Source organism: Periplaneta americana, chromosome 8 (genome assembly GCF_040183065.1).
Source record: "Periplaneta americana isolate PAMFEO1 chromosome 8, P.americana_PAMFEO1_priV1, whole genome shotgun sequence".
NCBI lineage: Eukaryota > Metazoa > Arthropoda > Insecta > Blattodea > Blattidae > Periplaneta > Periplaneta americana.
In genome coordinates this window covers 119,070,419-119,982,863 of record NC_091124.1, presented here as the reverse complement: position 1 = coordinate 119,982,863, position 912,445 = coordinate 119,070,419, and the positions used below count along the sequence as shown (strand labels likewise).

At 35.9% G+C, this 912,445-nt stretch overlaps 3 protein-coding genes, 5 long non-coding RNA genes and 1 pseudogene across 25 annotated transcripts; 3 read left to right on the top strand and 6 right to left on the bottom strand.

The window, feature by feature from the left end:
* Nucleotides 1-2,364: 2,364 nt before the first annotated feature.
* On the bottom strand, nt 2,365-667,769 carry Ac78C (adenylyl cyclase 78C). 5 transcript variants are annotated; one of them, XM_069833503.1, is made up of 24 exons: nt 665,277-667,769; nt 159,077-159,348; nt 143,789-144,042; nt 140,058-140,232; nt 133,288-133,481; nt 130,095-130,305; nt 96,910-97,059; nt 93,847-93,926; nt 83,943-84,092; nt 82,226-82,362; nt 77,449-77,542; nt 63,942-64,214; nt 57,312-57,620; nt 42,691-42,788; nt 38,754-38,955; nt 34,848-35,686; nt 33,408-33,651; nt 32,381-32,507; nt 29,598-29,704; nt 20,211-20,325; nt 19,952-20,097; nt 11,260-11,470; nt 11,024-11,089; nt 2,830-2,953 (listed from the first exon to the last, which is right to left on the bottom strand). In XM_069833503.1, the coding sequence occupies exons 3-23, from the start codon at nt 143,960-143,962 to the stop codon at nt 11,025-11,027; spliced, it is 4,101 nt and encodes a 1,366-aa protein (XP_069689604.1). In that variant the 5' UTR covers nt 143,963-144,042; nt 159,077-159,348; nt 665,277-667,769; the 3' UTR covers nt 2,830-2,953; nt 11,024. The 5 variants fall into 5 exon arrangements, with proteins under 5 accessions (XP_069689601.1, XP_069689602.1, XP_069689603.1 ...); XM_069833500.1 differs by lacking the exon at nt 11,024-11,089 and having other exon boundaries at nt 2,365-2,953; XM_069833501.1 differs by lacking the exon at nt 11,024-11,089 and having other exon boundaries at nt 2,365-2,926.
* LOC138704987 (uncharacterized) lies at nt 105,868-109,624 on the top strand. Of its 4 annotated transcripts, XR_011333525.1 has the most exons (7): nt 105,876-106,238; nt 107,093-107,283; nt 107,487-107,545; nt 107,692-107,761; nt 108,497-108,558; nt 108,661-108,787; nt 109,199-109,620. It is a non-coding gene; the product is annotated as an uncharacterized lncRNA (long non-coding RNA). The 4 variants fall into 4 exon arrangements; XR_011333526.1 differs by having other exon boundaries at nt 105,868-106,238; nt 108,497-108,787; nt 109,129-109,624; XR_011333524.1 differs by having other exon boundaries at nt 105,871-106,238; nt 108,497-108,787; nt 109,199-109,622.
* Nucleotides 110,523-112,058, bottom strand: LOC138704988 (uncharacterized). Its single transcript, XR_011333528.1, has 2 exons — nt 111,627-112,058; nt 110,523-110,873 (listed from the first exon to the last, which is right to left on the bottom strand). It is a non-coding gene; the product is annotated as an uncharacterized lncRNA (long non-coding RNA).
* Nucleotides 185,167-187,331, bottom strand: LOC138704241 (golgin subfamily A member 6-like protein 25; annotated as a pseudogene).
* Nucleotides 297,399-312,555, bottom strand: LOC138704983 (E3 ubiquitin-protein ligase sina-like). Of its 3 annotated transcripts, none has more exons than XM_069833491.1 (2): nt 312,401-312,555; nt 297,399-300,074 (listed from the first exon to the last, which is right to left on the bottom strand). In XM_069833491.1, exon 2 carries the CDS (start codon nt 300,058-300,060, stop codon nt 299,197-299,199), a length of 864 nt encoding a protein of 287 aa, XP_069689592.1. In that variant the 5' UTR covers nt 300,061-300,074; nt 312,401-312,555; the 3' UTR covers nt 297,399-299,196. The 3 variants fall into 3 exon arrangements, with proteins under 3 accessions (XP_069689592.1, XP_069689593.1, XP_069689591.1); XM_069833492.1 differs by lacking the exon at nt 312,401-312,555 and adding an exon at nt 305,276-305,422; XM_069833490.1 differs by lacking the exon at nt 312,401-312,555 and adding an exon at nt 304,823-305,262.
* On the top strand, nt 305,851-372,664 carry LOC138704985 (E3 ubiquitin-protein ligase sina-like). Of its 7 annotated transcripts, none has more exons than XM_069833493.1 (4): nt 350,424-350,526; nt 355,512-355,686; nt 370,157-370,561; nt 372,074-372,664. In XM_069833493.1, the coding sequence occupies exons 2-4, from the start codon at nt 355,640-355,642 to the stop codon at nt 372,498-372,500; spliced, it is 879 nt and encodes a 292-aa protein (XP_069689594.1). In that variant the 5' UTR covers nt 350,424-350,526; nt 355,512-355,639; the 3' UTR covers nt 372,501-372,664. The 7 variants fall into 7 exon arrangements, with proteins under 7 accessions (XP_069689600.1, XP_069689596.1, XP_069689594.1 ...); XM_069833496.1 differs by having other exon boundaries at nt 370,109-370,561; XM_069833494.1 differs by having other exon boundaries at nt 370,097-370,561.
* LOC138704981 (uncharacterized) lies at nt 565,677-569,105 on the top strand. Of its 3 annotated transcripts, none has more exons than XR_011333519.1 (7): nt 565,677-566,055; nt 566,894-567,084; nt 567,288-567,346; nt 567,494-567,563; nt 568,279-568,340; nt 568,443-568,563; nt 568,975-569,105. It is a non-coding gene; the product is annotated as an uncharacterized lncRNA (long non-coding RNA). The 3 variants fall into 3 exon arrangements; XR_011333520.1 differs by having other exon boundaries at nt 568,905-569,073; XR_011333521.1 differs by lacking the exon at nt 565,677-566,055 and adding an exon at nt 566,219-566,460.
* LOC138704982 (uncharacterized) lies at nt 570,167-571,653 on the bottom strand. Its single transcript, XR_011333522.1, has 2 exons — nt 571,296-571,653; nt 570,167-570,519 (listed from the first exon to the last, which is right to left on the bottom strand). It is a non-coding gene; the product is annotated as an uncharacterized lncRNA (long non-coding RNA).
* A 97,180-nt stretch (nt 667,770-764,949) lies between the features above and the next one.
* LOC138704333 (uncharacterized) lies at nt 764,950-906,243 on the bottom strand. The gene is made up of 3 exons (XR_011333321.1): nt 906,122-906,243; nt 773,549-773,776; nt 764,950-765,171 (listed from the first exon to the last, which is right to left on the bottom strand). It is a non-coding gene; the product is annotated as an uncharacterized lncRNA (long non-coding RNA).
* Nucleotides 906,244-912,445: the final 6,202 nt, after the last annotated feature.

Below are 912,445 nucleotides of genomic sequence, written 5' to 3'. Positions count from 1 at the left end.
TATTCCATTATTTAGAGAAAATCTTAACTACAGCAGCAGTGCAGCATGTCTTGAGTGATGGACGGAAGCTGGTGCTGCTGTTCATAATAAAAAGGCCAATAAACTTATCCTCTTTGTTCCCACTCTGACATAACTTGTCATAATGTTGGATACATTTCTTTCACTATGGTGATTACAGTAATAGTGGTAATGGTGTTGGTGTGTTATGTCGTATAAATACCTTTTTTTTTCCTCTCAGAAGTTCTAATATTGTGGGACCTATGGAGAAGAGAAGAACAGGAATCCATAAAGGGTAATAATGAACGAATTTTAAATTTATTTCGAGTACTATAATTTACAAATTTTAGTGTACTTCATTTATGTCAGATATTAACAAGCAGCTATTAGCCTATTAAGACTTTTATCAAATTAATCATTAATAATTTAAATTCAGATTCACAGGTAATATATTTAAGAAATAGAATTTGACATCCACAGTTAAACTGCAATCTCAAGATGCAATGAATATTGACCTTTTACGGAAAACTTGCTACAAACACAAACATACATTTCTGAATATTTGTGATTAAGAACAAATACTGATACTTTTTTTTAAAGTTTATTTAATTTTTTTAAATTTCAATTGAATTTTTTGAGCAAGAATGAAAGGTTTGAGATTTTATTGTAGCATCTGGAGGTTACATGTGCAATTAAGTGCGAGATTAGCAGCATTATCTGTACTAGAAAATAAAATCGGTTAAGCTGCACTAGCTCACAACTTTTATAAATAATTTATCAATTTAGTTGCTGTTGAATTGGCTGTATTTAAATGAATTGACAAATTCTTCACAGTTTTCTTCAGGATCTTTGTTTGCAGATAAAAGTATTAGACATATTTACATTTCATTACATAGCTCCAAAAACTTACAGGAATAAATTAAAAAACACAGGTTATGTATAAGATTGAATGATGATTAGCATATCAGAAGCGGGAAGAAAGATGCATTAGTTAACAGTTCTAACTTCTTACCAAATGAGTGACACTATACACCAAAATAATTATGTCTTACTGATATTTCCATCATGTCGTGAAAAAGAAGGAGTATGGTGATTTTCAGCTATTTATCATCTTTATCAGGGAACTGAAGAACTGGACTTTCTTGCACTGTGAAACAATGCTTGCATTTTAAGAGATAGGCAATGTAGTAACTTGAATTCTTAAGTCTGTGGCATATCTGGAATGAATACATCCTGTATGAAGAATGCACAAATGACTAGTCACGATGTGTAATATTTCTTCTTGCATTAAATTTTTATGACTACTATTTTATATCTCACTACCCTTATAATTAATTCTATTAGTCTGCAGAATTTTTTTTACACTTGACTAGTAAATCAATAATTTCACAACATACATGAATTTGAAATTCTGTATAGTTAAGCAATGTTCAAATCTGATTTATTATATGGATATCAAAATATACACCAGTACATATTTAATTGGCTGTACTAGGTAAGTGAAATCATTTCTCCTACCTCCTCCAAACAAATTAAATTCGTGCTCATGTGATTTTGAGCAATGAATAACATAAACTGTGTGCTCTGCTGACTTTACATAAGTTTCTGTGATTTATTATAAAAAATAAAGAACTTCTTGAAGTTTCACTGATGAAAGTGTGGCTTGGTTCCAGACATCACGGTTTCTAGTTTCATGAAAGCTCAAGAGACATTACATCTGAATACCTCATCTTCATTATTATTGATTTAATAGTGATATATCTTATAAAAATAATAACGATTTTGTGGAAGATTCACTGATGCAAATATGGCTTTGTGAGCCTTATAAAGGCTCACAGATATTATATCTCATAACCACACTTTCATTTCTGTTGATTGAATGGTGATATATCTTATATAAAAAGACCTTGTGGACGTATCACTGACGCAAATATAACTTGTTGTGAGACCACTGTTCCTAACGTTTTATACTGGCTCAGAAACATATCTGATGACCTTATTTTTATTCCTATTGTCACACCTGGATGTGGTTATTACTGACTTCGATTTCAAAGTTTTGGTTATTATTTACAGTTAAGCCGTGAGACAATCAGTTTCTGGCACTACAGTGTAGATTACGATCAAATAACTTGACTTTACTGCAGTTCTTTTATGACATCTTATTTGTGTTCATTCTCAAGACAGCAGAATACGAAAGCAGAAAAACTGAGTGTTTCAAAAATAGAATACAGACTGGATTTCCTATAATTGGCATCATAGTTTTTCAACTTATAATCTGTAGACAAAAACCAGCCCTTACCTTGTCTCTGGAGTGATAAAAAAACAGCTGCTGTCCATGGCAGTTGATGTTAAATTAATACTGAAACTTGCAACTACACGTCAAACCAATGTCTAAACTTGCACATTGCTTCTAAGCACAGAAGCTGGGGAACAAATGCTGTAGATACGTCATCACAGAATACTAGGAGAGAGAATCTCCTATTCTAGGAAAATTTGGTCTCTACAGGTTAGATCACTTGTGGGTCACTGCCAGTGTTGGGTGTACCATTGTTGACAAGTGACTTTTGTCGAGTAAGGGTTATGTGTCGCTCGTTTTCACCTGCCAGTGGCGTCTGCGGTGCAGATGAGTGCTGTTGTTGCTGCTGGATAGTGTTGGCCACATTGGCATTGTTGCGTTGTATGACACTCGGGTCCACCGAGAGCTGCCGCATGTTGGGCTGTGAACGTGCACTGTGTGGTCCTTGGTTCTGTTGGTTATGGCTTGCTCGAGTTGTGTTCCGCCGCATGGGGTTTGGTGTGGACCGCCCTGACAGGCGCATGCTGCTGAAATTAGACAGGCGGTTACCACCGCTGCTGCTTGTGCCAGGTGCGCTTTCACTGGGTTTCTTCTGTTGCTGAGACTTCGCTCTCCCCATAGCGCTGCTTCCAGCTGTAGCAAAACCAAATTTGGACACACCTTCAAAGGGAGGAAGAAGTAGTGGCTCCTATGTGGAAGGGGTTTTCTTTGAACTACTTCCATGCTTGCAAATACGTTTGGAAAACAATATTTTGAAGTTGCTGTTGTAATTTTGTAATAGTAGTATTTGATTTGCATCATATGTTTCCCGACTTCATAATATAATAAGAAATTTATTTATTTTCTTTTTATTGCTATCGAAAATTCTGCAGAACAGAAAATGACTGTGATTTAATATGGTGTCTTCTATGCCGTGGATTTCATATTGTTTTATGGCCAATAAATTGAATTTATGTAAATATTGAAGAATGCTTCGAAGGTTGCATCTACCATTGTTATCTGATGAGAAAGAAAGTATTTATTCATTGGAGTGGTTATAACTAGTTATTGATATAGTAAATTGTTTGAATAGCCAGTTATGAAGATCTTAAATGAGTAGGCATCTTTTTCCTCACCAACTGACGGAATTAGATCCAACCTTCAAAAGTGGTGATTTTTTTTAAATACCGGTATGTAACAATAATGGGAGTAGTTCAAAAGCAAACCCTTTTTAAACCTAACATACACACAAAATTGTGACAGACAGATAACACTCATTTTAGTGCGTAAGTCAACAAAGTAAGTATTCTGTATGCATATATAAAGTAAATAGTTCTATCACTAGTGCCAAAATTCAAACTAATTTCTAAAATATATTTATAATAATTTTTGTAGAATCTTATAGACCAAATATCTATAGTTTAATGGTGTGCAAAAATTCGAGTCTAAATGGGTAAATAAAGTTAGCGTATATAGTTTCATATATTTTATACAGTATGGTCCATTTGTCACATAACCTAAGATCTCTTTTAAAATTACCAGAGCGATAAGATGACAACGTGACAATAATGGAGAAACGATGGTATCATAATGGCAGAAGGAACCTGTCCTCTCCAGACCATAAATCCCGCAGTTACTTTCATTTTATGAGTTGTGTAGCAAGTAGATCACTCTGTATAATATAATATTTTGGATGTAACGTTGCAATGCACAGAGAATACCATTTGCAGCAGGAAACATGAATATTTATTTCTTGTTGTATAATCATGCTTATTCAAGTGTACATCATTGAAATAACAATATTTATTATCTCCGAATTTATAATCACAAATACCAAACAGATACAGATACTAAAATATATTTATACACCTCTACACTACGTACTATACTCAGATTTGTACCAAATTTATATAAGTCGAAAGATTCTTCACAATTAAAATAGGCTTAAAGATGATATTAATGCAGAACATAGGTACAAGATAAATATCACTATTTATGTTAGGAATAGGCCTACTGCAATTCTTAGATAGATGAGATAAGCTGAAATTAAAATAAGGTAAAAGACCAATTTCAAATATAAATCAGCTTGTAGGATTTTCCCAGTCTTGGAAATGTTACATTGTTGTACTGTCATGCATTTGCTTTTCTAAGTATGTTTATTCGATCATCAGAGATCTTTGCAACGTCACAGGCTTGCAAACACATTTGTTAGTAAAGCACAAAAGCCTGAGTACTGTAGTCAATGTTGTCGATAATTTTTTATTAAGAGACAGAATTCTTGCAAGCACTGTACAGTATATCTATGACACGGGATTTCCGGTCTTATTCCTGTTCCAAAAGAAGCCATGCTAAGGGCTTCTGTTTCTTTGATTTAAATACCTAAATGTGACGAATATGAATTTATAGCAATGCCAAATATGTCAAAGATATATTTTATGATAAATATAAATGTAACTGTTAAATTACAACTTTATCAAATTCCTCATAATGCTAGTTTATGTTACAGTATAATTGCAGACATTTGTAACAATAACTATTTTAAATTACTGTTAATTGTAGTGTATAAAGGCTTATTTAAATACTAAATGCTCATTACTTGGTATTTAATATTTATTGCTATGTAAACAATACTGATGACCAGATGGTACGTTTATTTTCCTTTCAACAATATAGAGTTCCAATAAAATAAATAACAATTAAATGTCATCATTTCCTCATGTCTTCGAATTCTTATGTACGTAATAAATCAAACTTTTCATATTTTACTTGCAATTTGGAACAAAAATTGTGCACTATAAACTCTCCACATAGTAATCGAACTAAAATAAGAAATCTTAATTTAATATATGCATAGGTCATTCGAAAATTAGTGGCAATACTGGTAGTATCCAGCTCTCCTAATAGTATGAGATAGAGTGTTACATGTAAGTTATAAGGTAATAATCTCATTTACACTCTATGTGTAGTGGTTGTAATAATAAGACTTATCTGCAATGCTCTGAAGCAAACAAAAAAAAAAAAATTGACAAGATCAGAATGCTCTCTCAGAGTTGTTATTGTTGTTTGGGGAGGCTGCAGTGGTGGTGCGCAGTGCATTCAATGGTTCAGAGAACCCTCAGGAAAAACAATTTAATTGTTTAAATAAATTTATTTATAATTTACACTACCGTAAAGTGGGGTGACTTTGAACAGTAATTTAGCTCCTTTCTAAATTAAATGCTGTACCCAATTGCGAAAAAACTATTTAAGTTCTCAATAAATTAGTTCAGTTTTTTCGAAATAGGGTACAGCATTTAATTTAGAAGGGCGCTAAATTACTGTTCAAAGTCACCTCGGCATTCAAAGTCACCCCACTTTACGGTATCATTCTTTCTTTCTTGCTCATCTTTAATAAGTTTACTTGCGGTTCTGATCTATTTTTGTCATATGGAAACCTTTGAACCACAGAGATTGAATACCTACATGCTTGTGAGCTTTCAAGGGTCGATTTCTCCTCTGAACCTCGCCAAGCCAGCTTCTGGACTTGCGTGCGGCGCAAGAGGAAATGCTGCATGGCAAACATGTAATTGTGCTGGTGTTTGGACCAATCTGTAGCTGAGATCACACTTTTAGCACGTGTACATGTGTGTTATTGATTGTTGTATTTATTAATGGTTCTTACAATCCTTTAAATGTCCATTTAGTCTTTCTTGGTGTTTTAGTCTTAATATATTCAACTGTGAGAGTGACCAGTATTGGTTCCCAAAGAAAATAAATATTGTTCAATATCTTTTACAAACAAAGTTTTCAGTTTTAATCTTGGAAGCTAAGGGTAAAATAATGAAGCTTGGAAGGCCGTTACCTCAACTTGATTTAAAGCAAGCACAAACCAGCGTATGGATAACTAAGTATGGACACTTCGCCTTGGTACCTTTGATGTAGCCGGACTGATTTCAATGACCTTCAAGCCAGCTACAGCGTGAGATTCTGCTTTCTCCCTAGAGTTGGCACTGATATCACACCAGCTAGCAATCGACACAGCGGAAATATAACACATAATTAATACATCTAGGTGCATTATGTACTCAAATAAAATAAATTGGATCCATAAAATAATAAATCCGTCATTAACTGTAATGTCTAGACTCTAGAGTTCCTTTATAATGAGAGTTGAGACGTTGACCCCAACAACAATTAAAATGTGTAATGATCTGATAGCACTGAAAATGGAAAAACAAAACTCCTATGAGAAGTAAAACCATGTACCTATATTATATTACATACAAATATTAAACGAATTTGATACATAATTTTATAATCTATTATATTATTTTATAATATAATTTATTATATCTGAAATATAAAAAATTATTATTACTACTAGTTCGTCACTGAGAAATAAGAAAAAGCTGTTAACTTGAATTTATTTGAAGCAAAGCATTACTGGATTATGCAATAAGGTAGGCGATGTTTGGATCCTGTGTCTCAACTCTATACTCAATTATTATCTTAGCGTATGCTCGATTACACTAACCTCTAGCGCTTGAAAGTGGAACTAAACGCTGGCGCACAGAGAAACAAAACACAGGAAAATTCGCTCAGTGTCCATTCTTTATAATCCCTATTCGCTGCACAAACAAGCCGAGGTGAGGCATTTTGCAGGGCTTTCAATGTGAAAGAATATGAAAGAAACAGCTGGATTTCCAGTTGTGAATATACAAATAAATTATTTTGTTTCCCGTGCCTGATATTTGCTAAGGGTGAAGATATGAGCTGGACATGCACTGGTGTGTCACATTTAAGCCATTTAACACAGAAAATTACGAAACATGAGGAATTTATTGCTCATAAGAATGCTTGCCTAGATTTATCAGTTCTTGGAAGAACAGAAATTAGGCAACAGCTTAGCTCAGCTTTCAGGCAGAATATTGAAAGACAGAATGATAACGTAAGGAATCATCATCATCATCAGGCTCATTTTAAGGCAATTATTTACTTTAAAGAACTGTAGTATTTTTTATATTTTTTTAGAAATGAGATATTGTTTAAATTGTTGGAAAGCTATGTAATATCATAAAAGTAGTGAACCCCTTGTCATTTTAGGCACGAACCGCCACTGGGTTGCCGAGACGTAGATGGGAAGATAATATAAAAATGTATTTGAGGGAGATGGGATAAGATGGTAGAGACTGGATTAATCTTGCTCAGGATAGGGACTGATGGCGGGCTTATGTGAGGGTGGCAATGAACCTCCGGGTTCCTTAAAAGACAAAGTAAGTATGATTAAGAAGGTGTATTAATCACTCATTCTGTTCCAATTGCTATGCATAGATGCTGCATATTACTGTCCCTTTTTGGAACAACATTTATGATCCGCAATGTATCGAAAGCTCCAAAATCTCTTGAATACCTATTCCATTGTGCTTCACAATGGTGTTCGTTGTCATGTGGCTGTGCAAATGGTTACTTAAAAGGTGGAACTGGGAAATTCTGGCGCATCCTTCTTTGTTCTCTGTTAATCCCTGCGACTACAACCTTTTCCTTAAGATAAAAGAACCACAGATAGAGACAGACAGGCCATTACAGCAACTGTAGAGCAACCAATTAGAAGCTTAGAGCAATGTGACACTGTGTATGGCATCCACCACCTTCCAGAGGTGTGATGAGGGTACATGATGCTGGAGCAGAATTGCAAGTATGCCAATTATGAATAAGTAAGTATTTGTTCTTAATTAAAGTGTTGCCACTAATTTTCACATGACCAATGTACTCTGTATATTTCAAATAACAAGTTCATTGTCAGCTGAATGATTAGAGCATAAGCCTTCTATGCTGGAGTCCCACATTTAAAATCTGGCAAGTCCAAGTAAAATTCTTGCTTAACAAAGTCAATGTTGAAACAGGTTTTTCCTGCTATCAATTTTAATTTCTGCTTACTTCATGCCTACCAGAGCATTGTACCATCTTTCCTGAGGAACTGCATGGTACCCATAGAGTAAACATTGAATGGAATAGTAACCACTACATCCCCTGGAGTTGTTGTCGACACTCCAGTATTCGCACATGGCACCATATCAGCAAGCAAAGAAATAAGTAGCAATAAATTAGGTAATTTTACATCATTGGAAGAGTTACATGAACACCACTCTAAAGCTTTTATTAGAATCTCTTAAAGAGAACATTAAAATTTAACGTGCTGCAACATGTTAGAAATAAAATATTTCATATTTCCAGCTGCATTATAAAACCAAGAAGTTCTGTATGATTTAATAATTCTAATTCACACATATTGTCACATAAAAGTTACACGATTTACAAATATTTCAGGATCATTACTGAGTATCTCATTTAAACTTTACATTTACATCTTTCAAGGAATGGTTCTGTAACAAAGGTTATATATGACAGTATCCACACCCATGGCATGATTTTTCCAATATGTTTTGTCAATAAATTGTACAAAAGTTGAGGGATACACACATACAAAAACAGACAGACAGACACATACAAAGCATGCATCATATCAGGCTGTTTTCATTTTGGAAACAGAGACCACAGTAAAAGTTACAAATAAACATTTCGAAGGTAAATAACAAATTGGTTTTGGGGTAGGTTACATAAAGTAAGGTAACCCCGTCTTCTTTCAAAAGAGGTCTCGTAAAATTTTGTCTGACTGGGTAGGTCTTCAAGTATAGAGACAAAAATATTGTGCAAGTACCGGTATAAAAAGTTTGTTTGTCTGGACCATTGTAAAAGCATAGTCCATCCTTGGCCAGGAAGTTAACCATACTTTGTGGTGTCGTTCTGATAATTCCATAAGTCTGATCTGATGGGTATCCCTTATTATGTAATTTAGTCACTTTCTTTTTGTTTCCTGTTCATATATAACCCAAGAGAATGATATTAATGCAGTGAAAAATTCTTGTCCAGATTAATTTATAATCTTAAAAAAAGGACAATAAAAACATTTCTGCTGGACAAGTCTTTCAGAACAATTTTTTTTTTTTTAAATTTTGCCCCCAGAACAGGAATGACTAGAATGACTACTTCGTGAATGCATATAAGGTTAGAAAATTAGTTAATATTAAATTCTAAACCTAAAAATTTATCAACAGAAGAAAAAAGTGAAAATTTTTAAATTCCTTACACTATTTAGAAACGATAATATTATGATTTGGTAATTTTAAGAAATTCTGCATTACAATCTAGAAACTTGTTTCTTTTTTCTTAGTTTCTCGCAATGGAAGATGATGATGGTAGTGGTGGTGGTGGGTTGTGGTGGTGGTGGTGGCAGCAGTGGTGGTGATGGTGGTGGTGGTAGCGGCAGCAGTGATGGTGGTAGCAGCGGTGGTGGTGGTGATGGTGATTGTGGTGGTGGTGGTGATGGTTGTTGTGTTGGTGATGGTGGTGGTGGTGGTTGTGGTGGTGGTGGTGGTGGTGGTGGCGGCAGTGGTGGTGGTGGTGGTGGTGGTGATGGTGATGGTTGTTGTGGTGGTGGTGGTGGCGGCAGTGGTGGTGGTGGTGGTGGTGGTGATGGTGGCGGTGGTGATGGTGGTTGTGGTGGTGGTGGTGGCGGCAGTGGTGGTGGTGGTGGTAGTGGTGGTGGTGGTGGTGGTGGCGGCAGTGGTGGTGATGGTGGCGGTGGTGGTGGTGATGGTGATGGTTGTTGTGGTGGTGGTGATTGTGGTGGCGGCAGTGGTGGTGGTGGTGGTGGTGATGGTTGTTGTGGTGGTGATGGTGGTGGCGGTGGTGGTGGTGGCGGCGGTGGTGGTGGTGGTGATGGTGATTGTTGTGGTGGTGATGGTGATGGTGGCGGTGGTGATGGTGGTGGTGGTGATGGTGGTGGTGGTGGTGGCAGCAGCGGTGGCAGTGGTGGTGGTGGTGATGGTGATGGTTGTTGTGGTGGTGATGGCAGTGGTGATGGTGATGGTTGTTGTGGTGGTGGTGGTAGTGGTGATGGTGATGGTTGTTGTGGTGGTGGTGGTGGTGGCGGCAGTGGTGGTGATGGTGGTGGTGATGGTTGTTGTTGTGGTGATGGTGGTGGTGGTGGTGGTGATGGTGGTGGTGGTGGTGGCGGCAGCGGTGGCAGTGGTGATGGTGATGGTTGTTGTGGTGGTGGTGGTGGTGGTGGTGGTGATGGTTGTTGTGGTGGTGGTGGTGGTGGTGGCGGCGGCAGTGGTGGTGGTGGTGGCAGCAGAAGTGGCGGCGGTGGTGGTGGTGATGGCGGCGGTGGTGGTGTTGGTGGTGGTGGTGGCGGCAGCAGTGGCGTTGGTGGTGATGGTGATGGTTGTTGTGGTGGTGGTGGTTGTTGTTGTGGTGGTGGTGGTGGTGGTGGCGGCGGCGATGGTGGTGGTGGTGGTGGTGGTGATAATGATGTGTACAATTTGTGAAATAATGACAGGGGAAATAGTACTGCAAGCAAGTCTGTCCACCACAAATTCCACTTGAACTCGCCTGGATTTGAACCCGGGTCTGGATGTGATATGAAGCACTAATGGGATGAGAAGAGCTGAAAAAACTCACGTATTCAAAGAAAATTTCATACAGTATTAATTTGGCATGGAATTGCAAGTTTTTTTGGTTGCCAAGGAATAGTGCATTGACCTCCCACGCTATGACTGGTCAGATCCAGAGTAGACTGTTCTGCACACCTTCCTCATCCCTCACTTGTGTTACTGTGGGGACCGGAGGAGTCTCGCATTGGTCATAACTTGGAAATCTTCCATCCTATCATTGGGATTAAACAGAATTGAGCCCTATGGGTGCTCTCACCTCAGAAGTGGAGTCCTTCACCCATTGCCATGGGGGCAGAGGCCAGAAAGGTCGAAAAGACCATATCTGGAGGCATTAAAACAAAAAAAATTTTTCACTGTGTTAGTATCATTATAATGATGTGATTATATAGATACCAAGACACGAAAATTTAATTATACTCTTCATTTTATCCTGAAAGTGGTGAGTTAGAAAGAGGTCCCCTTCTAGTGGAGTCTTATTAGCCTACTACTCACGTGTTGTGGACTTTCTCACAGTCAACTTGCGACGTGCTTGCACCATGCCATATACCACAGCTGCCAAACTATTGTACTGGCTGGGCTGACGTACGAAGCCAGGGATGCCACTGGCTCTGCGTCCCATCACAAAATACGTCTCCATGTCGCCCTTCCCTTTCACTGCAACTATACCACGCAGCTGCACTTGGTATCCTCTTTTCTCCAGAATCTATGACACATCAACGAAGTATGTATAGTTTGGTGACCATCCATCCCTGTTTTTCTGAGACAGTCCCGAATTTAGACCCCCTGTCCTAGATTATTTTTAAGACATTTCGAGATGCCAGTTTGCCCCGGATTTTGCCAAGATGTCATGCTATAACCCTATTTAAAATTTTTACATTCATAGTTATGATTTTAAGGCAAGGGCAGCCAAAACTGCCTTCAGCCCTGAGTCCTACTGCAAAGCAGCCACAACGGCTGACTGTTCGCTTGTGACACAGACAGCAAGAGGTGTACTACAAGTTCAGAGTGAACGCATATGACTGTTCAAAACGAATTTACTCATTCACGAAACTGCATTATTATTTTTTAGAATTATAGTAGTGTTTAATTACAGAGAAACACTTGCAAGTAATACATACAACGTTACATTTCACAAATACAGTACTATGCACTTAGAAATATTTAGCACAGAAGTTCCTCGGGAAATGCAACTAGCTTTTTGACTCACCATTGTACAGTTTCCCTGGAAAAGAATGAGACGATTGAATATTCCTAAGTCTCAGATGTAAGACACTGCGCATGATCAGAGACAAGAGCACTGATACACAAGATAACGAATATGGAGTTACTTAAATGCAGGCTATTTGGTTTGTTACTAGCATCATTCCGAAATTCACTTAAAAAACTGCAAAAAATATGATAATATTACGTAAATAAAAGATAAATATATACAGTACATAAATCGTGTAGTTAAATCGACAATGGGCCTTCATGACTAGATCGACACTCAGCACAGAAAGGAAAGCTTTCGTGTCGTTTCAATAGCTCAGATGCTAAGACTTCTGCCTGTTGTATAGAAGAGAGCGAGTTCGATTCTTAGTCTACATCAACGATTTTGTTTTGTCTACATAACGTTGAAATAGCTAAGTAACGTTGAAATAGAGTTTTACAAAGTCCTGAAATTAAGTGTTAATGATCACAGACAATACAAAATTACAAGTTATAATAATATAAACGTTAATCTAATGAATGCATTTATACACATACAGACACACACATATACAATGTAAATGCATATAATATATTAAAAACTAACAATTAAAATGAAATTAAAAAATATTCCTAAGCCACACAGACAAACTTTTACAAAGGTTTAGAGTCCTTAGGCTATGTAATTTGCTGAGTAATTATTACAATATTTTATTAGTAGCTTTCCCATATGTGTTAGAAATGCACTCGCACAAAACACTTTTTGTTAAAAGTGTGGCTTTGGATTATTTCATTCTCACCCCTTCAGTAGATTTTAACTATTTTATCTACGTGTTTGCAATAGTGTTTAATTTAATGTGCATTCAATTTTATTCATGTTATGATTGAATGGAAAAGCACTGTTGCAGTTATTGACTAATTACATATATTAATACTAATTATTAAATGCATCTGTCAAGTAATCAATTGCAGTATCTTTTGCAAAATCTTGAATGTTTAAGTTGTCAATACTTCTGTACTATATACTATAAGAGTTAAAAGAATTTGCAATAGATTTGGGATCCTCTACTTTATAATCACTGGTTTTAATGAAAGATATTTTCTTTCTTAGGATATCTGTAAGTTTAACTTTAATAATATTCCGAATAGCTTTAATTGCATTATCTGAATTTTGTACTTTACTATTCAAATGTATTCTATTTCCCTCCTTCATGATTTTTGATAAATTACACTGTACTGTAGTATTTAAGAACATGAGGATCATTACATTGCAACTCATTACATATAGATTCTTCTTTTTAATACATGAGATTTTTAAGTCCCTGTGTTATCTACATTTTTTTAATTTTAAATTTTTTCACAACATTGAGTGGAGAACATCCACTGAAGTGATTCTGAAATTAAGTGAAAGATACAATACATTTACTCTTAATATCAGTAGTACCAGTATCATATACGTTTTTCCAAGATTCATTTTGTAGACATAAATGTAAATAATCATTAGATACAGCATTTACGATCCTTTTTTAGTTTTTAAATTAATATTTTGAAATCGTTCAGTGACATTGGAAACACTTAGGATTTGTTTATCATGTTCAGACAAGCCATTGATTATAGATTCTGTCGAATAGAAATTCAGTCTAATTCTGTGTACAAAACTTTTATCAATGGCTGTGCTACTTCAGCTTGTATTCTGGTGGGAAAATTACGCTACGACTAAGGTTGTCAGTTTCAAGGAGTGAATTTAATTTACTTTTACGGAAAAGTTCAGAGAGATAATCTATGCTTATGTCACTACAAAATAGCCACCTATGCCCACCGATGCCCTCGAAATCGAAATGAATTGTGGAATCAAGTTGTTGACATCTGGGAAGATCTCGCTGGGGATCAGAACTTATTCCACATTCTCGTGACATCCATGACGGATTGACTTAGAGCTGTAATAGAAGCTGATGGCATGGACAAGATTTTAAGTTAACAGGTCTCTTTTTGTTTCTTATGATTTTTATTTGAGGAAGAATACTTTTAACTTCCAACTTTTGAAGAGGTTCAGCCCACTTGTAAGATCCAGAAATTGGGCATAAATTATTCCATATATTTCAACAAATTAGACAGTCGAGGAACTCTGAAGAAATTAATTACACCTCAATTAAAAAAAAGTTTTACCTGGGATCGAACACGAGACGTTTCGGTTATACGGTGGAACCGACACACTACTATATGAGGTACCGAGGCAAGACAGTGACAGCAGCAATCCAGAATGTACATCCCATAACAGGCGTTTGCCATTCGGTACAGAGAAGCAATGATATTTTGTGACTTGAGCTATGTTGTGAAATCGTGGCCTTAAATGGCTATCTTCTTCGTGATCCTTATTCTGGTCCTTGTCCTTGTTGTGGTCCTTGTAACAATTCTTGTTGCATTTGTCATGGTACTTATTGTTACGTCGATATCAAATGAACCGCGCTGTAGAACTTTAACTTCCGACGACCAAGAGTCCTCTCATTCCTTTCAAGGGTAACTGTACATGTTTTAAGGTTCCTTCTCCTCATGTATCGTTTGCATTATTATGGAATTGAAGTCAGGGATTACGGTATATCACATGCATCACATACAGCCAATCGCAGCTGGTCACACAATTGTCTGTCTGACAGACGGCTTCTACATTTAGTTTTTACAATTTTCATTTGTGATAACAATTGCTCACATACATAGGTTGTTCCAAAAATAGCTTCCATGAAGCAGACAAAATTTCTAACTTTTCCGTATTTTTCACCGCATGTTACTTTGTATAGTTCAGAGAGGTTACAGTTTTTATACCATTGTTTCATTGATATATCTTCTTGTAATTCAATGAGTTCCTCCTGATGACGTCTACGGAGAATGGATCAGTGTACACAGAGATATGGTTTTCTAAAAGTCTCAAGTCTGCAAATCGATTCTCTGTAAATTCGACTTTCAGATTTTTCAAAATGTTACTGTACCTATTGAGTTTGTGTGGAGGAATACATGAGATAGAGTTCAAACAGGGAAAGTAGTGAAATTGGGATTCCTGTACATGTTCAGTCCAAATTCCAAGTTTCTTAACAAATCCATTAATTGAGCAGTACATATTGACAACATTTTGTTTTCGACCTTGCAAAGAAATACTGACTGTGTTCAAGAGTTCACAGATGTCACACAAAAATGCTAAATCATATATCCACTCGTCATTACTCAACTCTGCTATTGCTCTTCCTTGTTGCTTCTTATATATTCATGAATAACGTTTCGAAGATAAAAAAAATACCAAGCATCTGATCTCTACTCAGTCACCTTATGTCACAAAAGTATTGTAGATCTTCAAATTTCTGTTCAGAAGATTTGATTGACGGTGCTTCAATGCACTGTTCTTTATTACATTTACATTTTGAGTCACAACTTTCATAACAGTTGGCATGTCCACAGATTTTGCAGAAAGGGATTCTTGGTGTAGAATGCCATGCAAAGTACAATATTTTATACACCCTTTTCCTTAAGAAAGGCTTTGACCCTGCCAATTAACCCTTTTTATCTCCAATCATCGAGTGAGCTCCATCCCTTGCAATGGACGCTATCTTGGACCAATCTGAATTGTGTTTATTTACACACATACAAACAGCATTAAACATATCTTCTCCTCTAGTAATGTCTTCCAAAGAAATCAATTCTAGCACATACTCTCCGACATTTAATTCGTCATCAACTCCTCTTACAAATATTTCAACTGAGTTGTGTCAATAAAATCAAGAGCTAGAGAAAAATACACAAATTTACGAATTTTCGCATCCTACCCACTTGTATCAGTGGACAACAACTCAATTCTTCAGGAGATACTTTGTCGTGAAAGATGCAAATTTTTTAAATTAGCCAGTTCCTGGGGGCACAACATTTTTACCACGTCCACCATACATGGTTTAACAAACTCCCCCTCTTGCCACCGGCAATATACACAAAATATAAATTAAGTATATTCCTTATTATACAATTTCTTAATTTGTATTTTCTATCAACAATTTAACAGTTTCCTGTAACATAATACATGTCAGAAAAGATATGGTTGCCATCTAGCGCCAAAGAATTGAACTGATACATACACAACACTTCAGTGTTTCCGATTTACGTCACATGTTGCCTACAGCACTTCAACGGCAAACTCGCCAAGTCTGGGAGTCAGTGACTTTCAGTGCCATGGTGTGACTGTAACGCAATTATTTGCCAGTTAGACATAAAGGCAAACGTGTGTTATTCTTCCTTCCGCTTCACCCCCAAGTATGGCTTCTAAATTTACTGGTGAAGTATACTCCTATGATTGTGACTGTGATATAGAGAGCTTTTTAAAGCGTTCTTTAGGATCACATACATTTAGTGAGAAAAAAAGATTGTTTTGAAGTTCTTTAGGATCACATACATTTAGTGAGAAAAAAAGATTGTTTTGAATGGCAGACCAACTCCTGAATTAAAAGACTTGAAGACTAAATCACATGGAGGTTTTTTTTTTACTTGTCAGCAAAATTACAATCTGTTCAACAATGTGAACAATGTAACAAAACATGGAGGTTTCGAAAGACATTTTAATGTATCATAGTATACAGAATCACTGTAGCTGTGTGGTAGTGCAAAATTGTCACGACTCTTATGCTGGCCGTGTTTACTTTTTTCAAGTGAAAAAAACGCCTGGACCAAAGATGATATCAAGAATATAGATAGTTTCCATATGCTATGTGCGTGTCATTAAAAATTCTAAAAATCACGTTGCATCTGTTGTTCTTCTAGCACGTTTTGGCAAAACGAGAATAGACTTGTCATTAAGTGAGGCATTTAAAAATCAACAGAAAAATACAACGAAGTTGTGAAAAGAAACAGATATTTAATAAGTGTAGTATGTTACTTGGCCCAGCAAGAACTTCCATTTAGGGCTAGGGATGAGTCCGATAGCTCTATCAACAGGGTCAATTATGTGGAACTTTTACACCTCCTTGCTCAAACTGATGACAATAATTTAGACCACCACCTTCAGACTGTTACTGTGTTTTCTGGGACATCAAATGACATTCAGAATGACCTTAATTGAATGTTTTTCGCGTTTTGATTAATAAAATTTAAAAGCAAATTAGTGAAACAAGTTCTATTGCTGTAATCCTGGATGAATCGACAGACATGTCCAATAAGTTACCGATGAATTGAATTGAAGTACAAGTAGGCGCAACACAACTTCTGCTGGATCTTCAAATACAGTACTTTCAAGAAATTTTTTTCCAAATGTATTATTACTATGCCTATAATTCTATTATTCTTCGTATAATTCCTCTATACATTGCATGTTGTTTTTGGAAGAAAGATATATACAGTATATATATTTTTTTTCGTAAAATGTTAGTAGAACGGTCAAAAGAAATTCATCCTCTCCTCAACTGTGGTATCATTTTCGAACAGGCAACACCCACGAAATTCCTACGCCACGCCACTGCATATTGTGTGTTTTAAAGTCCTCGTACAGGGAAGCGTAAAACAAAGGAGCATGATGCTCTCATGGACTTGCAAACTCTTCCTCCAATCCAAAAGCTAAAGAAAGTAAGCAGTGTAAAGTGGCAGAGTTAACCTTTGATGTCATTAGTGCATTTCACAATAAATTTAAGATTTTATGCACAATAAATCAGGACAAATTACTTATTAAGTTCATGACCATTACATCACCGAAGCATAGGGTGGTGAATACCGAGTATTCGAAAAGAAAACAAAGTGTGTCAATTAAATACAGTATCAGGAAAACAGATGGACAGATAATCCCTGTTTGTGTGTTAAGTTTCAAAGTCATAACTAGTTTCTCAAAGGACTGATTGTCTCTTCTGGCAAAATAGATTCTACTCTACAGGACAGTCATCAAGGGAAAATAGAGGAGGAAATACTGCAGGTAAGAAGCATGAGAATCTTACAATAACAATTAAAATGACATGAAGATGTATAAATGCAGAGAGAGCCACTATACGGGGAGAAAATATAGTAGGAGATAACTGCCTCCAGATTTCTCTATTAAAAAATATGGGCAAATTTCTGTGAAAAAAGAAAAAAACTTGGAACTACTTGAGACTTACTCACTCTCGAAGTATAAACATATATTTTTACAGTTGAAGAGTTCGCGGGAAAAACGATGAATGTCACAGTTTTGTTAAGGTTGATGTCATTATCTAATTCAATGGATCACTACGAAATTTAATGTTGTTCTTATGAAAAATGGTAAAAAGGAGAATTATCATCACGAATACAGTAGGCCTAATCTTTTCCTTTATTTTCTATAGAAACAGCACTACATCTTGCAGTTATAGACTCAATTAGATCATTACCAAATCCTTAACAGAAATGTGACATTCATCGTTTTTCCCGCGAACTCTTCAGTTATTTCAACGTGTCATTTAAAACTCCCCGTACTGATTCCTGCTCAACCTGCAAGATAGGCCTATTCCAAATAAAGGCAGAGACAGACTTGGTAAAAAAAATGGACTCAGGGCCCAATATAGACTACGTAAACTCCGTGCAGACAAGTTTTACAAAATTATGAAAGATGATAATCCAGAAGTAATAAAGATATATTTCGACTTGCAACAAAATCAACCTCTTCCGAAATTATCGGTGGGCGAAGTGTTCTATGCAAGACAAGTATGGCTCTACAACCTCTGTGTTGTGATACATTCAAAGACACAAGAAATTAAGGATATTTCATTCTATATTTGGTTGATACCCAGTCATCAAGGGGATCTAACTAAGTCGCATCTGCATTGCTAGATGTTTCATTTAATCTAGAAAAAAAATCCGCAACTAATGCCCTTTCCACCATTCATCTGTTTTCTTATTCTTGTGCCAGTCAGAACAAGAATAGCATTGTGATGTCAACTCTCATGGCTTTTTTTGGAGTAAAGCAATATTTTTACTCGCATGCTTCTTTCTTTCCGATACGCCATGATAGCTATATGGCTCCAGATAGTGTTTTCGGAAGAACAGAAAAAGACTATAGGAAAATGGAAGACATATTGACCTCAATGACTACCACAAGATGCTAGAAAATCATGGCACAGCCAAGAATCTGAACAAGGACTGGAAAAGTCATGGACTTAAAATTGAGTGCTCAAAAGGTGTTAAGATCGACACTGCCATTTAAGAAGACTCCGCAGCGAGTGATCACTTACAGTAAAACTTTGAGAAAACATCGTAATGTTTCTGTTACTGTGCAAAACACATATACAGCGTGTCCAGTAGCAGTGTGTGTGTGTGCTAAAACCAAGAATTAAAACGTGCGGTAGTGTGTTAAACTCCTATGTTCTTCCAGAAGTCAGCATGGTGTCAAAAGTAAAAAAAAAAAAAAAAGAATGACGTTAAGAAACTCATGCAGTATTTCGAAGTAACAGGCGAGGCAAAGAACTTGTACACAACAGTTCTAGCAGATGTGTCCTATTAGACTTTTGTGATCAAATTGTAATTATGTGTTGACACTAATAATTTTCTTCAATTTTATTGTGTTGTAATGAGATTCATTTGAAGACAGACTACATCTATCGACTTTTGAAAAAATTCTTATATTTTTGCGCCTAAAACTGGCAAGTGATAAAAAAAGTGCTTATATTTTTCAAACCTATATTCATTGTCTCAGAAAAAAGAATGCTTCCTCTCAAAATTGTTGTTATAAAATAAATATTTGTATGTTTAAATTAAAAAATGTGATTTCTGTAAAATCTTGATTTCTGCATCTATCGACTTTTGCAAAAACGCTCCTCAATTGTTGCAACCTATCCCATTCGAGCCTAAATATCCGAGGTCTAAACATGAGCATGCCCCAAGAATTTCAAAAGTCGGCGCCTATGGTCTTTGCCTGTTTCTACTAGCATGTCTATTAGAACGTTTTCAAGTTTGAGAAGAGTAAAGTCTTACGTCTTGAGAAACACAATAGTAGAAACTAGGTTGAAATCTAAGGACAAATTCTTACCACAGATGTTTCTTTTGGGACTTGTATTTGACCCATTGTCCCAGTCGAGTCCATTCGAGATGCTTCATTCACAGTGTTGCCCCAAATGTCATAGACTGGCTTGCGAGCTCCTATCACACCACCTACCAATGGGCCACAGCTGATTCCTACAAAAGAAAAAGTCAGCTGAAAGGCGGTAATAATGTAATCTAACAAAAAAATGCAGTTCGTAGAGTTATTTACAGTGCTATCTCACTTCTGTTAGATTGAAAGGACTTACCGACTCTGAGGTAAAAGTTGTTGAAGGAATGTTTATTGACGTCTTCTAGGCGATTCTTCATAGCAATGGAGAAGTCCACCAGAGCACACACATGTTCATATTCATCTTCTTCCACCTGCGTCAGAAACAACATGGCAGCATTTACAACAAATCCTAGATAGCACTGGACCATTTCATCTTAAAAAATCAATTGTTGTTTAGTCAACTGTCTGAAGACTGGTTGTACCCTCATAAGTGACACCAATATGGCATCATTCAAGAGGCAACTAGTCCAGGAGATAATGGGATAGGGTGGCCAGTGTCTTTCCACCTACATTGCATACATCACCGACTAGCTACACATTACGTACATTAATCAGACTTCAGATGTATACAAGCAATTGTTCTTCCTCCGACACATATCGTCAAGTGAGATGTACTGCCTGATAATAGATGTAGGCCTACATACCATCCAGAACCTCAAATCACTTAGATAGTAATAATTTTTGGCGAAGTTTTTTGTGAAAGATAATAAAGACCTTATTGCATCAACATTCTCCAAAAATCTCTCCAAAGCTGGAAACAATGATATCTATCGCAACAGTTAAGAATATTCAGTCTTAAGCCACTCAAAAAATTCTTTCAAATACTAAACATTATCCTTAGTTGAGTGACGAAATACATTAGGCTCTATGACAATACGTCCTAGGTTATATTTGAAGAAATTATGACCATATTTAGTTGTATTATTACTGTAATTAAATGGCATTGGCAACCTATAGCTACCAAGTAAATTTTTCTGGTGTTCTTTCAAAGCAATCCAGGCTACACATTTTCTTTCCGAAATTTACTGCAGCATTATCGAACAAAAAGATATACCGTAGACCTCATGTTGTTTACAGACATGGCATAGGCTTTCTGTTTATCAATAATGAAATATGCTGTAGAATCTTCCCCATCTAAACTGTAGAAACATGATAATTTATTTCGTCTGCACTCCTTGTATAATAATTGTAAAACAAATCTTAACAACAATAGAAATATTTTGATATAACCTTTGTTTGATACTTCTATTTGAACACGAAAAGCATTATTTTTTAGGTCATCAGCTGTAATTTCTACTGAAAAAAAAACCGAAATATTCTTTACAGGCTTTATCATTTTTGTTCTCCCACATCTGTATTTGTTAACTATTTTAGAATCTGGAAATTAACTTAAATATGGCAACGAAGATCTGAACAATCTCCTAGGTACGGTATATGATTCACAAAACGGTACACAAAACTTACTTCAGTCTTTATAAAGTCTTGTGAGTCTGTACTTTCTCTTTTAACAATGCAATCACTTATAATATCATTCTTCTAATGTGCTATATGTTATTGTTGAATGCATCTTTGATGGATGTCAGTTTTAGCATGTTTACTAATCTCATATTCACGATCATGACTAATATTGAATTCACTATTGTAGGCCTGCACTTAAAAATTTGAAAAATAAACATTCTTTTCCTTTTCAATCCAATGATAATTTAGAATCCAAGAATCTCGAAATGCACACAATCTTTTTTTTTTTGTGGATTTGTTTTGCAGCAGTAAGCTTACCTTCACTCTTACTAGTATCACTAGTCTACTGTCACTAGACATCTTAACAGAGAACAGATCCAAATCTTTGAAGAATAATCTTTATTACCCACTTTACTAATAAGAGACAGTCAACATACAATGCATGGTATGGTACGTGGTTTCTGTTCATTGTTCTGTTTCTGTTCTGTTCTACCACTTCTACCGATTGTTTTTAATAGTCTCTTTTTAGAAAAGGAATTATATCAATTATCAAAGAACAATAACTTTCATGCTGCATTCAGCATGACAACCTCGCTAAATACTTATGCACGCAAAAACGATCTATCTAAAACAAAGCTAGTCACCTGAACATGCTGTTTGAAGTTCCTTACACTGCACATAGAGAATCATAAATGCTAAATCGTGGATATTCGCGGTTGTGTAGTTATTAAATGGTCTACTTTTTCTCATATATTCGGTACTTTTTAAGCAATTGGCATTAAAATAAAACTGAGAAGTGAAAAAACCTGAAAATGGAGTACAATATACATCTCATCCTATTGCAAAGCAGGATGCAAAACTTTGATAACAAAACTAGGACATGTCCCACCAAATCAGGATCGATTGGAGGGGATCTACATAGTGTCAGATAATGATGATGATGATGATGATAATGATGATGATTAATGGAGCAATAGTGGAATTCCAGGAGTGGAAACGGGAGTGTCCTGAGAGAATGTACGTACCACCATCACAAGTTCCACTTGGGCTCACTGGGATTCGAATCTGGTGTACCAGCACTTTAGCCGACACTAGTCACTCGATTAAAAGTGTGCATAATAATAATAATAATTTTTATTTTTATTTTATTTATTTATTTAATGTGCTGTACAACACCCAGTAGCCAATTACAGTTCAGCACAAATATAACAAAAACATAAAACAAAAATAATTAATTACACATAAATATAATTACAATTACAATAATGACGATGAATGGATAACTAAGAATACTATGAGACAATGTTAATTGAGTATAATGCCTAAAAGAATACATCAATGATAAATCTTTGCCAAGAGCAAACTAAGTCTATACATTGAAGGGATCGAATTCGCAGCCATGCATGTAGGCATTTTTAATGCATCTGGAGACTGGTGAAAGAAATTTCGAATTTCTAATATAGAAAAGTTTGTGGGCTCTCATATCTTTTGTTGGAATACGTAAGGTAATATTGTTTAAGAAAGAGTCACAGGATATATCACCTTAGAGGACTTTACAAAAGAACAGATAATCTAGCTCATGGCGTCTAGCATATAGATTTTGACAATTAAAATATTCACATTTTCTCTCATAACTATACCCGGAATTAATGGGCAGAAATCTGAATGAACATAAGGATATAAATTTTCTTTCTATATTTTCTAATTTAGCCGAGTCCGTAGTTGTAATCGAGTCCCAAACTACAGATCCATATTCGAGTTTCGATCGCACCAATGTATAGTATAGCATTAAAAGAGAATCGGGCGTGGAAAAAGAATAAGTTAGCATTTAGATTGCGTGATTGTAAATGTAATCAACGTGACTATGAAAATACAATTTACTGTCAAAGAATATTCCCAAATCTTTTACGCAATCCGTTCTGTTAATTAGTACATTATTTAGATAATAATTAAATTTCAGTGAAGAAGTTTTTCTAGAAAAGGTTATTACCAGGGAAAGGATTTATATGTAAATACATATTTACTTATAAAGCTAATATAATTTATATTTTGCATTATCTTTATGTTTCACAATGTGTAGGGTTGAAAAATCCTACTTTTATTTTCCATATTTTTCCATATTTTAGAGTTTAGTACATATTTTCGTTAATTTCCATATATTTTCCATATTTCATATAAAACAGTCCATATTATATTAGGTTTAACAATAAAACAAAACAAAATTCCATTAACTTTTAAAAATACATTTCAACAATAGAGATTTAAACACATGTTCAGTAATCCCTTTAACATCAGAGTTATTTGAAAATTAGCAGTCCTATCAACAATGGGAAAGTAAGTTACAAAACTGTATTAATTTAATTTAAAATTTTTAACAGACTTCAGTTGTGCAGCTCAACAGTTAAATGCCAGTCAGAGTACACATAGGTTCAGTTTTGTAAATCATACTATAAAGACGGTAAATATGCCAAAAGTACGTCATTCAGTCAATTTAAAATCAAAACTAACAAGTTACATTTCAGAATTTAAAGAAGATGGTTTATCAACTGACAATAAAATATTATTTTGTAATTTGTGTCAGTGTGCAGTATCATCTACACAAAAGTTCCTGGTGCAACAACACATTACAACTAGTAAACATCAGGCCAACAAACAACTAAATTCCAAGCAGAGACAATTGTTTTTAACACAACCAACAACATCGAATGTAAGATCTGAGTTTAACATCGACCTGTGCCGTTCTCTCATCTCTGCTGATATTCCTCTCTACAAACTAAAGAATAAGGTCTTCAGGGAATTCCTTGAAAAATATACTCAACATACAATCCCGGATGAGTCAACACTTAGGAAGACGTATGCTCCATCCATCTACGATGAGACAATACAGAAGATAAGAGATGAAATTAAAGATAGTTCAATTTGGGTTTCCATTGATGAGACTCCCGACAAAGAAGGTAGACTTGTTGGTAATGTAGTTATCGGTTTGTTAAGTGAACAATATTCTGAACGAATTCTTTTACATTGTGATGTTCTAGAAAAGTGCAATAACAAAACTATAGTTAAACTGTTCAACGAAGCTATGGGTATCCTGTGGCCAAAGGGTATTATGTACGATAATGTGTTATTCTTTATTAGCGATGCTGCCCCTTATATGGTCAAAGCTGGACAAGCATTATCTGTTGTATATCCTAAATTGACTCATTTTACTTGTGTGGCGCATGCATTTCATCGTGTGGCAGAAGTGGTCAGAGACAATTTCCCTAAAGTAGATTTGTTGATTTCATCAGTGAAAAAAGTATTTCTCAAAGCTCCCAGTAGAGTTAACGTGTTGAAAGAAATGTACCCTGAAATTCCATTGCCACCAAAGCCAATTTTAACTAGATGGGGTACATGGCTAGAAGCAGTTGAATATTATGCCGAACATATAGACTCTATTAACAATGTTCTCCTTGCATTGGACTCTGAAGATGCAGTCTCAATTGATACTGCGAAAACAGTTACCTGTGACATAAGTGTGAAGAATGACTTAGCTCACATTCAGCATACATTTTCATGCATCATAAAAACGCTCAAAAGTCTCCAAAATAGGCACCTTTCACTATCTGAAAGTTTTGAAATTATAAATAGTACTGTGGAACAACTGAATCGTGGTAGAGGTAAAGTTGCAGATGCAGTAAGAGCTAAGGTGGACACTGTACTTTCAAAAAACCCTGGATATGAAGAACTACAAAAGGTTGTTGCTGTGATGAGTGGTGAATCAACAGTGAAGATTAACTTGGACTTATCCCCAGCAGACATTGTGAAATTGAATTATGTACCAGTTACTTCTTGTGACGTCGAACGCTCTTTTAGTCAGTATAAATCTATCCTCAGAGACAATAGAAGAAGATTCACTTTTCAGCACTTGAAAGAAATGTTTGTAACCTATTGTTATGGTAACAGACAATAAAAATTGTGTTTTGTTGAAACTACATTGGAAGATAAGGTACGTCCATTATATTTTTTGTTTAGTTTGATTAAAATGTACCAATATTTAACGTACATAGTCATTTTTTTATAATTTTAAGTCCATATTTAATTCCATATTTTGGTAAAAATCCATATTTAATTCCATATTTTGGTAAAAATAACTACATATATATTTACATATTTCATATATTTTTAGTCCATATAAATCCGTTCCCTGGTTATTACATTAGTTTTGGATACGTTAATTTTCATACCATTGTCATCCGACCATTTAGCGACTGAATTAATGTCACATTGAAGTGACTGACAGTCAGTACTACTTTTGATTGTACGAAAAATTTTTAAATCGTCTGCAAATAATAAACAGTCAGAACTTATTCTTTTACATATATCATCTATGAATATAATAAATAGGAGAGGTCCTAAAGTAGATCCCTGCGGGACTCCGCAATTTATATTATAAGAATAAGAGTGTATATTAAACAGTCTTACACATGAAACTCTATTACTTAAATAATTTTCGAACCACTTTACGTAGCTTACAGAAAGGCCAATATTTCCTAACTTATGAAGAAGGATATAGTGCGGAACTACATCAAAAGCTTTGCTGAAATCAAAATATATTGAATCAGTTTGTCCCTGCATTTCAATTACTGGTACAATTTGATTTAGATATGTGACCAGGTTAGTGATAGTGGATTTAGTTTTAGTAAATCCGTGTTGTGAAGAATTGAGCTTGTTTTTCACATAAAACGATATATGTCTGTGAATAATGGTTTCAAAAATTTTTGAAAAGTTATTTAGGATCGAGATAGGTCTGTAGTTTCTGACATCATTTCTTTTTCCGTTTTTAAATATAGGAATAATTGCAGCTTGTTTCCATAGTGAGGGAAATTCACCATTTTTCAAACTAATATTAAATATGTGGGCTAAAAGAGGAATAAATATATTAGAGGATCCTTTAATTATAAAATTTGGAATACCGTCAGTGCCAGTTGTTTTTGTTGGTTTCAGTTTTTTAATTGCTTTACGAATGTCATCGTGTGTTACTTTAGGTATAGGTAATGAGTCTGTTATATTCGTAATAATGTTTTCATATTTATGGCTGTGTTTAGTCTGAACAGATTTGAAGCGATCAGCAAAAGCATTGACAATGTCTAATTGATCTGTGATGTGTTTATCGTTAAGAATTAATTCAGAGGGATAATTATATGTCTTCCGAAATGATTCAACTTATTTCCAAAACTTTTTTGGTTCCGTTTTAAGATTTTCATTAATATTTTGAAGCCATGATAATTTATCCGATTTAATTTTAGATTTCACAAGTTTTCTATAGTAGGAAAATGCTTGATAATAAAATTCAGTTTTGAATTTTTTATATTTTTTATGTGCATGGTCTTTCTTTCTAATAAGTTTACGTAAGGTGTTAGAAAACCATTGTGGATAATTAGACCTTTTGACTCGAGTGACAGGAACTGCCTGGGATATGACACTATTAACTACTGAACATAGTGAGCTAGCTGCATCGTTAACATCAACAGCTTGGTAAACACAGGACCAATCATAATTATATAGACTCCAATATAAATTCAAGTAATCACCTTGAAAATAATTTGGGGAAGAATTTTGTTGATTCTGGGGAGAAAAATTTAGTGTGACTTCAAGAGTTATTGTTAAGGGAGGATGATAGTCATCCTGCAAGACTAGCGAGTGAGTGGTCAGATTGACCTCAGTCTTGGTTGAATTTGTAAATACAAGATCAAGTAAGTTTTTGTTATTAATGGTTGAATTTACTTGTTTCAATCCAAGAAAGCAAGAAGATGAAAATAACTCTTGAGCCTTAATTTTGGAGTAGTAATGGATGTTATTAGCACAACAACCAGATGACCAATTCATACCAGGAGTATTAAAATCGCCGAGAAAAACTACTCTATTATTGTGTGTATCGAGATGATTTTCAAGAAAATTTAGATAAGATTTAGATAAGATTTTAGATAATAATAATAATAATAATAATAATAATAATAATAATAATAATAATAATAATAATAATAATAATAATAATAATATATAAACCATACTAAACTCACTTAAAATAGACACAATAATCGACTATACTAACCACATTAATACGGGGAATTCAGTCAGGCACACTACAGGTCAAAAGTTTTCGATCAGCTATAAAAACAACTAGGTACAGTATATACTTTATTTCAATGTACAAACACATCGGAAAAACTAAATAGATCAACAAATAAATATTTTCTCTCTCTAGCATTATGATATGATAGAATACTCAAAACGAAATCCCTGTTTTAACCACAAATTCATAGTTGTGATAGGTGATCGAAAACTTTTGACTGGTAGTGTATCTGCCAAGCCAATGTATGCAAGCAGCAACAGCTTCCAACCGACCAATTACAGGCGTTTTCGGTCTTTTATCTCCCAACTCGAGACCATGTTTTGATAATAAATTACTAAAGAATAGGAAACCGAACCTAAACTATCCCAACCTAGTACAACTTGATTAATAAAAGCTTGCACATAATTTTATTTAATTTTATTTCTGTGTTCTAATAAGTACTAACTTGTGCTATAGAAGTTGTTCAAAGTGATTTCTGCCTGTATTCAGGCATTCCTGACATCTGATAAAATTAGCATTCACATGCAAAAGTTCTGCTTCTAAAATTCTTCGAATTTATGTCGTTGTATTATCTTTCAGTTCATCTATAGTGCAAAGGCTATTTCTATAGACTATTTCTTTTGGCGTTTCCCACAAATAAAAGTCGCACATGATAAGATCAGATGTATGTGCAAGCCATAACCCTCTAGAAAGTACTATCATCAATACACTCATTCTATTGGTCAAAGACTCATCAGCAGTGTGGGGTGTGGCAGAATCTTATTGAAAATACCTATATTGTCTCTTGTAATCTGTCAACATCTGTAAAAATGGTGGGAGTATTTCTGGACGTTCTATCTGTCTCCTTATTGCATTTTCGTAAAATATGAGCCCTATTTTTCGTGTTGCAATTATAGCACACCATACACCAATTCTTTCATCATGAAGGGGAACTTCATGAATTAATTGGGGATTTTCTATATTCTGGTGCCTACAGTTTTATGACCAAACAAACCATTAAAATTAAACCAAGTCTCATCTGAGAAAATGATGAAATTCAGATTAATAAGACGATCCGCAGTATTCTGCAAAACTCAATTACAGAAATTAATATAGCTTATGTTAGCATGCAGTTGTAGTTCGTGGACTACAGCCACTCTGTAAAGTTTCAATTTTAGCAATATAGTAGCTCTATGGGCTGAGCTCTTTGAAACTCCTTCCTGTGAAACAAGGTGTAGAGTTTTCTTTGGAGAACACTATAATGATTGTCCAATTTCATTAAGTTTTTCTTCTGTTAGAACATGACGTTTTTGCCTAGGAATTCTATCGTTTATTGATGCTGTTTCCCCAAATCCAACAACAAATTTTCTTGCAGTATCTGTATGTGGAACCGAAATGGCAGGTACCAGTACCAGTAATTTCTCTACAAATTGCCTGCACACTTCTCTACAAGACTATGTTTTTACTGAAGTGTCATTGTGGTTAACTTGTGGGGTAGCATTTCAATTAACTAAATTTAATTCACACACAATTATATTGAAGACACTTACATGTGAAGAGCTGTAACACACAGTGACTGATGTCACAAACACTATGGTTTGAGGGGGGAGATAATAGACTGAGAATGCTCAGGAGTTAGTTGATCAGCTGCTGTTGCTATCTGCTTGGGCTCGGCCGATACCTAACTAGGTTCCCTGTAGTATGTTATCAATATAACTTCTCTGCAAAATATTACAAGAAAGAATTTGGGACATTGAAGAAAAAAGTGGTAAAATAAGTCAGAAATAGATCATTTGACCTAAATTTTTGAGGAGTAAACAGTGCATATAGATTTCTCTATTAATTAATTAAATGAATTCGTTCATTATTTACTATCTCATTAATTTTATTAATTCATCTACTCTCACATTAATATTATATGGTTATTTAAAAATGAAAGCTATTAATTTGATATTAACTTGTGGCTGATATTTTTCTCTCATGCCTCCAAACTTAAAACCCAAAAACTGTACAGCATAGGATAGCAATAGTTACCTTCTGGCTGGGATTGAGCCCTGACGCAGCCATGTAAGTAGCTCCTACAGTCTTCACCTTCTCAATACACTTGAAGCGTGGTTCATCCAGGAGCTCGTCGAAATCAGCTGTGAAAAGTAAGAGCATACTGTACTATGAACTCTCCGATATTTCGAACAATAATTGAAAAAATTCTTATTTCTAGGGCAGTTGACATTTTGAACAAGAGTGTTGTTTTATATAAAATTACTTTCCCCCCACCTTTTTTTTAAGCAAGCTAACGACTAAATTCTATCATACAATTAATATACAAATTGATTTTGAAAACTGTCACGAGTACCTAACTTTCCCAGTAATTGTTTACTGTACTCAATTTAACAATAAAGAGAAAAATATATAAAAAATATGTTGCAAAATAAATGATATCATTTTTAAGGACTTTCAGCAGCATCAGAATTTGTAGGCGATATCATTCCTTCAATTTGGAGTTGAAAACTCATGTATTAAAGTGATGCATTGGTAGAAACGTCACCATGGACTGGAGCAGACTGTTGCCAGATGACACATCTGGATAAAGTAGCACTTCAATCCAGTTTAATTTGTCCCACCCGGCATGCAGGAGAACTGTCTCGAGCTTTCTGTAAACCAAAGTTGGGTAGCAACACCTCTGAACTTCGTGTATTCATTCAAATCTTTAGAGTCTAGCTTACGACCATGTGGAAAGTTAGAAGTGCATAATACCTTCTTAAATTTCACCAACACACAAATTTAACTATTGGTTGAGACTGTTCCGTGCAGAGTATCCACTACCATCCAGAACCAGTAGTCAATGGGATTGGGATTTTCGGTTTGTTTCAGGTTCGACAAAGTGCTTCACTCTCTATAATAGGTGGTCTATCTGTCTTGAATGAGGTGCTCAACTCGTACTCATGTCATTTTTAAAAAAGAAACGCAGAAGCACTCGCTTGTTAACCCACATGACAAGACAAATTCATGCTACAGGAAAGCTACCATTTTCTGTGTCAAAGGATGTACAAAAGATTTTTTTTATGATTTCCAAAAGTAAGTAATTTACCGGTACTTCATTCATAAATTGAATGGTTTAAAGTAAATGTACTAAGAAGTACTGATAAATAGTTAGCCTTGGACCTACACTGTAAACAAAAGCGAAAACGATTACCATTCATAAATAGTTGCTTCATGTTTGATGATGGAAGGTTTTGTCGATTCTATATTGTGAATTTTTAAAGAAATTACGGCATGTTAAATAAAAAATTAAATATTGATATAACTGAGTATGAAGTACCTATTTTTGAAAGGATTGTCTGGCAAGGAAATTTTTCATATGAGGGAACATTGTCCTTATCTATCATAAGTAATGAGTTGCAGAATTCAAGACAGAAGAACAGTGATCAAAGATGAACACAGTATTAGTAGATGTTTCTGTGACTACTCCAGAAAATATCGATGATATGATTTTGAATGACAGACTAATTGGCTTGAAATGTATTTCAGTGATTGAAAATGTTCTATGGACGTGTATTTCACATTGTAGACCTATATCACAATTATGTGTACGAAAGTACCGGTACTAGTAGATTGAAGAAAACTGTATTCACAGAAATATTGTAACCAGTGGCGAAGTTAAGGCATAAATACTGGGTAGACTGAAAAGAGCTGCTTACCTTATTATCTTTTTATGTAGCAGATGTTTCCCGGCTTTTCTATCGAAATTTTTTGTGACACAGACCCCACAAGAAGATGATGACTACTCATTTTCACTCCCAAACAGAATACAGGTAAAACAATATAACTTATTTATCTCAGAGTACTCTGTTAGCAAAGGATATTTGTTATTTTTTTAGTAGGTTATTTTATGACGCTTTATCAACAGCTGAGGTTATTTAGCGTCTGAATGAGATGAAGATGAAATGAGTCCGGGGTCCAGCACCGAAAGTTACCCAGCATTTGCTCATATTGGGTTGAGGGAAAACCCTGGAAAAAACCTCAACCAGGTAACTTGCCCCGACTGGGAATCGAACCTGGGCCACCTGGTTTCGCGGCCAGACGCTAGCCGTTACTCCACAAGTGTGGACTATTTGTTATATTGTTTTTGTTCAATCAGTTATCTGAAGACAGGTCTGAACCTCACAAGTGATACCAATAAGACATCAGTTATGAGGCAACTAGGTCAGGAGATGGAGTAGGGTGGCCATTTTATACTGTGAAAATTGAAAATTTCTATTTTGTCTTCTTTCATCCCCTATCTTAATATGTAAATGTGGTGTCGATCTCCTATCTTTGTAAGCACATTTTGTTTCATACGTCCAACTTGAAAAAGGTTCCTCCTTTAATTATATGAATAATAACCTCAATGTTCTCTCAGTATGAACCATTTTGTACAAAATTAATATGTAACACATACGCATGCACTTTTGATTAAACTAAAATTCAACACCACAGCTCATTTATAGAGCACCAATATAGTGTAACATATTAATATGATGGAAGGCTAGCCTTATCCTTGTTTCATACGGAGATGTGACCCACTCTCCGGTTCCTCCTCATGCCTGTGAGTCAAGGTCGTAGCTGTCGTAGCAGAGGCTTTTGCCACAAGCCTCGCACTGAAATCACGATACTGAAATGACTGCCAACAGTGAACTTAATATATGGAAGGATCGGAGTGAAACCAAGTATAATAACTCACATTTTTTGGGTAGGCTAAGCCTCAAACCCTCTTAAGAGCTTCGCCACTGATTGTAACTATGCCTAAGTACTGGTAATTAACAAAAGTAAACACATACCGATTATCTCATTGAGAAGTCTGATGCATTCCATTCCTTTGTTGATATCTTCTGAATAAAATTCTGTGAAGTTTGGTATACTAGCGAACATGACTCCTACTTTATCACGAGACTGGGAGTAGAGCTCCTGCGAAACATACAAAAACTTAACATTTAGAAAGCTAAACATCAGGCTATAAAATGAAATTATGTTTCGTTTTGGTTTAAACATTAATATAAGACAATAAATACAGTGAAATATAAACATACAGATATGTAGGCCTACTCTAGTAATACAGGACATGACTGCGCTGCAGTATACACTTCTGTAGAATAGGAATCTACAACACAGAAGAATGCACTTTGTGCAATTCACCAGGAACATCTGTGGGGAAAGAACAGCTTCCCCAAAGTACCAAACTCAACAAAGAGATGCAACAAACGAAAAATCTGAGTGCTCTCTACTAGGAAGCAAGGAAAAATTGGGTTTAAATAATTATCCCAAATTGGGCCGTTGGAAATTAACCAACCAACCAACAAACAATTAACTAATTCGTTCACTGAAAAATAACTAATATGCACATTTCTTTTATGTCTCCTCAAATAATTCTTTTGGCACACCTCACCACTGTAGGAAACAAACAAGGCGATGCCATAGACCTACATGTCAACAAGGCCCAGTTGTAGTTCAGTTAGTAATTAGCTGTTTGTTATCGAAATAAACCTGGGCCCGACTGTTGCAGATGCTGTTATGTTTTAGTATAAAGTCACTATTGAACAGGATTTCCCAGAGTACCAGGTACCTCTGTTTCTTCTATCATTTTTACATCGCTAGTGCTTCATTTCACTGCAAGTTTGAAAGGAATGTCAAATAAACAATTAAAATTACATCTATTTTCTAGTCCTCTGGAGTTGAGGGATGTAGTTAAATAAAGAAATACCAATACTATTTCAGGATAAATGACATTCCAATTTTAGTATATGTTTAGAATGCACAAATCTTGTTTCCATAACAGAGCACATTACCCCCTAATGATCTGCAAGATACCTCAGTTGGTCTGTCCTCCCCCAGAAAATGTTGTGCCACATGGTCTGGCAATATGTTTTTCAGCAGTTGTGTGTTGTTGGCCCGAGTCTCCATCATGTCTGCCAATTCGCGCTCGGCTTGCTGCTTCCACAGGAAATCCAAGCGTGATGTGACTTCAACCAGTCGGGCGTGATAGGTGACCATGGTCAAGAAAACTACTAGCAGCATCACCATGATAGCCGACTTCTTTGGAATCACATCACCTCTGCAAAGCAATTGAAAAATAAGTTCTAGTAACTTCTTTATTTTCTTGTGTTGTTATTTCTTATATTTATATATATTTTTAGTAGGTTATTTTACGACGCTGTATCAATATCTCAGGTTATTTAGCGTCTGAATGAAATGACAATGACAGTGCTGGTGAAATGAGTCTGTGGTCCAGCACCGATAGTTACCCAGCATTTGCTCATATTTGGTTGAGGGAAAACCCCGGAAAAAACCTCAACCACATAACTTGCCCCGACCGGAATTCGAACCTGGACCACCTGGTTTCGAGGCCAGACGCGCTAACCGTGGTGTGGACACAGTACTGCCACCGCCACCGCCACCGCCACTGCCACAGCCACAGCCACCGCCACCGCCACTGCCACCGCCACCACCACCTCCACCTCCACTGTCATCATCGTCGTCATGTCTTTGTAACTTCCATAGTGAATAAATTTGCAAAATGTATTTCATTTAGGAAGGAGTGGCCCGAAGGAGAGCATCACGGCCTTGAATGAACTTATTGTGCTTAGCACTCCTTTATATAGAAATGGTTGAGCCCGAATGGTCACTTTCGTATAATTCTTATAAATATCGTGACTCAGCCATGTACTGCCATCTACTGATTGAGCCGAGGTGGCTCAAGGAGCTAGAGTACCACAGAGCACCATTTCACTCCCCAAGAGCATGCTGCGCCTTCTCCAATTGATGCCTTCCGTACATCAGTCACAATACCAGTATATCCAGTTGCACCATTTAGGGTAGATATCGGTACTATTGGAATGACTATGAATATTGAAATGAAGAGTGACAGTGAAATATGAGGGAAACGAAACAATCACAAGAAAAATCCTCAGGAACCTAGGCTTTATCCACCACAAATACGACTCTGCCATCGGGATTTGAACCCGGGTTCTCTGTCATCGTAAGTCAGTGTTTCAACAACTGAGTTAGAGCCTGATCGCGAACTCGTGGCACCAACATGCACGAGCTTCTTTCTGAGGCTTTGGAGTGGGAAGGTTCAGTGTGTGCGGACGATTGCTTACCGTCCTCATAGAGCGTACTGGAGGGGAGCAAGACTCTTGAGCAAGTCCATGTAAGTGGATGCAATTCGTCTTTTGTGCAGGTGCCACGAGTTTGGGATCGGGCTCTACCAACATAACATTCACAGTGAATAACTTGAAAATATGTACTTACTCTTTATCAAACACTTCCTGGTAGGCCACGAGGATGAGGGTTGTAAAGACGGAGACCATGACCGTGGCCAGGGTGGTCTTTACCAAATAGTACAGCTTGAGAGCTGTTGCTAACGCTACCAGGCATAAGACCCATGTGTACACGATGTACTCCGGTGCATGGCAGATTTCGGAATCAACATTTTCTTTTGTATCTGATGAGATGGCTTCAGGTCTTGTTGTTATTGAAATTTCATTCTCCATAGTACTTGTATCATCGGCATTCTTTGTCCTGGTCTCTCTTTTTAATCTGTTGGACACGTTGGCCATATTGACTTCCTCGGCATCATCGTCACCGGTACTATTATACACACTATTCCATAAATATTGAGAATAATTTGAGTCTTTATTCGGTAGCAGAGATGAAGATGAAGATGAAGAAAAATGCGACACACTATTAGCACTACTTGTCTTCACAGTGTTTTGTAGTGTATGGCGACTCCACGCGGTTCTATTTAAGCGACCGTAATGCCCAAGGCTATTTTTTGTAGTCCTACTGTCAGACATCGAAGTCGCACTGTTCTCACTAGTAACACTTCTTTTCCGAGTCCTGACGGCACCACAAACAGACGCGTTGGAGCAGTCAGGCAGCGCCACTTGTTTTGCAGATGTGGGCTCACTGTCTGAGGGGATGGAGCGATACCCACGTGCTGTGACCGTCAGCAGAAGGGACCAGAACACTTCGCCCACTGATGAATGCACGAGTGCCTGTGGGGATGGACTTGCCAACAGTGACAGCGCAGCTGTTGTATTGTTGTACTCCGAGCCAATACGTGGAGTTGCAGGTTTGGGACAAAACACCTGATGACAGAAACATCGTGTTTAATATTGGCAGATATTAGTTCAGTGAAACATCTCCTTTGGGCATCGGTGTTTTTTTTATTTTAGTTGGTTATTTAACGAAGCTGTATTAATTACTAGGTAATTTAGCGTCGATGAGATTGGTGATAGCGAGATGATATTTGGCGAGATGAGGCCGAGGATTTGCCATAGATTACCTTGCATTCACATTACGGATGGGGAAAACCTTGGAAGAAACCCAACCAGGTAATCAGCCCAAGCGGGGATCGAACCCGCGCCCAAACGCAACTTCAGACCGGCAGGCAAGTGCCTTAACCAACTGAGCCACGTCGGTGACTGCATCAGTGATGGACACATTAAAATGAAACTGGTAGTAAGTTAAAAACTTCTGTTGGTAATTTCTACACAGTGAATTAATTTGGCTAAGCTCTTACCAGTCAAAGTAACTTTGTACCTAGGTCTACCACTCCCTTGTTTTTAAGTTTCAAGTGAAATTTAAATTAAATTATGGATTATTTAACGACACTCACAACTGCAGAGGTTATATCAGCATCGCCGGTGTGGCGGAATTTTGTCCCGCAGGAGTTCTTTTACATGCCAGTAAATCTACTGACATGAGCCTGTCGCATTTAAACACACTTAAATGCCATCGACCTCGGTCGGGATCGAACCCGCAACCTCAAGCATAGAAGGCCAGCACTAAACCAACTATGCTACCGAGGGTGACAAGTTTCAAGTGAATGTTGTTCTGTCCGCTCACAACATTTTCGAACAAGATATAGGAAGTTACAGTTACAATATTTACAGCATTTGTTAAAAAATGGACTGCTAATCATTTGAAAAGAAATTAGTACCTGTATGAGGTACAAAGTAACACTGGCTAGAATAAAGTTGCTCTAATTTACTATAATACTGGTACTGTCCAAATAACCTTGCATGCCAGTACAACACTTAAAACCAGCTAAAGTTCTCCTGTTCGATACTCTTACATTTTTTCTTTGTGAAATCATGTTGGAGAAATTAGTTAAAACGATTAAAATCCAGTTTCTTGGACATTCTTACAATCTAGCTTGAACACGTCTTGGCTAAGACATCCTCTTTGATGATGGGCACATTTGTTTGAAATTAAGACTTTAGATGACTATAACCTCCATTTTGTACATCACTTTTTTTTCCAACTTTGAATATTATCTAACATAAGTTGGACTGCTTTCCTTTGTTAGTTATATTCTATCTATTATGATTGAATTTTTAAACAGAACCATGTGAAATAAAAGTATAACGAGATAGAAACTCTCACCCACGTTCTTGGATCTTGCCCGCATGGTGAGACATTACGCAATGCCAGGCATTACAAAATCAGGTCCTCAATTGCTCAAGCTCTTCGCGACAAGGGATATACACCTATGAAGAAATCCATGGTCTATCGGAAACAGGAAGCTTTCTGCGGGTTGATATATTAGCCTTTAACAACACAACGGAAGATGTCAACAATGAGAAGAATCAAATTATGGTCCAACTGTTCCTTATTATTTACATATGTATAAATTACAAAGTATTAAAGTTATTGGGTTATTAGTGGGTGCTAGGGGCATGATTACAAAAAAATTTATTAATTTCTTTAAAGAGTTCAATCTTGAATCCTCTTTGGCCAAGACTGTTCCTTTGATAGCTCTAAAATATTCAATCTATCTTCTGAGAAATCACATTTATAAAGTAAATTAATAACACAATAATAATTATTATTATATTTCTCACGAAAACATTTTCATAAAATTGTACGTATTTACTAATACTTGTATGTTTGGTATACTTTGTCCTTCAGGGCAACCCCTATTTTAGGGGAAGTTTGTTTACTATTATAATTAATAGTACAATACAGCATTAAAAATAAAAAAATCCAAATTATTATGTATTCGAGTACAAAGTAAATAGTATACTGACATTACTACGCCATAAACCTTCAAGTCTAATATTGAGAAACTTTCCCATTAAGTGGACATTTTCTGAGAATTACACAATGTTCGTGAATGAAAAGTGTCGGGGAAAAACAATAGAATCAACATATTTTGAGATGCTGTACATAATAGGAACCACGTGGGATACAAGATGATTAATGTTAATATAAAATATGGCGACAATATTAATTATTTTTTAAATTTCTCTTTCCAAATTATGCTGTTTAGCATAACATTTCCTTAAGAGCTATGATTGTACTTTATCTTGCTAAAATGTGAACTTTGATTTGTATTGTTTGTAGTATGAGCACGTAATACAGGCGCTTTGACATCCCTGGCTCAGTACCTCATCCACTGTTGATACGTACTGTAACTGAATAGCATTGCTTGCCCTTTGTCTTTGCTGCTGATCTGCAGTTGCACTAGGACTTGGGTTAGATCTCCCCTTAGGCTGATTATCTGGTTGGTTTTTATCCGAGTTTTCCCCAATTATAAGGCAAATGTCAGGTAATCTATGGGGAATCCCAGCCTCACCTCACCTCACCTCATCTCGCCAAAAAAAAATTGTGCAACTCTTGACTTGTTCCACATCTTAAAGTTTTCATGCTAATGTAAGATAATTATGTGAAATACAATAAAAAAACTCTACGTGTTGTTAGTTATCTTACTGATATTATCATGTTATACTCCGTATTTTGTTGAAATTAGGCAGAATTCGTGAAGTGACATCTCCTGTTTGTGCACGATTAATTTACGAACTATTATTTTTCATCCTAAGTCTTTACATTTCAACTGATCAATTTAATTATTATGGAATACCAGTACATCAGGAATAATTATTACATTTCTTGTGTAGGCCTACGATCGGCCATATTTTTACCTTTGTTTTACTACTTCACTGACAGAAACATTATGCTGCAGACACATTATTTTATGGTATCAACTAAACTATGGGAAACTTCATGAGAGAGAACCGAATGATGCTCCAAGTTCAGGGGTCTCTTTTATTTTGAAGGAAGCCAAGTGAATGCATTTTATTGCCCTTGCCTACGTTTGAACTTCGAACCCGGAATCTAACAGTACATCAGTTTGTGAAGTTGGAATGTTACCAGGCTGACAGACGACGCCACGGACATGAGCACCAACACGCAGCAGATGAACACTGTGCGGCGATTGCGATGGTGAACCAGCACGCTGGACATGGTCTGCAGCTTGTCAGGCAGCTTGTGGAACTCCTCCGCCATCACCAGCACCAACGCCAGGGCCAGCAGAATGGTTGTGATGGCCATTGTCACCACCAAGATCAGTCCCCTACAAAATGCTCATGGTTAGTGCAACAGTGATAATCCTGATTGCCTGACTAATTTATTGATTGATACAAATGAATGGTCTAGTGGTGAGAGGTTGAGCTAATCTCAACCAACATCATACATAATTCCTTTCTTTTTCTGGCAGCTGATAGAGGGGATTCTGTGACGCTACTCTCCCTGAGAAAATACTTCAAAACGTTTCTATTGTTTTGACTTATACAACAAGTTGACTTTTTATACACACTCAAAACATTTTCACGTGTCTCATATCAATGTCCGCTTACGTGCATGATGTAACATGCAGCACTGGATTTTTCTTTAACTATTCATGTGTTATTAAACATGAGTATCCTATCCGACATTACTAAACACGTATATTAACATAATATTTTCATATTATTTTCATACTACTAAGCAAATAAAATTATAGTATTTTTGCGTACCATAATAGAAGTATCGTATTATGGTACATGCTACAATCAGCTAAATTGTGTTATGCGTACCATAATTATGATATGGTTGGTATCACTGCTAAGAAGGAGTAATTTTATTATATACTGACTTTTTTATTACAATATTTTATGTAGAGTTAAGATTTAGTTAGCGGCTTTGGCAGTAAATAACAATGATTTTTCGTTTCCTTTTTTTTATAAAAGTTGAACACCTCTACAATACGAGTCTGCCAACAACGCTAATCATTATTAACTTTCTTTTTATCGACAATGAAGTGGCAAACTTTTTTTTTTTAGTTTATTTATACAAGCTTCAACATTTGTGCGCGCATCGCGTGTTTAGGATCTGTGGGTATACCAGAAGGCCGTGTTTATTATTGTTGGGTTCTTGTTTCTATTCTGTGTTGTAGATGGCTTGTGTTCATGTGATATTAGATTTTTGATTAATGTTTACGATATTGGTGACTGAGGCGGTGACGAATCATGACAAGTAAATGTCCAATCCGGCATTTGCCTTTCTCAAACTCTACCGTCTGAGCCAACTCGCTTGGTGACAAACTTTTTATTTTAGCAGTTGTAATTATTGAAATAGTATCCATTTTAAAGGCGGTCACAGACCTCGTTCTTTTTAAATAGTCAGGCCTATATCTGGCGGGGAAAATTACGTGGTTGAAGACAAAGGACGAATGACGGAAAATTTATAACTTTTTTTTTTTATTTTAATGTCCCTCCTCCCTGGAGTAAACATTCAATTCGCATGTAAACTTCATCTTACGATGTTGGATGACGTTTTCATACCATGGCATGATTGTGACTATACAAGTATTTAAATATTCATTAATAATTCAATTCGCACCCTGATGAAAAGTCCGACACGCAGTTTTAAGCGTCAAAGTAGCTAACACATGCTAACTCCCACATTGGAAGTTATTGCCAGGACTAGGATTTTTAAGCAGTGAAAGGTAAAAGTTAGAGATTTGCTTTACTTACCAAACTGTAGCATTAGTATTGAAATCAGTTCAATTTTCGTATTCAATCTGAGCTTCGGTAATGCGCCGAAAGAGTGAGCTGCATTTGTTTATATACGTAGGCATTAGATAGTGCTATAATATGTGAAATTCTCTCAAAAATATAAGCTTACCGGTACCATACGTCCCGTAAAAACGAGATAATCGCCCTTTTTGGTCAAAGTGTCCGGCGTCCCCGTAATTTTTCTCGGACGCGCAGAAGTCCCGTATTTAATGAAACTATTTCATAATGTAAAAATCGATACATTCTCTAACTGATGTTTGTTTCATAAATTAATATTGAAAGTACCGGTATTGTTTTGTATAAATTTAATGTTTGCAAATGTTTTATTTTCAAATCGGCATAAATGAATGAACTATGTATGAAGGGTACTGTCAGACAATAAGATGAGTGCGAAGCCCTGTCAAGTGACGTAGGCTACATAGGAATTGGACATAAGGCAGTGATTGGCAGTTTTATACCTTTCGCCATTCTACAGTGACCGCTCATTCATCTCATACCAGTACGCTAGCTTGTCTCAAACCCTCCTTGCTAATGCTCAGCGGTGGGTCGTATAAATGCAACAGTAGAAATTCATTGCTATCCTTAATAAAAACAGAACTAGTATATTTATTATAGACAGTGAGGGAAGTGGAAAAAAACCAGAGGCGGTATTCTACCCCAAGATTTTCCTCTGGCATACCTCGATTTAAAAGAAGGCATCATACCCCCTCCCTTACAACATACATAGACATAAAATATGATGTACTGTATATAATAAATTGTTTCGTGCAGTCAGTAACGCGAATCTTTGAAGCTTATGCAACACATTACATTTCTTAATGAAATAATTTCAAGTTACTTCAGCTATTTACTAGATCATTTTACAGTGTTCTTTGAGACTTATCATTTAAAATAATGTTAAATCTTCAAAGTGCCTTTCTTAATTATTAATAAAAAGTGCAACAAAAATAACAGAGTCACTAAACTGGCAACAATTGCCACCACAAGCTACAGACCACAGCCTTCTATACTTGAAATACTACTGCTGTAAGCATTCCAGGGGTTGAGCTTGTCAAATAATCGTGTCTAACTAAATACACGTTGAATACAGTTCCAGAAGGCTTTGGTTTAGATTTTCGAAGCAAAAAGATAGGCCTAGTACTTTTTGCTGTGAAGAAATTATAAACAAATTTTTACGATCACATTTTTTTAGTTTTTAGTTTTTTTCTGGCCATACAAACCAGTGGTGGTATTTCATACGGTCACACACCGTCCCACTTCCCTCACTGATTATAGGTAGGAGGAATTAAAAACTATTTTTTTTAAGACTGATGTCACCATAAACTTTAAATTAACATTTATCATCATGATGATTATTTTCAAAATTCTTTTCTTGAGAACATACACGTTATGCTAAATTAACGGGGTACTTTTTAATAGATTCTCCTTCCCTATACAGTTTCTTGCTTTAGCAATTTCCCACGCAACGTCATAGCAAGTCTAGAGACCGTTTTCTTTATCAATTCCGGCCCCGTTGTTATATTTGGTTTATTCTTGGTTGTATTTGATTTATTTCTACCATAAAACTTGCTTTTTAGTTCAAAAAGTTGTTTAAAACGATCAGCACTCGTCAAGGGATAACGTTTGCAAATAAACTAATATCATGATGATAAATTGTATGCCGAAATTAATATGGATAGAAGCTTACCGCTTAGCTTCCTTGGTACAGGCGCTCCGCAAACAAGTTAACAATGGAGTAGGGAAAATAATTCAACTAAGAAATCCACCACCCATAATAACCATAGGCCTAGTACGAAAAAGAGAACACCTTTCCAAGAACTCGTCAAGAATGGTAACACATTTTGGCACAGAAAACCTCTAATATTCCGCCCTTTCTCACAAAATAATATTGTTCTTCCCATTCTTTAACTGAATACTATTTCTTTACCTTCTTCGATTCACGTACTTCCATTGATAAAGATATTTTTCTTGTTAAGACACCTCTGTGCTGGTAACTGCGCCAGTGAGTACATTGAAGCATGTCAACAAACCCTCCAGGTACAGGTGAACTAGAGGTTGAGGGTTCAGAAGTCGCGTTCTACAAGTTCTAAATGTACATTAATTGTCGTTCACTTACACTAAGTCTAGTGGGACAATGTGTAATAGGTAAACTAAAGCAATACATGGTGAAGGATGATGTTTTAAGGCCGGGAATGTGCAGGAAAATTTGACTAAACTTTCTGGATATAAATTATATTAAATTGAACCCATACTGTGGCAAGATGATGAGTTGACAGGTGACGACGAACAGCCAGATGATGAAGCAGCACAGCATATTGGATTTGAACATGTCTTCACGCAGTTGGCAGAACTGTGGAAACGAAACACACAGCATTAAAGTTGAAATCATTGAACATGTTGCAAGCATAGGCTAGGCTTACAATACACGGTGTTCACTAAAGAATAGTGGGGTTTCAAGCCAATATATTTTCTGTATTTTATAATTTATGAATTAAAGACAAGCTTCAATCGGAAGAGTAATTGGCAAAAGTTTGAGGTACGTCACTCGAAGTCCTTCAATGTGCGCATCTCCGGTCACTTGGCACATATCTAAGTGGTCGTAAAATTCCCGCCATACCCGATCGAGCATGTCTAGTGTAATGGTCTCCGCAATACGAGTGATCTGTCCCTGGAGATCCCGGGTGGAATGAAGTATTTAGGGTATGTAAACTCTGTCTTTCACATAATCCCATAAGAAGAAATCATCACCTACCAGAATATGTTACAATAATGGTTATTTCCACAATTGAATAGTGATTATAGCGATTACATTTTCCAAAAAAAAAAAAAAAAAAAAATGCAGCTCCCACTCATTTCCATCATGATGTGAGACTCCACTTCAGTCTTGTTCCTCCACAGCGCTGGATTGGAGGTGATACTGATGCGGACAACTATCTTCTATGGTGGGCGTCACGGTCTCCGGATTTAATACCACGTGATTTCTTCTTGTGGGGGTATGTGAAAGACAGAGTTTCGTATCCCAACTGCCTCATTCTCTACGGAATCTCCAGGGACAGATCACTCTTACTGGGGAGACCATTATTACCAGACATGCTCGATAGAGTGTGACAGAAATTTGACTACTGCTTAGATGTGTGTCGGATGGCCAGAAGTGCGCACATAGAGGGACTTTGAGCGATGTACATTAAACTAGGACAGTTAACACTACACTTGAACAGTTATTATTCCGATTGAAGCTTGTCATTAATTTATAAATTATAAAACAAGAAAATACAAAGATTTGGAACCCCACAATTCTTTTGTAAACAAGTTGTAAGTTAGGCCTATATAATTTAACTTGAGGGTCAAACTGCAAAAAAATCTACGTGGTTGTAATATTTGTGATGCAAAAATACGCTATTGACGTAATGCGTGACAAATAAAGGAAATGTACTTATTTAGGTTATTATAAAATATTTTTTACATCACATACAAACATAAACACACACAACACATACACACAGAGGTTCAAGAGTAATATTTAGAGGAATTGAACTAAATAAATGTAAGAAAATTAAATTTCATTGACTATTTCGCTGATGTTACCAATGCACCAATGTAGCGTAAGAGTCTATTAAGTTTTAGCCAATCAAAGCCTACTTTGCTATCAACCTCAATCTTGACGTACCTGATGCGCATTTGTTTTATCCTGTCGCGCATGATTTTCAGATGTTAAATATGTTATTGTTTCCTTAATTATTTATTTAGCCAGGAAAGGAACTGGCTACCCTACCCCAATATCTTCTGACTTAATTGGCTTATATATGATGTTTTTTCGCTGTCACTTCTGAGGTTCCAACCAGTCTTTAAACTGTTGAGTAAACATATATATTATTTTGCCTTCTACATTTACAGACCGAAATATGAGAGAGCGATATCACGATATCATGGCAATTATTAGTAAATATGTGAAACCAGATATTATGCAATTCAAATTGACCAGAAATAAGAGAGAATTTATATGGGGGACAAGAACCACATGAATTTGTTGGTTTCTTTATAGTCAATTATAATTATGTATAGATTTATATCAGAGATTCCTTTGATAATGGTCTTTACTAGTATCGCAACAGTCTTCATCTTGTCGATAATATTCACTAAATAAAAGTAGTACCTATTTAAAATAAAATATTTTACCTCTAATATTTGTTTAATTTTGGTATTTCACTAATCATAATTGAATGCCTCTGTAGTTTAGGTCCCAAGTTCGATTCCCGGACTGCGCTCTCAGGATATTTTCCTTGAAGAAGAAAAGTTCCCTGGGTGTCTATAGTCTGGAAATTTGTATGAATGCGAGTGTGTCGGGTTATTAGTTAAACATCTTCAAATAAGTTACAATATCATCAGGGCTTGCGCTGGGCAGAAACCTGAACACATATTTTCACTGTCACATTGTTTACAGTAACTGTAACATTGTTAACAAAGCAATCCCATCCTATGACTCCAACCAGAAAGCACTAAGGATGCTAAGGAATTAACAATACAATTTGATAAAAAAAATTAATCTTAATTTATTGCTACAGCTACTGTCAAATGTTTAGCCATACCCATGAATTTCACATTCCAGAAGGCCAAGATCATGCCGGCCAATGAAATAATAAAATTATTAAGTTAACTATTTAAATATTATGCTATTTAATAGTAATGATCATCATCGTCCTTGCAGGTATTAGGCCTAGTGGCCTATTACGGTCTCCGTCCATCTTTTCAGGGGGCGTCCCAAAAATCGTCTTCTAGTAATAATATAATTAGATTATCTCTTTCATTATTATTATTATTATTATTATTATTATTATTATCTGTTCAAATCTGTTCAGACTAAACACAGCCATACATATGAAAACATTATTACGAATATAACAGACTCATTACCTATACCTAAAACAACACATGATGACGTGCGTAAAGCAATTAAAAAACTGAAACCAACAAAAATAACTGGCACTGACGGTATTCCAAATTTTATAATTAAAGGATCCTCTAATATTTTTATTCCTCTTTTAGCCCACATATTTAATATTAGTTTGAAAAATGGTGAATTTCCCTCACTATGGAAACAAGCTGCAATTATTCCTATATTTAAAAACGGAAAAAGAAATGATGTCAAAAACTACAGACCTATCTCGATCCTAAATAACTTTTCAAAAATTTTTGAAACCATTATTCACAGACATATATCGTTTTATGTGAAAAACAAGCTCAATTCTTCACAACATGGATTTACTAAAACTAAATCCACTGTCACTAACCTGGTCACATATCTAAATCAAATTGTACCAATAATTGAAACGCAGGGACAAACTGATTCAATATATTTTGATTTCAGCAAAGCTTTTGATGTAGTTCCGCACTATATCCTTCTTCATAAGTTAGGAAATATTGGCCTTTCTGTAAGCTACGTAAAGTGGTTCGAAAATTATTTAAGTAATAGAGTTTCATGTGTAAGACTGTTTAATATACACTCTTATTCTTATAATATAAATTGCGGAGTCCCGCAGGGATCTACTTTAGGACCTCTCCTATTTATTATATTCATAGATGATATATGTAAAAGAATAAGTTCTGACTGTTTATTATTTGCAGACGATTCAAAAATTTTTCGTACAATCAAAAGTAGTACTGACTGTCAGTCACTTCAATGTGACATTAATTCAGTCACTAAATGGTCGGATGAAAATGGTATGAAAATTAACGTATCAAAAACTAATGTAATAACCTTTTCTAGAAAAACTTCTTCACTGAAATTTAATTATTATCTAAATAATGTACTAATTAACAGAACGGATTGCGTAAAAGATTTGGGAATATTCTTTGACAGTAAATTGTATTTTCATAGTCACGTTGATTACATTTACAATCACGCAATCAGAATGCTAGGAATAATACGGTCAATAACATTCTTTTTCCACGCCCGATTCTCTTTTAATGCTATACTATACATTGGTGCGATCGAAACTCGAATATGCATCTGTAGTTTGGAACTCGATTACAACTACGGACTCGGCTAAATTAGAAAATATACAAAGAAAATTTATATCCTTATGTTCATTCAGATTTCTGCCCATTAATTCCGGGTATAGTTATGAGAGAAAATGTGAACATTTTAATTGTCAAAATCTATATGCTAGACGCCATGAGCTAGATTATCTGTTCTTTTGTAAAGTCCTCTAAGGTGATATATCCTGTGACTCTTTCTTAAACAATATTACCTTACGTATTCCAACAAGAGATATGAGAGCCCACAAACTTTTCTATATTAGAAATTCGAAATTCCTTTCATCAGTCTCCAGATGCATTAAAAATGCCAACATGCATAGCTGCGAATTCGATCCCTTCAATGTATAGACTTAGTTTGCTCTTGGCAACGATTTATCATTTATGTATTCTTTTAGGCATTATACTCAATTATCATTGTCTCATAGTATTCTTAGTTATCCATTCATCTTCATTATTGTAATTAATTGTAATTATATTTATGTGTAATAATTATTTTTGTTTTATGTTTTTGTTATATTTGTGCTGAATTGTAATTGGCTACTGGGTGTTGTACAGCACATTAAATAAATATAAATATAAATATAATATATAAATAAATATAAATATAATTATTATTACTCTCGAAATAGTCTTATTCAGATATCACGCGAGTTCTTAAGTATGGATAATATTCACTCTCGCTAAAAGCTCGCGAATTATCGACAAGATGAGAAATCTTGTAATATTTCCTCTGACAATAAATTGTTAAACTTTATTTTATTTTACAGTTGTTATATTCAAAGAAATATCAATGTGTTAACTGGCAGATGGTTACTGCTTCATTTTTTTGTTTTTTGTTTTTGTTTTTTTTTTTTGTTTTTTGTTTTTTGCTCCGTAGTTTTTAATGTTTATTTTATTCCTAGATTTCCAAAAGCTTCCTTTTTACCTCTTTCATGGCAAATAATATGTGAAATTATTCCGAACCCTGGTAGAACCAAATATATACGTGGCATCTGGAGGAACGTTGTAGCACAACCACAAACCTAATTTTAAAGTAATCCCAATAGAATGAAATCCAAAAGAAGGCCAGTTTTTTCTCGCTTATACCTTAGAAATCTTAATCTCAATATTTTGTACATAGTTGCCTGCAGTATGAAATATGAATTACTACATTTTCACATGCCAATTATACAGAGTGGTCAGAATTGACGGAGAAAAATGGAGACTATGAAAGGGAATGTCATAGGAAGTGAATTGAAGGTAGGAATCAGATAGGTGCGACTAACACACATTCAGATATTGTAAAATGTTGTGTAGGCTTTATAACGGGTATTCGAAAGCGTTTCTCTCCAACTGGATGCAGACTGCTGCACGGCGGGCGATATCTTCCTGGACATGACGTAGCTCCTTCTCGCTCACCATCGCTACGGACCAAGGAAGTCTTGCGATGATTGTCTCAGAACTATCAACAGATTCTCGGTACACAAGTTCTTTCAGGTATCCTCACAGGAAGAAATACAAAGAATTTAAATCCGGAGATCTTGCAGGCCAGTGTATTGGTTCGCATCTCCCGATCCGTCTGTGACGAAACATTCTATCCAGTTGTCTCGTAGCTGCCGGATTGTAGTGGGTAGGTGTTCCGCCATGCTGATACATCAGGTTTCTCCGAGTAACGAGAGGAACATCTAAGAACTCGAAGACTGAGTCCCGAAGGAACGCTGAGTACAGAGCACCAGTAACGGTCTTTGGAAACATATACGGTCCCACTATTTTCATATCGATAATACCAGTCCATAAACTATCGCACCTGATGGCTGCTCTCACGCGTGGCATGTGATGGCTTCACATGTGACTGTTATGGGAGTTGAAAAACCCGTCACGAGTGAAGAGATCTTCGTCGATACACATAACACGATCTATGAATTGCGGTTCTCTCTGCAGTGTCGTTAACTACCGACAGAAATCCAAGCGTATAGGGCGATCTGCTGGATAGATGTAGTCTACGGAACTGTACCGAAAAGGATACAGAAGAATGTTTAATACCAAGCTATGATGCACTCCGAAACGTTGCGCAATAGCACACGAACTTAGAATTGGATTCTCTTCATTGACTTGTAGGACTCTCTCCTCGAGTTGCGGTGTGAGTCGAAAGTGCACTTGACCAGCATCGGCAGAATGAACTGGGATCACGTGGCCTGTTGTTCTCATCCGGTCATCCAAGCTTCTGGACACCTCCCGGGTAAGGTGCGGCGGGTAAGGTGCTGGATATTGCTCTGCATAGTCTCGAGTAAGATGAGGTGCTGTCGCAATATTCTCCTAAAGTAAACTGTATACATCCATGCTTACTGTATGTAGGCATACGTAGTCTTGAAATGAGAGAACATATCGATAATCCGTTGATTTTGTCTTTTAGCCTACATCTGTTGTGTTTCATTCAATATCGTAGGCTAAGCGACATCGCACCTTGCGCAGATTTGAGCAGCAGTACCTGCACTCAAGCAAAACAAATTCCCTCACTTCCATTCCTATCCCAGCTAATGTACACGTACAATGTAAGGATTTCCCAAATCTTTAAACCTGTAGGTATTCATTGGTTTTATCATCAGTCACGGGAAAAAATGATACATAGGCCTACTGTAACTTTCATTCTTTTAATTTAATATCCCATATAAATGAAGTCCATCATATATATTAGGCCCATTGCTGGACATTAAATACAGGGACATCATTTTTTTTTATTTCAATTTTCATTGTACCTGAGTTTTTGAATGTAAGCTTACTTCACTCCCACTCCTTCTACTAGATAGCATGTCTGAGTAATTTCATCTTTTCGGATGGGGCAGAAGTGAAGATTGAATTTACAGTACGCAAGGTACTCTTTTATAGAGTAGGTACAGAATTACTTCAACATGAGTTACTAGTACTAAGGACGAAACTGCTAGTTGGAATTAGGTACAAAAGTGTATAGTGCGATAATATGCACAAAAGAACTGAAGCCTGTACCGAAATGAACGGCCACCATTTTCAAAAATGTGTTTAAATATCCATGTCATGATTATTTTTTAATTTAACTACATTCTCTAAAGTATATGCTAATGTGCTCTAGACAGTATAATGTACACTGCATAATGAATACGTCTGAATGGACAGCTCAGTTCGTGAGTAAAAATACTTATTGTTAATATTGCACTGTATTCTGATTAAACAAAAACCTAATAAAATTATCAGACTCAAAATCGCGATATTTCCTAGTTTACGTAAATGGATGAACTACTTTTCTTCCCTCCTATAGCTAGTAAAGTGATTTTTTTGTATTTTACGCCAGTATCATCGAACTCCAGTCGTGGAAGGGGGGTAGCAAACGGCGTTTCCGGTTCTCAACCGTTAATCCAAAGGTATAGCCACGTTAATATTAGAAATGTTAGTAAAAATAAAATCATGTCCCTCTATATGCGAATTCTTCGCTCGATGAATTTAATAACAAGACTCACGAACATTTAATTGATATGTATTGTGTTCATGTAAACACAATTACTCTGTGACAATATTAAACATAATAATAACGGAAAACATAAATATAAAAATATGTCTCTCCTTTTTGGCACTTGTAAAATTTGTTATGTGTAACATTCAAACAGCTGTATCTGCACACCCATTGAAAATTGGACACATGTTTATATGAACATTCTTACTCAAAATATTCCATACTACCACTCCCTAAAAATTACTGCGTGGAAATCCTAGAGATCCTGTGAGGAGACTATAAAGTATAGTTCTTCCATATGGAAAATAATATATAATCGTCTTCATTAACTACGTATTCCACTTTTTATCCATCCACTGTAGGACAGATAACGCGATGGAATTCCTTGTACACAACACGTTGGACGATGTATTTCGAAAGTTGATCAACTTCCATAAATATTTTTTTATTGTTTACGTCAGGCATGCAAAAACCCTGCACACTGTGCAGTCGGCCACATCGTGCATCTGTCTCTGTGCGATGTGCACTTTCTATTATTCCCCTACCTGGAGGGAGTGAATCGCCTTGGAGGGAGCGCGATGCAGACCTGCATATCACCTTTTGTTTCAGTAACAGTTTCAGTACGGGTGCTGATATGGCTGTGTCTGTGAATGGGTTATGATCAGGGAACGGATTTATATGGACTAAAAATATATGAAATATGTAAATATATATGTAGTTATTTTTACCAAAATATGGAATTAAATATGGATTTTTACCAAAATATGGAATTAAATATGGACTTAAAATTATAAAAAAATGACTATGTACGTTAAATATTGGTACATTTTAATCAAACTAAACAAAAAATATAATGGACGTACCTTATCTTCCAATGTAGTTTCAACAAAACACAATTTTTATTGTCTGTTACCATAACAATAGGTTACAAACATTTCTTTCAAGTGCTGAAAAGTGAATCTTCTTCTATTGTCTCTGAGGATAGATTTATACTGACTAAAAGAGCGTTCGACGTCACAAGAAGTAACTGGTACATAATTCAATTTCACAATGTCTGCTGGGGATAAGTCCAAGTTAATCTTCACTGTTGATTCACCACTCATCACAGCAACAACCTTTTGTAGTTCTTCATATCCAGGGTTTTTTGAAAGTACAGTGTCCACCTTAGCTCTTACTGCATCTGCAACTTTACCTCTACCACGATTCAGTTGTTCCACAGTACTATTTATAATTTCAAAACTTTCAGATAGTGAAAGGTGCCTATTTTGGAGACTTTTGAGCGTTTTTATGATGCATGAAAATGTATGCTGAATGTGAGCTAAGTCATTCTTCACACTTATGTCACAGGTAACTGTTTTCGCAGTATCAATTGAGACTGCATCTTCAGAGTCCAATGCAAGGAGAACATTGTTAATAGAGTCTATATGTTCGGCATAATATTCAACTGCTTCTAGCCATGTACCCCATCTAGTTAAATTGGCTTTGGTGGCAATGGAATTTCAGGGTACATTTCTTTCAACACGTTAACTCTACTGGGAGCTTTGAGAAATACTTTTTTCACTGATGAAATCAACAAATCTACTTTAGGGAAATTGTCTCTGACCACTTCTGCCACACGATGAAATGCATGCGCCACACAAGTAAAATGAGTCAATTTAGGATATACAACAGATAATGCTTGTCCAGCTTTGACCATATAAGGGGCAGCATCGCTAATAAAGAATAACACATTATCGTACATAATACCCTTTGGCCACAGGATACCCATAGCTTCGTTGAACAGTTTAACTATAGTTTTGTTATTGCACTTTTCTAGAACATCACAATGTAAAAGAATTCGTTCAGAATATTGTTCACTTAACAAACCGATAACTACATTACCAACAAGTCTACCTTCTTTGTCGGGAGTCTCATCAATGGAAACCCAAATTGAACTATCTTTAATTTCATCTCTTATCTTCTGTATTGTCTCATCGTAGATGGATGGAGCATACGTCTTCCTAAGTGTTGACTCATCCGGGATTGTATGTTGAGTATATTTTTCAAGGAATTCCCTGAAGACCTTATTCTTTAGTTTGTAGAGAGGAATATCAGCAGAGATGAGAGAACGGCACAGGTCGATGTTAAACTCAGATCTTACATTCGATGTTGTTGGTTGTGTTAAAAACAATTGTCTCTGCTTGGAATTTAGTTGTTTGTTGGCCTGATGTTTACTAGTTGTAATGTGTTGTTGCACCAGGAACTTTTGTGTAGATGATACTGCACACTGACACAAATTACAAAATAATATTTTATTGTCAGTTGATAAACCATCTTCTTTAAATTCTGAAATGTAACTTGTTAGTTTTGATTTTAAATTGACTGAATGACGTACTTTTGGCATATTTACCGTCTTTATAGTATGATTTACAAAACTGAACCTATGTGTACTCTGACTGGCATTTAACTGTTGAGCTGCACAACTGAAGTCTGTTAAAAATTTTAAATTAAATTAATACAGTTTTGTAACTTACTTTCCCATTGTTGATAGGACTGCTAATTTTCAAATAACTCTGATGTTAAAGGGATTACTGAACATGTGTTTAAATCTCTATTGTTGAAATGTATTTTTAAAAGTTAATGGAATTTTGTTTTGTTTTATTGTTAAACCTAATATAATATGGACTGTTTTATATGAAATATGGAAAATATATGGAAATTAACGAAAATATGTACTAAACTCTAAAATATGGAAAAATATGGAAAATAAAAGTAGGATTTTTCAACCCTACACATTGTGAAACATAAAGATAATGCAAAATATAAATTATATTAGCTTTATAAGTAAATATGTATTTACATATAAATCCTTTCCCTGGTTATGATAAATAAAGTGAGTTCACAGATAACGAAGAAGAGAAATTACGAATCATATAACATAATTGTTATAATGTTTTCCTCAGCCAAAATAATTATTTTAAAATGAAAGGCTTTCATCAGCCCATGTCGAGGTAATAGTGTTGTGACAGTTTAGATCAGATTAGTAAAGTTCTCAAAATATGATATTGCCAGCTCTTATTTCTTAATCAGTACTCTCACGGCAAAACGAACTTGACAATGGCGTTGTTTTGGAGTCTGTATTAACACAGCCATCAAAGATTTAGACGACTTACAACTTTCATTTCATAAGCTGGTAAGTGATGAGAATATAGTGAGGAATACATGTGACGCTCTTGAGGTTGTAAGGAGCGAAAACTATTCGCAATTTCTGGAAAAATATATAATGGCAAATTTTTCATCTCACGTCACTATATTAATTTAATATACATACATTAATAATCTTTAAGCCTGACATAAAGAGAATATCGTCGCTTCTCAGCTTGTGAACTACACTTTTAATTTCTTTCAGTAACGCTCCCAATTTGTCGATACTTGCTCTCGACGTTTTCCAAATAAATTATTTGTGAATTTAAATTCTAAGCTTAATCTATATTATTTATTAATATTAATGTTAATTTATATTGACATACAGCAAGGAAGTGATTTCAGTGTAAAAACTTCACAATGTCCTCCTACTGCATGTAATTAATTGGGAGTATAATATTTTCTTCAACATTTCTGTACCAATGGTCCCAATAAATAATAATGCTTGACGAACAATGAAGTAGTACGGTCTTTTACTTTCAAATAATTAGTACCTACTACGTAAAATGAAATAGGCTACTTGTTCGTTTTCCGTTGTTTCGAAATTATTGCAATATTTTTTTCTTCAAATACTATATAAAAATCATATTAATAAATTATGCTTTACAAACCACTACTTTTTGAAGTATAACTGAGTAAGCCTAAAGTTTCTTGTATTACAATTGTCAAATATAGACACTGATAATAACCGTGTTTTTTTCCTTCTGTTAAGTGTGTTTATAATGTCCAAATGCCTATTTAAACCAACCCTAGAAGCGCAGAATAGATATTGTACACCCCTCCAGCTAAGAACTGGTAAGAGCAACGCTTGAATTATGCAGTCCGCACAGACTGGCGATCCTCGCACATAACTGCACATTTAGAGTCTGATTTCTGGCTATTCGAGCAACTGTTCTGTGGAGCCCGAGCGTCCTAAACACTGACATTACCGGTTCTTCACTGCTGGGTTCGAACGTCTTTCATGCAACAATGATATAATAAAATAATATTCGTCCGTCTCTTGAAATAGGACAAAACCGACGAACATGGACATGACGACTCCCAAAGCCTCCAAATTATCACTCGAATAGTGTTTTACGTTCTACAGTTTTGGTGGGCACTCCTGATGTTTGTAAACTCAAGCTCGCAGTTCGCACTCTAACATACACAGACTAGAGCAGCAGTATGACGAGTTGCTGTTGAGTCTTAACGCCAACTGCAATGTCGCTTAAGATACAAGTTATCTACAGAGTAAGAGATGTAAACAGTTCAGATTCGGAAAGTGTGGTTATTTTACGACGCTTTATCAACTGTTATGGTTATCTAGCGTCTGAATGAGATAAAGGTAATAATGACGGGTCCAGCTCCGAAAGCTATCCAGCATTTGCTAAAAACCTTAACTAAGTAACTTCTCCCAATCAGGATCTGAACCCAGGCCCGCTCGTTTCACGGCCAGACATGCTAACCGCTACTCCACAGCGGTGAACCATTTTTTGTTTCAGGGATTTAAACTGATATGATGCCAAATGAAAACGGCATTGTGTGTAGAAAGGAGAGCAATGAACAGTAAATTGAGTTAGCATACGGTATTTATGTTTCATATGAATTAAACACTAAAACTTTAAAGTGTCCAATTTAACTGAGGTGACAAATGTAGAGATAGAGTATTGATTTCTATCTTAATTATGCTTATTTTGTGACTTATCTTAATTATGCTTGTTTTGATTCAATCTTTCACAACTGGTGAGTTTGCTCAGTTAATTCCGACCACCCTATACTTATATTCTCGTACATGTTCTATGCAACAAAAATTACAAAATTGTCATGTTTAAAATTTTATGTTCGATGGAAAAATGCACCAATTTCTATGTGTTTAAATAGACTTTGCGGCCATTAGATAGTGGTAAAATGTACGTAATTCTACAGGGTGAATCAAAAGTCTGGAACCATATAAATATCTTTCATATGCTTGATTTTCGATTACTATAGGTATTACTACTATTATTACTATTTATAAGACCAAATTCTCTAACAGTAACACATTCGATTCTAGCTCTAAGCTATCAAAAGCCGCCATTTTAGATGCAACTTTGAAATTTTAAATGGAATCTATTTTGAGATATCTCTGATCGTTTTCAAGTTATTTAAAGATAACTGTCATAATGACACAAACATTAGTTGCTGCATCTACAGATATTTTGTAACATGGTACAGTACTGAGGAGGCTTTGGAAACGATATTTTTATGCAATTCTGGTAATTAACTTTTCTTACTCCATTGTTTGAATAACCTGCGATAGTTTCAATGCATTGTTGTGATTATTTGAAGCTTTCCTACAACAAATTTCTGATTTTCGTAATGGCATTATCGAAAGAGGAAAGAATTGAAATCATTTTTTATTCTGGTGGGTTAAGTCACAGAAATGTTGCAACAGACTGGAAGAACAGTTTCCTGGACGTTGAATTGGTAGGCATGGACAAGTAGAATGGCCGGTCAGGTCTCCAGTTTTAACACCCTTTGATTTTTATTTTGGGGTTACATAAAGAGCTTTCTATATGAAGGGAAAATTGAGAATATGGAATATTTTAAAAACCGTATCATTGAAGCCTGTGCTAAAGTCGCCCAGGAAATGCTACAAAATGTTCTCTCTGAGTGGAAAATCTGTCTACAAATGTGCATCGTCGAAAATGGACAACAGATTGAGCACATTTTGTAAAATTTTCTTTTTGTGTCATTGTGACAGTTATCATTTAATGAATGAAAACTATTAGAGATATCTCAAAACAGATTGCACCATTGTTAATGCATTGAAACTGTCATAGGTTAAGCAAACAGTAAAGCAGGAAAAGTTAATTACCAGAATTGCATAAAAATACCTTTTCAAAAGTCTCCTTTGTACTGTACCATGTTGCAAAATATCTGTAGATGCAGTAACTAATGTTTGTGTCATTATGAAAGTTATCTTTAAATAACTTGACAACGATTAGATATATCTCAAAACAAATTGCACCATTGTTTTTTTTTTTCAGAAAATTTCACATGATTTTGAGTACCTACATGACCTATTTTCCATTTAAAATTTCAAAGTTGCATCCAAAATGGCGGTTTTTGAGATAGTTGAGGGCTAGAATCGAATGTGTTACTGGTACAGCATTTGGTCTTACAAATACTGGTAACACCTACAGTAATAAAAAATCAAGCATATGAAACTTATTTATATGGTTCCAAACTTTTGATTCACCCTGTATATTGAAATAATAATAATAGTAATAATAATAATAATAATAATAATAATAATAATAATAATAATAAATATTATTAGACTACTATTATTAGTATAGTAAGAGAAAAATGTAGATGTGTTTTGTTTCATGTAATTCTAAGAGTTAAACAATCATACCAGCAATACTTAACTTAATCTTGTAGTCTCCTCGGACAAAGTACGATCCCCAATTATCAGTATCATTATCGCAACTATATTACTACTACAGTTTTACTACTATTAATAGTGATAATGTGTCTGTAAATTATTTATTATTATTATACCCATCATTATTATTAGGCCTATTATTATTATTATTATTATTATTATTATTATTATTATTATTATTATTATTGTCAACATCATCATTATTCTCATTGTTACTATTACATACTACAGTTACAGCAAAGAGAAGCTCCAAGACCTTCGGGTAAGGGAGCACATCCCTACAGAAAAGCCGGCATGTTCAGAGGCTGTAAAGTGGCTCATTCACCATTGAACTCACTACTTCTCGACTAGCAACCGGTTTGTAGGACATTAATTTTACTATGCTTCCAAGTATCCTCAAAGAAACGACTGGCTTGACCTAAATAATGATCCTCCATTATACGCCTCGAGGAAAACGATTCATAGGTTGACCGTTGTAAAGATGGAAAGAGACCTTAGGAAGCCAATAAAGGCCTATTACTTGAATGACTGATAATAATAATAATAATAATAATAATAATAATAATAATAATAATAATAATAAATAATAAAACAGTAATAACAATGTAGTAGTAATAATAATGTAATTATTTATTATTATTATTATTATTATTATTATTATTATTATTATTATTATTATTATTATATTTCTTCACTTAGTATTTTTTACATTTCAGTTTGATTTCACTAAATGAAAATTTGATAAGTATGAAATGTGTGTCAACATTTTATTATCGCCTTACCTTACTTTCTGTGGCGACATCGTGAAAACGCAAGGTCCATGCATTGAGATTAGCATTGCGCATTCTTTTGTTACTCTCGATCTCGATACTGTGATCGATTATCTCATCGACCTGTTCCGCCATGGACAGACCAGTGGGCACCACTTTCTCTGTTTTATCGCCAGCGGTATTAGCTGCTTCGCCGTCCTCTTCTTGGAATGGATCATCATCGAAATCATCCAAATCGTCCAAATCAACAGCGCCGCCCGTGTTCAACTGAACAAACAGACAGTATGTGGTCAGCTGTCGTTTGTCATCTGGAAAGCGTTGCTATAGACACACGAAATCAACAAACACGTACAGGTATTAAAAGAAGGGAAACAAAATATAATAAAGTTAAAATAAATAACTTAACTGAAATGATTGTATTTTCTGTTTGGAAAGCAACTGAAAGCAAATTAAGCATCAACCAAGGAATATTTTAAGCAAAAATAAAGTAAATATACATACAAAAAGCGAAACAAATTATACACTCGAAATATACTTGATGAAACAAAACTCGTATGACAGTCAAAACAAGATTAAAATAACATGTATTTGAAATAGAAGAAGGAAAAACAAAAAGTGAGAAAACAGGAGACGAAAAAATAGTAGGCTATAAAAATAAGAAATAGCTACACCTGTGGCAATATGATATATTGTGCACGATTTTGTATAACTACCAATATCCAATATATATATATATATATATATATATATATATATATATATATATGTATATATATATAGGCCTACTGTATATGTACATAACTTTATGAGACAAGTACAGGTTTTTTCATTTGCACTCGTTCCGTTCCGTCCTGCAAAAAGTTCTATTTTATACACAAGTTGCATAAGTAACTATTTCCTTATCCAAATGACAGGAAAAGAAAAATGCAGTATGTAGAGTAATTTAGAAAGTAAAATATGCTAAATCAACACTAAATTAATTTTATGTGATAAAAACATAATAGAAACAAACTTAATATTTAAAACAGTACTGTTGTGAGCATAATCACTTTTGGTGAAAATTTTGACTCTTAAAACGGACCAAATTAATAATTTTTTTGTAACTGAAATTGGCTTTTGACGTCGAGAAGTCTGAGTTTCTAGAAAAATAGAATTAGATAATACAATTTAGAAAAATGATGGGAGTAAAATCTACAACACTGGTTAATGTAACAGTGAAATAGTTAGATGATACGGTAATGTAAAGAGGATGAAAGAAGACAAGATATGAAGAAGTGTGCTGCAATGGATGGCACAAAGGAAGAGTGAGAGAGGGCAGTCCACAACAACTTGGGAGAATAATGTACCGGCATCGTTGATGAAATTAAATTTGTTTTCAGCATATTAACCAGCATTCCTTTACAGCAGTCATTTCGAACTGGCCGAATTGTGACGTCGGAGCACGCTTTCGCTCTCGGAGAAGAGGTCAAGAGAAATAGAACATTGCTCAGAGCTGTGACGGATTAGTGCATTGCCAGAGCTGTACTAGCTGTGGTTGAATCTAGGGCAGTGTGTGCAGGGTAGATTCATAGCTTCAACGAGTACTACACCACAAAGATCACCTACTCCAAAAAAATTTCCGTTTGTGAAGACTTGTTCCTGTTTATGGATTGTGGAACAGTAGCAAAATGTTCAGTGTGAGCCAAGAAAATGCAATATGTGAAAAAATTCGATCTACAGAGATATTATTGCTCCTATCCAACTGAATAGGTATGATAAATATCAAACAGAAACAGAGCCATCTTCAGTTACAAGCCGGAGCATGGGTAGGTTTGGCAACGCTGAGTAGAGGCGGGTGGAGGCAAAATAAAGCATGACGTTTTAGTGCTTTGATTTCGTTGTCACATGTACATTTTCGACATTAATTGATACAAAACTAAGTGCATATGATCAAGATTCAGTATATTGATGTACGTAATTTATTATGGAATCCGAAATGGTATTTTATTTGAGTTTCAGAATACCGCGTAAGTACTTGTATACAGCTACTTATAACTTAAAAAAATTAAAAGCACACGTGTTTTTTATTGATGTTACAAGGCAAAATAAATAAATAAATACTTAAAGAAATGTTATTTGTACCAAAAATAAATAAAATAACGACGTACTTTCGCAGTACCGTATTCCAATCAATTAACCATTATGTGGGTAGTAAATTGATAATGTTTTGCCGCTTTATGTTGTTTCACCTCTGACATGAAAGGTCTAGGGTATCATATACATTTTAATTTCATGTGATTATCTGTCGTGCTTTTCTATAAATATTTCAGATGCCCAGGAAGCCAGTTTTAGTTTGAACCTCGCCAGTCACCATAACAATACTGTTATCCTAAATTATTTGTTACAAATTTTCTAAAATATAATTTTAAATAGGCCAAGGCCAAATATAAAGATCTAATTATGAAAAAATGAAGAAACATACCTTCAAAATAATACGTAACAAAACACATCATTATCTATTAAGTATGCGCCAATTAGCGTAAAATCGGTGAACTTTATATCCTGTAAATACGAAGTGAAAAGAAACATGTTTATAACTAATTTCTTACAAAAGAAATAATGTTAATAAACAAATCTTGAAAACCAACAAAGTGAGTATATGCATCTACAAATATAGACAGTTCTGACGTATCTTCAACAAAACTGCAACATTTATGGGATCACAAAATAGCTGTTTACAATGAACTTGAAAATCAACGGCGTAACTTTATTGATATAGCAGGCGAGACCCAACAATTTGGCTAGAATTCTGATACACCACAAACCACAAGTAAAACTATAAAAATGTAGTTTGTGCAATATTTAATATTTAGAAGAATTGTTCAATCATTTTATCATTAATAATAACCGTAAAAATTGCCAAAGACTGCAGCCATATTTTCATTTATTGTCTTGTTTTTATCACCAACACGCACTTAGTTTATAATACATTAACAATTGACGTTTGGTACGACAGCGAACATAATTCCATCGACAGGCACTTATATTGTAACATTAATTTACACTGAAAATATTGGCATTAGCACAAACACGTGTTCTGGATATTAGGCCTCCGTTTGACAGTTAATTACAGTGTTGCCGACGTATGGCTCCGGCTTGTAACTGAAGAAGGCTCTGGCTGAAATCACCATGAAACTTAAAGACAAATTGCTAAAAGACGCAGCGCCAGCAGGAGGAGGAGGAGGAGGAGGAGGAGGAGGAGGAGGAGGAGAAGAAGAAGAAGAAGAAGAAGAAGAAGAAGAAGGAAAAAAAAGAATCTGTCGTTCTTTTAAGCCGAAAAATCAGTTTACAGATCGCAAGGAAATTTCATCCCTTTAGTAATGACTCATTTGTGAAAGACTGTTTAATATTAGCAAAAGATTTTTTAATATTTGCAGCAAAAGATTTTTTAATATTTGCAGCAGAAGAATTGTGTACAGAAAAGTTAAAGGAGTTTGAATCAATTAGGCTACCCAACCAGATTGTGGCCCGAAGAATTCAAGAAATGGCTGACGACGTAAATAGGCAGTCAGCATGAAATAAATTATATGTTATTCATTGGTTATATACGAAAGCACTGACGTCACAGAAATCAAATGTCAGATCAAAGTTTATATCTATATTTAGGTTTTCTGTGACTCGATCTTTTTGCCCAAATATTGAGACACTAATAAGGTCGAAAAGAATTCAGAAATCCAGAAAAACAGGTGGAAATACAACTCATACAATACAAGTATAAAGTAGGCATAAATAGTAAGTTGTTTTTCATATTTTCCACTTACTTCTGTTTGTTATTTGCAAGAAAGTTGTAATGTGTAAATTTTAATTGTTATACAAGAAGTTAATTGATACAATGTTTTAAATTATTGTTTCCCGTATTTTCAAGTTATATTTGTTCGTTATTACGTTATTAGCATGGAAGTTGTAATTTGTCCATCTTCATTTCTATATAAGTAGTTTACTGATTATTTATCGCTTTAACACTGTTTGTAAGTCCCACATGAATTCATTGTGCAATAAGTGTGGCAGAAAGATACCAGAATTATTTACCTATAACGGTATGTATCTACTACGATATTATTACTGTAAACACTATATTGTACTGGTTTGCCATACCCCACTGCTTCTCGTTGTGATCTGCTCCGTAGTATCAACCTGGATTGCTACGGAGAACGACAGAAGCCCGCTATGACGTCAAAAAGCATTGAGTTGGAAATGACTGCTTTATAGGATGTCATACGAGTAAGACAGCTATTTCAACGGGTTTTTTCCTTGTTAGGAGGGAGGGAGGGAGGGAGGGAGGGAGGGAACATCCCACGCACTACGACCTGAGGTCTATTGTACACCCCCTTATATGGGATGATTTGCTTGCCACCGATCCTCTACGCGCACCGACCTAACCACTTGGCCCCCTTAACGACCGGTCCATACAGGCAACAGAGTTCATGTACCACTCCTGTTTCGGCAACCCCCCAAGGCTCCCTTAACGGTCCGAGGCGGAAGTCCTCCCACGAGAAGGTCTGCCCCGGGTTCCGTTGCAGAAGATATCCATCATCACATGAATACAATCCACGGAGGCCGGTCGAGAGAGCCAGCAGCTTCGGAGGGCCGCCTATAGAGTGATCTGAAAAGCAGAACAGTAACGGGATGATGAATGAAAGGATGATAGGAGAGGAAAGGAAGTGGCCAAGATGAGTGGGGTTCCAATCGCCTGATAAAGGTATTCATCCATAGGAGTGAGGGAAAACCCCGAAAAACCTCAATCAGGCAATTCGTCCCGACCGGGAATCGAACCCGGGCCTGCTGGGTTCGGAGTTAGACTCGCTAATCCCTCAGCCACAACGGTGGACTTCAAACTGGGTTAACCCAATGAGTTTTTTTATGAGAACAGTATTGCTGAATCAAACGAACTACTTTAAAATCTTTGACTTGTGAATCAAACTCTGAATTGAATGAGCTTCAGGCTACAAGAATGTACTCAGTCATTTACTTTCTCATTTTACGAAGTGTAAGGTGCAAGTATTGTGATGCTGCAAAAAATCTTAAATCGATCTTCCACAGTAATCGAGAATGAAGCGAGATTTAAAATGGATCATTGTTTCTGCCGCACCTTGTGCTACCTGTAACTACTGTATAAAGTTTCGTAAAAATATGTTAGATAGGAGAAAGTTATTACTTTTGTCTAAATAAGGGGTAGTTCCCCTTATACAAACGTAATCAGAGTTTGTATACAAGACAAATGCAATATATTACCTGTAAGTACTATATGAAATTTCATGAAAATTGTTTAGATAGGAGGAAAGGGGAAAAGCTATTAATTTTGTGTATATGCATCCCCATAAACATACAAAACAAATACGCTACCTGTATCTACTGTGTATAGTTTCATGAAAATCTGTTACGAGAAAAGTTAATCATTTTGTATAAATGCATCCCCAGTAAGAGGCAGTTTCCCTTATATAAATGCAATTAGAGTTTGTATAGAAAACAAAATATACTACCTGTTATTACTGTACAAAGTTTCATAAAAATCTGTTAGATAGGAGAAAAGTTATCAATTTTGTTCAGCTAAATTCCCGAAATCGATACTGTGGGCCGGAGGGATAGCGAGAGAAGAGTAAAATACTAACTAGTATAGTTCAAGGGAGAAAAGTAAGGTATAGGGCACATGGTTAAGAAAAAAATTACCATGACAATACTGAGTACGTTCAAGTAAAATTATGAGTATAAAATATAATGATTTTAAGTTAAAATAAAAATGTTTTTCTTAAAAAGAACAAGATTGCGATTTATGATTTTTGCATTAATAGAAGTGGCGAACAAAACATTTTGAACGTATGTTCTCAGAGTCAATAGAACTCGATGATGTTTAAACGAATTACTTTGCAAAATTAACATACCATGTCCTTTATAGTAAAACAGAGAAACGACATTATTTTTTGCAAAACATATTAGCTACAGAATTATATCTCCAATTGCAAATGTCTTAAAACAACAGATCTAAGAATATGTGCAAGACGTAACTCTAATCGATTCGGAAATGGAGAAAAATTAAGACTATTTTTCTGTCAGGCTTTACTTCCCTAAACTCGCAAATACATTCCCAGAATTGGTATTTACTTTTCACAAGGTAGGTTAATTGCCATTGAAAAGAAACTAGACACTTTTTTTATTACTCCATGATTAATAAATTTCTTAATCAGTTAATTTTATTAATAAGCATATTATAAACTTTCTGCAATGTTTTTATTTCTTTAGTTTTTCTAGTCAATTTTTTTCTTTGCGTTTTTAATTACATCCTAATTCGTAATGTTAAGTATGTTTTTATGATTTATTTGTTTATTTGTTTACTTGTTTAGCTCCCGCTTCCACTCAATCGTGTAGTAATTTTATTTAATTACTGCCGGCCTATATTATTCCCGTTATATTTTTGTTTGGTATTTAATTACAAATTTAGTATTTTCGTCCAATTGGCTTCGTGGAAAGATGGAGCGACGCAATAATTTTCCTAGGCATCAAATATGAAATAATGATAAACGTGAGAGTTCCATCACCTCACCGGGATTTGAACCCGTGTTTCTCGCCTCATTCGACGTATTTTATTAGTATCTTGTTGCAACATACGTTCTCGAAGGGAATCTCTGGCTGCCAGTCCGTTGTGGTCTCCTCTTCTATGAACCCAAGAGAGTTGGAGCCTGCCCCCGATCCTTGGTGTTGTGCAGTTGTGACCACAGTAGACACAGAGGAATTGTTGTTATTTGCAGATGACAGTGTAACCAACGTGCCAGCCTTTTCGTCCTCTGACCATAACCGAGGTCTCGAGAATCTGTGATACACGCGTCGACGGGGGCGCATGGGCTCCACTTGTTTGATTAGGTAAGTCTCCACTCCATGCTCCTGGAAGTATAATCAATTATATTATTATAATAAATTGATAACAGTCTATGTCAACATTAAATTTGTAAGAAACATCTGGTCGGCCTGGTTGGCTCAGTTTGTATAGCGCTGGCCTATGTCCGAGGTTGCGGGTTCGATCCTGGGCCAGGTCGATGACATTTAAGTGTGAGACAGGCTCATGTCAGTAGATTTACTGGCATGTAAAAGAACTCCTGCGGGACAAAAATTCCGGGACACCGGCGACGCTAATCCTCGGCAGTTGCGAGCGTCAATAAATAAAATATAACTTTTTTTTTTTCTTGTAATTGCAAATCCAGCTTTCAGATATAGCTTCCTGTGAAGCTAATTTGAATAATTATTCATTCTTCTAATTGTTTTTTTAATGTGATGAGTGAGCGAGTCTTTATATTTTTCGCGTGTATCACAAGATAGTCACCTCATCTCAGCCAACTGTATTTTCCGAGTTACTAGGAGAAATTCCCTTCGATCTATTCAGCTGCAAGGAGTGCTGAACATACTGCTAATTGGTTACAGATACGATATTGATCAGTCGTGCTACAGGTCTACATACACAGAGTTTGCTAAGCTGTTGTGTTTGCATTTAATTAATTAATATACACACAATAATAATTGTGTCAATTCAAAAGCTACTACGACAAGTGGGAGTAGCACAAACTTCCACAAAAGAAAACTTATTTCGTCTTGTTCAAGATCATGAGCACAAAATTAAGTGCATACTTATTGTTTAGTGTGAAAATTTGGCTTTGTTCTTCGAATTCACGTCGCGCTCGAAGTACAATTCGACAATTAATTAATTAAACAACTTTAATGGAAACACAACAGCCTAGCACGCCTGGAGCATGAATGTATTTGTAACTGATTAGCTATACGGCTAGCATTCGATGTAGCTGTAGCTGAAAAGGCCAAAGAGGATTTCCCATGGTAACCAGGAAAATACAATCTGGGAGAAGACATGGACCATGTGTGGTGCAAGTGAAAAGTATGAAGGTTCTCTCAATCAAGTTTAGTAAAATAGATACCAACTAATTGTACACAATCGAATGACTAAAAGAACAGGAAACAAAATGTTTCAAACTGAATAATTCAATTTAATACATTGTTCCGACTAGTAAAGTGCTTTGTGTGGAGTGTGATATTGTACGGGGCAGAAACATGGACATTAAGAAGAGAAACAAATAGACGCACCTGAAATGTGGATATGGAGAAGAATGGAGCGTGTGAAGTGGACAGACAGAATAAGAAATGAAGTTGTGTTGGAAAAAGTGGGTGAAGAAAGAATTATGCTGAAACTGATCAGAAAGAGTAAAAGGAATCGGTTGGGTCACTGGCTGAGAAGAAACTGCCTACTGAAGGATGCACTGGAAGGAATGGTGAACGGGAAAACAGTTCGGGGCAGAAGAAGATATCAGATGATAGACGACATTAAGATATGTGGAACATATGAGGAGACAAAGAGGAAGCCAGAAAATAGGAAAGACTGGAGAATGCTGGGTTTGCAATGAAAGACCTGCCCTTGGGCAGAACACTATGAATGAATGAATGAATGAATGAATGTTCCCATAGTTGCCTATTCTGTTTAGGAACTAGTACTAGAAAATAACTCAGAAGAACGATTTCACCGTATTTTTGGCCACTATCGTACATATCTTAATATATAAAATTGAATGTGGGTATGTGTGTATGTTCTCTATACAAATCTACACGCTTTGACCGATATGTGCCAAAGTTTGCACATTTAACCTTCATAACCAGGAGAAGAACATAGGCTACATTAAAATTGTGCAAATGGAAGTTAAACTAATTAAAAATATAAAAAATAAAAATAAATACGGTCAAACATTCATGTGTAATACTAAAATGCAATCTTCTATAGTCAATTGTTTTTTTATTATTGCAGTTGTATTCAACATCGACTTTCACGAGGCCATGGAAATTTTAACACGAAATTAAATTACATTGTTGTTACACATCATGAAGGCTAAAACTAGATAATTTATGCAATAAGTATCTTTACGCAGTCCAGGACCGTATTATGAATTCCTCGATGCAGTTTTGTAGATAGTGAGCAAACTGTTTTATACAACTGAATTCTAGAATTCTTTGAAACTACAACAATTGCACATAATTTACTTAATATTGAATAACCAATAGTACTATTGCAAAATATTGACCCACCAAAATTATGCACGAATAAGAATTGGTGTGAAAAACTCATACGAAACGTAATAGAATTGGCAATATTAACTGCAAAAATAAAAGGAGATGTTTTTATTCCACGTATTGCTAGGATACTCATTCAATTTTAAGCAATGCAATTTCAATGCCACTAGCATTTGTAATTGCCATATTAAAATGAAGCTCAAGGACAGTCGCTCAAAGTTGCAGACATTAACTTAAAAACTGCGTGTTTTTCACATCCTCAACTATATTTTATACAAAGAAGTGGAAAAAAAAATTTTACACATATCAATAAGCAATTCAATGATACTTTTGTCATGTTGCTAATGTAGTATGTGAATGTACATAAGCCCACTGAAAATAACATTGTATTAATTCTCAAAATATTGTTATTCACGTTGCAAATTTAGTAGCTATGTTAAGGGTTGTGTAAATAAAAATCTCTTAATTTCTAAAATACCGGTAGGCCTATACGTTTCTCAGAATATTAGTCTTTATGTTAAAAAATGACTTATTGCGAGTTTATATTGTATCTGTATTTTGTGTGTAAAAATTAGAATTAATATAATATGTTCTGAATTTATGAGATATAGTTTCAAGTTATATTAAAAAAAACTGGATATGATATAAGTGGGTGTACAGCGGTCAAGAGGTAAAACAATCTTCCAATATAAATTAAATTATATATGTATATATTGATTCGATGCTGAAACTGATCAGAAAGAGGAGAAGGAATTATATTTTCGTTGGGTTTTACTTTGTTTATAGTTTGACTTTTCTATTACTTTATTTGTATTTCTGGCGGTGTGGAAGAGAAGGCCTAATGGCCTTAACTACACCAGAATAAATAAATAACACAAATAAGTAAGTAAATAAATAAATAAAAACAAATAAATAAATAATAAATAAATAAATAAACAAATTTAAAATAACAGTTTAACGTCAGGCACATGATGAAATGTTTTCTTTTCGGTGCCTGATTTACAACTGTTTTAAATTGAGTTAACCCTGGCAGGCATTTGGCTAAGGAGTTCATTAATTCATGTAAGTGACGTTAAGTAAAGATTCATCCTTATGGGCGAGGAAAGCTTAGTAAAGACAATTCGTTTTGGTTGTATATAGTTAGGTTTCCGAGATTTCCAAAAATTTAATAACCAGTTTAATTAAAAATAGAAGCAGGAAGGAAAACCCGGGCAACGCCGGGTGCTTTCAGCTAGTCTTAATATATAAAATTGAATGTGGGTATGTATGTATTTATGTATGTGTGTATGTTCTCTATACAAATCTACACGCTTTGACCGATATGTGCCAAAGTTTGCACATTTAACCTTTATAACCAGGAGAAGAACAAATTGTGCAAATGGAAGTTAAATAAATTAAAAATATAAAAAATAAAAATAAAGAGATCAAATATTCATGTATTATATTAAAATGCAAAATCTTCTACAGTCAATTGTTCTTTATCATTGTCTGTTGTATTCAACATCGACTTTCACGAGGCCTTGGAAATTTTAACACGAAATTAAATTACATTGTTGTTACACATCATGAAGGCTAAAACTAGATAATTCAGGCAATAAGTATCTTTACGGAGTCCAGGACCGTATTATGAATTCCTCGATGCAGTTTTGTAGATAGTGAGCAGGCTGTTTTATACAACTGAATTCTAGAATTCTTTGAAACTACAAGGATAGCTAAGACATAATTTACTTAATATTGAATAACCAATAGTAGTATTGCGAAATATTAAGCCACCAAAATTACACATGAATAAGAATTGGTGTGAAAAACTCATACGAAACGTGAAAGAATTGGCAATATGAACTGCAAAAATAAAATATGTTTTTATTCCACGTATTGCTAGGATACTCATTCAATTTTAAGCAACTGCAGTTTCAATGCCACTAGCATTTGTAATGGCCATATTAAAATGAACCTCAAGGGCAGTCGCTCAAAGTTCCAGACATTAACTTAAAAACTGCGTGTTTTTCACATCTTCAACTATATTTTATACAAAGAAGTGAAAAAAAAAAGATTTTACATATAACAATAAGCAATTCAATTATACTTTTGTCATGTTGTTAATGTAGTATGTGAATGTACATAAGCCCACTGAAAATAACACTGTATTAATTCTCAAAATATTGTTGTTCACGTCCGAAAATGTGTTGCTGCGAAATTAGATCTGTATAATCACGTTGCAGATTTAGTATGTTAAGCGTTGTGGAAATAAAAATCTCTTAATTTCTAAAATACCGGTAGGCCTTATACGTTTCTCAGAATATTAGTCTTTATGTTAAAAATGATTTATTGCGAGTTTATATTGCATCTGTATTCTGTGTATAAAGTTAGAATTAATATAATATGTTCTGAATTTATGAGATATAGTTTCAAGTTATATTAAAAAAACTGGGTATGATATAAGTGGGTGTACAGCGGTCCAGAGGTAAAAAATCTTCCAATATAAATTAAATTATATATGTATATATTGATTCGATGCTGAAACTGATCAGAAAGAGGAGAAGGAATTATATTTTCGTTGGGTTTTACTTTGTTTATAGTTTGATTTTTCTATTACTTTATTTGTATTTCTGGCGGTGTGAAAGAGAAGGCCCAATGACCTTAACTACACCAGAATAAATAAATAAATAAATAAATAAATAAATAAAAATATAAATAAATAAATAAATAAGTAAATGAGTAAATGAGTAAATGAGTAAATGAGTAAATGAGTAAATGAGTAAATAAGTAAATAAGTAAATAAATAAATAAATAAATAAATAAATAAATAAATAAATAAATAAATAAATAAATAAATAAATAAATAAATAAATAAATAAATAAATCAGTAAATCAATAAATAAATAAATAAATAAATATATAAATAAATAAATAAATGAAAATAAATAAATAAATAAAAACAAATAAATATATAAATTTAAAACAACAATTTAACTTCAGCGACAAGTTGAAATGTTTTCTTTTCGGTGCCTGATTTATAACTGTTTTAAATTGAGTTAACCCTGGTAGGCATTTGGCTAAGGACTTCATTAATGCATGTAAGTGACGTTAAGTAAAGATTCATCTTTATGGGCGAGGAAAGCTTAGTAAAGACAATTCGCTTTGGTTGTGTATAGTTAGGTTTCCGAGATTTCCGAAAATTTAATAACCAGTTTAATTAAAAATAGGAGCAGAAAGGAAAACCCGGGCAACGCCGAGTGCTTTCAGCTAGTAAACCTATAAAAAAGCCTATTACTGTTAATTGTTGAGAGTATATACCAGTCATGTCACGCTCGGTCACTGGTGGCAGCTGCCACAGGTTTGTCACGATCTCGGGCCCAGGGCCTCTCGTGGTCCGAGCTGCTAGCACAGTGCTTTGGCAGGCGGATACGTAAGAACTTGAAGTCCAAGAAAAGACTGCGTATAAATCCATAGACATGATCCGCGCTGAATCCCCTACTTCTTTATAAGAAAATATAGGGACATCATTTTATTTTTACTAACATTTCTAGTATTAACCTGGCTATACCTTTGGATTAACGGTCGAGAACCGGAAACACCGTTTGCTACCCCTTTCCATAACAGGAGTTCGATGATACTGGCGTAAAATACAAACAAATCACTTTACTAGGTATAAGAGGGAAGAAAAGTAGTTCGTCCATTTACGTAAACTAGGAAATATCGCGATTTTGAGTTTGATCATTTTCATTGGGTTTTTGTTTAATCAAAATACAGTACTATATTAACAATAATTCTTTTTACTCAAGAATTCAGATATCCATTCGGACGTATTCACTATGCAATGTATATTGTACTGTCTACAGCACATTAGCGTACAGTATAGAGAATGAAGTTACATTGAAAAATAATCATAATATGTATATTTAAACATTTTTTATTTTATTTTAGTTGGTTATTTAACGACGCTGTATCAACTACTAGGTTATTTAGCGTCGATGAGATTGATGATAGCGAAATGATATTTGGCGAGATGAGGCCGAGGATTCGCCATAGATTACCTTGCATTCACATTACGGTTGGGAAAAACCTCGGAAAAAACCCAACCAGGTAATCAGCCCAAGCGGGAATCGAACCCGCGCCCGAACGCAACTTCAGACTGGCAGGCAAGCGCCTTAACCGACTGAGCCACGCCGGTGGCTATATATATTTAAACATATTTTTGAAAACGGTGGCCGTTCATTTCGATACAGGCTTCAGTTCCTTTTTTGCATTTTATCGCACTATAGACTATTGTATCTAATTCCAAGTAGCAGTTTCGTCCTTCGTACTAGTAACTCATGTTGAAATAATTCTGTACCTACTCTATAAGAGAGTATCTTACCTACTGTAAATTCAATCTTCACTTCTGCCCGATCAGAAAAGATAAAATTACTCAGACATGCTATCTACTGTCCGTCCAATTGGTTTTGTCGCAGGGTCGTAGAAAGGAGGGAAATCACGTGACCGTTAATTACTTCACGAGGCCCTTTTATTTAAGTTATTTTAAACAGTTTTATAATATTACCTAGACGTCCAATTTCTAACAGAAATTAATGTTTTCAGAAAAGAGGTAAGACAGCCCAACTACTAGACTTTACAGAGGGACGAGTAGAAGCGGGTGGGAGAAACCGAGATGCGACATAGGCAAACGGACGACAGTGCCTGTGCGAAAATATGATTCAATATTGAAAGCTCTTTCATCACTAGAAAACGCGAACATATTTCTGGAACGTACTATACTCACTAACTCAGTACTGCTTGACTGCATGTACGCGGCCTTGGTTCTGTGTGGAGAACGGTTGGAAGTTTACTAGTAGAGGGGATGGGAGTGAAGTACATTAAAAAAAAACTCAGGTACAATAAAAATTGAAGTAAAAATAAAACGATGTCCCTGTACAATACAAAACAATATTACGAGGTGAAGCACTAGGCGGACTTCGGAGGATTTGATGGAGAAGAACGAGTTGCTCTGTAAAATGCCTAACAGTGGATAAATGTGCTGTGACATGCTGCAATTATTTGTCTAACAAGTTAAATGCTATTTACTGTAGTTGCACAGTTTTAAAGAACATGGAATTTGCTGACAGTACATGCAAGCCTATTTACTGTTGTACAATCCTAAAGGAAACTAAAAATATTTTTCGTAGAATCATAGTTAATAGGCTATATTAAAAAGTAGAATAGGTAATATTAATGACCAAGACCTGCATTTCGATGACCAAAGGAAATATAGAATTTATAATTAAATTGATACTAAAATTTGAAGGAAATGACCAACAATTCAAGAAAGTGATATAAATAAACTCTAATTATTCCGTAAGGTACACATTTTTTATTATAATTACTTATTATATATTCTATTAATGTTTATTATGGATTCCCCGCTATGTGTCGTATTTTCCGGGGTATAATTCTCACTTTTCTTTTAAAATAGGTCTGAAAAGCATGGTGCATCTTATGTGTGGATACTAACTTTGTGAATGGGTGTAAGCTTCTAAGAAAACTAAGATAATAACCTGTCGGTTAGCGCTCTGTTCTTAAAGTGTTTTTTCTTAATGTTTACGTAGAACATGGAGGTGTGTAGAGTTGATGCTGTAAGAGCAAGTTATGAACTAGCGCGCATGGTTGTCGCAAGACACGGAACGTATTCAGACTGTCAATTTATTAAGCACTGCATTTTAATAGCAGTAAGGCATGTATTTCCCAGTGAACCTTCGAAGTTCGAGACCATAAGCTTATCGCTAAATAAGGTAGCTAATCGTGCACAAGAAATTTCCCTGGTCTTACATTCGCACACGGCAATGTGATCGGCCACAGAACACTGAACGCAGGTAAGATTGAACTGTCCGCTTTACGTCATCTGCCTCGAGTCTGGTGCCGTGCTCTGTGTATGTTTATAGTCGCATTGAGTTTGACATGACTGGTATAGACGACAGATTGCATCAGATTAATTATCTCACCGAGGGAATTAGGCTATTCATATGCTGTTGTACTGTTTATTTTATACAAGGATTCCAATCTCCAGCGCCACAACACTACCGGCCTGCTGCTAGTCCTTCCGTAACCAGACCTCCTTTATCCGTGAAGTAGCCTACGCTTATACAGACTGTTCTTTTATTTTATTATTAAACTACAGGATTAAGAGTGTAATTAAATGCTACAAAGTTTATTCTTTAAAGTACAACAAATGTTGAACATGTCCATCCGCTCGTCAATAAGCTTCAATGAACTGTCAAAGATTACTCTCAGTTCTTATGAAATGCTATGAAGAATAATGTTATATGGGCGCTCATGCAACTGGTGAGGTGTTTCCGAACTCAAATTACGATTATTTTGGAATTTACATGTCTCGATAAATGCAAGCACTCTTTGTCGGTAAAAAATTTCAGTTACGGATTCACAAACCCATCGTGTGCTGTACAGTCTGCAGAAACCAATAACAAAACTAAATTTGAGCATTACTATAAGGATTATTCAGTCTTTGATGCACTACAATCTTTGTTTTAGTTGGTTATTTAACGACGCCGTATCAACTACTAGGTTATTTAGCGTCGATGAGATTGGTGATAGCGAGATGATATTTGGCGAGATGAGGCCGAGGATTCGCCATACATTACCTTGCATTCACATTACGGTTGGGGAAAACCTCGGAAAAAATCCAACCAGGTAATCAGCCCAAGCGGGGATCGAACCCGCGCTCGAACGCAACTTCAGACCGGCAGGCAAGCGCCTTAACCGACTGAGCCACGCCGGTGGCTACTGCAATCTTACACGGTAACATTTTCAGTAATTTTGTTGCTGTATGTGCGGATTCATGTGAAGTTGCACACAATGCTACTATGTGAGAGATTTTCTATAACTTCTTTTTGATGTTTCAATTTCATCCAATTTCTCTTCTTTTAAAACAGCCCTCTTATATGATTTCTAGTAGCTCAACACCGAACTGGCAACAAAATCTCTATAAAATTAATTTGCTTCAAAATTTTACGCCAATACATTTTATTACAAATTTAAATCGACACTGTGAATTCCAGCTACACTTAGGCTAGAAAAGTTATTAACTAATAATGGAATAACATGGGCTTTTCCACACTGTGCTTCTCGTTTTTAAGCCTATCTCGACTGTGGTAATATGTGTACCCATACAGCTGACCCGGGTTTAACAAACTTTGCCCCCAAATATCCTTTCACACAAAAATAATTAGTCCCCAACAAGAACATAAATTAAGTCCCAACTATTCAGCTAGAAACTTTTCATTTACCATTTTAAACATAAATTCTTCAACAAGAACAAAAATTAAGACCCAGCCGTCCAGGTAGAAATACTTTTCTTCCCATTTTAAATAGATTTATTATAGTCGACATTGTTGTTGCCGATATGGTTAAATTGTTAAAATAATAGGAAGTCATTATCACTTAGAGAGCTGTTTAAAAGCTACAACTCTAATAAAATCATATTTTCTTATGACATTAAATTGTTTTATACATCATAATTTCGTGTAAAATAAATGCTTATTTATCATGTGTTTTCTTTCTGTCTCTGCTAAGTTTAGTTCTCATTGAAATGTGTCACACTGAACCTACTTTAAAACTCCAATTATCTCAATGGTGATCACTGATTTAGCTGAAATGTGGATGTGGGGAGCAAAACAAACCGCTAAGATTAGAAGAAAAACTTTTGTAATTATTTGTAGTTTGGGCGGATTTTTCTCAGAATTCGACCTACATAACCGGAGAAAAAGAGCTGTTTTTATCAATGTAATTTTCTAGCACGTAGTGCCAAAGATTTTCAAACTTGTATATCATTTGGCATCTTTCAAATAAAGCAGTCTGCAAAAGTGTTACCCATTTCTTCTGCATTTAACAGTGGTAATCCAAAAAAGCTTTTCAGGAAGTTTCTAATTTTAGAATAATTTTCTTGGTAGGGCTTATTTAAATACAGCTCTTGAATTTACTTCCACCAGTTCTGAGTTAGATGTAAACGACATACTTTAGTTACAGCTTTGGACCAAGCGCATGACACGACGACATGGTTACCGTAACATATCTTGGAGTGCACAGAGCAATAAAAACTCGTACCCTTCTTCTTGTATCGTGATTTAACACTTCTGGTTAACTACGTCTGATTTGGGTACGTGAACAACTTCTGGTTGGGGCCGAATTCATTTCATCTTTCTTCCTAACCACCTCTGAAATGAAGTAACTTAAATACGTAAACAACTGCCGGTTGGGATCGAATTCATTTATTCCTTCATCCTAACCACCTCTGAAATGAATTAACTTAAATACGTAAACAACTGCCGGTTGAGATCGAATTCATTTATTCTTTCTTCCTAACCACCTCTGAAATGAAGCAATTTAAATACGTAAACAACTGCCGGTTGAGATCGAATTCACTTATTATTTCCTCCTAACCATATCTGAAATGGAGTAACTTAAATACGCAAACAACTGCCGGTTGAGAATGCATTCATTTTTCCTTTCTTCCTAACCACCTCCGAAATGGAGTAACTTAAATACGCAAACAGCTGTCGGTTGGGATCGAATTCATTTATTCTTTCTTCCTAACCGTATATGAAATGGAGTAACTTAAATACGTAAACAACTGCCGGTTGAGATCGAATTCATTTATCCTTTCTTCCTAACCACCTCTGAAATGAAGTAACTTAAATAAGTAAACAACTGCCGGTTGGAATCGAATTCATTTATACTTTCTTCCTAACCACCTCTGAAATGAAGTAACTTAAATACGTAAACAACTGCCGGTTTGAATCGAATTCATTTATCCTTTCTCCCTAACCTCCTCTGAAATGAAGTAACTTAAACACGCAAACAACTGCCGGTTGAGATCGAATTCATTTATTCTTTCTTCCTAACCATGTCTGAAATCGAGTAACTTAAATACGCAAACAACTGCCGGTTGGGATCGAATTCATTTATTCTTTCATCCTAACCACATCTGAAATGAAGTAACTTAAATACGTATACAACTGCCGGTTAGGAACGAATTCATTTAACCTAACTTCTTTACCACCTCTGAAATGAAGTAACTTAAATACGTAAACAACTGCCGGTTGGAATCGAATTCATTTATCCTTTCTTCCTAATCACCTCTGAAATGAAGTAACTTAAATACGTAAACAACTGCCGGTTGGGATCGAATTCATTTATCCTTTCTCCCTAACCTCCTCCGAAATGAAGTAACTTAAATACGTAAACAACTGCCGGTTGGAATCGAATTCATTTATCCTTTCTTCCTAACCACCTCTGAAATGAAGTAACTTAAATACGTAAACAACTGCCGGTTGGAATCGAATTCATTTATCCTTTCTTCCTAACCACCTCTGAAATGAAGTAACTTAAATACGTAAACAACTGCCGGTTGGAATCGAATTCATTTATCCTTTCTCTCTAACCTCCTCTGAAATGAAGTAACTTAAATACGTAAACAACTGCCGGTTGGAATCGAATTCATTTATCCTTTCTTCCTAACCACCTCTGAAATGAAGTAACTTAAATACGTAAACAACTGCCGGTTGGAATCGAATTCATTTATCCTTGCTTCCTAACCACATCTGAAATGAAGTAATTTAAATACGTAAACAACTGCTGGTTGGGAACGAATTCATTTATCCTTTCTTCCTAACCATCTCTAAAAAGAAAGTAACTTAAATACGTAAACAACTGCCGGTTGGGATCGAATTCATTTATCCTTTCTTCCTGATCACCTCTGATGGGGCCAAATTCGTTATAGTCAGCTGATCGCGTCCTGAGACTCTTGCGATAGTACAGCATCAATTCGATCGCTCCAGTAACGGGAATAATGCGTGGACTTCGGCTACAGAGTTTCGAGGATAGTGGGGGCACTCGAAATTAGAAATCTTGTACATTTGTGTATTGTTCCGAATATTCGCATAGGTATTGCAAGGTGGAAATGATTGTCAGATGGCAAGATAGTGAATAGTGACTCTCAACACACGTGCAGTTTGACAGTTGTTGTGGTTGTCTTTCATAAATACATGCAGAACATGTAAACTTAATCTTTTCTAATATTTCTAAAAATCGTATTTTTATATCTGTTTTGTGATTCCCAGCAGAATGTGCAAATGTCGACGATAAATATACATACGATTGCAGTCGATATGAGAAATACATAGTAGTATACATTTTATTTATTCTCTAATTTGTTTCGCATGCATATGAGAATGTTATACACAGCCAATCAATCATTTCATAGCAAAACCGTATGAGGAATAGGTTAGAAGCTCAATTTAGTGAGTGTAATATCTTTCCACACATTCTTTGATAGGATATTTCGAAAACAGTGCTGTTTAAATGGGTGTATACAATTTATAAGCGATTTCGTGAAGACACTCCTGACTTTAAGCATCTTTCATAATGTAAATATGATTATTATTAACTTTAGATTTAGTTTTTTTTTTGTATTTCTTATTTTTTCTTATTTGTAACAATAGCACTAGTGGAAATAGGGCTAAATTATTTTGAAATTGCATTAATAATAATAATAATAATAATAATAATAATAATAATAATAACAATAATACTAATAATAACAATAACAATACTACTACTACTACTACTACTACTACTACTACTAATAATAATAATAATAATAATAATAATAATAATAATGTATTTCACAAATAATTTAAACTAATAGACTAACCTTTTCTACAAATATATTTTGCGAATTTTAATGTTAATGCAGAGAATTTTTAATATAGTGAGCTCTAAAGAAAGAAACGTTAAAATTGTTAATTTGTAGTTTATTAATTTGACACAACTTACTATAATAAGGTAGGTAGGCTTATGTACAATTTCGAATTACCTATTTATGTAATTTTAGAAATGTCAATAAATATTAGGATATTCAAAAGAACAAAATGTTTGTTACTTTCATGGAGAAGAGAGGTGAAGGGCCTCATTAATATGATTCTTATAGTACGTCTCTGAAATTTGAAAAGGGAGAGGACAAACATGTTTTTATTTTTTTTTTTCTGTTGTGTGTGTTTACCTTGAGATAGTTGTCCCTCGTGTCGCCATAGCCTGGCTCAACTTCATACACGTCATTAAGGCAGTCCAGTGTGGCTCTCGAGATGTGGACTCGACTGAAACAATATTCGTTTATTGCTTATTGTTGTCAAGTGCCTTCAGAAATACAAAGCTGTGCCAGTCGAGTGCCTCATCGCACACCTCTGCTTCTGAGGATTTTCTAAACACGAAATTTATTGACATAACGATATGGTAATTACAAAGCTGCCCTCACGTCGCTTTCTGGGGCAGATTTGTTATTTAGTTAGAACGATTTTAAACATGTAAATGTACGTAATGGATTTTTGTTCAAAGCATGTTCATATACTGCATTTGATTTCTATTGGATCAAAATCCAATATCTTTATTTTAAAAAGTTTGTTAGAGATTTAATTATTATATTTACACTTTGAATTTGTCCAAAACATTTATAAAATATATTTCGATAAAATGTTTGCTCACTTCACAAGTATTCATTACATCTTTCTTTGAAATTGTATTAACCCATTAATGCCAATGGCAGGTTTTCCTACCAATCAAGTTTTAAATTTTTACAATGTATAAATAAATTATTTTGTTATGAATACTGCAACAATGGATTCTAAGATATATTCCGCATGGTATTTTCGAATTTTAATAACATTAGTTAATTGAGTGCATCGGTACATTGGTTCGAAGTCACGGTTCAACTTCTCTTCAAAAGATGGCTTGCAACGCGGGAGAAAGTGTGCAAGTAGTACACATTTTTAAAGTAACAAATGATACCTGATTATGAAAATACATAGTCAATAAACCATGCTACCTGAATAATTTGTGACTGACATCATTTCATAATTTATAACATAACTTACTTTATTGTAGCCTAAACTTTGATGGCAGGTTTTCCTACCACTGGGATATAACGTAGTCATTTATATTACACCTATACTGATTTGAATATTTTTGCAGTTCACGGTTGTACACTGTCAATGAAATATGTGATATGTTGCAAATACGGCGTAATAAGAATCGCAGACGACTGAATGTAGCAATTCTTCCTCCACGGGAGCAACCTGAGTCCGAAACAAATGAGGACTCTCTCATTTACCTTGGCGTATGCTGCAGAGTGACGCCCAATTTGACTCTGATTCTGATAACGAAAGTAATGCACCACCACTACCACTACCGCCGCCGCCGCCACCACCACCACCACCACCACCACCACCACCACCACCACCACCACCACCACCACCACCACGCTCATAGACTTGATCTTGGACCAAAATAGGATCTACTGTATCCAGAAAAATCTATCTACTCATTCTACTGACTCTACAACAAAAGATAATATTTTAGTTTTTCTCGGCATTCTTTTGATTTCTGGTTATAATAAACTTCCACACTGGCGACTTTATTGGAGTAGGCTGCATTATCATTTTTACATAGTATTTTGATTCCTGATTCAATGAGGTGGAATACGTTTGTCGATATGAGACGACTGCATTTTGCTGATAATATGGCAATTTCAAATGATCGCTAAGTTAGACTAATTTTCGATACACTAAATAAGTCATTCAAAGTCTGTGACATTCCAGAACACCTGAATATTGATGAAACAATTGTCCCATATTGTAGCAGACATGGAACCAAACAGTTCATTTGAGCGAAACCAATAAGGTTTGGTTTCAAACTCTGGTCCCTTTGTACTGCATGCGGAGCATGTGACAATAGTACGAACCTACGAACTTCAGGGAAAGGACAGGTGTTGTTTTTGGACTTCTAAAGAAGACTGATATCCAAAAGGGCAGTCATGTATTTTTTGATAACTATTTCACGTCCATTGATCTTATGCATGACCTAGGTGCTGAGGACATTGGAGCAACAGGAACAATCCGCAACAGGGTGCATAAGGCTCCTCCTACAAATAAACTTAAAATTCCAAAGAAAGAGAGAGGAGCTATGGAGACTGTTGTTGCAGATGATGTAATTTTAGTGAAATGGAATGACAATAGTGTAGTTACAGTCGCCAGAAATGTTGGTAAAACGACTTGGATTTGAAAAGCTAAACATTGGATTTCCAAGACAAAGAGGACGATTCAAATAAGCCAATAACATTCAGTTCCACTGCATAATAGATATATGGGTAATGTGCATTCCAATGATCAATATGTAGCAACTTACAGAAATGGTGGTGGACCCTGTTTGCATGGAGTCTAAATGCGTGGAGGCTTTATCGCACCCCGGGATATCACTACTAACTGTCTAACAGCAATGCAATCCGCAACTCCTAGTCCAGTACGGGAAACCTAGAAATTCTCCTCGCTCAGCACTTCAAATTCGAGAAATTCCTTATGATAATGTTCGTTTCGACAGGATTGATCACTGGATCATCCGTAGTGAACATTCTAATGCACGATGCAAGCAGTGTGGACATCGTACAACATTCGTACGTGAAAAATGTAATGTACCACTGCATCCAGAATGCCAGAAAATCTATCACACTGAAAAATGAGCAGCACATTGTAAAATGTATTGTTTTTTAAATATATTTTTTCCTATGTAAACAATTATTTCAACACCTGTAGCCTTTGTGCGATGTATAAATTATGTGAAAGAAGTGAAAAGTACATAACATGTATGATTTGCAAACATATTTCGAGGTTTTGAATATGATAACTTAATAAGTATATTTTTTATGTCTTTATTTCCCAGTGGCAGGATTTCCTACCACTTCAATAATAGACCTATAAAAGCCTAATAATGTCCGGATTTTTTGGAAAAATATTCAGATGTTCATTTCGTATCATTGCGATGGTAGAATATGAATATAAGTTCTAAAATCTACAAAAAAACGTTCTGGGCATTAATGGGTTAATTTTATCGCACTTCCCTGAACTATTTCATTACACAAAAATAAATACAGAGTTGTTATGGCTTGGTTTACCGACCTACGGCATGTGGATCGGCCAGTGTTCTGCTCCCAGATTCCCCTTGACGTTAAAGTGCCCATCATGCGTGTTGTGCAATTGTGCGGTTGTTATGAGTGTAGTTTAGTTTTAGAAACCGCATAGAATGACAACTATTTGACTCTTAAAAGAAAGAGCGTTTGTGTGCAAGACATGTTGTAAATATTCGCTCGCCAGGTCTCTACGGACAAAAATAAATATGATTTTTTTTTAATCTGCCAATGCGTTACTTTAATTTTAAAACGTTTACCGGTATTAGATAATACATATTTATACGATATATTCCACTTGTGTAGGAGAAGTGGATCTACATTTTCATATTCTATTACAAGGAAATTATCGTCTATCTCTATTATAAGGTAAGTGTGTTGCAGTTTAATTGCGTTGTTACAGTACTAAATCTGGCGCCCGCAACCGCAATCCTCGCCGAGGACCCCGAGCGCCGGTACATCGGTAAACCAAACCGATATCAACTCTATAGATATTGCTCACCAAAAGTGCAAATACCAAGTAATATAGTAATTAATTAATCATACTATAAACATAACTATGACCGGAAAAAAATCAAAGTTGGTTGCAACTGGTGAAACTTTGTGCACACATCAACACTGTTTATTTTGTATTCGGCTTTGGATAGCCTGTTTTCTGTTCTGAACATGTTGAAGGCATATTATAACGGTACGTAAAAATACTCGCAATTTTTCCAATAGCCATTTCGCACGAGCTTTTGTTAAAAAAATCCAAAGTAATGTAAATTCACTTTCAATGTACAAAATTAAATTATCTTGAATAATTAAATATATATATTTACACAATCTTAAGATATTTGAATAAAATTTGTATTTTGTCTTCAATCAATTATTATTAGCCGTAACAGTAACTAGAATACAAATGATATGTAGACCATCTCCTTTCTGTCTCTGTCTTCCTTTAGAATTATCTGCTGTCGGTAGGACTGGTGGAAGCGAGATGATATTTTGATGAGTCCGAGGATTCGCCATGGGATTATCTGACATTCGCCTCGCAGTTGGGACAATCTCGGAAAACCAACTCAGGCAATGAGCCCAAACGAGATTCGAATGGAAGCCCGAGTGCAGTCTCGGAGTATAAGTCTCGCTCGCTAAGCCGGTAGCTTGTCGCTTGTTAAAGAAGTTTATTATGGCATCTATTCTTGTTGAAAGTTACACATGAAGAAATTTTATATATGATGTTCTGTGTCAATATATAAAATACATCGCTCTCGTCATTTGAGTATTTCATATAGCACTTGTTTATTTTTGCTATTGACTTGGATATATCCAAAAGCTTTGTATAATTTTCTCTACCAGCACTGCTTACTACGTATTACAGAAACATTCAATTATTGTCATAGTATACACAGGATGTATCGTAACAAGTGAGACCCACGTCATCACCGGGTGGGAGACAAAGAGAAAACTCTGAGTTATCGTTCAGGTTGTTTACCCTTACAGGAAATGCTCAAATGACCACCCGCGGCTTCAATGCAAGCATGCAGTCATCGTCATGTAGGATTATGCATTCTTCCAAACGTAAACACTATTACACCATCATTAAAATAAGCAGAGAAAGGTTATTTTAATTGACAGACATTCGATAATTAATAATGAGATATAGAAATAAGGAGAAGACTAGCAGATTACTAAGCTAGTGATGGATGTACATTACTGAAGTGAGCAACCATTTCGCAAGTCTTCTGCTAGTTTTTCAAGTGTCAAAATTTATATATTCGTAATTCAATTGTGAGAGTTATAATTATGAATAGGAAAAGAACAATAGATATGTTTCAGTTCTTACCCTGGAATGCCACCCGACTCCATGTGGTTGGCCAATGTGACATCATAGGACCAAACATCGAACTGCCACTTGCGGAGACCAAGAACACCGCACAGAACAGAGCCCGAATGAATCCCTATACGCATATCAAGGTCAACCTGTAACACACACACAAACCCACAAAATAATAATAATGCATAAAAAAACAACAATAAAATTTCATTAGCAAATAATGAACACTACTATGTTAATTCTCTGTTAAGAACACAAAATAAAGCAAAGCTGACGCAGGGAGGAGAGATGGAAAGAGCAATGAGATGGTTGGAATATCAGGAAAAAAAGAGAGAATCAAGCGCTTAAATAATAGCGTGAAAGAAGATGAGGGAAAAGGATGAAGAAGAAATTAAGAGCGGATCAACGCGAAAGAAGGAAGTGAAGTGAGAAAGAAACAAAGGAAACGAAGAAAGAGCACAACGAAAAGAAAGCACTGATTTCATAGTTCTAAATCGCCATAAGATTATAATAGCAAATCCAAGAAATTACCATCCAATATACACAGTGGGTAAAAAAAAGTACACAATTTAAACGTTTCTTATTTCAGTTACTAAAAATTGCATTTCAATGCTTCTTTCAATAGAAATGTTCCCCGTCCTTGTAGATTTGAAAAGTACCGTAATATTTAGTTATTCAAAATTTATTACGCATGATTTTTTATTTTTCTGAGGCAGTGCAAAATCACAGGCAGGCCTTGAGGCTAATGCGTAAGTCGTAAGTTCACATGTACACTAGAAATCCAAAAACATATGGTTCACAGATAAAAAATACTATCGAGCTTCATAAAACACTAAAGTTTCAAGAAACACTAAGAATGACAGAGTTTCTTTCTACTATACCTAAAAAAAAATATTATACATGTGAGTTTATTCTGCGAAAGATTACATTTCTCAAATTCTGCAATGGTTTTAGCGGTAGTTCCAATGTAGGAACAACTAAATTAGCCTACTTTTCACTGAAAAGGGAATAAAGTTCAATGCATAATCATACTGTGAAGATGTTCTATTTCAGATGTATCCAGAAACAGAAGACGCCATGACAAATTATTGCTTTATGTAAGATGGGGCGCCAGCTCATTGGGCAAATTGCACAGTGGAATATCTGCAGATGAACTGTGCTGATTTCCTAGCACCATGTTAAATAGCCACTTTCTAATCCAAATCTTAATTCTATGGTCTATTTTGTGTGTAGTCAACTGCAAAAGGCAGTTCACTATGAGGCAAGAATTTTCATGAACATTTCAAACGAAGTCTTATTGAATGTAGGAACCAGATTCATCAAAGACAAATACCTGCTGTTAATGAACAATGAGAAAGATGCCTGCAAATATTGTTCAGACAAATTGTGATCACATAGAACGTAATTTTAAATTTTGTTCATTTCAAAGTTAATTACTTTTAAATTAACCAATTCTTGTATTCTGAAGCAGTAAATTGTCTCTAAAATTGATTTTGTTTGCATCACGTTATATTAAGCTCTCTGAGATTATATGAGTGTCAAATCAATGTATATGTCCTACTAATCTAGGAAGTCTGCTCTTTTCAACAGTACATTATCAAGAAATGTTGTTTTTGACCCACTGTGTACTCGTATATATTAATACAAAATGTACGAATATGCACAATACCCCTACCAATACAAATGCCGACATTTTTACATTTTCTACTTCATTATAGGTAGGTACCTGTGTTTTGTGTCGTACGTATTGTATAGCCTTGATCATGTGGAGTCCCATTTCAACGCAACAATGAGCGTGGTCTCCACGGGCTCTAGGCAAGCCGGACACACAATAGTAACAGTCGCCCAGCAACTTGATACGAAGGCAATGGTTCTCCTGCAGGCACAGAATATTTAATCAAATTTCACAATTTACATGTCAATTTGTGCAAGAAATTATTTCATATCCTGCTGTATGTCGAAACACTGAATAGAGGGAATTAAATAATTCATGCTGGATTTCAATTTTGAAAGTGAGCTTCTATAATAATAATAATAATAATAATAATAATAATAATAATAATAATAATAATAATAATAATAATAATAATAATAATAATAATAATTTATTTGTTTACTAACATTTAATGTGCTGTACATCAGCCAGGGGCCAATAACAGTTCAGCACATGACAATATAGTTACAAGAACATTAACAATGATAGAAATTATAGAAAAGTACATAGGAATAATTATAAAAAAATGACAATTTGAATTATAATAAATGAAAATGAAAGATGGAATCTTATAGATAAATATAATAAAAATGATAAAAGAGATAACAAGAATAGTCTAATAATGCAATACATATCTAAACGAAAGACATAAATTAATAACAACTGACATAAAGCTCAAAAAAGTATGTGCTACGCCTTAAATGGATTCAAGTTGAATCCATGCAAATTGGGTTATTTTATACATCTGGAGACAAGAGAGAGAGATTTAGAATTTCTATTGTAAAAAATTTTATGAAATCTTAAACCCTTAGCAGGAATACAAAGACTGATATTGCTTAGGAAGGATTCACAATCAATATCACCCTTAATGACTTTACAAAAAAATTAATAATCAAGATCTTGACGTCTGGCAAATAAACTACAGCAATTAAAATATTTGCAGTTAATCTCATATTTATAATCAACGGAATTAGGTAAAAATCTATAAGAATACAAGGAAATAAATGAATAAATAAATAAATAAATAAATAAATAGAATATAAAAAAATGTAGTGATACGTGGAAGCATGCAATACAACACTTGTCATAACAGTAAGTTAGTTTGACAACTCGTCATAAGATAATTTTCTAACTTGGATTTGAAAGATTTCAAGGTTCGGCAGCCCTTGACTTCAGGCGGCAGAGAGTTCCAGTGACGAGAGATAGCAAGAGTGAAAGAGAGGAATGCAGGAGTGATGTGTGGAATGGGATTCTAGCTTGTTATCGCGTTGTGATCGAGTATTAATATTATGATAGCGAGAGAGAGTATGGAAAGGGCGAATAATTAAGAGGAGGATGAAGTGTGCATAATTAGATATAAGAGATAAAGCGAGTGCTGATTTCTCCTCTCATGTAACCTAAGCCATGATACTTCTCGAAAGATGGTGAGATATGATTATAGTGTCGAACATTTCAAATGAAGCGAACGCACGCGTTATCAACACGCTGTAGTTTCTGGGAGGAATCAATCCTGAGAACACTGAACAAAAAGTGTGAATAATCGAAATGAGGTAGAATGAATGTCTGTTCCAGCGTCTCTTTTAATTAAGAGGGATAATGATACAATATTTTTAGTGAATGGAGAATAGAGAATGCCTTCTTACATGTTTTAATAATTATGTATATCCCAATTGAGATTAGATTCGAAATGAACTCCGAGGTCTTTTTTACTGTCGAGCTAAACGGGATATTTGTTTTTTATTGATGGAATATTCAGGTCGTTGACATCAGGAATTAATCTACGGTTCGCCAACAGAATAGCCTGTGATTTACATGCGTTAGATTAAGTCCAAATTGTTGAGACCAGGAAGAGATAGAGTCTAGATCTTCATTAAGACTATTAATGCTGACACACAGTGCATCAAGACGGATGAAATATATAATTGAACGTCGTCTGCATATATTTGATATCTACAGTGCTTCAATGGTTTAGAAATTCCGTTTATATAAATAAAGGATAGCAAGGAGCCTAATACTGAACCCTGAGGAACTCCTGTGTTTACAGTCCACCCGGATGAGAAACGATTATTAGATATGACATGCTGCTGGCGTCCAGTAATGTAGGAGTGCATCCAGGTGGTAACACTAGCGTTTGTAGTTTAGTCAATAGTAGCTCGAATCCATAGAATTTGGCAAAATGTAACAGAATTGAAATTAGAAATAATATTAACAATGATGGTAACCTAAAATATAAGAAGTACAATTAGGCAACACTTGTATCTATAAGAATTTCAACATCGCAATCAAAATTGTAAATATCTTGTTCTCATAAATTATGTAACTAATTATTGTAATATTTTATGTAAAGCATGTAGTATTACTCCAATGTAATGGAGCATGCTGATATACAAAAAAAAAAAAAAAAAAAATAGTAGATCGAAGTGAGTTCACTAAGAGACACGGTGAGTGAAGGTTGTGTGCGTAGCAGACAAGCATCTGACCAGTGTTATAGTGAAACTTTCATTTACTTTTGTTTACATCACTACGTGATACTAACTTTGTTTTTTTTTGTCTACTTAAGTCTATTATTTAAAATTATTAACATTAATAATATAACCAACGGGAACAGTTTTATAGTGTTATACTGTAAACATGTCAACATATAAACGTGTCAACACAATGAAAATCAACTTCGACCCTGCAGCAACAAGACCCGCAGCATTAGAAATTCACCACTGGCTTGTAAACTATATTGGTTTGAACATCGATCAAGTGGACACGGTACAACTTAATAGCAGAGAACGAGCAATTTATGTCAAGGTAATGTCTCCTGTTATATATGAAAATTTGTTACATAAATATCAACAACCCCAAGACTTTAGATATGAATCGGGCGAAATAACCAAAGTTACAATATCGGCGGCAGACACATATGCGATAACAGTACGATGTTTTAATCTCCCACCAGAAGTACCTAACTCTATACTTACAGGAGTTCTTAGTAAATATGGAAAAGTGCTTGACATCAAAAATGAAAAATGGAGTACACAATATCTATTACCAGTTAATAACGGAATCAAAGCAGTTAGAATGGAAATTAAAGATAATATTCCTGCCACTCTGAACATTGCCATTATCAGGTATCCCTCTCATACCCAGGACAAGTTCAGACATGCTTCATTTGTCATGAATCAACCCATTTAAAAGAGCAATGTCCGAAACAACGCACTAGACTCCCCATACAACCCCGACATACTAAACTACTCATGAGTGACATCCTTCAATCACACTTAACTTCCCAGAGTAAAGAAGACACAGATAATATAAACATCTCACAAGAGACACACGCAATGGAAGCTGAAAACAGTACGACTAAGAGAAAACACACCGCGGAACTGGACTTATAAGAAGAGACGGAATCAGGCTCGGAAGGAGAGAGAGAATCTGACGTATCACCAGTTAAAGACAAGATTAAACGTAAACAACATGACAACAAAGAAATTGTTTTGTTGACGATCGACCCACCAACGGGAAGATCAGCATACAAGTCGAACATCAATGGCAATAATCATCCTGTAACGTCGAATGACAAGTCAATGGAAAAAATGGACACACTTTCATCATCAGGAATGATTCAAGAATCTACTCAGAATGACTTACAGCTAGAAACACATGAAGGAAAAGAACGTGCAAAGCAACAAGAACAATTGATTCCGGAATATAAGGTACTGTCTAAAGACGAAAAAGATAAAACAAAATGTCGACCACATCCTTATCAAGGGTCGAGTAAAAACTACAAAGCTGAAAAAAAGGATATTTTGACGCATGGTTCAACCAGTCTTATACCATAAACAACAAGCAGGCTCATGTCACATGATTGTAATGTTCTTTAAGTTCAGTCTCGTATATATTCCATTAATGGCGATATTATTAAGAACTATCGCCACCATCAATGTCAATTGTATCAGAGAAAAACACAAACAGATTATGTTACGAGACTTTTTAGTACACAGTGATATCGATATTTTACTATTACAGGAGGTAAATACTGATAACCTTAGCTCCCCAATTTTAATTATGTTGTAAACATTGGCGAACACCAACGAGGAACCGCAATAGTTCATAGGAACGGAATCCATATTTCTACACAAGAATTGCATCCCAGTGGTAGAATAACATCAATCACAGCTGACGATACATTGATAATAAATACATACTTACCATCTGGAACAAATAAAAGGCAAGAAAGAGAGAATTTCATTAGAACCGAACTACCGTATTTTTTCCGTCATAGGTACCATAAGTTAATTTTCGGCGGAGACTTTAATTGTGTACTCAGTGCAAAAGATCAATCCGGAAATTATAATTTTTCGCCAGCGTTAGATTCTATATTCACAAGACTTCATTTAAAAGATGCTTGGGAGCAGAAACATCCTTCTCAAACCAATTACACATTTCATCGTCAAAATATGGCTTCTAGAATTGACCGTTTTTACCTCACACAAGGAATGATACAATCCGTACGTCATATTTCTGTCCTTCCAATCCCGTTCTCTGATCACGATAGTGTTATCATGAAATTAACCACTGACAGAGCGTTACCGTTATATGGTAAAGGATATTGGAAATTAAATTCTGCGCTCTTGAATGATGAAAATACAAGACGACAATTTCAGGAAGAACTGTATCAATTAAAACGTCGACAAGAAGTTAACAAAATTAAATTAACAAAAGGTGATATGTGGCAACAACTTATAAAACCCAAGATACAATCCTTTTTTAAATCTGTAGGATATATGAACGCAAAAAACAGAAAAAATTCTCTTAACTTTTATTATAGTGTACTACAGGATTTGCATGCAAAACAATCTCAGGGAGAATGTGTCTACGCAGAAATGCAAGAAATTAAACACAAACTCTGTGCAATTCAAAAGAACGTGATGGAAGGTACGGCAATCCGAGCAAGACAATTATCAATGGCTGCAGAAGAAAGAAGTGCCCTATATCATATAGTAAAAGAAAAGCAACGAGGACAAATGCATTACATCACTAATTTAAAGAACAGCAATGGAGACGACTTAAAAACAACAAAACAGTGTTTGAATGAAGCCAGGAACTATTACACACATCTGTACCAGAGGACTCCAACATCTGAAGAAGCTAGTAATTTTCTACTTCAGGGTGTAAAACATCACATCAATTTAGATCAACACGATGCCATGGCACGACGAATAACTCTGCAAGAAATTGAGAGCGCATTAAAGCAAACAACAAGTAACACTGCTCCAGGTCCAGATGGGTTAACGTATAATTTTTATAAATCCTATTGGCAGTATGTTAAAGATTCATTGTTAGAAGCATTCAATGAAATTTACATTGAACATAAGATTCCCTTAGGTTTCACCGATGGTATCATAGTCCTAATTCCCAAACGATCTCCCAAGACCATTACAGATTTTCGTCCCATCTCTTTACTAAATACAGACTATAAACTTTTAATGAAAGTCATGGCCAATCGCTTAAAAGAAGTTTTACCCGACATCATTAAAATTGGGCAGACGTGTGGCATTCCTGGACGAAATATTTTCGAAAATTTGGCAACAGTACGTAAGGCTATTATGCACTACCATATTCATCCTAACGAACAAGCAGCTCTGATTTCTTTGGATCTCGAAAAATCCTTTGACAACATCGACCATCAGTATATGTATCGAGTCCTGGAACATTTCAATATTCCCGTAGTAATGCTAGACACAATTCGGGCTTTGTATGAAACAGCGCACTCAAAGATATCTGTTAATGGATATCTTACGACCCCAGTGAAAATAGAGAAAGGTATTCGACAAGGCTGCCCCTTATCAACTATACTTTTCGCTATTATTATAGAACCTTGTATTAGATCAATATATGATTATGTTTCAAGCATTAGTACCAACAAGAATCTACACACCGTACGAGCTTATGCTGATGACATCTCTTTTCTCATTCAAGATCCGAACCATATACATCCAATTAAAAAAATTTTGTCTTACCACATGGAAGCTTCAGGAGCAAAAATAAATTATTTAAAATCTTCCTTACTCCCTCTTGGTAAATGGCCCGTGGAAGCATCACTTATAAATATACCTACCCAAGAACAAATTAAAATTTTAGGCATTGTTTTCACACGCAGTCTTGAAGAAACACTAGAAATAAACTGGTCTAAGATTGTGGGTAAAGTAAAGGGCATTATGTTGCAACAATTAAGTAGAAATTTAAATATCATACAAAGAATTTGGCATATAAATGCCATAGCCCTTGCAAAAATTTGGTACACAGCTAGAATTTTACCATTACCTGAAAAATCTGCCCAACAGATTGAACGAGCGGTAGGAGTTGAGACGGTTCCTCGTATAGGATAAGGAGATTTTCATTAGATTAGTATTTCGTGTTAATATTCTCATATGGATAGTAAGAAGCATGGACGTGTAAGTTAGTTTCAAAATCTGAGACGGAAGTAACAGGTGGACAGGAAGACCGAAAGGGAAGCCAGGCTGACAGGAAACATGTGTCCAGGCGTGGAGTTGACTGATGAGGGAATGTATGGACTTTGCCTGCGGGTGGTCAGTAAGATGACGCCAAGCCAGGTTCCAAAAGAGATGATCTGGTATATGTCAGAGAATAGGACGCCGGAAGTAGGGGGATGTTCTAGTTAACGAACAATTTTTGAAGAACGCGTCTTAAGTGACGTAAGTGTAATCATGGCCAATCAGGATTCTTAATAGAGACACGTGATATATAGATAGGAGGGTGAAATTCTATGTTTGGTGGTTGAAAGTAGGGGATAGATTTGGCAGATAGAGAGAAGGCAGATACACAGTGTTCGGAGAGGTCACACTCCACATATTCTCGGCAAACCTAACTCGGAAGTATAACAATTTACGGACTTAGAATTTTTTAGTGGGTGTAATAAGAAGTCGTGTGTTGCATTATTATTATAAGTCTGAATTCTTTCCTCTCATCACGTTATCAACTGTCCGTTATATTACTGGTGTTTTATAGTACAAAAGATATAATTACGTGAACTCAGAAATTAGTATACCAACTTGCGGGAAGTGAGAGCGAGATATTATACACTTGGACGCGCATTTCTGCTAATCTGAAACGAACACTTAATAATAATAATAAACGTTTTCATTGTTCTTACCAACAACTTCTGGTGTGCGCCTACATCATTTCAACCTACGAGCACGTCTCCCAAACCCCATGTCCCGACCGTTTTGCAGCTGACCTGGGAACCTCATCCTCTACCGAAGTAATCTCGAGGAGGCTGGCGCCCAAATTAATCAGTGTACGTAATTAATTATTAACATCGACGTGCATCCTCGAGATACTTTCCATATTTCGGAGCTGGCAGCCGAGGGCGACGACGACCAACAACAACGACGGCGACCCGCAACAGAGTCTACTTATGGAAAGGCCATCTCTATAAGGTTAACAGATTGCAGATCAGGAACGACTACAAGCAAGGAGGTCTTCGCCTCACTGCGGTCAGTAATAAAGCACAAGCGATAATGATGCGACACTTCATAACAACACTGCAATGGCACAAGGTGATCCAGAGGATGTAGCTTTCTGGAGCCATTACAACAACAATAATCACATTACCATAACCAAAGTTCCACATAGTTTCGCCAGAATATTCACACGTATGACAAATCTAGGTTTGACACATCCAAATAATATTAACATCACAACTAAGGATATATATACATATCTACAAAGACCTCAATACAAACTTCCATATATAATGGAAAAATTTCCCAATTTACATTGGTCCAATATATGGAGAAATGTCAATACCCCACACATACCACTTGACTGGAAAGAAAATGCATATTGTGTAGTGAATAACATGATCCCCACTGAAGAAAAAAAGTATAGTCACAACTTAACAGAATCACCGGCCTGTAAGAAGTGTGGTCACATTGGAACACTACAACATCTCCTTACAAACTGTACGAACACAGCACCCATATGGAGGTGGACTAAACAGCAACTCAATAAAATAGATCCTCGCACGAACCCAAACGATCATCTAAAATTAATAAGATTTTTTGACATCGAAAATAAATCTACTCGATTTGTTCAACTTTGGCTAGCAATGGGTGTAAACTACTATATACTCAAAAACGAACACCACAGCCTGGCAGAATTGAAGACCTCTCTTAGTCAGAGTAGAAGAGATTATGTTAACACATTCGACAAGGAAAGTACAAGACAAAAACAGTTAATGGTGTTAGACCTGTGAACACGTTAAGTAGCCTACTCAAATGTGTCCTGCATCATCTTCCTTTGTGTTTTCAGTGGACAAGTGAAATATCTTTTAATGGTGCAAGGATTCAAATTTATGACATTACGGAATGTCACCACCACTGTGAAAAACTCAAAACAAGTTAATATGAAACTATAATTTGCTTCCAGATAAAAATCAATTCAGGGTATCTTGTGTGAACTCCTTTTGAACATTTTCTCGATTTTTCCTCTATATACCGCATTTAATAGTAATGTGATAAAAAAAAAAGTTAACAGAAAAAAGGCTTTGCTATAATCCAATAAAACTAGTACAGTAACATGTCGTTTATCCATGGCTGCGCGTATGTCCTCAGCAACATTCAATAAAGCAGTAGAAGTGTTATGGCCATTTCTGAATCCTGATTGTTAAGGGTCTAAAAGATTAAATTCGATTATATATTCTGACAACTGCTTATGAATAATGCTTTCCAGGGCTTTACATAATACAGGAAGAATGGAGACTGGCCTATAGTCTTTGGCAGAAGTAGGTGAATTTGCTTTAGGAAGTGGGCGTACCAAAGCTGTTTTCCAGAGTTGCGGAAAACAGACGTGATAATCGAAGAATTGAAAATATGGATTATTACGGGAAGCACTACATCAATCAACTTATTGATAAAGACTGTGCTTATGTTATCAGCGGCCTGTGCTTTAGATTTAATGCTTTTAAGGGGTTAGGTACAGCTTACAGCAGTAAAATGTTTGGAAATATTCAACATTTTTTCCCTCCATTACTGTATCTTGTACAATAATGAAAATTGGTATGTGTAAAACACTCTCCTTCTGCTATATGAAAAAATATATATATATTTTTTACGATTAAAAAAACTATTTAAATAGTCTTTTTTCAAAATTCAAAAAGGTGGCAGTTCATTGTGCAATGATGAAGCATTTCCCTCATAACTCATGCACTTGTTAACTTTTTCACGTTCTCTCTCTTTTATTTTATTGCTGAAAGTCATGTTTACAATATAGTGCTCTTTAAACTACATTCTTTAATACATATTTTTTTTATTTTGTGCTAGAAGAAAATACTGATATTTGATAATTTTTTAAAACGAATTTAGTTTTTATCAGACAATCTATCAAAGGCAGATAAGTCATTTTGCACCATATTGTAGATATGACATGCATAAATACACATAAAAAATTTCATCACAGAATGTTGGATAGTTTTTTAGTTATGAGGAAAACGCTTCATCACTGCACAGTGAACTGCCACTTTGGATTTTTAATTTTGAAAAAAAAAAAAAATATATATATATTTTTTTTTATCGTAAAAATATTTTTATCATATAGCAGAAGGACAGTATTTTGCATAAGTTACTAATTTTCATTATTGTACAACATACAGTAATGGAGGAAAAAATGTTGAATATTTCCAAAATTTTACTGCTGTAAGCTGTACCTAACCCCTTAAGAGCCCTCCTTAGTACAGAACCAGTAATGTGCGAGAAGAATTTTTTTTCGCGAGAAGGAGGAGGATTAACTGTATGATACGTTTGAAAAATAATCTACTGTAAATATAGCCAGATTTCCACTTTGTGTTACCACATTAAGGAGAAAGGAATAAAAGTATTATCTAAAAAGAGTAAATTGTACTTACAGCTGCGAGTTTGTCAAATCTTGCAAACAAATCATTGAGAACACGGACCAATTCCTGGGCACTGCACTGACTTGCCAATGCTGTCAACAAAACATATTAATTTAGTTGTGCAGTTTTTGTATAAAATTATACAAAACAAATACTATCAACTACTTTTCAAAGTCTTGTTACGTCTTACATGAAATATGAGAAATACATTTATACAAATGATGAATTATTATTTTTAAAAACAAAATTATAACAAGTGCACAGAGACAAAATATTACTGCTGCGAAGAAGCAAGAAATTTAGAAAGCTGAGATAAAATATTAGTGCATCATTAGAGTTGAAAGTTATAAAGAAGAAATGGTTTATTCTAAACGAGAGAAAAAACTGTGATTGAATATTGAGAAAAGGTATAACTCGGATTTCTCCATTGATATGTATATATATATATATATATATATATATATATATATATATATATATATATATATATATATATATATATTATAAAAAGGGGTGAGAGTTTATACTGTTCTTTGTGGCTAATCCACGTGGCTTCCCGACTACTCAGAATAAGACGCGATATTTAAGTGAAGTATCAAAGCGTTACTCGGTTTCAATAACATGATATGTAAAAGAAACCAAACATTAAAATAGAAGAGAAAAATGCTTTATTCTTATATCTTAATTCATAAATCTGTTATGTTTTATTTTGCATTTTCGTTTCTTCTTTCATATAATTTCCTTGGAATGTTCTCACATTTTGTATTCTTCTGCTTGTAATACCTCAGTCGTGTGTCAGTGATGTGGATTTAACTATTTGCAACGATCCCAACGAGTACGAGACCTTTCTCATCATTATGTTCATCTGAAGACGAAGACTGGCCCAATTTTCGAATCTTTGAGAGTTTTTAATATGCATTATTTGCAATAAAAACAAATCCTCGTAAATAAATGGCTTAGCTTTCATGGCAGATCCAAAACATTCCGTTTTAACGACTATCAATGCACTTCATCTAATAGGAGAGAAATGATCAAGTATGCAAATATTAATTTGTTAGTCATTTATTTCTCCACGATTCTTTCTGTAAGAATTAACATATCAATTTTCTTAGGTTACGTTGGATAAGCACTGGCTTGTAATACATTTCGACTGTATTATTTCCTTGTCACTTACCGGCATTTTCGCAGTCCTCAGCTGCGCTACCGACTTCTTCCTTCATGCAATCCGCAAGGTAGTTTCAAAACAATTTTTTGGACAGTCATTCATATTTACTACTAATATTTTAAACTAAAAATAAAAACAAAAGAAATAGCTATATTTCAAAACGTTCCATAGGGGCTTTATTCGTATGAATTGAAACAAGACACGTCATCCTATGCTTTTTGTCGTGTAAACTTTTGTTCTCAGTTTTCTAAGAAAATATGCCCTATAGGACATCTATGAACTTTGACATCTTGAAAATTTTCTGAAAACCTTCTTTGCACTTATTGGGCGGAGTTAGTACACTCCTTGTTGTACAGTAAACCGAGGCACTTTTATTCCAATCACGTCGTCATCATCATCATCATCATCATCATCATCATCATCATCATCATCATCATCATCATCACAAATGAAATTCTCGCTCGCGTTGACTGCTAGACCCGAGAGAAAACGACTCCTTTCCACAGGGATTGGATGAATAATGACTTGTGTTGTCGTGTGTTTATCTGATATCTTGAACACAGATGTTGATTTTACCAATAAACACTGAGAGACCCGCATAAGGAAATCTCATAATTCTGCTGCAGGAAACTAGAGCTGTTTAGTGACAAGGAAATAAAAAAAGACGTTCTGTCGTTTAATTAGTGCTTAGCCACCTCCGAATATATGACTTTTCTACAGTGTTAAATTTAATGTTTACATTGTATTCATCTGAAGTCTGATTAGTGTAATATGTTATTAGTCAGCGATGTATGCAAAGGAGGGGGAAAGGAAATAACATCCTACCCCATTATCTCCTGGCTTGGTTGCCTCATGATGGTACTGGTACACTTATGAGGTTCAAATCTGTATTTGGACAGTTGACTAAATAACACTGGTTTCAGGAAAGATTGAGACCGACATGAGAAACTGTCTAAACATTTTTTCATCGGCTTAATGAACGAACACTTGCAATGTACGTAAAAATGTTTCGTTGTACCAATATCACAATATTAAAGGATATATTTGCAATAATATCGATAGAAGTGTTATTAGTTAAAGGTCGAGAGTATGACTCTTAAAAATATATATTGTTAGGAGTTGAAATAACAAAAATAATGTATTACATATAACCAGTCCTTTTTTTGTGGAAAAAAGTTTACCGGAACTCTATCACTCGATCACATTATACAAAAAAAAGTAGATTTAAAAATATTAGGCCTATATACAGTACCTTATATTGCAATAAGTTCCAAACGGACCTCATCGATTTTAAGCATAATGAAAATTTTGCGATTTCGAGCTATAGTTTCAGGATCAATAACAGAAGATGGCAGCACTAGATTGCATGAGTTACTTTTGCACCAACGATAATAATGAGAAAATGTAAACTTTTGGACTCGGCAGTGGCGGCAATTTTAATTTTCAAGTTCGCTTATAAAATAATATAACGCGTTCCGGACCGTTCCGGCTGAAAAAAGCGCTGCATATAACTATAGTTGACGCTAAAACTCCAGAATGAAGACAGTTCGGGCATTTATGTAAAAAAAGAGGATTCCGGAAAATATTTTGAAACATGATGGTTGAAGGAAAAGGTAAAATCCAGTTGGAACAGGTTACGGAAAGACAAACGATTTGTATATCGGAAATCATAAGAGATTTTACACACTGACGTATCAAATATTTTAATGAAATTGAAGCGATTGAAATTATGTAATTTGTCTTTAGATATAAAAAAGAGTTAAATTATGTGTAATATGAAATTAAAAATCTTTTAGTTTTTCAGTATCTCTGTAAACATCTTTTCAGGGCGCGACCAAAAAACTCTTAGATTCTGAATGACCAAAATTTCAATTGTGATTAACTAATTATGTTCAAGTAATTCCACAAACCTGTGAATCCTTTTATGTCTGCAAACAGTATGCTAACATCCTCATAACGATGAATGTAGATCTTGTGAAACTGGTTTGGAACAAATGCACCTTTTTCCTCCTCTCTGGCAATATCTCTGATCATTTCTTTGGCAACAAAATCTGGCAAAACTGGAAAGAGAAAATTCTGTTAGAAAATCACATTGAATAAATTACTTGAAACATGTTTATTCATAGTACCTAAATAATTCAGAATGTTACATTTTTCTGTAAATGTGATTACTGGATAAGTTGTATATAAAAGGACATATGTATCTCGGCAGACATACTTGTGTTTTTCTTTTAAAGGAGATTTCACTCTGGTTTCTCCATTATTTGGCTAGCTTGACTATCAATCTTCGTAACAAAACGATTTGAATATGCAGCTGATGATAATAGATGAAAAAGATGGTAACACTCAAGATTTTATTCAAGTGCGTATTTTAAATGCAATCATGTAGCCTACAAGATAAAGTCTTCCAGCGATATGCTACAGAACCTTTTAATATACGTTCATCAGTGAATGTGCAGACGCTGGAAGCTCGCAGAGTCGGATATTCATAGCCTCTTAAGTCAAGCGCAGAGATTTCTCATGCAAATTACAGTAACCAACTAGATACCTTTGTCGTATAAGATATTGGAAACGATGTCCTTGTGCCACTACACATCTCTTACATCTTTTAAGAAAATTTGCTTTAACACACATTAGATCTTCTTCTGAAATTGCTGCAATTGTCCTACTTACAATTGAAGACCTCGCTCGAAAAAGGGTGTAGCATTAAATTAATGAAATTCGTGACTTCGATGGAAAAAGTAATTTTGAAACATTCATTTACAACAATAAATGGATGCATCCAGTAGCTGAATAAACTTGTATCCTTGATTAATCAAATGGTTCTGCTGGTAAGTATACTCCTAAGGAAATATGCCCCTGAAATTATTTTCTTTCCTCCTGAAACGTGTATTATAGATTTGTTAGTTACACCCTTATTCGAAGCAGGTGTTCAATTCCTTTCAGTTCTTCCGACGTATGCGGTTTATTCCGATACAGTTTATTTTATTACTTTTTTAAGTTTCCCAAAAATAGAAATCGCAGGCTGTATATTAAGTATAATTTTATTATGCACTGTAAGATCTAGACATTAATGTATAATAAAAAATAACCTTGTGCCACTGTATTTATTCAGAAGTTGCAGCCACGTGATAATGAGAGTAGAGTAAATTTCTGCAATTGGGTGTTGGATAATGTTAATAATGACTCTATTGATCCTCATTTCTTTATTTCTTTCGAGGATGAAGCATGGTTTTATTTACGTGCTTCTGTAGCGACACAGAACAACAGGCATTGAAGTGCAGAAAAACTCGATCTCGTAGAAATGTAGACGATATGCCAATGCATGACTAAAAAATTGGTGTACAGTGCGCTGTGAATCCTTACAAAATTATAGAATTTATATATTTTTTAAATATCGTGAATCTGCAGATGTACAGGGATAACATGATCACATAATTCCTAGAAGAATTTATCTAACATTGAATGTACACAGGCATTTTTCAACAAAACGCTGCTGTAACGCACACAGTTAGTTGGTCTCTCGTCAGCATTAACTGCCGAAATTTTTGGAGATACAGTCATCAATAAGTGTATGAGGCCAGCGCGATCCCTATTGAATTGAATTTACAGGAGGGGGCACTATGGTCCAGCACTGCGACCTGTTCGGTCTATTGCGCATTCCCAAACCCACACCGGCTGACTACACTAAGGTTCGCTGCGTACTCAAGCGTCGAGCAGGCAACCCCCATCGTCCTTAGGACAGCCCCTCCGTGCGTCGCTAGCCGGCGGTGATCGGGGAATGCTATAGAATAATGACGAACTGGAGAAATTGCGACGGAATGATGTAAATGCCTAATATGGGGAAAAACGGGAGAACCCTGAGAAAAACTCCAACTGCGCCACAAGTGTCACTATGGATTTTTCAATGAAAAATTCTAGACCTAACCGGGACTCGAACCCGGGCCGCCTGCGTGACAGGTCAGAGGTCTGACCACTCAACCACTGCAGGGACAGCGCGATTCCTATATATTACCATATTCGATTTCTATATATGGATAACAGAAAATAAAATGTATCGGAATAACCCGCATACGTTGGAAGAACTAAAAGACAATATAAAAAGGAAATTGCAGCAATTTCAAAAGAACTAATGTGTGTTAATAAAAATTTTCTTAAAAGCGTGAGAGATGTGTGGCGGCACAAAGACATAATTTCCAATGACAGAGGTAGGTGGTTACTGTAGTTGTAATTTGCATGAGCAATCTATGAGCTTGACTTAAGGAGATATGAATATCCGACTCTGCCTCAAACAACGGGCTTCCAGCCGCCACGTGAGGCCGCACACTCACGGATGAACGTCTATTTGAAGGCTCTATATTTCGTAGCAACCACCTACACTACAGTATAATATTCTAGCTCTTCACATTCTTAAAAAAAATATGCACCGGAAAAGACTTAACATAAACAAATGCCTGTGTCAGGTGAAGGCAAGGTCAAACCTTATAATAAGTTTATTTAGATGTACAAAAGTAGAAGCTCTTGATCGGTACGAGAAAATACTTCTAACTTCTCATGAGAGTCTGAAGGAATATAGAAGAAAAGGACATCATCCTGGATATGTACGGTGTTTTGATCTTGATGGTATATCAATTGAAACGTTGAGATCAATAACTATTCAAGTCTATTTACACAAGTTTCAAGAAAAATGCAAAAACTGTTTTTTTTATTTCTTACCTAATTATAATTTTTTGCACGTAATATTCCTAGTTGTTTTAGAGATCAAGAAAAAGTAGTATACCAACTTTTAAAGTCGTAACACTTGTGGAAATATCCAAAATTTAATTTAAAATTTACAAAAAATGAATGGCCAGAAGTGGACTTGAATGGTTATTGATCTCACCGCTTCAATTATATAATCACCTCTTATATTTCTTGTGACCCTCTACCAATTGGGCACGTATCACGTTGGTTTACCTACGTATGGCACACATTCAGTATTACCGTATATTAGTAGGCTATGCTATGTAATATTCATGTTGTTTGGACATATTAATAAATATTTTACCTATATTATTTAGTTGTATTTATCTTACTATAAATTGTAACTTTTGTGCTGATTTGACATATACTATAACACTTTCTGTGATCTGTATGTGTGTGCGTGCGTGTGTGTATCAATAATTAAAGAATGGTTATTGTTAAAAAAATACAATGAAAATAACAAGTCAGTACTCACACACTGTAATCAATTTTAAATGTACAGTATTTACCACAATCCAGATATTTTACAGTATAGAGTGAGTTTAAAACACCTGTAGGCGACTACAGTATATGCTGTAAGGGGGACATTAACACACGTTTAAATATTGCAAGTATTAAAAAATTAGTGAAATTCAATATTATTTTCAGCAATGAATAAATCTGTGACCTTGAAATTTCATATGCACAATATACGCCATTTCGGTAATTTTATTGTATACTTCACTCGTTCGATATTCTGCACGTGATTTGCAGTACTTTCCCCTATGTTTTTCTCATGTTTTTACATTGCTTTCTTTACTACATTTCTCATTTTGATAACTCTTCAATATAAATCACCGGGAGGTGTAGCAAAAGGTCGCCATTGACGGTACTGTAGGCGTTAAAAAAAAGCGCAACAGTCTCGGAGGGCCAAGCCTACCACCCCACTGCTCGCCTTACGTCCACATGAATCAGCAAAGATGAACGATTACTCAATCTGTATGGGGATAATGTGTGGTTAGGACGATGGTCCCACCCAATCATTGTAGCTCGTTAGATCTCTTAATAATTGCATCACCAAATTCTTTATTGTCAACATTCGTATTAAATGTTCGGAAATCTTGTCTTCACTTTAAATGAAACAGCATTTGATGGATTTTTTATCAATATAAATTATTTCGAGATAACTGCACTTTAATTATTATACAGTTACTAGTTTCAAATTTAAATTCGTAAAATTCAGTGAAATGTTTTTAATTGATTATTTTACGACATTTTATCAACTGCTATGGGTTATCTAGGATCTAAGTTTATTTTATTTATTTATTTATTTAATACTTTACACTTGAGCTACATTAGGCATTGCAGCCCGAAAGAGCAGAAGCTCGTGCTCGGGCGCAGTTCAGATCAGTTATACAAAATATATCACAAAATGAATAGAGTTCATTGAGCACAATAACATTAATAAATGGTAAAATACATACAGCATGTAATAATAGGATCTATATACAAATAGAAAAAAACAAAAGTACATGAATATTAGAGTATCAATTTTTAACTCAATTAGCTTAAACAATTAAATAATTAATCTGATTTATTTCTTAAATCTATGTGTGTTAAGTGTACTTAGCTCAGGGTAAGCTCTAATTATGTATTATATACTGTATTTTGGGTCCAAAATTTCTGCTGTGTTTTAATCCAGCAGTTGTGTGGCATTTGGGAGTATTTAGAAACAAACTGTAGTTTTGTCTCGTATGGTATTCATGAGGATCAAATTTAAATTTATTGCGATTTTTATGGAAGTAAATCAGCAATATTTGTTTATAAATTTGTTCTAGATTTGATACACCAAATTCCTCAAAACATTAATTTTGTTGGGAATCAAAAAGTTTATATAGACAACTTTTCACAATTCTTTTTTGGAGCAAATTTAAAGGATGGAGAGTCGATTTTGCCATTTCTCCCCAACCTAAAATACCATACTGAATTATTGATTGAAACAGAGCTAAGTACACAATACGCAGAACATAAACAGGTAAATAAGAGCGTAGAATGGAAAATTTGTGGATTGTTTTACGCAATCTATTACACAGGAAGGAGATATGCTTGTCCCATTTTAAATGTTGGCCAATAATAATGCCTAAATATTTAACTTGTAAGGATATACTCAAAGCGTTACATGAGCAAGTAGGTAGGTTACAATCGTGTATTGTTATACTTCTATTATTATTTATTTTTAGTTGTTCAAGGCCATGTGATGTTAATGAAAATGGTATTAATTTTGTTTTAGAAAGTTCAAAGAAAGTAAGCATGAGATGGAGGTAATAATACCAGCAAAATGAACCCAGGATCCAGCGCCAAAACTTACCCACCATTTGGTCTTAATGGTTTAAGGGAAAACCCGGAAAACCCACAACCAGGTAACTTGTCTCAATCAGAATTTGAACCCAAGCCCTCTCGTTTCACAGTCAGGAATGCTAACCGTTACTCCACAGCAGTGGACTAGGAAAATGTTAGCACATTGGAATTCTTTTACGTATTGGAAAACAAACAAATATCGAATTATCTATTTGAGCAAGCCTTTCAAGCAGAGATTATTACGCACTGCATACGACGCTCGTTTGTTTTTGTTTGAGGTGAAGCGCGTGAAGCGTTCATAAAGACGATGACGACCGCATGACTGCCTGCAAGTCCTGTGAGGGTGGCTGTGATACAGGAAAAACTGCTGGACTGGATAACTAGCAGAACGTGATGGATAGCCAACTGACCATACGAGCGGACTCCGAACACACATTGATCAAGGTCCACTGTAATAAAAACGACTCGAGCACACCGGCCAGGTTAAAACTGTCACATAAATCATAGCAGCACTGTTCTTGGGAAGAAATGGATTTCTCAGACCTCAGTTTTTGTGGCTAGATTGATGACGAGTCTTGCAGAGAATTTCATATATCTCGCGCCAGTGGTTAATCGAAAGTAAAATAAGTGTTATAATGGTGATTGGTTACAGCAAAGCGCGTGTCTGCTGTTTATAAATGGTGTTAAATAATAAAAAAAAAGTCATTACAATATATTATTCTCCCTGAACAACCTCTTACGTTTAAATGGGACGTTAAATAAATAATGTCAACTACTTTCTGTGTTTCTGTATGAAGTAGAAAAGTTAAAGTTTTAGCTATATCTTATTTATATTGTGAATTTTTTTAGACTTCGTTTGTCATTTTAGCGCAACATGTGTTTTCTGTTTAAAAAGAGAGGCAACAAAGTCCTCTTTAAAGTAATGTTTAAACAGGAGACTCTAGAACAGAGGTCTCCAAAAAGCCTATCGTCATTCGTGCTCTCGATGCTGCCCGCCGAACACAGTGTGCTGTAAGGCTAGAGAAGGGGAAGAGACTCGTACCTCAACAGATGGGAGCGATCAGTGGGGGCTCGCGGCAACGGTCTGCTTATGTTTACAAATAACAACATCAAAAGAATAAGAAATATCATACGTTTGTATATTATTTTGACATATATAAAGCTGGAGCCCCGTCTTTTGCTATTGACACAAGCCATTGCAAATTCAGCCTCTTCTGTTCTATGGTGCTTTTGGTGTCTGGAAAAGATCTTCTCCAGTCGTATTTTGTAATTACATCTAGAAGACATTCAGACACAGTAAAATGTTCATTAACTCCTCGGATGAAAATGGCTAGGTGAGCTTTGTCATTTCTATCTGTGCTTTCGTCCAATGCAAGTGAATAGGCTACAAACTGGTTAATTGTGGTTTCGATTTCAGATTCAATTACACTTACAATCTTGAAATTCCTTCTCTGAACTGTAATGGGAAACAATTTCATTTTCTTAAACTTTGACTTTGTTCTGGACACAGTATTTTAGTAACGTCCTGTATGCACGATTTTACAAATGATGCTACTGTAAAGGGCTTAACTGATTTTCCAATATTCCAAGCTAGAACATAGCTAGCAAGAAGCTTTTTTGTTTAAGACTGAGGACACGTGTGTGATTTGTGTTTGTATTTTCTTGTTTTATATCTATCAAAATATTTGTAGACCTACGCATTTCACCTAAAATTAAACGAAAAACTATATGTTTGTCATGCGGAACTGAGTGTAAACGTATTGTAATATACTGATTATTATGTATAACCAACAATTATACAGATAGCACCAAAATAAATTATTTTCACATGTTCAACATGCCTATAATTGTACGATATTCTTTGTGAAGAGTCGAGTATTGTCGTCTCATGTTGCATTTAACATATCCTTAATAATTTTCGAACAAATTAAGCATTTCACATTCTCCCCACTAACACAAAAAAAAATGTCTCTTCCTATTCATCCTTGAATGTACTACGTCCATGATTAGAAGACATTGTGAAACGGTGGAACACTCCGACCAACACAATGATAATGGCAGTCCGCCACTGCTCTTCGTTTGCGCATAAACATTGAGTACAGTACAGGTGGAGATGGGTGAGGCGCTCATTACGTACTGGCTTCGGTTCCGTTCAGGGGCTTACTCGCGAGTAGGCTTTTGGAGACGTCTGCTCTAGAATAATAAGTAGTGGCTGGAGGATAAGGTGAACTTTGTAAGTCGTAAGTTTTTTTTTTTCCATTCTATCATAACTGTGTACTACTGGCATTTATTCAGGCATTTTTTCAATTATTTATTAATTACACCTAATTATACTCTTGGTGAGACGGTTTTAATCGTCTGTTGTATGCTGCTAATAATACAGGGCTATTCAAAAAGAAGGAGCAGATTTAAAATATTTATTTCTTCCGAACTACAAAAGATAGAAACACAATTCCAAGGTTCCTGGACAGACGAAAGTTTAAATTTTGAACAGTCCGGGTAGAAGTTCCAATCATGGCCGCATTGGCGCTGTTGCTTGTCATGCGCGGCCGCATTAGCGCTGTTGATCGTCTGTAGTAAAATGGCGACACAACAGGAAAAAGCATTTTAGGTGCTGCAATTAGCAAAACTAGAGTCCATTATTGAAGTTCAACGTGCTTTTCGCCGTCAGTTTAATGTAAACAACCTCCTAGTCATAAGCAGATTTACCAGTGGCATCGAAAATTCTTAGAAGATGGTTGCATCTGCAAACAGAAAAGCACGGGACGTCCACGCACATCGAATGAAAATGTCGAGCGTATTCGTACAGTTTACGAAAGTAGTAAAAAAAATCGACAATACGAGCAAGCAGAGAACTGAACATTCCTCAACCAATGGTATGACGAGTTCTGAAACACCGATATGAGGTGGAGATCAACTTCATCGTCAGTGGCCTCCCAGGTCTCCAGACCTCACTCCTTATGATTTTTATCTGTGAGGTTACTTAAATGACCGTGTTTTTATCCCCCCTCATGCCTGACATTGGCCTTAACACTGCGAAAGAAAGAATGTGAGGGAAGTTGTGGCTCCTGTTATGAGTTTCGGATACAATCTCAATTTAAGCGCTTTGCCCTTTAAATAAATGTAGTAAGCTAGGCCATTAATAATTTTGCAAGCTAAGAGGTTATTTGCGTGGTGGGAATATAATATATTCCCACCACGGTTATTTGTAGTTTTTATAATATTGAAGTTGTTAAATAAGTAGGTCCTAAGTTATATCTTATTTAATTTTGAAATTAAACTGCTTAAATAATTATTTAATCTCTTGAAATTATCGTCACCAACCGTCCTGTATTTACTCATTGCCTTCACTTTCTGTAAAGCCACTTTAAGTACTGGAAAGGAGTATGATTACATTGAATAACAAGAATTTTGCTCCGACTTTAAACAATGTGTCCCTTACGGTTTGGTGTGCGCTGAATTCGAAAATGCATCTTTTTTTCTTTCGTATCACGTAAGGTTTTTAAGAATACTATGATTACACTTTTCGGTAAGCACTCCCTCAGGAAATATCTGGCGCGGATTGAGGGTTGTAAACCAATACAAGTGCTATTGCATATTATGAGTTTATGATTTATTTCCGGTTTCTTATGGTTGTTGGCACGTTCTTTTGTACTTCTAATAAATAAACAGATATTGGTCTCTTCTATTTAGTAAATTTCATAACAATTCAAAGAGAGGTCTACGCAATGAACAAAGAAGTGTGTGGTTTTCAGTATTTAAAAGAAAAGTTTATCATTTTTAGGGCCTGTACTACGATCGCCTGTTAAAGCTCCAGATTCGTAAACTCCAGTTTAGCAATCTGGAAGTTAAATATTTTGTTCTGTACTACCAGCGGATTTTAACTGCAGGATTGTTATCCGGAAGATATAGTAACATTTTTATTACGTTGGCAATGAAGTTACTGAAAATGTAGTGAAATTTATTGCGTTGGTATACCTTTCCCCGCGTATTTCATGTTTATGTTCCGTGTTTATATGGTACTATTTATTTTGAGGTTTTATTGTAAGCATTATTGTTATTATTTATTATAATGCTGAAACTCCAGCCAAGAAAATAACAGAGTGAAGAACAGAAAATTACACATACTATATGAAGAAACTTTACATGGAAGCAAAAGGTAAGATTTTAAAGGTTATGTTTCTTTTCGAATAGTAATAATTCCTTCAATATGATAGTATTTTGGTTTTAATTAGTAGGCCTAAAGAGGACGGGTGCGGGTTCCAGCAAAAGTGCGTTTTTCTCCATAATCATTGTTTTATTCATGTGTAACTGCACAAGAAGTGTAGGTGGCAATTATTTTTGTATTGTAATTAATATTAAGTGTGCTTTCAGTTTGTTGTATAGCCTACATTATTAGTGAATAGGGCCTATTTCGGTAATTTTTTTAGAAATAGTGTACTCACGGCTTCAAATCATGGGTCGAAGGCATAGTAACTCGTTTAAAAAGAAAAGTTCACTGATACTGATAATAATGAATGATGTTTTTGGCCTGGGATTTCTAACCAACATTAGTACAGCAAGGTACACTGTTCCTAGCAAATTACCAATATTTCAGCATGTTAGGCCTACGTATTTTACTGTTAGTAAATGGGCGGATATTTTGTATTAGGCCTATAATACCATTCGATCATAAATAGGGCCTAACATTATTTTTTAAAAGAACAGCATGAGGTGGAGAGACGTTTCCACTAAAATGCAATATCTGTTGCTGCTACCAGTTCGACTATAATCACTCACTGTAATGCACATTCAACACCTCGTAAAATAACACAGAAACAGAAGATATTAAGTTTTTTCCAAAGTTTCTATGTACAGTATAGTCATATGTTTGATATTGTACTGACAATCGTCCAGTAAAAGCTCTTGCTTATTTAGGTATAGAAACTTAGATAAGGGAAAAAGAGAAATACAGTATATTTTCTAATGTTGTAGGTTGCATATGGAATTAACCTAGTTTTATTTCCTTTTTAGTAATATAGAATGAAGCATGGGAAGAATATAGTAACATCAGCACAAATACAAGGACCTGAAAACAGCTGAGAAGCAAATTTGAATTCTTGGAAAAGAACACAAAGAAAATTGCTGCTGCAGAGAGACAATGCAGGCTACAAACAATTGGAGCCCCTCCAACTGAAGCAAAACCAAATCCAAACTTAGCCAAGGTAAGTGATTTAATTCTCCTATCAATTGAGTGATTTCTCAGTGATTTTCATTCATATTCAATGCATAAGTTCACTTATATGTTAATTTATACAATTATTACATAATAAGCAGAGGAAATTGTATAACACAAGTTTGAATTCTTTTTATTTATTTGTTTATTTATTCATTCACTCATTTATTTATTTACTTACTTTTGTTACAGCCGAAGTAGTAACTAAACCAAGTTCCACTGATACCAGTGCAGCTAATAACACGAATGAGGTTAGTGTGTAAGGAATTAAGAGTCAGAAGAAGAGATGATGAGCTTTAGAGATAAAAAATGATATTAGATTCTTGAAAATTGTTATACAAATTTAATTTAATGTCGGTATTACATTATAATACTATTATTTCTTTTTTATTTACAGTACCATTCAGGTTCACAGTGCAATTCTTTAGTTTTTGAAGTGAAACTGGACATCCCAACAATATCTCCAGGTAATTTGATTTATACTACAAAACGTTCTTTCACATTCTACGTACGATGCTTACTTTTCCAATCCGAAATAGCTGTAACATGTAAACACATTTTCAGCCAACATGTTGAAAATAAAACTAACACACATACTATATGAAATCTGCAGCAAGCTGTAGATAAATTAGATGCAAAAGTTAAAAAAAAAATGTTAAAATATAAATTGTACATAATGATGAAATGGTCACAAGAAATGGATGTCATAAAAACTAAACATCATTGTATTATAATATTATGTGGGATTTGAGTAGGAATTTGAAATTTATAAATGTAGGCCTAAAAATAGAAAGCACACTAAACTGAAGAATTTATTTTGAGATTTCTCTGTAATGGGTTTGTAATTAGATTAGGCCACATTATGTTAAGTTGTATTTCAATTTTACCGTAAGGATTCTCACTTTGAAACTTGTGAATGATTTCTTGTGTACAGAAAAACGGAAAAATATTTTTTCATAAGGTAAAACAGAAACTGACTACACTCTATTTACAATAGAACTATTTGCTTGGTTTTCTCTCTCTCTTTTTTATTGCAGCTTCACTTTCTTATTGTTAAAAATGAGTTTGGATTAATAGCACGTTAGAAAATACAATACTGTTACAGCTGCTGACTTTGAAGTGTCCACACATTTATGATAAAACATCATCTTTCTCCAGAATTAAATATCTTAAGAATTAATTCCACTCTTAAAATATTACAGAGTCAGCTGGTGCAGCAGATGAAGGTCTTCCACTGTACGGGTATTTACACAGTGTAATGAAAGTAAGTTTTAAGTGAAATTACTGGTTTATTCAGTGTAGGTAGTGTAGGCTAAACTCAGAAAGATCTGAATATAAGCATATATCCCTCTCTTAAATATTTCAGCTGATAATGGGATAATAGATGATCGAGTTACACCCCAAGGATGCTTTAAGAAAAAAGAAAGAAAGAAAAAGCAAGCCTCTGAGGAATGCATTAGCCACATTGAAAAATCTTTCTCCATCTGTGAACTGTAAGTTTAATGTTGACTTAATTTTACTTGAGATGTTAGAAATTCATGAACTTCAGTACTATTACAGTGATTTCTTTAAAAAATACATTAGTTGAAAGTTGGATGCTAACATTATAACATAGAATGATTTGAAATAAAAGTAAGTCATATCCTCATGTTTGCAAGGAGATGGGGTTTGGAATATCAAAAGTAAGATTTGGAGTTTTTACATTACTTTTTCCTCCTCTTTAATGGGTGGTCTATCTACAAAGACATCTTCAATTAGTGGCAGAAAGTAAATGCTACAATAATCACCCATTCTTTATGTTTTAACAAAAAATATGTTTAATTTTGTTGACCAGATTTGTTTGACCTGGATGACTGGGAGATTACTTCTTCTCATCCTTCTAATGGAGTGATAATGTCTTGCAGCTGTTCTTGATCCCTGTGGTCTCTGGCCTCTGCTTTATCTGCTAGTCTTCAGGATTAGGTTCGAGTCAGGTGATAATTATTAGCTAATCTAAGGTTTCTGGTTGGGTTCGGGTCTGGTTCAGATCAGGCCGAGATGGGCCGGGCCTAAGAATTATGGCCCGTGCAGATCTCTAACAAATGGGGCTTATAGCTGAAGTTGGCTCTGCCACAGTTTTCCAAGTTTTGTGTATTTGCATATGTATTTGTGTTGTGTTTAATTACAGTTACTATGTACTCTTATGTATTAGCCTGTATATTATTAATTTGTAAATATGACATGTACCATAGCATATATAATGAGACAGTGGATGTAATAAATGATTATGCTTATTGTGTCTTCTGAAAAATGTCGTGTTTTGTTCACACAAAATAAATAAATAAATTTTAAATTTAATTGCAGCTATAGTGCATCTCTCTTGTTTTAAGTACACATTCACAGAGTACCTGAATACAATTGAAGCGTCAGCTGGAACAAAGTTGTAAGTTACAAAATTTTCATTCGGTGTGTTTCCGTGTAATAATGTTCTATGTCATGTTACCTTGCTATACTCCTTGGCTTGCAACTGTCCATCAATGCAGTACGTGAAATTTGTCCACTCAAAAGTTTGCTACCCTCATAAGAACAAAGTTGTACGCATATACACATTTTTGCAGCTCCTGTAAATTTTACCAAATATAACTTATAACGTTGTTCCAGCCGACGCTTCAATTAATGTGCCTCTTGAAAAATGTTGTTTTACCATATTTTGCTTATGTAAAATAAATTTGAATTACAGATACAGTGCATTTTTATTGTTTTAAATAGCCTACAATGTACCTGGTCATAATTTTTAAAATGTATTTATCAAACCTTTGTGTTTGAATCATCTTAGCCTGTTAAGACATCACTGTGAGGGATCCAAGCAATAAAATATATATAAAAAGTAACGATATGAATATGTTTGCATACATGAATCACTAGGCCTAGCGTGAATGAAACAGCTCCCTTGCAAAACATAAATGCCAATTCCAAAACTTTCAGGAAATGAAGAAAAACTTTCACGTCTAAAATTCAATAAATTGTTACAGTTTGTTAAATAATAATACTGTATATAGCAAGCATATCTTAAGTCTGATTAGTGAAATATGCTAGGCCTACTCCTACTGGTGAGCTATATATGCAAGGAAGGAGAAGGGAACTTGCCACCCTACCACATTATCTCCTGATAGTTGTCTCATGAGTGATGCCTTATTGGTATTCCAATCTATCTTCGGAGAGTTGACTAAACAACTAACAGACACAAAATGAAACAGTTCTAGGAAAACTTTAATCAAGACCTATAATATATACATAAAACCTGTATTAAAATACTATTCAGAAGTATTCGTAACAGCATCAAAAAGAGACAGAATCCCTTGGGGGGGGAATAAGCCTTGCACTTAATTACTGGAGCAAATAAAACTACTCCCAATGAAGCATTAAAAGTCATAACTTCAATTAAACCAAGCAGCAAGTGCAGCACTAGCTCGATTGACAACAGTTCCTGCTGTAACTTCGTGGACCCCACAAAAATCTCCTACTGTTGTCAATGTTCTCCCAGTGGCATAGAATCTCAATACCAGTAGTAGTTGGTCCATTGGAGGTAAGGCATTATTTCTGTAAAAATATATAAACAATGAGATTTGGTTACAACTTTACCGGTAAATCTTTACAATAGCGTTACCAAAAGAAGGCAAGGACTCCCTACAGGATAGCCTGTAAGAGAGAGGTTTGGATGTAGTTTTGACATTTTTTTTTAGACAATTGTAAATATATGCAAATCATACTAACCTGTCACTAACTCGATCTTACGAAAACTTGTCTTTTCCCTTTAATTAGTAAGGAAACACAGTAATGAAATGAATGTGTTGCCCTTCCCTGCCGCCTACCCTTCTATCTCGATAGAGCGATCCCGCCTACCCGTACCTCTCCACCGCACTCCACTTTCACAGCAACTTTCCACCTTTATTTGGGAAATTGGTGTCGGCACTCAATTTTTCTTTCGTTTATGGTACATATGACTTGACTAAAAGCCAAATATGTGAATACATTTGTATCTTGAAGTGGTAACGCAATTGTGAAGAAATAGTAATTTACCATATAAAGGATTTTGATATATTATATACTGTTATTATTTTTTATATAGTATTTTGAAACTGTTATTATTGTAGGTTGCCCTATATTATTATATCAATCACCTTCATATCTTGTAAGGGCAACAGAACACCTGCATGAAGCAACATTCTAACCTCATTTCTACTGTATTACAGGTTACTGTACTTCAAAGTAATTATTATAGTGCTATTATATATAAAATATTGATGTAATACCTACAGAAATAGTGTAGCTTATTATTAACTGTGTACTTACGAGCTGTGTCTTGTTTCAGTTGATAATTGATTTCATGTAGTAGGTTTCGTTATTCGAAACTGTCTAAAAAATTTCTCGTCATCCCATTCTTCAAAATTATTTGGACGCAGCCTAATTCGTTTTGCTGTTCTGATATAACGAAGTATCTGCTCCAGAACTTATCATTAGAATCAGTATCAAAATTAAATTGATCCTTCAAATCACCAGCTGTACGACGTGCAGCCATCTTGATTTCAACACCGAGTTCCAACCTCCGGATAACGCCAATCTGCTACTCTGCCTCTCGGATTGCTAATCTGGAAGTTTAGCCTCCAGATTGCACATAACCAAAAGTCGTAGTACGCAATTACAACCCAACTTCCGGATAAATATGCCATCTGCCGGATAAGTTTAAACTAGAACTTTATCCGAGAGTCGTAGTACAGGCCCTTAGTGAAGGAAAATTAAAAGAGGGCATTTTCATCGGTTCACAAATTCACAAAGTTATGGTTGACTCTTTGTTTGAGGAAAAACTTTCCGTTACGGAAAAAATAGCATAGCGCGCTTTCAAAAATATTTGCTCAAATTTCTTTTGAAATTCCAGGGCAGACAACTACATAGAACTTGTTGTGGAAACCTTGTCACGTGCATATGAGAAAATGAGATATAATGTGTCTCTCAAAATACACTTTTACATTCTCATTTGGATTTCTCTCCTCCTAATCATAGAGCGGTAAACGACGAACAAGGGTAAAGATTTCATCAAGAAATATCTGAAATGGAAAGGCGATATAAAGGGAGATCATCATCCAACATGCTTGCAGACTATTGTTGGTTCCTTGTAAAAGACAGTTCCGGGTCTAGTTATAAATAGAAGTCATCCAGAAAATTCTTTTAAATCTAAGTTCAAATTCCGAGGTTTTTCTCATTATACGCATGAAATATTTTTTGTGTTTTAAACTATGTAACATCATTTTTGTATCCAGTACACATTTTTCAAGTATTATGAGGCATTTTGAATCCCTAGTGTACTGTAATTTTACCAGTAGCAGTGGAAAATTAAAAACAAATAAGTTTTGTCATAAAAAATTCAATTCATTTTCCCCGGAAAATGGTACGTAATGGGGAAATTTGGATTTTAAATTAAGATTTAGGGCACACATATTAGTAATATTCACCAATTTTTATTTCGGAACAAGACGGAAAGTAAACATTTGTTGTTCAGTGTTATTTAAGGAATTTTGTCCTGCAAAATAAATGGATGAGAAATCATAATGAGCTGACATGTGGTGAATGAAAAGAAGCTATCAAATTGACGTTAATGTAGCAGCAATATGAGTTGTACCGGTCAGGAGCCAAGACAACCAACAACTGCAGAAGATGAGGTAAGATAGAAGCCCTAGCACATGTTTTAGGCTCTTGTGCTTTTGGTGCAGGTCATGTCTACGCAAGTACAGACATCATCAAGTACGGTTGCCAATGCTCTGAGAATAGACATTTCCAAGGCAACGAAGAAGTTCATGGGACATCAGTCGACGGAAGTAACAGAAGAATAGATATCTCAGTCATAAAACCAGGTAAAAAGATGTGATCCTTCCTAGATGTAGACTTAACTGTTCGCTTTCAAAGTCACCTGTATAACCTTCTGATATCGACAATGAGAAAAGGCTATATAGGCTATGAACCGACTATGCTCGCATCACTTTGAAAGAATTGAGGTGATAGGTTTAATGATAGGCTTAAACGGCATCATACCAAAACTATTGTTAACACATTCAAGCATTTGCATTTGGAAAATAAGTTATTGACAGAAATTGGGCTTAAAGCCTTGAAGGGGTCATTATTCTTACTCCGAAACTACGAGTACCTATATGCACAGCAATGACTACAGTCTCCAGAATTGACCAGATTCTACTGATGCATTTTATTATAGGTGTATAACTTACTATTTGGTAACTACAAATTTCATTCCTTTTTATTTTTAATGAGTGGTTTTTTATTATTTGTCTCTGATAATCTCTAGGAAAATATTGCAAAGTAAAATAATATAGGAAACTGTAATTTCTTACACCATGTGTAAATATAAATATGTAACAGAAAGTGATTTCGAATACGAGTATTTTGGATTATAATTTCAATCACAGATAGAATGGGAACGTTTGCGGCATATAAGCCTATTGTTCATTATTTCTGTGGTCAACACGAAAGATCCAATTCCACCAGACCGACAATTCCATAATATACAACGTGGTATTGCCGCAGAGCTGAAAAACAGTTATTCTATTGCGACACTCATTTTGCTGTCCCATATCTCCGCTATATAATTTCACATCTGGAATTTAAATCCATTTTTTCTTTATTTTCAAAGTCTGCACTACTTTAAAATTTTACAGCGACCATTGTTTAAAAAATTAGGCTTATACAGGAACATAATTTTATTTTTACTAACATTTCTAATACTAACCTGGCTATACCTTAGGATTAACAGCTGAGAACCGGAAACACCGTTTGCTACCTCCTTCTACGATTGTAGTTCGATGATACTGGCGTAAAATACAAACAAATCACTTTACTAGGTACAGAAGGGAAGAAAACTATTTTATCCATTTATGTAAACTGGGAAATATCGCGATTTTGAGTTTGATAATTTTCATTAGTTTTTTAAATGAAAATACAGTACTGTATTAACAATAAGTGTTTTACTCACAAACTGAGCTATCCATTCGGAAGTATTCATTATGCAGTGTATATTATACTGATTACAGCACATTAGCGTACAATATAGAGAATGAAGTTAAATTGAAAATTAATCATAATATGGATATTTAAACATATTTTTGAAAATGGTGGCTCTTCATGTCGATACAGGCTTCAGTTCTTTTGTGTATATTATCGCATTATAAACTATTGTACCTAATTCCAATTACCAGTTTCGTCCTTCGTACTAGTAACTCATGTTGAAATAATTCTATACCTACTCTATAAGAGAGTACCTTACCTCTATAAATTCAATCTTCACTTCTGCCCGATCCGAAAAGATAAAATTACTCAGACATGCTATCTACTGTCCGTCCAAGTGGTTTTGTCGCAGAGTCGTAGAAAGGGTGAAATCACATGACAGTTAATTACTTAACGTGGCCCTTTTATTTAAGTTATTTTAAACAGTTTTATAATATTACCTAGACGTCCAATTTCTAACAGGAATAAATGTTTTCAGAAAAGAGCTAAGACAGCCAAGCCACTAGCCTTCACAGAGGGGCGAGTAGAAGTGGGTGGGGGAAACTGGGATCCGACGTAGGCAAACGGACGACAGTACCTGTGCGAAAATATGATTCAATATTGAAAGCTCTTTCGGCACTGGAAAACGCGAACATATTTCTGGAACGTACTATACTCACTAAATCAGTACTGTTTACTATGACCTTAAGGTGAATTTGACTGCATACTCGGCCTTCGTTCTGTGTGGAGGGCGGTTGGAAGTTTACTAGTAGAGGGCATGGGAGTGAAATACATTAAAAAAACTCAGGTACAATAAAAATTGAAGTAAAAATAAAATGATATCCCCGTTTATCTTATCAAGGTTATATTATAATGCAGAATATATTTTATACTTCATTTACGGTAATTTATTGTCTAAAGTTTTGCTGTCGCCATTCATTTATTCATTCACAGTTTCTGCCCAAGGGCAGTCTTTCACTGCAAACCCAGCATTCTCCAGTCTTTCCTATTTTCTGCCCTCCTCTTTGTCTCTTCATAGGATCCATATATCTTAATGTCGTCTATCACCTGATATCTTCTTCTGCCACGAACTTTTCTTCCGTTCACTATTCCTTTCAGTGCATCCTTCAGAAGACAGTTTCTTCTCAACCAGTGACCAGCCAATTCCTTTTGCTCTTTCTGATCAGTTTCAGCATCATTTTTTCTTCATCTACTCTTTCCAACATAGCTATCCACTTCACACGCTTCATCCTTCTTCATATCCACATTTCAAATGCTTCAAGTCTCTTCTCTTCATTTCGTCGTAATGTCCATGTTTCTCCCCCATACAATACTACACTCCACACAAAGTACTTCACTAGTCTCTTCCTTAGTTATTTCTCCACAGGTCCGCAGAAAATGTTCCTTTTTCTGTTAAAAGCTTTCTTTGCCATTGCTATTCTTATTTTGACTTCTTGTCAGCAGCTCATGTTACTGCTTATAGTACACCCCAGTATTTGAAGCTGTCCACTTGCTCTATTGCCTGACTTACAATTCATAAGTTTACCTTCTTTATTTTTCTTCCTGTGACCATGGTCTTCGTCTTGTTGGCATTTATCTTCATTCTATACTGCTCACAGCTGTCATTTAGTTCCAGTAGCATACCCCTTAGTATCATCTCCTCTTCTGCTATTAACGCCATATCATCAGCAAATCTTATACACTTTATTCTTCTTCCTCCTACTACAACCCCTTTCGTGTTTTGGAAACAGTTCTAAATCCTCCAAATAGATGTTGAACAGGGTAGGTGATAAAGGGCATCTTTGTAGTACTCCTCTTCCTATTTCAATTCTTTCTAACATTCTTTTTCCTATCCTAACTTTGACTCGTTTCATATAAAGGTTACTGAAGAGCCTCCTCTCTTTCTAATCCACCCAATTTTCTTTAGAATCCCCATCAGTTTATTCCAATCCACTCTGTCAAAAGCTTTTTCAAGGTCCACAAATTCTATATACACTTCTTTATTCTTCTGTAGGTATCTTTCGCCGATTGTTCATAGCAGTCCAATTATAAAACAAATTTAAACTGGCTCTGAAATTAGATTATTTTGAAAAACAAATCAAATTTTATGGGACAATATTTGTTGAATGATATAGATTTTTATATTTGCTATTTAAATTTGAAGATATTTTTAATTTAGTTGCTGTAGTTTTTACTGATTGACAATTATTTCAGGAACAGTATTAACAATAATTGTTGTGTTTAGTAAACAGTTAAATTAAAACAAATATTTAAATAATTCAATTGTATACTTTATTAGATTTAAATTCAAAATAATTAGTATTGTTGTTGGAGAAAACTTGACATTGGACTTACAGCAATAGGCTATATTATATGCAGCGGTCAGATTATCTTTCGGCCGGTAGAGCGCGGGAGCTGAGCAGCGACTTCAAGGTCACGTTATTGGATACACGTGGCTGCTTTGTGCGATCAGTTAAATCCAAGTGGTGCTTTCGCGTGGTTTGTTTCAGAAAGAGTAGACATCACTTTCAGTGTTTTTTTTTTTTCAGTGTAATTTCAGTGTGTAGAAATTATGTAAGTGTTTTTTATATTCCTGTATGGTTTCCGTAGGGGTTTTCAATGTAATTGCGGTGTGTGTGTCTGTGTGTGTTTGTTTGTTTGTTACTATTCCGTTGAAATGGCAGCCGAAACGTTCACATTAGAACAAAGAATTTTCATGTATGACACATATGTGAAAACCGAATCATGTCGAAAGGTTTGTAGGTAATTTCCACAGAAATTCCTTAGCGTTCAAGTTCCAAATAAAGATACAGTTGTCAACTGGTTTTTAGATTAAGAGAGTGGTTCGCTAAACGCTAGAATTCGTAGGCGAGAAAGAACGACTTTAACGGAAGAAAAACTGGATGAAATTGGAGCATCTTTAGAACACTCTCCAACAGTGGCGGCTCGTGGGTGTTGAATTAAGGGGGGCTGCATACAGAAATAAACCAAGCAACTTGCTTTATTTAAAGATTAGTTCCATGCGCCTTGTCTTGTAGGTTGCAAACTTTTGAATCATCTTCTTATTAAAATCCGATATGTCGTTTAACATAATCTTTACAATGGAAAACATAGCTAATGTGGTCAGTCTCTCTTCTCTCATGGTATTTCTAAGATAGGACTTTACTCTCTTCAAACACGAAAAGCAACGTTCTAGTTCGGAAGTTGTCATTGGTATAGTGATAGCTATGCGTAGTAGTTTCACAACTTCTGAAAATAAAATCTGCAAGTTCTCAGATAGAAGAAACTGCAAGAGCTTGATTGCGTTACTGGTATTTCTGAATTCTTGTATCTGATACAGCACAGTGAGTTCCGTTTTTAGTTTGTCTTTATCGAACATTGGAAAAAGCTTCACACATACATTTAGGTCATTTTCAGGAAATGAGCTTTTGTAACATTCAAATTTTTCTTGACACAGAAGAGAAGATAATATCAGATGATCTATGAACTGGAATCGGGTGTTAGCTTGTGTGATAATGAGGTCACACACTTCCTTGGCTGCCGTAACCCTTGTCTGAATCCCTTCGACCTTACGACGCTTTTTAGGGTTTTCATTTTCACAGATCTCGCTGCTCAACTGTGCACTGTTCCGTATTGTCTGTATGGCATTAACAAAGCTTGATATGCAGAGTCGGCCTCGGTAGCATAGTCGGTTGCAGGTTCGATTCCGACCCAGGTCGATGGGATTTAAGTGTGTTTAAATGAGATAGGCTTATGTCAGTAGATTTACTGGCATTTAAAAGAATCCTGCGGGACAAAATTCCGCCACACCGGCGACGCTGATATAACCTCTGCAGTTGCGAGTGTTGTTAAATAAACCATAATTTAATTTTTATATGCAAATTTGAACCTTAGAAATATCTAACTGGCGATGTTGTAGTTGGTTGTATACTATATCTACATGATACAGCAATACATGGAAAAAAAAAAAAAAAAAAAAAAAAAACTGAGCCAGAAATTGAATTCAGGATCTTCAAGAGTACGCACCAGGGTGCTTGCCTGATTTATTGTGATGTTATTAGATGTTTCAGATTCCATTATGGTTTGAAAACATTCTAGCAATGGCTCCTTCTTCTCATGAACATTTATTGTTCTTATTTTAAAACTCCATCTTGTTGCCCCAGCTGATGGAATTGCCTTTGAAACACATTAATCTAATACAGACTGTGTGGAGATCGAGAGAAGAAAGTAGAGATACTGAATAAATTAGCAAAAAATGTGCGAGCTTTGTAAGCTATTTTGTTTAGCAGCTCTTTCCATTATGAGATTCAACTGATGGCCACTTAATTTCACATTTCTCCTGAATTGTTAAGGTACTGAACTGAATAGACTGTAAATATTGTACAGAATTAATCATTGCTGCACTTGTTATACTCACAACATTAAAGAAAATGTATTTTAAACTGCGTGCTACTGACAAACTGCTGCAAATTTTGCAGCGCCTGGAAACTGTGGATTCATGGCAAGAGACTAGCAGGGGGAGGGGTAAAACTTACGCGCAAAGCATCCGAGACGAGACTGGCAGCTCCAGGGGAGGAAGTGGCTTCACCCTATAGTTCTTATCTCTGGTTTCACTCTGGCAGCACCAGGGGAGAAAGTGACTTCACTAACGATTGCGTGCATGTCAATGAGAGCGAAATTTTTAAAAAATTCGAGCCGCTAAATGTATTTCACAACATAAAACGAGACAAGAGCCACGAATGTCTGGGGGTGCTGCAGCTCCGCAGCCCCCCTTCGAAAGCCGCCCCTGCTCTCCAACGAAATCCCTATGTTGTCTGTCTCAAGAACCAGACGTTTCAAAAGTATCAGCCCACGCGACAACTAAATTGTTAAAACTGAATCTGTACAGGGTCAGTGTAGTACAGGAATTGGAGCCACGTTGACAACATAAGTCGAGTAGACTTCTGTATTTGGATTTTACAGAATATTGGTGACGGTACGGTTGATCCAGAGTTAGGCCTAATCATTTTCTCTTTCGATTCGTAGTTTTATTTACACGATTATGTCCACAAAACAAACTGGAGCGCGGAAGATCCTCACAGAATTCACAAAGTTCCCTTACACGATGCAAAAATTGGTGTATGGTGTGCTGCCACTTCCAGGAGAATAATAAGGCCCATATTTTTTTATGATAACAATAAATGCAGAAAGGTACCGCAGAAATAACGGGAGAGAAAAACGGTATCTTCAACAAGATCCTGCCACAGCCCGCACTGCTGACGATTCTTTGAAGGATATAAGGAAGGTTTTTAATGACTATTTCGTTTATATGACGTCATTCCATTTTCGACCAATGAAGTGCAATGAAATTCCAACCAATCACAGTCAAACATCGGGATAATTTCTGCAGCTAGACTTATCGCTATCAATTTATCGCATTGTCGTTCTTTTGTTTAGTCGGTGTCGCCAACTGCTTGCCCGTAAATTGATGAGCATGAATCCATTAAGATGCATATACATTATACACGGTTAAACTGTTTTTTTTTCAACTTTACGCATTCAAGCAATGAATGCAAGACTGATTACTAATATTAATTAATATATTTATGCAGTGAAGACGATGTTCAAAACGGCGCACCATGTAGACACAAAATCTTCATGCATCGTAATTGAACCTATGTTTTAAACTTGATCATTTCAATATTCTTCCCAGACTGCATGCATACCCGCATGGAAAATTGAACTGTGTAGATGCAGCTTTAGTCCCGTTACACACTACAGCGAGAATGCTTTTGTCGATCTATGGAAAATGCTTTCCTGTAGCACAGAGTAACGGTCGAAATAAGACACAGCTGACACATGGTCCCGCGCCCATAGATAACTAACCTAATTGTAGCCTATAAAATTTGTATTACGTCAATGAAATTAAACAATTAATAGAAAGTCAGACGTTCAAATTTATGTAACATCATCGCATATCAAACCCAAAGACCTTGTATATTATATGCAAGAACTTTGATCAAACTGCCTTACGTGTGGCGTAATAAAATACGTGTTTTAATTATCTATACAGAGACAGCTTCATTGTGTAGCAACATTTGTCTCGCTGTAGTGTGAATATATAAGCATTGCTATATAGCTGTTTCCACACAATATTACATAGTTCTTAGTTCTCGGTGTAGTGTGTAATGTAACGACGAACTACTAAATAAAGTGTGAAATTCTACTTCCACATCTTCATATTCTAATTCCATGTCCATTGTAGGCTATCTGAAAAAAAATTACACTCCTTCATTCAGATTTGATAACTGTGTTTTCAACAATTCTTCATTTAATTAATCTATTAAACAGGTTATTTGTAATTATATTATAAAATGTATAAATTAAATTATAATTTCAGCGGATAATGAAAACGTATTTCTGTTATAATAATAAGAGAAAAGTGCAGTAGATGTAATTAACATTGTTAAACCTGTATTTCGCTTTTCGCAACTGGCATTACTGAATAATAATATCGAATTTCTTTATTGAATTATTGATATTCTTCTATTTCATCTTCACAATGTCTGAATAGGTTAAGTATTCGTAAATATACAATTATTAACATTTTGTTATCTAATATTAGGGATATATTATTTACAGTTTTATTTTATTCACAAAATAGTCCTAATAAATGCCACTCGAGGTCTGAGATTTCCCAGATAAATCTCAGACCTCTCGTGACATTACTACAGACAATTATTTACAAAAGTTTATGGCCCTCAAATCGCCAGACCTTATTCGTATGCGACATTATTTGTGAGGATCCATGAAAAGCAGTCTATAGAAGTAACCCACACACCATCGATGAACTGAAAGACAATATAAGAACAGAAAATAGCAGAATTCCTGAACAGGAACTTTTGCGTGTTAATGCAAATTTCATCACAAAATGCCCGGCATATGCACATCAAGATGGCCATCACACAGGTTGGTTCTCATTACACAGTAAATTATGCCATAATTATTTGTATGTTTTACAACGATAATATACGTAAAAATGAGCGGAACGTTCTCTCACAAGTTACATCTCATTACACAATAAATAATTATAATAATTGTTTGCAGGCTTTATGTAATATACGTAAAAATGAGCGGAAAGTTATGGAGCAAAAATCCCGAGAGCCAGGTGCAATCACGCTGCGTCAGCTCTCGCGCTTCACCGGCGAAAAATAATTTGACCGCTCTGTATAAATATAGTCTACTTAATTCTATACATTGAGGAAAACATTGACTAAAATGATAGTTACTAATGCACATAGTAGTTGAGTATATTTGAGAGAAAGATTGTTAGGACGATATACGAACCAGTAAATGATGAGGGCAGTTGGAGGAAAAGGTATAACTATGAATTATATCAACTTAAAAAAAAAAACAGATGTTTGCAGAGAAATGAAAACTAGGAGAGTGAGGCGGCGGGGCATATTTGTAGGAAGGATGAAAATTATCCTTGCAGAAACTGACTCTCACTATACCTTTTGGCACCAGAAAAGTAGGGAGACCTGAGCTAAGATGGCTGGATGAAATGGAGAAGAATGTAATAGCATCAGGTGTTAGAGGATGGTAAACAAATGTCTTAGATCGAAAGATATGGAGAAGCATCGTTGGGGCGGTCAAGGCTGGACCCTGGCTGTAGAACCAAAGAAGAAGAAGAAGCAGACTAATGCATATAGGTGTATTTCGCTGTTAAAACTTGAATTCGTATTTCTCGTTTACACGAGCAGCACTAAGAAGTTAACACATTTCGTATAAAGTTTGAGAGATCATTGTCCTTCGCACGCCACCATAACAAATTGGGTCCATCGACCAACTGAGCTCAAATATACAGTATATCAGAGATCTTGAATATTTCTTATGAACGTATGTGTCATGCACATTGTATGCTACGGATTATAAAATGGACGGCCGCATTTTTTAACTGAACGCAAAACGGTACAGTTGCCGGCATAAATTCAACATATCCTACAAACTGCTGATTGCTAATAACAACAAATGCACCATAAAAGAAAGCAGGTAGCTCAGAAGAACACTGATACAGTGTAATCCAAATGAGAGGTTGTTTATAATACATCACGGTGTTTTGTTTGTAAATATCATACTAATAACTAGGCTTATTATTCCAGCTACCTAAAGACTGAAGTTAAAGACGCATTGGATATATTATAGTGCGCCGAACACAGGCAATGCAACGGATAAGGCTATAAACAAACAGGTCGTCGCTGCGTGTTCGTGGAATACAGTCAACTCCCGACATTCTGAAGCTATACTAGTAACACATGCTTCAGCCGTGATATTCATTTTCGGCGTGATCTTTGCAGTGAATACAATAGTAACGTGCATTCGTAAGTTACGGAACTTGAACATATGCGAATGTCATTAGAAATGATTTTATACTGCAAAAAATTCTTTCAATAGCACATGACGTTATTGGTGCATGATGTAGACAAGATATTCCTATTATCTGATATTTTTTTCATGTTTTATTAGGATATTACATATTGTTCATCACTGAAAACCCACTAATTTTATATGTACTTTCTAGAAATTTCCTAAAATGTAGATTATTTAGTTAATTAATTGGAATGTTGGCACTGAACAACATGGTAGGCTACACAAATCCATGTTAAACGTCGAGTTAATATCTTCATAATTTTCAGATTTTGATGGTACTGGTTCTTTTTGATTACGTTCAACACACTTTCTGTGCCTTTTGGTATTGCAGTGTCTTTCAGTGCACTGTTTTGTCACTTTCACGTTTATTTCACACAATTTGTATGTAATGTTGCATATATTGATAGTGAAAATATTAGTTCAAATATCCTCAACTATGCCCTGCAATATTACACGCTTGAGCGTCTTGCCTAAGGCATTACTCTGCAGTGAACCTTCAATCAGCCACAAAGATGTAGTTATTTAAATAATACGACTAGTAAGAGCAGTGATCGATAAGACCATTCACTATGACTGCGTTCCGATTTTTACTTTCTAGAGGAAGAGAGCAGAGGATGCGTAACTATTTTGTATAGGAACGTACTTATATCTGCGGTGTGACGTCACATATACTTCGAATGCGGCAACTTCATTCCAATTTATAGGTAGCTGGAATACGAAGCAAGGAGATGCACTATCACCTTTAATTTTTAACTTTGCTCTAGAATATGCCATTAGGAAAGTCAAGGATAACAGAGAGGGTTTGGAAATGAACGGGTTACATTAGCTGCTTGTCTATGCGGATGACGTGAATATGTTAGAAGAAAATCCACAAAGTATTAGGGAAAACAAGGGAATTTTACTTGTAGCAAGCAAAGGGATAGGTTTGGAAGTAAATCCCGAAAAGACAAAGTATATGATTATGTCTCGTGGCCAAAACATAGTACGAAATTGAAACATAAAAATTGAAAATTTATTCTTTGAAAAGTTGTAAAAATTCAAATATGTTAAAGCAACAGTAACAAATATAAATGACACTCTGGAGAAAATCAAACGCAGAATAAATATGGGAAATGCCTGTTATTATTTGGTTAAAAAGCTTTTGTCAACCAATCTGCTCTAGAAGGTTAGAATTTATAAAACAGTTATATTACCGGTTGTTCTTTATGGTTGTGAAACTTGGGCTCTCACTTTGAGAGAGGAACAGAGGCTAAGGGTATTTGAGAATAAGGTCCTTAGAAAAATATTTGGGGCTAAGAGGGATGACGTTACAGGCGAATGGAGAAAGTTACACAACGCAGAACTGCACGCATTGAATTCTTCACCTAACATCATTAGGAACATTAAATGCAGATGTTTGAGATGGACAAGGCATATAGCACGTACGTGCGAATCCAGAAATGCATATAGAGTGTTAGTTGGGAAGCTGGAGGGAAAGAGACTTTTGGAGAGGCCGAGACGTAGATGGGAGGATAATATTAAAATGGATTTGAGGGAGGTGGGATATGATTATAGAGACTGGATTAATCTTGCTCAGGATAAGGACCGATGGCGGGCTTACATGAGGGCAGCAATGAACCTCCGGGTTCCGTAAAAGCCGTAAGTAAGAAAAGGAAAACTACAGTGCTAGCTACCAAGAATGTAAAAATGACTAACATTTCCGCTGAAATAAACCTGTAGTCGAAAGTTGATCACACTATCGAACGTCTTTTGGCTACGCAAGGAGATGCACTTAGACATGTTGTTAGTGGTGATGGAACTATAAAAGCAGCAATTGAGGTTGTGATAGCAGTAACAGTCACAATGTTTAGGTGTACACAAACATACATTTTAAACTGACAATGCCAAATACAGCGATTGCGATATGCTTGTAATCTGTTTTGTTCCTTTACAAGTATACAGCATCATAGACAGTGATACAATCAGGACAATTTTGTAGAAAAACCCTTGACCCTCCTCGCCAAGATTTTTCCGATCAATCAAACTATTGTACGAGAAGGAAACTGCTGCAGTGACTACAAAGTTGTAGTTGTGTTTTTTTCGGTAGTAGTATTAAAATTGGTTGACGTTAAAATGTGCAATTGTGTGACAGAAACTTCAGCGCAAAAGTGGCACTACCTCCAAAACAATGAACATTCACTGTGGGAGAGAAACAGAGAATTGCAGCCGGTATGGATTTGGACTTTCTCTCTTTTGCCTTTTATACATCGGTTATCGACTTGATATACAAAGGGATAGGTGAGGAAACGAGAAGAAAAAGAAAAAGTCTGTTTAAGAAGGCAGGAGATAATACAACGCTTTCGTACTGAAATGGGACTCATTGTTGGTCAGCCAAAGCCTGGAGGTGTTGGAAACTCTAGACGGCAATACTGCTCGAATTCTTCAGTTATGCTTAATTTGAGGAGAGATGATTATATAAATTCTTGTAGCAAAGATAGTTGAGTGGGTTTGGCATGGTTAAGGTTGGGTGCATGGAAGGGTCATAAATTGTCAACAATGAAGGAGAACGCATCTGTCCATTATGTGCCGAATAGGAGTCATGGGAGCACATTCTAGAGCAACGTAAGGGAACAGAGCATGTTAGAAGAAAATATCTACTACTCTCGATGATAGGTCGGAATAGCGGTTTGACTGTATATCTGGACCTCAAGAGGAAGGTATTATACGGATAATGCTAACTAATGAGTTATACACCTTTATGTCTGTTAATAAGTTAGGTTATGGTATATGATATAATGTGTTTTGCATGTACCACTTGCTTATTAATCTGTGTGTTTTATGGAGAGTGGATGGATTTTAATCGTACGTGATGGGGGCGCACCTGCAAAGTAGGATCTGTTTTGCAAAGGACGTACGGTCAAAAGTCCCGTGCACTGGATTTAAGGGAAAATTCTGTTAGTGTAATACATTAATTATATCTATAATTGTTGAATAAATCCATATCTATCTAAATCTGCACCATTTACAGGAATCGATGAAGAGTTAATGAGGCAATTGACTGTTATTCTGCGCAATACATCGAGTGTTTTCGAGTTGATGTAGAGAAATTCGATGCATTTGCTTTGAAAACAATGGATTTATATCTCAAACTTTACTCATGGTATTTCATGTCGTTCATTATGCACAAAGTGCGTATACAGAGGGACAGAATAATTATAACTGCAATATTGCCAATTGGAAGCTATCCGAAGAATATTCAAGGGAAGGCATGCACGATAAACATCGCGACAAGACAATATTAGAGACATGTTGAACTTTCCTTTATTATCTCAAATCCTTCTACTTCCCCACAGAAAAGACAAGAATCTTTGCCCTTAGCAGTTCGACAGTTATTAAACGAACGAAAAATTATGGAAAGGTCACGGCCATGACAAAGTATAGAATGACAGCAACACAGACAGCAGCGACGACGGCGACGAAGAAAATGATGGAGGTGATGGTGGTGGTTGTGGTGGTGGTGGTGATGTTGATTATGATTATACTGTTAGAAATGTTTAACACAAACTTTGGACATTTCAATTCTATTTTTACGACATTGTGGTAAACAAAGTCCATTTTCATACTCTTTAAGAAATCATAATTAAAGAAAACACAACTTACATGTTATATTTACTTTTATCTAGCCATATATTATATAATATACTAATGTGTAACAACATGTTTGTTAATAAAATGCCTAACGGCTGAATTTTTGACTTCAATACAATTCTTTCCCGTCAGATTTAACATCTGGCCCACAATGCATCATTTTCTTAGGCGTTCTATAACTCTCCTGCCAATTGGTAGCCTAGTCGGTTGCATTCTTTATACCCAAGATAAATTATTTCTTTATTCTATCGTTTATCTAAAGTATTTCTAATTCTTCTCGAATATCTGATTCCTTTTTCGATATGTTCTTTTGTATCCTGCAATATTTCGTAGAAATCTAATTTCACTTGAATGAAGTCTATTTTTCCTTTCCATTTAAAATCCAAATTCCTTCCCATATAATGCCTTTGAATCAGACATCACTTTGTAAAACTTCAGGATAGTATCCTAGGAAATAGAAATAAATAATTAAATAAGTTATACTATCAGGTATGCAATAGAGTTTAAGAATATTTAGTACTGCCCCATGAAACTCGAATATTTTTATTACGAAATACCGAAGTACATATGATATTTCCGTGCAGAAATTCTGCGTCATCATTTAATGGAAAATGAGTAGAACGGAGAAAAATTCTCTCTGGCACCGCGATTTGAATCCGGGTTTTCAGCTCTACACGCTGACGCTCTATCTACTAAGCCACACCGGATTCCCATCTCGGTGTCGGATTGAATCCTCTCAGTTTAAGTTCCACCTCTTGGGTTCCCTCTAGTGGCCTACCCTCATGCACTGCGTCATAGATGTATGACAGCGGCACAATGTCCACACATTGCAGAGGTGCACTCGTTATGAGTGACTAAGTGGCCGGGATCCGACAAAATAAGCGCCGTCTTAAATCACTAAGTGATTATTTTTCGCATATCATATATTATTACGAAGTACCGAAGTACATATGATATTTCCGTGCAAAAATTCTGCGTCATCATATGACGAAAGATGAGTGGAACGAAGAAAAATTATCTCCGGCACCGGGATTTGAACTCGGGTTTTCAGCTCTACGTAGTGACACTCCATCAACTAAGCCACACCGGATTTCCATCACGGTGTCGGATTGAATCCTCTCAGTTTAAGTTCCACCTCTTGGGTTCCCTCTAGTGTGGACATTGTGCCACTGTCATGACGCAGTGCATGAGTGTAGGCCACTAGAGGGAACCCAAGAGGTAGAACTTAAGCTGAGAGGATTAAATCCGACATCGGGATGAGAATCCGGTGTGGCTTAGTGCATAGAGCGTCAGCTGAAAACCCGGGTTCAAATCCCGGTGCCGGAGAATTTTTCTCTGTTCCACTCATCTTTCATCGAATATTTTTGTTCTCTTCTGAAGTTTATTTCGCTTTTATTGGAATTAGGAAATCCTAATGCTGCCCAAGTTCAGAGGAATAACAATCTCCTCTAGCGTGTAAACAGGTATGGTACCCTATGTGGCATTTTGGTGTAATCTTATTCAGCTATGGCTTGAATCGTACACTATGTTCATTAAAGTAATAAATAACCAAGTAATGTAAACATACTGTAATTGCCAAACATATAGGCCTAGATGATACAGCACAATATACTGAACACCTAATTGTAAAAAAATTCATTCTGATTGTAATGGCTTGTCCGGATTATTTTTTGTTCTACGTTCTGTAAAAGTATATGGTAATACCCTAGGTAGTGCAGGCCTGTAACTCACCTCATATGGCAAGAGCCGAAAGCCAGCAGTACCATCGGCAATGAGCAGCCTGATGTCAATGAGTTAGGGTAAGCTACTTGCAATTACATGACAGATATGGACGTAGTTGTTAGTTTTCTGTTATTGAGTTTTTTGGTATCCACTTTACTGAAGGGCGAGACGTGTTAAGTGCTTCAACTTCTGCTTTCTACATAAGTGGCTTCCTGTACTTGAACATTTTTGTTCTCCATACACAGAGTGGAAATGATATAACTGTGCAGATTGAAGGGGTCAATAGAAAATGATGTAAAAATCCTGTTATGCGTTTTGTAATTAAGTGCATGATTAATTAGACAATTAGGCTAGAAGTCTGTATAATCTGGGAACAGCGCGTTGCCGACTCCCCTACGAAAACACACACGCACTCGGTCTGAATAGCAGCGTTCCGTCCTTTGGTCACCGCAGAATGTTGCCAGGCTTCCTAATGGCAGGAAATAACGAGATGCGTTAATATTTTTATTTAATTTTCAAGAAAACCGTCCATTTTATTTAAAAACTGCAAAGGGGTAAATCAGTCTTAATCAGTTTCTCTAATAATAAGAGTAAAAATTAGAATCATATGGAAAGTACTTATCGAGTAACACAGTGTTAACATTTAAGGAAAAATTGGCTCAATTCTATGAATATAAAATTACAGAAGAACAAAATGGCTTTCGACGAGGTCGCTCTTGTTGCGATAGTTACTTCACTATGAAAATTTTAATAAAAGGAAACAGAGAATTCAATATTGAAACACACTTAGCATTCATCGATTTCGTTAAAGCATTTTACAAAGTAAACAGAGACATTATTATCGAAATTCTATGCCACGATAATGTACCAAATCAAATTATCTCCAGTATCTACAACTTACATAACCAGAATGAAATTACCATTCAAACTGAACATGAAACATCTAACTGGGTTCCAATAAATCAAGGTGTTAGACAAGGATGTGGACTCTCACCACTTTTGTTCATCATATATGAACCACATCCTCAAAATTTGGAGGCAAGGCCATTATGCCGGAATACAAATCAACCGGAACACTTGTCTCGAGACTCTGCTGTTTGCTGACGATCAAGTTATCATTGCAACATGAGAAGATGAACTGCAACGAGCCGTCCACAACTAACAAATAACTGCTTCAAAATTTAATATGGAAATATCAACCAAAAAAACCAAAAACATGGCCTTTTTAGGAAAAAATCCAGTTCCATCCAAAATCATTATGAATGGCACATTAATAGAACGTGTGAATTCATTCAACTATTTAGGTTATAATTTATCATACATCACCGATGATGATATAGGCAAAAAAATCTCAAAATTTCTAAAAATTGCTGGAACCATCAACAGTGTATTCAAATCTTCCCAAGTACAAAGACATACAAGGCTGAGAATCTACAAAACTCTCGCACGACCAGCTTTGGGTTATGGCAGTGAAGAATGGACACTAAGAAAATGCGACGAAAGACGGCTAACAACTGCCGAAATGAGATTCATATGAAAAACTGCTGGATACTCTCTTCTCGACTATCACCGGAACGTAGATATTCTGAAGGAATTAAAAATTGACTCTGTTGTCCATTATCTGCAGTAATACAGGTTTTAATAGCAGACACATGCGAGGATGGATCGCCCTAGATGGCCCAGGCAGATTTTATCGTATGTCCCAAGAGGTCGAAGAAATTTAGGAAGACCTAGGAAACGCTGGAAAGACACCGTAACAGATCCACTGGGGGTCTAATACTTGAAGGCTAGTGGTGATGATGATTATGTTTTTCTGAAGAAAAGAAGACTAATATGGTGTTATAATTTTCTGTTCTACTCTATCCAAGGAATAAGTTGTTAAATTCTGCACAATTATGTTACTTCCGCCCTGCATTGAAGGCAATGTGGTTATGTGATCAGTAGCTACTATATGTTCTACGAACATTGGATTTCATTACATTATAAGAAGAAAAATTTACACAACATGGTCACCTGAAAGCAGGAGTTTCTCCTGCCGGTCATTTTCTTTCTGAGTGCGGCATCTGGTCTCCATGGACCGGTGAGTTTCCAGAAACGCTTTCCTCTGTCCACGGTCCGTCAGGTACTTGGTGTACATTCCAGCGAAATTAACAGCAATGTAAAGCATCGTGTTACCCGCCAAACGCTCCACGGCACACACACCCAGCGATGAAGGGTCATCAATCTGAGGGAAGAACCAAAGATATGTGATTACCAGGGGGCGGATGTTGATGAAAAGTCATCTTCTTATTTTTCACATTATGACGATGCCTATTAATATAGAAATCCTTTCTATGTTAATATCAAAGTAAAAAATTAATTTCTTATAGGGTAAACATTGGTAATTTCGTGATAATTTCATGAAAATTAATTTAAAATGCAAATGTGTAAATATATCCTTATTCCGATTTTTTCATCTAAAAGACAATAATTTGCTGTACAAATCTGGACACATAAAAGATTGGACACGTTCTTGAACAAGTGCCAAAAACCACTTTTACAACTTAAGCTAAAAGGTTGGTTATTTCGTGATAACCTTGGTAATTTCGTGATATTACATTGATAATTTCGTGACAGGTAGAAGAATTGTGGAAAAATTCATTAAAGTCAAATGAAATTCTCATTTATTGTTATAAGACTTCAAACATAGTAATTCAGTCTAATATTCAAAGCAAGAAAACATAGAAATACATATCAACACATTATAAGAATGAAATCAAAGTAAAAATTGTAATTGAAAAGGGATCTTCTTTGCCCTGAAAGGGTGAACACTTTTATTACGGACTTTACTATAGCCTATATTACTAGGGTAACTCCAAAAGTAATGCATAACATTTATTTAAAAATTATATTTTTATCCTACTGCTTTGCTATTTTCACAGAATGTAGATACATCCTTTAGGAACAAAATGTCACTTTTCCACATAATCCCCGTCTCTTTCAACTGCCTTACGTAACCTAGGAACGAGGGTCTGTAGACCAGCACGGTAAAAGTCTGGACCAACACGTCTGAGCCACTCTTTAGCAGCGTGCACAAGGGAGTTATCTTCTAACCTCGTTCCGCGAAGGGATCCTTCAGTTTATCAAAGAGATGGTAATCGCACGGTGCCAGTTCAGGACTGTAAGGCGGGTGTTTCAGTGTTGTCTATCCGAATTTTCTGATCTGGTCTGTGGTCTTGTGACTGACATATTATGACTGTGCGTTGTCGTGCAATAGCAGAGCATCCTGCTTCTCCCTATGTCGTCGAACACGACTCAGTCGAGCTTGAAGTTTCTTGAGAGTTGCAACATACGCGTCAGGATTAATGGTGGTTCCGTGTGGCATGATGTCCACAAGCAAGAGTCTTTCTGAATCGAAAAACACAGTAGCCATAACTTTTCCTGCCGAAGGTGCACTTTTGAATTTCTATTTCTTTGGTGAATTTGCATGTTGCCACTCCATTGTCTGCTTCTGTCTCCGGTCCAAAATGGTGGAGCCATGTTTCATCTTCTGTCACAATTCTTGCAAGTAAGTCATCTAGTACTTATCATTGACACTTAGCATGATAACAAATCAAACAGAAGCTACACTGAACCCATTGCGTCCCACGTTTCTTTTTTGTTATCACATCTTATCTTCAGATTTCTAAAATTCGTATTGTAATACAATTTTTAAAATAGTATAAAATGTAACACTTAATACTCAACAAAATTTCGCCTCAAACACCTAAGATTTCTATCAGTGAAGCTAAGCCTATATGGCGACTAAAAAACTGTATCTAAAATTCCAAAAACATTTCCTAAAATTTCATTAAGATATAATAAATCTTTGTACCAAATATCATATACTTACCTTTAGTAATAAGCCTGTAATGTAATTACAAACATCCACAAAATTTGTACGCCTGAGAATTCGACGCAAACTTTCTCTCTCCAAATATAAAAGCTCACTAAAGCAGCTACAATAGTCACACAAAGCGTAGTTGTATATTTCTGGAAACTGGACAACATATGCAATCCTTGGCGGAAATTTGAATCTTGTAACGCCATTGGTTAGTTCACGAAAGAGCAAAGAAAAAGTATCACGAAATAACCACTGCCACGAAATTACCAATGTTTACCCTATATTGCATTTCTTGCATTTTTTTTTTTACGTTTTTGAACTAATGGATCGTTTTTATATTTTTTTCGGCAATTTTTGGTCATTTTTAATACTTTGAAGAACTTTTAGGTCATTTGCTGTTAAATCTTTTTCTAAGCAAATAGATCAGTAGTAGATCCCTACTGAATAAGTAAATAACAGTGACGTTTGAGTTTCATAGTTTTGAACAAGCTCTAAAGTCCATCCCTCATTTCACTCAAAGCTTCACTTCACACAACGGAAATAATATAAAATGCTTGACAACAGCTTAGTTTAAGTGAGAGATTTGACCGCTACTATTCTTTTGTCGGTACGAGGATGTCTTCAGTATTTATGTTTGTAAGGAGGGAAACTTTCACTGTTTCCTAGACAACAGGACGTTGTGTCCCCAATTTTATTCGGAAGGGATGTACTGTAGTAGACAATAGACAATATTTTTAACACCAAGATTGCAAGAATGCACACTGGACCCACAATTTGTTTTGTCATTCAGTGTCCCTCATCTGAAAGGTCTGATAACAAAAGTGAAGAGCGGAAGGAGGAGATGGAGAATAAAGGCACTGACATGGACCACCTCTAATTGAAACACATTGTAAACCCTCATTAAAATCTATAGTTTTTCCTTGAAACCTCCATTTTTTGCATGCCCTTTTCCTTTATCTTAGTCAAATTCCAGAAAGTTGCCTCCTTTCTCCGAGATTTGCAGGGTAGTCACTGAAACAAGGTGATTGACTAATTTTGAAGAAGTTGTGGTGCGAGTACGGAGAATAATACTTAAATGTCATTTTCTTTTAATATTACGTCATTTTTTCATTATTTTAGGGGCATTTTAAATAGATTCTTAGGTCATCAACATCCGCCCCCTAGTGATTACGAAGAGCGTTTAATAAAAAGAAATCGTTTAACAGACTGCGCACCACCATCTTGTCCACGAATAGTTTCTCTAAATTAAAAATGAAGCGTTCAGTAAAAAATGACAAGTGCACTTATTGTGTGTTGGTCGCAGCAATTTAAATGAGTTCAACTATAGCTAACATATCACTGTACCTTGGAAGTGGCAATGTGTTTGAGGCAGCTGAAGAGCACGTGGAAGAGAGCCGTAGTGCAGCCCAGGATCATGCAGGTCCTCAAAGGCAGCGGAAGCATTGCATACGTCACGAAGATGATGAACAGGAAGTACCACACCAGACGCACCTCGTCTTCGTTCTGAGATCCGAACCCGATACCGGACCCGAAGATGCCTATACGTAGTAACAATCAAATTATACATAGTAATATTAATAGTAGTTGGCCTAGTAGTAGTAGTAGTAGTAGTAGTAGTAGTAGTAGTAGTAGTAGTAGTAGTAGTAGTAGTAGTAGTAGTAAGCAATACATTTTTCAAAATGGTCTTTAATAATAACATTTATTAGGTCTAATAATAATAATAATAATAATAATAATAATAATAATAATAATAATAATAATAGTAAATAATAATATATTATTAATTTCATCATCATCATCCACAGGGATTAGGCCTTTCGACCTGTTCCGTCCTCTCAAAGAAATTGATCTCTCCATATCTTTGTAGGTCTTCCTCTGTGTCTCTTGCCTTTAGGTTTGCACTCTAGTATCTTTTTAGGGATACGGTATTCTGGCATTCTTTGTACGTGTTCATAGTATTTTTCTTGGTATTTTTTATTTTATTGTTTAAGTTGAATATGTTCAGTTCGTCTCTTATCGTTTCATTATATTGTCTGTCTGTTCTTCTGTATCCAGCTACCTATCTCAAAAATCTCATTTCTGATACTTCTATTTTGTGTTTTTGGTTTTCTGTTAGGGTCCTGCATTCTGAGCCATATAAGAGAGATGGGACTGCCAAGACTTTATAAAACTTCAAAATGGTTTCTTTCCTTGTTTTGTTTAATAGGGTTCTTTTAATCGTTCCACATATTTGATTAAAATTTTTTAATTTTGTTTGTTGATCTAATTCTCTTGTGTTTCCAATTTCACAGCCCAGGTATTTAAAATCTCTTACTTGCTCTACTATATTGTCGTTAATTAAAATTTTACATCGTACCTGTGTTTTCCCTTCGAAAGCTATTGTTAAATTATAGTTTGAGGCTGTGATTTGTAATTCATATATTAATTTCTGAAGACCATGCTCTGAAGTAGCAATTACTAATTGATCATCTGCAAATAAAAGAGTTGTTAGATCTGTTTCGTACAATTTCTTTGTAGATTCTATCCAGTCTTGTGTGACTTGGTCAATGTATAAATTAAACAATGCGGGCGACAGCGGACACCCTTGTCTTACTCCTAGGTTTGTTAAAATGTTTTCTTTACTTCTTCTTGTACCACTTGTTATTTGTATTTTTGTTTCTGCGTAAAGGCTCTGAATAGGTCTTATGAGATGTAGTGAAAAACCTCTGCCCTTTAATATATCCCACAATAGATTCCTTTGTGCATTATCAAAGGCTTTTACGTAATCTATAAAGCCAATATACATTGGAAGATTATATTCTCTTCTCTTTTCTACCAGCTGGGAAATTGTAAATACACAATCTATACACGAACGGCCTTTCCTGAATCCATAATGTTGTTCTAGTAATATATTTTCTGATATTGTGCTTAACCTTTTCGTTAAAATCTTTGCATATACTTTGTACGAGGTATTCAGGAGGATTATTCCTCTATAGTTCGAGCAGTTATTCCTATCTCCTTTTCTGTGTAGTGGTATTATTAGGGCTTCTTTCCATGTATCCGGCATAAATCCATTTTCCAACACTTATTATTATTAATTTAAATATTAAATTGATTCATAAGTTCGCAGAGTTTTTTTTACTAAATTCAAAACTGTTTATTTTACATGAACAAAATAATTACATAAGTTACGATAATATAATCAATATATTCTCCTGGATTATTTGTGTATGGCTTTCAACGTTCTGGCAGTTTTTAGATTCCACGCCTGAAGAAATCCGGTTGTTTTGAGTTGAAAAAATCGTCAACCTTATTTTGAATATCAGTTTCGTTAATAAAGCAGATTTCCGTGAGATTGTTGAATGGAAAGCGAAAAATATGAAAATATGGTGGAACAAGATCAGGGGAATAGGGTGAATGTAAAAATATCTCCCAACCGAGCCCTTGGATAACCACTTTCCTAATGTTAAAACAGCATGCGGGCGCGCATTATCATGTTTCAAAATCACTTGCTGTAGTCTCTCCGGTCGTTTCTCTTCAGGCGTCTAGGCGATTAAGTTGTTGACAATAAATCTCAGCAAGAACATTTTAATTCACAAGCTCCCACGCTCTCATCATTGTAATGTTTCCATATCTTCAAGTTCAGTTCTGCTGGAGAGTAGAAACGATAGATATCTCGCCAGGTGTAATGTGCTTCTCGTTTATAAAAATATACATTTTAACTTGCTTTGTCTGCTTTCCGTCTCTTCTGTTCAACCGCAGGCCACCACAATTTTCTTTTGGATTATCTCTTGTGATCAGATTTTTTTTGGCAAGTCGTTAAAACGCTCAGTATATCGGCGAAAGTAGAGCAAATGGATCTAAATCTTTCCCTCCTTCATCTTCCACATTGTAAGAAATTGATACATATCTGTCTCTGCTTTCCCTCCTGACATCAGTTTTTTCTTAGCAGAGTTTGTGGCTGTCACGTATTTGAAAAGAAACTTTTAAGATGCTTCAACTCCTATTATAAGACTGTTGTCTGTATGTATCAGTCGTTCAAAGACGAGTTAAATGACGAACAATTACTGCGCTTGTATTTACTTTCTCCCTCTGTCTCAAGACCATGGGTACAACTAATGCTAGGTCAGACCTGCAGAACTGTAGCTCCTTAGAGCGACTGCCTTCGTACCCCTCCTACCCCACCCACCTTTTCTACCAGTGTGGTCATAGCGTTCTAGTTGCGCTCGGCTATATCAACATTTATTCTCGCGGCAGCAGATACACAATACGCTATCAAGAATTACAAATGAACAGATAATAACATTTTTAGGAACATGCCTTTAAACAATAAGAGAAAAAATGAATGCGGGAAATAAATAAGTTAAAAGACATGTAACATAAATTTTAAAATGTTTGCGTTGATATAATGTAAGAAGGTCTACCTATGTATGTATATACCGTGGAGTAACGGTCAGCGCGTCTGGCCGCGAAACCAGGTGGCCCGGGTTCGAAACCCGGTCGGGGCAAGTTACCTGGTTGAGGTTTTTTCCGGGGTTTTCCCTCAACCCAATACGAGCAAGTGCTGGACCCCGGACTCATTTCACCGGCATTATCACCTTCATTTCATTCAGACACTGATAGCCTAGATGTTAATGCAGCGTCGTAAAATAACCCAATAAAATTATATATATATATATATATATATATATATATATATATATATAAATTGTATATTGATAAATGAGTGATAGCTATATGACCGGAGATCAATGCTGTCATTCAACATTGTAACGCACTGCAGCCGAATGAATGAATGAATGAATGAATGAATGAATACACGTAGAGACTGCAGTTTGAAGAGAACTGAAACATGAAAAATATAAACCCCTGAAGAAACACTATTTCCAAAAGAAATGACAATATGATTATTTTGTTGTTGAAGAAGTCGAAAGAATTGTTTGTTTACTGTATCCCATCCAATTTATTTCTACTCGTCATTTCAATACTAAACCACATTTCAACAAAGCCTATATTAAGAATTATGGAATAGACAAACTTTCGGGTAAGTTCATTATTACGAACTGTATACAGATTATTTATTTATATATTGTTAAATTAAGGACATCACTCGTTGTGTTAATTTTGTATTAAAATAAATAATGACATTTATATTAATTTCAAGGTTCATTACTTAAACGTTACAAATTTATGTTTCCATAGGTGATGATAGGAAGAAAGTTTTGGAAAATCTAAAGCAGGTTAGGCGCAAAGAAATCACAAAGAAACTACTGACAGAAGATCTATCATAAATACAATGACTTTATTACAATCCTTTTTGAAAATTACAGTGCCGCCACTGATGGACCTTCCACACGTAAAAAATGTCAACAAGTTTATGCAGAAGTCGATCATCCCCAATAGAAGTGGAATGAGCTGACGTCATATTTCCCCTACTTACGGGTCCTGCAGGCCTATGCTGGGTAAATCACGAGAATCAGCATGTCGGAGTTTGTTGGTAGAACACGTGCCTCACCTCTATGCCTCTTACGTTCTGTTGCACTGATATTATATAATCACTCATACTTTGGCAGCAAATTACTTAATACCGTATTAATGAACAGCATTCTACAGACTAATGAAATAAAAATTTCCTCAAAAAAAAAAAAAACTAAAGATGTGCCAGGAATGAAAGAAAACGAAAATTCGCCAATAATCATTTTAATCAGTGTGGCCAATAGCTAAAAATGTAATATTTATCCAATACCTATTATTTTTCTTACTTACTTTTGTAGATAAGTTATGCTGAAACGCGCCATCTATAGAAATGTAGATACCTAATTTTGAAAAAAAAAAACTACTCCCTCTCTTTCAAAATATGGTATAGAAAGATATCATTTACCTATTCCGTTCCAAAATATGGTACAAATTTGTTAAAATTCTCAGTAATATAACGTAACCTTAATACATATTCTAGATACTTATTTCTTTAATAAATTAACATACGAAAAACTAATAAAGTACATTTCATTCCGTGTGATGTCAAATTAATAAAAGAGAAAACAAACTTTGTTTTGAGAGAGGCAAATTAACATAAAAACCGCAGTAAATTACAACCCGTTTTTATACGACTGTTGTGCATTAGATGTTCTATTCAAAATTTTCTGGGTTGGTGCTACGTTTTCTGCAACAGGAACACCACAGCAGATGTCCATTTGATTTCTGTTCAGAATGACTTGTTCAAATATTATAGATTGTTGCACTACAGAAAACTAGAAACATCCACAACTGCATTGTCTGATAGTCCCTTCACTACTGAACAGAATGCCAGACAGCGAAACATTTCGTGTGCGCATGCGCAAAAATCACACTTGTTTTGTTTGTTACTATACCATATTTTGGAACGGAGGGAGCATAATATTTCGCTTTCAATGTACTGCTGTTGTTAATAAGTTTAGCTCATTCCCAGTTGTTCTGTTAGCGCCATTCAATTTTAATAACCGGACACATAAGAGTAAGTTACATAAAAATCCCAAAGTTAAAGAAAATGTAGTTTACGAATTTTGTGAAAAATATACTCAAAATTCTTATCCACTGTAGTAATGAATGGAGCAGAAAGATAAAAAAAGTTCATTGTTTCTTATTCACGTTAACACTTGTTTAAAACTTAAAACTTTCTCGGTTGAAACGAGACCCATGTGTCATAAGGTAGGCCTACATAACCTCTTTAAAATTATAAGACTTTTATCGTTTCAACTAAGAAAGTTTCAAGTAAAAAAGTTGTCTTCACGGCTTCATCAATTGTATTATACTTGTGGAAATTAATAAGAACAGACATTCTACATGTTATTCTAAGAATTAAGGAGCGTTTACATTTCGACATTGTTTAATCATGACAACATTACTTAACCCTTAAATTCACAATGTATCCTATAGGATATAGGCCTAACAGGTTAATAGGCTATATGCTATAATTTTAATACAACAATAGAAAAAAAAAATTGGTAGAGAAATTAAATTTAACCAAAATTTTCACAATACTATAATATTGTACAACATATAAAATATGGACATGGCGATAGTTGTTTTCTTTACAGTCCGGCAAGGAGAGACAAAATGTTATATTCTGGATCCGACCATCAGATTCGAGACGCATCAGAATCAATTTGAGGAGATTAATCTAGAGAAAAGGAGAATAAAATTTATGAACCCACTATCCCTTATTACAAAACATCATATAAACTCAGGGATATAGAAGTCATCGGATTAATGGTGGGCGCTAGAGGGACCATAACAAACCAATTTGTGTCATTCTGTCATAAACTTGGAGTCCCAACAACAACAATTAAGAAAATTTCTATTATAGCTTTGAAGGTTCTCTGCAGATTTTACGGTGACATTTATATCTCAATTCAAATTACAGTTGAATTTTCTCAGTCATTTTTTATTTGTATTTTTATAAATTTTCATTAGGGCTATGTGAAATATTATCTACTGCAAATTTTAGTTCCTTGTAAACAAATTTCTTGTAAGACATTTTTAATGTCATTTTAAATGTTACTGTTTAACATTCTTTGTCTTTGGCAACCTCACCAAGTTGAGGAAGATTGAATTATTATTATTAAACTAGTGTGAGAAATGAAGTTTTGCCAATTTAAGGGTTAACAATTAACAAGCCAACGCGTTTCGATATTCCTTTATTTTCCCATACCATTTAGCTAATAACAGAAAGAGATTGGCGTAATATTAATATAGCGAATGGAAATAAAAAGTATGATTGCTTAACAAGTCAACTATTTTCCTGTTCCTTAATATTGAGCAGCGATAGAAGTGGAAATATTTAGCGTTTCGCTCTTAAAAATGCCAGTTTTACCGAAAATGGTCAAAATAAAAGCATGACACATAAATATAATTTTTCTTCTGTGTGTTATTAGGAATTTTGTAACACGGTAGTCGGAAAAGGAGTGGAAAATATTTTAAGAATCAATCGTTTTGTGTACAGTTGTGGTGGTGAGGATGAATATAAAGATGAGGAAGGTATGCGAGTGTAATATACTGTATGGTGATAATTCTTATGATTGTGAAGAAAATGAAGATGAAAGAGATTATGAAGGTGATGAAGACAATAACAAAGATGAAGAAGGAGACATGCGTACCTTGTGCTATGAGAAGGAGCCAGGTAGTGCCCGCTGCCCAGTGCAGATAGTTATTGGCGAAACACCGCCACCACCCCAAGAAACAGATGGCGAAATTGGCGGTCATGGTACATACTGTCCACGTGACCTCTTCGGGGTACGATAGCAAATCTTCTTTAGTGTTGATAAGCCAAACCTGTAGGAAAAGAGAAAACACTGCCAAGTACTAGTGAAAGTTACAACAAGTAAAATGCTTGATTAAAGTGCCAATTTACCTACCGAGAATATTCAGACATGATAAGACGGTGTTTGTAATTACAATTATTTATTTAATATGCCTTTTAAATTCAGAAACAAGATGATAATTATGTTTAAGTTCACGGTTTAGTAATTTCACTTATAATTTTATTCATTGTGTTTATTGGACTAATTGTTGTAGTCATGTTTACTTTGTTATTTGCACTGGTTTATATTTCAATTAATTGCACACATTATGTTACATTTTCTAAGTTCAGTGTGTAATATTTTGTCACTGAAAACAAGAAACGTTTTGCTCTTGATAAGCTAATACAGTGTGTCCGCAGAAACATTCCGGGGTTATAAACTGCTATAGCGTCGCTGTCAGTTGTCGGATTTATACGAAACTGTTATAATTAGAAAGAGAAAATCAAAAATTTTTGTATCTATCTCAAAGACACTCGATGTGTGCATCACTGTCACGCTGCAGGCATCAAGGCGATATTTCCACTCATGCCACACACGTTCCAACATATCTATAGGGATGGACTCGATGGCGGCAGTGACACGAAGTTGGAGCTCTTGCTGATTTTGAGGTAGTTGTGGTATATAGACAAGATGCTTTATGTGATCCCATAAAAAGAAGTCACAGACGGTCAAGTCAGGGGACCTCGGAAGCTAGCTGCAGAAGACATTATCTTGGTTCCCAGCGCGCCCAACCCATATTCCTGCAAGTTGTTGATTTAGAACATTCCGTACATCAAATGCCAGTGAGGAGGTGCTCCATCTTGTTGGAAAAGAAATTTATTGCCTTCTTCTTCCAATTGTGGAAACAGCCACTCAGTAAGCATATCAAGATGACTCATACCGGTGATAGTGTTCTCTTGAAAGAAAAATGAGCCATACACTTTCCGTTTCCCTGAATGACCTTTCCTTTCATCACATACGCATCCATGATCTACAAAATCTCTGTACTACTTCAGAATAGTTTTGTAGGTAGGTGCCTCATGATGAAAATTCCGTCTGAAAGCACGCTGTACTCTTACTACACTCCGAGTACTATGATATTCCAATACACACCAACTACATTCCAGTGGATTCGCTATAACTTAAATAAACCTCTAAATGCTGCAGAATTCACACAAACTTGAAAATTTAACATTCAGATCATTTATCACAATTTGCTTATATCCAACAATGCCTTAATGACAAGAGAAATAGCGGAAACGGCGGTTTTTTATTTCTTCTTGTGCTGCCATCTGTTGTTTCGGTCAACAATTATTTATCAATTACGCATTTCCTGAAATTCTTTGAGCTGTTCTTTCTAATGACACCGGTATGAAGTTCGTAAAACACATAGTGACAGAATTATAGCAGTTTATAACCCCAGTATGTTTCTGCGGACACACTGTATATTTCTAGTCGTTTGTTCCTTACGGAATACCATGTCGGATCGTACCCCGATGTGGTTATATGCAGACATGACTCTCTCACTCGCTCTCAATTCCCTTATCGTGTTTCGAATATTATTACCTCTTTGGCGCATGTATGTGTATTATTGTTCGAATCAGTGTTTCCCAATCTTTTTATGATGAGGCCCCTATTTTCTTCATACAGTGCATACATTTTATCTTTCTCCGCTCGCATATATACAGCTGTTCTATGTATTCCACCGTCTGTTCTACATCTGCGAGCGAGGAAAGATAAAATGAATGTAAAGCATTGGTTTTTCTGAACCGACGCATGCGAGTTGCGAGGCCCGCCTCGGACTAATACGGACTACACAGAAGATAGTGAATGGTTTCTAAAACTGCGAGGTGCCAGGTCTGAGTACCTCGTAGTTATAGAAACCACCCACTATCTCTCGTCCGCCTCGCACCTCGCAACTCGCATGTGTCGATTCAGAAAAACCATGGTTTTACTATATTATATCAGTGCGGCCTCCTGGCCTATGGTGGAGAGTTGAACGTAGAACACAGTAATGTGAAAGTTGGTAACAATTTAAAAAGAAAATAACTTAATTAAGGCTTTTTTAATACAAAATAGTCTGAACTTTCCATTTTCATAAACTTATAGCATTACTTGACAGTTACTTCCCCTTTCGTTTGTCAGTTTATTCCGCGTAATGTAAAAGTTGCTGACATTTTGGATCTGTTTCGGGGAGCATAATCATTGTGTGTTATTAGTCAAACATAACTCTTTAATTTTTTTTTAACTAGAAATTGCTATATTTCATGTGCTCGTTTTCGAATACATTGACTCGTACATACTAATCATTAGGGGGAAGATGTTGATGAAAAGTCATCATCTTATTTTTCACATTGGGACGATGCCTATTAATACAGAAATCCTTTCTATGTTAATACTACGTAAAAAAATAATTTCTTATATTGTATTTTTTTATTTTTTGACATTTTTGAACTAATAGGTCATTTTTATTTTTTCGGCATTTTTTGGTCATTTTTAATACTTTGTAGAAATTTTAGATCATTTGGAATGCATTTTACTTTCTTCTTTACCGATAGTCTGTTAAATCATTTTCTAACCAAATAGGTCAGTAGTATTATCTACTGAATAAGTGAATAACATTGAAGTTTGAGTTTTATAGTTTGGAACAGACTCTGAATAAAATTCCATCCCTCATTCCTCTGAAGACTTCATTTCACACAAAGGAAGTAATATAAAATGCTTGACAGCAGCTTGGTTGAACCAGGACGTTGGGTCCTCAACATGGTTCGGAAGGGATGTCTACTGTGGTAGACAGTACTTTTAACACAATGATTGCAAAAATGCACGCTGCGCCCACAATTTGTTTTGTCATTCACACTCCATCATCTGCAAAATCTGGTAACAAAAGTGAAGCGGGGAAGGAGAAGGAGACGGAGAATGAAGGCACTGACATGGACCACCCCGGATTGAAACACATTGTAAACCCTCATTAAAATCTATAGTTTTTCCTTAAAACCTTCATTTTGTTGCATGTTCTTTCTCTTTATCTTAGCCAAATTCCAGGAAGTTGCCTCAGCTCTCCGAGATTTGCAGGGCAGTCATTGAAACAAGGTGACTAATTTTAAGAAGTTGTAGTGTGAGTACGGTGAATAATATTTAAATGTCATTTTATTTTAATTTTATATCATTTTTCCATTAGTTTAAGGGCATTTTAATGATTATTTTAAGTATATATTTAGGTCATCAACATTCGCCCCCTACTAATCATAAATAAAGATCCAATTATTAGTTAGGAGAAATTTGTTCTATACAGACAGACAGCATGCCCAAAATAATTTTTAGGTATCAGGAATATGAAATATGTATTTACATAAAAACATCACGTCATACCATCACAAACTTCCTATTACATAAAGCTATACCTTATGAGAAAGTAAAGTAAATCAAATTAATTCTGCCGACAAGATCGTAAGTGTCAACTGGCCAGTAAATAGGTAGCTACAGTTTCGAGAAGTATACAGAATCAAGCTTTTCGAAGAAAATCACCTTCTATTTCCTGTACTTACCGCAGCCAGAACGATCTTAAGAAGCGAGTCCACCAGGTTGACGATGATGAGTGACTTCTGACGCTGTCGGTGGGAATAGCGCTGATAGGCCAGTTCCAGATGGTCCTCCCTGAAGCTATTGGACAGTGACGGGCAATACACCCCGCGGTACACTATCCCACGCTTGAACACCATTCCCGCGTCTATTTCATCCGAAGGGACCGCCGCCGCCTCGCCACCCCCACCGCCATCAGCAGTCTGCTCATCCTTCTGATCTGTAGGCAGCAAGAATGCACGCCATCTTGTTCAACTGAGGGTGTACAGAATATCCTAACATTACATAAAATAATATTTTAATACAAGGACGAGAGCTCAAAACAAATGAAAATCACATGTGCAAATAAAATTGACGGAAATAAGTAAGAAGTAGAATAAATGAGAAGATGGTGTATCCCCTTGCACTGCGGAAGGACGAAGTATCTTTCAATGTGCACACTTACCCTCCCGTCATTTGTTTCTCCATGCTGCAGTGAGCTTCTCGAACACATCTCCCTTCCCTCCGTATGTGATAATTAGAGGAGAAGATGGTACAGTAGAGCATCTCGTTTAGGCACAGTGAAAACGTAAATAAAGTGCAGGTAACGTGTGGGGAGAGGACGAGCCGTACGATAAACACGAGGGATGCACAAGGTTTTAGTTACAACATTTATGGGGTAGCATTAATTGAAATTATATTTTCCAAAAATACACAAAACAAAAGAACACAAATTGCATAACTTTTAACAAACAAGCAATTGTAACGTTGAAATAATTCAATATGACAAATCAAATTTTGCTACTAATATGGTATTGCTTTCAAGCAGCATTTTTTACGATAATGAATTTCATTTTCTGTATGACTTACATAATATCACCGTTTTCTGTGGCCGAATTAACAAAACTACAGTATATTGATCTGAAGTGACAACACTATTTCCTAAACATAGTAATTATCCCTTCTTAAAGTTCAATTTATTCAGGTACAATACAGAAGACGGTGAAATTATGTTAGTCGTACAGAAAATGAAATTCATGACCGTAAAAAATGCTGCTTGAAAGCAGCATCATGTAAGCAAAATTTGATTTGTCATATTGAATTATTTCAACGCTACAATTTGCTTGTTTGTTAAAATGTGTATATGATAACGTTATGCAATTTGTGTTCTTTTGTTTTGTGTGTGTTTTTTTTTTCTTTTTTTTTTTTTTGGAAAATATTATTTCAATTAATGCTCCGCCATAAATGTTGTAACTAAAACCTTGTGCATCCCTCGTCTTTATCGTACGGTTCTTCCTCCTCCCACACGTTACCTGCACATTGTTTACATTTTCACTGTGCCTAAACGAGACGCTCTTCTGTAATATGGGACAGTCTTTTTCCACAGTCTCTAATTTGAAAACAACGAAGTTAAAAATGGGATTTGAGGTGATCCCTTATAGGAATATCATTTTTCCTTATGTGTGCAATGTCATAACATGATTATGTCAAGGAATCAGGTGTTATGTTTTAGAAAGTGCTATGTCGTTTAATTGCACTTCCAGAAAATAAGACTGCAATATGGGACAGACAACTGCCTGCGTAAATTCTAAAAATTAAGCCTAGAATCACATACAATGCTTAAGACACGAACACTGGTAACACATTAGACACCGAATTCATATGGAAGTCAATGTCTTGATAGTTATAAAAAACAATAAGAAATTCGCACGTTTATCAGTACCTTAAACACATATTAAAAGGTTCTAAGACTAATTTTGTCCTGAACATCTATTTTTCTCACAGGAATAGTAATGTTGTAATATTGGACAACCCTGCCCCATAATATCATCACTCGTACCATAACATAAATACTTGAATAAATTTAATTTACAATTGCATTTAATTTCCATGATGCTGGGTAACTCAAATCTATACCTCCTATTTTTTACGCATAAAGATAATACCTGTAGCTTAATTTGTTACTGCGTAACAGCCGAGAAAAGCACCCTCTGCAGAAACTTTTACCATGACCCCCTCTCATGCACAACTCTCACGCGATGGACTTACTGCATCCCATTGGAGACAAAGACTACCCGAGGAGGAAAATATGCCGCTGTACGTAAGAGATAGCGCCACTAATTTAAGAAAAACAACCATGTTCCATTTTACAATCCCGTCCCATATTACCGTCTTCTCCTTAACTGGTTACGTCCATTTTTTTCTTTTTACTTTCAAAAATTTCTAGACCTCCTTCAGTGGAGCAGCGAAACCCGAAGTGAGACAAATGGCTAACAGGTTTGGAGCTCACATATTCAGTTTCTTTCAGCTCCTAACTCTTTGCAAAGATGCGTTTTGCGAACCTTTTAAATTTCTCCTCCCATTTCCCTTCTCTTTCAGTTCAATTCGGCCGGCCAGACCATTTCTTCTTATTATATCACTGTGAAATGAATGTCATACAGGTCCATCTTAAAACTGTTTCGCTATTTAAAAAGTAGCAGAACCGTATGCATTATGCTTAGCTAAATGTGTAGTGAAAATTTAAGATAAAATAATTTTTTTCGAGTCTGTCAGCAGACAGAACTAAGACTGGTAGGATTAACACATCCCCTGTTCTTCAATTACAATTATTTGGCAACTTAACAGGACTGAAACATACTATTTCTTTATTTCTGCTGCTGAAGGGGAATGAGTAAAGTCCGAGTCAGCTTACTTCATACCCTAAGGGTGAAAACTAACCATTTTTCCCCCATTACTACATATGCTAGTGGATTTTGTTGATTTTCTAGTTTGCAGGTTGAATTTTCTTTTGCCACTTCGTTTCGAATTTCGATCCTGACAAATACTACAAATGGTAGTGATTTTGTAACTGGTATGTTGGCAGCTGAGACACTGGAGTTCCATGAATTAAAATTATACTAGATTTCTGAGCCGATTACTGGAAGCTAATGAAATTTGAACATACTAATAATTAATTTTATCAGTATTAATATATAATAGTTATTTTGTGTTGCATTGTGGTTATAATTCAAAATTATAGTCAGGTAAGTTTTCGGAGTTAGTACTAATCATTTCATGTGGCCAAACAAAATACATTTTTAGGTTAGATCTCGTGAGTCAATTGTTTAATCAAACCAATGAATTTCGTATTGCCAGACATAGTGCTTGACATGTTGATCCCTTTGTCGTATAGTTTGCCTACGAAAATATGTTACACATTCTTGAATTATTTAGAATAACCTTCCAACATAAAGTAGGTAAGTAAATAAGTCATTTAGTACGTAGGATCGTGTGATATCTGGTAACAGTTGACATCACTGACAAGACGGCAATATTTGCTGTTTAGGAACTGTTCTTACGTGACCCTCACTGTAGTCTGATGGCCGTGTGCACCATTCTCGATCATCTAGCCCGTTTATCAGCAATCACGGAAACATGGTTAATTCTTGACAATGATCAAGTTAGGTGCGGTGCACAGACATTTTCCCTCGATCAACTCAGTACCGTCAGCTGACGGTACGCTCGCTTGAGAAGAATCATCTGAGCGCTAGGTTACTGCGTATAAAACAGCGAACGAACGCACTCCGTCAATTATCGCTTCGTTTTTGTTTGTCGGACTGTTTCAAACATCCTCGCAGTTTTCAAATAACAAGTTTCAATAATCACGGAAGAAAAATAGAAAAGAGCACCGAACTTCTCACAGTTCGAAGTGGGAATTCTTTTAGAACTCGTCAGCAATTCTGCATCCATATTAGAGAAGTTCTCTAAGAGAAAAGCAGGCTACCTGGTTGGATTTAACCTCACAATTCAACATGAGTTATACGTGTTTACATAATTCCACATAATTTGTAACGTAATTTATACAGTGGTTATTTCATATTATTGATAATAGGCCTAATTGGGAAAATTTCAGTATACGGATACTTCACTGACAATTATCTTGAAATAGGCTACTAAAAAAAGCAGATTTGTATGTGTTTGTCGAATGCTCATCATCTTGCTTACGAAAAGACACATTTCAGTGCCAATAATTTATTTGGAAAAATTTCAGTATACGGATACCTCGCTAACAATTATTTTAAAATAAAAAAAAAACAATTCGTCTGTCGTATGTCGAATACGCATCGTCATGCATACGAAAAGGAAGTTTTTAGTGCCAATTTATTTTGTGTGCACAAGGTTGGAATTTTGGAGTAAGAGGGAAAGGAAAGTATCCTTGTTCTGAATATTATCCATTTATTTTGTGTTCACAAGGTTGGAATTTTGGAGTAATAGGGAAAGGAAGGTATCCGTGTAATTTCTCTTAATTCAAGCGTAAATAGCCTAAATGTCCAAAACGTCATGTAGGTCCTAATAGTTTCAAACGGCAAATCTATAGCTAATAAGTGATAATCTCGCATTCTACAAAATGGTCATTTAGTTTTACTATATTATTACCGGCATAGAATAACTACTTTTATTAGTATGTTAACAATATTGGACAGTTTGGTCTAAATAATATTTTGTCCTCAAGTAAAGTCCCGATCTTCCAAAGCAGAAACATATATAAAACATTAGTCTATTTTGAGAAAATAAAAAGCATTTTTATTATTCATCTACAAACTTACTCTTCCTACAATAACACCAATTCTGTTATTTTCGCAGTGATTTGCGTGTTCAAGATATATCATTTCATCTTCTATTCCATCAAGTACGTCAAATCGTGCCGCCATTTTGGTTTTCTCGACTTGACCATGTTCAATTCAAGATAATCGGTCCCACACCCGTGATCAAATTTGATCAACTCGCTTGTTTAACTTTGATCGAGATTGATACTCCGCAAATTGGCGTTGAAGATGGTCAAGTGCTGACTTAACCATCGACAAATTTTAATCGAGAATGGTGCACACGGACGTGAGTTTGTGACTGTTGTGTATAAAATAAGGGAACAAATTTTGCTATTACTCTTCAACTTTTGAATCTATAAATTTACACTTTTTACAGCATACGCACAATATTTGCAGATATATTTTGGTTTCAGATTATTTTTCTACCTCATATAGTTGATTTTATAAAAAAAATGTAAACATAAAAAACATTTATTTAATTTAAGTTAAAAACAAGGGTATAGGACCATTTTACTCAGAAATCACTGAGGTTAGGAGGATGTAATTTTGCATTCTGCTATTTCATGTGGCAGTAAAGAGGCACGGTCACCTTCACATAGTTATCAAAATGATGATGGATTTTACATCCAGAAAGAAATGAAAAAATATTACATTTTTAAATAATGTTTTACAGGATGGAAAATAATTTTTTCTACTGAACGAATATTCACAAGATGATGTAAATGGCGGTAAATATAGTCAGCTGCATTGGAAATATGCTTGAATTTTTAAGAACCTGTAGTACAAAAGGTTTCTAAGGAAAATGTTTGTAACTTAAAGCAAATATATGATGTAGAAAGGTAATCTAAAACCAAAATATACCTGCAAATAATAGTGTATGCTGTAAAAATTGTAAAGTGATAAATTCAAAAGTTGAAGAGCAATAGCAACAGCTATAAGTTCGGACTACCCAGTCCCCTTGAACTGAACTACAACATAACGTTTCTTTTCCCGTATTTTAAAACGATTATTTCCAGGAACACGTAATAACCCAAAATTAAATAGCTTTGTTGTTATGGCTCAATTTTGAAGGAAGGTTAAGTACCCATCGTCATAGATTTACAATGTGTATGTCCAGGACTGCAGGCAGTATGTACTGGCCGTTCCTATCACACGTCAATAAGAACTTCTGAGTAGGGTCTGAAACGGTTCTACCGAGCTTCGTGATCTGAAAAATTGGAAAGCCATGATAGCTGGCGAACTCCGAATGTACAGTTTCCCTGAAAAAGGATGAGACGATTGAATATTCCTAAGTCTCAGATGTGAGACACTGCGCATGATCGGAGACCAGAGCACTGATACACAAGATAACGAATATTGAGTTACTTAAATGCAGGCTATTTGGTTTGTTACTAGCATCGTTCCGAAATTCACTTCAAAAACTGCAAAAAAATATGATAATATTACGTAAATAAAATATAAATATATACGTAAATCGTGTAGTTAAATCGACAATGGACCTTCATGACTAGATCGACACTCCGCACAGAACGGAAAGCTTTCGTGTCGTTTCAATAGCTCAGACGCTAAGATTTCTGCGTGTTGTGTAGAAGAGTGCGAGTTCGATTCTTAGTCTATACAACGATTTTTTTTTGTCTAAATAACGTTGAAATAGCTAAGTAACGTTGAAATAGAGTTTTACAAAGTCCTGAGATTAAGTGTTAATGATCGCAAACAATACAAAATTACAAGTTATAATATTATAAACGTTAATCTAATGAATGCATTTATACACACATATACAATGTAAATGCATATATATTAAAAACTATGAATTAAAATGAAATTATAAAAATATATATATAATAATAGACAAACTTTTACAAAGGTTTAGAGTCCTTAGGCTATGTAATTTGTTGAGTAATTATTACAATATTTTATTAATAGCTTTCCCATATCTGTAAGAAATGCACTCGCACAAAACAATTTTTGTTAAAAGTATGGCTTTAGATTATTTCATTCTCACACCATCAGTTAATTTTAACTATTTTATCTACGTGTTTGCAATAGTGTTTAATTTAGTATGCATTCAATTTTATTCATGTTATGATTGAATGGAAAAGCACTGTTGCAGTTATTGACTAATTACATATATTAATACTAATTATTAAATGCATCTGTTAAGTAACCAATTGCAGTATCTTTTGCAAAATCTTGAATGTTTAAGTTGTCAATAATATTTTTGTATTATATACTATAATACGTTAAAAGAATTTGCAATAGATTTGGGATCCTCTACTTTATAATCATTGGTTTTAGTGAAAAAATATTTTCTTTCTTAGGATATCTATAAGTTTAAATTTAATAATATTCCGAATAGATTTAATTGCATTATCTGAATTTTGTACTTTTCTATTCAAATATATTCTATTTCCCTCTTTCATAATTTTTGATAAATTACACTGTACTCCTTGCAGTATTTAAGAACATGAGGATCATTACATTGCAACTCATTACATATAGATTCTTCTTTTTAATACATGAGATTTTGAAGTCCCTGCGTTATCTATATGTTTTTACTTTTGAAATTTTTCACAACATTGAGTGGAGAAAATCCACTGAAGTGATTATGAAATTAAGTGAAAAATGCAATACATTAACTCTTAATATCAGTAGTACCAGTATCATATACGTTTTTCCAAGATTCATTTTGTAGACATAAATGTAAATAATCATTAGATACAACATTTACGATCCTTTCTTAGTTTTTAAATTAATATTTTGAAATTGTTCAGTGACATTGGAAACACTTAGGATTTGTTTATCATGTTCAGACATGCCATTGATTATAGGTTCTGTCGAATAGGAATTCAGTCTAATTCTGTGTACAAAACATTTATCAATGGCTGTGCTACTTCAGCTTAGATTTAATTTGATTAGTTTCGCAACAGTTGGACTTCCTGTTATATCCTGTTATTTAGATATTTAATTTAGGGTTGATTTATTAACTCTTACTATGCAAGATGCCTCTTATTTCAATAATTCTATATCACGTTAAATAGTCATTGTCTACACTAAAGTATTATCGTCATCCCTCATTTCTCATCGTAATGGCGAACCGACGTGACATGAGACAGCGAGTTATAGCTCTAGTTGAGGCTGGATATGGGGCTAGATCTGCTGGCCGTTTGGTCGGTGTTCCTGGAAGTACAGCCGCGAGGTGGGTTCATCGTTACCAAAATTTAGGGGAGGTCGAAAATCGCCCTATTCCTGGGCGTCCGCGGATTTCTTCATTGGAAGAGGATGCTCTCTTATTCGAGACAGTTCTACAGGACCCCTTTCTGATTGCTAACGAAATAAGAGCAGTATCTAACTTTCCCGGCTCTTCATAGACTGTGATCAGCAGGTTGAGGAACCGCGGTATTAGGAGCCGGAGGGCTGCGCAAATGGAAATATTGGGGGAAGCACAAGCTGTCGACCGTCTTGCCTTCGCTACCAATCGAGTGGATTTCGATTGGAGAAATGTAATTTTCTCCGACGAAACAACCATCTCGAGTGATTACGAAGGTCCTGTCCGTGTCAATCGTGAGGATGGTCTCCGACATGACCAGCGCTATGTGCACCGACGTGAAAGATCGGGGCGCTTTAGCATATCGTGTTGGGGGTGGATGTCTTACGATGGACCTGGCCTTATAGAAGCATCTATGGCCGGTTTAATGCGGGAACTTACGAGCACATTCTGGAAAATATATTCCTTCCCTCCGCCCGAGAACGTTTTCCCGAAAGAACATTGCTGTTCCAGCAGGATAACCATCCCGTGCACTATGCTGCAAGCATTCAAAGATGGTTTCAAAGGAGACCCGAGATCGAAATCATTAATTGGCCTCCGAAGTCACCTGATTTGAATGTCATCGAAAATTTATGGGTGGAATTGAAAAAGAGAAGGATAGTCCCTATGCCCACCGACGCCCTCGAAATCGAGACGAATTGTGGGATCAAGTTGTTGACACCTGGGAAGATCTCACCGGGGATAAGAACTTATTTCACAATCTCGTGACATCCATGCCGGATCGACTTAGATCTGTAATAGAAGGTGATGGCATGTGGACAAGATTTTAAGTTAACAGGTCTCTTTTTGTTTCTTATGATTTTTGTTTGAGGAAGAATACTTTTAACTTCCAAGTAAGTTTTTTTTTTTTGACGAGGTTCAGCCAACTTGTAAAACCCAGAAATTGGGCATAAATTATTCCATATTTTTCGACAAATTAGACAGTCGAGGAACTCTGAACAAATTAAGTACACCTCAATAAAAAAAAGTTTTACCCGGGATCGAACACGAGACGTTTCGGTTATACAACGGAACCAACACGCTACTATATGAGCTACCGAGACAAGACAGTGACAGCAGCAGTCCAGAATGTAGATCCCTTAGCAGGCATTTGCCATTCGGTACAGTGAAGTAATGATATTTTGTGACTCGAGCTATGTTGTGAAATCCTGGCCTTAAATGGCAGTCTTCTTCGTGATCCTTATTCTGGTCCTTGTCCTTGTTGTGGTCCTTGTAACAATTCTTGTACTATTTCTCATGTTATGTATCGTTACGTCGATATCGAGTGAACCGCGCTGTAGAACTTTAACTTCCGACGACCAAGAATCGTCTCATTCTTTTTAAGGGTAACTGTACGTAAACAACCCGATTCAAATAAACTCGATTCACATTATACGTAACGTCAACGTCACGTCACGGACCAGCAGCGTTACATCAAAACATTGTACAACGCATTTTATATGGCAGCGTTCACATATATAGGCAACGTCACGGATCATCAGCGGCACAGACCTTGTGGGATTGTCGAGGAGAATGTTTTGACGTGACGGAACCTGTACGTGGACGGTTTGTTGTATTAGATTCCAGCAGCACCGTTAAACATTAACATGTCGTAGCTCCTATGAGAAACAATTAATTGCACTGCAATTTTTAGGATTCATATATAAATGCCTGAGGAAAGCATAGACAAAAATTTGTAATCAAAATCTTTTTTGGATAGTGAGAAAGAAAATTACTAACTTCGAAATCACCCGTCCAAAATAGACACTGACACTCTCAAAATTGATAAGCGACAAACTTTTTTCTTTCTCGCGTTACATGGAGGGTCCAAGCGAGAGAAATATTTAGAAAGAATGAAAATTACTTTTAAATGTGGCTGATATTCAAAAACTGTACCGGTTTGCGAGTTACGGCGAGTTTAATGCAGGGGTTTTCGTGACGGACTTTCTTATGTAGAGTGACAACTTTTATCTGTTAGAACTGCGGATTCTCATAGAAATCATCGCTTTGATTCCAAATTTGTGTTCAACATATTTCCATTGCCTAAGGTTTTCGAGTTAATTGTGAGTTTTGAAACATAATTAAAATATTCCTAGTACAGTATATAAATAACATCTATATTGATTAAACACTAGTATGGTATAATTTGAAATTGACAAAAAAGAAGAATTTATTATTCTATTACTGTCATTATTGTTATTATTACTATTATTACTATTATTATTATTATTATTATTATTTTGAAAACAAATCTGAAATTAGAGCGATGATTTCTATGAGAATCCGCAGTTCTAACAGACAAACCTTGTCACTATGCATAAGAAATTCCGCCACGCAAACCTCCGCATTAAACTCGTCGTAACTCACAAACCGGTACAAGTTCTGAATATAAGCCACTTTTAAAAGTAATTTCCATTCTTTCTAAACATTTCTCTCTCTTTGACTCCCATCTAACGTGAAAAATAAAAAAGATGGCCGCTTATCAAATTCTGATATGTCTAATGTCTATTTTGAACGGGTGACTTCGAAGTTTGTAATTCTTTTTCTCGCTGTCCAAAAAAGATTTTGATTCCAATTATTATTTCTATGCTTTCCTTAGACATTTATACAGGGTGTTTCAAAAATACGGGGCATAATTTCAGGTATGTATTTCCCACATGTAGACAATCAAAATAGTTCATTACAACATGTGTCCGGAAATGCTTTATTTCCGAGTTATGGCCTCCACTACATTGAAATTCACCGGAAAGTTGTTCTTTCCGCAGGTCGTTGCCGTCAAAGGAGACATTAAGAGGGCACTCTGACAGTTCATTCCGAGGCGAAGGTTACATTCAGTGTTGTGTAGGCGTTAGACTGTGCGACATGTATTCAAATCAAGAGCTGGCAGAGATACACTTCATGTACGGTAAGGCGGACGGCAATGCTGCGCTGGCTCGTCGTTTGTACCAGGAGAGAGAGGTACCCACAGCGACAATGTCAAGATCGGAAGACATTTGTATGTCTCCATTACCGTCTGTGCGAGTATGGAAAATTTAACTCTCCTGGTTTGGGAAGGGGACGACCAAGATCTACAACTCCAGAAGTAGGCCTACAGGAGGAGATTCTGGAGGCTGTGAACATGACTCCTTCTATCAGCACACGAAGGGTAGCGTTGCAAGACAATGTTCCTCATACGACTGTCTGGAGACTGTTGAAAGAGTATCAATTGTATCCTTATCATTTGCAACGTGTACAGGCCCTGTCACCAGCAGATTACCCTGCACGAGTTAGGTTCTGTCAGCGGTTCTTGCAGCAGTGTGGTGTAAATCTGAACTTTCCTGCCTTAGTATTATTTACAGATGAAGCACAGTTCACACGAGATGGCATAACAAATTTCCACAATCAGCATGTATGGGCGTATGAAAACCCACGTGCAACTGTTCCATCTCATAACCAGGTGCGGTTCTCCCGCAACATGTGGGCCGGTATCATTGGTGATCGATTAGTTGGACCCCATGTACTTGTAAACAGACTTACGGGGCAGGCGTACACAAACTTCCTGGAAAACACCATACCTCATGTTTTAGAAGACACTCCACTGATCAATCGTCAACACATTCACTTCTTGCATGATGGCGCTCCTGCACACTTCAGTCGTACGGCTCGCCGGTACTTGGATCGAATGTTTCCTGATCGATGGATAGGTAGAGGTTGCCCAATTACTTGGCCTCCACGCTCACCTGATCTGAACCCTCTCGATTTCTACTTGTGGGGCCATTTAAAATCATTGATTTATTCGTCTCCGGTGCCTGATTTGATTTCCCTTCGAAATCGAATTGTGGCACGTTCTGAGGACATACGCAATACTCCTGGAGTTTGGGCTCGTGTTCGCAGGTCAATGAGACATCGATGTGAGGTCTGTATTCAAGCAGGCGGGCATTTAGAACATCTTCTGTAATGACAACGACCAGCGGAAAGAAAAACGTTCCGGTGAATTTCAATGTTGTGAAGGCCATAACTCGGAAATAAAGCATTTCCGGACACATGTTGAAATGAACTATTTTGATTGCCTACATGTGGGAAATACATACCTGAAATTATGCCTCGTATTTTTTAAACACCCTGTATAATGAATCCTAAAAATTACAGTGCAATTGATTGTCTCAAATAGGAGCTACGACTTTTTTTGAGAGCATAGACTACTTATCTATGACGCCGGCAAACTGACGGTCTCTTGCCGTTAAATGTGAAAGAGTTTGCATTGGACGTGACGGTGACGGAGACGGTCCGTGACGTTGATGTTCCGTATAATGTGAATCTACCTTTATACGGAACGTCGTCACATTACGGACCGGAAACGTTACATCAAAATATTGCAACACGCATTTTGTATGGCAGCGTTCACGTAAGTATACAGACAACATCATGGACACTCAACGTCACGGACCGTCTGGGATTCTCGAAGAGAATGTTTTGACGTGACGGAACCTACACGTGGACGGTTTGTTATACTAGAGATAACAGCGAAGCTGCACTTTCCAGCGAGTCAACAACTTACTTATGTGTCATGAGTCGTGGATGGCACGTATTATTTTGACGGAAAAGGTTGCCATTTGATATTCTCTATTTGGTTATTTAACGACGCTACATCAACTACGAGGCTATTTAGCGTCGATGGGATTGGTGATAGCGAGATGAGACCGAGAATTCGCCATAGATTACCTGACATTTGCCTTACGGTTGGGGAAAACCTCGGAAGGGTATTGAAACCGCACCCGAGCGCAACTCCGGATCGGCAGGCAAGCGCTCTTGCGGACTGAGCTACGCCGGTGGCTTAAAATTTGATATTAATTTACAAATTACAGAATCTCAGTAACCTTCAAAGAAAATTAAATTTTTTTTTTCGATTATATATTTCATTATTTTCTAGGTCCTGAATGCAAAAGGACCCAGATTTCATTAAGGGATCAGCTTAGAAAGGCATTAGAAAATAGGAAGACTGTAAGAGTGGAGAGGCAGCCAACACGGAGGAAAAATACAAGTATAGATTGTATCCAGTAGTGGCGTTCTAATTTTTTAACGACCAGTTCTCTTCGCTCATATCGCAAATTTCATAATTTTAATATCAAATATTGTATATTAAATGAGTTAATAATAAGCGGCTAATTACAATGCTCCATGCTATTGCATAATTACTTGTAGTCGGCCTGGGTATCGCATTCGGTATAGCACTGGCATTCTGTGCTCGAGGTTGCGAGTTCGATCCCGGCCCAGGTCGATGGCATTTAAATGTGCTTAAATATGACAGGCTCTTGTCTGTAGATTTACTGGCATATAAAAGAACTCCTCCTGGACAAAACTTCGGCACAGCTGCGACGCTGATATAACCTCGGCAGTTGCGAGCGTCGTTAAATAAACCATAATTTTAATTTTAATTATTTTTACATTAATTTAAACACTGACATAGTTGCCACAGTGCAGTGGAACAGTTTACACCCATTAAGTAAAAATCTGACATCATTCTCATCTATGTTTTCTTTCGTTCTTTTTTTCGGCCTTTTCTTCATCCAGGCAAATACCAATCATCGCAATTTTTTGTCTGATAAATACGGTATTGTTTCAGAGCGCACTTCTCTACCCTTGATAGCGTCGGAAAACTGACGGTCCTTTGCTGTTAAATGTGAATGTATTGCCATTGGACGTGATGAAGACGGGCCGGTCCGTGGCGTTGACGCTCCGTATAATGTGAATCGTGGGGACTAGCAGCACTGACGATGCTGTCATCTCGTCGTCTGGTAGTTACGCAATTAACTACAAGATGGCAGGTGCCCTGGCTGTTGCGTCATGCAGTTCAGTTCAATGCAACAATCATCCTCACCTCTCATTCTACGCTGGACTGTTTAATTCTGTCTCACAGTAATTCCCACCTCAAAAATGAAATTCCACAATACCAGACAAGAAAGAAGTCACCCTTTAACAATACGGTACACATCCTCTTTACTACGTCCTTCAAATAGATCATATTCTTGTACCTTCATGAAGAAAGTCTCTGAGAAAGGAGTTATCATAGAACGAATGACGTAAGGAGTTTATAGATTTATTTTTAATCTGTTTTCAGCCAAATGGCTAGTTAGACATGAAGCTCCTATTGTGTATCAGAGTGGTATGTGTTAGCAAGGTGAATCAGTTACATTTTTAACAGTTCAGCTTTGTCTCAATTTCACGTCGTAATTTTATTTTTTAGTATATCTTATATCTTTGCTAAATGTGCAATGGGCGTTTAAAATGAGACACATTATGTTTATTATCATTAGTAGTACAGGGTACTAGTGCCAAGAGTTACAACTAGATGCATATACACTATACTGGGTGTTCATTTCAAAGTGTGTCATGACGTCACTGTTGTGAGTCAGCGATTTGAAGCGAGTTTCAGCTTTCATGTCAGAGAAGTTGCCTATTATTCAAGGCGTTCAATCTGACCTTGAGAACGTGTACGGTATAACTTGAACGTCGTAGCAACAGATGGCGGTCTGTACGGTCTATGTGCTACCATAATCTATTTCGAACTGTGCTTTGAGCGGGAAAGTTGTACGCACGGTATTTGTAATCATCGGTTGCGTACGGCAACATTCCTCAACAGAAATCAAATGCTCCGTGTCCATGTTGACCATCCAAGTTAATGTCAACAAATACGTAAGTAATCGTCTTAACCCTCTCGCCATATCCCGAGAGTAAGAAAAAAACTCACCTCAGTACGTGTTTTCAAATAATTCACATTCCTGCCACTACTACTGGCGTTACCGTATGTATCGGTACGTACTCTTCAGAATGAACGCCGTACTTGCTAGGCAACTTCTCTGGCACATACGTTAATACGCCTCTGCGGAAGTGTAGTAAGATTGAATTCTCTAGGCTCATCGGCTAGCCACATGACGGCATACAGCGAGCCATGACACACTTTGAACTGAACACGCAGTAGTCTTGCACGTGGAGAAGTATAAAAACATTTACTTTCCTCACAATAATATGGATTTTCTCAGAAGGTCTGCTCGATGTTCAAAATTGGATAAATTGCGAAATGAAGAAGTAAGGAGAAAAATGAAATATAAAAATTATATAGTTCATCAGCAGCAAACAGTCAATCTGGTACGGCCATGTTCGGAGGATGGAGGAGAAAAGATTGCCAAGACAAATGTCGGAATGGAATCTCTAAAACCAGGGGGAAGAGGGGAAGGCCACGGACTACATGGAAGGAGATTGACAAAACTATCCAACGTAAAGGATTGGCAGGAGACTGGAAAGATGAACATAATGGAGAAGAAGAATTAGCCGTTCTAATAATAATTGTTTTGTATGTATTTTAGGAACACTCTGTTAGTTTGACTGACACAACACATTCATACCTTTCTGGGCCGCGGTAGCCTCTTCGTCAGGCTTGCCGGAAGCTGCGGTGGCGACCGCCACAGGCTCCCCACTGACATCCGCAGACTGACCCTTGGTGACGTCATCTTTCTCTCCAGGTGAAGGAGGTGCCGAGTCAGTGGCGCCGGATTGCTTGGCGTCGGCTGCGGCGGCGGCGGTCAGGGTCTCCAGCAGAGTGGTATTGCGCTGGTTCGTGATCTTCCTGACGGCGCGCACCCACAGGTGTTTGCGTCGCGCCGACCCGTTGAGAGCCCTGCAATCACATCACGAGAAACTGTTACGATGCGCTCCTTTATCTTACTTTAGTTTGTACCTCAAGGGTGAAACTGACCATTTCCCGCCTGTTAATACATATACTAGTGCTAGTGGGTTATAGTGATTTTATAGTTGTCAGGTTCAATTTTCTTTTCTCAACTTAGTTTCGAATTTCAGTACTGACAAATACTATATCTGGCAGTAATTGGAGGTATTGGGAGTGTTAGTTAATAGGAATTGGTAGTGAAATGTTACTAATATTGGGAGTGTTGACTAAGTTAGCGTACAATCAGAGAAATTGAAATGATAGGAAGAGAGGAAGTATTTCAATGTAAGTTTACAAATGAAGGTTGGGTTGACTTACAAAAAATAGTGCCTAACGGAAAATTTATCGGGTGAAAATGAACAAATAAACATGTGATTCAGTGACTAATGAAGAAATAAGGGATAAGAGTGATGACAGAATTGAGGAGAGGTAGAAGTGATTGTAAATTAGAGATGAAAATGAATGATTATGATTAAGTAGTGTTAGTAAAAGTTAGTTTAAATTAGGGAAATTTTAGACGATAGGAAATACTTCAATATAATAAACAATAAAAGTGGTGAGGTATTCATTAGATAGAAGGGGGAATTTTAAGCTGAGATGTTAGAGAGCAAATTGGGTAGGTATTATAGTAATAGGGGTAGCAAAGGAAAATAAGATGTCTGCATATATCGATGAAAGTTTGTATGTGTTACTGTAATTAGAAGGTGATAGGGAGCACTAATACAGAGATGTGGTGGCGACCCATTACTAAATAAGAGCTGTAGAAATAAATATATCATTATCATCATTAAAAATATATCATTATCATATCTGACAGTAACAATTTGACAGCATCGTTGGCGTTTGAAGAAGGTGCCAACGTTCATGAAACAAAAGTTATTAGCGAGTGTTACTAGAAATATGAAAGCTAATAATAATAATAATAATAATAATAATAATAATAATAATAATAATAATAATAATAATAATAATAATAATAAATAATACTGCAATAACTAATAAATAAACAGTATACACTTTAAAGTGTTATTCGGTTTTCAGCGTACTAATCATTTCATGTAGTCGAGCAAACTACAGTTTTACTTCAGATCTAAAAAATCATAAAATTTTTAGTGAAACCAGTGGATGTTGGCAGGCAGACAAAATACATTTTAATATTAGCTCAACCAATCACAAATAAAAAACAATAATTAATATTATCTGCGGTCGACCTGGTTGGCGAGTTGGTATAGCGCTGGCCTTCTATGCCCAAGGTTGCGGGTTCGATCCCGGGCCAGGTCGATGGCATTTAAATGTGCTTAAATGCGACAGGCTCATGTCATTAGATTTACTGGCATGTAAAAGAACTCCTGCGGGACAAAATTCCGGCACATCCGGCGACGCTGATATAACCTCTGCAGTTGCGAGCGTCGTTAAATAAAACATAACTTTTTTTTATTATTATTTGCGTTTTTAGGTTTTCAAGGCGAATGTGATCAAAAATAAACCATTGGATATTCCACCACATATAGCATTGTCGGTTTACGTGCTTTGGCGATATCTGGTAACAATTTTCAACACTGAAAAGATTACCGTATTAGAGTCTTACGTGAATTCCACTATAGTACTGTCATGTACTGATAATTCAGTTGCAGCACATCAGATTACCCAAGTTAACACAAAACTACAAATCCATGAGAAAAAATTATTGAAACAGATTTCATGAGCCTGGATGTTAAAGCTCAAGGAGAAGAAGAAAGATGAAAATAGGATACGAAGGAAGAGAAGTAAGGTACTTATAAGAATAGAGAAAGGAGATGAAAAATAAGAGGAAGAAAAGGAAGAACAAGGCATGGGAAAAGTTGAAAACAATAAAACGACAATAAGAGTATTTTAAAAGTCAAAAGGAAGAAGACGACAAGAGAAATGAGAGAGAGAAACGGAAAGGAAGGATAGATAACAAGAAGAGAAAGGAAACAAGAGAAAAGTAGAAGAAGGAGGATGAAACGAAAGGAAAATGAGTAAAAATGAAAAAAGAGGCACGAGAAAGAGAAAAACGTGGAGAAGGAAAATATTAAAAAGAATGTTAAATTGAAGAAAATATGAAATGAGGAGGAGAGAAATACGAACAAAGAAAAAAGAAAACGTGCAAGCAGATCATAAAAGAAAATGAAATAATATTTATGTTCTAGTCGGTATCGATCCCAAGACCGTGACAAATACGAGTATCTTACATGTACAAGGAAAACACGAGAAGTAGGCCTAGTTGTTTTGAAATTGCTGGCCTCTGTCACGTCGCGTCGCTTCCATTTTCGGAACATCAAGATGGGTTATCGAACAGGCTGCTTCCCGTCCTCGGGGGCAATTCACAGCAAATTACTAACGACAGAGTACTACCAAGTTAACAGTGTCACCGTAGTAGCTTAATGGAGGTTGGTGGCTTCCATTTATTTCATAATTTGCAAACAGTAAAAACCTAACACGATTACTTACTTCAAGCACTCTCGTCTTGTGGTCAGTACAAAGCAGAAGAGCTCTTTATAGTCTGGCGCAAGCTCACCGCACAAATAATAATAATAATAATAATAATAATAATAATAATAATAATAATAATAATAATAGTAAGTTCACACATACTTTCTCATTATATGTATGTATTACACCTTTCAACAAAGCACTTCCTTCATCACTTTGTCGAAGATAGTAATGTCTACGGTTATTTTTTGTAACCGCAGACATTGTCATTCGAAGAAAATACATGAATGAAATAATTATGCCCCGAATATGAATGTGGATTCATTTCGTTTTATGGATTTCAAATGGAAGATATTCTTTATAATTCCAAAAGTCGTCTTCGTAAGTCGAAAAACATAATATAGGCTATTGCACACGAATCTTAGTACTCATGGTGCTATCATTAATGTAACCAAAATTATTATTACTAATTTGGACTGTAAAAATAAATATTTTGGTGTTATATTGACATTAGAAAACCCTTTGATACTGTGAATTACCTTCTTTATTATTAGAGGAATTAAATAAGATAGGAATTAATGGAATTGTTTTGGAATTGTTTGCTTCTTACCTTAGTAACAGAACACACATAATAAAATTGATAATGGCTTTAGTAGCACTCGAAATGTTAATATTGGTGTCCCACAGTACACTGTTCTCGGCCCTACTTTGTTTTTAATATATATCAATAATTAATTTAGAAAAAAAAATTCATTTGCGGACGAACACTGTTGTTCTTTTTGCAGGTAAAACTTGGGACGATATGTACCTTAGTGAAAACAATGACATCAAATTGATTAAAAAACGGTTTGAATCCAACCTACATGTCTTAAATCGTACTAAAACTACGGTTGTACCATTTTTGTTAACATCTGTTGGTACGAAATGTCTTGATTCGCGCTTGTATTTAAAAATTCATACATTCAATTGCCCTCTTAATAAGTGTAATTGTCCTATTCTATATTAATCTCCTCAAGTTAACCTATCTCGGAATAATAATCAACCAACAGTTACGTAGGGATAAACATGTTCTATTTCTTTGTATCAGATTAACAAAAATTATTCACTATTTTGTTATCCTACTAAATTACTCGACTATCCATATTTTAACTATCCGCTTTAGTGCAAGCTACATTACAGTACGGTATTATAGGATGGGGTAGTGCTTTTAGTACCTCCCTCATGCCAATAACACTGCTACAGAAAATAATAATAAAAATATGTCTTAATAAGCGTCTTGATTATCCATCAGAACTGTTGTATTTTCAATTTAAAGTATTTGATATCCATCAAATTTATAACAATATATTTTTTATTTTCGTACAAAAAAACCGAAATATATTTAATTTGTATTCACATAAATATAAAACTAAAAGATCAGACAGCATATGCTTGACAGAACCTGAATGTACCACAGCTGCAGCTTATAATAAAAGTAGCAACTCCGGTCCAAGGCACTGCAGCAAGATAACAGTTAAATTACCAAACATTCAATTTGTTAATGTTCATTATTTAAAAAAAATCAATTAAAAGTTATTGTTTAGGAAGACAAGATAACGTTTCAGTTATTGTAATATATGTGCTCTTCTTTCTCTTTTTACTTTTTAATCCGCTGATTAATACTTAAAATCCTGTGGAATGCCCTCTGAGCACGAGTATGTACTCTTTCTGGAGGTGCTAATGAGTGAAAAAAAACAATATGCATCTTTGTTCTAGCAATAAATTTATTATTATTATTATTATTATTATTATTATTATTATTATTATTATTATTATTATTATTAATCATGCTTCAACTTTTCCTAATGTCTCTGAAGGTTTTCAATTAGTATCTCGAAAAAATATAAAAAAGAGAACCCAAAGTTGAAACATTGGCTACGCGTAACATTGAAATGGACCCTGAGGGAATAAAAACTGAATCTCTATTTCTTTCGAGATTTAGTTCAAAAGTAAACACAAACAATACAGATGATTCTCTCAAGAATCAACTTGAGCTAAGGTCTCTCGCTGTAATTAAACTCAAAACTAAATTTCAATCATATTCTTCCTTCCACATCGCTGTTGATGAGACGAATTTTGATTCCATTAACAATCCTGAAGTTTGGCCTGCAGGTTGCCTTTTTGCACCTTTTTTTTTTTGGTAAACTAAAATCTGGGCAGCATTTTACGCATTCTGCCAATTCGAAGTCCGTTGATTCTCAGGGAAATGTCTCTAAGCCTTGCTCGCTTTCACTTTCAATGTCCAGTTCTATTAATCATCTTGAGATTTTCTACCAAAATATTCGTGGACTCAATACTGAAGTTGATGAAATTTTTCAAAATATAGTGAGTAATAATGATCTCATTTTCTGTCTCACTGAATCATGGTTATCTGAATCAGTTTTAAATTCAAATTTGTTCCCTAATAATTATACTGCGTAGGCTATTTGAAGATACCAACAAAATTAAAGTTGGGTGTATCTTAACAGCGATTAGCAACCAGATTCCTTTTACACGTCGGAGATATAACTTATAAATCATTAATGAATGTGTTTGGATTGAAATTAAAATGGCTGATGGCTGTAATTTATTAATTGGAAACCATTATTTTCCATCTGACACCGATCATAAACAATTAAAATCTTATTTAAATTTTATTGAAAAAAATCTTGATACTCATAATTTTCTAATATTAATTCTTGGTGATTGCAATGCATATGGTATGGATTGGTCATCTGGTTGTAATCTCAATTATGTTGATTATTACTCTAAAATTAAGTTCCAGGATTTATATTCCCCTTCTTGCCTTCTGGGACTTAACCAAATTAATTTTACGAAAAATAGTAAAAATCTTCCTGATCTTATTTTCACTAATGTATTTAATAGTTTAGTTAATCTAGCCAATCATTCACTAGTTTTGGAAGATACGTATCACCGATCAATCTGTATTGATCTGGAAGTCAATTTATCATTACCTGTCCCTCGACAAAATCATTCCTATCTAAATTATTCTCAAGGTGATTATCACACACTCTATTCTATCCTCTACAATTATTATTGGAATTGTATATATTTGACTGCTGATGCCAATGCTGCCACTAATTCTCTGTCTGAAATTATAAATATCTATATCTAAAGCTGTCCCTGTCGCCTTTGTGAAAAAGTCTCACTTTCCTAAATGGTTTTCAAACAGCCTAAGTCAACTTATTTTAAGAAAAAGAGCAGAGCACATAGAAATTTAAAAAAATACAAAACTGATCACCACTATCAAATTTGTTCTAATTATCAAGTCAAGGCTATGATTAAATCTGATAAATTTAAATGGCTACAATTCATTTATGATAATTTAAAAATGAGCCTAAACATTTTTGGAAAACATGTAGAATCGTTTCGCAAATCCAAAAACTTTCCTACTGAATTAATTATTAATGGGGTTCACATCACAGATCAATTTGAGATCGCAAATGCAGTTGCTAGTCAATTTAATTCAATTTAGAAAAAAACATAATTCTAAATTCTTTATTGATTATTCTAACATTAATGACTTCTTACCTTTACCTGTAATCTCATGTGAGGATGTTATGAAGGCCATTAAAAAGGTGAAGCCGAGCAAATCCATGGATTCTAACGGCATTCCTAATTTTATAATTAAGGGATGCTCTGAAATTCTTACACTTATTTCAACCTTTATATTCAATTTGAGCTTGAAATCAGGGATTTATACTACTCTTTGGAAAGACACATCCATTATTCCGTCTTTAAGAGTGGTAACAAAAAACATTGTAAGTAATTATAGACCTATTTCCATATTAAATAATTTCTCCAACATTTTTGAAAAAATTATTCATAAACACATTTCTTTTTATGTTAAAAACAAAATTAATTCTCCCCAACATGGTTTCACAAAAGGGAAATCTACTACTACAAATTTAGTATCACGTCTTAATCTTGCTAATAGTTTAAACTCAGGGTCAAATTGATTTAATTTATTTTGACTTTAGCAAAGCGTTTGATGTTGTTCCTTATAATATATTATTGAATAAATTAAATTATTTTGGTCTTTCTGCTAACTACCTGAGCTGGTTTGGAAAATATGTAACGGATAGACAATCCTGTGTTCGACTAGGAAATTCTTTCTCCGATCCATATACAGGGTGTTTAAAAAATACGGGGCATAATTTCAGCTATGTATTTCTCACATGTAGACAATCAAAATAGTTCGTTGCAACATGTGTCCGAAAATGCTTTATTTCCGAGTTATGGCCTTCACAACATTGAAATTCACCGGAACGTTTTTCTTTCCGCAGGTCGTTGCCGTCAAAGGAGACATTAAGAGGGCATTCTGACAGTTCATTCCGAGGCGAAGGTTACATTCAGTGTTATGTAGGCGTTAGACTGTGCGACATGTATTCAAATCAAGAGCTGGAAGAGATACTCTTCATGTACGGCAAGGCGGACGGCAATGCTGCGCTGGCTCGTCGTTTGTACCAGGAGAGAGAGGTACCCACAGCGACAATGTCCAGATCGGAAGACATTTGTACGTCTCCATTACCGTCTGTGCGAGTATGGAAAATTTAACTCTCCTGCACACTTCAGTCGTACGGCTCGCCGGTACTTGGATCGAAGGTTTCCTGATCAATGGATAGGTAGAGGTGGCCCAATTGCTTGGTCTCCACGCTCACCTGATCTGAACCCTCTCGATTTCTACTTGTGGGGTCATTTAAAATCATTGGTTTATTCGTCTCTGGTGCCTGATTTGGAATCCCTTTGGAATCGAATTGTGGCATGTTCTGAGGACATACGCAATACTCCTGGAGTTTGGGATCGTGTTCGCAGGTCAATGAGACATCGATGTGAGGTCTGTATTCAAGCAGGAGGTGGACATTTTGAACTACTTCTGTAATGACAACGACCTGCGGAAAGAAAAACGTTCCGGTGAATTTCAATGTTGTGAAGGCCATAACTCGGAAATGAAGCATTTCCGGACACATGTTGTAATGAACTATATTGATTGTCTACATGTGGGAAATATATACCTGAAATTATGCCCCGTATTTTTGAAACACTTTGTATTAGTATATGTGGAGTTCCCCAAGTTTCTACATTGGGGCCTCTACTATTTCTATTATTTATAGAGACAGTTGCAAAAGAATAAGTTCAAATTTCCTATTAATTGCGGAGACCTTAAAATCTTTCGCAAAATCAATAGTCTGGATGATTGTTAAATTTTGCAAAATGATATAAACGCTATTGCACTTTGGTCAGCTGATAATGTAATGAAAATTAATGAATCTAAAACTTTTCGTCGTTAAGATAGCAAAACCTCGTATCTCAAAAATTGACGATTTCGAGCTCTGAGTTTCATGATGTTACACAACACGTGCCGCACAAGATGCAAGAACCCGCATCTCAATATGTTGAATAATAGCAGCACAATGTAGATGTATCAAAACCTTGTATCTCGCGATGTTTATACTTTAAGGTGTTAAAACTCGTATCTCAACATACATGTTTATCGCACAACAATTGGCCATTCTATGCTCCAGTTTTAAGATTCCATAACTCGTATCTCATCATTCCAATTTACCGCGTTATGATTTGCCGCGCTTTTCTGTTATTACGTTATTGAATTTATTCATGGAAGTTGATAGAACTGTTTAGTAATCGAAAATCTATTAAAACTTTTAATTTTGTGTCCATCATATATATTATGCGAAAGCGAATTAATCTGAAGTGAACAACAGCAGCTGGTTACACATTAGAGATGGTAAGTAAATAAATCACTTGAAATACTAATTCAGAATCTGTTAGCAAAGTAAGGTTAGTTATCCTACGAAACACTATCCACATTATTATTTACACTCATTAATTATATAATCAGCACATTACAGTTTGTAGATAAATTATTTCTAAAGTAAGACTAAAGTGTCTGAATTACAAATAAAACCCAAAGTATTGTACTTTCAAAATGGAAAGTTGTATATCTGGATATCAAGGATTCTACTTATTTTAGGATAAGGAATTACAACCAAACACACGTTATGAGCCAAGAGGGAGAAAGATTCTTGAAATGACACTGCAATTAACTGAAGAATTATCCACATCAGTGAAATTTCCAGTATTGCCGCCTCTGTTGCCAATGCTGCCGATACTACCACCAGGACCACCTCCATCATTATCACCACCACCAGAACCAGCAGCAGCAGCACCACCAACAGCAGCAGCACCACCACCACCACCACCACCACCACCACCACAACCTTCACCACCACCACCGACAACAAAAACAGGTACAAAGGATTATAATACTTCAGTTATGAGCCAGATAGAAGGTAGCGATTTTGAAGACTCGAGCTCAAGTTTTGAGCCTAGCAGTGACACTATGTCTGAAGAATCAGATGTTGATGATCCAGCGCCCAGAAGAAAAAGGAGGAAGAAAATTAGTTATACAAGATCGAAGAACACCACAACTAAGGAAACTGATCACAAAAGAGACCATAATCTAGGAGAAAATGAAAATGAGGGTATAACAGATAAATTTATTCTGTTAGAAAACGAGAGCTTTGATGTAGGCATAAGAGATCACTCACCAATGCATATTGACAGTCATAAAGAACAGGAACTTGTAAATGTTACAGAAGGAGTTGTGAAAATTAAAAAACGTGCTCAAAAAGGAAAAGCAGACCCCACACTGTGGAAAAGAAATAAAACAAAACATTTTAGAATGAAAGGTGAAGAATATAAGAGCCTTAGTAAAAAAACGGAAGGAAAAATAGAAATAACAAGAGAGCCTCGTCAAATTGGACCGCGGTGCTCATCACAATTGTGTTTAAGATCAAAAAACAAAAGAAAGTGCTCTTCCATAACTGAAGAGAACCGAACTGAAATATTTAAATTTTTCTGGTCACACATGAATTGGGATCAAAGAAAAATTTATGTTGCTACTCTGGTAAACAGGAAAGATGTTAAACAAAAAACATCAATAGGAGAATCAAGAAGAAAATGCAGTTTCCAGTACAATTTAAAAATAAAGGATAATGTAATACCTGTGTGCAAGGAAATGTTCCTTTCAACGTTAGGGATTGGTGAATGGTCGGTCAGCAGTTGGGTCAAAGACACAGCAGAGGGAGATTCAAAATCAAAGGAAGTTCGTAAAGATGGAAATAGCTTAATGAAAAATGTTTCTAAATTTCTTGATAAAATTCCGAAATTACCATCCCATTATTGCAGATCATCTACTTCCAAGCTTTATTTGGAGCCACATTTCTCATCATTCAGTGAACTTTATAGAGTATTTAAAGAAGAGTGCAACAGCTGCAATAATGTTCAACCTGTGGCTGGTAGAGACTTATTTGTGAAACTCATTAAGGAACACAACATTGCCCTTTTCAAACCAAAGAAAGATGAGTGTGATCTGTGCCTTTCTTATAAACTACACAGTGTTTCAGATGATGATTATAATGCACATCAGTTGAAGAAAGAGAGAGCAAGACAGGAAAAATCTGTAGACAAAAAGGAAGCAGAAGAAGGTAAATGCAGTGTGTTTACCATGGATGTTCAAGCGGTTCAGCTAGTTCCTGCTACTCAAGCCAGTTCTACAGTCGGACACTAAAGTCTACATACACCCCCATTTTTAGCATATTTTGTACAACCCTGAATGCACAGATGTTAACGTGAAACTCTATGTCTGCGTCCACTTCCATAACAACAAAAACCAAGGTATTCAGACCAGTATCTTGCACTACAAGCTTGTTAGATGCAACTGTTTGTGTTTACTGAAGTACAGAAGTGAACATACACTGCGATTCTTTCGTCAGTTGTAGGAGAGACGTTGCAGTGAACACAGTGAAATTGGTGCAGTTTGTTAAAACAGTAGATGTGTATTACAATACATAATTTGATCGCGTATCATGGATCCAAAAAGAACTGAAATATCAGTGGAGGTAAGAAAAAATATAATTGAGCTCAATAAAAAGGGCTTTTCAATGCGTAAAATTGGGGAAATTATTAGAAGGAGACATGCAAGTGTCCAAACCGTAATAAGGAACTACAATGATCGAGGAAGTGTAGAAAACAAAGCCAGATGTGGAAGACCAACAAAATTATCTAACAGGGAGCAACGACACATCATTAGAAAAGTGAATTCAGATCCCAAAATTACAGCTACGGAGTTGGCAGTAGATGTCGCAAATACTAGAGGAAATATTGTTCATCCCATCACAGTACGAAGACTTTTGAAAAAGCATGAGTTTCAAAGTAGAATAGCAAGGAAAAAACCGTTCATAATCATGGTAAATGAACAGAAGCGCCTAGAATTTGCAACTCTGCATCGAAATAAAGATTCCACATACTGGAATACAGTGTTTTTCACGGATGGGAGTAAATTCAACATATTTCAATGTGATGGAAAGCAAAAGGTGTGGCGAAAAAGGAATGAAAGTTTGAAAAAAAAATCTTGTTCCATCAGTGAAGCATGGTGATGGAAATATTCTTGTATGGGGTTGCATGTCTGGAGCTGGGGTTGGGAATTTAGTATTTATTGAGGACATTATGGATAAATGGAAATATCTCACCATATTAAAGGAGAATTTGAAACAACCTGTTGAGAAACTTGGACTAGGAACAGACTGGTTGTTTCAGCAAGACAATGACCCCAAGCATACGGCCATTGTCGTAAAAGAATGGCTACTTTACAATGTACCAAAACAGTTGCATTCGCCTCTCCAGTCACCAGACATCAACCCAATTGAACATCTTTGGGAAGAACTAAAGCAGAGGATAACAAAATAAAAAATCAAAAGCAAGAAGGATTTAAAAGCTGCCTTAGTGAAAGACTGGAATAAATTTACATCAGCAGACACAAAAAAAAAAAAAAAAAAATTGGTGGAATCTATGCCTCGACGTTTGGAAGCTGTGATAGAAGCGAAAGGTGGAAATACAAAATATTAAATGGTGCCTGAAAGTGAAAATAATCAAAATGTATGTTGACTTTTGTACCTGAACGGTTTTTCTTTTGTGTGCTTAAGATGTTATTATATGGAACTGTTATTAATAATGCAGTATATATGTTGTTTTTCATTTCCTAAAATGTCTGTTTATGTCACAGAAAGTGAATACATAATATTTTCTTTATAGATTTTGAATTTAAGTGTTATTTTTAGGGTGTATGTAGACTTTTGTGTCCGACTGTATGTATTTTAAACAGAAATTAGCATGTCATAATTTCACAATTTACAATTTAGGAGACGGATCTGTAGTATGTTATGTTTGGCATTAAGGTGAAGGGGGACTGGACGCCAACGTGTTTGCAACATGCATTGCAAATTTCTTGGACACAGAAATAAAAGACTGCGATAAAAATAAAAACAAAATATTTTACAGTGATGGCTGCTGTGCCCAAAATAGAAATGCAGTCGTCTCTAATGTATTGCAACATTATAGCGTTGCCAGTGGAACAACGATTATGCAGAAATATTTGGTGAGAGGGCATACCCAAATGGAATGCGACAGCGTCCATTCTACAATTGAGAGAAGAAAGAAAAACAGGGATCTGTACTTCCCAGCCAGTTATGTTCAAATGATAAAAGAAGCACGATGTGGTAAACAAGGGCAGTACAAAGTGAAATATTTGTGTCATGAGTTTTTCAAGGATTACTCTGAAATTCAGTATTACAAGTCAGTACGTCCAGGAAATAAAGTTGGTGAGCCGTGTGTTACTGACATTTCTGCACTGAAGTATACTCCAAATGTTGGTATTTTATACAAGTCGAATTTTGACAACGATTGGAAATTAATTCCTAGACGCCCAAATACAATCATCGGAAGTGAGAAACAACTTTATGCTGGACCTATTCCTATTTCTACACAAAAATACGTCGACCTGATGTCTTTAAAGCCGGTTATTCCAAGAAACTATCATCCATTTTACGAGGGTCTTCTTCATAAATAATTCAGTAGATAAAGGACATAAAATGTGTAATACTTACTATTGTGTTCTTGTAGGCATACTGCATTACTGTATTTGAATTATATTAAGTTCCTCCAATTAAACTTGGGTTAAATTAATAATTGTTAAATTGTTTATTTCCTTCCTTTCCCTATGAGATCGATTTTTAGTAAAATGCAAAAACTCGTAACTTTATCTTTTTTCAAAGTTGTTTGTGTTAAAACCTCGTATCTCACAAAAAGGCCCCATAATTTATTTATAATGCGTAGTTAATATGAATTATACACATTCAACATTTGGTTTAATAGTAGATATTAAACATTATTGGTGTCACACAGATTGAATCAAAATTGTGGATATGAGACAGTTTTTTCAGTTTCCTGAAAATTGTGGGTTTTTGAGATACGAGGTTTTGCTATCTTAACGACGTTTTGTCATTTCCTTCTCAAGAAAAACTACTTCAATATTTAATTACGCTCTTAATAATGTTAACATAATTAGGAGACCTTGGAGTTCTACTTGATTCCAAATTACATTTTCATAATCATGTTCAACATATATATATACTGTATATATAATCAATCCATAAGAATGCTTGGCCTTATAAGGTCTATAACTTATTCTTTTTCTACTCCTGCTACTCTACTAGTTTTATACAATACATTAGTCAGATTCAAACTTGAATATACATCTGTTGTTTGGAATGCTATTACTACTATTGATTCGGTTAAATTGGAAAATATTCAAAGAAAATTTATTTCCTTATGTTCTTTTAGATTTATACCAACTTTCTCTGTTTTCAATTATGACTTAACTTGTAATTATTTTAACTATTCTAGTCTTTATGTCAGACGTCTTGATCTTGATTACTTATTCTTTTCTAACGCTATAAAGAGTGACATTCTTTGTGAGTCCACCATAAGCAATATCTACCTTTGGATTCCTTCTAAAGGACTAAGATTTAAAATATATATATATACCAATAAGTCTAAACCTCTTTCACCGGTTGCCAGATGCATAAAACTTGCCAATTTGTACGGTATGAAATTGGATCTTTTTAATGTATAGTTTGAATATTTATATTGTTTTTGTTTTAGTATTGGATTCTAATTCAACTCTAACACATGTTTTGTTATTATTGTTTCAATTGAGTTGTTCATTTTCACATCTATCCATGAACATCTAATCATATACATTTCTTGCAGTTATTGTGATTATTTCTAATTTTTGCCATTATTATTTTTATTATTTGTAATTTTTGTCATTTGTGCAGAACTATTATTGGTTTCTGTATGTTGTACAGCACAGTAAAATATCAGTAAATAAATATCTGCCGAGTTAGCTCTGTGGTAGCGAGCCTGCCTCCAGACTAGCCGGTTCGGTTTCGATCGCCGGTGGGGGTCAGAAATTTTCATGTGAAATGTGTACCTTGGGTCTAGGAGAGATGGCGGTGCACAACTTCTAATCACTAGATTGGGCAGCACTATATCTGATTACACCCATATCTCTCCGCAGTGTATATGAAGAGATGATTCGTCCGTCGGACGGGAACGTTAAGCCTGGCGGCCCCCTTGGTGCTATTCGACAGGAGTAGGCTACGTGCTGGCACGGGTTTGTCCTTCTCCTTTCCTCGTCATCATCATCATCACTCGTGCCACACAGTACACTTACACGAACAATTACACTCAACCTAGTACACGACAAAACTCTCTACAGAACCACACACACACACGCACGCACGCACGCACGCACGCACGCACGCACGCACGCACGCACGCACGCACGCACACACATATATGAAAACATCCAATATGTTTCTACTTACGAAATTTGGCATTTAAAAGTGACTCATTGATTCATAGTGTTCTGCCCAAGGACAGATATTTCACTGCAAACTCAGCATTCCTTAATCTTTCCTATTTTCTGTCTTCCTCTTAGACAATATTAAGATACATGGATCATATGCGGAGACTATCATCTGATATCTTCTTCTGCCCCGAACTTTGCTTCTGTTCACCATTCGTTCCATAAGTTTTTTCTCAGCCACTGACGCAACCAATTTTTTTCTTCTTCGTAATCAGTTTCTGCATTATTCTTTCTTTATCCACTTTTTCCAGCAGAGCTTCGTTTCTAATTCTGTCTGTCCATTTCACGCGCTCCATCCTTTTCCATATCCTCATTTCAAAATAATGCTTCTAGTCGTTTCTCTTCACTTCGTCGTAATGTGCATATTTCTCCCCATACATGCCACACTCCACACAAAGCACTTCATTAGTCTCTTTCTTAATTTTTCTTCCAGAGATTCGAAGAAAATGTTCTTTTTCTATTAAAAACTTCCTTTGCCATTGCTAGTCTCTTAAATGTGAATAATTGTGATTTTTTTTAATCTCTTTTGCACAAATGATGCCTTTAAATAAGTACAAAAGAATCCCTGTCACACACAAGTTCCGAACAATTTTATCTATTACAATAATGAAGACACATTTTCTATAACAAAAAATTATTCCGATAAGATAATAAAACATATCCGACAATGTACATAGAGAACGGAATCTGTGATAGATTACAGCAAGTCATGAATCGTTTTTTTTTACATCATCCTGTTCAATGTTCTTATGGTGACAAGTGAATCACTATGATTACTTGTAAAATTAAGTGAAATGTACCCTAAGAATAAGTTCGAGAAGCAGCTGAAACTGCAGCATTCATCTTGTGTATAATACTGTTCAATTCCTTCAATAACGTTGTAATAATATTATTGTATTCGTAAACATCTGTATTTACGTGATAATAAGGTTAAGTACGAGTAATATAGAATGTAGTAGAATTGTTGAAATTTCTTCAGTAGGCTTATGTATTACATAGGTCTAAAAATAAATTGTAAAAAGTGTGTTATGTTGCAATGTGTTGTCACTTCTTTGCACTTGGACTTGGTGTAATCACTGTCTTCGCGAAGGCAGTGACACAATGTAGCTAGCAGTAAAGAGGATAGCAATGGAAAAGGAAGTTTTCAATAGGAAAAGGAGCATTTTCCAATGGAAAAGGAAATTTTCAATAGGAAAAGGAGCATTTTCCGTGGACCTTTGGAAAAATAACTAAGTAAGGAACTAGTGAAGTATTTTGTGTGGCGTGTGAAATTGTATAAAGCAGAAATATAAACATTACGACAAAGTGAAGAGAAACAATTGGAAGCATTTGAAATGTGGATGTGGAGAAAAATGAAGCGTGTGAAATAGACAGACAGAATAAGTGAAGCTGTGTTGGAAAGAGTGGGTGAAGTAAGAATGATGCTGAAACTGATCAGGAAGTGAAGAAGGAAGTTATTGGGTAGAGAAAGATGCACTGGGAGGAATGGTGAACAAAAAAAGTTCGGGGCAGAAGAAGATATCAGATGATAGACAGGGTTAAGATATATGAATCGTATGGAGAGACGAAAAGGAAGGCGGAGAATGCTATAGTCCCGTCGCTCTAATTTCCGGCAGCCAATCGCGTTGCAGGTCGGCTACATTTAAACGTGTGCGTCTTGTGATTCGCTGAGGATGACGTTATTAATTTCTTAAGGCTCGATAAATACTTAATATAATCGCCCCCCATTTTGGCTCTTTAGTTCGCGTTCGCAGAATGCACACGAAGACGTTATTTGCCGCTCAATTATTTGCTGAATTACAGTGCGTTATATTTATTATCATAGGAGCTACGACATGATAATGTTTAACGGTGTGGCAAATAGATTCCTCGTATGGTAGTTCGGCAACGAAAGAACAAAAATGGCGAATGATACTACCTGCCTAGACTTTATAGAGCCTTCACTTCCTAAGACGTAAGCAAAGAGGAGGGGTCACGCCGGGAATAACAGCGTCGCGACTATAGTTTCTACTTGCGTGTAATTTTCCATGCCTGACTGTACTTCTGTTTGATCAATGCAGTAGCTTGGGTCCAATTCACTAAACCATGGGCTGCTATACTATGTTTTACCATTACCTTACAGTGCCCAAATCCCTTGCCCTGATTATGACGAAGCATAAATCTGCATAACACACATCGAGACATCTACCAGGAGAGGCATGATATACGAATCTGAAGGATGAAGAGTGTAGTTGGCGGACTGAAGACCAGTCTAGCCGTACAGCACAATCGGCACGCGGGTCATCCCATTATGGATACACAACAAATTTATCTGGGCTGAAGTGCTTAAGAATTCCCGCGCCATGAGTACCTCTACAACTTAGGCACTCTGCAGTACAGTACTCTGAATAATACCGTAATAACTAATAAGCATAACAAAAACGTTTTACCAATAGATTCCTCGTTATTTGTTGGCATTGTATAAAAAAGGTAGACTACTTTTTTTTTAAAAACATCACTAAAATAACATTTGAGGATCTAATTAAAACAAGGCACGTATGAAATACAAAAAGAGATAATTGCGTTAGCCGTGTGATGCAGCATAAATTAAATCATATAGGCATCACAATGGCTTTTCACACCATGTATGTTGTCAATAAATGTAATTCATTTACAATATTCACAAAGGATTTCTTCGAATCCTCTTGATGCGTATGAAGCACAAATCAAAATTAGTATGACAGTTTTGTGAGTACAAAATATACAGTAGGTATAGCGAGTGTATCAAAGACCATGTGGCAGAAGGACTTTGATGGGCGAAAGAGAAAGACGATATAAACCAATTCATGGGCTGAAAGGACAGAGTTCATTATTTTTCACAGTTCAGTAATATTTTTGAACTACTGCGCTCTCATCAATTCGTGACCAAGTGCGACGTACGAGTATTTTCATCTCTTGAGTAATAACATTTATAGGACGCAGAGGACTTTGGAAACTACTCTTAATTTGTCATGAATAACTAATTTTCAGAGCGCTGGTGAGCTAGTAGTGAGTCCTTTTCTATGCCTGAGACCTTGGTTTGATTGCCGACGAGATTATTGTTGTTGCTGTTAGGAAATAAGTACGATTTGATGCAATTTTATTTACAAACCATTTTGTCCACCCCTATCAGCCTTGTAGCATATGCAGTTTTAATGTGTCATGTTATGTAAATGTACCCTACATATTTTATGTGTAAAATTAATACAAAAACTTCGGTAAAACTACGCTAGAAAAGTATATCAGCAATATACAATTTTTCAAATACTAAATAACTTAGACCTATCTGAATTTTTAGGTTTTCACAGTGACTGTAGTCAGAATTAGGCTCAGTTGTTCGGGGACCCTTCTGGTTTTACCTATCTGACCTGATAATGTAACCTCTATGTAGTTCCAAAACGTTGGAAATGTCAAGTTCCAGGACACGATGAAATACCCAAAAGCCTAATTCTGACCAAATAACTTATCATATCGTTTGTAACATACTTGTGTAACATAGGTACTGCTACAAATGTCATACCTAACAACAGAAAATTTCGCTTACTATTAAAATATAACAATTCGATGGTGTTAGGGTAAATGAGTTTTGAGGTAAATTAAAATTAAACTTAGGACCCTTATTGCAAATAATTTTCTACACAAATAAAACACATCTAATGCTAGTATTCTTTTATTTTTGGCACACTCACTTGTAGAATTTAACTTGTGTAATTACCTGAGGAACAAAACTCCGTTTGCACAAAAAATATGACTTAACCCCCTTTACTCGAACACATCGAATTCAATAAGGCTTGAAAGTATCTCTGCTCACTCCAGCTAACAAGACAGCTTCCGGTAACAAATACAACGGACCCGAGTTCCATTTGCGGACGCAAAGTGCAGATTCATCCCCCGGCATGAAGGTCCTCCTTGTGTTTTTCTTCTTCGCATAGTGTTATGTTGAGTGGTAACCGTGTCACATCATCAGAGCCCCTCCCTCTGCTTGCAGTGGCCAAGTGGGCGGGTCTTCAGCCTGTGACACAGGCGGTCCCGGGTTCGAATCCCAGTCAAGCCTGAGATTTTTCATTGTAAAATCCATAGTGACACTTATGGCGGACAGTGTCGCAGCTGGGACTCTTCTCGGGGCTCTCCCGTTTCCCCATATTGGCATCTACGTCATTCCGTCAACGTTTATCCATTTCGTCATCATTAGATAGCATTTCCCTAACGCCGATTGGCGACGCACGGAGGGGGCTGCCCTAGGGACGAATGGGATTGTCTGCTCAAAACCTGGGTGCGCAGCGAACCTGTAGTCAACCGGTGTGGGTTTGAGAATGCACCTAGCTTAAGGGTTAGCGAAATAGACCGTAAAAGGTCGTAATGATGGGTCATAGTGCCGCCCTTCCGAAAATTCCATTCCCTTCCCTCTGTGAATATTCACTCCGCATAATAGTGAGTGCGGTATTATCACGATAACGAGATGATTATTGTTACTGTTATTATTAGGGCTAGGATTTTGATGACCTATAAATCATGAAATAATGTCCTAAAACAATGCATTTATGACCTAAAAAAAAAAAATGCCCCTAAAATTCCCTAAAATTCTTCTTACATAATTGGCTTAGTAGGAAAAGAGGTTTTATACTTCTTAATATTTAGACCACTAATTAAATTAAATTCTAGTACCAACATTTAAGTTTATTTAATTTTGCATAATTTTTTAAGTAGTACACTTTAATTAATTATTTTACCTGATGTAGTTCCATGTAGTCCACCACAAGGCCACTCTTATCCGGAACTAGCAGGTATAGAGGAGTCTATATTGAAGGGGTGGTTGGAGTGTACTACGTTAAAATGGCAATATTTGTGTAGAAAAACGATTAAAATATTATACAAAATAATGGGTATTAGCTACCAGCTACAGCTTATCTCTGAGCGCTATTGCGCGTTTAACCTTCAATGGGAGGGGCAATATTTTCTATGATGCACGAAATTGCGGAAGTAGGAGGAGACAGGTACCTGTAGATCGCTCAAGCCCTGCACTAACTCATTAATATTAAATATTACAATTATTGGTATAGATTGGAAAGACAGGAGGCCGTTCTGTAACCTTCACATGAAACAACGAGTCAAAGTCAGGATAGGAGGAGAAATGTCAGAAGGAAGTGAAATAGGGAGAGGAGTACGACAAGGATGCCCTTTATCACCTACCCTGTTCAACATCTACTTGGATAATTTGGTGAAGAACTGTTTTCAGAACATAGGAGAGATGAAATTGATGTGATGTGATGTGATGTGATGTGATGTGATGTGATGTGATGTGATATATATTTGTCGTTAAGCACTTACTTCCGGTGAGATGGCACTTCACATATTTTACATAGGAGGGATGAAATTAGGAGGAAGCAGAATAAAATGCATAAGATTTGGTGTTGTTAGTAGAAGAGGAAACGTTACTAAGGGATATGCTACTGAAGCCAAATGACAGCTGTGACCAGTATGGGATGAAGATAAATGCAAATAAGACAAGACCATGATTGTCGGAAGAAAAATAAAGAAGGTAAACTCGCCAATATTAAATGAGGCAGTAGAGAAAGTGAACAGCTTCAAATACTTGGGATGTACTATAAACAGTATCATGAGCCAAGAAGTCAAAAAGAGGATAGCAATGGCCAAAAAGTTTTTAATAGAAAAAAGAGCATTTTCTGCGGACCTCTGGAAAAAGAACTACGGAAGTGCTTTGTGTGGAATATGGCATTGCATGGGGCAGAGACATGGACATTACGACGAAGTGAAGAGAAACGACTAGAAGCATTTGAAATGTGGATATGGAGAAGAATGGAGCGTGTGAAATGGACAGACAGAATAAGAAATGAAGCTGTGTTGGAGAGAATGGGTGAAAAAAGAATGATGCTGCAACTGATCTGGAAGAGGAAAAGTAATTGGTTGGGTCACTGGCTGAAAAGAAACTGTCTACTGAAGGATGCACTGGAAGAAATGGTGAACGGGAGAAGAGTTCGGGGCAGATGATAGACGACGTTAGGATACATGGATCATATGCGGTGACTAAGAGGAAGGCAGAAAATAAGAAAGATTAGAGAAAGCTTGGTTTGCGGCGAAAGACCTGCCCTTGAGCAGAACACTTATGTATATATGTATGTATGTATGTATGTATGTATGTATGTATGTATGTATGTATGTATGTATGTATGTATGTATGTATGTATGTATGTATGGGCTATTCCATATGAAATCGATCAGTAAAAAATCTCGCATTTTTTTAATACTCTAATTTTTTCCATATTTATACAAGGTGCTGAGGACAGTGCATTTTCAAAAATATACTATCGAAAGTCAAACGGTTTTCGTACTATTGAGCGACAAATTTAGCGTATTTTATAAAAATAAGCCTCTTTCAGCGCTCAGAACTATGGAACCATTTATTACAGAACATTGAACGGGAGCTCATTTTGAAGCTGACATTTGGTGGATTATGTTAAGAAGTAAGTCTCATTTTTATTGTATACAGAGAGACAGATAATCAGATTTTACTTACTTTTAGGCTTTTTGCCCATTTGTAAAAATGTAAAAAAAAAATACTGAGAAAAAACCTTGCATTATTAAGAGGGACTCGGCATTGTTTGCTTAGTGGCTCGGAAATAAGTTTCGAGGGTATAAAATAAATTATTTTCACACGCCTAGACTTGAACGGCGCAGTACCGCACGCACTGGCCGAGAGCTGATGATAAGCGAGCGTTGGGCGTCATTTTACTCCTGTGTTTTTGAAAACTTGTGATAAAGCTAGCCCAGCTATGCGCTATAGACGAAACATCACGTGTTTATGTCTCCTGACCTTGCTTGCCTCGGCTAGCTCCCGCCTCACAGTTAGCAGGTTAGTTCACGCGCGTATTATTTATTTTCTTTATTTTTAATACTTTCTTATCAATGGTGCATCAGTAAAAAATATGTGTTTATTTGTACTTTCAATGCGGAATCTAACCATATATTTTAAAAATATTATTTCGTGGGCAAAGGCGTCTTAATGAAGAAAAATCTAAATTTCTCTATTTCCATAAAACGTAAGAAAAACTGTTTACATGTCAATGTAAACTTTAATTTCTCAGCATCAAAATAAACCATGATTTTGATCATTGGGTGAAAGGGTTTCGGAGCCACAACAGTTTAAAGTTGCTAATTTTATGAAAATACGATAAATTTAAATATTTTTAATTTAAACACTATGAAGTTCTAATGCCTCAAACGTTGCACAAAGCATTGTATCACAGTTGTCAACGGACAGAAAAAGTTTCATTGTATTTAAAAATTGCAAGGTCAATTTTCTCTATATTTCGGTCGATTTGAGATGGAATAGTCCATGTATGTATGAGGTTGATATATAATGCGTAGGAATGGTTCTGTTATTGCGAATTGACATACAGCATAATCAAGGATATTTATAATTGTATTTAACATTTTGTCTTACATTAAATTTTAAGGTCAAAATGGAAAAATAATTACAATGGACACGTGGACGAGTAAGGCTACACTGTGACTGTCAGTGCTACAAGGTCAAGTAGAAGCCCTTGCGCCAGAGAATCCAGCGCGAATTTCATAACGACATGTAAACATGTGCTGCAAGATCCTGACAGCTTCTAGTGCTATACAAAAAATTGCAAATAGCGCGCTATTCTGGCCATGTGTGTAAACGTGATGTGATATTTCTGTTGCGCTATTAAAAATAGCGCGTTATAGTATAACTATCATCGTGGACGAGTACCTTAATAGCATCTGAAGGCCGCCGTAACAGACTAGATATTGAGTTGCGATAATCAATCTTCTACAGCTATCGATATAAATTTCGACTATTCCGGCGAAAATACTGCCTGTTCAAAGATATTATGAGAATTTCAGTGTACTGAGTTAATTTACGTACGTTTTAAGCCACTCATCATCCATAAGGAGACTAATAATATAGGTTTCATTAATAATTTAATAATTTTATTGTAAAAATATACAATATAGTCTACGTCTCCTAATCAATTCCGGTAACAACAATGTCAACGATCTGAAAAAAAAGTATGTCATTAACAGAAATAAATGAAATGAATTACGAGGAATATAAATGATGACTTGGCATACGACTCTGTTAAGAGAAGTTTTGTATAATAGGCCTATTCTTATTGAATTTGGTATTCCCAAGAAGCTAGTTGTATTAATTAAAATGTATCTCAGTGAAACAGACAGCAGAGTCCGTAGAGGCCAGTTTCTGTCTGATGCTTTTCCAATTCACTGCGGACAAAAGCAAGGAGCTGCACACTATCACTTTTACTTTGTAACTCTACTGTAGAATATGCCAATAGGAAAGACCAGGAAGAGAGAGAGAGAGTTTGATATTGTTTTAATTACATCAGCTGATTGTTTATGTCGACAACGTGAATATGTTAGGAGAAAATCCACAAACTATTAGGGAAAACATGGGAATTTTAATTTGAAGTAAGTAAAGAGATAGGTTTGGAACTAAATCCCGAAAAGAACAGACCAGAACATAGTATGAAATGGAAATATAAAAACTGGAAATTTGTCCTTTGAAAAGGCGAAAAAATTCAAATATCTTGGAGAAACAGTAACAAATATATATGACACTCGAGAGAGAATTAAACGCAGAATAAATATGGGAAGTGCCTGCTATTATTCGGTTGAGAAGCTTTTGCCATCTAGTGTGCTTTCAAAAGACTGAAAGTGAGTGTCTAATGCCTACCCAGTTCACTTGCATATTGCGAATAGATGGCAGGACTGTGGCCCATTTTCAAGTTGCACACCACTTCGGCGGGTCATACTATGCATGATGTGTATCTGTGGATAGTTATGTCATGTGCTAGGGGAGTGTATGTGTAGACCTAAATGTTCGTGTAAGTGTAGTGTAGGGAATGGATGAGGATGATGAAGATGAGGAAGGGAGAAGGGAAAACCCCGTGCCGGCACGTAGCCTACTCCTGTGGAATAGCACCAAGGGGTTCGCCAGGCTCAACATCCCCATTCGACGGACAAATCACTATCAACAGTGACAAATGTCTTCTCTTTATATGTAGTGCGGAGAGATTTGGGAGTTAAAATTTATAAAACAGTTATATTACCGGTTGTTCTGTATGGTTGTGAAATTTGGATTCTGACTTTGAGAGAGGGACAGAGGTTAAGGGTGTTCAAGAATACGGTGCTTAGGAAAACATTTGGGGTTAAGAGAGATGAAGTTACAGGAGAATGGAGAAAATTATACAATACAGAACTGCACGCATTGTATTCTTCACCTGACATAATTAGGAACATTAAATCCAGACGTTTGAGATGGGCAGAGCATGTAGCACGTATGGGGGAATCCAGAAATGCATATAGGGTGTTTGGAAGACTTGAGAGAGAAAGACCTTTCGGGAGGCTGAGACGTAGTTAGGAGGATAATAGTAAAAAGAATTTGAGGGAGGTAGGATATGATGCTAAGAACTGGAATAATCTTGCTCAGGATAGGGACAAATGGGCTTATGTGAGGGCGGAAATGAACCTTCGGATTCTGTAATAGTCATTTGAAAGTAAGTAATAAATGATGACTTATTACAGCCAGTGAGGATTTCAAGAGAGTTAATGCAATTGTATCAATAGTCGTATCAAAGACCTCAAGGGCTACACTAGGAACACATTCTGGTGCTCCAAACATAAGACAACAACGAAGCATTTAAAGAAAAAATGATATTTCGGAACGATAAAATGGGAATAAATCGATAATGATGAATTCATGAGATGCTAATACGAGAGGAAACTAAGTACTCAGGAAAACTCCGCCCACTACTTTTTCTTAGGCACAACTATCAAAGGGCACATACAGTACACTGAAAATACCGGGACATCATTTTGTTTTTACTAACATTTCTAATATTAACCTGGCTATACCTTTGGATTAACGGTTGAGAACCAGAAAGACTGTTTGTTACCCCCTTCCAAGACCGGAGTTTGATGATAGTAGCATAAAATCAAACAAATCACTTTAATAGGTATAGGAGAGGAGAAAAGAAGTACATCCGTTTGTGTAAACTAGGAACTATTACGATTTTAAGTTAGGATTTTATTTAATCAAAATACAGTACAGTATTAACAATAAGTGTTTTTACTCACTAACTGAACTATCCAGGAGGACGTATTCATTATGCAATTTGTAGTACACTGTCTTCAGCAGATTAGTATGCAATATGGAGAATGCATTTAAATTGAAAAATAATCAAAATCTGGATATTTTAAACAAATTGTTAAGAATGGTGGACGTTCATTTCGATACAGGCTTCAGTTGTTTTGTGAATATCATCGAAAACGTTTTTAAGCATATCTTGTGAAATTTAATGCATTTTTTCCTTGAATGTAATTCTTTAATTCTTCTATTTTTTGTAGGATGTTTAGCAAACACAACTGTTTTACAGTAACCCCAAAAGAAATAATGCAAAGCACTCAAATCAGTCGACATGGTGGGCCATAATCCTGCGCCTGCTGAAGTAATTCTATACCTACACTATAACAGAGTACCTTACGTACTGTAAATTCAATCTTCACTTCTACCCGATCCGCACAGTTAAATTTACCAAGATATGCTATCTACTGTCCAATTGGTAATGTCGCAGGGTCGTAGAAAGGGGGGAAATCAAGTTAAAGATACTTAATTAACGAGGACATTTTATTTAAATTATTTTAAACAGTTGTGTAATATTACGTAGACGTCCAATTCTTAAAAGAAAATTGTTTTCAGAAAAGAGCTAAGGCAGCCCAGCCACTAGCCTTTATAGAGGGGCCATCAGAAACGAGTGGGGGAAACCGGGAAGCGACGTAACCAAACGGACACAGTACCTGTGTGATCATATTTCTGGAACGTACTGCACTCACTCAGTACTGTATACTGTGACCGTAAGACGACTTTGACTGCTTATGCGGCCTTGGCTCTCTGTGGAGGACGTGTGGAAGTTTACTTGTAGAGGGAAGTACATTCAAAAACTCAGGTACAGTAGAAATTGAAACAAAAATAAAATGATGTCCCTGAACATCTCAACTCAATTGTTATCTCATATTTCCAGCGATCATTTGTTTAAACTGCAGCACATAATATAATGTATATTCAAGAATTTGATTAGGTCCGCCGAATGGCTCTGTGGGTATCACGTGCACTTCACAGCAAAGGGGTCCGTCGTTAGATATCTCTGGACTGGATGTTAGCACAATATACCGTACTGTGGTGTTAGTCCCTTGCTTGTACTTGCTCATGACAACTCCGCAGTGGCCCTGTATCGTGCTAACCATACGGTTAGGAAGTCCACCATATGAGAGAGTCTAGTGTTGGTCCAGAGTCTGTATATCTTCCGCTATATGCACTGGCGTGTAAGTCGGTTCAAAAGGAGGAGATAGAGCAAGACACAAAAATTAACCATTCTCCATTTGGTATGCGAATGACGAAGTGAGGTCTACACTCATGGTGACACGTTGTTTGACAACCTGTCCTTGACGTTGAAATGCATCTCAAATCATAGTTATGAATAATAGTCACTTGCGTGTAATAACACCTGTACTAGACAGATCAAGGAATACGCGTAAGAAATGGATTCATGGCCGAGTACTATTCATGTTATTTCGCACCTGTACGCAAATTTTGGCAGTGACGAGGGTCCGAAGGTATTTTGACACTGGAGTGGGAGAACATGGCAAGAGACTTGGAAGACGCGCATCAAGGGGAGACTCAAAATAGCACCACATCCGTCCGTGAAAAATGCAGAATGTCGCCACCACCCCCACAGAAATTTCCACATCGCCAGCTGAGCACTCCTACTATATCTCACCATTAACACTTCATCTTCATCTACCCATTCTTTTATATTTGCTTTTTATCTCTTCCACTGCTCGTTTTTAGCTCCCTTTCTTCCCTACTCGATTATATCCATTTCTTTCCCTCTTCCTTTCCCATCTCATCATTCTCCTCATCCTTTGCCATCTCATCATACTTCTACTCCTTTGCCATCTCCTTATTCTCCTTCTCCTTTGTCATCTCATCATTCTCCTCCTCCTTTGCCATCTCCTCATTCTCCTCCTCCTTTGTCATCTCCTCATTCTCCTCCTTTGTCATCTCATCATTCTCCTCCTCCTTTGCCATCTCCTCATTCTCCTCCTCCTTTATCATCTCATTCTCCTTCTCCTTTGTCATCTCATCATTCTCCTCCTCCTTTGCCATCTCCTCATTCTCCCCCTCCTTTGTCATCTCCTCATTTTCCTCCTCCGTTGTCATCTCCTCATTCTTCTCCTCCGTTGTCATCTCCTCATTCTTCTCCTCATTTGCTATTTCCTCATTCTTCTCTTCCTATACCATCTCCTGATTCTTCTCTTCCTATATCATCTCCTCATTCTTCTCCTCCTTTTCCATCTTCTCATTCTTCTCCTCCTTTGTCATCTCCTCATTCTTCTCCTCATTTGCTATTTCCTCATTCTTCTCTTCCTATACCATCTCCTGATTCTTCTCTTCCTATACCACCTCCTCATTCTTCTCCTCCTTTTCCATCTCCTCATTCATCTCCTCATTTGCCATCTATTCCTCCTCCTCCTTTGCTACCTCATTCTTTTCTTCCTTTGCCATCTCCTCATTCTCCTACTCCTTTGCCATCTTCTAATTCTTCTCCTCCTTTGCCATCTCCTCATTCTCCTCCTCCTTTGCCATCTCATTCTTCTCCTCCTTTGTCATCTCCTCATTCTTCTCCTCCTTTGCCATCCAATTCTTCTCCTCCTTTGCCATCTCATTCTTCTCCTCCTTTGCCATCTCCTCATTCTCCTCCTCCTTTGTCATCTCATTCTCCTCCTCCTTTGCCATCTTCTCAGTCTTCTCCTCCTTTGTCATCTCATTCTCCTCCTCCTATGCCATCTCAGTCTTCTCCTCCATTGCTACCTCCTCATTCTCCTTCTCCTTTTCCATCTCATTCTTCTCCTCCTTTGTCATCTCCTCATTCTCCTCCTCCTTCGCCATCTAATTCTTATCCCCATTTGCCATCTCGTTCTTCTCCTCCTTTGCCATCTTCTTATTCTTCTCCTCCTTTGCCATCTCATCATCCTCCTCTTTTGCCATCTCATTCTCCCCCTCCTTTGCCATCTCGTTCTTCTCCTCCTTTACCATTTTCTTATTCTTCTCCTCCTTTGCCATCTCATCATCCTCCTCTTTTGCCATCTCATTCTCCTCCTCCTTTGCCATCTCCTCATTCTCCTCCTTCTTTGCCATCTCATTCTTCTCCTCCTTTGCCATCTCCTCATTCTCCTCCTCCTTTGCCATCTCTTCATTCTTCTCCCCCATTGCCATCTCCTCATTCTTCTCCTTCTTTGCCATCTCCTCATTCTCCTCCTCCTTTGTCATCTCCTCATTCTCATCCTCCCTTGACATCTCCTCATTCTCCTCCTCCTTTGCCATTTCCTCATTCTCCTCCTCCTTTGCCATCTCATTCTTCTCCTCCTTTGCCATCTCTTCATTCTTCTCCCACATTGCCATCTCCTCATTCTTCTCCTTCTTTGCCATCTCCCCATTCTCCTCCTCCTTTGTCATCTCCTCATTCTCCTCCTCCCTTAACATCTCCTCATTCTCCTCCTCCTTTGCCATTTCCTCATTCTTCTCCTCCTGCCATCCCCTCATTCTTCTTCTCCTTTATCATCTCCTCATTCTTCTCATCCTTTGTCATCTCCTCCTTTGCCATCTCCTCATTCTTCTCCTCCTTTGCCGTCTCCTCATTCTTCTCCTCCTCTGCCATCTTCTCATTGTTCTCCTTCTTTGCCATCTAATTCTCTTCCTTTGTCACCTAATTCTTGTCCTCCTCCTCCTTTCCCATCTCCTCATTCTCCTCATATATTACCATCTCCTCATTCTCCTCTTCCTCTCCCATCTCCTCATTCTTCTCCACCTTTCTGATGTCATTCTTCTCTTCCTTTCCCATCTCAGTTTTCTCCTCCTTTCCTATCTCCTCATTCTTTCCTTCGCCATCTTCTCATTCTTCTCCTCCTTCGACATCTCATTCTTCTTCTCCTTCGCCATCTCCTCATTCTTCTCCTCTTTTCCCATATTCTCATTCTTCTCCTCCTTTCTCATCTCATTCTTTTCTTCCTTTCCCATCTCCTCATTATATTATTCCATCCCACCTCCTCATTCTCCTCTTCTTTTTAAACTGCTCATTATTCTCCTCCTTGCCCATCTCCTCATTCTTCTCTTTCTTTCCCATTTATTCAGTCTCCTTTTCTGTTCCAAACTCCTCATTCTTCTCATTTCCCTACTCATCTCTCCCTTTCCAACCTCATTCTAAGTTTCGTGTTGGATTAGTTAAGTGTAAATCAGTTGTCTTATGTGGCGTCCTTCTGAGAGTCTCTGTCTCGAAATATTGATGGTGGTGAAAATGAATATGGTGTGTTTCCAATTGGATGTCGTACCTGTACATACACAGTCAGATAAAATCATTCAAAATGTATAGGCCTATAAATATTTTAAGGAGAGAGAAGGACACTGCCATGCGTGACCCACTTCTAACATCCATAGATGGGACAGGAGTAATTTTTTCATACATACTACAGGTTGTGTGCACTTGGAATATTTGCAACGAATAGTAGAAATAATTCCACATGTAATAATTAATCTCTGTGGAACACAGGAGTCTAGGCACATGCTAAGTTGCTTATTTAATTTATTTCTTCGTTTTGTACAAGAAACACAATTGGAAAATCGCCAGAATATATTTCAAGTTCATCATTTTGTGGTTTTGATATCGAATAAAGACATTAATTTATTATTGAAAGTTACTGCATGTGCATCAGTCCAGGATTAATTGACTCGTGGGTTCTAAATAAGAACAATATCCGTACAATGGTTTAGGCTTAGGAGAAATCGCATGCAATCAAACAACGCACTGTATAGGCTGAAAACGTGCATCTCTGAGAAAATGTCGAAACCGACTCGTCTTTCTTCGGCATTATCCGCCACGGTGGTCTAGTAGCTAGAATGCTGGACTTAAAATCCCGTGGAACCGAGTTCGATCACCAGCATACTTCCAATTTATAACTTGTGTTCGGAAAGCCATGGTCCAGGTAACATAGGGGTTTTCTCCTGTTCCTTTTAGCATCGCAATAAATCTCCATCGTCATCTCATCTCATCGCGGGTGTAACAGACGCTTATATGGAGCACCCTGCACAACGACTGTCAGTAAATTGGTCTACACAACTGGCTTCATATGGTGAATGACGAAAATCAAATACCCGCCATTAGCAAAAAGAAATAAATAGATAAATAAATAAATAAATAAATAAATAAATAAATAAACATTATTACAGTACCTTCTCTCATACTCGTACTTCATATAATGATAACATGATATGTTTGACCCATGTTTATTTTCAAACAAATCCATTTTGGACACATTGCATTTATTGACATTATCCGAAAGCTTTCTTTATTCTATCTGAAGCAAAATTCTGAAGTTTGACTGAAACATCATTCACTGCTTCCATCAAATCATTATCGCTTTGGAATACCATTATTTTTAAGTCCTGTTGAAAATAGTCTGGTGGAATCAAATCTGGGGAATGTGTTCTATGACAGAACAGTTTAAATCCACGGTCTTGAGATTTCTTCATTCCCGCTAGAGATCAGCATTCAATGGATTAAGGACACACTGGCATAGAGTAATATCTCTGTAGACTTGAAAATTTCTGACAAAAAAAAGGACAAGATAAAAAAGAACTGAAGAAACTGTTGATCATGAAATCCATTGCCATCTGTGGAGGATTGAAAACTTACCAACACATCCTGTCCGCTAGAGGTTTACTTGGAAAACAAAATGTTCCAAATAGGATCGTAGAGTTGGTTGGTTGAGATCTTCTGCTGATTGTCTAGCAAAGCACAACCAGGATTTCACGTACCAGTATGGAAGTCAATAAAAATGACATAGCGGAGGATTCAGATAAGTGAATAAACATTATGTCCATAATATGTAACGTATAAGCAAAACGCCACTTGTAATTGGAGTTACAATATCATTTATTGAGCTGAAGTTTATTTTACACTCCGTTGTGGATATACTATATTGCTAACAAAAGAAAGGGAAGGAAGATATTCATTTTATTTATAAAATTTCTAGCTCAGGAAGCAGACAATCCAGTTTATTTTCAACATTTCTAGCCCATAATTATAGTTATAAAGTTTCAAGGGAACTACTGGATTTTCGAATCCAACGCAAATGAAAATGTGTTCCTTATACATACTGTACCTATGTATCTAATGAAAATATGTTTTATATATATATATATATATATATATATATATATATATATATATACACATATACACAGAGTGTTAGGGTTTTGAGTGCACAAATTTTAACGGGAACTTCTATTGAATTATTTTTCTGCAACGCATAGTTCAACTAATGAGTGATTTTTTAACAAAAAAAAAAAAAGCCGCCCTAAATAAGGCTTCGAATAGAGCGGCCTACTAATCAATTCATAAAGAATAACCATTAAAACCAATTGTGTGACAATTTGAAAGGAAAAATAAAACATTAAGATAAATGATACGAAAACATAGGAAATCATTTACAATAAAAGTTTGTTGGGTACAAATGATTACTAATTATAGCTAAGGATGATTTTAACACACGAGATCCTATGAGATCAATCGTTGCATAAGAAATTTTAAATTGTTTATGATGATTTAAAGTTTCACGTGTGATCGTGCCACGGGCACCGAACATGAGTCCAAAAACTGTCCAATGTGTGATGTGTTATTGTCTCCGAGATGCTGACAACAAGGCTCATAGATGACTTGCTTTTCACGACACATCTCTTGTGGCTATTGCTCATGCATCTCGAAACGGACTGTGGGATCAAGAATGACACCCTTATCCCTTCTGCCGATCAATTATGATGATATCAGCACGTCTAGTAGAGCCATCAGAAGAAATGCAACCAAGCTCCTCATAAACTTCATAGAAAGCATTCTGACTGATTGAAGATGCGAAGAGAGAACGAACCGTATTATGTCTGTTGATTCGGAGCTATTCTCCATGATGGCAGAAACCCAAGACGTGAGAAAGCGTTTCTTGTTTGTCGCATATTCTGCAACGGGTTGAGTCAAGAGTTCTACCAGGGAGAGTATGTACAGGTATTGTATTACAGTTCATCTTAATGGCTTGCTTAATTAAATTGTGTGGAAAGTATTGTTGCCGATGTTTTCATATCTCCTTAAAATTTTAAGGTTTACTATGAATGTCGCGATAGATATTAAAAGATGAACAATTTATGACTCTGTCTTTTTTTTTTTTTTGCATAAAGTGAACCGTTTTTTCACAACTGAATGCTCATATTTTATTATCTGCACTTTCCGTGTAACTAAACCATTAGTATTGTACGTGGCATTAATTTGTGAATAAACGGTTCACTTTATGCAAAAAAAAAAAAAAAACAAACAAACAAAGACAAACTTTGTTCATCTTTTTAATATCTATCACGACCTTCATAGTAAACTTTGAAATTCTGAAGAGATATGAAAACATCAGCAACGAAACTTTCCACACAATTTAGTTTTTATTACATGAACTATGCGTTGCAGAAAAATATTTCATTAGAAGTATTGATTGTATTTCGTACAAAAAACCTCCTATTAAAATTTGTGCACTCAAACCCCTAACACTCTGTATATACTTAATATAAATGAATATTAAATCCTCTACAATTTGGAATTTTTCGTTAGAGATTTTTCCTTCTCCACTCTGTCCTAGAGTAATGATCGACAGAATTTTTGTCATCACACTTCTCTAGCTGAAGAGGCGAACTGAAGCCGAAACAAAGAAAACGCCAAACAACAAATAGAGTTTACACTCTTAAAATACAAGTTTGTGTCTTCACAAATCTTTGCCAAAGGTTTAATCCTTTGATTGCATTTGGTATTATCCTTTGCAATACCTCCACAAAGCTATTGCTTTGTCTTTTGACTTACGTCTTTTGACTTTGCTTTGCGAATATTAAATTTAGAAATTTATTTATACCATAGAAAATGAGTAAAAGTGCGAACCCAGCATTTCAGAAAATGCTGAAAATTTACGGCACTCAACAAATTTTACAAAATATCGGCACTGGGTACCGGCGGGTACCCGCCCAACTATAGCATTACTCCCTCGCTTCTCGTAGTTAGGAAAAGTTCGGAGACACCAAAGGTTAAGAGATTGTTGATATTCTAGTTATTATTATTTTTTACACCGAATAACGCTTATTTAATTGTTCTCTCCGTAATTCAGACTGTGACGCACAGTAGTTCCAAAACTCTAAATTAAATTACTAATGTATTTCACAACGTGCAACAATCAGTTTTATTCTAGATATGAGAATGGTAGTAAATTCCTGTCAACACAATTCCCTTTGAACTCATTGCAATTATTGATACAACGCAGATGCTTTCTTATCCTCCTCATACAAAAGTGAATATCGATAATAAATTATATATCGCATATCAGTGAATCTGAGCGTGATAGATAACAGCAGACTAGCACACAACGCTGGAGTTCTAATAATAATTGCCACTAGTAGTCTATATAAATAACTGTCGCGTCTGTAGCTCAAGCGCTGGTTTTCCATCCAGGCAGCCCGGGTTCCATCCTCGGCCAGGTCGTAGTGAAATTTGTCATGGACATTGCTGCAGACTATTTTTTTTGTAATGCTCCCGTTACCTGTCTATAATTCCACCTCTCCACCTCCCACTTATTCCATCTGATCACCTGCAATTGTTAAAAAGTAGGCTGTGGTGAAATGTTGAAGGCAATACCGGTTACCGATGAATATATACAAAGGGCTTAGCGCTCCGGGTCCCGGGGCTTATCAGGCAACTCGTCTGAGGAAGAGACCTGGCTTTATCGGGGCTGACATAATGGTTCACTTGTCAGCATCGGATTCACGAATGTCTCCCCGTCCAAATGTCGGACTTGGACAATTTTGCCATATGGAGCTTGATTACTAGACATCGGATTTTAGGCACTAAAAATTGCAGTTTTAGGCGCCTAAAATAAGCTCAAAATTTGTAAAATTAGGCTCTATTTTAATGAAAATAGGCATTTTAGGCACATCAAGGTATCATACTTATTTCTTTCACTGAAATTTTTAGTTATACACTAAAATACGCACAAAAAGTATGTTTAAACATTAAAAAAGAATACTATATTATATTTATAAACAGAGCTGCACAAATTTAATATATTGAAACTAATGAAATAATGATTATTGATATCAAGATTACTCATTTTAAGTTATTGAAATTCAGTTTCATGCTCAGACGTTATTATAATTATCTGCACAGTACACCACCAGAATTTTTTCTAAATTCTCCACAGTTAACCTTTGCCTTTTGTCACTGAGAATCATTTTGAAAGCAGAAAAACTTCTTTCAACCGAAACTGATGTGAGAGGCGCAAATTTTAAATTAGGTACAATAGAAACATCAATACTTACTGGAACATTTACACTTTCCCCCGATATCACTCTTGATACTTTTTCCAACAATGAAAATCCTACATTCTTATTTAATACGTTGTCCCACTTATTTTTAACTTTTTTCCCAGTTTCACCCAAAGCAGAATGTATGTTCACTTGAGCTTCCTTTACTATTGCTATTTGGCTACAAAGAGATTGTTTTTCACGTTCTAATTGTTCAATGCTTGCAGGTATGAAAGAAAAGTTTGATGTTATGTAGGCAATATCGTTTTTCACTAGTGAATCATTCATACAATCTTTCACTGCTTTCACACACGCTGCACTATCAGTTTCAGGTAATTTATCAATAACTGTGACCACTTCTTTAAAATACTTAGAATAATACACCACTGACTGAATCCAGGTTCCCCATCGTGTAACAACCGGCTGAGGTGGGAGTGGGATATTTGGAAAGTTCTCTCTGAATATTGAAATCCTGGATGGGGCTTTACAAAAACATTTTTTTGTGTTAGAAATAAACGAATTGACAAGAGGAAATTCATTCCGGATTGTTTCAGAAACCCTGTGAAGGCCATGTGCTAGACAGGTTACATGCGTGAGGTTAGGATAAAATGTTTTAAGAAGTGGAGCTGCAGCAACCATGTATGAGGCAGCATCAGTACAAAACAACAGAACTTTAGAATCGTCTATATTACCTGAGTATAAAGACTGTAGGCCTTTATTTACAAAATAAGCAATGGCTTGGTTATTCACTTTCGAAAGTTCCTTAACACATACGAGGTGTGGAATCGAAGGTCCATCAGGACTAAGTTTTCCTACTACCATATTTGCTATATACCTATTCATAGGATCTGAGGTTTCATCCACAGAGACCCATATGTAAGAATCACCTATATCCTCCCGAATGGAAGCTAAAGTTTCATTGTATATTCTGTCTAAGTAATTTTTTTCTTAGGGTCGACTCAGATGGGATATTTTTTTTGCAGTATTTTTGTAAAAACTGTCTTAAAACCGGATTTTCAATTGCATTCCAGGGAATGTTAGCAGCAACAAACGCTCTGGTTAAATCAGCATAGAAATTGCTGCTGAGATTGGATGAAGTAGGCTGTGTTAGTAAAGTTTGTTGCAGTTGATTTTTCTGCTGAGCTTTAGCCTTATGAGCCGCTCCTTGCACATGCTGCTTTAGGTGGCACTTCTTTTCTTGCGAAACCTAAAAATGTAAAGTAAACTGAATTAAAATAAAATCCTAATTGTTGTATTGCCGTATTTCTATCACAAAGTTAGTGGGTTCGAACAATCAAAATTTTAATGACCTGCAAATACTTTAACTATCGGAATTTAAAAGGTTAAAGTGTAGTGGTCTTAAAAAGAATTATACCTCAGGATAGCTCAGTCAATGTATAAATATTATAGGCCTACTCATTAAAATTAATAGAATTTATATATTTCAACTATTGTTACATACCTGTTTGCTACAAATCTTGCAGAATATTATTTTTCCATCATAAGTGAATTCTGAATATTCTGTTAGCCATTGCCGGATCAATGTAGATTTTGCACTTATATTTTTCGGCATTATCGCGTTAAACTTCACAGGAAAACGTCCTATCGCTCAAAACTTCTCAACACAAATAAGGTGAGGGAAAGAGCAACTGTTAACGAGCATTCAAATGAACCGTTGTTATTGAGATTCAATTGGACAAAAATACAAAGTTCCACTTATTGTTGCATTTCCTGGTAGTGTTAACACTAGGAGGGCCATTCTTTTAAATATTTTGTAACGGTTTACCCTACTAATTCGCAGTTTTACGACTTTTCATAAATATTTCAAAAACACTCTTTCTCCAAAAATTGTGATTTTATGACACTCTGAAGGGCAGTACAGCTAATCGGTTTCAGACCGAAAACAGTCATTTTTATAGTATAGTATATCTCTGAATCGGTAGCAGCACATGTGATTGTTGCCTGCTTCAAAACTAAGGTTGGTTCTTTGTCGGCATTTATGCCTCCAAACGTTAAATTCGGTGAAATCTATTGCGAGTGTCGTGAGATTCAAAACATTTTGTTTCCTTTATCAATGGTTTCATGGCCGGTGTGAAGCAAACTTTCCACTTTTTAAATGCCTTAAATTTCGCAGTGAATGCATGTATAAATTATAAAAAATAAGAGTAAAATGCGAAACTTTACAGTGAGTTAGGCATTTTTAGGCGAATATTAACAAATTAGGCTCTAATAACCGTTTTAGGGCATTTTAGGGCACTATAAAACTCTTTGAATACCTTTCAATTTCCATGAAACACAAATATTAATAATTATTTTTACTTTTCTCCTAAAGAAACAAAATAGGCATTTGCCCTAGAATCCGATGTCTGTTGATTACACAACTTTTAAAACTGTATCCCTTACTTATTGACTTTTTATAAGGAACCGGAGGTTCATTGCCGACCTCACATAAGCCCGCCATTGGTCCCTATCCTGATCAAGATTAATCCAGTCTCTATCATCATATCCCACCTCCCTCAAATCCATTTTAATATTATTTTCCCATCTACGTTTCGGCCTCCCCAAAGGTCTTTTTCCCTCTGGCCTCGCAACTAACACTCTGTAGCTATGCATTTCTGGATTCGCCCATACGTGCTACATGTCCTGTCCATCTCAAACGTCTGAATTTAATGTTCCTAATTATGTCAGGTGAAGAACACAATGCGTGCAGTTCTGTGTTGTATAACTTTCTCCATTCTCCTGTAACTTCATCCCTCTTAGCTCCAAATATTTTTCTAAGCACCTTATTCTCAAACACCCTTAACCTATGTTCCTCTCTCAAAATGAGAGTCCAAGTTTCACAACCATAAAGAACAATCGGTAATATAACTCTTTTATAAATTATAACTTTCAGGTTTTTTGACAACAGACTGGATTATTATTATTATTATTATTATTATTATTATTATCATTATCATTATCATTATCATTATCATTATTATTATTAATGTTTGAAATTAATCTTTCCCAATCCATTATACGCGTCGAAATGACGAGCAGTAGGCGTTTAGCACGTGGGAAAGTTCTACGAACGCGTGCGCAATAAAGACATTTAGGTGGTTGGTAGCTGGAAAAATGAGGTGATTCATTCTACGAGCTACCAACGAGCTAACAGGCTACGTATCAGTCTACCGACCAGGCCTCGTCTTGCACGTCTCCATTGCTTAACGTTCGGGCATTCCTTCCGACTAGGTAACCGGTCAGGCTACCAACTACCAACCAGGCTCCGTCTTGCACATAGGCCTACCTTACGTTCCCTGTCCTGGAATACTGAAATTGAACCGTGCGTCGTTGGGAAATCAAAACGCCACGCGGATGACAGTTTGTGTCTTGTCATAATAGGCTAACAGCTCAGTCGTTCGCTGAACCCTTTTTAAAATCCATCGTTTTTGCCCGAGTATGAACCTGCGAACTTCGGATTGAATGGCTAGCTTGGAAACCTTTATATCTGTAGGACTGAATAAAAATGCGTACGTAGATGTACGCAAGTAGCTACTGTTCTTTGATATACTTAAGAGAACCACAAGAATACAGTATGCTGTAGATGTGGTCCCTACATTTGAATAAGATGTATGTAATGTAATGTGATGTGATGTAGGCCTAATATAAGTAATTCTCCGGAAAAGCTACACCAAAGAAGGCATAATTTTCTTTTTTTCACTGGCTTCTGTGATATAAATAAGTGGTTTTAGTTTCCAACCACAAATACTTTGAGCATAACAACCATTGATACTTTACCTGTCTACTCTAATGCATTGTTGTAGCCTCTCCACCCACTACTCCACTACTCGTTACAGGTATAGGCCTAAATATGGTTACCACAAAAATAATAATTTTTTACCAAGACTAATACCAGTAATTGGTTGTTCATTTTGCTGTTGGGTTCTCTGCACATGTTACATACATCAGATAATTATGCAAACTTTGTAGAGATGAACAACTATGCAGATATTATATTTCATGTCTAATCTGAAGACCTCAATAGTTTCTTTCCTTGATAAATTTTTGTATTTTTACCAAATCTGAGCGACGTGCTGCAGATCATGGGTTTGGTCTGACTGGACGGTGAATTGTTTTGTCTTAACATAAAATTGCTTCGGACAACTGCGACGGATGTTTCAGTTAGTCTCTTTGTTTCTTTATGAGGAATAAATTATTTCCCACGTCCCGTGGGGTTGTATTTGGCTTCACCCCGCAAAAAGAACAGTATAAAAATATATATCGGAAGATCCATTTTGATGATGCAATATTTATAGTTAAGCAGGCAATGGAAACAAAAATTGGAAAGGAAACACGTAATTGATACAGATATTCGTGGACTTTCAACAGGCATGTGACTCTATTAGACGGACGTTTATTCGAAAAATACTACAGGAATTTGAAATACCTAGTAAATTCATCAGATTTGTGGAGATGATTATGAAGAGGACTATGCTATATATTTCTTTTTCCTTCCTTTGTTCTCTTTATCAGCCGATGAATTTATTATGATAGCCTTTTTATCGTAAATTTTATTTAATTTTCGTATTTCTTTTCTTTTTTATTATCATTTTATTACATTCCATTTTGATATATTCTTCCTTAAGTTTTTTTCATATTAACCATTTGTACTAAATGAGTTGCTTTCACTATATTCCAATGTATTTTACTTTCTTTTTTTTTTCTATTTATGGTATTATTTTCATGTTGTTTAGTGTCGATATTATTATGCTATTATTATTCTTATTATTATTAATATTATTATTATTTTTTTGTAATATGTTAGTATTCTGTTCTTTAACTTTTTGTTAAATTTTAACTGCTTGTATACTTTGTGACCTGGTAGAGTGTAAGAGAAGGCCCCATGGCCTTAACTCTGCCAGTATAAATAAAGAATTATTATTATTACTATTATTATTATTATTATTATTATTATTATTATTATTATTATTATTATTATTATTATTATTATTATAAGGGGACAGTATCCTGCATCCAGGCAAAATGAGAACTAGGGCATTTCTTCAATGTGAACCAGGGTTTGAAACCGGCTGGCCCCATTACTATTTAATTTAGTGTTAGAGCATGCTATAAGGAAAGCACAAATAGATGCATACAAGTCTACACAACCAGTCGGATAAACAGATGACATAAATATAATGGGAAGAGCACAAAGACCAGTGATAAAAATATTAGAAAAATTGGAAAGGACTAGAGCTGATATCGGTTTGAAAATAAATGTGGCAAAAACAAAGGTCATGATTAGACTTCGTGGAATTGCCACGAGAATCATAAGGTTTACTACGCACGCGATATAGACTGTATGAGAAGGATGGAGTATGCCGCTGATGTAAACACTGAGCAGTATACTGCGGTTACACAAAAATCTGTATCCTGCATTCAAGAACTATAAAGAATGATCATTGAAGTAGGAAATGTCTAAACATGTAAATACACAATTATTTTGTAGTGATATATATTAACTCCTAAAATTTAATGTAATATGCTCACATCATCCTTGAATATGTGCATTGCAGTGAAGAGTTACGTACATTTTGAGCGACTGCAAAGTAACCTCCTCCGATGGTCACTTAAACAGTTTTTATATTGAGAAAATGTACGTTCAACAACACACGATGAAATACGTGCATATTTGAAGAACGGAAAGTCACTACTTTTTAGTACACCAACTTCACATGTCTTGTCGTGACCTGATAGTACATAATTTATAATACTAAATTTGTGAATAGGCAGAATTTTTAGCAATAATGTTTTTCAACTTACATTTCACTTTTTCTGAAATTAGTGAATTGTTATTTTGGATAACGGTTTGTGATACTTTATACACTATATTAACGACTTCTGAGAGTTGTAGATTAGACGATTATAACAGGGTGATGCTTTTGGACACGATTTTAAAATTAGAATCAATGAACAGAATATCTTCCAATAGCTGTTCAGAAAGCAATGATTATACAGCTGCAACAAGAGGAACTGTCTGTGCTATCCAATGCATCAATTACCTCCATTGTTTTGCCGTAATATTTTGCATAATAATTAACAGCATTCAACCACGTTTTCCAACGGGTCAAGACTGGCTGCGGGGGTAAGAGAAGCCTATTCCAGGGGAAATTGTTTGGAACAGCAACACTCTCATTATAGTATGTTTGGTTGAATTCTTGTCTGCACTGAAGAAATGTTAAGCTTTGACTATTCCAACCACAGTAATGCAAAAACAAGTGCTTACATAGGTATACATTAGCTGTAGCTGCTCTATCTATTTGGACCGGTCACAACTCTTAACACGAACTGCTTGTACTACGAGACCGGGCGGTCGCTCACCTCCTCTATACTACCGTACTTCGGCAACCTGATTGCATGCTGCGTGTGGCAATTCAACGAAGTCTATTATAGTCATGATACTAAATAGAAAAAGAAGGAATCTGGATGTAGAGTAGAGATTTCCAACAAAAAATAGACCTAGTACATGAATTTAAATATTTAGGTGTAACTATCACGCATGACAATGAAGAGAACAGAGAAATCCAGAATCGAATTAAAGTCGCTACTAAAGCATATTATCCCTCTATTAGGCATCGTGGAGCCAATTGGAGAATTCGAACTGAATTATATAAAACAATGATCCGTAGTGTAATTATAAGGTCCCTGAGCCAAATAACGCCATGTATACCTTTAACGCCACTCTATTAAAATTTGGTAACGACACAAGTTTTCGGTAGTGCACTATTGTAGCCTGCATTCGCTTGCAATCTAGTGATGAAATGAGTTACTAGCTGTCCGCTGACATTTACGAGTGGCATTATATTCCATCATTTTCCTGTTGTGTGTTGATAGTGAATGGCTGTTCTTATTTCAAAGTAAGAGGCAATATTTTATTTTGTGTGTTGAGCAAATAATAACTATATTAAACTATATATTTTCGTGATCCTTAAACATTATTCTATGTATAGAAAGTATTTGCTATCTATAAAATTTGAAAATGTTAGAGAAATAGGCATGTCATGTTATCAAGTACTCAGTAGCCCTTTAACGCCATGTGGCGTTAAAGGTCTACAGACAAAATTTTAGGTTATGTTAGTACTAAGGCTGACAGTACAGCATCAGTATGAAACCATCAGGGAAATCACTAAGCTTTCAACTTACAAATGTTCAGAATGTGCAGGGATGATATTGGTTCAATTGCTTATCGAACTCTTAATTTTTTTTTTATTTTACATAACTTAATTTTTTTTTGTTTCACTTATTGGAAAATATTCATATTAAACTAAGGTAAATGCTTTTGTGTTTAATAACGTTCTACTGTGTCACATTGTCTCTTTTTTTTTTTAAAGTAACGAGTCACTGGAAAACATATTTTCCTAATCCATCTGGTGTTTCAGTTTCAGATCAAGAATCTTTCATTAGTATGGAGTGATTTTGTGTCTTTTTTAACAGAAACTGAAATTTAGTCGCTTAGTTCAATTTGTGTTGCTTAGGACAAATAATTGATTAACAATTATAAGTGTATAGGTTACTAGAAAATAGGTGGCGTTAATTGGACAACCTGTTCCTAATAACGCCAGTTTACAAAGTTTTCCTATTTGAATTCTAATTCTTGTTCGGTATATAATATATCCATTTTCATTGTGCTATTTTGTAAAGATAAGATTACGGTTTCTATTTCATAATTTTCGTGTTTGTACATAACTTATTTCCAGAGCAAAAGTGGCTGAAGTGTTAAGGTGGCGTTATTTGGTACATGTACCTTATATGGAAGTGAAAATTGGACTTTCACAAAAAAATCACAGGATGCAGTTGACAACTTCGAAAGAAAAGTGTTAAGGAGGATATTTTGACCAGTGGTAAGGGAAGCAAAATGGACAATCCGATATAATCATGAATTATACACCTTATAAAGTGATATATCTTAATCAACTTCCATAGTATCAGGAGACATTGCGGAACTGGAAGGTGGCAGCAAGGGATACAGAAGAATGGAGAGGAAGAATTGGGGAGGCCATGGCCCGAAAACGGGCCGAAGAGCCATAGATAAATAGATCCATTTCGCCTTTCTAATACAAAAAATATAAAAAGTTAATCATAATAAATAAAGAGTCCACATCTGTGGAGTAACGATCAGTTCGTCTGGCCGCGAAACCAGGTGGCCCGGGTTCGAATCCCGGTCGGGGCAAGTTACCTGATTGAGGTTTTTTCCGGGGTATTCCCTCAACCCAATACGAGCAAATGCTGGGTAACTTTCGGTGTTGGACCCCGGACTCATTTCACCAGCATTATCACCTTCATCTCATTCAGACGCTAAATAACCTCAGATGTCGATACAGCGTCGTAAAATAACCCAATAAAATAAATATATATATATATATATATATATATATTATAAAACACACTGGAGGACCTAATACTTCGTCCACCAGCCATGTGCTCCACCACTGCTCTGATCCGGCGAATCATGGAATCGACGAGACTGCGGAACAAATGTTCTCGATCCGTGGCGATGACGTGTGGACTATCGCTTTGAGAACTGGGCGTGCTCATTGTGTTGTAAGCGAAACTTAGTCAATAAGGGAGCTAATTTTATTTCTGTATTTGTACAGACTCAGAAATAAAATTTGGGCCACCTGAATTTTCGCAGTTCCAGTTCCGCACGCTCAGTTTGAATTTTCTAAGTTTCAATTATAAGCACTGAGCGTGCGCAGTATGTTATAACTAGTACTTGTTTCTGGGTCTGTACATCTATTATCAGGCAATACATCTCACGTGACGATATGAATGTATCTGAATTAGTGTACTTTATGTAGTTTAGTCAGCAATGTATAGAATGGAGGGGGAAAAGAACTAGACACCCTACCCATTATGTCCTGGCTTAGTTGTCTCATACGTAAATGGTGTCTTGATGGTATCACTTGTGAGGTTCAGACCGTCTTCGGACTGTTGACTAAACAACTCACTTATTGACAGGTCACTGTGTAGTAGCGATTCCTGCTGGTCGGCTGACAAGCAAACTGACTCTATTCAAAGAAACGGTTGTTGACAGGAAATTTAATATCCAAGGGTGAAATCTGTAGCTCTGGAAATATTTATACTTAGTAGAATTTAATTTAGAATGCCGATTATATTTCATGAGAAATATTTTCTTGCGATACTGACCCTAGAAAGTTAATAATAATAATAATAATAATAATAATAATAATAATAATAATAATAATAATAACAATAATAATAACAATAATAATAATAATAATAACAATAATAATAATTTTATTTATTTACTATTATTTACTGTCCTCTACAACAGCCAGAGGCCAATAACAGTTCAGCACAAAGCATAATTACAATATGACAAAATTGATGACAAAATAATAAAAAAGTGTACAAAAATAATTATTAGATATAAATACAATTACAATTAATGATAATAACAACGAATGGACCAGTAAGGGATGACTTTAAAATACATAACTAAGAATACTATGAGAATAATAGTGATGATACAATGATAATTAAGTATAATGCCTAAAAGAATACATAAATGATAAATCGTTGCCAAGAGCAAACTAAGTCTATACATTGAAGGGATCGAATTCGCAGCCATGCATGTTGGTATTTTTAATGCATCTGGAGACTGGTGAAAGAAATTTTGAATTTCTAATATAGAAAAGTTTGTGGGCTCTCATATCTTTTGTTGGAATACGTAAGGTAATATTGTTTAAGAAGGAGTCACAGGATATATCACCTTTGAGGACCTTACAAAAGAACAGATAATCTAGCTCACGGCGTCTAGCATATAGGTTTTGACAATTAAAATATTCACATTTTCTCTCATAACTATACCCGGAATTAATGGGCAGAAATCTGAATGAACATAAGGATATAAATGTTCTTTGTATATTTTCTAATTTAGCCGAATCTGTAGTTGTAATCGAGTTCCAAGCTACAGATGCATATTCGATTTTCGATCGTACCAATGTATAGTAAAGCATTAAAAGAGAATCGGGCGTGGAAAAAGAATAAGTTATTGACCGTATTATTCCTAACATTCTGATTGAATGATTGTAAATGTAATTAACGTGACTATGAAATTACAATTTACTGTCAATGTATATTCCCAAATCTTTTACGCAATCCGTTCTGTTAATTAGAACATTATTTAGATAATACTTAAATTTCAGTAAATAAAATAATAATAATAATAATAATAATAATAATAATAATAATAATAATAATACTGTAATGATAATAAATTGCAATGTTTAAATAACGTTAAAATCCAGGATAGTTCAATATATTGGATTTTTTTATCACAAAGTCCTTGTAGGCCTACTGTATAGGTCCCCACCAGAATATGAGAAGTATTTCTGTGTTATCATATCGCACATGAAGTCACTGTGCGATCTACATGAATGAAACACTAATTGCATTTTTTAAGTTAGAGAAGAAAAGAAATTAACTGTAAAACTGCTGTTACAACAGAGGGCTAATTAGATTATGTTCAACATTGACTCTAATTAAAGTAGTTAGATGCTCGTAATTGCCGGTATCAGAAGACTAGCACAACGTCACGTTCATTATCTTGCAAGGCCTAATGTGTAGGCTGAGTTATCTGAATAAACAGACCGGTATCACAGTCACTCTATCAGCACATCGCGGTGTTGCCACGATAAAGGTACAGTCATTACAAACTGTAACGAAGCACGACTAAAGAGCTGCAGTAATATTCTAGAGGCCATTCAGATTACGATTATGTGCTAATAAAATTGTAGTTAATGTCCTTTTCAACTACAGAGACAACAAATAACAAGCGTCACTATTTTGTCCGTCGTTTAACGCTGCATTATTAACTACGCGCTTACATAGCGCAGCTGGAATTCGTAAAAAGCAAGACGGTATTTGGTTAAGACTAATCCGAGGATTCGCCATAGGGTTACCTGATATTCGCTTTACAGTTGGAAAACAATTCGGAAAAATCTGAAGTACATAATCATCTCAAGCGGGGTTAGAACCCACATCCAAACACAGCCTTTGAGCACGAGTGGAACTCACCAACTCCCGTCATCTGACGATGTTACCAGTACTATAATCCATTGTTTAACGTCGGTTTTTAATCGCAGATGCTATTCATAAAAGGATACATAGTAATCAGAGACAGGAAGTTTAGGCATTATGAATCAGTAAAATAGGCAAGCAAAAAGGCATCATAAATAGCTAAAACAGGCAGGCAAAAGGCATTATAAATAGCTAAAATACGCAATAAAAGGCAATTACAAAAACCTTGCACTAGACCCACAACATCGAACTTTTCACAAAGGGATTTCGGCAGCAAGAAAAGATTGAAATTAGTGGAATGCAAATTGAGATTTTCGACTCGATGTTGCAATTACTGTTGGAAGCAAAGAAATCTTCTCCCCAGTAGTCTTGGAAAGTGCATTTTTGTGTTCGGTTGTAAAGTAGCCACGTTCAATTAGTAGGCTAGCGGTGTCAAAGAGGACGGAAGCTTTGTAGTTTCAATAATTTTAATTATGTCGCGCTGTCCATTGTCGTCAAGTCTTTTGAAGGCCGCTCTAATACTCCACGCGGAGTGTATGGACGGAAGCTTTGTAGTTTCAATAATTTTAATTATGTCGCGCTGACCATTGTCGTCAAGTCTTTTGAAGGCCGCTCTAATACTCCACGCGGAGTGTATATAAACCAGAGTTGCAAATTTTAGCAGTGTGTCTTGTTCCATGTTATATTAATATATAGCAGCAACAAAGAAGACGTGACAACGTCGCATTTTCATTTTATTATCGGTGCATGCAATAAATACCTACAAATCTTAAAAGGAATGCCGCTGCCTAATAATTAAACGAGGCTACTATACTGATATGTTGCGATATGAAATATTTAGCTAGCTACAACAACGTCGCAATGAAAACTAAAAGACAACCGTTAAAAATAACGTTAGACCCGCACTCATTGTTGCGTTGTCAAATAAACACAAGCGATAATTAAAACGCTTACTGTTATACATTTTTGCACGGCAGTACTGATTGTTGCAAAGAGAATATGAATTGACTGAAAGACAATAATATACATTTGGTGAAGTTACTTTCATTGTAGCGGTTATAGAAATAAATTAAAATATACCTCTAGGCAATTTTTAATAATAAATCAATAATCAAATAAAGGCAAAAAAAGCATTTATTTTGTAAATTAGGCATTTGTATTAAAAAAGGCAGAAAAGAGCAACATAAAACTGTGACGTTTCAATCACAAAGGTATAATTCGTACAGATTTACTTTCAAAATGAAGATAGATTTGACACATATAAGAAGGCATTCTGCCAAAGTTCCGGTCTGTGATAATAATAATTGTAATTCTTAATTTAACGTCCCTTTCAAAGTACAGTTGCTGTAAGAAAGATACCGGTATTGATGGCGGTTGTGAATGAGTCATGTCGGCATGGATTCAGTTCTTACACAAGAAAATAATGTACATAAATGACGAATTACTACTGTTTGAATAATTGAGAAATAAGAAAAATAGTTCGTGCCTAAATTGGCATGACTGTAAAAGCAAAGATCATGAAGACATCCTGCTTGATGGGCTATTGACTAGAACAGGTTATTAGGATGCCGGAACCACAATAATGATGACAACGAAACGTGTAGCATGAAAATATTGAGTGCAGATCAGTAATGAATTAGTGTTGCCATATTTAGCGATAAGTCGCTAAATCTAGGGAATTTTGAATCAGTCTCGGCGACAAATTTTGTAAAATACGATTAGCGACTTTTCTGCTGATTTTTATATTCTTCTATTTTTTCCTTTCTTTTATGTTAAAATATTCAACTGAAGTCATGCACTTTGTTTTAGAAGAGGCATGGGTGCATGACTGAGTCGTCTAATGATTCATACGTGAAAGCCCTGATCTCATATATTTGGAATCAGGGTGAAAGATGCTGATTCAATGATTCTCACGGGTTAGATCTCTCTCTCTCAATACTACTGCTCCAACACCCATAAACAGTGGCAACTTTGATTGTCACGTGACGAGTTGTGAGCTCCAATTAATTGTTGGTTCTTCCTCGCAACGCGGAGATTTTCCACTCCGAACCGACCTGCGGCAATTGAGTTTTGGAATTTTGTGCCGACAGTTCGTGTGAAGCAAATGAGACTGTAGTTTTTGCTGGTTTTAATATATTTTAATATATAAGATTTAAAAAATATTAGATTTCACAAAAAAAAAATTGTGGTCAAACGCTTGGGTGAAAATTTCCACACTTACAATTTGCGAGAAAGTGTAGTGTCAATGATTGGATCAAGTGCAGTGTATTCACAATCAGCTGTTCCCACATCTTCCACCTCAGCATCACAGCCGTCAACAATACAACCAGACTCCGCAGAAGAGGGTGACGACAAGGAAATTATATTTTTCTCCGCATATGTATCTTTTTCTTATTTTTATTTAGTGATATTTATTAATTTTTGGCGATATTTCTGGGGATTTTTTAACAAACTTTGGAGAGATTTAGCTACTTTTTGTTGAAAAGTTAGCGAGATTGTAGGGTGATATGTTGGCAAATGTAATGAATCTTCAATCGACCTGAATGGAAATTAAATAACTTATCGAAAAATCTTATAACTTATGGATTCAGGCTCGGTTAAAAGTTCTTGAGAGCTAAGGAATATTACCTTAAAAATCTGCAATATTCCTAACAGAAGTTTCAGAAACCACCCTTAATTTTATGGAAACAGATTCTTCAGCGTAAAATTAAGCACAGTGCAGAGGCATACAACAGTTTGCCATGATAGTTCCAGCCAAAGCTTCATAAATAAAAATGGTGTTAAGAACAAAATAACTCTGCAGCCATTTCGGTTTGAACCACGTCACTTCCTTCAACATTATTCTCAGTGTTACTGAACTCACATTTCATCATGACGCATAGGTAGAAAATTAATATTTGTTGTTCTTCTAAACCAATGGTCCCCAACTCAGAGCACTGTGTCGTCATCAAGCCTTGCCCGCTCGCCCTCTCCGCAAGGGAAAGTCGTAAAAGAGCAGGTAAGACGTTCAGCGGCGGGACCACAATATGAATTTACTGCATACGTTTATGATTGTTTTCTGATGTAAAAAGATACGGGCTAAATAGAAATAACTAAATAAACCATGTAGAGCAATTTTAAAAACATTGTAGTCTATTTTCAACAAAGTTAGAAGCTAATAAGTTTATATTTACTTTCAGAAATGTAATACACATTTTGTGTTAATTATTCGGGCAATGCATGACAAGTCCAAATTACAGATAGTAATCGAAAATCAAATTGAAAATTTTCCAGGTTTTTAAATCTCAAATCAAATTTCTGGCGCAGATCGCATGATGTGTGAATATATTCTTCGAAATCCAAACTCGTAAGAAATTAGGCCTATGTGTTTATTCATTTTGAAAAATGTGCTATAACTTATCATTTTAGTTAAGCTAATTAAAGGTGGTTTCATATTAAACGCCTTCACTCTGTCTATAACTGTGTAATAATCTTGTTCTTACCATGCAGAAAACAATTTAAAGCATTCAGATAATTCCATTAAGAAAGCAAATTCACAAATCCATTTTTTAAAGTTTTCACTTATGATACAGGCTTTTTTTTTCTCCGTGAACGATGTTTCTCCCCGCAGTTCAAAGAACCTAGCCAATAATTTGCCATAACATAGTCACCGCACTTACTATAATATCACAGATCGCCATATTCACTATTGCATTCGTGAAGAAAGACAAATTGACGATGAGTGAGGACTTTCGATCTAATTGTGTTGGTGGTTTTTCCAACTAGGCTACTTCCATAACACCAACCCTGGAAGGAGTACCATTGGTTCCCAAGGATACAAGTTTATTCCAAGGAAGTCCAAAATAATTTCTACAGCCTCTAGATGAAAATATCTGAACCAGTAGTAGTAATATACTTTATGAGAATAATATACAACAACTCTCCTTAATCTGAAGGTTTTCAATATCTGTATCAATAAATCTTTTAATGCAAGTGTGCTTTGTTTCTGTAAACGGCCCCAGGGAATATCACTTTTTGGATAACCTCGTAATTGCTGCCGAGTGGCCAAAATTTGTATAAGCACTTGTTTTGACATTATTAACATGGTGGAAGAAAAAAAAGAGTTAACTTTTTTATCTGCCCCCATCAGAATGTTTGCTTGTTAGCCATTTATAGTGATCCAACAATCTCAGCCTGATTTTTTTACATAGAGGCAAGGGTAAATGCAATCTTATTTTACATTTTTTTCATTGTAGGTCTATAATAGTAGAGATGAGCCGTCCTTCGGCCCGAATACCTCTTGGTCTTGCGTTACAATAAGTTGCGTCATCATATGCAGACTTGCACCGTTCGTTACTCTTGCTTCGCACACTGCATATATAAAAGGGGCAGCTTATCGATATAAAGCTGTAAATTCAATAGTACGGACAGTAACATGTAAACAATTTCCTTTACTGTAACTTAAAGTGAACGAAAGGTATTTACATTAAATATGTTAAATTATTATTAGAATAAAATACTGTATTAACAAATAAGAAAGTGTCTACATAAAAATTCAGTTTCAAGTTATGTTAATTATAATTAATGTTGTTAAAGTTCTGTATTTCCTTTTCAAGCAATGTAAAATATCCAACATTACTGCATATAAAATATGTCTTTACTGAGCATTGTAAGGGAATAGAAGATAGAGCTGGAGTGATACCGATGTGGAGGACAATAAGAATAAAAGATGACTGTAACGATAAGGAGAAATATTCACTACCGCGAGTAACAACTTACTTAACCACAATTTTTCCTTCATAGATACAACGTCCACTCCACATTAGGACCTACATCCATTTTATTAGCCGTTTAATGGCTTTAATAATAAAATATCTCCTCAATTTTCACAGCTAAATAAACATATTCAATGGAATTGTGCTTGAGATTGTGCTAGGGATGTAACTGTTATTTGTTTAGTTTGTGCAGTTTAATGTCAGGAAATGTAAATTAATAACCCGAATGAACAAAATAGCTCGTTTCCAGGAGCAGTTCAACAATGAATGCAGAATTACCAACTTACAATGCAATACAATAACAATTCAAGGTAGTAGGTATGTCGTAATAATTTTAATGAGAACAAGAAATACGTACACAGCAATAACAAGAAATAACGTTAAAATCAGAAAATTCTGTCCAAATTAGTGAAAATACTTAGGATTGAAGTTTCAGTTACAATTAATGAAAAAATAAAACTGATGTAACTTTGTGAAGAAGATGTAATTAACATTACAGTTTGTTGTTTTACGAATCACTAATTCTGGGCGTTAATAATGAAATAAAGAGTAATAATCTCTGTAAACCACATTCCACTCACATCTTGCAGGTACTGTTCAAAATGTCCACCATCAGCGTGCGTGCAGCTTTCACATCTTCTAGTCCACTTATGACGAACTCTGGCCAGTAGTTCTTCACTGCTCCGAATTTCTTCTGCGGCCTGGATCATGTCTAAGTATTCACGATTTGTGAACTCTGGCATCTCGTAGTTTTGAAATAAACTAAACTGTATCGCTGTACGTCCAACTACACACTAATGCAATGTAAGCATCACAACAGCTGATCAGTTGCGAGTACTAGGCCAACTGTTTGCCGTCCGGACAGCGATGCAGATTTGTAGACTTCTGTAGGTAACCCGACAATCAATGTTTCCAATGTTTCTTCAATCGATTAATTCGAAATCTGTGAATTTTCTAATTAAACTACTGCTGCAACGTGAACATAATACACATTCTCTTCGTTGTTATACAAGAAATGAAACCGTATTTTAAACAGTATTCGTAAAATTCGCGATCGAAATGTCGGCATAAAAGTATTATTTCTTCAAAAACCTCGCAAAAACGAGCAAAATGTTATTATATTTTTTTGTTCGTTATATTTCAAGGAATGACACCCTACAATTAATGTACTACCTTACCTTCCACTCTGTATAATAGTCGATAGTCAATAAAACAGTCTCACACAAATAATAGGATATGTTTCCCCTCTCACCCATATTTTTCAAATGAAGATAAAGATAAATCCAAAGTTAGAAACATCGTAACCTTATTTTCATATTTTTTATTAGCAACAGAAGAAAATTCAAATCAAATTCTTTCCGAATCTTTGAGGAATTGCAAACCTATTAAAGAATAACTGTTAGTAACAGATCAAGCAGATATGTTCCTTCTTCCTTGCTATCGCCGATAGAAACAGTCTGTAGCTTTGAAAGGAGGTCATTACTACCCCTACGCCACGATGAGATAACTAAAAAAGAAACTTATCAAACAGCTCTATAGATAAAAACAGAACCATGGTCAATCAAATGCTGGGACAGACACTTGCTGTAGGTAATTTTGTGCCAAAATGCTGTTATTAGTTCGAAGCGCTCACAGACTTCGTTTACACAGTTACTTGATACGTCTGACCCGGTCGGCACGGCCTCATGATTATCCCTCGCTTGTTCCTAATAATTAGCAACGAACGAGTAGACAAACTTCAGCAATAGCAGCAGCAGCACTCAAAATTGATTAGAAAGTGCTGCTATAACGCGGCGCTAAATATGATAAACATGCGCTGCAGAATTACGTATATTGTTGAGATGACAATTTGATTTTCTAATAACAGAGCTCTGAAATGAAGCACACTTATTATTATGAAAGTTGTATTTTGCTTGTGTTTTCTTGGTAATTAAAATGAAACCAATTACTGTATATCCAGAGTCAGCGTATTATACATGGTGTCTGACTCAAGCCTCTCATAAATTGTTTTAGGCATCATGCACAACACGACTGGGAGTGGACACAATACCTTTCGTTGTTGAAATTCTCTAACTTGCAGCGCTTGTATTTTAGTGTAGGTATCGATTGAGAACAGCTAAAATAATGAATAGACAGGTTCGGTGGACTGATTGATACATTAATTCATACGATGCGTCTGAGTAAAAAACAGACATTTATATACGCGGATCTCTCGAGGTTAATTTATGACTCTTAGCTAGTGGTTCTAGTGATGTGTTCTTATGAATGTTTCAACTGCCTTAGAATGTTCGATATTCATTCACTTCTTTCAATTTCGAATTTCGATTACAGGCTACTCTAGAATATTCTAATTAATACTATTTTGAAATGGAAATACGCAATCCATCGCAACGTCATATGAACCGGAAGGTTCCACTGCAAAGCTCGAATTCTACCGTCGGTAACCATTCACGGTTTGAATATCTGAAGCTCGTAACAGGAAAAGTGAAAGATGGCGAGAGAAGAATTAAATGTAAGATGTTCCAGCAAGCAAACTACGTCAACATCGTCCAACTCCATACGGGTTGTTATCGATCTCGTATGTCTTAAACCATTTGGTCTGTCAGAGTCTGAATCAAACTTTTTTTCTTGGTCTACACAGGTTCTAGGCCTACGTTTTCATAGCAGTGTCCTGTGTCACTAGGCGTGATATATTCGAAATAAATTAATACATTGTGTTAAAATTCTGCGCTGACTTTTTTAAAATGTAAATTGCTTATTCCGCATGAAACAAAACAAATTAATTTGAAGAATTGGATATAACTTGCGAATTAAGAAAGCGGTGTTATAGAAACTATAAGAGGAATAAGTGACTCGATAAAACATTATCGAAAACTGGAATAAAGGTTAGAAAGAAGAAAGAAAATTAATGATTAACATAACCGAGTGATAGCACGCGTTTAACACAAAATTATAATAAAAATACTAAAATTCTTGGAATTCATGTGATATGTCAATGAATATTATACAAAAAATATTATACAGTCCGCACTTCAGGAGAAGATCCGAACAAGGAATGTGAGTTTTTTCCCTACTCTTACAACCAATCCCCAACACAGAACCGACCGGCCAATGATTAAGCCTTGTTTGTCCCAGCTGGCCAATGGCACCATCCCCATCCACCTGCTCCTTCAGAAGAGCTGAGTTACTAGTTGACACACTTCTTTCACCCCGCAAGAACCACACCCCCCTCGCAGGTATCGTCTTGTAAAATTTGGATCCATGATTCCGCCCACGAAACCATTAAATTCCTTCCACATGCCTTGACTGTTATTTGGGCTGCCTTAGCAAAAATTAACGTCTTAATTCAGACACCCTGTACAAGTTATGTTTCACTGTCTCTAAGTGTCGGAAAGTGGAATGAAGTGGTCGTGCAGTTTAAAGTTAAAAAATCTCATCATCTTCTCCTCGGAGCTCAGAGGGCATCGTTGATAACTGCAAGTTTACACGGATTCGATTTCCAGCATACAAGTAGACTTTCATAGTAGCTACCTGATGAGTGTTTCTAGACATTTATTATAAGAGTTCCACTTGGTGACCACACGACCAGGGAGTCCCGCAACTCTTGATTTTTGAATGCCTATTTCATGTTTACAATAATTTTTTACGAGATAGGCCTACACAACGGGACAGAGTAAATGCAGCAACCTATTATTAGTTATCTTTATACCATTATTATCATCATTATTATTATTGCGTATTCTGTATGAAAGTTATGAAAATACGCTTTCAGACAGCTGTTTCTAAAAACACATCTTTTAACTCCAGGCAAGCGTAGACAGATTGTATATGGTTACATACCTAGGAAGACTGAGGGCGTCATCTTGACCCCTTGTTTTATATTGCCTTAATATGCAAGAAAAATGATTTCGTTATGTAATATGTAATGTAATGCGTTAGAAATATAGTTTTAAGCGTCTTCACAACATAAATACAGTCAGTATAAAGATGCAATAGGTAGCACAGAACAGTAAGAATCTAAATATTATAATGTTATGGATTAAAGTTATTGTCTTTTTAGTAAGTAATATTTTCGTTTTTTTTTAATTATTTTTTTAGGAGGGAGGGAACATCCCACACACTACAACCTGAGGTCTACTGTACACCCCCCGATATGGGATGAGTTGCGTGGTCATCGATCCTCTACGCGCACCGACTTAACCACTTGATCCTCTTAACGAACGGTCCCTACAGCCAACAAAGTCCATGTACCACTCCTGCTTCGAAAACTCCCCCAAGGTTCCCTTAACGGAAGTCCTCCCCCGAGAAGGTGTGCCCTGGGTTCCGTTCCAGAAGCTATCCATCATCACTTGAATACAATCCATGGAGGCCGGTCGAGAAAGCCAGCAGCTTCGGAGGGCCGCCTGTAGAGCGAACTGAAAACCAGAAGAAGTAACAGGATGATGAATGAAAGGATGATAGGGGAGGAAGGGAAGTGGCGAAGATGAGTGGGGTTCCAATCGTCTGATAAAGTTATCTGATATTCATCCATAGGAGTGAGGGAAAAACCCCGAAAAAACCTCACCCAGGCAACTCGTCCCGACCGGGAATCGAACCCGGGCCAGCTGGGTTCGAAGTTAGACTCGCTAACCCCTCACACAACCGTGGACAATTTCATTTTACTTTGGAACATTATCAGAGCCTCAAAGCGGCTACTTTTAGATAGTATCGGCTGCGTGTTTACGAGTGTGCCGCTACTCCATGATTCTGAAGCACAGCAATTTTCTTATTTTATGTATTTTACGTATGAAAACATAGGATTGAGTCCAAAACTGGTCACTAATTGAATAATATTACACTTCATTACGGATAATTACATCTTAAGTCTGATTAGTGTACTATATATCTAGTCAGCGATGTGTGCAATGGAGTGAGAAAGGAACTGGCCACCCTACCCCATTATCTCCTGGCTTAGTTGCTTCATGAATTATGCTTTATTGGTGTCACGTGTGAGGTTCAGACCAGTTTTCGGGCTGTTGACTTTACATATATACTGATAATATCGACGGGTATTAATTTGACCCCTCGGTCTTTCTAGGTATTCCTTTTAATATCTCAACTTCTATAAAAGTTTCAACGTCCAGATTTCAGGTGAAAAATATGTTAGTAAAATTAAGAATGTCATAGAGCGCCAATTGCATATGACATGTAGCATAGCAGTAACGTGCTCATAAATATGGAAAAGAGGTCAAAATGACCCCTTCATCTTCTACCGTTAAGTTGCGTACTAACTGAAAAAAAGAATGGATAACGTAGACTACAGGCTACAACAGTCTGTAACGAAATCGTTAAAAACGTTAGCTCAACAGTGAGGTGTACCCAAGGCATCATCTTGGAAAGCGACGGAATTGTTAAAATAAAAGTCTTACGAAATAACAGCAGTCAATGAATTGAATGATACGGATCACGCACTTATGGTTCAATTCCATTGACGCAGACGAAGTCCAACGTGAGTGTAAAAATCTTTTCAAAATGTTATGTTAAATGTGCGTTGGAGAGGATGATCTACATTTCCAGCATATACTGTAAGATAAGCCAATAAATTAGCCTACATTTCCCTACCGTGTGACACAGAATTCAGTTGACAAATGGGAAATATTACTCTAATTGGAAATACAATTGAATATATGTTCACTACCGCAAATGTTCAAAATGTGCTCCATTTACTTGAAGACAGTGCCTCACTCGATCTTGGACATTCTTCTGTCACACTTAAAAGTGTTGCAGGTGGTATGTGCTGGATAACTTGGGTGATTCTTTGTTTCAAGTCATCTATAGATGTAGGTTCTGTCTGAAAAACGCGCTGTTTCACAAATCCCCATAGGAAGAAATCAATGGGTGTGATGTCTGGTGACCGTGGAGGTCATGACTGAGGTCCACCTCGTCCAATCCGGTGCACACCGAACATCTAATTTAGTTTCTGACTAACTGTTAGAGCATAATGTGCCGTTGTCCCATCTTGTTGAAACCATAATCTTATCCGTTTTTCAGTGACAAATCATACAGAAACTCAATTACAGTGTTTTCCAGGAATTCTCCATATTTATGTGTGTTGGTTTACATTTTCATCAAAGAAATATGGTCCCACAACCATATTATCTAATATTCCACAACACACCATAACTTTTGGAGCACCAGGGTTGTTAGCTTCACGCACCTATCTCGGGTTTTCTTTGGACCAGTATCGTGCATTTTGTGTATGAGCGTGCCCATCCAGAAAGAATGCGCATTCGTCACTGAACAGAACATGCTGAAGAAAGGATCGATCAGTACTGTGTGATCCAGTTGCAATATATTCGCTTCTTTAGTGGATCATCTTCTTGCATTGTGTGTAAATGGTGTAAAATGTAGGGGTTTAAACGAGCAGATTTCAATATTCTGCGAACAGATTCTCTACTGATAAGTTACCACTTTCTAGAGCCACATAGCTCATTGACCTTTTAAGACTGCTCGTCATCTTTACAATCATGTCTATTGAATGCTATCCGTCAGTAGCAGATTTGGCACAATCAATTCGTTTCTTGTCGAGTACACTGAAAGTTGTTTCAAATTTATGCAATAATTTCGCTACATTTTGGTATAATGGTTTTAGAAAGTCAAGATGACGATGAAACTAGTCTCCAGCTTCTCCTGTTGTCCTGTGATTGTCCCCAAGAGCAGTACTAGCTCCAATCGTTGTTCAGGAGTCAACAAGATCTCTTCACCTTTCAATGAATACGATATGAATATGACAACTGAAAACAATAAACAATAATGTTATCACATCTTCATCTCTACTCAACTCAAAATAATAACTGAATAGCTTCAAACGATAGACGAAACAAAACACAAACTAACTGGAACTTTGTTGTTTATCGTACCATGGCCTACTTCAATTATTTGTGTACTGTATTCATTTTACTTATTCCACAGAAACTAACGCAGGAGAATTCTAGCGGTACAAATGGGAATATGTACTGCCAACCTAACAGTACAAATAAAAAAAAAGGTCACTCATATTACGGATATCTTGAAGGAAACACGTGATTATGTTACTTTGTACAATAATTATTATTTCAGTTTTACAATTAGTAATATTTTCCATTTGTCAACTGACTTGTGTGTCATACGGTATATGTCAGGAGATTTTATTGTCGAAAGCTAGCGCGTTGAATTACCACTAAGCGGGCTATTACATAGGCTATGTCAATTTCTGAATGCCGCCGCACTAAGCGAAACCTGTTTTCAGGCATACATTCGTTAGTTTCACCCGTGGTTCTGTATAAATCTCTTTCTGTAGCTGACACGAAGTGTACCGGTACTATTGATCATAAAACATCAGTGTTTAGAAGCACGCCTCTACGTAGCTTCGTACTCTGTCCGAAGAAAGAATAAAGTGACACAGACCTAAAGCATGGAACAAGAGATCCGTTCACATGGCAACAAACAAAAGAGTTAGTGCCGATTCAGAGATCTCAAGACCGCTTGCATGTCTTTAAGTCACTTTATTCTTTCATTGGTCATACTACGTATAAGCAAACTAAAATGTGAAGTTTCACACAGTCAGTCTCGAGAAGTAGGCCTAATGAACGATGTGTAGCAGTCTGTGAAGACAGAGATGCAATTATTGAAGCCTCTATTCAGTTGAAATCTATTCAATAGCAAGAAACAACTATGGTCGTAGCAGTGAGGACCTGTGCTGGATTATACCTCTGAATTACATGAATTTCGATCCGATATCTCTGCATTCTTTTTTTTCCAAGATCTAGAAGAACAGGGACAGGAAATCACTTAAATGTCTTATTAGCCTGTCTGTAAATTACAGAGTGATATTGAAAAACATTTATAGAATAAGAGGACATTCGAAAAGTAACGGCAACAAGGTTACTGTTTCACACTAAGTTTATTTAGGTTACTTTTGGTATTACATACTTCAAATGTCAACAATATGTTGTCAAATCTTTAGGAGGTGGCGAACTCCTCCTACAGCATCATTTCTGGATCTCTCTCTCACTGATTGATCTAAAGCTCTTTGGTTAACAGATCTTGATTGAAAGTGAATGCCTCTCTTCCACCCATCTTGTAATAGTTCATTGTGGTAGAATTTCTCTCCCAAAAGCTTCTCTTAATACCTTAAAGCACTAAGTTGCATGTTTTCTCTTGCAATTTGGATTTTTATCAAGCACTTTTGTTCGTAGCTTTAGAGCTGTACTGTTTATTACAAATCAAAAACAGCCGCTGTATTTACAAAATATAGCTACTTGGAGACTTTCAATATTGCATATTTATTAAGCAATTGTTGCTCTATTACGTAGTACAAGATTTCAATGGTCATCGCTAGGAGCACTGATGTATAGCATTGTCGCCGTTATTTTATCGAATGCCCTAGTAACTCAAATTTTAACAGAATTATGTTTTGGGAAGAATGATCCATTATTCAGAATTTAAATATAACTACGAAATAGCAGCGGTATTTCAATGCAGCAAAATGATATCAGGACATAGAGAATGTATTATAGCAGTGATGTCAAAGCAAGCGCATTTTCCTAATCTTGACGTCGTTCGCGGGCATCAAGCGCTAGGTATGCAAGGAGAAAGAATTATGTATGTGAATAAGCAGCCTGTTGGACTAAAAAATAATGGTGTACAAACTTCAAACGGAACGTGAAATTTTATGTCGTTATTTTTATATGGCTTCTTTCTGTCTGATATGATCTATATTGTCTGTAAAACAAAAGTACTAACACCAATTTATTAATATTTCAGTTATGTTTTAAACGTTAATAACATAATAAAGAGTTAAGAAGGAATATTAGTAGTACAACTATACTGTATTAAGCGAATGAAACACATCATTCATACAGAAATTGATATCCGAAAGAAAGAGATTGAGTATTGCATAATAAATTGGAATTGATATTGACGGTATCTTTAGCCTTATTAAAGTAATCAATAAATTAATTAAAGCAATATTATAATACAAAGCAAAGTTATCAAAGTACTGTAAATGTTTTAAGTATAACTAATATTACATAACAAAACTTTTATCACATTATGCTTTGAAGTTGATTCTGGAGCGCAACTTCCTATCATCGGAATATTAAATTCTCGAAATCTGCTGAAGCTATAGAGCTGTCGTTTTTACAACATATGGGCACATACAGTATCTTTTGTTTATGATGTAACAGTAGTTGATTTGTTAATTCATTTCCTTACAAACATTTTCCATGCGAATATTTTCAAAATTTTCAACACTCTATCTTCAGTAATACGTATTTACGATATATTAGATTTACGAAAACATTGTTTCAGTACCTTTAAGGTTACTAAATAAACATATCTTAAAATTTCACTTTTCTATAAAAAGAAGTTAAGAAATTATTGCTTTTGAGTAAAAAAGCAAACTTATGAAAAGTGAGCATTAAAATTAAAACTTATATTCTTATAATGAACTTATAATTCTCAGACAAATTAAAAATTAACATGGATACAGTTTTAATAAGTGCTCTTCTCTTTATCCATTGAATCAGTGCTGGCCATCCCTGTATATAGCTCGACCAAGTGGCATATATACTACCTCTTCCGTCTGTCTCTTTCCTTTCCTCTGTAAAACGCTCAGGCTCTCCTGAGCTCTAAAGCGCGCGCTTGCATCTATGGGCATCAGTTGGCATGACTGTATTATAGCATACAGGAAGCTTTAGAAGATATAGATTTCAGTATTTCCCCTAAATACACAAGGATGAAATTTACATCCCTGGCTGTCACACAATACCACCTGATTGGAATGATGATTCGCTTCGTGGTTTCTTGATCCTAATTTCAAAGAGAACTTCGTCGAATTGAAGAAGGAATAAATTATTAATCGTTCATTCTGCTAATTTTGCCGCGTGTGATGCAAATTTGAACAGAAATCAAAAGAAGTTTGAGGTGTGGCTGAAGTAACTAATTCCTAAGCTTCCAGCTAAAATTATGTCAGTGATGGGTAACGCTGCACATCAAAACGCCCAAATAATATAGAGAGATTCATTTCATGGTACAGTAGACATCTAAAAAAATTCGGACTCCCTGGCCATGGGATCACATCAAAATCACAGGGCAATTGACAAATCCAGTCCAGTGGACGAGGATAAATTTGTTCCATTGCCCACGTCGGGAGTTCAACCTCCGACCACTTGGTTGGAAAGCGCAGACGCTGTCTACATAACCGCAGCGGCGAATTAAATTAAACTTACGAACTTAAATAAAATGAAATCAAATCCATGGCGCGAAAGCGCTTGAAGTCCCAAAGCCTACTAGCCGATAACTGGCCTCACGTCCACGTGCCTCAGCAGAGGTGACGACCAGTCCGTCAGTGCGGAATTCGGTCTTCACGATGATGCCCCCACCAACCGTTACAGCTAGGTGGCTTACGAAGTCGGATTTCGCTTAGGGTTACCAGATTATTTTAATGAAATATAAGACACAACGGTTCAAAATGTAGGGCATTTAGGGTTGCCAATTAGCCGATATTTCACCGGCACGGCCGGAAATTTTGGCGGATCTCAACATAAGACCGATGGCCGTTATCAACCCCTCACCGGACCTACTTGTGCCCGGTAATTTTACGTATTTGAATTTCAGAACTTGTGATAACAGCTTTTATCATATATGCTAAAAGGGATTTAGCTCTATTTCGTGAAACATTTTAGCCTTTAATTCAGAGCAGCTGAAGATAATATGGAAATTTTCAAGTATTCATCAATGATTATTAAAATAATCCGTGGCGCTACAGCCCACGAAGGGCCAAGACCGACCAGCCGGCTGCTGGCCTCAAGGACCACATGCCGAAGCAGAGGTAAACGATCATTCAACCAGAATGGAGGTATCGTGTGGTTAGCACGATTAGCCCCCCAGCCGTTATAGCTGGTTTGCGTAACCGGATTTCGCTACCTTTCGTAGATCCCCAAGTGCATCACGATGCTGAGTGGGCACCGGTACCATACACTGGCCGAAATTTCATGAGAAAATTTCTTCCCCCATGAGGACTCGAACCAGCGCGCATTCCGTAACGCGAGTTCGGGGCACGATGCCTTAGACCACGACGCTACGGCGCGGGACCATCAATGATTATTAGAGGAAAAAATTCGCTCCGGCGCCGGGGATCGAACCTGGGTCCTTGGTTCTACGTACCAAGTGCTCTAACCACTGAGCTACTCCGAAGTTCAATCCACAACACCGGGTCGAATCCCTCTCCCCTAGGGTTTTTCCCGGTGCTGTGGATTCGATCCGGTGCTGTGGATTGAACTTCGGCGTAGCTCAATGGTTTGAGTACTTGGTACGTAAGTATTCATCAGCTTAAATACTTGATGGTTGTACGCCAAAAGTGGAAGAAATTTGAACTGATCTGTCAGACAAAAACTAAGGCTGAAAATAGATGAAGATATAATCTATGAAGAACTGTACTTGTTAGGTGACGTGGATCAAAGCACATACAGAAAAATACATTCCGGTATACGAAGCTTATTCCTGAATATATTTTGAGCAGAAAATGATATATAAACACGAGTTCTATTCTCAATATTTTCACAGTTACACTAATTGAAATTCTTACACTAATTTGAAGTTATTAAAAATACCTTTTTTTGTTTAGTTTTGAGGTAAAAGAATATCACAATTAGAGAATGAACTATTCCGAAATATAATTTCTTTAACTGGTTAGTATTCAGAAGCTAAAAGTGTGTTGCATCGGTTCAGAAAAACCAAGGCTTAACAGGGCACAGATTTGGCACAGATGATGAAATAAATGCCGCACTCCTGAAATGGTTCAAGGAGCAGCCGAGGTCTTTTTTCGCTAACACTATCCGACGCCTCCACACAAAATGAATGTCTATGGAGACTTCTTGTAGAAATTTAATACATTAATGTATTTTTATTATTGATCTTTATACAGGGTGTTAAAAATAACGTTTACAACGTTTCAGGGATGATAGAGGCGGTAAAAACAAACATCTGTTTTAAGTCACAACACTTTAGCAGATGCGCCGTTTTGCCGCTACATGGACTGAAGGAATAGATGACTTGACTTCCGTCACAACACACACTGGTTAGTTCTGTTTGTGCACGACCACTTTGTAGGGCCTTGTCTGTTGCTTAACAGTCTCCATGGTGATAATTATTTTTTTTTTCTACGCGACGTCCTACGAAAACTTTTAGAAAATATCCCATTGAACATCAGAGAACGAACCTAAATTCTACATTCCCCGATCGCTGGATTGGCAGGAGTGGGCCATTACCGTGGCCACCTCGATCACCGGACCTAACCCCGCTATTTTTCTTTTTGTGGGGAAGACGTGAAATGTTTTGTGTATGAAACACCGATCGATACGGGAGAAGACTTAGTTGCTCGCATTGTTGAAGCTGCACATGTTATTAGAGAAAATGTTGGCCTTTTTGAGCGTTGCAGACACTCCATAGTACGAAGGTACCAGTTGTGCAATGCCTTCAATGGACGACAGTTTGAACACTACCTCTAAAACGACAATTGGTCTTGTTCTTTGTGGATTATACTAACACTTACGTACACAATAAACGGCGCATCTGCCAAAGTTTTGTCACTTACAAAAGGTATTTCTTTTTACCTCCTCTATTACCCCTGAAACGTTGTAAACGTTATTTTTAACACCCTGTATATCATACTTTTTTATATATCACTATTATATACACTTATAGATATGATCGAGCGGGTTTCATTTGATCAGGTCTAGTAACAACGAAACACCAATATTAGAGGTTAGTAATATAAGAAACTGTCTGGCAATATTCTGATATGCTCCATGAAATTCATCTTCCTCTAAGCCACACAATTATGTTCTCCTGCAAAATATGGCAGTGTGCACAGAGTGAAGTTTCATTTCATTGGTGTTCTTTCACATTAATATGACCATCATTATCTTCATTTCAGTCATCATTATCTTAATGCATTAGTTAGTGTTCTTGTTGACAGCCTTCATTAAGCCCTGAGCGCTCTGCTGCAGCGCGGGTGTTCCTCTCAGATAGTGTTATTAACGGTCTGGGTGACTTTTCGTTGGACACGTGTAACAGGGAGTTTTACGAGCGAGGTCGGCTGCCTTATCGAATTCAGCGGCTGCGGCGGGCGCCATTTAGACGACGACGTCGAAACCATCTCTTATGGATCAACTTTTAGTGTCGCTCTCACAAGAAAGTGGCCAACCGTTTACGTGTGAGAATTTCAGCTAATAACGTCCATAGGCGTCAATCAATTTGAGTATATGAATTATACTACCCTAATAAACTTCAACGCGGTCAAATTTTCTAGATTTATAAACTGGGATTAGGAGATGATATACAATATGGTTTTGTGTTTTAAACGGGTTTTGCTTTGAAGTTATTCAATAGATGTATAAAAAAACCAAAAGATTCCAGAAGAGTGGAAAATTAGTCACATTATATCAATTTTTGAGAAGAGGGATAGAAAAGAACCAAACAATTATAGAGGATTAAGTATGAATAGTACCATTTGCAGGTTATTTTCAAAAATAATTAAAACCAAATTCGAAGATGAATTTAAAGATAAAATTGGAGAAGATCAAAGTGGCTTTAGAGCTGGAAGATCCTGCATAGATAACCTTTTCGTTTTGAAACAGGTAATTGCGAAACGCATTGCATTTGGAGAAGAAACACATTTGTCATCAATAGATCTTGAAAAAGCCTACGATACAGTACCAAGAAATAAACTTTGGGAAGTTTTGAAGAAGAACAATATAAATAAAAAAATAATTGCCGTCATAAGAGAAATGTATAACGATAATAGATCATATATTACTCGTAAAATTGGAAAAACCTTTTCACAACAAATACAGGGACATCATTTTATTTTTACTTCAATTTTTATTGTACCTGAGTTTTTTAATGTACTTCACTCTCACCCCTTCTACTAATGAAGTTCAACCGTCCGTCACACAGAACCAAGGCTGCATATACAGTCATAGTAGCCTTACGGTCACAGTAACAGTACGTTCGAAAAATATGTTCGCGTTTTCCAGTAACGAAAGAGCATTCAATATTGAATCATTTTCGCACAGGTACTGTCGTCCATTTGCCTACGTCGCATCCCGGTTTCCCCCACCAGCATTTATTCGCCAGCTAGTGGCTGGGCTGTCGTCTTAGCTCTTTTGTGAGAACATTAATTTCTGTTAGGAATTGGACGTCTACGTAATATTATACAACTGTTTAAAATAACTTAAATAAAAGGGTTTATTACATACCTGAAAGAGGAATTTCTAATTAGTTGCAATGAAATCTCCATCTTTGATTCTGTTCAATGACGGCAACTTTTAAAAACTAAAATATCTATCTTCAACATTGTTGCTATAAAATGTTTTCTGTGTTTACTATATTCCAGCAGGCCGTGATATACGTCTGTCTTTTTTTCCCCCCAGTCTATAAATGCGAACTTAAAACAAACGGTAAGGTTATGTAATGATTTATTTTTCATTTTAATATTTTAACAATATTATTTATATAACATATTGCAGTAATAACCTCGGCATCTGGAATCTTGTTGATTTTTTCACGGCTTCCTTAATGTTACTTCCATTACAAATGCAGTAACTTTTGTGGTGTTGTAGAGTTTACTTAATTTTTTCAAATATTTAAAAACAATAATAACAGTGCAATTTAGGTGAATTTGCAGTGGTAAGTTTCCAATTTATAATTATTACTATGTTAAACGTCTCTAAAAATAATATGTTAAAAGCCTAAAGCAGTAAAATGAATATGGCGCTTAAGCGGTAAGAAGAGGGAAATTGTTATGTGTGTTACGTTGGGAATACTGAATGTGGTATTTCACACTTACCGCGTATTGGTTTTGTGCGGAAAGCAAGCAAATACGCACGATCTCGCACAAAATAATAATAATAATAATAATAATAATAATAATAATAGTAGTAATAATAATAATAATAATAATAATAATAATAATAATAATAAATGAAAATTATACCTAAAAAAACTAATTCTGTGCATTTAAAATATTTCTAAACAACCTAATTTTAAACAACTGAGGACTAAGACTATCCCTGATTTCCAGCGATAGCGAATTCCATGAGCGGGTCATGGCTATTGTGAAAGAACTTGAGTACAGAGATGTCTGATGACGTGGTATTGATAGCAACAGATTGTACTGTGAACGTGTATTACGATTATGATGTGAAGCTAGGAGAGTAAACCGAGAGGCAAGGTATTTGGGTGTGGAATCATGTATAATTCGATATAGCAGGCAAAGAAAATGTACTAAACGTCGATCTTTCAAGCGGAGCCAGGAGAGTCGTAGAAAATATTCCGATATATGATCATGTTGGCTGATATTGAAAATAAATCGGACGCAGACATTATGTACACGTTGAAGTTTTTGAGAATGTTCAGCATAAGTAAGAATATTTTCATTCATTTAGGTGAAAACTGCATTCGCATGGAGCATTTTGAACATCTAAAAAAGTAAATTAAAAAAAGAGGAAATTTTGTGAAAGGGGATGTAATACTGATGAATGTCGCACACTTATTTAAAAATCGCGCCTGAACCTCAAAGAAGACGTACATTTAAAAAGACCTCTGACTATCAACTTTCTAAATGTCCAAGCAACATTTCCGTTAAAAAAAAACACACACACACGCACACGCACACGCACACGCACGCACGCACGCACACACACACACAAAAACTCACACACACACACAAACACGCACAGTATGATTGTAACAATGGTGATTGCGACGATGACTGACAGTAACAACACGCATATCACACTACTCAGTTCGCGTTTCCCACATCCCCATTTTCCTCTCCAAATGCGTCTTTCTGATGAGTTCAACGTCAAGATGATGAATCGTGGGGAAGACATCCCCTCACTGGTGGCTGTATATATGAGAGGGACTGATTGACGTCACGGCCCCAATCGCGTCCAGGCTGATCCACTTGGCAATTTCCTCCACATTTCCGCCCCAAGTCCCATCAATGTGGTCGTGGATTAAGGGTTCATTGCTTGTTGATGAAGTCGTCTATCACACACAACGAAACAATAGAATCAAGGATTACGTAGCTTCAGATTCGTTCCCCTCTGAGCTGCAATGCCGGCTTAGCAGATTCCGGACCGTGCTTTAGGCAAGATTTCTAGTAACTTACAAGTTTCACTTCCTTCTCTTCTCTTCTACGAGTGTAGTTCTCTTTCCTCTATTTCCTTAACTTTTTCTGTATTTTTCTTTACCCTCACTTATGCCTTCCTGTATCATCGATCACCTCATTTTCCCTTCTTTTCTTTCTCTCCTTTTTCCCCTTATTTTATTTTCTTGTACTTCTCCTTTTTCCCTTCTTTTATTCTCTTGTACTCCTCCTTTTGCCCTTCTTTTCTTCCCTTGTTCTCTTCTTTTCCCCTTCTTTGACTTTTTTGTTTCCCCCTTTTCTCACTTCTTTTCTTTCTTTGTTCTCCTCTTCTGTCACTTGTTTTCTTCTTGTTTCCTCCTCGTTTTCTTTCTTTATTTTTCCCTTTCTTTCCTTCTTTCCTTCTATCTTTATTTCAATTTTTCCTTTCTTTTCATTCCTTCTTTTCTTTTTACCTGTCTTTCTTTATGTTTTGTTTGAATTGTAAGTTCTTCTTTCTGTTATTTCTTTCTATTAACGAAAAACTTTTATCTAGCTAGAAATATGGATATTTCCTGCAGCTTACATTGTTGAAAATAAGGTATGTCCTATGAAGTGAGGTAAGCCAAGACGTCTGATCTACATCTAACTCAGACAGGCCATCAACTTGACAGCGGACAAACATAATGCTAGATTATGACGGTGGTGGTAACATACTGTATGTGTTTTTAGTAGAAGGAATAAAATATCAATAACGTATAGCTTACATCTCGGCATATCTTGTGATGTTGCTACGGACTGCAAAAATCCAAATTTTTTACCTTAAGGAATATTATATTTATTTTGGGAATAAAAGCCTCGATGTTTATTGAGCTCTTATTGAGATGCGATAGTAACCAAGCAGCTACAAAAACTGCTATGTTTGCATGAGCACCTGATCCCACGAGAGTAGTAATGGAGGGACGAGTCCTTAAACATCTCTTCGTGCTCCGAGTTAGATATTTATGTAGATAATTACGTACCATATTTGATACTTATTATTCAACCAACATTAATAGTGTACAACTTTTTCGCATTAAATAGATAACATTCAGAGATAAAAACAACATATGGTATATTGACAGGCACAATATTTCGTACCGGAAATAATAATTCAAAATAAATCATAATACTTTTCACTCAGAATTAAATAAATATTTTCCATTAAAAATAACGGATACAATGAAACAAAATCAATTTGCAACATAATAGAAGAGGACTTCGAAGTAAACAAACTGAAATTACTGATTCAGTGAATGTCTTCTGAAGGGCAAAGTCACTAACACTTGTGCTCAGTATTACCACTCAACAGAACATAGAACGAGAAAAAAATATCCTCTTTCTTGCTGGAATCGAAACTGACTCATTCGATTTGCAACTAATAATACGATCGCTTGATACTGTACATAGCAGACAACAGAAATTTGCATTGTTATAAAGAAATAGGTCTCACTACGTTTATATCTTTTTTATTATATCCCTCTTTGTATCGCAGCAGTTCAGTCCCTTTATTACGTGAATGTTTACAGTTCATGGTTTCTTTAAAACGCACTACTCCTCCTTCTGCTCCTACTCGTAATAATAATAATAATAATAATAATAATAATAATAATAATAATAATAATAATGACTTCACCTCTAAATTTCAGGTTTCATTAGACACAGGCGTATGTAAAGAATTTTGCACAATTCACACAAAAAAAGACAATCGTATATTGAAATAGTTTCCAATACTATTTCTGTATTCAGAAAACTGTCTTTCAAAAGTTGCGTATGAATGTTAATGTAATTCTAAATACTATATAAGTACTTCTTGCATGTTAAACAACCTACAGCAGCCATGGCGAAAATGTAATCGTGCGCCGAGCCACTGTGTAACTTGCAACATGCATAGCACCTATGGAGGGAGGCGGACACCCGAAGGGGAAGTGAAGCAACTGTCTGACATTAACGGTTTTCATTTTCCTTGCGTCAAGCACTTTAATATAATTTTATGGAGTATAAGGTTACAAACTAATGTTTAGTACGTGTAATGAAAAAAAGAAATGAACAAGAAAACATAGGACACATTATCACAACCTAAAATTAAATGTCTTCAGAATGTCTCTGCGACAGAGTTTCAAAATCAGGAATTATGTCACTTACTGCCAGTCGTAGTTGATCACGAAGGTATTTGTCTGTTAGTCGTGATCTAAATTTGCTTTTTACTATTTTCATTGTTGAAAATAATTTTTCACAAACGTAAGTTGTAGCAAACATGGCTTCAACAGAGCAAGCGAAAGAACGAAGCTTCAAATATTTATTTGTTGGCAAAGATTTGAAAAGTTCAACATTTGTCAAGTCCTTACATCTAGCTTTCATTTAACATCACATTGTAGGAGTAAATCTTGAGTTAAATTGAAGATCTAACAGCGTTAATCGTACATCTGCTGTAAAAGGATAGATGTATAGAGATAATAATAATAATAATAATAATAATAATAATAATAATAATAATAATAATAACAACAATAATAATAATACTTAACCTTTTAATGTGTCATGAGTAACACGTAGTATAATGCCGTTTTATGTTATACAACCGCTTCCCTCGTAATACTTGCGAACAAATCATACATTTAATATTCTCATCATATTGGCAGCAAAAAAATGCGTCCTCCCATCCTATTTGAAACTTCAATTTTTGTAGATATACATAGTTTCGATAGAGACATTGAGACGATTCGCCACTCGTAGGTCAGAGACAAATACAAATGGAACGGAGTTTGACTCCACTCAGTGAGAGGGTGAGGGTTGGGGGAGGTAGGAAGCCAGAGGAATGCATAGCTATCATTGTGAGCCACAATGTGCTCGTAAATCACATTTTCGCCACGGCTGACCTATAGTATTCTACTGTGCAATCATACCATAGAAAAGAAATTGGAAAGGAATTGCTTCTGCGAATATTAAGCTCACGTATAACAAGAGAGCAGAAAGCTAGTCACTGCTAATCCTTGAAAAGAGCAACCCTTTTGTATATTATGAGTTTTTCGGAGGATATGTAACTCAGAGGAATTCACGAACAACAGTGAAAGTAATTATACAGGATGTTCCAAAAATACGGGGCATAATTTCAGGTATGTATTTCCCACATGTAGACAATCAAAATAGTTCATTACAACATGTGTCCGGAAATGCTTCATTTCCGAGTTATGGCCTTCACAACATTGAAATTTACCGGAACGTTTTTCTTTCCGCAGATCGTTGTCATTACAGAAGATGTTCAAAATGTCCACCTCCTGCTTGAATACAGACCTCACATCGATGTGTCATTGACCAGCGAACACGATCCCAAACTCCAGGAGTATTGCGTATGTCTTCAGAACATGCCACAATTCGATTCCGAAGGGATTCCAAATCAAGCACCGGAGACGAATAAACCAATGATTTTAAATGGCCCCACAAGTAGAAATCGAGAGGGTTCAGATCAGGTGAGCGTGGAGGCCAAGCAATTGGGCCACCTCTACCTATCCATCGATCAGGAAGCCTTCGATCCAAGTACCGGCGAGGCGTACGACTGAAGTGTGCAGGAGCGCCATCATGCAAGAAGTGAATGTTTTGACGATTGATCAGTGGAGTGTCTTCTAAAACATGAGGTATGGTGTTTTCCAGGAAGTTTGTGTACGCCTGCCCCGTAAGTCTGTTTACAAGTACATGGGGTCCAACTAATCGATCACCAATGATACCGGCCCACATGTTGAGGGAGAACCGCACCTGGTGATGAGATGGAACAGTTGCACGTGGGTTTTCATACGCCCATACATGCTGATTGTGGAAATTTGTTATGCCATCTCGTGTGAACTGTGCTTCATCTGTAAATAATACCAAGGCAGGAAAGTTCGGATTTACACCACACTGCTGCAAGAACCACTGAGAGAACCTAACTCGTGCAGGGTAATCTGCTGGTGACAGGGCCTGTACACGTTGCAAATGATAAGGATAAAATTGATACTCTTTCAACAGTCTCCAGACAGTCGTATGAGGAACATTGACTTTTAACGCTACCCTTCGTGTGCTGATAGAAGGAGTCATGTTCACAGCCTCCAGAATCTCCTCCTGTAGGCCTACTTCTGGAGTTGTAGATCTTGGTCGTCCCCTTCCCAAACCAGGAGAGTTAAATTTTCCATACTCGCACAGACGGTAATGGAGACGTACAAATGTCTTCCGATCTTAACATTGTCGCTGTGGGTACCTCTCTCTCCTGGTACAAACGACGAGCCAGCGCAGCATTGCCGTCCGCCTTATCGTACATGAAGTGTATCTCTGCTAGCTCTTGATTTGAATACATGTCGCACAGTCTAACGCCTACACAACACTGAATGTAACCTTCGCCTCGGAATGAACTGTCAGAGTGCCCTCTTAATGTCTCCTTTGACGGCAACGACCTGCGGAAAGAAAAACGTTCCGGTGAATTTCAATGTAGTGAAGGCCATAACTCGGAAATAAAGCATTTCCGGACACATGTTGTAATGAACTATTTTGATTGTCTACATGTGGGAAATACATAGCTGAAATTATGCCCCGTATTTTTGAAACACTCTGTATAAGCTTATAGACTATTTCATTCATAGTCATTCACAAATGGTATGCGAGTTTCAACCAATCAATCAGAGCCGTAAAAAATAATGCAAAATTATTGTAGGTAAATCATCATACCTAACCAGCGGTTGTTCAACCCTATCCCCTAGCACGCAAATGCACTACGTTACACAATTAGCGGATAGTAATATTTTTTTCTTAGCTCTGGTTATTATACCTTTCAGAGTGAACCGTAAGAATTGTAACTAGTTTGAAAGGGTTATTCTTTGAGATATTTGAAACAAAAAGTTTTATACAATTTCGCTCATTTTTGCTTCCTTTTCTAGAAGAAATAGATTGTTTTATATGAAACATTTCATAGTGTGTTTTGGGACAGCATTTTATTTAATTCCAATATGCTCAGTCAATTTAAGAGAGCAGTGCATTACGGTAATAAATGATTGAAAGAATTTTAGTTTTGTTCTTTAATTGTGCAGGAATTTGATCCATAACAAGTGTAACATTTTAAAATTATTTTTAAAAGCGAAAAGTTATATTTGTTCGGATCAAATTTCTGCACATTTAAGGGACAAAATTAAATTTCTCTCAGTTATTTATTACCATAATAAAAGTCTCCTCAATACACAAATAAACCTACAAGGATCAATAACCTTTTAGATGTCTTCTTGATACAACCCTGGGATAGTTTTCATTCTTTACAAGTATCACCTGGAATCAGTGATCATAACAGTGTTCAACTCGAGCTAAACTGACTTCAGACAAATGTCCGAATGGATATCACTAGACAAATATGGCAGTATAACAAAGCAGACATAAACGGTTTGCAAGGTTACCTTACAGATCAATATAGGCTAACAAATTCTTAGACGAGGGCAAAAACATGGATCAAGTATGGGAAAGTTTTAAACGAATATTAACCGAGGCCACCTTCAAATACGTCCCATATAAAATAGTAAAAAGTAATTCAGACCCGGAATATTATAAAAGATATGTCAGACAGCTTAAGAAAAAGGCTAGGCGAGCGTACAACAAAAGAAATGTGAGTTCCGAAAATTATCAGCAGGGAAAGGATTTATATGTAAATACATATTTACTTATAAAGCTAATATAATTTATATTTTGCATTATCTTTATGTTTCACAATGTGTAGGGTTGAAAAATCCTACTTTTATTTTCCATATTTTTCCATATTTTAGAGTTTAGTACATATTTTCGTTAATTTCCATATATTTTCCATATTTCATATAAAACAGTCCATATTATATTAGGTTTAACAATAAAACAAAACAAAATTCCATTAACTTTTAAAAATACATTTCAACAATAGAGATTTAAACACATGTTCAGTAATCCCTTTAACATCAGAGTTATTTGAAAATTAGCAGTCCTATCAACAATGGGAAAGTAAGTTACAAAACTGTATTAATTTAATTTAAAATTTTTAACAGACTTCAGTTGTGCAGCTCAACAGTTAAATGCCAGTCAGAGTACACATAGGTTCAGTTTTGTAAATCATACTATAAAGACGGTAAATATGCCAAAAGTACGTCATTCAGTCAATTTAAAATCAAAACTAACAAGTTACATTTCAGAATTTAAAGAAGATGGTTTATCAACTGACAATAAAATATTATTTTGTAATTTGTGTCAGTGTGCAGTATCATCTACACAAAAGTTCCTGGTGCAACAACACATTACAACTAGTAAACATCAGGCCAACAAACAACTAAATTCCAAGCAGAGACAATTGTTTTTAACACAACCAACAACATCGAATGTAAGATCTGAGTTTAACATCGACCTGTGCCGTTCTCTCATCTCTGCTGATATTCCTCTCTACAAACTAAAGAATAAGGTCTTCAGGGAATTCCTTGAAAAATATACTCAACATATAATCCCGGATGAGTCAACACTTAGGAAGACGTATGCTCCATCCATCTACGATGAGACAATACAGAAGATAAGAGATGAAATTAAAGATAGTTCAATTTGGGTTTCCATTGATGAGACTCCCGACAAAGAAGGTAGACTTGTTGGTAATGTAGTTATCGGTTTGTTAAGTGAACAATATTCTGAACGAATTCTTTTACATTGTGATGTTCTAGAAAAGTGCAATAACAAAACTATAGTTAAACTGTTCAACGAAGCTATGGGTATCCTGTGGCCAAAGGGTATTATGTACGATAATGTGTTATTCTTTATTAGCGATGCTGCCCCTTATATGGTCAAAGCTGGACAAGCATTATCTGTTGTATATCCTAAATTGACTCATTTTACTTGTGTGGCGCATGCATTTCATCGTGTGGCAGAAGTGGTCAGAGACAATTTCCCTAAAGTAGATTTGTTGATTTCATCAGTGAAAAAAGTATTTCTCAAAGCTCCCAGTAGAGTTAACGTGTTGAAAGAAATGTACCCTGAAATTCCATTGCCACCAAAGCCAATTTTAACTAGATGGGGTACATGGCTAGAAGCAGTTGAATATTATGCCGAACATATAGACTCTATTAACAATGTTCTCCTTGCATTGGACTCTGAAGATGCAGTCTCAATTGATACTGCGAAAACAGTTACCTGTGACATAAGTGTGAAGAATGACTTAGCTCACATTCAGCATACATTTTCATGCATCATAAAAACGCTCAAAAGTCTCCAAAATAGGCACCTTTCACTATCTGAAAGTTTTGAAATTATAAATAGTACTGTGGAACAACTGAATCGTGGTAGAGGTAAAGTTGCAGATGCAGTAAGAGCTAAGGTGGACACTGTACTTTCAAAAAACCCTGGATATGAAGAACTACAAAAGGTTGTTGCTGTGATGAGTGGTGAATCAACAGTGAAGATTAACTTGGACTTATCCCCAGCAGACATTGTGAAATTGAATTATGTACCAGTTACTTCTTGTGACGTCGAACGCTCTTTTAGTCAGTATAAATCTATCCTCAGAGACAATAGAAGAAGATTCACTTTTCAGCACTTGAAAGAAATGTTTGTAACCTATTGTTATGGTAACAGACAATAAAAATTGTGTTTTGTTGAAACTACATTGGAAGATAAGGTACGTCCATTATATTTTTTGTTTAGTTTGATTAAAATGTACCAATATTTAACGTACATAGTCATTTTTTTATAATTTTAAGTCCATATTTAATTCCATATTTTGGTAAAAATCCATATTTAATTCCATATTTTGGTAAAAATAACTACATATATATTTACATATTTCATATATTTTTAGTCCATATAAATCCGTTCCCTGATTATCAGAAATTCAAGGAACTTACCAAACAATTAGAAAGGGAAAAGAAAAAGGCAGAAGAGAACTACTTGCAAAATTTATTGAAAGAAGACGAAGGTTTTATAATTACATGTGCAAAAGAAGGGGAAACTACAAATCAATAGGCGTACCAGTTTTGAGAGACTCTAATGACCAAATAATTATAGGGAACAAACAAAAAGTAGATTTATTGAACTCAAAATTTATTTATATTTTCAATAAAAAAAGATAGAGAGATTATAATCGAAGGTGAATGAACAGAAATGTTCGAAATAACGGCTAAAAGTGTTCGGAAGAGAATGAAAAGACTACAAAACCGAAAATCGCGCGGTCCAGACGATACTCCCACAGAAGTTATAAAGTTAGGAGGTGAAGCCATGATACCGTACTGAATGCGAATTTTTAATGTATCAATAAATAATTGTAGTATCCGAGACGACTGCAAATCAGCTATCATAATCCCCATGTATAAAGCAGGAGACAAATGCGATGCGAACAATTACAGACCTGTCAGTCTCACATCAGTTACGTGCATAATAATGGAACATCTAATAACACAATATATTCCCAAGATTTTAGAAAATAACGAATGGCTGAACAAAAATCAACATGGCTTCAGACCAGGATAGTCTTGCAAAAGTCAAATCATATCCTTAATACAAGATTTATTCGATGAAGTTGATGGGGGGGGGGGGAAGAATAGATGGAGTTGTGATCGATTTTGCTAAAGCTTTCGAAATAGTGCCTCACGAAAAACTTTTAGAGAAACTAAGCAGGCTTCCAATAGATAATCGAGTAGTAAGATGGATATATAAATTCTTAGAAAACAGGATCTAAAATGTCAGACTAGGAAAAGACATATCGGAACTAGGACATGTAACATCAGGCGTTCCTCAAGGGGCGGTCCTTGCACCTCTATTGTTTCTTATATATGAACGATATAAATAGAAATACTACTTCTCAAGTTAGGTTATTTGCGGACGACTGTATAATATATCGACAAATTAGTGTTGAATCCGATATCGCCGCCCTACAAAACGAACTTAACGTTATTGAAATCTGGGCGACAGAAAATAAAATGAAAATCAATGTCAGTAAAAGTAAGTCAATATCCTTCTGTAGAACGCATAAAGAAATTTGTCTCATATCAGCTGAATGGTACATCGGTGCCACAAGTGAACACTTGTAAATACCTAGGTATATAGGCCTATTTAAGTAACAAACTGGGTTGGGAGGAACAAGTCACTAATTCCACAAGGAAAGCCTGGAAAGCACTACATTTCTCTATGCGTATTCTTAAGAAATCTAACCGAAGGTCAAAAGAATTAGCGTACAACACTCTTGTTCGCCCAAGTATGGAATATGGAGCAGTAGTCTGGGATCCGTACAGACAAAACCAAATCGATTCAATAGAAAAGGTCCAACGCAGGGCAGCAAAATATGTCAAAATGGGAAAGGGACATGGTGAAGAGATAGTAAATGACTTAGGAAGTTCCCAAATCAAGGCGACGAAAAACCAGACTCACACAAATGGGACAAAAAGCATGGACCGACATCAATGCTAGATTAGTGACACCATCATACTTAGGCAGGGCTGATCATATTCGGAAGTTTAAATGCAGAAATACCAAAGACCGGACGTGGCAAAATTTTCCTTTGTTAACCGCACAATAGTAGACTGGAACAGCTTACCTGCGGCAATCTTTCAGGGTGGTCCCTCAAAATCAATACTTTTAAGGAAAGGTTGAGAAGATTAGACTGAAAATTTAATTTTAGGTGCAGTGTAAATATCTAAGTTGTGTCACAAAATTAATTGATATGTAATTAATTAAGGTGATATGTAATGAAGTTGATATGTAATTACTTAAGTTGATAATAGTTAAAAGTACTTATAAGTTAGGTTTACTTTTTCTTATAGTAGGCATTATTATAGCATAGTTTTTATTTATAGTTAGAATTGAACTTACGTTTATTTTACTTTATATTGCTGTAATTATTGTAAATTTTATTAACATTGTATATTATATATTACTGCCGGGTGAATACCCAATTGTAGTGTCAATAAATACATACATACATTACATACATATATTACATTACATACATATATTACATTACATGCATACAGTACATACATACATACATATATACATTACATACTATACAATACATACATACTGTACATACATACTATACATACTATGCATACATACATACTATACATACTATGCATACATACAATACAATACAATACAATACAATACAATACAATACAATACAATACAATACCATACATACATACATACATACATACATACATACATACATACATACATGTTCCAGCGGGAAATGTTAAGGAAAACTGGCAAGTGGACTTTCACAAAGCTTAAAATAATGCAAGAACATGCGCATACATTCATAAACTATGTCAATGTTATAACTTTAGACGAGTAAACGAAGGATAATTTAATCTAGAATAGATAAGCGTAGGCAATAGATATAATGAAAGACCCAAATTTTCACAACAGAATAACAGACCTACATACGCCTAGAGAGTGACAGAAACGAGACATAATGTGTTATATTGTAAACATACAGGTAGCAAGGCATGTAATGGGACATGCCGTTCAACTAATAGGCCCTATTAAAAATAAATACATACATACATACATACATACATACATACATACATACATACATACATACATACATACATACACAGGGGAGAGTCGGGTAGTATCGGACAGTGCGTTTCTTTCATCTACCACCATATGGTAGTACCTGAATGACATGGTTACGTTTCTCTAAGCGACATCACAGAAACGTAACCATGTCAATCAGGTACTATCATCGTGTGGTAGATGAAAGAAACTCACTGTCCGATATTACCCGATGTCCGATACTACCCGACTCTCCCCTACATACATACATACATACATACATACATACATACATACATACATACATACATACAATACATTAGTCTCTTAAATTGACTGAGCATATTGGGAGTTAAATCAATGACTTTCCCAAAATATGCAATGTAATGCTTTGTATAAAACAATTTTTATCTCGAAAAGGAAGCACAAACGAGCAAAACACTATAAACATAAAACATACCAATTAATAAAGAAGAGATGCTAATAAAGTAGGTTCTTAAACTATTTGTTGAAAATATCTCAAAGAATAACGGCTTGAAATTAATGACATTACTTACAGCTCACTCCGTATATTATTATATTCGTGAAATATTCTGAACTAATATCACTCGTCAGCCTGGTTGGCGCAGTCGTTAAATAAAACATAACATTTTTTGAACAATATCAGTCGTATTCTTCTTTCACTTTGAATAAACTCGTTCGCAGCTGTGCTGCTGGTGAATTCATGGCGGAATGAACAGCGCGAGTGATAATTACTCTAGGAAAATACAGTTTACCTTTAACGCGGATTATATATTTCGATTTGTTCGCTTATTCTACGTAATATAAATATTTATAAGGAAAAGTGACTTAGAGTAAATCGTCATGTGTGTTCTTTATTTCAAAGAGACGCCCACACTTGTTGATCCTGAATATTAAGAATATATATAAACAATTGATCAATTACTGTGGATGATTAATGGAATAATGGCAGGGGAAGAAAGAGTATCCCGAGAAAACCTGCCTCAACACAAAATTTTTATTGGCCACAAATCTCATGTGAACCAGCCTGGTTTTGAACCTGAGTGTCCGACGTAGAAAGCAGACAGTACTGTAGATGTTCGGCTAACGCCGCTGTTCAGATTTGCTGTTTTTTATAACATTGATCCAAGCGCGCTTGTGTGAAGTGAACAGAGCCAACTGAACGAAGTTACTCTATGCAACAGTGATCAAATGCTGCCAACCTTTTATTTGTCTTTTTATCGTGGGTAATACAGTGCAAACACCCACTGCTACGTAACATATCGAGCGAGAACTAGGTCATCACAAGAAGTGATATTCTCACCCAATACGCCCATAATGAATTGTGAATAAATAAAACCTGAGAACGAACTACACTCTCATCAGTTAAGTAATAAAGTTGGAATTAAAAACAATAATATCGTGGTTTTCTTCTTCATTTTCTTCTCCTCTTACTATTTTATTACAAAGAAATCGTGATGTTGTATAAAGATATATATTGTCATGAAAATCCCGAAATAAACTATGAAGTTTTCTGCATTTCTAATACCGAAAATGTCGTTTTGGAAATGCCGTCTCTCTGTCTACAGTAATTTCTCCTAAATATTGGCTAAATTTTATTCATATTCACTATATATGAATTAATGATTATGAGTATATGACTCGGTTAAGAGAGACGTTTTATACTGTATAATATTCTTATTGAATTTGGTATTCCCAAGAAACTAGTTCGATTAATTAAAATGTGTCTCAGTGAAACGTACAGCAAAGACCGTATAGGTCAGTTTCTGTCAGATGCGTTTCCAACTCACTGTGGGCTAAAGCAAGGAGATGCACCATCACCTTTACTTTTTAACTTTACTCTAGAGTATGCCATTAGGAAAGTCCAGGATAACAGAGATGGTTTGGAATTGAACGGGTTACATCAGCTTCTTGTCTATGCGGATGACGTGAATATGTTAGGAGAAAATCCACAAACGATTAGGGAAAATACGAGAATTTTACTGGAAGCAAGTAAAGAGATGGTTTGGAAGTAAATCCCGAAAAGACAAAGTATATGATTATGTCTCGTGACCAGAATATTGTACGAAATGGAAATATAAAAATTGGAGATTTATTCTTCGAAGAGGTGGAAAAATTCAAATACCTGGGAGCAACAGTAACAAATATAAATGATACTCGGGAGGAAATTAAACACAGAATAAATATGGGAAATACCTGTTATTATTCGGTTGAGAAGCTTTTATCATCCAGTCTGCTGTCAAAAGATCTGAAAGTTAGAATTTATAAAACAGTTATATTACAGGTTGTTCTTTATGGTGGTGAAACTTGGACTCTCACTTTGAGAGAGGAACATAGGTTAAGGGTGTTTGAGAATAAGGTGCTTAGGAAAATATTTGGGACTAAGCGGGATGAAGTTACAGGAGAATGGAGAAAGTTACACAACACAGAACTGCACGCATTGTATTTTTCAACTGACATTATTAGGAACATTAAATCTAGACATTTGAGATGGGCAGAGCATGTAGCACGTAGGGCGAATCCAGAAATGCATATAGTGTGTTAGTTAGGAGGCCGGAGGGAAAAAGACCTTTAGGGAGGCCGAGACGTAGATGGGAAGATAATATTAAAATTGATTTGAGGGAGGTGGAATATGATGATAGAGAATGGATTAATCTTGCTGAGGATAGGGACCAATGGCGGGCTTATGTGAGGGCGGCAATGAACCTCCGGGTTCCTTAAAAGCCAGTAAGTAAGTAAGTAAGTAAGTAAGTAAGTAAGTAAGTAAGTAAGTAAGTAAGTAAGTAAATAAGTAAGTAAGTAAGTATAACATTTTTATTAGAAAAATTAGTGGATCTTTATTTAAGTTAAAGTCATGCAGTGGCAATTTACTACAAATAATATCTGACAATATCCTCACCATTTCTTGCATTACGTAGATTAGCTGCAATGTTTATAGTTCGTATCGACGGAAACATTTCTTTCGTCAGAAAAAAAATGTTATCCACATAATTATTTCTAATTTGTTTATGGTTTCCCGAGGAATCATTAAAACCAGCCAATGTGCATCGTGAACAGTCTTTTACCAAAACATTTGGGACTGCACTAGTATACAGAGAAAGGTTACATTTACAGTTTTCTGCCCAAGGGCAGGTCTTCTCACTGCAAATCCAGCATTCTCCAATCTTTCCTATTTTCCGCCTTCCTCTTGGTCTCCGCATATGATCCATTCATCTTAATGTCGTCTATCATCTGATATCTTCTCCTTCCCTAAGTCTTCTCCCGTTCACCATTCCTTTTAGTGCAATCATCAGTAGGCAGTTTCTTTTCAGGAAGTGACCCAACCAAATTCCTTTTTCTCTTCCTAATCAGTTTCAGCATCATTTTTTCTTCACTCACTCTTTCCAACACAGTTTCATTTCTGACTCTATCTGTCCATTTCACACGCTCCATTATTCTCCATATCCACATTTGAAATGATTCTAATTATTTCTCTTCACTTCGTCGTAATGTCCATGTTTCTTCCCCAATGCACACTCTATTAGTCTCTGCCTTAGTTCTTTCTCCAGAGGTCCGTAGGAAAAGCTTCCTTTGTCATTGTTATCCTCCTTTCGACTTCCTGGCAGCAGCTCATGTTACTGCTTATAGTACACCTCAAGTATTTGAAGCTGTCCACTTGCTCTACTGCCTGATTTAGAATTCGCAAGTTTATCTTCTTTATTTCTCTTCCTATGATCATGGTCTTCGTCTTGTTTGCATTTATCTTCATCCCATACTGCTGACAGTTGTCATTTAGCTCCAATAGCATATCTCTTAGTAACATATCCTCTTCTGCTAACAATGCCATATCATCAGCAAATCTTATGCACTTTATTCATCTTTCTCCTACTATCACTCCTCCCATGTTCTGAAAACAGTTCTCGCTAAATTTATTGAACAGGGTGTCGACCTGGTTGGCGAGTTGGTATAGCGCTGGCCTTCTATGCCCAAGGTTGCGGGTTCGATCCTGGACCAGGTCGATGGCATTTAAGTGTGCTTAAATGGGACAGGCTCATGTCAGTAGATTTACTGCCATGTAAAAGAACTCCTGCGGGATAAAATTCCCGCACATCCGGCGACGCTGATATAACCTCTGCAGTTGCGAGCGTCGTTAAATAAAACATAACATTTAACATTTAACATTTGAACAGGGTAGGTGATAAAGGGCATTTTTGACGTACTCCTATCCCTAACTCACTTACTTCTGATATTTCTTCTCCTATCCTGGCTTTTACTCGTTTCACATAAAGATTACTGAACAGCCTCCTCTCTTTCCATTCCACACCAATTTTCTTTCGAATCCCCGTCAGCGTATTCCAATCTAATCTGTCAAACGCCTTTTCTAAATCCACAAATACTGCATACACTTTTTTATTCTTCTCTAGGTATCTTTCGTCAATTGTTCATAGCAGTTCATGATAATAAATATTAAATATACAGGGTGTAACAGGATCTTACCGAAAAATTTTGACTAACGATAGGTCATACATAGAGGATTATTTTTTGTTAAAGAATATATGTTCTATGACAAGTCCTTCATAAGTTATGCGTCCTTGTTAGAAGCGCTAGTTGCATAAATGTTTGCCTTAAGTCCTTATCACCTGAGTCATACTTATGTATTGCCAACCCGTCTTAACATACTGTCTTCAGTGTAGTGCGTCTTATCATCCAGCAAATCCAATACAACTCTGCCATGCTTGAGAGAGTTTGGACAATAAATGCTGTGAAGTTGTCAAAAATTTTAATGAAGTATAGGGCAAGAAATTTGAACAGATAATTGTAAATTATTCAAACCTGTATGGAAAATTTGTAAAAAAAAAAATATATACCGTAAGCTCTGACTTTTCAAGTGCATAACTCCTTAAGACTGTGTCATCGAGCATGTATTCCTGAACAGAAAATTACCCTCTTTTTGTGATCTATCATTCCTCAAAGTTTGTCGGTGAGATCCTGTTACACGCTATATATGATTTTTTTTTCATCGAGAATTAAATAACGAATAAAATAAGTATTTCTGTCTTACTAAAATTATCTATCATTTTATTTCTGTGTCAACCTTTGAGTAGAAGCACACAATTAAGAGACCAATGTATGTTTTATTTCAATCTTTTTATAATAAATCGATAGGAATTGTCAACATTTTATGTAAGTGTCATACCAATAGTATTAAGTTCTTATTCAATAAGATTTTTAGTTTACACGTTATGAACAATCACAGACAACATTAACATTTTATATTCCATTTACTTGAATTAAGTAGAAGCTCAGAAACGCTTGAAACGTCGAAATAGCGTAGGTCTATGGTAATGATTTATAATACACCGGACTTGCACTTCCCCAATGCACACTCCACTAGTTTATTCCTTACTTCTTTCTCCAGAGGTCCGCAGGAGATGCTTTTTCTATTGAATACCTCCTTTGTCATTGTTATCCTCCTTTTGACTTCCTAAGTACTAAGTCCAATCTGTCTCAGATTTGGACTATTGCTTCTTGTTAAGTTTACTCATTTTAACTGTAATTGATATTCTGGCGTAACTGTGTTATAATGATGAGAAGTCAGTGGAGTTGTGAAGAGAAGGATTACGTCAGACAGTGGTTTTGCGCAGTTTTCTGACATATAATTACTACACAAACAGCAGTTTTGTTAATTACTTGGAAAGATGTATGAAGAACATCTTATTTAGAAAAACTTATTTTTTTTCTAGTTTTCTCTGTCTAAGGTGGCGGCATAAAATCTACTAAAGCAGGATATTGTACCCTCACACACAATAATTTAATAGGCCTGCACAATCTAAGGCATATTATTATTGCAGAATTAATTTACTTAAAATTTTCTAGAACGAAATAGCAGTTTAAAAGATATTTATATCTGAATCTAATTCAGAAAATTGAAACAGAATGTGCGAGGAGTTTCCGATACCGGTAGATATGACGATAGTTCGATAGTCAGTGATACCTATAACCTGCAAGCGTATCTTCAGGAACAGTGAGCTCTCAATATCCCTGCCGCCATAATTACACAGGGATATCATTTTATTTTTAGTAACATTTCTAATATTAACCTTTGAATTAACGGTTGAGAACCGGAAACACAGTTTGTTACCCCTTTCCACGACTGGAGTTCGATTATACTGGCGTAAAATACAAACAAATTACTTTACTAGGTATAGGAGGGAAGAAAAATAGTTCATCCATTTACTTAAAGTAGGAAATACCGCGATTTTGAGTTTGATAATTTTCATTAGGTTTTTGCTTAACCGAAATACAGTACTGTATTAAGAATAAGTGTTTTTACTCACGAACTGAGCTATCCATTCAGACGTATTCATTATGGAGTGTACATTATACTGTCTACAGCACATTAGCGTACAATGCAGAGAATGCAGTTAAATTGAAAAATAATCATAATATGGATATTTAGACACAAATTTGAAAATGGTGGCCGTTCATTTCGACACAGGCATATTTGCATATTATCGCACTATAGACTATTGTACGTAATTCCAATTACCAGTTTCGTCCTTCGTACTAGTAACTCATGTTGAAATAATTCTGTACCTACTCTATAAAAGAGTAGGGTAAACATTGGTAATTTCGTGGCAGTGGTTAATTCGTGATACTTTTTCTTTGCTCTTTTGTCAACTAACCAATGGTGTTACGAGATCCAAATTTCCGCCAAGGGATTGCATATGTTATCCAGTTTCCAGAAACATACAGCTAAGCTTTGTGTGACTATTGTAGTTGCTTCAGTGAGCTTTTATGTTTGGAGAGAGCAAGTTTGCGTCGACTTCTCGGGCGTACAAATTTTGTGGATGTTTGTAATTACATTACAGGCTTATTACTAAAGGTAAGCATATTATATTTGGTACAAAGATTTATTGTATCTTCATGAAATTTTAGGAAATGTTTTTGGAATTTTAGATACAGCTGTAGTCGCCATATAGGCTTAGCTTTACTGATAGAAATCTTAGCTGTTTGAGGCGAAATTTTGTTGAGCATTAAGTGTTACATTTTATGCTATTTTAAAAATTGTATTACAATAGGAATTTTAGAAATATGAAGATAAGATGTGATAACAAAAAAGAAATCGGAGACGCAATGGGTTCAGTGTAGCTTCTGTTTAAATTGTCATCATGCTAAATGTCAATGATAAGTGCTAGATGACTTACTTGCAAGAATTGTGACAGAAGATGGAACATGGCTCCACAATTTTGGACCGGAGACAGAAGCTGACAATGGCGTGGCATCATGTAAATTCACCAAAGAAATAGAAATTCAAAAGTACACCTTCGGCAGGAAACGTTATGGCTACTGTGTTTTTCGATTCAGAAGGACTCTTGCTTGTGGACATCATGCCACACAGAACCACCATTAATTCTGACGGGTATGTTGAAAATCTCAAGAAACTTCTAGTTCGACTGAGTCGTGTTCGACGAGATCGGGAGAAGCAGGATGTTCTGCTATTGCACGACAACGCACAGCCATATGTCAGTCACAAGACCACAGACCAGATCAGAAAATTCGGATAGACAACACTGAAACACCCGCCTTACAGTCCTGAACTGGCACAATGCGATTACCATCTTTTTGGTAAACTGAAGGATCCCTTCGCGGAACGAGGTTAGAAGGTGACTCCCTTGTGCACGCTGCTAAAGAGTGGCTCAGACGTGTTGGTCCAGACTTTTACCGTGGTGGTCTACAGGCCCTCGTTCCTAGGTTTCGTAAGGCAGTTGGAAGAGACGGGGATTATGTGGAAAAGTGACATTTTGTTCCTAAAGAATGCATGTGCATTCTGTGAAAATAGCAAAGCTGTCTAGGATAAAAATATAATTATTAAACAAACGTTATGCATTACTTTTGGAGTTACCCTAGTAATATAGGCTATAGTAAAGTCCGTAATAAAAGTGTTCACCCTTTCAGGGCAAAGAAGATCCCTTTTCAATTTCAATTTTTACTTTGATTTCATTCTTATTATGTGTTGATATGTATTTCTATGTTTCCTTGCTATGAATATTAGACGGAATTACTATGTTTGAAGTCTTGTAACAATAAATGAGAATTTCATTTGACTTTAATGAATTTTTCCACAATTCTTCTACCTATCACGAAATTATCAATGTAACATCACGAAATTACCAAGGTTATCACGAAATAACCAACCTTTCAGCTTAAGTTGTAAAAGTGGTTTTTGGCACGTTTTCAAGAACGTATCCAATCTTTTATGTCTCCAGATTTGTACAGCAAGTTATCGTCTTTTAGATGAAAAAATCTGAATAAGGATGTAGTTACACATTTGCATTTTAAATTAGTTTTAATGAAATTATCACGAAATTACCAATGTTTACCCTACCTTACGTACTGTAAATTGAATCTTCACTTCTGCCCGATCCGAAAAGATAAAATTACTCAGATATGCTATCTACTGTCCGTCCAAGTGGTTTTATCGCAGGGTTGTAGAAAGGGGAGAAATCACGTGACAGTTAATTACTTAATGAGGCCCTTTTATTTAAGTTATTTTAAACAGTTTTATAATAATTCGAATTCCTAACAGAAATTAACGTTTTTCAGAAAAGAACTAAGTCTGCCTAGCCACTAGCCTTTGCAGAGGGGCGAGCAGAAGCGGATGGGGGAAAGTGGGATGGGACGTAGGCAAATGTGCGAAAATATGATTCAATATAGAAAGCTCTTTCGTCACTGAGAGACGCGAACATATTTCTGGAACGTACTATACTCACTAACTCAGTACTGTTTACTGACTTTGACTGCATACGCGGCCATGGTTCTGTGTGGAGGACGGTTGGGAGTTTACAATAGAGGGAGTGGGAGTGAAGTACGGTACATTAAAAAACTCAGGTACAATAAAAATTGAAGTAAAAATAAAATGATGTCCCTGTATTTTTATTACATATGACTATCTCAATAGGGATATTGCTTCTCTCTAAAGTCTTGGTTTTTCTGAGTGCGAGACGGGTCACACAAATCCAGACTACACGAGCAATAGTGAGCGGTTTTAAAGTTGCCAGCTGCGTAGACGTCGCACCTAGCAGCTTTAAGCCTTGGTTTTTCTGAACCGATGCATGCAAGGCTTAAGCGTTTCGGAAATTATTAACAAGACCGTCTTACAAAAGTCGGAGTCAAGCAGTTACGCCATGTGAAGAACAATCATTTGGTTCTGGTTTTAAGGAAAGTGCCGAAAATATTTTCGCCAGATGGATTAATGTAATCAGAAACTAAAAAAAGATGGATTTAATTCCTCTTGCAATGGGTCTCACATCCACGAGGAATGTCTGAAGAGAAAGTTCCGAAGGGATCCTGTTAATACAGAGAGGCTGGAATGTATGTTAAACGAAGAGTGACAAAGGAAAATACAAAATGACATCTGCAGCTAATGTCACTGCTTTAATGGAATGCCAGTGCAATTCTCTCAGGTTGTAAACTTTCTGCCTTACGTATTCTGCTTTACCTCCTTTGCACATTACTGCGGGTAGGGGAGCCCAATTCATTGAATCACACACTAAATATCTCACAAATGCGGGCCTCCCTAGTGAAGAGATCGGCATGACGCAGGCCCACCGCTGTGACATCACAGGACAATCCCAAGACAACGTAGAAACATCTATTTCCGTGGATGGAAAATAAATTTCTTCCCTTGTCTACACCGAAAATCGAACCTCGGAGCGTTTGTTTGGAAGCACACTCGCTATCCACATAGCCACAAATCAGCGGACTCTGCATACAATCTTTATATAACTTTTATTATTATTATTATTATTATTATTATTATTATTATTATTATTATTATTAAGTCGAGGAAAGCATACCTCATAAATAGAGTCTGGATTATACATAATATGAAAATGAGAAATATGTAGACAGGCTAAATGTATACTAATAATAATATATCTGTAGCCGAAATTTTTCTGGTAATTTTCGATTTTCCAAAAATAATTGGTCCTAACATATATAATTAACCACCCTGAAACCGAAAATCGCATTTTTGAAATTTTTGTTTGTATGTCTGTCTGTATGTTTGTTACCTTTTCACGCGATAATGGCTGAACCGATTTATATGAAAATTGGAATATAAATTAAGTTCGTTGTAACTTAGATTTTAGGCTATATGGCATTCAAAATACTTTATTTAAAAGGGGAGTTATAAGGGGGCCTGAATTAAATAAATCGAAATATCTCGCTTATTATTGATTTTTGTGAAAAATGTTACATAACAAAAGTTTCTTTAAAATGATTTCTGATAAGTTTCATTCTTTACAAAATTTTGATAGGACTGATATTTAATGAGATAAATGAGTTTTAAAATTAAAATAACACCATCTAAGACGGTGCAATGAAATAACAAATGACTTCGTCTATAAGGGGCCTTGGGCAACAACAATCGAAAAAGGGGCCTTGGACAGCAAAAATCGAAAGCTATTAAACTATTTCTATGCACAGAAAATTTGATAGGATTTTTTGTACATTCGTTTTCTGTATTTCTTAAAATAATATTTATTTACACACTCATTTTAATCTCAGAGAATTAATGAACAACGAGAGTGTATTGATTTAGTATGCAGTAATAGTACGTTAGCTTAGCAATCCATTATTTTATAATTCAAATTTTAACTATGCTCAATCGAATCGTGATAAAATACATAAAATAGACTATATATGCAATAAATGCAATGCAAAAAAAATTGGATAATGAGCCAAGCAGATTATGTTGCGCTGTTGTAAAGGTTGTTGCTTCCGAGATTCAAGAGCCCCCACAACAAATTAAAAACTTTCTAATCGGAGTACATCCGTTAACAACGCACTTTTTATATAATATAATATAATATAATATAATATAATATAATATAATATAATATAATATAATATAATATAATAATAAATATGTAGCCGAAAATTTTCTGGTAATTTTCCCTTTTCCAAAAATAATTGGTGTTAACATGTATAATTATTCATCCTGAGACCGAAAATTGCTTTTTTGACATTTTTGTTTGTATGTCTGTCTGTCTGGATGTTTGTTACCTTTTCACGCGATAATGGTTGAATGGATTTCGATGAAAATTGAAATATAAGTTAAGTTCGTTGTAATTTAGATTTTAGGCTATATGGCATTCAAAATACTTCATTTAACGGGGCCTGAATTAAATCGAAATATCTCGCTTATTATTGTTTTTTTTTTTGTGAAAAATGTTACATAACAAAAGTTTCTTTAAAAATGATTTCCGATAAGTTTTATTCTATGCAAAATTTGGTAGGTCTGATAGACTTTTAAAATAATAATACAATACGTTTTCACCGCCGCCTCAGATTGTAGCGTTGTTGTTCCTGCAGTAATTCCCATGTGCAAAATATAAAATTTTTGAGTAGGAAGAAAAAACACATTTATTCATTCCATGGCAATGGTACATAGGAGATCGTGAATTCTTACATTTTCGAAAGAAAGAAATATAATTACAGATCACTGTTTATGCTGTATCACTATTTAAGTTATTTGAAGGTTTCAGAACCATAGTGGGCCAAGCGCCATTTACTGAAGACGTAGAAAACAAGGGTTAAAATTAAGTTATTACCATAATTCAATGGAACCATATAGCAAGTAATATAAAGTTTACACATTAAAACTAAATGATATGTCAATCTTCATTAAACTATAGTTGCGTGTAATAACAAATAAGAAACATGTTAAAGAGAATTGTCATTGCACCAAATGAGTGCTCTCTGGACCAAAATGATCGCAATTTAATTATTTAAATACAATTTCAATTAAGTAACATATTAAACGATTTATCCTTCTAACAAACACGAATGTCCCCTGGATCAAACGTCCTATTTTAATTACGTAATTACTTTATAGTTATTTCTAACAGGTGCAGCGGAGCGCATGGGTACGGCTAGTATGTAATAAAAAAAAAATATGTAACTTAAAATCTCAGCTTTATTAGATGCATCTTCGCACACTGATAAAAAATTACAGGTGCACATGCGATTCAGCCTCACTTAATTATTGTTTGGAGGCGCAATTAATAATTAAATATTTTTCTATATTTTCTGCGGTCATCGATTGTCTCGGCAACGGTAAACCATACGTAGAAATCACCAAGTTAATCTGTAATCTTTTCCATTGTGTCAGTGTAGCATGAGTTCAAATAATTTTTCCGGACTGTTGATTCATCCAGAATATCGAAGTTGCAGAATGTGCGTAGAAATGTTTTAAAGTTTGCCACTTACAAGTTTAGACCATGGTATGTTTTCAGTAACCACTGCCATGCACAAATCTTCATTGAATTCACTGGTATAAGACGAAGAGGGTTGCGGCACCACTTGTGTAAGGAGAACTTGTTTTTCGGACGGAGCACGTTTTTTTATTTTTCACATGAAGTTCAGTTTTTAAATGCTGTTCTAATTGTGGCTTCATGGAGCACTCAGCGCGTTTGTCACACGCTTTAAACAGCATGATTTTACCATCACTAGTAAAAGCATCGTCAATTGAAATTCAATCTTTTAACTTGGATATTAACTTTGATGCGACTGGCGCTATAACAGTAGACTATAGAAATATCACTTTGTAAATGCAGTTGTAATGCGCATGCTCTAAACACCCTTCCCACAGTTCTTGTTCATGGCTAAGCTTAGTATTCCTGCTACCAAAAGACTCAAGTTTCGGGTAAATAGTGTAGGCCTATACAGTAGGTGGAACCCAGGTGAAGCAGCAGAGAAAGAGACAGACAAACATGGTCTTACTGCATGTTCGTAGAGTACGTAGCTATTCATATACAGGGTAGAAGTGAAATAACCCTGTAGATTGTACAGGGCAATAAGGTTCACTTAAATCAACGGAAAACCTATATTACGTTTAATTCTCTAGTCATAGTAAACATACTAAAAGCATTGGTTGTAGTAGGTTTCAGAATATATAAACTTATTTTTGTTTTAGTTTTACTATTGAACGAGTTTACTGTTTTTTAAGTGTGTCATTATTGTAATATTATAATTCAGTTTTCTAGTGTAAGCAAAAATTACAACCTTGGTAATTTGTGGATACCGAAAGTTTTTTTCTGCAATTTACGCTTTACAACGTCTGTAGTTTCACGCTGCATGCTGTTTGTTCCTCTTGATGATCCGCAGCTATAATATCTGGATGGTTCACTGTGATCTTCATTTTATACGCCAGAGCCGTCCACCCACAGAGAGATCGAATCAACTCGAATACACGTTAAACCGAATACTGAGGCAGTACGCAAGCAGATGTACTTCGCATACTGCCTATAAAGCCAGGCGTTCAGTAGTGCTATGCAAGTTTGTTCGGCTTTCAACCGGTTTTGCAGGACTCTAATTTCATCATACAGGAACTCTGATGACATTCTGTAACTACACAAATGGAGTAACAATTGAAGAAAATTTAATTTTCCTAATTAAAAAAAAAGTGTTAGGTTGAAATTCTTAGGAAAATATTTGGGGCTAAGAGGGAAGAAGTTACAGGAGAATGGAGAAAGTTACACAACGCAGAACTGCACGCATTCTATTCTTCACCTGACATAATTAGGAATATTAAATCCAGACGTTTGAGATGGGCAGGGCATGTAGCACGTTTGGGCGAATCCAGAAATGCATATAGAGTGTTAGTTGGGAGACCGGAGGGAAAAAGACTTTTGGGGAGACCAAGAAGTAGATGGGAGGATAATATTAAAATGGATTTGAGGGAGGTGGGATATGATTGTAGAGACTGGATTAGTTTTGCACAGGATAGGGACCGATGGCAGGCTTATGTGAGGGCGGCAATGAACATCCGGGTTCCTTAAAAGCCATAAGTAAGTAACTAAGTAAGTTAGCTTGAAATAGGATTATATTTGATTGGACACTTTGGTACATTTATCTTCATAACTAATATATAAATCAACTAATGGACACCGGTAACAAAGAAAATAATGCATAGATGAACTCTGACATGTAAACTAATACAAGAATAAAATAAATTACAGTTACTTACAAAATAGAAGAGCAAATATGTACACACTTACTATTGTAATATTTATACTTTAAACTTATAATACATAGGCTACCTCTGAAAGAGTAGTTGTTAATATAGCCTATGTATTTTAATTATTGTTTATTAATTATTAATTCAAATTGTACTTTATTTTTAAATTTATCATTGTTCCTATTCTCTCCGTAATCATATTGTATTTATAATTTAACCTCTGCTTTGTATTCTCGATCCTAGTGGTCAGCCGTAGATTTCGGCCAGATGTCCCAAATTGTGAAATTTATTGTAAGTGGATGTATTATTATTTCACTAATAAATCATTTTTAAGGAGATAAAAAGTTATTAATAAAAATAAAAGTATTCTTAAGTCTAAATATTGTAGCTTCATGATGCATGTTGTTGCATTACCTGGATCAATCAATCAATCAATCAATCAATCAATCAATCAATCAATCAATGGGAAGAGAGAAGAAAATATCAATCCAAAGTACACGATGATAATCGCGTCCTTGCAACGATTCTTGGAACTCCTGGATGGCTCAATATTATCTGTCGTTCATAATCCAGAGCCGTCCAACCGAGTGAGACTCGGACATTCGTCAAACCGAATATTGGACTACTCCGCGAGACAGAAGAGCTTCGCATACTGTCTATAGCGCCAGGCGTTCAGTAGCAATATGTCTCTTCCTATCTCTTGTAACCGGTTTTGCACGACTCTATCGTAGAGTACATCCAACCTGAAATAAGAGTAGAGTAACTACCGACTTTATAATCTAACGTCGCAATAGCCCGAAGTTGACCAGGGCCTACCTGCGTGACAAACATTTGTTCTTCATAAAGTATGGGTACAAAGTGCTGACGGAGTTGGAGCTCACTTGGAATATGTTCCTTCGTGTACTTTTCTAGAAATTCTCTAAAGTGTTTATTGTTCAATTTATTAAGCGGTATATTGGCATTGGCCATCATGGCACATAGATCCCTGCAAAACATGGATTTCTTATCATACTCTCTCTGAGTTTGATGGTACTGCTTGTTTTGAGTTACGTTCAAACATACTTCTATGCCTTTTTGTATTGCAGTGTCTTTCATTGCACTGTTTTCTTTAACTTTTATATCTACTTTGCACAACTTAAATGTAATGTAAATTATTACTGGCTCCGAACTCTTGAATTAAGTCCTTCAGCTTTCGTACTTCGAACTTTTTGTCTTCGGCATTTTATCTCGTCCCAAATACAAATGTTACGTTAAGAAATAATACGTCTTTTACATTTCACTGGTTTAAAGCACTCACTATGACCGTGTTCCGGCTTCAACACAAACTAGAGTGAGCGTCAGTAAGATGCCGTTCTATGTTGTATCAGACGTGACGTATCCCTGGGCTGTGACGTCAGGTACAGTATGAGAGTAGGCAACTGTATTCCAGCTTAGACGTAGCTGAAATACTAAGCTTACTCATGGCGAACGCTGAGTTCGTAGGGAGTACAGGTCGGCCAAAGTGATGTGAAGTGTAGTATAACATAAATAAATGAATACTAGTAATAGTGCTGTGTGTTTAAGTTGTAACCAGAGAATACTGTATTGGCATGTCTTTACGTGAGAAATATTGTATGATCACAAACCCATGGATGAATTTCCCCCGAAATATGGAGAAAATTATGTGAGCATGTGTGTAAAATAGAGGACAAATATTTTTTCAGAAGTGTGCGATTGAAGCGGAAGTAAACAACGTAATCCAATGAAAGTCACGATAATAGCGGCCTAGTACCGCCGACTTGGGTTGAGACACAGATTCTGATTGGTGATCGACGTCGGGGAATGCACAGAGGGGAACACGCAGCAAGGGAGAAGGAAATGATTTAGGTTTCTGCCATAGCTGCATTTTCTAAGTGGTCTAGCTATAGCTAGCTGTATCACCTGATGTCAGAATAAGCTTCTCAAGAAAACTGAAAGGACTACTGCTTTCCTTCAGAGCTACTGATTGAGGGTGTTTGTGCCAAACGGTCATTCCCACATGGTAATTTTCAGTCTGACCTTCACCGCGGAAGCAGTACAACGACTCACTCTTTGCATTGGTATTTGTTCCTTCTTTACTGTTACTTCTTAAGGGCTACTCAAACTGTTAGCATGGCAAAGTAGTTTTTTTTTTTTCACATATTACGTTATTATTCTCAATTATTAAATTATTTTTATGCATTAGAGACGAAGGACAAGATTTATAAATAATTTTCAAACGTATATAACTTATGAATTAAGTCGAGAGAAAATTGGTGAAAAAAGTATTCTTTCAAAATATGTAATATCCTTCAAAATATGTAAAATAAGTAATATGTGCCAAAATATTTATTATGCACTAAAATATGTAAAAATACAGAGTGATTCACGAGGATTTACCGTTCTTTACGGAGCTTATTTCTGAAGACATTTTGAGCAAAAAATGTCATATAAACATAGGCCTAGTTCCTATTCTCAATATTTTCAGAGTTACACTAATTTAAAGTTGTTTGTAAAATACGTTTTTTCTTTAGTTTGAAGATAAAAGAATAATACAAATAGAGAATGAACCATTCAGAAGTATCATTTCTTTAATTGGCAAGTTTTATGAAGCTAAAAATGTGCGTGAACTCCTTAGTTACTTCGTACAGACATCTTTTTCTATTTTAACTAGAAAATTACATTATTCTTACGCACTTATCACAATAATTATTACAAATCACACCGCTTCCACCGACTTAATTATTTGCAGTTCAATTTTGCATCTTAATTTACAATCTTGGAGAGTTTACAACACATTTTAAAAAATGTTGCCGTCCGCTTGAGTACACTTGGCGGCACGCTTGTGAACGGCACTCGTCGCTCTACGTAACTGCATACGGCTATCTTTGATTTCCGTAGCGCTCGCGCTGGCTGCTGACTGCACGCTGACCAAGATCACGCGTTCACAGCAATGCGTTCCAATAACGAAACGTAACTCTGTAAATATTGAGAATAGGACTCATGTTTATATGACATTCTTTGCTCAGAATGTCTTCGGAAATAAGCTCCGTAAAGGACGGTAAATCCTCGTGAATCACTCTGTATATAACAGGGAACTTCGGAATAATGCTCCCTTTGGTGTGATTCGCCGACATTTTAGCTTTTCTTATAGCTACGTCTACATACAATACAGGAATAGAACATGTAATTATATACAATCCGAGCTCTAATCAAGGAGAAAAAGAAGAGCAAATATTTATGTCTCGATTACTGCACTCAAATTTCATTCACAAATCATATCACGTTACACCACAATAGAAATCAAAGCAAATTTAAACCCGAAAATAATCGAAGCAAATGAGATAAATGAGTTATTGCGTTATGCTTTATCTGAATTTCTAATAGTTGGACTGCTTAGGCCAGTCATGTCAACTGATGCCCACATGGGCAAGCGCAAACTTTAGAGCTCAGGACAGCCTGAGCGCTTTACAGCAAAGGAAAGAGACAGACGAGAGAGGTAGTATAATACCACTTGGTCGAGCTATATACAGGGATGGCCAGCACTGATTCAATGGATAAAAGGAAGAGAACTTATTAAAAGTATATCAATGTTACTTTTTAAATTTGTCTGAGAAGTGTAAGTGCATTATAAGTATTTAAGTTTCAATTTTCACGAGTTTCCTTTTTATTCAAAAGCAGTATTTTCTCAATTTTTTTACAGAAAGGTGAAATTTTCAGATAATTATGTTTATTTAGTAGCGTTACAGGTGCTGAAACAATGTTTTCGTAAATATAATATATCGTAAATATGTACGAGGCGCATCCAGAAAGTAAGTTTCCCGATTTTTCCCCTTGAAAGTAAACGTAATTAGCCGTGTCAATTGCGCATGCCTAACAGATCTATGACGTATCAATCATATCCCAGCCGGACAGGTCCCGCCTGGTGCCAGCAGCGTGGCAGCAGTGGTCCGAAATGGAAGCTCTTATTCAGTCTCCCGCCGCCTGCGAGGTTCGGTCGGTGATAAAGTTCTTTAATGCACAAAGCATTGCGCCAATTGAAATTCATCGGCAGCTCTGTCAGGTCTATGGGCCGAACATCATGAGTAAGCAGATGGTGCGTCGCTGGTGTAGGCAGTTTTCCGAAGGTCATCAAAGTGTCCATTATGAAGAGCGCAGTGGGCGACCGTCCCTCATCAATGATGATCGTGTTGAGCTGGTGCGGCAGTGCATCATGGAGAACCGTCGCTTCACGATTACGGAGCTGAGCAGCCATTTTCAGCTGATATCGCGATCCTTGTTGCATGAGATTGTCACTAAGCACCTGCTGTTCAAAAAAGTGTGTGCCAGGTGGGTGCCGAAAAACATGGCACCCGAACACAAAATGCAACGTTTAGGAGCAGCACTGACATTTCTGCAACGGTATCACGATGACGGTGACAAGTTCCTCGACAGGATCGTCACGGGCGATGAGACTTGGATTTCGCACTTCACCCCGGAAACCAAGCAGCAGTCAATGCATTGGCGGCATAGTGGATCTCCGGTCAGGAGACGAAATTCAAACAGATGCTGCCGGTACGGAAAGTGATGTGCACGGTGTTCTGGGACAGGAAGGGCATTCTGCTCATTGACTTCCTTCCAAGAGGTGAAGCAGTGAACGCTGACCTTTATTGTGAAACACTGCGAAAATTGCGACGTGCCATTCAAAACAAGAGGCGTGGAATGCCTACTGCAGGTGTTGTGTTTCTCCATGACAATACTTGTCCACATACGGCTTGGCGCACAGCAGCTGTTATGATGGAATTTGGCTGGGAGTTGTTTGATCACCCACCCTACAGTTCTGATCTTGCTCCCAGCGATTTTCACGTTTTCTTGCACCTCAAGAAGTTCCTGTCCTCCGGTGAGCGTTTTGGCAACGACGAAGAGCTGAAGACGTCTGTCACACGCTGGTTCCATTCACAGGCGGCAGAGTTCTACGACAGAGGGATACAAAAGTTGATCCCACGATACGACAAGTGTCTCAATTCTGATGGTGGCTATGTTGAAAAATAGCTGAAACATTGCTGTACCTGTTGCCAATAAATGTTTTCCTGAAAGCGTGTGTTCTTCTTTTTTTTTAATAGGGAAACTTACTTTCTGAATGCGCCTCGTATTACTGAAGATACGTATTAAACATTTTGAAAATATTCGCATGGAAAATGTTTGTAAGAAAATGAATTAACAAAGGAACTACTGTTACATCATAAACAGAGATATGTGCCCATGTGTTGTACAAACGTCACCTCTGTAGCTTCAGCAGATTTCGAGAAAATAATTTAATATTCTGATGATAGGAAGTTGCGCATCAATATCAACTTAAAAGCATAATGCGATAAGGGTTTTGCTATGTAATATTAGTTACAGTTGAAACATATACCTAGGTAACTTTGCTTTGTGCTGTAATATTGTTTTGATTAGTTTCTTGATGTCTTAATCTCTTTCTTTGGGATATCACTTTCTTTATGAATGATGTTTCATTCATTTAATACAGTATAGTTTTACTACTATGAAATTTATGTGAATATTCCTTCTTAACTTTATTATGTTATTAACTGCAATATTAAGAAACTGGTGTTAGTACTTTGTTTTACAGACAATATAGATAATATCAAACAGCAAATAGCCATATAAAATAACGACATAAAATTTCACGTTCTGTTTTAAGTTTGTACACCATTGTTTTCTTAAGCCAACAGGCTCCTCATTCATATATACATAATACTTGCTCCTTCCATACGTAGCGCTTGATGCCCGCGCACGACGTCAAGGTCAGAAAAATGCTTTTGCTTTGATATCACTGGCTTAGGCCATCATTTTATTCTTACACGCAACATTTAAAAGCATTCCTATATTGATTCATTTCATATTACTTGGTATACCTCTATTTCCTTACTTCACGCTACAATCGAATTGAATTTGAATTTCTATATTGGTGTAATGATTTAGGATCTTCCACTTAACATTATTTCTCATGGTTGATTTAGGTACGCCATTATTTAAAACACGCAAAATGGTAGTAAGTTAGGTTCAACAACCGTTTAACTAATAACACGCTAACGCGCGAGGTCGTACCAGGTCGGATGAGTTTTCTTGTGCACGCTAACTATGGAAAATGTTCGCCAATTACTCGGAAGAGCGCGAGGCACACGTGGCAAATTTAGAAGCCACGCGATCACTACACGAAAGTCGTTTTCAAGTTGTGGCACATACAGACGAGATGTGGACACAGGGAATAATACAATCGGATACCGTAGTCAACCCACTTCATTATGAAGAAAGAAAAAAATCGGAGGAAGCTGTACAGGACAGACACCCGCACGTTTTATGCGTGAATACTTCGCTGACAGAATAATTGCTGTTAAGGTCAGTATTTACAGTCAAAATCTATTCTTTTCAAATGCCCTGAAAACCAGGTAGGCCTGTATCTTCGCTGTGCTGGGACTCCTGGGAGTACCAATCCTGTAGGTCTTGAGAGTAAACATGTCGGTTGCTATAATAACCATCCTTTGCTACCCGTTGCTTATACGGCCGCTCCCATTTGCGCTACATATGCCTCGACATTGTGAATTTTCTCGCTTCCGCAAATTCTTTCCAATTTAACTTGTCGACTGCCGACTGTTGCTCAATTGAAATTGTAACCTGGTTCGTTACGAATCGTTTGATACCACTATCAACGTTCTATCGCTTCGCATTCTCGAGTTACACTGTCTCCACTGCCGCGTGACCCGCCAACTCGCGCTTCAATTTCTCCTCTCTTGAGGGTATATGTACGTGAACGACCACAAATATTATCAGAAAATGCAGGCTCTAAATTTCTAAAATTTTAAAAGGAAATGAACTCACAATTGGACAAAAATAATTACAAGGTACCACAACAAGACTTATTAGAACTTAAATATCTGATAAAAGTATAAAAAAGGTTATTAATAATATTTTTTTAGAATTCACTTTTTACTTTACATTAAATTTTCCAAAATTTGAAAATTTTCACACAATTAGAGATAGAATTTTGAAATTTTGTACACTGATTTAACATGAATTTATACGAAAGGTAGACTACAATAATGCCTATCTCTTTGAAAATAGAAACATTAGGTCACAAAACATTATGTAAATTTTAATATATTTTATATAGGACAAGTAAAAAAATTAATTGTATTAAAATAAACAACTCTACGTGTCTGTGAGTAGTTTACTTTCCAGAAATAAGTATTTAATACATGCAGGATAAATATTAAATATGTCAGAGAGACCATAACAATATTATGGTTACCAGATGACGTAACTGCCGAATTCTTTTTTTTTTTTTCATACTCTGATAAAACTGGTTTGAAAAATATTATTAGTAATGTTTTTATATTTTTATCAGATATTTAAGTTCTGATAGGCTAAGTTTTGTTGTGGTACCTTGTAATTTTTGTCCAATTGTGAGTTCATTTTCTTATAAAATTTTAGAAATTTAGAGCCTGCATTTTCTGATAATATTTGTGGTCGTTCACGTACATATACCCTTGTGTATCGCTAGATGACGTAAACCGCTGCAACTCAAGGTTGCGTTGGATACATTGATTCTTCGTCTGTCAAATTGCCGTGTATTTCATTCGAATATGTCGTGTAGTTTAGAAATTTATTAGCGCGACAAAACTGTCCCAAAAATGTTTCGGTCGACTTTCTAGAATGGCATCGTAGTACTGAACCAAACTTATACTGGATGTAACTGGGTTCTGGTAGACCCCAAATATATTCTATAGTTATGCTACCATTTACGTGACACTTGGGGAAATGTTTAAGTGATGTAAAACACACAAACATTTGCAAGTGTTATTTAAATATCATTTCCGGTTTAAACGGAAATTACTCTTTCTTATTTCAAATGGAACACTCTGTATATTAATGTATATTTTTGCTCCTCTCTAAATTCTGAATCTAAAGATGTATAACATATTCAGATTTGAAGTGATAGTCTTTTGTTTAATTTAACAAACTGCAATGAGGAATCACAAGGAAATAATTTTAAATAAGTGTGATAATCCATTTAACAGTGAAGAAAAGGGATTATAGTACTATCCGAGTCTTCTTCACAGACATACCACATAGCAACAATCAGTGTTGAACAGTAACTTATCTGATGATGGTGATGATGATGATAATGATAATGATAATAATAATAATAATAATAATAATAATAATAATAATAATAATAATAATAATAATGCAATTCTTAAGACCTCTTCATCCTTACCGTTGTCAAACAAGCGTTAAATATTCCCCAGTAACGGAATCAATGGTCATGTGGTCAAACTGGAACGACGCCATATCTTAAGAAAATATAATATAAACAAAGATAGGAGACTCGCGTCCATTTTATGCTGGAATCGAACCCGGCACCATTGAATTTGTATGCAGAAAAGCAACTACCTCAACCACAAGGAACGTCCGTCGTCTGGGATGTTTCAGCTATGCTTGTGTGACACGCATAAAAAATACCTGCTGAAAGTATAATATAGTTTTCACCAATTGTGTGTGACTGTCTGATGTCCAAACAATTTTATCTCATAATAAACTATGAACATAATTTCTTTAATGAGTATGTCCTAACATCCCGTTTTCTCCTAATTGCTAACACATATTTTACGTAAAAATCAATATCTTGCGTTAGTGTCTATCTCTACAAGAAATGCGTAGAAACTTATATAACTTACAGTGTAGACTGCACTTATTTTATAGCTTGGAATGAAAAGGATGACTTTTCGAAGATTGGCTCTATCTTCATCTTCATCTTCAGGTGATTAATAAATGAGCTGAGAAGGTAGTAATAACCGTCTTACTCGTGGTGATCCGTAAGTGGTGCAACTATATACGTTGAGGTGATAATCAAGATTTTGATTACAAAAATGATCGAATACTGGTAGCGGAAACGGAAGTACTCCGAAAGAACTGCACAAAATTATATGCAGGGAGGACGTCAAATAACCTTGCGGATTGAAAGAGACGATAGGGTAAACTTAAATGAATTGAAAACCTACATTACGTTTTGTGATTAAATGCACAGTTAATTAAAAATTGAGTTGGTAGTTTCAGCAGTCTGGCGACATTGTCGCTCTTTCTTCTCGTAATATACAGTAGATGTAAAAGGTCAACGAACTAAGGGGTGTCTCGCTGACTACAACGTTGCAATCTGGTTGTATCGTTCAGTCGTTAGAAATTAGTGGTTTTAAAACTTTTATTTACAAAAATACCTTCCATGCTGTTATGGCAGAGATAAATGATTATTTAAAATTAGATTTTCTATCGATATGGACAAAAATCATGATCCTAATCGCAACAGTTACCGAATAAGAGGGTTTTTCTGAGAAATCTATGCACCTTCCTCCAATATGGTATTGCACTTTTTTGTTACATAGGCCTACAACATGAACTATTCGCTCTGAAAATTTGCAGGGTTATTTCACTTCCACTCTGTATATATTTCAGTTGAATCCACTGGACTTTGAACCCTGGTCTCTAGCCTGAAAAGCTGACGCTCTAGCTGGTCAGCTAATGTTGCGCCATGTGTATAGAACTGGAATACTTAGCTATTCGTGAAGTGAGAAGGATCTCACTGTTTGAATGAATAGCCTACAGTCCTCGACGAGTCTCCACATATGACCTTTTTTCTCCACTTTATACCGCTCAAACACGCAGCGGGACTCCCGTGCCTGGTGCCGACTTACACTTCAGACTTTAAAGGACATCATGTCCACAACGAACAAAAAAACATCCGTGCTTTAAGTGAGATTTGAACTCACGATCCTGGCTTCCACGCAACTTCAAGACTTCACCCTGCAAGTTTCAGTGGGCTGGACAAGGAGCGTTTCAGAATATTCGCAACAATGATAGGATATGATTTCAATTTTCTTGACTCCATCACTTCGGATATCTGATATGAGTAAAAGAAGAAAGTTGGTCGAGTATGTAGAATAGTTTTGTCTGCAGTAGCTTTTTATATAAGTCTGCGACAAGGGCTCCGAATTTTAAGTATTTTCCTAATTTTATTGTTTTAAAAATCTGTTGCTTTCGGTCGAGTTTGAACCAGCAACCCTCGTACCCAATAAGGAACACAGTACCTACTAGACTACCGCGGTCGACAGTCTCAACATATGCCGAGCTCGATTATGTATGTATTTATTTACACTGCAAGTGGGCAAGTACCCGGTGGCAGTAGTATACATAATATAAGCAATACACAATAATGATTATGTTACATTCCTTAATTTTAGTTACTAGATTGCTTATATGTCTTAGCTGTGGATTAAGTCAGTGTGTCCAGTCATTTTTAACTCGAGAGTAAATCTTTGTTACGATGTGAAGTGAAGAGCTCACAGCTAACTAAATTTAGAAAATGAATGTGTATTACAGATAAATCATAAATAGGGCTAGAATTTTGATGACCTATAAATCATGAAAAAATGTCCTAAAACAATGCATTTATGACCTAAAAATCTTAAAAAAAAAATGCCGTTAAAATGCCCTAAAAATTGATCTTATACAATTGGCTTCGTAGGAAAAGAGGTTTTGTACTACTTAATATTTAGACTAGTAATTAAATTAAATTCTGGTACTAACATGTGAGTTTATTTAATTTTACACAATTTTTTCTAAGTAGTACTCTTTAATTAATTATGTTTCCTGATGTAGTTTCCATGTAGTCTACCACAAGGCCACTCTTATCCGGAATTAGCAGGTATAGAGGAGTCTATATTGAAGGGGTGTTGGACTGATCCATTACATGGGGTGTACTACGTTAAAATGGGAATATTTGTGTAGAAAAACGATTAAAATATTATACAAAATAATGGGTATTAATGGACAAAATATGTAGAGAAAATATCAAAGGAAATAAACCTTATTTTATATTAATGGGGATTTATGCCCAAAATTAAATGAAAATGCCTAAAAAATGACAGAATAAAACAAAAAATACTGTTATGAGTTGAAACAGGCAAAAAAAAAAAAAAAATGCCCTAACAAATAGGTATGTCTTAAAACACTCAGTTTATCACATAACATATAAATACTAAAGCAGCCATGTTTCTGGCTTACTAGAAAAAAAAGATGCAATATCATCAAAATCCTAGCCCTAATCATAAATATAGAGTTCTCCATACATGACGCTTTCCTCACACCGCAAGTACAGCTGCATTTCCTGTTATTCTCCTCGTTACAGTTACCGTGAAATGGTCACAGTTTCTACGGTAGTAACTTTAGTTTCTAAAACCTGTTTACGGGGGAAAATATTTAGAAACAATTTAAAATCGATTGCAAGTGCGTCTAAACTGTATCACAAGACATGTTCAAAGTATCTTTATTCTACTTCAGTATTTTTTGGACTCTCCGAAGATTGTTCTGAAATACTCGACTAATATCTTCGTGAGAAATGTTCGAAATTCCCTTTCGGATACTTTCTTCCACCTTTTGAATAACTTAAAATTACACAAATTGGTTGCAATATACAGTACTATACATCTTTAGAAACAACACTATAGGTTGCACGAATGAGTAATCCCTTTAATGTTTTCAAACAATTTCAAAACACGTCCTTTTCGAGACATGAACACACCCCACCACAACAGGAAACCAGAAGATAGCGCAGGACCTGACTAAGCAATGGAAGAATACCACTTCGAAACTAGCCAGTCAGGTAATTTCCTAAAAAGTTACTACAATAAAGAAGTTGTAAAGTTAATCAATGATTATAAAAGTGTTGAAAGTGTATATAGAACAATGAAGAATTAAAGAAACACAATAGCTTGCACTACATTACCAACGAATATCGTCGTCGTTCCTGCAATAACTCCTATGTGACATATTTGCCGATTTTCAGATTTTTACTCTGTTAAATAACTTCAATAGTAATAGGCTACAACAAATAATAAAATCTGCTATATGTAATTGAGACAGGGAAATCAAAAACTCCCTAACTCCAATAAAGCAAATTTTACAGGAGAGAAAAAACTTATTACTTCTCTTACTAACTTTATATATTATACGTTTATCTATTAATATTGTGTAAAATTACATTCTTGATCAATTAAATACTTCAAAACCTAAATTTTTATATTATCTTACGCTACAATTTGAAATAAACACTGCTAGAGTTAGTGGTTTTCTGACTTCCACAGTGTATGGATTAAGAAAAGTGAATAAATATGAGCCATGTAAAGAAAAAAAGTTAAGTATATCATAATTCCCTTGTGGAACACTGGAATATACGAGAAAATAGAAGTTTATTACTAAGATTAACATTGCTACATTTTTAAAATTTCAAATATGACAGAAAATCACAAATTACCATAAAGCACATCAAAACACACAAATAAAACCATAAACAATATTAAAATGTTAACACAGTGTCATTCATGTTACAGATTCTGTTTTTTTCTCTCACTCTCATGTTCTTCCTGTGCATCTAGATTCCAGATGTCCGCAAACAGAGTTTGGTAATTCATCCTACTGTCCCCAGAAATAAATTGCATTAAATTTTGCAAGTCCTTTTGCGTTCTTCTTTCAATGGCAATGCTGAATTGTACTTTAATTGACTGGGGAATGATGTATCTGTATTGGGTTTCTAGAAGTTAATCGACTCGATATTGTGCCTTTAATAGTCTTACTTACATAGATTTCATAGATTTTTGTGACATTCTGAATACCGTATCGTATCACCACAGTCTAATACTTACAGTCACGCAACTCATACGTATTAAATATGCCAACATTTGACAGCTGGCGCGACAGTAGCCCTCTAGCGGCAGGCAAGTTAACAGTGTGCACACGACATATGATAACACATCAGAAAACAGGTTTTGCGTAATTTATTTTATATTTTTATGCTATACAGTAAGTGTGTATGTTCTTATTAATTTTACTTTAGAATCCTACAAGAATTTCACACGCAGTTAATCTACAAGTTTCAGAAGCTGGGAATAAACGTAATTCTTTCTGCTCCTTACAACTGAATCTTGGCCCTGATCACGTATCATGTTTTGAAATAATATAATTGTTCGTACGTGGACGGTTAATTCAATTCATTCCTAAATATATTTATCAATCATTGGAACTCTACATTTTCTGTGAGAAGAGTTAAAATTAGTAGCTTCAAAATTGTAGACCATATCTCGTAGAGTACATCGCGTGGTGAACTCCTCTCCCTATTTCCTGAGAAATTAACTATTTTCCATACCACAAATTGGGGTAAACTCCGCCGCTGAGGTAAACTTGAAAATAAAGAAAAGGGGAGGATTTAAACATTAATATGAAGTTCATTATTTTTCCATTTCTTAAGAACCGGTATTTCCTTTATTATTTTGAGTCACAAATAGTGCTGATATTATGGTGTAAATTTTTATGGCAAGTTTACCGCATTTTACATTACATTTCCAGTTTTCACACATAATGCTTAATTTTAACTTATCCTACCTATATAATACGTAATTTACATGCACTTACCGTTAATATGACGTAGGTGAAAACAAATAAATGAACACAAAATTCTGTTGCAAAATTGTAACTTCAATTAACTCAGAAAATGTAGGCCTAGTTTTATTTTCAGAGCAGAAGTGGTGTAAGTCAAAAATGGGTAATGAGGGTTAAAGTAAACATTCTGTAAAATACAGCGCAAAGTAGCAGTTAATATTGAATTTATTTAAACTATTAGTAGTCAGTGAATAGCACGAAGGATATATTAATTGCTACCTTGCGCTGTATTTTACAGAATTTTTACTTTAAACCTCATTACCTAATTTTGACTTACACCACTTCTGCTCTGAACGGCTCAAATAATCACTGGGAATGTAAAATCAACACCAATAACAGTCATGCAAATTATTACAGAAAAGATTGATTTTTATATTAAATTTAAAAAGGCTCTTTTATTTCTTGAGAACTTAATACGTCTGCCACATGAATCTACACCAACACATCAGAAATTTTATCGACACAATCCGGATTTATTCAAGAAGTGAATATTTCGCAAAAGGATTATAATAATCCATGAATTCTTGAAAAATTAACACCATGATCCCTACTTAAATGCAATATAACATTCAACTTATGGAATTACTTGCATTAAAAACTCTAGATACATTATCCAAAATCGGAATGGTTACACATTTACACATATAATCTCTGCAAAAAAATAATATATTGTAACAGGTATCTACTTTGACATACAAATAGGTAACTGATAACTAATAAATGTTTTATAGAACACAATACGTAGGCTACCTACAACGTGGATTATTGGTTATGACTGATTTATGATTTTCTCTTGGTCTTTAGGGAATCTGAAGAACGACAAATTCGGAGATTTAAACTTGTTGTTACTGCAATTTTCGTCATTGTACACATTGCCTTTGTTCCGACGCACGATTAAAGCGTTTATAACATCTCGCATCCCTTTATAGCACGTGCTGGCTGAACGAGATTGTATCAACCCTATTACCAGTGCCTTGCCTGCCGCTTGGGCGCTAGTGTCGCGAATGTTGGCAAAAAAAGTGTTGAAGTTGCGCGACTGTAAGTATTAGACTGTGGTATCACTTTACTCAGCTAGTTGAGCGATAGTGTTGCCACCTACCGGGAAATTAAGCTTGGAATGCAAAAACTCTCTTATTCCATGGAGTAAGTGGCGTTCTGACTTCCACGAGTTTTATAACAGCCCCCAGAATCCAGATAAATGTCGATATTAGTGTATTCTTGCCTTCCACGCATGCGGGACAAACTAAAAAGCATCATCCAGCCCATAACTCAATTTTGTGAAAAACTAGAGTTAGTGGGTTTTTGATCTCCCTGTCTCAATTATATTTCCTTCTTTCGAAAATGTAAGAATTCACAATCACCTATGTACCACTGCCATAGAATGAATAAATGTGTTTCTTGTTCCTACTGAAAAATTTTATGTTTTGCACATAGAAGTTATTGCAGGAACAACGACGATATATAATTCCGTCCCGTTTTCGACGTGAATAATTTAAATGTCTAAAAAACACTCTTACGCAAAAAATAGTCTACTGTTAAGTAAACACAGTAGCTCGGGAGTGTTAGTTCGAAGTGTAATACTGCTGTTCCGATAACATCTTGCAAAATACTTCTGGAAATGATTAGTTTTCTTTCAATCCTTCGATTGAAATTAACACAACTTTATACGACGAACTCGGTTCATGTTGATTCAATTCATCGCTCATAAATAAATTGAAAGCAAAAAGGGTTTAAAATGCAAGGAGTCCAAATAACAAATCATCGAAGGTATTCCTTCCTAAAATCAGATACCACCTCACTAAATTCCGTTGAAATTACGAAAAATATGTAACAATAATTTTTCCCAAATAATCTTCGAAGGACTCCTGTTTCTCGCAGAATAGGCTACTTCTACCGAGTACGTGTCCAATTAACTGGGAAACATGTGTTCCACTCTGTAGTTTCAGTGTGTTCAGATAACATGTCTTAGCAGTGAATAATATAATTGAACTTATGAACTCCAGGTCTTGCAGTTCACATTACAATTCTTTTCACGGATTCTTTTTCTTAAAAAAAAAAATAGGACTTTCTTTTCTTAAGCCGAAGAAATATCTTTATGAAAGGGGAAAAGACTAACTGTAGTAACTTTCGAGTAACATCACTTCTGTTGACGTCCTACAAAATTTTATCCAATATTCTTTTGAGAACAACATCTTATAAGAGTAATACAAAGTATGTATACTCGTACAAATACGAAGTTTAAATTGGAGAAATCCATAGAAGAGGATAATTTAGTAGAGATTAATTTAGGAGTACGACAGAGGTGTCCACTATCGCCTACCCTATTTAATATATATATATATATATATATATATATATATATATATATATATTAATGACGCAGTTGTACAATGGCAGACTATGCTTAAACACATTTTAAAATAAAAGGGAGAAACATTGATACACTGTTGTTTGCTGACGACCAGATCTTAATTGCAGATTGGGAAGATAATTTACATGAATTAAATAATATTACAAGTGAATATAATCTTCAAATCTCACATGAAAAAACGAAAATAATGGCTCTTAAAGGAAGAATCTGTTAAGAGCAAAAATTTGCATAAATAATAAGTCCATACAACAACAAAGTGATTTTAATTATCTTGGTTACATTGTGTCATATACCGGCAATAGGGATGTGCAAAATAAATTAAACAAATTCCAAACACTATGTGGTACAATAAAAAGAACTTTTAAAAATTGTAATAGAGCAACACTGTTAAAACTTTACAAAGTAATGGCGATCCCAACCTTGCTTTATGGGTGTGAAGTTAGGTCTTGACTGTCTCACAACAAAAGAACATAGAGGCTGCTGAGATGAAACTTTTGAGACAGGTGGCAGGTTATAAACTCATAAACAAAAAGAGAAATGAAGATATTAGAAAAGAATTAGAAATTCAGAGTCTAAATGAAACAATCATTGAATACAGACAAAGATGGCAAGATCATATACAAAGAATGGATGAAGATAGTATACCACACATAATAATTAATAAGTATAAACCTGTAGGTAGAAGAAATGTCGGTAGGCCACGGATGAGATGGTCGGATCAGTTTTCTTGAAGACGGAACGAGCCATAAGGCTTATGCCGTGATGAAGATGAAGATGATGATGATGATGATGATGATGATGATTCTTTTGAGAAGATTAACTCCATATGTAGATGAAATTATTGGGGATCATCAGCGTGGTTTTAGGCGTAATAGATCAACTATGATCAGATATGTTGTATTCGACAGATAATGGAGAAAAAAATGGGAGTATAGGGGTACAGTGCCTCAGCTATTCATAGATTTCAAAAAAGCATATGACTCGGTTAAGAGAGAAGTTTTATATGATATTCTTATTGAATTTAGTATTCCCAAAAAACTAGTTCGATTAATTAAAATGTGTCTCAGTGAAACGTACAGCAGAGTCCGTATAGGTCAGTTTTTGTCAGACGTGTTTCCAATTCACTGTGGGCTAAAGCAAGGAGATGCACTATCACCTTTACTTTTTAACTTCTCTCTAGAATATATCATTAGGAAAGTTCAGGATAACACAGAGGGTTTGGAATTGAACGGGTTACATCAGCTTCTTGTCTATGCGGATGACGTGAATATGTTAGGAGAAAATCCACAAACGATTAGGGAAAACGCGGAAATTCTACTTGAAGCAAGTAAAGCAATAGGGTTGGAAGTAAATCCCGAAAAGACTAAGTATATGATTATGTCTCGTGATTAGAATATTATACGAAATGGAACTATGAAAATTGGAGATTTATCCTTCGAAGAGGTGGAAAATTTCAAATATCTTGGAGCAACAGTAACAAATATAAATGATACTCAGGAGGAAATTAAACACAGAATAAATATGGGAAATGCCTGTTATTATTCGGTTGAGAAGTTTTTATCATCCAGTCTGCTGTCAAACAATCTGAAAGTTAGAATTTATAAAACAGTTAAATTACCGGTTGTTCTTTATGGTTGTGCAACTTGGACTCTCACTTTGAGAGAGGAACTTAGGTCAAGGGTGTTTGAGAATAGGGGTGCTTAGGAAAATATTTGGGGCTAAGAGGGATGAACTTAAAGGAGAATGGAGAAAGTTAAACAACACAGAACTGCACGCATTGTATTCTTCACCTGACATGATTAGGAACATTAAATCCAGACGTTTTTAGATGGGAAGGGCATGTAGCACGTTTGGGCGAATCCAGAAATGTATATAGAGTGTTAGTTGGGAGGCCGGAGGGAAAAAGACCTTTGGGGAGGTCGGGACGTAGACGGGAGGATAATATAAAAATGGATTCGAGGGACGTGGGATATGATGATAGAGAATGGATTAATCTTGCTCAGGATAGGGACCAATGGCGGGCTTATGCGAGGGCGGAATGAAACTCCGGGTTCCTTAAAAGTAAGTAAGTAAGTAAGTAAGTAAGTAAGTAAGTAAGTAAGTAAGTAAGTAAATAAATAAGTAAGCAAGCAAGCCGAAGAAGTGTTGAGCTTTCTCTCAACTCAGTCAGCGGATTAAGAATTTAGACAATGCTTTCATTTTGTGCAATGACGAAATAAATGTTCTATGTCTAAAATTTTTTCCCGCCCTAAAAGTGTTCTCTATGCATACAACAATATTAATTTTTACCAAAAGGCATTTCCAGATGAATAGGCCTACACAGTTCACAGTTCACTCTCACAAGCAAACATTCTGATGGGTGCAGATGAAAAAGTTAATTTTTTTCTTCACCATGTTAATAAAGTCGAAACAAGTGCTTATACAAATTTTGGCCAGTCGACCGCAATTACGAGGGCCGTAAAAAATAAGTTCGCCAGGAACCGTTAACAGAAAGAAAACACAATTTCATTGGAAACATTTATTGGAACAGACAGCAATTGTTCATCTATTTTTCAAAATAATGCCCACTGAAATTGACAAAATTTGTCATACCATGGGATTAACAGAGAGGTGCAGACGGCTGTCACACACTGGTTCCTATCCAAGGCTGCAGACTTGGTGAAATATTAGCAAACGATATCGTGTAATGGTTTGGTTAGAGCTGTCGTAAGAAGTAATAAATTGTCATGGCAACGTCTTTAATGCTGGCAGAAAGGCGACAGCGTCCTTTAATGGACTCAAGTACACGGAAACCTTCTGTGGTCATGGAACCACCCAACTGATAGCGTTTTAATTGAATTAAACTCTCCATTAACTGCAGGCGGCCCTCTCCCTTGACGCTAATTATGATGTTCTATATTAGCACCCCAGCAATATGATGCTTGCTGGAAGGTAGCGAGAATTCTGCGCCGTGAAGTACCTCGCCATATCCATGTAGGCTTAAACGTCTAAGGAAACCGTAACATACAGTGGACCGGATTTCTTTAACTTCTCGATAAGTCTATAAAGATCTGAATCATTGGTTCAGCTGATCCAAGGAAAATTCTGTGAAACTCAAGTATCTTGGAATACAATAACTGTAGGCAAATTGTAATAAATTTTTATGCCATCCTAGCATTATAAACAGGTTGTTACTACATACAATATCGTGCATAATCGGCTTATTATAGCACGCGTACCAATGAAAGCAATGGCGTATTTGCTATGACGTAATACTGGAACGCTTGTTATCTTGCTTACCGCTTATACGCGCGACATAACAAGAAGTGAAATGCGTGACAGAAGGTAACGTATAATTTATTTTCAATCTTTAACAATTTTGTATCACTTTTGTAACATGACATAGAACAGTTATGTGGTTTAGAGAAATTATATTAACAAAATAAAGGAACATTTGTAACATAACCTGCAAGGTCATCCATTTCTCTTTATTCAATATCAATACCAGGCGCAACTAATCGATACGAACATATGAAGACTCTGTCAGTTATGGAGCCCTAATTTATTTCATAATTTATTTCCTACAATTTATAATGCTAAGATGCCATAAAGTGTTGTATCCAACTCGTGGATAATCTTATTATGACACTCGTGAAAATTGTCGTACTCACTATCGTTCGTGTGAAAAATATTCACTCATGCCATATCATCAAGATTAATTTCAAAGACTCTTCGGAGACACCAAAATTATAACAACAATTACTTAGGTTTATCTACAGATCTTTTATTTTATCTCTGCCTCTGTGCAACGTCACAGTTTGTGGTGAGAAGAAAGAGACATAGCAAAAGTTGTATTGCTTTTTTATACTGTGACTCCCAAGATTAAGTTGAGCCACTTGAAATTTAATATTCACTGAGCGGCACAGATATAATGAAACATCTGTACCACCACTATCATTTCTACATGCATTGGCGAACTGTAGTTTGAATAGCAGCTAATTCAAGAATATTGAATAAAAGTATAATTTGTCGTTACAATTTTGGTGTCTCCGAAGAGCCTTTGAAATTTATAAGACACGTTAAAAAATATTACAATTAGCCTACAGCTATTGTTTCGTCTCTGAATCACATCTTTGGTTTTAAAAGACTGTTAAATGAAGTTTTACAATTTAAAGCACAGCCATCCTCATCCATAATCATTTCTGATTACGTCTGGATACTTTCTGTAGTTTAAGTAACACTGTAAGTAGAAACATTATTTCTACTATAACAATCAAAAACATTTGGAATAAGCTTGTATTTATAGATGTAAATAATGTCAGCTACAATCGTAAATAGTTATTTTTTATGAAGCATAAGCACTTACGTATCACATTGAATAGCGGAACTGTACGTAGATTTTGAGATGTGATACCAGCGACAAAAATCCCATTCCATGAACAACAAGGGGAGGTTTCCTTTATACCTTAAGCGGAAGAGATTCGGAGGAAGACAACTACTAAGAGACCATAAATCACAGCCTTGATCCCCACCTAACGCTTAATAACAAAACTGCACAAAGAGACGGCCACAGAAAACCTCTCCCTTGCAGACTAACAGGAAAGAGGCACTAAAGGAAAGATAAGTGGAGAATTAAAAGGATTTAGAATAACTGAAACGCAATAGCGACTGATGAAAACAGATAGGAGAGTTCAGAATCGTTTGTGCCACATGGAACAAATGAATGTAAACAAAAGCAAAGCTATCTTTTGTTTGTGATGTACTTCTAGTAGAAAAAACTCTTAAATGAGGCTTCTATTAGATAAGAAAGCAGATTGAGTCGTACAAAATGTCCATTTTCACCAATCAAGTCAAACTAGAGTTTTCCAACAAAGCGCAAAATTATTTTCTAGAAAAGTTCAATACCAAAAGGTGAAACTATACACAATAATAATAATAATAATAATAATAATAATAATAATAATAATAATAATAATAATAATAATAATAATAATAATAATAATAATAATAATAATAATATTGCCTTCTTCACATAAAAGTCAAATTTGCTTACAAACAAATAATCAATCTGTCAGTTACAGTACAGGAAAACCCGTATTCAAACCCAGTAACCAACACAGCACCGCCTGATAAATTTCCCTGAAATATTTTTAAGGGAACCAGGTTGGGAGTAGGGGTCAGAAATACGATTTTTTTTATTTTGTGTTTCAAAAGTAAGTACAAAACTTGCTCCTTAAAACAATATACACTGTGGGGGTATCTCTGCAGATAAGCCCTTTAAATTCTTTCTTTAAAATTGACGGCGCATGTAATGTATACATCCTTTTTTAATGCAGTTTTACGTAACTTGCTATTTTTTAAACTTAAATAAATTTTTCTTTGAAACTACTGAATCAATTTACATGAAATTTTTACAGTGTTTCCTGCAGTGTGTGTTCTACAAATCAGACCTATGGGTTAAAGAATATCACACATATAACACGAGGAAAAAAATATATATGCATTGAAAAAAATTACAAAAATTATTAATCAAAATTAAATATTTTTTTCTGTTTGACTAAGGCTGAAATATTTAACTAAATTTTGCTTTAGAGTTTACAATATGCATTACTAGATAACTTAAAAAATACAAGGTATGAGTGAAAATTGTAGCAAGTATGTACACCTGAAGATTGAGGTACATTTAGCACAGTGGGAAAACAGGTTATCAGTTAGGACCTTTCTTCTGCACTTGGATACGAAACTAATTGGTTGTCTTTTACACGTATACTACTGCATTAAGAATGACTTAATGTATAACCATGAAAATTGTTATTCCATTCTGAATACTAAACGCCTAGAAAAATTGAACTAAAATTTGTACTGAAATTCTTTAATCTCACAGGCATCGCTACCCACTCCCTTTAAATGCCTTCTAGAAAGATAAAATTTGAGGAAGCCAAACAAATATTAGCAAGATAGCCTAATGCTGATTCTGACCTGCACCACCGAGTGAACCTCGCAGTGTGTACAGTGGAATCGTGTATAAGAATCATGTCGCATATTCGTAGTTTGGTTGTCTGCAGAGAATGTAGACGTTTATCTATCCAGTAGACTACTAGTAATATTCTGCATTCATAAGTTAGACCATAACGAGTTACACTCGTGATATGAAGTTGCGCTCAAGGGTGCATTCGAATCCCGTTTTCCGGGGCTTTCCCTCTACTGTAAGAGAAATGTCGGATAATCCCATGACGAATTCTAGCACTTGTCTCTCCAAATACCATTTCTCTTTCATCGGCTTCACTGACATTAAGCAACTCGCACCCGGTACGCGGTGTTAAATTGCCGATTAGGAAAGTAGTACGATAGGCTACATCAGGCAGTGCGATGATGACTACTTAACGGGTTTAGGCACGAATTGATTCAGTATTGCAATTCATAAACTAAAGAATTGTTCGGATAACTGCATCAGTACACTTCTATGTTGTGTGAAAAATACGGAGCTTCCAATCTGAAGTGCTCCAACCACGGCGTACTCTATTACGTAGTAGAGTACGTCGTGGGCCCAACACGTATCAGCCTATTGGTAGCCTTCATATGCCGTAACGGGATCCGCTTTCACAATGAATTAAGAGAGAGTAGACCTACTCTTCAACAGCATTGTGGTTAAACTATTGGATTGAGAGTGTCATTAAATGCAATCAAAGTGTTTAACCTTACCCTACATTACAACAAATGGGGTAAATACTAAAGGCCCAGTTATGCGCAATTTTAATTTTTGATGTGAATAACGACTTAGTCGGCGATGTATGCAATGGAGGAGGAAAGTAACTGGCCACCATACCCCATTACTTCTTGGCTTATTTGCCTTATAAGTGGTGCCTTATTGGTATCACGTTGTGAGATTCATACTTTCTTCGGACAGTTGACTAAACAACAACAACAACGTCTAAACTCAGACTGACACATGGGGTGCCAGGACGGAAACGGCGTTGTAGCGTTCCACGATGAACCATTTCGACAATATGACTTCGTGACTGATAAACTAGAGGGAGGATTTTAGCATATTTATATGTTTTATTCCTTAGTTGCAAATCACATATTACGATTATATAAATACATTTCAAGTTATTTTCAACCAAATGTCAAGATTTTACAGTGCATATCCGTGCATATTTAAGGTATTAATGCATATTTCAGCTTTTAGCGCATATAAAAGCTTATTTTGTTATTTTTAAGCAATCCAGTGCTTAAACCAAGATTAAGAACACCTAAAATCAGCAAAAATGGAATTTAGAAGAAACGCAGACATTGGAACACATTACAGTTAGCAATATTTTATTTATTGCAATCTAACAACACACGGACAGCGCACTGTTATCAGCGAATCATTGTGGACAACTCCGCTGCAATCAACTAAGCTCTCCATAATTACATGCATTGCCGATTCTGTGATGCTGAGAGGGGTTTCTCACCATTTAAAAAGATCCTTGCAGACAATAGAAATCCCCGCGCCGTGGCGACATGTTCTAAGGCAAGGAAAATAGAGTTCTACTTTCCTTGGTCTAAGGCATCCAGCCTAGGACTCATTACGGAAAGAGCCCTGGTCTCATTCCTCGTGGGGGGAGAAATTCTCACATTAAATTTCAGCCAATGTATGGGACCGGTGTCCATTCAGCATCGTTATGCACTTGGGGCAATACAATAGGTAGTGAATCCGGTTACGAAAGTCAACTAGAACTGCTAGGGGGATCATCGTGCTAACCACACGATACCTCAATTCTGCTCGGATGATCGTTCACCTCTGCTTCGACATGTGGACGCGAAGCCAGCAGCCGGTTGGTCAGTCTAGGCTCTAAAAGAGTTGTAGCGCCATGGACTTTTTTTTTATGAATAACAGAAAAACTTGTTGCCTGAAAATTTAGAAAAACATGCAACTCCAGCAGAATAAATAAAGTTATAGAATAACTCTTCTCGGGTTCACAGCCAGGTGAGTTGGAGATTTGCTTCCAAGCTTTCGACGGCTAGCCCTGCCATCTTCTTCAGGGACTGAAGTGATGTGGGACCATGTCTAGCCGGTATACATGCAATAGTAGGGCTTCCCGCTGCGGGCCAATCAGGAGCTAGTTCCTAGTCCCGAACGCCAGGCGTATTTTGGTTGGTGGAAGCGGTAGCCAGTCAGGAGCTAGTTGCTCCAAATCCAACTCACCTGGCTGAGAACCGGAGAAGTTATTCTACATCAAATACCGGGAAAGCCTCAAGTCATAAAGTTATGTCTCAATATTTTTATGTACTAATAACAGGAAAATCGTCAGTAATAAACAATATGCTTAAAATAAAATGAGTTCCTTTTTTACAATTTTAATAGTGCATATTTTGTGACTTTTAGTGTATAAATGCTGGTTTTTAAGTGCATACATATAAATCCCCCTTCTACTGATAACACAACTGGAATAATTGTGATCTCGCTCGATGGAGTGAGCATGATCTTGAGTTGGCGTCGGGCATGTGTGGCTCGGGTGGAGGCTCGCTGGGACTGACGGCCATTTTGGGCGTGAGCGAAAATTTCCGGGCAGTATATCTCGTGACTCTAATGAACTAGCGACGATTTCGGTGCCAAACGAAAAATCTCGCCCAGGTCTGTCGATTTAAGCCAGACGTATTCACGTAAAACGCACGACTGTGTCCCGGACACAGCCACACTCCGTTTTCTGTATGTGCGGATGCATATGAAACTGAGCATTGTGATGCTAGACGATTGAGATATGTTCTGTAAAGATGCTCCGAGCTCCTTCAATTTCTCTTCTGTTAACAGTCTCCTATGTGATTTTTTGTCCAACACCAAACCAGTAGTGTAGAACTTCTTTTAAAGAGTCTCTATCATTGACTTCTATAGGATATTTACACCAGGAAACTTTCTCACAAATTTAAATCTATCCTCACTATAAGATGTATACTTTGGAAGAATATTCACTAATAACACGTATTGTTGCACACTGTACTTCATGTTTTAAAGACTACCCCGACTTCAGATTACATTACATTGTGATAAGAACAGCCGATTGACCAAGTATTAGTATCTATGTACATTACTCTCAATGAGAGTTCTGTGAAAAATATTTTGGGTAGGCTTGGCTCAAACTTATAATAGACTCGCATCTTCAGCTATTGGTAGGCCTACTTATTCTTTAACAAACATAATATGAATATTGAAACCTTTATTTCTACTTTTAACCACCACACCTGTCAACAATGTGACTTTCATTCTTAACAATCACCCTACAACAATGGATATTCCACTCAACACAGCAACGATAATCGTTATTGCACTCCACACGACGACCATGACAATACACGACGAGTATTATTGAGAAGAACAACAATGTACTCCTAATTTCAACTAATGTTCACAAAGCACTATGTGCAGAACAAAACTGTCAGTTTACAGTTCGTTCACCTTGGGTAGTTCTTCTAGCTCACTCAAGTTCACTGTACGTCGAACCCAAGCCTTCCAGACACAGTTCACTACACATCGAACCCCGGACTTCCGGATACGCCGCACTCGCGTGGACGCTGCCACAGTTACGGACCCACTCAAGTTCACTGCACGTAGAACTCAGATCCTCTGGATACGTCGCCGCTGTCCAAGACAAGACTTGAAGGCTGTCTTAAAACTGACTTGCGACTGACTGCTCGCGCTTTTATTACTAAACCGTAACATCTCGAATCTTCGATTTGCGTGGCTTTTCGAATCTTCGAGAGGGATACGCTTCTAGATGTTCCTCCTGCTCTCTCCGCTCCACGCCGTCCCGTAGTTTCCCCCCTCGCTCCGTACCGCGCTACAGCGCCTACCGAAGCTCGAGTTTCTTTTCCCCGCGCCTTCCTTCTCGCTGGATGCGCGCGCACACTGCCGAGGCAACCAGAATCTTCCGTCACGGCGCCACATTATCATCATCAGGGCCAGCCCAAAATGACTGATCTTTCAGTATATCCAGTATATCTGGAATTCTCTCCTCACTATGTCAGAGACCTCGGAATATACCAAAATTCAAGTTTAAATTGAAAAATCACATTCTTCTTTATGGAACTGCTTGCTACACACCTGTGGAGTTGCACAACTTACGCTTAAGCCGTAATACATAATATAGCTTAATAAGTCCCTAATAGTTATATTGCCTGTTTATCATTAATGTGTAACGTATTTATCATTATTATTATTATTAGTAGTAGTAGTAGTAGTAGTAGTAGTATTAGTAGTAGTAGTATTACAGCTATTGTGCATAGCCTACAATTTAACATATCAGTTCACACATGTCTATATTAACAGACACTAATCACCAAACGAGGTTATTTACCTTGCAAATACATATTCAAAAGTGTTCAATTGTAGGACAAATCGCACAGGCCTACTGTAATCTGTATCTTCATACTATTTACAAGCAAATTCTTGTACGCATATCTTTATGAAGAGATTGATGCGATGTTACTGTAGTTGACTTTCTGCTGACTAAGGACGACATTAATATTAATTCGAATTTTTTTCTCTCTCGAATATACTTATATACTCTTAATAATATTATATAATAGCAGATAATGTGTGTTATAGACCTACTGTATATTATTCACGCCTTTACATATATATATATATATATATATATATATATATATATATTTATTTATTTATTTATTCGTCTGATAGTTATAATGGCAGTAAGACAAGTGGCCTTCTGGTTTGAGGCTCACATTCCTTTGCAAAGACCCGCATTCGCGTACCCTTAAAAGTTTTTCCTTTCTTTACCTTTATTGAGATTCCACTCAATCACAACTAATTACTACACATAATATAAAGTACAATATGATAAACTAAAATACAGGAAATACAATAAAATGATTTTACAAGACAGTAATGACATAAGAAGATTCAAGTAACGCGTTTAACCTAAAAATATAGGCTATGGCCAGTGATGTCAAAGCAAGCGCATTTTTCTGACCTTGACGTCGTGCGCGGGCAGCAAGCGCTAAGTATGGAAATAGGAAGGATTGTGTATATAAATAATCAGCCTGTTGGATTAAGTAAACATTGGTGCACAAACTTCAAACGGAACGTGAAATTTTATGTCGTTATTTTTATATGGCTTCTTTCTGTTTGATATTATCTATATTGTCTGTAAAACAAAAGTACTAATACCAGTTTCTTAATATTGCACTTGTGTTTTAAATGTTAATAACATAATAAAGAGTTAAGAAGGAATATTCACATAAATTCCGTAGTAGTACAACTATATTGTACTAAATGGATGAAACACATCATTCATAAAGAAAATGATATCTCCAAAAAAGAGACTGAGTATGACATGATAAGTTGGAATTGATATTCATGGTACCTTTAGCCTTATAAAAGTAATCAATAAACTAATCAAAACAATATAGTACAAAGCAAAATTACTTAGGTGCTGTATATGTTTTAAGTGTAACAAATATTCCATAACAAAACTCTTATCGCATTATGCTTTTAAGGTGATATTGGTGAGCAACTTCCTATCACCAGAATATTAAATTATTTTCTCGAAATATGCTGAAGCTTTAGAGCTGACATTTTACAACACATGGGCACGTATCTTTTGCTTATGATTTAACAGTAGTTGCTTTGTTAATTCATTTCCTTACAAACAATCTCCATGCGAATATTTTCAAAATTTTCAATACACTATTTTCAGTAATACGTATTTACGGTTTATTTATTTTTATTTATTTTAGTAGGTTATTTTACGACGCTTTACCAACATTTCTGGCTGTTAGCGTCTGAATGAGTTGGTGATAATGCCGGTGAAATGAATCCGGGGTCCAACACCGAAAGTTACCCAACATTTGTTCATATTGGGTTGAGGAAAAACCCCGGAAAAAACCTCAACCAGGTAACTTGCCCCGACCGGGAATCGAACTCTGGCCACCTGGTTTCGCGGCCAGACGCGCTAACCGTTACTCCACAGGTGTGAACTTTACGGTTTATTAGATTTACGAAAACATTCTGTAAGGCTACCAAATAAATAGGCCTATATCTGAAAATTTCACTTTTCTATTTAAAAAGTTGAGAAAATATTTCTTTTGAATGAAAAAAAATAAACTGAGGATTAAAATTAAAACTTTCATTCTTATAATGCACTTATACTTCTCAGGGAAATCTAAAAATTAACATGGATACAGTTTTAATAAGTTCTCTTCCCTTTATCCATTGAATCAGTGCTGACCATCCCTGAATATAGCCCGACCAAGCGGCATATATTACTTCTTTCGTCTGTCTCTTCCCTTTCCGCTGTAAAGCGCTCAGGCTCTCATGAGCTCTAAAGCGCGCGCTTGCTCCTATAGACTATACTAAGAAGTAAATAATACAGAGTGAACGCAAAGTCTTACCCTGATTATGAACAATTGCAACTTAAAAATTATTTTACGAAAATGAAATTTGCGACGAAATCCACCATATGTGAAGACCATCAGAGAGTGGTATGTGAAGTTTAAAAACACAGGCATTGTTGGAGACCAGGGAAGTGGCAGACTTACACCTGGAGTGACAGATGAGACTGTAGATGCTGTGCGCAACAGCTTTTGAAAGCTGTCGAAAAAATCGACGCGTCGTGTCGCAAATGAACTTGGCGTACCTCAGAATACTGTGGTTAAAATTCTGCACAAACGGTTGCAGTTCCACCGGAACAAAATGCAAATCATCCCAAGCTTAATATTGCCAGACGACTGTTCCAGAAGTGCTGCATTTGCTGTGGAAATTCTGAAACGAATTGAACTCCACGATAACTACCTTAAGCAAATTTGCTTTTCTGTTGTAACAATTTGTCACACCTCGGAAAGTCAACAGAAATAATGTTCGGATTTGGTGTTCGGAAAAGCGAGATGTTTTCGAAAACATGACATGAAATCGGATATCGATAATGCGTTTTCCGGGAAACAAACGAAGCACATGTCGAAGCGTATGCATGAAAGCATTGTGAGTTGAGGTATCATTTGCATCCCTGTATCTAGCGTAGTTTTTAAGTAATAAACGTTTATAAACAAGGAAAGACCCTGTATTATCCAGTAATTAGCTGGGCCTATATTATGTCGAGTAATTATACACAACTAGTAAAATTAATAGAGAAAGAAGAAAAAAGTATGTATAGACAAATCATATTATACTATTTAATAATAGTGAGGTGTTTGATTAAGTTAATAGATTAATTGAAGGGCTCAGAGCCAAAGGCGACCAATCCACAATTTTCTATTGTTCATTATTAAGCATTTTTTCAAAACTATATATTGTTGTTATAGATTCATCCTATATTTTTGTATTTATTCAATGTAGACCAATTAAAATAACTTATGAAGCCAATCATTTTTTTGTCAGGATCCTCTTAATTTCAACCCTTATTTACTCATTTTGTAATTGTGGGTTAGTCGCCTTTGGCTCTGAGCCTTCAATTTTAAAAGTTATTTTTTTTTAATTTTGAAAGCTATCGACAATCCATGACAGGAAGGTGGAGGAAATTCCAAGCTTTAGGAAGAGACACGGGAAAGATAAATAAGTTAGTACCTTATATAGTGCAGTGTTGTGTGAAGGAATTTTTAGGACAGGGCATTTTTGGGAGACGGTGTGAAAGATGTGAAAATCAGAATCCCAACTGAAACGATTTGATAAATATCTTGGTGAGGATGTATTGTTAATGACAAGTAATTTAAATATGTATTAATATTAAATATGAAATATATTATTTTATTTTATTTTTTTATTATTTATATATCATTTTTTAAATTTTATTATATATATATTATTATATATATATTATTTTATATATATTATTTTACTTTTTATTTTATTTTTATTTTAATGTACTGAAGTACATATGATATTTCCATGCAGATATTCTGTGTCATCATACGATGAAAGAGTAATGGAACGGAGAAAAATTCTCTCCGGCGCCGGGATTTGAACCCGGGTTTTCAGCTCTACGTGCTGATGCTTTATCCACTAAGCCACACCGGATACAACCCCGACGCCGGTTAGAATCGTCTCAGATTAAGCTCCAACTCTTGGGTTCCCTCTAGTGGCCGCCCTCTGCACTACATCATAGATGTCTATGAACGCAGGACCGAAGTCCACACATGTGCTGAGGTGCACTCGATATGAGTGACTAGTTGGCCGAGATCCGACGGAATAAGCGCCGTCTTAAGTCACGAAGTGATTTACGCATATCATATATATTATTTTATTTTTATTTTTTTTATTTTTATTTTTATATTTTTTTATATTTTTTTAAATTTTTTTTTGTATGTACCGAAGTACATATGATATTTCCATGCAGATATTCTGCGTCATCATACGATGAAAGAGTAATGGAACGGAGAAAAATTCTCTCCGGCGCCGGGATTTGAACCGGGGTTTTCGGTGTGGCTTAGTGGATAAAGCATCAGCACGTAAAGCTGAAAACCCGGGTTCAAATCCCGGCGCCGGAGATAATTTTTCTCCGTTCCATTACTTTTTCATCGTATAAATATGAAATGTTCTCTGTTGCGGCTCAAACGGTGGTGTTTCTACAAGTAAGTAGACTACTATTGTCGGCCTTAGGTTCATTCTAATGTAAACATATGCACGTGTTGCTACTCGTTGATCACTGGCAGACTAATTCCTCGGAACGACTCTGTAGCAATGCGCTTTGAAATATAGTCCCGAAATAGAAATAATCTCTTAAGTGTATATTTCATTTTTGTTTACATGTAAGTGACTTATGACAGGAAGTTGAATACGTACAAATTATTATTGGAAAACGTCGAAAGGATTGTAGATATAGCCTAATTGATTTAGTTATGATTTCTTATGGGTTATGATCATCAGCGGACGTCATCTCGGAGGAATGTCTGTTACACAACACAATACACATCCTGAGAATGAGTCAGTTCTGGACGAAAACTTGCTGCAAGTAGTGCCGAATAAGCACCAATCACCATCTTCGTCCGCGGATGAACACAGTTTCTTTTGTTCACATCAGGATCAACCTTAGGATGGGCTTAGTTTAGCTGACAATTCAGAGCATGAGCTTCGATTCCCGGTAAATAAATGTCATTTACCTTCAATAGGAGATGGGCGTGTATCCATTCTCATGTGTTCCCCTGTGTTATCTTATGGGTAAAATTACAACATAATGACTACATGATCAGGGTGGCCCACTTCATATGAATATGTAATGTTGATTTCTGTTGCTCGCGCAACTGAGGACAGAACGCACCAAGACCTTCAAGGAATATGGTGATAAACTACCATAAATTAAATAAGTATCTACATAAATACGCACAAGTAAGAGAAACCAACAGCCATCAATTAAAGTGTCAAATTTGTTAGAATACTGCTGACTGCTGTCTGTCTTCTCGATGAGACGTTCGAAAGCAAGGATATGGTGCTTTGAAGACTGCGAGATCTAAACAAAAGAGAAAGAGGGTTGGTGGTGTGTTTAGTCCCGGTTGTAAGACGCATTGTTTGTCGGGTCGCTGGACGTCGATCGGCGAGGCTGTGTTAATTGGAAACTTCCCCATGTTGATATAGCCCCCCTCCAGACTTGCTTCAAATAATTAAAACTTGCTGACACCATATCGAAACCAACACAAGGTGTTTTGTACAGTTCTCAACTGTTCTATATCGAAACCAACACACCATAACCCGTTTCATATCGAAACCTACAGTATATCGTTTGTTCCAGTACTTTGTAAATTATTTGACCATTTCATATTCAAACCAACACAAAATGTTTTGTAAACCTTTCAAACATTTCACATCGAAACAAAATACAAAGGATTTTATAAGGCTTTTAAATATTTCATATAGTTTTGCGAAACTAAATACATTTGTACATGTCTGTATTTATAGTATATGCATAGTATATAATATATGTATAAATATATATATATATATATATTTATAATTATAATTTATTTTAAATTTACAATTACAATAAAAAGCAAAGCACTAAAGATTACCCGATTAATAAAGACTAGACAATTTATTGTAGGAATTAAGAACAAGGAAAGATTTTTTACTGAAGTACAAATTAAATCAAGAATAATAAAATTATATAATGGTGAAATTACCGGATATTGAAATATTTTGTAATAGAATAAGAGAACTATTTGCAATAAGCCATATCTGAACGAGTCTCAATTACTGACCAAGTGCCTAGTAAGTTTGCGTTTGAATTCAATTTTATTTCGACAGTCCCTGATGCTAGCAGGTAGCGAATTTCAGAGTCTTGGCAGGGCTATTGTGAAAGAGGTTGAGTATGAGGAGGTGCGATGGGATGGTATTGTTAGTATTGTTTCATGGCGAGAGCGTGTGTTCAGATTGTAGCGGGAAGAAAGTTAAGTGAAGCGAGTCGACAGGTACGAAGGAATAGAAGAGTTCAAGATTTCGAAGAGAAGGAGAAGTGAATGTAAATTTCTTTTCTTATCTAATTTAAGTCAACCTATTGCTTCCAGGGATGAAGTAATATGATCGTATTTGCGAACATTGATTACAAAACGTATACAAAAAGTATGATCAAGTTGAAGTTTCGTTTTGTTGTCGCCGGAAGGGTCAGTCAGTAAAATGTCGGCATAGTCAAAATAGGGCAATACAAAGGACTTTTTTTTAAATTCCAGAGAAGATGAACATTTATTATCCTTTTTAACACATGGATAATATAATACTCTTTTCTGCAGTTTTCTGTGATTTGCATGTCCCAGTTGAGATTATTATCCCTGTGAATGCCAAGATTTTTTTACTGAAGAACTGAAATATGCACTATACTTACCTTAACAGGGGAAATGTTAAGTTGGTTTACAGCGTCGGTTTGCCGTTTCTGTCCTAATATACTTCCTTATGTCTTTCCAGGATTGATTTTAAGATGGAGTTTCTTTGTCCAAGTCACAATCGAATCAATGTCTTCGTTCAGTTTGTCTATAGCGCCTATACTCGGTCTAAGCGGAAGAGATGTATCATTAAAGGTCCTCAGCATACAAGTCATTGCTCTTTAAATTCGTGTCTATTGTGTTAATTGTTTTATTATTTTCCATTTTTATCTAGCTAATTTAATTTATTGATTAAATTGACATATGGAGGGCGAGGCTTGAACATCTGTTATATAGCTTACAGTACACCGTTTAAAGAAGACAGACTAATGAGACAATCTGATATGCGAAGTCACAGCAAAAATACCGCTTACAATGTGTATAACTTTCTTAAAGAACTTCCGAAACAGCCCGAAAAAACTGCCACTACTGATTTTGGAAAATCTCAAGATCTCACTGCAAAAACGTGTGAAATTTCTAAACGAAACATGGTTTGCGAGGAAGCGCTAAAATCTCCAGAACCTCTTCTGAAATTTTCTTCTCCTATGAAAACGATTTAACCCTTTGCAGCATAGTGGTTATTCAGAAGAACCACCTGTTTCTTTCTTTCTAAATTTTATGGCACAGATATTCCACCAAGGAACCACCTCTTGAGTATACATAGAGATGCTATCTGTGTTTTGAAATTGTGTGCAGAGTTAAAATGTTGAAAAAAATTGATCAAAGCTTTGTTATGATCCATGATATGGAAAACATAAAAAATTAATTTGTGCTGCAAAGGGTTAAAGAACACAGAGAGCTAAACTATTTTGTACAGGCACATTAAATTAAACATTAGGAGTCCCGGGTTTGATACCCGGCCCCGGAACAATTTTTCCGTCGAAATTATTCAAATCAACTTTACAGGGAGTTATACCTGAAAGCTTGATTTGCATTAAGGGTCAATGTTTTCATAACGGTTATATTTCTTAAAGAACGGTTATATTGTACTGGAGATTAATCTATTTTATATAGGGATAACACGTAGTAAAATATGTAGGTCAGTGTTTCATTCAAGGGTATAGCACGCAGCGAATGCACTATAGTTTGCTGGAACTTCTCTTCCGTAAACATCTCAAAGCGGCAAATATGCATAGACCTTGAAGTAAATATTCAATTGACGCTGGTGGTCTGAGTGAACATTCGTGATTCCGACGCTGACAGGTAGGCCACCCTGCCTCAGCCTTGACGATCAGGTCCCTTTCCAGACGCGTATCTGATGAGCACCAGGGCCCGGAGCCCCAGGCACTTCTTGTATCAGCATCGGAAACTCACAGTACCCCTAAAACTTCACTCCATCCTATTTTTAACTATTGAATATGATAAATTAAATGAAGGAAAGATGAAGTGTGTTGAAGGAATGAGAGAGGTAAACAGAATGCCCTGAGAAAAACCGTCTGGAATGTATACTTTGTTCACCACAAATTTCATCATGATCTCACAGCGGATTGAACCCTGGCCGCCTGAATGGAAGACCAGTGAGCTAGTTCTTGATCTCCAGACGCGGCGTGCTTATGTAACATATGAGGGAGGGTATCAATTTCAGACTAAAAGCGGCTGGTGCTAACTGATATTCTGTAGTTCAGTTGTTTACAGGAGACTGTTGCATTATATCACTGTTTGCTTAGAGGGCAGCCCTTTGCCGAGTTAATGCGCTAGGAGTATATTGGGCAATACCTGTTACACGCCTTATGTAGAAGATTTTATGTTCCAATACACTTTCTTATCTGCTTTACGTACGTCTCGAAAGCACCGTCTTTATGATTAGGTTAGCAAACAGACCTTTAAACTGGTAAAGAAAATTAAAACCGAACGAAAGGCAAATGAAACTAAGGACAGCCGTCACCGGGCGTTCAGAAAGCAAAGTCTTACTTCAAAACAAATGTGGCATTAATTAATTTTTTTCCAAAGAAAATATTAATTAGTCGGCACTGAAACGTCCCTCAAGCTGCGGACACAGATCTGTACAGCAGACAGACAAGCATAATAGTTTACGAGCTAAGATGAGGAATCTTACTTTGAATGTTGCATTAAGAAAAAATGGCTCCTACTTCGACCATTACTTTAATTATCATCCTCAATGAAAGTCCACCCTGTCACGTTAGGTGAGAGATAAGCTCGTGCACTCCCCGCGCTTCGCCAGCTGAGTGAGCACTATCTACTCAAGGACAGGGGATATTTAACTTTGCTATTATCTTTTATTCATCGACATTAGTAGTTCCGTTGAAAGATTTATAGAAAACGTTCCCGAACATTTTTCCGAAGAACATTTTTCCGAAAACTTTATTCATAACATCCGTTTTTCCTAATCGTACTATTTTTTTCCGAATGCCTTTTTCGAAACCAACTTTTCGAAACAGTCATTCATACTGTTCATCCTTTAGAAAGGAAATTTTTCCGTTAACTATTATTTCCGCATGAGAATTTATGAAACTGCAGTGTTTCATGTTGCTACATTATATTATATGAGTATTTCGATATAAACATGTTTCTATTTTATTCATCTATTCACTTACAAAGAAACTCATACTCATCCTCTTTCAGAATCGCCCTGCCAAGACTCTGCAATTCGCTACCTGCTAGCATCGGGGACTGTCGAAATAAAATTGAATTCAAACACAAACTTACTAGGCACTTAGTCAGTAATTGAGACTGTTCAGACATGGCTTCTTATAAATAGTTATCTTATTCTGTCACAAAATATTTCAATATCCGGTAATTTCATCACTATACCATTTTGTTATTCTAATTTTAATTTGTAATTCAGTAAATACAAAAAAAAATATTCTTTATTCTTAACTTCTATGATAAATTGTCTAGCTTTCATTAATCAGGTAATCTTTTTGTACTTTGATTTTATTGCAATTGTAAATTTAATATTGATTGTAATTTTATTCTTCATATTGTAGTTGTAACCCCCTGGTGGAGAGAGGCCTTTTCTCTATCAGGTTAAATAAAAAAAAATACTACTAATACTACTAATACATGTGCAAATAGAGCCTACAATTGAAAGGGGAAGGATGAAATTGTTGCTAAACGAATCTGTTTGTCACAAAACAAGATCTGAAAGCAGAAAAAGTTCGTTGCGAATGCAATCGACTTCAAGCAAAGGAATTCTGTTAGAGCCAACACTACTACTTCTACTTCTTCGAGTGCATTATTATTGTTGTTATTATTATTATTATTATTATTACTACTATTATTATCTTATTCAGTTTTGTGTGTAAAATTGTAGTGTACTATGTAAATTTGTAGTGTTTTTTGTAATGCAGTTTTACTCCTGGTTGAGTGTTAGAGAAGGCCGTATAGCCTTAACTCTGCCAGGTTAAATAAATCATTATTATTATTATTACTATTATTATTACTATTATTATTATTATTATTATTATTATTATTATTATTATTATTATTATAAGGGTGACTAAAGCACGTTTAGGGTTAGTCCCCTATTTTGTACTCGTAGCCAATATTGCAGTATTTTAGTATGCTTTTTAATTATTTCTAACAGTTCCACTATTCGGAATTGACGAGTTTAAGAAGAATGACTTCCAGAAGTTGGTTTTCGGAAATTTGAAAGTAGGATTACATCCTTTTCAGAAAAATGGTAATTCGGAACAATATACTGGAATGTACTATAAAAAGTATTGTGACACATTTGTCAAAAATTATTACGGAAATGAAACACTTGTTTCTTTAATGTCAAGTAATAGACTGTGCCTGATTTGAAACCTTACCACCATGCGGCACTAGTAACTGGCTGCAGTTACACTATTTCTGCTCATACGGCCCGTAAAGCAGACACACAAAATCTCTTGGACAATAACTTACTCATCATTATTATCATTGGTTCCAATTACATTAAAAATAAAAATACATATATAACCAATGAAAACACTCGCTGGCCCAAAAGGTTATCTTCAGAACGTTGATTTCTGACATTAGTTTTGCTTTTTACACCTGCGATGGAAATTCTTGACTACTCGGTACAATTCCTCTGTTATTAAGGAGTGAATATCTTTAACACTCCCCAAAAGTAAAAATCACAAGGAGTTAGATCTGGGTATCAAGGTGGTCAGAGATTTCTGCATATTTACTTACTCTACTACAAAGTCCGACACTTTGGCTATGTGGCAAGCGCTTCCTAACAAAGCGGTCCGTGGTTCAATTTCTGGCGTGGGCAATGAAAGAGATTTATCTTAAATCCGCAGAAATGAGTGTATGTCCCTTGTTATCTGCTGCTTACTTATTCTCAGTGGTGGCCATGTGAAATGCTGACCACACGTCCAGGGACACTCGCAATGTGTTCCTGTCTAGTGTTCGTAAATAAAGAAATATAGGCTACTAGCCATCTGCAGCTGCAGCACTTCACGAGAAGATCCGAGCAAGGAATGCGAGTTTTCCCCCTTCTCTTACAACCAACTCCCCAACATGGAACCGGCCGGCCAGTACTAAGCCTTGTTTGTCCCAGCCAATGACACCATCCCCATCCACCTGCTTCTTCAGAGGAGCAGAGTTGCTAGTTGATCCTCACCTCTTACCCCGCAAGGAGCATACCCCCTCGCAGGTATCCTCCCGTGAAATTTGGACAGTATGTTATTAATTTTAGTTATAAGTGCGTCACACTATGACATCTAGCTTAGACCAACTCCTGTTGTTACATAAAGAGAAAGCAGGGTACACACAAGGACATTTTTATTCGACTCATCTAGTCCCCACGGAAGTTTAGAGTTTAGTTGTCTGCTGGGTTCGACTGCCAGTACAAGCCAGAATTTCTGTTGCGGTGATTGCGTGATCCGAATGAATGTTTTTCGTTTACTATACAACACGACAAGTGGAGAGATTTGTAGAAAATTGTCCAAAAGTCAAATATCCTGCTCATAGTAAATAGATGTGGATTGGAAAGGCAGGACGCTCTTCAGTCACCTTTATATGAAACAATGAGTCAAAGTTAGGATAGGAGAAGAGATGTCAGAAGGAAGTTAAATAGGAAGAGGAGTACGTCAAGGGTGCCCTTTATCACCTATTCTGTTCAACATCTACTTTAGTGAAGCAGTGTTTTCAAAACATGGGAAGAGTGATAGTACAAATACGAGGAAGAATAATAAAGTGTATAAGATTTGCTGATGATATGGCGTTGTTAGCAGACGAGGAGATGATACTGGGATAGGCCTATGCTACTGGAGCTAAATGACAGCTGTGAGCAATATGGGACGAAGATAAATGCAAAAAAGACGAAGACCATGATCATAGGAAAAAAATAAAGAAGGTAAACTTGCGAATTCTAATGAGGCAGTAGAGTAAGTGGACAGCTTCAAATACTTGAAGTGTACTATAAGAAGTAACATACACTGCTGCCAGGAAGTCAAATGGAGGATAGCAATGGCCAAGGAAGCTTTTAATAGAAAAAGGAGCATCTTCCGTGGACCTCTGGAAAAACAACGAAGGAAGAGATAAGTGAAGTGCTTTGTGTGGATTGTTGCGTTTTACAGAGCAGAAACATGAGCATTACGATGAAGTGCAGAGCAGCGATTGGAAGCATTTGAATGCGGGTAGCCTATGGAGAAGAATGGAACGTGTGAAGGAAACAGATAGAATAAGAGATGAAGTTGTGTTGGAAAAAATTGGTGAAGAATGATGCTGAAACTGATTTGGAAGAGGAATAGGAATTGATTGGGTCACTGACTGAGAAGAAACTCCTACTGGAGGATGCACTGAAAGGAAAGGTGAACGGGAGAAGAGTTCGGGGCAGAAGATGATATCAGATGGTAGACGACATTAAGATATATGGATCATATGCGCAGACAAAGAGGAAGGCAGAAAATAGGAAAAAGACTGGGGCAATCTGAGTTTGCAGTGAAAGACCTGCCCTTGAGAAGAACACTATGAATGAAAGTGCTCATAATAGTGTCCACAACTTACAAGCAAACGTTCTGATGGGGGCAGATAAAAAAGTTAAATTTTTTTCTTCCACCATGTTAATAATGTCAAAAGAAGTACTTATACAAATTTTGGCCACTCGACCGCAATTATGAGGCCGTCCAGAAAGTGATTTTCCCTGGGGCCGTTTATAGAAAAAAAGCACAATTGCATGGAAATATTTATTGTTTGTCAATATATCCCCCACTGGAACTGAGACATTTGTTATACCATGGGATCAATGTTTGTGTCGTAGAAGTCAGCCTCCTCAGATCGGAACCAGCGTTTGAATGTGTCTGCACCTCTCACTGTCGATCCTATGATATGAGAAATGTCTCAATTCCGTTGGAAAATATGTTGAAAAATAGCTCAAGAATTGCTGTTTCCGTTCCAATAAATTTGTCCAATGAAATTGTGCTTTTTTTTTTTTTCTGTTAGCGGTCTCTGGCGAACTTATTTTTTACGGCCCTCGTAATTGCGGTAGAGTGGCCAAAATTTGTATAAGCACTCCTTTTGACATTATTAACATGGTGGAAGAAAAAAACTTAACTTTTTTATCTGCCCTCATCAGAACGTTTGCTTGTTAGTTCAAAACTTGGAGAGACTGAAGTATACAAGACAAAATTCGTAGGAGGAGGCGACATGCTTGACCCAGAAAATCCTAGACAATATACAGCTTCAGGTAGAACATTTTAAAGTAAAGCTACATAGTTTGTTTCTACTTCTAAGTAATAACAGTTATTAGTAATTATGAATGACTGTCCAAGAAATAGCGACTACCTTGCTGGTCGCATGACGAAAGATTGTAGAGCAGCTACGGAGAGAACTGTCGTTTAGAGGTGTTGTTTTAAATTGGGCGCATTGTATATACTTATAATCCAGAGCAATAATAAAAATAATAATAATACTTACTTACTGCCTTTAAGGAACCCGGAGGTTCATTGCCGCCCTCACATAAGCCCGCCATTGGTCCCTATCCTGAGCAAGATTAATCCAGTCTCTATCATCATATCCCACCTCCCTCAAATCCATTTTAATATTATCTTCCCATCTACGTCTCGGCCTTCCCAAAGGTCCTTTTTCCTCCGGCCTCACAACTAACACTCTAAATGCATTTCTGGATTCGTCCATACGTGCTACATGTCCTGCCCAACTCAAACGTCTGGAAACATAATAATAATAATAATAATAATAATAATAATAATAATAATAATAATAATAATAATAATAATGATACTTCACTGTATTTATTCTGGCAGATAAGACCGTAAGATATTCTCTTGCACTCAACCAGAGGATGAAAAAGAAATAGGCTTACATTAGTATAAAACAACAATGTTATTACAACAAATAATATCACATCGTCATTGATTTTGTGAAATCTCCCATGTGACAGTACAGAGCATAATTTTTCAGGAGGAAGAAAAATGTAATTAAATATGAACAGGCCTACATTGATCCTCGATGATGTCATTAATGTCTATCATGTTCAGCAACGTTTTCTACCAAATTATCTATTATTCTTATGTAGGCCTATTGCTATTTAATTACATTTTTCTTCCTCCTGAAAAAATTATGCTCTCTACTGTCATAAAATCAACGACGACATACACAAGGCAAAATCGAAGTAGTAAAATCTGTGTAAGTTACAAGAATATACAGTAATGTAATTAAATTAAATACTTAAATTCAGAAAAAAAAATTAATCATAACATTACTAAATAAACTAGTGAGCCATTAAAAAAATACCACAGTATATTATATTCCCTGGGACATTGTGCTATATAAAATAAGATTTTTTCACTTTGGACTTGAAATAAGGTATGGTTACTGTTAGTGAAGTAAAGATTCATGGCTCTCCTATGAGAACTGGTTGTGTGCTTCTTTTTTTTTTTTTTTAACATCATACCATACTTACCACGATCTGGACGACCTATTTGCCAATGCGCAAAGCAGAACCATAATATTTATAACAGCAAGTACAGAAAAGATTAAACTACATGGAGGAGTTCTTAAAACTGTACGATAATGATATGATAACGGTATTATTATAATTATAATTATTATAACGACGGTGGTGGATGTGGTACAATAGTGACGGCCGTTGTGGTGATTGTGGCAGTATTAACTGTCTTCTTCTGTCCCTTAGCATGTAGATTGCTACTAAAGCACGTAGCCAAGAACGGTCTATTGTGCGATTCAAACAGGAAATGAACCTAGGAGAACGCAGTGGGTGACCAGCCTCACGATGTGGCTGGTGTTATTTCCTGGATATCCTCAGCACTCAACATGTGTTTCACAAGGCGTGATGTCTGATGCGGCTTAAACCTGGACAGTAGTAACTTTCTTATTGATGTTGATGGAGGCGGATATGATGGTCGTTGTGATGCTGGGGGTAGGATGTGGAAGACCAAGCTCAGAAGCACCTAAACCGTTCATATGCCCACCACTGTGGAGTACCTAACGGTTAGCACGTCTGACCGTGTAACAAGCGGGCACGGGTTCAAATCCTGGTTCTAGTTCTTTCTGAGATTTCCCCCCCCCCCTCAATCACTTGAAGCAGAATTGCTGAGTAACTTTCGGCGTTGAAACTCGGACTTACTTCGCATTCTTTAACTTCCACGTCATGTAGCTATCTTCTTTAATAGTTCCAGGTCGACCGGGAGATTTCCCAGACGTGGTGTCATGATTCGCCTACAGGTGCCATTTGTCTGGGGAGCTGCGTAAGATTCCAAGGAGTCGAAGGGCCTTTCATAGCGGACTACGATAGACCATGAATCTGATAGCTCTGTGTAGCTCCCTCGGACAGATGACGCCATGGTGAGTCGCGATATCTACAGTGCTGAGCTCTTCAGGCAATAAAGGATGCAGCAGGACTAAAGGCCCGTTCGTATCAAATTTCTACACATTTAAAGGACAAAACTAAAATTCTTTCACTAATGTATTAACACAATACATTGCTCTCTTAAAGTTACTGAGCATAATGGGAATTAATTCAATAGCTTTCCCAAAATACGCTAAGAAATGTTTCATATAAAATAATTTCTTTCTCCAAATGAAGGAAAACGAACATAATGGTACTAAACTCCTTTGTTTCAAGTATCTCAGAGAACAATCTTCTGAAATGAATGACGTAACTACGGTTCACTTTCTATAAAATGTTCTCTCCGGCGATAATGTACGCATATTTAGTGATAAAAGGACGTGCTTGCTCCACATTTGGGGTTATGATTGACGTAGTGTGGGCCTACTTCACGAGACGTTAAGAGAAACGTCCGAAACTTGCAGCGCGATGTTGCTGTGATTACTCTCTGCGGACCATGTGAAGACTTTATACACACCCGGCAGACCGGTTCTGAGTCCCAGGTCGCTGTTAGATAATCAAGCCTGAACTGCTCTGGTGGCCATAGAACAAGGCGGTTAACTACCCCTATCAAGAGAAATTGAATAAGAACCTCCCCATATCGGATAGCAGGGCGTGGTTCCGTTCTAAACCCACTACGATGGTCGTGGCCTACTTAACATATGCCAATCTTGCGTGAAGCTGAAACAGCATTAATGCATAATACTAATAATGATAGCTTTATTAGTCAAGTATTCGGCTAGTGTCAACCAACGAGCACAGAAGATAATGAGTAGACAAAAACAGCTTGGATGTGAAGCCGAGCTTCCGGACAATCGCCATAATGATGCTACCAAAACATTAACTCACGCTTAGCACATGGGCAGTTAATTGTGGTGATACATCTTCGTTTTTATTCATAAATCAACTAATTTCAAGATGCCTAAATATGTTGTATATGACTGCACACAGATGCTTAAACAAAATTATTGGAGTAAGTTTTCACAACCTGTTATGCATGTGTGGAATGTAGCCTACATATTATATAATTATTTAGCCTAGGTAAGATTCGTATTGTTCATGTATTACGTTCTTACTTACTTAGGCCCACTATGAATTTTAAGGGACCCGGAGGTTCATTACCGCCCTCACAGAAGCCTGCCGTCGGTCTCTATCATATCATCATATCCCACCTCCCTCAAATCCATTTTAATATTATCCTCCCATCTACGTGTAGGCCTTCCCAAAGATCTCTTTTCCTTTCGGCCTCCCAACTAACACTCTATATGCATTTCTGGATTTGCCCATACGTGCTACATGTCTTGCCCATCTCAAACGTCTGTATTTAATGTTCCTAATTATATCAGATGAAGAATACAATGCGTGCAGTTCTAGTTGTGTGACTTTCTCCATTATCCTGTAACTTCATCCCTCTTAGCCCAAAATATTTTCCTAAGAACCTTATTCTCAAACACCCTTAACCTCTGTTCCTCTCTCAAAGTGAGAGTCCAAGTTTCACAGCCATACAAAACAACCGTTTTATAAATTCTAACTTTCAGACTATTTGACAGCAGACTAGGTGACAAAAGCTTCTCAACCGAATAATAAGACGCATTTCCCATATTTATTCTGCGTTTAATTTCCTCCCGAGTGTCACTTATATTTGTTACTGTTGCTTCAAGATATTTAAATTTTTCCACCTCTTCGAAGGCTAAGTCTGATTAAGAGAAAGGTATAGTGTATTGCAGAGGTCTCCAAAAAGCGTATCGTCATTCGTGCTCTCGATGCTGCCCGCCGAACACAGTGTGATGTAAGGCTAGAAAAGGGAAAGAGACTCGTACCTCAACAAATAGGAGCGATCAGTGGGGGATCGCGGCAACGGTCTACTTAAGTTTACAAATAATAACATCAAAAGAATAAGAAATATCATACGTTTGTACATTATTTTGACATACTATGAAGCTGGAGCCCCGTCTGTTGCTGTTGACACAAGCCATTGCAAATTCAACCTCTTCTGTTCTATGGTGCCTTTAGTACCTGGAAAAGATCTTCTCCAGTTGTATTTTGTAATTACATCTAGAAGACATTCAGACACAGTAAAATGTTCATTAACTCCTCGGACGAAAATGGCTAGGTGAGCTTTGTCATTTCTATCTCTGCTTTCGTCCAATGCAAGTGAGTAAGCTACAAACTGGTTAATTGTGGTTTTGACTTCAGATTCAATTACATTTGCAATCTTGAAATTCCTTCTCTGAACTGTAATTCGAAACATTTTAATTTTCTTAAACTTTGACTTCGTTCTGGACACAGTATTTTAGTAACGTCCTGTATGCACGATTTTACAAATGATGCTTCTGTGAAGGGCTTCATTGATTTACCAATATTTCAAGCTAAAACATAGCTAGTAAAAAGCTTTTTTGTTTAAGACTGAGGGCACGTGTGTGATTTGTGTTTGTATTTTCTTGTTTTATATTTATCAAAATATTTGTAGGCCTACGCATTTCACCTAGAATTAAACGAAAAAGTATATGTTTGTCATGGGGAACTGAGTATAAACTTTTTGTAATGAGTTGTACTGATTATTATGTATAACCAACAGTTATACAGATAGCAGCAAAATAAATTATTTTCACATGTACAACATGCCTGTAATTGTATGATATTCTTTGTGAAGAGTCGAGTATTGTCGTCGCATGTTGAATTTTAACACACCCTTAAGAATTTTCGAACAAATTAAGCATTTGACATTCTTCCCACTAAATCAAAAAAAATTCTCTTCCTATTCATCCTTGAATGTACTACGTCAATGATTAGAAGACATTGTGAAAAGGTGGAACACGCCGACCAACACAATGATAATGGCAGTCCGCCACTGCTCTTCGTTTGCGCATAAACATTGAGTACAGTACAGGTGGAGATGGGTGAGGCGGAGCGCGCTCATTACGTACTGGCTTCGGTTCCGTTCAGGGGCTTATTCGCGAGTAGGCTTTTGGAGACGTCTGGTGTATTGATATTATTGTAATTAATTTTGATAATCACGATACCACGAAATCAAACTTAAGCTTTGTAGACTTAAACGTTTACGAGTGAAGCTGACCTAACTTAACCCGAGTTGAAAGTTTCAGTATTGCGTGCTATAGAAAAGCCAGCATTGGGTGTACAGAGGTTTTTTTCAACCGAATGGAATAAAAATATAAAGAATAATGGTGAAACTTAGGCACGATTCCTCGGCCTCATATCATTTAAATAATCCCTTAAACTAACCTTCGAACCTTGTTACATACCTCGGCTTACTATTAAAAATATGATGGAAACATATGTTTTTCAAACCTTTCCCACCTGATTTGAACCCAGTTATAAACTCCTTTTTCTTCACTTTTCGTCCCTCTTTTTACTGATTTTTAAAGATCTGTCAGTGCGTAGGTGTTTCTTTCTTATATTTAGTATCACGAGTGTTACTAATCATTAGAGACGCTATTTTGATATTTTCTGCCTTTTCGGCCTGTGCGCCGACTCGTCTTAATTTGACTTCAGTCTGAAGTAGCAACTTTAACAGAACTGTTATCAAATTCAAAATTATATACGGTAACAACAACAATCTAAAATTTAATTCCTTATAAGAAAATACTTAACACCTGATGCGTATAAGAAAATTATTTGTTTGTAAACTCAAATTTTCATTCTTATTGTGCAGGGATGGAGAATATGGGTAAGAGTCAACTAAGCTTGATTTACCAGCTCCACGTACACGCAGCAGCGAAAGTGTCACTCTCTTCTTTGCACGTTTGATTTTATGCAAGATGACATCAGGGAAGATGGCATGCGGAATTCAGTACGAATGTAATTTATTTACATCAATTACTATAGCTATTCATAAACTGATAACAAAATGTGCTGAAAAATGCTTGCAGCAAAAATAAAATTTAACCATGTAATACATAACACTAGATATCATTATTAAATGTAACCAAAACAATCTTCTGCTTATATGAGATAAAATGAACTTACGGAATTAACACTGGATTAAGATTTGGTATGGAGTACAGAATGGGCCATTTGAGCCTAAGCGCTTCAGTAGCAGTCCACACCTTTATTTCGGTAAAAGAAGTTATATGGCAAAAGTCATGTCTTCTATGTTGGAAAAGAAACTGTACATCTACACATGTAACTTTAGGTCTAGGGTGCGTGTATTCGCTTATTCATGAACACTTCAATGTGAAGAATTACTGTAAATTTCACCTGACAACGTTCAGTGCACTAAACAGGAAACTGTACAGCTCTTTTGAGCAGAGCAAACAAAATGCCTGAATGTTATGAGAAACGAGAATAATTATACTCCAGTTGCTATTCGTTTTTGAACACATAGATACTTCTCTGATTCTCCCACTGCACTGATGCAAAGGCAATTGTTTTGAAAGATAGACTGGTATGCGACCTATCCAAAAGGTGAAAGTGGATAAAACATGGACTGAGGAGAAAAGCGCACAGTAGGCACTTTTTTCTGATCTGGGTATTACCAATATACCTTGAGAACATTGTCTTTTTTGTAAGGAACGGTATAACATTGTGAAAGTAATAATGCTACCCACATTTACTGGTACCTTACGTTATTTGTAAATGTGGATCAAGATCTAAATTAAATGTCATCCCAATCGCAATCACTCTCTTTAAAGTCACTCATTTCGAAACATGTGGAAAGCAGTTGAGTTGTACCACTATTAAAACTACTTCCTTATCGGTTTCTTAACATGCCTATGATGTGGTAGCTTCTGTTGAAGTTGGAGATGCAAACAATTCAAAATAATAAGAATAGGCTATTCTTGTGCGATCCGAAAATGTGGTCACTCCAATTTCACAAAAAGTGGAGTTGTACTACTAATAAAATATAATCTTCATATAGCTATTCTTTATTTATATTCTTCATGTTAAACTGAAAAGTTAGTATAAGATAATTGATAGTCTACTATAAGAATAACACTGCCGTAATAATTTATCACTTGGCGTTTAATTAGATTTGTAACCCGACTTCTTCCATTCCAGCAGTAAGTACAACTTTACATTACAAAGCATTCATCGATAACAGACTTGAAAATTTTATAGAAAAACATTTCAAAATAGCTTCATTACACATCGAAACAGCAGAGGGACATCGACATGACATCATATATATCTGGCATATTATAATTAATTGTTACGCAAAATTTTGTTAATATCAGTTCATATTTCGAGATTTCATGCAAATTAAATATTTAATTATCATTATTATAAAACATAATAAATTTTTCATGTAGCCAGGCAATTTCTTACACAGAAATTCTCCAGAAATGTTGCACAAAATTTATTCTTATTCAGTATAAACCAGGCATCCTTAATAGGCGATCAGTGAAGACACTTTTATCGTTCAGCCATAACTTTCTTTCTTTCCCCTAGTTTAACCTCTCCCTTTTAGTTTCATTTACACGACCCACGCCACCCGGGCCTTACAGGGCCGCGACCTGTCGGAGAGGAATTAATCTGTGGATCACATACATACTTTTTTTGACCACAAGGACATGGAGGGCCTCCCCGGATGAGGGATCAGCTCAATGCCAGGGCCACCTCCGATACAACACAAACATTTAAGACATTACACAGCATTCACTCACACATATGAAAGGATTAAGGGAAGGATCGCCGTCCATGGCCGAACTTTCAAGAGGTACAATCCCGGCATTTGCCTGGAAATAACTAAGGAAACCATGGAAAACCTCAGTTAGCATTGCCGGCCCATGGGAACGAACCCCGGACCTCCCGAATGCAAGGCCAGCCCTCTATCAGCCATAACAAATATCACACTATGTGAAAAGGGATTAATGAGGAAAATAAACAGAATGTGACATTCATAATCACTCTATGATTTGTTTTCAAATATTCCACTATATTGACGATAAGACACTTAGGTAGCTTGTGGCATAACCACCAACCGCGCTGTGAACCTTTGTGATTGAGAGTCTATATGTTTGCGATAGTTCTTTGTATCGGTTGTTTTTCTGCTTCTGGCAGTTATTAACAACACATGTGTTGTAGTAGATCATTTGCTCGTGAGAAACAATCGTGTTTCGGTTTTCGTGATAAGTTTGCTAATGTCTTTTTGCTTGTTTATTGAATTTTATTTATAGCTTACATTCTTGAAATAGTTGCACTCCAGTCTTCTCTATAACAACAATATCAACAGAAATAATAATAACAATAATAATAATAGTAATAATAATAATAACAATAATAATAATAATAATAATAATAATAATAAAGTTTGAGACGAGAGTTTTAGAAATAGGGGACTGTTGGACATATCACACATACATTACAATACAATACAATACAATGCAATACAATACAATACAATACAATACAATAACATATATACAATAACATACATACATACATACATACATACATACATACATACATACATACATACATACATACATACATACATACATACATACATACGAGTACATACGCACATTGAAATTGTCATGCCTATAAATTGTTGAATTTTCGAAAAACATGTAGGGGAGAGTTGGGTAGTATCGGACATCGGGTAATATCAGACAGTGCGTTTCTTTCATCTACCAGAGATGGTAGTACCTGAATGACGTGGTTACGTAACTGTATGCGACATCACGGAAATGTAACCATGTCATTCAGGTAGGCCTACTATCATTTGGTTGTAGATGAAAGAAACTCACTGTCCGATACTACCCGATGTCCGATACTACCCAACTCTCCCCTATATATATATATATATATATATATATATATATATATATATATATATATACACATAGTTTTTGTCTCCTTTATTAAATTTAGGGGGATTCCTTTAGCGAAAATGTTCATTTATTAAACAAGAAGTACTGTTTAACATAAATATATTTATAAATCTTACACAGATTATATTATGTATATATTCATTTTCATTCTATGAGGTCAATCCTTAGTACATGTGGACGACCAAGGCTGCTTAGTCAATAAATAGGAATTTCTTAATACTGTTACTCATATAAAATCACAAACAATTCCATCAATTTGCAGAAACCGTGTGGCTTTCTGTTTCGCACTGCAAATAACGAAGCGGAATTATTTTTAAAATGTTACAAATGTACAGACATAAAATGTGCACGCTTATGACATATTCCAACTGAAGTCTTTGAGAGAATCGAACACTTGCTCGACAGGACCATACAAGTCGATAGAAAACTCAAAACTACACATGAACGATGAGAAAGTTATTGTTTAAGAGTTTAACAAGTCAGTTTTCAACTTCGCTCTTATTTGAAATTAATACATACATCAAATAGAACACAATTTTTTGTGAAGCATTTATTCAGAGAGCATCAATTTACTGATTATACGACGCTAGAGCATTAGCGGGATGAAAATGGTAGGTGAAACTAAAGTATTCGAGAAAATCTGCCCACAATCTTTCAGTCCCTCCAAAATCCAGTACTTTTTGGTGAGAAGCAGTAGTTCACCGAGAGATCACGGTAATCTCCCTGCCTCATGTTGTGGTCTACAACAGAACAAACTCGGTGAGATCAATACACTTTAGGAGGACAAAAGTAGAGTTTGGACAGGTTTTCTCAAGATATTGTTGTTTCTCCTGTCATCGTACCCAGCTTTCCCAATCAACATTATTTACTGTATTAAACATCCGACACAGCAGGAACTTCTGAATTCCACCAACACTTGAGCTCGTAGATGGAGATAGAGATGGAGTCTATAAGAACGAAATAGTCATCGAGAGATAGATAAATTAGAATATAGGCAGAAAGTGATAGAGATATAGGGATAAAAAGAGTTAGAGATAGTGAGAGAAATAAGACAAAGAACTGATTTCATCGTGCGTCTGATAGAAAATCAATGAGCCACAACTTACTCAGAAATTATCATCATCAATTCTGAAAAGTCGGAGTTTATAAGGCAATTTATCATCATACATGAACCTTTTAATGATATCGTAGTCCAGTCTGACGCAGTTGCCAGCCTTGTTGACGCTCTGAAGATCCTCTGAATCACTGTACGTCATGTTCCCCACCAAGATCTTGTGGTGTCCCTTACTTGTCGATAATTGGAACTCGTACCGGTATTTCGACGCATTCTCTTTAGGTCCTATGTACTGCACAGCCGAGTAGAATTTACAGTCCTGCAATCTACTCTTTTGCAAGAAAACTTGATCGAAAGCAAATATAACCAAAGAGTAAGCAGGTGTATTGCTGACGTCATTCAGAACACTAGTAGACTCCGCTCCGATTCTTGCGTAACGACCATGCGACTCAATTACATGCTTCTTGATTACACTTAGAGGTCCTTTCCACGCACAATGCGATCCTAAGGAGAGAGGACACTCATAAGGACGATGTGGACAAACAGCTTGATGCTTTGTGACGAGTGCTAAAGGAAATACTTCCAGGCACCCTTCGTTGCGACAGGGGTAGTCCAAACCGCTTGCGATGCTTTCCAAGGCCACGTTCCTTGTGTTGGACAGAAATGGTCGACGACATGTTGGACAGAGCGGTAGCTGGGGTCTGCACTGGTCACATATGCTGTGGCCGTTCTCACAGAGGGATATGGGAGGCACCATGTACTCCATACAAACTGGACACTCCAGGGCGCTGAGAATGCTTTCCGATGGTATGCAGTTATCCGCTTCATCGTCTTCGTCATTACTCAGCTCGATCAAGTCTGCTGTGTAGACAACTGAGCTGGTACGTTTTTTGCCTGTTGTATCAAAGTCAGTCATGGTGACGACGCAACCTGTGGAATGCATTCTGTTTAATTACCGGTAATACATAACTATATCTATAAACGAAATACAGCTAAACAGCTTTCAAATAAATACATGGAAATCAACTGACGAATCGGACTACTGCTATCAGCACACAGTGGTGTCATTCAGCCGGATCACACCGGCTCGTTAAATTTATCGCAAAACTGGTTGTTACTTGTTTTAGGTTAAAAAATAACTTCTTACCGAAAGGAAGGATATTAATTTAACGTGAAATTCTCTACCTGTTTAATATTTCATTAAACATAATGCAGAAATAAACGACAATACAGCCCGACGCGATTATATTTATTATTGCATTGCCTGTATACTTGGACGGGAAACAAGTCAAAAGGACAACAGATGTCTGCAACTTTGAAGCACATCTGGGATTACATGGGCAGTAGTATAACCTTTCCACATCCAATGCTAATACCGAATACACAACAATAAAACGAAGTATTTAAAAACATAATTTAAAATTTGACTTTCATATACAAAATACACTATTAGGCATATTAATAAGATTTCATTGTCTTCTTTTAATACTTCTCCTACAATTTTTTAATTTGAACTAAATACATTATTTTTTCATTAAGAGTACTGACAATACTGAATGCATTATTGGTCATTGGACCAGTAGCGTTCGGTATTATTAATTAGGCTGTGCTTATGTATGAATCTAATTTGCAGAAAACAATCTCTGTAGTACAATGAAGCGTTAAAGCGATCGATCACCTTTTTTTTTTTATTCGTGATGGTAGCGGTGCGTCTAAACAGAGTAAAATAGATGATACAATGGTTGACGTTTCGGAAAGTGAAAAGTTAAATTGGAAAATGTTCTATACATCACCGACATTTCGTAGCAACGCCATGTATAGTCGCGTCGCTGTTATTCCCGGCGTGACTCCTCCTCTTTGCTTACATCTTAGGAAATGAAGACTCTATAAAGTCTAGGTAGGTAGTATCGTTCGTCATTTTTGTTCTTTCGTTGTCTAGCTACCAGACGAGGAATCTATTTGCCACACCGTTAAACATTATCATGTCGTAGCTTCTATGATAATAAATCAAACGCACTGTAATTCAGCAAATAACTGAGGGGCAAATAACGTCCTCGTGTGCTTTCTGCAAACGCCAACGAATGACGGGGGATTATATTAAGTATTTATCGAGCCTTAGGAAATGTATAATGTCATCATCAGCGAATCACAAGACGCACACGTTTAAATGTAGCCGACCTACAATGTGATTGGCTGCCGGAAATAAGAGCGACGGGACTATAGTATTTTTGTTCAAGGAAAAATACTGGAAACACTAGTTCCTGTCACTTCGTGGAAACGCCATTTGTATTTTTTCTCAAGAAAAATATACTTTACTCGTCTTTTACGGAAAATACTCACCCCTGCCACTTCGTAGCAATGTCATATAATTACGAGTGTTTTTTGTAATATACGAATATGTTCCTGGACCAAAAATAGGCCTACAATATGGCGCAGCTACGAAGTGGCAGTGATGTGGTGAACATTTAATGTTAAGTTAACTTGATGTAGGCCTAACAGTAGAGGGTATAAATGCACGTGCAGATACATCTTCGGGGGTTTCAAACAATTTGTCCGTGTGGTCCAATATTCAAACATAATCAATTGGTGTTGTGAATATTCTGCAAGTTTACTCCCTTTCTTCGAAACGCGAGTCGGCATTTATGAGTTTGTAAGTTACTCTACACATAGTCCTGCAATGAAATTTTACATTGCAATTCGCCCGACGCGATGTTGTACACCGAACGTAAATATAAGGGTCTCAGCCTTTTCAAAGCTCAATGGGAAGCATATTTACAGCATCTCAATATTTGCAACACATTATTGAGAACCTCGAATCCTCTTGTCGTTTCTACAAGGAACATAGCAGCAGAAAAGAAAGTATGTTCCAGGAAGTTAAAAATTCCACCTTAAGATCTGGATATAAGTAACATCAATGTCCATAAACTACGACAAAATCTTAGGAAACAAGAGTACGACAAATGGTGTGCGCTTCCACATAAAGGAAAAGGTGTTATTTTATTTCAAGAATATACTCCCGGAAATAAATGGATTTTTTCTAAGGAGGGTCTAATCTTCCTCTGAATGGCGGGACGCAATTAAGATGAATGCTAACGTAGCACCAGTGAGAAGTCTTCATGGGAGATCCTTGGACGGTTTCCGTTGCAGATACTGCAACGAGATTGAAACCTTAGCACACGTCCTAGGATCCTGTCAGCATGGAGAACTCCTGAGAAATTCACGCCATCATAACATCCGAAAACTAATAGCACAAGCCCTTAGAAACAAATCCTTCGAGGTCCATGAAGAGGTGCACTGCGTTGCGTCTGAAGGCGGCGGAATTAGAAGAGCGGACATCGTGGCTCTAGACAAGACTAATAGTAAAGGCTTTATACTGGACCCAACTGTTAGATTTGAGATGAGCCAGACCCAACCATCCGAGGTCAACAAAGAAAAACAACAAATTTATGAGCCTACTATTCCGTATTTTCGAGAAAAATATCAGATGGAAGGCACCTGGGAAGTACATGGTTTAATGATCGGAGCGAGGGGCACCATCCCACGATCAACTGTAAACACTATCAAAACATTTGGAATCCATGACATCATTCCAAAAATAATTACTTCAACCATTAAAGGGTCTGTGGCAATTCTGAAAAATCATTTATACGGAATATCATAATACCCCCCCCCCTTTCTATTCGTTAGTGTGTGATTGTTACAAATATATGTACAAATTTATTATTTCTTAAACTTAAGCTCCTAGTTCACATTTAAATTTGGCTCATCTATCTTACCGTAATCATTACTATTCTTATATGTGTGTTATTCTGTGTTTTTGGCAACCCAGGATGCCTGGGCAGACTATTTCTTGAAATAAATTAGATATATTATTATTATTATATAATTTTTATATTGAAATAAAATTACGAAATTTTCTATAATTAGCGGAGAGAACCGGTTGTAAAAAAAAAAACAATGACACCACTGTAACTAACTAACACCATAGCTCATAATTCATGTTTAGCATCATATATTACGACTTTACATGAAGCGTTTCGCCTTAGTTAATGATTGGGCTATTTAAAGTGTTTTTCCAAACGTAGAAATTAATAAAGACGATATGCCGACAACTAAAATGTAATTCTTAATATATAGTCCCTTTAAAAGCTGCACGCAATAACAGACGATAAATGATTGAAATTTTGATTATTTAACTACAGAAAATATTAAGAATTTGTGAGTGAAAATTTCTGGGGAAATTGGAATAGATAAAGAAAACATGCACAGCATCATTGTGTATTACAAAATTCACACTGTCTAACTGAGATCGCTTTGCAGTCACTTGTGTTATTAATAAAGTATGGATAACTATTATTTCTAGTTTATACGAGTATTAGGGGGGTGACGAGTGAAATTTTGATAATTTTCAGTCAAAAATCGGATTTTCCATTTTCTTGTAAAAAATGAATCGGGAATATCTTATTTATATGTTGAGCAAGTTTCAATGCTATGCGGCGCTCGAAAGCATAAAAATTACGCTATATAGGCTATAAATGGCTGCATCCTTGAACTTCAATTCCATGCAAATTTTAGAAGCTGTTATCTCACACGTTTCTTCAGCACATTTCGTCAGGTTCGAAGTGTAAAAACTCTTACAATTTTGATGCTATGAACATGACATTTTTACTGGATGGTCTATACACTATAGTTAACAAAACAGAACATGGATTGTATGATTAAATTAATATTTTTTGAAATAAAAAATAAAATATTTATAGTGGCAACGGAAAATTTCTATTGTTAGGTATGCACTAGTTATAATTTTTTTCTCTCCTTTGTAGTAAAGATAGAAAAACTAATGCGTGATGTTTTTCTAAATATGCCGGTGGTTTTGCAAACAAAGAAATTCAAACATTGTACTGAAGCATTGAGCCACACATTTCATTTTGAAGTACGAAAATTTTCCAAAATATTGTTGTTAATAACTCAGAAACTAACTAACTCACAGAAACGAAACTTCACCACGTCATTATCTATCACACCGTGATTATGTATACAAAAAATCAAGGAAATAGCTTGAAAAATGTAGAAAATAGAAATTTCACCCATCACCCTCTCCCCCTTAATGATTTAGTCTAAACCATAAATAATTTACTCCAGATAATCTTATTTACAGATGATACAAGTAGTGTGGTCATCTGAAGTAAACAATATGACTACTTTATAAACACTTCTACTACAGTTTTAAAATTAAATCTAAGGGATTATTGGTTTAGTGCAAATAGACTAGTACTTATTGTTCATAAAACTCAATGTAATTTAAATAGCACACAAAACAGTGCTCAGTTTTCCAGGAATATTAAATTAAATGGAGCTGATTTCAAAGAACCCAAAAAACAGAAAGTTTTTTGGTTTGAAATTGGATAATTACTCGAACTGAAAAAAAACATAGAATGTGTAATATAATCCTCCTAGATTCAGCTCTGCCTGTTAAATATGCACAAATATTCTTCTCCTCTATTAGCGATATAGGCATCTATAAAATGCATATTTCCATTCTATAAATCAATATTTATTATTCATATTCAGGGATAACTGAATTTTTCTTTTAAAAGGAAAGTTCTAGGAATAATGACGTGTGCCTAAAAGAGCATCCAGTAAATTGATATTCTAAAATTTAGAAATCTTGACCTTACCTAGTGAGTACATTGTTGTCTCGATGATATTTTGTGGTAAAATTAAAGATGCTTCCATTACTAATCAGAACATTCATAACATACAAGTCATAAATCAGACCTCCATCTACCCTCTGTTCTAGCTGTTATAAACAGAAGTTCACTATTCATGTGGATACTACAGTCTCCAATGCACTGCCTAAATTTCTTAAAGATTCCAAGTGACAAAAGAAAAGTTTCTGAATGCAATTATCGAAATTCCTTCATATTCATACTACTTATACAACTGAAGAATAGTTTATTCTTGTAAATTGAATTAATCCGCTATATGTTATAGCTACATTTTTGTATAATACTTCACTTGTTTCACATCTAAATGCCACATTGATGTAAGATTTATGGACTTCAATAAACGAAATGAAACCACCAGCGACATGGCTTTAGAAGCTGTTTTATTCCTGAACAGTTTCTTACGTTTTATGAAGTTGCAGCACTCAACAGTCTAGCCAGGTCGACCAGCAGTTCGCCGTTACTGCGTGGGATTTCCACTTGATTTAGGCGACAAAGATACGTATTACTGAAGAGAAATCTTATCGGTTGTAGATTAAAGTTTCACTTTGGTCTTATAGAGGAAGTCGATTGTTTGCCTGTTAGACAAGATTAGTTAATACTCTGCAATATCACGGACAGCGTTGCCAAGTTGGTGATTTTGTCACCAGATCTGGTGTTTTTGGTAAGCCATTTGGTGCCAAAAAATGTAATTTAGCGACATATCGAAGTTCTGGTGTTTTTAAGGTAAGTCTAGTGAGAAATGTGGTGTATTGGACGGACAAAATTATTATTTCATTTATTCTGGTTTTTTCATTTAATTAACCTCAAATCTTAATTGATTGAGGAAGGTTGGCATTACTTAGCGTTTCAAAATAATATGTAACATCAGGGGATTTCCCTTCCTATCATCACTCTATCAATTCAGAATAGGAGTTACGAGGTCATAAGTATGAAGATTGTTGCCTTTAGACAAGATTAGTTAATACTGTGCAATATCACGGACAGCGTTGCCAAGTTGGTGATTTTGTCACCAGATCTGGTGTTTTTGGTAAGCCATTTGGTGCCAAAAAATGTAATTTAGCGACATATCGAAGTTCTGGTGTTTTTAAGGTAAGTCTAGTGAGAAATGTGGTGTATTGGATGGACAAAATTATTATTTCATTTATTCTGGTTTTTCATTTAATTAACCTCAAATCTTAATTGATTGAGGAAGGTTGGCATTACTTAGCGTTTCAAAATAATATGTAAGATCACCACGTGGGGATTTCCCTTCCTATCATCTCACTATCAATTCAGAATGGGAGTTACGAGGTCATAAGTATGAAGAAATAGAAATTAGGAACGGAGAGGTACAGAAGGCGGTGCATCTTTATTCTGTTTCATAATCAGTTTACCCTACTGCAACAGTGCTGCATTATATTGAAGTACTGAACAGTCTCCGTCTTTTAAAATAAAGGATAATTAAGAATTACAATTACCAGCTCATTGCCTATGAATAACCTTCAGAATTTTCAAGGGACAACTTATTAAGTAAAGAATTGCAACTGAAATTACCATTCTATAATCTCTGTAGTACCTCTGATTGAGGTTCTGCCTAATATGTACATCTATTACCAGGCAGTACATCTCACTTGACGATGTCAGAAGAAGAACAATTTATTGTTTGTATACATCTCAAGTCTGATTAGTATAATATGTAACTAGTCAGAGATGTATTCACTGGAGGGGGAAGGGCACTGGCCATCCTACCCATCATGCCTTAGTTGCTTCACGAGTGATGCCTTATTGGTGTCACTTGTGAGGTTCAAACTTGTTTTCGAACAGTTGACTAAACATCAACAATCTCTGTAATTTAAAAGGATGTTACCTACAGAATTAAAAAGATACTTAGAATGTACTCTGCCGATATAAGATTAAATTTTTCCAATATATTTTTTATCAGTGAAAACAATTTTATAGAGTAGAATTGAGTAGTAATACTGGAAACAGAAGTAAAAACGTTTGCGCTTTAATTTCATAAAAATATTGTCTTCGGAATATGTATGATAAGACTTTCTTGTGTTAAATTCTAACGTACAGTTTCCCTGAAAAAGGATGAGACGATTGAATATTCCTAAGTCTCAGATGTAAGACACTGCGCATGATCGGAGACCAGAGCACTGATACACAAGATAACGAATATTGAGTTACTTAAATGCAGGCTATTTGGTTTGTTACTAGCGTCGTTCCGAAATTCACTTCAAAAACTGCAAAAAATATGATAATATTACGTAAATAAAAGATAAATATATACAATACATAAATCGTGTAGTTAAATCGACAATGGACCTTCATGACTAGATCGACACTCCGCACAGAAAGGAAAGCTTTCATGTCGTTTCAAAGGCTCAGACGGTAAGACTTCTGCGTGTTGTGTAGAAGAGTGCGAGTTCGGTTCTTAGTCTACACAACGGTTTTTTTTATCTAAATAACAATGAAATAGCTAAGTAACGTTGAAATAGAGTTTTACAAAGTCCTGAGATTAAGTGTTAATGATCGCAAACAATACAAAATTACAAGTTATAATATTATAAACTTTAATCTAATGAATGCATTTATACACACACACATATACAAGTAAATGCATATATATTAAAAACTAACAATTAAAATGAAATTAAAAAATATATAATAATAGACAAACTTTTACAAAGATTTAGAGTCTTTAGGCTATGTCATTTCTTGAGTAATTATTACAATATTTTATTAATAGCTTTCCCATATGTGTAATGTGTAAGAAATGCACTCGCACAAAACAATTTTTGTTAAAAGTGTGGCTTTGGATTATTTCATTCTCACCCCTTCATTTAATTTTAACTATTTTATCTACGTGTTTGCAATAGTGTTTCATTTAATGTGCATTCAATTTTATTCATGTTATGATTGAATGAAGAAGCACTGTTGCAGTTATTGACTAATTACATGTATTAATACTAATTATTAAATGCATCTGTTAAGTAACCAATTGCAGTATCTTTTGCAAAATCTTGAATGTTTAAGTTGTCAATAATATTTCTGTACTATATACTATAATACGTTAAGAGAATTTGCAATAGATTTGGGAGCGTCAACTTTATAATCATTGGTCTTAATGAAAAAATATTTTCTTTTTTAGGATATCTACAAGTTTAAATTTAATAATATTCCGAATAGGTTTAATTGCATTATCTGAATTTTGTACTTTTCTATTCTAATATATTCTATTTTCCTCTTTCACAAATTTTGATAAATTATACTGTACTTCTTGCAATATTTAAGAGGATCATTACATTGCAACTCATTACATATAGATTCTTCTTTTTAATATATGAGATTTTGAAGTCCCTGCGTTATCTACATGTTTTAACTTTTGAATTTTTTCACAACATTGAGTGGAGAACATCCACTGAAGTGATTATGAAATTAAGTGAAAAATTCAATACATTTACTCTTAATATCATATTACCAGTATTATATATGTTTTTCCAAGATTCATTTCTTAGACATAAATGTAAATAATCACTAGATCCAGCATTTACGATCCTTTCTTAGTTTTTAAATTAATATTTTGAAATTGTTCAGTGACATTGGAAACTCTTAGGATTTGTTTAACATGTTCAGACAAGCCATTGATTATAGGTTCTGTCGAATAGGAATTCAGTCTAATTCTGTGTACAAAACATTTATCAATGGCTGTGCTACTTCAGTTTGTATGCTATGGGAAAATGACTCTACGACTAAGGTTTCCAGTTTCAAAGAGTGAATTTAATTTACTTTTACGGAAAAGTTCCGAGAGATAATCTATGTTTATGTCACTACAGATCACAAATTCCATATGAGATTTCTAAAGTCTTTTCTTTACAAATTCAGTGTTGGCTATAAATATTAATAAATAATGTAAGAAATACGAATGATTGTAGTTATAAGTCTGATTTACATTATAAAAAGCAAGAAGTTACATTCCTCGGCAATATTCGAACTTTCGATGTTTAGTTTTGCCGTCCAACGCACAACCACGGACCTATTCAATGCTTATGTTAATAACCTACAATTTAGCTGTATCAATGTGGTGTCATACCTTGGGGTTTGTTTACTTAATGTAATTAGATTTAATTTGATTAGTTTCGCAACAATTGGACTTCCTGTTATATCCTGTTATTTAGATATTTAATTCAGGGTTGATTTATTAACTCTTACTATGCAAGATGCCTCTTATTTCAATAATTCTATATCACGTTAAATAGTCATTGTCTACACTAAAGTATTATCGTCATCTCTCATTTCTCATCGTAATGGCGAACCGACGTGGCATGAGACAGCGAGTTATAGTTCTAGTTGAGGCTGGATATGGGGCTAGATCTGCTGGCCGTTTGGTCGGTGTTCCTGGAAGTACAGCCGCGAGGTGGGTTCATCGTTACCAAAATTTAGGAGAGGTCAAAAATCTCCCTATCCCTGGGCGTCCGAGGATTTCTTCATTGGAAGAGGATGCTCTTTTATTCGAGACAGTTCGACAGGACCCCTTTCTGACTGCTAACGAAATAAGCGCAGCATCTAACATTCCCGGCTCTTCACAGACTGTGATCAGCAGGTTGAGGAACCGCGGTATTAGGAGCCGGAGGGCTGCGCAAATGTAAATATTGGGGGAAGCACAAGCTTTCGACCGTCTTGCCAATCGCTACCAATCGAGTGGATTTCGATTGGAGAAATGTAATTTTCTCCGACGAAACAACCATCTCGAGTGATTACGAAGGTCCTGTCCGTGTCTATCGTGAGGATGGTCTCCGACATGACCAGCGCTATGTGCTCCGACGTGAAAGATCGGGGCGCTTTAGCATATCGTGTTGGGGGTGGATGTCTTACGATGGACCTGGCGTTATAGAAAGAATCGATGGCCGGTTTAATGCGGGAACTTACAAGCATATTATGGAAAATATATTCCTTCCCTCCGCCCGAGAACGTTTTCCCGAAGGAACATTGCTGTTCCAGCAGGATAATCATCTCGTGCACTATGCTGCAAGCATTCAAAGATGGTTTCAAAGGAGACCCGAGATCGAAATCATTAATTGGTCTCCGAAGTCATCTGATTTGAATGTCATCGAAAATTTATGGGCGGAATTGAAAAAGAGAAGAATAGCCACCTATGCCCACCGACGCCCTCGAAATCGAGACGAATTGTGGGATCAAGTTGTTGACACCTGGGAAGATCTCGCCGGGGATCAGAACTTATTCCACAATCTCGTGACATCCATGCCGGATCGACTTAGAGCTGTAATAGAAGCTGATGTCATGTGGACAAGATTTTAAGTTAACAGGGCTCTTTTTGTTTCTTATGATTTTTGTTTGAGGAAGAATACTTTTAACATCCAAGTAAGATTTATTTATTTTGACGAGGTTCAGCCCACTTGTAAGACCCAGAAATTGGGCTTAAATTATTCCATATTTTTCTACAAATTAGACAGTCGAGGATCTCTGAAAAAATTAATTACACCTCAATAAAAAAAAAGTTTTACCCGGGATCGAACACGAGACGTTTCGGATATACATTGGAACCGACACGCTACTATATGAGCTACCGAGACAAGACAGTGACAGTAGCAGTCCAGAATGTAGATCCCTTAGCTGGCATTTGCCATTCGGTACAGTGAAGCAATGATATTTTGTGACTCGAGCTATGTTGTGAAATCCTGGCCTTAAATGGTAGTATTCTTCGTGATCCTTATTCTGGTCCTTGTCCTTGTTGTGGTCCTTGTAACAATTCTTTACTATTTGTCATGTTACGTATCGTTACGTGATATCGAGTGAACCGCGCTGTAGAACTTTAACTTCCGACGACTAAGAATCGTCTCATTCTTTTTAAGGGTAACTGTACCTTCTTTACATTTTTCGACCTATTTATGGGTCATCCTCAGAACTGGTCGTTGTTGGTCTTGGCGCCTCTTGTTTTGTTTCCTGTGAGGGTGTGTTCGTGTGGTATATTGTAGAGTCAAAGAATGTGTGTGTTGTGAAATTGAGTTGTGTGTTGAGAATTTCGTTGGGGTGTGTTTTCGTGTGTCTGTATATTTCATATTGTTCTAGTGTGTTTAGTTTCTGGCTTTTTGGTTGGATGTGTAGTATTTGCATCCCTGTATTGATGTCTCTGTGGGTGTGGTTAGCACTTGTAATGTGTTCTGCATAAGTGGAGGTGTTTTGTAATTTTATTATGGCTGTGATATGTTCTTTGTAACGTGTTTGAAATGATCTGCCTGTCTGTCCTATGTAGAAGTTGTTGCAGGTGTTACATTTGAGTTTGTATACGCCTGTGTGGTTGTATTTGTTTTTTTGTGTTGTTTGTGTGTTGAGATGTTTTTGTAGAGCATAATTTGTTCTGTCTGCGATGTTTTAATTTAATTTCTTAAATGAGGTTGCAATTTTGTGCGTGTTTTTGTTTTCGTATGTTAGTGTGATGTATTTTTTGTGTTCTTGTGTTTGTGTTGTAGCCTATTCTTATGTTTTTCGTGATTATGTTTTGTCTTACGTATTATGTTGTCTATTATGTTAGGATTGTATCCGTTTTCTTGTGCTATGTATTTGATTGTGTTTAGCTCTTCGTTGTAATCCTGTTGGTTCTTTGACTCTACATTATACCACACGAACACACTCTCACAGGAAACAAAACAAGAGGCGCCAAGACCAACAACGGCCAGTTCTGAGGATGACCCTGAAATAGGTCGAAACATATAAACAAGATACGTTAGAATTTAACACATGAAAGTCTTATCATACATATTCCGAAGTGATACAGAGTTAAAAGTTGTGTAATCAAGATGTATATGTAAAATATTGTCCTTGTAAACAAAAGTAGGGCATACCATACATTTGAAATCTCCATGGAAAATATATTATAGCTTTTTATTCAGCTTAAATCAAATATTAGGCAATTCTTCATAAGAACTACACCAAAGGAGACACATCTCGTCCCCCCTCCACTTGTTAGTTACCAGTATAACACACAAGAGATTTAGGAAGCAATACTAGGGAATTCGTCCTGGATCTCTTGCATGCCATTCCGACAATAATTAGTACCAATATTTTAAATAATCTATTCCCTGAATATAAACATTAAGGGCCGTATTCATTGACATTTTTAGCGCGGGCTTTCGGTGGATTATCAGCGTTTTTCGTATTCATAAACCAGTGTTAGCAATAGGATATGATTTGAATTCTGTACTAGTAACCAGTGGATAGCCGGGGCTAGCTTAGTACGCTCGTAGCGCGTGCTGCGAAATGTCTATGAATAGCACCCTAAAATTCCAATGGAATTAATTTAATTATTTTTACTCATAACAATTAAATCTTTAATAACATATTAATATGTATATAGTAAAAATTCTTCCGTATTAATACACTTCAACGGCACTATGTTACGTGAACCTTTGTAATTCTGCAAACATGACTTATTTTACACTATAATGATTTATCTACATCTTCTACGGAATTAAATGTCTGTTATTTTGGTTCCTTCCTGAAGAACTTTCCTTTGATGAGACTTACCGTCAGAGTTGTCGCTCTGTTACGATCCGTTGTTCTCCTAGTTTACGTGCTGTTGCCAAGACGCATGGCAAGTTACAAAGCTCTGATCAGCTGCTCGCTCAAGCTCTTAAGAAAAGATAACACGGACTTCGTCACCATGTCTCCTCCCTTCACCCGCCCACAGAGCGTCAAAACCCAGCCGGCCTCGAGTGCACCGCAAACACATCGCACAGGTAATAAAGTACACATCAATAGTGCCTTGCCCAACCAAGTGCTGCCTGCAACTGAACCCGGCGACTCTAGAATTATTATGCGTTCAGTACAGAATTGCCGTTTTCAGGCTAGTTGTACATTTTGGAGGAATATTATTAATCCTCTCGACTTATTCCCCGAGTAGTTCTATTAATGTGTTCAGTATAGGATTGCAATTTTTTCGTCGAGAGAGGCACTGTTTGACGTCATTCTAATCATAAGTAGAGGCGAGGGATTGAGGAATGAGGCTAATCCTCTGTGATGTGTTCTTTCTTTGTTTAGCTCTCGTAAGATAGCACGCGCAGAGCTGCAAGCATTGTATTCTTCACCTGACATAATTAGGAACATAAAATCCAGACGTTTGAGATGGGCAGGGCATATAGCACGTATGGGCGAATCCAGAAATGCATATAGAGTGTTAGTTGGGAGGCCGGAGGGAAAAAGACCTTTGGGGAGGCCGAGACGTAGGTGGGAAGATAATATTAAAATGGATTTGAGGGAGGTGAGATATGATGGTAGAGACTGGATTAATCTTGCTCAGAATAGGGACCAATGGCGGGTTTATGTGAGGGCGGCAATGAACCTCCGGGTTCCTTAAAAGCCAGTAAGTAAGTAAGTAAGTAAGTAAGTAAGTAAGTAAGTAAGTAAGTAAGTAAGTAAGTAAGTAAGTAAGATAGTACAGGTCTGCTTAACATTTATACAGTCTACAGTCCGGATCAGCTTACTTAATATCCTAAGGGTGAAACCTAACCATTTTTCCACCATTACTACACATGCTAGTGGATTATGGTGAGTTTCTAGTTTGAAGGTTGAATTTTCTTTTGCAAACTTTGTTTCGAATTTCGATACTGAGAAATACTATAACTGATAGTGATTTTCTAATTGTTATGTTGGCAGCAGGAACAGCTGTTGTCGGCAGTACAAATTTTGAAAATTCAAATTGTTCTAGATTTCTGAGCCGATTACTGGAAGCTAAATCCGAACATACTAATAACTCATTAATATCAGTATTATACTAATACATAATAGTTATTTTATGTGTTGCGTTGTGGTTACAATTCAAGATTATAGTCAGATAAGTGTAAATAAATATAACATAATTATGGTGTGATACATGCACTTGGGCGAGCGACAGAAAATGCGCACAGAGACAACAATGGAATAGCAAAATTATTAGGAGCAAGTAAGTATTCTTAAGCATACATTTCGAAATGACATTTGGTTTTCGGAGTTTGTACTAATCATTTCACGTGATCAAACAAAATACATTTTTAGGTTAGGTCTTATGAAACATAAACTGCTTAGTCAAAGCAATGAATTTCATGTTGTCAGACAAAACACATTTTAATATTAGATCATATTAATCTACTAATTTCCAACATAATGTGCGAGAGGTCCAGGAGAAAAATATAGGCCTATTCTTTCACAAGTTATTGAACCATTTAGAAAACACCTCCCAACATAAAGATGAGCTGTAGTAAATAAGCAAGACATAGTTATTAATAGTATATTATTATTATTATTATTATTATTATTATTATTATTATTATTATAGGCCTATATGGCATTGTGCTTTACCCTTTTGGTGATATCTGGTATTAGTTGGCAACACTGAAGAGACGGCCAAATTAGCCTTTTAGGAACTGCTCTTACGTGATCCTCACTATAGAATACACAATTATGCACATAGACAATTTACTGTGCACCAAGTATAGTCACTTGAGGCGGTTAGAAGCAAAGGGGTGTAAGTGAAATTTCTAAAAAAAAAAAAAAAATGGTTTAAGTGCATCCAAGGTAAACTAAAGCATTTCAAATTTCAGTGGTAAAGGGATATATCTTTTAACCACATCGCACATTAACATTTAAAATTAAAACTTCACGGAATTTACGAATTCTTAGTAACTTTTAATCACATTTTATGGAAAATAACGTAAGTGCACTTACACCCCTTTGCTTCTGACCACCTAAATGTCTTTACGTACAAGGCATGTAAATTTGACTTAATTATTGTGATAAGTATTTTTGTGTCATTATTGCATTCTACAATAAAACTACAGTACAATACACCACTTCCAGACTATGAGCAGTGAGGTGACTAATTTAGTAACAATGTATGTTAACGGCAAAGTAAACCGCAATATCGGTACAAAATCTGCCCACAGCTGTTTCAATAGCCAGGAATATCACAGAATCCACAGGAAGTTGACATTGGAGGGGTTCATTCCGTGTAATCTGTGCTTTTGAAATGAGCGCGGTAGTTAAACGGTGGATGGGGATTACTGTGGCTGAGAGCGTTCTCGTGTCATATTGCCAGAAGAAAATATGTCGTCTGTTACACTCCATCATAATCAGGATCACTCCCGTCTGGATATTATTCATTGCAGCTACCAGATATACGTACTAGCGTCATGTATTACAGACGCTATGTTTGGTTCAAGTTTGTTGAGTTTCCCGAAGACCGAGGTTCGTTTCTGAGCAGTAGCTCTGTAACGTTCGTTTGGATTTGCGCCTTGACTTCCCCTCCCCTCTCTTCTCCAGCTCCATGCTATAGCTGCGGAAGGATTATGGAATAAATCTTGTGAAGTTTCATATAGTTGTATAAGTACAGATAAACGTTATGATTAAGAAATATTATACATATAAGTAAATCGCAATATATTTTTAAATTCACGACAAATTTTATTACACCAACGACATAATTAACATAATATGCAAATAAAAATTACAGTTGCTCGGCAACAATATTTGTGCGAGATCGTGCGTATTTGCTTGTTTTCCGCACAGAACCAATACGCGGTAAGTGTGAAATACCACATTCAGTATTCCCAACGTAACACACATAACAATTTCCTTCTTATTACCGCTTAAGCGCGACATTCATTTTACTGCTTTAGGCTTTTAACATATTATTTTTAGAGACGTTTAACATAGTAATAATTATAAATTGGAAACTTACCACTGCAATTTCACCTAAATTGCAATGTTAATTATTGTTTTTAAATATTTGCAAAAATTAAGTAAAGTCTACTACTCCATGAAACTTATTGCATTCCTGATACAAGTAACATTAAGGAAGCCGTGAAAAAATCAACGAGATTCCCGATGCCGATGTTATTACTGCAATATGTTATATAAACAATATTGTTAAAATATTAAAATGAAAAATAAATCATTACATAACCTTACCGTTTGTTTTAAGTTCGCATTTATAGACTGGGGGGGGGGGGAAGACAGACGTATATCACGGCCTGCTGGAGTATAGTAAACATAGAAAACATTTTACAGCAACAATGTTGAAGAAAGATATTTTGGTGTTCCGAAGTTGGCGTCATTAAACAGAAACCAACATGGAGATTTAATTGCAACTAATTAGAAATTCGTCTTTCAGGTATGTAATAAACGATCTTCGCACAAAATAATGTACGATACACGAGCGGTATGTTTGTTTTCGTGTTCTCGGAAATTAAAAAAGCTCAACTACGTTTCCCTTTCTCAATCTTTTCCTCGAACATGAAAACGTCAACATACCGCTCTTGTAACGTATATTACTATTGTGTGACTATACGGATGATGAAAGTATTCGCTGCGAGATGCAATATCACCTTCACTTTTTAACTTTGCTCTAGAAAATGCCATTAGGAAAGTCCAGGAAACAGGAAAACTGAGAGTGTTTGGAATTGAACTGGTTACATTTGTTGCTTGTTTATGCGGATGACGTGAATATGTTAGGAGAAAATCCACAAAATATAAGAGAAAACACGGACATTTTACTTGAAGCAAGTAATGAGATAGAATTGGAAGTAAATCCCGAAAGGACAAAGTAGGACTGTATGATTATGTCTCGTAACCAGAAGATAGTACTGCGAAATGGAATTATAAACAATGAAAATTTATCCTTTGAAGAGGTGGAAAAATTCAAATGCCTTGGTGAAACAGTAACAAATATAAATTACACTCGAGAGGAAATTAAACACAGAATACGATAGGCCTAAATGTGGAAATACCTGCTATTATTCGGTTAAGAAGCTTTCGTCATCTAGTTTGGTTTCAAAAAAACTGATAGTTACAATTATGAAACAATAGTTATATTACCGGTTGTTCTGTATGATTGTGAAACTTGGACTCGCACTTTGAGAGAGGAATAGAGGTTAAGACTGTTCGAGAATAAGGCGCCTAGGAAAATATTTGGAGCTAAGAGGGAATGCAGTTAAAGGAGAATGGAGAAACTCACACAACGCAGAACTGCACGCATTCTATTCTTCACCTAACTGTTAGGTTCTAACACAATTGAGGCAGTCAGAAGCAAAGGGGTGTAAGTGAACTTACGTTATTTTCCATAAACTGTGATTAAAAGTGACTAAGCTTTCGTAAATTCCGTAAAGTTTTAATTTTAAATGTTAATGTGCGATGTGGTTAAAAGATATATGAAATGTTAAATGCTTTAGTTTATCCTGTATGCACTTAAATAATTTTTTTTAGAAATGTCACTTAGGGCCTACACACCTTTGCTTCTAACAGTCTCAATTAGAAAGAATTATTTATCTATATGTTTGAGATGGACAGGGCATGTAGCACGTATGGGTGAATCCAGAAATGGTATATAGCGTTAGCTGGAAGACCTGAGGGGAAAAAGACCTTCGAGGAGGCCGAGACGTAGACAAGGGGATAATATTAAAATGGATTTGAGGGAGGTGGGATATGATAGTAGAGACTGTATTAATCTTGCTCAGGATAGGGACCGATGACGGGCTTATGTGAGAGCGGCAATGAACCTCCGGGTTCCTTAAAAGTCATTCGTAAGTAAGTTTTATAACATGAACATATAATATAAAATAAATTGTAGGCTATAATTCCATAAGAATAATTGTTTCATTTTTATATTATGCATCATTATAATTTATGATATCCAACACCTTTATAAATAAAATATTAATTTTAATACTCTACATTATCTTAGACTTTAATATCTACCTGTTAATAAATGAATTAAATTATTTCATTTTCAGACTAAATATTAACGTTATGTTCGATTCATGTGATTGACTATGGCGAAGTTCGATATTCGCCGATGTTCGCTCTGCAGGAGGAGACCTGTCATGTTTGTTCCGTCATGTTATGAAAATATTTGCTGTCCTCCTCTCCAACCCCCTTCATGTTTTAGAACGCTCAAGAATCTGAGCTCATATCTTGAGATTAGTTCTTCATATGGAATAAGACGAAGCTTGTAAAGTTTTGGTGCCTTCTTTCATGTTTGAACAGTGCAGGATACTTAGTAGTCGGTACTCTGAACGTATGCATTTTTTTATATTTTGTTTGATTTATTTATAGCCTACATATTTTTGTGAATGATTGGTCATATTAATAACAACAAAAAACTATCTGTACTCATTACTATGCGTCACTTCGCAAGTTAAGTGCCTGATATCATTATGCAGCTAAAGAATAAAAGGGCAGGAGGGGAAGAAATAAGGAGAAAGACACCGAACGTACCGAAGGGGAAATATTGAACAAACGCAAAGAGAGCTTCGGTTCTACACAAAGTAAACCAGATATAGAAAACATAAACAAAAAACATACAAAAATATTGAGTCTCAGCAAACATGAACCGAACATAAGGCCTCGCACTGGTTTTTAATAATATATTTATTGCATCCAAATGGCCATTTAGTTCATAAGAACAGGGATTTACAACTTGTGTTTTGCACATTCGCTTATTGATTTTGACCTTTTGGTACACGGTTCGATATGGTAGCGATCACATTTTTTTTTGCACAATTTACACTCACATGTTTCATTTGGTTCCTGGTATGCCGTGTGCTTGTATATGAGGTGGTGATACCCGTGGACTGCCAATCTTGTTATCACGTGCCGAATTCCAAAGTTTTCCTTAGTCAATTCTCGATCTGTCATTCATTGCTTGTAAATTGGAGTATTCTACATGACGTGGGCACATGAGCCGATAGCTAAGTAACAGGAAGCAGAGTTCTGTGACAAGTGTCGAATTCAGATCTTTCCGGTGGGGAGATGTAACCGACAGCAAAAGAAACAACAATTCAGAACTTACCAATCAACAACACAGGCATTTATGTAAAAAAAACAACATAGAAGTGTAGGATCAATTATAGAAATAGAGCTTCCACTCTTTTATATTTGCTTTAAATACTGCTCAATAATGTTATTATAGGCATTACTTTAAAAATTATTAATATTGTTACGTAAAACATGGTGAATATAAACTATTCTTCTGTATAAAATTGTCCCATAATGCCGCTGTTAAATAAAATCCATTATACGTAGATAGATTAAATTTAACTGGCCTACAAATAGGAGGAGAATGTTTCGTGTTTCGTACCACATCTGTATTTCTGACAAATGTGGATGGTATCGTACTCTGCTCGCTAATTAAGAAGAAATGAAGCTGTTGTTGTTCTCCAGTTGTGAAAAATAACACTGTGATGGATGTACAGTTACCCTGAAAAAGAATGAGGCGATTCTTGGTCGTCGGAAGTTAAAGTTCTACAGCGCGGTTCACTCGATATCGACGTAGGGATACATAACATGACAGATAGTACAATAATTGTTACAAGGACCACAACAAGGACAAGGACCAGAATAAGGATCACGAAGAAGACTGCCATTTAAGGCCAGGATTTCACAACATAGCTTTAGTCCCAAAATATCATTGCTTCACTGTACCGAATGGCAAATGCCTGCTAAGGGATCTACATTCTGGACTGCTGCTATCACTGTCTTGTCTCGGTAGCTCATATAGTAGCGTGCCGGTTCCATTGTATAACCGAAACGTCTCGTGTTCGATCCCAGGTAAAACTTTTTTTTTATTGAGGTGTAATTAATTTGTTCAGAGTTCCTCGACTGTCTAATTTGTCGAAAAATATGAAATAATTTATGCCCAATTTCTGGGTCTTACAAGTGGGCTGAACCTCGTCAAAAAAATAAATCTTACTTGGAAGTTAAAAGTATTCTTCCTCAAACAAAAATCATAAGAAACAAAAAGAGACCTGTTAACTTAAAATCTTGTCCACATGCCATCAGCTTCTATTACAGCTCTAAGTCGATCCGGCATGGATGTCACGAGATTGTGGAATAAGTTCTGATCCCCGGCGAGATCTTCCCAGGTGTCAACAACTTGATCCCACAATTCGTCTCGATTTCGAGGGCGTCGGTGGGCATAGGTGGCTATTCTTCTCTTTTTCAATTCCGCCCATAAATTTTCGATGACATTCAAATCAGGTGACTTCGGAGACCAATTAATGATTTCGATCTCGGGTCTCCTTTGAAACCATCTTTGAATGCTTGCAGCATAGTGCACGAGATGATTATCCTGCTGGAACAGCAATGTTCCTTCGGGAAAACGTTCTCGGGCGGAGGGAAGGAATATATTTTCCATAATATGCTTGTAAGTTCCCGCATTAAACCGGCCATCGATTCTTTCTATAACGCCAGGTCCATCGTAAGACATCCACCCCCAACACGATATGCTAAAGCGCCCCGATCTTTCACGTCGGTGCACATAGCGCTTATCATGTCGGAGACCATCCTCACGATAGACACGGACAGGACCTTCGTAATCACTCGAGATGGTTGTTTCGTCGGAGAAAATTACATTTCTCCAATCGAAATCCACTCGATTGGTAGCGAAGGCAAGACGGTCGACAGCTTGTGCTTCCCCCAATATTTCCATTTGCGCAGCCCTCCGGCTCCTAATACCGCGGTTCCTCAACCTGCTGATCACAGTCTGTGAAGAGCCGGGAAAGTTAGATGCTGCTCTTATTTCGTTAGCAGTCAGAAAGGGGTCCTGTCGAACTGTCTCGAATAAAAGAGCATCCTCGTCCAATGAAGAAATCCGCGGACGCCCAGGAATAGGGCGATTTTCGACCTCCCCAAAATTTTGGTAACGATGAACCCATCTCGCGGCTGTACTTCCAGGAACACCGACCAAACGGCCAGCAGATCTAGCCCCATATCCAGCCTCAACTAGAGCTATAACTCGCTGTCTCATGTCACGTCGGGTACGTCATTACGATGAGAAATGAGAGATGACGATAATACTTTAGTGTAGACAATGACTATTTAACGTGATGTAGAATTATTGAAATAAGAGGCATCTTGCATAGTAAGATTTAATAAATCAACCCTAAATTAAATATCTAAATAACAGGATATAACAGGAAGTCCAATTGTTGCGAAATTAATCAAATTAAAAATAATTACATTAAATAAACAAACCTCAAGTTATGACACCACATTGCTACAGCTAAATTGTATGTTATTAACATAAGCATTGAATAGGTCCGTGGTTGTGCGTTGGACGACAAAACCAAACATCGAAAGTTCGAATCTTGCCGAGGAATGTAACTTCTTGCTTTTTGTAATGTAAATCAGACTTATAACTACCATCATTCATATTTCTTACATTATTTGTTAATATTTATAGCCAACATTGAATTTGTAAAGAAAAGACTTTAGAAATCTCATATGGAATTTGTGATCTGTAGTGACATAAACATAGATTATCTCTCGGAACTTTTCCGTAAAAGTAAATTAAATTCACTCCTTGAAACTGGAAACCTTATTCGTAGGGTCATTTTCCCATAGCATACAAGCTGAAGTAGCACAGCCATTGATAAACGTTTTGTACACAGAATTAGACTGAATTCCTATTCGACAGAACCTATAATCAATGGCTTGTCTGACCATGATAAACAAATCCTATGTGTTTCCAATGTCACTGAACAATTTCAAAATATTAATTTAAAAACTAAGAAAGGATCGTAATTGCTGTATCTAGTGATTATTTACATTTATGTCTACAAAATGAATCTTGGAAAAACATATATGATACTGGTACTACTGATATTAAGAGTAAATATATTGAATTTTTCACTTAATTTCATAATCACTTTAGTGGATGTTCTCCACTCAATGTTGTGAAAAAATTCAAAAGTTAAAACATGTAGATAACGCAGGGACTTCAAAATCTCATGTATTAAAAAGAAGAATCTATATGTAATGAGTTGCAATGTAATGATCCTCTTAAATATTGCAAGAAGTACAGTGTAATTTATCAAAAATTATGAAAGAGGGAAATAGAATATATTTGAGTAGAAAAGTACAAAATTCAGATAATGCAATTAAACCTATTCGTAATATTATTAAATTTAAACTTGTACATATACTAAGAAAGAAAATATTTTTTCATTAAAACCAATGATTATAAAGTAGAGGATCCCAAATCTATTGCAAATTCTTTTAACGTATTATAGTATATAGTACAGAAATATTATTGACAACTTAAACATTCAAGATTTTGCAAAAGATACTGCAATTGGTTACTTAACAGATGTATTTAATAATAATTATTAATATATGTAATTAGTCAATAACTGCAACAGTTCTTATACATTCAATCATAACATGAATAAAATTGAATGCAAACACGTAGATAAAATAGTTAAAATTAACTGCAGGGGTGAGAATGAAATTATCCAAAGCCATACTTTTAACAAAAATTGTTTTGTGCGAGTGCATTTCTTACACATATGGGAAAGCTATTAATAAATTATTGTAATAATTACTCAACAAATGACATAGCCTAAGGACTCTAAACCTTTGTAAAAGTTTGTCTATTATTATATATTTTTTTAATTTCATTTTAATTGTTAGTTTTTAATATATATGCATTTACTTGTATATGTGTGTGTGTATAAATGCATTCATTAGATTAACGTTTATAATATTATAACTTGTAATTTTGTATTGTTTGCGATCATTAACACTTAATGTCAGGACTTTGTAAAACTATATTTCAACGTGACTTAGCTATTTCAACGTTATTTAGACAAAAAAAAATAGTTGTGTAGACTAAGAATCGAACTCGCACTCTTCTACACAACACGCAGAAGTCTTACCGTCTGAGCCTTTGAAACGACATGAAAGCTTTTCTTTCTGTGCGGAGTGTCGATCTAGTCATGAAGGTCCATTGTCGATTTAACTACATGATTTATGTATATATTTATCTTTTATTTACGTAATATTATCATATTTTTTGCAGTTTTTGAAGTGAATTTCGGAACGATGCTAGTAACAAACCAAATAGCCTGAATTTAAGTAACTCAATATTCGTTATCTTGTGTATCAGTGCTCTGGTCTCCGATCATGCGCAGTGTCTTACAACTGAGACTTAGGAATATTCAATCGTCTCATCCTTTTCCAGGGAAACTGTACGTTGTGAGTTGTTGTCGAAGTTTGATTGTTTCACTGCCTCTGAAAGTAGTTTTCAGGCATCATTCGTAAGCCTGTACAAAGCCAAAAGTTTACTTATTTACAAGCAGTAATTATTTTAAAATGACATATCCCGCAAGTATTCAAAAGCTTATTCCTGGTGGAATACCAATATATGTTTGGATTTTAAGCTCTTGTTTTCATCTATAGAAGGTATCCTAACTTGTACCACCTCGAGGTTTCCTAACTCGTACTGGTGGTACGATTTACGGACCTACATTCTTCTAAGTTTCAAATCTGTCATTAGATAATTCAGGGCTCGAAGTCTGTTCCGGGTCTTTTTAATTTAGTATTAATAATTACATATTATATTTCAATACATTTTTCAATTAAGTGCGAATTAAATTGTTAAAAATACAAACAGGACTCTCGGTACTGTCGATATTGCTTTATCGTATTTTAGCACTCGTATTAGCTTTCGCTAATTTATAATACTCTTGCTGAATGCTTTCGATATGTTTGATTCTGCATTGAGTCTCGTTGAGCTTCTGAATAATAGCGAAGTGTTAATAAAATTAAAAGGACCAGATTCAGAAACACTTTACACTTCGTATCGAGTTCATGATCAGATATCAGAGGCCACTGCTAGTCAACGAGTCGAATTGCTTATTGTTTAACCTGAGATCTAAGCAAGTTAAAAATTCCGAAGTACAAATTCTGATGCACCTTCTACTTGAGGAAAAATCTGATGTTGCATCTTCTATTTCAGGGAAATGTAATGTTGCTCCTTCTACAGCTACTTCAGGAACATCTAATGTTACACCGTCTGCTTCAGGGAAATCTAATGCTGCACCTTCTATTTCAGAGAAATCTGATGTCGTTGTAGAAGTAGTGGAAGAGGTTGGTTTTGTCCCGCGTGTAAATGTTGTTCTGTGGAGGACATGCTGCAGTTTATGCAATGTGACACTTGGGTACATGAAATATGTTCTGGAACAAAATCAGGTCTCAAACAATTTGTCTGTGTAGAATGCAAGTAAATAATTATTTGATTCAGTGTAATGAAAATACTTCGTTCCCGGTTTAATTACTTATCCTCCAATCACAATCTAAACACCATGTCACAGGAGAGCCAAATTCTGCCCATAGAAAATCTCACTATTCATCCTCTTTTACTGTCTCAGTCCCCCGTGAATGGAATTCTCTACCTCAGAAGATTAGGGGTTGCCAGACAATAACCACTTTCAAGGAAAGGCTAAACGATTTGTTACGGGCGCAGTCAAATTGAAGTTATAATTGTGATCGAGTTTAATAATTTAATTTAATTTAGGTATGACTATTATTATTATTATTATTATTATTATTATTATTATTTTACATAATTATTTTATTTGTGTTATGAAGATAAAAATAATTGTCATTTTATTATATTAATTATGTATTATATTGTATTGTATTAATTATGTTATATTCATAGCAATGTAGTAATTTTCTATCATACTGGTTGAGTGGAAGAGAAGGCGGAATGGCCTTAACTCTGCCAGTTAAAATAAATTATTATTATTATTATTATTATTATTATTATTATTATTAATTTGTATAGAGGTACGACTTAGGAACCTGGTTGTACGATTTCGGATACTGGTTTTCTATATCATACCGATTACATACATTAGAAAAAACAAGTATTTCACTTATAAATTTCTCGATATTTTAATTATTGCAGCTGAAATATAAACTACCAGTGAATACGTGAAGTTTTCTAAACAATTACATTTCGTATCACAGATATTAAATTGAGCCATTGAAAAATGAAAATTTGTTAAGTGGTATGATTTAGGCAACCTTAACCTAATTAGCCTACACACCGATTAAATTAGACCAATGTATCTTCTAGAATAGCTTTCCTACAGTTGTGTGGTTACCCGGAATAGTGATCTAAGTCACAAGAATAAAATTCTTCAGGAAATGAGAAAAACGTTTTATTCGTCGAAAAAAAAAAATCACGTGAGAAATATTTTCCACATGATCAGTTGGCCTACTTCCATAGAAGATAATATTATAAAAGTGTTTTTAATTTTTCATTTCTTAATAAGGGTAACATAACAGTTTCTTTTTCACGAAATAGAGATTTAACCCACAATGATGGAATATTGATCTAACCTACAAATCACACACTTTATCGAAACTGTTCTAGCGCATACATTTATCACAAATAAACAAACTCTCAATAACGTAACGAATGCATTCAATTTATGAACTGAGTACACCAATAGATAATTTCCTATAAGTTTACATTTCACAGTAGATTAAAGTGATGAGAGATTTTCATGAAGTACCCTGCATTCTGAAGAAAATTACTTGTACATAAGCTATCTGAGAAGTTTTTTTTATTTTATTTTCCTGTTTAATATTTTGTAGATTATCATAAAGCAAAGGGAGAGCTTGATGTAGATGTGGAAGACCATTGCGTTCTCTAGAAACCATTCTGATCACATAAGCATGTTATGGCTTACTCGAGATCGCACCAAGATCGGTTCATCAGCCGAAAACTGGAGCCAGTGAGAAGTCATTGTCTTGAATGCAGGGTTCCTGTAGAGCAGTTTCTCTGTGCATGAAAGATTGACCCATTTAATATACAATGAGTGAAGGACTAGTATGAACACTAACATCCAGTCACCGATTAAGATGATATGCTGTGTTTGCTTTTTATCTCCTTTCAATAGAGGTAAAATATCGATCAAGGGCAAAAAGCTATGCCCTGTAACTACAATTTTATGTTATATTGTGGTGAATTAATTGCTTCATGATCAGTTAGTGACAAAGCGCGATGTAACGCCAGATATTATTTTGAGTGATGCAATGATTTGACCAAATCACTAAATTACATAGTTTAATACATTTCAGGATACAAGATATAATTTGTGATGAACTCCATTTAACTATAACATTCATGCCATACGAACACACAATGGTAATAATATTATATGTGATATAGTATTATGTGTAAAATATCTAAGTTGCTGTACTGTGTAATTTAAGCAGCTTTATTAAAGGGTATTTTAGGGTGGTTAGAAAAACTTAGAGCCAATATCATAAGGCCTATACTGTCACGGTACTGTATTTATAATACCAAGACAGTAAACTTCAACTTATTTAATGAAGAAAAGTTTGACTATCAGTTGTTAAAACCAGTAAACGATAGCTATTTAAATTTTAGAAATTCAGATGCGATAAGGTTACGTATAGTTCATTAGATCATTATTCCACTCACCTATTCTGGCATATCCCCTGTCCACGATTTCATTGCATTCTTTAGCATTTTAGCTTTATTATCTTTCCATTCAGATATATTTATTTTCCTTCAGCGACCTTAATTTAACTGTGTTTCAGAAGTGCCTCTCGGATGTATGTCTCTACCATCCGCCATTTTTCTGCAGATAGATCGGTAATCGTCCAAATGCTAACTTTACAAACTGAAAATTTTCACATAAAATAAAGTTCAGAAGCATAGAACTTATATAAAGATATACCTCGCTTGGTTTTTCATTAAAAACGTAAAATAGCACATTTTGTGGATTAGATCACTATTCTGGATAGATACGCAGTTTTTAAAGAGTAATGATATGTATATCCCACCTGCCTTTTGAAGAACTTCGAGATTATTTTTTTAAATGCATTTCACATAGTTTACAAAATGCACCACCCCGAGTAAGATCGAAACAGAAACAATACTATTGAATTACTTTCCCATCGTTTTCGATTTTGATTTTGCATCCAATCGTTTTATACATTAACTCACCAAAAACAGCACTAAATGACGTGAAGAACTGTTTTTGGGCAGATTTTTAAAGCTATCAGAATTTCCATCTTCGACAGACGATTTGGAAGATTTCAAATGTTAGCTACTTCTTCAAACTTTGGATGGCGAAGTCGGTTTTATTACTACTGTTGGTGTTTGCTGCAGAAAACTGCTTATTTCACAGAGTATTCTGTTATTTTGTTGAATGCAGAAAGGATAGGCTGGTGCTGATGAAAACTGTGCAATTGATTGCTGAGCAATAACTTCAAATTTGCGGCTGGGAACGTATACGGGGTCGTTTAGCCTTTGAATATGTTTTTGTATTGAATGCTGAGATGGTTTTGTAAGTCTCCGGTGATACGCCGGGCAGTAATAGAAGAAGCAGAGTCACGAACGTATTTTTCAAATCTGTGAAGATTTCGGTTACAGCAAGCGTATGGACCCTGTTTTCAAGGTTATTGTTAGTAACTTCAGACCGGGTGTTTGCAACATTTTCCTAGTCCTTCCTTTGGTTTTATTGAATCCTTTAGATCCTGATTGCATTTTGTCATATTGATTAATGATTCGTCTGTAGTGGAGATACGAATGGCATCTTGAACTGTTCTGATATGCATACTCATAGTTAGGATTAGATCATCTGCATTTGTAGTGATAGGATTACAAGAAAGTGAACTGGATAAATAATCCCGATATCGCTTCCAGTTTGTTGTTTTCTTGTCAACATTTCGAAAACTGTAGATGCTGATACTTACATGGTCCAAGATTAAAAGAACAGGGTTATAATCAGATTCAGAAGATAACAAGTCAGGAAGTTAATGAAGAGTGGAATAAGGTTGCTATTTATTATGGCAATATCATGATAATGAGTGGGGTTAAATGACGCCATCACCATATACCCTATCCATATTGCGTTGCTTGGAATACTAAGATTGTCATTATTGGTAACTAACTGGGAATTCCAGTTCGTGTTTTTGGCATTTAAATCTCTAGTATGCAAAGCCTGTGACAGATATGTGACGAATATCAAGATCAGATGTTAAGAAAAGCTTAAAGAGAGAACAATAAATAGGACCAATTTGTAGTTTACTTTTATCATTCACCGATTGAAAATGAATGCTTCTTCCATTTCAGTAATTTGAGGAGAAGAGACAGAGTTGTAATGTAAATTTTGTTTTACTCATTCTGTAACTTCTGTGCCACCATGATGTGCACGCAGCCCAAAGTCTTATATATTACACGCGCACGCGCACGCGCGCGCACCCACACACACACACACACACACACATACACACACACACACGCACGCACACACACTTTCCCTCTCTCTTTGTAATATAAATTTCTTGTTTGGTGTTAGATGTGTTTCATTTACAAGGAAGACGTCAATGTCATATTATCCTAGAACTTGAGAATAAAGTCTCTATCACTAAAAATTCCATTTTCATTCCAAAATACAGTATGTATTGTTCTATTTACTGAAATCATTTACATGTACTAATTTTCAAATATAGTAATAAAGTCTTCAAGACGGACACTGAATTTTCTTAGTGTGTCTGATGTTAACTTTGTTTATGATGTGCTTGATTTCGTTGCAAGTAGTAATAATATTAAGTTATTTTATGAGTGATCATATTTCCTTTAGTTCTTGTATATGAATGAATTTGAACCAGCAGATTGATTTATGTTTGTTTATATTCCGGAACAGTGTGGTAATTTTCATAAAGACGCAGAAAGAGCGTTGAGTTTGTAATAACAGAACGATGTTCAGATCAGATCGTTCTTTGTTTCTGACGTCACTGGCATAGTTTGTTGCTTTATACATTGTTTTTCAGCAAAAGCGTTAATAAATTAAAGAGACATGACGGATGTTCTACTGAACATTTTGATATAGAGAACCTAGGGTCTGAGAAGCCAGCTGAAGAAGATATAGGCTTAAGCCAGTGGCGTATACTGGTTAAAGGGTTTGGGCTACCGCTGACCCTATTATTACACAAAATATATCTAACAATTACTTTAATTTTAATTACTATGGTAAAACTAACAATACAAAATTATTACATTATGTTATATTATAAACTTTTTCTTTTGTAATTTCCTTGGGCTACCGCCGGTAGCCCGCAAAATAAGCCCCTGGCTTAAGCATGACTATCACTGTTACTATTTTTCGCGTTATTTAAGCTGCTTACATATATTTATTTACATTTAGTTTTTACATTATTTACAGTTATTACTGTACACTACCATATCATTGACAAACCTGAGTTAACGTACCAGTTTGTACCTTACAACAGTTGCTCAAAATGAGTCACCAACCTCAATGAAAGACTGACACCGGCGTACGAGATTCTGCCGCACTCTTTCTAATATCCCTGTAGTGGCGTATTTCGAATCATATCGCAGGCGTCTTCAATTATGACAATTAATCAATGTCCGTGTCCACTGAAGTCTCATACAGTAGGCCTACATAAGTGATTTTAAATATCCCCCTACGAAGTACTCGAATGTATTCAGGTCGGATAATCTCGCAGGTCATGTAAAAAGTCTCCCCTTCCAATCCAGCGACCAGGAAGTATAAATTCAAATGAACTGGTACTGCGCCATCGTACTATTCGAATCTTCAAATGGTATGAAAGCTTGTGTTGTTGAATCATAGCGTGTTCTGTCATGTGACAATGCAAATACGATAAGACAGACACCTCTTGTGGATGATAAGTAAACAGAAAATATCCATTACGTACGGATTGTCTAGCCTTCAGACTTTCCCCAACATATTTAAGCCCATATCACATAAGCTGGCTTCACAGACCACAAGTTCTCCACCTCAAAATGTTGAGTAAAGCATCCCCTATGTTCTGTTTATATAAAAATAATAAACAATAAATACCTTCTCCTCTGTTGTGAGAACCGTAATTGCAAAAATCAACACAACACTGAATTCACAATAGGCCTATGTCAAACCATTACATTCAACAAACAAATATTACATTGATAGAGAAACTTGGGCAGCAGACGAGCACTAATTTCAGTGTCGTTTGTTTTGCCGCATGCTGTATATTTGACTGCTGCGGATGAAGTAAACTGTGACGGCTTATCAAACAATATGCACTACGTTTAATTTTTGGTCCGACCTTGTAAGATTTATGGTGGAAAATCGGATGTGGAGTAGGTTTCCATCGAGTCCTTCGAATTTCTCCATCTGCTTCATTGCAAAAATCTCCATTCTTGCAATATCTTATGTTAACCTTCTGCTTATTATTATACTTTATTTAGCTCAAACAGAAAGCGTTGGCTGAACAGATCAACGATTTTGTAGCATGTTGATCATATAGGGGAGCTGTTTGGGATAAATATTGAGTGAAAGATTTTGTTTACTGTCAAAACGACAAAGTAATGAACACAGCTTGCAGCTCTTTGACGATAAGTACAGTAATGGAAACTGCAAACATATGTGCATTAAACGAATGCAGTTATCTAGATCGGCTAGGTAAACTCTGTTGAATCACAAATAAATCACCAAATTTTATTGCAACTAAAGATCACAAACTACCGACAAAATTATCAAGTACGAATATAATCAGATACTTTTAAACAAAAGACTGCGGCGGACAATTGCTATATACGAATTTTTGATTACCGGCGGGGTGAAGAACATTGGGAATATCTCTGTAAAAATGGACATCAATATTTTCGTCGAAACAGACTACTTGGGACTACAACTTGAAATTTACAAAAAATGTCGCCTTATGCATTATGTATAATTTTTTTTCAATATTGCAATTTAACTTCGCGTCTAACTTCTGACAAATTATACTGAGAAATAATAACAGAATTTTACGACCTAAGAGCAAACCTAATCACATTGTCATTAAGGTATAAAATTATATTCGATAACTCTGTAAGTCATGTTATTGGGGATAATAAATTCAAATTCGGACACCATTTTAGTTTTTCAGCAAGGAATACATTCTGTGAGCTTCCCACAAGGTTGAAGTGTTTAGAGCGAGGGAAATACAATTGAATGTAAAGCAAAGGAGAATGGTTCGAATCTTGCTATATAGAATCATGTACTATCTGAAATAAATAAGGAAGCTTCTATGAAAATTATTAGGGTCTACTTGGGAAAGACACGAGAAAGACATATAATACATATTCCGAAGTGATATAGTGTTAAAAGTTCTGTAATCAAGATGTATAAAGGAAACTTATTAGTCAACTGCAAAATAAGTTATTCTACTATACGGGACACAGAATATTTTTATGGCGGAGTCTTGAAACGTAAAAGGAACATAGCAAGAGTGAAGTAAGCTAATGCTTCGGCAATCAAGATACAAAGAAAGTGGAGCAGAACTACTGTAATGTGTTTCAAACATTTAATTTTTTAATAGCACGGTTTATTTGACACTATTGATGAGATTAAAGAATATTTGAAAACAGACGCAGAGCTGCTGCTACTACTCTTCCTTCTGGTGCTACTCGTAAATGAGCCATCGCCTTTGAAAATTTTCTAGTTAGATACATGGCTATATTATTCTTGATAAGCTAAGATTGTGTTTTACTTCATGAACATGTAACCTGAACAATAAATGTATAAAATTATTATTATTATTATTTCTTTTTAATCATTGTTTGAATCATTTCCTCTTATAGAGACTTCTATGTAAAAGTACTATAGCCCGGGTCATTTAGAAAGACATCCCAAGGGGGGAAATGTACGAGAGAGAGAGAGAGCGCTGAGATATAGAAATGAGAAAGCTGACTTCTCCAGAAGCTTTAGAACAAGTACACAAGGACGATAAGAACCAGGATAAGTATCGCTACAAGGACCACGATCACGACAGCGAAGGGCCAAGATAAGGACCATGACAAAGAAAACAAGGATCAGGACAAAAACAACTAGGACTACGATAATTACCATGACAAGGACAAAGAGAAGAATCACAACAAGCACCACGATAAGGATCACGACAAGCACCACAATATAGACCATGCTGCTTGTCGTGGTCCATGTCGTGAACTTTATGGTGATCCTTGATGTGATCCTCATTGCAGTACTTGTCATTGACCTTGTCGTGATCCTTATCATTGTCTTTGTTGTCTTTGTCATGGTTCCACATTTGTCAGTTCAAAATGATATTGTTTTCTCCATTTGGTAAGCGACTTCTGCCTCACATGGTACTTTCCATACTTTAATAAAATATAAGATAAAAGAGAATGTATGTAAACAGAGACCACTAGAAATAGATTGACAATTGATAAAGATTTCACTGGTGTGTACTTTGGGCTACAGTTCCGACATCTTCCTGCATAGACTATACTTATGCAACTGTATTGCAGCACTTCGACTGCACTGTGATACTTCTACACAATTGTAACTACGCGAAGAATAAAAGGAGTAATGTTAATGCCATTGGACATGAAAGGTAGTTGTCGGAATAGAGTCAACAAATTGATACGTAATGCATTAACCCTTCTTCTTCTTCTTCTTCTTCTTCTTCTTCTTCTACTATTCGTCCTATTTATGTTTCGGCACACTACCATTTACTTTCATTTTCTCTTGTTCTTTCTATCCTTATTATCTTTTTCTTTTGTTTAGTTCCTTTCTCTTCTCATAAATGGCCTACTTCCTCTCATCTTTCTGTCTTACCGTATCCTCTGCTTTAGTTTTTTTTCTTTCCTTCCTTTTATTAAAATTATAGCCGTTGTGATTTTTCATTGGAAGGGGAGAAGTTAATATTTAGCAAGGGGCCAGTTAATATTTTATAATTGCGTTTGCTGATTGGTTAAGACCGAGGTGGAGTTTATTGTTGACGTCAGTCTGGTGAAGGGACCCATTCAGGTCGGACGTGTGCCGGCAGGCTCAATTACGAGAATACTGATGTGGGGAATTTGCGATGGGATCGCAGTTGTGAATGTTTCGTAAGGCACGGGCTCTGATGTAGATCGGGAGTCGAACGGGTTGTATGAACCTGCGATTGGATCGCGGAAGAAATACGTGTGGAAAGTGAGCCACAGAAAAGCACGGATATCGAACTGGGTTCGAGGATCTGTTCTGGGAAGTATGGAGTCAACTCGGATTGTATAACGGCGGATATTAGTTTTGTGCAGTATTTGTTACAAGCTGTGATGGGACATTAAGTCAACTGCAAACACCTACGAGATTTGCGATTTAGTTTATTTCTGTTTGGTTTGTTATTGCACCAGAACATGGTTTGTGAGAATGTTCTAGAAATCAAAAATGGAGGAATACATTGTTGCGTCGAGAGTGAGGGGTGACAAACCTGTTTGTAACGGTTTCCATGCGTGTTTTCAGTATTGGTTATGAGTGAGCTATATCAGGAGTTGGATGTCAACAGTGTGAAGTGCCTACGAATGTAAGGTAACCGTCTGTTTATTGATTAATGAATATTCTCAATCACGAAGATATTTTCTATGGGACGAAGTTACAAACTTGTATTCTCAATAAATGTTTTTATTGAGGGAATGTGTGTGTTGTTACTCAACTATCTTGACAAGCAGATTTCCATCTCTATCATAACGATTCATGGCAGGGTTATTTTATTATTTATTTGTCTTGTATTTCAACCAACAAGACTAGTCAGGCCGAGAGCGCCTCAGTAATGCATTAACCCTTCCTCCTCCTCCTCTTCTTCTTCTTCTTCTTCTTCTACTATTCGTCCTATTTCGGCTATACATTTCAAATTTCCGCGGCCATTTTTGTTGGACCATTCACTAGTCTTATATATTTTAACTTATTCTGGGATTCGTCCTTCTACCATTCTTTCGATTCTCATCTATAGTTTCCTTTCCGCAGGAATATCATTTTTGCTGTCTGTATTTTTGTTCATCTTTCTATCTAACCACTCAGGAGTACGTCACAACCGCAAGTCTCATTTACCCCATCGAATTGTGTTACGAACAGTAGCACTCAATTACATTTCTGACATATCGGAGGCAGATTGGCTACAGAGGCACGTTGGCACGCCAGTTTTATTTCAATGGTTATGCGATGGATTGCAGGACCACAATATGATCCCTGCTTTATAAAGCATGCTCCACGGAAGCGTCAGACCTTTGTGGCAAACGGTAGAAGAAGGAAGCCTTAAAGTTGTTTTTGCAGCAAGATAAGTAAATTTTCACCGTCTTGTGATGTTTTTTACTGGGTACATATATAATATTAGGTGGACTTTAAATACATCGTTGGAAAATACATTTAATTGACTCTCTTTCGTGTTAATTTCATTTCGATCATTCATTACTCCTATTCGTAATTTTAACCCAAATCAAATAACTACACCAGAGACAAGTTGGCACAGTTGTTAGGGGGCAAATTGGCACGGTGTTTAACTTACCCTGCTGTGTTACTTTAAATGATTATATAAATTATACAATAAATAATTTACTTATTCATACAATTTGTTATTATATAAGTTCAATTTAATTTATTGTACATATAAAAATATACGTTCATTGCAGGGAATGAAAAAATGAGGAATTTAAAAAAAAACTGACAGCGACGAGCTGTCAGTGCTATAAGTGTGACCAAGGGGCCAAGAATTTTACTATCCAATTCCAGACTCCTACTTGGTATTGTAGGTAAGCTACGGATGAGAACATAAGGGAAAAATTGTATATTGCGATATTTACTGACTTTCCAGTTAAGAAAGCACTAGAGAAGAAGTATCGAAAAATCACCATGAATTTGTTCAACAAAAATACAAGAGGAGACTTTAGTAGTGAGAAAAGGAATCTTAAGACCAGTCGAAGGACAAAGAATAATTCAAGAAGAGACAGTAACGAACAAGACAGAGAGAAATATTGCCTGTATTGTGTTAAATCTTATTCAGAATGTGCACCAGGTGACAGTGCCAGGAGTGTAAATTATGACACATAAAAATTTTACAGAAGGAAACAGAAACTTTGTATGCATAAACTCCTTCTCAGATATTTTTAATGAGACAATATGATATACAGAGTGTTTCCGAGGTGGTCTTACAAACTTTCAGGGATGATGGCGAAGGGCACATGTATCAATTTGAGATAAGAAACCCTGATCCGGAAATGACCGAGTCGAAAGTTACAAGCAAAAATAGTTCTGTGGAAATGACATAATTTTATTCCTCTGCACACCTTATTTATATGTATTTATCTGTACATTTTGCACATTCTGTATTCATCTGACGTTCTTTATGTTGTCTACTTACAGTATTCCATTCAGTGCGCTGTCTGAGAGATGGCGACAGGAAACTACACTAAAGCAATGCAGATAGCGTAATGTGTAACGGACATGGTCGCTCCTGATATGCACGTCTGTAGACAGCAATGTATGTTTAGAAGTTGTAGTGTCCAGTCGATCAGTCCTAGTGAAATGGAGGAGTACATTAGAGCGGAATAAGCAGACCTGATTTTCGAATACGGATGAGCCAATGGGAGCAGTAGATAAGCTCACAGATTGTATCGGGCCAAGTACCCACGTACCCAGGGCCCATACCATTTTTCCACAACTGTTCCAAAAGTTAAGGGAAGGAGGGCACGTGGTGCCAAATTACAATTTCATTTCCGCACAAATATTTTTGCTTATAACTTTCGACTCAGTCATTTCCGGACCATGGTTCCTTATCTCAAATTGATACATGTGCCCTTCGCCATCATTCCTGAAAGTTTGTAACACCACCTCGGAAACACACTGTATAGTCATTTACAAATTCAAAATTAATTTTTCTACCTTATTTTTCTAGGATTCAGTTCTTCTTTTATCTTATTGTTTAACTCCAGGGTTATATAAGCCGTTGAGAGCAAAAGTGGTGTAAGTCAAGAATGGTTAATGAGGGTTAAAGTAAACATTCTGTAAAACACAGCGCAAAGTAGCAATTAATATTCACTTTATTTAAACTATTAGTAGTCAGTGGATACCACGAAGGACATATTAATTCCTACTTTGCGCTGTATTTTAGAATTTTTACTTTAAACCTCATTATCCAATTTGACTTACACCACTTTTGCTCTGAACGGCTGATATATTTATGTGCGTTCATAATATTGAATCATTTTTCTGTGTAAAGAAATAAATTCTAAATAAAAAAAAATCTAGTGTTATATGCAGTTTGCTCTTATTTAACATGTAGCCAATTTGCCCCATACCATGTGTCAATCTGCCTCCAGGGCGGGGTAAGTTGACTCAATCTGCACGTTTCAAAATAATACAAATTTTCAAATTTAAATCGTGGTGAAATCTAAATTCAAATATCTCTTCACACAGCCAAAGAAGCACGTAGAACGACCATCTTTGAGGATTTCATAAAATGCTATGCAAATTACAGAAAAAAAAAGAAACATACAATTTGAGCCAACCTGCCTCCCTCTCCCCTAAAAATGATTTTTTTATTCTGGATTCGTGTAATCTTTACTCTGTAGTTAGGTACAAAGCAGTTATAGTAAACTATAAAGTAATAATGATGATGATGATTATGATAATAATAATAATAATAATAATAATAATAATAATAATAATTCACTGTAATTCAGAAACTGGCATTGGAGTCAATCCGCGGAATGATTTATTTTCTGAACCGTTACAACGCACTAGAATTCCACACCTAACTACAAAAGAATGCCCATCACTGTATTAGAATATGACCTCAAGAGGTTAAAAATTCCAAGCCTTCAGGCTCACAACTTCTAATAGCGACATGTTTGTATGACTTTACAAATTTTCCTGGAAGTAGTAATCATTTAAATTGGAAACGTAAACAAATAAACAGATGTGTTGGGAATGTTACATCTCTGCAACAACATAAGCATTCCACACTTATCTGACAGCAAACCTACAAATATTTATCCCATTTAGTTTTATGATTCCGAACTCTAGACAAGTCGACGTCGTTATTCAACTGTTAGTCAACACAGACTTCGGCATGACTCACTTCACGCATTTCCTTATTTCAACATTACCATCGTCCTGCAGTAAATTTTCGCTAGTTGCCGAGTTACTACAGCAGTCTGTAATACTTTGAGGAATGTTCCCGAGACAATTTATTTCCATAAAGATCTATGTTATTGCTTTATCGATATAATGAGTGACAGTTGAGATGAACAGAAATTGTGGCACTGTGTCCTCATGGCTAGCACAATCTCTAAGAATAGGAATAGCACAGCTACCACAATTTCCCAATAAGAAAAAGAAATTTCTCAAGACTTTGTAATATACAAATAAGTTACAAAACCTACTTAACATACAGTATTTAAACTTTAACCTTTGGAAAATCGTGATTGGCGAGGGAGAACTTTAGGGTCTATCGACCTTTTTTTTTTTTTACGTTCTTGTTGGCCTTCGTTGCGCTACACTCGGCAAAGTTTCTTCTCCGAATACTGAATCGACGTTTATATTCTAAGATGGCAAAACAGTTTGGCTTCAGGAAGGGAAACGTTACGAGACCTAGAAAAGGCGTTTGACAGAGTGGATTGAAATAAACTGATGGGCATCCTAAAGAAATTTGGTATGGATTGGAACGCGAGGAAGCTGTTCAGTAATCTTTATATGAAACGAGTCATAGTCAGGATAGGAGAAGAAATGTCAGAAGGAAGCTAAATAGGGAGAGGAGTAAGACAAGGATGCCCTTTATCACCTACCATGTCCAACATCTACTTGGAGGATTTAGTAAATAACTGTTTTCAGAACATGAGGGAGTGATAGTAGGAGGAAGAAGAATAAAGTGCATAAGATTTGCTGATGATATAGCGTTGTTAGCAGAAGAGGAGATAATACTAAGGGATATAATACTGGAGCTAAGTGACAGCTGTGAGCAGTATGGTATGAAGATAAATGCAAAGAAGACGAAGACATGGTCATAGGAAGAAAAGTAAAGAAAGTAAACTTGCAAATTCTCAATGAGACAGTAGAACAAGTGCACAGCTTCAAATACTTTCGGTGTACATGAGCTGCTGCCAAGGAGTCGAAAGGAGAATAACAATGGCAAAGGAAGCTTGTAATAGAAAAAGAAAAATTTCCTGCGGACCTCTTCAGAAAGAACTAAGGAAGAGGCTAGTGAAATACTTTGTGTGAGTGTAGTATTATATGGGGCAGAAACATGAACATTACGACGAAGTGAAGAGAAGCGACTACTAGAACTATTTGAAATGTGGATATGGAGAAGAATGGAACATGTGAAGTGGGTAGACATAATAAGAAACGAAGCTGTATTGGAAAGAGTGAGTGAAGAAAGAATTATGTTGAAACTAATCGGGAAGAGGAAAAGGAATTGTCTGGGTCACTGGTTGCGAAGAAACCGCCTTTTGAAGGATACACTGGAAGGAATGGTAAACGGAAGAAGAGTTTGTTGCAGATGAAGATATCAGATGATAGACAACATTAAGATATATGAAACATATGCGGAGACTAAGTGGAATGCAGAAAATAGGAAAGACTGGAGAATGCTGGGTGTGCAGTGAAAAACCCCCCCTTGAGTAGAACAGTATGAATGAATGAACTTTGGCATACAGTTTATGCACTAATTGATGGAGCCGTTGTTTTGCATAACCTTACGTCTAATTGATTGTGGGCAACCACTGTCGGAATCTGACATTACATCTTTACAAAGTCACAATCCAGCTCATAAGTGGTCTTTATAGTTGAAAGGAATAATGGACCTTACGACTCCGATGCGGATTGGTCTTTAAATGACAGTCTGGCGACCTGTAAATGAACACTACACATTATTTCGACGTTTCATCATTTTAGCATAATTCATAGGCGTAGTGTATTAAATATTTTGTTAATATTACGATTATGTCCCTGATGCCTGTTAATCACCATAAGGTGGACGCGAGAAATCACTGTGCAGTGATACCTGATACTGTTTCCCTATCTACATTAAAATTCTGGCTATTTCACACAACAAATAAATCAAACAGTGATCTGTGAAATGTGTACGTCTGATCTGAGTACACGCATGTATCAATACTACGAGCATTTAACACGAGTGATATAAACACATGTCACCATATAGAAGGCGTTTTGTAGCATGATCATTATCACATTCAAAGTCCGTGTTATTTCGAGTTACTTTATCACTATACAAAGTACGTGGTACAGTCATTAATTTCTAATACTGAGCGCATAGTGGCGTTGTGGTGCACTATAGCGCATAGGTGGCGCCATGGTATGATACTTGTCAGTTAGTCTCTCGACCCAAGAAGAGACAGTTGAGTGCATGCACTTGTAAGCAGAATTACGGTCTTTGTTGTGACGGTGATTTGAATGCGCACGTCGGAACCCGAGATGTCACAGTATGAGCAACGGGAAAAATCAAGTTCTGCCAGAAATTAGGCAAAACTGCTGCCGAAACGTTTCAAATGATGCAGCAAGTTTACGGTGAGGACGCAGTGAGTCGCAGTGTTGTGTTTAGGTGGCACCGACGTTTTTTGCAAGGAAGGGACAGTTTGGAAGATGATGTGCGTACTGGTCGGCCACAAACAATTCGAACTGAACGCAAGATCCAAGAAGTTGCAACGTTGGTGCGTGCTAACTGCTCCCAATCGGTAGACGATATCGAAGCAACAGTAGGGGTCAGCCATGGTACTTGCTACAAAATTCTGTCTGATGACCTGAACATGTCTCGTGTTACCCAGCACAGTGTGCCACGAATCCTGTCGCAAGATCAACGTGATGATCGCATGACGATTTGTGGTGACCTCATCAGTAGTGCTGACGATGAACCGACGTTTCTCAACCGGATAATAACTGGAGACGAAACTTGGTGTTTCCTTTACGATCCGCAACTGAAACGACAATCCGCCACCTGGAAAACGCCGTTATCACCACGACAGAAAAAACCGCGACAAGACAGGTCAAAAGGCAAGGTGCTGCTTGAACTGTTTTTTGATTCAAATGGAATTGTTCACATGGAATTCATCCCAGAAGGTGCAACTCTGAACAAAACCCGCTACAAAGAGATCCTTGGCCGTTTACGAGATTCAATTCGCCGTAAGCGACCTGAGCTATGGCGTACAAAGAATTGGCTGTTGCTACATGACAACGCCCCTGCACATCGCTCTGTCCTTGTCCAAGAGGAACTTGCAAGACAACAGGTGACAGTTCTTCCACACCTCCGTACTCACCTGATCTCGCACCATGCGATTTTTTTCTCTTTTCTCGCATGAAAGCAACCCTACGTGGGCGTAGATTTCATTCTTCCGAAGAAGTCATGACTGCTACAAGAGAAGCCATACGGGACCTTCCTGCCAACATCTTTCAACGGTGCTTCCAGCAGCTATACCAACGTTGGCAAACGTGCATAACGACCAACGGAGACTATTTTGACGGAGGATGTGATTCTGTTTAAATGTACGCAGTGTTATGCGGCATCTTGTGATACATCAAGATTCTTGTGGGAGCCTACCCTCCAGGCGTCAAGTCTTAGAACTTAATGACTGTACCACGTACAAATAGAAAGCATTGTGATGCTGCGAAAATTAAATTTTGAAGGTTTCACATACATTCACGTTTCAGGGTGCCTGATACAAGAAACATTTTTCGGCATGGCGTCTGTTTGTGTATAGAAAATTCCCCTAACTATTGGACAGACTAGAAATGGTGCGTAGTAATTTTTACTTTGTGGATAGAGGAGACGGCCTCCAAATGATATTTTGAATAAGCAGTCGAAGACAGCCGATAAGGGGTGGTCTTCCAGCTTGAGGGTTGGGCGAAGGGCTAACAATCCATCACCGTAAAAAACAGCTTGTTACGAAACTTCAACATAAGTCTTGCTCAGGATAGGGACCGATAGCGGACTTCTGTGAGGGAGGCAATGAAACTCTGGGTTCTTTAAGGCCATTTGTAATTAAGTAACATAAATTGATTAAGAAACGAAAATCAACAATTTGCTTGAAGTGAAATCCAATTGGATTTCTTCATGATTTTGTTTGGTATGGCTTATAGAATATTTAGGTATGTAGGCTACATCTATTATCAGGTAGAACTAGGCTGACCAGATTTTTATGGTCGAGCAGGGGACATCGGTAATTTAAAGAAAACATCAGAAATGTTATTTGGTCACTCTCCGTTGAAACGTTGCAGAAAATACATGTAACAGTAGATACAATGATAGAACTTTGCACATTAAATTTGTAGAGTATCTTAACGTTTTGAATTAAATGCATAAACATACGTAACGTCTATAGGCGTACATAATTATAGGCACTAATAATTCAATTTAATACATGGAAGTCTTTCACATAATGTTGTTCACACTGAACTCTAACACACACATTTTCCAAGTGCTTTCTGAAGAATGTATCTTTTTTAGGATCTGTTATTCTCATACAGCTTCTCACTAAATTCTTCACATGAGAAATGAAAGTTTGTTTTTACTTGTAACGAAGCTTAAGGCCCATTCACAATGAAAATTAAACATAACCGTAACATAAACACAGAAGTTTGCGACCAGGCTACCAAATGGGATCATTCACAATGATTCACATAAACAGTGACATTAACATTACCGTAAAACGTTAACATGAAAGTTTGAAAACTCAAACTTTCATGCTTATGCTTACGTGATTTGTAAACAGAACACAATCGTGGAGCGCTGAAGTATACGGCAGAATATGAGGAAATGGCTTCGTTGTTATGTTTCCATGGTTACCAAGTATGTTTGCTGTTATGTTTATGTTCCCATCGTGAATGATCTTGATTTTACCGTAACGTTTATATTTTTAAGTTAACGCTTAAGTTATGTTTACTTTTCATTGTGAATGAGCCTTTATTTCCTCTACTATACATCTTACTTGACGATTGGCCTATGTGTCAAGAAAGAACAATTTTATTGTTTGTATACATCTTAAGTCTGATTAGTGTATTAGGCCCCATTATCTCCTGGCTTAATAGGCTCATGAATGATGTCTACTGGTGTCATTTATGAAGTTCAAACCTGTCTTCGGATAGATGACTAAATAACAACATTACCTATAATATTATGCATTGTCATTTGCATTAATTCTCATTCTCATGTCCGTTATCTCGCAATCTGACGTATATCTCAAGTCTATACCTTGAATTCTCACATCAAGTAGGCTACCTCATAATATCAACGTAATCTCAAGCCCTTAATCTAAAGGTCTACACTTTGAGACATAGTTTCTTGTTATTGTATGGTCATTGTCATCTTTCTCATTACGAATGTCGCATACTGAGTTTACGCCAGACTCAGTTACTTCAAATCTATTTCTGTATTAGCATATGACGTAGAAAAATGTTTGTAATATAAATTAACGATTCACGTTTCATGTCACGCAAGTGCATCATCTCTTGTTTTGAAGGGAAAGTCCATGTCTCTGTACATTCTGAATTCCTCAGATAAGATACAGACTTCGTGGTGCGCAATTGCACCAAAAGAGCCCTTTAATCGCGTCGCGAAAATAAGAGTGGGAGAGAAAATGACACTACATTACAACTACGTTCGAAAATAAAATTATGAAACGAATCTTGAAACGGTCACTGGGAAATCAATGAAGGATCACCTGAACATTGTATCATATTAGTAACAATTTCAGTGTAGCGTAAATGATAACTTTAACAGAAATACATTTTCCTACTACAATATGTGAAATTTGTATTGAAGAGTGAAGTACTGTGCTGTAGATACTTTAGAAAGTAATTGTAACGTTCCTAGCCGCATGTCAAAGGAATCTAGTTCGAATTCCTGCACGAGTGATTGATTCCATTACCAATGGGGATTGGTGTATGTCCCTTGTGATATCTCCGCCATATGTACGCATAGTGTACAGAGACAATCTTTCAAAATGCTGATGACGTGTTTAAGATATTTCTACTTGTAAACACTTTTCAATCAGTCTTCTCAAAATAATGACCCACGAAGACTATCCTTCGGAGATGATGGTGACAGTGGTTGAAATGATGATGATGATGATTATGATGATGATGATTATGATGATGATGATGATGATTATGATGATGATGATGATGACATAACACCTTAATTCAAATTCCACAATTCAACGTCTGTTTTTAACTATTACACTTTTACTACGTCAAACTACTTTTGACCAATAAAACGGTACGAAAGGACGTCTTTCAACCAATCATGGCTGCTTATCGCACAATTTTATCGCGTCCCTAGCATTTGTTTAATTTTATCGCGTCCCTAGCATTTGTTTATTTTTATCACTACCCTAGCATTTGTTTCTTTGTTTGCCAACATTTCAATCTGCACTAGTCTGGACGCCAAAAAAACAGAAAATTACAAACCACTCCAATCGATGCACAGCAGTGTCAAATATGACTCGCATTGGCATTCAAGAACAAGAATTCATAAAGATCACTGGTCATAGCTATGCATCTTCCTTGAAACCCTATTTACGAATAAATGTAGAGCACCATTCGGAAATCCTGAATAAGTTGAGGAATACACCATGTACATCAACGAGTTCACTTCTTTTACGCTCACGTCCAATATAACATCAACTGAACCACCAACCACTAAAACATTCAAATTTGAAAATTGTACTTTCAAAAATTGTTTCTTTTAAAATTATTAATGTTTATTTTTTATTTCATCATCGTTAATTAAAACGTTTCTTGTTTATTTCATCATCCCTAATTAAAACTTTTCTGACACTTGTTTATATTATTGAGGTTATGTTTGTTATAGCTTCTGCTATATGATATTATGGATAGTCACGTATCAGAGACTGTTTAATACTAAGATTTATTGAAAATCATTTGTCAAGTGACGTTGACTACTGGGATCGGATTATTGAAGTGGAATGCAAATGTTTTAATAAAAATGAAACTGAATCAACAAAGCCTTCTTGACTAGTAATCGTCCACAGAGTTCAATGAAGATTCCATAGTTGGCACAACTGATAACAAGAAAACAGCTAATCATAAAACACTACTGCCATCTAGCGTAATGTTGAGATGGTACAATAATACATTTGAAGACAGTTGTCATTTCGTAAGTCAATTAATATTTTATTATTACTTCTAATCTCTATATACTTTTTTTTCTAATCGTGTAATAGTCAATTAAATCACACTCGAGTTTTGATTCTCTCTAGATACATCTGAACGTGTTCCACTCGCAGATTTATCGATAAAATCAAAACCTCTAGTGAGATTACTGTTCAAATTACCAATCAGGAACACGATGATAATTTGTATAGAAATTTATTTAACACATCTTTTACACTAACAAAGTTTACTCGAAGGCATTAACATCATATAATTGTAATTTTTATTTTACATTCGTTCTAAAGACAACCGTATGACAGTTGTAGTTGTATATTCAACGTTCCTGTTATGGTACAGGAACTATTCAGAGACTATGTGGTGATAAGGAGAAATATGCATCACATCTTAGGGGTTATGCTCCACGCAAAACCTCGGACCTCCTTTATGGGAAACTGTCAACTGGTGGAGCTACGATTAGACTTGTTAGTGTCAGTTACAGCCATTTACACAAACAGACATACAGCCTACGTATATTAACGGCGAAATGCAGATAAATATAAGATAAACTTATAAATTGAAAAATGTAATTTTTTTACCCATAAAGGTGTAGGCCTATTTCCCAGTTAAAAAGTATTAAACAGACGTGGAAGCTGACCCAACGGATGAGGCAATAGACAGTATTACAAACTATTAGCTATCAAAATAACTACGTAGATCTAATTCTGAATTTAAATATTACTGAAGGAATTTGATAAATTACACAAACTGTATACATAGGCCCATAGTCCTCGTTTCTTAAGATATCCTAGACTTCAGCTAATGCAACTGGTTAGGAATGAAGTTTGAAGAAAGAAGGGAAAGAAGAGAGGACAGTGAGGCGCAGAAGTAAAAGAGGAATTGAAATAAAAGGAAGGACTATGAGGGAAGGAAATTATATAGAACGATAAAGAAGGAAGAGTAAGGAAAGAAGATATAGCACTGATATAGAAATAGTAGAGTCTACGGAGTATGAAAGCTGAAGCGTAAAACCAAGAAAATAAGTGGGATGGAGAACGGAATAGAAGTTGAGTTAATTGTAAGAAAACGGAAAGAGAGAAGGGGGAAGAATTTACAGTAGAGAAGAAAGTACGAGGGGAAGAAGAAGAGTATGCGAGAATAGAAAAAGAGAAGATATTAAGAGAAGGAGAAAAGATTAAAAAGGAGAAGGAGAAAAAGAAGGAAATAGGAGAGCAAAAGGGGAGAGGATAAGGAGATGAGAAAAGCAAAAGGAGATGGCAATCGAAGAGGAACACATTAAGGAGAAGTAAGAGATGGAAGCATGGAGAGGAAAATGAAATGTAGAAGACTTTGTGGAGAAAATTAGGCTATTTCCAAAGAACGCCGCAGTTTTACTCCTAATCTCTGCTATAATTATATCTTGTCATCACTTTATCCTAGTTTCGTTCCTTCCGGTGTAGTTGGGGATGAAGAGAAAGTGACCTCTACTTGAAAATTACTGAAAATTATTACAGTGTTCTAAAACTTCACGGGCGTACTGTATTCTTTAGAATCAGAAGCCGACACCAGAATGACCGAAAAACTGTCTGCTTCTAACTACATACCGTGGACCAGGGGTTCCCGTACTTTTGTTTAACATAGTGCCCACATCTGAGAACTAGATGCCACCCCCCCCCCCAGTTAGATGTAATAAGCATGTTGAAATCATCAATAATAACCTAAAATTCATGTTACATTGTACTACTTTTACATTCAATTATTTCAAAGTAAATATAGACCACAAAACAGTGTTTCCCAATGAGGAGGTAGGCCCCAGGGAGCGTTTATTATTTTCGGTGGGGCGGTAAATCGTAATGGGGCAAGGAGGCGTTAACATAATTTATGTTCTGATTTATAATTTCATTCATGAGAAGCCATGAAAAATAAAATTATTTTGTGGTAATTTTTTTAACCTAAATATATTGTCCATCTGGCAATATAGGACTTGCACGAAGTTGTGTGAGTAGGTAACAATTTTGATCAAAAGTGTAGACAAAAAATATATTCGTTATTGTACTTAGTTTTTATTATTTACTCAACTGTCTGAAGACAGCTTGGACCCTCATAAATGACACCAATAAGGCATGGGCTAACTAAGCCAGGAGATAATGGTGTAGGTTGGCCAGTCTCTTCCTCCATTGCGTACGTCGCTGACTAATAACATATTTTACTAATCAGACTTAAGATGTATACAAACAATTCTTCCTCTGACACATATCGTCAAGTGAGATGTACTGCCTGATAATATTATATGTACATTGTACATATCAGCCAGAACTTCTAACAAAGGTGATTTTGTTTTTAATAAACTTATTGTAAAATGATTTTTAAATTTTATTTAGATAATTTTTCATCAAATTCAACAAAATAGTGTAGCCTTGATTTTCACGTTTTGATGCAAGATATCGGTTCAACAATGCATTCTAAAGGCGTTTCTCTGATTTCGGGTTATACTTCACTACCACTGCAGCCTTGTGCTTTGTTGCGTTGTTTTAAAAGCAAAATCCTCCTTTTCCGGGAAGAAAATCAGTCTTCTTCTTCTTAGTGTATACTGTATATATTCTCTAAGAAGTATAGGTAATAATTCCCCATTACCAATTCGGCATTGGGGCATCCCGTATTGCAAAATAATTTTACTCCTATGTAATCAAAGAAGAGAAGAATTAATTAAATTTTTCTTCGGCGAAGGAGAATCTACATATTTTCATACAGAAGACTGCTGTAACTTTTTAGGACCAAAGAAACTTAACCACCTGTTACCATCTATGGTAAAATGATTATGAAATTGCGGATCAATTCGGGATATTGGGTTATGACACATTTCGACTCTTCTTTTTCCACTTTGTCTCACATTATACGACATTCAACTTGCACGTCTCATTTTATGGCATCTGGTTTCAATATGATGAGTTCTCTGTTCTGACACTTCTGAGGACATTGACTATTCCAGCAGCGTTAATCAAGGTTCTCTGATCAGTAATTCTTGTAATCTTCACATTTCGATATGTAACTGCTGAACGGGACTAATTCTTTACACTTTCTATGACACCGTTACAATATTTCAACAGTTCCAAAATGCAAATGTTTCCAGTGATTTTTCAGAGTAGTCCTAATTATTACGAAAACGTTTCTGCACAACATCTCCCAAGCAAAATAGCATAGTAAAATGTTGCCTCTCCACTAATGGGATACCTGCTCTGCCACTCCAGAATGGTTACATTAAAAATGAGTGCCATGAAGAGTCTATTCACATTTTTCAAATTTACATCTCACACATTTCGCAACAATTCAATTCCTTTCGTTCATATTGAGAATATTACCATAGTCTAGTACAGGCATGTCAGAAATCAGACACTGAAAGTGCAGTGTATGTGTGCGCTGAACGCCGGTCTATGCAGATTGCGTCATTCACGTGTTGCTCTTACCAGTTTTTAGCGGGAAGGATGTACAAGAATCTATTCTGCGCTTCTAGTGTTCAATTAAATTGACATTTGGACATTATAAACATACTTAGCAGAAGGAAAAAACACAATTATTGTCAGTGTCTTTATTTGACAATAATTGTAACACAAGAAACAATAGACTTACTCAGTTACAATTCAGAAAGCAGTCGTTTGTAAAGAATCATTTATTTACATGATTTGTATACAGTATTTGAAGAAAATATAAATATTGCAGTAATTTCTAAACAACAAAAAACGAACACAGTATTTCATTTTACGTTGTAGGTATTGATTATTTCAAAGTAATATTCTTTCATTGTTTCTCAGGCATTATTGGGACCATTGGTGCACAAATGTTAAAGAAAATATTTGACTCCCAATTACATGCAATAGGACTTGTCAGGCTTTTACACTGGAATCATTTCCTTTCTGTATATTAATATAAATTCACATTAAGTTATTATTAATAAATTGGATAAATTAAGCTTGATTTTAAATTTATATATAGTTTATTTGGAAAACGGTGAGAGCAAGTATCAGCAAGTTGGGATCGTTACGAATTGAGTTAAAAGAGTACTTCACAAGCTGTGAAGCGAGGACATTTTCTTTATGTCAGGTTTAAAGATTTATTAACGTAAGTATATTAAGATAATATAGTAAAGTGAGATGGAAAATTCGCAATTATGTATTATTTTTCCAGAAAAATTGTCCGCCTTATAAATAGTTGCTTTCTTCCTTCCCTTACAACCTCAAGACCCTCACATGTATTCCTCACTCAATATTCTCATCACTTATCAGCTTATCAAATAAAAGTTGTAAGTCGTCTAACCATTTATGGCTGTGTTAGTACAGACTCCAAAACAACGTCACTGTCATGCATGTCTTGCCGTGAGAGTACTAATTAAGAAATAAGAGCTGGAAATTTACTAGTCTGATTTAAATTCTCACATCACTATTAGGTCCACATGATATGATGAAAGCCTTTCATTTTAAAATAATTACTGTTGGTTGAGGAAAACATCGTAACAGTTATGTTACAGGATTCGTGATTCCTCTTCTTCGTTATATCTGTGGACTCCTCACTTTATTTTTCATAATGCATTCACAATCACAGCTCAATGAGCACCCGTACCGATCTGTGTTACTGAAACCAAAGCTGTTCTGCTACTGCAGGTAATGTACAGCCCTGTCGCGTTCCCCTCCAAGCCGATTCACTCCCTGCAGATAGGGGAATAGGAACTGCACGTTGCACAGAGACAAGTGCACAATGTGCGCGACTGCACAATGTGCAGGGTTTTGACATGCCTGGTCTAGTACATATAGTCACGAAGGTCAATACGTAGGGAATATGCATCCAATGACAGTTGAACTTCAGTTGCTAGCCACTAGGATCGCTACTATCGCACAGTCTATTGTTCCTAATACTCTCAGTTGCTAACCGCTTGGAGTATTGTATCGCGAGATATGCAAAAAATCACCTCAAGCTTCGTGACTGTATGTACTAGACTGTGATATTACGTACTACCTATCACAGTCCATTTCCTTGAACTGTCAAATATAAGAACAATTTAATATGCACTCACAGATGAAGATGGACTTTTTCTACGCAACACAAAACACTATGAAGAAAATCTTTGGTGTTGGATGGGATGAACTAAGTAAAGACCCATATATTTAATGTTCGTCATAACTAGACTTCGTGGAATTGCCACGAGAATCGCAAGGTTTACTGCGCACGCGGTATAGACTGTATGAGAAGGAGGCGTGCAAGGATAGAGTATGCCTCTAATGTAAACACTGAGCAGTATACTGCGGTTACAATAAAACCTGTATCCTTCATTCAAGAAATATAATGAATGATCATTGAAGCAGGAAATGTCTAAACATGTAAATACACATTTATTTTATAGTGAGATATATTAACCCTTAAAATTTAATATAAGGTATTCACATCATCCTTGAGCGACTGCAAAGTAACCTCCTCCGATGGTCACTTAAACAGTTTTTATTTTGGGAAAATGTACGTTCAACATTCACACGATGTAATACGTACAGTACATATTTGAAGAACGGAAAGTCACTGCTTTTTAGTACACCAACTTCACATGTCTTGTCGTGACCTGATGGTACATCATTTATAATACGAAGTTGTGAATAGGCAGAATTTTTAGCAATAATGTTTCTCAACTTACATTTCGTTTTTTCTGAAATTAGTGAATTGTTATTTTGGATAACGGTTTATGATACTTTATCCACTATATTAAAGGCTTCTGAGAGTTGTAGTTTAGACGATTCTAACGGGATGATGCATTTGGACACGATTTAAAAATTAGAATCAATGAACAGAATATCTTCCAATAGCTGTTCAGAAGGCAATGATTTTACAGCTGCAACAGCGGAACTGTCTGTGCTATCCAATACATCAATTACCTCCATTATTTTTCCGTAATGTTCTGCATAATAATTAACAGCATCCAAGAACGTTCCCCAACGGATCAAGACTGGCTGCGGGGGTAAGGGTATTTCGGGGGCAATTATTTGGAACAGCAACACTCTCATTGTAGTATGTTTGATTGAATTCTTGTTTGAACTGAACAAATGTTAAGGTTTGACTATTCCAACCACAGTAATGCAAAAACAAGTGCTTACATAGGTATACATTAGCTGTAGCTGCTGTCTATTTGGACCGGTCACATCTCTAACTTGAACTGCTTATACTACGAGACCGGGCGGTCGCTCACCTCCTCTATACTACCGTACATCGGCAACCTGATGGCATGCTGCGTGTGGCAATTCAACGAAGTCTAGTCATAACCAAATAAATTACCTCACATACAATATGAACAAAATACCTCCAACTATTTAGAATAAATTAAAAGACTGAGACAGGTGGAGGGGCAGATCACAAGCCTGAAATCAGAGATGCTGAGAACATGTATTCGCTGAGAGATCTCAGAGATTTCTAAATAGATTTTTCACGCCATTACATAGGTCTGCTTTAAAGTCTTATACTTTGTGTAATGAAAAAGTAAAATGACAACGGATTAACTTCAGCAATTGTGAAACAAGTAAATATTGCACCAAGAACGTATGTACAAGCTATTCTAGGTTTCAAGGAACATTAATGTTTCATTGTTCGATACCCCATATTAGGACCGCGAATTTTTCGAATGGCGAATTTTAAGCATATCCAATAGGCAGTGCAAGTCATTCCTGGGCAACTGCAGAAACTGTGATCAGTAGCAAAATTGTCAACAGTGTAAGAGTACATATCTACTCGTATTTGCGTAGTGCGTGTTCTCTTATCGCGTGATAACAGATGAAAGGCAATTTGCTCCAAGACAAGACAGACTGAAGGCTGCAGTATACCACAAGCTGCCGGGGAAAGCACATGGGTTGGATATCGCAGGTAAGACTCTTCGTATGCGTGTTAAATGAAAAATGCATGGCCCTAAATGTACCCATACGGTGGAAATGAAGAGAGATTGGATTAAAATTGCGATGGAAACCGTGACAAAGAGAGAGAGAGAGAGAGAGAGAGAGAGAGAGAGAGTAAGAAAACGAAGTGTTTGAGATATCAGATTCTATCAAAACAATTATTGTAAATTCAACTGCTATGAAATATATACGTAGTAATATCGTCATTAAAAATTAAAATAATGTCCCCTTGGAACACGTCGTCACATAATTACACATCAGAACCCTCCTGGGAACTGAGCACACTAACAGTGTAATAATGGAATAATGGTTTAATGAATCGTACGGATTTAAAATTAACGCCATAAAGAGTATTTTCCAAAACAAGTTAAAACTGTGGACGATCGACTATTAAAAACAATTTAAAATGTCGTAACTAAGTCCCCTGTCTACGTTCAATCGTAGGACTTATTGAATGTCACTGAATTGTGTGTGTGTAAAGTCCTAGATTCAAGTTTCTTGCTTGCATAATTTTCTCTTTCGGTTATTTTTAACGTTCGGTATTTATATTAGCCCATCAACATATTGATATACTGAAGATATTTAACATGTTTAGACATCTCGCATCGCACAGAGACCCAGTAAGCTAAGAAACTCGTCTTGTGAACACAGCCATCATTATCAGACAAGCTATGAACTTTATTGTACTAAACAAAGAAAACAAATGAGGAGGAAGAATCGGATCGAGGACATCACATTTGCCTATCTGCAACAATAATCACTGTCTTCTAGATCTTTTTGGCCTAAAATGTGTTGTTGTTAATTTTAATGGACTTTTACAAGACGTATCTTTTGGAATAACATTGGCTGACCCCTATAACAATTTGGAGTACGTCGCTGAAGTCCTGTAAATTAATACGGATTTCAATAGAATACCGTATCGTGTTTCTAGGTTAAGACCTCCCCTTGTGAAAATATGTCTAATCTGAAATACAATATATGTTGCGTAGGATTTATTATTTTTGCTAAATATATTTATTTATTTATTTATTTATTTAAGCTGGTAGAGATGAGGCCATCCGGCCTTCTCTTCCCCTCTAACAGGGGATTACAACTACAATATTAAGAACTAGCCGTACCCGTGCGCTCCGCTGCACCCGTTAGAAATAAATATAAAGTAATTACATAATTAAAATAGGACATTTGATCCTGGGAACATTCGTGTTTGATAGAAGGATAAATCGTTTAATATGTTACTTAATTTAAATTGTATTTAAAATATTAAAATACGATCATTTTGATCCAGAGACCACTCACTTGGTGCAATGACAATTCCTTTAAAATGTTTCTTAATTGTTATTACCAATTATTTGTGGAAAAGCGAAAATTAACAGAAAAAATTTGGCTACAGATTTATTATTATGTTTATATTATATTATATTATATTATATTATATTATATTATTTAAAAAGTGTGTTGATAACGGATGTACTCGAATTAGAAAGTTTTTAATTTGTTGTGGGAGCTCTTGAATCTCAGGAGGAACAACTCTTACAACAGCACAACATAATCTGCTTGGCTCATTACCCAATTTTTTTTGCATTGCATTTATTGCATATTTATTTTATGTATTTTAACACGATTCAATTGAGCATACTTAAAATTTGAATTATAAAATAATGGATTGCTAAGTTAACGTACTATTACTGCATACTAAATCAATACACTCTCGTTGTTCGTTAATTCTCTGAGATAAAAATGAATATGTTCATAAACATTATTATAAGAAATACAGGAAATGAATATACAGAATAACCTATCAAGTTTTCTGTGCATAAGAAGCTATTTTAATCTTACATGTCCTCAATTCACTCACAAGTTACTGTAATAACATTATAGAATTATGTCCATCCAGAGAAACTACACTTTCCAATGATGAAATAATAATTAATTATACAAATCTGTTAATTTAGCTTCCGATATTACTTCATACAAACACAGAAACATTGTCTGCAGGCTATGATTCATAGCTTTCGATTGTTGTGTCCAAGGCCCCTTATAGACGAAGTCATTTGTTTTTTATTTCAATATACCGCCTTAGATGACAGTTATTTTAATTTTAAAACTCATTTATCTCATTAAATATCAATCCTATCAAACTTTTTCAAAGAATAAAACTTATCAGAAATGAGTTTTAAAGAAACTTTTGTTATATAACATATTTCACAAAAATCAATAATAAGCGAGATATTTCGATTTATTTAATTCAGGCCCCCTTATAACCCCCCTTTTAAATAACGTATTTTGAATGCCGTATAGCCTATAATCTAATTTACAACGAACTTAATTTATATTGCAATTTTCATCGAAATCGGTTCAGCCATTATCGCGTGAAAAGGTAACAAACATACAGACAGACATACAGACACACAAACAGAAATTTCAAAAAAGCGATTTTCGGTTTCAGGGTGGTTAATTATATATGTTAGGACCAATTATTTTTGGAAAATCGAAAATTACCAGAAAAATTTCGGCTACAGATTTATTATTATTATAGATACAATTACAATTATAATTACAATTAATATTAAATTTACAAATACAATAAAAATCAAAGTACTAAAAGATTAACTGATTAATAATAGCTACACAGTTTATTGTAAAAGTTAAGAAGAGAGAAATTTTTTTTATTAATTAAGTATAAAGTAAACCTACTCTACACAGTAAGAAAATGCTTAATAAGTTTGCTTTTGAACGCTACTAAATTCCTACAGTCTCTGATGTCACTGGGTAAGGTATTCCACAAGCGAGAGAGCGAGATTGTGTATGATGATGAATACGATGATGTCTTATGTGTTGGTATGGTTAGTATGCGGCTATTTTGCGTACGAGTAAAGAGATTATGATATGATGACACGTAACTGAAACGGCAGGCAAGGTAGGTAGGTGTAGAGGTGTGAAGGACTTGGAAAAGGAGAACAAGAGAATGAAAATTTTTACGTTCGTTAAGCCGTAGCCAGTTTAGAGTTTGGAAGGATGGGGTAATGTGGTCAGCGCGACGGACGATATTTATGTGAACAGACGTTTGAACTCAAAGACTAGCATGCTGGGCTTACAAGCCAGGGAGTCCCAGGTTCAAATCCCGCTCTATCCTGAATTTGTAACATGTTGAGCAAGTCCGTAGTTTTATCCGGATATTCCGGTTTCCCAGTGACATCCCAACAATTCTCCATCATCATCATCATCATCATTCATTACGAGTGTAACATAGATTGACCGCCTGTGATTCACACTGGATAGTCACTAAGTTTCAAAGCGACGAAACGGCAAGTACTTCTATAGGCGAGAGGTGAGTGCGGGCTAATGATAGCTTGTACAACGGTTTTACATTTAGTGAGAACATAACTTTTCACTGAAGTTTATAATGCAAAAATTCGTCTGCTAGCGACATACTGACAACACAATGCCAACCGAGCGTGGTGTGATGTTTTCTTCTTCGACTGGACAATGTTGCCAAACTTACGGCGCTAGGCCACGTGCGTTTTGTAGTTACTTTCGGGAGCTGTATCATTGCCGCTGTTATTGCGAGTGTCAAAGTGTAAATCGTACGAATTTCAAATACGGCGTCGTACGAATGCTTTGAATGTTCTGGCGAAAACTGCAAAGTGCTTAACTCTATTTGAACTCGCCACGTCCTAGGTGGCAACCGAGCCTCTACTGATAACAACAACATGATGTCACTTCCTGTTTAGTCTCTTCATAAAATGCAAACTATGGTCCGTCCCAAGAATCTGTAGAGTAGAAAGACGAAATAAGACCTCTACGCAAGTGATGTGTGGGAGGGCTAGGGCCAATGGCCGCTCTGAGGGGAGGTATTGGTTGAATGAAGCTACCAATCGCGTGTAGGAAGGGGATCATTTCTATCTGAACACACTACAACGAGCATCTTACTCCTTAGCGGCCTCGAGCTGATGCTGACCGCAATACACTACGGCACAGATAGACTCCGCCCCCATATGCGTCAAGTCACAGTGCAGAATCCTGGGACGGACCATAGTAAAGAGGTACCTCTGAGGCACGCTGGTAGAGTCAAGCCGAATAACTGCAAGTTAAGGTTCTTGCCATTGGTGGGGGGGGGGATACATTTTGAAATCTTGATTATAATACACGATACTGATTTATGGAAATAATATTCGTCTTCAAATGGGTAAATATAATAATAAATAATAATAACAACAATAATAATAATAATAATAATAATAATAATAATAATAATAATAATAATAATAATAATTTTACTTCTGATTGAGGTTCTGGCTGATATGTACATCTATTATCAGGCGGTATATCTCACTTGATATGTGTCAGAGGAAGAACAATTGTTTGTATATCTGAAATCTGATTATTGTAGAGCTTAACTAGTCAGCGATGTATGCAATGGAGGGGGAAAGGAACTGGCCACTCTACCCCATTATCTCCTAGCTTAGTTGCCTCATAAGTGATGCCTTATTGGTGTCACTTGTGAGGTTAAAACCTGTCTTCGGACAGTAGACCAAACAACAACAACAATAATAATAATCCAAGTGAAAACTGAGCAAAAAGTCTAACAAAGTTAAAAATTAAGATAGCCCATTATGAGGATTTTACGTTTGGTGGTGAGATATATTATCTTTAAGAAGAGAAGGGAAAATAAATTCAGGTATGATTTTAATAGAGAAAATAACCTATAAAACAGAAAGAATATACACATATTTTTATAATACTAACAGACACATCCGATATGATTATACTAAATTATAAATCCAGTTGATAGCTGAGCTTACACCCTTCGACTTTTCTTAAGTTTGGAAAAAGGTTGAGAGTCTTGAGCGTATGAAATATGATGATAATAGGTCTATAATGATAATAATTACTATCATACTTGTATCTCACAGTGTCTGGACATGGTTTTTAACTACAACTTTGATGTCGTTTCAGTTTGAGACCACAGAGGTAGTTTTAGCTACCACAAACATCCCAACTAATTGACACCTTCTGTAGCCAGAGATGCAAAGCATCTGCTTAGTCGGCTGACAGCCGCTTACGACCGGATAACACAGTAACAAATGGGACTTCAAAAGCAGGAGGGTGTGGGAAACGCGTGCATCTTAAGGTACGGTCATACTCGTTACTTTTACTGCAGCTGTAGAAGTTGTGCGTCGTCTCTACTTATAAGCCAAAAGTAGCATATTACTGGATAGGTATCATGGGCGACAGTTGAGATGAAAAATTGTCGGCAACATACAATAATATTAAACTTCGATCGTTGGAAAATAATGTGATTGGCACTGGAGAACTTAAAGACCTATCGACCATCTCTGCATTAACATACAGTCTTTAAACTTTGACCCTTGGAAAGAAATATGATTGACTCGGTAGAACTTAAGGGCCTCTCAGCCTTCTTTGCTCTCTTCGCCGCCTGTCGCCGATGATAGCGACGCGACAATACAACGTTCTACTTCTCGTGCTGCGCACCCGAGAGCAGTATTTTGCACAAAGAACTGATGCTGACAATGAGTGCTATTGAAATGAATACTCAAATACTATCAGTGAAAGAGACTGATTCCTGATTGGACAGTTTAATTTCGTATAACGGAGGTGCATTGACGCGAAAACTAATTTGTAAACTCTCTCCTAACCCGCGTAACCTACTACTCCTTTTATGCTGGGATGGACATTTTCAAATGAACTTCGGTTCCAAAGAACTAAGCAAAATCTCCTTCCCTCCCATTCTAAGATCAATATGAAACGAACTTGCTAGACCAGTGTTTCTCTGCAAGATTATATGAAGGGTTCAGAACCATAGTGGGCCAAGTGCCATTTACTAAAACCGTAGAAAACAAAGGTTAAACTGAAGTTATTATCATAACTCAATGGAAACATATAGCAAGTAATATAAAGTATACACATTGAAACTAAATGATATGTCAATCTTCATTAAACTATGGTATTCACTTAACTTTAACCCTTGCTTTCTCCGTTTTTTTAATAAATGGCGTTTGTCCCACTACGGCTCTGAACCCTTCATATAAATTTCAAATAGCCTTTTTTTTTTTGCAGTTTTTTTTTGGGTATTTTTGCACTTTTAGTACTGGTATTCTTATTTTTTTAAGGCGACTGGGTAGCTCAGTTGATGGAGCAACTGGTTACAGACTGGAAGATCCGGGGTTTAGTCCTGGGTGGTGACGACAATTTGTCGTTGCCAAACTTCCAGAACGGCCCCGAGTTCACTCAGTCTCCTAGAAATTGAGTACTTGGTCTTTCCCAGTGGTAAAAGGTGGTCGGAGCATGGTATCTTCATGACATTTAGTGGTTACCTTTACCTTTACTTTTATTTTAAATATACGCAAAATACTAAAAAGCCAATTTTTAGTTCTCAGGTAGACTATTTATAGGATTTTTTTTGGTTCATTAGGCGTTTTAAGTTCTATAGAATTTTAATAAGGGGATCCTGTGTACAGGAAACGTAGAGATATCTTAATAACATGGACTAGGACGTAGCAAACAAAATAGGTACGGAACTAGAAATCCGTTCCCTAGTGGTTAGTCGTCCGATGTTTTAGCAACTGCTACTTCACATAAGGTGTTGGATCTCACAAGTGAACTGGTGGCCCTAATACGTTTATAAACATCAAACTAGATACATTCTCAATCAAGAGACGATTTATAGATGGTGTCGTGATGGTCAAAGAACTAAATCCTCTCCCAGTCAGCACTCGTTATTGACAATGTTGCTATAGCCAGTTTTACTTTTCTCAAATTGCGTTTAACACATTTCCCACCGCTAACAATGAAGTCACTAAGATCTTCACGAACTGTGTGGAATGTATGCGAAATTTCTGGCATGGCTGCTCACATTTGACGAGTCCACTGTAAGAGGGAGCTATACCACATCAGCGATTAAGTGAGAAAATAATACTTCACAAAAAGGGCCGTATCAGGAATATTTTAATGATTAAGGTAATAATTTTATTCTTTAAAACTAATCATAACAAATTTATAAATCTAAGAAAATATTTATTAAACAAATTAAAGGACTCCATTGACGTCAGAACCACTAATAAACTTCAACTATGTATAAATATATGGAGATTGAAGTAGCCTATAAATATTAAAAATATCCTCCAGTTATTCAAATATTAACATTTACAAGTGTTCAGAAATATGAAATGGTTAATATTATTATGTAAAATTACATTATCATATAAACGGTCCTTCAATTTCTGAGGGGTTACAGAACGTCCCTCGGGAGTATGGGAAGATCTTGGAGACAGCATGCAAGAAATGGATGACCCACTGCAGGTCTTTTCTTGTTCTTGAATTCACGTCCTGGCATCTTCTTGAAAATCCTAATCATGTGCCAGTTTTCGAAATACCAGGACTCCCTTTAAATTTTTACTTCCGGAAAAACCTAGTTTTCGAGATATGATTTTTTTTCTCAAATTATTCAATCCAGAGATGTTGTTGTTGATGTTTATTGACTTTACTGGCTTTGAGCCAGAGGCCGTTTTAGGGTCTTATACGCGCAGGATGCCCTCTCCAGCCATTGTACATAAATAACAATAAATATATATTTACATACTTATACACTATTTCTGGCTTAAGTGCCAGTAGGTGTGTGAGTGCGGTGATTGGCTTTTTATTTATTTTATTTTATTTTATTTTTTACTTTATTTTTTTTTTGTTTTAATTATTTTGGTGTAGGCCTAATTTGTTAATTTGGAATGCTTAAGGAATGGTGAACGGGACAAGAGTTCGGGGTAAAAGATATCAGTTGATAGACAGCATTAAAGTATTATATGGGGAGATTAAGAGGAAAGCAAGAAAGGGAAATGCTGGGTTTGCAGTTAAAGACCTGCTCTTGGGCAGAACACTGTGCATACATACATACATTTTGAGTTTCCCCTTCCGGTGGCAGAAGCGTCTGAATCGTTATGGAGGCTTTCATGGTGTGGTGTTATTTTATTCATCTGCCTCTCTGTTGCTGTCATGTGTTCTCTCAGACAGTATTCAAATTTCCAACACGTGTTTGTGGTTTTGTTTGTGTGTTTTAGTTTGGTGGTGGGGGCTGGTGGTAGTTGTAGAGGAGTTTCTCCAGTGTTGTTCTGTTGTTTGTGTTCGGGGGATTTGCGAAGATGTGTTGTGTATATACGCGATTTACTGCCGAATGTGTGTATTTCCTGTTTATGTTGTTTAGGTGTGTGAAGAGTGGCTTTGTTTTTGTGGTAGTGTAAACTGTGTTATTTCTGGTGCGTCTGTGCAGGTGGAAGATTTGGCGGAGAATTCTTCTTTCGCGTGCTTCAAATTTCAATTGGGTCGTTGGAGGGGCTTGTGCGAGGAAAATGGAGGGATATATGCATAGGGATCTAACCAATGCTTTGTATAGGTGGAGGAGTGTTTCGGTTATACAACCGGGTCGATTGATGCCACTTAGATAGCTTATTGCTCTGGTGGCTGCATTATATTTCCTCCAGGTTTCTTTAGCTACTTCGGTCCAGGAGAGTTTGGAGGTGAGGGGTATTCCTAGATATGTGAGATTCCGCTGGAGTGGAAGTTGAGTGTTGGCTATTGTGATTGGGTTGTTCTGGAGGACCCGAGTCCGGAGTTTTGGGCGGAAGACGCATATCTGTGTTTTGTCTGTGTTGACTGTGATCCGCCACGTGTTGGTCCAATTTAGATACTGCCTGAATGTTGCGTTTAGTAACTTCCTAGCGGAGGGGAGTCGGGGGTGTGTTGCCCAATATGCGACGTCGTCTGCATATTGTGCCAGTCCTACTAGCGGGTTATTAGGTAGGGGAATATCTGCCACATAGATGTTATACAGAGTGGGAGATATGACACTGCCTTGGGGGACCCCAGCTTCTATTCGGAAGGTCCGAGAAAATCCAGAGATATAACAGCTAGGCCTAATGCAAACAGTGCTACGTGCTAGACTTATCAGGGATAAATCTCATATAGCTGCATACCGTACGTCAAAATCTCCTTAAATAATATAAGTTATGAAAATTATATATCAGATATATAATATTCATGAAATAGACTATAGTGAACACAGTAATGGAAATCGTTGCAAAAATGATGCCACCGGGTATTTTACCACTGCCACTGGATATTTACCCATTTTCAGTGTGAATAAATACATACAAAACACAGAGTTTGTACCACGAATATTTCAGAAAAATAAGTTTCTCAAAGTCAGCTTTAGAGCATTGACATGAAAACCTAATGCTACAGGAGTGACGAATTTATCAGGTTTGTTGTCAAGGTATCCATTTTTATGCCCGCCATATTTAATCATATTGATATTTTTAGAAGATGAAAACTGATTATGTGTTAAGGACTGTAATTTTATCACATTATCTCTCTAATGCAATATAATAGGTCTATTCGTGTCAGGTAATAAAACACTATTAGATAACTTCCGAATTAAATTTTTCCAAGGCCTGAAGTCATAAACGTGAAGAGGTTGAACAATCGGAGTTGTGTGCTTCGGAATTGTTAACACTTCCACAGTTTTATCTTCTGAAGTTATTATTTCTATAGCCTATCTACTGCACCTCGGTAACTGATCCACGAATCTACAAAAAGAATGTTATGATCACTGATGGAAAGTATACTTCTTGAAACAACTTGAAGGGGTGGGTTTTCTTCCATGTGCATTCCTGATTTTGAGGGCAATTCATAAACATTTGGGGCCTTAAAAATTTTCTTCTCCACAATGGCAATGGAGATATGAAACATATGTGTCAAGCGATTATTTTCAAAAATAATATCTCGAAGACTAAGCCTTCTCCGAATGAAGAAATTTATAGGGAGATTTCTTATTTCAAATGGAGCATATGGAGGAAAAATTATTGTGAAAATCCATTATCACTTGGTGAGCTTTCCTTGTCAGTTCCGGCACCACTGCATCCCTGGTTTTACTGTAATTATAGAAATACCGAAGTACAAAAAGAGGTAGGTACTGGAACAAAGGGTGGATCGATAGAGAACAATATGAAATGATAATCTCTCTCGAGAAGGGCGATGAGGGGGATGAATAATTTTGTAAGAGCTTCTTGCAAGTATCAGCAAGATTCCTTAAATTGCTCTTTACTTATTGGGTCCGAAGAGTATGCAATCTATTTGCATTTCACTGACATTTTCTGTTAAAGTCGACGTTGTTTCTTTTTGTTGTTGTCACAATCGGTATTTGCAAATTGCACAAGTACCGGTATTCTCGTTGTTTAAGTTAGATCTATTCTTTACTTCTTCGTCATAACTAGTATTCCATGCTGAATTATTTTGATTATATAGCCGTCACAAAAACGCCAATATACTTTAATAATAAGCAATAGCACTGTTGTCGTAAAGAAAACGCTGGAAACTCTTCTAGATTATTTGAAACTGTGCACGAAAAGTTAAAAAATGAATAGCATCATATGTACTATATCTACATAGATTTCAGATTGGCAATGTCAAAAACGCTTATTTTCATCACATCAAACACAAAAATGTATATAAACAACATAAAGTATTGAGGGAAAATTTGGGACGCAACATTGTTCGCAACCGCTGCAAAACTTCCAGTAAAACTAACATAAACAATGCTGCAGCTGCAACCCTGTTCACACGTCGCTACTTTAAGCTGCGCTCAACATGAAAAGTAGCGAACTGGTGCAGTAGTGCTACTTTCTGAGGTGCACTGTTGTTCACTCGTGGCAGTGCACGACCTGCGTAGTATTTTGTATCTCGGCGCTGCAAAGTAACAACGTGTGATCGTATCATAAGCTGCTCCACTGGGTAGTGGCATACAAACTACGCGTGTCATATTGTGAAGAATTGCTGTGTAGGAAGCGGACAGTACATGGGGTACTTTTGTTCTTAGAAATGACAATACTTTAAGATTACACAAAAACGAGATAATGAAACTGCTATTGACAGCATTCTGCAGATACTGAAATAATGCAATATATTTTATTGCATGACTAACTGCCACTGCAGAAGGCATGGTACTTAAACTATCACAAGTGCAAGAAAAAAATGTTTTAAATATTTCACAGACCAAAATGAATTACGTATACTTTTGAACGGCACTGCGCCAAACTAGTATACAGGAATGCATATTACAGAAAGAAAACATTAAATTAAGACAGAAGTACAACAATTATAAATGTATGATTCTCATTTTAGTTTAAAAATGGCGTTCTTTTATGCACATGTATGTAAAAGTGGAAATGTTTACGAAAATGACTATTCTTTTACTAGTCATGACCATGCGCTTCGCTGCACTTGCTACGACCAGATTTTTTTTCAGATTGACTCAGTAACTTACTTTTGATACGAAAGGGATTAAGTATTTTTTAATACATTACAATCAACTTCCATTACAATACAAAGTTTTACCAAATTCCCGGTCTTTTAAGAAATGTTTAAGAAAAGATGTTTCTGGCAAGATTATTTATTTCAATTATCTGTTGGTTTATTTATTTCACACTTCTTCTTTCTTTCTAAAACTTCAGTGATACTTTACTGTTCTTACTTTATTTCTTTAAAGGCCCATTCACAATGAAAATTAAACATAACCGTAACATAAACACAGAAGTTTGCGCCCAGGCTACCAAATGGGATCATTCACAATGATTCACATGAGCATTGACATAAACATTACCGTAAGACGTTAACATGAAAGTTTGCAAAGTCCAACCTTTCATGCTTATGCTTACGTGATTTGCAAACAGAACACAATTGTGGAGCGCTGAAGTATACGACAGAATATGAGGAAATGGCTTCGTTGTTATGTTTCCATGGTTACCAAGTATGTTTGCTGTTATGTTTATGTTCCCATCGTGAATGACGGTATGACTTCTTGATTTTACCGTAACGTTTACATCCTTAAAGTTAACGCTTACGTTATGTTTAATTTTTTTTGTGAATGAGCCTGAATTCTTGTCATATTTCATGTTTTTCACGGACTGTATACTCGATTGGGCATCTCAATGAATTAAAAAACTATTAAATTAATATCTTTCGCTTGTTGTACAAGGCCATCTTATATAATCATAAAGTCATTTGTTTTCATTTTATTACATCAGCCTGAATGAGGCGGCACGGATATAAAACGCATTGCTATTTTAAAACTCATATCTCGTTAAATATCAGTTAAATATCAGTCATATAAAAATTTTGCCTACAACAAAACTTGTCAGAAACACATTTTAAAGCAACTTTTATCCCGCAGGAGTTCTTTTGAATGCCGGTAAATCTACTGACATGAGCTTATCGCATTTAAACACACTTAAATGCCATCGACCTGGGCCGGGATCGAACCCGCAACCTCGAGCACAGAAAGCCAGCGCTATACAGACTACGCTACTGAGGCCGACGATTTATTTACTTCAGGCGCCCTTTTAACCCCCCTTTTAAAGAAAGTATTTCGAATGCCATATGGCCTAAAATCTAAGTGGTATATAAACTTATTTTACACACCCATTTTCGTAGAAATCGGTTCAGTCATTATCGCGTGGAAAGTTAACAAACATACAGACATATAAATACAGCTCATGCATTTTTTTCAAGACACTCCCCCACTCTTCCTACAGAGCTGCGCACGAGATCGGATGAGTCTACTTACGAACTATAGGGGAATAGGTTAGCCTTTGCCTTGAACTCGGTAGACACACTCCCGACCTTCCCTTCTACTCCTACCCCGCCTACAGAAACGTTATTCCCGTACTGCACATCGCGAGTGTCTTGACAAAATGCATGAGCTATAAAAATTTCAGAAATGCGATTTTCGGTCTCAGAAATTTCATTATACAATGTTAACATCAATTATTTTTGTAAAAGCGAAAATTACCGGAAGTATTTAGGTTATAGTTTTATTAATAGTATAGACTTAATATTTACATTACAGTTATTAAAATTGATATATCGAACATTTGGAGATGTAACGAAACCTGCAGCTGAACATCATTCTTGCATTCCATTGTTGTTGGAAGAGAGTATTAATTGATTTGGTGTAGTTTCCTTTCTGTCCTAGAATATTGTTTCCAATTTCTTTCTTGTTTCTTATGCAATCCTTCAAGAACAGAAGTTGAATGCCAACTTTGAGGGCTCCTGAGCATTGATCTTATTAGCTCATGCATCAGCTAAGAATTATTTTTATTTTAGTAGGTTATTTTACGACGCTTTATCAGCATCTTAGGTTATTTAGCGTCTGAATGAGATGAAGGTGATAATGCCGGTGAAATGAGTCCGCGGTCCAACACCTAAAGTTAACCAGCATTTGCTCATATTGGGTTGAGGGAAAACCCCGGAAAAACCTCAACCAGGTAACTTGCCCCGACCGGGAATCGAACTCAGCTAAGAAGATAGCAGAATACCGTCGAAAGCAGTGACCTATAAACTCACTAGCATTGGGGAGGCCGAGGAAATCGTCGATTAGGGGTCTACTGCTCTTTTAAATGGCAGAGACTACAGTATTCAGAAACGATAAGATAATAATATTAACTCTCAAATTGTTAACTTCTATTCAAAGACGATATCAGCGTTGTAAAATTATTTTCGATTGATCCCGTTAGATGTGGTTTGAAATTCAGTAATTTTCATAAAATGAACTATAGCTTCTTTCTATTATGGGCATTGATATTCAAAAGTTATTACCTAATCATCTGCTAAACGTAATTAAGAGCATGTATAATGGATCAAAGATATGTATAACTGGAGATGAACATAACAAAGAATTGGTTGATCAAGGATTACGACAAGGATGAAGTTTACCCCTATTCTCTTTAATCTGTAATATAGACGAAGCTCTAAGAGAGTGGAAAATTAAATAAAATAATTATGGTTTTGACATAAGGAGAAAAAGTATAATGTCTACATTATATGCGGATGACCAAGTAATCATAGCCAATAATGAGAATAATTTACAGAAAGCGGTACATGAACTTCAAAAAATAGTTGAAACATATAATTTAAAAATATCGACATCAAAAACTAAAGTATTCAAAGGTATAAATCCTGTAAGATCCAAGATAGTAATTAATAACACTCCTATTGAATGGATTCACCGCTTCACTTTCTTGGGATGTGATATATCTTACCATGGTGAAATTGACATTAACGGAAAAATAGCAAAATTTAATAAAATGAACGGCACAATTAGAAGAACACTTAAACGAAAAGTAAGGAAGGAAACTATAACGAAGTTTTATACAGTGATAGCGATACCAACATGCTTATAAGGTAGTGAGACATGGACCATGACGGAGAGAGATATATCTAGATTGCAGGCAGCAGAAATGAGATTCCTAAGAGCAACGGCTGGATATAGTTTAACGGATAGGAAAAGGAATACAGATATTAGAAAGGAACTCAATGCTGGAAACTTAAGAAAATAGAAGAATATAGAAGTTCTTTGTCACAGCATGTTCAAAGAATGAATAATGGCATATTTCGAAACAAATAATGGTATACAAGCCAAAGGGAAGAAGAAGTTTAGGCCGTCCAAGGAAACGCTGGATAGACCAGCAAATAGAGGCGTAACAGGCGATAAGCCTAAATACTTGAAGATAAGAAGAAGAAGAAGAAGAAGAAGAAGAAGAAGAGAAAGAAGAAGAGAAAGAAGAAGATATTCAAAAGTTCTTTATTTTCAAGTATGTATTATTCGAATGAAACTCGTTCTAATCAAGACCGCAAGATTTAGTTACGGTTCTACATAATCGAGGTATGCTTAGCGATAAATGCTGGGAGGGGAGGTGTGTGATTAACTAAGTCACGTCCCACGGAGCATGCAGCCATTACGTGACGACTAGATGCATAAAGTACAATCTGCACAAGCAATAATTAGCGAAAATTTACTCTATAGATAAGTTATATCTTCCGTGCGCGAGAGCATCTTCAGATGGCTCTACCTTCTGTCTGTGACCGCGTAAGTCCAGTCTGCCTATTCATTGCTTTCAACAGTTATCCGTTACCCAATGTCGTTTGATCAACTGTCTTTGTAATAAACATAATAGTTTAATAGTTTAAATTACATGTCTAAAAACAAAATGTATAGACAAGGTCAGTTAAATTACAAAGAGATAGTACAATAAAAAAATTCGTCAAGATTATAAACCAGATTTAAAATTAAGCAACTAAAGGTGTAAAATTTGAGAACAGCTCTGCTTAAATTAAAAATATGTGATGGAAATTTATTTGCAACCTTCAATGACATTTGACAAAAGTTTTTTGGGATTTAGCAAGTCTACATGTTATGATATTAAAATCATTTCCTTGTCTTGTGTTATACGAATGAATATCACGTCTTAATGTTAAAATTGAAAGATTGTCTTTAACATACAAAATTAACTCTGGAATATATAAATTAATTACAGTTATGATTTTGTTTTTCACAAATAATCACAAAGTCATTTGTTTTCATTTTATTACATCAGCCTGTATTTTAAGATATCACCAACAAATTATTTTCGCATGACATTATAGGAATCTGTTTTTCACGATACCAATCACACATATTCTAAAATTCCAATAGAAGATGTTTGAGCAAAAATTGCAACAATATATTCAATATATTAATAACAAAACCATATAGGCCTAGGTAAGCAATATGTATATGAATTATTTACACACTACTACAAACTGAAGACTGCATATTTTTGGACGATTAATACTTCCCACTCCGCTCGGCTTGTCTATAGCAGCAAAGGAATCTATTTGCAACCTCCCCCCCCCCCGCACCGATGGCAAGAATACCTCAGGACCCAGCGCTAAACTCGTCGGAAGAAGACAGTACCGACATGAGCCTGTCAAAATTAAACATACTTAAACGCCATCGACCTGGACCGGATCGAACCCGCAACCTCGGACACAAAAGGCCAGCACTCTACCAACTACGTCACCCAGGCCGACCACTGAACTTTGAGGAAGCTACATTTGGAGAAAAAGCAAAATTGGCGATACTGGATAATATAACTGTAAATCTGTAATTAATTTCCTATTGATGTCCCGCTATCAGCAAGATTTGATCACAGTAATTTCAAATAAGAATGGATCGTCGCGTTTAAAATTCCCCCAGGGACGTTAGAGCCTTCTCTTGAAAAAAATTGAAAATATCTTGGAGTAGTTACATATATAACCATCAATAATTTTTTCTCACTTACCATCTTGGAATAATTAAAAATATTTTTTTTCTACAATGCAATGAACCATTTTCCCAAAAAGTAACTTTGGCAGACAGTAATGAAAAGTTTTAAAGGATGCAAGAACAGAAAACGAATGCGAGAAAGGAAGAAAATGAATAATGCATTTTACGCAGTTTGCTAATGAACTGTTATTTTACGTTAACTTGTGTGAATTGAACTTTGCGTAACTCTACCGTTTGACATATCTCTCTCTTTTCAAATTCACGAGCCTCCTATCACTTTAACAGAATGTATTATACCGGTCAAAATAAGGCAAAAAAAAAAAAAATAATGTGGATCGTGGCGGGCAAAGCTTCCCCAGGGACGTTAGAGCCTTCTCTTGAACAAAACTGAAAATATCTTGGGGTAGTTGCATATATGGCCATCAGTCTTATATAATAGCCTATTGAGATCTGGGGTAGTAGGTTATCCAGCAGAAACATCGATAAAGTAAGAGCCAAAATGTGTAAAAAAATTTCTAGGAATACCGAAGAATGCTTCTAACCTGGCAGCGTTACTAGAGATGGGAACCGATACGAGTCTGGGAATTATTCTAGAAAGAAAAATCAAATATTGAGGTAATATACTGTGTAGGAATGATTCGGCAGCTATGAAAACATGTATCTTTTGCATGAAAGCCGCTAATTGGAAATCGAATTGGCTGAAAGAGCTGGAACGAGAAATAAACAGATTAGGTCTAAATTGCTATGGAGAGAACTAGGGACTATAAACACGAAAACTATTGGAAGAATAGTAAAAGAGAGGGCAAACGAAATTTCGAGAAAAGATATTTTTAGTAATATTAAAGACTAGGATCACTAAAATACTATAGGGAGGTGAAGCGGTTTTGGGAACAGGAAGAATATGTTAGGCTAAATTCAAGGGAAGAGAGAACGGGAATGGCATGGTGGAGATTAGGTATCTGGAGACTCAAGAATAAGAGAGGGAACGTAGAGAAGGATAAATGTCCTTTGTGTGGACTAGCTGAAGACGCAATGCATATTGTGTTAAAGTGTCAGGCAACGAATGATTTGAGAAACAGTTGGGTGGATAAAAAATGTCTACAAATAGGCCTAAACGCTATAGTAGCTTATAAAAAATGAATGGTCACCTAAACGCCAGCAATCTGCATAAATTAGGAAAATTTTTTTTAGAGTTAAAATTAGATGGGAAGAGAAAGTCAAAGCTCTAACGGAGATGGAATTATAAATGTTGAGTAGTCACACGATAAGAAACTACGAAGAGTAGTCAATGAAGTTGACAGAATAATTTCTTAAGAGATTGAGCATAAAAATGATGAAGCTAAAGTAGGAGTTTTAAATAAAAGAGGTATACTTATTAGTTGATTATTATTATTACTATTATTTTTATTATTATTATTACTATTATTATTATTATTATTATTATTATTATTATTATTAGTATTGTAAACAGAGGATACTTATAGGTTCAATATGTATTAGTTTTTGTTATATTTGTATTGAGAGTGATGGCGGATTAAGAACTGGCATACATCTAATCCGCCATGACGTGAACAAAGATTGATGAAATAAACAAATAAATAAATAAATAAATAAATAAATAAATATGGCCATCACTAATTTTTTCTCACTTACCACCTTAAAATTATTAAAAATATATTTTTTCTAGGATGAAATGAACCGTTTGCCCAAAAAGTAACTTTGGCAGACAGTAATGAAAAGTTTTAAAGGGTGCAAGAACAGAAACCAAATGCGAGAAAGGAAGAAAATGAATAACGCATTTTACGCAGTTAGCTAATGAACTGTTATTTTACGTTAACTTGTGTGAATTGAACTTTGCGGTATTCTAGCGTTTGACATATCTCTCTCTTTCCAAATTCACAAGTCTCATATCACTTTAACAGAATGTATTATACGGGTCAAAATAAGGCAAAAAATGTACGCTCTTCTACCTACGTAATCTACTTTGCCTTGGGCGTGAAAAAGTCGTTAGACTTTACTTTGAAAGTAGTGTGCTCTATTCGAAATCACCCTTGTGTACTATTTCGACAACTCGTCGGAAGCTTCTTCACTAGACTAATATTTTTCTGATTATTTAAAGGAAATATTACCTGTTAATGCTACAAAATAATACATGTAATTGTTCTCTATAAGCTCCTTAATGTGTACGGAGCGAACATTTTCAACAGAAGACTGTTATCATAGTACTCTTATCTACAACTCCACTTTTGTTACCGTAAAATTTTGCATCGTTCTTACAATTTTACAAATTAGAATTATCAATAATGGAGTTACGGAAGAAAAATAATGTAAAGTACATAACGTTGATCAGCGATTGAAAACTGCTTGCATCCACAGACAATTCGAGTTACAGAGGTTCGATTTATGGAATTTAGACTTACGGTAATTATATGTGCATAATCCCCGGAAAAATTGATTCGTAGATGCTGAATATGAACAATATCCCTACAATAGTTAAGAGCAAATCTCTGTTCACAAGCAGATATAGGCCTATAGCAAGCCAAGAATCACTTCTGAATCGAAGGAAGGAAAGAAGAAAGAACGAAATAATAAAATGATAAGGAGACCCAAGAAATTACGAAAAGAAAAATAAAATGAATAAAAGAAAGAATTACTGTACATTAGTTAGGCCATGTGAGGATAGCTAGTTCCTCATCGAGCGCCTTCCTAGGTCGCCGGATATGGCAGGTAACGGGGAAATAAAATACCTTGGGCTAACTAAAACTAGCACAACGGGTGGATATGACTCGACAGTCAAAGTGAAGACACATCTAGGGTAAGTGCCAAAAAAGCATCTGAGAGTTCAGGAGCAGAGAGGTGGCAGCCCTATCACTGAACTGGCTCTGCGCAGCGTTCGTACCTCGGCCAGAGTGAAAATTTTTATTACTGATCAGCCTGAAATTAGTAGCCGGATTGGCACGAAACATAAAGCCGGAACAGAAGAACTCTCCTAATCCTTGAAGAGTTGATAATGATGACATTAGATATAAAGTTTTACGAAGCATATATCCCATTGTCAAGGATACGAGTTTGGGCAAAGTTGATAGTTTAGGAACGAGTCACCATTGTGGTAGGTGCAGAGGATTTTTCTCAGGGTACTCCTGTCCCCAACACTCTCCACTTCAACTCATTTCCTCTGTCATCTCCAATAGCTAAACATAGGGTGGTGTGAAGTTTTGGAAGTAATACGAGTCTCGGAAGATGGCTGATGGAATCTGCTAATCATCCGAATTTGATCCATCTTCAAGTGACAGCAGATCCATAAATATATAAAACGAGAAGTGTAGCTTGTAATTGCCAAATACATAAAAGTTGCACAATTTTAAACTGATGTTTATAAATTATTGTATAGACTTTCTTCTAGTGCTGGAATGTAACGAGGTAATCTAAAAGGAAGCGCCTGATTGTGCAGCATGAGTGCCACCGTGCGTCAGGCGAAGAGCATGTCGTCGCCAGGCTGCAGCAAGGCCCTGCGGCAGAGCGTGTTCGACGTGCTCACGTGTCCGTTGTGCAAGGAGTACATGCACCCGCCCATCACACTGTGCCAGGGCGGCCACAACATCTGCAGTTCCTGCCGGCCTGGCCTTCAGTTCTCGGGCGGCAACAAGTGCCCGCGCTGCCGGCGCCCATTGCTGGAGACGCGCAACGTGGCCCTCGAGACTATCGCACGCGGCCTGCGTTATCCCTGCCGCTACAACGGGTCCGGCTGCCGTGAGAAGTTCTCCATGGAGGAGATTGCCGAGCACCACGCCCACTGCGTTCATCGCCTGTACGACTGCCCACTGCGGGCCCTTGAGTCGTGCACCTGGTGCGGCAGGTATTGATATTTTAACATTATTCGTACTCTGTTACTATGGACTGCACCTACCGAATATCAGCCAGTCAGTCAGACCATTAAATAAGTCATGTCACTCAGTTCAGCAAGTCGGAACAAGTTAATCAAGTCTGTCACTAGAGTGCCAGGCAACCCACTCCAAGTTAGCCAGTCATATTATAAAGCGCAGCATCAATGCAGAATGGAAGTCACTGTAGTATGTCCGAATCCCGTCTGGAGCACAGATAGTTTTTAGATAAAGAGATTGATGTCATTCATTGTTCTATACTTCGTTTCATAATCACTGACAGGAGATGTAAGCATTGCAGGCGAAGGAGGAGAGAAGTATAATTCCTTTTCAACCAATGACAGAGATCTCATTTGACGCTCATCTTGAATTTCTGCGGTCTGTAGCGTTATAACCACACCCAACTTCAAGACAAGCGTGGGAAGAGATCTCTGACATTGGTTGAATAGCAATTATACTTCTTTCTTCCTCTCCCGGCAATGTTTACGTCTCCTGTCAGATAGTATGGAAAGAAGTAAAATTTGAGCATAGCATTACATCATGGGGATTCCACAATCTTTACATTTAGTACACTATAAGTTGTAAAATATCGAAAATATGTGGTTGGGGTAATCTCTTTCGACAGAAAAGTTGAGTTAATGCTTCGAGTGAGGCAAATATCCAACTAACGAAAAGGAAAAGATTTACCATATCATTCAAACGCTCACTCATTAAGTCACTGACGCATCTTTCCCTTCACACGGCCATTCAATTCTCCAACCTTTCACTTAGTAGAGGTCTGCACGACGCACGAGCAACGATTTTGAAGCTCCCGTTCACCTCTAAACCCCAACCAGACCCGACACAGACATTATTTTCAAAATTATTACCCGAGCCTACCCAAAACTTAAAAGCGTCCAAAAAGACAAGTGAAGGTACAGGCTGCATCAACGATGCAAATAGGCATGTCTACTCTGTATTGGGCTCGTTATGTCTGGCTACGCCACACAACTGAGGTCAGTAACGGTAATCGTAAGCTGAGAAACTAGTACATGAGCAAAATAATAAGTAAATCAATCAGTGTATTGTGAATTTTAGTACTTACTGACATTACTGACTCATTTTTGTCACTCATTATGTAATAATCAACTTGCGATTTGCTGTGATGTACTGTTGCTCTGAATGCACAATTTTATTATATTAAGAATAAGTTAGGCGTTTATTTGCCACGTGCAGGCGTAGAACAAAGATTTCTTTCCCATTTCTTCTTCCGTCATAATCATAATCATCATCTTCCTTTTTCTGTTGCGAAAAATTAACGTATTTGTTATTAAAAAGAAAAAGCTATTACAGCCCGACTACGACCAGTAAAAATATTTAATTGTTGTACCAACTGCCCTAGATCGGCCCAAGTCTAAGAAGCCCGAGCCAGGCCCGTACCCGTGCAGACCTGTATCTTTCAGTCGTTAACCATTCGATCGCTCACTCGTACAATAAACCTGTTCCAGTTTGCCGGAAGTGCACGGCCACGTGGAGGCGACACACAGCTCCTGCACGCTGGGCGCAGCCGTAGTAGGCGAGGGCGAGTTCACGTGGGAGGTGTCCAATGCCGAATGCTACCAGAACTCGCACCACGCGGTGTTCGCACTGGGAGACGTGTTCGTGTTCCACAAGCGCTTCGACATCCCACAGCGCAAACTGTTCGTCGCAGTACAGCAGTGCTGGGGCGCCCAGGAGCGGTGCCGCTACGAACTGCTGCTGCACAAGAACTCCGGCAAGCAAACCGCCCTGCTCAGCAGCGTGGTGCACGGCGACAAGGAGGACCTGGAGCAGGTGTTCCTGTCCGGCGACTGCATCAAGGTTGACTTCGACATGCTTATGAATTTCGTCAAAGGCACTCGAACGATGCGTATTGTAGCGACCAGAAGCCAGTGACTTGTGTGTATGCGAAATTTATCCATAATGATATCGAGAATTATTTCACCGTTCATTAGAAAATAACTGTTCTTTATTATTATTATTATTATTATTATTATTATTATTATTATGAACCGCCATATCGTCTAATAACCGGACTAAATAAAAAGAAACATAAATGAGTTGCATTTATTGCTTTTCACCAAACACTATACAAAAGGACGCGAGAAATTATATTTCAATAGATACACTGTAAACAAATTGAATGCAAGTGAAATATCGAAAAAGAGGGGGAAAAGTTATGTCTTTAATTATTGGTTCAACTGATAATACGCTACCAAAATGTAATTGGGCATTGTTTTTGCCGCTTTAGTACCTCATGGTACCAATCTTGTTCTATAACAGTTGGCATCCTGTCAGGCATGCTCTCCACTAGTATGTATAGGATATCCACTGGAAGCGTCGTCATTTCTCTTGTAACATGGCACTCAGTTGGACAATGGAAGTTGGCCGCATCTTCCGAGACCTCAATCGCCGGTCCAAATGGCCCCAAAGGTGCTCAGTGGGATTGAGATCAGGACTCTGTGCAGGCCAGTCCAACAGATGAGCATTATTGTCTGCATACCACTGCATAGTAGTCGCCGAAACATGGGGTCAACTTTCATTATCCAACTGAGTGCCATGTTGCAAGAGGAATGGCGACGCACTCCAGTGGATATCCTACACAAACTAGTCGAGAGCATGTCTGACATGGTGGCTGCTGTTATAGCAACAAGAGATGGTACCACAAGGTTCTAAAGAGGCAAAAAAATTGCCCAATTACTTTTTGGTAGATAGTGTATAAACATATTAACTTCAAAATTACCCCCAAAGATCCCCCAAAAATACAGTCATAAAATAATATAATAATGAAGATTACTCTCAGGAACTGCACACAATGTATTATTATGTAAAATTAATTTCAATATATTTTTGTAAATGAGTATTTCACTTAAAAGCCGTGTATCAAGTAACCGCAACAGAAATTTATATCCTAGAAGCTAGACCTATGAAAATGATATTTCATTTTTTGTAATCAGTGAAATTGCTATCATTATTATCAACATCGACCACGTGAAACTCACAAGGATATCTTCTATCTTACAAGTAGGAATCAGGATATTTCAGCACAGCCAATGTCTAATTGACGCAATTAGAATCTAAGACTCTTAAGGTAATGGATGTAGAAGTCGGATATTTTCTTTTCCAAGGGAAGGAAAGTTTTGAAGATTCTGTCAACAAGTGCGCAAAAATTGAAGACTGGACGTAAAAAAGGCAGTAAATGTTAATATAATTACAAATTATTTCCCCCCTCCCCTCAAAAAGGTCTATGTTCCTTGCTCAATCCACTGAGAAAAATGATATCCCACAGTAATTTTATTTAGGCGCTAGCTTCTCTCATAAACGTGCAAAATGTATGATATAGGTACTGTACATTGCTAGTTGCACGATAAAGCTCTGCATTTTGTTCGTGTTCATAATGATGTAGGTTTGAATATCCTAACTTATACTATTTATCGATTTCTTGTTAAATCATTTCTACATTACTAATGAACTAAAGAACATGTTCTTTGATCTCTGTAGAGCACAAAGGGCAGATTTTCTTCTCCAGATTATTAAATACGAACATGTAGGCTACAGCAGGATCAGACTGATCCGCAAGCCAGTTTGCTGCTGTATCCGGTTCTTAATTCTGTTTTTCCATACAAATTAAGTAGACCTACTTCTTCAGTAGTGATTTATCACCAAAAATAAGTAGGGTGTAATTACAGTTGCATATAAATGATTGCCTCTTAGTCTTGTAAGTGCAAGAAATAACGACGGTGTTGGACAGCAACCTTGTATGTCGAAAGAAAAAAAACAAACAAAATAAAATTTCACTTAATTTCCATCAGAGAAATGTTCTCGAAAGTCAAGACATGAACACAACCTTCACAAGAAGAAATTTAAATATCCTCTTATATTCGACATTTGTTCATTTTCAAGATATGAAAATCTTTCTTTGCTCTCCTGTAAAATTGAATTTTTCACACACGCGGTTACTGTTCTATGGAAATTTATCCTTCGAAGAGGTAGAACAATTCAAACGTCTTGGAGGAACACTAACAAAATATAAACGACACTTAGACGAAATTAAACACAGAATAAAATATGGGATATGCCTGTTATTGTTCGGTTGGGAAGTTTCTGCAATCCAGTCTGCTTTAGAAAAAGGCGAAAGTTAAAATTTATAAAACAGTTATATTACCTGTTGTTCTGTATGGCTGCGATACTTGGACTCTCACTTAGAGAGAGAAACAGAAGTTAAGGGTGTTTGAGAATAAGGTGCTTAGGAAAACATTTTGGGCTAAGAAGGATGTAGTTACTGTACAGGACAATGGAAAAAGTTACACAACGCAGAACTGCACACATTGTATTCTTCACCTGATATAATTAGGAACATTAAATCCAGACTTTTGTGGTGGGCAGGCCATGTAGCATGTATGAGTGACTCCAGAAATGCTTGTAGAGTGTTAGTTGGGAGGCCGGAGGGAAAAAGGCCTATGGGGAAGCCAACACATAGATGAGAGGGTAATATAAAAATGGATTTGAGGGAGGTGGGATATGATGGTAGCCACTGGATTAATCTTGCTCAGGATAGGGGCCGATGGCGGACTGCTGTAAGGGCAGCAATGAACTTTCGGGTTCTCTAAGAGCCATTTGTAACAAGTAAGTAAGTACGAGGTTGCTGTTCAACACCACCGAATTCATGAAAAGAAAAAAAGAATTCAATGTAAATTAGTAACATCGCCGAAAGTAAAACACACTGAAAATACGGAGTCCTGGTGAAATATTTACCCTGAAATTGTACAAAATAGTCTAAAAGTGTTGTATGCTTTTTTATTTCTTTCTTTCTTTCCTTCCTTCCTTCCTTCTTTCCTTCCTTCTTTCTTTGTTTCTATCTATCTATCTACCTATCTACCTACCTATCTATCTACCTACCTATCTACCTACCTACCTATCTACCTACCTATCTACCTACCTACCTACCTATCTACCTACCTACCTATCTATTTCTTTGTTTCTTTGTTTGTTCGTTTGTTTCTTTCTTACTGTGCCTAACATGCCATTTTATTTCACTTTCACACCACTGCGGTTGGGGATGAATCATCATTTTATCACACACTAGATATCTCGGAAGTAATATTCCCGCTCATCATTCATTTTCTTATAATCCTAAAAAGAAAATGCATCTGACTTCATTGCACGGTGTAAGTAGCCTACCTACAGTAGATGAATTGAAATATATTTTACACAAATTTACAAATACAGCTACTCTATACCGTAAAGATTTCTAACGTTACATTGTTATATGGAAATGAGTACTCAGAAGTAGTGAAAATCTAAAAGTTGTTAGCACTAGGCCTACACATGTAACGAGATTTCAAGTATGTTACTTACTCGTAGAATATCAAACGGTATTGTCAACAGTGTGTTGAGACGGAAATTGTGAAACAGTGTATTTTCGGCAACATCTGCAATTTCTTAAAGAGGACGACGAGTAATTCTTTCAGAAAAAAAAAACCGAACCCTAATGTCTCTGTGTTGTTATTATTTGTGAAATGACACTATACGAGAGAAAATTTCCGCGTACAGAAAAGTGAAGTCGTTATTGAAAAATAAGCCTTATTTTAGTTTATGCCTACTATCTGGGAATACAATAATGTTAAAGAGGAATTAGTTAAGGTCATCAACGACTGGATCTCGTGCTCTGTTCGGCTTCAACTTTACTTCATTTCAATTGATCTCACCACCGCATTTCTGGACGTCCACAAATGCGGCGACCGTGTGCGGTATAATCCAATATAATTCGTGGTGCTCTATCATCCGCCGTCGGAGTACATGTTCATTGTATTGATGTTGTTAGTGCTGTATTCCGTCTGCAGGATTATTATTATTATTATTATTATTATTATTATTATTACCGTAATAATAATAAATTTATTTATTCTGGTGTTAAGACCATCAGACCTTTTCTTCCATGATACCTTGAACATTAAACACTATTCAGAAAATGTAGGCCAGGGGTCATCAGCACAGAGCACGCTGGTGCTAGTCTCTCTTACCCGCGGAAAACGCAGTGCACTAGGGTGCACTCCGTAGCTGCTCTCTATCTCTCCCTGTTGCACTACAGTGCACACGGGACAGCACCGCGTACCCTTTGCACATTTTAGCGAGTGCTGACGACCACTGATATAGGCTATAATATTTGACATAGAGTGGGGATTATGATGAAGAAGAAGATGATTATGATGATGATGGTGACGACTGCGTTCTGAGAGGTGTTTCTGAAATTAACTCCCGAAAAAAAAAACAGTATTATATCAACTAGATTAATTTTGACAGTTCCTTCCATTAGTGTTTCTTACTGTTGGATGTCCTTATAAATGAACTACCTGCCATTCTCTACTATTATTCCTACATTCTTTCGCTTCTTGTTATCAGTTGTTGATAATCCAAGTCAATTAAATATTTGTTACGGCGTAACGGCCCCATTTACATCTTAAGACGGAAATAGATTAAACCTTCAAGGTATCGCATTTTAAAATTTTCCAGGAATGGAAAACGTCCAAACTAAACATTTCTTCTTCGACATACTCATGATATTAACAAGAACATAGATTAAATTTGAAGAATTAATTTAGCACATCAGAAACCAATTTTAGGTCGTCGCTAAGTTCCATTGAAAAAGTCATGCTGTCCTACAATTTCAGATACAGGTCTGCCTTTTATTCATAAAACATCGGTTTAAACCTTGAATTGAATTAATATATCAACTGGCAACTGATGAGATCAATAATATCGCAGATTAGGCTATAGGTAATATTCAACATAATTCATACACCACTGCAATCATGTCAAATAAACAAGAATGAAAATTTGTTGGAGCTGATTTCTAGCCCTTTGTCGTCTTATTTTGTTAGCAAAGAGTCTTTACATTTTTACTACAGTTATTTGCCGTTGACCATTTCCACATGAAGTGAACTCAATCAACCGCGACGAAAGCAGAATATGAGCCAGTTAAATTGAACATTGAGATCAGTAGCTGGATATACGTAAATTTGATTCCTAGTAGAATTCATTGCACACACTTATATAAAAGCCACTTGCATGGAAATTGTGAAACTGTAAATAATTAAAATTTTGACTAAAGGACTAAGTAGGTTAAAGAACAAATCAGTGAGAAACTAACAAGGTACATTCGCGAAGTGCCTAACTGATAATGGTATAAAATCAAATACGATGGAAAGTTCAGCGGTAATCAATGTTGGTACCAATTGTAGCTGCCCATACAATTTTGATGAGCCTAGATAGATATTGGTATAATAATAAATACGGAAGGAAACTCATCTATAAATAATAATTATTCTACTAATTTTAGCTGTCCTTACATATACTTAAATATGTTTGTGGATGTTGATGTAGAAATCCGTTAAGAACATAAAAGATGCATATCTGCAGTTGGGAGTTGAACAACTCGAATCTTCAGTGTCCCAAATAACATGGGCAGGAGTTTCAAATGCATCACATTCAACTGGAAAAGTAGCTTTCTTCCAGGCATGCTTAATCATGTTAGTGAATATGGGGGATAAACACATACTAGTAACAACCATTCCACCTAGTGCAACGTCCCTCGTTCAACCGTTGGATGTATACTTTTTTCGTCAATGGAAGAAGTTCACCAAACGTTTTTGTGTTGGAGTTTTACTCGAGAACATTGATATTGACCTCCAGAGCCGTAACGGTATCATCAACCTGCATGCACTTACCCATAATCAGTTCAGAGTCTCCATATTGACTAACATAATTAAGCATGCCTGGAAGAAAGCTACTTGTCCAGTTGAATGTGATACCTTTGAAGCTCCTGCCAATGTTATCTGGGACAATGAAGATTCGAGTTGCTCAACTCCCAACTGCATCCAATGTGCTTATAGTCATTTACATTAATTATTGCGCTTAACGGATTTCTACATCAACACACAAACATGTTTAAGTGTATGTAAGGACAGCTAAAATTAGTAGAATAATCATCATTTATAGATGAGTGTCCTTCCACGTTCATTATTATACCAATATCTATCTCGCTCATAAATATTGTATAATTACCATAAACATTGATTACAGCTGAATTGATTTTATACCATTATCAGTCAGGCACTTCGCGAATGTACCTTGTAAGATAATAAATTAATCAAAAAGCAGAAGCGTGGTGTGGATGGTTCGTAAACGTACTCTATGTATTCCCGTGTTCTATAAACTGTGGAGGAAGAGTTCAGGACTGACAATGACTTCTGAGAGGCATTTCCAAAATTAACTCCAGAAACAAAACCCAGTATATCAACTGTGTTAATTTTGACAGTTTATTCCACAAGTGTTTCTTGCTGTTGGTGATCACATTACAAATTGTACCACATAGCCTCATCGGAATTTTTACGCAAGATTGCGTTTGAAGTCGCCGATGTTTTGTTTGCAGAAGCCAATATATTTTTTTTTGTAAAAATATGAATAATGAATCGGATTTTGAGATTACAGATGAAGATGCTTAAAGTAAAAAAATATGAAGTGAAAGCTTAAAATATCTGTTCACAATCGTTGCACAAGCTCTTTGTTTGCTATCCCATACGTCCCATTCTTCAATAGATAACTTAAATAAAGTGACAAGTTTTTTTTTTTTTTCAGATAAAACCTCAATCATTCTGCTTCCATAATTCGTTTCGTGGAAGACATTGCTCGAAGACGCCTATTTATCTTCACCATCTAGAACAGGCATGTCAATTGATGCCCACAGGAGCAAGCGCGCGCTTTAAAGCCCAGGAGAGCCTGAGCGCTTTACAGGGGAAAGGAAAGAGACAGACGAAAGAGGTGGTATATGCCGCTTGGTCGAGCTATATTCAGGGATGCCCAGCACTGGTTCAATAGATAAAGGGAAGAGAACTTATTAAAACTGTATCCATGTTAATTTTTAGATTTGCCTGAGAAGTATAAGTGTATTATAAGAATGTAAGTTTTAATTTTAATGCTCATTTTTCACAAGTTTGATTTTTTTATTCAAAAGAAATATTTTCTCAACTTTTCGTATAGGTACGTGAAATTTTCAGGTATAGACCTATTTATTTAGTAGCCTTACAGAATGTTTTCGTAAATCTAATATACTGTATATACGTATTACTGAAGATAGTGTATTGAAAATTTTGAAAATATTTGCATGGAAATTGTTTGTAAGGAAATTAATTAACAAAGCAACTACTGTTACATCATAAGCAAAAGATACGTATCCATGTGTTGTAAAAATGTCAGCTCTATAGCTTCAGCAGATTTCGAGAAAATAATTTAATATTCTGATGATAGGAAGTTGCTCACAATTAATATCACCTTAAAACCATAATGCGATAAGAGTTTTGTTATGTAATATTAGTTACACTTAAAACAGATACAGTACCTAGGTAACTTTGCTTTGTACTGTAATATTGTTTTGATTAATTTATTGATTACTTTTGTAAGGCTAAAGATACCATCAATATAAATTCCTACTTATCATGTCATACTCAATCCCTTTCTTTGGAATATCACTTTCTTTATGAATGGTGTGTTTCATCCACTTAATACAGTATAATATTATACTACTATGGAATTTAAGTGAATATTCCTTCTTAACTCTCTATTATGTTATTAACATTTAAAACACAAGTGCAATATTAAGAAATCAGTGTTAGTACTTTTGTTTTACAGACAATGTAGATAATATTAAACAGAAAGAAGCCATATAAAATAACGACATAAAATTTCACGTTCCCTTTCAAGTTTGTGCACCACTGTTTTCTTAATCAAACAGGTTGCTTATTCATATACACAACCCTTCCTCTTTCCATACTTAGCGCTTGCTGCCTGCGCACGAATTCAAGGTCAGAAAAATGCACTTGCTTTGACATCACTGACCTAGAACATTGATTGTTCTCTTAGAGAACTTCATAAAAATTCAGATAATTTCGTTTTGTTTGAAAAAATACACTGTTTTATGTGATTAATTGTTGCACAATTAAATTGAACTTGTGAACACAGCAATGAACAAACTTTGTCCTTTTTATATTTATATCTAACGATAGACTGCAAATCATTTTTCTCGCTAGACAGGTCCAATTGCTGATCCGTCGTCGTACATTTATGACATAAATTTATAACGGCATTTCAATTACTCAAGTTTCTTCAATCACTTCTTTTATATTCCACTAATAATCACTTTGGATACAATCTGAGTTACCCGAACACACAGTAACAGTCTGAAGATTTTTCTGATTTTCTTCCGTTTGAGCAAGCAGAAGTAACAGCTCCATATCATTACTAGAGATGGCAGATTTTCGTAATCACGATAATGTGAAATGTGCACAACTGCTGTCAATATAAGTAATTTTATATTTAAAGCATGTTAAGTATATTAAATCCGCGGTAAAATTCCAAATCGAATACAAAATGCGTAATATATGTGTTTCTGATGAATAAGAACGAAATTATATTTATGAAACATGAATGTGCTTTCATGGAAAAAATCAGGAACTACAGGTTCTTACATTTTTCAAATAGTTTGATCGCACCTCCTTGTTAGCTTATATGGTATAAATGGCACAGGGACGTGACCTATTTGATACCCTCTTTGTTGTTATCTGCACCGTTATATCGAGTTTTCAACTAATCTGTCTGGTACTGATGGTACCATAATATCTATGCAAACTCTTTAGGTGCACTATTCATTCATAAACAAGCTGTATGCAGTAGCAGGTGATTATGATTGAGTAATAAGGTGGATCGGGATAAAATCACACCGCATATTTTGGCATATTTCTTAATGTTCATAATTTCATTGTAATTTTATATGTACAGTAGTGGCAAAAGAAACCGGACCAACCCTTGTAGCTGATTTCAGAGCCTTGTTCACTCTGGTAACCAAGACTTCCGTGGTTCGAATCCTGCCTGGGAAGGAAACATTTTTTTGTTCCTTATTCAAATTTATCCCCAATACTTTTTGATTGCGGCGATATTTTACTACTTAATTAACTTTTTATTCCCAGAACATGAATTTTACCAGCAATCGAAAAGTATTTGGAATAAATTTGAATAAGGAACAAAAAAAAGTTTCCTTCCCAGGCAGGATTCGAACCACGAAAGTCTTAGTTACTAGTCTATCGTGCTCTGGAGTGAACAAGGCTCTGAAATCAGTTACAAGGATCGGTCGGGTTTTTTTGCCACTACTGTACTTTTACTTATTTATTGTTTTCAAGAATTTTAAATGGAAATTTAGAAAACTCACCTGTTAACACATTGATGACATTGAAATACTACGAACAAACGTTCAATAAAAATAGGCTATTTACGTTCAAAAGCGCTACAAAATGCTAAATTGTGGCATTAAAAGTGTTATAAAATGCTAAATCTGATTTCTAAAGCCTTAAATTTTTATTTTAAAGTAATTGAAATCTATCACCTTCAATAATTACGTCTGTTATCTGTTATCTGAGCTTGCCAACACATCACTGATCCCAAACAACATTTCTTGTTGGGCTAATAGCAAACAGGACTTAGAAAGAATACATTAGGCCTATAGGTAGGCTATACCTGTTTTATTTTACACCTTTTATTTATTTTTGAAATTAAACAAAACCGGTTGAATTTATGGTCTGTCACTATTTCTCTGTACAGAGTGCGTGTTTTCCAACGAAGCGGTCCGTAGTTAGATTCTTGCCGTGAGTGGAGTTTTATCTTCATTCTACGGGGCTCCCTACTTCACTCTTGTCTTGCTTTCAGATATTCAAATAAAGAAAATCTCATCCAGAGAATTGGCGTCTGGAAAGGTTCCCAAAATGCTGGCTGCGTTTCCACGTTGGATGGCTATTCCTATTCGTTGCCGTAGATAATTGGTGCAGTGAGGGTCTCCAGTAACAGTCACCAAACTTCTGTCAATTTCGGAAACCAGGTCTTTTGCTTCTTTACACCAGGAGCCTAACGTTTCGACAGCAAAGACGATGAAGATGTTATTGTCTACTAGATGTACGTATTTACGACGTTTACTGCGTACGGCAGATTCTGCTGCAGAGCTTGCGATTTTAGAAGATGATGGCAAGTGGGATGGAGCTAAGGCAACCATGGGGAAAAATGGCTCCGAAGGGCCACTGCAATCAAAGCCTCCTTACCTCACTCCATCGACCATCTCCTCCACCGACCAACCTCTCCGCCTGGTGCTTCGTACAGACACTCTTCATTCAGTGGCGGGTATGGCTGCGATCTCGGGACGTCAGTTTCAGAAAGAGTGACAGAAAGAATTTTTTGTTACTTACAAAAAAAAAAGTCTGCTGCTTAATATGTGGGTTTAAAATTGCGCATATAAAACGCTTCAATATTAAACGCCACTTTGATCGGAAGCATAAAGCGGACTTCGATGATCTTACAAGTATTCATTTATTTACAATTTTAAAAGCTATTTTCGTAATATTTGTGAAAAGATACAAAACAAGATATGTTTATGTTATTTTCGGGGTTTAGTTACTTATTATTTTATTAAGTATCTGGAACTGAACTTGCTTATTTAAAACTTTGAGTGCTATTAGGCCTACTTGATGCGTCCTCTTTCAAAGATAGATTTTCAGAAGTAACTGCAATGGACAAGGAGATGTGTCTGTTCAATAATTCATTTGTATTTGATGTTACTCAAGCATCAGAGCCACTATAGAGCTGTAAACGAGCACGCCAATAAAGTGTTTAGGAAAAAAAGGATTGGATCTTTTTAAATACCTAAATTTCCTAATCTGCGCACATTTGCAATGCGTATTGTACATATGTTTGGCTCAACTTACTGTTGTTTGCATTTTTTCCCCCCAAAATGAATATGACCAAAAGTATCTCCAGGTCTAGGATCACAGACATGCATTTTAGTTTCAGCATTACTGTTGAGTTGTTCTACTTCAGAGCTTGAGTTGTTCTACTTTAGAGCCAAATATATCCCTTTTAGTTAATAAAAAATACTCCGAGAACCATCAACAACAACAAAATGAAATTTAGCAGTATAGGCCTACAGTAGTATTTTGTTTCATTCGTATCTTATATATTTTGTTTAATATGTTTTAAAGTTAAATGACAATGGAGTTTAGTTACTTTTAGTGTTTTTACAAAGAAACAATTGATTATGTTTGGAGCTTAGTGACTTTTTTATTGGTTAAAAAAACAATTTATTATATTGATCATTATATTTTTTAATATATTGTACAATTAAATGACGATGGAGCTTTGTTTTTTCTGTATTGTTTTTAAAAGGACACAATTTATTATGTCGATCACAAGGCAGTTCAAGAATTTTTCGTGCACATGTAAAGGAACAGTTATACAATTGAAGAATATATAATTTGCCTAATGACAGTAGGTGGCTGTAATAATTATTGTATGGCACATGTACTTCATATAAACAAAAGACTATAAGGATTTAGAAACAAGAAATAACAGCGGAGCAATTACTGACGCGCAAAGTGTGTCGAACCCACCACTGCACTTGACTTAGCAACATAACTGCATTACCCCTCGTCTGCCAATCAAACGAATGTGGGGTGAGTAGGATACGTTCCCTCCCTACTTTGCTTATAGTCCCCATAGCTGAGCTGAGATATCCACGCATGTCGTATCCCACATTAGCGATTTTCCTCTACTCCACGGGACCAAGGTTAATCCATCAGGGCGCTTTCCATCGATGCGACTAATCCCAGCGGGTTCTAAAATAGCAGGGATACCATAAGATGTTAATGCTCTCTTGATTATGTTGTTAATTGTTAAATGTCTAAAAAAAAAAACATCCCTTACTCTTGACACAGCTCAGAGCATGATGACCGAAAGTGTCGACAACTTCCCCACATACACATTGATGTGGTTGGCAGATTTTGCATCCAAGATGTAGAGCGACTGGAGACTTAAAAGACTTGTTGTTCATCAGCGTTCCAATATTTGGGGAAGGTAGAGCTTGTACCCAGGAACCCGCTTCTTTTTCTTGTAGAGCCAAAAGTCGAGCTTGGTCTGTTTCTGATGTACAAGATGTCACAAGAGAATCTAGGATGTGCCTAATAATTATATCATCCCAACAATTCTGGACCTCTGGATGAGCTGGCGGATTAGAGTTCCTAGATACATCACTCCACCTATCCAAAGCCTCTGGCAAATAGATTTCGACCTCATCATTGAATGAAGGAAAAATAGATTTAATGATATCGAAAACTCCATATGCAGAAGCCAAGAATGCCGGTGTACAGATGTCACCGAGTTTTCTAATACCGAGACCTCCAAGTCTGATAGGAAGACACGCTTGTGTCCAACTTCTGTCCTCAAGTGTAGTATTGAGAATAGTTTCCAAACATTTTCGCATCATATCGTCTTAATTCTAGGTCTAGTATTTTTCTGTTCAATGCCTTCCCTAAAGAAAAAATCAATTCTTGTTTTGCCGAAGAACGTTAAAGTCACTATAGACTAAATATGATTTACGTAATTTTCATGGCGAACCTGAAGAACGTGAAAGCTATTTTGTTGACATCTGTTTCTGTCACTTGAAAATGCCGACATAGGCAACGAAAGCTTTCGATAATGTTATACTACCACACAGATACGAACATTCAGTAAGTGTAGGCGTATACCATGACGTGTTAAAATGGTTTTCGAAGCCTGCATATGACTTTGTCTTCAAGTCATTCAATGTAAAGTTTGGCCTACCTTTCAAAACATTGTTACATTTTTCATTAAAAACGCGTGAAAGCAAAGGCGTTTTTTAAGTTTTAAAACGTTTACTGTAACACAGTCACAATTCAGAGGGTGATTCTTTAACCAGGAATTTTGACGTAGTACCGGTACTCAAACAATGGGACTAGCACAGGTTCTCCACTTATCCTTACCGGTAATTAGCCTGACTCTGCATATTTATGCAAGGCCTATGAAGGCCTCTGACCCGGTGCCCGCTGCATTTGAACTTGGCATATGTTTTTGATAAAAAAAAATATATGAACTACGAATTGCCTTTATTTATTTATTTATTTATTTATTTATTTATTTATTTATTTATTTGTCTTTACCGCCTGAAAGAATGGCAACATGGACGCCATGCCTGTGCCAGAATGAGTAGTGACTAAGCAAATTAATAAACAAACAAGTAAATACTCGAATAATTTCAAGGGAAAAATTGTTCCGGGGCCGGGTATCGATCCCGGGACCTCTGGTTGAACGTACCAGCGCTCTACCATTGAGCTACCCGGGAACTCCACCCGGCACCGTCTCAACTTTTCCCTTTATATCCACACAACTCGCGTGGGCTGACGAAACGCCAGAGACCCACAACGAGTGCACACAATCTCTGTGTGACTTGGAATTGTGGTTTTCTGTTAACGTACACAGTAACGTATATATTATGCAAATCTAGTCTTTCAGGTGAAGCTCCCTGTAAAGCAGATTTGAATAATTTCAAGGGAAAAATTGTTCCGGGGCCGGGTATCGATCCCGGGACGCGAGTTGTGTGGATATAAAGGGAAAAGTTGAAACGGTGTCGGGTGGAGTTCCCGGGTAGCTCAGTGGTAGAGCGCTGGTACGTTCAACCAGAGGTCCCGGGATCGATACCCGGCCCCGGAACACTTTTTCCCTTCAAATTATTCAAATCTGCTTTACAGGGAGCTTCACCTGAAAGACTAGATTTGCATAAGTAAATACTCGTAAGTGAACAATTAATGAATAAAGGAAAACGAAATAAATACGCAAACGATTAGTACATCAATGAATGGATACATAAAGAAGTGAGTACACAACAATAATTAATAAGTAGCCTACATTTAATGAATAGATCATAGAAAATTGACGAGTGGATAAGGAATCAAATGCATGGACGACTGAGTAAAGAAATTAAAGAAATAAATAAATGCATACAATATTTTTGTGAGCAAACAAATATCATAGGTTGTTGGTAAATAAATAAATAAACGAGTATACAAATAAATGAGAATAAATACGCTCATAAACTGTTAAATAAGTAAGTCAGCAACAGAGCATTTTGTACATTAGAAATGGATACATAAATAACAATGCAGGACAACTGAACTGACGAATAATGGACTAAATAAACGGGTAAATATTAACGAGTAAATAAGTCATCAAGAAATAAATGGGTGAATAAACAAACAAATGGGTAACAGAATAAAGCGAGTGTTTTAATAAATAAACAATCATATGAACGAGTAAAAATACATATGTATGAACAACGATTGGTCGAGTTTATAAATAACTGGGTGAATTAATAACGGGAACAAAGAATAACTGAGCGAATTAATTAATTACAAGAATGAATGAATAAGCAAACATATGTGTTAATTAATAATGCCATCAATAGATACGCAGTTGGACGATTGAATAAAAGTATAAAGATAATAATATATTTGACTGAATGGATTAGTAAACAGAATGATTGTTTACTAGCACACTGTATTCAATCAATATGGCAATGAACTGAAGAAAAGTAATACATAAATAATACATAACGTAAGGCATAAATTGACATTCAAATAACTCGTAAATATAAGAGAGAAATTTTAAAAAGCGGACAATGTCCTAAAATCCAAAGTTCAATTTAGCCTATCCTCAGTGAACGAGCCTGCTTCCCCTAGCGGTACGGTATGCTGGATACGGTTTGTCCGTCCTAGCCGTAGAGTATGATGCATGTGGGCATTGAACAAGAAGTTACATGAATAAGGCTGGCCTCCAGAAATTGAAATGAACCAGCAAACTATATCGTACACATCGGAAAAATGTGAGATTTGCTTTTATTGCATGTTCTCTGTTTCGTATATCTTAATGTGGAAAATAAAGTACTGTGTACTCATGAAATGTATAACACATTGAACTTCAATGAATATGAAATTAATGAACATTGTGAGCAGTTTCTTAAAATTCGTGTTGTTGCTGCTGATATTGAGTCATCGGTTTCATTATTATTATTATTATTATTATTATTATTATTATTATTATTGTTATTATTATTATTATTATTATTATTTTTGTCATCATCATCATCATCATCTTACAATACCGAGTACTGACGCAATGTGTGTCGATATTGTGGAATGTAATTGTATTAAAGCAGACAAATAAAGACCTTTCGCACGACCGGGAGTAAATATAGCCTAATATTTCTTCCGTATAGAGAAAGTAGTATTTCTGTCCCTAAAGCACATAATTATACGCTCAACAAAATAGCTCCAGCGAACTTCAGTAATAATTTCAGAATTACAATGCGACAATTTAGTCCTGGTTATGGGAAAAATAGTATATAAATTATGTTGGTATCCTGTGTTGTAACAGGATCTAACACAATTTTTCCTGGGTACATTTGTAGGCCTCGGAATAAATCCCTCGGTTTACAACCGTGTAGCTCTGGAAAAATCATTCGTTTCTCTCCCTCAATATATAATACTCTATTATTGCAATGATAATTTACAAAATATTCAATCGAAGAGAGAGGGAAATAAAATGAAAAGTAAACGGACTATGGATAAATAAACAAAAATAGATGAAAAAATGAAGAAATTCTCGCTGATATGAAAGAAACATAAACAAAAAAAATTTGAAAGAATACAAAAGGAAAGAGAAAGAAAAAGAGGAAAAAGAAATAAAGAAAATTACACGAAAAAAGATATTTAACTGTATAAAAAAACTCTTATAAATAAACAATGAAACATAAACACAGCTAAAAGCGAGAAGGAAGGAAAGGAAGGGGTGGAACTGAAAATTAAGAAGAAACTATTTCGAAATGGAAATAGGTATAGGAAAAAAGAACAAAGAACGAAAGAAGGAAAAAGCAGGAAAGAAAATGCAACTATAGAATGAAAATTGAAAGAATGGAAAATAATGGAGTACAAAAAATTATAAATAGGAAAACATACTAGAAAAAGAAAGGAGAAAAAAGTTAATGTTCGTTCGATTGCAATATTATGGTAAGTTGACAACGTGACCCTGGTAACGTAATAAGGGGTCACGTGTTTTCTTGAGTATATTTCCTGGCCTTATACATATAATTGCCGGGAAGCGAGAGAAGAGTGTTCAGCATTCAGTGACCGCCATCCATCAACTCTCTTGACGGGAATCAAGTCCAGATAACAGATCGCAACCTGCCATCATGTACAAGAGACTCTTATGGCATCGCGTGCAAAGGTCTAATGAATTATGATCGAATCCCGACACAGCAGACAATTTCTCACAAGAAAGGACTGCAGTTATGCCCGGCACATAGCAGTCACCACGCTTCTAGTAGGCCTAAAAGTTCTCCACCAATACTATTTCAAACTGTCAAGTTATCGCCGTGTCATCATTTCATATTATCGGAATCGTTTCTGGGTTCAAAAACGAGATTAAATAAATAGTTACAATCACATTTATCATAAGTTGAAATCGCCCATGATTATGATAGCCATGTCATGATGTCACTCTTCGGATAGGTGTAGATTTTAAACTAACTGATGTCAAAGAAAAAACTGAATGTCACTTCTTGTAAAAGCCACTTATATTAATATTATAGTAGTTCTGTTTCCATTGTACACACTGAAGCGAATTTCCACACTCCTGTGCGGCTTTAGCTAGCCCTGTACTGCAGTTTGTTCGGCTTCCGACATATGTGATCTTTTTAGAATCCTTGTAACCTTGGGCTTCTTAGTGCATTTCGCCGGTTGCGATTTTCCGAATTTCTTGGGTATGTTTAAAATTTTCTCTACTGCTCCCACAAACTGTGTCTCGTAACTCTCGTAATTTAGTGTTGTCTTCAAGCTACATAATGAGATACTGCTCGCTTTCGTATCTCAAGTCACACTGACGCAATGTTTAGAACAACTACTGTAGGAGAAAGACACATGGCGTGGCCAAAATCAGTTTTGCGGTACCGTAGTTTTCTCTAACTATGGTCCACATTTTTCACATGTTTCTTTGTATATTCAGTACTATTCATCCAGATTAAGTGAAAATTTGGCTTCGGACTCTTGTAAGTGTATATTAAATAAATATTGACATATGTGTTTGAAATTATTTAATTACAAGTGTTAAAAAAATAATAAGCATTGGTACATAGTTGTATTCTGAGTTGCCCAACTATGGTCCACTCATATATTCATACTTGAAAGCAGGAATGAACTATAGCTGGAGCTGTAATTATTCGTAAATCAATACATTGAGTTTCTAATTTAAGGGTAGACACATAATCTAGCACAGAAATATTAAAAATAAATGAAAAGTATATGGATTCTTTTTATTACTACACATTGCATAAACACAAAATAAACAAGTGAAATCTGAAAGTCATTTTTCTGCAATAAAACCGGGCCACCAAAAGTTTCTCAATTTTTTTTATGAGGTGAGAATCAGAAAACCCATTATGAAATGAAGAAAACATTGTATCCTAGAAAAAAAACTCTTTTTTATTATCACTTGCGCTATTATTTTCAACGCCAAACAATGGATATAAATAAAAGGTGTAAGAACTTACAAATTGTAGCCTATCTTCCAAATGTTCAACTGATCTTGTGGCCACTCAGTTATTGCTAATAGCGGTTTTGCTTCCCCGTGACTGTATGACTGTTACCATTCGCCGATTCAACCCTTCGATCAGATTCTGGATGTCAGTCTCGTCGATTCTATTCCATTCTTTACGTAGAACATTTCGGAGCTGCTGTAAGTTGCTGTGAGGAGTTAGGCGACTTCTAACTCGGACTTCTTGCTGGCCATGTCATCCTATTCAATCCAACGTCGTGGTGGAACTCATCCACGATTCTTGTAGCATAAGGGCCAGCACTGTCATGCATTAACAGAAACTTTTCACCAATAAGTGGGGCACATGTTCAATAGGGTTTATATCAGGACTTCTTGCTGGCCATGTCATCCTATTCAATCCAACGTCGTGGTGGAACTCATCCACGATTCTTGTAGCATGAGGGCCAGCACTGTCATGCATTAACAGAAACTTTTCACCAATAAGTGGGGCATATAGTACCACATGTTAAATTAGACCTTCGATGTATCTTGGAGCAGTCAAAGCACCTCCATTAATGAAAACAAGTTCTGTGTGAGCTTCATACGAAATACCACCCCATACCATTACTGATCCACCTTGGAAACTGACACGTGAACTGAAGGTACATGAAGAAAAACGTTCTTCTTCTCTTCTCGACACTCTTTCAGGTTCATCTGTAAACTAAATCTCGATTCATCTGTGAAGAGCACTCGTCGCCACTCCCCCAGGTTCCAATTAGCATGGCTGTGAGCAAAACATACGCTAATCGTTCAACATGATGTTTCTGAAGCAATTCTGGGCCTTCAGCTGGTCATCTGGAATTCAGCCCACATTCATCCAGACGTCTTCTTACACTTCTCTCACTCACGCTAACTTGGCTGATTTTCTGAAAGGCTGTTCTGGTCTCAATAGCTGTGGAATGGCGATCTGTTAATGTGTTTAGGACAATAAAATGGTCGTCACGAGCCGCAGTTACTCGTTTTCTCCCTGAACCGGGTCTCCTCGAATAATCTCCTGTCTCTCTAAATCGATGGTACACTCGTTGTACGGTCGATCGAGGAATCCCAAGAACTGCAGCCACATAATGCTGACTATTCCCATCTTCTATCAATGTAACCACTTTTGCTGAATCGGTAGGACTTAGTGACATTTATATACAATGAAGTACTCCAATACTGCCTCAAAAGAGCTTACCAGTCTGTAGACTTCTTCAGTTAGGCTTGAAATGAGTCCGAGAAGTTTAGACACAATATTGCAAGAAGAACGAACCTTCTATTCAGATCATTGTTGGCAATTACGTATTCAGTATTACATTGTTACGTATCACAAAATAAATGAATAACTAAATGAACCTCAACACATCTACAATTATTTACAAAATCCTACAATTTTCAAAAATTTTAAAGAAAATGTAGTTGGTCCTTTTTTGCCGGTGAGTGTATGTTAAAGAACAAAAGTACGGTATCAAAATAAACTAAGACATCTTAGCAAAATATTATGTAAATAAATTCACTGATAATGTTTATTTACCATACTGAGAACTACATTCAGCATTTCGATCCTTTGAATCTCCACTTCTCTTGTAATTTTGAAATTGAAAATAGATCTCTCTTTTTCTAGACGCACGTGGGGTCTTCAATTTGTTTTATTATGTTTTCCTTTCTATAGAATAAAATGTCTTTTATTTCTCGCCACCTCAGTAATTGCCGCTTCTTACTATACATGAAGCAACAGCACCATTGTTCTTCACTTCCAAAACTTTCCCTGGCCACAATTCCCCCTCGTAAGTAACTGCCATATGACTATGTGCCTTTAGCATTAATTTAACAGATTTCGTCTTCTTTTCCACATCTGACTCACTATCTGTAAATAAGGAGAGAACACCGAAAACATCATAATCTGTATCCAATTCAATTTCATAGCTCTCATAGCCACTTACAGGGACGATTGTTTTCCTTATACCCTGAAGTTTTCGTTTTACCGGACCATCATTCGTGCTAGTACTATTGATGCTGGAACATTTACTGGACTATAATGTTAAATGGTGTTTTAGAATACACTGAGATACCGTATTTGTAGAAGTAAATAATCACATTGATTACATTTTATTAAAACAAATATTTCAAAATGAAATACAACTATGGTCGACGAAAAATTGTGGTACATAGTTGAGGACTGACTTGTAGCCTTGAGGTTAAACATTTTTCACGCAGAGTCCTTAACCTCTGCCAGTCTAATTACGTGAAAGTAAACACTATATAGCCAGGTTTAATTGTACAAAGAATCATATATCTATAACATACCAGTTCTACAGAGGAGAGCTTAATAAAACAGACAAACACAAAATGAATGATTTCGTGTCTTCACACATTCAATAGAACGATGCACACTGACCTTGTTAAGCATCCATATCATTGCCACGTGTAATGGTAGATGGAAGCATCTATGGGGAACATAATTCCATCAAAGTTGCGCCTCAAATGGCAAACACCGAACCCTTGGGGGACTAAGTAGTACATAATGCGTTTTGGACCATAGTTGGATGCTTGGCCCATAGTTATGGGAAAAGGCGGTACTGTATCTGGTTACATTTCCGGAACATAACTGTGCTATGCTGACCTGCGGTTATAGCTGCAAAGTAAGTGAAAGCCATGAGTACTCTATTTATAGATTGTTGTTGTTTAGTCAACTGTCCGAAGACAGGTTTGAACCTCATAAGTAACACCAATACGGCATCATTCATGAGGCAACTAGGTCAGGAGATAATGGGGTAGGATGGCCAGTTCCTTTCCACCTCGAATGCATATATCGCCGATTAGCTACATATTCCACTGATTTATAGATTATACATTTATTTTGTCTCAGTCTTACAATAGTACAGTTTCTACAGGTGTAGGTGGACAGCGAATAATAGGCGATGATAGAAGTATGAGATGTGACGAGTGCATCCGAGTCCTTCCAAATGATGCAATCAGCCCTAACTCATACCGCGGCCATTTTCGCCGCGATCCCCATCGCCCCTTGCGCATCTGGTCCAAGTGGTTTACATATTAAGAAGCGACATCTTTCCTCTATCCAACTGAAAATAAAGTATTAACATAATTATTATAGTTTCCATGCAGTAATCGTTATAAATATTGCAATTTTTGGAACATACGAAACTTATCCGCACTCGGGGAAGGACAAGACGCCAAAAAACATTCATTTCCGTGAAAACCTCAAAATGCATTTTTCAACATGACTATACTCCATCTCTGTACTTCTTAAAGAGTGTTCTAACCGAGAACGCCCGATTGAATAAAGTGAATAAATGCAACAAAACCAGATAACAGAATAGATAACAGCGCAGCCAAACCAACAACAAGACAATGGTGCAATGTCCCAAGAACGTATTGTTATAGTTGGGTTGGCTGCAGTTCTGATCTATTATCTGTTTTTGTTGCATTTATTCACATTATTAAATCCGGCGTTCTTGTTGGCTCATCCTTTATATTATGAATATAAAATTGATATACGATTGTAATATGAATATAAAAATGATATACGATTGTAATATGAATATAAAATTGATATACGATTGTAATATGAATATAAAATTGATATAGGCTACGATTGTAATATGAATATAAAATTGATATACAATATCAGACAGAAGTTACGGTACGGGCGTTGGGCTTATAGAAATCAAAGGGAATTCTCTCACCAAGCCTTAAAATCAAATTTGAAGTTGAAGTTAATCTGGCAATGAAATCACCGCCACAAATAACTGACCGCGTAATAAACGCAGATAATGAAAAGCGCTTCATGCATCTGAAGCCATCAATTAGCGGAGGACGGACGGCCTCCCACGTGACGTGTAGGTTGCAAGGTATTGAAAGCGAGACCATAAGTTAAAGTCAGTAGCTGCTCTATGTACCGAGGCATATATAACATTAACAGGGAAAGGATTTATATGTAAATACATATTTACTTATAAAGCTAATATAATTTATATTTTGCATTATCTTTATGTTTCACAATGTGTAGGGTTGAAAAATCCTACTTTTATTTTCCATATTTTTCCATATTTTAGAGTTTAGTACATATTTTCGTTAATTTCCATATATTTTCCATATTTCATATAAAACAGTCCATATTATATTAGGTTTAACAATAAAACAAAACAAAATTCCATTAACTTTTAAAAATACATTTCAACAATAGAGATTTAAACACATGTTCAGTAATCCCTTTAACATCAGAGTTATTTGAAAATTAGCAGTCCTATCAACAATGGGAAAGTAAGTTACAAAACTGTATTAATTTAATTTAAAATTTTTAACAGACTTCAGTTGTGCAGCTCAACAGTTAAATGCCAGTCAGAGTACACATAGGTTCAGTTTTGTAAATCATACTATAAAGACGGTAAATATGCCAAAAGTACGTCATTCAGTCAATTTAAAATCAAAACTAACAAGTTACATTTCAGAATTTAAAGAAGATGGTTTATCAACTGACAATAAAATATTATTTTGTAATTTGTGTCAGTGTGCAGTATCATCTACACAAAAGTTCCTGGTGCAACAACACATTACAACTAGTAAACATCAGGCCAACAAACAACTAAATTCCAAGCAGAGACAATTGTTTTTAACACAACCAACAACATCGAATGTAAGATCTGAGTTTAACATCGACCTGTGCCGTTCTCTCATCTCTGCTGATATTCCTCTCTACAAACTAAAGAATAAGGTCTTCAGGGAATTCCTTGAAAAATATACTCAACATACAATCCCGGATGAGTCAACACTTAGGAAGACGTATGCTCCATCCATCTACGATGAGACAATACAGAAGATAAGAGATGAAATTAAAGATAGTTCAATTTGGGTTTCCATTGATGAGACTCCCGACAAAGAAGGTAGACTTGTTGGTAATGTAGTTATCGGTTTGTTAAGTGAACAATATTCTGAACGAATTCTTTTACATTGTGATGTTCTAGAAAAGTGCAATAACAAAACTATAGTTAAACTGTTCAACGAAGCTATGGGTATCCTGTGGCCAAAGGGTATTATGTACGATAATGTGTTATTCTTTATTAGCGATGCTGCCCCTTATATGGTCAAAGCTGGACAAGCATTATCTGTTGTATATCCTAAATTGACTCATTTTACTTGTGTGGCGCATGCATTTCATCGTGTGGCAGAAGTGGTCAGAGACAATTTCCCTAAAGTAGATTTGTTGATTTCATCAGTGAAAAAAGTATTTCTCAAAGCTCCCAGTAGAGTTAACGTGTTGAAAGAAATGTACCCTGAAATTCCATTGCCACCAAAGCCAATTTTAACTAGATGGGGTACATGGCTAGAAGCAGTTGAATATTATGCCGAACATATAGACTCTATTAACAATGTTCTCCTTGCATTGGACTCTGAAGATGCAGTCTCAATTGATACTGCGAAAACAGTTACCTGTGACATAAGTGTGAAGAATGACTTAGCTCACATTCAGCATACATTTTCATGCATCATAAAAACGCTCAAAAGTCTCCAAAATAGGCACCTTTCACTATCTGAAAGTTTTGAAATTATAAATAGTACTGTGGAACAACTGAATCGTGGTAGAGGTAAAGTTGCAGATGCAGTAAGAGCTAAGGTGGACACTGTACTTTCAAAAAACCCTGGATATGAAGAACTACAAAAGGTTGTTGCTGTGATGAGTGGTGAATCAACAGTGAAGATTAACTTGGACTTATCCCCAGCAGACATTGTGAAATTGAATTATGTACCAGTTACTTCTTGTGACGTCGAACGCTCTTTTAGTCAGTATAAATCTATCCTCAGAGACAATAGAAGAAGATTCACTTTTCAGCACTTGAAAGAAATGTTTGTAACCTATTGTTATGGTAACAGACAATAAAAATTGTGTTTTGTTGAAACTACATTGGAAGATAAGGTACGTCCATTATATTTTTTGTTTAGTTTGATTAAAATGTACCAATATTTAACGTACATAGTCATTTTTTTTATAATTTTAAGTCCATATTTAATTCCATATTTTGGTAAAAATCCATATTTAATTCCATATTTTGGTAAAAATAACTACATATATATTTACATATTTCATATATTTTTAGTCCATATAAATCCGTTCCCTGAACATTAACATGCTCACCGTTGGGCATATGGCCATTTCATTGCCTTTCCACACGGAAGATATGAGCTCAAAGTGCTGTTAAACTATGTTCAACGAGATAGTCAAATGTATTAGGAACTCTTTCTACGAACAATGTAGCTGCACCATCTATTCATTTGTTAACTGCTTTCGCCATCTTTAAATACACTGCCTAAGAAGGAACGTTAAGTTGATGGTAATTTTAATTTTACTTCATTCTTTAATGTCCCTAAAGAGAATTTTCAGACACAATGAGTAGGCGTGATGATTTTTAGCAATGTTAAATGAGATATTTTGCATTTTGATTTTAATATTTAGTATTTTGTAGAATTTTGAAGAATAACATGGACTCTAGGTTAATATAGAAAGAGAGGCCATGTTTTTTGAAAATATCAGTTTGGAATTAAAACTATACATACCGTATATAGAGATAATAATTATTTAATACGTCCACGTCTTTATTGTTGTGAATGTTTCGAACAATTTGGGTAGGAAAATATTGATATCCATTAACAAAGCCATTCATGTTAACATCCTGTAAAAATGGTATCTTTGTTTTGCTCTCACATAAACCATTGAAATCAACTGACAATACCTGGCCAGCAATGATGAGGTTTACCATACTCTTGGGAAAAAAATGTTCGTGCAATATATATATATATATATATATATATATATATATATATATATATATTCAAAACACAATTTATCTTATATAAAGTATACCGTATATAGAGATAATAATTATTTAATACGTCCACGTCTTTATTGTTGTGAATGTTTCGAACAATTTGGGTAGGAAAATATTGATATCCATTAACAAAGCCATTCATGTTAACATCCTGTAAAAATGGTATCTTTGTTTTGCTCTCACATAAACCATTGAAATCAACTGACAATACCTGGCCAGCAATGATGAGGTTTACCATACTCTTGGGAAAAAAATGTTTGTGCAATATATATATATATATATATATATATATATATATATATATATATATTCAAAACACAATTTATCTTATATAAAGTTTTGACATGATGTCCATTGGTAACAGTAACGCGTCTAATTTGGTGAAATTGACACTAATCTAAGGTACCGGTAATGCTATTTTCTGAACGCACTCCAGATTTGTGTAAAACACATACACGCCCTCTCTCTCTCTCTCTCTCTCTCTCTATCTATCTATCTATCTATCTATATATATATATATATATATATCTTTATATAATATAAATTGTATTTGAAAAATTATAGGTTTCGCATTTATACCTCATTTCAGTACTAATTTCGAATTTTGAGTACATTTAGCATTTTCTTGCATATTACTCAAAATCCATTAAAAATGAATATACAGATAGCGAAAAGTTAAAATACAAAAACATAAACCTTTACAGTCATTTTTCATTTTGTCCCTCTCGCGAAAAATTACTATCCCTAACAATGAGGTATTGTACTTCTTTAAAGTCCTTTTCAATGTAGATACAATTTTATCTATTTCTTAAAATTCCCCTTTATAGTAAAGGTACTAATCATAGTTTTAGGCTCATCCAAAGCCATCTTCATACAAGCCGGAGCATGGGTAGGTTTGGCAACGCTGAGTGGAGGCGGGCGGAGGCGAAATAAAGGTATGACGTGTGACGTTTTAGTGCTTTGATTTCGTTGTCACATGTACATTTTCGACATTAATTGATACAAAACTAAGTGCATATGATCAAAATTCAGCGTATTGATGTACGTAATTTATTACGGAATCCGAAATGGTATTTTATATGAGTTTCAGAATACCGCGTAAGTACTTGCATACAGCCACTTATAACTTAAAAAAATTAAAAGCATACGTGTTTTTTATTGATGGTACAAGGCAAAATAAATAAATACTTAAAGAAATGTTACTTCACCAAAAACAAATAAAATAACAACGTATTTTCGCAGTATCCTATTCCAGTCAATTAACCATTATGTGGGTAATAAATTGACAATGTTTTGCCACTTTATGTGGTTTCACCTGTGACGTGAAAGGGCTAGGATTTCATACACATTTTAATTTCATGTGATTATCTGTCGTGATTTTCTATAAATATTTCAGATGCCCAGGAAGCCAGTTTTAGTTTGAACCTCGCCAGTCACCATAACAATACTGTTATCCTAAATTATTTGTTACAAATTTTCTAAAATATAATTTTAAATTGGCCAAGGCCAAGTATAAAGATCTATGAAAAAATGAAGAAACATACCTTCAACATAATACGTAACAAAACACATCATTATCTATTAAGTATATGCCAATTAGCATAAACTCAGTGAACTTTAAATCCTGTAAATAACTTACGAAGTGAAAAGAGACATGTTTATAACTAATTTATTACAAAAGAAATAATATTAATATATAAACCTTGAAAACCAGCAAAGTGAGTGTATGCATCTACAAATTATAGGTAGTTCTGACGTATAGCAGGCATTCCGAATCTTCAACAAAACTGCAACATTTATGGGACCACAAAACAGCTGTTTACAATGAACTTGAAAATCAACGGCGTAACTTTATTGATATAGCAGGCGAGATCCAACAATTTGGCTAGAATTCTGATACACTACAAACCACAAGTAAAACTATAAAAACGTAGTTTATACAATATTTAATATTTAAAGAATTGTCAATCACTTTGTCATTAATAATAACCGTAAAAATTGCTAAAGACTGCAGCCATATTTTCGTTTATTGTCTTGTTTTTATCGCCAACACGCACTTAGTTTATAATTACATCAAAAATTAATGTTTGGTACGACCGCACACACACTTATATTGTAACATTAATTTACATTGCAAATCGGCATTAGCACAAACACGTGTTCTGGATAGTAGGCCTCCGTTTGACAGTTAATTACAGTGTTGCCGACGTATGGCTCCGGCTTATAACTGAAGAAGGCTCTGGCTCATCATTAATTGATATTCTAATAACAGTTACTAGTCTCCAAACAACTTAAATAACTTTGCTGACGTCTGGATGAAAATAGCTGGTTACGTTCATAATAGATTAAACGCGAAGGTTGGAGTTGAATTACACGATCTCCGTTGGTAACAGTAACGCGTCTAATTTGATGCAATTGGCACTAATCTAAGGTAATGCTATTTTCTGAACGTACTCCAGATTTGTGTATTCAACATAAACAATCAAGTTTAGTCTGAATTGAAACAGATGCCACCAACACATTCGTGAGTTTGAAAGCGTCCCGACAATTCATGGCTCTCTTTACGAAGTAACAGTTAGCCCATGTGGTGCACATGTGCACGATCACCAGACATCGATCTGACGTCGACTTTGTTTAATTCTAGACTACGTATATTTTCTGCGTAGCTAGGTTGTTATAAAACTCCATCAAACGGTGTGAATTTGTTTCCTCTTGTGACTGTAGTTTTTCTTTTTATTGGGCCCTTTTCCTATTACTAGGTTTTTTAAAAAAATCATCCACTAAATCATGCGTCTTGAGAATCTCTGTTGTCGACAACTGGATATTGGCATGCAGTGTAGGAAGGTTTCTGTCCTGTGTATAGCTATTTCTTCTCAATTATAGGACGATTTCGTTCACATTTGACTAATTTTTATCATATTCAGTATCTAGGCCTACAGATTAATAATAATAATAATAATAATAATAGTAATAATAATAATAATTAATTCATCTGGAAATGATGCACATGATTTATAATTCTGCTAAAAAGTGAACAAATCTTTACTGAAAAATATAAAATGACAGTAAATAAAAATCTTATTTACTATCATTTACGTTTTTCGAGTGAAGATTTCTTCAACTTAGCGGAATTATAAATCATGTGCATAGTCTAAAGTCATGGAGTGGGAAAGGAACTGGCCATCCTACACCATTATCTGTTGGCTTAGTTGTCTTACGAGTGATGCCTTATTGGTGTCACTATGAGGTTCAAACCTGTCTTCGGACAGTTGATTAAACAAAACTGTCTAATGTCTTTACTCTTGAACTTCGTTACGTAAGATAATCAAACAATACAAATCGTGTTTTTTTTAAACAACAATTGTATTAGATAGATTATTTATTAGGTAAAGAATTTTGTCCTCCTGCGAAAACTTCTTCAGTCAAAAATTTTAAATCTTAAAAAGATCCGCACTGAAATCTTAACATGACCATAACCGTTATAAAGTAGGTAAGTGTTTTACACAGTGGTTTTTTGAGACAACATCCATATAAGATAAGATTGAAATACTGCATGAACACAATATTGTACATAAACTGCACCGCGGCGATGCGGCACTATGCCGAGCCGCTCGCAGGTTCTGGTTGTGCAGAGAGCTAGCTACCGGCGATACACAGTGCAGTATTGAAAATACCTGTAAATTAAATTTACTATAATAGCGAAATAAATACAAGGAAAAAAAGTTAACAATTTTCCACATTTATCTAATACATTATCTGAGAAGACAAGCAGCATGAGGTGCATTTATGCAAACAGTAACATGGTTAGAAATGTTCCGGTCTTGAAAATAGCAAGTAACAAAACATATTTCAGAAATAATACAAACGTGTGGATGGTGTTCTTTCCTAGTTTCTAATTTAAACCGTGTTCATGTAATGGCTCTCTTGACTTATTCTGACAATATCTAATACGTACTTAGCTACGGAGGTTCATTTTGCACGAGCTGGCATAGTTCAGTATGTATTGTTATCGATCATTTAATCGTTCTGTATCAGCTACATCCTTATCTCACGTAGGTGGAATTGGTGATAACGAAATAGGTCCAAGGATACGCCTTATGCTCTCAGTTAGGGAAGCCCTAGCGCGGAAAAACAATAAGATAATCAGCCCAAGCGGGATTCGAACCCAAGCCAAAGAGCATCCTCGAAACACGACTCCACGCGGACTCCTTCATCACATCGGTAACTTGTTATGGTGTTGCTTCTTGCGCGTTAAATTTCAAATACGTTTGCGAAACGCCTTGCCAGTAATTTAAAGGTTTCGAGGTATCCTGGACTCTTTGCTTTTTGTCGCCTTCATTTTTGTCGGAATGTTCAAACTTGTCCAGCTTGACTTCTAACAAGGTTTCTGTACAACTTAAGAGTGTTAAACTATTGTAATAAATGCTACAAAATTCTGAATTGAACCACATTTTTCAGAAAGTAACTTACCCTTATGATACTTAAACTGATAAAAATGCACTTTAAAGTTAAACGTAAGTAATACATTCACAAGTAAATATAATTAATATTTATTGCTTTAACCAAAATTATATCTTTGGTCAAAATATGAATCCTTGGCATTATTGAGATAGGGCCTATTACATTTTTGTCTAGTTTGGTTACTTTCCGCAGATTGTGGTCCATTATGAAATGAGGAAAGTATTAGACGTTGTCAATATCATAATTTAATCTAAAAACTGGAAAAGAGAAATGAAATAGAAAATTGGTGTCACAAAGTTGATACTTACTGCAATTCATCATAATAAAAAATCGTATGAGCTGATTTTAAGCGCGTTGCCATTTTGTGTTACTTATAATAAAATAAAGACCTATTAATTTTTTGCAAAAATTTATTACTTGTATTTCATATGCATCATTAACGACAAATTTACTCACACGTATTGAATATGTACGAAATTCGTCCTAGAATTTCGGAGAAATAGTTGTACACAGGACAGAAACACAGACAAAATTCCCTACATTACTTTATCAGTATCAGGAATGAACATGCAAATTTCCGCGAAAATCTGGAAATGGAAACTTCGGTAGCACATCGTTTTCTTATACCGTAATTAAAGAAGTCATTATCCAAACATAGAATGCATGTAGAAAGTTACGTACATAAATTGTCTTCAGAGAGATCTAGGAACGTGTGTGCCCACCCTAAACACCACAGTTTCTTTTATGGAATAATTTTAAGCGAACTAGGAAGATGATTGCCTGCATGAAACGCATTCTATTAGAGCGGTCTCTAGCGGAAGTCGTAGAAGTAATGTTGTCAACGTTTGAAAATTTGTAGCATTATTCGTGGAGGGAAATCTCATCTTGTCACTTATTGTTATTATACACCCTAATCTTGTTACAGTCTCGTCTCCTGTCCGTTTGGTCCAGGGAAAATACTAATCTTTATTTACACAAAACTTCATTGTACTTCTGGTCCGGCGAAAATACTGTATTTACTTACTGTAGACTGTATGGAAGGAAATGTTTATGGTGAATATTGCCAGCACTGCAGTGCTCGTTTCTCATTGGAAACGCTAGCAGACAATTGTTGCACGTATCTTAGTGTTCATGGTGGTATGGTGTAAGAAAATAAAGCACAACAGATTTATTTGCATCAATAAGAGGAAGTAAAAACAAAGAAAAGTGAAGAAAGACAAGGCGAAAGAGAAACAGAAAGGGGAACGAAAATTACTAGGTTAACGTTACAAAGAACTGCTCTACTACAACAGCTGTTTTACTGGTGAGCAAATTTCACGGTCTTCTGTAATAACGCAGGCAGACATTTCGCTTTGAGTAACACAATAAGCCCGGCTGAAAGACGCAATGGAGGGGCTAGTTCTCATCATGAAAGGGATGAAACCAACAAAGTGACAGAGTGTTTAGGGGCAACTTGCCAGCGAAGCCTGTAAACGACCGAACACACAGACGAGCAGTTTCAACAAGCAATACGTCCACCGTAAACATTCTAACACTTTTCTCACGTGTCATCTGACTCATGGAGAAGAAACTAGGGTTCCATCCACGTTGCATTCAGAGAAATTTGAGCAAGGCAAATTGGCTGTGGACACGTCATCGCTACCATCATATTCGTCACCACTACTGCTATAATCATCACCCTCGTCATTACTATTATAGAAATCAATATTCAATTTGTAAATTTTACTGAAACAATGCTAGGGCACAAGGATGCGATTCCTGGAAAAGGAATGGAGATTTACTCCTATCTGCACTCCAAAATTACTGTTTCCATGCAGACCACACAAGAGAAATATCTTGCATCACCATACTAGGACGGAATTAGCTACAAACCCAAGAGCTCTAGAACTCTTGAGATTTATTGTTATGATTAAGCTTAGTATTATTATTATTATTATTATTATTATTATTATTATTATTATTATTATTAATGCATTCAATCTCATTTTTATTACCATTAAAAAGTGCAGAAGCCATTTAGTTACCATGATTTGTATGTAAATCTACATTTGTGCCTATTCTTTCTTTCATTCATATGTAAATTGTCCGCCAGTTATTGTTAACTAAGACCAATAATAAAATGTTTCAACACGAGAAACTTTCTTCCATATGAAATTCGTCGGAATAATGTCATACATTTTCTAATTCTTAAAACAACCATTTTATTGTTACGGTACCATACTACTACTACCACAACCACCACCACTACTACCACTACTACTACTACCACTACCACTACCACTACCACCACCACTACTACCACCACCACTACCACTACTACTACCACCACTACTACTACCACCACTACCACTACCACTACTACTACTACTACTACTATTATACAACTTGATTACACAACTTTTAACACTATATCACTTCGGAAAACGTATTATTTGTCTTTCTTGTATTAAATACTATATTACCTCGTTAAAATGTTTCAGTCTGCTATCGGCCATCTTCAGAACTGATTGTTGCTGGTCTTGGCTCCTTTTGTTTCTGTTTCCTGTGGGGGTGTGTTTGTGTAGTGTAATGTGGAGTCTTTTATTATTATTATTATTATTATTATTATTATTATTATTATTATTATTATTATTATTTCACCATTATGTCATCATTGGATTCAATATTTTTAACGATATTATTATTATTAGCTGCAGGTTTTATTGGCCATAAACGACTGCAAGAATGATGCAACGAGATTAAACAGGAAGGATTGGATTCAGTTTACATCTTACAACGTTTTATTGACCATTAAAATTATGCAAGTATGACGTGAATGAATTAAACGAGAATTCGAAGGAGACCGCAAATTATTGTGGATTATTACCCAAGGAATAGGCTACAGTCAGAGGCAAAATCATATCAACACGAACATAATTTAAATTGTCCATGAAATTATGTATTGGATTGATAAGCCATTTTATATGATCCTTACATATTTGAGCTGAACAAAATGAGACAAGTTATAATATAAAGGCACGATTACTGTTACAGACTCCGTGATATGCACGCAAAACGAATGTTAAAATATGGATTCGAGTACACACAAAGATTACTCAAACATATACACTTTTCATAATTACAATAGACCACTATGAATGAAAATGCTTAGGTGCGTAGTTTTAATTATGCATAGAACATATGGACGTGGGTTCGAATCAGGTCCAGGGGCTGTAGGCTACCTTTAAAAGTCATCACCAAAGCTCGGAAGTTGGGGACTTGTGTCTTTGAACGTGGCTAAGCGACCGGACTTCAATGTCAACAAACTCCCGCTTCCAGCACGGAGGTACTGTCAGGTCTGCTATAAAAGTGGTTCCTGGCTGGAACAACATAATGATAATATTATGATAGGTTGAAACATCTAATTTTATAGCATATATATAAATAAACATGCAAAATACATCAAATTTACAGTTCTGCTCTGTACATTTCATTACAGTGTATGACTACATGCATTCGAAGATTTTCGAACCCATAAATTCTTCGTCTGTTAGTTAAACATGATTTGAAACGAAGGAAACTTATTTCCACGTCACATGAAGTGACGGGAGCAAACTTTAATTTTTTTATTTTATTTATTTTAACTAGCTACCTAGTGAGTACAAATTGCATTTATAAAATAAAAATGTTTCTAGCCACTACCGTAAGAGTCAGGCTCGTGTACGGTGTGGTCTTAGTGAATAATATAACATAAAATTTACAAGGACAGTTTACTAAATACAGTAATTAACTTAATTCAAACCAATAAGTACAACACAAGAACAAGAATAAAGAAGAAAGGGAAAACGAGAGAAAAATACACATTTAATATAAATTGACAATCCGACAGAAGCCAGATATTCAATAAAAACATGAATATAGTCGATAGAAATAAAAGATAAAAAAGTACATTTGTTACTATTATATATCATGGATAATTTTACAAAATTCTTTTTTAAAAGTTTCAATTTTAAAAAATTTCAAATTTGGAAAATGGTTTGAAATTTTATTATAAAGTCTTGGGCCTAAATAAAATACTGAATATTTCACTGTCACTGTTTCCTGTTCGATTTTCAGCAGATCTCGTATCTGAGAAAGATAAGTATATCCTAAATTTTTCTCGCAAATAGTTTTCAATTAGTGTATCACTACTAGGGAAGGTCCCTCTACGACTTGATCCATGGCTATGGACAAATTCTCCATCAATTTAAAGGATTGCAATGTCTTTCAATGAATGCCCGTTTCCAGCTCTAGTTTATGTGTGGTACAACTTACAAGATATAAACTCTGCATTAGAAGAAAATAATGTATCTCCTCAGAATTCCTCCACGAAATTCTGTACCTAAAATTTAAGAAATGCATTTTCAAACTTCCATAACACCCATTCGAATAACACGTATTTTCTAATTCCTCAAACAGACCGTTTACCTGTAATTCTCTTAATGTCATTGGCTTCGACGTGACACAGTTTATTCGTTCGTCTTCTTGCCATTCGATGTGACCACTTTCTTAGTACAAACGACTGTCCCTGAGCACTTGCAGCGTGAGCTTTGTGTACGTTATGCCTGTAACCTTACTCAAGCACGCGACACACAAGTCCCCAAGATCCGAGCTTTGGTCATCACATGCGACGTCTTGTGTTGTTTCATGTCTATGTCGTCCTGTTCCTACGTTATGACAGTTCTGTAGTACTTACATCATGTGCATTAGAAATGAGAGTAAACGAGGACAGCGAACGAACATGACGATAACCACAAAGAGAACTTCATATTCTGCTGTCACAGTATGAAATTGAACTCATTTTTTATGAAATCTTCTACATTCGTCATTGAAGAGACGTTTGTACAGTGAAATGGTTTTTTATACGTTGAAGAAATCTAACCGAATGTCAAAAGAATTAGCGTACAAAACCCTTGTTCGCCCAATTATGGAATATGGAGCAATAGGTTGGGATCCGTACAGATAAAACCAAATCGATTCGATAGAAAAGGTCCAACGCAAGGCAGCAAAATATGTCAAAATGGGAAAGGGACATGGTGAAGAGATAGTAAACGACTTAGGGTGGGAATCTCTCAAATCAAGGCGACGGAAAGCCAGGCTCACCGCACTCTTTAAGGCACAAATGGGACACAAAGCATGGACCGACATCAATGCTAGATTAGTAACACCATCATACTTAGGCAGGGCATCACATTAGGAAGTTTAAATGTAGAAAACAAAGAATGGACGTGGCAAAATTTTCCTTTGTTAACCGTACAATAGTAGACTGGAACAGCTTACCTGCGGCAATCTTTCAGGGTGGTCCTTTCAATACATTTAAGGAAAGGTTGAGAAGATTAGACTGACAATGTAATGGTAGGTGCAGTGTAATTATCTAAGTTGTGTCATGTAATTAATTAAGTTGATTTGCAATTAATTAAGGTGATAGGCCTACGTTATTACTTAAATTGGTAATAGTTGGGTGATATAGAAGTACTTATAAGTTAGGTTTACTTTTGCTTATTGTTAGGCGTTATTGTAGAATAGTTTTTATCTATAGTCCTAGGTTTATTACATCTATTTATTTATAGTTAGAAATAAATTAAGGTTTATTTTATTTTATTTTATTTTATTTTATTTATTTTTCTTTTATTGCTGTAATTATTGTAGAATTATAATGGTATTATTGTACAGGGACATCATTTTATTTTTACTTCAATTTTTATTGTACCTGAGTTTTTGAATGTACTTCACTCCCACCCCTTCTACTAACGAAGTTCCAACTGTCCTCCACACAGAACCAAGGTCGTAACTTATATAGTAAGCAGTACTGAGTTAGTGAGTATAGTAGGTTCAAGAAATATGTTCGCGTTTTCCAGTGATGAAAACTTCCAATATTGAATCATATTTTCACACAGGTACTGTTGTCCGTTTGCCTACGTCGCATCCCGATTTCCCCCACCTGCTTCTGCTCGCTCCACTGTAAAGACTAGTGGCTGGGCTGTCTTAGCTCTTTTCTGAAAACATTAATTTCTGTTACGAATTAATTGGACGTCTACGTAATATTATGCAACTGTTTAAAATAACTTACATAAAAAGGTCTCGTTAAGTAATTAACTGCCACGTGATTTTCCCCTTTTTACGATCCTGCGACACATCCACTTGGACGGACAGTAGATAGCATGTATGAGTAATTTTACCTGTGCGGGTCGGGCAGAAGTGAAGACTGAATTTATAGTAAGCAAGGTACGTATTCTTTTATAGAGTAGGTACAGAATTATTTCAACATGAATTACTGGTATGAAGGACGAAACTGGTAATTGGAATTAGATGAAATAGTCTATAGTGTGATAATATGCACAAAATAACTGAAGCCTGTATCGAAATGAACGGCCACCATTTTCAAAAATGTGATTAAATATCCATATTATGATTATTTGTCATTTTAATTTCGTTCTCTAAATTGTACGCTAATGTGCTGTAGACAGTATAATATCCACTGCATAATGCATACGTTCGCATGGAAAGCTCAGTTTGTGAGTAAAAACACTTATTGTTAATACAGTACTGTATTTTGATTAAACAAAACCTAATGAAAATTATCAAAATCAAAATTGCGATATTTCCTAGTTTACGTAAATGGATGAACTACTTTTCTTCCCTCCTACACCTAGTAGAGTGATTTGTTTATATTTTACGTCACTATCATCGAACTCCAGTCGTGGAAGGGGGTAGCAAACGGTGTTTCCGGTTTTTAAATTTAATCCAAAGGTATATCCAGGTTAATATTAAAAATGTTAGTCAAAATAAAATGATGTCCCTGTATATTACATATTACTGCCACCGAGTGTATACCCAATTGTAGCGTTAATAAATACATACATGAAATAAACATTACCAGTACCCAGGGGCGAAGTGTGGTATGAGACATTAAGACAGTGTCTGTCCAACTTTATCTGTGTTTATAATAATTAAAATTCTAAGCTATATTATTATTTGGAGTTACGAAGTTACTGGTTACAACGATCAGTCAACATGACTTCATTATTGTAAGACAGCTTGCCTGCTTGTGGGCGCCGCACCGCTATGTTAAAGTAAAGCGCTCGTCCACAATATCCGTCGTGCTATACCGCCTGAGCTTTAATACTGCGTATAAAGCGTAGCACTTTATGGCCTACAGCACGATGCATTCATATATTTGGCAACTACGCTCTACCTTGTGTTCTGTAATATGGGGTACTGGCAGTGGCGAAGCATATATTTATAATAATGGTTGACATCCAAACATTTTTAAATCCCATAAATAATTTCTTAATATAATTAAATTGCATGCAGTATATAACTACTTATATTCATATTGCTCTGTAACTCTAAAGTATACAAGGTGTATCAAAACGTCAGGTCAAGCCTTAAAGGGGTGATTCAGGACCTTATTTACAACAAAAAAATCCTAATATACTTTCTCAATATTCATCCCCGTTTCCGAGTTACACGAATATCACGTACCGTATCTATCCCCATTTGATTCCACACCTAATGGACCTGTCTGCTTGAGAGAAGGTAGGCTAATTGTCAGTTGTCTAGAGGAGATACTCAAAGTATCCCCCCTTGCACGGACACACACTTCAGCACGTCGTCTGACCTCTCGCTGCTATCTTGCTATCTCCGTTTGGTACACTTTCTCCTTCATGCAACCCCAGAGAAAGAAGTCCAATGGTGTTAGGTCTGGGAAGCGGGTTGGCCAGGCAACTATGGTATCAACTAGACGGTGCTCCAGCACATTTCAGACTTCCAGTACGCCAATGGTTAGATCACCATTTTCGAGGTGGATGGATTGGAAGGGGTGATCCCATTGCATAAGAGGCAATTTATTAAAGAGTATGTGTACTGTTTTGATAAGGTCAAAATCTCTAATTTTTTTTAAATAATCAACACGATTCTCTAGCCTTTGCTCCAACTAATTCTATTTGCCCTTTTTTGTAATAAGAATATATTTTTACTATTTGCAGAATTTCTCCAAAATATTATTCCGTAGGACATAATGGAATGAAAATAGTCAAAATATATTGTTTTTAAGATACTGCTGTTTAGAAATTGTTGTAACGACCTAATTACGAATCATGCCGAGCTAAGTTTGGGGGTTATTAGGATTTTTCCAACTTAATGTATTATTAATATGCAAACCAAGAAATATGGTAGTTGATATTTCTACTTGGGGTATGTTGTTGATAGTTATGTCTAATGTTTCAGAGATTAAATTTTAAGTGGTTTTAACCAATCATAAATTTTAAGGAGAATTGTTTCTGTTTTATATTTCAATGTAGCAAAGTTGTTGTCTGTAATTATGATACTTGTGTCATCTGCAAATAGTATAGGATAACCTGTTCCTTTTATTATGGGGCCAAGGTCATTTATAAAAATTAGAAAAAGAAGAGGCCCTATTATAGATCCTTGCGGGACCCCTGTATGAACTTTTTCCCATGTTGCAGAATGTGCTGATTTCAACTTTGTGTTTTCTGTTTAGGAGATATGATTTAAACAACTGGTATGCTATGCCTTTAATACCATAATATTCTAATTTTTGTAGTAGAATTTTATGATTAATACAATCGAATGCTTTGAAGAGATCACAGAATGTCCCTCCTATTTGTAATTTTTTATTAATTGCTTCCAGAAAACAACCAGACGATGCAGTGCAGAACATGATTTTCCTCATGCGGCATTATCGGGAATCTTGAATCAGGACCTTGGGATGCGAACATATATGCACATTTTACTGGTACTGTCTCCTGCAGAATTAGTCGTTCGTGTTAATGCTTGTAAAATCTTTTGAAGATGTAACATTTGGAACTCGCCGAGGCGTAGGTGAGGGCATAATATAAATTGGATTTGAGGGAGGTGGGATATGATGGTAGAGACTGGATTAATCTTGCTCAGGATAGGAACCGATGGCGGGTTTAGGTGAGGGCAGCAATGAACCTCCGGGTTCCTTAAAAGCCATTTGTAGATAAGTAGTATTGAACGACGAGGCAAACTTTCATGTCAGTGGATACGCGAGTCCTTTTACACTCTAACGGGAAAATTTGTGCCCAAGACCTCTATTTTGGGAAGATGGGGGCCTCGTCGGTGCTTACTACACAATCACCCGTACCGTGACACTTTTACAACAATTTCAACTATGTGACTGCACATTGCATGAAAATAAAAACATGAATCGAATAACTTATCTCCCTAGATATTCTTCAATTTCATTCTACTGTATCATGAAAAAATGAGTATGTTACAACACTTTTACAATAATTTCAATTAGCAATAAGATATTATCACTCTTGCACATAGAAGTAGAAATGGTCGATTTTGAATGGCTCGGTAATTTTAACACATACAGAGTGTTGGAAATGTCCGTTTTCTATACAAAAAAAAGACAATGAAAATATTGACATTAGTATGATATGGAATTATCCGGTTTTTATTGAAAATACTGATTTTACCATACTGTTTCCCATGGAAATGACCGGGTTAGAATAAAAACGGTAACATATTCGAAAAGATGTCTCTCTAAACATACCGAAACCGTAAAAAACTCACTTTATGTTTTCGGTGGAAATGGAACCTCCACAACCAAGCTAGTTGATTCTAAAATTAAAGAGAATCTTTTATGTTTACTTAGTGGTCTAGTTCCATAGGTAAATAAACACGGCATATTGTAGCTGCTCCTCTCGCCACGGTTCTTTGAGTTATGATGTGCCTATAGCCCTATAGCTCATTTTTCTTTGGCTGTTGTCATAGTAATAATAGGCTACTACGTTAACTACATTAATAAAATGAAAGGTGGCACTAACAACAACAGATTAATATTTAAAAAAATACGGTAAATAATTTTATTAAAATAAATTTTTATGGGTATGCCTATAATATAAATCTTAATTGTCAATAGCATCCAGTTTAATTTATATTTTACACACATACAAAAAAAGTTTGTATATTACTCTCATATAGTAATGGAACGAAAATGTGGATGTAACGAACTACAAAATAAACATATCATTTAGAAAATAGCAAATGTCTGTGCTTTCAAAACCAAACATGAGATTGGCTTGTAAACAAAAAATACTGACTAAACAGTAAAAGAATGCCGATTTAGAACATGCAAAATCTTTTGATGCATTTTAAATAATAGAGCGTAGAGAAAATAAATTAGTAAAAATGTTTAATTTCAAGTAAAATTAAAATATAGTATGCTACAGATCAATTTCATTTTGTTTTCTTTGCACTCCAACAGGATTTATGACATTTGTTTGAAAATTGAATTTTCACCCATTTAAGTGTTAATGAAAGGGACTTTTTGTAATGAACAATGGTAACAAAATGAAATACTGCTTTCCTTTTTAATTTGATTAATATAATCAACAGCCATTCCAATTACCATCATATTGTATAATGTTATCCATTCTTCTCCCCATGGAAGTCACCAACCCATTTATATAGCGTTCAGACGTGACTACATCAACCCAAGCATTCTGTAGTATTTCCCATAACTGTTGTGACGTCTGGGGATCTTGTATTATCCAGAACATCGTGTGCTGAAATTTAGCCCAAACATTTTCCAACGGGTTGAGATCAGGACTTTTTGGAACCCAAGGGACGGGTGAAATATCATCTTCATGAGTCTGAAACCCTCTCTGATACAACAAAGATGTGTGGATGGAGGAATTGTCCCGTTGAAAAAATATAATTCCATCAGGTTGTACTATGCACACGCTGTGTAACATTATATTTTCCAATATGTGAATATTTTGCTAGGAAGTTAATATATATATATATATATATATATATATATATATATATATATATATATATAATTTGAACTGGTAATGGAAATTACGGGAAAACGGCCGAACGGATTTTAATGAATGACCCGTCATTTTGAAGCTTGGCATCCAAGGATTTTCAGAAAAGTAGTAACTTTCACTGAAGTGTTAGTTTTCCTACATAATTTTCCTATTTTCCAAAATCCATCCTTTGTCAGTTTTGAGAACTAATTGGTTTTCAGGAAAAAACAAAACACACACTTCAATAAACAATATGCTATTACACGAAGGCCATGACCTGTAGGATTGCTGACATATTTAGAGCTCAAATTCAATTGGTTCTTAATAACTTCAAGACTCACTAAAAATAATTTACAGATCTGATTCTGCGGTGTGTAATTTTGTGAGTACAGCTATGTATTGGATAATAAAATCTACTAATCTTGAGGTGGTTTGATGACATTATTACCATTAGAAATAAAATATTATTACAGTTAATGCCATGATGTGACTATTTTTATTAATTATACATATTAATGCCACATTGATGATATGAAAGTGAAACGTTTATATAAGTAGATGTAGAGAATATCTTAAATTAGATCTTCATTTCTATAATTTACTGAGTGTCGGCTATGTAGTATAACTACAAAACTCACGTAAGATAATAATATTGTTATTAAAAATGAAATATTTTTATAGTTATTAATCAAGTGGGGTTCGGTCTTTTTCATATACTTATTGGCGGTATGGTATAGATATTTATATGCGTCATTCTCTTCAATATTGGCTCGAGGAGCGCAAAAATTACAGTTCCTAAGGAAAGACCAAAAGGTATTACTTCCTGATGAAATAAGAGGCCTAGAAAATGTTGTAGTCTCCCGATCATTTCAGCAAGATCTCTTAGCAGGATAAAATGATTTTACCTTCTACATTTCAAGTTCTCCATGCAGCAGCTATATCAAGACACTACGTCCATTGTTCGGAAGCATAGCAAACTTGACATTTTCTTAACTTTCGCCTACAATCCACAATGACCTGAAATAGCTATATCTTTATTCCCACATGAAATACCCATTGATCGTCTGACATTGTTACTTCCGTTTTTGCGTTGAAACTCAAAAACTGAAGGTGGATGGGTTCAAGAAAAAGTACTTAGTATAAGAAAAACCATTCAGAGGGACTATGTTTCATTATTATGGAAGCAAATAACTTCCAAATGTCTGGTATTCTTCTTTGAAAATAAATCTGAAACGTTTTTATTTGAACGTCTAATGAACTTAGTTTGCAGCATTTGCTGCACAAGCCACTAGTTCTCTTCAATTTTCCAGAGTTCCTCCTTCTAGCCTCCAAATCCATCCCCAAACAGCGACAGTAATACGTCCACTGCATTGTCTTGATAATATATATTCTGGCTGGAACCTTGTGGACCCAATAAGACGAAATACCTGAATAGACTTCAAGACTAGTGTTTGAGAAAATCTTTTAATCCGAAAAATATCACATTTTCTCATGGGTATTCACAATATTCTTGTCAAAACGCGATGCGATCTATTCTATGTTTATGATACAACACGATATTTATACGTGCAGGGAAGATGAAAAATTCTCTTAGAATGTTCTATAATACCCAAGAGAAATAAACAACATGTTTTAAACATTTCAATGCAAAATGGACTCAATGTTTTATTTTTGTACGTTACATATACCGTTACTGCTCTGAAATATTGTTCATGGTTCGATTAGCTCGGTATATACTGTACCTGCACTCAGAGTTCAAATACCTCCCTCCCCAGGACGACATGTGGAATGGGGTATGTAGGCATATTGCCAACATAATATTTCACAGAGTTCACTTCCACATTACTTCATAGGACAAAAGTTTTGCGAGCCAGTATACAACCGAATAAGGATTGTAAATATAAGCGATACATAATTTGGCCTAACTTTAGGAAGAGAACTGTGGTATGTATTTAACTTACATATTATATTTTAAATGAATATTACTAATTTGTAAATTATTAAAATTTTAAAATACAGTGCTTGATTACTGTTAAAATAGCCTTCTCTTGATTATAGATAAAATCCGCTGTATTGCAGGACGTAAGTAAGGCTCTGCAGTAGCAAGCAACGTCTCACATTTAATTCTTGGCATGCGAAATATTTATTTAATGGAATTCTGGAATATCACTCTGAATGTTCTCTTTCGGCTACATATGAATTCTTCTTCACTGTCACTACTTGAAGATGAACTCATATCTGCATTAAAATTATATTTCTACACTTTTAAGAACGTTTGCCAAACACAGTTGATTGGTAGAAAACGTGCTCGCGATTTTAACTATTTTACAAATGACAAATTTTTGTTCAACAATTCGTTGGCAAAATAAATGAAACTGTTACGAGTACTTGTCACTTGTGACAAATGTACCAATACTGATTTATATAACAGAAATGACCGATTTTGTAGTAATTTGTCGCTAGTAAAATAGTAATTTTAGTTTTATACAACAGGTCTCAGAGAACAGCTCCGGCAGACAACGGTAATTTCTCTTTCCCGCAGTAACTCTCTTCGTGAGATCAAGAAGGCAGTGGCTTCACCCCCTCGCAGTTGAATGAAATAATTGAATAAAATTATTAATTTAATTAATAATGCTAACAATTTTCTCTTAATTTCAAAGGTATTGTTTCAATAATACTTACTTACTTACTGGCTTTTAAGGAAGCCGGAGGTTAATTGCCGCCCTCGTATAAGCCCGCCATTGGTCCCTATCCTGAGCAAGATTAATCCAGTCTCTACCACCATACGCGTATCCCACCTCCCTCAAATCCATTTTAATATTATCCTCCCATCTACGTTTCGGCCTCTCCAAAGGTGTATTTCCGTCCGTCCTCCCAACTAACACTCTATATGCATTTCTGGATTTGCCCTTACGTGCTACATGCCCTGCCCATCTCAAACGTTTGGATTTAATGTTCCTAATTATGTCAGGTGAAGAATAAAATGTGTGCAGTTCTGTGTTGTGTAACTTTCTCCATTCTCCTGTAACTGCATCCCTCTTAGCCCCAAATATTTTCCTAAGCACCTTATTCTCAAACACTCTTAATCTCTGTTCCTCTCTCAAAGTGAGAGCCCAAGTTTCATAACCATAAAGAACAACCGGTAATAGGAGTGTTTTATAAATTCTAACCTTCAGATTTTTTTACAATTTCCTCCCGAGTATCATTTATATTTGTTACTGTTGCTCCCAGATATTTGAATTATTCCACCTCTTCAAAAGATAAATTTCCAATTTTTATATTTCCATTTCGTACAATATTCTCGTCACGAGACATAATCATATACTTTTTTACCTTTTCGGGATTTACTTCCAAACCTATCTCTTTACTTGCTTCATGTAAAATTCCCGTGTTTTCCCTAATCGTTTGTGGATTTTCTCCTAACATATTCACGTCATCCGCATAGACAAGAAGCTGATGTAACCCGTTCAATTCCAAATCTCTCTGTTATCCTGGACTTTCCTAATGGCATAGTCTAGAGCGAAGTTAAAAAGTTAAGGTGATAGTGCATCTCCTTGCTTTGGCCTACAGTGAATTGGAAACGCATCTGACAGAAACTGACCAATACGGTCTCTGCTGTACATTTCACTGAGAACATTTTAATTAATCGAACTAGTTTCTTGGGAATACCAGATTCAATAAGAATATCACATAAAACTTCTCTCTTAACCGAGTCATATGCCTTTTTGAAATCTATGAATAACTGATGTACTGTACCCTTATACTTCCATTTTTTCTCCATTATCTGTCGAATACAAAATATCTGATCAATAGTTGATCTATTACGCCTATAATAATAATTTTAAAAATGTTATTTTCTTATTTTAAATGTCTTTAGAGTGCGAAATATGCACGAAAAACTCTTTTTTTTACGAAATATTCACAAAAATCAAATCATTCCACCGAAATCAGGGTAAAATAATTACTATAAAGTCACGCCTCCACTGATAATGCAACTAATAATAATGTAACCGGCGTAAACATAAACACTTTCGTCCATTAGGGTATTAGAGAAAATATTTTAACTTGAGAAATTTTTATCAACTTGTAAACCATCGCCAGTATACACTGTATATTGCACTCCCTTGCTGTGTGATATTTAATTTCTAACAGCCTGTACTTATTACGTTGGTCTTGACGGGGCTTCCACATACTTAACGCGTAAAAATAACCGATCTTGGTTATGAAATACCTCCAAGCAGCTGATCCACGCTAATTAGAGGCGGGCGGGCTTCCTCAGCACAGGGGTTGTGGCAATCAATTCCCTACACGGTTTTTGTGACCGGTCGGTTAGACGCAACCGGTCGGTCCGTTGCCTGGGAACAATCTCACCTCCTGACCCCGACCATGCGCTCTTAATGTCATGGTGCACACCGGGCGCGGTCCGTGAGAAGGTGACAGTTTAACAACCTCACATTAATACCAACTAACGTCACCGAACTGCAAGTCCTTCAGGAGAACTTGAACAAATTGCCGAATATAATTAGAAAAGTCCACAAGTGGGGAGCAACGGTTAGCGCGTCTGATCGCGAAACCAGGTAGCCCGGGTTCGATTCCCGGTCGGGGCAAGTTACCTGGTTGAGGTTTTTTCCGGGGGTTTCCCTCAACCCAATATGAGAAAATGCTGGGTAACTTTCGGTGTTGGACCCCGGACTCATTTCACCGGCATTATCACCTTCATATCATCCAGACGCTAAATAACCTAAGATGTTGGTAAAGCGTCGTAACATAACATACTAAAAAATTATTACAAAAATTAATATAAAGATCAGATCCACAAGTGCAATGAATTCTTGTCCGGCTCCGTATTGCAGATTGCCCAGCAGAACTTATAAGATTTTCCAAAAATGTAATTAAAAAAATTAATAATAAAATTCAGTACTGGTTGTAGCTATAAATGTAGTGAGCAATAGTCGGGTTTCGAACTGCAGATCACCAGGAGAACTTGTATAAATTGCCAAAAAATATAATTGAAAAATTAATAATAAAATTCGGTTCTGGTTCTAGCTACAAATTTAGTGAGCAATAGTCGGGTTCCGAACTGCAGATCGACCAGGAGAACTTGTATAAATTGCCAAAAAATACAATTGAAGAAATTAATAATGAAATTCGGTAGGCCTACCAGTTCTAGCTACAAATGTACTGAGCAATTGTCCGATTGCGAGCTGCAGTTCGCCCAGGAGAACTTGGACGGAGTGCGAATATAAATTAATTAGAAAAGTGAATAAGAGAGTTCAGTAACGGTTCTAATCACAAATTTAGTGAACATTTATCCGGTTCTGAACTGCAGGTGGCTCAGGAGAGCTTGAAGTGCCAAATACAATTATAAAAATGAATAATAAATAGAAATCTTTCTCCAGTTCTTCACAGGAACGTGGTGATTTATCGCCTTTCCACTGGCAATGAGTATGTGTGACTTTATGGTGTGTGTGTATGTGTATGTGCGTGTGTGCGCGTGCGTGTGTGTGTTGGGGTCCACAAAATCAATGTGTACGCCGAAATGCAGCACATCTTTCCGATGTTATCTCAAGAAGTAACAAGACAAGTGACATTGTGTAATAATGACAACATAAATGGCGTACTATGTGCATGCACTTCCATCAATAAATAATGTTTGTACTGTGTTTGTTCGTGCAATTTACGTTAATTCAAAATGTTCCGTTTCCTTGCGCCACCCTCTATTTAACTTTAAAGTCTTTGGTTGTATTTACCGCGGTTCTCTCAACAAGAAGGATTAGTGCGGCAGGAGTGATGAGAGCAGAGAGGCTTCGATTTCACGAACAACCTCCACATGACATAAAAGTAGAGGTATGGTGTGCAATGAGCGGACGATGACTGATTCTTTGAGGAAACAATCAACTCACAAAGATATACACAGTTCATACTCCGTCCATTTTTAATGAGCTGAGTAAGGACGAAAAGTTATAGTATAGATATTTCAAGTTTACTCGAATGACCCACATTCATTTGAACTCAAAATATCGGGCACGAAATTTGAGCCATTTCGGAGAAAGAGCTGCGGCGAGCTGCTGGACATGTCTTCAAGAAATGTGCAGCCTGCCAGATATCACAAGGACGTCATTTCGAACATGAATAATTGTAGATTCGGTAAGTACATCATTAAGCAATATTAACTGGAAAAGCACAGAACGAATCCTCCGCATATGGTAGCGTCGTTACGTACGAATCAGCCGCAGTGAGTGCGGTTAGGAGTCTAGCCCTGGCTGGATCACCCTGTATTAATTATATATGTGTATTAATTATATATATATACACACACACTAGTGGCTTGTGGAGCAAATGCTGCAAACTAAGTCCAATAGACGTTCAAATAAATTTTTTTCAGTTTATTTTCAATGAAGAATACGAGACATTTTGAAACTTATTGGCTTCCATAATAATGAAACATACTCCCTCTGAATGGTTTTTTTATGCGAAATACCTTCAGTTTTTGAGTTTCAACGTGAAAACGGAAGTAACAATGTAAGGACGATCAGTGGGTTTTTCATGTGGGAGTAAAGCAATAGCTATTTCAGGTCATATTGTAGGCGAAAGTTTAAAAAATGTCAAGTTTGCTATGCTTTCAAACAATAGACATAGTATCTTGGTATAGCTGCTACATGGAGAGCTTGAAATGTAGAGGATAGAATCATTTTATCCTGCTAAGAGATCTTGCTGAAATGATCGGGAAACTACAAAATTTTGTAGGCCTCTTATTTTATCAGTAAGTAATACCTTTTGGTCTTTCCTTAGGAACTGTAATTTTTGCGCTCTCTCGAGCCAATACTGCAGAGAATGACGCATATAAATATCTACACCACATCGCCATTAAGTATATGAAAAAGACCCAACCCCACTTGATTAATAACTATGAAAATATTTAATTTTTAATAATATCATTATCTGACGCAATTTTTACAGTTTTCAGTAACATATACTATATATACTATAGGTGGCCGCCACTCAGTAAATTATAGAAATGAAGATCTAATTTAAGATATCCTCTACATCTACTTATATAACCACAAAAAGTTTCACTTTCATATCATCAATATAGCATTAATATGTATAATTAATGAAAAATAGTCACATCGTGGCATTAACTATAATAATATTTCATTTCTAATGGTAATAATGTCATCAAACCACCTCAAGATTAGTAGTTTTTAATATGCAATACACAGCTGTATTCAGATAATTACACACCATAGAATCAGACCTGTAAATTATTTTTAGTAAGTCTTGAAGTTTTTAATAAACAATTGAATTTGAGCTCTAAATATGTCAGCATTCTTGCAGATCACGGCCTTCGTGTAATATTGTTTACTGTAGTGTGTGTTTTGTTTTATTCTGAAATGCAATTACTGACGACAGATGGATTTTAGAAAATAGGAAAATTATGTCGAAAAATTGACATTTCACTGAAAACTATTATTTTTCTGAAAAACTTTGTGTCCCAAGCTTCAAAATGAGGGGTCATTTATTAAAATCCGTTCAGCCGTTTTCCCGTAATTTCCATTACCAGTTCAAATTATATATATAGATTCTTAAAGAGAAATAATCACGTTTATAGCAATGTATGTGTAATTGATTTCGTGTTTAAATCATGATGTGTTTTGAGGTTAACATTTACAACATCAGTACCGGTATGTCACAAATATGAAGTAGGCCTACTAGTATTAATAGTCATCTTTATACCCCACTTTTCTGTTTTGTTACTAGTGTTGGAACCTGTAGAAGAAAGGAAAACTTCACCTTCCAGCAAACTTAGAAAACAGTGGAATGAAAAGGCAATGCAAGAACCCATAAAACAAGTTCGAGAAAAGACGTGAGAGACGATTTATCTGGATTCAGTATTACGGTTGGGAAAACGCCTTCTAATGAAGATGTTAAATGCTTGTTTTGTGCATTTCTTAGTAGAAGCCATTTTGACTTTGCAATTTTGTTAATCTTGTAACTTGTTAATAATATTCTATATTTGTATCTCCATTTTTATGAAGAAAACATGTTAGATTTTGAGGAAATTATTATTATTATTACTATTATTATTATTATTATTATTATTATTATTATTATTATTATTTTACATTTTATAATATCTCACGAACTTCTAAATCCGGTGTATCATTCACAGAGACATTCAGAAATAAACAGGACGATACTTTACGTTCTGTACTCAAAACATGTAGGTTACAAAAGGATAAAAAAAATGGTAGGCGCTATTCCATATTTATAAGACTTTCTCTAAATAATTTATTCAACTTATGTTAAAGCGACTAAATGGTGAATTAAAAATCAATAAGTAGTAAAAAAACAGTTAGATTCAACCTTAAAGCTCAGCAACTGCGACCAATTAATATTTATCATAAAAATGGCGAACCAGTCGAGAGGTTTGTGATGTTTATTTTGCAGGTTCAGCACACAGATGATTATATAGAGAGCACAATGTTGAAAATCTTTTCAGAAGGAAACAAATAATGCAGAAAATTACCGTACGATAATATTGCTAATATGCCAGGGCAGTATAATGGATTAAAAGCAAAGATAAAATAATACAATCTGCTGGGTTTATTTTATGTGCCATGTGCAGAACACTCGTTGAAGTCTGATTATCAGACGCTGAATGTTGTTTGAAAATGATACCACTCATTTTGTTTGTTCAGAGTACTTTTATCTGAGCTTCAACATTTAGATTGGAGATTCTTCAAAATAAAGTGCAAAACAAAACTGAAACCAAATTACTATAAAAAAACGTTATAACAAACCCGATGCATGTCGAGCATCAATGGTTTCGTAAAATTCTTGGCTACACTGTAGATGTCCCTAATGAGAAAGCGGAATCTCTAGGGAAAAAACAGACGGTTATAGCTATTATTTTCAAGCACAATGAACAGGGATGTTTCCCAAATTTTGGACTGACTTCCTAGAACGACTTGAAAAGGAAACCAATGTCTTACAAAATGAAAATACCACAGTAATTTGAACGATATTGTCCTTTGTGCCATTTCTCTTGAGAAAATTACACTGAGGGATATTTCACTGCTATAAAGGAGAGGAAGAACGTGAGAACATGATGAGTGTTAGGATGAAAGAAAGAAGTGAAATCTTCATTACGAGTTACAGAAAGTTAAGACAGTTTTAGATGCCTGAAAAAAAACATGAATATAAACACTTTTATAGCGACTAGAAATAAATCGATTCAAAAGCATCAATGAAGAAGTTATTTGGTTAACAATCCATTTAGTGTAGTTTATTTAGTAATGATAGTAATGGTTTCTCTATTTAGCGTAAAATTATGTATAAAAAGGGAATTCATACTCTTATTACCCGCATGCTCAAATTTTAGTCTATGACTGATACTATCGTTGGTAGCATCCGTGTCACATTTACCTCCTGCGAATACTTATGAACAGTACAGAGCGTGTGGAGCCAAGTTTCGTCCATATACACAACTATTTTCTTTCACTGTTGTCATTTTTTATCTTTAAAAAATCGAGGAAATAATGCTCGCTTGACTGTTATAGCCTGTGTTTCCATCAGCAATTGTGTTTGTTCTCACATTTTTTAAACTCTTAAGATATCTTATTTTTATTGTAGTTTTCTCACAACCTTTGAAATTTATTAATTCCTTACAAAATGCATGTAGTTAATGTAAAGTTGCAATGTCCTTATGAATTGCTTATTACGTTTGGAATTTGTCGTCGCATAATTCCATATCATTTAACTGAATATCGCTTGCAGGTTTAGTGTTTTTTTTTTTTTTTTTCCCTTATTGGTGCTACTTGAATTTCTTTCCGTTCAGCTTATAAAATGGGTGGAAATAGCAATAATAAGAAGTCATCTCCCAGCGAGTTCTCCGAAGAAGCTGTCCGACGCGTCATGGTGGAAGCGTTGAAAGATCCCGGCATGCTGCAGGTACTGACGCAGGCCATCAGGACCGCTATTGTGGAGGACTTGAAACAAACTATTGCTGAAAACAGTGCTGTGATAGAAAGTCTGAAAACAGCTCTAGAGGAGAAGGACAGGCACATTAGGCAGCTCCAGATGAAGGTGGACGATCTGGAGCAATATCAGAGGCGACAGTGTTTACGGATTTTCGGTGTGAGTGAAAGTGAGTCTGAGAAGACGGACACTATCGCCATTGACGTGGCTTCTAAAATAGGAGTACAATTAACTGAAAGTGATATCGACAGAAGTCACCGAGTGGGGCGAAGAAACAGTGATAGGCCTCGGCCTATCATTGTCAAATTCGTCAGCTATAGAAAGAGAGCTGAGGTATTCAGAAACAAAAAACTGTTAAAGGGTAGTCTTGTTACCGTCCGTGAAGATCTAACTAAAGCCAGGCATAATCTGTTAAAAGAATGCATAACTAAATACAGCTTTAAAAACGTGTGGACACAAGACGGAGACATTATTGTCAAAGTAGGCGAGCACAAACACAGAATTAAATGCCCAGAAGACATGATCTGAACGAGTCGGCTGCGTAAAACTAGTAAGGCAACTAATTTTAATATACTGCAATATTCAATCTATATTAAATTTTACTCTATCAGTAACTTTACGTAATAATTAATTCTTTTTCATTCTTATTTTTATCATTTAGTACTGTAAGTCACTTTAACTTTTACCATATAATAACGTTATTTATTAATTAATTATTTTTCTTCTTCACATTCTTTATCATTTAGTACTGTAATTTTAAGTTATTATTGCTAGAAAATAATTTAAAATCTTGAATTGCATATAAGTTGGTACAATTGAGAACAAAAAGCAGCATGTTCACCCGACAGTCCCTGAGGTCAGTGTACAGAGACCGGTCCCCTCTATTAACACGAACAATAGCAATCCTACCTGCCCACTGCCCTGTACCGCAGACATACTCAAGGCTGCGCTTTCTTTATCTCCTTTGTCACTTAATGTTGTTCACGTGAATGCTCAAAGTCTGTTGTGTCATTTTGACGAATTTTCTTCTATCTTCTCACCTTTAGACATTCACGTTATTCTTATCTCCGAATCTTGGTTACATCCTAATCTTCCTTCCACTCTCGTAAACCTTCCTGGCTATACGCTTTGCCGTAATGACAGAGAGGGCAAGAGAGGCGGAGGGGTGGCTGGTTATATTAGATTCGATTTGCGACCTAAAATTATTCATCACTCTCCAAGCCAGTACTCTGCCAAACCCGAGTTCATGTTCATTGAAATTTGCACCTTATTTACAAAATGTCTAGTGTGTGTCGTATATAAACCCCCACATATATATGACGTAGATGATTTCGAAACCGCCTTACTAAACGTAACGCCGCAATATGAGAACGTTATAATCATGGGTGACTTCAATTCAAACTTACTTGACTTACATTCTAGTACGACTAAAAGACTTAAATCATTCCTTCAGTGCCTTGATATGGTAATCCTACCCCTAGCTCCCACACATCATACGGAAGGTACAGACACATTACTGGACTTGATAATTACTAACAATGCCGACAAAATACTGACGCATGGACAGTTGCCTGCACCAGGACTATCAGGGCATGATATCATTTATCTATCGTTTAATCTGCAGTGTCCTAAATCGACTCCTAGAGTAATTACTTACAGGGATATCAAAAGAATAGATGATATTGCACTGAAAGAAGACGCTGCGCAACTTCCATGGCACATGATCTGGACATTACGAACTGTAGACGAGAAAGTAGACTTATTCAATACGTTAATACTTCAACTTTATGACAAACACGCACCATTAAAGACCAAACGTACCAGAAAGACCCCAGCCCCTTGGATGACGACTGAAATACGTAGCCTGATGTCCGAACGCGACTTAGCTTATAGGAAATACACCCGCAATAAAAACGACGAATATTTTAACTTATATAAACACCTAAGAAACAGAACGACTCAACTAATAAGAAACGCTAAACTCAAATACTCCTACAAACTTATAGAGCCCAACACAACCCCTTCCGAGTTATGGAAAAATCTGAAGGTCATTGGACTTGGAAGGGCTAGTGAACAAGCAGACATACCCATCCCACTTGACCGATTGAACGAACACTTTGTAAAGGACCCGACCTTAAACAACACAACGAAACAAGACACAGTTTTGCCTGACTCAGCTCCCCCAACTCGAGACAAATTCTATTTTACTGACGTCACTCCTATTGACGTAATGAAAGCCATCCGACGCATCAAGACGAAAGCTCAAGGGCCAGACAACATTAGCATATTACTCATACAGAAAATACAAGACATAGTAATACCTACAATTGCACACATATTCAATAGTTCCTTAATCACTTCAACTTTCCCTAAAATATGGAAGCAAGCTTTCGTTCTTCCTCTTCCAAAAGTCAAAGTTCCCACCGACCCGAACGACTATAGACCAATCAGTATCCTGCCAGCCATATCAAAAGCACTGGAAAGAATCGTACACAGACAAATTACTAACTACATGAACGAACACAAACTATTCGACAAGTATCAGTCAGGTTTCAGAGCTGGACACAACACAAGCACTGCTCTACTTAAAGTGACAGAAGACATTCGTGAAGCAATCGACTCTAATAAAGTAACAATACTAACACTTCTTGACCTTAGCAAAGCTTTCAACTCTGTAAATTTCGACCTGCTCACCCATAAATTGAGAAATCTGCATTTGTCAGAGACTGCTGTGAGTTGGTTCGAATCCTACTTACGGGAAAGACAACAATGTGTTGTATCCGGGAATCGAAGCTCTTCCTGGTTTAACATAACATCAGGTATACCACAGGGTTCGGTACTCGGACCATTGTTGTTCACGATATATGTCAGTGATATTACATCTCATGTAAGGCATTGTAACTATCACTTGTATGCTGACGACCTTCAATGCTACATCTCTTCCCGCTTAGATCGAATAAATGACGCTATAGATAAATTGAACAAAGACATTGACTCGATTGTGACATGGACAAAGAAATTCCATCTTAATATCAATCCTGGAAAGACACAAGCAATCATATTAGGACACAAACGGCAAACCGACGCTGTAAAGCACCTCGACATTTCCCCCGTTAAAGTAAGTACAGTGCATATCCCTTTCAGTTCTTCGGTAAAAAATCTTGGCATTCACATGGATAATAATCTCAACTGGGACATGCAAATCACAGAAACCTGCAGAAAAGTATATTCTATTATTCATGTGCTAAAAAGGATAAATGTTCATCTTCCCTCTTGCTTAAAAAAGTCCCTTGTGCAGACCCTTGTATTTCCCCATTTTGACTATGCTGACATTTTACTGACTGACCTTTCCAGCGACAACAAAATGAAACTTCAACGTGCTCATAATTTGTGTGTACGTTTTGTAAGCAATGTTCGTAAATATGATCATATTACCCCATCCCTGGAAGCAATAGGTTGGCTTAAACTAGATAAGAAAAGAAATTTACATTCACTTCTCTTTCTCTTCGAAATCTTGAACTCTTCTATTCCTTCGTACCTGTCGTCTCGCTTCACTTACCTTTCTTCCCACCACAATCTGAACACACGCTCTCGCCATGAAACAATACTAACAATACCATCCCATCGCACCTCCTCATACTCATCCTCTTTCACAATAGCCCTGCCAAGACTCTGGAATTCGTTACCTGCTAGCATCAGGGACTGTCGAAATAAAATTCAATTCAAACGCAAACTTACTAGGCACTTGGTCAGTAATTGAGACTCGTTCAGACATGGTTTCTTGTAAATAGTTCTTTTAATCTACCACAAAATATCTCAATATCCGGTAATTTCATCACTATAGAATTTTGTTATTGTAGGTTTAATTTGTAATTTAGTAAATACAAAAATATTCTTTGTTCTTAACTTCTATGATAAAATGTCTAGCTTTCATTAATCAGGTATTCTTGTCGTACTTTAATTTTTATTGTAATTGTCATTGTAAATTTAATATTAATTGTAATCTTATTGTTCATGTTATAGTTGTAATCCCCTGGTAGAGGGGCAGAGAAGGCCTGATGGCCTTATCTCTACCAGGTTAAATAAATAAATCTAATCTAATCTTATATTCGAATTATAATCGTCGGTTCAATTTTATCGAGTATGGCGAAGTTTGACATTCGCACTCCAAAAGCAAGCCTGTCGTATTTGTTCCATAAAAATATTCGCTTCATGTTTTAACCGCTTAAGGATTTTAGCATAGATCTTGCTATTAGTTTCTGATATGAAATAAGACGATTTTTTTAATGTCTTGGTTGCCTCTCTCATGTCCGAACATTGCAGGACGCTAATAATTATGATATTTTTGTTTACCTTAAGGATTGCATCTGTATAATCTGACCAAAATGTTATTACCCGTGACAGAAATCGGTGTGTACATATTCGTCCGTCCCCCAACAACCTGCGGCTTTATACGTATGAAGGATGTCGTAGTGTATACGAACAGCAGAGCCGTCAAAGCCAGTGATAACAACATTCTTGTCCAATTAATTTAGATAACGGAATAACTATTCTTTCTCTTCTTTCCAATTTACAATATTCTATAACATTATAAATCAGAGCCTTTTCTTGACTTGTGACGCAACAATTATTACTTTAGAGTTTGTCGATTGAGACTTTTGGTCTTGATAGGCGAATAGTTCCATAACAAAAGTTATAATACAGGGATATAATTTTTTTACTTCAATTTTTATTGTACCTGAGTTTTTGAATGTACTTCACTCCCACCCCCTCTACTAGTAAACTTCCAATCGTCGTCTTCACAGAACCAAGGCCGCGTATGCAGTCAAAGTCGCCTTAAACAGTACTGAGTTAGTGAGTATAGTACGTTCCAGAAATATGTTCGCGTTTTCCAGTGACGAAAGAGCTTTCAATATTGAATGATATTTTCGCACAGGTACTGTAGTCCGTTTACATACGTCGCATCCCGGTTTCCCCCCACTCGCTTCTGCTCGCCCCTCTGTAAAGGCTAGTGACTGGACTGTCTTAGCTCTTTTCTGAAAACATTAATTTCTGTTAGAAATTGGACGTCTACGTAATATTATACAACTGTTTAAATAAAAGGGCCTCGTTAAGTAATTATTTGCCACGTGATTTCTCCCCTTTCTACGACCCTGCGACAAAACCACTTGGACGGACAGTAGATAGCATGTCTGAGTAATTTTATCTTTTCGGATCGGGCAGAAGTGAAGATTGAATTTACAGTACGTAAGGTACTCTTATAGAGTAGGCACAGAATTATTTCAACATGAGTTACTAGTACGAAGGACGAAACTGGTAATTGGAATTAGATACAATAGTCTATCGTGCGATAATATGCACAAAAAAACTGAAGCCTGTATCGAAATGAACGGCCACCATTTTCAAAAATGTGTTTAAATATCCATATTATGATCATTTTTCAATTTAACTTCATTCTCTATAATGTACCCTAATGTGCTGTGGACAGTATAATATACACTGCATAATAAATACGTCCGAATGGCTAGCTCAGTTCGTGAGTAAAAACACTTATAGTTAATACAGTAATGTATTTTGATTAAAGAAAAATCTAATGAAAATTATCAAACTCAAAATCGCGATATTTCTTAGTTTACGTAAATGGATGAACTATTTTTCTTCCCTGCTATACCTAGTAAAGTGATTTGTTTGTATTTTGCGCCAGTATCATCGAACTCCAGTCGTGGAAGGGGGTAAAAACGGTGTTTCCGGTTCACAACCGTTAATCCAAAAGTATAGCCAGATTTATATTAGAAATGTTAGTAAAAATAAAATGATGTTCCTGTATAATATATGTGTAAAATTCAACCGTGAATGATATAAATTCATTACAATTACGTGCTAAATTTACACAAGACTTAAATTCATCTCATATGTATGTGCCTCATATACACTTCTGAAACAACCGTGGTATTCGAGCTGAATATCGTGTCAAGACTCGGTAGTGATGTAATGGCCTCCGTTCGACAAACCTATGAGAATAGTGTCCTACTATTCCCATTTTAGTTGGAATAGAGTGTGGACTAACAAGACAAACAAAATTGATAGCTGAAAAATTAAAAACTTCATGGTTCAAAGTTGTTCATAAAATATATTAGACGAACCTCAACTATATAAAATAAAGAGATCACAAACTAACTTATGCTCTATATGTGCACAGATAGACACCATCATCCATCGTCTAACCCAGTGGTCGTCAGCACTCTATAGTGCATGGAGGGTAAGGAACTCTGCATTGTCGTGCACAAGGGATAAGAAGACAGCATACCCGCCAGCAGCGACGACTGCACGCTAGGGCTAAGTCTTGTCCGCGGGTAAAAGACGCTAGCCCGAGCGTGCAGTGTTTTGATGACCGCTGGTCTAACTGAATGTAAGAAAGTGCAGGAAATTTGGTAAAAACTTCAACACATAATAAGTAAGTGGACTAACACACCATACACATCCATACTGCCTAGTACATTTATTCTACCTGACTTTCAATTTTCACCATCCCAAAAACATAATGGAATAATCTGGACCCTCAATAATGTAGTATTTCTACTTATGGGCTACAACAGGGAAATGGAACTGGAAGAATTAATGGAAATTTTAAAACGTTCTAAGTATAACATTTATAATAAGAACCATGGAAGAAGACTTTATGGCAATTTACTGGATTATAATGAGTGCAGTGACATCATTTGAAAACATAATACTCAGTTACCGTACCATTTTCAGTGATAACTTTGTTTTATGTTAGAATTCTTTATTATTCAGATGCTATTTATTTTTTTAAGTAGATTATTTTACGACGCTGTATCAATATCTTAGGTTATTTAACATCTGAATGCGATGAAGGTGATAATGCCGGTGAAATGAGTCCGAGGTCCAGCACTGAAAGTTATCTACCATTTGCTCAAATTGGGTTGAGGAAAAAGCCCGGAAAAAACCTCAACCAGGTAACTTGCCCCGACCAGGATTCGAACCCGGACCATCTGGTTTCGTGGCCAGGCGTGCTAACCGTTACACCACAGGTGTGGACGATGCTATTTATGAAGTGCTTATTTTCATTAATATCTTGTCATTTGGTCTACTTTTTGGAATGTAAAATATTATTACTTAAGTATGGCGTCTGAGTGTGTGTTTCAAATATGGTTTGCTAAAGTACTGTGATGAGAGTCTGTTTTATTTGGTCTTGTAAAGAAGTTTGTCATGCTTAAATTCGTGAACACGTCATTACTTAAGTGGTGTACATTCACTTGTTTGGATGTGTTCGATGAAATTGTTTTGTATGTTTTTATGATAAAATTATAATTATTTAATTCTTAAAGAAAAGTTATAATTTATCAATACAGTAATTTCGATACGGTATATTATTCAATTTTATTATTTATTTATTTTACTGTATTTTGTGTTGTTATTAATGTATTGTTCTGTGTTATCTTATATAATCGTATTTGTATTTATATCTAAATTAACTTACAAACTAAAAACAGTTACAATAATAATAATAATAATAATAATAATAATAATAATAATAATAATAATAATAATAATATATCAGTATATCTAATATATTCTATCCTAATTAGTTTGAAGGAAAGTTCATAACTATGTAGTTTAGGACATGTCGAGTGTTTGTACACAATAATTATTAATAATCGTTTCATTTAGGTGAAATATTCTCAATTAAGTCTAGAACGAGGACAACCTTCAGGTGTAATTCGTGCATTCTGACTACTTATTTTGCGGTACCTTTAATTTCACTAATATTGTACCACGCTAAGAGCACTTGACGTAGGTACTCCAACTCCAATAACTATATAAGTTTCCTCGGGTGAGTAGGATCGATAATAAGAAGAATACGGAGCTGGGAAAGAATACGAGAAGAAAAAGCACGTCAATGAGGAGAAGAAGCACAAGTCCAGTGTCAACGCAAAATTGTGGAAAAGGAAAGCTGGACAGTTCTATTGATTAGGCTTATAAACCAGAATGTAGCTTGAATGTACAGTAGTAGGCTTATAACATGTTAATAAAGTGCAACACGTCCTCTTAATAGAACACTAACTTCATAATAAGCTCGGAGAGCAATGAGTGATGCAGGTTGGTTCATTGGCTTCCATCCAAAGATTCATACAGATAATTTATTTAATGAATGGCACTGTCATTCCAAATTGGCCTGCACTGAATGATAATTGCAGCAAATAGATCTGACCGGCTCTGCACGATGACTACGAGGTATCGTTAAAACAAGCAGCGTAAAAACAATATTCAATATCAGTCAAGGAATATCTGTCAACCAACCAACTGATCACATGACGTGACGCGTTAACTGAAGTTATGCAATTTGTTTCAAATATCACACCAAAAGAGGTGTTTGCCTCGTCTACTTTTCAGACGAAACCTGAAAATCATTAATGTTTTCATTAACCAAACATAACTAGGGACTCGTAGCTGTCACTTGGTAACGACAATGTCCTAGCAACTTGAATCATTTCTTTTATGCAGGTAATGTCTCTTTTTTGCCGATCATGCTTTTTAACAATCTTACCGATGTTGTTGGTGGGCCTTGTACAGTAAGTTAAACTTACAAAACACTTGCAGTAAGTAAATAAATCAAATCAACTTTAATTTTTTACTTAAAAGTAACGAACTATCAGTGTCGCGCACCACTACATACTTACTTATTTACTTACTGGCTTTTAAGGAACCCGGAGGTTCATTGCCGCCCTCACATAAGCCCGCCATTGGTCCCTATCCTGAGCAAGATTAATCCAGTCTCTATCATCATATCCCACCTCCCTCAAATTCATTTTAATATTATTTTCCCATCTACGTCTCGGCCCCCCCAAAGGTCTTTTTCCCTCCGACCTACCAATTTACACTCTATATGCATTTCTGGATTCGTCCATACGTGCTACATGCCCTGCCCATCTCAAACGTCTGGATTTAATGTTCCTAATTATGTCAGGTGAAGAATACAATGCGTGCAGTTCTGTGTTGTGTAACTTTCTCCATTCTCCTGTAACTTCATCCTTCTTAGCCCCAAATATTTTCCTAACACCTTATTCTCAAACACCCTTAACCTATGTTCATCTCTCAAAGTGAGAGTCCAAGTTTCACAACCATAAAGAACAACCGGTAATACAACTGTTTTATAAATTCTAACTTTCAGATTTTTTGACAGCAGACTGGTGGATTAAATCTTCTCAACCGAATAATAACAGGCATTTCCCATATTTTCTATATACTATTTGTTTATATTGGCATATTATTAATTTTTTACCTACCTCCTTCTTTGAAGACAAAACTAAACTTCCTATAATTTATTTTATTAAAACATTTTCACAATCGCCTCTGAATAATAACCAATGAATATCATCTACCGACAAATACGAATTAAAAAAAAAAGAATGACACCTGTCGACAAATAACAAACGGCGATCACACAAGAAAATATTAGCGTCCAAAACCAAACTATTTATTTAAATTAAAAAAGGTTAATAATAATAATGTATTTTTTCATTAAGATCGGCTAAAAAGTAGTATGCAATACATTTGTTAAGTGCATGACAGAATCTCTGAAATACAGAAAACTCGACTTCGTCTCGTCTTCTCTAACTTTCCTCAATTCTGTTATAATGCACTTACCACGCTTGTATCGCAATGTACTATTACAACAGAGAGAAATATTTATGTATTAAACATTTCGATTCAAACATTCAGATTCAAATAAATGTCAGAAATATCTAAAGTAAACGCGAAACAACTTCTCAGCACTGTGTCCTAACCGCTGCAGGAAGCCGTTAAGTCTTTAAGTAGGCAGAGATCTTCCGGAGACTTAAGATTATGTTCTTCTGACAATCAGGGTAATAAAATATTTTTGTGATAATAAATATAACATCATTACGTTGTAAACTTGTTAGATATAAATAAAAACACAAATTTATAGTCTGGGGGCCATTGCCCGAGTTACTCAAGCGGAAAGGAGGAGCTTTTCGTCTTGAAGGTATCCAGGTGAATACGTCCATTTCAGCTTGTTTTATTTTTGTGAGGGGATAAAAGTAACTGTTCTCCTGCTCTATGGAATATTATTAATATTTCCTTTGATGCTTATTACTGTCTACAAAAAGTTTCATAATTTATTATCAGAATTAATCACTTAATTTCTGCGGTTAGTGTGTTCCCATTAAAATCTCCAACGGTGGTGTTATGAATGAAGATACTGCGAGAGAAAACCGTTGACTTCTTTGTGACAACAAGTGGAAGTAAAGCGAAATGGCAGGGAAAGTCTCGTATATGTATTAAAATACAGAAACAATTTATTTCTATTTCATATAACGACATGCAAACCGCAACAAATATGCCGTCCGTTTTACTTAATTTCTTCGTATGGTTGACAATTCCCATATTTCGTTCTTCTTTCCATTTCACTCATTTTTAAATTTATTATTAACATGCTTTCTTACTATCTTTCATTTCTAACCTTTCTTATTTTTTCACTTCCTTCTTTTTTCCCTGCCCTCCTCCCTATTCTTCTTTTTCCCCTGCCCTTCCTCCCATCCTTCTTCTTCCCTGCCCTACATTCTATCCTCCTCCTACCCTACCCTTCATTCCATTCTTCTTCCCTGCCCTTCATCTTATCCTTCTTCCCTACCCTTGATCTTATCCTTCTCCTTCCCATCCTTATTCTTTCCTGCCTTACTTCCATTCTTGCATTTCTTTCATTTCTCTTATTTACTTCTGTTTGATTTCTTCTTTTCCTCTATCATGCTTTTGTCCCTTTTTATTTTTTCTATTATCTATCTCCCTCATAGCAACAATGGTTTAATTTTTAGAACATTATAGAAGATATTTCAGTCCCTTTGTTACAAACTTTTAGGGGTGTTAGAGGTGATCAATATGAAAAATTTTCATATAGGAACCCATGTCCACAAACGTTCCATTTGGTAACTTCAAGTCTTGATAAAGTAGTCAGTGTAGCCAGATAGCATGGAACTCAAGGACATCTTTCTGAAGTTCGGTTGCAGACTCCCTGTTCCTGCAAACTTCGGTATATTCTTATGAAAATGGTATCGTAAATTATATTTTGAATGATAAAACCTACCAGCTTTTTCTCAATTCCATTTTATTTTCTGTAAATACAATGTATAACAGCAAGTTGTCTTACCATGATTCTTCCCATGATATAAGAAACTAAAGAAAAACAAAGTTACTTTCTGGAAGTAATGCTTGATCCAATAAGTCTACTATTATACAAGAAGGATAGCTACATTTAAACTGAGGCGAGGTTGCAGTGCACTGACTATTAGTTCGATACCAGACAACTATTCTAAGGTATACGCTGTAAATAAAAATTCTGTGAATATTGGTATTAACTTAGAAATGTTTGTAAACATAATCATGGCAACATATATTAAAGGAAACAAAACGATTTACCAAGATCCTTTAATCGCTTTAGAATGGATAGTTACGGTTTACCAATACTATGCAGAAAACACTCTGTACGCAAATTACGGTTTATAATTACGAAAGGGAACGTTATCGAACACGGTTGGGTATATGAAAATTGTTCATAATGATGATGATCATCTTCCACTCCCAAAAGTTTGCAACAAAGTCACTGCAACACTTTGTGTTATGGATGTAATTGGTAATCTGATAGAATTATGAGGAAGACGACGAGAATCCATGAGAAACTACTGCGCTAACTTCATGATGTCACACCTCGAATCCTCCTCGGTCTGTAGCAACAGCGTGAGGGGCAGGCCAAAGTGGATATTTCTAAGCCGCTAACCAACTCCTGACAAGTTATGTGGCTCGGAGAATTGAATCGGTTAATCCCACGTAACCAAGCAACGTGTGTGGCGTAAATTCATTGCGCACAGACACGTGGGAACAGCCAAAGGATACCGCGGAGAGACGTGATAAATGCGCTCATGTAAACACTTACAGCCTGACGTGCAGCAGATGCAAAGCAACAGGAGAGGTAAACGGTAAAGCAAAATAACGGATATCAAGGAAAGGCAGCTAAGGGAAGTAAACGTGGGGGAAAATGAAACGAAGACAAGGCTACAGTGAATATAGGTAAACTAGGGAAGTAAAAACAAGGTAAATATAACGTAGACAGAACTTCAATAAGGAAAAGTACACTATGGGCAGCAAATATAAGAGACACTAAACCAAGACAGGCATAAACTTAGGAAAGATATACTTAGTGAAATATAAGAAAAAGAACGGGGTACAGTAAGGAAAGATAAACTAGGTGAAGTAAACATAAGAAAATTAAACGAACAGGAATACAGTAGCAAATGGTAAACTAGGCGAGAAAACATAGGAAAAATAAAACGAATAGGAATGCAGTAGGAAATGGTAAACTAGGTGAAGAAAACATAGGAAAAGTAAGACGAATAGGAATACAGTAGGAAATGGTAAACTAGGTGAAGGAAACATAACAAAAATAAAACGAATAGGAATACAGTAGGAAATGGTAAACTAGGTGAAGGAAACATAAGAAAAATAAAACGAATAGGAAAACAGTAGAAAATGGTAAACTAGGTGAAGAAAACATAGGAAAAATAAGACGAATAGGAATACAGTAGGAAATGGTAAACTAGGTGAAGGAAACATAAGAAAAATAAAACGAATAGGAATACAGTAGGAAATACTAAAATAGGTTAAGGAAACATAAGAAAAATAAAACGAATAGGAATACAGTAGGAAATGGTAAACTAGTTGAAGGAAAAGTAAGAAAAATAAAACGAATAGGAATACAGTAGGAAATAGCAAAATAGGTTAAGGAAACATAAGAAAAATAAAAAGAATAGGAATACAGTAGGAAATGGTAAACTACTTGAAGGAAACATAGGAAAAATAAGACGAATAGGAATACAGTAGGAAATGGTAAACTAGGTGAAGGAAATATAAGAAAAATAAAACGAATAGGAATACAGTAGGAAATGGTAAACTAGGTGAAGGAAACATAAGAAAAATAAAACGAATAGGAATACAGTAGGAAATGGTAAACTAGGTGAAGGAAACATAAGTAAATAAAACGAATAGGAATACAGTAGGAAATGGTAAACTAGGTGAAGTAATCATAAGAAAAATAAAACGAATAGGAATACAGTAGGAAATGGTAAACTAGGTGAAGGAAACATAAGAAAAATAAAACGAATAGGAATACAGTAGGAAATGGTAAAATAGGTGAAGGAAACATAAGAAAAATAAAACGAATAGGAATACCGTAGGAAATGAACTAGGTGAAGGAAACATAAGAAAAATAAAACGAATAGGAATACAGTAGGAAATGGTAAATTAGGTGAAGAAAACACAAGAAAAATAAAACGAATAGGAATACAGTAGGAAATGGTAAACTAGGTGAAGGAAACATAAGAAAAATAAAACGAATAGGAATACAGTAGGAAATGGTAAACTACTTGAAGGAAACATAGGAAAAATAAGACGAATAGGAATACAGTAGGAAATGGTAAACTAGGTGAAGGAAACATAAGAAAAATAAAACGAATAGGAATACAGTAGGAAATGGTAAAATAGGTGAAGGAAACATAAGAAAAATAAAACGAATAGGAATACCGTAGGAAATGAACTAGGTGAAGGAAACATAAGAAAAATAAAACGAATAGGAATACAGTAGGAAATGGTAAACTAGGTGAAGAAAACACAAGAAAAATAAAACGAATAGGAATACAGTAGGAAATGGTAAACTAGGTGAAGGAAACATAAGAAAAATAAAACGAATAGGAATACAGTAGGAAATGGTAAACTACTTGAAGGAAACATAGGAAAAATAAGACGAATAGGAATACAGTAGGAAATGGTAAACTAGGTGAAGGAAACATAAGAAAAATAAAACGAATAGGAATACAGTAGGAAATGGTAAAGTAGGTGAAGGAAACATAGGAAAAATAAGACGAATAGGAATAGAGTAGGAAATGGTAAACTGGGTGAAGGAAACATAAGAAAAATAAAACGAATAGGAATACAGTAGGAAAAGGTAAACTAGGTGAAGGAAACATAAGAAAAATAAAACGAATAGGAATACAGTAGGAAATGGTAAACTGGGTGAAGGAAACATAAGAAAAATAAAACGAATAGGAATACAGTAGGAAATGGTAAACTGGGTGAAGGAAACATAAGAAAAATAAAACGAATAGGAATACAGTAGGAAATGGTAAACTAGGTGAAGGAAACATAAGAAAAATAAAACGAATAGGAATACAGTAGGAAATGGTAAACTAGGTGAAGGAAACATAGGAAAAATAAGACGAATAGGAATACAGTAGGAAATGGTAAACTAGGTGAAGAAAACATAGGAAAAATAATACGAATAGGAATACAGTAGGAAATGGTAAACTTGGTGAAGGAAACATAAGAAAAATAAAACGAATAGGAATACAGTAGGAAATGGTAAACTAGGTGAAGGAAACATAAGAAAAATAAAACGAATAGGAATAAAGTAGGAAATGGTAATCTAGGTGAAGGAACCATAAGAAAATAAAACCAATAGGAATACAGTAGGAAATGGTAAACTAGGTGAAGGAAACATAAGAAAAATAAAACGAATAGGATTACAGTAGGAAATGGTAAACTAGGTGAAGGAAACATAAGAAAAATAAAACGAATAGGATTACAGTAGGAAATGGTAAACTAGGTGAAGGAAACGTAAGAAATATAAAACGAATAGGAATACAGTAGGAAATGGTAAACTAGATGAAGGAAACATAAGAAAAATAAAACGAATAGGAATACAGAAGGCAATGGTAAACTAGGTGAAGGAAACATAAGAAAAATAAAACGAATAGGAATACAGTAGGGAATGGTAAACTAGGTGAAGGAAACATAAGAAAAATAATACGAATAGGAATACAGTAGGAAATGGTAAACTTGGTGAAGGAAACATAAGAAAAATAAAACGAATAGGAATACAGTAGGAAATGGTAAACTAGGTGAAGGAAACATAAGAAAAATAAAACGAATAGGAATACAGTAGGAAATGGTAAACTAGATGAAGGAAACATAAGAAAAATAAAACGAATAGGAATACAGAAGGAAATGGTAAACTAGGTGAAGGAAACATAAGAAAAATAAAACGAATAGGAATACAGTAGGAAATGGTAAACTAGGTGAAGGAAACATAAGAAAAATAATACGAATAGGAATACAGTAGGAAATGGTAAACTTGGTGAAGGAAACATAAGAAAAATAAAACGAATAGGAATACAGAAGGAAATGGTAAACTAGGTGAAGGAAACATAAGAAAAATAAAACGAATAGGAATACAGTAGGAAATGGTAAACTAGGTGAAGGAAACATAAGAAAAATAAAACGAATAGGAATACAGTAGGAAATGGTAAACTAGGTGAAGGAAACATAAGAAAAATAAAACGAATAGGAATACAGTAGGAAATGGTAATCTAGGTGAAGGAAACATAAGAAAAATAAAACGAATAGGAATACAGTAGGAAATGGTAAACTAGATGAAGGAAACATAAGAAAAATAAAACGAATAGGAATACAGTATGGAATGGTAAACTAGGTGAAGAAAACATAAGAAAAATAAAACGAATAGGAAAACAGTAGGAAATGGTAAACTAGGTGAAGAAAACATAGCAAAAATAAGACGAATAGGAATACAGTAGGAAATGGTAAACTAGGTGAAGGAAACATAAGAAGAATAAAACGAATAGGAATACAGTAGGAAATGGTAAACTAGGTGAAGGAAACAAAAGAAAAATAAAACGAATAGGAATACAGTAGGAAATGGTAAACTAGGTGAAGAAAACATAGGAAAAATAAAACGAATAGGAATACAGAAGGAAATGGTAAACTAGGTGAAGGAAACATAAGAAAAATAAAACGAATAGGAATACAGTAGGAAATGGTAAACTAGGTGAAGGACACATAAGAAAAATAAAACGAATAGGAATACAGTAGGAAATGGAAAACCAGGTGAAGGAGACATAAGAAAAATATAACGAATAGGAAAACAGTAGGAAATGGTAAACTAGGTGAATGAAACATAAGAAAAATAAAACGAATAGGAATAGAGTAGGAAATGGTAAACTAGGTGAAGGAAACATAAGAAAAATAAAACGAATAGGAATACAGTAGGAAATGGTAAACTGGGTGAAGGAAACATAAGAAAAATAAAACGAATAGGAATACAGTAGGAAATGGTAAACTAAGTGAAGGAAACATAAGAAAAATAAAACGAATAGGAATACAGTAGGAAATGGTAAACTAGGTGAAGGAAACATAGGAAAAATAAGACGAATAGGAATACAGTAGGAAATGGTAAACTAGGTGAAGAAAACATAGGAAAAATAATACGAATAGGAATACATTAGGAAATGGTAAACTTGGTGAAGGAAACATAAGAAAAATAAAACGAATAGGAATACAGTAGGAAATGGTAAACTAGGTGAAGGAAACATAAGAAAAATAAAACGAATAGGAATACAGTAGGAAATGGTAATCTAGGTGAAGGAACCATAAGAAAAATAAAACCAATAGGAATACAGTAGGAAATGGTAAACTAGGTGAAGGAAACATAAGAAAAATAAAACGAATAGGATTACAGTAGGAAATGGTAAACTAGGTGAAGGAAACATAAGAAAAATAAAACGAATAGGATTACAGTAGGAAATGGTAAACTAGGTGAAGGAAACATAAGAAAAATAAAACGAATAGGATTACAGTAGGAAATGGTAAACTAGGTGAAGGAAACATAAGAAAAATAAAACGAATAGGAATACAGTAGGAAATGGTAAACTAGGTGAAGGAAACATAAGAAAAACAAAACGAATAGGAATACAGTAGGAAATGGTAATCTAGGTGAAGGAAACATAAGAAAAATAATACGAATAGGAATACAGTAGGAAATGGTAAACTTGGTGAAGGAAACATAAGAAAAATAAAACGAATAGGAATACAGTAGGAAATGGTAAACTAGGTGAAGGAAACATAAGAAAAATAAAACGAATAGGAATACAGTAGGAAATGGTGAACTAGTTGAAGGAAAAATAAGAAAAATAAAACGAATAGGAATACAGTAGGAAATAGCAAAATAGGTTAAGGAAACATAAGAAAAATAAAAAGAATAGGAATACAGTAGGAAATGGTAAACTACTTGAAGGAAACATAGGAAAAATAAGACGAATAGGAATACAGTAGGAAATGGTAAACTAGGTGAAGGAAATATAAGAAAAATAAAACGAATAGGAATACAGTAGGAAATGGTAAACTAGTTGAAGGAAAAATAAGAAAAATAAAACGAATAGGAATACAGTAGGAAATGGTAAACTAGGTGAAGGAAACATAAGAAAAATAAAACGAATAGGAATACAGTAGGAAATGGTAAACTAGGTGAAGAAAACATAGGAAAAATAATACGAATAGGAATACTGTAGGAAATGGTAAACTTGGTGAAGGAAACATAAGAAAAATAAAACGAATAGGAATACAGTAGGAAATGGTAAACTAGGTGAAGGAAACATAAGAAAAATAAAACGAATAGGAATACAGTAGGAAATGGTAATCTAGGTGAAGGAACCATAAGAAAAATAAAACCAATAGGAATACAGTAGGAAATGGTAAACTAGGTGAAGGAAACATAAGAAAAATAAAACGAATAGGATTACAGTAGGAAATGGTAAACTAGGTGAAGGAAACATAAGAAAAATAAAACGAATAGGATTACAGTAGGAAATGGTAAACTAGGTGAAGGAAACATAAGAAAAATAAAACGAATAGGAATACAGTAGGAAATGGTAAACTAGATGAAGGAAACATAAGAAAAATAAAACGAATAGGAATACAGAAGGAAATGGTAAACTAGGTGAAAGAAACATAAGAAAAATAAAACGAATAGGAATACAGTAGGAAATGGTAAACTAGGTGAAGGAAACATAAGAAAAATAATACGAATAGGAATACAGTAGGAAATGGTAAACTTGGTGAAGGAAACATAAGAAAAATAAAACGAATAGTAATACAGTAGGAAATGGTAAACTAGGTGAAGGACACATAAGAAAAATAAAACGAATAGGAATACAGTAGGAAATGGTAATCTAGGTGAAGGAACCATAAGAAAAATAAAACGAATAGGAATACAGTAGGAAATGGTAAACTAGGTGAAGGAAACATAAGAAAAATAAAACGAATAGGAATACAGAAGGAAATGGTAAACTAGGTGAAGGAAACATAAGAAAAATAAAACGAATAGGAATACAGTAGGAAATGGTAACCTAGGTGAAGGAAACATAAGAAAAATAAAACGAATAGGAATACAGAAGGAAATGGTAAACTAGGTGAAGGAAACATAAGAAAAATAAAACGAATAGGAATACAGAAGGAAATGGTAAACTAGGTGAAGGAAACATAAGAAAAATAAAACGAATAGGAAACAAAAGAAAAATAATACGAATAGGAATACAGTAGGAAATGGTAAACTTGGTGAAGGAAAGATAAGAAAAATAAAACGAATAGGAATACAGTAGGAAATGGTAAACTAGGTGAAGGAAACATAAGAAAAATAAAACGAATAGGAATACAGTAGGAAATGGTAATCTAGGTGAAGGAACCTTAAGAAAAATAAAACGAATAGGAATACAGTAGGAAATGGTAAACTAGGTGAAGGAAACATAAGAAAAATAAAACAAATAGGAATAGAGTAGGAAATGGTAAAGTAGGTGAAGGAAACATAGGAAAAATAAGACGAATAGGAATACAGTAGGAAATGGTAAACTAGGTGAAGAAAACATAGGAAAAATAATACGAATAGGAATACTGTAGGAAATGGTAAACTTGGTGAAGGAAACATAAGAAAAATAAAACGAATAGGAATACAGTAGGAAATGGTAAACTAGGTGAAGGAAACATAAGAAAAATAAAACGAATAGGAATACAGTAGGAAATGGTAATCTAGGTGAAGGAACCATAAGAAAAATAAAACCAATAGGAATACAGTAGGAAATGGTAAACTAGGTGAAGGAAACGTAAGAAAAATAAAACGAATAGGATTACAGTAGGAAATGGTAAACTAGGTGAAGGAAACATAAGAAAAATAAAACGAATAGGATTACAGTAGGAAATGGTAAACTAGGTGAAGGAAACATAAGAAAAATAAAACGAATAGGAATACAGTAGGAAATGGTAAACTAGATGAAGGAAACATAAGAAAAATAAAACGAATAGGAATACAGAAGGAAATGGTAAAATAGGTGAAGGAAACATAAGAAAAATAAAACGAATAGGAAAACAGTAGGAAATGGTAAACTAGGTGAAGGAAACATAAGAAAAATAATACGAATAGGAATACAGTAGGAAATGGTAAACTTGGTGAAGGAAACATAAGAAAAATAAAACGAATAGTAATACAGTAGGAAATGGTAAACTAGGTGAAGGAAACATAAGAAAAATAAAACGAATAGGAATACAGTAGGAAATGATAATCTAGGTGAAGGAACCATAAGGAAAATAAAACGAATAGGAATACAGTAGGAAATGGTAAACTAGGTGAAGGAAACATAAGAAAAATAAAACGAATAGGAATACAGTAGGAAATGGTAAACTAGATGAAGGAAACATAAGAAAAATAAAACGAATAGGAATACAGAAGGAAATGGTAAACTAGGTGAAGGAAACATAAGAAAAATAAAACGAATAGGAATACAGTAGGAAATGGTAAACTAGGTGAAGGAAACATAAGAAAAATAATACGAATAGGAATACAGTAGGAAATGGTAAACTTGGTGAAGGAAACATAAGAAAAATAAAACGAATAGGAATACAGAAGGAAATGGTAAACTAGGTGAAGGAAACATAAGAAAAATAAAACGAATAGGAATACAGTAGGAAATGGTAAACTAGGTGAAGGAAACATAAGAAAAATAATACGAATAGGAATACAGTAGGAAATGGTAAACTAGGTGAAGGAAACATAAGAAAAATAAAACGAATAGGAATACAGTAGGAAATGGTAAACTAGGTGAAGGAAACGTAAGAAAAATAAAACGAATAGGAATACAGTAGGAAATGGTAAACTAGATGAAGGAAACATAAGAAAAATAAAACGAATAGGAATACAGAAGGAAATGGTAAACTAGGTGAAGGAAACATAAGAAAAATAAAATGAATAGGAATACAGTAGGAAATGGTAAACTAGGTGAAGGAAACATAAGAAAAATAAAACGAATAGGAATACAGTAGGAAATGGTAAACTAGGTGAAGGAAACATAAGAAAAATAAAACGAATAGGAATACAGTATGGAATGGTAAACTAGGTGAAGAAAACATAAGAAAAATAAAACGAATAGGAAAACAGTAGGAAATGGTAAACTAGGTGAAGAAAACATAGCAAAAATAAGACGAATAGGAATACAGTAGGAAATGGTAAACTAGGTGAAGGAAACATAAGAAGAATAAAACGAATAGGAATACAGTAGGAAATGGTAAACTAGGTGAAGGAAACATAAGAAAAATAAAACGAATAGGAATACAGTAGGAAATGGTAAACTAGGTGAAGGAAACATAAGAATAATAAAACGAATAGGAATACAGTAGGAAATGGTAAACTAGGTGAAGAAAACATAGGAAAAATAAAACGAATAGGAATACAGTAGGAAATGGTAAACTAGGTGAAGGAAACATAAGAAAAATAAAACGAATAGTAATACAGTAGGAAATGGTAAACTAGGTGAAGGAAACATAAGAAAAATAATAGGAATAGGAATACAGTAGGAAATGGTAAACTTGGTGAAGGAAACATAAGAAAAATAAAACGAATAGGAATACAGTAGGAAATGGTAAACTAGGTGAAGGAAACATAAGAAAGTAAAACGAATAGGAATACAGTAGGAAATGGTAATCTAGGTGAAGGAACCATAAGAAAAATAAAACCAATAGGAATACAGTAGGAAATGGTAAACTAGGTGAAGGAAACATAAGAAAAATAAAACGAATAGGATTACAGTAGGAAATGGTAAACTAGGTGAAGGAAACATAAGAAAAATAAAACGAATAGGATTACAGTAGGAAATGGTAAACTAGGTGAAGGAAACATAAGAAAAATAAAACGAATAGGAATACAGTAGGAAATGGTAAACTAGATGAAGGAAACATAAGAAAAATAAAACGAATAGGAATACAGAAGGAAATGGTAAACTAGGTGAAGGAAACGTAAGAAAAATAAAACGAATAGGAATACAGTAGGAAATGGTAAACTAGGTGAAGGAAACATAAGAAAAATAATACGAATAGGAATACAGTAGGAAATGGTAAACTTGGTGAAGGAAACATAAGAAAAATAAAACGAATAGGAATACAGTAGGAAATGGTAAACTAGGTGAAGGAAACATAAGAAAAATAAAACGAATAGGAATACAGTAGGAAATGGTAAACTAGTTGAAGGAAAAATAAGAAAAATGAAACGAATAGGAATACTGTAGGAAATAGCAAAATAGGTTAAGGAAACATAAGAAAAATAAAAAGAATAGGAATACAGTAGGAAATGGTAAACTACTTGAAGGAAACATAGGAAAAATAAGACGAATAGGAATACAGTAGGAAATGGTAAACTAGGTGAAGGAAATATAAGAAAAATAAAACGAATAGGAATACAGTAGGAAATGGTAAACTAGTTGAAGGAAAAATAAGAAAAATAAAACGAATAGGAATACAGTAGGAAATGGTAAACTAGGTGAAGGAAACATAAGAAAAATAAAACGAATAGGAATACAGTAGGAAATGGTAAACTAGGTGAAGAAAACATAGGAGAAATAATACGAATAGGAATACTGTAGGAAATGGTAAACTTGGTGAAGGAAACATAAGAAAAATAAAACGAATAGGAATACAGTAGGAAATGGTAAACTAGGTGAAGGAAACATAAGAAAAATAAAACGAATAGGAATACAGTAGGAAATGGAAAACCAGGTGAAGGAAACATAAGAAAAATAAAACGAATAGGAATACAGTAGGAAATGGTAAACTACTTGAAGGAAACATAAGAAAAATAAAACCAATAGGAATACAGTAGGAAATGGTAAACTAGGTGAAGGAAACATAAGAAAAATAAAACGAATAGGATTACAGTAGGAAATGGTAAACTAGGTGAAGGAAACATAAGAAAAATAAAACGAATAGGATTACAGTAGGAAATGGTAAACTAGGTGAAGGAAACATAAGAATAATAAAACGAATAGGAATACAGTAGGAAATGGTAAACTAGGTGAAGAAAACATAGGAAAAATAAAACGAATAGGAATACAGTAGGAAATGGTAAAATAGGTGAAGGAAACATAAGAAAAATAAAACGAATAGGAATACAGTAGGAAATGGTAAACTAGGTGAAGGACACATAAGAAAAATAAAACGAATAGGAATACAGTTGGAAATGGAAAATCAGGTGAAGGAGACATAAGAAAAATATAACGAATGGGAATACAGTAGGAAATGGTAAACTAGGTGAAGGAAACATAAGAAAAATAAAACGAATAGGAATACAGTAGGAAATGGTAAACTAGGTGAAGGAAACATAAGAAAAATAAAACGAATAGGAATACAGTAGGAAATAGTAAACTAGGTTAAGGAAACATAAGAAAAATAAAACGAATAGGAATACAGTAGGAAATGGTAAACTACTTGAAGGAAACATAGGAAAAAATAAGACGAATAGGAATACAGTAGGAAATGGTAAACTAGGTGAAGGAAACATAGGAAAAATAAAACGAATAGGAATACAGTAGGAAATGGTAAGCCAGGTGAAGGAAACATAAGAAAAATAAAACCAATAGGAATACAGTAGGAAATGGTAAACTAGGTGAAGGAAACATAAGAAAAATAAAACGAATAGGAATACAGTAGGAAATGGTAAACTAGGAGAAGGAAACATAAGAAAAATAAAACTAATAGGAATACAATAGGAAATGGTAAACTAGGTGAAGAAAACATAGGAAAAATAAGACGAATAGGAATTGAGTAGGAAATGGTACACTAGGTGAAGGAAACATAAGAAAAATAAAACGAATAGGAATACAGTAGGAAATGGTAAACTAGGTGAAGGAAACATAAGAAAAATAAAACGAATAAGAATACAGTAGGAAATGGTAAACTAGGTGAAGGAAACATAAGAAAAATAAAACGAATAGGAATACAGTAGGAAATGGTAAACTAGGTGAAGGAAACATAAGAAAAATAAAACGAATAGGAATACAGTAGGAAATGGTAAACTAGGTGAAGGAAACATAAGAAAAATAAAACGAATAGGAATACAGTAGGAAATGGTAAACTAGGTGAAGGAATCATAAGAAAAATAAAACGAATAGGAAAACAGTAGAAAATGGTAAACTAGGTGAAGAAAACATATGAAAAATAAAACGAATAGGAATACAGTAGGAAATGGTAAACTAGGTGAAGAAAACATAAGAAAAATAAAACGAATAGGAATACAGTATAAATATATTGAGACCAGAGTTATTCGTAAAAGCAGTCTTTAAATAAGTACAAATTAGAAACAGTTCATAAGCTGTTTAACAGTGACAAATACTAAGACTTGAGTTTGTAGGGGCAATTTGCGAAAATACTTACGAGGGTGATAAAATTTAGGGTATGAACCAAAATGACTTTATAATAAACTTAGAGGAAACTTTTCTTTCACCTTAACTTATAAATCGCCAAAACTGTAATTTTGAGCAGAGACAATTTTAGAGATATTGGAAGACTTGGCCGAGACAGCTCAGAAGGGAATGAGTAGCTATTATCCATTTAAGAAACTTGTGATCGGATCGTTTTTCTTTGCCGGTCTGCGTGTGCTAGCATTTCATGGTGCTACACAATTGAGGATGTCACCCTAACAAGGGGTATAACTGAAAATAATGTTCCGAGATAATTTAGTTTTAAAGTTAATTGACTTTCTGTATGTAAACACCAATTACTGTATATGAAATGATATATATTCCTTACATATTATGACTGAAACTGTATCAAGAACAGGGAAATAAATAAAAAAAGTACCAAAGAGGGAGGCAAGACATGTTTATTTTCAGCTCTACATACGCCCTTTTTAAGATGAACGTATTAATTTCGTTTAAGCCATATGAATTTCAATTAATTTGACTGAAATATTATAAGTATACTGGGCTAAACTGTGAGAAATGAGAACTTATTTGACTTTTACTTCTAAATACACAATAATTAAACATGCTTGTTCATATTAGAGTTCAAAAGAAATAAATAAGCTTAACATACATCTTCACTTCTAAAGTTCCAAATGAGATAATAGTGGCTACTAATGATGTGAAATTATTACAAAAAAAACTGAATGACCCAGCAAACTCACTTCTAGTCTCTAGCATGAATGACACGTTTCATCTTCGGGTACAACAGGAAGGCTTGCTTCTTTTGCTTCTTTCAGTACATCAAAAAAGTAAATAAGTCTCTAATATCCCTTTCTTTAGCTGTATTAAGGGGAACACATTTCATTAAAGAAGGAGTTAGTTTGCTCACTTCATTGGCTTCATAGTCTTTCTTCCAAAATGAAAACTCACTGAACATATTAGAATAGTTCTTAGAATTTGATACTTTTCCTGAAGGCTCACAAAACATTTGACTGTATTTCTGGATTTGAAACGCAGATTGCTTACTTTTTTTTCAGAAAATAAATACTCAGTACTTCAGACCAGTCTTTCAAAACGGAGCAGTTTCGTAACACCGTAAATGATTGTGGCATCTCGCGACAGGACGAAATAACTTCAAGATACTCTTAGCATCCTCAACATTTAACATTTTCTTAATCTTCATGCTGTATATTCCAAAATTTCTGTCACATTGCGAGTAGTTATGCCCTCTTACTGGAAATATATTAAAATTTTCACATTATATACTTTGGAAAAACGTAAGATAAATGACAGAAATTTGAAATTATTATTTTGTTTCCCTGTACCATCAGAGAACATCACAATATTTTTGAAGGGATGAGATTTCATAAAATTCACTAGAGTCAGGTGTACAAATATAACATAATCAGCATTATTTTTTCCTTGTGTTTCCAAAAATGTATACATGTAGCTCTTAGAATCTATAGTATGCAGATGTACATAAAACCACGGAAGTCTTGCTCCTTTCCACGGCTTTACACTTGCACACACACACAACCACTCTCTAAGCCAAGCAATACACAAACACAACCTGCGTCGACAGTTCACCTGAGAGGACGTGGTGCGTCACGTCGTTCTGTTGTTTTATGCCATCTAATTAACTAGGATTGAAACCATTTTTCGTCAACTGATAAAAGAATATCTGTAGATGAAAAAAATGTAATCGCCCTAAAAAGGGCGTACAGTGCTAAACGCCGTTGCTAGGGTGACGTCCTCAATTATAAAACAACGGAAACATCGCCCGTCAATTTGATGTATCTGTAGCACATTTTAATACATTTGTTATTGGGAATTTTTCTAAGTGGATCGGTGAAGAAGAATCAAGTCCATGGCGTTCTCGCTTACTTGATTTAACTCTCTTGAAAGTCTTTCGGAAATATGTAAAAGATCACCACTACAGTCATGTTACAAGAGAGCATAATACAATACTAAAACAAGGGATTTCTGGTCTGGTTGAAAGAACTACTAGAAATATGCTACGGCATAATCTGTTCAGTTGTAACGATATTTTTGTTTGAAAATAAAAGTATTATAATACCGACATTTTTACATTATTCTGTATCTTGTTCCTAAATTACCGCCCTTTAGAACAAGATCTTTGGGCCGTCCGTAACAGGCCAACAGGTTTGATAGGAAGAAGAGAAGAAATACCGACATTTTTACATTATTCCGTATTACTTCTACTAAAGCAATGTAGATGTAGTAGAGTTTTTAATAATTGTACAGTAATAAAACACTGCATTTAAATGCCTCGTTCAAAGGATCCCGCCCAAGCCAGATCAACAGACTTCCTTGCCTCGTAACAGAACTGCCTCGGGTATAGCTTGTGTAATATTGCATATTTTTCCGGTCGTCCGTTTCCTTAATGCATTTAAATATTTCTTTAATCCAAATTTACTCATCAGACAACTTCATTACTAAACTGGTCTGAACATGCTACTTGTAAGAACAATAATATGAACCAAAACATTCTCAAATGTACTTTTAAACTCATTCAAGTAACAGTATGTCCACCGCTGTGGTCTCGTGATAGCGTCTTCACTCGCGAACCTAGCAGGTCGGGGTTCGAATCCCCGCTTAGGACAAATTGCCTGGATGAGGTTTTTTTCGGGGGTTTTCTCTCCGCAGCTGCCGACTTTCTCGGTCGGTCTCCATGGATATGTCAAAAAGTGGTAGTTGGTGGCCATACTCCCATCCCGACGGGAGAGTGGGCTTACACCTCAGACAGTTGAGGGAGAAACATGGAAGAGGGGGATGTTGACTAGAATGGTACACGGGTTTAGAAGGATTGCGGGACTGGTCGTCAGGTTGTTAGCGGTTAGGTCGGTGCGGCGTAGGTGGGGTCGATGGGCATGCAACTCATTCCAGGGGAGACGCACAATAGACCTCAGGTCGGAGTGCATGGGATGCATCCCTCCTGCCCTCATACAGAGAGAGAAAGTAACAGTTTCAGAGTTTTAAATCTTAATAATTTACCATCATTGCCACAATAGCCCAATAAGAACAAAGTTTGGTCCAGTCTGTCAGTCACCTCCTAATCATCCAAGTCTCACTAGTGTCATACTTATGTAACCTCCCATCTGGTATCAGGCTTTCAGTTACATTTTAACTTAAACTTGCAGAGCTCTCAAAACTTTTTTAATACAATCTCATATTTCACACAGCTTATTCTAAATTCAAATTTATTTTGTGTATAATGAGACAAGACCAATGAAAGATTTTGAAAATTTAATTTTACTCTGCTATGTAAAAAAAATCTGAACTTAATTTGTTCTGGAGTGTCACATATTTATTTAAATAGCTTCAATTAGAAATTTTTAGAACAGATTTTTTAACTTTTTTTTCACGTCTGTTTGCATGCAAACATTATTAGGATTTCCCGCCTAACATGTATTTGTAAAAACAAAAAAATCAGAAGCACTAAATCGACAGAACCAATTTGGCTCGATAAATAGGGCAACAGAGTACGAACTGACCAAGCCTAGGTGTAAGCAGAATTTTTCATCTCGTCACAACTTCCGGAACGATTCCGTATCATTCGCGAGGGTAAAAGCGGCGGCAACCATGTTCACCACATCATGTCTCTGTAATGTCAAAGTATTGTAGGTATGAAGGTTCCTTCTGTGTACCTTAATGGCCTGTATAAAGACCACTTATCTGTAACTTTTTGCCCTATGAAATAAATAATTCCTAGACGCTTGATCACAAGTAACGCTTTGCTGAGAATTCATTAGTATACTGAGCGTTTCGAACGAAGGAAAGCATGCACAAAGCCTGTATGCCACAAGGGCCGTATAGATTTATGTATCAACATTTTGCACTACGCAGTACGCTGATAAACAACGCTATCATACAACAGATCTCATGCTCATTCCTCAAGCTTAATGGAGTGCTGTTGCGTGTGTCAATATTTTTAATCGCCCTGTACGAGGAGATACACAAGAACCAATATAAATAACTGCGAATGGCCGGTGGCTCGCGTCTCTACAAGCTGGCGGGGCGGCCACGTTCTGGTTCCACCCTCCTCAGACAGACAGCAGCTGCATTTGGAAAACTGCGGCCCGAATCTTGAATATTGAAGGCAAGTTACTGTACGTCTTTGTAATGCTTTACATTAGTCCGATTTTTTATTTTGAATTAATTTACAGTAGGCCTATATATCAAGCATGCAAGAAGTATTAAGTAGCTGAAAATGTTGATGAAGGGAATTTCATAGTCTCAAAACTTGTCATCCCGATATCATGGAAAGTCGGTTATTTTATCAACAGCTTAGGTTATTCAGCGTCTGAATGAGATGAAGGTGATAATGCCGGTGAAATGAGTCCGGGGTCCAACACCGAAAGTTACCCAGCATTTGCTCATATTGGGTTGAGGGAAAATCCCGAAAAAAATCTCAACTAGATAACTTGCCCCGACCGGGAATCGAACCCAGGTCACCTGGTTTCGCGGCTAGACGCGCTAACAGTTACTCCACACGTGTGGAAATCATGGAAATGTTCACAGCAGCACTCAGTCTGTTTTATTTTCTAGCGATGTCAGAGGAAATTCCTGTAAGAACAAACCTGCAAAGCATTAAACCAGTGGTCGTCAGCACTTGCTGAAATGGATAACGGGTAAGGAGTGCAGAAGGGAGAGGGAGAAAGCATACCCGCCAGCAGCTATAGAGTGCGTCTCTTTATCCGCGGGTAAGAGACTCTAGCCCGAGGGTGCACTGTGCTCATGACCGCTGCATTAAACGAAAAATGAACTTACTAATTGAGATAACCATTATGTCTGCAAGAGAAAGAGAGTCAAAGTGAAGGACAAAGAGAGTCAAAGAAAGGGAGAAAGAGAGTCGAAGAAAGGGAGAAAGAGAGTCGAAGAAAAGGAGAAAGAGATTCGAAGAAAAGGAGAAAGAGAGTCGAACAGAAGGAGAGAGTCAAAGAGAAGGAGAAAGATAGTCGAAGAAAAAGAGAAAGAGTCAAAGAGAAGGAGAAAGAGAGTCAAAGAAAAGGAGAAAGAGAGTCAAAGAGAAGGAAAAAAAGTGAAATAAAATGAGAAAGAGAGTCAAAGAGAAGGAGAAAGAGTCAAAAAAGGAGAAAGAGAGTCGAAGAAAGGATAGAGAGAGTCAAAGAGAAGAAGAAAGAGTCAAAGAAAATTAGAAAAAGAGAGTCAAAAAAAGGAGAAAGAGAGTCAAAGAAAAGGAGAAAGAGGGTCAAAGAAAAGGAGAAAGAGAGCGGAAGAAAAGGAGAAAGAGAGTCAAAGAAAAGGAGAAAGAGAGTCAAAATGAGAAAGAGAGTCAAAGAGAAGAGAGATTCAAGGGAAGGGAGAAAGGTAGTCGAAGAGAAGAAGAAAGAGACTCAAAGAGAATGATAAGGAGTCAAAGAGAAGGAGAAAAGAAGTAAAATAGAAGGAGGAAAGGAGTCAAAGAGAAGGACAAACAGAGTCAAAAAGATTGGGAAAAGGAGATAGAGTCTAAGAGAAGGAGAAACAGAATCAAAGAGAAGAAAAATAGTAGAAAAGTTTTCCGGGCTATGAGGCCGTGGTCTGTTGGTTGTGAGACCAAACGTTTCGTTCACTCCTGCGGTGAACATCTCCAGTGGTGTCTATTGCTGGTGCGGCTGGTTCTACTGCGTGTGCCGATTACAGTCTGCGCTGAGAGATTGATCAATTGATCACGGAACGGGGCGAGGAGGAGTTGGCTGGTGTTTGCCGTTAGGATGGCAAGACGCCGTCATCTGTTGTTCGATGACAAAGCAGGTGAAGGCCGTCGGAAGAAGCGCCGTGAAATCTAAGCTGCAATTTGAGAGGTCCCTGTCCTTTCAATTTGCGACTTATTGAGTGACCTCGTATGTTTAATAGACTATTAATATTATCTGAACTAGGGCATACATAATTTATAATAAAGGTGGAGTATATATGGGGAAGGGCTGTGAAAAAAACGAAAAATCGAAGGAGAATTGGGACGAAAATTTAAAAGGTACGCAAAACGCGTCCTTGCAAGGGGTTGGGGGCTGTACAAAACTAAATACGTGAGCTCCAAGCCTGTTGGCCACTAGTCTCACTCCGGGTTACGCTGCTCCCCTGAAGGAGCTCTAGAAAATTTTGAAGGGGAAGCCGAAATTGGACGTAACCTCTTAGGTACCACATACGCGAGGGGGGCTGAGATTGATCACTGAACGGGGCGAGGTGGAGTTGGCTGGTGTTTGCCGTTAGGATGGCAAGACGCCGTCATCCGTTGTTCGATGACAAAGCAGGTGAAGGCCGTCGGAAGAAGCGCCGTGAAATCTAAGCTGCAATTTGAGAGGTCCCTGTCCTTTCAATTTGCGACTTATTGAGTGACCTCGTATGTTTAATAGACTATTAATATTATCTGAACTAGGGCATACATAATTTTATAATAAAGGTGGAGTATATATGGGGAAGGGCATATAGGTCCGTGGCCCATTTCTTATAGGGCTCATCCCGACATTTGTCTTACGCCTGAGGAAAACCACGGAATACCTTAGGCAGGATGAGTTGTTTCATATAAGAGACTAGCCAATTTGGCTATTATGTAGGAGGTCATGAGCCTTGTTGATTTGTCTCAATTTCGAGACCAGCCATTTGGCTATATGATGGCTCAATTGCGAAGAGGGGGGAGAGATGTAATTGTTAATTAGGGAGATTCATGGGGATATGAATGCAGGTCCGTGGCCCATTTCTTTTAGGGCTCATCCCGACATTTGTCTTAGCGCCTTAGGAAAACCACGGAAAAACCTTAGGCAGGATGAGTTGTCTCAATATCAGAGACTAGCCAGTTGGCTCTTAGGTTGAATGACTCTATGAATCGATGGATATATACTAGCCAATTGGCTTTATTAGATTTCCATCGATCAACAATGTAGATATGTTATGGAGGGATTTTGTTTAGCCAGTTAAGACAAGGTCATTTTACAGCGGTTGCACTATCCAAGGAGTCTCATGGAGTTGAGTCGTGGCTACCAAAACCTGGGAGTAACGCCAGCCTCCCTGTCCTCCTGTCTCAGTAGTATAGCTAATGGACCTGTCTGGTGTCTACGCCGTAACCTAGGATCATACTGGCCGAGGCCAGATATGAGCGGGTTGGGGTTAGCACGAGCTTCCGCATACAGGTTCCTAGCCAGTCGAGCAATGAACTCGTCTATGGTTGGCAACTCTAGTTCATCATGGAACTTTCTTCTCGAGGCGACACGGGGGAGATGGGTAATGAGTCGAATCACCTGGTTTTGGACAACTTGGAGTTTACGGAGATGGGACACTGCCGCAAACCCCCATGCGGGTGCGGCATAGGTAATGACAGAGCGAATGAGGGCCTTATACATGGTAAGTCCTACCCTCAGGTTGTCAGGAGTTAAGGCCGCCAGAATGGGATAGTGTCTAACTATCAGCCCGTTGGCCTTACGAAGAAGGGATTGGATGTGATCTCGGAAGTTGAGATGAGAGTCCATTATGATCCCTAAATATTTAATTTGGTTCATCCACGGCATTTCTCGTCCGAAAAGTGTGGATGGTGGTGGTATGTCTTCGAGCCTCGCTCTTAGTGAAAAGAGTATGGCCTGACATTTCTCTACATTGACCTTGATTCTCCAGTCGTGGAACCACGGCTGGAGGTGATCTAAGATCGACTGTAATCTACGGGACGCTAATCTATAGGTTTTGCCCATCGCCAAGAGGGCAGTGTCGTCTGCATAGATATACAGATGACTACTTCTGCCGTGGATATAGCGAAACGGGAGGTCATTAATGAATATATTGAAAAGTATGGGCCCGATAATGGAACCCTGTGGGACTCCTGCGTGAATTTCACGGGGGGTGGAGAAACTAGTGCCTACACGGGTTTTGAATGTACGGCCTCGGAGGTAGTTAGAAATGAGGCGTATCATTCCATCTGGGACTCCCATGCCCAGTAACTTAACGAGGAGTCCCTCATGCCAAACCTTGTCGAATGCTCGCTCGATGTCCAGGTAAGCTGCAGCTACTACACGCTTCGTGCTCATAGCCCAGGTAATGTCCTCCGTCATGCGGAGTGCCTGGAGTGTAGTGGAACGACCAGGGTGAAAACCGAATTGCTCGTTCCTGATTTGGGGCAATACTACTTCAGTGAGGCGTCTGTGTATGACCCGCTCCGCCAGTTTGCTGAGACAACTGAGGAGACTAATAGGCCTATAGTTGCTTGGATTCGTCTTATCCTTTCCGGGCTTTGGAAAGAGAACTACGTGAGCTTCTTTCCAGGGAATGGGATAGTGACCGGAAGCCAAGATGTTATTAATTATCTCTGCTATGCGCTTCATAGCTGACCTTGGGAGATGCTGCAATATAATTCCTTGGATACCGTCGGCTCCTGCGGCCTTATGAGGGCCGAGGCGACGAATGAAATGGGCGACCTCGTGGGTGTTCGTAGGTCGTATCCCATTTTCCGGCTCCCTGCTAACGATGTCTCGAACCGATTCCTCAACAGCTCTGATATGGGGAAAGTTTAAATTTTGTTCCACGGGTTGAAAAGTGGTCTCTAGAACGTCTGCCAGTGCGGTAGCCTTCTCCTCAGGAGTAAAGGCCGTGACATCTGGACCGACTACTAATGGGTGAATAGATTGAGACGGATTGGACAGAGCTCGAGATACACGCCAGACATCTGACATGTTTCTGCTGTCCATCGTCTCAACTTTGGATTTCCAAGCATCCACGACCGTTTCGTGGACCGCCTCACTGATCCGCCTGCGCAAGCGGTTCATTTCTATTCTATGTTGATCTAACCTAGTACGCTTCCACAATGTTCTTGCTCTATTGCGGGCGATCTTTAGGTCTCTAATATAGGCTGGGAGCTGCATCCGTCCCGGTTGTGAAGACCGTTTCGGTATTGCAGCAACCATTGCCTTGTTTATGCACTCCGTCAGGTCGCTAACTGACCTATCTATCCCTGCCGGAGTGACTTCAGGGGGGAGTGGTGGAAGCGTAGCGGCTACCTGGTCTTGAAAGAACACCCAGTCTGCCGCCTTGTAGTTGAATTTCTCAGCGGTTGGGGAGAGTTCGACTGGGTGCATGATCTCCATTATCACCGGTAGGTGGTCGGACGGAAGATCATCCAGGGTTGTTAGTCTCGCTCTAGTTGTGAGACCTTTCACCAGAGCGATGTCTAATATGTCAGGCAGTTGATTTGCAGCATCCGGTACGTGTGTGGGTTCCCTAGGGGCCATCACGACGTATCCGTTTCCTGTAGAATTAAGAAAAAGCCTATCGCCCTGCCGATTGGGGCGTTGACAGTTCCAGCCTGGCTCCATCGTTGTATATATAGTGCGGGAGGGGGGGGCTTGCTGTTGTCGCCTCGGTCCGCGCTCGAATGTGCTTCGCGGGCGGGTTTGCTGTTTTCCACGCGCTCCGCGTCCGAGGTTGTGTTGTTTAATTGTGCTACGCGGGCGGGTTTGATGTTGGTTTTCCTTAATGCCGGATACCAGGCCTTGTTAACCTTGAGGCCTTCTTCTTTTCGATTGAAATTGTTCTTATGTTTATATATTTCAATCGCCTCTCGGTGTAGCCTCGCGTAGAAATGTGGTGTGTCGCTGAGTGTATCGGTGTCTTCGAACCTAATTTTATGTTCGCCTTCCAGATAAGCATGTTCAGCTACAGCCGACTTATCTACGTAGCCAAGGCGGCAGTTTCTTCTATGTTCGGAGATCCGAGTCTTGAAGCTCCGCTGCGTTGTCCCTATGTAGACTGCTCCACATGAACACGGGATCCTGTAGACCCCCGTAGAAGATAATCTGTCGCGTTTGTCCTTGGCTGAGCGTAGGCTGTTGCGTATCTGCTTGGTGGGCAGGAAGATAGTGTCCACCTTGTGCCGGTTGAGGATCTTGCTTATCCGGTCCGTAACTTGCTTGTGATAGGGCAAGAACACCGTGCCTCTCTTCGTATGGTCTTGGCCTGACTCCGGTGTCGTCTTCTTCCTTGGTTTCAAGGCCCTTTTTAACTCTGTCTTGGCGTAGCCATTAGCGGTTAGGGCTGAATGTAGGTGGTCGATTTCTTGGTCTATATGTTGGGGGTCAGAAACCCGTATGGCTCGGTCGAAGAGGGTTTTAATCATTGCACGCTTCTGCCGGGGATGATGATTGGAATCTTTGTGTAGATATCTATCCGTGTGTGTGGGTTTCCTGTACACCTTGTGGCCGAGGGCGCCATTTTCTTGTCTGTAAACCAGTACGTCTAAGAAGGGTAACTGGCCATCCTTCTCTGTTTCCATAGTGAATTGTATTTGTTCATGTTGACTATTGAGGTGTAATAAGAAGTCTTCGAGTGTCCGTCTTCCATGTTTCCAGATCACGAAGGTGTCGTCCACGTATCTGTACCAGCAGCTAGTCTTCAATGTTGCCGTTTCCAGTGTTGCCTCCTCAAAAGCTTCCATGTAGAAGTTAGCTATCACAGGACTTAGTGGACTCCCCATGGCCACTCCGTCGGTTTGTTCGTAAAACTTTTGTTGCCACTGGAAATATGTGGTGGTTAGGACGTGTTGGAAAAGAGTCACAATATCTTCGGAAAAGATGTTCTTGAGTAGAACCATGGTATTGCTGATTGGTACCTTGGTAAATAAAGAGACCACGTCGAAACTCACGAGGATATCTTGCGGATCGGCTACCAGTGTCTTCAATCTCTCAATGAAATGTGTGGAGTCTCTTATGTAGGAGTTGGTCTTGCCTACATGCGGTCCGAGTAAACTGGTAAGAAATTTGGACAGGGCATAGGTCGGGGAGCCGATACTGTTGACGATGGGGCGGAGCGGGACTCCCGGTTTATGAATCTTCGGTAGTCCATATATTCTCGGTGGCAGTGCCTCGGATTTTTTGATGGATCGCTTCTGATCGGCCGGTATGGATGACTGCATGATAAGAGTGTTTGTTTTTCTGAGAATCGCCGCCGTTGGGTCCCTGGAGCACACTTTGTATGTGCTTGGGTCTAGAAGCTCCTCGACCTTCTGATTGTAGTCTTTGGTGTTTAGGATCACTGTGGCGTTGCCTTTGTCTGCTGCCAACACGATGAGGTTTCTGTTGTTGTTAAGGGATCTTAAGGCCTGCCTTTCCTTGCCGGTCAGATTGGTCTTGGTTGGTTTGGCGTGCTGTAGTATCCTGGCCGTCTCTCGTCTGATTTCCTCAGTTTCGTCGTTAGGTAGTCCTCTTATCCCCGCTTCTATGTTGGAGATAATGTCTTCAATTGGCGGATGATGTGGTGTGATCGCGTAATTTCCTCCCTTGGCAAGGACTGCAATTTCCTCCGGAGACAGTTGAACTTCCGACAGGTTAACAACCGTCCTATTTGTGTCCAACTTCTGCGTAGACTTCTTCTTTGCGGGTAGGTTTAAAAACTTCTTCTTGTGTCTGTTGGTATTCTTCAGAAATTGAGATTTCATGGGGTCATACGTGATCTTGTCAATGTTATCCCAGTCTTTGTCGTGGACCGTGCTGCTAAGTTGTAGATGGAAATCGTATAATATGTTGTCATTCTTGGCTAGTTCCCTCCTGGTTCGATGTATCCGTTCTCTCACAAGGGCTTGTTCTGTGCGGTTGTAGATACGATGTGCCTGCGCTGTGTGTTGCTGTCGTTTCATTCTGATGAAACGTGGGATGGTATCCGTGTCCCGGCATCGAAGTAGAAACGTTAGCGAGCTCAGTAGTTGGGCTTTCTTCTTACGATGTACTTCGAAACGTCGTACCAGTTTGTATTTGTCCTCCCCGTAGAGGCGACTTATATTGGAGTGTAGGCTTTTACGGCCGGCGTCAATAGTAGAAAAGTTTTCCGGGCTATGAGGCCGTGGTCTGTTGGTTGTGAGACCAAACGTTTCGTTCACTGCTGCGGTGAACATCTTCAGTGGTAAGCTTTCTGCAACATATGCTTCTTTATTTGGACGACAAATGTCGCAAATGTGCTGCTCAGATGGAGTCTATAGGTCAGTAATGCGAGGTTCTGAAACAATCATTGCTAATGTAGACTATCCTAACGACGTAATAACGTGCCTAAGACAATGCATAATGATATAGCCACAGCATCACGTTGCAGCATGTGAACGTGAGCCAGCAGTCGGCTGGTCGGCCTTGGTACTTCATGGGCTGCCTTGCCACAGTTTATTATTTTATTATCAACACAAAATTATAATATCAATATATGTACTCACAAATTAGATTCCAAATTAAGATGGGTTCCCTTTTGTCACCAGAATGTATACATCTAAAGGACTCCTACAAGGGTGCTGCTTATCTCCAATATTATTAAAAATTTATATTGGTAAGTGTCTTACAGATTGATCTAGAAATTGTTGCTATGTGGGACTGCAAATGAAACAAGATTATTATTTAAACCATCTATTATTTGCAGATGATCAGGTAGTGATCACACAGGATACAGATGATGCATTTTACATGATAAGAAAACTGATTGCAGAGTATGGAAAGTGGGGATTACAGATAAATTTCTATAAAACTACATATTTGACATTAGGTATGGATAAACAGTTAATAAATGACACAGAAAAATGAAAAATGTTGAAAGTTTTAAATATTTTGGTTCAATTTAAGAGAAGAGCGCAACGACAAATTTAGAAATGGAAAAAAAGATTAATTATTAATTGCAAGAGAATCATCATCATCATCATTATCATCATCATGTCAAGTACTAGTCCCAAAAGAACTGTTACGGCCTGAAAATGCGATTTTCTTGCCATCTTTTCATAGGTCGACGAAGTGACCGTTTCCCATTTTGACGATACTATATTATTGCCTTAGAGATCCTGGATGAAACCATTCTTGATACGTGTTCCTTCCTGTTTAACTGATATCTGGAGATATAGTCCAGTATTGATGACACATTAAGTTCTTGAAGGATATCTTCATTTTTCTTCCGATCCCATTCAGTGTAGCCAGCTGTTCGGCGTATGAATCTCATCTCGCAAGCTGTTAGTCTGCTTTCATCTTTTGTCCTTATATTCCACGCTTCACTCCCATAACTTAAGACTGGTCGAGCTATTATTTGATAAAGATGAGTACCAGTTGATTTTTGTACTAATGAAGGTTTTAAAACTCTATTAACCCATTTATGCCCAGGTGGGTCGTTTTCGACCCACTGATTAAAATTATTTTCCACGCGAATTATTCTAGGCAACACTACGTATCTACTTTTCTTAGATGCACAAAGGTACAATGCATTTGTGGAACACGCGGGAAACCAACAGACCACGTCATTATTGCGCCGGAACTTGCCGAATAACTATGACGCAACTACCGTCTGATTTGGAGAAGAATAAGTGAGTAAAAACTCTGTTCAATCCGTGAATTTTATTAACAATCAGTGTTTCCTGCCAAGAAGATACAGGAGAATATGTATCTTGTATGTTTTTGTCAATATTTACGCTATTTGCTGTACAGTAGGGCTTAGAATTCAGTGTGGGTCGATAACGACCCACTAAGCACTTATTCGAGGATTACCTTTCGCATAGCTTTTCATTATGAAATCATTTTGTTTTCTTATTATTTTCCTTTGAGCGATGTTTTTACGAACAACTACCTCAATAGAAGTTTGTGTAAGGATTAGGAGTGCTTTTGGGAATGATAATTCTGATAGCACTTCTCAGAATATCTCAGGCTTATTACCGCTTTCGTTTACAACATTGTTTTATTTGTGTAATGTTATATCTCACTGCTTGGGATGCACTCTGGATAGTCTTTGACGAACTAAGTAGTTCATAATTCTCGGCACTAGCGGCACCTATGAGAGAGAGAGAGCCGAGTGTGAATAACAATCAGAATGACCCCGTTTTGTCTTTTTATTCTCTTCATGAGAGTCCCCTACTGGCCCCATCTGAAAACTGAGATCCTTCATTACAGTTTCCATAATCATAATTATTCCCTGTTTTCAGACTCACTGGTCTGACAGTAATCTAAATTCTAGGATAGTTGGAGAGATCTGATTCTTCCGAAATCCCAAAATACGGGGCAGATGTATTGATTGATCTACCTGAGGATAACGGATGCAAATTCTGGAGATGAAGATTGCAAGGACTCCGACTGAGCTCAACTACAAGCCACAGCAGAGTTAGTGACAGGGCTACTAGACATTGTTCAGCCTTATAATGAGGAAAGGGGCACCGATATTAGAAAAGATTCAGATGTTATCAGCAATGAAATTGAGAATTCCCCACCACCGACACGTAGAATAAAGTGAGAAAGAAATAAAGGTGAGCATCATGTCTAACGAACATGAAGTAGCCCCTTTACAAGAAGAGGAAATCAAAGTTCGTCTGCCTTGTTTTTCGTAAATATAATTGCAATATGAGTGGAGTACATACTTCTGAAATACGTAGAAAAAATGGCACATACCATTACTTTCGTGGTTATTAGATGTGTGCATGAACAATGCTTGGCTTCTCAGTCAGTCGATCATATGGAAAGTCTTTGGATGCATTCGCCTTCGGCCACGAAATAGCGCAAGCCTAAAATATGACACTTCTCCAAAGAGTGCAGCAAGACGAGTTCGTTTCTTCGATACCATCAAAGAACACCGGAGAAAGGATCACTGTTGGCACTATAGCCCAACAAAAAAAACGGCGATACAAGATTTGTGGCAATGTAAAAGCATGTCAGAGGTGCACCATATCATGAGTAGAACTAAGGACCTATGTCATGTATTTTAGTAGGTTATTTTACGACGCTGTACCAACATCTCATGTTATTTAGTGTCTGAATGAGATGAAGGTGATAATACCGGTGAAAAGTGTCCAGGGTCCAGCACCGATAGTTACCCAGCATTTGCTCATATTGGGTTGAGGGAAAAACCCGGAAAAAATCTCAACCAGGTAACTTGCTCCGACCGGGATTCGAACCCGGGCAACCTGGTTTCGCGGCCAGACGCGCCAACCGTTACTCCACAAGTGTGGGCCTTATGTCATGTACCATAATTTATTGTGTGTTTCAAATTATTTATTTCTTCAAGTACAAGGTTTCCCTTCAGATTTGTGAATGTAAAATACATGTGAATGTGAATGTAGCTCTCAGGGAAATTATAATTATTATTCAACAAATATTAAAAAAAAATAGTATGCGTTTTAATATGGTAATGATTTGTTTATACATTACTTTTAAATTTAACAAGTTGCATACTACGCAAAAGCATAAATAAAACAAGAAATCATCAAAACATTATAATGAACAAATTCTCGAGGAAGTGCCTAGTGGGTCGTTATCGACCCATCCCATAAATTTTTACCGAAGTAACAAAATCAGTATGTTCATAGTTCCTCATGCTTACAACGTCCCTCTGACTCACTTAATATGATATGTGAAACAAAAAAAAAAAAAAAAAAAAACAATCTGGGCATAAATGGGTTAATGATGCCCATTGATTTGTTGAATTTTACAATTTTCTCTGATAAATCCAAATTTTCAACAAAGGAAAGTTTATATCCCAAATAATTAAACTCATTAACTCTTTCCAAAATTGTGTTATGTAAACAAATTTTGCTTGGTATTGGCCATTATTTTTGTTTTGTTAATGGATATTCCCATTGAATATTTTTGAGCTATTAAATTCAAATTATGCACTGACCATTGCAAATCATCTTCAGATGTTGTTAGTAAAACAAGATCATCTGCAAACGTTATTACATCTAATTTTAAATTTCTGTTAATAGTGATATTTCCGTGTTTTGTGTCTCTAAAATCTTTCACAATGGAATTCATATAAACGTTAAAAAGCAGATGAGAGAGACCACAGCCTTCTCTGACTCCTGAGTTTATTTCCGTCCAATGAGTTATTTTGCCATTTATTTTTACTGCAATAAGGTTTGATTTATAAAGGTTATAAATATTATATAGTCTATGACCTGCTTTGTAATCTGATCCTTTGTCAAAATCTTGAATAACAAACTTCTGTTCACTTTATCAAATGCCTTTATAAAATCTATAAATGCCAAATGTGTTTCTATATTAAATTCTCGATGCTTCTCAATCAAAATTTGTATTGTAAAATATCCATCGCAGCATTATCTGCCCTTCCTGAAGCCATTTTGTTCTTCACTGAATATATCTTCATAATATTTACATAATTTATTCTTAATAATACTAGAATAAATTTTATGACCAGAATTTGACAAACTGATCCCTCTGTAATTGGGCAGGAGATTTATAGGAATGTGAAATTCAATTTTGTGGAATAGGATTATTTTGTACTCCACCAAAAAATTAATATGTAAGGCAATGCTACAAAGTACGCTATTATATGGGGCAGAACATGAACAGTAATAGACTACATGCCGAGAGATTAATGGTAGTGGAAATGATGTTTGGAGGAGATCAGCAAGGATATCAAGAAGAGGTAAAATCCGAAATAATAGAATCTGTGACGTTCAATTCATTTCAATTTATTAAGCCATTAAACATACAGTGACAGGCTTCCTCACAAAAAAAAAACATAATTTGAAAATACACATATAATTGAAAACAGTAAAGTTTAATTAGAATGAAAACAAAAAACATTTTGAAACTCTAAAACTAATGAAAACACTTCACTCTTAATGTAATAATTGTAACTAAATGTAAATAACTTTATTTATTAAAAACAATTTCGTATGAATTTATGTTAAGAAACTCATCTACAGAGTAGAAAGGATTAATTAAAAGCCAATTATAAAATCTAGCTTTGAAACTATTGGTTGGTAACTTATAATATTGAATGGGAAGCTTATTATACAGGATATTTAAAAAATACGGGGCATAATTTCAGGTATGTATTTCCCACATGTAGACAATCAAAATAGTTCATTACAACATGTGTCCGGAAATGCTTTATTTCCGAGTTATGGCCTTCACAACATTGAAATTCACCGGAACGTTTTTCTTTCCGCAGGTCGTTGCCGTCAAAGGAGACATTAAGAGGGCACTCTGACAGTTCATTCCGAGGCGAAGGTTACATTCAGTGTTGTGTAGGCGTTAGACTGTGCGACATGTATTTAAATCAAGAGCTGGCAGAGATACACTTCATGTACGGTAAGGCGGACGGCAATGCTGCGCTGGCTCGTCGTTTGTACCAGGAGAGAGAGGTAACCACAGCGACAATGTCCAGATCGGAAGACATTTGTACGTCTCCATTACCGTCTGTGCGAGTATGGAAAATTTAACTCTCCTGGTTTGGGAAGGGAACGAACAAGATCTACAACTCCAGAAGTACAGGAGGAGATTCTGGAGGCTGTGAACATGACTCCTATCAGCACACGAACGGTAGCGTTCCTCATACGACTGTCTGGACACTGTTGAAAGAATATCAATTGTATCCTTATCATTTGCAACGTGTACAGGCCCTGTCACCAGCAGATTACCCTGCACAAGTTAGGTTCTCTCAGTGGTTCTTGCAGCAGTGTGGTGTAAATCCGAACTTTCCTGCCTTAGTATTATTTACAGATGAAGCACAGTTCACACGAGATGGCATAACAAATTTCCACAATCAGCATGTATGGGCGTATGAAAATCCACGTGCAACTGTTCCATCTCATCACCAGGTGCGATTCTCCCTCAACATGTGGGCCGGTATCATTGGTGATCCATTAGTTGGACCCACCCCATGTACTTATAAACAGACTTACGGGGCAGGCGTACACAAACTTCCTGGAAAACACCATACCTCATGTTTTAGAAGACACTCCACTGATCAATCGTCAACACATTCACTTCTTGCATGATGGCGCTCCTGCACACTTCAGTCGTACGGCTCGCCGGTACTTGGATCGAAGGTTTCCTGATCGATGGATAGGTAGAGGTGGCCCAATTGCTTGGCCTCCACGCTCACCTGATCTGAACCCTCTCGAGTTCTACTTGTGGGGCCATTTAAAATCATTGGTTTATTCGTCTCCGGTGCCTGATTTGGAATCCCTTCGGAATAGAATTGTGGCATGTTCTGAGGACATACGCAATACTCCTGGAGTTTGAGATCGTGTTCGCAGGTCAATGAGACATCGATGTGAGGTCTGTATTCAAGCAGGAGGGGGACATTTTGAACATCTTCTGTAATGACAACGACCTGCGGAAAGAAAAACGTTCCGGTGAATTTCAATGTTGTGAAGGCCATAACTCGGAAATGAAGCATTTTCGGACACATATTGTAATGAACTATTTTGATTGTCTACACGTGGGAAATACATACCTGAAATTATGCCCCGTATTTTTGAAACACCCTGTATAATTTCATCCCCATGACAGAAAAATTTGTACTAGCTTTATGTAATCTACAGTATGGGATATTGATTTGTTCACTATTTCTAATTTCATGATCATGTATATTGGCTACTGATGAGTAATTGTCTATATTTTGTCGAGTATAAAGGACTAGGTCATATATATATATATATATGACAGTTAATATCTGTGATTGTTTGAAAAGAGGTCGACAATGTTCCAGATAGTTTGATTGACATAGAATTCTAATGGCTTTCTTTTGCAAAATCAAAACACTCCCAATTTTGCTACCATTTCCCCATAAAATTAAGGAATACATAATTATCGACTGAAAGAACGAAAAGTAGGCACATCTTAAATAATTTTGAGAAATGCTAGTCACTAATTTCTTTAATAAATATATAACTCTTGATAACTTTGTGCATATATATTCGATATGTTTTTCCCATGTTAAACTGGAGTCTATAAAAAGTCCTAGAAATTTGGTATAGTTTTGTATGTTGTCCTTTTTTATTACATGATTTAGGGTAAACGTTACGTTGATAGTCTTTTCTTGATTAAACAAAAAACCATTAGATTCAAACCATAAATCCAGCTGTGTTAAAATATCATTGGTTAGAGCATGTAATTCATTCAGAGTAGAGCTAGAACATAAGAATGTAGTTTCATCAGCATACATAATTGTTATAGTTTTAATGAATTTAGGAAGGTCATTTATTACTACTAATAATAGCAGTGGACCAATTATTGAGCCTTGTGGAACACTATAATGTATACTGCAGAGACTGCAGAGACTTGAGACTAATTGCCTTCTGCCATGAAGATAGGTTCTAAAAATATTTAGTGTAGTCCCTCGAATACCATAAAATTCTAATTTTGATAAAATTAAGTTGTGATCAATGCAATCGAACGCTTTGGACAGATCACAAAACACAGCATTAACTTGTGACCTATTTTCAAAATTTCTTAAAATTTCGGTTATTAAAAGCTCAATTGCATCATTTGTTGATTTACGCAGGTAGACGGCTAAATTTTACAGACAATAGAAGGAAAGCGTTTGAGTTTCTATGGACACTTAAAACAGATTAATAAGAACAGAATACCACGGACTGCAGAAGAGACAAGAGGAAGGGTTAGTTCACGAGAATGTTGGTTGAAGTTCGACGGAGCATGCAGAGAACAGGAAGTGATGATGATGCTATGGACAGGAACGTTTGGCTTTAGCAGATTGGTTTGGATTGAAGGAGAACCATTGTATAATGGAATAGACAATGAACACTTGCAGTAACACCAATGTATAATTATTACAATAGCATATGTACTACATTATTACTATATTATTATTATTATTATTATTATTATTATTATTATTATTATTATTATTAATAGAACATAAACATTTCCCTCTTCGCTCATGACCAAGTTTCATTCACTCATAGTTTTCTGCCCAAGGGCAGTTTTATATTGCACACCTGCATTCCCCAATCTTTTCTATTCTCCACCTTCCTCCAAGTCTCCGCATATGATCCATATATCTTAACAATGTCTATCATCTGATATCTGTTCCTGTCCCGAATTTTTATTCTTTTCATCATTCCTTACAGCACGCAGTTTTCTCTTGGCCAGTGATTCAGCTAATTTCTTTTCCCCTTTCTGGTCAGTTTCAGCATCATTCATTCTTCACCCGCTCTTTCTTGCACATCATCATTTCTTATTGTGTGTGTCAATTTCACACGCTCCATTCTTCTCCATATCCACATTTAAAATGCTTCCAGTCGTTTCTCATCACTTCATCGTAATGTCCAGTTTCTGCTCTACTCAATACCACACTCCACACAAAGCACTTCAATAATCTCTTCCTTAGTTATTTTTCCAGAGGTCCAAAGAAAATGTTCCTTTTTCTATTAACAACTTCCTTTGTCATTAATATCCTCCTTTTGACTTCCTGATAGCAGATCATGTTACTGCTTACAGTACATCCCAAGTATTTGAAGCTGTTCACTTGCTCTACTATCTCTTTTAGAATTCACAAGTTTAACTTCTTTATTTTTCTTCCGACAACCCTGGTCTTCGTCTTATTTGCATTTATCTTCATCCCATACTGCCCAGAACTGTCATTTAGCTCAAGTAGCATATTTCTTAGTATCATTCCCTCTTCTGCTAACAACGCCATGTCATTAGCAAATTTTGTGAACTTTATTCTTTTTCCCCCTACTATTACCCATATCATGTTCTAAAAACAGTTCTTCACTAAATCCACCAAGATGATGTTGAAAAGAGTAGGTTATAAAGGGCATTATTCCTCTTCCTATTCCACTTCCCTCTGACATCTGTTCTTCTACTGTATACTGATTTTGAGTAGTTTCATATAAAAATTACCAAGTTATAGTTGCAAATTCATAAGAAAATTAATAAAGGGCAATGTTTAAAATGAAAAACATAGCAAAGAATTTCGGTTTAGAATCATCATCAAAAAATCTAAAATAATGGCATGAGATAAAATAGTAAGCTACTAAATAATAAGTTTGGAACACGTAAACACTTTCAGTTATGTAGAATTGTAGACTGTGATATATCTTAAGAAAACGAGAAATAGGTGCATACAAAATTAATAAAATTCACATAAATATCAGAGATTTCAAACAACAATTTTAAACCTAACTTGTTACAAAAATCTTCAGAATCTGTAATACATTGTCACTGCCATCTCTCCTATTTGGAAGTGAAGTTTGGACAGTTAATACAATACAAAGATTTATTTTCAGTCAATGACTTTACTTTTTATATGTGTAAGGTACAAGTCCTTATATTACATAATTTAATACTGTATTAACGTTTTCGTCGGCCATGCCGACATCATCAAATACAACGTTTTATGCTGCAATATCATCTCTAAATAAGTACATGTGCCTCTACGATAAAAAATACAATATACATTGATAAACATAAAACATATTAAAATCAACATGGTTTGGGGACATCAATATTTCTTTTCTCATGTAAATGTACCCTTACTGTCAATTAGTTAAAAACACAAACGTGTTATTACAATGCATATACATATATAAAATTGCAGGTCTTCACTATATAAAAATAAAACTGAAAAATCCATTGCTGTCAGCCTGCACAACAAACAACATCGAACGAACACACACGCTCATATAATTATATCCAAATTAGAATGCTGATATTTACCTCACAACAACACTCCACAACAACTATAGAATTTGGACAACCTCCTCAAATTAACCATATTGAAGATTATCGTCGGTCATAGTGTACGTTCAAGTTCATGTCATCAATTAACATCAAAATACAACCTAATACAGAAACATATCATCTGTTGTAAATGTCATCTGTAACAACTTTGATGAATTCAGTTTTCAAGGTACAATCTCAACACATACATTATGGTGTACATACATCTTTTGGACACAGAAAAGGCGTGTAATAACTGGATAATAGGAATATGGACACAAGCAAATTAGATAGTATAGATTAAATATTGTAAGCATCTCTTCACATAGTATTTTACATGGATTTTTCAGTTTTATTTTTATATAGTGAAGACCTGCAATTTTATATATGTATATGCATTGTAATCACACGTTTGTGTTTTTAACTAATTGACAATAAGGGTACATTTACATGAGAAAAGAAATATTGATGTTCCCAAACCATGTTGATTTTAATATGTTTTATGTTTATCAATGTATATTGCATTTTTGATCACAGAGGCACATGTATTTATTTAAGGGATGATATTGCAGCATAAAAAGTTGTATCTGATGATGTCGGCATGACCGACGAAAACGTTAATACAGTATTAAATTACGTAATATAAGGACTTGTACCTTACACACATATAGAAAGTAAAGTCATTGACTGAAAATAAATCTTTGTATTGTATATCATAGGCTTTTCTGAAAAATTATTCAAAATGAATTGCAAAATATTGGACAGTTAAGCAGAGTCAATAATAGAGTACAATGAAATGGTTTAGAAAAACAAGTTGTTATTTATACACTTTTCGATCATAAGAGGAATGAAGAAATGTTATAAGAATTAAGAGCTGAATCAGCAGAAACGAAAATACAAAACTATAACAACAATGCGCTACAAGATATGTCAAGAGTGAATGGCAACTGAACTCCAAAATTAATTTTTAATTACAGATCAAGAGGAAGGAGACGACCAGAAGACCTTTCCAAGGATGGAAGAGGCTGAAACGGGTCTGTAATAAGGTCTACTTCATGAAAGATAATAATAATAATAATAATAATAATAATAATAATAATAATAATAATAATAATAATAAACCATTCACGAAAGGAATTTTCTGATACAATTTCTACTGCCAGTTCGCATAAACTTAATTTCTTTCCTGGAATTGAAGACGGGTCAGCTGCTTTCAAAATGATACGTCTGTCTTTCGATAAATTAGGCATTCTTGGTTTTAAATTTTTCCAGAAACAATGTACTAAATTTTCGTCTTCCGGTCATGTATTAAAAATTTAGATGACGCTTAAATATACTAAACACGCTTTGCATTTCCATGCCGCTGATTGTGAGCTTCCTTCTATAGGATCGAGCAGTAAGATCTGAAAAGGAGTTGGCACAATGGAAGTTAACAGTACCTGGTCGTCAAAGTGGCTGCCCTGTCGCAGGGAGGTCATTGTTGCTATATTAAAAGCTTCGATCGTTTGACTGGAATTTTTATTACGACTTTCGTTCATTCGACCGGACGCGGAGATAAAAAAAAATCGTTGTTCTTTTGACAAGTCAGGGCGCTCGAGTTTTTACACACAACCAACAACGGGAACCTGTGTAGGCTTCAATTGTTACTCTGCCAGGTATAAATAGATTACACAGGGATAATACACAAAAGACGACCGACACTGCGCAAAGGTTACGTCTAGATGACCTCAAATTACATCAGCATGGGCTACAATTTCAGGTAATCTCCATCTTAAAGTAGAGCTAGTATTCCGAAGCAAATACTGTGCAACGTAAACAGCACGAACACAACTGACAGTTGAGTAGCTCATTTTCAAAACGTCTCTTGTGCACCTGATAACGAAAATGAGCTTCTTGTGTCCATGCATTCTTCAAATATAACTCTACATGTCAGAATATGACTCCAAAACGCCCTCTAAACCACTAAAATCTTGCGTTAAAAGTGACTATTGGAATCGAACTGACTCTTGTCCACAGAAAAAAAAAAAAACATTAGTTACAGCTTTGGAATCAAAGAGTCTCATGCTCCTATTTGATTCCAAAAGCACTCAACATTTTTGGTTTCATAATGCATCTTGCCTAGCTGGTAAAAAAATTTTAGACCTAATAAAGTTTTTCGTGATTTCCCACAAAGGTATGGGAATGGAGAAAGGTCGTTTTGAAAGTAAGCTCCTCAGTTATGGAACAATTTAACGTTCATCAGAAATTACGTTTTTATATAGGATGGGCGTTTTTAAAGGGTTAGGTACAGCTTACAGCAGTACAATTTTTGAAAATATGCAACTTTTTTTCCTCCATTACTGTATAATAATGAAAATTGGTATGTATGAAACACTGTCCTTCTGCTATATGAAAAAAAATTCGATTTAAAAAAAATTTATATATATATATATATATATATAAATAAATTTTTTAAATTGATAATGGTGGTACTTCACTGTACAGTGATGAAGCGTTTCCCTCATAACTCATAAACTTGCAAACTTTCTCATTTTCTCTCTCTTTTATTTTATTGCTGAAAATCATGTTTACAATATCATGCGCTTCCAACTATATTCCTAAATAAATAATATTTTTTTTCTTATTTTCTGTTAGAAGAAAATACTGACATTTGACCATTTTTTATTGAATTTATTTTTTATCAGACAATCTATCAAAGGTAGAAAAGTGATCTTGCGTCATATTGTAGATATGGCATGCATAAATACATACCAAAATTTAATCACAGAATGTTGGTTAGTTTTTGAGATATGTGGGAAACGCTTCATCACTGCACAGTGAACTGAATTTTGACAAATAAAATGTATTTTTTTAATCGTAAAAATATTTTTTTTTTCATATTGCATAAGGACAGTGTTTTACACATAATAATTTTCATTGTTGTAAAATATACAGTAATGGAGGAGAAAAAAAAAGTTGAATATTTCAAAAATTTTACTGCTATAAGCTCTACCTAACCTCTTAAATGCATGAAAACACAGAACTTTAATGAGACGGGGGGGGGAGGGGAAGGAATTTTATTACAACCTTAACATCGACTTTTTAAAAATGTTATTAATGTTCACATTTTGAAAATTATGTCTCACAGCTCGCCACCTAGAAGACGTTCACTCTCAAACAGCCTGCGAAAGAAATGGCCCATAACACTTCTCAACATCTCAACAGTGCTGATTTTCACACGAAATTTGTTTTCGAGCTCCTCAACTATCTGTGGCAAACTTGCATAGTTTTGCTTTTTAAGTGTCCCCACAAAAAGTATTCAGGTGACCTGGAGGCCTTACAATGTCACTCACGATTCCTGGAGACAATGCCATTGTCAAAAATGTGACGTATTGCTTGCTTGGAAATTCTCAATCTTGTCTTGCTGAAACCAAAATGACCTCATTTAAGTTGTGGTGCGAGAAATTTGTCTATCATGTTGACATATCTGGCAGTGATACCATCGTTGTTTCCCCACGAAAAAAGGGCTGTTTATTTCCACTGAAGAGAAAGCATATCACACTGTGACTTTCTGGCTGTGTAAGGGCCGTTGGTGCAGTTGACGGGGATTTTGCCCAGATCAGTAACGACAGTTTTGATTGTTAATAAAACAAATTATATAGAAATATGCCTCATTATTAAAGATGGTAGATTTTCACAATCATGATAAAAGAGAAATGTGCTCAAAATAAGTCATTTTATGTTTAAAAACATGTTGAAAGCGTACACTATTAGTGTAGTTTTTTAATCCGCGATAAAATGAGAAATTTGATACAAAAGGCGAAATGTATGTGTTTGTGCGAAACAAGAGCGAAATTACATTTTATGGGACATTTTTGTATTTTTGTAAAAAAGATTAAAATCTATCTAAAGTTCCCGTCACATAGAGGTTCTTACATTTTTAAAAATAAATTGGTCACACCTCCACGGTATGAATGACATAGGAATGTGACCTACTTATGGGCATATCCTCTTTGCTGTCATCTGTACCGTTATCTCTAATTTCCAACTAATCTGCCTGGTGCTGGTGGTAGAATATTGACTGCCTGTGCCATGTCTTTAAGTCCAGTTTTGACTCAAGTTGTACGAGATAGCGGGTGATTGTGATTGAGTAATTTTAAGATGGGTCGGGATAAATTCACACTACATCTTTTGGCATATTTCTTAATATTCAAAATTTCACTGTAATTTTTTTATATCTTCCTTTATTATTTTGAAGAATTTTAGCTGGAAAAGAACTTTTCATAAGAAGTTCGTCGTTCTGATGAAGTTGCAGAACCCTCAGGAGGCAGAGGAGGCTTAAACTCGGATTCTGTCGGAAATGAGTGTTCTATAACTGAATCGATAGATGGCACGAAATAGTTCAGGCTTGACCAACTTGTTTTATGGCGTGATCTACCTTTCCCCGTTAAGACCAGCCGCGAGTTATTTCATCTATTAAACCCTTCTTAGTACCACAAATAAAAATATTTACGTACAATATCAAAGTAGATTTATACATGCATTTTATAACAGGTAAAAGTTAAAGTCAACCTCATAAGAGACCAAATCGTCCCAGAGGGTGGCGAGAGTTTAAGGCTCCCACCTTCACAGAAAATTGTCATTTAATGGCAGTAGGGATGTCAGTCCTACGTTTCCGCCGCCTTTACCGTCAAGGAAATACCGCTGGTACTCATTTCTGTTAAAGACTGAGTAAACTCCAGGCCATAGTGCAACTGGAAGAATTAGATAAACTGAAAAAACCGTGACCCTATCGGGAATCGAACCCACGACGTTCCGACTTGCAGCGTTACGTATTAATCGCGACGATACCGGCTGCCCTATGCGTTTTATAACTATTACAAAATACTGGTTGAGATCTACAAATGGCACAATATTTTAATATACTGTACCAATCTGAAAAATTACAGGTCTTCAAGTATGAATCAAATTCAGCAGAATTAATGCAAGAGGATAGAAGCGCATTATCTAGCGACATTTATAAAGTTGTACTTATTATTTGGAAAAATAAAATTGTATCAGAATAATGGAAGGAGTCCATAATAATTACTGTATCTATATTTAAAAAGGGGAATAATACTAACTGTAGTAACTTTCGAGGAATATCACTTTTGTTAACGACGTACAAGTTTGTCCAATATTCTTTCGAGAAGATTAACTCCACATCTACATGAAATTATTGGGGATCATCAGTGTAGTTTTAGGCGCACCTAATAGATCGACTACTGATCAGAGTATTCGACAGATATTGGAGAATAAATAGGAGTATAACGGTACAGTACATCAGTTATTCATAGATTTCAAAAAGGCTTATGACTCGGTTAAGGGAGAAGTTGTATATAATATTCTTATTGAATTTGGTATTTCCAAGAAACTAGTTCGATTAATTGAACTGTGTCTCAGTGAAACGTACAGCAGAGTTCGTACAGCCCAGTTTCTCTCAGATGCTTTTTCAATTCACTGCGGGCTTAAGCAAGGAGATGCACTATCACCTTTACTTTCTAACTTTCCTCTAGAATATGCCATTAGGAAAGTCCAGGATAACAAAGAGGATTTAGAATTGAACGGTTTACATCGGCTCGTCCACACCTGTGGAGTAACGGTCAGCGCGTCTGGCCGCGAAACCAGGTGGCCCGGGTTCGAATCCCGGTCGGGGAAAGTTACCTGGTTGAGGTTTTTTCCGGGGTTTTCCCTCAACCCAATACGAGCAAATGCTGGGTAACTTTCGGTGCTGGACCCCGGACTCATTTCACCGGCATTATCACCTTCATATCATTCAGACGCTAAATAACCTAGATGTTGATACAGCGTCGTAAAATAACCCAATAAAATAAAATAAAATACATCGGCTCCTTGTTTATGCGGATGACGTGAATATGTTAGGAGAAAATCCACAAACTATTAAGGAAAATACAAGAATTTTACTTGAAGCAAGTAAAGGGATAGCTTTGGAAGTAAATCCCAAAAGACAAAGTATATGATGATGTCTCGTGACCAGAATATTGTACGAAATGGAAATATAAAAATTGGAAGTTTATCCTTTGAAGAGGTGGAAAAATTCAAATATCTTGCAGCAAAAGTAACAAATATAAATGATATTCGGGAGGAAATGAAACACACAATAAATGTGAGAAATGCCTGTCATTATTTCGTTGAGAAGCTTTTGTCATCCAGTCTGCTATCAAAAAATCTGAAAGTTAGAATTTATAAAACAGTTATATTACCGGTTGTTCTGTATGGTTGTGAAACTTGGACTGTCACTTTGAGAGAGGAACAGAGGTTAAGGATGTTTGAGAATAAGGTGCTTAGGAAAATATTTGGGCTAAGAGGGATGATGTTAAGGAGAATGGAGAAAGTTAAATTACGCAGAACTGCACGCATTGTATTCTTTACCTGACATAATTATGAACATTAAATCCAGACGTATGAGATGGGCAGGGCATGTAGGAGAAATGGGGGAATCCAGAAATGCATATAGAGTGTTAGTTGGGAGGCCGGAGGGAATAAGACCTTTGGGGAGGCCGAGACGTAGATGGGAGATAATATTAAAATGGATTTGAGGGAGGTGAAATATGATTGTAGGACTGGATTAATCTTGCTCAGGATACAGACCGATGGCGGGTTTATGCGAGGGCGGCAATGGTGAAGCTCCGGGTTCCTTAAAAGCCGTAAGTAAGTAAGCAAGTAAGTACAAGTAAGTAAGTTAGTCAGTAAGTAAGTAAATTACATGTTAATGAAAACATTGTAGTTTGATGTCATCTACTAGAGTTTCAAAATCAGGCGTGTTCTGTGACAGGACCACCCAGGGAACTTTTCAAACGCAAATTCGTTAAACTGGAGCGATGTTTCGTTAGATTAAAGTAAGAAAATACAGATTCACACGAATTTTGTTGATCCAAAGGGAGAATGCAGTCAAAGTATTTGATTGCATTCTCTAATATTGTTATATTTATCTCAGGAAACATATTATTTCCAAATCTCTTCTTCTGATAACCGGGTCTTTAGGAACAGATCACACTAAAGAGTTATTATCTCATTTTCGAGAGGTGCATTATCCATGGAGAATATCATACCCATTTCCTAGGCGATGTTCTTTATGTTTAAGACTTGTATAAATGGGAAAGAACGATATTAAAGGATATCTTCGATTTTTTAAGTCGCTGAATCTAGATTCCAGGTCCTGAAGAACTTTGCTAGTTTTAGCAACACATTTCTCAGTTTCAACATCATAATGAGGATGCTTTGTGCTTGTGATCTTGCAGGTTTGGAAAGTTATCGAAATTATTAGTAATCATCAGTTAAAACAGTCAACCAACTTCTCCTGTCTTTCTGGAGTTTCTAGATTCAGAGAACTTAATTTTGCCAGTGAAATGTGTCAGAATAAGTCGCATAACAACACCATATCCTCTAACTGTCGTTAGAATGTTTTAATATCACTCAATAAATCACGGAGTTCTTGGAGAAATGTACTCCGGCTGAGCCACCTCACATCTATATGTAATATTAAATCTATATTCATTTCACCTAGTTGCATGTTAAAGAGGTGCCTTTGAAGAAATTGTATAGATAGATTTTAAAATTTTTAAGGTTATGCCCTTCACACTCTTTGTGTTTACGTTTGCGGTGAATACCTGCTAATGAATGATACAATGATAACTTTAAAAATCTGGAAAGTCATCTCTTTCCGTCATAATGCAATGAAACCTTCAACATGACTAATCATAGATTTTGCTACGTCCATTGTGATTAACACTTAAAAGAGAGGCAATTTAAACTTATCAACAATATTTTTGTAGACATTGAATATGTCCAGCCTGTGGTTCTCCCTTGCAGAGAAATCATACCAAGCATTTCTCCTTTGAAGATAAAATTACTTAAATTCATGCGTATAAAACAATAATTTGAGTGGTATTACCAATTCTGTGGATTCATCAAGCTGGAAAGAAAAGTCGTTACACTTACATACTGTATGTCTGTTTGAAATTATTGTTAGCTCACATTTTCATCCATTTTTCGACTCGCCGCATGACAGTATCTTTATAAACGTGACCTTAAAAATTTACCATCACTAAACAGTTTACATTTCTTTGCAAGAAGGTTGCTTACTTTGAATGATACAATACTGTAGTTGTATCCTAAAGCTAGCTTTAATAAGGGTTATTATTGTGCAGGTAACTTGGATTTACGCGTTACGTTCTTGCAACTTGTGTCTTCTAACCTCCCTTTTGGGAGGGAAGTTCAACTGGTGTCTGCTGTGGAGTGTGTTGAAGTGCCGTTCTAAATTTCCATGAGGAAGAAAGAAGTAATCATGTCCCCATTCTTCATGAAAATGTTGTCTTTTTTTTTTTTATTTTTAGAAAACTCATATCTTGTATCACTAAATTCAACAATCACTCTTATTAATGTTACGAATAATCTTGCTAAGAAACAGCATAATATGAAATAATAAAGTCGACACATTCAGAAACACACAGCACACTAGGCACAACAAACAGTGATGCTACAGTCCGTGGAATTCAGCTTTAAGGTACGTACTGCAAGCAACCGTAACATCGAGATACTGGAGTGATTCCAATCAAAGACACTACGAACAATAACTGGGAACATCCCTTGGTACAACAACAACAGATACATTTAAAATGACTTTCGCATCCAAACAGTCAAACAAGAAATAGCAAATTACAATCTTGCCTATCAGAAACGTTTAAACAACCTCCGAAGCCATTAGCAGTGAATTTATTGGACAACAGTACCCTTCACATGAACATACTTAATAGACATGCTGTTTTAGATTTAATCTAGAGAAAAAGTAATTTCAATTTTAGAAGTGTTTTATATGCCAATGGGCTATATTTTGTATTTTTTAATAACACTGTTAATTCTTTCATAATATTGTTACCTATTGTTCACATTGTTGAACAGATTGTAATTTTGCTGACAAATTAAAAAAAAAAGTTCGTGTCTCACTCTCCTACACAGGGTTGCCTGATGATTACTGCCAATGTCGCCAACGTAGCAGAAATTAAGTCGCCATCCCTGCTCCCATGGGCAAACATAAATACTGAGTCCTTGTGGTGCTCTGCCATCTATAATTCGCGTGACGCAACAACTCAGTTTCATGTCGACTTGAACGACAAAGGTTCGTTGAAATATAAATTATATTTTCGGGGATTTAAATACTTCTCACTCACAAACCGTTTAGCGATCGACCTATAATAATGTCGCGATTGACATGTTCATCAGGTCTGAAACAGTGGATCATGATACAGGAATGCGATGCTATGGACTTCATCGTCCCTATGACTCCAAAGTAAGCATAATAAACCTCGAAAAAATTTTAGTCGTTTCCGTTCAATGTCCAGAAATTTGATCCGAACCAATGTAACATTGTAAAATTCCTTTGAAAAACGAAAATCACATTTGTGCGGAACAAATTTCTGCACATTTAAAGGACAACTTAAATTCTTCCAATCATTTATTATTATAAATCATATCATATCTCTTAAATTGACTGAAGATATTGGGGAATTAAATCAATAACTTTCCCAAAACATGCTATGAAATGTTTGACATAAAACAATATTTATCTCGAAAGGAAGCAAAAACGAGAAAAATTATATTAAACTTCTTTGTTTGAAATATCTCAAAGAATAACCCCCTGAAATTATTCACACTAGTTACGGTTCATTCTGTATATGCCTTTTTCGTACGCTATAGTTGGATCAATCAAGTCGGGACTGCGGCGTAGGGTGCAATTCCTCCAATAGCAGTTTGTTTAGTGGCACTAAGGGATAGAATCCATTTCTCCAACTACACTGAAATGAGCACCGTACGAAGTAATAAACATTCTTGAAATACTGAAGATACCAGAAATATTTCAATTGACACGGAAAGAAGAAAACGGTAAGTGGCACTCTCCGAGACGATACGTGCGTATAGACTAGGTACGACATATTGCATGCAGTTTGTTATATGATTTATATTGTGTTAAATTCCCAGTTTGTCTTTACAGCCTACGATAGATAAAGATATAGTAATAACGGAACAGCGTTGAAATAAAACGTACCCTTAACAAACCTGCCCACATCCAACCCATGCGCATATAGCGAAATGAATCAGCATCGCTGCTTAATATAGACAGTTGAAATGCAAAAAGACACCAGTATATTACAGGAAAACATTTGCTGAACGCATGGTAGCTCCCCCCAACATCACCGTAACGTCCATATGGGACCAACAGGACTGATCCTCCCTATTACTAATTAATAGCGCAGATACTTCGTCTCCTTCCGCAGGTCAAAGCACTACGAAGCTTATTGTTCTACTTGAGGGCTGTCCAGTTTAATGAAATACCGGTACATAACTGTCCTGCTTTACACCAGTGCTTTGGCAGAGCTGGTGATTTCTCTGTCAGTGCATTCGCACACATGTCCAACTGAATGTAAGCGTATTTTCGTGAAACATTTGAAATCACAATGACATTTTTTCTCTCTACTTCATGTAATAAGAAATAAAAGAAATTGGTTCCTTTTTAAAAATTAGATGAATGAAAGACCACTTACTAAGTTTAACTTAAATGTTAAAATTAACCAAATTGAAGACTGTTCCCCAAGGGAATGAAAATTCAGAACCAGGGAAGAATTAGAAACTCAGAACAGAATATTATTTATAATTGCCTTTATAATAGCAATAATAGACTAACAATAATAATAATTATAATAATAATAGCGACAATAATAATAATAATAATAATAATAATAGAGGTATAGTAATAATAATAGCGATAATAATAACAATAACAATAATATTAACAATAATAACAACAACAATAATAATAACATTATTATTATTATTATTATTATTATTATTATTATTATTATTATTATTATTATTAAGGAACGGATTCTCGGTTAAGTATGCAGATTTTGTTTAGTAAACTGTCTCAAGACAAGTCTGAAATTCACAAGTGACACCAACAAGGCACCACCCATGAGGCGACAAAGGCAGGAGATAATAGAGTAGGATGCCCAGTTCCTTTCTGCCGTCCATTGTGTATATCGCTGACTAGTAACATATCACACCAATCATACTACAGATGTACACTACCGGTCAAAAGTTTTCGATCACCTATCACAACTACGGATTTGTGGTTAAAACAGCGATTTCGTTTTGAATATTCTATCATCATAATGCTAGAGAGACAAAATATTTATTTTGTTAGTCTATTTAGTTTTTCCGATGTGTTTGTACATTGAAATAAAGTATATAGTTGTTTTCATAGCTGATGATCGAAAACTTTTGACTGGTATTGTATACAAACACATTGTTCTTCCTCTGACACACATTGAATGACATGTACTGTCTAATCAGGCAGCGCATTTTCGTTCCCAAACGTACAGCGGATCGAGTAATTTCTTCTGGTAGCTACATCTGTTACGTCACGTGGATGCTTAAGCAAGGTCAAATTGCAAGCAGGTACGCATTGGGTCATTAAATAATAATGATGTAATGTATTATAAATATGTCCCTGTAACGTCGTATGACGTAGAAAGAACATTTTCTCAGTTTAAACAAAGTTCATGTGATGTTCGTAAAAGATTTGGATTTCATAACCTCAGAATATGTCTTCGTTCACTGCAACGGGATAGGTTTTGATAAACGAATTATTTGTATATACATATTGTGTAATATATAAATATTGATAATTTATATATTGATTTTTGTTATTATTATTTTGTCCCTGTAACGTCATGTGACGTAGAAAGTACATTTTCTTAGCTTAAACAAATTTTTACTGGCAGTTATAGTAAAAGATATCAATTTCATAATCTTAGAATATATGTTTTTGTTCACCGTAACGGAGTTGATTTCGTTAAATGATTTAATTGTATATATTATATATGGAGTATTTACAGTTAATGTGTATCATGTTTACTATTATGTTCTATAATATATATTGTATACTAATATATATATATCATTATATATAATGAATATAATAAAAATATGACCTCTGAATGAGATTCTGGCCGATATATACAGTAGTGGCAAAAAAACCGGACCGGCGGAATAATCAAAGTCCCCGAAATGAGCCACTGCGCATGACACGCCCGCATTCACAAGATAGCGAGTAATCTATTGAAATTGTTGTAGTTGCAATTGCTGACGTAGCCCATTTCGAAAGCCATTACAAAATAAGCTGGAAAAATTCATATTCTGGGAATAATAAGTTAATTAAGTAGTAAATATCGCTGCAATCGAAAAGTATTGGGAATAAATTTGAATAAGGAACAAAAAAAAAGTTTCCTTCCCAGGCAGGCAGGATTCGAACCACGAAAGTCTTAGTTACTAGTATATCCTGACTCTGGAGTGAATAAGGCTCTGAAATCAGCTACAAGGGTCAGTCCGGTTTTTTTGCCACTACTGTACATTATTATCAGGTAATACATCTCACTTGACGATATGTGTCTGGAAGAACAATTGCTTGTATGCATCTGGAGTCTGACTAGTGTAATATGTATCTAGTCAGCGATGTATGCAATGGAGGGGAAAAGGAACTGGCCACCCTACCACATTATCTCCTGGCCTAGTTGCCTCATGAGTGATGTCTGGTTGGTGTCACTTTGGGATTCAGACCTGTGTTCAGACAATTTACAAAACAACAATAAAAATATATAATTTTTCTCTCCTCGTATGACCATGTCACAACTACACTTTTTCCTAGTAAGTAAATTTGAAATAAAGGGAATATCATACATCTTTTCCTCATTTCCTTCGCGTATTTTGATAAAATCATGAGGTTATTAGAATTATCGCTACACATAATCACATGCTTGTAGTCAATAGGGAATTCATTGTCTCAGATAACAGCCTATTTACAACTTTGTTTACAAGTCCAAATTGCATCATGTTTGACCACTCATTCCTTTTATCCAGCACATACTGTTCGCACCCCAGCTCTGAAACCGTGGCAGGAATGCAGGCGTTTGCTTATATAGCTCATCGCGATAATGAAGCGCAAAACAAGCTGTCATTGATAACAGTATAAAACAAATGTTTTTCACTGTCTACTACATATCTTACAGATTTTAAGAACACAGGTAAGTATTCATATTTCGGTAGGTAACAAACTGTTCCTTCTCTATAGTACAGGCCTGCAGAACTGTAGCTCTTGAGAGCGACCGCTATACTCCCCTTTCTTACCCCACCCACCTTTTCTACCAGTGCGGTCATGAAGTTCTAGTTACGCTTGGCTGCATTAACATTCATTCGCAGCGGCAGGTATACAATACGCTATCAAGAATTACAAATGAACAGATAATACAATTTTTAGGAACATGCCTTTAGAAATAAGAGAAAATTTAATGAGTGAAATAAATAAATTAAAAGATATGTAAAATAAATTTTAAAATGTATGTGTGCATATAATGTAAAGAGGTCTACCTATGTATATATCGTCCTATTACTAGTAAAGCAGATTAAATCCACTTTTTTTTTTTTGTAAAATAAGCTAAGTACAGTCCCCTACATGTCTTTCCGTGCTCTGTATTTTACTAAAATGAAATAAGTCCGAAATGTTGCTTGCAGGTAACAAACCAATTACTTTATTTGAAGAATTTATTATGATTTTTCGTGCATTAATAAAGTTTTAATTCCTGTTTTTACAAAACTTGTATTACTGGTCTTAACTGGTTTTACTAGTAATAGGACGATAAATAAATTGTACGTTGATAAGTGAGTGATAGCTATATGACCGGATATCAATGCTGTCATTCAACATTGTAACTCCATCACTCCAGCCAAATGAATGAATGAATGAATGAATGAATGAATGAATCAATGAACGAATAAATAAATAAATGGATAAATGAATGAACAAATGAATAAATAAATAAATAAATAAAAATAAATAAATAGATAAATAAATAAATAAATAAGAAAGTAAATAAATAAATAAGTAAATAAATAAGTAAAAAAGTACATAAGTAAGTTAATAAGTAGGCCTAAATAAGTAAGTAAACAAACAAAAGAAACAGATAATACGCGCACCCCAGTTTAAAGAGAACTGGAACATGGCAAAATCTAAACCCTTGAAGGAATACTACTTCCAAAGGAAATGGGAATATGATTACTTTGTTCTTGAAGACGAAAGATTTGCTTGTTTACTGTGTCGCACCCAATTTATTTCTACTCGTCATTTCAATAATTTCAATATTATATAATATTATAATAGTATAATATCAGTTGATGTTACACTGGACGTGTGCGTAAAAGAAGTGAACTCGTTGGTGTACATGGTGTATCCCTCAACTCATTCAGGATTTCCGAATGGTGCTCTTCATATATGACCAGTGATCTTTATTAATTCTTGTTCTTGAATGCCAAAATGAGAGTCATATTTGAAAGTGATGTGCATCGACTGGAGTGGTTTGTAATTTTCTGTTTTTTGACGGTCAGACCAGTGTAGTTTGAAATGTTGGCAAACAAAGAAACAAATGCTAGGGTAGTGATAAAAATAAACAAATGCTAGGGACGCGATAAAATTAAACAAATGCTAGGGACGCGATAAAATTGTGCGATAAGCGGCCATGATAGGTTGAAAGACGTCCTTTCGTACCGTTTTATTGGTCGAAAGTAGTGTGACGTAGTAAAAGTGTAAAAGTGTAATAGTCTCTGTAAAAATCAAACTGTTTATATGTTTTTGTTCAAATGTCCAAACTTCAGATCCATACAATAAAATGTTTCTGACTGTTGTATTATATAGGCCTATTAATATTTTAGTTTCTTTAATAATATTTCTACTCCATAGGATTGGATTGAGCATACCAATTACTTTCTTTGTTTCAATGACTGTTCCCTCTATGTCCAAATCAGAGGATTCATTTCCTTTAATGACATCCCACATTTTTAAGCTTTGCACTGTTCTAATTTTCCCATTTAGGCCTACTTCCAGATCATCAGATCATCCTGTTCATTGCGCACACTTAAACTTACAGCAAACTGTATTTATTTATCGTAATTCCATTGCCTTCATTACGCGCGCATCATAGAGATTTCCTCAAATGTCCCGTCACTTTATATTAAATGTAGACATGAAGATATTGAAAAGTAATGGTTGTCCGTGAGAAAAGCAACAATTAGTCACTGATACTGTGGTTTATTTCCACTTTCCACTTCGTGCTAATATTAATTTCAGCAGTTTTTAGTCAAGGGTTCTGTGGTTCTTTTTTCACTCAACGAGTCTAAAAATAAGGGAAATGCGCAATTCTTCTCCTACTGCTCACAGCGTGGTAGCCTCCCATCAGTCAGTGGTCCAGAACAATTGAAATCTTCTGTGCATAAGTGTTATATCGTAACCCACATGCAAGCAAATTCGTAGGAGACTTTTCCTCCATTACTTCTCATAGTATAAGATCAAAATTCATGCTACAATATGCATGTATGAATAAATCGTGATTGCTTTTGGGATATAAATACTGTATCTGATTTTCTTAAAAGAACTGAACTAATAATAGTCTAATAATAATAATAATAATAATAATAATAATAATAATAATAATAATAATAATAATAATAATAATAATAATAATAACAATAATAACAACAACAATAATAATAATAATAATAATAACAATAACTTACAAATGGCTTTTAAGGAACCCGAAGGTTCATTGCCGCCCTCACATAAGCCCGCCATCGGTCCCTATCCTATGCAAGATTAATCCAGTCTCTATCATCATATCCCACCTCCCTCACATCCATTTTAATATTATCCTCCCATCTACGTCTCGGGCTCCCCGAAGGTCTTTTTCCCTCCGGCCTCCCAACTAACACTCTACATGCATTTATGGGTTCGCCCATACGTGCTACATGCCCTGCCCATCTCAAACGTCTGGATTTAATGTTCTTAATTATGTCAGGTGAAGAATACAATGCGTGCAGTTCTGCGTTGTGTAACTTTCTCCATTATCCTGTAAATTCATCCCTCTTAGTCTCAAATATTTTCCTAAGAATCTTATTTTCAAACACCATTAATCTCTATTCCTCTCTCAAAGTGATGATGATGATGATGATAATAATAATGATAATAATAATGATAATAATAATGATGATAATAATAATAATAATAATAATAATAATAATAATAAAGTGAAGCACAACTATGCGTTTCTGCAAGTTCACGCTACATTTATCACGTAAAAAATATCCAAATTAATTTAGTCTTTTGTGTGTAGATGATTAAATAGTTTGCGAACTGATTTTACACAAAAAATGCGGAACAAGAGACGGTTGATTTAATCACAGTTTGCGCCAGTACATTTCTTAATATATAATCTCTCTTCAGGCTCATTAATAATTATCAATTAAAATAAAATTCTTAAGAAAGTCTAAATACATCAAGATAATCTTCCCTTCAATTAATCTAATCGTAGTAGTATTTCTTTTCTTCAAGAAAAAGAATAATGAATTTTAAATGAGTTTTCTCTCCAGGATGTTACAAACACGGCCTCCTTCAAGGTCTTCTCAGAGGTCTTGCTAGCAGACATTGAACAAAATAATTATACAGGAAATCCACGAACTCGCCACAATGGTAGGTTTTAATTATATTCAGATCAGAGTCCTGTGTAAATAAAGGTAAAAAAAAAAATATCCCTATGAAGAAGGAAGAAATAAGTAAAGAATGGTTCCCGATGAAGTTAGTTAAAGTGGTTATTCGTGAACAATAATAATAATAATAATAATAATAATAATAATAATAATAATAATAATAATAATAATAATAATAATAATAATAATAATAATATGTTAAAAAGCAATGCTAAAGTCATTCAATAAAATGTTTTGTCTTGGAATGAAGTTTGCAGCCCCATGTGGAACTCTTCGCACAGCAACTTTCGAGCTCAGTTATGATTGAGTGTTAATAATGGATTTTGTTTCAGTGCTGTTTTAATGTTTCTTTTAAAATATGAAGGCAAGAAAATTATTCAGGATGTATAAGATAACAATATTGTAAATCTTCGCTCAATGTCCTAGTTCTAGGCCATTTTTGTAGGCTGTTCAGAGAGGAAAATAAGATCATACGGAAATGTACATTGAATTGACATCCTTGCTATAATATATTTAATATATTTATGCATATCTTAGCTGGTAAATTGTTTATAGGCCTATTTATAAACTCAATTATTCTCTTTATATGCATTGTCCATTTTTGAATTGCTACACTGATTGAATTGATTATGCTTGTAAACTGAATTACAGTAATCTGCTTGCTATGTATTGCTTAAATGAAGGGTAAGAGGGAATCAATGGCAATCCTCAGTCTTATATTTTGTACAAAGGTGAATAATTACATTGAAAAATATACACTAAAGTAATGTTACAAATAATTAAGCAAATGCTTAACAGTTTTGAGAGAGGAACAGAGGTTAAGGGTGTTTGAGAATAAGGTGCTTAGAAAATATTTGGGACTAAGAGGAATGCAGTTACAGGAGAATGGAGAAAGATACATAATGCAGAATTGCATGCATTTTATTCTTCACCTGACATAATTAGGAACATTTAATCCAGACGTTTGAGATGAGCAGGGCATGTAGCACGTATGGAGAAATCTAGAAATGCATAAAGTGTTAATTGGGAGGCCGGAGGAAACAAGACCTTTGGGGAGGCCGAGACGTAAATGGGAGCATAATATAAAAATGGATTTGAGGGAGGTGGGATATGATGGTAGAGACTGGATTAATCTTGCACAGGATAGGGACCGATGGCGGGCTTATGTGAAGGCGGCAATGAACCTTCAGGTTCTTGAAGCCATAAGTAAGTAAGTAAGTAAGTAATGCTTAACAGTGGGCAGATGAATAATAAACATTTCTACCTGAATATCTGCATTCCCCTAAACCCTCCAATTTTGTATAACTAAACTGATGAATTGTTTAGGCTTGGAAATTAAATTAATCTGCTTGCTGTGTATGTATATTTTTTATTAGTTCACTGTTTGCTATGTATTTTATGTTCTTTTATACAGTTCGACTACTTACTGTACTATTGTACATTCTTGTACAGCCATCAGCATAGCTCAGTCGGCACACTCCGCTTGCCTGTTGATCCGAAACTGCGATCGGGCTTGGGTTATATTACCACTTCGGTTGATTACTTCGTTGAGTTTTTACCGAGATTTTCCCCAACCGTAATGCAAATATCAGGTAATCTATGACGACTCCTCGACCTTACTCCATCTTGCCAAGAAATTGTGTAACTTTTGTCTTATTCTACATCTTAAAGCTTCAATGTTAATGAAAGATGTATGGAATAGAATAAAAGAAATGAAAATGAACGGAACAATGAAGGAATAATAATAGCAGCGAAAACCTGAGTGACTAGAGTTACTAAGGATCTGCTGAAGTTGCTTTGGTGAGAAGGGTACTCTTGCTGCGTAGAGAGAGAGCGCCACGATGTGAAGCACGTATGCCACTCTTTTACAACGACAACAAAGAGGGACGGCACATCGTTAGACTTCACGCAGCGGGTCGCTCCTAGGCGAAATCCTGCAGTGGGCAGCGTGTCATTTGTTTGCTAGACAGCAGACTGTGCATTTCAAAGCACAGCAGCATTCTGACTGCTGGCAATCACAACCATGGCTGCGTTTCTAGCTGTAAATCATGCCGCACTGTCTTAGGTGTCAGCCTTTCGTCATGTTAACCACAAGTCCCATAACTTGTGAATGAATGTCTAATACGTTTCATATTCTTTTGCAAGAGCGAAGGCAGAACAGGACAAAGGACACAATCTTTGAAGTAGATGATGACGAACAATAGATTGGTCTCTCCTAGAAATCCTAAGGTACGAGTCCGAACTGACTAGTGATAGGCTATTTCATTGGCCTACTTCATAATAATTGACAGGAACAAATTTCATATATAAGAAGTAACAGGTAAGAAAAAAAAAGATATAACAGAAGGGAAATACAAGAACATATATAAGAAAGAACGTAAATTAAGGCAGAAGATAGTTGTTGTCTAAGAAAAATAAAATTCAAATGAAGAAGAAAACAAGACACCTAATCCTCCAAGGCAGTGGCGGCTCGTCGGAGGAGGGAAGGGAGGAACGTCCTCCTCACATTTTTCTTCTATTGAAAGTAAATGCCAAATAAAATATGTGCCTTGAAATTCGAGGAAGATTCGATAATTTTTAAGTTCTCAGCTATAATAAAACCTCGGTCGATCGAGTTTTAAACGAATCGGGCTCATGTGCTGCTAGAAAACTGTGAGAAAGATGCGAGATTATTTGTGTGGAGGAAAGTCAATCCATTCCTCCTTTACTGCAGTTAACACACATAGACAACAGCGCACTAGCGGTCTGAGAAAAAAAAAACAGAGTTTTAAAGCAAGTAAATGAACGGATAGGGAGGAGATCCTCCTCTGAATCAGCGCATGGGCGGGAAATAGAAACCGACTGGTCGTGCAGCAAGCTTGCTACCGCTGCCATCTAACGATGTTGCATTGAACCAGACTATAATACATCTAGGACAGGGATGAGGCGATATTAGCTCCCAATCATGGTAGAAGAGCTCGACCTTGATCACGAGCGCATAGCGCATCCACTGTAACGTAGACAACAGGGATGTACATGCACATGCAGCGAATAAAGGCAGCAATTATTACAATAACTCGCTTTACTAAATTTCTGACTATGTAATAGGACTAATTACTCAGTTACTTAATATACATGTACATATATAAACAAATCGCAAAGGGAAGGGTTTCTTAGGAACAAAAGGAGAAATAGGAAAAGTTAATTGTATGTAAACCATTTTATTATTAAAAGCAATTATTTATTATGTAAATACTTCACTTCATTGGTTAGGAGAAACTACTAGGGTCTACCTGCTCGACGTGTGTGATCTCTAAGTACTTTTGAGTATTTGTTGAAAAAATAATAAGGACAATATTGATTGAAATAGAGTATATTGATTGTGTGATTGTGAAAATGTGTCCTTAATCTCCAGTCGTGATTATGTCATGAGTTTTCTTAGAGTAATTTGTGAGATGCACGTAACACGAAAAAAAAAACAAATTGATTAAATTAAGATATTGAGAGCCATCGTAATTTTTGGGGTCAATCATTTAAGGGGATATGTATGACTTTTAAAACTTCCACAATTTCGGCCATAATTTGTGAAATTTAAACTATATAAACAGATCTATAATAATATCATCTGTAGAAAATTTGGTGCAATTAGGTCTACTAGTTTTGAAATTATATTTTTAAGTAGGCCTATATTTTATATTGACGTTACTAAAAGAGCTCATTGCATCAAAGTTTTCAAAATGTTTAATTCATATTTGCTCAAAATCCTGAAAATAGTTATTGGAATAAAAGTGAATTAGCATTTTGAATTTAGTAATAGTATAAGTTAAAGTGCAATCAAAGATAAAATATTATTTCTAAATTAAACAAACACGTAGTTTAATAAAAGTTAATATCCAGAAACAAGCAACAAAAAAAAAAAACATCAACAATACATTTAAAATAAAGAAATAAAAGGAATCTAGATGCTATCTACTGACCCAAATGTAAATTAATTTACCTTCGATGTCAATTCCGAAATGAATTTATTTCTCTCTTATCCTGAATAATGCCTATATTTTTTTTCATGTTACGTCTCATAATGCCGTTTTATGTTGCTTTTTTTGCAAATTATATTTTTTTACACAACAAACACTGGACTTCATCACCATGTTCGAAGCATAAATATTGTATCTTCCACTCTTCCTTGAAAGCTTTAAGCGCTTCCGTTCCGTCATGATGCGCTGTGTTCTAAGATCTGTACATCCTTTAGCAATGTTTACAGGTAAAAGAGCTCCGGCGCGCGCAGCGGGCATAAAATAGCTCTCGCTCGCAATTATTAGTCCCCATCGCAAGACTGATCTAGGAGGAGGCACAATAAAAACAGTTTTAACGCAAAGCTATGAAAGACACCATATAAACATTTTTTTTTATTATAAATCACAAATATTATTCATTGCACTTTATATAGCCTACTATTCATGGTTTGAAACTTTCAAGTATGTTTGAAAGTTAAAGTTGGGTTTATATAAAACAAAGAGGACGTAGTTCTACGTTAGTATAGCAGATCTTTTTGGCCCCTGAAATTCACTTCCATTCATTGTCTACTAGATAGGGCAACAGCCAAGTTGTCAGTTTTGTAAAAATATATTTGAAATTGAAAGTATGTACTCAAAACTAAATTATTTTTAACATAAAAAATTAATCGGCCAGCAGCTTTGAACAATAATGGTAGTATGACTTTACAAGAACTGACATTCAGCATGTGATGCTGAACTTGTAAAATGTATATGTGGCAACACAGACCACGTGGGTGGGTGCAGTATTCTCGCTCTCCTCAGATTATTTCCCATTCCCATTTCCGTAAAACAGTTCTGATTACGTATTAGTAGCTAGTCTCTTCCAACATGTGTGATGCTGTAATGTGCTCGAAAAAAATGCTGCGAGATTGTGAATTTCGTTGTAATTATTAATTTGTGCAATTATTCAACAATGCATGGAAGTGAAAACATAATATATTTTGGAAAATTTAGGAAACTCAGTTTACAAGAACAGATTACTGCTATACAGAAGGGAAGACCAACCCCAGCACTACCTGGTCTTACATGTATGCATGTAGGCTAATTTGTAGCACGTTTCTTTCAAGAAGGTGTCATTTCGTGCTGTTAACTTCTTCTCTCCTCTTAAGAAATACGCAGGAGCCGCCACTGCTCCAAGGTAATTGAGATTTTGTGAAGATTATCTACGGCTATGAATATGCATAACACTTTGGCGCCTAGGGGATGTTTATATGCTGGCATTCATTTGGAATAACACTTATCTACGTGAACGGGACATACGACGTAGTTCTATTTCTAGACCTATTTTCACTAGGACTACACTATAGTGAAGTAGTTTCTTTAGATTAAGTATCAGAAAATTACACCTTCTGAGAACATCACACAAAAAGCCCTCATAACGAAGTGAAAATGGGGTGGTCATGTAGCATGGCAGCAACAAGGCAGATGGTCGCATGTGGGAGCTCTACATAGGAAGGCGAACACAAGGCAGACCAATAAAAAGATGGGCAGATACATTCAAGCAGCAGTTGGGAGGAAACTGGTCAACCATCGCCCACAACAGGAACGAGTGGAGACAGATAGTGAACAAACTCATATAGAACTAGAATTTGACAAACTTTAGTGTTTCTCACATAGTGAATGTGAATGTAAATATTGTTCACGTGAAATAGCTCATTATGTGAACCAAACCAACCGAGCTTCCCCTCCTGTAGGAGGCCCTAGCCCTTCATGGGACACAGTGGCTTCATTCAATTATCCATTCATTCATTCATTCATTCATACATTCATTAAAATATCAGTGGTGTAGTGGTTGTTCACATACCCTGCACTCGCTCCATCATTTACGCAATAACGGCACATCACCATTCACCTCCGCAGTAAACATTTTTCTAAACAATATTACTTTCCTGTATTTCCGTCTCCCTCTCACAGATATCCTCTCTCTAAGTTATTTAATTGTTTAATTGGTCTCACCTTACATTTCTCTAGGCTTCCTTCATGTTATTGTTCGGAAAATTGACTGAAAGATGTTAAATTTGTTTATGATTTCCAGTTCTTACTACACTTTAAATGTTTTTTAATTGATTTATTTTATGCCGCTTTATCAACTGCGATATTTATCTAGTGTCTCAGTGAAAATAAGGTGATAATGCCAGCGAAATAAGTCCAGGGTCCAGCGCTGAAATTTACCAGTATTTGCTCTTAATGGGTTGAAACCTCAAGCAGGTAACTTTTCCCAAACAGAATTTGAAACCGGTCCGCTCGTTTCGCAGTCGGACATGCTAACCGTTACTTGAAATTTTAAATACCTCTTTGATTATGCATTAGACCTATTTCTTAAGCGAACAATTGAATTAATGCTGAAATGCATTATTTTATTACATTTTACAAATAACCGCCAGACTGTCGAATTTGTCTCTTTTCCTTTTTGTTGTATTTAATATTCTATCTTCATTCCTATGAGAAGAACATTGCTCTAAATATTTAAAGAAAAATCAATATGTGGTAATTAACGCAAGCTGTAAGAACAATCCTCTAGATCTCTTCATATTACAAGTAGGAACGTGATTGGACACCTTAAAGTGATAACTGAAGCGATATATACTTTTCAGCTTGACTTTTCTTCCTATAATCTGATCTGGAACAGATCCATAGGTAAGCCTACTTACTGGCTCATTGTGCTATATATGCGATGATTGTCCAAGTCCGACGAGTGGCCTGGTTGACGTTCGTTAATCCGATGCTAATAGACGGGCTATCCTGTCTGAACCCTGTAAGCACCAGATGCCATCCCCAGACGAGTACCAAATAAACCCAGACCAGTAGCACCAAACCCTTAAATTCTTTATCAGCATCAGAATCTCGCACTATCCACAAGACTTCGTCCCAGTTTATTGTCCACCACAAATTCCATCGCTACCAAGGCGAAGGTCGAACCCGCCTGAATGGAAGACCAGCGCGCTAGCGGTGAGCCACAGACGCGGCAAACGAAATTTTACAAGCAGTTGTACACTACGACACTTCTACACTTCATTCATTCATTCATAGTTTTCTGTCCAGGGGTAGGTCTTTCACTGCAAACTCGGCATTCTCCAATCTTTCCTATTTTCTGTGTTCCTCTTTGTCTCCGTATATGAGCCGTTCAGAACAGAAGTGGTGCAAGTCAGAAATGGGTAATGCGGGTTAAAGTTAACATTCTGTAAAATACAGCGCAAAGTAGCAATTAATATTCAATTTATTTAAACTATTAGTAGTCGGTGGATAGCACGAAGGACATATTAATTGCTACTTTGCACTGTATTTTATAAAATTTCTACTTTAAACCTCATTACCTAATTTTGACTTAGGGTAAACATTGGTAATTTCGTGATAATTTCATGAAAATTAATTTATAATGCAAATGTGTAAATATATCCTTATTCCGATATTTTCATCTAAAAGACGATAATTTGCTGTACAAATCTGGAGACATAAAAGATTGGACACATTCTTGAACAAGTGCCAAAAACCACTTTTACAACTTAAGCTAAAAGGTTGGTTATTTCGTGATAACCTTGGTAATTTCCTGAGGGGTAGAAGAATTGTGTAAAAATTAATTAAAGTCAAATGAAATTCTCATTTATTGTTACAAGAGTTCAAACATAGTAATTCCGTCTTATAATCATAGCAAGAAAACATAGAAATACATATCATCATATAATAAGAATGAAATCAAAGTAAAAATTGAAATTGAAAAGCCATCTTATTTGCCCTGAAAGAGTGAACACTTTTATTACGGACTTTACTATAGCCTATATTACTAGGGTAACTCCAAAAGTAATGCATAACATTTGTTTAAAAATTATATTGTTATCCTACAGCTTTGCTATTTTCACAAAATGTAGATATATCCTTTAGGAACAAAATGTCACTTTTCCACATAATCCCCGTCCCTTTCAACTGCCTTACGTAACCTAGGAACTAGGGCCTGTAGACCAGCAAAGTAAAAGTCTGGACCAACACGTCTGAGCCACTCTTCAGCAACGTGCACAAGGGAGTCATCTTCTAACCTCGTTCCGCGAAGGGATCCTTCAGTTTACCAAGAGATGGTAATCGCACGGTGCCAGTTCAGGACTGTAAGGTGGATGTTTCAGTGTTATCTATTCGAATTTTCTGATCTGGTCTGTGGTCTTGTGACTGACATATGGCTGTGCGTTGTCGTGCAATACCAGAACATCCTGTTTCTCTCGATGTCGTCGAACACGACTCAGTCGAGCTTGAAGTTTCTTGAGAGTTGCAACATACGCGTCAGAATTAATGGTGGTTCCGTGTGACATGATGTCCACAAGCAAGAGTCCTTCTGAATCGAAAAACACAGTAGCCATAATTTTTCCTGCTGAAGGTGCACTTTTGAATTTCTATTTCTTTGGTGAATTTGTATGATGCCACTCCATTGTCTGCCCCTGTCTCCGGTCCAAAATGGTGGAGCCATGTTTCATCTTCTGTCACAATTCTTGCAAGTAAGTCATCTAGCACTTAACTTTGACACTTAGCATGATAACAAATCAAACAGAAGCTACACTGAACCCATTGCGTCCCCCTTTCCTTTTTTGTTATCACATCTTATCTTCAGATTTATAAAATTCGTGTTTTAATACAATTTTTAAAATAATATAAAATGTGACGCTTAATACTCAACAAAATTTCGCTTGAAACAGCTAAGATTTCTATCAGTAAAGCTAAGCCTATATGGCGACTACAGCTGTATCTAAAATTCCAAAAACATTTCCTAAAATTTCATTAAGATATAATACATCTTTGTACAAAATATCATATACTTACCTTTAGTAATAAGCCTGTAATGTAATTACAGACATCCACAAAATTTGTACGCCTGAGAAGTCGACGATAACTTGCTCTCTCCAAACATAAAAGCTCAATGAAGCAGGTACAATAGTCACACAAAGCGTAGTTGTATATTTCTGGAAACTGGACAGCATATGCAATCCCTTGGCGGAAATTTGGATCTCGTAACACCATTGGTCAGTTTACGAAAGAGCAAAGAAAAAGTATCACGAAATAACCACTGCCACGAAATTACCAATGTTTACCCTACACCATGTTTTCTCCTAACGGCTCATATGATCCATATATCTTCATGTCATCTATCATCTGATAACTTATCCCGTTCACCATTTTTTCCAGTGCATCCTTCAGCAGACAGTTTCTTCTCAGCTAGTGATCCAACCAATTCTTTTTTTCCCTTTCTGATCACTTTCAGCATCTTTCTTTCTTCACCTACTCTTTCCAATACAGCTTCATTTCTTATCCTTTCTGTCCATTTCACATGCTCCAATCTTCTCCATATCCAAATTTCAAAAGCTTCTACAATTATTAATTTCAAATTCCCTGTGAACGCAAACGGGTCATATGTACTGTACACCTACACTCTTCAATTAACTGCATAGGCTAACTCAGGCCTGCAGAACCCGTAAGTAGGGGAAATATGACGTCAGCCTCACTCCACTTCTGTTGGGGATGATCGACTTCCGCGTAGAATTGTTTACATTCTCTGTCCTTGCAAAGGTCCATCTGTGGCTGCATGTAATTTTCAAGAAGGATTGTAATAAAGTCACTATATTTATAATGCGTTATCTCGTTTCAAGATTTACAATTATGCTAGATTTCTTTGAGTCGGTAGTTTCTTTGAGTTTTCTTTGCACCTGACCTGCTTTAGATTTTGGAAAACTTTTCTCCTATCATCACATAAATTGATAGCATTTAAGTAATGAACCTTGAAGGTCACTATCCATTTCAATTCAAAACGAACACAACGAGTGACGTCCGTAATTTAACAGTATATAAATAAATAATCAATATACAGTTCGTAATAATGAACTTACCCGAAAGTTTGTGCATTATATAATTCTTAATATGGGCTTTGTTGAAATGTGGTATAATATTGAAATTATTGAAATGACGAGTAGAAATAAATTGGATGGGACACAGTAAACAAGCAATTCTTTCGTCATCAACAACAAAATAATCATATTCCCATTTCCTTTAAAGCAGTATTTCTTCACGGATTTAGATTTTGCCACGTAACAGTTCTCTTTAAACTGCAGTACACGTATTCATTCATTCATTCATTCATTCATTCATTCATTTGGCTGGAGTGCGTTACAATGTTGAATGACAGCATTGACATCCGGTCATATAGCTATCACTCACTTATCAACGTACAATTTATTTGTCGTCTTATTACTAGTAAACCAGTTAAGACCAGTAATACAAGTTTTGTAAAAACAGGAATTAAAACTTTATTAATGCATGAAGAATCATAATAAATTCTTCAAATAAAGTAATTCGTTTGTTGCCTGCAAGCAACATTTCGGACTTTACAAGATTATAAGATTTTGATTGCAAGCAAAAATTACATACAATAACAAATATTTTACAATACTATTGTAATACTCGTATATGAATATTCTTCAAAATTCGAAATTGATTACAAATCTCATAGTCAAATAGTCTAGATATTACAAATTATTGTATAAATAAAATGTAACTGGGTTACACCCGAAAAAGCAAGATGCTTGAGGTCGGGTGTGACCAATAATTAAAACTGGATAGAAGAAAAGTAATAAAAAATAATAATAAATATAATAATAATAATAATAATAATAATAATAATAATAATCATATTTAATTTTAGTAGAATATAGAGCACAGAAAGACAACTCGGGGACTGTACTTAACTAATTTTATACAAAAAGTGGACTTAATCGACTTTACTAGTAACATGACGATTGACGATATATACATAGGTAAACCTTCTTACATTATATGCACACATACATTTTAAATTTTATTTTGCATGTCTTTTAACTTACTTATTTCCCTCATTCTTTTTTCTGTTACTTTCTGTAGGTATGTTCCTAAGGATTTTATTATCTGTTGTAATTCTTGATAGCGTATTGTACACCTGCCGCCGCGAGAATGAATGTTTATGCAGCCGAGCGTAACTAGAACGCCATTATCGCACTGGTAGAAAAGGTGGGTGGGGTAAGAAGGGGTAGTAAAGCAGTCGCTCTCAGGAGCTACAGTTCTGCAGGTCTGGGCTGATAAACGTCAAGAGCAAACTGATACACATCCATTCACAACACTACTAGCTATTTTCGAATATATAATAGATACTGCAACCCAACTTTAAGCGCAAGATTTTTAAATAGGGATTAATAATTTTTATAACACGGTTTATTAATTTTTGCAATAATGTAAGTTATTTAGAGTAACACAATACAGCATACTGAGGAGAAGCTTAACGGTTAGAATTGTTCATATGTTTTATTAACGTGAACTACATTTTTAATTCTTCCAAAACGGGAGGTTACGTCACCGAAAACTCTCTGTTTGCACGGCCTTGCTGAAAACCCCACAGTCACATAAGTAGATCCGTCGCTTATTGTTGGTAAGTAGATGAGTGCGTGAGTCATTAATCGCACTAGATTCTCTATGCTTGGGATGGTTGAAGAAAATATGAAACGCATTGTTAACCTACAAGCTCCTAAGTTTAAAGTATTACGCCATCACAGACCCAATAACTATACTTATTTTTTTTTTAAGATGGGACATGACAGTTAAGCGGCCGAGCTTGGAACTGCAGTGCCATGTTGCCAATATGGACTACCACGCTGCCAGCTGATGGAAGCTAGCAATTTTCGTTAAGATGGCTGAAGTTAAAACATTCATTGACAATTGACACGAAGGTAAAAAAACAATACAAAAATAGACAGAGAATCAAACACGAAACGTACCAATGCTAACATTGTGTGCACTATAAATGTCGCCAAGAGAGTTATTAAGCAGTCGCCACGTGGGAACGGTAAGTTTGGCAATTAAAGCGTTATTACCTCAGCAGCAGGTCTACTACGCTATGTGACATGCAGTTGTTTTTCTGATCGCAACGCTAAGTCATGTTCCATCTTAAAAAAAAAAAAAAAAAAACAAATATAGGTTTATTAGGCTTTTAGCGTTTGTAACAGGGTATTATACCATTATCATCATTAATACAACAACAATAATAATACTCTAATGTTACAATAATATTTATTACAATTAACATCAACATTATACACATATCTCTATGAAACTAGATCCTATGTAATGACAGTATTGTTACAGTCCTGTTTCTCAAGTACTCGCTTTAACTCACAATAAAAATTCCGTTTAACAAATGCCGGTACTTCATACTCCTAACACCAATCAAACCTAGTTAAAACTAAAATGTTTTTCATTACCTTAACTAGCCATTATTATAACTAGAAATCGGAAACTTAGGCTATAAATGTTTCATTTTAGGCGCCAAAACTGCTCTATTTAGACTCTATGAAATATAAAACGGGCAGTAATTATTTGCTAAAGCACGACACCAATATAAGATACCACATTTAATTACAGATGACTTCGTATACCTATATTAAAAAGAAGCTTGCACACATTTCATATTTTGTACGAGTATATATGCATATGTCTACACATAATGGAGACATTCTTATCTTTAAGTTAGTGTTTCTCACTTATCTACCATATTTTCATAGTTTTCTTCACAGCAGATGATGAGCATTTTTATAAATTATCTATGGAGAAATTTTAGCTTACTCACATGTTACTTAGAATTAAATTAAGAGCTCAAAAAGAGCGTTTTACATCGACTGAAGAAACAGGATAATATTTTAGGTTTGAAACGAGGCGAACCCGTATTGAACTTCAGTTCGTTATTCTTTCCCATTAAGATACTGGCGGCAGTGAATATAGTCTACAGTCAGGTGTTTTCTGCAGCACCAAATCCAAGTTGTTTTTCACCTTCTCCAGCAGTTCCAAGTGCTTCAGAAAGCTTCTGCTTTTCTATTCCAGTATCCCAAGTTGTCACACACAGATTTCCCATTACTTAAAGAGTTACGAAAAATGACGCACAAAAAAATGTAAAAAAAATTGAAAATGGTTACAAAAATGATACAAAAATAAATAAAAAAAATAAAAATAAAAAATAAACATTACAGTCCAAAAAGGAATTTTTAGGTACCATAAAACTGCTTCATTTAACCCTTTATATCCACGAAAAACCTTAATATTAAAAAACAAGTCTGTATGTATCAAGGAAAAAAAAGTTTTTGTCTGAAATCCGATGTATAATTATAACACAACGAAACTTATAACATTTCAACCTATCGGTAACATTTACAGCAATAAGGCGTAGTGTCCAATATTCGTCCCCCACAGTATTTCGCCCATAACGTGTCGCACCCTGGTGATGGTCAGTGGAGATTATCCCTCTTTATGCAGTAGCAAGCGTGCTTTCTGTTGGAGCGAGTGTTATTGTCTGTTTCGTTGTTATTTAAGTTTTAAATATCTGGAAGGTGGAAAACTATTCTTCTTATATATTCTCAGCAGTGTTTCGCAGCCTAAGGTGCGTATTTTCATAACATTTTTTGCTCCTATATACAGGGCGATTCACGAGGAAAGGTAAAAAAATTTAGGATGTGAATTCTGAAATCATTCTGAGTCAAAAAGTCATATGAGTATAGGTTCGTTTTCGAACGGTTACGGAGATAAGGCGCTTTGATTTCACAAAAACTTCTGAGATTCCATTTTGTACTAACTCGCATTTAGACACAGATAACGGACAAATTTTAAGTTTACATTCATGTATGCATACATACCTAATATTCTAGAAGTCGGGGTCGATGTTTTCGCGCGTTTTCAAAGATATCTCCTTCTGCTTCAATGCACTGTTGCGCTCGGGAGTGAATCGCGCTAGTCGCTCGGGAGAGTTGCACGTGGTTGTCTTTATGCCGCATCCAAAATACGGTCGATTAGCGCTTCTCTCGTTTCCTCGTTCCTTTGCTATACCAACCCATAGACAGTAAATACTCTTCGATATGGTACCCTTCTGTTCGGAAAGCGTCATTCATATTCAGCGACGGCAAGCAAGGTACTTCCATCGCACTAACCATAAACATACATAATATCAGCATATTCTGCAGTCGAAATTTATGAGGCATCTTGAAAAACACAACTTAACACTTCTGATAAATGTACCTGTATAACTACTGTACTGTAGGTAGCTGACTGAACTGCTGTGAACCGATAAGTGATAGCGTATTTGTTGTGACATTTGTAAAGCCCCACCACCCGGTTTGTTTCTCTTCTCTTATCTACATCGCTCACAATGCAGATTCCAATCTTACGTCATTCATCGGTGATCTTGTCTCACGTCAGCAGCATATAGTGACGTATGATTCACATTGGGGCGAGACGTTTTACCAAAAAAATGCATCTAGCTCGTCATCGTTCGAAAACGGACCTATGTTCATATGAAGTTTTTCACTCAAAATGGCCTAAGATATCGTATCCTAAAATTTTTACCTTTCCTCGTCAATCACTCTGTATAGAGTAAAGTGTCTAGTGTAAAAATATATATTAAACGGACCGGATATTGCAGCGTACTTAGAACAAGATGCCGCCATACTTTTGTGGTACACAAGTCTAAATTTCGTCCCCCAGGATGTATCTAAATTTCGTCCCCGGAACGAATTTCGGAATGATATTTCCATATCATGTAATTTCAGTAAGGCTGTTGCCATTTATATTTCTGATGGTCTTCAGATGGGAAAACGGAAACTATGGAGCAAGGAGGAAATGATAGAAGCCGTAAAACCTGTTAGGGAGAAAAAGATGGGCTAAAAATTGGCATGTAATCGACATCAACCTACCTAAGTGACAGAACATCAGAAAACTGAACCTGAAACTTCAAATTCTGTGTTCAGTCTAGAAGATATTCGAAAAATTTCAGTGATAGAGTCATCGTCTTCCAATAGGCATTGTACAGCACTTCTAGTAACGAGTACACCCCATAAGAACAACGTTCACATAGCAGCAGAAAAGAAAAGTTAATGGGTCTGAGAACCAAAAGCGAAAGCAGACGAGAAGAAATCTTAATGTCGTCTTCTGCACCACTATCGTTTCACAACCCGAGCCTCAGTTAAAAAAAAATGCACCGAAACAAACAAAAAATAAAATTTGTCTGCAAGTCTTCTAGCGACAGTGGAAGTGATGTTGAAGACAATGTTGAAGATGTAGTATTCCCGTTTTGTGGAAAAAAAATTTCATAACATAAACAAGGACAGAAAGGGATCAAATGTACGCAATGCTGCTATTAGTGCCACGAAATGTGCTCTTCATCTTGTGAACACAAAAAATTTGTGACATGTGTCTGAATGAGCGAAACATAAAATTGAAAGGTTTTAGTTCTATTGGACGCAATGAACTATTTGATGTTAGGTTAAAATGTTAAACTATGTAATTATGTTTTGAAAGTGCTAAGAAACTTAAGAAAATATCACATGAAGGAGTTTTTTGTTTTACAAAATGTAATTTAAATAATTTTCTGAACGCTCTCTTACATACTTTCTACAATTATTAGTTATTAATAAACATTTTTGGTGTTTTATGTTTTTATTTCATTGTACTATTGAAATAATTGTTATTCAATATGTTAAAAAGTATACGGGACGAAATTTACACCGCTTCAATGAAATGCAAAAATTTGCATAATTTCATTCTTCGTGTTTTATAATCAATTTGATTCCAAATTTATGAATTTCGGATTCTGTGTCTTGTAGTTAAATGTTCGAAAGTTCTTAACTAGATTAGTTTCAAGTCTTCAACTTTAATGGTAGATGAATGGTGGGACAAAACTAAATGGGGAGCCTACCTTAATTGGTTTCTCTTCCCATCTCATCTTATCTTTGAACAGGAATTTAGCTTTTTTAAAATCATTTTCACTTACAGTTTCTATAATATATTTTATGCTATTCTGTTGTTGTAATTTAAGAATGTTGTCTTCTACAAATAATTTTCTTACGTTTTGAGTTTACGAATATAACATTATGTGATCACTTTTCTCTGTGGTTGCAGAAGGGGAAGTAAGTTAACGTTGTCCACATAACCGTGGCGTAATCTAATTCCTGTCCACGAGATTATATACTTACACTATATTACATAATTTGTATATGCTTATTACTCTTCTTTCGAAACGCAAAAAAAATAAATAAATAATAAATAAATAAATTGATAAATAATGGAATTTCTTCCATCTTCCACTTCGTAAGGGGCGCACGCACGCACACACACACACACACACACACACACACACACACACACACACACACACACACACACAAGTAAGAAACGACTATAAAAACTAAATTCAGAAGAAAGATGGAAAATGTCCAATACCAAAAACTGCAATGGTGAATACTCACAAGAAGGACTAAGTTTTCCAACAATATCGACTTCCAAATTTTATGATATACTCCAAGATATCAAGACAAACCGGTATAAACGTTCAAGAGCATTGTCAGATTTACTTCAATTTTAATTTTAGATGTATGAAATCATTGAAGTAAATAATATTAAATTAGGAAATTATTGTATTCATTTAATATCAACAATATATTACTAGTAATAAACAAATATTACTAGTCAATTATATATGATTATATTGTAGGAAACTTCCATGCAAGGGATTAGAAAATAGTACAATTAATCATATATTACAAAGTAACAACATTTAGTCATTGGTAGAATTACGTGACACCAAGACAGTAAACTAAGGATAGATTTTAATGACAATGTAATAAAATCAGCATGTAATATTACTATGGATATAATGGGACGTGCAATGAATAAAAATTAAAAGAAAACAAAAAAACACACACACACACACATACTAATTTCACAATAATTTTCCTAAATAATTTTGATTAAATTCATGAGAGTCCGTCTTGCACGTTAGCAAGGAGTAAACTCAGAACAATTTCACGAAGCGCTTGTGGCTGAGATTTGCTGGACCCTTTGAAACAGCGAAAAGAGCTCGCGCTGTCAGTTGTATGATCGGACTAATTCTCACTAAAGCAACTCCCAACCGCAACTTAACTGTACTTCAGCGCAAATGCTGTTACTATTAATACAACAATGCAAACAAGATGCATACGTTCCCTCTCTTTCAATCTCAACTCAACAACAATTTCAGTTGCTCAACTAAGTTGATAACAACTGAGTGTATTGTTTATTTTGGTGACAATTTCAGTTGCTCAACTAAGTTGATAACAACTGAGTGTATTGTTTATTTTGGTGACAATTTCAGTTGCTCAACTAAGTTGATAACAACTGAGTGTATTGTTTATTTTGGTGACTGCAGTTGACAGTTGCTGTTAGTATGTACAAAATGGCGTGCTCACAAGCTAAGTATTTCGCCACTAAACGTAAAGTTGCTCTGAAGCGAACAGACATGAATTTTCAAAGCAATTGATCTGCAGCTACAACTAAATATTAATTTAGTTGCTGTTAAGAGGTAGTCCAGTGGGAGTTAAAGTATTAACATTTAGGATTTTGAATTGTAACTCTAACATTTTGTAGCATCTGTGATTTTGTATTTAGCGATTTGTAGCAAATTGACAGGAAATAGGAAAATTAGAGTTATGCTTATGAAATATTTATAGAACATAATTTACAATAGTTTACTACAGTACATTTAACATACTCGTATTTACGCATTGAAACTTCGCATTTCACTTGTTTCAATTGCATCTTTTCTTATTCGACACTGTCACAATACAAATATTGTCTGAAAAATATTTCACGATCAATACTATCTGTTGCATTCGTAAAAGCTTAGTTAATAAGAAATATACGCTAAGGTAGCCTACATGCCGCAACGCACACAGTAAAATGCTTATCCTGCTTGACGGATGTTGCCATCAACAAATGAATCACTTATATTCAGATTAAGGATAGCAATCATGTCCTACCCCAACCAATCTGATTTTCGTCTTTTCCCTCCTTCAAAATTCTTTTCAAGTTACTTCAACGGAAAGGTGAAAAATGGAATGAGAAAAGTGGCCAATAGGCTTCGAGATCACATAAATTCTTTTTCACAGTCCAAAATTATTTTGGAAGGACTCGCGATCCTGTATCTTTTAATTGTTTCTCTTTCCATTTCTCCCATTTTCATTCATATAAAACACCGCTTGCCAGTCTTCCTATCGCTCAACTGCTGAATTCAGGTCTCTTCCAAGTCTGCTTGTATGCTAGAGGAAGCCCAGCTACGAGAGGAGAGGATTAAAAAAAAACGAGCATCATTGTCATGTAAATAGTTAATTCTTTATTAGCGTCTCTACAACGAATGTTCTGATTTTTATATAAACTTTTCCAGTGCTGTTGTTATAAACCCAATAATTCGATATTTAAATCTCACGTTTTTTACATCTCTTAGTCACAAAATAAAAAATGCCGATTTTGAAATACAATATCCTGCTATTTCACGTTCCGCGACGTGTAAAATAATCTTGCTCCTGGCAATCGTCATTTGTTCTGCACGTGTCGCTTTGAGAATTTCCTTCCTATAGCCTACAAACAGCTCTTGTTACGGGATTTTCAAGTAAATTCAACTTAGAAATTGAATGTTAATTCTTTTATGGTAGAGAACCAAGAATTTATGAAAATTGACTTTTTTTTTTTTAATTTTGTATTTATTTTGCAAAAAATAAATATCGTATTTTGAAATATTCTAGCTTTTTGTCGCAAATTCTGAAGATATTAAATTATCGATCTAGAACCCTTGAATATGATACTACTAAAATATATAGGTATGTATTGGAAACATTTTAAATTTAAATCACGATTGCTATGATCAGGATGCCGAGAGATATTGAGCAGAGCCAGTCCGTTAAGTTAAGTTAAGTTGTTAAGTTGCAACGATCTCGCTGCATTTACTCTGTGCATGGCGTGTTGTTAGTTTAATATTGAAACCCTTTCATTGCATTCTATAGGAGAAAAACTGTAAATTATAAAGATTGGTAAGCCTAATCCAACCATGAATACTGTAGAGACGTAAAAAGTAAAAATAGATTATTACCAAGAACTTTAACAAGACAATTTATATGATTAAAATGAAAAGCATTCCTTGCATAGTTTTCCATGCCTATTGTTCGGCGGAGAAGATATGTGGACAAAATCGGGTGTGAAGGATTTATTAACCGACGCGACGGATGGTATAAAGAAGCACGAATCTTCGAAGACTCTCACAAAGAATGTGTTGAGCTTGGCACTTTTTGTGTTAGTAGATGTAGCACATCAATTGGAAAGTGGGTATAGAAGAGCAATTTACGGCGTAATAAGAAGTCAAGCACAACATACATACATACATACATATATATATATATATATATATATATATATATATATAGTAAATATCATTATTAACTGCGTTAAGTTTTGTGCCGCCTTACACGACGAGTCTGCTCGTACTGAATCACGGTCTTTTCAAGGGTTTAATTCATTTTAGTTCAGAATTGATCTTCCTTTAAAGAGTCACAAGTACAGGGCTGTTGTATTGAAGGGAACTTCTAAAATCATATGATGAAAGATGAGTGGAACAGAGAAAAATTACCTCAGGCACAGGGATTTGAACCCGGTTTTTCAGCCCTACGTGCTGACGCTTTATCTACTAAGCCACACCGGATTCCCATCCCGATGTCGGATTGAATCCTCTCAGTTTAAGTTCCACCTCTTTTGTTCCCTCTAGTGGCCTACCCTCATGCACTGCGTCATAGATGTATGACAGTGGCACAATGTCTACATATGTGCAGAGGTGCACTCGTTATGAGTGACTAAGTGGCCGGGATCCGACGGAATAAGCGCCATCTTAAATCACTAAGTGATTATTTTTCGCATATAATATATATTATTATGATGTACCGAAGTACATACGATATTTCACCTTCCATCAGAATTTCTGCACGGAAATATCATATGCACTTCGGTACATCATAATAATACTCTAAAATTATGCATAATGAAACCCTACAAATCATGTTGGAGTTATGCCATTTAGAGATAAAAAAAAAGAAATTAGACAATCTGATTTTTTATCTCTCACTGCAGACGAAACTAGTGATGTCCCATATACATTCCAGATGGTTCTAGATTTCATCCGATAAATTGTGAATGGAAAACCTGTAGGAAGATTTTGGAATTCCAATGCTTCTTCGAAAATGGTGTCCAAATTATTGCTTCTTGTAGCCTATCCTAAGCTAACTCGAAATACTTGAAATTAATGACAATAAGTAAAAGTAATTTAACAGTACAGCTGTAATGGGAAGCTCTGCTGGTAGTGAGCAAATATTTGTAAAATAAAATTATCCTCATGCTGAATATGTTCATAGCTATGTCCCTTAATTAAATTTCGTCATGTTGAAGAATGCAAGCAGCACTAGAAATAACTGTATATTACCTTTACTGACATCCAAGATATCTGTACCTTTTCTTCTAAAAACTCACAATGAAAAACTATACTCGAAATAGTACGTAAGTGTTTGCATCGCTCTACCCGTACAAGATTAAATTATCATTCTATGCAAACTCAAGCTTTTCATAAAGAATTCGTCGAGTCTATCAGGGTGATTTTACATGGGGATGAAATTAAAATAATACCAATTGTCCAGCCTCTGGATACATTTTAGGTGGTATTTTTTCATAGGATACATAAATAAATATTTTTCTGCCAACTTAAAAAAATATGATATTAATTATTCGAGTTTTACAAGAAATTACACATGTTCGAAAGAAAAAAATCAGCGTAAGCTATATCAGAGAGACAGCCGCAAGTTTTATGCGTGACTACTTCTCTGTTAGAATTGTTAAGGTAAATATCAGCAGTGGCAATCAAGATCTCTTCTTTACAGATATTTCAGGGTTCATTTTCGCTTTGTTGGAACTCCTGAAAACAGCCATCTTGTTTGCATTGAGAGTAAGGATATCGGTTGCTATAGTAGCCATCGTGCTCTATCATTTGCTACCAGTTGTTCATACGCCCGCTCCCTTTTCCGCTGCATATGCCTCGACATTGTGAATTTCCTCTATTGAATCAATTTCACTCGCAAATTCTTCCAATTTAACTTGGCAACTGCTCATTTTTGCTCAATTGAGATTGTAGCCTGATTCATTACGAATTGTTTGACACCACTGCGAACGTTTTATCCCTTTTCATGCTCGAGTTACACTACCTCGGCTGCCGCGCGACCTGCAAATTCGTGGAACTTTTCCCCTTCCGCGTATCGCTAGATGACGTCACCTACCCCAATTCATGGTCTCGTTAAAATATATTTATCCTTCGTCTGTCGATCGAACGGAGTTCTATTTGTTCCGCTATATTATAGTCGTAAATATGACACTTTTGTACACGTACTTATGCATACTTTTGAAAACTTCAGATATTGATGAATTATTTTCTTTGTGCTATCAAAATGTTATTAATGATAACCCCACGTTCAATATCATTCGGGATCCAGGTATTTTCCAAGTCTGTTTTTTCATGCCAATTGTTGACAGAAACGAGGCAGAAAAGGATACATACATACATACATACATACATACATACATACATACATACATACATACATACATACATACATACATACATACATACATACATACATACATACATACATACATACATACATACATGCATACATACATACATACACTAGCGGTCAAAAGTTTTCGATCACCTATCACAACTGTGGATTTATGGTTCAAACAGGGATCTCGTTTTGAATATTCTATTATATCATAATGCTAGACAGAGAAAATATTTATTTTGTTGGTCTATTTAGTTTTTCGATGTGTTTGTACATTGAAATAAAGTATATAGGCCTAGTTGTTTTCATAGCTGATCGAAAACTTTTGACCGGTTGTGGACATACATACATACAGTCCACAACCTGTGGAGTAACAGTCAGCGCGTCTGGGCGCGAAATCAAGTGGTCCGGGTTCGAATCCCGGTCGGGGCAAGTTACCTGATTGAGGTTTTTTCCGTGGTTTTCCCTCAACCCAATACGAGCAAATGCTGGGTAACTTTCGGTGCTGGACCCCGGACTCATTTCACCGGCATTATCACCTTCATTTCATTCAGACGCTAAATAACCTAGATGTTGATACAGCGTCGTAAAATAACCCAATAAAATAAAATAAATACACACATACATACACAAGTGTTCTGGCCAAGCATTTTCCAATCTTTTCTTTTTACAGAAAAGAATAAGGGTTGTATAATATATTAATTTTTACAAGTAAATATTGTTTTAATCTAACAAAAATAATTGAGGAGCGTTTTTGCTAAACTCGATAGATGCAACATTTTGCGAAAATGAGTTACATATCACAATCATATGAAGTTTAGCTTCTATATCACCCTATGCAGTCAGATTTTACATAACTCGGTTCATACCGTGCGTAGAGGATGATTAGAAATATCTCCTTCCCATAACATAAACTGTGTATACAATAAAACTCGTTTTCTGAGAAAAGTAGTTTTGTGCATCTATCGAGTTTAGCAAAAACGCTCCTCAATTTTGATCGAATTTGAACAAACATTGTAAACTATTCAAAATACGTACATACATTAAATGCACGAGTTTTCAGGGTATCTGAAAGCAGAGATGTTGATTGTCACTGCTGACGTTTACCTTGCGGCTCTCTCTCCGATACAGCCTAATCCTGATTTTTTCTTGGTGCTATCAAAGTTTGATATTTACTTTCTCTGGCAATTCAACATTCATTTATTAGTCAATTTTCTCATGTAAGTTGTTGAACATGCTGGCCTTTGTTCGTTTGAAGTTACAGGATGTGCAACATTTGGTATATTAAACTATAGTGCTCCCATCTTTAACTCTAAAGCTAGCAGAAAAACAAGTTTGCTGAAGTGTGCAAGAAGTGTACTGTTCGATCGAGTGGTTATGTTGTATCTCGGTTCCCCCCACACGTTTCTGCTGGCCCCTCTGTAAAGACTAGTGGCTGGCCTGTTAGGCTTTTTCCTGAAAATATTTGCTGTACGGAATTAGAATTCTACGAAATATTATATAACTGTTTAAAATAATCTAAGGAAAAGGATCTCGTTAAGTAAGCAATTGTCACGTGAATTCCCCCGTTTCGACGACCCTGTGACAGAACCACTCAATCGGACAGTACAAATTTCCTTGTAAAATGTAAATATCGATACTGATATTTACTTTGTCTGCCAGTTCACCAGACATTTATTAGTAAATTTTCCCATATAAGTTGTTCAACAAGCTGACTCTCTTGTTCATTACCATATATAAAAAAAATAAACAAGATACTAAAATAATTGTAATTAAGTTTGTTTCTTTATTATGCAATTATATTAATGAATTTATTATTTAATTTTCTGTCGTGAAATATAGTTTCTACATTGTTAATTACTGGAGTTAGATTATTAATTACGGTCAATATCTAAAACAGAGTTGTGAGAATCGATGAGAGCTAGACACTCCTAGAGCCAAGGTTGCTAGCAAGAATTGGAAACATTCGGATTCGCAACCCCTCAAAAAAAGTAACAATGAAATCATCTGAGAAAAGTAATTGGCTACAGTTTCCTGACAGTTGGAAAGATCGGTATTAATACTCGTATATGAAATGCTGGTTAACAAAGGATTGAAATTTATTTGAAAACAAGGTAGTTCTTCTACACAAACGCTAATAAAGGCAAGGCCGAAGATTTCCTGTTTATGGTATGTACTGTACATCCTTTGACACGGAAATTGGTCCCTGTTCAGAGAATGGTTCGCTGCTACGACCTGACTTCAACCTCGGACCTCTGTGCATAATATTTCTCCGTGTGAATCTCGCTTTAACCCTGGCAACACTTCGACATTTTTCCGTGTCAAAGGGTGTACATGTTTTATAAATACTTACTCACGAAAGCTGAAACATAATCATGTATGCAAAATGTACTATAATAGTCTTTTGAAAGAAAAAATTGAAAGCAGCCGCGAAATTCAGAAAATAAGAAAAAGTAGTCTAAAATTATCAACCTCTTTCATGGCAATGCCTGTCTTCATTTCTCACAGATCACACAAGATCCTGTCATTAAACTTGGCTGGGAAGTGCAGCCACGTCCCCCGCATTTATTTCAATGCGACTATGATCCGTTTGGATCACCGAAGAGAAGCGTAGGAGGCAACACATTTGATGATGATGATGATGATGATGATGATGATGATGATGATGATGATGATGATGAAGAAGAAGAAGTAAGTGCGAAAATAGCACCACAGCCAATCGAAGTTATGCTTTCAAGAAGTAATGAAGAAGTTCCCTAGTCGCTGGCACAAGTGTATTGATGAGCTGCGGGAGTATTTTGAAAAAAAAAATATATATATATATTTTTTTATTTTGTGTTATATAATGTTCACAAATGAGTGAAAAATTATTTGAACTGTCTACGTACTTTCTAAAAATATAGTATGAGCTGTAATTTATTTCCCCATCATGATAAAGGAACTGAATTGTTACGAAATGTGTAAAATTTACGATGAGAAAATATGTTATGTAACATCTGGCGAATACTTTTTTTTTAACTTTTTTAATATTAATTTTGTTTTTTTTTTAATAGGCAATTTTTTAAAGTAGGACCATAAGCAACATTTATACATCTCAGCTTTATTTTGATTCATATCTTTGACATATCATTGTTTCTTCTTTTGTGTTTGACTTCACACACGACTTAATATCAATAAGGTTTATTTTTACAGTTGCAGTCGATTTACCATAATAGCCACCCTTAATGGCATCAAAACCAGGATCTCTACACCCCACTACTGTCAGTATAATAGTAACCACCTCCCTCACTAAGTACAACATGTTCAATAACATCAACGCCAACATCGTCAATATTAATAACTCCACCTCCAATACCGCTGGTATCAACTCCAACACTATCAATCATATGCTGGCCTCGGATACGCGGTTCGGGGGTTCAAACCAGGCCGAGCAAGGATGGATATTAACAGACTTGGCATGGCTTCTTCCTGGACGGAAGTAAAGCTATGGGTTCCTAGTCGTAGATTTAAGGCAAGTATAAGAACACTGTGATAGAGGACTCCAGTAAAATATGTCTGCCATCTCTCGCCCACGTTTAATTCTGATATTGGAAGCTTCGTTGAATGTAACATTACTACCACTACCACTACCCTCGACAGTTCGTCTAGACTCTAGTCTCCCGTCTTCAGTGGTGTTACCGTAAGTGACATATATCTATAGTCACGGTTTCAAATTCAGTCGAGGTCATGGATTTTTATGTGCAATAAATCATAATATGTGGTTCATAATCCTTACCAGGCACAGGACTGCACCCGGTTCAGAAGGTACTAGATACGATTCATACATCCATTAATGAATGATGCACTCAACTAAAGCGTCTTGGTTACGGGCGTGCGACTCAAATTAGCCGGGCGAGGATTACAGCACGTTGCTAGGCTACCAACTGGGACAGGGATCGATTCCTCTCGGGTTAATGTCCCTGTATCGGCCCGAATTCCACTGACTCACAACAATTAAGTTGGTCACTGCATCGCTCTACCCGTTTCATTCTATTTGTACGGAAATTGGAGGAAGAGTTTTGATTCTTTTAATTATTATTAAAATGTGAAGGTAACCTGTTCACAAATTATGAAGGCATATAGAGGATGTGGAGTAAGATCTCCACACTTTCATTACCTCAAAGTTAGAATGCGGTGGTCTGGTCAGTACCACGTTTCCACCGCCTTCTACTTTCGAGAAAGACACGGTACTTAATTTGACAGTAGGCTGAGTGAACCCCAGCAAACTCTGGTGGTGGTGGTGGTGGTGGTGGTGGTGGTGGTGGTGGTGGTGGTAGTAGTAGTAGTAGTAGTAGTAGTAGTAGTAGTAGTAGTACTGTAAGTGTTAGCGATAATGGTGGGTAGTAGGCTAGCAGTAGTAGTTGTGGCTTTAATAGCAATGATAGTCTAATGGTGATAGTAGTAGTAGTAGTAAATGTAGTAGTAGTAGTAGTAGTAGTACTGTAAGTGTTAGCGATAATGGTGGGTAGTAGGCTAGCAGTAGTAGTAGTTGTTGTGGCTTTAATAGCAATGATAGTCTAATTGTGATAGTAGTAGTAGTAGTAGTAGTAGTAGTAGTAGTAGTAGTAGTAGTAGTAGTAGTAGTCAAATGTTAGTGATAGTGGTAGTGGTAGTAATGATGATAGTAGTGGTCTAATGTTAATGATAGTGGTAGTAATGATGGTAGTAGTGGTCTAATATTAGTGATAGTGCTGGTGGTAGTAGTAGTAGCGCTGATAGTAATAGTGGTGGGAATAGTAGTAATAGTAACAACTGTAGTGATAGTATCTTTTTCCTTTCTCATCTTCTCCTTCTTTTTCTTCTTCACATCATGTTGCTTCTAGTACTCCTCTGTATGTCCTCTTCATTTTATTCTCTCTCTCTCTCTCTCTTCTCCCATATATATCATCACTACTGCTTCTATAGTCGCGTCGCTGTTATTTCCGGCGTGACCTCCTCTTTGCTTACGCCTTAGTAAGTGAAGCCTCCATAAAGTCCAGGTAGGTAGTATCGTTCGCCATTTTTGTTCTTTCGTTGCCAAGCTACCAGACGAGGAATCTATTTGCCGCACCATTAAACATTATCATGTCGTAACTCCTATGATAATAAATCACACGCACTGTACTTGATCAAATAATTGAGCGGCAAATAACGTCCTCGTGTGGTTTCTGCGAACGCCAACGAAAGAGCCAAAATGGTGGGCGATTATATTAAGTATTTATGGAGCCTTTCAGAAGCGAATCACAAGACGCATACGTTTAAATGTAGCCGACCTGCAACGTGATTGACTGCCGAAAATAAGAGCGACGGGACTATAACTCCTCTATATCTCCCCGTTTCTCTTCTCGTTCTTAACTCACTCTTGCTTTGTTTCTCCCAATTAATTTCGTCTCTTCTTTTCCTTCTTTTGTTCTCTTTTCTTCTCTTTTAATTAACTTTTCATTTCTTTCTGTCCTCATTTTCGTTACTTTCCAGCCCACATATCCTCTTCTTTTAAATTAATTTCCTCACCTTAGTTCCTTTTCTCAATCTTTCCTTCTCCCTCCACATTTTCCTTCTTTTCTCCCTCCTATTACATTTTTCTGTCCAGTTTCTTTTTCTCTCTCTTTATCATTGTTCCCTCCCATTTACTATTTTATTCATTCTGTTCATGTTCTGTTCTCTTTTCCATTGTTCTCATATTCACCTTCTTCCACCTCTTTATCACATTGTTTTCTCTGCTGCCGTGTTTCTGCTTCCACATGTTACATTGACAAATGTTAAAAAAAATTGGCATTTAGCAATACTCACAGTCTTTATAGCAATCACACATTTTTAGTACTCAAAACTTCGAAAATTTCGTTGTTTGACATCCATTCTCCAAGATATTTATTGCTAAGACAAAATTAATATAGAAATATTCTGCAATCTTTTCTATCTTCTGCCTCCTTTTTAGTCTTCGACTACGATCCATAAATCCTCAATGTATATTTTTTTATAATAATTCTATTGGTCCTTACATATTTTCGGTCGTTTTCAAATCAATGTCAATAAATTAATACACTCAAATTAACGAAAATTATTCTGGACAAAGAACTAAGCCATAGATTAGTGAAGTGCTTTGTGTGGAGTGTAGTATTGTATGGAGGCAGAAATATGGACATTACGACGAAGTGAAGAGACGCGAATAGAAGCATTTGAAATGTGGATATGGAGAAGAATAGAGCGTGTAAAATGGACAGACAGAATAGAAACGAAGCTGTGTTGGAAAGAGTTGGTGAAGGAAGAAATTGATCAAGAAGAGAAAAAGGAATTGGCTCGTCACTGAGTGAGAAGAAACTGCCTTCTGAAGGATGTACTGGAAGGAATGGTGAACGGGAGAAGAGTTCGGGGCAGAAGAAGGTATCAGATGATAGACGACATTGTAGTCTATCATATGCGGAGACTAAGAGGAAGGCAGAAAATAGGAAAGACTGGAGAATGCTGAGTTTGCAGTGAAAGACCTGCCCTTGGGCAGAACACTATGTATGAATGAATATTCTGATACATAATAAGAGCTTTATATGAGATCAGATACTTGCTATGAACACAGGAAAAGAGATATAGATTAATAGAAATAAAATTATACCAATCCGACGTAGACCATAATCAATTCGAGAGGCGAGCTTGTTATGAAGCTAATTTTGTTAACGTCAGGTCTATTTCAGAATAAATTAATTTTAGAAATATAAGGCGTGTTCATAAAGGTCAGCCGCATTTAGAAGGAGTCTCTACAGCACAAGCAGATTCTCAGGTCAGCATGCATTGACGTAAGTGCGGAACAGACAACGGTGGCGGCTATAGAATATGCATCAGATTAACAAGTTAAGTACAACCAAGCGTCATTAACGGGCACGCAGCCGTGTGAGTCACTCGCGGACTCACGTATGAGGCTCAGGAGTCGAAATTCATTTCGAAGAAAATGAAACAACAAAGCTATTACTATTCCTAAACGCCATGTATTCCCAGTATTACAAAACATCATCTTTTTCACATCTCAACAGTGAATCTAGATCTAAAATAATGCTAATGTTTTACTGCCTCTATTCTTCTTCCTTCTTAACTTTGAGTTTGGGCCTACATTGTTCAATTCTATTAAATTCAGCTGTTCTGGACAAGGCTAGTGCTTCGTTAGCACGGTTACACGTCTCTGTAAGCATCACGCGCCGGAATTATACTCATATAACATGTCTCGTGCGGTGTCTGAGTGATCACACCTTCAGCCTATGACGCAGGCGGTTCGGATTCAAGTTCCGATCAGGCCTGGGATTTTTAATTGAAAAAACACTTAGTGACGCTTCTGGAGAACAAGGTCTCAGTTGGGAGTTTTTCTCGGGGTTGCGTTTCCCCATATTAGGCATCTTCATTCCGTAAAGATCTTCATGCCACTAAGTTTTATAGCATTCTCAGATCGCAAGCTGGCAAAGTGCAAAGAAGTGGGTTGTAAATGCGCCTAGCGGGGGAATACTACAGTGGACCAGGGATGGTTTCCTTACTATAAGACCTAGATACTAAACTGAATAAAATATGTGCAAATAAATAAACAAACAAATGAAGCAATAAATAAATAAATAAATAAATAAATAAATAAATAAACAAACAAATGAAGCAATAAATAAATAAATAAACAAACAAATAAATAAATAAATAAACAAAGAACGAAACAAACAAATTAACAAATAAATAAACAAACAAATGAATCAATGAATAAATAAGCAAACAGATCAACCAATAAATAAATAAATAAATAAATAAATAAATAAACAAACAAATGAACAAATAAACAAACAAATGAAGTAATGAATAAATAAATAAATAAATAAACAAACAAATAAAGAAACAAACAAATGAACAAATAAAGAAACAAACAAATGAACAAATAAATAAACAAACAAATGAACGAATAAATAAATAAATAAATAAATAAATAAATAAATAAATAATCAAATAAACAAACAAGCAAATAGCCACCGGCGTAGCTCAGTCGGTTAAGGCGCTTGCCTGCCGATCTGAAGTTGCGCTCGGGAGTGGGTTCGATCCCCGCTTGGGCTGATTAACTGGTTGGGTTTTTTCCGAGGTTTTCCCTAACCGTAAGGAGAATGCCAGGTAATCTATGGCGAATCCTCGGCCTCATCTCGCCAAATACCATCTCGCTATCACCAATCTCATCGACGCTAAATAACTTCGTAGTTTATACAGCGTCGTTAAATAACCAACTAAAAAAATGAACCAATAAATAAATAAATTAATTAATTAATTAATTAAAGTTTGTAAGTAACGCTTGAGCCGAAATTAACAATTTAATGGTGTATAATATTCGTAAATATACTTTTATAAATATAGTGCTGTGGTATTTTCAGTGGCTGCTCCCAATTTGATTGAGAATTAGGTAATGATGCAATAAAGTAGCTTGAATAAATCAAAGCAGGTACGTACTTAAGAGAAAAGAAGATCGCGAGAGAGAAGAATCTGTACAAAATTGACATATTTATGATTTTAAGATACCAGTAGGCCTAATAGTGGTTGTAGTTGGTACCGAATAATTCTGTTAGTGACATTTTACTTACAAGAAAGTTCTATTACGCCGTACAGGAAATTTAGACCTACGTGTTTGAATGAAAATTAGCGGCAATGGCAGAAATTAAATAGTGAGTGGATAGCGAACAAGGAACACTGAATAAGAAAAAGAAAAGAACAAGAAACTTTGCCTCTGCAATTTCACAGCCTATCCTCTTTGAATATTTTTTTTTCTTCATATTTTGCAGGTAATGACGTGTCTTAGACAATATAATTCTGTTTCCATGCAATTTGTCTAAAAAAAGTACGGATAAGGAATTAAAGAGGAGCTCAATTTTTTGCAATTTCTTGGTATGATTGTGACCCAGATTAAAACAGCACAACATCGTAATATTATTTACAAATATTTACAAAAAAGTCTATTGAATTATTGACATTCACCTTAGAGCTAAAATAAGTTAGAAATAATAAGGTGAAAGTCATGACAACAATTTTAGGGTTTTCTTTTAAAGGAAACTGAGGAATTCGCAAACTTCTGGAATATATAACCAGGTTTAAAAACGACTGGACAACGAAGTCTAAAAAATTTCCTTCAGGAATTATTATTGGTAGTAAATGAGTGAATCCAGAACTCAGAGCAAATATTCCGAGTGTTGTTTTTAATGTGTTCGTGGGCAGTTTATCAGATAAGGAAGTTGTGGGAAAACCTAGAAGACTTTGAGAGTGTTATGCTACTGGCTCACTCACTTTTCCCCAACAACTTGCAAGTTTTCGAGCCATAAAGTTGGAAATAACTTGTGATCTTTTAAATATAACAGCACTGACCGAACAATTAATTGTAGTAAACTCCGCATTACGAGCATTGTTTCTGATTACGGGACCGGATAGAAGCCTATCTTTTCTCAGCAGATGTACACGATTAACATATTTTATATGAAGCGTCACATAAAGGTTGCATTTTTTTTGTTTTTGTCGTCTAAAACTTAACTGTGCTATGAAATGTTGTGATAATCGAAAGGTTGTGTTCATTCTCTGGATTTCACTTTGCATTGAAATCAATGCTTCTAATTTTACAATAGCGACGCTATTTCAGTTCTAAAAATGTTTTCTGATTCGGTGTTAAAAGGTTATTAGTTTCGTTTATGCAGTCGCAGTATAGGTAGAATTGCAGGCCTAATATGTCTAAAAATATTTTACGAGGATTACGATTCTGAACTCGGGATGTGGTTAAAGATGGTTTTCGGATTGTCAATTCTTACAGACATAAATTTGTTTAAAGATAAATTGCCATCAATCAGAAATCGAAAGAAGATAATTAAAGGTAAATTAACAGTTCGTAAAGAAGGTCAGAAATTATCACACAATGTAAACTATAACAGACCGGAGTTTCTAGAAAAAGAAAAGTATGCATCAAGTTTCAGATGTAGATGTTGCCACATTTCACGAAATAGTGGGTGCTTTGTTTTTATTACATCTTGATTTGTTCGAGCCTATGGCTTCTGTGTTACTCCTAAAATTTTAGCACGTTGGTCCTGTTACTTTCGCGACTGGACTGTCATTAAATGTTTTGTGGGTTGCAATCCCTACAACTTTTCCTCATTCTAGCGATCACTGCAGCATCGCCATAACTTAGCCTATATAGCTATTAATTAATTAAACCAAAATATGGCTTTCAGTAGCTATTATTTGTTTTTAATATTAAATGCCAACTTGATAAGTCACAGAGAGTGAAAACTGTTCTTGATTTCATCAACTATAAATTTATCTGAGCAATATGAATTTGTAAATCATACAGCTATGCCTACATAACATCATCTCGCAGACTGGGTTAGTTCATTGGTTCTATTGTACACAAAAAGGGAAGAAAATTATATCAACGACTAGAAGGTGGTGAATGTGTTAATGTCCACGAAATAACGGCGCCCAGAAAATTGTGGAGACGACCTGTAACAGGTATTTATTTGATTATATTACAGATTTATTAATTTGTCATACAGAATAATATCTGTAATGTTGACAATTATTATTTGAGGAGAAAAACATTGAAAGAGGAGAGTTCGATCCGGTGCTGCGGATTGAATTCGGCGTAGCTCAGTGGTCAGAGCGCTTGGTATGTAGAACCAAAGACCCGGGTTCGATCTCCGGCGCCGGAGCGAATTTTTCTCCTCAAATATTAAATATTAATTTCTCCTCAAATATTAATTTATTTGATTAGTTTCAACCATTACAGCTATTGCTAATTTTTACGAAATAGAGGAAGAGGAAGAGGAAGAGGGCATGTGTTTTTCTTTATTTTTATTTAATGTCCCATTTTTTACTACAGAGACTATTGACAAACAGGGTGCGAATTAAAGGCGGGATGAGGGGGATTCCCTCCCCCCTCCCCCCTGTTGGAAAGTTATCTCCCTCCCATAAATTCATATTAACATCCCTGCCAGGGATAACTTCTTGCCCCCTCACAAAATATATTTGTTTTAGGCTACACTTTATAGAGTATAAGGTAAGCAAAGGAAAAAATATTGTTTTTTTTTATCATCACCGGCAAGCTGACAACAATCAATAACTTAGGAATTACACATCTTATCTTAAGCCTGCTTACGGTTATTATTATTATTATTATTATTATTATTATTATTATTATTATTATTATCAAGAAGCAAGACAAACAACTCAGTGCGACCAAGCGTTGAGCAATAATAATAATAATAATAATAATAATAATAATAATAATAATAATAATAATAATAATAATAATAATTTAATATATGGTATTCTATATCTAGGATTCTATCCCCCCCCATCAGAAATCTTAATTCGCACCCTGCTGAGAAAAGATAAGTTTATGATCGTAATTGAAATTTTGACATACTACACAATTTTATTATATTGTATAGTTCTGTTTTCTTTGTTACAAAGTCAAATACAACCCACAACCTCCTATATAAATCTCCGAATACATATAATTTTCATTTTGAAAGAGAACAATGAGACCGAAGCTCGGAGTTTGTTTTTAGGTTCGTCAGTTGTTACACGACAATATCCCTACAAAATAGTTTTTTAATATTCGTTTTAACGTGCCCTTAAACCTGTTTCCTGATGCCTTTGTAGTGGATAAGACAAGATCTGGAGTAAATGGACCAAGTTACTTCATCTTAACACATCATCACTTCCATGAACGTGAACTTAGATGAACTGCGGTGCTGGCAGTGTTCAAGGAGTGTGTTGAGAAACAGGTCTGCCAACTATTGTTGTGCCGCTATATTATCTCGCGATGAGAATAATCGCTGACAAATAGTGTGAAGGACAGACAAGTGAATGTCGTAGCCTTTGACGTCAAAGGAAGCGAGCAGTCTTCCGGTAACGCGTTTCTTCCATTACGACAGGATTAAAAGCATGACAACATGCAGGAGGAGTTACTTAATTGTCATTCCTACAAATTGAAATATGACCTAGGTCCGTCGCAGCCTGTCGCGGGCTCCGGGTACAAGAACAGTCCAAGCGAATTCTTGTGTAGATGCATTTCGAACTATTTGATGTGTGGGAACAAGCTTACAAGGTGATCATTCGTTTGTTCTTATTTGGGTGTAAGGTAAATAGTTTCATTGGTGTATGTCTTCACGAAAATAGACTAATTCATACTGTTATTCACAACATAATAAAGTCACTGAATTGTTGCGAAACTTTTAAATGAATCACATTTCGAAATTTTTGCTGGTAATGTGCGTTTTCAGTATCACTGATGCCAAAAAAGTGGGTTTGCACTTGCAGTTTATCTTCTTGTCTGTCTGTCTTTGTACAGTAATTTATATGAACTACTGAACTAATCTCGTTTTTTTAGGGGATACATACAGCTTACAGCAGGAAAATTGTGGAAAATTAATATTCACTTTCTTTCTCTCTTGCTACAATGTTTAGAAACATTGATTTGTAAGAGTAAAACACTGTATTTTTTCTACTTAAGAAAAATAGTTTTATAGTAGGCCTACAAAGCAATTTATAGGATATATATATATATATATGCATACACACATACATATATATATATATATTTCTTTTTTCAAAATTATTCAAAATGGAGACTGTTTACTGTGCATGGAAGCACAGTTTCCTGATAACTCAGCTATTTTTTACTTTTTTATGTTCTTTTTTTCTTACCATATCTTTCTTTTATTACCATATCTCATGTTAACGATATCATATCTATTTCTTAATAAATTATATTTTTAACTTTGTGTTAAGAACAAAACATCGATTTCTTGATAACTGTGTTTTTATATTTTATGAGAAGTATTCAAGAAATTGGTGATTTTTGCATAATATTATAGATAGAACATATTCATATTCATATTCTTTATTTGCCTGAAGGTACAAGAACGTGCACAAAGACACTAAAAGAAAATTCATAAGCATATATTATATAACTTTTGAGTAATTCCTACGAGGAAATCGAATCTTGAAAAATAATTTGCAAAAAATAACTCCCCCTCCCCCCACCATCAGGTTGAACGGAGGTGTCGACCTGGCTGGCGAGTTGGTATAGCGCTGGCCTTCTATGCCCAAGGTTGCGGGTTCGATCCCGGGCCAGGTCGATGGCATTTAAGTGTGCTTAAATGCGACAGGCTTATGTCAGTAGATTTACTGGTATGTAAAGGAACTCCTGCGGGACAAAATTCCGGCACATCCGGCGACGCTGATATAACCTCTGCAGTTGCGAGTGTCGTTAAATAAAACATAACATGAACGGAGGTTGCAATGTCTTGCCTTTTAAACCATTATTCAAAATTGTTGGAGATATTGATGACATTTTTTTCTGCAAACTATTCTACAATAATTTGTGCATAAAAGGAAAAAAAAAAACTTAAAAAAGTATTTTTTTTTAAGTCTTAAGTATACCTGCCTCACTTTTTTCCTCTCTTGTACTGAGGAGGGACTCGAAGGCTTGCACTGCATCCTGAAGTTTATTGTAATTACCACTTGTATTCCGACTGCACGCCGCATCGTGAACTTAACCCGGGCTATGGTATGGATGATGATGATGATGATGATGATGATGTGAATTAATGACTGCAAAATGAGCCCGAAGTCCAACTCCGAAAGTTACCCAGCTATTCTGCTTCAATTGGTTGAGGGAAACTCCGGAAATAACCCAAACCAGATAACTTGTCCCAATCAGAATTTGAACCCAGGCCCCCTCAGTTCACGATCAGACGTGCTAACAATTTCTCCACAGCACCTGCCCCTTTAAGTACCTTCCAGTCAGTTTGCCCGGAAATAATAAGCATGAAATATAATACTAACACAAATTAGCAAGTGTTCATTTTAAGCCAAAAACACAAAATGACCGTGAACTTTAAGTCCAGGCCTATCCTAGAGATTTGTGTACATTTTATTTCTTGTATAAGATGAGATACATGGAACAACCAGACGAATATAATATGCAAACTGCTTTCTTTTGGGGAAATTATTATATATGCATTTATTTATGCTTTTAGATGAGCATATTCCAAGTCATAATTGCCTCCAGATTAGGTGAGTCAGTGACAATCCTTAGTGGCATTGTGAAGAGAGCTGAACGACAATTGTAAAATTTACAGCACTCAACGATTTCAGCACCTGACAGTATAAACCAGAGTGCTGCATTGGAGTTAAACCGCTCGCTTGAACTCGGTCAAGTGTCGCACCCTCGAGTGAGATACGATCGGTCGTGATATGCTCGCAATAAATAGAAGCACAGTACAAGGTCATCTCACCGACATGTTTTATCTTGTATGGAAGGCGACAGATAAGATACACATATGTTTTGTTCACACGGTAAAAATAAGCCTTTATTTTCTGAGTTTATGACAAACGTTTAATTGAACAGTCAATGAAACATACCAAAACAGGAACATGAAGTTATAAATAAAATAATATGAAAAACTTCGATATACAGTTATTATTGCTAATTAATAATTATTCAATATTTGATTTACCACATATATAATATGATAGGTCCATACATAATGTTCCGCCTATATATTGCGACAATGTAGAAATGTTTTACAAAATATTATTGATATAGCAGTAAATTAATAACAATATTAGTACAGAGATAACCGTCACAGAAAGTATAGTAAAACGAATAATCATGCTGCACAACTGTTACAGACACAAAGATTGATACACTAATTATTAGAGATTAGGCTATTATTATTATTATTATTATTATTATTATTATTATCATTATTATTACTACTAGAAAACTTGATACAGTTCTTGCATTATCGTGATTGTGTTCTCCGTTTATAATAATTACATTTATATCCAATAACATCTATCAGATGTGGCAAAAACAAAATCACTCCTGTGTGGGGGGGGGGGAGGGGAAACATTTACCTAGAACATTTATATTACATTTTGAAGCAAGTTTTGTAGTTCTACTATGGAGAGGTTAGTTAAACAATGCAAAGTTTTGAAATGATAAACATCTATGATGTTACTACACAGTTCATCACTGTAACAAGAACGAATGTCTAACGTTCGGCTTATACAGTTCGAGGATTTATCGCTCGTGACAATTTTATCCATCATGCATGTGCGCTACCTATCGGGTTATGCTATGAACTACTTTGCGCTCGAGCGAAAACGTCCGATGCAGACCTCTGCTATAAACAATAATTGTCAGCATAACTAATTTGTCTGAAAAATATTTTTTCCTTTGATAAGAACAACTTTTTTTTGTCGGAATATTCACGTAATATAAGAAATCACGAGAAAATTAGCAAATGTGATCTGGATTTAATCGCAATGATAATTTGATCAAGACTTACAATCGTATTATATTTCATAGGCATCAAATTATAGAACAGAAATAAAATCCATCCAGTAATTCAAGGTAGACGACAGATAAAAACAAACGTCATACCAAATCACTTCTCGGCGTGCTAAAAAAAAGTGTACAATCGCGAAAATTTCGGAATAGACTTATTTTTCCACATCAGTTTACATTTAGAATAATGGAAAAATAAAATACTTCCACTCAGTAACTTATTCTAATCAAGCACTCAGCGCACCGATTCGCTCATCACCCAGTAATCCACTCAACTGCTCACAACTCACTCCTTCAACCGCTAACCAATTCATCCGTTGAACATCCACTTACCCGCTCACCAACTTCCCTCACTCAAGCGTTCACTAACTTCACTCGTTCAAACTCTCACCGGACAGATTCACTCAACATCTCGCGAACTGACCCACCCAATTAATCACGCATTTACTCACACTTGCTGACCGTCTCTGTTTTCCCAGTATGCTGTAAAAGATTAAATACTATACATACATACATACATACATACATACATACATACATACATACATACATACATACATACATACATACATACATACATACATACATAACGTGTGATTAGCACGATGATCCTCCAAGCCGTTACAGCTGGATTTCACTACGTAGGCCTAATGTAGATACTAGAGACAGACTAAACCTCATTCAGGCCTGCCCATGAGTTTACCTTCGTGAGTGGTCTTACGCACGGTATCGCTCGCCTGCCGTCAACCTTCCCTCACAAGCAGGCAGGCAGTGTGGTTGCACGTGACTCCCAAACAGTCCTATAGTGACCCGAAAGGACTGTTGTGTTCCGTCTACCTGCGCCAGACTGTGCTGCTTTCAGATGCGTGGTAAATATCAACCAAGTCTCGTCCAAACCCGAAAGGAAGCATACAGATATAGGCAAACTACTAAGAGGATTTGATCCGACATCGGGATGGAAGTCCGGTGTGGCTTAATGGATAGAGCATCAGCACGTAGAGCTGAAAACCCTGGTTCAAATACCGGTGTCGAGAGAATTTTTTCTCCGTTCCACTCATCTTTCATGATATGATGACGCAGAATATCTGCACGGAAATATCATCATAATAATAAACTACTGAAAACTTAATTTATCGTCTTCTAAAATGTAATAAATACAAAGAAAACTATTTCTCGTCAGCATAATATCCATTAAATGCCAACAGTTATTACAAATTACTTACACTTTCCTTTTCATCATAGTAATATAAATGTAATACACACTCTTCAAACTTGAAGGTTCATAAATAAAAATAAATCTATCGCCCAGAAGTTAAAAAGTAAATCAATATTCTGTAGAACGTAAAACCTTTTTTACATTTTACAAGTCTTCATGAGGGTTTCAACTGTTGATAAGGAAAAAAGTTAAAATGTAATTGTTTCCTATAATAGTTGTTGATATTCATAATAATTGTTAGCAATGTATTTTCAACATTTTTTCTTTCCTTTCCCTTCCTTTCCATTCCCCTTTCCTTTCCTTTCCTTTCCTTTCCTTTCCTTTCCTTTCCTTTCCTTTCCTTTCCTTTCCTTTCCTCTCTCCTTACCTTTCCTTTCCTTTCCCCTTCCCTTTCATTTCTCTTCCTTTTCCTTTCCTTTCCCGTCCCTTCCCTTCCCTTTCCTTCCCTTCCCCCCCTCTCTTCTCCTTTCCTTTCTTTTTTTAACTAGTCACAAGTTAAGAAATGTTACTATTTTGTTGAGTCAGATACACTTTGCAGTAAAATGAAATGTATAATATTTATCTTATTTGATGAAATTCTGTAGTGCAATAAATTGTAAAATTATGTTCCTTTAATCAAGAATTTTCTGCCGCATTTTACCAGAAAATAGAGATTTTTAAAGTGACTAAATAGGCAACGAACTTAGATTTCAAACTAGTACTGTTTCATCTTCATCAGTATAGACTGGCTCCCCTGAATGCAAGTCACCCTAAAATACGAGTACACAGGCAGGCTTTCTCGGGTCCCGCCTGGACTGGGCTTATAAAAGGGCTGAATGGGCCAGTCCTAAATTTTAACCTGCTCTGCAGCTGCGCCGGAACCCAAGCCTGACGGCGGGCATTTACGGACGTGAGTAGGCCTATGGTCTGCTTTGCCGGTGTCTGGTAGATACCACTGTTATGTAATTGTACAAGCTGGCGCATATCGCTTGAAAAACAGCTCTCAAGTGGTTCCCGCGTAACGCCACTAGAGATTCGTACTTAAATGACATTGACATTTGGGGCATTTAATGCCTCTCCGTTGCTTACAGTATTAAATGCTTCGTGCAGTATAATTATTATGGATAAGGTTGCCATTTTCCAACTTCTATATCAATTATACAGTATTATAATAAATGGTTGTCAATCTTGATATTAAAATATATTACATATAGGGTAAACACTGGTAATTTCGTGGCAGTGGTTATTTCGTGATACTTTTTCTTTGCTCTTTCGTGAACTAACCAATGGTGTTACGAGATTCAAATTTCCGCCAAGGGATTGCATATGTTGTCCAGTTTCCAGAAACATACAGCAACGCTTTGTGTGACTATTGTAGCTGCTTCAGTGAGCTTTTATGTTTGAAGAGAGCAAGTTAGCGTCGACTCCTCAGGCGTACACATTTTGTAGATGTTTGTAATTACATTACAGGCTTATTACTACAGGTAAGCATATGATATTTGGTACAAAGATTTATTGTATCTTCATGAAATTTTAGGAAATGTTTTTGGAATTTTAGATACAGCTGTAGTCGCCATATAGGCTTAGCTTTACTGATAGAAATCTTAGCTGTTTGAGGCGAAACTTTGTTGAGGATTAAGCGTTACATTTTATACTATTTTAAAAATCGTATTACAATACGAATTTTAGAAATCTGAAGATAAGATGTGATAACAAAAAAGAAAAGAGGGACGCAATGGGTTCAGTGTAGCTTCTGTTTGATTTGTTATCATGCTAAGTGCTAATGATAAGTGCTAGATGACTTACTTGCAAGAATTGTGACAGAAGATGAAACATGGCTCCACCATTTTGGACCGCAGACAGAGGCAGACAATGGAGTGGCATCATGCAAATTCACCAAAGAAACAGAAATTCAAAAGTGCACCTTCGGCAGGAAAAGTTATGGCTACTGTTTTTTTTTTATTCAGAAGGACTCTTGCTTGTGGACATCATGCCACACGGAACCACCATTAATTCTGACGCGTATGTTGCAACTCTTAAGAAACTTCAAGCTCGACTGAGTCGTGTTCGAAGACATCGGGAGAAGCAGGATGTTCTGCTACTGCACGACAACGCACAGCCATATGTCAGTCACAAGACCACAGACCAGATCAGAAAATTCGGATAAACAACACAAACTTCCGACTTACAGTCCTGATCTGGCACCGTGCGATTACCATCTCTTTGGTACACTGAAGGATCCCTTCGCGGAACGAGGTAAGAAGATGACTCCCTTGTGCACGCTGCTAAAGAGTGGCTCAGACGTGTTGGTCCAGACTTTTACCGTGCTGGTCTACAGGCCCTCGTTCCTAGGTTACGTAAGGCAGTTGAAAGGGACGGGGATTATGTGGAAAAGTGACATCTTGTTCCTAAAGGATGTATCTACATTCTGTGAAAATAGCAAAGCAGTAGGATAAAAATATAATTTTTAAACAAATGTTATGCATTACTTTTGGAATTACCCTAGTAATATAGGTTATAGTAAAGTCCGCAATAAAAGTGTTCACCCTTTCAGGGCAAAGAAGATCCCTTGTCAATTTCAATTTTTACCTTGATTTCATTCTTATTTTGTGTTGATATGTATTTCTATGTTTTCTTGCTCTGAATATTAGACGGAATTACTATGTTTGAAGTCTTGTAACAATAAATGAGAATTTAATTTCACTTTAATGAATTTTTCCACAATTCTTCTACCTCTCACGAAATTATCAATGTAATATCACGAAAATACCAAGGTTATCACGAAATAACCAACCTTTTAGCTTAAGTTGTAAAAGTGGTTTTTGGCACTTGTTCAAGAACGTGTCCAATCTTTTACGTCTCCAGATTTGTACAGCAAATTATCGTCTTTTAGATGAAAAAATCGGAATAAGGATATATTTACACATTTGCATTTTAAATTAATTTTTATGAAATTATCACGAAATTACCAATGTTTACCCGAGGCCTAAGCTAAGGCACTATCTTCCTGTACTTCAATTCATACATTTTCGGAAATAATGAAACATAATACAATTATTTACTTGCGCATTGTAACCTTCTCTCTTCACATACAGTATTATTATTATTATTATTATTATTATTATTATTACTATTATTACTATTATTATTATTATTATTATTATTATTATTATTATTATTATTCATTAGAATAAATTAAGGTACTTTATTATTTTCCATTTTTCAGAATTCATAATTCGTATTTGTAAGTAGGCCAACTTTCCTCTGTTTATTTTTAATATTGAAGTTGAAGTGTTATTAATTTTACCGACTGATAGAAAACTTCAGTCACAATGCATGAGAAGTACATTTTCGCGAAATAGGCCACTGATTAATCTGTAGGGTACAGTCACAGTAAATGCTGTTATATTTTAGGGTGTGTAAACGTATTTTACATTAGAAGTCAGAAATAAATTAAATTAAATTGGGAAGTTAGTCTGCAATATATGTGATAAGGAATGGTTTAGTGTTGAGTGCCATTCTGTACACTTTTATTTAACATGTCATCAACCTAATCTCAAATAACGCTGTAATATGATTGGCATATTTATAATCTTCGTAATTCAAAATTAATAAAACAATATTCACGATACACAATACTTATTAATGGAACTATAGAACTATTTTACAACTGTGAAGCGAACCTAGCGGCAGAAATTGTAATGACGCTCCGAGTTCCAGTCGTGCTCTGTGAATGTGCCAGCTTGTGTATATTATGTAAGCAGTGTTAAGGCTCATTCACAATGAAAATTAAACATAACGTAAGCGTTAGCTTAAGAATGTAAACGTTACGGTAAAATCAAGAACATTCACGATGGGAACATAAACATAACAGCAAACATACTTGGTAACCATGGAAAAATAACAACGACGCCATTTCCTCATATTCTGTCGTATACTTCAGCGCTCCACGATTGTATTCTGTTTGCAAATCACGTAAGCATGAGCATGAAAGTTTAGAGTTTGCAAACTTGTTTATGTGAATCATTGTGAATGATCCCATTTGGTAACCTGGCCGCAAACTTCTGTGTTTATGTTACGGTTATGTTTAATTTTCATTGTGAATGGTTCTTTACATACCAAATTAATCATGATGATGGGTGGGCATCAGTAGCATACACTGGCCGAAATTTCATGAAAAAATTTCTTCGCTCATGAGCACTAACTCCTTATCAATAGTCCAAGATATGATACTTTAGACCACACGGATCTCCTCCAAAAATAAATAAGTTTATACATTTAGATATGCCTACATGGATCATATGCGGTGACTAATAGGAAGGCAGAAAATGGGAAATATTGGAGAATGCTGGGTTAATAGTAAAAGATCTGCCCTTGGGCAGAAAACTACGAATGAATGAATACGTAACTAGAAGTAGCCTGTTACAAGTACAGTATGTACGTATTCGTATACACGGTTGTTTCCGATCTCTGATAACGAATTTCAATGACATCATGTGCGTCAGGAGTCACACGACAGCTGAACTGTGGCGCGAGGTGACAGACCAGTAGTGAGTGATCTCATAGTCAGAGTGCACGGCGACTCTCAGCAAAAATTCCCAAGAAAATCGAGGCTTTTTGGAAGGGGTACATTACTACCATTCCAATGCCAAGTACAGTTAAGTGTAAATAAAAGAAGCCTGCAATAAACGAGGTTTCGTTATTTCCAAGAAAGGCATCTTCTGTGTTCTTAATAAGATTGATAAAGCTCGAATGGAATTAATTTGTATCATCTCGGGGGTGCGGCCACTTGTGACGGGGGGGGGGGGTGGATTTGTTTGCTTTCTTCCACTCTGGAATTAATCCCATCCCAGCGTTGCCAGTCTTATTAGGTACCACAAGATGCCTTTCTTGGAAATAACAGAACCACGTGTTTTGCAGGCTTCTATGACTTCACATAACTGTACTTGGCATCGGAAAAGGTTGTTATGTACCTCTCCCAAAAGGGTCGATTTTCTTTGGCACTGCTACGTGGTACACCGTGCACTCTGATTATGAAATCACTCTCGCCGCAATTCAGGTGACGCACGTGATGTCATTCAAATTCGTTATCAGAAATCGGGAACAAGCCTGTATATGCTATTTACCCTGAAAATTTAAAAAATATTATATGAGAGAGAAATGAACGCTGCAACACTCCTGGAACCTTAGACAGCATACTAAAATTTGTTTTCGGAGACAGAACATCTAGGCTGGACAATTTTATTGTAATCGTGATGATTATGATGACTGCTTTCGTTCTCTATGGACACAAAATGTGTAAGATATGTGGTGGGAGGAAGAGGAATATGTTCGATTTCTGTAGCCCATGACTATCCGTTGCCAATGTGATTTATTTTGAAGAATGGATTCGTACGGAAACTATATAGAGCGAGTTAAGCCGTGTATTTGTGTAAAACATGACACATGCCGAAGTTCACGACACCGCAAGGTCTGTAATCGCCACAGAGAATTTTTTTTCTGAAATTCGTTACCATCACCTCGAAATTATAAATTAAAAGAGTTGCTTTTGATGTTGTAGTCCACCTATTTCATTGCCAAGCTTGATGCAATTTGGGTGTCTTCTAACGGCTACTGGTTAACTTCTTTCCACTCTCTCCAAATTCAAGGAGGTGACGCAGATGCATTGTCGTAAGCCGTGAGCAAAGGAAATTTTCTCCTATGCCGGCAGACCAGTCTAGTCGAAGGCGTGATGGTGTTTTTCGGAACATGTCGCCACGAGCGACCGATCCTCCTATACTACTGCAGCTTCCCCGTGTTTAAGGAATTCGTAGCTATCACAAAAAATGAATTCACAGTAATTTATTCTTTGTTCGCGCACAAAGTGACGTTACAAGCCAGAGTGTACTGAATATTTATTTCTTTTTAACGGTGTCACTACCAAAAATGAATCTGATTTTTAATATATATATATATATATATATATATATATATATATATATATATATATATATATATATATATCCCTCTCTCTCTCCATCCCCCCCCTCTCTCTCTCCATGCACCACACAAAAAAACACACACACACACATACACGCTGTGTGGAATTTAATAAGTCCTCAAAACCTAAGAAGAAAATAAAATAGTTGTTACTTTATTACGATGTATTTTCTTTTCCGTAATAATTTTCTTATAAAATTTTCATATTTACAAATAATTTATTTCCCGTGTTAAATCCCCATGTACAACAAATTGTATTGCAGAGTGTATGTACAGTTACGTAATCAAAATTTGGAGCGAATCTTGATGGAATCCACCTGTATGTAGGCAACAATTTTGTACGACTGTCCACAATAGTAACATATACAGGAGCTCTTGTTTACCGCACATGCGCAGTGTGTTGTAACCGAAACTTATGCAATAAAGGAGCTCATATTTTATTTCCGTGTCTGTACATCCTTAGACACGAAAATTGGTCGCTGTTCAGAGACGAAGTACCACCTCGGAATAGCTCGGGAATCATCGTGTGCGCTGTGTTTACACGCGTATGGTTTACATAAAGAGATTCGAAGCCCGGTCTTTGTAACGAGGAGTAAGAACTCATTCCTTACAAAGTCTTCATGGCTTAGCGATAATATCGTTTCGTGACATAGGCCTACAGATATGCAGCTGCTACGACTTGATTTCATCTTCGGACCTCGATGCTTAATATTTTCCCGTGTGAATCTCGAGTGAACCGAACGACACTCAGACAAATTCACGCTACTTGAGAGTGACCATTTTTCATGTCAAAGGGTATAAAATGATATAAATTAGAAATCTCAGTCCATTTTTATATCCAAGTACATTTTTATCGTTTCAACCGGACTTCGGTAAATAAACAAAATAATGTATTGTAAATCCTACTATTGCTCTCAAGATCATAACAAATTCAGCATATTTGTCTAGGGTTTCTATGGGTTACTTAATGAGAGTTCAAGTTATTTCACAAAATATTTAATTATAGGTATTCAGTGAATTTTATTTATTTAACTTCTGTGGTGGCAATAAGTTCAATAAAATTTCAAAGTAACGTCTGATTATTGTTATTGTATGCAATTCTTCTATATAAAATGAATGCATTGTACGAGTAATTCAATATATTATATTAATATTCTTTGTTGATTTTTTTTTGTAGTTTTGTTTGGAAACTGCTAGTTTACAAGGCACCGCACAATTTTATAATTTGTTTTGCGTATTACAGTGAATTTATGTTATTATGGAAAATGCATTTGGCCTATTCATATTCGTATTATATTTACTGTAAAATCTGTATGTATTTTTGTTATTCTGTATCTAATTTGCAAATTCAAATAATAATAATAATAATAATAATAATAATAATAATAATAATAATAATAATAATAATGATAATAATAATAATAATAATAATAAGACAATTAAAATGAAGTTGGAATGTAATACAATCACATTTCGGATACTTTTTCAGATTTAAGTAATTTTGATCCTGGTATCCTCGGAAAACGATATAAAATTAACAGGGATTTCTACTGAATGTCAGCGAATCTTTACTAAATTTATATTTGTAGATATTAACATGACACTTCCAATGCTGTCCTAACGGATTTTTTTAATCACGAAAAGAAATGTCCTCCGGAAAGAAAACACCGTTTTTAAGGCTTATTAGATTTTTTTTATTTTATTGGGTTATTTTACGACGCTGTATCAACATCTAGGTTATTTAGCGTCTGAATTATATGAAGGTGATAATGCCGGTGAAATGAGACCGGGGTCCAACACCGAAAGTTACCCAGCTTTTGCTCGTATTGGGTTGAGGGAAAACCCCGGAAAAAACCTCAACCAGGTAACTTGCCCCGACCGGGATTCGAACCCGGGCCACCTGGTTTCGCAGCCAGACGCGCTGACCGTTATTCCACAGGTGTGGACGGCTTCTTAGAGAATGCAAACAACTGTTGCTATTATGAAACAAGATAATAACATTCCCAATTAGTTTTATTAGTTTATTTCTTAAGATCTGTTCCTATCAAACCCAATAAAATCAGTCACATGCCATGAAAAAAGCGATGCTCATTTCTTGAGACGAGAATTCCATGCAAATGCATGTCTTTATAGGAACATAGGACATAGCTCAAACTTAGTATTTATCCGTTTCATTACTTTTCGGTTCCAAATATTTGCACTTTTTCCGTGCATATTTGCATGTTTTGGCCTTTTTGGGGATAAAAACATGCATAATGCATATTTAAGCAATTTTTAGCTTAATAATACATATAGTATACATTATATTCAGTTTAAATTAATGTTTTAATAGTTTTGAGTGGACACCTAAGTTTCTCGATTTTTATAACCCCCACTTTAGTTTCAGGAATCAGGATTGAAGAAGAAAAAGAAAAAAAAAATTAAATAAAAGGTTGATTCAAGTTTGCACCCATAACTTCTTGCAATGTAGAAAAGTCATTATCTGCCTACAAACACATATTGACTGATAAGAGCAGGAACCTCACAGAAACCAATTTAGAAATGTTGTTAGTTGTTAATTGTGGAAACAAAAGTGAAGTGAAATAAGAAATTTGGAACAAAAATGAAAGTGCATATTTTAATTCATTTTTCGCTTGATCTTGCATGTTTCATAGTTTGATACTGCATGAATGCATGCATATTTTAGGATTTTATAGTGCATGAAATTATCGTCTCTACTCATTTCTGTATATTAACACGGGCCTAACGTCAAGAATAATAAATTTGATTATTGAAATCAATCGAAGAAACGATTGCGTTCTGTTCTACAGGGACATCATTTTATTTTTACTTCAATTCTTATTGTACCTGAGTTTTTGAATGTACTTCAGTCCCATCCCCTCTACCAGCAAACTTCCAACCGTCCTCCACACAGAGTCGCCTTACGGTCATAATAAACTGTACTGAGTTAGTGAGTATAGTACGTTCCAGAAATATGTTCGTGTTTTCCAGTGACGAAAGAGCTTTCAATATTGAATCATATTTTCGCACAGGTATTGTCGTCCGCTTGCCGGATTCCCTCACCCGCTTCTACTCGTCCCTCTGTATAGGCTAGGCTGGGATGTCTTAGCTCTTTTCTGAAAACATTAATTTCTGTTAGCAATTGGACGTCTACGTAATATTATACAACTATTTAAAATAACTTAAATAAAAGGGCCTCGTTAACTAATTAACTCTCACGTGATTTCCCCCCTTTCTATGACCCTCCGACAAAACCACTTTGACGGACAGTAGATAGCATGCCTGAGTAATTTTATCTTTTCGGATCGGGCAGAAATGAAGATTGAATTTACAGTACGTAAGGTACTATTCTATAGAGTAGGCACAGAATTATTTCAACATGAGTTACTAGTACTGGTAATTGGAATTAGGTACAATAGTCTATAGTGCGATAATATGCACATTAGAACTGAAGCCTGTATCGAAATGAACGGCCACTGTTTTCAAAAATGTGTTTAAATATCCATATTATGATTATTTTCAATTTAACTTAATTCTCTATATTGTACGCTAATGTGCGTAGACAATATAATATAGGCCTTACTTACTTACTTACAAATGGCTTTTAAGGAACCCGAAGGTTCATTGCCGCCCTCACATAAGACCGCCATCGGTCCCTATCCTGTGCAAGATTAATCCAGTCACTATCATCACACCCCACCTCCCTCAAATCCATTTTAATATTATCCTCCCATCTACGTCTCGGTCTCCCTAAAGGTCTTTTTCCCTCCGGTCTCCCAACTAACACTCTATATGCATTTCTGGATTCGCCCATACGTGCTACATGCCCTGCCCATCTCAGACGTCTGGATTTTAAGTTCCTAATTATGTTAGATGAAGAATACAATGCGTGCAGTTCTGTGTTGTGTAACTTTCTCCATTCTCCTTTCTCCTGTAACTTCATCCCTCTTAGCCCCAAATATAATATAGGCCTACACTGCATAATGAATACGTCCGAATGGATGGCTCGCTTCGTGAGTAAAAACACTTATTGTTAATACTGTACTGTATTTTGATTAAACAAAAACCGAATGAAAATGATCAAACTGAAAATCGCGACATTTCCTAGTTCACGTAAATGGAGGAACTACTTTTCTTCCCTCCTATGCCTAGTAAAATGATTTGTTTGTATTTTATGCAGTATCATCAAACTCCAGTCGTGAAAGGGGTAGCAAACGGTGTTTCCGTTCTCAACCGTTAATCGAAAGGTATAGCCTGGTTAATATTAGAAATGTTAGTAAAAATAAAATGATGTCCCTGTATGTTTACCTGCGGCAATAGATACGCTGGTGTCCTCCTAAATGGAATGCGCCCCTGAAACACATCTCACTAGCACCACAACAGACAGCATAGAAAGCTTTTTTAATAAACTCTGAACAAATGAAGTGCGAGGACGCGGGATGTAAACTGGTTCGTTACGCTGACGTACTTCTGTTTATTCTTTTAATGAAATAACGCGTTGCGAAACAATATTTGAATGCACTATCTGTTTAGCAAACATTGGTTAATTTATAATGCTTGAATAAACAACCTTTCTCATATCTGATACATAATCCTTTGCTTTTATTTCAGCGGATCTGCTTGTCTAGAAAAACATAAAAATAAGAATCAATTCTTTGTTAAAGTCGTGCTCGGTGGTCTAGCGGATACAGTGCTAGCCTCTGGATGCGAGGTTCGTGGGTTCAAACCTAGCCGAGGGCCATGGATTTCAAGAGGCGATTAGTATGATTTAGACATAATGTTGGGCGCTCCGTGGTTTCCACGGCACGTAAAAACAGATCTGCCCCTGCAAAAGAGTCCTCGAAAATTAGTTACAATTTCTCGTCCACTTTGAATTTTTACGCTAGAAAGGCTAACCTTTGCCATCAAAGCGTACTTGCATAAAATGAGCCGTTCAGAGCAGTCAAGAATAAATAATGAGGGTTAAAGTAAACATTCTGTAAAATACAGAGCAAAGTAGCAATTAATATTCAATTTATTTAAACTATTAGTAGTCAGTGGATAGCACGAAAGACATATTAATTGCTACTTTGCGCTGTATTTTACAGAATTTTTATTTAAACCTCATTATCCAATTTTGACTTACACCACTTTTGCTCTGAACGGCTCAAATACTACTCATACTCTTCTAAAAGTTCTTGATTTCATCGCTTACATTCTGTAATAACTTCCTTATTGCTACTATATGCAACAGTTTCTCTGAACAGATGTGTTACTTACTATCAGTGGCGAATCATGGATTTTAATCACAGGAATATCAGTCATAAAATGAAAATATTTAGTAGAGACGCAATTCTAGAATGAAAAATAATACTTAGTGAGAACAAATACTTAACTTATTTATATAAAATAACACTTGATTAAAAAATGTTGTAAAATGTTTGCACAGGAAGGCTGCACAATAAGACATCCACTGAAAAACAGCATTGACTAGTAATTGCATAAAAAGTATGGTGGATAAGCCTATATGTTGTTTATAAGACGTTTACTATACCGGGTGAGGCATTTAAAACAGGCCACCTGAATAGCACGTTGTTTTGCGTGAAGGAGGACATATTGTGGTATAGATATTTGTTTGATAGGTGCAGGTATAGTGGAGACACGGAAACCATCTTCATTATTTTAAATGGATTGATTTATTATTCACGCCAAACAACTTTCGTCTGAAGATTTGTCTTTTACCACTACAAGTGGCCGTGCTAATCAGGTGGCCTGTTGTAAATGCCGCACCCTGTATATTGTTATTTCTACATAATTGAAGAGCGGACGGAGAAAAGGGCACGTGCCAAAAATTATTAACAATTGGTACTTGTATCGTTCTCCATGGACTGAACTCATGGGCTGTATCTTGCACCATTTACTGAGTTTTGTACCAACTGTACAGTCAAATTCTTGCAATTCTATTTGATCACACTGTATGGACATGAAGCATAATATCATTTTGCAAGGAAAAGGTGAACATTTAATTTTTTGGCACCTACCGTTTTCCCCATCCGCTCTTCAATTAATTCCATATTTAAGTTCCCATCATTTGAATACTGATACCAGTAGCGTTGGTGTTGTGTTTATATCCACTGCAGGTAATTGCAGGGGCAAATACATGGGAAAGCATTATTATCAGATACCGTTACACAATAGAAACATCTAGAAGAGAGACTCACTGGGAGGATTAAGGCTCATTCACAATGAAAATTAAACATAACGTAAGCGTTAACTTAAGAATGTAAATGTTACGGTAAAATCACGAAGTCATACCATCATTCACGATGGGAACATAAACATAACAGCAAACATACTTGGTAACCATGGAAACATAACAACGACACCATTTCCTCATATTCTGTCGTATACTTCAGCGCTCCATGATTGTGTTCTGTTTGCAAATCCGTAAGCATAAGCATGAAAGTTTGGAGTTTGCAAACTTTCATGTTAACGTCTTACGGTAATGTTTATGTCAATATTTATGTGAATCATTGTAAACGATCCCATTTGGTAGCCTGGGCGCAAACTTCTGTGTTTATGTTACGGTTATGTTTAATTTTTATTGTTAATGGCCCTTTAGCTTAGCCGCTTTTTCTAACGAGTGTATTTTATTTGTATTCTATACCTGTTACGATTGCGTCACAGTAGCAACTCGCTTGTCTCCCACACGCACTCAGATAATGACCCATTTATGTCATTTATTACTGAACAATAACAAAATTTTGCTGTCTGTATATCCCCTACGACGCAGTCTTCTCGATGAAGTTATCTGTGGGTCAGATACTATGAGCTGCATCATTTGAGATGTACTACTGACACTGATCTCTTAGTTAAACCAGCTGAAATCGAGTTTGGTTTAAAACTCATGCTTACAAACACTTCACAGAAATGAAGTTCATAGTCTAATAAGTTGTTTTCGGAAATAACAAATAAAACTGAAACAAAGTTGAATAACCTCACACAAATTGTATTAACTTACAACACATTACGTGGATGTATCATATCTAGGGAACGGATTAATATGCTGTAGAAAGTAGGCTATGGGCATATGTATGCATTTATGCTTGAAAAAGTTACAAAATTATGCAATAAAATATGCACATAATATTCGAAATACAGGAACATCTTGACAAAAATTATAAGAGTTCCTAAGAAGAAATATTAAGAAGAAAAATTTCGTAAGGATCTAAAAAAAATGGTAAACTATTAATGAAGCTACAGACACAATCAAACGTAATAACATTAAAATAAACATTATATCATCACATAATGAATTACCTATCACAAATAACAATGAAATTGCTAATGAATTTAACAAATATTTCTCAAGGATTGGTCATACAATTGTTAATTCAATATCGTCACATCCTCTGAATATGAAACTTATGAGTTTCATAATTCAAATAATTAATCCTCAATCTTTTTATTACCGGTAACTAAAAATACAATAATTTCTATCGTTAATGAACTAAAAAACAACGTAACATCTGAAATTTCGACTTCTTTGATAAAGAAAAATCAGTAAATTTATTTCAAAACCACTTTCCAGTACCATTTGTTAATCTTTCTATTACACAAGAAGTTTTTCCCGAACAATTAAAATGACAATTAAAATGTGATATTTTAATTCCTTTACATAAATCTGGTGACAAATCGGATTTAAATAATTACAGACCAACCTTGGCCAAAATGTTATTATCAACCTTGGCCAAAATTTTTTAGAAATGCATTAAAAAGCGCCTTGACAATTATTTGCAAAAATATACGACATTTTCCGAATTTTAATTTGGTTTTAGAAATTCTGTGAGTATTAAAGATGCTATATTAGCAGACACATCTGACATAACTAAAGCTTTAGATGAAGGAAAGAAATGTTTAGGTGTATTTTTAGATTTGAAAAAAGCTTTCGATACTGTTACTCATATTTTTTTTAAGTTGGAAAACATTGGAATTAGAGATATTGCCTTGGACCTGTTTCGATCTTATTTATACGATCGATACTAACATACGAAAATAAATAATGTGATAAGTGAAAAAGAAACTGTCAGTATCGGCATCCCTCAGGGAACCGTATTGGGTCCTGTGTTGTTCAGCATATTTTGTTATTTTTAGATGCTAACATTACTAAAGGTAATATTTATTGCTTTGCAAACGATACCATTGTCATATTTATTAGATGCTGCTAGGAACATGTTTTTAAAAAGGCTAATATTGCCTTAAATTCGATTAAAGATGCTTAAAGTTTAATCTGCTACCACTCAACATAGATAAAAAAAAAAATTATTCCCGTTTCTTTAAACAAAACAGGTCTCCCTACTGTGGAAAGCAATTGTAATTTTAAAATTCATAGCAATAATTGTACAAATATCTATAATAATTGCAATTGTCCTAAACTACGCCCATCAACCCATGTGAAATATTTAGGTATCTTCATCGATCAAAACTTGAAATGGAATTTTTATATTAATTACATCTTAAATTACGTAAAACTCTGTACAAATTTGTTCAATTGCGTCGTTTTATTCCAGTAAAACTATTGATAACAATATTTTTAGCCCTGATAATACAGGATGAAATTGTAGGATGGGGTGGATTATCACAGAGTACCATTCGCCCATTAATATTATTACATAAAGAATTATCCCCATTGAGTTAGTGAAATGTTTGGCTGAAGACAAGAAGGAAATTCTATCGTTGTTGTTTAAACAACTGGCCGAAGCAGATCTGAACCTTACAAGTGATATTAAAAAGCATCATTATGAAACGAAATATATGAGAAAGGCGAATGGCCTGAAGATTTTACGGAGACGGTATTCTTATTAATACCGATGAAAAATAATACCAAGAAATGTAATGAGTTCAGGAATATCAGCCTGATATCGCACTCGGCGAAGATTCTCCTGCGAATGCTGAATCGGCGTTTATATTCTAACAGTCGCAGAAAAGCAGTTTGGCTTCAGAAAAGGAGAAGATACAAGGATGTAGATTACTACGAAAAATAGGCAAAAGACACGTAGAGAAGAATAAAAAAGTGCATATAGTATTTGTGGATTTAGTAAAGGCGTTTGACAGAGTGGACTGGAACAAACTGGTGGATATCCTGAAGAAATTAGGTGTGGATTGAAAAGACAGGAGGCTATTCAGTAACCGATATATGAAACGAGTCAAAGTCAGGATAGGAGAAGAAATGTCTGAAGGAAGTGAAATAGGGAGATGATTACGACAAGGTTCCCCTTTATAATCTATCCTGTTCAACATCTACTTGAAGGATTTGGTCAAGAACTGTTTTCAGAACATGGGAGGGGTAAAAGAAGAGGAAGAAGAATAAAGTGCATAAGATTTGCTGATGATGTGTCGTTGTTAGCACAAGAGGAGACGATACTAAGGGATATGCTACAGGAACTAAATGGCAGCTGTGAGCAGTTTGGGATGAAGATAAATGCAAATAAGATGAAGATCATGGTTGTCGCAAATAAAGAAAGAAAAATAAAGAAGGTAAACTTGCGAATTCTAAATGAGAGACAGAGCAAGTGAACACCTTCATTTGGGGTGTACTATAAACAGTAACATGAGCTGCTGCCAGGAATTAAAAAAGGAGGATAGCAATGTCAAAGGAAGGTTTTTAGTAGAAGAAGAAGGAACTTTTGCGGACCTCTGGAAAAAAGAACTAAGGAAGGAACTAGTGAAGTGGAGTGGAGTGGAGTGTGGCATTGTGTGAGCCAAAAACATGGACATTACAACGAAGTGAAAAGAAATGAACAGAAGCATTGGAAATGTGGATATGGAGAAGAATTGGAGCGTGCGAAGTGGACGGACAGAATAAGAAATGATGTTGTGTTGTAAAGAGTGGGTGAAGAAAGAATGACACTGAAATTGATCAGAAAAAGAAAAAGGAATTGATTGAGTCACTGGCTGAGAAGAACCTGCCACCTGAAGGCTGCACTGTAAGGAATGGTGAACGGGAGAAAAGTTTCAGGCAGAAGAAGATATCAGATGATTGATGACATTAAGATATGTGGATCATATGAGGAGACTAAGAGGAAGGCAGAAAATAAGAAAGATTGGAGAATGCTGGGATTGCAGTGAAAGACTTGCCCATGGGCAGAACATGTATGTATGTATGTATGTATGTATGTATGTATGTATGTATGTATGTATGTATGTATGTATATATGTGCGGACAGAGAAAGCTTCCAAAATTATCTTAGAGAAAAGTACTCATTATGGGTAGTAAAGGCCAGTAGTTTAGAAGAATGCTGGGTGGAGTTCAAGCAGGTTATATTAACAGGAATACAGACATTTTATCCCGGTTAAACGTTTATCAAACAAATACGGAAAATGAAAAGAAAACTAAGGAAATTCTACAGTCAGCGCAAGGTAAGCGTTGTAAAAAAAGCACAATTCACACAACTATCGAAAGAACTGCTTAATGCGGAGAAGAAAACGCAGAAAGATTACCTAAATAAACTTTTCAAAGGTGAACAAAACGGGTGGGGGAAATTTTATAAATATGTGAAGAGCCGACGCAAGAAATACACTATTCGAACCTCCCTCTAAAAAATGACCTCAATCAATTTATGCACAGGCCAGCGAAAAAGCAGAGAAATTAAATTCTTATTATGCCACTGCTTTTGGGATGAGGGAAATAATACCTAATTTAGCTTCTGTGGAAAATAAGGGGTCAGTTTTCTATCAAGCCTAGAGACATAAGGAGAAGGATCTCTAGGTTGAAAACTAATAAATAATTAGGACCTGATGGTATCGCCGGAAACATGTTAAAATTAGGAGAGGAAGCCATGATTCCCTATCTAGTGCGTATATTTGAAATATCAATAAACAATGGAATTCTCCCGCGAGATTGGAAAGATGCAATAATGGTGCCATTTATAAGTCAGAGCCTCCCTCAGAGACAGAAAATTACAGACCAGTCAGCCTCATCACTGTGGTTTGCAAACAGATGGAACATTTGATTTCAGCATATCTAAGGCAGCAATGGAATGATTCAAATTAGTTACATAATTTTCAGCATGGGTTTCAGGGGTGCTACTCATGTGGGAGTCAATTAGTAACTGTATGTCAGGATTTAGCAGACGGAATAGATTCAAAGAGCCAAGTAGATGCAGTGATTATTGACTTTTCACACGCATTCGATGTAGTCCCACACGACATATTGTTGGTTAAACTACAATCAACGGGGGTTGACTTCAGAGTACTCCGGTGGACCAAGGAATTTTTAACTTGTCGCGCTCAGAGAGTAAGGGTGGGGGAAGTATTATCGAGCCCAATAGAAATTACTTCCGAAGTCCCACAGGGAGTGTCTTGGGGCCACTTCTAATCCTGGCTTTTGTAAATGATCTGCCAGTTAACATCTTATCCAGGGTTCGCTTATTCGCAGATGATTGTATCGTAAACAGGGAAATAAAAAGTTATGAAGATACTAGTCTCCTTCAGATTGACCTCAATAGAATAAACGATTGGGCAATGGCTAACAATATGAAAATAAATTCTCTAAAGAGCAAATCCGTCAGCTTTACAAGTAAAAGAAATAAAATGATCGCATCGTATACGTTAGGGGATGAAACCATTCCAGAAGTTAACAAATGTAAATACCTAGGAATAACAGGAATAACATTCAGCAGCGATCTCTGCTGTGGGGAACACATTACTGACACAGCGGGAAAAGCATGGAGAGCGTTACACTTTGTGAGGAGGGTACTAAGAAAAGGCTCTGAAAAATCCAAAGAGATTGCATATAAGTCACTAGCTCGTCCAGTAATGCTGCATGTTGGGATCCTTACAGATTAGAACAAATTAAGACATTAGAAAAGATTAAAAAACGGACTCTCAAGCTTTGTCGTAATAATTCAACATTAAAATAGGACACACTCACGGACAGAAGAACGCGAATTCGATTATGCGCAATGTTCAAGACATACAGAGGTGAGCCTACCTGGAGAGAAATAAAAGATAGGTTGCAGCCGCCAAATTACTCTTCAAGGAACGACCACTCACATAAATTGAGGGAAAGAAGACAGAGAACGGACACTGGAAAGTTTTCTTTTCTCAATCGTACTAACAGGGACTGGAATGCTTTACCTGCAGACTTACTGAAAGCTTTACCAACAACCAAAAATGTATTTAAATAGGCTTAAGGACTTTATTAATAGACGGTAGTAAAGTGTGCACACTATTTAAAAGGTGTAATTGATGTTTTGTTATTTGAAGTGTTGTATCAGCGAAGAAGTGTGTTATGTCAATGAAGTGTGTTTGTGTCACTGAAGTTTTATAGTTTATAGTGTTAGTGCAAAGTATTTGAACAGTGAAATGTTTTTGAAGTGTTAGTGAAATCAGGATAGTATCAGTGAAATGTGTCGTAGTTCCAGTGCAATGATTGAGTTGACAGCGAAATGAGTGTAGTGCTGAAAGGTGCTTGTGTGTGTTTATACATATACTCGTGGGTTTTAGTTCGAACTTAGGGTTAAGATACAAATTAGATTTACTTTAAATGTTGTTTTAAGTGATCGTGCCTCATTTGATTTAGGATGCTCCTTGTTAATATTATTATACTATTGTTATTATTATTTATTGCTAATATTATTATTGTGTTTATTATTGTCATTATTGAGTGTAATTAGTTACCACGCCACCAGGTATTTACCAATTTGCAGTGTGAATAAATAAATAAATACATATACATATATATATACACATACACACATACATGCATGCATACATACATGGTTCATGCCAATTCTCAATTATTACTCCAGATTGGAGTTCTGTTATATTATTCGTCAGAATACATTATGTTGCAATTAACTAACATTAGCATAACTTGATATTTTGCATACAATCTAACTAGTCTTTTACGCCGTATTACTTAATACTGTAAACACATCAAGTACTTTTTATTGAGGGCAGCTTTGAAGTTTAACTGCCTAGGGACTGACAACATTCCTAAGGTATTCAGTTCTCCTGACTTATAATATTGAGTCTGAATATTTTCCGTATTTAATGTATAGACATAGTGTACAGAAATCAATGTAAGTGTGCTACAGGTACTGTTCTGATAAAATCTTGTAAGGTTATTCTGAAGAGAAATTGCAATAGATAAAAATAGTGCCTGATGCTGTCAGAAGATTACCTCTTGAGGACAATTGTAATTCTGCTCTCAGTTCTGATATATCTTTATGTAGCGCCATTTATGAAAAAACTCAAGTCTTTTAATAGTCTGGTAAGGCCTGATGTAAAGGAAATAGTGTTCTTAACATTGAATGTTCCAAAGAGTTCCTCAAAACATCCAATGAGATTGTTTTTATATTTTTAAATAATCTTCACAATACAGTCTTATAAATTCCACGTGTTTGGTAGCGAATAAGGCATCTTTTTCGCTATTTTTTGTTTGTTTACCACTTTTGGCGATTAATGAGAAAATGGGTGTATAATTAAAAACATAATAATTTGTTAACATGAATAAGTGGCCTGTTGCGATACAAAGCTTTCTTGATGAACCAAGCAATCAATAAAATTTGTAGCAGGATATTTTTACTTGATCTTGCTTTGTAGACTTAACGGTGAAAAAAATGAGCCGGCGACAATTTCTCAAGTTCCAGACACATAACATTGCGCATGCTCGTCTCGTCAAAGCCGTAGTTCATCAGGTAACACATAATTAAACCACTTAAATTTGCTGTATTTTGTTTAAGAGTCTAAAATATGTTATGTGGGCTGCAGTCAAAAGGATCCTACGCTCTAATTGGGCAGAACAACCACCCGTTCGGACAAATGAGGAATTGTGGGACAGAGTTCTAGATGCGTGGGAGGAGATGGACAAGAATTTAGATCTGTTCAATAATCTTGTGGACTCCATGCCGAGCAGAATGAGGGCAGTTGTTGACGCAGGTGGTTTGTGGACGAGATACTAGTCCCCATCACAGGCTTTTTTTTGTTAATATATTAACAAATTGTTTGTTTTTGTTAATTTAATTAATTTTTTGTGTTTGATATGCGTCCGGTTTTTTAGGATGTGAAACAAGTATTTTTGTTTATACAGGCCAGGTCTTGCCTATTAATAGCCCACAGGTGATGGGTAATAATATTTTTACAAGGCGGACATAACGAAGTTTGTTAAGAAATGCCATTTCACATTTAAACTAATAAATTAATTAAAAATTAAAATAAAAAAAATAATTTTATCGTACAGGGAAGCGAATTCACAACCTCCGGTACGGATGTCAGACTTCTTACCACTGCGCCACAAACTGCTCGTAAGGCTTTGCCTTGCACTGGGTTACGCTTACACGAGTGAACCGCGCGATAGAACTTAGCATTTCAATAGACCAATAGTCGGCCCATTCTTTTTGCCGCTAAGTGTACGTCTCCAGTTGGCTCACTTATAAACTTCATCTCCTTGTTCAGCATGGAATTGGCCTGATCCAGTCTCATGTGAATACATCTTGTCATCTGGTTCTTGGTCTGCCTATATGTCTGTAGCCTCTAAGTCAGCGTTTTTCAAACTTTTTCAACTGACACACTACAGATGTAATTTCAGATCCCGCAACACACTCACATAATTTAAACCAGTGGTTCCTAACTAGGGGGGATTTTTTTATAAAAGCATATAAATACGATATTTTTTAAGGTTGATCCATAGTGACAGGTCGCAATTCGGTTTTTTCTCGGAGTTCTCCCGGTTTCCCCATATTAGGCATCTACAGTATTTTGCCGAACTTTCTCCATTCCGTCATCATTCCATAGTATTCCCCGAACGCCAGCGGGGCTGGGTTGCTTGCCCGAAACCTAGTTACGTAGCGAACCTTAGTGTGGTCAGAGCGTGTGAGTTGGGAATGTGCCTAGCTTCAAGTTCAGCACAATAGATCTAATAAGGTCGCAGTGATTTAAACTCAAATTCAATTCAATTCAAGGTTGGTGCGATATTCTGACCTGGCAATTCTGTCATTGTTCTCTGCCGATCGCACACCTACACTGTGTTTACTGAACTATTTTAGTTGGTTATTTAACGACGCTGTATGAACTATTGGGTTTTTAATTTCCATTTACTTAGTGGCAGGAAGATGGTACGGTATTTCGCGAAACGAGGCCGAGGATTCGATATAAATTATGTTACAGTTAGGGAAAACCTCGGAAAAAAACCCAAGCAGATAATTAGCCCAAGCGGAAATGGAACCCACGCACAGTGGTCCACAACGCAAATTTAGCGGGACAGACTAATAATAACTTTTCAGCTACCTAACAGATTTTTATGAAACTTTACGTAGTAGTTACAGGTAGCATTTTTGTTTTGTATACAAACTCTGATTACGTTGGTATGGTTATAAGGGGGTGCAATTAGACAAAATTAATAGGCCTAACTAAGCTCCGTATTCCAGCTACCTATAAACTGGAATGAGGTTACCTGATTCGAAGTATATGTGGCGTATATGTGCTGGTACAGCACGTTCATATACAAAATAGTTACGCATCCTCTGCCCTCTTTCTCTAGATAGTCAAAACCAGTCATAGTGAGCAGTCTTATCGATCACTGCTCTTATTAGTCGTATTATTTAAATAACTACATCTTTGTGGCTGATTGAAGGTTCATTGCAGAGTAATGCCTTAGGCAAGACGCTCGAGCGTGTAATATTGCAGGGCATAGTTGAGGATATTTGAACTAATATTTTTCATTATCAATATAGACAACATTACATATAAATTGCGTAAAATAAACGTAAAAGTGACAAACAGTGCACTGAAAGACACTGCAATACTAAAAGGCGCAGAAAGTGTGTTCAAAGGAACCAGTACCATCACAATCTGAAAATTATGAAGATATTAATTCGAAGTTTAGCACGGACTTGTGTAGCCTACCATGATATTCAGTGCCAACATCCCACTTAATAAATTAAATAATGAAAGATGAGTGGAACGCAGAAAAATTCTCTCCGGCACCGGGATTTGAACCCGGATTTTCAGCTCTACGTGCTGACGCTCTATCCACTAAGCCACACCGGATTCCAATCCCGATGTCGGGTCGAATCCTCTCAGTTTAAGTTCCACCTCTTGGGTTCCCTCTAGTGGCCTACCCTCATGCACTGCGTCATAGATGTCTGACAGTGGCACAATGTCCATACATGTGCAGAGGTGCACTCGTTATGAGTGACTAAGTGGCCGGGATCCGACGGAGTAAGCGCCGTCTTAAATCACTAAGCGATTATTTTCCGCATATCATACATTATTATGACGTATCGAGTACATATGATATTTCCGTGCAGAAATTCTGCGTCATCATACAATCACGTGTCTATACACAATTTATTTATATAGTTTTAAAAAATCGTGTTTTTTGTACATTTTAAAAAGAAGACTGTATTAGTTATGCCAAAACGCTCAAGCAGGCCTAAGTACAATGAAGACTCTTCCAGTGAATAAGGATAACCCCGTTAACCTTCTTTATTTGCTTATTCTGTTTCCTCGTCAAGTCTCAAGTCGTTGTCAATTTTAATTCTTGTGTTCCTATACAAGGTCAGAATAACTTTAATCAAACGTCTAGGATACGACAGGCTATCCTTTATACGTATTCCATTACATTGCATAAGTTATTCCGCAGAACCCTCTTAAAAGCTTTTTCAAAGTCCAAGAATAGAATGAAGGTCAACAGGATAAAATCGTTCCATTTTTGTTTTAATTGCACCAGTATGTACATTGATGACTATTCTTTAAAGATTGTTTCGCTTCTCAGAAGTCAACCTATTCCAGTACGAGAGATTTTATGTACACAAATTGAAGTTAAAATCCTAGAACAGACTGTACTCTAAGTACACAAAGCATTAATATTAAAAACGTTATTAAGAATGAACTTTGGCCACACAGTTACGCAATTGTGTCTCGGTTTATGGGATATTCATTTGTAAATATATGATTTGGCAAGGTCGCAAGGTAACTTTTGCTTTACAACAAAGTGAAGTCTAGTAGACAGGTTATAAGAACCACAAAATTTCCATTTACTCCCCTGCTACGGTTAGCGATATTACATATTATAAGTTTAAATTAATACAGTGATAAATCGTGAACAAATGGAAGATGAAAAAGGGATAAAGACGCAAGAGAAAATTAGGCAAATGTGAAAGAAGAAAGGGCCAGAGGTTACATTCATTCATTCATTTATTTTATTCCATAGATCTTAAATGAGCACTGAAGCTTTAAGATTTGGAACAAGTTAAAATTTTACAATATTACAATTAAAATTTTTACAGTTTTACAATTTAGTAATTTTCTACAATTTTTACAATTTTGTGCAATTTTTTACAATATTTCAGCGAGATGTAGTGAGATGAGGTGAGGTCCGAGGATTCGCCAAAAGATTACCCGGCATTTGCCTTTTGATTGGGGAAAACCTCGGAATAACCCAACCACGTAATCAAATCAAAGGAGTTAATGCCGAGGACTCGCCATAGACCATCAGGCTTCAAGGAGGGAGAAGAGGATATAGGGAGAAAGAGAAGACCAAAAAGAGACTAGATTGAATAAAAGCAATAAGTGACAAAGAGAAGAGAGGAGGAAAATAAGAGAAGCAGATATTATAAGCAAAGGAACTATAGAATACAATAGAAAGGTAAACAAACTGAGAGGAAAATTAAGAGAGAAGAAGAGGGGACTTGGGGGAGAAATGAATCGAAGGGAGGTAGAGGAGTAGAGCTGAAACCGAGATGAAATTAAAGAAAGGAAAATATCAAGGAGAATGAAAAGTAGATAAAAACGAGGCAAATTAATGAAGTATAATAATTAATTAATTGGGACTAGAACTGAAGGAATAGAAAAAGATTGAGAAATAGGTAGAGAGATGAGAAACGAAAAGAAAGGAGAATATGAGAGAGAAAACAGAAAAAAGAATAATAATTCAAAAGGAAATATGACAAAAGAAAGGCTGGCAGTGCAATACCATAAGACTGAATAAGAATGTATGTGTACAAGGAAGAGGACAAAGGAGCCAATGAAGAGAGAAAATAGAAGAAGAAGAAGAAGAAGAAGAAGAAGAGGAAGAAGAAGAAGAACGAAGACGTGAAGGAGGAGGGGAGGAGAAGGAAAAGTGCCAAGTAGCAGACAACGAGAAGAAATAGATAGTGAAATACTCGTTTAATGTGAGTGCAGGATTTAAGACACAGCATGCGGTAGATCGCCATCGCTCAGGCTAGTTGGGCAGGTTTCAGAGACGGATAACTTCGTTAATTCTCAGTGCATTAAACCATGTTCCACTGAGCCCATTGACCATGTAGGCCTAATACTGTTAAAACAGGGGGACGTTGCATGACGTCATATCTATTTACGCTATGTTGTGGGTGCCTTTATTATAAGATATAGGCCTACATCAGATTATGTTAAGGTGTCATGAAATATGTTACACACAAAGGTGCAATTATCTTAATAAATTGATTAAGGCCTTCAAATGTATTGCAGAAATCCGAGAAAAGCGATCAGCCGTCAAAATCGCTTTTAGGCTTTGGTTAGCAAAATCTATATCACTGGAATATCATTGAAGGAATCGTGAAATTGGCGGAAACTTGTTTTGGAAATGTACATTTTATGCTCTTACAAGAAAGCGACGCTGAAATATCTTTTGCATTATCATATTGTCAAAATCCATGTTGTTTCCAGGTCATAAGAAACCTAGATACAGCCAGATATTAAAGTAATAGGACTTGATTTTGTATAATAATAGTGTGCAATCTGGTGGTATGATATTTTTAGAATAAGATATCTGTCTAAATGTTATAGAATATCGTAGAAATAATGAGAATGTTAGGATAATTTGCTCCGTACAATTCTCGAAATTTGCAAAAGGATCCTATGTAGGGGAGAGTCGTGTAGTATCGGACATCGGATAATATCGGACAGTGCATTTCTTTCATCTACCACCATATGGTAGTACCTGAATGACATGGTTACGTTTCTCTATGCGACATCACAGAAACGTAACCATGTCACTCAGGTACTATCATCGTGTGGTAGATGAAAGAAACTCACTGTCCGATACTACCCGACTCTCCCCTAATCTTATTTTATTAGTACGGTCTGAGATATTTTCTGAAGTCTGATTAGTGTAATATGTTACCAGTCAGCGATGTATACAATGGAGGGAGAAAGGAACTGGCCACCCTACCTCATTATCTGCTGGCTTGGTTGCCTCATGAGTGGTGTCTTATTGGCATCACTTACAAAGTTGAAACCTGTCTTGGGATAGTTGACTAAACAACAATATGCATGAAACTCGTTGGCATCTTATTGATTTGTGAGTCGTTTCGACTATCAATTTTTACACAGTTGTCTCCAGACAGCCTCTGGAATGAGGAAGCAATTATGAACGACAAGACTCCGCCTTGTTAAATTTAAAAACAGAAATGAAAGAAGTATCGAAATTGCATTCCAAACATCCTTACCATCTGAACCATGGTCGCATAACAGTAAGTAACGAACAGCATAAACGTTTGACGCAGTCATAGGGATTTGATGAATCTTCTGTCACTACTGGTTTTCAAATTGATACCCTTTGATATTTTACTATGCAACTAGTAAGCGATTATATCCTGGCTTATTTGCCTCACGAATCATGCCTTATTGTGTCACTTATGAAGTTCAGATTCTGTCTTCGTACAGTTGACTGAACAAGAACAATATTTTACTACAAAGAATAATATTATAGTCCTTTAGAAACATTTTCAGAAAAATTGACTCGTAGTTATTGAGTATGAACAAGATCCAGCCAATGATTTAAGACAGACCATTCCAAGTGGGCAGCCCCCGTGATGCCCCGTGGCTGCCCTGGGTTCGGAGGAGCTGTGCCGAGCCCCAGAGAGACACAGCGAGTGAGTGGGAAAGATACGGAATACCGATCGCTGAGAGGGTTGCACGCGTGCAAGGGGTAGAGCGAGCCAGTGAGGTACATTTTATTTTTATTTATTTTATTGGGTTATTTTACGACGCTGTATCAACATATAGGTTATTTACCGTCTGAATGAAATGAAGGTGATAATGCCGGTGAAATGAGTCCGGGGTCCTGCACCGAAAGTTACCCAGCATTTGCTCATATTGGGTCGAGGGAAAACCCCGGAAGATACCTCAACCAGGTAACTTTCCCCAACCGGGATTCGAACCCGGGCCACCTGGTTTCGCGGCCATACGCGCTGACCGTTACTCCACAGGTTTGGACAGTGAGGTACATATATGGATGACACATTTTATGACCGACAGGAAGAATTCAAGAATTACAATAATTGGCCATTACAAAATAAAATTGTCCTTTTTTTCTATAGTTAGGAAGACAAATTTTGATTCTTTTCCTTTCAACTAAGATATCAGGGAAAATTGTTTGAGCAGAATGAATGCGTAACACTGCTTCCAACGCAACATCGAACAAACATGACCTATTTTTACTGTTACCCAGGTTCATAACTGAGAATATGCGTTTCCAAAGGTATGTACAGCCAAATATGACAATTAACTTTCATGTCAATGTGTGGATAAGCGCAAACTCTTGTTCCAAGTTCTTATAAAACACAACGAGGCCACCTGGAATATTGTAATGTCTATCTTTCAAAATTGTGTGACACTGAAGTCTTGTCAATTGTCTTTGGAATTTGACTGGAGCCTGCTCAACATTTACAGAAAAGGGCGTCATAAAAATGTTCACAAAGTTCGTACACGCGGCGACAGATTGTCTGTGGAGAGAGGTCACCAGGAAAGGACACAGTATCTCTGAAGTTGAAATCATGCACTCCTTTACAAACATTCCTTTCGTAAAAGGCCGGATACTTTCGGCGATATTTAGGACAACAATATAGTTTGCATGGACAGCTCTTCGGAACTCGGCTCAATGTGTTGCGAAAGAAAGGGACAATGAATTTTTAATGACACTGTCACTATACAAAAAATACATACATAGCTAAATTGACAGAAAATCCTTTAACAATTTAACAAACGTTTTTATAATAATTCCCAAACATTGTTGACAACTGTTCAACATAAACTTACTATAACCCAACCATTAATTTAATCATATTGCCATTAGAGTACTTAATTAGTTGAAATGATATTCACCTCGTAAGAAGACTGCATTTCGACCTTTAGTTTCGTTATTAATGTCTTCCTCTCTTCGCCGATAATATGAGCGTGGATATCAGAATGTTTAACTTCAAAGTGACGCTTAATATTGTACGTTTTTGTCTGTACATTGATATGGGATATTAAACACTGAACATTGTTATCGTCAGATTAGACAAGATACAAGCCCTCCTAAGAGCGGTTAAATCCTGAACCGACTGTCGACGCACTTCTCTTCATTCTTACTCAAAACAGTTAAGCACAAACGATAGTACACCATATGGATGAATGAATGACTGATGGAACGCAAAATCCAGCAATTCCTGCAGAATACTGTATCATCGAACAGACGAGAAGAGTAGATGATCGCATACATTCGTACACCACCACAGCCTCAGCGACAGAGAGGAGTTGGAGATCTGCCCAGGGCAGACGCAGGGCGGCGTCCGGGCGCCCTAGCCCTCAAACGCTGTGTTGGAATGGTCTGATTTAAGAGATAATAACTCTGTAGTCTGACAGACAGCATGGCCAAATATTACTTTTTCTGTAGGCCTACTAGGTATGCTAAAAATGTTCATTGCTTTGGAATTCTCGAAATCCAATTCTTTGCAATATCACAATAATACTTTTCTTTATAAATGTGCTTATGTGCAGATACGGAAATAAAATTTGGAGCTCCCTTATTGCATGTTACGCTTACAACACACTGCGCATGTGCAGTAAAAGAGAGCCCCTGTATTACTGGGGACAAATATGAATACCGCATCTCTCCGAGGGCGCCACTATCATGTTTATATGCGTAATAGGTGGAAACGGGCAATGGAGGGGAAAAGAGAGAGCATGTACACAACGTGCAAAGATGCAGTAGCCTACCTATCCGAGACACGTATGAATAAAGGCCCATTCACAATGAAAATTAAACATAACGGTAACATAAACACAGAAGTTTGCGCCCAGGCTACCAAATGGGATTATTCACAATGATTCAGATAAGCATTGACATAAACATTACCGTAAGACGTTAACATGAAAGTATGCAAACTCCAAACTTTCATGCTTATGCTTACGTGATTTGCAAACAGAACACAATCGTGGAGCGCTGAAGTATACGACAGAATATGAGGAAATGATGTCGTTATGTTTCCATGGTTACCAAGTATGTTTGCTGTTATGTTTATGTTCCCATCGTGAATGATGGTATGACTTCTTGATTTTACCGTAACGTTTATATTCTTAAGTTAACGCTTACGTTATGCTTAATTTTCATTGTAAATGAGTCTTAACTCTGAGCGTGAACTACACCGAAGATATAGCCCTAATCGTAGCAGAGAAGAGGGCCCGGAGGAAGATACTACATACTACTACATGTCAAAATATGATCTATAACTGAAAAAATGCACTATGTTATAGGCATTCCATACCAAAATGCCAACTTTCTCGCATTCTTTTGCTATGTTTCTCACCGATTTTTCACTCTTCTCCACTGCTTTCGCTGTTCTTTCCACAGCTCTTTTAAGAGGAATAGCTTGACCACTCTTCTTTCTTCTCTACAGAACTTAAATACATTATATTTTATCTTTCTACTTTGCGAACGTATTTTTCTCGCGGTGACTTCCTAGGCGGAGTTTCCATGTTTCAAAATTACATACAATACTACCACTACGTATAAAATACTTCCGAAGGAGTGTTGCCAACAATACAATATGGATCGTGCATGTGCGATAATTTGGTATCATGTACGATCGTGCGACCCGCGGATACTGAGTAAAATTTAGGATCCTATTGGTAAAGAGGGTAAAATATGTCAAGAGGAAAGGATTTTAAATACAAATTTTACAACGAAATTTTATATATGCATTTATCCAGTATTACGAGTATATTTCATTTATACATTTATAGTAGTTTCTGCATATAGTACTTCTGCGTTACAATTACTGTAGAAGTCGACTGTCGCAAAACATATTTCTATAAACATTGCTCTCCTATGTCTTCAAGCCCAGGTGGCATGACAGCTTGATTCTGGTAATCATTATTATAGCCACAAGAAAACACGCAGTGACCATTACTTGTGGCTATTCAAAAATGATGCTGAGAAATATTCCTTTGTTTATTTCCAAATATCTCAGAGAAATGGTCTTTCCAATCCTCTCGATAGTCTAACCATAATTGCTGTAGCCATGTAGGCATGTAATAACTAATAAGTTGGATATAATGTTTTGAACACCTCAAAAAAAAAAAAAAAAAAAAGGAAATAAACATATTCAATATATGGGCCTATTTGTACTTACAAAGGAACAAGGAACAGCCTGTTATATATGGTACTTGCTTCTGCCAGTCGTGTTTCGTGATAGTGTACGGGCAGTAATAAATCAGATGCCATTGTGATAGGTTCTGACGTGAATTAGTCGCAAGAAATCATAAGATAGTGATAGTGGCCCTAGTAGGTCCTACTCCCAAAAAATCTACATCGAGTGTACCTAAAATACAGGAAGGAAATAAAATTTTAGAAAATTCTGGTAAACAATTCCTTAATTTAAAGCTTGGTTTTGCTCTGATGAAACAAACTGTAAAAGGACTAGATGTAGGTTCCGGCTCCTCTGTCCCTGGTGTTGTTGATCCTTCTGAAGATTCTTCCAAGGTACGGAGACAACAAAGCGTTTAAAAAATCATTTTGTGTGTTGATATTTAATTTTTAACAATTGTTTCCTTATAAGAATTTAAAAAAATCGTTTAAATAAAACACCGTGGAGGTAATTTAGATAAAATAATCAAAATAGATCTATTTTATAATGTATTGTACGATCCTTGTGCAATCCAGTTAAGCCTCAGGGCTGGCAACGCTGTTCCGAAGTAGGCCTAACTTTCTTTCCGCACATTGACAGAGCAGCAACTGATAACATCAATATTTGCTGTTGAGTGTACTCCCGATATCGCAGCGCAGTCAGTTGGTTTAGAAACAAGCCGCCGGTAAAGATCGCTGTCCCGAGTAGTATATATGCTACTTATGGACAGTCGTGTGAAATTGTTGCCTACATACAGGTGGACTCCCATCAAGACTCGCTCCAAATTTTAATTCCGTATCTGTACAACGAGGAAGTAAAATTACTGTGTACCTACTTGAAGTTACATAAGTATGTATTTAAATAGACGGTAACTAAAAGTTACGGTAACTATTTTAAACCACGAAAATTAACCCAGATCTTGGAATCGTTCAGAAATTTATGTTATAATGACTACAACAATTATGCTTCTTTGTTCTATATGAGATACGCTTAATAATACTGTCATTTTTCCATGTTTTTTTGTTATAGCTAACTAAGAGCATCCAACTTTTCTATAATATTATTGTATCTACTGGTAGAGTTTTTTCTGAAAAGTTGTTGTTTAGTTTATGTTGTTGATGATGCATTTAAAACCAGTTCTAGCGACAGTGTATAGATGAAAATGTTGCCGAAAAATTATTTGCTATTTCCGTTCTGCTGTAAGGAGGTAACGACATACTGTTGGTTAAAAAAGTCTCAAAGACGTAACTTCTTTTTACTTTTAATCACTTATTCAAGAACGCTGTTTCATTACTAGGTTATCTAACGTTAATGGATTTGGTGACAGCGAGGTGTACTTAGCTAAAATTTGCCTTACAGTCCTAAAACCTCGGAAAAGCCCAATCAGATAATCAGCCCAAGCGGTATTCGAACTCACGCCTATCGCTGCTCCGAATTAGTAGATAAACGAGATATTGCCTGAGAATACCGATGGTGTAACTAATGTAACTTTTTTTAGGTTTATAATAATTAAAATATTTTTTGAAGTTTATGATCATATTTATTTCTTATTTAAATTTCCTATATTGAAAATGTGTATGTTCGCCGCTGCAGCAATGTGGATAGCGTGTTGTCTTTTGAACTAAGCTGTCCGTGGTTCGATTCTAGGCATGGCCAATGAAATAATTCAAATCACGTCAACGGGATTGGATGGTAATCATGTACTCTCCCGTGCTGTCTCAACGGTGGCCCTACGTAGTGCTTGCCACACTAGCACGGAGGCCCATAATGTGTCTGTCAAGTGTTGATCCTATTCTACATTTCATTTCATTTCATTTATTATATTCCCTAGATCTTACATGAGCAATGAAGCTTTAAGATGTGGAACAAGTAAAAAAATTTACAATATTACAATTACGATTTTTATAATATTTTAAAATTTTTATAATTTTACAATTTTGTAATTTTTTACAATTTTTTTATCAATATTTTGGCTAGCTGTAGTGAGATGATGTGAGGCCCGAGGATTCGCCAAAAGATTACCTGGCATTTGCCTTATGGTTGGGGAAAACCTTGGAAAAAACCCAACCAGGTAATCAGACCAAAGGGGGTGAAATGAAGTGAGGCTGAGGACTCGCCATAGACCATCCGGCTTCAGTCCCATGGCTGGGGAAGACCTCGGAAGAAACCATTCAATGAGACCAAATGCACTGGATGGTAAATCGATACGAATGGAGGAGATTAAAGAGGAAAAATAAATAAATATATAAATAAACACAAACAAACAAATATAAATAAAAAATAAATAGAAAGGAAGGAAGAAAGATAGAAAAAGAAAGAAAGAAAATAATGTCCAATTACTTTAATGTAAGCTTAATGAAGTTAATAAGTCTATTTAAAGTGATAATGATAGTAATATTTTACATGTATAGGCCTAAGGAAACTTTTTTTTTCAATTTTTCAGTACTTGGCAGTCTCTAGTCTCATAGAATACGATAGCAATAAATTATTATACTGTCCTTGGTAACTAAGAGTCTAAAAAATTCGAACATAGGAGCCATTCGTACAATAAGACGAGTATGTGGGATTGTGATAACACAGCTGCGAGTGGATAGAGGAGCATTTGTACAACAGGATACGGCGGCGAATGTCTGAAACCTTCAAGACAGTTCAGACATGCGCTTGTGTTAAATTACTTCTGTTCGCTGTAAATTCAGGCTTTCAGGGAAATTAATTCTGGATCCTTCGAAAAGGTAAGGTTACAAGTTTCGTACTAACGTGACAAGATTGTTTACAGTGCATTCATAAAAACAATGTTGTCACATAGCCTACTATACGAAATAATAATTATGACCAGATTATTTTACACAGGAACTTACAAAATACACAAGTAAAGCATGAAAGTCTTCTTGAAAATGTTAATGTAATAATTGCCGTTGATAATTCAACGTTATCATCTGATTGAGGTTCTGGCTGATATGTACATCTATTATCAGGCAGTACATCTCACTTGACGATATGTGTCAGAGGAAGAACAATAATATATTGATATATTGTTTGTATGCATCTGAAGTCTGTTTAGTGGAATATATAGCTAGTCGACGATGTATGCACTGGAGGGGGAAAGGAACTGGCCAACCTATTCCACTATCTCCTGGCCTAGTTGCCTCGTAAGTGATGCCTACTTATCACTTGTGATGTTCAGAACTGTCTTCGGACAGTTGACTAAACAATAATAATAATAATAATAATAATAATAATAATAATAATAATAATAATAATAATAATAATAATAATAATAATAATAATAATAATAATTCAAGTTTCTCTTCGAAGTAGAGATTATTTGAAAACTATAAGATTATAATTATTATAATTTTCATTTTCATTTCCACGTTCCTTTCAAATTTTAAAAGCTCTTTTAAACTACAAAGTCAGTTCACAGAAATGATTTATTACGATTATAGAACTATTATGCGAATGCATGGGTAAATTAAAATTTATTTGTCCATAAAACTGTCCACTATTTGTAGCGAAAATTAAGCCCAGTGCTCTGCTAAAATTTTGCTTAATCGCTATAAGCTACAGTAGAACTGTTTCTGTTCAAAACTGATTGCTTTGCTATTGTAAGGAAAATGGAAAATTAACACGATATTTCAAACCACAGAGAACACTCATATTTCCTTCTTTATGAAGGAAACAAAAGTCTACACTCACGCCATGAAGAGAAGTTAACTGGACCGCATTTCCTCCCTCTACTGTTTACACAGCAAACAAACCAATAACGAAAATGACAGACGGAACTCTTTTGTGTTGTGCGTTGTTTCAGACGAGGAACAGCTGTACTTTGTTCTAATTCACAGATCAAATACGGCTATTGTAGATGTTCTACGTTTATTGCTGACTTGTGCCATAGGTGATCTGTTCAAAGAGGCTGGGGTTCCATTCATTACTTTGTTGAGTGACACCGATTTTGTTTCAAAATAATTTCCAAATTTGTTCCCTATTTCTTCCTTTCAATTTTAGATTCTGAAAATACATAGAACTGTTCCTTTCCAATTACATATCTATCTTTTCTTAACTTCACAGAACTGGTCTTTACAAAAAAATAATAAGAAGGCACTTTAACAGATTAAAGTACAGTATAAATACAACTAATACAAATTAAACAATGTCATTTTTACTCATACTGACAATTTTTTTCTTTTTTTATTACTGTTAGCGATTTGTTTTGATCCTACATATTTCTTCAAGCATAAATGCAATTGATTTTTCGTATCTCGCATACAGTTTGGCCATTTAGTTATCAGACTTTCTGGTTTAATTTCTAATTAAAGGAAGAAAAAGTTGAAAAAAGTGTGATGCTGCAGAAATTACATTTTAGTATTTGAATGTAAATATATATGATTTCAGTATCTCTGATAGCAATAAAGTATATCTATCTACCGCTCTACAATGATTATTCCTCAAACACTGGACGGGTTAGCTTCATATTGAATACACGTATTAGAGTAAAATGGAATGATGTAGTTAAAATAGATAATAAAGTAACAAAATGTAGCATTTATTTATATGAAATAAAAAGACACATAAACTAGAGATTTACTCGAAATCGGCTATAACGAAACTTTTTCATGTCTTATTCCTTACGTATGATGAAGAGGTAAATACAATTTATATATTCTGTATATTCCAAACACCTGTACCTGTGCAACATGTTTTCACACTCCTGCACCTGTGCAGCGCGTTCCCACACTCCTGCACCTGTGCAGCGCGTTCCCACACTCCTGCACCTGTGCAGCGCGCACCCACACTCCTGCACCTGTGCAGCGCGTTCCCATACTCCTGCACCTGTGCAGCGCGTTCCCACACTCCTGCACATGTGCAGCGCGCACCCACACTCCAGCACCTGTGCAGCGCGTTCCCACACTCCTGCACCTGTGCAGCGCGCACCCACACTCCTGCACCTGTGCAGCGCTTTCCCACACTCCTGCACCTGTGCAGCGCTTTCCCACACTCCTGCACCTGTGCAGCGCGTTCCCACACTCCTGCACATGTGCAGCGCGCACCCACACTCCAGCACCTGTGCAGCGCGTTCCCACACTCCTGCACCTGTGCAGCGCGCACCCACACTCCTGCACCTGTGCAGCGCTTTCCCACACTCCTGCACCTGTGCAGCGCTTTCCCACACTCCTGCACCTGCGCAGCGCGTTCCCACACTCCTGCACCTGTGCAGCGCGTTCCCACACTCCTGCACCTGTGCAGCGCGTTCCCACACTCCTGCACCTGTGCAGCGCGTTCCCACACTCCTGCACCTGTGCAGCGCGTTTCCACACTCCTGCACCTGTGCAGCGCGTTCCCACACTCCTGCACCTGTGCAGCGCGTTCCCTCACTCCTGCACCTGTGCAGCGCGTTCCCACACTCCTGCACCTGTGCAGCGCGTTCCCACACTCCTGCTCCTGTGCAGCGCGTTCCCACACTCCTGCACCTGTGCAGCGCGTTTCCACACTCCTGCACCTGTGCAGCGCGTTCCCACACTCCTGCACCTGTGCAGCGCGTTCCCTCACTCCTGCACCTGTGCAGCGCGTTCCCACACTCCTGCACCTGTGCAGCGCGTTCCCACACTCCTGCTCCTGTGCAGCGCGTTCCCACACTCCTGCACCTGTGCAGCGCGTTCCCACACTCCTGCACCTGTGCAGCGCGTTCCCACACTCCTGCACCTGTGCAGCGCGTTCCCACACTCCTGCACCCGTGCAGCGCGTTCCCACACTCCTGCACCCGTGCAGCGCGTTCCCACACTCCTGCACCCGTGCAGCGCGTTCCCACACTCCTGCACCCGTGCAGCGCGTTCCCACACTCCTGCACCTGTGCAGCGCGTTCCCTCACTCCTGCACCTGTGCAGCGCGTTCTCACACTCCTGCACCTGTGCAGCGCGTCCCCACACTCCTGCACCTGTGCAGCGCGTTCCCACACTCCTGCTGTTTTTCTAAGAAATATGGATAATTATTTTCACTTTTAAGTTCCGAAAGCCGTCAAGTGATATAAGTTACGTAATGAAGAGCGCCTCATACCTGAGTGATTAAAGTTCCTTTTAAAAATTTGTTACTGAATTTCTGACACAAGGTCGAATAAATATTATATATCATGGATAATTTTACAAATTTATTTTTCATGTTTTTATTGAATATCGCTGGGTTCTGTCGCATTGTCAATTTATTTTAAATGTGTATTTTTCTATCTTTTTCTCTTTCTTCTTTATTTTTGCTCTTGTGTTGTATTTATTGGTTTGAATTAAGTTACTTGCTGTATTTAGTTAACTACCCTTGTAAATTTTATGTTATATTATTGACTAACAAGGGATGCTTTCGGACCTTCCGACGAAAATCGTCACGAAACTTTCTGTACTGATCAAGCATGAGGCCAAAGTAATTGGTGTCAAGTGTGGCATTTGGCAACCATTTGCTACCCCTAAGAAAAGGCGTATAAAAGTACGGTTCGCAACTGTAATGTTTGTAGTCATAGAGTGCCTAACATCATCTACCTGTGAAATGTGATACATGTAAATCACGAGATTACGTACAACAGATAGATTTGTAAACTGTTATATACGTACCTCAGTCTAACTCATGGTAGGCTAATGTGGTGTAAGAAGGCAGTGATGCAAACAAAGTCGAATCTCATACCACGAGCAAATAATGGTGGAACTTCAATCGCAGTCAGGAATGCTACATATGTCAAGAACAGCAAAATTTATGTCGAACACATTACGGAACGGAAGTGGCGTGTTCTGTGACACATATCCAGACGCCTTCCAGGCATAGCGAAGCATAGGCTGGTACTCAACTGATTGTACATCAAGGAATGGAACTTGAAAATGAAGATCCTATCATGCAGCTTGACGGCATTCCCCTCATCATGACGTATGTTCTCTTCAATGCGTCGCGCAAATAGTTTGTATTGACGAAAGAAGTAGACGTCTAGAGGCTGACAGGACTTCGTGGTTTTAGGTGGTATGATTTTTGTGTGTAAATTTAAATCCCTGTTTCCGAAAGCTCTGGCCGATAAATCTGTGTCTGTTTGACCAGACCATGAATCCAGCAGCAGAAGCGATGTTTCCTTTAGTTCCGGTTGAAGTACTTTACGCATCCAGGACAGTACGACAGCTGTTGACTTCTTACCAAATTTACCACTCGCTTCCTGAAAACAGATGTACAATTTCTTTGCGAGGCGTCCTAATATGGATATAAGGACCTGAATGGTGTAGGAGTGAGTAGTGGATGCAACACTTTCAACAGTTGCTTCAGTTGTCTTTTCCCCGGTCATTGATAGTGTCCTATTTGAGGTAATTTCATACTCAAATCGACTTTGATCCGTATTCAACATCATGTCGGCATCGATTGCATTAGCAGAAACATAGTCCGTTAACTTCTCACACAAACTCCAATGCTCTGGTCCTCACGTCATTGTCAAGAGTAACATCCCGCCTAGTAATGAATCTTGTAATCTTGCGTGATGTTATTTTGTAGCGGTGTTTGAACTGGTGGAGGAAATAATTGCTGGCTTTAAATCTGGGAATGCCCATGAAAATAGCTGCTTTTTTCGCCCAAGTCTTTAAAAGCCAGTAGTGAACTGCGTTTCCAACATTACGCGCATTCCTGAATTTGATGTACATATGCTCTCGAATGCGAGCATGTTTGTTTTCTATCGTACCACCTATCTCAAGAGCCTTTACTATTTGCCTCAATTTTGCCAGTGATGTCTTGAATTTTCGGGCAGTTGCTGCAACGCTTTTCTTTCCAATCTTGAAACTGCCATAAATCCTTTTCATTCTTATTTTAGAGAATTGCTCGTGGATACTTCTCCACGGTCAGCGCGTCTGGCCGCGAAACCAGGTGGCCCGGGTTCGAATCCCGGTTGGGGCAAGTTGCCTGGTTGAGGTTTTTCCCGGGGTTTTCCCTCAACCCAATACGAGCAAATGCTGGGTAACTTTCGGTGCTGGACCCCGGACTCATTTCACCGGCATTATCACCTTCATATCATTCAGACGCTAAATAACCTAGATGTTGATACAGCGTCGTAAAATAACCCAATAAAATTAAAAAAAAGATATTTCTCCATTTCAATTTTGGGAGGTGATCGTTCATAGGAACTGGTTGCCATATTATGAACTGGACTACCGAGCACATCGTTATCTTCAGATAAAGTGTCCGATGTTCCATCACTATCACACCACAATGTCTGTCCTTCCGACATATCCATGCCGCCACTGACATATTTCTACAGGATGATAAAAAACTCCCGTGCAATTCGCCTGTCGATGTATGTTGTCCGCTGGGTAATTCTGTGTCACCTCATTCAACAGTATCTGTACCACAGAATGAGGGTTACAACTCATTTTGATAAACACACAATAGTATACACGTATTTCAACTATAGTATCCTTTAACACACAAACAGGCCCAAGCCCTGAATCGTACTACCTACAGTAGCGCTCAAACCTCCTGACGTTTGCAGGTGTGTCTGCTTATCGGCGATACCCAATAGTGGCAGTGCTGCGTTGCAACATATGGGCTACGCAGACCCGCCGCATAGTCGCAGCTTAGAAATCTCAAAAACAAATAACAAGTGCGCTGGGAAAATTGGTATGTCGTTGGGACCCTGCATGTATATATGATGAATGCTTAATGTTTTCTGAACACATAGAAACAAAAATCACATTTCTACCCCCAGTGGTTCCAATTTTATGGGTTAATACGGTAAAACCCCGATAAGATGCTGTTCAAGGGACCTCGTGTAAACCTCGTATTAATCGGGGCCGCGTATTAGACGGGTATACTAATTTTGACTCATATACAGTAGCCTATATATTAGCATTTTTCTTTATTGAAATACATGATTCATGAAATGTATTACAGCATTACTCCATTATGTAATTACTATACTGTATGTCAAAGACATTTACAATATATACTGTACTCAATTCTTTCGAAAAAAGTAATTTATAGTTATTTGTCGCGTGCGTGTTTCCAAATCCTCATGTTTATCACCTTCACTTTCCTGCGCATACATCCTTCCGACGTCGCAGCTGCAGAGATTAAGTCGCAATTTTTTATTATTGTCCTTAATGTGGATGATGGGATTTCTAATGAATCAGAGAGTTGTTTCTGATTAAGAGTACTGTTTTAATCGTAATTTCCATTTTTTTTCCGTCACAGTTGCCTCTGTTTCATTGCTTTTGTGCTGACTTCCAGCAATGAAGTAGTGGACGATATTTATACAGCTGCGATGCGATAAGGAATGTTTATCATATGTAAGAATTTTGAGAACCATAAACTTAAAGCTTCAAACAAAGGGTCTCTTCAGAATATAAGCAGAGTTATCTGTTTGTGAGAGGAGAGGCGAGGAGAGAAGAGAGACTACTAAATTGATATGTCAGTTCGATTTCTGATGGTGTTGTGTGCAGTTGGCTCTGTTTAAAGTACGGTATATGAAAGTGTAATATAATATCTTTTTCGTGTGTTGGCAATTTGGCATTCTCAAAACAATTAATATGTCTCTTAGTGAGCCCAGTACAAGTGGGAATGGTGGATTGAGTGGATATGGCAGTAAAATTCGGAAAATGGTGTTTAGTGTTTATAATTTCTTTAGGAAATACTCTTCTGAAGAAATGCGTAAAAATCTTAACTTTTCAAAATGTCAAGCACTGAATGCCGAGGCGTGTTCTTTAAGTGTCTCTATATCCCGTGTATGCACAGAAGTTAAAAGAGCGCAAACACAGAGTGCCGATAAATTGTTTCATTCTCCTAGAAAGCATATAAATGTTCCTAAAAGAGTTACAAATCTAGACGACTTCCAAAAAGACGTTGTACGACGTACAATTTTTTACTTTTACGATAACGGAAAATTTCCGACAGCTGACAAACTAACCGTACTGCTTAGAAAAAAAATTAATTACTCAGGTTCAGTTTCTTCCACTAAAAGATTATTGATTCGGTTTGTATTCCGCTACAGGAAAACCATTGATGGGCGAAAATATCTAATGGAACGGAATGATATTGTTGCCGCAAGACTGAAGTTTCTGCGCAAAATGCACATGATCAGATCATCAGGTGACACTCGACCCACATTTTACCTTGATGAAACGTGGGTCAACAAAAATCATTCTCTGAAATATGTTCGGCAAGACTCAAATAGAAATGGAGGTCTTAAAGTGCCATGTAGGATCGGCTGAAACAGGTTTCGTTCCAGGTAGTAAATGGATATTCAGATCAAATAAAACCAGTGATTACCACGAAGAAATGACGGGACAGTCATTTCGCGATTGGTTCTTAAACTGATTTCTAAATCATCTAGAGCAGACGTGGGCAATTAAAGAGATGCGCCGTACTACTTTGATTGCTGCAACACGCATCACCTGTTAACGTAATACTCAGCGGTGGATCGCGTGAAGTATTCAAACATGGAACGTTAAGTAATTACGCAGGACAAAAAGATACACGGTTTTCTACAAATGTTATTTTTATGAATAATGACAATGAAAGAAAACAAATTTTCCAAAACAAATACAAACTATTTTACAAAAAGCTGAAACATAACTGTATTTCTAATTTAAACAATTACTGTAAAAACCTTATAAAATGATATAAAACATACAATTCCACAACAGTTAAAAAGTAATGCCATAATCTGAACTTATTTGTTTTGAAAGGGCACCAGTCACTAATTTGCATCCTTTGAAAATAAAATTAAGGAACTAAGGAAAAATAGATTCTTAACAAAATATCAAGCAGATTACTAAGAAACAGAAAAACAACAATTAGGCTATTTTTTAAACTTCTTACTGTAGTTCTTCGTTGTTTTTGTCAATTTACATCAATTGACTCATGCCCTTAAAAGAAAGGATTCGTTTATTCTTCTTCGTCTCGTAAATCAGCAAGTGTTTCAAAATTGGGAGTTATGTCAGACATTGCAATTGTGAGCGGATAGAATAAATTTTCGTCTGAAATGCGCGATCTTGATTTGGATTTTACAATGGCCAACTGAGAAAAAAAAACTGTTCACAAGTAAAGGTTGAGCCAAACATAGAAGCAATTTTCATAACAAAACTCCAAAGATGTGTGAATATTTTACTTTGCAAAGTTGTTATATACATCTAAACCAGCCATACTTGTGCACTTGCACTTGGGGTTTCGCAGCCAGACGCGCTAACCATTACTCCACAGGTGCGGACTACTATTATTATAAAAAATAAAATTAAAAAAATTGTTCCATTAAAACGAGTCTTTTCATAATGTCGCTCAACGTGCTAGTAAAATTTTGTATCATAATAAGCACCTAACGCTTCCCCCTTCTTCGCAACAAAAGAATTCATTTTTCCATTCTTTGTGGAAATAATATTTTTGGACTTTTTTACTTCAGGAGCTTCCTTAGTGAGCGACATTTTTTTTAGTGAAATCCACCGCTGACCGCCAGTGCTTCAACCGGTCGGACAGGTACCCCAGCTAGGGGTGTGGAGGGAGGGAGATCACGTCCTTGCGTTCGACTCCGTTCGACATGTACTATTGATGCCCACGTCTGATCTAGAGGAAGGGAGTATAATTATAATGGTAAATGCCCCATACCATTCCGTTAGCATTAATAGAACACCAAATACCTCCTCTGAAAATGATGAAATCACTGAATGGCTGAAAAATAAAGGTGTTGGTTTTTCTCTCTCAGAAACTAAGTCAGAACTTTTGGAAAAAGTATTGCCTTTCAAAAGCAGTGAAAAAATATATGAACTTGATCAGCTGGCCAATGAAATGGAGCATGAAGTGATAAGACCCCCACCTTATCATTGCCAGTATAATGCAATAGAACTAATTTGGATCCAGGTGAAAAGGGAGGTCGCTAGAAACAACAGAACTTTAAAATGTCGGATGTGGAAGAACTTGTAAATAAGAAACTTAATAATGTGACAATTGAAGACTGGGTAAAATGCGTGAAAGACGCGGTGAAATTACAAGAGGAAGATTTCGCTAAAGAGTTAGGTCGGGAAAACATTTTAGAACCAGTGGTCATTAATTTACAAGAAGACAGTGACACAGATGACAGTAAAAATGATGGTGAGGGGGCTGACGACGACGATTTTGGCTCACTATTAGCTCTGCCACTGGAGTAGAAATTTGCAGCACAAAAGGTACGTTTTATTAATTCATCATTTTCCTTAAACGAAACACAGGCATATAATAACCGCTATTTTTGTAAGAATGTGCTCTGACAGCATGGACATAATGCTATTTAGGGCCATGTCAATTATATAAATTCCATTGTACAGAAAATTACTATTTAAAATTAATCCTATCATTCAATTCATTTGATCAAACTGCGACTTTGTGTTATTCGACAACTTTATTAACCCTAATAAAAGTAAAACTTACAAAATTGATATAAATTCAGCGAGTTACGTCTGACTCAACTAATTTTTCTTTATTTTGTGACTTTTAATTTCATTCGATGCAGTCTGAAGATAATAATAATATTTATTAATATTATTAATATTATTATTATTATCATTATTATTATTAAGTCTTCTGCATCTCCCTATCAAGCCAACATTAGGTAAAGGGTCGCGCTCCACAGTTTTAAAAATACTGCCGCTGAGAGACAGAGACGGAGAGAGTAGTTGTGACAACGTCGCGCTCGCATGTTACTGGCTTTCGCGAAATATCAGGAGGTTTGAGCGCGACTGTAGTCACTTATGGTTACACAAAACGCACTTATTTATACAAGGCAGGAGACTTACCAGGCATGCGCATTATCACAAATTGACATCATGTCTCTCGGGTACAGCGTGTTTCATAACTTATGACTACAAACATTACAGCTGCGAACCCTATTTTTATAAGCCTTGTTTTAGGAGTAGCAAATGATTGCGAAATGCCACACTTCGCACCGATTACTTTGGGCTCATGGTTGTTCAGCCCAGAAAGTTTCGTGGCGATTTTCGTCGGAAGGTCCGAAAGCATCCCTTGTAAGACCACACCGTACAAGAGCCTAGCTCTTACGGTAGTAGCTAGAAACATTTTTGTTTTATAAATGTAATTTGTACTTGTAAACAAATAATTAAATAATAAATAATTAAACAAATAAATAAATGGTTCAAGAAAATGAACTACAAACAACATTCTTAACATGATACAGGAACTGAATTATGAAACGCGTTGAGACGTACGTACAGTACCAGAAGAAAGTAATGGACCTAGTCTTGATGGCAGTGCTCCTGTATGCAGGCAACAAGTTTCGCAAAACTATCCACAAGTAGCATATATGTATATAGATGCTCTTGTTAACTGCACATGTGTAAAGCGTTTTGAAACTTAGTAAAATTAGGCGGCCCATTTCTTTTTTCTGGAACTGTGCAATTGGAAATTATATGTGAACTTCGTAACACTAATTCTTCTTATTTCGTTCATCTCCCTTTCAATTCACCTTTGCTATACAACAGTCCGTTCTCCACACAATACGTCAATATCATTTTATCTCTCTTGTTGTAATGAATGTAAAATCTGTTGAGCCTGGAAATGGAATCCATATAAACGTGACAGAGGTTCATGGCACAGCATAACAGGAGACCGATATGTACGTACGTATATAGCGAAGCAGCACGAGTATAGCGATGTCATAAATTTTCCACGATCATCACAGAATCGTTCTTTTATATGAAAATTTGTTCTTGTGACTAATCGTACTACAATTTACGTTATTGTCGACAAACATTTAAATACAAATAAAATCACAAATGCGTCTTTGTTGCTGCAACAGCAGGCAAGACATTAAATCAATAAGAGGAAGTGATTCAAACATCGCTTGTTATTGCGAAATTTCATTCTATAGCTGAATCTACAATAGGAATATTTGGTATTGCGAAGGGGGGAGGGCAATAGCACCCAACTCGAAGACAATCTCTGGTCTGTTGTACTATTCCCCAGATATGCGCATTCCAAACCCACAACTGACTGCGCTAAGATTCGCTGGGTATGAAATGGTAATGACATGGAGATCGCGACGGAATGACGTAGGTCTACACCAGGTATGCTCATTCTCTAACTCCCGATTACGTTCTGTAATCACAACCTTCCAATGTAGAGCGTGCTGTTCCTCGTTCGAAGCTCGACGGATGACTGCGGAAGGCAGTTCAAGTACTTAGTAAACGTACGAACATTGCGGGACAATGACACAGTCAAAACCTTCTGTAAGCAAACGATTATTCCGTACAGTCTGGGGGGAAGACTATTTTTGTTGTGCATTCGGTGAAAACGTAAAGTGTTTACTATGTTGTAAAGTACTGTCAGGAATACTACTGAGGGCCTGTACTACGATCGCCTGTTAAAGCTCCAGATTCGTATACTCCAGTTTAGCAATCTGGAAGTTAAATATTTTGTTCTGTACTACCAGCGGATTTTAACTGCAGGATTCTTATCCGGAAGATATAGTAACATTTTTATTACGTTGGCAATGAAGTTACTGAAAATGTAGTGAAATTTATTGCGTTGGTATACCTTTCCCCGCGTATTTCATGTTTATGTTCCGTGTTTATATGGTACTATTTATTTTGAGGTTTTATTGTAAGCATTATTGTTATTATTTATTATAATACTGAAGCTCCAGCCAAAAAATAACAGAGTGAAGAACAGAAAATTACATATACTGTATGAAGAAACTTTACATGGAAGCAAAAGGTAAGATTTTAAAGGTTATGTTTCTTTTCGAATAGTAATAATTCCTACCATATGATAGTATTTTGGTTTTCATTACTAGGCCTAAACAGGACGGGTGCGGGTTCCAGCAAAAGTGCGTTTTTCTCCATAATCATTGTTTTATTCACGTGTAACTGCACAAGAAGTGTAGGTCGCAATTATTTTTGTATTGTAATTAATATTAAGTGTGCTTTCAGTTTGTTGTATAGCCTACATTATTAGTGAATAGGGCCTATTTCGGTAATTTTTTAGAAATAGTGTACTTCACGGCTGCAAATCATGGGTCGAAGGCACAATAACTCGTTTAAAAAAGAAAAGTTCACTGATACTGATAATAATGAATGATGTCTTTGGCCTGGGATTTCTAACCAACATTAGTACAGCAAGGTACATTGTTCCTAGCAAATTATCAATATTTCAGTATGTTAGGCCTACGTATTTTACTGTTAATAAGTGGGCGGATATTTTGTATTAAGCCCATAATATCATTCGATCACAGATAGGGCCTAACGTTATTTTTTAAAAGAACAGCATGAGGTGGAGAGACGTTTCCACTAAAATGCAATAGGCCTATCTGTTTGTAATGCACATTCAACACCTCGTAAAATAACACAGAAACAGCAGATATTAAGTTTTTTTTTTTTTCCAAAGTTTCTATGTACAGTATAGTCATATGTTTGATATTGTACTGACAATCATCCATTAAAAGCTTTTGCTTATTTAGGTATAGAAACTTAGATAAGGGAAAAAGAGAAATACAGTATATTTCCTAATGTTGTAGATTGCATATGGAATTAACCTAGTTTTACTTCCTTTTTAGTATTATAGAATGAAGCATTGGAAGAATATAGTAACATCAGCACAAATACAAGGACCTGAAAACAGCTGAGAAGCAAATTTGAATTCTTGGAAAAGAACACAAATAAAATTGCTGCTGCAGAGAAACAATGCAGGCTACAAACAATTGGAGCCCCTCCAACTGAAGCAAAACCAAATCCAAACTTATCCAAGGTAAGTGATTTAATTCTCCTATCAATTGAGTGATTTCTCAGTGATTTTGATTCATATTCAATGCATAAGTTCATTTATATGTTAAGTTATACAATTATTAAATAATAAGCAGAGGAAATTGTATAACACAAGTTTGAATTCTTTTTATTTATTTATTTATTCATACATTCACTCATTTATTTATTTACTTACTTTTGTTACAGCCGAAGTAGTAACTAAACCAAGTTCCACTGATACCAGTGCAGCTAATAACACGAATGAGGTTAGTGTGTAAGGAATTAAGAGTCAGAAGAAGGAGATGATGAGCTTTAGAGATAAAAAAAAATATTAGATTCTTGAAAATTGTTATACAAATTTAATTTAATGTCGGTATTACATTATAATACTATTATTTCTTTTTTATTTACAGTACCATTCAGGTTCACAGTGCAATTCTTTAGTTTTTGAAGTGAAACTGGACATCCCAACAATATCTCCAGGTAATTTGATTTATACTACAAAACGTCCTTTCACATTCTACATATGATGCTTACTTTTCCAATCTGAAATAGCTGTAACATGTAAACACATTTTCAGCCAACATGTTGAAAATAAAACTAACACACATACTATATGAAATCTGTAGCAAGCAGTAGATAAATTAGATGCAAAAAAAAATGTTAAAATATAAATTGTACATAATGATGAAATGGTCACAAGAAATGGATGTCACAAAAAGTAAACATCATTGTATTATAATATTATGTGAGATTTGAGTGGGAATTTGAAATTTATAAATGTAGGCCTAAAAATAGAAAATACACTGAACTGAAGAATTTATTTTGAGATTTCTCTGCAAAGGGTTTGTAATCAGATTAGGCCACATTATGTTAAGTTGTATTTCAATTTTACTGTAAGGAAACTTGTGAATGATTTCTTGTGTACAGAAAAACTGAAAAATATCTTTTCATAAGATAAAACAGAAACTGACTACACTCTATTTACAATAGAACTATTTGCTTGGTTTTTCCTCTCTCTTTTTTATTGCAGCTTTACTTTCTTATTGTTAAAAATGAGTTTGGATTAATAGCACGTTAGAAAATACAATACTGTTACAGCTGCTGACTTTGAAGTGTCCACACATTTATGATAAAACATCATCTTTCTCCAGAATTAATTATCTTAAGAATTAAGTCCACTCTTAAAATATTACAGAGTCAGCTGGTGCAGCAGATGAAGGTCTTCCACTGTACGGGTGTCTACACAGTGTAATGAAAGTAAGTTTTAAGTGAAATTACTGGTTTATTCAGTGTAAGTAGTATAGGCTAAACCCAGAAAGGTCTGAATATAAGCATATATCCCTCTCTTAAATATTTCAGCTGATAATGGGATAATAGCTGATCGAGTTACACCCCAAGGATGCTTAAAAAAAATAAAGAAAAAGCAAGCCTCTGAGGAATGCATTAGCCACATTGAAAAATCTTTCTCCATCTGTGAACTGTAAGTCTAATGTTGACTTAATTATACTTGAGATGTTAGAAATGCATGAACTTCAATACTATTACAGTGATTTCTTTAAAAAATACATTAGTTGAAAGTTGGATGCTAACATTATAACAAAGAATGATTTAAAATAAAAGTAAGTCATGTCCTTATGTTTGGAAAGAGATGGGGTTTGGAATATCAAAAGTAACATTTGGAGTTTTTACATTACTTTTTCCTCCTCTTTAATGGGTGGTCCATCTACAAGGACATCTTCAATTAGTGGCAGAAAGTAAATGCTACAATAATCACTCATTCTTTATGTTTTAACAAAAAATATGTTTAATTTTGTTGACCAGATTTGTTTGACCTGGATGACTGGAAGATTACTTCTTCTCATCCTTCTAATGGGGTGATAATCTCTTGCAGCTGTTCTTGATCCCTATGGTCTCTGCTTTATCTGCTAGTCTTCAGGATTAGGTTCGAGTCAGGTGATAATTATAAGCTAATCTAAGGTTTCTGGTTGGGTTCGGGTCTGGTTCAGATCAGGCCGAGATGGGTCGGGCCTAAGAATTATGGCCTGTGCAGATCTCTAACAAATGGGGCTTATAGCTGAAGTTGGCTCTGCCACAGTTTTCCAAGTTTTGTGTATTTGCATATGTATTTGTGTTGTGTTTAATTACAGTTACTATGTATTCTTATGTATTAGCCTGCATATTATTAATTTGTAAATATGACATGTACCATAGCATATATAATGAGACAGTGGATGTAATAAATGATTATGCTTATTGTGTCTCCTGAAAAATGTCGTGTTTTGTTTACACAAAATAAATAAATAAATTTTAAATTTAATTGCAGCTATAGTCCATCTCTCTTGTTTTAATTACACATTGACAGAGTACCTGAATAAATTGAAGCGTCAGCTGGAACAACGTTGTAAGTTACAACATTTTCATTCGGTGTGTTTCCGTGTAGTAATGTTGTATGTCATGTTACCTTGCTATACTCCTTGGCTTGCAACTGTCCACTCAAAAGTTTGCTACCCTCATAAGAACAAAGTTGTACTCCTACACATTTTTGCAGCTCCTGTAAATTTGACCAAATGTAACTTATAACGTTGTTCCAGCCGACGGTTCAATTAATGTGCCTCTTGAAAAATGTTGTTTTACCATATTTTGCTTATGTAAAATAAATTTGAATTGCAGATACAGTGCATTAGCCTGTTAAGAGATCACTGTGAGGGATCCCAGCAATAAAATATATTTAAAAAGTAACGATATGAATATGTTTGCATACATGAATCACTAGGCCTAGCGTGAATGAAACAGCTCCCTTGCAAAACATAAATGCCAATTCCAAAACTTTCAGGAAATGAAGAAAAACTGACACGTCTAAAATTCAATAAACTGTTACAGTTTGTTAAATAATAATATATAGCAAGCATATCTTAAGTCTGATTAGTGAAATATGTTAGGCCTACTCCTACTGGCGAGCGATATATGCAAGGAAGGAGAAGGGAACTTGCCACCCTACCACATTATCTCCTGGCAGTTGTCTCATGAGTGATGCCTTATTGATATTCCAATCTATTTTCGGAGAGTTGACTAAACAACTAGCAGACAGTTCTAGGAAAACTTTAATCAAGACCTATAATATGTACATAAAACCTGTATTAAAATACTATTCAGAAGTATTCGTAACAGCATCAAAAAGAGAGATAGAATCCCTCGGAAGAAAAAAACAAGCCTTGCACTTAATTACTGGAGCAAATAAAACTACTCCCAATGAAGCATTAAAAGTCATCACTTCAATTAAACCAAGCAGCAAGTGCAGCACTAGCTCGATTGACAACAGTTCCTGCTGTAACTTCGTGGACCCCACAAAAAATCTCCTACTGTTGTCAATGTTCTCCCAGTGGCATAGAATCTCAATACCAATAGTAATTGGGCCATTGGAGATAAGGCATTATTTCTGGAAAAATGAACAAACAATTAGATTTGGTTACACCTTTACCGGTAAATCTTTACAATAGCGTTACCAAAAGAAGGCAAGGACTCCCTACAGGATAGCCTGGAAGAGAGAGGTTTGGATGTAGTTTTGACATTTTTTTTTTTTTTTTTAGACAATTGTAAATATATGCAAATCATACTAACCTAACATGTCACTAACTCGATCTTACGAAAACTTGTCTTTTCCCTTTAATTAATAAGGAAACACAGTAATGAAATGAATGTGCTGCCCTTCCCTGCCGCCTACCCCTTCTATCTCGACAGAGCGATCCTGCCTACCCGTACCTCTCCACCGGACTCCACTTTCACAGCAACTTTCCACCTTTATTTGGGAAATTGGTGTCGGCACTCAATTTTTCTTTCGTTTACAGTACATATGACTTGACTAGAAGCCAAATATGTGAATACATTTGTATCTTAAAGTGGTAACGCAATTGTGAAGAAATGATAGTTTACCATATAAAGGATTTTGATATATTATATACGGTTATTATTATTTTTTTTATATAAAAGTATTTTGAAACTTATTGTAGGTTGCCCTATATTATTATATCAATCACCTTAATACCTTGTAAGGACAACGGAACACCTGCATGAAGCAACATTCTAACCTCACTTCTACTGTACGCCTATTACAGGTTACTGTACTTCAAAATAATTATTATAGTGCTATTATATAAAAAATATTAATGTAATACCTAAAGAAATAGTGTAGCTTATTATTAACTGTGTACTTACGATCTGTGTCTTGTTTCAGTTGATAATAGATTTCATGTAGTAGGTTTCATTATTCGAAACTGTCTAAAAAATTTCTCGTCATCCCACTCTTCAAAATTATTTGGACGCAGCCTTATTCGTTTTGCTGTTCTGATATAACGAAGCATCTGCTCCAGAACTTATCATCAGAATCAGTATCAAAATTAAATTGATCCTTCAAATCACCAGCTGTACGACGTGCAGCCATCTTGATTTCAACACCGAGTTCCAACCTCCGGATAACGCCTATCTGCCACTCTGCCTTCCGGATTGCTAAACTGGAAGTTTAGCCTCCAGATTGCACATAACCAAAAGTCGTAGTACGCAATTACAACCCAACTTCCGGATAAATATGCCATCTGCCGGATAAGTTTAAACTAGAACTTTATCCGAGAGTCGTAGTACAGGCCCTGAGCAACATAAAACAACATTATAGGGTCTGCCACCCAGAACATGCCGAAGTAACAGAGAAGCTGTTTTCTGTAATATGTAGGCTATTCATATACTAATATTGTTGTTATTATTATTATTATTATTATTATTATTATTATTATTATTATTATTATTATTATTATTATTATTATTATTTCAGCAGAAATACATGTTTTGATAAAATGATTCTTCAGGGGTGCAACGTGCACTACAGCTTCAAGAATTGAAAGCATTTAATGAAAAGTCAAACACTGAAGAGAGTCGAACAATTCAAAGTCTGTGTTTAGGAGCAAGAGATGTATGGTGCCTGATCAAAATATAGTTAATTATATCTCTGTAGCCTACTGGAACAGTTCAAATGTGAATTCACAGAATATAGATTTAGTGATTTTGAACGTATGGAGAGTGATATTAATTTTTTTGTTAATCCTTTCATAGCAAATTTAGTACAGTCCGTGAGAGCGCAGTTCCAAGACGAGTTACTTGATCTACAAAGTAACGTAGAATTCTGAACTAAATGCAGAGAATATGACTTGACAAGCATAGAATTATTTAAAAAACGAACAAAACGAAATATCCCAAGATGAGCTTATTCGCTGCCACTATGTTAGCTACCTTCGCCTGGACATATGTATGCGAACAATTATGTATTTTCGAGAATGAAGGTTACTAAATCCAAACATAGATACCGATTAAAAGATGAGCATCTTTTGAGCCAGCTGCGCATTGCAGTAAATTCGTTGGAAATAGATTTCCGATTACTTGCAGAAAATAATGCACATGTTGAATAGACCGCAATGTGTGGTGGAATATGAAAATAACATTATCTATGATATAATAATATCATAACTATATTAAATACTGTGTAATAAATAATGTAATAACTGAATATTACAGTGTATACTCTTTCCTTTTTCGAATTCAGTTTATTATCCATATGTGTAAGAGTGTAAGAACTATGCTACGGCAGTACTGCAATGTACAGTACGATGCAATGTAGTTGCGGAGCCCAATCACTACACTGTGTGTGTTTTGCAGTGCAGCATCATCCGTGTAATCGGTGCTTTTACAATTTTAGCATACCTGGTCTACACGAATAACGTGGAGAAACTGGACGTCTCCGAGAATAATCACAACTGCGACTTTGTCCACACAAGTTTCCATAAGGATTTTTAAATAAAAAATCTCAGTCGTAATTGTGGCTCGAACAAGGACCACCTGCGTAACAGGTCGGTGCTTTAGTACACGGAACCACCGCAGGCTTTTATAGAACTATAACATAAAAAGGTGAAGCCAGTCCGATTACAGGCCAAATCGACTCAGGGGATGATGGGAAGTTAAATGCTCACACCTTTACAGACAAAAGGCATCAATGGCAGTAGGGACCAGTCCTACGTGCTCGCCACCTCTACCCCCAAGGAATTACCCCTGGTACTGATTTCTGTTAGAGGAGGAGTAAACCCCAGGGCTATAGCGCTGCCGGAAGGAGAAAATCCATAAACCCATCGGGAATCGATGCAAACCTTCCGACTTCGTCTTAACCGCGACGTTACAACGAGCCCCAGGATCATAATTTATATTTATAAATTAACGATCGATAAGAACTTACTTCATCGTATGGGTCAGAACATTATTTTGAGGAATTACCTCTCTGTGCCGTATTGGAATAGTCAGGTACCGACGACAATGCCAGACATTCTCGTGGCTGTTTGTCCACAGATCTTTCGTCGTATGGACTCCAGAGAGTAGCTGTCATGTGCTGTAGTCATGAATCGTTGATATTAAGTATTATTCATTTTGGAGATACAGATTTTTGATGGTAGGAAGAACAAAAAAGTTTCTCCAACATCGTCCTTTTTTTCTGCTACGGACTCCACTTTGATCGATCGGAATTTGAATTCGGTTTTCTAGCATCGATACCCGACTCGTCTTTCGACGGGGCAACACCCACTCGTAATACAAATACGTATTACTCCGCACTAACTCTATTCCCAATCTGTTATGTTGCAGCTTATTTATCCCAAATATATTTTGCGCATTTATATGCCTCTGTTCGCTATGTGGAATACATCTAAATAAAAATTTACCAGACATGCATATTAAACAAACTATCTCAGCAATTTATACATTTGTATAATCGCCAATTTATTCGACAAACCTACTTTCGTTTGCCAGTGATGGAGATTACTTTAATAGGCAATTTCACATTAGATGGGGTATTGTCGTGTATTATTTTTTTATTGTATACGTCTTTGCTATCAATCGTGAAATAAATCGCAAACAAAAGATAAAATGAAAAAGTAAATAATTCTTTCTTTCCTTCCGCCCTGAATACTACTCAACAAAGCGAATTTTAGACGCGGAAAATATGTGCAACACTCTATGACGTCATCGTATCGTAACTTACACCGTATTCCGAATCACACCGGACCCGTGGACATAAATGACGTCACGCTGCAGCGAAATAGGAACAAAACTGCTGGAAGGTTCAATGGCTAACATGGCGGCTGTACAAGTTGTCTGTGCTACACTAGGAAGATTTTGCGAAATTTCTGTACTGTCATCTCGTTCAAAGAAAAGAGAGCATAAACAATTTATTTCTTGAACCGGTAGTAATAACTGGTCCGTTGACATGTTCGCTCATAAGCCATTAACATATTTTTTTTATGTTTTGCTCATTACAAACAATACAGCAGAATACACCGCCATGACACAAGAGTGCACGATGTCATTAGTCTGCTAATTCCCGCCCTATACACGAATCAATCAGATTCATTGATGGCGGTTGATGGAGACTGCCATTACCTCTGCAAGCTGATGGAACCGGTGCGACACCGGTGGAGCATTAGTGACGTCATCGTTGAAATTCGGAACACCGTGATGCCATCAGATTGCTCAGCGCTGAGATTCGGAATACGATCTTAAACAATCGCAGAGCCCTGGCCTACAAGGCCAAGTCGGTAGTTCGCCTTGCTGGGTAATATTTCGGTCAGTATTTACATCTAGGGTGGTTCTATTTTAGTAAAGGTATGTAACACAAATGTATAATAAAGCATAATTATGTGACAAAGAATGCCGGGTACTTTATACGAATTAATTTATAGTCTGGTTAACTCAAAATTAATGGCGTTTCTTCACTATTTCCTGGCTTTCCACAATATCTCAGGAAAAATACAGATCACCATCATAAAGGTCCTGAAGAAAGGATTCAAATTTCAGAACCAGGTAGAAAGAAGGTAAAGCAATATAGTTCTCCAAGGATAAAATATCAAATTTAAGTGGCATTCTTTAATAACACAGACATATATGAACATTCTGGTTGGATATTAAGAAGCAGATTGATTGATGATATATATTTCATGATAACTGAGTTCAGTTATTCATCTTTTCTAAGAAAAGTAGGCCTATTAATTAAGAATAACAGTGGAGAATTATTTGTGACAATGTGCATAACGCTATCAAGCACTTTGAATGGATATTGAATATAAAATAATGTGTGATTCATTTTCAAAATTAGCGAATTTCTTAGCAGCTCTGAATATTATTGAAAATAATAGTCACTTTTCGAGATAAGGTAACGTAAGTATATTATCTTAGTTTGATGTATCCTGGATTGAAGGGAATAAAACATAGTCGGATTTTAAGTTCACACATGAATGGCTTACATTACTGGTCACGAAACGTTAGATACCTTAACCATTATTAGTTGATTTACTTCTCACTGCCTGTACAATACTTCGTTCTGCTGTTTGCCAGCTGCATATACATTTCTAAAGATTCTGAAACTCATTGCACTATCACATTAATCATATTTAAGAAAATTCATATTGTTTAGTGTTAGTACTGGAATAAATGAACCTTTGGAAAATTTTCGGACCAAATTATGAAGTCCTTGAGCTTCATGAAAATATGTTATGTCCCTTGTTAAACGAGCATAAAGGCAACTAACTTGCCGGTATATCAAGTAACACACACTACATAATAATTGTCGCAACAGCAATTGAAACGTAAGTGATAAAAATCTGACGTCAAATATTTAGATGCCTCTATTCTGTATGATCATACATCGAAAGTTCTAAGTAAACTTTAGGCCTACAATATAAGAACGTATGTGAGATTGCTACTGCGGACAATAAATAACAAACTAAATATTCATTATTTTATTGATACAAAATGTGCAATGTCTCCTCTGTTGGTAATGTATTCTAAATACACGTCATTATGAAGATTTTTTTTTTTTTTTTTTTTTTTTCATTTTTGAATACTGTAAAGATACGGATACGGAATTAAAAAATGGGCCGAGTTTTGGTAGCATTCCTCCACTATGTAAACAAAAAGCTTCGCAAGACTGTCCATAAGTAGCATACATTTAGGCGCCTTTGTTTTCTGCACATGCGCAATGCTTTGTATCTGGAACTTGGTAAAATTAGGTGGCCCAAATTTTGTTTATGGGTCTGTACATACTAAGATTTCTTTTAATTTTGTGGTGCAACTGAATAAAAGAGTTGAACAGGTCATTTACTTACTCATCCATAGAAGGTAATATTGTAATAGTCTTACAATTAAATGTGTCATTTCGCATAAATGTTGCAAACTATACAATTTCAAACTCACACTTCTGTCTCAAGCTGCAATTTATTGAATTCATAACTGGTATATGCTTTCTTCAAATAATACAACGGCGAACCAATAAATACACTTAACCTCAAACTGGGAAATATTAAACATAAATTTGCAATATAAACCGTACTGGAAATTGAACTTGGTTTTATTATGTTACTATTTATTTTTAGTGTCTGTCCAAAATTTTAAAAAGACAATTGTGTAGTAAAACAAGAACAAAATAAAAGTTCAAATGTTATATTTTGTACAATGATGATAAATAGGCCTATGTCTAGTTGGGTGATAGTCCTCTGCAAGGAACTAAAACCGCCATATTATGTGATGTCGCAAACTCACCCTTATATCCTTATGAAAGCAATGCCTAAACTAATAACAAGAGACAATTTGAAGTAAAATCATAGATTAACACAACACTGCATTGAGTAAGCGTTTGAATTTCTATGAAGATCCGTACAATTCTTTACATTTTTAGTTTCTTTCCGGTTCGTATTACGAATATATGTTTTGTTTGACACTTTACCCATCCTTGACTGGAGGTAATAACCTCTAAATTTAATACCCATTGCTTCAACAGCGACGTAAAGATGAATTCCATTCATGAAGCTTAGTTGAAAGAAAGACAAAGAGAGTGATTTGGTTAAAAAAATACCATAAGCATTTTAAATGCCTTAGGCATTTCAAGTATCCTGTTGTTATATACTAGGGCATTAGATAAATAATGGCAACAATGCTGTAAATCAGTGCTCCTAGCGGTGACCATTAAAACCTTGTACTACGTAATAGAGCAGCGATTGTTTAATAAATTTGCAATATTGAAGGTCTCGAAGTAACCATATTTTGTAAATACAGTGGCTGTTTCTGATTTGTTGTACACAATGCAGCCCTAAATGTACGAACAAAGGTGTTTCATAAAAATCCAAGTTGGAAGAGAAAAACATGCAACTCAGTGCTTTAGGGCATTACAAGAAGCCTGTCGGAGAGAAGTCCTAACATACTGAACTATTGCAAGTTCGGTGGAAGCGAGGCATTCGCTTTCAATCAAGAGTTGACATCCGGAGAGCTTCAGATTGATCAGTGAGAGAGATATGAATGGTGAATTTGCAAAACGACTTAAGTCCACATTTTGGGGGTTTTGAGTTGAGAGCATGATTATGTTACTGTGTGCAAGGGGCATAGTTTAGTAGCAGAACGACTTTAATCCACGACTTTTGTATAGTTTTTATTAGCATCAGAATATTTGGTTAAGGTATTAAACGACTTTAGTCCAGGACTTAAGTTCTTTTTCCTGCCAAGTACTGAAGAAACTTACATAATATGTAATTTTAATCATACACTCAGCTCATTGTTTTTTTGTTTGTTGTCATTGGCAATTCTTTCCGAACTTATCTCACGTTTACCATTCCTTCCAGTGCATCCTTCAGTAGGCAGTTCTATTCAGCCAGTGACACAACCAATTCCCTTTATACTTCTTGATCATTTTCAGCAGCATTCTTTCCCACACTTTCCAACACAGTGGTTTATCCGCGATCAATGAAATCAAAATTCAAGATATTCGTAAAATGCTTACGCACATTCGTGATGAAGTAGACGGGAATACATTTTACGAAAACATTATAGCATGAGAGACGACAAAGAATTGAAAGATGAAACTAAGCTGTGGCTCGTTATAACACTCCTAAGACTTGTCTGCATTCTTATGATTAACAAATGTTCAAAATAATGTTGTTCAACAATTGCAATAAGGTTATTTTATGATTTTGGTATAAATACATTTAGTTACACATGTTTATGTTTCAGTAACCTAATAATTATGATGTAGTATTGAAGTTAATTTGCAGAACAACTTAAGTTCTGAAGATAATTACAATTTTTACGACCTGAAGAAGAATACAAAAGTATGAATTTTTATAATAAAACTATTTATCTTACATATCTCTTACATATAAAAAATTATATTGTAACAATATATGGTTCAGCGAGGCTAAAAGCAGTTTTCTTCAATTTTCTCAAAACTACTTCTAGGGACTCAAGTCGTTTTGCAAATTTACCGTTCATATACAGAAATGCTGCTGCAGATCGAGTCCGCCTTTTTTTCCAAGAATTTGGCAACGTATTGTTGATATGGCAGGAACTATATTTGAAGTATGTAATGTCAAAAGTAACATAAATTGAATGTGAAACAGTAACTATGTTATTACATTTCGAACAGTCTAGTATTACTCTTTATGGACAACTTTTCAAAAGATGCCGGCGGCAATTTTGTACTTCATGTTATAATTTAGTAAATAAGGGCCAACATGGACATAAATTATTACACCTGCATGTTCCAAAATAACATGAATACAATTGGCATAAATTTACAAAGATATGGTTTATAAGATAACAAGGACAACTCTCAAAACGTATAGGAATTACAGGATAAAACTCTGGGGGCATATAAATGGTAAATACTTTATAATCGTATATTTTATATAGTCAATAAAAATGCTATGTAACAGAATGAATTGTAAGCAGCAACTATATAACAGGTTTCGTTTCCTTCGGAAATTCACAAGCCTCTAATTATTCCAACATAATTACGGCATAGTAATTATTTAAGTTAAAAAATTAAAAACCCAACTTCTCTATCTTTATTACGCTATTTTTCTTCTGAGTGAGGCATAGTAATCCAAACATGATTTGAATTGGGCTTGAAAAAATGGAAGTATTCTGTATATAAATATTAATATTAAATATGCATGTAATAAAGCATTCTCTATTCTTCATTCACTAAAATGATTGTATCATTATCCACCTAAATTAAAACAGACGCTGGTACAGACACTCATTCTACCTCACTTCGATTATTGCGACGTTTTGTTCAGTGATCTCAGGATTGATTCCTCCCAGAAACTACAGCGTGTTCATAACGCGTGCGTCCGCTTCATTTGTAATGTTCGATACAATGATCATATTTCACCTTCTTTCGAGAAGTTATAATGGATTAAGTTACATTAGAGGAGAAATCTGCACTCGCTTTCTCTCTTATATCGAATTATGCATAGTACTTCATACCCCATTATCTCCTGGCCTAGTTGCCTCATAAATGGTGCTTTTTAGTATCACTTGTGAGGTTCAGATCTGTCTTCGGATAGATGACTAAACAACAACAACAACATTCTCCTCTTATTTATTCGCCTGTTTCCACACCCTCTCTCGTTATCTTAGTATTAATACTCGATCACAACGCTATAACACGCTAGAAATTCCACACCACACATCTTCCCTATATTCCTCATCTTTCACTGTTGCTACTACTCGTCACTGGAACTCTCTGCCGCCTGAAGTCAAGGATTGCCGAACCTTGAAATCTTTCAAATCCAAGTTAGAAAATTACCTAATGACGAGTTGCCAAACTAACTTACTGTTATGACAAGTGTTGTATTGCATGTTTTCACATATTCACTACTTTTTTATATTCTAGTGATATTTATTTTATTTTATCTGTTTTTATTTAATCATATTTACCATAATGGTATATCTATAATGTGATATCTTGAGCCAAATATAATAATTTTCCTTGCTGTATGTAGGCTACCTAAAATGTTATGTTCATTGTATGCTTTGTACTTTATTTTGTTGCTGCTGCTGCTGCTGCTACTGCTACTGCTACTACTACTATTATTATTATTATTATTATTATTATTATTATTATTATCATATTTTTATACTTTGTCTCATTTATTTTGACTTACTGTTCACATTTATTACGCCTTTTCCTTTCTTTCTATATGTTACATAATATTAAGTCTAATTTCTATTGACTTGTTGCTTACATTGTATTATGATTATCTCCTTCAGGTTTGTGTCTGTACTTTACTTTGTAAATTTGTTGTGTTTTTTGTATCGCACTTTTACTCCTGGTTGAGTGTTGAAGAAGGCCGTATGGCCTTAATTCTGTCAGGTTAAATAAACATTATTATTATTATTATTATTATTATTATTATTATTATTATTATCATCGATCAGTAAATACTATGTCCACGATTCGTTAGGTGCTCATCTACTTCACCTTAATTCGGTGAAACATGACATTGAATTATTACGTCACACATTATCATGTTACAGGTGAGCTGATATAATTCTTCTCCTGCTTACATGAAAACTATGGCAATTAAAATGTTTAATCATTACGTTGCCACACATCAGGCATTAGTAATACTCATACGAAAAATGTTAGACTACTTTAGTAAAGAGTGGATATAGATAACAAAATTGTCACTTTTTATTTTTTTTTATTTTAGTAGGTTATTTTACGACGCTTTATCAACAGCTTAGGTTATTTAGCGTCTGAATGAGATGAAGGTGATAATGCTGGTGAAATGAGTCCGGGGTCCAGCACCGAAAGTTACCCAGCATTTGCTCATAGCCTATTGGGTTGAGAGAAAACCTCGGGAAAAACCTCAACCAGGCAACTTTCCCCGACCGGGAATCGAACCCGGGCCACCTGGTTTCGCGGCCAGACTCGTTAACCGTTACTCCACGTGACTTTTTATCTTCTGCCAACTAATAATAAGTAAATTTGCAATAGGTTATTGAGTGCACAACAGCATGAAGTCTGTGATTTCGCTTTCGAAGTCATAGTATAATAATTCTTTGCTTCATACAAATAGTGAAAGGAATATGTTATCATAATTATTACTGTAACTCCGAATAAGTTGCACAAGTACACAGTAATTCTCGCGCTCATTGTTACAAATCATGTTGCTGATTATTACTCTTTTTGTTGTTCTTTTCTTGTACTTATGAATTATCCAAAGTCACACCTAAACGTAGAAACTATATCCTTGCACATCGCGTGTTCTTTCCTGTTGATTCTTTCATTCTATGTCCTAGTTCACAAAAGTATGGTATAAAACTTTACAAATAAATTCACCTATACTTTGTACAAATTATGAGAAAAGTGTTGCACAAAGGTATGGTGTGCAATTTTACTTCATTACCTATAAATTAAAAGTGCAATTACTATTGTTATGTTCCACAAAAGTATCAATAATAGTTTAGATATGTACACTCGTACAGTCTCCTCTACCAGTGAAAGGAAAATAATATTGCTAATAAAAGTCTATCTTTCAGCAATTTTATTAGTGTTATATCAACATATAAACTTTTAAATGTGGTGTTCTAGTAGCAGTTAAAGTGATGGAAATGTAACAAAAATCATAGAGTTTATAAAGAAAAAATACATTTCAAATTTAACACAAAATTGGAACACAGTTAACTTTTAGGTTAAGTGCCATAGAGGCTGAAGGACTGAAGATTTTTGCTAGCGCAGTCCGTTGACTAATGTTGGTACTACTGCAATCCATATGGAGCCAAAAACTAGGATTGCCTTGGCAAGAAACTTTTCTCACATTATATTATCTAAAATAGCCTACATTATGAACTATCAGAATTGCAAGGTACAGGGTGGTTATAATTAAACTGACTGTGTTCAGTGTGGTACAGCACGGACTCTAACGATCGTAAGAGTGTGAAACTTCGTAGATATGCTAATTAACCAATGCGCTCGCGAATTATGCCAAAAATAGTTCCAAATCTCGCCACCAGGTGTAAATATGATGTTGTAAGCAGTCAAAACATGCAATTGACTGTAACTCTGACGTCAGTATGTTCTCCCGGTTGCATTGCATTGTGTCAGTTCCCTATTGCTTGGTGACGCGTGTTCAAGTGAATGTTCGTTGAAAATGTAGAAGGTTGAACTTTTCCTTGTGAAACGCAATGGCTATTGAGAAGAGAGACCGTGCACTGCTAGTGAAGTTGTTTTACCAGAATATCAGCAATAGCAACGCTGCATTGCGGGAATATCGCCGACAGAAAGAGTTGAGAAGAGGTCCCATGTCAATTAATGGGCTGAGGAACATGATGAAAATATTCGAGGAAACAGGTGAATTAGGTGTCGCACCAGGGAGAGGACGGCCTGAACTAAAGGCTAGCATACAAAGACATGTCGCTCTGATTTCACCAGATATGCTACGAGCAACTGTCGACCATGCCGTGTTACGGATGCAACATGTTGCTGAGGTGGGAGGCCATGTTGAACAGTGTTTATAACAATAGTTCCTAATAAACGTGCCATTATCATGTGTTTGATCTTTCCTGCCTTTTTCCTGCGCCCATACAACGTTCTGACTTATTATAGCGCCATATCTTCACCTGGTGGCAAGATGTGGAACTAAGTAATTTTTTTGGAATAATTCGCGAGCGCATTGCTTAATTAGCATATCTACGAGGTTTCACACTCCTACTATCACTACAGTCCGTGCTGTGCCAAGCTGAACACCGTCAAGGTGGTTATAATTAAACTAACGGGGTTCCAATTGCTGCACAGTATGAATTTTGTAGGGATACTAGTGCAACTGCACCGTAAAATCTTGCGAACTCTTGACCAGGGGAGCGACAATTCACGTAACACAGCTCGAGCACTGGTTGCAGAATTTTAGTGGTGTTGCACCGTCAGCTACAGCTACAGAAACTTCATAAACGACTTCTATGGGAATGGGCCGTCATCTTCTCCCTGGTGCGACATCTAATTCACCTGTTTCCTAGAATTTTCTCATCATTTTCTTCAGCCCATTAATTGACACGGAACCTCTTCTCAACTGTTTCTGTCGGCGATATTCCCGCAATGCAGCGTTGCTATTGCCGTCATTCTGGTAAAACAACTTCACTAGCAGTGCACGGTCTCTTTCCTCAATACCCATTGCGTTTCACAAGGAAAAAAAAAATTAACCTTCTAAATTTTCAACAAACATTCACTTCACTAGCGGAATCAACACGCGTCACAAAGCAACAGGGAACCGACACATTGCAATGCAACCGGAAGAACATAGTGACGTCAGAGTTACAGACAATTGCACGTTTTGACTGCTTACAGCGCCATATTCACACGTGGTGGCGAGACTTGGAACTAATTTTTTGGCATAATTCGCGAGCGCATTGGTTAATTAGCATATCTACGAAATTTCACATTCCTACGATCATGAGATTCCTTGCTGTGTCACGCTGAACACCGTCAGTTTTGATTATAACCACCTTGTATTATGATAATAAGTTCAGAAAAATATTTCAGTAACATTAATTTTTGTCACAGTTCATTAAATACGATATTATAAATAAGGAAGATTAACATAACCTTATCATAGGCATAAAGCACTAATGCAAGCAGCCTGTATATACATCATTATGACGTCACTGGTACATATTTACCGGTACTAATAAATTAATGTATAGTGTTATAGACATATAATTTTGTGGAACAACTCCACACATTACAATAACTTTCAGACGCAATTTATAATGTGTTATACCACTGTGAAATAGGACCCTGGAGGCTGTAGACGCAAGAATGGTCTTATTGGGAAGTCAGAACCCGAGAGCACAACTGTATTACAAGTTGGTCTCAAAAATGTATTTTCCTTCGACACGAACAACATTAGTAGGCTACTTTGATACTTTATTCTACGTAGTTCTGAATGATTGTGAAACTTGGACTCTCGCTTTGAGAGAGGAACAGAGGCTAAGAGTATTCGAGAATGAAGTGCTTAGGAAAATATTTGGAGCTAAGAGGGATGAAGTTACAGGAGAATGGAGAAAGTTACACAACGCAGAACTGAATGCATTGTATTCTTCACCTAACAGAATTAGGAACATTAAATCTAGACGTTTGAGATGGGCAGGGCATGTAGCACGTATGGACGAATCCGGAAATACATAAAGAGTGTTAGTCGGGAGGCCGGAGGGAAAAGACCTTTGGGAAAACCGGGACTAGATGGGAGGATAATATAAAAATGGATTTGAGGGAGGTGGGATATGCTTGTAAGGACTGGATTAATCTTCCTCAGGATAGGGACCGATGGGAGCTTATGTGAGGGCGGAAATGAACCTCCGGGTTCCTTAAAAGCCATTTTATGTAAGTAAAGAAAAGACCAAGGAAATAGTGTGTTTTTATTTGGAATGAATAATTACTCATTGCGTGTGTATTTTTATTGGTTATTTAACGACGCTGTATCAACTACTGAGTTATTTAGCGTCGATGGAATTGGTAATAGCGAGATGGTATTTGACGAAATGAGGACGAAGATTCGCCAGAGATTACCTGACATTCGCCTTACGGTAGAGGGAAAACTCGTAAAAACCCAATCATTTAATCATCCCAAGCGAGAATCGAACCAACGACCGAGCGTAGTTCCGGATCAGAAAGCAAACACTTCTGCCGTCTGAACTACGCCGGTGTCTTGTGTGTTGTGGAGTTAAAATAAAAACTTAGTAAAGGTTTCACTAAATGGGTGTATATTGCATTTTATGTGCATCATCCCGGGTAAGTAGACTTACAGATGTAGAATCTGGGGATTTAGCAGACATTCCGTCTACAGACATTTCATCAACGATTAATTCTGCCTGATTGTGAAATTCGTCATCAAGAAAGTTTTTGACAACTGAGAAACTCGACAAGGGGAATGTCGACAACAGGCGTTTGGTCAACACCAATACATCTACAGACAACTCGTCAAAATTAGTTGGTCAACGGACAGTACGGCTACGGTCATTTCGTCAACAATCTTTTCGCCTACATTTATTTTAGATGAGAGGAAAATTCGCACAAGGACTTTTAGTCAACACAACATTTCGTCAATACAATTATAGTCTCCATGGTTTTGAACATGAAATTGTAAACAAACGTTTTAGTACGAATATGAACATGTATCGATTTTTAGTGTAGATTCTAAGCAAAAGTTTCGATATGCCAAGACTAGTACAATCGAACAAGGGCCGGCCTATGTTAGACGACGACAATCACAGGTACAATTACAATCCAAGTAATAAAATAACACACGGAAATATTGGCGCTGTGTCAATAGAGAGGCATGTACAGGTTTATGTGTCACGAATTTCGACGTGGACATCCATATAAATATCATCAGTATTAGACCCCACCAAAGTGCTAGTGATCCTACATCAATTAAAGTAAAGGAAGTGGTTCGTGGAATCAAAAGAAAAGCACATACTCATCCTAACGAGTCTCCAGCAGCCGTATTCAGAGATGAAAGTGAGCTCATTAATGAGGCAATACTGACGGACTTCCGAACAGGAACACACTCCTGTGAGACATCAACAGGCAACAGATTAAGCATCGACCACCTATACCAAGATTACTCTCCGAAGTCGTCATACGAGCACCGTATGATGTCACTATCACAAATGAGAGGTTCCTTTTACATGACACAGGGGAACATGATCAGAACCGAATTATTATTTTCTCATCAGATGAGTGTCTACTTCTCCTAGCACGAAGACCACGGCTTTTCGCTGATGAAACTTTTAAGACCGTTGCTGAAATCTTTGGACAGCTGTACACACTGCATGGTGTAGTAGGCCTACACGATTATGTGTTTCCATTAGTATACGTATTAACTGTTAGGCTGGATGAAAATTTCAATTGGTACTGATAGTATTAACGAATTTCACAAATACCATAGTCAAACTATTTCGTTGACGGATTTCACAAATAGTCAAAATATTTCGTTGGCGAATTTCACGAATAGTCACAATATTTCGTTGGCGAATTTCACGAATAGTCACAATATTTCGTTGACGAAGTATCTGTTGTCGACATTCTCTTTGTCGAGTTTCTCAATTGTCAAAAACATCGTGATGACGAATTTCACAATCAGGCAGAATTAATCGTTGACGAAATGTCTGTAAACAGAATGTCTGCTAATCCCGTCCATTACTTCAAGCGAAATTGCTGTAGCCTACATATGATAGAATATACAGACGGCATCTTGAAAAACAACTTTTCATTTCACTGATGGTGAGAACATGTATTTGCGCAGAAATCTGGAAACGTATATTTTGTAGTATTCAAATGCGTTGTCTTGTACTTGGTACGATGAGAAGGTAAAAACAAGGTCGATGAAATAAAAAATCGAAGTTACGTAGTTATCGCTGGTATTGAATAAATTAAGAGTTTTTTTTGCGATGTCAGCACAAGGATTTCAAATAATGGCATTTTCTAAGAAATAAATATAGACTATCATATTCCATGTGCATACTTCTGAGCTGTATTGACTCGTAGATGCTAAATGAATAGTATACGAACAAAATTCGTTCAAATTGCTGTGTAGAGGCACATATCAAAACCCATCCTTCAGATTCTCCGATATACATTTATCTACAACTCATTTTCGTAAAAAGAAAGAATACTATGTTTTCAGAATCACAATTGAAGACTGGCCATAAAAAAGGCTGCAAGTGCCAATATATTTGAAAATGAGGTTTCTTTTTTAAGTCTATGTCCCTGGCTCAATCGACTAAGAAAAATTATAAGTCCCAATTAGAACCTAGCTTCTACTATAGATGTGCAAAATGTATGATAATTTATTACATTACTAGTTGAACAAGAAAACTCTGTTTTCTACGGTAGTTCTCTTTGGCGCTTACAGTTTTTTTATCTCCAGTCTTCAATTTCTCCCCAGTTACTATAATGACAAAGTAAGAAAGATCTATGCGTATGCAATGCTAGCAACTACTAAGCGAGAGTAAGACAATCGTAATACTATTTACTAGTGCTGTTGATCGATCAAAATATTTAATCGATTAACTATTTGAATTTAATCGATTAATCGACAGATTAATCGAGTTTTGATAGAGTTGAAACAAATTTTTAATATACTGTAATACACAATTATTGTTAAATTTAACTTGTGTTCGGTGATAAGCATACAGTAAATATTAAATGTTGTATATCTGTATATACTGTATCCTTATATTACAAAACAATTGTTTTAATTTCTTACTATCATATTTATTATGAGGCTTTTAATTTATTGTGTCAATTTTTCAGGGAATTTTCGAGACAAACATAAATTACGAAAAGTATGAAGGCTCACCTAGTTAATACTGCTTCATCCATGATTTTAAACATATGAGTGCATTCACATGCTCCGAATTAAGTGCCGCTTTACGTTTAGTAACAATGTTTTCTGCATCACTAAACACGAAAAACCTTCTTTTCTGTCAAGCACTTCTCCATGACTGTTCAACTTAAATCCAAACGTTTCACCGAGTTTATCTATCAAATTCTCATATCGTCGTCGTTCCTGCAATAACTCCTATGTGACATATTTATTGATTTTCATACTTTTGCTCTATTAAATAACTTAAATAGTGATACAGCAAATAACAAAATCTCCTATATGTAATTATATTTCTTTGTTTCGAAAATGTAAGAATTCATAGTCTCCTATGTACGGCTGCCATAGGATGAATAAATGTGTTTTTTCTTCCTACTGAAAAATTGTATATTTTGCACATAGGAGTTATTGCAAGAACAAGACGATATGACATAATGGAGTTTACTCTTTTCACAAACCACAGAAATCTGATTTTTTATCAAATTAAACACACAATCTTCACATACAAACTCAGTACAGAAATTACAACTGCAAATATACAGCGGTCGAAACAGGAAACTGGCCCCTATTGTAATCGAATTACCACATTTCAGAAAGAGAAGAAGGAGTTACGCTCTCACTTGCACACATTGTAGACATGACTATTTTATAAGGGATGAGGGGGACGAATCCCAGAAAAGCATGTATTTCATATGCTAGGAAGATAAGCTGACAACAGCTTGAAAAACCATAAAACTTAATAAGCATTTCGCATTGTTTTTCAACTTTCAATAGAGGTACACTAGATCACTGTCCTCATATCTCCATCTCTTTCTGAAGTGTTTGTGCAAAGATTTTCCGTACGCTACCTGATTTACAGTTAGAAAATAACTACAGTAGCTCTTAAGTAAGCAATTTCCGAGAGAGAAATATTGTTGGTATTTTTAGTATGAGTTTGTATTAATAAAATAATAATTAATATCAACTACAATTTATTAATTTTAATCGACTTGATTATACGGTTAAATATTTTTGATCGATTAATCTTACAACAGAAATTGATCGAGTAATCGAGTAGATTAATAACATCCCTGCCAAGCGTTTAAAGGGTAAAATAGTGTGAGTATAATAAACATTATACAAATACAAATTTTATCAGTTCCAGCACAGTACGAGACTTTCTCGCCAGAGGCAACAATTCTTATTAATAATTTCATTATTATAAATGGTCTCAATACTCCTAACAACGACAAAAAGTTCACCTCGGTGGTCGTCCTGTTTGGCCTGACGTTCGAGGGTGCAAATCCGGGCGAGAGCGATGAATTTTGCTTCCGGAGGGAAGCAGATCAGCGAGTTCCATGTCGTAGATTCACAGCAAGTAGAAGAACCCTGTCTCTGATGACTTCCGACGTCAGGACGTGGGACGGACCGTCTCAAATTAAGCAATACAGCTCAAATAGACTTATTGTACATCCATATGGAATGAGATGTATACCAGTTTGTGCATCTCGTTCATAAGTTCATTGCGTATGAAGCGTTCCTCGTATGTTAGACAATACTTCAGACATAGGCCTACACAACCTTCGTTAAGATATTATGTATACATGCCGCATTACATATCGAGCAGTTTTATGACATCTAGTGCTATCCTTTTTAATTGGCAGTTTTACGACGCTTTATTAACTACTATGTTTATCTAGCTTCTCAGTCAGATGAAGATGATAATCTCAGCGAAATGAGTCAGGAGTGCAGCATTTGCTCTTAATGTGTTGAGGGAAAACCCTGGAAGAAACTTGAACCAGGCAATTTATCCCAACCAGAATTTGAACTCGGGCCCGCTCGTTTCACTGTCAGACATACTAAATTGCTATTTTCAGACGGAAGATTTATACAAGTTCATTTTCTCCTACATAGGTACCTTGCAATACTAAACATGTTATGAAAATGAAACTGTTCTCTCAAGTTTCTCAGAATGAACTCGTGGGTTGTCTCGTTTTTCATTTCTTTCCCCTCATTTCTTCTCTTTTCTTCCAGGAACCGAATGATTATGAACTGGATTCGTAATTGCTTCTTCGTATTTTAATTAATGTAATTGATATTATCACAATATTTAATAACTTTCGAGGAAAGAAAGGGAAAAATGCATGAAGAAAGAAAATGGGTAAGAAATCCAAAAGAGGACGAAATGTTTTGTTTCTTTAAACAAATCCTCATTTTTTCCATAATGGACTCATTCGAATAAAACTAATTTAATTAACTACTTGAAATTATCACTAGACGAAAAGTATTATTTCACAGTTAAAGATTTTTACCCGCAAAAAAAATAAAATGAATCACTTCTTACATTGACTGCCCGAGCAAAAGCAGCAAACAAAAAAAAAAAGCGATCATAAATTTATTGAAGAGCCAACAACAGCAGCTATCTATCGATCCCATGACCACAAAGGAACCACCGAGTTATTTTTCTTTTTTAACTTTCGTCGTTGCTGGAGACGATTTTTGCTTGAATTCAACACAGACCTCATCTGCTCTAAGTTGTCAGATGTAACCTACGTGCAACAATATTTACACTGCTTCTGCAATCAGGAATCTTCGATGGGTCTACCCATTAACTCGCAACTAGTTTGAAGAGGTCATTCATTTTAGTCATGTTTACACCTTAATTTATTTCATTGATGCGTTGTTTCGACAGTTCACCCCTTATTAATTTCATTCAATCATGCATTGTTCGACAGTTCATTACTTAATCCATTCGTCGTTCCGACAATTCACTCCTTAATAATTCATTCGTCGTTCCGACAATCCACTCTTTAATTCATTTCATTCATTCGTTGTTTCAATAGTTCACTCCATAATTTAATTCATTCAAACGACCTTTCGATACTTCATTCCTTAATTAGTTCCTTCGTTAATTCACTCCATTTATCTATTCGTCAATTATTTCATTCATCGCATTTCCAGCTAAGATTCAAAGCATATTCTGGCCTCATCACTTCTTTAATCAAGCTAATTTGTTTTTCTTTCATTCATTCGTTCTTTTTTCTTTCTTTCTCTTCCTTTCTTTCTTTCTTTCTTTCTTTCCTTCTTTCCTACTCCCTTTCTCTTTCTGTCCCTCTTGTTAAATAGGTCTCTATGTTTCTTCATCCCTGCCCATTCGTAAAAGTATTCTATCAAGTTCTTTCTTAGTTTAAAATTCTTTTATACAAGGAAAATACCAATTAAGAATTTCTTCACTTCTGTTGACAAATAACATCAATCACTTCGCACGCAGACGAAGTGTGTATTTGACAAGATGTCTGGCAGGTTGCCAGTAGCTCTGCCTTGAACGTTGAAGATTATCTGCATATTATGGAATTATTTGCTGCGTTGAGTCCAATTTAAAGCCCGTCATACCGACTCACACACTTGGCTGGACACAGGGAAGGAAGGTCCCTCGGCTCTCACGATCCGTCCCGCTACTAGTCAGTCGCTAAAGCACAACCTTAATAAAAATGAGGCCCTGGGGAGGTTCGGTTAGCTACAGTTTTCACCCAAGGGGCATGAGTTCCATTCTCAGAGACTTATAGGCCTAATGGATTAGTTCCAGAATAGTTTCAAAGCCAAGACAAGACCTCCTGTATGTACCTGACCCGACACTGACGTAGTATGTGCCTGACGTAGCCTTAAAGAAAATTTATTTACAGTCTCTTTGAAAGTGACACAAGAAGAGCACAAAGGAGTAATGGGCTTATCCCCAGCTTTATGTGCGTGTTTAGGCTTTCACAGTGACTGATCATAATTAGGATTTTGAATATTCCACCGTGTCCTGGATTTGTATAGAGCCTAGGGGGAAAGGATTCATGGGGTATAATTTTCAGCTTCGTCTGGTAGCTTGAACTGTTTATGAACGAAGTTGATTTCCTTTCTACTTTCTTGGTAGCATTTTTATCTAATTGCATATAAGTTAAGTGCGATCTGCTAAAAGATTCAATACTTTTTCGACATAAAAATTTGTGTTACGAACATCCACGGTATTGCCTTTGTCTGTCGGGAGAAATGTGATAACATTATTCTTCCTTAAGGATAGAAGGGCACGTTTCTCTGAAATAATAATTAACTGGTTTTTGGTTTGAAAGTTTTAAAAATTCTAACCCTTTTCTTTCTAATGTCTTCCGTCGTTTCTTCTGAGAGATCTTAATGGCTTTCTCTACACCACTCATAATATATTCTAATGGTAGGCTAATACTGTAGGAGCCACGGCAAAATTTAACCTTTAGACAGGCTGAAAGTACGTGTGGATTTAGAGGGAGATCATTCAAATGCATAACCGTTCTTCTGAAGAAATTTACTTGTCTTAGGATTTTGATTATTATACAATTTTTGGAATTCTTGTTTTAGTGTAACGCGTAGTATTTCAACAATAACATCCGTCGTTGGAGTAGACAGTTAAAAAAAGACGGAAGCTTACCGGAAAAAAAAAAGCGTTCAGGAAGACCTCCCACTAGTGATGTGTCGGTTGATACCTTTGGATTTATATTTTTGGGGTATGTGAAGCAAACCGTCTAAGGTGTTCCTATTCACAACATTCGACACTTGAAACAACGAGTCAGGAAAGCAGTTGAATCCGCTAACCCTAATGTTCTTCATCGAGTGTGGCAGGAAGTGTAACACCGTTTAGATATTTGGAAAGCCACTAATAGAACCCACATAACACTTCGGTAAACATGTGATAAAAACTATTTGAGTTGTTTTTTTTTAATTGAATTAATGTTTAATGCATTTACGAGCACCATATTCTATTTTAATAGGTTAATATTTTCAAACTCCACCATGACTTTAGGGACACAGTGTTTTCCTCTAAGGATAGATTGAAATACGGAAGATCCGGCTACGAAACCTCATTACACGTCATAGACGCGACTGTAGTTATTTTCGTTCAGGCCAGTAAGGCACATGGTTCATGTCGCCTTTTGTAACAGGTTGACAAGCGGTTACATCAACCATAATCCAAAGAGGAGCTTTACGTATCCTAGGATCTTTACGCTGCAAGATACGCGCGCGAACTCCGGTTCGTGGAGTGATAGCTCCGCCCCCTACAACTGGTCAACTTCATCTTACATGAGTTCGGAAAAAGCCTCCTGGTTTAAAGAGTGAAGTCGTAGAGGAAGAAAAAGAAGATAAATTGCAAATCGTCGTGCTCGTTCGCTATCACGGTTGATTCGTCATGAGTTTGAGTTACAGTTTATGATCACATTCATATGTTCCAACAAACGCTTGGACAAACTAAATACTGTGCGATAACTACCACTAATAATGAATGTTTCTTGATTAGCTTCATCTAATGTGACATAACAAAAAGTCGCTCATAACGAAGATTTATTGATTTATTGGGTACCTCAACAGAAAACTTTCTTAGGTACTTTATTTTCTTTTTCACTAATAATACACTAAATTGTACCATTTTGGATGTAATGTAATTTGAGTTTGGCGAAAGCAGAGTAGGAGTCTAAGTATGCTTTTCCAATTTGTCAACCGTTTGAATAAGCAGGTGTAAAGGATCAACATATTTATCTGTAATTTCTAAGGTTTCTAACAAATGAAAGCCCCTATACAAGAGTTGTTGCTGAGCTAAGTAGCGAACAGCATTTATTAAACGATCCATTATATTTCTTACATTTTCATTGCATGTTTACCTCTGACTTAAGGGAAAATTAATTCCTGTTTTGCCACACCGTAGTTAAGTTGCAACGGACAGAAAAAGATTTTACAATTTCCATGATGTGCCTATAAGACGCGAAGCAATGCATATTGTTGAAAGCATCTTTGAGCCATGCATTTCTTTGCTCTAAAAAGTAGGAAAACAACTTTTTATAAGTTTTCATTATAATAAAGCTACGAAAATTTAGGGTACCATGAGCCTTTAAAATGTGCTTCCAAGCCACCATGTGACTTTTTCTTCAAGTCTCCCAATATAATATATTTTTTACTAAAATACATGACTCAAAGACTGCTGTAAAAGACTTTCCATAACGCTGTCAGTCGTGGAACGATCCTAAGTTCTTGCATTATGTCCTCATTTTTTTTATGATCTCAGCGAGTATATCCAACTGTTGCTCTCATGAACTTCATCTCACTTGCTGTTATTCTACTGACATCTTTATTCTTCACAGTCCACGCTTCACTACCATAGCTTAATATTGGCTGTGCTAAGGTTTTATACAAGCCTATTCTTGTGTGTCTTGTACTAATGAAGGTTTCATGATTTTATTAATGATCCCCATTATTTTATTATATATACATATTTTTTCAGCAATATCTACTTCATCATAAGGTGACAGTGTATAGCCATGATAAGTGAAAGTATTTACTCTTTCTATTATTTTATTATTCAAACAGATTTTACTTGGTAGAGGTAATTTCCCACAAAATGGCATGATTTTCGTTTTTTTTTATATTAATTTCCATGTTATATTTTTCATTGACCATATTTAAATTGTGTACTGAATATTGTAAATCATCTTCAGTTGATGCTATGAGAACTAGATCATCAGAGTAAAGTAAAACATCAAGCTACAAATTTAGATTAATTGGAATAAATCCATGGCGTGTCTGTCGCCGATCTTTAATGATTCTGTTTATATACATAATAAACAGAAGTGGTGAAAGGCCACAGCCTTGTCGTACTCAAGTCAAGTCTCAATAGATAATGTAATAAAGAAATTTTTTCCTTTGTCGTATTTAAAAAAAAATGGACGGTTTTCGTGTAAATTGAATGAAAAGTTTTGCATATTTGTTGCCTGACTGACATTTCCAGACATGGCAAGACTGATCAGCTGTTCTCAACTCGATAGTCAAGGAATTACGTGATTCCCGATCTTAAGTGAAGTTGGCGTATCATAACTGGCGTGCGCGTATGCAGAGAGGTTTCCGGTAGGATATTAAATATTATAAATAGTGAACTCAGTGATTTTGAAAGTGTTAGTTAAAAATAGCAAACATACATGTCAAAATATTGTAAATAGTAAAGTCATCGTTTGTGAAAGTGCTAGTTAAAATTTTGTAAATAATAGTAAAGTCAGTGTTCATGGAAGTTGTAGTTAAAATATTGTTTGTCAAAGTGCTAGTGTTAGTAATACGTGGACACTGCATAAAAGGACCAAAGAACAAAGAGGGTCCTACCCCCCAGCACAGGAGGCCTTTGCCCAAAATGGGACATTATGGCTATATCAATCATTCATTCAGTCATTCATTATCCAGTGCAGAGATATTCATCGCTGTCTGCTAGCTGGTTCGTGACACGTAATTCCAACATTTCGAATCGGGGTCGACAACGATCTGATAAAATTGTTCACAGGGAAGAGGAAATTTTAAATTTGGTCGAGAAAAACCTAGGCTGAAGCAATCGCTTGATTTTGCAATACGAAGCCGTTTGTTTATATCTCACGTCGGGCTAATTCAATGTCTCCGTGTGGAATATTTGGCACTGCGACGTTGCCAAAGAGTTTGAATTTTCGATGCAATCATTTAATTAACCATATATTTAATCTCAAATCTTAAAACATATTTTTTATTTATTTTCATATTATAACCTATCCCTCCTTTCAATGTGCAGGATTATATCGCTTCCACTCTATATACACATACGCAATCAACCATACAAAGCCTCTCAATGACACTGACCATCTGTCCACTGCATTTTGCATTTTCCGCCTATTAACAAAGGAAACATTGTGATGCGATTTGCAAGAACCGAAACCAGAAGCGTATGAACACGAACAACGTAATTTTGTCTGCTTCAGTTCTCAACAACGTCAACGTCGGCGTCACGTCTGACGTCACATATTAATTTCTTGGTGATAAAGAGAAGTGGTGTTGCCAATAAAATCTGCCGACTTTCAATTTTTTTCGTCGACAATTTTTTGAACTTTCTTATTGCTTAAATATACGGATTCAGCGACATTTTGAGAACATCCTAGCATAAAAATGAAACTTCCTCTGTTGATAAAATGGAATCAAGCTACTTTTGAACTATTGTTTGACGACTTTCCGTACAATTCTGTTGGAACTCTGGAGAGAAAGCGCAAAACACAATTAGAGGCCAGGTTTAAGAGCAGCAGGGTCGAGTCTTTGTCCCTGTGTAGCTAGTAACGAAGATAATTACTAATCCAGGGCTGGATGAGTGACGATTCAGTGTTTGTTTGATTGGTTGCAGTGGGTTACAGTGTTAAATGATCGTATTGACCTACTCCGGGCTGAAGACTCAGTGTGCTGAACCGTAACTCTGGAAGCTCACCAAAGCGACCGGAAGCCAAGACACCGTGTCTGTGAAGAGAACGTTTAATATAATGCTGAAATATTTGTATACAGGACTGTGAAGGTCAGTGATCCGTTTATCGACATTTGTCTCAGAGTCTTAGCAAAACAAGAAGACAGAATGAATGCTTCAATTTTGGAGACAAGGCGATTGGCTATACGGCGACTCTAAAAATTCTGGCACGATAGACCCAGAAGGCATTGTTGAAGTGGGGCAGAGCGTGTAGTACTGATCAAGGTGACGGAGGGAAGAGTTTCTGGTGGGGGGGTGAATACTATTAGTGTAACGAATTTTTTTAAGCAGGACCACTGAGAAAACATATTCATGAAATGCTCAGTTTTTTTATTCACTATTAATTGAGTTCAGTGTAGCCTATTAAATTATTAATGTCATAGTCACGCAATTGAATGTATATGAAGTTCAAGACTACGATTTCATAGGCATGATGAAAATAAAGTTATTAAATAAGTTCTTGTCTTCTGTACTGAATCTACGAATCACGGAGTTAAAATACAATATTGTCCGACAATGAAAACGAGCAGGCTGAGAATAGCAGTTCGCAAATGCCTTCATCGCAGAGTTGTCCAGAGAACATTATTAGTAGTACTGATACACTACACATTTCCATTTGCATAGATAATTGCAGACTTATCTTTTATTACTTCCATACAAAGACGAACGCTGAAACTTCAGGTTCCAGAAGCGTCAGCATGCACAAATGAAGTTAAGAGACTCTCTGAAACGGTCTTCCTATAGCTACCGATGAAAGAAGAGATGGCAGTAACAATTTTGAGAAGACGATATTGAATTAACCTCAAAACTTGAACAAGTAGAATATAAGAGATGACGACAATGAGCTGGAAAAACAAGCAAAAGGTGGACAAGCAAGAGGAAAGATTTTGAAAGAGAAGATTAAGCTGGTTTAGGACGAAAAGTACTACGCTTTCTCAACTCACAGAATGGTAGCACATAACTTGTATCCAACCGCTGCAATCCTACCTTATGTAAGAAACCAGTCTGAAAAGCATAAGAAATGTACAGATTGTAGTCTGGAACGATATGGCCAGTGGAATGTAGGGAGGAGCTAATGTAATACAAGTAAAAAGAGACTGTGCAAGTTTAGTTGGATTTGACAACGAGTTTTTTTGTTTTTTGTTTTGCCAGTAGTCCAAAGATAGCAAACCCATTTCATCGACAGTGAAGCGTATCCAATCATTTTCATCTCCTGTATATAGAGAAACTACTGTTAATCTGCCCGTGCTTCTCTGAACGATCCTGTTTACAAAGTTAAGCCGAAGGTCATATGGACTAATCAGCGTTAAAGTGCTCAGTGTACTTTATCTGACGTCACTTCTCCACATATTTAAACAAATGCGCATAGAAATGGAAGTATTTATGTAAAAATAGATTAATTCTAACTTCGTTATCGTTCAGTCGATTATTTTCAATCTATCTTTGGTTTAGTTATGCTAGAATGTTATTATTTCACCTAACAATTGAGATAGGTCTACATTCCCATTCTGATTTTGTTTTAGTCTATTATCGCTGATACCTTTACTTGCTTGTGTCTGTTCTTTTAGGCATACCCCCATTTTATTTACGCAACATATTGATTACATTTGCAATTTGTACATTCAAAATAAAATAATAACAAGTGACAGCAAGTAAATTAGAGGTAAACACTAAGAATGTTGTTAAAAGTGCGATTAAGTTCAACTTGGGTAACAAACAAACCGCCAACATCCGAATATTTCCTAACATAAAGCTGCTTGCTTAATTTATTAACAGTCAATTTGTTAGTCGGATGAATTTTGATTACAATTCCTTGAAGAGATCTACAGGCAAGCTGCATTTGAACGTAACATTGTGTGATAAAAATCGAAAGAATATCGGCTGTAAAAATGCAGTTTAAATAATCTGACAGCCAGCTGGAACAGTTCCAGTTTTTAGTCCCTCGAGCACGCGTGCTGCCGAGAGGGCGCTGCAAGGTTTAAACTAACTACGGTTGATGAATGATGAATAGAGAGCGGGTTTTTGTGTGTAAAAGTGTAAATTATTTATTTTTATGTGGTAAAAATAGAAGAATATTAAAAAATTAAGCAAAAATTTGACTCAAATCTTCTTTTACATAGGAAAAGTAACTCATAGTACACACCAACAACGTATTATATTATATATAATATGTGTGATACTCGTTCACAAAAAAAAAATTGATAACTAAACTTATGTAAAGAATCGATTGGTGACAGTACCATTTCTCGTTACAAACCGAAAGTAGGGGTACTTGTGGTCAACTTCGAAATTTCAAATGAGAACATGGGTCATTGAAGGTACCATTGGAAACTATTTAAAAAAAAACAACTTTTACTGAAACTTCTTGTCCTAAATTTTATTGTTTATTCACAAAGCAATAAAAATGTTATCTTTTGAGAAATGTTGTTTATGTACGTACCCTCATCATAGTAAGTGTTCAAAATATACGCCACCCTGTGCTAAATAATGTTCTGATCACCTCCTATCATCCGTGATTGCACTTCAACGCAGCTGAGAGACCCACAGGCTTCTCTAATTCTTTGTTTCATGTCTTCTTTAGCTGTTGTTGAATGCACTTGGTAGAACATGTCTTCAATTCTCTCCAAAAAGAAGAAGTTAGGAGATTGTGATGGCCAAGCTACTGGTCCTCCTCGTCCAATCCACCGTAGGGAAAATAACTGGTTAGTAACTCGTCGAATTCGACGTCAAAAGTGAGCCACACAGCCATCCTGGTGAAGCCGAAGCGCAAGGTGAACATCATGAAGCAACTGGTGCATAATGTTTCGGAGGAAGCGTGCCTTCTACCATTCAAGTGCTCTTCAAAACGTATGGTCCTATGACGGTGTCCGAGGAGCCCGCAACATGTGTTGAGGCTCCAAACATGCTGGTAATCCACTTCACGTAGCCAGTGTGGATTAACTGGAGACCGTAATGGACATTGTAGAGATTCATCTAACCATTACTTTTGACAGTTGCCTCATCAGTCCACAGAATTCTGAGCTCGAAATCACGGTCCGTGTTTAGAAACCACGTGCAGAAATCAACACGAGTCTGGAAGTCATGTCCTCTAAGTTCCTGATAGAGAGGAATATGGTATGAATGCAATTTGTTGTCTTTCAGAATTCTAAACATTCTATTATGGTGCAATCCTGAGTCACGGGCAAGCCTTCTTGTGGGGGAGAATTAAAGACATGGTCTACCATGTGTGTCCAATAAAAAGACATGAAACAAAGAATTAGAGAAACCTGTGGGTCTCTCAGCTATGCTGAAGCGCAATCACGGCTGTTAGGAGGTGATCAGAATATTGTTTAGCACAGGGTGGCGTACATTTTGAACACTTACTATGATGAGTACATAAACATACAGATAACATTTTTGTTGCTTTGTGAGTAAACAATAAAAGTTAGAAAAAAAAAGTTTGAGTAAAAGTTGTTTCTTTTTAAAAGTAGTTTCAATTGTATCTTCAATGACCCATGTTCTTATTGAAATTTCGAAGTTGACCACAGGTACCCCTGCTTCCGGCTTGTTACGGGAAATGGTACTACCAGCAATAGATTCTTTATATAGGTTCTCGTGATCATTTTTTTTATGAAAAACCAGTATCATATATTTTTCGAGAAAAAAAGGATAATATGGGTGGTCTGAAACACCCGGTATATACCCAAATTGTCAAATTGAAATGCATGTCGACTGTCTCTGAAAAATGCCTTATACTGTGAAAATGTACAGTGCCAGAAAAAAAAAATGATCTAACTCTTGAAGCTTCTTACAGAGCACGATTCACATCATAAAAATTCAACTCATTACTATTATTATTATTATTATTATTATTATTATTATTATTATTATTATTATTAGAATAGTATTACAGGAACATATTTCACAACTAATGCAGAAAACACGAAGTTACTATGAAAATGTGATTAAATATTAATGTTTAAATATCATTATTAAACACACACGATACAGTACAACTACTCTGATTGCAGTAGGCCAGCATTGCTTTGGATCACTGAGCATGCGCGCATTGGACCTGGTATTTAGAAAATTCAGGCGGCCATTTTTTTTTTCCTTTGGAACTCTACATTACACGCCACAGGATCCCAGCCTCCGTATTTCAAGATTGGGATGTCACAAACACACGCCATCAATTTCACCCTCCAAAACTCGATTTTATAACCACTGTGTTTTTAAACTATTTAAAATTTGTTTTTCAGCACTTTTATTGCTGAACCTGATACTGAGTTCAGCTTTCTTCATTGGCCTGCACCTAAGCGGCCGTTTCGTAAAGACATTTCCAGTTTTTTTTTTTGTGTCGCACAATAAAGTTAGATTTGTGGATATGAACGCCATATCATTTTTAAACAGTAGTTTTTCAGTAACTTTTGAAATATTTCATTGGACGATCCATCGTTTCTGTCCAATTTATTTACAGCGGGCACAAAACTTGCAAAATGCTTGGTATAAGGTTTGTTCGCACAGCAGTTCCAAACTGGTTTGAACGGTTCCGGTCATGCGCACATGGATTTTACTGTTCGCACAGCACAAACTTCAAACTCAAACTGTTTCTGACTAATAGTCACGCGTTCGTACAGCACGTCAAACTGATCTCAAATCAATTCCTGACAGTGAGAATTGATTTGCGAATCAAATGCAAACCAATCTCAAATAATAGATGACGCATGCGCATCAAGATAGTTTTTCCATTGTTTTCTGCATGTTATTTACAACATAACCCATATGAATATGCCCTAAATAAATTATCAATTGTATTTTAGTACTGTTGTTTTCGTATCATTGTCATTTTTCAGGAAGGTAATGCTATATATAAGCGTGCGTACTATTCGAAAGTTTTACGGCATAAGTTATAAGCGTACTATTGTTTTTTATTCAATAGCTGTAACATTTAATTCTCTTGATACGTCATGTCAAGCTATTTTTATTTAATTTATAAAACCAATATATAGTATAGACGAAGTTAATGTTTTTAATTCAGTTCACTTTTAAAACAAAATCCACAGTTTGTGGTTATGAGTATGCTCTTGATAAAGATTAACGCTTTACTTCAGAATACCGTGTACTTATGTAGGATGTACAATGACTGTCAATTAAAACTAAAGCTATACTTCAGAATACCGCGTAAGTACTTATATAGCAAGACTGTGTAAATTGAAAATATTAAAAAAAAACGTGTTTTTTTATTGATGGTACATGGGTAGATAAATGAATAAGTGCATAAAAAAGATATCTTGCACCAATGATGAAATAACGACATATAGGTTATGTACTTATGCAGTATTATTCTGAAGTCGTTTCCAGATTAATTGTAACAAAATTATTTTCCGGAAGTGTTTTAAAATAGAAGTTAGGCTAATTTAGGCCTGTAATTGTTCTTTCAGATGTCTAATTCAAACACTTATAGTGATAACGATATGGAATATATATATCCAATGCGGATGAGTTAGATTTGGTGGAATTAACTGAGGAAAGAGACAGGCTCTAAAATGAAATTTATTTTCAACATATTATCCCTAGGTACAATAACACGAATTTATTATTTCCGTGTAACTCGCCATGTAGCAGAGAATCTCTCTCAACAATCTGAAGTAGCCTACGTATCACAATATTTTAATTAATTGATTCTGCTGTCGTAAGTTCAAATAAGTATCAAGACGGCAGTGGTTCCAACCAGTTTGGAAATGCGTTCGTACAGCTCAAATCATGGATGGTTTTAAAATGGTTTTCAAGCCGATCATGCGCATTAGGTGAAGTTGGGACAGTTTGCAAACAGTTCTCAAATCATCACAAACTTGCTGTGCGAACAAACCTATAGTCTATTCCAGCATTTAGCCATGTACCCCAGCGTGTTACTACAGGTGGAGGAGGAAGAAACTTCGGGATTGTGTTAGTGACCTCCCAATCTTTAAATACGGAAGGCTGGAGTCCTGTGGCGTGGAATGTAGAATTCCAAAGCAAAAAAAATGGCCCGCGTGAATTTCCTAAATACCAGGTCCAATGCTCGCATGCTCAGTGCTCAAAGCAATGGTACTGTAATCAGAGTTGTTGTACTGTATCATGTTTGTTTAATAATGACATTTAAACATTCATTTAATCTTATTTTCATATTAATTTCATGCTGTCTTCTTTGTGAAAAGTTTGTTCTTGTAATATTATTCATATTATAATAATGGGTTGAATTGTTGTGGTGTGAATAGTGCTCTGTAAGGAGCTTCAAGAGATAGACCATTTTTTTTCTGGGACTGTACATTTTCACAGTATAAGGCATTTTTCGGAGACAGTCGACATGCATTTAAATTCGACAATTTGGATATTGTATATGTTATAGACTGCAATTCTACTGAAACTGCCAGCAACTCTGTTTCGCTATTGTTGGTGTGTACTACAAATTATTTTTCCTTTATAAAAGAATATTTGAGTCAAATGTTTGCTTAATTTTTTAATATTCTTCTATTTTTACCACATAAAAATGAATAATTTAAATTTTTACACAAAAACCCGCTCTCTATTCATCATTCATCAACCGTAGTTAGTTTAAACCTTGCAGCGCCCTCTCGGCAGCACGCGTGCTCGAGGGACTAAAAACTGGAACTGTTCCAGCTGGCTGTCAGATTATTTAAACTGCATTTTTACAGCCGATATTCTTTCGATTTTTATCACACAATGTTACGTTCAAATGCAGCTTGCCTGTAGATCTCTTCAAGGAATTGTAATCAAAATTCATCCGACTAACAAATTGACTGTTAATAAATTAAGCAAGCAGCTTTATGTTAGGAAATATTCGGATGTTGGCGGTTTGTTTGTTACCCAAGTTGAACTTAATCGCACTTTTAACAACATTCTTAGTGTTTACCTCTAATTTACTTGCTGTCACTTGTTATTATTTTATTTTGAATGTACAAATTGCAAATGTAATCAATATGTTGCGTAAATAAAATGGGGGTATGCCTAAAAGAACAGACACAAGCAAGTAAAGGTATCAGCGATAATAGACTAAAACAAAATCAGAATGGGAATGTAGACCTATCTCAATTGTTAGGTGAAATAATAACATTCTAGCATAACTAAACCAAAGATAGATTGAAAATAATCGACTGAACGATAACGAAGTTAGAATTAATCTATTTTTACATAAATACTTCCATTTCTATGCGCATTTGTTTAAATATGTGGAGAAGTGACGTCAGATAAAGTACACTGAGCACTTTAACGCTGATTAGTCCATATGACCTTCGGCTTAACTTTGTAAACAGGATCGTTCAGAGAAGCACGGGCAGATTAACAGTAACTTCTCTATATTCAGGAGATGAAAATGATTGGATACGCTTCACTGTCGATGAAATGGGTTTGCTATCTTTGGACTACAGGCAAAAATAAAAAATAAAACTCGTTGTCAAATCTAACTATACTCGCAGTCTCTTTTTACTTGTATTACATTAGCTCCTCCTCCCCACTGGCCAGACTACTATCTGGATTCTGCTTATTAGAAATGAGCTTAAACGATATTTTCAATTATCTGTGACAACTGTGATTGTGGCAATTAAATATCTGTGACTTTTATCAGTGATTTTGTCGCACCGATATTTTATATCGGTAAGTAAGCACAATATGCATGAAGTACACCGATATTTTGTCACACCGATAAAAATTAACAGGAAATATTTAAGAGCAGTGAAATGTGAATATAATTTCCCTATACACGCCACACAACAAGGATTTATATCGGAAAAGCCAACAAATAACTACTTATCTTACTGAACAATAATATGTCAAAAGTTAACCTTATGTACCAAGAGGTTATATTTTAGATATTGAATCAGTCGGTAATTTTTTGTATGTAGTTGGATATGGAGAAATTGAGGTTATGTGATTATCCTAATTGTTTAAAAATTGACCCTTTTTATTGTATATAATATAATGGATAAGTCGTGCATTAACATAATATTGAGTCATAGAATAAAAATTAACAAAACATGAGTATTCGGAAAAAAATTGGAAAATAATTACAAAACAAAACAGTTGTTCAGACAGGATTTTACACAAGAAGTACTGGTAAAAAAAGGTGTTATTATTTAAATCGTGTAATCACTCCATCATTTACAATAAGATGGTGAAACTAGCGCTGAAATAGTTTCGGCGGTTCGGACATGAAAATCGTTGCATTTATAAGGAATTTTTTGTGGAGATGAAAGTTGCTCGGGTTAAACTAGCGTTGAGGTAGTTTAGGTGATTTCGAAAGTGAAAATCGTTGAATTTGATTTTTTGTGTAGATGCAGTTGATTGTATATGGCAGGCATAACTAAGCCTAAACTAACCAAACAATCTGTCACAGATTCGTATATGCAAGATGTATACGCGAAGAAGGGAACCCCCTCAACGCTAGTTTAGTCGTTGATTGTATATGTCTAGGCATAATAAAAGTTTAAACTAACCAAATCTGGCCTGTTACAGATTCGTATATGCAAGGTATACAAGGGGAATACGGTACGAAGGAAACTACGTCAAGGTTAGTTTAGCCAAATAAGTTGCTCACCATATTAGCCAGTTTTGTCTATTGTTGTCGGCTTGTGAGAAATGCTTCGAAAGTTCGGAAGAGCATAACATTCAGTGACATAGAGTGAATTAGCATGATTTACGTTTGATACCCCTTATTTTCAAATGTAATTAATTATCTTGTCTATGTGTAGATGTAGGCCTATTTTAAAAGTGTGCAAGGGCAATGAAAACGATTTGATGGAGCAGTGTCTGCCAGATGTCAGATCTTTTTGGAATTTATAAAATTGCCCATTTTTGCTATCTACCCCATATTATTATATTATATTACTTGAAAGTTGACGATTTTAACAATATCTAGACAAATATCTCTAAATATCAAGTTTAGTACATTGATTAGACCTACTAACTGGGGTGGAATAACACCCAACACGAGTACCAATGTTAGGAAGCACTGAGCGATTTCCTAAGAGTTAATAACCATAAACAAGATAATGAACTTATTACAAATAATTTTATTTTAAGTTTAATTATTTTATTTAATATTATCATGCACTGTTCGTGTTAGATCTATACATTAAAACTGGATCATACATACTGTAAATGAGAGAAGCAGGCCTACCGGTACAGATAAAGTTATCAAAATAATGTTGTAGGCTCCTTTAACTATTCACTTTGTAATTAAAAGTATAATTGAAAAAATATTGTTACTGCGTAAAAATTGAGTGGAAAATACATATAAGTTAATGTAAATTCACAGTTATGTGAAAATGTAAAAATCTCGGGGAATACATAAAATATTTATAAAACATATGTACAGACGAACTATGAAAACAAAATGTCAGGCTCATGATTATGTTATTATAATGCCGCTAATAACTTCGCAACAAATCATCACTTTGCAAAAAATAATATTGAACAAAATATCACGAAAAAATAATCAAATATTACCGCCCTATTGCTGTTATTGTACCGTGCGCATGCGCAAACCCACTACGTAGAGGAGACAATATCAATCACAGAGTACTCGATACGGAGGAGATTTCGATAGCGATATTTTGTCACATATTTCGCGCCATCAGTCACAGGTTTATCTGTGACAAAAAAATACCTGTGACTAAATATCCGTTTGTGAAATATCGGCCATCTCTACTGCTTATGCTTTTCAGACTGGCTTCTTACATAAAGTAGGATTGAAGAGGTTGGAAGGATGTTTGTTATGTGCTACCATTCTGTGAGTTGAGAAAGCATAGTAATTTTCATCCTGAATCAGCTTCATCTTCTCTTTTAAGTCTTTCGTCTTTCTTGTCCACTTTCTGCTTATTTTTCCAGCTCATTGTCGTCATATTTTCTACTCTACTTGTTCAAGTTTTGAGGTTAATTCAATATCGTCTGTTCCAAATTGTTACTGCCTGCTCTTCTTCCATCTTTTTTTTAACTGTCTAATCCAACGACGGATGTTTTTATCATCATTGCCCAGCTATCTAGGGCATTGCAGTTAATGACCGGGCATTTCCGTTCTTACAATTATTTGTAGTGTAGTTGAACAATGTGTTAAAGACAGGTCATTAAGAATATATTCCCTGTTTACTTATTTGTCGGTAACAATGATGATGAAAGTAACATTGTCCTATAATTTCGTGATTTCCCAAATCTTCACTGCCAATGTTGTAATGAATGGTCTTTTTCGTCAGTTGAACTGAATAGTTGTCCAGCAGTTGGCAGCAAGTAAGCAAAGCGACGACAATGCAGAAATTGAAAGCGGAAAAGAAAACTGCGACAGTGCAAAGTTGTAACATTCATCTATACTAATAATAAATCTGTAGCCAAAATTTTTCTGTCAATTTTCGATTTTCCAAGAATAATTGGTCGTAACATATATAATTAACCACCCTGAAACCGAAAATCGCTTTTTTTATTTTTGTTTGTATGTCTGTATGTCTGTCTGTTTGTTACCTTTTCACGCGATAATGGCTGAACGGATTTCGATGAAAATTGGAATATAAATTAAGTTCGTTGTAACTTAGATTTTAGGCTATATGACATTCAAAATACATTATTTAAAAGGGGGGGTTATAAGGGGGCCTGAATTAAATAAATCGAAATATCTCGCTTATTATTGATTTTTGTGAAAAATGTTACATGACAAAAGTTTCTTTAAAAATAATTTGCGATAAGTTTTATTCCTTGAAAAATTTTGATAGGACTGATATTTAAGGAGATAAATGAGTTTTAAAATTAAAATAACTGTCATCTAAGGCCGTGTAATGAATTAAAAAACAAATGACTTCGTCTATAAGGGGCCTTAGACAGCAACAATCGAACGAAAGCTATGAAAGAGAGCTACAGAGAATGTTTCTGTGTTTGTATGAAGCTGAGAGGATAAAAAGAAGTATGAAGTAATATCGGAAGCTAAATTAACCGATTTGTATAATTAATTATTATTTCACCATTGGAAAATGTAGTTTCTCTAGATGGACATAATGCTATAATGTTATTATAGTAACTTCTGATATAATATAATTTAATATAAAATGTAATGTAATGTAATATTATATAATATAATTTAAGTTATTTGAAGGGTTCAGAACTATAGTGAGCCAAGCGCCATTTACTGAATACGTAGAAAACAAGGGTTAAAATTAAGTTATTACCATAATTCAATGGAAAACTATAACAAGTAAAATAAAATATACACATTAAATCTAAATGATGTCAATCTTCATTAAACTATGGTTGCATGTAATAAAAATTAAGAAACGTGTTAAAGGAATTGTCATTGCACCAAATGAGTGTCTCTGGACCAAAATGATCGCATTTTAATTATTTGGATGCAATTTAAATTAAGTAATATATTAAACGATTTATCCTTCTATCAAACACGAATGTTCCCTGGATCAAATGTCCTATGTTAATTATGTAATTAGTTTATATTTATTTCTAACGGGTGCAGCGGAGCGCACGGGTACGGCTAGTTAGTAATATTTCTGTTCATATATAACAGATTGATGGGCCGAATGGCTAAGACAACAAAATTTATCAATTTCCCTATGCTGCCATCTAGCGACTGCTAAATATGTGACTTTATGGAATTGTATGGAACTGCACTTCAATCTAGCGATCGTTAGCAAATAATACCTTTTCGACAGTAGAGGCTCTGATATTTTCTTTTTTTATGTTTCCATTTCGTAACATGGGAATGACCAATCTGATAATATCATATTACTCCTGATCACATTATATATTATATAATGTGATCAGGAGTAATATGAAAGAAAGCAACGACAATGTAGACATTATACCATTAATTAGTAACATTTTCGATGAAATCCTGTAAGCACGTGTTCCCAATATTTTTGTTTATTGAAGCCTTGGAGTGGGCAAAAGGTAGGGAAATAAGTCTCAGGGAAGTGGTTGTAACTAACAGTAGACTATATCAGGAGCATAGGGTTATCAGAGGTGTCACTGAAAAACTAAATGTAGAAGCAATAAAATAAAATTGCGCTCAACATTTTATGCAATTCTAAGTATCATGGAAGTTTGTGTTATGACAAGAAGAGTTACAATATACTGTTTATCATAAAAGGAAGTGTAATAGAAGTGTGTTTTGTGAAAACAAATGTTAAAATGTTCTGTTAAACATAAAAGGAAATCCATAGTATATTTTGAGATGATGATGCGCTTGTTTTCTTTACTTATCAACATTGCCCAATTACATCTGGCCATAACGTCATTATCCGGGAAGTTTAATTTAATCTGAAGTATACAAGAATGCCCTAAGTTCTTTGATTAGTTACATAAATTATCGGCAATTGACGTTATTGGCTAGAAGTAAACAGTAGTAATGGAAATGATGCTATTATCCGGGTAATAACGTCATTTCCCAATTTACGTCACTGACCTTAACATATACATAGGCCTATATTTATTTGCACAAGAATCCGCTCCCTACTGATGATATCCCAACAACTAGTACCTTCCTACAAACATAATGGTGAAGAATTCCATGTTCTATCATAGGATAGGTTTCTATTTAGATTATTGCCAATGTCCTTAGTAAGGCAACTGGGATGACGTTACTTAGCGAATAATGGGAACTGTCCCATTTTGAGGGAGGAAAATATTTTTTATTACTATTTATTTATTTGTTTATTTACTTATTTTGAAAATTACATTTTGTCCCAGTTTTTTAAAACTCGATCATTGTATTTATTTTAATGTTAAAACAACGGTTAAATAATTGTGATAATCAACTAGTGAACAGGTTTCAGATAGATTGTATTTTATGATGCTCTAATTGAATACTAACTTCTTAGTATGACAGACTAACGCTTCACATTTTCTTGGATGTTAATGAAAGAATCACCAAATTGGTCAGTAGTTGAAAACTGTTAAATGAGAGATAAGTACAATATTGTAAATTACAGTTTATTAAATTAATGAAATACTTCATATCAATCTTTTGTAAAAAATAAAATTGAAACTGATAGGAAACGTGAAATGATAATGGCTCAAGAAAAGTATTATTATTATTATTATTATTATTATTATTATTATTATTATTATTATTATTATTATTATTGCCATACTGACGAGCAGTTAAGCGAATCCCTAAACGTGGCATAATCTTTCTTCTCACTTCCAATATACAGAGATATTTTAGTCCTATGTGTTCACCGTGGAATGATGAGAGAAAAAGTTTCAGTACCAGGAGCATTAATTATATTTTGCTTACCTGTTTAATCTTCACCGCGTTAAGCTGTTTTATAGGTATGCATTTGATACTAAGCCCGACTTATTGAATGTAAATAGAGACTTCAAACAAATAGACATATGACTGGAGTTTCAAACCTAAGTAAATCCTTTCCATGCCATGCTGACACAGGCTGTTTTGCCAACATTTCTTGCTAATATACATACATCTAAATACACATTATACTTATTTGCCCATTACGTAATACTGTTTTATTGTAGATTTTTTCATTATATAAATACTGTTTTATTGTACAATTGTTTGTTAATTTCATAACAATATTCATGTGATCTAAACTAAACTTCTGTAACAAGACTTATTGAAGGGAGGTAATGACAGATGTTCCACTTTTTGTTAATTCGAATTATAGTGACCATAACTGAAATACAACTGTATATGTCACAGCCGCTGATTCAGTTAGAATTTTGGCAACAAATTGTCATACTTTGTGAAATGTACTGTCTGTGCTGACAGAAAGAAACCCTTACTCGGTTACTACCAATTGTTACAATATGTGTGATGTGCTTCCGTAATTTATGTCCTGCAAGATGTAGCCGACGAATAAAGAGCGTAGCGTGATTATTTATCTGGACACGGGAATTGCAATCTAAACGCGCAGTAAGCTAGATTCATGTTGTGGTGGATTTGTGCGATATCGGTAAGCGATCAAGTCTCCTATACTTACTGTTAAAATCACGTAGACATTCATACTGCAATTCAAAATTTGTACATGCGATGATTTCATGAAACATACATTAAGGAGAAGTTTTGATTTGAAATATCACGCAAGATAAATGGACTGCACAAAAGTTGATAAATATATCATTAAACATTCAGTGAAAAGGTGCCTTCTTAGACGATGAGGTGAGAAATGGAAACTTTAGTTCGATCAGTGTGCGCACAATAATATATCTTTTATTTTATTTAGTAGGTTATTTTACGACGCTTTATCAACATTTTAGCTTATTTAACGTCTGAATGAGATGAAGGTGATAATTCGGGTGAAATGAGTCCGGCGTCCAGCACCGATAGTTACCCAGCATTTGCTCATAGTGGGTTGAGGGAAAACACCGGAAAAAACCTCAACCAGGTAACTTGTCTCGACCGGGAATCTAATCCGGGCCACCTGTTTCGCGGCCAGACGCGCTAACCCTTACTCCACAAGTGTGGAATATATCAGGTGTTTCAGACCACCCGTATCAGCCTTCCTTCTCGAAAACTATGTGATAATGGTTGTTCATAAAAAATTTTTGATAACCAAAACATATGTAAAGAATCGATTGGTGGTAGTACCATTTCCTGTAACAAATCGGAAGTAGGGGTACATGTGGTCAACTTCGAAATTTCAAATGATAACATGGGTCATTGAAGGTACCAATGGAAACTACTTTTAAAAAGAAACAACTTTTACTGAAACTTTTTTTCTAACTGTTATTGTTTACTCACAAAGCAACAAAAATTGTATCTTCTAAGAAATGTTGTATGTTATTTATGTACGTACACTTATCATAGCAAGTGTTCAAAATGTACGACTTCTTGTGCTAAACAACGCTCTGATCACCTCCTAATATCCGTGATTGAACTTCAGCACAGATTAGAGACCCACAGGCTTCTCTAATTCTTTGTTTCATGTCTTCTCTAGTTGTTGGACGCACCTGGTAGAACATGTCTTTAATTCTCTCCCACAAGAAGAAGTCATTTGGAGAGAAGTTAGGAGATCGGGCTGGACAAGCTACTAGTCCTCTTCGTCCAATCCACCGTAGGGGAAACAACTGGTTAATAACTCATCGAGTCCTACGTGTAAAGTGAGCCATGCAGCTATCGTGGTGAAGCAACATCATTAACCAAAGCGCAAGGAGAAAATCATGAAGCAACTGGTGCATAATGTTTCGGAGGAAGCGTGCATTCTACCATTAAAGTTCTCCTCAAAAAAGTATGGTCCTATGACCCGGTGTCCAAGAAGGCCACACCATGTGTTAAGGCTCCACACGTGCTGGCAATCCACTTCATGTAGCCAGTGTGGATTAACCGGAGACCAGTAATGGGCATTGTACAGATTCACCTGACCATTACTTTTGAAAGTTGCCTCATCATTCCACAGAATTATGAGCTCGAAATCACGGTCCATGCTTAGAAATCAGTTGCAGAAATCAACACGAGTCTGGAAGTCATGTTCCCCAAGTTCCTAATGAAAATGAATATGGTATGAATGAAATTTGTTGTCTTTCAGAATTCTAAACACTGTATTATGGTGAAATCCTGAGTCACGGGTAAGTCTTCTTGTGGGGGAGAATTAAAGACTATCTCCCATAGTCTACCAGGTGCTTCCAACAACTAGAGAAGACAATTAAAGAAGTCTGTGGGTCTCTCAGCTATGCTGAAGTGCAATCACGGATGTTAGGAAGTGATCAGAAAATTGTTTGAGCACAGGGTGGCGTACTTTTTGAACACTTACTATGGAGAGTGTACGTGCGTCGTACATAAATAACATACAGAATTTCTCAGAAGATACAATTTTTGTTGCTTTGTGAGTAAACAATAACAGAAAAAAAAGTTTGAGTAAAAGTTGTTTCTTTTTAAAAGCAGTTTCCAATGGTACCTTCAATGACCCATGTTCTCATTTGAAGTTTCGAAGTTGACCACAGATATCCCTACTTCCGGTTTGTTACGGTAAATGGTACTATCACCAATCGATTCTTTATATATGTTATATACCTATATGAAAATTGTTTTATGAACAACCAGTATCATATAGTTTTCGAGAAAAAAGGCTGATCTGGTTGGTCTGAAACACCCGGTATATATATATATATATATATATATATATATATATATATATATATATATATGGTGTTTCAGAAATACTTTGACAAACCTTGGGGGCATGTTCTTCACACCAAAACAAGAAAAAAAAGTTCATATCGACATATGTCCGAAAATCATTAGTTTTTTAGTTATTAATGAAAGAACATAATCAAACGTGTTAGATATTGTCAGCTTGGTAGCAAGTGTTGCAACTGTAATCAATTCAGAAACTCATAACAATGAAAGTTTACGTTCAACGCGTTCGAGGTACAATCCAACAACTTAAGTCTGTAACAGATAATAATTCATTTTGTTTGATAATCGAATGATGTTATCGATACAATTTTACTGATGCACCCATTGTATCTTAGATGGCTGTGTTGCCAAGAAGACTTGTTTACTACAGTCATTAGTCATTTGAACATTTGTTATGAGTTTCTGAATTTATTAAAGTTGCAACACTTGCTACCAAGCTGACAGTATACATTGGAAGGTTTTTCACTGCAAACCCAGCATTCTCCAATATTTCCTATTCTCTTCCTTTTCATTAGTCTCCGCATATGATCCACATATCTTAATATCATGAATTGATATCTTCTTTTGCCACGAACTCTTCTCCCGTTCACCATTCCTTCCAGTGACCCAACCAGCTCCTTTTTCTCTTTCTGACGAGTTTCAGCACCATTCTTTCTTCACCCACTCTTTCCAACACAGCTTCATTTCTTATTCTGTCTGTCCATTTCACATGCTCCATTCTTCTCCATATCCACATTTCAAATGATTCTAGTTGTTTCTCTTCACTTTGTCGTAATGTCCATGTTTTTGCCCCATACAATACCACACAAAGCACTTCATTAGTCTCTTCCTTAGTTCTTCTCCAGAGGTCCTCAGAAGATGTTCCTTTTTTAAAAGCTTCCTTTGCCATTGCTATTTTCCTTTTGACTTTCTTGCTGCAGATCATGTTACTACTTATAGTACACCCCAAGCATTTGAAGCTGTTCATTTGCTCTACTGACTCATTTAGTATTCGCAAGTTTACATTCTTTATTTTTCTTGCGACAACCATGGTCTTCGTCTTGTTTGCATTTATCTTCATCCCATACTGCTCATAGCTGTCATTTAGCTCCAGTAGCATATCCCTTAGCATATGTTCAACAACGCCATATCATCAGCAAAATACTATATGGTGTTTCAATTGCTTTCTTCCTTCAATTTCTTTTTTGGCTCTGTAACAATGGCTATATCTGCTTTCATTTTCGTGAGTTATTTTTCTAAGTCCAGTTATTTTCCACATAATCCTCATATACACACCTTGTTGTCACTTGTAGTTATTCCGCTGTCCCGAATCATTTACCTTTGTTCAGCGTTTTCGTCTTCCTTGAATCTTTCCGGCTATTTGCTATGTGAGTTTCGAGTATTTTTTTTTTACCTGGAATGTTACCAACGAACCCTCCCTACGTGTTGAGATATAGTTTCTTTTCGGATCTCAGATCTGAAATATCTTCTCTTCATATTCCTTTTAAGAGCCATCCTTTATTTTTATGCATTTTAGAACGTACGTTCCCCTCCAGGGCAGATAGAAAGACGAGGCAAAATTTTCGATTATTTAATGATAGAAAGAATTCCTTTCAAACTTCAACTGCATGTAATGCGATGAAATTATGTATGATGTTTAAAATACACCGCATTCCAACACGGCTCCCAAGTCTATTGACGTCAAGACTTGTATTAGATTTGCGAATTCTGTAGTAGACACAAGAAAAAGTAAACAAATATTGCCTTTCGTTACTTTCCGTCTTTTATTTTGTGTAAAAAAGAACCTTCTTCAGAACTAATTCCAGGCATGTATATTCATGGCTTAATTTCACGGTGTTATTCACGCATACCGACGAAAAAAGTCTTACATTTAAATTACAAAAGCAAATTTGGGTAACACTTATGGGATGCCCATACAAGTGAGTAAAGGTCGTGGTTATTTCGAAACTAACTTCAGTCACAGTAACACCATTAAAAACAGCTCTAAATGCGAAAGGCATGAATACTTTCTCGTGCGAATGAGTTGTATGTTATTTATAAAACTCTTAGGTCTACACATTACTCGAAAAACAGCAATCACTGGAGGAAGTAGGTACGTATCAGCTAAAGATAGCTGACGTCCTATAACAATATTGGTAGCCAATCATAGCTCTAATAACAGTTTATGGTTTCTCATTGAAAGGAGAGAGTTCGAAATCCGAAAAGGCATATGATATGAAGTGGCATGGCTGTAAAGCAAGTTTTGTACAACTATTTCGAATTCCTTGTCTTTCTCAACCTGTTACAGCTACATTTCAGTTTTATCACCAATGCGAAAGGAACATTTAAAAAGTATGAAGAAGGATCAGTGGAACGGAGAAATATTCTTTCCGGCACCGGGATTTGAACCCGGGTTTTCAGCTCTACGTGCTGACGATCTATCCACTAAGCCACACCGTATTCCCATCTCGATGTCGGATCGAATCCTATCAGTTTAAATTCTACCTCTTGGGTTCCCTCTAGTGGCGTACCCTCATGCACAGCGTCATAGATGTATGACAGTGGCACAATTTCCACACGTGTGCAGAGGTGCACTCGTTATGAGTGGCTAATTGGCCGGGATCCGACGGAATAAGCGCCGTCTTAAATCGCTAAGTGATTATTTTCCGCATATCATATATTATTACGATGTTGAGAAGTACATATGATATATCCGTGCAGAAATTCTGCGTCATCATATGATGAAAGATGAATGACACAGAGAAAAATTCTCTCTGGCACCGGGATTTGAACCCGGGTTTTCAGCCACACCGGATAGTGTGGAAGCTTAGTGGATAGTGGATAAAGCGTCAGCACGTAGAGCTGAAAACCCGGGTTCAAATCCCGGTGCCGGAGAGAATTTTTCTCCGTTCCACTCATTCTTCATCATATGATGACGCAGAATTTCTGCACGTAAATATCATATGTATTTCGGTACATCATAATAATGTATTTAATAAGTAATTACAATTATTACCCGCCCGCTCTCTAAAGTAATAATCCCTGAGTTCAAAGGGACGTTAAATAAATAATTTGTTATGATTTTCTCTTGATTGTATTTGACTGACCTATATTATTTAAACAAAGAATTTCCATTACAACTATCGTCTTAGCAGTATTTACGCCCAAACTAGTATAACAAAGAAAGAATAATAAACCCAACTCAAAAGAAATAAAGCCAGTAAAGTAAGGAATTACAAATCATACTAACAAAGACAAAAATAATCTAAAAACAGGAGCAAAATAATAACATAAATAATTAGACAAAAAAGGGAATGTCTGCTCCCACTACTGGATACTTCAATTAGGCCTACTGCATAAACATGGAACTACCAATAATTCTGGAAGCTGGATCGGTGTGCAAGCTACTGCAGAGCACTGGCCGAGAGCTGACATCCTGTAATGTTTACTCTGCTTTAGGCAGTTAAGAGGCGAGCCGTGAATCAGACGGCGTTACCGTATGTATCCCCAAAATGTTTGCGTTGCCTTTGCGAGCTGTTTTGTGTGAGTATAGATTTTGTTTACGTTGAAGTCGATGGTCCTTGGGGATCTTGTGGCCAGAGTTGACAGGGCATTTGATGAAGAGTTATTGGCACTCCCTGTTGACAATCAGCAACTGCACTTCTATGTCACACAAAAGGTGTTCTCATCGTGTACTAATTATGGGGGTCAAATATGTACTGTACTGTTGAAGTATGTAATAAACTAGTTAAGCCTTGTATTGGTTTATTTCGCCATTCTCTTATCTCTACTGAACATGTTTGGACTATACCCTCGAAGTTGTCCATACGTGACAAATTAAAAAAAGGACACAAAAATTCTCGTCGTCGTTCACTTTAAAAAACCCAGGCTCGCACAGCTGACATTTTGCGAAAGTCCGATATTAATTGTTTATCTCCCACTACCTAGTGAGGGGGAGAACAATGGCCACCTGCTTTTGTAATGAATGTATTGAACTAGATTCAGCTTTTGTTACCAATTCCATTCCTCCCCCTGTTCTCATGTCTCGTCCAGAAATATTTAAAGTATTGTAAAACAGTTTCAATTCTAAATCTGTCGATACTGTTTCCTTACTGGGTAATCATTTCTGACAATGAAACACAGAGAACTGTTCATATATATGAGAAAGAGAGAGGGAGAAGGGAGAGGGAGAGAGTTTTTAGAGTAACTCTTTAAAAATCTTAATTCAAATTTTCAAAATACTAAATAGTCTACTACATAGAACTAATATGAGCCTAATTAGATGAATTTGACTTATGAAATTCTAAACTATGGTTAAGATATTGTTAAAAATTCCTTCGTTGGGCTAGAAGGTAATGGAAAAGCCGCCATTTGTGTACCCCTTTATACTTCTCAGGTGATTATATTTATAAAAGAGGCGGACGACGTTCCTTCAGCAATCTACACGGAACGAAGATTTGGATGAGAGGATTTAGTGAACATTGAAATTTGTTGAAGACAACTGAAAAGTGTGATCCCAAAACGCGTTGAGTCCATTTTTATGAAGACTGGGCTAATTTTTTTTATCCACTGGTCTACGGACTAAGCGAGTATTCAAGTGACATGCACAATAACATAAACTTTTAGACGAGAATTTGCGTTGTTTTGGAAGTAAACGAACTTGAAATAGCCTATAATGATAGAGGTCTCAAACATAATCATTAGGGCTAGGATTTTGATGAAATTACATCTTATTCGGATATTTTTGAGGCATTTTCATTTAATTTTGGCCACAAATCCCCATTATTAATATAAAATAATGTTTATTTCCTCTGATATTTTCTTTACATATTTTGTCCACTAATATCCTTTATTTTTTACCTGGTTATTTAACGGCGCTGTATCAACTACGAGGTTATTTAGCGTCGATGGAGTTGGTGATAGTGATATATTTGGCGAGATGAGGCCGAGGATTCGCCATAGATTACCTGATATTTGCCTTACGGTTTGGAAAAACCTCGGAAAAAATCCAACCAGATAATCAGCCCAAGCGGGAATCGAACCCGCACCCGAGCGCAACACCGGATCGGCAGACAAGCGCCTTAACCGATCGAACTGCGGCGGTGGCTAATACCCATTATTTTGTATAATATTTTAATAGTTTTTTACACAAATATTGCCCTTTTAACGTAGTACACCCCACGTAATGGATCAGTCCAACCATCCCTTCGATATAGATCCTGTATACTTGCTAATTCCTTATAAGAGTGGCCTTGTCATGGACTACATGGAAACTACATCAGGTAAAATAATTAATTAAAGTGTACTACTTAGAAAATTATGTAAAATTAAATAAACTTAAATGTTGGTACTAGAATTTAATTTAATTAGTAGTCTAAATATTAAGTAGCACAAAACTCCTTTTCCTACTAAGCCAATTTTAGAATGCAAGATCAATTTTAGGGCATTTTAAGGACATTTTTGAGGTCATAAATGCATTGTTTTTAGGACTTCTTTTTTATGATTTATAGGTCATCAAAATCCTAGCCCTAATAATCACACACACACACACACATATATATATATATATATATATATATATATATATATATATATATATATATACTTTATAAGACATAAAAATGACCAAATGGACTGAGTAAGTTTTGGGATCATACTCTTCAGTTTTCAACTATAGAGTCCATTCAGAGTGGATAAAATAAATGTACTTCGTATCTGTCATAATAATGACCTAATGCGAAATCCAAGATTGTCAATACTACTGTACTTCTTGCTTCTAAAAACGTTGAGCATTTTCTATTAAAGGGAGATCATACAGTGCAATAGTTACACAATAGAATACGTTCTACACGAGTGATGATGGATAATCATCATCATTATCATCATCACCACCATCACACTACCACGAATTTCGTTTAGTCTTCGATTCAAACCAGATCTCCGAATCCTAAGTTTATGTTCTGAATAAAACTGATATCTAAAACTGTGCTTCAGGAAGTGTGTAGGCGTGTAGAAGATTTCAATTTGGCTTGTGTGAGTAGGGATACAAGGATATTCTGTAAGTTGGACGTCGGTTGCATTCAAGTCAATCGAAGCAAGGAGTAACTTTGCCCACTTAACGGCGATGACTTGTGAACAGTTGACAGCCACTTCTCACTTCGAGATTAAATTGCAGTAAGAAATCGTGTGAACATAGCCTTTTAATTATAGGCTAATCAATAAATCTTGCATTTGTTTATTTTTCTTCCCACGAATGAGTGAGTAATTAAGCAGCTTGCCGGTCTTTGAAAGCGATTGTAGTTTCAGTGCCTTTTATCAGATAGAAACTTCTACAAACTAATTCTGGCAGTATATGCAATTACGGAACACACCCATCAACTCGTCTCTAATGATAATGAATAGCGGCTTGGTTAAAGTTTCATAAAGCAATGAAGTATGGCCCTCAAGAAAATAAAATAAACCAAAGTAAAAATTCTATGAAACATAATAAAGGAGGAGAACAAGAAAAAGTTGCAAAAAGAGCAAAAAAATTAAATTTGAAAATTAAATTAATACTCTGACAATTTTACAAGGTTGAAGAATGCAAAGAACAAAAAGTGAAGGAGACAGAATGAGAAGGAAGAGAGGCAGCGAAGAGAAAGCATGACAGACAACAATCAAAGAAGGAAAGGAGATGAACACAGACAGGGGATTGGTGGTAGTACCACAGTGTAGGTATTCATACAGTAAGGAAACGTCGCTACTTTTCCTGCGCATACAGCTAGCGATCCAAGCGGCAAATAACTAACGCTACTGGGAAACTCAGCTGTTTATACTGTATGTTATGTTGACGATACAGAAGCGAAAAATGTATTAAAAATGAGGGTTTCGAATGGACCGTATTGTTCAGGCTTTAAATTGCAGCAGCAATGAAGAATGAAACCCAGAACTGCATTTTTTGCTTTCTCCAAAGATTAAAATATATATATATATTTTAGTGTAAGCCAAGTAGCTTACACTTGGCATGTGTTCTTAACGTGGTTAAGTTTCGGGCTTTTATCTTTTTACTTCCTTTAATTGTTAAGTTACATTCTGTTGTAATTATTTAAGATGTAAGATATGAGTTGTAAATGTTCGGAAAGAAAACTTTCTAAAATAAGATACAATAGCCTATATTTGAATGAAAATTGCCGTCTATGCACGGAACACTTCGAGAACAGTGAGTTTATGAATTTCAATAAGAAATTATAAACGTAAACTATTATAAGCAAGCGAGGTGGATCAGACGGTATCGTTTCAAACTCGCATTCGGGAGGTCTCGGGTTCGAACTCCTTAGCCGACCAATCTGAATATTTTTTTTTACATGGGTTCCCTTGTGATTAAGCCAAATATCGGATTGGAAATTTACATACCATGATCTATCACTGCCTTAACCCTAGGATGCATAACATGGGTCCATTGGACCCGGCGGAATATTTAATAATTATCATCTAAATAACTAATTCACATTGTGACTCTGCCCACTAGGTATGCTAGTCTTGTTACTTCCTTTATACATCTGTAGCAAATTTGGTATTTTATTCATTTATTTTATATATGTTTTTTATTCGTGTTCATATATACTACACTTTTACATAACATGGGTCCAATAGACCCGTTGCATGAAATGATTTTATTACCGTAAGAATTATTGTCGTCTGCCATCTAAACAGAAACCTATGAACTACAAGAGCATATTTTCATCAATTGGCAAAATTGCAGCACTTGGAAATTGAAATTCGACGATGATGAGGAATATATATCTCCAGCAAATGATGACAATACTCCGGATGAAGATGAAGTTTCTTCTGCAGAACTGGATAGTGATTATGTGAGAAAGAAGATGAAAGCTGGATGCCTATTTCACACCAGGTCGACAATCAAAACACATTAGTAGATGACATGGAGGACAGAAACTCCTGCTCAAAGTAAGCCTCCTGTCCACAACACTGTAAGATTTGTATCAGGTCCTTCAAGGGGTATAGGAACTGCTACTCTCAGAGGTGCCTGGGATTTATTTATCTCACAGAGTATTTTGGATGAAACTGTGAGATATACCAACTTAGAAGCAAAAAGATTTTACCTACTGAAGGAAATAAAATGGTAAGAAATAGCAATAGATGTAATGGTTGTTTTTTTTGGAATTTTGTTGCACATGAGAGCAGACAAATCTTGAGATATTCCAATAAAAGAACTTTTTCTTGGTAAATTTTTCAATCCATTATATAGAGCAGCGGTCATCAGCACACTGCACCCTCGGGCTAGCATCTTACCCGCGGAGGAGACACTGCACTATGGTGTATTCACAGCTGCTGGCGGGTATGCTCTCTACCTCTTCCTGCTGCATGACGGGGAACAAAACGTTGCTCCCCTTACCCTTTACTCATTTCAGCGAGTGCTGACGACCACTGATATAGAGCTACAATGTCTGTGAATCATTTTGAAATATGAGAAGATTTTTAAATTTCGATGGTATGAGAACACGGAAAGTTAGATTACAAACAGATAAACTTGTTTTTATTTCTTATGTGTGGCAAATATTTACGGAACAGTGCAGAAAAGTAATGGTCCCACAACCAAATGTCACAATAGATGAACAGCTGGTTTCGTTCAGAGGCCGTTGTAGTTTTGTACAATACATATGCCAAAGTAGCCAGCGAAATACGAGATCAAAATAATGTGGATGTGTGAAGCAGAAACTGGTTATGCCATTCATGGGATTTTGTATACAGGGGGGGGGGGAAAAGCCGGAGAACCGCCACAGAAGGATTTGGCTCTCAATATTCTGAAGTTTCTAAATCGCTCTGAACTTGGTACAGGCCGAAATATCACCATGGACTATTATTTTATAAGTGCACCTTTGGCGCAATATATATTGGAGAAGAAAGTGGCAATAAGTGGGATCAATTAGATAAAACAATAGAGACATTCCAAAGGAAATGAAATCCAATGCAAAATAGACCAGTGAACAAAAGTGTATTTATATTTCACAAGGACATGACAATAGTTAGTTTTTGCCCAAAGAAAAACAAATGCGCTATTCTGCTAAGTACCATGACAATGCTGTTCACGAACATCACCCAAAAAGAAACCTGAGATTGTAAAATTCTATAATGGCACTAAGGGTGGTGTTGATGTAATGGATCAGGAAGTGCACAATTATACTTGTAAAATGCAAACCAAACGCTGGCCCATGGAGCTTTGGTGTAACATTTTGGACGTAATTGCATTCATTCTGTATTGTACCCAGCACCCCATGTACCATAAAAGGACCTTTACACAAGAGGAGACTATTCATCAAAGAGATGTCAATGAAAATGGCCCAACCATACATAATTAGAAGATCATTCAATCCCGTCTGCGTAAGTCGATTTATGTGGACATGGAAAAGTTCATCACTAACCTAGGTACTAGTGTGCAAAGTAGCAGTAACAGTGGTGGCAACCATCAAAGCAAGAACAGGAGATGTTTCCTATGTCCTACAGTGACAGATAGAAATACCAAATCTATCTGCTATGTGTATAAATTATGTTTGTCAGGACCATAGTACAGTCGCCGTAGCGTCATGATCTAAGGCATCCTGCCTAGGACCCGCGTTACGGAATGCACGCTGGTTTGAATCCTTGTGGGGGAAGACATTTTCTCATAAAATTTCGGCCAGTGTATGGGATCGGTGCCCATCCAGCATCGTGATGCACTTGGAGAGATACGATAGGTAGCGAAAATCCGGTTATGCTGTGAGGATCATTGTGATAACCACACGATACCTCCATTCTGGTTGGATGATCGTCGACCTCTGCTTCGGCATGTGGACGTGAGGACGGCAGCCGGCCGGCCGGCCGGCCGGTCTTAGCACTTCATGGGCTGTAGCGCCATAGATTTACTTTACTTTACTATAGTACAGTCGAGTGTAGTAAGTGTAAAGACTGATAAGATATATCTGTACTTGTGTGGTTATTCCTTACTGTTTCTTCTTCCTCTATCTCGTGGATTAATTATATTATTATCTTATATAAATATATGTGTTTGTGTTGCAACAAGAAATTATTTTCACTCGCTACTTAGTTATAAAACTATATTATTTCCTTTGTCCACAGAAAAAACTTTACGAACCTACATTAAATTATTGTAGAAATAAATGAATATAATATATGTTTGTATATTCACATGTTACTTAGTTATAAAATTGTATATTATTTTCCACAATTAAAACTCCTAAATTCAAATTAAATTAAATAATAGATTAATATTATTCCATTTTATGTGTAATTCCGCATTAAATAGCATACGGGTCCAATGGACCCATGTTATGTAAATGTGTAGGAAAAGTAGCTCATGCATCCTAGGGTTAATCATCAATATATATAGTAAAACGAAATCCAAATTAGTTAGGCAAGCCTACATGAACACAAGCCATCTATTATAACACGCGACAATAGAAACAATCTCAACAACACTCAACGGGCTAGTGATATACCCTAAGATCCTACACACGCAATATAACATTAATGTTAAAGTTTTTATAAATCAATGCTTATAAAATGAACTAAACTGCTGTACTGACGATATTCTTGGACGTCTGTATATTCTAATCCTTTTCTGCTTAACATCGGAAACAAGGTCTTTCCTATCATTGCACTCTGTACTAGGCCTTATTTACATTTCCGAATTGGAGCGTTGATTACGAGGCTTTTATTAGCTCTTACAATCCTAAACTTTAGCTTGCCTAAAGTTCCAAAGTTCTCAGGTGCTGTTAAAAGTGTGAATTACAGTTTTTGTCAATTATCGGTAATAGCACGGTACAGGTATTTACCTATTTCTTGTTGATTGTTGAATTGGATTTATTGTACGAGTATAATAATCTTCCTAATCTATTTTTATTGGGTTATTTTACGACGCTGTATCAACATCTAGGTTATTTAGCGACTGAATGATATGAAGGTGATAATGCCGGTGAAATGAGTCCGGGGTCCAGCACCGAAAGTTACCCAGCATTTGCTCGTATTGGGTTGAGGGAAAACCCCGGAAAAACCTCAACCAGGTAACTTGCCCCGACCGGGATTCGAACCCGGGCCACCTGGTTTCGCGGCCAGACGCGCTGACCGTTACTCCACAGGTGTGGACTTCCTAATATATTGACTCATTATTTTCTATTTTGAATAAAATCAGTGATATTAACTTCACCTTCTAATGAATCATTTTGCAGTCATTAATATTTTAATAATAGGGCTTGCAGTACATACATATAATTACAGGTTAAGTGGCATTTGAAATTAATGCCAGTTCTCAAGTAAAATTCTGTGCTTTCCATATTGTTCCTTTGTTTAAACTTAGTTAAATGAAAGATGTCAGACATGCAATAATGTGAATCTTTTTATGTAATATTACATATTTTGTGATGATTGCATTATTTTATTTTACCAAGTTAATTACTTACATACGGTGAGCATGCAGTTACACTGTAGTTATACGCCACAAGTCGCTCTAGTGATGCTCAGCTAACATGTCACAGCCCTAATAACACAAAGATTCCTTACTTTATGAATATCTATACTGTAGCAGTAGTAGCATGAGCAGTGGTGGCAGTGGTAGCAAGCGATAGTAGTGCTAGTTAGTGGTAGTAGCGATAAGTTAATAGTAGTAGCAGCAGCAGAATTAGTAGTAGTAAGTAGTGGTAGTAGTGATGATCGTGGCCGTAGTAGTATCACCGGTATTAGTAACAGTGGTGGTAGTAGTAGCAGTATTAGTAACAGTGACAATAATAACAGTAGCAGTATTAGCAAGTGGTAATGGTAACAATGGCAGTGTTACTAACAGTGGTAGTAGTAATAGTAGTAGCTGTGTTAGTAACAGTAGCAGTAATAGCAGTATAGTAGCAGTATTAATAACAGTGGTTGTAGTATTAGTAACTATGGTAGCAGTAGCAGTAGTAGTAGTAGCAGTAGTGGTAGTAGTACTATCATCAGTATTAGTAACAGTGGCAATAGTGCCAGTATTAGTAACAGTGATAATAGTGCCAGTATTAGTAACAGTGGTAATAGTACCAGTATTGGTAACAGTGGTAATAGTACCAGTATCGGTAACAGTGTTAATAGTACCAGTATTAGTAACCGTGGTAATAGTACCAGTATTAGTAACAGTGGTAGCTTACTTTCTATGCCCAAGGTTGAGGGTTCGATCCCGGGCCAGGTCATGGCATTTAAGTGTGCTTAAATGCGACATGCTCATGTCAGTAGATTTACTGGCATGTAAAAGAACTCCTGCGGGACAAAATTCCGGCACATCCGGCGACGCTGATATAACCTCTGCAGTTGCGAGCGTCGTTAAATAAAACATAACATTAACATAACAATAGTGGTAATAGTACCAGTATCAGTAACTGTGGTAATAGTACCAGTATCAGTAACAGTGGTAATAGTACCAGTATCAGTAACAGTGGTAATAGTATCAGTATTAGTAACAGTGGTAATAGTATCAGTATTAGTAACAGTGGTAATAGTACCAGTATCAGTATATGAGTAACAGTGGTAATAGTACCAGTATCAGTAACAGTGGTAATAGTATCAGTATTAGTAACAATGTTAGGTTATTGAATCTGTTTACTGTACATCTGGCGGTGTATCATGTTCACAGGGACGATGATCAAAGTTGCATTGCAAACAAAATGGATATAAAGAAAGGTCATGAGTTTGGTATTGTATTTAATTTATTGTTTTAAACGAAATTAAATTTTATTTTTTTTTTATTTATATGCCTAGCTTATTAATATATTCGTGAAATAGTCTACACAAATGCCATTCTTGGGATTATCTCAGATTATCTGTTGGCGTTACGTTGTATGTGTTGTGTGCTGTGAATTGCAATGCGACTGTATGCGTAACACGTTACAGACAGCACTGCAGCTGGATTGGAAAGCGGCCTGGCCTCTGCTGTGTTATCGTATCACAGGAAAGAATGCAATAGGCGACCACGCAGCCGCGACAAGAGTCACTTCACTGTTAAGATTTGTGTTGCCAAATTCCAACCACAAGTGCAAATTTCAAGGTGGATATTTCATTTACTACAATGTTTGTTCCGTATTTCTTTGAAATGTTGCACGTATGTGCTAAAATGGACCTTTAAAAGACTGCAAGTACATAGCTACCTCTTCGTAGGTGCAGTTAGCTTGCAGCATCTCATAACAGTGCGTGGATTCGAATCTGGTCATATATTAAATATAAATATACAATTAAAACTGAAATTGCTATCCTATCGTCCCTGCATAGCACCTTTAATTACAAAGATACCTTACAAAAGGAGTACAAATATTATTATCCTCTCATGTATAAATTGTTAGTCCACTACTTGTAAAATTCTTCAGTTACACGATGTGGACGTAAAATCTCAATTGTCCACACCTGTGGAGTAACGGTCAGCGCGTCTGGCCGTGAAACCAGGTGGCCCGGGTTCGAATCCCGGTCGGGGCAAGTTACCTGGTTGAGTTTTTTCCGGGGTTTTCCCTCAATCCAATACGAGCAAATGCTGGGTAACTTTCGGTGCTGGACCCCGGACTCATTTCACCGGCATTATCACCTTCATTTCATTCAGACGCTAAATAACCTAGATATTGATACAGCGTCGTAAAATAACCCAATAAAAAAATCTCAATTTTAAAACCAGTTACTTCAGTTAAGGAACGAACATCCTCGGGTTAAAGACCACTAGAAAGCTGTTATGGTATACATTCGTTTTTCGCACAGCCTGTGTGGCTATTACATAACCACTTCATATTAACAGAGTACGACGATAGTTCTAGTTGTTGTTCTTATGAACAGAGATCGTTAAAGAATCGTATCTGTTTATTGCCTATAAGTCGCACTAACTGTACTGCCCAATATTTACTGCTGAACGGAACCTCTAATAGGGCATCAACCATCAAAACAGAGAAGTGTCTTTTCTATAGTAGCTTTAATGGCACTCACCAACTACTGAATAGCATGTATAATTCTGTCACGGTGAACTCAAGAGGACAGGCCGAATTTTAACCCCGCTCACATACTTCTGTAGTAGGTTCGAAATCCGCCTTGGGCATGATGTTCAAGTTGTCAATGTTATCCCCTGCCGACGTTTTATGAAGGCCGGGATTCATGCTGACACCTCACCATGGAAGTGGATTATTCCATACAAAATTTTAAGAATATGCCAGTGATATCGTGAATTTTTTTGGGCGAGGGGTTGTTTACTAAAATGTACATGTAGTATCCTTAAATCCTTTAAAATTCCCTTTTATGAGGTTCAGAAGGTTGTAATGGAAATTCTGAACGCCTCTCTTCAAATTCCACACTATCATTTATATGTTAACACGTAAATTTTTGTTTTAATGTACAAATCGAAACCTTATTTTGCTCGTTTCATTTCTCTTTATCTTTTATGTTTGTTAATTCCGGATCCCAGTGGTCAACCTCACTTGAGGACGTATGATTTGAAATAAATATTAGTAGTAGTATACTAATGTTATTATGAAAACAAATTCAACTACCAACTATGACCGCCATATCATTAATATTTTAGTCATACGGATGCCTGAAAAATGAGTGGCAGTTACATGTTATCCATCATTTAATATATTCTAGACACCCTATAATGAAGTGTCACCGAAACTAAACAGACGCCATTGTAAACCTGACTAACCATATTTTAATATCCTGGAGTGCTATGCATAGACATTTCGCTAGCCCGCGCTACGGGCGTGCTAAACTAGCCCCGGCTATCGAGTGATTGCTCGTACAGGATTCATATCATATCATATCGCTAACACTGGTTTATGAATACGAAAAACTTTAGTTCGCTGATCATCCACCGGAAGCCAGCGCTAAGAATGTCTATGAATATGGCCCTTAAAGACTAATCCGAATAATATTAAAGCATGCTCATAAAAATACCTCATTGAAAAAAATAGGTTTATATTCAAATGCAACAAATTAAATTCCTGCGAATTTAATTCGTATTAAAGAAAATATTATTTCTAATCCATCTCCAAAGTTTTGTCTTTATATAAAAAATTATTAAATTAATAAAATTATTAAATTTTGTTCCGGCGGTTGAAAATCGCTTGCTACGTGTGGCGGTCGCAGCGTTCGCGAGACTTTATCACGATGAGTAATCTCAAACGTTCGTCTCCTTTACCTTGATCGCGAAACATTCTGTACGACGGGAGAGCCTACCTTCTGAGCTCCTTTGCTATGGTGAGTTATTTTTATTAAAAACTGACACGATATTTAAGTCAACATTCTGAAATTTTCACAGTGGAATCAATATACCCTAAAGAATTAAACACATGTTTTTTCGTCTGTAAAAATGAATTGCATTTTATGTTCTATATTTTTTAAATTATTTTACGGTGGGTAACTATTTAAAAAATTATATATTTTTTTCATTTTAAGGGCATTTATAAACAAGGCTCTTCTTTTTCAAATTGCATTGAAATGATTTTTCAACGAATAAAACCGTGTTCTTTGTTAAACCAATAATTTAAATTCTGATTGTTGCCAAACTATGAAAGATATAAATATAGTATTGCTTGAAATTCATATTTAGAACATACAAAATAACCTACTACAATATTTGTAACTTTTGAGACATCATGGTTCAAAAAGATACTTTTTTGCTTGGAATGACCCAAGTGCGACCGGTCATGTATTAAACCATGATAAAGGCTATCACAAACTAGAGCGATGGCGGGAGCGGTGGTGGTGACAGTCAGAACGTAATGAACGCTTTCAGGCTGGCAGCGAACTTGCGGCTGCATTCGGCGTATTCCGAATCTCACCGTTCCGGTGGCATCAATGACGTCACGTTGCAGCGAAATAAGCGAATGCTGGAAGGATCGATGGCTGTCATGGCGACTGTACAAGTTGTTGTCTGTGCTACGCTAGCAAAATTTTGCGAAATTTTCGTACTCCCGTCTCGTTCAAAGAAAAGATAGCATAAACAATTTATTTCTTGAACCGGTAGTAATAACTGGTCTGTTGACATGTTCGCTCATAAGCCATTAACATAATGTTTTTACGTTGTGCTCATTACAAACAATACAGCAGAACTAAAGCAGAACACACAGCCATGACACAACAGTGCACGATGTTATTCGTCTGCAAATTCCCTCCCTATACAAGAACCAATCAGATTCACTGATGGCGGCTGATGGAGACTGCCACCACCTCTGCAAGTTGATGGCACCGGTGCGACACCGGTGGAGCATCAATGACGTCATCGGTGGAATTCGGAACACCGTGATGCCATCGGATTGCTCACCGGTGAGATTCGGAATACGCTCATTGCGAGCAGTGCGCAGTGGTCCAAAATGTAAATCTAGCGCGACAAAATTAATAACAACTCTCCTATCTAATAATTTTTTAAGAAACTCTGTACACTAGTTACAGGTAGGTTACTTGTTTGGTACACATACTATCATTATGTTTCTATAAAAGAAACTACCCCATTATACAGAGTGTTTCCGAGGTGGTGTTACAGAATTTCAGGGATGATGGCGAAGGGCACACGTATCAATTTGAGATAAGGAACCCTGGTCCGGAAATGACAGAGTCGAAAGTTACAAGCAAATATAGTTTTGTGGAAATGAAATAATTTTATTCATCTGTATTCTGTACACCTTATTTATGTGTATTTATCTGTACATCTTACACATACTGTATTCATCTGACGTTGTTTACGTTGTCTACTTACAGTATTCCATTCACTGCGCTGTCTGAGGGATGGAGACAGGAAACTACACTAAAGCAATGCAGACAGCGTAATGTGTAAAGGACATGGTCGGTCCTAATATGACGTCTATAGACAGCACTGTACGTGTACAAGTTGCAGTGTCCAGTTGATCAGTCCTAGTGAAATGGAGGAGTACACGAGAGCGGAATAAGCAGACCTGATTTTCGAATACGGATGAGTCATTGGGAACAGTAGACAAGCTCACACATTGTACCTGGACAAGTACCCACGTAGGAGACATCAGGCCCATATATTTTTTTCCACGACTGTTCCAAAAGTTAAGGGAAGAAGGGAACATGGTGCCAAATTAGAATTTCATTTCCACACAACTATTTTTGCTTGTAACTTTCGACTCGGTCATTTCCGAACCAGGGTTCCTTATCTCAAATTGATACATGTGCCCTTCGCCATAATCGCTGAAAGTTTGTAACAACACCTCGGAAACACCCTGTAGAAGATGAATTTAGACAAAATTATCAACTTTTCTCCTATCTAACTAATTTTAATCAAATTTATATAGTAGTTACAGATAACATATTTGTTATACATACTAGCCCATTATAGGGAATAAATTTAAACAAACTTAATAACTTTTCTCCTATATAACAGATTCTCATGAAACTTTGTAAAGTAGTTACAGGTAGGATATTGATTTTGTACTGTATACAAACTCTTATTACGTATGTGTAAGGGAAACTATCCCACTACAGGGGGTGCATTTAGACAAAGTTGATAACGTCGCTTCAGATATTACTGTATTACTGCTTAGTGACTTAATTAATATTCTAGTAAAATGATGGTAGCCTACTTCATGAATATATAGCGAACATGGTAAAAATAGGCTATTTTATATTTTCTAGCATTTTTCGGAGTAATTTCTCTTCTTTTATTAAAGATGCTGCATCTCTGCACTCCTCAATGAGAGCTGACCAAGACGCACTTCTTCTGATCCTCCCTTCACTAATGACTGTACTAATCTACACCTTGTTCTTAAACTGCCTTCCTAAAATTATTTTCTTGGTCTTCCAACAGATTTTGCAGTAGGAGTAGGCTCTGTGGTGAACGTAGTAATCTCCCAGGAAATTTATTTCTGATTTGAAACATTTTCGTTATTTTAGCACAAACCAGTCACATTTTCTACTACATTGCTTCAAAAGTCAGATCTCCGATTTCGTAATTTTTCTTGGAGTAGTATCGCTACAGTCTTCTAGTATTCTAATTTGTCCTTAACATAATTATAAACCCTATCTTCTGGAAGAGATTCATATGAGTCACCATTCGTAATTCGACTCCTGTTTGAGACATCGTGGTTTCCTCTAGAAATAAAAAGTATAGGACCATTCTGAATGTTTTTATAATAGTAAATAATAATTGTTTAATATATATAATGACAGTATTAAAAGGGATCTTGCTAAGCAAACTAATTTAAAGTAAGAAATTGAACTTTTCAAGACTAATTCTGTATGATCAACGCATAAAATTAAGTTCAATTGTTTAATTGATCGAATATCTTTAAAATAACATTCTATTTGCATTTTTATTGTGGTTCCTCTTCGTTTGTGTCGATTTGGTGCGATACCGACCGACATTTTCTTTTCGAATAAGGCAAGTCTTGGTTGCAGGACCTTTTTCTTTTTAATCGCCTTGAAGAAAATGGCAAATACCTTAAAAAGATGCAAGTGGAGCACTTTGTGCTTTAAAGCCACTTACAGCCCTTACATTTCTCTACAATATACAAATTTTTTATCGATATGTTCGGATATATACGGAGGGTGTCAAAAAATGTACACACACTTTGACAGGAGTTATCTATTTAATATATTTCAAAGTTGGACTGAAAAAGAACGTAATGTATATTATGGTGTCCTGTAAACAGATGAGACTCACACACGTTATGCTAGCATTGCTGCGCGACATATCAATCAACAACAAAAACAACAAAATGGAGACATGATTATCGTTTGAACAGCGGAAATCAATTTTGAAGTGGTATTGGAGAACTGAGAATGTTGTTGAAGTTCAACGACAATGGAGACGTGAGTACATAACAGAAGCACCAACGCGATTAACAATTGCACGCATTCGTGACAAATTTGAGACTCATGGCGCCTTATGCGATGTTTACAAGGGCAGGTCTGGGAGACCTCGCACATCAACAAGCCCCGCGTCCTTGGCTATGGTTTTGAAACGTTTTGAGCATTCACCGCAGAAATCTACAAAGCAATGTGCACGTGAGACTGCGATTAGCAGAACTAGCGTACGTCGTATTATGAAAACAGCAAAGTTGAAAGTTTTCATCCCAAGACTTTTGCATGTATTAAATGAAGATTACCCTGATCAGAGAATGCAGTTCTGTGAGTGGTTTCGGAACATGGTGCAAGAGGATGAGGCTTCGTAGGGAAAGTTGTTTGGTCCTAAGGGGCACAATTTAAGTTGAACGGAACTGTTAACCGGCATAACTGTGTCTACTGGTGTGCAAACAATCCACATGTTTTTGTGGAAAAGGCTGTTAATTTACCTGGAATTAATGTTTGGTGTGGGTTGTCATCTAGGGGTCTAATTGGACAATTCTTTTTTGATGGAACAGTAACTGGCCAAGTGTACCTGAACATGTTACGCACATCCGTCTTGCCCATCATTCGTACACTCTATGGAAATGAGAAATTTTACTTCCAACAGGATGGTCCACCACCACACTGCCACCGAGATGTACGTGCGTACCTTGATGACAATCATCCAGGGCACTGGATAGGACGAAGAGGTCCGATTGAGTTTCCACCGCGTTCTCTGGATCTAACTCCATTGGACTTTTACCTCTGGGGGACTCTTTTATATACCGTAGAAAATCAGCTACACTGGCAGCACTTCGGGAAGAAATTGAAGCGGTATGTGCTGCAATCGCTGAGAACACTTTCGCAAACGTTGTTCAACGTACTCAAAAGTGTTTCGACGCCCATGGTGGGCATTTTGAGCAACTATTGTAACTGTAAAAGTCTAAGATGATTAGTGCTCATCATTTTCTGTTTGTGTGAATTCAGCTTTGTTATGTTAACATATTTTTTTCTTTGCTTGAAGTGTGTATACATTTTTTGGCACACTCTGTGTATATACATTATACACACACACAGACACACACACACACACAGAGAGAGAGAGAGAGAGGGTGCCAAAAATGTATACACTCTTTGAATGATTACAACGTTAAGAATTATTATAATACAGAAAAGTTTTCAAATTAAAAATAATGTGAACCAATGTAGAAACCAGTCACTTATTGAAAGTGTTCAAATTGTTGGCCATTGTGGTCCAGGCACAGCTGATAACGCTGACCGATGGAATCCAAAACGTTCCTAATAATTTCGATAGGTATTTGGGCACATTCTCTTTCAATGGCTGCTCTCAACTCATCGATTGTAGCTGGTTTTGTGCTATAAACATTGTGCTTGACATGTCCCCACAGAAAAAAAACCATCGGAGTCAAATCCGGTAAGCGAGGGGAGTACTCGGTACTACCTCTTCGTCCTATCCATCTGTTTTGCAGGTGGCCGTTAAGATAGGCTCTCACATCGCGATGGTAGTGGGGAGGTGCTACATCCTGCTGGAAGTACCATTCTTCATCCCTAAATATCTCTTGGATGCATGGCATGGCATGGCAGATTCCTTTAGCAAGTTGAGGTAAACTGCACCAGTCACGGTATCACAAAAAAGAAAGGTCCAATTAAACCAAATGCTGACAAACCACATCACACTGTAACTCCTGGTAAGTTCACATGGTGTTCCACTGTCACATGAGGATTGTTAGATTCCTAGTAGGTGCAATTGTGACGATTAATTGAGCCATTTAACTTAAACGTGGCCTCATCACTCCAAACGATCTTGTACGGAAATTGATTGTCCTCCGCACATTTTGCTTGGTACCACTTACAAAATTCAATTCTCCGGTCATGATCATCTTCATTGAGAGCGTGGACTAATCTAGGAATAAAACTTTTCCACTGAGCACGCTTCGAAACGCGATGGACACTCGATTTTGAAAGTCCTGTCTCACGAGCCGCTTCCCAAACAGATTTTCTAGGAGATTGGTGAAAACTTTCGATGATTTCTCTTTCTGTGTGGGGCTGGTGGATGTTCGTTGTCTTCCGGAATTGTTCTTATGGATATTCTGAACAGTTCCTTCATCTTCAAACTTATCTCGCAAACGAGCAATTGTGAGTCGCGTTGTTGAATCTCGTTGAAACTCCATTCTAAACCGTCTTTGCACTTCACTTATGTTCTCAGTCTTCCAGCCATCTCGCCACATACCTCAATCAATAAGTACATTAAATTTAGTTCTATTAGGGTGATGGATATGCACACCTAGACATCAACTACACGCGGAGTTGTGTAGAGTAGCTCTACAGTGAAGATGTTATCACACTTATCTAAACTTGCCCACTTTTCAATATTGCGAGTATTCTTGAAGTGAAAGGATCTCTCATACATGCATACATAGACACATATTTTTGGGTTCCACATACATTTGAATTAAATTGCGAAATTATCACTTGATCCTGAAAAAGAAACTTTACAATGTTTCTTGTCCGTTTCGAGCTTATTTTGTTTCCCTTAGATTTGTCGCTAGCCTTCCGAGCAAGTGCCGCCAGCATGACCGACCCTTCACAATGACGAGCGTGTGCTTACGAGTCCAGAGCTGTAGTATAAGAAGGTACATGGGACTCCAATCATGTGTAACATCATAACGTTCTAGTTGTCTGTTTCCGCATTGTGTCGTATTTAATTATAAGGAGGTGGCTGGGAAATCCTGTTATTTGGCCATCACAAGCTCTAAACAATACGTTCAGGTCTCTGCGTATACCCGCATTAACACGCCCACTCCACAAGGACAAACAAGTTTGGAGGAAAGCGCATCATTATGTTCTGAAGAGTGGTAGCACCTCGAGCAATAACTAACATATAAAAGAAACACCATTATAAAAAGCTACCAACGAAGTGGTGTGCTTTCTGAAGTTCACTAGTGTGTGTGTGTGTGTGTGTGTGTGTGTGTGCGTACGCACGCATGTACGTATGTATTACATATTGAAATATATATCGGCCTCATTCCTTGTAAGGCCAAATATATTTCTAGAGGTAACTTTGCTATGAAGAAACCTATTAAATTAAAAACAAACCAGCTATTAAAAGTTTTAAACACACAAATAAATTAATAAAAAATGCTACACATGCATAATAAAATAGGGTGAAACTTTATGGTACTTATTTCTTCCTCCTACAAGAACCGGAATCATCGCTTTTTAAAAATCAGCAGTAATCATCGTTACCCTTGTTCATCACTTATAGTCTCAACGTCCTTGGGAAATAAGCCTAAAGCGGTTGTGTACATACTGATAGTTTTTCAGTAACTCTTGTTTTAAATGGTTGTTGTTTACTAGGGTGTATCGAAAAAAAAAAATTGAAAAATGAATGTAGCTAGTGCGGGAAAGTTGCGACTAGTGGCAGAAAGAGCATAGAAAAAAAGAAAATGGTAATTCGGCAATATCCTGTGTCTCCGCATCAGCTCTAAAGTTTCGCGAGCCTAATGATCTATGTCTGTTTTCAATTTTTTTTGTAGTGCAGCTCTTCGCCTATTTCTTTAAATTTACACTCAGAAATAACCCAGGGCTCACTACGAGGAGGTGGCTGTACTTCGTGCCCCATCCCTCCACCCATCCTTAGCAGTATACTCCGGTGTCAAATGTTGACAGACTTCGTTCCGAAGCATGGCATTTCTCAGGTATTCACACTGAATTATGTAAAGGATTCCTAGGACAAGCAGAGAATCCTACAAGCAGTTGTAAGCTATCGAGATTAGTTTCTTCCTTTCAAGCTCCATCGGACAATGGCCAGAATGAACGGCTTGGCAGATCCCAGGAGATACTCCTGGCCAGTACTAAGATCGGAGATCAGTTCCACGTTAATTTTGTTGATCCAGGATACTTCAAGAGCTTTGAAATTCGGCACTGATTTTGTCTCACAATGGAGTAACTCTTCTCCGATAGGTTCAGAACGTGTTCCTTGACCTGTTGTGATACCAGCGAAATGTTTCATTAGATGGCGGAGTGGAAGTTCATTTGCATGGAGAAGACAAATTAATATTCACTCTTAAACAGGGTCTTGGTCGCCACAATGTCGATATTACCAATCATCACATTTTGTTCATTTCTCTGGTCTGAGGTATCTGGGGTATTAAGGCTCAGCATGTTATATGGCCCAATACCCAGTTTTGCCATTAGTTATACACTTTTGCAAAAGAAAGCAACAGCTCTTTAGATCTATTTCTTCTTGCATTCGAGTGAGGTATAAAGAAATTATATTCTCGTTCTTGTGTGTAGCTGACTTGTGGCAACAAAGTTATGTGTGATTATTTCTGCTTTCATTATAAAATTTTTCAAAATTTAAGGTGATATTTAATAGTTTTACTGTGTGTTATTAATATAATATTACATGCACGTTATTGTCTAAACATTGGGTTACCGTGAAACTTTCGTTAATGAGCATATGAGCACTTCATAAATTAAAATTGGCGCGAAGTAACAGAGCAGGAAATAAGGCCCATGAAATAAATACGTGGAAACATCCACAAGTTCAAACCCTGAAGCACAATCTTTTTTGCAAGAAATGAAGCAAAGGAAAGATTGAACATTTCTAATGCAGAAAGAGCATCAGATGAACCATCAACTTCAGGATTTGTAAACATTCAGGGGACGCGAATTTGTTCTGTCTGCGAAGAGAATTGTTGTTGATATACATGTGTGTGTCTCTTGTGAATGTTGGATGCACGATGAATGTGTAGGTCTCACTGAGGAAAAAACTGAAGACTTTGTATACCCAAATTGTGTTCAATACTTATATTCTTTATTATGGGCCTTATTATCTATCACAGCAAGATATAAGGCCCAGCCGCATGATGTTAAATTTCATTGCTTACAGCATTTATGTGTCTGTTTGAATATTTATTTCAAGTAAAATATTATAGCATAACTATAAAAGTAAGCTATTCCATTATTTAAAAATTGCTAAATGTCTCCATTTCAAAGAAACAACATTTTATTCCTTAGGTGGGCCTTATTACCCCTGGTTACCTTATCAGAAAGGATAGTTTTATCGATGGAACTTTCCTACTTAACTCATATTCATTGACTCTGTCGGGGTCCGAACACTTAGAAGTGTATATATCAAACAATTTTCGACCTTTATTAATAAAAGCGTACTCATGCGCCCTTGAGGTTGGCCGATTTCGTTTGTGCGATTTCAGAATATTTTGATATTTACTATGATACAATTTTATCATTTCCACTACTCTACGCTTGCTGATAGTAGGAAGGCTTGCTGTTTTCCAAACCTCGATAAGTTTGTCAAACGTAGCATGACCGATGTCTTTTACTGAAAGGTGTTTTCCACCTAGTTCGTTTGTCTTTAACTCTCTGATCCAAAGAAAATGTATTATCACGTCCTTATAGGTTGGAAGTTGCGACTTTCTTATCGGTCCTGGTGTACCGAACATAGGACTCTCAGCAGTAGGTACGGCGAGTACGGAATTACTTTTTCCACTCATGATAACACGATGCATAAGAACTATTGCATGTACCATTTCAACACTAATATGATACACTATTTCACAGGAACAACAGCGATACAAACCTGGCCAGCGTAGGTTACCAAATACGACTGCTGGGCAGACGCTACCCTGACTGCCAGCATCCCTCTCTTCTCTCACTCCACAAGAATATACAGATGCTAGATGCTTCTCTCCTTGTACTATCTTTGCTAACTTTTAAAAGATCTGGTTGACGGGGGTAGCTGTATAGGTATGCAGATTATCGGTATAATAATGCTTACAAGTATGCGTTACAAATTCTAATCTTCAGTATTGATGCGGAGACACAAGATATTGATTATAAAGGGTGCGAGAAAACATCCTCCCTAATTTAAAGTTAAAAAAACAGACGAATCAAAATAAAGAAACTTTATTAATATGAATGGTATCTAAACTATGGGAATTTAGGTTTACATGCGTTGCCATAGCGATATCAAATGACATGCGCAAAACAATAAGAATTGAATAGGACATTGAATATGTGGAATTGACATTCAATTAGTGCAAATTGTAATCTGTAACGAATTCCAACTATGCCGTGGAGGGGTGAAGAACGTGCTTACGCTGTGGTATCGTTTCTGGTAAGTGGTAATTCCGTTGTCGCTGCCCAGCGTGCTTTTCGGAGACGCTTCCAGATTCCCCCTCGTGGGGCAGTTCCAGATCGGAAAAGCATTAACATGTGGGTATCAAACTTTAGAGCAAGTGGTGACATGATTAAAAAGGGACGAGGAAAGCCACGCAGAGTTCGAACTCCAGGAAACATTAATGCGTAAGGCGTTCATTTCAGCAGCCTCCAAAGAGATCTGCTCGAAAACACGCTAGAGCTCTTCAGTTATCTGATCGGAGTGTGCGTCGAATTTTGCACCATGACTTACGATTTCATCCCTACAAGATGGTCGTTGTTCAAAAATTGTTTGAACGTGATTATGAAAATCGTGTGAGGTCATGTGCAAACATCTTTCAAAATGTGCCTGAAGATGCTGTGGTTCTTTTTAGTGATGAAGCATATTTTCACTTATCGGGATGCGTGAATCATCAAAATTTCCGATATTGAAGTGGACAGAACCCTCGTGAACTTCATGAAAAACCTCTACATAACGACCGTGTTACTATATGGTGCGCGGTTGCAAGAGTCGGGATACTTGGCCCTTTCTTTTTTGAAGAGTATGGTGCTACTGTGACAGTAAACTGTCAAGCAGTACACTTCTATGATCAACAATTTTTTGGCACCAAGATTCAATGCGCTGCAGATTGACCAGGTATGGTTTCAGCAGGACGGAGCCACCTCTCACACAGCTGAGATTTCTCTCTAAGTCCTGAGACAGATGTTTCCCGGGCGCTTAATTTATTCACGTGGCAACGTCCCCTGGCCAGCATGATCACCAGATCTTGCACCCTGCGATTTTTTTCTATGGGGCATCTTAAGGCTGAGGTGTTCAAACAACGGCCGAGGACTTTGCCAGACCTAAGAAATGCAATACAGGAAGAATGTGGTCTTATTCCTCAAGAAATGCTAGTTAGAGTGATGCAGAATTTCCGAAGTCGCATTTAACAATGCATTGATAGTGAAGGACACCATTTGAGAGACACGTTACTCAAAAAATGAAAAATTTCCACAGTTACGATACCATTAATATTAATAAAGTTTCCTTATTTTGATCCATCTGTTTTTTAATTCAAATCAGGGAGGATGTTTTGCCGCACCCTTTATTTAATTTTCTTTCTCCTACAGTCTTTCTGCCACAAGTCGTAACTTTTCCGCACTAGGCGCCTTCATTTTTCAAAAATGAATTTTTCTTCGATACACCATATTGTTTACTGTGCTTTGACAACAGATGAAAATTATATATATATATTATATATATATATATATATATATATATACATATATATACACTTTTTTACGAAATTATGTCTTTGAGAAGTTTTCTAATTCGTGTACCGAGAAATAGGCTTATGCTTTCTTTTAATGTATCATCACTTAGTTTACTATATTAAGTACTTAACTATTGAAAGCTACACACTTTTTATCTATAGATTTAAATAATTTTTCATGGGACCTAATTTGTTTGCATGATGTAAGAAGTGCTGTTTTAGGTTTCATTAGTTGGCAAGATACAGTGCGTCTTCCCCATAATGCTCGCAATGATCGACAGGCCGCGTGATCGATGGGAGGCCGCGCTTTTGCAGCTAAGACTGCATGTATACCGAAGCAGCTAGTCAAGACCATTCTCATTCATATCAACACTACTACCTCTATAAATAAAACAGTTTATCTGTAACTTGGCCTCTGGGAATATTAGTTTAGCTGAGATGGAGAACAGATCGTTTCGTCATGGTAAAGAGATATTCATTAAGGGATGGTATGTACATATACAACACATACATAAAGAAAATCGTGTGCTTCAGCGAGGCGAAAATTCAGATATAAATTTTCTGACTGGCCAGTACCCTCTAGAAAAACAATATTACGGTTACTTAATAGAGTCACTGAAACAGATTCTGTAAATGACAGAAATATACGACAAAAACGCCGTGTTTGTACGGAGGAAAAACTGAATGAAATTGCTGCGGTATTAGAGCGCAGCCCATGCAAGTCTCTGAGACTTTTAGCACAGCAAACAGGGTTTTCTATAGCATCTTTGAGAGTGGCAACAAAATTATTGAAACTAAAACCAAACAGAATTCCACCCTATCATGAATTACAACTCCAAGATTACAATCACAGGCTTAATTTTTGTAATTAGGTTTTAGAAAAAGTAAATAATGAAGAACTTGATCCCAGATCGGTTTTTTATGATGAGGCTTGATTTCATCTGCATGGCAACGCGGCATCACAGAATGACATATTGATAATCAGACAGCCAGATATTGTACATGAAGCTCCATTGTACGTTTTAACGGGTTAAGTTGCGCGAGCATGCTTGCCTTCTCAGCGGCAGGAGTAGGTAGTTACGTAACTATGTACGTAAGTAAAAGAATCCCCTATATACACCGTGAAAGCACTTCGGTGCCATTGAGGTACAGATCCACGCTTTTTTTTTTTATCTCCGCAGAAGAACGAGGTGGTATGGTCAGCATCACACTGCGATCGCTTTTACCCCCGGGAAAAATCCATTACTCAATTTGATAGCAAGGTGGGTGGACATCGGGCTGTTCCGCAAGGTTTGGAGACGAGGAAAAATCCCATCACCATCCGGGATTGGGTCCACGACCTTCCAGTCTGTAGAAAGTAGCTCTACCAATTGAGCTATGCGACCGCCTGGTTCACTAGGGGATGGAACTAAATATTATACTCGCCAGGAATATAATCTTCTCGAGCAGGCCAGTCCCTTATCATATAATGTAGTGCTGTTTGCTCGACAATTTTATACACATTAGGACGGAACCTATATAGTAACCCCCTTCCCGGCCTGAAATCCAAGAAAACCGCCACAAATTAGCCATCAAAGTTCCTCACTATTTATTGCATTCAATAACAGTGACATGTGCTCATATATTTCTTGCTTAGCCATTGAAAAAAACTGGTTTGTTGAATGGTTTCCATTCTTCTGTATTAATTCAATTAGCTAAATGTTAAATTGTATGTTTTATTTAACGACGCTCGCAACTGCAGAGGTTATATCAGCGTCGCCGGATGTGCCGGAATTTTGTCCCGCAGGAGTTCTTTTACATGCCAGTAAATCTACTGACATGAGCCTGTCGCATTTAAGACACTTAAATGCCATCGACCTGGCCCGGGATCGAACCCGCAACCTTGGGCATAGAAGGCCAGCGCTATACCAACTCGCCAACCAGATCGACTAATTCAATTAGCCTACCCAATTCATCCATAAGTCAGTTTACATTTTTGCAGCCACAAACAGAATTTCCTGCTAATAAGCTTCAAATACAATCTGCTGAGTCATTTATACCCGCACCCACACTTTCTGAAGTTAAAATTGCCATAGAAAAGCTGAAAAAGTACAAGTCTCCAGGTATCGATCAAATTCTAGCAGAATTAATACAAGAGGGTGGAAGCGCATTATCTAGCGAAATTTATAAGCTTGTGTTTGATGTTTGGGAAAAGGAAATTGTACCAGAACAATGGAAGGAGTCCATATTGTATCTATCTTTAAGAAGGGGGACAAGACTAACTGTAGTAACTTTCGAGGAATATCACTTTTGTTGACGTCGTACTAAATATTGTTCACTATTCTTTTGAGAAGATTAACTCCATATGCAGATGAAATTATTGATGATCACCAGTGTGGTTTTAGGTGTAATAGATGGACTATTGATCAGATTTTTTGTATTCTGACAGATATTGAAGAAGAAGTGGGAATATAAGAGTAGTACATCAGTTATTCATAGATTTCAAAAAAGCATATGACTCGGTTAAGAGAGAAGTTTTATATAATATTCTTATTGAATTTGATATTCCGAAGAAATTAGTTCGATTAATTAAAATGTGCCTCAATAAAACATACCGCAGAGTCCGTACAGGCCAGTGTCTGTAGGATGTTTTTCCAATTCACTGCGGGCTAAAGCAAGAGATACACTAACACCTTCACTTTTTAACATTGCTCTAGAATATGTCATTAGGAAAGTCCAGGATAACAGAGAGGGTTTGGAATTGAACGAGTTACATCAGCTTCTTGTCTATGTGGATGACATGAATATGTTAGGAGAGAATTCACAAACTAATAGGGAAAATATGGGAATTTTACTTGAAGCGAGTAAAGAGATGGGTTTGGAAGTAAATCCCCGAAAAGACAAAGTATATGATTATGTTTCGTGACCAGAATATTGTACGAAATGGAAATAAAAAAAATGGATTTATCCTTTGAAGAGATGGAAAAATTCAAATATCTTGGAGCAACAGTATCAAATATGACACTTGAGAGGAAATAAAACGCAGAATAAATATAGGAAATGCCTGTTATTCGGTTGAGAAGCTTTTATCATCCAGTCTGCTGTCAAAAAATCTGAAAGTTAGAATTTATAAAACAGTTATATTACCTGTTCTTCTGTATGGATGTGAAACTTGGACTCTCACTTTGAGAAAAGAACACAGGTTAAGGGTGTTTGAGAGTAAGGCACTTAGGAAAATATTTGGGGCTAAGAGGGATGAAGTTACAGGAGAATGGAGAAAGTTACACAACGCAGAACTGCATTCATTGTATCCTTCACCTGACATAATTAGGAACGTTAAATCCAGACGTTTGAGATGGGCAGGGCATGTAGCACGTATGGAAGAATCCAGAAATTCATATAGAGTGTTAGTTGGGTGACATGAAGGAGAATGATCTTTGGGGAGGCCGAGACGATGGAACGATAATATTAAAATGGATTTGAGGGTAGTGGTATGTGACGGTAGAGACTGGATTAATCTTGCTCAGGATAGGGACCGATGGCGGGCTTATGTGAGGTCGGCAATGAACCTCCGGGTTCCTTAGAAGCCATAAGTAAGTAATTCATCCATCAATCAGTTCACATTTTTGCAGTCACAAACAGTATCTTCCATTGCAAAATAAATTTTCAGCTTATCGTTTCATTTTCTAAACACTGAAAACTCAGCAAAGCTTAGTACCTTGTGCTAATAAGCTCCACTGTTGCAATCTAGAAGATTTAAATCCGTAAGTTATTAAGTTCAGGTTGCCGCATCAGATGATGTATACAATCATGTTTGGAGTTAAAGATGGTGTGTGTTATGGTTTATTTAAAGACGCTCGCAACTGCAGAGGTTATATCAGCGTCGCCGGATGTGCAGGAATGTTGTCCCGCAGGAGTTCTTTTACATGCCAGTAAATCTACTGACATGAGCCTGTCGCATTTAAGCACACTTAAATGCCATCGACCTGGCCCGGGATTGAACCCACAACCTTGGGCATAGAAGGCCAGCGCTATACCAACTCGCCAACCAGGTCAACTTGAAGATGGTATCTGATTAGTCTTGTTCCTCTGCAAAGACGGAAACTTCTCACTATGCGGTGAAATAGAGATAGGAAAGTCAGGTGTATTGCAAGATCTAATGGCTAATGGGAGGTTGAGATAGATCCTATATAATTTTATCTCTAGTTCTCCTTGAAAATTCCTCCTTTTCTTTAATGTAGAAGTAAAGGTCTTCCCGATAATTGTTACATTCTCGCAATTCATTCGAATAGCAAAAGCTCTATTGCCCTCCCTCTCCCACAACTATTCGGGTTAGTGCCAGCGTTTTTGTTTTATGGAATTGTTTTATTGAAAGCTTGGATGCGAAAATACCTATCAATACGTTATCAGGTGACATGACGCCGCGAAATGTTTCTGTTAGGGTTAAAAATTGATGCGCAGTACTGTTACTTCCGAATATGAGTAGGCTATCTATTAACCTTCAAAAATGTTACAGCTACAGTGAATGTAAGTTTTTTATGTTGCAAATAAACATCTTTTCAATACACATTTTGTAAAAAGAAGTTTAAAGTAACAAAAATTAGTCATCTCTAGACAGTCGATGCGGGATGACTGAAGGAAAAGTGAAGTTTCGTATCGGAGTATATGGCACGCGACGCGTCGTTCGTCTTTTGTGTACCTGGCGAGTACAGCAGCGTACATAACGAAGGAACCCCGATCCACATTGCAACGCAATGTGTGCAGTTGTGTTATCCTGCTCAAGTATTTAGTACGAATTGAATAGTGTAGTGTTGATCCATTCATAATATCGAAGTCAAAACGTTAAATTCGCTTAGAAATACGAAATGCAATTGAGAAGTATGAGAGTGACATTTTATGTATTAACGAAGGCGATATCGTGTGTAATGTATGTAAAATTGAAATAAAAACCAGAACAACTCAGGCTATAGAGAAACATTGCAACAGTACATCGCACAGGAAATGCGTTGAAATGAAATCTGAGGAATCATCATCATCATCATCATCATCATCATCATCATTTAGTTGTGCGGGTCTAAACGACACGTGCAACATGATGCTCAGTGTAAATATTCCTCTAAAGAAATTGAGTGATCCCCATTTTAGAGTTTTTCTTCAGAAATTCTCTCGATACAAAAACTATTTAAGCGATAGGCGAAGACGATTCAGCTTCGAAACTTACGAGAATATATCGTCGTTTACTGAAACGCTGGTAATTGCATCAATGATGACGAGGACTTAACTTGCAAGGTATGTACTACAGTACGTTATTTTTCTTTTCCTTCTGACTGTACGGAGATACAGTAGCATGTTGACGTCGTCTGTTTACGTTTAAAACCTGTTGAGCCAATGGTCTGAATGAAAAAAATGGAACATATAGTAAATGTGCACCTACATTCAACGATAAGTCATCTCCCAATTTATCCACACAAGAGTTGTATTCATCGTCTGTAGTCATTATAGTCGTTTTTTTATTCCACACCTTCGACGTTAGGGTAAGAAAATTTCTCGCTCAAAGCATATATTGCTGTTTTTGACAAGTATGCTACAATTAAATTTTTATTTTCCATTCAAAGCCAGACCTTTGAATAATCTTCTCAGACTTATGGAACTACTTTGGAAATTAACGTCTGTATCATTTTACTACAAATATCTTTATGGTCGGCACAGAACTCTCTTGTACACACACACGTTATGAATAGTATGTCTAATACCAATTTGTTGAAATGGTCAAGATCGGTAATTTTCTTAGGGTCGTAAAGCTTAGTGTTCCTTTCTATTTTACAAACTAAACTGTTCGCTTCCCATTTCTCTTTTCTTCTTGCAAAATACTGACGTGAACATTTATTATATTTTGTTTAATCCTCCATTATGAAGCCATGTATATGGATAAAGGAATAAGGGAAGATTGTGTTCTTTCACAAATAAGAATAATATTTTCGATGTAATATTAAATATTAAATTTCCCTGTTCTGGCTATGTTGTAACGTTTCAAAGCGATAGGACATACGTGTCTGTAGAAATCTCACAACTTCACAATTAACCGATACAAATCATGACTAGACTTCGAAGTTCAGGCCCCGATGGAGAAGATACAAGTTGACTGATAGCGGAGTGTTGGACGAAGATGGAGGAGGGACAGGCTAGGGTTTGTTTACTTTTTCTAGTCTGGTTGAAGATTTCGTACTTACTAGCATTGAAGCTGGGACAGTGGAACTATGTGAAGTCATTACGATGTCGGGAACGAAATTCAATTGGGACAAGTTTTTAAATATACATTATTAAATTCTTTCCACTAAAATCTTAGAGTAGAAATACGTAATGTTATTTGAAATGGCAAAATGTGTCGTAATTACTGGAAAAAAGGCACAGCCTTAATTATGAACTAAAATATATAATGATATGATTTTGAAGTACCAGTATCTATATTAAAACATTATACCGTACAAATCCAAAGTAGGATAAATGGAAGATATTTAGAATATGTAATTTAAATTAATATTAATATATTTAACATACTATATATTTTTTCAATTTTGTTCATTTGTGATGCCGGTACTTCATTTTACTTCATTTCATTATTAGTTTACTCTATTTTGTTATCAAGTTAACATACAAAACTTTCATTTTGACCTCTTACTAATATTAAATTTTTACTAAATAGAATACTTCACTTATTTAATCTTAAGTATAATATTATATTCGTTACTTGGTAACGAGTTTTACTTATACGGGGATTCGGTTTATTTTATACTAGTGGCTTGTGCAGGAATTGCTGCAACTAAATTCATTAGGGGTTCAAATAACATTTTTTCAGATTTATTTTAAATGAAGAATACCAAACATTTTGAAAGTTATTTGTTTCCATAATAATGAAACATACTCCCTCTGAATGTTTTTTATGCCAAATACTTTTTCTTGAACATATCCACCTTCGGTTTTTGAGTTTCAACGCGAAAACGCAAGTAACAATGTCAGGACGATCAGTGGGTTTTTCATGTGGTAATAAAGCAATACCGGTAGCTATTTCAGGTCATTATGGATTGTAGGTGAAACTTTTGAGCCAATACTGAAGAGAATGACGCACATAAATATCTAGACCACACCGCCATTAAGTATATGAAAAAGACTCAAACCCCACTTGATTAATAACTATCAAAATATTTGATTTTTAATAACAATATTATTATCTTACGTAAGTTTTGTAGTTATATATATAATAGCCGCCACTCAGTATATTATATAAATTAATATCTAATTTAAAATAATATAGCATTAATATGTATAATTAATGAAAAATAGTCGTATCATGGCATTAACTATAATGATATTTCATTTCTAATGGTAATAATTTCATCAAACCACCTCAAGTTTTGTAGATTTTAATATCCAATACACAGCTGTATTCAGAAAATTACACACCTGTAAATTATTTTTAGTAAGTCTTGAAGTTTTTGATAACAGATTGAATTTGAACTGTCAGCAATCCTGCTGGTCATGGACTTCGTGTAATAGACTATTGTTTTTTGTAGTGTGTTTGTGTTTTGTTTTATTCTGAAAAACCATTATTTCTCAAAACTGACGCCAGATGGATTTTGGAAAATAGGAAAATGATGTAGGAAAATTAGCATTTCACTGAAAACTACTATTTTTCTGAAAAACTTTGGGTTCCAAGCTTCAAAATGAGGGGTCATTTATTAAAATCCGTTCAGCCTTTTTCCCGTAATTTCCATTACCAGTTCAAATTATATATATATATATATATATATATATATATATATATATATATATATATATATAAAATATTTTCTTAAATGTTTTTATCTAAATATTGTTTCTTTTATAGTAATCTAATTAGTTTCAGAATGTCTATTTCTGTGACCTATGTTTTATAATTACTGTGTTTATGTCGCTTCTTTTCCTTATTTTGTAATTTATTAGGCCTAGAGTTACAAATGGTTTTGTTATAACAACAATAAATAATAATAATAATAATAATAATAATAATTTGTTATTATTATTATTATTATTATTATTATTACTCTTATCATTAAAATTGTTACAAATCATCTTGGTAAATAGTATTTCCCTGTATAACTGTTTATAGGCCTAAGAAAAATATTACGTTTCTACAACCTAGCGACAATAATGCGATTTATTTCAACCAACGTAATATTTACGTTTGTCCTTCAGACGAACATTTAATTTTTTCCTTGCTTGATCTATATTACTCCATTCAACTGACATAATATCTGTATGAGGGGAGGGACTACCGTGCCACCTGCTTTGTAAACATTGTATTATTCTATGTGTACTTAACTTCAGAGTAAATTTAATGTGCCTCAACTTCGAACTTGAATAACCTACTGACACAGATCTGAATAAGATATTAACATAAACTTCACTGTGCAGTCCAGGCATATTCGTAAACATAAACTAAAACCAGACAGCTGCTTTGTTTACTGAAAACCACGAGGGAGAGAAGTTTGAAATGCGATATCAAAAGTAGCAAGGCTAGTACTGGTACTAGTACACCGTCTTCCAAGGTGAAGTTCGAACGTAAAAATCAGTGGCAGTGTTTGTAACTCCACATACCACGTTACACAAACATCCATGGCAATCCACTTTTAACATGTCCGTCCATTTGATAATCAAAAAAAGATAATACGTATTTTTAACATTATTGTAATTTATCGGCGTTGTGTCTTCGGTAAATTGACCGCAAACATAACGAAAACCATTTCGAGAATTTTTAGACCTGCATTAACGATGTTTGTGATCAGTTATTACTAGGGTTACCATGAGAAGAAATTATATAGGAGGACATGGAATCTAACATAAGAGGACATTGCTGAAAAAAGGAGGACTTTTTAAAAATTGGTATGAACAAAATTAAAGATAAAAACAACGGCTCACCTTAGTTAATTTTCTCATTAATTGCTGGATCAGTATCACATCTGTACCCTACTTATCGGTGGATCCCACTTTGTGCACAAGAGCCTGAAGAGACAAACTTCTATCTTGTACCAAATAACTATGGAACTGTTCACAGGACATGTCATTGAAATTACATTTCTCCATGATGATACCTCTGACTGTCTCTGTTAGCATGTGATTTCGGTCTTTTGTCCATTGAGGAGATATTATGGAAAATACTCTCTCGGCACTTCCATTGTGACTTGGAATAGAGAAATAGAATTGACATATTTTAAGAGTTCTGAGAAAGTTTCAGTGCTCGCAGAACTATTGGAATTGAATAATTTGCACCATTGTTTATCTGAACTTCAATCTTTGTCCAAATTAATTTGATTGGCATATCTTTGTATATTGAAGAATAAAATTGATAAAATAGCTTAGAATCATGAATATTGACATTTTTAAAGTGTAAGAATTCAATGCATGTCAATAGGTCATCATATTTTATGTTTTTCTATATGCTCCAGCTCCAACCATAGAAAGCAGTTAAATTCTTTCATAGGTTTTCAACAATCGTTTAGATATTCTATGCATAATATCGCACATTATTCAATGTTCATATTAATTCTGGTTGAAATGCGAAATTCCAGACATTTCAATTTTCTTTTAAATGCCTGCCGGACAGGATAAAATTATTAAAAAAGAGGACATGCCCTCCTTTTATTGGACGGATGGTAACCCTAATTATTACATTACTGTAAAATAACAGTACTGCACATCAACTAATACTAATTCCTAACTTGTTTTCTTGTCTCAAAAATAATAATTGAATTTCCTTTCCCAATATATATGCTATCCCCTCCTCTAGCAGCAGTATAATAAGGATATTAAAACAACAATGCATCTTGAAGGATAGCGCTCATCTAGTTCACAAAAGTGATATGTTTTAAACGGTATCTTAAAAGAACGGAATTTTAAGATAATCAAATTAAAAAAGAACCGGGCTCAATATAGAAGAATTTTAACATGTTTTTACACTATTCAACGACTACAAAATATGTTTATGGAAAAATGTTATGTGTTGAAAAATTTCCGATGTCACATTCACGAGCAGCATAATATATGAGCCGTTCAGAGCAGAAGTGGTATAAGTCAAAAATGGATAATGAGGGTTAAAGTAAACATTCTGTAAAATACAGCGCAAAGAAGCAATTAATATTCAATTTATTTAAACTATTAGTAGCAGTGGCGGTTTCTCGGGGGAGGGAAGGGAGGAACGTCCTCCTCACATTTTTCTTCTTTTGAAAGTAAATACCAAAGGAAATAAATGCCTTGAAATTCGAGGAAGATTCGATAATTTTTAAGTTCACAGATATAAGAAAACCTCGGTTGATCGAGTTTTAAACGACGTGCACTCATGTGCTGCTAGAAAACTGTGATAAAGATGCGAGATGGATTGTGTGGAGGAAAGTCAATCCATTCCTCCTTTACTGCAGTTAGCACACACAGACAACAGCGCACTAGCGGACAGAGAAAGAAGCAGAATTTTAAAGCGACTAAATAAACCAACGAGCACAGAATACAATAGAGTAGACACTAGCATCTTAATACCATTGGACGGAGTGAAGCCTGTTTGATGGACCTGACGCCATCTTGTTGCTACCAAAACATTGCAAAATAGCTATTACGTTATAGAAGATCTTATGATAATAAGAATTCCATATGTCCCTAATTTCTTGTAGGACTCACACTTTCTTGTTTGTTTCGTAATACAGAATCGCTATGCACGTATTTTTAGCAAAAATTACGAAACTGTCATCGATAAATCACATATATACAGGTTATTTAAATTGGCAGCTCTTCAAATTGCAGTATGGTATTTAATAGATAATCTGGAAGGTTAAACAAACAATAATGATAAAAAAGGAAAATAACAGTTTGACCTTATTTTGCTACTAGTCCAATAAAAATGCTACCCTATAATAATTACTTTTATAGGTTGATCCATTTGCTTCGATTTAATAATGAAACTTGCTTCTTAACGCAAATTATCATTCTCTTCCTTTTGCCAGTATTTCGTATAGATGTCCCGATTTTGTTTAGAGAAAACCATATAATATTTGATAGGCTCTTCGTTTATAGTATATAATTAGATTATAACGGCGAACAAAAGTGAAGTTTTATTACCAAGTGGGTCAAGTCAGTTCACGACCGAGTTAATGAAGCTACTAAGTCTGTAAAGCATAAGTCTGATTTCGTGATTATAAAAATTAATTACAATAATATCAATACACTAATCCTTTCTCTTAATCAAACAAATACGTGAACAATACGAATCTAACCGACTAACTTAGGCTAAATCATTCATTACCGTATCTAGCCTACCGGTAATAAGTACATTTCACACATGCATATTTACCCGTGAAAAGTTATTCCAGGAATTTTTTTTGGAAACCTGTTTGTGCAGCCATACGCAGAACATGTAGGCATATTGAAATTAGTTAATTTATTAATTAAAACAACGATGCAACATCACAATCAACTGCCCATGTGCTAACCGGGAGCGCAATGTTTTGGTAGCATCATAATGGCGACTGTCCACAAAAGCGGCTTCACCTCCAAGCTGTTTATATCTACTCTATGCATTCTGTGCTCGTTGAAATAAACGGAGAGGGAGGAGATCCTCCTCTGAATCAGCGCATGGGCGGGAAATAGAAACCGACTGGTCGTGCAGCAAGCTCGCTACCGCTGCCATCTAACGATGTTGCCTTCAACATCTAGGAGGAGGCACAATAAAAACAGTTTTAACGCAAAGCTATGAAAGACACCGTATAAACTTTTTTAAATTATAAAACAAAATATATTATTCATTGTACTTTATATAAGCTACTATTCATGGTTTGAAACTTTCGAGGATATCTGAAAGTTGAAGTTAGACTTATATAAAACAAAGAGGAAGTAGTTCTACGTTAGTATCGCAGATCTTTTTGGCCCCTGAAATTCACTTCCATTCATTGTCTACTAACAGGACAACAGCCAAGTTGTCAGTTTTGTACAAATATATTTGAAATTGAAAGTACTTCAAACTACGTTATTTTTAACATAAAAACATTAATCCGTCACCTGCAGCTTTGAACAATAATGATAGTATGACTTTACAAGAACTGACATTCTTCAAAAGCATGTGATACTGAACTTGTAAAATGTACATATGGCAACACAGACCACGTGAGTGGGTGCAGTGTTCTCGCTTTCCTAACAGATTATTTCCCATTCCCACTTCCGTAAAACGGTTCTGGTTATGTGTTAGTAGCTGGTCTCTTCCAACACATGTGATGCTGTAGTGTGCGCGAAATGGTGCGAGTTTGTGAATTTCCTTGTAATTGTTAATTTGTGCAATTAACCAACAATGAATAGAAGTGAAAACATATTTTAGACAATTTAGGAAACTCAGTTTACAAGAACAGATTATTGCTATACAAAACAGAAGGCCAACCCTAACACTATCTGGTCTTACATGTATGCATGTAGGCTAATTTGTAGCAAGTGTCTCTCAAGAATGTGTCATTTTGCGCTGTTAACTTCTTTCCTCCTCTTAAGAAATATGAAGGAGCCGCCACTGATTAGTAGTCAATGGATAGCAAGAAGGACATATTAATTGCTACTTTGCGCTGTATTTTACAGAATTTCCACTTTAAACCTCATTATCCAATTTTGACTTACACCACTTCTGCTCTGAACGGCTCATATGAGGACTACACGGCAAGAAGGATAAATAAGCATCGAGTGCATGATGTTCCTTGTGCTTTTCTTGCGCGGAGGAAGGAGCGGCAACCAAGGAGTTGTCCCCTACTCTACTACCCTCCTATTCCTGTAGTTACTCGCAGCAAAGAGCAAAGAGTTTGCAATGCATTAGTACTTTGTTATGATGTAGTCATAGGGTCTATGTTATTTAATGCATACAATTTACGATAGGCTACCCATTAATTAACTTAACTATTGGAGTAATAAAATAATATATGAGGGGAGAATGAATGATCGAGTTAAAGACGAAAACCAAATAAATTGTTATAATATAGCCTAATAGCTATTTAAATCAAGCCTTTAATGAGCATAAATTCTTATGTAAAAAATATTAATATGCCCTAGGTGCTTTGATACAATTAATGCATAATGTAATAAAGAGATACTAGGTACAATCATAAAAAATAAATTCACATATAAAAACAAAAGTTCATTGACTGCTGAAATTATAGGCTTACTTCCACTTATGAGGGACACTTCTGAAATATTACTTTGCAGCAGATAAATTATATATATTTTTTTTAACTTATTGAGTATGCCCCAACGAGTATAACTCATATGTAGGGGCTATACAAGAATGCATACATATGTTATACAATGTAATTGAAAACGTCATGAAACTACAATCTGTGAAAAACAAACACCAACACAAGAATTTATTAAAGAAAGGAAGCAAAATAAGAACAAATAGTAAGATAACAAAGTTTTGGGCAGAAAGAAGAAAAAGTTTGAAACCATGAAATAAATAAATCAACTGATAATAAATAAAAACGTATTTTTAAACAATTCTTAAAACACCGACAATTTGGTAAAATTCTATATTCTAAAGGAAGTTGGTTAAAAGTTGTTGTTAAAAAATGTTTAAGTCCTTTCGTTCCATAAGTTACTGAGCTATGCTGAAAAAAAATTGTCTTTTTGTCTTGTTAAATAAGTATGTGTACCTTTATTAAACTGAAATATAATATTACTATGTATTAAATTGTTAATAACTTTGTACATGAAAATAGCAGCACCTAATTTGATAATTGATTCAACTGGTAGAACGAAAGAAAACTGATACAGATATTTAACTGGAGTCAAATAATGAAAACCCAATAAATTGCTTAAAGTTCTATTTTCAATAATTCGTAAAGGACTCAAAGCAGTTTCCCCAAATAAATGACATATACATTAAATGAGAATGGATAAAAGCATAATATACATTCAAGAGACAAGATATAGGCAAAGATCTTTTAAGCCTTTTCAAAATACCGGACATTGGAGCAATTTTCTCACAGACAGCCAAAATATGCTTCTCCCATGTTAAATGTTCACCAACAATCAAACTTAAAAATTTAACTGATGCTACTTTTTGTATTACAGAATCATTAAACTTTAATTCTTTTTGGAATAATATAATAAAATGAAGGTTTAGTGAAAATCGTATAAACAGTTTTTTTTTTCAAATTCAAAGAAAGCCTATTTGCGCTTAACCAAACTTTTCAAACATTTCTTCAGTGGAGTCAGTAATATAAAATACACTAGTAAAGGTGTTAAAATCTAACGACATGGACGAAATACCAGTGTGTTTGAAAGCATTCATTTCCTTGCATGGGATCTCTTACAAGCGTGTTTGGTACTACAGAACAGAACTCTGTCAAGTCTACAGGTATGCCACCTAAAGATCTACGAGGCAAACATCATAATCATCTCAACAAAAAACCTGATGATGTCTTCGAAAATGTGCTCAACCACATTAAATCATTCAAGGGGCGGAAAAGATGTTATTGTCAGTGAAAAAGTGATCGAATACATCTTCCCGACAATCTCAACATAAAAAATTATGAAATTAATATTTCACAAGAAAGATTTTAACATCAGATTTAACATATCTTTTATATCATTAGGTTATTTTACGACACTTTATCAACATCTAAGGTTATTTAGCGTCTGAATGTGATGAAGGTGATTATGCCGTTGGAGTCCGGGGTCCAGCACCGAAATTTACCCAGCATTTAACATATCATTTGGATATCCAGACCGTGACACTTGCAGTACATGTAACAAGTTTCAGGCTGATCTCCAAATTTATTGAAACCAACTGATAACATTGTGTCTTTTCTTCCTGTACGAGAACGCATACTATACATTCGTATACTCGTAGAATGACACTGTATTCACTTTGTTTCTGTGTTAACAGCTAGATCCGGTCTCCCTTCTAAGCTCCATACAACAATGGCATATGACGCTTAATGTTCCGGCAACTCTATTCATCCTCTTTGCCGTGTACAGTTCATATCCAGGAACATCATTTTATTTTTACTTCAATTTTAATTGTACCTGAGTTTTTGAATGTACTTTGCTCTCACCCCTCTACTAGTAAACCTCCAACCGTTCTCCACACAGAAGCAAGCGTATACAGTCAAAGTCGCCTTACGGTCATAGTAAACACAAACAGTACTGAGTTAATGAATATAGTACGTTCCAGAAATATGTTCGCCTTTTGCAGTGACTAAAGAGCTTTCAATATTGAATCATATTCTCGCACAGGTACTGTCGTCCGTTTGCCTATGTCGCATCCCGGTTTCCCCCACCCGCTTCTACTCGCCCCTCTGTAAAGTCTAGTGGCTGGGCTGTCTTAGCTCTTTTCAGAAAACATTAATTTCTGTTAGGAATTGTACGTCTTCGTAATATTATACAACTGTTTAAAATAACTTAAATAAAAGGGCCTCGTTAATTAATTGTCACGTGATTTCCCTCCTTTCTACGACCCTGTGACATAACCACTTGGACAGACAGCAGATAGCATGTCTGAGTAATTTGATCTTTTCGGATCGGACAGAAGTGAAGATTGAATTTACAGTACGTAAGGTACTCTTTTATAGAGTAGGTACAGAATTATTTCAACGCGAGTTACTAGTACGAAGGTCGAAACTGGTAATTGGAATTAGGTACAATGGTCTATAGTGCGATAATATGCTCAAAAGAACTGAAGCCTGTATCGAAATGAAGGGCCACCATTTTCAAAATAGTGTTTAAATATCCATATTATGATTATTTTTCAATTTAACTTCATTCTCTATATTGTGCGCTAATTTGCTGTAAACAGTATAATGTATACTGCATAATGAATGCGACCGAATGGATAGCTCAGTTCGTGAATAAAAACACTTATTGTTAATACTATACCGTATTTTGATTAAAGAAAAACCTAATGAAAATTATCAAATTCAAAATCGCGATATTTCCTCTTTTACGTAAATGGATGCACTACTTTTCTTCCCTCCTATACCTAGGAAAGTGATTTATTACGCCAGTGTCGTCGAACTCAAGTCGTGGAAGGGGGTAGCAAACGGTGTTTCCGGTTCTTAATCGTTGATCCAAAGGTATAGCCAGGTTAATATTAGAAATGTTAGTAAAAATGAAATGATCTCCCTGTACAATGATCAAATATTAAGTTATTCTTCAAAACCTTCTTGACTGGCATAATTAATCGAAATCCTTCCAATGTAATATTTATGATTCACATTATGCTTCCTGAACCTTATACCTGTTTAATGAATACGAGTGAGTTATAAAGAACACTGGAAGTTCGTGGATATTATATTGGGTAATCACACAAGGTTCGAAGTGTAGATTTATATTCTAGAAATGAAAAAAAAAATCCTTCAGCATACTGTGCCATTCCTGGCTCTACTAGAGTTGGACAGTCCTTCAAATACATCTTCAATGCAAGGAGCTGCTGCAGATCATTCTCCATCTGTTTGTATTTACTCTGTGCGGCGCCTGGCTGAATCTGAATCACGTGCATTCAAATGAGGAAGACGCAGCACCACAAAACACCTGCACCAAGTTTAATGAAATGCTATATTGATCACGGTGGCCGAGGTGTACGTAACACAAATTTCACGGCCGGTAGTCCTACTTGGGACGTGGGTATTTGTCCATTGTCCAAGTTTTTGGCATAAAAGTTTCGTGTTGACGCTCTTGCAGTGTCGGCTTGAGGCAACCTGTTGTGATGCTGCAAGAAAGTGATTTTGAGAATTTTCTCGGAAATACAGATTTTCAGAATTTATAATATAGAAAAAATTACACACCATAACTATACTATACTGCAGGCTCTTAAAGGTTTAACTAAGTCTGGGGATCCATTAATAAACAAAATACATTAGTATTGTAGATTATATATATATATATATGGACCATTTGCCAATGAATTGGCAGTACACTTTTTGTTTACCGTCCTCGTAGCCAAAGACTGCAAAAGTAGTATTATAGCACTCATTGTCAGTCCGCTCAATCTACACAGAGCTTCACTCCCCTCACTGGCTATGTTTACTTCTCCATTGACAAGTCGACCTGGTTGGCGAGTTGGTATAGCGCTGGCCTTCTATGCCCAAGGTTGCGGGTTCGATCCCGGGCCAGGTCGATAGCATTTAAGTGTGCTTAAATGCGACAGGCTCATGTCAGTAGATTTACTGGCATGTAAAAGAACTCCTGCGGGACAAAATTCCGGCACATCCGGCGACGCTGATATAACCTCTGCAGTTGCGAGCGTCGTTAAATAAAACATAACATTTAACATTCCATTGACAACTACTGCTCACGTTTGGTATACTACAGTGCACAAGACTTGTGTGCACGTTTCTCAAACTAAACACGGATTGTCACTGCTGATATAGAGGACAATTTTTTTTTTTAATTTGATTGTGAGAAAAAAAAAAGAAATTCTGGGCTACTGCAATAACTTTCTTATTATTTTATTCGGAAGTCTGTTCGTACTTTAATTACTACATTATGCTTACAACAAATTAAACTCTCTATCGCTCACAAAAAATATGAGTGATTTTAGGTAAATGATGCGTTGATTTAAAATTTTAGGGGTCGGTTTTCTTCTACCTCAAAACAGTTTTTGTGAGGCCAAGTTGACTTTTTCGCAATAATTCACATACTGTATTGTTGCTTATACGTATTTCGTTGTAAGAAACGTTTTTGCAATAATTTTGCGGGAATTAATCCATGTACCTAAATCAAGACGTACACTGGCTCTCAAAAGTTTGTCCTATGAAATAATGTGGAAGTGAACTTTGTGAGATATTATGTTGGCAATATGTCTACATACCCCACTCCACATGTCGTCGTGGGAAGGGAGGTATTTGAACTCTGAGTTGCAGGTATATACCTAGCTAATCGAACCAAAGACAACCTTTTAGAGCAGTAACGGTATATGTAACCAACAGAAATAAAACATTTAGTCTATTTTGCACCGAAATGTTTAAAACATGTTGTTTATTTCCTTTGAGTATTATATAATATTCCAGGAAAATTTTTCATCTTCCCTGCATAAATACCATATTCGATCATAAACATAGAATATGATCACATTGCGTTTTGACAAGAATATTATGAACATCCATGGGAAAATATAATATTTTCAGGTTCAAAGATTTTCTCAAACACCAGTCATGGGCCTATTCAGGTATTTCGTACTGTTGGGTCCACAAGGTTCCAGCCAGAATATGTAACATCAACACAACGCAGTGGACGTATTTCTGTCGCTGTTTGGGGATGGATTTCCAGACTATGAGGAGGAACTCTGTGTAAAATTGAAAAGAATTTGACTTCCCAGGAATATATTCACATACTGGAAGATATCCTACTTACTTAGCATGCGCATGTGTAACCTGATAGAATTATATTTTTCAACAGGACAATTCTTCCATCTACACATCTTTGTTGTATCAAATTAATATGGTTCCGATATCATGTTTGATGTTGAAAGCACAGACATTTGGTATTTTTATATGGTTTGCTTATTTTTTAGTTCGTCACATCCACATTTTCGTTCCATTATTACAAGAGAGTAATAGGCAAACCTTTTCTTATGTGCAAAATATAATTAAACTGCTGTATACTACGGAATATAATTGAAAATCAAGTTTTAAATTATAAACAAACCCATAAAAATTTGTCTTAATAAAATTATTTACCTATTTTTTAGAATATCAATCTATTGATTGTTAGTGCCACTTTTAATCAGTGTACTTTTATTAACGTAGTGTTATTACCATGACAACAGCCAAAGAAAAATAAGCTATAAGCGTATTATAACACAAAGAACCATGGCGTGAGGAGGAGCTACAAAATGCCGTGTTTATTAAATTTACCTGTACCACTAGACCACTAAGTACACATATTCACTTTAACTTAAGTTTACTAAGTAGCTTGGTTCAACCTTTCTGTTGTGAGGAGTGGTTTGTTACCTAAGGGGAAACTACCTGCCGCTTATGCTATTGTCCTAGAGTGAGTACAAATACCAACTTAAGAACGAGAAAAACTGTACAGTATATCGGACAAAAGTTTTGCGAGCCAGTGTACATAATCCAAAATATTCATACACATTGTCAAAGAATGATCACACACACACGCACACACACATGCACGCACGGACGTGCACGCACGCACGCACGCACGCACAGTACAATGCACAATAGGTTTATGGTAGATTTATGGACACCTTCGAATTCTTCTATCGTTTTCAGTATGCCTACTACCAGAGGAAAAATAGCGCAGCGCAACTAGTAACTGATGCAGAAATTCAACAGAATGTTTTCAAAAATAAAAAATAAATCATTTATCTTTTCAAATAATCCTTAAATTCAAACCCTAAAACACATATTTTTGCACTTTCTCATTTTTCTGTTGCATGTTGTATCCGAATTTCAATTTTTCGAAACAAGGTTAGGAATACAAGCCTAAATCTGAAGGCTAGGACTGTCTGTTTCGAAAGTCTCAATCTGTTTTAAAAGTTATGCTCATTTATGTATATTTCAAAGCGGTGCACTCTATTTCGAAAAATTCTTGGCCGCCGTGGTCGTTCAGTAATATTGAGCACTCACATATCGTCATTCATAAGTTCTTGGAAAATATCTGCAATATCCACGTGTATTGCGGAAACCGCCATCTTGCACTGTTCAGCCTTGAACTGCAGTTTAAATGGCAGAGAACTGCCGATCAAGTTAAACTCAAGTTAACTCAAGATTCAACAATGAAAATAGTTAAAACCAAATTTAGATCACGACTGACAAACAAATACCGTCGTGATCAACTACGACTGGCAGTAAGTGGCATAATTCCTGATTTTGAAACTCTGTCGCAGAGACATTCTGAAGACAGTTAATTTTAGGTTGTGATATTGTTCATTTATTGTTCATTTCTTTCTTCGTTGCACGTACTAAACATTAGTTTGTAGCCTTGTACTGTATAAAATTATATTTAAGTGCTTGACGTAAGGAAAATGAAAATCCGTTAATAAGTCAATTCCCCTTCGGGTGTCCGCCTTCCTCCATAGGTGCTATGCACGTTGCAGGTTACACAGTGGCTCGGCGCACGATGACATTTTCGCCACGGCTGGCGTAGAGTATTACACAAATGGTAACGGATATTTTTCCCGAATAGGTGTCCATTTAAACGTCCCACGTTAAAATACTTCCAAATAAATTAATTACTCATAAATACAGAATTTGAAATAAATTCTTTAAATATTGTTCTTCAGAAAGAAAATACACACAAGACGGGATAATCTATCGACACAAATCAGATAGGCAGGCATCAGACGGACAAGACATCATGAAGCATGCAAATAGATCGTTAAGCGTACAGATCGGCAGATTTAACATCTTTTCCAGTGTCAATAACACAATAAGCAGAGGGAAGATAGGACGGATGATCACTGATGCATTGGACGAGCCGGTTATGAAAATGGCTGAGCTATTGTAGCACTCAGTGAGGAAAGAAAACAAACAAGAGTGGAAGACCGTCTCCAAGGATATAAATGGAATTGCGGTAATAACCTTAACGACAATAGGTACATATTCTATTTCACAGTAACTAGGCTACTTAATATTATCGTTGATGCGGAATGTCGTCTATATAAGAGCAGTGGGGTAAAGTAGGTATAGATAGTATTCCAGCTTAGCGACAGAACACACTGTCTCTGTTGAATATCCTGGCAAGTTTCGGAAAAGAAAAATTCCCACATGATTATAAGATTGGTTAGTAGGTTATTTTATGACGCTTTATCAACATCTTCGGTTATTTAGTGTCTGAATGAGATGAAGGTGGTAATGCCGGTGAAATGAGTCCGGGGTCCAGCACCGAAAGTTACCCAGCATTTGCTCATATTGGGTTGAGAGAAAACCCCGGAAAAAACCTCAACCAGGTAACTTGCCCCGACCGGGAATCGAACCCGGGTCACCTGGTTTCGCGGCCAGACGCGCTGACCGTTACTCCACAGGTGTGGACTGATTACAAGATGGTAATCCGCTTTTCATATTTATATAAGTACGAGAACCATATTCGGAAGAAACAGAATACTAATAGGAAACATGCGATTAATTCCCTATACCTGTTTCGATCTTATTTATCAAGCAAGTGTTGAATGAAGATGATATTACCGTATAAATTGGCATTCCACAAGGAACCGCATTAGGTCCTCTCTTCTCATTAACCTATTTATATAAATTATCCACTACTTTTTAGATGTAATGTCACAAAAGGCAATGTGTATTCTTTTGCTGACTATACTTTCGCAATATTCACTGGTAGGGCCTGGAAATAAGCTGTCAAGAATGCTAATACGGGAATAAATAAAATTAAAAATGGATGGGCGCAAATCTACTTTCGCTTAATATACAAAAGACAACAAGCATAGCATTCTCTCTCAACGCAACAGTACTTTCTGCAGTTAATAAAAATGCAGTAGGCTACATCTACTTATAACAGTAATAATGTTCTAATTCTAATTCTTATAATTGTACCACCTTTTCATAAGGGAAGCTAAATTTATTTATTTATTATTATTATTATTATTATTATTATTAAACCTACAGAACCGAATAAAATATTTCTGGCATTATTATTAATCAAAATGTAGGCCTACTACGGAATAATCATTAATTATTTATGCTTCAATCTGCATAAAACTATACATATATAAATTTGTACAATCACTGGGAACAATATTTCTATCTTTGATTTAATCAGTCATACAATATGAATTAATTAGGTTGGAGCGAGATAAAACAATCTTCAATTATCCCATTATTATTTTAAGAAATATAATTAAAATATGTTTCAAAGAAAACATGCTTACACAACACACATAATTATAAAGAATTTTATGTATTCAACATAGAAAATTATAGTATATGGGCCCTATATCATGCTAAATTATTTCCATAAACATCTCAATTATTTTATGTGGAACCATCATAAGAGAAGAGAAGATATAGAAGTTTCCTCTCACAATCAAAATTCAATACCTACTGAAGTAGGTTTAAAGCATGGCTCATGTTTTGGCCCAAGATTTATAATAACTTTAAATATTAAGTCAAACCCGGATTTTGAACGATTGAATAACAAATATTTAAAAAAGAAAATATTCAAACTTATTAACAAATATAATTTTTAATTATACAGTATTACAAATACAGCTAAAAGTTTTTATATTTTATTACCATTATTAATTGTCCATCTGTTATTTGTGTTTGTATATCATCCACTGAATTGTATTTTGCTCACTATTATGTATTCTATTTATATATTTTTCATTACTATCCTTGTGTTTCTTCTGTCCCATTTTGTATGTATTATATTTGTACTCTTCATATTACACTGCTCCGCCGATTTATTAGAATGCGTTTGAGTCTAAAGAAACAAGCAAAACAGTACATCGTGGTCTGCTGTGACGAGAACCCAGCCCCCTTATACCGGTAAGGTATCATGTTACAAACACGTTAACGTCTGAGTATTTCTCACAAAGTAAATATTATTCCACGCCTTGTAACCGACGCAAATATTAAGGATATTGCTGGAAGTTTAAGGTAAACAAACAAACAAACAAATAAGTAAATAAATAAGTAAATAAATAAATACGTAAGTATATAAATATATTAATTAATTAATTATGCATTTATTTATTTAACCAAATATCTGTCTGTCTGTTTATTTATTTATGTATTTATTTATTTATTTATTTATTTATTTATTTATTTATTTATTTATTGTATTTTAATAAATATATTCTAGGAAATAAAATTAATTTGTATTAACGTTGTATTAGATTCACTTTCTCAAAGAATTAACAACTCTTAAATACCTATTCCCTTATGATCAATTTTTTAGTGTCCATAATATTCCTAGACTTTCATGCTCTACCTAAATATGATGCTTGCTGATTGCAGGGAACTTGTTTCGTGTGTTATCTAAGTAGGTAAACACTGACTTTCTCCTGCATCGACTTCACTTTTCAGAATTACCTTATGACTTAGGCGTAGTATTCTATGTATTTTGTATTGGATACTGCTACCGAATTGCACCCGAGCACATCACTTGCTCCTTCTGGTGTCATTATCATGTACGTGAGTATTATTAGAAAGAAATATATTATTATTATTATTATTATTATTATTATTATTAGTAGTAGTATTATTATTATTATTATTATTATTATTATTATTATTATTATTATTATTATTATTACCTTTCATTTACAAATCAGACTCGGTTAAAATAATTATGAAAGCATCCCAAAGCTCTCTTCTTTTATTTCAGGTTCTGGGAGCTTTATTTTCTTCGAATTTCCTAGACCAGCGTTGTCAGACACAGCCTAAACGGAGCGGAGCGCTCCACTATAACTCGTTGCGTGCTCCGGTGCTTCCACAGACATAAGCAAGTTCACGCTCCGACTGGACGTCTCTAGCACCACAACCGGTTTCGGAGCTTACAACTCTGACACTACTGTCCTAGACAATAGCTCTTGATAAGGTTCCTGCCGACACGCAGCTTCGAAATGTTGAGTGGTTCTACAATAATGACAGTCCAAAAATCCAAGAATCACACATCCCGTTGAAAACCGTTGAAGTCTTAAGTTATATTTAGTAGGCTATTTTTCCGGCTTGATCCAAAGTTTATTAACGCTAGATATTCCATTTGATTGTACAGCATTATTATACTGTAGGTCTCGACATTTAACGTCGAGAAAGGAATGCATCAGTGCTATCTATATATTTGGTTACCTTTCCTGGCACAAAACAGGCGCTTCGTATGTGATTCGGCACTGGAGCTGATCATATGAGAAGAATTTTAAGTAGTATTATATTTAACACATGACAGCAAGGTTGTTCTTATGATGATATGCCTACGAATTTAGCAATGCTTTATGCAGATCTACAGATACGAAGAAATGTAAACAATCGCAGTCTATCACTATTCTAGATCTAGCTGTGGTTCCAATTGTTTTCTAAACTATAACCTCGTGATTTAATTCAAGAGTTATTGTTATTAATGCTTAATCTTTCACTAACTTTTCTACAGCCTATCTCAAGTTGGTCGCGGTGAATGCGATAGCGCAGTGCGTTGCCTTCACGCTGCGTGGAGGACAGGGTCAGGATTCGAATCTCACCTACAGCTGTAAATACAATGTCTTCGGTAGTCTGGCGTTGTGCCTGACCAGACGTTTTGGAAGCCAAGTGATGTACTGTTAAGTGTACATCGAAAAATGTCAGAAAAGTGGATTTACGGAAAACATAGATAGGCCAAGCTAGAAGTACGTATCATAATATCCGCGACACATATAGTATGTAGTAACCCATGTCGAGGAACGAGTACGGTATTACGTTTTTCATAAAACACTCTTCTGCCACAACACCGTCCTTCATTTCTTACCAACTCTTGAGATGACAACAGATGGTATGTGTAGATACGATTACAATGAGAGACTCTTGCAACACTGCTACGAACTAACAACGCATGCCATGTGCCTATTGTTACAAATGTGGGCTTACGTGCACAATACCGAAGCACGCGTATGGTAATTGTGTAGAAATTGCCAGCTGTTCACATACGCCACTTTTAATCTATAATAATATATAATAGATAGGCAATAGATACTGTTAACACTGATACTTACTTACGGCTTATAACGAACCCGGAGGTTCATTGCCGCTCTCACATAAGCCCGCCATCGGTCCCTATCCTGAGCAAGATTAATCCAGTCTCTATAATCCCACCTCCCTCACATCAATTTTAATTTATCCTCCCATCTACGTCTCGGCCTCCCCAAAGGTGTTTTTCCCTCCGGCCTCCCAACTAATACACTATATGCATTTCTTGAGTCGTCCATACGTGCTACATGCCCTGCCCATCTCAAACGTCTGGATTTAACGTTCCTAACTATGTCAGGTGAAGGATACAATGAATGCAGTTCTGCGTTGTGTAACTTTCTCCATTCTCCTGTAACTTCATCCCTCTTAGCCCCAAATATCTTCCTAAGTGCCTTACTCTCAAACACCCTTAACCTGTGTTCTTTTCTCAAAGTGAGAGTCCAAGTTTCACATCCATACAGAAGAACAGGTAATATAACTGTTTTATAAATTCTAACTTTCAGATTTTTTGACAGCAGACTGGATGATAAAAGTTTCTCAACCAAATAATAACACGCATTTCCCATATTTATTCTGTGTTTAATTTCCTCCCGAGTATCATTTATATTTGTTACTGTTGCTCCAAGATATTTGAATTTTTCCAGCTCTTCAAAAGATAAATTTCCAATTTTTATATTTTACATTTCGTACAATATTCTGATCACGAGACATAGTCATACACTTCGTCTTTTTGGAATTTACTTCCAAACCTATCCCTTTACTTGCTTCAAGTGAAACTGCCGTGCTTTCCCTAATAGTTTGTGGATTTTCTCCTAACATGTCCACGTCATCCGCATAGACAAGCAGTTGTTAACACTGATACCCATACCTATGTTTGTTATACATTTTGTTGGTTTTGACGGTTTAGGCATGATATAGAAGGGTTATGGAGATGGTATAATGAGCCGTTGCGGGGGACTTAGTATCGTGTATGATATGGAGAGGCATGTCCTATTTGCAGGTCGAGGATGTATTAATACACAAATATATGCGTAATATGTCATTTTCTCACGTAATATCTTATTCGTTCTTCACTTGTTCTGTTGAATAATTGTCAATTTCAAGTTTTTAAGTAATAACACTGAAAACCTATAGGCTACGCATATCATTTAAACTGAAATCATTTTCGTAATATATGAATCGATAAATTAATATTTGAGGAGAAAATTAAAAATTTTGTGTTATTAATTTGTCCTACAGAATAATATCTGTAATATTGACAATTAATATTTGAGGAGAAAAATTCGCTCCTGCACCGGGCATCGAACCCGGGTCCTTGGTTCTACGTACCAAGCGCTCTGACCACTGAGCTACGCCGAATTCAAACCACAGCACCGGATTCTCCTCCTTCAGTGCTTTTCCCTTTGTGGCCGACTCCAAGTCAGGCATATACGTTGACATTTTGTGTCCAAGTCAACTGCCATTATACAAGGGGCGCACTCAACTGAGTGACTGTTTGGCCGGGACTCCTCAGTTAAGTGCACAGTAAACTGTACAGTAATATGCACTGCTAGCTTTGAGAATATTAAATATTTTTTTATTAATTTGTCCTACGGAATAATATCTGTAATATTGACAATTAATATTGAGGAGATATTACAGATATTATTTTGTAGGACAAATTAATAAAAAAATCTTTAATATTAATATGAATCGATAAAGTTTTTATCGGCAGTTGAAATCTCTTGAAATATATTATCGAAGGTATGTCTTGTAAAGAATGTTAACATCGAATTTTTCAACGATAGTATGCTCTAATGGTTACGATGAGAGTACTATGCACGTCTCTATATCTATTCTATTCCCAATGATTCCAATATGGTAAATATACTAGTATTTATAAATGTGTTTATATAAAAATGCAATGTAGTGATAAGAGGCGGATAAATATAGAGAGAACATGTAGATAACATAGAAAGAGAAGAGCTTTCCTTTCTGACCCCTTTAATTCCACAATCCTATAAGACACTTGAGTTAACGCATAACTGGCATATGTGAAAAGCTGGCAGCTCCGGTATTGTGTACTTGTTTCCAATGTGATAAGGTTCGTTGGTCGTAGCTTCGTTTCTTGGCCATAGATGGAAGCAGTTAATGATATTACTTCTGTAAGCATACAAATGTCTTAGGTTGGGTTAGGTTAGAACTTTAGGTAGTGCATGGCAATGTTTTCATTGTAGGCCTACGCGTACATACTGGATATCAACGTGGATATTCTTATACTCTTGTTTCAGCGTTCTGCGTCACTTATCCTACACTTTTTATATTTCATGCAACACTAAGTTTACGTGGAAATGTAATTACCGGTACGTACCTAAAATGACCGTAATTATAAATAAGCTTACGTGTTCTAACCCAAACCGATGTATTCTGTTTTTAATTTTATGATATACAGTACTGTGCTATAGGTATGACATAACGGGTCAGATAGATCGTTGCAATAGTGGCCCAGAAAAGATTTGAAACGCCGCCAACGCATTCCTTGATCTGTGAAGCATCATAACATGAGTATTTTTTAACCACTAGGAAACTTGAGGATCCTCAGACATTCTATGTGAAATGAAGGAACTGTACTCACTGCTCGCATTCGTCATCGTACTCCTCCTCCTCGTCATCCTCCGAGTCCAGGATCGTGGACAGGCGGTGGAGGTGGAGGTACTGCAGTGGCGGATCCAGCTTGAAGTTTGATGGATGACACAAGACGAGAATCAACTCATTGTCGCCGCGACACTACCACATAGCCACCACCATCACGACTACACGCCACTCGGTTGGCAATATTTAACTATTGTCAACTGTCACTATTTTCCAATAAACTATTGCCAAAGTTGTATCAGCAGACTCTAAACACAACAATGTTCCTAGTATTTCCAACTATTGTCAACTGTCGACATTTCCAAGTACGTTTCCAAATTTACACCAACAATCAACACAACATTGTTCTTAGTAACTTATTATCAACAATTGCCAACTGTTCATATTTTTAATTAGTGTCAATTTTGTGGACAATAAACAGCAGTCCTAGACACGAACATCTGGAATTAAACACTATCACTGAAAAATTTCACACACAGTTCTAGAAAAAATAAAAAAATTATGTTAGTTTATCAAAGATCTAACATTTTAGACAAATTCTAAGATAGATATAAAATAGATTTCTTGATGGTGTTACACCCACAGATCATGTATGTTACTTTTTAGAAAACGTCACTGCATTATATTAATGTAATAAGTATGTGTGCATATAATATTTGTTATCATAAAGCAAAAGACTTCATTTTACTGGCGAAGTATTGAAATACCAGTGAATAATCTCGTTAGATCGAGGCAAACAAACGCTACACAGTGTGAAGCACAGAGGTCAGTCTCTTATCACTCAGCGCATGTATTGTATTGCATTACATCACTACACGATTTAAAAGTTCCGTCAAACACATAACAGGCTCGTCCACCGAAGTTGAATCCAGCTTTACAAGTCACTCGTCTCAGAGTGCTGAACAGTGAGTTAAGAAATGCACCAGTTCTGATGAATTGTTACTAAAATAGTTGGTTCACTCTGTCACTACCAAACTTACAAGTCTCGGCGAGTATTAAAAAAAATTCTGTCCTGATATTCCGTCACACTGTTACAGAAATTCGGCAACACATTTATTTTAAATTTTACTTGTAGTAATTAAGTTTATTTATTTTTACCTTCTCTTTTCACATCTAAAAGCGTAATCACTGTTTTGTCGTCACTTCAGACGTTGAAACATCAATATAATCTAACGAAAACGAAGAGTAAAAAACGATCGAATCCGAAAAACAAGTACTGTAACTACCTTATAGCGAATATCATTACACACGGAAACCAATGCAACTGATCACAATCGAGATCCAACTTGGACAAATGAAGAACGGGGAGTTCAGTATGTATCGACGAACATATTAAGTTACAAGCAGGATGTGCGACAGAGACATCTACATCTCATGTATAATCAAAACAAAAGAAGATCATAAAACATCACAACATTGGCCTCAGATTACATTCGACTATAAACAAATCACTGTCGGCATGGTAACTGATCGTAAAAGATATTGTTAAACGTTTTATTGGTTATTTTCTTAACCTTATCTACGTCTGTAATGCTTTAAAAGCGTTTTTTGTTATTACTGCCAAGAGTATTAACTAAACGCACGTCTATGAGGGCTCTGCCTTTGTATTATACTGACGTAATGTTTACAGACTGTCCACTTCAGCTTGAGAGGTGGATGAATTTGGAACCAACAGCCGCTCGGCAACAGGCGTTCCCCTCCAATCCCCACTGTCCCTTACCATACGATGTCGACAGTGGCGCTAAATTTTCTTTTCCGTTAATACTTTCATTAGTAATCGATTAATTTTTCTCTCTCAATTCAACTATGAATCACACTAAAAATAACTTTTTGCAATACTCTTTACATAATTCGTCCTTCACTTAATGCACATGTCATTTTGTTGTTCACTTAATTTGTTAAATATTTGCGGAATAATGACTTTGCAACTAACTTCCTGAATGTTTAAAACATAGCAGATCGATTTTAAGTCCACTTGCCTGACGTTTTCAACTGTCCGGACTGTAATCGGATAGAAGCACATTCACTCTTGCTATATATACATTTGTAAATGTTGAAGTGCGGGCTATTCCACTTTGAGATATGTCAAGTCCATACGGAATCAATTACGGAACTCTTATGTGAACTATTACACTTATTAGTGTGATTTTTATTAAAGAGAACAACCACCACTTCAAATAGATCACAACTTCATTGAGTGGCAATTTCTTAGAAACGGACCGGAAATAAAAGTGCAATCGAACCGAATCTCTATCAACAGACTATACTTTCCTATTCGGTGAGACTACAACAAAATATTATGTGTGATTTTCAATGCAAACATATATAATGAGTTTCGTTCAGCTTATAGTAAGGTATTTGTATTAATTTATACTGCTGAACATCCATAACTATCGTCCGATAAAAAGTGCGCTTTAATAGAATATATAGGCTATATGATGAATAACTTACAATATATCACTTTTGAATAAATAATTATATTTCTTTGGCGACGATAATATTACTGAATGTCAATAATAAAGAGTATGAAGAGTTAATAGTTCACTTCTTTGGTGAAAATTACGATAATTAAAAAAACAACAACAACATCATTTTTGGTCAGTTGGCATTTGCTGTGAACTAAGAGACGAAGAGTTACAATTTCTGCCGCGATTTTTGAAGACAGTGAAGACGATTGTCAATAGATCTGCTGTGGAACTAGCAGTTTATCCTGTTGCCTTGGTAACCGAAGACACTGAAGACAGCTGTAAGCAGATCTGCGGTGGAAATTCTAGATTATCTTGTTTTCTTGGCAACCGAAAACACTGAGAACAATAACCGGCAGTTCTTTAAGCAAGATTATCTTGTCAAAGTAGCTGAACGCACTGAGGACGAATGCAGACGGATCTGTGGTGAATTGACATCTGCTAAGGCTTTTCTTGTTACGAAGGTAACCGAAGACACTGAGGACGATGGAGCTCTGCGGTAGAATAACAGGATAACTGCCAAGCGGGATTGCGTTCAAGTCAGTTCCGGTGCGTCCGCGGGTAAAGCACAAGGCGACGGCATTTGTGTGTGGCTACCTCAAAGAGAGAGACGTACACTGCACAAAGAGTTGTTAGCTTGCTGCCAGCTATAATCCCCCCTCACCTCTCATCTATAGGTGTCACGTGGCTCTCTCTCTCTCTGCTAACTTGGCGCATGCATTAAACCATTAAAAAAAGTGGAGGTTTTGATCGGTAAGTCTCACCTGTTATTAGCCACGGGCGATGCGATTCCTCTCCGCCGAGCTGGAATATCGGCGGCCTTGAGGTCACTCCGACAACCTTGATCGTCAAGTTGTAAATAATAATAATGTGCAGGCATGTTCATTCAACAAGACTGCTTCTTGTTCAGATTACAGTGTGCAATGTTGAATTTGCTCGCTAATTTTCCACACTAGGTGTGTGGAGGCCATATTAGTGCCATACATCCCGCCGCGAAAACAGTTTCTAAGATAGAAATAAACGTATAGGAATGGAAATGCAGAAGTGGAGGAAAAGAGACGCGAAAAATGACGTAGGAAGATTAGACGAGGGAGAATTCGGAGATGAAGAGGAAATGGAAGAAGAAGAAAGAGAAAAAAGAAGTAAACAGAAGTGATCAAAGAAGACAGAGTCCACACCTGTGGAGTAACGGTTAGCGCTTTTGGCAGCGAAAGCAGGTGGCCCGGGTTCGATCCCCGATCGGGGCAAATTACCTGGTTGAGTTTTTTTCCGGGGTTTTCCCTCTACCCAATATGAGCAAATGCTGGGTAACTATTAGTGCTGGACCCCGGCATTATCATCTTCATCTCATTCAGATGCTAAATAACCTAACATGTTGATAAAGCGTCGTAAAATAACCTACGAAAATAAATAAAAAGAAAGCGAAAAGGGATCAAAGAAGGAGCAGAGATTTTTGTTATCATAATACTACTACCATTACTACTACTATAACTACCACTATTATTATTATAACTACTACTCTTACTATCACCACTACTAAACAAATATTATTCCAATTATTACTGCCATAATTACAATTATTACTACTCCCATGTTATTACTATTACTACTATTATTATTCCCATTATTAAAACTGTTATTACTGTAACCAGGGGCGTACTCAAGGGGGAGAGGGGAGTTACCAGGTTTGAACGCTGTCCCTTGAACATAAAAAAATGACATATTTAAATTTGAGTATTTTTTAATCCATAATCGTTTTCTCTTCCCTAATTTTTCACTATCAGAATAATAAAATCTATATCGACATATGGCATAGTCCTACCCGTCCTTAATATAACTTAATCCCTGTGCTTGGTGATGAGGCACGTTCGAATTATAACAATGCTATCTTTATTCTAGGGAGACCTACCGTCTAGTACCGAGTCTGTAATAAAATGAAGCCGACACAATATGAAATTTAACTTCTTGTTTGTTAAAACATGGGTGGTTATGAAAAAATTACGTTTCAAAAATTGTATAAGGATATTCATGAATGTATTCTATTACAACATAGTATAATATTAATCAATATACAGTAACATAATAATAATAATAATAATAATAATAATAACAATAACAATAATAATAATAATAATTACCGCCCTCACATAAGCCCGCCATCGTCCCTATCTTGTGCAAGATTAATCCACTCTCTATCATCATTTCCCACCTCCCTCAAATCCATTTTAATATTATCCTCCTATAATAATAATAATAATAATAATAATAATAATAATAATAATAATAATAATAATAATAATAATAATAATGAAGCCACCGGCGTGGCTCAGTCGGTTAAGGCGCTTGTCTGCCGGTCTGAAGTTGCGCTCGAGCGCGGGTTCGATCCCCGCTTGGGCAGATTACCTGGTTGGGTTTTTTCCGAGGTTTTTCCCAACTGTAAAGTGAATGCCAGGTAATCTATGGCGAATACTCGGCCTCATCTCGCCATATACCATCTTGCTATCACCAATTTCATCGACGCTAAATAACCTCGTAGTTGATACAGCGTCGTTAAATAAACTAAAAAAACATTAATGAAATAATAATAATAATAATAATAATAATAATAATAATAATAATAATAATAATAATAGGGCCATTCCATGTCAAATCAACACAAAAAAGTGGACTTTTCAACCCGATCACCTCAGATTTTCATTAAATTTGGTGGGATGGTAAAGAACCTTAAGTTAATTAATTAGGTAAAATTTCAGCCCTCAATAATGCACGATATCACGATATCCATACAGCAATTCTGTCAATACGAGAAAAAATGTAAAAAGTCGCATACTATGTCAACAAAAATAATTCATAACTTCTCTTCTAATTGAGGTAGAATCTTAAACTTGGGCTTATTTTAAAGCTAATGGATCATGCGTTTCAATAAAATAGGTTTGCATCAAAATAATGAATTCTTTGTTGAATAGTCACGTGAAACACATTTTAACATTGAATATCTATAAATGCGGGACATAAATTATTTCGCGAAAAATGTATGTTATAGAGGTAGGAGTATTCTCCCCTTGGTGTAAGTTTCATTTTGCAAACATTTCAGGAATATCAGTAAAAAAATATATCATGTATTGGTTTGTAGCACTTAAACCCGTCTTACACCAACACTGCATGCGCACGAGTTCGTACTTGTCTGATAAGCTGCGTCATCGATCTGTCAGGCCGTCATAAGTGGCAGTTTATACAGTCTTCAATTTATACAAAACGTGCAATCTGTTTCAAGTGCAGGGTCGTTAGTTTTTGTAGTATGTGGTAGTTTTGTGCGATGCAATGGAGTCGCGTTTTAAGTTATAGGCCTATGTTTGCTGCAATCCCTTCGAGAAATCGGGGCATTGTAATTAGAGGAACAATTTAAGATGTGTTATATCGTGAATGCTTAATGCATTTCCTGATTTAAAACAGGAACAAAAGGTGTGCGCTATGTGTCGCAAAGAAATAAAAATATAATATGATGCTATTACGCAGAATCCTCATAATGACCCTAGTAATGAAGAATACGTCGACTCTACAGCAAATGTAAGTTCATTAAATACAAGTCTTTTTGACCAAGGTATGTTCCTTATTAAACAAGAAAGGCTACAACAAGAGAAATATAAGAGACAGAAATTTGAAAATATTGTAAAGGATAAAGTCTTCGATATTAAAGACGCCGAGGAACCAGGACCTTTCTGATTCTGAAATTTTGTCTCAGTTGCAGGAAAATTTTCAAAATTCAGGTAAAAGTGAGAAAATCACCATTTTAACACTACTAAGGTCCGGGGTTCGATCCCAGGTGATGACAGGATTTTTTCTCGTTGCCAAACTTCCAGAACGGCCCCGAGGTTCACTCAGCCTCCTATAAAATTGAGTACCGGGTCTTTCCCGGGGGTAAAAGGCGGCCAGAGCGTGGTGCCGACCACACCACCTCAGTCTAGTGCCGAGGTCATGGAAAGCATGGGGCTCTACTTCCATGCCCCCCAAGTGCCTTCATGGCATGTTACGGGGATACCTTTACCTTTACCTTTTACCTAAAAGATGGAGCGTAAATAATATAAAAAAGAGTTTCTTTCAGGTTTCGAATACATAATTCGGAAAGCCAAAGTCCTGGCAAAAGGAAAGGGAATTTTGTGTTCACCAAATCCGAAACCTGGAAAACCCTTGCTCGCGGCTGTTGCCGGTAAAGTTAAAGAATTCTGTTGTTCTGACGAGATAAGCAGAATGATGCCTGGTAAGAAATAATTGTTGTGATTAAAGAATCAGGGAGTAAATCACATGAGCAGAAATTAATTATATGCAGTGTTTAAAAATTCTAACCCTGACTAAGAAATTGTATTCTAGCTGGAGTTAGTGGAACTATACTGTCTGTGTTTGTGTCCTTATCAAAATGTAAAATTTATGCCGGAAGAAATTTATTAAAGTTTTAGGTCTACGTGAATTTCAAGAAAATTTTTCTTTATACCTTCCAACTTAAAATTTCTTGGCTACTATGGTGTGCAATCCTCCTCATATAAATTGCTTGTTCAGGAAATGTACAGAATGTTCTGAACCATTCAAAATAAGAGAGGGTTTAGAGAAATATTTCGTATAAAACTTCAGTGAATCAGTGACCTACAAGCAGTGGATGACGACTGACCGATCAACGCTTGAGACCATAATGAAACCAGACAAATTTTTCGACTGTCTCTTGGAGAAACTTGGTGATTTACTGACTCACTCATTTATATCATCTGAACAAAGTAAGTTTCTACGTGATATGAAATCATTTCTACAGCCATGCCAGCTTGTTGTGTTATGCGACTTCGCTGAAAACTATTATTTCGTAATCCAAGATGAAATTCAGTCATATCACAGGACTAATGTGCAGAAAACCATTCATACTTTCGTAATATATTATAACGATATCATCCGATACGGTCTCTATTAAAATCTGGTAATAATTTCACACTGCCCGAAATATGATACTACAGCTGTACATCTGTTTAAAAATATCTAATGGGGTCATTAAAACAAACATCTGTAATTCACCACAAAAATTATGTAATTCTCCTATGGATTCTCTGCTCAATATAAAAATAGGAAAAAATTTCCTGAACCTCACAATACATGAAGAAGATTTTGGATTTCCAACAGAATTGCATTATTTTTGCATATCGCATTGCAAAAGAGCATGCGACGTTGTAGGTGGGACACATAAAAGGTTTACGGCTTGTGCTAGTTTGCAGAGACCATCCGATAAACAAATAACTACACCTAGGGAGTTGTACGACTGGACAAGGGATCATCTCCCAAACATTAATACCGTTTATGTGACTGAAAAAAGCTATACTGAAGAGGAAAAAATGCTTGCTCTTCGATTTGCAAAATCCACCGCAGTGCCTGGAACACAAGTTTCATACAGTCCTGCTGTTTAGGATGGGTATTATACTTGCTAAGCAGTTTTAAAATGCAGCTGAAACAACGCAGCATCCTGTCTGGAAAGATGATCAGGCTATTTCATCTCAGCAATGAAAGGTAAGCATTTCTTACAGAACTTCAGGTTTAACAAAATCCATGTGACAATAATTTATTTCAAGTAATAATTAAAAAAATTCGAATTATGTACTGCATGTTAAATTACATAGCGACATTCAAGAATATGATCAAATATAATTAAATACAACGAATGTATGGGACATAATTATCGCGACTTATACGGTTAGCTTACGCTTGCAGTGACATAATAATTTTTATCTTTGTAACCTATGATGATTCCAAGTTGAAACTTATCAGTTCATTATATCACTAATTGAGGCGTACTATATATTTTTTTTTCCTTAAAATAGAACCCCCGCATTTTTAAATATGAATATATGAAAAATGTTTCACCATGTTTTTTTAGTGCAATTGAATACATGCAGAAAACAATACAAGCAATAAAAACTATCACATATTAAGAATGTATCACCCAATTTTTGTAAATTTATCTGAAGACGTTGTTGCGATATACAATTTTAATTGAAGCGGCGTGCTTACAAAAATATGATTTTTCTTCATGTTTGAAACGCCACTGACAGAAAACGAAAAGCACAGGACATATGAAACTCGGTAGTTTTAGTTAGCGCGGCAGGTAAAACAAACCCTCAAAATTTGTAAGAAATCTGAGTCGGTCGGATTGAGCGCCTTGTTGATTTGATATGGAATGACCCAATAATAATAATAATAATAATAATAATAATAATAATAATAATAATAATAATAATAATACACGAAATTTAACATATTGATACTGCAAATTGTAAACAATTTAATAATGAGCCCCCTTGACAAAATGCTGCATACGCCACTGACTGTAATGCTGTACTATTATTAGTAGTATTAAGTACAACTACTACTATTACTACTAATGCTACTCCCACTACTACAACTATTACTAATACCATTATTACCATTACAACTATTACTACTACCATTGCTATCACTACAACTATTACTACTAATTTTACTACCAATACTACTAATATTACTATAATTAGTACTGCTAATACTACCCCTATTATTGAATGGAAATCACCAACGAAAATGAGAACAGAAGACCAAAAATTACAGGGAGGCATACTAAAAATATGGAACTGAGGAATGTGAAAATACAAGATGCATAAGACAGAAGGCTTCGGAAGACGGGTACGTAAAGATGACAGCTTCCTTTTTAATCTGATATACTACCGCCACTAGTACTGCTAGAGCTAACACCATCACTACTACTGTTGCTATTACCAATACTATCACAACTACTGTTAGTATTACATCCACTACTAGTACTACTACAACTACTACTACCAGCACTAACCTACTACTATTACTACCATCGCTATTAGTGTCGTGCATTTCAAGCGCTATGTTCGGTTCAAGTTTATCGAGCGTGACAAGAACCGGATCTATCCAGCTCGCTCGAATCTGCTACTTCAAGCTTACTGGCCTCTCCTACACTCCCTTCTCATCCCTTCTTGCTGTTAGCTGCGTATGGATTTTAGAATAAATCTTGTGAAATTTTATTTAGATGTAAAGACAGGTAATTTTAATTACAAAATTATCATTAAACATCCACAGAAATGTACGTATATATAGGTAAATCACTTTTTACTTTAAAAATTTATGACAGTTTTTACTACACCAATTATCGACAGAAAGTAGTTATAATTACATTCTTCACATAATATTTAAATAAATCAGAGTTGCTCGGTAACAATAGATATGTGACTACATGGATGATGAAAATATTATAACATGAAGACATACTGTAATATAAAATAGATTGTATAGTCTAAGTTCATAAAAATAAACGTTTTCATTTTCATACACATATCATTATAACCAGACTGCGGCCTAGGGTCACCGATTCGCGAGACTGAAGTTTGAAACGCACGGAATATACGTGACGTCATGACCCATGGGGTGGGATGGCTCTGCGAGAGTACAGTTGGTTTCATAAGAAATATCATTAGCGCCTTTCTAATTCTACTTGGAGTGGGTCCTTGCAATCACCACACGTACTTGAGATCCTGTGAGTAAACAAGTATATTTTGTTTATTTTCATTTATTATTTGATTATTTATACATGCATATTTGTGTTAGTGTTAATTTCGCTTTTTTATAATTCACACTATTGAGGAACACGTCGAAAATTAAGAGCACCAAGCGTTCCCTTCAGAACGAACTTATAGAGAAGTTCGGGAAGGAAAAAAAAAACACTGATGTTTGCAAATTGATGAGAAGTATAAGGACAGAATAGAACTCAAGTCTTTCAAAATCAGTGTAATAGCAAAAGGTACATGGAAAATATTAATTATACCGTAAAAACTGGCCTTCAACATCAAAATCAGACAAAACATGAAAAAGAATTTCATCGTGATTTGTGTACATCGTTGGTACATGCCAACATTCCTTTCAACAGTATTTCAAACCGTTTTTTTGTAAAACGTTATTTTGAGTGAAAGTAGGAGATACATTTCCAGCGTCTGCCTGTGCAATACTTGTCTTTTTACAGTCTCTCGTTCCAATTATGTATCTTACACACACACAACATATTCTAGTTTTACTTATTCAACGTATTGAAACACTCACACGTGAATAAACGAACTCGGTAAGCATTTGTTACAGACTGATTCCGATTGGTTCTACTATACAAGCTTGTTACGTCACACACCAGAAATGATATGGTGCATATAACAGACGACCGCCTTTCCAAATGTCGTCGACTAAAGGAGATAAGACTGAACTACAGATAGGCTACTGCGGATTCTAGTACTAGCAATGCATTTAATTTCACACATTAATAACCTTAATTTTAATAAAGAATCTTTTTATGTTGGATCTGTATTCCCTAACAGCTGGAATTTAATTCTAGTGGTCAATACTAGTATTAAGTTTATTCCAGTACCGGTATTTGCTAGTAGTTTTAAGTTGATTCATTTATTTTATAGCAGATTTAATTTGATTCCTTTATTTTATAACAATTTTAAGTTGATTTTTATAACATTTTAAGTTTATTCTAATACTTACTGAAAATATTAAGTTGATTTTAGTATTTAGTAATAGTTTTAAGTTCATTATAGTATTTTCCTTTCACATAAACGTTACCGTAAGGTTCTATCTTCAACCGTTCACCAGTCACATACAATTGAAATTAGGTACATTCGAGCGGTCCACCCTGTAGTTTCAAGTTGATTCGTTTTTTTCTTACAATTTTAAGTTCATTCTAATACTTGTTAATAGTTTTAAGTTGATAATAACAGTTATTAATGACAGTTTTAAGTTGACTCCTGTATTTTTGTAACAGTTTTAAGTTATTCTCTTTATTTCCTAGCAGTGTTATGTTTATTCAAGTATGTACTAACACGGTTAAGTTGATTTCTGTTTTACCAGTTTGAAGTTGAGTCTTTCAATATTCCTATCAATCTTAGATTTATTCCTATAATCCCCACCCGTTTACGCTGATTCTTGTATTTCACAAGAATCTCAAGTCATTATTACTGTACCGTATTTACTAACAATATTAGTGCTAAGCTGAGCCCTGAATTTTCTATTAATATTAAGTTGATTCCTCCTAATCCTACCAGTTTAAGTTCATTACTGTATTTCGTACCAGTTTGAAATTGATTTCAATATTTTCTAAAGGTGTTAAGTTGACTTATGTACTCCATATCAGTTTAAGTTCATTCCTGTACATTTTACCAGTGTTAAGTTCATTCTTGTACGGTTAACAGTGTTGCATTTCCTACCAGTGTTAAGTTGATTCCTGTAGGCCTATTACTAAGAGTGTAAGCAGATTCCTGTATTTCTTAACAGTGTTAAGTTGATTCCCCATATTTCCTATCAGTGTCAAGATAATTCTGTAGGCCTATTTCCTAACAGTATAAAGTTGATTCCTGTATTTCCAGAGAGTGTCAAGTAGATTACTATATTTACTAATAAAATTGACTTTATTCCTATCTTTCTAACACTGTTAAGTTGATTCTTGTACTTTCTAACTCTATTAAGTTGATTACTATATTTCCTAACAATGTTAAGTATTTAGTTGTTTATTTAACTTCGCTGTATTAAATAAGAGTTATTTATCGTCGATGAGATTGGTGCTAGCGAGATGATATTTGGCGAGATGAGGCTGAGGATTCGTCATAGTTACCTGATATTTGCCTTACGATTGGGAAAACCTCGGAAACAGCCCAAATAGGTAACCAGACCAAGCGGGAATCGAAACCGCGCCCAAACGCAACTCCGGATCGGCAGGTAAGCGCCTTAGCCGATTGAGCTACGTCGGTGGCTAGTGTTAAGTTGATTCATGCATTTCATACTTTAATTATAAACAAACATAAATATCAGCGACAAGAACAGCAGAACCAAAAAGACTGGATCAGTGGTTAATTATGGCTTCAGCTTCAATACAGGTAAAATTTATAAATATAATTAATTTTCGCTCTTTTACATAAGATATAATAATGCTGTAGGCTACTGTATATTGACAAATTTAGTGCAGCCGTACCAAGTTAAAATCTCATGAGCCGCCACTGGCTTCTTTCAGTATCGAACACTGATTTATCATCATCATCATCATCATCATCATCATCATCATCATCATCATCAGTGCTCTATTTCTTCTTTCTTGTAAAAATTTCCGGCAAGGAAGCGGAAATTTATGTCATTTCTACTCCTACTCCCTTGTGTTGTGTTGTCTTGGGCGTTGTCTGGAGTTGATGTGACCATATGAGCAAGGAATTTCCGGCATTATTTTTGTTCATAATAACCGTGTGAATAAGTGTATAATGGTCCTAAAAGACATAAACTCACAATCATTATTACTGTAGTTTATTCATGTTATTTACAACAGGATAATTACAATAAAATTTACTTACAATTGTGCTTGCTAAGTGCAGCCAAAAGGAAATCCATCTTTAAGCTCCTGCCGAAAAAAAAGTGACTAAAAATTGTTAGACCGTCAGGAGGTCTAATTTGTTTTTATTATTACTACTGCTATATTTTAATCTTTTAATTTATCGGCCAGAGACCATTTTCCTGAAGTTTTTCTATTGAAGAGATTTCCCTTTTTTTCTGTTTCCCTTTTCGTAAACTAATAGAAATACAACACCCATGTCCAAGGCGGGACTCGAACACACAACCCTTCGAATTAACTGGTAGAGATATCCCTTGCCTCTACCGCTTGCGCCAATTAGGCCGGTCTACTGAAACGTACTACCGCTATTGCTACTGCAAGTACTAGGACTACTACTACTACTACTACTACTACTACTACTACTACTACTACTACTACTACTACTACTACTACCGCCTGTCTGGCGTTTTAGCTGTATGTGGCACCCGCTGTTATGCTTAGAATTCCATCTAGAGCACGAATTATGAACGATAACTATGACTATTTCGTTTAAATGACGTCATTCCATTTTCGACCAATGAAGTGTTGTTGAGTCGTTGTTGCCAACTGTTTCCCCGTAAATTGATGAGCATGAATACATTAAGATGCAACTACACGGTTAAACGTTTCTTTCAACTTTAAAGAAATGAATGGAAGATTAATATTTAATATTAATGAATATATTTACGCAGTGAAGACGACGTTCAAAACGGCGCACCATGTAGACGCAAAATCTTCATACCTTTTAAACTTGATTCTTTCAATATTCTTTCCAGATTGCACGCATACCCGATTGGAATATTGAACTGTGTAGATGCAACTTTAGTTCCGTTACACACTACAGCGAGAATGCGTTTGTCGAGCTATAAAAAATGCTTTCCTGTAGCCTGAGTAACGGTCGAAATAAGGCACAGCTGACATTGGTCCTGCTCCCACAGGTAACTTAACCTATAATTGTAGCCAAAAAAATTGTATTTTGTGAATGAAATTAAACAATTAATAGAAAGTCAGATGTTCAAATTTATGTAACATCATCGCATATCAAACACAAAGACCTTGTGTAGTAATATAATATACAAGGTCTTTGATCAAACTGCTTTCCGTATGGCGTAATAAAATTCGTGTTTTAATTATCTATACAGAGATGGCTTCACTGTGTAGCAACATGTCTCGCTGTGAATACATAAGCATTATTAATCAGGTTACTGTAATTATATTATAAGATTTTAAATTATATTATGATTTCAGCAGATAATGAAAATGTATTTATGTTATAATAATAAGAGAAAAGTGCTGTACATGTAATTAACATTGTTAAACCTGTATTTCGCTTTTCGCAATTGGCATTACTGAATAATAACATAGAATTTCTTTATTGCAGTAATCGATATTCATCTATTTCAACTTCACAATGTCTGAATAGGTTAAGTATTCGTAAATATACAATTATTAATATTTTGTGATCGAATTTTAGGGATATATTATTTACATTTTTATTTTATTCGCGAAATAGTCCTAATAAATTTCACTCGAGGTCTGAGATTTCCCAGATAAATCTCAGACCTCTCGTGACATTACTACAGACTATTATTACTGCTACCATTATGGAGGCGACCTCCCTGGCGTTTTAACTTCACGTAGAAGTAAAAATTACTTTTCCGGTTCGAATCTCACTACGAGCATGGATCCTTGTCAGTCCTGTAATCTGTGTTAGGTGAAAATCAGGGATTGTGCTGTCCTCAAGGACACGGGAGCCGAAGAAGGTCCACTTTTGGTCTTCGGTGAAATCTCGCTGGGTGGATAATGAGATGACTATTGTTCGGAGCTCCTATGGTCCGCATCCCGCACAGTCGTCGTGTCTTGCAATTTTGAGAAGTGCTGAAACGACTGTGATCACAGAGCGTGCACGATGCGATGAGGTCGTGGCTTCGGCTCCAATCTCGGTAATGCGCCAGATCCATTCATCTCCTGGACACAGCAGCGACCCCGACACAGACGTTCATTTTTATCGGTCTGAGGTTGCAGGTCCGCTCGTCGAAACCTTCCTACTTTGTATTTGGGTAGTCCGCACTTTTATCTCCTAGACTGGATATTCTGGAGTCCTCTAGTGTCAACGAACAGATGCTGTTATAATACTTTAAAATAGACCACGATCCTCATAAGCTGAGTAATTCTAAAAATATATAGGATATCCTATTTCATTTTTTTTTTCGTTTCCCTTTCCTATATTTTAATTCTCATATTTCCTTCGTATTTGTTTCTTTATTTATTCCTTTCATTTACATCTTGTTAATTTCTTTATTCACTTGTTCTTCCTTTCCTTCTCATATTCCCGTCATTCTTACGTTTCTTCTTAGTTAGTAAGGTACATGTACCAAATAACGCCACCTTAAAACTTAAGCCATTCTTGCTCTGGATATAACACAAAAATTATGACAAAGAAACTTTAATCTTATCTTTAGAAAATAACACAATGAAAATGGTGATATCATTTACTGGAGAAGAATTACAACTCAAATAGGAAAACATTGTATATTGGCGTTATTAGGAACAGCTTGTAAAATTAACGCCATCTATTTTCTAGTAACCTGTACACTTACTGTATAATTATTAATTAATTATTTTTCCTAAGCAACACAAATTGAGCTAAGCAACTACATTTGAGTTTTTGTTAATAAAAGGTACAAAATCATTAAATACTAATGAAATATTCTTGATCTGAAGCTGAAAGACCAGATGGATTAGGAAAATATGTTTTCCGATAACGCCTTACTTTCAAAAATAGAGACAACGAGACATAGTAGAAAGTTATAAACACAAAATCATTAACTTTAGTTAAATATGAATATTTTCCACAAGTAAAACAAAAAAATTAAGGTTTGTTAAGCCATTGAACCAGTATCATCACTGTGTACATTTTGGACATTTGTAAGTTGAAAGGTTTGTATTTTTTTCCTTATATTTCCACGCTTATTATGTAAATACTTCATACAATATGAATATGAAAGCAATTAAAATAGTAACTTATTAAAAAACTGAGGACTATCGTTAAAGAAATGAGTACCGTACTAACATGACTTAAAATTTTATCTGTAGACCTTTAACGCCATGTGGCGTTGAAGTGCTACTGAGTACTTGATAACATTACCCGCCTGTTTCTCTAACATTTTCAAATTTTTTAGATAGCAAATACTTTCTCTGCATAGAAGAATGTTTAAGGATCACGAAAATATATAGTTTAGTATAGTTATTCGCCCAAAACGCAAAATAAAATATTGCCTCGTACCTTGATATAAGAACAGCCTTTCACTATCAACACACAACAGTAAAATGGTGGAATATCATGTCACTCGTAAATGTCAGCGGACAACTAGTAATTCAATTCATCACTACACGGCAAGCGAATGCAGACTACAGTAGTGCACTACCGAAATCAGTTGTCGTTAACAAGAATTAATAGGGTGGCTTTAAAGATATAGGGGCCTACATGGCATTATTTGTCTCTGGGACCTTATTTATTTTTCCAATTCGCCTGACTTCATTTTTTTTCATTCTTTCTCTTTTCTGCTTCTTCTCCAGATTGCTTATTTCCTTCGTGGTTTTATACAACACTTGTTTTGGTAGAATACTCTTTCATTGCATTTTTTCAATGACCCGCCTATTGGGTTCTGTATTATTTTTTAAGATCTTTTTTATTACTGACTGTGCATTGGAAGTGTACGTTTCAGATCTATAAAAAGCCCAGATGCAATCCTGTTTTTTTTTGGCTCTGTAGCTATTCATTAACATTTTTTCGTTTCTAAAATAGTTTAAATTTAAAATATTTTGCAAGTTATGTACTATGACACACTTGAATCCAGTGTTAACCTTCCACAGTTTGTAGGGTTTATTGCAATATCGTAACCTGAACTCTATAGTTTGTATATTTCTCTATAGCCAGCGTGGAAATATTTTGCACAATGTGAACAGATAACACATGCTGAAGGGACGTCAAGATTAGAGCGTTAGCTTAAAGCTGATACCCATTCAGTGCAGTTCAGTTTAATTTGTCGCAATGCTGTAGGGCTTACACAGTAAAACAGCGCGGCTTCATTAATTTTGTTGTTTAGTCAACTATCCGAAGACAGGTTGGAACTTCAAAAGTGACACCAATAAAGCATCACTCATGAGGCAACTAAACCAGCATAAATCGCTGACTAGTAACATATTACACTGATCAGACTTCAGATGTATGCAAATAATAATTGTTCTTCCTCTGACACATGTCGTCAAGTGAGATATACTGCCTGATATTAGGTGTGCAGAAGTGGAATTAAAATTTCATGCGAGTCTCAATGGGAATGCACCTGTATGTAGTCAACAATTTCGTACAACTGTCCACGAGTAGCATACAGGGTTGCCAGATTGGTATAACTAAAAGTAGCGAAAGCTCGCTGCAAAAGTAGCCAACATTCAGCAAAAGTAGCCCAACATAAATGGCGATTTATATTTATCGAATTATATGTTCAACTGAATCGGAATGTTTTCTTCAAGTCTCCTTTATGAGCCCTTAACTTGAACTTCATAAATTTCACAAGCTGCTTTATTGCTGTCGTCTTTCACATCCTGAAGCCAGTTTGAGAATGAAGTATCATTTAACCATTGGTTTTTAAGTTTTAGTATAGTTGTCCCACTTTCCCATTTTCAGTAATTACGCAACGAAATAGCAAATATTTCCATTTTCAGTATGATTACAAAACAAAATAAATGTATAACAAGTTATTCTCTGTCAAAATTTAAAAATGTTACTATATATCACTTCTATAACAGAGTTTTTTTTTATTATTCCACTATCGGACTCAGAATGAAATAATTAGCCTACATTATAATTAGGCTACAAAAAATGTCAAAAGAGCAATTCCCTAATATAACTTACAAACTGTAGGTCTATATCACTTTTACAACAAACGCTGTTGCTAATTTAAGATTATTGTAATAAACTACATCGGCATTCACAAAAATATTAACTCTTGAAGTGAAGGAAAAACAGCACCTGATTATTATCTACTTGCAGACTGTACTGCGCCACTGCATTTCTGCTGATACTGGTGGTTGGTGATGGTGAAACGAGTAAATCCCCTTACATTGGCTTGGTCATGTGACATTGTGCAATATACTTCGCCTAGATACTTTGTTTCACGCGTTAAGCTGATGGTGAAATAAGACTATATAGACGTACACTGTAACAGTTTTTTTCACGGAGAGGAAGACTATTACTACACCTGTTATTATTAATTTTCCACAAATTCAAATAAGAAAAAAATAGCCCAAAAATAGCCCCGAAAATTTTTGAGTAGCCCAAAAAGTCGCAAGTAGCCCAATGGTAAAAATTAATAGCCAATTCAAATTTCAAATAGCCCAATTGGCTACTTGTAGACCAATCTGGCAACCCTGGTAGCATATTATATAGCCTACATGGCTCTTGTTTACTGTACATGCGCAGTGTGTTGTACAAATTCTATTTCCGTATCTGTACATATCAGCCAGAACCTCAATCAGAGGACCTTCATTAATTATAATATGTAAATTAACAAGAAATCGTACCATAATGTCTTGCTATATTTATATGGAAATATCCTAGCGTTGAACAACCATTCTACAATACAGAAGAATTTAGTCAAAAAGTGTGATTAATAGGGTATTTTTTAAATAAAAAGGCGCATAAATTGCGTTCAAACTGAAGAAAATCACGGAAACATAATCGTAGGCTATAGACTAGAAGAGTCTCCCACAGATTCGTTAAGAAAATTAACTCAGTTGCAGATGTAACTAAGACATCAGTTTGGAAAGCGATGACATTGTTAAAGCTAAAGATTTGTAAGGCAACAATCGTTCATAAATTGAATCAAACTGACCATGTGCCTTAAGGTTCAATTCTAGCGACAGACACAAAATCCAGCGTATGTTTAGAAACCTTTCCAAAGGGTATGTGGTATGCATTAGGCAGGGACGACAATTTCAGCACTTACAAGGTAAGCCTATAAATTACATCTGCAATATAACTTGTTCTATGAATGATTGGGTATTCCAACGGCCGCGCTCTTGTGCAAGTACAGCACGCCGCAACGTGAACTTAACGCGAGCTATGGTATTGGTGATTATGGATTATTATTTTGATGATGATGATGATGATGATAAGTAAATAAATGGTGAAATGATTCGATGTCCAACGCCGAAATTTACCCAGAAATTATACTTCAGTTGGTTGAGAGAAATTCCCGAAAAAAAAAAAAAACCCGAACCAGATAACTTGTCCCAACCAGGATTTTAATCCGGATCCGCTCGTTTCACGGTCAGACGTGCTTAACGTTACTCCAAAGCGGTGGGCTATTTAATTGTTGTGTGCGCTAGTCCAGCTTGTTTGCACAAGAAACATTCAGGTTTGTGTTGAAAAAATAGTATTTGTAGTAGTTGAACAGTTTTTTTTTATTTTAAATACTACGAGTACAATTATAACTAAAAATTTACTGGTTAAAATGATCTGCAAGAAATTTATAATAATAATAATAATAATAATAATAATAATAATAATAATAATAATAATAATAATATTAATAATAATATATTTATTCATTCATACTCTGACAGACAAAGCGCAGAAAAAAGCTACTATACTCGTATGATCATGTGTAGACCATGGAACGTCATGCACTAAGTCCTACAGCATTGCCACGAACTGTAGTGAATGGGTGTCAGCTTTAAGCCGACGCTCTAACCTTGACGTCCCTTTAGCATGTGTTGTCTGTTCATACTGTGCAACACAAAATATTCCCACGCTGGATCCAGAGAAATATCTAAACTATAGAGTTCATATTACCATATTGCAACAAATCCCTATCTTCCAATCTTTCCTATTTTCTGCCCTCCTCTTTGTTTCCTCATATGATCCATATATCTTAATGTCGTCTATCATCTGATATCTTCTTCTACCCCGAATTCTTCTCCCGTTCACCATTCATTCCACTGCATCCTTCAGTAGGCAGTTTCTTCTCTGCCAGTGACCCAACCAATTCCTTTTACTCTTCCTGATCAGTTTCAGCATCAATCTTTCTTCACCCACTCTTTCCAACACAGTTTCATTTCATATTCTTCTGTCCACTTCACACGTTCCATTCTTCTCCACATCCACATTTCAAGTGCCTCTATTCGCTTCTCTTCACTTCATTGTAATGTCCATGTTTCTGCCCCATACAATGCCAAACTCCAAACAAAGCACTTCACTATCTCTTCCTTAGTCTTTTTCTAGAGGTCAGCAGAAGATGCTCCTTTTTCTATTAAAAGCTTCCTTGGCTATTACTACTCACCTTTTGACTTCTTGGCAGCAGCTCATGTTCCTGCTTATACTACACTCCAAGTATTTGAAGCTGTGCACTTGCTCTACTATCTCATTTAGAATTCGCAAGTTTATCTAAAGAAAGATCAAATCTCGGATTGCCAGTGCAGCGGGCAGACTAAAAGACAATTGCCGCGAAATAAAAGGCTTTTTCCGGTGGTTAATGAGGAAAGCACCTCGATAATACACATAGCTAGCTTCATGACAAAGTAAAAACAACCCAACTTACACACCAGCAGGAATTTAATATTCTCAACAGAAATTAACTAATTTGTTGCTTTTATTGCCCACATAATTTTTATATTGCTTGGAAATTACTTTTATTTTTATCAGAGAGAAATTTTAAAATTAGATACCTAATAAATCGGGCAAAACAAGAAAAAAATACTAATAATAAATATTCAAAATGAAAATATATATGCATTTAAGAGGTAAAAACCGCCGAAATATGCATTTATATAAAATAAAGTTGGCTTCAATCGGACGTACAAACCACGATCGGTAAAGATTCACTTTTACTTTTTCAATGTGCCTAATCAGTAAAGACATGCAATTGCATGCAGTTCCGCGGTCTAATCATGTGTAATGTATGAGAATGACATAGCAACAAGATAAACTGCGATGTTTTTATCACCTGAGAGGAGAAAGAGTGGCAAATGAAGAAGACGTCCAGAAACAGCATTTAAACATTCTTGAATCAGTGCAACATAGAAGTTCGGACAATTTATGGTACAATTATAAATAATGAGCTTCAAGAATCGAAAGTCGATGTCAGTTATATTAAAAAATATACATCATGTACGAAAAGTTGGGGGAAATTCGTTCAGAATGAAATCCAATGAAGTAGTTCATGACGATCCGTAGTCTGCTAGCGGCTTCAGTGTGCCAGTTTGTTCTCTTACAAAATCTAAACTGGAAATAAGATTTGAAATGCCAACGCATAACGAAGTGCAGTTTTAATAGAGTTGCCAGACAAGGTCAGATGTCGGCAGGGGGCGCATCCATCCATCACTGCAGCTGATACGCGAGAAGCCTGCGTCAGCTTTTGCATTAACAATCTGGAGTGCGTTACCTGCTATCGCAGCGAGTATCGAGTTGTTGCGCCACATGTGCATCGTTGCGTTCTGAGTAGCAACATTTGTACAGTACATGAAAATCACACTGTTATCCAGCATTTAATGTTACACAGGCCATTGAGAGACCATGAAATGAAAATTGTAACATCCTTTTCAACCTTCAAACGCTCTCCAGAGACGATAAAGTAATAATATTGAGGCGTTTTCTAGAACAAAAACTTAATTGCAAAATCTTGAATTTGGGATACAGAGCATCAAACATTTTAGATCTCATAGGCCAGCATTTCTCAAACTTTACTGAAGTGGAGACCACTTTTTTAAAGTCAGAACAGTTCCGCGGACCACCTTACTCTTGTTCCCTTCGGAAGCAAATTTATCATTTTTGTAGCATATTTTAATACCAGTATACTTATATTTTAAAATAGAATTAATTAATTAAATAAAATTAATTAAACTAAATTAATTTTATATTAGTATTAACTAATTAAACTAATGTTAATAAAACCTCTTGAAAGCCCGGCCATGGACGGCGATCCTTCCCTTAATCCTTTCATATGTGTGAGTGAATGATGTGTAATGTCTAAAATGTTTGTGTTGTATCGGAGGTAGCCCCGGCATTGAGCTGATCCCTCATCCGGGGAGGCCCTCCATGTCCTTGTGTGGTCAAAAAAAGTACGTATGTGATCCATAGTAATTCCTCTCTCGACAGGTCGCGGCCCTGTAAGGCCCGGGTGGCGTGGGTCGTGTAAATGTATCTAGAAGGGAGAGGTTAAACTGAGAGAAAGAAAGAGAGAAAGAAGTTAATAGAAGAAAATTCATTTTTTTTTTATTTAATAATTGAAGGCTATTAGAGTCTGGATAATATTTAACTTATTAACTAAAAAAGTAAATAATAAATGTTGGTACTCAAATTTATTAATTGTTCTATATTTGGATGTATGCTGGTAAGCTTAAGTCGGAGATTGTCACATACATTGACTCAATTTCAGTAGCCTACTTTGTTTTTATTAGAGATTGTAATGAAAACCCTTTCTCACACAGATACGTAGAACAAAACTGAATTATAATCTCTAAAGCACCATTGTACAGTTCACTGTATTCTCTTTTTACTTGTGATGCGCTTCAGAAATTAACCATACCTTCCGCTTGGATTTAAGTCCGATCTCATTCTAGAGTTCAATTAACTGTTCTCTTTCACTCAATGAAAGTTTGTTAGTTTCAATATCGCAATGAAAGGGATCACGAACCCATGAAAATTCGTCATATTTACTTGGAAAATAAGTTTCGAATTGTGACCTCAGAGTTGTATTATTGGTGTACGACGTACAGTTCTTGACCATTTCAATGTCTAGACTGGGTGTCGGCAAAACTATTAAGAAAGTCATAAATACATGAAAAGGTTTGGCCCTCTGTTATGAATTTGGTGGTTCCTGGCTGGGTTATAGACACGGCGCCAGATGTGTAGTGAAAAGATGGCGAGGAACACCACGTTCATAATGCTTTAAATCCCTCTTTTGTTGTTGATTTATTTTATTTTATTGGGTTATTTTACGACGCTGTATCAACATCTAGGTTATTTAGCGTCTGAATGAAATGAAGGTGATAATGCCGGTGAAATGAGTCCGGGGTCCAGCACCGAAAGTTACCCAGCATTTGCTCGTATTGGGCTGAGGGAAGACCCCGGAAAAACCTCAACCAGGTAACTTGCCCCGACCGGGATTCGAACCCGGGCCACCTGGTTTCGCGGCCAGACGCGCTGACCGTTACTCCACAGGTGTGGACTTTGTTGTTGAGAGTAGAGTGAAAAGTCAGTAGACGAATAGTGTAATAAATTTCATAAAATGTCATTACTGAGAGAAAAAGTGAAAGGCGATTGCCACGTGTTATTTCCAAACTCTGAGATTTTCAGCTATTGAGTGATACGCAATTCGTTTGAATTTTATTTTTTCTTCTGCCTTTTTTTGAAGGACCACAAGGGCAGACCTCGAGGACCACAGGTGGTCCGCGGACCATAGTTTGAGAAACGCTGTGACATAGGCCTGTAACAGCTTTGTGCAGAACGACATTCAAACGTTTCCAGAGGGCGCTGTGTTTACTGGAAGGAAATAATTTTTGCCAGAAGGGAAAACACTTACTTTGAAATTATAATGTACTTACCATTGAAGCCGGTGGGATTCGAACCAGCGATACGTCACATATTCCAAAGCAGCAGTCCGATAATTAAACCACAAAGACAAGGAGGAAGTAAAGAAAAAATGAAAAAGCAAACTTCCCCATTACATGTTTTGTGTACGTCTCAGCCATTGTAGAACAGCATAAGGAATTGTCAAGTTGTGATATGAAATTAAATATTACTTTAAAAAATTAACCAAAAATCATGTAAACAAACTAAAACTATCCTGAGAAAACCAAACTTAACCTAAAGCAAAAATCTTGCAAGTAATTAAAACTAATCAAAGAATATCGAAAATAGCCAATTGCGCCAACTCATTATTATTATTATTATTATTATTATTATTATTATTATTATTATTATTATTATTATTATTAAGATTTATTCATTTTAACTTATAATTCAAGTGCTTGAGCCTACCCAATGTTTTCCAAAAGTTGGCGACAGTGAAAAATTTAATAGCCTAAAGACACCAAAACTATTACAAACTATTCTCATAATATTGACAGTCTGTGCTAACTAATGTCACCGGAGCGAGGACTGCAGCGCATTTATCACGAGCAACTGCTGGTAAACGGTTGAAGATAGAAACCTACAGTAACGTTTATATGAAAGGAAAACTCAACAAGTTTCGATATGCACATCACCATATCTCTACGTGAGCTCCAGCTGTCATTGTGACGATATCGAGGCGATGAACGATTTCTTGCCAAGCACGTTGGAGCACGTCTTCTGGAATGCTCTCAATAGCCTCTATGATGCGCTCCCGACGATCACGAAGGTCTCTGACTGGTGTGGCGTACACTTTATCTTCGACGTAGCCCCAGAGAAAGAAATCGAGCGGTGTTAAATCCGGAGATCTCGGGGGCCAAGCAATCGGTCCTCTCCTACCAATCCAACAGCCAGGGAATACGTTGTCTAAAGTCGTACGAACGTCAGCCGAGACGGTCTAGCATTGTATTGGCGAATTCCATTCGTTTGGATTTGTCATCCGGCTCCAGACGTTGCATTAACTGCACTTTGTATGCGTACAGTTTGAGACGTTTGTGGACAATTCGTTGCAATGTTTATTTTGGTACTTGAAGTTCCCGCGAAGCTCTTCTTAATAACTTCCGCGAGCTTCGCTCATACGCGACTTGAACATTTCCAACCATTTCGTCGAATGTTCTACGACCACAACCATGCTTCTTCAACATCGATCCTGTAGCTAAAAATGTATCGTGCCACTTCTTAATGCTTTTAGGAGTTGGAGCGTCATGGTTAAACACTCGCCGATACTCCTTTTGAACTGTAACAATTGATTTAAACTCTGCATACCACAACAAAGTTTGTGCTTTCATCTGCGGTGTCGTCATTTTGACAATCGATACAATTTACGAAAAGAAACCGTGTCTGCGCACCATCTACCGACAGGATTCGAAACTTGTTGAGTTTTCCTTTCATATAAACGTTACCGTAAGGTTCTATCTTCAACCGTTCACCAGTCACATACAGTACATACAATTGAAATTAGGTACATTCGAGCGGTCCACTCTGTATTTACTCAAAATTGTCTCGCAAAAAAAAAAAAAAAAAAAAAAAAGGCAAATGTATAGGCTACACTATTTATCAGGGCTATATATCACTAGTAATAATTATTTCCTGAGGTAACGAACTGAGTACCAATGTTATTTCTTCAATATGTCTTGGTTTCATAAAATTTGTATCAACTACATAACATGGTTGATTAATTTGTGATTTCTAAACAATTATTCCCTCAAAGTTTAAAAATTAATGCACTAGAAACATAATTTAAACAATGTAATAATAATAATAATAATAATAATAATAATAATAATAATAATAATAATCCTGGTAATTATCGCATATTTGTAAAACCTCACATATTTTCAACAGAAACAAAAGAGTGTTTAATAATATTCTTTTAAGCTTTCCAGGAAAGGGAATGTTTTTTATCATTATGTTTTTAGATCAAAGTTAAATATTTTAAATGCAAAGCTCAAACAATAGAAGTGTTTGAAACAAGAATTAGATAATAAGTTGTGTACAGCACTATTTATACACTTACAGAAAGCTTTTTAGACTACTGAAAATCACGAAATTTTAGTAAATATATTAGACAAAATGAAACTTAAAGGTGGACCATTGGAATGTCCTAAAAGTCACTTAGAAAATGTGAAACAATTTCTATGTTGCAATCACAGTAATAGTGATAAAATGTTGATAAAACATAGAGTAACTGTAGGCCTCTATTATTTTTAATACTGTATAATATATTAACAATATTGGACAGAGAAAATTTAATATAAAACAGGTTTTCTTTGCTAATGATATAGCAATAATTCACAGTGTACACACAAAGAAAAAAACACAGTTAACTTTAAAAACATGTTATAATACTTCTTAAATGATTGGAAGAAAACGAATTAACATAAAATGTAAAAAAAATAATGTATATATTATTTATTCAGAAAGAAGGAAATATAAATTTAAAATCATTGCACTGAAATAGATCAAGTTATAGAAAAGGTTTGGAAATTCAAATACTTAGGACTAATAGTTGGTGATATACTTTCATGGCAAGAACATATTGCTACCATGAAACAAAGTATCCAGTGTACAAAGTCGGTCTGGGTGACGCAGTCGATGGAGTGTTGGCCTTCTGTACCCGAGGTTGTGGGTTCGATCCTGGCCTAAGTCGATGCATTTAAGTGTGCTTAAATGCGACAGACCCATTCCAGTAGATTTACTGGGATGTAAAATAACTCCTGCGGGACAAAATTCCGGCACACCAGCGATGCTGATATAACCTCGGCAGTTGCAAGTGTCTTTAAATAAAATATAATTTTGTATACGGTGTACCGAATATTAAATCCAGACGTTTGAGATGGGCAGGGCATGTAGCACGCGAGGGCGAACTAGAAATGCATATAGTGTGTTAATTGGGAGGCCGGAGGGAAAAGATCTTTAGGGAGGTCGAGACGTACATGGGAGGATAATATTAAAATGGATTGAATGGAGGTGGGATATGATGTAGAGATGGATTGATCTTGCTCAGGATAGGGACCGATGGCAGATTTATGTGAGGGCGTCAATGAACCTCCGTGTTCCTTAAAAGCCATTTGTAAGTAAGAAAGTAAATATAGGATAGGATCACTAGTTCTGGATCTGGCACTTGTTGAGGATCAAACTGCCTGTACTGTTAGTTTCTCAAGTTAGCGGCAGGTTTCTGTTGTTGTACGTTTGGTAGCCATGGCAGCGCGGTTCCTTGGAAGTTCGGAATGAGAGAAGCCACAAATTATAACGCAGTAGTGTTTTTTCCAATTACTAGCAGAAATTTGAAGAGAAAAATAAGATAAACATATTTGAAAATCTGTATTTAGGTATGTATATAATTCAAAGCCTCCAAATTTTCTAAAAAAATGGTGATAGGTATATACTTTGCAGACAAAAATAAGGACTTCACTTGGAGCTTTCAGTCTTGCCTTGCGCGTAAGTTTTTTATACCCTTGGAACGAGATAATTAGCAGGCTGGGGCGCACGCCAAATTTAAATGTCCTACTAGTCTATATTCGTTTCGAAGTAAAATATTGGGGTTCAAAGTGTTCATAAACGTCTTAATACGTTTTGAATATCATGCATCTCATTTGTCTGGAGAAACTTTAGTTTTAACAGTTATGATGTCTATTTTCTAATGTTTCTTCATGACACTACCCACATATTCCAGCACATATGTTGATGTTTTTGGGTCGCTCAAATAGTCTTTCTCTGAAGAAACATTGCACCAAACTGATGCGTGAAAATAAGAAAAAAATCTAAATAGATACGATTTCTGCGATGTACTAACATAAGCATGGAAAAATGCAATTAGTCAATTCCAGATAATATTTTGAGTGAGTTTCGAGGAAGTGGTGTCTGGCCTTTGGACCCTTCTGCAGTCAACGCTCATCGTTCGAAAAGCAGTAATGACTCCACTCTTTTTCATGCTAGACAAAACGATGACACACAACCCGGATGCTCAGTGGTTCAGGTGATAAAAAACTTTTTGCACCAGAAGAAGATAATAACAAATCCTCAAGAAAAATCACTATCACAAGATGTGTAACTTCACTTGAGTTCTTGAGAAAAATAGAGGAAAAATCAGAAAAAAAGCATGTTGGACGCAATGTAAAAGGTACAATTTGTGGTAGCATCAAACATGCCAAAATATGATCAAAAAAGTTTCTATATGTCAAATGTAAACAGTAGTGAACAATGAACTGCACAATTTAATTACGTCACTCTAATTTTTATGTAAATTGTTTCAAACATGTACGTAATTTTGCTCTCTACAAAGCAAAATGCATTTTTCTTCGGTTTGGGTTAATAATTTTAAAATGTACCATCATAGAAATAGTATCCAGAATTTTGATACTCAATTAGTCCTTGTCACTATTTACGGATGACATTGCTTATCTCATCTCTGGACTGTTATAATGTCATGCGCCGTACACTTATAGGGTAAACTAGGGTCTGTTGGACAGTCGGGCATGTTGGACACTTTGTACTCTAACGTGTTACCTCGCCACTTGTGGGCACCACATTATGCTAGAAGTCAATGACGGAAGTAGCCACGAGTGGGGCTACTTCCGTCATTGACTTCTAGCAGAATGTGGTGCCCACAAGTGGCGAGGTAACACGTTAGAGTACAAAGTGTCCAACATGCCCGACTGTCCAACAGACCCTAGTTTACCCTATATCATTTTGCTATTATGTATTAAAAGGGAAATGTTTTTCGTTAACTGATCCTCAACTAGTGCCGAGGGTTTAGTTGTGGATCAAATGTTACTTTTTACTTTTTCAAGAAAAATATGTACTGAATTGAAATTGTTGTAAATGTAAACGACCGTAAAATATTGTAGAGAAGTCAATTAATAAATTGTAGGTAAAACTCGTTACTCTCTGTCATTCCCATCTCCGCAATCGGCCTGTATGCTTAGGTTCAGAACAAGTGACCTTACAATATGTTACAACAGTTACATGCAGAGTAGAAAGAATATTAAAACATGAACAATTGAGGAGCGTATAATATTATATAATAATGCACCCTCCATTTTACTTATATGTGTCTGATATGAAGGACTAGTTTTAACAAAAATTCATTACTGAGTTGAAAATTTTTCTAAGGAGATCTATACAGATATTAAATGGATCATCACTTAGAGCATCAGCTGAAGATTTATATTATATTTGAACTTGAAATAAATAACTGTTAGGTTAATAATATTAAGTTCAATAATAGTAATAGTAATAATAATAATAATAATAATAATAATAACCCTCAACTTGTATTGCTTTTTAAATGTACGTTAACGATACCTATCCATATGGGTCAATATTGACCCATAGATACCAGTTGAGGGATAATAATAAACCACGGCATGGCGCGTCCTCAGGTTGCGGATCGAGCAGACGGCCTCCAGATATGGAGGGTAGCTCTGAATATATTGAATAAGCAGTCGCGAACAGCCGATGAGGGGTGGTCCTCTAGCTTGGGGGTTGGGCGAAGGGTAAACAACCCATCACCGTAAAAAACAGCTTGTTATGAATCCTTCAAATAAGCCTCGGAATGGGACTGATTCTCTGGCACGACCACAGCAAAGGAATAAGGTTTTGAGATTTGGATCAGCTGCTTGTCTATGCGGATGACATGAATATGTTGGGAGAAAATACACAAACGGTTAGGGAAAACACGGGAATTTTACTGGAAGCAAATAAGAGATAGGTTTGGAAGTAAATCCCGAAAAGACAAAGTATATGATTATGTCTCGTGACGAGAATATTGTACGAAATGGAAATATAAAAATTGGAAATTTATCCTTCGAAGAGATGGAAAAATTCAAATATCTTGGAGCAACAGTAACAAATATAAATGGTACTCGGGAGAAAATCAAACACAGAATAAATATGGGAAATGCCTGTTATTATTCGGTTGAGAAGCTTTTATCATCCAGTCTGCTGTCAAAAAATCTGAAAGATAGAATTTATAAAACAGTTATATTACCGGTTTTTCTTTATGGTTGTGAAACTTGGACTCTCACTTTGAGAGAGGAACATATGTTAAGGGTGTTTGAGAATAAGGTGCTCACAAATATATTTGGGGCTAAGAGGGATGAAGTTACAGGAGAATGGAGAAAGTTACACAATGCAGAACTGCAGGCATTGTATTCTTCACCTGACATAATTAGGAACATTAAATCAAGACGTTTGAGATGGCAGGACATATAGCACGTATGGGCGAATCTAAAAATGCATATAGAGTGTTAGTTGGGAGGCCGGAAAAAGACCTTTGGGAAGGCCGAGACGTAGATGGGAGGATAATATTGAAATGGATTTGAGGGAGGTGGGATATGATGATAGAGACTGGATTAATCTTGCTCAGGATAGGTGACCTTTGGCGGGCTTATGTGAGGGCGGCAATGAACCTCCGGGTTCCTTAAAAGCCAGTAAGTAAGTAAGTAAGTAAGTAAGTAAGTAAGTAAGTAAGTAATAATAATAATAATAATAATACTAATAATAATAATAATAATAATACAAAATTATTAGTAACCTAACACATTTGAATTTTAATATCCAAATTAATACAGAAATTAATAATTATAATACTAGACATACCTCTGATTGAGGTCCTGGGTGTTATGTAGGCTACATCTGTTATCAGGCAGTACATCTCACTTGACGATATGTGTTAGAGGAGGAACAATATGTATGCATCTGAAGTTTGTATGCATCTGAAGTCTGATTAGTCGAATATGTAGCTAGTAAGCGATGTATGCAATGGAGGGGGATGGAAACTGGCCACCCTAACCAATAACCTCCTGATTTAATTGTCTAATGAGCTGTGCCTTATTGGTGTCACCTGTGGGAATAACTGGATAATACGCACGGTAGAACAATGTCGGTAGTCGACGTTACTCGCTGGCCACTAGTCACCGGACCGTACCGAGCCGTGTCTTTTAAGTAGGTTATTTTACGACGCTGTATCAACATCTCAGGTTATTTAGCGTCTGAGTGATATGAAGGTGATAATGCTGGTGAAACGAGTCCGGGGTCCAGCACCGAAAGTTACCCAGCATTTGCTCAAATTGGGTTGAGGGAAAACCCCAGAAAAAACCTCAACGAGGTAACTTGCCCCGACAAGGAATCGAACCCGGGCCACCTGGTTTCGCGGCCAGCCGTGCTAACCGTTACTCCACAGATGTGGACACCGAGCCGTGTCAAACAAAAAACAATCGAAATGGTGGTAGTGAAATTCGTGAATATTTTCTTAAATAAATCACTCCATTAGTCAAGTACAGGGACATCATTTTATTTTTACTAACATTTTTAATATGAACCTGGATATACCGTTGGATCAACGCCGTTTGTTACCCCCTTCCACGACTGGAGTTCGATGATACTGGCGTAATATACAAACAAATCACATTATTAGGTATAGGAGGGAAGAAAAGTAGTTCATCCATTTAGGTAAACTAGGAAATATCGCGCTTTTGAGTTTGATCATTTTCATAGGTTTTTGTTTAATCAAAGTACAGTACAGTATTAACAATGAGTGTTTTTACTCACGAACTGAGCTGTCCATGTGGACATATTCATTATGCAGTGTATAATGTACTGTCTACAGCACATTAGCGTACAATATAGAGAATGAAGTTAAATTGAAAAATAATCATAATATGGATATGTAAACACATTTTTGAAAATGGTGGCCGTTCATTTCGATATAGACTTCAGTTCTAATGTGCATATTAACGCACTATAGACTACTGTACCTAATCCCAATTACCAGTTTCGTCCTTCGTAGTAGTAACTCATGTTGAAATAATTCTGTATCTACTCTATAAAAGAGTACCTTACGTACTGTAAATTCAATCTTCACTTCTGTCCGATCCGAAAAGATAAAATTACTCAGACATACTACCTACTGTCCGTCCAAGTGGTTATGTCGTAGGTCGTAGAAAGGGAGGAAATCACGTGACAGTTAATTACTTAACGAGGCTCTTTTATTTAAGTTATTCTAAACAGTTGTATAATATTGCAGGCGTCAAATTCCTAACAGAAATTAATGTTCTCAGAAAAGAGCTAAGACAGCCCAGCCACTAGCTGGCGAATAAAAGCTGGTGGGGGAAACCGGGTAACGACGTAGACAAATGGAAGACATTACCTGTGCGAAAATGATGCAATATTGAAACATCTTTCGTCACTGGAAAACGCGAACATATTTTTGGAACGTACTGTTTACTATGACCGTAAGGCTACTATGACTGTATATGCGGTCTTGGATCTGTGTGGAGGACGGTTGAACTTCATTAGTAGAAGGGGTGGGAGTGAAGTACGTTAAAAAACTCTGGTACAATAAAAATTGAAGTAAAAATAAAATGATATCCCAGTACAAGGTTCATGTAGTACAACGGCGATGTTTTGAATGCATTAAAAGAAAATGCAGATGTAGTATCACAACGAAATGAAGAGGGAAAAAAGGCGTGTTTCACGGAATATCATTCAATGACGGAAAGTAAATTTCCGGTTAATGTTCGCCAAAGCGTTAAGTACGGAATTATGACCGCGTTGTCGTTTTATTTGTGACCTAGAGAAAAATACCTATCCTTTTACGTAAAAGAAATTTTAGGGGCCACGAAAATATTCACCCCTTTCATTATATTATTGTTTATCAATATTACGAAACAAAAACTGTTATAAAGGCCATGACCGACTAGAAACATTGATACCAAAGAGATAAACTAATTCGGCCATGATGAAACAAAAGCAAATGCGACAGAAATTTTAGTGCGAGATAAAATGGACACTTTACAAGACATAGTGAAACGTTTCCAGAAGGAAATGACTGAAAGGTACAATTCTTACATTTCTGCGCATGCGCAGACGTGGTTAATGAAAACCTAAACTAACCAAACCTAACCTTCGTATATGCAAGGTGTGAAACCGGAACAAGAAGAGATCTTCTTCATTTGATCTGCAATGTACACGCGAAAATAAATTCAAGTAAGGATCACACTCCCAACTGCATGAGAGGTCCGCGCATACGCTACAGCAAAACTGTTTCTGTCCCGAGACTCTCATCTGAGCCACATAATCTACTCGCAATATTTACGCAAATACACTTTGGCAGTGGTGCTATCTCTCACTAATGTTCAGAACGAAGGAGTTAGAGAGGGAAAAAAAAACAAATTTCTCCTTCTAACGATGCCAAACATCAACGTCATGTTCTTGTGTTGGCGACATTGTGTATTTAGTTAAATTTGGTGTTAGACGTAACGACACGGTTCAAAGCTACCGTGCTAATTCTCCAGTTTAGCGTAATTTACTTCCAAATAAAATTAAAACATAAAGAAATTGCACATATTTGACAGAGAATCAAGCAATCCTTTTCTAAGGAAGAAAATTGTAATACAATAAAAAAAATTCTAAGCGGAATCCTGTTGCAGCATGATATATACATATATATATATATATATATATATATATATATATATATATATATTGAATTGTACTGCCCTGGATAGAGTGAAAGCTAATAAAGGGCAATAATAGGGGAACATGTCTAACCAAAGAATCACATTATTATCGTAATATTCTGAGAAGCGAGCGATGCGAAATGTAGAACGTATAAATAAAAAATGTCAACAATGCGTGCTCAGAGTACACAATATAAAATTACAAATTTGTTGCAATAACACAGACAGCTACAAACATTCTGAAGGATCATTAATAAGGACTATGATAATCATTTATGAAAGTTTTGTGTAAAGTTACTTTAGATTGTCTAGTTATTGCATGCATGGTTTTCATAGCCTCATCGTAAACTATTTTTTTTTAAATCCTGGAAGAAATACACATGTTAAAGTAACTTATAAATATGCTATAAATGCCAAGTTTTTACAAGAAAGGAGGTAAACACATCTTTCTTTATTAGAGCAATTTTATGGGATTTCCATTATGGAAGTTGTTGGGGTTAGCAGGAAATAATCGCCGAGATGAATTCATCAAGATGATAATAAGCCCTAATATAAAAGATGGACAGTCGTACATAAGAGCTTAACTACCTAACTCAAAGAGAAACATAGACCGTATGTCCACAATTCCGAATAAGGAAGAAAATGCAGATAATATGTATCATTTTGTGCAAAAAAGTGTGGAGTATCGCCAATCTTTTGACCACTCTAGAACAGGAAAATGCAGTATTCAAGTTTATAAAATTAATAAGTTCTTTAATCCCTAGTCGTTGTTTGTTGTTGTTTAGTTAACTGTCTAGGTTTGAACCTCATAAATGACACCAATAGGGCATGGCTCATGAGACAACTAAGCCAGGAGGTAATGGGGTAGGTGGTCAGATCCTTCCCTCTCTATTGCGTAGGTCTACATCGCTCACTAGTAACATATTTCACTAATCAGGCTTCAGATGTATACAAGTAATTTTTCTTCCTCTGACACAATATATCGTCAAGTGAGATGTACTGTCTGATGATAGATGTAGCCTACATATTAATCAGAGCTATCCTAGCCATGTGGCTACTTATTTCGAACTGCCTCATCCAGGATGTTATACAGGTCTTAGTTTTAGAAGGTCTTCAGCCACACTGTTGGTTATTTCTAGGACTGATATTTTGAGATTGAAACAACATCGAGGTTGAAAGTCGTTATGCTTCGCCAAAGGTTACTTAGACGAAAGCATCAAGAAAAAAGCTGGCAACGTCAATCAAATTCTTTGACTGAAACACATGCACAAGCTCCTCAAACTGCAATATCTAAAGAATTAATTTTAATGGCACATTGTTCTATTGGTATCCTTTAATATCTCGTGTTTAAACACTTAATGTTGCCAATAGACATTAAATCACCAGTTTATGTAATATATCCCTTAATTCAATTTTCATTATTATAAAGATATTTAAGATATTGAGATAAAGGATTGTGTTATTTCACTAAAAGTAATTATATAAAGTACTGTCACTACATTGGAAAGTAACGGTCACTCTCCCAAGCTGTGGCATAAGCTTGGTCTGCGAGAACAGTGTAAGAATCAATTTCAAGAAATAGAAAAACAAATGAAACACAATTAGCTTTTAAGTTCATAATTTTTTTATAAATTTATTTAATTAATTAATTAATTTATTTATTTAATACTTTACACTTGAGCTACATTAGGCATTGCAGCCCGAAAGAGCAGAAGCTCGTGCTCGGGCGCAGCTCAGATCAGTTATACAAAATATATCACAAAATTAAGAGAGTTCATTGAGTACAATAACATTAATATATGGTAAAATACATACAGCATGTAATAATAGGGTCTATATACAAATAGAAAATACAAAAGTACATGAATATTAGAGTATCAATGTTTAACTCAATTAGCTTAAACAATTAAATAATTAATCAGATCTGTTTCTTAAATATATGTGTGTTAAGTGTACTTAGCTCAGGGTAAGCTCTAATTAATGCATTATATATTTTGGGTCCAAAATTCATGCTGTGTTTTAATCCAGCAGTTGTGTGGCTTTGGGAGTATTTATAAAGAAACTGTAGTTTTGTCTCGTATGGTATTCATGAGAATCAAATTTAAATTTATTGTGATTTTTATGGAAATAAATCAGCAATGTTCGTTTATAAATTTGTTCTAGATTTGATACACCAAATTCCTGAAAAATTAATTTTGTTGGGTAATCAAAAGGTTTATATAGACAAATTTTGATAATTCTTTTTTGGAGGAAATTTAAAAGATGGAGAGTCGATTTTGCCATTCCTCCCCAACCTAAAATATCATACTGAATTATTGATTGAAACATAGCTAAGTACACAGTACGCAGAACATAAACAGGTAAATAAGAGCGTAGAATGGAAAATTTGTGGATTGTTTTACGCAATCTGTTACATAGGAAGGAGATATGCTTGTCCCATTTTAAATGTTGGTCAATAATAATGCCTAAATATTTAACTTGTGAGGATATACTCAAAGCGTTACATAAGCAAGTAGGTAGGTTACAATCATGTATTGTTATACTTCTATTATTATTTAGTTTTAGTTGTTCAAGGCCATGTGATGTTAATGAAAATTGTATTAATTTTGTTTTAGAAACGCTGAAAGAAAGTAAGTGAGCATCCAGCCATTCTTTAATAATGTTTACACCACTGTTAGAATTTTGATAAGTTTCATTCCAACTCGAACCGCTAAATATAACCACAGTATCATCAGCATAAGAATACAGAGTACCAGAATATTTCTCAATGTCGATGTTTAAGTAAATCGTTGATATATATTAAAAACAAAACAGGATCTAAAATCGTCCCTTGAGGTACACCTACAGTATATCAATGTTACGTGATTCACTAAGGTGATCATTTATTTTAGTTGCTTGAGTTCTGTTGCTCAAGTAAGATTTAAATACTTTTAAAGCCATTCCATGAATTCCCAATGTATTCATTTTATTCAAAAGTATATTGTGATTTACTGTATCGAAAGCTTTTTGTAAGTCACTGCCATAATAGCATCATCAGTGCACAAATTTTTTCTGAAACCAAATTGATTATCACTTAGTAGTTTTTTTTTTTTTCTAAAAATTGTATTAACCGTGTTTTTATACATTTTACAAATACTTTAGAGAGACTGGGTAATATGTGAACAACTTACACGACTACTTATTAAGCATATAATATATTCAGAGTATTTGCTTCTAAAAGCTTGCATATTTTTCTTCTGGTTTCCAGTTGCGTACACAGAGTGGAAGCGATATAACCATCCGCATTGAAAGGAGGGATAGATTACATTAAAATAAACATAAATCTATTAAACCTCTTGAGATTAAGTGTATGGTTAATATCGCAATGCCCAATATTCCGCACGGCAGCATTGAGATTTAAACAAAAGGCTACGTATTGACTTCTTAGGTCCGAGTTTTTCTCGACCAAATTTAAAATCTCCTCTTCCCTGTCAACAATTTTGTCAATCGTTATCGATCCCGTTTGCGAAATGAAGGAATTACAATGCCCGTGTCACGGATCAGCTGGCAGACATCTATGATTACCGTATTGAAAATTCCCTGAAAGATCGATACACCTAAAAAGTGGGATCGGATCGACTGAATCTTATTCAAATTTGCTAAGCGCATGATCAGTTGTCATCAGTTTGATGTGTCAGCTGTTTTACAAACAGCGAGCTCAATTACGTATGTTGAAAAGGCGTGTTGTAACACATATTATTTTGTATTTTCCTGAAAGCCATTATTACCATTCTTCATTAACAGCCAGAATATTAAGTTTTCATGCGCCTTATTAAGAAAACTCATTAATGTTTATAGCTAAGGCCTACAGGGTGACCAGCATGCTAACATGTCGATGACAACATAACTACTTTCGAAACTTCAGCTTCCGTATTCGTCAACTTCCGTATTCAGATATTTTTCAAGATGTATTGAAAATTGCATGAACACAGGGATCAGGGACATCGTATTCAATATGGAAACTGTATTCAAAGCGATCTCAATACTCCATGAAAACGTAGTAATTTTAACTAGTACTTCCATGAACACTAAATTTACTATTTACACTATTTTAAGTACCTTTGAAAAACACTGACTTTACTATTTACAATATCCCAATTGGCATTTTCACAAAAATTACTTCACTATTTACAATATTTGGACACGTATGTTTGCTATTTTCAACTAACACTTTCAAAATCACTAAATTTACTGTTTACCAAACAAAACATAGAACGGCACTGGGACAAGACGACCTTGACTACCAACTCGATATGGAGCGAGAACAGCTGATTAGGGTTGTCGCGTCTAATTTTGTTAGTTAGGAAACAAATTTTCAATATTTTTATTTAATTTACACGAAAGCCGTCCATTCTATCGAAATACGACAAAGGAAAAAATATTCTTCATTACATTCTCTATGATATTGAGAGAAATCAAGATTCTATGCACAGTAATTATCCACAACGACGACTTTAAAATTTTTGCAAAAAAAAAAAAAAAAAAAAAAAAATATTTCGAAAATTGCAAAATCCCCACCGATATGATATTAAACTTTTTTGTTATAGGCCTACTCAATATGAATAATTCACTGTGTAAAGCTGATGGATTATTTCGTAAGGAAAATGAAAATACAAAGTGAGGCAGAAATATCTCCCCATTTTCAACTGCACATAAAATGGAAAATATTGAAGTAAAATATCAAAAAGTAATATAAATTGGCCATTATGGTATGCCATTGTATCTTTCAGTTCAGTTCCGCACACACTTTCAGATTCCACGTCAAGGACGTGTCCCTAACCGCAAGGAATTCAATAATGTTCTATTCCATATTAATGTAGTATACTACAATATTTTAGTTTAAGATAAAAATAAAATATTAGTCTGTTACATTTTTTTTATGTTAGGGCCTACAGATTTTTTCACACAACTGACATGATTTTATACAAACTCATAATATGTAATGCATTGTATAATATAAAAATAACTTAACTTCAGAACATGAATATTACATACAGTACAACATAATGATTACTATAGTATAAGTAATAATAATAATAATAATAATAATAATAATAATAATAATAATAATCATAATAATAATAATAATGATAATAATAACAATAATAATAACAATAATGATAATAATAAACTAAGCTTCATTTGAATAATTATTTTGTCTAATAATACTAAAATTGTCCCATACTATCCATGGACAAGCCCATAACAGGCTATTCACAACACAAAATTTTAGGCGGAATGTGATATGGATTTTATCTTTCTTAAATTTCAGTAATATAAAAACAAACATACATGATTATAACTAAACAACATTTTTTTATTTTCTTCCTTCAGATACATTGCTGTCGATAATACTCAGTACTGTCTTCACGTTACTGTCTTTTTTTAGTGTATTAACAGCAAAAGCAGCTGAGCTTGGTGAAGACATTGCACAGTGCACACTTTCAGAAATCGAACGTGTAATGCCTTGTATTTATCTAATCTTATATTTTTGTATGCGTGCCTTTTGAGAGTGCTCAAATCCCTATTAAATGCTTCCTTATATACAGACGTATTTTGATAATTAATTATTATTAATTGTTGAAAACTTTACTACATTAAAAAATCAACATCGCACACAAGTTGCAATTGCATACACCAGCTATACTCATACAGATAGGTATAGGTGAGAAGGCGAGACCTGACATGTGAGCTGTGCGAGAGGAGAAAGAATGAGCTATCAGAAAGAGTTTGTTTCATGATGGTTAATATTATACGAATCTACCGACACGGAAGTTCATCTCGGGCTAAAACCTGCCTTGCCCCTCCATACCCACTGGTCCATTGGTGATATAGCCACAGCACATAATAAGATCGCAGGACAGGTCTTGTCTGCTCTACTGTACTCCACTGTCACAGGTTACATTATTCATCCAATTGCACCTTCCTGCTCACTCCTGCAACGTTCATCTAGAAGGCCAGGAAATAGGCTTTACAACAGAGACCGGTTTGTTGAATATTATGTAACCCAGTCTCACCTTAGCTGCTTATCGTACTTCAGAGTTTGTTTTCGAAGTGTGAAGTGTAATAATGGCTGTTAACTTTTATAGGTTACGAAGACTACTCCAAAAACTTGTAATCTTGCTAACAGAGATGACTATGTGAAAGCTATCCATTCGGAGATTTCTGCCTGTATACAGAATCAAATTTTGCAAACGAAATTCTAATTATTCGTAATGACGTAGCCAACGATTCACAGCGCTGCCAGATTGTGAGACGTCAGTGGAGAAAATTGCACAATATGAAAGAGCCGCATGATTTACACGCGTCGCTCCGTATTGTGATGGTCATTAAATCAAAATGGAAAGATGATCTGTCCACAGGGATTTTATGGAAATACGTTGTCGGTAAGATAAGTCTTGAAGGTCAAAGTGTAGGAACACTGAAGTAGGTAATACAGTGAAGCGAATTACAGCAACAGTCTGAAAGAAGACGAGTTCGATTCTGGTCTGAAGCAAGAAAATTCTCTGTTCATTATTAGTTTCACATTGGCTTTTTTACTTTATTTATTTTTATTGCGTTCTTTTTCAGTAACTAATTCATTCATTGGTTAATTTTTTCGTTGGTTATTCCTTCATCACTTCTTTTCACCTTGTTGCTTCTGCTACATTTTGTGATTTAAGTGAGGCTTTCGACTGTGTTTCGCATGATGTTATATTAGAAAAATTACAATATTATCTTATTAGAGGTAATGAATTAAAATTATTTGTGTCTTATTTTAGTAACCGTCAGCAGTGTGTCTTCATTGATGGCAATAAATCTAAGCTCATGAATGTAAAATATGGTGTGCCTCAAGGATCAGTGTTGGGTCCTATCTTATTTTTAATAATGGTTAATGATTTGATCTGCAATGTCTCTGCATATTCTGTGGTATTCGCTGATGACGCCACTTTCTTGAGAAGTCATAGTGATATTAATTAATTGAAAACTCTTAGTAATTCGGCTTTTAATAAAGGCAAAAAATGGTTTAGTTCTAATAAATTTCTTTTAAATGAAAGTAAAACTACATCTGTGTTGTTTAGTAGTACAGTTATGGAAAATAATTTTAAACTTCTTGGTATTACTGTGGACAGCACACTTACTTGGGCAGACCATGTTGATTCTGTTTGTAAAAAATTGTCAAGGGTAATATTTCTTCTGTGGAATTTGAAAATGTATGTTCTAAAGAACTACATTAGAGTTGTCTATTTTTCTTATTTTCATAGTCTACTTTCTTACGGACTACTTTTATGGGGTAATAGTACTCATACTAATAAGATATTTATGTTACAAAAAAGCTATTAGAATTATAACTAATTCATCAATGAAGGTACACTGCAGACCCTTATTTGTAAATGAAAAAATTATGATTGTAACATCATTGTATATTTATAAAGCCCTAAATTTCGTCAAAGAAAATTCACATATGTTGACACATAGGAATGATGTTCATATATACAACACCAGAAACCGTGATCTTTTCGACATACCTAAGTGTAGGCTAACTAAAACAATGAATAATTATTTTATTATGTCTTTAAAAATAGGAAATAAATATCAGAGATGTCTTTTTAATCTGGAAAGGAAGTCTTTTAACAGACTTGTCTCTGGTTGGTTAATCAACAAACCATTTTATGAAATTAATTAATTTTTTAATGTCAATGTTGTTGAGAGTTTTTGAATTAATTTTATTGTTCTATTGTTTACTTTTTATTACTGACTTTGTCAATTTGCATAATGTTGTGTGCTCTGACTGTACAACACTGAATATACTGAATATGTCTTTATCTCTCCCCGTTTTTTCTTCCTCTTTTTTCATCCTTTCTTTCTTATCCATTTTATTTTCTATTTCATTTTTATTTTTTCTTCCTTTTCACACATTCTAACTTATACTCATATTTTATCCCCTTTTCTCCTACTTCTCAAGTTTTCCTTCTTCGTTCTATTTCTAATCTTCTTCAGTTTAATTTCTTTCTCGTTCCGTCCTTCCTTTTCCCTTTATTTCTTTCCATGCCCCTCTTCTTCTTGTTTTTCATCTATCTTTACCTTCCCCTCTCTTTTGCCTTTCCATATTTCTTTCTTTCTTTTTCGTTCCGTCATTTTTTCTTCCGTGATCTCTCTTCTTAATTCACTTATTTATTTCTATTCTCTCCTTACTCTTTATTACATCATTTTCTCTCCCTCTCATTTATTCTCCTTCATTCAGCTCTCTTTTTACCAAGGTTACAACGTCTGGGCATGGCGCCAATCACTCACAATCTTCGCTGTTATTTCTGGTGAAGGAGTGTGGTAATGCGTTGAATCTAAGACAAGGCAGAGTCGAAGCGAGACGCGAGATTCGTACGTCGGCGAGACAATGAGTCGTTGACAAGAGGGCAGGAAGTCAGGTGGCCACAATTACACTCCTTAAGTGGTCAGGCCGACACCTGCACGGTGTGCGCCAGTAGCTAGGAACTCGCATACTAGTCCTATTGAGAGGTCATAAAGTGGGTGTACCCTCCATGTGTTCTTATTTCACTTAGGCCCGGTTGCAGAAATGCAAATCAAATCAGTCCTTGATCACCAATCACTTGATGTCTGATTTATTTGATTGTTCATTGCGTTGCACAAACGTGAATCTCCAATCAACTTGTCTCAACTTACTAATTACCGATATGAGAAAGAAGTGCATTTGACAACAGCTCTATTTAGCAACCACAGCCGATTCGATGCTCTTTAAAAGTCGCGAAACGAATGCATCAAGTGGGCGGTGACTAGGAAAACAAGTGAATGCTCTGCTGTTTTGTTGCTTTTTGTAGAAAGGAAACAGGCGGTTTCTATTGGTATATAGACTACAATATAATGAAAAAATGAAGGAAACAAAAAACGTGAGGAGGTTTCTATTGTGGGATTTGCTAGAGGAGTTGTCAAGAAATTGGAACAAGCATAGCCTCCATAGCCCAAAAGAATTCCATTTCCCATCTCTCTAGTTACAAATTGAGCTCGTAACATAATCATTAAAAATATTGTGCTGTCACATGTAGAACCCTGCCAACGGGCTACAATATTCCAGAATTTCAGTGATGATGTAGGCTACATATTGCCTGTACATTCACAGAAAATAAACCTTTTCTATTTCGATAAAGTTCGGCATTATTTCCACCAGATGATTGGTTGGGGATGTGAGGAGTCTATACAACCAATTACTATTGATAATCCTGACATGGCCGAAAATTCTCTCTGGATTTCAAATTGTTTCCTGTTTGAAGTTTGGGGATTTATGAGACCCTACCATAAGTAACATTTCTAACTACTCGGCAAATAGTTGTTTTGTGGACCCTAACAAAATAACCCAAGACCGCCTGAAAAATTCCAACGGCATAAAATCTCAGCGTTATTAGAACTTGGTTCATAGGAGAACGTGGAAGGTTTCGATTTGTCTGTCTGCATATATTTGTTTCAATTTTTGAAAGTAACAAAATACACGAACCCTTACTTAACCTAAACCTTTGCTCAAATTCTCTGTTATTATGCATAAAAACAATTCATGTCTATCACGAAAATGCCTTCTTTTTAATAATATTTCCTTCATTCTAAAATTTCTTTATCAGAAGAATCCAGTATGTCGAAAACAATATTATTACGCTTAACTATTTAGCATATAAATTGCAGTAACTGCACTATACAGAGAACAACATAAATACTTATCAGTGATCAGTCACTTAACCAGAAAAAATCTGTTGATCAAATCTGATGGAAGATTGATCTCCGATCAAATACTGATTGTTCTTTCTGCAACAGAAATAGAACTGATGGCTAATCAAACTCTCCTTGATCGCCAATCATATTTGATCGGTGTTTCTGCAACCGGGCCTTACTTTGTGAATGTTGAATGTGAATGTTGGTATCCCCATGTTTACGTTGGTACCATGCTACCATGGTAACCGTGCAGTTATAAACAAACATGACTGACTAGGGTCTGTTTACAATCGAACAGAGATTAGTGACAGCGGTTTGGCTTCATGAAAAACGTGCTATCTACCGGAGCATGCATTCACGAAACGTCCTCTTTTGGGGTAAAGAAACCGATTCATGATATAGATTCTTGACCCTTTGCTGCATATACCACACATCCACGAGTCGCATATCACGCAGAGAATTCAACTCTTGCCAATCTTTTGAATAAACCATTTCTGAAAGCAAATGCTTCCATGAAATCTTCACCACTAATATTATTTTTCCATTGGGGAATATTTCTACTTTGCTTGTTCACAAATTTGCTCACAACACTTCGTACCTCGCTTCTTATCGTGGGAAATAATCTATATGCAACAATTTGCAATGCACCAGTAGTCAATTGTTCTTCTGCTGATGTTAAAACGGTGGGATGACTAGGATTTCCTGGGTGATTGCACCGTATTTTGTACATAATTATTTATGTTGTACACTTTCGCCGTCTTCTTTATGACATCTGGTTATTTTCTACAATACTCAAATATTTATCGAGATCTTATCTAGTTTAGTTTTTGTATCCTCGACTTCCAGGCTTACCTTTATAATATGGAATCATTGTCATTTCGGAATACGTTTCTGCTAACTTCTTTATTCAGTGTAACTCGAACTAAAACCGGCATGTCTGTATAATTTGAAACTAAATATTAAAGGACGCCGACTGGCAATATAATTAAACACAATAGTAGAGCCTAAATGGGTAGTCTATAAGGTAACAATTACTCCAGAAGTTTATAGTTAACCTTATAGCTACTACTCAAATAACACTATATTAGTAATAAAGAACAATATTATACATTTCAAAAGCATAATGTCAAAATACCACCGAAAACTGGCAAAGTAACCCGGAAAGTCAAACTAGCCCTGGTTTACGGTACCCTACAGGATGAGTCAAAAGTCTGGATCCATATAAATATGCTTGATTTTCGATTACTATAGGTGTTACCAGTATTTGTAAGACCAAATGCTGTACCAGTAACACATGCGATTCTAGCCCTCAGCCCTCAGCTATCTCAAGAGTCGCCATTTTTGGATGCAACTTTGAAATTTTAAATGGCAAAGGAGTCATGTAGGTACCCAAAATCATGTGAAATTTTCTGACAATGGTGCAATCCGTTTTGAGATATCTCTAATCGTTTTCAAGTATTTATAGATAACTGTCATAATGACACAAACTTTAGTTACTGCATCTACAGATATTTTATAAAATAGTACAGTACTGAGGAGGCTTTGGAAAAGGCATTTTTACGAAATTCTGGTAATTAACTTTTCCTGCTTTACTGTTTGGCTAACCTGTGACAGTTTCAATGCATTGTTGTGATTATTTCAAACTTTCTTATAACAAATTTCTTGATTTTTGTGATGGCATTATCGAAAGAGAGAAGAATTGATATCATTCTTCATTCTGGAGGGTTAAGTCACAGAAATGTTGCAGCAGACTGGACGAACAGTTCCCTGGATATTGGATTGGATTGGCATTATCGAAAGAGAGAAGAATTGATATCATTCTTCATTCTGGAGGGTTAAGTCACAGAAATGTTGCAGCAGAATGGACGAACAGTTCCCTGGATATTGGATTGGTCAGCATGGAACAGTAGAATGGCCAGCTAGGTCTCCAGATTTAACATCCCTTGATTTTTTCTTCTGGGGTTATATAAAGAGCTTGATATATGAAAAGAAAATTGAGAATGTGGATAGAACATTTTGTAGCATTTCCGGGATTACTTTAGCACAAGCTTCTATGATACGGTTTTTTAAATGTTTCACATTCTCAATTTTCTCTTCATACTGTATACCAGGTTCTTTATGTAACCCCAAAAGAAACAAATCAAGGGGTGTTAAATCTGGAGACATTCCCGGCCATTTTACAGGTCCAAACCTACCAATCCAATGTCCAGGGAACTGTTCGTCCAGTCTGCTGCAACATTTCTGTGGCTTAACCCACCAGAATGAAGAATGATATCAATTCTTCTCTCTTTCGATAATGCCATCACGAAAATCAAGAAATTTGTTGTATGAAAGTTTCAAATAATCATAACAATGCATTGAAAATGTCACAGGTTAATCAAACAGCAAAACAGGAAAAGTTCATTAACAGAATGGCATAAATACCTTTTCCAAAGCTACCTTAGTACTGTTACAAAATATCTGTACATGCAGTAACTAATGATTGTGTCATTATGACAGTTATCTTTAAGTAACTTGAAAAAGATTAGAGATATCTGAAAACGGATTGCACTATTGTCAGAAAATTTCACATGATTTTGAGTACCTACATGACTCCCTTACCATTTAAAATTTCACAGTTGCATCCAAAAATGGCGGCTTTTGAGATAGCTGAGGGCTAGAATCGAATGTGTCACATTTGGTCTTACAAATACTGGTAACACCTATAGTAATCGAAAATTAAGCATATGGAAGATATTTATACGGTTTCAGAATTTTGATTCACTCTGTATAATCTGTAAGGTTGCTACATGCCTCTATATGAACAATTAAGAGCCATAGTGGGCCAAGCGCCATTTATTAAAAACGGAGAAAGCAAGGGTTAAAGTTAAGTGAATACCATAGTTTAATGAAGATTGACATATCATTTAGTTTTAATGTGTATACTTTATACTACTTGCTATATGTTTCCATTGAATTATGGGAATAATTTCATTTTAACCCTTGTTTTCTATGGTTTTAGTAAATGGCGCTTGGCCCACTATGGTTCTGAACCCTTCATATATAAAAAGCACAGTTACTTTCTAATAATCCGAAATATAGAGAAAGTATTATGATGCAGAAAAAAATTCGATTTTGGGATTTTAGCGAAACTATACGTTTTAACCATCACAGATACCGGAAAGTGGTTTCGAGCATGTCTGTCTCTCAGCGTGCTGGCCTTGTCATGAACTACTCGACCGAATTGATTCTTTTTCGATATTTATGAGTTAATTTATACGGAAATAATGCACATGAAGTGTACAAATTTTAGTAAAAATTAATATGTTTTATTTGATATAGAATTCGTCAATTACTAAGGACTCGAAGTTTATTGAAGTTTATTTTCAATCGAAAGGTACAGGAAAAGAGCCAGCTTTGTTCACTTTTCTTCGAAAATGAGTTATGCGTATTGTGTGTAGTAAGATTCCATGTAGTTTAATTTTATAAATGAAACACTGTGACAATGTTAAGTGTCTAAGTGATATGACAGGCTTTGATTTGGTTTACAAGGAAAGTATATGATAAAGACAGACTTTAACTGCCAAGTGGACTGAGCTCCTTATTTTCCTGTATCCTTCAATTGTGTTTCCTATGTAAGAAGACGGTAAATGAAATTAAAAGGCGGTATGACCTAGACCGCTATGTTATGGAAAAATAAATTATATATTACGAGTATATACAGAATTACTTTCAGATTTAGTTGTGAATAATCAAAGTCCAAACAACCTTTAGATAACGAGTTATCGTAGCCATTACTTTTAGTGAAGAGCGTTTGCATGTCAGTAACATTCATATCATTTTAAATGTCCATCGGATAAATAGAAAAAAAATATTAGAAATTATTATAATATAGGACCGTATAGCTGTTTTATGTAAATTTGTAAAGAATTAATACACAGGTCTACGTCTACTTAAAATGTAGGCCTATAGTTGATGAATTATGGTGCTTGAGTCAACCTCGCATCATGGACCAACAAAAATGGTTTCGACATCAACCTATCAAAAACTGTGCAGATGGTATTCAGAAAGGGTGGTCGACAGGCTGAAGGTGACCTCATCCAACTCCAGAACAACGCTCTTCAAATCAAAAACGCCTACAAGTACCTTGGAGTAACACTCCAAACAACAGCAAGATCCTTTAGAATACACACGAAAGAAAGAGCAGCAGCAGCAGCAGCAGCAGCAGCAGTAATAATAGCTATCCATGACGTACAGAATATCACAAAACTGTCGCTTGAAACAGCCATGAAATTGTTTGAAGCAAAAGTGCTCCCCATCTTAACATATGGAATACATATCACATGGACTAGCCTTAGCTATAGAGATCTAAACGCTTTAGAAAAAGTGAAAGCAAGATTCCTAAAAGCCGCAATAGGGATCTCAAAATTCGCACCATCTAGACTAGCATATGAGTTAGCAAGCGAAACTTTCCTAGTAGAAGATCTACGTACCAAGTTTCTACTACCAGCTACCAAACAAGAAGCAGCACTGAAAGAGGAAAGACAACAGAAGAGAAACGAAGTTCCGAACGACTTCTACGCAACGGACGCGATGAGCGATCGGAGCAGGACTGGACCAAACAACAAGATCCGCAGTGCATGGGTATCACCACAAACTCTGCAGAAGGTCAAACTATCACGACCCATCACCGGAATGCGTGTGTAAACTGTGTGACAAACCATGTGCAAGATACCACTTCAGTGAGTGTTTAAAGAGAAAATCGCTGCTGGAATACAGCAGAGCCCAAAACTAATGCACATTTGTGCGCACTTCTCATTATTATAGTTGATGAAATAAGTTAATGTTTCATTTTCTTTCTACGAATTCATGTTACAATATTTTCCCTTCCCTTCTTTCTCATTTTCTTTCTTTACTTTTTCTTTTCTTTCTTCCCTTTCTTCTTACTTCCATTTGTTTTCTCCACATGAATACTTTAGCTGTTTCATGTCAATTTTAGAGAATGAATGAATGAATGAATGAATGAATGAATGAATGAATGAATGAATGAATGAATGAATGAATGGAGGTGCATTTATTTATACATGATGGATACAAACACATGTACACATGATCAAACGCAACAGCCTATATGGCCATTCGTGCTATAATATGCACAGTTTGAATCTTCAAATTAAAAAGAAAGAATACTAATAATAATAAAATAACAATACCTTTGGGAAGATCTTCCAACCAACACCCCATATGCATTTCTGGATTTACCCATGCGTGCTACATGTCCTGACCATTTCAAACATAATGTTCCTAATTAAGTCAGGTGAATAATAAAATGCGTGCAGTTCTGCGTTGTGTAACTTTCTCCATTCTCTTTAACTTCATCTCTCTTAGTCCCAAATAACATTTTGCAGTTTTGTTATAAATTCTTCAAGGTACATCTGACCGAATGTTTTGTAGACTGACTCTTTACGGGTTTCTCTCATGGTAAAGCTGGCACATGACTCCGAGATGCTGATTGTTCATACATCAGTCAATTACACGCTGCTAAACTGAAGAACATTGCAAGAAAATGCATTCATCCTTGTACAAGAATGCACTCTGTTACACATTAATTAGAGTCTTGAGAAATGAATAAATATATTTATCATATTACTACCATGGTGTTATTGCTATAAGAATTGTTCTCAGAACATGAGGGAGTGATAGTAGGTGCAAGAAGAATAAAGAGAATAAGATTTGACGATATGGCGTTGTTAGCAGAAGAGCAGACGATGCTAACGGATATGTTACTGGAGGTAAATGCCAGCTGTGAGCAGTATAGAATGAAGCTAAATGCACAGAAGAAGAAGACTATGATTATTGAAGGAAAAATAAAGAAGATAAACGTACAAATTCGAAATAAGATAATGGAACAACCGGACAGCTTCAAATACTTGGGGTGTACTATAAGCAATAACATGAACTGCTGCCAGAAAGTCAAGAGGAAGGTTGCAATGGTAAAGGAAGCTTTTAATAGAAAAAGGAGCATCTTCTGCGGACATCTGGAAAAATACTGAGGAAGAGAATAGTGAAGTGCTTTGTATGGAGTGCGGCATTATATGGGGCAGGAATATAGACATTAAGACGAAGTGAAAAGAAACAACTTTGAAATATAGATATGAAGAAGAATGGAGGGTGTAAAATGGACAGAGGTAATAATAAATGAATCTGTGCCAGAAAGAGTGGGTGAAGAAAGAATAATGTAGAAACTGATAAAAGACAGAGAGAGAGAAAAAGAAACTAACTGGGTCACTGGGTAAGAAGAAACTGCCTACTGAAGGATTCAATGAAAAAAATGATGAACAGGAGGAAAATGGATAACAAGGAAGATTGGAGAATATTGTATATGCAGCGAAATAGTTACTCTTGGACAGAAAATTATGAAATTATTATTATTATTATTATTATTATTATTATTATTATTATTATTATTATTATTATTATTCACAGTTGTCCGTCCAAGAGCAAGTCTTTCACTGCAAAGCAGCATTCTTCAGTCTTCCCACTTCTTTTAGTATCTGCATAGGTGCGATCAATATATTATCTTACTGTTGTCTATCATCTGATATCGTCGCCTAGGAGACGAAGAGACGTAACTCCAAAAAATCGATTTTAGAGATATGTGGTTCTGAATATATCCATATGTCATTAATATACGGAAGTATTCGAGACGGGCATGTCTCTAAAATCGATTTTTTGGAGTTACGTGTCTTCGTCTGCTAGGATACGATATATTCTTCTACACCGAACTTGTTTCTCGTTCACTACTTCTTCAAGTGCGTCCTTCAGTATGCACTTTCTTCTTAGCCAGTGATCCAGCCAATTTATTCTGGTTGGATGATCGTCCACCTCTGCTTCGGCAGAGGTATATATATATATACATATATATATTACTAATTTAAATATAAAATTCCATATTATCTACATCTGTCCTTGTATTCTTTAAATAAAATTAGCAATGTAAATTACAAAATTTGTAATTTTAGCTGTTACACACATTTTATAAATTATTATTTCTATCAGCACTTGCACAAGTAGGTGGAATTCTTGTATTAAACTAAGTAAAAAATCGAGAAAGTGTACAGTTAAGGAAATGCGACGTATGATGGAAAGCATCCTTATCTCTGGACCGATCGTAAACAAGCGCCACTGGCCTTTGACAGTGACTATCTGCGTTGATGATAGGACACTTTTAATATCCTCACAGTTCTTAAGTTCTTTCAAGAAACAGTGAAGTTGATAAATAACACCTTTAGTAAGACTTCCGATATCAGTTCCCGACTTAGACATGATAGCGATTACTTTACTCTGATGATTAGTAGTTGTTTAAAAATACTGTTTACTATGAGATATGTTGTATTTACGAACAAACTGTAGCACAGACGAGTGTTTTCAATATCTAACATTCGAACGGAGCGACAGAAAGGTCTCTTTGTTCAGGTCATAAAACGCTAGACAAAGTGTGGGAGTGAGTTGTTTCCGTACCAAACCAAAAACCCGCCTATTGATTCTGCCTGTATTATAGACTAATTTTAACTATTGAAGATGAAAGATGAAATGAGGCGCAGGTAGAGAGTGTTGGTGGAATGAAAGAAGGATATGGGAATACCCTGACAAAATTCCTTCACAACGTCTGATTTTTCCGCGACAAATTCCATAAAGACGTGACTGAGGATCGAACCCACACCGCCTGGATTGAAGACTAACGCGCTAGTGCTGTTACAGACACGAATTCTGCATGGGTTTATTAACAACATCGCTCCAACTGTGTCGAGGTCGACTCTTTTTCAATGTAGGATATTAGTACACCATCTTATTTCAGTCATCTTTATTCTGTGTATCTATCAAATCATAGGGGAAACTCGGCTAATTCCGCAGCACGGGTAATTCCGCAGTAATGCATATATGATTTTACTGTGGCTTTACAATAGCGTGAACGTAAGTTTTGAGAGGCTGTCAACAGGAGGCATGTCCTCTGCAGTAGGCTACTAAAAAAATCAAGGATATTGGTCGACACCTCTGTCGGCAATACAGTGAAACATCGAAAGTTGGCTGTTTTTCGTGTATTGCTACACAGCTGTGAAGAAAGTGAGCATTGTTACATATAAATTGTTGCTTTTATGTTACTTTCATGATGTATTTCATAATTATTTACAACTGTGGAATTAGCAAAGTCCTATTGCGGATTTATCCGCACAGTTGCGAAATTACCCGAGTTGTTCTTTTTCAATTGTAATGTATGTACAACTAAATATATTTGCATTTTAGTAGTCTCTTTATCTCATTTGGTAATGAAAGGTTTCGTCCATGTCTACATACCTTGATAATATTTTTCAATAAACATTTTGGTAAAAATATGATAGATTTAGGCCTATGTCTTAATATTGCGGAATTAGCCAAGTCTCCCCTACCATATGTTGCACTTCCATTGTCCATTTCCTTATACAGTAAAACTTTGCTTGTATATTTAACAACATTTAAAAGAAAACATAGTAAATTGTTTAAATTAAAAAAAAAATGATCCAGTGTTAAGTTCACTACTTTAGGTACTAACTTCAATTACTTTCTCTTCTTCTTGTAATTAAAAAAAAAATTAATGGGCTTTTAAAAGGTGGAGCAAAGTAGCCCATACAGGAGGGTGACTTTGCTCCACTTTGGAATTTAATGCTTTATAGTACGAAAAATAACATGGAGCAAAGTCACACCATTTTCATTAATTGTAATAGTGATCTCACGAATATAAATGGTTAGTTGTTTTGCTGTTGTTGTTTAGTCAACTATCCGATGGACCCCACGAGTGACACCAGCAAAATATCACTCATGAGGGAACTAGGTCCGGAGATAAATTGTTAGTTTTGAGTAGAAAATTTCAAGTTTTGTTATAAACAAGATGCTACATAGAAAGTTATCTTCTTTAATTATATAAAATTACAAACAGCATAATTTATTTGGTCCGTACACATAAATGTTGTTCAAATAGAACTCAGTGTAGCTCAAAGAGGAAATATATACTTACTCAGAACTTATTAATGACAAATAAAAAAAAAAGAACGTAAGACTACACGCAAACAGTCCAAATACAAAAAAGAAAATGATACGAGAGAAAAGTGGTGGGGACTACTTTTCTCCACTTTTTGCGTGGTGCAAATTAACCCTATATCTGGCGTCATTATACTCTACATCAGCCGTGGCGAAAATGTGATCGTGCGCCGAGCCACTGTGTAATCTGCAACGTGCATAGCACCTACGGAAGGAGGCGGACACCCGAAGGGGAAGTGAAGAAAATGTCTGATTTATTAACGGATTTTCATTTTCCTTACGTCAAGCACTTAAATATAATTTTATACAGTATAAGGTTACAAACTAACGTTTAGTACGTGTAACGAAGAAAGAAATTAATAAGGAAACATAAGACATATTATCACAACCTAAAATTAACTGTCTTCAGAATGTCTCTGTGACACAGTTTCAAAATCAGGAATTATGTCACTTACTGCCAGTCGTAGTTGATCACGAAGGTATTTGTCTGTCAGTTGTGATCTAAATTTGGTTTTCACTATTTTCATTGTTGAAAACAACTTTTCACAAATGTAAGTTGTAGCGAACATGGCTTCAACAGAGCAAGCGAAAGAAGGAAGCTTCGGATATTTATTTTTTGGCAAAGATTTGGAAAGATCAACATTTATAAAGTCCTTACATCTAACTTTCATAGTAACAACATATTGTAAATCTTTGAGTTTAAATTGAAGATGTAACCGCATTATTCGTACATCTGCTGAAAAAGGATCGACGTACAGAAGTAATAATAATAATAATAATAATAATAATAATAATAATAATAATAATAATAATAATAACACTTAATCTTTTAATGTTTCATGAGTGACATGTAGTATAGCGCCGTTTTATGTTATACATCTGTTATTGTTAAAAAACTGCAAGTGCCTTTATTTTTATACAATAATAAAATAATACGCCTGTAATTTCAACTTAATTTAATCTAGAATTAGGTATTTGAAAAGGCCATGGTTTCATGTCTAACATTTAATGACATGCGTTTAAATGCAATTTCTGGACGTTGTATACAAGAGCAATATATTAAACTGTTACGAAAGAAAGTGGCGAAGCTAACGTGTAAGTACTTGGTAGGCTGTAAAAATCTGCTTACATTATAATACTTTTATATAGCAGATGTTTTCAAAATTGTTTTTGACATAGACACTACTAGAAGATGATGACCACCCATTTTCACCCCCAAAAAGAATATAGGTATAACAATATGACTTATTTGTCTTAGACCACTCTGTTAGCCAAGAATATTTTTTGTACCATGACAATTGAAAATTTCTATTTTGTCTTCCTTCGTCCGTCATTGTGTTTCAGACATCGAACTAAAACAGTTCCTATTTAAATTATACAAATATTGACCTCAATGTTCTCTTAGTATAGGCCTAAGCCATTTTATACAAAATTAATATGTAAAACACACAAACACACGCGCCCGCATGAACTTTTGATGAAACTAACGTTAAACAACGCAGCGCATTCACAGAACACCAATATAGCGCAACGTATTTTTTTAGGCTTGCCTCGTTTCGAAAACAGATGTAGCGAGTCGATATTTCCTCCTCAGTTCCCTCTCAAGCTTGCAAATCAAGATTGTAGCCATGTCTTTAGAGGCTTCTGCCACAAGCCTCTCGCACTGAACTTTCTATCTATCCTGGAATGATTGCCAACAGTGAACTTAATAGTCTATGTGGAAGGATCGGAGTACAATCAAATATACATCGTTATTACGAACTTATAGGCCTACTGTTACTAGGTATAATAACTCCAATTTTTTGGATAGCCTAAGCTTCAGAAGCCTAGTCGAAAGCTTACATACTGGCATGAAGTGTATAGTTTTAAATGTGTTTATTTTGTGATCATTTTTACATACGTTTTATTACCATTTCCTTACTGTGTTTAACTTGTCCTGAGTTATTTAACAGTTTAGCAAATAGTTGTCTGTGCGGTCCGCTACATGTAGGGTACAGAAACTTTTCTCCAGCTACAAGGATGCGTTTTCGCTCACTTTGTAAAGGTTTATATTCATTCATTCAGTTGACAGTTGACGTTGACGCAGCATTGGATCTTGTGCAGTTTCGTGTCTTACACCTTCTCTCGTATGACTCTTCAACATAGACGTATTTACGTAAAAAATTTAAATTACTATTAACATCTTAGAAGAGTGTCTGTAATTCGAAAGAAACGTTACATTAAGAATTATAGTTTCGTGTACCTCTTCTGTATAAAGCAGTGCCCAGACACTAACTTTAAAGTCGGTCGTGCAATGTTTTCCTCGTAGCTTGACACAAACCGCGTGGTTGGTACATTATGCATGAAACAATATTACGAATTCGGAACTCCTTATCCAGATAAGAGCGAAAATTAAATGCAAGTTTTATGGAAGTTGTAATGTGTTCGTGTCGGGGAACAATCCTCAAGCGTAACGTATTACAACTACCGGCATCCCGGCAGAAATCTTTAAACATTTCTCTGCAGATTTTTTATTCGCCCACACTTGCTTCTTTTTTTTTCACGTCTTTGTCATTTGGTATTGCACCTCTGCACTTCTTACTAATCTCTCGTTTTTATCTCAACCCTTTCTCTTTCCTTCCATGGTCTTTTATCTTTGTTTCCTCTGGCTTCATTTCTTCATATCTCTTTCCTTCTCTCGTTTTCTTTCCCTGTATTTCGTCTTTTTTCGTCGTATTATCCCTTCCTTCTTTTCTTTTGTTTCTTCTTTTATTTTCATTTATTTTCTCCTTACTTTCCTATTCATTTAAACCCCTACGTGACTCTTCATTATTTTTTTTCTTATTCTATATTAATTAATTTCGTTCAATTTTCTTTCCCTCTAATTTCTTCGCTTTTCCGTCCTCCATTTCCTTTTATTTTCTTCTCTTTCTACTAATTAATACAGTCATTCTTTGTTTGTTTCTCCCTCTCTCTCTCTCTCCTTCCCTCCCTCCTACCCGTACTTCCTCACTGCCTTTCTGTTGCTAAATTCTTGCAGTGCTTTTATTTTCGTGTTTCACTACTTTTTTAATTTTTAACCTCTTCCTTCTGTACTGAAATCCTTTGTTTTTGTCTATGTGAATTATTAGCCCTGACTGTGTTTGTTTCCCGATTATTTTTAGTACTAAAATATTCCTCTAAACTCTATAATTACGGTTACCGCCATATCGCCATAACACCGACCGTCATTTCCTCGGTAAATTTCGTAGCCAGATTACTCCTCCATTGTATCGCAGTCCCTTCGCATCGTATATTATCGAGCCTATCTGGTAGTACATGTTGTCCTTACAGTATACTTGTCGCCATATGGACGTTATGTCAACGCCACGTGTCCTAATTCCGACTGAAAACTTTTCCCCTTGTGGGCGAGTGTTACGCCTTATGATTCTGCGTTCTTATTTGCCGCGACGTGGAGGTAATGGGAACGCCAAGTTTTCTAATTTCAAGTTATTATCACTTTTCCTCATGTAAGCGTCTTCTGATTCTGTGTTCTTGTTTCTCTCCTCGTTACCGTGATGTGAGCGCCACGTGTTCTAATTTATGTTATTTCTTTCCGCCTTGCGTACGTGATGTGGATGCTATCTTTTCTAATTCAGTATATTGTCACACCACAATTTTCGTAATTCACACAGGAAACTAAATTGCACTGGCTTTTGACACTACACGCTCGAGTTCAAAACCCGTTCAATGTGTGTGAAACTTCAATCGGATACGAAATATCTTAGTGATCTGTACGGAATGTCAGAATGTGAATGAAAGCTTACCACATTACTCCTTCCACTGTTAACACTGAACAACAAATTTTTATGTTTTGTCTTGCTCCGAAATAAAAATAGGTGAATATTACTAATATGTGTGCCCTAAATCTGAATTTAAGATCCATTTTCCGGGGAAAGTAAATTGAATTTTTATGAAGAAACTTTCTACTTATTTATTTTATTTTTCACTGCTACTGATAAAAATACATCACACTAGGGATTAAAAATGTCTCATAATATTTGAAAAATGTGTACTGGATACAAAAATGATGTTACATAGTTTAAAACTCAAAGCACACAACAATAAAAATATTTCTTATATAGAATGAGAAAAAACTCGGAATTTCAACTTATTATTTAAAAAGATTTTCTGGATGACTTCCGTTTATAACTAGACCCGGGACTGTCTTTTACAAGGAACAGCAATGGTCTGCAAGCATGTTGGATATGATCTTCCTTTATATCACCTTTTCATTTAAGATATTTCTTGATGAAATCTTTCTCCATGCTGGTCGCTTACCGCTCCAAGGTTAGGAAGAAATAAATCCAAATGAGAATGTAAAAGGTGTATTTTTAAGAGACATATTACACCTCATTTTCTCATACGCACTTAACATGGTTTCCACAAATTTTATGTAGTTGTCTGCCCTAGAATTTCCAAGGAAATTTGAGCAAACATGTTTGAAAGCGCGCTATACCATTTTTTATGTAAAGGAAAGTTTTTCCTCAAACAGAGTCAGACAAAACTTTGAGAATTTGTGGACCGATGAAAATGCCCTCTTTTAATTTGCCTTCATTCAATTTTTTTTCATTTTGATTTTGAACTTTCAATTTGAAAGGTGGTGTTGACCGACAAGCAGAAGTACAATGAGTATAGGATAAGTGGGACCATCTATTTGCTTATCATATAATATATTGTGTTATTAACTATATTACATTTTATTGATTAACGTTTTCGGCATGATATGCCATCATCAGATCATAAGAAGCTATCACTTTATACATGCTTAATATTGGTACAACATAGGTTCAATGTAGTGCATTCAAATGCACTAGCTATATAGGCAATGTTCATTGGTTGGATATGTCCTAATTCAGCTGTTAGATTGGACCATGTGTGAAAATCATTATACTGTATTATGTTAAAATTGAATACAAGAAGATTAATTGAATAAAACTATAAAAACTATTTACAACTTGAAATCATCATTCTTTACCAAAAGTAGTTCTGATATACTCATTCATTCAAATTGGTAAACTTTCCTTTTAAATACTGAACACCACACCCTTGTTTGTTCATTGCGTAGACCTCTCTTTGAACTGTTATGAAATTTACTGAATAGAAGGGACCAATATCTGTTTATTTGTTAGAATATGTCAACAAACATAAGAAACCGGCAATAGGTCATAAACACACAAAATGCATTAGCGTTCGTTTTGGTTTAAAACCCCTAACCCACGCCAGATCTTTTGTAAAAGAGCGCTTATCGAAAAGAGATGCATTTTCGGATTCAGCGCGCACCAAACCATAAGCGACACATAGTTTTAAGTCGAAGCAAAATTCTTGTTGTTCAGTGTAATCTACAACTGTTAGTCTGCGACGCTTTGACTTCGGTGGCACGAACCATCTGTCTGTGCGGGTCGTAATTCCAAATACGATTCATCAGAGATGACACTTATCAGTCAAGTCTCGAGTACGACTCTCGTCAACGACAATCGGGCTGCTCAATGCACATCCACAGGTGGCTTTGGGGGGCTTGCCCTTGCTGTGGTCGCGAACTACAGCGTGTGTGCTAAGCGATTGCCCCCCCATATACTCTTATTAGCAGGTTTTCTACCATTAAATATTTTCCATGCACCATCAGAAGAATGATGTAGCCCTTGTAAGACTATAGGCAACACAGTTGGAGCTCACATACTTCGTTATTTTCCTATTTTGTCAATTTCATTGCTCTTCAAAAGACAATAACAAAGCACAATGAAAGGTAATATACCGTACCGTAAAACGGGGCTAGTTTGCCCCAGAATTTTAAAAAGATTCAGCGACATCTGTAGTAAGCATTGCGCATTAGTTACAGCATAATATCATAGGCTACATGGCACTCCGTGACTTCCTGGAGTCTGTCTGTGGACCCACAATTTTTTTTCACTCGTTGTTTTGGAGTAGTTGAAAGCAGTCGCAGTTATGTAATGGATTTTGTGAATACAATTAAATAGTAAGAACCTGCAATCAGATTTAAATCGAAAGAGGTGATATATGTTAATGTTCTCTACAATTAAATTGTGATTAACAATCCATTGATCGTTTTCTTGAATATTCCTTTATTACTCCGTTATTGTCCTGTGTATCATGTAGAGCAGCCGTGGCAAAAATGTGACTCGCGAGCACATTGTGGCTAGTAATGATAGCTGTGCATTTTTCTTGTTTTCTACCTTCTTCAACCCCAACTCACTAGAGTATATCATCATCATCATCATCATCATCATTATAGTGCATCAAAGGTGTAGGCCCATTGTCCTGTTCCGGTCTCAGTAGCTGTCGAGAAGAAGTCTTTCCATGGGTCTGCCCTGGGTTCTTCTTCTCTGTGGTGTATACCTTACAATTTGGATTGGTTGACTGTTTCTGTCCATGCGTTGTACATGCTGAATCAAATTTTCTCTATATTTTTTAAATTTTGTTAGTGACTATTTTGACGTTGAGTTCTGTTAGAATTTCCTCACTGGTTTTATAATACTGTAAGGCAGCCGTGGCGAAAATGTGACTCACGAGCACATTGTAGCTTGCAATGATAGCTATGCATTTCTCTTGCTTCCTACCTCCCCCAACTCCCACCCTCTCACTCACTGGAGTCAAACTCCGTTCCATTCGTATTTATCTCTAACCTGCGAGTGGCGTATCGTCGCAATGTCTCTCTCGAAACCGTGTACCTCTACAAAAACGAAAGTTTCAAGTGGGATGGGAGGATGCTTTTTTTGCTGCCAATATGATGATAATATTAAATGTATGATTACTTCACAAGCATTACGAGAAAAACGGTTCTATAACATAAAACGGCATTATACTATATGTTACTCATGAAAAATTAGAAGGTTAAGCGTTAATAATAACGTCGATCCTTTTTCAGCAGATGTACGAATAATGCGGTTAGATCCTCAATTTAAGCTCACAGTTATACAACGTGATGTTAAATGAAAGCTAGATGTAAGGACTTGATAAATGTTAAACTTTTCAAATCTTCGCCAAAAAATAAATATTTGAAGCTTCGTTCTTTCGCTTGCTGTGTTGAAGCCATGTTGGCTACAACTTACGTTTGTGAAAAATTATTTTCAAAAATGAAAATAGTAAAAACCAAATTTAGATCACGACTGACAGACAACTATCTTCGTGATCAACTACGACTGGCAGTAAGTGACATAATTCCTGATTTTGAAACTCTGTCACAGAGACATTCTGAAGACAGTTAATTTTTTAGGTTGTGATAGTGTGTCCTATGTTTTCTTATTAATTTATTTCTTCGTTACACGTAATAAACATTAGTTTGTAGCCTTGTACTGTATAAAATTATATTTAAATGCTTGACGTAAGGGAAATTAAAATCCGTTAATAAGTCAGACAGTTGCTTCACTTCCCCTTCGGGTGTCCGCCTCCCTCCACAGGTGCTATGCACGTTGCAGATTACACAGTAGCTCCGCGCACGACATTTTCGCCACGGCTGTTGTAAGGTATAGTTTGCTGTCATCCTTAACCCTTTGAGGTACCAGAACTGTATGAACAAATTTGAGATGAATTTGCCAAATGAAATAAAATACATAGAATAGATATGAAATTTGCAAACAATCTGTATTTTTATAAATTTGCATACAAATTAGGAGGTGGTTTTATTTGAAGCCACTGTGGCACAACTTCATGAATTAAAACAATTCAGACTTTTACCTAGAAACAATACCAGAACTATTTGTGGTAAAGAATAGTTCAAATGAAGCCATTATTCCTCAAAGGGTTAACTATCTCATTTCTGCTGCGATGGTTCTTGAATTATCAACTTCTTTAATTGTCCAGGTTTTGCATCCATATAAGAGTGTCGGTATGGCAAGGGTGTTACATATTTTCAATCTTGTTGGCCTGAATATTTTGTTGATGTTCCACGTTATCTGAAGGAATTTTGATATTTTGTTTGTTATATCCTTGTCATTTTCATACGATTTTAGACATTCTAGGTAATTGAAACAGTTAAGTTGTTCAATAATAATAATAATAATAATAATAATAATAATAATAATAATAATAATAATAATAATAATAATAATAATATCATTTATGATAACTTTTCATCTTATTGGGTCCCTTCCCTTGATTTTGTTTTATGTGTTGAAATTTTTTAAACCATGTTTAGTAATCACTTGTTACAGGTTGTGGACGGGAATTTATAGGTAATCTTCTAAAGATAGTATTACAACTTGTTCATTGTAAAAACAATTGTTTGGATTTTCTTGTTTCTTGAAGGTTTTGTATCACTTATAAAAATATTTTCTTAATTAACTAAGTTAAGAAAAAACACACCCGCATACGTCTCTACAACACATTGGCACGACCGATGCTCAGCTATGGCAGCGAAGCATGGACACTAAACAGAATAACGGCTTGTGAAATGCGATTCATGCGAAGAACAGCAGGCTATACTAAATGGGATCTGAAAAGAAATTGTGAAATTTTAAAGGAACTAAAAACTCAACCAGTTTTAGATTACATTGTTCAATATCAGTCTAATTGGAAACATCATTTGGAAAGTATGAGTAATAGTAGACTCCCAAAGGCAATTTATGAGTACCACATGGCCAAAGATCTGTGGGTCGTCCTGCTAAGAGATGGCGTGAAAATTTTATGTGAGACCGTAACAGGCCATGTGGCCTAACACTTGTCAGGCAGAAGAAGAAGAAGAAGAAGAAGAAGAAGAAGAAGAAGAAGAAAACGTATTTACGTCAATATACGATATACTGGAACGTTGGTTCCATGCTATTTTTATTGTAACATAGATTTTAAATTATAGAGTTGTTCTTCCATTTCGATTTACAAACATGTTATTGTAACTGTGGCTATCGGAGAAAATTTCTAAGTGCGGTGGAATACAAGAAACAATGTTACCGATGAAATACATTGGACTCGTTATTCAAAATAAAGGCTATTAATTTCAAGAAATATTTTTAGAGAGAATATGAAATTTAATTGTAATTACACTTCGTTGAATGGAGCGTCTCAACACAAACGCAGGATGAGATTGCTTTTCGATTAGACAATCCAACCATGAAGTTACGATTCTGAAGACTTGAAACAATTGGAATTACGTCTCAAAATCCAGCTTCCAAGAATAGAGCGCTCCATCGTAAAACGAAAAATTCGTTTTAATCAGACTTCACTTGTTAAATCTCACATAGCCTTAAATTCTTGTTGCCTTAGCAGTAATACTCCTTTCCTTACATTCCAGTTCCGCTACACACAGATGTCGTTTGGGTAGCCCACATTCCAGGTGCCGGTGACTTGAGCCTGGATTAGTCGCATAGCGAGTAGAATTTCGTGACGATTCCAAAGTCTGAGGATCGTGTGACGGAAGTGCAGTAACTGTATTAAGCTATGAATGAAAGCCAGGAAGTTGCGGTGAACTGAGAAAGTGTACGTGTAGAGTGTTATCAAACCTTGCACGGTAATCTAATTCCCTTACGTAAGACGTTACTAACATAAGTGTCTCCTTCAAGAGAAAGAAAACAAGCAGGAAACAAAAATCAATTAGAATTCTTTTACATTTGAGTTGTGAATAAGGTCACGTTCTTAGAATATTCATCTATCGGCCTCTAGGAAACTTAACTTCACAGTCTCTGAAGAAAGTTTGGTACACTATAGACTTTTAGTCTTTTAAATACTTTATAAATTATTTCTAAAGTAGGACAAAACTATTATAACTATTTATGTGTTGTACTGCATTAACCGCGAAAGATATATAAACAGTGTGTCGAGTCGAAAGAACAACTTCGAACACAATTCAAGAGTAGCAAAATTGAAGGGTTCAGAACCATGATGGGCCAAGCGCCATTTACTAAAACTGTAGAAAACAAGGGTTAAAATGAAGTTATTACCAAAATTCAATGGAAAGATATAGCAAGTAATATAAAGTATACACATTAAAACTAAATGATATGTCAATCTTCATTAAATTATGGTATTCACTTAACTTTAACCCTTGCTTTCTCCGTTTTTAATAAATGGCGCTTGGCCCAATATGGCTCTGAACCCTTCAATTGTACTACGTCAGAATCATCTTGTCAGTAGATGTATGCTAAACTCTCACTACACTCCGTGCGCTATGATATTCCAATACACACCAGCCAAATTGCAGTAGGTTCACCATAAATCTCTAAATTCTGCAAAATTCACACTGAGTTGAAATGTAAACATTCATACTAGTTAATAGAATTTGCTTCTATCTAACAATGCCACAATCACAAGCGAAAGAGCGCGAACAGTATTCTTATGGTGCCATCAATTTTTTCCGCCAACAATTACAATTACACATCCCCTGAAATTCTTGGAGCAGTTCTTTCTAATAGCACCGGTATGAATTTCATAATATGCACAGTTACAAAATTATAGCAGTTTATAATCACGTAATGTTTCTATGGACACACTATATTCTTGAACACAAAATTATTTGGCCGAAACTTGCTAAATTACAGACTTATTTTTCTTACATTTAGTTATGAAACATTTGCATAGCTTTCAGCTGTAAGTGAAAATATCTTTAAAAATTAGTTTTTCCAAAGGAGAGAGCGAGAGAGAGAGATAGAGAATGTGTGTGTCTGTGTCCCTGGCTTGATAAGTCCCATTGTAATTTTATTTAGAACCTAGCTTCTACTATAGATGTGCTAAATGTATGATGTAACATTACTCTACTTCGTTCCATGATGTCTGACAGGAGAAGTAAACATTGCCGGCAGAGGTGGAGAGAAGTATAATATTGTGACGGCAGGCCGAATACTCTCGGCGCTTCGAGGAACTTCGTGCGTGTCCGGCAGGAGAGGGGGGCGCGAGGAGGCGGCGCGGACGTGACGAAGGCAGAGAGGGGGAAGTAATGCGCCTGCGACTGAGGGAAGAAATCCAGAGAAGTCGAGAGGCGCCATCTTCTGGACCTCTGTAGAAATTTCCAGCATCGTACGTTCCCGAAACTATGGTCTAGTTATAAATTGGAGACGCAAGTGAGCTGAGCAGTTAGTTGCAGTCGTTGCTAGCTTTTGGACAGCAAGCCAGTCAGCTTTGTGTAGCAGTGAAGCCAACTTCGAGACCGGAGTTCGACTTGAGTGTGTCCGCAGGTGTGGGAGAGTCCTGGCCATTAGACTGTCGCCGTAAGTCCGGAGTTCGAGTGCAGTGGACCGCAGTTGGGGGACCTGAGTTCGAAGTTCAGTGGACTGTCTCTGAAGATCTGGGGTTCGAGATACTGTGAACTCGAGTGACTGAGCTAGAAGAACTAGCCAAGGCAAACGAACTGAGAACTGACAGTTCTGTGTTGTAAATAGTGCTTTGTGAACATTAATTAAGATTAGCAGTACATTGTTGTTCTCAATAATCCAAGTAAATTGTCATTGTCGTCTGTGGAGTGCAATAACGAATACTGTGTTGCTGTGTGGAGTGGAAATCCCATTGTTGACGGGAGTGTTTACATTCAATTATAGAAAGTGATTATTGTTATTTTGAATAAAAGTTACATTCCTGTTTGAAATAAAAGTTACAATATTGCTGGTCAAGTCAAGCGTGGAATGAGACCTCTGACATTGGTTCAACAGCAATTATACTTCTCTCCTCCTCTGCCGGAAATGTTTACTTCTCCTGTCAGACATTATGGGACGAAGAATAGTTGCACAAGAAAGCCCTATTTTCTACGGTTTCTCTTTTTGGTACTTACAGCCTTTTTCATATACAACAATCTTCACTTTACATTCGTTCTTCGGTGGGTTTACTGTAGCCTTTAATATAGAATTCTGGGCTAAAATTCACTCCACAATAAGAGATTTGCCCGCGCCGCCTGTGCCGAGAACCATACGTACTTGTTAAAATCCGCTGTGTGCAGCTTCAGGGCTATTATGGAACAGCTGAAACCGTCTGTGCGACACGAACGATTTTGAGTAGAAGCTGGGAGTAAAGTATCTATACTCTCTGCATAGAAGTCGTGAGTTCTACTAATATGGCGGTAGTTACGAACTTAAATCGTGTAGTACCATACATCTGCATTTAAAATAATTATTACACCTAGTTTTAATTTATAATTATTACATTATACAGGGTGATTCTGAAATCTTTCCGGGGATTCGGAGGCCTGTAGGACGGTAACTATGACAGATGTAGCGGAAACGCTTATATCAATGGACAGAGTAAGTTATCTCTCCAAGTTTCGTACAAACCTTACAGGTGTTCCACATGTCCACAGTTGGTGATGCGCCAGACACCAATCCTATAGTCCAATTCCTGTCATACACGCCCCAACACTTCACGGTCGATACCAGCGACTGCATGCGTGATCCTCTCTCGTAGCTGTGCTAAATCATGTGGCAAAGGGGAACGAGCATATGATTTTTGACATAACTACATAAAAATAATAACATGGAATTAGATCAGGTGACCTTGGAGGCCATAGGAGAAGAGGAGAGTCATCTCGAGAACCATGTCCAATCCAACAATGTGGAATTCTAGCAGTGTTTTGTGCTGGTTCTTCAGCAAAAGTTTATAACCCATTTTTACGGAGAAAACTGTTACCAGTTGAGTGTACCTGGACATGCTTTACCAGTGGCTGATCCCACAATTAGAGGCAGATAGCCAGGATTTTACTTATCAGGAAGATGGCCTCCACCTCATTTTCATCATGACGTCCGCGAGTACCTCTAGAATTCCACATCGTTTGATTGGACATGCTTCTCAAGATGACTCTTCTCTTCTTCCATGGCCTCCAATGTCACCTGACCTAACTTCATGTTATTATTTTTATGGGGTAATGTCAAAGATCATGTGTTCGTTCCCCCTTTGCCACGTGATTTAGCACAGCTGTGAGAGAGGATCTCGCATGCAGTCGCTGGTATTGACCGTCAAATGTTGGAGCGTGTATGGAAGGAACTGGACTACAGGACTGATGTCTGCCGCATCATCAACGGTGGACATATGGAAGACCTGTAAAGTATGTACGAAACTTGGAGAAATACTCTATCCATTGATATAATGTTTCCGCTGTATCTATCACAGTTACCGTTCTATATGCCCCCAAAATCCTGGAAAGACTTTAGAATCGTCTTATATTATTATTCCCGCGCTTTACTTATTGAAGTGAATACTATTATTGTCAGTATATTATAATATTTACCTTCTGGAATGAAGGTCCGTTTCACATCAGCAATATTTGAGTTACCAAAATTATCAAATTCTGAATAGGCTTTCATGTTTTCAGTTTTAACCTTGTATTCAGGGTGCGAATTAACGGGAGGGATGTGGGGATTTTTCTCCCTGTTGGAAAGTTATCCCCCTCTCATAAATTCATATTAACATCCCTGCCAGGGATAACTTCTATCCCCTCACAAAATATAATAATCACCAGCATGCTGACAACAACCAATAACATAGGAATTACACATCTTATCTTAAGCCTGCTCATGGATATAATAATTATTATTACAATCGAAATACAAGACAAGCAACTGAGTGCGACCAAGTGTTGAGCCGTATAGAATAAGGAAAATAATAACTTCGTGTATGATATTCTCTATTTACGATTCTATCCCCCCCTCATCAGAAATCTTAATTCGCATCCTGCTTGTATTCGTATGTTATGTTATGCGCAGGAGCATTCGTTTATGTTCTTTCTGCACCTTCTATTCTTCCTCGCAGAGCAAGATCAGAAAGAAATGCTCCTACACAGTGCTGGGGCATCTGTTCCTGCAAGGCGAACGCGTAGTCGAGTGCTGTTTCTGGTGACCCGAGGTACGAAAGTAGCAGTAAATGCAGAAATGACAGGCGACGCTAACAAATTTAAGAGTGCTTAATGCTTGGTTCCCTAAGTAGGTAAGTAAAAACCAAATGAAAGAGGAGTGGAAAGGAGAAAAATTCTTTCCGGCACCGGGATTTGAACCCGGGTTTTCAACTCTACGTGCTGATGCTTTATCCACTAAGCCACACCGGATTCCCATCCCAGTGTCGGATTGAATCCTCTCAGTTTAAGTTCCACCTCTTGGGTTCCCTCTGCATATGTACTTCGGTACATTAAAATAATATATAAAAAGCAAATGCTCGTGTCTTATGTTTACTACAGGGTGACAATCTTAATCCCCAGTGAGAGGGCTCGAAGAAATTTTATCAACCATTTCTCGTCTATAAGAAAATCTGTCATCCGTAACAATGGACTTACCATCGAAAGCAAAAAAAAAAAAAAATAGTATTATATTATGTGTCCTCTGTTTACAACAGGCAGACTAGCAGAGCGTAGAAAAACTGTCGTTAATCACATCTGGAGGTACCGAAACGAATTAACTACAGCCTACCAGGCAAGTCAAACTAACCAAACCAAAACAAAGCAAACAATATCAACCATAACAAATCATTCAAACCACTCGAGCAAAAAATTATTAACTAATCCCAATAAGATTAACTAAATAAATAAAGCAAACAAATTCAAATCAATGAAACTACCCGAAACGAAATGTAGTTTTTTAAAAGTAAGAGCCATTTAATTGCTTATTTATTATTTTTAATTTTCTTTATAATCTTAAAAATCTGAAGCTTGCATATTACATAATAATCTAAATCACCACCTATTGCCATAACTTCATGGCAGATAGTTTCATGTGTCTACTAGGCCTATTTTGTTCTTGTATAAGTAACAGCCTTTGTTCAATTTTTTTAGTTGGTTATTTAACAACGCTGTATCAACTACTAGGTTATTTAGCGTCGATGAGATTGGTGATAGCGAGATGGTATTTGGCGAAATGAGGCCGAGGATTCGCCATAGATTACCTGGAATTCACCTTACGGCTGGGGAAAATCTCGGAAAAAACCGAACCGGGTAATCAGCCCAAGCAGGGATCGAACCTGCATCCGAGTGCAACTTCAGACCGGCAGACGAGTGTCTTAACCGAATGAGCCATTCCAGTGGCCTCCTTTGTTCAATGCTGTATAGAACATCTCTGAGTTCATGTTCTGGAATATCTGCCACGGTGTATGTTGTGAATCCTTGAATCCATCAATTGTAATAGGTTTGCTCAAGAACACTCTTTTCTTTAGATAGCACCACAACCAATGTACTGAGTTAATATCTCGCGATGCTGCACGCCACGTTATAGGAAAGTGTCTACTGGTAACATCAGCACCAGACAATTAGAAACAACAAATAACTCGTTGTCATGGTGTTCAAAAAATCCAGAGCCAGAATTTTTAAGGCTACTGAGAATAACAAATTTTATCATTTTTTTATTTTCGCGCTAAAATTGTACAGTTTCATGAGGAGTATTCTGTGAAAATTTTATCTCAATATTTTATTATATAAGTATACTTTTATATAATTTCGTAGGAGTTGTATTAATGCACGAGTTATGTGTAACCAAAACTTTAAATTTATTATCTCATAAAAGAAATTTTCTACGTTTTCAACGACAAGTATTCATTTTATTTCTCAGTTGTTATGAAATTTAGCACACTTATTCATTAATATCTCTGTTGTGAAATAGAACATTTGGTTGATCATATTCAGCATAGTTTTATTGCTACAGATTATACTCAAAGCAGGATTATTTTTATTGATGTTTGAACATTTAAGAAATTATATTAAAAAAATGAATAAATTATAGTAGGGTATTACTAATGCTCAATTGCACAATATGCAGTGTTATCTTTAAGAAAAAATTAGATTAAAAATTATATATATATTTAGAAATAGGATTTTCACTAAGAAAATTAAAATAAAATAAAATATATATAATTTTTAAGTGTTTATGAGAAAATATTGAAATTTACAATGTGATTATGATATTGATATGCATATTCAGTAAAAAAACTTAACTCTCTACCTAAAACATTATGAATTTTACAAATTTCAGTAGCACATCGCCTTAACCCTTACCGCATTCTGGGACAGATATGGCACATAGCGGTTTTATATGTATAATTTATAATATAAGCATAAATATTTAAAACTGCATACTGGGATAGATATGACACACGGTCAAGAATTGGATTTGATCATATGTGACATCAGTTGAGAAAGAAAGAACTATTTAAGTTATTTGAATATTAAATCGGTGTGTGCAAGACTGTCACATGCGGTAAGGGGTTAAGATTATGTGGAAAACGAACAAAATGTGAGCAAGTAATTTTATCTCTTACATTTGAAAAACGCTGTATATAAACTAAACTAGCTAAAGCAACTAAATCAAACCAAAGAAATGAAGCGACATACCGATTTGACAAAACCTAACCAAATTATTGAAACCAAATAATATTAGGGCTAATAAAATCCAATGAAACATGTAAAATTGATTTAAATTAACTAAATAAAATTAATCAACTGATCTTAAACCGGATCAAATCAAACCACTCTCTGACCAGCAATCCTCATCTTTCATTCCGACATCTGTTCCCGTAAGTTGGAGTTCCTTCACACCATGAAAGTGCCTGACAAATCTATGGAGTTCTACATGTGGAGCGTAATTCTACGCACAATTCGGTCAGTTTTCTTTGGATAATTTCCATTAATTTAATATCCCTCAAAACATGACGTATTTACAGAAATGGAGATAATTCAAACAAAACGCTTTCCAAATGACAAGCAGCATTACTTGCTTCCTTCAAAAATAAACACCACGTCTGTCAAACCAAACTTGGGGGTAAAGACTCCGAAGACCTCAATATTTCATTCAGACCGCGCGAGTTTTCAATTTCCTGAACAAGATTCCATGTGTGAATACAAAAAGGGTCCACCTACGTCAGTCCGTACCAAGGACGGAATAGGTTTCGTCAAGGAGCGGGAATGATGTAGCAGCCCCTATCCACAACTGAACAAAAGGAAAACATATAAACATGAATATTGATACGCACTGACTCCAACTGCGTTGTGAATGAGCATACTCCCAGAGTTACGTCAAGCATTTAAACCCAAGACACGTGGCTGCTACACATGAAGCTTCTTAAAAATACAGTATATTCATTTGATAGTTAGGAAGCAAACATGGGCGAAGCAGAATGGCGTAAATAAAGAAGAAAAGAGGTAAGGAGGAAATGAAAGGAAGAATGAAATAAGAAAAATTAAAAGGTAAGAAAGATAAAGATGGCACAAAGGAAAGAAAAATAAGGAGAAAAGAAGAAGCGAAAGAAGATAGGGCGTGTCAGGAAAAGTAAATTTTATGGGAAATTGGAAAAAAATATATATATTTTAGAGGAAAACTATCCCGAAATGTATAATTCCGGAATGTGGACTGATAGTCTAGGTTACCTTTGTTGGTTTTATTAATTACAAAAACTGCCCCCCACTGAGGGTAGCCCTTACGGACTCAGTATATCCTCAGAAAATTAATATACATATATGAACATAGATATTAAAATTAAAAAAAGGAACCAAAGAAAAAGGCATGGAAAGTTACAATTGCTATTAATGTGGCACCATGTGATTAATTAGGATTTGGCAGGATAAAAATTTCTACGTTCGTTAAGCCGTAGCCAGTTTAGAGTTTGGAAGGATGGGGTAATGTGGTCAGCGCGACGGACATCGCAGACGAAGCGAACACAAGAATTATGAGTGAAAGTAGCTGTGAATATATTGAATAAGCAGTCGCGGACAGCCGATGAGGGGTGGTCCTCCAGCTTGGGGGTTGGGCGAAGGGCTAACAACCCATCACCGTAAAAACAGCTTGTTACTAATCCTTCAAATAAGCCTCGGATTGGGGACTGATTCTCTGGCACGACCACAGCAATGGAATAAGGTTTTGAGATTTGGTACTTGGAATGTTACAAGTCTATATAGAACAGGAGGGGTAACATTAGTAGCAAAAGAACTAGCAAGATATAGAATAGACTTGTCCACACCTGTGGAGTAACGGTCAGTGCGTCTGGCCGCAAAACCAGGTGGCCAGGGTTCGAATCCCAGTCGGGGCAATTTACCTGGTTGAAGTTTTTTCCGGGGTTTTCACTCAACCCAATAAGAGCAAATGCTGTGTAACTTTCGGTGCTGGACCCCGGACTCATTTCACCGGCATTATCACCTTCATATCATTCAGACGCTAAATAACCTAGATGTTGATACAGCGTCGTAAAATAACCCAATAAAATAAAAAAATAGAATAGACTTTGAGGGAGTACAGGAGGTTAGATTAGATGGGAATGGCATAACACAAATAAGAGATTATTTGTTGTATTATGGGGAAGGAAACGATAATCACCAATTAGGAACAGGATTCTTTATTCATAAAAGAATAAAATCAGCAGTAAAAAGGTCGAATTTATCAGTGATAGGTTATCGTATTTAGTACTTAAGGGTAGATGGTGCGATATCGTAGTTATAAATGCTCATGCCCCTACAGAAGAGAAAGACGACCACATAAAGGACAGCTTCTATGAGGAATTGGAACGGAGCAAGGAGATGCACTATCACCTTTACTTTTTAACTTTGTTCTAGAATATGCCATTAGGAAAGTCCAGGAATTCAAGGGATTACATTAGCTGCTTGTCTATGCGGATGACATGAATTTGTTAGGAGAAAATCCACAAACGATTAGGGAAAACACGAGAATTTTACTGGAAGCAAGTAAAGAGATAGGTTTGGAAGTAAATCCCGAAAAGACAAAGTATATGATTATGTCTCGTGACGAGAATATTCTACGAAATAGAAATATAAAAATTGGAAATGTATCTTTTGAAGAGGTGGAGAAGTTCAAATATCTGGGAGCAACAGTAACAAATATAAATGATACTCTGAAGGAAATTAAACGCAGAATAAATATGGGAAATGCCTGTTATTATTCGGTTGAGAAACTTTTATCATCCATTCTGCTGTCGGAAAATCTGAAAGTTAGAATTTATAAAACAGTTATATTACCAGTTGTTCTGTATGGTTGCGAAACTTGGACTCTCTCTTTGAAAGAGGAACAAAGATTAAGGGTGTTTGAGAATAAGGTGCTTAGGAAAATATTTGGGGCTAAGAGGGTTGAAGTTACAGGAGAATGGAGAAAGTTACACAACATAGAACTGCACGCATTGTATTCTTCACCTGACATAATTAGGAACATTAAATCCAGACATTTGAGATGGGCATGGCATGTAGCACGTATGTGCGAATCCAGAAATGCATATAGAATGTTAGTTGGGAGGCCGCCCTCAGATAAGCCCGCCATTGGTCCCTATCCTGAGCAAGATTAATCCAGTCTCTATCATCATATCCCATCTCCCTCAAATCCATTTTAATATTATCCTCCCATCTACGTCTCGGCCTCCCCAAAGGTCTTTTTCCCTCCAGCCTCCCAACTCTATATGCATTTCTGGATTCGCCCATACGTGCTACATGCCCTGCCCATCTCAAACGTCTGGATTTAATGTTCCTAATTATGTCAGGTGAAGAATATAATGCGTGCATTTCTGCGTTGTGCAACTTTCTCCATTCTCCTGTAACTTCATCCCTCTTAGCCCGAAATATTTTCCTAAGAACTTTATTCTGAAACACCCTTAATCTCTGTTCCTCTCTCAAAGTGAGAGACCAAGTTTCACAGCCATACAGAACAACCGGTAATATAACTGTCTTATAAATTCTAACTTTCAGATTTTTTCACAGCAGACTAGATGACAAAAGCTTCTCAACCGAATAATAACAGACATTTCCCATATTTATTCTGTGTTTTATTTCCTGCCAAGTGTCATTTATATTTGTTACTGTTACTCCAAGATATTTGAATTTTTCCACTTCTGCAAAAGATAATTTTCCAATTTCTATATTTCCATTTCGTACAATATTCCGGTCACGAGACATAATCATATAAGCTTACTTAGTCTTTTCGGGATTTACTTCCAACCCTATCGTTTTACTTGCTTCAAGTAGAATTTCCGCGTTTTCCCTAATCGTTTGTGGATTTTCTCCTAACATATTCACGTCATCCGCATAGAGAAGCAGCTTATGTAACCCGTTCAATTCCAAACCCTCTCTGTTATCCTGAACTTTCCTAATGACATATTCTAGAGCGAAGTTAAAAAGTAAAGGTGATAGTGCATCTCCCTGCTTTAGCCCGCAGTGAATTGGAAAAGAATCAGATAGAAACTGGCCTATACGGACTCTGCTGTAAGTTTCACTAAGACACATTTTAATTAATCGAACTAATTTCTTGGGAATACCAAATTCAATAAGAGTATTATACAAAACTTCTCTCTTAACCGAGTTATACGCCTTTTTGAAATCTATGAATAACTGATGTACTGTACCCTTATACTCCCACTTTTTCTCCAATATCTGTCGAATACAAAAAATCTGATCAATAGTCGATCTATTACGCCTAAAATTACACTGATGATCCCCAATAATTTCATCTACATATGGAATTAATCTTCTCAAAAGGATATTCGACAAAATTTTGTACGACGTCAACAAAAGTGATATTCCTCGAAAGTTACTATAGTTAGTCTTGTCCCCCTTCTTAAAAACAGGTACGATTATGGACTCCTTCCATTGATCTGGTACAATTTCCTTTTCCCAAATAGACGTTAGTTAATTAAGAACTTAAATTGCAAATATCACTTTCTGGTCAATGAATAGCGTTAACAGTTTGAAACGGACATAACAGAAGTTCATTGCTGATTAGACTTATTATTACCACTTTATAAACATTGAATAATGCTTGCAATTGGAAACGGGCATCAAATTAAGAATTGCAATAACTGTTATCCTCTTATAGTCTCTGAATGAAGTCTGTAATTTACGAGGAACGTTAAATAAAGAATGACGATTACAGAACTGCAGTTACATGTTTCATCTATTAAGACTTCTGTAGTGTAAAAGAGATGTTAAATAAGCAATTTGACGTACGCTTAATTGAGCACCAGCTGGCAATGGCTTCTGCAAAGTTAAAAATTACAGAGAAAGCTTAACAGTGTTTACGTAATGATGTAACTATCTATACTAAAACTAATAATAAATCTGTAACCGAACTTTTTTTTGCAACTTTCGCTTTTCCAAAAATAATTGGTGTTAACATGTACAGTACAAATAACCATCCTGAAACCAAAAATCGCTTTTTTTTTTTAATTTTTGTTTGCATGTCTGTCTGTTTGCATATTTGTTACCTATTCACACGGTAATGGCTCAACGGATTTCCATGAAAATTGGAATATAAATTAAGTTCGTTATAACTTTAATTTTAGGCTATATGGCATTCAAACTACTTTATTTAAAAGGAGGGTTATAAGGGGGCCTGAATTAAATAAATCGAAATAGCTCGCTTATTTTCGTTTTTTATGAAAAATATTACATAACAAAAGATTCTTTAAAAATGATTTCCGATAAGTTTTGTTCTATGCAAAAATTTTTTATATTTAAGGACATACAAGAGTTTTAAAATAACAATACGTTTTCATCACCGCCGCCTCAGACTATAGGCTATAATGAAATGAAAACAAATCGACTCCGTTTATTTAAGGCGGCCTTGCACACAATAAACAGAGATTATTATTCATTTAACACTATTTTATACGGATATATTTCTATCCTATGATGGAAATATATAAATGTTCATCAATATTAATATAGAGAGAATGTTTATGTGTTTGTATGAAGTAATCTCATAAGCTAATTAACCGATTTGGATAAATCCTTTGCTATTCGAAATTGTAGTTTCTCTACATGGATGTAATGCTATATGAGGACTGAGGTAAGATTATAAATATTAAAATAGATTTTTACGCATATAAAACTTTATATTCTGTCGAAATATTTAGGCCTATAACTTGATTATTTAAATTTTATTTTTGGTCCACATAAAATACTCTCAAAGAGGTTTGTCGTAAAGATGAGTATTTTTACTGGACCAAAAATGCAGCACTTACTCTATAGTGTGAAAATAAGTATTTTACCATTGAGGTCACTGGAGCCGAGTTATTTTAAAAAGTGTCACGAAATTGCGTTTCTGCGCTCATAATTTACCCATATTCGTTTCCTAGGTTTCTTAAAATAATATATGTACCAAATTAATTTTCAATTTATTATTTACATAAACAATGATGCACAACCGAGTGAGTTGGCTCAGACGGTAGAATTTGAAACTCGCATTCGGGAGGTCACGGGTACAAACTCTGTGACCGATCAATCTGACTGGGGTTTTTCATGGTTTCCCTTAGTCATAAAGGCAAATGTCATGACATGATAGGATTCATCACCGCCTCAGTTACCAATACGATAAACATTAATCAAAATCTATAATCAGTCAGTACATGAACACGACATACTATAGAAACAGGAACTCAACAAGAGTAAAAACGGCCTACTGATGTACCCATATAATAAATAAATTTAACAAAGAAAAAAAGATGCACAGTCAGGCCAACATAAAAAATTATCTTCGTACACAATCTACTCTATATTGACATTAATTTGGAGTGATTTATTAAAGGATACAGTCAATACTAAGTTAGAAAAATGTTAGACGAATTTATTTGCACAAAAATGGATGTTCTCTGAACTAAATGATCCTATTTTAATTCTTTGCATATAATAACAATTAAGAAATATGTTAAAGGAATTATCCTTGCGGGCAATGAGTGCTCTCTGGACCGAAATGATCGTATTTTAATTATTTAAATACAATTTCAATTAAGTAACGACTTATCCTTCTATCAAACACGGATGTTTCCTGGACCAGATGTCCTATTTTAATTATATAATTACATCATGTTTATTTGTAACAAGTGCAGCGAAGCGCACTGGTATGGCTAGTATTGAAATAAAGAAGCAGGAAAGAACAGAGTCCTTGAGGGGAATACCCGCCGTTATCTGTGCACATCTATCTAACTGATTTTTCATCCGCCACACGACGTGAGCAGTCATAACCGTAGTGCCATCTGCGTTATAATTATGATTCCTACACATTTCTTTGTGATTGTGATTGTTTTGCGTAGTGATTTCGCTTAAGTAAGATATAAATATGCAAAATGTTTCAGCAGAAAGGTTGAAATTATATTTTAAGTGGGAAAATGAAAGATTATGTGTTCGCGAAAGAACTAACGTGTATTTGCGTTTGAATATTGCTTCATTTTACAGTAATTCTTGGTATTCGATTCGGGTCATTTCTTTTTTATGCAGATGGAATTTTGTTTCCCAGATGAACACACAAGTTAAATTATACAAGTGAGTGTACAAAAATCAAAAGAATACTAGCAGTTGATACGTTTTATTTTTGTAGAAAATTATTTTCAATAAGGGTCCGAAGTTTAATTTTCATTTATCTCCAAACTCGTTTTTCTGACTTATCACCCTTTATCCAAATAACACAGAATTTTAGTTATTAGCTTGGTAAAGCTGTAGCTGTACAAGTTACAATCATATTACTAGAGTTCGTCTTTACAGGCACTGAACATTTTTAAATAACAGGCAAAAGAGCATTAAATTTTAGGAAATAATGCCTATGTAGAGAGTAGTGATGGAGGAAATAATTTAAATACCGGTAAATTGATATTGCAATATATTGCAAACCTAATTTCGATATATATTGCAGAAAATATATCGATATATCGAACGATTATCGATATATCGAACGATTATCGATATATCGCTATTCCATTAGCAAATTGCATTTTCAAGTGTACATTTACTGTATTATAATAAAATTACTTAAATTTTAATATTCCTTTTTACTATTGAAATTAACATCGTAACAGTCAAAAGCATAAATGTATTGCATTGGTACATAAGTTCGTAGCGTAAATAAATATTTGGTTGCTATGGAAACATGGACAGCAGATGAATGACAGTACAGAAAAACGCTACGAACTTATGCAACAATCCAATAAAATTGTAACAATTAACAATACATTTTTAGTACCATATTATGATTTAAGTCCTAAGTCCTAAGTCAAAATTATGGTGGAAGTAAGGTGAGCTTAAATTATATAGTGGGAAAGAGTTAAGTGAACTCTACATGGTTGAGTATTTGATACTGGTACAAGATTCAATTCTAATTTTATACAGGATTCAATCTAGAACACAGATATAATGCTCTTTTCTACCTAACAACGTAATAATTTTTAAATGTTAGTAAACAGAACTTGTAATTATTTTTAAATGTAAGTAAACCGTACTTAAAATATTACAAGTTTTAATAAACTGCACAGTTGATTTCATACAAACCTTCTATAGTAAGTTTCCATTGCAAGTTATTGTTACAATCCAACATTTCAAACAACAATGATGATGATGATGATGATGATGATGATGATGATGATGATGATGATAGGGATAGAATTTTTATGCACTAAAAGATATAATAAGAAAACAGAATGTCAGCACTAGGTTGTGCATATAAATCATAGCCGTAAACAAATGTCACATCTAAATCCTTGTTGCTCTTTCCATTTCAGAATATAGAAATAAAAGTTTTGATATCCCTTTTGAGGTCAGACGGTTCTCTTCCAGGGTGGGAGTTGTTCCTGCCTGGGAGAACATTAATAACAATATTAAACAGCAGTACGTAGGTAAACTTCCCGTCTGTCTTACGTTCGCACACGTTGCATTTTGAATTTGGTGCCGCTGCATATTAAACAGTTTCAATTCGAATTCCAGTCGAGCCAATTAGAGTACGGTATTGAATATATTGGATATTTCAAGGTTGCAATGTAACTGTACACCTTTATTATCGCCATCTCTTGGGAATTATTTGAGTTGTCTAGTTTGGATTTGTTGTTGTTCATAATGATAATAATTCCACAAAAAAAAAAAAACGATAAACTTATGAGAAAACCGATATATTATACAATATATTGAATCAAAATTTCTATAAAGATATATCGTTATATAGCGAAACAAAAATATCGTTATTTCGTAAAAACCGATATATCGTTCCCATCTCTAGTAGAGAGTAATTTATTTAAAAAAAATATGTATTTGCTTAATATATCTTTATGTATTTGTACAATGTAATTGTAAAAATAAAAAATGTGTTTTCTAGTTAATTTAGCCTTAATGCTTCATTTTGCATTAATTCCTTTATGACATATTTAATCATTGATGAACTGTTAAGTAATTGAAATTAAAAATTAACGACTTCACTGTGTTGACTAGGGTTCGGTAGATGATGTAAATAACATCGAAACTAGTCAATGAGGTGCAATAGCATCATTATTTTAAAATGTTAACATGTGAAATCGTTATTTATTGATTGATTGATTGATTGATTTATTTATTTATTTATTTATTTATTTATTTATTTAAGTAACTTGACAGTTCATCAGTGGTTAGTTTCAAACCCACTTTGTTTCTCATAATTATGTGTATCATTAAAGTGTGTGTCAAGTGTGTTTGGGTAGTTCCTCGAGCGCGAGAGTTTACTTCTTCAGGGATGATTTCTGTTTATAATTGTGCAAGTTCTTTTACTAGCAATAAATTCTATTAAACTAAGAACATTAATTAGGCAATATAAGCATAATTTCTCTGTTTTCTGCGATATTATATATTCAGCATGACTTTAATTGAGATACACTCGTATGAAGAAGAATTTTAGTATTTCTGAATTTTTCTCAAATAATGGATTACTGGCCCATTGCTTCAACCCCCAACCTGGAGGACCCGGATTACTTCTTCGGGCAATCTTCCCTAGACAAGTTGCCTTCACTACGCTTTCGAGCCCCGTCCACCAGTCAATTATAGCGAGACAGGATCGAGGCAGTAGAGACGGATTTGTCCCCTATCCTGTTCAAGGCATAATGTGCAAGGCGCTTTGTTGAGTTGGATAAGGAAGTGTAGTAGGATGGGAATAGAAGTAAATGGTAAATGCGTATACACACTCATATTCGCGGATGACCTGGTGGTGATAGCCAACTATGAAGAGGGCGCCTCATACATGATGAGAAAGCTGGTAGAATAATACTTGAAATGGGGACTGAGGGTGAATATACACAAAATAGAGTAAGTTATCTGTGTGTTGGAAACGATGTTGAAGATTTAGCGATTTCAGACACGGAGAGGGTGGAGAAGTGCAACAAATATAAATATACATCTTGATTACACAACTTTTAACACTATATCACTTCGGAAAACGTATTATGTGTCTTTCTCGTGTTACAGTTTACATTGCCTTGTTAACATGATTCAGCTTGTTATCGGCCATCTTCAGAACTGGTTGTTGCTGTTCTTGGCGCCTTTTGTTTGTTTTTCCTGTGGGGGTGTGTTTGTGTAGTGTAATGTAGAGTCAAAGAGTGTGTATATTCTGAAATTGAGTTGTGTGTTGAGAATTTCATTTGAATGTGTTTTTGTATGTCTATATATTTCGTATTGTTCTAGTGTGTCAAGTTTCTTGCTTTTTGGTTGAATGTGTAGAATTTCCATGCCTGTGTTGATGTCTCTGTAGGTGTGGTTAGCATTTGCAATGTGTTCTGCATATGTGGAAGTGTTTTGTAGTTTTGTTATGGCTATGATGTGTTCTTTGTAACGTGTTTGAAATGATCTGCCTGTCTGTCCTATGTAGAAGTTGTTGCAGGTGTTGCATTTGAGTTTGTATACGCCTGTGTGGTTGTATTTGTTTGTTTGTGTTGTTTGTGTGTTGAGATGTTTTTGTAGAGCGTTATTTGTTCTGTATGCGACGTTGTAATTTAATTTCTTGAATGAGGTTGCAATCTTGTGTGTGTTTTTGTTTTCGTATGTTAGTGTGATGTATTTTTTGTGTTGTTGTGTTTGTGTTGTATTCCTACGTTTTTTGTGACTATGTTTTGTCTTTCTTATTATGTTGTCTATTACGAGTATGTTGCGGTTGTAATCCGTTTTCTTATGCTATGTATTTGATTGTGTTTGGCTCTTCTTTGTAGTCATGTTGCTTCATTGGTATGTTGAGTAGTCTCTGTACCATTGCTCGGAATGCAGCTTGTTTGTGTTGTGTGTGTATTTTGTTGTTGTTGTTGTTGTTCTTGTTGTTGTTGTGGGTTGTCTGTAGACTTTGAATGTGTGTTTGTTGTCTACTTTTGTTATTGTGTTGTCTAGAATATTTATGGATTTGTTGTTTTCAATTTCTAATGTGTACTGTAGCTTTGGGTGTATTTTGTTTGTGTGTTGATGCAGGTTTTGGATCTGTCTTTTGTTTCCTTTGTATGGTATTTAGTGCTGTTGATCTGAAGGGATTAAGCACATTAAGTAATTTTAAGGACATAAAATGGCATGCGAACAAGAACAATATGTAAGAATAAATAATAGAGAAGTGAGGATGGGCTTAGCTTGGTGGAGGCTAGAAATATGGATATTTAAAGACAGGAGGGGTATCGTAGAGAAGGATATTTGCACCTTCTGCGACATGGCAGAAGATGCGTTCCATACCTAGTACTAGAATGTCAAGAAAGAGAAAATATAAGGAAAAATTGGTTAGAAAAAAAAATCGAGTAATAGATGTGTAGCATGTAATAAAATAAGTACTACAACTTATAAAAGCGAATTACAAAAATTAGACAAAATTTTAATGACAATGAAGCTGAAATGGGAAGAGAAAGTTGAAACTAATAGTATATGAGATTGCTCTTGTAGTATGTGTATGATTAGGTAGTAGTTGATTAATATGTTATATTTTGAAAGTAAAATGTAGCCTATATTGGATTAGTTTTTAGGGTAATATAAGAGTTGCCATACGTGAATAAAATTGTAAAATAAGGCAGATCTGCGGTAATACAGAATTCTAATAGGTCTCTCTTACAGAAATATGATGGATAAATATGTATCGTATCGTATCGTATCGTATCGTATCGTATCATATCATATCATATATCATATCATATCATATATCATATCATATCATATCATATCATATCATATCATATCATATCATATCATATCATATCATATCATATCATATCATATCATATCATATCATATCATATATCATATCATATCATATCATATCATATATCATATCATATATCATATCATATCATATCATATCATATATATTATGTCTTTTCAGTTAGAGCTCTTTTATTATCTGCCAGTGAGCGATCGGTAAATTTCAAACATAACATTTCTACTAATGATGTGTAAAAATTATTTTGTAATTGGCGTGCTCGTGTCTACTCCCCGTGGAGTAAGAAACAACGTTGTCACATCTCGAGTTGATTGATAGCGACAGAAAAGATTAGTAATATTAATTTCAATTTTAATTGAAAACCATCTTATACCTTAAAATTTAGTCACTGTGGATGGTGATAGATATCAATGTTTTGATATCGGTATAAAAATAATTGTAACTAGGGATAATCTTGACAACCAAAACGTGACAACACCGCTTCACATTTGAAGTAGGCCTATTGATGCGTGCTAAAAAGATTTATCCAATACAAAGCCTGCTGGTAGGGTACTAATTAAACGATTTTACTATAGGCCTACTATGAATGCATGAAAAAAGCAGCCGACTTAAAAGTGAATTCACATCGCTCTCAGTGCAATAACATACATCACACTGCCATCTACTGATGTGATCACAAACTATGGATGACATACGACATACATCTCTTGATACTATCGCTTAACTTGAAAGAAGTAAATAAATAACTACAGTACTTTCCAATCTTCGTAGATGATTCAATAAAATTCATAAAGACAAAATTATTGATCGCAACATGAAAAATGAACTGAATTCTTGCGAAATGTCTAAATATTTAATGAAAAATATGATCCTTTATCAATGAATTATTATAGTGACATTTCATTTATACGTTTATTGACATCGTATATATTATATATGTTATATACTATATAACATCCTCATGTTATATTTGTTATAAGAATACTTCTTATCGTTCAGTGTGGCCATTGTTTTAGATTTTCTGGAGCAAATTTACATAGGTGTAGAACATTTAAAAATAATGTTCCGAGGAATTCTGTGGGATCCAAAATCATTAATTAAAAAGTAATAGGCCTATTATTAGAAGACATATTAATTATTTTTAAGCATGATACACGATACAACTAGCCAGAGTCTCCACTTCCCGTTTCTTTTACATTTTATGCAAATAGAAATAGGGACGTCTCTTTAAAGAGGAGGAAAGATGAAAGTTTAAATATGGCGATCTGAACGACAGATACGGTGGTTCGTCTCCCATGGCGACGGGAAATATAAGATAATTATATTTATCTTGTCTGTATCTAGGTAACGTCCGTAATGGCGAATTATACATCTCTCGTACATTCGTCGTCACCAACTCAATAAAGCTGTCGCAGGTTTGCAAGTCAGAAAACAATCAACTTTACACGCTTCCACGGCGTGCCATGTTCCTACAAACATTGAATTCCATGTCGGACTCACGCAGATTCAAACTCAGGCGAGTCTATCGTAATAGGATCATGGTTCAAATCCCGTCGCGTAGAAGTATAGTAGTGTTAAAAACATTCAAATGTACATTGAGATTTGTTCTATGTGTGTGTTTGTGTTTGATTTCCAAATAGGCCTACTTCAAATTCAAATTATGTACAATCAGATACAAGAATTAGGCGTATTAATTTTAATGTATATATAGCAGATTAGTCTTCAAATCGTGTCAAATACAAGACTATTACCACTGTGTAGGCACTGTAAGTTTGCAAATATGATCATATTACCTCATCCCTGGGAGCAATAGATTGGCTTAAACTAGATAAAGAGAAGGTTTAAATTCACTTCTCCGAAATCTTCAACTCTTCTATTCCTTCGTACCTGTCGTCTCGCTTCACTTAGCTTTCTTCCTACCATAATCTGAACACACGTTGTCGCCATGAAACAATACTAACAACACCAACTCATCGCACCTTCTCATACTCATCCTCTTTCACAATAGCCTTGCCAAGACTCTGGAATTCGCTACCTGCTAGCATCAGGGACTGTTCAAATAAAATTGAATTCAAACGCAAACTTACTAGGCACTTGGTCAGTAATTGAGACTCGTTCAGACATGGCTTCTTGTAAATAGTTATCTTATTCTAGCATAAAAATGTGTACTAAAATTATGGAAAATAGCTGGGAAAGAAGGAATAAGAGTAGGTGGATTTGTGAATATAGAGAGAAAAATAATAATAATAATAATAATAATAATAATAATAATAATAATAATAATAATAAATTAAAATGTGTCCCAGTCAACCGTACAGCAGAGTTCGTATAGGTCAGTTTCTGTCAGATGCGTTTCCAATTCACTGTGGGCTAAAGCAAGGAGATGCACTATCACCTTTACTTTTTAACTTCGCTCTAGAGTATGCCATTAGGAAAGTCCAGGATAACAGAGAGGGTTTGGAATTGAACGGGTGACATCAGCTGCTTGTCTATGCGGATGACGTGAATATGTTAGGAGAAAATCCACAAACGATTAGGAAAAACACGGAAATTTTACTTGAATCAAGTAAAGAGCTAGGTTTGGAAGTAAATCCCGAAAAGACAAAGTATATGATTATGTCATGTGACGACAATATTATACGAAATGGAAATATAAAAACTGGAAATTTATACTTTGAAGAACTGGAAAAATTCAAATACCTGGGAGCAACAATGACAAATATAAATGATACTCAGGAGGAAATTAAACACAGAATAAATATGGGAAATGCCTGTTGTTATTCGGTTGAGAAGCTTTTATCATCTAGTCTGCTGTCAAAAAATCTGAAAGTTAGAATTTATAAGACAGTTATATTACCGATTGTTCTGTATGGTTGTGAAACTTGGACTCTCATTTTGAGAGAGGAACAGAGGTTAAGGGTGTTTGAGAATAAGGTGCTTAGGAAAATATTTGGGGCTAAGAGGGATGAAGTTACAGAAGAATGGAGAAAGTTACATAACAGAGAACTGCACGCATTGTATTCTTCACCTGATATAATTAGAAACATTAAATCCAGACGTTTGAGATGGGCAGGGCATGTAGCACATATGGGCGAATCCAGAAATGCATATAGAGTTGGGAGGCCGGAGGGAAAAAGACCTTTGGGGAGGCCGAGACGTAGATGGGAAGATAATATTAAATGGATTTGAGGGGGGTGGGATATGATGATAGAGACTGGATTAATCTTGCTCGGAATAGGGACCAATGGCGGCTTATATGAGGGCGGCAATAAACCTCCGGGTTCCTTAAAAGCCAGTAAGTAAGTAAGTAAGTAAGTAATAATAATAATAATAATAATAATAATAATAATAATAATAATAATAAAAGAAAGGAATGTGCAATATATTATAATAGAACAGAAGGTAATGAAAGGGAGACAGTCTAGGTAGGAGAGAGAGTAGAAAAGGATACATAAGGAAGGATATAAGTTATAGCAATGCATTACAATGGAAAGATATCAATTAAACGGGAAATACGTAATAAATGTATTTATTAATATACAACAATGGGGTACAAACAGATGAAAAGAATTAGACAAGGCGATGGTGAAGAAAAGGGACAAAATGTTAATAATAATAATAATAATAATAATAATAATAATAATAATAATAATAATAATAATAATAATAATCATCATCATCATCATCATCACCATCATCAATGAACACGGATGCTATTTGGGTAAATATAATGTGATGGTGGCTCGAAAAGCAGTGCCCTTCCAGCGTCATGATGAATTTGGGTAGCTAAGGTGGGTAGGGAAATCCGGTTCCGCGAACCAGCTATAATGACTGGATCATTGTTCTGACCACACGTTACCTTTGATCTCATTATATGATACTGTAGTTCACCTCTGCTGAGAGAATTGGACGTGATGCCAAAAGTCGACTCGCCGGTCTTGGCCCTTCGTGGGCTATCGCGCCACGGAAGAAAGACTCATAATATAAATTTTAGTGCTTCTTGGATTTACTATAAAATCGAAAACAGCTATGTAAATCCCATTACGTATTGTATGTAGGCTACAGGACTTTTACAAAAAGATCACGGTTCATATTCCATTAAGGATGAGAGGAGTTCTGTGCGGTTCACATTCTATTAAGAATGAGAGGAATGTTGTGCAATGAATTGTATTTTCACGTAAATCGCGGTTAAATTACAATAAAATGAAGATTTTCACTCGAATATTGCATTTTCACTTAAATCGCGTTTAAAATTCCATTAATATTTAAGATAATATTATTTGGATATTGTTTTTTCACGTAAATCATAATCAATGTTGCATCACGCACAAGAGGATTTTTATTCGGATATTGTGTTTTCACGTAAATCACGGTTAAAATTGCATCGATAGGCACACCAGAGGATTGTAATTCTCATATATTTCCACGTAGATCAAAATTCCATCAAATACAAGAGGAATTTTATTCCAACATTTTATGTGCACGTAATTAGCTGTTAAAATTCCATAAAATGCAAACGGATTTTTATTCTGATGCATTTCCACGTATATCGCAGTTCCATCAAGTACAAGGAGTTTTATTCGAATATTTTATGTTTACGTAATTAGCTGTTAAAATCCCATAAAATGCAAACTGATTTTTATTCTGATGTTGTATTTCCACGTATATCGCAGTTCCATCAAGTACAAGAGAAGTTTTATTCGAATATTTTATGTTTACGTAATTAGCTGTTAAAATCCCATAAAATGCAAACTGATTTTTATTCTGATGTTGTATTTCCACGTATATCGCAGTTCCATCAAGTACAAGAGAAGTTTTATTCGAATATTTTATGTTCACGTAATTAGCTGTTAAAATTCCATAAAATGCAAACTGATTTTTATTCTGATGTTGTATTTCCACGTATATCGCAGTTCCATCAAGTACAAGAGGAGTTTTATTCGAATATTTTATGTTCGCATAATTAGCTGTTAAAATTCCATAAAATGCAAACGGATTTTTATTCTGATGTTGTATTTCCACGTATATCGTTGTTCCATCAAGTATAAGAGGAGTTTTATTCGAATATTTTATGTTCATGGAATTAGCTGTTAAAATTCCATAAAATGCAAACGGATTTTTATTCTGATGTTGTATTTCCACGTATATCGCAGTTCCATCAAGTACAAGAGGAGTTTTATTCGAATATTTTATGTTCGCATAATTAGCTGTTAAAATTCCATAAAATGCAAACGGATTTTTATTCTGATGTTGTATTTCCACGTATATCGTTGTTCCATCAAGTATAAGAGGAGTTTTATTCGAATATTTTATGTTCATGGAATTAGCTGTTAAAATTCCATAAAATGCAAACGGATTTTTATTCTGATGTATTTCCACGTATAGCCTATTGCAGTTAAAATTCTATCAAATACAAGAGGATTTTTATTCAGATATCGTCTTTCCATTTAAATCGCGGTTAAAATTCCAGCAAGTACAACAGAATTTTATTCGGATATTGTAGAGATCCTTCGAAGCTCTGTTAAAGAAATGCTTTTCCTCCCGGCTGATATTCCAAATAACATGTTGTACCCCAGGAAAAAGTTAAAAGGACTTCAGTTAATACGCGCTTCTTGGGAAGCTTTTCTTCAACATTGTAACATCTGTCTATCATTAATCAGGGCAGATAATCCGCATGTTAATATGATGAGACAGTTAGATGTCGAACTCAAATCGTCGTGTGATTCCCTCTGCCTTTCTTTTCCCGAAGACTTTACTAAAGCTACAATTCGAAATTTTCGAGAAGAATTGCGAGGTCGTGAATATGAATCATGGAAGACCCTTTCAGGACGGGGAAAATGTGTTGAGATGTATAGCGAAGTAACAGCCGCCAACAGTTGGATTGCAAACAAGAAAGGACTTTCTAGCCTGAAAATTACAGCACATTTAGCAGCTGTTCGTTCCATTCTCGGCAGATTTCTCAATGGTACCCGGTGCAGACATGGCTGCCCGGAGATTGAAACTTTAGCACACGTCTTGGGATTCTGTGAACAGGGATTGCTCTTGAGGAACTCTAGACATCATCTTATAAGATCCAAAATTGCTGCCGCATTAAGAAATAAGGGCTGGATAATAGAAGAAGAAATCTCCTGTCTAGCTGAAAATGGGTCAACGAGGCGAGTAGATATTTTAGCGTACAATGCTGACACTAAACAGGGCATCATTGTGGACCTCACGATACGTTTTGAAGTAGAATGTCATCAGTCAGCCTAGGTCCACCTTGTCAAGAAGTCGATCTATGAGCCTACAGTCAACTATTTCAAGCTGAAATATGCCTTAATTCACGTTGAGGTATTCGGCTTGCTCATAGGTGCTCGAGGGACTATACAAGCTTTTTTCGAAAAATTTCGACGGCAGTTTGCTCTGCCAACATCTCTGAGGGAAGCCATTGTGATAATTGTGTTAAAAAAATTCTGCCAAATCCTAATTAATCACATGGTGCCACATTGATAGCAATTGCAATTTTTCACGCCCATTTCTTTGTTTCCCTTCTTTAAAGTTTAATATCTATGATTACATATCGTCAGTGAAGAAACAATACCGCATAAGTAACAAAATGCAAATTTTACAGAGCAAACAAAAAAACGTAAATTAAAAAAAACTAATCACGCAATGTGAAATTCGGCATGGCATTAGTAAATAACGCTAGAAATTTGTACGGTGTCCAAAAATGAAATTATATTCCAATTTTAAGTTATTTATGTTAGTTACGTGGTATTAGAAGGCTAGCTGTGAAGATTTATGTCAGTTACGTGGTATTGCACTAAATTAGTTTTCACTTAATTTTCAATGATAGAACATTTTTAAAGTGAAGAAGTGTTATAATTAAAAGAAGTAAGCAATGTTTTGGTACTCTTAATTTTATTTTTGATATTACTGAAATTTTCTACAGAACAATATTGTACTTGTTAAACAATATTTGGAAAGGTTTCCTGTAAAACAATCACCTTGAAATAGATCAATATGATGTAATTATAATTATGTTTATTATTTTGTGAGACGTGTTAATGAATTATAGTGTTGCTTTTAAGATTGTCATTTATGACATAAGGAAATACACCTTGCTTAAAAACAAAATTACACATAACCAATGTTATCATAGAATGCATGACAGTACTTTGGCAAAACACTTTTTAGTTGCTGCAAGTGATTTCACTTGACTTTTTTTATTCTCAGTGGTTGAGAATATAATTTCTTGTAGTCACTTATGTACTATGTTTTCTGGGACGCCTTGGCATTACTTGCCAGTCTAAAGTGAAACGAAACTTGAAAAAAAAAAATTGTACCATCAGGACGATATTGTATTGCCCTCGGATCAGTTACAGTGGGTTCATTAATTCCTCTTCCTGGGCGAATTGAATCATAAATCCAAAATCTTTTGTCAGCATAATTTATGAAGAAAGAATAATCTAAATGCTTAACATAGTAAGGTGTGGGTTTCTTTCTTGCTTCTCTTGTTATTGAAACATTTTAACTTGCATTCAATTGCACTGTGAACTGAGTCACACTCCATCTGAGTGCGACCCTTCTCTAGATATTTTTGGGTAATCAACACAGAAATTGCTAGACCAAGGAGGGCAGTAAACATGACTGCATTTCTATTTTGGTATGTACATCCATCAGAGTACAAAATTACTGGCAGAGGATTTTCTTTTATGCAGTCAGTCAATGCATCTATGACACAACTGGCGAAAACCAATGCCACCAGTTCTGCCTGCGTTTCGTCGAACCAGTAACATACGACATCATGATTTTTCAAGTTGTAAATTGTAAAGTTATGCACACATAACTTAGTCTTATAATACACAGAACTTGCCTGTATGTATGGAACTATTTTGACTGCCAGGAGATCCATGGTGAATACATTGCCCAGTTCCATTTCAACATCCTCTTTATCCTTTTTTTTTTCTTTTCGAGGTTCCTTCTTCTTTCCATCATGGTGCAGCCATACAGCTTCACTTTTTTTCCCGGTTTTGTAACTACAACAGATGTCATATTGATCTTTCTTCGGGCTATAAATGCTTATGTTACTTTCCTGGAAAAGCAGATTGAAATATCTTTGCTCAGAGGGTCAGTATTTCCATGTGCACATCTCTGTTTATACAAATCATGTACTGAATTTTGGAATGAACTGTAGGGTCTAAATAAAGTTTGCTTGATGACTGTCAGCAATAATGGGAAGGTAGTTTAGGGAGACTGTCAAAAAATGTCCTGAGAAATTGTGTACCTTCTTCCTTTTTGGCATGAGTGTGGAAAACAGTAGAACAAGAGGACATTCCGTGCTCTGACTTTTCTAACCAATACTGATACTCCAATCATTTATTGCAAGAGTATTCAACAACAGTTTCTTGCACACTTGAAACTTTTCATTGCCCATATGGAAATGACTCACTAGTACTCTTTCCAGGACGTTTTGTCGGGATTACATCCACAAGACTGTTCACGTATTGTTTCCTCTGATCCCAGGTCATTTTATTCCAAGATATATAAAAAATCTCTTGTCTTTCACCATTCCCAATTACATTGCATTGTCTGAATTTTGAATTTTGACACATTTTGGAATTACATGATGCCCCTCGTTTCCTTGCGTCCCTGAGTGTGTCATGCGTTACTTTTACAGTTTTCAGCCTTTTATATCCAACGCAGGCTCTCCCTTTCTTGCAGTTTTCACAGAATATTATGTACACTTATTACAATGAAACTCAGTAACTAATAGGTACAAAAGTATTGATGTGTCAGATAAGTGCATACAGCTCGAATTGGCGGGAAAAACTATGCTTTGCGGCACACAGATTGACGTGCGTGTTGAGAAACATTAAATTCAGTCTTTTCCTTCGATGACCCATATCAACTCATCCATATTAAATGAGCATGTATTACATTTCAATTTGTTACTGAAAGAAATGTAAAACTCCTTTAATTCAGTTTGGTTATATTAAACTATTTTCCGCCGTACGCATTACTGTAAGAAAATATCTAATTGGAGGTACACAGCTCGCACACTTTGTCCATAAAATAGCCTACAGCATTATTTTATTCTTCCGTGTTGAAATTTTTCTTTTTCAGTTACGCGGTATTTCCAATAAATGTACCCTAAATGCAGTTAGGCGGTATTGCATGTAGTGTAGTTACGCGGAATTTCAGTAATATTTTCAGGAATTCAGATATGCGGTATTGTTTCAACTCCTTTTTCTCACATTCACATGGTGAAATTACACTTCCCGCGCTATCAAATGGTGCTCGCAGTGTCAGGGATGCCAACGCACCAAAAACAAAAAAATCGTCAAAAATTCATTTACGCGGTATTGTTTCTTCACCGACGATATGTATATTAATTTTTTTTGAGGATATACTGAGTCCGTAAGGGCTACCCCCAATGGGGGGCAGTTCATTATTATTATTATTATTATTATTATTATTATTATTATTATTATTATTATTATTATACCACATAAATTATGCTTAAAATTCCATCAATTATAAGAGGATTTTTATCAGGTATTGTATTTGCTTGTAAACCACGGTTAAATTACATCAATTATAAGATAATTTTTGTTCGGCGTTTTGTATTTACACGTAAACCATGGTTGCTTTTCAGTGGCCGAAGCCGGGAAGGGTACTTGCACGTAGACTTACATTGGCTCATTGTACGCCCTATAAGTACTCCATATGGGAGGATTATCCAAATGCGACAGATGGCCTGGGAAGCATTCGTGAATCCGATGCTGACAACGTCAGACAAATAGTACCTGATAAGCCCCAGAGGTTGGCCCTTAGCCCTTCCCATATCAGCATGTGAAATCCGTACTACCCTTAAGACTTCAGCCCAGCCCAGCTTTAACTATAAAAAGGTAAAGGTAAAGGTATCCCCGTAACATGCCATGGAGGCACTTGGGGGGCATGGAGGTAGAGCCCCATGCTTTCCGTGACCTCGGCACTAGAATGAGGTGGTGTGGTCGGCACCACGCTCTAACCGCCTTTTACCCCCGTACTCAATTTTATAGGAGGCTGAGTGAATCTCGGGGCCGTTCTGAAAGTTTGGCAACGAGAAAAAATCCTGTCACCACCTGGGATCGAACCCCGGACCTTCCAGTCCGTAGCCAGCTGCTCTACCAACTGAGCTTTAACTATTGCAGATGGTAAATGAAACGAGGGGAAGGGGAGAGCGTAAGTGGAATGATAGAGGGAAACGGAAGTACCTCGAGAAAATTCTTCTGCAACGTATGATTTGTGCACCACAAATTTTATTCCGACCTGGTCGAAGGGAGGGGGGGGCGGGGGTTGGAAAACCTGCGCTCTAGTTCTCGAGCTACAGAAGCAGCTAATATCCTGAGAACATACATGTTTAGATTTTGTACCGGCACCGACGCATCATTAACCTGTTCATGTTTTCTGCGTCTGTTCTGAGCAGCTTTTGCATTACTGGCCGCAAGGATAGAAAATAAATTTCGTATGACTGAAAACTTGTCTGAGGTGAACCAGATCTTGCCGCAAGGCGTTCAGAGGAAAGCACCCGGAGTTTCGGTATGAAGCTGATCTCCGTGTCGCACCAGGTCAAGAAGTGTTCAAAAGGCGAACACCTTGGTGATTAGAAATTGACGGAGGACTGCAAGAGCGCGATGACAAATAGAGACTGTACTTCCGAGAAAGATCTTTATTCAACGTTCCTTTAAGCAACATAAGTTGTTAATAAAGGACAAGATTATAGCTATTGCAATTCTTTATCAACGTCCTTTCCTAACTTGACAGACTATTCTGCAGTTCCTAGGGATAAAGTGATAGGCCTATTTCAATTTTTTTTGGTGAAAATGAGATTTTGCGATAGGTCTATGTTATACATCCCGGGCATCTTTATTGTGGCAAAAGATGACATGCCTGTCTCTATTATTTTTATCTATAACCCATTTTGATTATTGCGATTCCTTACTAACTAATGTAAGTTCACTCTTAGCTGAGAGACTACAACGTGTTCATAATGTGTGCATACGATTCATCTGCAATACTCATAAATTTGGCCATATAACACCTTCCCTCCAATTACTTTCATGGGTGCGTCTGAAGGAACGAAGAACAATACATTCACTGTCTCTTCTGTTTAGAATCATGCATACTTCTACTACGAATTATCTGTTATCGCGATTTCAATTTCTTACAACTCTTCGAAACCGTCATGAAGCACTTCTTTATACTCATCTTCCTATACTGTAGAAATACCTCGCCTCTGGAATTCGTTACCTAATGACGTCAGGACTGCCGGACTTTATCACAATTCAAAATTCAATTGGAAAATTTTGTCTTGGTTAATGTTTTTTTAGGTATTGCTAGAAGTATTGATTTGTGTTTTTTTTTTTCTTTTTAAATCTAGATTAAAATTGCAAGTCTCTTGTTTATGTTAGTTAATTAGTTAGGATACAATTAATTATGATACTTAATCACTCATTTAAAGTTTGTGTGACTGCAATCTGTGTATATGTTCGTGTGGGTTTATTTTGTTTATAGTGTTTTTTCTCTCTCTCTTTATTTCTTGTGTAGCTTTACTTTGTATATATTGTACTTTTTTCTGTTTATTTCTATTATTGTATTTGTATTCCTAGTGTTGTGGAAGAGAAGGGCTGATGGCCTTGACTACACCAGAATAAATAAATAGATAAATAAATAGTTAAATAAATAAATAATAAATAAATAAGTAAATAAATAAATAAATAAATAATTATAAAACATTATTACTATAATTATTACGATGTACTGAAGTACATATGATATTTCAGTGCAGATATTCCGCTTCATCATATGATGAAAGATGGGTGGAACGGAGAAAAATTCTCTCCGGCACCGGGATTTGAACCCGGATTTTCAGCTCTACGTGCTGACGCTCTATCCACTAAGCCAGTGAGGGTAGGCCACTATAGGGCACCCAAGAGGTGGAACTTAAATTGAGAGGATTCGATCCGACATAGGGATGAGAATCCGGTGTGGTTTAGTGGATAAAGCATCAGCACGTAGAGCTGAAAACCCGGGTTCAAATCCCAGTGCAGGAGAGAATTTTTCTCCGTTCCACTCATCTTTTATCATATTATTATTACTATAAGTTTAGAATGCCGTTCAAACTTTAAATATTCATACTCGAAAAACTCCAGGAAATTATATATAACATTTTGCCTTGAAGCCACAGTATTCAGACACGGTAAGAAAATAGTAACATATTTGTAATTATTTAACATTACTTTTCAACTACATAGGCTACAAGAAAATTAAAACATCGATTAGTTGAATTATACTACTTACTCAATTCGTATAAAATATTATTTACGGCTCTTTTCAAGCTTTGTTTAGCAGAATTCATGTAAACCGGGCCATTAGGCGTATATTCGTCATTATTCCATGTTTCAACGAGAGATTTCACTGCCTGTTATGAGGACCTCTTGTGAAATGAATAATGTATACTGCCACACATGAATAATAGATGTTGCCAAGCAGAGAGCGACAATCTATATTTTGCGAATGCGAAAGATCACTGAGCACCGATGGCGATTGTGTACCTATATACCAACGCGAATAATGTCTAAGCCAGATAACAACATGGCCTAAGGATTTCGTATAGTCTAATGGCTGATTGCGGAACAGTGACTTCTCGCAAAAAACCCGCAGGAATTAAGGCTGTTGTATAATGCACGGAAATAATATAATGTTGTATCTTGCCCGCTGATGTACGAAACGAACTTATGGTGGGAAATAATAAAATTTCAAATATGTATGGATTTATTATTGTCAGAATTACTTGTACTTGATAAGTGATTCTGACGGTAATAAATCCATACATATTTGAAATTTTATTATTATACTTATCGGACCCAACATGCCTTTGAAAGTGGAAATAATGTTTTAAGTTGAACAAAAAGACCGCATTATCTAATATCACAAACTCATTTCCAATTCAAAACATTCTAATGAACGGTTCCATCTTTTAACTTATATTTGTTGAAGGGGATGACTATAATATAAATTATACATGTAATAGTGAACATTATTGAAAGCAATTTCTAAAATTATAATATCGAACATTTATAACATTGTACAACACCCTTTTTGCCCTCTGCATAAAAATAAGTGATTATGACTCATTTTTGTATGGTTAATTCAAATATGATTTTAGTTTTCTCCATCACGGACCATTTCTTCAGGATTTCAATTTTATTATTTGTTGTTTATTGTTATAGAAAATAGTTGCCATTCATACACAATCGGCAAAATTCCTGTTCTATGGATATTTCTGATCTCTGTGTTCGTCCATTTAGCTTTAGATATCATAACACATCGTTTCAAATGTGTCTTGTGCTGCCATCTGGTGAGGTATCATACATTTTTTATTGAAGAGTATTGATAGAAGATAGTATATTGTAATGATGGTTATGCTACATTGTTTTCTGTTTCTGTTCAATCTGTGACATTCTGTCAGAAACTTCTATGGGAAATGTCTCGAAAATGTATAAATAGCTTCAATATGTTTTGTTACATCTGTGGGGAATATACAGAAAAAATAGAAGGCATAATCTTAATTCTTTAGAAAGACCTATGAATTGTGTTTTGGCTGCAGGGTTGGAGACAAAGATGAGCCTTTTGCACTTCATCTTTGTTGTGGAACTTGTGCAGTTAACTTGCATAGTGCCTATAGGCTTCTCGATCATCAATGTCATTTATGGTACCAATAGTATGGCGTGAACATAAAGATCATGTCGCTGACTATTATTTTCATTTGACAAAAGTGAATGGGTATTCTACAAAATGAAAACATGTTATTCAATACCCAAACCCTTCCCTCAGCCAGTGTCTCGCGATTGTACCTCTTAAGCCAAAACTGATGGAGGTGAAGAAAATGACGACAGTGGAAACGAACCAGCAACCAGAACAGCAAGTGCTCATCCAGAGTATTTCCATAGGACACTCTGTTCACAAAAAGATGTTATGAAACTTTGCGAAATTTGTTTAATTACTCACTTAGTCTATAGGCTAAGTACAAGTGGAACTTGTGTGCAGATCTGGACTATTTCTTGGTATGCAACAAGGTTACACGAAGTAGCCCTACTGCTCTTTCCTATGTGAGTGGGACAGTCGCTACAAGAAAGAACATTATGTTCGTAAAATGTGGCCTATGCGAAACACGTACATCCCAGGTAAATTGAGTGTGTCATATAAGCTATTATTAAATCCTGAAGATGTAGGCTATATCAACCACCCCTGCATATTAAATGGTGTTAATGAAGATATTTGTGAAAGTACAGGATAGAAAAGGAGGAGCTTTTGCATACTTAAGAACAAAGTTTTCCAAAATCAACGAGGCAAGAATTTAATATGAAGTTTTTATTGACCCCCAAGTACTATAGCATATGTAAGATATAGGTTTCCTTAACTCGTTCGATGATACTCAAAAAGATGCACGGAATGTCTTCAAGTCAGTGTGTGAAAACTTTTTAGGAAATCACAAAGATGAAGACATAAAGAGATTGCGAATAACATAATAAGATGCGTTCAATATATGAAGTGTCATATATCACCAAAATTACGAGTAGGCCTACATATCCTTGATTTCTATCTAGACTTTTTCCCTCACAACTTGGGGGAAACAAGTGATGAACATGGTGAACATTTCCACCAGGCTATTTTAATAATGAAAATGTGGTTTGTGCCATGGTGAAACTGCAGTATGTTGGCAGAATATTGTTGGCCCTTAGTTGGGGACACTTCTGAAAGTGAATACAAAACAAAATATGAAAAATGTTATTCTAAATGTCTCCTTGGGTCAAATATCTCTTTTCATGGTTTGAAAACTATGTGTTTTCCTTAATTAATAAAATATAACCTCTGGTTTGTGAAAATTATATGTGTTAGGGGACTTTTATTTTCAGATCCTTATTCACCATAACCCTGGCAACTGAAATCACAATTTATTCAGAGGGCAGAAAAAATGTTTAGATTTGTTCTATAGTGAATCATTGTCAAACTAAGCACTTATAATAGTGAAAACATTGATACTGAACATTAAAACATTTCCAATATTAATATCTCAAGAAAATTTACATTAAATTCCTCAGCGACTGTTAAGGATTTTGATAATTTTATAAGTGTAATGAAAAAAAAAAAATGTCGCAGGAGTTACGTAAAGGAGGACGAGTGAAGGAGGCGGAAAGTATGGGGAGAGAGACGAGTTAGGATAGCAAACCACAGTACAAGGACACGAGTGAATGAAGTGCAAACAACGATGGATGAAAATTAGTGGTCAATGAACATGTGGAAGTAGCAGATATTATAACTCACATATTTTTATATGGTAAATGAATGACTAGTGATAAGTATTATTAGCAAGCAAAGAGAGACAGATGCTATAAAAATATAGAGGAGGTAACGAATAGGATAGCAAAACAGAATAAAGAAAACAAGTGAGATATAGAAGTGAAAGACATGAATGAGTGAAATTAGGGAACAGTGAATTAACGTAAGAAATACTGTATATCTAACAATGAACCTGTTTTTACAGGAATAAAACAGTGATTAGTGATTAGTTGTAAGCAAAATGAAATCGAGGTAAGTAAACTGGTAAAAAAAGATGAAGAAAGGTGAAGTGAAAGTGACAATTTTGAATAGGTTAAATTAAGTCATTAGGTTTGTAATAAGTTGTGAGTAGAAGAAATTTGTTGGAGGTGGATATAAGAGGTTTAAAAAAATAGTGAAGAGAAAAACGAAATTGTTACAGTGCAACGTAATGACTAGGGATATGAATTATAGGGGAAGATAGTATGAGACTAGTTGGAAAGGAAAGAAGAAGTAGAGTAATGAATACGCAGTATAGTAAAGTAAATGGATTAATATTATTAAATGATAATGAAATATAGAACTGGAAAATAAATATTACTTAGGAGAGAAATAGAGGACTAAGTGAATAGAGAAGAACAATTGATGATGACCATTATTATATACTGTATAATATATATATTATAGTAAAACAGAGAGAAATAGCGAGTTCATGATTGGTGTAAAGCAGTGACTAGGTATAAAAACTAAGTATATGCCAAGGGGAGGAGGGTAGACATGAATGTGACATCAGGGTAATAAGAGGGGATAAAATAGTAGGTATAAAATTTAAGGTGTAATAGAACATTCCGCAAGAAAGCGTGTATGTAATAAATGTGATTGTGGCACCGAAAGCAAAATTGTGAGGTCCACATTACACGAACGTAATTGCTAACATGAAATATAAAATACATTTAAATTCCATCTTTAGTTTGTTATAACAACATATTTAAAATTTGATAAATTGTATTAGAAATGGTTAAATATCTGCTTAGTATGAAAATGATTATAAATGTTCAATATTATGGATTAGATATTGCTTAACATAAATATTTGTCACTGTTATATTAATGTTCAGTATGGAAATGTAACTACATGAATCTGGTGATGCCGGAAAGGCGAAAACGTTCATCCAAATAAAACATGAAAATAGAAATGTATGAATAATTTACAGTCAACCTCTTCAATAAAGAAAAGTTAAAAAAACGGAACCATCAATTAGAATATTTTGAATCATAATAACGTATTGGAACCAAAATGTAATTTAAGATCATTTCCAAATGTTGTATTATCATCATCATCATCGTCATCATCATCATCATCATCATCGACGGAAGGATTAGACCTATTGGCCTGTTCCGTCTCAGAATTGTTCATGCCTTCTTTTCAGAGGGCGACTCACTTTCCTTCTTCCTGTAGGGCAACTGTCATCAGCACAGTGCTCCCTCGGGCTAGCGTCTCTTACCCGCGGATAAGACATTGCACTAGTGTGCATCCGTGGCTGCTGGCGGGTATGCTTCTTCCCCCTCTCTTCTGCACGACGCGGTGCATATTCAGATACACTTCTTACCCATTACCCATTTCAGCGAGTGCTGATGACCACTGCTGTAGGGTTATAATGGAGCACAGTTTTCGTTTATCTATTTTTCTGCATACATTGTACATGGTCTCTCCAATTTATTTTGTATCTTTCTATGATAAATGTAGTCTAATTGATTCTAGTTTCAATTATTGTCTGATAGCAACATTTTCCTTATGGTCCCACAGTGAGTGTCCAACCATAAATCGGAGAAATCTAATTTCGGATGACTCAATTTGTCGTAATTGGTCTGATGTTAACGTCCAGTTTTCACATCCATACAATAACAAGGGTAATGCAATGACCTTATATAGTTTGGCTTAAGTATCTCTCCGTACATGATGTTTCAATGTTCGCTGGATTTTCCCGCAAAACTGTCTGAACATGTTCAGTTTCTTCTCTACATCCTGCGATTTCGTGAATGTAATATGGTATCCAAGTATTTAAATTCACTTATCTGATCAATAATTGTGCCGTTAGTTACAATTTTAGCCCTTAAGGTTCTAGTCCTCGAAATGCCGTTACTTTTGTTTTATTTGTTGAATTTGTCAAACCATATGACGTAGTAACAACCTGGTTTAGTCTATGCACTGCTTTCTGTACCTCATTTTCAGATTTTCCTATGATGATCTGATTATCAGCAAAGGTAATGTTGTAAAATTAATTTTATCAGTACCAAAATTATTGTTTAATGTCATCAGCCAATTTTTAATAACCTCGTCAATGTATATATTAAAAATTAAAAATTGTAGGTGAAAAAGGACATCCTTGTCTTACTCCTTGATTCATCTCGGGGAAAACTTGATATAAGTCCAAAATTAGCGATTTTCTCTTTTATATGTCATATAATAGCTCAGGTAATATAGATTTGTGTAATTTAACTTTACAGAATAAAATCTCATTAGTCCAAAAAAAATATTGAAGAATGACAACCCAAAGACAACAAAATATAATGGGTCTCGGGGAAAACTTGATATAAGTCCAAAATTAGCGATTTTCTGTTTTATATGTCATATAATAGCTCAGGTAATTTAGATTTGTGTAATTTAACTTTACAGAATAAAATGTCATTAGTCCAAAAAAATATTGAAGAATGACAACCCAAAGACAACAAAATATAATGGGTCTTGAAACTTTTAACGTGCTCTCCTGTAAAAATAGTAACACCTGACTTATCAGGTTTTTCCTCTGTACTCTTCATTTGTAATGCTTCGAATTGTTATTTCGTTGTTCTCTGTTCTTATACAATGATTGAACTGAAATAATTAAATGTACTGATATTTATATTTTTTCTAGAACTGTGTTCCTGTAATAAATGTACCTTGAAGGTTTTAAATTTTATGAATGTTTGTTGGTTACAGGCCTTGATTTTCCTAATATACAAGAAAGGTGATAAATCCCAGTGCGAGAATTATAGAGGAATAATTAGTTTCCTAAATACCTGTACAAATTATATTGCTGAAGTACACATGTAAAATTTATAAGTCTCTGTATAAGTTGCTCTGATGCATATTTCATTAGTTACATATTTATATTATCAGAATCGGATTCAGTTTTTGATTATGAAACTATTCCCACATAGCCTACACATATATAATATGTTATGTTAGCTATTGTTTTTATTTAATTTTTCTTGATATTCGTTTCAAACTTACACTATTTCCCTCTAGCTTTTTTCTTATTTGTTTCTTTCATTGTTCTTCTGTCTGTCTACTTGCCTGTCTGCCGGCCTTTTATTTAATCTTTTCTTTCGTTGGTTGTTTATTTCTTTCGTTCGATCTATCCTCCTCCTCTTTGCTTCCAGATTATTGCCGTACCTACCTTCCTTTCTCTTTCTTTCAGTCTTTATTTCTCCATTATTAAGTTGTTATTTATGTTATTACCTCTCTTTTCATTTCCTTTCTCTTTATTTTCTTTCATCTTCCTCTCTTTCCTTCTTTCTTCCTTTTACTTTCTTTTCTTTGTTTCTGTTGCTTTCTTCTTTATTTTTTTTCTTGTTACTTTTACTTTCCTTTATATTTTAGTCACAATATTCTTTATCCATCTCCTTCTATTCTCTTTTGGCATTTTTGTTATTTGTGTCACTTTTCTTCTTTTCCTCTTCCTCTCCTCGCATATGCTCCACTCTTAGTTCCATTCTCACGCGACATACTGTACGTAGACATTGGATTCGAGTCGCCAGTGCGGCATCGTTATGCAGCTGCTTCGTTAAGGCGAGACTCGGAAAATGAAATGCAAATAGGCTACCTTGCGAGTAAACAAACATGCTACCTGCCCGTTATTTTCTTGTGACACAAGTGGAACGTATACGTATTTAATGTAGAAAAGGACCACATCGCACATAAACATGCTTGGGACAGTTCCATTTACTCTTTCAGGGACGTCCTCGATGCACGAGTGCTTACTGCAGTATTTCCGTCGTTGAAATCATTCCTAGAGAGATGCAAATGGCTAAAAAATCTTATTGTTAGAATCGCTAATCGCGGTAATAAGATAGAATAAAGAGATCCAATTAAAAGATTTAGATACAGTTAATTGTCATAGAATTTTCATGGGCTCAAACCCTTCTTAAAGCGATTTCGAGGTTTGAAATTGAAAGCCTTGGGACAGTAATATGCCACGCCAAAATCTTACTGTTCTGAAAATTAGAATTGAAGATTTCTACAAGTGAATCGGGGGGAGATGAGTATCGGGGGAAGACGCTTATTTCTTTGTAGTTTCACATTCCTCCAAGGGAGAACGCCACGCGCATGTCTTCATGATAACTGAGACAGTTGAATGTCTGTAGAGTGGAAGCTAACTCATTTTGCCACGAGTTCTTGTTGTGAGAAGAAGAAGAGCAAGATAAAGCTCATTTTTCTGCTATAAAATAATTTCAAAGGTATGTTAAAATTTTAATACATCCTTGAATTCGTAATAACTGTCAAACCTTTGTAATGAATATTGCAGTAAAGGTTCTAAAGTTTGTATTGTTAACAACCAACGACCTTGTTTCGCCATATTAGGTTACGTCACAGCACTAGGCATCTTACCCCGATACTTGGGGAAGATGATCACTTTTTTTTCGGGGTAACATGACAACTTGTTGCAAGAGTTTTATTTTTTGTTTTATTGCAGGGAATGTGTAGCCTAAACATTACGTAAGATGCTCTGATAGAAGTCAGTGGATTGAGGACAGTCTTCAACTTGCGATGGAACATGTTGTAACAGAGGGTATGAACTGTTTTAGAGCATTGCAAGTATACGGGATTCCTTACCGTACCCTTAAACGCCACCTGAAAAAGAATGATGACAAAAAATGTACTGGATTGAATTCATTGTGTGCAAGAAGTGATTTCACGAGCCTTCCACACGGCAATAAAATATGTGCAATGATTGTGTTGCTAAGTATTGATAAACGAGTGAAAAAGTGTCATGAGCTTTAGATTAAGTCAATTTTGTTATATACATGTATCAAATCAAATTCAGGTAAAATACATAGGCCTATATCAGTAAATGTGTTAATTGCATTTGCCATCTTACCCGACTATTGGGGAAAGATGCCTACAGTGCAGGCAAGAAGAATACCTATATCTATAAACAAGATAATTAATGTTTTCTGTTTTGTACCAAAGACATAGTTTCAAAATACCTTCCAGACTTTGATATTTCAATATGAAATTCAAAACTAAATGAATAGTATCTTAAATTTTTAATCAAAGAAAAAGTAAGGCATCTTCCCCCGATCCACTCTAAATCACAAAGACTAAATATAACGTACTCTGCAGAACCTCAAATCTGCTGTGTGGGTAGTCAGTAGTCATGATTGATACTGTCAGTTTCATTACGACTGAAAAATGAAAATGATGTCTGTTCTTGATTTGGCACATTAATGCTCACATAACTCATTTAGCTCCAAATGTATAGAACGTCTCAATTGGGTACAGTATTTTATTTTATATTAAAGTGATTCCTCAAGATGAATTAAAGACCTGAACTGACAAACATCCCAAGTTCATTGAAGTAAATTGTTCAGGAAAGTAAGAAATCCACATCAGCTTCTAGTATAAGATTATTGATATAAATACAATATTTGTAGGATTCGAAAACACGTAGCTTAGAATCGGACTTGGGATAAGTTATTCTTTTTCCACTATGGTAGCTTATGTAAACACAACATACGTCCGGTTAAAAATCAAATTCGGTATATTGTGGACTTCGTATGTTAGTCAATTTAGATTTTCAATTATTTTTATGTGTTATATGTAATTCTCCAAAACATATAATAAATAGTGGCATAGGAAAATATTGTATGTCGATAATCGAAGTGACCACTTCTCTTTGCTGGCACTACCTTTACGGACAGGTTAGGCAACCATTGGTACTGCACACTGTGCTAACTTCATTCACATTACGACGTCAGTGTGCTCTCCAGGATGACATGGTTACTATATGGCGCTGCAAGAAGCACGTGAGAAGAAGGTTCTGTCATAACAGACTGTTGCCATGGGATTGAAAGTCTTGTCGTGCGCCGTCCTCCGTTGACGTCCCTCTGCTGACAAACTGTTGGCCCAAGTGTAGAGAGGGGAAACGGGAGTGACGTGACAAGGGGATGATGAAATTTGTGGTGGGGGTTTATAAGATGATGTAGGAAGAAAATACGTTGATACAAATATAGTTGTTTATTTGAAATAAACAGTGTCCTTCTCCTGTTCGTGGGCAGGGGAAACGGGAGTGTCTGAGAAATCTAGAATATTGCCGTTTTTGGCCCTGTGACTCTGGCTGAAGCTAACTTGAAAGCGTGCCGTTGCCATGACTGAGAATATTGGAGAGGAGTAACGGGAGTGCCTGGGGAGAAATGAAGACAAGACGAGGGAGAGAGAGGGCTGGTATGAAGTGATCGGGCTAGCAACGTAGAAAAGAGGAGAGAGGAGAAACGGGAGTGCCTGGGGAAAACTGAAGAGAGAGTTTGCTCCAAAGGGGGTGCGAATACGGTGGGTAGGAAAACTGAATGACGGGAAGCAAGGGTGGGGGGAAGTTCTCACCCGTTGAAGCTCTGCAAACGGCACGCGATTCGACGACCGACGAGAGGTGGAGGGGTTACTCTCTGCTAACGAGCTCCGCTGACAAATGTCCGGCGATGGGCGTCCACAGAGAGGGAAGTCAAGGATAGAAAACACACTGTTTTCTAAAAGGGTTCGAACGCGTGAAATCAAGACAAGGTGATAAACGGGGGGGGGGAGAGGTAGTCAAGAAGAGCTATACTAGGATAGCTTGGTTAGAGAGATTGGAACGGGGAAGCGGAGACAGAGCCGGCAATGCGTTTCTGTTCCGGGGGTAAGTGTCGGCCGTGAAAACCCGGTCCGACGAAGTACAGCACGCTGGATCAGAGAAAGAAATGTTGTCGGTGGCAGAGGGAGCATGGTAGTTGCCCCCATAGCCGGCAACGAATGACCCTATGGCAATTGGATCCGCCTTATATACGAGTACACACTCGGGCTTCGCACCATTTCTCCCCCTCTTTGGCGTGGGTGTGAGCGTTATGACGCTGTGACGTCAGAACGCCCGCGAAAACTTTGTGTCTTATAGCAAGACACGCGCTTTCTTGCCCATTTGGTCATCAGCCTACTAGGCGCCGGGCTCTCAACCATTTCTGCACTACAGCACAGGGGTGCGTGCATCCGGCTTTAACATGAGGGGGAGATGGTTGCTAGGAACCTGCGTTGACGTGTTTCAAGTATCTTGAAAATACGAGACCTAAAGAATTCGCACGGGCACGAAAGAAATGACATACGCACAACAGTCTTTGGAAAAGGAAGAGAATCCAGCGGACAGAGACAGGGCGCTAAAAGACCCATTGCTGCTAGTGATGATGTCCACGTGATCACAGTGATTAATCTGAGTGGAGGATGGAACTGATATTCCTCGAAGATCCACCGCATTCACCAGACATATGCCTAGGATTTGTCCCTGAAATTAAACAACCTCTGTGAGGCATTCTCTCTCAAAGAAATCTTAAAGACTTTAGAACGGTCGTCTTCAACATCTTTAACGTGATAGGAAACTACTTTTGAAATTTTTTCATATTGACATCTTCGTAAATAAATTTAACTTGCAAAAATTATAGTTTCAACATTAGTTTTCGAATTCTCTAGTGTTATTAAAATTATTTGGTTTGAGACTTTAGACATAATTGTGCGTATTTGATTTTTCAATTTTGAACAACCAGACTTCTTAATCCTGACAGAAACACGACCGTTGAATCTGATACTGTAGGCGATGAAAATAATGTCTGGACTACTGCTTACAGATAAAATATATAGTAATTCAAATTTATAGAAAAATATTTATCTGGAGCGTATAGTTGCGTTGCTGTTAAGACGTTGAGCTGTAAGACAGAAAGTCGCGGGTTCGATTGCCGACGGGGTAATGGATTTTCTCCATTGATGTAATCCTTCCTGCCGCACTATGGCATTATGATGTACTCAGCCTCTATTAGTCTATTAGAAATTAGTACCAGGATGCTTCGTTGGGGATAAAGGCGGCGAACACGTAGGAATAACATTTCTATAGCTACTCAGTGCCGATTGTTTCGTGAGGTGATAGCCTTAACATCCCGCCAGTCTAAAGTGTTTCGGGACCTGCAATGGAACAGCTGTGAAATTTGATTTAATAACGGTAGAGACACATCACCGTAAAAAACAGCTTGTTACGAAACCTTCAAATAAGCCTCGGAATGGGACTGAATCTCTGGCACGACCACAGCAAAGGATTAAGGGTTATATTACCGGTTGTTCTTTATGGTTGTAAAACTTGGACTCTCACTTTGAGAGAGGAACATAGGTTAAGGGTGTTTGATAATAAGGTGCTTAGGAAAATATGTGGGTTTAATTGAACAAAGTTTTCTTAAAGTTCGTCATAAACTTATCTTATATAATGGTGTGATATTTTATTTTATTTCATTTTACTAGATGAATGTTTTGTAAACCATCTTCAGATCATGTTACCTCTATTTAACTGTTATACTGATGTGCAATGGGTTACATTAACCATATTGTATTAAAATATAAAGTATAAAATGCAAAATATCATAAAACGTTAATGAATGTACATGTTTAAAAATGCTGACATATTAAATTAAAATACTCTGAAGTGAAGATTCTTTTGCAAAGTATACAGTCCTTTCATATATAAAACAGTTATTTTCTTATGACCGTTTCTACATAATAAGTATCATGAAAACTGCATTTACAAATTAATTATTTCATAATTGTGAATCGTTGAAATCCGAAAAAAAAAATATTTGGGGCTAAGAGGGATGAAGTTATAGGAGAATGGAGAAAGTTACACAACACAGAACTGCACGCATTGTATTCTTCACCTGACATTATTAGGAACATTAAATCCAGACTTTTGAGATGGGCAGGGCATGTAGCACGTGTGGGCGAATCCAGAAATGCATATAAAGTGTTAGTTGGGAGGCCGGAGGGAAAAAGACCTTTGGGGAGGCCGAGACGTAGATGGGAGTATAATACTGGAATGGATTTGAGGGAGGCTGGATATGATGATAGAGACTGGATTAATCTTGCTCAGGATAGGGACCAATGGCGGGCTTATGTGAGGGCAGCAATGAACCTCCGGGTTCCTTAAAAGCCACTAAGTAAGTAAGAGACACATTATTAATCACACTGATTACAAATATTAGGAATAAAGCAAGCGTATGCACATTATAGGTCCACTACCCGTATAAATAACTAGTTGTTGCAAATAACAATGTCGTTATCAGCGAATAAAAACGCCATAAGGACTTTTGCGTTTTATAACAAATGGCCAATTCCAGTCCCTTGCTTAGCTTGGTTTCCGAAGGCCGGACACGGGAGGATCCATGCACTAATGCACTTTTGGCTCATTGTGCGTCCCATACATTGAATATTGTCCAAGCTCCGAAGGTGATTTGAGCGGTATTTTGTGAATCCGATACTGATAGTTGGACCATCCTGCCTCAGCCCTGCCTGAGCCATGCCCCGTCCGCAGACGAATGCCTGATAAGCCAGACGTCCTGAAGCCCCAAACAGTTCCTGTATCAGCGTCGGAATCCCGTAATGAAATGAGTGAAGGTGTTGGGGAAATAAAAGAGAGAAACAGGAGTATGCCGATAAAAATCTTTGCGACGTTTGATTTTTCCATCATAAATTCCCTAACGACCTGACCGTGTATTGAACCCGGTCCGGCAGAATACAAGAACAGGGTGCTAGCGCTGAACCATAGGCATGGTCACGTCCAATCTGAGAGACTTAAGAATTTAGAGTAGTAGCGAGCACCACCACCATTACACAAAACATTTCATATGTTGTAAAAATGCGTTCGCTGTAAAAAATAATGTAAACTTTAGTACTAACGCAAGCTGTAATTAAAAAAAAAACTTGTGATATTACTGTAGTTCTTGTGGTAGTGTTACAAATTTTGAGGAGAGTCCACATCGCATTGCCGTCTTGTGAAATGTGTTACAATCAGGGATGCTATGGTAAGTTGAATAAGTTTCAGACTAACTTTTACGATGAAGTAGGGCCTACATGGAGCTACAAGTGTCATCCAAACAGACTTTACTCAGTTAAAACTACAGAAATATATCCTATGAAATAACATCTACAGTTGAGAAAATCTTGATCAAATCTTTTTATATGATTTAATAAAAAAATATCTAATAAATATTAAATTTAGCTTGTTTAAAATATTTACACAAAAGTTAAATTCATAAGAGCCTCAAAGAACCTTACGTTGTTCATTATCTTTAACCTGAGACTTTATGATTCTTATGTCATCAGCCGTCTGATGTTCTAGCTCCCGCTGTATTGTATTGCATTTATTAACATTCCATGGTATTCATACATTGCTTCACAGCTAGAATATGGAACAAGTAAAAAAACTTAATACTATTATAAAGTCTTAATTTATAGTCACAGACTAGATGATTATATACAGACGAGATTTACAGTATAGTCTACTAGTACAACACAACGTTTTAGTGTCAATTTCATTAAACGTTATTGAATGTCATGATTTCACCTACAGAATAGAAGGCGTGAGAAATTAGGCACTTCTTTAATTTGGCACTAAATAATCTTATGTTCTGAGTTTCATTTTTTATATCGATAGCGAGGCTATTAAAAATTTTTACTGCCATATAACGCACTCCTTTTTTGATAGCATGATAGACTTGCCGATGGAGTATGAAAGTCATTTTTTGACGTTCTATTTGTGCTATGAACTATTGAATTAGTTAAAAAGTTTTCACGATTACATACGAGGAAGATTATTAATGAAAATATATACTGGCACCTAATATTATTCTAATTACTATTTTTTTTTGTAGTAGGAATATCCTGTTATTATCTGTAGAATTTCCCCAGAATATTATTCCAAAACTCATTACCGAGTGAAAGTGTGCAAAGTATATTGTTTTAAGGTATTGATATTTACTATCTTTTGCATAGTTCTAATAGCAAAACATGCTGAATTTAGTTTGGGGGTAATTTCTTTAATATGATTTTTCCAATTTAATACATTATCGATTTTTAAGCCAAGAAATTTGGTTGTTGTTATTTCTAATAGGGATCTATTATTGTGCTAGAAATTTGCGAGGTTGAATTTGGACAGGATTTAAATTGAATTATGTTAGTTTTGTTACAATTTAATACTAATTTGACTGAGAACCAGTCACATATTTTGAAGAGAATTTACATAAGGTTTGGATCCACAAGTAAACTGGTAGCCCTAATAAGTTTATAAATATCAAACTAGACGCATTTTCAACGAACAGACGATTTCTTGATGGTGCCATGATGATGATAACAGAACTAAACCCCTCTCACAGACAGCACTCGTTACTGACTACGTTGCTGTAACCAATTTTACTTTTATTTTAAATTTTTCTTTAACACATTTCACATTGCTGCCAATGACTTCCTTAAAATCTTCACGAACTGTGTAGAATGGTATGTGAAACCGTATAAATTGTTGCTCATTTATTCTCGCGCTCAAGCCATGGTTTGTCAATGTCTATAGGCCAAGTTGAAGGTTCCAACACACGCATTTATTCCAGTATGGCTTTAAACTCAGACGCATTGGCAGCATTACTTTCTGAAACACAATTAGAGGCTGCCGTTGTAAGCAATCTAAAGTTCAGACAGATAGACTCTGGAGAAATTAATTTACATTAATTTTTTTTTTTTACCACAGAACATCGATCCCTTTTAAGTTGAATATTTTCAGCTTCTGTGAAACATTTTCCAGGATACTCTTTCAATCTCTACATAGCACGAATGCTCTTATGAATTAATGTGAAGGCATCAGTGGCGGTAATGGAATTTTTCTGAAGATATTCAGAAATGACTCTGACTTCATTTAAGAAAAGCCATTAATAATGCTAGGTTAAGCATCTACATAAGTTGATTAATAGACTAATAAATCGTATTTATTCCAAACAAACTCTGGTAATAACCAGATAAATATAGTAGGTTACGCAGATGATTTAGTACTTATAGCAGAATCTGAAGATGATTTACAGAGATTATTACATAAATTTGTGGTGACATTTAAATTATACAATATGGTAGTTTCAACAGAGGAAACTAAAACTATGGTTATATTCAAGGAGCCGTTAAGATGTAAGCTGGAAATAGAAGGGACAATTATTGAACAAGTAATGGAGTTTCAGTACTTAGGAGCTAATATATCAAGTGATCGCCAAACGTATAAAGAGGCTAGAGAACAGGTCATGAAAGAAGCTCGAGTATCAGGTTACTTAAGGGATGTAACATGGAAAAATAAGTATTTAAGTATAGAAGGAAAAGTTAAAATATATAAAACAATGGTAAGATCGACATTGACTTATGGAGCCGAAACACGAGCCACCACAAAAAAAAAAATAAATCAGCTATATACAACAGTAGAAATGAATACATTAAGATAGATAATAGGGAAGACGAGAAGAGATAGGGTGAGAAATAAGGAAGTAAGAGACCAGTGTGAAATAATAGACATTAATAAATTTGTGAAAGCAAGAAAAAAGAAATGGAATAAATAATCATGTTACAAGAATGAGGGATGATAGAATAGCAAAAATAGCCCCTAGGAAGTAGAGGTATAGGAAGGCCGCAACAAAGATGGAAAGATGGTCTGCAATCAACATCTAGTGAATCTCCAGGATAAAGCGTGAAGAAAAACAGGTTACGACCTATATAAAAGAAGAAGAAGAAGAAGAAGAAGAAGAAGAAGAAACTCGGCACTATAATTATATTCAGAAATTTCAACTGATTTATTATAAAAGTAACAAGTATACCACATTCGGAAAACAAAAATCAACCTCATTAACACACATTCGAAGGGTTATTAAAATTGCAAACAAAAGCCAAGCTAGCAGTACCGACTAGAACAGAAGTACTTCGGTATGGCTTTCAAAGATACGCGGGAGATTCAAACATGGAATCAGAACTAAAAATTAGCTAAAATAGGTTCCCAACTGCCTACCGTCTTTCCCGAAAGGTTTCCGTCACCACTGCATCTCTGGTTACAATATATTGTACAGTCAATAGCGCAATGTCATCACTGGATACGAGTATTAATTAACATAGGACAAATCTTTTCAATATGACGTCAACAGAAAGCACTCACCGAGGAAAGGTGTTGCTGTTGATATGGTTCTGTACAGCTTCGTTGGCATCCTTGATTGTGATCTGTGGCAGATCCTTCTCGATGTTTAGCGAGGCGTCATTGGGAGGTGTTGTAGCCATAAGCTGCATCTTGGATTTTTGTCAGTATTTACTCCAAAATAAAGGATTAGCTGAATCTGCAGTTGTCGTCATTCTTTCTTGATTCTGTCTTCCAATCGCTCGTTAACACCTGAAATGTAAAAATGAATTATATAGTACTGTTATTATTATTATTATTATTATTATTATTATTATTATTATTATTATTATTATCGTCATGATCATCAATACTATTATGATTATTTAATCCTGACAGTCGCTGGAGATGTGCGCGTGGGACAGGCGAGTCCATTTAGTTACGCCAAGGGGTGTTTGGGTTATTCACTCGCTTGCCTTTACCGACTGCTCGCCCTTATCTCTACTCCGGAACTCTACCCCCTCCTCCGATTACTTCCCCTGTTTCGCGTCGCTGAGCTGTCAGGGCTAAATAATCGGTCTGTAACTTTCTGGACTGTGACCTCTCATAAGATTATGGTCACGATAAAAAAAATGAAATAGCAATATTATAATATATTACAGTATATGGAACGGTGAAAAACGCTGAGAAAGAAGATTAGAAAGAAAACAATAATTCTTAAATTATTTAAGGGTAATATTCATTTCTGTTTAATGTTAACCGATTACAGTTACCAATATTTATTTGAAATGTATAAATATATCCCAATATTGGACACAATTTTTATTTTTAAATATACAGATAGAAGAAAAACAACAAACAACCTCAAAGGGAATAAGAAAAAAATTATCAACAGAAATATAAACGCGCATGGGAGGAAGATTCAAGTGTTGCTTGTGCTCTTCGTGAAGAGAAAAATACTTCAAGATGTCAGATTTGCGCCAAAGAATATATTAGTGGTTTGACGGCAATAAAAAAACAAAGCTAGCTTAAAAAAATATGTTCTTTTTTAATAATGGCGGATACTTGATTGTTGGTCTTCATCACCCATATGAAGCCAGTTGTGTAGATCAACTTGCCGACACAGTCGTTGCTCAGGATGCGCCATAGGAGGCTGGTCTACGCTATACCCGCATTGAGATGAAATGATGATGGAGATTTGTTGGGATGCCAAAGGGGAACGGGAGCTCACGGAGAAAATCCTTGTGTTACCTGGACCACGGCTTGCCCAACACATGTTATAAATCGAGGATAGCCTACACCGGGTATCGAACTCGATTCCACATAATTATAAGTCCAGCGCTTTAGCCACTAGACCATAGATCGCCTTGGTGGCTTATAAAAATATTATTAGTGTGAAAAAACAAAAATCTGTTTTGGATATCTAATATTTCAAGAAAGATAAATAAAAATACAAAATTGAAACAAGTAAGATTAGAGCACCGGTAGCTTCATTTATAGTAGAACACAATATTTCTAAAATGTTAATAGAGATGTTAATTAAGAGCACAACTGTTGAAGAAATGTCCTGTAACGGAATTAAGTACAGTTACATCATGAAAAATGTAACAGAAGTGACAAGTTTTGACATACAAAGTAAAAATTTAGGGAGCTATGCATAGACATTTCGCTAGCCCGCGCTACGAGCGTGCTGACCTGGGCCTGGCTATCGAATGATTACTTGTACAGGATTAATTTCATATCATATCGCTAACACTGGTTTATGAATACGAAAAACGTTAATTTGCTGATCATCCATCTGAAGCCCGCGCTAAGAATGTCTATGAATACGACCCTTAAAGTCGAAGCAATTTTCTGTTATCATTTATGTATCAACAGACATCACTTCTGAAAAAGTTTGACTATTTATTGCTCGTTGCAATGAACATTTCAACATTAGGGATATATATTTGTCTTGATTCTGTAAGTGATGAAACTGCAGTTAATTTGTATAATATAAATACTCAGTTCTTCAATGACCAAAGTATACTAAGACTTCATCAATATAAAAAACACATGTACAGTATTATATCAGGTGGTATGTTACAGTTTCACATCAGTCCATCCCTTAGCCGGGTGACCAACGGATCTTCTTCCACGAGGAGCGTACCGCAGGATTTGTTTCATGTTGCGTATTCTATCCATCCTTATGACACGATTTTCCCAGTTTTTTCTTTAGCTATTTACAAATATTCAAACATTTATATACCGGTAAATAAAGTAATGGGTTGGGTACAGCTTAAGCCTCGTCTCCACTGCTAAACATTTAACAACAACATGTTAAATATAACATGTTGAATTTAACATGTACATGGATTTTTTTATATGAATTCCCTTTTTATTCAGTATGCTCCATTGCAGTAATGCAATACTACACACATTTTTTGCTACACTGTTTTTACATTCTGTCGGAACTTAAAACAAAAACTAATAGTAAACTATTTACAATATTTACAAGGATGTAAAGTCAGCTGACTGAATACAGTTTATGAATTATTTAAAATTATTAATACTAATACTATTTTAACTGGAGTAGTGCTTTCACTATTTACAATATAATACACTGCCGTGAAGTCTATTGACTTAATAAAGGTGGTGAATTGCTTATAATTATTTTAACATAATATCTAACTACCACCACCACCACCACCACCACCACCACCACCACCACCACCACCACCACCACTACTACTACTAATTTTAAGTAGAGTAGTTTTTTCACTATTTACAATATTTACAGTGATGTGAAATCTATTGATTGAACAAAGTTTCTGAATCCCTTATAGTGTTTTAACAATAGTTTCCCATGTGACACTGGCCATCTATCTTGATTTCTATATATTCCCTGCTTCAGAATATCCCTTTGTTTATTCAACTTGACACACGAGTATATTAGGTGATCTACTGCTTGTGCATCTTGAAGGCATGAACACGTTGAGTCGTCTTTGATCCCGAAACGGTGCAGGTATGCCTTGGTTTTTCCATGGCCTGAGATCATGGCGGTTACTTCTGCTGTCAGCGTAATATTTTGTTTCATCCTCTGACGTACAGACGGGAAGAACTTCTTACATATAGCTCCTTTAAGTGAGTTTTTCCAGTCGTTCTCCCATTCGTTGAACCCTTCTTCTTCTATTTCCGTTACAATTGTGGTCTTAGGTTTCCTGTTGTATGCCACTTCAAGACCATCTTCTGTTGCTGCCTCTTTTGCTGTTTTATCCGCGAGTTCATTGCCCTCTATTCCTACATGAGCCTTGACCCATCCGAAGTGGATAATGAAGTTCTGTTCTTTTAGGCTTTTGATGTTTTCACGTATTATCTCGATTATATTATTATGGTTTGAGGAGTTTTTTTAGAAGAGCCAGTGTTACTTGGCTGTCCGTGAATATAGCTATCTTCCTCTGCTCAAGTTCAATCTGCTCACTATTTATGAGCTGTAATGCACTTAATATCGCTAACTGCTCAGCTTGATTGTTGGAGCATGCTTCATGTAATCTTCTCTTTACTTTATGTATTATTGAGCCCTGTTTGTATAACACTGCAGCGGCACCAACCTTTCCTTGATACTTGCTGCCATCCGTGAATATCTCTATAGCATAAGGCGTGCTACGATCGACTTCATCTATTGTGATTCTCTCTGCTGGATGATGCCATAATCTTACTGGAAGAGGTGCGTCGAATTCAACAGTAACACTTTCTATCAAACCATGTGTTGCTTTATATATTTTTGCTACTTCGGCGATTGTTATACAGATTGGTTTGACTCCGGCTAACACGCATGAGGCTTCATAAGATATGGTCCTGTGAGCTTTTGATATTTTTATATTCATGAGTCTTTGTGTCCTCTGCAGTTTCTGGATATTCTTTTGTTTTCTTATAGACTCTTCCCAGACTGGGGCGGCATATGTTAACATAGGTACAATGGCTCCTCTATATATTGCTTTCAATGCATGATATCCAAGTCCCCATTAAAGCTTTGCTACTCTGCTGAGCATATTAATTAGGTGAAGAGACTTTTCTGTTGTTTTTTCTATGTGTTTTACAAAATTGAATTTGTTGTCTAGATAAATGCCTAGATATTTCAGTTCCTCTACTTGTTCAAGTCTTTTATAATTTAGATATATTTTTATCTTTTTGTTGACGATTTTCCTTCTTCTTGATATTAGAAGGACCTTCGACTTACTGTCGTTAAATTCTACTTTATTGTTCTTTGCCCAATTTTCTATTTTCTTTAAGTCTGAGTTCGCATAATTTTCAGCATCAACATTATTACCACCTTTTGTTAACATCATCAGGTCATCTGCAAAAGCCACTATGTATGAGTTCTTCGAGAAGTCCAGGTTCAAGAGCGAGTTATACATAATATTCCAAAGGCCCGGACCGCAACATGATCCCTGCGGGCAACCTTTGCTCACTTCTTTACTAAGTTTTGCCGAATTTGTTTGAAGTATTGCTGTTCTACTTACGAAGTAATTTTGAGTTAGTTTATAAATATTTCTAGGGCACTTCAGTTCTTGCATATTATGAAGGATATTCGGCCACCACGCTGCGTCAAATGCGCCCTTCACATCTAGGCTTACAACCACTACACTGTTACCCTGACTTATATTGTTTTGAATAAATTGTTTCACTGCCATAGCTGCATCAATTGTACTTTTTTGAGGGGTGAAACCGAACTGATGATCGTTCATTAGATTAGAAGAAAATACATGATGAAGAATTCTGTCAATTAGAAGTTTCTCGAGTACCTTTCCACCTATATTTATCAAACTGATGGGCCGGTACTTTGAAGCATCTTGGCTTTGTTCCTTTCCAGGTTTTATTATTGGAATGATTGTGGACTTCTTCCATTGTTTGGGAAAGCACCCTGTTGCTAAACATTTGTTATACAGCATTGTCACTAATAATGGGAACATTGTGAATACTCTCAAATAAATGTCACTAGTAATTCAATCTTTACCTGGTGATTTACTTGGATTAAAATTCTTAAGCACAGTTTGTATTTCCTGCTGGGTGAAGTTTTTATCATCAGACGTCTTCGGAAGTGCCTGAACTTTCCTTCTTATCTCCTTATGGTAGTCATCGTCATCTTTCAGGTTGTCTTCAGGAATGAAGTAATCTAGCATGTATCGTAAGGTACTTTCTATATCTGCAGTGTATGTACCGTCTGGTTTCTGAATTGTTGTCAGGCTAGGTGGAGTTTTCAGTTTACCTGCTGCGATTTTATATACAACATTCCATGGATTCGTTCCCTCGCTAATGGTACAGAATTTCTTCCAAGATTTGAGTTTTTCTTGTTGTAGTTGAGCTTGATACTGTCGTTTCGCTTCCAGGTACTGATTTCTTCTTTCCTGACGTAAATTATTCGTTGTTGTTCTTTGAAATCGTCGTCTCATTGCATTAACTTGTACATGGATATTTCAAGTCTCAATTGACCTAACATGTTGACTGAGTATGTTGAAGTTAAAAACATATCAAGTCAATTCATTTGCTCGTGCAGCATCGGTACAGTTCGGAAAAGTTCGTACAATTTCCATAGAAACAACTAACTTCCGATTTTGTGGCACGTATCTTGATCATTTTTATACTATCATTGATCCTTGGTGTTGGCTGTAAGTTGTTCGAAGTAATGGAGTGGACGAAAGAAAATATGTTAAGAATAGAATTAATGCACTGATTTCAGGCCTTGTTTGTGGGATGTGTCTGCAAAAGAATACAGAGACAAAAATATAAAGAAGACCGACTGTTTTAGAGAACTGAAATTATTATTTAACTGTACTTGAGAATACAATAGAGAGTTTTTGCAATCTCGTCGTAAGCTAAACGTTAATGCTATGGTGACGTCAGTAATAGTCGTATTTGGTGATGTATGTTAACATTCGTAAAACTTCGGAAAGAATAATTATATGATATTACCCGCTCCTTTAACATCTATCATGTTGTAGGTATATGATAGTCAATCAATGGCGCTGTAATTTTTTTAATTGAGATGAAATGGCTGCTCTTAAATTGTGTCTTTCTTTGATGTAACAGGAAGTATTTTTGCAGCACTATATTAAAATCGTGTTCTGACATTCTCAGCAAGTTTTTGAATTCAAATCAATCTTAAACTTTAAGCTCGTTTAGAATGTCTTCCGCATAGTGTCTTTTACTAAGATATTGCCGCACCCACATTCTCATTTTCTTCCTTTTCAAGGTCTTGTAACAAGTAATAGAGGCAATTACAAAAGCCAAATCATCATCTGAATTCATTGTCCAAGGTTTGAAAATAAGACATTATCTACATTAAAATCCCATAGACTTTATGGTGGACTACACAAAGAAGTCAAATTTAACATATTTAATAGTGTGGACAAAGTGTTAAATGAAATTAGCATTAACATGTTCAATTAACATGTTGGGATGTTAACAGTAAACAATTTAACATTTAACAAGTTATGTTTAATAGTGGAGACGAGCCTTTACAGCAGTAAATTTTTTGGAAATATTCAACATTTGTTTCCTCCATTACTGTATATTGTACAATAATGAAAATTGGTATGTGAAAAACACTATCCTTCTGCTATATGAAAAAAATATTTTTAAGATTTAAAAAGAAAATATTTATATATATTTTTTTAAATACAAAGTTCACTGTGCAGTGATGAAGCGTTTCCCTCATAACTCATAAACTTGTTAACTTTTTCATGTTCTCTCTCTTTTATTTTATTGCTGAAACTCATGTTTACAGTGCCATGCTCTTTCAACTACATTCCTTAATAAACAATATTTGTTTTTATTTTGTGTTTGATGTTTGATCATTTTTAAAATGAATTTATTTTTATCAGAATATATCAAAGGTAGAGAAGTGATTTTGCATCGTATTGTAGATATGGAATGCATAAATACACACAAAACATTTCATCACAGAATGTTGGATACTTTTTGAGTTATGAGGGAAACGGTTCATCACTGCGCAGTGAATTTTGAATTTTGAAAAAAAAATATATATGTATATAAATAATTTTTTTAAATCATAAAAACATGTTTATCATATAGCAGAAGGACAGTGATTTATACATACTAATTTTCATTATTGTACAAGATACAGTAATGGAGAAAAAAATGTTGAATATTTCCAACATTTTAGTCCTTTAAGCTGTACCTAACCCCTTAATAGGGTTTGATGCTGGTGGAACAAAATAATAATGTGATGGTGAAAAGTAACTCTGTTAAGTCACTGTGAAAAGATACATTTCAATTAAGTGTATGTGTCATTCATTGGCACTTTGTGCTGCATATACCTGCCAGAAATTACCTTCTGAAGAGGAAAGTTTTGTTCGAGTTATATACAATTATTTTCAACATAGTTTCAAGAGACAATCAAAGTTTTTAAAACTTTTTGAGTGTTGAACTACACAAATTACTCCACCAAGCTCAGACAAGATGGCTGTCAATGTTGAGTGCTGTTAATAGTGTACTTGAACAGTTTGAAGCTTTAAAATTATTGTACTTGAAAAATTTTCATGGAATTGAGTCTACCACTGGAATATTGAGTAAGTTGTTGAATCTAGTTATAAAACTATATTTAGAATTTTTGGAGTTTACTTTGCCAGGCTTCACTTATCTAAATTTTGAATTTCAAGCTCAAAATTCAAGAGTACAATTAATTTATGACCACACGAAGTGAGCTTATCTATTAATTTTGAAATATTAGGTACCTGAAATCTCAATATGTTAATAACGTTAATGTGTCTGCAATCCAATATAGAAAATCCTTTTAAGTTGAAGTACCTAAAAATATTTACAGTGGTGCTAAAGTAGTTGCGACTCTTGACAAAAAAGCTTCTCTCGAAGGATGAAAAGCATTTGAGTGTGAACCTTTTAAATTTTACTCAATGAGTGTCCGTCATATATATTATTTAAGATTTCCTTTCAACTCACAATCAGAGAAAGTAAAATCTCTCAAATATTTCTAATCATTTTTCGCTAAAATATTAAAGACTGTAATTCAATTCGTCCTGCTGGTGTAGATTTCCCCGCTTTCTTTATGGCTTGAACCAAATTGATAGAGAGTGATGTTCAGTATATCCAAGAACTTTACGTTCTAATAAAGTAAAAAAAAGCAACCCCAACTTTAACAAAAAAAAAAACTATCAAAATAAAAATAATAAACAAACCAAAAGTCTCCTTAAACATACTCGTAAAAACTATCTGTAGAAAAATCTATATTAAAGATTCTAAATCCATCGCATTTATCTGCCAAAATAGTAAAGTAATAACAATCATAAAACAAAAATTATTCTAGATACCTGGTCCTCTCATACTAAGGCAGGCATGTCAAAACCCTGCACATTGTGCAGTCGCGCACATTGTGCGATTGTCTCTCTGCGATGTGCACTCTCTATTCCCCTACCTGGAGGGAGTGAATCGCCTTGGAGGGGAACGCGACAGAGCTATGCAATACCTGCAGCAGCTTTTGTTTCAGTAACACAGTTTCAGTACGAGTGCCGATTTGGCTGTGTCTGTGAATGAGTTATGATAAATAAAGTGAGAAGTTCACAGATAACGGAGAAGAGAAATTACAAATCATATAACATAACTGTTATAATGTTTTCCTCAGCCAACAATAATTATTTTAAAATGAAAGGTTTTCATCAGCCTATGTCGAGGTAATAGTGTTGTGAGGTGACAATTTAGATCAGATTAGTAAAGTTCTCAAAATATGATATTGCCAGTGCTTATATCTTAATCAGTACTCTCACGGCAAAAGTACTTGACAATGGCGTTGTTTTGGAGTCTGTACTAACACAGCCATCAAAGGTTAGACGACTTACGACTTTCATTTCATAAACTGGTAAGTGATGAGAATATAGTGATGAATACATGTGAGGCTCTTGTGGTTGTAAGGTGAGAAGAAAACAACTATTTGCAAGGCGGAAAATTTTTCTGGAAAAATATATAATGGCAAATTTTCCATCTCACGTCACAATATTAATTCATTATACTGATATTAATAAATCTTTAAATCTGACATAAAGAGAATATCGTCGCTTCACAGCTTGTGAACTACACTTTTAAATTCTTTGAGTAAAGCTCCCAACTTTTCGATACTTGCTCTCAACGTTTTCAAATAAACTATATGTGAATTTAAATTCTAAGCTTAATTTATATTTATTAATATTAATATTAATTTATATTGACATACAGCAAAGAAATGATTTCAGTGTAAAAACTTCACAATGTCCTACTGCATGTAATTAATTGGGAGTATAATATTTTCTTCAACATTTGTGTACCAATGGTCACAGTAAATAATAATGCTTGACGAACAATGAAAGAGTAGGGTCTATTACTTTAAAATAATTAGTACCTACTACGTAAAATGCAATACTTGTTCGTTTCTTATTGTTTCGAAATTACCGCAATTCTTTTTCTTCAAATACTGTATAAAAATCATATTAATAAATTATGCTTTACAAGCCACTACTTTGTGAAGTATAACTGAGTAAATCTAAAGTTTTTTGTATTACAATTTGTCAAATATAGACACTGATAATAACTGTTTTTTTTTTCGTTCTGCTAACTATGTTTATAATGTCCAAATGTCTATTTAATCCAACCCTAGAATGGTAGAATAGATTACTGTACACCCCTCCAGCTAAGAACGGGTAAGAGCAACGCTTGTATGATGCAACTTGCACAGACCGGCGATCCGCGCACATAACTGCACATTTGGGGCCGTATTCATAGACATTTTTAGCGCGGGTTTCCGGTTGATGATCAGCGTTTTTCGTATTCATAAACCAGTGTTAGCGATAGGATATGATTTGAATTCTGTACAAGTAACCATTGGATAGCCGGGGCTAGCTTAGTACGCTCATAGCTCGTGCTGCGAAATGTCTATGAATAGCACCCTTAGAGTCTGATTTCTGACATGCCTGTAATAAGGTATAAAATTAATTATAGATAGAAACCAACCTGGCTCTTGCCGATCTGATCTCAGATTATGTAAGATTTTAAAGGTCGAACAGACCTAAACAAATTGAAATTGTACACCCAAATTAAATCTTAATCCAACATCGAGGTCGCAAACCCATTTATCAATAAGAACTCTCAAAAAAGATTACGCTGTTATCCCTAAGGTAATTTAATCTTATACTCAACAAAAATGGATCAACTATTCATAAATAAATGTATATACACAAAAAGAGTTAATTAATTCTTTCCATCATCCCAACAAAATATATTAAATATTAAACAAAATAGCCAAACAAAATAAACAAAATAATATATAAACTCTATAGGGTCTTCTTGTCCCATACATAAATTTAAGATTTTTAACTTAAAAATTAAATTCAACAAAAATAATAAGTTCAATAATTCAGTTTGATGATGATGATGACGATCATGATGATGATGATGATGACGATGATGATGACGACAATGATGATGATGATGATATATCCAACATTTTTGGAGGACGGTTTCAGAATTTATGAATGGGGATGATTCTTTGTTGTTTCCAGAACTTACAATTTTGTTGGTTGTATGTAACTCTGCCACACGGAAATGCATGCGTTGAGTATATATTTAGCCAAATCAATGCAATTAAAACTAAGCTGAGAAAGAAATTATGCAGTGAAGCAATAAGTGGTATTTTGAACAATATAAAACTAACAGATGAACCGAGAAAATCACGTTTTGATTATGACATATCTAAAAACTTATTTGAAGAGCACAATATTCAGATGCAGTAAAAGACTGTTTAAGATGAAAAAATTCAGTTCATTAGTAGCTAATATTAAGAATGTACCAATGTAGTAATGTGTTAATAAATAAACTTGTTTATGCACTAGACTTTTTAAGTCAATTTTACGTTTTTTACCTCAAAGTCAGACATAGCTGAAGAGAAACTGTAGAGTAGAGAAATTATGGAAATTTTGGTAGAAACCTAATGAAATAAAAAAATACTCTAGTGGATTCTAGTGAAAAATACAAGCCAAATCTGTAAAATAAACTGTAGTTTATTAAATTTGAATTGGAAATACTGCTAAGTACATTTTAGCCCTTTTCCAATATAACACTAATCTAGACGGTCACACGGATCTACTCCCGCGCCGAAAACCAATTTACAACTACGGGCATCAATCTAAACTAAATCTAATGGTGGTCTTATTTTCAGATTCCCTAAACGCTATGACCTCTGAAGATCCATTGCACTCCATTTCTCTGCTGAGTTTCTCGCTTTGTTTTTAATTAATATCTCTCGAGACATTGCTCAGCAGAGATATACGAAACTGATGTTAGTTCACCTTTCTCTGCAAAACATGGAACTTGGTGAGGCGAGATAAAACCTGTTTAATTCGATTCTATAGAAATTCTTCATTATCCTGGTTTGAATCCACGAAGTTCGGATGCAATGGTAAGCACTGTAGGTACCCTTAAACACGGATGACTAAGCTGAAGTAACAGAATATCATAATAAAAAAGACAATAATCTCTCCTTGAGTTTAATTACACACAGCATACGACATCGATCGCACACAATAATACTGCATCTTAGTTGCGTAAAATACAATCGCCACTAAACGTGACAGCTAGTAGTATCATAATGTGGACTTGTTTCGTCATTACTCTGTCTGTCTCTTCTCTCCAGTTCCTTTATCCTCTGACATTGCTTCCAGACGACGTCTCTTGTGATCGCGAAGAAATTTTATTGCTTAAGGGAATGGTACATCCTCCCACTCAAAATTTTCCCGCTGGAACGCGTCTCTCGCTCAGAATTTCATCCATGACATTCCTATAGAGGTTTGCATTGCCGCAATAATTTTTATTTTTCTTTCGATTGCGCCGCATTCTCAGAACAAAGCCTGCAGGTTTATAAGAGGATGACAGATTCCATCGTACCTACGCCAGTCTTCAGATTTGCGAAGAATGAATGAGAATTTACGATTCAATCTTAAGCAGCGCAATACGAAGGCTATATATTTTAAATGATGTTTCAGATACAGAGGTTATTCAGAGACGATAAGGTAGTAGTAGAAATTTAATTGTTTATTTAACATGCTGCTTATAAGTCGATAATTAACATCGTCGAAGATCCGATACAGAGAATTCACAATTTCGACTCTACTGCATAATGCTTCAGTTTTAAATGATTTTAATATGCGATTTTAACATACATCACTACGTCAATTCAACTATTTCTGAAGCTATTTATGACTAGCAACATATTAATATATTTGTTATACATTATTAATTAATCCTTGACAACATACAGCGATCGTCTACGGCAGTACGAGATTAATAGTATTAGGGGAGAGTCGGGTAGTATCGGACATCGGGTAGTATCGGACAGTACGTTTCTTTCATCTACCCCCATATGGTAGTACCTGAATAACATGGTTACGTTTCTCTATGCGACATCACAGAAACGTAACCACGTCAATCAGGTACTATCATCGTGTGGTAGAGGAAAGAAACTCACTGTCCGATATTACCCGATGTCCGATATTACCCGACTCTCCCCTAGGGCCTACTAAGCTCTGCAATAACATGATACTACCCATCACAATGATGTACACTTATAACAATTTGATGTTCACTTACCATATAATTGCAACTCCTTACAATAATATTTTATCTTTATAACATTTTTGTTAATAAGTGATCATAGTGTTACTTACTTGGATTTATGTAAACTACATTTATCTTGTATTTCCAAGCCTTCCTATTCATCCACATTTTATATTTACGCCTAAATACCAATTCAGAATCATACTAGTTACCCATGACCCTATATACCTTCATTGATTTGCGAACATTTTCATGGTATTCTTTGTTAAAATATGCACATTTAATTATGCGTCCTATTGTCAAATAAGTGTCCACCTACGAGACTTCACACACATAATAGTAACAATACAGCTTATCGATCCCACATAATAGCCCGTTTGCGATCTCTATCTGTCATGGACGATCACAGTATGATATTAAATATGCATATTTATTATACTTATTGATTAATCTTGTTGCTGTACTTTTAGTTAGATTTTTAGAAGTGTTTTTAATTGCCTTTTAAAACTTCAAGTTAGTATTTGTATAATTGGTCACATGTATTATATAATTTTGATATACACTTTGTACAGATATCTATATTGTCTGAAGATGCCCATACAGGGCTAAAACGTTCACAAAATAATTAAAATGTGTTAACAAAAATATTTTTTGGGCTGACATTATAAATAAGTCAAGACGGAAACATTGAAACCACATTACTCCTTCATCATAATAATGACTTATTGGATAATCTACAAAGATGAATTGAAAATTCAAATTTATTTAAAGTTGTTTTTGTAAGTACAGAAGAAACTGAGATTAGTAATTGTGCTAGGTAATACCTCTGATTGTGGTTTTAGATTATACATCTACTTATTGTCAGGCAATACATCTCACTTGACGATATGTGTCAAAGGAAGAACAATTGTTGCATACATCTCAAGTCTGATTAGTGAACTGTGCTACTAGTCAATAATGTATGCAATGGAGGGGAAAGGAACTGGCCAACCTACCCCATTACCTCGTGGCTTAGTTGCCTCATGAATGATGACATTGATTTCACGAGGTTCCAGCCAGTCTTCGGACTGTTGACCTAACACACACACACACGTATATATATATATATATATATATATATATATATATATATATATATATATATATACAGGATGTTTCCCTTCCACCCGTTCTACTAGTTAACTTCTACACGTACTCTACACAGAACTAAGGCCGCATATGGAATCAAAGTCGTCTTACGGTCACAGTATACAGTACTGAGTGAGTATAGTACGTTCCAGAAATACGGTCATATTTTCTAGTGAATAAAGTGCATTCATTATTGAATCATATTTTCGCACAGGTACTGTGTCTGTTTGGTTACGTCGCATCCCGGTTTCCCCCCCACTCGCTTCTGCTCGCCCTTCTGTAAAGGCTAGTGGCTGGGCTGTCAGCTCTTTTCTGAAAACATTTTCTGTCGGGAATTGAACGTCTACGTAATATTATACAACTTTAAAGTAATTTAAATAAAAGGGCCTCGTTAAGTAACTGTCACGTGATTTCCCTCTTTCCACGACTCTGCGACATAACTACTTGGACGGACAGTAGATAGCAATCTGAATAAATTAATCGTTGCGAAACGGGCAGAAGTGAAGACTGAATTTAGAGTATGTAAGGTTCTCTGTTATAGAGTAGGTACAGAATTATTTCAAGAGGCACAGGATTATTGCCCCCCATCTCGACTGGTGCTTTGCATTATTTCTTTTGGGGTTACTGTAAAAAATTGTGTTTGTTAATTAAACATCCTACAGCAGTAGAAGAATTAAAGAATTACATTCCAGAAACAATACATTCAATTTGAGAAGGTATGCCTAAAAACGTTTTCGATAATATGTACACATAAGAACTGATGCCTGTATCGAAATGAAGGGCCATAATTTTCAACAATTTGTTTAAATATCTAAATTTTGATTATTTTTCAATTTAAATGCACTCTCCATATTGTATGCTAATATGCTGTAGACAGTGTACTATACACTGCATAATGAATACGTCCGCCTGGATAGTTCAGTTAGTGAGTAAAACACTTATTATTTATACTCTACTGTATTTTGAGTGAATTAAAACCTAACGAAAATTATCAAACTGAAAATCGTAATACTTCTTAGTTTACGTAAATGGATGCACTACTTTTCTTCCCTCCTATATCTAGTAAAGTGATTTTTTTTTTTTTTTTTTTTTTTGTATTTTACTCTAGTATCATCAAACTTCGGTCGTGGAAGGGGGTAACATAGTGTTTGCGTTTCTCAACCATTAATCTAAAGGTATAGCCAGGTTCATATTAGAAATGTTAGTAAAAACAAAATATATATATATATATATATATATATATATATACTAGACAATAAAAATAGACATAAGAATGATAATAATTATGTATTTCAGTAACTGAAACGTATGACTTTTTTTTAAATCCGTTTCTCGCCCCTACAAGTATAAATTTGTCCAATCGCACTACAACCTGCCTAATTCCTGCAGAGAAGAAATCTTTTTTCCTGATGTCGTGACTAGTTTTACACTGTCGTTTTCACTCGATCATTAGATCGAATCTGATTATTCTGAGAGCGTCTCGCATGGGGCCATATGTGAGTCTGATGATGCGAGATCTGGACTACAAGTGCGATGTGGTAGAATCCCCCAGCCTGGTTAATCAAGGCATTCAATGGTAAGAGTGTATAGCCGCGGTGATGACGAGCGTTATCAGGAAGAAGAAGAAGAAGAAGAAGAAGAAGAAGAAGACGACGACGTATAAGGAAAAAACTGCGTTCTTTGCAATTCACGACTTCTTTGCAGTAACGCTGACTTCACTTTTTCCTACAAGTCGATATAATACTCGCTAACCGCAGCACTGAAAGTCACAGTAAATTACCCTTTTTAATATTCCAGAACACAGTCATAATTACATGTACTTTGAGTTCACATTATTAAGACTCTATTTCTTTAATTTAAGGATGGATTTCTCCATTTAATGTTCTGTCTTTTGTAACCTTGTTCGAAATTATGTACCCAGGCTTCCTTCACATGCCACATATCTTTCCAGAAACTAACTTATCTTAGCCAAATGATGATTCTGTATACCATTGCATATCCTAATCCTCGTTTCTTTGTTCTCATCTGTAAGGTCTTCGGGACCTATCTTCAACAAGTACTATTACAGTTCAGAGGATTATCGATAATTCAATTCAAAGCTCTACACTTATATTAAATTTTATCATCATACGTTCACTAGTTACCTTCCTGTCTTCCTGAATTATGTTCTCGATATTCTTTTCAAGTATTAGTTTTTAAATTCAACTGGTCTTCCTGAGCGTTCTACATCCACAACGCTCGTTCTACCATTTTTAAAACACACCAGTTCGTTTACAGAAACTGATAGGATTCATATACTTAATATCATATTGTTTGTACACTATAAAATAAATAAATTTTCTTCGTACCTTCTGCTACAGGAAACCCTTCACTTAGCTGTTCAATCAGCGTGTATACTTCAATTGGACATATTACATTTCACAATGGAACATTTTTATCTGCATTACGTATCCTATTAGCTACATCTCTCTTGCACGGAGGAGGGACCCGAAGGCTTCACTGGAGCCTAGTGAATAATAATTTTATTTTATGTTGTAATCATCTGGTTCTTCTAGTAATTGAACGCCCTGCACTTACTTAATCTATCTTATAAACTTCAGAAGCTATTCAGAAAACAAACTAATTCTAATATTGTAATTTTTAATTTAACTTCAATTTGCAACTGAGGAACTATTAATAGGGTACGAAGTTATAATAATTGTATTTATTTATTTAACTAGCTAGCTAGTGAGTACAAATTAACTTTATAAAACAAAAATGTTCCTAGCCACTACCGTAAGAGCCAGGCTCGTGTACGGTGTGGTCTTAGTCAATAATATAACATAACATTTACAAGGACAGTTTACTAAATACAGTAAGTAACTTAATTCAAACCAATAAATACAACACAAGAGCAAGAATAAAGAAGAAAGAGAAAAAGAGAGAAAAATACACATTTAATACAAATTGACAATCCGACAGAAGCCAGTGATATTCAATAAAAACATGAATATAGTCAACAGAAATAAAAGGTTAAAAATACATTTGTTAATATTATATATCATGGATAATTTTACAAATTTCTTTTTTAAAAGCTTAAATTTTAAAATATTTCAAATTTGGAAAATGGTTTGTAATTTTATTATAAAGTCTTGGGCCGAAACTAGCACCATGTTTAAGAGCTGCACTTGTATGACATTTAGGATCAATTAATGGGAAAGTAGACTTTTGTTTTCGAGTACGATATTCATGTCGATTAGATTTATGTTTTATTTGATTTCTGTGGTAGTAAGTTAGTAAACTATATTTATAAATTTCTTCAATAGTTAATACATTAAAATCTGTATAAATTAAATTTGTTGGGTAATCCATATTTTTGGTCAGACAAATTTTTATTAATCTTCTGTGTAATAAAATTAATGGATTACGTACAGATGATGCTACTCCACACCAATTTATTATACCATATTGTATTAATGGTTGTACCAAAACTAAAAAATATTATTCTTAATGCCTCCTTAGTGACAAAAATTCTGAAGTATTATGAATTTATAAATTGGCTTTCTTATACTTGTACACATGAAATCAATTTGGTTATCCCAACGTAAATGCTAATCTATAATAATTCCTAAATATTTAACTTGTGTGTAATGTGTTAGGTGTGGACAATTACAATAATAATTTGTTAATTCATTACATGAAATATTATGCATTATTAAGTGATAATTATTCATAGGTGGAGGTGAACCTTTCGTTGTTAAAGAAAATGGAATAGAGGTAGTTTTATTAGTATTTAAGGACAGGAGATTAGAGTCAAGCCAATTTTTCACTACTTTAATTCCATTGCTAGCATTTAAATGAGTGTTTTCCCAATTTTCCCCATTAAATATTAGTACAGTATCATCTGCAAAAGAAAATATGTTGCCACCTTATTTCTTTAGATCAATTTTCAACAAATTATTAATATATATTATAGATAAGATTGGTCCTAATACTGTACCTTGTGGAATTCCAATATCGATGAATTTACAATTGCTATTATAATTGTCAATTTTGACTTTTGATATCTATTTTATAAATATGAACGAAAAAGTTTGAGTACAACTCCTCTAATACCAATGTTCTCTAATTTTGAAAGAAGAATATCATGGTTAACTGTGTCAAACGCTTTTTTTTCAAATCAAGAAATATTCCTAAACATTTATTTACCATATCTGATTTTCTCATAATATTCCATGTAACAGCTGGAATAGCATCATTTGTCCCTTAGATGTACGAAATCCAAATTGAAATTCGCTCAAAATGTTGTTTTTTTCTAGATAGTTTAGTAACCTTTTTTATATATATCTTTCTATTAGTTTAGCAAGAGATGGTAGCAGAGAAACAGGTCTATAATTGTTTAAATCAGTCCGATCTCCTGACTTATATAAGGGAATTACAATAGCAGTTTTGAGTTTTGTAGGAAAAACACTCTGTATGAAACACAAATTAATGATATATAAAAGTGGTTTTGATATGTAATTTTTAATTTTCTGTAAGACAGAACTGGCTATGCCATCATTACCGGAGAAACATTAGTTTTTAATTTATCAATAATAGAAATTAACTCATTTTTCTTAATTGAAAACATAAACATTGAGGCAGGGGATAGTGATTGGTTGAAGTTTGTAGTTTTAGTATCTGGAACATGGTTTTGTAAGTGATTCACAAGTGATGTACTTGTGATTGTTTATATAACATTCCATTTAAATTCTAAAAAGCCCATTTTGAAACGATGCAATGATAATAATGTAAATATAATTATTTATTAACGTTATCTTTAATGTACAGGGGATATGGAGTCGATGGGACGATAACTGTAATTCAAATTATTCGTGCAGTGTTCGTTTTGAACTGCAGGAACTATTCAGAAGTGATAAGATGATAATTGCATTTGCAATTTATTATTTTATGTTCATCTGAAGCGAATCTGAGCTACACGATCTATTCAAACATGATAAAATGATAATTGCAATTGTAATTCTTTGTTTAACGTTGGTCTGAAGCACAGAATCTATTAAGAAGTGATATTTGATATTACTGTAACTGCATTTTAATAAGCTTTTGTTTTAACTGTAGAACCTATTCAGAAGTGAAAAGATAAAGTATCATTAATGATCAAATGAACTTGGCAAGTCTTGGGGAGTGTCCGCCGAGTTAGCTCTGTGGTAGTGTGTCTAGCCGGCCCGGGTTCGATTCCCGGCGGGGTCAGACATTGTAATATAAAATTTATACCTCGGGACTAGGAGAGATGGCGGTGCACAACTTCTAATCACTAGATTATGCACCAATATGCCTGGTTAAATCCCAAATCTTTCCGCAGTGCATATGAAGAGAAGGCATATGTCTCTGTTGATAGTGATTCGTCCGTCGGATGGGGACGTTAAGCCTGGCGGCCCTCTTGGTGCTATTCGACAGGAGTAGCCTACGTGCCGGCACCGTGTGTCCCCTTCTCCCTTCCTCATCTTCATCTTCATCTTCATCATCATCATCATCATCACCCATTTCCTACACTACACTTACACGGACACTTACACATACACTCACCCTAGTACACGATATAACTCTCCACAGATACATATCATGTACAGTGTGACCCGCCGAAGTGGTGTACAACTAGAAAATGATCACAGTTCTGCCATCTATCCGCAGTATCTCGCAAGTGAAGTGGGTGGGCATTGGATACACACAAACACAGTCTTGGTGAGTGCCTGTTGTACAAATGCTATGTTGATCACGCGCCTCACAGAATCCACCTCCAACTGATAGCGCTGCGAACTGTGAGTTTACCAAGTACACCGTAGGTTAAGTAGCAGCAACAACATCGTGAAATGGAATATAACTCTCAAACTGATTACGTCATGTTGAATAACCTATGTAATTTGACCTGGCATCCCTCGGACTAAAGCCTTTGTGTCAGTAATAGGCGCTGTGGGACATTTATACACTGTGAATGCACTCCTCAGCTCCTTATTACTTCTATTGTGAAGCTTCTGTCGATACAGAAATACAGTCGTATTCACAACTTTGTCGACAAGTTCATCAGAATTTGAGTGCTTTTGTCATGACGCTAGATATGAAGGATAGCAAGAGATGAAGAAAAGGGGAAACAAGAGAGGAAATAAAAAAGAAAATGAAATAAAGAACGAAATGAAGTCAAAGAAGATGAGAGAAAGACAAAGAAAGAGGGCAAAATGCAAGACGATGTAAGAAACAGAGAGAAATAAATAGAAACAGGAAGGTAGGATTAGAAATAGAATGAAGAAATAAGTAAAAAGGATAAATAGAGGAACTAACATAAAGAAAGAGGAAACGTGAGAAATAAAGAGAATGAGGGGCAGGAAAAATGAACTCGGAAAGTGGGAACGGAAGAAAGAAAACAAAAGAAACATGAGTGAAGGAAGAAAATGTGAAGTAAATTATAAAGAAAGAAGTAAGGAATGAAAAAATAAAGGGAGAAGTGAAAGAAAGAAGGAATGGAAGGGAAAGAGAAAGCGACGAAGAGGAAAGTAGAAAATAGGGAAACAGGAACATGGGTACAAAGGGAAGATGAAGGATAAAAAAGGAAGACAAAAAAAAAACAAAAAGAGAGTAAAAGACGGATGAAGTGAAGCAAATGAAAGGAACATGAAAAGGGGGAAGCGGAATTTAAAATGCAAGAATGAATTGAAGACGGCAAAATAAAGAAAGAAAAGAAGAATGGCTGAAGAAAAGAAGAAAGGAAAGTGAAAAGAGTATGACATACAGAAATAATTAAATCTTTATCCATTATGTATTAAGCCTAAATAGACCTGTCTGGCATGATCCAAGTCTTGGACGGCTGGAAACGTGTTGAATCGAGTTGTTTTTGCACTTTTGAATTTTGCAGATTCCACTTTTAATGCTATAAAATTATTTAAATTCGGTTATGATCAATAATATATATTATGCTGTTCGCTCCAAAGGTTTCATTTCAGCGGAGTGTATCCTTTTCTTGTCTTGTTGTCGAAGTACTCAAATTTCAATTCCATATAAAAGTGTGAGAATAGCCAATATATTACCATAAATATATATTCTTAATCTAGTATATTTTTGTAGTATATATGGTTTTAGTATATTGTTTAAAATTCGTGAGATGTGTATACATTTTGAAAGTTTCTGATTTACAGCCTTAGACACAAAAAATGACGCTCTCCTGTAGCGTGAATTTCGTCTAAGTCCACATCGGGCAGCGCCTGGTTCACAAGACTAGGAAAAGAATGTTTATTTTTCACATAATTTACTCCTGGAATATATCTTCGTTATAGATTACTGATAACACTTGACCTATGAACAGAGAGAAAAAGCAACAAACAAACAAAACAAAGGAACAACAGAGAGGAGTCGTGCGTAAAGGTCCCCCCATACACGCTCAGTTTAACGGCGTAAAGGGACTGAAGTGAGAAAAAATTGAACTGGACGTGTGTGGACAAAACTATGTTTTTCCATCAAGTTGATCAGTTATTTTCGTCAGTTCCGTTTTGAATGCTCTATTGTAAATATGGAAGATAGGTATATACCTTAGGTTCTTTTTTTTTTAATAAACACTTGTCATAGTTTACATTAAATGAGAAAGATCTTATCCATCGAAATAGAGTTAGGAAATGATCCCACGATGGAGGTAGCATTCCCTCGCTGAACCGCAATTCCAATGCGTTGACGAAGGAAATTGATACATCTAGGATCGCCGGTACGGGACAGTAGGCGTGTACCAATTTGGGTCAGTAGATCTTTAGCGTCTCTACACCATGGGCCAAAGGTCTCAACTGCAAAAGCGACGAAGATGTAGTTTGATGTTAAATGTTCATATTTACGTCATTTAGCATGATAAGCAGATCCAGCACAATTGAGAGAAGATTTTAAATGGGAAAGGGCTAATGTATCTACATATGTAAAATCCCAGATGAGTAATTTACCTTTGGACCAAGGAATTAATGTCAAGCCATCAGGTCGTTTACCATCCGACCGACTAATACCAGATGGTTCAAGAAGAGTTGGAATGTCACAGGAGGTTAAAGATCTACTAATAATGTTATTAATAGCAGAATGCCTAGGAATGCGACCTTTACTTCTGGCACAGCTTAAGCATGATGTCCAAAAGAATCCAGTCTCTCCGCATATACATTGGTGTACATGGCAAATTTTGCAGCCCAGACGCAATGCAATAGCGATTTTGAACAAAGATTTACAAGTCCATCAAGGTAGCAACATATGAGAAAGGCAGAGTATGGAGCTAAGATCCAGATTCCTTCTCTTGGAGAGCTTGAATACGAGCGATGTCCTTGTCAGATGTGAAAGAGGCAATAAGGGAATCAAGTATTTGACCTGCAATAATCTCATCTCAGGCTTTTTGAATGGCTGGATTCTGGGAAGGAGCAAAGTTATTCGTTTTTTCGGGCCACTTATTTAAAGCTTCAGGAAGATAGCAAATGTCGAAAATAAAAGAAGGGCTGTAATTTGCTGTTTGCTTCTCGCTTCATCTGTGCTGACAAGTAGAAGAAAAGAAAACGAAAAATATAGACTAAGATGTAGTAGCCTACTGTAGCAGAGGGTGCGCACGGACGCAGCTGAGACAGCGACAGAATGCGAAGTAGATACAGCAAAAAAAAAAAAAAAAAAAAAAAAATACCATTACTGCTCAATGAATAAAGATTTACTCGGAAAATCAAAACTTAATTTCACTCCATATTTATTATTCATCCATTCTCTGAGGAAGAGCAGGTCTTTCACTGCAAATCCAGCATTCTGCAATCTTTCCTATTTTCTGCCTTCCTCTTTGTCTCCGCATATGATCCACATATCTTAATATCGTCTATCGTCTGATATCTTCTTCTGCCCCAAACTCTTCTCCCGTTCATCATTCCTTCCAGTGCATCCTTCAGTAGGCAGTTTCTTCTTAGCCAGTGACCCAGCATATTCCTTTTTCTCTTTCTGATCAGTTTGAGCATTATTCTTTCTTCGCTACTCTTTCCGATAGTTTCATATCTTATTCTGCCTGTCCATTTCACATACTCCATTCTTCTCCATACTTACATTTCGAATGCTTCCAGTCTCTTCTCTTCACTTTGTCGTAATGTCCATATTTCTGCCCTCATACAATGCCACACTTCACTAGACTCTTCCCTAGTTCTTTTATTAAAGTAGGTGAGCCAAAGGTGGCCCATGTTCCCAAGGTAGCCCACATCACGAAACTGGTAATAGTAGTATATTTATCCAGGAGATGACCTCAGATCCTCGTATAGAGTCGTACTTTGGATGAATGACTGCGATTTTATGCTAGTCATTGTGTTGAGTGATGCCGTGAATAACAGTAATTATTTTGAGGCGGTCAATCAACTGAATTTAAACAATATTAAAATAAGGTAGGTACATTATGTTTACATTAGTGGAAAGCTTATTGAATTCTACTTCAGATTGCATGCCTATTAGGCTGTAAAAATCTTCATTGTATTTTAAACGCATTTTTTTTGTACAATAGTGATCTTCAAACATGCTCCTTTGGTGGTCCAGTACCTGTGCTACTTTGAGAACTGGTGGGCCACCTTAGCAGCTCACTTCGAAATATAAATATATTTAAATTGATTTCAAAACGGTCAAATGAGTCCAAAAGATAAAAAATTAGTTTCATCAATTATAATGTTTTATGTTTCTATAAACATCCAAAATATTTTATTTTAATGAAAAATTTAAGTAATTTGCCAGCTCATTACATAATGAATGTTTCAGATACAGGCACAGAATTAAAACAATATGGCTATGACAGACAACCATAATATTTATCTAAATTTGTCACATTGTTAAATTAATTAAATAATAGTAGAATACTAACACCTCCACTACCACTACGACTACCACCAGCACCAACACCAGCACCAGCACCACCACCACCACCACCATCACCACCACCACCACCACCACCACCACCTAGACAGTATGCCGAACATGACAAAATTGGTTTAAAATTTGAAGACGAAACTTATGTTATTTATCTGATCAAAGGACGAAAAATACAAACAGGAATTAACTATCATCCGGTTCATGAACAGTATCTTACTTGTATAAATTGAAATAAAAGTAATAAAATTTATTTCAATGTTCACATTTATTTCCTGCACACTAGTCTGTCCATCTGATGTAAAATCTGAAATTTTATTCTTGTAGCCATTGATGCATCGGAGAAGAGAAGTCTTTGAAGTCTTATTTTTCGGCATTGCACACACCATAATTCACAATTCGATAACTTAAGACAGAATGCACGCTTTGTTTAATATATATTAGACGGGAGGGATAGCTGAGTGCACTTTTTCTTTTTACAAGAATCGGATGTATGGAGACTATTAATTCTATTTAGCGGCACCCCGAATGCTATAAAGAAATAAAGCAATTCTCGATCAGACCAACAAATGTGACTACCCTCCTATGACGCAAGCTGGGCAACGGCTGTATCGGTAAATTGGTCTACATAACTGGCTTCATATGGGTAAAGTCAAGTACCTGTCCTTAAAATGCGAGTGAAGAGTTCGCAAGTAAAATTAATACAAACTGAAAAATAAATTTTTGCAATTTACAATATGAATTTTTGAAAAACAAAGTAAGTGTTTTGACCTTTCAGGGACAAAATATGCTAAATAGGCAAAATTAGGCTTTATCGTCAAAATAGGAATTTTCAGATTCTGTTAAGTACCAATTTTGGACAGTTTTCTATAAAACGTATAAGTTATTTGCTAGTTTTAATGCCCCTATCATTTAGGTTTTTACCTAAAATCCGAAGTCTACTTATAACACGTGTCAAGCAAATTGATCTCTCTATAACTGTTGATGTTGTCTTCTCCCACCTCTCTTCTATATTGGTATTATAATGCTATTTTCTGCCTTTGTTTGGTGTGTGTCCAGTCAAATATATGTTAAAGAAATGTAATCATCTTTCATTAATAAAATTGTATTCTTGCCTATACGTAGTCTATGTATAATTCTGAATTAATTACATAATTACATAAATAGGCTACTTTAAAATAAAGACAAGAATATAGGAGCAATGCCGTGATAGTGGTCCAGTGGTTACAGCGCTGCACTTATAATCATTGGCCCCGGATTCGACCCACGGTATACCCCCCGATTTGCAACTTATGTTGAACAAGCCTCTGGTTCAGGTAACAGAGGTTATCTCCGGGAGCTCTGGTTCCCCTGTGGTATCTCATCTCATCTCATCTCATCTCATCTCATCTCATCTCATCTCATCTCATCTCATCTCATCTCATCTCATCTCATCGCGGATAAAGCGTAAACCAGCTTGCTATGGCGCGCCCTGGACAACGACTATTGGTAAATTGTTCTACATAACTGGTTTCAGAATATGTACGAATAACGAACAGTCAAGTATTCACCATCAGTTTATATGTCCATCTGATGTAAAATCTGAAATTTTATTCTTATAGCCATTGATGCATCAGACAAGAGAAGTCTTTGAAGTCTTAATTTTCGGCGTTGCACAATTCATCTATTCACACACCATACTTTACCATATATATATATATATATATATATATATATATATATATATATATATAAATTCGGCTTACAAGTAAAATATATTAAGTAAAAAATATTACCTCTGAGAAAACGGCGCATTGAAAGTTCTTAACCAAAACTGAATTCTCAAAATATGATTTTTAATAAGTTATTTACTTTTATGTGTATTTAATTCTCAAATTCTAAGTATGTACATTACATTTCTGAATTCAATTTTATTTCGACAGTTCCTGATGCTAGCAGACAGCGAATTCCAGAGTCTTGGCACGGCTACTGTGAAAGAGGATGAGTATGAGGAGGTGCCATGGGGTGGTATTGTTAGTATCGTTTAATGGCGAGAGCGTGTGTTCAGATTAATGCGTTTTGCTTGTAAACCGACGATGTGAGGAGTAGCTCAGAGTAAAGAAATTTAAAAGTAAGAAAGGAAGCAAAAACAGTATTCACTTTTTTAGACAATTGGCATGAGAAGCAGTGAGAATATTAGTCCTACATGTTTGCTATCTATACTCTGAAGGAAGAAACCCCAGTACTCTTTTCTATTGGAGGTTAAGTGAACCCTAGATCCATAGTGCGATCAGAATGATTAGATCAATGGAGAAATTCCACGATCCCGTCGGGAAACTTCGACCTTCAGATTTGCAGTACAGAGCCTTGATAATAATTGCGAAATTTAATTTGTGAAACAATGGCACAGGAAATCAGAATTATTCACATAAAACCTATTGTATAATATTCTTTATCCATCACAAATGTCAATCGATCTACCTGAGAATAAGCCCCAATCCTCTCGGTTAAAATCCTTCAGCTGACTACGCAACACCCTCTAAATTCAGCCGTGTGGAAATCCGACAAGACTGGGTCCAGAAGCGATCGCGCCATTTGCTGGCGGAGTAAACTAATAAATTCTAACATAAAGTGTTCGGAAACATGAAGGAAGTCAAAGAACATAAATGGAGCGCAGAATGAGAAAACGGCGTGGCAACTTACAAAGTTTATGAACTGACAAATATTTTGAAGATCGCATTACTTTCAAGTCCTAAAGCGAAGTAAGAAAATGATCCACTTTATGAAACTGCTGCGGGTGGCCCTTAAGTATCTTCTTTGTTTACACTTCGTTGCCCTCATATGAAAACAACCCGACACCATGATTCATGACGTCATAAAGTAGCCTTGGTTTTTATCATCTGTATTACGCACTATCTTTATCAAACATTACATTAAGACGGTGTCTCGGTGCAGGAAGATAAACTTGCGTTTCTACTTCAAGACTCAAGAAGTATGAAAACAGAAGAACTACACGGCAAGTCGACGATCACCTTATGAATGTGTACCTATTTCAGAACTGCATAGTTCTTAAATATCAATTAATGGGCTAAAGGAAAGAAGCAATTATTCAAATAGCACGTACCGTAGGCCTACATGTTTCAATACATTTATGCAAATGCATTAAATGTATATCACATCTATCTTTATATATATATATATATATATATATATATATATATATATATATATATATATATAATTTGAATTGGTAATGGAAATTACGGGAAAACGGCTGAACGGATTTTAATAAATGACCCCTCATTTTGAAGCTTGGAACCCAAAGTTTTTCAGAAAAATAGTAGTTTTCAGTGAAATGTCAATTTTCCTACATCATTTTCCTATTTTCCAAATTGCATCTTTCGTCAGTATTGAGAACTAATTAATTGCATTTCAGAATAAAACAAAACACACACTACAATAAACAAAAGACTATTACACGAAGGACATGACCTACAGGATTGCTGACATAGTTAGAATTCAGATGGCTCAGATTATTTCACATCATAATGTCAATATGTCGATCTTCATTTGTGTAATTTTTTGATAACGTATAAAAAATAATTTACAGGTCTGATTCTCTGGTCTGTAGTTTTCCGAGTACAGCTGTTTATTGGATATTAAGAACTACAAAATGTTTGAGGACATTATTACCATTAAAATGAAATATTATTATAGTTAATGCAACACATAATGGTATGCTGATGATATCAAAGTGAAACGTTTTGAGGCTTTAAGTAAGTAGACGCAGAGAAAGAATATTTTATATTAGATCTTCATTTATATAATTTACTGAGTAACGGCTATACTGAAGCCTATAAAACTTACGTAAGGTAACAATATTGTTATTAAAAATGAAATACTTTATAACTTAGTTATTAATCAAGTAGTGTGGGTCTTTTTTATATATTTAATGGCAATGTGATATATGTCTGATTCTCTAATTTTCCTTGGTAGTAATCGAGTCACGCTTCCTATTTTAGCTGCGTCTTTAAACTACATCAAAATTAATTTCACATTTCTTTGGTTTCATCGAATAGATTTGTGAACGCTGCCAAGCATATTTTGTTGTAGGGAAAATAGCATGCCATTTCACTTCTTGCTACCGTGATGAGTAAGTTTATTTCCTGCAACCAACAACGAATGAAACACTGAAACTGCTAACGATTTACGATGGACAATTTTATTTAGGGCGCATATAAGATTCTACAACTCTGACATATCATTCGCCTCATTTTCCGCATCTCAGCAATAGATTCCTTACAACAGCTTATATTACAGAAAATATACGGAATAACATTCATTGTTACACAAATTAATCCAGCAGTATTTGGTAGATCAGTATTGTCTGGAGGAAGCGCAAAAATTACAATTCCTAAGAAAAGACCAAAAGGTATTACTTACTGATAAAATAAGAGGCGTACAAGATTTTGTAGTCTCTTGATCACCTCAGCAAGATCTCTTAATGGGGAAAAAGTGATTCTGCCCTCTACATTTCAGGGTAGTTCACGAAACATGCAGCAGCTATACCAAGATGCCAAGTCTTTTGTTCAAAGCATGACAAACCTTACACTTTCTTAACTCTCATCTACAATCCGCGATGATCTGAAATAGCTAATGTATTACTCCCACATGAAAAACTCGCTGATCGTCCTGATATTGTTACTAGCGATTTCGCATTGAAACTCAAGAACTGAAGACGGATAGGTTCAAGGAAAAGTATTTGGCATAAAAAAACATTCAGAGGGAGTATGTTTCACTATTATGGAAGAAATAACTTTCAAAATGTCTGGTATTCTTCATTGAAAATAAATCTGAATAATTTTTATTTGAACTTCTTATGGACTTAGTTTTCAGTATTTGCTGCACAAGCCACTAGTTTTTATTATAATTAGGGGGTGGATTTTAGCATATGCGCTTGTTTTATTCCTTAGTTGGAAATCACATGCTACCATTATATAAATGCATTACAAGTTATTTGTAACCAAAGGTCAAGATTTTTTAGTGCATATAAATGCATATTTCAACTTTTAGTACTTAAAAGCATATTTCGTTATTTTTGAACAATCTGGTGTTTAAACCAAGATTAAGAATACGGAAAATCGGAAAAATGGAATACGGAAGAAATTCAGACATTGAATATTTTATTTATATGGCAATCTGACAACATGCAAACAGTACACTGTTGTCGGCGAATCATTGTGGGCAGTTGCACGGCAAACAATAAAGCTCTCCGTAATTAAATGCATTGCTGACTCTGTGAAAATGTAAAATATAGAGGCGTTATGATGGATGAAAGTTGGGATTAAAAGAACAGATAATCACGGCTTGTCAACAAAAGGCCTAATGTAGGCACAGTAATGCAATTTTCTGTGCGTTTACTTGTCGAAGTGGCAAATCAAAATATTTCATTTTATTGTGGTGACATGTCAAAGAAACTTCGACAGTGTGTTGAAAGTGCTTTGTACAGGCCTTATATTTTATCTCTGCCTCTGTGCAACGTCAGATTTGCGGTAGGGAGGCAAGGATGGCAGAAAGGTTGTAATGCTTTTTAATACGCCGACACCCAAGTTTTAAGGCAAGCCACTTGAAATTTTAACGTCCAGTGACCGGCAGAGATAAAACGTGAGATCTGTATTTTAGAATAGCTTAGCCGCGCGGAAATTATTAATTTTGCATTAGTTTTATCAATGATGGCTAAAGAAAAATGTGCCAGAAGTGTACTGGTTAAGCAGTGGGTTGAAGGACACGCAACTTTAAGAACCGATGGTGTCCAATATTCTTAAGTATAGCAGAAAACCCATCAATAATAGTAAATAACAAAATAAATACTTTTTTATTTTAACAATGCATATTTTGTTATTTATAGTGAATATATCCTTGTATTTAAGTGCATGCGGGCATGTATATTTTACCACTTTTAGTGCATATGAACCCACCCCTATAATGAGTTAATTACTTTCAATAGCAAGTTACTAACCCTACCATATGGAGAATGAAGGGTTCTTTTGTTGCTGTAATTCTGGTTGTAAGTTTCAATGCAACTCAATGAATGCATTAGTTTCAATTGATTCTTTTAAGAAGCAGCCTTTGCATACCTCAAAATTTTCACAATATACATTCAAAATGTACCCATGAGTAAGAAAACGGTTTTTTTCCCCCCGCATGTCGCTTTTTGTCTTCTAATGAGGCTATATGCATAGGGCCTTGACACTCTCTTATCACGATTTCCAATTGATCAGTATTCAATAAATAACCATTGTCTCTCAAAATCTGTTTGTCCTTGCATTTTATTCTGCAATCTCTCAATGGGTGAGATTTTCTAGCAACATGTTCCTTACTTTTAACATAGCCATAAATAGTTCTAATAATTTTACTTATATAATACAAATTTTTCAAAGGTGTTAAGCAGCATATTGCTAAAGCTCATCCGGAAGAATTTCGTACTAATCTATGTTCTAGTTATAATTCTAATAATCAGAATGTTTCCCTTGATATACCGGAGATACCACTCCCTAATCTCGAGAGTGAGAATGTTTCAGACAAAAATGATGTTCATGGGTTTCAACAAAATTTGGATGAGTGGATTCAAATTTTTCAGAGTAATATGGACGAGGAAAACTTTCAAAAATATACGGAAGATTTCAAAGATTTTCTTGGTACTGCTCATCATTTTCTCCCAGGCCCCAAACACCCCGCCACGCGGTATTATCTAGCACGCAGACGTGGTGACTTCAAAAATAATAATAGACACTATACTGAAACCACAAATCCGCAAAGGAAATCCAAACGAGAAAAGCAAGTCAGACTAGAAAAATACAATTACCAGGTGACACAATTCCTATATTATAACCAAAGAAAGAAAGCAGTTCTTCGAATATTTGAACCAAAGAAATGTCCTTTAAGTATTCCGGTAAATGAGATTGAAACTACGTTTAATAATAAATTTAATAATGTAAACCACCATCACTTGCATAATTATCCGAACCATATTCCTGAAGTTGACAAAGATGATATTAACAACAAATTTCTGGATACTGTTAGTAAGGAAGAAATTCTTAAAGCTATGCAAGGTATTTCGATTGACACTTCTGCAGGACCAGATAAAATATTGATGCGAACTATTAAATGTGAAAAAGTTGCAGTAATTTTAGCATTAATAGGAACTAAAATGTTATCACACAATTGGGTACCTAATTTTTTTCGGAAAGCTAGAACTGTTCTTATATATAAAGGTGGAGAAAAAAAAGGACCCAAATAATTATCGACCTATAACCATTTGTTCAGTAATTCGAAGAGTTTTGGAGAGGTGTCTTTGTTCAAGAATGCAACAATACGTAGAATTTAATGAAAACCAACGAGGATTTGTATCTACTGCTGGTGCACAGATTAATGCCTCTATATTAAATTCAGTTCTTCGTAAGGCCAAAATCGAAAAAGAAGATGTCACCATCTTGTTTCTTGATGTGCATAAAGCTTATGATACTGTTGGACATCGGCATTTGGAATCTGTCATTCACAATTCTGCCCTTCCCCAAAAATTACAGGATTTAATTATAAATTTACAGTGTGGAAATGAAACCCAGATAGAGGTTGGAATCCATAAAACAAAACCCATACCGTTTAAACAAGGGGTTATGCAAGGCGCTCCTCTTTCCCCAATGCTTTTTAATCTCAGCATAGACCACATTTTTGATGAATTATCCGAGCCTAGTGTGGCTGAAGAATTTGGATATGACCTTGTATCGGATCTAAATAATGTAGTAACATTAGAATTTGCGGATGATATTGCACTTGTTGCTAAAAGTACAATTGCTGCATCTGAAATATTTACCATGACAAAACGGTCATTACAGCAGATCGGATTAAGTCTAAATGAATCTAAAACTCAAACCATCGTTATCGAGAAAGGAAAATTAAGTAGTACGACATTGAATCTTGGAGGATCAATTGTTAATAGTATTGATAGAGATGAACGAATCAAATACCTTGGGATTAATTTTTCTGATGAAATTAAGTTTGACATTGCCAAAGTAATCAATAATTTAAATAATAAGATCCAAGCTTTAACATCTACTTATCTTCTGAAACCAGAACAAAAACTCAATGTTTTAAATATGTATATTTGGCCTATACTTGTTTATCCTCTTCAAAATGCTCCCCTTCACCAGCTTTCTGACCGGTTTCTCGAAGATGTGGATAAGTTAATTAAAAGTTCGGTGAAGGAAATTTTATGTTTGCCAGGAGACACGCCCGACGCGATGTTGTACACCGAACGTAAATATAAGGGTCTCAGCCTTTTCAAAGCTCAATGGGAAGCATATTTACAGCATCTCAATATTTGCAACACATTATTGAGAACCTCGAATCCTCTTGTCGTTTCTACAAGGAACATAGCAGCAGAAAAGAAAGTATGTTCCAGGAAGTTAAAAATTCCACCTGAAGATCTGGATATAAGTAACATCAATGTCCATAAACTACGACAAAATCTTAGGAAACAAGAGTACGACAAATGGTGTGCGCTTCCACATAAAGGAAAAGGTGTTATTTTATTTCAAGAATATACTCCCGGAAATAAATGGATTTTTTCTAAGGAGGGTCTATCTTCCTCTGAATGGCGGGACGCAATTAAGATGAATGCTAACGTAGCACCAGTGAGAAGTCTTCATGGGAGATCCTTAGACGGTTTCCGTTGCAGATACTGCAACGAGATTGAAACCTTAGCACACGTCCTAGGATCCTGTCAGCATGGAGAACTCCTGAGAAATTCACGCCATCATAACATCCGAAAACTAATAGCACAAGCCCTTAGAAACAAATCCTTCGAGGTCCATGAAGAGGTGCACTGCGTTGCGTCTGAAGGCGGCGGAATTAGAAGAGCGGACATCGTGGCTCTAGACAAGACTAATAGTAAAGGCTTTATACTGGACCCAACTGTTAGATTTGAGATGAGCCAGACCCAACCATCCGAGGTCAACAAAGAAAAATAACAAATTTATGAGCCTACTATTCCGTATTTTCGAGAAAAATATCAGATGGAAGGCACCTGGGAAGTACATGGTTTAATGATCGGAGCGAGGGGCACCATCCCACGATCAACTGTAAACACTATCAAAACATTTGGAATCCATGACATCATTCCAAAAATAATTACTTCAACCATTAAAGGGTCTGTGGCAATTCTGAAAAATCATTTATACGGAATATCATAATACCCCCCCCCCCTTTTCTATTCGTTAGTGTGTTATTGTTACAAATATATGTACAAATTTATTATTTCTTAAACTTAAGCTCCTAGTTCACATTTAAATTTGGCTCATCTATCTTACAGTAATCATTACTATTCTTATATGTGCGTTATTCTGTGTTTTTGGCAACCCAGGATGCCTGGGCAGACTATTTCTTGAAATAAATTATATATACATACCTTTATTGGATAAATGTTGTAATCCTTTACGACGGAGAAAGAGCAAAAAATGAGTACTATCAAATAAATAAAAATTGAAGAAGTCGACTTATCAGGTTTTTCCCCGGGAGGAGTGATTTCAAGTATTGATGTCGTGACAATATTTCCCTGAAGAGGGTGAAATCATAAGATTGTATGAAGAGACATTTTCCTGGCCTAGTCGTAAAGCGATGATGCACCTGAGGAGTTGCAGTGTTGGACTTCAACAAGATATCAGTGTTTTTACTTACAAATATTCCAGAATTTTGCTTTTCATTTTATAATATGAAAGGAAATAATACATTATGTACTATGTATATTTGTACTTAAATAGTTTTTGTTCTCAATACCTTACATATAAAATATTTTTAGTTATTATATTTCTTACTGTAAACACATGGAGAATATGAGAAACAACACATGTTCACGAAGGACTCCTATGTAATTAAAATGTTCCTTTAGAATATGTAGAAATATTGCAGTTCATACGAAAATTTCACCCTAGAAGGATAATAGCGCACATCCAACATTTATAAGCTGCAGATAGACTTTTGCAGTTTTCTCAAACTCATAGATAAGGGCATGTGTGGTTTCTCAAACAATAGATTCAATTGTGTTTCTAGTTCCTTATTTCAATTACAGATGCTATTAAGAAGATAAGTAATGTATGCAAATTGATGATACGACGTAAATGGAGCACTGGCGCAATGATGTCTTGATAAATTGAAGTATTTGGAGAGAACCTGCTTAACAGCTGAATTGCCAGTATTTATAATATTGTAATAAAATTGTATGACATTAATCTATACCTTAGTACTAACACACTGAATTAAATGGACACAAGAAAATATCGACCTGGGGCCACAGAGACTGTAATGACGTCAGGAGCTGATAAGGACGATAATGGCTGTGACGCGATACACTCAAGGCGGACAGTGTTCCCCGGAACAGAGTATTAGCATTTAATTACGGGTCGTTATTAAAGAAAACAGGTTCTTCCTTCTTGGATGTGTTGTTATTACTATACGTCTGAATCCAATTTACATAAATGGCTGCGCACTTCTCTCGGAGGAGTGGAAGGTATCCTAGCAACAGAATGTTGAATCCGAATAACTATAATACATCCAACGTAAGACCCGCTCTTAACATAAACAAATATTATGTATTTCTCCACACAGGTGTTCACCTAACCACACTGCAACCAGTTGTTATGTTTCAGCACATTAATTTCAAATTTTTATCGCATGTATATGCCTCTGTTCGCAATATGGAATACTACATACAATCCCTGATCACATATGTATAATAGATTGATCAGCCTAATGGGCTTTCAAGACAACTTTGATCAATTTCACTATGCTGCCATCTAACGATTGTAAAAGAACTCACGTTATTACCCTGATGGAATTGTATTGAGTAATAGTTTGCAGCAGTGCTTCCATCTAGCGGTCGTTACCAAAAATTCATTTTCTACTGTGGAGATTCTGGTGGTCGTTCTCTTTTATATGTTGCCATTTCATAACATGGGAATGGCCACTCTGATATATAATATGTAATCAATCAGGAATATAAATAAAGAATGATGACACGTTAAACAAAATATGTCTGCTATTTATTAATTTTTACAATTGAGAATTTATTCGCTACCATATTTAATTATGCGTTGCCATAACAAACCTTCGTTTGTTAATACAGATTGTGCGAGGCTTTGTCGTGCATTATTTTAAAAAAGAATAAAGGTACGGGTATTCCACGTCTTTGCTATAGATAGTGTGAAGTAACAATTCGTATACCCAATAAAACATGAAAAATAAAGAATTCTTTCTTTCCTTCCTCACAAGTACTTCGGTCATTGTTTAGCATATATCAAGGATGGTTTTTATTATCCATAGACCGCGTTTGCGCCAGCTATCTGAATAGGTGCCACGCTTTTGCGCTACAATGCGATGGCGTCACAATGCTTGTGCACCAAGCACTTAATATTTGTTGGTTTTTTAACCCAACGTTTATAGTGTCGTCTGAAGAACATAGAACCCTTAATACAGCGGTCATCAACACAGTGTACCCTCGGGCTAGCGTCTCTTACCCGCGGATAAGAGCTGCACTAGCGTGCATCCGTGACTACTGGTGGGTATGCTTTCTACTTCTCCCTTCTGCACGACGGTGCATATTCCGATACACTTCTTACCCTTTACTCATTTCAGCTGACGACCATTGCCTTAATGTATCCACTATAACCGCATAATTTTTTTTCTACCAGACAACACTTTGCAAAATAGGTACTTTGTCACCAATCGAAACTCAATTTTATCGAAATTTAATTTTTATCTGACATCATTTCTTTAAAAGTTCACGACATAGAATCAGCTAAACTTTTATCACCATACATGGAGTAATTATACAGGGTTTTAGTTTCAAAACTTCCCTGTCTAAATAACTATTATTTTATTTCATTTAAATTTAATAAATCCTGTAGGGCGATATAGGTCTATGTGGTTTACAATAATAATTTATCCTGTATTTTATAAAAACAAGAATAACAAATTAAGAATTAAAAAAGTTTGTAATGCGATATAGGTAATGATACAAGACAATAGTAACGACAATAGTAACGACAATAATAATAATAATAATAATAATAATAATAATAACAACAAAGATTACAATAGCGAAAATTTGAAACACACAGATTCTGATTTCACATAAAATATTATTTTCACAAGTATGATGAATGAATGAAAATGGAAAAATGGGGGTGACGTCACGCGCCTCGGCTGTCGCCTCGATGTATGTGCAGTCCTTCATCTTTACTATAATTCCATCACGGACGAATTGGATCCAAACGTACATTAGAGACTGAAAAGTTAGTATGAACATGTCTGCCACGTTCTATACCATGATTTGGGAATGACAAAATTATTTGCTAAATGAATCCCTAAATGCCTGTGGCTGAATGCTGGTCAGAAAGGACTCAGAGTAACATTTTTGAAGTCACTTTCCCCCCGTTTCGAAGAGGATTAATTAATTTTTTTTAGATCGTATTGTAACTATATATCAAACATGGAATTAATCGTTACTGTTCAGTAATAAAAACAATGGAAACATTTTATTTATTTATTTATTTATTTATTTAATCTGACAGGATTAAGATCATAAGGCCTTCTCTTCCATCCTACCAGATAGCACATATAAATACAAAGAAGAATAATACAAACACTGATGAAAATAATACAAATTACATTAAAGCCCTATAGAGGGTCAACAGGGTCAAAAGAACATTACACAACTCTCATCGAGCTAATGCAAGGAAAAAAAAAGAAAAACAGAGATAGCAATAATAATAATCATCATCATCATAATCATTATAATAATAACAATAATAAATATATCACATATTAATTGTTAACTTTACAACAGCATAGTTACAATATTTACTATACTGTATGTCATGGGTTAAGCCGAAGTTGCGCAACCTGACAGGTGTTCAACAAGCAATTCCATGAACTAGAATATGATTCTTTAATTTAAATTTGAATTTTGATATTGTCCGACAGTCTCTGACATGGTCAGGGAGAGAATTCCAGAGGTGTGGAATCGATATGCTGAAAGATGATGAGTAGAAGGATGTTCTGTGCAGAGGAATAGAGAGAAGGTACATGTTTCGGGTTCGAGGTACTAAAAGGTAAACAAAACGAGATGGTAGGTAAGAGATTTTGGAGATGTGGATGATTTTAAATAGTAATAAGAGGGAGTTGAAGAATCTTCTTTGTTTAAGTGGATTTCAAGACAGCAATTTTATCCTAGTGACAGTGTTCCATGATCGAATTGTCTAATGTTACAAACGAAACGAACGCAGATATTGTGAACACGCTGTAGTCTATGGGCAAGATCAGTATTTAGATTCGTGAATAGAGAATCGCAATAATCGAAGTGGGACATCACTAGTTTGGATCAGGTTCTTTTTAAGACTGAGAGGTAAAACGTTGGTTAGGGGTCTGAAGGAATGAATTATTGAAAAAAGTTTTCTTACATATCTAGATCACTTGACTTCGAAAATTTAAATTTGAATCTAAATAAGTTATACCTAAGTTTTTTACTGTCTTACTATATGTAATTGTGATATTATTTATTTTTGTTTGATACAGTGGCTAGATCTATTTTGTTTAATGCTCGTTGGTGGCTTATTATTATGGCTTGTGATTTGTCAGGATTTAGTTCTCCCCGGCCAAAGAAAGTCGCTTTAAAAATGGGAAGGAAAGTCCTCGCATCACGTTTTTCTCTTTGGGCAGAGACGGAATAATTATGACCGATCAATTAGAACAAAGTACAACACTAGTCTCCATCTTTAACTTAGCTTTGGGAATAAATTGTGGAAAACCTGGGTTGCAGAAAATTGATTAAGTTGGCTTTGAATGTATTGGCCATCTCCCATATTCATCAGATTTAACCCTATCAAACTGTCATGTATTTCCGAGCTAATAGTGTAGAGTTAAAGGACGGCTTTGTCGATTAAATAAACCATTTTTTGATGCACAGCAACTTTTTATACGTTTGGCTAAGAATTTATTAATACTGCCACGTACTTAAATTATTTCATTGAATATTAGACACAGAAAGCAAAAGTGAGTGTACTCTTCATATTGTGAAGGTTTCTTTTCTTTTTAAAAGAGTAGGCTACCTGATATATTGTGTTAACGTTTTGAAAATGTCATAAAGTTATTTTCTAGTGAGCTCCGAAGTAAGAAACAAATCATTGCAACGAAATTTATTTAAAAGATTATTTTGGCAGTCGAGGAATCAATTTAATTAGTGAGTGTTACAAATCTGTCATCCTACATTAAAAAGATCAAAAGGGAAAATATTTAAGAGTATTGTATTATGTGCTTTCGAATCTCTTTTCTGTGGCTCAAAGGAAACTCTGACATTGCTTTGTCGATAAGAAGCCTTCAGTTATCAAAACAAACTGTAGTCTAACTAGCTGCGCACATTTGTAACGTTGTGGAATTTCAGTTGTAACATGATATTTATGCAATCATGTGAATGTTTCTCATTGCTGTTCGGTGAAAGCACGGATAAACAGCTCGATGTTTTTTGCTAAGATGATATTTATAGATTACACTGTTAGGGAAAAGTTTCTTAAACTACTTCCTAATTTGCAGATATTGACTTTGCGTTACCGAAAGTTGTTGAACCATTAGAGATCGGTAGAAATAATAGCTTTTTTCCCTGTGCGAAAAAAAATGGATCATTCCTAATATTCCTATCTTATCATCACATTATCGTCAGGAAAACCAATGTGTCAAGCTGTTAAATTCGGCCATGTCATGAAAATGGTGACCCTAATTTGTCAACTACGTCAGATAAGTAACTCAGTACGATAGCTCGGCACTATAAGGAACTTGTGAACACCGTCTGTTTGGATTTATTAACAAATGTTACCTTCAAATTGAATGACTGAGATCTTGAATTGCAAGGCAAATACCGGTATCTTCACATGTTAAGTTTGGAAGTGGAAGCTCATAAATTAAGTTACTACTTTATCTTATAGCTTTATCTAAATTTAAATAAATATGTAGTCTACTAGTCTTTAAAACTTTAAAATTTAACTGAAGAATATAGCTGGAGAACCTTTTAAGTGTAGTGTAAATATTTGTAATTTAAATATGTATTGTATTGATTAAGGCTGGTTGATTGGAAGAGAAGGCCTTATGGCCTTAACTCTGCCAGCGAAAATAAAACATCATCATCATTATTATTATTATTATTATTATTATTATTATTATTATTATTATTATTATAAATGCTTCACCAAATAAATTGAAATTGTGTACAGTGGAATTCAAATGGAATTAACTCTCGCACTTTCTAATTTGAAATCAGTTGTAGCAATTATCAGTGGCGGTCAGTATGAATTTGTTCTCTACAGTTACTACTTAGAAAACTGGCAATTAAATCTAAAGAAAATCTTTTTGTTCAATTTTCTGATTTAGGAGAGATGGGTCCGTTTATTCCGGTCGATGTAAATAAAATATCCTATGATTCTTTGTGTGAGACTTTCGATATCTACAAGGTGGAAGATTCTGAATTATAAATTTAATTATAGTCTTTCAGGAAGAGAGATCGCGATGGCCCAGAACCAGACTGTCCCAAGTCCATTTTACTATTTTTTTTCAAGAGAGCTATTTTAAGCTCCTGACATTCAAACCTTCATGAAAAAATTTGTAATAGCTTCATAGCAACCTTATGTAGAGGAATATTTACAATTTTGTTCGATTCATATATGCAGGCAAGAACTGGAACACAATGAAACACAGATTTCTTTATTATAGAAAGTTGGACTTAGAACAGTCTGGTTCTCAGCCATCGATCGTTCTGCAATCCAACGTCAAAGACATCAATTTCTGAAACTTAGTGCACTTCATATTGTTGCATTCAGATAACATTTCGGACGACTCGTTACACAACTGTAGTGTTAAATTTCTCAGTAAAATTCTGTAAGTGAATTACATAGGTCTCAGACACAATTCTGTTGCAGGCTCATTCGGTATGTGTCTTCTTTAATTACTACAGTACGTTATAATCTCAAAGAGATAATAATAAATTTATTAATTTATTAATCATAAACTGTCAGCAGTGTCATATAAGCTTTCGGAAAGAGCGTAATGCGTTACATGCGCCAGACACGCTTTTAAGAGGTTGATCAATACTGTCCTATAGGAACATCCCGTGACAACACAGTATCACTTCTGCTTTGAGGAAGCAAACTATATTTGAAAATAAGGAAAAAAACAAGTGATATTCCAAACATTTCCGCCTATGGTAAAAGGGAGCGAATAATTTATGTTCTGGAAAATACTATTTCTAAATACTTCGTTATTTTTTCCTTGGTTATTTAACAACGCTGTATCAATTACCGGTACTAAGTTATTTAGCGTCGAGGAAATTGATGATAGCGAGATGGTATTTGGCGACATAAGGCCGAGGATTCTCCATAGATTACCTGACATTCGCCTTACGGTTGGGAAAACCTCGGAAAAAACCCAACCAGGTAATCAGCCGATTCGAACACACGCCCGAGCGCAACTTCGGATCGCCACGCAAGCGCCTTTGCCGACTGAGCTACGCCGGTGACTTCACTTCGTTGTTGTTATTCAATACAATGAATGGTAAACGGGAGAAACGTTCGGGGCAGAATAAGATATCGGATGATAGACACCATTAAGATATGTTGTTGTTTAGTCCACTCTCCGAAGACAGGTTTGAACTTCATAAGTGACACCAATAAGACATCACTCACAAGACAATTAAGTGAATAAGGGGGTAGAGTGGCCAGTTCCTTCCCCCCTCCAGTGCATACATCGCTAATTAGTAACATATTACACTAATTCGACATCTTATGTATACAAACAAATAAATTGTTCTACATCTGATACATATCGTTGAGTGAGGTGTACTGTTTGATAATGAATAGATGTATGTTTTGTACAGTACATTATCAGCCAGAATGGAGAAAGTTACACAACGCAGAACTGCACGCATTGTATTCTTCACCTGACATAATTGGGAACATTAAATCCAAACGTTTGAGATGGGCAGGGCATGTAGCACGTATGGGCGAATCCAGAAATGCATTTAGAGTGTTAGTTGGGAGGCCGGAGGGAAAAAGACCTTTGGGGAAACCGAGACGTAGATGGGAGGATAATATTAAAATGGATTTGAGGGAGGTGGGATATGATGACAGAGACTGGATTAATCTTGCACAGGACCGGGACCGATGGCGGGCTTATGTGAGGGTGGCATTAAATCTCGGGGTTCCTTAAAAGCCGTAAGTAAGTAAATAGATAAGTACGTAATATATATATATATATATATATATATCAGCTAGAACCTCAATCATCATCATCATCATCATGAACAGGTTCGTTTTAGGTCAAAATGGCCTGTGACGGTGAACCTAGCGAAGATAGTCTTGGTCTTTCCACCGATGTTTTGGTTATCCTTGATCTCGATGTCCTTTTGGAGCGTACTGGAATGCTAGTTTTGGGAGTCTAGTTCTTTCCATTCTCCGCAGATGCTGTTTCCATTCTTATTGGTATCTTGTTATCTCCTCGGTTAAACTGGGTACTCCAAATTGTTCTCTGATGGCAGTATTTCTTTGGTGGTCTAATCTGGTGACTCCTAACAATGATCGCAAGAAACGCATTTGGGCTACTTCAAGTTTATGAGAATTTCTGTTATTTAAAATCCTAATTTCACTTCCGTATTTGAGAGCAGATTTTGATGTAATGTTATGTAATCTTAATTTAGTGTCTGTCATCATCTTTTTACTAAAATGTCTTTGTATTATAATGTTCAATTTATTATATTTTTGTAATTTAATATCAATATCACTCTTATGTTCTGCAAATACACTTCCTAAATATCAAAGTCAGACACTTGTTCTATAATTTTGCCATCAATTTCAATTTTCATCCGTTGTATATTTTTTCCACACATTGCCATTGTTTTGGTTTTTTATGTCTTTTTGTTACTAATTTGTTCTACATGAGTAATAACCAGGCTATTGGGATGCTTATCTGAGTGGTGTATTCAAATACTCAACACCACAGTCAATGCTGGGTAACTTTCGGTGCTGGACCCCGGACTCATTTCATATTTGCTAGCGATTTTAAATAGTTGGTACGCTGCTAAAACCTCAATCAGATTACATTAATATATTTGTATCGTATGTGGAGACTAAGACGAAGGCGGAAAATAGGAAAGATTGATAATGTTGGGTTTGCAAAGACCTGCCCTTGGGCAGAACACTATGAATGAAACACTGTCAATAAAATCAGCGTATTTCTATTATCTATTAAACAATGACTTAATTTCTCCTGGGTATCTAGCGATAACCATAATAATAATAATAATAATAATAATAATAATAATAATAATAATAATAGTAATAATATTAATAATAATAATAATAATAACAATAATAACAACAATAACTATAATATCGTCATTACCATCATCATTTTATTGTTAATGTAATTGACATAAGAGTCACGAACATAGGCCTATTATCTCAGAAATAATATTTAAGGTATTCCACCATGTCCTGGAACATAACATTTTCAACGTTTCGTAACTACATACAAATGCCATAATCAGGTCAGATAGTTATGATCTGAGGGTCACCTACTTTGTTGGACTCGCATGTCTGGATACTCTAACAGAGTAGGCGATTCTTCTAGTCATACCAATTCTCGGTTACTCAGGAGAAGACGAGCGAGGGAATGTGACTTCCTTGACTGTGGTTTTTTTATTGGGTTATTTTTCGACGCTGTATCAACATCTAGGTTATTTAGCGTCTGAATGAAATGAAGGTGATAATCCGGTGAAATGAGTCCGGGGTCCAGCACCGAAAGTTGCCCAGCATTGACTGTGGGTGTTGAGTATTTGAATACACCACTCAGATAAGCATCCCCATAGCCTGGTTATTACTCATGTAGAAAAAATTAGTAACAATATGTGTATGGAAATTAAAAGGTAGGCCTACTAATTATTTTAATAAAGTAACCATTAATTATAGTTTAATATAGTTCGAATTGTAATTAATAGCTTAACTTCTCACTTCCTATGCACAAGAGTAATTATTTACCAGAAGCTGCTAAAAATCGTTACTGCGTCACATAATGTAAGCATTCATGTCACTAACATTTTTCCCTCTGCCGCCTCACCTCCTGCTCTTCATCTGTGAGCAACATATAATATCTGTCCTGATAATGTTACCTGTGTGTAGTTCCGAAACGTTGGAAATGGTAAGTTTCAGGACACGGGGGAATACCCAAAAGTCTATTTCTGATCACATTCACCATGAAACCCTAAAATTCCATGTAGGCTACAGTAGACTATCATTAACCCTCAACAACAGACGTGCGTATGAGTCGTCAATACAGACTGCGATCTCTAATATCGCTATTGTATTAGTACTGTTGTCGGCACAAGAATAAAGCAATGGATGTGAAATATCTTGAATGATGTTCTTTTACATCCCTTCGCTTAATTTAAAACGCAGAGATGTAATATACTGCAATATTTTATTTATAAAAATCATAAAATAAATGCTACATGTAGTGACAACTACTGCTTAGAAATACATGAGTACACATTTAGAAGCGTCCATCAAAACTCAATGTATTAATGTTCAGTTTTGAACGAAATTAGCGGAATAATATAGCTTACATTTTTAATGATTAAATTAATTGAAAACTGAAATAATGTAACATAACACAAAATGAAATAATATAGACCTAAGTTTAATGCAAAAATAGGAACATTCAAAACACTACCCACTTTATATATATATATATATATATATATATATATATACATACATACATACATACATATAGGCCTATATACATATGTATTCATACAGGAGGTCTCGCCGTCCTCACTGAATACATTAAACTACAAGTAGCCATACTGTATATTGAGAAAAACTTGTGCCGGCACCGGGAATCGAACCCGGGACCTCTCAGCTCTGCGCGCTGAGCGCTCTTTCTAAGTGAGCCATGCCGGGACACGATCGACAGCGCCGGCCGAACTCTTCTCATTCATATCATCAATAGCCTACTACTCACTGTATATAGCCTATAGTACAGTACACTATCAATAGGCAATCATTGTTGATCACTCACAAGGACGAAATTTTGTTCACCTGCAAAATCACCTCATCCTCCGTCCACTCAAGCACTGTCTCGTCAAAGCTTTCATTACAACACTGACTTTTTGCGAAGAGCCTTGAGTAGAAACCATTGCAAGAACGGAAAAAAATAGTCCAGTTACACAGACGTGCGGTCTACGAGACCGCTAGCTGTGTACTGAGTGTAATAGCTCCAATACTACACGAAATAATTGAATTCTACTAAGTGAACTGCGCCACCAGCTTTCCGAAAGAAAGTACACAAGCGTTCACACTCTTAAATTGGCGAGAACCGGTTCATTTCGACATAAAAAATTTTGGAGCGGTCTCAGAACCGCACCTCTGTACTTGAGGGTTAACATAAGGTTCTCGTTTTCTATTATTGTGTTTATTTAGTGTAACATCGACATTATAGCCGTCATAAACATCATCATTGTCGTTATTGACAAGTCATCAGTCATCAGCGTTGTCATTGTCCAGGCCTGCATAACCCGTAAGTAGGGGAAATATGACGTCAGCCTCACTCCACTTCTATTGGGGATGATCGACTTCCGCGTAGAGTTGTTTACATTCTCTCTGCCTGTGGCGGCATTGTAATTTTCAAAAAGGATTGTAATAAATTCATTGTATTTATAATGCGTTATATCGTTTCAAGGTTTACAATTATGCTAGATTTCCTGTCGGTAGTTTCTTTGAGATTTCTTTGCACCTAACCTGCTTTAGATTTTGGAAAACTTTTCTCCTATCATCACCTATGGAAACATAAATTTATAGCATTTAAATAATGAACCTTGGAAGTCACTATTAATTTCAATTCAAAATGAACACAACGAGTGACGTCCTTAATTTTACAGTATATAAATAAATAATCAATATACAGTTCGTAATAGTGAACTTACCCGAAAGTTTGTGCATTCCATAATTCTCAATAGCCTATGGGTTTTGTTGAAATGTAGTTTAATATTCAAATGACGAGTAGAAATAAATTGGATGGGACGCAGTAAACAAACAATCTTTCGTTTTCTTTAACAATAAAATGATCATATTCCCATTTCCTTTAGAAGTAGTATTTCTTCACGGGTTTAGATTTTGCCATGTTCCAGTTCTCTTTAAACTGCAGTACGCGTATTGTGTATTTATTTATATATTTATTTATTCATTTATTTTTATTTATACATATATATTTATTTATTTATTTAGTTGGAGTGCGTTACAATGTTGAATGACAGCATTGACATCCGGTCATATAGCTATCACTCACTTATCGACGTATAATTTATTTATCGTCCTATTACTAGTAAACCCAGTTAAGACCAGTAATGCAAGTTTTTTAAAAACAGGAATGAAAACTGTATTAATGCACGAAAAATCATAATAAATTCTTAAAATAAAGTAATTGGTTTGTTGCCTGCATGCAACATTTTGGACTTATTTCATTTTAGTATAATACAGAGCACGGAAAGACAAGTCAGGGACTGTACTTAACTTATTTTACACAAAAAGTGGACTTACTCGGATTTACTACTAATAGGATGATATATAGATAGGTATACCTTCTTATATTATGTGGACACATACATTTTAACATTTATTTTCCATGTTTTTTAACTTATTTATTTCCCTCATTCATTTTTCTCTTACTTTATAGGTATGTTCCTAAGGATTTTATTATCTATTCATTTGTAATTCTTGATAGCGTCTTGTATACCTGCCGCCGCGAGAATGAATGTCGATGCAACCGAGCGTAACTATAACGTCATGACCCGCACTGGTAGAAAAGGTGGGTGGGGTAATAAAGCAGTCGCTCTGAGGATCTACAGTTCTGCAGGTCTGTATTGTCGAAGCTGAGGCAACATCTATGTTGTCATTCGAGCCGTCATCATTACCATTATCATTACCCATAATGCACAGCTTTCTGGCCAGATCCGCCACTGAGACAGAACCTTCCTCAAATGTCTGCAGTCTTCAATGAAAGCAGAATATTCAACTCTTCTCTTTCTAGGAACGTAAACACGGTGCGTCACGCCATCTGATTGCGTGCTAGTGCTAAATATAGAGGCTTTATGGCAAGAGCGTGTTACCTTGCTCATAAATTCATTCCATTGTTTTACATGGGAGGAAGATACCTGCGTACTCAAGACTGTGTAGATCAGTCACTTGGCAGTTTGTAATCCAAAGGGTCAGGGTTTTATTCCCGGGGGATTCTCAGTGACTTGTGGTAAAATTTTCGTTGTTATTTTCATTTAACTATTACCCTACTATCGCTATCCGCCAAATCTGAATAGGCTCTGTAGTGTAGATTTTAAATAATAAGGAAGCAAGGTAGGCTGCATGATCTACTTAGATCGTCATCATATCTGAAAATAGAAAAGTAAATTGTATAATTCTATTTAAAGAATTAAGTACGAGTACGAGTACTTTACCATTGGTTATTAGCTTGTGTCTTATGAATAAGGAATTCGTGTTCAATTTCCCTTATAGGTTACGCTGAACCGTTACAGAACATATTTTGCTCTTATTTTCGTGCAGTTCTCACGCGAGGTCTTGGTCTCGGATTGGGTCGTTTCTGCCCTGTACTGCGTACTCTCATTTCTTCATAGAACGGAACACTTGCAGTTACAGATTATTTCCATCTTGGTAGATTTCCGCAAGGCAATTGTCAGCCTTTAACTTCATATCTTTCTCAATGTTCGAATAATTTATAATAAAATATCGTATTTACTATTAGCAATCATTAAAACTTCCCCATTTACTATCACTCCAGTAGCCTAATTGCCTTTGTTTGCAAGAAAAAATGTGTTCATTATCCCCACTACATTCTTTATTTAAGTTACTGTTTCCTCTCTTTTCTTATTCTTTTCGATTACCGCTGACAAAATCTTCTTTCATTTCTTACTTCAACCTCATCGCCATTAATCAGCTTTATCATTACTCTCATTCACATTCCTACGTTCATCATCATTATAATAATTATAATCATTATTGCTTCCTTCTAAACCAAATTTATCATCATCATCATCATCATCATCATCACCACCACCACCACCACCACCACTTATCGCCGCGCTCTCATGGTTAACATTCGGCAGGTCTTTGAGCGGCCTCGTGCATAACATTCGGTAAGTCTTTGAAATTTAATTGTATTATTATTTTCAATTTCTTATGTCGCCGCTCCAATCACTTGCCTCAATTTCAATATTACAACCAATAAGCTGCTTCCATTATTAAATGACACCTACTTGTCTAATCCACGTGGACTAAAATCGAGGTCTTGTGCTGAGGACGAACGTAATTAAAAATTATTATTAAAGCGTTATTATTAAGAGTTAAGAATGTCAAAGTACTCGTATATGAAATAATAATAATAGCCATTTAACAATATAACACACTTATTCTTATCGAGAAAGAAGACGTGACAATGTGACGCTTAGAGTGAAACCTACAGAGAAGCAATCGGTCGGCAAAATTATGTTTTAAAAGCACACCGCACGTTATTGTATAATGCCGACATGATGAGAGCGCGGCGATAATATTCTTTATTACTGCATTCAGAACCAAATGTAATGTTATCACTAGACATCGGATTTTTAGGCACTAAAAATTGCAGTTTTAGGCGCCTAAAATAAGCTCAAAATTTGTAAAATTAGGCTCTATTTTAATGAAAATAGGCATTTTAGGCACATCAAGGTATCATACTTATTTCTTTCACTGAAAGTTTTAGTTATACACTAAAATACGCACAAAAAATTATGTTTAAACATTAAAAAAGAATACTATATTATATTTATAAACAGAGCTGCACAAATTTAATATTTTGAAACTAATGAAATAATGATTATTGATATCAAGATTACTCATTTTAAGTTATTGAAATTCAGTTCCATGCTCAGACTTTATTATAATTATCTGCACAGTACACCACCAGAATTTTTTCTAAATTCTCCACAGTTAACCTTTGCCTTTTGTCACTGAGAATCATTTTGAAAGCAGAAAAATTTCTTTCAACCGAAACTGATGTGAGAGGCGCAAATTTTAAATTAGGTACAATAGAAACATCAATACTTACTGGAACATTTACACTTTCCCCCGATATCACTCTTGATACTTTTTCCAACAATGAAAATCCTACATTCTTATTTAATACGTTGTCCCACTTATTTTTAACTTTTTTCCCAGTTTCGCCCAAAGCAGAATGTATGTTCACTTGAGCTTCCTTTACTATTGCTATTTGGCTACAAAGAGATTGTTTTTCACGTTCTAATTGTTCAATGCTTGCAGGTATGAAAGAAAAGTTTGATGTTACGTAGGCAATATCGTTTTTCACTCGTGAGTCATTCAGACAATCTTTCACTGCTTTCACACACGCTGCACTATCAGTTTCAGGTAATTTATCAATAACTGTGACCACTTCTTTAAAATACTTAGAATAATACACCATTGACTGAATCCAGGTTCCCCATCGTGTAACAACGGCTGAGGTGGGAGTGGGATATCTGGAAAGTTCTCTCTGAATATTGAAATCCTGGATGGGGCTTTACAAAAACATTTTTTTGTGTTATAAATAAACGAATTGACCAGAGGAAATTCATTCCGGATTGTTTCAGAAACCCTGTGAAGGCCATGTGCTAGACAGGTTACATGCGTGAGGTTAGGATAAAATGTTTTAAGAAGTGGAGCTGCAGCAACCATGTATGAGGCAGCATCAGTACAAAACAACAGAACTTTAGAATCGTCTATATTACCTGAGTATAAAGACTGTAGGCCTTTATTTACAAAATAAGCAATGGCTTGGCTATTCACTTTCGAATGTTCCTTAACACATACGAGGTGTGGAATCGAAGGTCCATCAGGACTAAGTTTTCCTACTACCATATTTGCTATATACCTATTCATAGGATCTGAGGTTTCATCCACAGAGACCCATATGTAAGAATCACCTATATCCTCCCGAATGGAAGCTAAAGTTTCATTGTATATTCTGTCTAAGTAATTTTTTCTTAGGGTCGACTCAGATGGGATATTTTGTTTGCAGTATTTTTGTAAAAACTGTCTTAAAACCGGATTTTCAATTGCATTCCAGGGAATGTTAGCAGCAACAAACGCTCTGGTTAAATCAGCATAGAAATTACTGCTGAGATTGGATGAAGTAGGCTGTGTTAGTAAAGTTTGTTGCAGTTGATTTTTCTGCTGAGCTTTAGCCTTATGAGCCGCTCCTTGCACATGCTGCTTTAGGTGGCACTTCTTTTCTTGCGAAATCTAAAAATGTAAAGTAAACTGAATAAAATTAAAATAAAATCCTAATTGTTGTAGTGCCGTATTTCTATCACAAATTTAGTGGGTTCGAAAAATCAAAATTTTAATGACCTGCAAATACTTTAACTATCGGAATTTAAAAGGTTAAAGTGTAGTGGTCTTAAAAAGAATTATACCTCGGGATAGCTCAGTCAATGTACAAATACTATAGGCCTACTCATTAAAATTGATAGAATTTATATATTTCAACTATTGTTACATACCTATTTGCTACAAATCTTGCAGAATATTATTTTTCCATCATAAGTGAATTCTGAATATTCTGTTAGCCACTGCCGGATCAATGTAGATTTTGCACTTATATTTTTCGGCATTATCGCGTTAAACTTCACAGGAAAACGTCCTACCGCTCAAAACTTCTCAACACAAATAAGGTGAGGGAAAGAGCAACTGTTAACAAGCATTCAAATGAACCGTTGTTATTGAGATTCAATTGGACAAAAATACAAAGTTCCACTTATTGTTGCATTTCCTGGTAGTGTTAACACTAGGAGGGCCATTCTTTTAAATATTTTGTAACGGTTTACCCTACTAATTCGCAGTTTTACGACTTTTCATAAATATTTCAAAAACACTCTTTCTCCAAAAATTGTGATTTTATGACTCTCTGAAGGGCAGTACAGCTAATCGGTTTCAGACCGAAAACAGTCATTTTTATAGTATAGTATATCTCTGAATCGGTAGCAGCACATGTTGTGATTGTTGCCTGCTTCAAAACTAAGGTTGGTTCTTTGTCGGCATTTATGCCTCCAAACATGTTAAATTCGGTGAAATCTATTGCGAGTGTCGTGAGATTCAAAACATTTTGTTTCCTTTATCAATGGTTTCATGGCCGGTGTGAAGCAAACTTTCCACTTTTTAAATGCCTTAAATTTCGCAGTGAATGCATGTATAAATTATAAAAAGTAAGAGTAAAATGCGAAACTTTACAGTGAGTTAGGCATTTTTAGGCGAATATTAACAAATTAGGCTCTAATAACAGTTTTAGGGCATTTTAGGGCACTATAAAACTCTTTGAATACCTTTCAATTTCCATGAAACACAAATATTAATAATTATTTTTACTTTTCTCCTAAAGAAACAAAATAGGCATTTGCCCTAGAATCCGATGTCTGGTTATCACCATCATTGTCTTAATGTGTTTAATATAGAATCACCATATGAGAAAATCATTCGTCGTTGGGATAGACTGTTAAAAGAGACTGAAAGCCTATTGGAGAAAAAGCGTAGTGGAAGACCATCGACAAATGATGAAACAGTAGAAGCCATCCGAAAAGCAAAATATCTCTGGAACATTTCCACGTTCGGCTCAACAACAAGAGTCCAAAGAAATTTAAAATCAAGTTTATCGTCATCATGATGATCATCACCAATTTTATTATTGTTACCTTCAGCATCATCATATTATTCTGTATTACATGTTAAAAGCTAAGTTCGTCATAATAAATTACCATAACCTTCTTTGCTAATACTTCAAAAACCAAGTTTATCACAATAAATTATCACCTCCTTCTTCTCTATTCATTTGAAATGTAGATATGGAGAAGAATGTAGCGTGTGAAATGGACAGAGTAAGAAACGAAGCTGTGTTGAAAAGAGTAGATGAAGAAAGAATGATGCTGAAACTGATCAGGAAGAGGAAAAGGAATTGGTTGGGTCACTGGCTGAGAAGAAACTACTTACTGAAGGATGCACTGAAAGGAATGGAGAACGGAAGAAGAATTCGTGGCAGAAGAAGATATCAGATGATAGACGACATTAAGATATATGGATGAAATGAGAAGAAAAAGAGGAAGGCAGAAAATAGGAAAGACTGGAGAATGCTGGATTTGCAGTGCTGACCTTGGGCAGAACACTATGAATGAATCTCCTCTATTAATATGTTAAAACCCAAGTTTATCATAAGAAATTATCATCTTCCTGTTTATTAATAGGTTAAAAACTAAGCTTATCATAATCTTATCATAATATTATCACTAACTTCTTTATTAATAATTTAAAAACCAAGTTTACCATCACCGCTGACATCATCTTCAACATCACTCTTTTCATTAGCATTTCTTGTATTCCAAAGATTCTAAATATCAGCATTGTAGCTTTGACATACTATAGAACACATCAAAACTTATACAAAGACATACAATGCATAGCAAGCAGGTTAATTCAATCAACAAACGTAAACAATTCATCAGCTGAGTAGAACGTGTGAATATGAATAAGTATGGTTAATTCTGTTCTCAACCTTTCCTCTTGGCCCTTCAAAGCTTCAAGATATAATTAGGCAGAGCATTGCAGATCGTAAGACAATAGTCAACTGCTTTTTTTATATAACAGCTTAGAATAACAGAGGGCAGATGGAGATATGATTTTTGTCTTATATTAAAATTATGAATGTTTTGATTAGTAATGAATGTATCTTAGTTTTTAAGAAAGCGTCATCACGGAAAGAATTTAAGGTCAATACTGTATTTCTGAATTTAGGAAAATCTTTTTCCATGGTATTCTTTCATGAACACTTGTCATTATCATAAGGGCTTTCTTTTGTAAAACAGAAGTATAGCATGTTTAACTTCATTTGAGTTGTCCCAGAATATTAATTTACATATTATTTCAGATGATAGACGACATTAGGATTTATGGAACATATGCGGTGACCAAGAGAAAGGTAGAATATAGAAAAGATTGGAGAATGCTGGGTTTGCAGTGAAATACCTGACCTTGGGCAGAACACTATGAATGTATATATGGTGTGTACTAGGATTTATCTGTGCTTCACATAAAACATAAGTGAATGGCAGGTCTATATGTATGTATAGTGTATATTTTACCTTGTGTAGTATAAAATCTGAAGGCACAAACAGAGATTAAGAAAGTAACAAGAGGAAGTCAGGGAGAACAGGCAAAAATCTCAATTGAATTGGGTCCCCAATTGAGAGTAATTGAACTAGCCCTATAAGAGGCGTTACAGGAGTTACTTGCCCTAATGAGATTTCATGGACTGTTCTTATTCTTATTCTTATATCATCATATTCCTCAAAGTTTTGATCGCTATCACCATTTTCATGATAGTAATAATAATAATAATAATAATAATAATAATAATAATAATAATAATAATAATAATAATAATAATATCTTCGTTGTTGTCTAGTTGTATTTTAATGTAATCTTCTTCTTCTCTTCACCACTGTTATCTTTACATTACCAATATGATCACATGTTTCGGAATATGTATGATAAGACTTTCTTGTGTTAAATTCTAACGTACCTCGTTTACATGTTTCAACCTTTCATGCGTCATCCTCAGAACGTTGTTGGTCTTGGCGCCTCTTGTTTTGTTTCCTGTGAGGGTGTGTTTCGTTGGGGTGTGTTTTCGTGTGTCTGTATATTTCATATTGTTCTAGTGTGTTTAGTTTCTGGCTTTTTGGTTGGATGTGTAGTATTTTCATGTCTGTGTTGATGTCTCTGTGAGTGTGGTTAGCATTTGTGATGTGTTCTGCATATGTGGAGGTGTTTTGTAATTTTTTTATGGCTGTGATGTGTTCTTTGTAACGTGTTTGAAATGATCTGCCTGTCTGTCCTATGTAGAAGTTGTTGCAGGTGTTACATTTGAGTTTGTATACGCCTGTGTGATTGTATTTGTTTGTTTGTGTGTTGAAATGTTTTTGTAGAGCGTTATTTGTTCTGTATGTGATGTTGTACAGTAAGTTAATTTCTTGAATTAGGTTGCAATTTTGTATGTGTTTTTGTTTTCGTATGTTAGTGTGATGTATTTTTTGTGTTGTTGTGTTTGTGTTATATTCTTACGTTTTTTTGTGATTATGTTTTGTCTTACGTATTATGTTGTCTATTTTGTTAGGGTTGTATCCGTTTTCTTGTGCTATGTACTTGATTGTGTTTAGCTCTTCGTTGTAATCCTGTTGGTTCTTTGGTATGTTGAGTAGTCTGTGTGCCATTGTTTGGAATGCAGCTTGTTTCTGTTGTGTTGGGTAGTTAGATGTGTTGTGCATGTGTGTTGTTGTTGTTGTGGGTTTTCTGCATACTTTACTGTATACTGTATACATATTCCGAAGTGATACAATGTTAAAAGTTGTGTAATCAAGATGTATACATCATGTTTATCAAGCGAAATGGGACCTGATTCTATCAGGGGCTGAGACAGCATGGCCCACTTTTCAGCGTCGAATTCACAAATGCCACCCAGACCTCATGTCAGATTTGGACAATAATCGCATATATAGGGCGCACAATGGGCCAAAAGTGCCTAAGTGCAATGACCCATATCCTATTAGAGTCCTTGCAAAGCCAAGCTAAACCAATCATCACATCGTTTCATTATCTTCTCATTGTACTCTACCATTACTATACCTGTATATTCAACTTACTCCATCGATATCACCGCCATCATCATTGCCATCTTCACCACTACCTATATGGCAACATCTATTTCAAAATCATCGTCACTGCCATAAACGTAGTTTAATCCGCTACATTCTCATTTAGCCTGAAACGTCACAACCCCATCCCATCACGGATGCAAACTGATGCTGCACGGATAATGAAGGGATTTAAAGGAACGTGAGTTGTATTTGAATACGTGAGAGTTTCCATTCTGCAGGTTATGTATTATTCAATAGACTTTTTAACAGATCAAAAGCCAATAAGCCTTGTTACGATGATAAAACACGCATATCCAACAGAAGCAACGCAGTTCAAAACAGTGTTTTTGTGTCAAAGTGCGCTTGCCTCCACAACCTCCTCTTCCTACTCTTCAGCTTCCGTTTCATCATCCTAATAATTGTCAGCTTCATAGCTTCCTTCTTTATCAATATCGTCACTTCCTTCTTTATCTTCATACTTACCATCATTCTTTTGGACATCAATAGTCAATTCCTTTATTATCATCAAGAAAACCATCATAGTGAACGTAATTTCTTTGTTCTTCATCATAATCATAATCATCATTCTTATAAACATCATCCCGTTTCTCTTCATCGACAACGTCATGCTTCTATAGCCCTATACTATCATTATTTAATTAGCATATACAGGGTGCGTCAGAAAGAACGGATGGATTTCACATGGCAAGAAAATTGTAAAGATTCATCAAATCAAAAATTTATTGTTATCAACATATTCACCAATACATGCAGTTTATTTATGTAAAACAACATTATCCATATGATGTCCTTGGCTTTCAATACAGGCATCGAGGCGTTTTCTGATGTTCGCCATCACTTTCACAGTCATAGCTGGTGCAATTGCCACGATTTCTTCACGAATCGCTGTCTTCAGTTCGTCCAGTGTATGTGATCGATGTTTACAAACTTACGCCTTCAAATGGTCCCAAAGAAAGAAGTCGCAGGGCGCGAGATCTTACCGTAGCCTCGGACAATCTCAGTGCAATAGAATTTCGTCCAGGTGATTTCTTCTTTAATGTTGAACCTGTGATACGAAATGAAGCCTCCCACCGCAAAATTGTATTCCGAGTTGGAATCCTAGCGTGACATCCGATGTCGAAATGAGTCCTGAGTGGCGATCACAGACTCTTCATTTTTCAAAAATGTCTCTACGATGAAAGCACGTTGTACACCAGACCAACACCATGTTCTCAACTGAAACTGCATTCTCTGGCTGACCCAACAGTCGTGGTCCCCCTCACTATATCTCTCTCCTCGTTGCGTATCGATAGTTTGAAATCCATCCGTTCTTTCTGACGCACCATTTAGTACACACTTGTGTTCGATCACTGATACAGAAGGAGATTTTTGTCCTTTCTCCTTTGTGGACAAAGTTCAATTTCCTCACAAGCATGATTACGGAACAGGAAAAAGTTATAATTCAATAGTCTTAAGGTTAAAGCTTTCGTGTGTCGATACAAAGCAGGACAACAAACTCACACAACTGACGAGGAGGGAAAGAAAGAAGGGATTCGAACATGGCCGATGCTTTAGATTTGTTGTTGATGGACATAACCTGGTTACTTACATGTCGTGTATATTACATGTTTAATATTCGGCTAATGGGAAGTATTCAGGGATGAGTAAACTGAATCATTGTAATTGAGAAACTATAATGTGAAATAAATCCATATTTTCTGATCTCAAAACGAAACATGCATGTAAAGGCGCTTGTCTCATGACGTCATTCAAAGATATACGACTCACAAGCGAGATGAAACTCTAAGCCGATTGTGTTCACAAGAAAATTTATTAATGAGCTCACGGTGAATCTTCCCCTCAAATTGTGCACATTCTTAGATCTCCATAATATAGACAAATACAATAACACAACTGCCATGCTAACTGTAAGGTTGCCGAATTGGAGCTTGAATTAAAGATTAGTGAAACACTAACGGCTTCCGGCCTTGAGCGGATAGTATTCACTCTGCTCCCAAAGCGCAAGTTGAGTGCAAATGTCATCTCGCTCGTCACGTGACAGCCAAGGCATTCACAAAGGACGCCAACTGCAATACAGTCTGCAGTGTTGCCAACTGGACGGGAATTCCGTCAAAACTGACGGAATTTCAACGTAGCGGACGAGAAAAAAATGGCTTTGACGGGTGACGGATTTCCTGGCGGAAATTACGATTTACATCGGCGGCTTTTGACTTTTTTAGCTGCTGTCATTTTCAATTATTTAATTTTTGGGGAATCTTACTTTTTCTTTGAATAGCTCTGTCCGTACCATACCATGTTAAGGAATCTTCCTTTTCAAATTTCCTCGTAATCAAGTCAGAGGTTGACGATTACGCCGAGTATGAACTTTAATGCAACTTTCCTGCGACTTGAAGACACGATTACTACCGTGTATTGGAATGTGAGGTGGAAGGTGGGCATAACAAAAGTGTATACCAGATAAGACCTCGCTCCCAACAGAAGCTGTCTTTTTTCAGGCCTGCAGCAAGTGGACACATAGCTTGGCATTGGTTAAAAAAATTGAACAAACATATTCTATTAAAACGAATCGGTGACTTACGTGTCCAGAATCTTGAGATGGACCTGATTGTATCACAAAGTGTAAGTAATTATCTGTGTGCTTTCTGTGTAGTGGAATGTTGTGTACCCCGTAAGTGTACTTTTGTTTCTCTATCGCGTTACCTACATTATATATTTTTTTTAAGGTGAAACGAGTATTAGTGTCTGTACTGCTTTATGAATGTTTTATTGACAGATTTAACATGTCAGAAAAGAAAGATAAGAGCTATACTAGAAAATTTAGAAAAGAGTGGTTAAGTGATGAAAGAGTGAAGGATTGGCTGTTGGAGGTGCCTGGAGACCCTAGTATTGCACGGTGCAAGTATTGTCAGAGCAATCTGAATGTGAAATTGTCCGATTTACTCGATCATGGAAGAACTAAGAAACATTTAAAAGCATCAGAACCATTTTCAACTTTGCGCCAGTCAAAATTGCAATTTATACCAGTCAAACATACGTACGAATGTGCAGCTGCTGATGCTGCTCTTTTGCTTTTTGTAATTAACCATTGCTCAATAAGGTCTGTTGATCATCTTTCCGATCTTACCAAGAGATTTTTCAAAGGTGCTGACCATGCTTCTCTTTTACGACTTCGCCGCACAAAGTGTAATGGTTTGATTAGGAATATTCTTTTCCAACATTTTAAATCAGAACTACAGAGCAATATTGATAGTGGCCACTTTAGTCTTCTTATTGACGAATCGACAGATATTTCTGTCATAAAACTACTGGCTGTGTGCATTGTATATTATTCGAAACAACAACATACAATTGTATCCACTTTTCTTGGAATTGTTGAACCAGAACAGGGAAATGCAGATTGTATTGTGAGTGCAATAAAGTCATTACTTTCAGACTACGGGTTAGACATTAAACAAATGAGAGGCGTGAGGACCGACAATGCGTCAGTAATGGTAGGCATTAACAATGGGATCTATCAGAAACTGAAGCAGGAAGTCAGTAATCTTGTATTGATTCCTTGTGTTTGTCGCTCAGGTCAGTTAGCTGTGTCTTCTGCTGCAGAAATGTTGCCAAGATATGTTGAATTTTTAATATCTGAAACTTATTCTTGGTTTTCAAAGTCATCTTCTCGACAGATCACATATAGGTTTTTATTCCAAGTAATATTCCCTTAAAATTGTACAATAGTCAAAAACAAGGTTGCTATCGATTGAAGTTGCTGTCAATCGCATACTAAATCAGTGGCTTGAATTACAGACACATATTGAGACATCTAGACTTCAAAATAAGTGCTACGCAGCTGAGCTCTTATATAGTATGTACTGTGACGTCATTAATAAACTCTATCTTGTATTTCTTAAACCATATCTAGAAGAATGTCAAAGTCAATAAGTCATTCCAGTCAAGTACAACAGATCCTTCGAAGCTTCTTAAAGATTTAATTCTACTCATTGTAGGTATTACTAGACGATTGTTGTGCCTGGTTATAGGGGAAATCTGCTAACCGTGGAAGTTAGAAAATACAAGTCCCCTAATATTTATCTTGGCCATGAAGTAGACATTTTATTAACTGATTTGAAAAAGTACAATAAAATCAGCCCTGATAATGAAAAAGTGTTTCGCAATAGGTGCGAAAATTTTCTGTTTTGCTTAGCAGACGAACTCCAACGGCGACTGCCGAGGAATGTACAGGTTTTGCAAAAAGTATCTTTAATTGCACCAGAACAGTGTTTGAGAGTAGTTAAAGAGATTATAATCCCATTAGCCAAAGAATTGGGGTTAACTGGAAATGTAATAACAAAAATTGATTTTCAATGGTCTAAATTAACCACTGTTGAATGGCAAAATGTTACCAACACAATTGAATTTTGGCATGAGATCGCGTCATATGAGGATGCAAGTTCTCAAAATCCATTTCAAGAACTCTCAGACTTTGCCATGATGATTTTGGTTTTACCGTGGTCGAATGCTGACGTGGAGAGAGCATTTAGTATGCTCAACAATGTGAAAACTTCCCCTAGAAATAGACTGAAAACTAATATGGTGAATTCGATCCTAACTGTGCGTGCTGGACTTAAGCGTGTAAAAAAATGCTGTCATGACTATACCCTACCAGACGATGTTCTCAACCAAATTGGCACAATGGCAGAGTACCGCAGCGTAGACCAACCCAGCACATCAACTGCAGTACTAGAGGCAGATGATGTGGATGAATTATTACTTTAATCAAGATTGGTAAGTTGTGTTAAAATTTGCTTTTTTATTTATATATAAGTAGGTATATTGAGTGGGTCCTTTTTTAATTTTGACGGATTCTGACGGATTTCCAGGTGTTTTACTGACGGGAATATAATTTGTGTTGGCAACACTGACTGTCTGTAAAGGCCAGTTACAAGATGTGAGCTAAAGTGGCAAGGCAAATGAACAAGCAGTTTGATTTATATGGTAAATTAGCAAATAGGGAAGCAAACAGCGTTCACATTAAAAGCAACTGCAGTTTCAATTACGAGCCAAAGTATCACAACGGAACAAAACTAATGTAAGAGATTAATTAAAAATATATCAAGATTATTGCTTGTACAGCTGCAAAAGTTCTTGAAGAGGATTGCAGGAAATTAGGAGGGAAAAGAGGTTATGAGCAGAAAATCGTTGGCAAAAGAAATACACATGTAGTTGGTCAATACTGCTTTAAACAGAAGAAATACACATAGTTGGTCAACACTGCTTTAAACAGAAGGAATACACATAGCAGATTAAGACTGCTTTAAACATAAGAAATACACATAGGTGGTCAACACTGCTTTAAACAGAAGAAATAAACATAGCTGGTCAACACTGCTTTAAACATAAAAAATAAACATTGCTTTAAACAAAATAAATACATATAGCTAGTCAACACTACTTTAAACAGAAGAAATAAACATAGCTGATCAACACTGCTTTAACAGAATAAACACACATGGCTGGTCAACACTGCTTTAAACAGAAGAAGATCCGACTGAATACAGTAGTTTGTTGAGGAATATCTCCTGAATGTTTTGGTACTTTACATGATTTAATAGTCAATGAGTCCACACCTGTGGAGTAACGGTTAGCGCGTCTGTCCGCGAAACCAGGTGGCCCGGGTTCGATTCCCGGTCGGGGCAAGTTACTTGATTGAGGTTTTTTCCGGGGTTTTCCCTCAACCCAATATGAGCAAATGCTGGACCCTGGACTCATCTCACCGGCATTATCACCTTCATCCCATTCAGACGCTAAATAACCTCAGATGTTGTAAAGCGTCGTAAAATAACTTACTAAAAATTAGCCAATGATATAAAGACATTAGAAACTAAACTAGAAATAATTTGCACATTTAACAACTTAAAATAGTTCTAGATGTCTCCAAAACTTTTTCAGAGTTTCAGAAGCTTCAGTATCTGAATTAATTCCTTAAGTATGTAATATTATTTACCTTAAATTTGGAGATCATGCAGATGGAAGAAATAAGTTTCGATTTGTTTATTAAAAGTAATTTAACTATAGAAACCATTATATTATAATACGAAGAAATTAAAGTTATTACTTTCAGGCCTAGAATAAGCTATTGATTTTTTAAACGTGTAATATTGAATGCCAGTGCTGATAAGGGAGATGTAAAATTATACAGGGTGAGTCACAAGTAGTTTTGGAAAACGTGTGAGCGTGCTCCTGAATCAAAATTAAGAACAATTCCTTAAATGAAAATTTGACGGAAAATGCTTATTTATTGGGAAAAAAAAATAGTGACTTTGTTTTTCATAAGTATCTGATCTTATATTATTGTGATGTTTTTGTTTTGATTTTGTACCAGTGTTTGTTTACAAACAACACAGTGACAAGACAGTAGTACATTGTTTTTGTTTTGATTGGGCGCGATGGTTCAGTGCCTTGGCCACTCAGATCACTTTCTATTTTTGAGCAGAGAATCACTCCTCAATATAATATCCTGGCGAATGTACCAGAGGTTCAACGACCTTACAGTACAGTACGCTTTTAAGCTTATGGAATTATAATTATACCTCTCGAAATAAGGCCATGGATGATTCATTCATGATAAGACCATGACACACTATTGTCATATTCTGAACAAAATCAACAAACATCGTAATTTTAGCTAATCTTGCGTATGTAGGTCTTCATTTAAAGTTTCTTTACTTATTACTGGAGACTTCAGTCTTGAGGCGCCCTAATATCAGGTTAGTGGGCCTATTCATTAGAAATATTACGACGATCTGCAAGCTTGACATTAACAAATCACAACTATTCTTCACGTGCCAGACCATGGTTTTCGATCAAACAACGAATTTACAAGCGTTTAAGTAAAGGATATGATATATCAGCCGCTACTTTTATGGCAGATATCAAAATCAAATGTTTTCAGATATCCTATATTCCCTATTTAAAAGTATATTAAATAATATTTGAACATAATTTGTTTTCGAGTTTATATTTTTTTGCCAGTACGGTAACAGCGAGATTTTATTTTAGACGGTACGGCGTACCGGCCAGTACAGGCCCAACCACAGCATTGTTCTGAAGGTAAAAATAATTGATGATGATGATCATGATGACTATAAACTTGGTTTTAAATTTCTATGGACTCTTATTGAGCCGAACGTGGACATGTTCCAGAGATATTTTGCTCTTCGAATGGCTTCTACCGTTTCATCATTTGTCGATGGTCTTCCAGTACGCTTTTTCTTCAATAGCCTTCCAGTCTCTTTTAACAGTCTATCCCGACCGGATTTCGCTAACTATTTTAGCGTCTCAACTTCATCACGTAGCTGGGTTGACACCAGTCCCATACACCGACTGAAATTTCATGAGATAATTCATTGCCCATGAGGACCCAAATCAGCGCGCATTCCGCAACATGAGTCCTAAGCATGATGCCTTAGCTTAGACCACGACGGTGTGCAGGACTGTTTTAATTTACTTAAGATAAGATAACAAAAATCATGAATATAGGTAAAAAGTTAATACATTTCTGCTTCAACACAATTTTCGAAGAGTATTCTGAGAAGTCTACTCGTAACCTATGGCTGATAGTATAACATCTAGTTACAATTTTGTTATTGTTATCCATTCCAGTCGCGTGCTGCAACAAGTTCTACTTCAGCGTCAATAAATTTGTCTCCTACGTTCCTCTTAAGTGTCATAACTTTTTTTTATTCAAAATACACATCTGGCCGATATTCGAATAAATCTTACTTCTGCTATTTATTGCTTGTCTTTTTGTCCGGAAAACTTAAATCGCACTTCTGCGTAATAGAATTACAACTGTAAATTGCTTACAGATTATTATCACTCTTGAACATCCCTAGACTGGCATTATGATTTTAATTGTTTAAAAGCTTCAGAATTTGAAAAACATATAGTTCCAAATCAAAATTATTCTACTCTTTATTTCATAAACGTATTAATTAAAGATATATTAACATGTTCAGGAACTTTGTTATATACTGGCTCAAGCAGAAAGACATATTTTAAAATTTAGGATAAATAGGCTGTCGAATATATCCAAGAATAAATTGCCTGCCACGGTCTATTATCGCCGCGCTCTCATGGTTAACATTCGGCAGGTCTTTGAGCGGCCTCGTGCATAACATTCGACAGGTCTTTGAAATTTAATTGTATTATTGTTTTCAATTTCTTATGTCGCCGCTCCAATTACTCGCCTCAATTTCAATATTGCAACCAATAAGCTGCTTCCATTATTAAATGACACCTACTTGTCTAATCCACGTGGACTAAAACCGAGGTTGCAATGTCTTGTGCTGAGGACGAACATTAAGTTATGGGATTAAAGATTATTATTAAAGAGTTATTATTAAGAGTTAAGAATAGCCATTTAACAATATAACAAACTAGTGCTTATTCTTATCGAGGAAGTAGACGTGACAACGTGACGCTTTGAGTGAAACCTACAGCGCAACAATCGGTCGGCAAAATTATGTTTTAAAAGCATACCGGACGTTATTGTATGATGCCGACATGTAAGCATGAGGCCGCGGCGATAATAAATATCACCAATCATTCAATTGAGAATCAATCAGAATGAAACTGAGACAACATAAGTATATCAAAATAAGTCTGAATAAAATTTTCATATAAGGAAAAGCGACTGACTCTTCAGTAACAAAATCACATTGTTTTACATGCATCGATATGAATCTTGCAATACTAATACTTCGTTGTAACGGAAATGTTGTTTCACGCAGTACAAACTAGACAATCAATTAAAATCGATGTTGTACCGCGCTTTGAAGTCCTCGTATGTTTTATTTGCAGAAAGAGCAGTAGCTGCAGTGACGTAAAACGGCATTGTTTCGCTAGATCGGAGGGAAAAAAATCATCAAACGTCATCAGCAGTGCCTCGTAGAATTCTGACACACACACACACACACACACACACACACACACACACACACACAGATATTGCAATCGGATTCATTTATAAACAGTTTGTACAAAAAGAAATGTGACAACCATTGTTTTCCATACACTGCATAAAAATACATATTTCTACTCGTATTTATTTTCCATTTCCATTTGCATTCACCTATTTCAGTTCACTATACTTACGTATCTTACATTAATTTAATCATTATTTTACGTAAAACAGGCATTGTTAGCGATTAAGTTGAAGTGCATTTGAATAGCTTACTGTCGCTACTAGAGGCTCTGTAGGACATTTTCCTATAGGCACATAGACATACAACTTTTGACAGATAACTATCATTGCAAATATAACACTATACCACACCCCACATACATAATACTGGTATGCATTTCAATTTATTTTTGATTCATGGGCAAAAATAACTATTAATTCTAGTTAATTGAAATGTTCTGAAACCGAATTTGTATTTCGATTTCCTGTAGCTATCACGTCAGGTTCTTCTGAAAGTTTTTCATTAAAAAACGTCAAAATTCACAAAGGTAATAATTTGTTTTTCAGTACTTTAACACGATAATTTAACTTATATGACTATTTCTAGTTAATTGAAGTGATCTGAATCCGAATCTGTATTTACACTACAGGTTCTTCTGAAATATTTAATTGACTATTACACTTTCACTACGTCATACTACTTTTGACCAATAAAACGGTACGAAAGGACGTCTTTCAACCAATCATGGCTGCTTGTCGCACAATTTTATCGTGTCCCTAGCATTTGTTCAATTTTATCGCTTCCCTAGCATTTGTTTAATTTTATTGCTTCCCTGGCATTTGTTTCTTTGTTTGCCAACATTTCAAACTGAACGTCAAAAAACAGAAAATTACAAACCACTCCAGTCGATGCACAGTAGTTTTAAACATGACTCGCATTGGCATTCAAGAACAAGAATAAATAAAGATAGCTATGCATCTTCCCTGAAATCCTATTTACAAATAAATGAAGAGCACCATTCAGAAATCCAGAATGAGTTGAGGAATACAGCATGTACAGTTGTCAAAAAAAAAAAAATAAATAAATAAAAAAGTGGCCGCACTCGTGAGCAGCGAATATTTTCAAAGTCCACTTCGGGTCGCGGCGATGTTACACGATGCATGTCCTTGTACAAGCAGTTCCGGAACTATGAAAATGTTCCATATCTGCGCCTCGTAGACCAGCGGTAGTGTACTTGTTTAATGATTCAAAGGTTGTGGGTTCGGGCCTTCTTCAAGTTTTCATTTTATTTTTAATCGTTCTTTAGCGATGTAAATGATATTCAAATTATCATTTATATCCAGTTATCGTTCTTTATGGATATCACGTTATTTATATTTTGTTGTCGTTCTTTAGAGATATGAATAAAATTCAAGTCATCATTTGTATTCTGTTATCGTTTTATAACGATATGAATAATAGTTATTATTATTGTATCTCCAATGGGGGTTAGCCCTATTTTACATACGTATGTTAGGGCTATAGTTTATACACAAAAAAGATAAGCATAAAGAGAAATGGAAAAGAAAATTAAATTAGCTTACGCGATGTAAACAAAACATAAACATTCCGTAAATTAGGCATTGCGATTTCAAAACAGATATCAGTTATCAATTTGAAATATACAAAAACATAAACAACACACATACGTAACACTTCTATAACACAAATATGAAGCTTTCCGTACATCATAAATTATACACAGTAGTCACACAAACACAATCAAACTATAATTACGACATTGCGACGACATCTCATTATATATATATATATATATATATATATATATATATATATATATATATATATACACACACATACATATATATATATACATATATATATATTCTCCCTGTAACATAGTCCTAGTAAGCTTATATTAAATTAATTTTCATCAGTTTACTAGCTATCTCAAATATTAAATTAATTATAATTCATTGAATTAAATTAGCTCATAAATTAAGTTACTACATTACCTTATAGATTCATCTAAATTTAAATAAATGTGTAGTGAAGAATATTGCTGGAGAAACTTTTACGTGTAGTGTAAATATTTGTAATTTAAATTTATGCATTGTATTGATTAAGGCTGGTTGAGTGGAAGAGAAGGCCTTATGGCCTTAACTCTGCCAGCGAAAATAAAACATTATTATTATTATTATTATTATTATTATTATTATTATTATTATTATTATTATTATCAAGCATCCCATAACTGACTCACATACATAACAAATCAAGCATCCGTTGCAACACATACACTTCAACATAGTAACCACACTTTTAAAAGTTGCAAATTTGGCTCCAAGAAGAATAAATAGGACACTGTTACTAATTACTATTCTTCTACAATTTCTTAAATACATCTGTAATAAATCTGTGAAATTCCGATATGAATAATATTCACGTGTTTTATATTGTTATCGTTCTTTAGCGATATAAATAATATTCAAGTTATCATTTATATTCTGTTTTCCTTCATTAGCATTATAAAATAATATTCAAGTTATTTATATTGTTATTGTTCTTTCGCAATATAAGTAATCTGTATTTTATGTAAGTAATTATTATAACACAAATAACCATCTTTCTTTGTAAAATAGGTTATTTTATTTAGATAATTAAATACGTATTATATAATATCTTATATTAATTAAACAAACCGATATTTATCATTTATATTTTGTTATCGTTCTTTAGTGATACTGTATAAATAATATTCAAGTTATTTATATTGTAATCGTTCTTTAGCGATGTAAATAACATAAATTTAATATTAGGTTTGGAAAAATCCAGTTGCATAACACTAGTATTAGTTTTTCTTTTTGTATTATTACATTATATGGAAATATTTTCGGAAAAATTGGCCCAATCACACTCTAAGATTTTCTGATGATTCGTAGAAGCTAGTCCAGGACGTGGGGGGCAAAGGCTAATTGAGATTTCCCGGTCTCTGATCGGGTCAAACATCCTGATAGAATTAATATTTAACCCTTGCCGTGACTTTCGGTGAAGTCCCGGAGGACCCAATTAGTCAAATCCACTCTCCTCATCTCCACGCTTGGGCCCCCTGGAATTTAATAAGATGCGAAAGAGATAGTGGTGTGCGAAAGCAACGGGATGCTATCGCATTTAGGCCTATCCTTCCCAAGGAAATCTGCAAACATGAACAAAGGAAGCTTTTAATAGAAGAAGAAGAAGGAAGAAGAAGAAGGAAGAAGAAGAAGAAGAAGAAGAAGAAGAAGGATCTGCGGACCTCTGGAAAAAGAACTAAGGAAGAGACTAGTGAAGTGCTTTGTGTGGAGTGTGGCATTGTATGGGGAAGGAACATGGACATTAAGACGAAATGAAGAGAAACGAATTGAAGCATTTGAAATGTGGATGTGGAGAAGAACGGTGCGCGTGAAGTGGACAGACAGAATAAGAAATAAAATTGTGTTTGAAAAAGTGAGTGAAGAAAGAATGATGCTGAAACTGATTAGAAAGAGAAAAAGGAATTGGTTGGGTCTCTGGTTGAAAAGAATAATAGACGACATTAGGATATGTGGATCATATGCGGAGACTAAGAGGAAGGCAGAAAATAGGAAAGATTGGAGATTGCTGGGTTTGCAATGAAAGACCTGCCCATGGGCAGAACACTTATGTATGTATGTTCAGAATGCCTGGAATATCGTGTCTAAGAAGAGTTGCTATTTGCAAAGACTAGTCGATTCCATGCCCACTCGACTGCAAGATGATCGAGATAAGAGGAAGATAGACTAAATATTGAATTGTGGCTTTTTGTTTTGTTTTTTGAACGCTTAATTGTTTGAATGTTTTAAGGCCGACGTTAGTAAATTTGTTTTGTTTATGCCACGAAAGATATTTTTATTGAGAATAAAATCTTTTCTCTTTCCATTTGCAGCCACAATATCATAATGATAAAGTCATGGCATAATATATTAATGAACCTGATGTTAATTACTAATATAATCGTAAAAGAGAAAGGAGCCATTATGTATAGTTTGTCTCTCTCAAAAACAGAACAAAAAAGAACATAAAAAGCACGAGGTTGTAGTCGAACGCAGGACCTCATGAATAAGAGGCCTGAACGCTACTATTACGCTATCGAATAACACACAGAATACTTCAATTATGACTGTAGATATCAGGCAACGTGGTCCAACAACATGTAACATCGCCTGTCTCCGAATTGTAGCGAAGATACCCGAAGGGAACTTTGTTTCAGGAGAGCGGCCACTCTTTCTTTTGACAGCTGTACATCAACGAGTTCCACGTCCAATATAACATCAACTGAACCATCAATCAGTAAAACATTCAAATTTGAAAATTGTGCTTTCAATAATTGTCTTTTTTGAAGTTATTCACGTTTATTTTTTAATTCATCATCCTTAATTAAAACTTTTCTTGTTTAATTCATCATCCCTAATTAAAACTATTCTAACAATTGTTTCTATTATTTAAGTTATGTTATAGCTTCTGCTATATGATATTATGGATAGTCACGTACCGGTATCAGAGATTGTTTAATACTAAGATTGATTGAAAATTGTATGTCAAGTGACGTTGATTACTGGGATCTGGATAAATGAAGTGGAATGCAACTGTTTTAATAAAAATGAAACTGAATCAACAAAGCCTTCTTGACTAGTAACTGTCCACAGAGTTCAATGAAGATTCCATAGTTGGCACAACTGATAACAAGAAAACAGCTAATTATAACACACTACTGCCATCTAGCGTAATATTTGTAATGTTGAGATGGTACAATAATACATTTTAAGACAGTTGTATTTTCGTAAGTCAATTAATATTTTATTGTATTGGAGTACTTCGTTACTTCTAATCTTCATATACGTTCTTCTAATCGTGTAATAGTCAATTAAATCCCACTCGAGTTTTGATTTTCTATAGATGAATCAAAACCTCTAGTGAGATTACTGTTGATAAAACGACAAAATTAACGAAGATTCTACTTTGTTCATTTCTTTAACGCGATAATATAATTTATATGACTATTTCTAGTTCATTGAAGTGTCCTCAATCGGAATCTATATTCAGTTTTTCTGTTTCATATCAGGTATTTAAATAAACACACACAAAAAATCTCAAATTTCGCGAAGTTTATATTTTTCAATAGTAGTTTAACTCGATTATGTCTTACGCCTTTATGACTGTTTTTTAGTTAATATAAGTTTGAGGCCCGATTAGCTCAACTTTGCTTTCTTTTACTTTCACTTTACCAAAGTTTAGAATTATTCCTATGATTTATATTCTGGCGTGTTTCTCGTACACCTCTATTCTCCTTTTAAACATCAGAGAATAATTATTTTCAAACTTAATAATAATAATAATAATAATAATAATAATAATAATAATAATAATAATAACTTAGTAGTAGTAGTAGTAGTAGTAGTAGTAGTAGTAGTAGTAGTAGTAGTAGTAGTAGTAGTAGTACCGACCACATCTGTGGCTTTAGTGCTTTGTGCGCTGGCCTTCCATGAGGCGTCCCGGGTTCGATCCCTGGTCAGGTTTGAGGGGAATTTGTGGTGGACAAAACAGACGTTGCAGAGGGATTTTCTCTTTGAGTGCTCTCTTATCCTTCTTTAATTTCGCCAATACTCTCCACTTCCTACTCATTTCATCTATCATCTTAGTAAAAATAGGCTGAGGTGATGTCTGGGGGCAGTACGAGTTTCCGATGCTCACCTAGCCTATGTTCTGAGAGCTTCGGGCTCCGATCTCTGGATTAGGTCTAGTCAATAGATACTTGCAGGGCCCAGGAAGGATAGCCCACCTGTTAGTGTCAGATTTACGAATTCCACCCTTTCCAACCGTCGGACTTAGACAATCATCGTATACATGGCGTACAAGGTGCCTAAACAGCCCAATTCTAAGGATCCATTCCGGATACAACCCTCGTGAAATATTAGTATCAGTAATAGCAATAATAGTAGTAGTAGTAGTAGTAGTAGTAGTAGTAGTAGTAGTAGTAGTAGTAGTAGTAGTAGTAGCAGTATTAGTAGTAACAGTAGTAATAGCAGAATGTTAGCAGTGATTTTTATTTAACGATACTTTCAATTCAGAAGTAATTAGCGTTGAAATTTATCTTGGGCGAGAAATAACTAACAGAGTTTGCATGGAGGAATTTTTATTATGTACTATACATCTAATACACAGTTCTCCAGGATTTACTTTCCACCAGGAGAAAGTCATTGCGAGAATGTTCATTCATTCATTCATTCATTCATTCATTCATTTAGTGTTCTGCCCAAGGGCAGGTCTTTCATTTCGAATCCAGTTTCTCCAATCCTTCCTATTTTATACTTTCCTCTTTGTCTCCGCATATGATCCATATACAGTATCTTAATGTCTTCTGCCCCGAACTCTTCTCCCGTTCACCATTCCTTCCAGTGCATCATTCAGCACGCAGTTTCTTCTCAGCCAGTAACTCAACCAATTCCTTTTTCTCTTTCTGATCAGTTTCAGCATCATTCTTTTTTCACTCACTCTTTCTAACACAGCTTTCTTTTTATTCTGTCTGTCCAATTCATACGTCCCATTCTTCTCCATATCCATATTTCAAAAGCTTCTATTCGCTCCTCTTCACTTCGTCATAATGTCTATGTTTCTGCCTCATACAATGCCACACTCCATACAAAGCACTTCACTAGTATCGCCTTTTTAATCTATAAACTTCGATCGTGTTTCAGTACACTAACTTTAGATCCAACTGTAAAAATGGTAATCTTTATACCACCAAAAATATTGTAACTTTTATATTTCAACAACAATGTGAGTTTTACTTCTAACTTTAATAACACACACCCGTCAACAATGGATATTCCACTCAACACTGCAACACAGTAGTCGTTATTGCATTCCACAGAACGACAATGACTATTCACGTTTATTATTGAGAAGAACAACAATGTATTCCCAATTTCAACTAATGTTCACAAAGCAAAACTGTCAGTTCTCAGTTCACCGTTCGTTCGCCTTGGCTAGTTCTTCTAGCTAACTCACTCAAGTTCACGGTATATCGAACGCCAAATCTTCCAGATACAGTTTACTGCACTTCGAACCGGAGACTTTTAGATACAATTCACTGCACTTCGAACCCAGACTTCCGGATACGCCGCACTTGCCTAGACGCTTCCAAGTTTCGGACCCACTCAAGTTCACTGCACGTCGAACCCAAGACTTCCGGATACGCCGCACTCGCCTGGACGCTGCGACAGTTGTGGTCCTCCTCACGTCGAACCCCGGTCTCGAAGGCTGGCTTCCTTGCTCGCTGCTCATTCACTGACTAGACTGGATGTCCAAATTAAACTGGCTCCTGGCTCTCTTGCCCTTTCTTTATTTATTAAGTCACACTTCTCGAATGTACTGCGTCCCGAAATTTCTACAACAATCGTTCTCCAAACGTTTCGTTACTTCCGCCCCAGTCGGTTTCCTTCCCCCTCTCTGCCGCTGCCCAGCGCCCGACGAAGCTTGCGCTCCTCTCCCCGCCGCCATCCTTGCCGCGCGCCCTCCCTTCTGCCGGACGCGCGCTCTACTCCCGAGGCAACGAGAACCTTCCAGCACGGTTGCCACAATATACTCTAAACGTGGATCAGAATAACAAAAAGAAAGGTAAAACAGCACAATATAAAGTCCTCTGGTTTCGAACTTGACGTTTCTACATTACTAGTCTCTTGTCTACGCATGAACTACCGCGCTTGCCTAACAAAAATAGTAGAAAAGTAAGTAGGTATATATATATATATATATATATATATATATATATATATAAGGTAAAGTACCCAAATAAGAGACAGGGCCCTAATAAGAGATACCTTGTTAACTTCTCCGGTATATAAATGACAATTAAATGACAATTAAAATTTATAACATGTGCCGTCTATGCTTATCCTTATTTAACAAATATATTGCGTTCCGAACAAGTAGTAAACTCAATAATATTTTACATAATTAAATTAACGTAATCGACAAGCATCAGAACAGGGGGATATATATGCTACAGTGCAAAAATTGCTCTCACAAATACATAGGACAAACTCGTAGGAATTTTAAACCCAGATTCAGTGAACATGTCGCAGATTTCAAATACAACAGGAGAAAATCTAAATTCGCGACCCACCTTATTGAGAATGGCCACGAATTAACCAATATCAATGAAACATTACGTGTAATTCTCCCTTTAAATAATTGCGCGCATATCACTGCAGCAGAAGATTTTCATATAGCCCGGGCATTAAAATTAGGTATTCCTCTCTTAAATGAGCACATTCCAAATTTATATAATCCGTTATTCAATCTGAACGCACACAGTACACGTGATGGGTTTTCAACCTACCACTATTCTCCCCCCCCTTCCACCATCAGCTGTGACATAGTTTACGTAATTTTTTGTACACGGAGCGCACCGACCAGTTGATTTCTGCCTCCAGTGAACTCAAGAACACATCCTCATTCATCATAGTAAGTTACAGTTCATACAGTTTTAATCTAAGACACAGTCATTTACGTTTTCTCTTATTAATTTTGTATAAATTTGCCCTCTTAATAATTAATAGTTCAAACTTTTAACTTTAACTGTTCCGTGCGCTTACGTACATATAAAATCTCTACACGAGATGTTCTGTAATAGATTCATGTGAATTATTAAGATCTTGGCATTAATAGCATTGCGATATGTATATACTTTGTTCTGGTAACGAACATCATTGAAAAAATTTTGAGTATAGATATTACATTTGATACTTTCTTCCCCACAGCTGTTGCCCCAGCTCCTACCAAATATGGAAAGCTACATAACCATCAAACTGGACGACTATTAATTCTGATCTTAACAATTTTAAAGTATTTTAGTCAATTTTATCATCAGCAATTGTAATATTTTATTACGGCCCATATAGCCGCTTTGTATTTATATTGTAATTCCTGCCATACAATTATTGATTTTACATAGAAACATGTCATTTTAATTTTTAATATCAATTGAGTTTATTTGTACGGCAACATACAGTATACTCACACCATACATATGGGCTTACTTGTTTCTGATGATGGCTCCATAGAGCCGAAAACGTTTAAATAGATATATATGTAACAAAATATTGTATAACCAATATATTTGTTAAATAAGGATAAGCATAGACGGCACATGTAATAAATTTTAATTGTCATTTATAGTAATTAGCTTATCGGCCCCATCATGCCTCTTAAATTTCTCAGGTATAATTTGCCATCTCTCGACAACTATAGTAAATCAATGTTTGTGCTTCTAAGGCATCGTGTTCTTTGTCTAACCTCAGTTGAAAGTAAGCAACGAAGCTGAGAGCAAGAAAAGTAATTTTTCACACTTTGAACTTTTTACTGGTTTTTGTTGAAGAAGAAAACAGCAGGTACTGTAAGCTACAACAAATTTATTATTAATTTTATAAAATTGCTAGCAAAATGTTGCTAATAAGGAAGATAATAACTTATGACCTTGGGTAGCGATTTCATTTTTATTTACTCCGTTCCCTAATAACAGATACCTAGGGGTCCTATTAAGAGATAGTATCTCTTATTTAGAACCCTTATTTGGTATTATTATGATGCTCATCTTTGAGAGTTTACGAAAAGCGTTAATGCTTCTCGTCGTGTCAATTTGTCTGCCAGCAACTACATAAGAACCAATGAGAGATTAATTGAACTATTAATTAAAATTAATTAGGTCAATCATTAATTATCCATTGTCCTCAATTATTCATTACAAAAATTACTAATTGAAATGATTACGTTACCATTATTAATGACTAAAATTAATTATTCATTGAGATGACAATAATATCAATAGCTAAAGTCAATTAAAATCAGCTAGTCCGACAATATTTATCTTACATAAGGCTCAAAGCATAAGTGCTTAATTCGTAAAATATTCTCTATACATTTCAAATAAAAATCTTGTGTAATTATTAAAACTATTACATTTAATTGTGATTCCTGATTTCCAAAATTTCGTTGGACATGTGTAAATATCGCCACTACAGCCAGTGCCAGCGTTTGTGGCGCGTGTTCTTGAGTAAAAAGCCAGTCAGTGAGCACTTGTTGCCAGTGTAGCTGAGAACGGTAACACCCAGCACGTCGCGTAAGGAATCTGCCAATCACAGTTGTCAGTCTTGTTGCCCATTGACTGCGTCAAAGGCAATACACTCGCACTTTGCGTTTCTGGGATATGTCTTTGAGTACACTACCAGTCCACTGACTTAGTGTACTCAAGGTTCTGTGGCATCTGTTACCACTTCGGCTGAGAGTGGTACCACCTCCTAAACAGATGTGACGTAAGCAATCTGCGAATCACAATTGTCAGCTTTAATGCCCACAGACTATGGCAAAGATAAGTTACTCGCTCTCAATGTTCCCGTTACTTATTTCACGCGCCAGAAACGGTGACTTTGGTTATATCACAGTTAGGTCTATAGAAGTAGCAACAACCACCACCCCAAGAACCGTATGCTTCAACCAGTGGGTAGTCGCATGTAAAGTCATCCAGGGAAGGAGCTATCATAATATCAGTTCTGATCAGAAAAAATGAGAGACATAGTTTAGATACGTAAAATCAAAGAAAAGACGGAGCTCGCAAGAAGTTGTTCGAAAAACAACAAAAATCACAGAAAAACTCAGTCCAAGAAGCACTGCTTGAGTTCGTCCAGTGATGAAGAATCCGATGTGGAAATGGAATTAATTAACTCTAGTGACTCGGAATATGGAGAAAATTATGATGATGGAGAGTGCTTGTTTTGCACTAATTTTTTTTTCAGAGGACACCAGGGCTCAGGAGGGAGAAATAGATTCAGTGTTCAAAATGTCGTCGTTGGGCACACGAAGACTGCAGGACTGATGATGAACCTTTCATTTGTCCAACTTGCTCAATACAGCGAAATAAGAATTGTGTCAATTAAAGGGGTCGGTAAAATAAATACAATCAACTTAAAATTAAAATATGGAGATCGAAACTTAATATTCTATCATTCTTCTTTCTGTAGCAAAATATTAACGTTAGCAATAGTAGCCTAAATAAGATTAGTACAGTCATGTCCGATTTGACCGACTTTGTGTTCTTTTCGTAAACCATCTTAATTTCACTTGGAAAAATGGCAAATAATCAACATAATTTTTGTTGAGAGGAGTTAGGTGACTGTTGCACTGACCCCTTCAATTTTAAAATGTTCCTGAATTTATTAAAGTATCTACATGACTTCAAAATGTTATATATTGCTTCAATTTTCAGTCAAATGATGATAATTTTTGTCCATGTTCAAAAATAAACTTAAAGAACACACGTATATCTTATTTGGAACCCCTTTTCAAAACATCAGTATTTCCCAGTTTTAATTTTTTTTATAATTTAAAGTAATAATAAAAACTGACTAAAATTTGTATTGTAATTCTAAAAATAGACGAAATGCTGTATGTATTCCACTCATTCAGATTAAAAATTTCTATTCCCGTCCTCATTTATAAGCAGTTAAAAAAAAGTGTCTCTTATTTGGATACTTTACTTTATATATATATATATATATATATATATATATATATATATATATATATATACACATACAATTTTATTGTGTATTGTTTATCATTTTATTGTGTATTGTTTATATTGTGTATACCACTGCCACCGGGTGCTTGCCCACTTGTAGTGTAAATAAATACATACATACATACATATACAGTGTTTTCCGTTGAATAACTATCAAAAAGAAATATAAATATTTCGTCACTCAGTGAGTTTAGAAATATGTTTCTCATCTTGTCTTATGTAGAAACTCTCCAAGTTTGGTAACAATGAAAATTATGACTCTAGTACGCATGCGCGGGGTATGACAACACATAGAGTTCACGGTACAGCAGAAAGTGAAATGTTGTTATTGGTTACCCGAATTGAAATTCCCATTTGCAGTTTAGGCAGGAATATGATGCAAATGCTCCAGAGCGTCATGCCATTGTGAAATGGTATAATCAGTTGTTGGAAACAGGCTCTGTGTTAAGGAAGAAGGGAAGTGGCAAAAAAGCAGTGTTCGCAGCTAAAGTTGAAGATGTCAGGCAAGCATTTCAACGCAGCCCAAGGAAATCAATTCGACGGGCCAGTTCAGAGCTGGGTATTCCGAAGTCCACTGTTCACAACATTGCCCATAAAACATTGCGACTTAGAGCATACAAAGTCCAACTTGTGCAAAAGCTGCAGCGAAATGATAAACCCAGACGGACCGAGTTCGCTAATGCAGTGTTATTCCGCATTGATGAAGAGAATGGATTCCTTAACCACGTCGCTTTCTCAGACAAAGCAACCTTTCACATATGTGGTAAAGTGCACCAGTACAGGACCTGGCTGACCTCCGAAGGCGGATAGTAGACGCTTGTGCTTCCGTCACACCTGTAAAGGCTGATTCACAATAAACTGGGAACGGAAACGACAACGAGAACGAAAACTGAAATAATGTTAAAATAAATGTATTTAAATGGGAGCATTCACAATTAACTATTGTAAATGCTCATATTTAAATACATTTATTTTAACATTATTTCCGTTCTCGATCTCGTTGTCGTTTTCATTCCCGGTTTATTGTGAATCAATGCTGTGGAACACATGGAAGGAGATAGAATACTGTTTTAATATTGTTCGGGCCACTAGAGACGCACATGTGGAGATCTATTGAAACTTGGTGAGTTTTTATAACATAAAATCCAAGTCCTGTTACTCTGTCATTATTAGTTTAGGAGATATTCAGGTTTCTTTGTGGTAGTGATTCTACGGGAGGACACAGTGTGTGTGTGTGTGTGTGTGTGTGTGTGTGTGTGAGAGAGAGAGAGAGAGAGCAATAACTGGAGTGCATTTGAGTATCATTTAATTTGTCATTGCCACAGAGTACTATGATTTAAATTTTACATAATCAACTTTTATATAAACCAGCGGTCATCAGCACAGTGCACTCTCGGACTAGCGTCTCTTGCCCGTGAGCACGCTAGTGGATCCGTGGCTGTTGGTGAGTATGCAGCATTGCAGTGGCGGAGTTTCGTTCGTGCCAGAAATTACGTGAGCAAAATAGTTTAATGGAGCACACAATGTTCACGTATGCATTCAAATAAGCATATTTTATATGATTAATAAATACTCAGCATGTTCGTTTATAATGTCAATAATCTAAAAAATATAGGTTTCTTCTGAAATTATTGAGGGTCCAGTGAAAAAAGTGGACAAACCTCAAATCCTGATATGTAGAAATCTCATTATTTTACTGGAATTTTTTCCATTTCATCTGAGTCCAAGACTAAATAATATGAATGATCAGATCCGGAGTTAGATAAATCGGAGGAATTGGTACAAACGGTTTTTAAAAAAATTTCGTAATTTAATATCTGTCGAAATTATATTTATAGAAAAAATATGCACAGATCAAATTTATTTTAGAGTTCAAAGTACTTGAAAAATAAAAAAATAAAAATAAAAAAATTGGAGATAGCATAATGAAATCTTGATAGGTGTGAAGTGAATTGGCTCTTGTGCTAGAGCAGGAAAATGAAACAAGACAGCTTCAGTCCACATAATAATAATAATAATAATAATAATAATAATAATAATAATAATAAATATGAAAAGTACTATGCTATTTCTTTCATTTTGCTGAATTTCAAATTACTTCATACTAGTGTTTAATCAACATAAATGAGGCATTCAGAAGCAAAGTAATATAAGTGACATTTTTTAAAAAGTGAGATAAGTATATATTCTAGACCTTTAACGTCACTTGTGTTCAGAGAAAAAGTAATATAAGTGCAGTTCCAGTCATTGCTGCGCCATGTTGGCCTTACACTTATATTACAATGCAAAAAGGGTTTTGACTGAGAGGCAAACTAATACAAGTGCGTTGTTTGCATATTGTTGTTGCGTTTCTTCTGTGTATGACTAATTCATTTGCCATAATGGAGAGAGGTAATAAATTACATATTCGAAACATCTTCGTGGAAGGCCTGCACACATTGAGCTGGACCAACTATACAGTGATCCAATAAGGATAACTTTTGCTAAGTGGAGCAACTTGCAATAGCTAATGAAATTCATCCCGCTCATACACCACTCTTTCTTTGATGACCTGAAGCATTAGGATGGGGCTATAATAAGGACTGTAGGACGTGGAAAAGTGCGTGGAAGAGGAAGTTGAAGGAATATTCGCGGTAGGAGCACTATAGATGCACTTCATGACAGAAATATAGATGTTTCAGCAGAGAGAGATATGACTTCATTAGATGAGCCTAGTGACGTAATGAACAGCGACTAAGGCTGAATTTCATCTAAAATTTGAAATTTTCTTAGCCCTCTTTTTTCGGAGTACCAAAAACCACATCAACTGTTGCCCTAGAAATTGAATATAATTTTCAACCAATAAGACACTATGTATTAAAAAAGGATCTAAAAATACATTTAAAATTGCAAGCCTCATCCAGATCTCAGATGTTCTTCAAACTGTCAGATAATATCCTATGTAATTCCTACAAAATAAACAAAGAAGAAATACCAGTCTATATCACAGGCACACTTATTGCTTAAACTCCAGTTGTAAATGAAATTCCTCCATGAAAATGGATAATTCCAGAACATTGCCTAAAAATTCATTTCAAAAATGATCCTTCATACATTCTTAAGTTATATGTCATGGAACTACTCTGCAGCTCATATAAGGATTACCTTCAAATTTATACAGATGAATCTCTAACCCCTGATGATGGAACATCAGGAGCAGGGTATTATATTCCAAAATATCAAGAAAATTACTTCATACCAGTCTTGACACTGAATTGCTAGCTATTGATGCTGCTCTTTAGTGTGTTACTCAAATTTCTGAAAAATCTATATGAATACTTACCGACTCTAAGGGAGCTATATTTACTTACTTACTTACTTACTTATTGGCTTTTAAGGAACCCGGAGGTTCATTGCCGCCCTCGCATAAGCCCGCCATTGATCCCTATCCTGAGCAAGATTAATCCAGTCTCTACCGTCATATCCCACCTCCCTCAAATCCATTTTTTAAGGATTCCTAACAAGCTGTTTTTTACGGTGATGGGTTGTTAGCCCATCGCCCAACCCCCAAGCTGGAGGACCACCCCTTATCGGCTGTCCACGACTGCTTATTCAATATATTCGCAGCTACCCTCCAAATCTGGAGGCCGTCTCCTCTATCCGCAACCTGAGGACGCGCCATGCCGTGGTGATAGGGACCCACAATACATAGAAGGGGGCTATATTTAATATAATTAAATATGTACCACACCTATACGCACATAGAATTATTCCAATTCAGAAAAAAAAGTGAACTAAAAAAACTCCAAAAGAAAATAAAATTTCAATGGATACCTAGTCATTGTGGTCTACCTGGAAATGAGAAAGTCGATAACGTTGCGAAACAGGCAACATATTTGCAACCAAGACCTCTTCAAGTGATATCTCTATTCAATGCCTTTACTTCAGTAAAGTTTCATTTTATAAAGTTATGGATCAACAATTGGCTCTCTTCTGACAAAGGAAAAATTTTACAGTCCGTTAAAAAGAAACCGAATGACCTGTAAATTTACAAAAACTTGCCCAGACATGTTCAAACATTTTTAACAACAGTCAGAACAGATCACATTGTCACATAATTGTACCTACACCGATTTCACCTTTCTGATACTCCTACTTGTATGTGGTGTAATAATCATGATGAAGATCTGGAACACATTCTTCTATACTATCCATCCATAAACCACAAACGTCAATTAAAATCATCAGTATCAGTTGCAGAAGACACATCTCTGCAGTATATATGACTACACCCTACCTCTGGCTAGTAGCAACAGGCGTCTATAAAGAACACCGATCACAATACCCCTAATTTACTATGAAAAAGAAGAACTGAAAATACTACATTGGACTATAGTTGACTTTATGTTGTCTGCAAACAACTGGACACATTAAGAAGATTGATTGATTGATTGATTGATTGATTCTTTCGGTTATACAGACACATGTTTTGTTATAATATGATAATAAGAAACCTCAAGTGCTGTTAAGACAGAAATGTTTCAGTGTTGTAAGCAATGTCCTTGTTCTTGTTTTAAATAATATAAAAATACCGAAAACCCTTGCACTTATATTACTTTTCCACAAAAATATTTTCGTGGCAAATTAATACAAGTGACTTCAGGACCCTATTTTACCTAAACAGTTTTAGAATATATAATTTATATTTAGAAGTTAAAAAATATAGGTACCAACATATACAACTGTAAATTTACAGCAACATAGTCCTGTAACAGATTTTTTTAATTTCCGTTTCAACTTCAAAGTCACTTATCTCAAAATATACTAAATGCCACTTGTATCACTTTGCTTCTGAGTGCCTCAAATGTTATTTATGTAACAGAAATATTGTTATTAAATTTCAAAACTCACGACTAACTCGAAAACTTTAAGCAATGGATATATTTCGAAAACAAATTTGAAATCATCGCGATGATTTCTATGAGAATCCGCAGTTAAAACAGACGAAAGTTCAGTTATTTTGCATACGGAAGTCCGCCAGACGAAAATACGCCTTTGTTTAACTAGCCGTAACACGGAAACTAGTAAAGATTTTGGATAGCAACAACTTTTAGAACTAATTGTCATTCTTCATAAACATTTATTTCGCTTTGACCCCACCCCAATCTGAAGTTAAAAATAAAAAGTTTGCCGCTTATCAACTTTTGAGGGTGTCAATGTCTATTTTGAACAGGTCATTTCGAAGTTAGTATTTTTTTCTCACACTTTCCAAAAAAAATCGATTTCGATATTATTTATGCTTTCCTTAAATATTTATCTATGGATCCTAAAAATTACAGCGCGATTGGTTTAATATTATAGGAGCTACGACATGTTAATGTTTAACGGTGTGGCAAATAGACTCCTCGTCTACAGCTACTGACTACTCTACACTGATCGCCCGCACCAGCTACGGCAAATTTCTCCCTCTCCATTCTGCACTACGGTGCATGTTCCGATACACTTCTTATCCGATACCCATTTCAGCAAGTGCTGACGACCACTGATCTAAACTATTATAATGGAAATTTATTTCCTCAAAGTATATCCTCTCCTTTTAGGTCATGGAGTAGAATGGCTGCCATGAAATCTTGCTTTACAACATTGTCTTCTAATGCAGCTTCTACTATTATTTTATAGTATCGAATTTTGTACAAAAACGATCGTTCCTTGATTTATTCGGATCACACTTACGTGTGAAGTCAAACGTTTTCTTCAACCAACCAGAATAAAGAAATGGAGCGTGTGCGCCATTTAAGTCACGTGATCTAGTCCATCAATCTCCGTTCCGCCACGTTTGTATCTATTCTCATATTCTGTCAGCTTCTACGCTCTGAAAACGTGGGCTATAAAATTAGTGCCCTCTTATTCTGTTACTCAGTCTTCAGTCAGTCTGTATAAAAACCAATTTTTAAGTGACTTGCAGCAGGTTATTGTAATAATTACTTGGTTTTTTAATATTTAAATGAAAGGAAGGATATAAGGAAATTTTTATGAGACTGGTTTTTAATCTTTTGAAACGAAATAAGTTTCTATCACTTAAATGGACTCAAAATTCTTTACTGCGACGTGTGTGAAACAGATTGATTGGTTGAATTATTTATTTATTTATTTAATAATTTATTTATTTATTTATTCATTTATTTATTTATTCATTTATTCATTCATTCATTAATATATTTATTAATTTTTTATTTATTAAATTATTTATTTATTTAAGTGGACTCAAAATTCTTTACTGTGACGTGTGTGAAACAGATTGATTAGTTGAATGATTTATTTATTTATTTAGCCATTTATTAATTTTTTTTTATTTACTAAATTTTTTTCAATTATTAATTTTTTTTATTTATTAATTTTTTTAATTTATTAAATTTTTATTTATTAAATTATGTATTAATTAATTAATTAATTTATTTATTTATTTATTTATTTATTTATGTATTTATTTATTTATTTATCTGTCTGTCTGTCTATCTAGTGAGTGAGTGAGTGAGTGTGCATGTTTGTTCTACGATAACTTCCGAACGCTTTCCATCCTAGATAAATCACGTAGTCCACACCTGTGGAGTAACGGTCAGCGCGACTGGCTGGGAAACCAGATGGCCCGGGTTCGAATCCCGGTCGGGGCAAGTTACCTGGTTGAGGTTTTTCCGGGGTTTTCCCTCAACCCAATACGAGCAAATGCTGGGTAACTTTCGGACTCATTTCACCGGCATTATCGCCTTCATATCAGTCAGACGCTAAATAACCTAGATGTTGATACAGCGTCGTAAAATAACCCAATAAAAAATAAATAAATCACGTAGTAATAACCTCGACACCGTCGAGAAATGCTTTGACCATGATTTTGGATGATTAACGTTCTTCACTAATGACCATAAGTCTAAAGACGGAATATTATAACGTTATTGGACACGTGATGAAAATTACGATTTTTCAGAAGAAAGTGAATATTTAAGGCGTCTAAACAGAGCACTATATTTGTACTGCGTTCTTGTTCCTCCTGTTTCTGCGTCAGTGCAAGGTGTCTTGGGTTCCTACATCATTAAGTCATTCACGCACAATCAAGTCATACACGAAGACTGTAAAAACCACGTCTCGAATCACTCTCGAATCACCGGAACAAAGAGAAAGTAATAGGAGATAGGATGTAGCATTGTTTTATGAGTTAAGAGATTGGGTATGAAGACCATATGGAGCGATGCACAGAAATGTAACATGTTGATCCTCCACCATAATAATTGTAATACAAATATTTTGTTTCTATTGCTGTATGATTCCTCTGTACCAGATTCTTGTACAGTTGGGAAGGTAAGACCTGAACCAAACTTTGATATGCGCAGTAGATTATGATGACATTATTTCCTCTCAGCGGAAGGAAGCAAGCAGTGAGTGAGTGAGTGAGTGAGTGAGTGAGTGAGTGAGTGAGTGAGTGAGTGAGTGAGTGAGTGAGTGAATGAAAAAAAAGTTGTTTTATTTAACGACGCTCGCAACTGCAGAGGTTATATCAGCGTCGCCGGATGTGCCGGAATTTTGTCCCGAATGAATGAATGAATGAATGAATGAATGAATGAATGAATGAATGAATGAATGAATGAATGAATGAATTGCCTTTCCTTCTGCGCATGTTTGTTTCAGTCTATTGTTCCCAGCTATAAAAAGTAAGTTGAGTGATTAATCAGCCAGCCAGATACTCACTAAATCACACGTTAGGCACAGTGACTAACTGAATTCCGAAAATATTTCAGGAAAATATTAAAGCGATTTTATTCAAAAAATTTTACATACAAATAAATGCGCCAAACGTAATTGCACCAACGACAGCAAAAATGCGTAAATGCAATTCGAATACTGAGACACACGCAACGGAAAAAGTTTGGAACTACTTTTGCGTACAAATTAAGATAAGAATATCTCTTCAGATGACAGTCATTAGCTGTGATGCGCCAAAGTACAAATCCAGCACACATGAGTTCGATTTTCGGCGAGAAATTGGATAGCTTTCCCCTTCTCGACAAGTATATGTAATGTGTGAGTTTAATCGATGAACTAGCGCTGTTCTGGCCACACGTAACGTGGGACCTGTTGCTTGTGAACATCTAGTAATTCTCACAAATATGAATAGGAGGAAAAGCTAAATGACATTTAAAATTCTCTTGAATTGCAGAGGATGTGCACATCATAATATTTTAATTTAATTTGTTTAGATCAAAGTAGGTCAAGGTTAATGATATACAAAGTGTTCGGGTGAGTGTGTAGCAAACTTTGAAATGTGACAAATGGTGCCAAATGGAACAACTGAGGTTATAAACCCATATCCGGCGACGCAAGCTGTTGAAGCTACGTACTGTTAAAAGAAACGCGTTTTTCCCATGACAGTTTTGACTCATCTCTTTTCTGTATAAAAATTATGGTTTATTTAACGACGCTTGCAACAGCCAAGGTTATATCAGCGTCGCCGCTGTGCCGGAATTTTGTCCCGCATGAGTTCTTTTACATGTCACTAATTGTAGCGACATGAGCCTGTCGCATTTATGCACACTTAAATGCCATCGACCTGGGCCGGGATCGAACCCGCAACCTCGGGCACAGAAGACCAGCGCTATACCAACTGCGCCACTCAGGGAGACCTTTTCTGTATTAAATGCCTATAATTACAGCAAGCTGTTGAACGTATTTCAATCTGTGATTGCGTAATAGTATGGGGTTTCTGTATTTTGTGTAAACATTACAATATTTACTAGTTAGTTTGTACACGTACCATTAGTTTGGTTACGGTAAGGGAATGCAATGCATATGTATCTTTGTGTAAACATTCATTCATTTGTCTACTGTACTACGTAACTGTTAAACTTATTGTTAGTTTTAAATGTTAACCCCTTTTACTTCGCCATAAACCAAATGCATGTCTGCAAGGTCTGCATTTGTGAAACGCTTCATTGCAACTTTTAAAATACAAATTTCAGCTCCCACTTCTAGTAAATAGTTAGATTCAGTTTTCACAAAGCAGAATACAGACGAAGAAATTAATGTTCGTGCAGTCAAATTAACTCAGGCCTATCACTCGGTCTAGCTTCACCATGCAGATTGTACCAATAACCTTACAGGTGTAATATTTCCAAACAGTATACTATTAGCTAGCTAAATGCACGTGTGCTGAACTAAAATCGCTGCTGTTATAGCACCGCACAGTGCAGAAGGAGCTGTTAACGAAATAAAAGGGTCAGAGTTTTATGGAATAGCCACAGATGCAAGTAATCAATCGTACTGCTAGCTATATACCCATTTGCAGTGTGAATACATACATACATACATACATACATACATACATACATACATACATACATACATACATACAATTTCAGTTTGTAGTGCAATATTTTAATATGAAATGTGAAATTAAGTCAAAACTGTAAAAGGTAGCTTCTTTACCCTAATGAAACTTCAGTCTCAATTTTTCATCTATGCATTGAACAATCAAAGAATGTTCTATAGATAAAACACATTTATAGACCCTAAGTGGCCTATAGCATTTTGTGGTGACAATGCGAACCCTTATTTTGGGGGTTTAGAGAGGTAGAGAAAAAAAATAAAGTTTTCACAAAACTTAAAAGTGGTCTGCATGAAACCATACGAGTAGAAAGCACAGACACGATACTTCGCATACGTCGAATGCCTGATGTAAAGATATAGGGTGTTTCCGAGGTGGTGTTACAAACTTTCAGGGATGATGGCGAAGGGCACATGTATCAATTTGAGATAAGGAACCGTGGTCCGGAAATGACAGAGTCGAAAGTTACAAACAAAAATAGTTGTGTGGAAATGAAATAATTTTATTCCTCTGTACACATTATTTATGTGTATTTATCTGTACATCTTACACGTGTATTCATCTGACGTAGTTTACGTTGTCTACTTACAGTATTCCATTCAATTCGCTGTCTGAAGGATGGGGACAGAAAACTACACTAAAGCAATGCAGATAGCGTAATGTGTAACGGACATGGTCGGTCCTGATATGCACGCAGTGTATGTGTACAAGTTCCAGTGTCCAGTCGATCAGTCCTAGTGAAGTGGACGAGTAAACGAGAGCAAAATATGCAGACCTGATTTTCAAATACGGATGAGCCAATGGGAACAGTAGACAAGCTCACAGATTGTGTCGGGGCAAGTACCCACATAAGAGACATCCGGCCCATATCATTTTTCCACGACTGTTCCAAAAGTTAAGGGAAGGAGGGCACGTGGTGCGAAATTACAATTCCACTTCCACACAACTATTTTTGCTTATAATTTTCGACTCTGTCATTTTCGGACCATAGTTCCTTATCTCAAATTGATACATGTGCCGTTCGCCATCATCCCTGAAAGTTTGTAACACCACCTCGGAAACACACTGTATATCTAATAATTGAAGACCTTCCCGGAATAACGATGTAACCAACAAAACTGTAATTCATGTTTCAGGAGATAGGAAAATAATTTCAGACGCATATTTCACTAGGTCTATATTTATTATCACAACCATTTGACTAGACAAGGATACAAGTTTATTCAGCCTTTGAATGCAATAATTTATTGTTATAAATAAATGATTTAAAATTGCTTTTCCCACTTACATTGCATATTACAAGAATCTGATGTTACATCCTTTTTTCCGGGGATGTCTTCAATTAATAATGTAACATAACCAACAATTATAGGGTAATTTAGCATGACGCATGATTCTTAAAAAAGTCCCGGTTTTTTTAATTAGAAATTCTGGTCGCTCTAGGTAATAATCCGTCTTCTTGCTAGGCGAAATCATCACTGCAGAATCCATAACAAACAGAATTAACTGCTAGTTTCAAAGCATGGAGCAGGTGAAGTGTGTTCGGTTTCATGTTTCAAAGTTTATATAGGATTTTGATATGTTTGTTTGGTGTACAGGTCTGAACGACTCCAAACTAGCTCAGTGGTTTCACTTTTGAGGGCTGTGTCGAAAAGGAACAGTTTCTTCAGTCAGAGATGGGCGACCGGGTTACAACCTGTCTTTTGGAATGTCTACCATGTCTAAACTGATACTCGACTGAGTGGTTCTTTAAAAAAATTATGTGAGAAAAGCACGTTGAATTAAACGTTGCTGTTTGCTACCTGGAGAACACAATAACTCTTCTCTTTTGAACTAGCCATTCTGTAAACCATGACTGTCTTAACAGAACTCTGTGGAATAATGGAGGTTTAAGTTTTAAATTCAGCGTCACTTCATTTTTACCTTCTTTTTTAATTGATTATCAACTGCTATGCTTATCTAGCGTCTGAGTGAGGTGAAGATAGTAATGCCAGCGAAATAAATACGGAGTCCAGCGCCGAAAGTTACCCAACATTTGCTCTTAATGGATTGAGGGAAAACCCCGGAGAAAACCTCAACCAGGTAACCTGTCCCATCCGAGATTCGAATCCAGGTCCGCTCATTTTACGGTCAGGCATGCTAACCGTTACTCCAAAGCGATAGACTCTTTATCTTTCAAAAGTGCATTTTTTGCTCTGTGATAGTTGACATATATAGTACATTATGAAATTTTTAGGGAACAGTACCGGGACATAGAAATTTAATGCACAGCATTTATTTAGTCCCATTTATTGAGAAACGAAAGTGACGATTATTTACAAATATCTACAAAATTAAAACATATAAAACTGTTCTGCAATGATGTTATGCTTTCTTTAAATCATTACGTTAGGTAAAGGATGCATCAAAATCTGTATTTTATTTCAATCGTTATCATTTCAGGAGATACTATTTCATGAACTCTGATACCTCCACTTTGGCTGTCGTAAACAAGGGTCAAGGCATTTTTATAAATTCAATATATTTTATTATTGCAGAATATGCCTACACCATCGCTGATGATGGCGTCAGAGAAATTTTTCTCTGTAGTAAAACCTAGCATCATAAAGGATGTTAGGGTATGGTCCTTCATTTCATGAACAGTGATGCAAAATGGCGCTAGGCATGCTTCCATTAATCTTTAGTTTAAAAAGTTTAATATTGTTTTCAGTTTCTTGTTCATTCGTAATAAGGATTCATCATGAATTATAACTAATCGGAGACACCGGTGTAGCTCAGTCGGCTAAGGAGCTTGCCTGCAGATCCGGAGTTGCACTCGGCCGTGGGTTCGATTCCCGTTTGGGCTGATAATCTGGTTGGGTTTTTCCCCAACCGCAAAGCGAATGTCAGGTAATCTCTGACAAGTCCGGCCTCTTCTCGCCAAATACCATCTCGCTATCACCAATCCCACCGACGCTAAATAACCTAGTATTTGATACAGCGTCATTAAATAACCAAGTGAAGTAAAAACTAATCTCCGATACTAGTAGCATTTGCTTCTCGAATCGATTTTTACTATCTCATGATACGCATTATACTTACGGAAATACACGTTTGTGTCATCTTTAGTACCAACAAGGCTCTACTTATAGCCTACGTCTGTTTTGCTGTAGGCCGTGTTCCTCCTAAATAGTTGACTGATTTTGTTCATATTCGGTGTCTAGGAATCATTGTGACCATAATTATGCGCGTGAAACAGAATAATGTGTACCCACCTAATAGTGAGTCTTTGTTTCAAATTAAAACACACAATGTCAACATAGTGGAAATCGGCTCTAACGATTTTCCATTTTTTCTCACATAACGTGAAGTAAAAGATAACGGCAAAAATAAAGGCATCCCCGTAGAGTAGTGGGACTATAAACGTGAAGGTTCACACCTGTGGAGTAACGGTTAGTGCGTCTGGCCGCGAAACCAGGTGGACCGGGTACGATTCCCGGTCGGGGCAAGTTACCTGGTTGAGGTTTTTCCGGGGTTTTCCCTCAACCAAATATGAGCAAATGCTGGGTAAATTTCGGTGCTGGACCCTGGACTCATTTCACAGGCATTATCACCTTCATCTCATTCGCTAAATAACCTAAGATGTTGATAAAGCGTCTTAAAATAGCATACTAAAATAAAATAAAATAAACGTGAATTGATAAATCAAATAATGTAGTCAGTGTATCTCCAAAATCGTTAATATCAGATAAATTAATATAATTACCCATTACGTAACTTATCCAAAATAAAATACTTAACACAAAAATTGGGATTTAAATCTCTCCGAAATGATACGCAAACTTCATTTAAACCTATCCGTTACGGAAATTGGTCGAAAATATTTAATTTTCTCTAAAAATTAAACAATATCTACAGAATTTTACGTCCAACTGAAAACTACTTCATATAGATATTTGAGATATTTCAGGTATTCACAAGAATCAATTTTCTATACTAACATAATCCTAACCGTTACGGGAATAGAGCAACGAAAAAGAGACTAAAAACAGAAAAATAAATTTGGGGTCTGGGAGATCAGCGAGATAGATTTAAATGACAGAACGTACAGACAGAAATCGTTCCTCGCCACAAATGTCAGCCAAATGAGATTGAGTCATCTCTTGTAATGAACAATAATTAACATACGAGTATTATCTAACTACTTTTGACAATCAGTTGTAAATATCTGCTTTGTGCTCGACAGAGACTGCCCATCCACTTGAGTAGTTTCGTTACAATTAACACAGTCAGGATCTCATTACAAGCTGCTAAGCCCTTTTCATGTTTCTTTAAATGTTGAATAGGCTAATGATTTTTGTAAAAGCAGAGTAACGTTCGAAATTACAGAGTTGGCCAAATTATTAAACTAAAGTGATTACATGTGCAAGAAGGCTGTATTTATCGACAGAAATAGTGAATAAAAATACTTTTTGCATAGAGATAATGAACAGAAAATTGAGTGTGGAAGTTACCAACATTTTGTGGACATTCCCTTATTCATCATTAACACGCTGATTTTTGTCAGGAATCCTGGAAACCAAAGTTTGACACTTTCTTTGAATATCAGCATCATTTAGCCAGACATCAGACAGTGCTTCAATAAGTCCATGTTTTGTTGTAAGCCTCTTTTTGTTCAGTTTCTTCTTCGGTATAGACTACAGATTTTCAATTGGATTCATATCCGGCCTTTTGCAAGCCATGGGAGAACATACTGTTGAATATATTCTGCAGTATATAATTAAAACACCAATACTACCAACACAGCCAGACAAAATATATCCAACAGTTGCAAATTTAAACGAGAAACTATAAACAATCATACTTACAACAACATAGATTCTGTGCATACAGCCTACTGATAGTTGATATGACGAATAATTATATTATGTTTAAAAGAAAAATGTTTTGATGTAATAATTTGGCCACTTCTGTAGTGGAATGTAAGAAGAGGGGTATCATGTACAAGATTGGTATTACGTACTTCATTTAAGCAGTTAAACTTATAAATTAAGTCGAATATGTTACTTTTTTGGATTATAAATATGTCTTTTTATGAGTAATCCAGAAAACGAAAATGTTTTTTCTTCTCTTAATGCTTTTATTTACGTCCTAGATGAAACTCTGAACAGCACCGCTATCCACAACGCGATGAAGGAAATTAATTCTTACGAGACGCATTAAACTTTAATGAGATAGTACAGTGTGTTATCTTTGTAACACTTCTATAATTTATTGAAATTTGAGGTAATATACTACTAGCTTTCTTACTTACTGCTTTGCTTTTAAGGAACCCGGAGGTTCAATGCCGCCCTCAAGTAAGCCCGCCATTGGTCCCTATCCTGAGCAAGATTAACCCAGTCTCTATCATCATAGCCAACCTCACTGAAATTCATTTTAATATTATCCTCTCAGCTACGTCTCGGCCTCTCCAAAGGTCTTTTTCCCTCCGGCCTCCCAACTAACACTCGATATGCATTTCAGGATTCGCCCATACGTGCTACATGCCCTGCCCATCTCAAACGTCTGGATTTAATGTTCCTAAATATGTCAGGTGAAGAATACAATGCGTGCAGTTCTATGTTGTGTAACTTTCTCCATTTTCCTGTAACTTCATCCCTTTTAGCTCCAAATATTTTCCTAAGCGCCTTATTCTCAAACACCCTTAACCGGTAATGTAACTTTTTTATAAATCCTAACTTTCAGATTTTTTGACAGCAGACTGGATGATAAAAGCTTCTCAACCGAATAATAACAGGCATTTCCCATATTTATTATGTATTTAATTTCCTCCCGAGTATCATTTATATTTGTTATTTTTGCTCCCAGGTATTTGAAATATATATATTTAATTTAACGACGCTCGCAACTGCAGAGGTTATATCAGCGTCGCCGGATGTGCCGGAATTTTGTCCCGCAGGAGATCTTTTACATGCCAGTAAATCTACTGACATGAGCCTGTCGCTTTTAAGCACACTTAAATGCCATCGACTTGGCCCGGGATCGAACCCGCAACCTTGGGCATAGAAGGCCAGCGCTATACCAACTCGCCAACCAGGTCGACAGGTATTTGAATTTTTCCACCTGTTCAAAAGATAAATTTCCAATATTTATATTTGCATTTCGTACAATATTCTCGTCATGAGACATATAATCATATACTTTGTCTTTTCGGGATTTACTTCCAAACCTATCTCTTTACTTGCTTCCCGTGTTTTCCCTAATCGTTTGTGGACTTTACTATACTACTAACTGCGTACATTAATTCGTTGTTCATCAAAACATCTTAAAAATGAATAGACTAATACATTCAATTTCAATATTTACGAAGAATGAGCCGATATTTACACATTTAAAAAGTAACATCAATCGGTATGGCCCAGAAATGACATTCCATAATGTTGTAGCTAACAGTTACAAAGCCATACTTGGTTCATTTTTTGTCATTTCCTAAAAAAATGACAAAGTTTAATCATTATATATATAACACCGGTTGTTGTGGTACAACTGGAAGCGTTTCTGGCTATCGGATTTGGGTTTTATATCCAAACGTAAACTGGATGCTTATGTACATGTCCTTCGTCAGACGTTGTTTTAAAGAACGACTACCCTTGCATGTCTCACATTACAAACGCAGATGGAGGCAGAACGGGAAAAAGATTTGAATCCGTGAAAGATGGTTATTATGATGGTGATTACGTGAAAAATAGAGAGAGAGACAGTGGGAAAGAGAAGAAAGATGCATTAGCAGTATTCATGGAGAAATCGATGTTCACATTCTAAATGAAGTCTGTGTGTGATTACTGCACGAACATTTTCAGCCCTTGATTAACATCAGGTGAACACTGATCAGCTGTCAGGTCTATTTTTGCAAGGAGAAACTACACTGTTACTGTGATATGCACACATGAAACGAAGACTACTATACTATTCTTACGTTTTTGCTCAACGACAGTTATTTTTATTCTTTATCATTTGACCTTTTCTAGAGCAACGAGCTGCAACTATAGGCTACACCACTTTGCCGTCCTTCGATATTCCCAGAAAAGCACTATGGCAGAAACTTTCTCCGACCATATTGAATGTCCATCGAACCCTGTCATTTAAACTAGCCGAGATTTGAAAGCGCATCTTCGTTGTGGAAAGCCGATACTCTAGCAGTGCAGCTGTCAATATTCCGTTTGACCGAGATTAACATAGTGTAAGAACAAGCAACATGATGCAATGATTTAATGACAGAGTTGAAATAAATACAGTCGAATACTAGTATCTATTACTCAGCTTGCGGGCTAACCTTGAGTTGCTTACTTTGTTGCGTTGCTGAGATCCATTGGAAAGAGCAAATGTTTCCTTCCTTCGTTTCCAGGTAAAGCAACCTGTCCTTACAGAATTATCTCTTCTCTTCTTTCAAACTACTTCACCATTTAATTGCAAAGGACAAGTGCTGCCTTGCTTCGTATCCAGGAAAAGTAAACTATTCTAACAGAACTCTCTCTTCGCTTCTTTCAAACTACTTCACCACTTAATTTCTGTTAGCTTGCAAAATGGAAGATATTTCCTATCTATTGTGTTCTTTAAATGACACATTTAATCATAGGTGTCAAGAATATTGTAACCTTGCATAGTAAACAAGAATAAAAAAAGCATGAAGTGTTATCCTAGCAACGGGAGATAAACTAGAAAAATTGTAAAAAGAAATTTGCAAGGGAAGTATATTAAATGAAGTTAGTCTCACGTGCGGTGCTGGTCAACAGTGTGTCATATAATATAATCAAGACAAACTTACTGTAATCGTATCAACTGTGGATTATACACTATTATTCGGTGTATTTTGTGTTATCCTTGATTTCGATTATCCGTGTTTATTATTCCTGTCATTATATTGCTCAATCGACAATAACAGGAATAAAATTATTAAATAAAAGCTATAATCAACATCGTCATCTTTATCATCACCATCATCATCGTTATTTCAACGAACGAATTCTTGGTCATTCTAGCCTCACTGTTATGGATCAGTATCAGAGAATTTATTATAATTAGGCTACTGTAGACTGCGGACTTTCAGACTCCAAAAATATCTGTTTTAGGTTCCTAATACAGAAATTCAAAATCTTTAAAATTACACTCTTTAAAGGAAAGTAGGCCATTCCGATTAAATCTTAATACGTAAATATCACTACAGAGCACGATTTTTACCGCCGAAAAACTGATACCTGTTTTTGGCACCTTTTATATGGTCTTGTTTAAATTAGCCTACCGAGCCTCCGTGTTTATTTATATTCGATTCTCGACTGCGGTAAAATTAATATCAAGTACAGTAAATACTAAGGCAGCGGTTCCCAAACTTTTTTAGCCACGGAGCCCTTTTTGAAGCAAAATTTTCTCCTGGAGCCCCAAGAAATATTTAGTTATTATTTTTTATCTGTCTACGTTCTATGAAATATATTACAAACTCGTGTACACAAGATCCTTCGAACGAGCCCGTACGGCCATTCGTGCTGTAACTATGCATAGTTTGAAACTTCAAAACAAAAATAATACTACTAATAATAAAATAGTAAAACAACAGTTATTATTGCTACTACCGTTATAATTAATTATCACAATTATAACTAATCTAACTTCATACCAAATTTCACAAAAAATAATAAAAATAAAATAAATGTAAGATATGAAGGAAAAACACAGTGAAACACACACACACACACATATACATACATACATACATACATACATACATACATACATACATATATAAACAATTCAATTCCTTATTAAAACTGCACCAAATAACCCAAATAATAAATATGAAGGTAATACATAAAAAACCATAGGCCTACACACGCAATAAAATACAAATAGAAAAAAAGACACAATAAATACAAAAAGAACATTATCCCCTAATTACCTCATTCGCTCAGTGTTGATACTACTCATTACAACACTAATAAATAACTCTTTCTCTTCTTTCCTCGGCTCCCTCCCCCTCGGCCAGTTCCACCCTCAACTGTCGAACTTTTGCCATGATTTTTTCCACACAGTCACAGAATTTAGCATTATTTAATATATCGTACGTTGCCAAGTGCCCCCTGCTAGATGTAATGAAGGACTCTGACAGGAATCGTTTCCTCAGAGCTTCTGTGGCTTCACACTCCGATAAAATATGGTGTGATGTCTCGCCTCTACCGCAAAGAGGACATATTCTCGTCCCCTCTTCGTTGACGATTTTAAGTGCCCTCCAGGCTCCTAGACGAAACCAGATTAAGCATATTACACACGATACATATACGGAAGTATGAATAATAAGTTATATAAGGCTACATTAATAAAGGAAACAATAGTAAAAAAGTACTGAAGATAATATTATTTAAATCTACAAAATTATATAACAAGTAGTTAAGATATTTAAAAACATGTTACAATGTTACATATACACCGAAGTTAATGTGAAGAATATGCCTACTTCCTGCGGCAGACTTTGTCAATGTCCGGTGTCATAGAAGTCAGTTGAAGACATAATATATCGTCTTCTGCGTCCAAACAAGCTCGATATTTTGTTTTTGTAGCCGTGTACCTCAAAAAGGTTGTTTCACAAAGGTACGTAGTACCAAACATAATACCAAAAGGCGGTAAGAGAAATTTTTCTTCTGAACTTGACATCAAAAGATGCTCCCCTAACGTAGCCCAAAATTCGAGAAGTGGTTTGCCGGACAGTGGCTTTCCGAAACCATGTCTATAAGGACCTCATATTCTGCCGCAGTGAGGGCTGCTGGTTTTTACTTAACTGGAAATGGATCTGCAATCCACTCACATTTCTTTAGAATCGATTCATGAGTGTCCCTTTGAAAGTTTTTTAGTTGGTTATTTAACGACGCTGTATCAACTACGAGGTTATTTAGCGTCGATGAGATTGGTGATAGCGAGATGGTATTTGGCGATATGAGGCCGATGATTCGCCATAGATTACCTGGCATTCACCTTGCGGTTTGGAAAAACCTCGGAAAAACCCAACAGGTAATCAGTCCAAGTGGGGATCGAACCCACGCCGGAGCGCAACTTCAGACCGGCAGGCAAGCGCCTTAACCGAACGAGCCACGCCGGTGGCCCTTTGAAAGTAAGACTTCATATTTTGAAGCAAATTGTCAAGGTGTTCTTTCATTATTGCTATGAACGAATCATTCATTTTTATGTTATTTTCTTCTATAAAGTTTGCTGTCAATGAGAAACATGTCTAGTCCTTCTTCTCGACGCTTTCCATGTAGAATCCTATCTTTTTCTTCAGCACGGCAATTTTGTCATTAGCATCGAATATAGTCTTCCGTTTACCTTGTATGGATGAGCTAAATTCGTTCACTTTTGAAAAAATGTCTGCCAAGTAACATAATTTGCACAACCATTTCTGATCATTCAAGTAATCTGCTAGGAAACTGTTTTGGTCATTCAAAAGTGAGAAACTTCCGAAGTTCATGTAAACGGGGCAACACTTTACCGCGCGACAATCATCGAACTTTAGTATGTAATACTAATAACAATGACTTGTGTATACTGCCCATATTTTCACACAGGATTTTGAGTAGCCTACACTGCAAAGGTCGTGCCTTAACAAAGTTGATAATTTTGACAGCATTGTCTAGTACCTGCTTTATTATCGCTACATTTTTTCGTTGCGAGGGCGTGTTGGTGTAGTACATAATGACTACTTTGCAGTTTTTTAACTTTCTTTATCCTTGTAACAGTGCCAGCAACAGGACTTACCACGGCCTTTGCGCCATATGTGCACACGTCAATGCAATTGTTACACGGTATCGAGTTTTCAATGAAGGAAAAAATCCTTACCACTTGTAGAGGATGGCAATGGCTTGCAGAACAAAATATCTTCATGAAAGAACTTGAAAATTCATACCGCACAAACGTCATTAACACAGCTAATCCGACAACGTCCATGGATTCAAGTTGTAGCGAAAATTTCGTTTGACTAATACGGGAAATTATATTTTTTACATCTCTTGATAGATTCTGGATCGATTATTCGCAGTGTTATTTGATAAGGTTAAGTTTGCAGTTTTTCGTCCACCATGCACTTCACTACCTTCACTAATAGTGGTTTTATAACAGTTTCAGTAAGGGTGTGAGGTTTACCAGCAAGAGCCAGGTCATGACGAACCAAATACGACGCTTCCAGTGCTTTCTCGTTATTTGTCTTTACATGAGATAAAAATGTTGTCTGAAATGCATGGAGTTCGTCACTTTCTTTTGAAGTAGTCTGCAGTTTTATTTGTGAATTCAGGATGAGTTTCGAAATGCCGTCTAAGCTTGGCAGGGAACATAGAACTATTGGGCAAAACTTTGTTATATATCACACATTGTGGAAGTCAATCAGCAAACTCAGTGAAATCCATGTTCAAATTTGAATCACAATATTATACATCCTTTCAATACCTGTACACTAGGCATCGTAGACTCTGAGGCAGGATCTTGTTCAGCATATTCTGAACTCAATTCCGAGAAATTCGCACTATCTTCTTTGAAAGTAAGGTTACAGTTGTTGTTATCTCCCTTTGATTGAGCATTGGTTGATGGCTGATGACTCTTAGATCTTGGGGAGCCCGTCTTAAGCCACACTTCCATTTCAACGAAAGTTTAGCTAACACTTGTGCAATAAAATTAATATGCAGCTATATATATTTTTTGAGGCAACGTAACAGTCAATAGATTGTAGGTTCCACGTACCACGAATAACAAACGCTGCCTGCCAGGTATATAAAACATAAAAGAAATTTAGAGAATTATAGAGTACTTGGCAAGCAAAAAAGATCGAGATAGTTCCAGTGACGAGTAAATCTATTATTGGTGCTTCTATGTAGCAAGAAGAACGGAAACTATTTTCTGAGAAAGTATTTTTCGCTTAATTGAAGTAGTTTCTGTTTTTACCGCTAGAGACTAGATGGAAGCAGAAATTTTTGTGATCTTCATAACTGTCGCGGACGGAGCCCCTGAGAATCATTCGCGGAGCCCCAAGGGCTCCGCGGAGCACACTTTGGGAACCGCTGTACTAAGGCTTTGTTACTTAGGCTACTCGTACAGCCTATTATGTAAAATGGATACCAAAACTTCTTTATACGCAGTTTAAAACATAATTTTTACACTTCATAATGTTTGTACTTGGTGGGTTCCCTAATCCCCAAATCTATTTTGTGTGTGTGTGTGTGTGTGTGTGTGTGTGTGTGTGTGTGTGTGTGTGTGTGTGTGTGTGTGTCATGTGCGGGACAGGTAAAACTTTATTACCTGATGTCCCTTGCTTGGGATAGGATCGCCAAAGTGGAAGAAAATAAATTGTTTTATATTAAAAAGAAAAATATCTTAAAATATAAAAGTACTAACAAACATGTTATTGTTTCTTTTAAAATTATTCTGGGCGAGATTTTCGTTTCAAGATATGGGTTGATGAATTAGTCTCGTGGTTTCTTATTCTTAGTCGGTGATTGATTTTATTTCTGTACTCACCACGGATAAAAATAACAAACGTCAGTGTCGTAATTATCCAGACATTGTTGTTCTATTTGTGGAAAGTTCACACCAAAATCTCAAAGGAAAAAAATTGTACAGTAAAATTATTGAAACAGCTTACTTTCATTGCTTTGGCTGAAAAATTGATGATCAAGAAAAGAAAAGTGTGCTTCAAAAACATTATAACATTAAAATGGGGAAAACTAACCAGGAATTCATTCCTTGTCAATTTAATATGAAGTGTAAGGCACTTGTGAACCTCACAAAATGTTCTTTTGCCACGTCTGCATATAAATTTGGAATTAATGAAACGGTCAGAAGACTGAATATAGAAGGCAGTGGTTTCTGTTACCTGGAAGAATTATTTCCCAGTTTAGCATATACAAAGTTAAATGTGGGTATTTGAGTTGGCCCACAGATAAGTAAACTTTTACTGTACGGAATTTTTGTAAGTTAACAAATATGGAACTGGTGGTCTGGTGTGATTTAAAGCAGTGGTAGAAGGGTTTATTGGCAATATAATGAACAATATGAATCTTTAGTGGACACATTACTATACTGTCATAAAAATGATCTGTATAATGCCAGTGAAAGTGCACTTCCTTCATTCGCACTTAGACTTTTATCATGAAAATTTGAGTGCTGTTAGTCATGAACAGGGAGAGCGTTTTCATGAGGATATAGCCACAATGGGAAAATGTTATCAAGGTCGTTGGGCTCCTACAATATCGCGAGATCATTACTGGTTTCTGAACAGGGTCAGTAATTCTGACTACAAAAGAAAGCCACCAAGACATCAAGTAGGCCTATTTTTAAGACTTACGTAGTTATGATTTATACTATTTCTTATTAATATTTTAAGCGGCTTATATAATCATTTTATTGCTATTTTGACTAATACGTACCTTTCAATGTCCTTAAAAATACAACATTTCATTCACATTTAAATTCACAATTAAAAATGGTGTAATTTCATTTTTATTTCATTTTTCTTGGATATCTTATCAACTAAGACCGATAGGAAAACTCAAAGACTTTTCGAAATCAGTGCATGAATTTCCAATTTTCACTCCGGAGGTGTGACAAAAATTGTTTCTTTCCTAGTGTAATTATTATTATGACTAATTGTATGAGTTTTCCTTTTAGACCTGATGGTAGTTTGATGATGTTTAACAATTTGTAAGCTTCATATTTGTTAATTTTATGTAATGTGATATATTTCTGTATGACAGCACTTATTTCATTTTCGATCACTTTTAAGTTTCAAAGTAACTTGAAAATGGCGCAATAGCCATACATTCTGACATTTTCTTGGGTCGCGGGCTGACTGAGTGGCTTTTCAAGGGCCCACCCAGGGCGAATGCATACGCTTAGGGTCAAATTGGCCCATTGTGAGTCCTACATGCGATTATTAGTTCAGTGTAACTGGTGACTTGGGTGGCATTCGTGAATTTGATGCTGACACGCGGACCATCCTGCCTCAGCCATCATAGAGCCAGATTCTTTCCCCAGGTGAATACCTGGAAATACGATGGTCCGCAGATATAAACTTTTAAATTTTATATCAGTATCGGAAATATATAGGCTACTACCTTTCACAATATCACCCCAGTCTGTTTGTAGGCTAACTATTGCAAACGATATGTGAAATGAGAAAAAGATGGAGAATTTTCATTAAATGAAAGAGAGAAACCGAAGTACCTGAGAAAAACCGTTTGAAATGTCTGATTTTTCCATCAAAAATTTCATCACGAGCAGAGCGAGGATCCTATTCAGGCCACATGGATGGAAGATCAGCGGGATGGCGCTGAGGTACAGACGCCGTCTTTAAATCTAAATAAATTACTGATCACTTCGGTACTAGAAAGTGATACGCTCAGCACCACACTGTGGCCAAATTTTAAACCTGAGAATCACTCGGTGCTCAGTTGGTAAGGAGACTGAGTGGACTCCGAAATGTTACCGAAGTTACGACAATATATAAAAAAAAAACCTCTCCATCCGGGATAGCCTGATTTCTCCCAGTCCCTAATTTGTCGTGCTATCCGTCTTAGAAATTAAGTAAATAAAATTATAGTTAAAGGAATGAAATAAAGAAATAGAATTTGTATATTTATTTATTTTTTCCTCTGCTAGAGTTTTACCTGCTGCGTATTGTGCGCTTTTTCGACATCCTCTAAACAGAAACGTGCTGGGATTAGCGTGATGCAGGGTCTGTGCGGTACCAAGGACTTAACAAGTTCTGCACGCAATTTAAAGTTTTAGCCGCTCCTTATACCCCGATAATCTGAATAACAAAATAAAATAATTGTAGCCTAATGTTATTATTTCCTGTTCAGAAAGTGTTTAGAACTTCATGTGCCTAACGTTTTGCACTGCTAGACCACTCTATTATCCCTTTTTTCTATCTACCGTTATGCTTCTGCACCCTCCTGACTCATTGAATTCCGTGTCGCTTACATTCAAACAGTCTTTATAACTCTTATACAGGTTGTATCGAAAAAAGTGGGCAAAATTACTCGTAAGAATTCCTCATAAAAGAAAAACTGGTTATACCACCATGGGTCCGGAAATGCTTGGTTTGTAAGAAGGGCTTGCAAGTATGATCAGTACTTTTTTTTTTTTTTTTTTTTGCTGGAATAATTATGATGCAGTCTGTTTACATTTTCTCTACTTATTGTCTGAATACAAGCCGCAGCTCATCGTCTCATCGAGATCCTAATATGCTCGGCCTTCTCGTTCACCAGATGCCAATCCATTTCACATCATTCAGTGAGGACAGTTAAAGTGATTGTTGTATTCGACCTCTGTGAATAATGAAGAGACACTCCGTCAACGAATTCTGCAAGGCTGTTAGCTAATAACTTTGCTAGGAATTCGAGAGTATGCTCGGATCTAGATGAGACTACGAACTGCAGCTGTATCCAAGCAGAATGTCGAAATTTGAACAGTTCATACGAGGAAATGTAAACAGACTGCATCAAAATAATTGCAGTAAATAAACGTACTGGAATATATTATGATCATACTTGTACGCATAATAGCATAATAATAATGTTATGTTTTATTTAACGACGCTCGCAACTGCAGAGGTTATATCAGCGTCGCCGGATGTGCGGGATTTTGTCCCGCAGGAGTTCTTTTACATGCCAGTAAATTTACTGACATGAGCCTGTCGCATTTAAGCACACTTAAATGCCATCGACTTGGCCCGGGATCGAACCCCAACCTTGGGCATAGAAGGCCAGCGCTATACCAACTCGCCAACCAGGCCGACGAAACCAAGCATTTCCGAATCTATGTTAAATAATAATTTTTCTTTTTTACATATGAGGAATCCACACCTGAATTTTTGCCCACTTTTCTGTTACACCATATATAATGTTCTTTATTTTCTTTCTTTGGTGTTCAGTTTTACTTCCTCTTTTGATGTCGATCTAGAAGTGAATGCAGTGTAGAACAGCGTTTATAATTTAACTAACACTAGACATTCATAATGCAGTCCTTATCGGCCATGTGCTCAGCAAGGCGCTGGACCACAGTGAAGACAACATAGGACAGCACACAACAGACAACAAGCCAGTCTTATGCCCATACTGGAAATCCATATAAGGACCACTTGGATTGGAAGTGGGTTCGCTATCCATAGAGTCACAACGACGAATTTTCTTACATAAGATATCTGATAAAATAAACATATTTATGTATATAAACAGCTTCAAGGGAGAAAAGTGCGACAAGGATGCCTTTAGCACCTACTTTGTTCAACATCTACTTGGATGATTTAGTGGAGAACTGTTTTCAGAACATGGGAGAGATGATGATAGGAGAAAGAATTAAGCGAATAAGATTTTATGATGATAGGTAGTTGCTTAGCAGACGAGGAGCTGATACCATGGGATATGCTAATGATCTTAAAATGACAACTATGAGAATTATGGGATACTACTAAATACAAACAAGACAACTATTATTAAAGATTTTATTAATTTGTCCTACAGAATAATATCTGTAATATTGGCAATTAATATTTGAGGAGAAAAATTCGCTCCGGCGTAGCTCAGTGGTCAGAGCGCTTGGTACGTAGAACCAAGGATCCGGGTTCGTTCCCCGGCGCGGAAGCGAATCTTTAATATTCTCAAAGCTAGCAGTGCATATTCTGTACAGATTACTGTGCACTTAACTGCGGAATCCTGGCCAAACAGTCACTCAGATGAGTGCGCCTCTTTTATAATGACAGTTGACTTTAACATAAAACGTCAGGCCACAAAGGGAAATATCGAAGGAGGAGAGTTCGGTCCGGTGCTGTGGATTGAATTCGACGTAGCTCAATGGTCAGAGCGTTTGTACGTAGAACCAAGGACCCGGGTGCGATACCCGGCGCCGCAGCGAATTTTTCTCCTCAAATATTAAGACAACTATTTTTATCGCAAGAAAAATTAAAAAAAAAAGATGAAGTTTATAATTCGAAATGAGGCCATAGAACAAGTGGACAGCTTCAAATACTTGGGGCGTACTATAAGAACTAACATGAGCTGCTGCCAGGAAGTCAAAAGGAGCCTTCTGCGGACTTTTGGAAAAAGAACTAAGGAAGAGACTAGTGGAGTGCTTTGTTTGGATTTTGGCATTGCATGGGGCAGAAACATGAACATTACGACGAAGTGAAGAAAAACTATTAGACGCATTAGAAATGTGGGTATGGAGAAGAATTGAATGTTAGAAGGAGTGGGTGAAGAAAGAATGATACTGAAACTGATCAGGAAAAGAAAAAGAAATTGGTTGTTTCACTATCTAAAAAGAAACTACCTACTGAAGGATGCACTAGAGAGAATGGCGAAGAAAAGAAACGTTTGGGACAGTAGAAGATATTATATGACAGACAGTATTATGATAATGGATCATATGCGAATACTAAGACAAAGACGGAAAATACGAAAGACTGGGAGAATGTTGCGTTAGTAGCGAAAGACCTGCCCTTGGGCAGGTACTATGAATGAATAAAAGACTTTCCAAAGCTGAGTGTTATCGCAGGTATTAGTATGTATACAAACTAATATTAATACGAAAGAAGAAGAAGGAAAAACACGATCATGTGTTTGAAAACACACCTGCAAGGCAGGTGGAAATAACTCTGTCAGCATGCAGACTGTAACGACGTCGTTCACGATGAGCTAAAACGAAAACTGTTTTCCTAGTCATTATTATGCTACGAACACGTGCGGGCATAAAGCTGGGAATTTTACACACCGTACATACTGAAAGAATCTAAAGACTGTGTCCCTATTAACTCAACCATATGCATCCGAACTGTAACAAACGTTTTTTCCACTGCGGTTCTGATTCTTCGTAAATGCATTTACGTGAATTACACCAAGTATAAATCGATGTCATATGCGATGCATAATATCTTCTTACTGCCTAAGTTCAGATCAGTATCACGTTGCCAATTATTTTGCTATTTGTAGTTTATTTTCTTCAACGAAATGATGAACTTCGGGGAAAACACGTAATAGAATATCTTCCCCACCAGTGACATTCGCCAACTTGATCCCTTCTTTCACCGCTATATGCCAGCACTAAGTCCGAGTGTCTTTTGATCTTAATTTTCATTGATCTGGAACACTTATTCAGGTTCGATTTCCGCTTGGACTGATTAGCTGGCTGGGTTCTTTGCGAGGTTTTCCCCAACGGTAAGGCGAATGTCAGGAAATCTATGGCGAATCTTTGGCCTCATCTCGTCAAATACCATCTCACTATCACTGAAACAATTGACGCTCTATAACCTAGTAGGTGATGCAACGTTCTTACATAACAAACTAAAAAAAATATTTTATTCTTAAACCACATTGGTTTGTAATTTCAACATAGGCCTATATCTTTTCAGGTCTGCTTTCATACTCCCTCATGGCTGTTTTAGGATCCCGTATGATTTTCGGTTCTTTGTCTACATAACCCTACGTTCTGCTGGCATTAATAAATTGATGAGGTATAGTCTGGGTCAGCTTACTTAATACTTTAAGGGTGAAACCTAGCCATTTTCTTCCTATTACTATGCTAGTGGTTTATAGTGATTTTATAGCTTTCAGGTTGAATTTTCTTTTACCAACATCGTTTCGAATTTCTGCTACTGACAAATACTGGAACTGGCAGTTATTTTTTTAACTGTTATGTTGGCAGAAATAACTTCGGTTTGCAGTAAAATAAACTGCTGGAAATGAAAGTACCTAGGCTTGTGAATTAATAACTAATAAGTAATACCGATATTAATATTAATATCAATACACAATTCAGTTCTGTTGCGCCGTGATTCCAATTCAACCCTATATTCAGGTAAGTGTAATTAAATAAGAAATAACTTATAGACCTACTTCGAATGGAACACGCACGTCAATATATTTGGCATTTTAATTAAATTCTTTCATGTTTAGATTGTTATGGAAATAGCATTGTAGTAACTTCTCCAAGAAAGAAAGTGCTTGTAAGTATTTTAAGTAAGCTATACATTTTAAAGTGATGTTCCGTACTAATCATTTCACGTGATCAAACTACATTTTTAGGTTAGGTGTCATGAATCGTAAACTGTTTAGTTAAAACAATGAATATCATGTTGCCGACAAAATAAATTTTAATCTTTCCGGTAGTTTTTCTTCAATTGTGGCCGCAAGGCATCTGAATTATTGGCAATACACGTCAGCAATTATGGTTATATTCCTGGAAAGCAATTCGTAGTACATGACGTCTTCTTTATCCCACCAGACGCAAACATCTTCTTCTGTGGACGGATATGCTAACTTAACTCCAAACAGTCAATTTCTTCTTATTGATCATAAATGTCCACCATCTGTTCGTTTCACACTTACGTTCCTTTCAGCATTCTAATCTTGCTAACTAAATTTACACGTAATTCCGTCTTTCTACATGACATCTAACTCGTAACACTCCACCCGGTTATACTCATTGGGATCTTTTTTCTACCTAATACACGTCATTATGATCTTATTAAATCTTGACATGAGTATCTAGTTCACTTTAGATTGATCATTCATTTCTTAATCACAATCAACGCTCTGAAAAAACCATAGAAAACTGTAAATACTATCACTAAGATCACCTTTCATAAACTTCACTACATCACTTTCCAAGATTTACTTCTTTACAGTAAAATTCAATCGGTAACTATATTTATTAACTAGCCACTTTTTAATTTCCCAACATATTTTTTTCAATGTTATAACTTCCTAACTGATCTCTATATCCATGATCCTCTAAACACAGTTTCGTCACACTAAAACACGATTTACAACATTAAATCACCAAACTTCCTGTTGTAATTCCATTCAGACCTTTTATTTATTTCTTACCGCTCATGCACCAACTTCTAAGATTGTAACTTCTTTGCCCCTTAAAATGTACCCGTCAACGATAAAATACAGCCTTGTGGTGACGAAATCATTATCTCTTCACCCATCATACTTTTCGCATCCTGACGTCTTCTCTGAACACTAACCGCACCTTCTCTTGATCTCCCGTAGAGCACTTCTGATTCCGCTTCTTGTCTTCTTCTTCTCGCTGACTCACGTAGGCTAGACCATATCAAGAGTCCACTGCAAGAATGATGGATGTTACTTTCTTGTCGAAAATTAACCAAAACTGTCAATGCATAGCTTAAGACATATGAAGAGTCCACTGCAAGAATGATGGATGTCACTTTCTTGTCGAAAATGAACCAAGACTGTCAATGCATAGCTTAAGACATATAGAGGTGTGCATAGAGAGTTATATGGCATTAACACTGATAGTCATTGTCCAGTAATGATTGGAAAATCACAGTTAAGCTTTGAGCGCTAAGCATTTCATACTTTCAATTGCTTCTCCTGCAAAATGTATTCCAAATGACATCCATCATTCTTGCAGTGGACTCTTCATATGTTACTGCGATTTCCTACTCGGTCTACCGTTCCACTTGGCTCAGCAGATTCAATTATTTGGCTAGTTTGCGGAATATCAGTATATTTATTTAGCGAGTACTTTTATACTAAAATGCTGATAACTTACTTCAAAAACTAGAGCTAAGTATTTCTTGGATGGCGATATTTTATCATCCTATGACCAAATGAATCTGGAAAACTCAATTTGATGTAATTTACACACTTTCAATGAACATTTTTTGATCAATTAATTAGCCCCTCAATCTATCTATGATATTCGTGTAAATTTCTTTGATGGAAAATAGTTTAAAAAATAGGTACTTATCGCCAAACGAACAATTTTACGAAATTGAATTTATTATCTGACATAAGCTTTAACAATTTTACAATAAAGATTGGGCTAAATTCTTTTTATCAAACATAGAATAAGCATTTATCAAACGACATATTCGTCCAAGGCAATGCAATAACCGTTAATATATTAATTCATTTCGTAACATATTTACCTATGTGTTTATTTACTCATGTACCTTTTCCTCATTTACGTATCAACTTGTGTATCCATTTACTCAAACACTTTTCCTTTCAATTATTCATATATATATTAATATATTAATTCATTCCGTAACATATTTACCTATGTGTTATTTACTCATGTACCTCTTCCTCATTTACGCATAAACTTGTGTATCCATTTACTCAAACACTTTTCCTTTAAATTATTCATATATATATATATATCGACATAATTATCAATGAGTTTACTTCTGTCTCTATTTACTTACGTAACCCTCTATGTATTTATTTACGCACACATTCATCTATGATACTTAATCGTGCGTTTTTGCCTTAGATATTTCCTTGTATATATAATTACATATTTACTGATATATTTATGTATTTACGTTCTCATATGCATTTATTTACTCACATTCCTCTGTACTTATTTCCCCGTATGTTCCTCCACTTCCTGCCCCATGAATGGACACATGCAATTTCATTTACACTTGTATCTATCATATCAGTTACTCATACATTTATTGATTCCTTTCCTCATACTATCAGTCACACATTGTATTTATATAATAACATATAACTTTATTTATGTGTTCATACCTTTCTTTCCTAAAGTATTTGTCATGCAATGTTATTTATACTAATACCTTTCTATTAATTTATTCATATCATTTTCCATTTGATTCGTCAAATATTTGCCCATGTATTTATTCACATCCTTATATCTATTTATTTATTTATTTATTTATTCGTATGTTTATCCATTTATTTACTGACATAACCTACTTAATCATGCATTACGCCTCTCAGATCCTCACAGCTTGTACCATACTGAAAGTCAGAGAGTTTTCTTTGTGTGTATAAGTTGCAATCTTGTAACATTAACATCGCTACTGCTACGAATGGCGATTATCGGAAAAGTTGGAAATCTTTAACCTCTCGCTTGCCCGTGAGCTGCCATGGTCAGCAAAGGGATAACGTGCATTTATAAATATATATTCATCCAGTTATTAAGTTTTTTATTTATTTACTTATTTATTTAATTACTTTTATTTATTTATTTATTTATTTATTTGCCACCGGCGTAGTTCAGCCCGCTAAGGCACTTGCCTGCTGATGCAGAGTCGCGCTCGACGCTGGTTGGATTCCCACTCGGGCTGATTACCTGGTTCGGTTTTTCCCAGGTTTTTTCCCCAACCGTAAGACGAATGTCAGGTAATTATGGCGAATTCTCGGCCTCATCTCGCCAAATACCATTTCGCTATCGCAATCTCATCGACGCTAAATAACCTAGTAGTTGACACAGCGTCGTTAAATAACCAAGTAAAAATGTATTTATTTATTTATTTATTTATTTATTTATTTATTTATTTATTTATTTATTTATTTATTTATTTATTTATATGTTGGACTATGTCTTTAGGGCATATATTTATTTGTTCGTGAATTTATACTACCATTAAGTTATTCACTCATGAATTTATCTACTGTATTTTTATTGTTTCTCACATATTTATCTTTTATGAGTTTTCCCAAGAATTCATCGAATTGCGAAATCACTCGGGTGTTAATTTAGACTTTAAACCGTCTATTCACTTATTCACTGAAGCACTGATAATGTTTTTACTCATTCGTACACAAATTAATTAATAGCAAATAGATAATTAATGAAATGAGTTGAATTATCCTGTATTCGTCAACGTATTTATTCATTTGATAGTTCACTCGTGACCGATGGCGGGCTTATGTGAGCTTGGAAATGAACCTGCGGGTTCTTTAAAAGCCATATGTAAGTAAATAAGTCGGTAAGCTAGTTCACTCGTATTTCTCCGCCGCTAAATACTTCATCTGCAGCAGGTACTTGCGCTGTTACTAGTGTAGGTTTATACGCAGGTTAATTTATAAATTAATTAACGCACTCAAAGCGAATTCGTGTTACTCATAATAAGAGGCTGAGTTGTAGACCGTCATCCCCACGGGGAACTTTAGCCTGCACAAACAATTGCCTATGTTCATGTAAGGACTTAATAGTATATCCCTTCAACTCTACAGTGAACACAAAACCTTCATTCTATTGTTTCCTGAACAGCATAACTAAATTCTATGCAAGACATTTAACATTCAACGTGTTGCTATACAGCTACTCTAACTATGTACATTACATTCCTTCCTCTACCTTTGAAAATTTCAACTCACTTATTTAAGAGAAAATAGAAGAATTTTCTCTAAATACAATGTTAACAAACATACTTTACGGTGAGTGTAGTCATACCTATATGGTTGACACTTACTACAGTATACGAAATTACTACCATGTTATGCATACAGAATTAAAAAAAAATAACGCATAATTGCAATTAAAATTGAATAAATCGAACCTTCTGTTAAGAAGGGAATATTTTTTATGATAACAAAATATTTTTGTTACTATCGTTCTGCGAGTTATGAAGTTATAGGATGCATTTTTAAATGACACTGTAATTTAAAAAAAAAAAAATCATCTGAAAGAGCATATTCTTTTACATCTTTGTGAAATACTTCATTTGTTTCATACAGAAGCACTATCGTTACAGTTACTATGGCAACAATTTAATTGCTGATACATTTTTTTTAGTTCTTGTGTTATAAAATCCGTTTTAATTTTTTAAATCATTATTAAACAATAATAATCTTAACTGAAAATGAGAATTGATCTCTTTTTCTACTCATAGTTGACTGAGATATAAGTTTGATGGCAGATTTCGACGAGTTTCATTAAAAAATGTGCATAACGCTTGTTATGTACATCTTCCGTCACCAGATCCTATCATCATCATCATCATCATCATCATCATCATCATCATCATCATCATCATCATCATCATCACAGTGTTTCTGTATAAAACAAATTACATCTAGGGTGTCTTTCAAAAATATTTACAATGCCGTCCTAGATACAGAGTTTGATGTCTGAGCTTTTTGTCAAAAATGTCCTGAATCAATTTTGCTTTCAGTTACGAGTTACTTAAAAAACCTGTCTAAGAACTTCAGGATTGCAGAGTAATTTTGTTAATATAGACATTAAACTTTCTTTTCCATTGCAAATGTTAGTCGTGTACCATAAGGTGATAATTACGGACCGTACTTTGTCCCAGTAGGCTACAAGATTAATTATTATTGGAGTTTTTAGCGAACGACGCACGTGCATCTAGCAAGCGAAGTATTTGATTGATGACTCACGCGACTCTTGTTTCGTAAAATGGAACAGAATAAAACGTGGGCCACTTTAACAATTAGGGTCATTCAGGGACCTCTAGACACGCTAAGGAAAATTTTTGCAAATTTTATTCTATTTGTCCCCCTAATATGTAGGGACATGTTTTTCGTACATTTCATGATCATTTTATGTGCCAATGTGATCATTTTATATCACAGTATTTAAACAAAAAATATAAATCGATACCGAAGTGTCGACTTCTTCCATAATGGGGGAGATTTCGACATAGTATGACAAACATAGGAAACACTTTAAAACCTATACATCACATATTTTGCTCCTGAAATATAAATATTTTACAATACTACTCCTACTCGCCTAGGTCACATGTGAATTTTCCATCGGCGCCATTTTCCACACATGCCTCGCAAAATCATTATTATTGGCATTCTCCAACACACTGAACACAAAGTTCCCTAGCATTGTCGGGAGTTTATCAGTTGATCGCAAGAGAAAATTTTACCAGAACTGAATTCATCAGTTGGGCGCGCGGTCAGTTTAACACGAGCCGCAGCAATTTCCCTTTCCATTTTGTAGAGAATTAGAACTCTATGTACATTGACAGGTTTGGTTAAAAATGCTGCTCTCGTAAAAATGCTCGTACCGATAAATTGGTACTTGTCAGAATTCAAAATGCTCTTACCGATAACTTGGTACTTGTCATAGTTTAAAATATTTGTTCCAGTGCCAGTAATGGATTGTTTAATATCTAGGTCACTTTCTTGGATAATAGTAGGCCACTCTCTGTAGCAAACCAATTCTAGTAAAATTTCCGCGTTTATATCTACAAAGTAATCACTGTTTCCTTCTTTTATTTATGTAGGACTGGCTCTAACAGAATCCCCGTTGTCATTCATTTTAATATATATGCTAGTTTGTGTCTCAATAATGACTTGAAGAAACATATTAGCCTACTTTTTGGTGGAAAAACCTGGTATGATGCATATAATAATTCAAAAATTGGACTTAAATTAATAAAAACATGATTTGATATAAATTATCTTTCTATCAACGAAAATAAAAACCATAATTATTTCATTATCATTATCTAAAAAAATGTAACAAATATCCTACATCTATATTAAGTATTAAGTTACATAACTCTAATTGTTGTCTTATACATTGCAAATTTCCGATTATTAAGGAGTCCTCTGAAGTTAAGTATTTAGGCATAATTTTCGACTATCATTTAAAATGGAACAAGCACATTAATTACATTTGTAACAAATTACGTAAAATAATATATTATTTTGTTTTATTGAGTAATTACTTGTCAATAAGTTTATTACGCACAATATAGACTACTTAACTTTATTTCAATCGGTAATTATGTATGGAATTATAGGATGGAGTGGCTTATTTAAATCCAATTTTAATCCACTTTATTTATTACAGAAGAAATTAATTAAAATATGTCTTCATAAACCTTTTGGTTTCCCATCTCAGAAATTGTTTTTAGACTTTAATATTCTTTTTTTATTGGGTTATTTAACGACGCTGTATCTACATCTAGGTTATTTAGCGTCTGAATGATACGAAGGTGATAATGCCGGTGAAATGAGTCCGGGGTCCAGCACCAAAAGTTACCCAGCATTAATGTTCTTAAAATAAGACAAATTTATTATATTGTATTAATAAAATTTATACATAAAAATCGAAATAATTTTGAATTGTATTCTCATTGTTATGAAACAAAAGGTATGAATTATTTAAGATTGTTTGAACCAAAATGCAACACTGCTATAGTATTTAATCATAGCAGTAATTTAGGCCCAAGAATATATAACAAATTTATATTTAAATATCCTAATCTTGTATGACTTGAGGCTTTCCCGGCGTTTGATGTAGAATAACTCTTCTCGGGTTCTCAGCCAGGTGAGTTGGAGATTAGCTTCCAAGCTTTCGACGGCTAGCTCTGCCATCTTCTTCAGGGACGAAGTGATGTGGGACCACGTCTAGCCGGTATATATGTAAAAGTAGGGCTTCCCGCTGCGGGCCAATCAGGAGCTAGTTCCTAGTCCCGACCGCCAGGCGCATTCTGGTTGGTGGACACGTCAGCCAATCAGGAGCCACTTGTTGGTCCCGACTGTCTGCCGTGTGCTGGTGGTCTAAGCGTATTGATGGCAGGTTTCCATGCCGTACTCAGCTGTAGACCCCCGTCTCTGTTGAAATTATTGCCATCTAGCTGGATTTCGATGGCTTCCTTGATAACTAAGTCCCAGTAACCTGATGTCTTGTCCAAGATGGTGGTGGCGCTGAAATCTATCTTGTGGCCAGTTTCTAGGCTGTGTTGGGCTACTGCAGACTTATCAGGATAATATAGTCTTATGCTGCGTTGGTGTTCCTTGCAGCGTTCCATAATAGTTCGTCCCGTCTGCCCGATGTAGCATTTCCCACACTCACAAGGTATTCTGTAGACACCAGGTGTCCGGAGACCAAGGTCGTCCTTAACTGGTCTCAGCAAATTCTGGATCTTTGTGGGCGGCTTATGGATGGTTTTAATCCCGTGTTTTCTTAGCATTCTGCTAATTTTGCCCGAGATGGGGCCGTAGAACGGGATATATGCCATGCCCTTTGTCTCCTCTTGTTCCTCGGCAGGTGGTTTGTCCGAAAAGGCCCTTCTGAGGGCCAAGCCGATTTCCCTGTTGCCGAAGTTGTTCTGTAGGAACGTCTTACGTAGGTGACAGATCTCAGAAGGGAGACTCTCTTTGTCCGAAATCCCTCTCGCCCTGTGTAGAAGAGTCGACAGGACCGTTCGTTTCTGTGCCGGATGGTGGTGGCTGTGTCCATTGAGATATAGATCGGTATGAGTCGGTTTCCTGTATACTCTGTGACCCAGTGTGCCATCTGACTTCCTAGAGATGAGAATGTCTAAGAAGGGGAGACATCCGTCTTTTTCCACCTCTTTCGTGAACTGGATGTTCGGGTGGATATTGTTCAGGTATTCTTGGAACTCCTGAAGTTTTTCTTCTCCATGAGGCCAGACGACCAACGTGTCATCTACATAGCGGTAGAAATGAGCTGGTTTCAGGGGCGCGTTCTCCAGGGCTCTGTGCTCGAAGTCTTCCATGTACAAATTGGCTATGGCGGGTGACAGAGGTGAGCCCATGGCTACACCGTCGGATTGCTCATAGTACTGCCCTTTGTGCATGAAGTAGGTGGAGCTGAGCGTATGGTTAAAGAGTCCAATTACCTCAGGCGGGAAGTGAGGTCTCAATAACTCCAACGATTCCTTGAGTGGGACTCTAGTGAAGAGGGATACAACATCAAATCTCACCAGAATATCAGAAGGATTTGTTCTGATGCTCTGTAGAGTCTTGGTGAACTCTGCTGAATTCTTCACATGGTGGCTGCATTTTCCCACAAGAGGATTCAGAAGACTGGTGAGGTATTTGGCCAGCCGGTAGGTGGGAGAACCTATGGCGCTGACAATAGGTCTCAGGGGAACCTCCTTCTTGTGAATTTTCGGCAACCCGTAGAGTCTAGGTGGTCTCGTGGAATGTGGAGTCAAGGACTTCGTCACTTCGGCTGGCAGATTGGCCTTCTTTAGTAAGGCAGTTGTGCGCCTTTCTATGGAGCTCGTGGGGTCGCGGCTGAGTATCTTGTATGATGGATCCGCTAGTAGTTCCAGGATCTTCTCATGGTATGTATTGGACTCCATAACGACCGAAGCATTTCCTTTATCTGCCGGTAGCACCACAATACTTTCATCCTCTCGTAACGAGCGGAGTGCCTGGTGTTGTGCCTTTGTGATGTTGGGTGTGGCTCTACCGGCCCTTATGAGGGCCCCGCAGACGTCCCTGCGAATCTCTTCCGCAGTGTCGGTCGGGAGTTTGTGGATAGCTTGTTCCACCCCTCTTATGATTTCCTTTACAGGAGGTTTCTTGGGTGCTAGGGCAAAGTTAAGTCCTTTAGCTAGAACCGATACCTGGTTCGGGTCCAATGTCTTGCCAGTCAGGTTGACCACCACGCGGTCAGAATCCAAAGGTGGTGTGACTTGGTTGGCAACAGACAGTCTATTAAATTTGTCACTTTGCCTAGTGGTCGCCTTTCTCCTGTAAAGTTGCTCTTGTGCCGTGGTGGAACTGTCAATCCACTCCCAATCCTGCGGATGAAGCGCGGAAGTCAACTGGAGGTGGATGTCTAGAAGCTCGCGGGCGATGGTGTCCAGTACTCTCCTAGTGTGGTGTATCCGTTCTCTTACGAGCGCCAGGCTCGTGCACAGAGCCCTGGAGAACGCGCCCCTGAAACCAGGTCACTTCTACCGCTATGTAGATGACACGTTGGTCGTCTGGCCTCATGGAGAAGAAAAACTTCAGGAGTTCCAAGAATACCTGAACAATATCCACCCGAACATCCAGTTCACGAAAGAGGTGGAAAAAGACGGATGTCTCCCCTTCTTAGACATTCTCATCTCTAGGAAGTCAGATGGCACACTGGGTCACAGAGTATACAGGAAACCGACTCATACCGATCTATATCTCAATGGACACAGCCACCACCATCCGGCACAGAAACGAACGGTCCTGTCGACTCTTCTACACAGGGCGAGAGGGATTTCGGACAAAGAGAGTCTCCCTTCTGAGATCTGTCACCTACGTAAGACGTTCCTACAGAACAACTTCGGCAACAGGGAAATCGGCTTGGCCCTCAGAAGGGCCTTTTCGGACAAACCACCTGCCGAGGAACAAGAGGAGACAAAGGGCATGGCATATATCCCGTTCTACGGCCCCATCTCGGGCAAAATTAGCAGAATGCTAAGAAAACACGGGATTAAAACCATCCATAAGCCGCCCACAAAGATCCAGAATTTGCTGAGACCAGTTAAGGACGACCTTGGTCTCCGGACACCTGGTGTCTACAGAATACCTTGTGAGTGTGGGAAATGCTACATCGGGCAGACGGGACGAACTATTATGGAACGCTGCAAGGAACACCAACGCAGCATAAGACTATATTATCCTGATAAGTCTGCAGTAGCCCAACACAGCCTAGAAACTGGCCACAAGATAGATTTCAGCGCCACCACCATCTTGGACAAGACATCAGGTTACTGGGACTTAGTTATCAAGGAAGCCATCGAAATCCAGCTAGATGGCAATAATTTCAACAGAGACGGGGGTCTACAGCTGAGTACGGCATGGAAACCTGCCATCAATACGCTTAGACCACCAGCACACGGCAGACAGTCGGGACCAACAAGTGGCTCCTGATTGGCTGACGTGTCCACCAACCAGAATGCGCCTGGCGGTCGGGACTAGGAACTAGCTCCTGATTGGCCCGCAGCGGGAAGCCCTACTTTTACATATATACCGGCTAGACGTGGTCCCACATCACTTCGTCCCTGAAGAAGATGGCAGAGCTAGCCGTCGAAAGCTTGGAAGCTAATCTCCAACTCACCTGGCTGAGAACCCGAGAAGAGTTATTCTATCCTAATCTTGTCAATTCTAATAGTCTAGTATTAAATTAAAAAAGTTATTTATGGATTTTATAAAAATTGAAAAATTGTAAGTGTAAATTTATATATTCTTATTAAGTAGTAGGCATAAAACAAGTTGTATTATATGAGCCGTTCAGACCAAAAGTGGTGTAAGCCAAAATTGGGTAATAAGGTTTAAAGTAAAAATTCTGTAAAATACAGCGCAAAGTAGCAATTAATTTTTCCTTCTTGCTGTCCACTGACTACTAATAGTTCAAATAAACTGAATATCAATTGCTACAGGATGTTTACTTTAACACTCATTACCCATTTTTGACTTACACCACTTCTGCTCTGAACGGCTCATATACTTCCTAATTTCAGTTCAGGAATCCACCCCTGAGCACGAGTTCTACTCTTTCAGGAGCGAGCTAAAGTTTTTCTGTTTATGTTATATTTTACGTTACAATGATTAGCAAAATAAATAAATAAATAAATAAGAGGATGCGCACGTATTAAAATTCACAGAGAACGCTTTGTGGAACGCCTCACATGCATTATTAGTTCTGTCTGATTTAACAGTATCGGAAACCCATATTTCAGGGGAAAATAACGAATCCGGTTCTATGAAATTTGATACTAAATAATCAGCAAAGCCTGTGATACTTTTTTATTAACAGATTGGTTGCTAACTAAATCTTCAACAAATGCATCTCTGATTTCATTTGGAGGAAGAAATGAAAGACCGAATACCCAGTGCAACCACTTACCGTTGTTAGTAATGTTATCTTTATACTCATTAGAAAGCCCCAAGGACTGAATTTTTCTCCACCAAGGCTGACTTAAATGAAATCCGGAACCTATTATTGATGAAGATGGCCACACATTACTTACGGCTTTATGAATAGCTATTTCGAAGTCAGCGACAATTAATGAAGGCTGAAATGTGTAGTTCAAAGTAGGTACCACAAATGTTTATTAACTCACGAAATAAATTCTCGTACGTAACTACCGTTTTGTATGGTAGAAGACAAAATACTAATGGTACATATTTATTGTTTCTACGTACGTGAATTGTAAAGGATTGATAAAAGAATTTACAACAAAAATCTAAAGTGCCATCAATGAAAATCTTATCAAGTTCGCAAAGAAATCGCAGATTTGTCTGAGTTGCAAAGCATACTATACTTAATGAATTATTAATAAGAAACAGGTTGTTATTTCTGTTACTGAAAACTGTCGTTTGTTCCAATGCTGTGTGAACTTCACTAATAGTCCTTGGTAATGCCGGAAAAGTCGATCTTTCGGTTCTATACAAATTTTGTCGAATTCTGGCAACGTCTCGACTTGTTATATTAATCTCCGATTTCGAAACTTCCCTCCTTATAAGTTTCAACGGCCTTTCTGATAAATCATTTAATGCTTTTCTCTTAACACTATGATAGACTATTTCCCTATTTAAATTTGCGGTGACCTCATGATTATGATCTACTTCATTACTAAAGATCAAATGTGTTGCTTGTTCATTAACATAATTTCTTGACTTACATGTTCTTACTGTGCCTCTCCATGCCATTCTTCGCTGTGTGTGTCTCTGCACAATGTAAATCCCCTTAGTAATATTAAATCCTGCCCCTTGTCGCTTACAATATCTTGTAGTACATGGTTACAATTTGCTATAAAGCAAATGTAAGAATATGATGGAACTAATAAATCCATCCATCCATCCATCCATCCATCCATCCATCCATCCATCCATCCATCCATCCAGCTACCTACCTACCTCCCTCCCTATCTACCTACCTACCTTCCTACCTATCTATTACTGCACTGTTCAAATTACAAATTATAGTGGTAACCGTTAAAAGAAATACGAGGAGCACTGAAACAAAAACAAGAGGCTAGTGCCAGTGTTAGCATAATATTAAAACAAAAATTCTCTACCATCAGCGTTGCCGTACACTGCACACAAATTTTCTCACGCGCCACGTGTCATCTCTAAGCCTAGGGAAAACTGATCACCGCTCTCAACTTCACCACGCTGAGCATTAGATAGCTTCCATCTGTGGGAAAGCCTAATTTCTTTTTGCTGTTTATTCTCCTTCAGCTGTTTCCAGCCATTATTAGTCTTTCTTTTTTTTTTTTTGCCAACAAGTGAAGTGTTAGCATCGGAACTGACGACAGATCCTCAAAGGATATTTCTTCAGATGAGCATTTAGGCAAGCCTAAAGTGGTAATGTCTTCTTCAACGCGAATTTTACATCAATTTTCGGCTAGAAGCAGATTTTACTCAAACAGGTTATTCTGGTAGTATATCAGGATGTCAATTTCTTATGTCACTAATTGTTAATTCATATCGTCTTTAGATATCCTCTGATTGAGGTTCTGGCTGATATGTAGGCCTACATCTATTATCAGGCAGTACATCTCTCTTGACGATATGTGTTAGAGGAAGAGCAATTGTTTGCATAACTTACATCTTGAGTCTGACTAGTGTAATATGTAGCTAGTCGGCGATGTATGCAATGGTGGGCGAAAGGAACTGGCCATTCTACCCCATTATCTTTTCCGGCCTAGTTGTCTCATAAGTAGTGCCTTCTTGGTATCAGTTTTGAGGTTCAGACCTGTCTTCGGACTATTGACTAAAATACAACAAACAACAATAGTCTTTAGAGTAAAGTCGAAGGATATGCAGCACTAATTGAACTTCAATGTTTGTATCGAGTGTTGTGCCTTTTTCTATTTGTCCGATATCAGTGAAATTATTAAAATATAAAACTTAATTAAAATTTGTTGAACTGAAGATTAATAGTTTCATACATGTAAGCAGACTCACAGGGAGAGAAATAGACAGACGGACAAGGTGTAACTAAAAATCTTTATGAAGGATTGCGAACTCTTCTAAGACCAAATAAAGAAAAATTTAATAGAGACAGCTCGCCAGGTCGTCTAAAAAGAACCACAAGTGAAATCCTGGAGAACTCGACACTTGTTGAGATCTCCCCAAAACACAGTATCGAAATCTTCCAGAGTTACATCTTTATTCAAAAGAACACGAAACAAATATAAATGTTGGAGGGTAATCATTTTGGCACCTTTATTAACTTTTAAAATGTATATACAATAATTAGTGTGTCTCTAATATCACGCACATCCGGTCGAAGTACAGAGACATCATTTTATTTTTATTAACATTCCTAATATTAACCTGGCTATACTTTTGCTACCCCCTTCCACGACTGGAGTTCGATTATACTGGCGTAAAGTACAAACAAATCACTTTACAGGTATAGGAGGGAAGAAAAGTAGTTCATCCATTTACGTAAACTAGGAAATATCACGATTTTGAGTTTGATAATTTTCATTAGGTTTTTGTTTAATCAAAATATAGCACAGTATTAACAATAAGTGTTTTTACTCACGAAGTGAGCTATCCATTCGGACATATTCATTATTCATTGTATATTATACTGTCTACAGCACATTAGCGTAGAATATAGACAATGAAGTTAAATTGAAAAATAATCATAATATGAATATTTAAACACATTTTTTAAAATGGTGGCCGTTCATTTTGATACAGGCTTCAGTTCTTTTATGCATATTATCCCACTATAGCTATTGTACCTAATTCCAATTACCAGTTTCGTCCTTCGTACTAATAACTCATGTTAAAATAATTCTGTATCTAATCTATAAAAGAGTACCTTACGTACTGTAAATTCAGTTTTCACTTCTGCACGATCCGAAAAGATAAAATTACTCAGACATGCTATTTCTGTCCGTCCAAGTGGCTTTGTTGCAGGATCGTAGAAAGGGGGAAATCACGTGACAGTTAATTACTTAACGAGGACCTTTTATTTAAGTTATTTGAAACAGTTGTATAATATTACGTAGACGCCCAATTCCTAACAAATTAATCCTTTCAGAAAAGAGCTAAGACAACCCAGCCATTAGCCTTTAGAGAGGGGCGAGCAGAAGTAGGTGGGGAAAATCGGGGTGCGACGTAAGCAAACGGACGACAGTACCTTTACGAAAATATGATTCAATATTGAAAACTATTTCGTCACTGAAAAACGCGAATATATTTATGGAACGTACTATACTCACTAACTCAGTACTGTTTAGTATCACCGTAAGACACTTTGACTGCATACGCGACCTTGGTTCTGTGTGGAGGACGATTGGAAGTTTACTAGTAGAGGGGGTGGGAGTGAAGTACATTCAAAAACTCAGGTACAATAAAAATTTAAGTAAAACTAAAATGATGTCCCTGTACAATAAACTAAAGGTGGTACAGTAGGCCTATATTAATTATTTTCATGATCAAAAAGAAATGTGTTTATTGCATTCTGTGAACGCAAAACACAAGTTGAATCCACGAGATTCACTTACACAGATTACAAACATAGACAACACAGATTTAATTTAGTTCAAACTTTCTTTTTTGCCGGGAACGGTACTCGGAATGGTTACTTTTCTTAAAAATGTCGAGATATCCCAAAACGAACCTACACTAATTTTTAGAATTTATATTATTTACACTATGTACACTAGACTACGCTATTTTTACTATGTACACGATCTTAAAGGATGTAGATCTACATTGATCAAACATTATTTACACTATTAAGCTTATGTATAGTGTTGTGTATTGTAATGGAAGGTATTTTTATTTCATAATAGTATAGTCTACTTATTTTGTAAATTGTGTACATTAACGTAAATAATGTTTGATCAATGTAAGCCTTCATTCTTTATGATAGTGTAAATAGTGAAAATAACGTGTTTTAGTGAACATAGTGTAAAGGGCTGTCAGACATTGAAACCTTTCAAAAGTCGATTGTTAGAAAGACTGCTCTTCGTCTCTAGAATATATTTCTTCACATATCGCTGTTGCAGAATAAACAATAAAAGTACCTGTTATTATTCGGTTGAGAAGATTTTGTCATCCAGTCTACTCTCAAAAAACCATAAAATTAGAATTTATAAAACAGTTATGTTAACCGTTGTTCTATATGAATGTGAAATTTTGACTCTCACTTTGAGAGAGGAACAGAGGTTAAGAGTGTTTGAGAATATGGTGCTTAGGAAAATATTTGGGGCTAAGGGGGATGTAGTTACAGGAGAACGGAGAAAGTTACACAACGCAGAACTGCACGCATTGTATTCTTCACCTGACATATTTAGGAACATTAAATCCATATGTTTGAGATGGGCAGGGCATGTGGCACGTATGGGCGAATCCAGAAATGCATATAGAGTGTTAGTTGGGAGGCCTGAGGGAAAAATACCTTTGGGGAGGCCGAGACATAGATGAGAGGATAATATTAAAATGGATTTGAGGAATGTGGAATACTGTATGATTGTAGGGACTGAATTAACCTTCCTCAGGATAGGGATCGATGGCGGACTTATGTGAAGAAGACAATGAACCTCTGTGTTCCTTAAAAGCCATAAGTAAGTTAATGATTTTTATTTTTAGTGTATATATATATATATATATATATATATACATTTTTTTCATTCATTATGTTAATAACTTTTTTGGCCTAAATTATCTTATTTAACACTAAATTTTCATTGTTTAACTCTTAGAATTACATGAAACTAAACACAGCTACATTTTATTATTATTATTATTATTATTATTATTATTATTATTATTATTATTATTATTATTATTATTATTATTATATAGAATAAACTTAGTGGGAGTACAAGAGGTTAAGTTAGATGGGAATGGCATATCACAAATAGGCGATTACTTATTGTATTATGAGGAAGGAAATGATAATCACCAATTAGGAACAGGATTCTTTGTAAATAAAAGAATAAAATCAGCAGTAAAAAGGTCGAATTTATCAGTGACAGATTATCGTATTTAGTACTTAAGGGTAGATGGTGCGATATCGTAGTTATAAATGCTCATGCCCCTACAGAAGAGAAAGACGACCATATAAAGGATAGCTTCTATGAGGAATTGGAACACACTTTTGATTAGTTACCTACATATCACATGAAAGTTTTATTGGGGATTTCAATGCTAAAGTAGGACGGGAGGATATTTTTAAACCATCAATTGGAAAAGAGAGCCTACACGTAAGTAGTAATGGCAATGGAGTTAGGTTAGTCAACTTTGCCACATCAAAAAATTTAATTGTCAAGAGTACAACATTCCCCCATAAGGATATACATAAATATACTTGGACTTCTACAGACGGAATGACACATAACCAGATAGATCACATCTTGATAGATAAAAGAAGACACACTAGTATAGTAGACAGTCGAACTTTGAGGGGGGCAGATTGTAATTCTGACCATGATTTGGTAATTGGAGAATTAATAGAAAGGCTATCAGTAGCCAAGCGAGTTGAGCAACAAGCTAATATTAGTAGATTCAATATTCTGAAATTAAAGAACGAGGAAACTAAGCAACGTTATCAGGTTGGAATTTCAAATAGGTTTGCTTCTTTAACAACTGCCGACGAAGCTGAGGAAGAGTTAGATGTTAATAGCGTGTGGGACAATATCCGAGATAATATCAAAATTGCAGCTGAGCAGAGCATAGGTTATCATGAAACTAAGAAAAAGAAACCATGGTTTGATGAAGATTGTTCCATTGTAGTAGATAGAAGGAAATAGGCAAAATTGAAATTCTTATAGAATCCAATCGTGGAGAATAGAGATAATTATTTCAATGAAAGACGGGAAGCAAGTCGTACGCTTAGGAATAAAAAGAGAGATTACTTGAAGGAAAACCTGAGTGAGATAGAAACAAATAGTAAGAATAAAAACATTCGGGATTTATATAAGGGTATAAAGGAATTTAAAAACGGATATCAGGCAAGGGTAAACGTAATCAAGGATGAGAATGGTGACTTGCTTGCAGACTCTCATTCAATACTGAACAGATGGAAAAACTATTTTGCGCAACTACTAAATGTACATAGGCCAAATAGAAATGATCGGGACGAAATTCAAATACAAAATGCTAAGCCATTTATACCGGAACTCACACTTTCTGAAGTCGAAATTGCAATAGAAAATCCGAAAAAGTACAAGTCTCCAGATATTGATCAAATTCCAGCAGAATTAATACAAGAGGATGGAAGGGCATTATCTAGCGAAATTTATAAACTTGTACTTGCAATTTGGGAAAAGGAAATTGCACCAGAACAATGGAAGGAGTCCATAATCGTACCTATTTTTAAGAAGGGGGACAAGACTAACTGTAGTAACTTTCGAGGAATATCACTTTTGTTGACGTCGTACAAAATTTTGTCCAATATCCTTTTGAGAAGATTAACTCCATATGTAGATGAAATTATTGGGGATCATCAGTGTGGTTTTAGGCGTAAGAGATCGACTATTGATCAGATTTTTTGTACTCTGACAGATACTGGAGAAAAAATGGGAGTATAAGGGTACAGTACATAAGTTATTCATAGATTTCAAAAAGGCGTATGACTCGGTTAAGAGAGAAGTTTTATATAATATTCTTATTGAATTTGGTATTCCCAAGAAAATAGTTCGATTAATTAAAATGTGTCTTAGTGAAACTTACAGCAGAGAACGTATAGGCCAGTTTATATCTGATGCTTTTCCAATTCACTGCGGGCTAAAGCAGGGAGATGCACTATCACCTTTACTTTTTAACTTCGCTCTAGAATATGCCATTAGGAAAGTTCAGGATAACACAGAGGGTTTGGAATTGAACGGGTTACATCAGTTTCTTGTCTATGAGGATGACGTGAATATGTTAGGAGAAAATCCACAAACGATTAGGGGAAACGCGGAAATTCTAGTTGAAGCAAGTAAAGCGATTGGGTTGGAAGTAAATCCCGAAACGACTAAGTATATGATTATGTCTCGTGACCAGAATATAGCACGAAATGGAACTATAAAAATTGGAGGTTTATCCTTCGAAGAGGTGGAAAAATTCAAATATCTTGGAGCAACAGTAACAAACATTAATGACACTCGGGAGGAAATTAAACGTAGAATATAAATTCTGAATAAGTGAACTAGCTAAAAAATTTGGAAAAATTTTCATGATATTCAGTGGAGTCTTCCCTTAAGTATATGAAAAAAACTAATATTTAAGTACACGATGAGACTACATTAAAATTGATTTAACACATTCAATGAGAAGAAGCACTATGAAAATACTTTAGGTAGTGGCAAATGTTGTTTCAAATGGTATAAATCCCTAAAAGACTAAGAACAAAAGCAAAAGAAGGCAAAATAATGTTATAATTTTTTTCATGAAGTCACCACAGAAAAATGAATCACTTTCAATCTCAACACATTATTCATTGTACCAAAAAGCGCATGATCCTTCACACTGTACTCACTTCTCTCTATTTTACGCAGTATAAAAATCTCCTTCACAAACAGAACAGATGCAAGAAGACTTTGTTCAAGAAGATGCGTTTGTATTGACATGTTTTCATATTGCTGATTTTCTATATGTATTGGCTTTTGTTGCCAATCTTTTGGTAACTTCAGACAAACAAATGACAGGGGCGTATTCTGCGAACTACGGGGGCTACCGGCGGCAGCCCAAGGAAATTACAAAAGAAAATGTTTATAATATAACATAATGTAATAATTTTGTGTTATTAGTTTTACCACAGTAATTAAAATTAAAGTAATTGTTAGATTTATATGCGCTCTCTGCTCTCGAAAAGAAACAAGTTGTCAAGGCGGCATCGCTGGAGAAACCGCTTGCTACGTGAGGTAGCCTGTGACCGTACCGCGCACGCTGTCCGGTCGCACAACTGCCCATCCCCCCGCTCTCTTCTGTTGCCAACGTGCAGTGTAAGGCCGGGTGAGTTGCCGCTCTCGTGATCGGTTTCTTCGCAGGCGCGAAGCAACAGTACGCTTAGCACGCTAGCTCATGAATGTAATTGTGTTCTTGCAGTGCAGTATTTTAAATTTGTGATTTGTTCGAGTGTCTAAGAGTTATATTAATTGTGAATTATTAAGTTTTTAATTTCCCAATTAAGTGATATTGTGAAAAATATGGCAGAACAAGTTTCTGGAGAGGTTTGTGTTGAAAATGACTGTGTAATAGAAGGTTTATTAAAAGTGCCTTTTAACCGTCGTACATACAACGAGGAAGTTGAAATTGTGAAAATGGAAAGACCAACTCCTGAGTTAAATTTGTCCATGGACGTAAAAGAAAAACAGCGTGAGTACACACGCCATTTCACTTCAACATCATGTGGTAAATGGAATTGGTTGTGTGGTAGTTCTAAACTGTCTAAACTATTTTGCTGGCCATGTTTGTTATTTAGCCGCGAAACTAATGTGTGGTCAAAAGAGGGTTTTCTAATATCAACTCCCTTCGAACGGCAGTCCTAAAAAGCGACAAATCAGAAGCTCACATTTGTAGCAGCATGAATTTTGCAAACTTTGGGAAGACAAGAATTGATTTACAGCTAGATAAGCAAAAAGCTCTACATATCAACCAACACAATGCTCCTGTGGAAAAAAAATCGGGAGATTTTACTGCATCTTATTAACGCAGTGTGCTTTCTAGGAAAACAAGAATTGGCTTTTCGGGATCATAATGAGAGTGTGGAATCAGACAATAGAGGAAATTATATTGAATATTTAAGTTCCTTAAGTGAATTTGACCATTTACTGGCCAATCCTCTTGAGAGTTCAACAGTATTTTGTGGTACTTCTCCCGCAATTCAGAATGACTTAATATTTGCTATAAGTGGGGTTATGATAAAGAACATAAAATCTGATATAGAACAAGCACCTTTTGCGGCCATTGTTGTTGATGAAACAAGTGACTGCTCTAATCATAGTGAATTGTCCACTGTTTTAAGATACGTCGATAGTACTGCCAATGTTCAAGAACGGTTTATAGGATTCACAAATGTCAGTTCGGGCAAAACTGCTGCTGCTTGGTTTCAGCATGTGGAAGGTGTTATAGCAGAATACAATGTCGGCAATAAGTTAATTGCACAGACATATGATGGTACTTCAGTTATGGCGGGAAATATTAATGGCTTAAAAACAAAAGTTCAAGGAAAGTATCCTCAAGCACTATTTGTCCATTGTTACAGCCATGTTCTCAATTTAGTTTTGCAACAAACTACTTCATCCATTCCAGAATGCCGCATTTTTTTTTTCAAAACACTGTCGGGTTTAGCTGCATTTTTCTCATCATCTCCTAAAAGATCAGAAAAACTCAAGAATTTATGAAAAAGAAACTCCCAAAAGTAGCACCAACTAGATGCAATTTTACATCTCGGCTTGTAAATACAGTAAAGTAATACAGAGAACAACTGACTGCTTTCTTTGAAAATATAATTTGTAATGACTCTGAAGAAAACTGGGTTGATGATGTAATTGTGCAGGCTCAAGGATATTTGTATTTTTTCACACAGTTTCAGAATATATTTCTTCTTGAAGTCTATGCTAGAGTGTTCGCACATACAGATGTGCTCTACAATATTCTTCAGACAAAAAGTCTAGACATAGCATACTGCTTGCAAGAGGTATCAAAGTTAAAAAATACTATATTCGAGTTCAGACGTAGTGGGTTTCCGTCCATAAGGAGTAATATGGAAAATGGAAATTCTTCAGCCAATACAATGGAACCACCATTAAAGCGAAGAAAAGGAGATGATGAATTGAAATACAGGCAGCTGTACTACAGCATACTAGATCGTATGCACATGGAAATTACTGACAGATTTTCTGATTATGGAAAGCTTCAGTTCACACATCTTCTAGATTCTCAAAAATGTTCTGCTTATAGAGAAAACTTCCCGAATGAGGCACTAAACAAATTATTTCAGTCCTATAACAGTCACTTTGATCAAGTACGTTTGAAAAATGAATTAAGTGTAATATATTCAGCAGAGGTCTTTGATTTTTCGAACAAAGCTATCCATGAAATATTATCTGCCATATATGAAAACCAGCTGAACCAAGTTATTCCTGAAGTCCTTAAATTGGCAACATTAATTGTGACAATACCACCTACGTCAGCATCGGTAGAAAGAACATTTTCTTCGTTGAAGAGAATAAAATCCTACTGTAGATCAACTCATACACAAGAACGTTTATCCGGCTTGGCACTGATGTCCATTGAAAAGTCATTTCTACAGAAACTTCGCAAGCGGCCCAACTGTAATTTCAATGACGAAGTCATCAAAGTATTTTCGTCCCAATCAAGACGTCTGAAATTCATATATAAATAGGTAAGGAATTTTATTTTAGGGACTTTAAAATATATTTTGTGTAATAATAGGGTCAGTGGTAGCCCAGGCCCTTAAACCAGTATACGCCACTGACAAATGAAAACAAAGAAAAATATTCTAGCTTTTGTGTAAGGTAACATTCCGTTCCTACAAACCAAATTTTGTATATAATTTGTATTATAAGCAATAAAATTATAGCAAGGAAATAATTATTATACTACTGTCCTGGTATTGAGAAGGAAGTTACAAATCATCTAATGTTAATTTTCTTTTAAATTGGAATGAAAAGTTAGAGTAAGTAGGTCTTGGTTTTTGACAATAATTTAGATAATTAAGATTATATGAGTAAATTTCAATCATATAAATGACATTTATCTCTTAAAATTTCATTCTATAGAAAAATATGAATGAACGATTTAAAAGAATAGCATTCAGTGCTTGTCCCCATAATACCCTGAATGACAGTGCCCATATTTGCCTTAGTGTATTCTTTCAACAAATGGCGTGTCTGTCCAACGAGTATTGTATTGTATTTATTAACATTCCATGGTATTCGTACATTGCTTCACAGCTAGAATATGGAACAAGTCAAAAAACTTAATACTATTATAAATTCTTAATTTATAGTCACAGTCTAGATGAAATATATACAGACGAGGTTTACTATATAGTCTACTAGTACTACTAGTACAACACAAAGTTTTAGTATCAATTTCATGAAGCGTCATTGAATGTCATGAGTTCACCTACAGAATAGAAGGCGTGAGAAATTAGGTACTTCTTTAATTTGGCCCTAAATAATCTTATGTTTTGAGTTTCCTTTTTTATATCGATAGGGAGGCCATTAAAAATTTTTACAGCCATATAACACACTCCTTTTTGATAGCACGATAGACTTGCGATGGAATATGAAAGTCATTTTTTTGACGTGTATTTATGCTATGAACTGTTGAATTAGTTACAAAGTTTTCACGATTACATAAGAGGAAGATTATTAATGAAAGATATACTGACAAGCCATGGGCATTATTTGTAGTTTTTTTTAAAATAGTCCTATAATATTCCCTAGATTTGGCACCTACTATTGTTCTAATTACTCTTTTTTGTAATAGGAATATACTGTTACTATCTGTGGAATTTCCTCAGAATATTATTCCAAAACTCATACCCGAGTGAAAATATGCAAAGTATATTGTTTTTAAGGTATTGATATTTACTATCTTTTGCATAGATCTAATAGCAAAACAAGCTGAATTTAGTTTGGGGGTAATTTCTTTAATACGATTTTTCCAATTTAACACATTAACGATTTTTAAGTCAAGAAATTTGGTTGTTGTTTATAATAGGGATCTATTGTTAATTATTGCGCTAGAAATTTACGAGGTTGAATTTGGACAGGATTTAAATTGAATTATGTTAGTTTTGTTACAATTTAATATTAATTTATTGACTGAGAACCAGTATATGCTTCAGAACCCACCAAACGGATTATTATTCTGTTTAAATCTATCAAATTTATTATGTGATGTGGTTAGAATATATATCCCACTGCACGTAACTCATTTCCTTAGAAATGTCACTTGTACCCCTTTGCTTCTGGCTCCTTCATTTGTATTTGTAGCATTCACATATCGAGCAGCTTCTACACCATTCACATTACGGTTCGCCACCTTAGTTCAGGTTTACCAACATATTATCTGATGCTTCGTAACTCACGAACTGTTAGGGTAACAATGGCATTACCTTAAAAGTGTCCATATTATCCGAGTGCCCATATTTGTCTGATTTACCCTAATTCTATTTGTTTTTAGTCCTAAGCATTTAGATACCATTATCGAACTGTTTAATTGATTCTTTCAACTACATTGTATAATGATAAAATTCCCCAGTATTCACGTGGGCGTGGCGTCTGTGTTATATCTCGATGACTACTCGTTACTGTTTGGACATGTGCCAACAATAATTCTCCTCCCACTCTTAACAAATAGACTTGTTTCAATTTTTGTCAGGAGTTGACACTCCTCCTTTCTCCTATGCCTGTCTGTACCTTTCAAATACGTAAGTTAAACATATGACGCCTCGGTAGTTCAATTGCCAGAACACAAGGTTACGGTAACAAGGACCCGGGTTCGAATGCCGGCGGTTGACAGTGTTTGTGGTGGATAAAGCGAAGGTCCTTTAGATTTTTTATCAGGCAGGGCTTTCTCCAGTTTTTCTTCACCACTCAAGTGAAACTCCCCATTTTAATTTTTATTTTAATAATTTAAACAGTAGACTATTCACCCATAACGTTACAGCATTAAACGCTATATATATAGTTGAAAAACGAGCCTGTCTATAGCAAAAGAATTATAGTCGCGACGCTGTTATTCCCGGCGTGACTCCTCCTCTTTGCTTACGTCTTAGGAAGTGAAAGCTCTATAAAGTCTAAGTCGGTGGTATCGTTCGCCATTTTTGTTCTTTCGTTGCGCAACTACTATACGAAGAATCTATTTTTCACACCGTTAAACATTATCATGTCGTAGATCCTATGATAATAAATCAAACGCACTGTAATTGAGCAAATAATTTAGAGGCAAATAACGTTCTCGTGTGCTTTCTGGGAACGCCAACGAAAGAGCCAAAATGGCGGACGATTATATTAAGTATTTATCGAGCCTTAGCAACTTAATAACGTCTTCATCAGCGAATCGCAAGACGCACACGTTTAAATGTAGCCGACCTGCAACGTGATTGGCTGCCGGATATTAGAGCGACGGGACTATAATAGAAAACTTGTGAAACTGCTGCATTATTACGTCGTGGTAACGACAAACTGGCCACTTTCACGTCACTCTTCGTCTCGAACTTTTAAATTTAAGAGCTCCCAAGAATACATACGACTGAGTTGTCAGATAATGGATATAATTAGCTTAAAAGCAAACATTCTCATGGGGGCAGATAAAAGTTATTTTTTCTTCCTCCATGTTAATAATCTCAAAACATGTGCTTACACAAATTTTGGTCAGTCAACCTCAATTACTAGGACCGTCCAGAAGGTAAGCTTCCCTGCGACCGTTTACAGAAAAAAAATCGTGAAGAGATTTATTGGACACATACAGCAATTGAGCTATTTTTCAACATATTCCCCACCGTAACTAAGACATTTGACATACCGTGGGATCAACAGAGGTGCAGATAGCTGTCGCACATTGGATCCGACCTCAGGCGGCAGACGTCTACGACACAGAGATACAAAAGTTGATTCCATAGTAGTAATATTAGCATGATGAAGAATTGGTCTGATGACACAGAAAATTGCGCACTGTTCACTTAATTTCATTACCGTGTAAGTGTAAGCCATCTTCCTTGGTGATACCATACTTGATTACATGAGGAGCCGTGATAAAAAAATATCCGTCTAGTTCCAATAGCATTTATGTATTTCTGAAAATTACTAACTTCCAATGTGCGCTCAATCCCATTGAGATGGTGTGGTACCAACTGAAGCGGAAAGTAACTTCACAGAACCTAGAAGTGCGTTCTTCAGTGAACTAAACGACTGCAATGTGAAGTCTTCAACAGTATCAGAATTCCAATCAAGAAAAATTATGTAAAGCATGTGGAGGAGTTTGAAGAAAGCTAGAGACAGAGTGACCCTATTTTCGGTGAAGGAACAATTTACATCGAGGTGAATCATTCTTCGACAGAAGATTTAGAGGAAGAAGAGGCCTGTGTTTTGTAACAGGTAAGTTGGAATATGATTTCTTAAACACTGCTTAGGTGTCGAGCAACTATAGCTACATGAAGCTAACGTGGCAACGCTGATGATTAAATCACAACAAACGATGTGTCTTTGTTATAAAAAAGTGAGAATCATGGACGTGACTTTATGTTGCGGGATGTGTTTCTACGTCAGATAAGCGCGTAAATAGGTAGCTGGGTGTGTAAGTAAATAGATGAGAAGATAGCTAACCATGTAGGGGGATGTATGTATAGGCTATGTGAATCGATAGATAGATGGATGTGTTGATGGATATATGAATTACTGATGTGACTGTATTAAGTAGTTAAGTATAATGCTCTTCATAATAATTAAAACATTTAAAGCGTAGGCTATATTTCGAGTAACAATAACATTAGCTCTTCACGCCAAAGACCAGAATCCAGAATCCAGTGAAAAGCATTTTAGTAAACAAAAATTATATTTAGAATTTTCTCTCATGAAATAATTAAAAATGTATTTATCATTACTGAAACAGCAAGTCTGTACACTTTCTAGATTGAAAATTAAAAGTAATGAGATCTCCTCCTCTTGCTATATGCTAAAGCATGATCAATACGTAGACTGTGTTTCATAACCAATACAAAGATCTCCCAAGTGAATGCGCTATATAACATTGACGTCAAGAGCGCACGAAGGAACAAGTCAATTCTTTCGTAATCAGGATTGCTGGTAAGTGATTAGACCGCTGGGGAAAACGTTACATGCTTCGGTAATCATTTCAGAACTGATATTTGAAGAGCCGCTTTTTGCTCTCTTATTGAGTAAAGTATATAAAATTATTCTTACACGATGTTGCAAAAATACGACTTCTAGAGTGTCATCGATATATAAGTTTTCAGCAAATCCGATTCCGAAAATGCCTGTGGGTGTCCGTGTACAGTCCGTATTTTTTTAAATATTCTATTGAATCTGAGAATCAAATGTTCCAGTGCGTCACAAGATATTTATGTTGACAAAGACATTGATAGGCTACCAAAGATGATAGAGGTGATGATGTTGACGATGGTGAAAGTTATGATAATGACAACTATAGTGATGGTAATAATGGTGATGATGATGACGATGACGATGACGATGACGATGACGATGACGATGACGATGACGATGATGATGATGATGTTCACAGGGGACTTGAGGAAAATTTTGTCGGTCATTTTCAATCAGTTTAATTTCCATGTAGAATAACTTTCGCAGTTAACAGTAACACTAAACACTAGTATCAATACCACTACCACTATTGTTACTATTTCGTGGCTGTGTTATCTTGAGATCATGCCTTCAATGAACGAAGCCGATTGGGCGTTGTTTCGAGTTTTCGTGGGGAAAGAAATTTTCTCATGAAACCTAGAGAACGGTATCCAATCAGCATCGTGACGAATTTGAAGAGCTACAGTGAGTAGCAAAATCCAGTTTCGTAAATCAGCTATAACGACTAGGTGGGAGAGAAATCGTGCACCCGTACTAGTTGGATGATCGTTCACCTCTGCTGAAGCACGTGGATATGAGCCCAACAGTCGGCCTTGGCCCATCATGGACGGATTTTATTTATTACTGTTAATATTATTAGAGCATAAGATTCTCTGATATACAGCTTGTGAGTTAAAGTACCTAGGCTATATTTACAAGGATTCGAATTAACTTTATCGGTAGAATGACACACTGCTAACTCGAGGAGTCGAGACTTATACCTCCCTTTACCCAGCACACACAATAGGGACATTTACTTTTATAGGTAGTACATAAGTAGGCCTAGTGCAAATTATATTTCATGTGGTTTGTATGTGCTCAGTTCCTATGAGTTAACAATGATAATGATAACAATAATACTATTATTATTATTATTATTATTATTATTATTATTATTATTATTAGTGAACGGAAAATAGGGAAAGATGGCGGACTTATGTGAAGGCGGCAATGAACCTCCGGGTTCCTTAAAAGCTATTTGTAAGTGAACGGAAAATATATTCCTTAGTATGGTCAAATCAAAAATATACCACAGGTAACACTAGAAAAATATTACTAATATACTGTACACCAAAAAAAAAACATAAAAGAAGAGATCTCTCAAAGGAAACATAGGTTCGAAGGGATGGAAAAAGCTTTGAACTCAAGGGATTTAGAAAGAAACAATGGACAAATAATATAAATAAATCATCTGAAGACTGTGATAATCGTTACAGAAATGCATATGAGTTACAGTTTTAGTAATATTATTATGACTATGTTTTTAAATGTAATTAACCAATCAAAATACAGTAACAGAAGCTAGAACAACACATACTAGGCTTCTATTCATTAATTAAGTAGAAAAACTACCTTGGGATGTACAGAACAGATTAGCTATTGAACTTCAGGCTGCGTACAGGTGATGGTAAGGGATTCAGCCCTTCTGGATGTTATTAGTATATTGTAAACGTTTCAACCCGTGAAGACTTCAAGGCTCTTCATGCTGCCCTCCCGTCGCTGAGTCCCATAGTCAAGTTAGTTTTTTCTTAGCGTTGCAGCCATTGGAACGCATATCTGGAATTTTGTTCGAGATACACACACACACACACAATGAAGAACCAGCCTAGTGCTCCTATGACGTAGGGTCAGCACGACGAATGGTCTCTATCTGAGACAACACATATACAAAAGGTACACATCGATAGTCAGTTTTTCTATAGCGTACCACCGAAATATAGTTCTTACTTTTGCGATATGATGGTATGGTTCAGAATTATTACTATTAATATTTATGAAACAAGGTAACTGACGATGATGAACATATTAGGTGTGCTGTCTTAACTTTCAAAATTGATTTTAGAAAGCGACGTAACAATATTAATAATGTATAGGCTATAACAACATTATTTAGAAAAACAAGACTATCTATACATATGAAATAGCAAATATAAATTACTATGCTTCTAAGTTATTTCGAAAATAAATTGATATAAATTAGAAGTACCAAATGCAATAATATATTTAACAATAATATTGTTCAGGGAAAAATACCTACAATTTCAAACAATGTGAGAAACTAGTGTTTAATTCTCATAAAGGTAATACTAAACGTTCTTATTTATTAGGCTTCAGTAAAAATATTTAATAAGAAAAGTAACATTGAATTTTGTTTTAAATTGTGATTTTAACGTAAATACTGGATCTGTCTGCCCTCTCACAGTCCAAATATTGCGTGCAATATTTATAATAAATTTTAGTCGTAATTGTGACTGAATATTCAATTTATTATTATTAGTAATAATAATAATATTATTATTATTATTATTATTATTATTATTATTTACATATAGTAAAGAAGAAAATGAGCTTTAAAAAATGTAATTAGTGGAAAAATTTTACAGTGTTATGAAAAATAAACTGTATTAAGTTCATTCCTCTTAAATTATTTTCAGAATTTACTCAGAGAAAAACTGAAGTTAATCTTTCCCCTCATTTGTGGATGATCTTGATAGGATGTCCTCGACCGAAAAGTGGTCTGTAGTAATTATTTCGAGTTTATATTTACTCAAAAATACTTATGAATAGTATATCTTGACTCTCAAGATACATATTTATATAATCTATAGGGCTGATGCAATATATTTATTTTTATTTCAGTTTAACTCATAAAACTTAATTTATTTATCTGTTGCTTTTCTACTAGCCTGCGGGCCAGTGACAGAGGGGTGTGTACCAGGATTATTACGAGTACCGTAGGTTAAGAATCTTTGGACTAGGACTTTAAATGCTGGAGACACGGGTTCAAAAGGCGTGATGTTAGTGGGAAGAGATGGCGTTTGGGCAGGTTTTCTTGAGTTACTTCTGGTTACCCTGGTCACTATTTCACAATTTCTCCATCATTACCATCTATTTTACGAAACAGATGGTACACTTGTACTGTCTTTGTGATGTGTTCAGAGAGCTGATAATCGCCTACAGACGCAAAAATTGCCTGTCAATATGAGAAACCCATGGACTAGGATATCACACACATATTGGTAAAAGTCAAATAAATATGTATACCCCGAATTTTTCTTAATTTCGACATGGTTATAGTTCCTTTGTTTCTTTGACAGCCTAGGTGTGGTTTGACAAGTCCGCAAATGGACTCATTCTCCTGTAACATTCCCTTGACGGGAACACGGTGGGAATTTCGTGCCGTCATGCTAACCTGACGTCAAGCTTTTATCGGAGGTAACGAGTCATTACATTGGTACTGAACAAGAATTATAGCCCAGGAGAGATTCGAACCCACATACAGGTCTTTAAATCTGCGTACTAGCTGTTGCGTACACAACGGCACCCCCGCCGCGTGGAGTAGACACGACGCTGTACCTCCGCCTAAGACAACACAGCACGTCACATTGGCAACGATGTAGACCAGATTCAAACCCATGTCTTCGCCCGTCATGCATTGTCAAAGCAGCGTCTTACACTATTATGTGATATTATATTGAAAAATGTGTAATTAAAATTATTGTAGATCGAATTCCTGTGAAGGTCTGGAAACGACTGACAATTTCTCACTAATTTAAAATTAACGACAATATTTTGTGAATGAGTCCTAATATGACGTATACATACGGGACTGGGTGGATCGACGACTCCAATGACACGAAGATTACAACAGAAACAAGAGGAAGTGTTTTTTGTTCCGTGTCGGTAGAACACTCGAACGAAACAAAAGCCGCGCGCGCCCCGCCCGCACAAGAGCCGTAGCGATACTGGTCGCATGCACTTGAGACGCGTCTCTTCCACGCTCTGTTGCGCAGAATCAAGTCGCCGTGCTACACTTTTCTCACTTTTCTGTAGTTACCGACCGATAGCCCTATCGATTTGTTTACAATTTATTAAATGACTCAAACGCGGAACAGCGAGGGGTTTGTGCACTTTTCGTAATTGTAAGTTTCATTTTTATCTACACGGACTATTCAGAGACGATAAGACGAAAATTGTAATTGTAGTTCTAATTTATCGCTACTTCTAAAGTATATAGGCATTCAGGGAGGATAAGGTAAAATGTAATTGTAATTTCGTGTTTAACGTCCTTTTGAAATTATAGAGACTTAGATAAGATTATATTTATTGTAATTCCTTTTTTTAACTCCACTTTTAAAATGCGCAGGCTATTTAGAGACGATAAGGAATAATTGTAATCCCTTATTTAGGGTTTCTTTCAAACTGCAGAGGGCTATTCAAGGACGATGAGGTAGTAACTGTAATTGTAACTTATTTACATCTCTTTTGAATTGCGGAAGTTGTTCGGACACGATGAAATGATAACACCACAATAGCACAGGGATGTCAGAATGAATTACGGAAATTTAAAACCTGAGAAGAGACATCCGAGAACGTATCCCACTTCAAAATCCGGATTATTACCAACTTAGTATTGCGATTCTCTTCAATCAACAACTATAATAATAATAATAATAATAATAATAATAATAATAATAATAATAATAATAATAATAATAATAATGACAAAAGATCTTGTTAAACAAGGTAGATTTCTTTGTTGATTTCACTGTGTTACTTTAAATGATTTATTTGTAAAATGAAATTCGATATTATCGTGAAGCATGGTAGCAGGATAGGCCACTTCTGAGGCCAGTAAATTTATGCTGAAACTGTTCTGGCGCTAATTTTAAAGAAATATACATATTCTAATAACAAAATGGGAATGTTTCTTCTTAAAATTAATTATGTTTTAGAAACGTATTAATAATGAGTCTTTAGGTTTTCAAGGTGACTGATCAGAATTTGGCTTTTGGATAATCTACCGTGTCCTGAAACTTGACGTTTACAACGTTCAGGAACTACATACAGGTTCAGTCATCAGGGTAAGATCAGAAAGATCGCCTACTCTGTGGGCTCGTTACGCCAGACTAATCCGGGCAACTGAGCTGACGTAACGAGCCCAACCGTATAAGCGATCTTTCTGGGGCCTGTTTCACAATGTTTACAATCTTTGTAAATTGTAAACTTTCTTTCTAAATTGTAAACTTCTGTTTCACAATCTTTGTTTGTAATGTTGAACTTTACAAAGGAAATAAAATCTTTACAAATTAAATATTGCGCACTTTACAAGTATTTTGTTTCACAATGAAGGGTAATTTTACAAACGTGTAAACTTTACTTGTAAAGTTAGCACATTTTCTACAATAGCTCTGAAATGGGTAAAGTTTTATATTGCAACAAATTGTGAATAAATACAACAAAGATATATTTATTAAATTAATTTTTGAGTAACAACTGGATAATATTAAGAATTAAACTAAAGCAGTTTTTATGTTATTAAGGAGTTCTAATGACTGAGACGAAGATATTGAATTTAGGCCTAATCAAACGAAGACTTATACGTAAAATTTTCCGGCCAAGAATTAATAACACGTTCGTATCATTGTATGAATTTAATGAAAGCTTTCGAATGAGTACCGCGCTATACTTCAGAATACCGCGCAAGTATTTACATACGAAGACTGTGTTTAATAAATACTCGCACTTAAAAAAAGAAGTTCCCTGCACCAAAAATAAATAATTCAATAATGCAATAACGACACTACTTACGCGGTATTCTGAAGTCGTTTCGAGTCCAGTTTCGCTGGAATCTCTCCTACAAGATATGGGACATCACATACAACATCCAAAAGGGAAAAGTGGTGCCCTATCCTCAAAGCGAGAACTGTATTGTTTTGCATTGGTTGCATACTAGCTGTCAGTTCCGTGCGTTAGCAGATAAGCACGGAATTTCTAAAATATCAGTGTGCAAACGTGCCCACAGGGTATGTTGTTAAAAGAGTTAAATTCAAGGCAGGTTTTGATCATAAAATGTTATTTACTATAGCACAGGATTTTTATGCTGCTGCTGATTTCACTAATGTTTGTGAGGTTATGGATGCAACATTAACACATACTGATTGATCAACACAAAAAATGAACCTGATTTTGTGGTTAGACATTGTAATTACTCTATCAATTGCATATTTGTGCGTGGACCAAACCTGTTTACTTATTTGACTGAATTTGGCGCTTACTTTGGTCATTTAAGTAATAGATCGTATTGGTATACTCGACCAATCACTTCACACGGAACTCCATTGTCGCCAATATAGGCTATAAAAATCTAAATAATTTTAAATATTTTGGTGAAATATGAATCAGCAAGCTTAGAATAATCTATTTTAGTACAAAATATAAACATATGCATCGATAATGGTAAAAATGTAGCGACTTTAGCTCTGCTCCTTAGCGATTTTTGTAAACTGTCGTTGGCGGTATTGTATAACCAATAATGCTTATTTGTAAATTTCTTTAGCTGATTTTGTAAAGTTCGTCAAACTTTACAAATTAATAAAATAGGAGTTTGAAACACAGTTTACAAGCATTTGTAATCTTTTACTTGTTATGTGTAAATTGTTAATTTGTAATTTGTAAGGATTGTGAAACGGGCCCCTGATGATGAAGATGATGATAGGACGTGTATGTAGTTTCGAAACGTTAGAAATTTCAAGTTTCAGTGCACGGTGGATTACCCAAAAGCCTAATCCCTATATATTAATAATCTTTATGGAACGCGAATATGTACAATTTTCAACCCATTGTTTATTTGTTCTGGAGGCCTGTTTTTAACCTCGCAGTATTGGTGGAATGATGATGACAATGGTAAGGGGAAACGGGAGAACCCAAGAAAAACCTCTCGGGACTCTTTGTCCACTACAAGTTTTTTTTCATGAGTCTGAAGAGGATCAAAGCCGGGTCATCAGGATGGAAAGCAGAGAGTTTAAGTACTCGGCCAAGGACGAGCAACTTTAAAATAGCGTAATCTTTATGTTGAGATGTAATAATTGAAATATACAAAAAGACATGTACTTCCCTTGAGCTTAAGCAGCAGAAGAAGTCTGATTCGAAAGAAAGAAAGAAAGGTATCACGCTTCCAGGAATAATACACCCACAAATAACACTAAGGATTTACTTTCTTATCTTTTCTTAGTCATCAGCTAGAACACATTAATTTAGAATCAGAATCTGCAGGGTTTCATGCCACACTGCAGTGCTCCGTCAGCTGAATGGCTGACTAATGACCTGCCTCTGTATAGAGGCCATTAACTCTTCAGGCGTTCCCTCCCTCCAGAATGCCTGGTGAGAAGATCTGACGCTCGGACCTTGAAAATGAGCCTCGGCACGCTATGGGTTGAACACAGAACTAGCCTATTACTTTCTTAGAATCTAATCATTTTGTCAAATAATGGCGTAACTACTCAATAAGCGGAAAGTTAAACAATTTCCAGAAAGTAAATACCGGTATTGCAGAAGTTTAACTACACTGTACTGCCTGTTAAGACACGTTTAAAAATTTTAAACAAAGATTTGCAAGGAGGAATATGTAACTTTACACAAAACCCTAAGCGCATAAAGGTTAAAAAATATATAATTTCTTATATTTGAAAGTCATTATTTTTAGCGGAAAACTGGCAATTCACTATTTGGCGTTGATTTATATTATTTCTTCTTTGGTTATACTCAGACAAAAATTAAGAGTGTGAACTAAGGAATTCCTAGTTGCTGAAATGGACTCAAATATATATTCAACTTAAAATATGTACATTTTCTTCGAGGCGTAGTTTCTTTGTATGGATACGAACAATTTTACAACAAAAATGAATGCATACTTAAACAGATAGCACAAAATGCCGTACCGAAAACTTATAATTAGCGGAGATAATGTTTAGTTGTCTCTAATAATGGTCTGTATTTTATTAATATAATTACTCTCAGTGTATGTCCATCGCTGTGGTCTCGTGGTAGCGTCTTCGCTTCCGAACCCAAGGGGTCGGGATTCGATTCCCTGCTTAGGACAATTTGCCTGGGTGAGGTATTTTCGGTTTTTTTCCCCTTCACTCCTAAGGATGAATATCAGGTAACTTTGTCAGGCGTATGGAACCACTTCCTTTCCTCCCTTATCATCCTTTCCTCTTCATTTCTGGTTCTCCTATTTAGTTTTTCAGGTCGCGCCAGCGACGGCCTTCCGAAGCTGTTGACTCTCTCCTCGTGCATATGTCAAACTGCTTAGGGTAGTTCTTGAGACAGATTTATAACATCGGTGTAAAAATTGTTACGATGATCATAATTTTAAAGTTTAAACCTAGATACTCAACGAGCCTAAGAGTAGTCACCTGATATGGTTTCGACATCCACCTACGTGGTCATTAGTGGAAAAGCTCTCTGACATGGACGTAACGTTGGAGTTCAACCTCCTCTTCAGAATATCATAGCATAATTGTTTCGCAGAACTTATTATTTGAAAATGAGTTTTGACTGAAAGTTGGTAGTTGTGAAAACCCTTTGCTTCCTTCATTGCATCCCTTTGTTGTGGACTCAATCAGGATGACAGTGTATACAGGTCCGTGTAACTTCCATGTCGGAGTAGTTGCCTAGCAACCTTGGCGAATGTACCGGAGTAAGATAAACAAGTTATAGTTGCTTCAATAGAGGGGCAGTTACGTGTTCATAATTAGGTAGCAAATAACTTCAAGATCAGGAAACACCATCAAACATCCATGAACTGTGACGCTGCAGGATGGAACATATAGCAGGAGAAAAACAGCACATCTCCCAACTTGACAGATTGACTACACAACAATCCTTATTTTTTTTCCTCCTTTCCTTTCTTCGTTTTATTCTTTTTATTATCCTCTTTCTTCTCCTTTTACTATTATTCTTCCTTTCTTCCTTATTATTCTTTATCTTAACATTCCTATTCTTCTATTTGTTAATTTTCTTAACTTATTTTTCTTTCTCTTTTTCTTTGTCTCTTTATTTTTTATTTTTTAACCTTCTGGTCTATTTTCTACTTTTCGTTGTCTTGTTTCTTAGTGTTTTCTCTCTCCTTTTCTTTATTCTTTCTACTTCCTATCTTCTTTCACTCTCCCTCCCCTTCTTCTCTTTCTCTCTCCTGTCGTCTCTTCTTTACCCAATGGCTCTGAATTTTTTCTTTCAAAAGTCTTTTTATCAGGTCTCTGACTCTAGCATGTCTCTTTCAAATATTATTATGTGATAGACAACTTCCCAATAAACAAAATTCATCTCAAAATAGCTTATTGTAAAAAAATCCAAATATCTGTGCCACTTTTACGTAAATTAATGTAGTGATGGAACAAGAAAACTCACGCTCTAGTCGTCGCTATTTGATGACTGCTGGGATAGCCTAATATTTCGGTAACAGATGAATATCATCAATTATGATCTAGATTCACTTATTGAAGAATTCCATTGTATATAATGGATCCCTTCACAGATGAACATACTGTAGTCTGGTGTATGAAAGCATAGCGTCATCCCGCAACACAAAGTGGGATAGGTTTCTACTTTCGAAATTAAATATTTTGAGAACCAAGATTAACCTAGTACAATGCACTCGAAAGGACATTTGCTTCGTAGACAAGTGAACTGGAAATCTAATAGCCCTGTGTTGCCTGATAGTGGAGTGGAATGTCAACACTGAAGTAAGTGAGACAAGTCTTGCTACTCAACCTGTGTCTAACTTGAGTAGTTAGTGCATATTCCTTGTGTAGGTTCAGACGTATTGGTTGACAATAGAAGTAAATGCCATACACACATTAATAATCCTTAACTGATGAAAGAACGAATCCAAAAACGGAAGTATTTAGATAAACCTAGCCCTGACGTATCTCTGTCAATTCATAGTTTCGAAACCGATATTCCTACACTGTTAGCTATGTCACATTGATGGCTAGTAAAGCGGATGACAAGAAAAGTTATAAAGGCATTACAGACACAGTTATCTTAACCCCTCTGAGCAGATTCTACCTATAGTTTAAAAGAGGTGTTAAATAAAACGATAAAATTAGTAGTGTTGTTGTTATTATATTATTATTATTATCATTA

What these genes read in the sequence shown, in the direction of transcription:
- Ac78C (XM_069833500.1), bottom strand. Translation starts at nt 143,962, where the DNA reads ATGGTGTTCAAGCGTGGGATAGTGTACCGCGGGGTGTATTGCCCGTCA. An exon ending in GGCTCAATCCCAGCCAGAAG is followed by an intron (nt 20,326 to 29,597) that starts GTAACTATTGCT and finishes TTTCTGACGCAG; the next exon opens with GTGGAAGAAGATGAATATGA. An exon ending in TCCCAAAAGAAACATCTGTG is followed by an intron (nt 11,471 to 19,951) that starts GTAAGAATTTGT and finishes GATGTGTCATAG; the next exon opens with ATTCTGGAGAAAAGAGGATA.
- LOC138704983 (XM_069833490.1), bottom strand. Translation starts at nt 304,880, where the DNA reads ATGGAAGCATCTTTAATTTTACCACAAAATATCATCGAGACAACAATG. An exon ending in GACAACAATGTACTCACTAG is followed by an intron (nt 300,075 to 304,822) that starts GTAAGGTCAAGA and finishes TGCATTCCACAG; the next exon opens with GTTGCGTCGTCACCATGACT.
- LOC138704985 (XM_069833493.1), top strand. Translation starts at nt 355,640, where the DNA reads ATGGGACTTCAAAAGCAGGAGGGTGTGGGAAACGCGTGCATCTTAAG. An exon ending in GGAAACGCGTGCATCTTAAG is followed by an intron (nt 355,687 to 370,156) that starts GTACGGTCATAC and finishes CTGATTGTGCAG; the next exon opens with CATGAGTGCCACCGTGCGTC. An exon ending in TCGTGCACCTGGTGCGGCAG is followed by an intron (nt 370,562 to 372,073) that starts GTATTGATATTT and finishes AACCTGTTCCAG; the next exon opens with TTTGCCGGAAGTGCACGGCC.